This window comes from Equus przewalskii, chromosome 1 (genome assembly GCF_037783145.1).
Source record: "Equus przewalskii isolate Varuska chromosome 1, EquPr2, whole genome shotgun sequence".
Lineage (NCBI taxonomy): Eukaryota > Metazoa > Chordata > Mammalia > Perissodactyla > Equidae > Equus > Equus przewalskii.
In genome coordinates this window covers 113,278,193-114,308,145 of record NC_091831.1, presented here as the reverse complement: position 1 = coordinate 114,308,145, position 1,029,953 = coordinate 113,278,193, and the positions used below count along the sequence as shown (strand labels likewise).

The window sequence follows — 1,029,953 nt, the reverse complement described above, 5'->3', positions numbered from 1 at the left end:
TTTGTGGGACCTCCGCACTTCCAGGTCATCTGCCGGCTGCTTGGATACCAGGGCATTGCAGTGGTCATGGAGGAGCTGCTGAAGGTTGTCAAGAGCCTGGTATGTTTCCCTCTGATGTGCTTCCTTCACCCAGTGAAGGGTTCTGCACCCAATTCCAATGTAGAGAGGGGGTTTTTCACTCCACCAAGCAATTCTCAGACACCAGCCGTGTGTCCTACAGTTCAACTCAATTCTGACACTGTCCACCTAGAGATAGCATCAGATCCTAAAGGTTAAAGCTCAGTCCTACACTGCCCCTCTTCCCCTAGGTGCCAATTGCAAGTCCAGGTTGTCACCTTTGCCTCTGACTGACTGGCTGTAAATCAGAGATTTCTACAACGCCCTCCTTGGGTTTGATTAATTTGCTAGGGCAGCTCACATGACTCAGGAAACTAGTTTACTCACTAGATGACCAGTTTATTACAAAGGACATTAAAGGATATAAATCAACAGCCAGATGAAGAGATAGACACAAAAGAGCTTCAGTCTTCATGGAATTTGGGGCCTGGGACAGTGGCACATGGAAGCATTCCGGTTCCCCAACCTAGAGGCTTTCTGAACCTTGTCCTTTTGGATTTTTTGGAAGCTTCATTACATAGGCATGCTTGGTTAAATCAATGGCCGTTGGTGACTGATTCAACTTCCAGTCCCTCTGGCCTCTCTGGAGGCCTGGGGATGGGACTGAAAGTTCCAACCTTCTGATCAGGTGGTTGGTTCTCCTGGCAACCAGCCCCAGCCTTAGATGCTTTCCAAAGTCACCTCATTAACATAACAAAAGATACCTTTAAGGCTCACTTAACTTAGGAAATTCCAAGGGTTTTAGGAGTTCTGTGCCAGAAAATGGGGACAAAGACCAAATACATGTTTCTTATTATAAATCACACAAGGCTTTGAATTCACTGAGATAGAACAAACCAGGGAGTCTTTGTATCTGGACTGTTCAGTTTAGCTCCAAACATACACAGTTTGATTTCTCTCCCATCTTTCTTAATTCAAGAGAAGATCCATGTTATTTTAACTAAGTCATAGAAAAAGTTAAGTACTGTTGATGAAAATAATCCATCAGCAATCTATAAATGAAAATTTGGGAGAGTTTATTCTGAGCTAAAATCTGAGGACCATGGCCCGGGGCCTTTCTTCCTGACGGTAGAAAGGGCACCAAAGAAGTGAGGTATACAGAGTGGTTATATACCCCCAAAGAGGATCTTTCTCATATGATTGAAATGTCCCTTTCACAATAGTCACGAGACTGCTCTGTCAGCACAGCGATTGATGGACACAGCAGGTAGGTCTGCTGTCTCTGTGGACACAGCAGGGTGGCAGGTCTGTTGTGTCAAGCTGGGTGGTCACAGGTGAGCTGGGTGGTCAAAGGTGAGCATAGCAATCAGTTCCTAGCCTGAGGAAAGATGCTTATCCTTAAGAAAATGCCAATGTGGGGGAAGTTGCACCTTTATCTTAAGGCCGTTTGTTCTTGCCATAGTAAATGTTTAAAGCAGATATACAGTGCGTGCTCCATGGCCACCGCCAGGCCCTTTTTGAAAAAACAAAGTCAGGCCAAATTAGGTTTACAGCAAATGGCTTCCTCATATACTCCAATATATCCTATTGCTTGCCATTTCTATTTGTCAGTACCAAAATAGAGCCTTTCTTGTAAGAGAATATTATCCTTTATACGCATAGTCTCCCCTCAACTCCTTTTGTAAAGGACCACCGCTGTTGCCCAAAACTTGTAGGAAAAGACAGTGCTCTGGAGATGGAAGACAAAACAGAAACCAGGAGGGCACTATAGAAAGCCTTTGTGTTTCAGTTGGTGAGCATCTGGGAGGAGACAGTTCTGCGAAGACCCCTATTTTCATTTGTGAAATAGGAGTTTTCTTAAAACAAACATTTCAAAGAAACACTTATGCTGGGGCAAGTGGAGTCGAGCGTGTTGGCCACGAGGAGTCTGAGCTATTGATGGGGGAGGGCTGAGCAAGGGCAGAGGGGGCTCAGCTTTGAGGTGGTGGTATTGGCAGGATACCACTGCTGCTCAAAGGCTCCCGTTACCTTGAGAGAGCCAATTCCCACTTGTAGGGTGGACGGCATGTGCCCCTTTGCTGGGGGCTGGGGTGAAGTCGCAATGAAGGATTCAGATACTCGTCTGTCTAACTTCAGACTGAGGTGAGAAGTTAGTGCAGGAAAGTCTTTTATTTGTCCTTTTGAAAAGGGAGAGAGAGAATATTTGTAGGTTATCATGGATTTAGTTTTCTATGCATAATTTATTTCTGTTTTTAACTGAAAGAAAACTTTATAAAATCTCAATCTTTAATCTTTTTTTCCTTAATCATCTTTCTGTGACTGGGCCTCTTACCGCCCAAGAGGGGTTGTCTGCCTGCTGCAAGACATGCCAGTAGTCAAGAGGCAGGTGGTAGGAGAGAAAGGGTTTTATTACAGCTTGCTAGCAAGGAGAAAGGTGGCCGACTAATGTCCCAAAGAACCGTCTTACAGAACAAGGACTACAGGCCAGTTATATATGGGGCTGGTCTCTGGGTTGGAGAGGCATCTGGTCTTTCTTAGTTCCTGACAGTTTTTTGTTTTACTGGGTGTGCATCACAGACTGGAGCAATGCCCTATACCCTGGTCTTTCAGTTGTCATTGACGGTGGCTATCAGCAGAGACTCTCTGCCCCAGGGTCATCAGATTCCTAAGGAACTCAAAAGAACTAAGTTATCAACTTATAGCAGCTGGGAGGGGCCATAAAATCTACACAACATGTCTGGATTAGTTAATCAGAGGTCATTCAAAGTTATATTATGGTTTCTTTTCTACAGTATGGCTTCGCTTATGTCAACTTTGTGTTGAGCCGGTATCAAGCCCATTTCTTTAATGTTCTTTATTGCCAAATATAGATTTTCATGTCTTTTCCATGATTCACATACTAGTCAAGAGGAAGCTTGAAGCAGAGTTTATGGCCACATAAGTAAAATAGCTATCCATCAGGAAGATGATACAATCATTAGCAGTGCAAAGCAAAAGCTGACAAAATTCTGAGAAGTTGACAAAATCTGCAACTGTGTAGGTCACGATCAAAAACCAATTAGAATACAGTCATGTGTTGCTTAACAATGTATCATTCTGAGAAATGTGTCAGGCCACTTGCCTCCTGAAAGGGGAGTTGTGTTTTAGAACATCATTTAGTCAGTTGTGTCAAGTCACCCTGGTGGAAGCTGCTTTCTTTTTGTGGATGGAATTTCCTTTCTCAGCCAAAGTGATTCTCAGTCCTGGGCATAACCAGATGTTTTACTAACAGACTCTTTCTCAGAAGTCCCCGTGCACTGCCCACAGCCTCCAGGACAGTGGCAGCCGGAGGCTCACACAGCCTGTCTCTCCCACAGCTGCAAGGCACGATCCTGCAGTATGTGAAGACGCTGATGGAGGTGATGCCCAAGATCTGCCGCCTGCCCCGGCATGAGTACGGCTCTCCCGGTGAGCATGGTGCCTCCCTGGGTATGGTGGGGAGGGCGAACGTCAGCCCTCAGGCCACAGTAAAGAGCGTTACTGACATGGATCTCACCCGCTTTCCCCGGGTGGGAGGAGGCAGGAGCCCATGCAGAGCTTGATTGTTTCCAGTAGAACAAACAGACCAGTCTGTCAGCTGGGGCAGGTGTGCCGAAGGTGTGTTGGAGTCACCGTTTTGGGGGGAGGAAGCTGTGGGAGAAGCCAATGCCTCTTAGTTGTCGACGGGTAACAGGGCTCTGAACCCTGTGCCCCTCAGCTCCCCCACAACACCAGGACCTTGAAGATCACCAACCCAGGGAGGGGCAGGAAGCTGACTACCCAGTCCAACTGCTCTGCTGGGCTTGACGGGACCAGGCCTCAAGGGCGCCCCATGAAGGCACTGCTTTCCCACAGTGCAGTCTGTCCCTCTGTAGGGCAGGCTTCCCTTCTGGAGCTGTGGGGCTCTAGGACAGATGGGCCGTTCAGGGTGCCAGGCCCATGTGCCTGACAGAAGCTGATTGGGGCTATCCAAATAAACAGCCTAATGATCCCAGAAGTATTGTTCAGGATAAAATTGGACCATGGGAGCCCTTGTCTCTTAGGAAAACTGCCTTTTGTCTCCTATCTTATAACACTTTCCTGAAAGGTGGACAGCTGTCTCATTAAGTGACTTGGGTCCACTCATGGTCACCAATGAGAGACGTTCTGATGAGTAGTCGGCTGGTATGGCTGAGCTCCCAGGTGGTGCCCAGTACCTGCACAGGGCTGTTCCTGTGTTTGAGGACATGGTGACACGACCCATTGAGCCACTGTGAAGGGAAATAACCATTGGTGTGGCCTTGCTTAGGAGAACTTAACTTCAATTCATTGTCAGAAAGTAGATGAGTAATGCCGGGAAAATAAAACTAGTGCTCATATCCTGACTAGAGATGGGAATTTTAAATGTTGAAGATGAAGCCATTTAGGCCAAATTCCAAGCTGGTCTAGGGCAGAGCTGTGGCCCGCAGGGCTGCTCGTCACATCTCTTGCCCACTGCCACCCGGTGTCAGCACAGAGGCTGGTATAGCCCAGGTACATGGGCATCACCTCGTGGGTAAAGCCATGTTGCTGACAGGTCCCACTCATATGTGCCTGTTGGGGGATGACACACATGAAGGAGTGTTTTTTCCCCTAGAGGGATGAGTTCACACCAAGGAATGTTGAGAACAGAGGTGTGGACATGGTGAGGAAGGGAGAGCCTCTCAGGCAGTCAGGGCAATTCGGGTCCTTGTGGAATGGCATTCAAGGCCCGACCTGTTGGGATGAGGGTTTGAAATCTGGTAGATCTCCCACTTTATTCTTCTCAGGGTTCTTCTGGCTATTCTAGGTCTTCTGCATGACCATATAAATTCTGGAGTCAGCTTGTGGATTTTTGACTGGGTCAGCATTGAAAGTATAGATCAAGTGAGGGAATATTGACTTTCTTTCCAGTCTTTATACCTTGTGTCTTTTCACGCCTTATTACAATGTCCAGGGCCTCGAGGACTATGGTGAAGATGCGTTGTCTTGCTCTGGAGCTCAGGGAGAAAGCTTGCAGGTTTCACCACTGAATAGGCTGTTAGCTGCAGGTTTTTTGTAGACATTGCTGATCAGATTGACTACATCCCTTTCTATGCCTGTGAAGGGATATTGAATTTTATCAAATATTGTTTCTGCCTCTGCTGGAGATGACAATGTGGTCTTTCTCATTTATTCTTGTAATGTGGTGCCTCCTTGGAAGATACAGCCTGACCAAGAAAGAAGCCCTGCAGCCGAGGCCCAGGGCCCAGGTGGTAGACAAACTACTGTTGCAGGGAAGATGTTGGGGTGAGGTGACTTGTGGTCATCTCCATAGCGGGCATGGTGGCAGTGTCAGAGAATGTTTTGTGGCTTGCAGAGGTCTCCTGGCTGTGAAGCCCAGGCTGAACCCTGTGCCCTGCTGAGGCTCAGCCCCTCCAACCTCTCCCAACCCCACCACTCACTCTCTGCCACTGCAGGCATCCTGGAGTTCTTCCACCACCAGTTGAAGGACATCGTTGAGTATGCAGAGCTGAAGACGGTGTGCTTCCAGAACCTGCGGGAGGTGGGCAACGCTGTCCTCTTCTGCCTGCTCATCGAGCAGAGCCTGGTGAGTGGGCAACCCGGCCCCACCCCATGCTGTGCTGAGTCACTCCCCACAGGTGACAGAAGGAGACATCTTTTAGAGGCTTGATTTATTGGGGTTATTCATGGGAGTAAGGGGAGTAAGTGTTGTAAAGCCCCATTCTTTTTTTGTGACTATCTAGATTAATTTGAATTTGTTTCTGACAATTGAAAAACAAAAATGCAGTGTAGCTCTTCATTGAAGAATGTTTTACCATGTGAGCGTTGTAAAAATGTTTTATTATGCATATTTGCTACATGTAAGGTATAAAGCACGGCTTCCATGAGAACTGTCTGCAGTGATGGAAAGTTCCATATCTGAGTCTGTGGAGCACTTGAAATGCAGCTCAGTGTGACTGAAAAACTGATTTTTAAATTTTCATTAGTTTACTTTTCAATAGCTACACGTGTCCCATGACTGCTGTGGTGGACAGCATAATAAAGTAGCAGCCCACCACCACTAAGCAATCGCATGGTGGGAGAGCCACTTTCTCCACTGATTGCCTCCTTGTGGTATCATTTGTGGCCGTCCCTCTGTCCCTTGTATATCATGTCACCTGGCAGTTGTGAATTGGAAAGCCTAGTGAGTGTAACAGAGAATCTCATTGGCCTTCTCTGCCTTTCCCTCATGACCAAGGAGGTGGGCATCTTCGTTTGTTGCTTGGTTCTTCCTGTTTTGTTAAATGCTCTATTTGTGTCTTTTGCCCATTTTTCTACAGCTTGTTTATAGAAGTTCTTTATATATCCTTTATGTATTACACATATTGCAAATACCTCTCCCTGTTTGTGGCTTATCTTTGCATTCCAATAGTGGTGATTCGTCAAAAACTGATACTCTTAATTTGAATGTAGTCTTTTTTTTTATGGTTAGCACTTGTATCTTTTTAAAGAAGTTCTTCCCTACCTAGGGATCATAAAGATATTCTTTTATCTTTTTATCTAAACGTTTTAAGTTTTGCTTTGTACATTTAAGTTTATAATCCTCCTGGAACTGGTTTTGTATGTGATGTGAGAAGTGGATGAAGTTTCTTTCTTTCCCTTTGGGTAACCAGCTGTCCTTCCTCCAGTGGCTGAAGGACTCCTCCTTTCCTGCTTATCTGCAGTGTCTCCCTCTCACCTACCTGCTTTCTGTGGTCTCTTTCTTGGCTTTCTGCCACGTCTCGTTGATCTACCTGTCTGTCCGTGGCATAATAACACATTGTCTTACTCATTATAGCTCTAACTTAAGTCTTGATACCTGATACCTGACAGGGCATGTTTTCTTACCTTCCTCTTCTTCAAGAGTGTGTTGCCTCTTCATGGATCTCTGCTCTGCTCTGAAAGTATGAGAACCGGCTTGCCAGTTGTATTGAAGAAGCATATTGGCATTCCAATAGGGATTGCATTGCATCTCTAGACCAGTTTGGGGAGATCTTTGCTATGTTGCTTCTTAAAGCAGTCTCTTGTCTTCAGGGCCCTGGCAAAGGCAGGGTCATGCTTTGCAGTGACGTGGGCCAGGGTGCCCAGCGCACAGTTCAGGCGTGGCAGTCAGACTGCCAGGCATCCAGGGGCTGAGCCACTGGACTGCCCACCTTACCCCCGCATACACAAAAAAGAAAACATGTTGGCTCATATGTCAGGGAATCCCAGGCCGGTGTGGACACATCCAGGAGCTGATAGCCTCCTGTCAGGGCCTGTGTCTTTTGGCTTCCCTTTGTGTTGCTGTGTTCCTAGGCAGACCCTTTCCATGTAGTGGTAAGGGGGTGACTCCCAGGCCCTCGTTGTCCCTACCACTCGAGACTCGGCATGGACCCTGAGTGAGCAGCCCGTCACGTGCTGCCCTCTCCCACAGCAGGAGTGATGGCAGGACCTGGAGAACCCACCAGAGTCACAGGGCAGGTCAGCAGTTCCCAAGAAGCAGGCAGGCTGACCGGACCAGTAAGCAGCCAGTGTTTAGGGCAGCCTCCTCCAGGAACGTGTTGGGGAGGACTGACTCTTTTACCTAAATATATGTAAATTTTTAACAGCCAGATAAATTAGGAAGAATTCCTTTAAATAGTAATCTCTCATCATGAATTTTAGCTATTTAATATAGGAAAATTTCCTTCAGGTGGCTTTTCCTGAATATACAACGTAAGGTGCAGTCTCTTTCGTCCACGTACATCTAAGCCTGAAGAGGCCTTTCAGTCACTGGCTTGGGTCAGGGTCGGGGAGTTTTACTGAAGGGGGACTGCCTTATAGAATTGATTTAGTCAGTGCCAGGGAACTGTTAGACGGCGGGTTTCTTTTCTGGTCCAGCTTCCCCTTTAGCAAATAAGATAAACTGTCAAAAGCTTTTCTTTACCAAAATAGAAGATGTCAAGGAGGCCTTGTATGAACATAAAATAATTACAGAACCACGGGGGTTTGAAGCTGAAGAAACAGTACTTGTCTCTCGTCAGCTCAAAGGAACAGTCTGTACTCACCGTCAGGGCAATGACCGGACATTTGTTGGCTTCAGGAAGGAGTGTGATGCTCTCTTAGAAACTTAGGGAAAGAGAAAATCTGGAACCAATGCGATCCGTGCCCACCCAGATTCTTAAATTATACCTGTTGCCTCTCGCACAAAATCCCTCTGAGAGTTGTCCAGCACTCTTCAAGGCTCACCACAGTCCTGTGGGAACTGGTGCCTCAGTGAAGGGCTCTTCTAGGTCTTGGGAGCTTGGTAAGTGCCCGGTCTCCGGCGCCCAGCTGACACGGATCCCCGGTGTCTTCCTTCTGAGACCAAGGCCTGTGTCTCAAGTCTTTGCCTCTGGACTTAGCTCCATTTAGTGACAAGCACAGTGCTGGCTACCTGGGAAAGAGGCTGTAAATGGTGGTCACTTGATCTTAAAGCAAACCTCGGCTAAGGAGTGGATGGATGTTTCTCGAACAATGAATAAAAGTGAATGAAAAGGGCAATCTACAATGCAGTTGAGTGCAGTTTTGTTTTCACTGCAGATTCCTCGGCCCATGCTTGAGGGCTCTTGTGAGCACCATGTGTGGTTTTTGTGGACAGGGTAGCCGTGCCTTGCAGGAATGCCTTTGGCCCCTCCTTCTCCCACCCTCTGCTCCCTGTCGCCCCTTTGCCTCTGCCTTCTCTGGCCCCTCCTGTCAGCGCACCTTGTAGAGGTGGTGAGAAGCTACTCCTTCTGTGTTGGACGAGTCTGCTTCCAGGCCCAGCACCAGATTAGAGTTTTGTGGTGTTGCTTTTGTCCTTTTGGAAATAAGGGGTGATGTTTTCCAATAGGTTTGCCAGGGTGGGGCTCTCCAAGTTGGAAGACGGCATGGCTCCTCTGACTGCATCTCAGATGGTTATGCCCAAGTCCTATCCAACCCAGGGGTAGATGTCTTCTTGGTGGTTATTTTGATCTCTCCAAAGAAGGTGGTAATAAAGTATGTTTTGGCATCTGCATAGGCTCCCACTATTGTAAATGAAGATATTAAGAGAAAATGTGCCCTTCAACTTGTCACAACATTAGAAAAGTAGGGTAACCGTCACCCACTTGCTGAGGGCACCAAGTGTGTGGGTGGGGCCCCAGGGGTCCTGTCCAGTGAGGCCATGCAGTGGTGGCTCCGGCTGGCACCAGTATTTGATTCAGTAGTGAAAAATGTTGATCTTATTCTGAATCTGTGCATTGGATAGATAAATCTTCTAGCTTTGTGAAAGACTCCCTAAAACCAACCTAAATGTTTTGGTAATGTAGCTTTTTTTAGCTTGTGCATGTTAATAAACTTTTTGTTTTAGAATAGTTCTAGATTGCTTGTTTTTAATGCTGTTCTCACACTTTTTTCCTGGTTTGGTTTAGGGGCAAAGATTTGAACTCAGTGACAGTGGTACCTGGAAGCAGCACAGATGGCCAGTCAGCCCCTTTGGGGTGGTGTTTCCAGGTGGCAGGCCCTTTACCACCTGCAGAATTCCCCCCGTGTGGCTCTGCCCCAGCCTTCCCACCAGCAGCTCTCTTCCCTTATTGAAGTCTCCCTTCCTCAGTCCATTGGCCTGGCCACTTTCTTGTGTCAGTCACCTTCCAGCTGCCCTCCTACCGTCTGTGGGTGCAGCCAGTCCAATCGCCCTTCTCCACCTTGCTTTTGTCACTTGATAGTAAATACATCCTGGAGACCCCTCCACATTAGTAAGTGGTGACATTCCTCATCCTTTTTATAGCTGCGTAGTATTCCACTAACATCACCTCCTTTTATGTGTTTATATAGTGTGCGGTCCCCATCTGATCCTTTCCCTTGTTTTAGTTTGTCCCTTTCTCCTCCCCCCACACCTCCTTGACCTGCCCAGGGGAGGTGCTCCTGTTTGCACTCGCCCGGAGGTGGCTTCTATTACATATATCCTACATGAAGGGCTCAAGCACTGCTTCTGGCCTTAGAAACAGAAGACAGGGTGTGGAGGGGTCAGTCTCCATCTGGAAGGTCCTGGTGGAGCAGGTGGCGGCTGACTAGCTGCTTCACTCTGTTTATGTTAAGTGACAATGAGACACTCAATGAGTGTAAAAACTCTTCCTCTTCTTGATGTTAGCTTTGGCATCATCTTTAGGGAGATCCTCAGAAGGAAAAATCTCATCAGTCAGTATATGTCTTAAGTTTCTGATAACCATTTCTTTGTTTAATAATTTGCTTTATTACTATGGAATCATAAGATTTCAGGCTGGGTATAGAGTAGGGGACACAAGAGCCCATTCTCCTTTCCTGCCTCTCCGTGGTGAAGGTACCACAATCCAAGGGGCCTTCCTTGAGGTATAAGAGCCCTCAGACTCTGGAAGGATGCCCTGTTCTAGACCATCTTTGGGCTCATGGTGGGGTTTTAGGAATTCTGCAACCCCTGATGTTGAAGTAAATTTTCTCTCCACATTGCATTATTCTGGAGAACGAGCCTTGTATAGTGTAGGGTTTTATACCTCGTTAAAGGAGTTTTTGATCCAGCTACAGGTTCAGGGCAACTGTCCAGAACTTTGTTTGGGGCTCTGAGGGGAATGAGTAAATGCTGCGTACAAAAGCGATGCTGCCCCTTTGTTTCCGCCGCCTGCACTGTTTGCAGAGGAAGCGCCCTTCTTCCTGTCTCTGCCGTAGTGTCTTGTTATAAACTCTGGTTCTTAAGGGGCTGGTCTCAAACTTGCGGGTAGGGCTGCCAGACTGATAAATCCTGGAAAACAAAGGCCACATTCAATGTTGGATTTTACTTATGTCTACATTTAATTAAAAGTAAATAAAATTAAAAATTCCGTTTTTCAGGTGCACTAGCCACATTCCATGTACTTAATACCCACATGTGCCTGGCAGCTGCCGTAATGGACAGCACAGATGTAGAACATTTCCATCATCCCAAAGAGTTCTGTTGCATGATGCTGCTTCCAGTGTTTATTTTACATTAAATGGCAAAGATGTACCTTGTTTTCAGCACCAGATTTGTCTGTCCGTGTTTATGGTGAGAGAAACTTCCTGATGGAACCTTCTCTTTCTTTCTCAGTCTTTAGAAGAAGTATGTGACCTGTTGCATGCAGCACCCTTTCAGAACATTCTCCCAAGAGTCCACGTGAAAGGTGAGCCTGTGTCCCTCTGACTAGGGACTCTAGACTGTCCTTTGCAGAGGTGACCATGGTCTGTGTGGCCAGAGAACGCAAGGCCACTTTTGTTTGAGTTTGCCATCTGTTGAGTCATAACTGGGGGTAATTGGTAGTGTAACGTAGTTAAACGAGTATTGAATAACTGGAATATTTAGGGCTGAAATGATATGTCTTGGATGTGCTTCCAGATAGCATGGGACTGGGGTGTTGAGTATGAAACAAGTGGCGTGAGTTGATAATCATTGCAGCAGATGGCACAGAGGGTTCATTGTACTAGTCTCTCCTTTTGATCACTTTTGTAATTTCCAGTAAGTTTTAAAAAGTGAATATTGAACAGAAAAGCAATTCTGTCGGTTTGAATTAAAATTCAGATGAGCCAGTTCTGTGAAAGAATTTCCAGAGAATCTGTATGATGCTAACTTAAAAATCTGTCATTTATTTTTTTCTGACAAAATTAACCTTTTGCAATTGTTTTTCATACAAAGGAACAGAGTATAAAATATTTTTTCCACTGCAGAGGGGGAGAGACTTGATGCCAAAATGAAAAGACTAGAATCAAAATATGCCCCGCTGCATCTCGTCCCTCTGATTGAGAGACTGGGGACCCCTCAGGTAATGTGTGCAGTGACAGCTGTCTCTGTTGCAAGCTGGGCGTCCACACCAGGTCATCGGGGGGTTGGGGCTGGAGAGCACAGGCTGTAGGTGAAACCCAGACAGAAGTCATCATGAGCTGAGGGGCCTACTCAGGCCTCAGTGTCTCGGGGGGGTTTCCTAACGAGACCTCGGCACAGGTGGTTGGGAAGTTTGAATGAGCTAATACATACGTAAAAGGGCTTAGAACATCACCTGGCATGTAAGATGTAAACAATGTCACTGGTTTTTGTTGTCCATCCTTTCATGAAGAAGGCTTTTCATAGGTTTTTAAGAACAGAAGAGAGTGGGAGTCTCTGAGATAGGAGGCAAGGTATCAGGGTAGAGTCCCATGATTCTATAGCATTTTAAGCTAGATCAAGGTTTCTCAGTCTTAGCACTGTCGCCACTTTGGCCTACATAATTCTTTGTTATGGAGAGTGTCCTATGAACTCTAGGATGGTTAGCAGTATCCCCAGCCTCTACCCACTAGATGCCACTAGACCCACCCTAAGCTATGACAAACAAAAATGTCTCCACATATTGCCACATGTCCTCGAGGCAAAACCACTCCCGTTTGAGAACAGCTTGACTGTGACATATGTTTAATCTTGTAAGACATATAGGTAAGAACTGACATATTTTCTTTGTTGGTGCTTATTTCTAAAAGTCCTCTTCTGCGAGCTAAGATAGTTTCCAGTAAGTCAGATCAAAACGAGAGTAGTTTGGTTTCAGCACTCTGCCTCCTGTTGTGGCCTCAATATTCTGTCCTTCCTACAGCAAATTGCAATTGCAAGAGAGGGGGACTTGCTGACAAAGGAGCGTCTCTGCTGTGGCCTGTCTATGTTTGAAGTCATCCTGACTCGGATCCGGACCTTTCTGGATGACCCCATCTGGCGTGGGCCTCTGCCCAGCAATGGAGTCATGCATGTGGATGAGTGTGTTGAGTTTCACAGACTGTGGAGCGCCATGCAGTTTGTCTACTGCATTCCCGTCGGAACACACGAGTTTACGGTCGAGTAAGTGTGTGCTCAGTGGACAGGGAGGTGGGAACAATGGAAGCTGGCCATGGGCTAACACAGAAGACCGCATTCCTCTAGAAATAGACTAGAAATCTGCTGAGCTGCTATAAAGCCACTTATGTGGAAGATCTTACTTGATGCCCAGAAGGTGACTCAGGGCTAGGCTTTTGGGAGTCTCTGAACCCGTGAAAACTTATGCAAGTCAGGTGGGCATTTTTCTAGATATGGGATCCAGTTTTCCTGAAGTCATTCTTCATGGAGGGTCCACGATCTAAAAGAAGTTTAGGAGACAGTGTGCCAGAACGCAGAAGAGGTGTTTACCAAAAACAGGGACCCACCACCTGCTGCTCAGCATTCCCTTCTTGGCCTGTTCCCAGCAGATGACTTGGTCATTGACATCTGGGACAGACTCATGAAAGACTTCATAATTTTTTATTGATCACCCCGTCTACTCACTGCTTCTTGTTTCCAGGCAGTGTTTTGGTGATGGGCTCCACTGGGCTGGCTGTATGATCATTGTACTTCTTGGGCAACAGCGGCGCTTTGCTGTACTGGATTTCTGCTACCATCTACTTAAAGTCCAGAAACATGATGGCAAAGATGAGATTATCAAAAACGTGGTATGTGGAAGTGTCACCAAAAAAGCATACTTTGTTTATTAAAAGTTTTTCTGGGAGTGTTGTTTATCCCAGTACATAAGTTTTGTTTTCATTTCTAAAATGAATCTAAATATAATCGCTAAGTAAGGCTTAGAAGTTAGAATACTAATTGTTCCATTTTCCTTCTCTTTCAAGGAACTTAGATCTACTTGATATTATAGAGCCTTATAGGATCAGCCTTTTCAGATTATTGGCATACTATTCCAGTCTTCTGGCTTCGTTTGTTGTAGTCAAAGTGTGTTTTTTATACACTAACTAATACACTATTATATTAGTTTTTCTATTGCCCTCGTAACAAATTACCACAGATGTAGTGGTTTAAAACAACATCCATTATCATCTCACAGTTCTCTCTGTCAGAAGTCTGGGTACAGCATGGCTCAGTTGGGTCCTCTGTGTACAGTCTAACAAGGCCCAAATCAGTGTGTCTGTAGGGCTGGATGCTCCTGGAGCCTGAGGATGAATCTGCTTCCAGGCTCATTTGGGTGGTTGGCTGGATTTAGTTCCTTGCAGTTGGAGGACTGAGGTGCCCTTTTGCTTGATAGCTGTTTAGCCCACATCCCTTCTCATGCTTTCTACGTGGCCCCCCTCCTGCCAAGGCAAGTCAAGTCCCTCTCACACTTCCCATCTTTCAATTTTCCTTTCTGCCACATCTCTCCTGCCTCCGGCTGGAGGAAGTTCTCTGCTCATATGATTAGATTGGGTCCACCTGGATAATCCAGGGTTCTCTCTCTGTAACCTTAACTACGTGGCAGAGTCCCTTTTGCCAAAGAACATGTTCACAGGTTCCAAGTATTGAGACATGGACATCTTTGAGAGGCCACTCTTTACCTCCTACACCTCCATTTCCTTGACTCCCTCAACTGTACCTGGAGTACTTTCTTCTCTTAACTAATTTACTTCAGCTCTGTGTTTACTGTTTTTACTTTGGAAAATCATTAGTTTATATTTAAAAGTTCAGTTTGGTTCTTCTTCATATCTTCGTGGTAATTGATCATTTTATCTTCATTGAATTTTTTCCATTTTTTATTTCTTTACACATTTCATGTATTTTATATTCTATATCTTTTAGTTCTAGTATCTGAGGCCTTGAGAGGTATCTAAAACTATGAAATGTTTCCTTGTGTGTTGGATTTTTTGTCAGCTCTTGTTTGAACTTAATTTGGATTGCTTTTCTCCCAAGATTTTCATTTGCTTCTCATCTCCAAGGGCTGTTACCAACTAGGGACCACTTTAGCCTAATTATAGGGTCCTGGCTTCATGGGGAGTCTCTAGGTATAGTCTGGCTTGCTTACAGCCCAGGCTTATCCAACTTCACCCCACTGCTACTGGTGGCATCTGTCCCTGAGGAAGTCCTGGCTTCTGCTTTACCTCCTGCATAGGCAGAATCACCAATGCTTTTTAAAGTTTTTTCTGTTGTCGTGTGTGTGTTCTGTATGCAGTTTTGTTATAAGAGAAGAGTCTGTCAAAGTGTCCTATCCACAATAACTGGAAATCTAAAACTTGTGTTAGATTACTGGTCTTTCTCCACTGACCATATCATCTTCCTCTTTATAATCACAGCTTTTAGCACAGGTTCTTAGTACCTGTTTGTTGAATGAATAAGTCTGTAAGTTGTACAAATGGGGGAATCTAGTTAGTAGCATGAAACCAACAGAGAAATGCAAAGTATATTCGTTGTTCCAGTAGTTGCATTAAAGAGACGGTGTGTGTCAATAATTTGTCAATTTTTCTGAGAAAATATGAATATCTTGACATTTTAAAACATGAAAAATATGTTTTAATAGTAAAACATCCTAATTTTAACTGTTGTAGCCTTTAAAGAAGATGGTAGAAAGAATTCGCAAGTTCCAGATTCTAAATGATGAGATAATCACTATCTTGGACAAGTACTTGAAGTCAGGTGATGGAGAGAGCACACCTGTGGAGCACGTTCGTTGCTTTCAGCCACCTATCCACCAGTCCCTGGCCAGCAGCTGAGGGCATGTATCTCACCTGTTTTTGAAGAGTCTCAGTGCTGACTGCATTTAATAACTATAAGGGCATGTTTCTCTTTCTATACCCTATTTAGTAAGATTTTTAGGGACTATTTTTCAGTATCTCTGTACCTGTTAAAGGGGGTGCTTTTCAATCCAAAAGCTTAATTTTATAAAATTGACTTATTTTTCTAGAGTAAAATTGTATATGCTTTTGATAATTAGAAAGTCTGAGGATATTGGTTGCTGATTGTTGCCATCATGTTCTTACAAAATTATTTTCCATTTTTCTGTCGAATGTTCCAACAGCTAGCTAAGTCATAAAGTGCTGCTGAGTTCATCCATTTATCCCTTAGCAAAGGATCAGTAATGTTTAGGGAAAGGTTTATGGACTTAAGCAAGAAACTTAATACCAGCTAATTGTAATAAAATCTGTTACTGATTAGAATTAAATTTAATAGTTAATTATTTAGCTTTTATTTAGGGCTTTTTCTGATGGTCTTTTATGAATAACCTTTTCTAAGTCATTGTTCTCTCCCCCTTTTTGGTGTCAGTGTTACAGAACATAGTTAACTTGATTCCTCTGCTTCTAAATGCAGTTGTGACAAAACCTGATTTGTGAATTATAACTTAAATGTTACAGAAATAAAACTAATGAAACCTATTTGCGTTCATTCATTTATTCTGACGATTTGTGCCCTAGTCTCGGCAAGGTCCTTCCTCTGCTTACCCCTGTGCACAGACCAGGCCAGGAGGTCTGAGTCTAGGTCACCTGCAGCCTTGCGAGAAAGGAGGAGATCATGATGGGGAGTAACTTCTATATGGCTTTGGAAATGGAACACCAAACCAGGAGCATCATACGTGCTACTGGAAATAAAGTCTGTAAATTACACCACTGTACTGTTTAAAGTTACCTAAAAATGTTCTTTTTCGTATGGGAACAATCACCCTGGCCCAGCATTCTGCTACAGATTAAGAGGCAGTATCTGTGCTCACTCTATATTAAAAGTATAGAATATGATGAGAAATTACTTTAAGATAAACACTTTAAATAATATTACTGAGTTTTATAAGAATTATAAACCAAATAAAATGTGGTAAACAGTTATGTACAAGACAATTTCAAGTGCTATGTTAAATAATTAAGATTTATTATTATTAACCTCTGCATTCTCAGTGAGGGCATGATCACACCCAAGGGTGAAAACTGGTTCTCATTCTATTATTATTTATGAAGCACAGATAGATACAGCACATCAACAAATATACAGTGTTATCTGTGGTATTAAAATTACATGGGGGGAGGCAGAAAAAGCCTCCTTAGAGGGTCAATAATAAACACCAGGAAAAGGGGAATTTATTTCATAAAACTTGGAGACTGTCAACTCTGCCCTGATAAAAGCCAGTGGAGAGCTGTGTGGACTGTTAGTGCCATCTACCAAGGGAGGCTCTTGCCTGCTCAGAGCAAGGACAGTGAGGCACCCGTGGTGGCTGGTTACACTACGGGGTCAAGCTGTGTGACCTTGGGCAGAAGCAGCAGAGTAGGAACAAGCCTGTTTTCTTCCTTACTGCCCAGTTGGAAATTGTCAACTTTTCTTTTTTTTAAGGCCAATTAATTGCTATGATGATAGGTACTGAAACTGGATAGAGTTCATTATACTAGTCTACCTTTTTTGCATACATCTGAAATTGTCTGTAAACATTTTTCTTCAAGGACATTTTTAAAAGGCCAATATATATAGTGGTCCAAATGAACTCCTAAGCTAAGTAAAATACTTGGTACAAAGAAATCATATTTTACAAACATCTTAAGTTTGTTCTAAGCATTCAGACTTAGAAAAGAACTTTGTTTCAATTTCTTTTTATTATAACATGAGCTAAATTTAAGAAATTACCCTAGTCTTCTGACTTTATTTCCCAGACTTGTTAGAAGATCTAAATGACATAATACCTCATTATGAAAATATATTGAAAAGTACAAGAGCTGATCTAAGATGGTAATCAAGGTTCCAGGTACCAGCACTGGTTTAACCAAGTGTCATCTAGGAAGGCCATTGAATGTGTGTGGTGACAGGTCACAGCCTGGGAAATATTTTGGTGGGGCGATTTCTTACCCTTTTTTGTTTTGTAAATGAGTTTCCTTCATTTAATAACTTGATATTCTTTTAAGCTAACATTTCAAAATTAAAAGAATTCATCAAACAGGAGTCATTTTTATAGGTAGGGTAAGTCATAGGACAATGTGTTGGGATAATTTTGCTCTTTTTTTAAATCAAAAAGCCTTAAAATGGTCAGAGATTGATGGAGTGGGGATGACAAATGTACATTTTAGACTTTCATCACCAGTGAAAAAATAAAGCATTTTTATAGACTTAAAACTGTCATTAGTGCTTTTAGATTTCGGTGAAGAAAAATTTAAAATACCTCTACAATAATACAGTGTTAATAGGAACTGGCCATATACGGAGGTAATTTTAGTGAGCTACCATCATTTAAATAAAAGTAATTTCTTGGTCCGAATTAGCGAAATCTTAAAAAAAGACTGTCTCTAGGGGCCGGCCTGGTGGCACAGCAGTTAAGTTCGCGCTCTCTGCTTTGGCAGCCTGGGGTTTGCCAGTTCGGATCCTGGGCGCGGACCTATGCACCACTTATCAAGCCATGTTGTAGCAGGCGTCCCACATATAAAATAGAGGAAGACAGGCACAGATGTTAGCTCAGGGCCACTCTTCCTCAGCAAAGAGGAGGATTGGTGGCGGACGTTAGCTCAGGGCTATTCTTCCTCAAAAAAAAAAAAAAGATTGTCTCTAGAGAACATTGAGAACAATGCTTTTTCAGACACATTCTGATATTCAAATTCACTTTATAACACAATTATAGATTAACCTTTTAATTACATCTTTCTTAAAAAGCTGTCAGGTTTCCATTTCTTCGGGAGATATTTTCACTAGTGTGTTGTTCAATTCCACAGGTTAAGCTTTCTTCATTATTATTAAGAACTTCATACATATTAGAGAGATTGCCATTCACTGCTTTTTCGTCTTTTCGTAAAGACACAGGCAGACTTGCTAGACTAAAGCTGACGTCTTTAAAGGCATGCAATAAGAATATTCCCACAATGATTGTAAAGAAGCCACTCAAAGTACCAATGACATCATCAACAGGCATATCTTGCCACTCCTTAAAAAGAATAGCTGAACAAGTTAAAACTGATGTTGTAAAGAATACGTAATATATTGGAGTCACGATGGAAGTGTTGAATATGTCCAGGGCCCTGTTCAGGTAATTAATCTGTGTGCTCACACAGACTATAAGGCTCAACAGCAGAATCCAGGCCAGGGGATGTCGCAGTACAGGCTTTCCAGCAAACAGCTCTTTGATAGCAATACCCAGGCCCTTAACACAGGAGACAGAAAACGCTCCAATGACAGAGCAGATTGTTATATACACAAGAATGTTTGTCTGTCCATGGCGAGGTCCCACCACGAAGATTAATATCAAGGATACAATGACCACAAGTGTTGCAAAGACCACAAAACCTGGAGGAGGCAAAGTAAAGTTATATTTAGTCAAATATTTAAGTACCAAAAGAAAACTGAGAATCCAAAACAAAATATTAACTCAATAGGAAGGAGAACAGGTGTGGCCCTAACATAAAAATCAGCTTTCTTTTGCTGCCCCAGCAAAAGCACACTCATAAAAATTTAGTTAGATGTACACACTGGAAGATTAAACTATGCTTCACATTCACAAATTGTTATATCACTAACATTTTTAAAGTAGCATTTTAGGCCTCATGATAATTCTATCAAAGAAAATGAAATCAGGCATCTCACTACTCCCCACTCACTGGAGTGCACTAACTCCAAGGACAGATACAAGAGAACAATCAGAAACTTGAGAGAAATCACGAGATGACCTTGAATGCTCAACAACTTATAGCCACTGAAAAAGAACAAGAGTTACAAATCAAATTTGTCCCAAAAGCAGGTAAACTTTTTAGACATCTAGGGATTAAGAGCAAATCAGTAAACAAAACTTGAATACTGTTGGAGTTCTGGTTGAATGTGGAGAACAGAACCCAGCACGATAATGGCTGACAACAGGGTAGCACTGTGGACCTGGCACTTCTCTCAGCAATTTGCACTGATTAACTTATTTAATTCTCACAACTCCCCTGTAATAACAGATACTATCATCTGCATTTTAAGATGAGGAAACTGAGGCATGGAAGTCACATACATATACTCTGCTCCTCAAACTCTACTAATAAAATAAATAGTAATAGAATTTTTAAAGAAGAAAACACACAAAAACAAGAACAGGTAAGGAGATGATAGCAACATGTTATGGAAGCCAGAAAGCAGAAGATAACTAATAACTGATAGAGCACCTTTAAGAAAGCTGAATCCCATATCAGCACTGATTAAAGATTAGAAAGTGGCTCAGTTTGCAGAACACAATGCTCCAAAGAACCTCTGGAAGTAGGGTGAAGGGGAGACTTAAAACAAAGCCTGGCTGAAAATCCATTCAATAAGCAATGAGACCCCAGATCCCTGACCAGTTCTAGACATCTGAGTGACTTTTCCCCCTCCCACAGCGAACTGGAGGACTCTGAGCCAGCTGAGTATGTCGGTGCTGCACAAAAATAGGGGGCTGGGGTAAGGCATACGTCTATGACATTAACTCCCTGGTTCCCACCAACTCCCAGGATGCCGGCAGCCAAGCAGCAGACCTTGCTGGGAATCTGACCAGCCTGATTTTCAGAAGGCAGCCAGGGATCACCAAGAAAAGCACCAAAACAAACAGAAAAAAGCAAAGCCTCTGTTTGCTCCATGTAGACAGAGGAAAACTTCAAAACAGATAAATCACCATCCCACAAAAACAATAAAAACCACCATTAACATCCTCAGAGAGACAATGGTAAAATACCAGAGCAATCAAAGCAGCCAGAACTTGGGAGAATCTGGAGAAAAAGGAAGCACTCTGAGGTTAGGCCAACATTCACCTCTACATTTTCCCTTGAGGCAAGTGCCAATTCCAGAGCAGAGAGTAAGGATGGACATAAAAGCCAGCAGAAAGTGGTGACTTGGGGCTTGTGGAAGTTTCGCTAGACTAGGTAAAAAAAAAAAAAAAAATGCTGGAATTTTGGGCTGCCTAAGCAATTGGGACAAAATGGACCAGGACTCCAGAAAGGACGGAACTGAAGAGACATGAGGCTACATTTCTGTGTGCTATTCCCCTTAAGGCATTCGTGGGGACAGAAGCTGTACATACGTACATCAGAGGAGCCAAGTGGAAGGCCTGGTAAGGAGACCAGAGGGCTCAGCAAAAGGCCCACAGTCTCAGGGTGCTGAGACAGACACTGGCTTTCACAGCTCGCTGAGGTGGAGGGTCCAAGTAAACATTCCAGGCTATCAGTTGAGAGCGAGAAAGGCTAGGACCAAAAATAAAGGAAAAATGCAAAGTGGCCCCAACAAAGCTTTAAACAACACTTCACGTTGAAGGCTGCTGTACTCTTACCTGCCAGAAGAAACTTAAGCTCTCTGAAGTAAAAAAAATCACTTAGAGCCTTTATACTTTTTAATATACTATGTCCAACATTCAATCAAAACTGCCAAAATACAAAACTAAATGACTGAAAACAAAAGAAAAAACAGATCATAGAAACAGGCCCACAAATAATCCTGATATTGAAGTTTGCAAAAACTTTAAAATAACTAAGACTCTCCAGGGACCTGCTGCACGATACCATGCATGTGGCTGACAATACTGTACTGTACATATGCAAACTGCTGGGAGTGTGAACTACATGTTATGTGTTTTCTGCTACAACAAAAAAATAAAATATCAAAAAACAAAAGTAAGCTCTTGGAAATGAAAAATATAATAGCAGAAATAAAAACTCAAGGGCTTGAAGATAAAACTGAGGAAATATCCCAGAAGGTAGAGCAAAAAGGCAAAATGGTAAAAATATGAGGAAAAAATAGGTAAGAAAATACACAGTCTAGTTCAGGAGGTCCAATCAATAGAAGAAGAATTTCACAAAGAGAAAACAGAGAAGAATATCAAAGGAGTAATTCACAATTCTAGAGTAAGGCATGAATTTTCAAGTTAAAAAGATCCATTAAGTAGCTAGCACAATGGATAAAAACTGACCCATACCTAGGCATGTCAGTGGGAAATGTCAGACAATGACAGCAAAGAGGACACCCTAAAGGTTTCCAAAGACAAAAGATCAGTCATGTATAAAAGATGAAAAATCGACTACGTGTGATTTCTCAGCAGCAATATTGGAAGTAAGAAGACAAGTGATCACAGTAGATTAAAGACATTTTGATATATACAAGGTCTCAAAAAGTCTCATCTCTTCTGTGCCTTTCTTGTCTCCTACAAGAGTGGCTCCACCAAATGAAGGAGTCAACCCAAGAGACAAGAGATCCAAGAAGAAACAGAAAGTGAAGCAGATCCCCCAGGATATTGATGAGGAAAATCCAGGATGACAACTGTGTCGGCAGCCTCAAGATACCAGTCTAGACTGAGGCCAAACTATGCTCTCGGAGAGAGATCTATAAGAGATGAGACTGTAAGAACACCTAAGCTGTGTGAAATTACTGAGAGCAGAATTAGACCACTAGGGAAGAGCTTCAAGATGGACTGATAAATCCATAGAAAACTAAGCAAACAAGATAATTAGTAGTTCATGAAAAATATAAGTCAAACGAGAAAGGAAAAGTAATCATAATGTATTATGTCTAAGCCGAGAGAATAAAAGTAGTGATAATAATGTAAACAAATCATTTAAACAAAACTAAATAGATTCAACAGGTAACAGATATAATAGATAATGCCTAAAGCCAAGAAGTAGTATTGGTATAAACACATTTAGAGACACGTCATTAAAGAGCAAAAGAAACAAGGGGTTAGGAGCTGGCAGAGGAGAACAACTTATTTTTCATAATAAGCCATGTAGAATAATTTGCCTCTTTAGATGCACATAAAATTTGGATTAAAACAAAAACTAAATTAAAAAGTAAAATATTGTAAGACTAATAATAAAGCTTTTCTTTTTTCTTACCTGGATCCCCTAGTTTGTGAGACATTTCATTTAAAGTCTCAATCTCCTCTTCTTTTGGAGCATGAATGACCATAACTGTAGATCCTAGAATACTTAGCAAACATCCAATTTTCCCATGAAGATTAAGTCTTTCATTTAGAAAGTATGAAGAAAGAATGGCACTAAAATGGGGGGAAGGTGGAGAACATTAAAATAATCAGCTATTTTTCTCATTTTAAATATTAAAACAACTCAGAATTTAAATTACTGAAAACTAAAACAATGAGCTTATAAAGATTCTTTAGCCAAGCTAAAGAAAATGCACAATCATAAAGTGAAAGTTTCTAAGAGAACCATCTGCTTCATCATACAAAAACCAGTATAGTCACCATCTCTCTACTGTAGGAAATCAATATGAAATTTAGAATAAATGGAACTATGGTACAAATTTATATCCTAATTAAGAATCTACATCCAAACCAATGCTTAAAATTTGCTCAACTTTAATTTATCCCTACTGGTTGATGTATCCTTCTTACATGTTCATTTAATTCTATATAATTTGCCTATTAATTAAATTATCATTTCAATGTTTCATAGCTAGTTTTATCCAAGTCTTAAAAAAAAATAAAGTATAACCCTATAAACATAATGGCAAAATATAGAGAAAATTAAGGGTAAAAGACAAGTACCAAAATATATCTTTATATAGTATATATAATATAGTATCTTGAAAAATTGCATAATTTACATATAATATTGTTTTTTATACATGCTATCTTGAAAAAACAATACCTACCTAGCAATCAACTTGGGAATAGTAACCAAAATCCAGACTTTAGTCTGGGCTTAGCTTTTGGGCTAATCATTGAAATACCAGAAATAGGATTAAGTCTTGGACTGCTCGTTCCAAACAAGGACCCCAAGCCAGTCTTCAGGGGCACATAACCCTGCCCCAATGCGTGATTTTCTGTAGTATAGTAATCTATTCAGCACCAAACCCCACCTACCAAATGTACATGTGTCAAATGATAAATGTGACAAGTGTAACTTTGGAATTAAAAAAAATTGAAATCAAAGCAGAACTAGTGCTGGCTCTGAATACAAGACAACACACAAGGGCATTTTCTGCACAAACTGACAGTTTGCCCATGCACAGAAGATAACTTTTTAAAAGCAAATTACTACACAGCATTAGAAAAAAAGTTCTCAAGGTTGTTTAAATGTAAATGATTCTGAACATGTGTAATTAGATGGTACTGAACACTCTTTAGGGACTACAACACTGCCCGCTGTTTCGACACATGAAGCACAGTCCCTTACCTTACTAGGACGCTGAGAGCTCCTAATGGAGTCACTAGGGTGGCTGGTGCAAAGGCATATGCAGCAAAGTTGGCCACTTCGCCCGCTCCCACTGGGAGATGGACAACAAAAGAAAACTCTCAGATAGGAACATATCTACTCAAAATGGAAATGCCTACATTTTATTTACATATTTTTATATACTATTTCAACTGTATTTAGTAATTTCCGTATTTTCTCCATTCATAAGGGTTCTCCTATAAATTATCAACATTAGAAGAGTCCAAACCAATTAAAAACAATTTACGCTTACTTTTTTTAAAATAAGAAATGTTAGTAGATACTTATATCCTATGATAACAAGCACAAATCAATTAAAAGCAGCTAAAACTGATGTGAAAGCACTTTTCTCCAGTATTTTTCTCTGGCTTTTTTAAAAAACCCAACACTTATATTCAAAAGATATCCTTGGGTACCTACTATGTGCCAGATGCTGTTCTAGGATCAGGATATACAGTAAGGAACAAAACAGATACTGCTTTCCTAAAACTTACATTTTAGTGGGGAAAACAGACAAAATACCTGTGTCAAGGGTTTAAACATATTATCTAGAAAAACAAAGCAAGGGAAAGGAATAGAGTGCTTGCTGGTGAGGGCAGGATCACGGTGCCAGGCAAGGGCGCTCTGAGGGAAACTGACCAGTCTGATATGAAGTGATGGATGTACCTGCAGCTATGTGTGGGGAGAACCCCAAGCAGGGAGAACAGCAAAGACAATGCCTGGCTTGTCTGAGCCTCAAGGAAGGTAGGGTGGCTCCAGCAGAGCAAGAAAGGGGGAGAGTGGCCGGGGAGTCAGAAGCAGCCAGGGTCACGTGGTACAGGACCTTTGTGAGTCCTGATAAGGATTTCCTCTGAATTGAAAAAGTCACTGGGGAATCTTATGCAGAGGAGGGACATGATCTCATAAAAGGATCACTCACTCACCTCCTGTTTTGACAAGTTTCACTTAGCAGTGTATGGGAGCTCCCTTTGTCCCACACTCTTCCCAACACTGGGCACTGTTAGATTTAAATGTTTGCTACTGTGTTACCAGGAAACAGGATTATTTTATCATGCTTTCAATTTGCATTTCCCCTTTACCTGTGTTTACTGGCTAAGTGAAATCTTTCAGTGAAGCAGCTGTTCAAGTTTTTCCCCCATTTTTCTATTAGGCTGTTTTCTCTTATTGATTTGAGGTAATTCTTTATATATTTTGGACATGAATCTTTTGTAGGTTAAAAACATTGTAATTATTTTTTTTACACTCCGTGATTTGCCTTTTCATTCTCTTAAACTTTTGACCAAAAAGTAGTTCTTAATTTTGATGTCAAGTTTTAAAATATTTTCCTTCATGGTTAGTGCTTCATACAACTTGGATAAGAAGTCTTTCTGGAAATTCTTTATCCTAGTCCTTTAGTGTTCGCTTTTCACATTCAAGCTTATGAACCATCTGGAGCTGATCTTTATGTATGGAATGAGGTCAGAATCCAATTTTATTCTTATCCATATGGATTGTTACAGCAATATTTACTGAAAAGCACATTTCCTTACTTCAATGCCACCTCTGTCATAAATATACTGTCCATGGGTCTGTTTCAGGGTTCCCCATTCTATTCTATTGGTCTGTGTACCTATCTTGGCACAATATCATACTGACTTGAATTAGCGTTAACTTCATAATAATAAGTCATGATATCCAGTAGCACAAATCCTTTCACCTCTTCATCTTAAAGAGTATCTTTGCTTTTCTTGGACTTCTGTATTTTCATACAAATATTAAAATCAACTTATTATGTACCACATAAGCACCTAGGGTTTTAAATGGAATAGCATTTAACCGGTAAGAGAAACGACAACTTTACAATAATGAATTTTTTTTTTCTTTAAAGATAGGCCCTGAGCTAACATCTGTTACCAATCTTTTTTTCTTCTTCTCCCCAAAGCCCCCCAGTACATAGTTCTATATTCTATTTGTAGGTGGTGCTATGCAGGACGCCACCTTAGCATGGCTTGATGAGCGGTGCTGGGTCCACGCCCAGGATCTGAACTGGCGAAACCCGGACCGCTGAAGCAGAGCATGTGAACTTAACCACTCGGCCACAGGGCCACCCCATACAATAACGAATCTTTCAATCCATGAAAATGATATAGCCCTCAATTTTTCTTTTTCTCAGAAATATTTTCGTTTTCTGGGAATCTTTCCCATCTTTTGTTACATTTATAACTAATTCCCGTTTTTAAAAACTCTATGCAGATGGTAACATCTTAACATTTCATTTTGTTTGCTGATGATATAGAGAAACAAAGTTAAGTTTTGTATGCCGAGTTTTGTCTGTATCCAACCATCTTGCTAAATTTTAATTTTATAATTTGTCTGTATATTTTCACAATTATATAACCAGCAAATAACAACAGTTTATATATTCCTTTCTAATCCTCTATTTTCCCCCTGTGCATTACCCTATTGGCTAGAAATTCCAGTAAACTACTGAAAGAGTGATGAGAGGTCATTTGCTTATTCCCAGTTTCAAAAAGAAAGCCTTCAGTATTTCCCCATTTTGGTGTTTATTCTGTGATCGTTCGAATTCTTTTTGTCTTAGAAATCCTTTATCATATTAAGGAAATTCACTTAAATTACTAATCTGAAATGGTTTCTTTTTAGTCATGAATAGTTGCTGAATTTTACTGAAATTATATAATTTTTCTCCTTCAATTTGTTAACATGGTAAATTACAGTGATTGGTTTTCCAAAATTATGCCAACTTTGCATCCCTAGAATAAATCTAGTTTGCCCATGATGTATTATTTTTTTAGGATTTTTACACATATGTTCATGAATGAGACTAGAATATTTTTCCTTTCTTATTCTATGCCAGTCAGCTTTTGGTATTAAGATTATGCTAGCCTTTTTAAGAAGACCAGGGGAATGCATACCCTTTTTTCTATAATTAGAAAGTTTCTTAAGATTGCAATTATTTCTTCTTTAAATGACTTTGGAACTTGCTAATGAAACCATCTGGGCCCAGGGTTTAATATATGCAAAGGTTTTAAAACTATAGATTTAACTGTATTGTTAGAGAAGTATTCCAGTTTTCTATTTCCTTGTCTTTTTTTTTTTTTTTTTGAGGAAGATTAGCCCTGAGCTAACATCCCTGCCCATCTTCCTCTACGTTATATGTGGGATGCCTACCACAGCATGGCTTTGCCAAGTGGTGCCATGTCCGCACCCGGGATCCGAACCGGAGAACCCTGGGCTGCCAAAGCGGAACGGGCAAACTTAAGTGCTGCGCCACTGGGCTGGCCCCATCCTTGTCAATTTTGATAAATTTCATTGTTCTAGAAATTTGTCGATTTTATCACTATTCTTGTATTTACTGGAATAAAACTGTTCATAACATCATGGTAATATCTACAAAACCCTAGTTATATCACTTAGCTATACCACCTTCACCTTTTCGTGATCAGTTTCAACGAAAGGTTCATCAATTTCAGTATTCTGACCGTAGACACAAATGTTGGCTTTTTAATGCCCTTTGTTTTCTATTTAATAATTCTAGCTCTTCTCTTTATTTGCTTCCCTTTAAGTTTTGGGGTTTATTTTGCCATTCTTTTCCTATTTTTTTGAATTAGATGCCTCACGTTTCTTATTTTCAATTACATTTATTTAAAACCATAAATTTTACTCTAATTACTTCAATTATATTCCACAAGCTATGATATTTTGTATTTGGCATCAACGTATTAAAATACTTTTTAATTTAAGCATATTTTAAAAATATTTTCTAATTTCCATTCTGACTTCTTGAACCATGGGTTACATACTATTTCTGTATTTCCACACATCTCTCTGTCCATATGCACTTGAAAAGAATGTAGATCTGAAGTTGAGTTTAGTGACATGTGCCCACTAAGTTAAGTTGTTAAATTTGCTGTTCAAATTTTCTATAGCTTTAAGTTTTACTCTGCTTGCCCTATCAAGTGCTAGGAGTGTTGGAGTAGAACCTCATCACATGATTTTCAATTTATCTGTTATTCCTTGCTGTTCTGTCAACTGCTCCTTTGCATATTTCAAGGCTATATTATTAAATAAAGTTAGAACTGTTAAAGCTCCCTGATGAGTTGAACCTTTGATTTTTAAGAAATAATCAGCTATCTCTAGCACTGTTTGTTGCTTTGAATATATTTTGCCTAGTATCAATAAGAGAAATCTCAACTTTCTTCAGGAATGTTTTTCTGTCCTTCTCTTTCAGCCATTCTCTATCCTTATGGTTTATATGTGCATCTTGTAAACAGAATGCAGTTGGTTTTTGTTGTTTCTTTTTATCATTCCAGTCCAATGCACTTTGCCTTTTAACTGGGGCATTTCACTTAAGGTATTATTGATATACCTGGATTTAAACATACTATCCATCTTCAAAGATTTTTCTTTTTAAATGTTTAAAGATCAGTAATGAAATACTTCAAATAGTCAGAAAAACAAAATGTCAATAACAGTTATATATAAACAACCCAAACATAACAAATGTAACCATTTCCCCAAATGTGTTTTTTTTGTTTTTTTAAATATTTTATTTTTCTTTTTTTCTCCCCAAAGCCCCCTGGTACATAGTTGTATACTTTTAGTTGTGGGTCCTCCTAGTTGTGGCATGTGGGACGCCACCTCAGCATGGCTTGATGCCATGTCTGCGCCCAGGATCCGAACCAGTGAAACCCTGGGCTGCCAAAGTGGAGCACGCAAACTTAACCACTCGGCCACCGGGCCAGCACCCCAAATGTGTTTTTGATCTTTTCTTTTTAAAGTAAATGCGTTTTCTTTCTGCTAATATTTTAACAAATAAGAAGCATCATGACATCTCACTCCTAACACACATTATCTTAACATACATTATCTTGAAAAATAAGGATACTTACAACTTAAGCTCAAAACCATTATCATATCTAACAAAATTAACAACAAATCCCTAATACCATCTAATGAGCAATTCATATTAACAATTACCCTATAATCCTCAAAATGTCTTATAGATGGTCTGTTCCTTCTAGAATTCATCAAAGAATTTGTCTGCAAGTTCTCAAATACCTTTTTATCTAGGATAGTCTCCCAGTCCTATTTATCCATGACATTGACTTCTTAAAAAGAAAAAACAAACTGGGAGACAGTCTCACTTTCTGGATTTTGCCTGGTTACTTCCATTTTCTTATGTGTCATCTGTCCTGTATATTCTGTCTTTCCTCATCCTTCTTACTTTAAAACTTTTTCTTATTATTCTATTCTTTCCTCCATTAATTATGAAGTTATACACTCCTATCTTTTACTGAATTACTCTTGTAAAAGTAACTCAAGTTATCTTTGTAACATGTATCCTTAACCTGCAACTCTAATGTTAATGTTTTGGCTTTATTCTCCTTCTAGACAATGCCAGAACCAAAGAATACTTTAATCCATTTTCTCCCTGCCAATTTATTTGTCATCACTTTTTGTGTGTATTATAATGTTATATATGGACATTTTAAGTCCACTGAACCACTTTATTTTTTATCAAGATTCACTTGGATGCACTCTATACATATTCACCCCTTTCTCTTTCTGCATCTCTAATATTCCATCTGGATAGATTTCTTTGTGCTAACAGAATACCTTGTTAAATTTGCACAGTACACTTCTATCATTGGTTTGTCCAAAACATGTTTAGTTTTATTCTTAAAGAATATTTTCACTGAGTAGAGAATTCTTCTGCCAGCCATTTTTTTTTTAAAGATTTTATTTTTCCTTTTTCTCCCCAAAGCCCCACGGTACACAGTTGTCTATTTTTAGTTGTGGGTCCTTCCAGTTGTGGCATGTGGGACGCCGCCTCAGCATGGTCAGATGAGCGGTGCCATGTCTGCCCCCAGGATCCAAACCAGTGAAACCCTGGGCTGCGGAAGTGGAATGCGCGAACTCAACCACTCCGCCACAGGGCCGGCCCCATGCCAGCCACTTTTTTCAGCACTTTGGAGATGTATTTCCACTGTATATTTCACTATATATTATACTGTTTTTTAGTACTGAAATATTGTTGAAAACTCAGCTGTTAATCTGTCACCCCTTTGAGGGTATTTTTCCCCTCTGACTCCTTTTAAGATACTGTCTTTGGTTTTCATCAGTTTTACTACAATGTGCCTAGGTCCAGTTTTCTCTTTACAGATTCTGAGTAGGTCTTGTTAGACTTCTTGAATCTGTAGTTTGATAACTTTGGACAGTTCTGGAAAGACCTCAGCCATTTTTTCCAAACATTGCTTCTCCTCCATTCTCTTTGTCCCTTCTTATCCTAAGACCCCAAGTATTCACTGAATCCTCTAAATTCCATAACACTCTTATCTATACTCTCCATCCTTTTGTCTCTGCTTCATTTTAGATAATTTCTTCCAAACTATCACCAGTTCACTAAGGCTCTGTTCAGCCATGCCTTAATCTACTGTTAAACCAATTCACTCCATTTTGTTATTGCACTTTTCAATTCCATAATTTATTTTTAGTTCTTCTGCAAATCTGCAATGCCACTGGAGTTCCCAGTTTATTGCCAAAACTACAGTTCTTTGTAGTAAGCACAGTTTTTTTATGGTCTTGATACTTCCAATATCTGGAGAGCCTGTGGGTCAGTTTCTATCTATTGTTTTTGCTAAATTTTCTTAATCTCATCTGCCTTTTTTTTCCTGGACATTTTCTTTTTAAAATTACATAGAGAAACAGTTTAAGGTCAGGATGATATTATATCCTCAAGAGAAAACTTGTTTTCTTCTGCTAGATGCCAGAGAGCCCCAGTGGTTCAGGACCAAGGCTAGAGATGACCTAGTCCTCAGGAATGGCCAGGGATTGCATAGTCTCCACCTCAATCCCAAGGTGCAGCCTTTCTAGAGTACCAGAATGGTTCCTATTCTGGGCAGCACCTGACTCTCACTCACATTAATCTAGTTCAAAGGTTCACTTTCTCTCTCAGCTGTCTGCTCTGGAGTCTGCAATTACCTCTAGGGCAGAAGTGTCTCCAGCTTGTCCTTCTGAGCTCTACATCTTTTCCTGATCTTGCCTTGGTAATTCTTCACTATTGTGTTGGCTTTTTGATGCTTTTAAGAGGATGCTTTTTATATCCTGTCCAGCCTTTTAACTTGTTTTTAGCAAATCTTATCAGTTCTATCTTCAAAACACATCCAGAATTCTACCACTTCTCACCACATTCACTGCAACCATCCTGGTCCATGTCACCACCACCTCTTCCCTGATTATTGCCATAGCTTCCTACCTGGTTTCTGATTCTGCCCCTATGTAGTCTTTATGCCTCAACATAGCAGTCTGAGCAATCCTATTAAAACCTACGTCAGGTCATGTCACCACTTCACTCAAAAGTCTCCAATGACTTCCCATCAAACACAAAAGTCCAAATCCTTTCTATGACCTACAAAGCCCCACATGATCGAGGCCCTCATTACTTCTCTGAACTTATCCCCTGCTACTTCCCCCAACATTCACTCCCTTACTATTCTTGCCTCTTTAATGTTCCTGAGGTTTTAGTAATCCAATGCTGCCTAACAAAGCACCCCAAATTTGAAGCTTAAAACAGCAAAAGCCATGTTTTCTGTTGGTCAAGACTTCGTGTTTTCTCATAGTTTCTGTTGGTAAAGGCTTCAGGAAGGGATCAGTAGGTACTTCTTAGAATTCTTCAAGAAATTGCAGTCAAGATATAATCTGGGATGCAGTCATCTGAAGGCTGGACTGGAGCTGGAGGAGCCATGTCCAAGGTAGCTCAGTCAAATGACCAGGAAGTCGGTACTGGTTGGAGCCTGGGGACCTCTCTTCAGGTTGCCTGAGTGTCCTCACGGCACAGCAGCTGGCTTCCCTCAGAGTGAGTGATCCAAGCAATCAAGACAAAACCACAATGCCTCTGATGACTTAGCCTCGGAAGTCACACATCATCACTTCTGCTGTAGTCTTTGGTCACACTGGACCAGCTCTAATTCAGTGTGAGAGGGAATTATACAAAGGTGTGACTACCAGAGGGCAACAATCTTTGTGGCCTGTCTTGGAGGATGCCTATCACACTTCAATAGGCCAGGCATGGTCCCACCTCACGGCCTTCACATTTATTGTTTCCTCCTGCTTAGAAGATTCTTCCCCTGAATATCCATATGGCCTGCTCCCTCACTTCCTTTACATCTTTTACTCAAATATTATCTTCTCAGTGAGGCCTGCCTTGGCCCAGCATCTAAAATTTACACCTATCTATCCTTCATTTTATTACATCCCTTCCCTACTTTGCTCCTAGCAAATGTTAGTATTTATCACTAACACATACACAGTCTAATGTATTCATCTTATTTATTATCTTCCATCTGGAATAAGTCTCAGGTGGATGAGGATTTTTCTGTTTATTTGACTAGCCTATCTCCAGCACCAAGAACAATACTGGCTTACCAGAAATGACCAATAAATATTTGTTGGATGAATAGTCAAATCAGTCTCTTTGTTATTTCACCCACTTTTAAGTTTAGAAAGAATATTTACATAATTTACTTCTCAATATTTTGAAGGCTCAGTGTCTTAAGGATCATTTTTTCTATGTACTTTTTTAAAAGTAATCATCAAAATAAACATGGACAGTCTTATCAAATGAATACCTCCTTTCCAATTTGGAATGAAAATCAATGGAGTGGCAGTAATCAAAACCAGGCTATTTTCTATGATCTTTCACTTTCAAAATGACCTTCTTAAGCTGTGCAGAATTTTTAAAAACACATAGGTATATCAGACATTTTAATCAGACAGGTAAAACAAAGTTTTCTCATTTAAATTAAATGAGCTATTAAACTGCTAAATGACTTTTACCAGGCTTAAATTTTACACATTTTGAGTTTGTTCACAAAAACAACAGGATTTATGTAAAGTTTTAAGATTTGCTAGTAATGAGGCTGTTAGTATATGCAAATATTTCAATATACAGCTATAATATTTTCTTCAAATGTTCTCTATACATACTTGATAGCAGTCCAGCCCACCACAACCATTCTTTAAGATATGCATGGCCACCTTGACCTGTGAATGAAAAAATATTTCACTTGTTTGGAAGATTATCAGACTCCTATAAATTTATGACAACTATTAGTAATGACAGATTTTAAAATATCTCATTTGTTGACTATTACCACTTTGAATAAAGGTTTCGTCATGACTGTTATAAGGGAATTTTTTAGATAAAATTTTTACAATTAACTTAAAAAAGGGATGTGACGATCAGGTTAAAAATGTTTAGGTTTGTACTATACGGTTGAGTGAAGGAATTAAATTAATCCTTATATTCAGATCATACTTCATTCTTTTGTCTCACGAACTTAGCTTCAATAAACAAAGTAAAGAAAATGAACCAATAAGAAGTAGCCCAACTTCAAATGAATTAGTCTGAAAGTGGAGAAGCCATTTAGGTATGAATTAGCCCCACTTATGAGGTAGTAACTTTGGAGAAGAGGGTCCTGTACTAAACAGATACAAAAAGATTGAACACTGCTCACAGTCTACGGCTCCTGGGATGCTCATCCTGCTTTTTTACTTGACTTTCTTCCCAACCAAACTAATAAAATCAGGAAGTAACCAGTACTTAAGCTATTGTCCAAAAAAAAGGCCAATGTGAATGAACCTTTTGACAAGCATATCCACCATGAACAATAAGAATACCTGCCTTAGGACCAAGAACGAGGAATATACTTATTCAAGCAGTATATGCCAATACTTTCTCCTCTGTCCATTAAACTCCAGTAGAGACTATTGTTTCAAGGTTGCTTGATTAGGTTTGGCCATAGAGACGGCAGGAAAAAGAAAGAAGGTGGTATTGTTTTACTGCCAAAGCAGGTCTTCCTATGAGAAGCAGGTCTAGAACTGAAGCAGAGGCTGAATGACGGAACATGACCCAAATGAAACATAATGCTGGGAGGTGAATGCACCAGACACAGTCGGGGTTCAATCAAACCAAGTATCCCCGCAGGGTCTCATGACTTCTCAGCAGTTTCTGGGGAAACAAGTTACACTACCCTTGAGAAGTTCACTGAACTGAGCATTCTTCAACCCAGGGAAGCCCTCTCTTACCTTCCTGCAAATTTGAGATCATCAAGAAAAATGTCAAAGATAAAGGTCAAACTTCTACAATCATAGACAAAAGATCCTAGCCTTCAATAAGATTCTGATTCTATTCACAGACCCTTATTTCTCTGCAGACATATCAAAATTTAAAGAAACAGCACGAGGTTAATTGGGCATTGGTCCCTATTCTCATTTTGATAATAACTGTAGGACTGATTTATTTATTAACTAACATTTTGACATTTCCTTTTTCTCATTACAAAACCGATGTTTGATTCCCTATAAACATTTACAACTCTTGCAAAGTTCAACTTTTGAATATACTCACTAGGAATGAAGATGTGACCTCATAAAGCAAAGAACCTGAGTACATGAGCACACACTGATGTCATTTCAAAGTCACACAGGACATACCTACCTGCTCTCATGGAGCCTTTTCTGGCAAGTCGCAGAAGGCCTTTTTTTTTCAAAATGAAACTCCCTCCAATGAAAATGCTGGAGCTCATAGCCAATCCCAGACCAATATAAAAGTCATATTTTCCATGCCCCTGGCTCATTTCGTTTGTTACTTAAGAAGTTCTTGTGAATCACATTGATCACAGAACAGAGAAACTGCTGGTAATGGAGGCAGGATGATGCAGTCTTCAAATCTAAACAATGCAAAACAAAATGACATTTTCATAGCATGATCATGATAGCTCATATGCAATTCAAAAGTTTACTCCAATTCTCTTCTCATACGGGAATAATACTTCCTTTATTACTACTATTGATAATATATTTACTATTTATATTTAACTCTAATTATATTTCTTACAATTATACTAAAAGGTGGGATCATGATATAAAACCATACTTAAAAACTGAACTCACAGAAACAGAGAACAGATTGGTGGTTTACCAGAGGCAGGGGGTTGGGGGTGAGGCAAATGGGTGAAGGTGATCAAAAGGTACAAACTTGCAATTATAAGATAAGTTCTGGGGATGTAATGTACAGCACAGTGACTACAGGTAGCAATACTATATTGTATATTTGAAAGTGGCTAAGTGGGTACACCTTAAAAGTTCTGATCAGAAGAAAAAAATTTGTAACTATGTGAGTGATGGATGTTAACTAAACTTACTATGGTAAAATCATTTCACAATATATACATATATATAATCATTACATTGCACATCCTAAATAATACAATGCTGCCTGTCAATGATAAGTGAATAAAACTGGAAAACAAAGAATAACACTGTATTTAAATTGATTTTATGAGCTTTGGTTTCATATTTAAAAAATGTTTCGACCATGCAAATGGATTGGAAGAATAAACATAGTTAAAATGTCCATAAAAGGAACAATCCAACAAGAAGATATAACACTTGTAAATATCTATGCACCCAACATAGAAGCACCTAAATATATAAAGCAATTATTAACACACATAAAAGGAGAAATAGACAGTAACACAATAATAGTAGGGGACTTTAACAATCCACTTAGACCAATCATCCAAACAGAAGATCAATAAGGAAATACTGGCCTTAAACAACACATTTGACCAGATGGACTTAGTGGATATATATATAGAACATTCCATTCAAAAACCAAAGAATAGGGGCTGGCCCCGTGGCCGAGTGGTTAAGTTCGCGTGCTCTGCTGCAGGCGGCCCAGTGTTTCGTTAGTTCGAATCCTGGGTGCGGACATGGCACTGCTCATCAAACCACGCTGAGGCAGCATCCCACATGCCACAACTAGAAGGACCCACAACGAAGAATATACAACTATGTACTGGGGGGCTTTGTGGAGAAAAAGGAAAATAAATAAATAAATAAAATCTTTAAAAAAACAAAACAAAACAAAGAATACACATTCTTTTCAAATGCACATGGAACATTCTCCAGGACTGACCACACAGTAGGCCACAAAACAAGTCTCAATAAATTTAAGAAGATCAAAATAATACCATGCATCTTTTCTGACCACAGAGGTATGAAACTAGAAATCAACCACAGGAAGAAAACGAGAAAAGCCACAAAAATGTGGAGATTAAACAAAATGCTACTGAACAATGACTGGGTTAATGAAGAAATCAAAGAAGAAATCAAAAAATTCCTGGAGACAAATGAAAATGAAAATACAACATGCCAAAATCTGTGGGATACAGCAAAAGTGGTTCTAAGAGGGAAGTTTATAGCAATTCAGGCCTACCTCAACAAAGAAGAAAAATCCCAAATAAACAATCTAACAGCACATTTAAAGGTACTGGAAAAAGAAGAACAAACAAAATCCAAAATCAGCAGAAGGAAGGGAAGTAATAAAAATTAGAGCAGAAATAAACGAAATAGAGACTAAAAAAAACAATAGAAAAAATTAATGAAACCAAGACCTGGTTCTTTGAAAAGATAAACAAAATTGACAAACTCTTAGCTAAACTCACCAAGAAAAAAGAGGGAAGGCTCAAAGAAAGAGGAGAAATTACAGCGGACACCTCAGAAATACAAAAGATAATAAGAGAATACTATGAAAAGCTATATGCCCACAAATTGGATAACCTAGAAGAAATGGATAAATTCTTAGAAACATACAACCTTCCGAAACTGGACCAAGAAGAAGTAGAGAATTTGAATAGACAAATCACCAGTAAGGAGATCGAAATAGCAATCAAAAACCTCCCAAAAAATCAAAGTCCAGGACCAGACGGCTTCCCTGGTGAATTCTACCAAACATTCGAAGAAGACTTAATACCTATCCTTCTCAACTCTTCCAAAAAACTGAAGAGGAGGGGAGGCTTCCTAAGTCCTTCTATGAAGCAAACATTATCCTGATACCAAAACCAGACAAGGACAACACAAAAAAAGAAAATTACAGGCCAATATCACTGATGAACATCGATGCAAAAATCCTCAACAAAATACTAGCAAATCGAATACAACAATACATTAAAAAGATCATACATCATGATCAAGTGGGTTTCATTCCAGGGATGCAAGGATGGTTCACAAATCTCAATGGCATTCTTCACGGAAAGAGAACAAAGAATCCTAAAATTCACATGGGGCAACAAAAGACCCCTAACAGCTAAAGCAATCCTGAGAAAAAGAACAAAGCTGGAGGCATTACATTCCCTGACTTCAAAATACACTACAAAGCTAGTAATCAAAACAGCATGCTACTGGTACAAAAAGAGCCACACAGATCAACAGACAGAATTGAAAGTCCAAAAATAAAACCACATATCTATGGACAGCTAATCTTTGACAAAGGAGCTAAAAACATACAATGGAGAAAGGAAATTCTCTTCAATAAATGGTGCTGGGAAAACTGGACAGCCACATGCAAAAGAATGAAAGCAGATTATTATCTTTCACCATACACAAAAATTAACTCAAAATGGATCAAAGACTTGAAGGTAAGGCCTGAAACCATAAAACTCCTAGACAAAAATATAGGCAGTAAACTCACTGACATAGGTCTTAGAATGATCTTTTTGAATACCATGTCTACTCAGACAAGGGAAATAAAAGAAAAAATAAACAAGTGGGATTTCATCAGACTAAAGAGCTTCTGCAAAGGAAAGGAAACCAGGATCAAAACAAAAAGATAACCAACCAACTGAGAGAAAATATTTGCAAATCACATATCCAACAAGCAGTTAATCTCCATAACATATAAAGAACTCACACAACTCAACCATAGAAAAACAAACAATCCAATCAAAAAATGGGCAGAAGATATGAACAGACATTTTTCCAAAGAAGATATACAGATGTCCAATAGATACACGAAGATGTTCAACATCACTAATCATGGGGAAAATGTGAATCAAAACTATACTAAGATACCACCTTATACCCATTAGAATGGCTATAATCACCAAGACAAAAAATAACAAATGTTGGAGAGGCTGCGGAGAAAAGGGAAGCCTCATACGCTGCTGGTGGGAATACAAACTGGTGCAGCCACTATGGAAATCAGTATGGAGATTTCTCAAAAAATTAAAAATAGAAATACCATATGACCCAGCTATCCCACTACTGGGTATTTATCCAAAGAACTTGAAATCGACAATTCAGGGAGACTTATGCACCCCTATATTCACTGCAGCATTATTCACAATAACTAAGACATGGAAGCAACTCAAGTGCCCATCTACTGATGACTGGATAAAGAAGTGGTATATATACACACCATGGAATACTACTCAGCCATAAAAAAAGACAAAATTATGCCGTTTGCAACAACATGGATGGATCTTGAGGGTACTATGTTAAGCGAAATAAGCCAGACAGAGAAAGATAAGAACCATATGATTTCACACATATATGGAAGACAAACAGGCAAAGAGAACAGTTTAGTGGTTACCCAGGGGGTAAGGGTTTGGGAGGGTGGCACAAGGGGCAAAGAGGCACATTTATATGGTGACTGACAAATAATAATATATAATTGAAATTTCACAATGTTATAAACTATTATGACCTCAATTAAAAAAATCTTTCTAGTCTTAGATCATGGCCCATAGCAACAAAAGTTTGCTGATAAGAAAAATAATTTGATAGAATGAAAATCAGCCACAAAAATTTACAAATCTAGGGGCCGGCTCAGTGGCACAGCACTTAGGTTCACACATTCCACTTTGGTGGCCCAGAGTTTGCCAGTTCAGATCCCAGGTGCGGACCTATGCACTGCTTATCAAGCCATGCTGTGGCAGACGTCCCACATATAAAACAGAGGAAGTGGGCATGGATGTTAGCTCAGGGCCAATCTTCCTCAGCAAAAAGAGGAGGATTGGCAGCAGATGTTAGCTTGGGCTAATCTTCCTCAAAAAAAAAAAATTTACAAATCTAGTTTATAAATACAATTATCAGTTTCACAAACATGTCCTTTTTGAATAATCTATACAGAGAAACTCAAAATGTTCTCATCCATACATTTTCTTCTCAGAAATCTATGTAGATGTAAGCATATAGTAATTTATTTCTTACTTGGGGGTGAATAGGAAGAAGGCAGATTTCACATTACTTTGTTAGCAAAGGATGAGGATTCTAGCAGACAGATGTTTGGCAGGGTACAGATGTGGTACTGATGTAATTTTTAGAGAACACGAGGGCCACGCACCTAGAGGGCTCAAGCCATAAGACCAGACAGGAAGCAGAAGCTTACCAAAGACTGAAAATTTTTTTCCATGTGGTCAACTCATGAACTCCGCTGAGAAAAAAACATTCTTCAGCAACAAGATTTATGATTGGTTAAACTAACTGCCAGTCCAATTTTCTGGTATGTCTTGTGATTTTCAGTCTCACAGTTTAACTACTGAGTCCCAGAATTAATCTGCAATTGAGTCAGGATCCTCCCTCACGCATTAACCCTCACTGACTAGCCAAGTTTTTCCTTTCTCCAGGTTGTGAGACTCTGGCCTTTAACAAAAGCAACTTAATTTCCTATCTACCTAGCCCCTCAATTACTTTATTCATCCACTCCAACAGTATTTACCGACATATGCTGTGCGCACTAAGCACTATGCTAAGCTCTCTGCATAGAATGGTGATAGCTTTTAGTGTTCAGTGGGGAGACAGACAAGAGACAATTAAATAAGGGGTGATGATGTACTGTAATAACGGTAAACGGTATTATCACACTGAGCTGACATTCCAAATAAAAGGAAAGGGTCAGTGTTTTGATTTGCCTGTTGAGTTACATTACGGTCCCCAGAACACTCCCATGAGAATAGTCTTCTCTACCCCGATAATTTGGGGCATGGCCATGTGCTTGTTTTCGACAACGGGAAGTGGGTGTAAGTGACAGGGTGCCAGTTCCAAGTCTAGACCTAAGACGACCCTCACAGTTCTGCTTGTCCCTTTGCATTCTGCCATCACTCTGTGAAAAGCAAAACAGACAGACCAGAGTCATCCCCGCTGACCCATAGACCTGTGAGCATGATCATAAAATGACTATAGCTTATTGCTACGTGCCGCTGAGACAGCTAAGTTATATACCTGAACAGGCTTACTACAGGTAACTATAAAATTCCCATCAGATTTTTTTAAAACCAAAACATGTCTGCAGAAAATGGGGATCCCTGTTAAAGATGAGTGCTAGGCACACAGGGGTTCACTGTATTATTCTCTCTACTTTTGTGTATATTTGGACATTTCCATATTAAGGTTTTTAAAACACATTCTGCAGTGCTCAAGAGCTGTAGGGATACCAGGTCAGAAACCACTAGCAAGTTCCCAAAGCAAGGTCATATCATAATCTAGGCCAAGATAATACTGAAACATGGAAAGAAGATAAGACACTGAAGTCAGGGATGTCCTCTGAATTTTTCTAAGTATCAGTCACATACAACATGCATAAGATTAGCTGTCTGTCTGAAACCTTTTCAGAACTGATCTGTCTCATAAGGGATCTGGAAAAGTATCCCCAGTCCTCCCAATACCACTCGTGAAGCAAGTTATGTGTTGAGAAAAGTCCTGTAACAATCAGTTTCTACAGCTCCCAGTTTTTCACTCTACAGCCCCCGTGTGACCCTGCATGGTGTGCGGTGTCCTCCTCCCCAGACTGAGTATATGTGCCTAATAAACTGCCCATGCTCTCATCTACCCAGTGTCTGGTATCATAGGGGAAAAATTCCACCCCTACCAACACGGTGACTAGAATAAAGCATTATAACAGAATCTTATTCATTTATCCTAAGGTCACTGAAAGTTCACTGTTCCTAACTTTACTATACCTATATATGAACTTTCTCCACATTTATTTTATGTAAAGTTTCACGATACTATTTAAAATCTATTTCTCTCTTTTTTATTTACTGTGGAAAATTTCAAACACACAAAAGTATACAGAGAAGGCCTTTTCTGACTAGTTTGATCAATCTTACACATGTGGCTAGAGAGCTGCACCCCTCCTGCCTACTTCATTTCCCAATACAGGATTGTGGCTCCTTAAAATAAGTGGCATCGCTGCCAGACACACCATGGCCTTCCTGTCCTCCTACCTACTATTTACAGCCTGCTCTTCACTCAAGGCCAGGTCACACTTCAAGCTGTGCTACAAAGAGTTCTCCAACAGCTCTAGTCCACAGGCATTTCTCTCTCCTTTGCACTTATTTATTGTTGGCCTTATTAAATTTAATTCTCAATGATTATTCTATCTTTGAAGATAAACTCTAAGTTCCCTAAAGACAATGACTTTGGATCTTTGTGGTGGTTTAGACACAAAAGGCACTCATTTATAGTGGCAAATTTGATTTATACACCTTTCTAGAATCCAGGTTATTTGTTTTGTTTATTCACTCATGGAATTACCAGCGTGTGCAGCAGAAGGGGAGGAAGAAAGGCAAGCAACATACAATTTGCAAGCTGTCAAATTATAAAGCAGCCTTCAGTCACTAAACTAAGTAAATGTATTATCTCATTTGACTTACAGTTTGAAATAGGACATCAATGTGGATGTCCTGAAAGGAATGAGCTGCTTTGCTATTCTCAGACCTGATAATTCTGCTCCCACTCTCTGTAACTAAAGGTCAATCACAGTTGGGAAACCCTGAAACAGAGATTATTTTTTATTTCTTAAGCATTAACTATGAGGCAGGACCAGGTTTAAAGACAGCTAAACAAGAAAACTTGCTAAGTTTCACTTCAACTAGGTTCTCAAACCAGAGACAAACTCCAGGTGGCAATCTGTCCATCTCACCTCTCAGAGAAAATCTGGTGGAAGGTTCCACTTCCCCAGCCACTGGCTGTTACTATTATTTACATGTGGCCATCTGTTCAACAAACATAAGCTGAGTAGCTATGATGTGCCAGATACTGCAGTTTTAAAGACGATCAAAAGTCCCCATCCTCAAAGATTCCACAGCTGAGCAAACTGAAAATTCTGAAAACAACCTATTCAAATTTTAAACACAATTTAAAAAACTTTTAGAATTTCTAGCTTGTTCTTTCTAAATTTTAACGTAAGTTTCACAACTGACTTTACTAATATTTACAAATACTTATGTTAACTTTTGTTAATGCAAGTATGTCAAAATGAAATGAATACATCTCAAAGAAAATAAAATTATAAACTTGGTCCACTGTCTTCTAAAATGCGGAAAACACACAATTTAAGGAACAGGAAAACATGAACTAGCATTCTAACATCTGGGAGGAAAGCCTAAATTAAGATTTGCTTTGCAGAATGGCTAACAGTAGGCAACACAATAACCAAAGTTAGCTAACTTCAAAAATTATACCAACTACAAGAGATTTACAGCTTTAAACTTTTGTCATTTCACTCTCAGCACTTTTGACATTTCATTTTCACAAAAGCTTGAAAAGATATCTGATAAGGGCCCCAAGATGAGAAAATAGGCACAGACATGTTAAGTAACTTGTCACACAGCTGGTGGATAGCAGAACCAGGACTAGAACCCAGGTCTCCTCATTCTCAGCCTTTTGCCTTTCCCACTGTAGTCTCCATTTAGTCCCAGAGGTGGAACAGGAGCAAGTGGCAGCTCAAACCAGGCTCTCAGCATAGGTCATCGTCTTCTTGCTCAATACTCTCCACCCTGTCCTCTGACGGCGGCTTCACCATCCCCATCACCCAAACTGTATACAAGCACCAGATGGAGTCTACCTTTGAAAGACAGCCTCACAGCTCCATGTCTCTCATGACCCTAATCCAGTTTAAACTCATGCTGCTGACACACTGCTCCATAAAACACATCTCTGCCATCTCATTCTCCTGCTTAAAAACTTAGAATGGCTACCTACTGTTTACAGAAAGAGGACCAAATTTTGCAACCCTGTAACTAAGACCTTTCACCATTTGTTCCAAACTTTATCCTTTAGATCTTATTTCTTAATACTATATTTCACATACCCCATGTTCTACCTGAGATCAACACACTGTTACCATTCTTATCCACTTCTTTTCCTCCTCCATATCTTTGTTTACATTATCTCTTTTGTCTTTAGGGATCCAGTTCAAAAAGCACCTCTGCAATGAAGCCCTGCTTGAATTCATACGCCAAAGTAATAAGTCTGAATTCCCTAGCCTGCACCTCTTTGGACTCTTTTCTAGCCATTATTATGTAATTATGTACATGACTCATATGTGCTTCATTGTGGCTCCCCGTGGACAGGTGGTATACTTATCTCACTTACTCAACTAACAAATATTTACATGAATACACACTACGTTCTAGAAAGAGGGATACAGCACCGAATAAAACAGACCAAAACACTGTTCTCATGGAGTTTACCTTCTAGGGAGGTTTACCAACTGGGGAGGTGGGTTGGGAGACTTCTATTTTAACTAGGTTGGTTAGGAGGCCTAGTGGAGAAAGTAACATTGAGCAAAGGCTTAACAGAGAGAGGAAAGGAACAAAGCAGAGAAGCAGCAACTGCAAAGACATGGCGGTATGAGCAGGAATGCAGTTTTCTAGGAAAAGAAAGGCCACTTTGGCTGACACTGAGTGAGCAAGGGTAGGTACATTACCACCACATGGTATTTTTATATAATAGAAATATTCTCAAAACTAGTGTAATTCATTTTTATTATTTCTCCCTAATAGTAATAGCTACCACTTACTGAACACCTATAGAGGCACTGTTCCAGGTGATTGTATACATTATTTCTAATCCACACAATAATGAGAAGTATCATTACCCTCACCTTACAGCTAAAGAAACCAAACCTCCCAGAGCTTAAAACACATGCAGAGGACCACACAGAAAATTAGACAACCTGAAACGGAAGGAAAGGGTCCACTGGACTCTACTTCTATATGGGCTGCCCACATCATATTAAAACTTTAGAGTTCTCTGTATTTACTTCTGCCTGGTTTCCACTGCTTTCATTTTTTCTGACCTCTAATTTGACTAATTATTTTTAAAAGCAGTACTTATAAACACTGCAGAACCTAAATCTCCAACCCTAATTTAGCAACACTAGTTATAAACTAAAAATTTAACTCACGTGTAAGTTTAACGTGGTCTCTCTTATGAAACAAAGGCTGGAAGAGGTTAATTTATTCACTCTCATTTCCTGGTAAATAATATGCTTTATTCTCATTTAAAGTGTTAAACCCTGGCAGAGTGACTCCAGCCTGGAAAGAAGAAAATACAGAAGTAGACAAAAGAACTGAATAGTTACTAAGTTCTTTTTAAAATTTGGTTACTAGCCTCCATACTTGTTTTACTTACCAACTAACATGAAATCTACTCAACCGAGAATATACTGCTCCAAGAGACAGCCTACTGGAATGAACAAAGATGTCTATCCTCTCATATTTCTCCTTATTACTTACCACAAAAAGAGACTAACTGGGCATATGGTATTCATAGGTTTTCTAGAAACAAAACTACGATGTAGTCCTGTACTAAGTGAATTGAAAAATCTAGTACAGAGACACAAGCACAAAATTAGATGTATACTGAGTTTTGTACAGTTGTACAAAGAGGGATTCAGTAACTTCATAAAAGTTAGGAAATTAAAATAGCCCTGTTCAAACGTTACAGAAGACTTCTAAGATTTGTTCAACTGTCAGTTAACATCTCCGCAGCAGCCGAAACAATCTTCTAAAACTCACCACAACAAAAGAAACTATTTTAGTGAACACGAGCCCCCGACAGGGCCAAGCCTGGTTTCGGTGGGACTTAATGGCAATTCAATGCACCGTGGGATTCCCCGATGCAGGGTACGCGGAAGACTGCGTCCATCTCAGCGCATGCCGGGCTCAGTCCCCAGGAAGAAGAAAGGCGCCCCAAAAGGGCCCTCCTCGACCCAAACTGGGAGGCCCGCCCAGACTTAGCCCCTTAGCGCCTGCCCGAAAGGAAAATAGAGCGGCGCCCTCACCCTAGCCGGCGGACCGGCGGCGCCGCTTCCCCTCCGCTCTCCGCTCCGGTCACCTCTGCTCACACCTCCACACAGGCCGCATGGGCTCCCCGCTCCTGCGCTCGCGCGGCCAGCGGCTTCGTCGCCGTCCAGTGGGAGGTTCGACCATTCGGATCTGCAAACGTGCGCGTCGCCTCCTCCATGGGGCACCGCCGAGGCGAACCTGCCCCGCACAACCGCGGGCCCCGCAGCAGCCGCAGCCGGTACCAAGCGCCGCGGCCGAGGGGAAGCTGGGCGCGACAGAGTGACGCAAGAGGCGGCGCGCGCACCCGCAGTGCGGTGCCGCGCGAGGGAGGCTCCACCCTTGGCGCTCTTTCCGGTCGAGTGTGGGTTTCCTCACAGGTCTTGGCTAGCGGGGAGCAGGAGGCGGGGAGCGGGGGGCGAACTGTTGGAGGCAATGTTTTGTAAGGTTGCCGACCAAGTGATCAAAATCAAAGTGCCGTTTGCTGCTTGCTTAAAATCAGAATTCCCACGCGCGGTCAGCGTGTGAAGCTGCATATTAACTGGTGTCCCTAGCGGTGCCCTAGGGAAACGGTGCTCAGAGAAGGCAAAGGGCGGAGGCCGGCGGGCCGGGGGCGGGGCCAAGTGCAGGGGCGGGGCTTGGCTAAGGGTAGGGCCCTTTTTTCTGAACTTTAACCCCCGAATCCTGGAATACATGTGTTCTTTGGGCGAGTTTGTCGTTTGGTGAAAGCCCGTCAGGGACGCTTGGAGCAGAGGTTTATTTTTCATGAGCTAGGGAAAATAGGAAACTCATTAGCCTATCCCGCCTTGAGTCCTCTTAGAATGGAGAAATTCCCTGGGACCCACCATCAGGGTTTCCTCTAAAGAGGGGTCATTTATAAGAAGCAAGGAAGAGGAACTAGCTAGATCGTGAGTAAGGCCTGCTAATAAATCAATAATCTTGGTTACAGGTGCATAGATGGTTTGGGGATGTTCAGTTTTGACTAGATATAAAAACACAATTATATGAAATTTAAGTCATTTTGGGTGAGAATCTTTATAAAATGAATTGTGTGCTTATCGAACCAGAAAATGGCAAATATAATTTACTCGTTTCAGACTGTAATCCCATTGGACAGTTATGTTCTCGCCTACATAGCCCCGACCTCTCTGGTTTTGGTGTAGCTAACTAAGCAACTTCCAATTTAAAAGCTTTAGTCTTCTGTGAGCTTGGCATCCAGACAACCATGCATTTTAGAACTAGGTCAGAGGACGTTTTTTGCTTACTTTGGTCTCAGCCAAATTCTACCTAGATGACGTCATCAAATAAGGAATTACATTGAACGTTGAAAAATGGTTGGCAAGTTGGTCTCTGATGATGTGGTAGATTGAAGAAAAATGGCTCTGATTTTCTACCCATCCATGTGCCCATAAATTGTGCAGAGTGGCTTTGCAGCTCCACTCCATCCTGATTCTGCGTTGGCCTTGGGACTGCCTTTGGCCAAGAAAATGTGGTGGTTCCCAGCCTAAATCATGATGAGAAGCCTGGATCAGTTTGAGTTTGCAGGAGTAGGAGATGACGTGGAGCAGAACAACTTGCAAAGCCACCCAGCTGACCCTTGATTGAGACCAGAGATTCAGCCAAGTTGGTTGAGGTCCACAAAACTGCACTGTGGACCCAAAGACATATGAAAAAGAATAAAGAATTCTCATTGTAAGCGACTCATTTTGACCTGGACTGGTATGTAGCAATAACTAATAAATCCCAACAGATACCTCTAGGAGGCAGATGACTGTAATGAAAGTAGTGGTTGGTTCCTCTGAACAAGAATGCTTAGAAATTATGATAATTTAACCTAACAAATGAATTTGCCTGCAGCTCTTTTCTGCCAGTATTCTAATCATCCCAAATAAGCCCTAACTCATCTAATCAGCTTTCTCTCATCATTGTACTCCAGAGTCCTCTCATATTCATTATCTGGACCTCCCACCTGACACTTACTGTCACATTGCACTGTCAATTGTTTTTATAAGTGTATATACCTTATTGATGTGCTGCAGCCTCCTTAAATGCCAAATCATTTCTCCAGCACATGATGTTGCACGGCTTGCACACTGCTAGTGCTCAAGCATTTGTCATGAGATATTTTTAAACTTTTAAAAATTGAATTCCTTTTTCATACACTGCTGGTGGGATTGCAAAATGGTACAACTTGCTTGGAAAACAGTTTGGCAGTTTCTTAAAAAGTTAAACACATACCAATCATATAACTCAGATGTTCTCCTAGGTATTTACGCCAGAGAAATAAAAGCACATATCCATTAAAAGACTTGTAAATGAACATTCAATAGTAGCTTTATTTAAAATAGCCAAAAAAAGGGGAAACAAGCCAAATGTTAATCAACAAACGAATGGGTAAATGACTGTGGTATACCCATATAATGGAATACTACTGATCAATAAAAGTGAATGAACCACTGATACATGCTGTAACATGGCTGAATCTCAAAATAGTTATGTGAAAGAGGCCAGACCAAAGAAGAGTGTATACTAAATGATTATCTTTATATAAAATTCTATGAAATGGAAGGTAATAAATAGCAACAGAAAGCAGATGAACGGTTGACTGAGAGTGGAAGGGGCAAGAAGGGCACAGAGATTACAATGGGGCAAAAGGAAACCTTGGATTTATGGGTATGTTCAATATGTTGTTCGTGATGATGCTTTCATCATATATCTGTCAAAACTTACCAAATTATTTTATATATGTGCAGTTTGTTGTATGTCAATTATACCTCAGTAAAGCCATTAAAACCTACTTCTTTGTCATTGCCACAGAAGTATGGGCAAGACTTCTTATTAAAACAGTATTTTTTTAAATTATGTATTAGTAAATAAAAGTTTTCTCATGTGTAAATTGCTCTGCAATTATTCTTCTAAGTTTTGGCTTTGTTACCACAGATGCCAGCCAGAATAACAAATGGTAATTTTTTTCTTGAGCTCAACCCTCTATAACTAGTTAAATTTGCCCTGTCCTTCCAAAGTGAATAGTGGCATTCTCCAGCATTTTAAAAGGTATTATATAAATGTTTTTCAATTAATATTTAGTTTATTGAAGCCCATGGATGACCTATAAATGTAGTAGGGCCTTTTCCAAAACATTTGTTGGAGGGAGAAGGGAGAGCTCTCTGAAAAAGACAGTAATAACTTGAAGTGAATTTTGGTAGAACAGTAAGCACTAGGATATTCATTAAAAGCCAGGAGTTGGGGGGCTGGCCCCGTGGCCGAGTGGTTAAGTTCGCGCACTCCGCTGCAGGCGGCCCAGTGTTTCATTGGTTGGAATCCTGGGCGCGGACATGGCACTGCTCATCAAACCACGCTGAGTCAGCGTCCCACATGCCACAACTAGAAGGGCCCACAATGAAGAATATACAACTATGTACCGGGGGGCTTTGGGGAGAAAAAAGGAAAAAAATAAAATCTTTAAAAAAAAAAAAAAGCCAGGAGTTGGGTTTTAATAATTGCCTCACTTGATGAAATGGTGAGTGGATGTGGTAGGCAGAACAGTGCCCCCCGACCCCAGAAAAGATGTCCACAGTCCTAATCCTCAGAACCTGTGACTGTATTACCTTACAGGCAAAAAGGATTTTGCAGGTGTGATTAAGTTAAGGATCTGGAGATGGGGAAATGATCCTGGATTATCCAAGTGGGTCCAAAATAGGCAGGTAGGAGTGTCAGAGTCAGAGAATGAGACATGACAGTGGAAGAAGGGTCAGAGAGATACAATACTCCTGGCTGTGAAGATGGTGAAAGGAGAACCACCCAAAGAATGTGCAAGGCCTCTAGAAGCTGAAAAAGAGAGAGAACAGATTGTCCCCTAGAGTCTCCAGGAGGAATGTAATCCTGCTGACACCTTGATTTTAGCCCAGTTAAACTTGTGTTGAACTTCTGACTTCCAGAACTGTAAGATAATAAATTTGTGTTGTAAGCTACAGAGTTTGTGATAATTTGTTACAGCAGCAATAGCAATCCAATACAGTGAATACGTACACCAAATAAGGGGAAGGAGGACACTGAGGTTTCCCAAACATCTTCACCCCAAATAAAAAGATTTCATTTTATAGACTGACAACCTAGTTTGACTTTTCTTCCATCTTCCAGCCCATTATCACAGTTATTTTATATGGATTTATTGTGTTTGTTACTTTATTGGCATCTCTCCTATCCTGCTTGCCATGGTGCAATTCTAATCCCAACTCCCAAATTTCCTCAACTGGAATTAATCCCTCTCTTCTCTGAACTGCTGATATAAATACAGGTATCTTTTAATTTCTATTTGTTTCTTGACTTTGCCTCAGCGTTTTCAAACTACCACATGAGGTTCAAAATATAGTGTACAAGTGTGATTAACATTACAATAAATATGCCCACAATGTCATGCCTGAAGGTCATCAGACAGGGACATGACTCAGCAAGAGAGGAACTAGGTCATGAGCTCCTGGAGGGCGAGATGCTTGCCTGATTCTACAGACTCCTCAGAACTGGGAGTGGAGCCTGGGTTCAACAACCACTGTGCTCAGCTGGCAGCCAGAACTAACAGTTTTATAATAGTACCCAATCAGGGTAAGTTTTTGTAGAATTTAGCATTTAAATATTTCACAACCCCAAAAACTTGTGTGGAAAGAGTTATCCATAGGAACATTTGGTAGTTTCTTAAAATGTTTGTTCCTGATTTCTGTATAGACATACTTTAATCAAAATGTGAGTAATTAAATCCTGTTGAGCCTAAGAAAAAATATTTTTGCTCAAATAAAATATTGTTTTCATTTAATAAAATGACATAGGACACTAATAAGATTAATGACAACATTTCTGATGACACTTGGTGTATTAAAATGTGTTAGGATTCTCTAATTTTCTATGTGCTTAAAATATAATAAAATGTTATGTTATTTACCTCAAAAACATGTAAAAGCTATTAACATATTAAAATATAGCTGGTTTTCTTTAATACCATCATTTCATTTTATCAGAAAGTAATCACTGGATGGTGAATTCCTTCACATATCATGGATTTGTGCCCTAAGATATGCACAGGTGGACATTTTCTACATCGTGATGGAGACCTGGGCTATTCATTTCTACAAAGAAAAGGGGAAACATTTGATTGAAGAATTAGGATGATATAGAACCTGAGACTACACAAACATTTCAAGTAAAGGGTAAAAAAACAAGTGTTCAGCTAGAAATAAGTTATTTTATTTTAAAACACATACAGATGAATAAATATTATTGGAAAACTTAATAAATAGCCATTTTTATTTACATAAGGCAATTACAACATGCTATGACTACTTCTATAAAGCAAAATATAAGCAAATCTTAGCCATTGACAGATATGTGTATGTATGCTAATTGGAAGCTCCCCTGATACATTTACATGAAAAAACTTTTATGCAACCAATCAACATTTTACATTTTTTATCTAGTCTTCCTCCTCTCTTTCATGATTATATTCCATTTTACAAGAAAGTAACAGTTATCGTTTAAAAAGGCAAAAACACTCAGAGATGCTACTGAAAAATAGTACCCTTAAATTTTCCCAAGGTGCAAAAACACTGACATAGGGGTGTGGGGCAAATTATATTCTGACAAAAGATACACTCTAAACTTTTCAACGTGACCCTTTGGCACTAGTGGTTTAGGAGCTCCTGACATTTACCTGGTAGTTCATGGTTAAGGTTGAGCTGCTTGGAAGCAGGAAGTTCAGCATCATTCATCACAAATTCAACACAACAGAATCAACCTGGTTCACCGGTCACTGAATCTTTTACAGAACAGAAACCTATCCAGAATGTCAGAGAAGCTCATCACACCATCAGAATGTGTTCTTTCAGTGTAGCTTTGTTAAATCCCTGTTTAGTTTCTATATTTTATAATAGAATATATAAAACCCTTCCTTTTAAAACAAAAAAAGGAAAATTAAAGCTTCATGGAATCATGCAAACTTTACACCCAGTGCTTCCTTTGCTTACTCAGTGCTTGAAGCTGTGTGTCTGTAGCAGAGTCCTGAGCAGACAGGACGCCCAGTTGAGCTGAGTTTCTACTGCTCACTCCAGAGCAGTCCTGCACAGGACGCTCTCACCTGAGGCTACAACACACAGTAAAAGTGTGAGCGCTCTAAAACAGTCGATTTGGAGAACCATCCCACCCCTTTAGAGGTAGAGAAACTGAGGCACAGAAAGGTTAAGTGACTCACCTATAGTTGCACAATTCAAGAAAAAACAGAGAAAAGAACAAATAAACCCTTCTCCCCGGCTCATGCTCTGGGCCCTAGACTATGCTTTTTATCACATTGGGTACATTTGAAATAGATGTTTATTTACATGATCATTGTTCTACTAAGTATCAACTTTTTTACTCATCAACATTTTTTTTGATGTAGCATAAAGTTACATTTTCTTAAAATATAATTCTTTTGTTGCAGTAATAGCATTTGAGAAATGTGTATGAAAATAAACGAGTAGTGATATTGGGCCAAATTCTCATTTCCATTCCTATAATTCTTAATCTTTTCAAGTATATGATGGAGGTATAAGAATCTGGCCAGGTGTGAAAAATTGCCTATAAGGATAGACCTTTAAAATTCATCACCAGCACAACTGTGAGGCGGAAGTGAGGAATACAGAAAATTGAGGTATTTTATATGATAAACTGGTTTATGGTGTGACTGGTGTGCAAACTGATTCTTTTTTCTTTCCAACTCAAATTAACAGACGTCTAGCTATGAATATAAGTAAAACATACAAAAAATAACATGGACATGTCCTTGGGAGGAAGGTCATTGCTAAGGAGTTAATGTTACATTTTTGGTCCCTGAGAAGGCAGAACACCAAGATTCCATCTAATCCTGCTTGATGGGTAAACTACTTTCTTGATATCAGACACAGTAAGAAGGACAACTCCTTCTGACCCTTAGAGCCAATTAGACAGTTGTGAAGACATCTAAACTGAAGAGTTCTTCTCTTTCAAGGCTCCTACTCAATCAGCCTAAGTCAGGATCAAGTAGGCATCAGAGAAGAGCAATGGGCGTAGCTCTGTAGACCATCGGAGCACTTTCTCCACTCTTCTAGATTAGTTGAGCAGCTTGGAAAAGAGAGGTAACATCTCCCAAAAAGAATTAGGCAGCACAGCAGTGGCCTGTGCTCATTAACACCTTGGTCTCCATGGACTGAAATGCTTGTCCATGCCTGGAGACACTGCATTTCAAGCACTTTACAGATGTCTAGGAACTGGCCTCTAGAAGTGAGTACAGTATTTATAAAGAGATGAGCTGTCAAGGAAGAAGAAAGATGAGAGGTGACTATACATTTTAATAGCACTCTCTTCTACCAGACACAAAACCCAGAGAAAAAGAACAAAAACCAAGCTACTACTGTTGGAATGGACTTCTGGAAATAAAAGTGAATATGACAAATTGGTTTCAAAAGTAGGAATTGAAAGAATATTTCTTATTGCTGAACCAAGAGCAGCGAAGTATATTTCACTAACATTCTAACGTGAAAAGACCGAAATGACATCTGAGTGATGATTCCTCCCTGAAGTCCCAGCTGTGGGCAGTTCTGGCCCAATGTGTGGCAGAGAGCAGACTGCCCTTCCTCTCCAGAACCTTCTCCACAGAGATGGAATGGTTCTGCACAACAGCAAAACACCCAGAGTGGTCTCAGTGCTGGGTTTGGATTATAATTCTTAACAGGCCCTACACTTGCTCAAAGAGCAGAAAAGGAAGCAGTTTTTTTAAATGCAAAGATTCAGATGAGAAAACAAGGCATTGTCCAAGTAGGAGAGGACAGAAATGGCCTATTTAAGTATCCAGAATAGATGTGCAAATTGTGATCAGAAACATATGATTTTAGAGGAGGCTTGAAAACTAGTAGACATTGGGCATATTTTTCCTAGTTTTATCAGAAATAGAACCCAAAGAATACTATAATGAAATGCGTCACATGTATTTACTTTTGGAAACACCAATACAAGACCCATCCCCACTCTGGGGGCTCTCCCCTAAAACTCTCACTTCTAACTTTTTACTATTTTTTTTCTTTGCAATTCCACACAAATTATGAAAACATGAATTTGTAAAATAAATACTATTAAATCAGAAATTATATGCTCTAAGTCAAACTTGAAAATCAGGCTATTAGACTGCTGGTCACGTCAATTACTTTGAGGCTAGAGTCACACTCTTGAAATACAAGGAATGATGTGAACTTCGTTCCACGGAAAGGAACACCCTGCCAAAGTCATCTGTGAACAGATATAAACCTGGGACAGGCTAACTGTTCTGGGACCTTCAAGTGGAGACAAGCTATTAATACTTAGAGATGCTGTTTTCCTCTAAAAAATCATAGGAAGACCATCCAGGAAATATCACCTCTGAGAATCCACGGTATAACCGTAGATTAACTGTAATAGGGAACACCAACAGATGCATTTAAACTAAGCTTCACATGTAAATTCTAACAAAATAAACATGATAATTTCCGTATGATACATGAACTTTCTCATTAGACTCCTATGGCAACAAGTATTCTTTGAATATCTCAAACTCCTTACCTAGGAGACTGTTTCATGCCTAAAAGTATATTGACATTGCTAGACTATATTTTCAGAAAGTTCACTTCAATAAATTAAGGCCTGCATTCCTAAAAATACTGATGATAAAAAAAACAAACTTTCAAGAGCTGATAAAAAGAGTAATGGACTTTTTGAGCATTTATTAACCATCAGTTAACATATGATTTTTGAAAAACTTTAAAATAATCTTGTTGCTGCTCTTAGTTCACAAATCACTGACAACCCATGATTACCACATGCACTCTTAACTCATAAAGTTATCCTTTGTTCTATGTTAAACTATCCTATTTTTATTTAGCCCCTTTGTTCAACACTTTAGGGAACTCTCTCTTGGATCTTTAGAAACGTTCTTTTTGTCTGGAAAAACACATTTTTTCCTTAGTGACTAACCTTAATTGGGTATTATTAAATTTCATGTTCTACGTCACTCAATCTACTTTAGCCAATCCCATCTTTCAAGTTGGCACAGTTTCCTATTTAGATAAAACATTACACATGAAGTACATGATATCTTGATGAAATATTTGCATCACTTTGTGCTTTGTTCCCATTTAATACACAAGGAAGGTTACTATAGACAGACAAACGATCTCTTTGATCCAAATACTGGCATAATTAATGGCTATTTTGCATTTCAGAAGTTTAATGAGAGGTTTCGTGAGAAATTATAGGGTGCTCTGCCACCTCAAACAACAGGGAGGTTGGCTAAGTTGTTTTCATTTTTGCTAGAAATTCTTTTGAAAACTCACTATGTGTGTGCCAATTTGTAGAAACCAGCCTAAGCTTAACTGTGCCCTTTAACTTGTTCTTGTATTACAGGGAATTCAATATATGTGCTGTTGAACAGCTACCCCCTCATCTAACAGCCTTTTTATCAAGTTAAATAATTTATTTCCTCTGAGTAGTCAAAAGGCTTACTGAAAGAGAACATGGATATATCCAATATTGGATCCCAGTTACAGAGATTGAATGCAAATAAAATACCTCATGCTACTGAAGTCAGATGTCTTTAACTGAACAATAACTACATGCTAAAAGGGTCAACTTGCTCTAATATGTCTTCAGTCTTGACTCTCTTCCAACAAATGAATATACTGTTATTTCTAACTCCTTTACACATTTATATTTTGAATAGTGAAATATTAACATATAATCAAGGAGGTGGCATTATTCTAATCTAAGAGAACATACACACAGTAATAGTTAAATTAAGTGAATAGTTCAAGTGATAAAGGCACTGAAATTGATTTGAGCTATTGAAAGTCATCCTGTAAATGGAACACTACATCATATCCATTCACTCTTCTCTGTTTGCAATTAAAATGTCTTGGAGTGGCGTGTGGGAGAGTTAGCTCATTAGAGGATTAAAAACAATTACATGTATACACCTCTTATTTGGATGAGGTACCTGAATGTTATACATGCTTAATGAAAAATAATACAACTACAGACACATTTACTGTACAGAGTTGGATCTCAGGACAACAATTTCTCCCATTCCCAAAGTTATCTAAGTAAGACTATCTGCTCCCCTGCAAAGACTAATCAGAAAGAGCTCATCTTTATTTCCTATTCAAATAATGTTAAAATGTTTTAAAAGGAAAGAGTATTCATGAAAGCTTCCAGGTTAATGGCAATGAGCATGAGATTCCTCTCATCAGACAGAGAAAACGCCCAGGCAATCATCTAGCAACCTCAGAATACAGAGGACTGGGCCCCACCCTGGCGCTGGACAATGCTCCCCACTGTCCACCAGACCACCCATTAATACACAGGCAACTCTAATGCCAGCAATTTAGGGACTCTACTACTTCACATCAAATTAGGACCAGAAACCACATCCATTTCCTGTTCCTTGAGCCACCCAACCCCCTGTTACCTTCTAGTCTGTTTTCATATTAGATTTGTTCATCTCCCCAAGATTGAAATTGAACTCTTTGAACACCTGTATAAGGACAATCCCAACAGAGACAGTGGTGAACCCACAGGCCATCCCCAAGAAGTCCACCAGGCCCACGTTGCTCCACTCCCGGAAGAGAATGGCGGAGGCCAGCAGGACCAGTGTGGTGAACACAACATAGTAAATGGCCCCGAACACGGAGGAGTCGAAGCACTCAAGTGCCTTGTTGATGTACCTGAACTGGACGATGATGCTGCAGCCGAGCACGGCCAGGAGCACCAGGCACAGGCAGAGGGCCCGTTGACTGGACGGGTTGTTGTGGAAGATGTCTTGGGCTGCCAGCCCGATGCCCTTGGTGGAAGGCACAGTGAAACTCCCTAGCAATGAGCAGATGCTGATATAGACCATGATGTTGGTGGGCCCATGGGCTGGAGCGATCCAGAAGATAAGCAGCAGTAGCATGAGGAGCACGATGCACAGATAGCCCACAAACACTGGAAAAGAGATGGCACATGGTGACCCAGAGGGCAGAACAGAGGCAGCATCCCCCATCTACACCCCTACTTGCCCCTGCCATTATCGCGGTGACAGTGGTGTTCCACCAGGTAGATGGGCACACTATACTGCTCCTGGCAGAGCTTACCAGATTTACTGAGTTCATTCCACAAAAATTATTCCCATCATCATTTTTATCATTGTAAGACTCATGGCTCCTAAGTGTTTACATGTCAATAAATAAGTCCTCTCTCTATCAGTAATATTCTTATAACAACAAAGATCAACGTAGATGCTTTGAGGTTAAAAAGAAGTCATTCACAAGATAGATTTTCTTACTCAATTCAACACACCTTAGGCAGACAGTGTTCCTGCTGGGGGTTGGGGGTGGGCAGGGGTCTTAAGAAATATGCGGGAAAGTTGTGGGAGTATCTGTGGCTGTTGCAGTGACGGGGTCTGCATACAGTAGGTAGTGGCCAGGGGCCTTGGGATGTGTAGTCAATTCCACATAATCAACAGTCATCCTCTTCTCCTCACAACTTCTGAATGTCTTCTTGGACTTGTAAGTGAAAAGTATGCTTATTATAATCAGAGCCTAGAATCTGCTCTGTGTATGAAACAAAGCAATATTTGCATGGATTTAATATACACTGAATTTTTTAGAACTTCATCAAGAGTTATTCTCCATTTCAGAAGATCCCATTGCTGATGGCAAGATGTCCTGAGTGTCTGAGTCAAGAGCATGACACCCTCTCATCAGTCAGTCTGTATTTGCAGCTGCCAGATTCTCAGCAACTCCACACATGGTGTGTGGTCTGCTGGCTTCAATATGTCTTCTCCTACAGTTGCACCTGAGCATTCTATTTTATTATAAAGTACCATCCTGCTATTTCTCCTTCATGTTACAGTTAAGGCATTACATTGAAACTTTGCTTTGAAATTATGTGTACGAAGAGGTTGTATTTTCCATGAATTTCATTCCCAGATGGTAAAGGGATTGCTAAGAGCTGAGCCTAACAGCCTGGACATGCACACTAGTAAGTGTGGACATGCACACCAGTAAGCAGGCAATGGGAGTCCCCTCTTCCCTAAAGGTGAGAATAAGGAATTATGGAGCCCTGCTCTAGGAGAAGATTCAGGAAGATACCACAGAGAAGAGGTGCTGGAAAGACAGTTGAAAGCTGCCTGGGAGCCTGACCTACAAACTGAACTAACGGCAGTGGCAGGCAGAAAGAGCAACATATGCAAACACAAACGACTGCCAAGTGTGGGTGTGTGTGGAAGAAAATTGGAAGCAGCTTGAATGCAAGTGTGCAGGCTTTGTTACAGGAAAAGCAGCTGGGCCTGAGAGTGGAGTGGTTTGGGCTTTCTCCCACGGGAAGAGGTGCTGCAAATGGCTTTCTAGCTTGGAGGAAGCATTTCAGAAGGGTCCCAGGCATCAAGATAGCTCGGGGAGGGGGCAATGAGGGCTGCAGTCAAAGGCAGGCAGTGCAGAGGTACAGGAAGAAAAAGTGGGCAGTGGCCATGAGAGCAGAGAGGGGACAGGAGTGACAACAAGAGGACTGTGGACAATGAGCCTCAACAGCCACATGTGGGAATTGGGCAGCTAGGAAAGAAAAACCCACACCCAGGAAAATCTCTCTATTTTCATGTCATCAACCTTAATTTTTAATTTTTATCTTTAGAGAAAGGAGCCGCTAGATGCCTCCCAGCTTTGTGACACTTGATTTACATCAGTGTTTCTCAACCCTTTTTCTTCATTATCGTGCCCCTAAGGATCCTTTTTATACTTCTTCCCCTAATCGCCTATCCCTATGAAATTTTAATTTCACAGATATACTATGTATCTCTTTATGTACTATATCTATACCTGTGCTTTATACATTAAAAGAGTATGATATTTTTTCACTCCCAAGGACTGGTTTTGCCCTCTGAAGTGACATCACCCCCACTGAGAATACAGGCTTTACATTTTTCTCTCCCAAGAACTTTCCTTGTAACTTTCCCTTTCTTTCCTCTCTTTGAGTATTAGAGCTCACATATCAGCAGTTTCAGAAACATAAATAAGCACTGATTTTAAATTTCTTCTGAGGCAATTATTTGAGAAAAATTCATTCTGCTGTTTTACTTTTAGAAAAAAAATAAGAAAAAAATTTGAAATATCTATAATTTAATAAATTAACTGGCCAGAATAGTACCATTTTATATTCTAGGTTAAACAAAAAAAGGTTTCTCATGTTAAAAAAAATCTTTTTGCTACCATTATAATTTCATGCCAAAGTTTTATGGTAGTATTCAAATTAGACACAATTTTTGTACACATCAGGACCTAAATATAGTATTATCATTGACATTTATCAAAAAGTAAGAAGTATTTGGATACAATGTTCTGAAAATTACATGAAATAAAAACTTCAGGACACACAAACCTAGTTTTCTGATCCTCTTTTCATGTTTTTTGTACTCTCATTTCTCACAGTATTGGAAATATTTTGGCTTTTACAGGAAGAGACGAGTATCACAATGCTAAGTTTGGGGATAACAAACTACAGGGAGATACAGTCTTGGCTGATCTCACTATGAATCCCTTTTCAAATTTTACAGATGTTTCCGCTGCTGTCAACACTGCCAATTGAGAGCTACAAGAGTGGTCCATTTTGAGTAGCCTGAAGATATCCGATTGGGATACTGGTTTGGATGCAGTTTTGGGCTGGCACCTGTCTAAAATTGTTGGTAAGTAACATACAATGGTCCCCTGAAAGTAATTTACAAGAATCTATAGGCCTGCATAATTACGGTAACTGTTGTTTTTTATTGCATTTGTCAAACAAATAAAGTATTATAAGTCAAAAATATATAGGAAAAATATAGAGAGACCTCTGTGGAATATCTAAAGATAGATCAAACTAGTTCTTGCCTCAGAGAGCTTCCCATCAGAGGGAGTGCAGAAGCCTGGACAAACAGCAGTCTTGAGGGGAGCAGTGCTCAGAGCAGACCCCAGCAGGAGGGGCACCAGTGACCAGGGACAGCAAGAAGGCAGGAAGGAGGTGGGCTGGGGGCTATGGGAGGTGGGGGTTGGGAGCGGTGGGAGGTAGGAAGTCCATAGGAGCGAGGCCTGGATGAGACCACTGTGGAGAGGGGTGCTTTAGTAGGCTTGGATGCTAACAGCACCCATGCACAAGGCCCCAGAGGTCCAGAAAGGAAGCAGAGGGGTCCCCAGCTGCATGCCCAAGGCAGGAGGGTAGTGCATGGAAGGCCAGAGGAGACAGCCCCCGGGGGAGGAAGGGCAGGAGCTGGTACGAGTCCAGAACGCGGGGACACTAGACCTCCTCCCATGCCTGAGGCAGCAGGAGAGCGCAACACTGCAGGCTGCCAGGCACAGCCCACAGACACATGCACATGTCTTAGAATTGAGAGGCTGTGAGGACAGACTGCGGGCTACCAGAAGGACAGTCCTGGAGATGCGCAACTCTTCCGCAGAGCTGCCAAGAGTCACCTGGGTTGGTTAGCTTCTCCTCCAGCTCGGCCTGAGTGGTCACACTCTCGGACTTCGGGGAGTGGATAATCAGCACGACAGAACCTGCACAGCTTAGCAGACACCCCAGCTTGCCCAAGATGTTGAGCTTTTCCTTCAGAAGATAAGAGGCTAAAATGGACCTTTAATTAAAGAACAGAAATCATTAAAGTTTAAATCATATTATCTGAACTGTTTCTACTAATTGCAGTTACTTTAGAAAAGTCACATTTTCCTTATAGCCATGTTTTATTTTTAATTTAGTTTTAAGAGCAGAAAAGAATATGAATTTATTGAAGTTGTTATTTCAACACACATGATTTTCATACCAATTTCATGCATAGCAAGTACATGTTAATGACTCAACTCACACTGCTACATATTATTTCAGTAGATACAAAATATATCAGAATAGAAAAATAAGTTTTATGATTGACTAAAAATAAAAATATTGCATCCTTATTTATAAAGGCAAATAATGAAAAAAACTAAGTGAGAAAGCAGGATATGAAAACTGTTAAAATAATTACAAGTAATTCATAATAAAAACACACCTTGGAAGTGGTTTTTTTTGTGAGGAAGACTGGCCCTGAGCTAACACCTGTTGCCAATCTTCCTCTTTTTGCTTGAGGGAGACTGTCACTGAGCTAACATCTGTGCCAGTCTTTCCTTTATTTTATGTGGGATGCCACCAGAGTTGTGGCTTGACGAGTGGTGCTAGGTCCATGCCCGGGAACCAAACCTACAAACCCTGGGCCGCCAAAGTAGAACACGTGAACTTAATCACTACACCGCTGGGCTGGCCCCCATAATAAAAACACAATATAAATTAAGTGAGAAAATACAAACAAGACAAAATCAAAATGCTAACAGTAATTGCATTATGGTAGGAGTATGGGTGATGGATTATTTTCTCTTCTCTAATAGCCAAAACTTTTACAATGTGGTCACGTTACTTTTTTAATGCAAAAAAAAAGAAAAGTGTTCCTCACAAAATATCTATAATCTTAAGGCTGGCGATATGTTTCTTCTCTTATTTCCCTGTATAACATCAGTATACAATTTGAATTGGAAAACCTAAGCTTTTAGTAAATCATGGGACTGGTCACTGTCACTTTGCTGGTATCTATGCCAAGGGCACTCAGGGAACATGAACATCCATGAGGAGGGCACATCACGCCCAGATATATACTGGATTATTTCCTGTTTAATCTTCATTTTGCAGATAAAGAAACTGAGCCTCAGAAAGAATTAGCATTGACTCAAGGCCACAAAGCTAATAAGAGGTGAAACTATGGCAATGACATACCCATAAGACCAAAGATCCATTCTTTTCCCTTAATACCATTTTGTGTCTCTGTCCCTAGACAGCCTGGTCCTCAAGGAGACTCCAGCAGAGTAGGTGGGGAAATAAGCAACACCACTGAAAGAACCAAGAAATGATACAAGAATACACACCTGGTGTTAAATTGAGGGGCTCCATGTAGCTGTGCAGAGAGGTGGAAACCAAAGGACTGAGGGGCTCTCAGAGAAAGAGGTGGGCCTGGGACCAGCCTAGGATGATGGGTGGGCTGTGCTAAGGAGAGAAGGGGCTGCCACACATGGAAGCAGACAGGCAGAAATAAGCCTGGACCATGAGGCCAGCTCATCTCTTATTCCACAGTAAAATACTAGAGTACAAATTCAACAGTACCATAAAATAGTACTATAAAACAGAATGTATGAATAGAAACTATCTGTAAAGTAGAGTGTCGTAATAGAAAATCTGAGGTATAGTAAGGCCAATAGACCAAGAAACAACTGATAGTTTATTACTCTCAGTTTCCAAGATGAGGGGTCACGACACACCATACACACCATGCACACCATGTAACACATCATGCAGGGCAACACAGGGAAGCACCAGGGCCAGTCATGAGGCAGAGGGAGCAAGGGGAAAACATGAGCAAGAGTCTTTATGGTGTTTTCTGTGGGAAGGAATGGGTGAGGCAGGGTAAGCAGGTTTAGGATTGGCTAGTTTGAATAACTTCAGGACTCTGGGGCATAGGGGCTGTCCCTAGTTGTCTGGTACCTGGCCCTGGGGAGATTAGGGCAGGTGGATAGTGACCAGGAGTGTGAGTCCAATAAAGGAGGTGCTTGGGTTGTGGACTCTGGACTGGTTGGTTTACATTTGAAAAGCATTCCCCCCACGCCCTAGCTGGGGAAAAACTCCTCCTAAGGAGGGGCTGGGAGTGATGAGGGAGGCAGGAGACCAAGGCAAGGTGACTCAGGAACATTACTGGATTGTCCAGAACAAGGCGTCTCTGGCATATGCATGTAGGGCAGATGTTAAAGCACCAAGTTTAGAGAAGCTAGAAACATTATCCTTACAGTACTGTGTCATTTAAGGACACACTAAGAAGGGATCTGGGCAGCTGCTTACCTTTAAGTCTGTTCCTCATGGAGAACTAGTCCTTGCCTCTGCTCTGTCGCCTGGAATGGACAACCCCAAGGTGGATGGAATTGGGGCAGAGCATCTGTCTAACAGGCCTCCCCTAGCAGGAAATCACCAACTGTCCAGCTCAAAGCCTTTCTTCTCTCCCTCTTCCCAGGCTGCAGTAACTAGAGCCTATTGACTTTTGAGCCTAGATTAAATGAAAGGCAGCTGAAAGCTCTTTGACTTAAATCAGGAGTCAACAAACCATGGCCTCAGGCCCAATCCAGCCCTCCATCTGTTTTTGTAAATAACATCTTATGGGATTGCAGCCTTGTCTCCATGTTTGGTCTGGTCCGTGGCTACTGTCCACTACAATGGTAGAGTTGAGCAGTTCCAACAGGGGCCACATGGTCCACAAAGCCTAAAATATTTACCATCTGGCCCTTGACAGAAAAAGTCTGCCACTCCTTGAGTTAAATGGTTAGCAAGACCTGATCACTCAGCTACCTCGATAGCTGGTCTGAGGTGGAAGCACAAGCTCCATGTTGGCATCAGGACACAACAACACAGAGGAGCAGAGTCCCCAGTGGTGAGGGTTGGGGAATGGGGTAGTGTGAGAGGAGGCAGTGGAGAGGAGTGTGACCAAGAAAAGGCAATAGAAAGAGGGGGAAAGAAACTTCATGCTGAGAGAGAGTCAATAAACTGTCTCAAACTTACAGTAATAGGAAACAAACAAAAGTGTGCTGTAGAATTGATAGCAGGGTCTTGAGGAGATATTTTACACCCATGTTTATAGCAGCATTATTCGCAATAGCTAAAATGTGGCAGCAACTCAAGTGTCCATTGATGGATGAATGGATAAGAAAAACATGATATATACATATAATAGGATATTATCAGCCTTAAAAAAGGAAGAAAATTCTGACACATACTGAAACATGGATGAATCTGGAAGACATTATGCTAAGTGAAACACACAAGTCATAAAAGACAAATACTGTATGATTCCACTCACATGAGGTCCCTAAAGGAGTCAAATTCATAGAGACAGAAAGTACAGTGGTGGTTGCAGGAGGTGGGGAGAGGTGAATGAGGAGCTAATGTTTAATGGATATGGAGTTTCACTTTTACAAGATAAAAAGAGCAATGGAGATGGATGGTGGTGATGGTTGCGCGATATTATGAATGTATTTGAAACCACTTACAAACGGTTACGACGGTAAATTTTATGTTATGTGTATTTTACCACAATTTGAAAAAAATGGAAAAAAATGTGTGCTGTGGCCAGAGGGCAGGAGAGAGCCCACACTCCAGTGGGGGTGGCCGTTTGGAGGAAATTTAGGTTATGAGAAGGAATCACATACCATGGAAAGATTCACCAAAAGAAGAAAAAATGCTGTGGAGGTAGGAATTTGGTTTAGGAAAACTCAGGGATTTACTAGATTGACTAGATATTTTATTATATGTCAAGTACTGTTACATAAAATCATATCAACTTTTTAAGAGAGCAACTTATCATGACAGTTTATTTGCCAAAGTTGTGATATTTTATAGCGGAAAAGTGGGTGCTAATTTTATTGGTAAAAGAAAAGTCAGACTTTTTTTTTTTTTACTTAAGAGTGCATATAGGAGCTGGCTCGGTGACGTAGTGGCTGAGTTCACACACTCTGCTTTGGCAGCCTGGGGTTTGTGGATTCAGATCTGGGCACGGACCTATGCACCGCGCTTTAACCCATGCTGTGGTGACATCCCACATACAAAAAATAGAGGAAGACTGGCACAGATGTTAGCTTAGTGAGAATCTTCTTCACCAAAAAAAAAAAAAAAAAAGTGTGTATAAATACATTATCCATGAGTGATATAAAGGGTATTTTAGAGTATGTTCACTTTCCACTTACACATTTACTTGGGGCAAGGAATGAATCTATGTACATACTGATTCGAACGGTACTTTCTAAAACAAATCTGAAGAAATTGATGCCGCATTTCCAAGACAGCGGTAGCTACAACCCTTTTACAAACCACAGCATTAATAAATACTTAGTGGACATATTATTAGAAGTCACTAAAGAAAAAGTGAAGGAAAAGTCTTTCAAAGGATTTCTATCTTTCCTCTTCCAGACAGTATCTTGTGTCATATTGAATGAATATCAAATGCTGAAACACCATCTTAGCCTTATTTGCCCAAATTTTATTATAAACAACACTACAACATAAAAGGTAATTTGAAATAGAAAATGACAAAAATCCCCCTACTCTACCAAACACTTCCATTCCTTCTAACACTCTCCTCAGCTCCATGCAGACCGACTCGTCTTCCCTGCACTCGCAGTGGGCTGCGTCATGCTGGGTTTGTTCCCCTTTATCCACCTGCCCATCCAGGAAGTTTACTGTTATTTCATATGAGAGAATACTTAAGAGTTCCAGGCATGTGGAGCTCAATAAATGTGGTTTTCTTTCATTTATTAAACTGCCCAAATATGCTATAAAACTGTACTTTTCTTTGACTATTCAACATTGTTTGACATTTAGATTGGTGCACACAGCTATAATAAATATTTTTTTTCCTAATCATTTTCTAAGATTAAATTTTCCAGAGTAGGACTCTGGCTTTAAGATCAAGAACACTTAGATGATTCTGGATACCCACTGCCACTCTGCCTTCTGATAGGTTGTACTAATTTGAAATGGACACCCATTCTATTTTCTTTCTTTTCTTTTTACAGCTTTAGGGAGATACAATTCACATACCATAAAATTCACCCATTTAAAGTGTACATTCGTTGGCTTTTAGTATGTTCACAGAATTGTGCATCTATCACCACAATCAATTTTAGAACATTTTTATTATACCAAAAGAAACTGATGTATCACCCTTAGCCATCACTTGCCAATCTCCCTCAAGCCCCCAACCCAAAGCAACCATGAGTCTACTTTCTATATATATCTGCCTATTCTGGACATTTCATATAATTGAATCATACAATATATAGTCCTTTGTGAATGGCTTTTTTCACATAAAATAATGTTTTCAAGGTTCATCTATACTGTAATGTATATGACTATTTCACTTGTTTTCTTTTCTAATAGTATTCCATTGGATGGATATACCATTTATTCTATGTCCTTCATCAGTTGATAGACATTTGGATTGTTTCTGCTTTTTGTCTCATGAATAACGCTACTATAGACATTCATGCACAAATCCTTGTATGGGCATATGTCTTCAGTTCTGTTGGGTATGTACCTAGCAGTGGGTTTGCCAGATCATATGGGAACTCTATGTTTAACTGTTTGAAGAAATGTCAGACTATTTTCCTAAGCAGCTGCACCATTTTGCATCCTCACCAGCAGTATATGAGGGTTCCATTTACTCCAAATCCTTGCCAATACTTGTTAATGTCATTCTTTTTGACTATAGCCATCCAAGTGGGTACAAGGTGCTATCTCATTGTGGTTTTGATTTGCATTTCCCTGATGGCTAATTATCTGCATTATTTCTTATGTTAATTGGCCATTTGTATATCTTCTTTGGCGAAATGTCTACTGAGATCCTTTGCTCATTTTTAATTAGGTTATTTGTCCTTTTATTCATGGTTGTACGAGTTTTTATATAGTCTAAATACAAATCTGTTATCAGATATATAATTGGAAATTTTTTCTACTCTTTCAGTTGACTTTGCACCTTTTTTCCAGCTTTACTGAGATATAATTGACCTATAACATTGTGTACATTTAAGGTATACAATGTGTTGATTTGATACACATATACGTTGCAAAATCATTGTCACCATAGTGTTAGCTAACACCTCTATCACATCACATAATTACCATTTCTTCTTTGTGGTGAGAATAGTTAAGATCTACTCCTTAGCAACTGTCGTGTATGTAGTACAGTATTATTAACTATAATCACCATGCTGTATAGTAGATCCCCAGAACTTATTCAACTTATGACTAGAAGTTCATACCCTTTACCAACATCTCCTCATTCCCCCAAACCCCAGCACCCGGTAACCACTACCCTACTCTCCGTTTCTATGGGTTCAGCTTTTTTAGATTCCACATATTAAGTAACAGCATACAGTGTTTGTCTTTCTCCATGACTTATTTCATTAAGCATAATGCCCTCAAGGTTCATCCATGTTGCTGCAAACTGCAGGATTTCCTTCTTTCTCATGGCTGAGTAATATTCATTGTGTATCTACCCCATATATTCTTTATTCATTCATCCATTGATAGACACTTAGGTTGTTTCCATATCTTGGCTATTGTGAAGAATGCTGCAATGAACATGGGGATATAGATATCTCTTCAAGATCCTGCTTTCATTTCCTTTGGATGTATACACAGCAGTGGGATCCTGGGTCATACGGTAGTTCTATTTTTAATTTGTTGACCAATTTACATTCCCACAAACAGTGCATGATGGTTCCCTTTTCTCAACACCCTCACCAACACGTGTCTCTTGGGTTTTTTTCTTTTTTATGACAGTCATTCTAACAGGTATGAGGTGATATCTCACTGTGGTTTTGATATGCATTTCCCTGATAATTAGTGATGTTGAGCATCTTTTCATGTACTTGTTCACCATTCATATGTCTTCTCTGAAAAAATGTCTATTAAGATCCTCTACCCATTTTTTATCCAGACTATTTTTTTGCTATTAAGTTGTATGAGTTCTTTATATAATTTGGATATTAATCCCTTATCAGATCTATGATTTGCAAATATTTTCTACCATTCTTTAGGTTGCCTTCTCATTCTGTTGACGGTTTCCATTGCTATGCAGAAGCTTTTTAGTTTGACGTAGTCTCAGTTGTTTATTTTTGCTTTAGTTACCTTTGTTTTTGGTGTCAAATCCAAGAAATCATTGCCAGGACCAATATCAAGGAGCTTATCCCCTATGTTTTCTTCTAGGGGTTTTATGATTTCAGATATTATGTTCAAGTCTTTAATCCATTTAGAGTTGATTTTTGGGTGTGGTGTAAGATAGGAGTTCAGTTTCCTTCCTTTGCAGGTGGCTGTCCAGTTTTCCCAACACTATTTATTGAAGAGACTGTACTTTCCCCATTGTGTATTCTTGGCTCCTTTGTCGTAAATTAGTTGACCATATATGCATGGGTTTATTTCTGGGTTCTCTATTCTATTCCATTGATCTATGTGTCTGTTTTTATGCTAATACCATACTGTTTTGATTACCATAGGCTGTACAGTCATGCATCATGTAATGACACTTCATTCAGTGATGGACCACATATATGATAGTGGTCCCATAAGATTAGCACCATGTAGCCTAGGTGTGTAGTAGGTTATACCATCTAGGTTTATCTCAGTATAGTCTATGATGTTCGCACAATGTCAAAATCATCTAACAACACATTTCTCAAAACCATCATTAAGGAACACAGGACTATAATATAGTTTGAAGTCAGGAAGTGCGATGCTCTAGGTTGTTCTTCTTTCTCAAGATCGCTTTGGCTACTCAGGGTCTTCTGTGGTCCCATATAAATTTTAGAATTGTTTGTTCATCTCTGTGGAAAATGCCATTGGAATTTGGGTAAGGATTGCATTGAATCTATAGATGGGTTTGGGTAGTATGGTATTGTAACAATATTAAGTCTTCCAACCCATGAGCATGGAATATCATTCCATTTATTTGTCTTTGTCAATTTCTTTCATCAATGTCTTACAGTTTTCAGTGTATATATCATTTTACCTCCGTGGTTAAATTTACTCCTAGGTATTTTATTCTTTCTGATGTAATTGTAAATGGGATTGTTTTCTTAATTTCTCTTTCTGATAGTTTGTTCTTAGTGTATAGAAATGCAACTGATTTTTGTATGTTGATTTGTATCTTGCAACTTTACTGAATTCATTTGTTCTAACAGTTTTTTGGCGGAGTCTTTAGGGTTTTTCATATATAATACCATGTCATCTACAAATAAAGACCATTTTAATCCTTCCTTTCCCATTTGGATGCCTTTTATTTATTGTTCTCGCCTCACTCTAAATAGTTCCAGTACTAAGTTGAATGAAAGTGGTAAGAGTGGGCATCCTTGTCTTGTTCTTGATCTTAGAGGAAAAGCCTTCAGCTTTTCACCATCGAGTTAGCTGTGAGCTTGTCATATTGGCTTTACTATGTTGAGGTATGTTCCCTCTGTCCCCACTTTGTTGAGAATTGTTATCATGAATGGATATTGAATTTTGTCAAATGACCTTTCTACATCTATTCAGATGATGAAATGATTTTTATCTTTCATTTTGTTAATGTGGTGTATCACAGTGACTGATTTGTGGATGTTGAAACATCCTTGCATCCCTGGTATAAATCCCACTTGATCCTAGGGTATGATCCTCTTAATATATTGTTGAATTTGATTTGCTAATATTTTGTTGATGATTTTTGCATCTATGTTCATCAGGGATATTGGTCGGTAATTTCCTTTTTTGTAGTGTCCTTGTCTGGTTTTGGTATCAGAGTAATGCTGGCCTTGTAAAATGAGTTTGGAAGTGTTCCCCCTCTTCAATTCTTTGGAAGAGTTTAAGAGGGATTAGTATTAATTCTTCTTTAATGTTTGATAGAATTCGCCTGTGAAGCCATCTGTTCCTGGACGTTTCTTTGTTGTGAGGCTTTTAATTACTGATTTGATCTCCTTACTAGTAGTTAGTCTATTCAGATTTTTTATTTCTTTATGGTTCAGTCTTGGTAGGTTGTATGTTTCTAGGAATTTATCCATTTCTTCTATGTTATCCAATTCATTGGTGTATAATTATTCATAGTAGTCTCTTATAATCCTTTCTATTTCTGTGGTTCAGTTGTAATGTCTCCTCTTTCATTTCTAATTTTATTGGAGTCTTCTCTCTTTTTTTCTTAGGCTAGCTAAAAGTTTCTCAATTTTGTTTATCTTTTCAAAAACTTGCTCTTAGATTTGTTAATCTTTTCTATTGTCTTTATGTACCTTATTAATTTATTTCTGTTCTGACCTTTGTTAATTTACTTTCTTCTGCCTAGACTGGGCTCCATTTGTTCTTCTTTTTCTAGTTCCTTGAGGTGCAAAATTAGCTTGCTTATTCCAGATCTTTCTTTTTTTCTTAATGGAGGCATTTATTGCTATAAACTTCCCTCTTAGATCTGCTTTTGCAGCATTCCACAGGTTTTGGTATCTTCTGCTTACCTTGTCATTTGTTTCAAGATATTTTTTTATATCCCATTTGATTTCTTCTTTGACACACTGTTTGTTCAGGAGTGTGTTGTTTAACATCCACATATTTGTGAATTTTCCAGCTTTCCTCCTGTTACTGATTTGCAGTTTCATACCACTGTGGTCAGAAAAGATACCCAGTATGAATTCAATCTTCTTAAATCTGCTAAAACTTGTTTTGTGGCCTATCATATCATTGTTCCTGGAAAATGTTCCCTGTGCATTTGAGAAAAATGTGTACTCTGCTGCTGTTGGATGGAATGTTCTGGATATGTCTGTTTGGTCCATTTTGTCTAAAATGTGTTCAAGTTCAATGTTTGTTCATTGATTTTCTGTCTGGGTGATCTATCCATTGTTAAAAGTGGGGTACTGAAGGCCCCTACTATTATTGTATTGCTGTCTGTTTCTCCCTTTAGATGTGTTAGTATTTGTTTAATATATTTAGGTGCTCCAATGTTGGGTTTGTCTATATTTGCAATTGTTATATCTTCTTGATGAACTGACCCCTTTATCATTATATAATGACCTTCTTTGTCTTTTGTTACTCTTTTGGGGTTAAAGTCTATTTTTGTCTGACATAAATACAGCTACCCGTGCTCTCTCTTGGTTTCTGTTTGCATGGAATATCTTTTTCCATACCTTCACTTTGAGTCTATGTGTGTCCTTTAAGCTGAATTGAGTCTCTTATAGGGAGTACATAGTTGGGTCTTGTTTTTTCAATCCATCCAGCTATGCTATGTCTTTTGATTGGAGAATTCAATCCATTAACATTTAGAGTGACTATTGATAGGAAAGGACTTTCTAATAACGTCCTGTTAATTGTCTTCTGGCTGTTTTGTAGTTCCCTTCTTCCTTTCTTCTGTTCTGGCTGCTTTCCTTCGTGAACTGATGATTTTCCAGTGGTATGCTTTGATTCCCTTATCTTTTTCTTTTGTGAATCTACTGCAGGTTTCGTTTTCTGGTTACCATGAGGCTTACATAAAACATCTTAGAGATACAACAGTTTATATCACACTGACGACAATTTAACTTCTATTGCGTATAGAACCTCTACCCTTTTACTGCCCCCCTTTTATATTTATGATGCCACAATTTACATCTTTTTATATTGTCTATCCATTAACAAATTATTGTAGCTATGGCTCTTTTTAATACTTTTATCCTTTAACCTTTATACTACAGTTAGGTAGTTAACACACCACATTACAGTATTAGAGTATTCTGAAACTGACTATATACTTAGCTATACCAGTGTGTTGTATATTTTCATGTTACTAATTAGCATCCTTTCATTTTAGCTTGAAAAACTCCTTTTGGCATTTCTTGTAGGTAGGTCCAGTGGTGATGAACTCCCTCAGCTTTTGTTTGTTAGGGAAAGTGTTTTCCTCACCTTCATTTCTGAAGGACATCTTTGCTGGGTATAGCATTCATGGTTGGCAATTTCTTTCTTTCATCACTTTAAATATATCAACCCATTCTCTGCTGGCCTGCAAGGTCTCTCCTCAGAAATCCACTAATAACCTTATGGGGGCTTCCTTGTATGAAAAAGTTTTTTTTCTCTTGCCACTTTTAAAATTCTGTCTTTGATTTTAGACACTCTTATTATAATGTGTCTTGGAGCTGGTAATTTTGGATTGAAATCTTGGCGTGACCTATTAGCTTCATGAACTTGGATGTCCGAATCTCTTCCCAGGTTTGGAAAGTTCTCAGCCATTATATTTTTAAATAAGCTTTCTACTCCTTTCCCTCTCTCTTCTCCTTCTGGGACTCCAATGATGCGTACATTAGTTTTCTTAATGGTGTCACATAAGTTCCATAGGGTTTCTTCATTCCTTTTCATTCTTTTTTCTTTTTGATCCTCACACTGGATAATTTCAATTAATCTGTCTTCGAGCTCACTGATACTTTCTTCTGCTTGGTCAAGTCTGTTATTGAAGCTCTCTGTTGAATTCTTCAGTTCAATCACTGTATTCTTCAGCTCCAAAATTTGGTGGGTTTTTTTAATGTTTTCTATCTCTTCATTGAACTTCTCATTTTGTTCTCATATTTTCCTGATATCTGTTTTCTTTTGTAGCTCTCTGAGCATCTTTAGAATAATTATTTTGAATTTCCTGTTGGGAAATTCCTGGATCTACATTTCTTTGGAGCCAGGTACTGGAGGTTTACTGTATTCCTTTGGTAGAGTCCTGTTTCCCTGATTCTTCATGATCCCTGTAGCCTTGTGTAGACGTCTGTACATGTGAAGAAGCTGTCACCTCTTCTAGACTTTACAGACTGATGTCAGTAAGGGAAGACTTTCACCTACTGTGGGAGCATGCTGGAGTGTGCTGTGACCCTGGGTCTAGTGGTGCAGAGCACCAAGAGAGGGGGCATAGGGTGGCACCAGGTCCAGTGGGGCATAATGTCTCTTTGGCTCAGGCTGCTAGGGTCCACAGCATCAACAATTGTGCATTCCTTGGCAAGCACTGTTGAGGGTCCATAGTAGCGGCAGGGGCTGTGGGGTCCTCAGCAGCACCTCCAGGTCCTGCAGCTAGGGACCAAGATAGGCAGACGTGGTGGCCAGAGCCAGCTGTCTGCAAACACTCAGCTTCAGGGGCCAGCTGCAGATGCCTATATAGTTGCATGGTCCACCTGCAGACAGACACATAGTGGTGGAAGTCAAGGCAGGCAGCAAAAGATGGGGCCAACTATGGGCTCTTTGGCAGCTCTGGGGTCCCTGGCTGTTGTGTACTCTATTGTGGCTGCACACTCTGCCCCCAGGTATGCACAGTGAAGTGGAGGCTGGTGATGGGGGTTGGTCTGGGGCCATACAGGTACACAGCTTGAGTGGCTAGCTGCAGATGAATATAGTGGTGCAGGCCAGTGGCAGAAAACAGGGCCAAGAAGTAGCTGTGGAGTGGCTATCAGAGTGCTCTCCTGTGGCTGCACATTCCACACCTCCCTTTCCCTGCAAGGCATGTGCACTGCACTGGAGGTCCATGATGGGTATCTGGCCTGCAGTGTGTTGGTGGGGGTCAGCTGTAGGGATATAGGCTGGTGTCTTGCACTCATATAGCCCCAGACGCCTGAGCTGGCTACCAGTGTGGTTCCCGGGCTCCAGTGAGGGCAGGGGTGTTGGAGAGAGGAAGGAAGAACTCAGGCGGCCTGTGGCCTGCATCAGTGAACATGCATACCTGTGAGGCAAAAGGTGATGAAATCTCCAGGGGGTTGATGACAGCTGTGCTAGCTATTACTTTCAGTGGTGAAATCTGCTGGGGTTTTTGCAGATAAAGTCATTGGAAACCACAATCGCTCCTGCTGTGTGGCTGCCACTGCTATCCCCTGCTTTTCTTCATTGTTTCTAACCATTACATCTCGGTTTTGCCAGTCTGGGTGGGTGAAAGGGAAGTGGGACCTTCGTGTGGTGCCCTGAAAGGCTGGGGAACCTGTTCACTTACTCCACTCTTCCTTTCCTGGTGAGGGGAACTCCTTCCATCTGGAAGTTCCTTCATGGCGCTGAGCAATGCCAGCTTAGAGGATGAGAAAACACAGTCAAAATGATGCAGTTATTCTCAGTTTTTTTGTTCCATAGCGTCAATAAGTTTCTTAAGTGGACTCCAGAGCTCTCTCAGAGTTGTTTTGCTCATGGATAGCTGTCTAATTGCTGATTTTTGTGGGGTGATGGAGGCTGGTTTCTCCTACATCACCATTTTGGTGATGTCACCTTTTCTCCTGACTTTTCATTTTCTTGATGGCATGTTTTGAAGCACAAAGGTTTTTAATTTTGATGATCTCCAATTTATCTATTTTCCTTTTGTTGCTTGTGCTTTGGGTATCATATCTAAGAAACAAACCATTGACTAATCCAAGGTCACAAAGATTTACACCTATGTTGTCTTCTAAGAGTTTTATAGTTTTAGCTTTTAAACTTACATCTTTGATCCATTTTGAGTTAATTTTTGTATACGGTGTGAGGGAGGATAACTTCATTTATTTGTATGTGAACATCTAGTTGGCTTGGCACTATTTGTTGAAATGACAATTCTTTCTCCACTAAATTGTCTTTGAAGCACTGGAAAAAATCAATTGACTATAAATGTTACAGTTTATTTCTGGAATCTCAATTTTATTCTATTGATGTACATGTCTATCCTTCTCTTATTACCACACTATTTTGATCACTGTAGCTTTATAAAAAGTTTTGAAATCAGGGGGCTGGCCCGGTGGCACAGTGGTTAAGTTCGCACATTCCACTTTGATGGCCCAGGGTTCGCTGGTTCAGATCCCAGGTGTGGACTTATGCACCACTCGTTAAGCCATGCTGTGGCAGGCATCCCACATATAAAGTAGAGGAAGATGGGCACGGATGTTAGCTCAGGGCCAGTCTTCCTCAGAAAAAAGAGGAGGATTGGCAGCAGATGTTAGCTCAGCGGTAATCTTCCTCAGAAAAAACAGTTTTGAAATCAGGAAGTGTGAATTCTCCAACTTTGTTCTTATTTATCAAGATTGTGTTGGCTATCCTGGGTCCCTTCCAGTTCTGTATTAATTTTAGGTTCAGCTTGTGAATTTCTGCAAATAAATCAGCTGGGATTTTGACAGAGACTGCACTACATCTGTAACTGAATTTAAAGGAGTATTGCCAACTTAATAACATTAATTCTTCTTATCTATGAAAGTAGACCATTTATTTAGTTCTTTAATTTCTTTCAAGAATCTTTTTACAGTTTTCAGAGTATGAGTTTTGCACTTCTTTTGTTAAATTTATTCCTAAATATTTCACTCATTTTGATGCTACTGTATATGGAACTGTTTCCCTAATTTCATTTTTGGCTTGCTCACTGCTACTTCATATATATACAATTGATTTTTGTATATTGATCTTGTATCCAGCAACCTTGCAGTACTCATTATTAATTCTAATAGTTTCTTAGTGGATTCCTCAGGATTTTCTATATACAAGATCATTCCTCTGCTAATAGAGATAGTTTGACTTCTTCCTTTCCAATCTGGATGCTTTTTAATTCATTTGCTTGCCTAATTGCCTTGGCTACAACCTCCAGTAAAATGCGGAACAGAAGTGGCAAAAGTGGACATCTTGTCCCAGATGTTCAGTGAACCCAGGCCACCGAAACAGAGTCTGCTGAACTAAACCACTAGGCCACTGGGGCTGGCCTAGGAGTGGTGAATGTCATAAAATGATTTTTCTGTGTCTATTGAGATGTGGTGTTTATCCTTTATTCTATTGGTGTGGTGTAATTATATTAGTTTAGTTTTGATTTTAAATCTACCTTGCATTCCTGAGATAAACAGCATTTGGCCATGGTGTATAATCCTTTTCAGGTTTTGCTGGATTCAGTTAGCTAGTATTTTGTTGATGATTTCTCCATCTATATTCATAAGAAAATTAGTTTTTGTTTTTCTTGTGCTGTTTGGTTTTGTTACCAGGGTAATACTGACCTCACAGAGTGAATTGAGAAGGATTCCCTCCTCTCCTATTTTTTGGAAGACTTCTATGAAGAACTGCTATTAATTCTTTAAATGTTTGGTAGACTTCATCAGTGAAACCAGCCGTACCCAGGCTTTTCCTTGAAGGAAATTTTTTGATTACTAACTCAATCTCTTTACTTGTTATAGGTCTTTTCAGATTTTCTATTTCTTCTTGAAACCATTTTGGTAGTTTGTGTCTTTCTAGGGATGTGTCCATTTCATCTAGATTATCTTACTTGTTGGCATATAGTTGTTCATTTTATTTGCTTCTAATTCTTTTCATTTCTGTACAGTTGGTAGTAATATCTTCTCTTTCATTTCTGACTTTAGTATTTTCAGTCTTCTCTCTTTTTATGCTTTGTCAGTCTAGCTAAAGGCTTATCAATTTTGTTGATCTTTTCAAAGGATGATCTTTTGGTTTTGTTGATTCTCTCTATTGTTTTTATACTCTCTATTTCACTTATTTACACTCTAATTTTTATAATTTCACTCCTTCTACTTGCTTTGGGTTTAGTTTGCCTTCTTTTTCCAGTGTTTTAAGATGGAAGGTTAAGTTGTTGATTTGAGATCTTTCCTTTCTTTTTTTAAATGTATACATTTATAGATATAAATTTCCTTCTGGGTACTTCTTTAGCTGAATCCTATGAGTTTTGGTACGCTGTTTGTTCATTTTTATTCATCTCAAAGTATTTTCTAATTTCCCTTGTGATTTCTTCCTAGACCCATTGCTCATTTAGTAGTAAGTTGCTTAATTTCCTCATATTTGTGAATTTCACTTGATTTTCTTTCTATATTCATCCCATTGTGGTCACAGGAAGTAGTTCACATGATTTCAATCCTTTCAAATTTATTGATTTTTTTTTATTTTTATTGACTAGCACATGGTCTATCCTGGAGGATGTTCCATGTACACTTGGAAAGAATGTGAATTCTTCTGTTGTTGACTGGAGCATTCTACAGATGTCTGTTCTGTCTAGTTGGTTTATAGCATCATTCAAGTCGTCTATTTCCTTCTTGATCTTTTGCCTAGGTGTTCTATCCATTATTGAAAGTAGGGTATTGGAAGGCTGTAACTATTGTTGTCAAATTGTCTATTTCTCTCTTCTGTCAGGTTTTCTTTCATCTATTTTGAAGCTCTATGTTTAGGCCCATATTTGTTTATAACTGTCATTTCTTCCTGATGGATTGAAGCTTTTGTCATTATAAAATGTCCTTCTTTATCTCTAGTAACATTTTTTGTTTCACAGCCTATTTTGTCTGATGTATAGCCTCTCCAACTTTCTTATGGTTACTATTTGCATAGTATATCCCTTGTCCTTCCTTTTACATTCAATCTGTTTGTATCCGTGAAGCTAAAGTATATCACATGTAGACAGTATATAGTTGGATCTTGCTTGTCTATCCTGCCTGAAGATCTTTGCCTTTTGATTGGATTGTCTAATCTATTGACATTTAATGTTTTTATTGATATGGTTAGATTATGTCTGCCATTTTACTTTTTGTTTTCTACGTTTCACATCTTTTTTTGTTCCCTATTCCTTGCTTATTGCTTTCTTTTGCATTAAGAGAATCTTTACAGAGTAACATTTTAATTCCTTTTATAACTTTTTTCACTATACATTTTTGTGGTTTATCTAAGGCTTATCATAATACATTTCAAATTGACACTAACTTAACTGCAAAGAGATACAATGTTACTCCTATATAGTTCTATTTCCTCATCCTCCTTTTTGTGCTTACATGTATTTATTATATCTGGTTGCTAATGTGCATTTTATGGAAAATGAAGTTTAACATTAGTGGAATAAATGTATTTTTCTACTTATGACATGGCACTCTTTGCCCTTTGTCATTTTATCCATTGAGATTTTCATATTATTCTGACCAATTTAAGAAGTCTTTATATCATAGCTTTAATTATTGTAATATTTGATTGAAATCTTTTTTCTATCCCATTTTGTTTTTTTATTGTAGAAAATTAACCTTTTCATTTTTATTGCTTCACACTTTAGAATCTTCTTATCCTTCTAAGATCTGAAAACACATTAAAAGATTATACATGCGCCATAAACTCTGGGAACATAGCTAAACATTTTTCTCTCCTTTTTTTTAAAGATTAAATCTCTACATGACTTAACATGACTTACTCTGGGTTATGCTGGTGATGCAGGTTTGTGCAGTGAAAATCAGAGACACAAATCATTTGTAGCAACATACCACAGGTGCGTGGGCAGGTATGGAGGAGATGCCAGTTAATGCACTGGATTCACTGCAGCCTTATGCAGCACATTGAATCTGCATTGCTGAGTGAAACAAAATACTTGAACACATCACATGTCATCACACAAATCCTGCACTGAATGTAGTATCAACAGACCATTCAACGTTGTATTTGTTTGCATTTTCACACTTGATAGGTATCCTGTATACAATGCTTAATTTGCTTAGATCATATTTTGATTGTGCTATGATTAGGATTTAAATTGATGTTCCTACAAATTGCTTACCCAACACTATTTATTTAAAAAAAAAAAAGGCCTTCTCTTTTAAACTACATGACAACTAAACTAGCAGCTCCCAATACTAGAGTGAATCTTAGACTAGAAGGAAAAATAATGGTATAAAGGATAATGGTATAATGGGTCAATTAACAAAACTGGAATAAGCAAGGCAGATTACATATAGGTATTATAACATTAAATTTATCAAAATTGATAATTGTACTGTTGTTATGAAGAGACTATCTCTAGTGTTAGGAAATACAAGTCAACGTGTTTAAGAATAAAGGCTCATGATATATATACAACTATTCTCAAATACATCAAAAAAAATCCAGAAAACAAAAACCAAAACAAACACCATATTGATATAGAACAGTGGTTTTCAACTGGGGGAGATTTGCCCCCAGTGGACATTTGCTGAAGTCTGGAGACATTTTGTGGGGGGAGTGCTACTGGCATCTGGTAGGTCACGGCCAGGGATGCTGCTAAGCACCCTATAATGCACAGGTCAGTTCCCTACAACAACGAATTACCCGGCTGCAAATGTCAATAGTATTAAAGTTGAAAAACCCTCATATAGAGAAAGCAAATGATGGAGCAAATGGGATAAAATGTCAACAATTGGTGTGTCTGAGTCAGGGATATATGGATGTTGTTTTGATTATTCTTAATCTTGTAACTTTTCTGTAATTTGGAAATTAATTCCAACTTAAAAGTTTTTTAAAACCTCTTTTAAAAGTACTATGTTGTAACCTACTGCTGGCAACAGTCTGTCTTACTGGTGCTTAACCTCTTCTCTGTGCAGGCTTTGTAAAGGGAATTAATTTGAAGGAAGCCCCTTAGAGTGTTGAGGAACGCACTAACAGGCTTTATTGAATGTGATTGTTAAATTTCAGGGAAAATGATTGGTCTGCTGTGTATTTGAATCCATGTAATAAAGAGCTGTTGTTATAATGGGTTCTGCTCATTTTATTAAAGTGTTGCTGACTTGAAAAAAAAAAAAAAGTACTATGTTGTGATGATTACTTTATCATACATTAAACCATTGTAGAGAAAAGTGGACCTATTTTGGGGCTCTCTATTCTATTTCACTGATAGACACTTTTTTCCAGCACCACATCCTTTTCATTTCCATTTCTCACCCCATTATCAAGAAGAGAGCTTCTTTAAAAGTATATATACATATGTACAAAGATATATATGAACATTTTGATAACTTTAATTTTTCCAAATTAATTTTATTTTTCTTTTTGAGGAAGATTAGCCCTGGCCTAACATCCGCCACGAATCCTCCTCTTTTTGCTGAGGAAGATTGGCCCCGAGCTAACATCTGTGCCTATCTTCCGATATTTTATATTGGGACGCCTGCCACAGCATGGCTTGATAAGCAGTGCTAGGTCCGTGCCTGGGATCCGAACTGGTGAACCTCGGGCTGCCAAAGTGGAGCACGCAAACTTAACCACTACAGCACCAGGCCAGCCCCTATTTTTCTTCTTTTTAAAAAATCTTTTACTGGGATCTTTAGTCAAAAGCAGTCTTTTTATCCATAATATCATCTCACGTGGTTTTTTGGGTAAGTAACATCTCCTGAAGACTTGGAGCAGTGAACATTTCTGGTGAGGAAACTTAATTATCAAAGTCCATGAGAATAGTTTTTTGGAAATTTACGAGGCAAGGCATTTTAATACATGCACATTAAATGTACAATGTCCAAAGATCACAGGGCTGGGTTGTTTGTTTGCCTGAAAATTTTTCACAGGAACATGCTGGGGAGTGAGGCTGGGCTCTGGAAAGCTGCAGTAGTGATTCCCTGATGTGAGTACCAGTCATGCAATCCAAGCTTTTCAGGGCCGTACAAAATGCAAAATGACATCAAGATACATGTGGTATTAGGCTTATGTTTTGATAAGAACAATGTACTACAAACACATGTTCAACGGTTCACATGTGAAATACATATGTGTGCTTTTCACGCCTAAAAACCTTAAAGCCTAAATGACTTTAAAGCGCATAATTAAATCCATCCATCATAGACACACTTCTCTGCAAGGATTAAGGGGTCTGTCTGAAATACAGCAGAATACCAGTGTATCAGTAAGTTAGAAACTTGGATTTTATTTCTCTTTTATCCTCTCTCTGTTTATTAGAGATTTTTTTCAAAGGTAAAACAATATAAATACGTTCACAAGAGGATATGTGTTAAGCCGTTTAACAATGTCTCATAAAATCATTTCTGTAGGTAAGCCAAGTGTAATAAAAAGAAAGACTCCATTTATGGTGGCTGGCAGCCTTTACTCCTCCCTTTTCCCCTTTGCCCCACATCTGGGCAACATGATAAGAAAGCCTGCTCACTACCCTTGGGCCCTGGCATTCTCAGTCCCTTGGTGCTGAAATTTCAAAACATACAAGCCACAGCCTGAATGTGGGAACCTCTACCTGGCGCACCTCCTAAGTACAATAAAAACCCAAAGCCCCGCTGGACCAAACCAGTGCCCTTCTCCTTGGGTGATCCATTTGCTGTTGACTGTTTTGAGTCATAAATCCTATTTAGCACCCACTGGTGCCCATGTGTCATTCGTCCCAACCTCTATAATTTCCTAACTTCCTGGGGTGGGGTGGGGGAACTGCCTAGCATCCAGCAGCGGATCCTAGGCATCCAAATAAAACACTAACTGACTATTTTGCTTAATCTCTCTGAATCACTTGCCAAGGTGCTGGGAAGTCTTCTAGGGCAAAGACCAGGAGAGTGATACCATCACATTCATTGATATCCATAAATAAGTTAGGATTTGAAATATGGTAAAGCCAATGTCTAAGAGAAGGGTCAATAATTCATACAACTAAATTTGAAGGGATAAAATTAAACCACATAGAGTATAATACTGAAGACATACCTTCAGTTACTATTTTACTTTTATTATTTTAACAGAAACATTTAAAATGAAAAGTTTTCTTATATCTAAACTACACATTAAAAACCAAAACACAGAACCCCAGCTCTCACCCAAACGGCACTCCAAGGGCACCCAGGGGAGTCACCAGGACCGTGGGGACCGCTGTGTAAGCCAGGAAGTTTCCAATCTGGCCAAGAGCCACTGTCAAGAGAATCACAAGGATATCACTTGCAATCACATAGCTCTCTTCAAGCATGAGCACAGAGTTGAATTTTGCAAGGCTCTGCTCTGAAAGGGCTACTTCTTTTCCATTACTTGTGGGGATGGAAATGTGCAGCATCATTTGCATGTTTAAGGGTCCTGACAGCAGAGGAGAGCAGGCCCCATAGAGTCAATGGCCCAATTAGTCTGGGGCAGTTATTTCCCTCTGTGGAAATTCCCAACTTAACCGGCAGTGACTGACGGTGGGTGCAACACAAGGTATACTTCCACTCTCTCCTTAACACCTCCTACTTTAAGATAAATCTTGCAGAGCTTCTCGTGTCCCTTCAAGTTGCCTGGGCCCTACTCCAGTGTAGGCCGCTGGACCCCAGTGACATGCTATTGGCACACCAAATGGAAACACTACTGCCTGCACAGGACTGCGCCTGGGGTGCAATGAGCTAGAGCTTAAAGATGAAAGGAATCAACGTCTGCTAGAGAATTTCTTGCCCAAAAGACAGTGTGTGACAAATAGACCTCATAATATTTCTGAAATGTCTAATACGATTTTTCTTTATATATTTAAAGTTCTGAATTCTACTTTTATTATTTATTTTTATATTATAGTACATGACTTCTGATCTAGTACTTAAAGCTGAATGAAGAAACTCTCCCTCGTGAAACGAATTGTGTTGAGCAAAAACATGGAATTTCACCAAATGTCAACGGCCCAACTATAGATGAGTAAGCAGGAGCAGTTTAATTTCTTCGGGCCCAGAACAGTCTGACCTGGACTAAATTCAGGGCTAATTGCAGGCAAAGGAACCTCTGTGTCCTCCCACCACTGCCTCCTACCCTCCAGGGCCTCATTCCAAAGAATAGAGACAAGCTCATCCCACCCCCTGCATCCCTGCCAGACAAATGACTGATCTTAAGAAAGAAGACCCAGCTCTTCACCACACAGAGTACTTACTTGCAATTGTGCCTGCCCACCACACAATGTCTGTTAAATAGGAGGTACCTACAAAAGAGTGAGATACAACCGTCAGGAAAGTACAAAGCAAGAGGTTTACAAGCTACACACTTAAAAGAGGAATTTTTTACATAAAAACTAAAATTGAAAAGAAATAATGAACGCCACACTGTTTATTCACCCTGCAAAGAATCTTCAGTCTATAAATAACAGCATGAGAAACCACTAAAAGTGGCAAAGTAAAGATTTTTTTTTGCCACCAACACTAGCTGACCCAAACAAACAAATGAAATCTTTACAAGTTGGGGTTTTTTGGCTCAAGATGTCACCCAGTGACACAAATATTCTTTGGAATGAGGTGTTACATGTTGATTTCAAAGGAGATTTGGTCCTCAAAGTCCAATTCTCTCATGCATTCATTGTAACCCATTTGTATGATAATTTTACCAGCACAGGATTCAATAGCTTGCTGCTTAAACAGGTTACTCAATTTTCATAATTTAGAACCTTTATGATACGGCTTTTTCGGCAACCATCTGAAATATGGTGAAAAGCAGACCCCCACACTAACTCAGTGCTTTGACACTGCTTTCCCTTGTCTTCTCCTTGGTTACGCTCATCTGTCCCTGTGCAGGGGCAAGCAGAGAGGACAGCAGCTACCCAGGCCGCCCATCACATCGCGCCCTACTCCTGTCTGTGTGATAGGCAACTGCAGAGAGAGGGTCTCCCAACCTTGGAGATACATGTTTGTTCTTCAGATACGTCAAAATGCTCCTGGTCTGAGAGGTTTTTTCACTTCAGATTAAAGTACTTAATTCTAATTGGAAGTTTTAATTCTCAGTAATTTGGTATAATGAACACAGGAAGCCAGCCTGCTTCATGGAGGAGCAGAGCTACAGGTATTGAATAAATACTTAAAAGAAATGAAATGGGGGCAGTAAGTAATGACAGAGTAGGAGGAATGCTTGTATTAGAATATTACCATTTGGCAACATCAAAATAAAAACCAATTTAGGCAAGAATCATCAAGGGATACTAAAACAAATGGATGAAAGTTTGCTGAGGAAGAGAATTGTCACATGGTCCCCATGAATCACTTCCACCAGTTTTTTATTAATCCTAAAGAGAAAAAGTTACCTTTATATTACTCTACAGACCCTGACAGACATCACCTTAACCAAGTTGTCAAAGGTAACATCATCAGCAATGGGACAAACCAACATCATATGCCTCCTAGAAAATGCACTGAGAAGGACCCAACACCACATCTGCAGTGTTCCTGCCAAAGTGCATCCCTTCAGTCTAATCATGAGGAAACCATTAAACAGTCTATGAGTTAGCAGGCCTGCACTCTTCAAAAACGGCAAGGTCATGAAAGACAAAGAAAGGCTATAGAACTGCGGTAGATGAAAGGGAACTAAGGAGACCTGGTGACCAAACACAACACATGACGCTAGATGGGAGAAAAGGTAATATAAATAATAAAGGACAGTATTGGAGTAATTGGCAAAATGCGCATACAGACTGTTGTAGATAAAAGACTAACAAAATTCCCTCCCTTTCTGCATGAGAACGACTTATGGTTCACTTTCTGGCTCTAGGAAACAGACAGCCATGTGGCCAGGTGACAGCAGTTAGGTAAAAATGACCTCTGATGGGCTAATGGCACCTGACTGGGGGCCTGTGAACACTTGGCAGAGATCCCATCATTTGGGCTCCCCTGAGGGCAATGCCTCTGGGAACAGGCACATCTCCTGTGGGGCCTGGGAGCTCTGCCTCTGTGACTTTATACTGAGGGGGCACAAGGCTTGTAAGTCAGGGCAGATGTGGCACCCCCTGCTGCAGCTCTGCATCCAGTCCCAAGCCATGCTCTGCCCTTGCTGCCAGCCTCCAGCAGGAGAGGGCCTGACACTGGCTATGACTCCTGTCCTGTGTCCTTCTGAGTGTGTCTGATGCTAATGTGGCCCATGGTATCCTAGAGTCAGAAAGTACAGCTGAGCCAAAGAATGCCCCCCCACTGAGCACTGCAGAACAGTTGTCAGCTATTAATACACAATCCATGTTGAATTTCCTGAAGTGCTACTCACACCATGTCTATTTAAGAGAACGTCTCTATACCCAAAAGATGCACACTGGATATTTAAGAACGAAAGGTCATGAAGTTCACCTCCAGAATGCCGGTGTGAGGAGCCCCATGGACGAGTTCCCCTGAGAAACAACCTAACTGGTGAACAAAGGATTAAAAAAAAAAGTTTTAAAAAAAAAAAGGATTAAAAAAAAAAGTCTCTGGAAAGTGTCCTAAGAGCATACAGCAAATGAAACATCTATTCAAGAAAATCTAAATCTCAGTAAGAGCAGTGAGAGTCTTTAGCACATAAACTAAGACCAACTCACTCTCTCCCCCACTGCAGTTCAGCTTAACAGAAGCTGTGCTACAGGCTAGTGTGACCAAGAAGATGGGTTTCCCTGTCCCCTTAGCTCTCAATCACGAGGAAGAGCAGGCCTCCAGCGTTTCTCATCCCCTCTCATCCCCTTAGAAGAGGCTAAATATCTGGTTAGTGCATCCAAGAGTTTGGGGGTACCCTTCCACCACCCAGCCCCTACCCAGAAGGTGGAGGCTCTACCCCAGGCACAGAAAGCCCTGATCATCCTGTGCCAAGCCTGAAGGTGGGGTGCAAGTCCCATACCTGGCAAGGCAAGTAGAGGAGATCAGAGGCTACCACCCACTCCGAGTAACTGCTCTCAACAAATACACCTGCCTGAATTTAACCAGATAAGACTGTGATGCAATTTATGCACCAGAGCATTGTCAAAAACAATAGAGCAACCCACCAGCAATTTGTAGAGCCTAACAGCTGGGTGTGATACCCAAAAAGGCAGGCAAGAGAAAAATCAGAAAAGAGACAAAGTAAGCCCAGCTAAAACCACTATCATTCCAGGTGAAAGTGCACATACCCAAGGCTGCACCCTCTGAGGTGTGACATCATAGGCTTCATACTGCAGGGAAAATAGACTTTACCAAAATACTCCAGCCAAGTCACTAAACAAATAAACAGGCAAACAACAACATGGGGAGGGGGGATCAGTATCCAGAGCACATTACCTAAACTGTCCAGATATCGACAAAAAATCATGAGACAACAACAACAACAAAAAACACAAATAGCTGAGTTCAAAAATGGGCAAAAGACTTGAACAGACATTTCACCAAAGAAGAGATACAAATGGCCAATAAACACATAAGAGATGCTCAACACCACTAATCATTGGGGAAGCGCAAATCAAAACCATGATGACATATCACTTCACACCATTAGGATGGCTACTATTAAAAAACAACAACAGAAAACAACGTGTTGGTGAGGATGCGGAGAAATTGGAACACTTGTGCACTGCTGGTAAGAATAGAAAAAGGTGCAACCACTATGGAAAACAGAATGGCAGTTCCTCAAAGTTAAATATAAGATCACCATATGATCCAGGAATTCCACTTCTGAGTATATACCCAAAAGAACTGAAAGTAGGGTCTTGAACATATATTTGTACACCCATGTTCACAGCAGCATTTTTCACAATAGCCAAAAGGCAGAAACAACCGAAATGTCTATCAACGGATGAATGGATAAACAAATACATAAACAAAATACAATGGACTTACTCCTTTTTCTTACACAGGAAACAGCAGTAAATAGTACAAGATGGACTACTATTCAGCCTTAAAAAGGAAGGAAATTCTGATACAAGCTACAAAATAGATGAACCTTGGAGATAATATACTAAGTGTAATAAGCCAGTCAAAAAGGACAAACATTTTATGAATGCACTAATATCTAGAGTAGTCACATTCATAGAGACAGAATGCAGAAGAGTAGTTACCACAGGCGGGGGTGGGAACGGGGAGTTACTGTTAAATGGGTACAGTGTTTCAGAATGGGATTATGAAAAAGTTCTGGAGATGGACAGTGATGATGTTTACAGAACAATGTGAATGTACTTAACACTACTGAACTATACAATTAAAAATGGTTAAAATGGTAAATTTTATGTCATGTGTATTTTACCACAATAAAAAAAGAAATAGCTGAAGGTACAGAGGCCTGAAAATGTTAAGCCCCGTGAAGCCCCTATCATCTTGAGGTATGAACTGACTGATTCATGAACCTGTAGCATTCTGAGTCATAAACCAGAAGGCCCAGGGCAGGAGTGCCTAGAGCCTTCACAATGTCTGCAGCCCACCCTACAGTGATGTGACTGCCATCTGGAATCTCCTATATTCAACTTCAGGAGGAGCAGATGCTGGCTGAGGCCCTCACCTCTAATCAGGCCACCCTCCAGGCAGTGCTTCTTGATATGAAAACCATCTCTTTCAAAATATCTTTTTGGTGTTCAAATGTACCAAGAAGATGGGTACCAGGGTCATTCTGCAGAGATTTCTGTGTCTTCGTGTTCCTGATGGTTTGTCCTCTTCTTTTCCCTCCTGGCTCTCTTAGGGGTTAAGTGGTACCAATAAGAAGCAGGGAAAGTTCTTCTGCTTATTCTGCATGTTGGGAATGAGGAATATCTTATGTTTATAAATAAGCTATTGCTTACTGATGTTATGATTACAGATCAAATGTTCTTCTTCCTTTTTATTACACATGAAACAGAACCAAACAATACAAGATGGACTATAATTAAGGGCTTGAGTGGTGTTGGTTTCTACTGTGTTAGGTGTAAAAGTTCAGGGAAAAGGAGCATGGGGATAGCATGGTCAGGTAATAATAAAAACAAGAAATAAAAAAAACTACGAGACATGCAAAGAAACAGGAAAGTGTGATCTACAATACATATAGCACACAAATAGAGAAAATGCAGGCAACAAAAACTGCCTGTGAGAGGGCCTACATGTCAGATTTAACAAAAGTGTCAAATCAGCCATTAAAAATATATTCAAATAGGGGCTGGCCCTGTGGCCGAGCGGTTAAGTTCGTGCGCTCCGCTGCAGGCGGCCCAGTGTTTCGTTGGTTCGAATCCTGGGCACGGACATGACACTGCTCATCAAACCACGCTGAGGCAGCGTCCCACATGTCACAACTAGAGGACCCACAATAAAGAATATACAACTATGTACTGGGGGGCTTTGGGGAGAAAAAGGAAAAAATAAAATCTTTAAAAAATATATATATATATATACATATATATTCAAATAACTAAAGGAAACCATGCTTAAAGAAGTAAAGGAAGGTATGATGACAACTTATCATTCAATAGAAAATATCAAAAAAGAGATAGAAATGATTTTTTAAAAAGCCAAATGGAAATTCTAGAGTTGAAAAATACAATAACTGGAGTGAAAAAAAATCAACAGCAGATCTGAATTTCCTGGCCAAATAAAGAATCAGTGAACTTGAAAACAGACTGATAAAGATTACACATTCTGAAGAAGACTGAAGGAAAAAGCATAAAGAAAAATGAACAGAGCCTCAAAGAAATGTGGGACACCATTAAGCACATCAACATAGTCATAATGTTACTCCCAGAAGAAGAAAAAAGAGAGAAAGTAGCAGAGAAAATATTCAAGGAAAAAATGGTTGAAACTTACCAAATGTGATGAAAACCTACATACCTAAGAAGCTCAACAAACTCAAACAGGACAAACAGAAAGAGATCCACACCCAAGTCACATGCTGATAAAAATGCTCAAAGACAGAGAAAATTTTTAAAGAAAAAAGAGAAAAATGACAGATAACATGCAAGAGAATCCCAATAAGATTAATAATGGACTTCTCAGCAAAACAGTGGAAGCCAGAAGGCAATGAGATAACATATTCAAAGTGCTGAAAAGAAAAATACTGTCAACCAAGAATCTTATCCAGCAAAATTATTTTTCAAATACGAAGACAAAATAAAGACATTCCCAGATAAATAAATATGTACAGAAATCCTTGAGAACAGAACTGCTTTACAATTAATATTAAATGAAGTTCTGTAGGAGAAATTATAATACCACAGAGAGAACACAATGAAAAGCTATACACCAAGTAATTGGATAACCTAGAAAAAATGGGTAAAATCTTAGAATCACACAACCTCCCAAAACTGAATAAAGCAGAAATAGAGAATCTGAATAGATCAATCTCCAGTAAAAAGACTGAAACAATATTCAAAAACTTCCCAAGAAACAAAAGTCCAGGACCATACAGCTTCTCCAGTGAATCTACCAAACATTCAAATAATCCTTCTCGAACTCTTGCAAAAAATTGAAGGTAAGGGGATGCTTCCTAACTCATTGTACAAGGCCAATATTACCCTGATACCAAGACCAGACAAGGACAACACAAAAAAATTAAATTTACTGATTTTCACCAATATCATTGATAAACATAGGTTTAAAAATCCTCAACAAAATATTAGCAAATCAAATTCAATACATTAAAAGGATCATACACCACAATCAAGTGGAATTTATTCCACTGATGCAGGGCTAGTTCAACACCCACAAATCAATCAGTGTGATATACCACATTAACAAAATAAAGAATAAAAATCACACAATAATCTCAATAGATTAGAGAAAGCATTTCACAAGATACAGCACCCATTTGTGATAAAAACTCAATAAATGGAGATAGAAGGAAAGAACCTTAACATTATAAGGGCCATACATGACAAACACACAGCTAACATTATACTCAATGGTGAAAAACTGGAAACTATCCCTCTGAGAACTGGAATAAGACAAGGATGCCCACTCTCACCACTCTTATTCAACATAGTATTGGAAGTCCTAGCCAGAGCAATTAGGCAAGAAAAAGAAATAAAAGGGATCCAAATTGGAAAGAAAAAAGTAAAAACTGTCACTATTTGCAGATGACAAGGTTCTATATATAGAAAACCCTAAAGAATTCACCAAGAAATTATTAGAAATAATTAACAAATACAGTAAAGTTACCGAGTACAAAATTAACATACAGAAATCAGTTGCATTTATGTACACTAACAACAAACTAGCAGAAAGAGAAATCAAGAAAATAATCCCATTTACAATCACAACAAAAAGAATAAAATACCTAGGAATAAATTTAACCAAGAAGATAAAAGACCTGTACATTGAAAACTATAAGACATTGCTGAAACGAATTGAAGACATAAAGAAATGGAAGGATATTCTGTGCTAATGGACTGGAAGAATGACATACTTAAAATGTTCATATTACCCATATTAATGTAGTTAAATGTCCATCTAAAGCAATCTACAGATTCAAAGCAATCTCTATCAAAATCCCAACAACATTTTTCACAGAAATAGAACAAAGAATCCTAAAATTCATACAGAACAACAAAAGACCCCAAATAGCTAAAGCAATCCTGAGATAAAAGAACAAAGCTGGAGGTATCACGCTCCCTGTTTCAAAGTATACTACAAAGCTACAGTAATCAAAACAGCATGGTACTGACAGAAAGACAGACACACAGATCAATGGAACAGAACAGAGAGCTCAGAAATAAACCTATACAAACATACACAATTAACTTATGACAAAGAAGCCAAGAATATTCAATGGGGAAAGAAAAGTCTCTTCAAAAAATGGTGTTGCAATAACTGGCCAGCCACGTGCAAAAGAATGAAACTAGACCACTATATTACCCCATACTCAAAAGTTAACTCAAAATGTATTAGACTTGAATGTAAGATCTGTAACCATAAAACTTCTAGAAGAAAACAGCCAGTATGCTCTTTGACACCTGTCTTAGCAGTATCTTTTTGGATATGTCTGCTCAGGCAAAGGAAACAAAAGAAAAAATAAACAAATGAGACTACATCAAACTAAAAAGCCTCTGCACGGCAAAGAAAATCATCAATGAAATGAAAAGACAACCTACCAATTGGGAGAAGATATTTGCAAATCACTTTTCCGATGAGGGGTTAATATGCAAAATATATAACGAACTCAACAACAGAAACATAAACAACCTGATTAAAAAATGGTAAGAGAATCTTAATAGACATTTTTCAAAAGAAGATATACAGACAGCCAACAGGCACATGAAAAGATGTTCAACATCACTAATTATTAGGGAAATGCAAACCAAAACCACAATGAGATATCACCTCTGTACAGAGTTCACTGACCCCCCCCACCCCACCTTCCAAGGACACTGGGCCTGGACCCCACACAAAGGAATGTGTCTGGGCTCGGGGCCAAAGATGGCCGCTTCAGCCTTGACTCTAAGGCACAAGTTACAAAAAAATATGTCCTGCGTCATGTTCCTTGTCTGGGCTGGCCACCCTGACAGGCACCTGACAGGACTTTAGAAACATGTCATCCGTGGGAACAAAAAAGATAAAAGCACCCCATCCGTGGGAACAAGAAGAAATAACTCAAAGTATCCAAATGTCTGAAACCCTGAGTTGGAACCCAGAGAAACTTTTAAGCTACTTTTAAAATTACTTTTAAGTTAATAATAGGATAAAAGGGAGTCACAGGCATAGAACAATTGGAAGTCTCACTGAGGACAGGACGCTTTGCCTCAGGCCCGGACAATCGGCACTCCCACCCGCTGTACAAACTATTGGGACTTCCCCGGCTGATTGTGCTGTGGATGTTGTAAGTACCAATTTGTTGTTCCCCTTTATCCCCACTCCTTGTTCTGTTTCCCTTTATCAATAAACTTTGATTGCTTAAACAACCAAGTAGCCTTGGCGGTACCTGTCATTCCCTGCCCTTTGCAGCTGTGGGCAACAACCTCACATCCATCAGAATGACTATTATCAAAAAGACCAGAAATAACAAAAGTTGGAGAGGATGTGGAGAAAAGGGAATCCTCAGATACTGCTGGTGGGAAGGTAAATTGATGCAGTCACTATGGAAAACAGTATGGAGATTCCTCAAAAAATTAAAAATAGAACTACCATAGTTCCACCATACCAGCTGTTCCACTTCCGAGTATTTATCCAAAGAACAAGAAAATACTAATTCAAAAAGACATGTGCACCCCTATGTTCACTGTAGCATTATTTACAATAGCCAAGACCTGGAAACAACCTAAGTGCCCATCAATGGATAAAGAAGAAGTGGTATAAATACAAAATAGAATACTATTCAACCATTAAAAAAATGAAATCTTGCCATTTACAACAGCATGGATGGACCTTGAGGGTATTATGCTAAGTGAAACAAGTCAGATGGAGTTAGAAAAATACCATACGATTTTACTCACATGTGGAAGATAAACAAACACATAGATACAGAGAACATATTGGTGGTTAACAGGGTGGAAGGGGAGGGCAAAAGGGGCCCATGTGTATGGTGATGGATGGCAACTAGACTTTTGGTGGAGAACATGATGTAGTCTGCACAGAAGCCAAAGTATAATGATGCACACCTGAAATTTCTATAATGTTATAAATTGTCACCTCAATAAAAAAAGATTTTATGAACTTTGAAGTCAAGGAATCACTCAATTTTTACTGTTGGGATCTATGTTGGGGGCAGGGAAAGGTCAACTTCTTTTATTATGATGAATATAGATTGGTCATGACTGCTTATGAAGTCATGGGATCACTGCTACAGTAGCAGCTGGGATGTGGGTGACCCTCTAGAAGTGAGAGCTGGTTCAAGGATGCCAGTGGCCAGCACAATGAGACCCATGGGCCCTCCTCTTTCACTTTCATTGGGAAAATTTTCCCAACACCACTGACCACCATACAGCACATACTTTTGGTTGTTTGAAATGGACTGTGTTACTAGGATGGGGAGGAACCTGCGATATCAGGCACTCAAGGATGGGGAAATGACAAGCATTTTGGTCTCCCTCTTGTCAGGGTAAACGTCAGTTCCACTGTCTCAGGACCTCCCACTCCTACTCCCCAGAAGGAGCTTGTACTTGCTGAAATCCAAAAGATGTTTAGGTCACCCTCACCTTTTAAGCTAATATTAGGCAAATTTTTTCTGTTTCCATGGACATTAAGTAAGTCAGATTTTCTGCCTGGGTACCTGCCCCACACCGCTGGATAGCTATAGACCAAAGTGAAGCTCCTCCAGGTAGTCCTCGAGGGCCTCAGTCCAGCAGCATCCCCCGTGTTCTACCCTGAAGGAGATCCATGGCTCTGCTTGCCCATCCACCTGTGCCCAGTCTGCTCACTGAGCTGGCTGCACCAGGTTCCTTCCTCCTTCTGCAGCCAGGAGCTCTTGGGCACCTGCATTCCATATTAGCCCTCAGTCCCTGTCATAGATAGGTATTCTTCTCTTATGTCCTAAAAATGACTTGGTTTCTCCATAGTTGCTCCTTCAAGCATCATTGTCCCTAAAGTCACCTGATACTCTCAGGAAGCACTTGTTTAAGCCTATGCCCACACTCCTTCTCTTCCTAGCTGACACCTGGGACTGTTCAAGTTCTTTGGCCTCAGCAAGAACAGGGAGCCACAGAATTGTAGAACACTGAGGATCTTCTGTCTGTCTGACTCCACTCATACCTCCTCTCCTCCACTCCTAGATGTGGGCTTTAGAGGTAGCAATAGCCAAGTTCTAGGGGTTTTTTCTCACACTGGAAACCTTGGATGCTAACTTCTCAGTTGAATAGTTGTTTATAACAGCTGAACTATAAGATAAAGAAGTGTTGTGCAAATACAAAAGAGACTTGTCAAGATGATAACACCAACTGGCGGTGCTGTTGTCCAACCAAGGACTTACGACTTTTAAGACCTTAATTCAAACTAAACTTTTAGTTAAAATGTGCATCAGAAATGTCCTTAAAATAGGACTTTCTAGCACACAAGTACATACAGTCATCTAGTTTATTTACCTTCCAATTATACCACAGAAAAATTGCTTCCACTCATGTGTGCTCCTAACAGCAACAATAGAAGTTGCTGCTAACAGCAAAGCAAGAGTGAATCACTATGTCCTTTACTAATTAATTAATGCCTTGACTTCAAAAAATGTGTAATACATAGTTTTTACTGAGTTCTTAAAAAATGACTAAGAATCAAGGAATTTTCCTTCCTGACACCAACACAGCTAGACAAGGGAATTAATTAGAATCAATTTGAGCACTGGAATTCACCAATTTACGAATGGATTAGTACTTGAAGTTCTTTTCTATGTTGGTTATTAGATATGTAGAAATTATTTTCCGAAAGAAATAGTTTGGCAATCTTGAAAAAGAAGAACAAAGTTGTAGGACTTATAGTATCTAATTTTAAGATTTACTATAAAACTACATAATCAAGACAGTGTGGTACTGGCAGAAGGACAAACATATGCAATGAAACAGAACAGCATTCAGAAACAGACCCACAGATGTGCAGTCAGCTCATGGACTGAAGCAGCAGTGCAGCCCAGTGGGGAAGTCTCCTCTACATGGTGCTGGACCAACTGGGTATCAGTAGGAAAATACGGAACCCTGACTCATGCCTCAGCCATACATAAATTTAACTCAAGACGGTTTACAGATCTAAAGGTAAAAGTTAAAGCTTTAAAACTCCAAGAGGAAAACACAGGAGGATACCACTGTGACCTGTGAAGAGACAGAAATCAAAAAGCACCAACCACAAAGAAAAAAAAGGATAAGTTAGACTAAAGCAAAATTAAACCTTTCTGCTCTTCAAAAGGCACCATTAAGAAAATGAAAAGTCAAGCCACAGAGAAAAGATCTGTAATCCCTATGTTTGACAAAAGTCTTGTAACCAGAACATGTGTGTGTGTGTGTGTGTGTGTGTAAACTAACAATCAATAATAAAAAGATACAACCCAATAAAATATAGGTAAGACTCTTGGAAAGATACCTCACAAAAGAGCATATACAAATGGCCAATATACTCAACAAAGGATGCTCAATATCATCAGGTATTAGGGAAATGTAGATTACAAATCACAGTGACATACCACTCTACACTCACCAAAATGGCCAAAATTAAACAGATGACACCACCAAATGTTGACAACAATGTGGAGCACCTGAAATTCTCATATATTGCTAACAGGAGTGTAAAATGATATAATTACAGTGGCAAAACGTTTAGCAGTTTCTTAAAATTTAAATATATAATTACTCCAATGATCCAGCACTGTTATTCCAAGGTATTCACCCAAAAGAAATGAAAACATTGTCTTAAAAAGAATTACATAAGAGAGGCCAGCCCGGTGGTGCAGCGGTTAAGTTTGCACATTCTGCTTCAGCAGTCTGGGGTTCACCAGTTTGGATCCCAGGTATGGACCTACACACCATTTGTCAAGTCATGCTGCGGTAGGCATCCCACATATAAAGTAGAGAAAAATGGGCATAGATGTTAGCTCAGGGCCAGTCTTCCTAAGAAGGAAAAAAAAAAAAAAGGAAGATTGGTGGCAGATGTTAGCTCAGGGCTAATCTTCCTTAAAAAAAAATTACATAAGAATTGTCATTGCACCTTTATTCAAAGAGCAAAAATTTGTAAACAACCAAAACGTTCCTCAACAGGAAAATAGATAAGCAAATTGTTGTATATCCAAACAATGAAACACTACTCAGCAATATAAGGAATGAAGAATCTTCAAACCATGCTCAGCCAAAAAAACAAGAGAGAGAGAGAAGACATAAGAAAATACTACTGTATGATTCTATTTGGATGCAGTTCAAGAACAGGCAAAGTTAATTCACTCTATGAAGATGGGTATCAGAAGAGTAGGCACTCTGGTGTGGGGAGGAGAGAATGAAATAGGACATGAGTAACTTTCAAGGTGATGGCAATAATCAATTTCTTTACAGGGGCATTGGTTACACAGGTATATTTATTTGTCACACCTCGTCAAACTGTACCCTTAAGATCTGTGTAGCTTACCCTACATAATTATACCCCAATATTTTTTTTAAAAGAAATAGTTTATAAACAGTTAAACTTCTTAGTTTAACTAAGGTTAACCCATACAATACTGACCACAATGCAATAACATAGCTGTGATAAAGTTTCTCACAGTTTCTATGGGAAACGACATTCTGTGTTTCAAAGGGAAAATAAGAGTCTGGCTATATAAACACATTCTCCTTCCTCACCCTACTCCCTCCAGAGAAGCTCAGTGCAACAGTTGTATTCTATTTCCTTAGTCTCTCCATCTGTCAAATATTTACTAGAACCACTCATGTATACAGTCCTTAGTGGATCCAAAGACTTATGAAGACTGCCAAGGCATGGTGTCTGTCCTTAAAGAGTGTTCTCTTCATCCTCATCTTAACCACAGAGTCTTCTCTCTCCTTCCTCCCCCACACAGGTGAAGGTTGCCCCCACACACCCTGAGAGTAGAAGAGCCAAGGTGGCGATTCCTGCTTCCACAACAGGTAGATGTCAGGTATTTATACCCGTGCTAGTGTGCTCTGTTGCTGTGAACAGGAAAATCTATGATAATGAGCTCTCAGTCATGACTGCTAGAAAGGAACTGTAGCAGAGAGAACCCAAAATAATGGAAAAAAACATTTGGAATATATGTTTATATTTCCATTACACTTAAATATAAGCATGCCTCTCTGAAGCATGGCTGATGGGAATGCAAATAGGTATGATATTTCTGGAAATCAATTTGCCCGTATATATATATATATATATACATATACAGTTTATAAAAAACATTATCACTGTTAAAACTCTATTTAGAGTTTTAAACTCTAAACTCCACCAAAGCAGAACATGTGAACTTAACTGCTGCGCCACCAAGCCCGGTGGCCCCAAGCATATTTTTTTTGATAAGTGGTCTTTTCTAGTCCCTCATGGTTAAAAATTCTTTTAAAAAAAAGGATTGTTTACTCATTAAGGACTTCATTAAAGGACTGAAAATATAAATTATATTATGTTTTATACTATATCTTTAAATATTTTTGAGGGAAAAATATACTCTAACAGCAGTTCAATAAGACCAAGGGGTATTTACTTCATGTAGGAATTGAACTATGTTAGTGAAAATGAGAAGAAATTCTTATTTGCCTTAATGTCTTTGGTTATTATCTACACTTATAATAACCCAGAATCAGAGTAGCAGCTTTTTCCAAATTAATTGTGAAGTCCCTCATCAGAAAAGCCTTATCTGTAGGTGAATGTGTCTATCTTCCCCCTTACCTTCCCCACAGCAAGCAGGGTGAGATGGATCACCTTCAAAATCAGCCCAAGCTGGGTTCAAATCTTGGTGCATGCCTCAACTTCCTCTTCTATATCACACCTCCTGGGATCCATGCCCTTATACAGTCCCCTCCCACACTGAACCTGGACTGGCTCCGAAGAAGCCAACAGAATGTGGCAGAAGTGGCACTGTAAGACTTCCAAAGCCAGGTCACAAGGATCCACACAGCTTCTACCAGGGTCCTTGGAAAGTCTGGTCTAAGGGAAACTACCCACCATATACGGGGGTCTCAGGATTCCCCCCAGATCACCATGCTGTAGGGAAACCCAAGGTAGCCACGTGTGAACAGACAGTATGGAGAGATGGAGAGAAGCAAGGAGGGAGGGAATAAGAGAGAGAAGGGCCTCGGGAAGTCCCAGCTGCTTCAGCTACCCTAGACAAGTGGGTGAAGAAATCACCTTGTATGGCCAGTTCAGCCAAACATTCAGATGACTCCAGCCCAGCTGCCATCTGACTGCAACTGGTTGAGACACCCCCCAATGGAAAGGTGCCCTTCTGAGTCCAGTTAACCCATGGAACCATGACAGATACATGAGTCTGGGACACCATGGGTCTTCTGTAAGTAGCAGCCTCATTTATCTTCTCTTCTTACCGAAATAGCATCAAGTAAACCAGGTACAGGCTGCCAAGCCACCCAAATGCTCCTAATTCTCACCGTGTTCCTTATCGATGATCTCCCCTCAGGGCTAAATTGAGATCAGATAGGGTTACAGATTTATAGATCTAGAAGTAACTGTGCAGTCTGAGGCCACAGCTAAGGGCAGCTCTGAGTAACCTGAAGAAGGCTCTGAAATCTTTTCAGAAAATCTAAGTTTCAGTTTTACCCTCTTCACTCTACAGTTACTCGTGGCCAGTTAGATTGCTTTACTGAGTGTCCACCATATGCCTCCCTGCGGACAGGACATGTGCCGCGCCCTGGAGAGACGAGATCCAGGGGAATGCAGACAAGTGTACAGGCCATGATCCCACAGGTTTCGGGGGCAGGAGGAGACTGAGGGCAGGCGCCAAGGAAACACATGGCAACTAATGCCATCTGAGAGTTCACAGAAGCAGCAGGAACTAACTGTAGACCCACAGGGCTGCAGACGTGAAGACAACGTGTGTCCATCTCTTCTCTGGGTATGTGCCTGGGAATGGCAGGAGAGGCAAGGAGAAAGCATGCATACACCCCACAGCCAGGGAGCGCATGCCCTTCAGAAATGTAAAGTATGATTGTTTGGGACCAGTAGGTGGGATGCTTGGATCCCAGTTTCCACTCTCATGAGACAACAAACTTTCCTTCCAAGTTTCTTAACAGTGTAACTACATCTCTAGTCTGCGTTCCTCTCAGGGAGGAGACTATGAAATCTGAAAAGGATCTCTTTATTGTAGTAAAATATACCTAACATAAAATTTACCATTTTAACCACTTTTAAGTGTACAGTTCTATGGCATTAAGTACATTCACACTGTTGTGCAACCATCACCACCATCCATCTCTAGAACTATTTCACCTTCCCCAAAAGAAACTGTCCCCATTAAACACTAACTCCCTACACCCTCCTTTCGAGCAGCCCCTGCACCCACCATTCTACTTTCTGTCTCTGTGAATCTGACTATTCTAGGTACCTCATATGAGTGGAATTTTTGACTGGCTTATTTCACTTAGCATAACGTCCTCAAGGTTCACCCATATTGCAGCACATGTCAGAATTCCCTTCCTTTTTAAGGCTAAATAATATTCCTTTGAATGTATATACCACAATGTGTTTATCCACTCATCTGTCAATGGATATTTGGGTTGTTTTCATCTTTTGTCTATTGTGAATAACGCTGGTGTGAATGCAGGTGTACAAGTATCTGTTCAAGTCCCTGTTTTCCCTTCTTTTGGGTATATATCCAGAAGTGGAATTGCTGGATCATATGGTAATTCTATGTTTAATTTTTTGAAGAACTGCCATACTATTTTCATAGCAGCTACACCATTTTACATTCCCAGTGACAGTGCACAAGGGATTCAAACTCTCCACATGCTCACCAATGCTTGTTATTTTCTGTGGGGTTTTGGTTCTTTTTTTTTAACAATAGCAGTCCTAATGGGTATGAAGTGTATCTCCCAGTTTTGATGAAAGAGATTTTAAAGATTGGCTGGTTTATCCTCGTGTAGGGAATTCTACATAGAGTTACTTACCTATGCAATTCTCCAAAGCCTCCAGCAAATTTAAGCACATGACTTTGCTGAGACTATCTCCACAAAGCCTGTTCCAAGGCAGAAGACCACCCCCACACACAAACAGACTCCCTGGCCATCCTCACCCATGAGCAGACAAACTCTAATGTTGCAACTGGCTTCCCATAAACACATTCACACCCAACAATTACCTTATTTCTGTCAACTAAGCCCTGCTGGGCTCTAACACTGGACATACTATAAATGACCTGTGGCCCCAGGTACCCCCCTGCCTTTTCCCATCCACAGAGTCCTTCAAAGGCACCCCAGGAGTCAGGCAGTCCACCCTGAGCCCAAGTTGTGGAGAGTGCTCCTGGCCTACCCAGGAAGGCCCTTTCAAGAGTGAGAGAAAGCTGGTAAGAGAGGAAACTGCCCCTCAACCTCCCAAAAGAAGGGCTGTGACCAGAACTTGGCTCTCCTGAAGCTGAGACTTGAGAGAAATGCTGCCGTGTGGCAATTCATTTAAAGTTGAAACTTTCGATGAGACAGAGCTTTTCACAGGGTAAGCGTCAGGTCTCCCTTAACACAAGAACTTGACTCTCCAGTTCTCAGCTACCTTCTCTTTCCTCCTGTCTCCTCCATTTCAGTCATTTCACAATGGTCAACTCTGCTGCTTGTTAGCAGAAGCGGCAAAAGGTTTTAGGGGGAACAGATTCTAAAACTGCATATCCTCAATACCTACAACAGTGTGTGCCACATAAGAGCTTCATGAATATCTGTTGAACAAATCAAAACTAAATTTATCAAAACAAAACAATATGTCTAACTTTCACCACCATGAGTAACCTAGCCAGCTTGAATCAGTGGCAGTGGGTGGTAATTGGAGAAGTATGAAGGCAGCAAATATCACATTTTCATTTTTATTAATTTAAAGGCATAGTGTGTACATATAAACAACAGCATCAATCATGGTTTTCTTTAGGCTGATGTGTTTTTTATTTTCTTGCTAATTCCATTGAACACACAAACTGAGCTAAAACAACACATTTAGTTTTCTCAATAATTGTTTCTTTTTTATTAACTCAAGTCTATATTCAGGTTTCCTTAGATTTTACCTAATATCTTATTATCATGTGTGCTTAGGTTCCTTCTGGCTGTGACAGTCTCTCAGGCTTTATGACCTTGACAGGAAGACTGGTCAGGTATTTTGCATGCTGTCCCTCAATTCAGGTTTGTAGGATGTTTTTCTCACGGTCAGACTGAGGTTGTGGGTTTTTGTGAGGATGACCACAAAGGTGAAATGCTCATCTCACCCATCCTATCAAGGGCACAAGTACTGTTTATTTCTGAGTCACAGCAAACACTTTATCTACCCCTGAAGCCATTCCAACTGACAGGCGCTCCCTGAAGAATGTGCCAGCTGCCAGATGTTTTTGTTACCTTAAAGACACATCTATAACCTAGGGAAATCAGACTTGGTTTTATTTAGATTTTATGTACAGACTGCAATGGTTTCACTTCAATGTTGAATTCTTTAAACAAACATCCATGATCTCATATTTCCACTCAAGATTGTAGGCCTCTTTATTTCTTTCCTGAAGGCATTCCTGGCTCATGATCCAGGGGACTCAGAAGTTTGCCCCACGTTCTGGAATCTGAACCATTAAATGAGTGTATTTATTCTCAAACCCATGATCTGGCAATCTCATCCTTCCCAGAGAGCTCTTAACACTATTCTTGTGAGAAGACACTAATCACCACATAATTTTCTTAGTCTTCTGGGACACAACCTTTGTTCTCAGTTGCAAACCATGCCACATCTAGAGTTCAGTAAACTACCCAGGCCTCTCTGAGCACAGAGGGAGAATGGCAAAGAGAAGTACTCTTACATCTCTCACTTTCCACATTACCAAGGAGTGGTGCTCGGTGGTATATCTACCCGGGAAACACTCAGTTGGCCCATTTTTTTTTTAATCTGCCTTGCGTTTGTTTCACACTGAAGATGACTTACACCTCAATGGTTCAAGTCTAAAGCAGAGATGGCTCAACCAAGGAGCCCAGGAACAGAAGCCACAGGACAGCACAGACCAAAAGTCTCGCTCCATCCTGAGAGAGAGCGCCCCCGCGGCCGCCTGTCCCGTCCGGAACGCCCAGCGCACAGTTCTTTCTCCTGTCCTGGCGTGGCCACTGCAGGGGGCGCAAAACCAGTAGGTCTTGTTCTCCCCAGTGCACCCAGACCGGGGCCACAGCAAAGGCGGGAGGCCGTCGCTCCTCTGGGTAGGCACTGGGCTCTGACCATGTCGGGGATACTGTAAATAGGAAAGTTTCCCTAGGAGCGGGTGGATGAGGGTGACAGGGACGGCCAGGCTCCAAGCAGAGAACTAGGCGGTGGGCTGCGCGGCTGCAGAGGAAGAAGGAGGGTCTGGGAGGGGGAAAGCTGTCGGCTGGAGAAACCCTGTAAAACCGAACAAGGCCTCTCTGGCCGCTGGGAAGGGAGAAAAACAGGGGCGGCCCCACCTACAATCGCTCAGGGCGCACCGGGTGATTCCCGGGCCACCTCTGGAGCTGCCTAAGGACCAGACACGGCCGCGGCAGAGACGCTTCTGGGGCGCAGGGCCGCGTCCGTGCCAGCGCTTCAGGGGGCCAAGGGCCTCGCGCACGTGCAGCCCGCCCCTCCGAGAAGCCCCGACTCTGTCCCCCGGTCCGGCCCGGAGCGACGACCCTATCACCCCCTGCAACTCAAGGCCACTCCCCTCCACACCACCCAGCGGCTGCTCCCTCCTCCCCCCACCGAGCACAGCCCCCCGCCCTACCTCGCCGTTTGGCGCGCACGATGCCCTTCTTCTGCAGCACGAACGTGGACCCGTTCACCAGGCTCGACACGACGGCCACGCCCAGGCCGAGCGACACAGCGGCAGGGCTCGGACTGCGCGCCCCCTCCCCGGCCGCCGCCGCTGCCGCCGCCCCTGCAGTCCCCATTCTGCCCGCGCCCTCCCGTCCTGTCTGCGCCTGCGCGCCGCGCCCGCCGGGTCGAGGGGCGGGGACGGGGATCCGCCGGGCAGCAACGGGGTGGGGGGTGGGGACCCGAGGTCCGTGGAGCCAAACGGGATCGGGGGGCGGGGACCTGGTTCTGCCGGGCCGTGTCTGGGATAGGGTGTGGAGAAGATTCTGGGTTCTGGGACGGGGACGGAGAAGAGAACAGGGGCTCTTCCGCGAGGATGCGGTAGGGAGACCTGGCTTCGGCAAGTGGGGATGGAGTCTGGTCTCAGAGGAGGCGGGACGCGGAGGGTGGCCCCAGGGCCCCAAGGAGAGTGACGGTGGAGAGGAGAGAGCGGTGGGAGGAAAGCGATGAGGCGATGTGGGTGAGGAGGTAGGCTTCCCAGATTTAGCGAATGAAAATACAGGACGCCCAGTTATGTTTGCAGCTTAGATAAACAACAAATAATTTCTTAGTGTGTGTCTCATGCAGTATTTGGGACCAGAAGAGCGTCGGCAGCACGCGGTCCTCGCTAGGACCATGGTCCGCGCCAAAGCCTCTAGTGTGAGGCCAGCGGGGAGCTGCACGTGGGCCTGAAACCAGGGCGAGTAGGCTGTCGAAACTCAAAGGGACCCCGGAATGGGGTGATGTCAGTCACCACCACACTGGAGCTGTGAGCTCGTGATCGTACCGTCTAATTTCCTAACTCATTTTTAGTAAAATATATCAAAATTACAGAAAGCATGGAAAACAGGAAACATTTAAAAATTACTCCATCCCACAACCTTAGCCTAATTGTTATCATTTGAGGTGTTTTCCCGCCTAAAGTATACATACGTTTACGTGTTTCCAATTACAATATACAAAATATCCTTTTTATTTAATATATCATAGTTTCCATGTTGCTACATAATTATGATTGTTTTAATGACAGTCTAATTTCCCATGAAGTTAATTACCATAATTTGTCTAAACCATTCAGCTGTTATTGGTTGTTAGGTTGCTGCCAGTTTTTTCCTATCATAAATGATGCCATAATGAACATCTTCATAAATTTTGAAAATATTGGATTAAAGAGTATAAACTTATAGCTATATATAGCATTGTTAGTTTGTGAAGCAATATAAAATACTATTTCTGTATGAACATTTTTATGCTGAATGAATCTAGTTCATTGCATAATCTTTTTTTGTTGTGGTAACGTATAACATAAAACTTGCCATTTTAAGATGTACAATTCAGTGGCATTAATTATGTTGACAATGTTGTAAAACCTTCACTACCACCTATTTCCAAAACTTTTCCATCACCCCAGACAGAAACTCTGTAGATTAAGCGGGCATCCCCCAATTCCACTTCCCCCTAATCCCTGGTAACCTCTAATCTTTCTGTCTCTAAGGATTTGCCTAGTCTAGATATCTCATAAAGGTGGAATTGTACAATATTTGTCCTTCTGTGACTGGTTTGTTTCACTTAGCATAATGGTTTCAAGGTTCATCTATGTTGTACTATGTGTCAGAACTTCATTCCTTTTTATGGCTGAGTGACATGTATGGATATTCGTGTATGTTCATCCTTTCCTCTGCTGATGGAGACTTGGGTTGTTTATGTCTTTTGGCTATTGTGAATGATTTTGCAGTGACCATTGGCATAAGTTTGAGTCCCTGACTTAAAATCTTGTGGATATGTACCTAAGAGTGAAATTGCTGAGTCATATGGTAATTCTCTGTTTAGCTTTTTGAGAAACTGCCAAAGTTTTCCACAGCTGCTGCGCTATTTTACATTCCCACCAGCAATATATGAGGGTTCCAGTTTCTCCACATTCTCACCAATGCTTGCTATTTTCCAATTGTCTTTTTTTAATAGCCACCCTAGTAGGTGTGAAGTAGTTGCTTATTCTTTTTAAATATTCTTCTGAACATCAATGTTTCTTGAAATAAGCGATAACTTCTATCGTAAATCTCAGCAGAAGCCAGCAGGTGAAAGCAGCAGCAACAGCACTGCCGACATGATCATGATTATTTGCTTTTCTAATAATGCTGGTATGAAAAAATAATAACTTTAGTGCCTGTAGTAAAAAGAGGTGTGCTCATTTTTTTTTAGAAACTCAATAAATTCAGTAAACACCAAGGAATATAAAATATCACCCCAAATTTCATCACCCTGAAATAACTATTACTGCCATTAAGAACTCCACTACAGACATTTTTCCTGGTGAGTATATGGGTGAAGGGATCAAAGGTGATCAAATGGGAAACCCATATGGTATTTTAATTTAAAAGGTAGAACTGTATGTTAGTTGGATTTAACATTTAAAAAACTGAAATGAAACTAATGTAACTACTGAAGCTGAGAGAAATACTATTTTACCACAAAAGATATTAGCTCCTAAAAGAGGCCTTTAAAATTAAAGTTAGTGAAAAACATTAAAACGTGGAAGTTATGTTTCTGTTAACTTCATGTTTCAATTTTAGACAGTATCAAATGACTCCAATAAGGAATGAGGAAGTCAGCTCCCTTTCCAGCTCCTTGTGATTTTTTTTAACTTTGTCAACACATATAACATTTTAGAGACTACTCTGTATTCATAATTCTATATTTGTATGATCTTAAATATATATATGAGTTCATTGTTCTCATCACCCCTTTTGCCAAGTTTTCCCATTCATCTTTCACTTCACTAGAAATTTATCCATAAGTGTATTTTTAAAATATCTATGAGTGCTATAATCTTTGAGTTCTTTTATCTTATGGGATGTTTGCCCGAACTACAAAATGAACAAGTTTAAATTTTTCAGACCATGTTTTCTTTCCCTGAAAGATTGCAGGCATTGTCCTGTTGTCTTCTGGCATTAAGTGTTATTTAAAAGTCTGAGGCCACAATCGAGAGTAATTGAATACAAGCAGGGTATAAATAATGTTAAAGAACAATTGTTAATTTTGTTGAGTATGCTAATGAAATTGTGGTTATATTAATATCTTTACAGACAACTACTGAAGTATTTACAAGTGAAGTGATTATGTTGGGGATTTGCTTTTTAAAATTTCACAAGGAAAAAAATGAGTGAGCATGGAAATGGATTTGTCAAGCAAATGACACCTGTTACCTCCTCCAGGGGAGGAGTCCTACTGCATGGAGGATAGTAAATAGCTGAAGAATGCCTGCCACCAAGAGCAGCAATCCCAGAATGTCTACTCCTTGGTTTGTAGATGCCAGGGTTGCCAAGAGAGACACAACTCACGTAGGCACTGGATGGAACAACACTTTACTCACATAGGGAAGAAACAGCAAGATCAGCTTCAGTAGTGGGCATTGGTCCCCCATGGTAAGCAAGTCCCAGCCTGCAGCTAATGCAGAGCAATGATCTGTATGCACCCTTCTTGTACTGCAAGCAAAGGACCCCTTTCCCTCCCTGCCAGGAATGGATATAGTAATGGTGTTGGCCCAGTGCCATATGATCACATGCTTAAGCAGAACAAAGGAGCACACATTGAGTCTGAAACAGGGAAGGATATTCCCACACAAGGCGATAGCCCAGCACAGGCTGAATAGGCTCTTTATTTCTTGGTAAAAAAGTGTTCTAGGCCCATGGCCCGTTCTCATGCAACTGAGCAAGGGTCAAAAGTCTGCATGCATGTGACTGTCTTTCCCATCAAGATTAAAAAATAAAAAGAACAGCAGAAAGTTGCTATGTGATTAAGTTGAGTGATGAGTATAAAGTATATGCAAACAGTATACTATTCTCTATTTTTTATCTATGTGTTTGAAAACATTCATAATTGAAGTATTTGTAGTTTGTTTTTTTAACTCTGAAGCCAACCTGATTTTTTTTTAATTTCTTTATTTCTAGGCTTAAGAAGAGTTTAAACGCAAATGAGAAATCAAGAAAGACTGAAGAATCTGGGTTTTTTTCCTGATTATAAAATATTTAAAATGTATATCAAAGTGCAGAGAATAACATTTTTAAAAACCCATATACTCATCCCTCCAAATCTATCTAATCCTAATATTTTGCTATATTTGCTTCCAATTTTTGAAGGAAATAGATAATAGTGGAGGCTCTCTTTTATTCCACATCTCTTTCCTCTTCCTGGTGCCCACAGAATTGCTTATCCTTGAAGCTCAATATCTCAGTCAGGTTATATCACAGTATTGATCCATCAAGTGTCATTTTTCCTGGTACATGGTATATCCTTTCTTTTGTAGATTGTTTTCCTTCTTTCGGGCAATTTTCTTTTTTTTTTTTTTGAGTTTGCAGATGATTTACTTTTTTTTTTTTTAAGATTTTTTATTTTTTTCCTTGTTCTCCCCAAAGCCCCCCAGTACATAGTTGTATATTCTTCATTGTGGGTCCTTCTGGTTGTGGCATGTGGGACGCTGCCTCAGCGTGGTTTGATGAGCAGTGCCATGTCAGCACCCAGGATTTGAACCAACGAAAACACTGGGCCGCCTGCAGCGGAGCACGTGAACTTAACCACTCGGCCATGGGGCCAGCCCCTACTTTTTTTTTAATTGAAGTCAAATTGTTTCAGGTGTACAGCATTATAATTTGATATTTGTATACACTACACAGTGATCACTGTCAAAAGTCTAGTTACCATCCATCACCATACAGTTGACCCCCTTCACCCATTTCACCCACTCCCCAACCCCCTTTTCCTCTGGTAACCACCAATCTGTTCTCTATATCTATAAATTTGTTTTTGTTTTGTTTTGTTTGTTCATTTGTTTTTTTTTTTACAATCCACATATAAGTGAATTCGTATGATATTTGTCTGTGTCTGACATTTCACTTAGCATAATACACTCATTGTTGCAAATGGCAAGACTTCATTCTTTTTTATGGCTGAGTAGTATTCTATTTTATATATATATGCATTTTCTTTATCCATTCATCCATTGATGGACACTTAGGTTGCTTCCATATCTTGGCTATTGTGAATAATGCTGCAATGAACATAGGGTGCAAATATATTTTTGAATTAGTATTTTCACGTTCTTTGGATAAATATCCAGAAGTGGAACAGTTGGATCATATGGTGATTCTATTTTTAATTTTTTGGGGAATCTCCATACTATTTTTCATAGTGACTGCATAAATTTACATTCCCACCAGCAGTACATGAGGGTTCCCTTTTCTCCACATCCTCTCCAACACTTGTCGTTTCTTGTCTTTTTGATAATAGCCATTCTGATCCATGTGAGGTGATACCTCACTGTGGTTTTGATTTGCATTTCCCTGATGATTAGTGATGTTGAGCATCTTTTCATGTGCCTGTTGAAAAAATGTCTATTTAGATCCTCTGGTCATTTTTTAATTGGATTGTTTGGTTTTTGTTGTTGTTGAGTTGTATTAATTTTGGGTATTAACTCCTTATCAAATATATCATTTGCAAATATTTTCTCCTATTTAGTAGGTTGTCTTTTCGTTTTGTAGATGGTTTCCTTCACTATGCAGAAACTTTTTAGTTTGATGTAGGCCCACTTGTTTAGTTTTGCTTTTGTTTCCCTTGCCTTTTGAGTCAGATCCAAAAAAAATTACTAGGACCTATGTCAAGGAGCTTACTGCTTATGTTTTCTTCTAGGAATTTTATAGTTTCAGGTCTTACATTCAAGTATTTAATCCATTTTGAGTTAATTTTTGTGTATGGTGTGATATAATGGTCTACCTTCAGTCTTTTGCATGTAGCTGTCCAGTTTTCCCAGTACCATTTATTGAAGAGCCTGGCCTTTTTCCATTGAATATTCTTGGCTCCTTTCTTGTAAATCAAGTGTCCATACATGTGTAGGTTTATTTCTAGGCTCTCTATTCTGTTCCATTGATCTAGGTGTCTGTTTTTGTGCCAGCACCATGCTGTTTTGATTACTATAACTTTGTAGTATAATTTGAAATCAGGGAGCGTGATACCTCCAGCTTTGTTCTTCTTTCTCAAGATTGCTTTGGCTATTTGGGGTCTTCTGTGATTCCATACAAATTTTAGGATTGTTTGTTCTAGTTCTGTGAAAAATGCCGTTAGAGTTTTGATAGGGATTGCATTGAATATATTGAATATAGATTGCTTTGGGTAGTGTGGACATTTTAACAATATTAATTCTTCAAACCAATGAGTATGGAATATCATTCCATTTATTTGTGTCTTCATCAACTTCTTTCATCAATGTCTTATAATTTTCAGTTTATAGATCTTTCACCTCCTTGGTTAAATTTATTCCTGGGTATTTTATTCTTTTTTGTCCAGGTGTAAATGTGATTGTTTTCTTAATTTCTCTTTATGATAGTTTGTTCTTAGTGTAGAGAAACACAACTGATTTTTGTACATTGATTTTGTATCTTGCAACTTCACTCAATATATTTGTTAGTTCTAACAGTTTTTTGGTAGAGTATTTAGGGTTTTCTATATATGGTATCATGTCATCTGCAAATAGGGACAGTTTTACTTCTTCCTTTCTTTTTTGGGTGCCTTTTATTTCTTTTTCTTGCCTAATTGCTCTGGGTAGGATTTGCAATACTGTGTTGAATAAAAGTGGTGAGAGTGGGCATCTTTGTCTTGTTCCTGATCCTAAAGGAAAACCTTTCAACTTTTCATGGTTGTGTATGATGTTAGCTCTAGGTGTGTCATATATGGTCTCTTATGTTGAGGTCCATTCCCTCTATACCCACTTCGTTGAGAGTTTTTTTATCATGAATGGAATTGAATTTTGTCAAATGCTTTTTCTGCATCTGTTGACATGATCATATGATTTCTATCCTTCATTTTGTTAATGTGGTGTATCACATTGATTGATTTGCAGATGTTGAACCATTCTTGCATCCCTAGAAAAATCCCACTTGATCAAGATGCATGACCCTTTTAATGTGTTGTCGAATTTAGTTTGGTAGTATTTTGTTCAGGATTTTGCATCTATGTTCACCAGGAATATGGGCCTGTAATTTTCTTTTCTTGTGGTGTCTTTGATTTTGATATAAGAGTAATGATGGCCTTATAAAATGAGTCTGGAAGCATTCCCTCCTTCTGGAAGAGTTTTAGAAGGATAGGTTTTAAATCTTCTTTGAATGTTTGGTAGAAGTGAAGCCATCTGGTCCTGGACTTTTGTTTGTTGGGAAGTTTGTTATTACTGGTTCAGTCTCTAGTGATCAGTCTGTTCAGATTTTCTATTTCTTTATGGTTTAGAAGATTATATGTTTCTAGGAATTTATTCATTTCTTCTAGGATGTCCAATTTGTTGGGATATAATTGTTCATAGTAGTCTCATGATCTTTTGTGTTTCTGTAGTATCAATTGTAGCATCTCCTCTTTCATTTCTGATTTTGAGTCCTCTCACTTTTTTTCTTGGTGAGTCTGGCTAAAAGTTTGTCAGTTTTGTTTCTCTTTTCAAAGAACCAGCTCTTCCTTTCGTTGATCTTTCCTTTTTTCTTTTTTTTAAGTCTCTATTTCATTTATTTCCACTCTGATCTTTATTACTTCTTTCCTTCCACTAACTTCGACCTTTGTTTGTTCTTCTTTTTCTAGTTCCTTTTGGTGTAGAGTTAAATTGTTTATTTGAGATTTTTCTTGTTTCTTGAGGTGGGCCTGTATCACTATGAATTTCCCTCTTATAACTGCTTTTGCTACATCCATAAATTTTGGAATTTTGTAATTCCATTTTCATTTTTCTCAGGGTATTATTTGATTTCCCCTTTGATCTCTTCATTGACCCATTGGTTGTTCACTAGCATGTTGTTTGATCTTCACATATTTGTATTTTTCCAGTTTTCTTTTTGTGATTGATTTCTGGTTTCATACCATTGTGGTCTGAAAAGATACTTTATATAATTTCCATCTTCTTAAATTTATTGAGACTTGTTTTGTGGCCTAACATGTAATCTATCCTGTAGAATGTTCCATGTGTACCTGAGAAGAATGTGTAGTCTGCTGATTTTGGATGGAATGTTCTGTATATGTATCAAGTCCCTCTGGTCTGATTTGTTGTTTAAGGCCTATGTTTCCTCATTGATTTTCTGTCTAGATGATCTATCCATTGATGTAAGTGGGGTATTAAAATCCCTTACTATTATTGTACTTCTCTCTATTTCTCCCTTTAGGTCTGTTAATATTTGCTTTATATACCCAGGTACCTCTATGCTGAGTGCATAGATCTTTACTAATATTATATCTTCTTGTTGGATTGACCCCTTTATCATTATGTAATGCCCTTCTTTGTCTCTTATTACAGTCTTTGTTTTAAAGTCTTATTTTGTCTGATATAAGTATAGCTACTCCAGCTTTGTTTTGGTTTCCATTTGCATAAGACATCTTTTTCCATCCCTTCACTTTTAGTCTGTGCGTGTCCTTACATCTGAAATGAGTCTCTTGTAGGCAGCATATAGATGGGTCTTGTTTTTTTTAATCCATTCAGCCATTCTATGTCTTTTGATTGGAGAATTTGTCCGTTTACATTTAAAGTAATTGTAGGTAGGTATGTACTTACTGCCATTTTGTTAATTGTTTTCTGGCTATTTCATATTTCCTCTCTAGTCCTTTCTTCTGCTTTTCTCTCTTGTGATTTGATGACTTTCTTTAGAGTTATGTTTAGATTTCATTCTCATTATCTTTTGTGTATCTACTATAGATTTTTACTTTGTGGATATCATGAGGCTCGCATATTTCAGCATATAAATTCTATATATATATATCAGTTTATTTTAAACTAATAGCAAGTTAAGTTTGAACACATTCTAAAACTCTGCATTTTTACCCCTACGCATTACATGTTTTTCATATCACATTTTATTTTGTATATCCCTTAACCAATTGTTGTAGTTATAATAGTTATTTTTACTACTTATGTCTTTTAGCCTTCACATTAGCTTTATAATTGATTAATCCACTACCTTTACTATACATTTATCTTTACCAGTGATATTTTTAATTTGTTATGCTTTCTTGTCAATAATTAGTGCCCTTTCTTTTCATCTTAAAAAAAAGCCCTTTTAACATTTTTTGTAAGACTGGTTTAGTGGTGATGAACTCCTTTAGTTTTTGCTTGTCTGGAAAAATCTTTATCTCTCCTTCGATTCTGAATGATAATCTCACCTGGTAGAGTATTCTTGGCAGGAAATTTTTTGCTTTCAGCATTTTGAATATATCATGCCACTCCCTTCTGGCCTGCAAAGTTTCTTCTGAAAAATCTGCTTATAGACTTATGGGAGTTCCCTTGTTCATAACAAGTTAGTTTTCTCTTCCTGCTTTTAAGATTCTCTCTTTATCTTTAACTTTTGACATTTTAATTATAATGTATTTTGGTGTGGATCTCTTTGAGTTCATCTTATTTAGATATCTCTGGGCTTCCTGGATCTGGATGTCTGTTTCCTTCTCAAGATTAGGAAAGTTTTCAGCCATTATTTCTTCAAATAAGTTTTCTGTCCCTTTCTCTCTCTCTTCTCCTTCTGAAACCCCTATAACATGTATGTTGTTTTGCTTGATGCTATCTCATAGGTAATTTAATCTATTTTCACATTTTTAAATTCTTTTCGTTTTTTTCTTTCTGCTGCTCTGTTTGTGTGAGTTCCTCTGCCCTGTATTCCAGGTCACAGATCTTTTCTTCTGCTTCCTCTAGTCTGCTGTTGAACCCCTCTAGTGTATTTTTCAGTTCAGTTATTGTATTCTTTCAGCTCTGTGACTTCTTTTTGGTACTTGCTTATACATTCTGTCTGTTGTTGAAATTCTCTCTGTGTTCATCCATTCTTCTTCTGAGATTGGTAAGCATCTTTATGACCATTACTTTGAACTCTTTTTCAGGTAAATTACTTACCTCTGTTTCATTCAGGTTTTTTCCTGTGATTTTTATCTTGCTTTTTAGTTTGGAACATATTCCTCTGTTTCCTCATTTTGCTTGCCTCTCTGTGTTTGTTTCTATGTGTTAGATGAAACAGCTATCTCGCCCAGTCTTGAACGACTGGTCACAGGAAGACTGAGAATGTGTTTCAGTCTGTTATCTGTGCAGTGCCCTGGGAGAGGTGGCCTGCCAAAAACTGTCTCTCCAATTGTTTCAGTCTTGTGGGGCCCAGAAATGCAAGCCCCCCTGGCCACCAGCACTAAGTGTTCAAAGGGAGTCGCCTATGTGGACTATGTGCACCCACTAGGTTTGGTGCGGCAGGGGCATGGTAGAGCACTGAGCCAGGGTAAGTCCACCCACCAAGTTTGGTGGTGGAAGGCTGTGGTGGAACACCAGTGAGGGGCATGCAGCAGTAGCAAGGTAGAAGAAGAGTGCCAAAAATGGCACCTTCCAATGCCTCAGTCCCCAGAGAGAGTTCCAACAGACCTCTGCTCCTTCAGCAGACTCTTTGATTAGTTAATGAATCTCCTTCACATATGATCTAGGTACTTTCAAAACTGCTGCCTTTGCACTGAGTCCTGCGGCAAGTGAGTCTCTATGTAAACCCTTTGATAGCAGAGTCTCAGTTTCCTAAAGCCCTTTGGATCTCCTGGTTGTAGGCCCCATTGGTTTTCAAAGCCAGACATTTTGGGGGCTTGTCTTTCCAGAGCAGGTCCTAAGGGTTGGGGTGCCTGATGTGGAGCTCAAACACCTAACTCCTCAGGAAGAAGCTCTATGTTTGTGATATCCCTCCCACTTGTTGGTCACTGCACAAAGGGTGAGAGTTTGGCAAGACTGCATCTCTGCTTCTCTTATTCATCTCAATATGGCCTTTTTATCCTTGTTGTGGAAGAGCCATTCTGCTAGTTTTCAGGACTTTTTCAGAAACAATTGTTTTATATGTAGCTGTGTCCGTGGGAGGAAGTGAGCTGAGGATCTTCCTATGCTGCCATCTTGAACCACCTTTCGAGGCAATTTTCTACTACTGTTTTTTCAAATATTACCAAACTACCCCCCTTTCTTAGGTTTCATCAGATGAGTTCTCTGTTTTAAGAACAATAATTATCCTTATGTTGGATATTCTTTTATGTTATATCTCTTATCTTCCTCTTAATTATCTCAATATTTATCCTCTATGTCTATAACCACTAATAGAATAATGATGATGTTCTGTTTCCTTAGTGCTGAAGTTTTCTTTTTCATTCAACCCTGTATCTTATTGTCCAATCTTTGAGTTCTTCCTTTATTGATTTTATGTTCTTATTAAGCATCTGTCAGGAGTTCCCAAGACCACTTAGAGGTTTGATGATTCACTAGGAAGACTCACAGGACTCAACATATAGTCATACTCATAATTATGACTTCTTACAATGAAATGAAAGGAAGCAAAGCAAAATCAGCAAGGGGCAAAGGTCCATGGGACGAGATCTGGAGGAAACCAGCAGTGAGCTCCCAAGAGTCCTCTTCCAAAGAAGTCACAAAGCATGTGTTTAATTCCTCCAGCAATGAACAATATGTGTGGAATTCTTTCTGTCAGGGAAGCTTGCCTGAGCCTCAGAATCCTGGGATTTTATCAGTGGTCAGTCCTGCATCAAAATTCAAGACTTCCTAAAGGAGAGCAAGTGTTCAGCATAAACCACATTGTTTGCATGAACAGTTTAGGCACAGCAAGCCACTCTTATCAGTTAAGGAAATAGATAATAATGCAGTAGTGAGAGACCTCTCTAAATCTAAGTTCCCAGATGCTAGCCAAGGGCAAACTTTGCAAGCAGGCCTCTCTGAGGACAGTAGTCTCAGGCCTGCTATTCTAACTCTTTTCTGAACAGCATCCTAGAGTAAAATTCTTATCATCATGGAGTTTTCTCTTGTTCCTTGGGTAATGTTATCTTCCAGACTGGTTTCTCCATCTGTCTGTCTATCTGTCTACCTGTTTATCTATGTCTGTATATCTTTCTTTTCTTCTTCTGTTTTGTCTGCTGTTGTTGATGTTGTATGTTTGCAGTAATAGCCTCCTGAATTCATAAATCAACAAAAGTCAAGGAAGTATGCCCAAAAAAGATATTTGAGTAGATAAACTAGATATCACAAAGCCAATAGATTGATTCTATTAATTTTAAAAGCAGGAGGAACTCAAGTCTCACTCAGAAAAGACTATTTACTCTTATACACAAAACTACCAAACTTTAAACTTGATTAGAACTTCCTAAACTATTGTCTGGTGAAAAATATTAATAGATAAGCTGTGGACAACTGGGTAACTATGTAGAAAAAATTAAATTGGACCCATTTATCATAACTTATAGCCAGGTAAATTCCAAGTAGTTGAGTTTTTTAAAGGTTAAAAAGAGCCTCAGTTAAAATATTGATTACAGCCTTATAAGACACTAAGCAGAGGACCCAGCTAAGCTACACTGACTTGTTACCCACAGAAACTGAGATCATAAATATTTTTTAAGCCTCTGAGTTTGTAGTAGTTTGTTATGCAGCAATAGATAACTAATGCAATTTGTTAGTTTCTTCATGGTATATTGTAACAACTTCCTCTATCCTCCATATTCTATAAACTGGATGTTACTTCTAGATGTTTGATTAGATTCCAGTTCTACTTTTTAATATTAAAAATATGAGATAGATGGTGTTAGTGATTTCTATTGCATCAATTCTGGAGGCACTCAATGCCTGATAAGGTTAGTGGGTTCAAGTGGTGAGAACCTGACCCCTCCACTGTAAACTTCTCCATCATCCTTTCAATTAATTGTTTCATCCATTGATGATCTCGGCCTGAATAAATAAATTAATTTAATATGGTAAAATGGCAATTTTATAATTCAATCAGTTTTTCTACCTTTACTAACTGTGATCTTTCTTAGTGTACAGCTTGGTCTCTCTCTCACTTTCGCTCTCTCTCATCCTCCTACCCAGATCAAGATATAGAGGGTTTCTAGGACCCCAGAAAGTTCCTTCCTGATCTATACCCTTCCCCAAGAAAACCACTATTCTGACTTCAATCATTATCATTTAGTTTTGCCTTCTTGAACTTCATATAAGTGATATCATACAGTGTGTTCTCTCTTGTATCTAGTTTCTTTCACTTAACATAATGTCTGTGAGATTCACCCATGTTTTTGAATGTTCCACTACCTCATTATTATTATTTTTTTGCTGTGTAGTATTCCACTAAGTGAATATAATACAATTTATCTATTCTCTTGTTGGTGTACATTTAAGTTGTATCCACTTGGAGGCTATTATGAATAAAAATGGTTATGAACATTCTTATACAAGTCTGTTTTTGGACATATGCACTTGTTTCTCTTGTCTGCATACCTAGTAGTGGAATTTCTGAGGGTAGGCATATATTTAGCTTTAGTAGAAACCACAAAAAAATTTTCCAATGTGATTATACCACTCTATGCTCCCACCAGCATTGTTTGACAGTTCTGCACCACCACATCTTCACCAATACTCACTATAACACAGCATTTAACTTTTAACAGACATAAAATAATGGGAAGATCCAAAGTAGTATGCACTTTCCTGAGGAACACTCAGTAATGTACTGATTTTGTTCATCTAATTCTGGTACTAAAAACCATAATTCAGCCGGGTCAGGGAAGGAAGCCTGTCAGAACCCTCCCAGTGAGGCATCTCTCCTTCTGGCAGGCTGTGCATCTCATACACTCAAGTCCACGGAGGAAGAAAAGAGGTGAAGAAAGTTCCTTCTGGGCATGCTGGTCGCCTCTGGTTTTTCTCCTTGGGCCTCCTCCTGAGAAAGAGAGAGAGGGAGACTCTGACTCCTAGTGTGAGGGACCAGCCTCTTGACAACTCTATCAGAAATTATGAAATTCATAGGTCTTTGGTATATTTATTTATTAAAACAAGGTATCCCTACCCAGAGGGACCATGTGAGTGGGCAGTGGCAGGTTGCAGTTCCAGTGAGACTGCTCCGTGGTCCAGGGGGAAAATCCATGGTCCCACAGCAGCCAAAGGGAAAGCCTCTACTCGGCATTAGCAGAGAGGCTCCGCCTAGCATTCAGAACACTGGGAGGCCCTTGGGCAAAAGAAGCTCAGCCCACAGCAGCAACCCCCCAGCCACCTCTAACACACAAACTCCTGCTGTGGCCCAGAGGGGGCAAATGAGACCCAGAGAGACCATGTGAGTGGGTGGTAGCAAGTTGGAGCCCCAGCAAGACTGCTCCTTGGTCCAGGGGGAAAATCCATGGTCCCACAACAGCCACAGGGAAAGCCTCTGTGCAGCGTTAGTGGAGAGGCTCTGCCTGGCAGTCACAAGGCTGGAAGGCCCTGGGGCAGAAATAGCACAGCTGGGTGAGCTAACCACAGACTGCAGTAGATACCCATAACTCTGCTGCAGCCCATAGTGGACAAGTGAGATCTTGCAGGTCCTGACAGTGGCAGAGCTGTGAGTCTTGGTGAACCTGATACCGGCTGCTGTGAAAGCCCATAACACTGCTGCAGACCCTAAGGAGGGAGCATGTCTAGGCAGTCTGTGACAGCAGGTACCAGCAACCCAAAGGACCCCTTGCGATTGTCCCCCCAGCTGATGAGAGACGCCACAGGGCCACTGTGATCATGAGGAGGGGCCCAGGTCAGGTCAGCAACAGCTGACAGTGATCCTGGTCAGTACAGATTACACAGCTGCTGCAAACCCCAACCCTCCCCCCCCCCCGCCCCCCAGTAGAAGCAAGTGGAAGCAGTAACTAAACTCTATCTCTATGCAGAGGCACAAATCCACACCATCAAGCAGTATGAAAAAATATATTAAATCTCAAGAACAGAAGGAAAATGACAAGTACCCAGAAAACAATCCCAAAGACACTGAAATCTATAACCTAAATGACAATGAATTCGAAATAGCCATCATTAAAAAACTCAATGAGTTAAAAGAGAATACAGATAGACAACTCAATGAGTATAGGAGCTATGTCACAACAGAGATTGATACTATAAAGAAGAACCCATCAGATATGTTGCAGGTGAAGAACACCATAGAGAAGATTAAGAAAAATCTGGACTCTCTGAACAGTAGGGTTGATAATATGGAAAACAGAATTAGCAATTTGGAGCATAGGAATATAGAAATGCTGCAGATAGAGGAGGAGAGAGAACTAAGACTAAAAATAAATGAAGAAACTCTCCAAGAAATATCCGACTCAATTAGGAAATGCAACATAAGGATTATAGGTAACCCAGAGGGAGAAGAGAAGGAGAAGGGGGCAGAAAGCCTGTTCAAAGAAATAATGACTGAGAACTTCCTAAACCTGGGGAGAGAGATGGAACTCCATGTGACAGAAGCTAATAGATTTCCAAACTTTATCAATGTAAAAAGACCAACCCCAAGGGATATAGTAGCGAAGCTTGCAAAAGTCAATGACAAAGAGAAAATACTAAGGGCATCAAGGCAGAAGAAAATAAACTACAAAGGAACCCCCATAAGGTTGTCAGCAGATGCCTTACAGGCTACAAGAGAGTGGAATGATATATTCAAAAACTCTGAAGGACAAAAACTTGCAGCCAAGAATACTCTATCCAGCGAAAATATCCTTCAAATATGATGGAGAAATAAAAACTTTCCCACATAAGCAAAAGTTAAGGGAGTTCATCGTCACAGGACCTCCCCTACAAGAAATGCTCACGAAGACCCTCATACCTGGAAGAAAAAAAAAAAGGAAAAGGAAAATGGTTACAAAACCCACAGCAAAGGAGATAAGTAGAAAGACAAAATCAGAAAGTTGCAGGTCTCCATCAGAACAGGTTAGCAAAGGCTAAGCATAACACTAAAGATAAAAGGAAGGGAAACACCAAGAATAAATATAGTCTTGTCATTTTAACCACAAACTCACAACATAAGAAGGAAGAAAAAAAAATCTGACAACAACAACCTAGAAGGGGAAGAGGAAAGCAATGGAACGGCTTAATCTAAGGAAATAAGAGGCTATCAGAAAATGGACTATCTCATCTATGAAATGTTTTACACAAACCACATGGTAACCACTAAACAAATAACAAGAATAAAGACACAAATTACAAAGAAGAAGAAAGCCAATATAGCAAACTACCTACCTGAATTGGTAGTCCAAAAATCGTGGGACAAGAAACAAACGAAATGCAAGAGAACTGGAAACAAGCGATAAGATGGCAACATTAGGCCCCCACATTTCACTAATCACTCTAAATGTAAATGGATTGAACTCTCCAATCAAAAGACACAGAGTGGCAGGATGGGCTAAAGAACAAGACCCAACAATATGCTGCCTCCAGGAAACACACCTCAGCCCCAAAGACAAACACAGACTCAGAGTGAAGGGATGGAAGATGATACTCCAAGCTAATAATGAACATAAGAAAGCTGGTGTTACCATACTTATATCAGACAAAGTAGACTTCAAAGCAAAACAGATAAAGAGAGACAAAAAGGGGCAGTTTATAATGATAAAAGGGACACTCCACCAAGAAGACATAACACTTATAAATATATACACACCAAACACAGGAGCACCAAAGTATGTAAAGCAACTATTAACAAAATTAAAAGGAGACATCAACAACAATACAATAATAGTAGGGGACCTAAACACCCCACTAACACCAATGGATAGATCATCCAGACAGAAAGTCAACAAGGAAATTATAGAATTAAATGAAAAACTAGACCAGATGGACTTAATAGATACATATAGAACACTCCATCCAAAAACAGCAGGTTACACATTCTTCTCAAGTTCGCATGGAACATTCTCAAGGACAGACCATATCTTGGGAAACAAAGGATGCCTCATCAAATTCAAGAGGGTTGAAATAATAGCAAGCATCTTTTCCAACCATAACGCTATGAAACTAGAAATCAACTACAAGAATAAAACTGGGAAAGGGGCAAAAATTTGGAGACTAAACAACATGCTACTGAATAAACAATGGATCATTGAAAAAATTAAAGAAGAAATCAAATATTACCTGGAGACAAATGAAAATGAAAACACGCCATACCAACTCATTTGGGACGCAGCAAAAGCTGTCCTAAGAGAGAAATTCACTGCAATACAGGCTCACCTCAATAAACAAGAAAAGTCTTAGATAAGCAATCTCAAATGACACCTAACAGAATTAGAAAAAGAAGAACAAACAAAGCCCAAAGTCAGTAGAAGGAGGGAAATAATAAAAATTAGAGCAGAAATAAATGAAATTGAAACAAAAAAAAGAGTAGAAAGGATCAATGAAACAGAGTTGGTTCTTTGAAAAAATAAATAAAATTGACAAACCCTCAGCCAGGCTCACTAAGAAAAAAAGAGAGAAGACTCAAATAAATAAAATTAGAAACGAGAGAGGAGAAATCACAACGGATACCACAGAAATACAAAAGATCATAAGAGAATACTATGAAAAACTATATACCAACAAATTGGACAACCTAGAAGAAATGGATAAATTCTTAGACTCTTACAACCTCCATAAACTGAAGCAGGAAGAAATAGGGAATCTGAATAGACCAATCACTAGTAAAGAAATTGAAGCAGTAATCAAAAATCTCCCCAAAAATAAAAGTCCAGGATCAGACGGCTTCTCTGGAGAATTCTACCAAACATTCAAAGAAGATTTAATACCTATATTTCTCAAACTATTCCAAAAGATTGAGTAAGATGGAGCACTCCCTAACACATTCTGTGAAGCCAACATCACCCTGATCCCCAAACCAGACAAGGACAACAAAAAGAAGGAAAACTACAGGCCAATATCACTGATGAAAATAGATGCCAGAATCCTCAACAAAATTTTGGCAAACCAAATAGAGCAATACATTAAAAAGATTATACACCATGATCAAGTGGGATTTATAGCAGGGACACAGGGATGGTTCAACATCCGCAAGTCAATCAACATGATATACTACATTAACAAAATGAGAAACAAAAACCACATGATCATCTCAATAGATGCAGAGAAAGCATTTGACAAGATCCAACAGCAATTTATGATAAAACTCTCAATAAAATGGGTATAGAAGGAAAGTACCTCAACATAATAAAGGCCATATATGACAAACCCACAGCCAACATCATACTCAATGGGCAAAAACTGAAAGCCATCCCTCTGAGAAAAGGAACAAGACAAGGGTGTCCACTCTAACCACTCTTATTCAACATAGTACTGGAGGTTTTGGCCAGAGCGATTCGGCAGGAAAAAGAAATAAAAGGGATCCAAATAGACAATGAAGAAGTGAAACTCTTGCTGTTTGCAGTTGACGTGATCTTATATATAGAAAACCCCAAAGAATCCAATGGAAAACTATTAGAAATAATCAACAACTACAGCAAAGTTGCAGGGTATAAAATCAATTTACATAAATCAGTAGCATTTCTATACTCTGACAACGAACTAACAGAAAAAGAACTCAAGAACACAATCCCATTCACAATCACAACAAAAGGAATAAAATACCTTGGGTAAATTTAACCAAGAAAGTGGAAGACCTATACAACGAAAACGACAAGGCTTGTCTGAAAGAAATTGATGACGACATAAAGAGATGGAAAGACATTCCATGCACATGGATTGGAAGAATAAACATAGTTAAAATGTCCATACTACCTAAAGCAATCTACAGATTCAGTGCTATCCCAATCAGAATCCCAATGACATTCTTTACAGAAATAGAACAAAGAATCCTAAAATTCATATGGGGCTACAAAAGACCCTGAATTGCTAAAGCAATCCTGAGAAAAAAGAGCAAAGCTGGAGGCATCACAATCCCTGACTTCAAAACATACTACAAAGCTACAGTAATCAAAACAGCATGGTACTGGTACAAAAACAGGTGCACAGATCAATGGAACAAAATTGAAAGCCCAGAAATAAAACCACACATCTATGGACAGCTAATCTTCGACAAAGGAGCTGAGGGCATACAATGGAGAAAAGAAAGTCTCTTCAACAAATGGTGCTGGGAAAACTGAACAGCCACATGTAAAAGAATGAAAATTGACCATTCTTTTTCACCATTCACAAAAATAAACTCAAAGTGGATCAAAGACCCAAAGATTAGACCTGAAACCATAAGGCTTCTAGAAGAAAATACAGGCAGTACACTCTTTGACATCAGTATCAAAAGGATCTTTTCGGACACCATGTCTTCTCAGACAAGGGAAACAATAGAAAAAATAAACAAATGGGACTTCATCAGACTAAAAATCTTCTTCAAGGCAAGGGAAAACAGAATTGAAACTAAAGAACAACCCACTAATTGGGAAAAAATATTTACAAGTTATATATCTGACAAAGGGTTAATCTCCATAATATATAAACAACTCACACAGCTCAACAACAAAAAAAATCAAACAACCCAATAAAAAAATGGGCAGGGGACATGAACAGACATTTCTCCAAAGAAGATATATGGATGGCCAATAGACACATGAAAAGATGTTCATCACCACTAACCATCAGGGAAATGCAAATCAAAGCTACACTATCACCTTACACCTGTTAGAACGGCAAAAATAACCAAAACAAAAAGTGACAAATGTTGGAGAGGTTGTGGAGAAAAAGGAACCCTCATACACTGTTGGCAGGAATGCAAATTGGTGCAGCCACTATGGAAAACAGTGTGGAGATTTCTCAAAAAATTAAAAATAGAAATACCATATGACCCAGCCACACCACTACTGGGTATCTATCCTAAGAACTTGAAATGAGCAATTCCAAAAGTCCCATGCACCCCTATGTTCATTGCAGCATCATTTACAATAGCCAAGATGTGGAAGCAACCTAAGTGCCCATCAAAAGATGATTGGATAAAGAAGATATGGTGTACATATATACAATGGAATACTACTCAGCCATAAAAAAGGGTAAAATTGTCCCATTCACAACACCATGGATAGACCTTGAGGGTATTATGTTAAGCGAAATAAGCCAGATAGAGAAAGACGAACTCTGAATGACTCCACTTATAGGTGGAAGTTAAACATGTAGACAAAGAGAACTGATTGGTGGTTACCAGGGGGAAGGGGGGTATGGGTAGGCACAAAGGGTGAAGTGGTGCACCTACAACATGACTGACAATAATGTACAGCTGAAATTTCACAAGGTTGTACACTATCATAATCTTAATAAAAAGTAAAAAACAAAACAAAACAAAAAACAAGGTCTCCCTAGCTCTGTTGGATGGATCCCCATGAGGGGAGCTAGGTTGAACAAGTGGTCCTTTCTTGAAGGAGAAACCCTTCTGGTCAGAGTCTTTGGGCCTCCAGGTATTGTAATTGGGTTGAGGCTGCCTAGGGAAAGCCTTCTTGGCTGAGTCAGGGAGCCTGCTACGATGACCCAATCAGGCCTCAGGGCCTGTGGTGGAGCAAAGTGGCCTTAGGAGGTCAGTGTTTGGCCCCATCTTAAAGAGCACTAATGCAAGTTTAAGAGGAGGACTGAGGGTGTGCAACTCTGGGCTGAGTTAGCCAGCTCCTAGCAGGGGTGAGCTGAGTGGAGGGAGGCCCAGTAGCTGTGACCTTGAAAAGGGCAGAGCCCTTCCAGGACCAGGTCTAGGTAAGTCTTGAGCAGCTACTCTATAATAGCTAACTACACTCAGAAATGCTGACCCACACACCAACTAGTGAATAACAGATTTCTAGAGCTGAGAAGAGCCTTGGGATGATCTAGTCTAAATAAATACATGCATTTTACACAAACTGGAGGCACCATAGGGGCCAGCAGCAGCCTGTTTGGAGGCTCTGGCAAGCGAATTAAATTTCCTTAGTGCAATGGGAGTCATTGGGGTGGGCTTTAAGGTTTTAGAAACAGGAAAGGTTAATATATTTTAGGATGACATGGGTAGATTCAAAAAGAGTTTTGAGCTAGACATATTAAAAAATTTTTTTTTGGAAAAATCTCCGACCTCCAAAACTCTCCAGCATTTCCACAGAGGTAATCACCTAGGTAAGGAGAAGAAAGAATTCTTTTGGCAAGTGAAATTTAAATGCTTTTGATTGTAAAGAGCCACTAGTTCTTCTTTTTTTTCCTATACTTTGTTTATTGTGAAATACAACACATACAGAAAAGTACATAAAACAAATGTACAGTGGCACGAAGCATTATAAAGTCTGTTCCCAGATAACCACTTCCCAGGCCAAGACCTAGAGCATTGGCAGTAGCCCAGAAGCACCTGCCTGCTCCTTCTGCCTCACAGCCACCTCCTCTCACACTAGAGGGACCTACTGTCTGCTTTTCTTTACAGTTTTATATCCTGAGTGTAGTGCGTGAGTCAGAAAAACTACTGCCTGTGGACCAAATCTGGTTCCCAGCCTGTTTTTAAAGAAAGTTTTGATGGAATATAATCACACTGATTCCTTTGTGTACTGTCTAGATACTCTCATGCTACAAGAGCAGAGCTGACTGGTTGTTGCAGAGACCTGGATCACCAGCTAAGCCTAAAATATTTCCTATCTGGCTCTTTTCAGAAAAAAAAAAAAAATTTGCTGCCCTCTGGTGTTGTGTATGATTTACCAAGCTAGTAGTCAGCTGCCCCCTGGTATAGAGAATGCTCTTCCAAGTTCCCCTAGCTGCTGGGAGGATTGGCTGCTGTGGGCTCTCACCACCGCCCATTTCCCTGGTAACTTCCCTCAGCTGTATGGGAGAAACAGCTAGGGAGAACTTTGGTGCAACCCTCGGTCAACTGATGTTATTATAAATCAAATTGCCTTTTAACTTCATTTTTGCATTGTTGATACGAGTATATACAATTGATTTTAAATATTGATCTTGTATCCTGCAACCTTGCTGAATGTGTTTGTTAGCTCTAGTAAATTTTTAGTAGATTTCTTAAGATTTTCTATATAAAGCTCATGTTATCTTCAAACACAGTTTTACTTCTTCCTTTCCAGTCAAATTACGTTTCATTTCTTTTTCATGCCTAATTGCCCTAGCTAGAGCCTCATGTTGAGTTTGAGTTTGTTGAATAGGAGCATCCTTATTTTAGTCCTGATTTTAGGGGGAAAGCTTTTAGTCTTTCAACATTGGCTGTGGTGTTGCTTGTGAATTTTTTGTAGACGCCCTTTGTCAGGTTGAAGAAGTTCCTTTCTATTTCTAGTTTGTTGAGAGATTTTTTTATTGAAGTATAGTAGATATACCATATTATATTGGTACATATTATATTATATTATATACAGATTATATTAGTTTCGGTGTACAATGTAGTGATTTGATATTTGTATATATTATGAAATAATCACCTTGATAAGTCTAGTAATTATCTGTCATCATAGAAACTTATTACAATATTTTTGACTATATTCCCTATGCTGTACATTACATCCCTATGACTTATTTATTTTATAACTGTAAGTTTGTACCTGTTAATCCCCTTCACCTATTTTGCCCATCTCCCCACCCCCCTTCCCTTCTGGCAACCACCAGTTTGTTCTTTGTATCTATGAGTTTGTTTCTGTTTTGTTTTATTTGCTCATTTGTTTTGTTTTTTAGATTCCATGTATAGGTGAGATTACACAGTATTTATCTTTCTCTGACTTATTTCAATTAGCATAATACCTGCTAGGTCCATCCATGTTGTTGCAAATGATAATATGTCCTTCTTTTTTATGGCTGAGTAATATTCTATTGTGTGTGTGTATGTATATATCTCTCTCTCACATCTTCTTTATCCACTCATCTATCGATGGACACTTAGGTTGTTTCTATGTCCTTACTATTGTAAATAATGCTACAATGAACATAGGGGCACATATATCTTTTTTAATGTGTTTTCATTTTCTTCAAATAAATACCCAGGAGTGGAATTGCTGTATCCTATTATAGTTCTATTTTCAGTTTTTTGGGGAACTTCCATACTGTTTTCCATGGTAAGCTGGATCAATTTACATTTCCACCTAAAGTACACGAGGGTTCCCTTTTCTGCGCATCCTCTCTACACTTACTATTTCTTGTCTTTTTGATGATAGCCATTCTAACAGGTGTGAGGTAATATTTCATTGTGGTTTTGATTTGCTTTCCCTGATGATTAGTGATGTTGAACATTTTTTCATGTGCCTGTTGGCCATCTGTATGTCTTCTTTAGAAAAACGTCTGTTCAGGTCCTCTGGCCATTTTTAAAAATTGGATTGTTTGTTTTTTGATATTGAGTTGTATGAGTTCTTTATGTATTTTGGATATTAAACCTTCATCAGGTGAATCATTTGCAAATATCTTCTCCCATTCAATAGGTTGCCTTTTCATTTTGTTGATGGTTTCCTTCCCTGTGCAAAAGCTTTTTAGCTTGATATAGTCCCATTGGTTTATTTTTTCTTTTGTTTCCTTTGCCTAAGGAGATAGATCCAAAAAAATATTGCTAAGATGGATGTGAAAGAGTTTACTACCCATGTTTTCTTCCAAGAGTTTCATGGTTTCAGGGCTTACATTCAAGTATTTGATCCATTTCAAGTTTACTTTTGTACATGATGTAAGAAAGTAGTCCAGTTTCATTCTTTTGCCTGTGATTGTCCAGCTTTCCAAACATCATTTATTGAAGACCCTAGTCTTTCCTCACTGAATATTCTTGGCTCCTTTGTTGTAAGTTAATTGTCCATATATGTGTAGGTTTATTTCTGGGCTGTCTATTCTGTTCCATTGATCTCTGTCTCCCTTTGTGCCAGTACCATACTGTTTTGATTACTATAGTTTTGTAGTATAGTTTGAAATCAAGGAGTGATTTTTTCTTCTTTCTCAAGATTGCTTTGGCTATTCAGGGTCTTTTGTGGTTCAATACAAATCTTAGGATTATTTGTTCTAGTTCTGTGAAAAATGCTATTGGGATTTTGATAGGAATTGCATTGAATCTGTAGGTTGCTTTCAGTAGTATGGACATTTTAACAATATTAATTCTTCCAATCTATGATCCTGGTTTATCTTTCCATATATCTGTGTCTTCTTCAATTTCTTTCATTGCTGTCTTGTAATTTTCAGTGTACATGTCTTTCACCTCCTTGGTTCAATTTATTCCTAGGTGTTTTATTCCTTTAGATGCAATTGTCATTGTGATTGTTTTCTTAATTTTTCTTTATGATAGTTCATAGTTAGCATAAAGAAATGAAACATTTCTGTGTATTGATTTTGTATCCTGCAACTTTACTGAACTTATTAACTCTAATAGTTTTAAGGGGGAGGCTTTAGGGTTTTCTATATATAGTATCATGCCATTTGCAAATAGTGACAGTTTTACTTCTTCCTTTCCAATCTGGATGCCTTTTATTTCTTTTTCTTTTCTGATTGCTGTGGAGATAATTTTTTTAAGTCATGAATGATGGTTAGATTTTGTCAAATACATTTTCTCACTCTATGGAGATGATCATATGTTTCCTTCTTTTCCTATTGATATGGTGTTTTACACTTATTTTCATATGTTAAAACAACCTTGTATAGCTGAGAAAAATCCCACTTGGTCATGGTATATAATCATTTTTATATGCAGCTGGATTTGTTTTGCAGGTGTTCTGTTGAGAATTTTTGCATCTATCTTCATAAAGGTTTATATTTTCCTTGTATTGTCTTTCTCTGGTTTTGGTATCAGGGTAGTAGACTCAGAGAATGAGTTGGGAAGGGCTCCCTCCTCTTCTATTTTCCCAAAGAATTTGTGACAGGTTCGTGTAAACTCTTCTTTAAATGCTTGGTAGAATTCACCAGGGAAGCCATCTGGTCCTGAGCTTTTTTCTGTGGGAAGTTGTTTGAATACTAATTCAATCTCTTGACTTTTTATAGGTCTATTCAAATTTTCGATTTCTTCTTGAGTCAGATTAAGTTTTTTATGTCTTTCTAGGAATTTCTCCATTCCGTCTAGGTTATCAAATTTGTTGATACACTAGTCCCCCCTTATTCATGGTTTTGCTTTCCACAGTTTCAGTTACCCACAGGCAAATGTGGCTCAAAAATATTAAATGGAAAATTCCAGAAATAAACAACTCAAGCTTTAAATCGTATGGTGTAATGAGTAGCATGATGAAATCTCGAAATGTCCCAGTCTATCCCACTCAGAACATGAATCATCTCTATGTCGGATCCATGATCATAGACATCATCTGCTCCTGACATCCAACCATTGACATCATCATGCCTCTATGATCCTCCTTCTGACACATCATCAGAAGGTCAGCAGTAGCCTAACAGTACATCACAGTGTCTGCATCATTCCCCTCACTTCATCTCATCACACAGACATTGTATCATTTCACATCATCACAAGAAGAAGGGTGAGTACAGTACAATAAGATACTTCTAGAGAGAGACCACATTCACATAACTTTTATTACAATATATTGTTATAATTGTTCTATTTTATTATTAGTTATTGTTGTTAATCTCTTACTGTGCCTAATTTATAAATTAAACTTTATCATAGGTATGTACGTATAGGAGAAAACATAGTATAGATAGGGTTCAGTACCATCTGCAGGTTCAGGCATCCACTGGGAGTGTTGGAACATAGTCCCTGTGGATAAGGGGGGCTGCTACTCTATATAGCTGTTCATAGTATTCCCTTACAATCCCTTTTATTTCTATAAGGTTGGTAGCAATGCCCCCTCTTTCATTCCTGATTTAGGCAACTAGAGTGCTCGCTCTTTTTCTGTTGGTCAGTCAAGCAAAAGGCTTGCCAATTTTGTTGATCCTTTTAAAGATAAAACTTTTGCTTTTGTGACTTTTTCTATTCTTTATTTCACTTATTTCCACTCTAATCTTTATTATCCATTCCTTCTGCTTGCTTTGGGTTTAGTTTGGTCTTCTTTAGTTTGCTTTTTTTCTGTTTTCTAAGTTGGAAACTTAGATTATTTATTTGAGATCTTTTTTAAATATAGGCACTAACAGCTATAAATTTCCCTCTAACCATTGCTTTTCTGAATGCTATAAATCTTGGTATTTTTTATGTTCATTTATTTCAAAAGTAGTTTATAATTCTTCTTTTGATTTCTTCTTTGACCCATTTGTTTGTTGAGTGTGATTTTTAATTTCCACATATTTTTGAATTCACCAAATTTCCTTCTGTTGTTGATTTATAATTTCAATAGAATTGAAATTACTTTGTTTAATTTCAATATTTTTCAATTTATCAATGCTTGTTTTGTGACCTAACATGTGGTCTATCCTAGGGAATGTGCCATGTGCACTTAGGAAGAATATGTGTTCTCTGTTGTTGGGTGGAATGTTTGATGTCTGTTAATGTCTGCTAAGTCTATTTGGTTATAATGCTGTTCAAGTCTTCTATTTCCTTGTTGATCTTCTGCCTAGTTGTTCTATTCATTACTGAAAGTGGGGCATTGAAGTCTCCAACTATTATTTTGAATTTTCTATTCTCCCTTCAATTCTGTCAATTTTTGCTTGATATAGTTTGATGGTCTGTTATTAGGTAGATAAATGTTTATAATTGCTATATCTTCTTACCATGTTAAATCTTTTATTAATATATAACGTCATTTTTATCTCTTAGAAAGTTTTTGATTTAAGGTTTATTTTGTCTGAGATCAATATAGCCACTTCAGCTCTTTCTGATGACTGTTCACGTAGCATACCTTTTTGCATCCTTTTACTTTCAACCTGTTTTTGTCTTTGAATCTAAAGTATATCTCTTACAGATAGCATATTTCTGGGTCATGTTTTATTTTTTCCTTTTTAAATCCATTCAGCCAGTCTCTGCCTTTAGATTGGAGAGTGTATATTTAATGTAGTTACTGATAAGTTAGGACTTATGTCTTTGATCTGGCTATTTTTTCAATATGTTTTATGTCCTCTTTGTTATTCTGTACTTTAATTACTGCCATTTTGTGTTAAATGAATATGTCCTAGCTTACTATTATAATTTCTTTGTCATTTCTTTTACTATATAATTTTCAGTTATTTTCTTAGTGGATACTCTGGAGGTCATAGTTAACATCTTAATGTATAACAATTTAGTCTGGATTAATACCAAGATAATTTCAATAGTATACAAAAACTTTGCTTCTGTATAGCTCCATTCCTCCCCATTCTTGTGCACTATTGTTGTCATTTAATTACACCCTTATACTTTGTGTGGCCATCACCATAGATTATAGCTACTTCTTTATGCAGTTGTCTTTTAAATCAAATAGGGGGGAAAATTACGCACAAAAACTACATTTGTACTTTCTTTTATATTTATTTATGTAGTTAACCATTATGAGTTCTCTTTATTTCCTCATGTTGACTCAAGTTACTGTCTAGTGTGCTTTTATTTCAGCCTAAAGGACTCTTATTAATATTTCTTATAAGGTAGGTCTATTAGCTATATATTCTTTCAGGTTTTGTTTTTCTAGGAATGTCTTAATTTCTCATTCATTTTTGAAGGATAGTTTTGCTTGATATAGAATTCCTGGCTGACAATGTCTTTCTCTTATAACTTTAAATATATCAGCCCACTGCCTTCTTGCCTCTGTGATTTCTTTTTTTCCCCCTGCTTTTTCTCCCCAAATACCCCCAGTGCATAGTTGCATATTTTTTAGTTGTGGGTCCTTCTAGTTGTGGCATCCTCTGTGATTTCTAATGAGAAACCAGTTGTTAACCTTATTGAAGATGTGTTGTATGTGATGAATTATTTCTCTCTTACTGCTTTCAAAATTCTGTGTTTTGGTATCAACAATTTGACTGTAATGAATCTCAGTGACAATCTCTTAAAATTTCTCCTCCTTGGAGTTGGTTGAGCTTCTTTGATATGTATCTTTATACCTTTCCTCAGTTTTGGGAAGTTTTTGGCCTTTATTTCTTCAAGTATTTTTTCTTCCCTTTTCTCTCTCTGCTTTCCCACAGCTTGCACTACGTTTATATTTGTACACTTGACAGTGTTCTACACATCTTTGAGACTCTGTTTATTTTTCTTTATTCTGTTTCTCAAACTAGATACTTTCAATTGACCAATCTTCAAGTCACTGATTTATTTTCTTCTTCCTGCTTAAATCTACTGTCAAGTACCTCTAGTGAATTTTTCATTTTGGTTATTGTACTTTTCAACACAGAATTTCTATTTGGCTCATTTTTGTAATTTATATCTCTTAACTGATATTCCCTCTTTGATGAGACATCATTCTCAAGGTTTTCTTCAGGTATGGCTTTCCTTAGTTCTTTGAATATATTAAAATAGTTGACTTTAAATCTTTGTCTAGGGGCTGGCCCCGTGGCCAAGTGGTTAAGTTCATGCACTCTGCTGCAGGTGGCCCAGGGTCTCGTTGGTTTGAATCCTGGGCGCAGACATGGCACTGCTCATCAAGCCACACTGAGGCGGCATCCCACATGCCACAACTAGAAGGACCCACAACGAAGAATATACAACTATGTACTGGGGGGCTTTGGGGAGAAAAGGAAAAAATAAAATCTTTTAAAAAAAAGTCATTAATTCTTTGTCTAGTAAATCCAACATCTGGGCCTCCTCACGGACAGTTTCTATTGACTTATTCCCATCCTCCCCCCTCACCCATGTATGGACCATACTTTCTTGTTTCTTTACATGTCTCATAATCTTTGCTGAAAACTGGACATTTTAATTAATATTAGTGGCAATTGTATAAATCAACTTCTTTCCTCTCTCCATGGTTGTTGCTACTTGTTATTGTTGTTGTTGTTTGTCTAGTGACCTTTCTGAACTAATTCTGTAAAGTCTATATTCTTTGTCAGGTATGGCTGCTGAAGTCTCTGTTCTTTTCACTTAGTATGCAGTTAGTGAATGATTGAACAGAGATTTCCTTAAATGCCTGGAGCCAGAAATTCCTCCAGTCTTTGCTAAGAGACTCTGTATGCGAGCTAAAGCATGCCTCCAACATTCAGACAGGCAGTTTACAGCTCTGCCTTAGCCTTCACTTCCTGCTTGCACAGAGCCTCGGGTTTAACCAGAGGTGAGATCTTATGTCCTTCTCAAAGATTTCCTGAGCATGCACACAACTCTGCACATGTATGTGGCCTTGATTCCCAGGGATATATCGGAGCTTTTCAAATCCCCTGTGGACATCTCATTTTCCAAGTTTTAAATTTTTGCTTGGTCTATTGTTTGCCCCAAATGTTATCCACTATGTCAGGCAGCTGCAAAGTTAAACATTTGCCTGTAATTTTTTTTTTTTTTTTTACAAACATCTGCAGGGAAAAGGCTTTTTGCACTGGAAGAGGTACAAATAAGTTCACATACAGACATTCTTGCAAGTGGGGTCTTTGAGTGAACCATCAGAAAGGTAAAATAATGACAGTTCTTTGGGACTGAAGGTTTGAAAGAGCTCTAGCAGCTCTAGGCTGCTGAATTTCACACTAATGTGGGCCGTTATTTTTAAAGGCTACCATTGAACTGGAGAATGTAGGATGGGACAGTTAAAATGCCACAAAGCTCAATATTCCTACCAAGATTCAGCACTTTTTTCTTGAACAAATGCTTCCCCTTAGGTTGCTGCAAACCTTTGGTTAATTTTCAGAGTTCTGGAAGTGTTTATTCTGACAATATTTTGCCAGTTTTCTCATTGCTTTTGTGGAGGAGAGAATATTCAGAGGTACTTTCTTCCCATTTTCACTGATGTCACCCTGCCCTCATTTTGAAGTGAAATATTCCATTGGTATAAAATTCTATGTTGACAATTCTTATTTCTGAGCTCTGAAATGTTATTCCAATATCCTCTACTTTCCATTGTTGCTGTGGGTAAGCTCCCTGTCAGTCTAATTATCATTCATTTGAGATAGTATGTATTTTCTTTTGGTTATGTTTTAGATCTTCTTTTTATCCTAGATTCTGCATTAACTACATGTTCATTTCTCTATGTTTATACTTCTTGAGAGTTGCTTTATTTTTTTCAATCTGGTGATTCATGGTATTTTAATCAATTCTAACAAATTGTCAAATATTTCTTCAAATTATATCCCTCACTTATTTTAATTTTTCTTTTTTTTGAAACTCACAATTTGGATGTATGTTCAATCAGGAGTCAGCAAACTATCACCCATGGACCATATTCAGCTTCCCTCCTATTTTTGTAAATAAATTTTTGTTTGAGCACAACATTGTTTATTCATTGATGTATGTTTTAGGAATATTTTTGCACTACAACAGCAGAGGAGAGGACTTGTGACAGAGAACATATGGCCTTAAAATATTTATTAACTATCCTGTTTTCAGAAAAAGTTTGCGGACCCCTATGTTAGACTATCTCATTCTTTCTTCAAAGTCTTCTAACCTTTTGCATCTTAAATCTCCTTGCTTCCATCCCATATACTAGGTGCTTTCATCAGATACAACTTCAGTTTAAACTTTTAGTTTATTTCAGGTCTGTATTATCTGTTTAAATCAGAGATTGGCATGATTTTTCTTAAAAGGCCAAACAGGATTTTAGACATAAAGGCATAGTTGCAACTACTCAGCTCTGCAGTTGTAGTACAGAAGAAGCCAGAGACAATACAAAAACAAATAAGTGTGGTTGTGTTCCAATAAACTTTATTTACAGAAATAGGCAGCCCAGCCACAGGCCATGGTTGGCTTATCCCTCATTTAAACCATTATTTGAGCTTCAAATTTCAATTAATTAATTAAGTTATTTATTTATTATTTTGCTAAGGAAGATTTGCCCTAAGCTAACATCTATTGCCAATCTTCCTCTTTTTTTGCTTGAAGAAGATTAACCCTGAGCTAACGTCTGTGCCAGTCTTCCTCTATTTTATATGTGGGTCACTGCCATAGCATGACAAGTGGTGTAGGTCCACACCTAGGATCTGAATCTGTGAACCCAGGCCGCTGAAGTGGAGCACACCAAACTTAACCACTAGGCCATAGGGCCAGCCCCAATAATTTTATTTTTTATTATGAGAAGTTCCATTCCTTTTCATATCTGCTAGAGGTTGTTTTATTTTTTTTAACTCTCTTGTTTTCTCAGGATTTTAATTCCATCTTTTATTCTCTAAATATATTGAACATATTTCCTTTATATTTTTATCTGATCAATTTAATAGCTGAAGTCCTTGGTAGTCAGAATCAGCAGTTTATTTGTCTGTTGACAATCATGCATGATAGTTTGTTTCCTTGGGTGTTTTAAAATTTATAATTATACAAATATTATAATTCGTATCTAGCTGATTTGATGTGTGGGATTACTGAGGGTAATGAATTCATTGTATTTGTTCCTTCAGAGAAGATTTAGATTTGGCTCTACCAGGCTCTCCAACGTGTTGTCACTATGGGACAAGTGCTTGGCTTTCAGTTTTCCAGGTCATGGAGATAGTGTCAACTTCAAACCTCAAAACTATGTGGTTCTATAATTGAAAATTCTTAGAGAAGATTTTAAACTTTTTATCATTTAGTGGTAAAACAGCTGTTATTTTCTGTACTAGGCAGAATTTTTCTAGTCTACAAGTTCTCAAATCTCTATAAGGATTGTGGCTTCGTGTGTGTGTATGAAGGAGAGTGCCTAAATTCCAGTTCTAGAAACCTGGGATGCAACAATCTAAGACAATGTTTGGGGCCTATACAAGGTGGAGAACTGGAATTTAGACAATCTCCTTCATACACACACACGAAGCCACAATCCTTATAGAGATTTGAGAACTTGTAGACTAGAAAAATTCTGCCTAGTACAGAAAATAACGGCTGTTTCTAGATTGCAAGTATGAGCAATTACTGCAAGAGATTAAAAGCTTGTTGGGTCCTAGTTCTTTAGGTTCCCAGTAGGAGCAAATACCCTCAAGGCACTACAAGTTTGTCTCTTTTACATTTTGGGTCCAACTCTCCAGGTTCCAAGTAAAAGCAAGTACTACAGAGGGAGACGGTCTCTACTCCTCTGCTTAGTGGAATTAAAATCTCTAGGTTCAGAGTATGGGTAACTACTCCCTGGGCAAGAAAACCATTTCTCTTCTGCTTGTGCTATTTCAATCCTTTAGGTTTCAAGTAAGGGCAATTACTCCCAGACGTAAAAGCTTTGTTTTCTCTTTTTGTTGAATCGCAAGTTATAGGTTCTGAGTATGGGCAAATATTCCCAGGGTACCAAATCTTGTCTTCTTTGCTTGTTATTTCTCTGATGTATAGAATCTGACTATTGATAAGTCTTCCCTAGACAACAGGGTCTTGTCTCCTCTTTTGTTGGATCCAATATTTCTAGGTTCTGAGAAAGAGCAATTACTGCCACAGCATCATTGATACTGAACCTAAAGTGAGTTCGCTCACCTGTTGTGCAGCAAGCCAGTCTCTGACACCCAGGGTAGTGGAATAAAGTAGGAATTTTATTTTTGCACAGTGCTGAGCAGGAGAGAGGGCAGCTAACGCTGAAATCCCAAACTCCCCAAAAAGCTAAAAGGAAGGATTTTTATTTGGGGTTTTAGGTAGGGGAGAGGGAGCATATGGCCTTGCTGGTCAGCAGCTTTCCCACCAGCCTGTATCTCTTTGTGGGGAGGAGATAATCCAGGTGCTTGTCCTTGGCAGTGTCTGTCTACATGGAGGATAGTGGATTCTGGAGCCAGGAAGCCAGAGAGTAAGCAGGAAATGAGTGTTTTGGTTTTAACCCCATATATGCTGGGTTTAATGTGGGGAAACTGATATCAGGGTCGATATCATCATGGCCTTCTTGCCTTTGCTTCTTGGATCCATATTCCCTAGGTTCTAAATATGGCAACAACAGTGTCTTAGTCTGTTCAGGCTGCTATAACAAAAATCCTCTGCTTGTACAAACTGGGTGACTTCCAACAACAGAAATTTATTTCTCACAGTTCCTGAGGCTGGAAGTCCAAGACCAAGGTGCTGGCAGTTTCAGTGTCTGGTGAGGGCCCACATTCTCAAGGTCAGCTGTCTTTTCTCTTTGTCCTCACATGATAGTAGGGTCTAGGAAGCTCTGTGGGGTCTCTCTTATTAAAGTACTAATCTCAATTGTGAGGGGTCCAACCTTATAATCTGAGCACCTCCTAAATGCCCCATCTCCTAATATCATCACGTTGGGCAATGGGAATACATGCTCATATTCAGAACCTATAACTTGGGATTTAACACACAGAGGAAACAAGACCTTAATGTCCAGGAGTAATTGCCCTTACTCAAAACTTAGCAAATAGAATTCACTTCAACATATGAATTTTGGGGGGACACAAATATTCAGTCTATAGCAAACACCCAAGGCACGAAGACCTTTTTTACTCTTCTTGCAAGAAGATCTAGGATCCAATTCTGGACAAGTATTCTTTAGGCAAGAAAGCCTTATCTCCTCTTTGTGTTAGATCCATAGTGTCTAGGTTCTGAGGATGGGCAACTACACCCAGGATATCAAGACATTAAATCCTCTGTTTGGTAGAAAACAAATATATATATTGTGAGAATGGGCAACCCCTTTAGTTACCCTGATGTTTGCCTCACTGCTTCATTGCTCAAAGGTCTCCAGAATGTGAATAAATAGAACTATTCCCAGGGCATCAAGGCCTTGCCCTTTCTCCTTTTTACACAGATCTCTAGGTGTCAAGTTTGAGCAACAACTCCCACCACAATTGTTCCCTCTTTGTTGGCTTACACATCTCTAGGTTATGAGTATGTGCATCTATTTCAAGTGTTCCAAAGCCGTGTCTCCACAGTTGGTTAGGTCCCAAACTGGTAGGATTCACGTATGGGTACTACCTCCACCAAGGGCATTAAGACCTCATTTCTTAGGACTGTTAGATCTAAGGGAAGCTAACTACTTTCAGCGCATCAAGGCTTTGTCTCCTCTTCTTGTTGAATAATGGTTTTCTATGTTCTGAGAATGACCCACTTCTCACTGTCTCCTCGGCTTGTTGGATCCCAGGTCTTGGCTCTGAATTTGGGAAACTACTCCCAGGTCAGTAAATCCACTGCTTGTTGGATTAAACACCTCTAGGTTCTCAGTATATATACCTATTTCCAGGAGTTGTTTCCACTGCTTGTTAGATCCCAGATGTGTAGTGTAAGTACCTGACAATTGGCTTTTTTGGTTATAATGTAAGTGCCTGACATTAAGCTTTTGATTGCTGAGGCATCCACTTCAAGGACATCTACCTTGAATAGATATCTTGCTAACTACACAATTAGATAAGAAGTCAGGCTTCCCACCCATGAAGTTTCTCTTTTACTTTTTTTTCTTTTTGAGGAAGATTAGCCCTGAGTTAACATCCACTGCCAATCCTCCTCTTTTTGCTGAGGAAGATTGGCCCTGAGCTAATATCTGTGCCCATCTTCCTCTATTTTATATGTGGGATGCCTGCAACAGCATGGCTTGATAAGTGGTGCATAGGTCCACATCTGGTATCTGAACTAGCAAACCCCAGATCACAGAAGCAGAGTGCACGAATATAACTGCTATGCCAGTGGGCTTGCCCCTAAAGTTCCTCTTCTAGAAAGCCCAGGGTAACCTAGATAATTGCCCTCTTGAGTGACCCTGCATTTCCCTTCCCACAAAAAGTCTTTGATCTATTTTGAGTTTATTTTTGCGTCTGGTGTGAGATAGTGGTCTACCTTCATTCTTTTCCACATGGCTGCCCAGTTTTCCCAACACTGTTTTGAAGAGACTATCTTTTCTCCATTGTATGTTCTTGGCACCTTTGTCAAAGATTAGTTGACCGTAGATGTCTGGTTTTATTTCTGGGCTTTCAGTTCTGTTCCATTGATATTTGTGCCTCTTTTTCTACCAGTAGCATGCTGTTTTGGTCACCATGGCTTTGTAGTACATTTTAAAGTCAGGGATTGTGATGCCTCCAGCTTTGTTCTTTTTTCTCAGGATTGCCTTAGCAATTCAGGGTCTTTGATTGCCCCATATGAATTTTAGTATTCTTTGCTCTATTTCCATCAAGAATGTCATTAGGATTCTGATAGGGATTGCATTGAATCTGTAGATTGTTTTGGGTAGTATGGACATTTTAACTATGTTTATTCTTCCAATCCATGAGCAAGAATCTCTTTAAGTCATTATCAATTTCTCTCAGTAATGTCTTATAGTTTTCATTGTGTAAGTCCTTCACCTCCTTGGTTAAATTTATTCCTAGGTATGTTATTTTTTTAGTTGCAATTGCAAATGGAATTATGTTTTTGAGTTCTCTTTCTGTAAGTTTGTTATTGGAGTATAGAAAAGCAACTGATTTTTGTAAGTTGATTCTGTACCCTGCAACTTTACTGTAGATGTTAATTATTTCTATGAGTTTTACAATGGATTTTTTGGGGTTTTCTATATATAAGATCATGTCATCTGCAAACAGTGAGAGTTTCTCTTCTTCACTCCCTATTTGGATTCCTTTTATTCCTTTCTCTTGCCTAATTGCTCTGGCCAAAACCTCCAGTACTATGTTGAAAAAGAGTGGTGATAGTGGACATCCTTGTGTCATTCCTGTCCTCAGGGGGATGGCATTCAGTTTTTGCCCATCGAGTGTCATGTTGGCTGTGGGTTTGTCATATATGGCCTTTATTACACTGAGGTAATTTCCTTATATCCCCATTTTGTTCGGAGTTTTTATCATAAATGGCTGTTGGATCTTGTCAAATGCTTTCTCTGCATCTATTGAGATGATCATGTGGTTTTTATTCCTCAGTTTGTTGATGTGGTGGATCACGTTGATTGGTTTGCAGATGGTGAACTGTTCCTGTGTCCTTGGTATGAATCTCACTTGATCGTGATGTATGATCCTTTTGATGAATTGCTGAATTCGGGTTGCCAAAATTTTGTTGAAAATTTTTGCATCTATGTTCATCAGGGACATTGGCCTGTAGTTCTCCTTTTTCGTCCTGTCTTTGTCAGGTTTTGGTATCAGTGTGATGTTGGCCTCATAGAATGTGTTAGGAAGTGTTCCATCCTCCCTAATTTTTTGGAATAGCTTGAACAGGATAGGTATTAAATCCTCTCTGAAAGTTTGGTAGAAATCCCCAGGAAAGCCATCTGGTCCTGGGGTTTTATTCTTTGGGATGCTTTTGATGGCTGTTTCAATCTCTTTCCTTGTGATTGGTGTATTCATATTATTTGTTTCTTCTTGACTCAGCTTTGGGAGGTTGTAAGAGTCTAAGAATTTATCCAGTTCCTCTAGGTTATCCATTTTGTTGGCATATAGTTTTTCATAGTATTCTCTCATAATCCATTGTATTTCTGTGGAGCCTGTTGTTATTTCTCCTGTTTTATTTCTGATTTTGTTTATTTGAGCTTTCTCTCTTTTTTTCTTTGTAAGTCTGGCTAGGGGTTTGTCAATTTTATTTATCTTCTCAAAGAACCAGCTGTTTGCTTCATTGATCCTTTCTACTGCTTTTTTGTTTCAATAGCATTTATTTCTGCTCTGATTGTTATTATTTCTCTCCTCTGCTTACTTTGGGCTTTGTTTGTTCTTCTTTTCCTAATTCAGTTAGGTGTGATTTGAGATTGCTCATTTGGGATTTTTCTTGTTTGTTAAGATGTGCCTGTATTGTGATGAATTTCCTTCGTAATATGGCTTTTGCTGCATGCCATATGAGTTGGTATGACATGTTATCATTTTCATTTGCCACCCGATATTTTTTTATTTCTCCTTTAATTTCTTCAATGATCCATGGCTTGTTCAATAGCATATTGTTTAGTCTCCACATCTTTGTCCCTTTCTCAGCTTTTTTCTTGTAATTAATTTTTAGCTTTATAGCATTATGATCGGAGAAGATGCTTATTATTATTTCAATTTCTTTAAATTTATAAAGGATTACTTTGTTTCCCAACCTATGGTCTATCCTTGAGAATGTTCTGTGCACACTTGAGAAGTATGAGTATTCTGCTGTTTTTGGATAGAGTGTTCTATATATGTCTATTAAGTCCAACTGTTTTAGCTTTTCATTTAATTCCACTGTTTCCTTGTTGACTTTCTGTGTGGATGATCTGCCCAATGATGTGAGTGGGGTGTTGAGGTCCCCTACCATTATTGTGTTGTTTTTAGTATGTTCTTTTAGGTTTGTTAATAGTTGCTTTACGAACTTTAGTGCTCCTGTGTTTGGTGCATAGATATTTATAAGGGTTATTTCTTCTTGATGGAGTGTCCTTTTAGTCATTATATATTGGCCCTCTTTGCCTCTCTTTACCTGCCTTATCTTGAAGTCTATTTTGTCTGATATAAGTGTTGTGGCACCTGCTTTCTTTTGTTTGCTATTAGCTTGGAGTATTGTCTTCCACTCCTTCACTCTGAGCCTGTATTTGTCATTGGAGCTGAGATGTGTTTCCTCGAGGCAACAAATTGTTGGATCTTGTTCTTTAATCCATCTTGCAACTCTGTGTCTTTTTATTGGAGAGTTCAATCTGTTTACAATGATGGTGATTATTGATGTATGAGGGCTTAATTCTGTCATTATATCACTCGTTTTCCAGTTTTCCTGCATTTCTTTTGTTTCTCGTCCTGTGTGATTCTGTCTACTCATTGAATTATGCACTTTTTTATGCTGTGGTTCTTTGTTTATTCCTTATTTATTTTTTGTGTCTCTGTTCTGCTTTTAACTTTAGTGGCCACCCTGAAGTTTATATTCAGAATCTTGTGCATAACATAGTCCGTTTTCTGATGGCCTCTTATTTCCTTAGTCTAAACTGATTCAGTCCCTTTCCTCCTCCCCTTCTCATTATTATTTCAATTTCTTCTCAGTTATTATTCTCATATCTTAGTCCAACTTGTGTTGTGAGTTTGTGGTTAAAGTAACAAGATTGTCTTTGTTTTTGGTGTTTTCCTTCCCTTTAGCCTAATGCTATAGTTGAATATCTGCTATCCTATTCTGATTCTATCTATTTTTCTCCTTGCTCTGTTTTGTGGCCCCTTTCTCCCTTTTTTCTTTTTTCAGGTATGAGGGCCTTCTTTAGTATTTCTTGTGGGGGGGGGGGTCTTGTGACTACGAAGACCCTCAGCTTTTGTTTGTTGGGAAAGATTTAATTTCTCGCTCATATCTGAAGGTATTTTTGCTGGATAGAGTATTCTTGGCTGAAGATTCTTATCTTTCAAAGTTTTGAATATGTCACTCCAGTCTCTCCTAGCTTGCAAGGTTTCTGCAGGGAAATCTGCTGAAGGTCTGATCAGGGTTCCTTTGTAGGTTATTTTCTTCTGCCTTGCTGCCCTCAGTATTCTTTCTTTGTCCTTCATTTTTGCCATTTTTACTACTATATGCTTGCAGTAGGTCTTTTTACATTAACAAATCTAGGAGATCTGAAAACTTCCTCCACACGTATTTCCCTCTCATTTCCTAGATTTGGGAAGTTCTCTGCTATTATTTCTTTGAACGTGCTTTCTGCTCCATTCTCCTTCTGTTCACCTTCTTGAATGCCTATAATTCTTATGTTGCATTTCCTCATTGAGTTGGATATTTCTCAGAGACTTTCTTCATTTCTTTTTAGTGTTAGTTCTCTGTCCTCTTCTGTCTGGAGCATTTCAACATCATATCTTCGATTATGCTGATTTGCTCCTCTGTGGTGTCCACATGCGCATTCAGGGAATCCGTATTTTGTTTTATCTCTTCCATTGTGTCTTTCCTCTCTAAGATTTCTGAGTGATTCTTCTTTACAGTTTCAATCTCCTTTGTGAAGTAGCTCCTGAACTTGTCAAATTGTTTCTCTATGTTCTCTTTTACGTCATTGAGTTTTTTGGTGATAGCTATTTTGAAATCATTGTTTAGTTTCCTTATTTCTGCGTCCTCAGGACTGAATTCTGGGTGCTTGTCGTTTTCTTTCTGGTCTGGAGATTTGATGAAACGCCTGATGTTGGACGGTCGAGTCTTTCCCATTGTGATATTATTCGTTTGCAGTTACAGCCTATCGCCACTGGGTGGCAGCAAGAGCTATGTATTCTGAGCCCTCCACCTTCAGCTGAGATGGCACAGCACCAGTGGGGGGAGGAGTGCTTTCTCCTGCGTGCAGTCCCTGGGTTTCCTGATCAGCTCTCACTATCTGGTATCCTGGAGTCTTGTTTTGATGAGGTCACCCCGTGGGAAAGCTTTCCTGCTGTTAGAGGGCTTCCCTCTAGGATACAAGGGTCCTAGGGAGTCCTGGGTGATCCCACAGACATGTGACCCTTCCCCCACTCCTTCCCTCTCGGAGCCTCCTGTGGCAGCGACCGCAGTCTTTAGGGGAGGGAGTGAAGATCTCTCTTACCCCATTCCAGCTCCACTGAGGGGGCTCCAGCCTTTCTGCCCTCCGTCGTGTGGCTGCTGTGACTCTCCAAGGATTTTTGTGCTTTTAGGGTATTTTCTACTGGAATGTGGTTGCTCCTTTTTGATGTATGTTGGAGGGGAGAGAGTCTGGGGCAAGTTCACTCCACCATGATGCTGACATCACTCTCTTAATTCTCTTTTTATCTAACTCAGCCCTTTCTTCACACCAATGACTTGTTCATGATACTAAGTCAGATAATTTTCTTTTGATTATTTTAGCATGTTCCTCTATTTCCTATGTATAATTCAAAATTTATAAGAGCTTAAAGACTTGATAAACTTAACTAGAATATTTTTTTAACTAGAATATATCATGGGTGATATTGTGTATTTCATGTTGTGTCAGAAAACTCAAAAAATCTACTTGACCCTTCGTAAGTGGTGATAAGACTGACCACTGGATTAGCATGATGTAATTCAGGACGATTAAGTTTAACCCCCTCCCCATCCCATGTGACTAGAAAACCATCTGGGTGGTGTTGCTGTAGGAATGCCAAGTTCTCCGTCAACCATTTTCCTAATGGCTTTAGCATGAGTTGCCTGAGTCAATGTCATTAGGATTTGCAAAACAATACTTCCTTAATTATGTCATTACTTCTACATTTATTTCCTGGCTTCTTCTGACAAGTATATCCTCAGAATAGATGGGGATGTGCTGCAGTAACACATAATTCTGGAATCCCAATGACTAAAAAGCCACAAAAGTTTAATTCTTGTCAAGCTACATGTCAAATACGAGTTGATAGTGAGACCTCTACTCTCACAATCACTTAGGGACTCAGGTTGACGGAGGCTCAAATTCAACACCTGCTCCCACAATTGTCATGCAGAGGAAGAGAATGCTAGAGGCTCTCATATTAGCAACTTAATACTCTAGCTTGGAAGTGACACATGTCACTTCTACCCATGACTCACTGACACGACACTACCTCACTTCAAGGGGAAATAAAATCTTCCCATGTGCCTTGAAAGGAAGGGAAATTGTTGCTGGTACTACTGCTGGTTATTGAGCACTTCCTGTTTGCCTGCCACCTCTCTCTGACTGGCTGAACATCCCAAGAGGTAGGTAGTGATATCCCCACACCATAGATAAAGAAAGTGAAGTTAAATGATTTCCACCAGGTCACATAGAAAGTAGCTAAATCAGAATTCAAATCCAGGTCTCTCTGACTCTACAGCTCACAGAGGAATCTTTTGGCAGGATAGTCAGATGAAAATATCTTCTTTTCTCTTCTTTATCTTTCTCTTAGGGATACGTCTTAGAGTTTAGGGTCTCCTTGGGCTCTGGATAACTCACTGGAGTTGGGGTGGATGGCAGTAATGATGATGATGGCTAACATATATTAAGATCTTACTAGGCACTGTGCTAAGTGTGTTGCATCAGTTATCGCAATCTTCAAAGTAACTTTGTGAGGTAAACAGTTTTATTATCCTCATTTTAGAATGAGACCAAATAACTTGCCAAAAGTCACATAGCTACTAAGCGGCAGGAATGAGATTTGATATGGGCAGTCTGACTGCAAAGCCCTTTCTCTTAATCATTACAGACATGACCAATCATGTCTGGCCTTGCCCTAGACTTTAGTAAGAGAAGTAAAGAAATTGTAACAGATGTATTACAAGCCTATCCAACTCATGCATCTTATTTGAAAATGCATCAAACAGCAGTTTCTGCGGAAGGACTGGCTCCAAGTAGGTCTTTTGCACCACATAACTCTCCTCCTGTCTCTAGGGATTGATCCAAGGGTGAACCTGCCTCAAGGGAGAGGGACACTTCATAGCCTGGGAATAGCCAAGGAGATTTCCTCTTTGGAAATTGAAAGCTGGGGTGTGGGGTCAGGTAGGTGGTGGTGGGGCTTTGAGCCATGTACAGACAGATGAAAGCCAGATAAATTTCCAAGGGACGATCATTCTCAGTAGAAAGAATAGCAAGTGCAAAGTCCCTAAGACAGAAATATTTTGGCATGTTGGAGAAGTAGCAAGAAAACCAGAATGCTTGGAGTAAACTGAGTGAAGAGGAAGTGGGAGGAAGTATAGACAGACAAGGAGCCAGGAGTAGATCATATAGGGCTGTGGGAATAGTAATGATCTTGAATTTCATTCGAAGTATGATGAGAAGCCATTAGAGTTTGGTCAGGGAGAGAGACAATCTGAAGCATATTTGAAAAGCATCATATTGGTTGCTGGGTGACCGATATGATGATAAAGGCACAAAAATTGAAGCAGGGGGAGCAGTTAGGAATCTCTTGCATAGGTCCAGGTGAGAGATGAAGGTGTTTTGGATCACATTATTGTCAAGGTGATAGAAAGCAGCCAAATTCAAGACAAAGCCAATGGGATTTTTTCTTGGATTGGATGTTGAAAGTGAGAGAGAGGAGTCAAGGAGGATTCCAAAGGTTTTGGCCTGAGTAACTGAGCGAATGGTGGTCTATTTACTGAGAGGTATGGGGATGGGGAGGGGACATCTTACATTCAGTTGTGGACATGTTAAATTTGAGACACATATTATTCTTTCTAGTGGGTCTTTGGATGTAGACTATGGAATTTAGAGCTGGAAATCTATATATCTTATTTCCTCACTTCAGAGACACACATTTTCCATATATTAATATCTCTGAAATCAGGATACATCCCATTATCAATGGCTGTCAGACAAATGGCAGTTGTGACTTCATTATGACATCTTCTTTTGACACCTCTCAGTAAGATCAAGAAAGTAATGACATCAGTACACCTTAAATTTAATGAAATATGTAAAAAATGGGAGTCATTAGCATGCTGAAAGTCATAGGATTAGATTATACTACCCAGGGAGTGATTGTTGATAAAGAAGAGAGTTTAGGAATAAGCTATGTTGCTCCAATATAGCAAGGTAAGGAAAATAAGGAGCCTGATGAGGAATTTCCAGTCACATAGGAAGAAACCTGGGAAAATGTGAAGAAAAGGTTTCAGTAATGAAACAACTGTGAACATACAACTGGAAGCTCACCTATGGTGAGAACTGATGACTGACATGAGATTTTACCAAGTGAGGGTCATTGGTAACCTCTATAAGAGTGTTCTGGTAAAGTAGTGGGAACAAAGTCTGACTGGTGTGGGTTCAGGTGAGAGTGGGGTGGAGAAGTAGAGGCAGAAGGTAGAGACCATTTGTAAAGGATTTTGCTATTATAAAAATGTAAGGAGTGACATCAGCATCCTGATGGAGTGAGTTGTTCCCTTTGTCTCTCTCCTCCAAGTTACAACCAGTAGGACATCCATAGGCAAACAAAGGACTCTCTGAACAGCACACCAGGACACCTGAGAGACCATACATCTATACATCTGAAGGTGGGTGGACTAGACCTCATAGAGGCAATGGAACCAGGGGAGCAGTGGCATGGCTCCCACCACTGCAGGCTCCAGGAATTGTGGCCATGCCTGCTATCAGAGGCCCCAGGAACTGTGATCATGCCCATGAATGAAGGACCCAGGAACCCAGACAGCCCATGCTCCCAGGTGCTGCTCCCATTGCAGCATGTACAACTGGAAGCTCTGGAAATCACCATGGTACCTGCAACCCAGCCTCTTGCCTCTTCCCCCTTCCCCAATGGCAGTGCCTTTGGCCCTGGCCCTCCCAATATCAGGGGCTGCTTCTAAGACCCTGATCCCCCCACAAGTGGTGGTGGTGCCCATGATCTGTGTTCCAGGAATCATACTGGCACCCAAGAGTCTCCAGGAACATTGGTGGTGCCCACAACCCAGGTACTCCTCCATGGCAGTGGCAATGTCACCTGCAATCCTGGCCCACCCAGCAGTGGCAGTGACACTGCAAACCCAGTACCCCTGGCATCAATGGTGCCAGCGCCCCCAGAAAACCTGGGAGCAGCAACACAGGCAGCAAATATGGCAGCAGTGCCCAAAGCTGTGGGGAGTCTAGTAACAGTGATAGCAATGCCCATAACCTTGGTCCCTCAAAGCTGCCATGACACCTGCAATTTCAGCCCTACCATCTGTGGCAGTGGTGCCTGCAGCCCCAACAAACCTGGACATGCTGGAGGTGCCCATTACCCAGCCTCCCACCCCACTCTCCTCCTACCCCAATGCAGCAGGGAAAACTGAGACCCAGGAAACCTTAGAAGAAGCAGAGGTGCTCACAGCCTGATGACTCCAGTGGCAACACCCACAACTACAGTGACAATGTAAGCAGCAAGCCACTAGTAACCTCAGAGGCACAAGCAGCATGACAAAGGCACTTGATAGCACCTCTGGCAGAGGCAGTGGAAGGTGGAAAGTGCAGGCTCTCAAATACAACCAGAAGCAGCTAAGAGTCAAAATTTTTTTTAAAGATTTTATTTTTCCTTTTTCTCTGAAAGTCCCCTGGCATATAGTTGTGTATTTTTAGTTGTGGGTCCTTCTAGTTGTGGCATGTGGGACGCTGCCTCAGTGTGGTTTGATGAGCAGTGTCATGTCCACACCCAGGATTCGAACCGACGAAACACTGGGCCGCCTGCAGCGGAGCGCGGGAAATTAATCACTCCGCCACAGGGCCAGCCCCAAAGATTTTTAAAAAATGGAGAAATTCTACAAGAAATATCTGACTCAATTAGGAAAAGTAACATAAGGATAATGGGTATCCAAGAAGGAGAAGAGAGGGAGAAGGGAGCAGAGAGCTTATTTAAAGAAATAATAGCTGAGAACTTCCAAAACCTGGGGAAGGAACTGAATATATAAGTATATAAAGCTAATAGAACACTTAATTATCTGACACAAAAGGACCTTCTCCAAGTCACACTATATTAAAACTGTCAAAAGTCATGGCAAAGAAATAATGTTAAGGGTGACCAGAGAGAGAAAAAAAATAACCTATAAGGGAACCCCTATTAGGCTGGTAGCAGATTTCTTGGCAGAAACTCTATAGGCCAGGAGAGAGTGGAATGATATATTTAAGATACTGAAAGGTAAAAACAGTCAGCCAAGTTTGCTCTATCCAGCAAAGATATCTTTCAAATATGAAGGAGAAATAAAAGCTTTCCTAGACAAACAAAAGCTAAAGGAGTTCATTGCCACTAGATGTGCCTTATGAGAAATGTTGAAAGAGCTCTCCTACCTAAAACAAAAAGGCAAAAGTATACAAAGCTTTAAGGAAGCTTATAAATGAACAGATAGAATCAGAAAAGTGCAATGCTATATCCAACAGATTAGTAAACCATTATAACATAATGGCTAAAGGGAAAGAAAGCATCAAAAATAACTATAACCACTTCAATTTTTTTTTTTTTTTGGTAAGGAAGATTATCCCTGAGCAAACATCTGTGCCAATCTTCCTCTATTTTATATGTGGGATGTCGCCACAGCATGGCTGATGAGTGGTATGTACATTCATGCCTGGGTTCTGAACCTGCAAAACCCAGGCCACTGAAGTGGAGCATGAGTACTTAACCACTATGCCACTGGGCTGGCCCTTATAACCACTTGATTCTGATAACAAACTCATAATACAAAAAGGGGTAATTTGTGACAACAAAAACATAGAAGGAGAAGAGGAAAAGGACAGAACTTGCATAGGCAAATGGAGATAAGATGCTATCAGTAGAAAAAGGACTATCTCATCTATGAGACATTTTATATAAATCTCATGGTAACCACAAAACAAAAATTCAGAGCAGAGTCACAAAACATAAAACAAGAGGAAACTGAGAAACACATCACAGAAAACCACCAAACTGAAATGGCAGACAGAAACACAAGGAAAAAGAAACAATGAAAATAGAGAGCAACCAGAGCACAAAAGATAAAATGGCCATATTAAGTCCCTACATATCGATAATTACTGTAAATATAAATGGATTTAATTCACCAATCAAAAGACACACAGTGGCTGGATAGATTAAAAAATAAGACCCAACAACATGCTGCCTCCCATCTTACCTCTCAAGACAAACATAACCTCAAAGTGAAGGGATAAAAGATGATACCCCAAGCAAATGGCAACCAAAAGAAAGCAGGTGTAGCCATACTTATTATTAGACAAAATAGACCTCAGCCAAAAAAGATAACAAGAGACAAGGGTGGATATTATATAATGATACAGGCGACAATCTATCAAGGATACATACTATTATTAATATTTATGCACCTAACATAGGTGCACCAAAGTATATAAAGCAACTATTAACAGACCTAAAGGGAGAAATTGGCAGCAACACAATAATAGTAGGGGACTCAAAAATGAAAGAGGAGAAATTACAATGGATCCCACAGAAATATAAAGGATTATAAGAGAATACTACAAAAAACTATACACCAACAAATTGAATAACCCAGAAGAACTGGATAAATTCTTAGAATCATACAACTTCCCAAAATGGAATCAAGGAGAAATAGAGACTCTGAATAGACCAGGCACTAGTAAGTAGATTGAAACTGTAATAAAAAACCTCCCCAAAAAACAAAAGTCCAGGACCAGATGACTTCTCTGGTGAATTCCACCAAACAATGAAAGAAGATTTAACACTTATCCTTCTTAAACTCTTCCAAAAATTTGAAGGGGATTGGATGCTTCCTAGCTCATTTTACAAGGCTAACATTACCCTGATACCAAAACCAAACAAGGACAACACAGAAAAGGAAAATTACAGGCCAATATCACTGATGAAAATAGATACAAAAATCCTCAAAAAAATTAGCAAATTGAATATAACAATATATTACAATGGTCATACACCACACTGAAGAGTGATTTATTCCAGGGATGCAGGGATGGTTCAACATCTGCACATCAATCAATGTGACACACCACATTAACAAAATGAAGAATAAAAATCACATGATCTTCTTAATAGATGCAAAGAAAGGATTTGACAAGATTCAATATCCATTTATGATAAAGACTCTCAAGCAAAAGGGTATATAAGGAAAGTACCTCAACATAATAAAGGCCATACATGACAAACCCACAGCTAACATCATCTTCAATGGTGAAAACCTGAAAGCTATCCCTCTAAGAACAGGAAGAAGACAACGATGCCCACTCTCACCACTCTTATTTAACATAGTATTGAAAGTCCTAGACAGATCAACTAGGCAAGAAAAAGGAAAGGAAGAAGTAAAACTGTCACTATCTGCAGATGACATGATATAAAAACCCCTAAAGAATCCACCAAAAAATTATTATAAATAATTAACAAATACAGTAAAGTTGCAGGATACAAAATCAACATACAAAAATCAGTTGCATTTATATACACTAACAATGAACTAGCAGAAAGAGAAATCAAGAATACAATCCCATTTACAATTGCAACAAAAAGAATAAAATACTTAGGAATAACCTTAACCAAGGAGGTTAAAGACCTGTACACTGAAAACTATAAGACATTATTGAAAGTAATCCAAGAAGATATAAAGAAAGGGAAAGATATTCTATGCTCACGGATTGGCAGAATTAACATAGTTAAAATGTCTTATTACCTAGAACAATCTAGAGATTCAATGCAATCCCCATCAGAAGCCCAATGACATTTTTCATGGAAATAGAACAAAGATTTCTAAAATTTGTAGGGAACAACAAAAGACCCCAAATAGCCAAAGCAATCCTTAGAAAAAAGAACAAAACTGGAGGTATCACACTCCCTGATTTCAAAATATACTAAGCCATAATAATCAAAACAGCATGGTACTGGCAGAAAAACAGACACACAAATCAATGGATCAGAATAGAGAACCCAGAAATAAACCCGCATTCATGGACAGCTAATTTACCACAAAAGATCTAAGAGCAAACAATGGAGAAAGGAAAGTCTCTTCAACAAATGGTGCTGGGAAAACTGGACAGCCACATGCAAAGGAATGAAACTAGACCATTATCTTAAAAAACACACAAAAATTAATTCAAAATGGATTAAAGACTTGAACATAAGACTTGAAATCATAAAACTCCTAGAAAAAAACATAGGCAGTATGCACTTTGACATTTGTCTTGGTAGTATCTTTTTGAATATATCTCCTCAGGCAAGGGAAACAAAAGAAAAAATAAACAGATGGGACTACATCAAACTAAGAAGCTTAGGCATGGCAAAGGAAACCAACAACAAGATGAAAAGCCAACCTACAACTTGAGAGAAAACATTTGCAAATCATATATCTCATAAGTGGTTAACGTCCAAAATACATAAAGAACTCTCAAACAACTTAACAGCAAAAAACAACCCAATCAAAAAATGGGCAGAGGATCTGAATAGACATTTTTTCCAAAGAAGATATACAGGTACAGAGATGGTCAAGAGGCATATGAAAAGATGTTCAGTATCACTAATTATTAGGGAAATGCAAATCAAAACCACTATGAGATAATACCTCACACCTGTTAGAATGGCTATTATCAAAAAGACTAGAAATATCAAGTGTTGGCGAGGATGTTCAGCAAAGACACTTGTGCACTGTTGGTGGAAATGTAAAGTGGTGCAGCCACTAGGGAAAACAGTATGGAGATTCCTCAAAAAATTAAAAATAGAACTACCATATTATCCAGTTAGTCCACTTCTGGATATTTATCCAAATAACATGAAAACACTAATTCAAAAAGATATATGCACCCTTAGGTTCATTGCAGTATTATTCACAATAGCCAAGAGTTGGAAGCAACCTAAGTGCCCATCAATGGATGAATGGATAAAAAAGTTGTGGTATATATATACCGTGGATACTACTCAACCACAAGAAAAGACGAAATCTTGCCATTTGCATCAACATGGATGGACCTTGACGGTAGTATGCTAAGAGAAATAAGTCAGATGGAGAAAGACAGTTGCCCTATGATTTCACTCATATTTGGAAGATAAACAAACACATAGATACAGTGAACAGATTGGTGGTTATCAGAGGGAAAGGTGGGTAGTGGGAGGGTGAAAGAGGTAAAGTGAGATGTGTATGATGATGGATGGCAACTAGATTTTTGGTGGTGAACACAATGTAGTCTATACAGAAGTTGAAATATAATAATGTACATATAAAATTTATAGCATGTTATAAACCAATGTTACCTCAAAAAAAAGTAGAAAAATGAGGTGGCTTCTGGAGGGATATGTGGAGTTCAAATGAGGGTCTTTAAAACTAGGATCATGGCCTTATTTATAAGTTGATAGAACAGATGCAGCAGAGAGGGAGACGTTCATTGAAGAGTGGAGGGGAGGCAATTCAGGTACTAATAACTGAGTAGAGTAATTGATAGGTGAGGGGTTAGAGCTATAGGTAGTAGGAGGATTGTCCACTCACAAGATATGGGAAGCTTTATCTGCAGTAACAGAAGGGAAGGGAGAAACCAGAGGCACTGTTGTGGTAGTAATTTTCATGGTGAGAACAGTTTCATCAAAGTGCCTCTGGATTCAATAATATCCAGTTGTTTATTACTTCAAATCTCAGCAAACCTGGAGGGGTATGGGCCCAAGATTAGGTCAGTGGTGCATGTACATCTTCCTGGGCCTCCTTCAATCCATCCCTCCACTTAGCTGCCCTCAGCTGGTTGGCTTTTCTTCCTCAGGCCTATTGTATCCTAGATACCCCATGGCAGTGCAGCACCAAGGGAAAGGAAAGGACTACTAAGTAGATCTTCTGAGCGTGCCTTAGGAGTTCAGCCACGTTCCAACTGAATGGAGTGGATTCATCCAGTGTTGAGGTTTGCCAGGCAAATACAATGGAGGGAAAGAGGAGCAAGTGATTAGAGATTACGGGCAAGAGATATGCTGGGCTTCAAAATCTAACTTGGCTAAAAAGGGAAGCAAGGATGTGAGTCAAGACTCCTAGAGGAGTTGAAGTCTGTTGGCATAGTTACTAGAAGAAGTGAACTAGAAAGATAAGATATAGTGATCAAAGAGTCAGAGGTTCACAAGTGTGATCTTCAAGGTGATCTGGTGAATGGACTTGATCATTGTGATAAGTGGTTCAGTGGAGCAGGAAGCAGGATGGTTGAAAGCGAGGCCATGAGGAACTGAGAGGAAAGGGCACCAGGTGGATAACTCCTGTACTAGGAAAGGTCCTAATGGGACCCAGTGGTAGCAGTGGGACAAAGGTCATGAGCTGAGTGCTTAGATCTTCAATGAACATGGGAAGTAATGGGAAGGACTGTGGATTACTGCAATCAGGAGCAAAGGGTGGTATAATCTGATAGCAAGTGTTTCAAAGTTCAGTTTTTGTTTGTTTTTTTTTTTTAAAATGAAGAAGGAGGAATAATGGCCTAAAAATGGCAGGGACCCACTTTCATGCCCTAAGATGTATAGATGTGGGAGAATAAAAAGTCACTGCTTTCCACAAGGGACAACAGCTTTTTTATTAGAACAGTAACATGATGAGAATATTACAAAATAAACTGAAGATGTTGCTGATGACAGTCTGTAAATGCCACAGGGTTCAGGGGTGGACGTAGGGGGAACAGAAGAGAAGCAGGGACCTAAATAAGATTAGGGATATACAAAGTTTTAAATTTATTCAATTTATCTATTTTTGTTGTCGTGGCCTGTACTTTTAGTGTCATATCTAAGAAATCATTGCTAAATCCAATGTCATGGAGATTTCCCCCTACATGTCCTTTTAAGAGTTTTGTGCTTTTCGTTCTTATGTTTAGGTTTGATCCATTTTGAGTTAATTTTTTTTTTTTTTTTGGTGAGGAAGATTTGTCCTGAGCTAATATCCATTGCCAATCTTCCTCTTTTTTTTTTACTTGAGGAAGATTAGCCTTGAGCTAGCATCTGTGCCAATCTTCCTCTTGAGTTAATTTTTATATATTGTGTAAGGTAAGGGTCCAACTTCACTCTTTTGCATGTGGATATCCAATTTTCTCAGCACCATTTATTGAAAAGGGTGTCCTTTTACCATTGAATGGTCTTACCCTTGTCAGAAATCAATTGACCAGATACGTGAGTGTTTATTTCTGGGTTCTGTATTCTATTCCACTGATCTGTATGTGTATCCTTTGGAAGTACCACACTGTTTTGTTTATTGTAGTTTTGTAGTAAGTTTTGATGTCAGGAAGCGTGAGTCTACCAATTTTGTTCTTTTTCAAAACCATTTTGATTTTAATGTAGGTTTCACAGATGGGAAGAAGGGAAGGTTGAAGACTTCCCTTCTTTTCCTAGTTTGCTGAGAGTTTTTATAATGAGATGTTGGATTTTGTTAAAAGCATTTTCTGCATCTATTGACAGGATCTCATGGTGAATTACACTTAGCTTTGAATGTTAAACCAATCTTGAATTCTTGGGATAAACCTCACTTAATTATGATGTATTATCCTTCTATACATTGTTGGAATCCAATCGCAAAAAGTTGGGTAAGAATTTTTGCATTTGTTTATGAGGGATATTGGTCTTAAGTTTTCTTGTAATGTCTTTTTTTTTTAATCAGGGTAATGCTGGGCTTATAGACTAAAAATGTTCACTCTTTTTCAATTTTCTAGAAGTGTGTGTAGAATTGGTGTCACTTTATTAAATATTTGGTAGAACTAGAATCCACCAATGAAACAATCTGGGCCTAAAGATTTTTTTTGAAAGCTTTTTAACTGTGAATTCAATTTCTTTAATAGGTATGGTGCTGTTCAGATTATCTACTTCTTTTTGAGTGAGTTTTGGCAGTGTATGGCTTTCATAAAATGTCTATTTCATATAAATTGTTGAAGTTGCATGTAAATTTTTCTTGGTATTCCCTTATTGTCCTTTTGAAGTCTGTGAGGCCTCCAGAGCTATCTTTTCTTGCATTCCTGACATTGGTAACCTGTATGTTTTCTCTGTTTTTGGGCAGACCCACCATATTTTCTTATCATCTTTTCGGGGACTAGCTTTTAGTTTCATTCATTTTTCTCCATTGTTTTTGTTTTCCATTTAATTTACTTCTGCTCCTCTATAATTTCCTCCTTTCTGTTTTGGTCTACATTGCTCTTCTTTTTTTTAGTTTAAAATGGAAGCTTAGATGGTTGATGTTAGACCTTTCTTTTCTTCTAAGATAAGCAGTTAATGCTACAAATTTCACTTTAATCTCTGCTTTAGTTGCATCCCGCTGATTTTTTTTTTTGAGGAAGATTAGCCCTGAGCTAACACCTGCTGCCAATCCTCTTCTTTTTGCTGAGGAAGACTGGCCCTGAGCTAACATCCATGCCCATCTTCCTCTAATTTATATGTGGGATGCCTGCCACAGCACGGCTGCTGAGGCAGAACATGCGCATGTAACAGCTATGCCACCAGGCGGCCCCCCAACTGATTTTGACGTGCTATATTTTAAATTTTTGTTCAATTCAAAATAGTTCTATTTCCTTTGAGATTTCTTCTTTGACCTGTGGATTATCTAGAAGTGTGTTGTTCAATTTCCAAATGTTCAGAGATTGTCTTATTTGTTACTGACTTGTGGTTTAATTGCTTTATGATCAGAGAACATACTTTGTATGACTTCAATTGTTTCACATTTCTTATGATTTGTTTTATGCACACTGTGGTACTGAAAGTTCTGATTTCCTTCTCAGATTCCCCTGCTACCAGTCGTTCCAGGTATTCTGCCCAGGATTTTAGTTGCGCTCAGTGGTACAGATAGGAGGAGGCTCTTGCAGACCCAAGCCAGCCTCACGCGTTGCGCCCTCAACTTCAGGGGCACTCGTCGCGTCCACACCAGCCACGCGGAGCTGGAGTACTCAAGTCTCCCAGAACCTCGCCACGCCAGGTGGCTTCTGGGCAACGTTGTACAAAGTCCGAAAGGTAGTGCGTGCGTACTTGGGCGGAAATCCCGCCTCCAGACGCCGGCAGTTGGCCCTGACGGCAAGGTCTGGGAGCTCCCAGAAGGAAGATAAGCCGGATGGAAGGAAGCGGGAGGATCGGGAGGAGGGGCGAGGGGCTCCTCTTCCCAATTGGCTGGGCCCGCGCAGCAGCCTCGCTGCGATTGGCTGGGCGGCGGGGGCGGCAGGCCTGTCGGCCCGCCCCTCCCGCCGCGAGAATCGCCGGGATCGCGAGTTCTGGCGGAGCTAGCAGGGGCTTGGAGGCTGTGTCCCTTCGCAGCCGGGGCGAGGCGGCCGGGCCCTCGCAAGTCAGGTCCTCGTCCTGGGACTGCTAGGGTGGCCGGCCGCTGGGCTGTGCGGTCTGGGGCCGGGGCCAGGTTAGCGGGGTGCGGCCGACGTTGGCTCGGCCGGCGAACCTGGGCCTGCGCGGACTGCCCGCGGTGCGCGGCTCTGCTGTTTTTCTATTCTTAAGTGATTGTTGTTGGGGTTTTCTGCAGACGGGAATTTGATTAATTCGTTTCCCGCAGCACTCACAAGTCTGGGGTTAAGCGGCAGATGCATGTTGATGTCACTTGTCGCTGAAATGTGGGCTTCCTGTCGTGTTTACCTTTGGGACTTAAGGGAGGGGGATGACATTGTGGTTTGGTCTCTTGTGACCGTCGTTCCCAAGGTCTTGCCCACGTAGTGCAGAGAGCAGGCGAATCCCGCATCTGCCTGTTACCTTGTGTTGGGAGTGGGCTCTTCCTCTCTCCCTCCTCCTCCTCCTCTCCCCGTCTCTCTCCATCTTCTTCTTTCCTTCTCTCCTCCTCTCGCTCGCCTCCCCCAGCTCTTCTCTCCCTCCTTTTCTGTTCTTCTCTTTTGCCGCATTAAACCTTGGGGGAGGGTCTTTGTAAAATACTGAAAAGATTTGTAAAGTGATCGTCACCATTTCTCTTTTACTTGCAGGTCTGACAACTGGGAGGATTTGGAGGGAAGATGCCCTCTGATTCTTTCTGTTTGGCTGCCCAGGCTCGACTTGACTCCAAATGGTTGAAAACGGATATCCAGGTGGGTTTTTGTACATACCTTTCTATTGGTGTGTTCCTGCCTCCATATTTAAATATCTGGTTAAGTCTTTCCTTAGGATATGTAAAGGGACGCAAATCGGATCTTGCCATATTAGAGAAGCCGGTTTATTTTCTATTAATTAAAATGTATCTTTTATTGTATCAATTTTTATTGCTCTTTTTATAGATTTTGCGTGGCTACATTTTAGTTACACTCATTTGTAAGTGCAAGAAACTTGAGATCTAGTTATGCGAAAATTTTTCCTGTTACCGTTTTTTAAGAGGTCTATCATTTTTAGCCATATCTTGGTGACTGTTTAGTGATAGTTTTTGAGATGTGGAGTTAATTAGGTGAGGAGGAGAAGTGACATGCAGTAATTATGTTCTGTAGAAGCTCACTCATTTTTATGGTCTCCTGTGTTTGTGCTTCTGGACAGACAGGAGTTCAGCTGAGCTGTTTGTTTTGTATTTCTGATTGGTCTTAGAAGAGTGCTCATATTTTCACATCAAGAACATCTGAAAACAAAGTATTGGCCTTAGATTCTCTCATGTATGATTTAGTAAGGTAATTGAAAGCTTGTGCATAAATTATCAAATAAATAATAGCAGTAATGTTTCTATAGACTATTCTTTACCCCAAGTTAGTTTTGTTTGCAAATGGTTCCGAAAAACTACAAATTACCAGCAAAGTGTCTGAAATATTTGGTAGTATATGTGTATTTTTTTCTCTTCCCTGAGGTTAACCATTTTAAGTATTTCTCAAGTAATCTGACTTTTTTAATACAATCTTACATACTGCATGATAGTTTATCGAGTCATGTGTTCTGTAAACAGTTGATCATAGGTACTTGTAGTGAAGCATTATTGTTCCTCCTTACCTTTTTTTTTTCCTTAAGTGTTGAGTCCTGGCAGGTATGAGAGCCACATGTTTAGAACTGTGTTGTGGATGATGGGATTGTTATTAGTGTAATGTTAGATAAGGAAAGCACAAAGAATTGGGTCAAGAATTGGCATAGTAGTGACTCTTGGTTTGTTTTTGTTTAAACGTTACTTTTTATGTAGCAGTTACTGTCTATTTTTCTTTGTCATCTCTTTTTTTTTTAAATGGGGCATGGGGAGGTGAGAGATCAGTAATTTCTTATTTCTGAAATCTTGAGATTCAAGCAAACTGATTGTTTTTATATTAGTTTTTATGTATTTTGTGAAACTTGTTGAAGTAAAGAACTTTACCTAAAGAAGTTTTTTTTTTTTCTTGGTAATCATAATTGAATAACTGCTAAATATGAGTTTTTGCATCTTGATCTAAAACCAGTTTAATGTTGCATTGAGTGCCTTTGATGAGTCAGACAGATATACATAAAAAGAAACACCACTTATAGTTTAGAGTGCTTACCATTTTACTTTTGATTTATTCAGTGTAATATACGATGCTTGGCCCTTCTTAGACATTTTGCATGTTATTCAGAAGTCTTCCCAACTCCTAGGAATAAGTGAAGAGACCTAGGTTTTGCATAGTACACCAGAGGAAAAATGTGTTATGGGCATTGAAGCTATTTAATATTGTGAAAAAAGTGATTGCTGGCCTTGGTTTTATACCACTTCTCCAGCGTGCTTGTGAAATGAGAGGAATGAATGTTGCTGTTTTACCCTAAGGAATTGCTTAGAGTTTCACTTGTTGGAATCCTTCCTGCAGACACACATTGCGGATGCCAGCCTCATACTGACAGGTTTTACCCTTTTCTTGTTGGGGATGTCTCTCCCACCTGGCACGGGAAGCATCTCATTCCTTAGGTAGGGCTTTTCTATTGGAAACAGAATTGACACCTGGGTAAAGAATAACGTGGGATAGAAAGGTGTTTCTTAACCACAGGATTTAGCAAATCTGTTTTCTATGGCCATTTTTGTTTGAAGTGCCCTTGAAGTTTTTAGTGACTTTAGAAAGGAAAAATTTTTGGAGACTGAAAACTTTTAGTGTATGTGTGTTATGAAGAACAAAGACACTGATCCTAGAGTTTCTTGATCCTAGATATTTAGATACCTCAGGCCTAGGTCCTTGCAACCAGCTGCCTCTAATGGAGTGTCTGTTATATGGCAGGCATATATCTGGTTTTTACATATGTAAAACTTTTAGTTTTTCAGTACTCTTTTCTGATTGTTGTGTATCTCTTGAATTGCCTTGTTTTCCTTCACACTTCTCTTGAAAATGCAGTAAAATATAGAGCTAAGAGGTGTTAGCTACATAGTCACTACCATTATCATTTTTATCTTTTTAGTAAAAGTTCTTCTGTCTGAAGTGATTGGTAGTTTTTCAGTGAGCCAGAAAGTCAGTTAAGCAAAGGAACTATAAAAGATAGTACATGACACCTTAAAAGCTTTTTTTTTTTTAAGATTGGCACCTGAGCTAACAGCTGTTGCGAATCTTTTTTTTCCTGCTTTTTCTCCCCAAAGCCCCCCAGTACATAGTTGTATATTGTAGTTGTAGGTCCTTCTAGTTCTGTTATATGGGACAGCACCTCAGCATGGCTTGATGAGCAGTGCTAGATCCACGCCCAGGATCTGAACCCGTGAAACCCTGGGGCGCTGAAGTGGAGTGCACGAACTTAATCACTCGGCCACAGGGCTGGCCCCTGTTAGTCTTTTTAAAAGAACTAACTTTTAGCTTTGGTGCTTGGAAAAGACTAATAATAGTGATAGAGGAAAGAAAACGAGTTTACCATCAGACTTTGACAACAAGGCTTTATGCAGAAGAAAATTGAGTAATGTATTTAAGGTACCCAAAAAAAGAAAATGTGAGCCAAGGATTTTATGTTCTAGCAAAACTGGCTTTTCAGGTAAAAAAGACACCAACTTATCATTGAGCAAGAACTCAGGAAACATTGTTCCCATGAGCCCTTCCCCAGGAATTGAATAGAGAAATATCTTTAGATAACTGAATGACTGTAGATTGACAGGAATACTGGTGGTGGGCATTAAACATACAGTTAACATGTAGATAGAACTGGGAGTGAGTGAGTTCTAAAAGGGAGCAAGCATAACATGTAATAGCTGTATGCTTAGACATGGTAGATCATAGTGTAACTGTTCTGCAGTGTCTAATAATCCTGTGCACTGCAGTTTTCACTTTAGATGTTTTGTTTTTTAATCTCTAGAGGTTTCGTTCAGGTCCTTTTCACATCTTCATTTCTCTTGTCATCCTGTTCATATTTTCCTCCCTGTTTGTGAGCATAGGGACCATATCTATAAAAGAGATTTTAACATTCTTGTCTGCTAATTCCATCATCTCTGTCATTTCTGGATTTATTTCTCTTGATTGATTCTGTCTTTTCTATTGATTGATTGCTCTGGTTGGGGGGCATGTTTGCATGCCTGCTAATTTTTTATTGAATACTGGACATTATAAATATTATTCTGTGCTGGATTTTGTTTTATTTCTTTAAAGATTGTTAGTTTTGTTTGGCATGTGTGTAAGTTACTTGGGATCAATTTGATGTTTTCAAAGCTTGACTTTAAGGTTTGTTCAGGCTGATCTAGCATAGCCTTTAGTCTTGGGCTGATTTATCTGCCTTATTAAGGCAATATGCTTTTTAGAACTCTCCCTAATGCTCGGTGTGTTGTAAGATCTTTCCATTCTGGTTGGAAGAAACATGAGCTTTTCCCAGACTGTGAATCATGGGGATTCTGCCCACTCCTTTCTAGCACTTCTTTCCCCAGCCTTGGTAGGTTTCTCAACCCACGCCCAGATCAGTACTCAGCCAAAGACTCAAGGGGTCCCCCCCTGCGCATCTTCAGAAATCACTCTTCTCTGTAGCTCCCTCCTCTCCTGTATTCTTGTCTTTTGACCTACTAATAGCTGATCCGTCTCCTCAACTCATCAAGACCTCTGGGCTCTATCTGGGTTCCCATTTCCTGTGTTGCAGCCTGGAAGCTGCTTCTAGACAGTAAACTTGAGCACTTGTAGGTCTTTGTTTGTTGCCCTTCTTGGGATCACAGTTCTGGGCTGTCAGTTGTCTCATGTTTGAAAAAAGCTGTTTGCTGTATTCTGTCTGATTTTCTAGTTGATTACAGCAGAGAGGTAATTCCTAAAGAAGTTAATACTTTATAGGCAGAAGCACAGGCCCTCCCAATCTACTTTTAATCTCATTCATTGAGTTCTTAATTTTAGATATTCTATTTTTTGGTTCTAGAATTTCCATGTTTTTGTTTAAATGAATTTTATTGAGGTATAATTATATTTTTTAAAAAACGTCTATTTTGAATGTTTAGTTTGAAGTGTTTTGGCAGTTTGCTCAACTGCCACATTAGGTACTTTTTTATAATTTCCAGTTCTCTTTTGAAATTTTCAGTCTGATCTCTTAATTACCTGAACAGTCAAACCTTGCGTAGTCTCTTTAGATTCCTTGACTGTATCTCCCATTCCCTCTGGGTTGACACTCCATGCCTGTGGGCTGCCCTTCCACTTTCAGTCTTGGTTGTAATGTCACACGACAGGGTGTGGGTTATAGCTTCCCAGCTGCCGACCACAGAACCGATGACACAGCCTAGAAGGTGAGAGAGCAGGAGCTAGCTCCCTATGGGGTGAACATTCACAAGTTAGCAAGGAAAGCTTAGGGAACAGGGTGTTTTAATTCTTCCCTCCTAGGACTGTTCTGTGGTTTCTTCTTGCAAACCTTGTAGAAGAGTCCCACATGCCAAATGAATGTGTCTGCTGTATCTGCAGCTCACTGTCTAGTTGGGGCCAGTGCAGTAACACGGAGTTAGCAGACTTTCTGTAAAGGGCCAGGTAGTAAATATTTCTCTGGGCCATACTTTCTCTGTAACAGCTACTCAGCCTTGCTGCTGTCGTGTGGAAGCAACCGCAGATGATACATAAACAAGTGAGTGTGGCTGGATTGCAATAAAACTTCATGGATACTGAAGTCTGAAAGTCATAATTTTCATGTGTCACAAAATGTTTTCCTCCTGTTGGTTGTTTTTTGACTGTTGAAAAATGTGAAAACCATTCTTAGCTGTGGGCCATATATAATCGGTGGTGAGCCAGGTTTGGCCTGTGGGCCGGGCCATAGTTTGCTGTCCCCTGTGGTAACATGCTGCGTCAGGTGCTTCACGTGTCCCTTTTCCTGCCTACTCCTTTCCCCTCCCCTCACTGCTCTGGGCTGGCACCTGCCAAGTAAAGTGTCAGCACTTTAATCCATTGATTGAAGTCCATCCTCAGGCTCTCCTAAAAAGGACAAAGTCTGTGTCTGTATTTTTATTTTCTGGGTCCACTCTTGATCTGTTTCTGTTGTCTTCTGTTTTTTTCATTTTCGATCATGTGGTCTTGTCTTATCCATTATTATTTTTGTTTGAGTTCTAGATATTGTATATGAAACATTCTGATTATTTGAGACACTGTGTCATGATATCCTCCTCTAGAGATGATCTGCCAGACTAGCAGCGCTAGCAATCCCAGGTCATTGCTGAGCAGTTGGGAACTGAGATGATTCAAAACTGGGCTCCTTCCCTGGGAAGGCTGGTCTTCTTCCACCTCAACTGTACTTGTGGTGTATGACCCTTTGAAATTCCATTTATATCATGGTGTGTTTACCAAGCCTCTCTCCTGTGAGGACCCTGGCTCCCGCCTGTTTCTCAGCAGCATCTCTGTTCCACTCTTGGTCTCAGCCCTGCTTGTGGAATTGGCAGGTGCCTCTCAAGAGGCAGCCTTTGGCTCGCTGGGCTGTCCTCCTGTCTTGAGCTCAGGCTTGCTCTTCCTTGCTGCTGAATGTCTTCAAACAGATGTACTTTATGTTTCTCTCTGACCTTCCCAGTTGTTCTAGAGACTTATTCTTAAAATTTTTTGGAATTTTATGTTGTCGTTTGTTCAGTAGGTGCTTAGTATTTTTCTGCAAGATAAAGAAAAAAGCCAGTTACTTTTACTTTAGTCATCTGCAAATACTTGAACAGATTACATTTCAGGCATATATCAAAGATAGTAAAAACAAACATTTTCTAATCTATAAGGTAATCAAAATGCCATGTATTCATTTGCCATATTCTAATTTGGATTTTGCCTAATTATACAGTTCTGAAGTAGTCATTTTAATAGATACCTTAACCTTAAGGGTTGGCTTGTTCAATCCTGTTTGGTGGTCAAGTGTTCATCGCAGTTGTGTGGGGGCTTGATGGCTCCTGGAGGCGTCCTAACGGTGTGTGTGGGTGCATGTTGTGGTGTTGGTGAGAAGAGAGGGAGTTAGGCTTCTTCCCACATCGTACCTCTGATAACTTCGGTGTTGTGTGATCTTGGGCAAGTCATTGAACCTCAGAGCTTCATTTTACTGTCCCTCAAGAACTGAGCTTATTAATATCCCCCTTGCTGACTTCTGTACAAAGAAAGTTAAAATTTAAAACCTATGTTATCATCCATTGGGAACTTTTATGTAAGTTAGCTACTAATGAAGGCTAGCTAATTATAGACAGTTGTACAACTACTCAAATTGGCAAATTGAAGTGATTTTTATTTCCTGTACAGGATGTTCTTACAATGCCCTGATTATTTTCCAGTTTTCCTGGCTTCTTTGCCTCAGGAATCCTGTGCTTCCCTCCCAGGGCCCTGGAATGCTCTCTCAGGCTTCGTCTCTTCCTTCCACAGTTTAGCTCTTTCAAGACCTCTTCCCCAGAGGCTTGCTTTGTTGCCTTAGTAATGTTCCTCCTTGCTCAAATCCTTTAAGATACCTGAACCTTGTACTTTGAATGGTGGTTACTCGGGTGCTTGGCTCATTTCCATCTTTGGGTCCTCACCTCCTAGGAGGCTTCCACAGTGTATGTCCCTCTAGACACCCAGTCTCTACCTTCCACACAGTCTCAACCCTGCTTTCTCCCAACACCCAAGTGGTGAGTGGGCATTAATAATAATTCTTGTTTCCACGTAAACTTGGCTTCTTCAGGGGCTTATTCTTTAAATGGTTCATCTTTTGGCTTTTTCTTTTTCTTTTTTATAGCTCTAAACACCAATGGTTTTCAACCTAGGCTGCACCCAAAAACAGTGATGCCTGGACCTCAGCCACCCTGGGGTAATCCCAGTGTGCAGTCAGAGCTGAGGACATTGGTCTACCCTCTCTCCTTGGGTGTTGACATCTTCTCCAGGCCATGGTCTACAGCCCATTTGCTGACAACTCCCAGATTTGAATTTCTAGCCCTGAACACTCTGCTAAGATCTAGATTTGTATTTACAGTGTGTGTGTGCACGTGCTTGTGTCTGTGTGAGTGAGCATATGTGTGTGCGCGCACATGCATGTGTGCACGGGGAGAGGATCTCTACGTTTATGTTCAGTAGTTAGTGCAAATCTCAGTGGTTAAACTGAGCAAATTCTCTCATTCCGATTCTGTTCCCTACCTCTTTTTTCACTTTTGACATCTGATCTGTCCCATTATCTGAAATGTCTTAAATACTCTACTTTTCTTGTCTTGGCTTAGGCTCTCATCCTTTTTTAGGGGGTTCTTGACAGAGGCCTCTTAAGTTATTTTCTCTTTTTCTGGTTTCTTCTTCTTTCTCCATCCATTACACTAACAGAATTATGACCTAAGGCGTAATCATTTATCCCCTCGAGCGCCTAAAGATGGTGTGTACCCACTGGAGCATGGGATGCACACGGCTGTTTAGTCTGACCACTGTTTGCCTCCCAGCCTCTTGTGGCTGTGTGGGGACTGGACTTAACCCCAGCGCAGGTCTTCACTACCCTCCTGTTACCCAAATGAGTAGATGAGCCTTTTCATTCCCTCATTAAAACGTCAGGGGCCCTGAATGCTTGCGGCTCACTTTTTAGGAAGGAGTTTACTTCTCTTGTCAGTTGATACTTTTGCCACTGGTCATTTGTTTTGGTCCCAAGTATGTTTATGGCAGTTATCTTGTTAGCGATGTGAACAGATAAAATGTGAGTGATGAAAGAAAGCTGTTGTGTCTGTGAAAACTAAGTTGGATGCTGAACTGGTTTTCTGTTGCTGTGTAAGAAGTCACTGACCCCAAGTTTAGCAGCTTAAAACAATTCACCTTTACTCTCTCTCTCGGTTTTTGTGGGTCGGGAGTCTGGCCATGGCTTAGCTGGGTCTTATGCTTTGGGTCTCACAGGCTGCTGTCTGGATGTTGGCCATGCTGTACTCTCATCTGGGATCTCATTGGGGTCCTCGTTGGCAGAATTCAGTTCGTTGTGGTTGTGGGACTGAGTCATGTGCTCCTATAGGCTGCCCTCCTTCATAGGTAACTCATGGCAGTTTGCTCTTCACTGCTGTAGAGTGTCTTTTCTGGATAGCCCCATCTTTTTAAGAGCTTTCACTTGATTAAATAGGACCCCTAGGATAATCTTTCTTTTGATTAACTGGTGTGAGACCTTAATTATATCTGAGAAATTCCTTCACCTTTGCCGTAGTAGGAAACAAAATCTGGTCAGAAATGTGATGTTCCATCCTATTCGCAGGTTTGGCCCACACTCAGACAGTGGATTACACCAGATGTGTGTGCATCAGGGGGCTAGGATCTTGAGGATTGTCTTAGAGTTTTGCCTACTACACATGCTTTGGCTAAAAGTGAGATCCTAAAAAAATTACTTGTACAGGTTAGGTAAGACAGAACTGTAAAGGATTGGGAGAAAAGTCTTGAAAGTCTGGAAGAATTCTATAATTGCTCACAAATTGGCCTTCAATTCTTGCTTCATTTAAAGAAACTGAGACTGGGAATAGTGGATGCTTAATGAGTGTAGTGCATGCCGGAATGATGATGAGGAACGAGTTAGTGGACTCGTGAACAAAGAAAAGGCTCTGGCTTTCCTTTAAAGATTTTATTTTTTATCTTTTATTTTCTTAAAAGATTTTATTTTATTTTTTTCCTTTTTCTCCCCAAAGGTCCCCGGTACATAGTTGTATATTCTTACTTGTGGGTCCTTCTAGCTGTGGCATGTGGGGTGCCGCCTCAGCATGGCCTGATGAGCGGTGCCATGTCCATGCCCAGGATCCGACGCAGGGAAACCCCGCGCCACCACCGCAGAGCGCGAGAACTTTACCACGCGGCCATGGTGCCGGCCCCTGGCTTTCCTTTAAAAGATAGGCAAACAGATGCATCTGTTTTAGTGTAAAGTATCTTGTTTGTCTGATAAGAGGGCTTCTGTTGCACGTGTAGTTTTCAGAATGGATGTGTCTTCTTTGGGTGTCTACTATGCCTCTGCCCCTCACTGGCCGCTTGCTCTGGGAAGGGTTTTCTGACTCCCAAATGCTGACAAGCAAGAGCACTTTTGTTTTTTCTTTGAATGTCACTATAGACTCATGTGCTTTTGTTTCCTTTTGCAGTCCAGTGCAGTTGTTACGTATTTTGATGCTCAAAATTGTTCTAAATTTGACCAGTAGAGTCTCCATTAGGCTTTGAACAACCACTTTTTTGGTGCAAACATAAGATATTCCAGGCTCATCTGCCTTGGTCCTCAAATCAGCCTTTTGTCCAAGAGCCTGGGTTTCATTTAGTGGGAAGTGGTATGTAGAAACCAATATCTGGGTGCTGGGTGTACTCATTGCTGCCCCAGTGCCATTGATTCTAAGTCCTTTCCAAAGATAGAGCAAGCAGATATATTCAAATATAAATTTATATTGAGATTTCTAATTCAAATTGTTCTTAAAAATTTCCTCGATTTTTATCTCTTTTACACTTAAAACCTTATAGTTTCTGGTAACACTAACATACTTTATCATAAACATAGGTTTTATTATATCAACATTGCTTTATTATACACTATGCATGAAATACTTTTAAAATTTTAATGTTGATATTATGATTATCAATAAGACCAATGAGAAGTTTAAGATTGTTTTCCCTTAGAGTATATCTGACTAAAGATGTATAGTTCAAAAGGCCCTTGAAATACTTTTTCTTTTTGATAAACATAGGTTGATTTGCTTGTTACCAGTTGTAGGTTGTGCTTTTTTATGATTAATTTTAATTTTTGAAGATGAAAATATAGTTATATGTTTTAGAAGTTACGATATGTAAGGTTTACTCAAAATCTTGTTTTCGTTCCTCTCCTGCCTTCTGTTCATTTTGCCCTTCCCATCTCCTCGTACCTGATCATTGTCATTTGTTTCTGTTTATCTGTCCAGAGCATGTATGCTCCTGTGTCTTTTTTCTTCTATCTAATGCAAAAGTTAGCATAGTATATCCACTATTATACACTGTGCCTTTTTCACTTAGCTATATTTCTTGGGATGATTTTCATTAAATGTTGAATGATTGAATAAATAAGAGAAAATGAGATTTTTTTTATATCATTCTTTAGGAATTGCATATTGAGCATGATCACTCTGTAAGTTGATCTTATTTATCATTGGCAGCTTGCATTCACAAGAGATGGGCTCTGTGGTCTGTGGAATGAAATGGTTAAAGATGGAGAAATTATATATACTGGGACAGAATTAACCCAAAACGGAGAGCTTCCTCCTAGAAAAGGTAAGGGCCTTTAACTAGTATTTTTCACTTCATAAAGACCTTTATAAATTGTATGCTATAGAAATTTTGCAATGTGCTTGCTATAGGAATAGTAGCATCTGAGCGTCTCTCTTTGAAGTTTTGTTTTTGCTTTGGTGAGTGTTGTCTAAATGATAGTTAATATTACAAGCTGCCTGGATTTCATTGTTCTATGTGAGTTGAAGGCCTTTCCATTGCAAAACCACCCCAGTGTGGTATCCTTCCTCTGATGTCTCAATTGCAGCTTATAGGAACTCCAATTAATATTTCGTCTTTTAAGTTTTGAAATAAATCTTGCCTTGGCTAACTGTAATAGTAATTATTATAAGATTGAGTAGAAATAATTATTCCTAAAGTTTTTCCTGTATGACTGTCCTGTGGGAGTGCACAGAACACTTTTTTTGGAAGCCTTTGGCCTGTACACTGGACTTGATCCCTTATTTTACTATATCTTGTTGTCTATGCAAGGACATACCAGTGAACACTCTTATTTAGGCCAATAGTTATGAAAACTCAACGAGACTCTATCATTCAGTTGTTCTTGACTGCGGCTGTGAGTCAGAATCACTGTTGAGGCTTTAAAAAGAAATGGATGCCTGTACCCACCTCAGACCTGTGGAATCTGAAAAGCCGCACTTGAGACCCACTGCTGAAGTTCGTTAGTCCCACTATTTGAAAGTCATCAAGATGGATAACATGTTACTTTAGAAAGTAGTTCCTTTTCTCTTTGTAGAATGAATTGGGGGATAGTGTCCACTTGAAAATACATTGGAAAAACATATCTGATACACATGCACACATATGTATACATATATGTCACATAAAAATATAAATCTTTTCAGTTACAACTGAAACAACAGTTTAGCAGAGTTAGCTCTTTTTTTTCTGATATTTTATTGTGAAAATTTTCACACACACAGAACTACTGAAGATCTACACAGCAAGCTGCACATTCACCCCCCAGATCCTACCATCAGCATTTCTCTCCCTTGGTTTATCTCAGGGCTTCCTGGCTTTCCATCCTTCTGTCCATCAGTGCGTTTTTCCCACTCCTTAGGTACTTAATGCATATCATTAACTCAACAGGGTTCAGTTTTATATTTTGTCTTTAAGGTAAAATTTATGCATAATGAAATGCATTTTTTTTTGCTGAGATTAAGTTTGGTGTGCTCTGCTTTGGCGGCCTGGGTTCAGTTCCCGGGTGTGGACGTACACCACTCATCTATCAGTGAAATGCATATATTTTAAGTTTACTAGTCCACAAGTTTTGACAGATGTAATCTGTGTAAGATAAACCTCTTTCAATGTTACTCTCACTCAGAAAGTTCCCTGGTGCCCCTTCCTGGCCCCTTCTGCCCAGAGGCAACCACTGGTCTGATCTTTCTCTACTGCTGATTAGTTTTGCTGTAAGTGGAATCACGTAGTCATGTGTGCTCTTTTGTGTCGGGCTTTTTTTACCCTGAGGTTTTAGTGGTTTCGGTAGTTCATTCTATATATTTTTAAGTTTTATACCTCATTTTCCCAGCCCTCCAGTATTTGATAATGAAGTAAAATAGTGTTTCCCAAAATGTTTTTTGTGAAATGCTGGTTTTAAAAGATGCTCTGAGAAAAACTAATTACATGGAAAAATCCGAAGTATATCTTATTCATTACATTTGATGAATATTTTTTGTTTTTTTGTTCTTTTAAAAGTCATGTGGTTAGAAAGCACAACATAATTATTCTTTATGTAGATCCCAATTGAATAGTTTTTTGGGTTCATTTTTTGGCATTCAGTAAAAGTTTCTATTTTTAGTGTGGCATGTTGTGTGCTTTCTCTTATTAGAAAATACTTTAATACATACCAAATTTCATTTTTAAGACTATGCACTTATATGTTGGTTGTACTGTAGCTAATTGTGAGGAAAATACAGATTAGAGTAGAAGTTCCTTCAATGCACAGTTTTTCTACTGTATTTCCCTAAGGAATCAATTACTTTCTTCCACACGCAACCACCCGAGGGTGGGTTTTACTCTTGTCAAGCTTGATCCCTTCATGGTCTATTTCTGGGAAATAGCAGCTTTTAATAATTGCACTTCACCTGGGATAAACTTTCCTTACTTTCTTTTGCAATCACATTTAGAATTTTCTGGTCCTACTGATGAGGAAAGAAAGTTACCTCCTAGGTAGTAAGCTTCTGTGTTTACTTCTTCTGGGAGCCTGTGCCACAGAAGGCAGGTTCCGGATAAGGCTGGATTATAGTCTTAGACTTTTTCAAGTGAAGGTTTATTACTAGCACCCTCTTTGGGGTTGTTTGTGTTTATTATTTTGAGGGAAAGTAGAAGAGAGAATAAGACGTAAAGAAAGGAAAGTTAGGAGGCTGCTAAAAGATATGCTAACCTTATTTTTTATTTTTCTCTATTTCTGGTCTTGTGTAAAGAATTTATCATGAGCCGTTTCATTTATCATAAACCTTTTCAGTCTATGCAGATAGTGGAAATAATATTAGTCAGTACTTTGCTTAGATGTTGTATCTTTTCTTGAAAGTATTTCCTAATTATTTCGTTTAATCCTCAACTCTACCAAGAAATGGAGGCCACATTTGTACAAATAACAGGAGGCAGAGCTAGAAATTGAAGCCAGACCTCTTGAAAAAGTTTCATTGCTATTTCCATTACACTAAAAATGTAATTTACTGACATCAGGACTAATTTTTTGTAGTTCCATGAAGCTTGTTTTTTGGCTTTTTCTGACTTCATATTGTACATTAGTGTGGTAATTGTTTTGAGGTTTTTTTTGGGTCAGTATTCTTTAGTTATTATGTGTTCCAATTTTAAGAGCCCAGAGATGAGTTTTTGATTTTTTTTGGAACATGAGTTTTTCCATTATATCTTGTGCCAATTGACAACTTTGCTTCTGGTTTTATCGTTTTTTTTTGGAGCGTGTAAAAAGCATTAAATATGGTCTTTCCCTCCAAGTAACTCATGGTTATTTAGAGAAAAAAGGTGTCCACATACCAAGGTATATAACAGGACGACAAAGACCTCATGATGTCACCCACACCCAGGGCTGGAGGAGTTCAGGGGTGGAGCATTTCCTGTGGTTGCGTAGTAGTCAGGGAGACCTGGCCTGGGCTCGAGAGACGGTGGCCTGTGGTGTCACAAGGAAAAGGCCAGCACAGAGGATTGGAAAAAGCAGAACTGGCAGTGGGTGTGCAGGGGTGACAGGGAGCAGTGAACAGGGAGCAGCAGGAGTGGATTGGGCCAGACTGGAGAGAATCGTACTCCTTTGAGTGCCCTGCTACATCTAAATCCTGGAGGGTGTGCCTGCTGATGCAGTGGACCCAGGTGACATGTTTATGCACTAAAGGTTAAAAGCCAATGCACGGAGGGCCATGAATGTTAGGAAAAGTAGTCAGGTCTCTATCCTCCTAGTAGTGGGGAGCTCAGAGAATTCAATCCTGATTCCTTAGCTCAAGGGTTCTCAAACTCTCTTGCTTCTCAGGATCACCTGGACCTCTTCGTCAGACACCCTTGGCTGGCCCCCTTCAGCACACTCCCCCCAACCCCGTCCCGAGTTTCTGATTCCTTAGAGTTGGAGTGGGGCCTGCATTTCTAATATGTTTCCAAGTCCCACTGATGACGCTTGTTTTTCAAAGTGTATGTCACGTCTGCACAGGCACAGTCTATTAGATTGGGAGTTAGAGACCCAGAGGAAAGGAAAAATGCTCTTTAGCAAATAGAACATTAAAAAAACCAACAATATTCCAAAGCAAATAACCACAATTAAATTTCCCTCATAAATTTATTCTTTCCTCCATAATTAATTCTTTCTGCTTTGGATTTTGAGTTCTTTATGGAAAGCTTAACCCACCCTTGGGAGTCTGCCTGGTATCTACTGGAAGCAGTGCTCTCAGCTTCTGCTGGAGTCTGTTCCCTATATGATTGGTAACTCCATTGAGGCTCTGTGATTGTTTTTGTTTGTTGAAGACCCAATTTCTGGCCTTTAGCTTTGGAAGGAAGCAGACGATAAGACTCATGGCTCTGGTTAATTGATTACACTTAGCAACACTATCAGAAAGGACAAAAGTAAAATTCTTTACAGGGTGAGCTTCATGGCTGTTGTATGAGAATTTGGTCATTGTACCCCCGGGGGTTACAACTTAGTACTTAGACATGGATGCATCTCTAGGGCTCCCACTGTCCTGGGAAGTGCAGTGTGTTGTTGTTCTTGTATGAAGTTCATCTAAGGAACATGAATTTTCTGTTTGATTTGCTAGCTCATTCCATATTGTGGGCCTGAAGCACAGGGAAGCCCTAATGATAGCAGTGAGTTAATGAAGAAATAAGGAGCATTCCATCTCTACCCAATTTTATTTCCAGCCTTCTTCCTGCTTGTGAGTGTTGTATTATGAATTCCATATGTGGAAGCTAGCGATTGTTATTCTGGTCATCTAGGAAGTTCCAAAGACCATTTGGGTGTAAAATTACTTTGACAGGTCTGATCCTGGGAAGGTGTCATGAAACGCCTTCCAGAGGAGGCTGACCTGGGCTCAAGAGAGGGCTGGCTGTGCTGTGTCTTCTCCAGGCTGGTGGATTGTGGTCACAGAGAGGAAGCCCAGTCTGGTAGTAAAAGGACTCACACGTTTGTTTACTGATTAACTTTGTCAATTCTGACACATTTTTACAGGTTTTGTAACTAAGGCAGATAAAGTTCATTTTCCCTCAAATCTTCTACAGTTTACTCTATCTGCTTACTGTCTTACTATCTTCTTTCATTTTTTGGCATAACTAGACATTTTTCTTTAAGACAAAAATTACTGTCTTCCTTGATAGAAACATTCATCATCTTGCTTATGTATTTATATTTCTCTGCCATCATTCTTTCTGGTTTAATCTCAACCATCATCCATATTAATTACAACTTTTACCCAAATTAAATAGCTTCTAATTCAGATAGTGTGTGTTTCTTCTGACATCAAATATATGTCATTTTTCTGGCACCAATCTGTAATTCTCAGACACTAGCTGGGTGTCTAGCAGTCCAAGCCAACTCTGACACTTTACTGGTGTTAGCTCAGGCCCCACAAATTAAGGACTTGGTCCCACAAGACTGCCTACACTTCAGATGCCAGCTGCATGTGGGGTTCTCAGACTACCCACACTTCTACCGGGCTTACTGCAAATTCAGGGGTTTCCATGACTCACTAGATTCATTAGAACAATTCACAGAATGCAGGGAAACACTTTACTTATATTTATTGGTTTATTTTAGAGGATATAACTCAGGAACAGCCAAATGGAAGAGATGCATTGGGCAAAGTATGGGGGAAGGAGCTCTGAGCTTTCATGTCCTCTCTGGGCCCTCCACCCTCCCAGCCACAGGCATGGGTTCACCAACCTAGAAACTCCCCAAATCTTGTGGTTCAAGAGTTTTTATAATTTAATCTCTAGCCTGCCTTCGCCTCTCCTGAGGTCAGGGGTGGGGCTGATAGTTCTCACCCTCTAATCCTGTTTGGTCTTACTGGTGACCGTCCCATACCCTGAAGCTATCTAGAATTCCCACCCTGAGTCAGCTCATTAACAAACTCAGGTGTGGTGGAACGGGGCTCATTATGAATAACAAAAGACACTTTTAGACACTCCTGTCTTCAGTAAATCCCAAGGGTTTTAGGAGCTCTCTGCCGGGAACCTGGGGAAAAGATCAAATATGTATTTCTATCATACCACAGATAAGAAAAATGGGAAGTAGGTGTTAGAGCATTTTAGCAGAGCTCTGGAGCCCACATTATAAGAGCCCCATTTTACATATTAAACAGGCAAGAAGAACATGCTCCTTAAGAAGTGCAAAGGTGGGGCTGGCCTGTGGTGGAGTGGTTAAGTCAGCGCGCCACCCAGGGTTTCACCGGTTCAGATCCTGGGCACAGACATGGCACTGCTCATCACTTAAAACTAGAATATACTACTCTATACTGGGGGGTTTTGGGCAGAAGAAGAGGAATAAGAAGAAGAAGAAAAGAATTGGCAACAGGTGTTAGCTCAGGTGCCAATCTTTAAAAAAAATAAGAAGTTCAGAGATGTTTTTGCATCTGGCCATGGTGGTAGGCACGAGAGACAAAGGCATGTGTGCATGTATTTGTTAACCTGTGCTTGGTGACTGATGATCTAATATTCTTTCAGCATTTGTTCAGAGGTTCACAGATTAGTTATCGATTAAATCGATTTAATATTGGGCCAGTGTCTTTAAGTTAATGAAAGACTTGAACATTGCTTTTAAGCTAATACACTACAGAACAATATGATTTTTGTTGATACAAAAAACTTTGTTGGAATTTGATAATTCAATTAGAGTGAGTCTATAATCTTTCAATTTCACAGCTTAAACATGTGGAAGTCATGTTGGGTTACCTGATGAGTAAAACTTATGTAGGAAGTTTAGAAAATTTGGATTAACTAGGCTTTCTTGAGAAAACAAACCCAAGGCTTAGAAAACATATATGCTGTGTTATATGCTACACTGTTAGCACGTCAGGGAATGGATTTAGTGCTGTTTTTAACTGGAGTTTTCAAGTCAGTCTGATTTCTCCAAGAGTTCACTTGGGTTATGTGAATTTAGATTTTATATGTAAAAGTGCTTTGACGTTATCAGTTTCTGAGAGATTTTTTTTTGTTTTCCCCAGCTTTATTGACATATAATTGATGAATATCATTGTGTAAGTTTAAGGTATACAGTATGATGATTTATTATGCATATATGTTGTGAAATGATTACCCCAATAAGGTTATTAACACCTCCATCACTTCCCATAATTACCATTTTTTTGTGTGTGGTGAGAACATTTGAGCTTTACTCTTTCAGCAACCTTCAGATAGACAAGACTCTATTGTTAACCATGTCACCATGCTGTATGTTAGAGTCCCCATAACTTATTCCTCTTAAAACTGGAAGTTTGTACCCTTTGACTCACATCTCCCCATTTCCCCTACCTGCCAATCCCTGGTAACCACGAATCTGTTCTCCTTGAGTTTGGCTTTTTAAAATTCCAGATATAAGTGGAGCATGCAGTACTGTCTTTCTCTGTCTTATTTCACTTAGCATAATGTCCTAATCATCCATGTTGTCTAAATGGCAGGATTTCCTTCTTTTTTATGGCTAAATAATTTATTTATATATATATCTCTATATATCGCACTTTCTTTATCCATTCATCCATAGATGGACGCTTAGGTTGTTTCCATGTCTTGGCAATTATGAATAATGCTGTAGTGAATATCGGGGTACAGATATCTTTTTGAGATAGTGATTTCATTTTTTTTGGATATATACCCAGGAGTGGGATTCCTGGATCTATTTTTAATATTTTTGAGGAACCTCTTACTGTTTTCCACAGTGGCTGTACCACTTTACATTCCCACCAATAGTGTACAAGGGTTCCCTTTCTGAGAAATGTTTTTTCACCCCCTTATAAGACTAACCACTATTTAAAGCATCAGAAATTTATTTCTGAGCCAGCCCTGATGGCCTACTGATTAAGTTCGGCACTTTTACTGCTTCGGCAGCCCAGGTTTGTTTTCCAGTTGTGGAACCATTCCACTGCTCTGTCAGTTGCTGTGCTGTGGCGGTGGCTCACGTAGAAGAACTGGAAGAACTTAGAACTAGGTTATATAGCCATGCACTGAGGCTTTGGGGAGGGAAAAAAAGAAAAAGAGGAAGACTGGCAACAGATATTAGCTCAGGCAGAATCCTTCCCTGCAAAAAAAAATAAGTAAATAAAGGGGAATTTCTTTCTTTCTTTTCTGAGGATTCTTGATTTCCATCTTATTAGATTATATAAGCCTTTGTTGGTATTTTTAAACAATTCACAGTAGGAGTACTATCAGATTTAGTAGATGTCATAGTTAATTTAATAATTCCTTACATAAATATTAAATTGTAATAAAATTATTATCTGTAAGAAAATATGCATACACAATGAAGGGTACTTAATAGTGGTATTTTATATCAAAGGTCTGTTGGCTGTGTAGGATTTTCTGTTGAATGAGTCTGAATTATTTTTAATCATCTCAAGTTCCACCACAGTCTCGTCCCCTCCCAAACACATCCAGTCAGCATTTTGATGTTTGGCCTTGCTGTGAGGTGGTGAGCTGCACAGACCTGGGGGTCAACAGTGGGGTGGCTCTCCTTACCAGCCCAGGGCTCTTGGCAAGATATATGCTCATCGCATTCACTGGGTAGTAAGAAAGACATTTCAGCAATCTGTGATGCCTCAGTAGTAAAATGCACTATTTTTACCACCAGGAGAGAATGTGCTGCTCATGAATCTGATGCATCCTGATCTGACATGCTGAACTTTTGCAAATGTGCGTCTTGGGATTGATGAAACACACACCTACTTCATGGGGTTGTTGAGTTGATTAATGAGTGGATTATGATTTATGACGTATGTGGAACAGTGCCCACTTCCCAGTCTGTGCTACTTAAGGGTTTGTGGTTTTCATAGTGGTTGTTTAAGTGCAGGCAGGAGTATCAGTGTCCTGTCTGTTCGTGAGTTCTCTTGTCCCTGTGAGTCCCTCTGAGTCCCTGTGCCAAACACAGTGCCTGGCACATAGGACGGACTAGTACCTAGGATGAATATGAATGATGTTCACGTTCCCATATTAAATCAGCTTGTGAAGGAACATGCCTGCTCTTAAATCTCTTAAAATTATGTTTGTACTCATTTGTAAATAGAAAAAAAAATTTCAGTATCATCCAAAAACAAATACAGGATCTCTTTAACTAGTATTTAATTGTGACCCTTAGTGTGATGGTTAATTTTATTTATCAACTTTGCTGGGCCATGGTGCCCAGATATTTGGTCAAATATTATTCTAGATGTTTTTGTGTAGGTGTTTTTTGGATGAGATTCTCATTTAAATCCGTGGACTTTGAGTAAAGTAGATTACCCTCCAAAATGTGGGTGGGCCTCATCTAATCAGTTGAAGAGCCTGAATAGAAAAAGGTCTGACCTCCTGCCAGCAAGAAGGAATTCTGCTCCCAGCCTGCCTTTGGACTAAAACTGTAGTATTAGCTGTTCCCTGGGTTTCCAGCCTGCTGGCCTGCCATGTAGGTTTTGGACTTGCACCTCCACAGTTGTGTCAGACAATTCCTTAAATGTCTCTCTCTCTTTCTCTCTTCCCCTACACATTCTGTTGGCTATTTTTCTGTGGAGCATTCTGAGTAATACAGTTAGTTACCAATAATGTTTTCCTATAGTCTGTTTTTTTTTTTAAATTTGAGTTCATATTAGTTTGCATCGTTGTGAAATTTCAGTTGTACATTATTTCTTGTCTGTCACCACAGAAGTGCTCCCATTCACCCCGTGCCCACCCTCCACCCCCCTTCCCCTGGTGACCACTGAACTGTTTTCTTTGTCCATGTGCTTGTTTATACTCTACATATGAGTGAAGTCATGTGGTGTTTGTCTTTCTCAGTCTGGCTTATTTCACTTAGCATAATTCCCTCCAGGTCCATCCATGTTGTTGAAAATGGGATGATTTTATCTTTTTTTATGGCTGAGTAGTATTCCGTTGTATATATATACTACATCTTCTTTATCCAATCCTTGGTCGATGGGCACTTGGATTGTTTCCATGTCTTGGCCATTGTGAAGAGTGCTGCGATGAACGTAGAGGTACATATGTTACTTTGGATTGTTGATTTCAAGTTGTTTGGGTAGATACCCAGTAGTGGGATAGTTGTGTCATATGGTATTTCTATTTTTAGTTTTTGAGGAATCTCCATACTGTTTTCATAGTGGCTGTACCAGTGTGCATTTCCACCAGCAGTGTGTGAGCGTTCCCTTTTGTCCACAACCTCGCCAACATTTGTTTTTCAGTCTTAGTGATTATGTGCATTTTAACAGGCATAAGGTGGTATCTTAGTGTAGTTTTGATTTGCATTTCCCTGATTATTACTGATGTTGAACATCTTTTCATGTGTTTATTGGCCATCTGTATATCTTCGTTGGAAAAAATGTCTCTTCATATTCACTGCCCATTATTTCATTGGGCTGTTTGTTTTTTTGTTGTTGAGTTGTGAGAGTTCCTTATATATTATGGAGATTAACCCCTTATCAGATATATGATTTGCAAATATTTTCTCCAAATTGGTGGGCTGTCTTTTTGTTTTGATCCTAGTTTCTTTTGCCTTGCAGAAGCTCTTTAGTCTGATGAAGTCCCACTTGTTTATTTTTTCTTTTGTTTCCCTTCTCTGAGAAGACATGGTATTTGAAAAGATCCTTTTGAGTTCGATGTCAAAGAGTGTACTACCTATATTATCTTCCAGGAGTTTTATGGTTTCAGGACTTATCTTCAAGTCTTTGAACCAGTTTGAGTTTATTTTTGTGTATGGTGTGAGATAATGGTCTACTTTCATTCTTTTGCATGTGGCTGTCCGGTTTTCCCAGCACCGTTTGTTGAAGAGACTGTCTTTTCTCCATTGCATGTTCTTGGCACCTTTGTCAAAGATTAGCTGTCTGTAGATGTGTGGTTTTATTTCTGGGCTCTCAGTTCTGTTCCATTAATCTTTGTGCCTGTTTTTGTACCAGCAGCATGCCATTTTGATCACTATAGCTTTGTAGTACATTTTGAAGTCAGGGATTGTGATGCCTCCAGCTTTGTTCTTTTTTCTCAAGGTTGCTTTAGCAATTCGGGATCTTTGTTTGCCCCATATGAGTTTAGGATTCTTAGTTCTATTTCCATGAAGAATGTCATTGGGCTTCTGATTGGGCTTGCATTGAATCTGTAGATTGCTTTGGGTAGTATGAACATTTTAACTGTTTATTCTTCCAATCCATGTGCTTGGAATCTCTTGCCATTTCTTTTTGTCATCATCTGTTTCTTTCAATAATGTCTTATAGTTTTCATTGTGTAAGTCCTTCACCTCCTTGGTTAAATTTATTCCTAGGTGCTTTATTCTTTTAGTTGCGATTGTAAATGGAATTGTGTTCTTGAGTTCTCTTTCTGTAAGTTTGTCATTAGAATACAGAAATAGAACTGATTTTTGTAAGTTGATTTTCTACCTCGCAACTTTACTGTAGTTGTTAATTATTTCTAATAGTTTTCTGATGGATTCTTTAGGGTTTTTTGTATGTAAGATCATGCCATCTCCAAACAGTGAGAGTTTCACTTCTTCACTCCCTATTTGGATTCATTTTATTCCTTTCTCTTGCCTAATTGCTCTGGCCAAAACCTCAAATACTGTATTGAATAAGAGTGGTGATAGTGAGCATCCTTGTCTTGTTCCTGTTCTCAGAGGGATGTCCTTCAGTTTTTCCCAATTGAGTATGATGTTGGCTGTGGGTTTGTCATATATGACCTTTATTATGTTGAGGTAATTTCTTCCTATACTCATTCTGTTAAGAGTTTTTATCATAAATGGCTGTTGGATCTTGTCAAATGCTTCTCTGCGTCTACTGAGATGATCATGTGGGTTTGTTTTTAAGTTAATTTTCATTGAGTTAATAATAGTTTACAGTCTTGTGAAATTTCAGTTGTATGTTATTGTTTGTCAGTCATGTTGTAGGTGCACCCCTTCACCCTTTGTCCCCACCCCCCACCCCACCTTTCCCCTGGTAGCCACTAATCTGTCCTCTTTGTCTACATTTTAAAATTTGTCATATGAGTGGAGTCATACAGTGATTGTCCTTCCTTATCTGGCTTATTTCACTTAACATAATTGCCTTAAGGTCCATCCATGATGTTGCAAATGGGACGATTTTATTATTTCTTATGGCTGAGTAGTATTCCATTGTATATATATACCATATCTTCTTTATCCAATCATCAGTTGATGGGCACTTAGGTTGCTTCCATGTCTTGGCTATTGTAAATAATGCTGCAGTGAGCATTGGGGTGCATGGGACTTTTGGAATTGCTGACTTCCAGCTCTTTGGATAGATACCCAGTAGTGGGATGGCTGGGTCATATGGTATTTCTGGTTTTAATTTTTTGAGCACTCTCCATACTGTTTTCCAGAGGGCTGTACTAGTTTGCATTCCCACCAGCAGTGTATGAGGGTTCCTTTTTCTCCACACCCTCTCCAACATTTGCTACTACTTGTTTTGGTTATTTTTGTAATTCTAATGGGTGTAAGGTGATATCTTAGTGTAGTTTTGATTTGCATTTCCCTGATGATCAGTGATGATGAACATCTTTTCATGTGCCAATTGGCCATCCATATATCTTCTTTGGATAAATGGCTGTTTGTGTCTCCTGACTATCTTTTGATCAGGTTGTTTGATTCTTTGTTGTTGAGTTGTGTGAGTTCTTTATATATTACGGATATTAACCCTTTGTCAGATGTATGACTTGCAAATATTTTTTCCCAGTTAGTGGGTTGGTTTTTTGTTTCAATCCTTTTTACCTTTGCCTTGCAGAAGCTCTTTAGTCTGATGAAGTCCCATTTGTTTATTTTTTCTATTGTTTCCCATGTCTGAGAAGACATGGTGTCCGAAAAGATCCTCTTAATACTGATGTCAAAGAGTGTACTGCCTACATTTTCTTCTAGAAGCCTTATGGTTTCAGGTCTTACCTTTAGGTCTTTGATCCATTTTGAGTTTATTTTTGTGAATGGTGAAAAAGAATGGTTAATTTTCATTCTTTTGCATGTGGCTGCCCAGTTGTCCCAGGACCATTTGTTGAAAAGACTTTCTTTTCTCCAGTGTATGCCCTCAGCTCCTTTGTCAAAGATTAGCTGTCCATAGATGTGTAGTTTTATTTCTGGGCTTTCAATTCTGTTCCATTGATCTGTGCACCTGTTTTTGTACCAGTACCATGCTGTTTTGATTACTGTAGCTTGGTAGCATGTTTTGAAGTCAGGGATTGTGATGCTTCCAGCTTTGTTCTTTTTTCTCAGGATTGCTTTAGCAATTCGGGGTCTTTTGTTGCCCCATCTGAATTTTAGGATTCTTTGTTCTATTTCTGTAAAGAATGTCATTGGGATTCTGATTGGGATGGCCTTGAAATTGTAGATTGCTTTAGGTACTATGCACATTTTAACTATGTTTATTCTTCCAATCCATGTGCATGGAATGTCTTTCCATCTCTTTATGTTGTCATCCATTTCTTTCAGACAAGCCTTATAGTTTTTGTTGTATAGGTCTCTCACTTCCTTAGTTAAAGTCCCCTGGATGTATTTTATTCCTTTTGTTGTGATTGTGAATTGTATTGTGTTCTTGAGTTCTTTTTCTGTTCTTTGTTAGAGTATAGAAATGCTACTGATTTATGTAAATTGATTTTATACCTTGCAACTTTCCTGTAGTTGTTGATTATTTCTAAAAGTTTTCCACTGGATTCTTTGGGGTTTTCTATATATAAGATTGTGTCGTGTGCAAACAGCGAGAGTTTCACTTCTTCCCTCCCTGTTTAGATTCCTTTTATTCCTTTTTCTTGCCTGATTGCTCCGGCCAGGACCTCCAGAACTATGTTAAATAAGAGTGGTGATAGGTGGCATCCTTGTCTCGTTCCTGTTCTCAGGGGGATGGTGCTCAGTTTTTGCCCATTGAGAATGATGTTGGCTGTGGGTTTGTCATATATGGCCTTTATTATGTTGAGCTAGTTCCCTACTATGCCCATTTTGTTCAGAGTTTTTATCATAAATGGCTGTTGGATCTTGTCAAATGCTTTCTCTGCATCTATTGACATGATCATGTGGTTTTTATTCCTCAATTTGTTCATGTGGTATATCACGTTGATTGATTTGCGGATGTTGAACCATCCCTGTGTCCCTGGTATGAATCCCACTGGATTATGATGTATGATCGTTTTGATGTATTGCTGAATTCAGGTTGCCAAAATTTTGTTGAGAATTTTTGCGTCTATGTTCATCAGCGATATTGGCCTGTAATTCTCCTTTTTCGTGCTTCCTTCTCAGGTTTTGGTATCAGCATGATGCTGGCCTCGTAGAATGTGTTAGGAAGTGTTCCATCCTCCCTAATTCTTTGGACTAGCTTGAAAAGGATAGATATTAAATCCTCTCTGAAAGTTTGGTAGAATTCCCCAGGAAAGCCATCTGGTCCTGGGGTTTTATTCTTTGGGATGCTTTTGATGGCTGTTTCAATCTGTTACCTTGTGATTGGTCTGTTCAGATTCTCTGCTTCTTCTTGAGTGAGCTTTGGGAGATTGTAGGAGTCCAAGAATTTATCCATTTCCTCTAGGTTATCCATTTTCTTGGCATATAGTTTTTCGTAGTAATCTCTTATAATCTGTTGTATTTCTGCAGAGTCTGTTGTTATTTCTCCTCTTTTATTTCTGATTTTGTTTATTTGAGCTCTCTTTTTTTCTTTGTAAGTCTGGCTGGGGGTTTGTCAATTTTATTTATCTTCTCAAAGAACTAGCTTTTTGTTTCATTGATCCTTTCTACTGCCTTTTTTGTTTCAATAGCATTTATTTCTGCTCTGATTTTTATTATTTCTCTCCTGCTGACTTTGGGCTTTGTTTGTTCTTCTTTCTCTAATTCAGTTAGATATAGTTTAAGATTGCTTATTTGGTGTTTTTCTTGTTTGTTAAGATGTGCCTGTATTACGATGAATTTACCTCTTAATACAGCTTTTGCTGTATCCCATATGAGTTGGTATGGCATATTATCATTTTCATCTGCCACCCGATAGTTTTTGATTTCTCCTTTAATTTCTTCAATGATCCATTGCTTGTTCAATAGCGTGCTGTGTAGTCTCCACATCTTTGTCACTTTCTCAGCATTTTTCTTGGAATTAATTTCTAGCTTTATAGCATTATGATCCAAGAAGATGCTTGTTACTATTTCATTTTTTTAAAATTTGTAGGGAGTTGCCTTGTTTCCCAACACATGGTCTATGCTTGAGAATGTTCCATGTGCGCTTGAGAAGAATGTATATTCTGCTGTTTTTCGATGAAGTGTTCTATATGTCTATTACAACCACCTGTTTTAGCTTTTCCTTTATCTCCACTGTTTCCTTGTTGATTTTCCGTCTGGATGATCTGTTCAGTGATGTGAGTGGGCTGTTGAGGTCCCCTACTATTATCGTGTTATTTTTGATATCTTCTTTTGGTTTGTTAATAGTTGCTTTATGAACTTTGGTGCTCCTGTGTTGGGTGCATAGATATTTATAAGCGTTATTTCTTCTTGATGAAGTGTCCCTTTGATCATTATATATTGGTCCTCTATGTCTCTCTTTACCTGCCTTATCTTGAAGTGTGTTTTGTTTGATATAAGCATTGCAACACCTGCTTTCTTCTGTTTGCTATTATCTTGGGGTATTGTCTTCCACTCCTTCACTCTGAGCCTGTGTTTGTCCTTGTAGCTGAAGTGTGTTTCCTGGAGGCAACAAATTGTTGGATCTTGTTCTTTAATCCATCTTGCCAATCTGTCTTTTTATTGGAGATTTCAATCTGTTTACATTGTTCGTGATTATTGATGTATGGGGGCTTAATGCTGTCGTTGTGTTGCTCGTTTTCCTGCATTTCCTTTTTTTCTCATCCTGTGTGTTTTAGCCTACCCATTGACTTCTGCAGTTTCTCATGCTGGGTTTCTTAGCTTTTTCCTTATTTATGTTTTGTGTCTCTGTTCTGTTTTTTAGTTTAGTGTCTATCTTGAAGTTTGTATTCAGAATCTCATGCATAACATAGTCCATTTTCTCGTGGCCTCTTACTTCCTCAGCCTTAACTCATCAGTCTCTTTCCTCCTCCCCTCCTAAGTTATTATTTTCATCTCTTATTCCAACTCTTGTTATGAATTTGTGGTTAGAGTGATAAGATTGTCTCTGTTTTTGGTGATTTCCTTCCGTTTATCCTAATGCTATAGTTGAATACTATCCTATTCTGATTATATCTGTCTCTCTACTCTGTTTTGTGACCCCTTTCTCCCTTTTTTTCTTGTTTTAGGTATGAGGGCCTTCTTGAGGATTTCTTGTAGATGGGGTCTTGTGGTTACGAAATCCCTTAGCTTTTGTTTGTCTGGAAAAGATTTAATTTCTCCCTTATATCTGAAGGATATTTTTGCTGGATAGAGTATTCTTGGCTGAAGATTTTTTTACTTTAAAGTTTTGAATATGTCTTTACAGTCTCTCCTAGCTTGTAAGGTTTCTGTAGATAAATCCAGTGAAAGTCTTACAGGAGTTCCTTTGTAGGTTATTTTCTTCTGCCTTGCTGCCCTGAGTATTCTTTCTTTGTCCTTCATTTTTGCCATTTTTACTACTATATGCCTTGCAGTAGGTCTTTTTACAGTGACAAATCTAGGAGATCTGAAAGTTTCCTCCACACATGTTTCTCTCTCAATCCCTAGCTTTGGGAAGTTCTTTGCTACTATTTCATTGTGCACACTTCCTGCTCCGTTTTCCTTTTCCACGTCCTCAGGAATACCGATGATTCTTAAGTTGCATTTTCTCATTGAGTCAGGTATTTCTCAGAGATTTTCTTCAGTTTTTTTTTAATTCTTAGTTCTCTTTCTTCCTCTGTCTGGAGCCATGCAACCTGTCCATCTTCGATTATGCTAATTTTCTCCTCTATGGTGTCTACACCGGCATTTAGGTAATCTGTATTCTGTTTTATTTGATCCATTGTATTTTTCATCTCTAGTATTATAGTTTCAATCTCTTTTGTGAGGTAACTCCAGAACTCATTGACTTGTTTCTCTATATTTCCCTTTACCTCATTGAGTTTTGTGATGATAGCTATTCTGAATTCATTGTTGCATAGTTTACCTATTTCCAAGTCCTCATGACATAATTGTGTGCTTTGATTGTTTTCCTTCTGCTCGGGAGCTTTTATAAATTTCTGGATGGCTGAGGAATGGTCTTTACACATAATGCTATTATTTGGTTGCAGTTATAGCCTGTCGCCACTAGATGGGAGTCGAGTGCCGCGTGTTCTGTGCCCTCCGCCTTCAGCTGCAATGGCGGCATACAGCGTGGTTTGGGGGAGGAGGGGCACTTTCTCCTGCAAGCAGACCTGGATTCTGATCAGCTCTCGCTCTCTAGTTTCCTGCAACCTTGGCTTGATGGGGTCCCCCCAGGCGAAAGCTTTCCCCTGTCAAGGGTTTCCGTCTGGGCTGCACTGGCCTGTGGGAGTCCTAGACAATCTCCCGGATGTGCGGCCCCTCCCCTGCTCCTTCCCTCATGGAGCCTCCCGGGGCAGCAATCCCAGTCTCTAGGGGAGGGAGTGAAGTTCTCTTTTACACCAGTTCAGCTCCTCCGGGGGGATGGAGGGCTCCAGCCTCTCTGCCCTCCGTCGTTTGTGTGCTGTGGATCACTGACGAATTCTGTGCTATTGGGATTTTTTGTTGGAATGTGGTTGCTCCTTTTGGTTGTATTTTGGAGGGGAGAGAGTCCCAGGTGAGCTCACTCTGCTGTGATACTGACGTCCGGATCTGATCATGTGGTTTTTATTCTGTATTTTGTTAATGTGGTGTATTACATAGATTGATTTGTGCATGTTGAACCATCCCGGTGTCCCTGGTATAAATCTCACTTGATCACGATATATGATCCTTTTGATGTATTGCTGTATTCGGTTTGCCAGTGTTTTGTTGAGGATTTTTGCATGTGTGTTCATCAGCGATATTCACTGTTTTTCCTCTTTAGTGTTTTACTTGTTGTTGATTCCACTTTGGGAGGTTGTAAGAGTCTACGAATTTATCCATATCCTCTATTTTTTCCATTTTGTTGGCATATATTTTTTTGTAGTATTCTCTTATAATCCATTGGGTCCGTTATTTCTCTTTGATTTCTAATTTTACTTATCTGAGCTTTCTCTCTTTTTTATCTTTGTAAGTCTGGATAGGGGTTTGTCAGTTTTGTTTATCTTCTCAAAGAACCAGCTGTTTGTTTCCTTCATACTTTCTACTGCTCGTTTTGTTTGAATAGCATTTATTTCTGGTCTGATTTCTATTCTCTTCTTTTGCTGACTTTGGGCTTTGTTTGTTCTTTTTCTAAATCAGTTAGGCGTAGTTTGAGCTTCCTTATTTGTGAGTTTTCTTGTTTGTTAAGGTCAGTCTGTATTGCAATGAGTTTCTCTTTTAATATGGCTTTTGCTGCATCCAGTATGAGTTGGTATGGTCTGTTTTCATTTGTCTCCAGATGTTTTGTGATATCTCCTTTAACTTCTTCAGTGATCCATTGGTTGTTCAATAACATGTTGTTTAGTCCCCACATCTTTGTCCATTTCTCAGCTTTTTTCTTGTAAGTCATTTCTAGCGTCATAGCATTGTGATTGGAAGAGATGCTTGTTATTACTTTAATCTTCTTAAATTTATTGAGGCTTGCCTTGTTTCCCAACATATGGTCTGTCCTTGAGAATGTTCCATGCTCACTTGAGAAGAATGCGCATTTGCTGTTTTTGGAGTGCTCTATATATGTCTATTAAATCCAACTGGTTTAGCTTTTCATTTAATTCCAGCGTTTCCTGTTGATTTTCTATCTGCATGGTCTATCCACTGACGTTAGTCAAGTGTTGAGGTTCCCTACTATTATTGTGTTATTATTAATGTCTTCTTTTAGTTTTGTTAATAGTTGCTTTATGAACTTTGGTGCTCCTGTGTTGGGTATATAGATATTTATAAGTGTTGTGTCTTCTTGGTGGAGTGTCCCTTTGGTCATTATATACTGTGCCTGTTTGTCTCTGTTTACTTGGCTTATCTTGGCGTCTACTTTGTCTGATATAAGTATTGCAACACCTGCTTTCTTTTGTTTGCCGTTAGCTTGGAGTATCGTCTTCCATCCCTTCACTCTGAGCCTGTGTTTGTGATTCGAACTGAGATGTGTTTCCTTGATACAACATAATGTTGGGCCTTGTTCTTTAATCCATTTTACCACTCTGTGTGTTTTTGTTGGAGAACTCAATCTATTTACGTTTATGGTGAATATTGATATATGAGGGCTTACTGCTGCCATTTTCTCACTTGTTTATCGGTTCTCCTGCATTCCTTTGTTTCTGTTCCTGTGTGTTTCGGTCTACCGATTGAATTATGTAGTTTTTTATGTTGTGTTTTTATGTTGTAGTTTATGTCTTTGTTTTCTCCTTATTTCTTATTGCTGTCTCTGTTGTGCTGTTTTGTGTGGTGATTACCATGATGTTTGTATTCAAAGTTTCGTAGATAAGGTAGTCCCTTTTCTGATGTCCTCTTATTTCCTTAGACTAAACTGCTTTAGTCCCTTTTCTCTTCCCCTTCTAAGTTGTTTTTCTCATATCTTATTCCATGTTGTGTTGTGAGTTTGTGGTTAAAATATCAAGATTATCTTTGTTTTTGGTGTTTTCCTTCCCTTTGTCTTTCATGCCATACTTGAGTTTTGTTATCCTGCTGTGACTGTCTACCTATTTATCTTCTTACTCCATGCTTTATAACCCCTTTCTTTTTCTTTTTTTTTTGTTAATCAGGGGTGAGGGCCTTCTTGAGGATTTCTAGTAGGGGGCATCTTGTACCTACTGGCTCCCTTAGCTTGTTTTTGTCTGGGAAAGTTTTTATTTCTCCATTGTATCTGAAGGATATTTTCTCTGGATAGAGTATTCTTGGCTGAAAGCTTTTGTCCTTCAAAGATTTGAGTATGTCTTTCCAGTCTCTCCTAGGCTGTAAGGTTTCTGCAGAGAAATCTGCTGAAAGCCTGATAGGGGTTCCTTTGTGGGTTATTTTCTTCTGCCTTGCTGCCCTTGGTGTTCTTTCTTAGTCATTCACTTTTGCCAGTTTCACTACTATATGCCTTGCAGTAAGTATTTTTACATTGACATATTTAGGAGATGTGATAGCCTCTTCCACATTGATTTCCATCTCCATCCCTAGGTTTGGGAAGTTCTCTGCTATCATTTCTTTGAACAAGCTTTCTGCTCCATTCTCCTTCTCTTCTCCCTCTTGAATACCTACAATTCTTATGTTGCGTTTCCTGATTGAGTTGGATATTTCTCAGAGACTTTCCTCATTTCTCTTTAGTCTTAGTTCTCTCTCCTCTTCTAGTTGGAACATTTCAACATGTCTGTTCTTGATCATGCTGATGTGTTCCTGTGTGATCTCTGCTTGAGTCTTCAGGTAATCTGTATTTAATTTCATTTTTTTCATTGTTTCTTTCATCTCCAATGTTTCTGATTGATTCTTTTTTGTAGTTTCTATCTCTTTTGTTAAGTAGCTTCTGAAGTTGTTGAATTGTTTCTCTACCTTCTCTTTTAACTTGTTGAGTGTTTTGATGATAGCTATTTTGAATTCTTTGTCATTTAGATTACATATTTCTGTGTCCCCCGACTGATTTCTGGGTAGTTTTCACTTCTCTCTGGTTTAGAGAACTAATATCTTGTTTCATATTGCTGGAGGAAGTGGCTCTGTGTTTTGCACCCTGGTGTTATTTGGTCACAGTTACCACCTATTTTCACTGGCTGGGGGTCGAGCCCTGTATTCTGAACCCTCTGTGTTCCTCTGAGATCCCAGACGCTGGAGCTGGCATTGGGAGGTTGTGGGAAGGGCACTTTCTCTTATGTGCCCTTGGGGTTTTCTTGCTCTGCTCTCGCTATCCACTCTCCTACGGTGTTGGCTTGATAAGGTCATCCCCCAGGAAAGCTTTTGCCCCCATAGAGGGCTTCCCTTCAGGGATCTTTGATGTTCCCGTGAACAAAAGACCCCTCCCCTGTTCCTTCCCTCTCGGAGGCTGCCCATGGTCCTAAATCCCAGTCTTTAGGGGAGGGATTGAAGTCTTCTTCTATCCTGTTACACTTCCTCCCAGGGGGGCTCCAGCCTCTCTGCCCTCTGTCGTATGCCTGCATTGGTCTCTCTGACTTTTTTGGTGTTGTGTATGGATGTCCTCTGTTGGAGTATGAATGTCCTTTTTCTTGTATGTTGAAAGGGAGAGATTGCTGGGAAAACTCTTTCTGCTGTGATGCTGATGTCACTCCTCATGTGTGTAGCAAAGCAAGTCTGAAATCTAGTGCAGGCTGTTGGGAAGGGCAGGCTAGAACTGTAGAACAGTAGCTGATGCTTCAGATATTAGCTGAAATGTCCCTACAGTCTGATTTTGAGAAGCGAATGATAGTGAGGAAACTTTCTTAAAGGTAGTGATTAAAAAAACAAGGCACAAGTGAACCTTGTTGAACAGCAGAATGCAGATGTCCCTGATGGTGGCCCTGGGCCATTGTTGTAGGTATTCCACTCCTCCTGCGGCCCCCTGGCTGCCATGGGGGAGCCTTACAGAGGGGTTGCCTCCTACCTCTCTAGGCTTCTGCTCTCCATCGGCCCCGAGACTTCCCACCGTGGCACTTCTCTTCTTCCTAGGTCCTACAGACAGTGCTTTGAATGGAAATGACTTTGAGTGGTTTGTAAAACCCTCCTCACCGTAACTAGACAGGAATGTCTTAAAGTCTTGAGGTCAGCCAGTCCTAGGTCCATCCTTAGGGACCAGTTGGCAGAGCACCTGGAATCTGCTGTCCCCTTCAGTGGCCTGCCGTGGTATTGCCCTGGGGCCTGAGGAAGGTTAGCTTCTCTGCTTTTCCCTTCTTCACAGCTTTCCATAATTTGCAATGTGTTTGGGCAGTTTGTGTTTTGTTTTCTCTCTAAACTGTGAACCCTGCATTGATGAAAACACAAATACTGAAGCTAATGTGTGTGTTGTCTTTGAGCTGGTTGTGCTAATTATTCTTTTTGGTTGTTTTGATAACCTCCAGTGACTTCATCCTGCCTTTACCGTTGTAAGTGTTTTCATTCATGCTCCTGAGAATAAAACTTGAGATGTGCTTAATGATGCTTCTTGTCTGCTTAGTGGTGACTGTCAAGGCCTTTTATCCTGGATGAGAGATTATATGACCAGTGTACTAGGTTTAAAATGAGAATTTTGCATTCTTTTTTTTTTCTGGGAAAGATTCTCCATGAGCTGAATCTGTTGCCAATCTTCCCCTGTTATTTTTCTTCCTTCCCAAAGCCCCATCACATAGTTGTGTATTCTGCTTCTAAGTCCTTCTAGTTCTTCTGTGTGAGCCACCACCACAACATGGTTACTGTGGTACCATGACGAGTCATGTGGTTCCACACCTGGGAACAGAACCTGGGCTGCTGAGTGTGCTGAACTTTAACCTCTAGGCCATCAGGGCTGGCTCCTGTCCATTTTTTTATTTGTAAAATCTATAGAATGATGCCAATCAGGGGTTGGCAAACTTTCTGTAAAACGCCACGTAGTAAATATTTTAAGCTCTATGGGACCCTGCTCTTGTTGTGCCAAAGCAGCCGCAGACAAAACTAAGTGAATGGACGTGGCTGTGTGCCAATAAAACTTTATTATTGGCACCAAAATGTGAAGTTCACATAATATTTACAGCACAAAATATTCTTTTGATTATTTTTCAAACATTTAAAACTGTAAAATGTTTTCTTAGCTGTTTGGGCCATACACAAATGGCCTCGGGCTGGAGTTGGTTGTCCATCTTGTCAACAGACCCCGTGGACAGAGAGGAGCCTAGCTTGTTCCAGCCCAAACTTGTGTCCCTGGCAGGACCTACTCTGTGAGGCACAGTTTCGACATCTGTGAACTAGAGACAGCAAAGCCTGCCTCCTTGAAAGATTATTTGTAAAGATTAAAAAGGATAATTTCCTGTTGTTTGGCCAGTTGCTTTGTGAAGTACATGTTAAGCGTATTTTCACTTTCCATTAGCTACTTCCTTTTCCCCCCTACTTAATGTCCTACCTTTTTGGGTATGATTTCTAAGTTACATATATCTCCTTTCTTAACATTCTGCTTTGTTCTCACACTTCCCACATTATTAGGTTAAAATAAGCGGCTAACTCAGACATTTAAATTTTAGTTTAGTTCATCAGGTAAGATAGATCTGTTGCAGAACAGGAACCTGATCTCACCTCACTTCTAATACCTTTCCTAGTGTCTTACTGGCCCGAGGCCATGTCCCACTCCAGTCTTCAGGTCTCTGCTTGTTGCCTGAAAATGCTTCTTCTAGACTGTCTTCTAGTTGTCCTCCCTGGTCCTTGATACTGTGCTCAGGACCCTTGTCAAAGCCTGATTCATATTGATTAGTTACGCATGTGATATGTCTTCTTTAGGGCCTGGAAGGTATCTTTTACTTTTGTTTAAAAGTTTTTACCATGATACTTTGAATGTGCTGGGTGATAAATATGTGTTTGTTGAAGTTAATTAAAATTTTATTGTAATTTTAGTTTTATAACTAAATTTTAGTGTTAAAACCACTTAGAAAGTTTTTGTTTTTTAAATTATATAGTACAATTTATTCCTTTTAGGTGTCCACTTCAATGAATTTTAACCCGTATATAAATTCATATAACCATCACCATGATCACGGTTCAGGACAGTTGCATCATCCCAGAAAATTTGCTTGTGTTGCTCTTTTATGTCACACATTCTCCCAACCCCTGGTCCCTGTTGACCACTCATCTGTTATCCATTACTGTGGCTTTGTCTTTTCAAGAAGGTCATATAGGTGGAATTATACATTACGTAACATTTTGAAACTGGCTTCATTTACTCGCCAGTTATGTCTTTAAGGTTCATCCACATTGTTGTGTGTATTAATAGTTCTTTTTATTGCTGAGTAGTTTTCCATCATTTGAATGTACCAGTGTGTTTATCCATTCACCTATAGAAGGCCATTTTTGTTGTTTCTGTTTTTTGGTAATTATAATAATGCTGCTGCGGACATTTCTGTACAGGTTTTTTTTTGAATATAGTTTCCATTTCTCTAGGATAAATACCTAGTATTGCTGGGCCATATGGTAACTGTATGGTAAAGTTTCACTTTATACAAAACTGCCAAACTGTTTCCCAAAGTGGCTTTATCGTTTTGCCTTACCACCAGCAATGTGTAACAGTGCCTCTTGCTCTATATCCGTGCCAGCACATGGTATCATCAGCATTTTTTATTTTAGCCATTCTCATAGGGATCTCATCATGGTTTTAATTTGCATTTCCTTAATGGCTAATGATGCCAAATACTTTTTGAGGTGCTGTTTGCCACTCTTATGTCCTGTTTATTGTACTTTGTATTCTCATTACACGTCATTTGTTGGATACGTGATTTGTAAATATTTTCTCTCAGTCTATACCTTGTTATTTCATTCTCTTAATGGTCTTTTACAATTTTTTCTTTTATGAGTTGTGCTTTTGGTCTCATGTCTAAAAATTTTTGTGTGTAGTCCCTGGTAACAAAGATTTTCACCTGTGTTTTCTTATAAGAATTTTAGAGCTTTATATTTTATTCTTAGATCTGTGGCTCATTTTGAGTTAATTTTTGTATAAGGTGTAAAGTTTGGCTTGAAGGTATTTTTTACTTTTGCATATGGGTATCCAGTTGTTCCAATACTGTCCTTTCTCCATTGAATTGCTTTTGTACCTTTGTAAAAAATTCAGTTGACTCAATTTGTGTGGCATTATTCCTGGACTCGCCAGTCTGTTTCATCAATAGGTGTTTATCCCTTTGCTAATGCCATACTGTTTGATTACTGTGGTTTTATAAGAAGTATTAGAATTGGTTTTTGTAATTCCTCCAACTTTATTGTTTGTTTTGAAAATTGTTTTATCTACTTTAGTTCTTTGCCCTTATATATAAATTTTAGAATTAGCTTAGCTAGTATCTATAAAAAAATTTTTGCTGGGTTTTTGATTGGTTTTGTGTTAAGGCTATAGGTCAGTTTTGGAATAATTAACATCATTACTGTGTTTTGTCTTTGAATTCATGAACATGGCATATCTCCATTAAAGTAAATGTACTTTTCAGCATACAGTACCTATACATATTTTGTTAGTGTCATACCTAAGTATTACTTCTGTTGGAGCTATTGTAAATGTATTTAAAAAATTTTTGTTTCCAACTGTGTTACTGTTATATAGTATACATTCTACGGTATATCTATTATGTAGAAAATTTCATGTAGCTTATATTATATATTGCAGTTTTGTGTGTGACCTTGCTAAACTCACTAGGAGGTTTTTTTGGTAGATTTCTTGGCATTTTCACGAAGACAATCATATCTGCAAATAGGAAGTTTTTATCTTTTCTTCCAGTGTGTATGCATTTTCTTTTTCTTCCCTTGTTGCATTAACTTGGACTTCCAGTAGAGTATCAAATAGGAATGGGCAGAATGGACATTCTTGCCTTGTTACTGATCTAAAGGGAAAAATATTCAATTTTTTACTATTACATGTGATGTAAACTGTAGGGTTTTGTAGATGCTGTTTATCAGGTCGAGGAAGTTCCCTTTCATTCCTAACTTGTTGAGAATGTTTATCCTGAATGGATGATATATATTGTCAAAAGCTTTTTATATGTCAGTTGATAGTATCAGGCCGTTCATCTTGTTTACATGGGGGATTACACTGATTGATTTATGAATATTGAGCTAGCATTGTGTTCCTGGGATTAACTCCTCTTGGTTATGGTGTATAATTCTTTTTAGATATTGGAGGATTTGATTTACTAAAGTTTTGTTGAAAATTTTGCATCTATGTTCATGGGGGATATTTATTTATAACTATATGTTTTTGTGTTCTTGTTTGGTTTGGTGTTGGTGTAACATTGGTTTTGTAAAATGAATTGGAAAATGTTCCTCTTTATATTCTAAGAATGATTGTGTAGAATTGGTGTCATTTTTTTCTGTAAATGTTTGGTAGAATCTCCAGTGAAACCTTCTAGGTCTTGAGGTTTCTTTTTTGGAAGGTTTTAAACTCTGAACTAAATTTCTTGAACAACTGTTACACTATTCAGCTAACCCATTTCTTCTTGGTTTGAGTTTTGGTAGTTTGTGGTCTTTGAGGAGCTGGTCCATATCCTCTAAGTTGTTGAATGTATGTGTGTAGAGTTGATGTAGTATTAATATCTGTAGGGCCTATAGAGATAGCCCCTCTTTCATTCCTGATATTTGTAATTTGTGTCTTTTCCTTTTTTTCCCCTAATGGTCTTGTCCAAGGTTTATCAATTTTATTGATCTTTTCAATGAATCAGCTCTTAGTTTTATTTTTTTTTCTCTTTTCCTGTTTTCAATTTCATTGATTTCTGCTCATATTTTCGTTGTTCCCCTCCTCCTGCTTGCTTTGGTTTATTTTGCTTTTCTTTCTAGTTTCTTAAGTTGGAAGTTTAGATTGTTGACTTGGGATCTTTTTTCCTTTGCTAATATAAGTGTTTAATGTTACAAATTTCTCTGTAAACACTGTTTTAACTGCACCCCACAAATTTTACTGTGTTTTCATTTTCATTCAATTCAAAATATTTTCTGATTTCCCTTGAGACTTCCTCTTTGACCTGTGCATAACTTTGAAATGTGTTGTTTAATTTCCAGGTCTTCTGAGATTGTCTTGTTATCTTTCTGTTATTGACCTCTGGTTTAATGTCATATGGCCAGAGCACATATTTAGTATGATTGATTGCAGTTCTTTTAAATTTAAGATTTGTTTTCTGACCCAAGATGTAGTCTGTCTTGGTGAATATTCAACGTTTACTTTAAAAAGAATGTATATTCTGCTGTTGTAGGGTGGCACATTGTATAAAATGTTGGTTACATCCATTTAGTTGATGATCCTCATGTTCAGTTCTTTGTTATTGCTGTTCTTTTTTGTCTCTACTTGTTCTGAGAGGGTAGTGTTGATACTTCTCATGGATTTGTCCATCTTTCCTTTCAGTTCTCATTTTGTGTGCTTTGAGGCTTCATTGCTGACTTCATAGACATGTAAGATTTGTTATGTGTGTTTGGTGAATTTATTGTTTATTATTATGTCATATTCCTCTTTATCTCTGGTAATTTTCCTTCCTCTGAAGTCTGTTTTGTCTGATATTAATATAGGCATTTCAGCTTTCTTTTGGTTAGTGTTCCTTGGTATATATTTTTTATATCCATTGACTTTTAATTTCCCTATATCATTATATTTTAAGTGAGTTTCTTAGAGACTGCATGTATTTGGGTCTTTTTTTAAATCCATTTTGACACTTTGTCTTTTAATTTGTATTTAGACTATTTACATTTAGTATATTTAATAATATGTTTGGATGTAAGACTTATCATTTCATTATTTGTTTTTTGTTTTCTCTCTTTTGTTCTTTTGTTTCCCTCACCTGCCTTCTCCTATGTATTTGAACATGTTTTTAGTATTCCATTTTAATTTCTTTATGTGATTTTTTTTGTTTTTGGAAAAGAGATTAAAATGCCAATTTTTATTGTCTATAATAAAAGTACAATTTATTTACTTTCTTTGGATCTGCTAGGTCATTTGTTTCTTTATATTAAGTCTGAATTCTGAGAGGATGTTTAGCAAATATTGAAATTTACCATTAACCCCAAGACTGATTTAGGAGACTAAATGGGACATTACTTTGTCTACAATGTAAACCAATTAAATGTAGACAACTGGTATTTCTTTCCTAAAAGTTTGGTAGAATTTACCAGTGAACCTATCTAGGCCTGGTACTTTCATTTTTGGAAGGCTATTGATTATTGATTCACTTTTTAAAATAGATACAGGCCTGTTCACATGGTCTGTTTCTCCTGTGAGTTTTGGTGGTTTGTGGTTTTCAAAGAATTGATTATCAAATATATGGTCATAAAGTTGTTCATTATATATTTTATTATCCCTTTAACGTTGATGGGATCAGTAGCAATGATCTTTCTATCATTTCTGATATGAGTAACTTATGTCCTCTCCCTTTTTTCTTGGTCAGGCTGACTAAAGATTTATCAACTTTATTGATTTTATCAAAGAACCAGCTGTTTGCTTGATTGACTTTCTTTATCAACTTCCTGTTTTCATTTTCATTGATTTCTATTTAAATTTTATTATATATTTCCTTCTGCTTTTTTCTGCTTTGTCTCTAGTTTCTTAAGATGGAATCTTCTATTATTTGTTTAAGATCTTTCGTCTTTTCTGTTTTATGTATTCGTTGGTATAGATTTCCCCCTGAGCTGATTTCACTGTATATCACAAATTTTGATAAGTTGTGTTTTTATTTAGTTGAAATATTTTTAAATTTTCTCTAGAACTTTTCTTCTTTGACCTGTGTATTATTTAGAAACAGTACATGGGTTGGTTAAAAGTATGTTCTTTTGTTAAAAAAATTAGTTAATTTTTTTGTTTGTTTCTTTGCTGAGGAAGATTAGCCCTGAGCTAACATCTGTTGCTAGTCTGCCTCTTTTTTCTTTTTGCTTGAGGAAGATTAGCTGTGACCTAGCATCTGTGCGAGTCTTACTCTATTTTGTATGTGGATTGCCACCACAGCATGGCTGATGAGTGGTGTGGGTCTGTGCCTGGGATCTGAACCTGCAAACCTGGGCTGCCGAAGTGGAGCACGCCGAACTTAAACACTACACCAAGAGGCCGGCCCCTAGTTAATTTTTTTTATTGAGGTAACATTGATTTATAACATTGTATAAATTTCAGGCATACATCATTATATTTTGCCTTCTGTGTAGACTACATCGTCTCCTCTGCCATAAGTCTAGTTGCCATCCATCACTGTATACATGTGTGCCTTTACCCCTTTTGCCCTCCCCTACCCCAGTCTGTTCTCTGTATCTATATGTGTGTTTGTTTATCTTCCACATATGAGCAAAATCATATGGTTTTTGTCTTTCTCCGTCTGACTAATTTTGCTTAGCTTAGTATCATCAAGGTCCAACCATGTTGTTGCAAATGGCAAGAGTTCAACTTTTTTTATGGCTGAGTAGTAGTCTGTTGTGTGTGTATGTGTGTGTGCATGTGTGTGTATACACACACATACAGCACATCTTCTTTATTCATTCATCTGTCAGTGGGCACTTGAGTCGCTTCCAAGTCTTGGCTGTTGTGAATAATGGTGCAGTGAACATAAGGATGCATACATCTTTTTGAATTAGTGTTTTCATGTTCTTTGGATTAATACTCAGAAGTGGAACAGCTGGATAATATGGTAGTTCTCTTTTTTATTTTTTGAAGAATCTCCGTACTGTTTTCCTTAGTTGCCGCACCAATTTACATTCCCACGAGCAAGAGAGATCCCTTTTATCCTCATCCTCTCCAGCACTTCTTATTTCTTATCTGTTTAATAATAGCCATTCTGACAGATGTGAGGTGATATCTTATTGTAGTTTTGATATGTATTTCCCTGATAATTAGTGATGTTGAACATCTTTTCATGTACTTGTTGGCCATCTGTCTTGGAAAAATGTCTGTTCAGATCCTCTGCCCATTTTTTGATTATTTCTTTTTGTTGTTTTTGAGTTGTTTGAGTTCTTTGTGTATTTTGGATACTAACCACTTATCAGATATGTGATTTGCAAATATCTTCTCGCAATTGGTAGTTTGTCTTTCATTTTGTTGATGGTTTCCTTTGGCGTGCAGAAGCTTTTTAGTTTGATGTAGTCCCATTTGTTCATTTTTTCTTTTGTTTCCCTTGCCTGAGAAGACATATTCAAAATGATACTGCTAAGACTGATATCAAAGAGCATACTGCCTATGTGTCCTTTTATGAGTTCTCTGGTTTCAGGTCTTATATTCAAGTCTTTAATCCATTTTGAGTTAATTTTTGTGTATGATGTAAGATAGTGGTCTAGTTTCATTCTTTTGCATGAATACCCGATACCCATTTATCCCAATACCATTTATTGAAGAGATTTTTCATTCCCCGTTGAATATTCTTGACTCCTTTGTCATAAGTTTATTGTCAATGTTTGTATAGGTTTCTTCATCTGCAGAATTTGGTTTTTTTTTTAGAGTTTCAGTCTCTTTGGTGAAGTACTCCTTATGTTTATTAATTTTATTCCAGAGCTCATCGAACTGTCTTTCTGAGTTTTCTTGTAACTGGTTGAGTTTCTTCATGAGAGCTATTTTGAATTCTCTGTCATTTAGATTTTAATCTTCTGTGACTTTAAATTTAGTTTCTAGAGAGTTGTCATTTTCTTTTTGTTCTGCCAGGTTACCTGTAGTTCTTCATGGTACTTGATGAGTTGATCCTCTGCTCGTGCATTTGTGGTAGTAGCCACCTTTCTTATTTGGATAAGGCTTTGGTTACTTTGGTTCTAAGCTGCTTCTGATTGTACTTGAGAGCCTGCGCTTTCCATCCTTCACTGCCTCTGCTAGAGATGTTGTCAGTGCCTTCCCTGTGCTGCCTGTGTCTTGATGTTGGTGGTGCCTTGCTGCTTATGATGTTGCTGCAGTCTCAGGTGTCACCACTGGGGTCACCAGGCTGTGAGCACTTCTCTTCCTTCCAGGGTCGCCTGAGTCTCATGTTCTTCCACTGACTCTCCACAGGCTTGCATGCTGCTGTTCTGTGCACCCCCTGCGCTGCTGCTTCCAGCTTGTCTGAGGGTCCTGGCTGTACCATGGCCAGGAGTGCTGGGTTCACAGGTATCGCTGTCACTGCTGGGGACCCGGAGACTTGTATGCCGCCTCTACTGCTGGTAGAGCTGATGTTGGAGGTGCCACCACTAGGGGCAGGGTCACTGGTTCTGCTGTGGTTCCTGAAGCCTCTGGTTGCAAGTTCCATCTGCCACTGCTGGGTGGGGAGGGGCAGAGGCTAAATAGGGAGAGATTGTTGTTGTGCTGACTTGTGAAGCCTCTGGTCTCTGGTGTGAGCCAGTGTGTTTTACAAACTGAGGTCAGTGCACCTTGCCCTAGCTGGAAAAATACAAGTTTTATATACTGTCCCTACTCTTGGAAAAACCTGGCCACTGCTGTTAGAGGGGGAGGAGGCTGGGTCACTGGCTCTGTCTTGTGTCCTGAATTCTCGGGGCATGTGCACCATCCTCCATTGTTTCTGCTCCTGCAGCTGCTGTTCCTTTGGCATGAGTGCCGTGTGATGATCCATGCCTTGGATTGCTGCTGCTGGAGGAGGGGGCGGAGTCTGCTTTTAGTTCCACTGCCTCCCAGAGGTCCAGACCACCCACCTTTAGATGTGTAAATGCGTGGATCTCTTAGGAGTCCTGTTGTGCTGTGTACGGAGTCCTTTGTTAGTCAGTGGATGTCCAATTGGTTGTAACTTAGAGGGGAGAGACAAAGGGAATAACTCACTCTGCCATGATGCTAATGTCACTCTCTGAGGCTATCTTTTTCTTTAGAGCTTATATGAGTCTCCTGGAAGCAGCATATTGTTGGCTCTTGTTTTGAAATTTGTACAGCCATCATGTGTATTTTAATTGGTGAATTCAGTCAATTTACATTTAGGTTGGTTATTGATATGTGGGAACTTAATACTGCCATTTTATCTTTTATTTTCTCATTGTTCTAAGTTTCCATTGTTTCTTTTTCCTTGTGTTTCTTCTGCCATTTCAGTTTGGTGGTTTTCTTTGATGTGTTTGTCAGTTTCCTCTTTTCTTTTTGTTTTGTGACTCTGCTCTTAATATTTGTTTTGCGCTCACCACGTGGTTTGTATAAAAGTTCTCATAGAAAAGATAGTGCTTTTCCTGCTCATAGCCTCTCATCTTCATTTGCCTATGCAGGTTCCATCTTTTCCCTCTTTTCCTTCCATGTTTTTGTTGTCACAAATTTTCCTGTTTTGTGTTGTGACTTTGTTATCAAATTGAACCCGTTATAATTATTTTTAATGCTTTCTTTTCCTTTAACTTTCTTGTTATAATTAAGTGTATACTGTCCTATTCTGATACAGATTTACAGTTTTCTGACTCTGTTTATTACCTTGCTCAAAGCTTTGCCTATCTTTGCATCTTCATTTCGGGTAGGAAGACTCCTTTCAACATTTCTTGTAAGGCAGGTCTAGTGGTGGTGAACTCTCTCAGCTTTTGTTTGTCTGGGAAAGCTTTTATTTCTCCTTTGTATCTGAAAGATAACTTTGCTGGATAGAGTATTCTTGGCTTACAGTTTTTATCTTTCATTGTTTTGAATGTAGCTTTCCACTTTCTCTTGACTTGTAGGGTTTGTATTGAGAAATCTGATAGCTTAAGGCGGGTTTCTTTGTAAGTTGTTTTGTTTTCTCCCTGGCTGCTTTTAATATTCCTTCTTTCTCATTGATTTTTGACAGATTTCTTATCACGTGTTTTGGAGAAGTTCTTTTTGCATTGGGATAATTGGGTGTTCTCTTAGCTTCATGGATTTGTATATCCATTTCCTTCTCAGGTTTGGGAAGTTCTCAACTATTACTTCTTTATATAAGCTCTCTGCTCCCTTCTCTCTCTACTCCTTCTGGGATACCCATTACCTTATGTTGCCCTTCATAATGGAGTCAGGTAATTCTTGTAGTATTTCTTTTTTTTTTTTTTTAAAGATTTTATTTTTCCTTCTGCTCCCCAAAGCCTCTCAGTACATAGCTGTATGCTTTAGTTGTGGGTCTTTCTAGTTGTGGCACATGGGACACCACTTCAGTATGGCTTGACAAGTGGTGATAGGTCTGTGCCCAGTATTCGAACCGGTGAAACCCTGGGCCGCTGAAGCAGAGTGCGTGAACCCAACCACTTGGTCACGGGGCTGGCTTCTCTGTTTTTTTGTTTCTGTTTTTGTTTTTTTTTGAGGAAGATTAGCCCTGAGCTAACATCTGCTGCCAATCCTCCTCTTTTTGCTGAAGAAGACTGGCCCTGAGCTAACATCCATGCCCATCTTCCTCTACTTTATATGTGGGACGCCTGCCACAGCATGGCCTGCCAAGCTGTGCCATGTCTGCATCCAGGATCCGAACTGGCAAACCCTGGGCTGCCAAAGCAGAACGTGTGCACTTAACCGCTGTGCCATCGGGCTGGCTCCAACTACATGTTTTTTAAGTATTCTCTTCTTTCAGTCATTTTTGAAATGAATGGATCGGTCATTTCTAGGTTTCTGTTTTTGAGCTTGCTCATTCTCTCTTCCATGTGACTTGCTTTATTCATTCTTCATCTCATTTATTGAATTCTTCAGCTCCAGAATTTGTTTAGTTTTTCTTTTTTTTTAGAGTTTCATCTCTTTGGTTAAGTATTTCTTCTGTTCAGTGATTTTATTCCTGAGCTCGTTGAACTGCCTTCCTGAGTTTTCTTGTAGCTCATTGAGTTTATTCATGATAGCTGTTTTGAATTCTTTGTCAATTAGATCACAGTCTTCCATGACTTTATATTTAGTTTGTGGAGAATTATTTTCTTTCTTTCTTTTTGTTTGCTGAGGAGCTAATATCTGCTGCCAGTCTTCCTCCTTTCTTTTTCTTTTGTTTGAGGAAGATTAGAAATCTGATAAGAAATCTGTCAAAAATCAATGAGAAAGAAGGAATATTAAAAGCAGCCAGGGAGAAAATCTTCCTCAAACTGACCTAACATCCATGCCAATCCCCCTCCATTTTTTGGTATGTGGGACACCCCCACAGCATGGCCAATGAGTGGAGTAGTCCATGCCAGAACTGAACCCACAAACCCAGGCTGCTGAAGTAGAGCATGTGGAACTTAACCACTTGGCCACAGGGCTGGGCCTGAAAATTGTTTCCTTTTTGATAATGCAGCTTTTTGTCATGCTTCTTGAGTTATTCCTCTGCCAATGCATTTGATTTAGCAAATCTTTTATATTTGGGTGTAGCTTTTTTTCAATTCAAACTTTTCAACTGCTTGGAAACTAGAAGCGTTTCTTTTGTTTTTCATTATTGATGCTATAGTGTTAGTTTTTGTTTTTTTCTTGTCAGAGCTGCCCTTGATTGTATTTGAGGAGCCACGTGTTCCACCCTCCACTGCCTGTATTTGAGGTGGCACTGGTACTCTTGTTGCCACCTGTGCTTCGTGGGCATCACTGATGCCTTGCTGTTGATGGTGTTGCTGCAGTCACTGGCTTTGCTGCTGGGGGCACAGGGATGGCTGATACCTCAACTGCATCTGGGATCACCTGGGTTGGAAGCTCTGCCTGTGTGGTGCGGGGAAGGAGAGATCTGTTAACTTGTGGTCACAGGCGCTGCCATGGTTAGGATGTAGGAGTCCTGTATGCATCTCCACCACTACTAGTAGGCTCTGAGCCAAGCCTGGGTGGCCCAGGATCGTGGGTCTCCACCTCTGCTGCTGCTCTGCTTCCTGTGGCTACAGGTGCCGCCATGGCTGGCTAGCTGGAATTGCATGCATGCCTCTGCTGATGCCCACTGTATTCTCAGCCACTGCAGCTGGAATCCAGAATGCTGGGCTCTGCCTCTGCTGTTCCCCCATTTAGCTTCCTTTTTGTGCTCTGATTCACTCACCTTTGTATGTACTGATGTGTAGTTCTTTCTGGTGTCCTGGTGTGTTGTGTAATGTATCCTTTGTTGTGTTATGGATGTTTTACTTGTAGACTGAAGGGGAGAGACAGAAGGATCCTCTCACACTGCTGTGATGATGACATCTCCCTGTGATTTTTGAGTATATTTCTTTATAATTTTTTTAATAGTTGCTGTTGGGATTACAAAATTCATACTTAAACTTTTCCATTTATTTAAAATCACTTTAATTGGAATGTAGAAACCTTACCACCTATAGATACCTTTACCCTTCTTCCTTTATATTATAGTTTTAGTATATATTACATCAACATGCTTTGAAAACCTTATTAGACAATGTTGAAATTTTTGCTGTCAATCATCAAGCTAAGTTGAAGCGAAGGGGAGAAGAATAATTTATTACATTTTCTCAGGTATATATCATTGCTATTGCTCATTCTTCATTCCTGATGTTCCAAATTTTCCTCTGGTATTGTTTTTCTTGTTTTTAAGATCTTCCTGTAGCAACTCTATTAGAACAGGTCTGCTGACTACAAATTCTCTTAGTTTTTCTTCATTTGAGAATGATGGCTATTTTTGCTAGATACAGAATTCTAGTTGATATTGTTTTGGTACAGCACTTTAAAAATGTAGAACCTTAATTTCAAGCCTTAAATGTGGTATAAACCACAATTGGCTTTTTGATAACATTACATCAGTTTAAACCTTGGTGATGACTGAGACTTTTAGGGAGTAAGAAGGTGCCCCCTAGGAAGTGGGTTGGCACTTGACCAGGAGGGAGAGACCACAGGGTGAGCTGCCTCCGCTTACAAGGGAGGTGGAAATGTCATTGAAACTCTTCTTCATGGGCCCAGTGTTCTGTATTCTGAGAAGCTGAATGAGTGCCTTGGTCACTATCAATAATGTCTGGAACTCCAAAGGGGCAAGGAATGTCCTTGTCCTTACAAAGATAAGACAAGGCCTCATATTCTGGCCTTAGTAGATGTAGAGATGTAGCACATTGATTTATATTTTGGGTATCTGTGAGGCATGAGATTCCTAGGGTTTTGTACCCTAAAAAGAGAACTCTAAGGCTGTGGCCCAAGGATTTGTGAAAATGTGCACATGGGGCCCTTTGTTGGCCAGGGCATATAGTGCTAAGATGACTGCCAGAAGTTGGGCCAATTGGGCTAACCCTTGGGTCGTGTCCTTTATTTGGGACATCCTGGGTAAGCAGTGAAAGCAGCAGCATTCACTGAGCTCCATCACCAATGATGGTGGTGATGCTGTCTGTAAGGTGTGTGAGCTTCCAGTGCTGTTCTGTCAGGTGATCTAAGGGGTTCTTCCAGGAGCCGAGGAGTCTGGGAGAGGGGTGACTTCTTGCACCATGGCATCTGGCAACGGACCTAGGGCAGGGGAGACCACCCCCTCCTGCAGGTAGGATATGCCAGGGGCCCCAGGTTTGGTTCCATCTTATAGCTGTGCTGAGCTTGTGGGTTGTTGCTTCTGTGACCCAAAGCGTAGTGGGGAGCTAGGTATGGAGGGTCACAGGCTCAGGGTCTTTGGGAGTTTCTGTTTCCAGGGAAGCTCAGTATATGGCCAGCAATTTCCACTCCAATGATATATAGTGCAGGGCTGAGAAGGACAGTTTCTTGCTTCTAAAGCCTCTGGACAACATGCAGTCGTCATAGGTGGTCCAGAGACTCCAAGGGGCATGAGAGGAGGTTGCAAAGGCCTCTTCAGTGGCCTCTCTTAGGGCACTAAGGGGAGTATCTGTATTAATTTCTTAGGGCTGCTGTAGCAAAGTAACACAGACTGAGTACCTTAAACAATAGAAATGTATTGTCTCACAGTTCTTGAGGCTCTAAGACTGAAATCAAGGTGTTGGCAGGGTTGTTTCCTTCTGAGGGCCATGAAAGAAGGCTCTGTTCCAGGCCTCTCTCTCTCTCGCTTGCAGATGACCATCTTCCTGCTGTCTCTTCACATTCTTTCCTCTGTGCATATCTATCTGTGTTCAAATTTCCTCTTTTTGTAAGGACACCAGTCATATTGGATTAGGGTCCACCCTGATGACCTCATCTTAGTTTGATCATCTGCGAAGACCTTATTTGCAAATAAGGTTTCATTCACAGGTACTGGAGATTAGGACTTCTAACATCTTCTGGGGACATAATTCAACTCATAACAGGTCCCATATTTGTCAAGCCAATTTGTAATTTCTAAAGACTTAATTTTAATTTATTACTCATTGTGTCAGGGTGGATGTTCACTATGGGATATCGTAGGGCAGTGAGTGCTATAACTGTAGGAATTTAGACAAGACAATAGTTCTGCTGGTTAAGGTGAGACATACCTATTTGTCCCCTAGATTATATGTAGTAACTCCCCTAAGATTATAGGGGATACATTGTTTAAATTTAGTGGGATCTCCAGTTATAAGTGTAATTTGAGCCCCAGTATTGATTTAAATCCATGAAGGTTTGCCAATTGGTGCATTTCAGCAGATATTAAAGTTAATTCAGAACCTGTATCATAGAGGCATAAAAGCCCTTTTATCTTTTTGTTGCATAAATTCTTTCAGTAAACTTTGGAGTCCCAATTGGGTCAAATTGTGGAGTTTTGTTCCAATTTAATTTTGTTTTTCCTCCAGAGAACCTCAAATCAGTATTTGGTCAATGTTGGGGGCTGCCCACGTGGCAAAGGTTACTTTATAGGGTTTAAGTACCCTGGACTTAAGTTGGTCTTGAATTAACCTCTGCTCTTCCCTCAGCTGCCCAACAGGTGTTTTCCCTACAACCCTGGGGATTAGGATCTTTGTTGTGATAGAGGTGTGGGCCACAGAGTGGCCCAGTAGAAGAGCACTGGGCCCAAAACCCAGAGGCTGGTGCATCAAAACCATCTTCTGTTGCAGCCTCGCCTTTTCCACACATGACAAAAAATAGTCTTTACAAAAATATCTTAAGAAAGTCGATAAACAAACAAAACAACTACAACCCAGAGTAGGCAACAAAAGCAAACACTAAGGAGGGTGAAGAAGCTGACTTCCAGAATTACTACGTTATAATTTTGTGTGTGTGCAGTTTTCAGTCTCTCTCTCTCTTTTTATTTTATTGAGGTTAAAATAGTTTATAACATTGTAAAATTTCAGTTGTACATTATTATTTGTCATTCACCATATAAATGTGCCCCTTTACCCCTTATGTCCACCTCCCAACCCTCTTCCCCTCTGGTAACCACTAATCAGTTCTCTTTGTCCATGTGTTAGTTTATCTTCCACATATGAGTGAAATCATACAGTATTTCTCTTTCTGTATCTGGCTTGTTTTGCTTAACGTAATACCCTCAGGGTCCATCCATGTTGCAAATGGGATGATTTTGTCTTTTATTATGGCTGAGTAGTATTCCATTGTGTATATATATATACCACAGCTTCTTTATACAGTCATTGGTCGTTGGGCACTTGGGTTGCTTCCACATCTTGGCTGTTGTGAATAATGCTGCAGTGAACATAGAGGTGCATAAGTATGGTATTTCTATTTTTAATTTTCTGAGAAATCTCCTTACTGTTTTCCACAGTGGCTGCACCAGTTTGCATTCCCAACAGCAGTGTATGAGGGTTCCCTTTTTTCCACATCCTTTCCAACATTTGTTATTTCTTATCTTGGTGATTATAGCCATTCTAATGGATATAAGGTGATATCTGAATGTCCTATTTTTTTTAAAAAGCTTTATTTACTTCTCTGTGGCCTTAATTTGTTACATTAAGAGTGGCGCTGGTATCCAAAACTACCATTGTTGTTTAGTCAGTTACATTTGCGTTGTCTTAGTAGTGTTTTATCTTCTATGTCAGTGGCCCTTAATCCTGGCTGAATATTAGACGTACCTGGGAACTTAGAAATGCTACTGCCTAGGCCACATTCCAGATCAACTGAATCAAAATCTCAGACGATAGAATTCAGGCTTGAAATTAAAAATGCATGCATGCGTGCGTGCGTGTGTGCGTGTGTGTGTGTGTGCATGTGCATGCGTGCATGTGTATCTCCCTCACCCCATGCTTCTGGTGTACAGTGCAGGTTGAGAACCTGATTCCAACCCTGACTTTTTCTATGATTTAAGCAAATCTGCAGTGCTTAATTTAGAGGTGCTATGTGATTTTACATTTGTAATGTATAAAGATGTACACGTTGCAAAAAACATCTTATTTAATTCCCAGGGGCTTGTTGGATATTTCTGTAAACACGTAAACAAGAGAGGTGCCATTAAGAATAGCTGTGGCAGGAGATTGAAAGAATGGGACACATGAAGTGTACCAGTGACGAGGACGCTTTCTTGGGCCTCAGAGAGTTGAGTTAATTACACTCCCCAGTTCCAGGCACACCAATATCCAAATCCATCTTTTTAAATGTTTTCTTTTATATTGTACAGTCACGCATCACTTAACGATGGGGACACGTTCTGAGAAATACATCATTAGGCGATTTCATTGTGTGAACATCATAGAGTGTACTTACACAAACCTAGATGGTATAGCATGCTACACATGTGGGCTATATGGTACTAATCTTATGGGACCACTGTCATATATGCGGTCTGTCATTGACTGAAACATTGTTATGTGGTGCATGGCTGTATTTGTGTATCCTTTTGTTTTTATGTCACTATAAAACATACTAGTGTTCAACATGCATGAATTTTTAATTTGTGTAAATGGAATTTGTGGTTCCTTAACCCTGAGTCTGTTCCCTTTGCCATTCAGCACTGTACTTTTAAGTTGTATCCATGGCAGGTATGACTGCTGTGGCTTTCTGTCCTCTGCATCCTCCTAAATGTGACCTGTGCGAGAGCTCTGCAGGCATAACCCCTGGAGGGGATTGGAGGACGTTCCATATAACTCAGTCACACTAGATTACTGTCCAGTCTGGCTGCAGGATCTGCCCTCCTGTCAGCTGTGCCTGAAGATTTGTGTCTCGAGCCCTGTCTTTCTATCAACACTTGGCATCATTTAGTTATTGAACATATCATCGAGGGCTTACTCTCTGGCATGTGTTGTTCTTGGCACTTGGGATATATCAATGAACAAAACCAGATGAAAAAGGAAAAAAAAAATCCTATCTTGGAACTTATGTTTTAGCTTTCTAACAGTTGCCAATTTGATGAGTGTAAAGTAGTATTGTATTGTTTTAATTTATATTTTTCTAAACATGAGTTTGAGTATCTCTTCATAGCGTTAGCCATTTGGGACTCCCTCTATTGGATGTCTGATATTTTTCTATAGAATGTAGGAGTTTCTTGAATATTTGTCCCTGTTGGTTTTAGATATTTTTAGATATCCCTACTGTTTGTAATACGATGTAATCTCTTTCACACATTTAGATGTGTACTTCTAATTATGTCATTTAAAAAATTCATTTAGTAAGGGCCTTCTAGGATAGGACATGATTACACTTCAAGGTTCAGATCAGTCCTCTCTTCACTTGATATGTATGGAGTTCCATGACATTTGTTCTTAATTGAAACTTTAAATTGTCAGTGGCCAAAAGTCATGGTTTTCAACTTTTCTTTTGTGTCCCAATGCTCCTGAATTATACTCTGTGAATGGTGGTGGCCCTGTGTAGCAGTGGTTCTCACTTGGTGGTGAAGTAGGGCAATGTGTAGAGTTAAACATTTATTTATTTATTTATTTAAGATTGGCACCTGAGCTAACAACTGTTGCCAATCTTTTTTTTTTTCCTTCTTTTTTTCTCCCCAAATCCCCCCAGTACATAGTTGTATATATTTTAGTTGTGGGTCCTTTCAGCTGTGGCACTTGGGACACCTCACTGCTTCAGTGTGGCCTGATGAGTGGTGCCATGTCTGCGCCCAGGATCCGAACCAGTGAAACCCTGGGCCGCCGCAGCGGAGCATGCGAACTTAACCACTAGGCCATGGGGCCGGCCCCCTAAAAATTATGTTTGAATCATACTCTCATGCCATATCTTTCCTTCCCATGGACACACTGCAATTGGGTATTGTTGGATAAAAGCAATTAATGGAAAATTCAAGTAGGTAAATATCAAAGACTAACTTCTTTGTGAAATGTATTGGAGAATTGAGGGAATATTTTGGAAGACATGCTTCAAAGAATAATTTGAGTGATATATTGACTTCTTTATTATAAGGGTCACTGGGCCATGCATTACTTAGTAAGTAATGAATTTTTTATTCATTACTTAGTAACATTCACAGTGTACCTGTTGTAGTGATGATTGATGTAATTTTTTTAAATCACCAAACATTCAGTTAATGATAAGTGTTGTAACTTAACCTTTCCATTTCTGGGAGTGACATTCATGAAGAGACTGGCAAGTGGATGTTACATTTTGGAAAGCAATTTATAGATTTTTTTTTAATTTTTAATTTTCTAGATGATGGTGTTGATACTCAAAGTGGAACAAAGAAAGAAGATTTGAATGACAAAGAGAAAAAGGATGAAGAAGAAATGCCTGCACCTGCATATAGAGCCAAATCAATCTTAGAGAGCTGGGTATGGGGCAAGCAACCAGGTATTGTGATCTACTGAGATTCTGCTACTTTGGAAAGCTTGATCTGGCATTCATTTTCTAGATACCACAGATGGAGGGTTTCTTTGGTCATGGAGTGTTTTTTAAATTATTTTTTATTTATTGAGTTCATAATACTTTACATTGTTGTGAAATTTCCGTTGTACGTTCTTTTTTATTTTCTTTAAAGATTGGCACCTTAGCTAACATCTGTTGCCAATCATTTTTTCTTTTTCTTCTTCTTCTCCCTAAAGCCCCCCAGTACATAGTTGTATATTTTACTTGTGAGTGCCTCTGGTGGTGCCGTGTGCGACGTCATCTCAGCATGGCATGATGAGTGGTGCTATGCCCACACTCAGGATCTGAACTGGCAACACTCTGGGCCACTGGAGCTGGGTGCACGGACTTAACTACTTGACCATGGGGCCGGCCCTTGTACATTATTTCTTGTCTGTCACCACAAAAGTGCTCCCCTTCACCCCCTTCACCCTCACCCCCTTTCCCCTGGTAACCACTGAACTGTTTTCTTTGTCTATGTGTTTGTTTATATTCCACATATGAGTGAAATCATCTGGTGTTTGTCTTTCTCAGTCTGGTTTATTTCACTTAGCATAATACCCTCCAGGTTCATCCATGTTGTTGCAAATGGGATGATTTTGTCTTTTTTAATGGCTGAGTAGTATTCCATTGTATATATACATATATATATATACCACATCTTCTTTATCCAATCCTTGGTCGATGGGCACTTGGATTGTTTCCATGTCTTGGCTATTGTGAAGAGTGCTGCAGTGAAATTAGGGATACATATTGTTAGTTGGGATTGTTGATTTCAAGTTGTTTGGGTAGAAACCCAGTAGTGGGATAGCTGGGTCATAAGGTATTTCTAATTTTAGTTTTTTGAGGTGTCTCCCTCCCTACTGTTTTCATAGTGGCTGCACCAGTTGCATTCCCACCAGCAGTGTATGAGGGTTCCCTTTTGTCCACAACCTCGCCAACATTTGTTGTTTTTAGTCTTAGTGATTATAGCCATTTTAACAGGTGTAAAGAGGTATCTTAGTGTAGTTTTGATTGGCATTTCCCTCATGATGAGTGATGTGGAACATCTTTTCATGTGTTTATTGGCCATCTGTTTATCTTCTTTGGGAAAATATCTGATCATATCCTCTGCCCATTTTTTGATCCAGCTGTTGGGTTTTTTGTTATTCAGTTGTATGAGTTCTTTATATATTATGGAGATTAACCCCTTGTCAAATATATGATTTGCAAATACTTTCTCTGAATTGGTGGGCTGTCTTTTTGTTTTGATCCTAGTTTCTTTTGCCTTGCCAAAGCTCTTTAGTCTGATGAAGACCCACTTGTTTATTTTTTCTTTTGTTTCCCTTCTCTGAGAAGACATGTATTTGAAAAGATCCTTTTAAGTTCGATGTCAAAGAGTGTACTACCTGTATTATCTTCCAGGGGTTTTATGGTTTCAGGACTTATCTTCAAGTCTTTGAACCAGTTTGAGTTTATTTTTGTGTATGGTGAGATAGTGGTCTACCATCATTGTTTTGCATGTGACTGTCCAGTTTTCCGAACACCATTTGTTGAAGAGACTATCTTTTCTCTATTCTTTGTTCTTGGCACCTTTGTTGAAGACTAGCTGTCCATAGATGCACGGTTTTACTTCTGGGCTTTTTAGTTCTGTTTCATTGATCTTTGTGGCTGTTTGTAGCATGCTGTTTTGATCACTATAGCTTTGTAGTACATTTTGAAGTCAGGGATTGTGATGCCTCCACCTTGGTTCTTTTTTCTCAGGATTGCTTTGGATATCAGGGGTCTTTTGTGGTTCCATACAAATTTTAGGATTGTTTGTTCTATACATATAACTTTTTCTTTTTCAGGGAAGGCTTTGTCCTGAGCCAACATCTGTTGCCAGTCTTTCCCCCCCTTTTTTTCCCTTCCCAAAGCCCCAGTGCATGGTTGTATATCCTAGTTGTGAGTCCTTGTAGTTCTTCTTTGTGAGCCATCACCACAGCATGGCAACTGACAGGTGGTATGGTTCTGCAACTGGGAATCGAACCTGGGTAACCAAAGTGGTGAGAATGCTAAACTTTAACCAGTAGGCCATCAGGGATGACTCTGTTTATTTTATTTTTATGAAAAATGCCACTGGAATTTTGAAAGTGATTTCCCTGTTATATGTAGATTGCATTGGATAGTATGGACATTTTAACACTATTAATTCTTCCAACCTTGAGCACAGAATAAGTTTCCATTTATCTGTGTCTTCAATTTCTTTCAACAATGTCTTATAGTTTGCAGAGTATAAGTCTTTCACCTCCTTGGTTAAATTAATTCCTAGATATTTTGTTCTTTTTAGTGCAATTGTAGATAGGATTGTTTTCTTAATTCTTTCCAATAGTTCATTATTAGTGTATAGAAATGGAACAGATTTTCTTGTATTGATTTTGTGTTCTGCAGCATTACTGAATTTGTTCATTAGATTGATCAATTTCTTGGTGGTGTCTTTAAGGTTTCCTATATAATATTGTTATCTGCAAACAGTGACAGATTTATTTCTTTCCAGTTCAGATGCCTTTTATATCTTTCTCTGTTTTTTTTGTCTAATTGCTCTAGATAGGACTTCCAATATTATGTTGAATAAGAATAGTGATTGTGGGCATCCTTATCTTACTCCTGATCTTAGAGGGAAAGCTTTCAGCTTGTCATGACTGAGTATGATATTAGGTGTGGACGTGTCATATATGGTCTTTATTATGTTGAGGTACGTTCTTTCTGTACCCACTTTGTTGAGAGTGTTTTTGGTAAATGGATGGTGAATTTTGTAAAATGCTGTTTCTGCATTTATTGAGATGGTCATACGATTTTTACTCTTCATTTTGTTAAGTTAATATTAAATCACATTAATTTATTTGCTGATCTTGAATCATCTGTGAATCCCTGGAATAAATCCCACTTGATCATGGAGTTTGAGAAGGATTGCCGTTAATTTTTCCTGAAGTGTTTGGAAGAATTCACCAGCAAAGCCATCTGGTTCTGAACTTTTGTTCTTGGGAAGTTTTGATTACCGATTCAATCTCCTTGCTAGTAATCATGTCTGTTTAGATTAGCTATTTCTTCTTGATTCAGTCTTGGAAGATCATATATTTTTAGGAATTTATCCATTTCTTCCAGGTTGTTCAATTTGTTCGCATATAATTGTTCATAGTATAATCTTATAATCTTCTGTATTTCTTTGGTATCAGTTGTAATGTCTCTTTTGTTTCTGATTTTATTTTTTTGAGTCCTGTTTCTTTTTTTCTTTAGCTAAATGTTTGTCAATTTTGTTTGTCATTTCAAAGAACTAGCTCTTGGTTTCATTGATCTTTTCTATTGTCTTTTTATTCTCTAACTTTTTTTTCCTTCTTCTTCTCCCCAAAGTCCCCCTGGTATATAGTTGTATATTCTAGTTGTGAGTGCCTCTGATTGTGCTATGCGGTATGCTGCCTCAGCATGTCCTGGTGAGTGGTGCCATGTCTGTGCCCAGGATCTGAACCAGTGAAACCCTGGGCCAGTGAAGCGGAGTGCGCGAGCTTAACCACTTGGCCATGGGGCAGGCCCCTTCTCTAACTTATTTTTGTTTTGATCTTTGTGATTTCCTTCTTTCTACTGACTTTGGGCTGCACTTGTTCTTTTTCTAGTACCTTGAGATATAAAGTTAGGTTGCTTATTAGAGATTTTTCTTGTTTCTTTTAATTTTTTATTGGGTCATAATAATTTCAGTTCTGCATTATTTGTCAGTCACCATGTAAATATACCCCTTCACCCTTTGTGCCCATGGCCTAACTCCTTTCCCACTGGTAACCACTAAACAGTTCTCTTTGTCTGTGTGTTTGTTTATCTTCTACATATGAGTGACATCATATGGTGTTTGTCTTTCTTGGTGTGGCTTATTTGGCTTAACGTAATACGCTAAACGTCCATCCACGTTCTTGTGAATGGGACGATTTTGTCTTTTTCTTATGGCTGAGTAGTATTCCATTGTATATAGATACCACATCTTCTTTATCCATCCTTCATTCGATGGGCACTTGGGTTGCTTTCTCATCTTGGCTATTGTGAATAATGCTGCAATGAACATAGGAGTGTAAAAGTCTCTCTTAATTGTTGATTTGAAGTTCTTTGGATGAATACCTAGTAGTGTGATAGCTGGGCGATCTGGTGTTTCTAGTTTTAAGTTTTTGAGAAGTCTCCTTAGTCTTTTCCATAGTGGCTGCACCAGTTTGCATTTCCACTAGCAGTGTATGAGGGTTCCTTTTTTCCCCACAACATTTCCAACATTTGTTATATTTTGTTTTGGTGATTATAGCCATTCTCATGGGTGTAAGGTGGTATCTAAGTGTAGGTTTGATTTGTTTCCTTAATGATTGTTAGTGATGTTGAAGATCTTTTCACATGCCTATTGGCCATCTGTATATCTTCTTTGGAACAATCTCTGTTCATATTCTCTGCTAATTTTTTGATTGGGTTGTTTTTGTTGTTAAGTTATGTGACTTCTTTATGTGTTATGGAAAATAACCCCTTGTCAGGTATATGATTTGCAAATATTTCCTTCCACTGGGTGGGTTTTCTTTTCGTTTTGATCCTGGTCTCTTTTGCCTTGCAGAAGCTCTTTAGCCTGATGAAGTCCCACTCATTTATTTTTTTCTTTTGCTTCTCCTGTGTGAGTAGACATGGTATTTGAAAAGATCCTTCTAAACAGATGTCAAAGAGTATACTGCCTATATTTTCTTCCGAAAGTTTTATGGTTTCAGGTCTTACCTTCAAGTTTTTGATCCATTTTGAGTTAATTTTTGTGCATGGCGAAAAATAATGGTCTATTCTCATTCTTTTGCATGCGGCTGTCCAGTTTTCCCGACACTATTTATGGAAGACACTTTCCTTTCTCCATTGTATACTCTTTGCTACTTTGTCGAAGGTTAGCTCTCCATAGATGTGTGGTTTTATTTCTGGGCTTTCAATTCTGTTCACTTGATCTGTCTGTCTCTTTTTGTACCAGTACTGTACTGTTTTGATCACTATAGCTTTGTAGTATATTTTGAAGACAGAGATTGTGATGTCTCCAGCTTAGTTCTTTTTTCTCAGGATTGCTTTAGCAATTTGGGGTCCTTGGTTGCCCCATATGAACTTTAGGATTCTTTGTTCTATTTCTCTGAAGAATGTCATTGGGATTCTGATTGGGATTGCACTTAATCTGTAGATTGCTTTAGTTAGTGTGGACATTTTAACTATATTTATTCTTCCAATCCATGAGCATGGAATATCTTTTCATTTCTTTATGTTGTCATTGATTTCTTTCAATAATGTCTTATAGTTTTCATTGTATAGATCTTTCACCTCCTTGATTAAATTTATTTCTAGATACTTTATTCTTTTCGTTGCGATTGTCAATGGGCTTGTATTCTTGAGTTCTCTTTCCATTAGTTTGTTATTAGAATATAGAAATGCCACTTATTTTTCTGAGTTGATTTTGCACCCTGCAAGTTTGCTGTAGTTGTTGATATTTCTAATAGTTTTCCAGTGGATTCTTTAGGATTTTCTATATATAGAATCATGTCATCTGCCAACAGGGAGAGTTTTACTTCTTTATTGCCTTTGGATTCCTTTTATTTATTTTTCTTGCCTGATTGCTGTCACCAAAACCTCTAGTAATATGTTGAATAAGAGTGGCGAGAGTGGGCACCCCTATCTTATTCCTGTTCTCAGACGGATGGTTTTCATTGTTCGCTTGTTGAGTATGATGTTGGCTGTGGGTTTGTCATAAATGTCCTTTGTTATGTTGAGGTTCTTTTCTTCTCTACCCATTTTATTGAATTTTTTTTTATCATGAATGGATGTTGGATCTTGTCAGATGCTTTCTCTGCGTCTATTGAGATGATCATGTGGTTTTTATTCCTCATTTTGTTAATTTGCTGTATCACATTTATTGATTTGTGGATATTGAACCACCCCTCTGTCCCTGGTATAAATCCCGCTTGATCATGCTGTATGATCTTTTCAGTGTATCACTCCATTTTGTTTGCCAGTATTTTGTTAAGAATTCCTGCATCTGTGTTCATCATCAATATTGGTCTGCAGTTTTCCTATTTTGTGTTGTCCTTGTCTGGCTCTGGGACCAGGGTGATCTTGGCCTCGTGGAATGTGTTAGGAAGTGTTCCCTCCTCCTGAATTTTTTGGGAAGAGTTTGAGGAGGATAGGTATTAAATCTTGTTTGAATGTTTGGTAGAATTCTACAGAGAAGCCATCTGATCTGGAATTTTATTTTTTGGGAGGTTTTTCATTGCTGTTTTCAGTTTCTTTACTTGTGATTTGTGTATTCAAATTCTCTATTTCTTCTTGATTCATTTCTGGGAGGTTGCATGAATCTAAGAATTTATCCATTTCTTTTAGTTAATAGCCAGCAAAGCTAGATAGTAAGACCCTTGTCTCAGTTGTGCTGAGTCTGAAGGATGCTTCTAGCAGTATCGGGCCCTGCTCAGGACATCACTCCTTCAGGGAGGGCTGCACACCTTAGGGTTGCTCCCCCCCCGCCAGCTGTGAAACTCCAGTGCTCATGAAGGTGGCTTTTTTTTTCTCTCCAGAAGGAATTTCTGCCTCTTCTACCTCAGTCAGGACTGTCCCTTTTTTTGAGGGTTCTTTTTATCCAGGTTTCAGTTTTCTATCCAGGGTAATTTTTCCAAAAATAGTTGTAACCTGGTTGTGTTCATGGGAGGAGACGAGTTCAGAGTGTGCCTATGCCACCATCTTGATGAGATCTCCGTATCCATTTCTTTTAGATTGTCCAATTTGTTGGCATATTGTTTTCCATAGTATTCTCTTATAATCCATTGTATTTCTGTAGTATCCATTGTAATTTCTCCTTTTTCATTTCTAATTTTATTTATTTGAACCTTCTCTCTTTTCCTTTTAGTGAGTCTGGTTGAGGGTTCGTCAATTTTGTTTATCTTCTCAAAGAACCAGCTCTTTATTTCATTGACCCTTTTCTACTGTTTTTTTGTTTGTTTCAATTTCATTCATTTCTGATCTAAGTTTTATTTGTCTCCTGCTGGCTTTGGGCTTTGTTTGCTGTTCTTTTTCTAATTCTTTTAGGTGTAGTTTAAGATTGCTCATTTGAGCTTTTTCTTGTTGTTAAGGCGGGCTTGTATTGTGATGAATTTCCCTCTTAAGACTGCTTTTGCTGCATCCCATATGAGTTGGTATGGAGTATTTTCATTTTCATTTGTCTTCAGATATTTTTTGATTTCTCCTTTAATTTCTTCAATGATCCATTCATTTTACAGTAGCCTGGTGTTTAGTCTCCACGTATTTGTCACTTTCCTAGCTTTTTTCCTGTAGTTGATTTCTACTTTCATAGCATCATGGTTGGAAAAGTTACTTGATATCATTTCAATCTTCTTAAATTTATTGAGGCTTGCCTTATTACCCAATGGATTGTTTATCCTTGAGAATATTCCATGTGCAGTTGAGAAGAATGCATATTTTGCTATTTTTGGATGAAGTATATCTATTAAGTTCATCTAGTCTAGTTTTCCATTTAAATCCACTATTTGCTTGTTGCCTTTCTGTCTGAATGATCTATCTGTTTATGTAAGTGGGGTGTTAAGGTGCCCTACTATTACTGTTTTTGTTAATATATCTTTTAGGTTTGTTAATAGTTTCTTTATGTACTTTGGTGCTCCTGTTTTGGGTGCATATATATTTATAAGTGTTATGTCTTCTTGCTGGAGTATCCTGTTATCAGTATAAACTGCCCATCTTTGTCTTTCATTACCTGTTTTGTCTTGAAGTCTACTTTGTCTGATATAAGTATGGCAACACTTACTTCCTTTTGTTTGCCATTAGCTTGGATTATCGTCTTCCATTCCTTCACTTTGAGCATGTGTTTGTCCTTAGAGCTGAGATGTGTTTTCTGGAGGCAGCATATTGTTAGTTCTTGTTTTTCACTCCATCCTGCCACTCTGTATCTTTTGATTGGAGAATTCAATCCATTTACATTTAGAGTGATTATTGATATATGAGGGCTTAATGCTGCCATTTTATTGCTCATTTTCTGGTTCTTCTGCCTTTCCCTTGTTTCTTGAGCCATATATTTCAGACTGCCAATTCAGTTTGTTAGTTTTCTATGATGATTTTCCTAGTTTTCTCTTTATTTATCATTTGTTTCTCTATTTTAATTGTTTGTTTAGTCGTTACCATGAAGTTTGTATAAAAAATCTCATAGATGAGACAGTTCATTTTCTGGTTGTCTCTTTTTTTCTTAGAGTATGCCAATTCTAGCCCCTTTCTCTTCCTTTTCTAAGTTATTATTGTCACAACTTATTCCATCTTTTGTTCTTAGTCTGTCATTAAAATGATGAGATTACATTAATTTTTGATGTTTTCCTTTCCTTTATCTTTAATGTTATAATTAGGTGTTTGGTAACCTGTTTTGATAGAGGGCTGCAATTTCTTGATTTTATTTACCTATTTATGTACTTGCTCGAGGCTTTGTAACCCCTTTCTTTTTCTTTTCTCCATGTATGAGGGCCTTCTTGAGCATTTCTTGTAGTGCGCAGGGTCTTGTTTTGCTGAACTCCCTTTGCTTTTCTTTTTCTGGGAGAGACTTTATTTCTCCATTGTACCTGAAGGAAATTTTCACTGGATAGAGTATTCTTGGCTGAAAGTTTTTGTTTTCCAAATTTTCACTATATCATTCCACTCTCTTGTAGCCTGTACATTTTCTTGTGAGAAATCTCCTAAAAGCCTGATAGGGCTTCCTTTTTAAGTTATTTTCTTCTGCCTTGCTGCCCTTAATATTTTTTCTTTGTTATTATCTTTTGTCAGCTTCACCCCTGTATGCTTTGGAGAAGGCCTTTTGACATTGATATAATTAGGAGTTCTGATAGCTTTTTTCTCTTGTATTTCCAACTCTTTCCCCATGTTGGGAAGTTCTCTGGTATTACTTCTTTGAACAAGCTTCTGCTCCATTCTCCTTCTTTTCTCCCTCTGGAATACCTATAATCCTTATGTTTCATTTCCTAATTGAGTTGGATATTTCTTGGAGAATTTCTTCATTTCTGGTTAGTCTTCACTTTCCTCCTCCATCTGAAGCAGTTCTGCATTTCTGTCCTCAAGACTGCTGATTTGTTCCTCCGTCATATCAGCTCTATTATTGATGGAGTCCTGATTATTCTTTATCTCACTCATTGTGTTTCTCTATCTCCAAAATTTCTGATTGCTTCTTTTCTATAGTTTCAATCTCTTTTGTGAAGATTTCCTGATTTCAGTGAACTATCTGCATTTTCCTTTAACTCATTGAGTTTTTTTATGATAGCTATTTTGAATTTTCTGTCATTTAGATTATAAATTTCTGTGTCTTCAGGATTGATTTCTGTGTGCTTGCCATCTTCCATTGGGTCTGGAGAATTAATATATTCTTTCCATGCTGTTTGATGGAGTGTATTTGTGTCTGTGCACAGTGATCGTACTTGGTCACAGCTTCCACCTGCTGCCACTTGGTGGAGGTCAAACAGTGTGTATTCTGAGCCCATCGTGTTTTGTGGCTCACTTGCTCCAGCTACTGGCTTCTTTTGTATCTGTGCGGCACTTTGGCTGACTGGTAGATCTGAAGCACAGTTCCTGGGGAGTGGTTTTTCCTTTCGCCTGTATGATCCCAGGGACATTCTCACTGCTGCTCTTGCTATCTGCTCTCCAAGGGTGCTACCTTGACGAATACACACCTGCTTCTGTGTGTCTTTTCACCTCTGTGTGGGGCTTTAGCCTGGGCTGTGAGGGAACTTGGAGAGTGATGGTGTTCCCATGGAGAACCTCCCTTCCCGCTGTCAGAGCTGCATGGTACAGAGCCCTCAGTCACTGCCATTGGCGGAGGGAGAGGAGCTCACCTTATCTCCTTCCATTTCCTCTTGGAGGTCCAGCACCTCCACCTTCAGACATATGGCTGTGTGGATCTCTCAGATGTCTTTTGTGTTGTGTGAATGTCCTCTGTTCGTATATGAATGTCCTTTTCATTGTATCTTTGGATGGAGAGTCTAATGGGAGAACTCACTCCTTCATAATGCTGACATCACTCCTCAGATATTTCTTGTTTTTTGAGGCAGGCATTGATTACTATGAACTTGCATCTTACAACTGCTTTTGCTGCATACCATAAGTTTTAGTTGGTTGTATTCCCATTTTCATTTTCCAAGGTACTGTTTTACTTCTGTTTTCATTTCTTCATTGACTTATTGGTTGTTCAGTAGCATGTTGTTTAATCTCCACATATTTGTGAGTTTTCCAGTGTTCTTGTAATTGGCTTGTTTTTTCATAATGTTTTTGTTGGAAAAGGTGCTTGATTTGATTTCAGTCTTTTTAACTTTATTAATACTTATTTTGTGGCCTAACATAGGATCTATCCTGATAGAATGTTTTATTTGCTCTGGAGAAGAATGAGTATTCTCTTGCTTTTGGATGGCATGTTCTGTATATATCTGTTAAGTATGTCTGGTCTTGTGTGTTATTTAAGGCTGATCTTCCTTTATTGATTTTCTGTTTGTATGATTTGTTCTTTTGTGTAAGTGGGGTTTTAAAGTCTGCACTACTATTTTACTGATGTCTCTTTCTCCCTTTAGGTCTGTCAAGATTTGTTTAATATATTGGTACTATGTTGGGTGCATAAATATTTACAAATGTTCTATCTCTTGTTGCATTGAGCCCTTTATCACTTTGTAATTCCCTTGTCTCTTATTACAGCCTTTGTTTTAAAGGCTCTGTTTTCTTCTCTCAAACACACACACACTCATATTTATATGTATATGTGTTTGTATAGCAGTGTTTTTAAGTTGATAGGATAAGTTTGAATACATTCTAAAATTCTACATTTTTATTCCCCCTTCCCACACTTTCTTTGATATCACATTTTATATATTTTATTTTGTGTATCCCTTAACCAATTGTTGTAATCATAGTTATTTTTATTTCTTTTGTCTTTTAATCTTCATATTGGCTTTATAATTGATTAGTCCACTAACTTTACAATATGACTACGTTTACCAGTGAAATTTTTAGTTTCATCTATTTTCTTGTTACCAATTAGTGCCCTTTCTTTTCAGCTTAAAGCAGTACCTTTGTCATTTCTTCTAAGGCCACTTTAGTGGTGATGAACTCCTTTAGCCTTTGCTTGTTTGTAAAACTCTTATATCTCTCCTTCAATTCTAGATATCTTTGTTGGGTAGAGTATTTTTAGTTGGATGTTTTTTCTGTTCATCACTTTGAGTATATTGTGCTACTCTCTTCTCCTTCAAAGTTCCTGCTTCAAAATCTGCTGATATTTTTATGCTGGTTCCTTTGTATGGAACAAGTTGTTTTTCTCTTGAAGCTTTTAGTATTCTCTCCTGTTTTTACATTTTGACATTTTAATTATAAAGTGTCTTGGTATGATACCTTTGAGGTCTTCTTATTGTAACTCCGTGGGTCTCCTTGATCTTGATGTTGTTTCCTTCCTCAGATTAGGGAAGTTTTTAGCCATTGTTATGTCATAGAAGTTTTCTGCCCCTTTCTCTCTCTCTTCTTCTTCTGGGACCCCAATGTTAGTCCAGTTGATGTTATACTTTAATTCCCTTAAGCTGTTTTCACATTTTTTCATCTTTTTCCTTCTTGTTGCTCTAATTGTATGAGTTTCACTGCTCTGTCTTCAAGTTCTTTTTCTTCTTCATGTAGTCTCCTATTGAACCCCTCTATTGTATTTTTAAGGTCAGTCTTTTTTTCCTGTGTATTTTCTCAGTTTGTTATTTAGATTTGGCAACTTCTGTCTTTCTGTTCCCTGATCCTTTGCTCTTTTTTTCCATTTTAGTGTTGAGGTTATTCACTGAACTTTTAATTTTGATTACCATATTTTTCAGTTTTAAAATTTCTATTTCTTTTTTAGAAATCTTCTTTTTCTTGTTTTTGGCTTTTTATTCTTTCATACGTTTGAAGTCTGTTTGTAATTGCTCGTTAAAGTATTTGCATCATGGCTTCCTTAAAATCTTTGTCAGATTTTTATAACATCTCTTTCATCTTGGTATTTCCATTGTATTGATTGTCTTTTCAAAATTCAATGTGAGGTCCTTCTGGTTCTTGTTGTGGTGAGTGACTTTCTACTGAAACTTGGATATTTTCATGTTATGTTCTGATACTCTGTTAAGCTGGCTTTCTGTGATACTGCTCTGGCAGAGCAAGGGTTTGCTGCAGCTTATTACTGCCGAGTGGAGTTGGGAGTTCTGTTGGCTCCCCACATGGTCTCCATGATTTGTTTGTCTATTTTGTAATTTACTCATCCACTTGTTTCAGAGTATCCTACAATAAATGTCTGATGGACTAGGCAGTCAGGACTGGGACAAGGTAAGCAGAGGCAGGACATCCAAAGAGGAGCATACAGATGCTTAAGGGCAAGGATGCTGTCTTTGAACTTCTGTGTCTATGGGCTTTGCAGCCAAGCAAAGGAGAGATATTATTATTTAAAAGTGGAAAGCATAGTACTTCTTCAGGAAGGTAAACCTTTTCTTATATTTGTTTTCTGGAAGAAATTCCCCATGGGGGACGTGTAGATGAACCATCCTTGACAGGGCTGTGTCACTGAAGGTTCCCTGTGCTTGGGCATCTCTCAGTGCTGTTCCAAGGGTGACTGCAAAGATGATGGTGAAGGGTAGGGATGTTTCTTGGTGTGTAAATCTTTCTGCCTCTTCATCTCGAGTCCAATGTGGAATTTAACATGTTCATCTAGTGTTCTATATGTTAGCTCTCTTAGCTAGTGGATCTTTCCAGACCTAGCATCCAACCACTGGTGCCTGAACGCACATCTCTGTGCCATAGTGCCTGTGGTCGGAGAGGGAGTCTTTGCTCCAGTGGTCTCTGTAGGGAGTGGTGAGCTCTATCCTTCTAATGCCTTCCATGACCTCCCTCTCTCCTGTAGCAAAGGCATGTTGAGGTAAAGGGTAGCCAGAAAACCAGTGTCTTCCATGCAAGGGAAGTCAGTAGGGGTGTGGCTGTTGTCTCTCAGGATCTGAGGCTGCCAGGCTGATGATTGTATTGGTCTCATGACTAATAAACATCAGAGACAGAACACAAGCACAAGATACCTCCTGCTCTTGCCACCACTGGGAGCTGTACTGATTTAAGGGATTCGGGGAGGGCAACTTAACTTAATTTAGAGGTCAATTTAAGGCAAGCTTATGCTTAATTGGAAGACCAGGATCCCTTGAATTATTTTCATCATGTAATTATCTTGTAGGTTCTTAAAAAAAAATCTTAATTATGGAAATTTTCAAACATATACAGTAGAGATAACAGTATGATAAAATACCACTTGCCCATTGCACGTTCTAACTGGGTGCTTTATCTTCCTCTAAAACATTTCAGTAAATGTATTACCTTTCATGAATCATGTATGCTGAGCAATTTTATTGAAACATTGTTTTTATTTTGAATTTGGTTTCATAACATGAAAATGAGTTTTTCTCTCTGTCTAGAAAATGTGCTGCTGATAAGTTCTGACTTTATAATTTTGTGTTAAAAAGTTTTATACAAGATTTACAGAGAGGTGGTGTATTATGGTGGCTAATAGTGGTCTGTCTCATGTGCCATACTTATCTGGGTCACCTTGGGCAAGTTCTCTGTGCCTCAGTTTCCTCCTCCATAAAATACACTTACACTACTACCTCTTGAGGTTGCTGTGAGGCTTATCTAATATGTGTAAAGTGCTTAAAATGGTTTTTGGCACATAGTAAGCACTCATGTGTTACCTATTATTATCATCCATTTTATCAATATTACAACAAGTATGCCCAAGATACAGAGAGATTGGATGTTTTCTTATCTTGTTTTCTAGATGTGAATGAACTGAAGGAATGTCTTTCTGTGTTGGTTAAAGAGCAGCAAGCTCTGGCAATCCAGTCAGCCACCACCACCCTTTCAGCTCTGAGACTCAAGCAGAGGCTAGTCATCTTGGAACGATATTTCATTGCCTTGAATAGAACTGTTTTCCAGGAGAATGTCAAAGTTAAGTGGAAAAGCAGCAGCATTTCTTTGCCTCCTGTGGACAAAAAAAGGTAATAATATAATAAAGAAAGAATCCTGACGCCAGCTAAATATAAAATTCAGGCTGTTTTGTTTAGGAAAATTTAATTAATGCTTTTAGTATAGTCCCTTTTTTCATTTTAGGAAATTTCCTCCTTGCTTTTGCCTTTCATATGTTTCATATAATCTGCAGAATGTCTTTGCCAGTCTGTTCGCATGGTAACAGGTTATGTTGTCTGATCTGTGCCATTATTTTAAAGATCCTTTTTTGTCAGTCTCTGTAGAAGCCAGCCAAAGGTTTAGATCAGCATGTCTAAATTTGAAAATGGGATCTGAACATTATGTTCTTTTTGTTTTGTTTTGTTTTGCTACTGGATAGAGAATAGTCAGATTGTAATATTTAGTGCCTGACTATTTCACATGCTTCATTTTTTTTCTTCCTAATGTGATTTTCTTAGTCTTTTACTACAGCAGGTGCTTTCAGGCGTACGATTTTTAATAGATTGTTATACATCAGCAGATTTTCTAAGAGGTATTAACTAACAGCCACTAAAATGCTTAAAGCTTGTGTAAAATTGTATTTTTCCAAAATGTAGCTGTCTTCCAGATTTTCGTTCTCTGATGGCTGGACTAAAAGATTTACAGATAGAAGTCATATTTTATCTGGTTAAGAGAGTCGGTTTTATTTGATTGTAATATTGCCTTTTGCTCTCTATATAGCACATGGGAAGTACAAGCGGCAGAAAGAAGCAGGGGGAAAAGAATCCTCATTATCTTGCCACCCAGAGATAAGGTCTAAACATGGCATATTTTCTGATTTTTTTTCTTTTTAAAATTTGACTAGTAGTTTTAAGATAAATCAGACCAAATAACAGAGGAGCATTCCTGCCTGTGATGATGGCCAGTGGAACAGTTCTTTCTGTCTTCCTTGACTGGATTGTGGGTGGCCGTCTGTGATGATCATTGATCCAAGAGGGGTTCTGCAGATGTGGGTGGTAGATCCTAAGATTCTCTAAGCACTCCATTGTGTTTGTTGAATCAAACTGAATTCCCTGAGATGTAGAAGTGGCTGAAAGCCCAAGTGATGCTTCTCTGTGCTCTTTCCTTTGTATAGGGTTGATAGATTAATTGAAATCTATCTTCTGTTAAATGGAGGAAGTTCCTAAATTAAAAAAACAAATTTATTTTGAGATAATTGTGGATTCACAGATAGTTATAAGAAATAGTACAGATTAGATGCCTTATCTCCTTCACCGAGTTTCCCCCAGGGGTAACCACTTGCAAAACTGTAGTAAAATGTCACAACTAGGATATCGACTTTGGTACAGTTTATCTGTCTTCCTCAGATTTCCCCAGTTTTACATGCTCTCAAGTCTGTGTATGTGTTTATTTCCATACGATTTTATCACAAGTGTAGGTTTTTGTCACCACTGCAACAGTTAAGGTACAGGACAGGGACCTTTTCTATAGCCATACTCACTTCCTCATCCACTCCCCACTCATACATGCCCCCCCCTTCCCCAGCTGCCTTAACCCCTGGCAATCACTAATCTGTTCTCCGAGTCTATTATGTAACCTTTTGACATTGGCCTTTTGCACTCATCATTAGTCCCTTAAGATTCTTCCATGTAGTTGCGTGTATCACCAGTGGCTGAGTATTCCATGATATGAATGTACCACATTTGTAACCAGCATTGAAGGACATCTGATTGTTTACAACTTTTGAATATTATTTTTTGTGTGAACCTAAGTTTATTTGTCTGGAATAAATACTGTAGAAGTACAGTTGCTGGGTCTTCCATCTAGGTTTGTAGACATTGCTGTACTCTTTTCCCAAATAGCTGTCCCATTTTACATTCTCACCAGCCATGTGTGATTGATTCAGTTTCTTCACATCCTGGTCAGCACTTGGTATTGTAACTTTTTAATTTTAATCATTCTGTTAGATGTGTCATGATATCTCCTAAGTTTTTGTAGATTTCTTTTTCTTGTTTATCAACTGATTGGACAGTGGTGGGTTTTACCTATTTGTGTAGAACCAGCTATGGATTGGATAGTTGATTTGTGTGAATGGGAGTAGGTACAAGCTATTTCTTTTTTTTTTTTTCCCTTGACTATCTTTAAAATAGCTACTTGTTGAAGATTTAGCACTTCTTACACTGCACAAATTTGGGGCTGTTGGGCTCTTTCTCCACGGACAAGGTCACAGTTGCCTGAGGGGAGCCCCAGCTTCAGCTTCGTGCTTCTCCTGGAGCAGCTTTCTCAAAGGGCCCTCTGTCTAGGGTGCTTCTCTATATCATCTGAATAGACTTAGCATGTGTACTTTCTGTTTTAAAGACCATGTCTTATTATACATCTGTATCTTGTAATGTTTGTGTTTCTCATTCAGAGATAAAGTTTACATTTCCTTATTCCTTCTTCCAGGCACCTGGTCCTTTCCTTAGAGGCAGCCATTCATTACAGTTTCTTATGTCTTCTTATAGAGCTCCCCATGCATTGTATAGGATTCATAGATATGTGTGTACTAGCTGCCTCTGTTGCATCCCCACCTCCTTTGCTGCTTATTTCACTTGATGTTGTATCTTGGGGAGATCATTCCATATCATTATCCATTTTTAGTAGCATTTCTGCCTGACTGTGAAAGCAAATTATAGTAAATTTGGAGAATATGGTGTCTAGTAGAAATAGTCAACAGTATAAAGTTGAAAATAAAAGTAGTTGCTGTGCATGATTGAGTTTATATTGTCCACACATTTTTTTAATTCTAGTTTTTTTTCTTTAGGATTTTTTTTGTGTGTCATTTGTATAACTTTTTAAAAACATGCAAAATGCAACCATATCTTGTTAAAATTAATGTACATAAGCAATAAAAAGATTAAAAAGACACACGAGAATGATAAGCAGTAAATTCAGTATAGTGTAACCTCAGCAGGGTGGGGATGAAAAGGAATAATCGAGTACATGGTGGCTCCAAACGCACCAGTCACATGACTTGAAAAGGGAAAGAGCCAGAGCAAGTATGGCCAGGTGTTCAGATTTCACAGACCTGGCACAAGTCTTGGGCATTTGTGGTAATTCTTTGTGTGCTCCTCATTCACTTCACCTGCCTTTTCTTTACTACTTGAGGTTTAATTCCCCCATTTATGTATTTATCTGTTAATTTTCTGTTTACCATCTGTCTACCCTCAACTAATAATATCAGCTTCCTGAGATTTTTTTCAAGAGCATTTTTGCAAGTCATTTAAATGTTTTTGTAAATGTCTTTTTTTTTTTTTTTCCTTAAAGAGAAAACTTTTCCTTTACAAAGGGCATTTGATAAGAGTTTTTGGAGGGCTGCCCTGGCTGGCCTGGTGGCATAGTGATTCAGTTGGTGTGCTCCACTTTGGCAGCCTGGGGTTTGCCGGTTCGGATCCTGGGCGTGGACCTACACACCACTCATGAAGCCATGCTGTGGTGGCATCCCACATATAAAATAGAGAAAGATTGGCACAGATGTTAGCTCAGTGACAATCTTCCTCAAGCAGAAAGAGGAAGATTGGCAACAGATCTTTAGTTCAGGGCGAATCTTCCTCAGCCAAAAAAAAAAAAAAGAAACTAAAAGTCACCTGTGATCCTGCCATCTAAAGATTGCATCATTGATCACATTTTGGTACAAATCCTTTCGTGTTATTTATATTTATTTTAGTATTTGCACATTCCTCTGACTGATCAGTTTCACAACCCCTATGTGTGTTGTCTGCAGTTCCCGGCCTACAGGGAAAGGGGTGGAAGGACTTGCAAGAGTCGGATCCCGAGCAGCTCTCTCCTTTGCCTTTGCATTCTTACGCAGGGCCTGGCGGTCAGGTATGTGTAGCGTGTTGTTCTCTTTCCCTACTATATCAGGAGACTTGGATTCTCTTCTCATTTCTGCCACCACATGCCCTTGGGCCTGGGTGCTTGAGGCCTGGGAGCATCCCATATGCTCTCTCTGCCTCATTTTCCTTCTTTGCAAAATGAGAGACTTCAGAGTCTACTGGATCTTTCAGGCCTGCGCATCTTAAAAAAAAAGCGTGTGTATGCACACACATCTCAGGTAAACCACTGCAGTCCCTTAATACTGATTTATTTTCTAGGAGAGCAATAAGTTAGGATTGCTCATGTGAGAGTCATAAAATAAAGAATTGCCTTTGGGCAACTATATTAAATTTTAGCCTTGAATTCTTGGAGTATCTCATCGAGAGGAAAGTGAGGGATTGAAAATGTGACAATGGTGTCCTTCTCATGCTGAGGGGTAGGAGACCCGTCTGGGAAAATGAGAGCTTTCCTTGTCAGTGCTGCCTGAGGAATGAGTGGGCTCCTGTAATCCATGTTTGTGCCCAGGGGAGGATGCAGACCTCTGCAGTGAGCTGTTGCAGGAGTCCTTGGATGCCCTGAGAGCCCTGCCTGAGGCCTCGCTCTTCGATGAGAGCACAGTGTCCTCTGTGTGGCTGGAGGTGGTAGAAAGAGCAACCAGGTTCCTCAGGTCCGTCGTGACAGGGTGAGTTCTTTCTTTTCACGTCTTCCTGTGTGAATGGTTATAGCATGTTTTAAAGTTTCATCTCCCTTTTTCTCTTTAGAGCTAAGAAACTTAGTAGGTTTCCCCAGAGTGCTGGTGAAGGCATTGCCACAGGGTTAGGGCTGGGGGCTCTGAAAATAGGCTTGGAATTAATGGCAAAAATTCAACTGTAATGTTGATGTTGAAAGAGCCTCCCTCCTCCATCTTGGGCTAAGAAGATTTGTTATTTATTATTGAAGAAGATTGAAAATTCTTAATTATTTCTTTGATCAGAGATAAAAATAAGCATAGACGTGTTTTTGCCTATAGATTCTTAGGTGGTTTTAGAAATGGATTCTTTTCCACTTCTGTAGAGGAATGTTGAATACTCTAATAGCCTTACATGTCATTGTAACTGAAAACATATCTAAACATTTTTCTACTCATGATTTGAATAATGATACAAATAATTTTGTGCTACAGAAAGTTGGAATATATCTGCTAATGTCATCGTCTTTTAGTATCTGAATGAAGACTTTTTAATTTCTATTTATTTATTGATTTATTTGTTTATTTTTTGAGGAAGATTAGCCCTGAGCTAACTGCTGTCAATCCTCCTCTTTTTGCTGAGGAAGACTGGCCCTGAGCTAACATCCTTGCCCATCTTCCTCTACTTTACGTGTGGAATGCCTACCACAGCATGGCTTGCCAAGCCATGCCGTGTCCGCACCTGGGATCCAAACTGGCGAACCCGGGCTGCCGGAGAGGAACATGTGCACTTAACCACTGTGCCATCGGGCCAGCCCCTGAATTAATACTTTTAATAAAAGCATATCTTTACAAGTTAATTGTCTACTTTAAAATTTCTGATTAAATTTGAGTAGCAAGTCTCAGAAACTTGATTAAAATATTAAAAATACATTTCTCCATGGGAGAGAGAACATAATTAACTTAACATTTTAGTGTTATTTTAAGCGTGCTGTCTTTAAGCTCCGACATTGCTTTGTTCCTGTATCCACTGTTGTCATTTCAGGGATGTTCATGGAACGCCTGGTACCAAAGGACCAGGAAGCATCCCCCTGCAGGACCAGCACCTGGCCCTGGCCATCCTGTTAGAACTGGCTGTGCAGCGAGGCACGCTGAGGTGAGGGGTACCGCAGGCTGGGAAGTACTTCAGGGAAACACCTCTGTACCCAAACATCTGAATCATTTGTGATTGTAGCCAACATGTGGTGTTCTGTAATCAAAGTGCCTTGTCGCAGGACCCTCTCTTCTTTCAAACCTGGGTACACTTAGGTTTTCTTCACTTCCTTTTTTATGTTCAACTTTTAGTAGTCTAGGAACTGGTTTTTTTCCTCTTAATCTTCTTCAAATAATTATTTTTATTCCATTAATTTAAGGTCCTAGCAATTCCCTGTAGAAAGTGCTATTTGAGCTTCTTAACTGGCTTTATATTTCTTATCCACAGAAGATAGATGTCTTGTGCTAAAAGCTTGGTGTTAATTCTGTGATTTTACTGCCAAGAATTGTTTTCCTTGCATTATTTTAGTTTCCTTTCAAATCTAAAGTATTTCTTCAATTCTATTTAGCTGTCTGCTTTTATGTTTGAACCAAGGCAAAAAAATCTTAACATGTTTTTTACTAGAGCATAAAGATATTTTCTCTTTCAGCCAAGTGTTATCTGCCATCCTGTTGTTGCTTCAACTGTGGGACAGTGGGACACAGGAAACTGACAATGAGCGGTCTGCCCAGGGCACCAGTGCCCCCCTTCTCCCTTTGCTGCAGAGATTCCAGAGCATCATCTGCAGTAAAGATGCCCCTCATACAGAGGGTGACACTCATGTAAGTGTCATAATGAGGCCTTCCATTTAACTAGCTCTTGTCATTTCAGTTATCGTATGAGAGTTAGACTTCTTTTTTTTTTTTAAGATTTTATTTTTTCCTTTTTCTCCCCAGCCCCTCGGTACATAGTTGTATATTCTTCGTTGTGGGTCCTTCTAGTTGTGGCATGTGGGACGCTGCCTCAGCGTGGTTTGATGAGCAGTGCCATATGCGCGCCCAGGATTCGAACCAACGAAACACTGGGCTGCCTGCAGCGGAGCACGCGAACTTAACCACTCGGCCACGGGGCCAGCCCCGAGAGTTAGACTTTTATAAACAAGACCAGAGCACATGTCCATGACGTTGGTTGTCTCTAGAAGGGGGTGTACATTTGGTGGTTACAACAGCAAGTCAGATGTGGGACAGGTGTGGGAGGTCATGGGGTGAGTTACAGTTGATGCAGCGAAATATCACATTAGCACCTTAGCATTCTCTGCACCAGTTGAAGCAACTGGTGAGTGGCCAGAGCTTTCTCTGTTCTGTAGACCCTGGGCTCTGTTTGTTCTGAATTGTGTATATTTAGTAGGAGGAATATATTTGTTGATATTTATCAACTTGTACTCTTAGAGAGACCCATCTGCTGCCTTGTTGACCACATAGGTTTCTTTCTGCTGAACTGGACCCATTGAGCCTTTGTTTTTGTGGCTTTAGTACTTGTGTGTTCCCAGCAGCCACTCATGTCTTGCTTTGGTTGTGATGGGGAGTGAGTTTAAGATGCTGTGGAAGGTGTAAAGAAGGTGGGCTTACTTTCATGAGGGAGCAAGTTAGTAGAGGTGTGAAGATGGTTAAAGGTCCTGGTGATACTTCAGGAACACAGTGTGACAGTCAAGCAGTTTCTTATGGGCACTTGCAGTGATAATGGGGCAGGGGTTGGGGTGCAGTGCAGGGAGTTGAGGCTCACCTGGAGAGGGAAAGAGTATGTGTCTGGTTCAGAGGAAGTGCTCTACCATGAGGTCTCACTGTCTACGTTGAGAGTACACATATGTATAGTTGCCCAGTGATTAATGCTTATTTGTTTTGACCCTGCTTAGGGGAGCCAGATTAGTCTTCCTCCTCCATATGCCATTTATGGAGAAGATCTTAGATCAGTGAGTGCCAGATCTGTCAGCAACACAGAGCCATGTCTAAAGTGCACACTTTTAAATAAATATTAGTAAAAGAGCATTGAACAGCATGGCTCACTTTGTTGGCTCTTTCTCTCTGTGGGGTACCTAAGTTGTCACTGTGTCTAATCCTAGGATGCTGAGGCTGGTGGTAGGACAGGGCCTGCCTGGGCCCCAGGTGAAAGCCCCTGGGACTGCTGCTTTTTAGAGGTACCAGTTTGCTTTTGCAGGTCTTTTCTGGAAAGACTTAGCCATTCCATTATGAACTTTCAGCTTAATTTTTTTCTATCACTTGGCAGTCTTTAATGATAATAAGGCTATTCTGCCTTTAGAAGAATTAGAATTATTACTTAATAGACAAATAAAATTAGGTTTTCTTCAGAGTGGACAGCATTTATAAAAAAATTAAGTGGTTTTTGTTTTCAGTTTTCAAAGCCAGGTTGTGCTGTAGTGCTGTGTTCCCAGGAAGCTTGCTCTGCGTTCTTCCAAGGGTCCTTGGGGCAGTGAGCCTATAGGTTGGCTGGGGTGTGTCATTGACCTGTGCAAAGTTGGCACATGGATGATGGATATATGCAGTCGTACAGCAAGTATGTAAGTGTATAGATGTGCAGTGCTAATGCATCACCAGCACTTCTCATTTGATGGCCCAAAGGAGTAGATTTACAGATAACACGTAACTGTGAATACCAAAATATCAAAAGTGGTTAAAGCATACTTTGAGTTTTTCCACCGTTTCTGAAGATGCTTGTGTACTTTTCTTCTCTAGCTTCTGTCTGGCCCCCTGAGCCCCAATGAGAGTTTCCTGAGGTATCTTACTCTTCCACAAGACAATGAGCTCGCCATTGACCTGCGACAAACTGCGGTTGTTGTCATGGCCCACTTAGACCGCCTGGCTACTCCCTGTATGCCGCCTCTGTGTAGCTCTCCGACATCTCATAAGGTGTGTGTGATAGTGATGCTTATTATTTGTATGTTATACAGGTATACCACTCCTAGATTCTCATTCTGTGCTTGTGTGTGTGGAGACTCACTTTCTCTGGTTTTGAGGGTGGAGCTGGCCTACAGCTTTTAAACATGTGTACAGTTTGAGGTATTTTCTTTCTTTTTTTTTTTCCTCTTCTAGCCCAAAGCCGTCCGGTACGTAGTTCTGTATTTTTCAGTTGTGGGTCCCTCTAGTTGTGACACGTGGGACACCGCCTCAGCATGGCTTGGTGAGTGGTGCCATGTCCGCGCCCAGGATTCGAACTGGTGAAACCCTGGGCTGCTGAAGCAGAGCACATGAACTTAACCACTCGGCCACGGGGCTAGCCCACAGTTTGAGGTGTTTTCAGTGTTAGAGTGAGTAATGAGCAAGCTGAGGTGCACAGGGTTAAGGACCCAACTCATTGTCCCAGGTTCCAGATTCGGGAGGCACATCCTCAGAGAACTCTCCTTTATCCACACAGCCACATGCCACCCTACCATCCCAGGGAGGTTCCAGTGCCTTTTTTGTACACTAAGAGCTCTGAATGTGGGCTCTCTATAATGCCGGTTATAGCGGTGATGACACTAATTTACATTTGTAGAGAACCTGCCTGGACACACCTATTGAGGACCTCACATGCAGTCACATCTGGTCATCACAGCATTGCCCCATTGTATCAATGGGAAGACTGCCATTTGGAGAGGCAGTGAGCTTTGCCATGGTCACACAGAATAATCCTAGTTTTGAATCCAGGTTTTTCTAACTTTTTATTTAATATGAACAGTTTTTATTTCATTTAACAGTCATTTTTTTTTTTCTAAATAAGTAATAAATTCTCATGGTTCAAAAGTCAAAATTGAATGCAAAGATGTGCTTTCTTGCCCCTCATCTACCCAATTTTTCACCTGTAGCTTCTCACTTTTCTAGTCTCTCATGTATCCTTTCAGTGTTCTCTGAAATGAGTATATTAGTGGTAGCTTATTTTTTTCACTGAGCAGTATGTGCTGAATAGCTTTCTATATCAATAAATAGAGCTTCTCCCTTTACTTATTTATTTTTTAAAAAATTGTTGAGATCATATTGGCTTATAGCATTGTGTGCATTTCAGATGTACATTATTATATTTGTTTCTGTATAGACTGCATTGTGCTCACCACCAATAGAGTAGTTTCCATCGGTCACCATACATATGACCCCCATTCCCCCTTTCTCTCTCTCCCCAGCCCTTCCCCTCTGGTAACCACCCATCTGTTATCCTTATCTATGTGTTTGTTTGTTTATCTTCCACATATGAGTGAAATCATATGATATTTGTCCTTCTCTGTCTGACTTATTTCACTTACCATAATACCCTGAAAGTGTTATGGTTGTCGAAAATGGCATGATTTTGTCTCTTTTTATGGCTGAGTAGTATTCTGTTGTGTGTGTGTATGTATACCACATTTTTTTTATCCATTCATCTGTTGATGGGCCCTTGGGTTGATCCCACATCTTGGCTGTTGTGGATAATGCTGCGTTGAACATAAGGGTGCATATATCTTTTTGAATTAGTGATTTCGTTTTCTTTGGATAAATACCCAGTCTACTCAGGCAAGAGAAACAAAAGAAAAAATAAACAAATAGGACCACATGAAGCTAAAAAGCTTCCTCACAGCAAAGGAAACCACCAACAAAATGAAAAGACACAACCCACAAACTGAGAGAAAATATTTGCAAGTCATATATCTGACAAAGGTTAATTTCCCTTTGTTTTTTTTAAGCAGCTCAGTATTCCACGTGTGGATGTAGCATGATTTTTTTAACCAGTCTCCTATTGGTGCACACTTGTGTTGCCAGAAGTTTGCTGCTCAAATGGTGCTGCTATGACTAACCTTGTACATTTGTTCCTCTGTGTGTATGCACATATGTGCCAGCATTGATGTACCTGATGTGGGTGGACACATTAGCTGATTATCACCAAATTACTCACATACAGCTTGATCCTTCTCATGCTCTCGTGTTAGGGACACTTCTCTCCCAGCCTTGTGCTTAGGCTTTTGGATTTCTGCCTCTTAATGGTGTGAAATGGTAACCTGATAATGGTTTTGGGATTTTTAAATGTGTTTAAGGTCTACTTCTACTACATTTTAAGGCTCTGTTAAAATGAAATGCTGTGAAAAAATAACCTGTTTAGTCACTTTATCTTATCTGTTAACTGAGGTAATATGGAGTGTTATGAGTTATTTTGATGTTTTGAATCAGCTCCTTTCTTTACTTGCTTTGTGTTTATCTTACAGTATCTCACTGTTACTCCTAGCATAAATTATTCTTTCTTTTGGCTAAGAAAGGCATTTTTTTGCTGCTATAAAAAATTGTTTACTTAATTTGTTATCTTACAGGGATCATTGCAAGAGGTCATAGGATGGGGTTTAATAGGATGGAAATACTATGCCAATGTGATCGGTCCAATTCAGTGTGAAGGCCTTGCCAACCTGGGGGTCACACAGATCGCCTGTGCAGAGAAGCGCTTCCTGATCTTGTCAAGGAATGGCCGCGTGTACACGCAGGCGTATAACAGTGACACGCTGGTGGGTGTTCTGGGACATGTGCCTGAATCGCTTCTCTTGGGGATGGATTCTTTGTGGATGCTACGGAAGTCTAGTGTTTCTTTAAATCATTTGCTTTCTGAAGACTTATAAGCATCTGTTTATTGTATATTATTGTTCATGTTTAATAATCTCAGTCATAATCATTACTGTTAAGATTTGGGGGCAGAATTTCTTAGTTGTCAAGATCAGGAACTCCTTATAGTGACACTCATTGCCAATCATGGTTCTCTTTGGAAACTGACTTTCCAGATGTAAACTCATTTGACTTTGGGGTCTGGGCAGTAACAAATGAGGGAATTGGCAGATTGAGATGTGTGTATTCCTGTTAAAGGAAGCTCTTCACCTCGAGCTGTGCATTTCCATTGTGCAGACGTGGCCTAGTCATGTTGCAGAGTGCTTGTAGGCTGCCTGCCATTCTGTTGGTGTTGGGTGGGGTAGCTGGACTCCTGGCCTGGCAATTGCCAGAGACTCATGTTCTTTCTGTTCAAGGAGGATTTGTTAAAGTGAGATACACAATTGTGGGGAGAATCATATGTTTTCATTGTCTTTGGACTGCTTACTAATTTTCTTCCTGTTTTTACCCTTTTAGGCCCCACAGCTGGTCCAGGGTCTTGCCTCCAGAAACATTGTAAAAATTGCTGCCCATTCCGATGGTCACCACTACCTGGCCTTGGCAGCCACTGGAGAGGTGTACTCCTGGGGTTGCGGGGATGGTGGACGGCTGGGCCACGGGGACACTGTGTATGTATGGCCCGTTCCTGTAACTGACACACTCTTTGTGTTGCTATATCCAAAATAGAGTGGGAAGGAAAAGTGTGGCTAGGTGTTTTCCAGCTGCTCTGACATGGTGGGCTAGGATGGAGAGGGCTACCAATGTGTCTCAGCCCCGAGTGACACTCCAGGAGCTCTCCTTGTGGCATAGAGGGTGACATCAGTTGTGGCATAAAGCTGCATACATTTGCGCTCTTCTCCCCCAGCTTGAACACTTCCAGCTTTTGCTGCTCCTATTATAGCTATACATACTGCACCCACACCATGGAAGTTTCTAAAGCAAATCCCACACTACTGTTCTTTTCATTCACAGACACTTCATCGTTTCCCTATCAGATAAGGTCCCCTCTTCCTAGAGGCATAATATCATTTTCACAGATACAAAAATCAATAGTTTCTTAATATCCTGTTTTGGGGAAGCTTTTGATTATTGTGAGGGACCAGAAATAAAACAGAAAATGGTTGTTCTAAATGCACTGCAAGGTTGTAAAAATGGAGTTCTGACAGCTGCCACAGAGTGATGGGAACCCTTTTATATGTTGCTATCGTGAGTGGAACCTGGTGAAGAAAACTTTGACCTCAGGTTAAAGTTGAAGATGCAGCCCACTTCAAGGGTGTCAAGGCCATGAGCAGGCGTGGGCAGCAGCAGAGTCAGTAGGAGACTGGCCCGTACTCACTTCAGGGTAGAGATGGACATCTCCTGGACGAATCCCAAACCATGAAAAAAGCAGAGGGATGCATATTATGTGTTAGTATTCAGCAGAAATATTCCTAACTTGACCATATTTTAAGGAATTCAGACAGATGTGGTAAATGATAGTAAAAAACAAAGGGTGTTTTAAGTACAAAATTTAGAATTGCTACTCTCAGAGTGGAAGGTGGTGGGATTGGCATAGGGCACCCAGGACTTGAAAGGATTGAGGTACAGGACATCCTTTATGTTATTTATAATTTAGTATGCAGAAAGTGTTTTCATAATAAAACAATACTCAGTTGAGATTGAGTAACTTGTCCATTGCTGGAGGAATTGAGGGGAGGAAAAGAGATCAGTTCAGTTGACAGGAGTTGGAGAGAAACTTTGTAGGGGTTGAAACTTGAGGTGAACAGAAGGGAGAAGTGCTACCAGAGTAAGTCGTTGGCTGTCCCTGTGCCCATGTGCACTTCTGCCTCTGTGCACTTCTGCCTCTGTGCACTTATTTATTTTGCTGAGTGGTGGGTCAAAGTGAGTAAACCATGTCTTCGGAGAGGCTAGAGTGAGCGTCACCAATCACAGTAAACATATTCTGGATTATAAGCATAGAGTATTTACCTAATTTTGCAAGTGTAGAATCAACCAGTAACACTTTTCTACCCAATTAATCCTTACTGCCTACCGCTTTTTTATTTGTAAAATATAAATTACAGTGTGATTAGTAAATGTTGTTCCTCATTTCCTCCTCATTTATTTAACAAATATGTATAAATTTCAACCATCTGCATGAGGTTTACAGATCCATCAGTTTTTAAGTGCACAATTTGATGAGTTTCAGCAAATTGCATACAGCTGAGGAACCACCACAACTGAGATACAGAGCATTTCTGTTGCCCCTGCTACTTTCTTTGGACGCTTTTGTAGTCACCCCTGCCCCTGACTTCCATCACCTGGCAACCACTATCTGCCCTCTGTCACTATGTGGTATTTTGTCTCTTTCCCTTAGCAGTGTTCCTGAGCTTCAGCTGAGTTATTGTCAGTAGTTCCTTCTTCCCTGTTGCTGAGTGGTCTGTCTTTGGACCACTGTGAGCAAAGCTGCTGTGGACTTGATTGTATGTGTCTTTAACAGACACAGTTTTGATACTCCTGCGGAATGCCATGCTTATGCCTGCTTAACAAAAATATCATGGAGGTGTTATGTGTTTGTATTCTATATTCCTTAATTATTTCTTAAGACACCCAAAAGGCAAAACTGTCTTAATGCTCTGGTAGTTTATTCCTGAGAGTGAATTTTCTTTGCTAACACTAATAGGAAATTCTTAGAAGGGTATTCACATTTGTTCCCTTTCTCTCTACAGGCCTCTGGAGGAGCCTAAGGTGATCTCTGCTTTCTCTGGAAAGCAGGCCGGGAAGCACGTGGTGCACATTGCATGTGGAAGCACATACAGCGCAGCCATCACTGCCGAGGGGGAGCTGTACACCTGGGGACGAGGGAACTACGGCCGACTGGGCCACGGTACGTCTGTTCTGAGCCAGCTCAAGCATGCAGTGGGAGGGTGCCTCTTATGAGGGACTTGTGGTAATGATAGTCCTGTCTATTTGAAGGCTCCAGTGAAGATGAGGCCGTTCCGATGCTGGTAGCTGGGCTTAAAGGACTGAAGGTCATCGACGTAGCATGTGGGAGTGGGGATGCTCAAACCCTGGCTGTGACTGAGAACGGTATGTAGGGTTCAAACTGCCCTGGGTAGGTTCTCAGGATGAGGAGGGCCGCTCCCCTGGAGGGAGCAGAGGAGTAGAGTGAACTTCATGTTCCATCTTTGAGTGAGTTTGCACCTCAGTGTTCTTAGGAAAGGTCCAGAAGTTACAGGACTTGTGATTTCCATTGCCTGGAGCCAGAGAACTAGTTAGCAGCTACCATCCTTCTTTGATCGTTTTATGTTTTAGCAGAAAATGAGAGGTAAAATTGAATAATTGACTTTCTCACTCATTCCTGGTTATTATTACTATATTTCCTTATGCTAAGCCCTGCTTCACTTCCTGTGGAAAATTCTGCTTAGTCTGTGTATGTGTGTTCCACAGTATGATGCTATGTTGCATGCTTGTTTTAAATTTAGTTTTGTATTTGTGTTCATTAGTGAGATTGTACTCATTTTACTTTTTTTGAGGGTACGTTTTTCAGGTTTGATGGTTAGAATCATGTTGATCTTTTAAACTATGTTTGTCAATATTGTGGATATCTGTCCTCAGAGTCATGGAGTCTGTCTGTCAGAATCTCTGGGGAGCCTCTCAGCTTGCATTCTCCTCCAGAAGTTGAATGGCAGATTGGGAATTGACTGACTTCTGGGAGTGTCTTTAGTGAGAGATCAAAGATCATTTCAGGCACTTCATTTCCACAGAGGTCTCACCCCACTGAAGAGATAGACATAAAGTCATCTTTCTTCTGCTCTTCTGAGTCTTAGAGAAAAGGTGTCTCTTCAGATATCTGAAAGGTCTTGTCTTCTGGCGTGAGGCTGGCCAAAAAGCGCCATCTTGTTGTGAAGTGTCTGTTATTGAGTGATTGATGTATCTTACAAACCTCTTAACCAGGAAGTCTTTTTTAAAATAAGCCTTACTAGGATTTGTCCTTGTATTCTTTGTGTGAAACTGCAGTGTAAGTAAAACCATATGGTGATAGTTTGACTAAATTGCCTTGCCTGGGGACTGTACATGCTGTTTACCTCACACTTGTGTTTCTTTTTTTGGGGGCGGGGGTGGTGAGGAAGACTTGCCCTGAGCTAACATCTGATGCCAATCTTCCTCTTTTTTTTTTTTTTTTTTTGCTTGAGGAAGATTAGCCCTGAGCTAACATCTGTGCCAATCCTCCTCTACTTTCTATGTGGGATGCCTCCACAGCATGGCTGATGAGTGGAGTAGGTCCATGCCCAGGATCTGAACCCGTGAACCCAGGCTCCCAAAGCAGAGCACATGGAACTTTAACCACTCTGCCATGGGGCTAGCCCCCACACCCGTGTTTCTTTGGTGCAGATGTCACAGGGAAATGTCCCTGCTACATGACTATTTTTTGAGATGACTAGTACAGTAAAGCATCCTTCTTGTGCAATCTGGCACTGGGTGACAGGCTTGCTGAAAACACTGGTGAAAGTGAGGATTGCCAGCTGGGCTGTGTCAACAATAGGCATTTTAGCCAAAGCATATAAGTGGTGCACGTACTCTCTGATCTTTGTGAGTGGGTCTGCTGAGTTGAGCATTGCTGCTTTTCTTTCATTGACCACCTTCTAGTGTATCATCTCTAATATCAGCATAGATGAGGAGTTGGCTGTTTTTGCAAATATACTTGTATTGGAACATAGCCATGCCAGCTCTCTTATGTAGTCTGTCGCTGCTTTCCTGTGACAAGGACATAGTTGAGTATTTGTGGCAGAGACCATATCACCCACAAAGCCTAAACATACTTACCATCTCATCTTTAAGAAAAAGTTTGCTGTCTTTGGATTAGATTATTTGAAATAGAATGGAAACTTAGTCACTTATGGAACAATCTAATTTCTTTTCTCATCTTCTATAATTTTAACCTACACCTAAGTTAGTGTTTGTTTTTTTTTTTTAGCAATTCACTTTTGTTGAGCTTTTACGAAGTATTCAGGTTAGTTTTCAGAGCAAAAAAAAAACCCACACGTTTTTATAATTTTGTTTTATTCCTTTATGTAATATTTAATTAAATTACACTAGCAAATGTTATTGGGAATAAATACAATTGTATGATTGACTCATGGTCAGCATGATGGAACAGTGCGTACAGGCAGCCCTGAGAGTGGTTGGGAGCTGCAGCAGTGTGTCATGGGCCCAGTTCCGGTTTGTGTAGAGGCAGTGGAGTTTTTGTTCTATGTTTAGTACTATGTTCAGTTGAAGCAGTATCCTTGAGCCCAAAGTAGTAAGGGTGAGGACTTTATTATTGATTTATAGTTAAAACAAAAAGAAAACCCAAGTTTCTTTTTCTTAGTTTCTTCTACATCAACCTGTAGTATAAACTAGATTTCATTTGGTCCCTGTGTAGTGTTAACGATATATATTAGTAGTCCAGATTTTCTGTTTTTGGTTATATTGATTATTTTGAGCCATTTAAAAGTTCCATTAAAATTTATAGTTATTTTTACTTAAGTATGTTTATATTTTTTAGGTCAAGTATGGTCTTGGGGAGATGGTGACTATGGGAAATTGGGCAGAGGTGGTAGTGATGGCTGCAAAACACCAAAGCTGATTGAAAAGCTTCAAGACTTGGATGTTGTCAAAGTCCGATGTGGAAGTCAGTTTTCTATTGCTTTGACGAAAGATGGCCAAGTTTATTCATGGGGAAAGGGTGACAACCAGAGACTTGGTCATGGAACAGAGGAACATGTTCGTTATCCCAAACTCTTGGAAGGCTTGCAAGGTGAGTGCAAAATGTAAACTTTTAAAACCCCTTGAGACAGTTTGTTTAGTAATCTTTTCAAGTTTGCAGTTTTTTCTTTTCTTTACCTGACATTCCATGAATGACCTATCATTAGAAGCTTTTACTCACATTTTGATAGGTATAGATAGTATTTGGAAAGTGGATTTTCTATATTAAAAAATGGCCTGGAATTATTCTCACCAAATTTAATTTGAAACATTCAGTTTTGCTAATATTGGAGAGTTCTTTTTGTGGCAGGCACCCATTCATCACTCACTAAGCTGGCCTCAGTGAGATTAGCTTTTATTTGGTGAGGTCACCTGTAATTACACTGTAGACATTGCTAAGACTACAGATAGGCATGGTATTGTGGGAACACAGTGGGAAATGGGATTGGGTCTGCCTGGTATGGTCTCATCTGAACTTATCCTTGATGAGTAGATCCTGCTTATTTGGTTTCAAGGGCATTCAGCATGCATTTTAGGTAGAGGGGATGAATGGGAACCAAGACATGTAGGTGTGCTTTGCAGGTGTCTTGCAAAGCATGGGAGAGGTTGGTGATAGGTGTATCAAGTGGGGCCTGCAGTGCCTGATCTCAGGAGTGGGCAGACTGTTTTTTAAAGGACCAGACTGTAAGTATTTTAGGTTTGAGGGCCATATATATGCTGGCTGTCCCAATTCCTCAATTCTACTGTTGTAGCCCAAAAGCAGTCGTAGGCAATAGGTAAACAAATGGGTCTGGCTGTACCCCAGTACAACTTTATTCACAAAAACAGGCCTGGGGCTGTGCTTGGCTTGAGGGATGAAGTTTGTTGGATCCCTGAGTTGAATTCTTGTTTATGTTTTTGCTTTCTTTGTCAAGGGAGTTTGGAAGTGAGACTTTTAAGTGGGACTTGCCAGTTCCTTTCCTGATCATTTTTATTTTAAAACATATTAATACCCTGATGACTAGAAGTTTGTGTACTCATGTGGTGTTTATTATTTTCTAAGCCTCTGAGATAAGTTGTAGAATAATATAATCGGTTGTATGTTATTGGAGCTGTATTTGAATTGCATTTGCCTTCTTGTTTATATCCCCTTCATTTAGTGAAGGAAATCAACTTCCTCAGCTACATTTATTAGATACAGAGATAGCTTTCAATGACAATGTTTAAGTGATTGTTGATATAATCATTTTGGTTGTTGTTAACTTACAATAGGCTCATAGGATAGAATTGTTCCCCTTATTGTAGTAGAGTTTTTTAGCGAATTATTTATGTTGACAATTCTGAAAACATTCCCTGTGTTAGTCATGTTAGATTTACTAATAAGCAAAAGTAGAATACTTTGCTAGTACTATTTAAATAGAAAAAAAATATATTTCATGTCATTTGGCTTGGGAGAAAAATGGATTTTGATTTAGGAAACTTCCTCGATGAAGGAGTGTACTTTATCATTCACCAAGATAGATCATGATCTGGGCCATAAAATACACTTTATCAAATGTAAAAGAGGAGAAACCAACAGTGTCTGCTCTCAGACCACAGTGGAATTAAACCAGATATCAGTAACAGAAAGATACCTGGAAAATCTCAAAATGTGTGCAGATAAAACAGCAAACTTCCAAATAACATGAGTCAAAGAAGAAACCTCAAGAGAAATTTTAAAATATTCTGTACTAAATGAAAATGAAAACACAACTTATCAAAATTTGTGGTATGCAGTGAAAGCAGTGCTTTGAAGGAAATGTGTAGCCTTGAATGTATATATTAGAAAAGAAAAAAGATGCAAAATCAATAATCTTTCTGTGTAGCAAAGGAAACCATCAACAAAATCAAAAGACAACCTACAGAGTGGGAGAAAATATTTGCAAATTGTGTATCTGATAAGGGGTTAATATTCAAAATATATAAAGAACTCATAGAACTCAATAGCAAAAAAACAAACAATCCTATTAAAAAATGGGCAGATCTGAATAGACATTTTTCCAAAGAAGACATACAGATGGCTAACAGGTACCTGAGAAGGTGCTCAACATCACTAATCATCAGGTAAATGAAAATCAAAACCACAGTGAGGTATTGCCTCACACCTATTAGAATGGCTCTTATCAAAAAGACAAGAGATAATAAGTGTTGGTGAGGATGTGGAGAAAAGGGAACCCTTGTACACTGTTGGTAGGAATGTAATTGGTATAGCCACAATAGAAAACAGTATGGAGGTTCCTCAAAAAATTAAAAATAGAATTACTATAATATCCAGCAATTCAGCTTTTGGGTGTTTATCTGGAGGAAATGAAAACACTAACTTGAAAAGGTATCTCTACCCCTATGTTCATTGTAGCATTGTTTGTGATACCCAAGGCATGGAAACAACCTAAGTGTCCATCAATAGATGAATGGATAGAGAAAATGTGGTGTATATATATATCACACATATATATCAGTATAATTTGTATCTATCTGTATATGTACACACACAGTGGAATATTATTCAGCCATAAAAAAGAAAGAAAATCCTGCCATTTGCAACCACATGGATGGACCTTGAGGGCATTATGCTAAGTGAAATAAACCAGACAGAGAAAGACAAACACTGTATGAGCTTACTTATAGGTGGAAGCTAAAAAACCAAAAGCCAAACTTGTAGATACAGAGAACAGATTTGTGGTTGCTAGAGGCAGGAGTTGGAGAGTGGGTGAAATGGGTGATGGTGGTCAAAATGTACAAACTTCCAGTTATAAAATAAGTAAGCCCTGGGAATGTAATATATAGCATGGTGACTATAGTTAAAAATACTGTATTGTTTATTTGAAAGTTGCTAAGAGAATAGATTTTAAAAGTTCTCATCATAAGAAAAAAAATTTGTAGTCATGTGTGATGATGGATGTAAATAGTATCTGAGTTTTTGCCTTAAGAAACTAGAAAAAGGAGAGCAAATTGAATCCAAAGTAAGAAGGAGGAAAGAAATAGTGAGAATTAGAGCAGAAATTAGTGACATTGAAAACAGGAAATCAATACAAAAGAGCAATGAAACCACAAGCTGGTTGTTTGAAAATATCAGTAAAGGCAATAAGCTTCTAGCCAGGCTAAGAAAAAAAGAGAAGAGAGGACACAAATTACTAGCATCAGAAAGGAAAGAGGAGAAGACATCACTATGGATCCTGTGAACATTAAAAGGATAGTAAAGGAATGCTATGAATAACCCTATGCCCTAAAATTTGATAACCAAGGTGAAATGGACCAATTCTTTGGAAGACACAGTTTGTCAAAACTCACACAAAAAAATAAACAAACTGAATAGACTTATCTCTATTAAAGAAATTGAATCAGTAATAGAAACAGAAAGCCTGAGGCCCAGATGAGTACAATGATGAATTCTACCAAATATTTAAGGAAGAAATTATACCAGTTCTCTACAATATGTATCAGAGGATAGAAACAAAGGGAGTACTTCCTAACTCATTCTGTGAGGCCAGCATTACCCTATTACCAAAGCCAGCAAAGACGTTACAAGAAAGGAAAACTACAGACCAATAGCTTATGAACGTAGATGCAAAAATCCCCAACAAAATATTAGCAACTTGAATCCAGCACTGTATAGAAAGAATCATACATCACAACCAAGTTGAATTTATTTCACATATGGAAGGCTAGTTCAACAGTATAAATCAATTACTATGATTCATCAAATCAACGTGAAAAATCACACGATCGTATCAATAGATGCAGGAAAAGCACATGGTAAAATTCAACACCTATTCGTGATAAAAACTCTCAGTAAACTAGGGATAGAGGGAGGTTCCTCAACTTGATAAGGAATATCCACAAAAAACCTACAGCTGACATCATACTTAATGGTGGGAAACTTGAAGTCTTCCTACTAAGATCAGATACAAGGAAAGGATGTCTCGTCTCACCATTCCTTTTCAAAATCATACTCCTAGCTAACGCAGTAAAACAAGAAAGTATATAGATTGAGAAGGAAGAAATAAAACTGTTTTGTTCACAGATGACATGATTGTCTGTGTGGAAAATCCTAAAGAATCGACAAAAAAACTCCTGGAACTAATAGGGATTATAGCAAGGTTGTAGGATACAAAGTTAATGTACCAAAGTCAGTCACTTTCCTGTGTACCAGCAACAAACAAGTGGAATTTGAAATTAAATAAGTAATATCATTTACAGTAGCATCCCAAAAATGAAATACATAGGTATAAATCTAACAAAATATATACAAGGTCTATATGCGGAAAACTACAAAACTGATAAATGAAATCAAAGAACTAAATAGATATTCTATGTTCAAGGATAGGAAAACAAAGTTTTAATACAAAAAAGAGTATACTTTGCGTCGTTGTACCTTGGGACAGGAGAATACGATCTAGTAGTTAATTAAAAATACACTTGTTTCTTTATGAATGAAAATCTAAATTAGGAGGAAAAATAACAGATCCTTTTCATACCCTAGCATTTTATTTGCAGGCTGTAGGTCTTAACTAGTAAAACATAACAGGAGTTTTAATAGCATACATGAAGCAGATGAATTGTGCATAATATTAAAGCAATGAATTATCCTTTCGAAGTTGACATTAAATGCCTTCTGACCTTAGTGGCCTGGTGTAAATGTCTTTATTGCAACAGAAGCCATAGGTGTGAAGCTGTATCTGCATCACTCTTTCCTCCTAGGGAAGAAGGTGATTGATGTGGCTGCAGGCTCCACCCACTGCCTGGCTCTGACTGAGGACAGTGAAGTCCACAGCTGGGGGAGCAATGACCAGTGCCAGCACTTTGACACCTTGCGTGTGACCAAGCCAGAACCCTCTGCGCTGCCAGGATTGGATACCAAACATATAGTTGGAATTGCCTGTGGACCTGCCCAGGTACTGAGTATAGAGCTTGGTTTGGTATTTTGTAGAATTTTGGTTTCGCATCATTCATTGCTAGTATGTAGAAATAGCATTGGCTTGTGTGTGTTATCCTTATATCCTGTAGTTGTACTAAACTCACTTACTAGTTCTAGGAGCTTCATTGTCAATTCCTTGGGATTTTCTTCAGAAGCAATTATGTTGTCTGCACATAGAGACATTTTTACTTCTTCTTTTCCAATATGTGTGCCTTTTATTTCTTTCCCTTGCCTTCTTGCACTGGCTGGGACGTCTAATATGTTGAGTAAGAGTGATGACAGGGGACGTCCTTGCGTTGTTCCTGATTGTAGGGTGAAAGCATTCAGTCTTTCACCTTTAACTATGATGTTAGCTGTAGTTTTTGTTTTTGTTTTTTGTTTTTGTAGATGCCTTATTATCAGATTAAGGAAGTTTCCTTTAACTCCTACTTTTTCAAGAGTTTTTTTTAATCCTGAGTAGATGTTGAATTTTGTCAAGTACTTTTTCTTCTCAAATGATATGATGATCTTGTTTTTCTTTAATCTGTTTACACGATCGATTTTCAAATATTGACCAAACCTTGCATTACTAGACTAAACCCCACTTGGCCATGGTGTATTATTTTTATATATTGCTGGATTTGATTTGCTAATACATTGTTGAGGATTTTTCTTTCAATGCTCGTCAAAGATACTGGTTTGTAGTTTTCTTCTGCTGTCTTGACTTTATCAGGGTAAAACTGGCCTCATAAAAAGTGTTGGCAAGTGTTCCTTCTTCTGTTTTCTAGAAGGGATTGTGTAGAATTAGTGTTATTTCTTCTCTAAATGTTTTTCTGTGAATCCATCTGAGCCTGGAGATTTCTTTCTCAAAAGATTTTTAACTACAAATTTAATTTCTTTAATAGATAATAGAACTATTCAGAGCATTTCTTCTTGGGTGGCTTTTCTTGCTTTGTGGTGCTCAAGGAATTGGTCCATTTCATCTAAGTTGTCTAATCTTTGTGTATAAAGTTTTCCTTAGTATACTCTTAGGAACTTTTTGAAATCTTTGGGGTCTACAGTGATATCCTCTCTTTCATTCCTGATATTGGTAATTTGTGTCTTTTTTCTTTGTCAGTTTTGGTAGAGGTTTATCCATTTTGTTGATCTTTTCAAAGAACTAGCTTTTAGTTTCATTAATTTTTCCTGTTGTTTTTTACTTTCAATTTCATTGGTTTCTACTCTGTTATCTTTTTTCCCCTTCAGCTTGTTTTGGGTTCCCTGTGCTCTTTTTTTTAGTTTCTTCAGGAGGAATCTTAGGTTGTTGATTTTAGAACTTTCTTGTTTTGTAATATATAAGCACTTAATGCTATAAATTTTCCTCTAAACAGTGTTGTAATTGCACCCATAAATTTTGATATATTTTCATTTTTGTTCAGTTCACAATATTTTGGGGGCCGGCCTGGTGATATAGTGGTTAACTTCGCTCACTCCGCTTTGACGGCCTGGGGTTCATGGGTTCAGATCCCAGGTACAGACCTACACACCACTTATCAAACCATGCTGTGGTGGCACCCCACATACAAAATAGAGGAAGATTGGCACAGATGTTAGCTCAGGGCCAATCTTCCTCACCAAAAACAAACAAACAAATTTTTGCTAGTGTCTCTTGAGAATCACTCTTTGACCTATGGATTATTAACTGTGTTCTTTAATTTCAAACTGTTTGGACATTGTTTTGTTATCTTTCTGTTACTGATTTCTAGTTTAATTCCATTGTTATTAGAGAACACACTCTATGATTTCAATTCTTCTAGATTTTTTAAGATTTATTTTATGTCTCTGGATGTTTTCTCTTAGTGTACTTAAAATGAGTATGTATTTTGCTGTTGTTGAGTGAAGTGTTCTATAAATGTCAATTAGTTTCAGTTCATTGATGGTATTATTTAGTTCTAGATCCTTTCTGATTTTCTGTCTACTTTTTCTATCTACTTTTCTATCTCTTCCTAGGAAGGTAGTATTGGTATCTCCAAGTACAATTGTGGATTTGTCCACTTCTCTTTTTGGTTCTGTCAGGTTTTTTTAATATTAATGCTTTTGATCATTAAAAAAATGTGGTAAAATATACAATGGCATTAAATACATTCACAGTCTTGTGTAACCATCACCCCTGTCCATCTCCAGAACTTTTTCATCATCTGAAAAAGAAATTCTTTACCTATTAAACAGTAACTCTCCATTTCTCCTTCCCCTCGCCCTTGGTAACCTCAAATCTACTTACAATCTCTACTAATTTGCCTATTTGAAGTGGAGTTATATATCTGATCTTTTGTTTCTGGCTTATTTCACTTAAATTAATTGGCATAAAATTTCCAGGTTATCTATGTTGTAACATGGATCAGGATTTTATTCCTTTTAAAGGCTTAATAATTCTGTTTTGTATATATATCCCACATTTTGTTTATCCATTCCTCTTTCACTGGACACATGGGTTCTTGGTACTTTTTGGCTATTGTGAATAATGCTGCTATGAACATTAGTGTACAAATATCTGTTTGAGTCTCTGCTTTCAATTTTTTTTTTTTTGAGATTTTATGTTTTTCCTTTTTCTCCCCAAAGCCCCCTGGTACATAGTTATATATTCTTCATTGTGGGTCCTTCTAGTTGTGGCATATGGGACACTGCCTCAGCGTGGTTTGATGAACAGTGCTATGTCCGCGCCCAGGATTCGAACCAACAAAACACTGGGCCGCCTGCAGCGGAGTGCGCAAACTTAACCACTCAGCCACGGGGCCAGCCCCCTCTGCTTTCAATTTTTTTGAGTATGTATCTAGGAGTAGAATCGCTGGATCATACAAGAATTATGTTTAACTCTTTGAGGAACCGCCGTACTGTTTTCCACAGCAGCTGCATGATTTTTACATTACTACCAGATATCCACCGTGGTTTCAGTTTCTCCACATTCTTGCCAACAATGGTTATTTTCCTTTTTGTTTTTAGCCACCCTAAGGGGTATGAAGTGGTATCACATTGTGGTTTTGATTTGTGCTTTCCTATTGGAAAAGATGTTGAGCATCTTTTCATGTGCTAATTGAATATTTGTATATCTTCTTTGGAGAAATGTCTATTCAAGTCCTTTGCCCGTTTTTCAATTGGATTTTTTCTTTTTTTTTTTCCTTCTTTTGAGTTATACAAGTTCTTGATGTATTGTGGACCTTAATCCCTTATCAGGTGTATGATTTACAACTATTTTTTTCCTCCCATTCTGTGGTGTTTTCTCATTCTGTTGATAGTGTTCTTTGATGCACACAAGTTTTTAATTTTGAGTAAGTCCCCTTTATTTATTTTTTTCTTCTGTTGTCTGTGCTTTTGGTGTCATATATATCTAAGGAATTCATTGTCATGCACTCTTTCCCCAGTGGTTTCTTCTTACACTTTTATAGTTTTACCTCTTATGTTTAGGTCTTTGATACGTTTTGAGGTAATCTTTCAGTATAGTGTAAGGTAATGATCCAACTTGATTCTTTGGAGGTTTCTCAGCCCATTTGTAGAAAAAATTTTCCTTTCCACATTGAATAGTCTTGGCACTTGTCAAAAATCATTTTATTATATAGACAAGGGTTATTTCTGGGCTCTGTGTTCTATTTCATTGCTCCCCATGTCTGTCTTTATGCGTGTACCACACTGTTGGTTACTGCAGTTTTGTAGTAAGTTTTGAAATAGGAAGTGTGAGTCTTCCAACTTTGTTGTTCTTTTTCAAGATTGTTTTGGTTATTTGGGGTCCCTTGAGATTCCATACGAATTTTAGAATTTTAGAATCTATCAGTTTTCGTATGAGAGTTTTGAAGCTGTGTTTTTAGGTGAATATACATTTAGGATTGTTTTGTCATTTTGGTAAATTGACTCTTCTATGAATATGTAATGTCCGCCTTTATTCTTGTTTTTCCTTGCTCTGAAGTCTCTGTTGTCTGATTTAATGTAGGTACTCCAGTTTTCTTTTCATTTAATTAGTGTTTGCATACTGTAACTTTTCCATCCTTTCACTTGAAAACAAATTTTTTTAAATTATAGATTCATAGGAAGTTGCCAGTATGGTACAGTCTTATTCACTATAGCTATATCAGAAGTCTATTTTCTGCTTCCTTTGCCTTTCTATATAAAATTTAGAATAATCTTGTCTATATGTGCAAGAAGGTCTTGCTTGCACTTGCACAAGGAATTGTATTCAACCTGTTATCAGTTTTTGGAGAATTGACATTTTTGCTTTATTGACTCTTCCAATCTATGCAAATAAGTATGTCTAAACATATATTTACATCTTTGATTTCTTTCATCAGCAGTTTCAGCATACAAATCATGTACATGTTTTGTTAGATTTATACCTTTTGCTTTAATCTGCTTGTTTCATTATGTGTATAGTGAGTTTCTTGGGTGTTATGTACAGTTGCATCTTTTTTTTCTTTAATCCTTGTGTCAATGTTTCTTTTAATTGGTATATTTAGATTATTTACATTTACTGTAATTATTGATGTGTAGACTTAAGTCTTCCATTTTATTGGTTGGCTTTTTTCTCTTTTCTATTATTTCTTCCTTTATTTTGTTTTCTTGCTCTTTTGGGAGCATATAAACATTTTTTTAGCATTCCATTTAACTTCATTTAGTTTGAATTTGTCTCTTTTTATAGTTTTTTCAATGGTTGCTCTAGCGATTACCATATACATAGTTAACTCTTTGGAGTCTACTTAGAATCAATATTTTACCACTCTAATTGGAATGTGGAAACCTGTTTAATTTCCAAGTACTTGGAGATTTTTCCAGTTATTTACATCTAGTTTATTTTTATTTCTAGTTTAAGTTTCTGTTGTTGGTTTCTAGCTTAATTTTATTATGTTCAGAGAACATATTCTGTATGATTTCAATTCTTTTAAATAGTCAAGAATTATTTTATAACTTAGAATATGGTTTATTGTGTTCATGTTCCTTGTGTCCTTGAAACTAATGTGTATTCTCTTGTGGTTGGGTGAAGAGTTCTATAAATGTCAATTTGATCTACTTCATTGATGGTTTTGTTCATTTCTTTTAAATCCTTGCTGATTTTCTGTCTACTTCTTCTATCTGTTATTAGGAGGGTAGTTTTGATATGTTCAACTATATTTGTGGATTTATCTGTTTCTCTTCTCATTTCTATGAGTTTTTACTTCTATGTGTTTTGCAGTTTTGCAGTTTTGTTGTTAGAAGCATATACATTCAGCATTGTTTTGTCTTCTTGGTGAATTGACCTTGTTATAATTATATAATGTTCCTCTTTAGCCTTGATAATTTCTTTCCTCTGAAGTCTGCTTTGTCTGATAGTAATATAGTCACTTTCCATCCCTTTACTTAGCCATTTTTTGTCTTTATATTTAGGGTAGATTTCTTGTAGATACCATATAGTTAGGTTTTGTTTTTCATACATCCTGATAATCTCTATCTTTTTGTTTATATGTTTAGACCATTTAAATTTAATGTAATTATTTATAAGTTGGATTTGTGTCTACCATTATTTGTTTTTTGTTTGCTCTTTTTTTGTTGTTTATCTTTTCATGACTTCTTTTGGATTATTTGTATAATGTTTTGTATAACTTTTGTAAAATTCCATTTTAACTTATTGAGGTGTCTCTTTGTGTAGTATTTTAGTGGTTGCTCTAGAGATTACAGTATATATACCTAACCTTTCATTGTCTACTTAGAGTTACTTTTGTAACTCTTCAAGTAGATTGTGATCCTCAAGGCCATCATTTAATGTGAATTAATAATTTTGAGAGTGAAAAGATATTTTAAAAAGTTTTTACCTTTTTATTTATAGTAAAATGAGATGGGGTAGTGAAATGAGAGAAAATTAGAAATCGATACCCTGTGAGCTAGACAACCATGAAAGCACATGTGCATTTGAGACAATTCGAGTGATGCATAAGTAATAATTTAAGGCATCTTCATTATTCATAATGATGAATCTCTCCCGTGGAACAGACCAATAGCTGACTGTGTAGATTCATTTTAGTTTCTTGTGTTTCTTCCGTAGAGTTTTGCTTGGTCATCTTGTTCTGAGTGGTCCATTGGCCTCCGTGTCCCTTTTGTGGTGGACATCTGCTCAATGACTTTTGAGCAGCTGGACCTCCTACTACGGCAAGTGAGTGAGGGGATGGATGGCACTGCTGATTGGCCCCCACCCCAAGAGAAAGAGTGCATGGCTGTGGCAACGCTGAATCTTCTACGACTTCAGGTATTAATTGTTTCCTTTCCTCTCCCTCCTTTCAGAAGTGTCTTAGGTATTTGCAGTGTTTATGCATATTGAAGGGTATGGGTTTTAGCCTAAGTGAACTGCTAATGAAAAATTTAAAGTATTTTGAAGTAAGATTATAATGGAGTGTATGAGGCTTAAAAAAATCAGTCTAGTTTATGTTTATCCTGGAAGTCAGTCTTAGCCTGCAAGTAAAAGTGTGTATAGATTGTGTTATTTCTGCTGTAATCAGCTTGTTTATAGTCGGCAGGGGGTCAGTCTTGAATTTACTGTTGTTGTGTGTGGAGAAATGACTGAACAAGACAATAGGTGATTGAGCAACCAGCTGAATGTGCTAACCAGTCTCTCCTCTGGACTCTGAAAGTTCCACTCAGTAAGCTCGGCTCCCTCCAATAGTACCTCCACTTTATCAGGGAAATTTAAGGTCAAAGGTCAAAATAAGAAAAACTACTATGAAAATATATATATATTCTTTAAGTAAAACTATAGCTGAAATCTGTGGTCATCATATTTTCCTTGGTAATAAAATCATATGATTTACTGTCAAGAGAACAGATTTTCTTGACAAACTAATTTCCCCCCTTATTTATAATGCAAGGATTTCTGTGTAACCCATCGTGTCCTTCTTCTGTGCCCTCCCCTTTTTTGCCTTGGCTTTTAAAAAGCACAGAACTGAATGTAATGTTTAATTGCATTAATCAAATTATCAGAAGTTTGGAGAAACTTCTCTCCCAGAAGTCTTCTACAGGAGTTCATCTATTAGGACACCTGTGGTATACTGTTCCTTCCATGGATCTGCCCAGTTGTTTGTTGTTTCCCATGCTTTGTAGTAGTGTTGCTGTCCTGGTCAGTGCTGTGGAGAAAGACCTTGTACATGTCTTAGGCTTGATTCCTTTTGGTCCATCTTTGCCTGGTGACGTATGTTTTTCCATTGCTTTATTCTGTCTTCTTAGGTCCTTATGTTTTAGTTGTGTCTTTTTTTAAATTGGTTTATAAAGCTCGATTCTTAAAAAGAATCCAATTTGAGAGTCTTTATTCAAAAGGTAATTTAATTCTTTTACAATTATTGTGATTCCTAATGTATTTCAATTTAGGTCTTCTGATTTAGTTTTGTGTAAGTTTGTTCTTCATTTTATTCTCTATTGATCAAGTTTCTAAAAAAGATCTTTTCTTTTCAAATCCCTTTTATTGTTTCGAAGTTTTTCTTTGATTTCTGGACATTAATCATGTACAAAAAAGTTAAATATTTGTTAATTCCACAAAGTGTTAGGTTAATTGTTACTTCTCTTCCTGAAACCTATAAGGTTATAGGATGCGTTAAACCTAAACTCCCCTTTCCTCCTCCACTGTTTTAATTGTCAAGTAGTCTTATTATTACATTGGATCCAAGGCAGACTGTCTTTTTGTGTGTGCTTCTAAAAGAAGAATGCTCCCAATTGAAATGTGTAAGATACATTCTGAATTTAGAGATGTTAAGACAGGATACATAAAAATGCCTCTTGGAATTTGTGAAATATAGAAATTATTTTTTAACTTTATCCCAATTAATTATCATATCATCATCATTTTTTAAGAGGCCATACTTAGTTATATCATCTTTTTTCTTTTTTGAAACAATTTTTGTCATTGTTGCTTATATCGTTTCCCTCCTCCCTTATATTCCCTCCTTCAGAAAGTTAGTTATAAAGTCTGAAAACTGTTCACTTCAACCCCTCTTAAGAGAGTTTAACAAGATTTAGCTTTTTGGATTACTGTTATTTTATCAGCATTTTGAAGATGTTCTACTCTCTTCTGACCTTTATTGTTTCCTATGAGAAATCTTAAATTTGTGCAGTTGTTGTATCTTTGTAGCTAATTTGTCTTTCTCCTTGGCAGGGTTTCATGTTGTTATATCTTTGTTTTGTAATTTTAATACATTATGTCTAGATGAGGCTTTATTTTTGTGTATTTAACTTGAGGTTATGGTCCTCATTCAATCTGAGATTATATATCTTTGTTAAATTTTGAAAAGTCTTCACTATTTACCATTGAAAATTGCTCTCTCTTTTTAATTTATTTTTTCTGTTGGAGAAGTCCTAATAAATGTAAATTGAACTTTCTCATTTTATCTTCACAAGCATCACAACTTCTTTGATATTTTTAAATCTCTTTATCTTTTTTTTTTTTCGTGAGGAAGTTTGGCCCTGAGCTAACATCTGTGCCAATCTTTCTCTATTTTGTATGTGGGACGCTGTCACAGTATGGCTTGATGAGCAGGGTGTAGTTCCATGCCTTGTGAACCCCGGGCCACTGATGTGGAGTGTGCGAACTTAACCACTACACCACCACGCTGACCTCACTCTTTATCTTTTTTAATGCTCACTTTATCTTTTCATTCTGCCTTCTGAGTGGTTTACTCAGCGTTCTCTTTCAGTTCACAAATCCTTTCTTTAGTTGAATGTCCTGTATTTTTGAATTGTCCATTTATTTAACAAATACTTATATGATCTCTGCTTTACACATATTATCTCACTAAATCCCTGTGCCAGCCCTCTGAGGTGAGACCATCGATCTGTATTGCACAGATTACAGGTGGGGAGGCACAAGATGTTCAGTCCTGTTCCCAGATTGGCTACCCAGTGCACAGAGGTTCAGGGCTGGGACCTGGGGTGTAGGTTCTTCACACCTCTGCCTTGAGATTTTTATTCCTGTAGTTGTTTTCCTCACTTTTAGAATTTATATTTGGGTTCTTTTCAAGGCTTTCGTTTTACTCATTATATAGTCCCATCTTCTGGGTTCTGTTCCTTCCTTGATCTCTAAAAACATTTTCTTATTTTATGGAATCTTTCCAGTATTTTTATTGCTGCCATCTCTTGGGGCATGTGTTTTGCCTCTTACTCTGTCTATGACTCTCCCTCATGGTGACCTAGTATGGCTTGTCTTTTCTTACTCTGAGACTGCCTTCAGGGGAAGGTTTGCTAGGGGTACCCCTATCACCTTGGCTGTGGAGATTTCCACAGAAGGCAGCTTTGTATTTACATCTCTGAGGTTCCATGAGTTTCTCAGGCTCTAGATGAGTTTCAGTGTTTGACTTGTGGTATCTATACCTAGATGGTTGGTATAAATTTGATTTCACATCTGCTCATGGTATAGGCCGGGTCTCTGATTTCTTTTGGGGTCTGTTTCTACCCAAAGCCTTTTGTGGTAGAGTGTTGCCCTCAGGCCCTGGCTGCCTGACAGACAGGTGGTCTTGAGCGACTCCCAGCCTTCTGCAGGAAGCCCAGGTGCAGTGGGCTTTCATGAGCAGTGTGGGTTTCAAGCTCCAATGCTTTGATCTGTTCTCAGAGTCCAGAATCTCTTGGCTCCTGCTGTGTGTGTCTGTGTGAGTTCTGGTTTGGCCCTTGAGGAGTTTCCTTATATACTCTCAGCTTGTGTATATAATATTTTAACCTTTTTTTTGTTATATTATATTCTCTCTTTCTCTGTGTTTGATGCAGATGGTTGGGGGTTGGGTGGAGGTTGCTATTTCCACATGGTTTAACTCTGTTAATCTTGACCTTTCCCACGTACATATTTATAGTTTGGTTTAAATATTGCACTTAGAAAATACCTTGCTATGGATTCTCAACAGCTATGGATAAAATTTCTTTAGTCCAGTATAAAAAAATACATATACCGGACGTTTTTCCTTTATTATTTGAATAAAACTTAATTTGAGGTATTATTTAATTTTTAGAAAGATTTGAAATCCACTCATTTTTAGGGCTTCTAAGTGAAAATTGTTTTTCTCCTTTCAGTTGCATGCTGCCATTAGTCACCAGGTTGACCCAGAATTCCTTGGTTTAGGTCTGGGCAGCGTCCTCCTCAACAGCCTGAAGCAGACTGTGGTGGCCCTGGCCAGTAGTACAGGCGTGCTAAGTACCGTGCAGGCAGCTGCCCAGGCTGTGCTGCAGAGCGGGTGGTCCATGCTGCTGCCTACTGCTGAGGAGCGGGCCCGGGCACTCTCTGCTCTCTTGCCCTGTGCAGGTGGGCTTGGGGGATGAGCAGGGATGAGGGGGTGGGGGTTGGGCACAAGAGAGGGTGCGGGAGAGGATGGCACTTACCTCACATTGGCAAAAACACTTTCCCTTTTCCAGTTTCAGGCAACGAAGTTAACATAAGTCCAGGTCGGCGATTTATGATTGATCTTCTGGTGGGCAGCTTGATGGCTGATGGAGGCTTAGAGTCAGCGTTAAATGCAGCCATTACTGCAGAAATCCAGGTATGGCCCTAGGAATGTGTGTGTGAGCCTACAGAGGTGATTTTACCCGTCAGTGAGCTGAGATTGAAACACCATGCTTGTGGTCATGAAGAAATAACAACCTTTTGCCAGAATTAGTGAAAAACTGAAGCACAAAACTTTTAGTAACATCCAAATATTTTCTTTAATTAAAACTTTTTTATCTTAATAATTTTAAAAAATTTATTGAGGTATTAAGTATGATAAAATGCACCTACTTTAAGTGTCAGTTTAGATGGCTTTGACCCATACCCTGTTCATATTAGAAATCATTTCCATCACCCCAGAAAGTGTTTTTGTGTCCCTTTGCACTTGAAATTAGGGCACTCCCCTGCCTCCCTCAGATTAAATTACTTTTGTCTGTTCTAAATCTCACATAAATAGAATCATGTTGTATGTACTCTTTTGTGTCTGCTTTATTTTGCCTTGATAAGGATTTTCAGATCTTCTATGTTGCATGTATTGTTACTATGTTTTTACTGTTGAGGCATAGTCCATGGTATGATTCTGGCATTATTTGTCTATCCATTCTCCTGTTGACAGACATTTGATTGCTTTTGAGTCTCTATAGTGGCTTTGATCATGCTGTGTACAAATCTTGTAGTGAACATGTGTTTTTTCTTTAAATTAGAATTTGCTGGGTCCCAGGGTGAGTGTCTGTTTATAGTTTCCCAAAGTGGCTGTGCCATTTACATTTGAACCAGCCTGTATGAGACTTTCTTAACCTTACCAACATGATGCATGTTGATCCATTTAACTTTTGCTATTCTGGAGAGGTATGGTTACAGTTTGTATTTGCATGTGCTTATTGGCCATTCATAGCTTCTTTTGTTGCGTTCATTGTTGTAGTAGTTTTTGATTTAAAAAACTGTGCTGATAAAATTAGATGAAGTGACTGTATTAAAAATATCTGAGGGGCTGGCCTGGTGACACAATGATTGGGTTTGCGTGCCTCTGCTTTCGTGGCCTGAGATTCACAGGTTTGGATCCTGGGTACAGACCTACACACTGCTTATCAAGCCATGTTGTAGTGCAGTGTCCCACATATAAAATGGAGGAGGATTGGCTCAGGGAAAATCTTCAAGCAAAAATAGGAAGATTGGCAGCACATGTTAGCTCAGGGCTAATCTTCCTCACCAAACAAAACAAACAACAAAACAAGACTTTAAAAACATACTTTGATTCCATTGGAAACGTTAGAAGAAATTGTCTTTGTAGCAATGTTAGTAGCAACCACCATTCCTTGTGTACCTATTATTTTCCAGGTACTGTGCTATGTACTTTACTTTAGTTTTTTCTTTTAAGCTTGTCAACCATGTTGAGTGGAAAAAGTTGTTTTTAAAATTCCATTTTATAGATGTGGACATAAGAACCACAGAAATTTAGTGATTTTCTAAGGTATTGTGACTAGTGAGTGGCAGGTATGCTGGCCACACATGGGCCAGACAAGTAACCTTAACATGATCCAGGCACTATTTTTAGAACCTCTTAATTTAGTTGACAAATGTTTATTCTATGCTTCCTAATAGAGGGAGGGACCCGTGGGGGGCAGGGGGTGGCAGGGGGCAAGGGTGGCGCTCTGATAATAATTGTTGCCTAAAAAATAGCCAAAAGGCTATTTATTTCAAAACAGAGATGTTTTGAAGCTACAGAAAGGCATTAATAAAAAAACTCACCATTTAGGAATAACCATTGTTAATATTTTTGGTGTAGAGTCTTCCAGATTTTTAAAAGTGCAGATATTTACTAACAATATTCATTATGGTGCCAGAATTGATTTCAGTGATCTATCGAGTTTTTTCCTTTTCACTCCTCAGGTTGCCGTGTTTTTTCTGTTGAATGTTCAACTGCTATGTCCATTTGTTCTGTTGCTTCGGGGAAGTCTGTCATATGTAAAGGGAATCATTTCTTCTTTTTTGTTTTTTTTTTAAACAACTTTCTGTTGTTGACACTTTAGGTTTTAGATATTTTTACTACTATAAATAATTTTTAATTACATTCTTGTAGATAATAAGTCATTGAGTATAAGAATGATTATTAGGAAGAAGTTCCAGAAATGAAACTGTTGAGTCAAAAGCACGCACATTTTTCAGCTTTCTGATCCATGTTGCTGCCTTAGCCTTGAGAATGGGTGGCCCAGTTCCAATCCCACCACTGAGTCACGGTCTTTGTCCCCACACCCCTCAGAACTGGGGAAGACTGTTTATGTTTAGACTGTTCTGACTTTTGCCATTAGAAAATAATGCCCAGAAGTAAAGAACTTTGTTTTTGCACAGTAAATTTGGTTACTAGAAGAATGCTTGCTACGTAGTAGGTTCTCAGGAATATTGGTTGCATTTGACTAGCAAAAGCTATCTCCTTTTAAAATTTTTTTAAATAATAGCTTTATTGAGCCATAATTCACATACTATACAATTCACTCTTTTAAAGTGTATAATTCAGTGTTTTTTTTTGTATATTTAGAGATTGTGCAACTATCATTACCACTATCTAATTTCAGAACATTTTTATCACTCCAAAAAGAAGCTCTGTGCCCCTTAATAGTCACTCCCAATTCCCCACTCCTCTTAGCCGTTGACAACCACTAATTTGTCTAAAAAGATTTCCTTGTTCTGGATATTTCATATAAATGGATTTGTACAATATATGGCATTTTCTGTCTGACCTCTTTCACTTAGCATAGTGTTTTCTAAGTTCGTTCAAGCTGTAGCATCCATGTTGTACTTTATTCTTTTAAATTGCTAAACAATATTCAATTGTAAGGATAGAATGTATTTTGATTATCCATTCATCAGCTGAAGGACGTTTGAGTTGTTTCCACTTTTAAGTTATTATGAATAATTCTGTAATAAAAATTCATGTATAGGTTTTTGTATGGACATATGTTTTTATTTCTTATGTGTATATGCCTAGGAGTGAAGTTGTTAAGTTTTATGGTAATTCTATGTTTAATGTTTCAATAAAGAGCCAAACTATTTTCTTAAGTGGCTGTACCATTTTACCTTCCCAGTAGTAGTGTATGAGGGTTCAAGTTTCTCCACATCTTTGCTGATGCTTGCTACTGTCCATTTTTTATATTATTGCCTTCCTAGTAGGTGTGAATTTCCCTGAGGACTAATGATGTCTAGCATCTTTTCGTGTGCTTATTAGCCCTTTGTATATCTTCAAGATATGTCTATTCAAATCCTTTGCCTATTTTTAAATTGGGTTGTTTATCTTTTAATTGTTGAGTTATAAGAATTCTATCTGTATTCTGGAAACATGTCTCTTATCAGATATATGACTTGGGAATATATTTTCCCTTTCTGTGGGTTGTTATTTCATATTTAGCAAGCAGATAGACTCTGTATGGATGGGGCAGATCACATTGGGTGTTTGTGATAGCAAGTAGCAGGGGTAAAGATTTTAGGGACTTCACAGAAGGAGGCTGGAGACCATCAGCAGTGGCAGCGTGGACATTGGATTTGTAGGATGAATAGTCTGTTTAGAAACTGAGCAAGTGAGCTACAGGATTTCTGACAGGTGGATGTGGGCCATTGTCACCAGGTGTGTGAGTTAGCATACACAGTCTGGGACAGGTAGGCTGTGGGATCAGGGTTCAGCCCAGGGTGCCTTCACACTTGCTGCTAAGATAACTGGTAACGAGTTTCTGTCTTATGAATTACAGGATATTGAAGCCAAAAAAGAAGCACAAAAGGAAAAAGAAATTGATGAACAGGAAGTGAGTGCCTCGACATTTCATAGAAGTAGGACCCCGTTGGATAAAGATCTTATTAATACGGGAATTTATGAATCTTCCGGAAAACAGTGTTTACCTCTGGTTCAGCTTATTCAACAGCTTCTTAGGTAAATAGTATTAGATATATTCTATTTTAATAGGATTGTTGGTTTTCATATTAAGATAATGAGATCTAGCACTAGGGTCTGAAAAATGTGTTTGGCTTTGAGGAAATACTCTGAAAATTACCTAGGATAGGTTTTAGGGTAAAGAGCAGACTGAAGTATAGATGAGAGGTAGGAGTGTATAACATAAAATAGGAGATTCTACAGGTTTTCGTACAAGAGAAAGTTAGGATGTGTGATGAACATAGGGAAAGGTTCTTCTCATTAGGTAGCAATAGATGCAAATGAAGATCGTCATAGTAAGGTTATTGTTTAATGCAGGTTGTATCATTGCCTCATTCTGAATATCATAGATTTATATGTAACACTGTAGGACAACTATTTTGTGTGTGTGTGTGAGAGGAAGATTGGCCTTGAGCTAACATCTATTGTCAATCTTCCTCTTTTTTTTTCTCCCCAAAGCCCCAGTACATAGTTGTATCCTAGTTATAAGTCATTCCAGTTCTTGTATGTGGGATGCTGCCACAGCATGGCCTGATGAATGTTGTGTAGATCCATGCCCAGGATTCGAACCAGCAAACCCTGGATTGCTGAAACAGTGTGTGTGAACTTAACCACTCAGCCATGGGGCCAGCCCCTGTAGGACAACTTTTGATTTAAAAGCTGAAGTGACTAAAAGAATGGAGAGCATGATTTTTGAAGGCCTGATCAGGAGGAGGAAAGAATCAGCCAGAACATAAACAGAGGCTAACCTTGACAAGGGCCGAAGTGGTCAGATACTGTCTACTGAAAAACGTCAGCCAGCATTTCAGTGCCACTCAGAAAGAACAAGAAAGCAAGGTGATTTCTGGAAGGCATTTGTTAGACCATGAGAAACTGTTGCCCCTCTATTTAACAGAACTGCTCTGTGTAAACCTGGCTCACGGTTTGTTTTATTTTCTATGCAGAAAATAGAGCCTGGAGGGTTTGCTCAGGCAGCTGAGCACCCAGAGTAGGCAGCTCTGCATGCATATCCAGGAGTGTGAGTGGTGTGCTAGCGGGCCTGCTCTCCACTGCCAGGAACCCCAGAGTTGACTGGGCACACAGGGAACTTTTAAAGAGGATGTTTTAGAGCTAGTTCCTTATGTAGATTTTAGTAAATGCTAATTTTAAATCCCTTTTACTATTTTGTTTTGTTTTCCTAATCTGATGGTGATTATTTCCTTTGATTAATAGTTCTTACATTCTGATCTTCAACAGAACAAATTGAAATAAAGTGAATTAACTCATTGTAGTTGATGGTAGTGGAAAGACTTTGGGATTTGTTCCTAGAATTTCAGTTGTGATTGCTTGTGTGGAGTTGGCAGGTGGAACTCTGCCAAGAGTGGTAACTGCAGGAGTTGTAACAGGAGCAGGGTTTACTTGGCAGATCAGATGAGAAAACGGACATTGAGTGCTCTGTAATTGAAAGGTAAAGTTCTTGGCAGAAGTTTTAAATCATAAAGCGACCTCATGAAGCACTTTTCTGAGTTCTGAATGCCCCACCCTTCACTGAGGAGGATGTGTCACCCTCTGGTATCTAGATGGACGAGAGTGAGTACTGAGTCCCTGACCTTGGGCCATGGTAGTCACTGTTCTCATGAGGGCCAGCTCTCCTCCTGGCTCAGACTGTTCTCTTGGTGTGGAGAGACCCAGCTGTCCACCTGCCTATGCCTGTGCTGTTCAGTCTGGCAATCACTTGCATCTTTGATGAGCACTTGAAATGTGTCTGGTGTAGCTGAGGTGTTGAGTTTTTATTTTTTATTAAATAAGATTCAATTATTTTAGTTGCATTATTTTTTATTAATTAAAATTCAAATGTAAAAACTAAGACCTGATTCAGTTTTTAGAAAACTTTCGAATATGTTTGGAATAACTTGGTCACATGAGTTTACTTTTTTAAGTGCATTTTCTGACTCTAAGTCAGATTGAGTGTTTTTAGTGAAAATTTAGTTACCTGAACTGACATTTGCTTTAAGTATAAATACACAATGGCTTTTCAACACTTAGTGTAAAAAAAATAATGTAAAAAATCTTAATGCTTTTTCTGTTGGTTTTCTGTTGAAATGATGTTTTCACTATATTGGGATAAATACATTATTAATACTGATTTTACGTGTTCTTTTTGTCTTTGTGGATATGACTGGTAGAACATTTTAAATTACAAATGTGGCTCCCTGGCATTATGTTTCTGTAGGACAGCACTCTCTAGACCATCCTCACAGGTCATCTTCTGAACCTTCTTCTTTACTTTGGATCTCCTTGGCACGCAGGGAGTTGGCTCCACAGTAGGTTTATAATAAAGATGTACCTATTTGAAAAACGCAAGACAAAAACTGAAGTATGGACGTAAACAGCACCTTACAAAAATTTTGGAAAATAGAGAAAGCATCCACAGCTTTCTCACTAGCAGAATGCCTATAATCCAGGCTCTTTTCACAAGCATAGATAATGTGCCCCTTCCCTTGTAGGGATAGACTTTAATGTTTGATTTTCTCACCTTAACTGTTTGTGACTGAAGGAGACTCAATATGTTGACTTAGCTGATGCAGTTGTTGAAAAATAGTTTAAAGATGTAAGAGATTTTGGAGACGTTTCTTGTACTTTCATTTCTTGGAAAACAAGTTGAAGAAATTGTAGCTTCCCAAAAATAGCCATGAAACAGATTTCAGAGTAACTCTTTAGTCTTATGCTGGCAAGGAGTTGCAGAAAACCATTTATATTTGAAAATACAGAGCTATGAAGATTTTTTGGTTAGTGAACTTTATCAGAATTACACGTTTTGATTATGGTTCTGAATTTTATATTAAGGAAATAAGTTAAAAGTTTTATTGTATTTTCTTACTGTCTTTTGCTCCTTTGTGTATAGCATAAAACCCAGATTCTAGACCTGTTTCTTCTGTTGTGATGTGGTTATCAGGGCAGGTTACCAAGTCAGGGAGAAGAAAGGTGAGGGCGACTAGAGGCAAGACCCAGTGAGTGCCCACCTTGATTTTGTGTGACCAGGGAGTGGTGCCATGTACCAGTCCAGGGCTCTTTGCTACTCTTTCTTGGCAACTCTGTGGATGCGTGTTGAAGTGTTGGGTTGGGACTCCCGAATGTCTCCTGCTCTTGTCCTCGCTCACACTGCTGTTAGTTTCTGGAATGAACCATGGGGCAGGTACAATTGACAGGTTCTTCACAAACTTACTGTCACGTTAGGAATGGAGCAGAATGCCTGTCTGTGGCCTGGTGTTGCACAGGTTCCAAACTTGCCTGCTCAGTGGCCGTGCCAGGTGTTGGCCAGCTGGCTGTTGCCCTCATGGCTGGGACAAGGCTGGTGTGAGGGAACTGCTTTGACGGCATCCCTAGAACCAGGTTGTACTTTGGCTCTTTTTCCTCCACTAATCCACTTCCTCCTCTGTTCTCAGTACCAGGGATCTGGCCTTGTTCACCTAGTGCTGAGACTGTCTCTAGGTGGCAGGGTCTTATCTGGTGTTCCCCGTCACCTCTAATCTGCCTTCACACTGACACCAGAGTTACCTTCCTCAAACACAAATAGGATGTCACTTTCCTTTCTAAACCTTGGTGGCCCCGCATAGCAGAAGATAGTCCCCGCAGCCTGTCACTCCGTCACCTGCAGTGTCCTCTCCCATGCCTTGTCTTGACTTCCCTGCCTTGTTCTTCGCATTTTGCTCATGGAACCAAAACAATTACTGCTCTTCTAATTGTGCTTCCCAGGACTCATGTTTCTTCTCCTTTCTTCCCATTTACTAAAGACACATGACTTAAGTCAGCTCCTACAGTTGGAATTGGAGTCTTTGCTCCTTTCCTTACCATGTTCTTGGATCACCGTTTCCTGACCGGTCTATTTGTACCCACTTTGTCTTCCTACCTGTACTCTCTGAGCCCTGTACCCTGATATGGCCCACCTGAGTGATTACTTGAGTAGGTCTAAAGGTAGACTTGTGAGGCAGATGCAGAAATGGGAAAGAATCTTGTCTTTAAGAGTAGTGTCACATTTATATTTGAAATGCAGCTTTGGACAAAAAGTAATGACACAGTTGTTTTTCCTTCCAAAGGTTTGTGCAGGCGTTTTCTATCATTTTGGACCATTCTATAGAGCTTGCTTTACATTTGTAAAGTGAAGGGCATCATTACATCTTTTGTGCCTTTGGTGCTGCTCTGCTCAGTTTTGACTGAGGTTGGCTTATTGCAGGTACACCTGACCCACATTTGGGAAAGGAAGCCAGCTGCAGGTCACCTCGATATATGAGTTGTATTTCTGATTTTAGTTTATGTTGTCCTTTTTTTTTTTTTTTAACAGACATAACTTGTTTAAATTTCCAACCCTCTTTCCCCTGCATAGAAACATTGCTTCTCAGACGGTTGTCAGATTGAAAGATATTGCCCATCGGATTTCATCATGTCTGGACTTTGAGCAACATAGTCGGGAAAGATCTGCGTCGTTGGATTTGTTGCTGCGTTTTCAGCGCTTACTTATTAGTAAACTTTATCCAGGAGAAAGTACTGGTCACACCTCAGATATTTCTAGTAAGTTGCTTAGAATGTTAAAGTGTCTTATGTGTGTTTTGGGCTTCTTTATTTAGGCCTTTTCACATGCCTATTCTGCATGCCCAGATGTGTGGTTCTTATACTATTAAATGCACCAATTTTGGGGGACTTCATTTTGCATCCACTTTTTTTTTTGATGAATATTTCTATATTAGACTCATCAATATTTTTTATTTCATTGTCTTAACATTTAAATTCTTTAGACGTCGGAAGTAGCATAGCATCTTTTATGTTTAGGTTAACCTTATAGAAGATTTATCAGACTTATTCCATGTGTTAGTTATAGACTGTTGGAGACTGAGATAATGTGGGAACGAAATAGTGACATAGTATTTGTATGTCACACTGGGAAGCCAGCTGGGTGTAGTAGAAGGAATGAATCATCATTGGAGGAAGACTGGGTCCTAGTTATAGCTCTGGTTTATTAGCTGCTGGATTTGAGACTAGTCTCCTGGGAACTGTAGATCACTCACCTTTAGAATTGGGCTAACGCCTAAGGGTGCCCGTGAGAATTAAAATAGGATGATATGTGAGTGCTCAGCTCTGTACACGTTGTGGAGTAGAGCACTTTCCACAAGCTCTAAAGGTAGCCCCTGGCTCTGCATAAGGTAACTCTCTCTGTCATGGTTGGAAAGGTCTGCTGCTTTTGTTAATACAGTCCTGTGCTGCATAACAACATTTTGGTCAATGACGGACCATGTATATGATGGTGGTCCTATAAGATTAGTAACATACAGTCTATTTGTGTAGTAGGCTATACCATCTAGGTGTGTGTAAGTACACTGTATGGGGTTTGCACAACAATGAAATCGCCTAATGATGCATTTTTCAGAATGTATCCCTGTCACTAAGCAACACATGACTGATTTTTATAGCTAGTATATTCTAAAATAGCTTAGTTGCTTCCTGAAAAGAGATAGGCACTTGTGGATGATGGAAAATTTTGGATTGAAATAGGTGAACTATAAAGTCTGAAAGAGTTGATCATCTCACAGACATAAAGTCGCAAGGACTGGAAAGCTATTAAGAGTCTTGTAGGAAGAAAAGTTAAAGATTTTATGAGATTGAAAAATGCCTACCTTTGTTCATTGAGAATAATTTATAAGCATTAAGACTTGGACTTAGAAAACATTTGTGTATTGGATATAAGGTTTAAAACTCTGTAGGTTATGACTTTAGTATTTATACACCCAAAGTTTCTAGGTACTGTGTAGTGCAGTGTATAAAAATCAGTGTAACTAAATTCACTGTTGCTCAAATTATGTGATATAAAGAGTCAAGGAGTAAGGGTTAATAGCTTCTGTTTGAGAAAATTGTTATAGGTAAAAGGTGTATAAATGACAGTGGAATAGTGGAGCAATTCAGTTTATTCACAAAGTAAATTTTAGTAGTGAAAATGAAATTTTCTGAATCTTTCTTCAAGGTCCTGAGCTAATGGGTGTGGGCTCCTTGCTAAAGAAGTACACAGCCCTTTTGTGCACACACATTGGAGATATACTACCTGTGGCATCCAGCATTGCTTCCACCAGCTGGCGGCACTTTGCAGAGGTGGCCTGCATTGTGGAAGGGGACTTCACTGGTACTTTTCTTGTTTCCTTCCTGTGGATGTGTATTTATTTTTGGAGATTAATGAGAGTTAAAATTTATCATTTCCTGATAAACCTGCATGCCTGTACCTCATCCGTTTTCTAGTCCTATTGCCTTTCTCCTTTTGTTTGTTTTAGTTACTGGTATTCTGTTGTTAAGCAACCTGGTACAGGAATCCTATCACTGTAAATATAATTAGTGATTTAGAGTCATACCACCATTATCAACACTTCAATAATGAGGTCATTGGTAATTGTCTAATATTTCAGCAGCATAGAAATTAATTGCCCCTTTTAGGACTTTAATAAATTCCAACATTGCTTAAAATATTTTCAAATCAATTCTGTGACAGTACAGCATTATTATTGAGTGCTTTTTTCTGATAGTAAACGTAGTTGTAAACACTTAGTTTTCTGAATTAAAGACTCTAGTTAGTACTTCTATCTTGAAACAGTGTTTTTGGAACGTATTCTTGTAACTCAGAAGGTTCTGTTTGATACCTCTATTTACCTCTTTTGAAATGAAAGATAAAATAATCCTGTAGAAGTATGCTCAGGACTAGCATTCCTTATTTTGCGATTTATCAGAATTTAAACATAGAGCAAGCATATAAAGTGGTTTTATAGTATAGACCCTTTATATTTAAATTTTAATGCTTTTTTTCACCCTCCTTCTTTTTAAATGTAGGTGTTCTCCTTCCAGAACTGGTAGTTTCTATAGTGCTTCTGCTCAGTAAAAATGCTGGTCTGATGCAGGAGGCTGGAGCTGTCCCTCTGCTGGGTGGCCTGTTAGAACATCTGGATCGATTCAACCACCTCGCACCAGGAAAGGAAAGGGACGACTATGAAGAGTTAGCCTGGCCCGGCATCATGGGTATGGCATCTTAACTTAGAGGACTTTCACTGAGGAAAGTTATGTCCTAGTCTAACCTAATGTTGCCTTTTTATTTGAAAGAATACTTGATAAAGGAATACCAATTATTTGTCATTTTCACTGGTGGTAGTTTAAGTGGAAAATGAAGATAATCCAAATCAGAAGACATTTGGGTTATATTTAAGGAACATTATTCTGTTAATAATGGTTGTAGTATCCTGAAATGGATTATTTTAGAAAGTTTTGGAAGACACTTTCTTGGGAGGTATCTCCAGAAGTAGCTGTTGAGGTGGTTAGATACGGTCCAGGTTTGGAGGTAGACATCGATATGGGATGCCTTTCTAAATGCGTCGACATTATCTGATGTTAATGAGTTATGGAATTCTTGTAGTCAGCTGAGCACTTGCCTATTGGTACTGTCTGTAGTGCTTGCCAAATTGGAATGAAACTTGTCTTCTCAAAGTTTTTAGCTTGGACATTTTTGAATCTGAGTCTAAGTAACCATACTCTATGGTTCTGCCTTCTCGGACTCATAGAATTAATTAAAGTTGTGGTTTAACTTTGATTTTATAGGAAAGCTCAAACAAGGTGAGCATTTTTTCCTCCCGTTGTAGACTGTCATCTCTATAACACAGGAGCTTAAAACAGGAAGTAACAGTTGTCCTGGGGAAAATAACCTTAGGATATTGAGCATAGTTTTTTATTTTTTAATATAGCTAATATTTTCATTCAGCTGCTTTTATGAACTTAAATGGTCATGTGTTGTTTTTGTCTGTATTCCACATATGGTTGAGGGTATTTAATTTGATCAGCAATTTGAACTTACTCATTTTGAAACCTTTTTTTATTGTGAAGTATAATACATACATAAAAGTACGGAAAGCAGCTTTGTGATTGATCACAGAGAAAACCATTCAGCATCCATCTAGGTTAAGCAATGGAACGTTTGCAGGCTCCTTCCAAACACTGCCTCTTGTCTCCCTGAAAGATTCCCCTCTCCAGGCTTGTGTGGTCACTGCTTTCCTGCTTCTCTTGATCATTTTGTCAGATAGGCATGTGCTCCTTAACAACTTAGTTGTTGAAACATTTTTATGTCTGTTTCTCCATGGTGTGTAGGTTATGCGTTAGTACAGAGTGCCAGGTTTCCATGGTGATTGTGCTGATTTTCGTCTCTGTAGAATGTGGGAATTCTCACTGCTGGTACGGATACCAGGAGGTCACCTGTCATTCTGTTCCATAGGCATTTTGTCCATAGGGTCACTGTGCCAGCATCTTTGGGTGAAAGGACTGTTGTTCATCTCTTTCCTGGCGTAGCACCTCTGTCTAAATCAAATGACTCTCTGCCTGTGTCTGTTTCTGAGCTTATTGCTTACCCCCTTGACTTTTTGGACTTCTAGCACCTCTAGTGTGCTGTTGAATAGAAATGGTCATAACAGGCATCCTTATCTTGTTCCTAAGAGCAGAGGAAAAGCTTCCCAGTTTCCACACATGAAGTATGATGTTTTTTGTAGAGTTTTCTTTGTTGATACATTTAAATATTAAGGAAGTTTCCTTCTATTTCTGTCTGCTTTGCTCCCAGGTTTTGTGAATGGATATTAAATTTCATCAAATACTTTTTTCTGCATTTCTTGATGATCCATCCGTACAGTTTTTCTTTTATTTTTCTGTTGTGTGAAATTCTGAGTTTTCAAATGTTAATCAAACTTCCATTTCTGGAATAAAACTACGTTGGTCATATTATAATATTGGTCATATTAATATATATTGCTGGTCTTTTTTTTTTTTTTTTTTTAACAGTTTTGCATCTGTGTTTGTGAGATTGGCCTGTAACTTTCTTTTCTTGTAATTTCCTATAAGTTACTGATAACCACTGCTCCTCCGCTAACAAAGAAGCTGCAATTCAGGAAGATGGCAGCTTCCTGTGTAACCCCTGTTAATTTCTATTTATAATCTGTCAACTGAGAGTGTTGGCTAGTCAGGAGAAACTAGCTGATGGAGCTGATAGTGTGAAAACAGACATTCAACGTTTTGGTTCCCAGGTGACGCTAGTCTCTTCGAATGAGTTGGAGAATGTTCTCTCCTCTTCTGTTTTTGAAAGAGTGTGTATAAGAATAGTAGAATTTGCCAGATAATAATTTTGTCCATAGTTTTCTTTGTGAGCAATATTTTTGGAGGGTGAGGTAGAGTGGGGGCCCAATTTTAATTTTTTTAATTGTGATAAAATAAACGTAATGTAAAATTTACCATTTTAACCATTTTTATGTTTACAATTCTATGACATTAAGTACATTCACATTATTGTGCAACCATCACCACCATCCATCTCCAGAACCTTTTCATCTCCCCTCAAGTGGAACTCTGGCCCGTTAAACCCTAACTCCTCGTTCTCCCCTCTCCCAGCCCCTGGCAACCACTGTTCTACTTTCTGTTTCAATGAATTTGACTACTCTAGGTATGCCACAAAAGTAGAATCATACAGGGGCTGGCCCCGTGGCCGAGTGGTTAAGTTCGCGCGCTCCGCTGCAGGTGGCCCAGTGTTTCATTGGTTCGAATCCTGGGCACGGACATGGCACTGCTCATCAGACCACGCTGAGGCAGCGTCCCACATGCCACAACTAGAAGGACCCACAACGAAATATACAACTATGTACCGGGGGGCTTTGGGGAGAAAAAGGAGAAAAATAAAATCTTTAAAAAAAAAAAAAAAAGTAGAATCATACAGTATTTGTCCTTTGGTAAGTGGCTTATTTCACTTAGCATGTTTTCAAGATTTATCATGTAGCATGTGTCAGAATTTCCTTGCCTTTTTTTTAAGATTGACACCTGAGTTAACATCTGTTGCCAATCTTGTTTTTGTTTCCTTCTTCTCCCCAAAGCCCTCCAGTACATACTTGTATATTCTAGTTATGAGTGCCTCTGGTTGTGCTATGTGGGACACCACCTCAGCATAGCCTGACAAGTGGTGCCATGTCCACGCCCAGGATCCGAACTGGCGAAATCCCAGGCTGCTGAAGTGGAGTGCGCAAACTTAACCACTTGGCCACGGGACTGGCCCCTCGTTCCTTTTAACGCTGAGTAATGTTCCATTTTATGTACATCACACTTTGTTTATTGATTCATCTGTCGATGGATACTGGGATTGTTTCTACCTTTTGGCTGTTGTGACTAATGGTGCTATGAACATGTGTGTGCAAATATCTGTTTGAGTCCTTGCTTTCACTTCTTTTGAGTATATAGCTAAAGGTGGACTTTTTGAATCATATGGTAATTTTATGATACATGCTTTCTACCCTCTTTCCCCCAACAGCTTATCTCTCGGCCATCCTCTCCCTCTCTTTGGTCATACTGTTTATTTTTTGTTGTTATTGTTGACTTGTAGGAGTTTGTTATATATTCTGGATACATATGATTTGCAGATATTTTCTCCAATTTTGTGGGTTGCCTTTTCATTTTGTTGATGGTGTCCTTTGATGTTTAATTTTAATGAAATCCAACTTATCTATTTTTTCCATTGTTCACTGTGCTTTTGGTGTTTTGTCCAAGAAATCATTGCCAAATCCCATGTCATGAAGCTTTCCTCCTAAGGTTTTTCCCAAGAATTTCATATTTTATAGTTTAACTCTTACTTTTACATCTTTGGTCTATTTTGAGTTAGTTTTTATGTGGTGTAACATAAGGTCCAATTTGATTTGTTTGCAGTTGGATATTCAGTTTTCCCATCACCGTTTGTTGAAAAGGCTGTCCTTTCCCCATTGAATGGTCTTGGCACTCTTGTTGAAAATCATTTGACCACATATGTGAGAAGTTATTTCTGGGCTCTCTTTCCTATTCCATTGATCTAAATGTCTATGTTTATGCTGTTCTTCATTATTTCTTCTTTCTTAAGATTTAATCTGATATTTTTCTAACTTTTTTGAGAAATGATGCTTATTAGCACACTGCTGTTTTTGTAATCTGCTTATTATTAAAGTTTTCTAACAATAGATATTAGTATAATGGATCTAGGTTAACAAGTATTCACATTCCCCAGCCCCTCCTACACTTTTCTTATTCACTGATTGAATTATTTTAAAGCATATCTCTGTTTTTAAAACATTTTATTAGGTTTTACCTATTAATGGTAACTTTTCTTTTGGTAATAAAACCACAGTATCATTATCCTGTCTAAGATTAACAGTGATTCCTTAATCTCCGTGCAGTCCATGTTCAATTTTCCTGCATTATCTGAAAAAGCTTTTTTATTGGTGTTTTTTCTTTTTTTTTTGATGAAGATTAGCCCTGAGCTAACATCTGCTGCCAATCCTCCTCTTTTTGCTGAGGAAGACTGGCCCTGAGCTAACATCCATGCCCATCTTCCTGTACTTTTTTTTATATTGTGACGCCAACCACAGTATGGCTTGCCAAGTGATGCCCTGCTCGCACCCCTGATCTGAACTGGCAAACCCCTGGCCGCTGAAGCGGAATATGCGAACTTAACCGCTGTACCACTGGGTCTCCCCCTGTTGGTGGTTGTTTTGAATCAGGATCTGAAGAAGTTCTGCACGTTGCAGTTGGTTGATACATGCTTTCTACCCTCTTTCCCCCAACAGCTTATCTCTCGGCCATCCTCTCCCTCTCTTTGGTCATACTGTTTATTTTTCAAAGAAGCAGGACATCTGTTCTGGAGAATTTCCTATTTGCTGAACTTGGCTGATTGCATCGCCTCTTCTACTCTAACATCTTGTATAAGTTACATTTTTTCTTTCTGATTTCATGTACATGCTTGATGAGATTCGGGTTCAGTTTTGGTGGCTCAGTGTGTCCGAGGTTATCCAGTGTACTTCCTGTTTCATCAGCTTAGGCCTGTGATGCTGGGTGGCCCTACCTACAGTTCTCTTCAGATGGACCAGGGACTTTATATGTATAGTCTATCCTGTATAAAATCCCCCAGCAACCTTGCTGTCAGCTGTTTGGTGGCACAAGGTACAGTTTGCACAGGAGGGACACGATCCTAGCTTGATTCCTCCCACTCCCCTTTTACTGTTTTTTGTAATATTAAGTTGGTGTCCTGCTGCTTCCAAAGATGATCAGTGATGTTTTCTATTTTTTTTTAGTGCCACTATGAACTCATAGAATTTTATTTATTTGATGTTTATTAACTTATGTACTTTTTAGGTTTTTTCCCCTAATATATACGTTTAAAGGTATAAATGCCTTCAACCATACATTGAGCTCTATGTCACAAGTGTTGAACTGTGGTATTTTCATTATTGTTCATTTCAACGTATTTTTTAATTTCCATAGTCATTTTTTCTGGGGATTTGGGGTGACATAAATATATTTCATAATTTTCAAATATGTAGAGCATCCTTATTTTATTTTTGTTACCTGTTTCTAATTTAACTTCTTTGCAGTCAGCATGTGTGCTCTGTAACTTCATTTCTTTGAAATTTTTGAGATTTGGTCTGTTGCCTGGTATATGCTCATATTTGCTATTCATGATGCTCATATGGTATTGTATGTGTTTTTGTTTTTTAAATCACTCCACATCCTTGCTGAATTTTTGTTTATGGTGACAGTTATAGAAAGAGATATTTTAATCTGCCTTTGTGATTGTGGATTTGTCTGTTTCCCCTTGTAGTCCTTTCACACAATTTGTTCTGATCATTTTATCTATTGATTCATTGATTTTGGTTTCTGTATATACAGAGTCATTTTTTACAGGTCAGAACTGTAGAAATAATGAGGAGGTGACACTTATACGCAAAGCTGACTTGGAGAACCACAATAAAGATGGAGGCTTCTGGACCGTTATTGATGGGAAAGTGTATGATATAAAGGACTTCCAGACACAGTCACTAACAAGAAATAGTATTCTTGGTAAGACCTCACTTTTTAGTTCATGGTTAAAAGTTGTAGCATGGATCATTTTAAGCGGAGCATTTGGCTTTTAAATAATAATTTAGTACTGCTACAGCCCCTACACATGTTGATCTGTCTTTGACTTTGATGTCTGTCCTATCAATGATTTCAGGCACCTTTCAAGAATTTCTCATCATTATGCATTTTTTTGTTCAACGCTTGTTGGAACTGATTCCTAGTTCTGACTCGGCCCAGGCAGCCGTGGGAGAGAGTGAGATCATTATACTTTGGAGTTGACGTGCCTCATCTATTTCCTACTTGCCGTTTCTACCATGGATGTCTAGGTGGATTGTATTAAAGTCATGTTGCTTTTGTCCTTTTTGTTTCAGCTCAGTTTGTAGGGGAAGACCCAGTGGTAGCTTTGGAAGCTGCTTTGCAGTTTGAAGACACTCGGGAGTCGATGCATGCCTTCTGTGTTGGCCAGTATCTGGAGGTGAGGCTGTGCAGTGAGTGCATGGTGGGTGTCATTGGAGACCTTCTCTGTGTATCTGTGATGGGTGGTTTTCACCCTGAAATACTGATAGCTGGGCCTTTTGGGCTAGGGGGTGGTCATTAAGTGATAAACTTGAGGATCCTTTAGAGGTTTTTTCATAAATGAATTTACATTTATTCACCTTAAGATTTATGATGTGCTGTTCTTGAAAAACTAGTTTAAAAATCGTTCATTTTTTAAAAAAATATAGTCACTGTTCTACAAAAATAAAGTTTATCCTGTGATATTTACAGTTGTTTTGTTAGCTTATGTAGAAATTTGGAGTGGGTTACCATCTTGAAATATATATTGTTTTGGAAAACTCTCTAGTAGCATAATTCTTTAGAATAAAAATATGTCTTTTCTATATATTCATGAACATTGGAGTTAATTATGTATTGGGATTGGCTTTCAGGTATGGATCCAGAGGTAATAAAATTTATCAAATGCCATAGGGTAGGGCTTAAAGCATTTTATGAAGGAAAATTAACTTTGCTTGTAAGGCGCCCAATATGACTGGCAGAAGTTTAAGATTGTTTTCATTTGAACTCTTTGTTTTGTAACTGGGTTTGCTCTTTGTTTGGATAAATTTATTTCCTCCATATGTATGGTCACAGTTCACTAACAGCAATATTTGTCATGTTGTATTTCTGTTTCTCTTTGAGTTCTTTATACGTGTAACAATTCAGTATATTTTCTGAAGTGTATACGATCAGTCTCGAAACTTCTGTTTGATTCCCTAAGGAATTTTCCAGCTAAGTCATGTTTCTGTGCTTTGGTTTTTCCACCAGTACAGCTGTGCACTTACTGTTTACTTTGTAGAGTCTGTGTGGTTTATGTCTTCTGTTATTTTGGCAGCAGCAGAAGCTCACTATTGCAGGGTGTAAGAGCAGGGTGCCCAGAGCATCTGCTTCTCTTCATAATGGCAGTATGTCTTGTTTAAGGATATAAGCTGGGGCCGGCCCAGTGGTGCAGTGGTTAAGTACGCACATTCCGCTTCTCAGTGGCCTGGGGTTCACCAGTTTGGATCCCAGGTGTAGACATGGCACCGCTTGGCAAAAGCCATGCTGTGGTAGGCATCCAACGTATAAAGTAGAGGAAGATGGGCACAGATGTTAGCTCAGGGCCAGTCTTCCTCAGCAAAAAGAGGAAGAAAAGATTAGCTCAGGGCTAATCTTCCTCAAAAAAAAAAGTAAAAAAAGGATATAAGCTGTTGCTCTTCTTGGTTTTATGTTTTTAATTAACCCTGTTTTCTCAGACTGATGATAAAATTTCTCTTTCCCAGCCTGACCAAGAAGTTGTTACCATACCTGATCTGGGAAGTCTGTCTTCACCTCTGATAGACACAGAGAGGAATCTGGGCCTGCTTCTCGGATTACATGCTTCCCATTTAGCTGTGAGCACACCGCTGTCTCCGGTTGAGGTTGAATGCGCCAGTAAGGAAAGTTTTGTTTTCTGCCAACGGATTAGCAGGTTATTTTAGCTGAGCTATCAGTGCCGTTAAGAGTAGGAGAGGAAGAATCACAATGGTAGTTGATGAGGAAAAATAAGAATAGTGAGACTAAACCAGTGAATTAGAAAGAGCTGTGAGTGGCTTTCATTTGCTCTCATGATTTGTGGCAGCAGAGGCAGCTAATAAGTGTGTAAGAAGGTCCTGTGCATAGTTTCACTGTCACATCCTCTGCCACAGGGGTCAATTCGGCTTTTGTCTCCCTGTGTGTTCAGAAATCCACATGATGTGGATTGGCTGTTCCTGTTGGGAATAGTGTTCTGTTTGAGGATTGTGTTTTTACTAGACTCAAATTGAACACATTTTTGGATGGCCACCTCTGTAATCACCTGAAGTAATAAAATTTCTCCATATCCCATAAGATAGGTTTAAATTTTTCTTCGTATATTTGTACATTTCTCCATCCATCTGTCTGCTGACTATCCAATAAGCATCTCTTGAGTAGTTACTTGTGTGAGTTACCATGCTAGGCACTCAGAGTACAATAGGTATGGAATTAGATACACCTCTGCCTTCAGATGCTTTCTGCATGACAACGAGCCAGACATTATAGGCAGCTCAGGAAACACTGTGGTAGAGGACAAAACAGAGACATTTGAAAGTGTTTCTGCGGGGAAGAAAGGCTTCATAGAGGTGGAACAATCCTGAAATTGGAGTCCCAGAAAACTGGATGTGTGAGCCTTCTGGGCAGAAACACCGGTGTGTGAGGGGCATCATTGAGAAAAGCAGGGGCTTTGAGCTGCTTGTGTATGTGGAGTGTCAGGGGAGAAGGCTAGTCGGCAAGGATGGCCGTGGGTGCCTGCCATGGTCAGCCTGCCTTCTGGAGCAGACCCTTGGTGTGAGTACGGAGTGCTTTGCTGCCTGCAGAGCCTGTAAGTGGATGGACTCATCCCTTTTCTTAAAGACTTGTAGTACTCCGGGGAAGGTAGACTTGTTCTAAGTTGGCAAGGAGGGTAGGAACTACAGTGTCCGGTTAAAGGGGAGTAGAAGGTGCTGTGGGCCCTGGTGGGTGGGGGCCATATCCACTCTAGGGGAGCAAAAGCCACCATCGGAACAGTGCCTTTGAAGATAAGGAAGAGTTATATGTGGAGAGAGCCAGGAAGGGTTATGGTGAGATTTGTGTTTTAGAAGAATTAACATGGCACTTTGGAGAATGCTCCTTTTCAGTAATTGAGATTTGTTTGCTTGGGTTTTGGAGGAATATTTTGATAACAAAAGTTATTGAGAAAAATCTGTAGTGATGTACAAACTGAACTTTTGGTGAATTTCACTCTAGTTTTCATAGTATTTAAAATGAGCATCTCTGTTTGCACTGATGTATGGCATGCTCTCATGGGGGCTGCCTGTGCTTCACATGGGTCTCCTTTACAGTCCACTGGATCTCTGGTCTCCACGGATCTGTCCCTTACTAAAGATCCTGTGTTGTATGTTTAGTAGTCTCTCATTCTTATTACTCAAGTAATGCTATAGATAGATGTGGCCTGCCCTGAGCATGTCTTTCTTCATAGAACCTTTCACATGTGCTGTTCTCCTACCTGAATGCTCAGTGTCTTCATCTTTATCCAGGTCTCACCTCAGTTGTTGCTTCCACAGCTGATCCTTTATTGACCTTGCGCATAGTGGAGGTCTTGCTGCCGCAGTCTTATACTGCCTGTAGCATGCAGTTATCCCAACTGAAATTGAGTCATTCTTGTATAAGTGGTACCTTGATATTGCTCTCCCTGTTAGAATGCAAAGCCCCAGTCTTCACACGGTATCTGGAACTAGACAGCTCCATGCCTGAGCAGGTAGCCGGTAAATGCTGGACTGGAACTCTGAGCTCTGGTACTGTGCTTAAAATGTGATGAATAATCAGCAAGTGTTACCTGTTTTCACATAAGTATAGGAATTATAAGCCAGTCTATGTAAATATATTAGATGTGACTCTTTCATTTGATTGATGCTAAATTTCACATCCTAAATCAAGTATTCAGTTTTTTATCTTTTTTTCCAGTATTTATTTCTGAACAGTGCATTTAAGTTTCTTAATGTCTGCATATACGCTTTCTAGAGTGGCTTCAGTCGTCCATCTTCTCTGGAGGCCTGCAGACCAGCCAGATCCACTACAGCTACAATGAGGAGAAAGACGAGGACCACTGTAGCTCTCCTGGGGGCACTCCTGTCAGCAAGTCCCGACTCTGCTCCCACAGACGGGCCCTGGGTGACCATTCCCAGGCATTCCTGCAAGCCGTCGCTGACAACAACATCCAGGATCACAATGTGAAGGTGAATGAGGCCTTCCCCCACTGCTGCCTCAGTGTCCTTCTGTTTACCTTAGGACTTTGACATGTGAACACCTTCATGCTCTTTGATTAGCTTAGCACAGACTTTGTTTACATATTATTTGGACGGCTGATTTTGAGGTGCAAGGCTAGTTCAGTTCAATATGCCAGCAAGATTTTAGAAGCATTGCTGATTACAGGTGTGTCAGAAGCTGTGGCATGTAGTTTAGGATTCATTATGACTTGCTAGGGTGTAATGACCTCTCTATAATGTCCAAGTTTAAAATGTTAAGTTCTGTGCCCCGTTGGAGGAGGATAGCTCAGAAGATAATTCGAGAACGAAGGAAAAAGAGAGGTAAGAATGTCAAAGGTAGAAATATGCTGTCAAAGCGCATGCCTTCCCTTGGTATCGTTGAGTCTGTGATTTGGGTGAAGCTGTTTGGGCTCTGAAGTTACATCCAGCTGTTTCTGTTGCAGGACTTTCTATGTCAAATAGAAAGGTACTGTAGGCAGTGCCACTTGACCACACCAATCACCTTTCCTCCTGAGCATCCTGTGGAAGAGGTTGGCCGCTTGCTCTTATGTTGCCTCCTAAAACATGAAGATTTAGGTATGAAGCTTGATATTTTAGCTATACTATCGATCTTTCTACTGGCATGTGATACACATTCATTCTTACCCTGCCCTTTCTTTTAATTGTCTCTTACAGGTCATGTGGCATTATCTTTAGTTCATGCAGGTACACTTGGTATTGAGCAAGTAAAGCACAGAACGTTGCCTAAATCAGTGGTGGATGTTTGTAGAGTTGTCTACCAAGCAAAATGCTCTCTCATTAAAGTAAATAGATTTTGATTCTCTTTATTTTGTGCTTTGCAGACAGTTGGTAAAATATTTGTTATTAAGTCGTCTTTTCATACTTAACTTTGTAGACACATCAAGAACAGGGCCGTTCTTACAAGGAAGTCTGTGCTCCAGTCATCGAACGTTTGAGATTCCTCTTTAATGAGTTGAGACCCGCAGTTTGTAATGACCTCTCTATAATGTCCAAGTTTAAAATGTTAAGTTCTGTGCCCCGTTGGAGGAGGATAGCTCAGAAGATAATTCGAGAACGAAGGAAAAAGAGAGGTAAGAATGTCAAAGGTAGAAATATGCTGTCAAAGCGCATGCCTTCCCTTGGTATCGTTGAGTCTGTGATTTGGGTGAAGCTGTTCACTACTGCTCATTACACCTGGCATTTCTACAACTGCCATCGTATTTGTTATGTGTATTTATGAAAATATACAAATTCTGCTTATTTTTCCAAGATATTAGACAATGATGCACCTTTGGGATTGAGTGTGTTATGATTTGGTAACTGGTAAATTGATGCTGAAAAACGTAAATACTGTAAATTTTATTAAATTGATGGGGAAAAGGAAGTGTTTTTTTATCACGTGTCCTAGTAATGATATATTTGGGAATTGGGAATGTTTAATCTTTTAATTAATCTTGTCATTTTTATAAAAAGATGTTCTAATGTTTTTCTTTGGAAATACTGAATATTCTGATACATGGAGAAGTGCTTTAAAAGGGAACTAGATGAGTTACTAATATTTTCAGGAAGCAACTGTGTAGGGATATGGAAAAGCTTTTTTGCATTGAATAATGAAAATTTGAGTTAAAAAACATAAAATACTTTAGAATTTGGTCACTCGTGATTATAAACATGTCTACAGAAATTTTTGATTATATTCTTATGAATTAAACTGATTTATTCACAGACCAGCTTACTAAGCAATATTAGTTACTGAGTTTTTGATGGACATTCTGAACAATAATGTCATGAAACACTAACATTTTAGAAGACATCCTGAGTTGATTGTTCCTGAACAAACCGTTAAACCACAACAACTTGTCTGAATTCTAGAGATGCTCTGGATTAGGAGATCACGGCAAAAACACTTCTGAGAGCCCTTTAATTCAGGTAGCCAGTAGAGTTGTAGCAGGAGACAGCCATCTCAGCTTGATGGAGAATGATCCCTTCACCACCCTGCCATCACCTTCATGGATTCTGAGCCCACATTGGCACCTCTTAAAGTTTCTTGTTGTGGGTTTATATATATAATTGTGTGATGTTTGAAGCTGTGTGTTTGGTTTCTTTTAAAGAAAACTAAGTAACTTATAAATAATTAATATTATTGGTGCTGTGTTAGGAGTTGCCAAGACCACTCTTAAATGTGATGATTCACTGGTAGGGCTCCATAGGACTCAGAAGAGCTGGTATAGTCATGGTAATGCTTTATTACTGTGAAAGGATACAGATTAAAATTAGCAAAAGGAAAGGCGCATAGAGGGAATTTCAAAGGAAACCAGGCCTGGGCTTCTAGTGTCCCCTCCCAGTGGAGTTGCACAGGTTGCTTAGTTCTTTGAGGAGTGATGTGTGACGTGTCATCAGCCAGGGATGCTCACTCGAGCCTTGGTGACTAGGGTTGTTATTAGGGGTCAGTCACATATATGTGCAGGCCTGCATGACTGCCTTCAGTTACTCAAGACTCTAGCCCTCGGAGCAGAAACAGGGATCACCATAAGTCATATTGTCAGCATAAACTATGTGGTCATGCTGGTCACTCCATCTGGCCCTTTAATAAAAAGTTTGGCAACTCCTGGGCTTGCCCTTCTTGAGTGCTTCTCACCATTGTAGCGCTCACTGTCTTTCTGTCTGTGACATGGAGGGCAAAGTGTTATTACTAGATGTCATGTGAGAACAATTATGATAGTTTTTACTTTTTTAGTTTGAGCATTTAATTGATGATCACGTTTCTTTGAATAAAATATTAATGTTACTACCCTCATGCAGACTTAAATATTTCTTAATTTTAAATTATATTTAAGTAAATGATTTTTATAATGAATGATGTTTTTAAACATAGTTCCTAAGAAGCCAGAATCTACTGACGATGAAGAAAAAATTGGAAACGAAGAGAGTGATTTAGAAGAAGCTTGCATTTTGCCTCATAGTCCTATAAATGTGGACAAAAGACCAATTACAATTAAATCGCCCAAGGTGAAGTATTTTCTGTGATTCTGAGACTGGCTGAATAGAAACACAGCAAGTAGCAAAGGAATCTATAAGTATTATCTCTTTGACCTTGAGCATCTGTAGGATAGAGAGTGGGTTATTAAAAGTATGAATAACTGTGCCCCCATGATGCTTAATGCACTTGACTTATGATACTGTGATCAGATCCATAGCTGGAGAAGTGTTTCCTTTTATTTTTAGTAGTACATTATATCATTATTCATTTACCATTCATTAATTCATTCATTGAATGTATCCTTCGCTCCACAAACTGTCCTGGTCCCTGAGGCTGTTAATATAGATGATAATTTAGCTTTGTATGCCAAGTTAGCCGGTTCCAAAGTACATAAGATTAGAGATTATGAAATCATTTATAAGCCTTTTTATGACATAGTTATTTTTACCACAAATTAGTTATTAAATTTAAAATATTTTACCAATTTAAACCTATTGGCATTTATTTATATTCGAGTAACTGTTTCAGAGCACATGTTAATATCAATAGTGTAAACTAATGGTGAAAATGGTTTTCCTTTGTCAGGATAAATGGCAGCCACTGTTGAGTACAGTTACAGGTGTTCACAAATACAAATGGTTGAAGCAGAATGTTCAGGGTCTTTATCCACAGTCTGCACTCCTCAGTACAATTGCTGAATTTGCCCTTAAAGAAGAGCCAGTGGATGTGGAAAAAATGAGAAAATGCCTACTAAAACAGGTAAAATTTGCTAAGAACATTCTTCTCTTCTTTGGGTAATACACCCAACACTTAACCGTATGCATTGATATTTTGCAGTTGGAAAGAGCAGAGGTTCGCCTGGAAGGGATAGATACAATTTTAAAACTGGCAACCAAAAATTTCTTACTTCCATCTGTGCAGTATGCTATGTTCTGTGGATGGCAAAGACTTATTCCTGAGGGAATTGATATAGGGTAAAACTTTATAACATTTTTTTCTTAATTAAGGGAAGTTGTGGCAACAAAGCATTGTTCTATTTAAGTTAAAAGACTGGCAGCATTTTAAGTAAAATTCTTTATCTTTGTTTGAAAGGGAACCCCTTACAGATTGTTTAAAGGATGTTGATTTGATCCCACCTTTTAATCGGATGCTGCTGGAAGTAACTTTTGGCAAGCTGTATGCTTGGGCTGTTCAGAATATTCGAAATGTTTTGATAGATGCAAATGACAAATTTAAAGATCTTGGTGAGTTAAAAAGAAATCTCATGGTTAAAAGGCTGTATTAAAATTGCTGTTGAAGTCATGTCAGTGATCACATCAGCATTATTTCATAGTTTGGCTCTTAATTATATGTTGCAGAAACTTGGAAATGCTGATTTTTGTTTTTGGGAAGACTTTAATAACTTTGTGCATTAGAATGATAATCTAAGCTGCTTTAAGCTTTCTGAAATTCTAAAGAAAACTTTCAAAATTTGACAGAAGACGAAATCTTGTAGTATAAAGCTACTATAAAGCTTTTACATTTTAACATTTTCATGTATATTACTTACACCATATACCCTAAAATGTATATCGTCTCTTAATACTTAATTTCTTGGATAGTTTGAACATCTACAGAGAAGTGCTAGGATTGGTTTTGTGGAAGTGGAGTGAAGTATATGTGTTATATTTGAAATGAAATGAGTAAGCCACCTGGGATGTTTAGAGGGGTGATGTGATAAGTTTTGTAGACAAATGGAGATAGTTGTACGTGGAATGACTGGTAGGATTATTGCAAAGCAATATGGAGCTGCCAGATGTCCACACTATGGAAATCAACTGAAAAACGGATGGAATTTTTAAAAAATTGTTGATGCTTTCTGCATCATACATATTCTTGTATCCATACACAAGAAATTATGTGCCAATGCTTTTTAGGTATCCAACCCGTCCCCCTACAAACTATTACCAATGAGAATCCTTCAGGACCAAGCCTGGGGACAACCCCACAAGCTCGCTTTCTCCTGGTGATGCTCAGCATGCTCACCCTGCAGCACGGCGCAAACAACCTGAATCTCCTGCTGAACTCTGGCACGCTTGCCCTTACACAGACAGCACTTCGGCTGATTGGTAGGTCGGCGCTGCCTTAAGTCCTCTGTGAAAATGTCAGGATTTTGCCTTGATATATCTCTCTGTAAAAAACTTGTTTCTTTAAACTGTGGTAAGATACAAATAACATAAAATTTCCCATTTAACCACTTTAAGTTTATAATTCAGTGGCATTAAACATATCCATGTGCAGGCGTCACCACTATCTAGTTTCATAACTTTTTTGTCACCCCAAGTGCAAACCTTTGCCCATTTACCAGTGACTGCTTGTTTCCCACTGCCGTACCTGTTGGCAGCAACAAATCTGCTTTCTTTCTCTGTGGATTTGCCTATTCTAAATATTTCATATAAATGAAATCATACAATTTTTAACCTTTTGCATTTGGCTTAGTTCATTTAGCGTGTATCATCAGTACATCATTACTTTTTATGGCTAAAGAATATTTCATTGTATGAATATACTACATCTTAATTTATACATTCATCCATTGATGGACATTTGGCTTGTTTCTGCCTTTTGGCCATTATGATTAGTGCTGCTAGGAACATTTGTGTACAAGTTGTTGTTTGAACACCTGTTTCCAGTTCATTTGTTATATACTTAGGAGTGGAATTGTAGGGTCACATGGTAATTGTTTGTTAAACTTGCTGAGGAGCCACCAAACTTTTCTGTAGCACTGTACCATTTTACATTCCCAGTAGCAGTGGACAATGGTTTCAGTTTTTCCACATCCTCTCCAACACTATTTATTTTGGATTCAGGTTACCCTAGTTGGTGTGAAATGGTATCTCACTGTGGGTTGATTTACATTTCACTAATGACAAATGAAATTGAGCCTCTTTAAGCATGCTTATTAGCCATTTGTGTATTTTTCTTGGAGAAATGTCTCTTCAAATCCTTTGTCCATTTTTAAATTCGGTTGTTTGTCTTTGTGTTGTTGATTTGTAGGAATCCTTTACATATTCTGGATAGTAGACCGTTATCAAGTTACAGGATTTGAAGATATTTTCTCCCACTCTGTGGGTTGCATTTTACTTTACACAAGTTTTAAATTTTGATGAAATCCAGTTTATCTATTTTTATTTTGTTGTATTTTTGACATCATTTCCAAGAAATCATTGCCAAATCCACGGTTATGAGGATTACCCACTATATTTTCTTCTTTAAGTTTTATAGTTTTAGTCCTTATATTTAAGTCTTTGGTCCATTTTTAGGTAATTTTAAAATATGTGTGAGGTAAGGGTTCACTTCATTTCTTTTGGTTATCCGGTTGTCCCAAAACTGTTTGTTGAAAAGATTCTTCTTTTCCCAAGGCCTTGGCACCCTTGTCAAAAATCATTTAACTATAGGTATTTGGGTTTATTTCTAGACCCTCAGTTCTCGTCTGTTGATCTGTATGTCTATCATTATACCAATATTGTTTTGAACGCTGTAGCTTTTTAAGTTTTGAAATTGACAAGTGAGTCCTCTAACTTTATTTTCCTTTCTCAAGATTATTTTGGCTATTTTTAGTCCCTTGCATTTCCATGTGAATTTCAGGGCTAACTTTTCCATGTCTACAAAAAATGCCATTGGGATTTTCTAGGGGTTATAATGAAGCTGTAGATCATGTTGGGGAGTACTACCATTTAACAGTATTAAGTTCTTCATTCTGTGAACATGGGATGGCTTTGTATTTATTTAGGACTTATTTTGTTGAGCAGTATTTTAAAGTTTTATTGTTATTAGGGTAATGCTGGCCTCATCCAATAAGCTAGGAAGTGTTGCCTCCTGTTATATTTTTGGAAGAGTTAGAGAATTGGCGTTAATTCTTTGAATGTTTGGTAGAATTTACCAGTTAAGCCATCTGGTCCTGGGTTTTTCTTTATTGGGAGATTTTTGATTATTGATTCAATCTCTTTACTTGTTGTAAGTCTATTCACATTTATTATTTCTTCTTGAGTCAGTTCAGTTAATTTATGTGTTTCTAAGAGTTTATCCATTTCATCTAAGCTAACTAATTTGTTGGCATACAGTTGTTCATAATACTCTTATAATCCTTTTTATTTCTGTAGAATCAGTAGTAATGTCCCCACTTTTATTTCTGGTACATATGTGACCCTTTACCCCTTTTGCCCTCCCCTCACCTCCTTCCACTCTGGTAACCACTAATCTGTTCTTGTTATCCATGCGTTTATCTTACACGTATAAGCGAAATCATATGGTGTTTGTCTTTCTCTCTCTGGCTTACTTTGCTTAACATCTACCCTTAAGGTCCATCCATGTTGGTACAAATGGGATGATTTTGTCTTTTTATATGGCTGAGTAGTATTCCATTGTGTACATATACGACATCTTCTTTATCCATTCATCAGTTGATGGGTACTTGGGTTGCTTCCATGTCTTGGCTATTGTGAATAATGCTGCAATGAATATGGGGTGCATAAATTTCTTTGTATTGTTGATTTCAAGTTCTTTGGATAAATACTCAGTAGTGGGATAGCTGGATAATATGGTAGTTCTATTTTTAACTTTTTGAGAAATCTTCATACTATTTTCCATAGTGGCTGCACCAATTTGCATTGCCACCAGCAGTGTATGAGGGCTCCCTTTTCTCCACATCCTCTCCAACATTTGTTGTTTTTTTGTTTTGTTAATTTTAGCCATTCTGGAGGGTGTGAGATAATATCTCATTGTAATTTCCCTGATGATTAGTGATGTTGAAGATCTTTTCATGTGCCTGTTGGGCATCTGTATATCTTCTTTGGAAAATTTCTGTTCATATTTTCTGCCCATTTTTTCGTCAGATTGTTTTTTTGTTGTTGTTGAGTTGTATGAGTTCTTTATATATTTTAGAGGTTAACTGCTTGTCAGATATGTGATTTGCAGACATTTTCTCCCAGTTGGTGGGTTGTCTTTCTGTTTTGTTCGTGGTTTCCTTTGCCTTTCAGAAGCTCTTTAGTCTGGTGGAGTCCCATTTGCTTATTTTTTCTTTTGTTTCCCTTGCCTGGGCAGATAAGGTATTTGAAAAGATCCTTCTAAGACTGATGTTAAAGAGTCCACTGCCTGTATTTTCTTCTGGAATCTTATGGCTTCATATCTTACCTTCAAGTGTTTAATCCATTTTGAGTTAATTTTTGTGTAAGGAGAAAGATAATGGTCTACTTTGATTCTTTTGCATGTGGCTGTCCAGTTTTCCCAACACCATTTATTGAAGAGATTTTCCTTTCTCCCTTATATGTTCTTAGTTCCTTTGTTGAAGATTGGCTGTCCTTAGGTGTGTGGTTTTATTTCTGGACTTTCATTTCTGTTCTATTGATCTGTGTGCCTGTTTTTGTACCAGTACCATGCTATTTTGATCACTATAGTTTTGTAGTATGTTTTGAAGTCAGTGATTGTGATGCCTCCAGCTTTGTTCTTTTTTCTCAGTATTGCTTTAGCTGTTCAGCGTCTTTTGTTGCCCCATGTAAATTTTAGGATTCTTTGTTCCATTTCCATGAAGAATGTCCTTGGGATTCTGATTGGGATTGTATTGAATCTTTAGATTGTTTAGGTAATATGGACATTTTAACTATGTTTATTCTTCCAATCCATGTGCATGGAATATCTTTCCATTTCTTTATGTTGTCATCAATTTCTTTCAATAACGTCTTGTAGTTTTCATTGTATAGGTCTTTCAACTCCTTGGTTAAATTTATTCCTAGATATTTTATTATTTTTGGTGCAATTGTAAATGGGATTGTATTCTTGAGTTCTCTTTCTTGTGAGCATAGAAATGCCACTGCTTTTTCTAAGTTGATTTTGGACCCTGCAACTTTGCTGTAGTTGTTGATATTTCTAGTAGTTTTCCAAATAGTTCTTTAGGGTTTTCTATATATAAAATTGTATGGTCTGCAAACAGAGTTTCACTTTCACAAGGAGGAGAGTTTCCTCCTTGCCAATTTGGATACCTTTTATTTCTTTTTCTTGCCTCATTTCTGGCCAAAACCTTCAGTACTATGTTGAGTAAGAGTTGTGAGAGGGGGCACCCTTGTCTTTTTCCTCTTCTCAGAAGGATGTCTTTCAGTTTTTCCCAATGAACTATGATGTTAACTGTGTGTTTGTCAAATATGGCCTTTATTATGTTGAGGTACTTTACTTCTATACCCATTTTATTGAGAGTTTTTATTATAAATGGATGTTGGATCTTGTAAACACTTTCTCTGCATCAACTGAAATGATCATGTGCTTTTTATTCCTCATTTTGTTAATGTGGTGTATCATGTTGATTGATTTGCAGTTGAACCATCCCTGTGTTCCTGGTGTAAATCCCACTTGACCATGGTATATGATCTTTCTAATGTATTGTTGTATTTGGTTTGCCAATATTTTGTTGAGCATTTTTGCATCTATGTTCATCAGTGACGTTGGCTTGTAATTTTTCTTCTTTGTGTTGTCCTTGTCTGGTTTTGGTATCAGGTTGATGTTGGTCTCAGAATAAGTTAGGAAGCATCCCATCTTTTTTCAACTTTTCACAATAGTTTGAGAAGGATAAGTATTACCTTTTCTTTGAATGTTTGGTAGAATTCTCCAGAGAAGCCATCTTGTCCTGGACTTTTGTCTTTTGGGAGTTTTTGGTTGTTGTTTCAATCTCTGTACTTCTGGTCGGTCTATTCAGATTCTCTATTTCTTACTGATTTAGTTTTGTGAGGATGTATGATTCTAAGAATTTATCCATTTCTTCTAGGTTATCCAATTTTTAGCATGTAGTTTTTCGTACTATTCTCTTATAACCCTTTATATTTCTTGGTGTCCATTGTAATTTCTCATCTTTCATTTTAAATTTTATTTAGTTGAGCCTTCTCTGTTTTTTTCTTAGTGAGTCTGGCTAAGGGTTTGTTAATTTTATGTATCTTCTCAGAGAACCAGCTCTTGTTTTGTTGATCTTTTTAGTCTCTATTTCATTTTTGTCTGCTCTCAGTTTTTTTTCCCTCCTTCTGCTGAGTTTGGGCTTTTTTTGTTGTTCTTTTTCTCATTTTGTTACGTATAGTTTAAGATTATTTCAGATTTTTCTTGTTTGTTGAGGTGGGCCTGTATTGCTATAAATTTCCCTTTCAGCACCGCTTTTGCTGCATTGCATCGGAGTTAGTATGTTGTGTTTTCATTTCCATTTATTTCCAGGTATTTTTTGATTTCTCTTTTGATTTCTTCATTGATCTAATGGTTGTTCAGTAGCATGTTGTTTAGTCTTCATGTATTTGTGACTTTCCCAGCTTTTTTCTTGTAGTTGCTTTCTAGTTTTGTAGCATTGTGGTTGGAGAAGATGCTTGATATAATTTCAGTCTTCTTAAATTTATTGAGGGTGCCTTGTTTCCCAACATATGGTCTATCTTTGAGAGTATTCCGTATGTTCTTGAGAAGAATGTGTATTCTTCTGTTTTTGATGGAATGTTCTCTGTATGTCTATTAAGTCCATGTGGTGTAATATTTCATTTAAGGCCACTATTTCCTTGTTGACTTTCTGTCTCTATGATCTATCCATTGAAGTAAGTGGGGTGTTGAGGTCCCCTGCCATTATTGTTTTGCTGTCAGTTTTTTCCTTCTGTCTGTTAATAGTTGCTTTGTATACTTTGGTACTCCTGTGTTAGGCGCATATGTATTCGTAAGTGTTATGGCCTCTTGATGGAAAGTCCCTTCTATCATTATTATACTGCCCCTCTTTGTCTCTCATTGTCTTTTTTATCTTGAATTCTGCTTTGTTTGATATAAGTGTGGAAATACCACTTTGTTTACCATTGACTTGCAGTATTGTCTTCCATCCCTTCACTCTGAGCCTATGTTTGTCTTTAGAGCTAATATGTGTTTCCTAGAGGCACCATATTGTTTGGTCTTGCTTTTTAACCCATCTAGCCACTCTGAGCGTTTTGGTTGGTGAATTCAATCCATTTACATTTAGAGTGATTATTGATATTCGAGTACTTAATGCTGCCACTTTATCTCTTGTTTTCCCATTGCTCTATAGTTCTATTGTTTCTTTTTCCTTGTATTGCTGACTACCATTTCAGTTTGTTGGCTTTCTGTGATGGTTTTCTCAGTTTTCTCTTCATTTATGATTTGTGGCTCTCCTCTTTTTGTTTAGTAGTTACCGTGAGGTTTGTATAAAAGATCTCACAGATGAGGTAGTCCATTTTCTGATGACCTCTTATCTCCATTAGCCTAAGCAGGTTCTGTTCTTTCCTCTTTACCTTGTGAGTTATTGTTGTCACAAATCCTCCTCCTTCTTCTTCTTTTTTTTTTTTTTTTTGCTGTGAAAGATTGTCCCTGAGCCTACGTATGTTGCCGTTCTTCCTCTTTCTTTGCTTGAGGAAGATTAGCCCTGAACTAACATCTCTGCCAATCTTCCTCTATTTGGTATGTGGGGCTCCACCAGAGCATGACTGATGGGTGCTGTAGGTCTGCTCCTAGGATCGGAAACTGTGAACCCAGATCACTGAAGTGGAGCACGCCAAACTTAACCATGATGCTGGCCCCGGAAAGTATTCTTTTTTGTGTTAGCAGTTTGTGACTACATTGACACGTTTATAGTTATTTTAGATGCTTTCCTTTGTTTATCTTTTATGTTATAATTGTTTGCTAACCTTTCTGATAGAGAACTGCAATTTTCTGATCTTATCTGTCTATCTCCTTGCTCATAACTTTGTAAACCTTTGCCTTTTTGTTTCAGGTAGGAGGGCTCCCTTGATCATTTCTTGTAAGGCAGGTCTACAGGCAATAACCTCCCTCAGCTTTTGTTTCTCTGGAAAAGCGTTTATTTCTCCATCACATCTGAAGGATAATTTCATTGCATAGAGCAAACTTGGCTGAATGTTTTTGTCTTTCAGTATTTTGAAGATACCATTCCATTCTCTTCTAGCCTTTAAGATTTCTGCTGAGAAATCTGCTGAAAGCCTGATAGGGATTCCTTTGTAGTTTATTTTCTTCTGCCTTGCTCCCCTTAGTATTTGTTCTCTTTCATTGACTTTTGATAGTTTTAATATTATGTGCTCTGGAAAAGGTCTTTTTGCTTTGTTGTAGTTGGGGGTTCTATTGGATTCATGTATTTGTAAGTCCAGTCTCTTACCCAGGTTGGGAAGTTCTCACCTATTATTCTATTGAATAAGCTCTCTGCTCCTTTTTCCCCTCTCTTCGCCCTCTGGAGTTTACCTGTAATCCTTTTGTTGCTTTTCCTAATTGAGTCAGATATTTCTCGAAAAATTTCTTCATTTTTAAAAAAAAAATCTTAGTTCTCTTTCCTACTCCACCTGAAACATTCCTATATTTCTCGCTTCTTCTTTTTCTTCGTGTTTTTTGAGGAAGATTAACCCTGAGCTAACTGCCGCCAATCCTCCTCTTTTTGCTGAGGAAGACCGGCCCTGAGCGAACATCCATGTCCATCTTCCTCTACTTTATACGTGGGATGCCTACCATAGCCTGGCTCTTGCCAAGTGGTTCCATGTTCGCACCCAGGATCCGAACTGACCCTGGGCCATCGAGACGCAGAACATGTGAACTTAACCACTGTGCCACCAGGCTGGCCCCTATTTTTCTCTTCTAATTCACTAATTCTGTCCTCTATAAAGTCTGCACTTTTTTTTATGGTTTTATGTATTCTTCATGTCCAGAACTTCTGTGAAGTTTTTTTAAGAGCTTCAATCTCTTTGGTGAAGTATTCTGTAGTTCTTCGTGGTGTTTGATGAATTGATCCTCTGCTGGGGTATTTGTGGTAGCATCAGGTTGCAGATTCCTCCTGCCACTGCTGGGGTGGGGTGGGAGCTGTTTTTTCTGATCCGCCTCATCTGCTGGTAGTTCTGCCAGTCCGTTGCTCTGCTTTTATGCAGGCAGCCCCTCAGTGGGTTGTGCTTGCACAGATGCTGCCTCTGTGCTCAGCAGGCGGGTTGTGGCTGGCTGGTGTGCTCTTTGGGTGGGTTGCGCTCATGTGAGTGGTGCCGTTGTGCTCAGCAGGCAGGTCTGGCTGAGATGCTGTGCTAGGTGTGAGGGTCATTTTCCTTGTGGCCCATGCTGTGCTTGCGTGTAGGTCCAGCTGAGCTGCCCTGCTTGGTGGGTGGGATGCCTTTGTGTGACCTGGGCTGCCACAACTCAGTGGGGAGTGTTCTGTGGGGATGGGGTTGTCTTGATAGGTTGGTGCTCCTGTGAGCCAGAGTACCCCTCCAAAAGTGTTCGCATGTGGGCCAGGCTACCCCCACCTCTACTCACTGTATCACTGGCCGCTGTGTAAGGATTTGTGAGCTGAATGGCTGCCTCCAGGGAGAGGGATGGGTCCACTCATCTAGTTCCACTGCTTCCTGGAGATCTAGTCCACCCACCTACAGATGTATAGCTGCGTGGATCTCACAGGCTTTCTCTTGTGTTGTGTAGAGAATTCTCTGTTGGTTAATATGTCCATTTAGTTGTAACTTAGAAGGGAGAGACAAAGGGAACAACTTCATTCCACCATGATACTGACATCACCTTCTTTCTGCTAACTTTGGATTTACTTTGTTCTGACTTTTCTGGTTTCTCCAGGTGTAGAGTTAAGTTATTGATTTGAGTTCTTTATTTTTTTTAAGGTATGCTTTTATAGTCATGCCTCACTTGACAGTGAGGATATGTTCTGAGAAATGTGTTGTTAGACGAGTTTGTCACTGTGTGAACATCACAGGGTGTACTTACACACACCTACTACATACCTAGTCTATATAGTACTAATATTATGGGACCACTATTGTATATATGATCTGTCCTTGACCAAAATGTTATGTAGCACATTACTGTATCCATATGAATTTCCCTCTTAGGATTGCTTTTGCTACATCCCAAAAATTTTGGTATGTTGTTTTTTTGTTCTCATTCCTCTCAAAGTATTTTTAAATTTCTCTTGTAGTTTTTTTCTTTTCACTAGTTCTTTAATTGTATGTTGTTTGATTTCCACATACTTGTGAGTATTCCAGTTTTCTTTCTGTTATTAATTTCTAGTTTCATTCCATTGTGGTCAGAGAAGATAGTTTGTATGATTTTAGTCTATTTCAACTTATTGAGACTTGTTTGTGGTCTAACATAACGTCTGTTTTGGAGAATGTTTCATATGCCCTTGAGAAGATAGTGTATTCTGTTCTTATCGAGTGGAGTATTTTGTACATGTCTGTTAGATCTGATTGTTTTATAAGATTGTTCTTTGCCTGAAAGTCCAAGGTATTGCAGGGCCAGTGTTCCAAGTCCAGGAGAAAAAGCAAGGCTTCCCTAAGCTCTTTAATCTTGTCAGTCTTTGTGCTTACATTACGAGTTCAAAAATATGCATCAGGCTGGAAAACAGCCTCTATGAGTCAGAAATCTGATTTCTTAATATTTCATTAGCAAGTAAAAATTGCTCTTAAAAACCTCATAAGTGTATTCCCACTATTTTTATGTTGTCTCTTTTTTTTCTAGAGGATCCAATAGTTTAGAGTTATAGCACAAATCATTAATTTTGGGGGCTTTATCTGTTAACAGTACTGAGCAGTTTAAATTCCAACCTGCCTGCTGGCTGCAAAAAGCAAAGCAGTTGTGTCTCAGGAATACGTATCTATATTTGCCACTTTCCCTCATTGGTATGATTTCTCTCTGATAGAAGAAATTATAAGCATGTAATATTTTATATTAATCTTCGGTGTATATCCAGTATATTAGCCACAAAATACAAAGCTTCTTAAAAAAAGATCTATTTTTCTTCTTATTGCAAATGTATTCACACCCTTAGCAGTAAATTTGGCATTCAGGGTTAACATCATAGCTGCCAGGAGAGATCCTAGCTGGAACGAAACGCTACCCTCCTTAGGCCTCACAGAGGCACCACTAGGCTGAAGAAAAGACTATATCCCCCTCACTTTATCTAAAACTTTTCTCCAGCCCTAGGAATTGAATATCCTTTTATTCCTCTTCCTCTTGGAGGAGAGAGGTGCACAAACTCTTTACACTTTTGACCCACCCAGGGGATTGTTTGGGCACTTTTTTCTCCCCCTTGGAGGAGAGAACAACGATGAGGAATTACCAGGGCTGTGCTTGCCCCCCACTTAGCCAGCAAGGCCAAAAGCAGCCAGGGGATCCAGTTAGCTGACTCCTGGGTTTGGATCTACTATTTTTCAAATCTGTGGTAAATTTTACTTCTCACAGCTGACAGCTCAGCTTCTGTTTTAAACTATGAATGATTCCATAGACACTAGGGACCAAATATTCATCATGCCCCGTGCCTTCATTACTTCTTTTATCAAACAATGCTTTTGTTTGCTGTTTTGCAGTGAGTCAGGGTTGTTCTAGAGAATCTCAGTGCTGCCATCCCTGTGTCAGGGTCTCCAAGACCCACCCCCAAGTTTGAGGATTTGCTAGGAGGCCTCACAAGACTCAAGATATAGTCATACTCAGGGGCTAAGATTTATTACAGTGAAAGAATAGAAAGCAAAATCAACGAAGAGAAAAGCCATGTGAGTGAAGTCTGGGAGAAACCAGACACAAGTCCTCTCCCAGTGGACTCCCACGGGATGCACCTAATTCCTTCAGCAACAGTTGTGACCTCACATGTGCAGTGTTGTCTACCAGGGAGGTTCATTAGAGACTTGGTGCCCAGGGTTTTCACGGGGGCAGATCACGTTAGGCACCTCTGCCTAGCACATACTCAAGTTCCAGATCCCAGAAGGAAGGAGGTTTCAGCAAAGACCACATTGTTTGTGCAGACAGTTGAGGCACAGCGAGGCCTTTTGTCAGTTAGGGAATCATGGGAGCCTCCCAAAATCCAGGGTCCCAGAGGCCAGGCGAGGGCCAACCTTGCAAGTAGGACTTTCCAAGGACAGCAGTCTCAGGCCTGCTCTGTTGGCTCTTTTCTGCACAGTATCATAGTTTAAGTTTGTTAATTTCAATTCTGGTAAAAATATGTGATGAGTATCTTTCTAACTTAATCATTTTGCTTTTTGGAGGGGAGCATAATTTCTAGAAGTAGAATAAATATCTCTTCCAAGCATTTTTATATCTTTTATGTCTTCTGATACATATTTATATATTTTGTCCTCCCTTACTATTTTTAAATCTTAATTCTCATCAGTAAATGTTTCATGGTATTTATCATATTGATAAAGAATACACTATGTATTCTTTAAAATTATCTTCATCAGTACTTATTAATTCTTTTTAAAAAGTATTAAGATTAGCAAATTCTAACTTCTTGTTGGCTCAGCTGATGTTTTTGATGCTCTGATAGGCCCCAGTTGTGATAATGTTGAAGAAGATATGAATGCTTCTGCCCGAGGAGCTTCTGCTACGGTTTTGGAAGAGACAAGAAAGGAAACAGCTCCCGTGCAGCTCCCGGTTTCAGGGCCAGAACTGGCTGCCATGATGAAGGTTGGAACCAGGGTCATGAGAGGCGTGGATTGGAAATGGGGCGATCAGGTACTCAGAGATTTGGTTTAAACTCGTTAGTCACCTTCTACACATCCTGACTTGCATGGGTAGAAAGTGAAATAAATAACTACCTTAGCTCAGGACTGTGCAGTTGACACATACCATAGTTGTTGATTCCTGAGCAGGTGAATAGAGTTGAAACAAGTAGAGAGTGACAGTGACTTGCCATAGAGGCACCTAGGACAGGTTTAAGTCTGTGAGGAATGGCAGCTGTTTTCAGAGAACTCCTGGTATGGACTCAATTTGGGATGCAGCCCAGAACAAGAACAAGAGTGAGCAGGAGAGAGTGAACCTCATCTGAACAATAGTGTCATGAAAGCTTTGTAGCAGGAAGTCCCAGATGCTGCCTCTGCCACCTGGTGGCCATGAACCCAATAAGTGCTCCAATCCAGCAGTTTCAGGCATGCTGGTTGGGTGGTGGCCACCTTTTTGTTTCTTCTTGTAGCACATTGCTCCTGAGTCTCTTGTCAGGTCTCCCCAGGTAGAGGTCGTGGGGCTGTCTCTGCATTATTACCATAGTCACTCACTAAGGACAGTGTTCACCTTTCTACAGTGGGGTAGCATTCTTGTCGTATCTAGGTTTTCTCAACCTCACTTTTTAAGCATTGCCTCATCAGAATCATTTTAGAAATCAAAGTGTCAAGGAAGAGGTAGCAGCATCTTAAAAAACAGCTGTCACTTGTAGAAACGAGACATAGAGGTTTCATTTTAGAATCCAGAGGGAAAACTGAAGAGTAAGAGGGAACTAGGAGACACTGGTACTTGTTTCAGATTTCCAAAGCCCCATGAGGGATTGAGGGGGCCAAGGACCAGGCTGGAAAGCCCTATCTCTGCATTGGATTTGAGAGGATGCTAATTGAGATGATACTTTTCCTACTTCCCCTTTGGTAAAGGAGCATGAGCAAGTTATTTCCTAGCATTCTATTTAAGGTGATGATGTGAGCTGTGCTTGTTGCAGGTGGGTTTGGGGCAGTTTGCAGATGTGAAGTCTGTACACAGTGATGCAGCTGCCCTTACAGGCAATGTCTGTGTGACAGGAGAGGCATGCACCGTTTAAGTGATCTTTGTTTTGGCTCCCCCAGGATGGCCCTCCTCCTGGCCTCGGCCGTGTGATTGGTGAACTGGGAGAGGACGGGTGGATCAGGGTCCAGTGGGACACAGGCAGCACCAACTCCTACAGGATGGGGAAAGAGGGGAAGTATGACCTCAAGTTGGCAGAGCTGCCAGCCTCCACACAGCCCTCAGCAGAGGACTCGGACACAGAGGATGACTCGGGTAGGTGCTTTGGGGGGCTGCTTAGTCTGGAATAGCCCAGCAAGCTGTATCCAAATCCTGACTGGCCAACCTTTGCATCTGGGAGTGAGAACAGTGTGTCAGGACTCACCTGCAGATAGTGTTCTATAGCTTTGGGCTTGTCCTTGAAGGTTCAGTTTAAATAAGCCCCAGGGGATTCTGATGCAGGAGTGCAGCGTGGCCCTGGGAACCGGCAACCTAGCTGGACTTAACTTTCTTGCTCCCTTGGAGACAGTGCAGTAGGGTGAGGCAGTGCAGGGCTTGCTGAGTCTTCACCTCTAGTGGACCCTCTGGGTTGGTTCTGAGCCTGTTTCTGAGGTAGCAACCTAGTGCCTGGTGGAGTAGGCATAGGTTAGCAATGCTCCACACCAGTCAGACTATGGGCCATGTCTTCCTCCTTCTTTTACCTTCTCAGGCCCTTCACTCAGAATGCTGCACGTTATGGGGAGTTAGTCAGCACTTTATTGGCTTAAGGAAAGCATAGGTGAGAATTTGGAGTGGACTCAGAAAGTTAAATCCTAGCTGAGGAACTCCAAGGTTGTGGGAGGAGGGCTTCATGACTTTCTTTCTTTCTTTTTTTTTTTTTTTTTCGCTGAGGAAGAGTCTCCCTGAGCTAACATCTGTTACTATTCTTCTTCTTTTTGCTTGAGGAAGATTCACCCTGAGCTAACAGCTGTGCCAGTCTTCTTCCTTTTTGTATGTGGGTCACTACTACAGCGTGGCCACTGACAAGTGGTGTAGGTCCACGGCCAGGAACCAAACCTAGGCCACTGAAGTGGAGTGCACCAAACTTTACCACTAGGCCACAGGGCTGGCAGCTACATGACATTTTTTTACATGTATCCAAAAGACGTTGGGATGCATGAATGAAACTTCCTATTGCTGGTCTTGGTAAAACCATCCAGGAGGTCAGTACTGCCTTGTGGGGCTCAGTGCTGGCCTTATGTGCAGTGTGGTCAGGCTTCTGAAATCACTTTTATGGTTAGGAGAGGAAATCTGAGAGGCTGAGCTCAGTAGAGAACGAGTAATGTGGAGAATGGGAAAGGCTGTGCTGCATGCATGTCACTTGTGGGGGCTGAGGCCCCTCAGGTGTAAACAGATGATGCCTGCCTTGTGGGGCTGTAAGGAGGAAGGTATGTGAAGCCATGTAGCCCTGCCTAGAAGGTCCCTGCTGGTTCTGTTATCACTTCATGTGGCGGCACCGTGTCTGGGCCAGGTGCCCCTCTTCCTCCTAGCTCTCTGCCTGAGGGCTTCACTCAGAGAAGTTGGGGCCTGAGTGGGGCTGGCCACATGACAGAAAGGTGGCCTGGCTGCCGCCTGCCTCCTGGTCTGGAAGCTATGGCCTGGGCACGTGAGCCTCTCTTCTCCCTCCACAGTGGCTGGCACTTCCTCTTCATCCAGGGTATAGCCAGCTTGGCAGCAACCAGCTTTTGACTTTTGAAAAGTTATCTTTCTAAAGGAGTGAAATAGTTTTAGTGCTCCTGAGCTGTATTCTGAGATTGTTTAAAACAAATTAATTGTAATTTAAAAGGCTTTTCTTTGAGGAAGGTGGGAACAGAGATGATTAGGATGAGTGTTCTATGCATCTTGAATTCCATCTTTTCTTGTGAAGAGCTGCTTCTCTTTCCACAGTAAAAAAGAAGAAAGTGATATTAAATCTCTTAAATTACATAATAGTGACATCTTCCAATTCTGTTTGGGAATATGGTTTTTTCTTTTGATTCTTTTTTTCAGAAGCTGAACAAACTGAAAGGAACATTCACCCCACTGCAATGATGCTTAACAGCACTGTTAATTTACTGCAAACTCTTTGTCTCTCTGCCGGAGTTCATGCTGAAATCATGCAGAATGAAGCCACCAAAACTCTGTGTGGACTGCTGCGAATGTTAGTGGAAAGTGGAACGACGGACAAGACATGTATGCAATGAATGGTTGTAGGCCCACAGAGTCAATATTGGGGCTGTAATTTGTCGTGTGTGTGCTTGTCAGCAAGTGTGTGCATGTGGCTGAGTGTGGGTGTATGTGTTAGTGTCCTAGGGCTGCCATGACAAATTACCATAAACTTGTTAGCTGTAGTAGTTCATTTGAGTTGCTGCATCAAAGTACCACAAAATGGGTGGCCTAAATAACAGAAATTTATTTCCTCACAGTTCTGGAGGGTGGAAGTTCCAGATCAAGGTATCAGCGGGGCTGGTTCCTTTTGAAGGCTGTGAGGGAAGGATCTGTTCCAAACCTCTCCCCTAACTTCTCGTGGTTTGCTGACAATCTTCGGCATTCCTTGGCTTGTAGATCTTTACCCTAATCTTCACATGGCATTCTCTGTGTGTGTGTGTCTGTCTATCTCCAAATTTCTCTTTTTTATAAAGCCACCAGTTAGTTGGATTAGGGACCCACCTTAATCTAGTTTAACCTCATCTAAACTGATTATGTCTATCATGACCCCATTTCCAAATAAGATCGCATTTTCAGGTATTAGGGGTTAAAATTTCAATATCTGAATTTTGGGGGGGAGCAATTCAACCCATAACAGTGTTTAAAACAGCAACTTTATCCTCTCCGAGTTCTGGAGACCAGAAGTCCAAAATCAAGGTGTCAGCAGGGCCGTAGTCTCTTTAAAGGCTCTAGGAGAGGATGCTTCCAGGCCTCTTCTAGCTTCTGGTGGCTCCAGGCTTCCTTGGCTTCTGGCTACATCACTCCAGTCTCTGCTTTATTCTTACATACCCACCTCCCCTGTGTTTCTGTGTATCCTTTTCTGCATCTTATAAGGACTTTCATTGGATTTAGGGTTCACCCTAATCTAGTATAATGTCATCTCAGTTCTTATCTTAATTACATCTGCAGTTTTATTTCCAAATAAGGTCATGTTCTGAGGTTCTAGGTGAACATGAATTTGTGGGGGGGGGATTCAATTCAACCCATTTAAGTGTTTGAGTTTATGTGAATATGAGTGTGTGTAAGTGTGGGGAAAATGAGGAAATAGAGGGAGCGAGTGTGGGTGTACATGTGAGAGTGCTTGTGATTGTGTGAGAGAGTGAGTTTGAGTGTCACTGTGAATGATTGTGAGAAACTGCATGTGAGTATGTGAGAGTTTGTGAGAATGAGACAATGTGAGTGAGAATGGGTGTGTTTGTGAAGTGAAGAAGTGAGTGTGAATATGTGTAACTGGGCATGTTTGAGTGTTTATGAGTGTGAGTGATTGTGTGAGTGTGTTAGTGACTGTAAGAATGAGTGTGTGTGATTGTGGTAGGGTTATGTGTGACAGTATGCAGGTCAGTATTTATGTGTTTGTGAGGGCGTCTGGGTGAGTGTGACTGAGTGGGAGAGTGAAGAGGTCGCTATTAGCCTGGAGAGCAGGAGGCTGGGCCCTGGGAGATGGGGAAGGTAAACTAATAGGGGTCTGAGCAGGTCACGTGGTGTGACCCCTCCTCAGGGCCTCTGCCACAAGAAAGTGGAAGCCCCAGGCTGCCCACAGGTGCAGACTTGGAAGCCAGGAGGAGCAGACAGGGTCATGGTTGTATCAAACAGGATAAACCTCATAAAAGCCTCTTAGTCTCATTCTGTTAATATAGACTACTTAAACTTGTATTGGAAATTTATGGTGCCGATCAAATGTAAACAAGATCATGGGGAATATTTGAAACACATGAGATTTAAAAATATAGATGTACTCTCACAAATAACTGCCATTTGAATTATGAATCATTTTCCTACTGCCTAGAAACAGTAAGTAGATGAAACTCCTTCACTAGTTTGAGGAAGTACAACATGTACTGTAAAGGTTTTAAAAATATTGTACATGTTCATTGAGCTAACTTGATACTCCTGCTCCTCTCACTTTGAATGCATGAAATTATTTGTAAAGTAGCTTATTATTGAGAATTACATGGTAGGTAAATTAAAAGTAAAGATTATACTGAGTGTTTCTAGAAATTCGACACCAAGCCAGTTTGCTTTGCTCTGGCAGCTTCCCCAAACAAGCTGGTGTGTCGGGAGCAGCACCGGAGCTGGTGCACGCTGGGCTTTGTGCGGAGCATCGCACTCACACCGCACATGTGTGCTGCCCTCAGCTCCCCTCAGTGGATCACCCTGCTGATGAAGGTTGTGGAAGGACACGCGCCTTTTACTGCTGCCTCACTGCAGCGACAGGTAATTGTTGTACCAGGCTAATTCTCACTGTGTGTAACTTTAGGGAATGTTAGACCTCTTAAGGGGTGGCATCAAATTACCAGAGCTCTTGTCATCATAATTAGCTGCCTACATTCAGTCATGAATACGGAAAAAAACTAGCTCCAACACAAAGTAGATTTCCTAGAGGCAAGGATATGAGATTCTTGATTATTTTAGATTGATTAAGTTGCTGAACTTTGACTTGCTTTTCTATTAAGTGGTAACTCCTACTAACTGCTCTCATCTGCTTCATAGGAGTTGTAGTGTAATTGTCTTGAGAAGAATTAAACTAAAAGGAGTTATTTTTTAATTAAATGGATACCTGTATCTGTAATGTAGTTTATTTTTTTAATCCCTGATAATCCATAGTATTAATCAAGTTGGGTGTAACTATCTGCCTGTAAAATAATATCAGAATTTTCATATGATTAATTGCATTAGAGGAACAAAAGATAAAGAGAAAATGAAAATCTGTTCTTCCAATGTATAATATAATGATTTTCTTTAATGCTTGCTGTTTTAAATTGCCTCTTATCAGATCTTAGCTGTACATTTACTGCAAGCAGTACTTCCATCATGGGACAAGACAGAAAGGGCAAGGGACATGAAGTGCCTTGTGGAAAAGCTCTTTGGTTTCCTGGGCTGCTTGCTCACCACCTGTTCTTCAGATATCCCGTTCCTCAGAGGTGAGCATCTCTCCTTATTTGTGTCCTGGTTAAGTGAGCAGGGCTCCATGTAGCTCCTCTCTTGGGTGTTCTCTTTCAGAATCTACTTTGAGGAGGCGGAGGGCTCGCCCTCAGGCCTCTCTGACTGCCACCCACAGCAGCACTCTGGCAGAAGAGGTGGTGGCGCTGCTCCGCACGCTGCACTCCTTGGGTCAGTGGAACGGACTCATAAACAAGTACATTAACTCTCAGCTCCATTCTGTCACCCACAGCTGTGCAGGAAAGCCATCGGAGGGGGTAGGTGCTTCATTTTCAAATCTGCTGGTTTTTCTCTGTAGAATGTTGATTTAACTTTTATCTTTTTAAATACTATATATTTAGCTCAAAGATGTATTTTAAAATATTTTTACTGAAAATATTGAAGAAACTAATGTAAAAATGAATTTGGCTTAATTATAAATGTGTAAGAAACAGACAGCTCCCTGGATCTCTTCTTCAAGCTTTCTGTCTGTCTGCATCAGGCCCTGTTAGAGGACTACCTTCCCGACTCTGAGAACCCTGAGGTGGGGGGCCTCATGGCAGTCTTGGCTGTGATCGGGGGCATCGACGGTCGCCTGCGACTTGGGGGACAAGTGATGCATGATGAGTTTGGAGAAGGCACTGTGACGCGCATCACCCCGAAGGGCAAAATCACCGTGCAGTTCTCAGACATGCGGATGTGTCGCATTTGTCCATTGAATCAGCTGAAACCAGTAGGTGAACTTGTGCTCAGTTACTAGGTAATAAGGGTTTTATACTAGAACTAGATCCTAGCATCCATGCTGGGGAGAACTTGATTCTTGTAGTCTATGTCTGCCATCCAGGAAACCATCCAACCTCAGGAAAGCCTCCTGTCCTACTTGCCATGTTTGCTTTGTGCTCCTCTGATCAATAGGGCCTGTCTCACAGAGTTATACAGTGTCATAGATCATACGTCTTATTTTAGTGTCAGAAGATTGAAAGGGCATTAACAACTTAGAAGGTACTGTGTAACTATAAGTTAGTTTTAATTGTTTTAAAATATGAATTTATGAAGTTTATTTTTTTGTTTGCTTTTTATTTATTTTTTTGGTAAGGAAGATTGGCCTTAAGCTAACATTTGTTGACAATCTTCCTTTTGCTTGAGGGAGATTGTCCCTGAGCTAACATCTGTGCCAGTCTTCCTCTATTTTGTATGTGGGATGCTGCCACAGCATGGCTGATGAGTGGTATGTAGGTCCACGCCTGTGATCCAAACCTGCGAACCCTGGGCTGCTGAAGCGGAGCATGCTAACTTAACCACTATGCCACCAGGCCAGCCCCATGTGAAGTTTATTTTTTATTGAACAACTCAACTTTTAAAAAACCCTAAAAATGGTTTCTTTAAGAAAGTGACTTTTCTTCATGTAGAAATGTTTATTAATTGTTGTTGAGTGACATGACTTATATAGTAGCTACCGTCATCTTAAATCTATGATTTAGGGATGCATAGGGAACGTGAGTGATTTATATGACTTTGATGTAGCCTAAGTGCAATTTGAGTATATCTTTCTATACAATACTGGTTTTGATTACTATAGGAATATATACGCATTTTAGAAAATTTGAAATGTATAGAAAATGCCTAAAAAACAAAATAACCACCATCCTGTTGTAATTATTGTTGTGAAGTTTGTAAAAGGTAAAAGTTGATAAAGAAACCTTGGTAAAGTTAGGTTATATTTACTACACATGTAAGTCTCTATCTTGCCTTTAATGTCATCTTTTAAAGTTGTTATTTTCAGATATAAAAAGACTTAGCGATATGTGCAGTATTTCAAAATGAAGACTCATGGTTATGATAACTTTCAGAACATTTCGTGTGTTCATTTCATGGACATGCTTTGAAGGTTTCTGTGTTCTCTCTCCAGCTTCCTGCTGTGGCGTTCAGCGTCACCAACCTACCATTCACAGAGCCCATGCTCTCTGTCTGGGCTCAGTTGGTGAACCTCGCTGGAAGCAAATTGGAAAAGCACAAAGTAAAGAAATCACCTAAACAGGGTTTTGCAGGTCAGACCATGGTGCTTGATGAAACAGCTACAATCTTAACTGGTGTTGTTTGGACAATGTTTATTGTTTGTTGGAGCAAGTTCCTGTCATTGCTGAAGTCTTTGGGTTCAGATGGGTTTATCATTTGTTGAGTTACAGTGTGTATGGTGGAACCTTGGGCATGGTGATCAAAGTGTGTGATACAAAGACAGACGCCACGTTGGGGGCAGCAGCTGGAGAACCCTTGGCCTGCCCTCGCTTCCCTGTGCCAGCATTGATTCTGAGCAAGCATTCTGAAGAGAGTCTGTTCTGTCTCCCTCCTCATCAGCTCTCCCGCCAGGGCCCTCTGGTCCAGGTGCCTTCAGAAGCTTTGCTCATGGTCTCGTCACTGCTAGATCCAGCAGTGCCTGCGTGTTTGGACTTGCCTTGCTTTGTACCTGTGGATGGTGGGCTAAGACCAAGGCCATCCATGCTCGAACTCTGCCTTCCTTTGGTCTGGAATACTGCTCTCTTGATCTTCCTTACATTGTCCCTTTCATGTTCTTTGAGAGTTCTTCCCCCTGACTATTCTTTGCACATTGGAAATCCTTTTGGTTTCATCTGTAACTTCTGGCTTATTCTGCCTACCTTCTTGAGTTTTCTTGCTCATTTCTCCCCATTCCTGCCTGTGATTGCTGTTGCAGCATTTATGATGGTGACCACTTTTAACTCTGAATCTCCAATTCACATCTCTGGCTGGAGGTGCGTGTGCATGTAAACCACAGCATGTTCAGAATTCACTTAACCTTGTTCCCTAGCCAACATTTCCCATCATAGTGAATAAACCTGTCTCCCACGTAATCAGGCTCAATGCCAGAGAGGCACCTATGCCTCCCGTCCCACATGCTGGTCCTACCTTCTGTGGCCTCCAGCATGTCCTGCTTTGGAGTGCTTCTACCAAGACTATTCCAGCTCTGCTTATAGTCTACCTGCACCTGTGTGGCATCTTTCTTTGTTCCACAGTCAGCCCACGGGCATCATGCAAGCGTTTGATTAGATAGGACTCTAGAGGGGGCCATGATCTAGATGAGGTAGAGAACTATATGTTGTATCTGAGAAAATTGTCTTGGAGCAGTGTTGGCAAGAAAAGGTGAAAATATTTTGTTTGTATCTGGTTGAAATTTCAGCAATTTGAGAAACATTTGATTATGCTAATATTAGTTAACATGGTTCTAACTGTGTTTAACCCTTTAATCCTTACCCCAATCCATTGAAGTAGGCACATGGGAAGCAGGAAAGGGGAAAGAAGACCTGGAGAAGGTAGGGGATGCTCACCCAGAAGCACCAGTCATAACACCAGGAAAGACGGGTTCTTCATTAATGACAGTATTTGGCATGGTCAGCTAATTCCCACAGGGCAGGCCATTGTTTCTGCCATGTTGCAGCAGTGGCACCGAGGTACAGGGAACAGAGCAACTTCCTCAGGGCCGTACAGCTGGTGAGGAGGAGAGCCTGAGCAGGGTGTGCGATTCCTGCTGAGTCCTTTTCTCCTACAGGACAAGTTGACCTGGACCTGCTGAGGTGCCAGCAGTTAAAGCTGTACATCCTGAAGGCAGGTCGTGCACTGCTTTCCCACCAGGACCAGCTCAGGCAGATCTTGTCTCAGCCAGCTGTTCAGGAGGCCACAGCTGCTCATACAGGTATCTTTTAAGGAAGCTCTTATAGATCTGTAAGAAAGGCAGTTAAATTCCAATAGAAAACAGGCAAAGAACATGAACAAGCAGTCCATAAAAGGGTAAATAGTGATGGCTTCTAAATGTACAAAAAAGATGTGCAACCCAGCCAGTAATTGATGAACTGCAAATGATACTGTCATTGTCTTAGACAAAGATGAGGGGATCTGGTGGGGAGGGACGGAAGACAGTGCTCTCCTGCCTCACTGTTTAAAGTGTGGCCATGGGCCAGCAGCAGTGGCAGCACATAGGAACATGTTAGGAATGCAGACTCTCTGGCTGTATCCAAGACCTAAGAAATCAGAATCTGCATTTTAACGAGACCCTAAGGTGGTTCATATACACCTAAAGCAGCACTGCTTTAACATATTGCTGGTGGGAATTTAAGTTGGTACAACCATCTAATGGGCATTTGAGGACACGTTAGACTTTAAAATGCATACACACACACACACACACACACACCCCTATCTAAATCTGTTTGTCTATCTGTCTATATCTATGTCTGTATATCCATTGACCAGCAGGTCATCTTGTGGGGGTTTATCACACGAAAAGGCATGAAGATACGTGTTTACAGATGCTCATTTTGGCTTCTTTCTTGGTATCGTTTTTATGTTGAAAACTGAAGATACCTAAATGCCGTTATTAAGTAGTGTATCTATACAGTAGAATACCATGGCGCCATTCACAATGATGATACATATATGTGTTCATTGCCCTGGATACATGAAAACGATAAACAAAAGAGCACATTGCTATGTCTGTCTGTTTGTCAATAGGCCATAGATTCATCTGCTTACCAAAATAGTGACAGTGGAATTTCAGCTGACTTGATTCTCTTATGCATTTCTTTATTACTTCAATTTTCTGGAATGAGCTCATATCCCTTTGAATAGGAAAAAACCAAAGCTCTAAAGTATTTTTTGATCATCTACTATTGAAAGACTTTGTGATAAGTATTATGGGGACAAGGTAGTTTTTGTTTATGGTCCTTCCTATCTGGGGTCAGGGTAGGGAGAGAAAATGAACACAGATGGCTCTGTCCAGGGTCTGGGCCAGTGTGCTGTGAGATGTGTGAGCACAGTTCCACAGGTGTCCTGGGGACCCCAACAGCTGAGGGCTGAGGAGGGCAGCCTGTGAAGGGTGTGGCAGACCCTCAGTGCAAGGTGACAAGGACTCTCTGTCCTTTTGGAGGAGATGGTAGGAGCACTGACATAAGCAGTGAGTGTTGGAGAGAGTGTTCAGGCGTTCTGCTTTGCAAGGAGCTCAGAATTTATCGATCAAAGTGAGGCTAATGCTGGAGAGGTCAGTTGAAGTCATGTGATAGAGAGTGCCTTGAATACCAGGGTGAACCTTAAGGCTGACTTGGAAAGCTGCGACAGGGATCCACGTGATAAAGATTGATATTCTGGATGATAAATCTACTACGAGTATTTGAAACAGGGAGATCCAATGGTGATGAGAGAATCCTGTCAAGTGATGAGGTGTCTTCCAGGGGAAGGCATGAAAAATGGGAAGGAGCTTCCAGTAGACACTGTGATGGTGTAGTCTTTTAGATGATAACTTTATGGAAAAAGTCAAAGACGGCTGATGTTTCAAGCCTGAGTTATAGGGAGGACAGTGAGGAGTGCCTTTGACAAAAATTAGACAGTCCAGTGGAGTGTGGGGTGTTTTGTTTCTTAATCCTAAGAGAAGAGGGTATTGTGGATTTAGTTTTAACGTGCTGAATATGGGGTATATCCAGAGAAAGTGCAGATTCATTCCATATTTGATGGTGGGAACCTTGAAGATAACCCACAATTGTAGAAGGAAACCCAAACCCAGGAAATTGGACTGGCTGTTCTGTGGTCACCAGGATGAGAAGCTATGGCAGTGCTAAATCTGGATTACCATCTGGCACTTGGGGCAGAGCACGGGCTCCAAACAGAGCTGTTGAGGGCAGGGCTTGACACACTCCCATGCCACTTGTTTTTTCATAAAAACTTTATCGTTTTGTGGGAACACAGCCACACCTGCTTGTTGATGTGTCATCTCTGGCCACTCTTGCTCTTCAGTGGCAGAGTTGAGTAGCTGTGAGAGACCATGTAGCTGGTGAGCCTGAACTATTCACTCTCTGGCCCTCCAAGAGAAAGATTTCCATCCCCTGGACTAGAGGATTAGTAGAAATGATCGCCAGACCAAACCAGCAAACTCAAATGGTATGTGGGACTGATTGGGCTCAAGGCAGTGGGTGTCAGTGGGTCTGGAGCAAATGGGAAGTGCTGGCTGTCTCACCCTAAGCTCCTCAGATTAAAACAGACAAAAGGATAACACCCTGACCCCATGACAGATTTGGAATTGGTATCAGTTTATGGTCTGAACGAAGTTAGCAGGAAAAGCCAGGACTAGAAGTACAAACTTGGGAGTGTCCATGTTAGGGGTTAAGCAGTGAGTGAGCACCAGGAAAGAGAGTATATGATGTCCTTGGTCAGAAATCTGGGAGGCAGCTTTTTCTTGGTTCTAAGGAGACAGATGAACTAATGAAGGGCAGAGGCCAAAAAGCAGAGAGTGGAAAATTCTTCAGAGGCTAGTTTTTGGTATCTCAGCCTTGAAGATTTTGGTTGTCTAGCTCTTTGAAGAGGTAGAAATCATATCTGGCTTAACACACTCAATGCATTATCTTTTTTTTTTTTATTTTTGAGGAAGATTAGCCCTGAGCTAACTGCTGCCAGTCCTCCTCTTTTCACTGAGGAAGACTAACCCTGAGCTAATATCCATGCCCATCTTCCTCTACTTTATATATGGGATGCCTACCACAGCATGGCGTGCCAAGTGGTGCCATGTCTGCACCTGGGATCCGAACCAGTGAACCCCGGGCCACTGAAGCAGAATGTGCGCACTTAACTGCTGCGCCACTGGGCTGGCCCCTGCATTATCTTTAATAGTAGAGATGCTTGCAGTTGAAAATATCACACATGCATATATGTTTTTAAAATTTCCATATGATGTTTTATAAATCAAATAGAATGTTGATACTAACATGTCCCAAAGGTTATACCAAATACAGTACTGCAATATGATTCTAAATATGACTACAGAATGAAATAAATAAAATGTAGAAATGTAGAAAACATACTGTGTAATAATGTAATATAAAAATAATATATGCTTTCCTAGGACTGTTATAACAAAGTCCCACAAATTTGGTAGTATAAAACAAGAGAAATTTGTTCTCACAGATCTGGGAGCTAGAAGCTTAAAGTCAAGGTATCCACAGGGCCATGCTTTACCTGAAGGCTCTAAGGAAGAATCCTTCCTTGTTTCTTCTCAGCTTCTGTTGGTTACTGGCAATCCGTGGAGTTCCTTGGCTGACAGCTGCACAACTCCAATCTTTGCCTCTGTTATCACATGGCCTTCTTCCTTCTGAGGGTGTATGTCTGTGTCTTCACATAGTCTTCTTACAAGGACACTAAACATTTGAATGAAGGTCTTCCATAATTCAGTATGTCCTTCTCTCAACTTGGTATTATCTGTAGAGACGCTATTTCCAAATATAATCCCATTCATAGTTGATGGGGATTACAACTTGAACATATCTTCTTTTTTTTTTCCCAAGTAATTTTATTGAGATCATAATGGTTTATAACATTCTGTAATTTCAGGTCATACATGCATATTTTGTTTTTAAATCCAGATGATGGAGCAGCTGTGTCCCCTGACCTTGGGGATATGTCTCCAGAAGGGCCGCAGCCACCAATGATCCTCCTGCAGCAGTTACTGGCCTCAGCCACCCAGCCATCCCCAGTCAAGGCGATATTTGACAAACAGGAGCTTGAGGTACAGTTGGCACCCTCAGCGGTTTCAATTCAGTGCATTAAATTGTGAATAACTTCTTTCCTAGATATGTATTTTCTTAAGGATATAGTCTGAATTTTAAATGGTAGGCCAAAATAATTCTTATGATTAGTTAAGCTTTAACCACATTTATCATAGAACATTATACTAGTTAGAGAATGAATGCATTGAAGTTTAACCTTATTTTGAATTTATGTGAATTATTTGAAAAAATTAACTAGATTCAGCATGGATCAGATGCTCAAATATTGGTGGAGGGATCTTTTTCCAGGAAATAGTGTTATTAAAGGAGCCCCATTAGACTTAGGAATATTGCATGCCCCTGTTTATGTCATTTACTCCAAAGCCCTTCTTAGGAACGCTCTGTTGCTGCCAGGTCCTTGGTCCTCATCCTGTTTCAGAGCACATGTGCTACACCATGTAACTCGGGCCGGGACTGTGGGCACATTCCCATAGAAGAGACGGCATGGGACTAGGTCTAAGAGTGATGGGAACTTTCGTGGCCTGCAACATGGAGGGCTAGCTATTTTAATATATCCTTCTTGCTAGGTAATACATAAAAAATTCTGGTTAAAATATCAACGGCAAAAACAAACCTTGATTGCTCAGTTTAGCTGGCAGAAAGTACTCTGATAGAAATGCTCAGTGACTAAGACCCTGTGGGGAGCCAGGATCCAGAGTGAGCAGGCAGCTGTGTCAGGCCAAGGGCAAGGCTGATAACACCCCCAGAGTGTAGGAAGATGGTGGGGTACAAAGAGAGAAGGCAGGAAATGGTGGACATGGGGTAACAGGGAGGGGGTGCAATGCCTTTTCTGACCTGGCCTGAAGGCTAACTAACTACTTGTCAGGTCTGAAAAGCTCTAAGATGAGAGATCAGGTTAAAGATGCTGGAGGGTGGTGGTGTTTCCAGTCATCTGTAGAGATAAAAAGAGGACACTGAGCAATGAAGAAGGGTGTTGGGCAAACTGTACCCCAGAATCACACTGGTGGTGCCCAATGCTAAGAGGAAAGATGCAGAAGGAAACACAGAGTTGTCCTTTATGAATTGGGAATGGCTGTTGTACTGAAAAGAAATCTTCCATTGTTTTGTCTCCATTGATTCTGATGGAAATTAAGCCAATATTCTTATTGTTCTCTGTGAAATGTTGTTTTTTCCCTCTGGCTGTATTTAATATTTTCTGCAGTTTGACTAAGATGTGCCTATGTATGTATGTGTTTTTTTTCTCCTATCCTCCTTGAGGTTTGCTTAAGTTATTTGCATTTCTGGCTTGATTTTTTTTTTTCCCCACCACCAAATTTGAAAACTTTTGTTCATTACATATTTTCCTGTCCCACTCTCTTTTGTTTTTTTCTAAGACTACCATTACACATCTGTTAGAGTATTAGTGAGTTTCTGTTTATTATTTTTTAATCTTTTTTGCTTGGTTAAATTTGTATTTGATTTGTCTTCAAGATCAGGGTACTCTGCTTTGTTGGGTCTGATCTGCTGTAAGTTCATCCAAGAAATGCTTTATTTTATATTTTCATATCTCATACTTCCATTTGCATCTTATTTTATAGTTTTATATCTCTCCTGACAGTTCCCATATCTTCACCCCATACATGTATCTGTGTACTTTAAAACATATTTCTGACAGCAAACAAGAAATTTGACATCACTAATTCTAATAGCTGGGCCACCTGTTGGTCTGCTCCTATTGGCAGTTTTTTCTCTTGATTATAGTCAGTTATTGGTTCTGCTTCTTCACATATTTAATAATTTTTATTGTATTCTAGAAGTTTCGGACATTACGTTGTGTTGGCTCTGGGTTCCGTCAGCTTCCTCTGGAGGAAGTGGAATTTCGTTCTCACAGACAGTTCAGTACATGGCCGTTCTCCTTAGTCCTATGGAGGTTTGGTTCTGGACTTTTTTATGATGGTTTATTTTTGTTTTGCCCTTAGTCCTGGTTTTTGGTCCCTAATTCTAAGGGCTTTAGAATTTCTTCTGGGGTTTCAGTGGAAACCTTGACATCTTGACCAGCTAGCTCCCTCTAACTTGGTTTTACTTGGACCTCAAACTGTCTCCCTAGCACTGGGTGGCTGTAGAAATCCCTCCAGCCTTCCGGCAGTCTCACAGATGCTCAGTTTGGAATCAGCCAAGGATTTGAGGGTAGTCTCTGTGTACATTTTGTGGCTTTTTCCCTCTGTGGTTCCTCCCTCATTTTCTCATTGCTCTGGCAAGCCTGAATTCAGCCTCAGACTACAGTCCCATAATGCTGCCTCTGTCAGCAGCTTACCTGCTGGCTTCCCTTATGTCAAGGGTTGTACCTGTTCCAGTTTTGATTGCTTTGGCTATTCTCCAGTGCCTTCAAGCAGTTTTTAAAAATATTTTATCCAGAGTTCATAATTATTATCAGCAGAGGTTTAATCCAGTCCACCCTAAACTCCCTATTACTGGAACCAGAACTCCTAGCTCAGTCTGGTTCTGAACTGTAAGCTTTTAGGATGAAGCTGGTCACTTCCGAGTTACTTAGATTTCACAGTAAAACCCCAGGCTTTGACACTTCCTAAGCACAGGAGGGATCACTGGTGTCCTCGGTTTCTTCCTAATTCCTTCCTCACATTCTCAGTTTAAAAAAATAGCAAGTCTTAGCTACTCTGAGAGCATCTGGAGATGAGAAGCAGAGAGGTACAAGAAGATCAGAGAGAGGGCTGCGTGTGCTGGGGAGGTTGGGAGTTCCCACCTGCAGACTGCAGAGATCCATTTGTTCATGGAGTCGTTGCAGTTTGTTTCCCAATATTTTGTATTTCCCTTGTTCTTTTATGTCATGTTTAACCCACAGAGTGGTTCTTTTACCCTTGAATAATTGAGAGGTGATTTGGTGGTATATCAGAGAGTGCCATGTTGTCTCTGGCCTGTCTTACGGAGAGGAGAGAGCAGGAGACTGTGGGCACTGCCCATTCCCAGGGAGGGGGTGGAGGATGCCTTTCTTCTTGCTCCATTGGGCCTCTCTCACTCCACGCATCTTGTTTCCCATTCAGAGCTTAGGGCTGCTGTGAAGTTTTTCTTAATGAACGTTGATAATTGGCTGATTTACTAGACTCTCTGTGCTGAAGCAAGAGTTATTTGGCTTCCAAGTCTCTCCTCTGCATTAAATTATGAAACTTGTGTTTGTCATTTTTTAACATGTTTTATCCATTCATTTTAAAGTACACATGTAAGTCTGGGTTTTCTATACTTCTGCACTGCGGTACATGGAAGAAGTCCGTAATTTCTGGTTTTTTAGACTGCTTGAGTCACCTAATTTCTTTTTTTTTTTTTTTTAAGATTTTATTTTTCCTTTTTCTCCCCAAAGCCCCTGGTACATAATTGTGTATTTTTAGTTGTGGGTCCCTCCAGTTGTGGCATGTGGGACGCCGCCTCAGCATGGCTTGATGAGCAGTGCCATGTCCGTGTCCAGGATTCGAACCAGCGAAACCCTGGGTCGCCAAAGTGGAACGTGCAAACTTAACCACTCGGCCACAGGGCCAGCCCCAGTTGAGTCACCTAACTTCTACAGACCTCTTGGCTCTGCTCTCATTTCCTCAGGCTGCTGCGTTGGCTGTGTGTCAGTGTTTGGCTGTGGAGTCCACTCACCCATCGAGCCCGGTGTTTGAAGACTGCAGCTCCAGTGAGGCCACAACGCCTGTCCCTGTGCAGCATGTTCACCCTGTCAGAGCAAAGAAGCGCAAGCAGTCACCCGTTCCTGCTTTGCCTATCGTGGTTCAGCTCATGGAAATGGGATTTCCGAGAAGGAACATAGAGTTTGCACTGAAGTCACTCACTGGTGCCTCTGGGAATGCTACTGGCTTGCCAGGTACTGCGTTTTCCTTGTGGATGTTTCACTTAATGTTCCCACCTGTTTGTTTGTAGGTTTATCTTGAAATACCAACATCAGAGGCCCCTCTGGAGGGCAAGTGCTAAGGGTCTTCACTGTGGGTGCACTGTGTGTGCTTACCTGTAGGCGTGGAGGCCTTGGTCGGATGGCTGCTGGACCACGCTGATGTGCAGGTCACGGATCTCTCGGACGCAGACACAGGGTCTGAGGAATGTTCAGACGAGGAGGTGGTGGAGGACGTGGATGACGTGGCCTATGCTGTGGTCAGTGCCTCCCCTGTAAGCACCCCTCTGCTCATGTCTGCCCAGCCTGTGCTCTGGGTTCCTCTGTGCTGCTCCCAGGGGGCGTCTCTACTGTTCTGCTGGGCACATGGCAAAGCTGCTAAGTCCTGACTGGGTTTTCTGTGCCTTCAGTACTTTTAGCTTTAAAACAGACCCTTGCTCAACCATCTAATGATGTTGGGTTGTCGTTAGAAGATTTTGTTAAAAAATCATGTTTTATGTGACATTGATTTCTGACTTAAGTAAATTGTTTTGTGGGATTAATTTGGAAGTGCCTCAGAAATTTTCTGTACTTGTAGATTTTGAGATTCATTTCTGTTTACTATGCTATTAATCTTTTTTAAATAAATATTTTTATAGTGAAAATACAGTGCTAAATAGAATATTATAGATTTCACATACTTTTGTTTTAAGTAGCTTTATCTGATTCAACACTTTGAACAAAATGTATTTCTTTTGTAGTCTACTGGTGCTGTTGTAACAGAGAGCCAGACTTATAAAAAGCGAGCTGATTTCTTGAGTAATGATGATTATGCTGTGTATGTGAGAGAGAATATTCAGGTGAGTAATTGTCTTAGGCTGGAGCCTTGCTCAGATTTTCATTCAGCAAATGTTTGAGCATCTCCTATGTAAAAGTATCAGTGGACACAGGTCCCTACCCTCAGGGAACCTGCATTCTATATGTGGAAGACAGACAGTAATCAAACCTGGCAGACAGACTATAATTTATTAGAAGGTGGTGCATACTGTGGAAATGAGAGAGAGCAGACTAGAGGGATGAGGGAGGTGTAGGAGGTGGAGACGGGGCAGGATCAGTGTGGGAGTGGAGGGAAGGTAGCATTGAGAAGTGAGCTTGGTGCAGAGGCTCTTGCGGTGTTGAGGGGCTGGCTCAGCAGCTACTGGGAAAGTCAGAGACCTGGCAAGAGAGGAAACATCTGGTCTGTGCAGCACCCAGCAGGGAGGCCACTGTGGCTAGAGCGGAGTGAACAGAGGACAGAGTAGCAGAAAATGAGCAGGTAGGGCCAAGAGCAAAAGGAGGTTTGTCCACAGTGACATGGCACAGAGACATGTGCTTCTCCGCTATTCTCACTGTGGACACTTTAATCTGTTCTTGCCTGTTTTTCTTATATCATTCTCACTACCATCTAATTTTAAATCTAGTTATGCTTTTTTATGTAATCCTTTATCTACCTTAAATATTTTCTAACTTTTGTTCTAATTAGTATACTTCAGAGAAAAATCTCAGAAATCATCTCATTTCACCTGTACATTGTCAGTATGTATTCTTAATAGATAAAGAATTTTATTTTTAACATAATGACATTACTGTTACCTAACATTACCTAACAAATAAACAGTAATAACTTAATATCATCTCGTATTCAATGCTGGCTAAAATATTCCCAGTTTTCTCAAAAATGGCTTTTTACAGTAATTTTTTTGAATTTGGATACAAAGAAGATTATACACCTTACATGTGGGTGATGTGTCTCTGAAGTGTCTTTTTAACCTAGAACACTGTCTCCCTCCTTTTTTCCTTTTCATGCTATTTATTTGTGGCTAAAACTATGTTGGCCCACATCTTCCTCCCTCCTCTGCATTTCCCATAAAGTCAGAGTGGGGGCTGGAGGGTGATTGGACTCAGGCCGTGTCTTAGGCAAGAATGCGTCATGTGGACCAGCACGCAGTGTTGCTGGTGTAGGTCTTGTCAGCCTGCTCCATCCGTTAAGAAGTTCTGTATTAAGAAGTTCTCTATTAATTGTTCATATCGATGCTTCAATAGCCATTAGTGTCATTGCTTAGACCCATCATGAGGGTTTGCACAATAATGATTTTCTAACTTTGTCATCCCTTCCAAATTTATTAACTTGAGTTCCACTCTTTGAAGAGAACTTTCTTACCCACTTTGGCCACTCTTTATAATATAGTTTTTATAGGAATGGCAAAATAAATGCTTGGTTTTTTCAGTTCTTTTTTGGCTTTATCAATTTTCGGAATTGTGAATTGGTGCCCTGGTACTTGTAAAGGTGACCAAGAAGCTTTGTTTTGCTTATTATTATGATAATATATGTATTGGCTGTTATTGAATTTGATATGTTTCAGCTATTATTTCTCTTGATGAGATTGTCCTTTTGAGTGAACCCATTAATCTTTGCTAGCTCCTTTGCTTTATGGCACAAGTTGATCCAGGCTCATCTTGTATATTTCCTGCCCCAGACATCAAGCCAGCCAGTTTTCTAAAGAGCTCTGGTTCCACTCAGTGTAAAATGATATTGAGAGCACATCCTGTGTGCTAGTGGAGATCCTTTCTTAGGAATAGAATAATGCTCTTTATTCACTGGGCTGGATTTTTTATTTAATTTTAATTGTAGGTGGGAATGATGGTTAGATGCTGTCGAACTTATGAAGAAGTGTGTGAAGGAGACGTGGGCAAAGTTATCAAACTGGATAGAGATGGGTTACATGACCTCAATGTGCAGTGTGATTGGCAGCAGAAAGGAGGCACTTACTGGGTTAGGTATATTCACGTGGAACTTATAGGTGAGCACATTCTTTATTAAGTTATTTTGCTTTTTCTTAATTGGAGACAGAATTCCCAGAAATGAATGCTAATTATAGTGTTGGAATCTCTAGGCTATCCTCCACCAAGCTCTCCTTCTCACATCAAGATTGGTGATAAAGTTCGAGTCAAAGCCTCAGTCACCACACCAAAATACAAGTGGGGATCCGTGACTCATCAAAGTGTGGGGGTTGTGAAAGGTAATATTACTAGGTATCAAAATTCCAAATGTTAGCTTTTCATTAACAAATGTAAACTCTTCATTTTTCATTCAAGAGCTAGAAAAACATGTATGAAGAAAACTTTATGTATATAAGTGGTGTTCTTTTGCTTGTCAGTGCGTTCTGGACTAGGAACACACCTGTAGTTGAACAGAGTCAGGTTTATTAACTCATTGCAACTTAGGGGATGCATGCCCTGGGAAATGGGCCATCTCCATAAGCAGGTGTAACAGAGGACTAATGGAGTTAGTGGTGGGGTTTTTGGGAAGGGTTCAAGGAAGCAGGGTAATTCTGAGACTGGATATCTTAATAAACTCTAAGACTGGGTATCTTAAATAAATAAATAAGTAAGTATCTAAGTAAATAAATATCTTAATCTTGGAGCCAGGATGAAGTTACAGTTGGCAAGTTGTTCACATTAGCCAGGACAGGAGGTGTCTGATTGTGTTTGTGGTTTGGGTTGGATTGAAATTTGATCAGACATGACTGAGGAGTGGTTTTTATTTTTGTCTCAGTCCATCACAGTCACAAGGTGGCCTTGTCTGATGTTGGTGTTCTATAAACTTGTTCCATCAGTCATTCTGCCAAATAGCCTATATCTGAGTGTCAGGCTAGCTCCTGTGGTCAAAGACTGCTTTTCTCTCTCTCTTTTTTAATGCTATATATAGATATTTGGGGTTGAATTTAAGAAATGGAAATGTACAAATAATGGGAGTTAGGAACTGGAGACACAAAATTTTCCTCATTTTGTATTTAATGCGATATTGAGATTCCAAATCAAAAACATGGCACACTGTAAAAGGTAAACTACATCCATTTTAACACTTGTATGAGAAATAATTAAATAGACATGCAGTCTTTGTTTTGTTTTTGAGAAAGATTAGCCCTGAGCTAACTGCTGCCACTTCTCCTCTTTTTTTTGATGAGGAAGACTGGCCCTGAGCTAACATCCGTACCCACCCTCCTCTACTTTATATGTGGGACACCTACCACAGCATGGCTTGCCAAGCAGTGCCATGTCCTCACCTGGGATCTGAACCAGTGAACCCTGGGCCGCTAAAGCGGAACGTGTGCAGTTAACCACTGCGCCACTGGGCTGGCCCCTAGACATGCGGTTTTATTTTTTTTTTAAACTCTTTCGATGTCATAAAGACATCCTATTTTGTTTTGAGCATTGCAGAAAACTCTCTTACTAATCTAACGGCCTAGATTAAAAAAGGCCACCATGGTGGTGCTTCCCCAGTTGGTAGGGGTGTTAGAGTTTCTCAGTTACATAAGAACAAATGGCTTATTTAACTTCTTACTTGAGTTTAGCATTTTTCTTAAGAGATTCTTAAAACTTTTACAAATTGAAACAAAGATAAATTTTAAAAACAAGAACCTGGTTTAGAGATTAATGTTTTGAGTAGCAGAGCGCTCTCAACCAAAGGACAAGAGGTGTCTTAATGTTATTAATGTGATTTTTATTCCCTAAGATACTAAATGGAGTTTTGACTTGGGGTAATTAAAAACAAACAAACCTGTTTATTGTATAAAATTTAAAACATACACAGAAGTAGAGAATCTAGTTTAATGAACCTCCATATACCCATAACCTAGCTTCAGCAATTGTCAACTTCTGGCCAAAGTTGTTTCATCTACAATCCCTCCCTCAATTATTTCGAAGCTGATCTCTGACTGACATCATGTGTTAGTTCTTCCGTAAGTATCTTAGTGTGTCGCTCTAAAAGATAAGTACTCTTTGTAAAACATAAGTAACTAATAGATAATGTCACATGGCTATGTATAGTTTTATTTTTAATTTTAGGTTTTTATGGGTGATAAAGATGTTTCAGGCAATTTCTCTTCTGTCCAGCTTTCAGTGCCAATGGAAAAGATGTCATTGTCGACTTTCCTCAGCAGTCTCACTGGACTGGTCTGTTATCAGAAATGGAGTTGGTGCCTAGTGTTCATCCTGGAGTTACGTGAGTTTTCTTTTTTACGTTGCTGGGTTTGTTTTGAAATTTCTTTGCAATTAAGTTTAAGAAATGACCTCATCTTTTTCTTTTCAACTCAATGGCTATTTTAAAAATAGGTGTGATGGCTGTCAGATGTTTCCTATCAATGGATCTAGATTCAAATGCAGAAACTGTGATGACTTTGATTTTTGTGAAACGTGTTTCAAGACCAGAAAACACAACACTAGGCATACATTTGGCAGAATAAATGAACCAGGTATGGTAGAATGGTTATATTCTCTCTCTCATCAAAATATTATTAATGAGAATTATTTTGGACACAAATGTATTTAATTTTGTTCTTCTAAAGTTCATATTTATATGATGAGCAGTGTACAGTGTGCAATGAAACAGGAAAGATGGTCCTACTCACTAATGACTTGCTGTCTTTTTCTCCTAACAATGAGGGACCGTGGGAATTAGAATAATAGGGTTTATTTGCTTGTACTTCCATAAAAAATATTAAATGGATCTCAAGAAACTGATAAGTGTTTTGTTGCATGGGGTGTGGAATTGGATAGATGGAGAGTGAGTCTTTTTATTTGTATGTCTTCTATTATATATATTTTTTTGTGTGGCAGAATATATGCAACATAAAACTTGCCATTTTAATCACTTTTAGGCGTATAATTCAGGGAATGTTGTACAACTGTCACCACTATCTATTTCCAAAACTTTTTCACACTCCAAACAGAAACTGTACCCATTAAGCAATAATTCCCCATTCTCCCTTCCCCCAGTCCCTGGTAACCTCTACTCTGCTTTCTGTCTCTATGAATTTGACGACTCTAGGTAACTCATATAAGTGGAAGCATACAAAATTTGTCCTTTTGTGTCTGACTTATTTCACTTAGCATTATGTTTTCAGGGTTCATGTAGTATGTGTCAGAACTTCATTTCATTTTATGGCTGAGTATATTCCATTGTTTGTATATACCACATTTTGTTTCTTCATTCATCTATTAATGGACATTTGGGTTGTTTGTACCTTCTGGCTGTTGTAGACAACATTGCTGTGAACATTGGTCTACAAATCTGTTTAAGTCTCTGTTTTCAAAACTAGCAGTGCAACTGCAGGATCATATGATAGCTTTGTTTAACTTTTTGAGGAACTGTCAAAATGTTCTCCACAGTGGCTGCATCATTTTATATTGCCAACCAGCAATGTGTGAGGCTTCCATTTCTCCTTGTCCTTACCAATGTTTGTTATTCTCCACTTGTTTATTTTTTTGATTACGGCCATCCTGATGGGTGAAAAGTAATATCTTATTGTGATTTTGATTTGAGTTACCCTAATGACAAATGACAGTGAGCCTATTTTCATGTGCTTTTTGGCCATTTATATATCTCTTTTGGGGGCATGTCTGTTCAAGTCCTTTGCCCGTTTTTAAACTTTTGGTGTTGGGTTGTAAGAGTTCTTTATGTATTCTGGATGCTAAACCTTTATCAGATATACGATTTGCAAATAGTTTATCCTGTTCTGTGATTTGTCTTTTTACCCTCATGATAGGACACTGTGATGCACAAAAGTTTTAAATTTTTTAATTTTATTTTTGTTTTTTTCTATTGCAGTAACATTGGTTTATAACATGTAAATTTCAGGAGTCCATCATTATATTTTGATTCCTGTGATGTTCACCACCCAAAGACTAATTATAATCCATCACCACACACATGTGCCTAATCACCCCTTTCGCCCTCCTTCCTCCCTTCTTCCCCTCTGGTAACCTCTAATCCAATCTCTGTATGTGATTGTTTGTTGTTGTTTTTATCTTCTACTTATCAATGACATCATGTGGTATTTGACTTTCTCCCTCTGACTTATTTTACTTAGCATAGTACCGTCAGGGTCCACCCAATGTAGTCGCAAATGGCCAGATTTCATTGTTTCTGATGACTGAGTAGTATTCCACTGTGTATATATACCATATTTTCCTTAGCTGTTCGTCCCTTGATGGGCATCTAGCTCGCTTCCAGGTCTTGGTTATTGTGAATAATGCTGCAGTGAACATAGGCGTGCATGTATCTTCACTCATTCGTCTTTTCATGTTTTTTGGATAAATACCCAGTAGTGGAATAGCTGGACCATATGGTAGTTCTATTCTTAATTTTTTGAGGAATCTGCATACTGTTTTCCATAGAAGCTGCACTAGTTTACACTCCCACCTACAGTGTATGAGAATTTCCTACTGTCCACATCCTCTCCAACACTTGTTTCCCGTCTTGTTAATTATAGCCATTCTAATGGGAGTGAGGTCATATCTCATTGTACTTTTCAATTTGTGTTTCCCTGATAGTTAATGATGTTGAACATCCTTTCATGTGCCTGTTGGCCATCAGTATATCTTCTTTGGAGAAATGTCTGTTCAGATCTTTTGCCCATTTTTTAATTAGGTTGTTAGGTTTTTGTTGTTGAGATGTATGAGTTCTTCATATATTTTGGAGATTAACCCCTTATCAGATATATGGTTTGCAAATATCTTCTTCCAGTTGCTAGGTTGTTTGCAAATAAGTTCTCCCAGTTGCTAGGTTGTCTTTTCATTTTGTTGATGATTTCCTTTGCTGTGCTGAAGTGTTTTAGTTTGATGTAGTCCCATCTGTTTACTTTTTCTATTGTTTCCTCTGCCCAGTCAGACATGGTACTTGAAAATGTGCTGCTAAGACCAATGTCGAAGAGCACACTGTTTTCTCTTGTGGAAGTTTCATGGTTTCAAGTCTTTCATTAAAGTCTTTAATCCATTTTGAGTTAATTTTTCTGTATGGTATAAGATAATGGTCTACTTTCATTCCTTTGCTTGTGGCTGTGCAGTTTTCCCACCAACATTTATTGAAGAGACTTTCCTTTCTCCATTGTATGTTCTTGTCACCTTTGTCGAAAATTAGCTGTCCATAGATGTATGGGTTTATTTCTGGGCTCTTGGTTCTGTTCCATTGATCTGTGTGTCTGTTTTGTGCCATAACATGCTGTTTCGGTTACTATAACTTTGTAGTATATTTTGAAATCAGGAAGTGTGATACCTCCAGCTTTGTTCTTTTTTCTCACTGTTCCTTTGGCTATTTGGGGTCTTTTGTTGTTCCATGTAAAGTTTACAATTCTTTGTTCTATTTCTGTGAAAACTGTTGTTGGAACTTTGATAGGGATTACAGTGAATCTGTAGATTGCTTTAGGAAGTATGAACATTTTAACTATGTTGATTCTTCCAATACAAGAGCATGGAGTATATTTCCGTTTATTTGTGTCTTTAATTTCTTTCAACACTGGTTTATAATTTTCAGTGTATAGATCTTTCGCCTCTTCGGTTAAGTAGATTCCTAGTATTTTATTCTTTTTGTTGCAATTATAAATGGGATTGTATTCTTAATTTCTCTCTCTGCTGCTTCATTGTTAGTGTATAGAAGTGCAACTGATTTTTATATGTTGATTTTGTATCCTGCAACTTTACCGTATTTGTTTATTATTTCTAAAAGTTTTTTGGTGGATTATTAGGGTAGTCTGTATAAAATCATGTCATCTGCAAATAGCGACAGTTTCACTTCTTCCTTTCCGATTTGGATCCCTTTTATTTTTCTTGCCTGATTGCTCTGTCTAGGACTTCCAATATGATGTTAAATAAAAGTGAAAGTGGGCATCCTTGTCTCATTCCTGTTCTGAGAGGAATAGCTTTCAGTTTTTCTCCATTGAGTATGAGTATTAGCTGTGGGTTTGTCATATATGGCCTTTATTATGTACAAAAGCTTTTCTTCTATACCCATTTTATTCAGTTTTTATCATAAATGGAGCTGTATCTTGTCAAATGCTTTTTTTGCCTCTATTGAGCTGATCCTGTGGTTTTTATGCTTCATTTTGTTAATGTGATGTAGCATTTTACTTAGTTTGTGGATGTTTAATTATATGTTTTATTAGTTTGTGGATAGTTTAATTATAATGTGTCTTGACGTAGGCCTCTTTGGGTTTATCTTGTTTGATGCTCTTTTTGCTTCCTGTACTTGTATGTCTTTTTCCTTCCTAAGGTTAGGAAAGTTTTCGGTTAGTGTTTCTTCAGATAGATTCTCTGCCCATTTGTCTCTCTCTTCTCCTTCTGGTACACCTATAATACGAATGTTAGTGCATCTACTCTGCTATTGAGTCCCTATAGTCATTTTTTTATTTCCAGTATTGTATTCTTCATTTCCAATTGGTTCTTTTTTATATTTTCCAATTCTTTTTTTCTTTTTTGAGGAATATTAGTGCTGAGCTAACTATTGCTAATCCTTCTCTCTTTTGCTGAGGAAGACTGGCCCTGAGCTAACATTTGTGCCCATCTTCCTCTGCTTTATATCTGGCATGCCTACCACAGCATGGCTTTTGCCAAGCGGTGCCATGTCCGCCCCTGGGATCCGAGCCGGCGAACGCTGGGCTGCTAAGAAGTGGAATGTGCAAACTTAACTGCTTGCTACCAGCCTTGCCCCTATATTTTCCAGTTCTTTGTTGAAGTTCCCACTGAGTTCATCCATTCTTCTCCCAAGATTGATGAGCATCCTTCTGACTTTTTGTTTGAACTCTTTGTCAGGTAGATTGTTTATTTCTGTTTTATTCAGTTCTTTTTCTGGGAGTTTGTCATGTTCCCTTACTTGGAATGTATTCTCTTGCCTCCTCATGTATCCTCTTTCTGTGTTCTTTTATCTATGCACTAGATGGGTCAGCTAAGTCTCGGATCTTGGAAGAGGTGCCCTTATGTAAGAGATGTCTTATGAGGCCCAGCAGTGTGCTTCTCTCTCATCACCAGTTCCAAATGTTCCAGGAGTGACCCCTGTGTGAGCTACGTGTGTCCTTCTGTTGTGACAGGGTTTCTCTTGCTGCAGGTGCCCAGGGAGGCTAGACTGTCCTCCTGGCCAGCTGGTTCTAATTCTCAGCTGCATGTGGCTGCTATGGACTCTTTAGTTACTTTATCATGTGTGGGGAGCCCCAGCACAATTGGCTACAAGGTCTGATAGCACATTCCTGTTGCAGTTTTCCTGTTAAGTGTGTAGGCTGCTTGCATGGCTTGTGGCTAGTCTCAGGGACTTACAGTTCCTCTAGGCTTCCAGCCTGCAAGGCTGTTGTCAGCTCTCTCAGGATTGCAGCTGAGTGGGGCTGGGCCCAGGCATGGGAGTACCCAATTGTTTCAGGCTTTGGAAAGTGAGGTTGGTTCTCTATGTGGCTGTTTAAGAAGCACAAGTCTTCTGCAGCTGACAAGCCACACTGCCCAGAGGGCCAGACACACCACAGTCCTGCCCCATGCAAGCATCCTGACCCCCTAAAGCAGACCCAGTCACCTCACTAAAGAGGCCCCCACACACTCCACCAACATCCCATACTCTCCACCCACTTCTCTTGCATGCTCTGACCTGCAGAGACTGACCCGCTGCTCTGCTGCAGAGCATCCAGGCATCTGGCTGATGCCTGGGGGACTGGCTGTTGGGTTAGGTCAGTCCCTAGGGCAGGCTGCCTGCCCTGGCCAAGCTGGATTAAATCAGTGTTGCAGTGGGTGGAGCAGGCCCTGGGCTAACAGACCAGGTGAATAATTCTAATGAGTCTCCCTGCATTTGTGTCAGCACGCCTGTACTAGGTCACAATAATGGCTGCCCCCAATGTCTCAGTCCCTGGGGAGCTCTCACCTCTCACTGAGATGCACCCAGAGCCTGTCAGGTGAGTCTGTTTTCACCAAAGGAGTGTGCACCTTTCTTTCTGGTGATTTTAGGTTGCTTTCCAAAATGGGTGGATTTGTGTGTGGGTCCTTTAAGATCTGCCTTTTCCCCCTTATGTCCGATAGCTTTTTCGGGGGTATTCACTGTTGTTGTTACTAGCCACCAAAGCCAGATGTTATGAGACTTGTCTCGGTTGTGCTGAGTCCAAAGGATGCTTATAGTAGTAATGCTCTCCCTCTCAGCTTCCCCGCTCCTCTCAGGAAGCCTGCCTACCTTAGGATTGCTCCTGGCCAGCTCTGAAGTACTGCAGCTTGTGAAGCCAGCTTTTTTTTCTCTCCAGAAAGGAATTATTGCCTCTTCGACCTGAGTCAGGAGTGTCCCTTGTTGCGGGAGTTCTTTTTATCCAGTTTTCAGTTGCCCCTCAGGGTATTTGTTCCCAAGTAGTTGTAAATTGGTTGTGTCCATGGTAGGAGGTGAGTTCTGAGTCTTCCTATGCTGCCATCTTGACACCTGCCAAAAATTTTAAATTCAAATGAAGTCCAGTTTATCTGTTTTTCTCTTTTGTTGCCTGTGCATTTCAAGTCATATTTACTTTTGCTTTCAATTTAAGGAAGTATTTCTAAATCTAAAGTCATGAAGATTAGCCTCTGTTTCTTTTTAAGAGGTTTATAGTTTTAGCTCTTAAATTTAGGTCTTTGATCTACCTTAATTTTTGTATATAGTATAACATGAGGGTCCAATTTCATTCTTTTACTTGTGTATCCAGTTTTCCCAACGTTTTTGAAAAGACTGTTCTTTCACCATTGAATGATCCTGGCACCCTCATTGAAAATCAGTTGATGCTAGATGTAAGAGTTTATTTCTGGGCTCTTAATTCTCTTCCATTGGTCTAATTTCCTGCCCATATGCCAGTATCACACCATTGTGATTAGGAGAGCTTTGCAGTTAAGTTTTGAAATTGGAAAATGTGAAATCCTTCTTCTTTTTCAAGATTGTTTTGGCTATTTGGTGTTCTTTGAAATTCAGTGTGAATTTTGAGATGATTTTTCTATTTCTGTAAAAAACTAATATTTTGATAAGAGTTGCATTGAATCTGTATATCACTTTTGGTGGAATTGTCATTTTGATAATATTAAGTCTTCCAATCCGAGAATTAGGGATGTCTTTCCATCTACTTGGATCTTTTTAAATTTCTTTCAGCAATGTTTTGTGATTTTCAGTGTACTATCATGTGTGACATAACCATGTTTTGATCAATGACAGGATGCATATATTATGGTGGTCCCATAAGATTAGTACCACATAACCTAGGTTTGTAGTAGGCTATACCATCTAGGTTTGTAAGTAGTCTATTATGTTTGCATGGCAATGAAATTGCCGAATGATGCATTTCTCAGAACATATCCCTATCATTAAGCAATGCATGACTGTACAAGTCTTGTACCTTCTTGGTTAAATTTATTCCAAACTATTTATTTTTCATGCCATTTTTAAGGGATTTATTTTCTTAGTTTTCTCTTTGGAATGTTTGTTGCTAGTGTGTAGAAATATATACATACATATACACTATACATTTTCAGCACATTTTGTATGTTGAATTTGTACCCAGCAACCTTGTGGAAGTTGTTTATTAGCTGTGACTGGTTTTTTTTGTGTGGATTCTTTAACCCTAAATAATACATATGTGATCATGTCACCTGTGAACAGATATAGTTTTACCTCCTCCTTTCCAAACTGAGTGCTTTATATTTCTTTTTCTCCCCTTATTGCTTCAGCTAGATCTTCCCATACTTTGTTGACCAGAAGTGGTAAATGTGGGTATCTTCATCTTGCTCCTGATCTTAGGTGGAAAGCTTTCAGTCTTTCACCATTGAATATGATGTTAGCTGTGAGATTTTCATAATGGCCTTTATCATTTTGAGGAAGTTCTTTTCTAGTCCTAATTTGCAATATTCTCTTACCTTTATGTAAGAGGGCTGTGGAATCTGTAGACCCATCTCCTTTTCAAGCCTAAGTTGAATATTTTCTTGATCAGCCTGCCATGGGTTTACAAATTTAGCCTTTTCAAAGAACCAACTTTTGGCTTTGATTTGCTCTTTCTCATATCACTACCGTTTCTTTTTCCTATGGTATTTGGGTTTAGGTTGATTTTTTTTCTGTCTTCTTGAGGTGAATACTGAGCTCATTTATTTTTCACTTTCATCTTTCTACTATATGAACTTAAATTTTTAAATTTATCTTTAAGTAAGGCTCAAGCTATATCCTGCAATACTGATATGTAGTAATACTTCATTAAAATACATTTCACAGTATTTTTAAAATTTCATTGGAATTATTTTCTTGTATTCATTGGCTTTTAAATTTTCAAACATATCAGCATTTTTTAGGTATCTTCTTACTGGTTTCCACGTTGCATTCAGAGTATGTACTGATGGATCTTTGGCATTTTCTGAAACTTATGTGTGATCATATGACTGAGCATGTGATAGGATTCTATAAGTGTTTTATGTGTGCCTAAAAGAATGTCTCCTGCAGTTCTGTGGTTGAGTTAGTGTTTGCTTACTATATCTTTTTCTAGCCTTTTGCCCTCAATCTTTTTTATTACCATATTTCAGATATATTTCTTGTAAGTTGAGGACAGATTTTTTTTTTTAATTCCAATATGTCTATCTTTGTCTTTTGTTTGGATCACTTAGGATTAACATTTAGGGTCATTTTATTGGCTCACTTAGGTATTTGCATTTAAGGACAATTACTGATATACTTTTATTTAAATTGAAAAACTTTTCGGTGTGTTTTATTTGTCCTCTTATTGTCTATTCCCCTTTCTCCATGCCACCTTCCTTTGGACTAATGTGTTTTTCATTGTTTAATAAGTCCCCCTCACTTATTGGCTTAGATGTTAGACACACTTTTAGTGTATAATTGTATGCCATATTAGTAGTATATATGCTGTACACATTTTTAGTATTAGCAGTTACTCAAGGTATTATCCATCTTTGATTTACCAAAATCTAATATTATTTAGTATTTTTACTAAATAATTCCTAACAATGCAAGGACCATAATCCCTTTAGCTTTATTTACCCTCATTCTGATTTAAATTATGTTTTAATTATCATGTTTTAAAATTTTACACATATACATTTTTAACCAGATAAGACATATTATTGTTACCGTATATAGTCAGTATTTGTTTAGATTTTTTCACATAACGTACTTGTTCCCTATTCCTTTCTGTATCTTTCACTTTCCATCTATCATCATTTTCCTTCTGCCTAAAGAATATTCCTTCATATTTTCTTTAATGTGTCTCTGGTTATGAATTCTGTTTTTGTGTGTCTGAAAATGTCTTTACTTCTCCACTTTTGAAAAACATTTTTGCTGGGAATTTTCTTTCAGCTCTTCAAAAATACTGTTCCGTCATAATTTGGTTTATATTATTTCTGTTGAAGTCAGCTGGAAGTGTAGTTATTGTTCCACTAAAGCAAATCCATCTTTGTATTTTCCCTTAGTCTACCTTTGAGGTATTCTTTTGTTTTTGTCTTACACAAATTTTACATACATGCAGAGATGCGTTTCTTTATATTTATCTTTTTTGGGGTAAGTAGGTCTTTTAAATTTTTATTTCTTTGCCCAGTTTTTTTTTTGAGCTATAATTGACATATAACATTGTGCCAATTTAAGGTGTTCACTGTGGTGAATTGATACACATATATATCGTAAAATGATTACCCCATTAAGGTTAGTTAACACATCCATCACCTTACGTAATAACCTTTTTTTGTGTGTGTGGTGAGAACATTTAAGATCTGTTCTGTTGGCAACTTTCAAAGTAGGGCTTTTAAAATCTGTGGCTTGATGTCTTCTGTCAGTTTTGAAAATTTTTCAGTCATTCAGTATTTCTTCAGATACTGTCTCTGTCCTATTCTTTCTTCCTTCTTTTACTGGGACTCCTCTTTCACCTGTGTTAGACCTTATCTCTATCTTGTAAGTCTTTCACCTTCTTGTTTATGTTTGCTAAATTTTTGTGCCTCAGTTCTTCATTGTGGATATTCTTTACTAATTCTCTTTTCATCTGAGTCTAGTCTTCTGATAAATCTATTCATTGAGTTCTTAATTTTAATTACTGTATTTAACAGGCCTAGTCTTTTGGGTTTTTTTTTAATAGTTTCCAGTTCTCTGCTGAAATTTTTAATGTCTTTTTGAACATAGTAAGTACAGTTATTGTAAAATCTGTATCTTATAACTCTAATTCTGGACTCTATTTGTATCATCTGTCATTTCTGGTAGTGTTTAGTCATGTTTTCTTGTTTCCTCATATGCCCTTATATACTGGACGTTGTATTTAATATAGTTGCTTTTTTCTAGACATTTTATTTTTCCTTTTTCTCCCCAAAGCCCTCCAGTACATAGTTGCATATTTTTGGTTGTGGGTCCTTCTAGTTGTGGCACGTGAGCTGCTGCCTCAGCATGGCTTGATGAGTGGTGCCATGTCTGCACCCGGGATCCGAACCAGCAAAACCCTGGCCCGCCAAAGCGGAGTGCACGAAGTTAACCACTCGGCCACAGGGCCAGGCCCTGAACGTTGTATTTAAAAAAATATTTCTTGGGGTTGGCCCTGTGGCCAAATGGTTGGGTTCGCGTGCTCCGCTTTGGCGGCCTGGGGTTTCACCAGTTCGGATCCTGGGCGCGGATATGGCACCACTCATCAAGCCATGCTGAGGCAGTGTCCCACATGCCACAACTAGGAGGACCTACAACTAAAAATAAACAACTGTGTGCCAGGGGGCTTTGAGGAGAAAAGATGAAAAATAAAATTCTTTAAAAAATATTTCTTGAATCAATTTGAGGCCTAAGATATTATCTTTCTCCAGAGATTGAGGGTGAGAGGGTTGGTCCTCCAGATAATTGGGGTAAGTAACTATCTGGGCTCACTTCAATCCAGTGTCATTGAGCGAGGTGATTTCATGCTGAGCTGCAATCTGTAAAAACAAAGAACTCTGCATAGTTCAACTTTGCTCTTAGGGTTCTACCTGTGGGGATCCCAAACCAAGTGTGGGGTTTTCTGTGGCCATCCTCTTCTCTCCTGGTGGTTCCTTGGCTCCCTTCCCCCACAAGGCTGTCAGAAGTACCCTGTGTCCTCTTGGAGGGAAAAGCGGCCTCTAACCTTCAGCGTAGATTCCCTAGCACACCTCCTTTCATCTCTTTACCGTCTTGTTAATTCTGATGCTTTCTTGTTTTAGTCATCTTTAAGTGTTCTCTCCTCAGTGGGAGGGCAAGATGAATTTCCAGATTTGCCATTAATGGAAGTAGAAACTCTTTGCAAATTTGTTTTGCTTTGCATTTATAAAGAGCATTTTTTGCGGCCGGCCCCCTGGCTGAGTGGTTAAGTTTGTGCTCTCTGCTTCAGTGGCCCAGGGTTTCACCTGGTCAGATCCTGGGTGCGGACATGGCACCGCTCATTAGGCCATGCTGAGGTGGCATCCCACATGCCACAACTAGAAGGACCCACAACTAAAATATACAACTATGTACCAGGGGGATTTGGGGAGAAAATAAAGGAGGGGGAAAAAACAAAAGATAGGCAACATTTGTTAGCTCAGGTGCCAATCTAGAAAAAAAAAAGCATTTTTAATAAGAACATTTTCTGTAAGTACTGTGACTGTATTTCCCCCCAGCTTATGTGTATCCTTCCATCTGGAAATATCTCTCTCTGTTATTACTTGAGAGAGTCAAGTGGAATAAATCATAGCATTATATGAACTTCATCTCGTAAATTGGTACAAAATACCTTGACTAGGTTTTTTGAAGCCATTTTAGGTATCTAATAGCTCCTTTTAATTGAAAACTTATTTTTTTGAAGTAAGAAGCTCCTCACTATGTAATATTCTTTATTTCTTGGTTGTGAAGGTTCTGCCCCACAAATATTAACACTGTTTGACCACCGTTAAATAGGACAGTCTGCAATATTTTGTGGCCGTTCTGGAAAACAGCTGAAGCGTTGTCACAACAGTCAGCCAGGAATGCTGCTGGACAGCTGGTCTCGGATGGTGAAGAGCCTGAATGTCTCATCCTCCGTGAACCAGGCTTCTCGTCTGATTGATGGCAGTGAGCCCTGCTGGCAGTCCTCTGGGTCGCAAGGAAAGGTAGTGTGCTCTGGGGGCAACTTCCAGAACCGCTTTTATTTAGGTGGCTTTGCCTTTTAGAGCTTCAAAATGAACTTTGAAAAACCTAGTAAGTTATATTGTGATGGCACCTGTGAGTACTCGTTTTCTATTTTAGTTCATAATTATTTTAAAGTTACAGAGTACTATACCATCCAGTTTTTATTGTCAGAGATTTTAAACGACATAGGTAACAGATTTTATCTAACTGACCAATTGATAGTGGGTGTAAGAGCATGGTGGTGTTTTTTTACTCCCGCATATAAAATGTATGTGTTCATATTCTGCTCTGGTTAGAAGTTTTTCTAATATATCCTAACAAATATGTGTTGATCTTTGGCATGCTATCATAATTGCACTTACATGTGGGTATGCATCATCTGGACATGCAGGTCAGTCTTGGAGAGGGGCTTTTTCTCCATCTTGACTCTATGATCTTTTCTATGATCCACTCCTTGATGGGTATAAATGGACCACCCTAGATCAGGAGGAGTTTATAAACACGTTTTTGGAGCTTAGAGTGAGACTTTCTTCTAATGAGCAAATGATGGAGTACAATGCTCTTGTTTCTGCCAGCTTAAAGGCAAATTCTCTCTCTCCCATGCCAGATAATATGTTAAAAAAATCTCATGTAGATTCAAGCTTTAGTGATAATATTTTAGTAGCTAAAATATAGCTGAACTTTACTAACAGAGAATTCATTTTTTCTTTTAAAGCATTGGATTCGTTTGGAGATTTTCCCAGATGTTCTTGTTCATAGATTAAAAATGATAGTAGATCCTGCTGACAGTAGCTACATGCCATCTCTGGTTGTAGTGTCAGGTAATTCAATTAGTTTACTCAAAAAGTACCTTCTATCATATAACAAAAACTCCTTTGTCTGATTCCTTTGCCCTTTTTTCCCCCTAGGTGGAAATTCCTTAAATAACCTAATTGAACTGAAGACAATCAATATTAACCCCACTGACACCACAGTGTCCCTTCTGAATGACTGCACAGAGGTAAGTGGATACGATAGTGTTCCTTTTTGATGGTTTACAAATGGCAATGGAGGTGACTTTTTTGAACATTTCTATACTAACATTGAGCCCATTTTTCCCCTTAATTAATTGTATTTACTTTAAAAGTTGACATGTACACAGCTTAAATTTGCTGCTTATCAGATAGCTTGAAAAGGAAACAAAATAACTTTCAATCTCACTATCTTTGGTAAGAAGCAGGGGTGAATACTCCTAGCAAAAGTTGTTACCAGGCATATCCAGTTGCTCTTTGCAGCCAGTGCAGTGTCATTTTCGTTAAATGTGTATTAGTGTGCAATGATTTTTTCTGACCATACATGTGATGCTGAAATTCCTTTTTTGTTTTCATACCTGTTGGCATCAAGTGCTGAACTTGTCATAAAGTACTGAGTTATTGATTTGTTTTGATTGGTAATAAGGTAATTTGCAAAATGAATCCAAGTTTATTGTATCTCTTGAAAATTCTAAGAGAATCAATGAAGGTTCTTTTAAACAGCACCCATATATTACACAGCAGTGAGACTTTCTCGCACATTTTCCAGTATATCCTTCCACACAGATGTCAACACTAGGAATTGTTTAGCACCATTTATTCTTTTATGTCATTGAACTATTTTGTGATATACTGATTAATTAATTAATTTTCTGAGAAAAGATAATATTGAATTTTAGTGCATTTTATTGTTAACTTATTGCTAGGTAACTGAATGCAGCTTGTCTAATGTCCATACTCCCAAATGTTTTTGTAGTTTAAGCAAATCAGTAAGTACAGACTTTATTAAATCAATAACTAAGGTTGTTATTCATAAAGGGTGTATTAACTTTAAGAAATTTTCAATTTAGAACAATTTATTACATAATATTTGATAAGTAAAAAATAGTATCTATCACATGTATGAGAAATATTGAAGCATTGTGAGTAACTGGGAAACTCATGACTCACTCTCCATCTCTCCAACTAACTTAAGCACTAGAATATCATTCCTGTGAAGCTACTGGACTCTTTATCATTGCCTTTCATATAAAAATGGCTTGTTATGGGAATTTTCTAATATAACCAGAAATAGGAAGTATACTGAATCCCTCATAAACCTGTCACCTAGCTTGAACAATTATCATTTTTTGCCAATCGTGTTTCACTATGTCCTTGCGTGTTCCCCCACCCCCATTTTTTTTTATCTTGGTGTGTTTAAAACAAGTCCTAGACATGATCGTATTTCAATAGTGTATACTTCAATATTCATCTCTGACAAAGACTTAAATGTAACCACAATGCCATTATCACACCTAACAGTTATTCTTTAATATCATACAATATCCAGTCAGTGTTTAAATTTTCCCAGTTTTCCCATAAGTGTCCTTGTGTAGTTGGTTTGTGTGAATCATGATTCAAACAATGCCTACACTTTGCACTTCATTTAATTCTTAATTCTCTTGGTTTTTCCTTGCTAAAGAAAGAAACAGGGTCTTTTTTTCCTGTAGAAATTTTCATTTCTCAGTTTATCTTTTGAATCTCAATGGTTTTGTTCAACCTGAGCTTCCTGTGACATCAGAGGGAGATCTTGAGGATTGTTCAGATTCATTCGAGGCAGTAGGGAGTCATAGGTGGTGTATGTGCTTCCTGCTGCATCATTCTTTGTTCACATGAAATATGGGATAGAGGAATACAATGGGTGCCAAATCAGAATGAAGGGCATCCCGCAGGACAGAGACTAGCTTTAGCAAATGAATAGCAACGCATAACCGAGGGAGGTTGCATCTTACTTGGATCCTGATTTGAACAAGCCAACAATAGAAAGATGTTTATGAGATGATCAGAAAATTCGATCACTGATAGCATATTAGATGATATAAGGAATTATTGTCTTAGCTATGATAATAGTAATGTGGATATATTTTTCAAATGCCCATATTTCAGTGATACACACTGAAGTTTTGAAACAACATGCTTCCTGGAATTTTCTTATGATAATCCATATATGAACAAAATTGGTCATACATTGATAATTGTTGAGCTAGGTGGTAGGGTCACAGAACATCTTATACTATTTTTTATAATTTGTATATATTCAATTATTTTTACTATGTTTTAAAAATTATGAAGACTCTAAAGGTAAGACCTGAAACCATAAGGCTTCTAGAAGAAGATATAGGTGGTACACTCTTTGACATCAGTATCAAAAGGATCTTTTTGGACACCAATGTCTTCTCAGACAAGGGAAACAATAGAAAAAATAAATGGGACTTCATCAGACTAAAGAGCTTCTTCAAGGCAAGGGAAAACAAGATTGAAATAAAAAAACAACCCACCAATTGGAAAAAAATATTTTCAAGTCATATTTCCGACAAAGCGTTAATCTTCATACTATATAAAGAGCTCACACAACTCTACAACTAAAAATCTAACAGCCCGATTGAAAAAGGGGCAGGGGACAAGAACAGACATTTCTCCAAAGAAGATAAACAGCTGGCCAATAGGCACATGAAAAGATGCTCATCATCACTGATCATCAGGGAAATGCAAATCAAAACTACACTAAGATATCACCTTACACCTGTTAGAATGGCAAAAATAACCAAAACAAAAAGTAACAAATGTTGGAGAGGCTGTGGAGAAAAAGGAACCCTCATACACTGCTGGTGGGAATGCAAACTGGTGCAGCCACTATGGAAAACAGTATGGAGATCTCTCAAAAAATTAAAAATAGAAATACCATATGACCCAGCCATCCCACGACTGGGTATCTATGCAAAGAATTTGAAATCAGCAATTCCAAAAGTCCCATGCACCCCTATGTTCATTGCAGCGTTATTTATAATAGCCAAGACATGGAAGCAACCTAAGTGCCCATCAACTGATGATTGGATATATACAGTGGAATACTACTCAGCCATAAAAAAGGATAAAATCGTCCCATCCACAACAACATGGATGGACCTTGAGGGTATTGTGTTAAGTGAAATAAGCCAGATAGAGAAAGACAGTCTTTGTATGACTCCGCACATATGTGGAAGTTAAACATGAAGACAAAGAGAACAGATTAGTGGTTACCAGGGGAAAGGGGGCGTGGGGTGGGCACAAAGGGTGAAGTGGTGCACCTACAACATGACTGACAAACAAAAATGTACAACTGAAATTTCACAAGGTTGTAAACTATCATAATCTCAATAAAAAGTTAAAAAAAATTATGAAGGCTCTGTGAACTACCTGACATTTAATCTGTTGATACATCTTGGTTCAAGAAAGCTTTAAGACAGAAAGGTTTGCAGTCATTCCGTAAGGCTATCATACTATTCCAATTTAGTAAGAAAATCAATGTGAGTCCCATGCATTGGATAGACATGCTTGGTGAATTAGTGACTCCTTTTGAAGTCAAACTCTAGTCAAGTGTGGCTGCATTAACTCTACCTAAGTTGCTTGATATTTCCAGAAATTAGTAAAGGAGCTCTAACTTTCCACCTATTCCAGGTCTCAAATATCCTGCTCCTGTTAAAATATCTAATGTCTTTGGTTCTAAAAAGTCTGTAGCTCATTGTTTTTGTGTCTAGTATCACAGATATATTGAAATTGCAATAAAGCAGTGCAGGAGCTCAGGAATCGATTGTAAAATCCATGGTCTCATCCTGCTGGGACGGATCCGTGCAGAGGAGGAAGACTTGGCCGCAGTTCCTTTCTTAGCTTCAGATAATGAAGAGGAAGAAGATGAAAAAGGCAACAGTGGGAGGTGAGAGCCATTTGTTATTGGTGGTGCTCATTACAAAATTCTCACTTTTAAAAGTAAATATTTAATTAGAGCATATCTCATGGTAAGTTTTAGTTGAGTTTTCAAAAATTATAATTTAATTTATTAGGGGAATATTTAATGTAAAAACACATCGTATTTAGAAAAATACCACTAAAAAGGAGAAATAAAAATTTTTAATTTTTCAACCTGAAATATCACTGTTAATATTTTTTATCCTTATAGTTTTCTTTTTATCTGTCCCTACTTGTGTTTTCCTGTGGAAATGGTATCATCTATATTTGATAGCCTTTTTGCTAAGTATTTTATCATTAACTTTTACATTGAAAAAAAATTTTTTGTGATAAAATACACATAGCATGAAGTTTACCATCTTTACCGTTAATCACTTCAGTGTGAATGAGTGGTCCAAGCAGTCTCCCACTAGGCAGGCACCCAGCTAGGAGGTGCGCACACTGAGCACACATGACGGGCTTCCGTTCTGAATGGTTCATACTTACTTGGTACCAGTTGTTACTTATCTTAAATATTACTCCTGGTGTCCTGTACATATTTTTGACTAAAAATGTGTTACAAAGTATTTCAAATGATTACAATGTACATATATTTGCTCTCCTGTCCCTGGAATCAGATGGAAGAGTTTTCCTACATTTTTATCCCCAAACCATAAAATTTTGATTCTTTAAAGTAAGTATTCGTTAGTATATAACATGTTAAAAAACCTTACCTGTCTCAAATCTGGTCTCTGGAGCCTTCAGTTGTCTATCCTAGCTGATGAAAATAGAACAAAAGCAAATGAAAAGCCAAGAGCTGCAAACAAAAGAAGCAGTTTCTTAGCACCTGACATCAGACTAACAACCAAGAAACTCTCACTCTATCCTGGGCACTTTATAGTTTCCCCAAGTTCAAGAATTGGAGTGCTTTGTTGATTCAACCTCTGCCCTATTGAGGGCAAGACAGGAGATAGGATGAACAAGGTGGTGGAGCTAGCTGCCAGACCTATGCTTCAGGAGCCTCAGGGTGTGGGGTAGGCCTCCCAAGAGAGAACGGAGGTGGGGACCTGAAGCCCAGCTGGCGGAGGGTATGAAGGAAGAAAATTGCATTGTGCTTTACGACATATATCTGTGTTGGAGTAGTGCCTGCAGGGTCATATGGCTATATCTATTATTTCTTTAGGGGAAAAAGAATGACCAGACAGATTTCTAATTTAGGGACATTGCCACAATGCCAGTCCCAGTGGTGACTCCTGGGACCATCCAGTGTTCTCTCCAGTTACATCTATAGTAGCTGTTTGTCCAGGTAATGGGCAGGAATTGCTCTGAGTCAGTAAAATAGCTGTAATGTTCAACTTGGTATTTAAGAAGAAAGAGAGCTGCCTAGTGTGTCATAGAAAGATCTTCACCAAAGGTAAAAAGCTACAATTAAATTCTAGTATGAAAAGGTAACAAGCTAGTCTCTACAAATTTTGACCCTCTGGTACATTTACTCCTGTATATACTTGAGGTTTTATTATATTAAAACAAAACTTAACAGTTTCTCATAGTAACCAGCAAACTTTGCATACTTGTGATTGCTTTCCTTTTTATTTTTAAAAGTTTTTATGCTGAATGACCTCTGTTTCTCTCTTTATTTTTTCTTTGGTTAGTCTTATTAGAAAGAAGGCTGCAGGACTGGAATCAACGGCTACAATAAGAACCAAAGTGTTTGTGTGGGGACTGAATGACAAGGACCAGCTGGGCGGGCTGAAAGGCTCTAAGGTATCCCACCTCTGCGTGAAGTTCCCGTGTCACCTGTCATTACATGACTGAGGAGCAGCTTTGCTGGCCCAACAATAGCCAGACTATTTTTGAAGTTTTTATAATGGTTTTACCTTCCAAATGTTGTTTTTTAAGTTGATTTTTCTAAAGTAATTCTTGATGTGAACTCTCATAGATGTTATCAAATTTAGTTTCTGAAAAGCCTCTGTCCTTGGGAAATAGTGTACTTTTGATATAGCTGCATTATTATTGTTTTATAAACTAGAAAATACCCTTCTGAAAAGATCTGACAAGCGTATAGATGAAAACTGTAGACTATAATTATATTGTCTTCAATACAATACACGTTTTTGCTTACCATGAACAAAATAACGTGTAAAAAATGCCATAGTGGCACAAAGATGAGCAAGGTGTGATTAAAGAGTAGGTACAACAAATGATGCATTTGAGCCAAAGTTGAATTCAGTGTCTGTTAACTAAGGAGCCATAGAACAGATTCCTCCAAAATTTGGTGCCTGGAAACAGTTTCTCTTCAGATGAGTTTCTCTGCTTCCTTTTGGTATTCTGTGAGACTTCACCCATCATAAGATGCCTTATTGCCTGCATTGTTGAAAGGCTGAGAAGGAAAGTTAAAACTCATTTACTTAAGTTTCTCCTTTCAAGTAAGATGGGTTTTTATCTTTATTTGAACAGCCTTGAGTTACATTTGTGTTTTAAGGCCCCTGGACTCCATTTGGAGTTGGACAAGGGGCAGTAAGCACTGGGAGTCTCTGTTGTGATGGTGTGGGGCTGTCTCAGGTATCCTCAAGCACAGGGCCCTTGCTGGAGTTTGCATGTGAAGGATAGATTTAGTGCTCCACAGTTGTGATAAAAATCCTTTCTTCCAGTGTAGTAGTGACTGATAATTTCTGACACGTGAGAATCATAAAGTGTTTCTTAGGCAAAGGCTTTAGGAGTTTTAAATTAAATCACCGCCATCTACAATGGGAAATTTAAGTGTATAATTTCTTAGAGATGTTAGAATCAACAAGACTGAGCAGGACATGACCTGAAATAAAACATAGTTTACCAGTTTTTGTTTATATCTTTAGATTATTTGTATTTTACTTTTCGTCTTTTATTATGAAATGTTCAAACATATCCAGGTAGAAAGAATAGGCACCTGAGCTCTCGTGTCTCTGTACCAGCTTCAGTAGTTACCAGCAGATGGTCACTTTTTTTGTCTTTATTTTCTACATACCCCTACCCCTGTTAATTTTAAAGTAAATCTCATTATATCATTTCATCCTTCAAATACTTTAGTGTGTATCTCTACGAGAAAGAAACTTCTTTGATTAATATAACCATGCAAATTAACAGTAATTCCTTGTATCATCTAATCAGGTTACTTGTAATTTTAAAAGTATAGATAAAATTATCTTTTCCCTTCTTTTGCTTTTTAAAAACATTCTGTTCTAGATAAAGGTTCCTTCGTTCTCTGAGACACTGTCTGCTTTGAATGTAGTACAGGTGGCTGGTGGTTCTAAAAGTTTGTTTGCAGGTATGATTATTCTAATATTAAGTAATTTTTAAATCATGCTTAACACTGAAAACATAGTTATGTTGTAAAAAGTGAGTCCTCTCCTCACTCTTGTTCCTTGCAGTGACTGTAGAAGGAAAGGTGTACGCCTGTGGAGAGGCCACGAATGGCCGGCTTGGGCTGGGCATCTCCAGCGGGACTGTGCCCATCCCCCGGCAGGTCACGGCTCTCAGCAGTTATGTGGTCAAGAAGGTGGCCGTTCACTCAGGTATCGGGCCAAGTTGGCACTTGTATGAGGATAAGCCTGTTGCTCCTGTTCTGTAAATAACTAGGGCCCTCGAATAATTTTCCCTAAGATATCCTTGCATTCTTTTTCAAGTTTTACTTACTTATTGGGAATAAAAATTGGATAATGTAATCTCGTGGTGGTCTAGAATTGAATTATTGTTGCTGCATGAGGCTTTTTGGAGACCAGGAGTTGTTTGCATTCTAGGTATGGGGCGTCCCCCTCCAAGAGGGGCTTTTCAGTCTTGGAGTTGTGGTCTCAGGTTCATAGCATCTTTGAAATCATCATGTTCTGTGCTTAAATATATGTTATTTTTCTGGAGAAAGAGCCTGTATAACCTTCTTCAGATTCTCAAAGTGTCTGTGATCCCCACTGATAAGAAGAATCCTTTTAAAAAAATTGATACTCCTTCAATTTAGGAAACGTTTATTTATTTATTTATTTTAGTGAGAAGAGGAAGATTATCCCTGAGCTAACATCTATGCCAGTCTTCCTCTATTTTGTATATGTGTCGCTGCCACAGCGTGGCTGCTGACGAGTGGTGTAGGTGCACACCCAGGAACTGAACCCGAGCCACTGAAGTGGAGCACACTGAACGTAACCACTAGGCCATGGGGCTGGCCCATAGGACACCTTTATTGAATATTCTTTCTTTCAAAGCACTGTGCTGGCCTCTGAGGAATGAAACTGAATTAGATGTAAAACTCAGTTTGTGTCTGTACCAAATAGGGTTAGATTTAACCCCATATAACAAAAAATCCAAACAGTAGTGGCTTGAGCAAGATAGAATTTTACTTTTCTCCTCCGTGAAGGTCTGGAGGTGGTGTCCAGGGCCAGTTCAGCAGCTCCAGCGCATGATGAGCACAGGCTTCCTCTTTCTGTCCACCCTCGTTGACAGATGGCTCTGTGGCTCTAGGCAGACACGAGATGGGCATTTCCTCCAGCTCACTTAGCCCCTCTAAAGAGCTTTTCCAGAAACCTCACTCATTTTCATTGCTTCTCTGTCACCATCCTCTCTGGGAAAGGGAGTCTGAGAAGTGTAGTTTTTAGCTGAGCACATGGTTGCCGTTGATAATATGGGTTTTGTTGGTACCAAAGGAACAGGGCAGAATGAATGTTGAGGGGACCGGGAACCCAGGAACAGGTGACAGGAAATGCCCGTAAAGACAGTGCTCTTCAGTCTGAGGCAGAGTGGATGGACTGGGAGAGAATGGTCCATGCTGGAAAGAGCATGAGCTGATGTGTTGTGGGAATAGTGAGTATAATGTCTTAATTGCAAATGACGGTACTTTTGCTTAAATAATTCCGCTTTCGGGGTGCATTTCTCAAAAGCTTAATTGCCACTGCATTTGATAATTTGCCTGATCACAAAGGTACTTATTTTTACTTTTACCATCTGAATTTTGATCTTTTATATATTTAATAGAACAGGAACCCCATTAATAAACAGCATTCTTTTGCCTTTGTGAGTGAAATTGTTTCTTGGATTTAAACTTTGTAGTTTAATAAGAGTTTATTCATTTTATGTATTTGTCAGCCTGATGTTGCTTCTATCTACTCATTTATTCAACACATGTTCATTGAGTACATACTGCATGCCAGGCAAATTAAGTAGTTAGGCTGCAAACTTTTGGTATACCAGTTCAGAAGCTCATATCTGTGTGAACATTGCAGGTGGCCGGCATGCTACGGCTTTAACTGTTGATGGGAAAGTGTTTTCCTGGGGTGAAGGTGACGATGGCAAACTTGGACACTTCAGCAGAATGTAAGAATATTTTCATTACTTGCTAATAAGAAATTGTTACTGATGATAATAGTGAATGCCATTTGATAGTTATTTTGCAGGAAATTAAATAGGATAGGTTATTTATGAAAATAGAATTTAAAAATTTATTTTTTAAAATATCTATGAATGTGATTTGGCCTTACCTGTTCTAAGATTTGATAGTTAAGTTGATCTACAGATGTTGTTTTGACTAAATGTGGATCAGGGTAGATGTCCTTTTTTCCTTCTTAAAAAAAAACTGGATTGATTATAGGGAATATTATTTAATCTTGCTCTAGGAACTGTGACAAGCCACGGCTAATAGAGGCCCTGAAAACCAAGCGTATTCGGGATATTGCCTGCGGGAGCTCGCATAGTGCAGCCCTCACGTCCAGCGGTGAACTGTATACCTGGGGCCTTGGAGAATATGGCCGGTTGGGACATGGGGATAATACAACTCAACTGAAGCCCAAAATGGTGATTATACACATACGCATTTTTGTTGCTTACAGAAAGCTTACCATCTGCTCATTTCAAGAGAAGATAAGCTTCAAGTCTAGGAAAGTTCATAAAGATGTGCATTATTGGCTTTCAGTCTGTGAAAAAATTTCCCTTGCTTTCTCAGTGTCTGTGCTTCATTCTCTTTTTAAATTTGTAATTGAGTAGGTGAAAGTCCTTCTGGGTCACAGAGTAATCCAGGTTGCATGTGGAAGTAGAGATGCACAGACCCTGGCTCTGACTGATGAAGGTGAGCTCCTGTCCTGATTCTATGTTTCTGGGTGGGTAGGAACATCATAAAAAGTTGGTCTGGGTTACCAGGGAAAAGGGGGGGTGGAGGGAGGGCACAGAGGGGGAAGTGGTGTACCCACAACATGACTAACAAAAATGTACAACTGAAATCTCACAAGGTTGTAATCTATCATAACATTAATAAAAAAAAAAAAAAAAGTTGGTCTGAAGTATGTTTTTTTAAACCTAGGTTTGGTATTTTCCTGGGGTGATGGTGATTTTGGAAAATTGGGCCGAGGAGGAAGTGAGGGCTGTAACATTCCCCAGAACATTGAGAGACTAAATGGACAGGGGGTGTGCCAGATCGAGTGTGGAGCTCAGTTCTCCTTGGCTCTCACCAAGTCGGGAGTGGTGTGGACATGGTACGTAAACTCCCTGTCACCCACCAATGTGTCTTGGGGTACCTCCACCCTACCCCATGCCACCCTGAGGGGACGGTAAAACCTTCATTTTCTTACTCATTCCAGGTATCTTTGTCTTTTCGAGTTGGGATTAGTGATAACATTATAAGAAGAAATTGGCCGTTATAACTGGGTTGTTTGGAAAAGAACGCTAGAGAAATTTTAGCCCAACATGTCTCTTCTGTTTAGTTGAGGTTTATGTAGAGAGTTTCTTCTGCTTGCTTGCTTGCTTCTTTTTTTTTTTTTTTTGAGGAAGATTAGCCCTGAGCTAACTGCTGCCAATCCTCCCCTTTTTTCCTGAGGAAGACTGGCCCTGAGCTAACATCCGTGCCCATCCTCCTCTATTTTATATGTGGGATGCCTGCCACAGCATGGCTTGCCAGGCGGTGCTGTGTCCGCACCTGGGATCTGAACCGGCGAACCCTGGGCCGCCGAAGCAGAACGTGTGCACTTAACTGCTGCAACACCAGGCCGGCCCTTCTTCTGCTTTCTTACCATGCTAGAACCCTAGTGAGCAAATGGGCAGAAAACAGAATTCTGATTTCTGTGATCCTGAAAATGTTCACCTGTGTTTCTTGTGAAAGTTTGTTTTATTAAATCAAAAAGGAATGGGACACTTGGCTGACGCTGGATGGTCTGATGGGCCTTAGCTTGAGTATTATGACCCAGAGGCAGCTTGAGAAAGAATTACACTAAAGAGGACTTTTGAGAGGCATTTGAGGTTTTTTGTCATGTTTTCAGTCTCTTTTTGTGAAAACCTACATCAGTCAGTTAAATATTGTAAAACACACATTAGAATCTTGCTAGTAGAATTAATGAGTTAATGGTATACTCTTTTATAACATAATTTCAAACACCTTAGGCATTGTATATGATCTTACCATTGAGATGGCTCTAACATTGTAAACAATGAGTGTTTTCCTGTGGAGCATTGCTAGACTATAGCCATATATTAAAATGTGAACTGTTGACCTCTTCGCAGGGGTAAGGGGGATTACTTCAGGCTGGGCCACGGCTCTGATGTGCACGTGCGGAAGCCGCAGGTGGTGGAAGGGCTGAGAGGGAAGAAGATCGTGCATGTGGCTGTCGGCGCCCTGCACTGCCTAGCGGTCACGGACGCAGGGCAGGTAAGCTGAGGTTATGATAGATCTTTTTCATGTCCAAGTGTAACTTGTAATGGAATGAGAGGAATCTTGGTACTTGAAAAACCAGAACAGGGCTTTGTCCATTTTGTTCCTCTGTGTATCTGCCCAGTTGTCGGCACGGGCTGAGGGCATCTTAGAAAGAGTTGCTGGCTCATGCATGTTATACAGTGTTGGACTCCCCACTCTGAAGTCCACTTGAAAATGGGAAGAGATTATCGTCATTGAAGGTGCTCCTACTGCTAAGGTATTAGCAGTATTTTACTTTAGAAATTGATAGCTGATGGGGAGATATATATCATTTTAGAAATTGTTATCCTTGACAGGTATTTCTCATTCTCTGCTTTGAGAGGCCATAGTGTGATAGGCTCATGGATGTTATATCTTTAAAATACGTTTATGGCAAAAAATTAGCATACTTTTTTTTAGTAAAAATGAATTAAAAATGAATTGTACCTTCTAATTCTGTAAAGTCAGAAGTGATTTACTTGAAAAGTGAACATATTGTTTTTGATCATTTTTTTTTGCAAAATAAAGGAAAAACTAAGTTACTGCATTTAGTCGAAGAGGATAATCTCCTTGCTTCCTATAACAAAACAGAGTAGATTAAGCCATTGAACTGATATTAAGTAAATACTGGTTTATAGTCATTGGCAAGAATTTTAAAGTAATTTTAAAGAAAATGTTCTGGAATCTTGAAAGTTTCTGATTTTTTCCCCCTTAACAGGTATATGCTTGGGGTGACAATGACCATGGCCAGCAGGGCAATGGCACAACCACAGTTAATCGAAAGCCCACACTTGTACAAGGCTTAGAAGGCCAGAAGATCACACGAGTGGCTTGTGGGTCTTCGCACAGTGTGGCGTGGACAACCGTTGATATGGCGACGCCCTCTGTCCATGAGCCTGTCCTCTTCCAGACAGCAAGAGACCCTTTAGGTGCTTCCTATTTAGGTAACACAGATTTGTATTTTATATGAGATCCTTTGGTGTGGTACAACAACATCACAAATAGAATGTCTAATGCTTATAGCACCACCAGATTAGAGTTTGCAGCACCATGTTAACTGCTTTCTGAACCAAAGCCACACAATATTCATTGTGCGCTGTGCTGTGATTTATTGACACTGGAATGAAAATTTTAGAAGGAAGCACCACGTGGATTCTTGTGTCATGGTCAGGTCAACTCTGGCAATGCTGTACACACAAGCAAAGAGAGAAGACTGTAATAACCACTGGACACATATAGGCACTGGCTGGACTGCCGGGTGTTTTCAATAGCTCTATTTAGGTGTGGTTGACATACAGTAGACCTTCCACATGTAAACTGTAATTTCGTAGCTGTGACGTGTGCACCTGTCAAAGCATCACTTCAGTCAAGACAGTGAACGTACATACCACCCCTGAGTTTTCCTGGGCCACTTCATACCCTCCCTGCCTCCCACAGCAACTGACTTGCTTTTTGTCACTATACATCAGTTTCCAGTTTTTAGAGTTTTATATAAATGGGATCACACAATATGTACTCTTTTTTATCTTATTTTTTTCACTGTGCATAATTATTTTTTGATTCATCCATGTTGCATGTATCAATAGTTCGTTCTTTTTTATTGTTGAATAGTATTTCATTTATGCATATAATGCAATTTGTTCATCTGTTCGCTTGTTGGTGGACTTTTGGGTTGTTTCCAGTTTTTGACTAATACAGATGGAATTGCTGTGAACATACGTGTACAGGTCTTTATATGGACGTACACTTGCCTTTCTCTAGGGTAAATACCTAGGAGAGGAATGATTGGATTGTACGGTAGGTGCATGTTTATCTTCTGAAGATACCTACAAACTGTGTTACAGAGTGGTTGTTCTAAAGCTCCACCTCCTCCACGTTTTTGTCTACACTCGGTGTGATCATTCTTTAATTTTAGCCATTCTTGTAGTTGTGTAGTGTATCTCATTGTGGTTTTACTTTGCTTTTCCCTAATGACTAATGATGTTGGGCTTCTTGCTTATTTACAATCCATATATGGTTTTTTGTTGAATTGGCTATTCATATCTTTTGCTTATATTTAAAACTAGATTGTTTTCTTATTGAATTTTGGGCAGTCTTTATATTTTCTGGGTAGCAGTCTTTTGTCAGATATATGATTTGCACACATTTTCTCCCACTGTGGCTTGTCTTTTCATTCTCTTCACAGGTAAATTTTAAAGAGCTGAAATTTTTAATTTTGGTAAAATCTAGTTCATCTATTTCTTTCTTTTATGGATCATACTTTGGGATTGTATCTGAAAAACCTTTGGCTAATTCAAGATCCTGAAGATTCTTTTTCTGTGTTTTCTTATATAAGTCATATAGTTTTAGAATTGAGGTCTGTGCTTGATTTTGTGTTAAATTTTGTGGTGTGAGGTATGCATTGAAATTCTTTTGAGGGGGGGTGGTATGTGGGTATCCAGTTTCCACTGCAGTTGTTGAAAAAACTTCTTCTCTATTGAATTGCTTTTGCTCCTTTGTGAAAAATCTGTTGTCCAAGTATGTGTAGATCTATTTCTGGACTCTCATTTCTGTTACATTGATTTGTTTTTGGATTTTGATGCCAATACCACATTGTCTTGATCATTATAGTTGTATAAAACACTTGAATTCAGGCCATGGTAATCCTTTAGCTTTTTTTTTTTCAGATACGTTTTGGGTATTCTTGGCCCTTTGCATTTTCATGTAACTTTTAGAATCAGCTTGTCAGTATTTGTAAAATAGCCTGCTTGTCATTTTGATTGCATTGACTGTATAGATCAGTTTGGAGAGGATGGGCATCTTCAAAATGTTGAATCTTCTAGCCCAGGAACATAATATTTCCTCCATTTGTTTAGGTCTTCAATTTTTCTAGCAATATTTCATAGTTTCAGTGTACAGGTCTTGTATATCTTTTGTTATATTTATACCTGTATATTTCATATTGTTTATACTGTTATAAATGGTATTTTGAAAACCTCTTTTGGTCCTTGCTGTCTAGATCTAGAAATATTCAAGTTACTCCTTGCTAGTATATAGAAATACAACTGATTTTTTTAGGGAATTTCATCTTTCTTCATTCTAATATGAATGTCACGTTTTTCCTCTGTCTTTCATGAGGGGACATTTTGTCTCCAGTGCCATCTGCTTTTATAAATAACTGAAATGTGATCTTCTGTCTTCACCAGTTATTAGCTCTATGAAATGGGGCAAGTTACTTAGCTTTCCTGTGCTGTTTCCTTTTCTGAGGTAGATGTAGCTGAGGACTGACTGCAGTCTTGTCCTTTCCAGTTTCTGTTACTCAGTGGTTCCATGTTGGTCTTCTTAACTTACAGCTCTTTTCATGTCACATTATGTGTATCACATTTTGGGATTGCCCTTTTCCATTCAGTGTAATTCTCTGGGGGTCATCCAGGTTGTTGATGGATCAATCATTCCTTTTTATTACTTGAATACTATTCTATAGTTTATTTATACACTGAAGGAGATTTGGATTATTTTTAGTTTTTGGCTAGTACAAAGAAAACCTGCTGTGAGTATGCATGTATAGGTTTTTGAGTCAGTTGTGCATACCTGGAGTAAACCCCACTTGGTTTTGCTGCTTTTTATTTCTTAGATATTCTCTGTTGTTTATCTGTTTTCATTTTTATTGGTTTCTGTTCTCATCTTCATTAGTTCTTTCTTTATACTGCCTTTAGGTTTATTTTGTTGTTTTTTTCTAGTTTCTTGAGGTAAGAGCTTAGATCATTGATTTGAGACCTGTTCTCTTTTCTAGTGAAAACTTTGAGTACTGAATTTTCCTCTCAGCACAACTTTGGCTACGTCTCAAAAATTTCAATATGTTGCGTTTTCTTTTTCATTCAGTTTTATGTATTTTTAAAATTTCCGTTCAGACTTTGTTTTTCACCTATGGGTTTTTCTTTTTGTCTGTTTTGGATTCAATTTGCTAAAAAAATGTTAAGGACTTTTACCCCTTTGTTCATGATAGATATTTGTACTTCTCTAGTGATATCTCTGTGTGGTTTTGATATCAGGGTAGTGCTGGCCTCATTGAGTGAGGTGGTGAGTGTTTCCTTCTTTTCAGTTTGCAATTTGTGTAAAATTGGTATTATTTCAATAGAATTCATCAGTGAAGCCATCTGGGCCTAGAGTTTTCCTTGTGGAGTTTCTTTGTATTTTTTAACCACAAATTTAATTCCTTTAATAGATACAGGGCTATTTGTTTCTTTTCTAGTAAAATTTATCTCATTAATGAAAGTTGTTCTTTTCATTTAAATTGTTGAGTGTATTCACATAATGTTGGTCTCAATATTTGCTTATTCCCTTTTAATATTTATAGAATCTGTAGTGGTATCATCTCTCTCATTCCTCATATTGTTAATTGTATCTTTTCTTTCCAGTTTGTCTAGAGGCTTATCAATTTCATTAATTCAAAGCGCTAATGCTTCTTTGATTTCCTTGATTTTCTCCATTGTTTTGTTTCATTGATCTCTGCTCTAATCTTTGTTAATCCTTTTCTTCTTTTTTTGGTTTAATTTTTTCTTTTCTAGTTTCCTATACTAGAAGCTTAGGTTGTTGGTTTAAGATCTTCCTGCTTTTCTAATGTAAGACATTTACTTTTCCCACCTTGATTAACTGACTCTGCTGTCATTATGACAGTTAGCCTCTTTATCCTATTGCTTCAGAACTCTTTGTGTTAAAATCTAATTTGACTGGTAATAATATAGCCACTCTAGTTTTCTTTCTTTTCTTTTCTTTGTTAATTGAGGTCATAATAGTTTATAACATTTTGAAATTTCAGTTGTACATTATTATTTGTCAGTCACCATATAAATGTGCCCCTTCACCCCTTGTGCCGACCCACCAAGTCCAATCCCCTCTGGGAACCACTAGACTGTTCTTTTTGTCTGTGTATTACTTTATCTTCCACATATGAGTGAAATCATATCGTGTTTATCTTTCTCTCTCTGGCTTATTTCGCTTAACAAAATACCCTCAAGGTCCATCCATATTGTTGCGAATGGTGTGATTTTGTCTTTTTTTATGGCTGAGTAGTATTTTATTACATATACATACCACATTGTCTTTATCTGCTGATCAGTTGATGGGCACTTGGGTTGCTTCCACATCTTGGCTATAGAGAATAATGCTCAAATGAACAGAGGGGTGCATAAGTCTCTTTGAATTGTTGATTTCAAGTTCTTTGGATGAATACCCAGTAGGGGAATAGCTGGATCATACGGTATTTCTAGTTTTAATTTTTTGAGAAATCTCCATACTGATTTCCATAGTGGCTGCACCATTTTGCATTCCAACAAGCAGTGTATGAGAGTTTTCTTTTCTCTACATCCTCTCCAACATTTGTTAATTTTTATCTTCGTGATTATAGCTGTGCTAACAGGTGTAAGATGGTATCTCAGTGTAGTTTCGATTTGCAATTCCCTGATGGTTAGTGATGTTGAACAGCTTTTCATGTGCCTATTTGACTATCTGTATTTGTTCTTTGGAAAAATGTGTGTTCATATCCTCTGCCCTTTTCTTTGATCGGGCTTTTTTTTTGCTGTTGAGTTGTATGAGTTCTTTATATATTTTAGAGATTTACCTCTTGTCAGATAAATAATTTGTGAATATTTTATCCCAGTTGGTGGATTGTCTTTTCATTTTGTTCCTGGTTTCCTTTGCTTTGCAGAAGCTCTTTAGTCTGATGAGGTCCCATTTGTTTCTTCTGTTTCCCTTGTTCAGGTAGACATGGTATTCAGTAAGATCCTTCTAAAACCAGTGTCAAAGAGTGTAGTGCCTATATTTTCTTCTAGGAGTTTTATGCTTTCAAGTCTTCCTTCAAGTCTTTGATCCATTTTGAGTTAATTTTTGTGTATAGTGAAAGATAATGGTCTACTTTCACTTTTTTTTTTTTTTTTAAAGATTTTATTTTTTCCTTTTTCTCCCCAAAGCCCCCCGGTACATAGTTGCATATTCTTCGTTGTGGGTTCTCCTAGTTGTGGCATGTGGGACGCTGCCTCAGCGTGGTCTGATGAGCAGTGCCATGTCCGCGCCCAGGATTCGAACTGACGAAACACTGGGCCGCCTGCAGCGGAGCGCGTGGACTTAACCACTCGGCCACGGGGCCAGCCCCTACTTTCACTTTTTTGCATGTGGCTGTCCAGTTTTCCCAACAGCATTTGTTGAAGAGACTTTCTTTTCTCCATTGTATATTGTTAGCTCCTTTGTTAAAGATTAACTGTCCATAGATATGTGGTTTTATTTCTGGGCTTTCAATTCTGTCCCATTGATCTGTGTACCTGTTTTTGTACCAGTCCCATGCTGTTTTGATCACTATATTTTTGTAGTATATTTTGAAGTGAGGGATTGTGATGCCTCCAGCTGTGTTCTTTTTTCTCAGGATTGCTTTAGCTAATCAGGGTTGCTTGTTGCCCCATATGAACTTTAGGATTCTTTGTTCCATTTCCGTGAAGAATGTCATTGGGATTCTGATTGGGATTGAACTGAATCTGTAAATTGTTTTAGGTAATATGAACATTTTAAGTATATTCTTTCAATCCATGTGCTTGGAATATCTTTTCATTTCCTTATGTCATCACTGATTTCTTTCAATAATGTCTTACAGTTTTCATTGTATAGGTCTTTCACCTCCTTGGTTAAATTTATTCCTAGATATTTTATTCTTTTTGATTGCAATTGTAAGTGGGATTGAATTCTTGAGTTCTCTTTCTGTTAGTTCCTTATTCGAGTATAGAAATGCCACTGATTTGTCTAAGTTGATTTTGTACCCTGCAAGTTTGCTGTAGTTGTTGATTATTTCTAGTAGGTTTCCAATGGATTCTTTAGTATTTTCTAGATATAGAATCATATCATCTGCAAACAGAATTTCACTTCTTCATTGCCTTTGGGTTCCTTTTATTTCTTTTTATTGCCTAATTGCTGTGACCAAAACCTCAGGTACTATGTTGAATAAGAGTAGTGAGAGTGGGCACCCTTGTCTTATTCCTGTTCTCAGAGGGATGACTTTCAGTTTTTCCCTGATGAATATTATGTTGGCTGTGGGTTTGTCATATATGGCCATTGTTATGTTGAGGTTCTGTCCTTCTATACCCATTTCATTGAAATTTTTGATCATAAATGGATGTTGGATCCTGCCAAATGCTTTCTCTACATCTGTTGAGATGATCAATAGATGAGGAATAGGTTTTTATTCCTCATTTTGATAATGTGGTGTATCACCTTTATTGATTTTGGGATACTGAACCATCCCTGTGTCCTTGGTATAAATCCCACTTGCTGATGGTGTATGATCTTTTTAGTATGTTGCTGTATTCAACTTGCCAATATTTTGTTAAGTATTTCTGCATCTATGTTCATCAGCGATTTTGGCCTATAATTTTCCTTCTTTGTGTTTTCCTTGTCTGGTTTTTGGATCAGAGTGATGTTGGCCTTGTGGAATGTGTTAGGAAGTGTGCCATCTTCTTCAGTTTTTTTGGAGTAGTTTGAGAAGAATAGGTGTTAAATCTTCTTTGAATGTTTAGTAGAATTCTCCAGAGAAGCCGTTTGGTCCTGGATTTTTATTTTTTGGGGAGGTTTTTCTTTGCTGTTTTCAATCTCTTTACTTGTGATTGGTCTGTTCAGATTCTCTATTTCTTCTTGGCTGTCTTGGGAGGTTGTATGTGTCTCAGATTTATCCATTTCTTCTAGATTGTCCAATTTGTTGGCATATAGTTTTCCAGAGCATTCTCTTATAATCTTTTGCATTTCTCTGGTATCCATTGTAATTTCTCCTCTTTCATTTCTGATTTTACTTATTTGAACTTTTCTCTCTTTTCTTCTTTAGAGTCTGGCTAAGGGCTTTTCAGTTTTGTTTTTCTTCTCAGCATACCAGCTCTTTGTTTCGTTGATCCTTTTTACTGCTTTTTTTTGGTTTCAATTCCATTTATTTCTACTCTAATTTTTATTATTTCTCCCCTCTGACTTTGGGCTTTGTTTGTTCTTTTTCTAATTCTTTTAGAAGCAGTCTAAGATTGCTCATTTGAGCTTTTTCTTGTTTGTTAAGGTGGCTTTGTACTGTGATGAATTTCCCTCTTAAGACCGCTTTTGCTGAATCCCATATGAATTGGTATGGTGTATTTTCATTTTCATTTGTCTCTAGGTATTTTTTTATTTCTCCTTTAATTTCTTCAATGATCCATTGGTTGTTCAGTATTCTGTTGTTTAATCTCCACATGTTTGTCACTTTCCCAGCTTTTTTCTTGTAGTTGATTTCCAGTTTCATAGCGTTGTGGTCAGAAAAGATGCTTGATATGATTTCATTCTTTTTAAATTTACTAAGGCTTGCCTTGTTTTCCAGCATATGATCTGTCCTTGAGAACATTCCATGTGCACTTCAGAAGAGTGTGTATTCTGCTATTTTGGATGGAGTGTTCTATATATATCTATTGAGTTAATCCCGTCTAGTTTTTCATTTAGATCCACTATTTCCTTGTTGCCTTTCTGTCTGGATGATCTATCCATTGATGTAAAAGGAACGTTAAGGTCCCCTACCATCATTGTGTTGTTGTTAGTAGCTCCTTTCAGCTTTGTTAATAGTTGCTTTATGTACTTTGGTGCTCCTATGTTGGGTGCATAGATATTTATAAGTGTTATGTCTTCTTGGTGGAGTGTCCCTGTTATTGTTATAAACTGCCCATCTTTGTCTCTCGTTACCTGTTTTGTCTTGAAGTCTACTTTGTCTGCTATAAGTATGGCAACACCTACTTTCTTTTGTTGCCATTGGCTTGGAGTATCATCTTCCATTCCTTCACTCTGAGCCTGTATTTGTCTTTAGAGTTGAGATGTGTTTCCTGGAGGCAGCATATTGTTGGCTCATATTTTTCAATCCCTCCTACCACTCTGTGTCTTTTGATTGGAAAATTCGATCCATTTACATTTAGAGTGATTATTGATATATGAGGGCTTAATGCTGCCATTTTATTGCTCGTTTTCCAGTTCTTCTCCCTTTCTGTTGTTTCTTGTCCCATGTATTTCAGATTACCAGTTTAGTTTGGTAGTTCTCTATGATGATTTTCTTAGTTTTGTCTTTATTTATCATTTGTGTCTCTGTTCTGATTATTTGTTTAATGGTTACTGTGATGTTTGTATAAAAAATCTCAAAGATGAGATAGTCTATTTTCTGATACCCTCTTGTTTTCAGATGACACCAATTCTATCCCTTTCTATTTCCCCTTTAAGGTATTATTGTCAAAACTTATTCCATCCTTTGTTCTGAGTTTGTGGTTAAAATGATGAGATTACATTTATTTTTGATGTTTTCCTTCTCTTTATCTTTAATGTTTAATTAATTGTTTGCCAACCTCTTCTGATAGCTGCAATTTTCTGATTTGTCTACTTATTTAACTCCTTGCTCAAGGTTTTGTATCCCCTTTCTTTTTTGTCTTTTTCCAGGTATGAGAGCCTTCTTGTGCATTTTTTTTTTAGGACGGACGTTCATGTGGTGATGAACTCCCTTAGCTTTTGTTTTTCTGGGAAAGTTTTTATTTCTCCATCATATCTGCAGGAAATTTTCCCTGGATAGAGTATTTAGTATTTTTGACTGGCGGTTTTTGTCTTTCAGAATTTTAATCTATTATTCCACTCTCTCCTCATCTGTAAGATTTCTGTTCAGAAATCCGCTGAAACCCTGATAGTAGTTCCTTTTCAAGTTATTTTCTTCTGCCTTGCTGCCCTTAGTATGTTTTTCTTTTGCCATCTTGTCTGCTATATGCCTTGGAGAAAGTCTTTTGACATTGATGTAATTTGGAATTCTGACAGCTTCTTTCTGTATCTCCAGCTGCTTCCCCAGGTTTAGGACATTCTCAGGTATTGTTTCTTTGTGCTCCATTCTCCTGTTCTTCTCCCTCGGGAATACGGATAATCTTATGTTGCATTTCCTATTTCAGTTGGATATGACTGAGTGAATTTCTTCACTTCTTTTTAGTTTTAGTCATCTCTCTTCCTCTATCTGAAACATTTCTATATTACTGTCCTCCAAGCTGCTAATTCTCTCCTCCATAATACCAGCTCTGTTATTCATGGACTCCAGATTTTTCTTTATTTCATCCATTATGTTTTTTCATCTCCAACATTCCTGGTTGGTTTTTCTTTATAGTTTCAATCTCTTTTGTGATGAAGTTCCTCATGTATTAAATTGTCTATCTGTATTTTCTTGTAACTTTTTAGTTTATTTTATGATAGCTATTTTGAATTCTTTCTTATTTAGATTTTAAATTTCTGTGCCTTCAGGATTGATTTCTTGGTGCTTGTAATTTTCCTTCTGGTCTGGAGTCTTAAACTGTTTGTTCATATTGTTTGCTGGCATGGATTTGTGCCTCTGCACAGTGATAATATCTGGTCACAGCTTCCATCTCCTGTCCCTGGGTGGGGGTCAGGAGCTGTGTATTCTGAGCCCACCACAATTTGCAACTTGCTTGCTCACAGCTGCTGCTCTTCTATCTTATGCACCAGTGCCCTGCGCAACCAGTTGTGCTGGAGTGCCTGGCTGGGGGTGAGGTGCTTTCTTTCGCCACTGTGATCCTGGTGGCATTCTCACTCTGCTCTTGCTATCTGCTCTCCTGAGGTGCTGTCTTAATGCAGAGCCCCCTGCAATAACTTAGCCTCTTCTGTCTGGAGCTTTCCCTCGAGCTGTGAGGGAACTTGGAGAGCGAAGATGTTCCTGTAGAGGGCCACCCCTCCCACCATGTCCTCAGCTGTGCACAGTCCTGAGGTTACTGCCGTTCAGGAGGGAGAAGAGATCCCTTCATGTCCTTCTACTTCTTCTAGGGGTTCAGCGCCTCACCCTTCAGACGTATGGCTGCATGGGTCTCTCAGACGTCTTTTGTGTTGCATGAATCTCCTCTGTTAGTATATGAATGTCCTTTTCATTGTGTTTAGAGCAGAGAGTCTAAGGGAAGAGCTCACTCCACCGTGATGCCTATGTCTCTCTTCAGCTTTTTTTAAATCAGCGCTGTATACTATATGAACCATGGTATTCCATAGACTATGATATACTATGGTATCTTTTCTGTCCTTTACTTTTCATCTATTTGTGTCTTTATATTAAAAGGAGATTCCTTGTAGGTAACATATATTTAGATTTTGCTTTTTAAAATTTTCACTGACTATCTTTTTTGACGTTATGTGGTCCCCTTTCACTTCCTGGTATCATTGATGTCTCTGTGTTATATCTATCGTCTTGCTGTGTGTTTTCTTTTCCTCCTTGCTGGTCATTGTTCTCTCTCTCCTCTTTTCCTGCCTTCCTTTGAATTAATTATTTTCTATGATTTAATTTTTTCTCCTTTGTTTTCTGTGAGCTCTAACTCCCTATGTTATTTTAGTGATTGCTTCAGAGGCTATATTATACACCTTTAACTTATCATGGTCCACCTTCACGTGGTACTCTACTATGTCATATGTAGAATATGAATCATACAACAGTAGATTTCTATTTCTTCTGTCCCAGCCTTTGTGCTGTTGTTGTCATACACTTCTTTGTATGTTGTAAACATCACCGTATTTTTTATTAGTTTTCTTTAAACATCAGGTTGTGTATTAAAATGATTTAAAGAGTAAGAGAAGGTCTCTGTATTTACTCATGTGGTTACCATTTCCAGTGCTCTTTACTCCTTTGTGGAGACCCATGTTTCCATTTGGCATCATTTTCCATCTGCTGGAAGGGCTTCCTTTTTTATATCTTATTGTGTGTATGTGCTGGGGATTCTTCCTTTCAGCTTTTTTATGTTTGAACTTGTTATTTTGCTTCATTTTTGCAATATAGCTAAGCTGAGTATAGAATACTAGGTTGACAGTGTTTTTTCCACTGTTTTAAAGAAACTGTCCTGCTGTCTTCTAGCTTACATTTTTTTCATTGTGAATTTCTTGTCATTCTTATCTTTGTTCTTCTGCACATACTGTGTCTTTTTTTCTCAGGCTACTTTTAAGATTTTCTTTCTTTCCCCTTGGTTTTGGGCAATTTGATAACCCTGTGTCTTGATGCAGTTATTTTCATGGTTCTTGTGGTTTATTCTGCTTCTTGGATATTTGGGTTTATAATTTTCATTAAATTTGGAAGTTCACAGTCACTATTTTTTCTAAAAAAATTTTTCTTTCTTTCCTCTTTTGGGAACTCTAGTTCCACATGTCTCTTGAAGTTGTCCCACAGGCAACTTATGCTTTGTCCATTTTTTACTTTTTTTTCTCTTCTCTGTTTCATTTTGGATAGTTTCTGTTGATATGTCTTCAAATTTACTAGTGTTTTCTTTATTTTTTAGTGTACTGTTAATGTCATAAAACTATTGTAATCTCTGACATTGGAGTTTCCTCTCTAGAAATTTGATTTGGATATTATTTTTATATCTTCCATGTCTAGCTCTCTTTTTGAACATATAAAATAACGATATCATAAGTGATTTAACTTCCCTGTCTGCTGATTATAACATCTGTCTCAGTTCTGGGTTATGTAGATCAATTGATTTTTCTCCTTCTTATTTCTGAATTGAGTGGTACTTTTCTGCCTTTCTGCCTACCTGGTAACTTTTGGTTGGATGCCATGTATTGTGAATTTTGCTAGAGATTTTTATATGTCTATAAATCTTTTTGAGCCGAAATACTTTTAAGTTACTTTGAAACAGTTTGATCCTTTCGGGTCTTGATTTTGGACTTGCTAAGTGGATTCAGACCTGATAGTAGTCTGGGACTAATTATTTCCCAACACTGAGGCAAGGCCTTTCTGCGTACTGTTCTCAGTGCCCTGTGAATTATGAAGTCTTCCCATGTGGCAGACAGGAGCAAGTGCTATGCTGAGCCCTCAGTGTCCTTGCGCTTGAAGCTTGCTGGGCCTCCAGTCCCTTCCTGTAGTTTTATCTTTGGGTTTTGAGAGTTCCCTCTCACATAGGCACTCATCAGCTTTTGTTGCATTCTCAACTGGCGTGAGAGAGGGCACTTCCACATCTCCAGGGTGCTTTCTGGGCAGCTTTCTTGTCTCTGGTCCTGTCCTGTGAACTCTGGTCACGTTGACTTCCCTAACTCTGAGGTCCACCTCCTCTGTGCTTGGATACCACTGGGTTATGTCTGATTCCATCCCTCTGCCGAGGCCTGGGAACTCTCAGGGCAATGAGCTATAACATGTGTCCAATAAGACTGTTTACTGGTGAACTTCTTGTCTTCTTTCCATTGTTTTGGGGTTTTTCGTTTCTTGCATTTCAGTGGCAAGTAAATACACATAGTTATTGTAGCCTTTTCACACTCACATATGTATAACATAAATTGTTGTAAGTGCAGTTTGCAAAAGTATCTACACCGTTTTCCAGTTATAGTGAACCTTTGCTGAAAATAGCTCCTTTACAGAAGTATAGATAAGATAAAATAACTGGGTTTTTTCACTCTGAAAGACCACTAACGAACCTAATTCCTAATCTGTGAAATAGCAAAATGCAGATTGCCGTGTATTTTGAAACTAAACTGAAAGGTCAAATTATAGAAATAGAGCAAACTTTGATCTTAGAAAGTGAACTCAAATTTTATTTTCCTTTTCCAGGTGTGCCTTCAGATGCTGATTCTTCTGCTGCCAGTAATAAAATCAGTGGTGTAAACCATTCTAAACCAAATCGCCCTTCTCTTGCCAAGATTCTGCTTTCATTGGATGGAAATCTGGCCAAACAGCAGGCCTTATCTCATATTCTTACAGCATTGCAAATCATGTATGCTAGGTAGGCTTGTTTGCTAACTTTTGAAAACCCACAATTATGTAAGCTTTTGGTCTTTGTAACTTTTTGATTAATCAAATGTCTCATAGAATGTTGTGTTATTGTTTTTAAATACTGTGAGTTTTAGTTCACATACCCTTTAACAGTGAATAATGGTATCTTTGTGCTTTCTTTATTGGGAGTTGAAATATTAATCGGAAAAGCAAAAATCAGAACATTTTCATTATTCTTTATGGCCAGTAAACTCTAAGCATTAATATTTGGGGGACACGGTGAAGAATTGGTTGATAATAATATACAGTAATGTCTAAGGCCACTTGTCATCCCCTTCACTCAAACACTTGATAAGGCATAGTATTGATATTGCTGTCTTTTCCAATATTTTGCTGCTGTTTTCTCACAGCCTAAGTAAGTTGCCCATCTATCAGTGTATTGTGGTTATGGTCCTGATGAGCAGAAATAAATACTCACACAGGAAGATTAGTTTCCAATCAAAGGCCGACTCAGTCATCGAGAGGACGTTTAGTTCTTGCTGCCTCCTGTGAAGCACTGTTGGTACACGGCTTTCAGTAAACACAAAATTACCCTCGGGTTCTAACAACAAGCCAAGAGGAATTTCTCGGGGAAATCCAGAGGCTTATTCTGCTCTGACTTTTATGTTTGGCAGTTTTCTACCTGTCATCACTATGGTCATTCATGTAAAAAAAGATTGAGAGTGAACATTTTAGCTTTTAGCAGATGAATATAGTAATAATGGCCAGTATTTTTCCTAAACTCTTTTCTACGTATCCTGTAAAAATGAGGGAGTCCTTCAGTGAGCGCTTGTCCTTCCCCCTGACTCTACTGTCCAGCAATGGTGAAGAGTTCATCACAGACCTGGCTTTCTATCCTGACAGAGATGCAGTGGTCGGGGCCTTGATGCCAGCTGGCATGATTGCCCCAATGGAGTGTCCCTCGTTTTCCTCTTCGGCACCCCCTTCTGACGCGTCTGCCATGGCCAGTCCCATGAATGGAGAGGAATGTGTACTCCCCGTTGATATTGAAGACCGACTAAGTCCAAATCTGTGGCAAGAGAAAAGAGGAGAGGTAAAAATAAATGGTAAAGCAATATAGCAAAATTAGATCAGAAAGGAAAAGGTAGCTACTTTTTGTTAGGAAAGTGTAAGTCATTCTTTCACTTAATTCAGAGTGATTTTGCACCTACTGCTATTTTTAGCTTGAATTAGAAAATATTCTGTTAAAGAGGAGCTTTTTTGGTGCTTAAATAGAAATAGATTTATCCTTTTTTTTTTAATACTTTTTGTGGAACACCATTGTAATTTTTTTTTTTGATTTTTTTTTTATTAAGGTTATGAAAGTTAACATCCTTGTGAAATTACAGTTGTACATCATTATTAGTCATGTTGTAGGTACACCACTTCACCCCTAGTGCCCTCCCCCGACCCCCCTTTCCCCTGGCAACCACCGATCAGTTCTCTTTGTCCATATGTTAACTACCACCTATGAGTGGAGTCATACAGAGTTCGTCTTTCTCTGTCTGGCTTATTTCACTCAACGTAATACCCTCAAGGTCTATCCATGTTATTGTGAATGGGACGACTTTGTCCTTTTTTATGGCTGAGTAGTATTCCATTGTATATACATACCACATCTTCTTTATCCAATCATCAGTTGCTGGGCACTTAGGTTGGTTCCATGACTTGGCTATTGTGAATAATGCTGCGATGAACATAGGGGTGCATGGAACTTTTGGAATTGCTGATTTCAGGTTCTTAGGATAGATACCCAGTTGTGGGATGGCTGGGTCACAAGGTATTTCTATTCTTAACTTTTTGAGGAATCTCCATACTGTTTTCCATAGTGGCTGCACCAGTTTGCATGCCCACCAACAGTGTATGAGGGTTCCCTTTTCTCCACAGCCTCTCCAACATTTGTCACTCTTGGTTTTGGATATTTTTGCCATTCTAACAGGTGTAAGGTGATATCTTAGTGTAGTTTTGATTTGCATTTCCCTGATGATTAGTGATGATGAGCATCTTTTCATGTGTCTATTGGCCATCCGTATATTTTCTTTGGAGAAATGTCTGTTCATGTCCCCTGGCCATATTGTAATTGGGTTGTTTGATTTTTTATTGTTGAGTTGTGCGAGTTCTTTGTATATTATGGAGATTAACCCTTTGTCGGGTAAATAACTTGTGAATATTTTTTCCCAATTAGTGGGCTGTTTTTTTGTTTCAATCCTGTTTTCCCTTGCCTTGAAGAAGCTCTTTAGTGTGATGAAGTCCCATTTGTTTATTCTTTCTATTGTTTCCCTCACGTGAGGGGTTATGGTGTCCGAAAAGATTCTTTTGAAGCTGCTGTAAAAGAGTGTACTGCCGATATTCTCTTCTAGAAGACTTATTGTTTCAGGCCTAATCTTTAGGTCTTTGATCCATTTTGAGTGTATTTTTGTAAATGGTGAAAAAGAATGGTTGATTTTCATTCTTTTACATGTGGCTGTCCAGTTTTCCCAGCACCATTTGTTGAAGAGACTTTCTTTCCTCCATTGTAGGCCCTCAGCTCCTTTGTCAAAGATTAGCTGTCCTAGATTTATCCTTTTAAAAGGCTGCTAAATGCAGGTTCACAGTCCTTTATCTGCAATTCTGAAACCTTAAAGCTCTGAAAGCCAAAAGTTTTTGTAACTTATGTTGGGAAAAAACCCAACCTGAAGTCAAATGTGTGAGCTCATTTTAGTCTTCTTCATGTGACGTATTGTGAATAGATTTTCCTGGGAATATGAATGTGCGTGACTTTGCAGGGCTTCCCAGACCCCACTGCAGGTGTAGCTGGTGGTGTAAGTACCTTGTTAGCTCTGTAAAATCTGGGACATTCCAGATAGCTCAAGGGGTTTTAGATAAGGCTTTTTGGAGTTGTGTGGGAAGTGTGCCACATTGCTGAGTTTTTCCTCTTCCTGTGTGTTTTTAATCTAGATTATCTCTTCTGAGGATGCTGTGACTCCCTCCGCAGTGACTCCATCTGCTTCCTCAGCTTCTTCTCGGCCGTTTATCCCGGTGACAGATGACCCAGGAGCTGCCAGCATCATTGCAGAAACCATGACCCAAACCAAAGAGGTCAACAGGCTTTCCTCTTTAGCATTTTATTTTGAAATAATGTGAAATATACACAATAGTTGCAGAATTAGTACATGGAAATGGAACATGGTAAACTCCTGTGTACCGTTCACCTAGGTTCTCCAGTTGCTAGCATTTCTGAACCATTGGCAGGAGAGCTGCAAGACACAGTCCCCATTCCTCCTCAGTGCTCCAGTGCATACTTCCTGAGTATCAGGGTGTTAACACTAATCCAGGATTAATTTGTAACCCACAGACTTACTCAGATTTTTCTCATTGTCCCAAGAGTATCCTTCATACCTTTAGGACCCAACCCAGGGTTGCGTGTTGTCTCTTTGGTCTTCAATATGTAATAGTTCTTCACTCCTTCCTTTGACAGAAATGCCACAGGAACAATTCGTTGTTCTCGGTGCATCCCATTGGGGCATGCGCATTGTTGTTTTACTGCATTACTGGTGACATTAATTCTTACCACTTGGTTAAGAATATGTGCCAGGTTTCTCCACTGGAAGTTAATAAAAGTATGTTAATAAGTATTAATGGGAGATACTTGGAGACTGTGTAAATAACTTCATCATATTTTCACCCACCAATTTGTAGTATCTATTGATGATTCTAGCCGAATCCATTATTACTGTGGTAGTTGTCATATGGTGATTTTTCAAATGTCATCATTCCTTTTGGAATATAAATGTTGCTGTTCTCCTCTAAGGGAAAACTTTCCCTTCTTGTCTTGTCTGTCTGCCTATATTGGCATACGTTCATAGTATTTTATTCAAATAATGACATATATTAGTATTATCATTTGACACCCAAATTGTCCCAAACTTGGTCATTGGGAGCCCTTTTTGGCTGGTTCCATTTCCTTCTAACATGTCCCCATAATTCTTTGAGCACTTCCTTACTTTTTGGTACAACAGTGTGTTCTAGACTCATTTTTCACCTACCCTGCCATTGCCCTGGAATCAGCCATTTCTTCAAAGAGCCCTGGTTCCTTTTAGTGGATCACAGAATTTAGAAACAAGATCTGGGAGCTTGGTAAGGCGATTGCTCCTGGATGTCCTTGGTTTAGGCCTTCTCAGCAAGCAGACATGCATGGACATGAGCATTTATTTCTCCTTTGGCATCTTATCTATGTAATAAAAACCATGAGTCTTTCAAACCAATAATTTCAATTCCAGTCCAACATCACAGGGTTTATCCTTGCTCTATCCCTTTCTGTATTTGATGTATATAGTCTTTTTATATGTTGCTGGATTGGTTTGCTATTTTTTTGAGGATTTTTGCATCTATATTCAAAAAGGATACGGATCTGTAGTTTTCTTGTGATGTCTTTGCCTTGTTTGGGTATCAGAGTAAAACTGGCTTCATAGAATGAGTTGGACAGTGTTCCTTCTTTTTTTTTTAAGAAAAGTTTGTCAAGGGTTGGTATTAATTCTTTAATTATTTGGTGGAATTTTATCGGTCCTTCTAACATATTCCCATCATTCTTTGAGAGTTACTTTGCTTTCTGGCACAACACAAAATTCTAGGCTTAACAAGATGTTTTATGCTTCAGCACAGAAATCAGATGTTTTCTCCAAGAAGTGGAGAATGATACTTAAAAGCCAAGATCTGGACCTTCATATGCTCATTACTGTTGGGGTGTTGCTGTTCATAAGCTCTCTTACTGGACAGGGCTAAGGAATAAATGTGTGTCTGTATATACCCACACAATAGTTAAGTACAATAATATTTATTTCATTATATATCTACATATATTGAAAAGCATTGGTTCACAGCAATATGATCAATTGTAATAACTGCCCAGGATTCACTCTAGTTTTCTTCTTTCTGTATTTATAACTCTCTTCTCTGAAACTGAGAAACCTGGCCCCTATTATTGACAGTTTATTTACTTCCCTTTAGGTAGCCAGCCTCTGATCTTGGCTGCCACCCCTCCCTAACACAGGAACCCTTGCGCTGCACAGCTAAATCTGTCTGACCTCTTCAGGGATGTCCTCTCATGCTGCTTAACCCATGACTTCCCCCTCCCACCCATGCTGCGTTTGCCCAAAGCAGGGACATGTTCCACTTGCCTTGGCTCTGTCACACCAGCCACCCCCACGTGTGGACACCCTCCCCATCCTATTCAGGTGCAGCCCATGCCAGGCCGTCTTACCTGCTCACACTCTCCCCCTTGCCAGCATGCCCCCCTTGGGGACAAACAAGCGTTATTTTTAATTAATTGAAAATTCTTGATTTATTATGCTGTTACTGCTGGCAAAAATATGTCCTATGGAAATTATTCATGACCATTTTTGGTAATAAGAAAATCGCTGTTTATAAATTGGGTGTCTAGACTCAGCTTCTGATATTTTGCAATCTCTTAGAATGAGGTTTTAATGCAGAAATTATTCTGAATTAAGCAAAATTTTTGCTTTTAGATAGGAAAGGGATGGTATGATTTTTTTCATACCAATTTATTCATGACGCATATGCATTTTCCAGATTGTACCCCTAAAGTCCTGTCATTTCAGTTTTGGTTTGATTCGCAAATTATGGCAAAGTAATTTTCATGGTCTTGGGCTATAATTCACATTCAAGTATATGCAACTATGATGTTCTTTTTTAGCAATTCCTTTAGACTTATTGTCTGTTTTTTTTTTTTTTCTTAACACTCCCACCTAAAAAATGTTGGGTGCTATTTCAACCACAAAACTTAAGCTGTTATCTATGATTAATATATTCTCCTGAATGCTTTTACTGCTCTTCAGTGAGTGAGATTCTGGACTTTCATTGTTTCTAGTGAATTTCACTTGCCAATTCCCTGGGTCTCTACACAGAGATAGGAGCAGGGTCTATTTCCTTAAAGGGAGAAACCATGTTCCTAGGTCAAAGAAGGCTAATTTCCAGGGCCAACTTTGGCATCCAATAGAATTTGCACATCCAATAGGTCACATTCCCCTTAAGCTTCCTAAGTGGGGCTTGTGTTTCCCCCAGCTTATTTCTGTCTTTGGAAAGAGTTGGCACTGGTTTTGTTGAGATCCAGAAAGCAAGAGAGAAGAGAAGAGGCACTTCTGGCATCTGATTCTTCCTTTGGCAAGCCAGACTGTGCCTGGGGAACTAGAAGGGCCTGGGTCCTCCCCTGTTCAGGACAGGGTATCAGTAACTCCCACTCCCTCCAAGCCTCAGAAGCTGTGGGATTTCCCAGCTCTGACAGCTCCCAATTTCTTTCTGTAGGCCAAACCCTACTGCCAACCTCCAAGAGGCTGTTGTGTGGTGGGCAGCACACTGTGGGGTGGCCATCCCAGGTGGGGCACCCTCACAAGGGTGAGGGGCAGGGAGGGAAGTGATGCTGCCACAGGTAAACAAGTGGCTCCTCCACTGCTAAGGAGGAGAGAGATGTAAATGGTCACAGGTGTGATTTGTTTTAGCTGACATACTATGAATGGGAAATAAAAGGGGAATATTAAGAAGACTCATTTTATATATTTTCCTTTTTGAAGAAACCAAGGAACAAGAGATTATGGACAATGTCTTAGATGTTAATGAATTGCTTTAAATAAGATTCTAGGAAAGAATTATGGAGAGGATCTAGACAAAATATGTAAAAGTACAGTGTACAAATTTAGTTGATAGAAAGTTCCCAAGCATGTCTTAAGGGTGGGGGTAGATTTTACATGATGTGACTTTTATTCCTAGCCTCCCCTATAGCGTACACCTCTGATACAAACTTGGTCATAGTATAAATTGTCATTTTTTATACTTTAGACATTCTCTTTGAAAGCTGCTCTTGGTAACTTGTAAAACAGTCAATTGGTCTTGAAAGCACAGTACATGGTGGAGATTTTAGGGGTCTGTCATTTCTTAATCTGATATTTCATGGTCTTAAATACCTTATAAAGTCCCTTATTCATCACTGGTAGTCGTGTATCCTTTGAGTTTATGAGTAAACTGGTGACTATTTCTTAACATATCATTACTCATTTTAGTTGTTGGACTTTTTAGGATGTTGAAAGCCAAAATAAAGCATCAGGCCCAGAACCTCAGTCCCTGGATGAGTTCACCAGTCTGCTGGTCGTGGACGACACCCGCGTCATGGTGGATCTGCTCAAGCTGTCCGTATGCAGTCGGGCAGGGGACAAGGGCAGGGATGTGCTGTCGGCTGTGCTGTCTGGCATGGGCACGGCCTATCCACAGGTGAGCCATGGGGTGGGCGGGGCAGGATTGGGCGGTGAGGTGCTGCTGATGACCTCACGCCTTGTCTTGTGCTCAATTTTATTCTGGCAGACAGCAGTTTAGAAGGACTCCTTGTAAAACAAATTATCATATGTGCTGCAGTTATCCCCCTAGTTTGCCTTTTGACGTCATTTTGATATTTTTTGCCATTTAGAAATTTCTGATTTTTATGAAGTCAGATCTGCTGGGTTTTTTCATTTATGGCTTCTGGACTTTGTATTATGCTGAAAACATGGTAGCGTTTAAAGAAATTCTCCTAGGTTTCTTCTAATCATTTTTATTATTTTATTTGTTATATTTACCTTTTTGAGCCATCTGGGATTTATCTTGATGTAAGGGATAAAGTAGGGATCCAACTTTATTTTTTCCTAGATGACAAACATGTTTCCCCATCATTTATTGAATAATCTATCTTTTCCCAGTGATTTGAAAAAAACTTATGGTATTCTAAATTCCTGGGTGTATTTGGCTCCATTTACAAACTCTTTTTTGTCCCATTAATTTAACTCTTTAAGCTCTGATATTATAGTTTTACTATTATGGCTTTAAAATAGGTTTTAATATTTGGTAGCACTGGGTCCCATAGGACATTCTGCCTTGGTGGGAGCCATTTGGGATGGTAGCTGCCAACCACATGTGGCTGTTGAGCCCTTGAAATATGGCTAGTGCACCTGCAAAACTGAAGTTCTCATTTTACTTAGCTTTAAACTCGATAGCCTCATGTGGCTAATCTAGGGTATAATGTCAATGTTATATCAGTGTATCTTAGAAATAGGATTGATCAGTCCTAAAGTCCTTGGAATTCCTTAAGGACTCTTATTTATCAGCAGCCTTGCTCTGCCTTTTCAGAGCTGGTCATGCCAAGGAGTCTGATGTCATATACTCTGTGCAGATATGTTATCTCTATCTCTCTGGGCCCCATATCACCATCACTAAAACCATAAAGTACTTAAGTATGGTCGAGTGGTCCTGAAAACATAGTAAATGGTTTGGTAGATATTTTAGCCGCTTGTTATTTCTTAATCATATTCAGAAAGAACTAAAAAGTTATAGGTTTCCTACTTTCTAGTTTTTCTAGGCAGGTTACTTGGCATAATTCTGAGAGATTAAATCAGGCTGAATCACCACAAGCAAGATATTAATTTTTTCACAAGTTTACTGCATTTGTGGGAGGAAAGAATGTGAACAAGAACATGGGTTTAAAGTAATAATGCCCTGCATTTATCACACACATAACTGCCAGGCCCAGTTCTCAGGGTATTTTCTCAGGACAGAGAGTATCTGTTCCCTTTTTTTCAGTGATGAGGAAACTGAGACTCTGAGAGGTTGTTCCTGCCTCAAAGACACTAAGGTTGCTGGTGGGTGGGAGAAACGGGTTTGGACCCTGAGTGATCTGAGGGCAAAGCCCCGTGTGTGACCCCTCTATCACCATTTCTTGGGGGACTGATGGGCTTTGCAGAGGAAGGTTCTGAACCCCAGAAGACTCTGGTGGGCTGTGCAGGAATTTGACGATAACCAACACCTCTGTCTCTGAGGCATACCAGGTTCATGGAGAGACAGAAACAGAGGATTGTCTTCAGAGTATCCTGGCAGTGGCAAGATGCTACTCTTTTGTCCTACCCTGACGTAATATTTGATACTCCTAAGAAAAAGACATTTGAGGGGCCGGCCCAGTGGCGTAGTGATTAGGTTCACATCCTCTGCTTTAGCGGCCCAGGGTTCACCAGTTCGGATCCCAGGCATGGACCTATGCACTGCTTATCAAGCCGTGCTGTGGTGGCAAACCCACATATAAAATAGAGGAAGATGGGTGCAGATGTTAGCTCAGAGCAAATCTTCCTCAGGAAAAAGAAGAGGCCTGGTGGCAGATGTTAGCTCAGGGCTAATCCTCCTCCTCCTCAAAAAAAAAGGACATTTGAATTTATAGTGATAATGCCTAGATGGCAGTGATATTAGTTTGTCATCAATAAAGCTGTTTACTAAGCTAATCTGTTATCTAAATATGAAAAAAATAATCATTTATTCCTGATAAGTACAGAATAGAGAATAGTTTTATTTTGTAAATTAAAAAAAATTGGAGATTAATATATTATTGCTATAATAACACATTCTCGTTTGTTTTTAAAAATAATGATCAAGGTGTTTGTAATCACTAGTATTGACCATTTAAATGGCATAAATCACTAAAATTTTAGAATGAAATAAGGGCGTTATGGATTGTTGAGAGCATATAGTGGGGGCTGACCCTTCATGTCCTGGGTCGAGAAGACCCCCACTGTGTTCATATGTGTAGCCTTGTTTCACCTAGTCTGCCACTGTCTGGCCTGTGGGGCTTGATCATTCTTCTCGATTCCTGCCCCTTCCTGCTTGACCCACAGTGCCTTCTAGGATTTTGGTCACTTTTACCACTTTTCTGCTCCTTCCTGTGGTATTTTTGTTCCTGAGACAGACTTTCCTCACTAGGAAGTGCAGTAATATTGTCTTGGTGTAAAAAGAAACTGTGTGATGACAGGCATTTCATTTCATCAGCTGGCACATGTTGAGTGTCCTATATGTGTGTCAGGCACATCTTGTTTACTTGTATGTAGATCATCTCCAAGCTTCACAGCACCTCTGTGACCTCTGTGCCTATTTTATAGATGAGGAAACTGGGCCTTGACTTGAACTAGATTTCTCAAGCCGCCAAGTCCTCTATTCTGTATGCTGTCCCTGCGGAAAGATCTGGAGCAGGATGCGCAGGGGTAGTGACGACCTCCTGATTTGTATCTCTGCTTCCTCCCCAGGTGGCAGATATGTTGCTGGAGCTCTGTGTCACTGAATTGGAGGATGTAGCCACAGACTCTCAGAGTGGCCGCCTGTCCTCTCAGCCCGTGGTGGTGGAGAGTAGCCACCCCTACACGGATGACACCTCCTCCAGCGGCACAGTGAAGATACCGGGTACTCAGGGCTGGCCCTGGGGAGGAGATGGGGTCTCTGCCGGTAGAACAGCTTCATTTCTGTAATTGCATCAGGAGAAGCAACCGTCGTTGTTTTGTAGAAAAGAAGCTACAGAATTGCTTTAGAATCACTTTTCCCCCCTTTTCTAAAGAACTTTTTTTCCTTGCAAAATTAAACCATGATACAGAAAACTGTGCAAAGTAGGTGTTTAGCTTAGTCATTATCAGGTGGATGCCTTAGTCACCAAAACTCAGTTCTAGAAGTAGTCCTCTGTCAGTCTTCAGAAGCCCTGTGTGTGTCCCCCAAAGGGACGCTGTCCTGACTTGGAGCCATCGCTGACTTGCATTTCTGCACAGTTTCTATTTCCCAAGTATATATCCTCTTCTTAAGTCTGCTTTAATTAATAATTTCCATCTTTTAAGTTTCATATAACCTATAGTTTTTTCCTTTATTTTCTTTTCCCTTCTTTTCAATAATTTACCGGTTGAGGAACCTGGCCTTTGACCTGTCGGGCTTCCCTGCAGCCTGGATGTGCACACTCCTGCTGCACTGCAGCCTGTTCCTCAGCCTGTCTTTCTGCAGATTTGCCCTGATTCTAGGCCCAGTTAGTTCAGTCCCGATGGCAAGACCATTGGTGGTTGTGATCCAGCATCTGGAAGCACCTGGTATCTGCTTGTCTCTTTTTTTGTGAGGTCAGCGGCTACTGATGCTCAGTGCTTGAGCCCGTTCATCCATTGGAGGTTGCAAAATGGTGCTATTCTAATTGTTTCATTTCTTTCTTATTTATTAGCTAGAATTCTTTTATAGCTATTTGCCCATATCCTTCAGTTCGTTACCCAGGTGTACTGTTTGCATAAGAAAGACAGGATAAAAGCTTGATTCTTTTCTTCTGTTTACATTTTCAAGAGGATGAATTGGTTCCCTATCATTCGTTGAAGGTGACTAGTTAGATTTTTTTTCTTTTGTGTCATTATGAACTCATGGATTTAACATATATGATGGGCTTTAATTCATTGTGATTATTATCCTGTTGAAGTTCAAATTATCCCATTTCTGGACATTGGGAACCCCTTGAGTTTGGCTCTTGGAATGACTCTTGTGGTCTGTTGATAACTTCCATGCAACCTGATATGACAAGATGCTTTAGGCTTGTCATGTAGTTTCTGCCCTCTGCCTGGTATCTGCCCTGGTGTCTTTTAGTGGAGATGGCATTTCAGGCCACTGGGCTGTCATTGTTTCTAGACCTTTTGAGTGGACAGAGATAGGATGAATGGGTAGACAGACAGACAGACTGACTGACTGACTTTATTTTGAGTTCATACTGATACATTAGATTCAAATTCAGAATTACAAGGTTTCTACTTAACTTCTTTCTTCCATAGCGAAAATCCTGGTTCCAAGACAAAGGATGACAGCATTAGAATATCTCATAATTATTCATTTGCTTTATCTCATATTACATATACAACAACTCAGGTCACAATTCTAATGCCACCAAATGTGAATATAGTTACTAAAAATAGTTAAAAAATTTTTTTTGCTTTTGAGCTCTTCCTTCTCCCAACTTTATTTAAATTATTGTACTGTATCTACCGGAACGTGATAACTATTAGTAACTATTCTTCCTTCCTTTTAATCTTCAGTTAGTCTTAGTTTTACTCAATTTAATGCTCACTTCTGGTCCTTTGTCTGTCTTTCCTCATGGTGATTGTCTGAAGCTTTCTCTCCAGTCAGCTTCTCAGCAGGGCTCAGAGGACAGGAGCCCTGAGATGGGCTTGTCCACAAGTTTGTGCCCAGACTTGAAATTTAGCTTTTCTGGATAGAAATCCTTGGATCACATATTCTTCCCCTGTGAAAGTGTAATAATGATAATCTATTTTTTCCCCTTATAAGTTGTGCTTTTTTTCAGTAATTTTACTGGAGTATGTTTTTACATTGGTCGTTATGGGCAATATCCTAAGATAAAGAAATGTGTTCCTTTAAAACATAGTTTCAAGTCTTTTCTTTCAGGACAGTTTACCTTCATGACAGTTTCTAGTGTTTGTTGGCATCCTTGCTTTAGTTTTCTTTCACAGACACGTGGTCATCATCCTACTTTGGATGCCTTTTAAAGTCACTGTAGGCTACTTCCTCTCTCAAATTCTTTGCCTTCCTTTCTCCTTCTATTTGTCCTAAAGCATTATCTGTTGTATTTATTTGCTCCTATGCTCTTTCTAGTTTAGTCTTCATTTCTGAATTTTTTTGGTAATTTTTCCTGTGTTTTATCATTATCTTAGGTCATTTTCCTAATTTCTTTTAACTTGTTTTGAAATAATAGATTACAATTTTGATCTTTTTTGTGGGCATCTCTTTCTGGCCTGCTTTCACTGTCTGTAGGGATGTTATTCTGTTACTTACTCTCTTTTCTAACAATAAGTTTGTATTGGATTTGACCTTGATAATTTTATCTTGCTCATTTTTTTTTTTTGAAGATTTTATTTTTTTTCCTTATTCTCCCCAAAGCCCCCCGGCACATAGTTGTATATTCTTCGTTGTGGGTCCTTCTAGCTGTGGGCACGTGGGACGCCGCCCCAGCATGGCCTGATCAGCAGTGCCATGTCCGCGCCCATGACCCGAACCAACGAAACACTGGGCCGCCTGCAGTGGAGCACGCGAACGAAACCACTCGGCCACGGGGCCAGCCCCTTTATCTTGCTCATTTTCATGTGAAACTAGTTTTCTTAAACTTTTAGAATGAGATGGGGTTCAGAAAAGCTTTTTTAACTTAAAGCTATTATTTTTTCATGATACGAATTTAAAAAACAGAAGGTATTTCCACTGAGCAATTGTCTTCAGACAAAAATCTGTTGACTTTCTTCCTCTTTTCTGTTTCTCTCTTAACTTCATATCCAGTCCACCAGCAAATCCTATCATTTCTCCTTTTAAAATATATTACAAATTCACCATTTCTCACCAACTCCAGACCATCCTGGGCCCAACCGTCTGATCTCATTGGTTTGTTATACTAGCGTCATACAGTAGTCTGCTGACCATGTTCCCACTTCCACTCCTAACCTCCTGTGTTCCCCAGAATCAACTCCCCACACGACATCCAGAGAGATTCTCTTAAAACCAGTCAGAACATACTGGTCCTCTGATCCTCTGTTTAAAACCTATCAGTACATCCCTGTATCTTTAAAATAGGACCTAAACACCTTATCTCGGCCTGCTTGACTTCATATGATCCCCAGTTACCTCTCCAACGTCATTACTTCCTCTCTCCCCTGTCTCTCTCTCCTGGCGCCTCCATGTTGTCTTCTTTGCTAGTCCTTAAATATATCCAGATTCAGGCCGTTTGTCTCACTTCGTACTTGCCATCTGTCTGAAATCTTCTTCCCCTAGGTAATTAGTTATAGATGTCTGATCTTGTCTCCCCTGCTCAGAAAATCCTTTCCTAACCACCGTGCACAAAAAGAGTCTTTCCCCAACCTCATTTGACACACTTCATTTTACATAGCAGTTATACCCTGTGACATTTAGCAGACACCATCTGTTTCTGTCTCACGCTAGAGCAGTGATTGGCTAGAACCAATGTTGCATATGAGGGGTGGGAGTGGAAATCTTTGCCTTGTTCCAACAGGGTGAATACATTCAGTCTCTCAGCATTAAATATGTTAACTATAGGTTTTTCATAGATGGCCTTATCAGATTGAAGAAGTGTCTTTCTATTCCTAGTTTGTGGGGGAGATTTTTATCATGAATGGGTGTTGGATTTTGTCAAATGCTTGTTCTGTGTTGGGGCTCGCCCCGTGGCTGAGTGGTTAAGTTCGCGCGCTTCGCTGCAGGCGGCCCGGTGTTTCGTGGGTTCGAATCCTGGGCGCGGACATGGCACTGCTCATCAAACCACGCTGAGGCAGCGTCCCACATGCCACAACTAGAAGGACCCACAACGAAGAATATACAACTATGTAACCGCGGGGGGCTTTGGGGAGAAAAAGGAAAAAAAATAAAATCTTAAAAAAAAAAGAAAATGCTTGTTCTGTGTCTATTCACATACTATGTTGTCCTTTGCTCTATTAATATGGCATATTGCATAAGTCAATTTTTGGATATTAAACTAACTGCATTCCTGGACGAGCCACAATTGTCCACAATATATAATCTTTATTATATGTTGCTAATATTTTGTTAAGGAATTTTTGCATCTGTTTTCATGAATGGTATTAGTTTGTAGCTTTCCTTTCTTTTTATTTTTAATTGTTAAAATTTTTTATTTATTTATGTGGCTTTCCTTTCTTGTGATACTTTTATCTGGTTTTGGCATCAGGATAATACTGGCCTTATAGATTGAGTTGCAAAGTGTTCCCTCTTCCCCTGTTCTCTGAAAGAGTTTGTCTAGGATTGGTATTATTCTTCTTTAAATAGTTGGTAGAATTCACCCGTGAAGCTGTCTGGGCCTGAGCTTTTCTTTGTGGGAAGATAGGTCTCGTCATATGTTCTGTTTCTTTTTGAGTCAGTTTTGGTAAGTGTCTTTTTGGAATTTGTTCATGTAAGTTGTCTGATATGTTGGCATAAAGTTGTTCATAGTATCCCTCAAGATCCTTTAGATTTCTGTAGGATTGGTGGTTCTAATGAAAAAAACACACTCCTGTGTATCTTCTTCACTCCAGTATTCTACTATAACACCAGATGTGTGGGTTTCTCCATACATCAAGCAATTCTGTGACACCAGCTGGGTGTCCTACAGATTAACTCAATCCTAAGATCTATCTGGAGATAGCATCAGATCCCACAGGTTAAGGGGCCCAGTTTCACAACGCTGCCCCCAATTAAAACACCAATCACATATCCAGATTATTACCTGTGCTTCTGACCAACTTGCTATAAATCAGAGGTTTCCATGATTTAAAACCCCTCCTTGGGTTTGCTTAATTTGCTAGAATGGCTTGTGGAACTCAGAGAAACATTTACTTATGTTTACCAGTTTAGTATAAAGGGTACAGATGAACAGTCAGATGAAAAGGGACATAGGGTGAGTTTCTGGTAGGGTCCTGAGTGCAGGAGCTTCTGTCCCTCTGGAACCGGAGTGCTCCACCCTCCTACATGTGGAAGCTCATCAATTCTCGCTGTTCAAGAGTTTTCATGGAGCTTAATCTACAACTCCCCTCCCATGCCAAGAGGTTGGTTGGTGGAGTTGAAAGCTCCAACCCTCTAATTATTTAGTCTTTCTGGTTACCAGCCCCATCCTGAGACCATCTAGGGGCCACCCTCTAAGTCACCTCATTAGCATAAACTCAGGTGGGCTCAAAAGGGCTACTTAGGAACAACAAAAGACACTCCTATCAGGAAATGTCTAGAGTTTTAGGAGCTCTCTGCCAGGCATGGGGGACAAAGACCAAATATATTTCTTATTATACCGTGATAGTGATGTCCTTTCTTTCTTTCCTGGTTCTGCTAATTTGTGTCTTCTGTTTTTCCCCCCGGTCAGTCATGTTAAAAGTTTATCAATTCGGTTGATCTTTGCAAAGAACCAACTGGTTTCATTGATTGTTTTTTTTCCTCAGTTGTTTTTCTGTTTTTTCTTTTATTAATTTTCACTGTGATCTTTATCAGTTTCTTCTTTCTGCTGCTTTAGGTACAATTTGCTTTTTTCTAGTTTCTTAATGCTGTGTTTTCATTTCTGTTCAACCAAAAATATGTCTAGTTTCCTTTCTGAGATCTCTTGTTTGAACCACAGATTATTAAAGGTGTATCAGTATTTTGGGACTGCCCAAATTTCTTTCTATTATTGATTTCTGATTTGATTCCATTGTAGTTAGAGGGTATATATTGAATCATTTAGATTCTTTGAGACTTTTTTTTTTATAGCATGTGGTCTATGCTAGAGAATGGTTTGTCTGCTTAATAAGAATGTACAGTCTTCCTTTGTTGGGGGAGTGTTCTGTAAATGTCTGTGAGGTCAAGATGGTTGGTAGTCTTGTTGAAATCTTATGTATCCTTACTGATATTCTATTTACTTGTTCTGTCAGTTGTTGAAAGTTGGGTATTGAAATCTCCAGCTATAATTGTGGATTTGTCTACTTCTGTCATTTTCATCCGTTTTTTTCTTCATGTGTTTTGGGGCTTTGTTGTTAAGTGTGCATACCTAATTTTGTCTTAAAGTCCATTTTGTGTAATAGTTAGTTTAGACACTCCAGGTCTTTTATGGTTATTTGCATGCTAGATCTTTGCTATCCTTTTACTTTGAACCTTTTTTGTCTTTGAATTATAAGTTTGTCTCTGGTTATGCACCTTTTAGTTGGATCTTGCTTTTTGTTATCCAACCTGCCTTTTGATTGAGATACTTAGGCCATTTGTATCTAATGTAATTGTGGATATTGTTGGATTTACATTTGCCATTTTGCTATGTTTTCTCTATGCCTCATGTCTTTTTTTGGTCCTCCTTTAGGGCTTTCTTTGTGTCAAACAAAAATTTTTTATAGTACTATTTTAATTCTTTGGTTGAATATCAGCCACTTTTTTTAGTGTTTGCACTAAGGATTAAAATATGCATTTTAATGTGTCACAGTCTACTTCATGGTAATACCTTAATTCTGGTAAAATGTATCAACTTTTCTCCTGTATAGTTCTATTTCCTCTTCACTCATTTTTCCTATTATTTGTCATACATATTGCATCTATATATGTTACAAATCTGTGCAACGTAGTTTTTTAACCCTATCTGTTACAAATATATGGATATGATATAATAATCATTGCATTATGCCAGGGATTGGCAAACTTCATGTCACAAAATATCATTTTGAATTTTTTTCCGACCATTTAAAAATACACAAACCATTCTTAGCTCACAGACTATGCAAAATCAAGGGATGGAACAAATCTGGCCCATGGACTATAGTTTCTTAATCTCTGCTTTATACAACTTTTTGTCTTTTAAAAATATTAAGAAAAGGAAAGGAAAAAAAAAACTTATCCTATCTCTTGACCCACACATTACCCATTTCCTGTACTCTTTATTTCTTCCTGTGAATTCAAGTTACTATCTGTTCGCATTTTATTTCAGCCTGAAATACTTTAATTGATTTTTCTAAAACATTTCTACTGGCAGTGAATTCTACCTCAGTATGTGCATATTTGGGAAAGTTTTTATTTTGTCTTCATTTTTGAGGGATTGTTTTCTTAGTTGTTAGAATTTTTTTTTCCTGATCGCTTCAAATATGTTATCCCACTGGTTTTTGGCTTCCATTGTTTCTCAGGAGAAGTAAAAATTAATTATATTTTGTACCTCTATATGTATGTGTCTTTTTTTCTCTTGCTGCTTTCGTGATTTTCTCTGTCTTTGGTTTTCAACACTTTTGGTATAATGTGTCTGCCTGTGGATCTCTGTGTTTATCGTACATGAGGTTTATTAATTTTGAGAATTGTAGATTGTTTTTCATCAAATTGGAGAGGTTTGGGGCCATATTTGTTTAAGTACTTTTTCTGCCCCCTTTTTCCTCTCCCCTCTTTCTTGGGGGGAAATTCCCATTATGCATATGTTTGTATGCTTGATGTTGTCCCTCAGGTGTTTGAGACTTTGCTCATTTTTCTTTAATCTTTTTTCTCTTGTTCTTTAGATAGAGTAATATAAATTATACATTCTTCAAGTTAACTGATTCTTTTTTCCTGCCACTTAAAATCTGCTGTTTTCCCCATCTAGTGAATTTTTTATTTTGGTCATTTGGTCAACTCAAAAATTTCCTTTTAGTACTTTTTCATAGTTTCTCTTTCTTGAGATTCTTTATTTGTCAATTCATTGTAATCTTATATTCCTTTACCATCTTTTCTTTGGTTTTCCTGAATTCTTTGAACATATTTATTACTATTGGCTTGAAGTTGTTTTATGCTAAATCTTGCATCTGGCCCATCAGAGTTCCTATTGACTGATTTTCTTCTTGAGTATAGTTCATACTTTACAGTGTTTTTGCATGTCTCATAATTTTTTATTGAAAACTGGACATTTTAGATAATATACTGTATCATCTGGATTCTTTTTTTGTTTGTTTAAGATTTGTAATTGTTGCTCAATTTCTTGGGTTATTTTGTGTGTTTCTTTTGTAGCATGCCTGGAATTGCTCTCTGAAATCCATTTCTCCCACAGCACGTAGCCACTGGTGTCCAACTTCACTTTTCTATTCTCATTTTTGTTTTCTAGCCTGACTTCTAGAGTTTGCTTCATATCTGCTTGGTTTAGTGCTCAGGCCCTTTGGTCTTCCCTTCTGCTGATGGATCTACATGTGGGTGGGGGTGAGGAGGGTGTAGAATTCAGTGTCTTGGCAGTTTTCTTGTGTGTGTGTGTGTGCCCTGACTCATCTAGGGCTCCGTGATGCCCACATTTAGCCCTTTTGTGCTCTCTGACTTATAGATCTCCCTGTTAAATTTCTGGCTGGTTCTCAGGTCTGACACTCACCCAGTCACACCACGTTTTTGGGCCAGTAGAGCTGCAGGCTTACCCTTTGGACCTTTTACTGGCATTGTCCTGGCACATGTTTTATCTCCCCTGCTCTACACTAGTCATCTTCCCCTGGAGGCAGAGTCTTGTCCTGGTGAAAATGTACTCCAGCTCAGATAAGAGCAGCCCAGGCAAGAACGCCATAGGCTCTCACTGTCTACCTAGGTCCAGCAACTTTTTCATGAGTAGATACTTCTCAATTTTTTGTTTGCCTTTAATGGATTTGCAGAGCCCTGGAATCATCGTTTTTAAGAATTTTGTGTAGTTTCATAGTTGTTTTGGAGGGAGAGGATTTTCTAACCTCTTTCCTCCAGCATAACCCCTGTCTTGCCCTTTGTTAATTCTTTTGTAAGCCAGTTTGACCCACAGAAGACTCTAGATCTAATGGTTTTATATGGCATTTAAAAGATTTTATATGGCATTTTAAATGTAAGGGGCAGGATAATAAAACTTGGTCCGAGGATTGGGGTTGCAGCATGAAAATTTGCCTAGAAGTGAGAGCACCAAATGAACTGGCCAAGTGAAAGTGTCTTTTGGCCTTTCCATTGCAGTCAGAGTCTTCTAAGGGATGCAGCATGCAGGGAGGGTGGTGGTCAGTCTTAGGTTCTTGGTTTTGAGGTCAGTTCTTCCTGACTTTCTGCTTTCATTAGCTGTTAATCATCATTTTAGTCTCACTCTTTCTACATAGTCTATTGTGGCTTTTGGCCTTGTCTATGGTATGTCAGGTGGAAGTGTTCACTCTATGTTTTGTGCTCACTTGTCCTCCAGGTGCAGAAGGACTCAGGGTGGAGTTTGATCGGCAGTGCTCCACAGAGAGGCGCCACGATCCTCTCACAGTCATGGATGGTGTCAACAGAATCGTCTCCGTGCGGTCAGGTGTGAAGGGAGGTTGAACAGGGCATGGTCTGCTCACCTTCATAAGATGGAAGCGTTAACATTACTAAACAGAATACTGCTGCTGCTTCTTTCTTATGTGAGATTTAAGGAAGGGACAATAAGCTATTTTGCTGCAAAATACAGTAGGTTTTGTCTGCTTCTTCAGAGTACTTTCAATGAGATAATTATTTGAATAGTGTGTGCACCTCACCACTGGTTGGGACTTCTGGGGGACTGGCAGGAGAGCAGATCCTTGTTGGGGACACAGGCTGTCCAGAAGGCCTAGCCTCACCCAAACAGTGAGAGATCGTCCTGTGAGATGTGTCGGAGTGCCAGGCTCGTGAGAGGTAGAGGTTGACATGCTATAAAGCTTCTTAAAGGGTTTCATTTTTTAATCGATTACCAGTGAGGACTGGGCTCTGCACAGAGTGTTCTGTACGTGTGGTGGATATAGCATTGGAGTAGACAGGAGACATCACCTCCAGGCTTGTCTCTGATCTGCTGATGTGCTCCATGACATTGAGCAAATCACTCTGTCTAGGGGGCTTGTTAAATGTTCTTTCACTGAGCTTTTTAGAATCATTAGTGTAGGGGTGTATAAGTGTGCATGCACATATCTTTTCAGACTTCTTTATCCTCCATCTCGTGCAAGGATTGGCACACTTTTCCTGGCATAACTACTCCCCTCTGCCTTTGTAGTGAAAGCAGCGACAGACTGAATGTAAATAATGGACCTGGCTGTGTCTCAACAGAACTTTACTCACAGGATGTTACTTATTTAAACCCTGGTATAAAGCTTTGAATGAAGTAGTCTGGTTATGGATGAGCACAGATTTTTTTCTGGCAGTTTGAGGAATGTCAGTATAGTTTTCAGGAGTGTTGTCAGAAGTGCCTGGTTTCTCTGCTTCCAGCAGGAGATGGCCCTTCTAAGGAGTAACCTGGTTGGGGTAGCATATCACAGAGATGTCTTGTGGGCTCCCCTCCATGCTGCCCCAGGCCCTGGGCTCTGTCTGGGCTGTTCCACTCTCCCTCAGGGTGGTACTTCCATGCTGAGCTGCCCATGTGTCCCAGGGATGCCCTGTTTGCTCAGGCATTTGCACACTTGCACCCTCTGGAGAAAGCTGGGGCTCTTCCTCCTGTTACCTGGGTAACTGCCATCATCTCAGACATTCCCCAGGAAACCTGCCTGGAACCCTGATCTGGGCACTGGCCACTCTGCAGGCCTCTCACACTGCATTGTAGTTGCGTGAATGTTTCCATCAGGGTGGTGCCCGCCTGCCCTCAGTTTTCCCAGTACCCGTGCAGTGTGTGTTGAAGGGTCGTATGTATTAAAATGTGGTTCACCAAGAGTGGTATGAACTCAAATTTGGGAGGACTTGGGTTAGAGGAGCCAGCTGTTCTTTAGACATGGTGTGCATGATTTTGCTTTGTATCTGAAGATGTTACTGTTGATGGAATGATGGAGTGAAGCTGACACCAGGGTGTGCCTTTCTTTACCAGGCCGAGAGTGGTCTGACTGGTCTAGCGAGCTGCGCATCCCAGGGGATGAGTTGAAGTGGAAGTTCATCAGTGACGGTTCTGTGAATGGGTGGGGCTGGCGCTTCACGGTTTATCCCATCATGCCAGCTGCAGGTAAGGGGGAGGCCTATGGCAACAAAGTCTTGATGACCCAAGCAAGGTGGACACACAAACTGTTTGCATTTGGTACTTTGTGGTCTGCCTTCTCCTGTGGGGTTGGGAGCCAGCACTGTCCAAGGTCCCACCATGGCAAAGATCAGAACTGCAAAGGTCTGCCACAGCCGTCCAGTTGTTGGGGTGTTAGCACTCCATCCCCACCCAATGGGAATGAGCTGTTGCTGGTTGCAATTCTTAAGCCCTTTGATTTGCAGATAAAATGTCACTGTATGGAGCTTAGTTATGTGACATAGACAGTGGTGGTACCACAGCACCGCTCTAACCTGGCATCCAGGTGGACAAAGCCCACACCTTGTTTGTCAGTTTTATGCAAGTCTGCTTATGGGGTAGCGCTCGCCCTGTCCAATATGGGAACATTTATAGCGTTCCTTCCTTAGGCCCTAAAGACCTCCTTTCCGATCGCTGCGTCCTCTCCTGTCCATCCATGGACTTGGTGACATGTCTGTTAGACTTCCGGCTCAATCTTGCCTCGAACAGAAGCATTGTCCCTCGCCTCGCGGCATCACTGGCAGCTTGCGCACAGCTGAGTGCCTTAGGTAAATGACACCTTTATTGTCATGTCTGTCATACTTAATGGGAAAAATGTTCAAGCTTCTGATAATTTCTGTCTACTCATTTCAGCTGCCAGTCACAGAATGTGGGCCCTTCAGAGACTGAGGAAGCTGCTTACAACTGAATTTGGGCAATCAATTAACATAAACAGGCTCCTTGGAGATAATGACGGGGAAACAAGGGCTTTGGTATGGAATATTGTGTTATGCTTTCTAGGTGTTTGACTCTTTTGGAATAAAATGTTGCTTTAATAATTTAACTTCTAAATTGCTGAGAAGAGTTGGGAAAGTCCATGCAAGAATGAGTGGTCTTTGTCACATCAGACTTCCTTATGTTGCTAAATATACTGAGTGCAGGTTGGACTTTGATTTTAAAAACAGAGATGTGTGTCGATGGCTGTGAGCATAGAATTGTGTCTTTTGGACTTTACAGTGGGTCTGACTCACCATATCCTCTTCATTTTGCTGGATGAGGTGGTTACTGTTAAAAGAATGCTTAGTCCTAACCATTTTAGGGTACGGGGGTTTGTAGGCCAGAAAGGAACTGGTTCCCTGGGAGTTGCTGTACTGAAATTGAGACCAAACATTCTGAGGTGAGTTTTCAAGCTCCTCTCATTTTAGTATTCATCACGTCCTTTTAGGTTTTTTCCTATTTGAAAATATTAATACACTTTTTTTGGGGAGAATAATACCAATATAAAACATTTGACTCATAGAAGCAAAACACTCAACTCTTGCCTTTTAGATTCCTGGAATAGGATATAATTTTGTTGTTTTCTTAGAGTTTTACAGGCAGTGCTCTTGCTGCTTTGGTGAAAGGGCTCCCAGAAGCTTTGCAAAGGCAATTTGAATATGAAGATCCTATTGTGAGAGGTGGGAAACAGCTGCTCCACAGTCCCTTCTTTAAGGTAATACTTGGCTTGTTTTAAATTGATGGGGGAGCCACAGAGAGCTCTATGCAGTGTATCAAGTTACAGGCCCCTTTGAGGACAGGTGTAGGTATTGCTGAAGTTGAATACAAAAAATTTCCAGAAATGACTGTGTGATCTAAGCCCTTATACTTTAAGTATTAGCATGCTTTGAGGTGCAATCACTTAGGCAGCAAGTGTTGTAGCAGTTGTGGATCTGAGGTCCTGTGTGTCAGGTGCTTCACTGGAAACTGGGTAGGAATAATTCATATGACTGGTGATAGTAAAACACTTGCTGGGCATGTGGCGGTCAGCCTGAAATAGGAGCTCCTGAATGAGGACCCGTGGAAACCCTGTGATGGTGGCTATCTTTGCCATGCAGTGCTGGTGAAGTGGAATATTAGCTGCATTTATGGGGGTCCCTGTGTTAATTTTTGGTGGCTGCAGGTACTGGTAGCTCTTGCTTGTGACCTGGAACTAGACACTCTCCCTTGCTGTGCTGAGACGCACAAGTGGGCTTGGTTTCGAAGGTACTGCATGGCATCCCGTGTTGCTGTGGCCCTGGACAAAAGAACACCGTTGCCCCGTCTGTTTCTTGATGAGGTACTGCACATTATTTTGGAATCACTTTTGGAATGCAAAAATGTTTTCTTTATTCAGCTGTAGTATAAAAAGATGCCAATATTATGAGACACAGCAACATTTCTCTTGGAAAGGAGTACCATAAAGGAAAAAGCAATAGGTGAAAGTGAATGAGCTGACACTGTGAATTTCACTTAAAGTTTACTTTTAGTAAAGTAAACTGAATATGATAATGGTGTAGCCTAGACTTTTTTTAATATCTTAGACTTGATATAATCATATTGGTTTTGCTTTTTTAACCATAAAATCACAGTATTGGTGTTGGCATTCCCTCATGTTCTCAGATGGGGATTCTTCCTGTCTTCTTACCTTAATAGTATTTGTTTTGTTCTTGAGAGATGAATGTTTGATCTATAATCTCATAAAAATATTGTCTAGGTGGCTAAGAAAATTCGTGAGTTAATGGCAGACAGCGAAAACATGGATGTTCTCCATGAGAGCCACGACATTTTTAAGAGAGAGCAAGATGAACAACTCGTGCAGTGGATGAACAGGTTATTATATCAGAAACAAGAAATAATGTTGTATGAGAGAGCAAGGTGTTTCACATGCAGTTCTTCCCATGTCCATTGTTTGTTTAATGTTTGTTGTAGGCGACCAGATGACTGGACTCTTTCTGCTGGCGGCAGTGGAACAATTTATGGATGGGGACACAATCATAGGGGGCAGCTTGGGGGCATCGAAGGTGCAAAAGTTAAAGTTCCCACTCCTTGTGAAGCCCTTGCAACTCTCAGACCCGTGCAGTTAATTGGAGGGGAACAGACTCTCTTTGCAGTGACAGCTGATGGGAAGGTAAAGGAGCATTTTCTGTGTCATAAGGACATTAAAACTGAATGACAGCTGTGACTAGAGTGCATTGTCTGGTTCCTAATGTGTGTCAGGATTCTGTACTGAAACATTATCTCAAGATTAATAGTACTTAAGATGTGCTAGAAGCAGTCATTGTTCTAAAATATTTATGATCTTTAGTGTGTTCTCTAGTTTTAAAATTTTTATTTTGAAATACAACATGCATACAAAAGTGTATTTTAATTGTTTGCATATCAGTAATTCATTAGATGCATTCCTTTTTTGTTTGCTATTATAGTGCTTTTAAAAAATGAATTGCTGCTGGTGTTTGGAAATAGTGGATGTTTATATATTGACTTTATGTCTAGTGACCTTATTCTACAGTTTTCTTTCTTATGGTATCTCAAGATTGTTTGTGTCTTTATGGAGAGCCATAATCTCTAAATGAATTTTGTTCCTTCCTTTCCAGTTCAGCTATCTTTTATTATTTTCCTTTTGCTTGAGACAAAGGGAGCTCCTTATGCTGGCTGGGAGTTGCAGTATAATATTGAACAGGAGTGGTGGTAGTGGGCCTGTTCTTGTCTTGATCTAGGCTGCGAAGAAAACACTGTGATCGAACATTTCACACACTTGACTGTGGGGGTTTGGTAAATGCCTTTTATCAGATTAAGGAAGTTTCTTTCTGTTTCTATTCATGTATGGATATTTATTTTTGTCAAACACTCTTTCTTCATTAAAAAAAAAATGTTCTTACGGATGTTTTTAGTCCAGAATCATGAGTGCAATCATCGTAACGTTCCTGTCTTATGCACGCCTTGTCTGGTCTTGGTACTATATTAGTTATCTGTTTAACTTACAACAGTTAATTTAAAACAATACACATGTATTATCTCACAGTTTCTCTGGGTCAGGACTCTAGAGGTGGGTCTTCCAGCCCAGAATCTCTCACCAGCTTGCAGTTGCCTCAAGGCTGTCCTGAGGAGGATTCAGTTTCTCGTGAGCTGTTGGCTGAGATCACCCTCAGTTCTTTGCTATCTCATAACATGGCAGCTGTTTTCGTCAGAGAGAGCAAGGGAGGGGCGAGAGAGAGTGACAGTAAGATGGAAGTCACAGTCTTGTGTGACCTAATTCAGAAGTGGCAGTCCGTCCTTGTTGCCATATGCTGTCCATTAGAAGTGAATCACTAGGTCTAGCCCATGTTCAAGGAGAGGAGATTACACAGGGGCGGGAATCCCTGTGAGCAAGAACCAATGAGAACCACGTCAGAGGCCACTAGCCAAGAGTATCAAGTGGTGCTAGCTTCATAAAAAGGGTTGAAGTGTATCCCTCTTTTTCTATTCTCTGGAGAATTCTGTGTCTTTTAGTTGTTTCCTGGTTATTTTAACATGCATATTTAAAATCTAAAGTTCATTAGTATTTCTGCCCACCTCCCAAATAACCCATATGCTGATTCTTTGTTATGCTGTGTTTTGGCACTAACCTATGTCCCTAATGATAGGCATTATTATTGTTGTTGTTTTGTATAATCCATGTTTTTTCTGGACTTACCCAAATGTTACACTCATCTTTACTCACCATTATTTCTTACGTCTCAGACCTTCTATCTGCAATTCCGTTTATTTTACTTTAAACATGTATTTTCAGTTTCTTTTAGTGAGGGTCTTTTGTTGGTTAATCCTCTGATTGTTTTTGTTTGTTTATTTGAAAATATCTTTATTTCGTTCCTTTTCTAGAGTAAGGATTGCAAACATTTTCTGTAAAGGGCATGATAGTATTTTTGGCTATGTGGGTCACAAGGTCTCTGTTACAATTATGAAAGCAGCCTGTGGACAATATGTAAATGAATGTGTGTGGCTGTATTCCAATAAAACTTTATTTACAAAATGGGCTTGATTTGGCCCATGGGCCATAATTTGCCAGCCCCTGTTCTAGAGTATAAAAGTTTCAGTTGACCATTATTTTCAGTTAGCCTCTTAAAAATTTTATTCTTCTGTTTTTTTTGGCCTTCATTGTTGCTAATGAGATGTCAGCAGTCAGACTAGTTTTTACCCAAGTGAAGGTAATAAATCTTTTCTCTGTGGCTGCTTTTAAGATCTTTCTTTAGTGATTTACAGTTTCACTATGATATATTTAGATGTCAATTTCTTTTTATTTTTCCTGACCTGTTTTGTTTTGTTTTGTTTTTGCTAGGTAATGAGGGCTGAGGGGTGGGCTTCCTAGCTCTAAGAAGTGGTCTTTTGGCAACTGGTAAATTCTCAGAGATTATTTTTTTCAAATATGCTCTCTATCTGAAACTCTGAGTTCTGATGGATGTTCAATTGAGGTCTGTCCTTCATATCTCTAACCCTCCTTTCCTATTTCCTCTTCTCTGTGTGTTTCTGTGCCATATACTGGATATTTTCTTCAGATCCATCTTCCAGTTTTCTAATCTCTCTTCACCTGTTTATAATCTGCTTTTGAATACATCTGGGTTTCTAATTTCAATTATTACCTTTTTAATTTCTGGAAGTTCTGCTTTGGGTTGTTTTACAGTCTCTTATTCTTTGGGAATACTGTTAAGGTGTTACTTCTTTAAACATAATATTGGATGTTGTTCTGCTGACTCTGACTTGTGGTACCTTCTTTCCTTTTGTATGATGTGAATTTTTCAAACTATGAGTGATTTTTCCTTGGAAAATTTTGTATAGAAACCCTTTGAGTCCTAGTTTGAAATCATTCATCAGAGAGAATGTACAACCCTGGGTTACTACCAACCTAATACAATGTAAGCTAAATCCTCTACCTAAGGAATTTAGACAATAGGTAGCATAAGTTCAGACAGAATAACTTTTAACAATCTACTTTTGTGATTATGAGTTCTCAGGAGAAATTTCGCCCCCTTCTTTTTCAGTGCTAAGATTGAGAAAGACAGCTTTCCTCATTGTTGTCTTCTTAGTTCTCATTCTCAGTCTGAATGAGGGTATAGCCCTTTGGAACCTCACCTTTCTACAGAGACTCTCCCTTTAGGCTTGGCATCTCACCTGCCATACCCTGTGTACTCCGGATCCTCAAAACCTTCCCAGTGAAGCTGGCTTTGGGGCTCATTTATCCACCTGAGTTCTTGGTTTCACTTCTTGTTTTAGTCCTTGAGGTTGCCTTACTGTTGTGTCAGTGCAGCAACACATTTAAAACAGCATTTAATTGTATAGGAGGGATGTTTGACATGCATTTTGAAATGGCAGTCTGATTTTTTTTTTTATTGATGGTAAAGATGTTTGGTGTCTCAAAACAATTACCTGCTTAGAGTGAAAGAAAAATAGTATATTCTGGGTAATTTATATGCTGCCTTACTGAAATATTAAATATGTTAATAATTTTTCTGTGGGATTTATTATCAGGATTTTACATATAGTAGATAATTAAATCTTTTTTATTTTTCGTGATAATAATTGTAGTTGATATTCTAGACAAAAATAGAAATGCTTCCAGGAAAAAGACCTTATTTTCAAAATACATTTTGTGAATTTGAGATTTCTAATAATCATAACTTTTTCTTTCATTTTTAGAGCTCTGATAAAACACGAAGTCTTAAACATTTATGTGATTGTCAAATTTCATTTCACTGTGGTAAAAATGTCTAGAGCATTGATTGAGTTTATTATTTACTAAAATTTAGGAATTTTAGATAAAAATCTGATGCTTATATTACTTTTTTTGTCTTAGCTGTATGCCACCGGGTATGGTGCAGGCGGCAGACTAGGAATTGGAGGGACAGAGTCTGTATCTACCCCAACATTACTTGAATCCATTCAGCATGTGTTTATTAAGAAAGTAGCTGTGAACTCAGGAGGAAAACACTGTCTTGCCCTCTCTTCAGAAGGCGAAGTTTACTCTTGGGGTGAGGCAGAAGATGGAAAGTTGGGGCATGGCAACAGAAGGTATTACATCAAAACGTTATTTTCAATGTTGTATTTTCCTTTTCTTGTTTGTTTATTGTGTAGTGTATTAGTGCTTTGTTATTTTCAATGTTGTATTTTCCTTTTCTTGTTTGTTTATTGTGTAGTGTATTGGTGTTTTGTTTTTCAGAACAACATTTACTCAAATTAAATGTTAATGACTCGTGGCAGAAACGAGTTCATGTGACAATATGTGGGCTTGCCTACATGACCCGCTTTGGGGTAAATCAGTTTTGAGTTTTGGCTTCAAGTACTAAGTTTGGTGAGCTTCTTTTTGTCCTTCTCCCCAGGTCACCTTCCCTTGATCCCGAGTCATCCTCCTAGTTGCAATTAGCATTTTGTTAGCGTGCATGATACTAAAACTGTGTAAATACAGAGGAAATGGCAGGTGTGAGGGGAAAGGGTTTTGTAAACAAAGCAACCAAACCCACTAGTTTTTAAAAACTAGTGGTAACTACCTGCCAAGTTGGAGTAAGAGGGACCTTCATGTCTGAAATAATTTTAGTACCAGACAAACAGTATGAACCAGCAGGCCTGAAGACACTGGATAGTAGGCAGTGAAGTCCCTACAGTGATCTGCATAGGTGAATACTGACAATCTCGTGTTTGAGGAGACTACCTAAGAGGCCAAGGAACAAAGCACCTGAAGGATTAGAAGGAACAGTTCCCAGAGTTCAAAGAAATAATAGCTGAGAACTTCCCAAACCTGGGGAAGGAGCTGGAAATACAAGTCAAAGAAGGTATCAGAACTCCTGATTATATCAATGTTAAAAGACCTTCTCCAGGATGTATACTAGTAAAGCTGGCAAAAGTTAATGACAAAGAAAAAATATTAAGGGCAGCAAGGAAGATGGGCGTGGATGTTAGCTCAAGGCCAGTCTTCCTCAGCAAAAGGAGGAGTATTGGCGGCAGATGTTAGCTCAGGGCTAATGGTCCTCAAAAAAAAAAAAAAGACAGTGGCGGGATGGATTGAAAAACAAGAACCAACAATATGCTGCCTCCAGGAAACACATCTTAGCTCTAAAGACAAAGACAGGCTCACAGTGAAGGGATGGAAGGTGATACTCCAAGCCAATGGCAAAGAAAGCAGGTGTTGCCATACTTATAGCAGACAAAGTAGACTTCAAGACAAAACAGGTAACGGGAGACAAAGGGGGGCAGTATATAATGATAAAAGGGACACTCCACCAAGAAGACATAACACTTATAAATATCTGTGCACCCAACACAGGAGCACCAAAGTACATAAGGAAGCTACTAACACACCTAAAAGGGGATATTAACAACACCGCAATAGTGGTAGGGGACCTGAACACCCCATTTACTTCAATGGATAGATGGTCCAGACAGAAAGGCAACAAGGAAATAGTGGATATAAATGAAAAACTAGACCAGATGAACTTAATAAATATATATGGAACACTCCATCCAAAAACAGCAAAATACACATTCTTCTCAAGTGCACATGGAGCATTCTCAAGGATAGACCATCTGTTGGGAAACAAGGCAAGCCTCAATAAATTTAAGATGATTAGAATCATATCAAGCGTTTTTTTAACCATAAAACTATGAAACTGGAAATTGACTACAAGAAAATGCTGGGAAAGTGACAAACATGTGGAGACTAAACAACAGGCTACTGAATAACCAAAGGATCACTGAAGAGATTAAAGGAGAAATCAAAAATATCTGGAGACAAATGAAAATGAAAATACACCGTACCAACTCATATGGGATGCAGCAAAAGCAGTCTTAAGAGGGAAATTCATCACAATACAGGGCCACCTTAACAAACAAGAAAAAGCTCAAATGAGCAATCTTAAGCTACACCTAAAAGAATTAGAAAAAGAACAGCAAACAAAGCCCAAAGTCAGCAGAAGGAGAGAAATAATAAAAATTAGAGCAGAAATAAATGAAATTGAAACAACAACAAAAAAACAACAGGAAAGATCGATGACACAAAGCTGGTTATTTGAGAAGATAAACAAAATTGACAAACTCTTAGCCAGACACAAAAGAAGAAAAGAGAGAAAGTTCAAATAAATAAAATTAGAAGTGAAAGAGGAGAAATTACAGTAGGTACCACTGAAATGCAAAGGATTATAAGAGAATACTCTGGAAAACTATATGCCAACAAATTTGGACAATTTAGAAGAAATGTGTAAATTCTTAGACTCGTACAACCTCCCAGAACAGCCAAGAAGAAAGAGAGAATCTGAATTGACCAATCACAAATAAGGAGATTGAAAACAATAATCAAAAACCTCCCAAAAAATAAAAATCCGGGACAAAATCGTTTCTCTGGAGAATTCTACCAAACATTCAAAGAAGATTTAATACCCATCCTTCTCAAACTATTCCAAAAAAATTGAAGAAGACAGCACACTTCCTAATACCCCACGAGGCCGACATCACCCTGAACTGAAAGCCAGAGAAGGACAACACAAAGAAGGAAAATTACAGGCCGATATCACTGATGAACACAGATGCAAAAATCCTCAACAAAATATTGGCAAACAGCATACAACAATATATTGAAAAGATCATACTCCATGTTCAAGTGGAATTTATACCAGGAACACAGAGATGGTTCAATATCTGCAAATCAATGAATGTGATATACCACATTAACAAAATGAAGAATAAAGCTCACTTGATTATCTTAATAGATGTGAAAAAAGCATTTGACAGGATCCAACATCCATTTATAATAAAAAAACCACAATAAAATGGGTAAAGAAGGAAAGAACCTTAACATAACAAAGGCCATATATGACAAACCCACAGCCAACATAATACTCATTGGAGAAAAACTGAAAGTCCTTCCTCTGAGAACAGGGACAAGATGGGGTGCCCACTCTTGCCACTCTTTTTCAACATAGTGCTGGAAGTTTTTGCCAGAGCAATTAGGCAAGAAAAACAAATAAAAGGAGTCCAAATAGTCAGTGAAGAAGTGAAACTCTTCTTGTTTGCAGATGTCATCATTTTATATGTAGAAAACCCTAAAGAATCTATTGAAAAACTATTAGAAATAATCAACAACTACAGTGAAGTTGCAGGGTGTGAAATCAGCTTAGAAAAGTCATTGGCATTTCTATACTCTATTAATGAATTAACAGAAAGAGAATTCAAGAATACAAACCCATTTACAATTGCAACAAAAAGAGTAAAATATCTAGGAATAAATTTATCCAAGGAAGTGAAAGACCTATACAATGAAAATTATAAGACATTATTGAAAGAAATTGATGACCATATAAAGAAATTTAAAGATATTCTATGCACATGGATTGGAAGAATAAATATAGTTAAAAGGTCAATACTGCCTAAAGCAATCTACAGATTCAGTGCAATCCCAATCAGAATCCCAATGACATTGTTCATGGAAATGGAACAAAGAATCCTAAAATTCATATGAGGCAACGAGCGACCGCGTATAGCTAAAGCAATCCTGAGAAAGAAGAACAAAGCTGGAGGCATCACAATCCCTGACTTCAAAATATCCTACAAAACTACAGTAATCAAAAAAGCATGGTACTCGGGGCTGGCCCCGTGGCCGAGTGGTTAAGTTCGCGCGCTCTGCTGCAGGCGGCCCAGTGTTTCGTCGGTTCGAATCCTGGGCGCGGACATGGCACTGCTCGTCAGACCACGCTGAGGCAGCATCCCACATGCCACAACTAGAGGAACCCACAACGAAGAATACACAACTATGTACCAGGGGGCTTTGGGGAGAAAAAGGAAAAAATAAAATCTTTAAAAAAAAAAAAAAAAATCTGTGCTTTACCTATTAAAAAACAAAACAAACAAACAAACAAAAAAAACAAAAAAGCATGGTACTCGTACAAAAACATGCATACAGATCAATGGAACAGGATTGAAAGCCCAGAAATAAAACCACACATCTACGGACAGCTAATCTTTGACAAAGGAGCAAAGAGGATACAATGGAGAAAGGAAAGTCTCTTCAATAAATAGTGTTGGGAAAATTGGAGAGCCACATGCAAAAGAATGCAAGTAGACTAAAATTAACTCAAAATGGATAAAAGATTTGAAGGTAAGACATGAAACCATAAATCTCTTAGAAGAAAATATAGGCAGTACACTTTCTCATCAGTCTTGGAAGGATTTTTTCAAATACCATGTCTTCTCAGACAAGGGAAACAAAAGAAAAAGGAAACAAGTGGGACTTCATCAGACTAAAGAGCTTCTGCAAGGCTAAAGAAACCAGGAACAAAACGAAAAGACAACCCACCAACTTGGAGAAAATATTTGCAAATCATATCTCACAAGGGGTTAATCTCCACAATAGATCAAGAACTCACACAACTGAACAATAAGAAAACAGCTTGATCAGAAAATGGGCAGAGGATATAAACAGACATTTTTCCAAAAAAGATATGCAAATTGTCAACAGGCGCACGTAAAGATATCCGACATCACTAATCATGAAGGAAATGCAGATCAAAACTACACTAAGATAGCACCTTTCATCCATAAGAATGGTTATAGTCATCAAGACAAAAGATAACAATGTTGGATAGGATGTGGAGAAAAGGGAACCCTCATACACTGCTGGTGGAAATGCAAATTGGTGCAGCCACTATGGAAAACAGTATGGAGATTTCTCAAAAAATTAAAAATAGAAATACCATATGATCCAGCTATTCCACCACTGGATATTTATCCGAAGAACATGAAATCAACAGCACAAAGAGATTTATGCACCCCTATGTTCACTGAAGCAGTATTCACTATAGCCAAGACTTGGAAGCAGCCCAAGTGCCCATCAACTGATGAGTGGATAAAGAAGATGTGGTATGTATATACAATGGAATAGTACTCAGCCATAAAAAAAGACAAAATCCTGCCATTCGCAACAGTGTGGATGGACCTTCAGGGTACTATGTTAAGCGAAATAAGCCATACAGAGAAAGACAAACAGTATATTTCACCCATATGTGGAAGATAAACTAACACACGGACAAAAAAAACAGCTTAGTGTTTCCCAGAGGGGAAGTGGGTTGGGGGTAGGCACAAGGGTGAAGGGACATATTTATATGGTGAGTGACAAATAAGAATCTACTACTGAAATTTCACAATGTTATAAACTCTCATGACCTCATTAAGAAAAAATTATTAGGCATGCATCTCTTTGGTAGTGTTGGGGAAAATTGGATATTCAAATGCAAAACACTGAAATTGGACCCCTATCTTACTCTACTCACAAAAATTACCTCAAAATATCTTAAAAACTTAAATGTAATAGCTGAAATCATGAATCTCCTGGAAGAAAACATAACTCCCGGAGGAAAACAGGGAAAAAGCTCCCCGACATTGGTCTTGGCGAAGATTTTTTGGGTATGACATCCAAAACACAAGGAACAAAAGCAAAAGTAAACAAGTGAGGCTACGTCAAACTAAAAAGCTTCTGCACAGGAAGAGAAACCGTCAATGAAATGAAAGACAACCTATGAAATGAGAAAAAATATTTGCAAATTATATAACTGATATGGGGTTAATATCTAAAATATATAAGGAACGCATATATCTGAACAGCAAATAAATAGACAACGCATTTAAAAAATGGGCAACAGATCTGAGCAGACGTTTTTCCAAGGAAGATATATAGATAGCCAACAGATATCTGAAAAGATGTTCAATATCACTAATTATTAGGGGAATGTAAATCAAAACTACAGTGAGGTATGATCTCACACTTAACAGAATCTCTATAGTTAACAAGACAAGAAATAACGAGTGTTGCAGAGATAATGGAGAAAAGAGAACTCTCATTCACTGCTGGCGGGAATGCACACTGGTGCAGCCACTATGGAAAATTCCTCAGTGGAGATTCCTCAAATGTCAAGAATAGAACTACCATATGCTCCAGCCATTCTGCTGCTGGGTATTTATCGAAAGAACATGAAAATACCAAAGCTTAAAGATGTATGCAGCCCTATGTTCATTGCAGCATTATTCACAATAGTGAAGACTTGGAAACAACCTATGTGCCCATCAAAGGATGAATGGATAAAGAAGATGTGGTATATATGCACGATAGAATACTACTCAGCTATAAAAAAAGATGAAATCTTGCCATTTGGGACAGCACAGATGGACCTTGAGGGTATTATGCTAAGTAAAATGAGTCAGAGAGAGAAAGTCAAATACTATATGATCTCACTCATAAATAGAAGATAAAAACAACAAAGAGAAACAAACAGATAGATACAGAGATTAGATTGGTGGTTACCAGAGGCTAGGTGGGGGAGAGAGTTGGACGAAAGGGGTGACTGGGCACATATGTGTGGTGGTAGATGGTAGTTAGTCTTTGGGTGGTGAACATGATGTAGTCTACACAGAAATCGAAATATGATGTACACCTGAAATTTATATAATGTGATAAACCATTGTTACCTCGTAAAAAAATAATCCAAACTGAAAAATGTTATATATATATATATATTTATTTCTGTGGAATATTAGAAAAAGGAAACCCTGCCATTTGCAACAACATGGATGAACCTTGAGGACGTTATCCTAAGTGAAATGAGTCAGAGAAAGATAAAAACTATGATCTCACTTACCTGTGGAATCTAAAAAAGCTGAACTCATAGAAATAGAAAGTAGATTACTGGTTGCCACCAGCTGGGGAGTGGGGAAATGGGGAGATGTTGGTCAAGGGTACAAACTTCCACTTATAAGTTGTGAATAAATTTTGGGGATCTAATGTGTAGTATGGTAATTATGGTTAACAGTAGTATATTATGTTCTTGAAAGTTGCTAAGATTGTAAGTTTTAAATGTTCTCACCACAAAAAAAAGCAAATTAATTATGTAATGTGATGGAGGTTTGAATTAACCTTATGGTAATCATTTCACAATATGTACATGTGTCAAATCAACAAAGTAGATTTCACAGCAAAGAGTATTGACAGAGATAAAAAGGGTCATTTTATAATGATGACGTGGTCAGTTCATCAAGAGGACATAATAATCCTAAATATTTACAATAAAAGACCTTCCAAATACTTGAAATTAAACAAAATAACAGAGCCGCAAGGAGAAATAACAAATCCACAGTTACAGTTGGAGATTTTGATACCCCTTCCTCAATAACTGATAGAACAGGTAGAAAATCAGAAGACTTGAACAGCTCTATCAACCAACTGGATCTAATTACCATTTATAAAACTCTCTGCTTTATGAAAGCACATTCTTTTCAAGTGCACATGGTACAATTACCAATAAAAATCATAATTTGGGCCAGAAGACAAATCTCATAAATCAAAAGGTTTCAAGTTATAGGGGCCAGCCTGGTGGCGTAGTGGTTAAGTTGGTGCACTCCTTTTCAGTGGCCCATGGTTTGCAGGTTCGGGTCCCAGGTATAGACCTGGCACACTCATCAAGCCATGCTGTGGTGGCATCCCACATAAAGTGAAGGAGAATTGACACAGATGTTAGCTCAGTGACAATCTTCCTCAGGCCAAAAGAGGAAGATTGGCAACAGATGTCAGCTCAGGAGTAGTCTTCCTCATTAAAAAAAAAAAAAAAGAATTCAAGTTATACAAAATGTATTTTCTGACCACAATGGAATTAATTAGAAATCAATAATAATGAAGTCTGTGGAAAATCCTCTTAATATTTGCAAAGTAAATAAAATAATTTTAAATAACTAGTGCATCAAAGAAGGAATCATAGGTAAATTAGAAATAATTTTGAACTGCGTGAAAATGAAAACATATAAAAAGTGTGGGATCCAGCAAAAGCAGTTAGGATTCTTAGAAGGAGATTTATGGCACGAAATGTGTCATTTATAAAAGAAAAATGGTCTCTAAACAATGACTTCAGCTTATACCTTAAGAAGCTAGAGTAAGAAGGACAAATGCAACCCCAAGTAAACAGAAGAAAGGAAATAAGAAAGATCAGAGCAAGAATCCATGAAATAGAAAACAGAAAAATAGAGTAAAATCAAAGAAAAAAGTTGGTTCTTTGAAAAAGTCAATATAATTGAAGAAACCTCCATCTAGACTGATCAAGAAAAACAAGAATATGCAAATTATAGCAATATCAGGAATGAAGGACTTTTCATCCCTGCTGAATGTACGGTTATTGAAAGATGAAGTAGAATGAACGACTTTATGCCAACAAATTCGACTTTTTAGATGAAATGGACAAGTTCCTCAAAGGACACGTACTTTTAAAGCTCATTGAAGAAGAAACAGATGACTCAAATAGCCCTGTGTCTATTTAAGAAATTGAATTTCCCAGGGCCAGATGACTGGTTATTTCTACCACATGTGTGGGTAACAGATAATACCAGTATGATACCAGTTCCTCCCAAACTATGTCAGAAAATTGAGGAGGGAATTCTCCCCAACTCATTTTTTTGAGGACAGCTTTATTTTTACATCAAAACCAGACTCAGCTATTATTAGGAAAATATCAGTATCCTTCATAAACGTAGATGTAAAAATGCTTAACTTTTAAGAGCATTAAATACAACAATATATAAAAGGATAATACAACATGACCAAGTGAGATTTATGCCAGAAGTTGCGTAATGATTTTAACGTTGGAAAATTGACATAAAAAAGAAAAATCATACATCATTTCGGTGGATGAAGGAGGACAAAAAGCATTTGGCAAACTTCAACCTCTGTTTCTGATAAAAATTTTCAGCAATCTAGGAATGAAAGAACTTCCTTAACTTGATAAAGGGGTTCTCTGTTAAACCTAGAGCTTATGCGGTACTGAATGGTGACAGACTAAAAGCTTTCCCTGACTTCAGGAACGAGGCAAGGACGTCTGCTGTCACCACTTCTATTCAGCATTGTTCTGCAGATTTAGCAAGTGCACTATAGCAGCGCAAAGTAAGAAGCGACATTCGGATTGGAAAGAGAATTAAAACTGTCTATTTATACAAAATATGATTGTTTATGTAGAAAATCTGAAGGTATCTACAAAAAAGTTAGCAGAATTAATAGCGAGGTTGGGAGGGTTGCAGGATAGGAGATCAATAAATAAAAGTCAGGGGCCGGCCCCGTGGCTGAGTGGTTAAGTTTGTGTGCTCTGCTTCAGCAGCCTGGGATTTTGCTGGTTTGGATCCTGGGCGCAGACATGGTACTGCTCTTCAAGCCGTGTTGAGGTGGCGTCCCATGTAACACAACCAGAGGGACCTACAACCAAGAATATACAGTTGTGTACTGGGGGACTTTGAGGAGAAGAAAGAGAAAAAAAAAAAGATTGGCAACAGGTGTTAGCTCAGTTGCCAATCTTAATTAATAAATAAATAAAAAATAAGTCAATTGTATGTCTTTATACATGTACGTATGCAATCAGAAATTGAAATTTAAAAGTACCACTACAATGCCCTCCCCGCAAAACTGAGATAGTAAGGGAAAAATTTTACCAAAAAATGTGAATGAATTATAGACAGAAAATTACAAAATATTGCTGAGAGAAAATTTAAAAGACCTAAAGTAAGGGAGGAGTATACTGTGTTCATGGATTGGAAGACTCAATATTGTTGAGGTGTTGGCTTTCCCCAAATTAACCTATAGGGTCAACCCGTTCTCAATCAAAATTTCTGTAGAAATTGACAAGCTGAGTGTAAAATTCATATGGAAATACAGAGTACCTAGAATAGTTAAAACAACTTTGGGAATGAGGAACAAAGTTGGAGGACTGACACTATCTGACTTCAAGCCTCATTTTAAAGCTACATTTATCAAGACAGTGTAGTATTGCTGTAGAGCAAGAAATATATCAGTGGAGCAGAATAGGAAGTCCAGAAATGTATCCACAAATACTGACACAATGAGTGTGGAAAAAATGAAACTTGATTTCTCCCTCACAGTTTCCAATGCAGAATTTACAAAAGTGCAAAGATAATTTATTGGAAAAAAGATAGTATTTTCAACAAATGGTTTTGAACAATTGGATAACCATATGGCAAGCAATAAACTTAAATTCTTATCTTGTGCTATATCCAAAATTAACTCAAAATGATTCATAGTCATAAGTGTAAAAACTAAAAACTTCTAGAAGAAAACATGAGAGAAAACCTTTATGACCTTAGGTCAAAGATTTTTAGCTAGAACTGCAAAAGCACAATCCAGTAAAGAAAAATAGGACAAATTAGACTTCATAAAAATTGTGAACTTCTGCTCTTCAAAAGACGCTATTAAGAAATTAAACAGACATGCTACAGACTGGGAAAGCATATTTGCGATCATGTGTCTAAGATCTTATCGAAAATTATAAAGAGCTTTCAAAACTCAGTAATAGGAAAACAAATTTGTTATCAGTGCTTGCCACATTGTAGACTACTTGACATTCATACAATAAAACTCCTTAAATAGTTTGGGTGGTGAACATGATGTAATGTATACAGAATTTGAAATATGATGTACATCCGAAAAAAATAAAAATTAAAAAAAAACAAACCAAAAAACTCCTTAAATGAAATGATGATTTATAGTGAGGGTGGGCAGCCTGTTTCTGTAAAGGGCCAAGTAGTAATAAATATTTTAGGCCAGCTACGTATGGTCTCTGATGTATATGTTTCTTTCAGGTTTTTTTTTTTTTACAGCCCTTTAAAAATGTAAAACCCGTTCTCAGCTCACTGGCCTTTCAAAAACAGGCTATGGGTCATGCTTGGCCCATGTGTGGGCACTAGTCTTCCAGCCCCTGATTTAGACTGCAAGTCTCCTATTCTTTGGCGTTAGGGCAGCTTGTACAAAAGGAGGGGATAGAAAGTTATGAAATTTTGCATTCAGATCTGAATGATTCTTTTGATTGATTTAACAACTGATTCGAAGAAGGTAGATCGAGAAGTATACATTGAATAAGTGAGTTGAAAACCAAAAGCCTAATACTTAATAATTTAAGAATTAAACTATATTTCACTTATATTTCACTTATATTTTTTGCAGTCCATGTGACCGCCCTCGTGTCATTGAGTCTCTGAGAGGAATTGAGTTGGTTGACGTTGCTGCTGGCGGAGCCCACAGTGCCTGTGTCACCGCAGCCGGGGACCTCTACACATGGGGCAAAGGTCGCTATGGCCGCCTGGGGCACAGCGACAGTGAGGACCAGTTAAAGCCAAAGCTGGTGAGAAGGCCTGGAGGGGCAGCTTGCCGTGGTCGTTATAACTTTTAGAAGTCAAAAGTATTTCCTATCCCAGATTCTTTTTAGTTTTAGAGTTGATGGTCATGGCCTTATTATTTACAAAGTAGCTTTGGTGGAAATAGAAACCATCTTGATGCTTGATATGTATTCCATGGGTCATTTAAACAGAATAGTATTTGAAATATCCTTTTATTTCTACTAGTAAATATTCCTTGGCATCAGCCAAATGCTTTGTCTTCTAGAACTGCCGCTACATTTTGAGTGAGGCAATGGAGAGAATAAGCAGCCTTCCTGGCGTGGTAGGACTGGCTCCTTGGCGATACTAATTCCTGCCTCCTACAGTTTAGAGGCTTATAGTTCAAATAGATGAAGATGTTTTCTGTTTTGTTTTACAGGATTATTAAAATTACCTGTTCTCTGTAAAGACTTAAAACAGGCACCGCCACACAAAGAATCATAGCATTTTACAGCCTTTCCTTGGGGAAGCCTCCTTTCTGTTGCAGTCAGATAACCCTGATGCTCCTTTTTCTGAAGGTGGAGGCGCTGCAGGGCCACCGTGTGGTTGACGTTGCTTGTGGCAGTGGAGACGCCCAGACCCTCTGCCTCACTGACGATGACACTGTCTGGTCCTGGGGGGATGGGGACTACGGCAAGCTCGGCAGAGGAGGCAGTGATGGCTGTAAAGTGCCCATGAAGGTATTTCTTTTTACACAGAGAGAGAAGGGCGCCTTTCCCTGCTCTCCTGACCTGCGAGTGTGAGGTCTCTGGAACTCAGGCTGCTCATGGGCACCGTCCACAGTGCACAGAGTCCCCATAGACCCCCTGGGCTCACCACCCTGTCTCATTCTTTGTGCTTCTCAGGAGTTGTCTAACCTCATCTTTACCTTCTTTGCAGAAAACATAATGGGTAATTGGGTAAAAAGTGAGTGAAAGGACCAAAGGTATTAAGATACTTTAGGTGCTATTTGTGCTCTCTTGAGAAATGTGTGTAATCTATTGGGTGCCACAGAGCCTGTGGTTTTATTTAGTATGTAGACCTGTTTGAAGAAAAGGATAACAGACTGTTCACACTCTTCAATTTGCAGAGAACTCTAGCTGTGGAATGTAATAGTACTTGCTGAAAGGATTGCGTCTGGCTTAGCCAGAGGACATCCTGTGAGAAACTAAGAGCCGGTAGGCTTGGGTCAGGGGCCAGATTCCTTTGCTCAACCCGAGCTAAGTTATTCAGCAGTTTCTTAATTTTGCGAGACTGTCTTTTGCCTTTGTGAATGGGTAGTTGGCAAAGGTTAAGTTTGTTGATGTATTTAGATCAGGTACTGACTGCTTAGTGGCCTGCAATGCATGAACATGACAGGGCCATTTAGCTGAGGTGATTGGCTGTGGACTTGGGGGTGTGGGTGCTTGTGAAAGAAAATTAGAAGCCATCTCTGCTTAGCATCCTGTCTTGCTGGGGCTCTGAGACTGCACGTGCAGAACAGAGACCCTCACAGTTCCTGTGTCCCCTGTCAGGGACAGCATGCCTGTCAGATCAACAAGAGCCTGAGCCAGAACTGTGTAGCATTTCTTCCTAGGGCTGTGCTGCCTGTGGCCACACGTGGCTGTTTAAAGTTTAAATCAGTTAAGAGTAAGTAAAATTAAAATTCGCCTACTCACTTGCACTAGCCACATTTCATGTGCTCAGGAGCTGCGTGTTGCTGGTGCTTCCGTACTGGGCATTGTTGGCACAGCATGTTTCCATCACTGCAGAGAGTGGTTTTGGTAGGTGCTGCCTAGAGTGAAAGCCTGGTGGAGAGCACGTGCCTAGAGGCCGCACTGTACCCCTGCACCCGGGCAGGTGCTGCCAGCCAACCAGGGGCTTAGGGCTGCCTTCTTGTCCTTATTAGCTCCTGCTCTTTTCCCCTTATGGGGATATGGTATTTTAACCATGTTAGGGATTACTTGGGATTTCCATATTTATGAAAAAATTGTTATAGACTTTCTTATGCTAAGGAGGCTTTAGACCAAGGCTTTGCACCTTCAAGGATTAGGATGTTGGGCATTGCGGGAGATGGAGGCCACTACTGATGTGATAGTGCCAAGGGTAGGATGAAGAGAGAACTGATTGAGAGAATTAGGTTTTAATGGATTTAAATTTAAAATTAAATATGAGAACTTCAGTCTGAAAACAGTCCCAGATAAAGGAGCATAACTTGATGGGTGAGGAAAGATGACAGCTAGGTAAGTGAGCTCCAATGAGACCTCAGGGTGCTGGCTGTGAAGGGTCGGACTCCTGAGCTTGCAGGTTGGAGATAGGTTCCAGTACTGGCATGACCAAGGTCAGTAATGTGTAATTGGATAAACTTGGACAGATGGACAGTGAGTGTCTGAAGGCCAGAATACTGGTCCTCTTGGCCATACCCTGCCCTGTTGTCTGCTGCTCCTCCCCTGTGGGCCTCAGGCATCTAAGAGGGTGGGAGGGCAGATAGGAAGTACAGGGCTTGCTGGAGAATGGGGTTACCACATCACAAAGAGAAATGGGGTTGGGAGAGTGAATTCTGGGGGAAAATGATCACAGACCTTCAACTGTGAAATGTCTTATTTCTAGTAACATGGTGGGTCACATGGTGCAGTGGCATGGCTCATGGCCTTGTGTCAGCATGGGTGCCTTCAGAGCCAGGTGGTCCTGCTCCTCCCGAGAATGCTTATGTGGTTAAGTGGAGTAGGATTTTAAGGTGTAAAAGATATTTGACATGGGTAAAGGTTTTCAGAGTTCTTCATTAGATTTAGTCCAGTCACTGGGTGGGTGCAGCAGTCAGCTAAAGGCTTGACTGAGTAGGTCTTATTGAACCTTTTCCCTTTGCAGATCGATTCTCTCACAGGCCTTGGAGTGGTTAAAGTGGAATGTGGATCCCAGTTTTCTGTCGCCCTTACCAAATCTGGTGCTGTTTATACTTGGTATGTGAGATTCTTTGTTTAATCCCATCAAAACTAGCTTGTTAATTTGAAGTTACATTAACTGTGTTTTTTGTAGATTGAAATGTAACTTTTATGGCAGGCTGTGCTTGTGCCAGGAAGGTGAGGCAGGGTGGTAAATGAGATGGCCTTGTGCTCCTCAGTTCCATGTTTCCTTGTGTGCAGGGGCAAAGGTGATTATCACAGGCTGGGCCACGGATCCGACGACCATGTCAGAAGACCTCGGCAGGTCCAAGGGCTGCAGGGGAAGAAAGTCATTGCCATTGCCACCGGCTCCCTACACTGTGTATGCTGCACTGAGGACGGTAGGTGGGAGGCCCAATGTTGCAACACAGAGCTCTTTAAATCTAAGTGGTCTGCTCAGGGATAATATATGCAGCTGTAAGGTAGGGGGGCAATGGTACTATATCCTGAGAATGCCTCTGTGGTAAGCAGGGTTTTGGCCCTTGTCATCTTTAGCCCCTGGTGTCAAAACCCATGAATATGTTACAGTTCGTGGCTGTGCAGCAGAGAGCCAACAGAGTAGGCCTGAGACTGCTGTCCTTGGAAAGTCCTACTTGCAAGGTTGGCCCTCGTCTGGCCTCTAGTAGCCTGGATTTTGGGAGGGCTCCCATGATTCCCTAACTGACAAAAGGCCTTGCTGTTCCTCAACTGTCTGCACAAACAATGTGGTCTCTGCTGAAACCTGCTTCCTTCTGGGATCTGGAACTTGAGTATGTGCTAGGCGGAGGGGCCTAAGTGACCTGCCCCCATGAAAACCCTGGGCGCCAAGTCTCTAATGAGCTTCCCTGGTAGTCAACGCTGCACATGTGAGGTCACAACTGTTGCTGAAGGAATTAGGGGCATCCTGTGGGACTCCACTGGGAGAGGACCTTGGAAGCTTGTACCTCGTTCCTCTGGACTTCGCCCCAGGTGCCTTTTCCCTGTGCTGATTGTGCTTCCTGTCCTTTCACTGAATAAATCAAAGCTCTGAGTATAATGTGCTGAGTCCTGGGAGTTCTCCTAGTCAGTCATCAAATCTGAGGGTGATCTAATGGACCCCAATCCAATGGCAAAAGTGACTTTACAGATGGAATTAAGGTTGCGAATCAGCTGACTTTGCCATATGGAAATTATTCTGGATTATTGGGTGGGCCTAGTATAATCAGATAGACCCCTTTGAAGCAGAAAAGGAGGCAGAAGATCAGTGAGAGAGAGATGTGATGGGAGAAGAGGAAGGAGAGATTTTCAAAGTGTGGAGGGTCTTGACCTATCATTGCTGGCTTTGAGCTAGAGGGAAGGGGCCAAGGAGTGTGGGTGCCCTCTGGAAGCTGGGGATAGCTGTCAGCTGACAGCCAGCAAGTATCAGAATCTCAGTCTTGCGAAGAACTGAATTCTGCCAATGGCCTGAATGAGCAAGGAAACAGGTTCTCCCCTTGGGCCTCCAGAAAGGGATGCAGCTTGCTGACGTCTGATTTTAGCTTAGTGAGACTCATGCTGGACTTCTGACATAGAGAAGTATGTAATAATAAATATATAAGTAATAATATAAGTATATATATTATATACTTATATATGTAAGTATATAAGTATAAGTAAGTAATAAATATATAGTGTTTAAACCAGTGAGGTTGTGGATGGTCTGTTATGGCAGTAATAGAAAACAATTGCACCACCTTTCATTGAAACAGTTCCCCCAGTTGTGTTCTGTTTTAAAACCTTTGGTGAATTACATAAACATATATTCTTTAATTATTTCATTGATGGAAGAGTTTCATATGTGAATAAGCAATTTTTATGGTCTGTGGTAGGACTGACGTAGTTGTTGATCAGGAACTTACAACACACTTTTTATTTGCTTTATTTTAATTCTTTAAATTTTGAAGCAAATCACACCCTTAAAGAACAGTTGGAAGTACAGCACAAAGAACTATTTTTTGATCTATGTGAGAGTTAGGTGCTGCTCTGATGCCCCATCACCCTGAACGTTTGAGTGTATGTTTCCTACTAGCGGGGAAACTCTGCTCCACAACAGTTGGAAGTTCACAGCGTAGTTACTTGTGCTCATCTTCACGCCCATACATGTCACAACGCAGGTTGCATTTAGCTGTTATGTCCTTGTCTCCTCTATTTGAGACGGTCCTCAATCATCCCTAGACATCATTCTCTAATACTTCTTCAGTCTTCTTGGGAATTTTGGACCTGGACACTTCTGAAGATTACAGACTGGTTATTTTGTAGAACATCCATCAATTTGAGTTTGTCTGTTTCCTCAGTAGATTCAAGTTGTGTGTCTTTGATCTTAATTCATGCTGCATTCTTAATTCATTCTTCATTCATCAGGTGACATGCAGTTTTGCTCTCTCCTATCGTTAATGATGTTGACTTCACTCACTTGATTAAGGTGGTGTCTGCCAGGCTTCTCCACTGTGAATGTCATTTGTAACTAATAAGTACTCCACATGGTATTTGAAACTACTTAAATATCCCTTTTCTCATTGAATATTTTATTTATTCTCATCAAACATTTAATATTCATTTTCTGTTTACATCTGTGTGGGACTCATGATTTCCTCATTTATTCAATGAGTTAGATATAATCTGTTACTATTACTTATTTTGATACTCAGATTGTGTTCTCTTTGACTATTTGCATCTCCTGACATGTCCCCATCATTCACTGAGTACTTCCTTACTTTCTGGCACAATAAGACATTTCGTCCTCATCTTGACTCTCCATGTCCCAAGCCTAGATTTGACCATTTCCCCAAGGAGCCCTGGTGTCTTTAGAAGTGAATGGTATTTGGAAGACAAGATTTGGTTGATAGGTGTGCTCATTGATACTGGAATGTCACTGCTCCCAGCCCTTCTCAGTGGCTAGAGCCAGTGAACATATATGTAAATAACATACAAGTAGACATCTATGTTTATTTCTGTATCTATAGATATATATTGAATACCACACACTCACACCATTACCCTAAGCTCCAGTCTGTGCCACAGGGTTCATTCCACTTTTCTCTCTTTTCACACTTGTAACTCTCTCTTTTGATGAGAAACCTGGATCCCATTATCCCTAATGTTGTGATTCCATCTCTCTTCGTGTATGTGACCCAGGGTCCCATCATTGCCTTTGCCCTCTCCTTGCATGGATCCTCATCCCGCTTGGGCTGTGACTGCCCACTCTGGGCCACCCCCCCATACCAGGCCACCCCATGTGGAAGTCTTTGTCACTCATAGACTCTGATTCCCTCTGCCTGACTGGTCTCTGCAGAGAGGCTCTCCTCTCCTTGCTCATGCTCTGACACCCACCCAGTGGCTTTAGGACTGAACTGTGGAGAGTGGGACAGGGCAGGAGACAAGGACACTGCCCTTGATCAGGCAGGCGCACACTTTACAGAGTGGTACTTACGGCTGCATGGCACCCAAGGAGTCTGCAGATTTGGCAAAGCTAATGACTTCTCCAGAGAATTAGCCTCATTTCTATTCTAGTCACCGGGTGACCTTACCCTTAGAATAGTTTCATGGTAGTGTTTGATGGTTGGTATCTATCATGGTACACAGAAAAAGATGTTTCTCATCTCAGTGATTTCATCTCAGTGATGAATGTCATGTTTAGGATATGAATAAGTATAGGAAAAACTACATGTTCCTTAAAAAACATGGATTTTGTTTAGTTAAAAACAGACTTTTTCTCTTCTATTTAACATGCCAAATCAATTTGTGTTGGTAAGGATATTACCATCTGTTTTAATCTTATTTGTTCTTATTAAGAACTGCTGCAGTTCCGTACTCGTCCTGTGAACAAACACTGTTGGATTTTTAAAACCAGAGTCTGTGCCTCTTGCTAAAAAAGACGTGTTGGCCCCCAGGGGCAGTCAGGAATCCCAGGAAGTGGGCTGCCTCTTTCAAAGCTGTGATCAGAGACATCTGGGTCATACATGAGGTTAACATCTACACAGCTGACTGCCAACAGCCAGTTGAAGGGCAGCCATGATTGTTTGTATCGGGAAGACGTTAGTGGTTGTTTATTCATTGGCCCTAGTATACCTATTCTTGTTCTAAATTCACTTTGTTTAGGTGAAGTTTATACGTGGGGTGACAATGATGAGGGACAACTGGGAGATGGAACAACAAATGCCATCCAGAGGCCCCGGTTGGTACCTGCCCTTCAGGGTAAGAAGGTCAACCGTGTGGCCTGTGGCTCAGCACACACTCTTGCTTGGTCAACCAGCAAGCCTGCCAGCGCTGGGAAGCTCCCTACACAGGTGGGTACTGGTTGGGCCAAGTGGGCTAGGAGGCGTGCAAGTAGCGACAAAGTCATTATGTATTGAATTATGTGTCCACAACCACACAACACTTCATTCTTCCATTAATATTTACAGAGGTGTTCTGTTGAAAATAATTCAGGTTCATAATGTTAAAGATGATTCTTTTAAGAACCTTAATATTCACACCAACCAACATTCTATATATATCAATATGTCACCTTCATTCGAAATCTTATAAACTACACAAAACCATTCTGATAGTATAGGCTTAGTAAATATATTTCTATGGACTAATATTTTTAGCATTCTCCTTGGTTTATATTACTTGACTCAAGCAAACTGGCCAGAGTATCATTCTAACAACAAAGAGATTTTTCAAACCAAACTCAGAGCTCATAATACTTCTCTGTTTTTGAAAAAAATATTTTCAGAATTCATCTACAAAACTGTGGCTTATCTGTACTTTTGATAACTAAGTTGACTTAATGCAGTTTCAATGTTTCAGGTCCCCATGGAGTACAATCATTTGCAGGAAATCCCCATAATAGCACTGCGGAACCGGCTGCTGCTGCTGCATCACATCTCAGAGCTCTTCTGCCCCTGCATCCCCATGTTCGACCTTGAAGGCTCTCTCGATGAAACTGGACTCGGGCCCTCTGTGGGGTTTGACACGCTACGGGGAATTCTGATATCCCAGGGAAAGGTATACTTGTAGCAGTCTTTGCAGTAGTTGAAACCAGTATCTTCAGTAAATTTTAATCCACCAAAAATTCCTTAACTGGGAATGTATGGAATACAACTCATTCAGTGAGTGTTCATTGGGTGCCTGCTATGTGCCAGGCTGTGTTCTGGATGCTAAGGATGCAGCAATGACCAACAGACAAAAATCCTCTCTTTCGGAGCTTATATTAGCAATCAGTAGTGTGGTGTTGCATTTCCTGTTGTAATCTCTGCTTCCACCTCACCAAAAGGATGGAGAGGGTTGCAAAATGAAGCCTCCTTTCTTTCAGTGCTTTCTGCTTGCCTGGCCTTGAGGCTTATGGCAAATCCCCACTGGCAGCAGGAAGGAAAAATAATGAATAATTTCTTCCCCAGGGATGTCCAGCAGAGGATGCCAGAAGTTACAGATGGCTTAGATAGAAATTCTGCTCCAGGATATGTGGAGATTCCTAGTCGAAGGATAATTTAACAGTCTGTGAATAGAATCATGAATGAGGACATCAGAAAGTCACAGAGAGATTTTGACCCATTGACATTTATAATAATTTGAGTTTTATAATAATTTGAATTTTCCAGAAGTGGAATGACTGATTCAGGAGTTGGGGGTTTCCCCTTACTGGAAGTCATCAAGTTTCTGTCAAGCAACTTGACAGGATGTTCCAGAAGAGGCTCGGTCATTGTATGATAGGGGGAATATTTGTGTCAGGAAAAAAGGCATAGAGGTCAGATTGAGGAATCTTAATTCTGAAGAGTGTGATTCTATGACATATTTTGTTATTCAAGATTATGGTCTGTTCTTAATGATGATAAATTTAGATGTTTTGAAGTCCTGTCCAAACAGATTTCTTTTAGGATTGGCTTTGTTTCCACCTAGCTGAAGAAGACTAGTATACACGTTTTATTTTCGTGTGTGGTTAGAGACACTGGGACAGTGATAAGGATTGTGGTGATGGTTAGATCTCTCTGGTGATGGGGAGTAGGAAAAAATTGTGGGCAGGTAAAATTGATATGAAACTTCAACCATTTTTTAATAATAAAAAGTAGCAAATTTGACTACTTCCATCATTTTTTTGGTCCTTTAGAGTGGAGGTGATAATAGGCAGTGAAGGAAAAAAAGCCCTTCCTTGTAAGGAGAAAGCAAAGTGAAAGGCAGGATGAGTCCCACACAAACTTTGTGAGTGTCCTGCAGGCTGTGAGCACAGGAGCGGGGCATCAGGAGTGCTGAGGGAGTCCAGAGGCACCTTTAGCAGCAGGGAATGTGTAGCCAGCGTCTCTTCCAGTCTTGGGTGGGAAAGGATCACCTCTGCTGGAAAGTTTGGGGAGGGGGTTTTGTTGGTGACTCCAGAGAATTATTACCAGGATGTGCTTCAGAGCACAGAAGTGATAGAGCACCTAAGGAGGAGAGGGGAATGCATGCTCCCATGGAAGAGGAGCTGCCCTCGGCTGTGGGCTGAGCAGTCTGGAAAGCAGAAGTCAGGCAGAGTAGAAGGCAGAATTAGCCAGTAGGTGTACAGGGGTGCGTGTTGATGGGTGCATCTCTGCGGGCCCCTGCATGTGATGGGTGCAGCTCTGTGACACCCTCACTTGTTCTTCTTCTACCTCTGGGGCCACGTCCTCAGGCTGCCTAGGCCCTCACCTTCCAGCCTTTAGAGTTTGGAGTTCTTGGGCTCTGACTTGAGAGAGGGGCCCAGACTCTGCTGTGGGTCCCTTGTGCCCCTCCAACCACCCTTTCATCAAGAGAAGGCATCCTTGTCCACTTGGCAGAGACCCGAGACTCCCACTGATTCCACCTCCTTTGAGTGTCTCTTGAGTTTACGTCCCTCTTTTTGTCCTCAGACCTGTACAACAAGATGCTCCCTGTGCCCAGGTCCATACCAGCACAACGGGCCTGCTTCTCCCTGAGTGATGTTGGGCCCACTCCCTTTCCTCACTATCTTCACCCTGGGTATTTCAGGTTTCTGTCAGTGCAGGGTGCCTACGTGTTCCCCCCCCGCCATCGGTCCCCCCATCCCCATCCCAAGCCTGGCCCGCTCCCCGACTCTGCTGCTGCTTTGTGGTTGGTGTCTCTGTCAGGACAGTGACACCGAGGCATAGTTAGTGTTTAACATCTGTCTTGCCACTAGTGGCCTTGTGGTTTGGCTGGGAAACCTTGGTATTGTAGTTGACCCACAGAGACAGCCCGAGAAATGAGTCAGAACAGGTGCTCACCAGGTCCTGGCCCTCCCTCCTCTTTGCCCAGCGCAGGCTGTGCTCCTCCTGCCTCCAGCTGTCAGGCCAAGAGCACTACCAAACACTTGCCCTGCCAACTGGCTGAGTACCCCTGGGTGGGTTTGCACACTGATGCCAGGCTGCTCCCCTAAGACTATCGCACCATTTGAAAATTAGAGTTTGTAGTTATGTGTTCTTAAGAAAATATGACTTTTAGGAATAGAAGATTTAAAATAAACTTATGACATGATTTATCTGTGGGTACTACTTTCTATATCTGATTCTAAATTTTGTCTGTCTGTCATGTTTTAGGAGGCAGCTTTCCGAAAAGTAGTACAAGCCACTATGGTGCGAGATCGCCAGCATGGACCCGTGGTGGAGTTAAACCGAATCCAGGTAATAAGTGGAGGTGGTTCTCTGTTCTTAGATATCATGTTTGCATGGTTGCAAGTCTCGTCCCTGCAGCGGGATAAGAATGCTCATTGCAGACTTCACCTGTCCCATGCTTTAGAGAGCAAGGCGCCACCTGTGCATGATGGCCTGTGGCACTGAGGCCTCCAGGTGGGTATATGAATTGTTTTCTTTAAACAGAAGTAAGGAAGTCTTATTTCAGATAACCTAGAAGCACAAATACAGATGAGCAAAAAGGAAAAAGTAAAAATGACCCATATTTCCACCACATAGTGGTAACTACTGCAGACATTTGAGGATATGTGTGTGTGTTATAACCTGAACTGGATGACTCTCTTGTGACTTGCTGCTTTTCCCCCTTAATGCATTGTAAGTGCCTCTCTGTTCCCTGTAGTGGGGCTGTAGGATTTTTTGTGCTTACCAGTGCCCCCTGTTCTCCTGGTTTTCTCTGTCAGATTCCTCTGCTGGGGCTGGAAGTCCATGCCCGCTTTTCTGGGATCCAGCAGGGCTGCTTGGTGTAGTTCTGATGATGACTGTGCCTTCAGTTGCCCCCTTGGGTTAGGTTCTGAGCAGCAGGGCAGGTCAGAGGCCCTTGATGTATCGAATTGTAGGTGGTGACAGTCCCTGTTCCCACCAGTGTCACACCTTTTTTGCTCTGGTAGCTTACTTTGCTAATTTAATAGTCTACAATCACTAATACTGTCTCATGATAGTAATCAAAGAAAGACCACCTCTGAATTTATACTGCTGCCAAATGTATATAAGCTTACAGTTAAACAAATTAATTAAAAACCAGAGGAACCCTGGCACTTACATTGTGCAGCACTTGACATTTAGCGTGCAAGTGAAATTGGCCCCACCTCTTGGAACAGAAACAGCACCAAGAAGAACAAATTCTTTGTTTCCGTACCTTTGTATTAACACATGATTTTTACCCTGATGTTGGTTACATGACTCAAAGTTTTTCCAGAGTTGTACTTGGGGGCATTTTGAATTAAGACATCAAACTCTTGTCGTTTATTGGAGAACACATGTGACCAAGCTGATGGAAGTGGTTCCCTTCACTGACGTCAGAGTGGTTAATGCCAAACTGGAGGTCAGTCAGCCCCTTCCATAAACAAATGGGATGTTTAATTAGGTTCATAAGTAAGCTTTTATTTCCCCACCTTGGAGGATCATTTTGGTTTGCTCTGCATTGAGTCTTAAATACTAAAGTTTATGAGTGAGGAAAGCTGATGGCTACAGATCATCTAATGCAGATGATTGGGTGTTCCTGGATCATATGCCTTCCCCAGCCATGTACAGGCACCTCATCAGGGCCAGCTCCCCAAAAGTTCAAGTCTGGGGGCTTTGGGCATTGGTGAGCCGTGATAACGTCATGACCTGGAACCACTCAAGGCCTGTTGTTTCTTTCTCTTGTCTCCGATTTCTCCGTTGCCATGTGCTGGGTGCCTCCTTCCTTCTCGTCTTTGCATCCCCAGCATAGGGCATCATGTTATGAAAGTGTTCAGGACATGTTTGAAAGAACAGAATAAGTAGAGGACAAACAGATTTACGTTAGGCATTTTTTTAAAGGCAGATAACAACTTTCAAGGTGGCATGTAATGCACATTGATGTCTGGAGGGGCTGCTACATTATACCCGGCAGCCTTCAGGTACCAGAGAGCCAGGTCCCTTCATTCAGGGTTTCATACCCCTCTCCTGAAGCTAGGAAGATCTTCCACAAAGATGGAAATAGAATTGTTTTTCTGGCTAAAAACAGAGCACAGAGCAGGGTTTAGGCATTCTGTTAGTCCAAGTTGAAGGCAGATACCAACAGTGATCCAGAAAGCAGTATAGGTACCTCTTCCCTGCCCCATCCTATGGCTGCAGGATGCCTGGCCTCAGCCTTCTCCTGGGGGAATATTCTCCTGCTGTCTATGGAAAGTGTTCTGGAGACACCAAAACATAGGCCATGTTCCTGGAGAGGTTTTCTTTTTTGTTTGAATTTGCTTTGGTTTTGTAACAGGATCTGAAATCAGTGTACATAAAAAATTTTAAGTTTATTACAGAATTAATGCATGCTCATTTCTGAAAATCCAGATTGAAGACAATTTAAAAAATTACTTGTATTCCTACTGCCCAAAGGTAACCACCATCAGCACATTGGCACCTGTCCTTGCAGTGTCATAGCTTTATTCACATAGCCGTGTACCTTCATAGAAGCTGGAAGCATCAGTCTCTGTTAGCTGGCTTTTGTAAATGGAGGTGATGTTACCTTCATTCAGAGTGGGAAGCAGGTCTGTGTCTTATCCCTCACATATAGACACATCCTTTTTTCTATAGCACAGTTTCCTCTAGGGTATCAGGTGCCTTAAAGAACTGCTGTGAGATTTAAATGAAATCACATTTGTGAATATATAGCTGAATCTGTGGCACACAGAAAAATTCATTGTACAGGAAACTATTATTGTCACTATTCTTGTCACTGTTCTTATATTTTTAGTCTTGAGTATAGTAATTTGTGCAGTAAGAGAATTAGCTGTTTAAACTCAGCCTAGAACTCACTAAGAAATTAAGGATGGTGAGAGTTTAGCCTGAAGGAGTCAACATGAAAGTACATTCTCCAGGCCAGCCCTGTGGTGTAGTGGTTAAGTTTGGCATGCTCAGCTTTGGCACTCAGGTTCGCCAGTTTGGATCCTACACCACTCGTCAGCCATGCTGTGGCAGTGACCCACAGACAAAATGGAGGAAGATTGGCACAGGTGTTAGCTCAGGGCAAATCTTCCTCAGCAACAAAAAGAACATTCTCATGATCATTTTTTCTATAATTTCTCCTTTTGTCGTCGTTTCAGACTGAGCTTCCCAGGTGATTCTGATGCACAGCCTAGGCTGAAAAGCTGTAGGGTTACTGAGTCCACACTGAGTGAGGGCCTTGAGCACCCTTGGTCTGATCTGTTCAGAAATCCCAGGTTAGGATGAAAAATAGAGGTAGGAAAAGTGATCATACTTGGGGGAGATGCAGTGATCTTGAGGGTTGGAGTAGGAGCCACGCAGGTGAGTGAGGGAGGGAAGGTTCTGTTCTGGCCAAGATAGTGCATCCAGGTTTGGTCTTAGAGCCATTTGGGATGAATCTCCAAGTGCTGAGAGTCAGCTAGGAGGGCCGCTTTTGGAGTTCCTGGCATCTCATTCATGGAGGCCATGGTGATGCGGTGAAGTGGTTGGCAGTGGTTAAGGTTATAAATTGTGAAGATGAACCAGGTTGCAGTTACCACACAGCTGATCATGGCTATTGCTGTGGTCTGTGATTTCTCGAGGGTGTGTTTGTTTAGACACCGCCAATCCTGAGGGGTGCTGTGCTGTCACTGGCAACCTGCCAGACCTGTGCAGGTGAGCCAGGGCCTGGCCTCTTATGTTTAGAGCTTCCATCAGCAAAGCCGTCCAGTTGGTATCCTGTGTGTAAGGCCCAAGTGGGTGAACATGTGGCATCAAGTGAGGGGAAAGGAGATGGAGGTGGGTCTTTGAGGTTCTCACAGGGTTTGGCTGCAGGAGGTGAGGAACGTGAGTTAATCCTGGAGGAGATGTCGTGGTGGAGGAAGAGGTGTGCATAGTCTGGAAGCTGTCACCCTTGCACAGGCATGTCCCATGGGTCATTTTTGCTTTTTTTGCTGGGGGCTCACAGAGGGACCAGGTTGTAGGGGTGACACCACATGGCTAAGTGCTGCTTGCTGTCTGTGGGCTGCACTCATAACAGCTCTCCAGGTCCTGCAACAATGTGCTGGTTGGACTCTCACCTGGTGACCAGGAGGGGAAGTCAAGGGGAATAGAGGGGCTAGCTGCCACAGGCTTGGTGTTGGTGTAGGCATCCCAGGCTGGTCACATGCTGGAGATGGCCACTGTGTGCTTTTGCTGTGGTAGCTGTTTCAGCTTTATGTCTTCTCCTCTCCAGGTCAAACGTTCGAGGAGTAAAGGAGGCCTGGCGGGCCCTGACGGGACGAAGTCTGTCTTTGGGCAGATGTGTGCAAAGATGAGCTCCTTCAGTCCTGATAGTCTTCTCCTCCCTCACCGTGTCTGGAAAGTCAAGTTTGTGGGTGAGAGCTGTGTGTACACTGAAGGGCCTGTGGTCTGAGGGTCCTGGGCAGTGGTGCAATGAGCAGTGCAGGGAGAGCTGGGTAGCCCATCCGGTGGCCTCCCACGGGGCTGTGTTGGGGTGACTGTGAGTTGCTGACTCTCCTTTCCCTCAAGGTGAATCTGTGGATGACTGTGGTGGTGGCTACAGCGAGTCCATAGCTGAGATCTGTGAAGAGCTGCAGAATGGACTCACCCCCCTTCTGATTGTGACACCCAACGGGAGGGACGAGTCGGGGGCCAACCGTGACTGCTACCTGTTCAGCCCGGCTGCTAGGGCGCCTGTGCACACCAACATGTTCCGCTTCCTCGGTGGGCCTTTTTGCATGGGCATGATGCTGTGGTTATGCGGCTGTGTGCATCCTCAGTTAGCTTAATGCCTACTCTGTCTTACGAGTGGTGGTAGATATTTTGAATATCTGCTTTTAGCTTTTGCAGTGTGTAGCTGCAGGGATGAGCACAGCTGGACTGTCAGCAGCTGTGTGCCAAGGACTGAAAGGTGCTTCGGCACTCAGGGGCTCTGAAAACTGTGTTTCTCCCTCTTAAATGTATCTGAAACTTGGGATCAGACCTGATGGAGTTTTGGTATTTGGCCATATCCTCCCTCCTATTTCATTAAAGGTCTGTGCCATGCACTCCCGGCACTGCCTGCACATCTCCAGGCACAGTGCCACCTTCCTTGAGGAACTCCAGCTGTTTGCTTTGCCATCAAAGGAATGAAGATTGGCCTCTGTGTGTCTTACCACCTGTTGGTGGAAAGAGTAGAATAGTTAGAAACTTGGCCCATAGCAACAAAAAGAAACAATGAACTTAAAATAGGACAGATGTGTTAAGGATGGACCTAAGTATCCATGAATTTGGGTACTGTTGGTTTAGAAGGCACTTAGGCCCCAGTGTAGAGCTAGTCTCCACTGTGTTGTTGAATGAGCTAGATGTTCTGTCATCAGTTTCAAGTATCTCCTGTCACTTGTGCCTTGAATGAGCAGGTGTGTTACTGGGCATTGCCATCCGGACTGGGAGTCCCCTGAGCCTCAACCTGGCTGAGCCTGTCTGGAAGCAGCTGGCTGGGATGAACCTTACAATCGCAGACCTCAGTGAGGTAACCGCAGGAGGGAAGGGATGGGGAAATGTGACATCCTGTGTGCCAGGTGCAGAGCACAGTAGGGGTCCCGTGGGGTCTAGTTAAGAGGCACAGTCTGTCCCGAGGTCCTGCCTCACATGGGTGATCAGGCTGCTGGCCACAGACCACATTCCAGTAGCAAAGAAGGCATGTGGATATGAGGCCAGTTTGCTTCTAAAGCTTGATAGATCATCTGTTTTGTGTTGCTTGCAACTTGCACAGTCTTCTCAGATAAGAAAGCTCACCATTTTTCCTGTGGAGGTGCTGAACTTGCAGGCAGCTGGGCTGAGGCTCAGGCTCCTGGGGACGGTGAGACCTGGGTGGCCACCGTTAGCGCCCTCCCTGTGGCCGCTCTTCCCTAAGTGCTGTGACTGCAGGGCAGGATCTGTCTGTGACCACTGGCTCTTGCTTTCAGTGGTTAATTTTAAGGATTTCTTGAATTACAGTACCTTCCTTTCCTGAAGTACTTCCTCATTGCTGCTCTTTTATTTCCCAGCATGTGCAGCGCACTCACAGCCTTGCAGTACACCCAAGGCAGACCTAGGCCCCTCACCTAAGTGACCAGGGTGTGAGCTGAGGCCTGGGTTGCAGGAACAGACCTGACTAAACACATGGACTCCCTTTTCCCCCTTGGAAGGTTGATAAAGATTTTATCCCTGGGCTCATGTACATCCGTGACAACGAAGCCACCTCAGAAGAGTTTGAAGCCATGAGCCTGCCCTTCACAGTGCCAAGTGCAAGCGGCCAGGACATCCAGCTGAGCTCCAAGTACACGCACATCACCCTGGACAACCGCACAGAGTATGTCCGGCTGGCGATAAACTATAGGTGGGTGGTCATCTGTCCTCCGTTGTTTTGACTCAATGAACAGCAAAAATAGCAGAAAATGGTTTGCTTGGATGGTTGCAGTTTTTTAGAAGTATCGTGTGTAGTAAAATGCTAATGGTCTTGGCTCCAACTAATGCTGATCTGTGGTCATCAAAACTTATTTTGTGATCAGGGTCAGAGTACTTGTTATTCTCACCTGAGATACCTGGCTCTGACTAGAATAGTGAGGTGAATAGAATTCTCCATTTGGGGGACAGTCCCAGCAGACGTCACAGGGCCTATGTATGCCCCTCTGTGCTCTGTCACCTCTCCTGGGGCAGGGCTGTGTCTGGGCCATCTCCGTCCCCCCTGCATGGCCCTCAGCCAGCATTCAGGTGCCATTGCTGCGTGGCAGGTCAGCACCACCACCCATAACTTCTGCTGCTCATCTCTGCCTCTGCCCAGTGTCCCAAGTCCACGTGGTATGGTCCTTGGGAGCCTCGTCCTCCAGAAGCACCTGGCTGGGTGTTGGGACAAAGCCACACATGTATAGTGGGCTTTGCTGGCTGGGCTCTGGTTGAAGGTGGTCCTGGCAGGCATCCTATGCTGTGCTGTCCCCTGTGTCTGTTTCTGCCTTGTGCCCCAACTCACCAGTCATGAGGGCCCTCAAGACAGCATCTGCTTCCAGAGAGTCCTTACTGTGGGTGTTGACGGGCCTGATTCTCTGAGTCTGCATGTCTCATTCTCGCTCATTCCTGGGAAGGAAGGAAATATGAAGAATTGTGTCTTGGAATGTGTAGAGATGCAGATAGTTTTTGAGATTATCTTCTATGTGCCAGTCAAGATGAACTCATTGTGAGAAGCTTTGTAATGCCGTGTCTATATAGCACCCACCTCGGTCATCTGTATGGTAAGGCTTGGTGTGAGCAGAACAAGATCTACCCCACCAAAGATAGAAATGCAAAGTGAGTTTTTTCTTTCAGACTCCATGAATTTGATGAGCAGGTGGCTGCCGTTCGGGAGGGGATGGCCCGAGTCGTGCCTGTCCCTCTTCTTTCTCTATTCACTGGATACGAACTGGAGACAATGGTATGCCAACCCCTGCAAGCCTCTGGCCTGGAACTGCTTTTTGCCTGAGGACCTATGAAATCAGTACCACTAGTTAATCTCTCAGTTAAATCTTGGAAATCTGAGATATGCTTATATCTGTTGAATGAAATGAAAACATGCTTGGGAACCAAGTGTCCCCTGCCTCCCTCCCTCACAGCCCCTACCTCACACAAGGGTGGGCCACAGGGTTGAGGGCATGCAGGACCTGTCCTCCCACCTGTCTTCTCATGCCTCTTACACCCACTCTTCCCCAAACAGACCTTGGTAGAAAGAGTGATTGATTCTGTGCCACAGTGAAGAGTCTTAAGTGTCAGCCCACCCTGAAAGTGTGTCCCTCTGCAGGTGTGTGGCAGCCCAGATATCCCTCTGCATCTTTTGAAGTCAGTGGCAACATACAAAGGGATCGAGCCTTCTGCGTCCCTGATCCAGTGGTTCTGGGAGGTAATGGAGTCCTTCTCCAATACGGAGCGCTCCCTCTTCCTTCGCTTTGTGTGGGGCCGGACGAGGCTGCCCAGGACCATCGCTGACTTCCGGGGCAGAGACTTTGTCATCCAGGTGTGGCTCCTGCACGTCTTGTGGTGTCAGCTGAGGGGGCATGATCCTCACACACAATCTTGCAGCAGATTGGAAAATGGGTCTCCTGTGTTATGTGGTTTTCCTTCTCCCTGGAAACAAAAATGAAAAACATCCAACTTCTTTGATTTGATAGCTCAAAATTTTATGACTACACGTTCTTGGGTACTGGTACCTACTTTTAAGAAATTTATCTGGCCACCACCAGAATATACTGCTCTTATGTCAGAATATTCTAGATTTTGAGCACACACATCATTTAAAGCATTTGTTTGATTCTCTGCTCAATTAGGTGAATCACTAAGTAAATGCTGCTTACTGAGAAAAATCAGAGTGAGAGCAAGAGTTTTGCTTTAAGTTCTAACTCTGTGGCCAATGGTCAGAAACAGGCTGTGTCCTGCCAGCTCACTGAGGTAGAATGACCTGACCCCCTACTTCCCTCTCCTGAGACCCTCAGGTGTGATTTTCCTGGTAGCAATACAATGGTGGGGGTGGAAGGCTTCCTTGTGGGGGTGGAGTCTCCACTCTCCTCACATGCTTGGAAGGGTGTAGGGATGGGCTCTTTCCCAAGTGCAGCCTGACCGTGTCTGTAGCCAGGGTTATAAAAGTAGCCACCTCTCAGGGAGATCTTTGAAAGCACATGTAGTTTTTTTTGTCAAAAGGTAGGTAATCCCTAGTTTTTGTCAACAATTCTTACTGGCTTCCTAGTGTCTTAATCTGTAGTGGTTGAAAGTGGGCTGATGGATTCAAGGAGAGCTTCCCCATGTGGGGAATGCTGAGCCAGGCCCTGTGCCCATGGGGCTGGGGTCCCACCTGTGTTGACCGAGGCTGGATGGAGCCATCTGACCCTCTCCTTGCACTGATTTGTAAAAAGTAATTGTCACAGTAACCAATTGCTGTTTTTCACTACGAGTCCTAGGAATTAATAAGCTGCTTCTTTTTATTTCTAAAATTGGCTAGATGATATGTTTTCTATTTTACTATTCTTAGCCAAAAATGTGATGATTTTTGTGAGAGTCAAGAGTCTAATGAACAGAATGAAATAGATTTTCAGTGTTTCCTTTCCTTGTACGTAGTCTGTGATATATTTTGCATCAACAGGTATTGGATAAATACAACCCTCCTGACCACTTCCTTCCTGAATCCTACACCTGCTTCTTTTTGCTGAAGTTGCCCAGGTATTCCTGTAAGCAGGTGCTGGAGGAGAAACTGAAATATGCCATCCACTTTTGCAAATCGATAGACACAGATGACTATGCTCGAATAGCCCTCACGGGAGAGCCAGCCGCCGATGACAGCAGTGACGACTCAGAGAACGAAGATGTGGATTCATTTGCTTCAGACTCTACGCAGGATTATTTAACAGGACACTGAGATGGAGAAGTGCCATCCGTCACAAGACACCATGGGACTGAGCAGGGAGGAGAGCGCTACAGCTTGGAGTGCGGGAGGTCTGGTGTGTCTGATGAGAGTACAGTCCTCTGGAAGTCTTGGGAGCGGGCAGAGAGATTGGCTGTTCGTGATTGGAATAATGAATGGAGTAATCATGGGGAATCAGCCTTGACTTGGGCACTATGTGGACACTGACATTTATTTTTAAGACTTAAAAGGGTCTTCTCACCCATAATGCTGCATTACATGTAGGACTTCTCTGTTTACTAAAGTGTGTGAACATTTATATAAATACTGAACTGCAGCATCCCAAAAATGAATAAAAAGCCTTTTTACTTGTAGGTGCAATAGATGTTTTTTTCCTTTCTAGTGTTGTGCATTGTCTTGATTGTACATTGGAAATACTGTGTAACAGTTAAATCATATTATAAGTATTTCAATTAATTTTACTCTGAATTTGTTTATTAAAAGTTTTTGAAGATTAAATCATCAACATTACTTGAATGCATCCAGAGTTTATTTAAACCAAAACAAAACAAGAAGGTCATTGGTCTCCCTCTTCCCCCAGTGCACATTGTAGCATATACAATATGTAACTTGAATTGAGGCCTTTCTGTGAGCAGTGTCATAACTTCTGTCATGGAAAGGGTACTGTATATAATGTTTGTGTCATGTATATGCCTACATTTTAATTCCCTATAAATAAAATATCTGTCACAAAATTATAAGCTGAACTTTCTTATCTGGTCAGACTGTGGATGTGCTACAACCCCAAATAAATGTCTTTGATATAGCGTTAGTTAAAGCCATTCCAGTCTAGAGTTTTTTGGTTACAAACACCAAACTCACTCCAGTGACAAAGGCGTGGTTATTAGGAGAATGGAGAGGTTTGAGGGGAACCTTCAGGGTCCCTTCCGCTGTCCTCCATCCCCATCTGTCTGGGCAGTCTTCATTCCTGTCCCATTGGCCTGGGATCAGGGTGGTGTTTCTGATCCAGTGAGCCATGGGGTAGGATTTGAGCTGCTTCTTCTAGGGTCGTGTGTATGGCAGGCTTTCTGCAAAGGGAAGGACTAAGAATAGGGTAGGAAAACTGGCTAACAGGTCTAGTGCCCTAGAACTTGAGGTAAACGGTACAGATGGAAGCAAAAATTAGATATTTCATGTTGGGAGACTGTTTCTTTATTCAGGGATACAATGTTTCACATTGGAAGATCCAAAGAGAGTTTTTTCTGGAAATTTACCCATGACCAAATTGGTGAATGCCTAGATTAGCCGTTTTTTCAACTTGGCTCAAAATTTCCATAAGCTGTGAGGTGTTTTACCCTCTTGTTGTCAGTCAGCTTTTGCTGCATAACAAACTACCTCCAAAGTCAGTGGCATAAAGAAGCAGCATTTCTTTCTCTCATGAGTTTGGGCTGGCTGGTCTTAGCTGAGTGGCTCTTGTCAACAGGTCAGGTAGGCTCTGCTTTGCACGCCTCTCTGACTACCCAGGGCAAGACAGCCAGTGAAAACAGGTGAGGTCCACTCTCAGAACTGCACTGTCGCCTCCACCCACGTTCTGCATGTGGCCAGCCCCAAAATCAGCGGGCTGGCAAATATATTCTGTTTCTGCAACAGTAGTTCTCAAAGTTGTCTTTGAAGACCCTTGGGGTTCCCAAATCCCTTTCACGGTGTCCATGAGGTCCTCCCTTTTCCAACTACCTATCTGCATGAGGCCAGATTTTCTTTATATCCTTCAGCCAAAAAAATACATTGCGATATGTGGACTGCAGAAGCAGAAATGAGAATCCAGCTGTCTTCTCTTAATCCAGATAGTAAAGAGATTGATAAGAATGTTAATGCCATTCTTCTCACTAAAGTTTTTTGTTTTGGAAAATAATTTTTCAAAAATAGTATGTTAATAAGTAATGGGTTTGTTGTTATTTTAAAGAGAAAAAATATTTCAAAACTTTTCCATTTTATTTCCATTACGTTAACTATTGATAGATTAACACGGATAAAAATTATTGAGGATCCCAAAGAACTTTTAAGAGGGAAAAATGGTCTTGAGACTAAAATTGCCACTCCAGAAGGAGGACTCACAAAGTCACAACCAGAGGTGTGGCCCAGGGAGGTGCCAATGTGGGACAACTGTGCCTTCCACCACGCCAGCTTGTCTCTACTGTTTTTGCACTGTTCACAAGCAATTGCCTAAGACATACCTGTTATGAGGACTTTTTTTTTTTTTTAACTTCAGGAATACTGGAGGATTATCTATATCCTCTTATACTACTCCACTCATGCTCAAAAAAAAAGATAGGAGGGACTTTGATTTTCATAGTAACAGTTTCTTCATTTCTGCCCAAGACAAATCTCTAGGACAGTTATATGTCACCTTCGATTTAATTTTTTATTTTCATCCTATTTGTGAAGCCTAAAGTTATAGTTTATTTTGGCGGATTGAAATTTGTGCAGCAGAACCTATGGAAAGGCAAACTGGGAAAGACAGACTCATCCGTGCTAGGAATGGAACTCACCACACTGATAAAGCCTCCTTGATTTTATTGGCAGGTTCCACCAACATTTTGAATCATGGGTTAATCCTCTCTGAGGAAATTAGATGGTGTGATGTATCATGTTTTTCTACCAGTAGTGGATGTGCACTAATAATATATATGAAGCTGCAATCTGCTTACATTTACAAAAACTTCATATGGTGCTGGACACCAGTGTTCACCCTTAGAGTTCCTGACAAATTCTTCCTGGTATTCTCAACAGAGACAGTCCCCAATATTGTCCCTCCAGGTCTTATAGCCTCCCCTCCCCCAGTGCTTGGTCAAGGGGTGGCTGGCCTCTCCTACTCCTCCCTGCATGCTCTCCCACAGCCACGAGGCTGTCACTTTGCGGTTTATCCATTGGTACACTCTGTCCTGAGCCCAAGGGCAAGCTCCAGTCCCGGGTCGGTGTCCTCTGCACGTTCCCCACTGGGACCAGGCGAGTGTGGAGCAGTGCAGGTGGATGCCGAGTGGGCTACCACTGCTTCACTCTTGATGTGGGACCTCAGAAGTGGCCACTAGCTCTGTGTTGTCACTGGACACTTGGCCCAAGTATGGCAGGTGCGCTTCTGGAAACCGTATCTCATCATCTACAAATGGCACCTGCCCCAGCGGCTGTTGGAGCAGGAGAGCGTGTGGAAGCTGTATATGGCAGACGGGATCAACTATGAATAGTACTGCAGGTGGTTCATTTTCATCAGCATGGAATACTGCCTGGCTTGACGGTGACCACTGGCTTCTGAGATTGTTAAGTAGAAACCTCAGGGCTAACTAGAAATCTGGGGACACCAGAGAGAGCTTCCTAAGTCCATGCACGTGTGAACTGTCTTAACTTGCAAAACCAGCCAATCTTTCATTTGGGGGCAGTTGAAGAGAAGGCAGAAGTCTGAGGTATGACGTTCCTTTGGAAACGTCATGGTTCATTGTGAAATCCGCTTTGAGTTGCTCTGAATTAAGTTTGCGGTGCAGACCGGCTCTTGGAGCCCCAGAGCGGCTCCGGGGGCCGGGCTTTCACACAGCGCAGTTCGCACTTGGCCGCGGCGCCGGGCTGGGCCCCTCCGCCCGGGTCCAGAGTGGGTGCTCTGCAGGGCAGGGTCTTCTCATTCTCCGTACAGCTTAGACATGAGCACCAACAACCTTGACTAAGCACCCATTGTTACGTAAAGAGATTCTTGACAGCAAGGATCCCCGCGGGGGCGCGTCTCCTGCAAATCCCGGTGGGCAAGAGAACCCGGCCTGAGAAGGGCGCGAATCCCGGCGCCAGGGCTGCGGTGCCAGGCGGGCGGCCAGGCTCGTGCAGTCCCCAGGACTGCAGGGACAGGGCGCCGAGGCTCACCACTCCTGCCCCGTGTTAGCGCCGTGTCATTCCGACGGCGGGCTGCCCGCGGGGAGCCTCCGCCCCTTCCCGGGTCAGGAAGGGGGTCCAGACCGTGAGACTCAGCCCCTGAGACCTCCGCGCGGCAGCGCCAGGTTACCCCGCCTCGCCCGGGGGCAGCCCGGACGCTGCCCGGAAAGCACAGGACACGTCCGGCGAGGCCCTCCTCCTTGGCTGCGGGCTCCTCCGTCGGTCCTGACCCGTCTCTGCGGCGCGGCAACCTCGGCCCGCGGGCCCCTCCGCTTTGTAGGGAGAGGGTGTGGGAGGGACGAGAGCGCTCAGCCGCCCCTGCGGGGGCGCTTTGGCCTGTGGACCGCGGGCTCTGCTGCTGCGACGCGCGCCAAACACCCTAAACTCTGCCACCAGCTGACAGTCGTCCTTGGCCTCCTGCGCTTGCTCTGCTATCATGTCCTGGGGGCCACAGGCATTTGGCGTCCCCGTTATCCCTGGGGAGGTTCCTTGTGAGGAAATGCTGGGTAGCAGCCCAGCTCCATCAGCGCCCATGGAAGCAGGGGCTCCCCCGGGCCCTGGTCTCACCCGTCCTTTAGCCGGCTTGGATGGAAACAGCCCCTTGGAGGGACGACGGTTTCTCGAAGCAGTGACCCCTAGTCTCAGTACGCATTACTGGGAAACCTGTAGCTGACACGTCGGGCCTAGCACAGCCCGCAGGTGCAGGGATGCGCTGGGCTGTGTTCCAGCACTGGGACCAGGCCCCTTTTCTCTCCTGGGCTGGAGTGGGCTCGACCTAATGATGGCCTGAGTCTCAAGGACACGCTCCACCAGGGTGAGGGGTTTGAGGAGCATGCCCACCACAGGGAGCTCAGGCAGGTGGGTCCCACTCCAGCCACTTTTCAAAGGTGTTTTTCCCCCCCATACACTATGGAGACTTTACCCTAAGGAATTCTGCCCAGTGAATTTTCCTCTAGCTCACTACATCTTTAAAAAAATAGACTTTATTTATTAGAGCAATTTTAGATTCACAGCAAGATGGAGCAGAAGATACAGAGATTTCCCAAATACCCCTTGCTCCCACACACACAGAGCCTCCCCCATTATCAATATCCCCCACCAGAATGGTACATTTGTTACAATTGATGAACCTACACCGACTCATCATCATCACCCAAAGTCCACAGTTTACATTAGGGCTCACTCTTGGTGATGCACATTCTATGGGCTTAGGGCAAATAGATGATGATGTCTATTCATCATTGTAGTATCACACCGAATAGTTTCACTGTGGTAAAAATCCTCTGTACTCTATCTTTTCATCCCTCCCTCCTGCACTCCCTTCCCACAACCCCGCCATCCCCCTCCGTGCAAGCAGCCTAACAAGGCCAAAAGCAGGTTGGTGGGAAGGCACCAACCAACAAGGCCACATGTTCTCCCTCCCCAACCTAAGACCCCAAGTAAAAACCCCTACCTTTTTCTCTTCAAGGAGGTGGATTTGAGTTTTAGCTCCCATCTCCTCATCTGGCTGCCTTTTGATAATAAAAGCCCTTTTCCTTTCTATAAGCCTGGTGTTCCAGGTTTTTATTTTTTTATTTTTGGCCCCTCTTGTGTGGCAGGTAAAAGAATCTGTTTGTGTTCGGTGACAGAATTACACAGTATGTAGGCTTTTCAGACTGGCTTCTTTCACGTTAGCATGTCTTTAAGGTCCCTCCACGTCTTTTCATGGCTTGATAGCTCATTTCTTTTTAGTGCTGAATCATATTCCATTGTCTGGTTGTATCCCAGTCTATTTATCCATTCACCTACTGAAGAACATCTTGGTTGCTTTCAGGTTTTAGCAATTATGCATAAAGCTGCTATAAACATCCATGTACATGTTTTTGTGTGAACATGTTTTAAATTCCTTTGGGTAAATACCAAGGAGAAAAATTTCTGGATGCTAAGGTAAGAGTATGTTTAGTTTTGTAAGGAACTGCCAAGTTTTCTTCCAAAGTGCCTGTACCATTTTGCGTTCCCACCAGCACTGAATGAGAGTTCCTATTGCTCCACAGATCATTATATTTTAAAATGACTTTAAAGTGTGTAATTTAAGTGTGTAATTCCTCCCATTGCTTGCATTGTGCTTTCATTGTTCAGTTGCTGCATCCTTGGCTAGGGTACAATCTGTGATGATTTAAAACATGGCTCTAACATTCTCTGACATTCCTTCCATCAAGAACTGGGGGCTGTGTCCTTCCCCTTGAACCCGGCCTCTGTGACTGCTTGGTCAATGGAATATGGCAGAAGTGACACCTGCCCGTCCTGGGTTCAGTCCTCAAGGAACTAGTGGCTTCCACTTCCTATCTCTTGGGTCCCAGCCACCATGCTCTGAGGAAGTCCAAGAGTCAGGGTGCAGTCTATGTGGCAAGGCCAGCAGACCCACTCCAGAAGTGAGGGAGTGCACCTCCAGGTGATTCCAGCCTCCACACTCAGGGCTCTTCCTGCCTTGTGCCACTATGACTGTCCTGGGGTGCAGATTAGCTGTTTCCACTGTGCCTTTCTGAATTCCAGACCCACAGTATCTAAGGGCATGATAAATGGTCACTATTTTTGTCACTAAACTTGAGGAGGGGGTTGTTACAGCAGTAGATAAAGGGACCCCATGTGAATCTGCATTTGATTTTTTCTCTTTCTCAGGTCACTCTCTGACCTTGGCCAAGAGGCAGAGGAAACTGGCCATGCGTAGTCTCTATGGTGTGTGTGTTTGTGTGTCTGTGTAATTTATGTGCCTGAGTGTGTGTGTCTATGGCTGCGTCTGTGTACAGTTTATGTGTCTCTGTGTGGGTCGTTTGTATTTCCTTGTGTTCCTTGCATGTTTGCGTGTCAGTGTGTGTGTGTCCATGCATGTGTATATCTGTATATGAATGTGTCTGTGTGTAGTTTGTGTTTGTGTTTATGTGTCTGTGTGAGGTCTGTGCATATCTGTGTGTGCGTATGAGAGACACCACTTTGCACAAGTGTAACCTGGGCGACAGCCCTAGGCTGGAGGTGGAACCAGGCAATGAGAATAAGGGGAACCCTGGTCAGCTTTATCAGCTCTAGCAGAGAACTCTTAAAATGCAGAACCAGGCAAAAGTAAGCAGAATATTCACTCAGTTACGTTTCCTCAATTCTTGTTCATAGGGAAAAATGTGTTACAACACTTTGGCTACCTTCCATAAAGCAGAGCTTGAAATGGGCACAGCGAGCGGAGATTATCGTCCAGCTCTCGGAGAAGGCACTGAGATGGGTCTGGCCTTTCACCAGGAGCCTTGTCCCGCTTTCCTCACGGTTCTCTTCAGGCTTTGAGCGCGGAGGCGTCCTCCTCCGGGTCTCGCGGGATGCCCTGGGGGCGCGCCCGTAGTGACGTATGTGGGCGTGGCCAGGCGGGGAGAGCCTTTCTCCTGGTCCTGCCTGCCGCCTTGGGGGGCGTGCCCGCGGTGACGTATGTGGGCGTGGCCAGCTCGAGCGCCGCGCCCCACCGGCCCTGCCTCGCGCACCCCAGAGCCCGAGAGCCTGCACACTGTCCTGACTGGAGGGTTGCGCTCCATTCACCGGTCAGAGCTCTCTGCTTGGGCCTTAGACTTCACTCTTGGCGAAAGTTCAAGTCTTCAGGTTAGTCGGGAGGGAGGAGTGAGGAGCTAACCTATTTTGGGGGCAGGTAGGGTTTTAACAAGCTTGTGCTGAACTGTTGCTTATAGAGCAAGGAGAATGTGCAAATACGTGTAAGACCGAGTGTCTGGTGTGAGCACCGGGCGCCCAGTGCCACAGTGAGCGTTGTCTGGGTTTACTGGAGCGGCGCGCTGGGAGGCGGGTCCCAGGACAGGGCGGGTGGGCCGCGGGACTGGGGATTTGGAGGCGCTCACACGGAGAATGTTCTGCTTGAGCTGCAGCGCGGCATCTGCTCCCTGCCGCGCACACGTGAGCTGGTCAGGCGTTCTGCGGAATGGAATGCGCGGGGCGAAAACATTCAATCCCCAGAGCCCTGTTCCTCACTCTGTCACATACGGTGAATAAAGGATTTGAAGTTGCCAGCTCTTTCCGAGGACATGGACATTAGGCACAGGCGTCCCCAGGTGTGGACGTTCTTGGGTTTACAGACCCAGGCCTGCGCAGGGACGCAGGGTGCCCGGCACTCACGAGGAAAAGGGCCTGGCTGCTTGTGAAGTTCCCCAGGGGATCCTCTGAGCAGGGACTCAGGGGATGTGACAACTCCGTAACGTGTAGTGATTCTGAGGGAAAGGAAACAGGAGGCTGTTAGCAGTGTGGGCAGCTGCTATCTCCTGAATACAAGGCAGTCCATTATAACCTCAACCACCTAGGAAGTGCTATCCTTGAGGTTTTCTTGTCTCTGGTGGGCATGTGATCTGCTGTCCAGGCCCCTGGGGCAGGGCCTGTCTGTCTAGGGGTGCCGGAGCTTGAATGCATCTGGTGATACCAACTGTCACATAATTGCTAATGAAGATTAAATCTTATTAGAAACAACAGAGGTGAAAGCTCTAGGTAAACTGTAAAGGATTGCATGAAAACTGCTTGTTATTGCAAATTTAATTTATAAACACTTGAGTGCACTTCACATCAGGTGCAAAGTGGTAGTGATCTAGGGACATAAATTCCTAAAGTTTTATTACACTAATGAAAAGCAAATCTTGATTCTGTTCTTGTTCTTTGAGTAGGTCTTTGGGGTTAGCTGAGGTCTGAGGACATCAGGAATTATGGGGGAGAGGGATGTCCTGGCTGCTGCTGGAGACCCAGCAGTGCTCACACCTGGAACACCTGGGAAAGGTTTTAAGCCTGTGGCCATGTGGTCAGATGTGCGTTTTGGAAAGATCACTGTGGTTGGGAGCAGATTGGGGGCTTGAGAAAGCCACTCCTGAGTCCTGCCCACTAAGAGGTGGCTGCATGGCCAGGACAGAGGGCACTTGATTGGGGAGGGGTTTGCAGGGAGAAGGCGGTTGTCAGGAGGGCTCCAGGTTTGTGGATGAATGCACCTGGATGGATGGTGGGATTAGTCACAGGATCCTGGGGAAGGGCCAGAAGTAGCCTCAGACATCTGCCAGGGCATTTGAGTACCTTTGAGACATCAGGGGAGACAAAAAGGCAGCTGGACACAGTGGTCTGGGCTGCAGAGGGGAGCCTGGGGGTCACTTGTCCATGGGTGAGATCGAGGCCTCTTGAGAGAGGGGAGAAGAGAAGGGCCTTTTAACTGAGCTGTGGGGAGGTGGGCCTGCAATGGAGACATGAGAGGCCAGAGGTGGGGAGGATAACCTAGAGACTGGAGGTTCAGAAGGAGGCGGCCTGTGGAGGAGGGAACCAGCCAGGGTGTGGCTCTGAGACTGTTCCAACTTCTCATATACTGGAAATACGAGAAGAGACCCCATAGACCAAGTCTCTGGTTAGCACTTGTGGGAGCTTGCTGGTCTGACTTTTGTCATTGTTTCCAGTTGTCCTGCCTCGTGGGGTGTGTGGAGGCACTTCCTTGTGAGAGCAGGCTCTTCTGGGCCCATTGTCCATGTGTGGTTCTTCTTTTTTTATTTTTTTGCCAATGGATGTCCACTTGCTCCAGCGCCGCTTGTTGAACAGGCTGATGTTCTTAGATTGAATTGCTTTTGCACCTTAGTCAAAATCCACTGGGCATATTTGTGTGGGTCTGTTTCTGGGTTCTTTGTTCTGTTCCATTGATCCATGTATGTTTTTCCCTGCCCACACCACACACTTGGTTACTGTAGCTATAGAGTAAGTCTTGCAATTGGGTAGATTGGTTCCTCCCATTTTAATTTTTTTCAAAACTGCTTTAGTTTTTCTAGGTTGTTTGCTTTTCCATATAAATTTTAGAATAATCTTGTTTATATCTACAAAAATTCTTGGTGGAATTTTGATAGGCATTGCATTAAACCTCTATATCAATTTGGGGTGACTCAATATCTTGACTATGTTGTCTTCCAATCCATGAATACAATTTCTCTCTCTACTTACTTAGATCTTCTTTGATTTCTTTCATCAGCTTTGTGTAGTTTCCAGCATATGAATGTATACCTACATATGCAGTAATACAGCATATTAGATGTATACCTAATTATTTAGTTTTTTAGAAAATATAAATGATACTGTATTTTTAATTTGGATGTCAGCACATTCATTGGTAGTATATAGAACTATTAGAGATTTTAAAATATTAATCTTGTATTCTATAACCTTGCTGAACTTTTTAGTTCCATGAGTTCTAGAATTTTTTTGTAGATTACTTGGAATTTTTCACATAGAAAATCATACCATCTGCAAATTGGAACAGTTTTACCTCTTCCTTTCTGTTCTCTATGCTTTTATTTCCTTTTCCTGCCCTATTGCACTGGTTAGAACTTCTAGAACTATATTTAATAGGAGTGGTGAGAGTGGACATCCTTGGCTTGTTCCTGATCTTAGCAGGAAAGCTTCAGGTTTCTCATCAAGTATGTTAGCTATAGATTTTTGTAGCTATTCTTTATCAGGTTGAGGAAGTTCTATATTCCTGTTTTTCTTGAGTTTTTCTTGAGTTTTTATCATGAATGGGTGTTTAATTTTGTCAGATGCTTTTTCTGCATCAATTAATATGATCATGTGATATTTCTGCTTTAGCCTGTTAATATGATAGATTATATTGATTGATGTTTTTATTAGCTTTATTGAGATAATTAAGATACCATACAATTCACCCATTTGTGGAGTATGTTTCACTGGTTTTTCGTATATTTACTGAATTGTGTGCCCATCCCCTAAATTAATTTTAGAATATTTCCACCAACCAAAAATGAAACCGCATACACTTCAGCAGTGCCTGCTTATTTCCCTTAGACCATGCCTTCTTCCCTCCACCCTAGACAACCAGTATTCTACTTTTTGTCTCTATAGATTTACCTCTTTTGAAGATTTCATATATAAATGGAATCAAGCAATATTTGCTCTTTTGCGATTGGCTGCTTTCACTTAATCTTTTCAAAGTTCATCCATGTTGTAGCATATATCAGTACACTATTACTTTTTTATTGTGTTAAAATATTTCATTATTTGGGTATATCTCATTTTATCAATTAATCAGTGATGGACATTTGGATTGTTTCCACTTTTTTATTATTGTGAATAATGCTTTAATGAATATTGATGTACGAGTTTTTGTGTGGACATGTATTTCCATTTCTCTTGGGTATATACCTAGAAGTGGAATTACTAGTTCATATGGTAACTCTACCTTTAACACTGATTAATTTGTGAATGCTGAACCAGGCTTGCATCCCTAGAATAAACTTTATTTGGGCATGGTAATAATTCTTCTTTATATATTGCTGAATTTCCTTTATTAATATTTTGTTATGGATTTTTGCATCATATTCATCAAGATATTGTTTTGTAGTTTTCTTTTTTTGTATTGTCTCTATCTGATTTTGGTGTCAGGGTAATACTGGCCTCATAAAATTAATTGGGAAAGGTATCTTCTATTTTCTGGAAGAGACTGGGTAGAATTGGTGTTAATTCTTCTTTAAATGTTTGGTAGAATTTTCCAGTGAAACAGTCTGGGCCTGGAGATTTCCTTTTTTGGGAACTTAAAAATTCAAATTAAATTTTCTGAGTAGTTACAGGGCTATTCAAACTGTCTACTTTATATTGGGTGAGTTGCATTAATTTGTGCTTTTTGAGGAGTGGTTCCTTTTCATCTAAGTCGTCAAATTTTTGTGTGTAGAGTTGTTCCATTACTATTCTTTTAATGTCTGCAGGGTCTGTAGTGATGTTCCCTGTTTCATTCCTGATACTGGGAATTTGTATTCTCCGTTTTTTTCTTTGTCAGTCATACTAGAGGTTTGTTAATTCTATTGATGTTTTCAAAAAACCAGCTTTTTGTTTCATTGATTTTCTTTGTTTTTTTTTTTTGTTGTCTATTTCATTGAATTTTCCTCTTATGTTTGTTATATTCTTATTTCTGCTTGCTTTAGGTTTATTTTGGTCTTTTTCTCTAGATTATTCAGATGAAAGCTTAAATTATTTATTTGAGACTTTTGTCCTTTCTAATGTGAGCATTTTAGTGCTATAAATTTCCCTCTCATGACAGCTTTAGCTGTGTTCTCTAAATTTTTATATGTTGTATTATCATTTTTACTCAGTTTGATATAATTTTGATTTCCCTTGAGACTTCCTCTTTGACTCCTAGATTATTTAGAAGTGTGTTGTTTAATTTCCAAGTGTGTAGATATTCTGCCTGTCTTTCTGTTATTAATCCTTAATTTGATTCCATTGTGTCGGTAGAACACACTCTGTATGATTTCAGTTCTTTCAAATTTGTTGAGATTTGCCTTATGGCCCAAGGTGTGGTCTATCTTGGTATATATTCTGTAGGCACTTATAAAGAATGTTCTGATGTTGTTGGGTGGAGTGTTCCATAAATATCAATTAGATTCTCTTGGTTGTTGGTGTTGTTCATTTCTTCTATATCAGTGCTCATTTTCTATCTAGTTGTCCTGTCAATTGCTGAGAGGGAAATGTTGAAGTCTCCAACTATAGAACTCAACATGTCTCTTTCTCCTTTCAGTTTTATTAGTTTTTGCATCACATATTTTCCAATTGTGTTGTTAGGTGCATTCACACTTAAGATTTCTATATCTTCTTGGCAAATTGACCCTTTTATCACTATATGATGTCTCTCTTTGTCCCTAGTAATTCTCTTTGCTCTGAAGTATATTGTATCTTCTAGCAATACAGCCACGTGTGCTTTCTTTGTATTAATGCTTGAATAATATATCCTTTTACTTTTAAGCCTACCTATATTATTGTTTTTGAAGTGAGTTTCTTCTAGACTGCACATAGTTGAGTAATGTTTTTGAATCCACTCTGCTAACCTTTGGGTTTTTTTTCTTTCTTTAAGGAAGATTAGCCCTGAGCTAACTGCTGCCAATCCTCCTCTTTTTGCTGAGGAAGACTGGCCCTGAGCTAACATCCATGCCCATCTTCGTCTACTTTTTTATATGTGGGATGCCTACCACAGCATGGTGTGCCAAGTGGTGCTGTGTCCGCACCCAGGATCTGAACTGGTGAACCCCAGGCTGCTGAAGCGGAACGTGCGAATTTAACTGCTGTGCCAGTGGGCCGGCCCCCTAATCTCTGTTTTTTAATTGTTGTATTCAGACCATTTCTATTCAATGCAATTTTGATATGTTATGGCTGTGGGGTAGTTGAACATATTTTACAATTCCATTTTGATTTATCTATAGTATTTTTGAGTGTTTCTCTTTTATAACTTTTTAAAGTGGTTGCTCTAGACATTGTTATATATACATTACTTGTCACAGTACTGGTGTCATCATTTTATCAGTTTGAGTAAAATCTACCTCCCTCTACATCCTTTTGTCTGTCCTATTTGTGATAAGATTGTCTTAAATGGTTCCTTTACATGTGTTGATAATCACATCAGAGAGTGTTATAATTTTTGCTTCAAACATCAAACATAACTTAAAAAATTCAAGAGGAGAGGGAAAAATGTATTGTGTTTACCCATACTTTTCTTGTTTCCATTGTTCTTTTTACCTTCTTGATGTTCCCAAATTCTTTCTTTTATCTTTTCCTTTCTGTTTAGAGAATGTTCTTTAGCCATTCTTTTAGGTTAGGTCTGCTGGCAACAAATTATCTCAGTTTTCTTTCATCTAAGAATGTCAGGATTTCCCTTTCATTCCTGAAAGATTCATTCTTCACTAGATAGAGAATTCTAGGTTGACAGTTCTTTTCTTTCATTTCTTGAAAAATATTGTGCCACTTCTGGCCTCCATGGTTTCTTTTTTTGAATTGGTTTTTTCCTAGAGGTACATTGTCATTTCTCTCTTACTGGTTTCAAGTCTTTAGTTTTAAAAAGTTTAACAATGATATGTCTTGGTGTGGGTTTCTTTAGATTTATCGTCTTTTGGATTCACTTAGCTTCTCCATTTTGCCAATTTTGGGAAGTTTTCAGCTGTTGTTTCTTCAAATACTTTTTTAGCTACATAGTACTTCTCTTCTCCTTCTGAGAATCTGATTACATGAATGTTAGATCTTCTTTTATAGTCTCACATGTCTCTGAGGGTCTGTTAATTTTTTTTCTCTGTTATTCAGATTGCGTAATTTCTATTGTTCTATCTTCATCAATTCTTTTCGTTTTGCTATTGAGCCCATCTATTGAGTTTTTGATTTTGCTATTGTGTTTTTCAGTTCCATTTGGCTCTTCTTTGCTGACGCTTCCCATTTATTTGTTGAGACTTTTATTTTTTTCATTTGTTTCAAGTGTGTCTGTTCTTGCTTGTTGAAGAATTTTTATTTTGACCGCCTTAGAAATCTTTGTCAGATAATTCTAACATCTTTGTCATCTCAGTGTTGTCATCTATTTTCTTTCAAGTTGAGATTTTCCTGGTTATCACTGTGACAGGTGATTTTTGGTTGAAACCTGCCTATACTGAGAAAAATTTAAAAATTTAAATTATTAGTATGAATTTTATTGCTCATTTTATATTCTGCAATGTCCGTTTAAAATGCAGATATGAGAATGTTTAATTTCTATGTGGAATTTCATAAAACTAACTCAGATGTTTTTATTTCACTTTATGATACAATCATATTCTACCAACACTCTCTGCCTTCTGCTTACTGATGAGTAAGTCATCATTTTCAACACAACTGATGGGTTAAAGTAGGGAAATCATAATAGTGAGGAAGTAGTAAGACTTTATTGCTCATTTGGGTTTCTTCAAATGCCATTGCCTTTCTGTATTTGGAGTAAATTCTGGTTTCACCAGAAAGTGTGGCTTCTTGGGCTCTCAGTGCCCCCACTTACTCAGCTGTACCCATAACACACTTACCTTGTACTTGCTTTGAACTTGTATACATCCCAGGTTCTCCAGAATTTGTGATCCTGGGGCATTTACAGCCTCTATGTGGATTGGGTGACAAGGAGTGGTGGACCCACAAATTTTACTCACTCCACCCACAAGCGTGGGCAGTGTTCTCAATGCTGCAAATCCTACTCAAGCAAGGCTCACAGTAATTCTTGGCTTCACAGCAACCCTTGATAACAAACCAGGCTGCTGCAAATTAAAGTTGTGGGATGCTGCCAAAGATAAAAAATAAAATGGTGATGGTTTAAAATGAAATCCAAAAATTAGGACACCATAACCTTATAAGTATAGTAGTTTTTCTCATTTTTATAATAGATATTATTGTTTTCTTGTTACAAAAGTATTAATTTGCTAGAAGCAAAAATCATTAAAATCATAGCATAGACAGAGACAAAGGGGAAAGTCCCAATCATCTGTATCTCCACCCTCTGGAGGTAGCCATGTTTTGGAGTCTGTTTCTTTTTGTTTTTCTGTTCTGTGCATACAATACATACTTATTTAGTTCAAGAAGAATATCCTAATATATCAATTGTTTTCCCATATCCTTAACATTTCCCAATATCAGTCAATATTCTTTTAGAGCATTTTTCTGATTTCATAGTATTTCATGCTATGCACATATCACAACTTTCTTAACTAATACTCTGTTGTTGAATACTTAGGTCATGACTAGTATGAAATGTGCTAGAATATTCATCCTTGGAGGTGAGCATACTTTGTTTCCTGTATGATATTAGAATGTTGGAACACTGGAAGGGCCTAGTTATAAGAGGCCTTTCTATGGTACCATTCAGTAGTATGGACTCCCCAGGGTGCAAATGATATTCCCAGTTTGCTTTCAATCAATGGTGGTTTCTTTTTGGCTGACTCTAGTGAGAAGAGTGGAAACAGACCATGCATCTAGAGAGCAAAGACGGCGGGCTGACCTCCGGCACACTGGAAATGGAACTACATCAGACGTCTGCTCCCACCTGTGCTGGCCTGGGAGGGCCAGGGCTGGTGAGACACGTCATGAGCAACTGCAGGCCACAGCCGGGAGTCAGCAGGGCAGACCCCCCAAGCCCCTGCTCCAGCAGGGCAGCCAGGTGGAGCCACTGGGCTCCTGTGGATCAGGAACTTGGCCCATTCCTCACAGAGGGGAGGTGAGTTTAAAATAGTTTTATCTTGTAAATGTGGAATTCACAAGTATTGGATTTCCATGAGCATAGTTCCCCCACATTTTTGGTGGAAAAAATTTCCAAAAATTTTTCCAGAATCTTTCCAGCATTAGATCACTTTCCTGGCCTGTTTTGAATAAATGCTATTTCTAAAATGTGGCTAACATAACTCCAAAAGATAATAAAAATATAAAAGAGAGGTTTTAGCATAAAGACTTAGCATTTACTATATTATTTAAGGCATTAGAAGTATTACATGGGGCTGGCCTGGTGGTGCAGCGGTTGAGTTCCCCTGTTCTGCTTTGGCAGCCGGGGGTTTGCTGGTTCGGATCTTGGGTGCAGACCTGCGCATTGCTTGTCAGGCCATGCTGTAGTAGACATCCCCGATATAAAGTAGAGGAAGATGGGCACGGATGCTAGCTCAGGGCCAGGCTGCCTCAGCAAAAAAAAGAGGAGGACTGATGGCAGATGTTAGCTCAGGGCTAATCTTCCTCAAAAAAAAAAAAGAAGAGAAAAGTATTACATGATTTTTAAAAGCATATATATGTATCTTAAAACATATTTAATTCCTATAAATATGTCGTAAATCAATTGAGTATTGTTTTTCACGTCAGAGAACTCTGGATTTACATAAAAATGAAAACCTTTTGATAAACTCTTAAATATTTACCGATGTAAAAATAATAAATAGACATAAAAGTAGCATCCTGTGAGTGAGCGTCTATGCATGTCCATGTAGGAACATTTCGATACCCTGAAGATCTGGGTGCCCTCATCCCCGCAGCTGGTAAGTCCTGCCCTGTGCAGTTGTTCAGTCAGAAGCCTGATTTGCTCAGTACTGACAGTCTATCATTGTAAAACACAGAGTATCTCAGAAATGCACACAGTGTGGCAGATGATGCCGCCACTTGCTATAACCCTATCTCCTCCTCTTCTCTAAGGTAAGACTTATCCTGATTTGCTATCCATCTCACCAATGCACATGTTCATACTTTTACTGCGTATTTATGTATCACTAAATAGTATATGCTCTTGTTTTGCAAATGGTGAAACTTTGAGTTGCTCTTTTTGTCCATGTTTTTCAGATTTATCTATGTGGGTGCCTATAGTTATTATTAATGCATTTTGACTGCCTGCATAAAATGTCAGTATATGAATATGCCATAATTTATGTATTTTCTCCTGTCAGTGGCTATTCAGTTTCTCCTTTCAGTATTTTGCTATTAAAAATGGCCCACAACAAACTTTCTCATATGGGCTTTCTAGGGTACAAGTAGGGGGTTCTTTGGAGTATGTCTCTACTTGAGAATGGAATTGTTGGTTCATGAGATATGTGCACCCTGAAATTTACTAGATGCTACAGATTGGTAATTGTATCTATTTACCATCCCACTAGCAGGGGAGGGTTTCAGCACCTTCCCGACATTTAGTACTGGGGACTTCAACCTGGGAAGATGTGATGCACATGGTGTGTTGTGTCGCGATTGTCCTGATTTGCATTCCCTTGTTGACCAGCAGAGCTGACCTTCCCACATGTCTGTTAGACGTTTGGGTTTGTTTTTTGTAGTGTGCCATCTCATACCTTTTGCTCATGTTTCTAATGGGTTTATATTTTTTTCACCATGTTGCAGTTTTAAAAAAAAATTCTGGGGGCCGGCCTGGTGGTGCAGTTAAGTTTGCACGTTCCGCTTCTTAGCGGCCCAGGGTTCACCAGTTTGGATCCTGGGTGCAGACATGGCACTGCTTGGCAAAAGCCATGCTGTGGTAGGCGTCCCACATGTAAAGTAGAGGAAGATGGGCATGGATGTTAGCTCAGGGCCAGTCTTCCTTGGCAAAAAGAGGAGGATTGGCAGTAGTTAGCTCAGGGCTAATCTTCCTCAAAAAAACAAAACAAAACAAAACAAATTCTGTGATTAGCCCTCTTCTGTGTTGCAGGGTCTTATCCCAGCCAGAAGCTCATCCTTCCATTTATTGTTTTTTTAAAAAAATAGAAGTATTTAATATGACCAGATTTATAAATCTTTCATAGTTTCATGCTTTTTTGTTGGGTGGTATAATTCTTAAGAACTCCATTTTCTCTCTGATTTCATAAAAAATTGTATTTTCTAAAAGTTTTAAACATTTTGCTCTTTAGATTTAGCTCCTTTACCTACCTGGAATTTATTTTTAAATCTCCTTTCCCTCCCTCGCTTCCTCCTTCCTTCTTTCCTGCCTTTAAAAAATAATTAAAAAAACCCACTAAAGTTTTTGATAAAAATTTTAGGTCTGAAATGCATGAAGTATTTAAGGCACTCTTGGAAGTTGAGGGAGTGGTTCCAGAATTTCCACGTAGGAATGGCTTAGGGCAGACTGCAGGGAAGCTGGGCCTAGAGACCTTCCCTAGGTGCTGTGTTTACTTGGTCCCTCAGTCATCTCTTGCCACAGTGATGGTGCAGTACCCAAACACAAACTTCATCATATGGGTCGTGGGCTGGGTAGTCCCACTCCTCCTGGCTGGCCTGCCTGTGCAAGGGTGGGATGGCTGCTGGTTGACATAGGGGCCCCATGGGCCACCTGCCTCTTATCATTCCTCAGGCCCCATCAAGGGAGAGGGGAAGCCCATCATGAGCCTCTGATACCTAATGTCTGCTAACATCCTACCAGCAGACCCAGGGTCAGAGTGGCACCTTGTACTTTGAGAGTCACTAGATAGAATATAGGATGTAAATGTGAATTTCAGATAAATAATGAATAATTGGGGGGAAATGCTGATACTGAAAAATGACTTGTAGTTTATCTGACACCAAATTTACCTGGCCACCCTGTATTTTTATTTGCTAAATCTGGCCACCCATTGCTCAGGACATGCTCCTCTCTGGAGACTAGGGCTCGTGTGGGCCAAGGAGGCTGGCCACAGCTGTGCCCATAGCAGCCCTGCCAGCCAGGTGGTGGGGGCTAGGTGGTGGGGCGACCTTCTCAGGTCCTGGTTCTGCACCGTGCCTGCTTGGAAGACATCTTATTGATTTCCTCTAATTAATGAATTAAATAAAATATTTGATATTTGTTCATTTTATATCCGTATGAGAGTCATGATTTTACCGTCTTTTAACAATGATCCTATAACAAAGAGTATAACAGAGGGAATAATCAATCTCAGAACTCTGTTGGATGCTTCTCAGGGCTGCTCAGCATCTGTCCTAGCTGAAAACCTGTCCTAGCTAGGACCTGTTTGCTACATGAGGCCTCAAAGTTAGAGGAATACACTGTTCATACTGTTGTAATGACATGGAACAAACAACATTGCCAAATTAAAGATGATTTTTTTGGTCTAATATATTAGTTTTCTTCATAGAAAAAGTAAACAGCCTTTCACACAGTCTCCCCTATTTCTGCACCCTCTTTCTCATTCCTTTAGCCTAATTAAATATAGCATGATTTGAATCTCAAATCTCATAAAATTTTGAATTGATGCCCCTTTTTATCTTAAAATAACACACAAGAACTAATAGATGTACTTAAGTGTAATTGGTTGTTAGACTGAAGAACTTAAATTACATATTTATTCTTCTTTGGCAAGATTGTGTAGGAAAACTTATTTCTAATTAGTGGAAAATGAAATTTATTTTTCTCATTATTTCCAGAAATCAGGAACGGATTGACCTTAAAATTTGCCATTTCAAAATCAGCTAATTACCTTTCAGTTTTCCATTTAGCAGTATTGTATTTAGTGGCAGGTTGGATGGGGGAAACAAATTTGAGAGAATATGTGAAAAATAATTAAGATAAATTATTGAAAGACAAATTTTTACATCTGTCATGAATTGGTTACTATATTTCATTATTAACAAACCAAAATAAACGAGTTGCTGAAAGTTTGAAAATTGAAGGGAAAAAATAATCCTAACACAATTGTGATTATCATCTACTGGAATTTATCTGTATCTGATTTTACATAGATGAGCTCATAGTATATGTCTTATTTTGTCATTCTTTTGGTAACAATATGTTGTAAATGCTATCAGTGTTGCTACGTATTGCTCAAAGCTATTCTTTTTGTTTTTTTCTTTTTAAAGATTGGCACCTGAGCTAACAACTGTTGCCAATCTTTCTTTTTCTGCTTTTTATCCCCAAATCCCCACAGTACATAGTTGTATATTTTAGTTGTGGGTACTTCTAGTTGTGGCATGTGAGGCACCGCCTCAGCGTGGCCTAATGTGCGGTGCCATATCCGTGTCCAGGATCCAAACCCGCGAAACCCAGGGCTGCTGAAGCCGAGTGCACGAACTTACCTACTTGGCCACGGGGCCAGCTCCTCAAAACTGTTCTTTTTAATATATTTTTCATTGAAGTATAATTCATCAAAAATAATCTCTAGATCTGTGATTTTTGACAAATGCATATAGTCATATAGCCATCTCCACGATCAAGATATCAAACATTCAAACGTTTCTATCACCCCAGAAAAATTCCTTCAGTTCTGCCCTCTCCAGCAGCACCTGCTAGCCACTGATCTGTTTTCTGCCCCTATACTTCTGCCTTTTCAAGCACGTCATACAAATGGAATCATTGAGTCTGTCTTCTTTCACTTAGCATAATGCATCTGAGATTCATCCAAGATGTGTGTCCCTTTTCATTGCTGAGTTGAGTTGTACACTTTGTTTATCCATTTACCTGTTGAAGGACATTTGGTTTGTTTCCAAGGATTGGCAGTTATGAATAAAACCACTGTCAGTATTTGCATACAGGTTTTTGTGCGAATTTAAGTCTTAATTTATTTTGGGTAAATGCCTAGAAATGGGCTGAGTGCCTAGGAATGCCTGGGAATGGGTTGCTGAGTCATTTGGTAAGTATATGGTTAACTGTATAAGAAATTGCCAACTATTTTCTAAAGAAACTGGACCATTTTGCATTTCCACTAGCAATGTATGAGAGTTCCAGTCCTCTGCATCCTGCCAGCACTGAATATTTATTTCAGCCATTCTAATAGGTGTGTAGAGGTATCTTTTCGTGGTTTTATGTTTTTTGGAGGTGGGCTATGCTTGTTTTCCTATTATTGAGTTTGCAATTCATTATATATTCTCAATACAAATCTTTTATCAAATATATGTTTTTCAAATATTTGCCAACAGTTTGTGGCTTGTATTTGTATTCTTATAATAGTATCTTTTGAAGAGCAGAAATTTAAAATTTTAAAGTAGTCCAATTCATCAATATTTTCTTTATGAATTATGCTTTTGGTGTTGTAACTAAGAAATGTTTGCCTAACACAAGGTCACAAAGATTTTCTCCAGTTTTTTTCTTCTAGAAGTTTTGTAGTTTTAGGTTTTATATTTAGCTCTATGATCCATTTTGAGTTAATTTTTGCATATGCTGCAAGGTGTGGGTCAAGGACTATATTTTGCTTATGGACATCCAGTTGTCTCAGAACCATTTTTTGAGAAGACTACCCTTTCTCCATTGAATTGCCTTTGCACCTCTGTCAAAAATAAATTGATCATATATCTGTCGGTCTATTTCTGAACTCTATTCTGTTCCATTGATCTATGGACTATGTCTTAATACTACACTATCTTGTTTCCTTTAGCTTTATAAAAAGTTCTGAAATCAAATAGTGAGTCCTCCAACTTTGTTACTTCTCAAGTGTTTTGGTCCTCTATGCCCTTTTCCTTTTCACTTAAATTTGACCATGTTTGTCAATTTCAAAAAAAAAAAAAAAAAAAAATTCCTGCTGGGATTCTGATTGGAACTGCATTGAATTTATAAGATGAGTTTAGGGAGAATTGATATCTTAATAGTATTGAGTATTCTGATTCAGGAACATGGTATATTTTTCCCTTTATTTTGTTCTTAATTAATTTCCCTCAGCAATATTTAGAAGTTTTCAATGAGCAGGTTCTGGACATATTTTGTTAGATTCATCTCCAGATAGCTCATTTTTTGATGTTACTTTAAATGGTGTTTTAAAACATTAATTTACATTTGTTCATTGTTAGTATATAAAATGTAATTAATTTTCATGAACTGATCTTGTATCCTGCAAACTTGCTAAACTCACTTATTAATTCTAGTAACATTTTTGTTTGTAGATTCTTTCGGATTTTCTAAGTAGATAATTATGCCTGTGATTAAAGACTTTTTATAATCAACAACAAAACCAATTGTCTTTCTATACACTATAATAGATAATCTGAAAATAATATTAAGAAAACAGTTCCATTGGACATCAGCAACATGGTGGCGTGAGCTCACCCGGGACTCTCTCCCCTCCAAATTACAACCAAAAAGAGAAACTGCTTTCCAACTGAAAAAAAAAAAAAATCCTAATAACAGAAATCATCAGAGACCCACAGCAGCCAAAGATGGAAGTCAGAGAGGTTGGAGCCGCCCTTGGAGGAGCTGAAATGGGGTAGGAGAGAACTTCGCTCCCTGCCTTAGAGACTGGGATTGCTGCCACAGGTGAGGGAAGGAGTTGGGGAGGGGCCACGCGTCCAGGGATCATCCAGGTCTCCCACCGCCAGTGCAGAGGAAACCCTTTAATGGGGGAAAGCTTTTGAATGGGGGAACCCAAGCAAGCCAGGGCCCCAGGAGACCAGAAAGCGAGAGCTGATCCAATCCAGGTCAGCATGAGTGAAAGTGCCCCTCCTCCCTCAACCCATGCTGTGTGCCACCATCTCGGCTGAAGGCGGAGGGCTCAGAATGCAAGGCTCTCGACCCACATCTAGTAGTGACAGGCTGTAACTGCAAGTGAATAACAGCATCATGCACAAAAACTGCTCCTCTACCATCCAGCAATTTATAAAAGCTCCAGTCCAAAAGGAAAACAATAAAAATACAGCAGTAGGTCCTGAGGGCTTGGAAATGGGTAAACTAAGTGAAGATGAGTTGAAAATAGCTATCATCAAAATATTCAAAGAGGTAAAGGGAAATATAGAGAAACAAGTCAACGAGTTCTGGAGTTACTTCACAAAAGAGATTGAAATTATAAAGAAGAATCAATTAGAAATACTAGAGATTGAAAATACAATGGATCAGATAAAACAGAATATGGATTCCCTGAATGCCCGTGTAGACACCATAGAGGAGAAAATTAGCATAATCGAAGATAGACAGGCTGAATGGCTCCAGACAGAGAAACAAAGAGAACTAAGAATTAAAAAAACTGAAGAAAATCTAAGAGAAATAGCTGACTCAATGAGAAAATGCAACTTAAGAATCATCGGAATTCCTGAGGGTGTGGAAAAGGAAAATGGAGCAGAAAGTGTGCTCAATGAAATAATACAAGAGAACTCCCCACATCTAGGGATTGAGAGAGAAATGTTTGTGGAGGAAGCTTTCAGATCTCCTAGATTTGTCAGTGTAAAAAGACCTACTGCAAGGCATATAGTAGTAAAAATGGCAAAAATGACTGACAAAGAAAGAATACTCAGGGCAGCAAGGCAGAAGAAAATAACCTACAAAGGAACCCCTATCAGACTTTCAGCAGATTTCTCTACAGAAACCTTACAAGCTAGGAGAGATTGGAGTGACATATTCAAAACTTTAAAGGATAAAAATCTTCAGCCAAGAATACTCTATCCAGCAAAAGTATCCTTCAGATATGAGGGAGAAATTAAATCTTTTCCAGACAAACAAAAGCTAAGGTATTTTGTAGTCACAAGACCTCCACTACAAGAAATCCTCAAGAAGGCTCTCATACCTGAAAAAAGAAAAAAGGGAGTAAGGGGTCACAAAACACAGAGTAGGGAGACAAATAGATAGAATCTGAATAGGATAGCAAATACTGAACTATAGCATTAGGATAAAGGGAAGGAAATCACCAAAGCAAAGACAATCTTATCACTCTAACCACAAACTCACAACACGAGTTGGAATAAGAGATGAAAATAATAATTTAGGAGGGGAGGAGGAAAGGGGCTGAAAGAGTCTAGGCTAAGGCGGTAAGAGACCACCAGAAAATGGACTATGTTATACATGAGATTCTGAATACAATCTTCAGGGTAGCCACTAAACTAAAAAACAGAACAGAGACACAAAACATAAATAAGGAAAAATCTAAGAAACCTAGCATAAGAAATTGCAGAAGTCAGTGGGTAGGCTAAAACACACAGGACGAGAAAGAAAGGAAACACAGGAAAACCAGAAAACGAGCAACAGAATGACAGCGTTAAGCCCTCATGCATCAATTCTCACCCTCAATGTAAACATATTGAACTCTCCAATAAAAAGACACAAAGTGGCAAAATGGATTAAAGAACAAGCTCCAACAATTTGTTTCCTCCAGGAAACACACCTCAGCTCCAAGGACAAACACAGGCTCAGAGTGAAGGGGTGAAAGACAATATTCCAAGCTAATTGCAAACAAAAGAAAGCAGGTGTTGCAATGCTTATATCAAACAAAATAGACTTCAAGATAAGGCAGGTAAAGAGAGACATAGAGGGCCAATGTATAATGATCAAAGGGACACTTCATCAAGAAGAAATAACTCTTATAAATATCTATGCACGCAACACAGGAGCACCTAAGTTCATAAAGCAACTATTAACAAACCTAAAGAACATATCAAAAATAACACAATAATAGTAGGGGACCTCAACAGCCCACTCACATCAATGGACAGATCATCCAGACAGAAAATCAACAAAGAAACAGTGGAGCTAAATGAAAAGCTAAAACAATTGGACTTAATAGACATATATATTGCACTCCATCCAAAAACAGCAGAATACACATTCTTCTCAAGTGCACATGGAACATTCTCAAGGATAGACCATATGTTGGGAAACAAGGCAAAAAATTGAAATAATTACAAGCATCTTCTCCAATCATAATGCTATAAAGCTAGAAATTAGTTACAAGAAAAACGCTGAGAAAGGCACAAGGATGTGGAGACTAAAAAATATGCTATTGAACAAGCAATGGATCATTGAAGAAATTAAAGAAGAACTCAACAAATACCTGGAGACAAATGAAAATAACATGCCATATGAACTTATATGGGATGCAGGAAAATTCATTGCAATTCAGGCACATCTTAACGAACAAGAAAAATCCGAAATCAGCAATCTTAAACTACACCTAACTGAATTAGAGAAAAAAGAACCAACAAAGCCCAAAGTCAGCAGAAGGAGAGAAATAATAAAAATGAGAGCAGAAATAAATACTATTGAAAGAAAAAAGACAGTAGAAAGGATCAATGAAACAAAGAGCTGATTCTTTGAGAAGATAAATAAAATTGACAAACCACTAGCCAGACTTACAAAGAAGAAAAGAGAGAAAGGTCAAATAAACAAAATCAGAAATGAAAGAGGAGTAATAACAACAGACTCCACAGAAATACAACGGATTATGAGAGAATACTACGAAAAACTATATGCCAGCAAAATGGATAACCTAGAGGAAATGGATAAATCTTGGACTCCTACAATCTTCCAAAGCTCACCCAAGAAGAAGCAGACAATTTGAACAGACCAGTCACAAGGAAAGAGATTGAAACAGCCATCAAAAGCCTCCCAAAGAACAAAACCCCAGGACCAGACGGCTTTCCTGGGGAATTCTACCAAACTTTCAGAGAGGATTTAATACCTATCCTGTTCAAGCTATTCCAAAAAATGAGGGAGGATCGAACATTTCCTAACACATTCTATGAGGCCAACATCACGCCACTACCAAAACCTGACAAAGACAGCACAAAAAAGGAGAACTACAGGCCAATATCGCTGATGAACATAGATGCAAAAGTTCTCAACAAAATTTTGGCAACCCGAATTCAGCAATTCATCAAAAGGATCCTACATCATGATCAAGTGGGATTCATACCAGGGACACAGGGATGGTTCAACATCCGCAAATTAATCAGTGTGATACACCACATCAACAAATTGAGGAATAAAAACCACATGATCATCTCAATAGATGCAGAGAAAGCATTTGACAAGATCCAACAGCCATTTATGATAAAAATTCTGAACAAAACGGGGATAGAAGGGAACTACCTCAACATAATAAAGGCCATGTATGACAAACCCACAGCCAACATCATATCAATGGGCAAAACTGAGTGCCATCCCCCTGAGAATAGGAATGAGAAAAGAATGCCCTCTATCGCCACTCTTATTTAACATAGTACTGGAGGTCCTGGCCAGAGCAATCAGGCAAGAAAAAGGAATCCACATAGGGAGGGAAGAAGTGAAACTCTCACTATTTGCAGACAACATGATCTTATATATAGAAAACCCCAAAGAATCCATTGGAAAACTTTTAGAAGTAATCAACAACTACAGCAAAGTTGCAGGGTATAAAATCAATTTGCATAAATCAGTAGCATTTTTATACTCTAATAAAGAACTAACAGAAAAAGAACTCAAGAACACAATACCATTCACAATCACAACAAAAAGGATAAAATACCTCGGGGTGAATTTAAGGAAGTGAAAGACCTATACAATGAAAATTACAAGGCTTTTCTGAAAGAAATGGATGATGACATAAGGAGATGGAAAGACATTCCATGCACATGGATTGGAAGAATAAACATAGTCAAAATGTCAAATCTACCTAAAGCAATCTACAGATTCAACACCATCCCAATCAGAATCCCAATGACATTCTTTACAGAAATCGAACAAAGAATCCTAAAATTCACATGGGGCAACATATGAACATGGGGGCTAAAGCAATCCTGAGAAAAAAGAACAAAACTGGAGGCATCACAATCCTTGACTTCAAAACATACTACCAAGCTACAGTAATCAAAACAGCATGGTACTGGTACTAAAACAGGTGCACAGATCAATGGAACAGAATTGAAAGCCCAGAAATAAAACCACACATCTATGGACAGCTAATCTTTGACAAAGTAGCTGAGAACATATGATGGAGAAATGAAAGTCTTTTCAACAAAGGGTCCCGGGAAAACTGGAAAGCCACATGTAAAGGAATGAAAATTGACCATTCTTTTTCACCATTCACCAAAATAAACTCAAAATGGATCAAAGACCTAAGCCTGAGACCTGAAACCATAAGGCTTCTAGAAGAAAATGTAGGCAGTACACTCTTTGACATCAGTATTAAAAGGATCTTTTCAGACACCAGGTCTTCTCAGACAAGAGAAACAATAGAAAGAATAAACAAATGGGACGACATGAGATTAAAGAGCTTCTTTAAGGCAAATGAAAACAGGATTGAAACAAAAACACAACCCACTAACTGGGAAAAAATATTTGCAAGTCATACATCTGACAAAGGCTTAATATCCATAATATATAAAGAACTCACACAACTCAAAAACAAAAAATCAAACAACTTGATCAAAAAATGGGCTGGAGACATGAACAGACATTTCTCCAAAGAAGATATACGGCTGGCCAATAGCCACATGAAAAGATGTTCATCATCTCTGATCATCAGGGAAATGCACATCAAAACTACACTAAGATATCACCTTACACCCATTAGAATGACAAAAATAACTAAAACAAATAGTAACAAATGTTGGAGAGGTTGTGGAGAAAAAGGAATCCTCATACACTGCTGGTGAGAATGCAAACTGGTGCAGACAGTATGGAAAACAGTGTGGAGATTCCTAAAAAAATTAAAAATAGAACTACCATATGATCCAGCTATTCCACTACTGGGTATCTATCCAGAGAGCTTGAAGTCAGCGATACCAAAAGTCCTATGCACCCCAATGTTCATTGCAGCATTATTTACAATAGCCCAGACATGGAAGCAACCTAAGTGCCCACCAACAGATGATTGGATAAAGAAGACGTGGGGTATATATACAATGGAATACTACTCAGCCATGAAAAACAACAAAATCGTCCCATTTGCAACAACATGGATGGACCTTGAGGGAATTATGTTAAGTGAAATAAGCGAGATAGAGAAGGACAATCTCTGTATGACTCCACTCATATGAGGAATTTAAACCTGTGGACAAAGAATACGGATTAGTGGCTACCAGGGGAAAGGTGGGGGGGGGGGGGTGTGGGCACAAAGGGTGAAGGGTTGCACCTACAACATGACTGAGAGACAATAACATACAACTGAAATTTCACATGATTGTAACCTATCATTAACTCAATAAAAATTTAAAAAACAAACGACACTAAGATATCACCTTACACCCGTTAGAATGACAAAAATAACTAAAACAAATAGTAACAAATGTTGGAGAGGTTGTGGAGAAAAAGGAACCCTCATACACTGCTGTTGGGAATGCAAACTGGTGCAGCCTCTATGGAAAACAGTATGGAGATTCCTCAGAAAATTAAAAATAGAACTACCATACGATCCAGCTATCCCACTACTGGGTATCTATCCTGAGAGCTTGAAGTCAGCAATTCCAAAAGTCCTATGCACCCCAATGTTCACTGCAGCATTATTTACAATAGCCAAGATGTGGACGCAACCTAAGTGCCCATCAACAGATGATTGGATAAAAAAGGTGTGGTATATATATATACAATGGAATACTACTTAGCCATAAAAAACAACAAAATAGTCCCATTTGCAACAACATGGATGGACCTTGAGGGAATTATGTTAAGTGAAATAAGTGAGATAGAGAAGGACAATCTCTGTATGACTCCACTCATATGAGGAATTTAAACATGTGGACAAAGAGAACAGATTAGTGGCTACCAGGGGAAAGGGAGGTTGGAGGGTGGGCACAAAGGGTGAAGGGTTGTACCTAAAACATGACTGACAGACAATAATGTACAACTGAAATTTCACAAGATTGTAACCTATCAACTCAATAAAAAATTTTTTAAAAAAGAAAACAGTTCCATACACAAAAGTATCAAGAAGAATAAAATTGTTAGGATTATATTTAATAAAAGAAGTGTAGAACTCATGCACTAAACACTAAAATATTGCTGAGAGAAATTACAGATTTAGAGAAATGGAGAGACATTCAATGTTCATGAACTGGAAAACAATATTATGAAGATGACAATTTTTCCCAAGTTCATCTACAGATTCAGCACAATCCCTAAGGCAATCATAACAGGGTTTTTTTTCTGACAGGCAGAAATTGACAAACTTATCCTAAAATGTATATAGAAAGGCAACAGATCCAGAATAGGCAAAACAATCTTGAAAAAGTAAAACAAAGTTCAAAGAGTTGTTTCTTTCTAGACTTCAAAACTTACATCAGAAAAATGATGTCATTAAAATGGCCGAGTAGGCAGTTCCTAGCTCTTGTTCCCCCACAGAAATGTTGAACAAGCAGAAACTCTCAGAACCAACATTGTCAAAACTCTGGAAACCAGTCAAAAATTTACAGTAACGAAGAAAATTCTGAACCATGTAAAAGGCAACTTGAAAGTAGTAGGAAAGTTTTGTGGCATTTTCTTGCCTTTTTCCCATCCCTTTCCCATCATGGTGGCAGTCTGAAAGCCATGGCAGACCAGTCTTAAAAGCAGGTTCCTGGTTCCAGAGGGAGCAGAGTAGACCCTTCTTGCAAATTATTGTTTGTGTCTATTCTAACTGGAGGCTAACTGAAGGACTGACGTGAGACTCTCATCTCTGTTTTGCCTTACTAAGAACATGGGCTGGAAAAGTGATGGGTGTTGCTTGAAATCACTGCAGGGGGATATAACAAACCACTGATGCCTGAGGCAGAAGCTTACTGCTTCAGACGTACAATAGAGTGCCTAAGGCCAAAGTGCAAAAACTGGGAAGAGTCTTTGGGAAACTAGGATTTCAAAAGTAACCATGTATATGGGGGAATTTAGAATAGTCAGGGCTAGATGCATGACCAGAAAGAATGGAGAAGACCCTAAACTTTTTTACCTCAAGCTTAGCCCTAGTCCCAGTAGAAGACTGGCTAAGTGTTGATGGAGTGCCCGGCATCAAACCAATCTGTAGAGACTGGGAATGGTATTTCCTTTGTATGTGTATTTTCTTTCTCCCTTTCTCTCCCTCCCCCCCACCTCCCTCTCTCTCTCCTTCTCCCTCTCCCTCTCGCTGCCTTTCTTTCTTTTTATTTGTTTTTTTAAGCTTCTGGCATTCAAAGAATTCTTTGTCAAAATATTAGCTGAACATGACCTAAAGGAACAAAGACTTCAGTGATCACACATGAGAAGGAATACATTCTTTCAAAAAAAATAGTTTGGTAAAGTATCTAAACAAATGGACTACTATAGCCTTCAATAATATTTTTAAAAAACCCCAGCAAACTGCAGAGGAGAGGGAGAATCTTATTTCCAGAATCACCACATTATATAATAAAAATGCCCAGTTTTCAACAACAACAAAAAAAATCACAAGGCATACAAAGAAGCAGGAAAATATGGCCCACTTAAACAATAGAAATTGACAGAAACCATCCCTGAGGAAGGTCAGACTTTAGACCTACTATACAAAGGCTTTAAAACAACTGTCTTACATATACTCAGCTAAAAGAAAACATGGACAAATAAGGAGATAAGGAAAACATCATATGAACAAAATGACAATATCAACAAAAGTATAGGACTTATAAAAAAGAATCAAACAAATTCTGGAGCTGAAAAGTACAATAACTGAAATGAAAGACTCACTAGAGTGATTCAACAGCAGATTTGAGAAGGTAGAAGAAAGAATCAGTGAACTTGAAGATAGCACAATTGAAATTGCCCAGTCTGAGGAGGAGAAAGGGAAAAAAAGTGAAGAAATGTGAAAAGCCTAAGAAACCTGTGGGAAACCATCAAGCAGAACAACATATACATTATTGGGGTTCCAGACACGAGAGGGAGAAAGAAAGGGCCAGAAGAAATGTTTAAAGAAATAACAGCTGAAAACATCTCAAATTTGATGAAAAACATGAATCTACAAAGTCACGAATCTCAATGAATTCCAAGTAAGATAAACTGAAAGACACACAACCAAGACACGTTATAATTGAACTGTCAAAAGAGAAAGACAAAGAGAATTTTGAAAGCAACAAGAGAGAAGCGACTTGTTACATACAAGGGATCTTCAGTAAGATTTATAGCTAATTTCTCATCAGAACCATGGAGGATGGCAGTAGAATGACATATTTCAAGTGTTGAAATAAAAAAAAAACTTTTAAGAATCCTATATCTGCCAAAATGTCCTTCAAAAATAGGGGAGAAATTAAGACATTCCCAGATAAATGAGAGCTGAGGGAGTTCATTACTATTTGATCTGCCTACAAGAAATGCGAAATGGATTCTTTCAAGCTGAAATGAAAGCACACTAGGCAGTTGCTTGAATCCACATGAGGAAAAAAGAGCACTAGTAAAATAACCTACACAGGAAAATACAAAACACTGTATAAATGTATTTTTTGTCTCTAACATTTTTATTCTCCCATCTGCTGAAAATGACAATTGCATAAAGCAGTAATTATAAATCTGTGTTGAAGTGTGTACCACGTATAAAAATGTATTATGTAACCAATAATAGTACAAAATTGGTGAGAGGGGACAGTTATATAGGAGCAAAGTTTTTATATATAATTGAAATTAAGTTGATACTAATTGTAACTAGATTTTTTTTTAAAGATTTTATTTTTCCTTTTTTCTTCATAAAAGCCCCCCCCAGTACATCATTGTATATTTTTTAGTTGTGGGTCCTTCTAGTTTTGGCATGTGGGATCCCACCTCAGCATGGCTTGATGAGCGGTGCCATGTCCATGCCCAGGATCCGAACCAGCAAAACCCTGGGCCGCTGAAGAAGAGTGCTTGAACTTAACCACTCGGCCACAGGGCCGGGCCCCACTAGATTGTTTTAAGATGATAATTGTAATTCCCTCAGCAACCACTAAGAAAATAACTAAAATAATATATAGTTAAAGAAATGAGAAAGGAATCAAAATGGCACACTAGAAAATATCTATTTTATTCAAAGAAGGCAGTAAGGGAGGAATTGGGGAACAAAAAATAAATCTATAGAAAAAATGTATGTATAGATAATAAATACCAAAATGAGAGAGAAATCCTACCTTATCAGTAATTATGTTAAATGCAAATGGGTTAAACACTCCAATGAAAAGGCAAAAATTGGGAGAAAGGATAAAATAATTGATGCAAGGATATGTTATCTACAAGAGACACACTTTAGGATCAAAGACACAAATAGGTTGAAAGTAAAAGAATGGAAAAATGTATATCATGAAAACAGTAATCAAAAGAGAGGTGGAGAAGATACACCAATATCAGACAAAAATAGTCTTTGAGACAAAAATTGTTATGAGAGACAAGGAAGATTTTGTCTAGTGGCAAAGATGATAAAAGAGTTAATCCATCAAAAAGATATTCCAATTATAAATATATATGCACATATATTATCACAAAATAAATTGTATTATTCCATTTATAAAATGTCAGGGTAGATAAATCTGTAGACAGAAAGGTGATTAGTTCTTACTAGGACTGAGGTGAGGGAGACGTGGGGAGTGACTGCTAAGGGGTATGAGGTTTCTTTTGGGGGTGATAGTAATATTCTAGAATTAGTTAGTGGTGATGGTTGCAAAACTTTGTGAATAGACTACACGCCATTGAATGGTACACTAAAAAAAGCAAGGCGATGTGATGTCTGATCTTGGAAACCAATGGGAGGAAGTCTGGGCAGGTTGGTATTCTTCACTACTGTTGTGACCAGAGTAATAAGTAAGAATATTAAAGTGGTGACTGTAATAGACAGAATGTTTGTGTTCCCCAATGTATCCAACTCTAATGTGATAGTACTAGGAGGTGGGGCCTTTGGGAAGTATGATATGTGTTCTTTTGAACACCACCAAGAAATCTCCAGTTCTCCACAGACACTGCCTGGATGTCCCACAAATTTAACTCAATTCTGATACTACCTTCCTGGAGGAGATAGCAACAGATCCCACAGGTTAAGGGCTCAGTCCCACAAGACTGCCTGCACTTGAGAGGCCACTCACACGTCCAGCTTGTCACCTGTGCTTCTGACTCATTGACTATAAATTGGAGGTTCCCACAACCCCCTCCTCATACTTGATTAATTTGCTAGAGCGGCTCACAGAACTTAGGAAATCAGTTTACTTACTAGATCATTAGTTTAGTACAAAGGATGTTAAAGGATATGAATGAAAAGCCAGACGAAGAGATACATAGAATGAGGTCCTTAATGTGGGAGCTTCTATCCCTCTGGAGTTTGGGGCCATGGACACGTGGATGCATTCTAGTTCACCAGCCTGAAAGCTCTCTGCACCCCCTCCTTTTGGGTTGTTATGGAGGCTCCATTACATAGGCATGATGGATTAAATTGTTGGCCATTGGTGATTAATTCAACCTCCATCCCCTGAAGATGAGGGAGTGGGACTGAAAGTTCCACCGTCCAATTACATGGTTGTTTCCCCTGGCAACCAGCCCTTCATCTTTAGGGAATTTCCAAAAGTCACCTCAGAAACATAAATCACTTGTGGTTGAAAGAGGCTTGCTATGAACAACACGACACCCATTTCACCTTTTTGATTAAAATGAGAAGTCATCAGTTTGCAGCCTGGAAGAGGGCCTTCACCAGAACCAGACCATGTGGGCACCCTGATCTCGGACTTCTGGTCTCCAGAACTGTGAGAAATAAATTTCTGTTGTTTATGAGCCATCCAATTTGTGGTACTTTGCTATAGCAGTCCCAAACTGACTAAGACGGTAGCAATGCATTCATAATTATTTGTAATTACTATTGCAAAAAATCTACAGGAAAACTACTGAAATCTACTGAAAACTATTGAAACTATACAGTAAAAGAACAGTGTGTACTAGCAATAATGAGCAATGGAAATATTCTTTTAAAATACATTTCATTCATAATAAAAATATCTGAAAATGCTCGTACTGAACAAGATATGTGATATTTATTAATCATAATATAAAATTAGCAGAAATATCAAAGAAGAGTTGTGTGGAGACATAGATTCATATACTTAGCTAAGAAGGGTAAGTATAAAGAAGATAAACACTCTCCATAAATTAATGTATAGGTTAATTTAACCTATGGATTTAATAAAAATAAATATCTTGGGCATTATAAATAATAATGTTGACATCTGTATTCAAGACTATCATTCTCACTCTGAAATGAGAAAAAATCAGGTAATCTCCAAAAATCACAACTTTTTTGGAACACATCAAGTTGCTGAGGACACAGGCCTACTAACTAGTTATAAATCTAAGAAAAGACAATGAGAAATGGAATGCTATCACTGTCTAACTCACACAGAGTACAGGAAGAATATGAGGACATAGTAAAGGTAGTAAGAAAAAAGCAGCTAAATTTTTTAATGAATTGCTAATGCCCGACTGTGGGCTAACATGAGAGTATAGAACCCTGGGTACCACAGATGCAAGGGGTGGGTGCACACACTTGCAGGGTCTTCTCCATCAGCTTCCATGGACACTTAAGAGAAAGACTGGGGTCAGGGCGGGAGACAGGGTTGTGATCCATCTTTGTGTATTGTATGAGGTAAGGATCTAATTTAATCTTTTGCATGTGGATATATAATTGTCCCAGCATCATTTGTTGAAAAGAATTTTTTTTCACATTTAATTGTCTGGGCATGTGTTTTGAAAATCAGTTGACCATAAATGTAAGAGTTTATTTCTAGGCTCTCAATTCTGTTCCACTGGTCTGCATGTCTATATTTTTGCCAGTACCACACTGTCTTGATTACTGTAGCTTTGTAAGTTTGTAAATTTTTTAAAAATAACTTTATTGAGATACAAGTTACATATCATACAATTCACTCATTTAAAGTATATAATTCAATAGTTTTTGAATATTACCTTATTTTTACATATTGTGGTAAAATATGTATAACATAAATCTGCCTTCTTAACCACTGTTAAGTGTACAATTCATTGTTGATTACATTCACAATGTTGTCCAACTATTACCACTTTCTATTTCCAGAACTTTTTCATCACCTTAAACAGAAAGTCTGTAACCATTAAGCAATAACTTCCCATTACTGCTCCTTCCAGCCCCTGGTAGCCCGAATAGCTTTTCTGTCTCTGAATTTGCCTATTTTGGATATTTCATTTAAGTGAAATCATATAATATTTGTTCTTTTGTGTCTGGCTTATTTCAATTAGCATAATGTTTTCAAGATTTATCCATGTTTTAGCATGTATCAGAGTGTCATTCCTTTTTACAGGTTGATTAACATTCCATTGTAAATTTATCCATTCATCTGTTGATTGACACGTGGGTTGTTTCCACCTTTTGGCTATTGTGAATAATGACACAATAAACATTGTTGTATAAGTATCTTCCTCTACATCCTCACCAACAATTGTTTTCTTCTTTTTTTAAATAGTCATCATAGGAGGTGGGGAATGGTATCTCATTGTGGTTTTGATTTGCCTTTCCCTAATGACTAATGATGTTGAGCATCTTTTTGTGTGTTTGTTGGCCATTTGTATATCTTCTTTGAGAAATGTCTGTTGAAGTTCTTTGCCCTTTTAAAAATTGGATTGCTTAGTTTTTGTTGTGTCTTCTGTTTTTTGGTAGATTGCACTATATATGTTTATTAGGACTAGTTGGTTTATAATGTTGTTTAAGCCATCTATATCCTTATTGATCTTGTGTCTAGATATTCTATCCATTATTGAAAGTGGAGTATTGAAGCTCCCATTTATTATTGTAGAACTGTTTATTTCTCCCTTCAATTCTGTCAAAATTTGTTTTGTATTTTTTGGGATGCTGTTGTTTGGTGCATTATATGTTTATAATTTTTATATCTTCTTGATAAATTGACTATTTCATGAATATATAATGTGCTCTTTTCCTCATAATAGTTTTTGAATTAAATATTATTTTGCCTGATAATAATATAGCCACTCCTGCTCTCTTTTGGTTACTATATGCATGGAATATCATTCTCTGTCTTTTCACTTATAACTTATTTGTTTTTAGATCTAAAGTGTGTCTCTTATAGACAGCATATAGTTGGATATTGTTTTCTTAGTTATTCTGCCTTTTTATTTGAGAGTTCAATCCATTTATGTTTATAGTAATTTCTGATAAGGAAGGATTTATGTCTGCCAATTTATTTGTTTTCTGTATGTTTTATATAATTTCTTGTCCCCCATTTCCTCCATTACTGCTTTTTCTGTGTTTAATTGACTTTTTTCTAGTGACACATTTTGATTCCCTTATTTCCTTTTTTTAATATATTCTATAGATATTTTCTTTGTGATTCCACCGGTATTACATTTAACATCCTAATGTTATGACAGTCTAATTTGAGATGATATCAACTGAGCTGTTTTTACTCATAACACTTCTAACACCAAATGAGAGGGTTTTTCCCCCTCCTGACACCAAACAATTCTGATTATCTGCAAACACCAACTGAGTTTCCAGCACTTCAATTCAGTTCTGACACTACCTACCTGGAGTTGGTGTCAGATCCCACAAGTTAAGGGCTAAGTCCCATGAGACTGCCCCTACTTCAGATGCCAGCCAAGAGTCCTGGGCCTCCTGTACTTCTGACTTAGTGGCTAAAATTGGGGGGTCCCTTGACTCCCTTTCCAGGTTAGATAATTTGCTAGAATGGCTCACAGAACTCAGGAACACTCTTTAACTATGTTTACTGGTTTATTATTAAGGCTATAACTCAGAAACAGACAATTGGATGCATAAGGCAAGATATGAGGATGGGGGTGGCACAGAGCTTTTGTGCCCTCTCGAGGTATGCCATCTTCCCAGCACCTCAATGCGTTAGCCAACTTGGAAGCTCTCCCAAGCTGTCATTTAGGTTTTATTTTAGTGGAGATTTCATTATGTAGGCATGGTTGATTAAATCATTGGCCATTGGTGATTGAACTCAGTCTCCAGCCCATCTCCTCTCTTGGGACATGGGGGTAGGGCTGAAAGTTCGAAGCTTCTAGTAAAGATTTGTACTTTCCAGCAACCAGCTTCCATTCTGAAGCTATCCAGAGGTCTTCCAAGAGTTGCCTCATTAGAAAAAAGATGCTGCTATCACTCAGGAAATTTTAAGGGACTTTGGAACTGTGTGTCAGCAACCAGAAGCAAGACCAAATGTCACACAAACTTCAATTGCATATAGAACCTCTGTTCATATAAAGCTCTGTCCCCCCTGCTTATGCTATTTATGTAACAAATTACATCTTTATACATTTTGTGCCCAATAATATAGATTTAGAATGATTTTTATGTATTTATCTTTTATTCCTATAGGAAATAAAAAGTGGAGTTACAAATCAAAAACACAATAATACTGATTGTATATTTCCCCATGTATTTACCTTTGCTGGAGATATTTATTTCCTCATACATCTTTCAGTTACTGTCTAGAGTCTTTTTATTTCAGCCCAAAAGTCCCTTTAGCACTTCTTGTAGGGCATGTCTAGTGGTAGTGAACTCCCTCAGCTTTTGTTTATCTGGGAATGTCTTAATTTCTCCCTCATCTATGAAGGACAGTTTTTACAGAGGTAGAATTCACATTTGATGGTTCCCCCCCAGGGCTTTAAATATATCAGTCCACTGCCTTCTGGCCTCCATGAGAAATCAGCTGATAATCTTATGTGGATTCCTTGTACATGACAATTTACTTTTCTTTTGCTGCTTTCAAGATTCTCTGTTTGTCTTTGTCTTTTGATGGTTTGATTATAATGTGTCTTGGTGGCATTTCTTTGGGTTTATCCTACTTGGAGTTTGTTGAGCTTCTTGGACTTGTAGATTCATGTATTTCTCAAATTTTGGAAGTTTTCAGCCATTATTTTTTCTAAAGTCTTGCTAACCCTTTCTCTCTCTTCCTTCTAGATCCCAATAATGCATATATTGGTCCATTTGAAAGTACTCCACAAGTCCCTTTGGCTCTGTTTGCTTTTTAAATTCTTTTTCTTTTTGCTCTTCAGACTCAATAATCTCAATTTTCTATCTTTAAGTTCATTGATTTTTTTCCTTCTGCTTTCTCATATTTGCTTTTTTTTTTTTTAAAAGATTTTATTTTTTCCTTTTTCTCCCCAAAGCCCCCCTAGTACATAGTTGTATATACTTTGTTGTGGGTCCTTCTAGTTGTAGCATGTGGGATGCTGCCTCAGCGTGGTTTGATGAGCAGTGCCATGTCCGTGCCCAGGATTTGAACTAACGAAACACTGGGCTGCCTGCAGCGGAGCGCACAGACTTAACCACTCGGCCACGGGGCCAGCCCCTCTCATATTTGCTTTTGAACCCCTCTAGTGAAGTTTTCATTTCAGTTATTGTACTTTTAATCTCTAGAATTTCTGTTTGTTCCCTTTTTATAACTTCTTTCTCTTTGTTGACATTCTCATTTTTTCAGGTCATTTTCCTGATTTCCTTGATTTATCTGCCCCTGCTTTGTCTACGTTTTTGAGAATATTTAAAACCATTGTTTAAAGTCTTTATCTAGTAAGACTCATGTCTGGTTTTCCTCAGCAGTGCTTTCTATAAATTTATTTTGTTCATTTGAATGAACTATGTTTCCCTGTTTCTTTGTATGCCTTGTCACTTTTTGTTGAAAATTGGGTATTTGACTAGTATAATGTAGTAATTCTGTACATTAGATCTCTCCTTCTTCAGAGTTTGCTTTTTTGTTGTTTTTCCAATCATTGAAGGTGATAGTAGTTCATTTATCTTGAGACTTTTCCAGACTATTTTTGGAAAAACTATTTGTTGTGTGTGATCACTGAAGTGTTTGTTCCCTTAGCTTGTGTTCAGCTATGTTTTGACAGAAATTCCTTGAATACTAGGAGCTGAAGCAAACAAAGAAACAAAACAGCAAAAACAAAAACAAAACAGAGAACAGCCACCTCTTGCAGTCTTTGAAGAGAGGCTCTGTGCTTGGGTGTTCCTTCATGACTTAGCTAGGCTTTTTCTGGGTTATAGATCAGCTTGAGATGAAAGTCTGAGTTCTCAGGAGTTTTCTGAGCATTTGTCTTGCCTGGATATGTATGTGGCTTTCTAAATTCCTTTGTATACATGGCTACTTTTGAATGTCCTAATTTCCCAGAGTCTCACCCCAGCTTCTTCTCTGGCCTTAGATGATCTGTTATGTGTCTCCACCTATAATCTCTTGCCCCAAGTATCTGTGAGTTTGTAATACACCCTGTAGCTTTTATGAGCAGTGCCTGCTGACTTTCCCACCTGCATTCTGAACTATGTGAAACAGAGATGAGCACCTTTCGTCATGCATCAATCTTTCATGTATCCCCCAGACAACTTAGAACAGACATATAGAATAATTTTCAAATAAAGTCTTTTCTCCTCATTCTAGTTTGAAGAGTTGGAGGGAAATGGAAAGCAGACTGTCTCCTGCTCAAGACCAAGACCACCTTCACACCAGGGAGGAAGTGGGGCAAAGGCAAGTAAAATGCCCCCAAATTTGTCTACCCTTTTGAAGATGGCTTTTTCTTGTTTGAGCTTCTGCTTGATTGATATAAAGCTTGACTGTTTCCACAGCTCCTACCAAGTTTCAAACAGCTTCTGGTTGTTTTTTGATGTTTCTGTGGGAGAATGAAAACTTGGAGCTTCCTAGTTTGCCATTTTGCTCTCTCCTTCATTTTGAAGTATTGTTTTGCTGTAGAATTCTGGATTGACAGGCTTTCTTTCTGCATACATCTGCTGTTGAACTGCTCTAATATATTTTTCATTTCATTTATTGTACTTTACATTTCTAGAACTTCTATTTGTTCTTTTTTTATAATTTCTCTTTATTGATATTCTCTGTTTTGTGAGACATCATTCTCATACTTTCATACAATTCTTTAGATATGGTTTCCTTTAGTTCTTTGCACATATTCAAAATAGCTCATTTAAAGTCTTTGTCCAGGAAGTTCAATGTCTGGCCTTCTTGAGGGAGGGTTCCTATTAACTATTTTTTCCCTTGTTTCTGGGCCATACATGCCTTTTCCTGTCTCATAAGTTTTTTTTGAAATTGGACATTTTAAATAATATAATGTGGAAACTCTGGAAATCAGATTCTTCCCCCTTCCTAGGGTGGTAGTTGTTGCTTTTTTAAGTCACTTTCCTGATCTAATTTTGTAAAATTTGTATTCTTTATTGTGTGTGGTTATGGAATTCTCTGTTCAGTTAGCTTAGTGACTGGACAGAGATATTCTTCAATGGCTGGAACAAGTAATTTTCCCTGTTTTTACCAAGGGGCTATGTGTGCATGTTGAGATAAGCCTTTAACATTTAGCCAGTATCTCTCTCTTATTCTTTATTTCTTGCTTGTGCAGAACCTCAAGGTCAGCCAGAGATGAGAGCTTAGGGCCTTCTCAGGTCTTTCCAGGGCCTGTGCACAGCCCTGGAAATGCACACAGCCTTGCACATACAACTGGGTTCTAAATTCTCAGGAATGTTTGGAGCTTTTCAAAACCCCTGATGGACAGCTCATTCTCCAGCTTTTCCTTTAAGTTTTTTGGTTGGCTTCTTGTTAGCCCCAACTGATATTGCTGCTTCAGGTAGCTGTGATATTAAACAATTGCTGCTGATTGTTTGTGACAAATGCTTTTGGGGAAAGATCTGTTCACTATGGGAACATTGAATTGGGTCAACTACAGACAATACCTGTGGGTGGGGTTTTCCAGGGTTACTGCCAGACAGCTTAAAGAGTGACATTTCTCTGGTAAAGGAAATTTAGAGGAGCTCTAATCCCATTCTGTTCACTCCAGTGGATGTCAGGCTGCTGTTCTCACCATCATTTCAGGGTTAATGGATTTCAAGCCTACTGTGGAACTGAGTAAAGGGATATGGGAATAGAGCAAGTTAAAATGCCACTGTTCTTATTACCGTTCTGCCATTTTTCTAAAATAAATTCTCCTTGAATTGTTGCAGACTTTGGTTAATTTTCAAAGTTCTGAAAATGTTATTTTGACAATTTTTGTTAGTCTTTTTGTTTCTTTTATGGAGGAGAGAATTTTCACAGGTCCTTACTCTGCCATTCCTGCTGTTACCCCCTGTTGCTTTTATTTGAAAGAAAAATCTCATCTCATAAAGATAATGCTTTCGAGATACTAAGTGGAAGTAATTTTTTTATCCCTGCAAGGGTGCAGGAAGATTGGATTTGGCTTAGAATAAACAAGTCATTGCTCAGTTTTGTATTCCAAATTTGGATTACAAGAGTCCATAGCATCAGGATGATAGCTCTGCAAGGCTGGCAGGGAAGTGCTGGCCTGGCTGGGCACATCATTGCTTGCAATGCTCCATGTAGATGGTATGTCAGCACTGCTGGAGGAAGTGTCCATGTGGGTTGTCTGCAACAGATCCCTGGTCTACAATCCTGGGAAGTCATGCTGGAGACCTACATCTCCCACCTGCCACCACACCCGAGGAGCCTGAAAGGGAGTAGAAAGGTAAAATGTGAACACTTTGCAGCAGAGATAACAGAGACAGTGCTGAGATCTTGCACAGTGCTCCCTGGGCTTGGTAGAAGCAGCACAGTTGTGATGAGGGGCATGTGGGTGTGTGCTTGTTTCCCACAACCTTCCCCTCATGAGGTGCAAGTATGTGTGTGTCTGTGTGTGGCACTCCTTGGAGGGGAGCACTTGTCCTGATCAAGGTTTGAACCTTAAATTGAATGAATGCATACATAAAAAAAAAAGACTGTTTTAAATAGGAAGAGACTGAGAAACTACTAATTGGCATCCCATTCTCCCATTCATCAAGGGGACTAGGGACCCACTTATAGAAAGTAGAGTTAATTAATTACTTACACATGAGTGTTCCATCTAAGATGGCATTTGCCCTTCCCTTCCAAGAGTCAGTACGATAGAAAATCTGCAAAAGACTTGATTTCTGGGAAGCAAAAGACACTGGGAAGTCTTTAAGTTAGTCTCCTTTTTACATAGTTTTTGTGTGGAATACCATTTCATCTCATGAGTTATATAGATTTTTTTTTTTGAGGAAGATTAGCCCTGAGCTAACATCCACTGCCAATCCTCCTCTTTTTGCTGAGGAAGATTGGCCTTGAGCTAACATCTGTGCCCATCTTCCTCTATTTTATATGTGGGATGCCTGCCACAGCATGGCTTGATAAGTGGTGTATAGGTCCGCACCCGGGATCCAAACCTGCAAACCCCAAGCCACTGAAGCAGACTGAGTGAATTCCCATGAGTTATTTAGATTTATCAGTAGTTTTAGCTTACTCCTTTTCTGATTTTAAGTGTAATTCTAGACTTTTAAAAATTATTTTATTTTGAAATAATTTTAATCTTAGAGAAAAGTTACAGAATAGTATGACAAAATCCCATATATCATTCATCTAGAAACTTCAGTTAAGCTTTGCCAGCTCTCCCAGTAATGTCCTTCCTTTATAGCAAAAGACCCCATTCAAAAGCACGTTTCTTTTTGTTGTGATGTTTCTTTATTCTCTTTCAGTCTGAAACATTTTTTCAATCTCTTCTTAGCTTTCATGATGTTGAACCTTTTGAGGATTAGGGTCCACTTATTTTATAGACGCTTCCCCAATTTTTGTTCATCTGATATGTCCTTGGGTTGGGTTCAGGTTATGCGTTTTTGGCAACAACATTGGAGAAGTGATTGCTGTGCTCTTCTCCTTCCATCCTTTTAGGTGGAGCGTGATTTCACATTGGCCCATTACTGAAAATGTTTGCTTTGATCACTTGATCAGGGTAGTGTCCACCAGACTTCCCCACCATAAAGTTTCTCTTTTCTCTTCTGTAATTATGTAAAAAATTATGTAATTATTATGTAAAAAGATGTCAGTATCTCTTTCCTTGTCCGACTTGTTCACCCATTAGCTTTAGCATCTATTGGTGTTTCTTGTCTGCATTAATTTTTACTATGGCAGCACCAGATTGTCTGCATGCTCTTTAGCACCCGCTTCCCTGTAGGCATCATTGGTATCCTAGTCCTTCTCTGTGTCCCTGTGGAGATTTGACAACACAGGACAGAAAGCTAGAGGTCCCGCCATTCTGGCTTTGTTATCCTCTTATGCCCACCACTTCCTTGAGCTCATCAAGCTTCTCAGCCTCCTCCCACACACACTTCCATTTTCCTCCTGGTTCCATGGTGTGTTTTCCTCCTCTTCCAGCCAATTCCCAGGGCTGCATCACTTTGCCTCTCTCTTGCCACCTCGTGCCCCCTGAGCTTCACCTCAGCTTTGACTCTCCCATTCTGACCCTCAGGGTGCCAACCATGCTAGCAGAGACTGGTCGCTGTGTGTGCAGTTATTACCCTTGCAAGTTCTCACCCCACAAGATTTTCAGCAGCAACCTTTTCACGAGTTGATTCTGTACTCTCAATATTATGAACCATGGCAGCTATCCCACACCTTCCTCACTCTTCTCATACTTCCTCTCTTCCAGCAAATGGCCCTGTCTCCTGCTTTAGAGAGAGAATTTGGGTCACCAGTCTCTAATGCCCTCTGCTGTGTCTCACTTATGTGTACATAACTGACTGGGTGAAGCTTGGTGGACTTGTGACCTCTCTGGCTTTAGTAAGGGCTGAACTCTGAAGAGTTCAATTTCTCTCTCTAACCCTGGCTTACACCCTCCCCTCTGCAGTGGAGCTGACCTGTCACCCAGGGGCTAGCTAGACTGGATTCTGTCTTTCCTGTACTATCACTTCCACCTGCCAGGATTGTGGCAGGAAGTACCCAGGGATTTCTGTGATGGCAACAAGCACACTGAGAGAGCTGCTCTCTGCTATCATGTGCTAAGTGGCCCCTCACCTCCCATCTCTCCTGTACTCTACAGGAGTGGGGAGGAACCTGGGCTCAAATGGATGGTGCAGGATTTAGAAAGGGCAATTTTGTCAGCTCCTAAACAGGGAGGTGTGTTTTGTACAGACATGTCGTCTTCTAATTTCCTGCATACTCTCCTTTCTCTGTGGAGCGCAGCCATCATGGCACTTTCTTTGGACCTCTAGGAATGTGCCCCTTCACCCAGTACCATCAGAGCTGTCCTAAGCCTTGGGCCCCTCAGGGGCTTGTCACCACATCCCCAGGACAGCCTTTCACCATAGCATGGACTCTTTGCTGAACATCCACCTGGGCTAGGCTGGGCTCTAATGTGTTACATTTATTACATCTTTTTGTCCCACTGGCCTGCAAGAGGGGTGCTGTTCATTGCCATTTTTTGGGGCATGGAGGTCAGTATCCTTGTTTCTGGTCTCCCTGAGAATGTTTGACTCTGGAGTGTCCTGCAGTGTGTGAGGAAGTTCTAGCCCTCTCTGTTGTGCAGCAGTCATAGCAAGTAGGGTTGCTGTCCTCCCTCCCACCAAGCCAGCCAAGTGTCTAGTGCTAGGACCCTCCACCTCCCTCACCTTTGCCCGTATCACCTGCCCCTAGGTCCTGATCCATCTCTAAGCTGCCTTCTCTTCCATGTTGCTGGCTCTGCCTGTGTCCCTGAGGACGGCACCAATACTTTGTGTCCATACCACTCAGGCCTTCGGTAAACTATGCCTTTCTCATCCTGGGCTGGTTCAATTTGGTGTTGCTGTAAGGTGGTGAGTCCAGTACTTTTACTCTTGTTATGGGGTGACCACATTTCCCAGCTGTCCCTCACATCTGCCACCCACCTAGCCACTTGGCTCCTCCTCATCGAGGCCCTCCTGCAAACATCTGGAGACACCCGTGGGAGTCTTACTAGTTCCTGTGTTACCTGCCAGAGCCTGCACTCTGTGGAGGAACTGGTGTGATTGTTCTCCACGCCCCAGGCCATCTTCCCCCAGTACCCAGCTGGACCACTCAGAGCAGTTAGGGCTGGTGGAGAGGCCTGCTTCTCAGTTTCTGCTGCTGGGGGGTGGGGCTGCAGAGGATGGGCCTGCATGCTGGGTGGGTTCCTTCAGCCTGGGCCCCACCTAGGTCCTGTGTGCCTTCCTAAGGGCACACTGCACTGACCGCCCAGGGGAGAGGAGCTGTCAGACCCTCACTTTCCTGGCTGAGCACCCACTGCGGCTTGGGGGTGCTGCAAGGGGTGGGTTTGTAGAGCAAGCCTGAAGTTCCTCCTAGATGTATAAGCTTGTTGCCAACAGTAATTCATTCAATTATTGTAAAAGGCTTTGAAATGCCATTTGTCCTTGGGGTTTGGCAGAAGCCGCAAAGAGAGGTGCTCAGCCACCTTCAGGGAAGGGCGTGCTAAGGGATGGAGAGACCGTGCCAGTACCTGAACTCACTGACACCACCCTTCTAGGGGCCAGTGCCACTGGGGGTTATGGGTCAGGGGTGAGACTGAGGATCCACGTTCACCAGGGAATGTAGCATGTGGTTGAGTTCCTTCCCTAGCAAGAGTGATCTTCTAGGGAATTCTGACTTATGCTGGAAAGGTCTGAAGGTGAGAGGCTGAGCAGAGTAAACTCTGAATTGTTATGTCAGGAACCAGGATGGAGGGAGCTGCGGGAGAGAAGTGGAAGTTTTGTTGATTGAGCGGAGCCCAGGAGGAAGCTGGACTTGGGAGTCTGTAGATGCATCTGCTCACCAGGACCACCAGGGGCACACAGCCTTGCGTAAGGTTGAGGGGAATCCACCTAGTGGGAGAGCCCAGTCTCAGGAGATGACTATCTTCCTCCCTCACCCCACTCCCTCTACTTCCTGCCTTGCACAGGAGGGTGGAGCCTGAGTTAGAAATGCAGATGAGACATTGGAGATCGCCCCCCACCACTGCACTTTCCCAGCGCAAGAAGTGCCTGAGCCTGGCATGGGGAGAAGGTCTAAATTGGTTGCAAATGTGCCAATGGAAATAATCCATAAAAAACCTATAAATCAAAATTGGGGTGAGTTTATGAGCCAACCTTGAGGACCATATAGCCTAGACGAGTCTTTTCACAAAGGAAGGGGACATTCCAAAGAAGAGGGTGTACAGAATGGTTATATACTGTCAAAGAGCATGCATCACATATGATTGGAATGTCCCTTTTACAATAGTCACGAGATTGCTTTGCTGGCACAGCAATTCAATGAACACAGCAGGTTGGTGGTTGCAAGGTGGATAGTCACAAGGTGAATGCAGCAGGTCAGCAATCAATCCTTAGTTTAAGGGAGAGATGCTTATCCCTAAGGAAATCCCATATGGGGGAAGTTACATCCTTATCTTTAAGGACATTGTTCTTATCTTTGGGACATAGTAACTATTTAAAGCAGATATACAATGCCTGCTAAACAGGCCATGTCGGGCCCTTTTGAAAAAACAAGGCCAGGCCAAATGAGGTTGAATTCAAATGGCTTCCTCATATACTCCTATATATCCTATTTCTTGTCATTTATTTATCAAATGTAATTTTTTTGTTTTAATCAGATAAGTGTCAACTTAAAAAGTAAACTGATCAGTTGTTTTCCCTGCAAAAAGAGTTCATTTGGGAATAGCTAAAAGAATTGCAATTCAGGATGTGCATGCTATGGTGGACCATAGGCAAAGCCAGAGAGAGAAAGGAAGGGGCTTGCTTCTATAGAGAAAAAGGGGAGTAGGGAGGGGCTGTTCTAAATAAAGTCTGTTGAAGGAAAGCAACAGTTCAGGGTGTACTGTTCATTATAATGCATTTGACAAGGAAATCTGGGTATTTCTGTGACATACATTTTAAGATAGTAACTAGAATTACAAGTGATAACTTATGTCTATTTGACCAAAGTAACAATAAAAGATTTTAGAGGCAAATGCAAAAGTTATGTAGTTGTGAGCAAAACTCAACTCCTTTAATATTAAGAAGGCTCAGTTTCCTGAGTAATTAAAAACCTGATAAAAACAACATAGGAAATTATTTTGATAAAACACAAAATCTCAGTTTTCTAGGTAAAGAAACTTTCACAGTCTGTTATCAAAAGCAGGCCAATAGCACCCCCCCACCAACCTTGTCCTCTGAGAAAAGAAAGCTAAATTTTAATTTTTGCATCAGCTTACTTTTGATATTAAAACCCATTCATTCCAATTTTAGCCAGGCCTTACTGCATGTAAAATTCTTCTCCCAAGATTCCTTTCCAGAAACCTTCTACAACTTTTCTTTTACATTCAGATTTTTGTCTTATGTTTTTCTCTTTCCCATTCTGAAATAACCAGCCTCTCTTTAGGACAAAATTGCTTTCTTTTCCCTCAACAAAATGCATTTCTGTTCCTCATACGTTTTTATAGAAACACACATCCAACTTTCCTTGCATACAGAGATGTTTCTCTTTTTGTTTCTCGTAGCTTTAGTTGCCTATATTGGAATTGTTAGTCCTTAAAATCCTTAATTCCCAGTGAAAACTAAGAAGTAAGTGATTGTGGATTGGCAAATTTATAATCTTTCAATGTGACACAAGACATGGTTACTAACAGACCCAAATTTATCTTTAGTTTCTTTGCAATAGGAGGCCAAAAGTAGATAAGCTGATATTCAGTAATTAATGTTTTCATATTTTATCTTATTTTCATATTTTATTTCATTTAGATATTTAATGACCACCCATCATTTAGTTTAACTTAGCAAAACTCTAAAGTTTCAAGTTACCAAAAGATTTTGGAGGTACTTTTTCAAGCACACATACCATAAAACATAATTATTGCACCCAAAGCTCTTATCCCATTTTCATATATCTAAATTATTTGTTCCCAGCATTTATGTTTAGATTATTCACAAAAACTTTGTGTGACATTAAAGCAGTTAGTCATCATCTTAAGTTATTTTTTTTTGGCTGACAAATTTTGTAACAGAAATAACATGAGTTTAATAAATGCAGGTAGAATGAAAGTTGCATGTCTCCATTACATTCAGTGTTGATGTCTCTAAAGACATGCCTGTTTCATTTAGACCAGCAACCTTAAAATAGCTTTCATTTACTAATGTGAAAAGCACTTGGGTTAGTTTCTATATTTTTGAGGCTTAAGAGTACTTAATGTATAAGTGCTTAATTTTGCCAATTAAATAGAGCTCAATTTAAAAAGAGCTCATTTACAAATTAGCTTTGGCAATACCATTTGGAGGTTGAAAAGTATCACATCTTTATCACATACATACGTAGGCATACATAACATAGAGATGGGCACACATAGAGATCCCTTAGCTTTCATTTAAAAATATCTTTAGCCATGTCTCAGGTACAAAACTCAAAGGAATAGTTGGATCCAAGTTGCATTTCTGGCAGATGGACTAAGTTAAGTTTACTTGTTCAGATGGCCAAAGTCTTTTACTAAAGATTATTTTTTTGCACATTGTAAGGAAACTTTTAGAGCTGTTTATGGAATCACTTTTTCTTTTAGAAACTTATGCATGCCAATCAAATAATGCGTCCCATTGTCTCCTGAGAGGTTTTGAATCCTCTCTTTTAAGGGTTCCTGTTAAGGAGGACTTATTTAAAACAGAGCCTCCCCAGAATGGCCATTACAATTCTAAATTATCCAAAAGTTCACCCATTTTTCCAGAAAGGCACAAGATCCTGGTCCAAGGACCAGATGGAACATATTTTGCCTTTGGATTCCCTAAAACATCTTAACTAGGAGGGGCCCTGTTTTCCAACAGCTGTTCCAAAGCAGCAGGAATCATATGTTAACCCCCTCCCCCCTTTTTGAACATGCTGGGTTACTTACCAAGAGGCTTCAACAAAAAGACAGAAACAGAAGGCAAGTTTTCACCTAGGAGTTTTGGAGATTACTTGTCATCAAAAGTTTAGGGTAATTGCTATTTAAATTTTTCCTTCTAGTTGTTTATTTGCTCCAGTTAACCCAGAAATAGTAATTTTGGGCTTAGCATTTGAGTCCTCAGAGGGTCTGATTTTAAAGGGGCAGGTTTTCACAGAGAAGAGAAGAATATGGTGCAGGGGCAGAGCCTGAGCACAAGATGGCTGCTGGGGTGGAGCCTGAGACAAAGGAATCCTGGAAGACCAACAAGATGGTGCCTGAGACAGAGAAGAAGGAGGAGGGGAAGAGAAGGCTGCAGAAGCCATGTTGTTTTTCCTCAGTTTTTAGTAGTTTTGGCTAGTTTAGACAAAGTGTCTAGTAGTGAGGCAATTTTAGAGTTTTGTGCATGTTCAGAAGCCTCAAGGTACCAATGAAAATAGACATACCATTGCTTTTGCTTAATTTTAGAGCTGTGGTCTTCCAATTTGGTTTTAAGAAAAGTGACTTTGGAGACATTGAAAGTTCCCCAAAGTGGCCATTGTAATTCTAGACTACTCTTCATCTGCTTGCCTCACTTAATTAAAAATGTGCATGTAAGGGGCCCAGAGTTCTTAAACATAAACCTGGCTGGGGTCCCTGAAGGAAAGTTTCCCTCAGAACATTTAGGTAACTGAGATTCCATTTCTGAAATTTCCTCTGAAAGCTCAAGAAAGTTACCAGAGTCCTAGCCCTGATTCCAAAAGGAATCTGAAAACCAAAGAAAATTTCTGGATTCTCAGCAAGCCTTAGCCCGAAAAGGAACTGTACTACCTTCAGAAAATAGCTGAGTACTCACCAAACATGAACCCTTGAACCCAAGGAGAGAGTCTTGAATCAGAAGAACAAAGTCCCTCACCCGAGAGGATAAAGCCTCTCTCAATGCTGAATAAAGTCAGAAAGCTCAGAATGCAAAGAGGGCAGAGCTCAAATCCAGGAGCAAACTTACCCTCAAACTCTTGGGTTAGTGAGAAAGCAGTGATCTCAATGGGCTCTGTGAGTAAAAGCACCTGTTTGCTCATCAGCCTCAGAATTGTTGAGGGTTTTCTCTGGATCCCACTTCCTCACACCATGTATATCAACTTAAATAGCAAATTGGCTAGTTGTTTATGCAAAAATAAAATTATTCAGGAATAGCCAAAAGAATTTTAATTTGGGATGTACATGCTATGGTGGACCATAGGCAAATCTGGAAAGACAAAGGAAGGGGCTTGCCCTTATAGAGCAAAAGAGGGGTTAGGTAGGGGCTGGTCTAAGTGAAAGTCCATTGGAGGAAATTAGCAGTTCAGGGTAGTGATGGCTTCTCATTGGCTGAGCTGCAGTGTTTCTCACTTTCTGGGCTGTTGCTAAGCAAGGTGAGAAATCTTCCTTCAGTAGTAAATTAGTTTCACTTCCTGCCAGAAGTGCAAGCCTATGTGTCCTCCTGTTTGGAGTAATTGATGATGTGTGATAGGGCATGAGACTGCCCACTACAGGCCTCCCTGACTACAATTTAGTTGAAGTTTCTTTTCTTCATTTCACGTAAGTTGTAGATCTATTTTGATTTATGTAATTTTATGAGTTGTCAGTATTTCTTTAAATATCAATACTATAAAACAATGTCTTTAAGAAATGCATACATTGAAATGATATATATTTGGTGGGTCTTGTTTTCATAAGTGGAAATCTTACCATCTTGTCTTCATATGCATTTATAATGCCAAGAAGTAAAAAAAGTCAAAACTGACTACACAGCATGGAGCATATTTGCATTGCTAGGCTTCTAATTCCTTCACAACAGAAGTTAGAGTTATTGTTAGCATAAACATATCCATAGCTGGTGATGTGCATATTGTGATTTCTGATGTCTACATAACAATAAATAAAAGAAACTCAATCAAGAGGATACTTTGCAAAAAAAATCACAACATTGTAAAACTCCACTCTTATTTGTGAAACAACTGCACATTCATTTGTGTATAAGTTTCTGCTTCAACATTATCTTTTTAAAAAATTTTTATTATTTGTTGCACTAAAATTGGATAACAACATTATATAGCTTTCAGATGTATATTGTAATATATTTCCAATTCTGTGTACATTACATCATGTTCACCACCCAAAAACTAATTATAGTCCATCACCACACATGTGTGCCTAATGCCCCCTGTTGCCCTCCCCCCTCCCTCTATGGTAACCACTAATCCAATCTCTGTTGCTATGTGTTTGTTTGTTGTTTTTAGCTTCTACATATGAGTGAGATCATATGGTATTTGACTTTCTCCCTCTGACTTAATTTAGCATAATACCCTCAAGGTCCATCTATGTTGTCACAAATGGCCAGATTTCATCATTTCTTATGGCTGAGTAGTATTCCATTATGTACATATACCACATCTTTATCCATTCATCCCTTGATGGGCACCTAGGTTGCTTCCAAGTCTTGGCTATTTTGAATAATGTTGCAGTGAACATAGGGTGCATGTATCTTTATGCCTTTGTTTTCAAGTTCTTTGGATAAATACTCAGCAGTGGAATAGCTGATCATATGGTAGATCTATTCTTAGTTTTCTGAGGATATTCCATACTGCTTTCCATAGTGGCTGGCCACACCAGTTTGCATTCCCACCAGCAGTGTGCAAGGGTTCCCTTCTCTCCACATCCTCTCCAACACTTGTTGTTTCCTGTCTTGTTAATTATAGCCATTCTTATGGGAGTGAGATGATATCTCATTGTAGTTTTGGTTTGCATTTCCCTGATAGCTAATGATGTTGAACATCTTTTCATGTGCCTGTTGGCCATCCATATATCTTCTTTGGAGAAATGTCTGTTCAGATATTTTGCCCATTTTTTAATTGGGTTGTTGGTTTTTTTGTTGTTGAGGCGTATGAGTTCTTTGTATATTTTGGATATTAACCCATTATCTGATATATGGTTTGCAAATATCTTCTCCCAATTGTTAGGTTGTCTTTTCGTTTTGTTGATGTTCTAACAACATTTTTCATAGAAATAGAACAAAGAATCCGAAAATTTATATGGAACAACAAAAGACCCTGAATAGCCAAAGGAATCCTGAGGAAAAAGAACAAAGCTGGAGGTGTCCCACTCCCTGATTTCAAAATTTACTACAAAGCCATAGTAACCAAAACAGTGTGGTACTGGCACAAAAACAGACACACAGATCAATGGAGCAGAATTGAGAACCCAGAAATAAACCCACACATTTATGGACAGCTAATATTCGACAAGGGAGCCAAGGGCATACAGTGGAGAAAGGAGAGTCTTTTCAATAAATGGTGTTAGGAAAAGTGCACAGCCACATTCAAAAGAATGAAAGTAGGCCATTGTCTTACACCATGCACAAAAATCAACTCAAAATGGATTAACGACTTGAATGTAAGACCCGAAACCATGAAACTTCTAGAAGAAAACATAGGCAGTACGCTCCGTGACATTGGTCTTAGCAGCATATTTTCAAGTACCCCGTCTGACCAGGCAAGGGAAAAGAAGGAAAAATCAGCAAATGGGACTACATCAAACTAAAAAGCTTCTGCACAGTAAAGGAAATCAATATCATCTTTTATTTTGTAAATCTATAATTAAAAATTAAATTATTTGAAATATCTACCAACTTAAAAATCATCAACTAGGCCAAATAGTTTAGTGTTTTTTCATGTGTGTGACGCTTTGCTATTACATTGGAACACTGGGTCATTGGGACTGGACTCTTTAAATGGAAGCATTTCTAAGGCTTCTCCCAGCATGGTCCCAGCAAGCCTGCTCCCTACATCTGTCTGCCTAACACATGAATGTTCTCACGTTGTTATGTTCTCATGGTCACTCTGGGAGCTTCTCCAGTGATCACTGCTCATGTCAGGGCATGCTCAAGTTCCCTCCTTCATAATCTGTGCTCTAGTTTTGTGGGACCATTGTTATTCTTGGTTGTGCAGTGAATCTTCTTGCTTGATCTCTACCAGGTCAGAGCTTCCAGAAGCACCTTGATCTTTGCTCACAGCTCACTTTCTCTGGCCAAAACTGGAACAGGAGTGATCCTTGAATCTCCTAAACCTTTAGGATTTTCATTCCCATACTTGAAGACAACCTCATGAGGTGTATGTTTTGACATTTTGTTTTCACAAAATAGCAATCAGACAAATGAATGAAAAAGCAATCATTTAATTCTGTTCAGTTATGTGGTTTTTCTCTCCATCTAGAGGATAGGTTGTTAAATGAGGTAAATCAGAATGTAAATAAATTTATTTCAAAAACACAGTCTGAGACTTTAATCTTGCTTTTTTCCCCCCAATAATTTTATTGAGATCATAATGGTTTATAACACTGTGTAGTTTTGGGTGTACATTATTACTTATCAATTTCTGAATAGACTTCATTGTGCTCACCACCAGTAGTCTAATTTTTGTCCATCACCATGCACTGACCTTTAAAAAATAGAGAAGTGGCATAGCATTATTCAATCAGGGCAGCCTGGGGTCAGCGTTGCTCCACTGAACTGAGTGTTCTGTTTTGCTACCTAAGGGAGATCAGGAGGTGATGGAGTCTGAGTCCAGAACAGGAGCAGTGCAGAGGCGCTAGGGTGCCAGAGCTGGGGACGGGTGGTGGGAGTGGCCACCCAGTTTGCCCTCACCAAGTACTTCCTGTGCCTTCGGAAATGCGCTGCCTAAAGATGCAGAGGAAGCCCCTCCAGCCTCCAATATCCCTCCTGTTCGTTCTTTTTTGTGTAAGAGGCAAACAAAAGAGGAGGAGCTCAGAAAAAAGTGGATAAAGACCCTGCCACAGAGAAAGAAAGATTCTCAAAGCAGATATCAGTGTGAAAGAGGCGGGCAGCAGCCAGCCAGGCATGGCCCCAGGTTTCCACCCCTTCACTGTGGGCCATGGTGGACGAGTGCAGGAGCCTGGCCCCTCATCGATGTACAGACGTGGCTGGGCACCCTTCCTACTGCATGAGTTTGTATCAGTAGCTTATGCATCAGTAGTTTATTCATGTGAATAGCATTTCAATATCACTTTTTCACTGTTGGGTGAGCCCTCAAGCTTGGAGGGTCAGGATTCCCCAGTTCTTGAGGTCCTTGTATGTCACCAAGAAAACATCTGTTGGTCCAGCAAGGGGCACCAGATGGAAATTTTGTGGGTCAGGACCCCTAATCCTGGGTGGGGCTCCAGCATCCACCTCCTGCTACCCCAAGCCAGGTGCACTGCCTCTCGGTGTATGGTCACTATTTACAGATTTGTGTCTCAGGACCCACCCTAGAGATGCCAGTTAGGTTTATCTGGAGAGAGGTCGTCTTGTGGGACGGTCTACTTTCCCTTCTACTTTACCTCCGAGTTTTCTGACTACAAATGTCACTTCTGTCTTGGGGTGATCATCATGGTTCTCACCTGCACTCTCGCTGCAGCTGCCACTTACATCCTCTTCTTGTTCTGGGATCATTACACCCCAGGGAAAGTTGGCTCTCTCTGAGCAGGGAACATGTGTTAGTCAAGTCTGCTCATCCACTTACCTGGTGTAGTAAATGCTCCATAAACGTTTGAATACGTGAGAAGCTTATATGTACTTTTGAGCCAATTTTATTTGGGGGGGAGCTGGGCATAGGAGGGCCATTTCCACGTATGGAGCAGGTACTCTGAAAGTGCAGAAAGTGTTATCCATGAGGATCTGTCTGTGCTGAGAGAGGATTGCAGTGGTGATGGTGGTTGGGCAGCAAGAGGGGCCCACTGGTCTCCAGGATATCTCAGGAGGGACAGGCTGCCAAGTGGGTCCTGACAAGGACAAGGGGAAACTCCTTGCTGTGAGGACGCCATAGGAAGGCGCTGTTTTTTATGTTGAGGGCCAGGGCAATGTCACAAGACAATGTCTTTGAGTTTCATGGAGTCGAATCGTTGCCTGTAAAAGATAATTTCCTTGAGTGTGGATTGGCTCTCCTATAGGTGTTCTTGTGAATTAAAAATAATGAGACCTGGGGCCAGCCCGGTGGTGTAGTGGTTAAGTTTCTGTACTCCGCTTTGGTGCCTGGGTTCGTGGGCCAAATCCATGAGCAACGCCTGGGTAATTTGAAGGGCCTGGTTTCTGGCACTTACGCTGGGAGAGGGTTGCGCCACGCCACTTGGGTTGAAGGAGGCAGGTGTCCTCTAGGGCCACCTGCAGAGGTAGTGTTGCTACTTTCTTGCCCCTCTGTCTTCCCTTGCCTCCCAGGAGAGTGTCTTCCTTCCCAAGAATGTGAAGCTCAGTGGACAGCCATGGCATGCTTTCCCTGGCTCGCCCATGTGGCTACTGCGGGGGACACTTCCTTATGAAAGGCGGACACCTCACACCGTGCCGATGAGTGGTGCTGCCGCTGCAGTTGTAGCTACAAGCCTCTCAAACCAACAGTCCTTGGTGATTTTATGATGTTAATGTGCTTTCATATGCATGTTGATGGGCTTTATCAGAATTGCCTTTGGATCTGATTTTTGAAAATGGAATTCCATTTAATATTTTCCTTCCTATCTACATGTTAAAATCTGCTCTGTCTTGAAGACCCTCCTCAAATTCCTTCTGTGAAGCTTCACCTAGCAGCTCTTGTGGGCAGTCCTCCGTCATTCCTCTGTCTGCTTTCTTGCAATTTTTACTTTGTGTTGTGCTTGATTATTGCTAAGTTTTACCTGTTCGATTAGGAGAACGGGCCAGCCAACTCACATTTTCATTATCCCCCTGTCTAGAACAGCGTCTAGGTTAATACTCAGTGAGGAACTATAGGCTACATGCTCTTACGAAATACACTTCCAAAATTTAACATTTTTCTGCTTGGAATTTTGTATATGCCTGTGAGCTTTCTTAATATGGGGCATTAGACCTCTGTGAAAAATGGAGAAATAGTATTACAGCATAATATAGTGTTATTTGTTTTTCCGTCTATTAACATTTTATAGAGTGTATGATGGGGTGGAATTATTTTGGGGATTTACAGATTTATTTTCATGTTCCCTAATCAAATCTTACTGGTTTCCTGCTTTAACTTGCAGAGTAGCATTTGGCAGATTATCCCCAAGGCCAACAGTGCTCCTAGTTAGACTGAAGTTGGGCATTGCTGATTCCAATTTTGGAAGAATTGTCAACAGCCTATCAGCAAAGGTGTCATTATTTTTATATGTGAATGTACTGTAATTAGAACACAGTTGTGAGAGTTGGTAGTTTACAAGTGTCTAATGAGCTATTTCCTTCCCCATTCACACTGGTTGGGGAGTTAATTGGGTCCATCTGGTGTGTAATCCACAGTATCTCTGATATCTGTGATTTTATAAGCCTGTGGCAAACTTGGACTGTGGATTCTGTCGACGAAAATAATTCATAACCAATCTGTAAATGAAAATTTGGGTGAGTTTATTCTGAGCTTAAATCTGAGGATTATAACCCGGGGGCCTTTCTTCCCGAAGGGAGAAAGGGCACCAAAGAAGTGGGGTGCACAGACTGGTTATATACCCCCAGAGAGGATGTTTCACATAGGATTGAAATGTCCCTTTTACAATAGTCGCTAGACTGCTCTGTCGGCACAGCCATTGATGAAAATAGCAGGTAGGTCTTCTGTCTCAGTGAACACAGCAGGGTGGCAGTCTGTTGTCTCCAGCTGAGTGGTCACAGGTGAGCTGGGTGGTCAAAGGTGAGTGCAGCAATCAGTTCCTAGCCTAAGGAAAAATGCTTATCCCTAAGGAAATGCTAATGTGGGGGGAATTTGCACCTTTATCTCAAGGGCCTTTGTTCTGGCCATAGGAAATGTCTAAGCAGATATGCAATGCGTGCTCAATAGCCAGTCAGACCCTTTTGGAAAAAAAAAAGTCAGGCAGAATTAGGTTTATACCAAATGGCTTCCTCATATACTCCAATATATCCTATTGCTTGCCATTTTTATTTGTCAATTCACAAGAGGAGTTTTTGTGCCTGAGCTCAAAGGAGGAGCTTGGTGAAGCACAGGGAGGGTGGAGCTGGGTTGGGCGGGAGCTTGCTTTGTGGGAACTGTGCTGCGGAAGGATTCAGGGTGAGGAGCACAGTGTGAGGTCTAAGGCCCATCCATCATCCGGGACTGCCTCCCACCTGGTCCTTGAGAGCGATCACAGCGCGGTGGGTCACCAGGCAGTGTTTGGCGTCAGATAAGAGGACCGTCTCCACCTGAGTGAAGAATAGTGGGGTTTAGAGAGTCAGCTATAGCATGCTGGCTTTTCTTCGCACAGTGTCTGCATTTGGGAACATTCTGCAGCCTCGCGTACTAGGGGGCACAGAGCCATGGGAAGGTTAGCGTGGGTTACACGTGGGCACGTCAGTACTGAAGCCTACGCAACCCACGCAGTCCTCCCACGAGCAGCCCCCGCCCTCCGCTGGCGCGTGCCAGGAAAGCTCCCTGTCCACCCTTTGGTGGCTGCTCTGTGCTTGGCCTTTTCCCTTCAGGTAAGGTCCAGGAAGACATTCACTTCTGATACCAGCTGCGTCCGAGTTAAAAGTAGGGTCCAGTGAGGACTTCATCGATCTTTAAAAAATTTTTTAAAAAAGTATGGGCAGATGTATGCAGATTTTTCAGGCACTCCTGTTGCTTGCCCAGAAAGCTTAGCACACTCACTGTACAGTGATCATACTGGAAGCCAGGAGCCAGGATGTAGGCGTGGTTCTCCCTTCCTCGGAGTCGCCCACAGACGGCTCCCTCCCACCCTGGCCAGGCTGGGCCCCTGCTGCCTCCACGCTGGTCCGCTCCAACTGAGTTCGAGTCACTGCGCCACCGGCGGCACCCCGTGCACCCGGCTCAGGGCTCAGAACGGCTGTACAGAGCGAACATTGCGGGACCACCAGGCGCAGGATGGGGTGATGTGGCGGGGATGCGGGCGGAGGATGAGGGCAGGATGGGGCAGGATACGGCCCGGATGGGGGCTGGCGCCAGGTGCATTGAGGGGAGAGGAGGGTTTACTTCTCAGGGCCTACGCCTGACCCAAGGCTAATCCGTGCAGGTATATTACTGCGTTGAAATATTTGTGTGGTAGGTATGGATCATAGTCGTCAGCTTAGAAATAACATATTGCTTTTTCAGCTACTTTTCGCCTACTCACTCTTTTGCAAGCTACTCAACCTCTTGGTCCTCTGTTTGCTTATCCATGAGATGGGTATAAAATTGCTAGCTCATAAGTTACAAAGCTTGAACTATTTTTAAAAATTGTTTTCCATTGTGGTAAAATATATATAACATAAAACTTGCCGTTTTAACTATCTTTAAGTATACAATTCAGTGGTGTTAATTACATTCATAATGTTGTGCAGCCATCATCATTACCTAATTTTAAAACTTTTTCATCACTGGAAACAGGAAAACTGTGTCCATTAAACAATAACTCTCCCTGTCCCCCTCCCCCAGCCCCTGGTAACCTTTAATCTATTTCCTGTTTTTATGAATTTGCCTATTCTAGATATTTCATATAAGTGAAATTATGCAATATTTGTACTTTTGTGTCTGGTTTGTTTACTCAGCATAGTTTTTTAGGTTCAGCCATGTTGTAGCATGTATTAGAACTTCATTCCTTTTTATGGACAATTAATATTCCGCTGTATGAATATACCCAATTTTGTTTATTCGTTCATCTATTGATGGACACTTGGGTTCTTGCCACATTTTGGCTGTTGTAAATAATCCTGCAATGAAAATTGACGTGCCTGTATCTGTTTGAGTCCGTGTTCTCAGTTATTTTGGGTATGTACCTAGGAGTGGAATTGCTGGGTTGGATGGTAACTCTATGCTTGACTTTTTGAGGACTGACTAAAATACTTTTCACAGATACTTCCACACTTTACATTACCAGTAGCACTGCATGAGAGGTTCCAATTTCTCCATTATGGGCCAACATTTATTTTCCATTTTTTTGGTTCTAGCCATCCTGGTGGGTGTGAGGTAATATAGTGGTTTTGGTGTGCATTTCTCTAATGACTTCTTCTTTTCCAGTTTGGATGGCTTTTATTTCTTTTTCTTGCCTAATTGCCCTGGCTAGAAGTTCCAGTACAATAGAAATTGAATAACAGTGGTGAAAGCAGGCATCCTTGGTTTGTTCCTCATCTTAGGGGGAAATGTTTCAGTCTTTCACCATTGAGTATAATATCAGCTGTGGGTTTTTCGTAAATTCCCTTTATCATGTTGAGGAAGTTCCCTTCTATTCCTAGTTTTCTGAGAGTCACCCTACTCCCAGAGATTTTATGCTTAAGATGGAAGATGACAGGAGGACATAACTGTCAGGGGACAGTGACCCAAACCATATTATTCCCTGGAGTCTGTCTGTTGAGCTGAAAGGAGATGAGGTTGGAAGGATTCAAAGGTTGGTCCTGTGAGCAGATTCTGAGAGTCTGGAGAGTCTGAAATTCATCCTCTATACCACTGTTTCCCCCAGTGTTTCCTATTTCAGAATCTCCTGGGTGTTGTAAAAATATAGTTCCCTAAGCCACATACTTCTCTGAATCAGAATCTACACGACTGGGTCCTGGGAAATTGTCTGAAGCAGACTTCCAGACATTTGGAAGCTGCTGCTACAAGCCACGGTGAGACAGATGAGATGAGACTAGCAGGAGGAGGATATGCTGGCAGACTTAGGAGGGGGAATTTGACACCCTTAAAATTGTTCCAGATGTACATAACTGATAATTCTATGACCCCAAAGTTTAAAAAGAGGGTGACAAGAGGGAAATCTTGAGCAAGTGGCTTTTAGGAAAACATAAATTTATTTTTAGGCATGTTGATTTGAAGTGAGAGCAGGGCCAGGCCAGAGCTGCCTATCCTGCGTGGTGAGACACAGCCACTGTGGAGCCCCATCTACTGTGCTTGGCATGTGGAAGGTGCTAAAACATGTTAGCTCCCCAATGTCTCCTCTAGCCTCATAGAATCGATGGCTTTCTCTGACCTTTATCACATGTGGCTTTATTGTTGGTCTCATCCCTACATCTTAAGCTTACTGTTGACAGAGACCGTCCCTCTCTAGATTTCTACCTCACTCCATCAGGCACTGTCCAAACTAAACACGCATCTATTAAATCAGTGAACAGATGTTTTTGGAATGTTTTCCTTGAGCCAGATGTGTGATCATATAAAATGCTTTGGGCCACTGTAAAAGAAATAACCCCAAAGTCCCAGTAGCTTAACATAGTAACAGTTTGTTTTTTGCTTGTATGAAATCTACTTAGTGGTAGTGATAGTGGTGTAGGCAGTACCAGGATGATAGCAGCCTTGTCATCTTCAACACATGGTTGACCCACCGCCACCTACTCTCTGCCCTTCTTCCCGTGCTCTCTACCCTAGGACGCTGACCTCTGTGGATTTCCTGGTGTTCCCTAGCTCTGGCTTCTGGTTGGGCTTGGCCCCTAGGGAGCATGGCAGGAGAGGAAATATGACATGATTGGGTGTTTATTTCTTCAACCCTCTCTTTCTTCCCCTCCCAGAAAGACCCCTATAGCTGATGTGTCCATCAACCATAGACCTCTGTTCATCTCAAAATGGCCCTCTCTGCAAGACTCTTTCAACTTAAAAAGCAAATTGACCTGTTATTTTTACCGTCAAAATGAGTTTATTTGGGATTATCCAAAAGAATTGCAATTCATGATGTGCATGCTATAGCAGAGCACAGGCAAATGCAGAGAATAAAGGAGGGGAGCTGCTTTTATGGAGAAAAAGGGAGTCAGGAGGGGCTTTTCTGAAGGAAAGTTCATTTTGGGAAAGTAACAGTTCAGGGCAGCAATGGCTTCTCACTGGCTGAGCTGTGGCATTTCTCATTGGCTGGGCTGTTTCCTGGTGAGGAGAGAAATCTTTTCAGTAGTAAAGTAGTTGTACTTCCCATCAGAGATGCTAGTGCAAGTCTCTTCCTGTTTGGAGTAATTGATGATGTATGATAGGGCATGAGAGCACTGCCTATAGGCCTTCCTGACTCCAATTTGGTTAGATTTCTTTTGCTAATTTCCACAACTCTTTCCTTCTGGGTTCTAGTGTTACCAAACCTGAAGTGGGTTCACTGACCTGACATGCAGCAAGCCAATCTCTGACACTGGGTATAGTGGAAGAAAATAGGAATTTTATTGCAAAGTGCTGAGTAAGGAGAATGGGCAGCTAAAGCGGTAATCCTGAAAAGCTACTAGCAAGAGTTTTTATTTGGAGTTTTAGGTACGGGAGGGAGGGAGCATGTGGCCTTGGGGGCTGAAGTTTAAAGCGTCCTCTGCACAGGTGTGACTGTCTTTCATATTGCTTCATGGGTCACAGGTACAAATTTGGGGAGTTCTATGTGTTGCATGAGGTGGATTTTTAGTCTGTGATGTCTAAAGTGTACAATCAGGCATTTTAGCTTCTTAATGCTCCTGCGAGATGCTTAGTCGGGGAGGGGGTGGGGGGCTATTGGCAGGTTGCTGTCAGCAAGCTACACTTATCAGCAGTCCTCCTGCTGTTCTGCAAAACAAGCTCAGAAACTTCGGTTATCCTTGTTTCCCACATCAACCTTGTGGGTACAGGCACAGTTTCACCCTAATCCAGGGAAATTTTAACTCCTTCATGCTTGGTTTCACTGGCAACTGCCTTCTCCCTTTATCCCCTTCAGGCCAAGGGTGGTAGCAGTCTGCTGTTACTGACCCCATCCTACTGCAAGTATGTTATCCCTACACTCTGCCCATACTTTTGCAAATTGTCCCTTTATTAAATCCTCGTTGAATCATTGTGATTTAGTGGGCTACCTGTTTATTGCTGGTGTCCTGACTGGTAAAATGGCTTTCAAAATGGTAGTGCATTAACATCCAGCCAGTGTGTGGGAGAAGAGAGGGGGTGGAAGATGTATGGAGCCTAGAGTGCTGAATGTCACTTCCTCCCCTCTGCCCACTGTCTGGAACTTGGTCCTGTGGCCCCACTGAGATGGATGGTTTGGGACATGTGGTCCCTGACCAGGCAGCCATTTCACAACAGCAACTCCGTACTGTGGAAGGAGCAGCTGGCTGTCTATGTCACAGCAAGAGACAGTTCTCAGGATTGATTGGTCTTGGTATGAATATTTAGTATCATTCAACATGATATTGCCTGGATGTCTTCGGTCTTCTTTTTTTCTTTCTATTTTATTTTTTATTGAGGTTATGATAGTTTACAACCTTGTGAAATTTCAGTTGTACATTATTATTTGTCAGTCATATTGTGGGTGCAGCACTTCACCCTTTGTGCCCACCCCCCACCCCACCCCCTTTCCTCTGGTAATCACTAATCTGTTCTCTTTGTCTACATTATTAAGTTCCTCATATGAGAGGAGTCATACAGAGATTGTCCTTCTCTATCTCGCTTATTTCACTTACATAATACCCTCAAGGTCCATCCATGTTTTTGGGAATGGGACAATTTTATCCTTTTTTATGGCTGAGTAGTATTCCACTGTATGTGTGTGTGTGTGTGATATATATATATACACCATATCTTCTTTATCCAATCATCAGTTGATGGGCACTTAGGTTTCTTCCATGTCTTGGCTATTGTAAATAATGCTGCAGTGAACATGGGGGTGCATGGGACTTTTGGAATTGCTGATTTCAAGTTCTTTGGATAGATACCTATAGTGGGATGGCTTGGTCATATGGTATTTCTATTTTTAATTTTTTGAGAAATCTCCATACGGTTTTCCATAGTGGCTGCACCAGTTTGCATTCCCACCAGCAGTGTATGAGGATTCCTTTTTCTCCACAACCTCTCCAACATTTGTTGTTTTTTGTTTTTGTTATTTTAGCCATTCTAATGGGGGTAAGGTGATATCTTAGTGTAGTTTTGATGTGCATTTCCCTGATGATCAGCGATGATGAGTATCTTTTCATGTGCCTGTTGGCCATCCGTATATCTTCTTTGGAGAAATGTCTGTTCATATCCCCTGCCCATTTTTTGATTGGGTTGTTTGATTTTTAGTTGTTGAGTTGTGTGTGTTCTTTATATAGTATAGAGATTAACCATTTGTCGGATATATGATTTGCAAAGATTTTTTCCCAATTGGTGGGTTGTGTTTTTGTTTCAATCCTGTTTTCCCTTGTCTTGAAGAAGCTCTTTAGTGTGATGAAGTCCCATTTGTTTATTCTTTCTATTGTTTCCCTTGGCTGACAAGACATGGTGTCTGAAAAGATCCTTTTGATACTGATGTCAAAGAGTGTACTGCCTGTATTTTCTTCTAGAAGTCTTATGTTTTCTGGTCTTACTGTTAAGTCTTTGATCCATTTTGAGTTTATTTTTGTGAATGGTGTAAAAGAATGTTTGATTTTCATTCTTTTACATGTGGCTGTCCAGTTTTTCCAACACCATTTGTTGAAGAGACTTTCTTTTCTCCATCGTATGTTCTCAGCTCCTTTGTTGAAGATTAGCTGTCCATAGATGTGTGGTTTTATTTCTGGGCTTTCAATTCTGTTGCATTGATGTGTGTGCCTGTTTTTGTACCAGTAGCATGCTGTGTTGGTTACTATAGCTTTGTAATATATTTTGAAGTCAGGGATTGTGATGCCTCCGGCTTTGTTTTTCTTACTCAGGATTGCTTTAGCAATTTGCGGTCTTTTGTTGCCCTATATGAATTTTAGGATTCTTTGTTCAATTTCTTTAAAGAATGTCCTTGGGATTCTGATTGGGACAGCGTTGAACCTGTAGATTGCTTTAGGTAGTATGGACATTTTAACTATGTTTATTCTTCCAATCCATGTACATGAAATGTCTTTCCATCTCTTTATGTCATCGTCAATTTCTTTCAAGAAAGTCTTGTAGTTTTCATTGTATAAATCTTTCACTTCCTTGGTTAAATTTATCCCAAGTTATTTTATTCTTTTCGTTGCGATTGTGAATGGGATTGAGTTCTTGAGTTCTTTTTCTGTTAGTTCATTGTTAGTGTATAGAAATGCTACTGATTTATGTATGTTGATCCAGGAATTTTTTGATTTCTTCTTTGATCTCTTCATTGACCCAATCATTGTTCAGTAGCATTTTGTTCAATCTCCACATTTTTGTGGCTTTTCTGGTTTTCTTTCTGTAGTTGATTTCCAGTTTCATACCTTTGTGGTCAGAAGAGATGCATGGTATTATTTCGATCTTCTTAAATTTATTGAGACTTGTTTTGTGGCCTAATATGTGATCAATCCTGGAGAATGTTCCATGGGCATTTGAAAGGAATATGTATTCTGTGGTTTTTGGATGGAATGTTCTGTATGTATCTACTAAGTCCATCTGGTCTAATGTGTCCTTTAAGGTGAGTGTTTCCTTATTGATCTTCTGTTTGGATGATCTATCCATTGGTGTAAGTGGAGTGCTAAAGTCCCCTACTATTATTGTGTTACTGTCTATTTCTCCTCTTATGTCTGTTAATAATTGCTTTATATATTTAGGTGCTCCTATGTTGGGTGCATAGATATTTACAAGTGTTATATTTTCTTGTTGGATTGTTCCCTTTATGATTATGTAGTGCCCGTCTTTGTCTCTTATTACAGTTTTTGATTTAAAGTCTATTTTGTCTGATATAAGTATTGCTACCCCCGCTTTCTTTTCTTTGCCATTTGCATGGAGTATCTTTTTCCATCCTTTCACTTTCTGTTTGTGAGTGTCTTTAGGTCTGAAGTGTGTCTCTTGTATGCAGCATATACATGGATCTTGTTTTTTTATCCAGTTGGCCACCCTATGGCATTTGATTGGAGCATTTAGTCCATTGACATTTAAAGTAGCTATTGATAAATATGTATATATTGCCATTTTGTCACTTTTTCTTTTTTGGGGGGTGTTCTAGTAGCTCTTCTCAGTTCCTTTCTTTTTCTCTTGCACTTTTCCCTTGTGGTTTGATGGCTATCTTTAGTAATATGTTTGATTTCGTTTGTCTTACTTTTTTCCTGCTTGTTATAGGTTTCTGGTTTGTGGTTACCAAGAGGATCCTATTTAATATACTATGTATATAACAGTCTATATTGAGTAGATAGACTCTTTAGCTTGACCTCTTTCTAAAAGCTCTAGTTTTTCACTCCCCTCCTCCCACATTATATGTTTTTCACATCATATATGGTCTTTTGTTTAGTGTCTGTCTATCCATTACCCTCTTATCATTGAAATAGGTGATTTTAGTACGTTTGTCTTTTAGCCTTCGTCTTATCTTCACAGGTAGTTGATCTGCTGCCTTTACTATACTTTTACCATACAATTGATTTTATTGCCTGTTTTTTGTTGTTGTTGTTTTGGGTTTTTTTTTTTTTTTTTGATATCTGTATTTGTGGTCATTGCTTCCCACTTAAATAAGTCCCTTCAGCATTTCTTGCAGAACTGCTTTCTTGTTGATAAACTCCTTTAGTTTTTGCTTGTCTGGGAAGCTCTTTATCTCTCCTTCCATTCTGAATGACAACCTTGATGGATAGAGTATTCTTGGTTGTAGGTTTTTTCCTTTTAGCACTTCAAATATGTCATGCCATTCTCTTCTCGCCTATAGGGTCTCGACTGAGGAGTCCGCTGATAGCCTGATGGGCTTCCCTTTATATGTCACTTGTGGCCTTTCTCTTGCTGCTTTTAGGATTCTCTCTTTGTCTTTAATTTTAGACATTTTGATTATAATATGTCTTGGTGTGGGCCTCTTTGGGCTTCTCTTGTTTGGAGCTCTCTGTGCTTCCTGAACTTAGATGTCTTTTTCCTTCCTCAGGTGATGAAAATTTTCCTCTATTATTTCGACAAATGAATTTACTGTCCCTTTGTCTCTCTCTTCTCCTTCTGGGACCCCTATAATCCAAATGTTAGCATGGTTCATATTGTCCCAGAGTTCCCTTACACTGTTCTCATTCTGTCTAATGCTTTTTTCTCTTTTCTTTTCTGCTTGGGTGATTTCCTCTATTCTTTCATCTAGCTTGCTGATCCGTTCTTTTGCTTCCTCTACTCTGCTATTGAGTCCCTCTAGTGAATTTCTCATTTCGAGTATTGTATTCTTCATTTCTGATTTGTTTTTTTTAATATCTTCCAGTTCTTTGCTGATATGCTCACTGTGTTCATCCATTCTTCTCCGCATATCTGTGAGCATCCTCATTATATTTTGTTTGAATTCTTTGTTGAGTAGGTCACTAGTTTCTGTTTCCCTTTGTTCTTTTTCTGGGGTTTTGTACTGTTCCCTTGCTTGGAAAGTATTCCTTTGCCTCCTCCTTATGCCTCTTTCTCGGTGCTATTTTCTTTGTACTAGATGAGTCGGCTATGTCTCCTGATCTTGGAGAAGTGGCCTTATGTATGAGATGCCTTATGAGGCCCAGCAGTGTGCTTCCCTCTCGTCACCAGTCCACAAGAACCAGGAGTGACCCCCTTTATGGGCTTCTTGTGTCCTTCTGCTGTGGAGGGTTGCTCCCACTGCAGGTACCCAGGGACTCTGATCTTTCCTTCCCTGGCCAGCTGTTTGGAAATCCGGTTTGGTGGGCCTCAGCACTGTTGGCTACAAAGTTTATCAGCACACTCTTATTGCAATTGTCCTCTTAATTGGGTTGGTACCCAGTGTAGCTGGTTGCTAGGCTCTGGGGCGTACAGTTGTGATAGGCCTGAGGCCAGCAAGGCTGTTGTCAGTTCTCTTAGGAGTGCAGCTGAGTGGGGCTAACCCTTGGCATGGGGACACTCAATTGTTTCATGCTTTGGAAGGTGGCGCCGATCCTTTTTATGGCTATTTGTGAAGCACAAGTCTTCTGCCGCTGATAAGCCTCACCCCCCACCAGACCACATACACTGTCAACACAGTTCTGGTCCGTGCACACTTCTCAACCCCCTGGAGCATACCCCAACACCACACTGCAGAGCCCCTCGCCCCTCCCCCAATACCCCCCATAGTTCAGCTGGTCCTCACACAAGCCCTGCCCCACAGAGGCAGACACACTTGCCTGCCTGTCGAGGATCAAGGCACTCAGTCAATGCAGGCTGAAAAGTAGCCTGAGGGCTTGCTGTTAGGTGGGGCCAGTCCCTAGGGTGGGTTGTCTGCCCTGGCTGAACTGGATTAAATCTGTGCTTTAGTGGGTGTGGCAGACCCCTGGGCTAACAACCCAAGGGATGCACCTCAATAGCCCCCACCAGTGTCCATGGTATTTATGAAGAACCTGTATTGAACTGGGTACTACTTAAGGCACCAGATAAAATAAGATGGGAATAACATGGCAGCCATCCATAAGGAGCTCATAGTCTAATGGGAAAAACTGAATCAGTAGCCACTCTCTATTTTTATGCTTTCCATTTACATCTCCTTATTTAGTGCAACAATACTGAGCTTTTCTTTTTTTCCCTCTTAATCTGTATTATACATGTGAGAAAATAGAAGCACAGGATTGTTAAATAACGTAAGTTTACTGTAACAGTCAGCTCTCCCAGTAATGCTATGTTAACAAACCACCCCAGAGAGTGATGGAAAATACCTGGATATTTGGGGACTCATTGAGACATTTATTTAAATGTACCTGAGGTCTTTCTGGATTTACAGTTAGGAGAGATGAAAATTTAAAAAGCTCAGTTAATTGTTCAAGCTGGTTTCAAGAGCTAAAAGTATACTAATTAAATCCCTCAGGCAGAATTAATCTTCTACCTCTCCACTCTCATCTGTCCTAGTTAGGCAGTCTGCTGTATACTTTGTTTGCTGCCATGCTGCCCTCCACTGGTTGTTAAAACACCTGAGGACGGAGTCCTCAGTCACCTGTGTTCCCTGTAGGAAGTGCCCAGGGCTGCCCAGAGGTGGTGCCCAGAGGACACTTGCTGGCTTGAGACAGACTCCTTTTCTGATCATGACATGGTGGGTGTTGTTAGACATAGCTCAGGTGCCCTGGTTTTGTTCATTCATGAGACCAGAGTCTTATTGTCTATGTCACAGGTGCATGCTTGAACGAGAAAGGGAAAGTAGGTGGAAATATTTTCCTAAAATTCTCTTTTTGCTTTGCATTTATGATCTGAATTACTGTTATTTCACCAGGTGAGTGTTTCACGGCATCCATAGCAGCTCTACGTGGCCTGGGCTCCTTTAGGAAAGGCAATGTACCACCTTATAAAATGACATATTCCCAATAACTAGGAATGAAAATGATTTCTGCAACTTTTCATGAAAAACTAGTTGCTTTTAAACATCATGTGTCCTTTAATGAGGGTGACCATATATGCTGGTGGGCTCTGTTATTCCTGTGCAATTATTTCGCTCTCGAATAGCTCCTGACTCGGATGCTAAGTTTATGGTGGCCCTTTCTCCAGTGGACAGGCCAGCCAACACAGTGGAGGGGCATCCCATGAAGTGTCAACCTTTGCTTTTCTTCAGCTGTGGCTTCTGTCCCCCTGAGAGCCCCCTCCCTGCCATTCTGGTTATCATTTTATTATGACTCCACTGGCCCTGACTTCTGCTCCTTGTTCTCCTAAGGGAAGCCATTAGGATATTTTAGATGTGTGGTATTTAAATATTGTGATCTTAGGAAATACAATTTTCTGAGTATGAAAGGGCCCATCAGACTCTGAATAGTTTTCTTGATGAAAAGTTCTCCCTAGAAAGGCAAAGGTGGCTGGAATCCACCGTTAAGGCTCAAGTGAGCCTAAAAGGATGAACGCCACAGCATCTGGTCTCCTACGTGAGTTTCTTGTTTGCATTTGCATTCTGATTTATGCTGGGGAGGAGAGTCGTTTCTGACTGTCTTTCCTAAAACTCCAGCTTATTAGAATTCATATATACCTTTAGTAAAATTTCCCTGGTAAAATTTATCACTGAAGCTTGTGCATGTTCTTAAACCTAGCCCCCACTTACTGGTGCAGGCGTTCTTCATTTCTGTGTTGGTGATCTCTTCCTTCACTGTGTCTTTCAGGTCTCACTCTCCATTCATCCAGTTCTTCAGCTCCAGGTCTAAAGACCTCTGCTTTACAGAAAATACTCCTTTGCTGAGGAATTCCTCACAAGAGAAAGGGTGAGTTTTCTTTCCCTTCTTATAAAATTAAGAAATGTCTGAGCATTGCCCTTGGCACTTATGTTGGAGAATTTCTTCCTGAGGTATGAATTTTTGCCTAACGTCTTTTGTCTCTGCCAGATTCTTGTCAATTCAAGGTAGTAGATGTTCATGATTCTACTGGTTGTATTCTGCGGCTTATGAATTTCCAAATAATCTTGAGCATAACCCTGCAATGATTAAATTGCCCAAATGCACACTCATGCGTACGCATAGATCTGACAGGCTGTCTCTCCAGGTCAGGGCTTCTCAACCAGGGGTGACATTGGCACTGTCTGGAGATGTTTTTTATTGTCACAACTGGGGGAGTGGTGCTACTGGCACTTAAGGAGAGAGGCCAGGGGTACTGGTAAACATCCCACAATGCACAGAACCACTCCCAACAACAAAGAATTATCTGGCTTAAATGTCAACAGCGATGAGATTGAAAAATGTATGATTTAAAGGAAAATTCCACTTCCTGCAAGTTTGAAGGTCCTTTTGGGGACAAACTTGGGTGGTTCTGGAATTGCTAAGCAGAGCTGATCTGGAGGATAACTTCCTTACAGACTCTCTCCACCAGGATGAAGGGCCCTGGTCCAGGCCTCCAGCCTCATCTCCTCTTCCTTCTGCAGACAACCTTCTGGAAGTGTGAGCCACCTGCTTGGTGTTCCCTGGTTCCCCACACATTACGAACTTGGTGACATCATCGTGGACCCTTCCTCTCCTGCCCGCTGACCTTGTGCACCTGCATCGGCAGGTGGACTGCCGTGTCTCCTGAATTTGCCTCCCTCCTGTAGCCTCTGAGAACTTGCCCACCCACTCCCCAGCCCTGTTGATAACTTGGAGGGGGGTGTTTAATACTTTAGGGTGTATCTGAATTCTCTGGGGGTGCTCATATGCCATGTGAGTTCCTGGTTTCACTTTCTAAAGACTTGAATTCCCAGGATCTGGAAGGGGTGTGGGAATCTAGATTTATCACCTCCCATTGCAAGGGCAATCTGGCTCCCTCAAGGTAACTCCTGATGACAAGTTGTGTCTCACTCCAAAACTTCCCAGGGAGCCCTTTGACAAGCCATCCTCCCCTCTCTGGCTCTCTAGGGCAGTCCCACTCAAATACAAGGGACTCAAATGGCACCTCCTTTGTGAAGCCTTGGTTTCCCTCCAACTCCCCTAGGAAGCGATACTTTTTCTCTTGTGCTCTCAAACACTGCGTTCATGCTCTTCTTTGGAACTTGCCATTGTATTATCCATGGTTATGCCTGCCAGCCTGCATACTCTTCATCCCGTGTCTCAGTGCCCAGATCATAGCCCCTGCCACCAGGGGGATAACTTAATTCTCCTCTCTCTCTCCTAATCAATAACTGAAAACAAACACTTCAAACATCTATTCCCTTATGCTTTCCTTTGAATTACTTGGTAAACTGTTAAGGCCTTAGAACTCATGATTCTTTGGAAAACCAATAATGTATAAGTGTTTTTCCTGGGCATGTGGAGCACAGAGACATGTCCCAGGATACTGAACTGTGCCTCATGTTACAAAAACCATTTCAGAAGAGCAGAACATAGATCAGGTTTCTTACAAAGCATTTTCCTTTTTTATTTTATTTTATTTTTTTGCAGGAATCTAATTGAGGTATTGGTGGTGGGAAGGTCTTTTTAATGCTTTACTTTTTGCCAACTTTATTTTGTTGAAGTTTTAATTTGAACAAATGGCTTATTAGGATAACATCCATTGATGTACATATTTTCACAAGAGAGTGTGTCGTTTTCAGGGTGTTGAGGGCAGGACTGTGCAGCTAATGGTACCAGTGTCAGAGCATGCCTTCCATCTGTACTGACTGGCATGATGGCCACTTGTTGCATGAGGTTATTCAAAGTGAAATTAATTCGAATTAAATAAAATTGAAAATTTAGTCCTTCAGTTGCATATTTCAAGTGGCCAATGAGCACTTGTGGCTGCCATACTGGACAGAGTAGAGAATATTTCCATCACCATAGAAAGTTCTCTTGCATAGCACTGCTCTAGAAATACTGACATTAGCTTTCCTCCTTCTACGTATAAGAAAACAGTTTCCTTAGTTCTAATTTTGGCTACAGTTGTGTTTGTTCAGAAGTTGAGGGAGTTGTGATATAATTACTCATACATTTGAGTATTTTGCAGTTACAACATTGTTAGAAAAGATTATTGATTATTTTCAAAGTTTGCACACTGGAAACATCATTTGTTATCTTGTTACATATTGGTTTTACACAGTCTAATTTATGTCTCTCGGCTTCATCCTCTGAATAAGACAATTTTTTTTCTTGCTGTAAACCAGTTCTAAAATAGTGATAAGTGTTGAGGAGAATCATAGTGTCCTATTGAGTTAGCTGGGTTTGAGTGGCATCACTTGTTTCTACAGATCATGACTGTTGTTATGTTAATATTGTGATCCCATGAGTATTCCATGCAATACATGCAAATTCTGGGCTCTGGTGCAACCTTACTAGACTCAAATACATCTGTACTGAGGGAATTGCTCAGTAACTCAGGGACTCAACCAGTAAATGGATGCACCCAAATGTAATTTTGATAAAAGTTTATCATTCACTTTGGTTCATCCTTCTAGACATAGGTCAGATTCCTGGACCCATCTAGACTGGAATTGATGTTCCCCACTCCTGCTCATGCTCGCTGGATTTTGGGTGGGAAAGCTAGCTAGACCCTCTTCCCTACAGCTCCTAGATATAGAAAGATATCTATATAGACGAAGAAAGGCTTACACCACTCACTCTCCTTCAGGATGAATATAACAGAACTATGTATTGAGAACCCCAGCATATTCAAAGAGAAGGCAAATACTGAAATGAGCTGGAGTTGATCTGAAGCAGAAACAGCTTTATTGGAAAGTTAGAAACTCAGAACAAGCTGATGTTTCTTGAAGGTCTACAATTAATTTTGAAGACTTGAGTGACCCCAGAAGATTTTCCCTGAACCAAGTGTTCTGTGATGTCAAGACTGACCCATTCCCACCAGTTTGACAACACTGCAATGTCTGTGATCTTTTTAAAAACCAGGATTGATTCCACATTTTACATGTCACCACTGAGATAAAATCTTGTTTTGGAGATGCTACTGTTGCCGTGAAAATAACCATAAAGTCTTGCTTTGCAGGTCACGGTGCATGCCTGTTTACCATCCAGAGTTTATCATTGCTGAAGAATCATGGGAAAACAGCTCAGCTGAGTGGGAGCCAAGATCCCTGCTGAGCAGAGAGTCAACTGGTTCATCTGGATCCACCCCTCTGGAGAAGGGGGAGCTTCTGGACGGTGCTTTCATCAGGTTCCGTCTTTCAAAACTGAGGTAGGAAGCCTTGGAGGGCCAACACTGGCACAGAGTGATAGTCACTCAGCACATCCCACTTGCCTGAGACCAGGCTGGGGGTCTTGCCCTCACTACCTCCTTCCCAACTGACAGGGTGAAGGTGAGGAAGAAGGATTTCCACATTTGCCTGGCTGCACTTTTCCTGGAAGGGTATCTACATTTTCTCCAGGCCCTGGAAGACATGATGGTGTTGCTGTGAATCCATGGAGCCCAGGAGGCTCCAAGAAAGCCCAATTGCAAACCTAAATGACTAACGGCCTACACTCCTCCTTCCTGTTTGTGAGGTGGGGGTCTTTATGGCCATGAGGTTTGCAGATGGCATCGATTTGCTTCAGCAGTCCCCGTGGTGTTTGGAAACTGATGTCATTAGTAGTTAGTGATGAAGCACTTTATTAGAAGGGTTGGCTCTAGGGCCAGGGCGCATCCTGAAGCTTCTGCACGGTAGTGCCTGGTGGGAACTGGGAGCCTGAGGCTGCACATGGGTGGTGTGGGGGAAGGCCATGGGCACGCGTGCATGTGGGAGAACTGATGGCATTGTGCTGGACTTCCCATGCCAGCTGGAACAGGAGCATTCTCGCTCCCTTGCTTTGTCCACTAGGCTTCCACATGTATGTTTATTTGAAGGTTCTGTTGAGAGCAATGTGTGTGAAAGCGACATTGTCAGGGACAGAATAAGGCCTGGGGACCAGGACCACCATGTCCCCGTTCCAGATCTGCCCCTACGTAGCTGAGGGACCATCAGAGCCAGGCACCTCGGTGCAACTGTCTCCTTATCAGCTAGTGTCCCTTTGCTCCACAGCCTTCTGTGGGCTTCCACAAAGATGGTCTTTGTGAAAGCCTGTGGATAGATGAGAAGACACTATGCGGCTATAAAATATTAGCATTATTATTTCTCCACATAAGGGGACCGGTCTTTTCTGAAGCTGTTTGAAGGGCTGATTAGGGCATGCCCAAAGTGCACCTGTCTGTCCCCAGAGGCCTACCATTGGTTGTCCTCTTGATCCTCTGGGCAATCCTAAAAGGTAGATGAAGGAAGGTATCTTGGGAAGGATGAGGATTTTGCGCAAGGTCATGCAGCTTGTCAGCTGAGCTGGGGCCAGCGATGTTACTCCAGATGCCCCACCGGTGCTTGACGTGATGTCTTTTCCCACCCTGCCTCCCAGCCATGTGTAGCTTCTTCACAATGACTGGTTCTCAGTCCCCTTCATAGGTATGTCAGATATTTGGCTGATGAATCTGCTATGAAATTATGTGAACTATGTGAAAGTGTATGAACAGAGATCTGGCCCCATGGGTCACCGGGATGGTAAGTCCTGACTCTGTTAACGCTCTTCCCCAGCTGGCTGGCTCACAGCTCCAGAGGATGCCAGGTCCCTTAACTGTCTCACACCATGGAAAATAGATTGAAGCACATTTGAGACTTTACCTTCAGTGGTTGTTTTATCTTCTGTGATTCATGGAATAGTTGTGTTGAGCTTGCCACTGAACTAAAAGACTTAGTGTTATTCTTTTTAACATATCTAGAAAGTACCATGCATGATCATTGAAGAAACTTGTAAAAGTATTTTTGATTGTCAGCTCTGCTGTATATGTCAGTTATGTAGAAAGAAATTTGTATTTAGAATAATTCAATTAACGTTACATGCTTTAAAAAAGTGTCACTTTGATTCCCATTTAAATAGGAGCTACTGAATCATAATTTGGAAGTATGAAATGATTATTTATCAAATTTGTTAAATCTAAGAGAATGCAAAACAAAGTTTTGCCATTTTGAAAGTATGAGAAAGGTTTTGAAAAAGATGTCCCAACATAGACTTTCTTCCTTCATTCTGCAAACGTGTCAAGCAGAGGGTATGTACCAGCGCCCTTCTATGTGAAGGGACAGAGCACAGACACCCTGCTGTCTGATCTCAAGGAGTGGTCAGTGGCCAGCACACCCAGGGTTTGGTAGTGGTTGTGTCATTAGGAGATGAGATCTGGTGGACCCCAGGGAGGTGATATGAGCAGAGATAGGGCTGAGGGGTTGCTAAGGAAGGCCAGGCTCAGGTTCACTTAGGGCCTGAGGGCCATGGTTAAGAAGTGTATAATGGTGACTGGTCCAGGACACCATCAAGAGTCCTCAGAGGGGGCCAAGCATGTGTCCTGATTGTCTATTAAATTATCTCTTAAGGAATTCTTAAAAGACTCTGCTAGTACAACCAGTTGCAGGTATTGCAATTTCTTTCTTCAATTATTTGGTCATGTCTCAGTCAGTGCCTTTATATTTGATGATAAAATCCATATTCCCACCTTCCAGAAAACTTAGGGGAAAATATTTGATAAATAGGAATCTGAGAGCCAAGATTAGACTTGTTTTCAAGAAACTGGACCCTTTAAAAGGTAATGAAGAACCCCAAATCTTGAACTTTAGCATCTCTGGCAAGAAGCCATGTACAAACACTTGAGGTTAACTTTGTTCCTCTCCGTAACCTCCACCAAGCTGCTTTTCTTGAGGCTGTAGGTTTAAAGGTCAGCACTGTCATCCTTCATACAATGTTCTGGAAAGAATTCCAAGCATGTACTTTGAGATGGAGGTTACCCAAGGCTTCATAAAGGTATCTGGTTTGACAAGTCTGGTACAACTTGGGGCCTACCTTTTCTCTTGCAGGCGCTGTGTACAGTGGCTGAAAGTCGCGGGCCTGTTTGCCTTCGTGGTGGTGTGCTCTGTGAGTACCGTGGTCCCCGAGGTCTGCTGTCAGCTTAGCAGAGTCTCCGGATGCCTTGGGCATCTGAAGCATGGTGCTTACATCTTTCTTTGGAGGAGATGCTGAGGCACTGGGTGGGCTGGGGGTGGCAAGGGAGGCCTGTCCTTAGCAATACTCCTCTGCTGTTGTCCCCAGTCACACAACAGAAGCCCTGGAGACCTGGCATTGCTCCTTAGAAGGCAGTTAGCTTGCCCCCTGGGCCTTGCTTCCCACCTCATATAGCTTACCGAATTCACTTTTCAACCATATGCAGTAAACACTCTTTATTTGTGTTGAGACATGTCTGGAAATCATGAGTGGTCCCAGGAACGTCTCAGTGTCTCTTTGAGATGGCATGCTGGGCCTCTGCCCAGCTCAGCCACCCTGTTTGAGAGGGAGTAAAGCTCTGTGTTTGCACCTTCCCTGAAGGCTGCTTCCATTTTACTTGCCCCTATATCCTTAGGAGGGCTGCAAAGCTAGAGCTCTGGAGGTGACCTGAGTGTGCCTTTTGATGTGTTTTGATGTAGCCCTAGCCAGGATCACATTGCAGGCACTCAAAATATATTTGTCAAATGAATGAGTGTGAGGTCCCCTGTGTCTGGCTGTGTGTCTGTATGTGTGCATATGGATGTGAGGTCCCCTGTGTCTACCTATGTGTGTGTGTGTGTATGGTGTATGTGGGTGTGAGGTCTCCTGTGCCTGGCTATGTGTCTCCATGTGTGCATGCAGGTGTGAGATCCCTTGTACTTGGCTGCATGTGTCTGTATGTGGGCAGACAGGAGTAAGGTCCCCTGTGCCCAGCTGTGTGTTTGTGTGTGTGCATGCCCGTATGGGACATGTGGGTCATTTGTGCTCTGTGGCCATTTTGAGGTCATCTGTGGTTGGGGAATTATTTCTGGGTGTGTATCAATTTTTAGCATTGGCATATGGATAGTTTGTGTGTGCCATTGTTAGGGATCATTGTACATGCTGCTGTGACAGAGTGTGAGATTGTGAGCAAGGATAGGGTGTGTGAGTGGTATTTTCATGACTGTGCTGTGTGGACTCCAGGGAGTGTGTGCCTGTGGCTCTTCTATGCAAGCAGCCTGTGGTGATGGCTATGCTGGGCAACCTGCGTGACTGGAAGCTATGAGCACGACCATGTACAGCTGCAAATACTTGGCTTCGTTATCTGCATCAGTGGGCATGGGGATTGGGGCTTTATGTATGCGCAGGATTGTGTGTGAGAAGAGTCTCCCCTTCTCAATGTGGCATATAGAGAGCAATGTTATATCTGGTGGTTGAGTAAGGGTGGTGCATGAAGTAAATACTGGCTAAGTTGAACTGAGTAAGGTAACTTTTTAATAATCCACAACTAAGGGGAACAGTGGCCTCCAGAGAGAAAGGAAATCTATTCATGAAACAGAAAACAATTACATTGAATTCTGAAAACTTGAAGATTTTACTTTTTTGGCTACCAATTTGCCTCTCTACTTCCTGTTCACACACTTGTGTGGTTCTGAAGCTCTTGCTGCTTAGCAAGGCCTGGTGTATGGTGCACTAGGATTTCAAAGGAGGAGGTCAGCATGGGCCAGGTCTCCCCTGGTCCTCTGAGAGCTGACCTGAGCTCTGTGGTGATGTGTGGATATGTCCAAAATAGAATTTGAGGAATTTGTTTTGAACTTCTATAATCTGTCATCTTATTTTCACTTTAATTTACTTTCTGATGGTGTATAAAGTATTCTGCAAATTCCACAAACATGTGCTCCCACCATCATGTAGGTTGTATTTCCTACTCTCTAGTATGGGAAAACCACGTTTACCCACCTCTGATGATTTAATTTTTTGACCAGGTATTTAGTCCTTAAAATTGGGCAATATTAATAATCAAGGTCCATTGTAGTGGAAAATAGTATAATGAATTAGAATTTTCTTTTACTATCTCAGAAAAGCTATTTATAGTAAGCTGGTGAATTTTGGATACGTCAATCAGCATCATTGTCATACCTCTATGTTCAGCTGTTATCAAATTTTTAAAATCCTATTGCTCTCATCATTAAATATTTCTGCTTATTACAGATTTTGTTTAGCCTGTATCCAGATCAAGGAAAGTTCTGGCAGTTGTTGGCTGTGTCACCGCTGGAAAGCTACTGTATCCATACCATACACTGAGAGAGACAGCTGTCCATGGTTGAGATTCACAAAGTGAAGAGACACCCAAGAACTATTCTAGCTGTTGCTGAAGGTTGCGGCATAGGCGATCACTGTTCCTCCCTGTGCATATTGGTTCCTCCAGGACATTTGATGAAAGATGAGGCCTTGGAACAGAAGGGGACAGGAGTGCAAGTGAGACTGAGATGGGTGGTTGGTGGTGATGTTCCCACAGAAGGGTGATGGCAGCTGAGTGGCACATTCAACTTAGGGCCTGGCTGTTCTGTGGCTCTTAAGATACTCTGTTCTGTCCCCCCAACATCCCCCCCTCCCTCTTGCATTTCAGCTTGGGTGGTTTCTACTGGCCTACCTTTAAGTTCATTGGTTCTTTCATTGGCTGTACCATCTGAGTCCGATCATTGCTTGGTTTCTTCATACCATGTTTTCTCTTGCCTTTTTCTAGGCCTCATAATTTGTACTTAAAAGCCAGATGTGTTGTAAAGGATAGTAGATACGGAGTGTTAGTCAGCTCAGGCTGCCGTAACAAAATACCACAGTCTGGGGGGCTTAAACAACAGAGATTTATTTCTCACAGTCTGGAGGCTGGACATCCAAGGTCAAGGTGCCAGCTGATTTGGTTTTTGATGAAGGCTCTCTTTCTGGCTTACAGATGGCTGCCTTCCTGCTATGTCCTCACAGACCCTTTCCTCAGTGTGTGTGTGTGTGTGTGTAGTGTGGAGAGAGAAGAAAGGCTCTCTGGTATCTCTTCTTATAAGGACACCAATCCTATCAGATCAGGGCCCCATCCTATGACCTAATTTAACTTGAGTTACTTCCTTAGAGGCCCTGTCTCCAAATACAGCCACACTGGGGGGCAGGGCTTCAACATAGGAACTTGGAGGGCCATGAACATTCAGTCCATAGCACTGAGGTAAGCAGCATTTAAGCTTGGAGATGAGCACATCTTAACTTCTGTGGGCTTTAGTTGAGGGTTTGTGTAAATCTAGTCACAAGTTGCAGTTTGTGGTTGCTATGGTAACCTCTGGTGCCCCAGACCCTTGGAATTGCTCAGTCTCTCTCCAGCTGTCTGCCAGGCCCTGCACTGTTCCTCAGGGGTAGAGCTACTTTCCCCTCTTACCTGCCCCCAGCTGCTGGGGTTCCATTGTGCCCTCAGGCTACCAGATTTGATGTGCTCCCCTAGTGAATTAATGCTTTTTCGGGAGTCTCCCCATCTTCCCTGTGAGCACCTGCTGGGGTTCCTGGAGGAAAAGCCTGTAAGAAGATGTGAACACCCCTATTCTATGGCCCCCAGGGTCTCCCACTCTCATGCTAGCCCACACTTGACCTCGAACAATTTAAAAATTTTCTGGTTTAATCTTACCTGCTTCTGTGTGTGGTGGTAGCATCACCCCAGGGAAGCAAATGCTTGGCCCCTTTCCTCCTCACAGTCACCTATCTCACTCTAGATTTCAGGTTGAGTGTTTGTGGTGCAACCTCATTCTTGATGGAATAAGTCATTAACTTACATTTGCCCAGCCTTTTCTGGTTATAAGAGTGATTGTAGAGAGTATTTCCAGCTCCCTACATATCCCAGCTGGAACTGGAAGTCCAGAGCCTCCTTAGAATGGACATTAGATTAGAACATTCAAGCATGAAAACTCTTAAAGCTCCCAGTCCTGCTCAGAGCAGTAGTGTCAGTGATGGATCCTGGGAAAGGAGGCATCCCAGAAATCGAGCTGGGGAAGTGGGGGGAGGTGGAGGAAAAGAGGAGGAGGAGGAGAGGAGTGGAAGAGGAGAGGGATGGAACAGGAGCAGGGGTGGAGGATGAAGGGAAAGAGAGGAAGAGGAGGAGGGGGATGAGAAGGGAAGGGGAGGAGGAGAAAGGGTAGGAGGAAGAAGCTCTGGCCAGTTCAAATATTTCTGATAATATTTTTCAAAAAGAAATTAAATCATCCAGAGAACTAAGTGAAAGTATTTTTTTCATTAGTGTCTTTAGTTGATAATCTGGGTGAACTGAAATTTTAGGAAATTGGGTAGTTTTCCTTGCAGTCACTGGTAGTCTTTTCATATTTTGTTTTCTTGGGTCCTTCTGGGGAGATCCCCACTCCCTGCATCTTCCCAGAACACCCTCTCCCTCAGCTGAGCCACTGACCACATACAGGGTACCAGCAGCATTACAGAAAGACCTGGCACTGAAGGCCTTCAGGTAAGGAGCCTGTGAGGCGGCCCTAGTGGGTGGTGCATGGGGCACCCTGCCCCTAAATGAATGAGAGTGCTCATCCATGACTGCTCTCAGGATAGAGTAGCTCTGGTGTCCAACTGAGAGCCTACTCAGATCTTTATGGTTGCTTTACCACTTTAAAATTGTGTCTGAGCTTTAGTCAAAGAAGTGTCTCTCTGTGAGAGAATTGAAGAGATCTGTGATTTTGATAAACTTTGTTTCTCATTCTCATGCCTTACCTCTATATTACATCTATAGGTTGAAAAAACTAAGATGTCCTCCTGCTTTCCCCAGATCCCCCTGGGGCCTTCTCAAAACAAGTGTCAGCATGGAGGCCTGGCCTCATGATGTCCCTAGGAGAAGGATGCTGCTCTCCTTTCGTGTGACTTCACTGCAGGTGGTCATACCCTGCTTCCAAGGCTAACCTGAGAACATGGAGGGTGAGGCTGGATTCTGTCTAGAACCAGTCTCCAGTGAGACCCAGACAGGGAGCAGGAAATATTTGGGAGAAGCTGGGTGATTGTACTATGACAACTCCCGCATGAACCTTATCAATCAATAGAAATCCTAAGTTAGCATAAGTCAGGATACTAAGACTGGATAATAAATAAAAGTCCTCTATTCATCCCACCAAGAACTGTACCACATCATTTTCATTCAAAAGCATTTTGAAAAATGTTTTTCCAGGGCAGCCCAAGTGTGCCAGGCCCTGCCCAGGACTTGAACGGGCCCAGGCCCACACCAGTAACTGGCAAGCGAGTGGGTTTTTCTTCGCAGCGAGTGTGACTGGGGAGGTCTCTCTCTTGTTTTCTGAGCAGCCTGTGTATTTGGATGAAGAGAGAAAAAGAGAAGTGGAAGAGATGGAGAGAGCTGTGTGAGATGATAGGAGTGCTACAGAGTGGTTCTTACATGTCTGGGGATCATGTTACAGAAAAACTTATTCAAGAGAGAGAGAGATCGAGCTTGACCCAATACAACAATGATAGTGGGAATTTATAGCCAAGAAGCACAGTTGGGGGCAGTGGATGGAAAATTACTAAGAGGAAACATCAGGGGACAGGGGATCCTGGCTAAATTGACCACACAGGATTCTTGCTCATGGCAGGCCAGGGTGATCAGACACCAACTGGGGATGGTGGGGGATGAGGAATCTGATCAGATATTGAGAGTGATCAGATATGGAAAATGGGAAATTGTAGCTAAACTGACTTAGCAGAATTCTTGCTAAAATTGGACAATGCAGAGATGAATACAGAAGCCACAAAGTCAGGGCCTAGTTGAGAAGAGAGTTCAGAAGAGCTTGACCAAAGTTTGGTCAAAGAAAGACTCTTTGTCAGTCCCTCCTCTTGTTCAAGTAAAGAAGAGACGTTTTTCTTTGCTCTGAACAGTATAAGCCCATTTCTCCTTAGTCACCTTTTGTTCATTAAGGGCCAGGTGAACTATCTGTTGGGACTTGGTAATGGAGGATATTTACTGGATGGTGTGAGCAGTCAGGCATTTAATGACAGGGATTCTTATGAAAAAAAAAAAAAAGACTAATGTTTGGAAACCCAGTTTCTGAGTCCAGAGGGCAGCCAGTCAAGATAATTTCTAGATATTGAGTATAAAGCATCTTTAGATGGAATAAGTGAGGATGGCAGTGGCAATCCAAGGAATTTTCTGGTTTGTAGTTTGGATGTCTCTGATGATGGCATAGATATCAGTGTCATAGTCATGGTTATCTCTTGGAGCAGAGCATGGAAGCATCCAGCTTCAGCTCAGAGAAGTTCTTTAGATAGTCCCAATAAGGATCTGGGTAGTCAGGTTTTAGTTCTTCATGGCACCAAGTAAGGAGGGTGTGAGAAAAACTGGAAATGTTGGTTTGGAGAGTTGTAGCCAGATGTTGGAGAAAACTAGAAGAATTGAGAACCCACTATAGCACGCTACAGTTTTCCACTGACATAAATTTCTCTCTACAGTCACCCTCCTTTTTGATCAAAAAAACCAAAGTAAGGTCATTCTTAGTTACAAAATAAGTGTAGTCTCATTAAGTTTGGCCTGATTATTTACATAAATGTAGCAAGAATTCATCGCATTGGCTTTTTTGAGTTTGCTTTGTTGGAACTTTTCATAAGAAATCTCGGATTAGACTTTTAAAAGCGTCTTGATGCTAGGAAGCCATGACAGGAACTTACCACTAGGTTTCACCTTCAGTATCTGTGGATTTGGGTGAATTCTTCTCTTTTCAAGGTCTCCAAGATGGCCTGTGATTCCTGGGCCTGCCATGAAGTGACCTTCCTTACTCACCTGTAATGCTGGCAATCTTGTAAGCCAGGTACTAAGTTGATTTTTCCAAGAAGGCTTTGTAAGCGTTAACTCCATAAGTCAACGATAGCTCTTTAAACCAGATTCTGTGCACGTAGTTCTCAAGTATGACATTCTGCTCAAAGTCTTGGTAGTATAAACAATTTTTCCTGTATCCTTTTGTAAGGAGAAACAGATTTTTATTGAACTTATGGAAATAATTATATTGCCATAAAAGTAAGAACACTCAATCAGAGTCTCCACATTCTGGAGGGATCAGGTAGAGAAAAAGATGGTTTCATATTTGTTTGCAAGCATTTCAGGAAGGCATCAGAGTAAAACAAAAGCTGTCTGTGGGTGACAAAACAAAATAAAGCAAACAACAACTTAAAATGGCCATATTTAAAGATATGATGGGAGTTCATTTGACAAGAAAATTTGGTTATTTCTGTGACATACAGTATTTTAACAAAATAACCAGATTTATGACTGATAACATTATCTCAGACATTTCATGGACAGTGAAGGTTTTGACAAATTTCTGTGAATTTCATACAATTTCTGAAATACTTATATTAATATTTACACAGACAAGTATAACCTAGGGAAGGTTAAGTATCCCTTCTTATTTGACAATGCCTTTTTATACAATTCAGTATACCAAATAAACCAAATTATTTTTAACATTTTTCTTAAAAGGTAAAATAAATCATTTGAGATTTTCCAGGAGTCCTCTGAAAAATCTCAAGGTCAGTTCAAGAACAAGAATCTTTAATTTAGGATTTGATTTGGGGAAGTCAAAAACTTCAAAAGATTTAAACACTTGATAAATAGGATCACAGATCACCATGAAAAAATACTTAGGTTCTCTTAAATAATCAAGAACATGATAAATGTTGACATAAAGCACAGGAAATTATTCTGATAAAACATGAGACTTTGGTTTCCTAGGTAGATTATTTAAAAGGTAAAGATAAACCTTTTACAGTCTCTTATTAAGAACAGACCAATAATCCAAGAAAATTTTGTTGTTTTAACAGAGAGAAAATCTAATTCTAGTTTTGCATCAGTGCACTTTTGATATTAAGGCTTGTTTTTAAAAAAATTACAGGTAAATCCATTTGAATTTTAGCCAGCTTGACTACATGAAATGAGATCTCTTTTCCTCAAATATTTTAGTTTTCTAATATCCATTCAGGTTGTTTTTTCCCCTACATCTTCCTCTTTCTCATTCTGGAATAACTAGTCATTCTACCTTAGAATAAATTTGTTTCTTTTCTTCTGAACAAAAACACATCCTTCATATCTCATATCTTTCCTGCAAAGTTGTTTCTCTTCGCCTTTATTATTTCTGGTAGTTTTAATTAAATAATTATAATTTTAAACATTCACAATCTCTTTTGTTTTTACAGAGAAAACTAAGACATAGACAACTGTGAATTGTCTGTCATATACCTGTATTCTGTGGCAGACTAGCAAATTTTATGAATATACCATGTCACATTTCTTATAGGTATATGTTGTTTTTTCAGAGTATAATTTTTCATGTTGGCAAAAAGAAGATGTTTATTAATAGACCCAAATATATTTTGTCTCTCTATACTGTATAAAATCAGAAGTCAAAAGTATGTAAAATTAAACTTATGCTTAGCAACGAATGTTTCAGTAGTTTATTTTTATTGCTGTTAGCAACCCTGTGTACAGCAAAGTAGAACCCTACCCATCTTTTTGTGCCATCCTCTTACCTTCTGCTGCTGTATCAGACAGTGCTCTGCTGCTATTCAAAGAGTTTTCATGGCCAATTTTCGGAAGTGTGTATCTGCGTCCTTCTTCCTAGTCTGTCTTGGTCTGGAAACTCCACTGAAACCTGTCCACCATGCGTGACCCTGCTGGTATTTGAAATACCAGCAGCATAGTTTTCAGCGTCACAGCAACATGCAGCCACCACAGTATGATAATCAACACCTTGGTGGTGTGTTTCCCTGACTGGGAAATGAACTCAGGCCGCAGCAATGGAGAGTGTTGAATCTTAACCACTAGACCACCAGGGCTGGCTAAAATTGATCCTACTTAGAAATTTAAGAAAACTCTTATTACTTGACTTAACTTATCATAACTCTAAGGTTGCGAGTTACCCAGAAATTTTGGGAACTAATTTTAGGCAGACATACTATAACACCAAACAAAGCTAGCCATCATTTCAAGTTATTTTCCTAAGTATTTCTAACCTTATTTGACGAGTAAATGTAGGTAGAATAAAAGTGTATGCTCTTATTATACTTAATGCTGATAATTCAGAAGACATAACTGTTATTGTTAAACCAACAATATTAAACTAATCTTATTTACCAAAGATTACCCAAGTCATGTGAACTTGAAAAGGACTTGGGTTAGTTATATTTCTGGGAGTTTTAGGAATATTTAATTTATACAAGCATTCATTTATCTCTAAACCAATTTGACTAGAACTCCTTTAAGAGATTTTATAAATTCTCTTCGAGATAAATTCATCTGGAGGTAGAAAAATATCACATACACATGTCAAACATACATAGATATGTACATATACATAAACGTACAGACAGAAGTAAACAGAGATCTTATAGATTTCATTCTAAAATTTTAGCTGTGAGTCAGTAATACAAAACTTAACTGGTTTATGTAAAATAGTTAGCTGTCATCTTTCCTTCATTTTATGTTTTTGCCCAAATTGTTTTCCTGGCAAATGTACAAGTTAATGAGATCTGTTCAATAGGAGGGCTAATGCTTTTTGTTTTAACCAATGTTTGTGGAGAAGATTTTTAAGATTTTCTTTTGATCTGATATGTTATCTTACGGAGGTTGTAGACTACATTTTAGGCTGAGGATCTATCTACTGGCTATCTAGTTGTCTCCAAAGCTATCTAAGTGGGTAAAATGTTCAGTCTATTTCTAGAGCTCTAATTCTAGAGTCTATTTCTATGAGCTCTTTTCATTTTCAGCTTCAGGTAGTTACTTTTGGGAGGTCCCTGAGTCCCTTTAAAGCCCCCAATGGGGGCAGAGAGCCTAAAGTTCAAATGACTTTAAAGAATTGAGGGGCTGAAGTGGGAAGGGAAAAGTCTAGCAGGGTAGACAGAGGGATGGAAGAGGTAGGGATTCGAAGGAGGATATATCAAAGGATTCAAGTGAACTGGAGAGAAAATGGAAGATGGTAAGAAGAGGAAGAAGAAGCAGAGATGATGGGAAAGGAGAGGTTTTAGAAGAGCCAGTTTTGGGAGATCTTAAGTTTTCTAAAGAGGCCATTGAATTCCAAATTCAGCAGGGGTTCAAGAAGAGGGGTTTCAGTTGACTGAGAAGTTCCCACAGGAGAAGCAGGTAACAGAGGCCTTAAAAAGAGCCGGGGTGGGGGGGGCTGGCCCCGTGGCCGAGTGGTTGGGTTCGCGCGCTCCGCTGTAGGCGGCCCAGTGTTTCGTCGGTTCGAATCCTGGGCACGGACATGGCACTGCTCGTCGGGCCACGCTGAGGCAGCGTCCCACATGCCACAACTAGAAGAACCCACAACGAAGAATACACAACTATGTACCAGGGGGCTTTGGGGAGAAAAAGGAAAAAAATAAAAAAAAATAAAATAAAATCTTTAAAAAAAAAAACAAGAGCCAGGGGCTGGCCTGGTGGTGTAGTGGTTAAGTCTGCATGCTCTGCTTTGGCAGGTTTGGATCCTGGGCACAGACCTACACACCACTCATCAAGACATGCTGTAGCGACACCCCACATACAAAATAGAGGAAGATTGGCAACAGATGTTAGCTCAGGGCCAATCTTCCTCACCAAAAAATAAAAAAATAAAAAGAGCTAGGGAAAAAAATCTTCCAGCCCAGGAGTCAAGAAGTGGATCCTAACTCTAAACAAAGAGCCTGGAGGAAAGACTTAGAGCCCAGCAGATACCTTTCAAACAAAGAAACCTGGGCCTCTTACCTAGCTTCTAGAATATACTCAGAATCTTAAGAATCAAAATCTGTCCTTACCAACTTCAGTGGATTGTCATCTGGAGCAGTGATTCAGGAATCAGACTCACTAAAGGATCCTGAATCAGTCAGGAGTGAAGATGAGGCTTCAAGTGTGTGTACTTGTGGTCCTGAGTGAGTTGTTTGGGAGTTCAATGATGAATCTGATCCTGTCTGAGTCTCAGGCACCATAAATGTTAAAGAAAAAAAAAATTCAGTGACACTTGTTAAAGATGGTAAGGCAGACTTTAGTTAGGACCATAGCTATAGATGAAGAAACCACTGCAATGGGGTCTTGTAGTTGAGGGAGAGAGCTTGAGCTTGACTCTGAATATAGCAATGAAAAGTAGGAATTTATAACCAAAGAGCCTGGTGAGGGGCAGTGGATGGAAAATTACTAAGAGGAAACATCAGGGGTCTGGGGGATCCTGGCTCAGAACTTCACAGGATTCTTGCCAAAGGCAGGCCAGGGTGATCAGACATTACCTGGGGGAAGGAGGGGGATAAGGAGTTTGGTTAGATATTGAGGGTGATCAGATATCAAGGGTGGAAGATTCTGGCTAAACTCACTTAGCAAGATTCTTGCTAAAATTGGACAATGCTGAGATGAAGACAGAAGCCCCAAAGTGAGGGCCTAATAAAGAAGAGTTCAGAGGAGGCTGACCAAAGTCTGGTCAAAGAGACACTCTGTGTCACTCATTAACTCCCACAAGGGCTTATTTGAGTTTCCCATGGGCTCCTCAGAAAATGCGTAATGTTCTTACTGGATTTCCCAGGGACTTCTGGAAGCTCACAGACCCTTTCCCAAGATCCCAGGCTGAAAACTCTCTATGGGAGTTTGTGAAAGGAGAGATGAGATGTCAATGGTCTCTCCTCTATGCCCTCAGATAGCCAGCTGCTGCTGCAGTCTATGAAAGGTGGCAGGAGTCGGTGTGTTTGGGGTGAATCTGTGCACCAGAGCTATAGCCTTTGAAGGTAATTCTCAGCACAAGGCCATTATATGCAGGTGTGAGGTAGGATGTGATTCAGGCTTTGTTGTAAAATGTCAGTAGAGATGTTCTCATGGTTGTCCTCGTGAATGAAGAGCCCCTGCATCCTTCCTCCCTCATTCTGGCTGGATCCCTGGATGGGCCTGGCCAGGTGAGAGGCCTGGATGGCAGCACTTGCGGTGTGTTTTGGTAGGAACTGCTTTTTGGAGAAAGTCCAACTCTCCTTTATCTGGAGAATAACAAAGCTATTCCACCTCCCCCCCCCCCCCCCCCCCGCCGTGAACTTTTGTGTCTTCTTTGTAACAGTCGAACTTTGTCACCTCAGTAATTGCAAGTAAAGCATGGAAACAGGAAGTGGCTGTGATTGCAGGCACTTGAGGTGCTTTGTTCCTGAATTGTTGTCTGTGCTTGTTACAGGGGAGACCTGCCCAAGGTCATTAGGCAGATGAATAATGGTCAGTAAGCCAGGTTATATATAAGCAGGTTACTTAGGCTTGCTCACTGGCTTTCCTCCTATCCTTCCTTCCCTCCCTCCTTTCCTTCCTTTCTTGACATATGGTCCATTTTCCATCACACCCTGCATAGTAGCCCTGGCTTCTCAGGGTAGTTCAAGGAAACATTAGACACATTAAAGGATTTTGTCCCTTCCTGTTCTTCTTCACTTTTGTGTTAAGCTCCCTAGACTACCTTAGAACTATGTTGTCCAATATAGTAGCCACTGGCCACCTGTGGCTCTTTAAATTTAAATTTATATTAATGATGTGAATAACATTCAAGCGTCACTTCTTCCTTCAGATCAGCCACATTTCAGGTGCTCAATAGCCACATGTGGTTAGTGGCTACCATATCAGATAGTGCAGAAATAAAACATTTGTATCACCACAGAGAATTCTATTGGCCAGAGTCACTCTAGAGATTAAGGGCAATTATTCATGCATTTGGTCCCAAATGCTGGAGAAAATAACATTGGCATGAGACAGATGTATTTTTCATAAATTGATCAATCCTTAATCTTTCATACTTTATCAAATAACATTGCTCCTGTTTTTATTATGAGGATGAGTCCAAAGGGGCCCCATTTCTTTTTTACCTCCATTCAATTAAAGAAAGAGTGTGTCAAAGAAAAATTGTGCCAGCCGGAGTTAAACAGTCAAGGAAGACTTTTCTCAAGACTATTGCAATAGGGCAGAGATCGAACTCAGTTCTCAACATAACAGAGGCAGTGGGGGATCTACAACCAGTGGGCAGAGTGAGGGAGAGGATGGAAAATTACTAAGAGGAACTTGTTTGGGTATCAATAGTAGGGAGATTCTGGATGAACTGGGCTCATTAGGCCCAGGATGAGGCCTAGTCAAGAAGAGGGTTTAGAGGACCTTGACTAGACTTTGGTCGAGGAGAGACATTTGATAGGCTCTGCTGCAAACTGAAGGGTAAGCCCAAGAGGACTCTACAGAATAGGTAGAAATGAAGGCCTGCCCAGAGGCTCTCTCAGACTAGTTCCATGCCTGGCAGCAGCATGTGTCACCTGCTGTTCAGAAGTGCTCTGCTCACTTGTCTTTCTCCCCACCAGACCTGGGCCTCCAGGACAGCCACCTGACTTGGAACAACCAGAGCCAGTAGGAGGTCATGCTCACTGGAGGAATAATAGGGAGACAATTAGCGAGGAACTCATTGGAGGGAGGTCTAGGGGCTTACAGAGTGGGAGGAGGGTTAAGGGGGTGTGTCAGGTTAGGTCTTGAAAGATGGCTTAAATTTGGGTGATGGGAAAGGCAGGAGGACGTGGTTGATGCAGTCAGGGGAAGGCAGTGGTTTCTGTCTCCTCTTCTCCATGCCCCATCTGGCAGGGACTCTGGTCTAGGTTCGGAGGACGTCAAGGATGATGCTATGAACAAATATTTATCAGTTAAACAAATATTTGTTGGGGACATCTAATGTGACAAGAAGTACATTGGTCTCCAGAGGAGGAGAGAAATGAATAAGATAGGATTCTTTCTCTTGAGGAGCTAGACCAGTTGCGGAGAAAAATCTAAAACAAACCCCAGTATGGTGTGAATAAATGCTTTAACAGAGTATGCCCTGTCCATGGAGGAATGTGGGAAAGAGCAAGAGGGTCCTGGAGTCGTGGATGCAAGGAAAAGTTTAAAGAGAGGGGAGCTTGAGCAAGATCTTAAAAGATAGGAGGGATTCTCCAGATTGGGGGAGGCATTTGAGGCAAAGGCAGGGGACTGTGTATCAGGAGCAGGGCAGACAGTCCAACATGGCTGGGAAGCAAGGATCAAAGCTGCCTGCAGGGGTGGGCCTCCACCAGAGGCTCCTGTTTGCTGGGATCTGGAAGTCACTGCTGACACCAGAACATCCTGCTGGGTTTTGAATCCTAAGCACATGGTGAACATCTGGAAAGACAGAGGAAAGGAAGGCTGGAAGTACATGGTGTCATGTGACTCTTGGATTTTTGCATGTCTCTATTTGGATGGTTAATCATAAGGTGCTTTAATTATTCCCTAATCATCTCCCTGCTAGGGCATGAGACTCCTGAGGACAAAGTCTTTGTTTTATTCATTTCGCTCTTGGTACGCAATAGATGATCCAAAAACATTCATTAGCTGTTAGAGGGAGAAGCTACTGCTCTTCCAGTATTAGCCTCCAGATGGTGCTGTTCCATTTCCTGGGTTTCTGCAAGGCAGCTAGAATCCATTTTGTGCTGAAATAATTTCTCCCTGCTCCATATCCTGTGTCTGCCCTGGGGAAGGACCAGGACAGGAATAATTTTGGTGTGGCAGAAGCGGCAGTGTCTCTTTGAGCTTTTCTTAGTACATCCTGCCTTATGTGTGACTTTTATTTTCCATTTGTCCTTTTTGGAACCCCAGTAGCAGCATAGGTGGAGACCAACCAAGTGCTGGGGACAGCTGCCCATTCTGGGGTCTCATACGGCCAACAGTGCTGATAAAACACTTTCTTTACTAGGATGTTTTTGTACATTTTTTAAAAACCAGTACAGTCATATGTCACTTAACAGGGACACATTTGGAGAAATACATTAGGCAGTTTCATCATGTGAACATCATAGAGCATATTTACACACACCTGGATGGTATAGCTTACTACACACCTAGGCTACATGGTGCTAATCTTATGGGACCACTATCGAATATGCAGTTTGTCATTACCGAAATGCCATTATGTGGTGCATGACTACATTTTGATGGAGGAACTAGACAATGAAAAAGGATTAACCATTCACTGGCATTCCCCAACACTCAATGCAAATCCTGTAGACACTCTGGCAGCAGTGAAGTTCTGCCTTCTGCCTAAGTTTGCTTAATAAACCACCTGTTTCTTTTAGGGTTTTAAGGAAAAGTAAAGGAACTGGCTACTGCATCCTCCCACAACCAGTGAGCTGCTGCCAAGACTTTTGAGACCTCACATAAAGCATACACCATTTTGAGATTCATTTTTCCACCTACAGAAGTTGTCTCTTCTGGGTCAAAATGACTGGGCCAGCCACTGTGTAGACTCCATGTCGTGTCCCCCAGAACCTTGCTGCAGAGGTGGGAGTTGGCCTGGAGCAGAGAGAAGGGCCGTGTAGCACAGGCTCCTACACTTGTACAGCACCCAAATGTGGGATGTGGGAGGTGAGGGGCTAGGCTGCAGGGGGGATAAGCACTGTGAGTATCATGTTTTGAGGGAGGGAGCCTCCTTTCCTGATAACTCTCCCTGGTCAAGAGCCGTTCACATCTTTGAGGGGATTTCGCTCCTCTCACCACAGTGGACAGCACTGATTTAGCGAGGTTCAGAATTCTCATTTTCAGTGCTCTTTGTTATTTCTCACCTTATAAGTAGAGGCTGAGCCCTTAGGATTTGGGCATGGAAGTGGATAGGTCTGTCTGTTCATTTGTGCAGCAATCCTGTCTGCCACTCATCTATGGGTCCAGGAGCTTGGGTAGGAGTTTCATGCTGGCTGCAAAAAGAGGAAGCAGAGATGATAGTAGGACAGGGAGACACCACTTAGACATTAAACCAGAGGATGCAAAATGAACACAGTTAAACAATGTAGAACCAATTGCACACGTCAGGAGTGAGGGGCTGAAGAGGTAAGGAGGGTCAGTCAAGGGCAGCAGCGCAGTTGGAGAAAACAGCCTGGACATGCATTTCTTTGTGCACCTTCCAAGGAGAGTGTTCACTTGGCAGGTGGGGGGAGGACCTAGGCCTCTCCTCCTTGTTTTGTGGTTCAACTTGATGCTTCCCCAGCTGTGAACCTCAGCAGCCATGTGGATTCCACGCTGCTCCAGGTGGACCTGGCAGGGGCCCTGGTGGCTGGCAGCTCAAGTCGTCCTGGGAGAGAAGAGCACGTCGTGGTGGAAGTGACTCAGGTGGACGCTCCAGGCTCCAGATGGCGGCGGCCACAGCAGGTTACACTTATAAGTTATTTAAACAGAATTGTAAAAGCTCATTTCATCTCTTTATAAATTGAATTTCCTTTGAATGGGTTTGATGGGAGAACATAAGGCAATGACACCGAGATTAGGCAAGTCTTTGTCTTTGAGGTTCTCTTTCCCCTTTTCTCTGAGTCAATTTATAAAACTTTGGCCATTTCAGTAAAATCAGGCTTGCAAGTTTCTTATTCAGAATGATTTTACTGGGCAATTTAGGGAAACATTATGCATTTGGTTTTTTTCTTAAAGTACAGTTGGACCTGGGCCTTGCCTCATGGAACAGAAGACACGCCAACACCACTGTTGCCTTGGGTTTGTGGACACTTGACTCAGACTGGGCTTGGTGTCCCTGAGCTTCAGCTTCCATAGTGATAGGTTCTGTGCTCAGCATCTGGAAGACAAAGACTTCAGTTCCTGTCCTGCAAAGACAGGGAGAGCCATTAGTGGTGTTGTCACCATGGCAGAGCCCGGACAAGGCCTGGCGCCTCTCTGTGCACCCTGACCCATCCTCCAATTCCTAGCCTCGGTGACACCCCTGGGTTATGATGCTGACTGCTGTATGAAATCATATCCCTAGTTCATAGGTTTTCCCTGTTATAACCAATAGAAGAAAACCCTGCTGGTGCACAAGGCTGTGTCATCCAAAATGGAGCATCTGATGGGTTACCGCACTCCTCACATTTTCCTGCTGTGCAGAGCAGGCTCCACAGAGCAAAGGTCTTACTTATGAACAAGGCTGCAGTTTTACGGGCAGTGGCCAGTGCAGCACTGATGTTCTAAACCGGTCTCCCTGGCCGTGGTCTTAGGATGTAAACTCGGCTTTTACACATGCAAGTGCACAGCCTGCTGCTGAGGGCTCCTCCGTAAAAATGGGGTGGGCACACCTCTGTCTGCTTTGTCTATGAGCCTTGCGTGGAGGAGGGCGTGACCTTTCGCAGCCTGCTGGCGTAGCTGCCTGCCCAAGGGCTGGTATGGAGCTTCCCTGCTCTGCAGCCCACATGTAAATCCAGCTCCAGAAACACAAAGAACACAAGAGATCTTTACTAAAGGATTTTTTTCTAATATGCTTTTTCCAAACACCAAAGTGTTTTAAGAGAACTTATGTTCTCTCATTCATGCTTTGATCAATTTCAGAGTTCCTATTTTCAGTTTCCTTTATGATCTGTGGGCAACAAGATTCTTGTCCTCCCATAAAGTTCCCTGGCCTCTCAGTCAGGCCACCCACCTCTGCCCTGGTCAGCCCTCCCTCTGCTCATAACTGGTCCCCTCAACTCGTTTCTCCTCTACCCTGCTCTCAACAAGAACATGCCGGGGTGGATTTGCCTGCAGCAGAGGCAACTCTGTCCTCAGGTCATCCCTCCTGTGGGCCCCTGTGACATGGGTGTGGAGTTTCCTGCCTCCGCTTTAGAGCAGGAAGCAGTTCTAAGCAAGCATTTCTCCTTAGTTGCCTCAGAGGCCTCAAAGACTCCAAGTCTCTAGTACCGTGCAATGATTTCCTTGTGTCATAATAAATCTGTGTTTACTTCTAGACCTTCATACACAAATTCTGTATTCATACTTCCGTATTCTTCTTTCTTAAGCAAAGCCTCCAAGTTGTGGAAATTTCCTGCTCTATACCACCTGGGCATGCTCTAGTGTCAGGGATCTGGGAGCCACGTAAGAGGCCTTGCTATTCCTCTTTCTCCTTTTCTTACTCCAAACCAGCACCTACACTGAATAGTGCCAGATCTCAGCTTACTTTCAGGCTAAAAGCCTTAACATGATTTTACCTTTGACTTTTACAGGTCACTCATAATTGGACAATATTTTTAAACCCAAGAAGAAATGAGCGCTCGGTGGTGAGCAAGACCTTTGAGGTACTAAGCAGGTGAGTCTTAGGTGAGGAGGTCTTGGGGGAGGGTGCTCTGGGACATGTTCACCTAAAGAAGTTTGATCTGGGACTCTGATTTTTGGCATAAATAGCTGGATCAGTTATGTGGCTCGGATGAGTCGCTCTTCCTGCGTAGGCAATGAACACGAAGGATGTGCGAGGGCATCTTAACCACACGTGTCAGGAGATAAGAGGGTTGATTGCAGAGTCCATTTGGCAGAAAATGATATTTTGTAGATGATGCTTTAATTTCATTAATATTGTGAAGCTATACAATGGGTGTTCTAGGAAATTTTAGGATCCTGTCTTTTTCTTCTAATTAATGCAACTCTATATTAAGTCTGCACTCTTGGTTATTGTGTGAGTTTGCTAGGCCTCCCATAACAAATACCACAGACTGAGTGACTTAAACAAGAGAAATTTATTTCCTTAAGGTGTCAGCAGGGTTCGTCTCTTCTGAGGATTCTCTCTTTGGCATGTAGATGGCCATCTTCTTGCGGTGTTTTCACATTCCCTCTGTATGTGTCTGTGTCCCAATCTCCTCTTCTTATAAGGACACCAGTCAGATTGGATTAGGGCCACCATAACAGCCTCATTTTAAATTAATCACCTCTGTAGAGACTCTGTCTCCAAACGGTCACATTCTGAAGTACTGAGTGTTAGGATGCCAATGTATGAATTTTGGGGAGACACAATTCAGGTCAGAACAGTTACTGACTGAACATTCAGGAAAGTGCTATAGTGTCAGCAGGCCACATACTGTTGATTACTTGCATGCTTCTTGGTGGTTTTTCCCTGCTATCAGTGACAACCTGTCTACGTGTTCTCAGGGTGCACATGGTCATTTTCTGAATTTCTCACATGTGAGAAAAGTTGGCTTTGCTATTTGTTAGTGGGAAAAGCAGTCAGGTGTGTGGTGAGGAGGAGGAGAGAAAATTAAATGGCTATAACCAATGTGAACATCCCTGCTCCCTGTTAATTGTTGGAGTGGCACCTGCAGTGAGGCAGATGCTGCCTGATGTGAGCTGAGGAGCCTACATCAGATGGGCCTGGGCATGAGCCGGGGGTGGCATCTCACACTGCTCACCTATGCTCAGAGCTCCTCTCCTGCCAGGTCAGGCATTGGGTTGAATCACTCTAAGGTCAGTTTGGGCCCTGGTTATGGCCATGGATGACTTATGTTGGGAAAGACACCAAGGGAGCAGGCACTAGTTATTGATGTAGGTCTGTTTCCCTTACCAGCAGTAAAACTTTTGCTTCATTCTGCAGAGACACCGTTTCCATCAGCATTCGAGCCTCCCTCCAGCAGACCCCGGCTATTCCTCTTCTGATGGCTCATCAGTACCTCCGGGCAAGCGTGGAGGCACAAGTGACCATTGCCGCAGTCATCCTTGCTGGTGTCTACGTGCTGATTATATTTGAGGTAACTTTCATGCTTGCTCTCCTAGATTCATCTGTGCCCACAAGTAAGTGTCTTTTAACTTGGGTGCTCTGGATGGTCTGAGTCTTGCTTCTCTTTTTTCTTTTTCTTCTTCTCCCCAAAGCCCCCCAGCACATAGTTGTATATTCTAGTTGTAGGTCCTTCTGGTTGTGCTATGTGGGATCCCACATCAGCATGGCTTGATGAGCAGTGCTATGTCTGTGCCCAGGATCCAAACCCACAAAATCCTGGGCCACTGAAGCAGAACCTATGAACTTAACCATTCAGCCATGAGGCTGGCCCCCTCAGTCCTGCTTCTTAATCAAATTGCAATAGTATCTTTCCTCAAAAATAACATTTTCCTCATTCTAGGAAGAAAATTGACTTGTGCTGGAATATTTGTTGAGTCTTGACAACTGACATATGCAAGCTGAGTTTTGGCAGGCACTGGCAAAAGTTACCTGAAAAAACTGAATATGCATGGGATTTTCTCACCCTCACTGGAAGTGTGACCCTGCGGGGACAAGTGATAAGCCTCTCTGAGATGCAGGATTTTCTTATAAGATGGGCAGGTTCATATGTCCCCGACCTGCTTCATAGGATTGTGTGCATGACGGGGACTCAGGAGACCTCGGGGTATGTGGGGAAGGATTATTATCTGTTACATTTCATCAACTCAGCTAGTGGGCCTTTTCACAGATGATCTCCTGTCCTATAAATTCAGTGTTTCTGGGAAACTTTTATTGTGGCTCTAACTTTAATAGCACGAAGCAGAATGTAGACCATGTCTGGGCTCGGTAGATCCATCATTGGTTTAATTGTGAAACCAGATTTACAGCAACACATTGACGAGTCTGTTGGCTACAGTAGATCAAGCCTGGAAGATCAGTAGAGGATGTGGTTCTGAAGGGGTATTTCTTCTTGAGTGTCAGATAGGTATCAGAAATGCCTTGCAGCCGTCAGAGAGAGGAGTGGCCAGAAAAGTTCCAGAAGTTTGCCTGCAGTTGTCTAGTCTGCCTGGGGAGGAATGTCAGCTCCAGGAAGTTGAGCCCCCAGTTGTCCCACAAGGTCCACTCATTGGTTTAGTTGTATCTCTTCTGTCTCTTTTATTCTAGAGCAGCTCTATTCTCTTTTCAATTAATAGTATCATTGTTTTGGGGTTCCCATGACCACTCACATACTCTGTGGGTTTTTAGAAGGACTCCCAGACTCAGAGGAAGCTGTGCTCTGGGTTGTGGTCTACTACTATGACCAGGAATGGGAGAAGACTCATGAGGAAGAGTCTAGAGGAGTCCAAGAATAGGCTTCTGAAAGGTCTCCTCTCCTGGAAGGGTCCACACAGAACACGCCCCTTCCTCTAGCAGCACTGTTTCTGCCCAGGGAAGCCTGCTTGAGACTCAGAGCCCAAAGTTTTGTTGGGGGCTTATCACACAGACACCCTTAGCCTGCCAAAGTCCCAGCCTCCCAGAAGGAAGGCAGGTATTAAAACCATAAATAACATTTTTTATACAAAAAGTCTCGGCATGCTGGTGCAGCAGAATGCAGTGCTCCATGCCCACAGAACAACCTTATCACTTGGTAACATAGGGAACATTCCAAAGCCAAGTACCCAGATACCAGCCAAGGGCCAACCCTAGAGCAGGATCTTCTGAAGGCCCTTCTAATGATGGCAACCTCAGGCCTGCAGGTTAAGTCTTTACTGCCCCACCATCTAGTTGGAAAATCCTATTCTGTTGTTCTGTAGAATATCCTGCACCTTGGATTGGGCTGATGGGTTCCTCATAGGATTAATTTGTTACTTGATCCTCTCTATTTCCTACAGACTGCAATTTACTTCTGGAGCCTTCAGGTTCACTTTTGGGGCCTACATACTTCACAGGTGTGCTGGGAGTTTGAATTGCATCAAAGAGGAGGAGCGTAATGTCTGGATGTCTCCCTTTCAGGGATGCTGAGATTGATCAGTGAATTTAGCTGGTGGCAGCCTGGCCTGTTTATTGTCAAGCTCCCTCTTACCTTTGCTCCTAATGGTTTTAATATCAGGGACCATTGCCTAAATCAATAACTTCATTAGCATTTACAATAAACTTTCTAATTCTTCCATTCTATCTGCATTTATAAATGTCATTCTGTATTGAACAGCTTTCTCTCAACTTCCTTAATGTGAAACTCATTACATGCCAGAAATATAACATAAATTATTTTTCTTTAATTGTTGATTTTCATAGTAGTGAGTTGTTGCCTTAGCAACTTCCGGTGGTGTGCACTGAGTTTGTGTCTCTCTTCTGTTTTTCTGAATATCATTTTGAACTTATGGATTTAATAAATTCAATGTGCTTTAATCAGTTAGTCACTAGTAATCAAAAAAATATAGTCCAGTGCCAATTTATTTTTGAAAAGACTTCTCTGTTATTCTAAGGTTTGTATTTTTTTTTTGTATAATTGCACAACTTTTGAAAATTATATAGTTTGTAAATATTTATTAATCTTTCATTAATTAATAGCCATTATTAATAGCCATTCAGAAAAAAAAAAACCCTTTCGCTCCCTCCCAACAGCCATCCTGAGGTTATAAAAGTTCTATAAAGACACCAATTCAACATGGCTTCTACCCTGGCAGAAACCACAGGTGAGAAGAAACCAAATACATTTGTTCATTGATATTGGCTCATTGAGGGCACCCTTGGACTCCTTGTTAGTCAGTGAGATGAACTGGTGCCCCGTAGGATAAGGCATCACCTCCCAGCTGCTCCATATTATAATCTTCTGGCTATATTGTCTATTTAAAAAATCTTTTTTGTTTTGAAATAATTACAGATTCACTGGAGGTTGCAAAGAAATGTACAGGGAAGTCCCGTGCACCCTTCCCCAGCCTCCCTCAATGTTAACGTGTTATTTCACAACTGTGGTTCTGTACCAAGACCAAGAAATTGACATTGGTATGATCCATAGAGCTTATTCAGATTTCAATGGTTATACATACACTCATTTGTGTGTGTGTGTGCACGTATGGATCTATGTAATTTTATATCTTTAGCCTTGTGTAACCAGCACCACAGTAAAGATACTCAACTGTACCCTCACCACAGGCTCCCTGTGATAGCCCCGTATAGCCACACCCAGCCCCTTCCCCACCATTCCTAAGGCCTGGCCACTACTAATCTGTTTTCCCTCTCTACCATTATGTTATTTCACCAATGCTTTATAATGCAATAAGGTAGTATGTATTCTTTTGTTATTGGCTTTATTCACTCAGTACGATTTCCTTGAGGTTCGTCTAAATTGTTGCATATATCCATAGTTTGTTCCTTTTTGTTACTGAATAACATTTCATGGTATAGGTGGAGTGGTTTGTTTAAGCATTCATCCTTTGAATGGTTAAAAATGTTTTTTTCAGTGTGGGACTATTACAAACAAAGCTACATGAACATTTAAAAATGGTTTTTTAATGTTGAGTTTTAAGTGTTCTTTGTGTATTCTAGATATAAGGTCTTGTTAGATATGTGGTTTGCAAATATTTTCTCTCAGTCTAGTTGATAAATTTTTCCTTTTATAGATTGTGCTTTTGGTGTCAAGTTTAAGAACTCTTTGCCTAGACTTAGGTCCCAAAGATTTTTTCCTATGTTCTTTCCTAAAATTTTTATTTTTTGCATTTTTTTTACACTTTTACTTTTTTTTAAAAGTAAAAGTTTTGTAGTTTTCCTTTTTCTGTTTAAGTCCATGATCAATTTTGAGTTTTTTTTCAAAGTGTGACCTTTAGAGGGAGATCCATTTTTTAACCTATGGATGTCTAATTGCTCCAGCACTATTTGTTAAAAAGTTTATTGGAAGTTTCTTGAATTGCTTTTACTTCTTTGTTAAAAGCTAATTGGCCATATTTGTGTGGCTATACTTCTGAGTTATTTATTCTGTCCCATTGATCTCGGTGTCTATTCTTCCACCAGTACCACGCTATCTTGATTACTGCATATATATCATAAGTGTTGACATTGGGAAGAGGGATCCTCCCACTTTTTTTCCCTCAAAATTTTTTTGGCTACTTTATGGCCTTTCTCTTTCCATATATATCTTAGAATGGCCTTGAAGTCCATGAACATGGTATATCTCCCCATCTATGTAGGTCTTCTTTGATTTCTTTTATAATTTTTCATCACATGCATCATGTACATGTTTTGTTAAATTTATAACTATTTGTTTTTCTTTGGAGCAATTGTAAATTGGATTGTGTTTTTATTTTGATTTCCATTTTTTCATTCTCAGTATATATAAATGCAATTGATTTTTGTATATTGATCTTGTATTCTGTTACTTTATTGTTAATAACAATACTAATAATATTTTTAATTTACTTATTAGTTCTTGGAGTTTTCTGTAGATTCTGTGGGATTTTTTATGTATACAATCATGTAATTTGCTATAGGAATGGTTTTATTCCTTATTTTCAAATCCTTATGCCTTTAATTTTCTTTTCTTTCTTTGTTGCAGTGGCTAAAATAAGAGTGGTGAGAGTGGGTGTCCTTTCCTGTTCTTTATTTTAAAGGGAAAACATTCAGTCTTTCACCATTAAGTATAAAGTTAGCTGTCTATTTTGTAGATGCTCTTTATGAAATTGAGGAAGTTCTTTTCTTTTCCTAGTGTACTGAGAGTTTGTTTTTTTTTTTTACTGTTATTAGGTGTTGTGTTTCATTAGTGACTTTTTTGTGTCAATTGATTTTCTTCATTAGCTATTTGATATGGTGGATTACATTGATTTATTTTAGAACATTGGACCAGCCTTGCATACCTGGAAAAAAATCTCTCTTTTCTAACTTGGATATTTATTGCTATAATTTTCCCTCTCAACACTTCTTTAGTTGCATCTTACAGATTTTGATATGTTGTACTTTCAGTTTTATTTAGTTCTCTCAGTTTTTAAAATCTCCCTTGAGCCTTCCTCCTTGACTCATAGATTATTTAGAAGTGTGTTTTAAAATTTCTAAATGTTTAGAGATTTTCTTGTTGCCTTTGTGTTACTGAATTATAGTTTGATTCATTTGTGGCCAGAGAACTTACTCTGTATGACTTCAGTTCTTTAAATTGGTTGAAATTTTTTTTATGCTCCAGGGTTATGATCTATGTTGGTGAATACCTGCTGCTGCCAGCTGCTCTCCATACACATTGTATGTTCCCTGATCCCTCTTGGCCCACTCTGCAGTAGATGTGTCACACTTATCACTTTCTAGTGTGCCATTTAGTTCACTCACTTATGTATGTTGTCTGCTGGTTTTGTTCAGTATCACTTCCTGGTGCCTCAGACAGTGCCTGGTATAGAGTAAGTGTTAAGTAAAGATTTATTAAACAAGAATGTTTCCAGAGCATCTTTAGATATTTTACCAGGGGCCGAAGTCCTACTCTGGGTCTGGTCTAACCTGGCTCCTGGGAGCAGGAGCATCATCTACCTCTGACCCAAGAGTGACTGAGTGGGAATAAAGTGTAAGCCAGAGTTCCCTTTGGCCTTTTAATAGCTTGATGGGATAAAAATCATTTCGGAAAATTCCTTGGGTTATTTAAACTTCTGGTCCTGCAGATAATCCTGATTGGCACTTTCTTACCTGAGGTTTTGGGATCATATTTCTCATCCTTCTAAAGTAGCTCTTGTTGAAAGCCCCAAAGAACAAAATTGAACTGACCTTCCTAATTCTTGAACTTTGCATCTCTAATAGGGCTTCCCCAGAGATTTCCCAGTGCAGCGTTCTGAAAATGCTATTATCACAGCTAAGGCTTCTATGCTCTTATACTTAATATGAAATCATATTAAAACAGTCTGACACAATCTTCATGAAAAATATTTCACAACATAAAGGAAATAATACTTTTCCCCATGTGCCCCTTATCCAACCCCTGGAATTATGTTTTAAGAAGGTTTGCAACCATAGGCTCCTTTCTGCTGGAAACACACAGGCTTTTCTTTCCCTTTCACCCACTTTATCTAATTGAAGCAAAGTGATGCAGCGTTTGTGTGAGATCATGTCTCATTGCTCTGGGTCCTTTCATGTTTAATCTGGGAGCCCATGTAGTATTTGGTTTAGAAATTAACTGTGAAATGAAATTCAAGAGAGATAAATAAAGAACACCTTTAGTCTTCTGGGGGTCTCTGTTAATTTACAGAAATGGGAAGTGCATTTGGAGAGAGAGGAGATGCCGTATTTCAGAAAGCAATGCACGTACCACAATGTTGTTTTGCAATGGAAACCTTCAAGTTAGGTTTTCCTAATTTTTGTTATTATGATTTGCATGGCTGAAATTTAAATTACCACTGTGGCCAATGGCTCTGCCCCCTATTTCATTTCCCTTTGTCTGAAAGCCTCTTCTTATTGCTGAGAAGGCAGTATTGAGATTCACGAAACATATTGCTTCTGGTAACATCTGGCAAACTTTCTCTTGCAGGCTCCATTGCCTCATTCTGGAAGTATTTTTCTTTTCCTTCTGTTGACCTAAATAAATAAAATGGCTGTTTATTTTACTAGAAAAATGGGTTTATTTTGGAATAGCAGAAGAATTGCCATTTGGGACAAGTAAGCTATAGCAAAAACCATAAGCAAGTCCAGCAAACAAAGGAGAGGAACATTGCTTTGTAGAGAAAAAGGAGGACATTAGGAGGAGTCGTTTTGAAAGAAAATCTATTGGTGGAAAGCCAGAGTTCAGGGTGGGCAAAAAGGAAATCTTCCTTCCTCCTACTGGGGTAGTGATTAGCAATTTTGCCTGTTGGTTCTGTAATTGACATGAGTAGTAGTGTGTGATAATTCAAGGTGATGACTCCCCTTTTATATACAGGAAGAAATCTGAGGTTCAGAGGGGAGGCTTGCCTCTCCTGCAGTTTGATGATCAGTCAGGGCCTATTTGTAATACAAAAATCTTAATGCTGTGAGCTCGAGGAATCAGTTGGAAGGACATTTGGGGTCTGTGTGTGCATGTGTGTAAGTAAGATGATGTGTGTGAGTGAGCGTGAAGAGGGTATGTGAGTGTATAAGACTGTATGAATGTGCAAGACTGTGTGTCTGTGTGTGTTAGTGAGGGTGTGAGGGTGTGTGACTGTATGTGTATGCAAGTGTGAGACTGAGTGTGTGTGTGTGTGTGTGTGATGAGCCCCAGTGCTCCTTTCGCCTTCATGTCACTGGCTCACCTCCCATGATCACTGATCTGCTGCTCTGAGGCAGGGATGGAGGATCTGACCTGTCGCCTGCATCCCTTGGTTTGGAGAGTTGTTTCTCTGCATGACTGGGTACCCTCAGGAGTGGGAGCAGATCAGTCCTGACCACACGCACAGGGAGTGTCCATGCCCAAGTCCTTGCTGAGTCCCATCTGTACCCCTCCCACACGACCTCCTCTGGGAGGCAGGTCAGGGTGCAGGAGGCACTGCCGTGCTTTCTCAGGCGCTCAGGCAGTTATGCTTTGTGTGGCTCAGCCACATCACACTGAGGACAAGGATTGGCTTACATCCTTTCCTGTGTCACCTGAGACTTCCCAGGGCGTGGACCAGCGTGGACCTTCTCTCTGGTGCTTTGGGACTTGATCCCACACCAGAGAGGGATGGGAGCCGAAGGGGGAAGATGGCGTCAGGGTCGACCTGCAGGGGAGAGTGACGGGAACTGTGGTGGCTCTCCCTCCACCAGGGTTCCTCCTGCTTTTATGGTCTAGCTTGAGTAAGTCTCTTGATAGCACAGCTCATTTTTTTGTTTGTTTTGTTGTTGTTCTTGAGAGTTATTTTATTTACTGACAGTGTGTTCTTTAAAGACTCTGTTTTGGTGGTTTTTCTCCAGTTTTAGAGCTCTGGAACTCTGGAATGCACAGAAGTATAATTGACGTATAACATTGTGTAAGTTGAAGGTGTACAATGTGTTGATTTCAAACATTTATATATTGCAATATGATTGCCACTGTAGCTTTAGCTAACTCCTCCATCAGGTCACATAAATATTAAGTCTTTTATGTGGTGAGAACAATTAAGATCTAGTCTTTTAGCAACTTTGAAGTTTTTAATATGCTGTTGTGGACTCTAATTACTATGCTGTGCATTAGATCTCAAGAACTTATTCATCTTCCAGTTGTACCCTTTGACCAACATCTCCCAAACTCCCCCACCTGCCCCACCCCTTGTAATCACCAGTTGACTCTGCTTCTACAAGTTTGGCTTTTTTAGATTCCACATATAAATGATAGCCTTCAGTATTTGTCTTTCTCTGCCTGACTTATCTCACTTATCATAAAGCCTTCAAGGTCCATACGCCTTGTTCCAGATGGCAGGATTTCCCTTTTTCTCATGGCTGAATGATATCCCATTATACCCACACCCACAGACACACACCCACACCCACACCCACATCTTCTTTATCCATTCATCCATTCATGGACACTTAGGTTGTTTCCATATATTGGCTATTGTGAATAATGCTGCACTGAATGTGGAGGTGTAGATATGGTTTTTTTTTTTTTGAGTTAATGATAGGTTACAATCTTGTGAAATTTCGGTTGTACATTATTGTTTGTCAGTTGTGTTGTAGGTGCACCCCTTCACCCTTTGTGCCCACTCCCCACCCCACTTTTGCCCTGGTAGCCACTAATCTGTTCTCTTTGTCCACATGTTTAAATTCCTCAGATGAGTGGAGTCATACAGAGATTGTCTTTCTCTATCTGACTTATTTCACTTAACATAATTCCCTCAAGGTCCATCCATGTTGTTGCAAATGGGATGATTTTGTTCTGTTTTACAGCTGAGTAGTATTCCATTGTATATATATACCACATCTTCTTTATCCATCATCTGTTGATGGGCACTTAAGTTGCTTCCACATCTTGGCTATTGTAAATAATGCTGCAGTGAACACTGGGGTGCATAGGACTTTTGGAATCGCTGACTTCAAGCTCTTTGGATAGATATCCAGTAGTGGAATAGCTGGGTCGTATGGTAGTTCTATTTTTAATTTTTTGAGGAATCTCCGTACTGTTTTCCATGGTGGCTGCACCAGTTTGCATTCCCAACAGCAGTGTGTGAGGGTTCCTTTTTCTCCACAACCTCTCCAACATTTGTTACTATTAGTTTTAGATATTTTTGTCATTCTAATGGATGAAAGGTGGTATCTCAGTGTAGTTTTGATTTGCATTTCCCTGATGATCAGCGATGATGAACATCTTTTCATGTGCCTATTGGCCATCAGTATATATTCTTTGGAGAAATGTCTGTTCATGTCTCCTGCCCATTTTTTGATCAAGTTGTTTGATTTTTTGTTCTTGAGTTGTGTGAGTTCTTTATATATTATGGATATTAAGCCTTTGTCAGATGTATGACTTGCAAATATTTTTTTCCCAGTTAGTGAGTTGTTTTTTTGTTTCAATCCTGTTTTCATTTGCCTTGAAGAAGCTCTTTAGTCTGATGAAGTCCCATTTGTTTATTCTTTCTATTGTTTTCCTTGTCTGAGAAGACATGGTGTCCGAAAAGATCCTTTTAATACTGATGTCAAAGAGTGTACTGCCTACATTTTCTTCTAGAAGCCTTATGGTTTCAGGTCTCAGCTATAGGTTTTTGATCCATTTTGAGTTTATTTTGGTGAATGGTGAGAAAGAATGGTCAATTTTCATTCTTTTACACGTGGCTTTCCAGTTTTCCCAGCACCATTTGTTGAAAAGACTTTCTTTTCTCCATTGCATGTTCTCAGCTCGTTTGTCGAAGATTAGCTGTCCATAGATGTGTGGTTTTATTTCTGGGCTTTCAATTCTGTTCCATTGATCTGTGCACCTGTTTTTGTACCAGTACCATGCTGTTTTGATTACTGTAGCTTGGTAGTATGTTTGGAAGTCAGGGATTGTGATGCCTCCAGTTTTGTTCTTTTTTCTCAGGATTGCTTTAGCAATTCGGGGTCTTTTTTTGCCCCATCTGAATTTTAGGATTCTTTGTTCTATTTCTGTAAAGAATGTCATTGGGATTCTGATTGGGATAGCGTTGAATCTGTAGATTGCTTTAGGTAGATTGGACATTTTAACTATATTTATTCTTCCAATCCATGTGCATGGAATGTCTTTCCATCTCTTTATGTCGTCATCCATTTCTTTCAGAAAAGCCTTGTAATTTCCATTGTATAGGTCTTTCATTTCCTTAGTTAAATTCACCCTGAGGTATTTTCTTCTTTTTGTAGCAGTTGTGAATGGAGTTGTGTTCTTGAGTTCTTTTTCTGTTAGTTCTTTATTAGAGTATAGAAATGCTACTGTTTTATGCAAATTGATTTCATACCCTGCAACTTTGGGCCTTGTTTGTTCTTCTTTTTCTAATTCAGTTAGGTGTAGTTTAAGATTGCTTATTTGGGATTTTTCTTGTTTGTTAAGATGTTCCTGAATTGTGATTAATTTTCCTCTTAATACAGCTTTTGCTGTATCGCATATAAGTTGACATGGCATGTTATCATTTTCATGTGTCTTCAGGTATTTTTTGATTTCTTCTTTAATGTCTTCAATGATCCATTGCTTGTTCAATAGCATCTTGTTTAGTCTCCACATCCTTGTACCTTTTTCAGCTTTTTTCCTGTAACTATTTCTAGCTTCATAGCATTATGATTGGAGAAAATGCTTGTTATTATTTCAATTTTTTTAGATTTGTAGAGGCTTGCCTTGTTTCCCAACATATGGTCTATCCTTGAGAATGTTCCCTGCACATTTGACAAGAATGTGTATTCTGCTGTTTTTGGATGGAGTGTTCTATATATGTATATTAAGTCCAATTGTTTTAGCCTTTCATTTAGCTCCACTGTTTCCTTGTTGATTTTCTGTCTAGATGATCTGTCCATTGATGTGAGTGGGATGTTGAGGTCCCCTACTACTATTGTGTTATTTTTGATATCTTCTTTAGGTTTGTTAATAGTTGCTTTATGAACTTAGGTGCTCCTGTGTTGCATGTATAGATATTTATAAGCGTTATTTCTTCTTGATGAAGTGTCCCTTTGATCATTATATATTGGCCCTCTATGTCTCTCTTCACCTGCCTTATTTTGAAATTGGTGTTGTCTGATATAAGCATTGTGACACCTGCTTTCTTTTGCTTGCTGTTAACTTGGAGTCTTGTCTTCACTCTGAGCCTGTGTTTGTCCTTGGGGCTGAGGTGTGTTTCCTGGAGGCAACAAATTGTTGAATGTTGTTCTCTAATCCATTTTGCCACTTTGTGTCTTTTTATTGGAGAGTTCAATCCGTTTACATTGAGAGTGATTATTGATGCATGAGGGCTTAATGCTGTCATTCTGTTGCTCGTTTTCTGGTTTTCCTCTGTTTCCTTTCTGTCTCGTCCTATGTGTTTTAGCCTACCCATTGGCTTTTGCAATTTCTTATGCTGGGTTTCTTAGATTTTTCCTTATTTATGTTTTGTGTCTCTGTTCTGTTTTTTAGTTTAGTGGCTACCATGAAGTTTGTATTCAGAGTCTCCTGTATAACATAGTCCATTTTCTGGGGGTCTCTTACTTACTTGGCCTAGACTGATTTAGTCCCTTTCCTCCTCCCCTCCTAAATTATTATTTTCATCTCTTATTCCAACTTGTGTTGTTTGTGGTTAGAGTGATAAGATCATCCTTGCCTGTTGGTTTCCTTCCCTTTATCTTAATGCTATAGTTGAATATTTGCTATCCTATTCAGGTTCTATCTTTTTGTCTCCCTACTCTGTGTTTTGTGACACCTTTCTCCCTTTTTTTCTTTTTTCAAGTATGAGAACCTTCTTGAAGATTTCTTGTAGTGGAGGTCTTTTGGTTACAAAGTCCCTTAGCTTTTGTTTGTCTGGAAAAGATTTAATTTCTCCCTTATATCTGAAGGATATTTTTGCTGGATAGAATATTCTTGGCTGAAGATTTTTATCCTTTAAAGTTTTGAATATGTCATTCCATTCTCTCCTAGCTTGTATGGTTTCTGTAGAGGAAGCTGCTGAAAGTGTGATAGGAGTTCCTTTGTAGGTTATTTTTTTCTGCCTTGCTGCCCTGAGTATTCTTTCTTTGTCCTTCATTTTTGCCATTTTTACTACTATATGCCTTGCATTTTACATTGACAATCTAGGAGATCTGAAAACTTCCTCCACCCACATTTCTCCCTCAATCCATAGATTTGGGAAATTTTCTTCTATTATTTCTTTGAGCACAGTTTCTGTTCCATTTTCCTTTTCCACCCCCTCAGAGATTCTGATAATTCTTAAGTTGGATTTCCTCATTGAATCTGACATTTCTCTGAGATTTTCTTCATTTTTTAAAAATTCTTAGTTCTCTTTCTTCCTCTGTCTCGAACCATTCAGCCTGTCTATCTTCGATTATGCTAATTTTCTCCTCTATGGTGTCTACACGTGCATTCAGGGAATCTGTATTCTGTTTTATCTGATCCATTGTATTTTTCATCTCTAGTATTTCTGATTGATTCTTCTTTATGGTTTCAATCTCTTTTGTGAAGTAGCTCCAGAACTCGTTGACTTGTTTCTCTACCTTTCCCTCTACCTGATTGAGTTTTTTCATGATAGCTACTCTGAACTCATTTTCACTTAGTTTACCTATTTCCAAGTCCTCAGGACTTAATTCTGTGTTTTTATTGTTTTCCTTCTGGTCTGGAGCTTTCATAAATTGCTGAATGGTAGAGGAGCGCTTTTAGTGCATGATGGTATTATTTGGTTGCCGTTACAGCCTGTCGCCACTAGATGGAGGTCGAGAGCCACGTGTTCGGAGCCCTCCGCCTTCAGCCGCAATGGCAGTGTGCAGCGAGGGTTCCGGAAGGAGGACCACTTTCTCTTGCACACAGACCTGGATTCTGATCAGCTCTTGCTGTCTGGTTTCCCGGGGCCCTGGCTTGATGGGGTCCCTGCATGTGAAAGCTTTCCCCTGTTAGCGGGTTTCCGCTGCATGGGTGGTGGGAGTCCTGGTTGATCCCTGGATGCACGGCCCGCCTACTCCCCTGCTCCTTCCCACACCCGCAGCAGTGATCGCAGTCTCTAGGGGAGGGAGCGAAATTCTCTCTTACCCTGTTCCAGCTCCTCCAAGGGTGGCTCCAGCCTCTCCGCCCTCCATCCTTTGGCTGCTGTGGGTCTCTGATGATCTCTGTATTATTAGAATTATTGGTTGATATTCAGTTGTTCCTTCTTTGCTTGTAGTTTGGAGTGGAGAGAGTCCCGGGTGAGCTCCCTCTGCCATGCCACTGACGTCACCAGAGACTCATGCAGATATGTTTTTGAGATCTTATTTTCATTTTCTTTGGATATATACCCAGAAGTAGGATTGCTGGATCATATGGTAGTTCTATTTTTAATTTTTTGAGGAACCTCCGTACTGTTTTCTGTAGTGGCTACACCAATTTATGTTCTCACCAACAGTGCACAAGGGTTCCCTTTTCTCCACATCCTCACCAACGCTTATCTCTTGTCTTTTTGATGATAGTCATGCTAACGCTTGTGAGGTGATATCTCATTTTGGTTTTTGATTTGTATTTACCTGATATTTAGTGATGTTGAGCATCTTCTCATGTACCTGTTGGCCATTTGTATGCCTTCTTTGGAAAAATGTCTATTCAGTTCCTCTACCCATTTTTTAGTCAGGTTTTTAAAAAAAATTTTAATTATTGAAGAGCTCCTTTCAGTGTTTCTTCTAAGGCAGGTGGAGTGGTGGTGAACTTCCTCAGCTTTTGTTTGTCTGGAAAAGTCTTTATTTCTCCTTCATATCTGAAAGATAACTTTTCTGGATCAAGTATTCTTGTCTGGATGTCTTTATCTTTCGACACTTTGAATATGTCACTCCACTCTCCCCTGGCCTGTAGGATTTCTGCTGAGAAATCTGCTGATAGCCTAAAGGGGGTTCCTTTGTAGGGGGTTCCTTTTGTCTCTTGCTGTTTTTAGGATTCTCTCTTTACCTTTGACTTTTGACAGTTTTATTGTAATGTGTCTTGGAGAAGGTCCTTTTTTTGCTTTGAGATAATAGGGAAATCTATTATCTTCATGAACCTGGATGCCCAAGTCTTCCCCCAGGTTTGGGAAATGCTCAGCTATTATTTCTTTAAATAAACTTTCTTCCCCCTTCTTTCTCTCTTCTCCTTCTGTAAGCCCAATTATTCAAATGTTTGAATGGTTGATGAAATGCCATAGATCATGTAGGCCTTCTTTGCTCTTTTTCATCTTTTTTTCTTTGTTCTTTTCTGATAAGTTATTTCAAAGTTCCTATGCTCTAGGTCACTTATTTTATTTTCCGTTTGGTTTACTCTGTTGATAATCTCGATTGTATTTTTCATTTCATTCATTGAATTCTTCAGCTCCAGAATTTGTTTGGTTCCTTTTATGATTTCTGTCCATTTGTTAAACTTCTCATTTTGTTAATGTGTTGTTTCCCTGGTTTCATTGAATTATCTTCTTGTGTTTTCTTATAGCTTGTTGAGTTCCTTCAATACAGCTATTTTGAATTCTTTAACAGCTAGATTGCAAAATTCTGTGCCTTTGAGTTTGGTCTTTGGAGAAGTGCTATCTTTTGGTGATGACGTGCTTCCTTGATTCTTCATGTTCCTTGTTTTGCAGTGCTGCTTTTGCATTGAAGTAGCAGACACTGAAACCTTTACTGTTTGTATTCAGGTGGGATGTACTGTTTGTTTGTTCTGTTATATTCCAGGCTTTCTCTGACCTGGTAGGGATACTCCTGCCCCACACTTCTTGCTCCCTCTTGCAGCAGAATTCATAAACTTTTGTGTCTTCTTTGGTTCTTACAACTCACCAGGCTGGCTGCTGGTAACCTGTCTTTTATTTTCCAGAAGGTGGGGCTACAGATCATGTTTGAGCTTTCTCCCTTCCCCACAGATATTTGCTCTGTCTTTCTGATATCACTGTGTTTTCCAGAGCTTGCTCTTGCCACCACACTCAGGAGCATGCTCAAGAAGCCAGAATACAATTGGGGGAGGTGTGGATTTAGTACTCAGGGCATTGGGGGGTGCCCGTGGACCAGGTAGGGGCATCCTCAGGTGAGGTTCTCCCAGCAGCTGGCTTCCTGCTGGAGTCCTGATCTGTCAGTGGGAATCATGTCCCTTTAATGCCCTTTGACATTCTTATCTGAGTCTTTCCTGATCTCCCCCCTCCCCCAGTCATGGAGGTCCTGCTTAGGTACTCTGGGTGCTATGGGAGAGAAACGGGTTTCTTCAGCAGCATCCCATACAGCTGGAAGAGCTGAGCACTCACTCACCACTCTCCTTTTCCTTGCGAGAGAGGTCATTGCCAGCTAGTTCAGCTCCAAGCAATGTCACTTTTGGGGAGGGGCAGCATTGGCAAAGTTCCTCTTACCCTCCCCAATGTGTTCAAACTCGTCTTTTGGACACATTGCCATAATGGAATCTCCTCGGCTGGACTCCTGTAGATTCTCTCTTGTCCATTAGTATCTGCCCAGATCAGCACTCTCCTGGTTTTCCCTGACTGTGGCCAAGAGGGATTGGGCCAGGTTTGCCTGGCTTCCACTGGTTTTGCAGCCCATACTGAGGTCTCTCTGCTTATTACCAGATGTATAGGTGCGTGAGTCTCCTCCTGGGTCCCTTGTCATGTGGTGCTGGATCCCACTGCTCCAGTAGAGGTACTTTTCTTCATGGAGGTATGCCTAATTAGCTGTTAAAAAAGGAGGGACATCTTGTGCTGCTATGATGCTGATGTCACCTCTCAGTTCACTTTTAAATGCTCAAAACATGAGATGTCTGACTAATGTTCTTCCTTGGGGTACTGTGGTAAATGGAAGGGTATATGAAGGCAGATAGAGGTGCATCTGCAGACATGTAGGACTCCCACAGCCCTGGCCTTGGCCCCCCCAGGGCTCCCATTTCTGCCTGTGTGGTGTGGTGGCCAATGGACACTGTCCCCAAGCAGGTGCATACCACTGCACGTATATCATGGGCTCTGTGGAAATCACATGAGCTGGGAAGGAAAGTCTGAGAGCCTTTGCTTTGTGTCATCTCAAGCCAAGTCTCCCAGCTTGGGGGAAGCAGTAGGCAACAGGGACAGCTCTGTCAGGGGAACAGCTGTTCATGGAGGGTGGCCCTTGTGCTTTCTTGAGCCTGTTGCTTCCCAGGGCACCTGGAACAATGACAGGAACAGGCTGGTCAAAGGTCACTGTGAACCCACTGGTCCACACTGGCAGAGAACCTCCCTATGTTTGCATCTCACATGCATGGGATGGCAGTGAGGGTGAGGACAGTTTTGAGTCTTGATTCAATAGCATGCTGTCCTGCACATAGTGGGCATTCAGCACTCATGTGTTGTGTGGAATTGAAGGCCCTGTTTTCTAGTCCCTTTTCTCTAACATGATGTAGTGGGATGAATATGGGCTTTGTGGTTCTGAGTAAGTTGCAGTGGTTCTCTGCATTTCATTTTCCTTATCTATAAGACTCATTGGTTTGTTGTAAAGGATGAACGTGGCAACATGAATGGGGCATGGACAGGCTGTCCCTGGAGGTGCCACCTTGGTTTTCCATGTCCTGGTGTGGGACCCAGACCAACTCCTTCCTTCCTGGGCCATGTCCTGTCAACCATGGGTGGGAACAGCTCCCATGCTGTGCCTGGGCCGGGCTTGCGTATGTGTGTTTGCTCTGATATTGTTACTTGCTGGACTGCCTGCCAGGTGGGTCACTTTCGACCCTCCCTTGTTTCCTAGGGGTAGGATTTTCTAGCCACTTTGCAGCTGGTGAGCCCATATCCCTCTGTCCTGCATTGTGAAGGCACTCTGGTTCTCCAGTTTATGTGTAGTCATGCCCTGTGCTCTGACTCTTCGGATGTGAGCAGAGCGACTCCTTCTCCTTCTTGCCTCGGTGGTGGCATGTGTGTGGGGATGCCTGGGTCTCTGAGGGAGGGACCATGGTGAGCAGAAGCCTGCTGGCTACATGTGCTGCAGCTGTGCTGGGGACCAAGAGGCCCCTGCCAGAAGGGATGGTGTGATCTACCCTCATAGACCACTGAGTCTGGTTCTTTCATAGCTGGAGAGAACCTCGTGACTCTTGCTGAGCTGGGGTCTTGCCTTGGGGAAGCCCTGGATGCTGCCAGTTCTCATGTATTGACACTACCATCAGAGGGAATTTCCAGCATCTGTCACTGTTCCAGAGTCCCCTCCAAGTCCATGTTCCCTTCTCTGTGACCATTTGTGTGAACCATCTCCTTTCATTGAAGAGGACAGTTTGCCTAAGAAATGATGAAAGGAATGGAAGGGGATGCGTTTGCTGGGTAATGTGGGGGATGTGGGGGTGATGGCCTGGGTCCTGAGGGCCTGGGCCAGAGCAGCCAGGGAGGGTGGAAGTCCTGCCTGGAGTGATTTCAGAGCTTTGCAGGGTGACAGTGCTGTCCTCATCGGCTCAGGTGGACTTGACAAGGAGAGTGTCTGCTCTTTCTTCTCACACTTCCCTCATGCCAGGTGCTGCCCTCTTGGCTTTTCCTCCTACCCAGAGTCTCTCGTGTACAGAAGAGGAGGGAGTCGTGCCTGAGGGGTGGGGTTGGCTGGAATGATGGAGCCCCTCCTCACTGCCACCTCCCTGAGGTTGGTCCCATCATTGCTTTTGAGCTCTGAGCATCACAGACATTTCATATGGAAATCAACAAACCCACTTTATTTTCAAGCATGTGTGTTGTGTTTCTACCTTAGTCTCACAGTTTGGCGGGTGGCTGTGTGTTGTAAACAAAAGTCTCCAGCGTGGGGGCATTTGTGCATCTCTGAGGGCAGGACAATGAAGACCTCACCGCAGCTGGGCCATGTTGGTGTTTCAATTCCAGAGTGACCCTGGGGCGCTGCCTGTCCTTTGAGGCAGAGAAATAGGATGGGGAGGGAGTGGGAACAGCCAAGACCACCTGCGGCACCTGGCTTCTTTCAGAGTCGGGAAAAAGGAAACAGACATGCCCAATGTGGGATTTTCATCCTGTGCTGGGAGAAACGTCCGTTTGATGATGCATTGCCAGAGAGCAGTCATTTTGGAAGAATGTCTCAAGGAAGTTTTGGGAAGCTTCAAACAGAGTGTTTCATTCTAATCTCTATTTCAACCTTTAGGATATATAGTTTTTGGTAATATCCTCACTCTCCAATGGCTTGTGGAAACATGGCCAGCTGTTGTGATTCTGCGAAGCTGGAAGAGTTAAGTCACATGTTCTCTGTTTTACTGCTGTAGCTAAGCTTTGTAGTTTCTGAGAAGAAACGTTTGCGATACGCAATAGGAATTTGTACTTTAGGAACTTAGCACTGAAAATTCAGAGGTATAATTATCCTTATTTTTCCTTTTTGGAGAGAAATCTAAGCCATCTTCCTAGGCAACACAGGCTCACTTGGTGATGGGGCCGACTTGGGCACAGCCATGTGTTCACAATCCACCACTGTGGGATCTTGTTTAAGTCCTATGATCAGAGTTAACATGTTTTATATACTTGAAGACTGTACCAGATGACTTCTGGGAGTGCCTTTCAGCTCTAAGGTCTATGAGTCTATGTAATATAAGCCAGGCCAGAAAATTAACTGAGCGCTATATGGGCAATTCCTAAAAAGAAAATTTATGCATTTGTGAATATACCTACTCCTTGGGTCACACAGTGCCTGAGGGACTCTGTAGTGGGAACACATCAGATGAAATATGAGGCAGCTGCATTTAGCTCCCCCACGGGTGGGTCATGAGCTCTGTGAGGGGCACTGCTGGTTTTGGTTTCCAGGCTGTTCCCTGACCACGGTTGTCTGGCACTGCCTGGACACTGGGCCTTGACCGTTATGTGAGTAGGAAGCAGCCTGAATCCCATTTTGGAGGTTCTGGCCTCCTCCAGGGGTCATGTTATATGGGAGGGGACAGGGGTGGTACTCAGCTAGGGAGTCCTGAATGGTGGGTAGAGGGGCTCCCTGCCATGTCCTGGGACCCTGAGTGTCCTGTGCTGAGGGCAGAGGGGCTTTCCACTGTGTCCAGGGACCTAACTTAGTACCTGTTTATATATATATGGCATAGTATATATATAGTATAGTGTAGTATGTGTGTGTGTGTGTGTGTGTGTATATATATATATGTATATATAATAGTATAAGGGCACTATATATATGTTATATATATAGTATAGTATAATGTGTGTGTGTATATATATATATATAGTATAGTATAAGGGCACTAATCACATTCCTGAGGGCTCCACCTTCATGACCTAACTACCTCCCAAAGGCCCCACCTCCTAATACTAACATCTTAGGGGTTAGGATTTCAACATAGGAATTTTAGGAGGACACAAACATTCAGACCGTAGCAGCAACCATGACCACAGTACAGTTTTAGGACATTCCATCACCCCATAAGTGTCCCTAGGGCCCATTTGCTATCAATTCCTATTGCTACCCTCAGCCTTAGGCAGCCCTGATTTTCTTTCTGTCTCTAAATTTACCTTTCTGGACAGTTCATACAAATGGAATGATACAGTATACAATCTTTTGTGTCTGACTTCCTTCACTTAGCATAATGTATGTTGGGTTCATCCAGTACATGGCACATACCAATGGTCCCATGTTGTAGCATGTACTACGTTTTGTTTATCCATTATTCACCATGGATGGACATTTGGAATGTTTCCAGCTTTTGCCTATTTTGAGTAATATTGCTATGAACATTCATGCTTTATGTGGACTGTTAAAAGATAAACTGAGGCATATTAATTTTTAAGAGTTTGAGCAAAAATGGATTCAAATTTGGCAGCACCAAAACAGAAGTGCTTAGGAGTACACCACCCACAGGAGCTGGGGCAAGAATTTTACAGAGAAGATGCGGAAGCAAAGCAAGGAAATTATTTGACTGGTTACAGCTTAAGTATCTGCCTTATTTGGGAAAGCTTTGGTGGCTGTTTGTGATTGATTGTCCTTAGATTTCAATTCCTTAACTTTGAGGCATTGACAGGCTTATGTTTGGGTTTGCTTACATAGGCTGCCAAGGCATTAGAGCTCTCTCAGTCTGATAGCCTCATTTAATTAATTTAACAGGATGTATGTTTTCATTTCTTTGGGTATATTCCTAGGAGTGTAATTGCTGGATCATATGGTAAATTTATGTTTAACTTTTTAAGAAACTGCCAAACTGTTTTCCACAGTGACTGAACGATCTTAGATTCCCACCAGCAATATTTGAGAGTTCTAATTTCTCCACATCCTTGCCTTTCTTCATGTTTTGTCTTAGAAATTCTCTATCCATTTGAATTATAATTAAATAGAAAAGATACTTTTGTGATTTAGTGATTAATCTGAAGTCTCAATTATATTAAGCAGTCAGCTGTGTACCTTTGGTTTAATAACAGTCTCAGCAATTGGGCAGAATTGATTTATGTTGTGAAACTAATGGTCCAGTTGCCTAGGGATTATATGGTAAATAATTAATGACAATTTACTGCAGGCTTCCTTGTAGAACATACTTTATCCAGCCTTCTGCTTCTACTTCAGGTCATCCAATTATTTAGGAAATGAAAGCAGCTATCTTTAGAAGAGAGACTGGTAGTGGTTGTGTGTGTTCAGACTCTGAAACAGCGAGAGCTGTGATTTATTTATTGTCTTAATAGATATGGTATAAAATGGCTGATGTTGACAGATAGTTATATCAACATAGGCTTTTGTGCATTTTAAACCTCCGTGGACTGGAATGCAATAATTTCCTACATTTCTTTTTAGATCGTTCACAGAACACTGGCAGCCATGTTGGGTTCCCTCGCGGCGTTAGCAGTGCTGGCTGTGATTGGCGATGTAAGTTCTAATATTTCAGATCATCGACTACCACCTGATAGAATGTCAGACTCAAAGGCAGTCCAAGAATTAGGTGCTAGCTGGTGATCTTCACTCTTTTATGTACTATTTCCACATTTCACCCCAGGGACCATGCTAGGGGCATGAACTAACAAACTTTATGACATTGATAAGTATTTTTCATTTGACTTTATCACATATACACACACACACATACACACACACATGCACATTCATCCCAGTGGTGGTATTCTCCATTTTAATTGAGAAAAGGCTCATCGTGGTCACGCATTTGCCCAGGGCCATGTAGCTGAGTGGTGTTAGAGCTGGTTCTGGGTGCTGTCTGCCCTTGGGAACTGGAGGAGGCCATCCTGTAAGGAGCAGAGAGGTGAGAGACAGTAAGGTTGGAGTTCTGTCCTGCAGACATCAGGAGACCCATGGAGATGCATGTTTGGTGAGTGATAGCATCCCACCAGGGCCTGAGTGTGGCCCATCTGGCAGGAACATAGGAATGAATGTAGGAAAGCAAGAGAGGCCAAGTCCCCACTGGTGATAGAGGCCTGGAGTTATTTGACAGGCAGTGCTGGAACTGAACAATGTGGCAACACACAGAACTGGATTTGAAAACAGCTTTATAGAATTCAATGTGTTGTTTTGAAAACTGTTAGTAGAGACCATTTCAGTCAACCAAAGAATAATAGCTGGTTTAAAAAACTACGTAGGGGCTGTGTTCAGTTAGTTACTATGTTTTCTTCTTTTTCTTGGCTAGAATTGGTGTAAACAAATGCCAACCCTAAAGGTAAAACGTCCTAGAATCCTAAAACTTATATATGAGCCACTGTTGTCTTTATTAATTATTAAGGAGTAGTATAGTAGTAGTTATTTCATTTTAAAAATCATTAACATGACACATGGAAGGTGCCTGCTGTGGGAAGCTACCTAGGCCACCATGCAGTCCTTTCCCAACAACCAGACTTGCAGTGCCCTCACGTTATACTCCATGCTCCCAATTCCCCATGACCCTGGCCTTCCCTATTCTTCACGGTGGTTAGAAGATGAATTGAGAGTGGGTGGACAGATGGAGAGTAGGACAAATATGTCCTTCAGTTATCATCATTTTGGCCTCATGCGCTGATACCGAGAAAGACATATGTGGACACGACTGACCTCAAGGGCCAATCCTGCAATTCAGGCAACAGTTCTTCATAGAGTTGCCAGGACAGAGTTTATGAAATTTGTTTTTCTTATTACTAAATTTGTAGGCTTGACATTACGATGCCTTGGGTCATGACTGTTTTTCAGTCATGATATAATCTGATTTCAAAGGCAAGTAGATGATGTGATTTTCGACTCTGGCCCAGTGAGTGGGTTTGCTGTGAAGGGAAGCGTATTTTTACAGCTTATCACCAGGGGGATGATGCCCAAGATTAATTGGCAAATCTGTGCTTTGATTGCAGAGACCCAGTCTGACCCATGTGGTGGAGTGGATTGATTTTGAGACCCTGGCCCTGCTGTTTGGCATGGTAATTACAGTTCTCCCTGGAGGATAGGGCTCCAAGCCTGCCATAACCCAGGACCTTCTTTTTTGCTGCTGCTGATAATCCTTCATTATATTAAAGATACTGTGCTGCTTGATAATTAAGGCTTGATTGAGAAGTGTTAGTGCAGGTCTAGCTAATTTCTCTTGTGGATGAATGGTGCTCTGATCTGGAGAATTTGTCTAAGGCCTGTCTGATGGTGAAATAATATTGCCACTTAGAAAATTTAGCAAATTTCTTGAGTTACTGCCCTTAAAATATAAAACTGAATATCCTAAATAAACAAACCATGTAAGTTTCAGTGATTGGAAAAGTATCCTTAATTATAAGGATAAAGGAAGAAATTATCCATAAGTAATTCGTGTATGCTGATTTATCAGACATTGTCAAGAGGCCACTCTGCTGCATGCAGTGAAGACTGTCACCAAGTCAACTTACAGGAAGGGAACTTTAAGACACACAAGTGGGCTAGTGTGGGACATGAGTCATAAACTAATTTAACTAGAATAAGTGGAATTCGACAAGGACTTGGACAGCAGTGGGAATGGCTCATGCATTCTTGAACAGACCCCGCAGCAGCTGAATGGTCTGAAAGAGGGCTTTCCCTCTCTGGGCTAGAAGACCCACTCTGTGTAAAGGTCACTATATAGCCTCATTTTCCTTGCTAACATCTAATCCCTCCTCAGGCTGGCAGTCATAATGGAGGGTCCTGCTACTCTAGGCTTCAGTGTGACCCAAACTAGCTCTGCTTCCTCTGTGGGTGGAGTGTGGGGAGATGGGTCAGTGCTCTGAACTCAGGCTTCATAGAAGAACTAATATTTGGGTTGGGTCCTGAAAAGCACATAGGGTTTGGGCATCTGGAAGGAAGAAGAAAGGCATACCCGATGTCTCATAATTGTTTTTAAATTAAATAAATGGTATGTTTGTTAGCTTGGGCTGCCATAACAAAGTACCACAGACTTGGGGGCTTAAACAACGGACATTTATTTTCTCACAGTTCTGCAAGCTGGAAGTCTGAGATCAAGGTACAGGTAGGGTTGGTTTCTCCTGAGGCTTCTCTTCTTGGCATTGTAGATGGCTGTCTTCTCCCTGTGTTGTCACGTGGTTGTCCCTCTGTGTGTGGCTGTGTTCTGATCTCCTCTTCTTATAAGGACACCAGTCAGCTTGGATTAGGGCCCACTCTATGACCTCACCTTAACTCAATTACCTCCTTAATATAGTCACATTCTGAGGTACTGAGGGTTAAGACTTCAACATATGAATTGGGAGGGGCACAATTCAGCCCATAACAAGTGGTTTAATTTTTTCTCTCAATTGAAATCAGTTCAGCAAGGTTCTGTGATTCTAGAATTTTGGGGGTGCAGAGAGAGTCTATATAATCAGGCACCTGCATTTTCTACCCTATTTCATGGCAGTCAGCCACGTGTGGGGTCACTCACCCCAATCCTTGAGTTCCAGTCTCTCTTACATGTTTCTGGCAGCCAACGTGTGGAACAGCTTCCTCACACAGGGCCTGCCCCTTCACGTTCATGTGTAGCTTCCGTTGGTGCCCCACAGTGGCTGTCTGGGTTAGGATGAACGTTGGTGGTCATTCTAGACAAGGTAAATATTTGTATTGAGTCTAAACTGACTTTTGGACATTCTTGTTTTGTATGGTTTCTCGGAAAGACGATATTGGGCCTACTATTTTCCAAGTACTTTAATTTACATAATTTTATTGAATTTTCACAACAACCTTACAAGGAACAAAACATTCAGAGGTGAGGTATGACAACTGAAGTGCAGAGGTTTAAAAAAATTTTCTGTTCAAGATTGAAGTATTCCTAAGTGGCAGATTCAGTATTTGAAACTGCATCTTCTCATTCCAAGTTCAACACATGATACATTGCCATTTTAGGAGGTGGAACAGAGAATCTTCCAGAAAGTTCAGGCTGGATGAAATGTCTGGTTGATTAGATTTGGAATAAATGGGACATTACTTTTTCTTACTATCTCAGAAGGTTGTTAACACCAACTCAATGTCATCATTAGAAAGAAACCAAAGTTAATACATTTTCTGGGTTTATAACCAGAGATTCATGATTTTAATGTAATTGCTCTTATTTGCATGTCTTGATCAAATTGGTAACAAAAATCTGTTTAGTTATGTTAGGAAACAAAGTTTAACCCAGTTTTAAAATCTTAAAATGTTTAGTTTTGCTTCTATGGACATTTAGGTGCGGATGGCCACATTCTGGCCCATTTCCTTCCCGGCTTCTAGCTTTGTGACTGTGAGCAAGTCACCTCCCCTCTTTGCCTTCCAGTTTGCTGGCCTATGAGGCAGAGAGTAATAATAACATGTGATGTTGTAAAGATTAGATGGAATGATAATGTACCTTGGACACAGATCCCTGGACAAAAATAGAGGCGCAAAACTGCTAGCAAGAGGGTTCATTCAGGGAGTTTGTAAGTGCACTACACTCAGTGAGAGAACAGAAGCTTGATGACGTTGTAGCTTTCCTGCTGAGGCCAGAGCTCAGATTTGTAACTGGTCACTCTGATGTCATTTCAGGAATGTGCTCTGCTAAAAGATTCTTCTTGTCTCCTTTTTCTCTTTTCCCCACAGATGATCTTGGTAGCCATATTTTCAGAAACTGGATTTTTTGATTATTGCGCTGTAAAGGTAGGTTTGATGTGACACTGAATAGTTTGTATTAATTAATTGACATATTTATTTTCCACCATTATGTATTTAGTGAATAAAACTACCATTTAAATCAAATATTTTAAAATTCTATCCTCCTTTTCAAAATCAGTGCTGCCAGGCTAGGTGCAGTTGCCATTCTAAGTGAGGTGGCTCTGAGCAACCCTTTCAGCTTTTCAGTATACAACTGAAGAAGGAGATCAGGAAAAGAGCACTCGAGCTGAACGTTTGTGTAACATTATTTAAATTGGAAGGTTGAGAGCTTCACATCAAAAACTGTTTCACATTTTAGAATATCTAAATATTTCAAGTCATCAGCTTCTGATTGCTTTTTTGGTGAAATAATTCCAGTGATTACTTTCTAAATATTGAACATATAAACAGTCACTTTTATAACTGGGACCCTGGGGGATCCACCAGCGAGTTCTGACCACCAGGATTTGCACTGGTCCTATCACTCAGCGTTGGGGAAAGGAGATTTTGCCATGCCCTGCTAATGCAAGGACTGGTGCTGTGCTTGATATTTTTAGAACTGAAAAGTTCTTTTAAAAAATTATTTGCTCAGGGCTAGCCTGGTGGCAAAGTGGTTAAGTTTGCTTTGTCTGCTTCAGCGGCCTGGGGTTCATGGGTTTGGATCCCAGATGCAGACCAATGTGCTGCTCATCCAAGCCATACTGTGGCAATATCCCATGTCCAGGATAGAGGAAGATTGGCACAGATGTTAACCTCAGGAACAATCTTCCTCAAGCAAAAGGAAGAAGATTGGTAACAGATGTTAGCTCAGGGCCAATTTTCCTCACCAAAAATAAATAAATAAATAAATGATTTGCTCAACAAAGCCCTTTGCAAACTCTGAATGGTAGAACCATGCTATGATTTTTGCTATCTTTGTGCACCATCTTACACCTTCCAGGTAGATATCTAGCCTCTTCCTCCCGATACCTTGGTACTAAAAGTATTCCTTAGATCCCCAAAGATCAGAAGGCTCTAGAGTCACATGGATCCCAAGTCACAGCACAGACTGTCTAACCAAAAGGAGATTGTAAAATACTGGAGGATATCCAAGGGATAGAGGGCCATCACCTTGTGATAAATGAACCATCAAAGGGCACTATGAAGGAGGATCAGAGGGAAGGAATGTAGACCAAGGTGGATTTAGAATGTCTGGGTATGGCCATCACTACTGCATCTCAGCAGACTTAGGAATCTCTAAGTCTAAGTTTTAATCTACCATGTAGAGTTTATTTGGACCCCTAGTTCTTACAGTCCCTAATGAAAAGTCACATCTATTCTTTGACCCTGCTGATCCTGGCTGTGCCTTTCTGTGGGTATGTGTTCCAGGCATACCAACTATCCCGGGGAAGAGTGTGGGCCATGATCATCATGCTGTGTCTCATTGCTGCCATTCTTTCTGCTTTCCTGGACAATGTCACCACGTCACTCCTCTTCACTCCTGTGACCATAAGGTATGCAGAGTGCCCCTCATGGGCATCAGGCCAGGCTCACAGCAGCGTGCCCACCTCCTTCCCTTCTCTTGTGTGTCCAGCTCAAGCCAGCACGCCCACCAGGACTGGTGCTCTATGCACATGGCCATGGCAGCAGCAGCAGCTGCAGAAATGCTGCAGGAGTCAAAAGACTCAGGCCTCACTGTCCTGCAGGGACAGCCATCAGGTGCCGTCTCTCCCCCTCCACTTGGGCCGATCACAGGCATGGTGGAGTGTGAGAGCTCTCGCCCGGTGGGCAGGAGTGCATGGCAGGCAGCGGAGAAGGTGGGGCAGCCATCTCACTCTTGCTGGGCTCCTCTCCTCTGGGAGGCTTGCAGGGTCAGGGACCTGCTTGGGCAGGCTTTGTGGGGTAACTTTGGGAAAGAGAGATTTAATTGAATTCAGTTCCGTTTCTTTTAATTCTGTCCACTTCATTCATTGGATGTTTCCTGAGCACCACAGACCAAAGTTTGTCTGGAATCTTTAGAAGCTTGAACTTCAGGCCCAGTCATTGTTCAGGCCCCCTCCAATGCCGTGGACCTACATTTACATCCTTACTTTATCTTCTTTATTTTAGAGATGGTTCCCCAGCATATCATGGTCTTCCCCTGCTCGAGCCTATTACTCTGGTGCTCTGCTGGTCCTGGGGAGATTGAAGGGAGACAGGTACCCCCTCTGGGGTGCAGGGGCTAGTGAGAGATCTCAGAAAAGTCACTTCAGCTACACTGATCTGGGTTGTACCATCAAAGGTTAACCCAAGCTAGTGTTTTGAGGATTCCCTGAGATAAGAGACTCGCTTGGACAGGAGGCCAGAGACACAAAACAAATTCAAAGTCACCAGCAAGAGGCTACTTCGAGGGCTCAGGATTAATTCTGGTTGATACCTTTTACCTTTGAACAGTGGTGACTCTTGGAGGAGGAATGAGTTGGAGTGTGGGGTGGGGAGAGGAGGAGGAAGAGTGAAGAGAAGCCAGGCAGCAACCTCTGACACCTCCATGCGGCCTGCAGTGTTACAAGTCTGTCTCTTGCTCAGGCTCCTGCAAACTTGGCTGCATTGTCATGCCCCATGTGCAGGCAGGGATTTGGGGTGAGGGATGCTGGACTCAGCCTTCCAGTGAAGGAGGGGCATAGCACCTCCCAGTACCAGAGTTCTTCTGAGGGTAAATGAAGGATGGAGTGAACACATTTGAAGGGTGCTGTAAACAGTACCATGCACTACTAATGGAGGGCACCAAACCCTGCCCCAGGACACCTCAGAGGGCAAGAAGCAGGCCACACCCTGCCCACCCCCAACCAGTGGGACTCTGCTGCTGATACTGGTTTGAAAACCATAGTACTACCCACATGTGCCAGATCCCAGGACATCATCCTGCTCTCTCATGGCAGCCCAGTGAGGGTATGTTTCTAGGGCTGAGGAGTGCTGGGCACCCGTGTTCCTGGTATCCCTGTACAGCCCAGACAGCCAAGGGTTGTTTCAGCCTTGCTGGGATTTGTTTATGTCCTTACTGTTCCGGGAACTGGCTTTGTAATTTTATGTGAGAGTAGCAATTCCATTTATTAATCTAAAAATTACCTCTTTCAAGATTCAAGTGTTAGTGTGCTCAGATTCACTGTTTTTTTTTTTTTTTTTGAGGAAGATTAGCCCTGAGCTAACTACTGCCAATCCTCCTCTTTTTGCTGAGGAAGACTGGCCCTGAGCTAACATCTGTGCCCATCTTCCTCTACTTTATACGTGGGACACCTACCACAGCATGGCTTTTTGCCAAATGGTGTCATGTCCGCACCAGGGATCCGAACCAGTGAACCCCGGGCTGCCAAGAAGTGGAACGTGTGAACTTAACTGCTGCGCCACTGGGCCAGCCCCAGATTCACTGTTTGTATTACCTCATTATTCATGACTTTGTGAGCTTGATTGCATTCTTCTGCCTTTGTCTGGACTGAGTAGCATTAGTCCTTAGAGTTAAACAGCGAGGCCTATTTAGTTCAGATGCCATCTCTGTGCATGGTCTGGTGGTGTTGATTAGCATACATTAGTTATTTTCTTGCTAGAAGCAGATCCTTGGAGCTTCCTCAGCTGAGACCTGCTGCTGCTGATTAGGATCTGATCCTCTTTTTAGGACTCACTCCTGTCCCTGGTCCCCAGACACAGCTCCCTCCTCATCTTCTACACAGCTCAGTAGGCCAGTCCCCTTCAAACAAGCTGTTGGCTACTCTCTGAGCTGGGAGGTGGTAGGAAGGACCCTTGAGTTCAGCAGGGCCTCCTGTCAGCCTGGAGATACAATGCCTTGTTTCTGTATGGAAGTGGGCAATGCAGATTGGTAGGTGTGGAAGATGTCATGATGTGTTTTCTACACTTTCCTTAGAGCAACGATTCTCAACTGTGTGCTCACTGGACCTACTTGGAGAGCTGTAGAACGCTGCTGCTCAGGCCCACTCCCAAGGATTGATCTGTCATGGGCCAGGCAGCCAGACTTTCAAAGGTTCTCAGACAAATCTAGTGTGCAGCCAAGATGGAGAACCACTGCCGTAGAGTGTGTGCCCCTTCTCTAAGGAAGTCCATGGGTAGTAGTTGAAGGGAAGGGGTAGGGGACAGCTTGGGCCCTCAGCATCTGATAAAGGGAAGGTAGGTAAGGGCCTAGATTGGCAGGCTTGGTGTGAGCCACTGGGCAGCGGTGCTTTCTGCTCTGGCAGAGGAGATTAGACCTCTCCACCCCTGACTTGGAGAGGTCTGATGGCTAGTACCCACTCACCTGTGCCAGGGCCTGTCTTCCAGTGGGGGCCTGCACACAGCGGACTGTGCTCCCTCCCGACCTGTGGGGGGTGGGGCAGGGGTACATTTTCACACTGGTGGTTCAGATGGTTGGTGGGATATCTTTTGGAGAAATGTAATTCTGAGAGTCACCTATGGCCCGTAGCTCTGTAGTGTTGTTGCCATAGTCCGTTCCCCAGCATTGCCCTTGTCACAGGTGTGTGTGTGTGTGTGTGTGTGTTATGCCTCCCTTTTACAAGCAAGTGCTTTAAAAGTATTTAGGTTGCACATGGGACTTTCACAGTGTTAATAGTGGGACTACTTTCATTTTCTTCCATTCATGACAGATTATGTGAGGTTCTCAACCTTGACCCCAGACAAGTCCTGATTGCAGAAGTGATCTTCACAAACATTGGAGGAGCTGCCACTGCCATCGGGGACCCACCAAATGTCATTATTGTTTCCAACCAGGAGTTGAGGAAGATGGTATGTACCAGTATAACAGGGTTGCTTCCCATAAATATAGACCTCAAGTTATTTGCCCGCTTAGCATCCTACACAACGTGGACTTCTTTATTAGAAATCAAGTCCCTCTATGTCACCTCTTCACATTAAGTGCTGTTGGTTATTTTAAGAGTGGGAAGTTAAGTGACTGATCCTTCAGTGTAGGATTAAGTGGTCTGAACTGAATTTGTTCTCATTCTGATAAATTTTTAAGGAAATGTTTGGATAGCATATATATTTAGTCACAGTATATCATATTAATGGAAACTGAGGTTTCTTCCAACTAATATTAAGAATAAAATGATCTATACCCTCTCACTTTTCAACTGTGGTGGATAAATTCACTGATGAAGAACTTAAGGTTTTTTTTCAAAAGGATCGGGAAATGAAGGTCTTTATGAATTTTTTTAAAGCTCTTATAAATATTAATATATAATTTCTTTGTACACTAAAATAAAGACAAAGTATTAAAGAGAGTATATAGTATTTTACATATCTTGAGTTAAAATAAGAATTATATAATTAATTTTCATTTATCATTCTTTGGTCATTAGAATTTTCTCAATAGCTCTTTTCTGAACAGTAACAATGCTCCCAAATTGGTGTCATTTATTGTAGATGATATGTTTATGTGTGTGTCCATGAATGTGTCAGTGTGTTTGTGTGTGTGTCTGCTGTTTTCCATAAAAACATTTAAGTCTTTGAGAGTTCATGGTTCTAAGGTGTTGATAGCCATTTTGTGAGCCCACCATGATCTAGAGATTCAGGGTATAACTTAGACACTTTGACTAAACTTCAGTACTCCCTAGTTACCCTGGAAAACCAGCTGACAACACTTCAGCAGTCTTACTGCAGGAGTGAGGAGTATGTCCACAATCATTGTCACCTTAGAGCACATTAGAAGGTGGTAGAGCCCCGTGAGCTATCTTGGGGCACCTATCATCCAGGATGGGCCTCATACACATGAGAGACAGGTATTTTTAAAGAAAAATATTGTTTTATTATTTTTATCCTACAGTAATACCTTTATTGTAAAAAATAGAAATCACACAAACACACATACAGAAATAAAACTGTCATAATCCCACCACCCAGAGAGAAATCCTCTTAATATTTTGGTGCATATAGTCTTCCAGAATGTTTGTATGTGGATATACATGGATAAAAAAAGATAGCATGGCTTCTTCTGTGGCCAAGATGGGACTGGATTTACCCTCTTGCTTGAGACAGTCAAAAAGAAAATAAACCAAAAACCAAAAACAAACCAATATAACAGTGGTAATCAAGATATTGGACACTAGGCAATAAAAGGACAGTGATCTCTGAGAGATGGGATGCAAATGACGTGAGCCCTGTAATTGCCCCAGCTCACTGCCTTGAGAGAGTTTCCAGGATGCAGTGCAGGGAGATATAGCCTATCAAAATCTTTGAGTGGGGGATAGGGCTGAGAGTCTGGACAGACCAAGGTATTTAGAATTTGAAAGACAGTACTACAGAGGAGAGAGCTGCACAGAGAGGGAGAACCCCAGAGATCTGTAGAGAGAAGCTACCCAAGGCCAAGGGAAGAACAACCCAAAAAGATTAGAGGGAAGAGTGCTTGACAAACACAGGATGAGGAAGAGTGTCTGTTCTTGCCAGGAAGACTAGAAACCTTTTAATTCATGAGGCATTAGGTAGAGTACGCAAAGTGTCTTGCTTTGTATTGGTGAGTAATTAGCTCCAGATTGAACACGTCTCTGGTTCTACCTAATAAATCTTAAAATCAAGACCTGAAATAATTAAACTGTTTCTAAGTAGTTTAACTGCATCCAAGAATGAGCCTCAAGAGTATATATAGGAATACAAAAATATCCAACAACACACAGGGTAAAATTCACAATGTCTGGCATCCAATCAAAGATTACCAGGCATGCAAAGAAGCAAGAAAATATGACCTATGACAAGGAGAATATGAATCATTTGGAACCAACCTAGAATAGACACAAGTATTAGAATTCATAGAAAAGGGCATTATTACTAGAACTTTGTTCCAGATGTTCATTAAATTAAGCAAAAACATGAAAGATATAAAAAAGGCCTGAATCAAACTTCTAGAGATGAAAACTATGTCTGAGATAAAAATACTCTTCTTAAGATGACTGGCAAATTAGGAATTGCAGAAGAAAAGATTAGTGAACTTGAGGACAGAGATCCAAAATAAACCAGAGTGAAAAGATAACAAGTAATGAAAAGATAAAAAAAAAGAGTGAGCTAAGAGAAAACTTCAAGTGCTCTAATATTTACATAGTTCTAGTCTCCCAGGGAGAGTGAGGAACAGAAAAAGACATTTGAAGAAAAAATGGTCTAATATTCCAAATTTTATGAATGATAGAAACCCACAGATTCAAGAAGTTCAATGAAGTCAGAGCATAAGAAACATAAAGAAAACTACACTAAGCCACATCATAATCAAAGTGTTCAAAAAGCAATGATAAAGAGAAAATCTTTAAAACTGAGCCCCCACACAGAGACATGTTACATGCAAAGGAATAAAGATAAGGATGACAACATTTCTCTTCAGAAACAATGCAAGTGAGAAGATAGTGCAGCAACATATTTAAAGTACTGAAAGGAAAAATTGTCAACTTAGAATACTATATCCAGTGAAAAAGCGTTTTTCTTATGTACAAAAAATAGACTTCTTCTCATGTACAAAAGCTGAAGGAATTCATAAGTGGCAGACCCATGTGGCAAGGCACATTAAAGAAAGTCCTTAAGGCAGACGGAAAATGTCACTAATGGAAACGTGGATCTCCACAAAGGAATGAATAGTACTGGAAATAATAACTACATGGGTAAATTCATATACATTTTTTCTTATTATTTGAATCACTTTAAGAGATAATTATTTAAACAAAAACAATGAGTTAAGGCATTTGTAAGATATGTCTAAGTAGGATGTATGACAATAGCATAAAGGCTGGAAACAGAGAAATTAAAGTACATTAATGTTAGGTTCTTACACTATATGTATATTGGCATAACATCACCAATTAGACCATATTGGTATAATACATCAAAGTAGACTGTGACAAGTGAAAAATGTATACTACAAACTCTAAGGCAACCGCTGAAAGAAAAACAGAGTAACAGCTAATAAGTCAACAAAGAGTATAAAGTGGAATCATAAATAATATTCATTTAATGCAATGGAATGCAGAAAAAGAGGGAAAAGGAGGCAAAGAACAGATGGGACAAATATAAAGCAAATTGTAAGGCTTAAACCTAACTATATGAGCAATCACATGAAGTATAAATAGACTAAATATCCCAAATAAAAAGCAGGAATTGTCAGATTGAACAAGCAAGCACAATTCAACTATATGCCACTTACACACACTTAGAATATAAAGACACAAATGGGTTAAAATTAAAGGAATGGCAAAAGACTCACCAGAAGAAAGCTGGAGTAGCTATATTAATGTCTGACAAAGTAGACTACAGAACAAAGAATATTACCAGGATAAAAACAAGACATTTCATAATGATAAAGGGGTAAATTCATAAAGAGGACACAGCAATTCTAAACATTTATGCAACTGGTGACAGAGCTTCAAAATGCATGAAACTGGAAAGCTGCAAAGAGCAACAGATAAATTCTCTATTATAGTTGGAGGTTTCAGTACACCTCTTGCAATAATTGATAAAACAGAAAATGAGTAAGGAAATATAAAACTTCATCGGTATTATTAACTAACTTAATTTACATTTATAGAAAATTCCACTCAACACCAACAGTGTCTGTATTCTTACAAAGTGCGTACAAAACACAGATCAAAATAGACCATATTCCGGGCCATAAAAAATCGTAATACATTTAAAAAGAACTCAAGTAACACAAATATGTTCTCTGTTGAATTACCACAGTTGAATTAAATTAGAAATTAATAACAAAGATATTTGGAAAATCCCCAAATATCTGGAAGCTAGCACATTTCTAAATAATCCAAGGGTCTAAGAAGAAACTGAAATTGAAATTGCAAAGTATTTTGAATTGAATTATAATGAAAACAAAACATATCAAAATTTGTGGGATTCTTCTAAAGCAGGAATCAGCAAACTTTTTCTTAAAAGACCATATAGTTAATATTATAAGCATGTGGACCATATGGTCTCTGTTTCAATTACTCAACTCAACTCAGCATGTAAGCAGCCATAGACAATACATAAATGAATGGGCATGGCTGTGTTCCAGCCTGCAAGTGTGGTTTGTTGGTCCCTGCTTTAAAGCATTATTTACAGGGAAATTTATACTGCTAAATACCAATATTAGAAAAGAAGAATTGTCTAAAATCAATTACCTCAGCTTCCATCATAGTCAGTTAGAAAAAGAAGAGCAAATTAAACTAAAAGTAAGCAAGAGAAAGAAAATTACACAGACCAGAGTGCGGAAGAAAAAAAAAATAGAGAAAATCAATGTAAGCTGAAGCTGGTTCTTTGACAAGATCAATAATACTGATAAACCTCTGGCCAAACTCATCACTTGGAAAATCAGAGAGAAGACACAAATGACCAGTATCAGGAGTAAGAGAGGTTACATCACTACAGAGCTTATAGACATTAAAGACATTGGTAGGGATTGTTATGGACCACTCTATGCCAATAAATTTGACAACTTAGATAAAATGGACAGTTTCCTTGAAAGACACACTCTACCAAACCTCACTCAAGAAGAAGCAGACAACCTGAGCAGCCCCATATCTATTAAAGAAATTGAATCTGTAGTTAAAAACCTTCCCACAAAGAAGAAAACAAAACAAAACAAACAAACAAAAAACTTAGGCTAAGATGGCTTTTTTGGTGAATTCTATCAGATATTTAAAGAAGAAATGATACTATATTACCAATTCTACACAAAGCTTTAGAGTAAGTTTAAGAGGAAAGAATATTTCACAGCTCATTCTGTGAGGCCCTGATACCTAAACCAGGCAAACCCAGTACAACAAAACTATTGACAAATATCTCTTGAGAAGATGGATGTAAATGTAATTTTTTAAAAGTAAGCAAATCCAAGTTAACAATATGTAAAATGAATAGTATGTCATAACCAAGTAGAATTTATCCTAGGAATGGAAGATTGGTGTACTATTTGAAAAATCAATTAATGCAATTTACTAACAAACTGAATGAGAAAATCCATATGATCATCTCAATGGATGCAGAATAAAAATTTGGCAAATCCAGCATCCATTACTGATAAAATATCTCAGTAAGCTAGGAAAAGAAGAGAACTTCACCAGCCTCAGAAAGAGCATATATGAAAAGCCTACTTAAATGTGGAAAACTGAATGCTTTCTTCCTTAGATCAGAAACAAGACAAGGATGTCTGCTCTCACCACTTCAATGCAACATTTTACTGGAGACTCTAGCTGGTAAAGTAATGCGAGAAAAGGCAAACACATCAGAAAGGAAGAGTTAAACCAGTCTTTATTTGTAGATGACGTGACTGTCCAAGTAGAAAATCTGAAGATCTACAAAAAAGCTCCTAGAGGGACTGGCCCGATGGTGTAGTGATTGAATTCGCCTGCTCCACTTTGGCAGCCTGGGTTCATGGGTTCAGTCCTGGATGTGGACATGCACACCACTCATCAGAGCATGCTGGAGCGGCATCCCACATACAAAGAAATAGAGAAAGATTGGCCCAGATGTCAGCCCACGGACAATCTTCTCAAGCAAAAAGAGGAAGATTGGCAACAGATGTTAGCTCAGGGCCAATCTTACTCACCAAAAAAAAAAAAAAAACTCCTAGAAATACGAAGTCAGTTTGGCAAGTATGGATATAACATCAATGTACAAAGATTAATGTTTTTGTATATTCTAGCAATAAACAATCGAAAATTGAAATAAAAATGTCACTTACAATAGCATCAATATATGAAATACTTTTGGGTAAATCTGACCAAACATGCAAGACCTGTATACTGAAAACTACAAAATATTGTAGAGAGTAATTAAGGAAAATCTAAATAAATAGAGATACATACTTTGTTCATGGGTCAGAAAACCCAATAGTGTTAAGATATCAATTCTCCCCAAATTGATCTATCGATTCATGCAATCCCCATCAAAACCATAGCTGGTTTATTTTTTTATAAAGAAATTGGTAAACTGATTCTAAAATTTATGTGGAAATCCAAAGTATCCAGAATCCCCCAAAACAATTCTTAAAGCAAATAATAAATTGGGAGGGCTAGTGCTACCTAATTCCAAGACTTATTATAAAGCCACTATAACCAAGACAGTGTGGTACTGTCTTGGCATAGGTTCCCATATACCTCAACAAATAATTTTTGACAGAGGTGCAAAGCCAATTCAGTGGAGAAAGGGTAGTTTTTTCTACAAATGTTCCAGACAAATGGATATTCATATGCAGGAAAAATGAACTATAATCCACACCTCCCACTTTATCCAAAAATTAACTCAAAAGTGGATCATAGACATAAAAATAATACCTAAAACTTTGGGATTTCTAAGAGCAAAAAAGTTTTGGTAGAATAGGTACAGAAGTAGTTCATGTGAGGGTATGGCTACTGTATTTCATTAGTCTGTTTTTAGAACTTGGCTTTCAATTTCTGTTTTCCTCTTCTTTTTATGACAACATTTTGCTGAATGTTGCAATAGCTTAGTTGCCCCCGACCGGCATCACGTTAGCATTATTGTAAATTCCTAGGCATGATATTTTTCTTCGGCACAGATTGAGTTAAGCCTGTCCTTCCAGTCCTAGGTCTGAATCCTCTGAACTTAACAGTGGAATGTGACCCGAGACAGGCCCTGGGTCCTGCATCTCTACTAAGCCACATAGAAAGCTGAAGGGAAACAGCAGTCTGTCAAACTATTCCTACATTTTTCTATGGTATGTTGACATGCTGTTGTAAATATCCAGAGTTTAAATCTGACAGTAAGGGAGAAAGGTGAGGTTTTTGCAAAAATACACAGAGCGCCCTGGACGTGAGCACTCTTTCTGATTGCCCTGAGGCTCACCCTAGGCTCCTCACATAACTTTGTGCAAAAGTGACATCCTCTGGGGACATGGCCTTAGAGTTGTCTTTGTTTTACTGAAGATGGTATTCCCTGTCTTCTACTTAATGACTTTCCATGAATTTTTGGGTTAAACTATTTCACAGAAAAGACATCTAATGAGTGGCCTTCTGTGGATAACCAAGAGTGGTTTTAATTCATTTTATAGTAGTTCAGAGATGAGGGAACACTTAATTGTATGGAGACACAAATAAACTCATGGTTCCAGGGATGATGTCCTCAGCAGAGATTAGTTTATAAAGCCTTAGTATCAGTAGTGACAGCACAGCCACACATTTGCATTACATGATGGACACATTTATTCTGCATTATGCAATTGTTCATCAATGAAGTGAAATAGGAAGAAAACAGATTATAAAATAAAAATTAATTTTTAAATTAATTTTTAAAATATTCAGGAAGAAAGTTAATACTCAATGTGTAATTCAGATGAGTAATAAAACACCAGTACTAGACTTTGAAACAGTAAAGAAGTCACATCTGAAAAATCTTCCACATTCTCTGTCTGAGGATTAGGCAGAAGTTACAGGAAGTTGTGAGGAAAGTTCTTCTGACTTACCATTTCCACATCCTGCTCACTCCTCCCACGTCTCTTGGGATAGCTTTCTACCAGTACTGAACAGGTTGGTGGGGAAGACCTCCAGGGTGTACTACATGGACAATCACTTACTCCCCTGACCCCAACCCTTCCTGGGGTGGGCATAAGTCTACAGCGCTGTAGGGTCTCATGTGTAACCACACATTATCTCTTCATCTCCCAGCAGGCTAATAGGGATATAGTCCTCCTTTGCTGGTTACAGTTGCTCCTTTATGCCTGTTCCTGGGAGACTCACCAGTGATGAACTCAATCATTCAACTGTCTTTTAAATTTGGAAAGTCTCAAGGGGAACTCTGTCCCCTGTGCTTCTCAATGGCATCTCACAGGTCAGAGGAAGGCATTACCCGTTGTACCCCAAAGATGTGTGTGTTAGGACATTCTTCAGGCCTTTCCCAAGGGCCCCACGCACTGTGCATGCTGGGACGTTCCTCATAGCTTTCCCGCCATGCCCTGTGTGCTGTGCATGCTAGGACATTCTTCCACTGCTCCTCCACCCCTGTCTTCCTCCACTCCAGCAGCTGACAACTTTGATGCTGTCACTCCCTGCTGGTTCTTGTTCTACCTCTTAGTCTCCTTTCAGGATTTTCTGCTTCCATCCACCTCTTCAATAACCCCAAAGCCTTGAAGTTATGCTTTTTTGACCCTTTTCCTCTGGGATCAGCATTCTCTAGAGATGCTTGTGCCCTCCATGGACTGTTCTGTTTCCTGCATTTTGGGTTTGCCCTCTTCCGTGTCTCTGCCAGAGACTCTTATCCCCTCAGATCTGCATATGCCGTAACCTCTCCTACATGTTCACTGGTACCTCACATGAAGGATGTCCCACACCCATCCCTTCTGTCTGTCATCACACCCACTCCTGCAGTGCTGGGGTCCTCTTCTTGCTGGGTCTCCAGACATGACTCTATCCTTCAATTACACTGTGATATTTACTAAAACATTCAATAGATTCAGTTAACCTCTTAATCAGAATTTCTTTGAGTTTTTCACTCAGAAGAATTCAAGAAGCCATTTTGGCTTTAACCACCTTGCTACAACCCATTTGACTGTTTTGGTTTGTCACAGCTAGCCTGAAAGCCTTGTCCCTAAAAAATGATATTGGTAGGCCAGGAATTCCTCAGCCTGATCACCCTTAAACATATGTAGTTTATGCATCTGTGAATGTTCTAATCTGATTCTGGGGGATTCTCCTTGGTTGTTTTATATGCCTCAACATTTGACCACTTACTCTATCAAATGAGGACATTGTGGGAAATTAAGAAGAAAGTGGCTGAGTGGAGCCAAAACCCAAACAGTACAGAACAAGACTTAGTGGGGTGAAATAAAACCAGCACCTTGTGGACAGGGCTGCATTTACACACTGTATTGATGTAAGTGTAATAGTGAGTGTTTTGTTACTGAAAACATTGAGAGGAGCCTGGGAAATTATAGAGAAGTGTAACAGCAGCAGGGAGGCCCAGATACATGCACCAAATACTCTTAGTGAAAACATTTGCATCCCACTGTACATTGCATCTGCCTGTATAATTTCTTAAAATTTTTGCTTCAAGTTTTCCATTCTGCATTGTTCTTACATGATAAATCCACCCATTACAACTCTAGTAGCAACCAAATATTCCCACTCACTGCTGTGTTATTTTGCTGTGTGTCACTCCCAGGACCCAGTGAGTCCTTTCCTTTCTTTAATCTACTCCTCACTTTTTTCTTTGATAGCCTCATAATTTCTAATGGGACAAAACTTTATAGTGATTATGTTCCAGAGTAACCCAGAATTACTCAGGATACAAGCTCCTCTGCCTTCATGGGCTCTTTGCTCTAAAAAATATTAATTATATTTCATGACTGAGTTAGTATAAAGAGAAAAACATTAGTATTATATTTTAAGTCATTTTCTTTGACTCAAAAGATCTTTGTTTGTTTCTGATTTTAGAAGCAATTAAAAGACTTTAAGGGGCCCCGAAAAGTATTGTGGACTTTTTTTTGAACCAGATATTTGGGGCATGGTTTCTATAGATAAACGCAAAGTCCAAGGTAATATCCTCATTAAAGAACTACCAGAAAAGTAGTTCTTATATGGCCATTAAAACATGGCCATTAAAAACATTCCATAAGTCCCTCCTCTCTGTAGATGTCCTTGGTATCTATATATGAATAAGCTCATATAGCTCCATCTGTAGTTCATGATGCTGTTTTCACTGGATGTGTAGATAACTGCCGGAGATTAAGAATTTCCAATCATTGTCCACTGGCAAGCCTAAATTTTGACACAACTTATTGATAGTGGCTTCTAGTTGTGTTGTATCTTTAGCAATGTTATAGGTGGTTTCAGATCTTTTCTGTAAAGTGAGGGGGACAAATAAGTTAATTTTTTTTATTGAGTTCATAATAGTTTACATCAATGTGAGATTTCACTTGTACATTATTTCTTGACTGTCACCACGTAAGTGCTCCCCTTCACCCCCAGCGCCCCCCCCCACCCCCTTTCCCCTGGTAACCACTGAACTGTTTTGTTTGTCCCAGTACTTGTTTATATTCCACATATGAGTGAAATCATCTGGTGTTTGTCTTTCTCAGACTGGCTTATTTCGCTTAGCATAATTCCCTCTAGGTCCTTCCATGTTATTGCAAATGGGATGAATTTGTCTTTTTTTCTGGCTGAGTAGTCTTCCATTGTATATATATATACCACATCTTCTTTATCAGTCAGTGGGCACTTGGGTTGCTTCCATGTCTTGGCTCTTGTGAATAGTGCTGCAATGGATGTCGGGGTGCACGTGTTAGTTTGGATTGTTGATTTCAAATTGTTTGGATAGATACCCAGTAGTGGGAGAGCTGGGTTGTATGGTAGTTCTATTTTTAGTTTTTTGAGGAATCTCCACACTGTTTATCATAGTGGCTGCACCAGTTTACATTCCCACCAGCAGTGTGTGAGGGTTCCCTTCTCTCCACATCCTCTCCAACATTTGGTATTTTTAGTCTTAGTGATTATAGCTATTTTAACAGGTGTAAGGTGGTATCTTAGGGTAGTTTTGCTTTGCATTTCCATGATGATTAGTGATGTTGAACATCTTTTCATGTGTTTATTGGCCATCTGTGTATCTTCTTTGGAAAAATGTCTGTTCATCTCCTCTGCCCCCTTTCTGATAGGGTTGTTTGCTTTCTTATTGTTCATTTGTGTGAGTTCCTTATATATTATGGAGATTAACCCCTGGTCAGATAAATGATTTGCAAATATTTTCTCCCAGTTGGTGGGTTGTCTCTTTGTTTTGATCCTAGTTTCTTTTGCGTTGCAGAAGCTCTTTAGTTTGATGAATTCCCACTTGTTTATTTTTTCTTTTGTTTCCCTTGTCTGAGTGGACATGACATGGTATTTGAAAAGATCCTTTTTAGTTCACTGTCAAAGAGTGTACTACCAATATTATCTTCCAGGAGTTTTAAAGTTTCAGTACATATCATCAAGTCTTTGATCTATTTTGAGTTTATTTTTGTGTACGGTGTGAGATAGTGGTCTACCTTCATTCTTCTGCATGTGGCTGTCCAGTTTTCCCAACACCATTTATTGAAGAGACTGTCTTTTCTTCATTGTATGTTCTTGGCACTTTTGTGGAAGATTAGCTGACCGTAGATGTGTGGTTTTATTTCTGGGGTTTCAGTTCTGTTCCATTGATCTTTGTGCCTGTTCTTCTACCAGTAGCGTGCCATTTTGATCACTATAGCTTTGTACTACATTTTGAATTCAGGGATTGTGGTACCTCTAGCTTTGTTCCTTTTTCTCAGGATTGCCTTAGCAATTTGGGGTCTTTGATTGCCCCATATGAATTTTAGTATTCTTTGCTCTATTTCCGTGAAGAATGTCATTAGGATTCTGATAGGGATTGCACTGAATCTGTAGATTGCTTTGGGTAGTCTGGACATTTTAACTATATTTATTCTTCCAATCCATGAGCAAGGAATCTCTTTCCATCTCTTTAAGTCATTATCAATTTCTCTCCATAATGTCTTATAGTTTTCTTTGTTTAAGTCCTTCACCTCTTTGGTTAAATTTATTCCCAGGTACTTAATTTTTTTAGTTGCAGTTGCGAATGGAATTATATTTTTGAGTTCTCTTTATGTAAGTTCGTTATTGGAGTATAGAAAAGCAACTGACTTTTGTAAGTTGACTGTGTACCCTGCAGCTTTACTGTAGTTCTTAATTATTTCTGTGAGTTTTCCAATGGATTTTTTGGGGTTTTCTATATATAAGATCATGTCGTCTGCAAACAGTGAGAGTTTCACTTCTTCACTCCCTATTTGGATTCCTTTTATTCCTTTCTCTTGCCTAATTGCTCTGGCCAAACCCTCTAGTACTATGTTGAATAAGAGTGGTGATGGTGGGCATCCTTGTCTCATTCCTGTCCTCAGGGGGATGGTGCTCAGTTTTTACCCATTGAGTATGATGTTGGCTGTGGGTTTGTAATTTAAGGCCTTTACTATGTTAAGGTAATTTCCTCTGTCCCCATTTTTTAAGAGTTTTTATCATAAATGGCTGTTGGATCTTGTCAGATGCTTTCCATGCATCTATTGAGATGATCATATGGTTTTTATTCCTCAATGTTGATTGGTTTGCGAATGTTGAACCATCCCTGTGTCCCTGGTATGAATCCCAGTTGATCATGATGTAGGATCCTTTTGATGAATTGCTGAATTCGGGTTGCCAAAATTTTGTTGAGAATTTTTGCATCTATGTTCATCAGCGATATTGGCCTGTAGTTCTCCTTTTTTGTGCTGTCCTTGTCAGGCTTTGGTATCAGAATGATGTTGGCCTCGTAGAATGTGTTAAGTAGTGTTCCATCCTCCCTAATTTTTTGGAATAGCTTGAAAAGGATAGGTAATAAATCCTCTCTGAAAGTTTGGTAGAATTCCCCAGGAAAGCCATCTGGTCCTGGGGTTTTATTCTTTGGGATGCTTTTGATGGTTGTTTCAATCTCTTTCCTTGTGATTGGTCTGTTCAGATTATTTGTTTCTTCTTGACTCAGCTTTGGGAGGTTGTAAGAGTCTAAGAATTTATCCATTTCCCCTAAGTTATCCATTTTGTTGGCATATAGTTTTTCATAATATTCTCTTATAATCCATTGTATTTCTGTGGAGCCTGTTGTCATTTCTCCCCTTTCTTTTCTGATTTTGTTTATTTGACCCTTCTCTCCTTTGTTCTTTGTAAGTCTGGCTAGGGGTTTGTCAATTTTATTTATCTTCTCAAAGAACCAGCTCTTTGTTTCATTGATCCTTTCTACTGCCTTTTTTGTTTCAGTAGCATTTATTTCTGCTGTGATTTTTATTGTTTCTCTCCTTCTGCTCACTTTGGGCTTTGTTTGTTCTTCATTTTCTAATTCACTTAGGTGTAATTTGAGATTGCTTATTTGGGAATTTTCTTGTTTGTTGAGATGTGCCTGTATTACGATGAATATCCCTCTTAATATGGCTTTTGCTGCATCCCCTATGAGTTGGTATGGCATGTAATCATTTTCATTTGTCTTCAGATATTTTTTGATTTCTTCTTTAATTTCTTCAATGATCCATGGCTTGTTCAATAGCATATTGTTTAGTCTCCACATCTTTGTCCCTGTCTCAACTTTCTTATTGTAATTAATTTCTAGCTTTATAGCATTATGATTGGAGAAGATGCTTATTTTTTCAATTTTTTTAAATTTGTAGAGGCTTCTGTTGTTTCCAACCTATGGTCTATCCTTGAGAATATTCCATGTGCACTTGAGAAGAATGTGTATTCTGCTGTTTTTGGATAGAGTGTTCTATATAGGTCTCTTAAGTCCAACTGTTTTAGCTTTTCAGTTAATTCCACTGTTTTCTTGTTGATTTTCTGTCTGGATGATCTGTCCAATGATGTGAGTGTGGTTGAGGTCCCCTACTATTATTGTGTTATTTTCTTCTATTCTATTTTCTTCTATTATTGTGTTATCTTCTTTTAGGTTTGTTAATAGTTGCTTTATGAACTTTGGTGCTCCTGTGTTTGGTGCATAGATATGTATAAGGGTTATTTCTTCTTGATGGAATCTCCCTTTGATCATTATATACTGCCCCTCTTTGTCTCTCTTTACCTGCCTTTTCTTGAAGTCTACTTTGTCTGATATAAGTATTGTGACAGCTGCTTTCTTTTGTTTGGCATTAGCTTGGATTATTGTCTTCCACCCCTTCACTCTGAGCCTGTATTTGTCATTGGAGCTGAGATGTGTTTCCTGGAGGCAACAAATTGTTGGATCTTGTTCTTTAATCCATCCTGCCTTCTGTGTCTTTCTATTGGAGAGTTCAATCTGTTTACATTGAGGGTGATTATTGATGTATGAGGGCTCAATGCTGTCATTATATGACTCTTTTCCAGTTTTCTTGCATTTCCTTTGTTTCTTGTCCCATGCGTTTTGGTCTACCCATTGAATTATGCAGTTTTTTAAGGTGTGTTTCTTCGTTTTTTCCTTATTTCTTATTTGTGTCTCTGTTGTGCTTTTTAGTTTAGTGGCCACCCTGAAGTTTGTTTTCAGAATCTCGTGCATAACATAGTCCATTTTCTGATGGCCTCTTATTTCCTCAGTCTAAACTGTTTCAGTCCCTTTCCTCCTCCCCTCCTAAGTTGTTTTTCTCATATCTTATTCAACTTTTGTTGTGAGTTTGTGGTTAAAGTAACAAGATTGTCTTTGTTTTTTTTGTGTTTTCCTTCCCTTTAGCCTAATGCTATAGTTGAGTATTTGCTATCCTATTCTGATTCTGTCTATCATTTGTCTACTTATTCTCTGTTTTGTGACCCCCTTTGTTCCTTTTTTTTCTTTTTTTTAGGTATGAGAGCCTTCTTGAGGATTTCTTGTAGGTGTGATCTCGTGGCTACAAAGTCCCTTAGCTCTTGTTTGTCTGGGAAAGATTTAATTTCTCCCTCATATCTGAAGGATATTTTTGCTGGATAGAGTATTCTTGGCTGAAGATATTTATCTTTTAAAATTTTGAATATGTCACTCCAGTCTCTCCTAGCCTGTAAGATTTCTGTAGAGAAATCTGCTGAAAGTCTGATAGGGGTTCCTTTGTAGGTTATTTTCTTCTGCCTTGCTGCCCTGAGTATTCTTTATTTGTCATTCATTTTTGCCATTTTTACTACTATATGCCTTGCAGTAGGTCTTTTTACATTCACAAATCTAGGAGACCTGAAAGTTTCCTCCACACACATTTCCCTCTAATTCCCTAGATTTGGGAAGTTCTCTTCTATTATTTCTTTGACCACACTTTCTGCTTCATTCCCTGTCTCTTCAACTTGAATACCTATAATTCTTATGTTGCATTTCCTCATTGAGTCGGATATTTCTTGGACACTTTCTTCATTTCCTTTTAGTCTCATTTCTCTCTCCTCCTCTGTCTGGAAGCATTTCAATATGTCTATCTTTGGTTATGCTGATTCACTCTTCTGTGTTGTCCTCACGAACATTCAGGGAATCCGTATTTTTTTTTTATCTCTTCTGTTGTGTCTTTCATCTCTAATATTTCTGATTGGTTCTTTATAGTTTCAATCCCTTTTGTGAAGTAGCTCCTAAACTCGTTGAATTGTTTCTCTATATTCTCTTTTACCTCATTGAGTTTTTTGATGATAGCTATTTTGAATTCATTGTTGTTTAGTTTACTTATTTCTGTGTCCTCAGGGCTGAATTCTGGGTGCTTGTCGTTTTCTCTCTGGTCTGAAGATTTGATGAATTGCCTGATGCTGGAAGGACGAGTCTTTCCCATTGTGATATTATTCGCTTGCAGTTACAGCCTATCGCCACTGGGTGGGGGTCGCGAGCCACATATTCTGAGCCTCTGCCTTCAGCCGAGATGGCGTGGTGCAGGTCAGAGGAGGGGCGCTTTCTCCTGTGTGCAGTCCCCGGTTTCTGATCCGCTGTTGCTATCGGGTCTCCTGGGGCTTGGCTTGATGAAGTCACCCCTGTGTGAAAGCTTTCATCCCGTTAAAGGGCTTCCCTATAGGCTGCAAGGGCCCTAGGGAGCCCTGAGTGATCCTGCGGACCCATGACCCCTCCCCCACTGCTTTCCCTCCTGGAGCCTCCTGCAGCAGTGACCGCAGTCTTTTGGGGAGGGATCAAAGATCTCTCTTACCCTGTTCCAGCTTCTCCAAGGGGCACTCCAGCCTCTCTGCCCTCTGTCGTGTGGCTGCCGTGACTCTCTGAGGATTTTTCTGCTTTCAGGGTATTTTCCATTGGAATGTGGTTGCTCCTTTTTGTTGTATGTTGGAGGGGAGAGTGTCTCTGGAAAGCTTACTCTGCCATGATGCTGATGTCGCTCCAAATAAGTTAATTTTAATAAACAACAATTAATATAGTTGAAATCACTCCTTCCAACTCAGGCTTTTGGAAGGTGATCTTCTTGACTCCCTCCTTGGGCACATCTCATGAGATCCTCTCTGACATCCCATGGGACCTAGCCTCCCACCTGCAATGTGAATGCCTCCCCTGCAGCCTCCAGTGCAGAGCTAGACTGACCATGTTCTGTGAAACCACTCTTGCTTCACCCCTGTGGTCCCTCATACCCTGGGGTTTCCCTCACACTTGTGCTTGATCATTGGACCTCTGACGTCCTTTAGTGGCACCAGGGGTCCATGAACACTACAAAAAAGCCTTGGAGTTCTCACCAGTGAGAAGCTGTTTCTCACAGCCAGCTTCATGCAGACAGTAGCCTCATCTATCATACTAAAGGTATAAGCACAAAGTTAATGAAAGAACAAAACCAACCAATGATGCTGTTGACTTATTTCCTGACATATTAAACCTAATGGGGATTTTACCCAACAACAAAGATGTCCCAGCAGCTGACCACGGCAAATAGCCCTGCAGACAGGCAACAGAAGAGTGAGGAGGAGAGGGCTCCTGCCTGGGATACTTGAGGCTAGTCAGGACACTCTGGGCAGCCACAATCCTGATGGCCACTGGGCACCCTGCAGAGGGCTTTGCTCTCCAAGCATGAGGATGCTCTTTCAAATTGATGGCAGGGGCTTGTGTGAAATATTTAAAAAACCCAATTTACCTTGAAATGGGCAAATATTGCAACATCGTTTTATGTTTTGCTCCCTCTGTTTTATTTTCATTTTGGGGGAATGTGTCAGTCCACTGGTGAAGGTAGACCCAGCCAAGGTTGGGATTACATGTGATGGCATGTTTTTGTTTCCTCCCAAGTTTGTTTGTCAGTTTAGGTAAGAGTTGGTTTTTTGACATGAAAGAAACAAACTTCAGACGTTTTTAGAACTTTGGAGAAGAGCACCTGTTCTTCTGTGAGCTTTGTGCTGCACTCCATGGTCCTTGAGCTAACGCTGGCCTCCCATGCTTGGGCTCAGCACTTAGCCCTCTCTGGATTCCTGATGTGGGGGGATCCCTGAGTGGGGGCTACACCTGTGCAGAGGACAGGCTTATCTGTCATTTCATGTCTCCTTTCCTATCTCCAGGGCTTGGACTTCGCAGGATTCACAGCGCACATGTTCGTTGGTATTTGCTTCGTTCTCCTGTTCTCCTTTCCACTCCTCAGACTCCTTTACTGGAACAAAAAGCTTTATAACAAGGAACCCAGTGAGATTGTTGGTGAGTGTAAGCACCTTCTCATATGGCCTCAGAGGTTACTACCACAATACTATTTTTCCTCTGGGGAAGTTGCCACAAAAAGGCAGGAGGTTTATCACACGTAGAACATCAGGGAAGTATCAGTGAGTGGATGCTGCCCACTCAGTATGTCTCTGTCTGCTTTCTGGTACACAATATGCTTTAAATCCATGAGCCATGCCTCTTTAGTTTTCTGTACAGTGAAATGTGGGAAGCAATGGCCGCTGTATACAGCTCGCATGTCATGACATCTTGACAACATCACATGTATACAATACAAATAGCATAGCTTATAGACTGTGGTGTTCTATTATGTTGTAGTTTGAGATTAAATGCGACTACAAAAATGGCAACATAATCCAGCACAGGGGATAATATACCATGTTAGTCAAGAGTGTATTCGGAGGCTGGCCCTGTGGCTGAGTGGTTAAGTTCACGTGCTCCGCTGTAGGCAGCCCAGTGTTTCGTTGGTTTGAATCCTGGGCGCGGACATGGCACTGCTCCTCAAGCCACGCTGAGGCAGCGTCCCACATGCCACAACTAGAAGGACCCACAGTGAAGAATATACAACTATGTACCGGGGGGCTTTGGGGAGAAAAAGGAAAAAAATAAAAATCTTTAAAAAAAAAAAAAGAGTGTATCGGTGGGCCACCCTCTAGCAGGAAGAGGGATTGTGGCCATCTTCTGGTTTTGCATTTTCCCCACTTAAAAATCTTAGTAGAAGTTTTATTGAGAATATTACTGACCAGGACATATTAGAAGCAATAGATTATTTCGGAGACAACCAGCCTCTCCTTGGCCAGGCCTTGTGCAGGACTCTGTGCAGGTTGCCTGGGTAACAGAGTGCATCTGGGTGACAGGAGCACAGTGATGAAAGTGCATTTCTTCCTCTCTGGTTTCAGCTGACGTGGTTCACACGTGTCCTCACAGAGCTTACAGATTGTATGTTTACCTCTCTCATCCTGTCTTATTCCTCTGTCCTTGTGTTGTACATGACTTGAAGTTTTCTTTATTTTTGGTAGGATAACCAAATCCCATTTCCAGATGAATAGCTGAGGATTTAAGCATGTTCTTGCCAGCCCTTCTGCTAATCAGATGGTATCTATACAAGGAAGATTTGCCTTTCTTTCACGTGTGACTTTTGTCTTCAGAATTTGACTATTTTTGTTCTAGTTAGGAAAACATTGTCTTATATACCTTCTCAATAGTCATCTGTATAAAACAAGCTTGTTCCTGGTAAGATTTAGTTACTTGCTTCTGCCAGGTAAATTGGATGATAAGCAGAAATTTCTATTTTAGGCCATATTTATCTACTGAATGCACAAAAAATTGGAGTGCCTTGTGGATATAAAAATGGTTCTTTAAACACAATCAAGCAACAGGAAGTTCCCAAGGCAGTCCCTCAGCCTAGACCTGAGTAAAGGCAATGTAAGTATAGGACGTGACCACACTGCCTGTGCTCCACCTGCTTACTGGGGACAGGCATCAGCATGGGCCCCACCAAATAGGTCCTGAGCTATTGGTGGTAAGCCTAGTGCAGGGGGGCTGTAGGGAAAGGAGGATGAGGGCACAGGTGCTAGGGGCCAAATGGGAAAGTCCTTTTGGTAGCAGGACCATGAAAGCTTCCTTCTATGGAGCATAGTTTACTTCATTGGAAGAGGACTGCATTTTCTTGATAGCATTGATAAATCCTCACCCCTTGGTGGTCTACAGAGCAGAACACATGCCTTTCTTGAGAAAAAAAGAGTCGCTGGATCGTGCTGTCCTTTTACAGCTTTATTAGGAAGGGAACAACTACAAGTGATTCCATTATTTCCTTATTTTGAAGAAAAATTTAATCAATGCTTCCTTTTTTTTTTTTTAAACAAAGAGATATTTTTGGCAATGAGATGCCTTGATCCACTTTTGTCATTGGCTAGTGTATTAGTTTGCTTAGGCTGCTCTAACAAAATGTTATAGACTGTGTGGCTTAAACAACAGAAATTTACTTCATTACAATGCTGGAGGCTGGAAGTTCAAAATCAAGGTGCCTGCCGGTTGGTTGTCAGTGAGGAAGGATCTGTTCCAGGCCTCTCTCTTGGCTTTTCAGTGGCCATGTTCACGTGGCATACTCTGTGTGTGTGTCTGTGTCCATATTTCCTCCATCTATAAGGACACCAAGTCCTCTTGGATTTGGGGGAACTTAATAACCTTATCATAACTAATTACACCTGCAGTGATCCTATAAGATCACATTCTGAGGTACTGGGGATTAGAACTTCAATACATGAATTGTTTTTGGGGGGGACACAATTCAACCCATATCAAGCAGTTAGAGGTATTCATAATGTTTTATCATCAACTAGTATATGGAGATTATGATCACAATGGATAATCAACAATCACAATGGATAATCTGTCTCTTGAAGCTTGTGTAGGCACAGCTGCACCTCAGTGGACAGCTGAGCAGTTATCTTTTCCAGTTGTGCCAGCTCTCCACAACCTCCCTGGTGATCATAATTGTTATATGTGTAGATTATCAGTCCTACTCCCAGGAATTTTGTGCTGTTAATAAGCTTTTCTGGAGAGTCTTATCTTGAGATGAATTTGGGATACATGGATTTAGAAGAATAGAAAACAAATCTGTATAATCAGTTCCTCCACTCTTCCTGAGTAAGTAGCTGAGAAAAGCTTTGAGTGAAGTGGGAGGGGATGGTTGGAAGTAGAAGAACTTGGATAATGCTGAAACCCTATGGCACTGCCAAGACAGGCTGTAAATCAGCACAGAGCAGGCTGTGCAGAGTCAGGGTGATTGCTCTGGGTCACTCTTGGTTGTAAGGACCTCCAATTTTGGGTTGCTTGATGTAACTGCAGATTCCGCAACCACTGAATATTTGAAAGGAGAAATCTATCTATCTGTCTATCTATCTATCTATCTATCTATCTATCTATCATCTATCTATCTAATCTATCTATATCTCTGTTTATCTGTCTGTCTATCTTCCTAGATAGATCAACTTAGACAGATCTGTCTTCCTAGAAGATAGGTAAATAGGAAGATAAATAGATTTCTTCTTTCTATATATCTATCTTTTAACTGTAAATATTTAGATAGATGGATAGCTTCTGCAGATAGATAGATAGATAGGTAGGTAGGTAGATAGATAGATAGACAGGACAAGCAGTGTTTTATGATTAACCAGGGGTGGATTGGTAGGAAGTGACTCCAGTCAAAGGTTAGTGAGGAGCAATCAGAATCGGCAAGTGTGAGGAGATGAGACCTGAACAAGTTGGTGACTTCAGACAGGAACAAGTGGACTCTACAAGAACCACACCAGCATATCCTGAATTGCTCTTGTGGCCCAATACTTCCCTGGTTCATGATTTTAATGATATATCATATCTCTTTCTAGTTGTTGGAGATCTGTCCTGTAACTTATCAATTTATTTTTCTCCTTTAGCATCTAGCATGGTTTCTGGCACCTATTACATGTCCAATAAGGTTAATGCAGAGATATAGAGGAGAATGACATTGATAAGACCAAAATGACATTTCAGGCTCATATACCAGGAAGATTAATGATATCATATAAAAATTAAGAACTTGAGAGGACAGAGAGTTTTGTGGGGGAAGGTGGAATGTTTGTCTGTGAATTGCAGTACAAAATTCAGAGGGCAGTATCAAGTAGCCCAGTGGGACCATGGTCTTAGAGCTTAGCAGAGGAGACAGGGTGGGGAAATGGCAGAGGAGGTGCAGAGGAAGTCCAGAAAATGAAGAGTGAATGTGCCTGGGTAAACTCAGTTCTGGGTGCAGGCAATGAGCTCCCTTCTCCTGGGAAAAATCTCTCTCAAATACATGCCCTCATAATTGATGATGTATTTCATTTCACAGTTAGGAAAACAAAAGTTAATGTATGGATTGAACTGGGTAGAGTAGCTTGCCCTATTTGATTTGGTGGAGTAGAAGCCAGCTGGGCTCTGGGTGTGCATGAAGGGCCTGAGGCTGCCTCTGGAGAGGACACCTGCAGAAAGGAGCCCAAGGGACCAGGAAGACCAGCTTCACAGACATGGCAGTGGCTGCCAGTTATTGCTTCTCCAAACACAGATGTGGAGAGGACTCCCACCTGTGCCCATGGGCCAGCCCTGGAGCCAAGCCATGCTCCTGTGTAGCCCTTCAAATTTGATCAGCTGTTTGGGAAAGTGTCCATCACCAGGATGCTTTGAAAGAATGGCCGGAAAATCTCAAGTACTTTATGGATGGGCTTTGAATGATATCCTGTACATAATGAGGTTCAGAGCATTGAGTGAAATACTGGCACTGTCTGAACCTTCACTGAAGCCTCGGCACAACATCTTCTCCTGTTCCCTGTCCCGGCATGGGGTTTTCATGCTCACATGTTAGAAGGCTAGTTCATTCGTTTTTATCCTCCTCCTCCTGCTCCTCCTTTTTATATTATCATAACCTCATAGGGTGTTTAATGAGGTGTGAGACTTTCCAAAAGGAAATTATGGATCTGTTTCTCTGTGGAGACTTTTGAATTATTCCAAAGTTTATTTTATTTTAGCAAGTTACAAAGTATCACTATGTACTGGTTGAAAGCATAGTAAGCATCTTAGTTCTAAAGAGTTTTCATCTTTGTAAGGGTTACCCTTTAGAGAAACCACATGTCAACTGAGAGAGTTTGAGTGCTCTTATACTCTGTGGTTCTCTCGTCTGAGTCTTGACTTGCTTCATTTACAGTCTGCCTCTCTATGCCAAGTTCATATTTGTTTTCTCAGTGTTTATAGTTAGGTCTGCCACATAGTAGGTGATCAACACTTGTGTACTGAATAGAGGGAGCTTAAAAGATGGTGTTTTCCTTGTCATTGAACTTGCATGTGCATGCTACCTCACAGGTCTTTGGATAACTGCCTGCCTTGCCTCCACCCTGAGCTAGTTGTCAAGTGCTCTAGTCCTGCTTGTAAGAGATCAGTACCTTAATTTCATCTTGAATATTTGTGATATGTGGTGTAGTGCATTGCACATAGGTGATTCATGAAAATATTGTGCTTCCTTATGTTTTTGTAGTGGATATTCTGAGAAATTTATATAGTATCTTTAATGGTAAAATAGAGGTTAAATGAAAATTTTCGTAAAAGATTTTAGTATTTTAGGAGCTGATGAATTGACAATTCATTTCTCTCTACTTTTCTATATCAGAAGGTGTCATAATTCATTGATGGGTGAAAATTTACCCCATTCTATTAATTTCAGTATTTTATAAGATTGTCTACATCTCTCTCACCTGTGTCCTTTCATAGACACAAGTTCAACTTGGGAGGCCTGTTCAGGAGGGAGGGCTTTCCTCGTCTTCTGCTCTTACCAAATGCCCTTTCGGGGAGCCCCAGGCACCACTGACTGAGAACTACACTTGTATTTGTGATGTTCACTAGATCTGTTTCAAAGATTGGACAGTATCTGGATTTGGGCCAAAGCAGGACCTGAACTACTGGCTGCAAGAAGTAATTTGCTGGGAGGGGAAAAGGTTGTTGGGTACTAGCTTTGATGTGCCTATTCAAGAATTTACTCTTCCCTCAAAGAGTTGCAGTTGCATTTCTTTGGATCCATGGTAATTTTTTAAAGTCAGCTTTGTCTTCTGGTCCCATTACAATAATCTGAATGCTAAGAAACCTCTGCTTTGGTTTGGCCCTTGGTTATCTGTGTGTCATCAGGTGCGTGTTTCCTGTTCTTGGAAGGTGGTGAGGGGAGTCGGGTGTTAGCTGACATCTGGGGTTGCTGGAGACTCACGCCTCGCCTTTCCTTTCCTACAGAACTGAAGCACGAGATCCACGTCTGGCGCCTGACTGCACAGCGCATCAGCCCAGCCAGCCGTGAGGAGACGGCGGTGCGTGACCTGCTCTTGGGGAAGGTGCTGGCACTGGAGCGCCTGCTGGCCTGCAGGCTGCGCACCTTCCGCAGGTATCAGGCCAGGCTGCTTGGGCCACTCGGTTTACAAAAGTGGTTCTCATCTTTAACAGTTGTGCTCAATGGTTGGATTGTGTCAACAACCTATTTACTACCACCCCAGTAGTGTCCCAATGTCATAGAGTGTACAAATCGAGTTAAAATCACTGTTCTTCAGAGTACTCCATGGTACTGCAAAATAGTAATGCTGGCTGCATGCCAGTGAGTAAGTTTGGATGCCATACACTGTGCTAAGCCTCTTGTGGGGCATTATTTTATCCAACCCTCCCTTAGCTCTCTGGAATGGTGAGAAAGCTAAGGCTCATAGAATCTGAACAACTTGCCCGGGATTATACAGCTAGGAAAGAGTGACGCCGGGGATTGAGTCCACACTCAGCTGCTGCCTGTCACACCTCCACATGTAATGCTTGTTGCATAACAAGAATCAAAAACAGTTAATATAACAAGCTAATTTAACAAAATATTCTCTCAGTATTTGATTTTCAGGGAGCTCAAAGAACACCCGAATCCTACTCAATTCGCTTTCTGGAATTTGGTTTTAATCAAAGCTGATACATAAAGGGAACCAACAAGTTGGTGAGATTTTCCTCCCGACTTGGACGAAGTGCTGAGTCCCAGCCTGTCTTCACCCTGGAAGTGCTGACAGGAAAAGCAGGGACCTGATCCTTGGGGACACTGAGGCATTCCTGCAGCGGAGCTGGGAACTGGGTGGAGATGAGAAGTCTGTCAAGGCAAGGGGAAATGTGAATCCTTGTGAACGCAGTGAGAATGATCTTACACGTTGCAGTTTGCTGAAACCAGCCCTGCGTTTCCAGAGAGTGGGCAATCAGGCTGAGGAGGAACCAGGTGCAGGGCCAGCACTGACTCTGGAAGGTCACACAGCGTGGCTGTCTCCCAGCCTGGTCTGTTAGTGGAGGGAGAAGGCGAGCATGTGGAGACTTGCTGTATTCAGAGATGCAGCCCAGGGTGAGGTGCTCTCTCAGCAGCATCAGCTCAATCCCAGCCCAGGACCCACCTCCACCCTCTGAGATGCTGGAGAAGCAGGACCTGGTGTCCTCAGGCTATAGGAAGGCCCTGAGTTGCAGGCTGGGGACAGAATGACCAACTTCAATAACATGCATGGATCTTAAAAGTAGAAACTTTGTAAATTAAAGATGCAGAAGTAAATTTCCCTGAATGTATTTAACCTACTGACCTTCAAGTTTCAGTGAGCTTCATCTGGTCTGGGGTGTTAAAGATATATTGAGTGTATCTCAAGGTTACAAATGTGAAGAAACATGTGGGCTCAGAGATTCACCAAGTTTCTGCCAGCTCATCCTGTGCTGTGTGAATCACAGAGAAGGAAACTGGGGCCCAGAGAGGGCAGTGGCTTCACAAGGCCACACATCACTGAGGAGCAGATTAGAATGAGGGCAATCTAAGGCAAGTGCTAACTCTGCTAGTCTTGTTTCCACATTTTCTTTTAACAAATCGTCCTCAGAATCATTTGCCTGGGTCTACCGTGATTCCCTTTAGGTCTGTGTGGTCAGCTGCCTTTGACACTTACTACACATGAGTGCTCATTAAAACTAAATTCCTCCCCCTCCCCCCACCAACAGCTTCTTTTCCCTAATTGGTGGGGGAAAAAATAAAGCAGTAAAGATGGGCTGATAGAAAAAGTTAAAAATAAAAGGCCAGTTGGAACCAATGAGGGGACTGAAACAGAGATGGGAGGGTACCACGACCAGAAGAGGGAGGAGGAGGACATGAAAGAGCTTCAAAATTGATTTTCAATTGATAAAAGTTGCCACTAAAGCAAGTGGCATTTCTTTCACTATTTTTTCTTTTGATTAGTTTAGTTGTAATGGTAACATATCCTCATTTTGAAAAAAAAAAATGAGAAAAGTAGAAAGTGAAAAGAGGAGAACAAAGGTGGCTTTTGGCCATTCCCCTTAGTCACGCTTTGGCCAGTATTTCTTCCTGATGTGTCCTGTGCTCATGCTCACACGTATACTTGCACACACTTCATTAAACATTCCAGTCATTTCGTGTATTATTTTTCTTTGGAAATATGGAGTGAGCATCTTTCAAAATCTATAAACCCAGCTCCACTGGGTACCTTCTATGACTGGAGTGCCCCATTACATGGCTGCACAAGGTGTCACATAGTGGACGGCGTCTGGGCCCGGAGCCCCTGCTAAACATGCTGCTGACTGCCACCCTGCTGATCTCACTGCGTGATATCACTAGGAAAATAGTGAGTCTGCCCTTTTCTCTTTTAGACAAATCTCACAAGAAGATAAAAATTGGGAGACCAATATCCAGGAGCTACAAAAAAAGGTATCATGGTTTCTTTTCTCAGGGATTTCTGACTCACCTCTTGAAGAAGAGAGTGATTCTTTCTCTTTGTTTCATATGAAGTTACTACTGGAAGTCGTTTATCTTTTTATTCCTGTAGTTGTATACAAGACATATGTTATTTCCAGGAGTTAATGGGGAAAATCATTTCTAGACATGCTAGGCTTATTTTCTCCAGAAGTTGAAAGTTAAAGTTTTTATGTTCTCTTTAAGATAGGGTGACCCCTTCTATGGTTAATGTGACTGCAGGACAGGTTGGCTGTACCTGAGACTCCTGCAGCCCTCACTGTTCCTGAAAGGTAGGGCTGTGGTTCCCACTGTATGGTGAGCAGATGGAGGCCAAGATGGAGAGGCTATGTGAGATGAACAGCTTTAGGGGCAGAGATGGGGTGTGTGTGTGTTCTATCATATGGCTCTTCCTTCTAGGGGCAAAGCTCATTTTGGGTCCTTTAGTTCATTTTCCTGCTTTGGCGGACTTTCTCAGCCCATTGAGGACACATAGTGTCCCTCTCCCAGCTGAGAGAGCTCTGCTCAAGATCTGCTGGGAGTCATTTGTATCTTTGTGAAATTTCAAATCTGGGTAGTTTCTTTCCTAGGAAGAGATTGAATACCTACTCTTTAATCCTGATAGGAACATTTTGTCTTTTTCTAAAGGAAATTTAGACAGTGGGGTCTTGGTGGGTAACACGTTCTTTGGGTCTCTCTTCCCAATCTCTGTCCCATTCAGATGGCTAGGGTTAGGAAAGAAAGGTGTGGCTACAACACTTTTCTGGGCCCCAGGTTTATACAGACCCTTCCCGCCTTGCTAGAACATGTAGTTCTGTCTACAAGTTAGGGAAGAGACTGTGTACCTCTCTGTGTACATAGTAGACAAGGATTGGGGAGAGGTGGAAGGGAGAGGTAAGGAGCTTGGCAATAGCCCTGTATTGCATCTAAGAGTTCTTACTGTGATAACCCAGAGAGTCAAAAGGAGAAAATTTGACAGACACTTAAAATAACAAATAAACACAAACTTGGGATCATCTCCACATATACCAGCCAAGCAGTGCTAGAACGTTCTTTGACCTGCCTGCTCCATCCATTTCCAATCCTGGGAATGGCCACGATAATACCCACTTTCTGTGATTAACATGGCTCCAGGGAAGGTTTGCAGTACCTCCCCTTACACCCACAGAGGTGCCATGGCCCTGTCCCCCTAATTCTCCATCATGGACTCATCTAGCAAAATTGGCCTTCCTTGGAGGTGGGAAGGGGAAGATGAATGGGGGCCAGCTGAGCCATGAGCCTTGGCAGTGCATGGGGAAAGGGGGCAGGTGCTCAGGAGGTGGCCCCCATGGCCTGTGAGTAGGGGCCACGGGCTTCAGCCAGAGCCGCTGCGACATGTAGGGATAGCTTGTAGTTTTTATGGCAGCAGCTTTAACTGTGTGACAGAGAAATCAAGAGAGAAAATATATATCTCTCTATCTTTATCTTTCTGTCTCTATACCTATATACCTATACCTGTACTCTCTCTCTCTACTTTTATCTCTATCTCTGCCCATATCTATACCTATGTCCTTATCCATACCCTCACTCATTCCCGTATCTGTATTTATATCTATACCTATGTCCATGTCTATATTCATATCTATACCTATATCTATACTCATATCTATATTTATATCTATATCTATATCTCTATATCTCTATATATCTAATTCTAGATAGAGAGAGACATAGACAGACAAATGTGCTGTTGGGATCACACTTATGAAAGGAGACTGTGTAGTTGTCAGTTCACATGGTAGAGCATGGTTCGCACAGGGACCTGGTAAGGTGGGGCAGGATGACCCTGTTCCCATCTGTGCTTGCTTGTTGGGACCTCACTCCCTGCCCAGCCCCACACAGCCGTAGCCCTTTGCACCCTTTGGGGACCTTGCCCCATCTTGCCCTGTGGCTCAGGACCACTGGAAGGAGGTCTGCAACTCCAAGGTTAATGAAGATGCTGCATAGCACAGCATGCCTTCTGGCACCTCTCCTCACCCCTTGAATGACTAGGCAGGCTCCCACGGGTGTCATCTTGGTGCTTAAGGGACTGCTAAGTGCCTTATAGGGTCCCTGTGAGTATTATGTGACAGGACATGATAAGAGCCTTCAGCAAGAACATGTTAACTTCAGTACTACCATGAGCAGGGGTTTGTGAATTAGGATGGAAAGTTGAACTAAAAGGCTGTGAGTGCACAGAACCTGGGGAAATGCATGTGTCTTGAAGGGCCAGGTCCCTGGAGGTTGTGTGTTGTTTCCCCAATGGCTTTGCCAGCATCTCCCCTAACACTGGTGATAGGGCTGGGAACACCTTAATATCTCTGTGTCATTTTGAAAAGCTATTTAGTGAGGTGTTTTATAAAAGAATTGTACTGTATTTTAAATTTAGTCTGTTTATTTTTCATAGAAATTTTGAATGCTGTAATCCCAAGTTTGTACAGTTTTACTTGTAATGCATTACCTTATCACGTTCTTTTGAGTTCAAGATGTTATATTTTTTGCCATAAGGAGAAATTTGTAGTGATTCAAGTCATGTAGGATCATGGACACCTCGCAAAAATCAGAAGATTATATCAAGTAAATGAGTTCTGTTTTCCTCTCTCACAGCACAGGATATCAAACAGGATTCTGCTTGCCAAATGCCTGATGGTGTTGGGATTTGTCATCTTCATGTTCTTTCTCAATTCCTTTGTCCCTGGTGTTCATCTGGATCTGGGTAAGTCTAATTTTTGTTCGCTTTTGTTGATAGGCTTTGCAATTGATGTCACAGTCCCGAAGGGAAGGTTTCAAAGCTTGTTCGCAGACACTGGTGAGGAGGGCTAAGACAGGAAGAAGGAAGCCTTTCTGCATTACCTTCCATTTTGTTTTCTGGAGAAGAAGGAAGGGTAGAGGGAGATGTATCTCCAGCCCCTGCTGTCTCAGTGCCATGGGTCCTCAGGCCCTCCAGGGTCTAACATTAGAAGGGATATGGAACAGAGTAGATATTATCATCTTTATCATACTTGATAAGCAGATCTTTAAAGCGTTCCCTGAGAAGCACCCCTAGAAGAAACAGGAGGTAACATCAGCAAGGCCACAGTACTGCAGTTTTGCAACTTGACGTGATGATTAGATGAGAGACTGTGAAAGGGCCAGAGAATTACAACAGGTCTACACAGCACCCCTCCTTATTCTACAGTACATCCCTTTTCCCCAGGCAGCAGACCCTGTTCTCCTACCTGCTGCCGTATGTTTCTCTTCCCTTACTTTCACCGCACTACAGCTCTCACTCCCCACTTTCTTAAGCTCTGTGTCGAGGTTGCAGGGCCTGACCCCTCCTGAGACATGGCCATCTTACACATTGAGCTAACCAGATAGCTTGTTAACCCCCACATCCTTCCACTCTCCATCAACGTTTTCCACGTTCCTTAGACTTTTCTTACTGATTTAACTATTTATCTCTATGGGGGCCTTTTTCAAAAGAAAACAAAACAAAAACCACGTCCACAACCCACCTCACGTAAAAATATACATTTATGAGAAAGATTTGAGGTAGTGTCAAGGAGTATTTTCTTTAACCAAAAGCTTTACCCATGGTTTTCTTTCAAAAGTGAGCTCTTGGGGCCGGCCCGGTGGCACAGTGGTTAAGTTCACATGTTCTAACAAACTCTTTATCCACACCTGAGAGCTGATCCACATAGAATCCTGGTGTAATAACGAAGAATGCCAAAGCTAGAGTGGTAAAAATGTCATGAATTTTAATTTTTTTGGTGGGTTGCATCTAGAAATTGTTGCTGCAGACATAATATAATTTTGACATTGTAAACCTATAATCATCATAAGAGTGTTAGATGGTCATCAGTAATATTGAACAACTACAATAAAATTGGTGTCTTGTGGGTAGAGGGGTTCTGTTAGGTAATTCTTTTGGGTGTTCACAGATTATTTTGTTTATTATTTGTTTCTAATTTTATTTGAGATTCCACTTTAAAAGAATATAGCATGCATTTTAAAAACTAAAAAGTATATGAGTTTGCATGCAATTTTGTTAGCATTTGGCAGTGATCTTTTTATAAATGACAATATGTTTAAAATTTAAAGTCATGTATTTAACTATGTGGACTTTAAAAAATCTTGATTACCGTGAAACTTTTTATTTTAGCCTGAGAAGTTTACACTTTTTACTAAGCTATAACATCTGTTTTTGTGTGGTTATTGCATCTTTGATTGAGGGGCTTATTTCTTTTCTGCTTTTAAATCTTCTTATGTTTTCAGTTAGGGTTTATGGACAAATGATTTTATCTGGGGATCCTCGAATAAATACATATATTTTCACATTCACCCTGATTGAAAAGTTAGGTGGACTAGGAGAAAAGTTTGATGACCATATATTTTAAGTGGAATACAATTTCCTTAGAGTTACAGTAACTCTTCTGAGGGAACAGGGGCAAAATCGATGTAAGATCTTCCCAGGGCTTCAGCCAATAAAGATGTGATTGTTCGTCTTTGGTGAAGTGCTGTTTTGAATGTGGTGTGCTGCACAAGTCGAACATAATACAACATGATGTCATATAACACAAGGTGATGTCACATCATACAACATGCACCATGCCACATGTGACATCATATAACACAATGTGATGCCATATGACAAGGTAGTCTAATATAACATTATGCACCATATAATACAATGTGACATCACATAATACAATGTAGTGTATTATAGATATAGGTTTATGGAATGCATGAAAAAACTTCTTGCTGGTTCTTATTGATTCCAACTTAATTATTGTGAGAATTTCATATGTGTTTAAGTCAGCCTGGGTTCCCCAGAGAGCAAAGCCTCAGGCAAAGTCTTGTGTGTGGATTGTTCATAGGGGACTGTGATCCCAGAGAAGAGAAGTGAGGGATAGGGAAGCAGAGTAGTGAAGGAAGAGAGCCAAAATAAGGCTGCGTTATCATCTGGTCAACATTATGGGCCTCTGGTTGCTGTATCCCATAGGATTGTCTATTAAGAAGTATGAAATGTGTCTCAGGTTGTCCATGGGGTTGCATGGGAGAAAGAGGGAGCATTTACCCAAAAGCTCCCATCGCCCATTGGTCCAAGTTTCTCCTTATGGAATGCCAACTTGTACATGCATTTGGCTGGTACATGCACAAAAGCCACACAACAGAGAAGCCTCAGTTGGGAAGCAGGTGTTCGTGCATGGGTTCAAGGGCAGACTCAGTCAGGGTGTACCTGCATGAGGACACATCCACACAGAGCTGGCCACTACCACAGGCTTCGGGTCAGAGACAGGAGAGCACCTAGGGACCCAAAGGTGTGCAAGAGGCAGAACAAAGTAAAGAAAGGAAAGTGAATAAGGGCCATGGTCACAATTCATGTGCATCTGGCAAAGAGATAATTCCCTAATGTGTAAGAAAGGATCTTTACCTCATAATGTACACAGGAAATAACTCGTTTGCTCAGTTATTACATATGTAGGCCCACACTCCCTATGTGAAACTGTTGGTGCCAAGTATGTTTCAAAACTCAGATTTTCTTTCTCTTTTTTTTTTGATTAACCCTGAAGATTGGAAGGAAGATTGGCCCTGAGCTAACATCTGCTCCCAATATTCCTCTTTTTGCTAAGGAAGATTAGCCCTGAGCTAACATTGGTGCCCATCTTCCTCTATTTTGTATATGGGATGCTGCCACAGCATGGCTTGATGAGCCTTGCATAGGTCCATACTTGGGATCTGAACCTGTGAACCCTGGGCTGCTAAAGCAGAGCACGCAAACTTAACCATTGTGCCACCAGGCCAGCCCCAAAACTCATATATTTTTCTCTGTATTTTACTAAGACAATCCAGTGGACATACTGAATTGTATCTAATGTAACACCCCCTAAGAGATTCAGGGCCAGGACCGTGTCATCCCAACATTAATATTTCTGCAGCAAAACATGAGTATTTATATAAGGTGGGGTAAATTAAGACCACAGATAGCCTCATTTCAGTTCAAATCAGGTTTTGTTGAATTTTGACATAAAACAAAATATTTTGCTTTTCTGAACTTTAATATTTCGGAATTATGGATAAGTGATTATGAAACTATACAATCACTGAGCTGGCTTTAAAATGTTATCTTTGGCCTTAAAAGTTGTAACCTTGATTAGCAATTTTCTAGGTTTCCTTCTTTGCTGATTAGTACAGAATGTCCCCCTAGGTTCTCTAAAAATATATTTGATTAGATTTTGGTTTTAGAGAATTTTCTGTAATTTTTTCCCTGATTATGGTTTTGAAATTGCTGATGTTCTCAATGTCCTTTGGTATCCTATTATTGAACAATCCTATTGTCTTTGTGAAAGTATTTTTGGCTACCAATAAAGCAATCTGCTTGATCAGTCCTAAGCAAAATAGGGGATTATTAGAATGATACTGTGCTAACTGTCAGACTCCAAGGGATGATGGGCACTGAGGAGGCATAGGAAGAAGAAACGCACCCAGACATTGGGCATACTCCTGTCCTCTAAACACCCTCCATTCTCTTCTCATAGACTCATGCTTCTCTGTGGACAATTTTCTTGTCTTCTGCTCATAGCAGAGTAGAGATGGTTTCATTAATTTCCCGATTTATAGGATCTTAATTTCAACCACACAGAGAGAAAAGGCTAGTTTGAAACCCTAATTTCCTGGTGAAGAATCTTATTGCTCCAATTGGGTTAGCTTCCTTTCCTAAACCAGAAATTATGACCGGGGGAGAGAGGCTACATGGTAAAACATGGCCTGGAGTGGCTAGAGTTAGAGTTCTTAGAGAAAGCGAGTCATTGTGAGCCGGACAGACATCCCCAAAACTTCCTAATATGCTTCTTAGGTGCTCTAACTTCTAGTAAGTAATTCATTTCAATTAAATCATTCATTTATTTAGCCAATCATTCAATTCATACATTTGTACAGCAAACACAGGTGGTGGTCTAGGGACTGGGGATAGAGTGGTGAACATAAAAACCAAGTCACTGCTCTCATAGGTCTCCCATCCTAGAGGGGAGATAGATCTGTATTGATTCATGTGAGGTGCAGTGAGGACTACACAGTTGATTAAGACACTGAGAGCTTCAGAGTTCTCAGAGTCTGATGCGGAGGCAGGGCAAGTGTACCGAGTTATAAAGACAAATAGGATAACTTCACAATCAAGGTACAGATAAACTATTATAAGTGTTAAAATGAAAGAGAACTAGAATTGGGGGGAAAGAAACGGAGGATGAGGAAAAAGAAGAAGAGAGGGAGGAGGAGGAGGGGGAGGAAGATGGGGAGGTGGAAGAACAGGAGGAAGGGGAGGAGGAAGAAGAGATCACATCCCACTGAAAAGGCAAAGAAATGTCTCTTGGAAGAGGCATCATTTGACTTGGCCTCTGACAAAAGAGTAGGATTTCAAAAGTTGAGGATGAAATTAAAGATTTCAACCAGATGGAACAAGTTGAGCAAAAACTAGGAAGCAAGTGAACCTTGTAGAAATTCTGATAAAAAACAGTAAAAATTGGCCTACAGTGGCCTGTACTATATGCCTGGCAACTGGATGGTGGTGCCCCAATGGGTAGGTCAGCAGCACCCTTCCCACTGGGAAGGTGGTTCAGAAATGTCATTGTTCTGAGTGAGCACACTTACCAGCCCACAGAATGGATCTGTTCTTTTTAACGGCTGAGAGGATTTGACAATAAGAAGACTTTGCTTTGACCAATAAAAGAATTTGTCTTCTAGCCTACCTGTTGTCTAACCATAGACATAGACTGGTAATGTGAAATGGTACATTATAACAAGAACATCAGTGTATTAATTTCAAATAAGAGCTGTAACTGTGGAGGGGACAGGATATTTGAATCTTGGGGTCAGTCAAAGGATTTGGATGTTTAATGGCATCATGCTGTGAGTGCCTATGAGTAACAGATGAGGAACTGAACCTTTGATTAAGTCACACGATCACCCAGTCAGTGAGCGCTGAGATGATCTAGTTTTGGAGGTCTTTCCAGGACTCCATGACCCCTCAGAGAAAGACTTTTTCTTTGTATGCCCTCAAAGTAGACTTAAGGGATTGATGACACTCACCTGGGTTGGAAGGATGATTTGGGCTCAGATACAGTGAGACAGTGGAGGGTCTCCATCAAGAAATGGAGAAGACGGTGAGGAAAGCTCCAGGGACAGAGAAATTCAGGAAACCTGATCTGTCATTATAAATGAAACAAAAATGCTAACAAAATCCTCAAAAGAAATTAGGAGTTCTAACTGAAAAGACTGTGGCATAATAGAAAAAAGCCCTAATATGTATTTATATATAAAGTATATGAGGCAATTGTTACGTACAGTTTGTGTTAACCTGATAATAAAAATATTTAAATCCCTAGATAGCCCCTTTCTAGTTTTTATCGTGTTCTTTTTTTTTTTTTACTTCAGAGCAACAGCATTTTTATTCTTATCTTACAGTTTATGAATATAAATAACATGAAAATTAGGAGAGACTTTACTCTTTATTTCATTTTGATTTTTACTCCATTTGAATATATCTTAAATAATTATCAAAATTAAATATTTGAGAGAAAACATAATATTAAAAGAAATCCTAAGTAGTTATGCACGTATTTCTTACCTAACTCTATGCAGTTTTGTAATTTGTAAAAACCTTCTTTTGTGTGTGTGTTTGTTGAGGTAACATTGGTTTATAACATTATATGGATTTCAGATGAACATCATTATATTTCGATTTCTGTGTAGATTACATCATGTTCACCACCCGAAGACTAATTCCAGCCTATCACCATACACGTCCAAGTCACCCCTTTTGCTCTCCTCCACCCTCCGCTTCCCCCAATCCAATCTCTGTCTCCATGTGTTTGTTTGCTGTTGTTTTTATCTTCTCTTTATGAGTAAGATCATGTGGTATTTGACTTTCTTCCTCTGACTTCCCTTAGCATAATACCCTCAAGGTCCATCCATGTTGTCACAAATGGCAAGATTTCATCTTTTTAATGGCTGAGTAGTATTCCATTATGTGTATTTACCACATCTTCTTTATCCCTTCATCCCTTGATGGGCACCTAGATTACTTCCAAGTCTTGGCTATTGTGAATAATGCCACAATGAACACAGGGGTGTATATACCATTACGTGTTCGTGTTCTCGTGTTCTTTGGGTAATTACCCAGCAGTGGAATAGACGGATCATATGGTAGTTCTCATTTTTTGAGGAATCTCCTTACTGTTTTCCATAGTGTCTGCACCAGTTTGCACTACCACCAGCAGTGTATGAGAGTTCCCCTTTCTCACATCTTCTCCAACACTTGTTATTTCTTGTCTTGTTAATTATAGCCATTCTGATGGATGTAAGGTGAAATCTCATTGTACTTCTGATTTGCCTTTCCCTAATAATTAGTGATGTTGAACATCTTTTCATGTGCCTATTGGCCATCTGTATGTCTTCTTTGGAAAAATGTTCAGATCTTTTGCCCATTTTTTTAATTGGGTGGTTAGTTTTTTTTTTGTTGTTGAGATGTGTGAATTCTTTATGTATTTTGGATATTAACCCCTTGACACATATATGGTTTGCAAATGTCTTCTCCCAGTTGTTAGATTGTCTTTTCATTTTGTTGATGATTTGCTTTGCTGTGCAGAAACTTTTTAGTTTGATGTAGTCCCATTTGTTTATTTTTTCTATTGTTTCCCTTGCCAGGTCAGACACAGTACTTGAAAATATGTTCCTAAGACTGATGTTGCAGAGTGTACTTCCTATGTTTTCTTCTAGGATTTTTATGGTTTCAGGTCTTGCATTCAAGTCTTTAATCCATTTTGAGTTAATTTTTGTGTTTGGTGTAAGATAATGGTGTACTTTCATTCTTTTGCGTATGGCTGTCCAGTTTTCCCAACGCCATTTATTGAAGAGACTTTCCTTTCTCCATTGTGTACTTTTTGCTCCCTTGTTGAAAATTAACTGTCCATATATGTGTGGGTTTATTTCTGGGCTCTTGATTCTGTTCCATTGATCTGTGTCTCTGTTTTTGTGCCAGTCCCATGCTGTTTGATTACTATAGCTTTGTAGTATATTTTGAAATCAGGGATGGTGATGCCTCCAGCTTTGTTCTTTTTTCTCAGGATTCCTTTGGTTATTTAGGGTCTTTTGTTGTTCCATACAATTTTTAGGATTCTTTGTTCTATTTCTGTGAAAAATGTTGTTGGAACTTTGATAGGGATTACATTGAATCTGTGGATTGCTTTAGGAAGTATGGACATTTTAAATATGTTACTTCTTCCAATCCAAGAGCATGGAATATCTTTCCATTTCTTTGTGTCTTTTTCAATTTTTTCAACAATGTTTTATAGTTTTCAGTGTACAGGTCTTTCACTTCTTTGGTTAAATTTATCCCTAGGTATTTTATTCTTTTTGTTGCAGTTGTAAATGGGATTGTACTCTTAATTTCTCTTTCTGCTACTTCATTGTTAGTGTATAGAAACACAACCAATTTTTGTACATTGATTTTGTATCCTGCAACTTTACTGTATTCATTTATTATTTCTATAAGTCTTTTAGTGGATTCTTTAGAGTTTTCTGTATATAAAATTATAACATCTGCAAATAGTGACAGCTTCGCTTCTTCCTTTCCAATTTGGATCCCTTTTATTTCTTTTTCTTGCCTGATTGCTCTGGCTAGGACTTCCAATACTATGTTAAATAAAACTGATGAAAGTGGGCACCCTTGTCTGGTTCCTCTTAGAGGGATAACTTTCTTAGAGGGATAGTTTTTTCCACTGAGTATGATATTTGCTGTGGATTTGTCATATATGGCCTTTATTAAGTAGAGATTATTTCCTTCTATACCCATTTTATTCAGAGTTTTTAAGAAATAGATTCTGTATCTTGTCAAATGCTTTCTTTCCCTCTATTGAGATAATCATGTGGTTTTTATTCTTCATTTTGTTAATGTGATATATCACGTTGATTTATTTGCAGATGTTGAACCATCCCTGCATCCTTGGAATAAATCCCACTTGATCATGGTGTCTGATCTTATTAATGTATTGTATTTGACTTGCTAGTATTTTGTTGAGGATTTTTGCATCAGTGTTCATTGTCGTTGTCTGGGTTTGGTATCAGCCTAATGTTGGCCTTGTAGAATGAGTTAGGAAGCTTCCCCTCCTCTTCAGTTTTTTGGAAGAGTTTGAGAAAGATAGGCATTAAGTCCTCTTTGAATGTTTGGTGGGATTCACCAGGGAAGCTGTCTATTCCTGGACTTGTGTTTTTTGGAAGGGTTTTGATTACTGTTTTGCTCTCCTTACTGGTGATTGGTCTATTCAAATTCTCTATTTCTTCTTGGTTGTTTTGGAAGGTTACATGATTCTAAGAATTTATTCATTTCTTCTAGATTATCCAATTTGTTGTATAGCTTCATAGTAGTCTCTTATAATCTTTTGTATTTCTGAGGTGTCCGTTGTAATTTCTCCTCTTTCATTTCTGATTTTATTTATTTGAGACTTCTTTCTTTTTTTCTTGGTGAGTCTAGCTAAAGGTTTATACATTTTGTTTATCTTTTCAAAGAACCAGCTCTTAGTTTCATTGATTTTTTTCTATTGTTATTTTAGTTTCTATTTCATTTATTTCTGCTCTGATTTTTATTATTTCCTTCCTTCTCCTGACTTTGGGTTTCATTTGTTCTTCTTTTTCTTGCTCCTTTAGGTGCACTGTTGTGTTGTTTATTTGAGATTTTTCTTGTTTGTTGAGGTAGGTCTGTATTGCTATACACTTACCTCTTAGAACCACTTTTGCTGTATCCCATAAATTTTGGCATGTCCTATTTCCATTTGCATTTGTCTCCAGGTGTTTTTTGATTTCTCCTTTGATTTCTTCATTGACTCAATCGTTGTTCAGTAGCATTTTGTTTAATCTCCACATATTTGTGGCTTTTCGAAATTTCTTCCTATAGTTGATTTCCAGTTTCATACTGTTATGGTAAGAAAAAATGCTTGGTATTATTTTGATCTTCTTGAATTTATTGAGACTTGTTTTGTGGCCTAATATGTCATCTATCCTAGAGAATGTTCCATGTGCATTCGAAAAGAATGTGTGTTCTGCGGGTTTTAGATGGAATGTTCTGTATATATCTACTAAGTCCATCTGGTCTAATGTGTTGTTTAAGGCCAATGTTTCCTTATTGTTTTTCTGTTTGGGTGATATATCTGTTGGTATAAGTGGAGTGTTAAAGTCCTACTATTGCTGTGTTGCTATCTATTTCTCCTTTTATGTCTATTAATAGTTGCTTTATATATTTAGGTCCTTCTATGTTGGCTGCATAATATTTACAAATGTTATATCCTCTTGTTGGATTATCCCCTTTATCATTATGTAGTGCTCTTCTTTGTCTCATTACACTTTTTGTTTTAAAGTCTGTTTTGTCTCATATAAGTATTGCTACCCCAGCTTTCTTGTCTTTGCCATTTTCATGGAGTATCTTTTTCCATCCCTTCACTTTCAGTTTGTGAGTGTCTTTAAGTCTGAAGTGTGTTGCAGCATATATATGAGTTTTGTTTTTTTATCCTATTGGCCACCCTATGCCTTTTGATTGGAGCATTTAGTCCATTGATATTTAAAGTAGCTATTAATAAGAATGTACTTGTTACTATTTTGTTACTTTTTTATGGGTGTTCTAGTAGTTCTTCTCCATTCCTTTTTTCTTCTCTTGCTCTCTTCCTTTGTGGTTTGATGGCTTTCTTTAGTATTATGTTTGGGTTCCTTTCTCTTACTTGTTTACTTATTTATTATAGGTTTCTGGTTTGTGATTACCATGAGGTTCATATATAATGATCTATGTATATAGCAATCTATATTAAGTTGATGGTCTCTTAACTTTGACCTCTTGCTAAAAGCTCTACTCTTTTACTCTCCTCCTCCCACGTTTTTGTTTTTGAAATAATATCTAACCTCTTTTTTTGTGCATGTGTATCCATTATGCTCTTATCACATAAATAGCCAATTTTAGTACTTTTGTCTTTTGACCTTCATATATCGTAGATCTACTTCCTTTACCATATATTTGCCTTTACCAGCGATTTTATTATTTTTTCAAAAGAATTTTCTTATTCCTGTTTGTGGTCTTCTCTTTTTCCCTTAAATAAGTGCCTTTTGCATTTCTTGTAAGGCTGGTTTCTTTGTGAGAAACTCATTTAGTTTTTGATTCTCTGGGAGACTCTTTATCTCTCCTTCCATTCTGAATGATAACCTTGCTGGGTAGAATATTCTTGGCTGAAGGTTTTTTCCTTTCAGCACTTTAAATATATTGTGCCACTCCCTTATAGCCTGTAAAGTTTCTGCTGAGAAGTCAGCTGATAGCCTTATGGGGTTTCTTTTGTATATAACTTATTGCCTTTCACTTGTGGCTTTTAGGATTCCACCTTTATCTTTAACTCTTGACATTTTCATTATAATGTGTCTTGGTGTGGGCCTCTTTCGGTTTATTTTTTTTGATGTTCTCTGTGCTTCCTGTCCATGGATGTCTGTTTCCTTCCTTAGGTTAGGAATATTTTCAGCTATTATTTCTTCAGAGAGATTCTATGCCCCTCTGTCTCTTTCTTCTCCTTCTGGGACACATATAATACAGATGTTAGTGTGCTTAATGTGTCCCAGAGGTTCCTTAGACTGTCCTTGTTCTTTTTAATTCTTTTTTCTTTTGTCTGTTCAGCTTCAGTGACTTCCTCTAGTCTTTCATCCAGCTTGGTGATCCATTCTTCTGTATAATCTACTCTGCTATTAAGTCCCTCTAGTGAATTTTTCATATTCAGTATTGCATTCATTTCTGATTAGTTCTTTTTTATGGTTTCCAGTTATTTGTTGAAGTTCTCACTGAGTTCATTCATTCTTCTCCCAAGATCAGTGAGCACTCTTATGGCTATTAGTTTGTACTCTTTGTCAGGTAGATTGTTTATTTCTGTTTTATTTAGTTCTTCTTCTGGTTTTTTTTGCTGTTTCCTAACTTTGAACATATTCCTTTGTCTCCTCATTTTGCCTGTTTCTCTGTGCTTACATCTATGTATTAGGTAGATCAGCTACATCTGATCATGGAGAGGTGGCCTTGTGTAAGAGATGCCTTATGAGACCCAGCAGTGTGCTTGCCTCTCATCACTAGTTCCAAATGTTCCAGTAGTATCCTGTGTGAGCCATGTGTGTCCTTCTGTTTGGCAGGGTTGCTCTTGCTGCAGGTGCTCAGGGAGGCTAGGCTGTCCCACTGGCCAGCCGATTGTAATGCTCAGCTGTAGGTGGCTGCTGTGGACCCTTCAGTCACTGTTGGGCAGGAGGAGCCCCAGAACACTTGGCTGCAAGATCTACTGGCATGTTACTGTTGAAATTTTTCTGTTAAGTGTTTAGGCCCCCAGTGTGTCTGGTTGCTAGCCTCAAGTGCTTACAATTGCTGTAGGCCTCTGGCCTGCAAGGCTGTTGTCAACTCCCTCAGGATTGCAGCTGAGTGGTGCTGTGCCCAGTCATGGGGGCATCCAGTTGTTTCAGGCTTTGGAAGCTGGGGCCAATCCTCTATGTTGCTGTTTGAGAAGCACAAGTCTGTTGCAGTTCACAAGCCCCACCACCTGCAGGAGCACACCCCTATCAACACTGTCCTGCCTCATGTCTGCATCCGACCCACTGAAGTAGACCCAATCACTTTACTGCAGAGACACCACACACTCCACCAACACAGACCCGCCCCTCTTGCAGGCACTTCCCTGCAGAGGCAGACCACTTGCCCAAGGGCAAAGGTTCCAGGCACCCAGCCTATCCCAGCCCAGTAGTTGCCCGAGGGCTTGCTGTTGTGTGGGGCCAGTCCCTAGAGTGGGTTGCCGGCCTTGCCTGGGCTGGATTGAATCCATACTCTACAGGATGGGGCCCACCTGGGCTAAGAGGCTAGGGGAAGAACTCCAATGGCATCTGTGTCAACACACCTATCCTAGGTCACAAGATGGCTGCCACCAATGTCTCAATCCCTGGAGAGGTCTCACCTCTCACCAAGATGCACCCAGAGCCTATCAAGTGAGTTGCTTTTCACCAAAGAACTGTACACATTTCTTTCTGGTGATTTTAGGTTGCTTTCCAAAACGGGTGAATTTGTGCATGGGCTCTTTAAGAGCAGGCTTTTTTCCCCTTATGTCTGATAGCTTTTCTGTGGGGATTCCCTTGTTGTAGTTAATAGCCAGCAAAGCCAGATATTATGACACTTGTCTCAGTTGTGCTGAGTCCTAAAGCTGCTTATTGTGGTAATGCTCCATGGCTCAGATTCTCCACCCCTCTAGGGAAGGCTTCATACCTTAATATTGCTCCCAACCGACTGTAAAGTGTCGAGGCTCAAATGTGGCTTTTCTGCCTCTTCCACCTCAGTCAGCACTGTCCTAGTTGTGGGGGTTCTTTTTATCTGGCTTTCAGTTTTCTCTCAGGGATAATTGTTCCAAAAGTAGTTATGAATCTGTTGTGTCTGTGGGAGGAGGTGAGTTCAGAGTCTGCCTATGCTGCCATCTTGACACCATACCACTTATTCACTTCCAACTGTGGTCAGAGACCATACTTAGCATGATTTAAATCCTCTTAAATTTAGTAAGACCTATTTTGTAGACTAACATATGGTCTGTTCTGGAGAGTGTCCCATATGCATTTGAGAAAAATGTCTATTCTGTCGTTTGATGGAGTATTCTATAGGTGTCTATTAAAGCTAGTTGTTTTACAGCATTGTTCAAGTCTTCTATTTCTTTCATTTATTTATTTTTTTGCTGAAGAAGATTTGCCCTGAGCTAACATCCATCGCCAATCCTCCTTTTTTCCTTGAGGAAGATTCGCCCTGAGCTACCATCTGTTGCAAATCTTCCTCTATTTTGGATGTGGGCTGCCACTACAGCATGGCCACTGACAAGTGGTGAGTCCATGCCAAAGAATCAAACTTGGGCAGCTGAAGTGGAATGTGCTGAACTGAACCACCAGGCCACTGGGGCTGGCCCAGTCTTCTATTTCTTTGTTGGTCTTCTCTCTAGTTGTTCTGTCCATCATTGAAAGTGGGGTACTGAAGTCTCCAGTTATTATTGTTGGATTATCTGGGGTTCCCATCAGTTCCGTCAGTTTCACTTCATGTATTTTGAAGCTCTCTTGTTAGGTGCATATATGTTTATAATTGTTAGTTCTCCTTGATGAACTGACCATTTAATCATTATAAAATGTCTCTAGTAACAATTTCTTTTTTCTGGAAATCCATTTTTATCAGGTATTAGTATAGCCACTCCCGTTTTATTTTGGTTATGGCTTACATGGTATATCTTTTTATCCTTTTACTTATCACTTATTTGTGTTTTAGACTCTAAAGTGAATCTCTTAGAGACAACATATACTTGGATCATGTTTTTTAAAATCCATTTTGCTAATCTATGCCTTTTGATTTGAGTGTTTAATCCTTTTATTTAATGTAATTATTGATATGGTAGGAGTTAGTCTGCTATTTTGCTATTTGTTTTCTATATGTCACAATTTTTGTACCTCTATTCCTCAGCTACTGTCTTCTTTTCTGCTAAATAGAAATTTTCGAATGTACCATTTTAATTCCCTATTACTCTACATTTTTGAGTTATTTTTCTTAGTGATTGCCCTGGGGATTATAATTAACATCTTAATTTATAACAATGTAGTTAAGATTAATACCAGCTTAATTTTAATACTTTGTGAAGACTTTCCTGTTATATAGCTCTGTTCCCTCTCCTTCTTTTGTGATATTATTGTCATACCAATTACATCTTTGTACACTATATGGCATCAACACAGTTTTATAATTATTTCCTGTGCTGTCATTTTTTAAATCACATAAGAAAAATGTTATAAACAAAAATTACATTTATACTGTCTATATTTACCTATATGTTACATTTATTAGTATTCTTTATTTTTTTTAATGTGGATTTGAGTTACTGTCCAATGTCCTTTTATTTCAACCTCACAGATTCCCTTTGGTATTTCTGCTATGGAAGCAATACATTTTCTTAGCTTTTATTTATCTGGGAATATGTTAATTTTGCCTTTGTTTTTGATTGATAATTTGGCTGTATATAAAATTCTTGGTTTATCTTCTTATTTTTTAGCATTTTGAATATGCTATCAACTTTAAAATAAAATGGCCAGTGACCTTACCAGAAAAATGAGTTTATTCAGGAGTAGCCAGAGGAATTACAATTCAGGAAATGCAAGCTATGGTGGACCATAGGCAAATCTAGAGAACAACAGAGCGGAGTTCCTTTTTCCCCAGAGAAAAAAGGGCAGTTGGGAGGGACTGTTCTGAGTGAAAGTTCGCTGGAGGAGAGTAAGAGTTCTGGGTGGTGATGGTTCCTCATTGGCTGAGCTGGAACATTTTCCATTGGCTGGGCTTGTTGCTGGGCAAGAAGAAATTCTTCCTTCTTCCTGCTAGGGTAGTAAATTAATATCCAGCTTCCCATTGGAGATGCAAGGTATATCTCTTCCTGTTTAGGGTAATCGACAATGAGCGGTAGGGTGTGAGAGCTCCCTCTACAGGCCTTCCTGACTATAATTTTAGTTGAGGTTTCCCTTATTAATTTTCACAATGCTATCCCAGTGCCATCTAGCCTCCTTAAGGTTTCTGATGCAAAACCATCTGTTAATCTTACTGAGTATCCCTTGTACATAATGAGTTAACTTTTCTCACACTGTATTCAAAATTCTCTCTTTGTCTTTTAATAGTTTGATTTTTACATATCTAGGTGTAGATTTCTTTGAATTTATCCTATTTGGATTTCATTGAGCTTCTTGGAAGTTTTTCATCAAATTTGAAAAGTTTTTGGTCAGTATTTGTTAAAATGTCTTTTTCTACTTCTTTACCTCTCTCTCCTCTTTCTGGGACTCCTGTTATGTGTATGTTGATACACTTTATAGTGTCCTAAAGATCTCTGAGGCTCTCTTCATTTTGCATCATTCCTTTTTTTTTCTTTCTGTTTCTTAGAGCAGATAATCTAAACTGACCTATTTTCAAGCTTGCCAGTTCTTTCTTCTGCCAGCTAAAATCTGCTGTTAAGCCCCTTTAGTAAATTTTAAAATTTGAATTATTGTACTTTTCAACTCCAGAATATTTATTATTTCTTTTTTTGTGACATCTTTTTCTTTTTTAAAATTCTTATTTTGTGAGATGAAGTTATCATACTTTCCTTTAGTCCCTTAAACATATTTAAAATATGATTTAAAGTCTCTATCTGGTATGTCCAATGTCTGGGCTTTCTCAGGGACATTTACTATTTACTGCTCTTTTCGCCCTCTGTATGAGCCATATTTTCTTATTTCTTTGTATGAGTTGTTGGGCTTTTTTCCTCTACTTTTTGGTAGTTGTTGTTGAAGCTGGATGTTTAAAATAACATAATATGGCAACTCTGGAAATCAGATTTCCTCTTCACAGCATTTGTTATTGTTGCTTCAGGCATACCTCAGAGATATTGTGGGTTTGACCAGATTACCACAATAAATTAAATATCACAATAAGGCAAGTCAAATGAACTATTTGGTTTTCCAGTGCATATAGAAGTTATGTTTATACTATATTGTAGTCTTATTAAGTGTGCAATAGCATTATGTTTAAAAAAACAATGTACGTAACTTAATTAAAAAACACTTTATTGCTAAAAAATGATAACCATCATCTGAGCCTGTAGCAAGTCATAATATTTTTGCTGGTGGAGGGTCTCACCTCAAGGTTGATGGCTGCTGACTCACAAGGGTGGTGGTTGCTGAAGGTTGGGGTAGCTGTGGCAATTTCAGAAAATAAGACAACAATTAAGTTTGCTGCATTGATTGATCTTTCCTTTCATGAATAATTTCTCTGTAGCATGCAATGGTGTTTGATAGCATTTTACCCACAGTAGAACTTCTTTCAAAATTGGAATCAATCCTCTAAAACCCTGCTGCTGCTCTATCACCTAAGTTTCTATAATATTCTAAATTCTTTGTTGTCATTTCAACAGTCTTCACAGCATCTTGCCAGGAATACTTTCCTTCTCAAGAAAGCATTTTCTTTGCTCATTCATAAGAATCAACTCCACATCCATTAAGTTTTATTATGAGATTGCAGGAATTCAGTCACATGTTCAGGTTCCAATTCTAATTCTATTTCTCTTGCTATTTCTACCACATCTGCAGTTACTTCATCCACTCAGGTCTTGAACCCCTCAAAGTCATCCGTGAGAGTTGGAATCAACTTCTTGCAAACTTCTGTTAATGTTAATATTTTAATGTCTTCGCATGAATCACAAATGTTCTTAATGGCATCTAGAATGGTGAATCCTTACCAGAAGGTTTTCAGTTTACTTTGCCCAGATCCATCAGAGGAATCACTATCTCTGGCAGCTATAGCCTTACAAGATGTATTTCTTAAATAATAAGACTTTAAAGACAAAATTAGTCCTTGATCCATGGGCTGCAGAGTGGATGTTGGGTTAACAGGTATGAAAACATTCATCTCATTGTACATCTCCATCAGAGCTCTTGGATGACAAGCTGCCTTGTTAAGGAGCAATATTACTTTGAAAGAAATCTTTTTTTTCTGAGCATTAGGTCTCAACAGTAGGTTTAAAATATTCAGTAAACCATGCTGTAAACAGCTGTGTTGTCATCCAGGCTTTGTTATTCCATTTATAGAGCAAAGGCAGAGTAGATTTAGCATAATTCTTAAAGGTCTTAGGATTTTTGGAATAATAAATGAGCATTGGCTTCAATTTAATGTCACCAGCTGCATTAGCCTCTATCAAGAGAGTCAGCATGTCCTTTGAAGCTTTGAAGCCAGTCATTGACTTCTCCTCTCTAGCTATGAAAATCCTAGATGGCATCTTCTTCCAATACAAGGCTGTTTCATCTACATTGAAAATCTGTTGTTTAGTGTAGCCACCTTCATTAATTATCTTAGCTAGATCTTCTGGATAACTTGCTGCAGCTTCTATATCAGCACTTGCTGCTTCACCTTGTACTTTTATGTTATGGAGATGGCATTTTTCCTTACACCTCATGAACCAACCTCTGCTAGCTTCAAACTTTTCTTCTGCATCTACCTCATCTATCTTAGCCTTCATAGAATTGCAGAGAGTTAGCACCTTACTCTAGATTAGGCTTTGGCTTAAGGGAATGTTGTGGCTGGTTTTATCTATCCAGACCGCTAAAACTTTTTCCATATCAGCAATAAGCATGTTTTGCTTTCTTATCATTTGTGTCTTCACTGGAGTGGCACATTTAATTTCCTTCAAGAACTTTTCCTTTACGTTCACAACTTGGCTAACTATTTGGTGCAGGAGGCCTAGCTTTGAGCTTATCTTGGTTCTCAAACGCCTTCCTCACTAAGCTTCATCATTTCTAGCTTTTGATTTAAAGTGAGAGACATGTGACTCTTACTTTCACTTGAACACCTAGAGGTCATTTTAGGTTTACTAATTGACCTGATTTCAATATCATTATGTCTCAAGGAATTGGGAGGCCCACGGAGAGGGGAGAGAGATGGGGGAATGGCTGGTCAGTGGAGCAGTCAGAACACACAACATTTATCAATTAAGTTTACCATCTTCTCTGGTGTGATTTGTGGTGCCCCAAACCAATTACAATAGTAACAACAAAGATTACTACCACACCTCACCATAACAAATATAATAATAATGAAAAAGTTTGAAATATTGTGAAAATTACTAAAATGTGACAAGAGATGCAAAATGAACAAGTGATATTGGAAAAATGTGGCATATCGACTTGTTCAACACAGGATTGCCAGAATTTGTAAAAACCGCAGTATCTGTGAAGTGCAACAAAGTGAAGTACAATAAAACGAGGTATGCCTGTACTTGTTGTTGTTGTTGCTGTTTGTTTAGTGACTTTCCTGAACTAATTCTGTAAAGTCTGTATTCTTTGTCATGTGTGGCCACCGAAGTCTGTGCTTGGTTAGATTGGTGGGCAGCTAGTGCCTTGACAGAGACTTCATTAATTGCCTTAAACCAATAATTCCCCTGCCTTTGCCAAGAGGCTCTTTGTGTGTTTGCAGGCATGCCTTCAATGCTCCAGCAGGCAGTTTACAACTTTTCCATTGCCTTCACTTCCTGCTTGTGTAAGCCTTAAGGTCAGTCAGAGATGAGAGCTTAGGTCCTTCTCGTGTCTTTCTTGGTCATGCAGACAATCCTACAAATGCGTATGGCATCTAGATTCCCAGGAATATGTTAGTTTTTCAAAATCCCCTATGGGCATCTCGTTCTTCAGCTTTCCTTTTAAGTTTTTTGCAAACCTTCTTCATAGCCCTGACTGTTATTGCTGCCACAAACAGCTGAGATGTTAAACAGTTGCCACTGATTATTTTCAACATACGCCCTGGGGAAAAAAACAATCTGTTTCCAGTGAGTGAGCTCTTAGGTCAAATAGATTGTAAAAGTGAGCTCTTAGGTCCCACCCTGGGAGTGGGATTTTCTAGGGAACTTCTAGACAGAGCAAATAGTGACAGTTCTTTGGGGATGGGGCTTTTGGGAAACTCCAAACCTATTGTATCCCTATAATTGATGCTAGGATGCTGGTTTTCATTGTGATTGTCGGGCTCTTGGTTTTCAAGACTGCCACAGAGTCAATGAGGGAGGGATGGGAATGGGGCAGGTAAAATGCCACAAGGCTAACTTTTCTTACCAACATTCAACTGTATTTCTTGAATAAACATGCCTCATATTGTTGCAAGCCTTTAGTTCTTTTACAGAGTTCTATTTTGGAAATAGTTGATTTTGACAACCTTTGCCAGTGTTCTCATTGCTGTTTTGGAGGAACAGAGCTTTTGGAGGTCCTTACTTTGCTTTTCCCACTGACATCACTCTACGTGTGGCTTCCCAGAGAGTGCAGGGCATCCTCCTAATCCTTCCATCTTCTTGAAAATCATTCCATGCACACTCCTGACAGCTGACCCCCAAATACCTGCCGTATTGAAATGCTTTCTCACTAAATCACATGTGAACCTGTGCTCTCATTTATTTGGCAATTCTAGATGTGATTTATAGTAACTACAACTTTCTTCTTTTGCTGTAAGTATAATTTGCTACTGACTCTGGAGAAAGTTTACCAATTTTATTGAGCTGCATATCTTCAGCATCGTGTAAACACTGTGAGATAGAAAGATGAAGAAGGCTAGTTCCTATCCTCTAATTACTTAAAACCACAACTGTGATGGAACATAGTGAAGCATTTCACAAGGTTGGTCATGTTTTGATCCTGATTCTTCAAACTTAAGTATTTACTGTTGCTTGTGGTCTTCTCCTTTTATTAACTCCAGTATGTTTTAGATAATGCAGCCAATACCCTCCATTGAGTACAAACAGCTCAACGAATTTGAGATAGAGCAAACAATTTAATGATTGTTCTTCTCTTCATCTTTTCATTCCAATGGCTTGCGTCACATAGGTCTGTATCTAGCAATAGGGCCACTGAGGTTTTTAAAGCCTGGATAATTTTGACAGAGAACCATGGATCTTTCAGGATTGTTACTCATCTATTTAAACCAAATTACTTACGAACTGTTGTTGGGAGAGTTAGGTGTTAGACATGCATTTCATCATGAGACTTGTTAGAACTCTCAGATCTGCTTAAATGGCTATTACTTACAGTTTTCTCATTGGTCATTAACCTTGACATCCTAAATTGTTTTCTGTGTAAAATTATATTCCCCTCTTAGCCTCAAAAAAAGAGACAATCCTCATGTTTGCTATAGAAAACCAAATATAGAGAACTCAGACACCTACAGGATTTCAGAAGAATTGAGACCAAGAGGTCATTCCTTCTGGAGCTCTGGATAGCTCTCACTTTGAAGTCATAATGCTAGGAAAAGTATGTTGCATCAAAGTTCTCAGTTCCTTTTCTGAAGCAATGCTGTGGCCATGTTTCAATTCTTCAATATCAATAACTTGAACCAAGAATTTAAATAAATCTTGTGAGAATAGTACTGTGGCCATTCATTTCTGGGGCTTGTAATCATACAAGAACCAGTTTTCCAGAAGTTCATTTGTGGAAATTAGATGTTCCATTGTTAGTGGATGACCCTGTTAATTGGAATAAAACTTAACAAGTGAAAACATGACTAGTTTGTCTTTCTATACCCTGTACATTTGATATTTTCTCACATCAGATGTATCAGGACAGGATAGGCTATACTGAGTATGCTGGGTAAATCGTTGATACTGGCATCTCAGAAGCTTACCACAGAAAGGATTTTTTTTGCTGACATGACATGTTCAGTGCTGGTCAGCTAGATTTTGTGGTGGACAAAGCCACCAACATTTTATGATGCCACCATAGCAACACACAGTTTCCAGGTCACCTTGGCAGAAAAGAGAGATTGGATAGAACTGACAGCTGTCCTTAAATGCCAGGCTGGGAAGGTGCATCTCTCATGCTTATAGTACTTTGGCCAGTCTGGTCTTGTGGCTCCACCTAATTCCAAGGGGGTAGGAAATCTTGCTGGAGGTCCAGTAGGGAGAAGGGGGCCAGGTGTGAGGAACTCTGGCAATCTACTAGTTAACTACCACATAGGACATATCCTAAAAGATTTTTTAGGGTTTACGTGATATGATATTTATCTTGTGCTTTAAAATAGTGGCCAGCCAGCAGGAATGACTAGAATCTGCCTAGATGTTGGTGGGTATTGAGGGAATCAATGAAAAACGCACTTTCTTTGAATTTCAAGGCAACTGAGGAGTGGGGTGGGGTGGGGCAGTCCAAGTGGAACCTTTGGATGATCTCCAAAGGCAGCTGGTGCATTTCTCATGGCCAGGCTGCTCTGTTGTCCAACCCTAGGGGCTCCATTCAGATGGAATGCAGCTCACTGAATTTGTGCGATGTGTCGCCGGAGGCAGCAGCCCTGTTCCAGTGTGTCAAAGGAAAAGCTGCACTTAGGATTAAACGATACCTTCTCCAGGGATGGCCTAGAAACTCTATCAAGTTTCTTCTGAGAATTTGCATCCTTGTTTAATGCAGATATTTAACTGCTAATTCATTCGCTTCTTAATCTAATAGTTTTGAGTATGTGTTTATCCCACTCATTGCTGTGAAAAGTACTGAGGATACCAGTAAATAAGGCACTGTCCCTGACAATGTCTAGTTCCCTGGAAGCACTGGCCTACGTTTCTGTTCATGAATTGGACTCCTTTAACACAGCCAAAAAGCAGTAATGCAAAGTGAGAATTCTCAAACTGCAGTCACCATTCTTTCTTTATGCTTAATTATTTTCATGTGAGAATTTACTCATTTTAATCATTCACAATTTTAATTCTACTCCGTAATATCTAGGGGGCATAATATTCATATATATATATATATATACATATATACATACATATATAAAATCTCTGCTCTCCTTGGCTTTCTTTTCTTTTCCCTTTTTTTTTGGTGAGGAAGATTGGCCCTAAGCTAACATCTTTTGCCAATCTTCCTTCTTTTGTTTTTCTCCCCAAATCCCCAGTATGTAGTTGTGTATTCTAGTTGCAAATCATTCTAGTTCCTCCATGTGGGATGCTGCTACAGCATGGCTTGATGAGCGGGGTATAGGCCCATGCCCAGGATCCAAACTGGCGAACCACAGGCTGCTGAAGTGGAGTGCATGAACTTAACTGCTTGGCCATGGGGCCAGCTCCAATATTTTTAATATCTCTGCATTTGTAGGTCTTGAGGGTACTAGAAGTTCAATACAAAATGTTAGCAGAGTCTTGTTTTGAATGGTGAATAATGCTTATCATAAACAATGCTAAAATTTCAATAAATTTTTAGACAGTAGATGTTAGAAAATCATTTGACTTTGAGATCTAAAAAAAGATAAAAACAAGTGAAGAAAACATTAGTTATGGCTCTTTGATTTCTTGCTAGCATTCTTATTAGTTTGTCTTGAAGTTCTAGTTCATGTCAGTTTCGACAGGAATGAGTAGGAAGCTCCTCAGAGCCTGTTTGATTTTCAGCGTCCTTTAAAGATGCTTAAAACCATAGAACAGCTCCAATGTTGAGTTAGGCTCTGGTTGGCTCACCCATGGCCTCAGCAAAGAGCATAGATTTCCCTCAGAGACCCCCTAGGGCACCTTGGTGTCTGACACTAATGTTGCTGTCACCATAGTTATCGTAACTGCCATAGATGATATAGATGTCATCATGGCAGTTGTATGTCGGCCACCTCCTCCATGCGACTTCAGTCCTCAGGACAGAGCTTACGTCCAGTTCACCATTCCTGAGTACCTGGGGCTATCACAGGGACCCACACCTGAGTGCACTCAATGCATGTGTGTTAATGGAGCTGTCTCTTGATCCATCTCAGGTGTTTATCCTGCCATTGTTTTTGTCTGACAGTGTGAGTGAGCTGATGTTCAGGGCACAGCCTGCATATGTGGTACTTGGTACCTGCATATATGAAGGACAAGGATCCTGCCTCTGTGTGTGTGTGTTCATTAAAGGTCCTAATATTTGGAGAAGCTTGCTGCTCTCCGAGCAGAGTCACCCTTGAATAACTTGAAAGTTTTAGTTGCCACCTGCTAATGGTGTATTTGTAGGGCTGTACCATCCTCTCTTCTCCACCTCCTCCTCCTCCCTCAATTTTCTCTTTCATTTTTGGAGGTCGGAAGGGATGAATACAGAGCAAAATGACAGTTTTTTCACTTTTTCTGAAGGGAATCTTGGACCAGCCCACCTGGTCTAGTAAGCAACAGACCTGGAAGCCTGTGCCTAACTGGAGTTTTAGCTTTGCCACTTCTGTGCAGCTGAGAGGTAGGAAATGCTGCTCTCTGAGATGGGGAAGCTGTTTGGCTATCACCCCCAACCTTCTCAGATCTTAAGTGGCATATCTGTCTAGGCAGATGTGTGCCCCCTTCTCCCTGCAATAATGTTCCATATGTTTCTAAAGCTGCACATTTGGTTTTGGAGGACCTAATTTCTCCAAAGTTCAGTGGCTTCTTCTGTAAACTAGGACTCCAAGTGTCTTCATCAGAGCATATTGTATCATCAAAGACATTGCTATGCAGTTCAGCTTCTTTAAAAGGATATAAAAAGTGCTAATGATAAAGTATTAGGTTGATAACTTAGATTACCTTAAAAGTAGGAACTTTTGTTCCTCAAAAGACTATTAAATAAGTGAGAAAGAAGTCATAGAGTGAAAAGAAGATATGTGCAAAACGTATCTTTTATTACAATTAGAAATTATATCCAAAATATAAAAAGAACATCTGTAAATCAATAAGAGAAAGACAGAACACCCAGTAGGAAAATGGACAGGAATCCTGAATAGACATTTTGAAGAAGAGGATGTTGAAATGACTGAAGTTACCAATAAGCATGTGAAAAGGTGTTTAACCTCATAAGTCATCAGTAAAATGCAAATTTAAACCACACAAGATACCACTATATTCACACCTAAATGGTTAAAATTTAAGACGGACAATACGAAGTGTTAAGAGAATGTAGAGCAACAGGAAGTGTCATACATTGCTGATTTAAGATTGTAAATTTGTGCAAACATAAAGACTGCCAAAAATGATTTGGCTGCATCTACTAAAGTTTAGGACAGTGCATTTCTATTGCCCAGAAAGTTTGTTCTTATTTATATGCTCAGCAGAAATGTCTATATATGCACACCAAAAGACATGTCTGAAAATACTCATAGCAGCTATTTATAATAGCCCCAAGCTGGAAGCAGTTCACATATCTGTCAACTCTAGAATGGATAAATAAATTGTAAGATAATCATGTAATGGAATATTATACAGAAATAAAAATAAATGTATTACTGAAACTGTAACAACACGACTGAATCTCACAAACATGTTGAGCAAATAAAAGTCTGATGGGAAAGGGTACATACTACAGTTATGCATCGCTTAATGACAGGGATACATTCTAAGAAATGCATGCCCAGGCAATATTGTGGCTGTGAGAACATCACAGAGTGTACTTACACAAACCTAGATGGTATAGCCTGCTCTATACCTAGATTATATGGTACTAATCTTATGGGACCCTGTCGTATATGTGATCTGTCGTTGACCTAAACGCTGTTATGTGGTGCATGACTGTATGTGATTCGATCTATAAAGAACTCAGAGACAGGCAAATCTACTCTATGGTGTTAGGAGTCAGGGGGTAGAAGGGAGAATATAAGGAATGGAAGGAGATCTAATTGGACTTTTGGAATGTTGGTAATGTTCTGTTTCTTGCTACAAGAGGAGGTTACATAGATGTATTTCCTTTGTAATTGAGCTATATGGTTTATTTAAAATTGTTGCATTTTTCTGTATGTGTGCTATAGTTCAATTAAAATGTTTATAAAATGATTTAATAAATACATTCACTGTATCAATTGGAGTCCTGCCAGAAAATAGATGGCATTCTCCAACTCGATAATCTGAATAGAATTTACTAATGGGGCTGTTTGCCAAGTTGAGGGCAAGGTGGAGGAATCCGTGAAGGGTAGGGTGGTGTCCCGGAGCCAGAGTGTGCTTGTGTGTGTGTGTGTGTGTGTGTGAGAGAGAGAGAGGGATGAAGGTAGGGGGAGGTGGGGGGAGAGAGGTTGGAGATTCCTAGGAACTAAAGATGTGATGATAAAGCCACCTTGACATGAACTTTGTGACCATCAGTGGAAGGACCACGTAGAGAAGTATCCAAAGTAATGACTGCCCCAAGCCCTCTCTTGCTCTGAGTCCACCTCCCACTAGGGCTTCCCTTTGGCAGAGCCTAGCTGGAATCCTGGGCATGAGAACCTTTTGCTATGGTCCACACAAGTCAGTCTCGGGAACAGAGAGCAGGTGGGGATGGCAGAGCTTGGACAGGCAAGGGAACTCAGCAGAGTCCCATTAACCTATATTGCCTGTGAGTATTGGTGGAAAACTTTCAGGTAAAACAGTTAGAATTAGAATCACTTCTGTTTCAATCACCTTTATTCTTCCCAACCTCAGCTCTTTTAAACTACTGACTTGACGTAATCATGGGGTTTCCTAAGCCTGATTGGAAGCCACATGAAACTTCCAGGTATTGAAAGGAAGCCCTTGGCTTTACTCTGAGCTTTGATGTCTCAGCTGCAGCTGGAACCTTGGACAATTTGCAGCCACCTCCCTGGATCAGGTAGGGAAAAGGTAGATCTGGAGCCAGACCACCATGGCCCTAAGCCTAGCTCCAATACTCATTTGCTTGATGCCTAGGGGCACCTTCTCTGTGCCTCAGTACCCCGTATAAAGTTGCTGTGAAGACTGAATCAGTTACTATGTAGACAGAAGCCCTAGAAACAGCACCTGGTACACAACTTGGTCCACTGTGAATGGACAGTTTAGGCTGATTGCTAAGCAGCTCAGGAAAATACAGGATCATGAAAAATGGTCTTGCTTTTGCTAGATTTTAAAGGAAAACTAGGAAGAATAGGACTTTTCTCATGAGAGGAGACCTGTGCAGTGTATATAATAATTGCACAGGTAGTGAGATGCTCCTTCCTTGGGTCCCAGGCAACTGCCCTATGCATGATGCTATAACAGAATTTAACACCTTGGTGACTTGGCTCATTGTCACCTTCTAAGCGAGCTCACCCTATGCTGCCTGTCCTTCTTGCTCACCCCACTGTGGGCTGGAAGCTCCCCAGAAGGAAGCATTGGGCTTGCACCCTGGAGATACAGTGTTTTGGTAAAGACAGTTCAGTGGTAGGTCTAAAACTACCCCACGGACAACCACAGTATTTCTGTGCAACTGAAAATCCTTGATTATTTGTGATAAATCTCACCTGGCTTATTTCAGACAGTCTATGGCCAGTACACATGAGAAACCTCACCAAAGGAAGGCAGGCAGGGTGGTTTGTACTCTATCCAGAATGCACAGCCCATTTGTGAGCTTTCCTGATTTGAAGCCTGAATATGAGGTTGGTAGCTGTTGAGATATCCTCTGGAGATGCATCCTGTGTGGCTTAAGGCTTATAGGTTAGTTCATCTTAACTGTAGGTAACGGATTCATCAGGACAGTTTTACTTTTGGTCAAAGACACCTGAAAAATGTCCAGAGCAAGGAATCGCTACAATGTGTTCTTTATAAAAGATTGCAGGGTGGTTTCAGATAGAACAAAATTAAGTTACGTTTCTGAGTTTATGAAACAAACCACCCTTTGGGGAGAGATTTCATAAGTGGAATTACCAGATTTATTCTTGAGTAGTGAAAGCATTCCATCTAAGACTGAGCTCATGAGAGGAATCCAACTTGGTGGAATGGAAAGAAATTCTCACAGACTGGGCATTGAATCCTGGTTTTGCCCCCAGCGAGCTGTTCGTGCAGAAGAAACCCAGTTAATTTTTAGGAGCGTCAGTTTCCTCACAGGCTGGGTTGCTGTGAGGTGACCAGCCAGTGCCCATGCCAAGAATGCTGTTAAACAAGTGGTGGAAACCCTTCTACTTTCCTTGAATCCTGTTGCCCGAGGTTTAGGAATAGGGGAGAAGATCATTTAGCTTTTTCTACACTGAAACTTGGCTCTATTGGAGATACTAATGAGAAAGCACAGAGCCGCGTATCATGGATTTTGCTTTAAGGAATGACAAATCTCTTGGTGAGAGATAATACCATTCACGGAGGGGCCTGATAGATGCTCCTCACAGTAAAGACAGCTCAGGTGAACGCTGCTTTTTATGCTTATCCATCTCCACTCAACCGAGCTTTTAGTTTCCAGAAGAGTCTCAATGGCACATTGTTAGAATTTATAATAGAATGTGAACCTGGAGATTGTGATGGTTCCATCAGTGGTCTTTTCTTCCAGCACACTGTAAAAGAATCCACCACTTCATCCTTTATTGCTGGCTGTTATTGAGGAGCCAGCCTGAATGAGAACAGAGTGAAACATTGCTGATAGTGACCAGGGGTCACCCATTAGAAGGTGCCACTTTGACTCCTCAGCAAAGGCATCAGGCATTACCAGGCGGATATGCTTGTACACAGGCAGTTTGATTAGTGCTGCTGGCTCTGCAGGAGTTGCAATTAAGTTAAGGGAGAAATTGAGGTCTTACAGGGACAAGATGAGACTTCATTCAGTTATAGGTTATTGCAGGGATTTTTTTCTGACACGACAAAGCTCTGTGAATGTAGAATCATTTCTGAAGTTGGATTAATGAGTACTATAACAGGAGTTTTGGCTTGAAGAAAATTCAGGCCTCCACAAATGATAAGGAAATGTAGAACTATAAAGAGAGTCCTAGGGAACCTTCTATCTTCCTGTCCTGAGTGAAATTTCTCTTAGGATCATGGAAAATAACTTGTGCTTTTACTCACTCTGAGGGAGAGATTCTTATTGCTGCATAGCAGAGCAAACAAGAGGATACCATTTCTGATTGAAGAAAAGCATTACACAGGGAAAGTGCAATTGATGTAATTTTTTTCTTACTGAGAATTTAAAGAAAAAAATATGGTGATCTATCTTTAGGGGAGCAATTAAGGAATCAACCATCAGCTGTAATGGATCAGATAAGCAAGTGTCTGTCTTCCATGCTGTGGTAGGTGCTCTGGAGAATTCAGAGAAAAGTAACCAAGTCTAGTCAGGCAGACAAAGCTACACACATGGAAAAACCAGGCCACTCCATTTCCTTTGCTTAGAAAACTTCAATGACTTCTCTCTTTCTACAGAATGAGGTCCCAACACCTTTGCATGCTATCTAAGGCCTTCTGTCTGCTTCACACATGCTGAATGACAGTGTACTTCCCAACCAGGACATCTTCCTCCTTTTGTTTTTTTATTGTGGTTAAAAAAATCACAAAAATTACCATTTTATCCATTTTTAAGTGTAAAATTCAGCGACCTTAACTGCATTCACAATGTTGTGTAAGCACCACCACTATTTCTATAACTTTTCATCACCCCAAACAGAAACTCTGTAACCATTAGGCAATAACTCCTCATTCTCTTCAACCCTACCCCAAGCCCCTGGTAACCTCTGATCTACCTTCTGTCTCTATGAATTTGCCTAGTATTCTAGATTTTTCATATAAGTGGAATCATACAATATTTGTCCCTTTGTGTCTGGCTTATTTCAATTAGAATAATGTTTTCATTGTTATCCATGTTGTAGCATGTGTCAGAACTTCATTCCTTTTTGTGGCTGAATAATATTCCATTATGTATATACCACATTTTGTTTATCCATTCATCTGTTGATGGACATTTGTGTCGTATCCACCTTTATTGTGAATAATGCTGCTATGAACATTGATATACGAGTATCTGTTTGAGTCCCTGATTTCAGTTCTTTTGGGTACATGTCTGAGAGTGGAATTGCTTGGTTATGTGGTAATTCTATGTTTAGCTTTTTGAGGAACTGCCAAAACATTTTCTGCAGTGGTTGTACCATTTTACATTCCCGCCAGCAATGTATGAGAGTTCTAATTTCTTCGTGTCCTCTCCAAAACTTGTTATTTTCTGTTTTTTTCCTAATTATAACCATCCTGGTAGATCTGAAATGGTATCTCATTGTGGTTTTGATTTGCATTTCCCTAATGACTAATGATGATGAGCATCTTTTTGTGTGCTTATTGGTCATTTGTAGATTTTTAAAGAAATGTCTATTCAAGCCATTTGCCCATTTTAAAACTGAGTTGCCTTTTTGTTGTTGAGTTTTATGTATTTATATATTCTCCATATTAAACCATTGTCAGGTATATGATTTGCAAATATTGTCTTAAAAATGTTGTCTTTTCACTTTCTCGATAATGTCTTTTGATGCACAAAAGTTTTTAATTGTGTAGAAGTATAGCTCATCTATTTTTTCCATATGTTGCTTGTACTTTTAATGTCATATCTAAAAATCTATTGCCAAATCCAAAGTTGTGAAAATTTACTCTGTGTTTTCTTGTAAAAAATTTTTGGTTTTAGCTCTTATGTTTAAGTCATTGATCCATTTTGAGTTAATTTTTGTATATTTTGTGAGTGTATATATATATATACATAGTATATAATATGGAAATCCAGTTGTCTCAGCTCCATTTGTTGAAGAGATGATTCTTTCGCCATTGAATGGATTGTACAGCCTTGTCAGAAATCAATTGGTCACAGATATATGGGTTTATTTATGGACTCTTAATTTTCTATTCCATTGGTCTGTATGTCTATTCTTATGCCAGTACCATACTGTTTTGATTACTGTAGCTTTGTAGTAAGTTTTGAAATTGGAAAGTGTGGGTTCTCTAACTTTATTCTTCTTTTTTCAAGATTATTTTGGCTATTTGGGACTTCTTGCAATTCCCTATGAATTTGAGATGTGGCTTTTACATTTATGCAAAAAAGGCTGCTGGAATTTTGTTAGGGATTGAATTTAATTTGTAGATCTTTTTAGGTAGTATTGACATCTTAACAATATTAAGTCTTCCTACCTGTGAAGATGGTATGTGTTTCCAATTATTTGTCTTTGCTAATTTCTTTTAGCAATGCTTTGTAATTTTCAGTATACAAGTCTTTCACTTTCTTGGTTTATTTATTTCCAGGTACTTTATTGTTTTATATACTTTTGAAATGGAGTTACTTTCTTAAGCAACTTTTCAGATTATTAATTGGAGTTGTATAGAAGCACAGCTGATATTTGTGTACACATCTCATACCCTGCAAATTTGCTGAATTTGTAGCTTTCTTGGGGATTCTTTAAGATTTTCTTTAGGATCATGTCACCTGTTAATAGGATTAGTTTTACTTCTTTGTTTCCAATTCAGATACTTTTTATTTCTTTTTCTTGCCTAATTGCTCTGCATAGAACTTCCACTTCAATGTTGAATAGAAGTGGTGAAAGTAGGCGTCTTTGACTTGTCATTGATCTTAGGGGGAAAGCTTTCAGTCTTTCACCAATGAGTATGATGTTAATTTTAGGTTTTTCACAAATTCCCTTTATCATATTGATAAAGTAAGTTCTTTTTATTCCTATTTTTCTGAGTCTTTTTATCATGAAGGGATATGAGATTTTGTCAAATGTCTTTACTATGTCAATTGAGATGATCATGTTTTCTTTTTCTTTGTTCTATTAATGTGGTATATTACATTGATTTTTCTTATATTGAATCACCATGCACTCCTAGGTTAAAGCCTTTTAATATGCCCTGGGCTTGTGTTTATTAATATTTTTTGAGGGTTTTTGCATCTGTATTCATAAGGTCTGTAATTTGATCTGTATTACAGATATTGCAGATAGGGATCTATCATTTTCTTTTCTTTTCATGTCTTTATCTGGCTCTAGTTTTAGGGTAATGCTTGCATCATGGGATAAATTAGGAAGTATTCCCTCTCCTTCTATTTTTTGGAAGTGTTTTGAGAAGATTTAGTCTGATTTTTCTTTAAATGTTTGGTAGAATTCACTAGTGAGCCCATCTGGTCCTGGACTTTTCTTTGTTGGGAAGTTTTTGATTAGTGATTCAATCTCTTTACTTGTTTTAGGTCTGTTGAAATTTATATTTATTCTTGAGTCAGTTTATATAATTTGTGTGTTTCTATGAAGTTTTCAATTTCATCTAGGTTATCTAATTTGTTGGTGCACAATTGTTAATAATATTCTCTTACAATCTTTTTTCTTTCTGTAAGATCAGTAATAATTTCCCCACTTTCATTTCTGATTTTAGTTTTTTTCTGTTCTTTCTCCTTTCTTTGTGAGTTTAGCTAAAAGCTTGTTGATTTTGTTGATCTTTAGAAAGAACCAACTTTTGTTTTTGTTGATTTCTCTATTTTGTTTTTATTCCCTATTTTATTTGGGAAGTTTTTAGCCATTATTTCTTCAAATATTTTCTCTGCCCCTTTCTTTCTCTCTTCTCATTCTGAAACTCCCATAATTTGAGTCTTGGTTCACTTGATGGATCCCTTAGTCTGTGTTCATTTTTCTTCGCTTTTTGTCTTTCTGCTCCTCAGACTCATTGCTTTCAACTACCCTATCTTCAAGTTTCTTAATTCTTTCTATTGCACACTCACATCTACTGTTTAATACTAGTGAATTTTCATTTAAGTTATTATATTTTTCAGTTTTAGAATTTTTGTTTAATTTCTTCCGCTTTTTAACTTAACCATTTTTAAGTGTACATTTCAGTAGTGCTAAAGTATATTCACATTGTTGTGAAACAGATCTCCAGAATTTTTTATCTTGCAAATCTGAAACTCTTACCTGTTAAATAGCAACTCCCCTTTTTCTCCTCCCCCTAGCCCCTGGTAGCCACCATCCTACTTTCTGTTTTTATGTATTTGACTGCTTTAGATACCTCATATGAGGGTAATCATACAGTATTTGTCTTTCTGTTTCTGGCTTATTTCACTTAGCATAATGTCCTCAGTGTTTACCCATGTTGTAGAATGTGACAGTATTTCTTTCCTAATTCTAAATAACATGCATTGTATGAGTATACCAAATTTGTTTATCCATTCATCTGTCAGTGAACTTCCGGGTTGCTCCCATCTCTTGGCTATTGTGAACAGTGCTACTGTAAACATGGGTATGCAAATATCTCTTTGAGATCCTGCTTCAATTCTTTTGGATATATACCCAGAAGAGGGATTGCTGGATCATATGGTAGTTTCATTTTTAATTATTTGAGGAAACTTCACACTGTTTTTCATAGTGGTTGAACCATTTTAAAATTCCTCCGGTAGTGCATAAGGATTCTAATTTCTCCACATCCCCACCAATACTTATTTTTTTTCCTGCTTTTTTTGACAGTAGCTACCCTAATGGGTGAATGGTGACATATCATTGTCATTTTGATTTGCATTTCTCTGATGATTAATGTTGTTGAGCATCTTTTCGAATGCTTGTTGGCCATTTTTATATCATCTTTGGAAAAATGTCTATTCAGATCCTATGACCATTTTAAAATTGGGTTTTTTGATTTTTTTTGTTGGGTTGTAGGAGTTCTTTATAAATTCTGGATATTAACCCTTATCAGATATGTGATTTACAGATATTTTTTCCCTTTCCATAGGTTGCCTTTTCACTCTATTGATTGTGTGTTTGGATGAACAAAACTTTTAAAGTTTGAGGTAGTCCTATTTGTCTATTTTTGCCTTTATTGCCGGTGCTTTTGGTGTCATATCCAGGAAAACATTGCCAACTTCAATGTCATGAAGTTTTTCCCCTGTATTTTCTTCTAGGAGTTTTATAATTTTAGGTCTGATGTTTAGGTCTTTAATCCATTTTGAGTTAATTTTTATATATGATATAAGATAAAGATCTAACTTTATTCTTTTGCATGTGGCTATTCAGTTTTCCAAGCACCATTTGTTGAAGAGACTGTTCTCCACTGAGTGGTCTTAGCACCCTTGTCAAAGATCATTTTTTTTTATTTTTTGTTATGATAGATTACAACCTTGTGAGATTTCAGTTGTACATTTTTGTTAGTCATGTTGTGGGTTGTCAAAGATCATTTGACCATATTTGCAAGAGTTTATTTCTGGGCTCTCTATTCTGTTCCACTGGCCTATTTTTTGTATGCCTTGTGATTTTTGTTGTTGTTGTTTTTGCATACTGGTCATTTGAATATTATAGTGTGGTAACTCTGGAAGTCAGATTCTCTCTCTTCCCCAGGGTTTGCTGTTTTTTATTTTTGATTGTTCAAGTTTGTAGTAGTTCATTTGTTTTGTGACTTTCCAGAACTATTTTTGCGTAGAGTATACAGGCATACCTTGTTTTATTGCATGTTACATATATTGCATTTTTTACAAGGCCCTCCACCAGCAAAAACATTACGGCTTGCTGAAGGCTCAGATGATGGTTAGCATTTTTTAGCAATAAAGTATTTTTAAATTAAGGTATGTACATTTTTTTAGACATAATGCTATTTCACACTTTAGACTACAATGTAGCGTAAACACAGCATTTATATGCACTGGTAAAACCAAAAATTCATGTGACTCACTTTATTGTGATATTTGCTTTGTCGTAGTTGTCTGGAACTGAACCTGCAATATATCTGAGGTATGCCTTTATTCCTTGTTACATATGGTCACTGAAATCTCTGTTCCTTAGTGTGTTCAGCTAGTGTTTTGACAGAGATTTCCTGAATGCCAGGAGCTAAAAAAGAAAGAAACAACAAGAAAAACACCTCTTCTAGTCTTAACAGATGACTCGATGCTGGAGCACTCCTTCCGCACTTAGCCAGGCTTGCACTAAGACTAGGTATAAGGGTAAGATGAAAACTTAGAGAATTCTCCAGTGTTTTCTGAGCATGAGTCTTTCTCTGTGCATGCATGTGGCTTTCTATATTCTCCCAAATACATGGCTGCTTTTAAATGTCGTAATTTCCCACAGAAACTCTCCTTAGGGTTTGCTCCTGTGCCTCAGTTGGCCTATTGTATCCTTCAATAGTAATCTTTTCGCCAGGCATCTGTGGGTTGTTAGTTTGGCTTGTAGTATTTTTGAACAACGCTTGACACTTTTCTGGCCTGATTTCTGAGTTAGATGAAACAGAGATGAGTGTTTTGCATCAGTCTTCAGGTGTCCTCCAGTCAGATTAGAATAGACATACACAATGATTTATGAATAAGACCTGTTCTGCTTCCTCTGAACAAGGGACCAGAGTCTCGCACTGGAAACACAGGCTGCCACTACTTCAAGACCACTGAAGTGCTGGAGAGGCAGTGGGGCAAGGTCAAGTAAAAATAACACAAAAGCTTTCCTATCATTTTAAATTGTCTTTTTCTTGATTCAGCATTTACACTGTTGCTGTAAATCCTTGGTTGCTTTCTAGAGTTTTGACAGTTGGTTTTAACAGTTTATGCTTGTTTTTTTTTGATATTTCTATGCAAGGACAGAGTTTGGAACTGCCTACCCACCATTTTGCTGATGGCACTCTGACGTCTTCCTTCTCAATGCTCTCTCCTTGGATATACTTTTCCCTTTGTCTTGAATGCACTTTTCCTCTTTACCTGGAAAATTATCTTCATCCTCTAATATCTTGCCTGCACCTTCCCTGTGAAACCTCTGTCAATCACCACATGTTTTTACTCTCTCTGGGTGCTCCCTAGTGAATTGTATGCATGTGCACTATTACTTCAAGTACAGCTGTTTACTCACATACACATGTTCTCCCCTGGATGGTGAACCCCTTGAAATTCATGATAGTATCTTGCTTCCATTTCCCATCCATATCCCTTAAGTGGCAGAACCTGGCATAGAGTAGGCATCCAAAAGTGGCATATAGAACAATTAAGATTAAGGAGAGACTCAGTGAGGACCAGGTTAACAGGAGTTCTCCCTAATATCGTGAGAAGACTGATCTTGCAAGATTATGGAAATGGGTACACTTTGGAAAAGAGAAATAAGGAAGGGTAGAGGAGGGCCAGGATATATTTTTGGATATATTTTCAAATTCGATAGGTCACATGCAGTAACTGTTATTCTCTAGCAAATAATCTATACTTTAGCCGTCAAAGATAGAGTAAGGGTAATAAAAAGAATTGGAAACAATCAACACATACAATTTTTAATTTTTTAAAAATTCAAGGTGGAGAATTGTCAAGAATTGTTGGTTGACAGGATACTTCATTCACCCTGTTAATTCTATTTTTTTTTTTAAAGATTGAGCTAACCTCAACCTTTAAACCTGAGCTAACATCTGTTGCCAAGATTTTTATCCCCTTCTTCTTCTCCCCAAAGCCCCCCTGTATATACTTGTATATTCTAGTTGTAGGTCCTTCTGGTTGTGCTATGTGGGACGCTGCCTCAGCATGGCCTGGTGAGTGGTGCTAGGTCTGTGCTCAGGATCTGAACTGGTGAAACCCCGGGCCTCCGGTGCGGAGTGTACGAATTTAACCACTTGGCCATGGGGCTGGCCCCACCCAGTTAGTTCTTATTCAAGAGATTTTTTTCATCTCTTATGTAACCAATTGAGGTCCCAGTGCTTTTCTTTTCTTTTTTTTTCCTAAATAGTATTATTGAGATCATAATGGTTTATAACATGTAATTTCGGATGTACATTATTATTTATCAATTTCTGAATACACTTCATCATGCTCACCCCCAGTAGTCTAATTTTTATCCATCACCATACATATGTGCCCCTTTATCCCTTTTGCCCACCCCCTAACCCCCTTCCCCTCTTGTAACCACTAATCTGTTCTCTTTATCCATGTATTTGTTATCTTCCACATATGAGTGAAATCATGCAGTATTTGTCTTTCTCTGGCTGGCTTATTTTGCTTAACATCACACCCTCAAGGCCCATCCATATTGTTGCAAATGGGACGATTTTGTCTTTTTTATGGCTGGGTAGTGTTCCATTGTATATATATACCACCTCTTCTTTATCCATTCATCTGTAGAAGGGCACTTGTGTTGCTTCCACATGTTGGCTATTGTGAATAATGCTGCAGTGAACATAGGGGTGAATAAATCTCTTTGGATCATTGGTTTCAAGTTCTTTGGACAAATACCCAGTTGTGGGATAGCTGGATTGTATGGTAATTGTATTTTTAAATTTTTGAGAAATCTCCATACTGTTTTTCGTACTGGCTGTACCAGTTTGCATTCCTACCAGCAGTGTATGAGGATTCCCTCTTATCCACATCCTCTCCAACGTTTATTATTTTTTGTCTTGGTAATCATAGCCATTCTGACTGGTGTAAGGTGATGTCTCATTGTAGTTTTGATTTGCATTTCCCTAATAGTTAGTAATGTTGAATAGCATTTCATGTGTCTGTTGGGCATCTGTATATCTTCTTTGGAAAAATGTCTATTCATGTCTTCTGCCCATTTTTTGATCAGGTTGTTTGTTTTTTTGTTGTTGAGTTGTATGAGTTCTTTATATATTAGAGATCGACCCTTTGTCTGTTAAATGATTTGCAATTGTTTTCTCCCAGTTGGTGGGTTGTCTTTTTGTTTTGTTCATGGTTTCGTTTGCTTTACAGAAGCTTTTTAGTCTGATGTAATCCCATTTTTTAACTTTTTCTTTTGTCTCCTTTGCCTGAGTAGACATGGTATTTGAAAAGATGGTTGCTGAAACTAATGTCAAAGAGTGTACTGCCTCTATTTTATTCTATGAGTTTTATGGTTTCAGGTCTTATATTCAAATCTTTAATCCATTTTGAGTTGATTTTTGTGTATGATGCAAGATAATGGTCTACTGTCATTCTTTGGCATCTGGCTGTCCAGTTGTTCCAATACCATTTATTGAAGAGACTTTTCTTTCTCCATTGTATATTCTTCACTCCTTTGTCGAAGATTAACTGTCCATAGATGTGTGGTTTTATTTCTGGGCTTTCAATTCTATTCCATTGATCTGTTTGTCTGTTTTTGTACCAGCATCATGCTGTTTTGATTACTATAGCTTTGTACTATGTTTTAAAGCCAGAGATTGTGAGGCCTCCAGCTTTGTTCTTTTTTCTCAGGATTGCTTTGGCTATTCCTGGTCTTTTGTTGTTCCACGTAAATTTTGGATTCTTTGTTCTATTTCCTTGAAGAACTTCATTGGGATTCTGATTGAGATTGCATTGAATCTGTAGATTGCTTTAGATAGTATGGACATTTTAACTATGTTTATTCTTCTGACTCATGAACATGGAATATCTTTCCATTTCATTATGTCTTCTTCAATTTATTTCCATAGTGTCTTATAGTTTTCAGTGTACAGGTCTTATTTCTCTTTGATTAAGTTTATTCCTAGATATTTTATTACTTCTGTTGCAATTGTAAATAGGATTGTATTCTTGATTTCCATTTCTGCTAATTCATTGTTAATGTATAGAAATTCATCTGAGTTTTTTAAAGTTGATTTTGTACCCCGTAACTTTGCTGAAGTTGTTGTTTATTTCTAAGTTTTATGATGGATTCTTTAGGGTTTTCTATATATAAAATCATGTCATCTGCAAACAGCAAGAGTTTCACTTCTTCAGTGCCTATTTGGATTCCTTTTATTTCTTTTTCTTGCCTAATTGCTCTGGCCAAAACCTGCAGTACTATGTTGAATAGGAGTGGTGAGAGTGGGCATCCTTGTCTTGTTCCTGTTCTCATAGGGATGGCTTTCAGTTTTTCAGCATTAAGTATGATGTTGGCTGTGAGTTTGTCATATACATCCTTTATTATGTTGAGGTACTTTCCTTCTATATCCATTTTATTCAGAGTTTTTATCATAAATGGATGTTGGATCTTGTCAAATGCTTTCACTGTGTCTATTGAGATGATCATGTGATTCTTATTCCTCATTTTGTTAATGTGCTGTGTCACATTGATTGATTTGCAGATGTGGAACCATCCCTGCGTCCCTGGTATAAATCCCACTTGATTGTAGTGTACAGTCCTTTTAATGTATTGCTGTATTCAGTTTGCCAGTATTTTGTTGAGGATTTTTGCATATAAGTTCATCAGTGATATTGCCCTGTACTTTTCCTTTGTATTGTCCTTGTCTGGTTTTGGTATCAGGGTAATGTTGGCCTCATAGAATGTGTTAGGAAGCGTTCCATCTTCTCCAGTTGTTTGGAATAGTTTCAAAAAGATAAGTATTAAATCTTCTTTGAATGTTTGGTAGAATTCTCCAGAGAAGTCATCTGGTCCTGGACTTTTGTTTTTTGAGAGATTTTTGATTACTGTTTCAATCTCTTTATTTGTGATTGGTCTTTTCAGATTCTGTGTTTCTTCTTGATTCAGTTTTGGGAGGTTATAAGAGTCTAAGAATTTATCCATTTCTTTTAGGTTACCCAATTTATAACCTGGGCATATAGTTTTTCATAGTATTCTCTTATAATCTTTTGTATTTCTGCAGTGTGTGTTGTAATTTCTCCTCTTTCATTTCTAATTGTATTTATTTGAGCCTTCTCTGTTTTTTTCTTGGTTGGTCTGGCTAAGGATTTGTCAATTTTGTTTATCTTCCTAAAGAACCATCTCTTAGTTTCATTAATCTTTTCTACTGGTTTTTTTTTTTTTGGTCCTCTTTCATTTGTTTCTGCTCTGAGTTTTATTAGTTCCCTCCTTCTGCTGACTTTGGGCTTTGTTCTTCTTTTTCTAGTTCTGTTATGTGCATTTCAAGGTTGCTTAAGATTTTTCTTGCTTGTTCAGGTGGGCGTGTATTGCTGCATCATATAAGAGTTGGTATGTTGCATTTTCATTTTTGTTTGTCTCCATGTATTTTTAAAATTTCTGCTGTGATTTCTTCATTGACCCAATGGTTGTTCAATAGCATGTTCACTAGTCTCCACATATTTCTTAATTCCCAGTTTTTTTCTTGTGGTTGATTTCTAGCTTCATAGCATTGTGGTTGGAAAAGATGGTTGGGATGATTTCAATCTTCTTAAATTTTTTGAGGCTTGACTTGTTTCCCAATATATGGTATATCTTTGGGAATGATCCACGTGCACTTTAGAAGAATGTTTATCTTGCTGCTTTTGGATGGTATGTTCTCTATATATCTATTAAGTCCAGCTGATCAAGTGTTTCATTTAAATCTGTTATTTCCTTGTTAACTTTTTGCCTGGATGATCTGTCCATTGATGTAAGTGGGGCATTGAGGTCCACTACTACTATTGTGTTCCTGTTAATTTCTCCCTTTATGTCTATTAATAATTTCTTTGTGTAATTTGGTGCCCCTGTGTTAGGTACATATATATAAATGTGTTATGTTCTCTTGGTGGAATCTCCCTTTTATCATTATATATTGCCTCTCTTTGTCTCCTATTGTCTTTTTTTAACTTGAAGTCTGCTTTATCTGATATAAGGATGGCAGCACCTCCTTTCTTTTGTATGCCATTAGCATGAAGTATTGCCTTCCATCCCTGCACCCTAAGCCTATGTTTGTCTTCAGAGCTTAGCTGTGTTTCCTGGAGGCAGCATATTGTTGGGTCTTGTTTTTTAATCCATCCAACTGTTATGTGTCTTTTGATTGGAGAATTTAATCCATTTACATTTAGAGTGATTAGATATATGAGGGCTCACTGTTGCGATTTTATCTCTTCTTTTCTGGTTCTTCTCTGTATCCATTGTTTCTCTTCCTTTGTATTTCTGACTGCCGTTTCATTTTGATGGTTTTCTGAGAAGGTTTTTCTCCATTTTCTTTCTTTTTGTGAATTGTGGCTCTGCTCTAATTTTTGTTTAGTGGTTACTGTGAGGATTTTATAAATGATCTTGTAGATGAGATATTCCATTTTCTCATAGCCTCTTATCTCCATTAATCTAAACAGGTTCCTTCCCTTTCCTCTCCTCTTTTGGGATTTTGTTGTTACAAATTGTTCTGTTTTTTATGATGTGAATTTATGACTAAGTTGATGTGTTTTTCATTACTTGTGATACTTTCTTCCCTTTATGTTTTAAGTTATAATTGAGTCTTTGCCTCTCTGTTCTGATAGAGAGCTGCAGTTTTCTAATTGTGTCTGCCTATTTATTTCCTTGCTCATAGCTTTGTAGACCTTTGCCTTTTTGTTTCCAGTGTGAGGGCATATTTAGTTATTTCTTGTAGGGGAGGGTCTAGTGGTGATGAACTCCTTCAGCTTTTTTATGTCTGGGAAAGGTTTTATTTTTCCCTTGTATCTGAAGGAAAGTTTCACTGGATAGAGTATTCTTGGCTGAGAGTTTTTGTCTTTCAGCATTTTGAATATATCATTCCATTCTCTCCTTGCCTGCCGGGTTTCTGCCAAAAAAATCTGCTGAAAGACTGCTGAGTTCCCTTTGTTGGTTATTTTCTTCTGTCTTACTGTTCTTAATACTTTTTCTTTATCATTGACTTTTGCCCTTTTTACTTTTATACACCTTGGAGAAGGATTTTTAGCATTGATGTGACTAGGCTTTCTATTAGTTTCATGTATTTGTGAATCTGGAACCTCCCCTAGGTTTGGCAAATTCTCGGCTATTATTTATTTGAACAAGCTCTCTACTCCTTCCTCCCTCTCTTCTCCCTGTGGGTTACATATAATCCTTATGTTGCTTTTCCTAATTAAGTCATATATTTTTTGAAGAATCCCTTTATTTTTTAAAAATCTTAGTTCTGCCTCCTCCTCCACCTGTAGAATTTCTACATTTTTATCCTCTAAATCACTAATTCTTTCCTCTGTAACATGCTCTGTTTCTTAAGGATTCTAGATTATTTTTTATTTCATTAATTGTGTTTTTCATATCCAGGATTTCTGCTTGATTTTTTTTTATAGTTTCAATCTCATTGGTGAAGAGATTCATTTTATTTCTGAGCTCATTAAATTGTCTTTCTGAGTTCTCTTGTAAATCGTGGTTTCTTTATGACAGCTATTTTGAATTCTCTGTCATTTATATTGTAAATTTCTTTGCCTTCAGGGTTGGTTTTGGGAGGATTGTAATTTTCCTTTTGGTCTGAATTGTTGCTGCAGTTTCTCATGGTGTTTGATGAACTAGTCTTTTCTTGGGGCATTTGTGGTATTATTAGGTTGCAGATTCTACCTGTTACTGCTAGGGAGAAGCAGGAGCAGAGTTTCTGGCCCCACGCTATCTGCTGGAAGCTGTAGGGGTAGTATAGGCACTTGATCCAGCCTGGGGTCTTACAGGTGTTTGTGTGGACTGTACCTCATGGGCATGGCTTCCTTCCTGGACTGATCAAGGGGCATTTTTAGTGCCACAGGTACATGTTTGGCTCCCCCTCCCCACCAGGAAAATGATCATGAGAAGGCCAAAGGCTGCCACTACCTCTTCCCACAGCTGCCCTGGGATGTGCTCCCTCCTTCAGGGCTCAGCAGCACTATGGGTGGCTGCACAGGCCTGGAGTGTGCTTGCCCCAGCGTGCAGATCTGAGCCTCTGCTTGTAGGCCACTGTGCTTGGTGGGCAGGGCTTTCTCACCTGGACTGAGTTAGGGCCACTCTTTGGCACCACAGGTACACTGTGGGCTCCCCCTCCCTACCAGGAAAGTGATCACAAGCAGGCTAAGGGCTGCCGCTGAGTCCTCCTACAGTCACCGCAGTGTGTGTTTCCACTTTCCAGGAGCTCATGCCAGATTTGAATGCATTTTTGTGCATCCATAGGGCTACTGGGAGAGAGCAGATGGACTGCCACTTCTCTGGGGGCCACTCCATCCACCCTCAGGTGTATAGCTGTATGTGTCTCTCAGGCATCCTGTTGTGTTGTGGGGGCTTCCTCCATTGGTCAGTGAATGTCCATTTTGTTGTATTTCAAAAGCAGGTGAGACCAAGGGAACAGCTCATTCCACCACATTACTGACGTCACTCCTGCTTTTTTTTTTCAAATTTTATTGAGTTAATAATAGGTTACTATCTTGTGAAGTTTCAGTTGTACATTATTTTCTGTCAGTCGTGTTGTAGGATCCTTTTGATGAATTGTTGTATTGGGGTTGCCAAAATTTTGTTGAGAATTTTTGCATGTATGTTCATCAGCGATATTGGCCTGTAGTTCTCCTTTTTTGTGCTGTCCTTGTCAGGCTTTGGTATCAGTGTGATGTTGGCCTCGTAGAATGTGTTAGGAAGTGTTCCATCCTCCCTCATTTTTTGGAATAGCTCGAACAGGATAGGTATTAAATCCTCTCTGAAAGTTTGGTAGAATTCCCCAGGAAAGCCATCTGGTCCTGGGGTTTTATTCTTTTGGATGCTTTTGATTGCTGTTTCAATCTCTTTCCTTGTGATTGGTCTGTTCAAATTATGTGCTTCTTCTTGGGTGAGCTTTGGAAGATTGTAGGAGTCCAAGAATTTATCCATTTCCTCTAGGTTATCCATTTTGCTGGCATATAGTTTTTCATAGTATTCTCTTATAATCCATTTTATTTCTGTGGAGCCTGTTGTTATTTCTCCTCTTTCATTTCTGATTTTGTTTATTTGAGCTTTCTCCCTTTTTTTCTTTGTAAGTCTGGCTAGGGGTTTGTCAATTTTATCTATCTTCTCAAAGAACCAGCTCTTTGTTTCATTGATCCTTTCTACTGCCTTTTTTGTTTCAATAGCATTTATTTCTGCTCTGATATTTATTGTTTCTTTCCTTCTGCTGACTTTGGGCTTTGTTTGTTCTTCTTTCTCTAATTCACTTAGGTTTAGTTTAAGATTGCTGATTTGGGATTTTTCTTGTTTGTTAAGATGTGCCTGAATTGTGATTAATTTTCCTCTTAATACAGCTTTTGCTGTATCCCATGTAAGTTGACATGGCATGTTATCATTTTCATGTGTCTCCAGATATTTTTTGATTTCTTCTTTAATTTCTTTAATGATCCATTGCTTGTTCAATAGCATATTGTTTAGTCTCCACATCCTTGTGCCTTTCTCAGCTTTTTCCTTCTAATTAATTTCTAGCTTTATAGCATTATGATCGGAGAAGATGCTTGTAATTATTTCAATTTTTTTAAATTTGTAGAGGCTTGCCTTGTTTCCCAACATATGATCTAGCCTTGAGAATGTTCCATGTGCGCTTGAGAAGAATGTGTATTCTGCTGTTTTTGGATGGAGTGTTCTATAAATCTCTATGAAGTCCAAATGTTTCAGCTTTTCATTTAGCTCCACTGTCTCTTTGTTGATTTTCTGTCTGGATGATCAGTCCATTGATGTGAGTTGGGTGTTGAGGTCCCCTACTATTATTGTGTTATTTTTGATATCTTCTTTTAGGTTTGTTAATAGTTGCTTTATGAACTTTGGTGCTCCTCTGTTGGGTGCATAGATATTTACAAGCATATTTCTTCTTGATGAAGTGTCCCTTTGATCATTATATATTGGCCCTCTGTGTCTCTCTTTAGCTGCCTTATCTTGAAGTCTGTTTTGTTTGATATAAGTATTGCAACACCTGGTTTCTTTTGTTTGCTATTAACTTGGAATATTGTCTTCCACCCCTTCACTCTGAGCCTGTATTTGTCCTTGGAGCCGAGGTGTGTTTCCTGGAGGAAACAAATTGTTGGATCTTGTTCTTTAATCCATTTTGCCACTCTTTGTCTCTTTATTGGAGAGTTCAGTCCGTTTACAATGAGGGTGAGTATTGATGCGTGAGGGCTTAATGCTGTCATTCTGTTGCTCATTTTCCGGTTTTCCTGTGTTTCCTTTGTTTCTCGTCCTGTGTGTTTGAGCCTACCCATTGGCTTTTGCAATTTCTTATGCTGGGTTTCTTAGATTTTTCCTTATTTATGTTTTGTGTCTCTGTTCTGTTTTTTAGTTTAGTGGCTACCCTGAAGTTTGTATTCAGAAACTCGTGTATAACATAGTCCATTTTCTGGTGATTTCTTACTTCCTTAGCCCAGACTATTTCAGTCCCTTTCCTCTTCCCCTCCTAAATTATTATTTTCATCTCTTATTCCAACTCGTGTTGTGAGTTTGTGGTTAGAGTGATAAGCTTGTCTTTGCTTTGGTGATTTCCTTCCCTTTATCCTAATGCTCTAGTTGAATATTTGCTATCCTATTCAGGTTCTATCTTTCTGTCTCCCTACTCTGTGTTTTGTGATCCCTTTCTCCCTTTTTTCTTTTTTCATGTATCAGAGCCTTCTTGAGGATTTCTTGTAGTGCAGGTCTTGTGACTACGAAGTCCCTTAGCTTTTGTTGGTCTGGAAAAGATTTAATTTCTCCCTCATATCTGAAGGATATTTTTGCTGGATAGAGTATTCTTGGCTGAAGATTTTTATCCTTTAAAGTTTTGAATATGTCACTCCAATCTCTCCTAGCTTGTAAGGTTTCTGTAGAGAAATCTGCTGAAAGTGTGATAGGAGTTCCTTTGTAGGTTATTTTCTTCTGCCTTGCTGCCCTGAGTATTCTTTCTTTGTCATTCATTTTTGCTATTTTTACTACTATATGCTTTGCCATAGGTCTTTTTACACTGAGAAATCTAGGATATCCGAAAGCTTCCTCCACACACATTTCTCTCTCAATCCCTAGATTTGGGAAGTTCTCTTGTATTACTTCTTTGAGCACACTTTCCGCTCTATTTTCCTTTTCCACGCCCTCAGGAATTCCGATGATTCTTAAGTTGCATTTTCTCATTGAGTCAGCTATTTCTCTTAGATTTTCTTCAGTTTTTTAAATTCTTAGTTCTCTTTCTTCCTCTCTCTGGAGCCATTCAGCCTGTCTATCTCCGATTATGCTAATTTTCTCCTCTATGTTGTCTACACGGGCATTCAGGGAATCCATATTCTGTTTTATCTGATCCATTGTATTTTTCATCTCTAGTATTTCTAATTGATTCTTCTTTATAATTTCAATCTCTTTTGTGAAGTAACTCCAGAACTCGACTTGTTTCTCTGTATTTCCCTTTACCTCATTGAATATTTTGATGATAGCTATTTTCAACTCATCTTCACTTAGTTTATCTGTTTCTAACTCCTCAGGACCTACTTCCGTATTTTTATTGTTTACCTTTTGGACTGGAGCTTTTATAGATTGCTGAATGGTAGAGGAGCAGTTTTTGCCCATGATGCTATTATTCAGTTGCAGTTACAGCCTGTCGCCACTAGATGGGGGTTGAGAACAGCACGTTCTGCACTCTCCACCTTCAGCCACAATGGCCTCATGCAGCACGGGTTGGGGGACGAAGGGGCACTTTCTCTTGCCTACTGACCTGGATTCTTGTCAGCTCTCCCTCTCTGGTCTCCCGGGGCCCTGGCTTGCTGGGGTTCCCCCACAGAAAAGCTCATCCCTGTTAGAGGGTTTTCACTGCACCAGCAGTGGGAGTCCTGGATGATCCCAGGATGTGTGCCCCTCCCCTGCTCCTTCCCTCACCTGCGGCAGCAATCCCAGTCTCTAGGGGAGGGAGCGAAGTTCTCTCCTACTCCATTCCAGCTCCTCTGAGGGTCGCTCCAGCCTATCTGCCTTCCGTCATTTGGCTGCTGTGGGTCTCTGACGATTTCTGTTATTAGAATTTTTTTTGGTTGGAAAACAGTTGCTCTTTTTGGTTGTAATTTGGAGGGGAGAGAGTCCCGGGTCAGCTCACATGGCCATGTTGCTGATATCATCCCTCCCTGCTTTTTTTTTTTTAATGAATAATTTTCTGCTTCTTTCAGTTATAAGCTGACCTAATCCACTTTGGTGTTGGAGAACTCCTCCTTTCTGGTGGATAACAGTAGACTAACTTTTGAAGATAGGAGATGGCTAGCTCCATAATAGTTATAATGAAAGCCACACACATAAATATCTCTCAAACACATATTTGGTTATAAGTAGACGTAAATCAATTTCTGCAACCTGTTTGGTTAATCTGATGATGCTGCAGTTATTTGAACTTTTAGTCTTCCAGGCATATCTTGCAAGAAATGTTTATAAAACACAGCAAAAATATTCTAGTATAATTCAGTGAGCCTTAGAGTTTCCCGACTCTCCCAGCACTTCTATACCCAGGCAATCTTTGATCTGTTTTCTGTCACTATACAGAAAAACAGAGGTTGGCAAGCTTTATGGTAAATAGCCAAATATAGTAAATCTTCAAGGCTATGTAGGCCATACACTCTCTGTCATAAAAACCAAATGCTGTAGTGCTAAAGCAGCCACAGAAAATATATAAATAAATGACTGTGGATGTGTTCTAATAATAATTTATTTACAAGAATAGGCAGTGAGCCAGATTTGACCTATGGGCTGTAGTTTGTCAAACTGTGCTGTTTGCATTTTCTAGAGGCTTATATAAAAGAATTACATGTAATATTTTTGCCCTGATTTTTTTTTTGGGGGGGAGGCGGGGTGTGGTGAAGATTGGACCTGAGCTAATGTCTGTAGCCAATCTCACTATTTTTGCTTGAGGAAGATTGGCCCTGAGCTAACCTCTGTCCCAGTCCTCCTCTATTTTGTATGTGGGACCCTGCCACCACACAGCTTGATGAGTGTTGTGTTGGTCCACGCCCAGGATCTGAACCTGTGAACCCTGGGCTACCTAAGCAGAGTGCGAGAACTTAACCACCATGCCACCAGGCTGGCTCCTTTGTCTGGCTTCTTTCATCAGCATAATTATTATGAGATTCATCCATGTAGTAGTGTACATCAAGAATTCATTCCTTTTTATTTCTTGAGTAGTATTCTATGATTTGAACATGCCGCAACTTGTACATCAGTTCACCTGTTGATGGACATTTGGATTGTTTCCAGTTTTGGCTATTACAAGTTAAACTACAATGATCACCTGTATTCAATTCTTATATTATCATATGCTTTAATTTCTCTTGAGTTAATACCTAAAAGTGGAATATTTGGATCATATGGTAGATTTATGGATAATGTTTTTAAAAACTGCCAAACTGTTTTCCAAAGTGGTTGTACCATTTTATAATTTATAATTCCACCAGTGCTCGAGAGTTCCAGTTCCTCCAAATCCTTGTGAACACTTAGCTTGGTCTGCCTTGTTGCTTTTACACATTCTAAGGTATGTAGTGAAATGTCATTGTGGTTTTACTTTGCATTTCCCTAATGACTGGTAGTACTGAGCATCTTTTCATGTGCTTATTTGCCATCTTTATATCTTCTTTCGTGAGATGTCAGTTAAAAATATTCCCTATCTTAATTGGGTTGTTTCTTTACTTATTGTTGAGTTCTGAGAATTTTTAAAAATCTATTCTGGATTTGAGTCCTTTATCAGATAAATAATTTGCATATATTTTCTCCTTGTCTGTGTCTTATCTTTGATTTTACTTAACAATGACTTTTGAAAAACATGGATTTATAATTTTGATAAAGTCCAATTAATGAAAATTTCATTTTATGAATTACACTTTTAGTGTTGTATTTAAAACACCTTTCCCAATGTCAAAGAGATTTTTTTCTATGTTTTATTCTATAAGTTTTATAGTTATAAATTTTACATTTAGGCTTATAATCCATTTAGTTAACTTTTATATATGATTCAATAAACAGATCAATTAAAAATTTTTTTTTGCGTGTGGATATCCAGTTTTTCCAGCATCATTTCTGGAAAAAATGGCTCTTTCTTCACAAACTGTCATTGAACCTTTGTTGAAAATCCATTGACCATCAATATGTGAGTGTATGTCTGGACTCTCCATTGATCAGTTTGACTGTATTAATTCAGTACTACACTGTTTTGATTATTGTAGCTTTATAGTAAGTCCCGAAGTGAAGTAATACATGTTCTCCAACTTTGTCCTTCTTCAAGGTTGTATTGGCTATTTTAGGTCCTTTACATCCCCATGTGAATTTTAGAATGAGTTTGTTAATTTCTACACAAAAAAATGGCTGGCATTTCTACGAAATATTCTTAGGAAAAACTAAAGAAGACCTAAATAGGTTGAGATAAACACCATGTTCATAAATCAGAAGACCTTATATTATTAAAATGCTAATTCTTCCCAAATTAACCCATATATATATATTTATATCCCCTCAAAGGTGCCCACACTCAAATTCTTGATGTTAATGTCTGTGTATGTTATGTTACATGGCAAAAGGGACTTTGCAGGTAGAATTAAGGTTATAAGCCTTAATATAAAGAGATTTTCCTGGGTTATGCAGCTGGGCCCAATGTAATCACATAGGTCCTTAAAAGTGGAAGTGGAAGACAAAAGAGTCACTTCGAGAGATGTGACAGAAGAAGAGGCAGGAGAGATTTGAAGTGTGAGAGGGACTTGACCCACCATTGCTGGCTTTGAAGATAGAGGAAGGGGGTCATGAGCCAGGGAATGTGGGTGGCCTCTAGAAGCTGAGAACAATTCCTGGGTGGCAGCCAGCAAACAAGTGGGGACTACAGTCTTACAGGGGCAAGGGAGTGAATTATGTCAACAAAGTGAATGGGCAAGGAAACAGAGTCTCTCCTAGAGCTTCCAGAAAGGAATGCTGCCCTGCCAACACCTTAGCTTTGTCTTGATGAGCCTCTAGTCAGAGACCCAACTAAGCCCAGCATACTTCTGATGTATGAAAACTCTGATATAAGAAGTAGGTTTTCTTTTAAGCCACTGTGTTTGTGGTAATTTGTTATAGCAGATATAGAAAACTAATACTTTTTCTATGTCTGTAGAATCTGTAGTCATGTCACTGATCTTATTCTTGATATTGGCAATTTTCGTCATCTCACGTTTTGTCATATTCAGATTGGTTAAGGTTTGTCAATCTTCTTGATCTTTTCCAAGAGCTAAGTTTTGGTACCGTTGGTTTTCTCTAATATTTTTCTATTTCATTGATTCCTGCTCCAATCTTTATTATTTATTTTCTTGTACTTATTTTGGATTTTATTTGCCCTACTCAGGAAAAAAAATGAACAGACTGTTTGAACAAAAACTTCATGAAAGAAGATATATGGATGGAAAATAGGCATATAAAAAGGTGCTCAACATGATTAGTCATTAGGGAAATGCACTTTGAAAGCACAATGAGATACCACTTCATAACCCTCAAAAATCAAAAAGGCTAACCAAGTATTGAAGATGTGGAGGCACTGACATTCTTATACACTGCTGGTGAGATTGTGAAATGTTACAACAATTTTAGAAAACAGTTTCACAGTTTCTTAAAACATAAATATTCCATAATAATAACCTATCATATGATGCAATCATTCCATTTCTCTGTGTTTACCCAAGGGAACTGAAAGCATATGTACCTATAGATAATCATATATGAGAGTTCATAGCACATATATTTGTAATAGCCAAGCACTGGAAACAGTGTAAACATCTATCAATGATGAATGACTGTGCACATTGTGGCATAGCCATACTGTGGCGTGCTACTAAACAATAAAAAAGAATGAACTGTTGATCCACAAAACCAACACTGACCAATCTTAAAACATTTGTGTGGAATGGAAGCAGTCAGATAAAAATATACATGTGGTGTGATTGCATTTCTGGAAAATACAGAAAATATAAGCTCATCTATAGTGAAAGGAAAGAAATGAATCATTTCCTGCGGGTAGGCTGGGGTGACAGCAGGAGCTAGAGGGATACAAGGACATGGGCATGAGTAAACTGCTGGAGGTGGAGGATATGTTCATTGTCTTGATTGTAGTGTTGGTTCATGGGTATATACATTAGCCAAAATATTAATTGTACATTTAAAATTTGTTCATTCTGCAGAATATCAATTATCCTCAATAAAGAAAAAAACAATCAGATGATGAAAATTAATTAGTGTGTTAACAATTGAATTACATCTGCACGTCCATTTATTTGTTTTTCAGGGTGGATTGCTATTCTGGGTGCCATCTGGTTGCTAATTCTGGCTGATATCCATGATTTTGAGATAATTCTACACCGAGTGGAATGGGCAACTCTTCTATTCTTTGCCGCACTCTTTGTTCTGATGGAGGTAAGACTTTAGACCTTTTGCAATATGATCTTTTACCTGATTTTTATATTCATATTTTATTTAGTAATGAAGAAAACCTAAGTCTGTAAGTCTTTCCACATATTCACTAAGTGAAAAATGATGAAGGTTGTAATTAGACTATTTTAAGTTAAACCAGCTTTTATCTCAGCCACCTAAATATTTCTGATAAAATTATTTGGTGGTTGTTTTTTTTCCCCTGCAATTAATCTTGTGGTTTGTAAACTTGCAATTTCATTTACTAGAAAGAAGAATTTGCTCTAAGTTGAGTTTGGAGCAAAATGACTCGTTATAGCAAGTTTACCGGGTAATATTGTCTTGATGATCTATTTCATTTTATGTAATATTTAAGTAAATATTCTGTTATCATGGAAAAGACTATATCAGAGAAAAGAGTGAATAATATGTATTTTTTATTATAGCTGTTGTTACAAAATTATTCACAATACTTTTCAGTCTAGCGACTTGATTTATAAACTTGTGTCCTCCTCAAATACAGAAGTGTATGGATGTAGAAAAATACTGCTGTCCAAAGGATCCCCTCAAGCACACCAAATGTCTCACATTAATTACCTTAACTTTATGACAACAGACTCATTCTGTTTACATTGTTATCTGGGTTAAAACATTGATACTATTTTTTTTTCTAATTTTTTAAAAATGGGTCCCATATTTGAAATTTATGTCTTTACTCATGATTGATTGTGTAGATGTAATCAGGTGACTCATGCAGGCCCTTCAAACCTGTCAGGGAGTTGTGAATTATACTCTATGATCTTGATTTACTACTCAAAAACTTCACCTTTTCTTTTCCAAGTGTTTTTACCACATTGAACGCATAGACTGTGGAGGGGAAAATTCTGGTTACTGTTTTCATGATTGGCCTTGAATATCTCTGCCTCAATTGCATGTTTACTCTGGGTGTAAACTGCTATTTCATCTGAGGTTTTGGTATATTTTCCTCAATTTTATATTTCACGTTGTGTTGATGGAGTAAACATTGAAATTTTTAAAGCAAGTTTATTGAGAGATAATTTACATATCAAAATTCACCCATTTTAGGTTTACAATTCATAACTTTTAGTAAATTTAGGATATTTCCATCACTGCAAAAAGATCCCTCATGCTCATTTACAGTCAGTTCTGGTACTCAACACCAGCTATAGGCAATCACTAAACTTCATTCTACCTAAGGATTTGCCTTTCCTGTACATTCCATCTAAAAGGAGTCATATACTGTATAGTCTTTTCTGTCTGGTTTCTTTAATTGGAATAATGATGTTGAGGTTCATCCATGTTCTAGTATGTATCTTTAGATCATTTGTTTTATTGCTGAATAGTATTTCACTATATAGATATGCCATACTTTATTTACCCATTCACCAGTTGATAGACATTTGTATTGTTTCCAGTTTTGGCATATTATGAATATTACTATCAAAATATTTGTGTACATTTGTGTATAAGTCTTTGGCTGGACATATATTTTCATTTCTTCTGGGTAGATGCTAGCTCTTATTATAAGTTTAGCTTAAGAAACTGCCAAAATGTTTTCCACAGTGGCTGTACCATTTTACGTTCCCACCAGCAATGTAATAAGATGGCAGTTTCTCCACATCCTTGCTATCACCTATTGTCTTTCTTTTCGGTGAGGAAGATTAGCCCTGAGCTAACATCTGTGCCAGTCTTCCTCTATTTTGTATGTGGGATGCTGCCATAGCATGGCTTGATGAGCAGTCTGTAGGTCCACACCTGGGATCTGAACCGGCAAACCCTGGGCCACCAAAGTGGAGTGAGTGTGCAAACTTAACCACCATTCCACTGGGTCGGCCTCCTGTTGCCCTTATTTTTGATTATAGACATTCTAGTTGGTGTGAAGTGGTATCTCATTATGATATTCAGCATCTTTCCGTGTTATTAGCCATTTTTGTATCCCCTTTGATGAATTTCTATTCAGGTCTTTCCGCCATTTTCTATTTGGATTGTTTGCCTTTTTATTGAGTCATAAGAGTCCTTTATATATTCTGGACAGAAATCTTTCATCAGATATATGATTTGCAAATATTTTCTCCCAGTCTTTGGCTTTCTTTTCATTTTATTAATGGTATATTTTGAAGGCAATTAAAAAAATTTGGGGTGCTGGCCCAGTGGCATAGTGGTTGAGTTTGTGCACTCTGCTTTGGCAGCCTGGGGTTCACTGTTTCAGATCCTGGACACAGACCTATGCACTGCTCATCAAGGCATGCTGTGGTGGCATCCCACAGATAAGTAGGACTGACAACTAGGATATACAACTATGTACTGGGCCTTTGGGGAGAAAAAAAGGAAAAAAAAGAGGAAGATTGGCAACAGATGTTAGCTCAGGGCTGATCTTCCTTAAGAAATAAAACCTAAAAAAATAAAGTGAAGGGCAATGTTTAAAAAAAATTTTGGTACAAGTTTTGCATTTCTTATGTTAAATTTATAATTGTGTATTATATTCTTTTTGATGATATTTTGAATGCAATAATTTTCTTAATTTCATATTCTGATTGTACATTGCCATTATATAGAAATATAATTAATTTTTTATATTGATATTGTGTCCTGTGACCTTGTTGAACTCATTTATTAGTCTAGTAGTTATTTTTGGGTTCCTTAGAGTTTTCTTTCATGTCATCTGCAAATAAAGACATTTCAATTTTTCTTTTCTGATCTGGATGCCTTTAACTATCTCACACTCTCTCCCCCTCTCTCTCCCTCAATTGCCCTCCTGTTTTTTCTTCTCTTTCTTTTTTTCTTGTCTTGTTGAATAGAACCTCCAGTTCAATGTTGAATAGAAGTGGTAAGCACTGACATCCATACCTTGTTCCTGATCTTAGGGGAAAAGAATTCAGTTTTTCAGCATTATGCATAATGTTAGTTGCAGGTTTTTTTATATAAGCCATTTATCAGGTTAAGAAAATTATGATATGGTTTAGTTTGTTGTGAATTTTTATCAGAAAGGTATATTGGATTTTGTTAAATGCTTTGTTTGTATCTATTGAAATGACTGTGATTTTTATTCTTGAGTCTACTAATTTGAATCTATTAATATCATATACTACATTAGTTGGTTTTCAGATGTTAAATCTACTTTGCATTTCTGGGATAAATCTCGTGTGGTCATGGTGTATGATAAGATGTTGAAATCAGTTTGCTAATATTTTGTTGAGAATTTTTGTGTTTATATTCATGACGGATGTTGGTCTGTATTATTATTTTCTTGTGATGTCTTTTTCTGGCTTTGGTATCAGTGTAACACAGAATGAGTTGAGAAGTGTTCTTTGTAGAAGAGTTTGTGAAGAATTGCTTTTAAATATTTAATAAAAGTGTTCAGTAAAGCCATTGGGTCCTAGAATTTAATTTGTGGGAAGGTTTTGTGTTTGTTTTACTAATTCAGTTTCTTTGGTCTATTCAGATGTTCTGTTTCTTCTTGAGTAAATTTTAGTAATTTTTTCTTCTGTGAATTTGTCTATTTCATCTAAGTTGTCTAATTTTTGGCCTAAGTTGTTTATAATGTTGCATTACAATACTTTTTATTTCTGTGAAGTCATTAGTGATGTCCTCTCTTTCACTTCTGATTTTGGTGATTTGTGTATTCTCTCTTTTTCTTCTTGATCAGTTTAGGTAAAGTGTGACAGTCTTGTTGATCTTGTTTTAAAAAAGCAAATTTTAATCTCGTTGATTTTCTGTGTAGTTTTTTGTTTTCTATTTAATTAATTTCTGCTTTAATCTTTATTATTTCATTTTTTCCAATTGTCCTTGATTCAATGTTTTCTTTTTTTCCACTAGATTCTTAAGGTGGAACCTCAGGTTATTGACTTGAGATCTTTCTTATTTTCTTATATAAGCATCTAAAGCTATACGTTTCCCATGAGCATCACTTCTCTGCATCCCTTAAATTATGTGTATTTTTCTTCATTTTAATCTAGTTCAAAATATTTTCTAATTTTCCTTGTAATTTTTGTTTTTTTGACTCATGGGTTATTGAGAAGTATGGGTTATTTTTTTGTGAGAAAGATTGGCCCTGAGCTAACATCTCTTGCCAATCTTCCTCTGTTTTGTATGTGAGACCCTGCCACAACATGTCTTGATGAGTGGTATGTAGGTCTGCACCCAGGATCTGAACCTGTGAACCCTGGACTGCTGAAGCAGAGCACGTGAACTTAACCAGTACGCCACCAGGCTGGGCCAAGACGTATGTTTTTTAAGTTACAAATATTTGAGGATCACCCATATTTCTTTCATTTTTTAGTTTTTAATTCAATTCAATTGTGGTCATAGAACATATTTTGTGTCATTTTAGTCCTTTTAATTTTATTGAGACTTGTTTTATGGTCTTGCATTCAGTCTTTCCTGAGGGAGAATATTCCAGTTGTGCTTGAAAGTATGTGTATTCTGCTGTTGTTTTGTAGAGTGTTCTATAAATGTCAGATATGTCATTCTTGTTAATAGTTTTGTTTAAGTCTTATATGTTACCAATATTCTGTGTAGTTGTTCTATTAATTATTGAGAGTGGGGTATTGAAGTCTTCAACTATTATAGTTGAATTGTGTATTTTTCCCTTCAGGTGTGTCAGTTTTTGCTTCATGTATCGGGAGGATCTGTTGTTAGGTACATATATTTTATAATTATTATATCACTCAAATGAATTGAACTTTTATCATTATTAAATGTCCTTTTTCTTTAGCAATATTTTTCTGTTAGAAATTATTTTGACTGATACTGATATAACCACTTCAGCCTTCTTTTGTTTACTATTTGCATGGGCTAATAATGGGGTTTAAACAAAATCCAGTCTAACAGTTTTTCTTTAGATTGAAATGTTTAATCCATTCACATTTAATTAGATTATTCATATGGTTAAGTTTATGCCTGCCATTTTGCTATTTGTTCTCACTATGTCTCATTTATTTTTTGTTCCTCTCTTCTCTTTACTGCTTTCTTTGTGCTAAATAAATATTTTCTTGTGTACCATTTAAATTCTCTTCTGTTTCTTTTTTTACACCATGTTTTTGAATTATTTTCTTATGGGTTACTGTAGGGGATAAGTTATGTACTTTAATTTACTACAGTCTACCTTGGATTAATAGTAATTTACTACCAGTAAAATATAGAAATCTTCATCCAATACACCTCCAGTTGTCCTCCCTCTTTTGTGCTTTTATTGTCACATATGTTATATCTTTGTTATATGCCTAACATACAGTTTTATCATTATTATTATTTTATGCAATGTATTTTAAATAAAGAGAAGAAAATAAAAAATATGTTCATAGTCTTTTATATATCCAGGTATTTACCTTTTCCATGGATATTTATTTCCTTGTATGGATTTAAGTTGTCATATGGTGTCATCCTGAAGGAATTCCTTTAGTATATCATGTAGAGTAGGTCTGCTAGCAACAAATTCTCTTAGTCTTTGTTTGTATGTGAATGCTTTTATTTTGCCTTCATTTTCAAAGGATAGTTTTGCTGGATCAATAGAGAATCCTTAGGTGATAGGTATTTTTTCTTTTAGCACTCCAAATCTATCATCCTACTGCCCTCTGGTCTCCATTACTTCTTAGGAGAAGTCAGCTTTTAATCTTATTGTTTTCCTCCTATGCATATGGAGTCATTTTTCTGTTGCTGCTCTTGAGACTTTTCTTTTTCTGTCTTTCACTAGTTTTACTATGATGCATCTAGGTGTGACTCTCTTTATGTTTATCCTACTTGTGTTTCTTTGAGCTTTTCAGATCTGTAGGTTAACTTTTAAAAAAAACCAGTTGAGTAGTTGGATAGTTTCTGGTTATTATTCCTTCAATTACATTATTCTCCCTCTCTTTTTCTTTAAAATATGTTATTCTCTATTTCTGGGACTCCCATTGGCCATGTTAGTTCTCTTGATGGTTTCTCACAATTCTTCAATATTTTGTTCATATTTCTTCATTTTTTTCTTTCTCTTCTTCAGATCAGATAATTTCTATTGATATATCTCCATCTTCACTAAGTCTTTTTATGTCGTCTCAAATCTGTTGTTGAGTTCCTCTGGTGAATGTTTTATTTCATTCATATTTTTCAATTTCAGAATTTCCATTGTAGTCTCTTAAAAATAATTTTTATCTCTTTATGATATTCTCTAGTGAATGCATCATTGTCTTCATTTTTCAATTCTTTAAACATGATTTTTTTTAATTCTCTGAACATATTTAAAATTCTTCTTTGAAGTTTTTTGTAAGTCCAACATCTATGTCCCCTCATAGAAAATTTCTATTGATTATTTTTCCCCCTAGAGTATGGGTTATATTTTCCTGTTTTTGTTGAAAACTGGAAATTTTAGATAATATATTTTAGCAACTCTGGCTGCTGATTTATCTCCCCGGGGGGTTGTTGTTGATTCTATTTATATGAAACCATTATAAAAGTCCTTTTTTGTCTCTAGAAATAATTTTTATCTTAAAGTCAATTTTGTCTGATATTAGCATAGCCATGCCAGCTCTCTTGGTTATTGTTTATATGGTATATATTTTTCCATCCTTTTACTTTCAACATATTTGGATCTTTGAATCTAAAGTAAACTGCTTATAGATAGCATGTAGTTGGGTCATATTTTTTTAAAAAATCATTCAGCTGATATCTGCCTTTTAATTGGTGTGTTTATTTCATTTGCATTTAATGTAAATACTGAGAAGATAGTATTTATGTAAACCATTTTCGTTTGTTTTTTATATGTCCCTTTGACAATCTTTTTTCCTGAACTCTCTGTTAATGATATTTGTCTTTGTGGATATCACACTTAGCTGTTAGACGCCACTAATTCCCAAATAATTGCTCTATTTTTTTTTTTTTTTTTTTTTTTTACAATACCCTGGGTCATAAATTTCTCCACAGTGTGGTTCAGTTAAATTTGCTTCCCTTTGCAAGGGTAGTTTTTGAGGCTAGTCTGAGGTTTATTCTGACCCTAGAAAAGTTCTTCTTTGCTGTCTCTTTTCCTGGTTTCCTCTGGTAAACTAGCTAGCCTATAGCCCACGTTGTGGCTCTCTTGAAGCTATCAGCCTCCTCTTAATTCCTTACCATCAAATCTCCATTGTTTTTGGAGTACCCTGAGGCTTGAACTTCCCCACACTGTGTTTTAAATAAAGTTGGTTTCTTTTGGGAGAGTTTCAGAGCTCTATTTTCTTGTGGGCTGCCTCTCCCCCTGGGCGAAATCTCAGAATCACTGCTAAATAGGTAGGGCCGGGGGTAATGGCCTGCTTCTCTTGGAATGACACCTTTGCTGTATAAATAGAGCAATGAGTGAGGGCAGTAGTCTCTGGTCTTCTAGCCTTGCTTCTGCCGGTGTGGAACTTTTACCCTCCAAGTGAGCAAGGGTGAGGCCAATCAGGGTCCCAGTATTCTTGCTCTGATGCACCTCAGGTAGAACTTACGCCCTATGAGTGGGGGCTGGGCAGAGGAAGAGAATCCTTGATTTCTTGGCCAAACTCTCTTGGAATTAGGCTCTGTAACATGGAGCTGGGGAGATAAGGAATGCTAGTAGCCTGCTCCTGCCAGGGAGATAACTGTGGTTCTCTTGACTGTTCTTGGACTTACCAATAGAGTATCGCCCATGCTGAGCTTGGGGTGGGGAGTGGGTTATAGTTCAAGTGCCACTGACTCTTATTGTTCTCATCTAGATTTTCTTGAATATATGTTATCATTGGCTGTATCCCCTTAGGATAATTTCCAGAGACTTTGATTAAAAAAATTTTTTGCCACCACTTATGGTTGTTGTGCTGGGAAGTGGGACTTCAGAGCTCCTCATCTGGCCATTCCAAAGTTAAGCTCCCCTATATCTGTTTTTATTTATTTCTCTGTTTATTTCTGTTTTCCTTCTGACGTCAATGATTTGTGATTTCCAAAGCTAGTAATAATTCCAAAACAATGTGAATTATGTTAGCAGCTGAGTTTTCCTTGAGGGGTATTTCAAAGTTTATTTATCTCTAACATAACAAAGTGGTCTACAGCAAAGTAAAACCAATTAAAGTGGACCTTAAAATTGACCTGGAATGTTTCACAAATACAATAATGTTTCTGTATTTTTTCTCTGTGTGCATATGTTTAGATACATTAGCTGGGTAACATTTTCTAGTGTTCATTTTATTTTCCTATTTCTTCTTTGAGGCCAGAGTAATAATTGTAATAACAAGGGTACTCCCAAGTTGGTAGAGTCCTCAGCATACACTCTAGGAGCTGATGAGAGCTGGAGACCAACCCCTACCCCTAGCCTACACTCCATGCTGAATCTTTTGGGACCATGCTGGTGTTTCCTTACCACCCAATGCTTTATACCGCCTTATGTAATTGTGGATATGAGAGTAATAATGGTTCTTTGAAAAGAGTTACATGATATTTATTTTCTTTGATATTTAATTTATTTGTAGACAATTTTGGGCTCTTTAATCCTTTAATTTTTTTCTTATGTGTTCATTATAGCTCATTTCATTCTCTCTAATTGCCGCTTGTTTTTCTCTTCGCGATTAGGAATGACAAACTGGACGTATTGATTTAGTTACCTTGATTAGTTATAGCTCAGTTACTTCTCATTATATCCATTTTTCTGTGGCAGTATCCTAGTGATAAGAATCAGGTGGTTTCTACATATGGGCACTAAGTTGGGAGAATTTGTCTAGATGTTTCCTTTAGGATCTGTATCCTAATCATTCAGATACATGAAGCATTAATTATATTTATCTCAGTAAGTCAGAATAGAATTTTTTTTTTTGAGGAAGATTAGCCCTGAGCTAACTACTGCCAGTCCTCCTCTTTTTGCCGAGGAAGCCTGGCCCTGAGCTAACATCTATGCCCATCTTCCTCTACTTTATATATGGGACGCCTACCACAGCATGGCGTGCCAAGTGGTACCATGTCCGCACCCAGGATCTGAACTGGCGAACCCCGGGCCGCTGACAAGCAGAACATGCAAACTTAACTGCTGTGCCACCGGGCCGGCCCCCAAGTCAGAACAGAATTTTATAAAATTTACTTACATTGATTTTTAAAAATTTTCTGGCAACTATAGGAGTATAATATGTTTTAGCCGAGAAAAAACAGATTTCGTTTGTGCCTGAAATTAATTTCAACAAAACCACCCAGCAAGGTTGCTGCTTTCTAAAAATCAAAGAAAATTCTGAAATAGATTTTGGTTTAGGTATTAATTGAAACAGGTGATTTTGGTGCAGAAATCAGCAGGAAGGATTTCTGACTATACCTAAGAGACACATCCTTGCCTTAGTTTCCAAGCTCTGTGTTTTGACTTGAGTTCTCAGCTGAATATGTTTCTCTATCACAATTACTTATATATTTCTGACACCCTATCATGAATTTAGAAAGTCACAGAGGACTGAGATTGTTATTATTGCATTTCAAATTTTGTTCAAAAGATTGTACAAATTGTGGTTTTCTGGGAGGTTCAGTGATTCTGCAACTTGACTAGTTTAAAGTGTGGGGAATTTAGAATTAACCAAATCGCCATGAAGTGTAACCTTAATGAAGCCAATTCAGATGAATGCCTTCCCCAGTACAGTGCTGAGGGGCAGCCCAATGCTCATTTTGACAGGCCCTGGACCCAGAGGAGACAATCGACTGGGCAAGATCATCTGACTATCCTTTTTGGAAATAGAAAAAGCACTGTTAGGAGCCACTTTAAGACTCAGATGCTGTCAACTCTGTGTTATTTCATCCCCAAATACTCTTGTCGATTTTGCTCCCACTCATTCCCACTCAACAGGGCCTCACTCTGCTCTTCCTCTCCATGACCAGTCTAAACAACTTCATCGACCTCAACCAGAACCTCATTCTAGGTGGATTCAGCCTCTGGCATGATGATGAAGTGCATGGATGGGAAATTTTCTCCCATGCTGTAAGCACCATGGCACCATGAGAACACTCCAGTGGGCACACTCAGGCGTGGTCTATGCACAAACCCCAGGTCCAAGGATGATGCTTAGTATTCAAATTAACAGGTTATATTTATCATAATATTCAAGAGCACAAATTTTAGCATCAAAGAGACCCATGTTCCAGTCCCAGTTTTGCCACTTTCTAGTCATGAAATTTTAGACAAGTTACTCATTACCTCTAAGCCTCAATTTCCTTATCTTGAGAATAAGTTTACTAATTTCGCAGTGTTGCTAGTGAAGAACGAAGAAGATTGTATATTTAAAGTCCTGAGCCTCATGTTGAGCTCACAGTTGATACTCAAAAAATGCTTTCTCCTCTTTTTTTAATTAATAATTTTAATTAAAAGCTTAGTTCAACATATTCACATATGAACCCACTGTCAGCCTGGAAAAGTGTGATGTATTGTATGGAGAGGTCCCAGGCAAACTCTTGGACCACTCAAATCTCACATACCTGGCTCCCCTGCCCCAGTAGCCATTCCCTTCAGACTGGCTTGCCCTCATCTCGATACCTTGGCCTGAAATCCTTGTTTCATAACTAATATCTGATACCTACCTTTGACTCCTTCCAGATTTTGAAGATTTCTTGACCCTTTTCCCTGCAATTTTGGACCTGAGTTCTCTTGCATACATTTTGGGTCTAATATCTCTTGTTTCATGTGACCACTGATTCTGAAACATGCCCCACTCTGAAGCATAGATAGTGAGTCAGCACTGTTCTGCTTTTGAAAAGCAGTGGAAGACATTTGGGTCTATTAAGCTATGTTGCACTGACTTCCATTACCAACATCAGATTGTCTTCTAGAAAATTTGGTAAAACCATAGAGGACCTGGTACAAGGAAAACTATAGATATCTTGCCCCTTGGAATTCAAGATCAATTTTGAGTCTCTCTAAATTTGAGAAATTAAACCTGTTTTCCTTAGATCTAGAGGCCTTTAAAGTTAACCAATTCCTTAGTCTCTGCTAAGGAATATTAGCTGACTTATCCTATTGTTTTATAGGGATTTGAAATGTTAAGTGGCTTTTAAAGCTATGTTTAAGATTGTCTGGATGAGTCTTACAGGTAGGAGTATATAAACAAGTTCGGTATAGAAGTATTTTCCCTTAAAAGAAGAAAATTTGGAATAAAACTGTCTTGTTCTGACCTGATGGACACATTAAATATCTGAAGATTTTTGTTGCAGAGTTTTGGCCCCACTTCCTCCCAGGTTGTGGCCATCTCTTCTTAGAACAATAATTTAATAGCTTTAGGGAAACCTCTATTCAACATTCCCACAGATAGAACCCTGCAAATAAGAGCTCAGAGTCTAAAATTTCAAAACACATAGGGAAACAATTCATCATGAATGAGGTATTTTTAGGTTGCAATATCTTAGAAATGGTGAATAAAATGTTTAAGGTGAGGTATTTCATATAGGCAGTCTTTCCCTTCTTTTCCTTGTATGCTTTCTTTGAAAAAACAACAAGGAAATACGGAGAATTTTATGTATTAGTTCTAAACACTAAAATAATTTTAGACTTCCAGAAATGTTATAAGAATAGAACCCATCACCATGAGGTACCCATCACTCAACTTCCTCTAAAGTTAAAAAATTACATAACCGTAGTAAAATTATCACAACATGAAAATTAACATTGGTACAGTAATAGTAACTAAACTACAGACATGATTCAGTTTCACCAGTTTCTTCCTGATTGCTTTTTTCTGTTCCAAGATCCTATCCAGAATTCTACATTTCATTTAGTTGTTGTGTATCCTTAGTCTCCAATCTGTGATGATTCTTTAGTCTTTCTTAGTCTTGGCACTTACTTTGTAAGTGCTTCTCAATTTGGGTTTATCTAATGTTTCCTCACGACAATTTTGAAGTTATGCAGTTTCAGCAAGAGTACCACAGAGGCCCTTCTCAGTGCATCATATTGAGGGGTACAGATATTCGCATGTCTCATTATTGGTGATGTTAACATTGGTCACTTGGTTGATGAGGTATCTGCCAATTTTCTCTACTGTAAAGTGGAACATTGATAAATTATTTTGTGGGGAACTACTTTGAGACTAAGCTAATGCCATGTTTCTCTGCAAACATTTCACCATTGATTTTAGCATTCATCAGTAGCTCTTTGCCTCCAACAATTATGACTGTCGTATTTACCTAATGATGATTTTGTATTATCCTTATTCCTTCTACATTTGTAAACTGGATTTCATCTGTAAGGAAGAGCTATCCTACTCCTTTGTTTATTTAATTACTTATTTGCATCAGTAAAGGCTCATGGATATTTAGTTTACTCTATGAGTTACTACCCAATACTATCATTGTTTACTTTCTTGCTCAAATTGTTCCAGTTTTGGCCATTGGGAGGAGCTTCAGGTGGCTCTTGTGTTCTTTTGACACACCCTCGTCCATTTTCAAGCGTTTCCTAATTTTCTGGCATCACAAAATGTTCCTGATTCATTTTGTATTTTACCTGCCCCAGTCCTGGAGTCAATTGCTTCTTCAAAGAATTCTCTTTCCTTTTATTGGCGAAATGGTATTTAGAAACAAAGATATGAGTGCTGGGTGTGCTTGTTGCAATTTAGGTGTTCATGATTTTAAGCCTTGCCAGGAAGCAGAGCTGGGCATATGTGTTTGTGTACTCACACACACACACACACACACTCACACACCCATATCTGTTTCTATATAAGTCTATTTGTCTGTATCTTTTAGTTCATATTGACACCTTGAGTCCCCATCCAACACCATAATGTTCATTGCTTCTTGCTCTCATTATCTACAATATATTATCTATGGTATTAATAGGTCTGTTTCTCACAGGGATATGGGTTAGTGATATAACTAGTTTAGGTGTATGCTAAGACTGAACAGATGCATGTGGGTGGGATGGGGAACTGGTTCACAATGTAATCTAAAGGAGATAAATATCTCCTTTAAAATACCCAGTGATAATAATATACAGGAAAATGGAAGCCATTTTTATTCTTTATCCTGATTAACTTGAGGTACTCTAATGAGGAAACACTTGATTGCACTATGACCTCCTTGAGTGATGTACAGCTTGGTTCCACTCTCACTTTTTTTTCTGTTTAATATGCAAATGTGAGTGTGCAAACTCTGTGTTTGCATAAGCTAACTTAAAATGAATTTAAGTACAGTTTTTACGAAATATTTCTATTGAAATAAATTACTTAAAAACAAAAAATTACCTTCTTTTTAATAATCTGTAATAAATTATTCCAGAGGTGATATAATTCCCCTGTAAAACCATCTGGGCCTGGTTCTTTTTGGGTGGCAGACTAATTATTCAGTAATGCTATTTCTTTGGAAATAGGTCTAAGCTTTCTAAATCAAATGGGGTCAGTATTGGTAATCTATTTCTCTAGAGAACTGTCCATTTCATCTCATTTTTGTTTTTAGTTTTTTTCTTTAAGGAAGATTAGCCCTGAGCTAACATCTGCTGCCAATCCTCTTCTTTTTGCTGAGGAAGACTGGCCCTAGCTAACATCCATGCCCATCTTCCTCTACTTTATATGTGGGATTCCTGCCAGCATGGCTTGGCAAGTGGTATGTAGGTCCACACCCAGGATCTGAACTGGCAAACCCCAGGCCACTGAAGTGGAGTGTGCAAACTTAACTGCTATGCCACTGGGCAGGACCCTCATCTCATTTTTGAAATTTATTTTCACAGAGACTCCCAAATTAGTCATTTATGATTTTTAAAAATTTCTTCTCTTTCAGTGATTATTTCCTTTTTATACTTTCTTATTTTGAATATTTGTACTTTCTCCTTTTTTTCCCTTCATCAATTTTGCTTGTGGTTTGTCTACTTTAACGTTTTTAAACAAACAAACCAGGATTTGGCTTATTAATTAGATCTGCTGTTTTTCTATTCTTTGTCATTAATTTTTGCTTTAACTTTATTATTTTCATCCTTTATTTTGGTTTACTTTGTTCTTTTTCTGGTTTTTGAATTGGGAATTTAATTGTTTTTTTCATTTTTATCGATAAAGTGTTTAATGAAATGATTTTCCTCTGATCACTGCTTAAAAATGCATTCATTAGATTTCATTAGGCAGTGTTTTCATTGTTATTTTTTTTAATTATAATTTCTGTTTGTATTTTCCCTTTTCCTCGAATTGTTTTAATAGGTTTTTAACTTTCCATATAGAAAGGCCATTTTTTTTTTTTTAGTAATTTCTAGTTTTGTTGCATTGAGACCAAAGAGTTTCTTTTTTTTCCTAATATTTCTCCTTGGTGGAAGTTACTGATGTTTTCTTTGTAACCTAACATATCAACAATTTTTCTGAATGAACCATGAACACAGAGAAGAATTTATATTCTCTATTTTCAGGGTGTCGTGTTCAATGAAAATTCATAATACCTTTCTTACTGATTATGTTGTTTAAATTTTTTATCTTCTTACTTTTTAGTTCATGTAATTGGTCTTATACTGGATGTGGCATATTTATGTCTTCAGTTATTGTGTTTCAGTCTTTGACTCTCTGTGCATCTCCTGTAGTTTTGCTTCATAAGGGCTGTTTCCCTGTTACTTAGTGTATAAGTATTCATAAGTGTTATATCTTATGATGTTATGAAACAATGAGATTTTTCTATTTTTGTCTTTCATTTCCTCTCATTTTTAAAAGTTGCATTATTTCTACTTTGTCACAATATATAATGATTTACTATTAGTCTTACACCTAATGCACATATTTGTTTTAATCTTAGAGGTATATGTAAATAACTGCTGGCCATTAGTCCTTTTGCTGAAGTTTTCCCAGGAATAATTGATTGAATGAAGCTCATTATCTAGTGCAAGGGTCAGCAAACCATGGCCTGTGGACCAAATCTGGCATGCTGCCTGATTTTGCAAATAAAGTTTTATTGGCACACAGTCATACTTATTGATTTATTGTTAATGGCTGCTTTTGTACTGCACTGGCAGAGTTGTGTAGTTGCAATAGAGACTTTATGGCCCACAGAGCATAAGATCTGTGGCCTAATACAAAAAAGTATGCCTGCTCTAGAAGATTCCTTAGAAAGGGCTAATGGGCACTTGTGTGTTGAAAATCATTTTTATATAGCCTTGATATTTGAAATACAGCTTGGCTGGATTTAAATCCTTAGTTTAACCTTTCTCTCACTGATTTTTTTTAAAAATGCTGTTCCATTGTTGCCTTGTTTTCTATGTTGCTTTTAAAAGGCCTAGTGTCAGTGTAATTCTGTTTTTACCCTTGAGCCTTGATGATGTTATATTTTTCCTTGATATATAATAGTTTTATTAGAATGTGTATCAGAGATTTTAGGTGTTTTTATAGGCTAAGAAGAATGATTTGAGGTACATGGTTTTTGATCCCCTTTAAAAAGCATTATTACACTTTGTTAGCAGAAATAAGATCAGGATATATTGGAGACTAGGAAAAGTGATTATCTTTTGGGGAAGGGTTAGATGCAGAATAGGGTGCAAGTTAGATTTCTCAATATACAACTTATATCCAGTTTTGTTTTGAAATATAGGAATGTATTATATGCAAAAATAACAGTAAATTTAAATGAAAAAAAGAACTAAAAGACATCAGTCACATCTAAGTGGTCCTATATTGACATTTAATTTCCTTGCACTTGCATATTTTTGTCTGTATGCCTTTGTTTATGCTTTTAATTCTTCTATCTTTTAAAACATTTCTTGGAAGACTTGGTTCCTTATTTGGAAAGAAACCAATACTTAATTTATTATTTTTCACAGTACTTAAGACCAAATTTGTATTTTACTTGTTGTAATAAAGATTTTTCATGCATAACTTTGTTTTTCTAAAATAAATTGCAATCAATGGTATTTTGATCTGCTTTTGGATATATCAGAATTTTAAATGCGGGGAACATCTAACATATGTAGATGAGTAGAACAGAGACATATAAGGGGCAATCAATTGTCATTGATCTTGAAATTACAGAGAATTTGAGATCCAAGGAGTGTCAGATGCACATCTTTTAGCTTTGTTTCCTGTTTTCTGCAGTTTCACAAGTTTCTCAGAGCAATGTTTGCATAATTACTTTTCAAAGTTGCATTTTTCCCTCAATCTCATGTTTTCCTACAAAATATTTTTCCACCAAAGAGACCATTACAAGCTACCTCTTGAAAGTGCTATGGGAATCTTGAATATTAACCATAGTTTAAACACCATTTAGAAAGCTCTCTCAGTGCTTCTCCCCCACAGTTTAAGATAATTTGATAAGATTTCCTACTTTCCACTGTTAAGTTCATTCTTTTTCCTCTTTTATACAATCCAATATCAGTTTGTTCCCAGACCCAAAAGGCTGCCAGTGATAGGTAGTCAGGGCCTGAGTGGATTACATAGCTGCATCTGCTACCCCTCTAGGTTTTATATCCAGGATTTGTATGACCATTTGGAGGGACCTGCACCACCATCTGTAGCTTCTCTTAGGTGACTGTTTGCCAAGCACAGCTCTTCTGGTCCTGAACCTGGCAGCCTCAGTGAGGCGAGTGGAGGGATCATGGCCAGGTTTTCCGTGACCTTCCCCCATCCCACCTCTTGACTCTGAAGTACTCTTTCATCTGGCAGTTGTGATGATGACCTTGGTCTGAGGGCAGATTCTGTTCTGTCCCTACACCTAGCTGACCTCTGGGGGAGTGTTCCTTCTGCCCCATGCTTTCCACGGGCCCTCGTCTTCACTCCTCCTGTTGGCCAAATGCTGATGTTGAAGTCCTCTGTACAATCAGGATGCTGAGGCAGCAGGCTTCTGTGCAGCACTGAGTGGGGCCAGACTGGTTTCTCCTTAGCTTCCTCTCCTTTGGGTAGCAGAGACAATAGAGGTATTTGCCATTGCCCCAAGGTGTAAAACTTAGGGAGCTAAGTTCCAGTGAACCAGAAAAAGGACCTTATATCTTGAAAGGTCCAAATCCTAAAAGGCAGTGGTTGTTGGTGCTATTGGCAAGACATGTTTGTGTCATGGACTTATTCCATTCTCCTCATGTTTCTCCACCAAGTAAATGGTAAGATTTTTGAAATTTAAAGTGCTCCATTTATCATTATTTAATGACCTTCTTTGTCTCTGCTAATCGTCTTTACTTTGAAGTCTACTTAACAGATATTAATATAATCACTCCTCCTTAAAATTTTTTGTGTGGTATCTTTTCCCATCATTTTACTTTCAACCTTCCTATATTACTGAATTTGAAATGAGTTTCTTGCAAACAACATATTGGCTTATTTTTTTTAATCCACTCTGCCAATCCTCTATATTTTAACTGATATCCTTAGATAATTTGTATTTAAGATAATTGTTGATATATTGGTACTTCAAGGTGCCATTTTAATGACTTATTTTCTGTTTGTTTCCTGTTTCTTGTTCCTATGTTTCTCTTTTCTTGAATTCCTGTGTATTGGGACATTTCTTTTAAGATTATATCTTCATTTATTAACAGTATTTTTGAGTGCATCTCTTTGTATAGTTTGTGTAGATATTGCTTTGAGGATTACAATATACATATTACTTATTAGAGTTTACTGGTATCGTCATTTACCACTTTGAGTGAAGTATGGAAACCTTACTTCCATTGAGGTTTCTTTATCTTATCCGTGTTTAATATCATTCTCTGATGGTATTATAATTTTTGTTTCAATCATCAAATATGATTTATAAAATTCATGAGAAAAAGGGTAGTCTATTGTATGCACACATATCTTTACTCTTTCAGTTGTTCTTTTTCCTTCTGGATGCTCTAAAATTCTTCTCTTTATAATTTCCTTTGTATTTGAAGTCTTTTAGTCACTATTTAAGGGTAGTTCTGGTAGTGATACATTTTTTGTTTTCCTTCACTTGAATGTCTTTATTTCCTCTTCATTCTGAAGGATAGTTTCACTGGATATAGAATGTACAGTTGAAGGTCTTTTCTTCAAGCACTTGGAACATGTTATATCATTTCCTCTGGCCCTTGTGGTTTCAGATGAGAAATCTGCTGTCATTCAAATTGATGTTCTCATATACATAATACCTAGTAATGTCTGAGTGCTTTCAAGATTTTTTTTTATCTGCAGTTTTCAGAAGTTTATGATGTGTCTTGGTGCAGGTTTATCCTGTTATCAGGTTCCTGGGGTATGTTCAGCTTCTTGAATCTACAGATATGTGTCTTGTGTACAGGTTTGTATCTTTTGTGAAATTTGAGAATATTTCATCCTTTAGTTCTTAAAGTACTTTTTCAACTCCAGCCTTATTCTCTTCTACTTCCAGGATTCCAATTACATGAATATTAGATCTTTCATTATAGTCCCACAGGTCTCTGAGATTCTGTTCACTGTTTTTCAATCTATTTTCTGTCTGTTGTTCAGATGGGGTGAATTCTATTGATCTGTCTTCAATCTCACTGATTCTTTCCTGTTTCATCTCACTGTACTATTAAGCCCATACCAAGAGTTTAAAAAAGTTTTCTATTATATTTTTAGTTTCATAATTTCCATTTGATCTGTTTTTTTAACTCCACATTTTTGTGGCTTTTCTGGTTTTCTTCCTGCAGTTGATTTCTATTTACATACCTTTGTGGTCTGTAAAAGATGCTTGATATTATTTCAGTCTTCTTAAATTTATTGAGACTTGTTTTGTGGCCTAATATCTGACCAATCCTGGAGAATGTTCCATATGCATTTGAAAAGAATGTGTATTCTGTGGTTTATGGATGGAATGTTCTATATATATCTACTGAGTCCATCTGATCTAATGTGTCATTTAAGGCCACTGTTTCCTTATTGATCTTCTGTTTGGATGCTCTATCCATTGGTGTAAGTGGAGTGTTAAAGTCCCCTACTATTATTGTGTTACTGTCTGTTTCTCCTCTTATGTCTGTTAAGAATTGCTTTATATATTTAGGTGCTCCTATGTTGGGTGTATAGATATTTACAAGTGTTATATCCTCTTGTTGGATTGTTCCCTTTGTCGTCATGTAGTGCCCTTCTTTGTCTCTTGTTACAGTTTTTGTTTTAAAGTCTATTTTATCTGATATAAGTATTGCTACCCCCACTTTCTTTTCTTTGCCATTTTCATGGAATGTCTTTTTCCATCCTTTTGCTTTCAGTTTGTGAGTGTCTTTAGGTCTGAAGTGTGTCTCTTGTATGCAGCATATATATGGATCTTTAATTTTTATCCAATCAGCCACCCAATGCCTTTTGATTGGAGCATTTAGTCCATTGACATTTAAAGTAGCTATTGATAAAAATGTATTTATTGCTCTTTTACTTTTTTCTTGGTGTTTTAGTAGTTCTTCTCTGTAACTTTCTTCTTCTCTTGCTCTCTTCCCTTGTGGTTTGATGGCTTTCTTTAGGAATATGTTTCATTTTTTTCCTCTTACTTATTTGTTAATTTATTATAGGTTTCTGGTTTGAGATTATCATGAGGTTTCTATATAATATTCTATGTATATAGCAATCTAGATTGAGTTGATAATCTCTTTAGCTTGACCTCTTTCTAAGAGCTCTACTCTTTACTCCCCTATTCCCACATTTTATGTTTTTGAAATCATATCTAATCTCTCATTTTGTGTGATTTTGTGTGTGTCTATCCATTACCCTCTTATCACTGAAACAGGTAATTTTAGTACTTTTTGTCTTTTAGCTTACATATTATCTTTATAGGTGGTTAATCTGCTACCTTTACTGTATTTTTGCCTTTACCAGTGATTTTATTGCCTTTTTTTTTGATAATTTTCTTATCCCTATTTGTGGTCTTCTCTTTCCCACTTAAATAAGTTCCTTCAGCATTTCTTGTAGAACTGGTTTCTTGGTGATCAATTCCTTTAACTTTTTGCTTGTCTGGGAAGCTCTTTATCTCTGCTTCCATTTTGAATGATAACCTTGCTAGATAGGAAGGTAAGAGCATAAGGCTATCAGCAGACTTCTCAGCTGAGACCCTACAGGCTAGAAGAGACTGACATGACATAGTTAAAGTGCTGAAAGGAAAAAACCTACAGCCAAGAATACTCTATGTCACTTGTTGCCTTTCTCTTGCCGCTTTTAGGATTCTCTCTTTATCTTTAATTTTGGACATTTTAATTATAATGTGTCTCAGCATGGGCCTGTTGGTGTTTGTCTTGTTAGGTGCTGTCTGTGCTTCCTATCCCAGGATGACTGTTTCCTTCCTTAGGTTAGGGAAATTTTCAGCTATTATTTCTTCAAATAGATTATCTACCCCTTTGTCTCTCTCTTCTCCTTCTGGGACACCTATAATATGAATGTTAGTGCATTTGATATTATCCCAGAGTTCCTTTAGACTGTTCTCATTCTGTCAATTCTTTTTTCTTTTATCTGTTCAGTTTGGGTGATTTCCTCTAGTCTTTCTTCCAGCTCGCTGATCCGTTCTTCTGTATGATCTAGTCTGCTATTGAGTCCCTCTAGTGAATTTTTCATTTCTAGTGTTGTAGTCTTCATTTTTTATTGGTTCTTTTTTATGTTTTCTAATTCTTTGTTGATGTTCTTACTGTATTCATCCAGTCTTCTCCTAATATCAGTGAGCATCCTTATGACTTTTTGTTTGAACTCTTTGTCAGGTAGATTGCTTATTTCTGTTTCATTTAGTTCTTTTTCTGGGGGTTTGTCCTGTTTCCTTGCTTGGGATGTATTCCTTTGCCTCCTCATTATGCTTCTTTCTCTATGCTTGTATCTATGTATTAGGTGAGTAAGCTATGTTTCCTGATCTTGGAGAAGTGGCTTTATGTAAGAGATGCCTTTTGAGGCCCAGGAGTGTGCTTCCCTCTCATCACCAGTCGAAATGATACAAGAGTGACCCCTGTGTGGGCTATTTGTATCCTGTGTGGCATGGTTGCTCTTACTGCAGGTACCCAGAGAGTCTAGTTTTTCCCTCCCTGGCAGGCTGTTTGTAAATAGGGTTTGAGGAGCCCCAGTGCCATTGACTACAAGGTCTAACAGCACACTCCTGTTGCAGTTTTCCTGATCATTAGGTAGGTACTCAGTGTAGCTGATTGCTAGGCTCAGGGGCTTACAGTTGCTGTGGTCCTCAGGCCTGCAAGCCTGTTCTCAACTCTCTTATGATTGGAGCTGAGTGAGGCTGGCCCTAGGCATGGGAGCACTGAAATGTTTCAAGCTTTGGAAGGTGGGGCCCATCGTCTTTGTGGCTGTTTGTGAAACATAGGTTTCCTGCCACTGATAAGCCTCACCCCTGACAGGTCCACACCCACCCTCAACACAGCCCTGGTCCGTGCACACTTCCCAACCCCTTGGAGCATACCCAGTTGCCCCACTGCAGTGGCCCACACCTCTTCACCAACGCCCCCCACAGTTCACGTGGTCCTCACACAGGCCCTGCCCCACAGAGGCAGACACACTCGCCTTCCTGTAGAGGATCAGTCTGTGCAGGCCAACAAGTAGCCTGAGGGCTTGCTGTTGGGTGAGGCTGGTTCCTAGGGTGGGCTGTCTGCCCTGGCTGAACTGTCTGTCCAGTGAAATCTGCACTCTAGTGGGTGTGGCAGACTCCTGGGCTATCAGTCCAGGGGAAGAACTCCAATGGCATCTTCCAGCATCTGTGTCAGCCCGCCTCTGCTGGGTCACAACAATGGCCACTACCAATCCTTCAGTCTCTGGAGAGGTCTCACCTCTCACTGAGATGCACCTAGAGCCCACCAGGTGAGTCACTTTTCATCAAAGAAGTGTGCTGCTTTCTTTTTGGAGATTTTAGGTTGCTCTCTGAGATGGGTGAATTTGTGCATAGGCCCTTTAAGAGCTGGGTTTTTTCAGCTGTTATCCAATAGCTTTTCTGGCAACATTCACCCGTTGCAGTTAATAGCTAGTGAAGCCAAATAGCAGGACACTCGTCTCAGTTGTGCTGAGTGTGAAGGATGCTTATAGTGGTAACAGGCCTCCGCTAAGGTCCCCACATCTCCAGGGAGGGCTGCATATCCTAGGGTGGCTCCCACTTGGCCAGCCTTGAAGGTCCACAGCTCTTAAAAGTGGCTTTCTTTATCTTCATAAGGAATTTATGTCTCTTCCACCTCAGTCGGCACTGTCCCTGTTGTGGGGGTTCTTTTTATCCAGTTTTCAGTTTTCTCTCCAGGGGAATTTTTCCAAGAATATTTGTAACCTGGTTGTGTTTGTGGGAGGAGGTGAGTTCAGAGTCTGCCTATGCTACCATCTTGACAAAATCTCCTGACCTTTTAAAAAGAATAACCTCTATTTCCTCACTCTGGTTTTCTATTTTTTCACTTGTTTCAAGAGAATTTATAATTGATTGTTGAGACACTTTCATGATAGCTGCTTTAAAATCCTTTTTAGATAATCCAACATCTGATCTGATGAGGATCAAGGCTGCCCTGGGGAGAAGCCCAAGGCAGCCTGCCATACATACCAATCTATATCATCCTTCAGGAAACATAGGACCTCCTGACCTGCTCTGATCTTATTCTTATCTAAAATTACTGGACCACCCAATAACTAGACCCCACCGACACTGATAGTGTTTTAACTTTTTTTTACATAATCTTACCTTTGTCTTGTAAAGAGATAACTCACATACCTATGCCTTAAATTTAGCCCTATCCTCACCCCATGTTTGCAGTTCTTACTGCCCATGCATCCTGTCTCCCTGCCTGCAGCTCTTTACTGCCCATGTGTCCTGTGCCCATGCCTGCAGCTCTTACTTCCCATGGTTCCTGTTGCCCTGCCTGCAGCTCTTACTGCCCATGGGCCCTGTCCCCAGGCCTGCAGCTCTTACTGCCCATGGGTCCTGTACCCATGCCTGCAGGTCTTCACTGCCCATGGGTCCTGTCCCCATGCTATTCTTTGAATAAAGGAACACTGCTACCAGACCTTGAGAGTCCAAGAATCTTTCTTGTGACTGCTTGGCTCACCGAGCCCGCATCATTTCTTCTGGTGGCCCATACAGGGATCTTGCTTCATTGGCTTGTGAGCTTAAGTTCTGGTAAGTGCCCTTTTCTTCATTGTGCCTTCCTCTTTTTCAAGGATGGGTCTAAATTAACTTATTCTTTGGAAAACTTCTTGGACAGCTGTATGAATCCATGTTTGGTGCCCATGGCTACTCTATTGGGCAAACTGTGGCATTCAGCCTGAAGAGTATCAGTACCTTAAGCCTGAGGGTGAAGAAGAATGAATTACTCCATTCCTCCTAACCCTATCTCTAAGATATAAATGTTACATGGGCAGGGATCAACCTGTTTAAGTCATTAAGATGGTCGCCAATCTCCAAGACTCCCGTGGAAGGTTTCTTTTCCTAAGGCTGGATTGGGATGCCTCCCTATGGCTCCTGACGAGACTCTGAACTATGTGAAAGTCCCAATTGGGACTCTGGTTCAAGGAAAGTACCAAACTCTAACCTTTGGTTGAGTATGGGAACCCCTTCTTGAGAGAAAGGCTCCAGGATGCAATTGGATGTCCCCCAGACCGGCAGAAAATTCCTCACTGTTTTCCTCTATTCTTTTACCTCTGGGACCATTCACCAGGATCCTATTACTGCCAGGCATAATAGGGAAGGTATACAAGGGATGCCATGCAGGGGGATGCCCCCATCATCTCTTGCTATAGGAACCCCACAGGAGGAACGAGTAGGATGTTGCCCTAGGTTCAGGGGGGATTTTCAAGGTAATGGACCCTTTTCTTTCATCTCTCTTAAAGTTACAGTGGCCATTTTTGGTTCCTTTTGAGCTTTGCAACTGGGAAACAAATCTTTAAAGAGTCAAAGGCTCCACCCCTAGGAGCCCCCACTTTGGGTTCTGGTTCTGATCACCCTGGCAACCCAAAGTGGGGTACCCTCTCTTGACGGTTGACTCATTGAGTATTTGAGGCACCTACTGAGTTGGTTATGTGGATAGGAGACCTGTGATTCATTCTGTGAACTGTCCTGCTGGGGTTGTGTGCCCCAGCATGGGAACTGCTGTGTGACTCTTATCTTGATAAACCTCTGGAAGAGGCCATGAGGGTGAGGCATGATCTCTTTTCCTTTCTTTGTCTGTCTTATTCGTCACCTCCTCTGTTGTCACCAAGTCAAGGTTAAGTTCAGGCTGGACCTGAGCAGAACCTGGACCTTCTATAATATCGAAAACTTGAAAACCTTTTGCCAGGGATTTAAATCTCAACCCTGGCACTGGGAGCCCCAGCTCCCAGCCAGCTCCAGGCCTTTGCCTCCTGCTTTGCTGGCTTACCTTGTGCTGGCTCAGGGACTAAGTGCCCAGGTTGAGCAGGACTTGACTAGATCTTATAAGTATATCAATGCCTGCAGTCAGGCTCTGCACCCTTTCTCCGGCCCACTGTCTAGTCAGACACTGGCTTTACCACTATGGGGAACACCCCAAGCATCCTCTGAGACTCACCACTTGGGTGCATTCTAACTAATTGGAAACACTTTCAGTAGGATGGGTTATGACCCAGAAACTCCATCTTGGAGAAAACTTGAGGGGTTTCTCTGTGCCTTTGTGATGTAGTTGGATAGGTAGATCAACTATGATGTCATTTGAGTTACAACCCAGTTTCTGAGAAGTTAAGGACTTCTGAGAAGTCCTTGGAAAATCTTTGTAAGACTAGAAAAGCGGCTCTAGAGGCATTCAGGTTCCACCCATTTCCCTTATCTCAAAAAGCTTGCAAATCCTCTTGACTACCTAGCCCATCACTAATTCCTAAGACTGAAGAAAAAAACAGCGAGGAAAGGAAAAGATGGCCATAAGCGTGCCCTTGCCAAAAAATCTAGCATCTTGAGTGTCTTCTCCACAGATATTGGTAAAAAGGCTTAAAACAAAATGTGAAGTCATAACTAGGGAGCTTTATGTTACTGCACCTGATTCATGGCAGTAATTTTAAAAGAAAAGCTGTGGAGATTCTGTGTATGTCTGCCTATGTATGTTATATGTATGTGGTATTTTACTTGCCGATGATATGGCCAAAATCAAGAGCTCTGTTTAATTGGCTTAAAGTAAGCACTTACATAAATTCTAAATGTAGTAGAAATTAACCCAATGTCTTTCAAGTTAACTGATATAGATTAACCTTTGGTAAATGAAAGCTTAAGTTTGTTTGATTGAAATAGGCATGTTGTCAGAGTTGTTGGTATTTGGATATGATGCAGACGTGCAACCTGGGTTTACTAGTCAAATAAGCTCATGTTGTCTGTTAGAAATTCATCAGCAAAATAACAGATAATTTTTTCTAATGTCTCATAAAGTTTTTGTGGGTAATCTGAACATAATTATTGGAAACAAATGATTTAGATAGATGAAAATGGGTAAGAGTTTTTGGGTACAATAATTATGTTTTATGGTCTGTATAATTGGGAAAAACAGCTTCAAAATTCTTTTTGGTAACTTAAAACTTTAGAGTTTTGCCAAGTTAAGTTAAATGATAAAAATCTGTTGAGTATCTGGGTCATTTTTGGATAGGATGGAACACTGCAACATTATTGCCAAACGTGTCTAAGTTATCTACTTTTAGCTTCTTATTGCAGAGAGGCTAAAGGATGTTTGGGTCTATTAGCAAACATGAGTTATGTTTTATTACTATGAAGTAGCATGTTTCTAGAAATTATGAAAAGTATTTAGAATGCTGATATAAAAGGTGGTTCATAATTGCTTGTCTTTTTAGTTTTCCATAGGGTCTGTTAAGGGTTAAAAATTTTAATTAATATATGTAATTAAAACTACTGGAAATTAATGAGGCAAACAGCTCTGTATTCAAGGAAAGTAAAAATGTATGTTTTCAGTAAAGAAGGTAAAAAGAATGGAAGTATTTCTGTTTGTTAGGTTAAGAAAGATAAATTTGTCTTAAAGTACTAGAAGGGAAGAAAGAAAACATGGGACAAATTCTGGATGTAAAAAGAAAGTTGTAGAAGGTTTGTGAAAGAGAAATTCAGAAAGGAGTTTTATGCCTGGTCAGGTTGGCTAAGATGAAAGTAAATCCGATTAAGTAAAGCAGTTTTAATGAAAAAAAACTACGCTGGTGCAGAAATTAAAATTTAGTTTTCTCTCACAGGATAATTTTCTTGAAGTTTTGGCCTGTTCTAACTCTACCTAAAAGACAGAAATCTATGTTTTGCTAAAATAATTTCCTATATTCAGAAAGAAAGAGATCTCTCAAGATTTTTTGACTGTTTTAACTGCTCTTGACTGTTTCTGTTGTCACTTTGAATATATACCTGAGCATGTTTCTTGCAGTGAGTGTTGTTTCCTATTTGAACAAGTGTTTTAAGCCCTTTTGATATTTTTGACAAGCTTCTGCCTGAAAAAGAATATTCAAATCCTGAATGGAGGCTTTCTTTTGACCCGAAAGAAGGAGGAAAATTTCTCTGAGGATTTTCCGAGGGCCCCTGAGACTTCTCAAAGAAATTTACTCTCTCTTCCTATAAGGAGGAAAATAATAAACTGTTTAGGCTTATTTGATCTATTAAATTACATGGGAAGTATTGTCAAACAACTGATGATAACCTTTCTTAGGTGGTATTATGTGGGTGAATGTTATTGCTATAGGTGTCTTAAAATTATATAACATTCCTAAAATTCTGGTCTGTCCTGGTTATCAGTCACAATTCTAGTTATTATCTGGAAGTGTATGTAACAGAAGTAGCCAAGTTTCTTTGTCAATTGCCCTTTTGAGTCTTTTGTCCATTTGCAGATAGTTGCTGTTTTACTTTGATGCTTTTTGCTTTTGCAAATATGTTTCATCTTCAGAGAAATTCCTGGAAAGGATTCTGACACAGGATTCTAGAATACAGGTTTCTGATAAACTTTCAGATCGTAAAACTGAACTGGGTAAGAAATTACAGGATTCTAATGGAGAAACTGATGACCTCATAAAACTGCTAACAGAAGATTAAGATCAAGAATTGATTATACAGGACTGTATGAACTGATGAGGATGATTATAATTTTTATAATCTTATTTGAAATATTGTTGAGTTTTGTTTTCTCAGCTTTAAGGAAATCTTTTTCTCTCTTCTCTTATGCTAACTATGACTTATAGCAATTTGGTGAAATTATACCTTTGTGAGAAGAACTGAAATATTTATCTTTTTCTCCCTACCTAATCCCTGCAGAATTTGGAAACTCTTTGTGAGTGAGTATGATTATTTCGTGGCAATATAGTTATTTGCATAAGTTCCATAAGAATCTGTTCTCCTTATAACAGGACACATTGGTTATATTAGCAAGGCTTTGACTGGAATGTCATATTTGAGAGAAACATACAGGCTCAGATATGACAAGACAGCTTTTCAGGAACAAAGAATGGACTTTCTAGAATAAATCCACTTGGAAATATTGGCCTGGTACCTTGTTTACAGAGATTCCGGCAATCTTACCTGCTATGTAAGGAAGCTCACTTATCTGGCAGGTGTAAGGAACCTCTAAATATTTTGAGTGACCTCGAAAAGAGGAATCCACCAAAATCTGTAGGTACTGCAGGCAAAATCTTATGGCAAGTCCTTGACTTGGGTTTTCTGGCCGTGAGAAGCTTTAAAGTTCAATCTGAGATTCTTCATAAACAATTCCAGCAAAGCAGATTTAGAAGAGCCTGTACGATCAATTCCTAGTCTTGCTGCACTTATGTAAATAATTGGACCAAGTTTTATTGAAACTACACTTATTTTGCAAACCAGTTAATCTTAATTTGACTATCTCTTGTAAAAGTGAGGGTGATTTTAGAGAGAAAAATTATGTTTAAGTACAAGCTATAGTACACATTCATGGATATTAGATTCTAGCTCTTCTCTTCTACAAGATTCATCTATTACTAATCATAATGTCTCCTTGTGGCCATCCGTCTATGATACCTGGGAGCCCCCTGGCCACAATCAAACATTTTCCTTCAACTCTACAGCCCAAATACTACCTAAATTTGCCTTGTTGCAGATGTATCGTAAACAATGAGTTCCTAAGGTAAAGTCCCCAACCTATTGATACAAACAGGATGGACTATATCAAATTTGGGACGAATATATTTGGCTCACTCCTACTAGTGGTCAACTCAGTCAAAAGGCTATGTTGGAAACAAACCAATCACACCTGTGATACGTGGCCTAATGGCACCTGAACTGTGGGACAAATTCCCCATTATGTGTGTTCTCATATCATAGCCTTAAAAAATACTGATTGGTTTGGGACGGACTAGGATAGATGGCCCAGCATACGTTGGTTAGCCCCTAACAGCATTCAGTGGTTATGTGGCTCTAACTTATGGCCTTGGCTGCCACCTGGATGGATTAGACGATGCACCTTAGGCTTCATCTGGATGCAAGGTAGAACTACATTTACTGTATCTCCTCCTGCTAACCTACCCAACCTGTGACAATGCTGGACCTATTCTATCTTCCACTGGTATGATCACCTTGCCACAATTTTCCTTCCCTAATTAGGAATCGAAAGTGTCATCTGGCACATGGAAGCCCTATACAAATTTACCGTGATGGCATTAAACAATACATAACGTAGCCTTTCATTTCTCGATTTAGAAGTATCCCATTTGGGATTTGCATAAGGCAGTCCTCCAAAACTGAATGGCACTGGATGTCTTGACAGCAGCACAGGGAGGCACTTGTGCCATTATAAAAACCGAATGTTGTGTCTACATTCCTGACTACCATCAAAATATCTCTGGCTTCCTATCTGATATGAGCCACCAAGTTAAATCCATGTCTGACCCTACCCTATCCCTAAATGACTGATTGAACGCCTGGTCAGGACCAGGTCTCTGGACTACTATCAAAACCTTATTCATTGGGTTAATCATATTGCTTGTATTTCTTATTATAATTTGTTATGTGTTTCATTGTTTGTCTTCCACGTGTCAACAAAGTTTCGCCTCCTGGACCACTTCTCGTCAAATGATTCTCTCATCTCCAGAGGATCTGTATGCCCTGTCAGCGTTGGACTCCAAGGTCACAACCTTCTGGCCCACTGAACTTCCTGCCTGTACCCCAATGGCCCCATTTAGGGACAGCTCTACTCCCTTGTACAGCCGGAAGTAGTTACAGAAGATTGACCATCATCCATATCCCCAAAAGATTTCAGGGCCAAATGGGTTTGGGGGGGTTTTTTGATGAGGATCAAGGCTGCCCCAGGGAGAAGCCCAAGACGTCCTGCCCTACATACCAATCTATGTCATCCTCTGGGAAGCATAGAACCTCCTGACCTGATCCGATCTGATTCTTTTCTAAAGTTGCTGGACCACCCAATAACCAGACCCTACCTACACTGATAGAATTTTAACAACTTTTTTTACATAATCTTACCTTTGTCTTGTGAAGAGATAACTTACATACCTATGCCTTAAATTTAGCCCTACCCTCACCCCATCTTTGCAGTTCTTACTGCCCATGTGTCCTGTCCCCATGCATGCAGCTCTTACTGCCCATGGGTCCTGTCCCCAGGCCTGCAGCTCTTCACTGCCCGTGTGTCCTGTCCCCATGCCTGCAGCTCTTCACTGCCAATGGGTCCTGTCCCCATGCTATTCTTTGAATAAAGGAGCACTGCTACTAGACCTTGAGAGTCCAAGAATCTTTCTTTCAACTCCTTGTCTCGCTGAGCCCGCATCATGATTCATCCCATTGTTGGTTTCAGTTGTTTGTCTTTTTCCTTCAACTGTGATTTTCTTGGTTCTTGATGTGACAGGTGACTTTTGGTTGTATCCTGGATATTTTATCTATTAGTTTAGGAAACTCTAAGTCATACCTAAATCTCTTATTTCAGCAGGCAGCCACCTTGTTTAAGTTCAGCACACAAGTTCTGGCCTACTCCTGTAGGCTGTGGTTCAAATGACAGTTTAATTTTCAAAGACCTTGCAGTGTTACTTTGCAGTGTTACTTTGAATTATTTATCTGGTGCTTTGGAGGCTCCTCCTGGTCCCTGCTGGTGCTGCCTGAAGGGACAGAAGGGATCTCCCCAGGCCGAATTGCCAGGCTGTGTCCCTGTCGGGGAAGAAGAGTCTCAGGTCTGCAGGAGTGAAGAAGTCTTCCTGGCTGTGTTTGTTATAATGGGATCTCCTTTCCTGTGAGGGTCTCAGAACACTTCTTGATCCTACCCTGTGTTAGGATACCCCTACCAGTGTCCCACGGCTCCCTAGGTATCACTTGGCAGGGAAAGATGTGTCAGGCGTATGTCAAAGAGATCTGAGACCCCAGGTGTGTGTTGTGGCAGGATCCCTCTGCAGGGTCTGCCCACCACAAGATATTTCTCAGCAGGAGAGAGGAGTGCCTCCCTAGCCACCTTTGTCGGCAGGGATCTTGTTGATCTTCCTTGTCAGGAGAACCATAATCACCTTGTGTTGTCATAGGGACTTGTTCCACCCAGGGAGGGAACCAGCGCACCTGGCTGCCTTCTCTTACTATGTTGCGGGTCAGGAAATACTGGTTCTGGAGGATGAAATAAACCATGCTGCTGTGCTGTTCCTCCTGTCCTGAGGTCCTAAACCAGTTTGCCTTCCTCTTACCAACTTTAAGAGTTCTCCTTTAATTGCCTCTTGATTTGTTTCCAGGGTTTATAGTGTGCTTAGCAGAGTGAGGAGGGAGAGAGGGATCTATGCTGTTTTGTCTGTACTAGAAGTCTCTTGAAATTGCCCATTCCCTTATTTTCAATTTCCGTGTCATTTTGTTTTTAATTGGCTTTTCATAAGGAATATATATTTGATCTAATTTTAAACTATTTGCCATTACGTATTTTTGATATTTGATATATTGTTTGTATTTGGTGTGTTGTATTTCCTCTTCTCATCTGTTGATATAGTATATTGTTAAAATTTCTTTGCATCTGTTTTCTCAGTGTGTTATATCTATGTATATAGATAATATTTTTATTCTTTTATTTATTAGCTTAAACATTTAAAAACACATATTTAAACCTATCTTTATCTACAATCCTAAGAATAAAACAAGAGTTGGTTGTTTTAGGGTCCTGAGAGACATTTAGTAGATTTATTGACTCCTCAGGCAGGCTTTTGTTTGGAGACTCTTGAAGGAGACACTGCTTCCATTTTTGAACAGCAGATGTCCTTCCATACTCCTGCAAACATCATTCATTTTCTTAGACTCTTTGTTAAGAACAATAGCATTTGGTGTTTTTGACAGCAGCACATTGTTCTCATTGCACTTGGAATAAAATCTAGAGCCTCAGCCACGACTTATAAACCATGAATGACCAGGCTGCAGCTGCCGCTACACTTTGTTTCCCACCATGCGCTCCGTTGCTACTGAACCAGCCCCAGTGGCCTCCTTGCTAGGTGACTGTATGTTGGCACTTGTCACCTCTACCTGTGTCTTCCTCCTAAGCCTGCTGGCAGCGGGCGCGCCCCTGCAAACTGTCTCCTCAAACCCCCATCCTCAGGGAGACCTTCCCAGGCCCCTTAGAAAGAGCCCTCCCTTCACTTGCTAGCTCCTAACCCTGCTTTTCTTTTCATCCAACAGGTTATTAGATATATTGTGTGTGTATGTGTATATGTATGTGTGTATGTGTATGCATATATATGTATATGTAAACTGCTTTTTTGTCTGTCTACTTTCACCGGGATATAAAGCCACAGGAATTAGTGAACGCGTCCTTCTTGGTCACTGCTGAATCTCCAGGGCCTGGCCCATAGTAGCCACTCAATAAATATTTGTCAATCAAATAAAGGGATGAAAAGGCCTGAGCAATATGAAATGTTGGTTTGTGAGGATTTTATGTTTATAAAATACTTATGTTTATAAATCAAACCATGTATCCAGAGGTATAACAGTCATTCACCATAATTTTCACAGGTGCCGTGTGGAGAGTGGTTCTCAGATGGACTCATCTAAGAAGGCTTCTTGTGAGGATATTTTTATCAGAATCTTAAACTGAGAAGAAGGAGAAAAAAAATAACTTTGCTATGTCTTGGCAGTGTTAGAAAGCTTTGGTGATTTCCTAAGCAATGAGTTCTCCATGCTGGCATGTTCATGCTTTGTGTTCATTTCCCTCTTTGGGTGTCCAGGAAGTATGGAAAGCCTTCCCATGCATCTAGATTTATTTGTGTCTTTGCCAACGAGGCATCTTTAGCTGTGCTAGGGCTCTGCCACTGAGAATAATAATAGTGCTAATAATAGGTGGGATAAAGTTTCTAATTTGTAGATTGCATGTGATAATTTTATGTTACTAGTTAATAACTCAGGTGTAGGCTTAACTGCAGCCTTCCAAGTTCTCCTTGGCTATCCATCATTTTCTTGTGTATAAGTTACTTTTTGGTATAAGTTACGTAATTTATTAATAAACCCTGTGGCTTATAATGTAAGAGTTATGTGGTGTCTCTTACATTCTCAACTGTCTAAAGAAATGTTAAGATTGACTGAGGAATAATGGAATGTGAATGAGTGACAGTGTGTTCATTCACTGGAAAAATCAGTTTTGAGGAGTGCTGGTGGAGAGCGCACTTGCCTACACCTGAGGGACGGAGATGGACCAATGCGTTCAGATTACAAATTCGAAAAACACCATGGCTCATTCTTCCTGTCTTTGGGGAAAAAATAACAAATATAGAAACCACCCCCTTAAAAAAATAAAATGAAGCAAATGAAAACACAAGAAAACAACACTATCACTACCAAAAACACACAGTAAAAAATAAATTTTATTTCTTTACTTTAGTGTTTTTCGATAATTATTCAAGTCTCTTCTAATGTATCTTTCATGAAATATGAAAAATAGATAGGATTACTTTTTAAATTATAGATGCTTGTAAATGGATCTCTGATTCCAGTGTGAAGGAGCAACAGATGTTTATTTTTAGAAAATGAGAGTGGTCAACTAGCTTTTCTGCCAGGGGCATGAACACGGGGGTCATTTAAATGTGTTTCTGACGTAGCTGAGTCTCTAATGAAGTGCTGCCTTGCAAACAAGATTACTAGTGAGTTCACTAGGAAGATATATGCATAATTCTGGGGGAAAATGGACTCACAGGCATTTTGATTTTTGAATGTTTGTAGCCAAAAGGATTTATAGTGATCTTTTTATCAATTTCAGTAGTCTGTTTCTAACCTAGCTCTGACATTCTCCAAAAATAGTGGTGTAATTCAAGTTCAATTAAAATAATTCAAATTAGGGGCCAGCCCAGTGGCACAGCAGTTAAGTGTGCACGTTCTTCTTTGGTGGCCCAGGGTTCACTGGTTCAGATCCTGGGTGTGGACCTACGTACCGCTTGTCAAGCCATTCTGTGGCAGGCATCCCACATAAAATAGAGGAAGATGGACATGGATGTTAGCTCAGGGCCAGTCTTCCTCAGCAAAAAGAGGAGGATTGATGGCAGATGTTAGCTCAGGGCTAATCTTCCTCCAAAAAAAAAAAAAAAAAGAAAACTACAATAAAATAATTAAAATTAAAATGTATTCCAAATTTTAGAGAAAATAACTGAATGTATCAGCTTTGAAACATATAAGAACTTTCAGTATATTTTAGAGATTTTAAAAATCATATTTTTTCCTCAGGTCAGATGTTGACAGAGATGATTTTAAAATGAGACAAGATATCATGAAAAAGGAAACATCAGCAAGGAAAGGTAGAGCAGAGGGCGTCTGGTAAAAGGACCCCAAGGAGCACATGACTTTTGGCTTGACCCCTTGAATACTGACATAATTGTGCCTCCACCTCGGTACAACTGATGGCAGGGAAACTTTTAAGCATTTCCTTTCAAATGCTGACAGGAGTCAGTCTAACCCACATCCTTCTCTCTTTATCTGGAGTTGCTCTGTGACTCATGTTGACCTCCCTTACCCTGCAGAGGGCTCCTACCCATGTCCCTGCCCAGGTCCCTAGGTGGTTATTACAGGTGCATAGGTCAATTGAAGAGGATTTGACACAGGAGAAATAGCACATTTGATCCGTTTTTAAATCTAGAAGTTAGCTGCAGTAGAGTATTTTAACTGGCTTTCATAGTAAGAAAGAATGTTGAGTTCCAGTTCTACTCTGGGTGTATAAAACAACTAAAGTCCATTCCTTCCTCTGATTACAACTAAAACTCTGGACAAAAACCAAAAGTCAACTATCCGTGGACTCTGAAAAATAAACAAAACCAGGTGAATTGTGGTGGAAAGTCAATACCTGGAGAAGTGACCCTCTCGGGTGATTTTCCTGTTTTTCTCTGTCCTGGATTTCCCTCCAGGGTAGGCCTCAGTTATGGAGAGGCATGGTGGCATAGATGGCTAGCACTCCCGTAGCATCACCATCTTTGCACCTGGAAGAACCAGGGAAAGTAGCACCTGTGAACCAGAAAATAGAGGAAGCTCAGAAAAGAGAGTCAGAGAACTCTCCCCCACCCCCAATTCTGTGCATGAACTTCCACAAATCTCAGCCTAATTTCTGAACAATGCCTGCATGGAACAGACCCAGCCCAGCCTAGCAAAAGCCTAAAGGACTGTCTGAGATTAGAGCCATCTATACAAGTCTCTGACTAACTCCTAAATGATGTATATTTTGGACAGGCACAAATCAACATAGCAAAGCCTAGAGAAGTCAACTGAAAATTGAACCATGTGCACAAGTACTGACTGCTGAACTATGCATGTACGGGGTGGATCCAAACGGTCATAGAAAATATGAATTTGATCCGCTGCTCATCGAAGGTGAGACAGAAATTGTGGTCTGAACCTAACTTCTAAATGGGAAAGGAAAAAAAAAATAATCTTCAGAAGAGTATAACAGGACCCAGGACCCAATCTTAACATTGACAGTATGCAGGAGACAATGCCAAAGGACTCAACACACAAAGAATGTGGAAAATATGATCAATTCTCAAGGGAAAAAGACAATCAATAGATCTCAACCTCAACATGACCCAGATGTTGAAATGACCAAAGAATTTAAAGTAGCTATTATATCATGCTCAGTGAGGTAAAGAAAAATGAATTTGAAACAAGTCAAAAGATAGGAATCCTTAGGAGAGAAACAGAAATTATGAAACAGAACCAAATGCAAAGGTCAGAACTTAAAAATATATTTTAATAAAAAACCTCGATGGGTTCAACAACAGAATGAATATGACAGAGGAAAAGGCCAGTGAACTAGAAATAGAACATATATGTTATCTAATCTGAAGGAGATAGAGAAAAATATTTTCTAAGTACTAGATCTCATGAACCTGTGAGACAATATAAAAAATTAGGGCTTTAGAGGAGAGGAGCAACATCTTTGAATGTTGAAAATGTTGAATGAGGAAAAACATCCTTGAAGAACTAATGAAAGACGCCACGGGATAAAAGTCAAAGAAAATCTTGCCCAGATACATCATAATCAAATTGCTAAAAACTAAACATAAGGAAAAAATTTGAAAACAGCAAGGGAAGAGTGATGCAGTAACATAGAGAGACCATAATTTGAAAGCCCACAAGTTGCTCATCAGAAACCATGGAGGTCAGTAGACAGGAGAATAACTCCTTTAGCTGCTGAAAGAAAGGACCTGTCAAACCATAATTCTTTATCCAGCAAATTAATCTTCAGGAATAAAAGCAAAAAACAAACAAACAAACAAAAAGATGTTCTCAGATGAAGGAAACTAAGAGATTTCATTGCCAGGAGACTTGCTCTGCAAGAAATGCCAGTGGAATCTCTTCTGGCTGAAGGGAAATGATACCATAGGGAGACTGGATCTTTAGGAATGAAGGAAGAACAGAAATGGTAAGTAGTTGTGTAAATATAAAAAACAACTTTTTTCCCATCTTAAGTTCTTTAAAGTAGGTATGACTGTTGAAAGTGTAATATCGGGGCTGGCTCCATGGCTGAGTGGTTAAGTTCGCGCGCTCTGCTGTGGCGGCCCAGGGTTCAGATCCTGGGCGCGGACATGGCACTGCTCATCAGGCCACGTTGAGGCGGTGTCCCACATCCCAAACTAGAAGGACCTGCAAATAAGATATACAACTGTGTACCGGGGTGGGGGGGGCGGGGGGGCACGGCACGGTTTGGGAAATAAAGCAGAAAAAAAGAAAAGATTGGCAGCAGTTGTTAGCCCAGGTGCCAATCCTTAAAAAAAAAAAAAAAAGAAAGTATAATATTGTCTGGTGAGAATTTCAGTGTGTACAGATATGTAATACATATGGCAACTATAACATAAAGGGAAATATGGGAGGTGAAAGGTCCTATGTCATTTCAAGGCTTATATATTTTACTTGATGTAATAAAATATTAACTTTAAGTGGATTGTAAAAGATTTAGGTATGCATATTGTAATCCATTAACTACTAAAAATATAATTAAAATATTTAGATAAAAAGCCAACTGACAAAAATAAAATAATATTCAACTAACCCAAAATAAAGCAGGAAATGGACACAGAGATGAATAAAAAATAGAGAAAACAAACAGAAAATAAATAATAAATTTGCTGACTTCAATGCAACTATATCAATAATCATATTAAGTGCAAACATTCCAATTAGAAGGAAGATACTGAGAGTGGATACAAAAGTATGACTGTAATATGGGCTGCTTACGAGAGACATAATTTTAATATAATGATGCAGATAGGTTGAAAGTAAGCAAATGGGAAAATGCACAGTATGCAAACAGCAAGCATAAAAGGCTGAAGTGGCATAAAATAGACTTCAAGACAAATAGAGTTATTAGAGATAATGAGGGACATTTAATAATGATAAGTGGGACCACTTATCAGGAAGACACAACAATTATAAATGTTCCTAATAAAGCCTCAAAAACAATTGGTTCACTAACTTAAACAAAATAGACAATTCCACAATCAGAAGGACATTTTATCATCTTTCTCTCAGAAACTGATAGAACATCTAGACAAAGAAGTCATGAAAGCCATAGAAGATATGAACAACATCATCAACCATTTTAATTTAATTGACGTATGTGGAACATTGCATCCAACAGCTGCATGTGCCTGTGGTGAATTCACCAAGATTATAGCTTTACAGTGTAAGGATTGTGTACTCTGACAACAACAAATTTAAGTAAGAAATCAATAACAATCAGATCTCTGATATAACCCCAATATTTTGGAATTAACAACACACACTTCCAGTCAAGTCATGAGTCAAAGATGAAATCACAAGGGAATAAGAAAATATTTAAAAATAAATGTCAACGACAATATAACACATCAAAAATTTTTAGATGCAGCTAAAGCTGACTGAAAGGGAAACTTACAGATTAAATACTCATAATAGAAAAGAGGAAAGACCTAAATGTAGCAATCTAATGTTCTACTTTAAGAAGATGGAATGGAAAAAAGAGCAAAGTAAAACCGAAGTAAATTTAAGGAAGAAATTAATAAAGATAAGATCAGAATCAACAAATTAGGAAACAAGCAGACAATACAGAAAACAAACTAAGGCAAAACCTGGTTCTTTAAAAAGATCAACAAAACTGACAAACCTCTAGCTAGACAGATTAAACAGTAAAAGAACATAAACCACCAAAATCAACAATAAAAAAGAGGTTATCCACATAGACCCTACAGACATTAGAAGAAGAATAAGAATACTGTTAATAACTTTATGTCAACCAATTCAACAACCTATCTGAAATGGAACATTTTGTTAAAAATTATGACTTACCAAAACTGACTCAAGAAGAAATAGAAAGTCTGAAGAGAATTCTATCAAGTAAAAAAAATTAAGCAGTAATTAAAAAAATCTTTCGACAAGGAAAAGTCCAGACAGTTGAATCAGTCACTGTTGAACCTCTCAAACGTTAAGAAATAATCCAGTTCTATTCAAAAGCTTTCAGAAAATAACCGCAGGAGAATAATTCCCAACTCATTTTATGAGGCAAGTGTTACCCTGATTCTAAAGACAAAGGCATCATGAGGAAAGAAAACTATAGACCATGGACGTAGATCCAGAAATCCTTAACAAAATATCAAATCTAATGCAATGATCTAATATAACACAAAATGATAACATGATAACCAAGAAAGGTTTATTCCAAGAATACAAGGTTGATTTAACATTCAAAAATCAATATAATTTCCCATATTAACAGAATACAGGAGAAGAGCTGTATGATCATTTCAATAGATACAGAAAAAGCATTTGACAACATTCAAATTCATGATAAAAACTCTCAGGAAACTGACTTTTCAAGTTGGTCAAGGGTGTTTTTGAAAAACTTAGAGTCAACCTCATACTTAATGTTGAAAAACTTAATTATTTTTCCCTGTGATTGGGAACAAGGCAAGGATGCCTACTTTCACAACTTCTATCCCACATAATTATTGAATATAGCAATATGAAGAAATAAAGGGCATATAGATGGAAATGAAAAAAGTGAAATTGTCTCTATTTGTAGATGATATTGTTTATGTAGAAAATCCCAGGTAATCTACAAAAAGAAATACTAGCACTGCTAGAACTAATACATTTAGCAAGGTCACAAGACATAAGATCAACATATAAAAATAAATTGTATTCTCATACACTGGCAAATGTTGGAAAATATTTAAGAAACAATTGCATTTACAGTGGTACCAAAACATTAAAAACCCTAGGAATAAATCTAACAAAATATGCCCAAGATCTCTACACCAAAAAGAATTCTGAGAGATTGCCAAAATTTTCTTAAAAAGATCTATATAAAGGGAGAAATAGTCCATGTTCATAGATAGGAAGACCCAACATTGTTTAGTTGGCAATTCTTCCCTATACATTCAATGAAATCCCAGTAAAAACTAAAATTGGTGTTTCCATACGGACCTAGAATAACCAAGATTTTTTTTTTTTTTTTTTTTTTTTTTTGCTGAGGAACATTCACCTTGAGCTAACATCTGTGCCTGTCTTCCTCTATTTTGTATATGGGTCACCACCACAGCATGGCTGATGGGTAGTGTAGGTCCACACCTGGTTTCTGAACCTGTAAACCTGGACCACTGAAGCAGAGCATGCCAAACTTAACCACTATGCCATGAGGCCGGCCCTGCAAAGCAATTTTTAAAAGAACAGTGTTGGAGCACTTGCCTTACCTGATTTCACAACTTCACTGTAAAGAAGCTGTAATGAAGATATAGTGGTATTGGCAAAAGATGGACTTACATATGAATGGAACAAAACTGAGTCCAGAAATAGACCATACATATACAGTCAACTGATTAAATAAAAGTGCCAAAGCAATTTAATAGGGAAAGGAACTCTTTTCAACAGATGGTGCTGAATCAACTGGATATATGTATGAAAAATGAATGCTCGAATTGACTTTACTGCTTTGTATTTTCACTCCTTTATCTGTTTCATAGTCTCTTTAGTGATGTTCCCCTTTTCACTGCTGACGTTGGTGACTTGGTACTTGTATTCTCCCTCTCTGTCTTTCTCTGTCTCCCTGCCTTTCTATTTATCAGTCTCTCATGAGCGTATGAATTATGTTAGTCTTATCTCTCTATCAAATACTTGTATGTTTATTAATTTCTGCTTTTACAATTATTATTCTCTTCTTTCAATCTTCTTTCTTGCCTTTGAGTTGATTGAGGATTATTTAAAATTGTATTTCCCCTTTTTTGGCAGTTATATACCCTTTTAGTGGTTTACTCCAGAGACGACAACTTGCATCTTTAACTCGTTGAGGGCCAAAGCTAATTACTTTTAGACTCTTCAACTCTAATTTCTTTAAACGAAATTCGTCTTCTATATTCTATATCTGTGGTTTCTCATCCATGCAGACTTGGAGTCTATCTACATCTCTTTCAGTTGTTTCTGCTCTCATTCATGTTGCTTGTTTTATGTCCTGATGATCCTAGATTAACATTTTATTACTGATGTTAATCTGTGGGACTCCTGAGAACCTACATTTGGGATGTTTTCTTCCAGAAATGGCTTGTGTCTGCTTCTGCTGGATGCCAGGGGATAATTTCAGTCTGTTTCAAGGATCTCAGCTCAGTGTAAGAAGGCTTGTTTCAGCCTACAGCCTCACTGCTGCCTATGCTTCAGTGCTTTGATTTCAGTGCCTGATCAGCATCAAGCTGGGGGCAATTCCTTTCCTCCTTGCCACCCAAGTCTGCAGCTCCCAGCTAGCTGCAGGGAACATTTTCATGGGGAGAGAGATTCCTTGGAAAACATCACGTTGTCTTGCTAATCCAGTAATGCCCTAAAAATGTGTTTTATCCAGGATGTATTTATTTGGCTGCAAGTGGGACCCTAAGACCTCCTAGTTCATTGTTTTGAAAGAAGTAGTAGTACTGATATGCCTAATTTCAATGGGGCAGGGTTGTGGGACTATTGCTGAATCAGCTTTGTGCAACCTGTTGTTGCAACAGAATAATGGTGTTTCATACTGTGATTTACATCATATTACACAATCATATTTTCAGTATGTAAATTGATGGGAGGAGCCAAGTAATGTATATAATCTTTGACTATACATAAACTTTAGTTTGCTGAAGTGTGAAATATATATTGTATATTTAAAACCTTAGGCTTGATGTTTCATTTGCCGTTTTGTATTTTCCTCTTATTTTGATTTTCTTTTTTCAATTAAGAGATCAGTTACTTTGAACTGAGTTATTAGATGCAATGTTCAAGTATTTTGAAGATTTTCATCTATTTTGTCTTATACTGCGCATCACAGACCATGACATTTGGGATAATTATATGACACTAAATATATAAATAGACAGTTGTCTATAGGCACACATCAAGGTGTGCACACAATACTGTGTGTTTCTATGTATATATATATACACACACATAACCATCTCTATTTGATATCTAGCAGAAAGTTTTAGTCTGGTTCAGACCTCTGACTTTTCTTTCAATAGTATATAACAAAATAAAAGATGTGACTATATTTAATTTTTTTGCAAATTAAAAATTTTGTTTTATTTAAGTAAAATTTTGATTACTATAAATCAGTGATTCTTAACAGGGGGTGATTTTGTGGTGACATTGGCACTGTCTGGAGACGTTTTTGGTTGTCACATTGGGTCAGAGGGAGGTGCCACTGGCATCTAGTGGGTAGAGGCCAGAGATGCTGCCAAACATCCTACAATGCATGGGACAGCCCCCACAACAAAGAATAATCCAGTTCCTAATGTCAACAGTGTTAAGATTGATTTATCCTTAGGATTTAGTTGATATAATAGCAAACTGGATTGAGAATAGGATTGAATACCCAACATTTGGCTTCCACAGTTTTTAAATGAAGGCTAACAAACAACTCTACATATTGATGGAGAAGTTGTAAACTTGTAGTTAAATATGGTCAAGCTGATGTTTTCAATGTTTATAGTCATTCAGCATGATGACATCACAGTGAAAAAGTCACATTTATGAGGTGCTGGGCAGCTGTGTCGCCCTCATGTCTTGTTCCCTGTGGGTGTCTGAGATCTGTTGTGGGTAGCAGAGTATCTGCTCCCTGGCTGGGACAAAGGCATCAGCCTGAGCAGAATGGCTCTGCACTTACAGCTCCTTCATCTAATCCTTTTTCCTACCTTTCCCTGGACACTCTTTTCTAAATCTGTTTAGTACTGTGAAAATAGTTACTTGTTTCAGTTAAGTAGACCTTTCCTCCCTTCTTTGAGAATTATTAAAACCATGCATTTTCATTTTATTCTTCTAAAACTCTGTGATGTTAACTTTAAAAAGAAATTTGAAATGCAACTTACTTGAAACACCTTCTATATGGAATGGCATTTCATTATGTACAGTTGAACAGTACTCCTATACACTGATCTTGAAATAAAGAGATGGTCTTTCATTCAAATTTAGATTTAATGTGGACATTAACACAAATGAAAGAGATTCCTGTCTCTGTTCTTGTGCTTTCTTCTCAGTGAATCTTCGGTGTGCATATATGACAGTAAATTACTTACAGACTGAATATTGGAATCTGATTTTCTTTTAAGAAATGAGCCTGGGCCTACCTTATACCTTTTTTCATTTTGAAGACATAGTTTTAAAAGTTTTTGCATATATTCTCAGTTTTAAATTGATTCTCATCATACATCCATTTCTTCTAGGCATTGGCACATCTCCACTTAATAGAATATGTTGGAGAACAGACTGCTTTGCTAATAAAGGTACATTAAATGCTGCAATATAATGTGTTCTAGCCACTATTCCTTTGATTTTGTGAAAAAAAAATCTGACAAGAATAGGTCATATTAATTATGTAAAAAAGTATAGCAGGGGAGCTGTTTTATCCTGTCTAGCCTAGAGATGCAAGGAGACTTTTTCCAAAGAATATATGGTTACAAATGCCTCCAATTTTGCTATTAGCCTTTAGTTAAAACCTGTCTAAGAAGGAGAGCAACTGAGACACCAGTCTCAGTAAGTGAATGTGCAGAGGGCCCAGCCCTGGGGCTCTGCCAGGAGATCAGGTCCGTGTGACCCCTGTGTGCTGCCACCAGATGCAGACGAGGAACAGAGGCCACTCTACTCCCCTTCTCATGGGCTGGTTGGCTTGGTCATGGCTAAGAATTGCTCAGTTACTTGTGGAACCCAGCCAAGGCTCTTGGTAGGGGTCAGGAAAGCCCAGGCTGGTCCTGTTTGTATACCTGGGTCTGCCTTGGTCTCCTCATGTGTAAGAGGAAGAACTGACAGCCCTCCAGTCCCTTCTAAGTCTCACATGTCCTAGCATCGGATCCTCAGTGCATGTGATTTAACAATACAGCTATGATACACAGTGCTGTTATTATCTGCTCCTTCCAGATGGTCCCAGAAGATCGGCGCCTCACAGCTGCCATCATCCTGGTGATCTGGGTCTCTGCCATTGCATCATCTTTGATTGACAACATCCCATTCACTGCTACCATGGTGAGTTGCACATCTCCTCCTTGTGGTAAGGGCCCAAGTTTCAGCCTGGACACAATCTGGGCTCACCCTGCCTTCCACAGGAAGCAGAGAATAAACCCTGACCCTTTGCTGCACTCACAAGTTTAGGGGACAGACATGGCAGAGCCCAGACCACAGGCCAGGAACTGCAGTGGGTGGCGTGTCCTGGGGTGTCACCCTGACTGGGAGCTGCCACACCTCATGGAAAACACAATCTTTTTATTTTTTAAAAGAAAATTGTAAGACACCAAGACAGAGGCTGGTTGCAAGCATTCATTCTTTATTCCCTATGAATGCAGAAACTGTTCTAACCAGTCTGGATGGCTTCTGGTGCTTGGCCTGACAGGACTTTGAAAACTCTGTTGGCCTGACCCCGGCCAACACTGGAGATACACATTAGAGTCCTGTTACAGGGCTGATGAGCCCTGTTCCTACTATGTCTTCTGACATCACTGCTTGCTGGCCTTAGGGCAGAATTGTGAATCCCTAGTGTGACAAAGTTAAGGTGTGACAAGGCCTTGCATATAGGAACCTGGGGTCCTGTTACAAACACCTGAGGTCTCCAGTATGCTGAGCATGTGTGAATACTCCTCATGGCTGGACTCTGGATTGAGGGTGGAGTTGGTCTTTTGTTTTTGTGACCTTGAGGACTCACTCCTGTGCCCTGCAGAATAGTCCATGCAAGGGGGCTCCCATGACATTTCATCACCCTATATCATATTTGGAACCACCTGGGACCCAAGGAACACAGCAGAGAACCTGGCAGTGAGGACAAAGGTGGGCCAGGCCCCTCAATGGGGGCACTTGTCTCCCTCACAGGACCTCAGACTGACCTGGGACTCTACGTCACTCATTCATTGCCTGGAATCATATGTCTGCCAGGTCACTCTCTAGTTACCTAGCTATTGTTCCTCCATGGTCTGGGTTGGATAGTTCTGAGCCAATTCTGTGGCTGTTATTATTTCCTCATAAAGTCCTGAGTTAGAGAAGTTGTGTGGATGTCGTCAAACGTCCCAGTTTTGGCTCACTGGGCACCATCATGACTGTGGCTGTGGTGCTGAGGCCCCTTGGAGGCTGAGGTGGCTGGGTCCTGGGCTTCTGAGATGCCAGGTCAGCTGGTGTGTGCATCCCGTTCTCAGATGAAATAGCCTACAGAAGACTCAGTGCATCAGAACCCTCAAGGCCACAAGGTATGGCCACAGTCCCCAGGATTTCACCCAGAAACGTTTCTCTGCCCTTCCTTTTGGCCCTGAGTCTCACAGCTGATACAGCCTGCTTCCTGGGGGGCTTCCAGGTTTGAGGACCCAGATCTTATCTTGGACTGAATGGGAGAGTCCTTGTTGTTAGAAATTTAGGTTCCTCCATTTTCTAAAATATGACACAATATTTTCATTCTTCAAATTTTAATAGTTGCTTAGAATTTAAATTTAAAAAATAAATCAAGGGAATCACAGAAGTAGTATAAAATACCTGTGTGCTCATCACCCCAAATGAGGATATTTGAGCATTTTAATTTCTTTGCCTCAGGTTTTCTCATTTGTTTTATTTTTAACAAATAAAACATTATAGATGAATATGACGTTCTCTGTCCCTCCTCTCACCCTACAGGATTGTGTTTGTCCTTCCCTCTCCTGAGGGAACTGCCCTCATGAAACTGGGGAATATACAGTCATTTGATGGCGCACTGTGGAAGGAACTAAAGGAAAGATCTTGGTTTATATGAATCAACATGGATAGAGACCAAATCCTGAGAGATCAAATCAACAGCTTTATGCCTAATTGGCACACAGCTTTCTAAAGCTCACAGATCTCTGTCACGTAACTTCACCAGGTTGTCACTTGGTGCCCACAGTGGCTGGTCAGAGGAGCACATAGAGAGCCACTTGGGTTTCCATCTCAGTCTGGAAGTGGCACTGGAAGTGACCTGTCATAATCTTGGACAGGAGGTGGACCCAAGGCCCTGCCCAAGCACAGAGGTCTGGAAAGGGGCATTGGGTGGATACTGAGGTCTGTGCCACTTTCCCTTGCTCCCTTCCTCCCTTCTCTTCATTTGGGTGTCTTTTCACCACTTCTTTCTCATTTAAGTGGTGGTCAGGGATGTGGTCTGTAGGATTTCATACTTACACACCCTGTGAAACATCCTTTGACCTAGCATGTGGCCAGTTGTCCATGTGTATGTGAGCAGAGTTCTATACATGTCCCTAGGAACAAGTGTATCAACTGTGTTGCTTCTTTCATCACTTCTCTAGTCATTTGGTTCTGATAGAGCAGATCACTTCATGGATTTATCTATTTCAACTTGCAGTTCAGCACATTTTTGCTGTATAGTATGTCATTATATTAGACACGAGGTTCATTATTGGTGTCTCTTCTGGATGGCTGGTTTCTTTCACATTGTGTAAGGTTTCTCTTCATCTCTGCTCTGCCTCTACCTGGTGTATCTTTTTCTAATCTTTTATTTTCAGTCTTTTGAAAATGTTTAAATCCTTTTTTAGTTGTATTTTTTAAGCAGCATGCAAATGGATTTTTAAAATTTCAAGCAGGTAATCTCTGTTTTTTAAAAGAACAGTTTAACATGATTAAATTTTCTGTGTTGACTGATGGACTTGAGTTTGTTTCTACCATTTTATTATGGTTTTGCATGTATTATGCATGTTCTTTGCTGATTCTTTTTTCCCCTATCATTTCCTGACTTTTCTTGGATTGGTAAATCTCGTCCCCCAACTGGTTTGGAAGGTACTGGCTTTATTCCCAAGTTTTTTAGTGGGGCTCTTTCTATTTGTAATGCACATAGTTGTATCTGCATTTCAATCAACAGTTGCAATCAATAAAACCCACTTCAGTTAGTTTAAGGAGAATAGGAGTTTGTCTAAGGATAGCGCACAATTTGTGGAATTTCTGAAGGACACCCTGGGAAGGGGTCCACTCCATGAAGCTCCCAGCTTCTGCTGCTTTGTTTGAATGCCTGGGCTCAGTCCCCCAATGCTGGCTGTTGAATGCTGGGGCCTCTGTCACTCTGCTCTGAGTGCGCCTTGTCACAGTTCTCTTCCAATTTCTCTAAGCCCACCTCTCAAGCAGGGTGTCCAACTGGTGGAGCCCAGGTCACATGCTTGTTCTAGCTGCAAAGAGGATGGGGAGAGTGAATTTCTGCTTCTGCCTTGGGGAGCCTGAGCTTATGAAACAGAGTTCCTCACACACAGGAGTTCCTCAAATTCTCCTCAATACCTCCTTAATACTTTCTTCTCCTCCATGTTGCCTTCTGTACCTCCCTGTGCAGGGCCCTGCTTGTCCTCTGGGGTCCCATAGCACTTAGTGCATAGCTCTGCTGAGGTAGTCATAAAACTGATTGTCAAGACATGTCTGCAGCTGTATCCTCTTATATACATTTGTATCTTCATTCACTAGTGTTTTGCCTGGTGCAAAGAAGATATTTAGCAAATGTTTGCAAGTGAATGAAGTGAGTAAACTGCAGTAGATTAATTTTCCCAAAGTAACCCTTTATTCACATCAGACCCCCCCTCATCCTCCAGGGACTCACTATTACTGTTATTGAGGGAACTGGACACCCCAGTGCTCCCTGTGTGCCTCAGAATCCCTCTGCCAGGTCCCCCTGCCATCTGACACCTTCCCTGATCTCCAGTTGGACTTGGTGCTGCTTTCCTTAGCATGGTGCTGGTGTCTCTCCTGCGCCTTTGCAGATGTGTTCCCCCACAGCACTGGGGATTGCTGGGTGCACTGGCTTCTAATGGGAACTGGGATAGGCTTGGGAATAAACAGATGTTATGAATCCACTGGCATTGGAGACACTACCGAGGTCTGCAGATGCTCTCCTTCCCCCTGACCTTCCTTCCTGACTGCCTGTGACAAGTTTCAGCCAGTACCCATGAGGTTGCAGCTGCTCATCATCTTCCCTTTCTGCCTGCCACATCAATGTGTTGTTTACTGCTCAGCCCCTCAATCGTTTAAGGCTCTTCTTCATAATAAATCCATATGTGTATGGATATCTCCCACTGGTCCTGGCCTCTGATAGATGCAGTGATATGAATGGGTCTTTGAGAGGTGATTTAAGTTTCTTGCCAGGGGAGGGTTAACTCCTGCTCCCCCACTACCCCTGACCAGGAGCATCTTCATTCTGCATGGCTGTGAAGCCCTCTGAACTTGGGGTGTGCCTCAGAGAGTATGTGGGAGGAAATGGGAGTCTGACTTTTTTGCAGTCCTTCGTGTCCCTCTGCATCTCAGGTTGGAGTAGAAAGAAATGCAAGCTTCATCCCTGCCATCCTGGAGCCTCTGTGGCTTGGCCTGGCTTCCATGGACCTAGAGTTTGGGCATCTCTAGAAGAATAGTACCTCTACTGCTCTACAGGGTCTCGTTTCTTGGGCAGCTCCAGCAAAAGGCCCCACACCTACCTAGTTCTCACTGCATACTCTTGGGGAGGGCTGCTCAGGGTCCGGCTGCTGTGTGGGTTTTATTTTGGTGAGAGTCTCATGTTCTCAGCTTTGCTGTTTCCCTGGGGATTGAACAGGGAGACACAAGAACATTCTGTGGAAACACTGTTGGGTGAGTACAGGGGTAGAGATAAGTTACCTGCCCATGGCGGTCAGACACACAGTGGAAACACAGGAACAGCACAGTACGGTCCCTGCTGCCTGGCTTGCAAAGCTGCCTGCCTTTCAGCCCACCCTCCTTCCCTGTGAGAACATGGCTCTGGCCAGTCATTCTCCAGGTCAGTGGGATGCAAGTCTGTGGAGATTTTAACCTGTATGGAAACTTTATCAAAAAGGGTCAGGAAGCTGGCAGATGCAGTCACTATTTCCAATGACTAGAAATGCTGGCATACTCGCAGCAGGTTGAAAGCAGTAGGGGGACCAAGGCTGCACCTGACGACGTCATGAGGAGTCTACTCAGAAGGTTCGTTCATTAGAGAATTGTGAGCATTATTTGAGGGAAGTGAGTTCAGAGAGACAAACCAAAACCCATCTCCTCTTGGTGGTGTCTTCTCTCCAGAGTGTGACTTTAGTTTGGTGGTATTTCTCACATTCACATTGTAAGATATGCGCTGAGAGCAGCAGGTCAGAAGCACTGTTCACAATTGTTTGTGATATTTCTCTTCTTCCAGTGGTCAGAGAAGAACACCAAGTAATTCAGAAAATGCCAAAGTCTTAGTTTATAACTGAAGATCTCAGTAACTGTTAGGATCATGCTATTGAATTTTTGCTTATCTCACAATGTCCAGAGTGGAAAGAACTAGATCATAGATGGTTTTGTCTCTCAAATCAGGTGGACAAGGCTTCAGTCAAAACTCCAACGCAAGCTTGGTGAGGTCATGGGAGAATACTCCAGGGCTTTTTGGGGATTAGATTTGCTCTTTTAAGTTTTCCTTGTCTCTCTGCCTTGGGCTCTCTCCTTCATTTTGACCTTTGCTTATCTGTAACGGTGACACTATTAAAGAATATTTAACACTATTAAATCAGTTTGATATTGATATTCCATCAATGTGTACTGCAATCAGAACAGACACTGAGACACTGAAGCAGGAAGCTTCACCCCGTATGCTGGAGTGTTAATTACTCATTACGTGGGGACAGCTGAGGGGACAGAGGCAGTGGGAGGTGCTGGGGTCTTGGATGGTGGTTCTCTGTCAATTAGTTTGGCAATATTTTAGTATTTTAACAAATATTTCCTTACGCAGAGATCCATTTGACATCTGCCCACCTTTCCTTCCTTCCTCTTCTGTCTGCAGTTGATGGGGAGCCGGGGGAGCCACACCTGAGCCCAGACATGCTTTTGTGGCAGCTTTCTTAGGCCTCCCAGTAAACTGCCCTCTACACTATACTGTAAACCTGAAATACATCGCTAAAGCGATGAGAATTCCCTGACATTTTTTCTCCACTTAAACCTTATCTTTTCAGCCTCATTTGCTTATACAGGAGGAATTCTCAGGCAATTTTCAAGTTAAAATGTGATTATTCTTGTCCTGGATGTTAAATTCAAAGAATGGTAATTTATGCACATAATTCTGTGGGTTTTTCTCTAACTGGCTTCTTGGCTACTCCTCATTCTTTGTGTTATCACTCAGCTTTTGTGTGCAGGTCCTTTCTACGATGCTGACTGGTTCTCATGCATCTGCCTCCTCCAGAATTCCTTGCAGTCTCCTCTCTACCACTGCCCCACAGGAGGTACTAGGGCAGAGGACAGAGTGCTGTAACCCCTGACAAAGAAAAGCACTCTTTCAGGATGGTAAAAGTCAAAAGCATTTCAGATTCACTTTTGCTTTTTACTTAATCTCATTTTTGTTTTAACATATCCTTTCCTAAAACATTCAGGAACAAAATAATGTGGAGGGTTGAACCCAGTCCAGTGGATTGGCATTAGGTATAATAACGTGAGCATTTGTAGGAATTAACAACTCAGGTTCTGGGGAAGGTGGGTCTGGACTTGACTCCCAGCTCCATTACTGTGAATGCTAAGAAAGTGCTAGAGTTAGAGGAGCAGAAATGGCAGCAGCACAGAGATGCTGTTTCCCTCATTACCTTAGGGGAGCTCCTGCAGTTCATTGGCTGTGGTACTGACAGGCTGTGCATGTTGCGAGCCTGCAAGTCTGGTCTTGGGGCGAGTGCACTGGCTCCCAGGGAGGGGCCTTTCCCTTTGGTGGGGGATAGCAGGTATGGAGGGGCCCTACAGTGCCCAGGAGTGAGGTACTTTCACCTTCCATGGCCCAAGGACTGGCCACTGCTCTGCCAGATCCTAGCTCTATGGCACTTCATGAAAGACAAGTGGCAAATTTAGGGGACCAGAAGCCTGAGAGAAGATTAATCATGGGCTGTGCCACAGACACAGGACAACAAAGGATAAATTATGAGAACACTCAGGGAGATTTAAGCACTTCACAAAAAATAGTTTCTGGAACTAAAACTCATAACTTTTAAGCTAAAAATATTGAATAAAGAATTAAAGAAGAGAAAAGTCAGTGTTAGGCCTGAGTTAGTGGGTCTGAAGCCAAGTGAGAAAGATATCTAAAAGTACAGAGAAGAAGTACAAACAGACAGAATTGTGAAAAAGAGTAGGAGATCAGGGTGAGACCCTGGAGACCTAGCATGGTAATGATGGGGGTTCCAGGAGGAAGAATAGAAGCACATTGCATTGACAACCTGTAGCCTTTTGTCCTAAAATGGGGTCTGAGTGTCAGGAGTCCTGGAGCTGGTAGAAATGCAGGTTTGGCCACTCAGACCTGAGTCAGAACCTGCATCTGGACAAGACGTCGGGTGACAATGTGCACATGTGCATTGGAGACGTGCTGGTCTTGGCCAAGGCCCTATCGGTGTGATGTGCCCTTACCTGCAAATATGCCTGCCAGTTCATCACTGCAGTCTCACCCACTCTGCTCTCGGATTCCCTGTGAGGATGCAAGTTGTCCCACTGCTTGCCTCAGGCACATAGTAATCCCACACAAAAGGAATCCACCCAGAAGCAGGGGATTCCTGAGAGGCCCAGCATTTTTGGTTCACTGGGAGACTGCTGGGACAATTCTCTAGATTGAGTTCCAGACTTAAATGCTTCACCTGGGGATGGTCAGCAGATGTAATAGCAACATAACAACCAGCGAGGGTGCAGGCTAGGGACAAGTGTATACTAATCCCAGGTGTGGTGGGTTCAGAGAGGGCAGGTGTAATGAGTGTAGAGAGAAGACAGGTGTGGTGAATGTAGAGGGAGGACACTACCTATCTTTGCTGGTATGAAGCACCGCTGCATCTTCTCCCTGCAGAGCAGCAGGCCTAGTGTACTACTCTTATTTTCCTAAAGAGCAGATATCACTACTTTTCTATGAAAATTCTCAATTTTCAAATGTTGGCGATAAATTCAAATTTTAAAACAAACACTGCCTGGTTTTGGCTCTTCACCTTCCCTTCCCCAGAACAGCCTCTCCTCTTGGTGCTCACTGTCTGATATTGCTATGGGGTTGTCCTAGGACAGCCATCCACCTTGGCAGTGCTGCACCTGCCACTCTCGGGGTGGCTTGGTGACACCCTGAGCCCCAGGGAAGCTCCCTCTCCCCCAGAATCACTGCTGCTTCCTGCTTGTGGTCTGCCTGGGCCACTTCGCCCCTCCCCAGGCATCTATAGCCATGAGTCCCTCTCATTCCTGTGAGGGACAGCCCTGCCAGCCTCCTTCAATTGTTAATTTTCCTGGATTTACTGGAGCTATCCTTGCCAGGGTCCTGGATCTGATGCCCATTGTAGAAGTGAGGCAACAAGAACTGTGCCCTCCTGCTCAAACAGGAATTTTATATGTATTTTTTAGACAAATTGCTGTTATGATATATAATTTTAAATATATACGTTTAAAAGAATGATGGAATGCTGTTGTTTGAGAATGTCAATAAATGAAAGCAATTACATCCTTGGGAACTATTTTAAATCAGAATGACAAATTTTACATATCAACTTGAAATGTATGAGCTGGTAACATTTCTTTTCAAAATTCTTTGGGGGCATCTGAGGTGACCAGCCCAGGGACGGGCATCAGCTGTCCTCTTATCCAGTGCTGAGTGCTGGGCTGACACAGGTAACATTTCATAGGGTGAGGTGATGGCTGTCCTAGGATGACCCTGCGACAGTATCTGACAGGAAGGGAGGCTGTTTTGGGGAAAAGGACTTGTGAAGACCCAAGGCAAACCAGCAGTCTCAGGGGATCACAGAGGGGTGAAGCCCCCCAGAGGTTAAGCCCACCCCTGCCTATTTGCCCTGAGTGGGCAGATGATGGGACAGAGGACCATGCACCCATACATGCTAGCCACAGTCCTTCCTTTGAGGGCCCTCAGAGTTGCCTGCCACACAACTTATTCCTGGGCCTCAACCACTCATGCCTCTCCATGACTTCTGCACACCTCAATCTCTCTTGAAGCCTCTAGCTCCCTCCTCTTCCTTCCTCGCAGTTGAAGACCTTGCTTTCCATTTGTGATGAAATAAAAGCAATTGTGGGAACTTCCACAAGCAGTGGTCACTGTGGCTTCCCAGTGCATCCTGCCTTCCTTCCAGGCATATGGAGGAAATTCCTGCTCCCAGTAAAGGTCAGCCCCTTCATCTGGTATCATATCCCACAGTTCTCTCCCACACGATTAATTTTTCACTCTCACCTGGATCATTCTTATCAAAATAAGATAAGAACATGCTTCTGCTGCTGCACAAAGATGGGGTTCTCTTGCCCAAAGAACATGAAAATCCAATTATTATGGCATCTGCTTTTGAAAAAAGAAAAAAAAGTTTATTATAAGGTTGAATTGCAAGGAGACAGGAAGAAAAAGAAGTATTTTGTCTCCCTGATCGATGGGATAAAGGGCAGGGCAGTCTGAAGTGTGGAGACAGGTGATTGGAGGTAAGAAGTAAGGTAATTGATGATCTGCGCAAGTGTAGTCAAGCTTCATGGTTCTTCATAGGACACATTTTCACAAAATGATGATGTTAACATGATCTGAGGATGGAGTTTTTGGCTCCTTGACATCAAAAGGGTCACTTATTGGGCATTTGCACATGCCTAGTTGATGGGTTTATGGTCTCAACTGGCCTGAACTGGACAAGGAGTCTGCTCTCAGTTCCTGAAAAACAACTCTTAATTACTCTGTTTATAAGATGGGGTCAGTTGATCTGGTCCTAGTGGGCCCATGGTTATACATGCCCCTTATTTGTTGTTCATTCCTCAATCTTGAGGGAAATGGGGTGAAAACTGCTCTAGCTACTTCCTGCTGGTAAGGGGCATAGGCCTAACGAAGACTTGAGGAATGAAATTCTTTAGCTTTTAATTGTAAATAACCACGAGTTCTAGGTTGTAATCTGGGTGTGTGTTTTGGGCCTCCTTTATGATCATGATGTGAGTTAGGGGTGTAGTTTTTAGGACAGAAGAAACACAGCAAGTGTAGAGTTTGACAAGAGAAATATAAGTCCTAATAAGCATACAGTGAGAAGGAGAGAGAGAAGAATATACTGAAAGGAGTCAGGCAAAAATGTGTTAGTGAGAGGGGTTTCACTAGTCAGGGAGTGAGGCACTATGGAATTCTATCTGAGGAGGAAGCCAAAGGCAGGGACGGTTAATTAGGTAGTACAGACTGGTGCATATAGGAACAGGTAGAATTAAATCGTATATATACAGGCCTGATCCAGTATCTTGGGTAAGTTGTACCCTCAGCTGTCGTCTGCTTTTAGACTCTCAACCTGATCATGCAGAGGCTGGCTTTAGAGGTAGGAAGAGCTTTTTGTTTATCTGGAGATCCAAGAATTCTCTTAGCTTTGTTGCTTTTTCTGAAAAGTTACTTAAGATAGAGGTTCACAAGAATGCTCGGGTGGAAATGTTGGCTTTAGGCCTCCATGGCCACCCACTGTTGGAATGATTTGGTCCTTCTGTTTCCTGTTGTCCATGAAGGGTGTTAGATGTTTGGGAATAATAAAGGGTATGAGGGTGGGGTTCTGAATGGAAATGGGGATTATTTTTAGCCAGATATTTGAGGTGACTAGAAGAATTCAGGATCCAGTCTAGTTTACAGAGAAAAAACAAAAACCTCCAATACAATTAGCAGAACTAGAATCCAGTCTCCATTAATGTATACTATACTTTTTATTGAAACATAGTTTTTCTCTCTAAAATCAACCGAATTTTCACCAAAGATTGCCAAATTAAGACTTGGTTTGTAAAAGAAGTCTAGCTTCAATAAACTTCGCCCAATTATTTACATAAGTACAGCAAGAATAGCAATTCTCTTTTAAATCTGCTTTGCCAGAACTTTTCATAAGGAATCTCAGATTGAACTTTAAAGTCCTGTTACAGCCAGGAAAGCCAAGCCAAGGACTTGTCATCAGACTCTGCCTGTAACACCTGTAAATCTGGATGGATTCCTCTCTTTTGAGGTTCCCCCCAAATGTCTTGAGTTTCTTGCACCTTCCGGGGAGTGACCTTCTCTCTGCTTTTTAAAAGCCCCAGTATGTAGCTGTATATCCTAGTTGTAAGTCATTATAGTTCTATGTGGGATGCTGGCACAGCATGCCTTGATGAGCAGTGTGTAGGTCTGTGCCTAGGATCCGAATCAACAAACCTTGGGCCACCGAAGTGGAGTGTGTGAACTGAACCACTCAGCAATGGGGCCAGCCCCCGTGACCTTCTTTACTCACCTGATATGGCTTCTGGGAACCCTGTAAGCAAGGTACCCAGCCACTTTCCAAGTGGCTTTATTTGTACTAAGTCAACCTTTGTTCCCTAAAGCTGTCTGGCCATATCTGAGTCTACGTATGTCTCTCTCAAATATCACATTCCAGTCAAAGCCTTGGTAGTATAGCCAATGTTTCCAATTGTGTCCTGTTATAGGGAGAACAAATTCTTATTGTATGTATGAAAATAACTATATTGCTATGAAAATAAATTTAAATTTTGGAGGGATCAGGTAGGGGGAAAAAACCCAAATGTTTCAATTCTGCTTACAAAGGTATAATTTACCAAATTGCTATAAGTCATAGTTAGCTTAAGAGAAAAGAGAAAATGTTTTCTTAAGTCTGGAAAAATAAGACATTAAAACATCAATATTTCAAACAAAAAAATCATGAAAATTATAATCATTCTCATAAGTTCCTTTAGTCCCATGCTATGAATTCTTGATCTTGAACTTCTGATAGCAGGTTTATGAAGCCATCAGTTACTCTGGTAGGGTTCTGTAATTTCTTACCCAGCTCAGTTTTATAATCTGAAAGTTTACCAGAAACCTATATTCTAGAGTAAGTATCAGAGTCCTTTCCATGAATCTCTCTGAAGATGAAACATATTAGCAAAAGAATCAGAGTAAAGCAAGAACTGTCTGTAAATAACAAAAGACTTAAAAGTGGCAGTTGATAAAGAAACTTGATTATTTCTGTGGCATACAACAATTTAAAATAACGAGAATTGTGACTGAAAACTAGGACAGATCAGAATTTTAGGAATGTTATATAATTTTTAAAACACTTATATTAATAACATTCACCCATGCAATATAACCTAAGAATTCTTATCATCATTCATTTGATGATGCTTCCCCTGTAATTTAACATACCAAATAAGACTGATTAGTTTAATATCTTCCTCTTTATAGAGAGGACAAATTCTTTGAGAAGCCTCATGGAGCATTGGAAATTCTCAAAGTTACTTTCCGGTCAAAAGAAAGACTTTATTTAGGATTTGGATTTTTGGGGAAGTTTGTCAAAAATATCAAAAGGTTTTAAAACACTTGGTCAAATAGGATCACACTTCAATGTGAAACAATGCTTAGTTATCCATTTAACCAAAATGACAACAGAAGATGTTAAAGGCAAACATAAAGGTTAAACAGTTAAAAAAATATATTAGTTTTCTTAATAGAGAGATTCCAGCCTTTTAGAACAGGAAATTCTTTTGACAAAATATAGAATTTGTGTCTTTTAGGTAGATTTACTCAAGGAAAAAGAAAAACCTTTTATAATCTCTTTATCAAGAGGAGACTAAAAGTTCAAGAAAATTATCCTTTTAAGAGAGTGAAAAAACCTAATGTTGGTTTTTGTATCAGCTGACTTTTGATATTAGGACTTTTTCACTTAATTGAATTCATTTAATCTTAGTCAACTTGACCATGCGCAAAACTCTTTCTTCAGAGTTCCTTTCCACAAACCTTCTATAAGTTGCTTTTTTTTCATTCAGAATTGTCCCATTCCTTCGTTCCTCCCTGGGAGTATATTAGGACAAATTTATCTTTCTTAATGAAACAGACAAAAATGTCTGTATTCCTTAAATCTTTTTTATTAAAAACATACATCTTACTGTTCTTAAGTTTTTGCATTGGAATTCTGTGGATTGGCAGATCCATAAATACTGTCTAGAAACATGTGCTTTCTCAAGAAAATTCCTCAGCATGGCACAAAACAGGTTTATCAATAAACTCAAGGGGCCGGCCTGGTGGTGCAGCAGTTAAGTGTGCATGTTCCACTTCTTGGTGGCCCAGGGTTCAATGGTTCAGATCCCGGGTGCGGACATGGCACCACTTGGCAAAAGCCATGCTGTGGTAGGCATCCCACGTATAAAGTAGAGGAAAGTGGGCATGAATGTTAGCTCATGGCCAGTCTTCCTCAGCAAAAAGAGAAGGATTGGCAGGAGTTAGATCAGGGCTTATCTTCCTCAAAAAAAATTAAATAAACTCAAGTATTTTTTCAGTTTCTCTGTAATGAGGCCAAAACATAGATAAATTTATGTTTAGTAATTAATATCTAATATTATATTTTATGTGAAAATGACCTATATTTTCAATAAATTTTTGACTTAACTTAATTCAGCAGAACTCTAAGGTTTCAAGTTACCAAAAGGTTTTGGAGTTAAGTATGTACACTGTAACACATAATAATTGTTAAAAACTTCACCCAAAACGTTTGTCTTTTCACATCTATTTAATTTACTTGTTCCCAATAATTACTTAGATTGCTTGCAAGACTTCATGAGACATTAGGCAAAATCAGCTATCATTCTAAGTTATTTTCACTAACAAGTTTTGTAACAGAGGTAACGTGAACTTATTTGACCAATAAACCTAGATAGAATAAAGGCTGCATGTTTGCATCATATCCACTGTTGATAACTCACATTCCTATTTCAATCAAACCAACAAACTTAAATAAGCTTTCGTTTACCAAAGATTATTTTATGTCATGTAAGGGTGAAAAACATTTGGGTTAGTTTCTGTTACATTTATATAAGCATTTACTTAAAGCCTGTTGAATAGAGCTCTTTTAGAAATTATACCATATGGAGGTAAAAATATCACACATATATAACATATATAGACAGACATACACAGGGATTCCACAGCTATTGTTTTAAAATTGCTGCCATGAATCAGGTATAGTAATACAAAGATCTCTAGTTATGAAGAATAATTGAATCTAAATTTTCTTTAAGCTTTTTCTAGTAATATTTGTGTAGAAGACACTCAAGATGCTAGATTTGGGGCAAGGGCACTCTTACGGCCGTTTTTCTTTCCTTTTTTTCCTTCAGTCTTAGGAATTGATGATGGGCTAGATAACAATTCCGAGAGAGTTACAAGCTTTCTGAGATAAAGGAAATGGGTGGAATCTGAACTGCCACTAGAGCTGCATTTCTAGTCTTGCAACAACTTGTAAGATAAGGATAGCTGCTTTTAATTTCTCAGAAATTGGGTTGTAACTTAAATGACATTATAAGTTGATCTACCTGTCCAACTACATCATCCCTAATTTGCTTCTTTTCTTCTGGGTGCTTAGTTATATGTATATATTTTTTAATTTTTTATTTTTTAGTTGCAGTAACATTGGATTATAACCAAATATAGAGCTTTCAGACATACATCGTTAATATATTTCAAATTCTGTGTAGATTACATCATGTTCACCACCCAAAAACTAATCGTAGTCCATCCCCTCATATGTAAGCCTTATCACCCCTTTTGCCCTCCCCCCTTTCCCCTATGGTAACCACCAATCCAGTCTCCATTGCTATGTGTTTTTTCGTCATTGTTTTTATCTTCTAATTATGAGTGAGATCGTACAGTATTTGGCTTTCTCCCTCTGACTTATTTCACTCAGCATAATACCCTCAAGGACCATCCACATTGTCACAAATTGCCGGATTTCATCATTTCTTATGGCTGAGTAGTATTCCATTGTGTATATATACCACATCTTTATCCATTCATCCCTTGATGGGTACCTAGGTTGCTTCCAAGCCTTGGCTATTGTGTATAGTGCTGCAGTGAACATAGGGGTGCATGTATCTTTATGCCTTTGTACTTAGTTATATTTTAACTTAGGGATGAAGACCTAAAAATAATTCCTATCAGGCTCTGAATATCATCTTCCAGTTTGGCTGAATTTCTGATCATATGTTGCTGAATCCTTTCAAATTACTTGTCAGGTTTCAGCCAGCAGAAACAGTAACTATGCCTGGCAGTATTGAACAACTCCATTAATCTTTTAGCTTAGCAGTTTCTCAGAAGTCTTGTTTTCTTAGAGTCTTGTTGACTCTGTGAGGGGCATTTATGGAGCCCTCCTTCAAAGGTAGCTTATGGGGGTGGGTGTCTGTAAAGCCATGACCTAATATTATTTTCTTTTAGATCCCTTTGTAGCTTAATCTTCTATTAGCTTTTGCAATAAAACTTTCAATAATGTTATTTTTGAGTTTTGAAGACTGCTTTTAAATGCACTTCTTAAGTGATCTTATCTAATTGGAATGTTCCTTCTAATGGCCAATGTAATTCCCCTGAAGCTGATAGCAATTTGGTAGGACCCTTAGCTGCAAAAGGGAGTGCAACCCACATTTCTGTCTGACCATCTCTGATGGCAAAATGGGATGCAACTGCATTTTTGTCTGACTGTATTTTGGGACATCCCCACCTGACGATTATCAAGCCAAGCCATCAGGACATGAAATAAACTTAGTAATATTTTGCTGTCCTTTGTAAATATTTACACCTTCTGGAACATTTAGGTTTTGAGCAATTGCACCAAAAGATGGTGGACTCAATTCTTTAAATATTAAAAATTTCTTTATTTCTTGGTTTGTAAGTTCAAAAGGAGCCCAAAGGGACCACTGTAATTTAAAATTATGAGAGGTTATCTTGCTAGCTGTTTACTTTTATTCCTATTTTAGAGAGCTGTTTCCAAGGTGGCTGCAACCAACAAGGCAATTTCTAAAGAGAGTTTGTTATGGTCACTGAGAAACTCACTCCCCAAACAGCCAATTTAGTTTAGACAAACATCAAAACATGATACAATTCTACATGTAACATAGATCAGAATGCTAGCTAGTTTGCCAGCAGGAGCTTAGAACCAGTGCCAGGAACTACTCAGAACCAGATTGCCAGGAGCAATTCAGAATCAATGGCAGGAGTTTCTCAAAACCAGAAGCAACTTCACAAGTGAAACTTTTATCCTGCCTCTAATTACTTTGGATGTTTTCCTTAGTCTCTTTCCATGGGTCTTCTTCATCTTATAGTCCCCAAACACTGAACACAGTTCTGACCTCTTCACTCTCGAGACTCATTGTGAGTGGTCTTATGCAAGCTAATGGTCCAAATGCCACCTACACCCTACCACTCCAAGGTTTCTTAGCTATCCAGCTACCTCTCTCACTTCTCCACTGGGATACAATTGGCATCTCAAACTTAACATATCCCAGACTAAAATCATGACTCCATCCTTCTTCAATCTTCCTAACTTATGCAAATAACAGTTGCATTTTCTTGTTGCTCATGCCCCCAAGTCTTAGAACCAGCCTGATCCCTTGCTTTCTCTTACACCCTCCCACCAGCTGCCCCTCAAAGCTTCTAAACCTGGCCAGTTCCCATCATCTCCACCACTGCCCTGCAACCCTAGCTGACATTTTCCACCTGTGCATTGCAGTCATCTCCAAATTTTCTTTGTTTCCACTCTTGCTCCACTCCAAGCGTCTGTTCTCCACAGTGGATTCCCACCTCACTCGGCACAATTCAGTCTTGCAGTGGCCTACATGTCTTAAAGATCTGGCTACTGTCACCTTTGTGTTTTCACTTCTTGTCCTTCTTGTTTTTACCCACTATGCTCCAGCCACACTGACCTCCTTAGTTTTCTTTGGACATGTCGAGCAAGTTCCTGCCTTGGGGCCTTTGCATTTTTATTTCTTATGCCTTAGACTCTCTTCACACAGATCATTATGAGCTTGGTCTTGCTTCCTTACCTTTTATTGAGTTTTGTAAAATGTCACCTTCCCAGTGCTAAGTTGAGACCCCTCACCTTCCCTGTCTACCTTTTGCTTTATTTCTTCCCATAGCATTTAATACCACCTAACATATTATATATTTTATTTATTTGTTATTTTGAGCTGTTGTTTAATGTTCATTTTTAAATCAAGTTACAATTCATAGAATTTAAAATGCTAAATCAATCTGGAATTCTTATTTAGAAAACAGTACCTTTATAGCCTTCATCCCACCTCTTTTTTCTCACAGAAAACCTTTTTCATCATTTGCTACTTTTTAATTTTATTTTTTGTTTCCTGAGTGATGCTACCTGTGTTTTTGCTCCTTCTATGGTCTTGTTCTCTTTTACCTGAGCCCTAGAGTTTCTCCATTTGTCTCATGTTTGGAGAGGCAATGGCTTCCTTAAGTTCAGTAATTTGTTGTGAAATTTCACAAGGGATATTGATTTGTTGTTTTCTTTTCTCATAGTGTCTTTGTCTGGCTTTGGTATCTGGGTAATGCTGGCCTCATAGAATGTAAAGATGTCTTCCCTCCTTTTCAAGATTTGGAATAGTTTGAGAAGGATTGGTGTTAAATTTTCTTTAAATGTTTTAAATTTTTTCTTCAAATGTTTGGCAAAATTCACCAATTTGGAAGTGTTCTGTTCTCTTCAATATTTTGAAAGAGTTTGAGAAGGATTGGCATGAATTCTTCTTTAAATGTTTGGTAGAATTCACCAATAAAGCCATCTGTTCTTGGGCTTTTATTTTTTGGGAGATTTTTGATTACTTATTCATTCTCCTTACTAGTTATAAATTTTTCAGATTTTCTATTTCTTCATGATTTACTCTTGGTAGGTTGTATGTTTCTGAGAATTTATCTGTTCTAGGTTATCCAATTTGTTGTCGTATAAATTGTTCATAGTAGTCACTTATGAACCATGTGTTACTGTGGTATCAGTTGTAATGTCTCCTCTTTCATTTATATTTATTTGAGTCTTCTCTCTTTTTATTAGTCTAACTAAAGGTTTGTCAGTTTTGTTTATCTTTTCAAAAGACCAGCTCTTAGTTTCATAGATCTTTTCTATTGGTTTTCTAGTCTGTTTCATTTATTGCTCCTCTGATATTTGTTATTTCATTCCTTTTGCTAACTTTGGGCTTAGTTTGTTTTTCTAGTTCCTTGAAGTGTAAAGTTAGGTTGTTTTTTCGAGATCTTTCTTTTTTCTTAATCTAGGCATTTGTTGCTATAAATGTGCCTCTTAGAACTGCTTTTGTTATATCCCATAAGTTTTGGTATGCTGTTTTTCCATTTTCATTTGTCTCAAGATTTTTTTGATGTACCTTTTGATTTCTTTTTTGAGCCATTGGTTCTTCAGAGTGTGTTGTTTCATTTCCACATATTTTGAATTTTACAGTTTTCCTCCTGTTATTGATTTCTAGTCTCGTGCCATAGTGATTGGAAAAGATACTTGATATGATTTCAGTCTTCTTAAACTTGTTAAAATGTATTTTGTGACTTAATATATGATCTCTCTAGGAGACTGTTCAGTGTGTGCTGGAGAGGCATGTGCATTTTGCTGCTATTGGATGGGATGTTCTATATATGTCTGTTTGGTCCATTTGTTCTAAAGGGTAGTTCAAATCTAATATTTCCTTATGCTTTTCTGTCTAGATGATCTTGTCATTGTTGAAAGTGGGGTATTGACGTCTACTATTATTATTGTATTATTGTCTATTTCTGCCTTCGGATCTGTTAATATTTGCTTAATATATTTGGGTGCTCTGATGTAGAGTACATATATATTTACAATTGTTATAACTTCTTGATAAATCGATCCCTTTACCATTATATAATGACCTTCTTTGTCTCTTTACAGTTTTTGACTTAAAGTCTATTTTTTTCTGATATAAGTATAGCTAACCTGCTCTCTTTTGGTTTGCATTTGCATGGAATATCTTTCTCCCTCACTTTACTTTGAACCTATGTGTGGCCTTGATGTTGAAGTGAGTCTCTTGTGGTGGTATATAGTTGGATCTTTTTTTTTTTTTTATCCATTCAGCCTCTCTGTACCTTTTGATTGGAGAATTTAATCCATTTACATTTAAAGTAATTATTGATAGGTAAGAACTTACTGTTGCCATCTTGGTAATTGTTTTCTAGCTATTTTGTAGTTCCTTTGTTTCCTTCTTCCTCTCTTGCCATCCTCCTTTATAAACTGATGATTTTCCATAGTTGTATGCTTTCATTCCCTTCTCTTTATCTTGTGTGTCTCTACTATAGGTTTTTGTATTGTGGTTACCCTGAGGCTTTCATGAAACATCTCATAGTTATAACAGTCTATTTTAAGCTGATGGTAACTTAACTTCCATCACATACAAAAAGTCTTTCTTTTTACTCTGCCCCACATTTTATGGTTTTGATGTCACAATATACATCTCTTACTCTTCTGTATCCATTAGTAAATTATTATAGCTATAGGTATTTTAAATACTTTTGTCTTTTAACCTTTGTACTAGAGTTAAGTGATTCACACACCATTACAGTATTAGAATGTTCTGAATTTGACTGTCTACTTAGCTTTATCAGTGAGTTTTCTACTTTATTTTCATGTTACTAATTAGCATGTTTTCATTTCTGCTTGAAGAACTTTCTTTAGCATTTCTTGCAAGGCACGTCTGGTGGTGATGAAGTCCTGAAGCTACTGTTTCTCTGGGAAAGTGTTTATCTTTCTTTCATTTCTGAATGACACCTTTGCTGGGTGAAGTGTTCTTGCTTGGCAGTTTTTTTCTTTCAGCACTTTGAATAATTATCTCATTCTCTTGTGGACTGCAAGGTTTCTGCTGAAAGATGCACTGATGACCTTATGGGGGTTCCCTTGTATGAGAGAAATTTATTTCCTCTTTCTGCTTTAAGAATTGTCTCTTTGTCTTTGATTTTACATACTTTTTAAAATGTTTTCTATCTCTTTGTTGAACTTCTCATTTTGTTCTTGTTTTGTTTTCCTGTTTTTGTTAAATTGTTTATCTGTGTTCTCTTGTAGTTCTCTGAGCATCTTTAGAACAATTATTATTTCTCTGTCAGAAAATTCCTGTATATCCATTTCTTTGAGGTCAGTTACTAGAAATTTGCTGTATTTGTTTGGTGGAGTCATATCTCCCTGATTGCTCATGATCACTGTAGCCTTGTGTAGGTATCTGCATTTGAAGAAGCAGTCACCTCTTCAGACATTGTGGACTGACTTCAGTAAGGAAAGACCTTCACCTGCTTTGGTGGCAGGCTGGAGCATGCTGTGACCTTGGTATAGTGGTGCAGGGCACCAAGTGTCGGGCCTGTGGCAGCTCTGGTTCCAGGGTATGTGGTGACTTGTTGGCTCAGCTGGCTGGGGTCCATGGTGTTGACACTGTGTGGTCCTTGTTGAGTGCTGTGGGTGGCCCACAAAGGTTGAAAGGTCTGTTGTGGTCCCCAGTGGTGCCTGTAGGTCTTGTAACTAGGGACTGGGGCTGGCAGAAGTGGTGGTCAGAGCTGGTGGTGTGCACACACTTACCAGCAGGGGCCAGCTGCAGCTGCCTGTGTGGTGGCAAGAGGCAGTTACAAATACACACATGGTGGTGAGGGCCAGGGAAAGCAGCAAGGGCTGGGGTCAAATGAGGTTGTGCTGGCAGCTTCAGGAGCCTGGCTGTTGGTATGTAGTATCATTGCTGCTGGTTCTTGTCATGGGAGCATGGCAGGGGAGGCTAGTTTTTGGAGTCAGGCTGGAGGCATGCAGATGTACAGCTGGAGGGGCTAACTGTGGGTGAGCCCAGTGGAGCAGGCCAGTGACAGGAGATAGGGCCACATCTGGGTCCACAAGCAGCTGTGGGGGCCTTGGATATTGTGTGCACTTCTGTGGCTGCAGGATCTTTCCATGGGTGTGCCCATAGCAATGGAAGTTAGTGATAAGTGTCAGGTCAGTGGTGCATAAGTGCACAGCTGGAAGGGCTAACCTCAAGCGTGTGCAGAGATGGGGTCAGCTGCAGAAGTCTAGGCTGGTGTCTTACACTCATACAGTTACAGTGTCTTGGGTTGGCTGCTGATGGTCCCAGGCTATGGTGGGGGCTGGAGGGGAGGGAGTGAGGAAGGACTCAGGTGGCTGGTGTCAGTGAACACAAATAACTGTGGGGCAAAAATGGGTAAAATCTGTAAGAGGTCTGCAGCAGCTGTGCTGGTCATTGGTTTCTTCAGTGGCAAAAGCTACCAGAGTCATCTGCAGAGCAGGTCACTGTGAACTGCTGTGTGACTGATACTGGTAGCTACTTTTCTTCCTTATTCTTAGCCATCTCTGTATATCTTAGGTTTGCCAGTCTCTGGGGTGGGGTGAAACAAAAGTGGGTCCTTTGTTCAGTGCCCTGAAAGGCTGGGAAGTAGATTGCTCACCCCACTCTCCCTTTGCCAGGGAACCCTTTCTAGTGGAGAAGTTTCCTCTTGGCACTGAGCAGGGCTCGCTTGGGGGATGGCATGATGCAGGCAAGATGAAGCTGGTTCCCCACCCCCCCACACCTTTGTATGGTTATTCTCAAGTTTTTTGTTTCACTGTGCTCCTGAAGTTTCTTAAGTGAACTCTAGAGCTCTCTCAGAGCTGCTTTTGTTTGTGGATAGCTGTTTAGTTATATATCATTGTCGGGGAATGGAGGCTGGGGTCTTTTACTCCACCATATTGGTGACATCACTCCAATATCTCTTGTAAGTGATGAGTTATTTCTCTCTTGCTTCTTTCAATATTCTCTCTGTCTTTGGGATTTGATAATTTGACTATAATGTGTTTTAGTGTGGGTCTACTTGAGTTTATCCTGCTTGTAGCTTATGGGGTTTCTTGTACATGTATATTCATGCCTTTACTCAAATTTGGGAAGTGTTGTTGTTGTTGTTTTGGTTAGGAAGATTGGCCCCTGAGCTAATAACCATTGCCAATATTCCTCTTTTTGCTGAGGGAAATTAGCCCTGAGCTAACAACTGTGCCCATCTTCCTCTGTTTTCTCTGTGGGACACAGTCACAACATGGCTTGATGAGCAGTGCATATGTCCACTCCTGGGACCTGAACCTGTGGACCCTGGGCTGATGAAACAAAGCACGTGAACTTAACCATTACACCACTGGGCCAGCCCCAAACTTGGGAAGTTTTTGGTCATTATTTCTTCAAACATTTTTTCTGCCCCTTTCTCTCTTCTTCTGGGACTCTTATAATGCATATTTTTGTATATTTGATAGTCCCACAGGCTTTGCACATTTTTCTTCATTATTCTTTTTTTCCTTCTATACCTCAGACTTGATCATTTCAAATGTATTATCTTCAAGTTTTCTGATCTTCTATTCTGCCTGTTCAGATCTGCTGTTGAACTCCTCTAGTTGAGGTCTTCTTTTCAGTTATTGTACTTTTCAGCTCCAGATGTCTGTTCATTCCTTTTTGTAATTTATCTCTCTTTATCAATATTCTCATTTTCTTTATATATCATTTTCCTTATTTTGTTCTTTGTCTATAGTTTTCTTTTGCTAATTAGATATATGTAAGACAGTTGGTTTAGCATCTTTGACTAATAGTTCTGATGTCTGGGCTTCAAAGACAGTTTCTGTAAAATTCCCTTTTATCCCCCCTGTCAATGGGCCATACTTTCCTATTTCTTTGTATGTTGTATAGTTTTTTTTGGAGAACTGAGCATTTTGAGTATTATGATTTGGTAAGTCTGGAGATCTAATTCTCCTGCTCTCAGGGATTGTTAAATCTTGCTTGTCAAAGGCCGGAGCTATCCATTTGTGACTTTTTCAAGCTTTATTTTTTTTTCAAAGTATGCATTCCTTGTTGTGTGTGGTCTTCTGATGTTGATGTTGTTGAAGTGATGTTTCTCTTCCATTATTTATATAGCCAACCAGTATCCTGTAAAAGATTTTTAAAGTGTCTGACTCGAAAGGTGGGAAAAACAAGTGGTTTCTTTAAATCCCCTGGAAGCTGCTTTATCCCTTGGGGGTTGGAGCAATGGCCAGCCTATGTGCTGGCCCTTCAGTGGTCAAAAGCAGTGCTCAGTAGCCAACAAAAACAACCTAATTTTTGAAGGACTAGGTCCTTATTACCTATCTTGCTAGCAGCAAGTTGCACATAAAGGTGGACTACTACCCCCATGGCTGTCTGCCACAGGGCTGGGGGTCTGGAGAATGGTAAACACCGCAAGAAAGGCCAAAATTCATCTCTTCCCTGACTCCTGAAAGTGTTCAACCATGCTCCAGACTTCCAAAATAGTTACTATTATGGATTGAATTATGTCTTCCCAAAAGATATGTTGAAGTCCTAACCCCAAGTTCCTCCAAATGTGACCTTATTTGGAAGTAGGATCTTTACAGAGATCATTACATTAAAATTAGTTCATTAGGGTGGGCCCTAATCCAATCTGACTGGTATCCTTGTAAAAATGGGGAATTTGGACACAGAGGCAGACATGTGAAGAAGGAAGACAATGTGAAGACACACAAGGAGAAGATGGCCATGTGACCAGAGTGAGGTATCTACAAAACAAGGGACACCAAGGATTTCTGGTAACCACCAGAAACTAGAAGAGGCAAGGAAGGATCCTCCCCTAGAGCCATCAGGGAGATCATGGCCCTACCAGCACCTCGATTTTGGACTTCTACTCTTCAAAACTGTGAGACAACGTAGTTCTGTTCTTTCAAGCCATCCAGTTTTTGGTACTTTGTTATGGCAGCCCTAGGAAACTTACACAGTTACTTTAGACAGTTCCTGACTATTCAATAATTGTTTAGGTGGAGGGCTGGATTCCTGGAGCTTTCTACTTTGCCATCTTCTATGACATTCTTATTCATTACTTTTTAAAAATTTTCTCTCTCTTCTTACTATAATGTAAGCTCTCTGAGGGCAGAGAGTTTTGTCTCTTGTATTAACTGCTATATCCCCTGTGTCTAGAGCATTAACAGACGGGTACTAGAGCAGTAGGCATTCATGAATAATTAGTGAGTGCATGAAGACATAAATGAACACACACAAGACAGTGTCATCCACCCTAGTGGAAGATGGAGCCTTATGTTAAATGTGATATCTGGGCATAAGTATTATAAAACATCAACTACTTTGGGAAGGTCAGGAAAGGTTTCAGAGGAGTGATCCCCAAGCCTCTTACAGGCTGAGTGGGAGATTGACATGAGGGCAAGATCAAGTGCACCTAGGCTAAGGCATAGGAACCAGCAAAGGCACTTGAGTGGGAGGCAGCACTGGGGTCCAGACCTGTGAAGATGGAAGTGATTGAGTGTGCAAGGAGAGGAGAGCCTTGAGAAGGGGGCCTTGCTCAGAGTGAGGGCATGGGGTTGAGGAGCTAGTGACATGGTCAGATCTGAAAGATAGAAAGGTCACTGCTGGTTGTATAGAGGATGGAGCTAGAGGGGGCAGGTGGTGAGTGTGAGGCCAGTGAGGCCTCACTGCATTCATGTAGGAGGAGGAGAGGGAGCCTGCCCAAGGCAGGGACCTGGTCCCAGAAGGAAGGAGGGCAGGCCGTGGGAGCCTCAGGTAGATCCTTGAATTTGGGGCAGAGTTTAGGGCATGGGCTTTCATCTGAACTGCAAATTCCAGCAGAGAGCTTGATTTCAAAACAATTTCACAGCATACTTTTTGCTGCCATGAGCCTATAACAGAATCTGGCACTTGTAACTATATGGTTTAGAACATGTGTACTTATCTTGATAAAAATCAAAAATAGCACTGAGTCAAAGGCATTCCTTCCTCCTTTTATGCCTCAGTGCCTCTGATAAGGGCCCAGCATCCTGTGCCTAGTTGTTCTGAGTCTGTTTCTTCAAGCCAGGCGGCATGCAGGACCTTTAGGGCAGAGGCTGGCCTTGTACTGACAGCATGTTGCCCAGTGTATGAGGGTGCCTGGGGACTATACAGTGTAGGTTTGCTCTGCTCATTGATGACCGACTGGGTGCTGTGAGAAGCTGCACTTCACCTGCTCCTCCAAAGAAGCAAGACTTCAAGTTTAACATGGACTCTGTGACAACAGTTGGGTTCATCATGAGACAACAAGAGCAAAGATTGAAACATGCCAGCCATGGGGACTACTCAGAGGCCCCCTCTGCCAGGAGTGTCTGTTTTTGCAGCAGATGGATATCCTGGGATGTTACTTATTTCTCTTCCGGTAAATATTTGGGGCTACTTAGAATGAAAAAGTGAGCTTTTCAAAATGCTCCTTGTGACCCAGCAAATAATAGGGGCTCTTTCTCAGACCCTATAAGACAATTCTGGAGAACTGTATGCAGGACTGGCAGAGGAGCTTGTGTGGTAGGCTCATGAGTCAGCAGGTTTGCTGCAGCCTGCTGGGCAGGGCTCCACTGGGGCTGATGGGGCTCCCCTCCATGCATCCATCTTCTGGGACTCCATGGGGCAGCAGCATCTCCTGCAGCTTATTCTTCTTACAACTGAACCTGAAGATTCAGAGAGGCTTGCAGTAACATGGAATGCTTCTTTCTAGGCCACCCACCTTCCTCTGGTAAAAGCAATCCACTGGCCAAGCCCAGAGTCAGTGGAATAGGGAAGTAGATTCATCTGCCCTGCTGGGGGGGCCACTGCAGAGGGCATGCACGTGAAGTCTTATTGCAGGGATAAAGAGCTGGGGAATATCCAGTCTTCCCAAATATACAATGAGTTATTACTTTCATGACCTCAAGAGACCTGGTGTCCAACAGATCGTGACTCTGTTGTTCTCTAATTCTCTACAGCAAATGAAATCACATGTCACTTACATATCTCCACACTGGTTTCAGCTTTCTGCTTATGATTTTGAGTAAACCTTTCCAGATGGTTGCCATTGGATGGGTTCTCCTCCTGTTCTTTAGAGAGGTCCACACAAGGCAACTTCCCCAAGGCAGGGGTCCTTCCTTAATGTCTCATGGGCTGCCCTGAGGTGCGTAGCAGTGACTACATGGACCGACCTCCCCACCTAGTGTGCTGGAAGCAGGCCCAATGGCTACGTCTTTCTCTGTCCTTCATTAGCAGCATGAGCCACAAGGGGGCATGTTTTCGGAACACAGATGTCTTACAGAAACTTCACAAACACTACATGCTTAACTGATTACAATAAGGTGAAATTTATGTCCATCAGAAAGGTACACTGGATGCTGGCATGACTTACTAGAGAATCTACTGCCTAGTTAATAAATCTGATACCTGTTATCATATTAGGAACATGAGCAGGGTTGGGAAGACTGCTCAGAGGGCAGCGGTGAGAAGCATTTTAGCGCAGGTTTACAGTGTATAGTCTGCAATCAGAGAACTATGTTCAGGTTCTGTCTGGGCCACTTACGAGATCTGTACCTCTCCATGCCTTGATTTCCTCATCTATCAACTGGAGGAATATCAAATACACCTGAGGGATGCTTGAGGATTAAATAAGATGATATGTGCATGGAGTCAGTGTGGGACTTGATCCACTGCAGAACTGATGACGCTGGTTAGATGATTATGGTTCCAGCCATTGTGTGAGGCTCCACACGACTTTATTCCATTCAAGATTCAAAGCATCGAGGTGAGGGTGGGGGGTAGCTGAGGAGAAGGGACCCATTTAGCTGGTCATATGGCTGGAAACAAAGACATACCAATGGGCTCAAACTCAAGGTTTTGTGGATTCCAAATTTAACTTTGGTTTCGTTTTGAACATCTAATGCCCCTTACAGTTTGCTGAAAAAGAGCTTTGGATTTTGCAAGTCAGTCGCAGTTTGGGCAGCTCCTCTGGGCTACCATGAATGTAATGTTAATGTCCTTTTCCTCCAGATTCCCGTGCTCCTGAACCTCAGCCAAGACCCCGAGGTCAGCCTGCCTGCGCCACCACTCATGTATGCTCTGGCCCTCGGCGCCTGCCTGGGAGGTAAGGGGATGCTGATGCATGGAGGGGAGGGGCCACTGACACTGTGGTGAGCCTGGTTAGTGTGTGCCAAATTGAAAGTAAATTAAAGAGAGTCCTGATCATCTCGTGACTAGAAACCCATCTTCAGCTTTGACTGGAGCAATTCTAGAGCTACTCAGTTCCTCTATGAAGACTTCACTTCCCACTCCCTGCAGAACTGCCCCTGACATTCTAAGCCCATGGCCTAAGGACAGTCATTACTAATGTCTCAGAGTTAAGGTGCCCACACTGCACCGTTCAGATGTGGCTTGTGTCTAGAAATGGACTTGAATCAGAAGCCAGTCTCAGCTTATTCTCTCCTTAACAAGGGGAGGTGGTGAAGTGATGAATGGGTGAGCTAAGAAGTAGAAACTCTAACCTAAGAGTAAGAAGAAAGATTAAGGATTTCTTTTTTTGGGCATAGAGGAGGGGGACTGTTGTCCTTTGGAGAAATTGCAAGATGAATCACAGAAAATGTCAGGAGAGACTAACCTCTGGTGAGCACACTAGGGCTTTGGATGTGACTGTCTTTGGAAGGAGCTGTGTTAGAGTCCTTCTCGCATTTTAGAGGCCTCACCACCTATGGAACACAAAAGGATTGTGAAGATCGTATGTACACACACCAGATACACTTTAAGTTTTTATTCTTATATCCAAGCATGCTTAGATAATCCAGCTTGCTTTGTTCTTTGGTTGACCTCTAACTATTAAATTAGTAACTTTCTGTTTAGTTTATCTCTTTGTTTGTAAAGGGGGATTAATGTCATTCCATGAAGTTGCTATGATTTCTGGAGACAGCTAATTCACCTAATTCAGTGACTGAGACCTCAAGTTCTTATTTGAGATTGCAGACTGGAGGGAAAGTCAGGGAGGGCTCTCAGAGAGGGAGGTTTGAGCTGGGTCTCACAGGGCGAGAAGCCTCCTGGGCTAGTTTTGAGTCCCCCAGAACGTGTAGAGTGAATGTGGAGGGGGTTGTCAAGGACAGACGCTAGCATGGACCATTTATATGGCAGACAACCTAAACTGTGATTCAACACTTGTTGACTGAGCCCCTTTTGGAAGGAGAGATACAGCCATAACGAACAATAAAGGTGTTAAGCTTCGGGATCTTTGTAACCTCATTGCTCTGGTCATTGGATAGTTGCTTGTTTGTGGTATAACAGATGCCCAGTTGTGCTGGGTGTTAACTCTACCCTTATTCTATTGGAGACCCTCTCTCATTGACTCAGTTTGGCATTTTTAAAAAAATTGTTCAAAATACACATAGCATAAAACTTATGATTTTAACCATTTTTAAGTGTGCAGTTCAGTGGCAGTAAGTGCATTCACATTGTTATGCAACCATCACCACCATCTATCTCCAAAACTTTTTCATCTTCCCAAACTGAAACTACATACCCATTAAACCATAATTTCCCATTCCCTCAGGTTCTGGCATTTTAAAGACCACTTTAAATAGAAGTTTTCAGTTGGTTTGTGAAATGTCATTTGTTATATAAATTGAGTGTGATTCACTAGTTAGTCTGAAACAAAAAAAATCTTTCCTGGTCTGATACTAATGCCTTTTGGTTGCTCTTTTTACTAAAAGCTAAGAACAATTCAAATTAATCTTAAGAAAAATCTGCCTTAGCAGGCTAGGAAGTTTGCATGCTAAAGCTTTATTGGGAGGTGCAATCTCGGGCAGGAAGACTGAGGGAGGAAGTGAGGTGAGGCAGTGAAGGAGAGAAAGGCAAATGCATGGTGCTTTACTAAGCTAGTAACAGGTTCAAAAGGAAAACAAGCCAGTTCTTATTCAGGTAGAGCAATTTATAGATAGATCCTATGGAACCATTGTGCTTTGGAAAGGAAGGAGGAAGGGAGAGATTTATCTGTTGTTCCATGCTGTCTCCTGTGCTCATTGGTCAAAGTTTGCTTCAGGGAATTTCTGAATCCAGTTAGGAAGTATAAGGTTGCAAGAGACCATTGCTCTCTACACAACAGAGAACAAACAAAACAAACACGATCTACAAAATCGTAGCTTTAAAAAACCTATCAGTATGCTAAAGATGCAAAGAGACTAAATGATGTAAATTCCAGAAAGTGATAAGTCCTTCCGAGGGGAGAGGAGAACATGGCTGCTGTCATCTCTGGCTGGGGGTGACGCAAGAAACTTGAGTGAAATCTCTCAGCGCCTTCACTGAGTGTGCAATGAAGCTGGGGATGCTGCAGAAGCAATGAGAGAAAAGCTTTGAAGACAAGCTGGAACTTCACAGACTGCACTGGAGTAGGGGGTAGGGGAAAAAGCCACCTTTTGAAGGGCAGAAAGCCAGGACAGAACTTCAGAACATAGAGAATCCTCAGCAATCAATAGGCTGTAAAGTAAGAATGCTCCCGTGGTTTAGGAAACTGAAGACTTGACTATACAGTACAGAGACCCCAGACTCTCCTGTTCATATCCTTGTTTCAGAGAAACTCCTGATCTCTCTCTCAAAACATTTTCAGCTATTAGCAAATTGAATGCAACTCAAGATGCAACAAAGCCAGGTCCAGCTCAGCAACAGATTAGATTGTCTCCAGGCCCTGCAGTGACAGCCTGGCACAAATGATGATGTCCTTTTCAGGGTGTGTGTCTGTGAGTAAATATTACTGCTTCAGTCTCTATAGTTCTTTAAATAAAATGTCCAGCATACCATTACCTTGATGAAGAGCATCTACAAAAACACCTACAACTAGCATCATACTTACTGTTGAAAAACTGAATGCCCCCTAAGATTGAGAACGAGGCAAGAATGTCTGCTTTCGCTTTTCTTATTTAACATAGTGCTGGGAGTTCCAGCCAGTGCAATAAGGCAAGAAAAAGAAATAAAAGCTATACAGATTAGAAAGAAAGAAATAGAATTGTCCCTACTGCAGATGACACGATTGTCTATGTAGATTCCAAGGAATCTATTTTTAAAAACCCTAGAATTAATATATAATTTTAGCAAGGTCACAGGATACAAGATAAATATACCAAAATCAATTTTAGCCATGAACTTGTGGATATCACAATTAAATATACAGTACTATTTATAATTACTCAACAAATTAAATACTGAAAATTACAAAATGCTGATAAAAGAAATCTAAGAAAATCCAAATAAGTGGGAAGACATAACTGTGTTCAGGGACTGGAAGACTCAACATAGTAAAGATGTGACTTGTCCCCAAATTAATCTTTAGATTTAATGCAATTCCTAGCAAAATCTCAGTGAGATTTCTTGTATATATATTCAAGATTATTCTGAAATTTATGTGTAAATGGGAATATATACATGACAAATAAGCACATGAAAGGATGCTCAACGTTATTAGCCATTAGAAAACTGCAAATTAAAACCATGAAATCATCACTCACCTATAAGAATGGCTAACATAAAAAATAGTGACAACATTAAATATTGATGAGGTTGTGAGGAAACTAAATAACTCATACATTCTTCTTGCGGCTGTAAAATGGCACCATCACTCCGGAGAACAGTTTGAAAGTGTCTTTAGAAACCAAACCTGCAAGTACCATAAAACCCAGCATTTACACTAGTGGGCATTTATTCTAAAGAAATGAAAATTTATATTCACCCAAAAACCTGTACGCAAATGTTTATGGAAGCTTTATTTTTAGTAGCCACAAAGTAGAAACAAACCAGCTGTCCTTCAACAATAAATGATTAAGCAAACTGCGGTACATCCCTACCATGGAAGGCTATTCACTAACAAAAGAAATGAACTGTTGATACACATGACAGCCTTGATGAATCTTCAGAGAATTATGTGGAGTGAAAAAGTCAATCCCAGAAGGTTACATGCTGCATGATTCCATTTATATACGTTCTTGAAATAAGAAATTTATAGAAATGTAGAATAGATTAGTTGTTGGCAGGAGTTAAGTACAGGGTAGGGTAGAAGGTAGTTGATGTGGCCATAACAGGGCCACAGGAAGGACCATTTTGGTGATGAAAATGTTCTATAACTTAACTGTATCAATGTCAGTATCCTGACTGTGACATTGTAGTAGGGTTTTGAATTATATTACTATTGAAGAAAACTGGTAAGTGGTACATGGGATCACTCCATATTATTCCTTACAACTGCATGTTGTCAATTACCTCAAAATAAAACTGCAATTAAAATAATTAAAAAGGAAAAACTAGAAGGAAAAATGTTCTCAGTAACTAAATGTATAACTACTAAACTAAGTAAATATAGATAGATAGACAGGCTGACTGAAAAATAAAGTCAAGGAAATAACCCAGAATCTAGAGGCAAAAATCAAAGAAGAAATTGCAGGAAAAAAAGTTATATACATAAAAGTTCCATATGGGAAATCCAATATTCAACTACTAGAAAAATCTCAGGAAGGACAGAATGAAACAGAAGGGAGGAGTTTATCCAAGAAATAATAGAAGTGACTTTTCTAGAGTAGAAGCAGCACATGAGTGGATACATGCCTAATGCCATCTTTGTGAAATTTTAGAACTCCAAGGAGGCTTAGAAACTTGCTCAGTGTCACAGAATGAATAAATCCCAGAGCGGGGAATTGAATTCTAGCAGTCCAGCTCCCTAGTTTCTTCTCCTAAACTCTTTATGTTGAAAACAGGTAGTTAGAAATTCCAGGTTCAGCAAAAAATGGTACAAAAATGTTAGCATCCCAGCTGGAGTGACCCTGTGCCCAACCCCAAAAGCTTGATTTGCTCATGGAACACATTGTGGTTGTTAATTTCCTTGACAATCAAGCTCTTCTATTTTATTTGTTGCCATATACAGGTGTTAGTTGGATAAAAAGAAACTTTAAAAATAACTTAAATATCTACTGGTGGAACATAGAGATCAAATAAAAATGAAGACTGCTATAGGTCCAAGCACATGTTGTGTCTTTGCCAAAGTTACCTAGGGACTGTGGACAATCCAGGAAGCACATGGCTGCATTAAAACCTGTTGCTTTCCTTTGCTCATATTTGTGTCTTGAGTGGCAAGTGGTTCTTCCACTTGCCAAAGGGAATGCCAGTGCATAGAGTTAATTTTTGTGTTCTCTGTCAAGCAGGACATTATCACTGGTCTGAGAGCATGGCATATTTGATCCAACTTGGACTGGCTGACACAGAACATTAGATTGGAGATTCTTTACAAATTGATAAAATGTCCAGCAACAACAAGGCAGAGAATAGTTTTGAAAAATGTTCTTGTTCTATCTCTAGAACCATATATCATCTTTCCACACAGGATTACCCAAACATGCTGAGACAGGCAACAGCTGTTCACATACAAATCCCAACCTCTGTTTGCTCCTCTGTTAATGGAAACTGGAAAGGAGGCTTGATCCAGAGTAGTGACACTAGGACCTCTTTCTCACTGCCATGTGGAACCCATGCCATGTGTGGGGTGCCATTAGAAACCTGCTAGCATCTTATTAAATTGCTGCAGCAACCATTGATGTCTGAATACTGCTCTCACATTCTTAATCTTATGTGAAGCCCACAACTATCCTGTCAGATGCCCAGGGAAGGTGGCAACTGTCCTCATTTAATTCAGATGTAGGTCTTCCCTGCTGATGGTAAGGCAGGGACAGGCAGATGGATTCCTGCCCCTTGCCAAAGCCAAAGCCATTTGGAGTCAAGGAGACATGAAGGGGTATCTTCTGTGGGGGAGGGAGGGGCTTCTGGTAATGATTTCCCTGGGTCCTGAGTACAAACCTTAGGAGAGAGAGTAGTCCTGCTTCTTTTTCTGGATACTGCTCACTGATGTGTACTAATGAGATGCCTGGAGCCAATTCCAGCCTGAGTATGGGCCCAAGTCTGAGTGTTGTTGGTGGCAGAGCACATAGATGGAGATAACTGGTCCTGGATGATGGTGCTGAGTCCTGACTTGCTCCATCTCTGACTGTTTGTCACAGGAGATAAACTCTCTGTATTGCCAACACCATCTTGTTTTGCATCTTCCTTTCCTTCTAACCAAAAACCTCTTAATATAAAAGAAATAGTCAGTGATCACTTATGGTTACAGAGCTTAGCAGATTTGAGACTTTAGTTGAGATCTTCAGAATCCAAATCTAGTGTTCTTTCCACTATACCAGCTGACATACTCTGTTCCCAGTACATTTGTGCAGGATCTGCTGGTTGGCTGACCCAACACCGTTCCTACTCTCCTCTTTGCTTCCGTCTATTGTAATGTTCCCTCTAGTAGCTCATACGCTCTCCTTGTCTCATTTTACTGACCAATAAGACACAAGGGAAATCTGTTTGGGAGCCTCTTGATGTAGCTTTTGCCCCCCTAATAAAAATGTATTCATACCAGTTCTCCATGCCTTCTGCCTTAGATGTGGCCACGAAACCATCTGTGACTGGAGGGAGAGGCCAAGAGAATTGGGGAGACCTGCCTCTGACATTAGCGAGACACTGAACCCATCAGCCCTCTGCCCTCAAGCTTCTTATTACATGGGATGAGGTGATTTCCCTGTGTGTGTAAGCCGCTGTTAGTCAGGTTTCTGTAGCTGAAAGCATTCTTAAAGAAACAGGGCTCAGTGAGACTTAATCAGTTAATATTCTATCTCCCAGGTTACCAGGCCTTCAGGAGGCTGAATGACTTCGTGCAAAGGGATGACTGACAGGTGGGTCTAGGGGAGGGAGGTCAGGCTGTGAGGGCCTATTCTAGTGCAGACAGGGCTTTGGGGAATAGCAGTCCCCATAGTGTCATACACACTGCAGTCCCTAGAAGGGGATAGGAATCAAAAGCTGAGCAACTGCCTTACATGAAGGAAGTCAGTCCAGCCGTTGCTCATGTCTCTGCCTCATCTACTTTCCAAGAAAAGAATTTGAGTCACGGGGCTCCTCACTTTACCCCTCTGACCTCACCCACACCTCTTCATCCTGTTCAAGTTGTTGTGCACCCAGGAGATCAAGCTGCTACCCCTTCCCTCAGATCCTTGAAAACCTCCCCATTCTGTTCCCTGAATCCGTAAGTGCTCAGGAATACATTAATGCACTGAGCCAGTTCACCCTGGCAATGTGAAACAGGAAATGGAAATGGCCTCTTGTTTTCTGGCAAGTGGTCTGTAGCAGATGAGGAATTCATACCAACTGCAGCATGACGAGATGCTTCATCCAGGCAATGCCTGCCTGCCATTTTAACTGGAAAAAGGAGTATTTTTTCTGTCATTAATCCCTCACAGCAGAGAAGAAAAGTGTTGCTTTTTATTTTTAGAGCTCACACAGGTTGCTGAATGTGACCCTGGATCAGGAGTTAAGCTCTGTGTCATCCAGAAGCAGAGGTCTCCATGTTAAGTCCCGGAGTAGCAATGTTTGGGGGGCTGGCAGGTAGACATTGCCTAGGCGCAGAGGTGCGTGCTTTATGATGGAGGCTGGCAGGGCAGGGCCATGCAAGAAACAAGGACTTCCCTGTGGGAACAGTCTTGTCAGGCCCCGGGAAATAATCGCCAGACAGAATGGCTTGGCAACAGTATGGAGTCTCATTGGCAGGTCCCCTCAACCAAAGTGGGAGCCGGCTGGCTGCCAGGGTGATAGGATGGATACATCAGTGAGACAGCGCCCAGAGGAGGCTGTCTAGGGCCAGCACTGCTGTGGAATTTGTATATCACCACCTGTTTGGGACCCTTCAGATGCTCTTCGTGGTTGTCTGCAGAAGGGCCTTAGGCTTATGTCATGCAGCCTCAGTCCCACCCTCTCTTATCTTCCTCTGGAGTCAGAACTTCTGGTTCGAGTCCTGGGCCCACCACTTCACAGCCCTGAAAACTCAGTGTGTTGCTCAGCTTATTTGTGCCTTAGTTTCTTCAGGGGGACACTGGGGACCTCCAGGGTCATGGTGAAGATAAGAAGACAAAAGGCATGCCAAACCCTTCGAATGCTTCTAGCCCCGAGGAGACACTCGGCAGACATCTGGTCTTTTCCTTCAACTCCTTCTCCAGCAGAACTTACCCCACACCCAAGCCTGCGTGGGCCCACATGCCTTGTTGAAGCTAATTGCTCCATTTCATTCTCCTTGGAGCCGTCTAACTCCCCTTGTCATCTGTGACTTCCTCAGGGAAGCCCTGCCTGGCCAGGGCCCAGTGACCCCAGCCTCCTGAGCACTTGCTCTCTGCCTCTCTGATCTCATGCCTGCTGCACATCTCCCATGTGATGCCTCTGTCCTGTCTCTCCAAAAACAGGCTCCCCATGAGGCCCTGGAAAATATGAGCTGATTTTCATGGAGAGTGGTCTGCTGGGTAGAAGAGAGAACCTGCCTAGTATTGAAAAGTTAGCAAGAAGCTAATGGAAATCTGGGGAGGGGGCAGAGGCAGATCTCAGAATCAAGATGCAAATCCAGAATCAGTTCTGGTCATAACAAATAGACAAACTCAGAGGATTTTTTGTGTCACAGTTCTTGCCTATCAGGTAAGTGTGGCTCAGCTAGGTCCCTGTTTAGAGTCTCATGAGGCCAAGATGAAGGTGTCCTCAGGCTGTGCTCCTTTCTTGTGGCTCTGGGGTTGGGTCTGCTTCCAAGCTCACTCAGGTTATTGGCAGAATCCCGTTCCTTGCAGCTGGAAGACTGGATCCTTATTCCCTAGCTGGCTGTCAGCAGGGCCTACCCATAGCTCCTAGAGGCCTCTTTGGTCATTGCACATGGGCCTAAGTCTCAGAGCCAGCAATGGTATATGGAATCCTGCTCACGGTGGAAATCCCTCCACTTCCCCTGTATCTCTCTGATACCCATCCCTCCATCTCTTCAACCCTCTCCATATCTCTGATCCCCCTCCTCATCCCTTTGACTCTCCCTGGGATCTCTCCTGGATCTCTTTGACTCCCTCTGGGATCCCTCTGATCCCCTTCCCTGGGATCCCTCCAACTGTCCCTGGAGTCTTGCTTACCCTCCCCTCCCTGCGACACCTCCTGGGATCTCTGCTATTCTCCCTCTGAGGATTCTCTTCTGCTCCCACCCGAAGAAAGTTCTGTGCTTTTAAGGGTTCATGTGACTCAGTTGGGCCCACCCTGATAATCCAGGGTAATCCTCCTATTTCAGGGTCCATAACCTGAATTATGTCTGCAAAGTCCCCTTTGCCATACAGGGTAACATAATGGCATAACCACAGGTCCTGAGCACTAAGATATGGGCTTCTTTGTAATGGGGGAGCATCATTCTACCACCTGGAATAAGCCAGCATCACCTATAACCTGAACTGTCCCCCACCCATGCTTCCTGTGTTCTCTGTCACTGCCCTAAAGTCTGTCTTGCACACAGCAGTCTGGGTGTTAGCCTGTCATGCCCTTCCTTCCACTGTGGGGCAGCTATCCCTCTCCCTTGGTGATGGTCCCCCCCAACCCCCACCGCTGACCTCCCCCCTCCCCTCACCCTTCCTGATACTCTGGGTGGGGCCATACACTCTGAAGTTCACTGGGAAATAAGGGAATTGTCATAAAAGTGAGACATCAGAAACACAGGGACCACAAGCAGAGTGGGGCCGACCTTAGGCAGGCAGGGTATGCACAGGACTTGGGCTCGACAGGCTGTGGGTGATGGAAGTTTTTATTGAGCTCTTAAGATCTAAAGTCTTATATTGTTGATGCATCAAATATATTTCATCCTTAGAGCAAGTGTGTAAATGGACAAGATGGCATGCTGTTTCAATGATTTTCGCTGAAAAAAACTCCCAGTCTAAGTCTTATGTGGAGGAAAGGCAGAGAGAGAGATGAGGCTCTGGCTTGTGACCTTGGTGAACATTTGTGTGGGTGACCCTGGCTGCAGACCTGATGGTCTTGGCTACCTGTATGTTTCAGAGAGAGGGTGAGGACTGAGTGGAAGGAGGGGAACATGTGTTCAGCTGAGTGTCATTTGCACTCACAGCTCATTTGCCAGGGCCCCTCCTGGGGAACAGGGCAGGTGTTTTGGACCTCCCCCAGTGGAGAAACCTGGCAGGTGACTTTGCTCTGAGGTTATTTATTCCACACTTTTCTCCATGCTCTGCATTCCAGAGGACACAGTACTAGGTTCTCTGAAAAGGCAGCATTGAGGGTCTTGCTTATGCCACCAGACTCCATCTTTGGTCCTCTTCCTCCTGCTCTACTGTTACTAATGTTTTTCAGTCTCAGAAGGCTGCTTCCTTATGCCGAAATGCCATAGCCAGCTCCAGATTTGTGTCTCACAGTTCGCCAGTCCTCAGGAGACAGAGAGAGTCTCTTCCTCAGTGGTTTATTGCAGACATGACACATTGGAACTGAGCTAAACTACCTGAGCCTGGGTTGTGTGTCCATCCCTGAACACTGACCTTTGCAGTTGGCAACAGAAGAGCTGATGGGCTTTACTAAGCAAAGTCACCCTTCCCTGAACGAGTCACTGTGTTGAGACCTGGCTTGGGACACATCCCTCACCATGCAAGAGGCCTCACTCATATGTACGTGTGTGCATGTTATGTCTCCCATACAGATCATGTGTGCTGTCAAAAAAAGGCTCGCCTGGAGAGGCATTTTATTAACCTAGTTGTTGCATCCATCCTTCCATCCACAGAAGGATTTCCTGCTGGGTGTCTGGGCCTGGAGTCGTGAGATTCCATTCTACTTCTCAGAAGACACACGTCCTCTCCACTGGTTGTTGGCCCTACTTGCATTTTCCTCTAAAAGATATATGCCACTATGTCTCACAGGGATTTGCCAATTCTCCTTAGCATTTCCTTTCCTCTATCACATAGAACAGCCATAATCCTGACTGTAAATGAATTGCTATATTTACAAGCAGTGAATTTATTTTCAGGTTGCTAGTGGTTTTTTTTTTCCTACAGATATTTGCAAAGCAACCACTTTGCTAGTGCCTGTGAAGTAATCACCAAATCAAAAGCCCATGAGATGATCTGAATGCTACAGACCAAAAGCAACCGGAAGGCAACACTGAGATAAACTGAAATTTTATTTTACTTTTAAAATTTCGATTCCAGGTAATGGAACATTGATTGGAGCCTCAGCAAATGTCGTTTGTGCAGGAATTGCAGAGCAGCATGGATATGGATTCTCTTTCATGGAATTTTTCAGGTACTTTAAAAACTCATTTTAAATTTCTGTCTAAATAGTCCCTAAGCTTACTTAATTAAAAGAAAAAAAAAAAAAGAGCACCGTATACTGTTAAGCAGTAGAATATGCATGTTTTTAGCAATTAGAGAGACTTTAGTGTGGGTGAAGTTAACTCAGAAAAAAACACATTAAAAATTTATTGCTGGGAGGGGCTGGCCTGGTGACACAGCAGTTAAATTCATGCGCTCTGCTTCAGTGGCCCAGGGTTCACTGGTTTGGGTGCCGGGCGCCGGCGTATGCACCACTTGTCAAGCCACGCTGTGGCTGGCATCCTACATATGAAATAGAGGAAGATGGGCACAGATGTTAGCTCAGGGCCAATCTTCCTCAGCAAAAAGATGAGGATTGGTGGTGGATGTTAGCTCAGGGCTAATCTTCCTCAAAAGAAAGAAAAAAATTATTGCTGGGATTAACTTCGTGACACAGAGGATGATTCAGACATTCTGCATAATTCAGATTGAGTCTAGGGGTGAGGAAATGGTTGTGAGCTTGCTGGGTATCTATGTTGCTGTTCTCTTGAAAATTTCAGTGGGGCTTGCTTCTTGACTGTTCGTGATGATGGTGCATAATGAGATTCTGACATCCCCCTACTGGATTGCCCAGCAAACGAAGAGCCCAGGGATATTAAAGACTGGGGGAAGCCTGGGAATGAGCATTCCATGTGTGGGTACCTCTCAGGACAGCACAGAGATGAGGCCCAGGGTGGGGAGCACAGCTGATGCCTTGGCTCCCCAAGGCGTCCTGCTCCTGCAAAGGAGAATTTGCTCCAAGGGAGCTGGGCCCACTCTGGGGTCCTGACCACCTGCATGCTGTGTTTATATGGCACCACTGTACGTTGCAGCAGGTGAGTGGACAGAATAGAGGTGTGTCATTCCTGTAAAACAGTGCTGCCAAAAAGAACTTACATTCATTTGGTGTTGAACAAGATTTCTGTTGAAGTTCTTGACTGTAAACTCGCAGCTCGGTGTATGCATAGCCATGGTTCTCAGAACCAGTCTCACTAAAGCTTTGTAACAGCAGCTCTGGCTGAGTGGTGGAACGACCTGCAGCCCATGGAGGCAGCGGTCCCTGCTTCAGGCCCCATGCCTCTGCAGGGCACTGCTTGCCTGGGCTAGACTCGGGGACAGAACCCTTGCCATCATACCCAGGTGAGGATCAACATCAGTCTGTGTATAACAGAGCATTGACTTTTGCAGACTTACTATACTGGGCCATGTCTGCTCTTGAGCAACTACTGATACTTAGCAGTTTTGCTGAGACTTTAATTTGAATAACAGTCCTGGGAGACTTGGGTGTGGGAAGAAGGCACTAGGCTGGAAAGCAAGCTGCAGGGACACTGACCACGCATCTCTTAGTAGGCCTCTGGGCACATTGTTGGCCTGCTGCTAAGGGACAGGATCCAAAACTTAGCAATTGGCCAACTTAGTCCTGTTTAGGCTCTCATCTGCCTCTGCTGAGTATAAAAGAAATAAAACTGTCACTTAAACAAAATTCTCAATGAAACAGCATTCATTGTAGCAATGTAGCATCCACCCTAGCAGAATAACGCACCTCACACTGCCATCAAATCTTCTTTGCTCCAGATTCAGTGAGGGTTCAGCCTCAGAGTACAGTGCCCCAGAGACAAGTGAGCGAGGTGGCAACAGGAGATACAGACTTGGCCCAGGAATTCCAGGGCTTCTGCATTTGGACCAGGTTCCCAGTTTCTGCAGAGCTAGAAGGCTGTCATTCAAATGCCCCAGTCACCTCTTCTTTGTTTGGCCAAGAATGCAATATGCTGGCCCTCTACCTGCTCGTCACCATAGGCTGGACTCCAGATAGTAGGGATTCTCATGGCCATTTAGCAACACTGGTTGGTCTCTTTGAAATAAGAACCAGGACGTGTGTCAGACTAGAAGGGTTGGTGTCCATGCCCAGTGTCTGGTGTCTGGACATGCACAGTGCCTGGGTTTCAGCTCCATGGATGATGCATGTGCATACTGAACTTTTCAAGTAGGCCTTACACTTCTATGCAATATATGCAGCTTGTGTGCAGAGTGTGGTGGTGAAAGCTAGAACAGTATTCAGTAACATGGTGGCCATAGAAAGTGTGGAGCAAGACTGCCAGTTTTCTCCTCCACAAGCTCATTTGGTGGTGGCCTTATGAATCACATGCATCTTCTTGGATGGAGAAAAACATGCCTCTATAGTTAGTGGTCAAGAACCATGTCTCATTTCTGTCTGGTTCCAGCATTTCTTCCAGCTCTGACCATTCTTCTTGTCAGATCCTTGCTGCTTGGCGGTCAGAGCAGTGTTCTCATTAAAAATGGTCATCTAATTGTTGTAGGGCACTTATTTGCATGAAGCTCTTACTTTGCAATTGTAAATGTACCAAATTAACTTTTATCTACCTCATATAAAAAATAATTTCATGAAAGGTGGCTTCCCGTGATACACAGTGCAAAATGTTGACTTTCTACTTGATTTTTAAAAATTACTGTTTTTCTGACTATTTAAATATGCATTTAAAGGAAAATATGTAAAAGGATAAAATATAAAAGTAACTCATCATTTTGCTACCCAGAAATGACCACTGATCCTAATTTAGTGTGTTTTCTTACATTTTCTCTCACTATCGTATGATATATATGTATATGTTAACAAAAATTTTTAATCACGTTGTGTCCTATCTTTTACTTTTCATAATATATTGTGAGCATTTTACTAGTCCATTAATTATTATTCCAAAATAGAATGTTTATACATACAATATATGGATATATCACTATTTTACCTTGGTTGAGCATTTCAGTTGCTTCCTATTCTTTGTTATCATAATCAGTGCTGTATTGATTATCTTTACAGATAAAACTTTGTTTCATTCTTGATAATTGAAGATAAATTTCCTGATATACAATTGCTGGCTAAGTGAATGATGTTTTAAGAACCTAGATACACATCGACAAGCTGGCCTCCAGAAATGTTGCTCTGCCACTCACTTCATTGAGGCTCACCAACACTTATTACTGACATTCTAAATACTCATGGTTCATCTGGCCTGCTAACAGTAGATTCATCTTATGTTTTAAATAATTCCAATGAGATTAAACTCTTTTATATAAGTATTGGAGGTTTGCATTTCTTATTTTGTAAACTTTCTGTTCATACTTTTGTCTATGTCTTTCTATTGAGAGATTTGAATTTTTCCTATTTTTTGGAAGCTGTCTTTACATTTAAAGGAATCAGTTCTGATATGTATGTTGTGACTTTTGTTTTTTAGTTTATTTTAAATTTTACAAGGAACTTTTAGATATTATGTAGTCAAAGCTATGAATCATATTGAATGTGACCTTACTTTTGTTTTTGAATTTAAGATGTCTTTTCTATCCCCCAAACAGGTAAACTTCACCTCTATTTTTTTTGTGTGTGTGTGAAGATTGGTCCTGAGCTAACATCTGTTGCCAATCTTCCTGTTTTTGCTTGAGGAAGATTGTCTCTGAGCTAACATCCATGCCAGTCTTCCTCTATTTTGTATGTGCGATGCCGCCGTAGCATGGCTTGATGAGCAGTGTGTAGGGCCACAGCTGGGATCCAAACCTGTGAACCTTGGCCACCAAAGTGAAGTGTGCAAACTTAACCACTATGCCATGGGGCTGGCCCCTCACTTCTATTTTTTTCTAGATTTTTTTTTCTGGTTTTCATTTAAAATTTTTCCTTCAAGATAGTTGTAGATGCACACGTAGTTGTAAGAAATAATACAGAGAGATCTCATGTATCCTTTACCCAGATACTCTCAATAGTAAATTCTTGAAAAAATTGTAGCACAATATCACCACCAGGATATTGGCACTGATACTAGTCAAAATAGAGAAAAATCACATCACCACCAGAATCTCTCATGTTGCCCTTTTATAACCACACCACTTCCCTCCCACCTCCACCCCACCTTAACCCATGTAACTACTAATCTCTTTTCCATATCTAAAATTTCATCATTTCAAAAATGTTATGTAAATGGAATCATACAATATGTGACCTTTTTGGACTGGCTTTTTTAACTCACCATAATTGCCTAGCGATTCATCCAAGTTATTTCATATATGAGTATTTTGCTCCTTTTTATTGCATTCCATGGTATGTACCGCAGTTTGTATCATGTAACACACGGATGTATCACAGTTTCTTTAGTAATTCACCCACTGAAGAACATCTATGGTATTTCCAGTTTGGGGCTATTATGAATAAAGCTACTATGACATTTATGTTCAGGTTTTTAATATAGGTTTTCATTTCTCTGGGATGAATGCCCAGGAGTGAGACTACTGAGTCATATGGTAAGTATACAGTTAGTTTTTAAAGAATTGCCAAATTAAATTATTTTCCAGAGTGGCTGTATCATTTTGCATTCCTGCAAGCAATGTGTGAGAGATCTGATTTCTCTGCATCCTCTCCAGCATTCAGGATTGTCACGATTTTTAATTTCAGTAATTCTTATAGGTGTATAGTGATATATCATTGGAGTTTTAATTTGAATTTCCCTAATGGCTAATGATGTCAAACATCTTTGTATATCCTTATTTGCCATCTGTATGTCCTTTTCAGTGAACTGACTGTCTTTTAGGTGTGTCTCTGATATACAGTATATTGTTGGGGCTTGCTTGTGAATCTAAAGAAAAAGCATTTTTTTCTTTTAATAGGTGAGTTTAGCCCATTCACATTTATTGGTCTGACTCACACATTTGCCATATGATTTAATTACATTGCTATGTATGTTGTGTTTTAGTTGCTAAGTTTCTCTCTGTTACCCATTTTTGCTCTTTTATTTTCTAAAATGTCTCTTTGTAATTAGAAATGTTATGTTTTTCTTCTAGTGACTACCTTTTTTCTCATACTTTATTGAATGACTTTAGACCTCCGTTTTCTTATTTAATCTTGAGTATCTGGTTTGTCTACCTTTATGGGTATCCTTTGACTTCTATGTATTGCCTATATAACAATTGATATGTTTATTCTGCTTTTCTCTTTCCTTCTTACTTCTTCACTTATTTACTAATTGAAATATTTCTACTTTCAAAGCATATAACATTTAAATATTATTCTTCTGCTATTGTCCCTATGTTTGTTTGTCTTAGGTCTACAATTAAATATATTAAATAGTCACCATTAGTCCTTTTGCTGAAGTGTCCCTGGTTAGCGCTTGATGGATGAAGTCAATCTTTTAGAAGAGCTCGAGAACAGCTCCTAAGTAGAGTAGTCCCTGAGTTTTTGCAGGTTTACAACTGTCTTTTCCATAGCCTTTTACTTTGAAGGAGAGCTTGCCTTCATATCCAATAAAATCCTTGGTTCACACATACTTCCTTTGACTTTCTTGAAAACGCTGCTTCTTTGTTGCCTCATTTGTATGTTGCTTTTGGGAAGTCTGATGTAGGCCTAATTCTCTTGCTTTTGTAAGTTATTTGATCATCTTGTTTAGAAGTCTGGGGGAATTTCTGATTTATCTTGAAGTCTAATAATTTTACTAACACATGTCTTGGAGTTGATTGTTCTGTGTCAGTTTCCCCACGTATACTGTGAGCCCCTCTAATGTGTAGAATCATGTCTTCTTTTAGTTCCAGAAAGGTTTCTTGGATCATAGTTTTAAGCGTTCATTACATTTTATTGTTTCATGGATCTGTTCATGTTGGGTCTTCCTGGCTTGCCTTCCGTTTCAACCACTTTCTCTCTGACTGATTTTGCTACTTAATTTACTTTACTTTTACTCTCCTGTTTGCTCTCCTCCTTTCTTCAGTATCTCTTATTAAATTTTCATTTGACTATATATTTTTGGAATACCTTGTAATTTAATCTTTATTTTGGACATGATTTAGTCTTTTTCTTTGATTCCTCATTTTATTTCTTCAGGTTTTTTAGTCTATTTATATTCTTAGCATTTGGGTTTCTGATTCAAGGTGTTTTTTTCTTATTGTCAAGTGCGTATTTAGGATATGTAATTCACTATAGAATGTTGTCATGCAGCTTTAATTTTTTTGAGTTCATGTTTGGATTTTTGGGTAAATCCTTACCATCGTCAGTGTTTGCATTCTCATATTCCCTTTTTATTCTTATGAAAGCGTTATATAGATTAAATCTGCTTCATCTATGCACTTCTTGGATGGGGTGCACTGTTGGGGTCAATTGAAGATTCCTAGTTCAAGAGCACCCTCTGTGGTCAGTGCAACGGCCTGTAGTTCTTTAACGGATGATTTTTTTTTGCAGGTGAGGAAGTGTCCACCAATTTTTGGTTCTTTTTGTCTTATAAGATTCTACATTTCTTCCTCTTGCTGCTTTTCCCCTTCACCTTCCAGTCTCTTATGGGCACATCTGCCTTCCTTTCTGCTGTCTTATTCCCCAGAAAGGAGTCTTTCCAAGGCTTCTGCCTGTTGCCCTGTGCACATTTGCATCATTTTTCTATAGTCTGTGCTCTAATCGAGCAGGATTAATTTTAGTTGTTTCATGTTTAGGTTGGACTTCTTTTTTTCTGGTTATTGTTTTTCCCTCAGCCCTAGGAAGCTTATTACTTCTTTTCTTTTTCATGGAGTTTTCTGGATTCCTCTGTCTCTTTGGAAAGGCCTGGGGCAGGAGCTTGAGAGATTGCTTTGCTGTGAATTGGTGTTTATTTCTTTTTTGATGAGTAATATGAAGCTTATGGTGCTGTCTTCTAGTTATGTTGAAGGCATGGGATGTATGTGATTTTATTTGTACGTCTTGTTGATCTGTAGAGTTTGTTGTGAACAGTGTGGGAAGATTTGGATTTGGGTGGTTGTTGTCATGTTGGCCACTGGAAGCCCATTGCTCTCTTTTTGAAGATAGTGGTATCACTCCTTTCTCCATTGGGATCTTCTGTGCTGCACAACACAGGGAGAATAGGGTTTTATTTTGCTATCTTTGGAGAGACTTATTTTCTGGATGGAAAGTATGCCAATGTTGCATTCCCTCATTGAGCAGAGACATAGTCTCCAGGACACCCCTCCATGGGACGCTCTTCCATGGGGCACTCCTCCATGGGGCACCCTTCATGGGGCGCTTCTCCATGGGGCACCCTCCATGGGGCTCTCCTCAATGGGACACTCCTCCATGGAGCACTGCTCCATAGGGCACTACTCCTTGGGGCAGTCTTCCATGGGGCGCTCCTCCATGGAGCTCTACGAGGCAGTACACATGGGTTGGCGAAAGATTGTTTCATCAATTGATAATGCAGATTTTTACTATTTCTTTACACTTAGAGACACATTAAGTGGAATGTTGTTGCAGAAATCCATAAAGTTTTTGTCATCTGCTCTTTTGTTTCCTTTTGAGATTTATTGGAACACAACTGATTATTTTTCGGCTTTAAAAAAATAATAAGTTGATAAATTAAATGAAAGAGAAAAATATTCAGAGAATAAACTACTTAGAAACTACCATTCTAGAAGAAACATTTGAAAATGTCCTGGCTTTGTTTTGTGTGACTCAGAAGGATCATTGATTAACACTAAATTAGGATAAAGTTCTTTGGATACTAGATTTTATAAAGCCATCATTCTGTCTCCTGCTTCAGGGATATCTGTCTAGACATTCATATTTTCTCAAAGGTCAAAACCAATGCTAATGTAATATTAGATGCCTTTTTTAAGGTTAATCTCTGTATTAATCACAGTGCTGTAAACTCACTGAACCAGAAGTCAAATAATTTTTTTCCTCTTGAGGATTAAAATCATGAACATGAGATCAGTATTTTCTGAATGTCAGTTTCAATGTTGGTCTCATCCATACATTGTTTACTAAGAAAAAAGGGCTATTTTCATGCAGACCTTTCCTGGTTAGAGAAGTGGTCCTCAGACTTCTCTGAGCAGGCAGATCCTTTGGTGTCTGAAGGAATACTCAAAACCACCCACCCCTCATTCTCCTACCCTTAATATAAACATAAGGAACCCCTCCCTACCACTGTTAGTTTGCACCAAGACAGAAAGCCTTCAGCCTTAAGGTGATACCACTTGGGTAGATCAGTATATTCTTGGACACTTCTAAACAGTGGTCCTGAGTATGGCTACTATTAAAGGGGCAGGAGTTAGGCAGGTTAGGAACGTGGGAGGGCTATTTGAGACCCTTGAAGGCAGAGGAGTTCCAGAAACTTCAAGAAAGTCATGAGAGCCCTAGATACCCATCCTCTGGATACCAGAAGAGGTGGTATAGAGAAGATTCTAGTAAGCATTTATTGATTTTGCTCTTCATTTTTTATGGAAGCAATGGCCTCATTTTGATTTGGAATAACCACCCTTCCCCCACTGTGTACTTCCCAGGATGTCACATCCCACCACCTCAGAATTGGGAGAAGGAGGTAAGACTGTCAAGGAACAATTAAAGAATGGCACACAATTCAAGTCAGGATGACCAGCACCAACTGTTGTTGAGGTGTTTTTGCAATGAAGTTCCTCCACTAGACCAGGGTAATGAGGAAAGCCCAAGCTGCTGCATGCTGTTACTAGGAGCCTGAGAGTGGGGCCTGAACCTAGAGGAACCAGAGCCTAGGGAAGGATCTTGATAGCATCATCTAGCCCTGTTACAATGACTGAATAACGTCACCCCAAAACATAGTTAAAGCAACAACAAAGATTATTTTGTTTTCTTAACTCTGCCATCTTTGTAGGATTTGAAAGAGCCAGCTTGTTTCTGCTTCACTTGGAATCATCAGGGCTGCTCAAAGGCTGGAAGCTAGAGTCATGTGAGGCTTGCTCACTTACAAGTCTGATGGCGGGGCTATGGAGAACCAAGGAGCTGAGGGGCTGAAATGACTGAGGAGTTACATCAATCTGTAACTTTATGTCACAGGCCCTCCAAAATTCAGGGGAAGGAACCTTCTAATGGAGGAGTGTCCGTGTCACATGATAAGAAGAGCTTGTGGGATAGACTGTATTGGTGCAGCCAAATTTGGAAAATACAATCTGCCACATCATTTTATCTATCCCAAGACTTGTAGCTCATATGATCTTTTGCTTTAGCCATTCTGAAGTTGGCTTTTTTGTCACCTGTAACTATAACAATTCCAACTGGTGCAGAGGCCCAAAGTAGTGTGTCACCACTTTACGATCTTTTTCAAGAACTCATACTAGTTTTCTCAGTTAGGTGAGTAATTCAATCACAGATTTGTCCAGAAGGCCCACATTTGTATTGAAGAGGCATTATCAAAACCCAGGCCTTTCTGCCTTTGAACTGCCTAGAACTCAGATTTGGGTGGTGATTTGCTCATTTTGGCTTATTACATGGTTCACTGGTTGATGGCCAAATTGTGTTGGAGATGGTACTTGTGAGACCTGTGTACATATATCTGTGCAGAACTTTGTCTCTATTATTGCTGCACTCCTCACCCTTGCTAGGAGCCATTGGTTACTATGGAAGAAAGGTAAAGAGAGGCTGGTTCTATGAAATTCTGCCACCACTAATAAATGTTTTTTCTCCTTCTCACACCAACCAGTTCCCCAACTCACTGGCACCAGCTGGTATCCTACAATTCAATTCACTTCTGACAAAATCTACCTGGAGTTAGCACAAACTCCACAGGTTTAAGGGCTCAGTCCCATAGGACTGCTCCCACTTCAGATACCAGTTGCAAGTATCGGGTCCCCAGGTTACACACACTTCTGTCTGATGTGTCTACAAAGTTGGAAGTTTTCACAACCCCCTCTTCAGTTTCAATAATTTGCTAGAATAGCTCACAGAACTAAGGAAAGCACTATACTTATTGGTTTATTTTCAAGGATACAAATGAACAGCCAGCTGAGGGGGTACATAGGGCAAGGTCTGGAAGGATTCCAAGTAAAGGTGCTTGGGAGAAACCTGTGGAATTGAGGTGAGCAACCCTCTTGGCATGTGGATGCATTTACCAACCCAGTAGCTTCCAGAACTCCATCACTTAGGAAGTTTTATGGAGGTTTAATTTCATAGGCATGATTGTGGCCATTGGTGATGAACTCAATCTCCAGCACCTCTCCCCTCCCCAGAGGCTGGGTAAGTTGGGCCTGAAAGTTCCAAGTTTCTAATCAAGTCTTGATCTTTCTGGTGCCTGGCCCCCATCCTGAAGCTGTCTAGGGGCCCACCAAGAGGCACCTTATTAGAACAAAGACACTCATATCACTCTTATTACTCAGGAAATTCCAAGGATTTAGGAGCTGTGCGCCAGGGACAGAGACAAAATATCTTTCTTAATGTACCACCACTAGGAAAAAGGGCATGTAATGTGCCCACTTTGTATGAAGGTGAATATTCACAGAGGACAGTACAGCTTTCTGTACAGACCACTCACTAAAGCAGGAGTGAGATGTCTGCTGTGGAAGCCTTTCCCTGCCAGTGTTTCATTATATTCTAGAACTTTATTTTCTAAAATATAAAACTGAAATTTGATATCATGGAGTTGTCTAATGGGGAATTTCTCAGTCTTTGCATTGAGCAAATTTCCTACAGCTAGAAAGAAATCTAATGGGACCACTTGTAGCCTAAATAATTGTTTTTATGCAACTTGTTTTTGATATATTATTAATTTAATGACAGAGAATTCTTAATTCCAACCATTATGGAATCCAGAAATAATAAGCAAATTAAAATAATTTAAAATGACTGAAAAACCTTAAGAGGCTTAAGGGACTTGAAATGACTGAAGAGTAAACGCCTTGGTAAAGTGGAATAAGGTGAGGTGGGGGTCAGACTACTCCCAAAACAGCTTTAGTCATTTTCTGAAACAATCTCTACAAACAAAATGCAAGTCTAATAACTTCCTGGAAACAAGGTAGTGCAGTTCAGTGCTTATGGATGGCAGAAAGCTGTCTGGTCTGCAGGTATCCTTTCATGATGGACAACACATTTATTGGCTACATTTTTGGAGCATAGGAAATTTGATCTAAACTTTTCTCCTTAGAATATGCTATTTTGAAAAATAATAAAATAAAACCTTTTTATAGTGACTTTAGATACATTAACACAGATTGACATTCTTTACTTATAAAGTGATATATTTATGGATAACTAAAATTTATCAGATATTTAATCAGGCAAAATTTAATGAATACTCATTATATAAATAATGTTTGTTCATTTATGTCCATCCATTCAGTCAACACATGTTTGTAACTACCAAGAACTAGGCTTAAGTGGTAAACCAGTTAGACACAGTCTTGCTGAACTTAGAGTCTGGCCAGGTGAGGAGTGAGAAACACAAGTAAACATACACTGTGTAAACTATTTGCAACGTGAACAAATGCTGCTATGCTAAAAATATGGTTTCCAAGATAGGAAATAGCCCCGAGGAGGCAAATAATGTGTCTTTTCTGAGGAAATGAAGCAACCATCATGACCTCGGTGCAGGATGCGAGGTGGAGAGTGCTAAAACAGGATGGACAGGCTGCATGCCTTGCCTTGGAGACCCAGTGGAAAGAGGCTGGGTTTATTCCAGGTTCACTGGGAGCAGAGAGAAGGACTTTAAGCAGGAAAGCAATGTGATGTGAATTTTATTCTTAAAAGACCACTTTTCACTGCTGAAAGTGAACAGATTGGAAGAGTCAAGAGTGCCACCAGGGAGACCTGTTAGAGGCTGAGGTGTGGGGCAAGGTGTTTACAGAGGAGGTGGCAAAAGGGAGCCAATTTGAGATATGGTTTGGAGGTAGAATCAACACGGCTTAATGATGACTTGGATGTGAGGAATGAGGGAAATGAGGAAATCAAAGGTACATCTAGGTAGATGATGTTTTCATTTACTCATAAGGGAAGACCAGTATAGTAACAGGCTGAGAAGAGAAAAATGAAGTGTTTGGCCTTGGTCGAGTAAAATGTCAGCCTTGGTGAGACTGAATTGGGGATGTCAGATTGGTGATTGAGTGGAAGTATGGAACTCTGTGGAGGACTCTTTGATGGAGGTAGAAACTGAAAATAGCCAGAGGAGAGAAGGCATGTTAACAGAGGGGCTTGCCATAACCTTGGGAGTGGGCTTTTGACATCAGCCTTGGGTGCTGTGGGGAGAAAGAGAGGAAAGAACGTGGAACACACTGCTAGTCAGGACTCTCAGTTGTGGGCAACTGAAATCTTCAAATTAACTTGGGCAAAAGGGGGACAAAAAACAGGAACAGCAATCTACCAGCTCTGGATGGGGAGTGTCTCGGCCCTCAAAGGCCTGGAGCCAGGACTTGCTGTTCCCATCTCTGACCTCTGCTCCCATCAATGTGGGGCTTTATTTTGTGGCTTCTTTGACATGCTTGGGTGTGGGCACCTACCACTCCAGGTGTGAGCTGAGACAGGCTCCCTCTGGAATCATTTCCAAAAATCCCAGGGAAGGGCTTAAAATGGTCTGACTTGGGTCAGGTGCCCACTCTTGGACCAAGAGCTATGGCACCCAGTCCTGACTGTCTTAGTGTGTAGCTAGTGCCTGTCACCTAGGCCAGTCACCATGGTGACACATTCAACATGGGGAGCAGGAACGCCTCCCAGAAGAAGGGGAGAAGGTGCTGTTTGGAGAATCAAAACAATAGGTATCCACCATGTGCACGGGAGGTGTGAGGAGGACGGTAGGGAAGCCTTCATCTGCTCCTCAGCATCAGGATCCCCAGGCACTCATGCTACTGATGCCTCCACTCTCAATATTCCCTGGAAAAATCTTACAGAAATGCAGCTCTCTATTGGAGTTCTCTGGCCTTACCTGAAGGGCAAGCCCTCCACTCTGACATAGCCTGCTTCCCTGAGCACTATATACAAAATTTCTTTCCCATGGAGACACCAAGTTCCAATCCGTATTTGGATCCATTGCTGTTTCATTGATTTGGCTGACAGTCCTAGAGCCAGTACCATATACATATTTTTAATGGTAGCTTTATAGTAATTTAAAAGTATCTGAAATAGTGAGATAACTCATTTTTTATTTTTAATAAGTATTCATTCTAAACCATTCACTTTTCAAATAAACTTTTAAATCATTTTATGTATGTTAAAAAAAATTGAGATTCTGATTAAAAATGATTTCATTCTGATAGAACATCCTCACTTTCAGAAACTTGATTTGTTTCTCTATTCAGCTTTTGTTTTAATAACTTATTTTATCTTATTTTAATAAGGTTTTGTTGTTTCTTCATATAGGTTGTAGATGTTATCACTTTTCCTAGATATTTTATCATTCTGTTTGGCTATTGTGAGTTAGACTGTTGTAACATGTGTTTTGCTTACTCTTCATTCATAGCCTGGGAAAAACTGATTGCTTTATATTTATTTTGAATTTAACCAATATTTTCAATTCTCTGATCTTTTTTAAAATTAAATTTTCTTAGGACTATAATCATATCATCTGTAAAAAGAATTTTTCCTTTCTTCAGTAGAGTTTTTTTTAAAAACAATTTTCTTTTCATATTTTATTTACCAGAATCTCCAAAACAGTGTGCCAAAAGGTTACTGAACCAAACATAAGTCCCCTTCGTGGGAAGTTTATCAAACTATACTAGAAGTAGTTATAACACAAAGCAGACATTTTGTTTGCAGCTTGCAGCAAAGAAAATGGAGACCATAGCGAATAATTTCACGAAGTTATGGCTCCCTGAGCATGGGGACGTGGAAACCTTTATTTGGGGGAGGGAGTGAATATTCAAAGAAGTTTCATCATTGCATATAGAAGTGGGCATAAACTTGCACATGCGTGGTTTGAAATCATGCTTTTATATACAACGCATGATCTAGAAATGGCTGCTTCGCCCCTCCCAGAGGAGGGGCATTTACCTTGTTAATGAGGGTAGGTTAGTTTAGTACCACTCTCTGCCTATCTGTGCAGGTATAATTCTTGTGGTCGTAGTCTGGACTGGTCTTGTCTAGTTTGGAGCATTTCAGGCCAGGGTGGTTGTCACTTACTGCTTCTTTCTGGAACACAGCTGAAACCAGATAAGCTCAAAAGTCCAAAGTCAGTAGAGAAAGGAACATCTGCACCTTTCAACAAGACAAGAGAATTAGGTCAAATAAAACAAGAAAAAAAAGGTTAATGTTTAGGCAAGACAAGAGAAGTGAGTTAGAGGCCGTGGCTGGTGAAAAAAATAGTGGCTATTGCAAGCATCCTTATTTTCCTGCTTTCAATAGAAATTGACTCAGCATTTTACTGTTTAATTTGCTGTTGGTTTTTGCTACTTAGCCATATTTCCATAGTTTTTTTTGTTTTGTTATACTTTTATTGTCAGTTATCACTGCATTTTATCATATTCTGTTTGGGAATCTGTTGATATAATTACCTGATTTTTCTTCTCCTTTAATTCGTTGATGTAATAAATTGGGCTTTAGATTTTTTAATATCAGATACTTCTTGTATTTCTGGAGTAAATCCTATTTGGTATATTCTCTTTGCTTTTATTTATTTATTTATTTATTATTGCTGAGGAAGATTAACCCTGAGCTAACATCTGTTGCCAATCTTCCTCTTTCTTGCCTGAGGAAGATTAACCCTGAGCTAACATCTGTGCCCATCTTACTCTGTTTTGTATGTGGGTCACCACCACAGCATGGCTGATGGGTGGTGTAGGTCTGCCCCTGGGATCCAAACCCATGAACCTGTGCTGCTGAAGTGGAGCAGGCTGAACTTAAGCACTATGCCATGGGGCCAGCCCCTATTCTCTTTTCTTTTGGATGATTTTTTGGGCTCTGTTTTATCAGAATTTTTGTATCTATATTTGTAAGTAAATTTGGTCACAGCTTTTCTTTTTGTGCTATATTAGATTTTATGGTTAGCTTCATCAAAAGAATCAGGGAGCTTTCTGTATTTAACTTTGAACAATGGAATTGTAAATCCTTTTGGATCTGATGTCTTATTTCTTGCTAAGAAATAACTTGAAATTCTTTAATTATCCTTATATCTGTGATCATATCTCTCTTCTCTGCTAAAATACACACACATGCACACACACACACACACGCCCCATATATACTTTTTTCTATTTTTTTTCCTTACTGAAACTTCTGGAAGTTTATATTTGTACAGGAGATTTCAGAAAATAGATTTTTGGCCTTTTACTCTTTATATAATTTTTTTTTGTTTTTGCACTAAATGAGTTCAGTTTTTTATCCAAATTCACCTCTCTTCTTTTTCAGAACTATTTACTGTGCTCTTTTGTTATATTATGTTAAATATTTATTTATTTTCAGCCCTGTAAAGGTAAAAAGTAATGAAAAGATTTGTATACTTTATTCAGTACACCTTTTCTGTGTCCCATGAAGTGTATTAAATGTTTTCATTTTATCACTTTCTGTACTATTTGTCATTTCGATTTTTATTTGTTTTTTGATTTAGGAGTTATTTGGGAGAATGTTTCTTAATTTTCTTTAGGTTGTTTTATTTAATATTTATTGTTATTTTCCTTTTTTTGTTGAATAGGGGGTACGTTCAGATGGTGAAACAAATTAGAAAAAGTAGCACATTGAAAAGTCATGTTCTCAGCCCATCATCATTTACTTCATTTCTCACCCACCACCTTGTGTGTCCACTTTCATACGTATCTTTTCAGTCTGTCTTTTTGCAAACACAAGAAACTCTGAACATACATCCTTATTTCACCCCCTTCTCAGTGTAAGTTAGCATATTACACATGCCGCTCTGTACCGTGCCCTTTTCTCTTACTATTGTATCCTAATACCTGTCTGTGGAGAACATCTTCATTCTTTTGTTTATTTTTAAGAGCTATGTAGTAATACATTCTGTGGAGAGAACATAATTCATTTAAATAATTTGCTATTGATGGGTGTTTAGGTTATTTTCAAACTTTTGCTATTTAGAAAGAAGAAAGGAGGAAGCATTGTAATAAATGACTGCACATGTATCAATTCCCAGAAGTGGAGTTTCAGGATCAAAGGATAATACATTTGTAATTTAATAAATACTGTTAGATTATTCTGCATAGTAATTTTATCATTTTGTCTTCTAACTAGCAATATATGAGAATGCTTTTCTATTAAAATTAGTGAAGTTGAATACCTTTTTACAACTTATGGTACAGTTTTATTTCTTTCCCTTTGAACTGTTCATGTTTTTCTCCAGTTTCTGTGGCAGTGTTGGACTTTTTAAAATTGATTTTTAGAGGCTCTTTATAAATTAGGAAGATGGATCCTTTGTGATTTGAGTTATAAATACTTTTTCCTAGTTTTTCTTTTGTCTTTTGCCTGCCACCTCCTCCTCCTCTTTTTAAAATTTGTCATGCAAAAGTTATTTATATTTCTTCATGCTGTTAAATTCATCAATCTTTTCTGTTTTGAGTCATAGTTGAAAAGGCCTGCCTATCCAATGTTATAAAGTAATTTACCCTTGTTTTCTTCTAAGGCCTTGTGATTTCATTTTATATATTTAAATTATTCATCCATTTGGAATGTGTTCTTGTGTATGGTGTGAGAAATAGATCTGACTCGTCTTTTACAAGATGGACACCCAGTTATCCCAAAACTCTAATGAAATGTCTATCTTCACCTCACTGATTTCATATACCACCTTTATGATGAAAAAATTTCCTGTGGGATTTGGGGTTTGTTGGTAGACATTCAGTTGTATTTTATGGGGTTAGTGTGTCAAAATCATGATGTCTACATTGTGGAGACCTTATAGAATGTTCTACTTTGTTGTAGGGCTAGTATTTCTTCTTAATGTTCCTTTTCAGTGTTTTTCTGTCTATTCTTGTTTGTTTATTTTTTCACATGAATTATGGAATCGGCTCCGTTAGGTTAAGAACAATTATTATTTTGATTAGGGTTACAATAAATCTTAAATTAACTTCAAGAGAATTAACATCTTTTTAATATCAAGTCTTCCTATATAAGAACATGTTGTTGTTCACTTTTAATTTATATTTAAAAATTTTCCACATGTCTAATTTACACAGTCATCATAAGTTTATTCCAAAGTATGTTTGCTTACCTTATACGAATGTAAGTTGAATTTTGTTTTCCATTATATCTTCTAACCTCTTGTTGTTTTCATATTTTGAAGCTATTGGTTTTAGTTGTTAATTTTATATGCTGACATTTTATTAAATTCTCCAGTTTTTTCATTTAATTTTTTGGTGATAGTTTTGCCTATTCTTTCCAATTTTTATATTTCTTATTTTTTTCTTCCATCTAATTGCATTGGTTAATAGCTCAAGTACAAGGTTAAAATATCAATGATGGATATCTTTGTCTTGTTTTTAACTATTTTCTTTTGTATTTCTGTATTAATTATAAAGCTACAGAGTGTTTTTCATGAAGAATGGGTATTGAATTTTGTCACCTATCTTTAATATCTATGGAGATGATTGTATGATATTTCTCCTTATATGTAATATGGTGAATTATGTTAATGGTTTGTCTAATGATGAATCGTCTTTGCATTCTTAGAACAAATACCACTTGGACATGACAGATTTTTCAATGTGGTCTGGATTCAGTCTGCTAATATTTCATATAGGACTTTTGTACTAATATTTATCAGTGAGTTAATATATGGTTTTTATTGTATACTCTTTGTTAGATTTTGGAGTCAATGTTGTATTTCATAAAATTAATTTGAGAGTTTTCTTTCTTTAGTTTTTCTATGGAACAATTTGAATTGCATTGAACTTACCAGTTTTTCAAAATTTGGTGGAATTTTCCCTATGAAACTATATGAACCTGATACTTCTATTTTTGGGGAGAAGTTATCTCTTTTACAATTTCTTTCTCCCATATCTTCTTTGGGAATTTGTCTCTTTAGATTGTCTATCTCTTCCTTAGTCAGTTTTGTTAAATTATATTTTCATCTGTGTTTTCAAATGTGTTTATAGAGAGTTGTGAAAATTAGTCTTACATGATTAAAAAGTATCTCTGATTCTCTACTACCCTACTCAGAGATAACCTTTTGGGTTACCTGGCAAATATATAAGTATAGCCACTCAAAAGTGGTGTGTATTTTCTTCAAAATCCAGCAAGCTGTACCAAATGTTGTGCCTTCTTCTTAGGATGCAGGGAAGCAAAGTATAGTCACTGATACTCTGCATGCCCTTGCTCACTACCCCACCAACAAAAGCTTTATTTCCTGCACGTTTATAAGATTTTCCTGCAAATCTCTGTTTACCCATCAATCTCTGTTATGCTTATGTCATATCAAAGCTCCTAGGGTCCTGCTATTTTGTGCTCTGTGGGTCTTTAAAAGCCTGAAGTCCTGTGGTGTCATGTTGCTCCAATTCTCTGAAGATTAAGTTGTGGCATGGTTGAGATGCTTACCTTTTAAAAAAAAAAAGGTGTGAGAGTTATGTGTTCTCTCCTTATGAGAGAAAAACACATTTGCTGGCTCAAATACTGTGTGCTATATCCCAGAGACTATCAACTTTTTTTCCAGTAATAAAATCTCGTATAAAAGAGGAGCTGCTATTAGATTCAACATTTGGTTAAGATTATCATATTATGCTGTCTTTTTCCAGGAACTGTCTATCTTCTGCACCAGCCAAAATGGAGACCTAAGTGGGGATGTCATAGGCAAGTGCTTTAGTGCCTATTATCTGTAGATCAGGGATGCTAATGGAAGATGCTACCATTAAAATTGTCTCCTTGATTTCAGTAGAGATGATGCTAGGAATCTGGGTGCAGGGACAAAGGCAAGGTTGGCCATAGCCACAGCTCACATCCGCTTCCTGCCCCTGGACACTCCATATTGCTGCTGCTGTGAATGCAGAGGCCAGCCCCTAAATGGGTCTTCTGTTATGGCTGCCTCTGTGTATCTAAAGTCCAAAGTTCTTGGCAGATGTATTTAATGGACAAAGGCTAGGCCATATGCTTTTTGTTAGCTGCAAGGGAGTCTAGGAAGTGAGCATCTGGTACTCCAAATTCTAAGTGAGAGGCAGTAATCAGGTCCTTGGGTCTGTGCTCCAATTCCTTGCATTCCTAAAAGTGTCTTTCATTTGTCTTGATCTATCTGTCTGTCTGACTGTCTAACTATCTGCTCTAATGCCTCCACTTCTGTTGCAGGTCTGTCTATTCTTCCTTTACTTTAAGTCAATGGGAGCTCTCTGTTCACATGAGTTCTTAGGCACTCCCCCTAGGCTACTGCCTCCCCAAGTGTGAGCTGCTCTTTCTCTTGGGTACTTCCCAGCTTTGTGTTCCATTAGTAATCATGTCAGCAGGATGGGCTTGTCTTCAGGACAGCTCTGAGCAAGTAGACCAGCATGGCCATTCACTGATTTCCATGTCCTGGGGGATCTCCTGGCACCTTCGATGGGTGACAGAGCCCCAGAGCTTGGCTTTGCTATCATGTGATGCTACATAGAACCAAGTCTCCTCCCTAATGCATTCAACACAGACAGAATTTCTGAGAGCTCCTGATCTCTCCTGCTAACTCTGGGTTTACTCCACTAAGCATCTTCCCAGACGTGGAGTAGGTGCTTGTCCTAGATAAATCATCACTTTATTTTCTGCAATTTGGTGGTTATTTTTCATAATGTGGATTCTATAATGTTCCATTCAACGTGAAAGCAAGCACTGTGATTTTCACCAACCTGCACTTGTCTGGCTGTGCAAGTCTCTAGCTACTTTTGGCCGCGCTTCAAGAACTTACCAGGAATAGCTGAATGTTTGGGGCGGAAGTTTCTCTTCTTTGTAAATTCCTCCCTCTGCCTTTTCTGAGATGGTCTTTGAAGCTTGAAGTAGAAAAGTGAGAAATGCACAGGCCGTGCTGTCCCTGCCCTTGGCAGCCTGCTTTAGGAGGGGCCGAGCCAACACGGCTGTGTGCAGGGACCTCGGGACTGGCAAGGAGAACCCTGTGGGGATGTTAGCATGCAAGTCCCCAACAGGGACAGCTGCCCGAGGGTGTGGCCTTTCACAGGAGGATGGACTTCAGTGCTTGGTCTGTGGAGAAAGTCTGTGAAAAGAATGGGGTGGGACACAGAATGAGATGGAGGACAAGGGCAGAAATGGCCCTGATGCCAATCCAGGGTCAGAGTTTGTTATCTACTCTAACCTCACTCTACCTACATTGAGGTTAATTTTCTACTCCACTACTCACACAGAGCAATATGGAAGGCATAAGAAAAAAGTCAAGTTCAAGTCACAAGACAAGCCCAGCAAAATCTGTCTATTTATAGTTAAGGAGTGACAGTAAAAGTAGTGCTGTGTGCTGGAGATCGTCTTATCCCATGACCAACCACATTTTTAAGTGTCTTAATTTCTATAAATAAAAAGATTGTGAAAAGTCTTATCAGTTTGTAAAAAGCCAAAAAATGAATGGACAACAAATTTCAGAAATCTGAATTTATTTTTTTAAGATGATTTACTTTCCTCCTTATTGAAACAACAGTAATATGATTATGCTTATTTTAAATATCTCTGTATTCAGCTCTTGCACAGTTTTTAAATATTTTGTGAGTTTTCCACAAAATTTAAAATAAACTATTTGAAACAATATATTTGAAATAAACTGTTCTCTTTTTCCAGAATTTAAGTTGTTTTATTTCTACCTTCCAGTGACTTGGGTATTTTGAGAAAATTCACAGCATCTTAAGACTTCGATTTTCCAGTTCTTGACTTGTCAGCTCCTTCAGCATTGTCAGCAATTTCTGTGTTGCTTGCTTCTTTCATTTTCTAGGTTTGTATATTGTCAAATGTGCCCAGTGTCTTGTCTTACTATATGTCTCCACATCAAGAGAGAATAGAGCAGAATTTAGTATACTGATGAAAATATTGTGAGAGGGCCCTTACTTTCCTGCGCTGAACTGGGCTCGAACGATTCTCAAACCACCTGAAGCAGACCCCTCTCCTCGAGGACGTGGCATCTTGTTGGGGGAACATGTATCACATAGGGCTTCCCATGAGAGTCGAACTGAATTCTCCTGTAAGATGTTAATAGAAGTGACACAAAGTGAATGTTTTGAGGTTTCATAGAAGTTTGGGAAATGTCTGGTTAAACAAAGCTAAACAGTTTCTTACTGCAAAGCAGTCTTAGACTGTTTAATATGTTGCTGTGCCTGGTGAGTCTTCAAGGGGACACTGGGCTATATGGAGTGTCCAAAGCTGTTAGGCCTCTTGGGGTCCATCCGTACAGACTTCTATCCCCACCATCCTGGGAACTGTCCATGCCACCCCATTTGCAAGGTGACATCAACTGACCTTGCAATTGTAGGGGATAGTTTGGCCCCTCTGAGTTCTTTGCCTGGGAATGGGCATTGCACCTGAGGCATTCGAGAGTCACAGAGGAAGCATGAATGCAGGAGGCCTGCATGGTCATGTTCCCATGTACTGAGAAAGGAGAATTGAGTCGTGCCTCTGAGAAGAGAGAGAGAGGCAGCCAATGGTGTCCAGGCTTGGGCTCCAGTCTGCACTGAGTGCCAGCTGCCTCCCTGACCTATGGGATGCCCTACTACCTTCTTCACTATAGCCCTTTGAGCTTAGGCTGCACCAGATGGCTGTGGTACAGTGTAGTGGCTGAAGGCCATCTCTATGGTTGAACTCCCATTCTATTGTTTATTGTTGTGTGTGCATGAGGAGGTTCCTTGACTTCTCTGTGCTACAATTCCTCATTTGAAAAATGGGACTATAACTGCCTGCTGTCTCATCTTGCTGTTGCAAGTATGAAATGCAATAACTCTTTGGTTTAGGTAAAAGCACTGAGAAAACTGCCTGTTCCCACAGCATACCTTACAGAACAAGAATGCTTTCTCTGGGGGACAGTGTCCACTGTCTCCCAGAAGACTGTGACTCACCAGTTGGGAAAAGCTGTGTAAAGGGCAGGTAACTGCTTGCCATTTTTGATGGACATTGGCACAAATTCTTACAGGCCTATATAAAAAACCTTCTCTCATGCTAGCTTTTGCCAATTATATGTATTTATGTATACAGTCCAGACTGGCTTTCTTGGCAATTGTCTCAGCTCTCACACCTGGTTGGTAGTCTGGTACTGAGAGGCAGAAAATAATTTTATTTCCTTAAATGTAATAGAATTTAGAAGGTAAATCTATTACACAAATTCAGGTGGTGCATTGTGAAGCTAGAGTAGAAATTGGTTCTCATCTCCTGCTGTCCTGACTGGAGCAGCCCTGGAGGGGGTGGTGCGTGTCCCAGAGGAGCTGAGGCTGGAGCCTCCTCAGGAGAGAGTGGAAGCCAGCTGAGGTCAAAGGTGGGGTCAGGAGCACTACAGGGAGCATGATCTACTCCAAGGAGGCCCCCACAGAGGCCAGGGATATCTCCCTAGAATGCCTCCATGGCCACTCCCTTCCTGCCTGAAATCCCTCAGGCCCCTGAGCTCTGTTGCAGCCCATGCCCACGGGTCCATCTCTCAGCTTCCTCTCCCCTGTGGGGATGGCTCTAGCACCCATGCACCCATCTATCTGTCTGCCTGGAGCCCACTCCACTCCCAGCCCTCAGCCCCTTCCCTGCCTCCCTCATTCAGCCTTGAAGCCAGGGCAGTCTCTTCCCACTGGAGGAAGCCTCCAGCGCCTGACAGCTCCTGTGCTTTGCAGGAGCAAGTCTCTCTGTTGTCTCTCCTGCACAGAAATGTGTACTTAGGCAACAGTGGGTGCATGATGGGCTTGGCTGAGGCAGATATGGAGAAGGAGAAAGAAGCCCATAGCAGGTGCTGTGTGTGTGTGGGGGGGGTGCCGTCCCCAGTGTTGCCGCGTGGGCTGTAGTGATGTCAGCATTCTTTGAGGAATCGAGTCACCAAGCAATCACATCTCAATTAGGAGAATCATCTAGATTCAGTTTTCAATTTTGTCTAATGTAATGATTATGTCATGTTAATGGCAATGTAATGATTGCTCATTACTCAAGTCACAGATCAGGTCTTAATTAAAACTTTTAAATTCCTAATTGGTCCCCAAAACGGGCCACTCATAAGTATAAAGAATAACTGATATCTTCACTGATGGAGATTTTTTGTGCATGTCGCCTGTGACTAATACCGTGTGCAGGTGAACTGACTACACGTCCCCAAGCCAGGTATGGTGTTGTCAGTCCGTTGAAGTATCGCTTCCAACAGACAGGCCAGTGAGCATCACCCTATTGCAGACCTCAAGTATGGTGCAGACCTTGATGCATGTGAAGTGGGCTTTAGAAAAATTGTGTTGTCCTTTAGTGAGTGTTTTACGTGCAGAAAAGAGCCAACAGAACAGGCCTGAGACTGCTGTCCTTGGAAAGCCCTACTTGCAAGGTCGGCCCTTGCCTGGCCTCTGGGACCCAGGATTTTGGGAAGGCTCCCATGATTCCCTAACTGACAAGAGGCCTCGCTGTGCCTCAACTGTCTGCACAAACAACGTGGTCTCTGCTGAAACCTGTGTATTTCTGGGGTCTGGAACTTGGGTACTTGCCAGGCAGAGGTACCTATGTGACCTGCCCCAGTGAAAACCCTGGGCGCCAAGTCTCTAATGAGCTTCCCTGGTAGACACTCTGCACATGTGAGGTCACAACTGTTGCTGAAGGAATTAAGTGCATCCCGTGGGACTCCACTGGGAGAGGACCTTGGAAGGTGCTGATTTGGCTTTGTATCCTTCCACTGTAATAAGTCATAGCCACGAGTCCTGTGAGTCCTCCTAGCAAATCATTGAACCTGGGAGTGGTCTCGGGGACAGAGTGAGTCTCAAATATTTGAATTAGTAATAATATTTTCAGAGGTTACCTCTGACTGGTATTTTTTTTTTTTTTTTGCTTTTTCATTGTTGTAAAATAGACATAACATAAAATTTACCATTTTAATCATTTTTAAGTATACAGTTCAGTGGCATTAAGTGCATTTACAGTATTGTGCCACCATTACCACCATCCATCCACAGAACTCTTTTCATCATCTCAAACTGAAACTCTGTATCCATTAAATAATAAAATCCCCTTTCTCATCTATCTCCAGTCCCTGGCAACCACCATTCTACTTTCTGTCCCTGTGAATTTGACTACTCTAGGTATCTCATATAAGTGGAGTCATGCAGTAATTGTCCTTTTATGACTGTCACATTTCATTTAGCATAATGTCTTCAAAGTTCATCTGTATTTTAGCATGTGTCAGAATTCAATTCCCTTTTGTAAGTCTGAATAATGTTCTATTGTATGAATATACCACATTTTGTTTATCCATTCGTCCATCGATGGACACTTGGCTTGCTTCTACCTTTTGGCTATTGTGAATAATACTTTTATGAACATTGGTGATATCTGATTGAGTCCCTGCTTTCCCTTCTTTTGGATCTATACCCAGAAGGGGAATTTCTGGATCAAATGGTAATTCTGTGTTTAATTTTTTTTTATGATTTTATTTTTTTTTCCTTTTTCTCCCCAAAGCCCCCTGGTACATAGTTGTATATTCTCCGTTGTGGGTCCTTCTAGCTGTGGCATGTGGGACACCGCCCCAGCATGGCCTGGTGAGCAGTGCCATGTCCACGCCCAGGATTCGAACCAACAAAACACTGGGCCGCCTGCAGCAGAGCGCGTGATCTTAACCACTTGGCCATGGGGCCAACCCCTTCTGTGTTTAATTTTTTGAGTAAGTGCTATACTATTTTCACTGCAGCTGCACCATTTTACATTCCTACCAACAATGAACAAGGATTCCATTTCTCTACATCCTCACCAACACTTGTTTTTGGTAATAGCCATCCTAAAGGATGTGAAGTGGTATCTCATTGTGGTTAAGACTGGTGTTTATTTAAATGAGATTTGGTTGTACAGATAATTACAGAGGGGAAATTATCTGGCTCAGTCATTCTAATACCTTAGCTTCAAACATTAAAGTATTTCAAGTGGGAATGATTTGAAGTCAGAAAGCAGTTTACATATAAAGAGAAAGTTGGCTAGATATTTGATACTCCATGTTCTAATTTTTAGACCTAAAATTGCCAACCAGAAAATAACTTTTTTTGACATCCTAATTTTTTTGACATTGAAATTTTTTTATTCAACAAACACTTGTTTTGATAATTTAATTTCACATAAGTGCATGATGCTGTATTTTAATTATTTCCTCCCTTTACATCAGAATATCTTAATTTACTCTTGTGAACTCAAGGCTGTTGATAATTTTCTCTTAATTTTGTGCATCATGTTGAGGGCTGCATACTTTCCAGCACCTCAAAGATAAAAAAAACTACAAGTAGAATCACCATGTAAAATGGTTTCAAAATGTATTTTGATACTGGAATAGCCAGCTTACCCTTTGAGCTTGTGGAGTTTAAGAAGTATGCATAGATTCCTATTTTATAGTCTAAAGCTATTGATGAGCTTCATTATCCTATCTAATTCAAATTCATCTACACTCTAAGCTGTCTAATATTACAGTGTAAATTGTTTTGTTACTTCAAAATGCCTTTTAAATGAACAGCTTGATTAGGAAATTAGTCAACATTACATCTTATTTTCGTTGTTGTAACTATAGAACTAATTAATTAAAAGTTTCAAAAACTAGCAGTACTGTGAACTCATATAGAATCTAGAGATGATTTGTGTGTGTGTGGAGAATGAGTGCTAATTTATAGTTGAATAAAGGTGTTTTTCAGTTCTTAGGACCATTTATTAGTCAGTCATTTAAAAAATTAACTGTGCTTATGGTAGAGATGTTGTCTAGAAGATTTTAAGATAACTGATTAAAAAGTTAAAAAATTCAAGTTAACATGTTTTTTCAGCTTTAGCTATATGGTTATGGTTTTCCCTGAGTTGATTTGTTGTTTTCACATTAGGTAAACATGGGCTTAAATCAATTTTTACCTATGACAGATTTATTATTTTGGGGAAAAAATAAATAGATGTCATTATAATGGCAAATAAAGTAATCAGTATAATCAGTATAGTCAGTGGATGACTTAAATAGTTCCACAACCTTTCTCTCTCCCCTCCTTTCCTCTTGCCTTCTACTCATTATTCTTTCCTTCCTGCCTAGCTTCCCTCTTTTTTTATTAGCATGTAAGTAAAACAATGCTTAAGGACTAATACTAGCAGATATCAAGAACTATTATAAAACTCTAATAATTAAAACAATGTGGTGTTGGTGCAAAGGTAGAAAAAAAAAACAATGAAAAAGACTAGAGAGCTCAGAAATTGACCCAAATTTATACAGTTCTGTGGTTTGTGACAAAGGTAACACTGCATTTCAGTAATGAAATAATTTTACTTTCAATAGATAGTGCTCTATCAATTGGCTGTCTATGTGGAAAGAAAATATACCTTGACCCCTACCTCACACCACCTGCAAAAATAATTTCTGTATGGATTGCCAATCTAAATGTGAAAAGTAACATGTAAATCTTTTAAAGGAAAACATACAAAAAGATATTAGTGAACTTGTAACAGGACAAAATTAATAAAACAGGACCCGAAAAGCACAAACCACAAAAGAAATAAAAAGATAAATCAGACTATATTGAAAAAATTTTGATCATCAGAAGTTGCCAATAAGGGAGTTAAAAGGCAAGTTAAAAAGTGATAGAAGATATTTACAGTATATATATTCAATGAAAGATTCATATTAAATATATGATAATATATAAAGAGCTCCTACAAATCAATAAGAAATTCCCCACACAACCCAGTAGAAAAATCAGCTAAACATTTAACTGACATTTCACTAGAAGATGATATCCAGAAGAGGATTATGATTTCCTAATCATGTGAAAAGATGCTGAAATTCATTAGTCATAAGGGAAATTTAAATTAAAAGCACAATATTACTATACACCCATCTGAATGACTAAATTGAAAAAGATGAAAAATAGCAAATCTTGATGAGGATATGAGGCAAATGGACTCATGTACACTCACTACTAGGGGAAAAGTAAATTGCTACCGTTACTTTGGAAGTGGCTTGATTGTATCTATTAAAGCTGGACCTTTGCATACCCTGTGGACTCTCAGTTTCACTCTTGGGTAAGTCTAACAGAAATGCAACTCATTTACATTAAAAAATGTACTTGTTATAGCAGCAGTCAAATTAGGTGTACAATATGTAACAATGTGGAAGAATCTCAAAAACATAATGTTGAGTGAAAGAAGACAGACACAAAAGAACATATATGATTTCAGTTGCATAAAGTACAAGTACAAGGAAACTAATTTGTGCTGTTAGACAATAACATAGTGATTCCACTTGGGGAGGGAGATGATTGGAAGGAATCATGAGGGGTCTTTGTGTGCTAGTAATGTTAATTTTATGACAGTGCATGCTCAGTTTGTAGTAATTTATTGATGTATATATGTGCTATGTACGCTTATTTTTATATTTATACTCTACCCAGGGATCAGCTGCCCATAGGCTGGTCACTTGTTTTTGTAACTGAAGTTTATTGGAACACAGAGATGCTCATTCAGTGATGTATTGTCTATGGCTACTTTCACACTATAACAGAGTTAAGTTGTCAGAGCCACAGTACTTCAAAATGTGCAAACAGGTTTTGTTAAGACACAGACAAGGAGATACTGACTTGCAAATATACATCTGTGTATGTGTATGTGAGCACATGTGCTTTGTGTGCATGAAAATGTGGGAATATGCATATATGTGTTTGTATATTGTATGCATGAGTGTACATAGGCAAATGCTCCTATATGCATGTAAGCTTATATGTGTGCACTTGTAAGTGTGCTTGTATGAGTATTGCATGTATGTGTGAGTGTACATATGATATGAGCTTGTGTGCATCTGTGCACGTGTACACACGCACATGTGCATGTATGATTGCACACATGCATGTGACTCACGTGAGTGCATGCATATACATAGGTGTGAGTGTGAATATATGTGTGCCTGTGTGAATTATATTATGATTTGGTTGCATGAATGTTTACTTGTGTATGAAAGTGTATGTGTAAGTGTGCCATGTGTTTTTATACACGTGTTCGTGTGTGTACCTATGCATATGTATATGTGAGAATGTGTGTGTAGCTCTAACTCGAGGTTTTCAGTTAAATTTCTCTGTTGAGTTGTGCCAGAACTGTCTGAATTAATGTTTAAGGAACTGCAGCAGCATTACCGGAAAATGAACTAATTAGTCTTGCTCACATTGCATAAAAAAATAGCCATCTCGAGAGATCTCGTCAAGATGGCGCTGTGAGCAGACGTTGAACTCGCCTCCTCCCACGAACACAACCAGGTTACAACAATTTTGGGAAGAATCACCCTGGATTGAAAACTGAAAACTGCATAAAAAGAACCCCCACGACAAGGGGCAGTCCTGATGAAAGCAGAAGAGGCAGTAACTCTGGCAGGAGAGGAAAAAAGCCACCTTTGGGAGCAGCGGAGCTTCTCAGCTGGCCAGGTGGGAGCCACCCTAAGGTATGCAGCCCTCCCTGGAGGAGTGAGGTCTGGAGCGGGGGCAATACTGCTATAACCATCCTTCAGACTCAGCCCAACTGAGATGGGGGTCTTACTATCTGGCTTTGCTGGCTATTAACTGCAGCAAGGACACCCCAGGAAAGCTATCGGCCGAAAGCCGAAAAAATCCAGGTCTTAAAGGGCCCATGGACAAACTCAGTCATTGCAGCAACCTAAAATCACCAGAGAGATGGCTGACTGTCCTTTGGTGAAACAAGACTCACCTGGTGGGCTCTGGGGGCATCTTGGTGAGAGGAGGATCCTCTCCGGAGACTGAGACATTGGTGGGGGCTGTTGTTCTGAGCTGGTCCAGGCATGCTGATATGGACACGGGTGGGGGCCATTGAGGTGGGTCCCTTGGGCTTTTAGCCCAGGGGTCTGTCACACCCACTACAGCACAGATTTAATCCAGTTCAGCCAGGGCAGGCAACCCACCCTAAGGACTGGCCCCACCTAACAGCAAGCCCTCAGGCTACTTTTCAGCCTGCATTGACTGAGTGCCTTGATCCTCTACAGGCAGGCAAAGGTGTCTGCCTCTGTGGGGCAGGGCTTGTGTGAGGACCAGGTGAACTGTGGGGGGCTTTGGGGCACAGGTGGGGGCCTCTGCAGTGTGGCGTGGGGGTATGCTCCAGGGGGTTGAGAAGTTGAGAATTGTGCACGGACCAGGACTGTGTTGACAGAGTATGTGGTTCAGTGGGGGTTGAGGCTTATCAGCTGCAGAAGACTTGTGCTTCACAAATAGCCATAAAAAGGATCAGCCCCAGCTTCCAAAGCCTGAAACAACTGAGTGCCTCCATGCCAAGGGCTAGCCCCACTCAGCTGCACTCCTAAGAGAACTGACATCAGCCTTCTTGGCCTGAGGTCTATCACAACTGTACACCCCTGAGCCTAGCAACCAGCTACACTGGGTACCAACCCAATTAAGAGGACACTTGCAATAAGAGTGTGCTAATAGACTTTGTAGCCAACAGTGCTGAGGCCCCTCCAAACCTGTTTTGCAAACAGCTGGCCAGGGAAGGAAAGATCAGACTCCCTGGGTACCTGCAGTGGGAGCAACCCTGCCACAGCAGAACACAAGTAGCCCACAAAGGGGTCACTCCTGGTTCTTATGGTCTGGTGACAAGAGGGCAGCACACTGCTGGGCCTCATAAGGCATCTCATACATAAGGCCACTTCTCCAAGATCAGGAGACATAGCCGACTCACCTACTACAAAGAAAATAGCACAGAGAATGAGGCATAATGAGGAGGCAAAGGAATACCTTCCAAGCAAGGGAACACTAGAAAACACCAGAAAAAGAACTAAGTGAAACAGAAATTAGCGACCGCCTCGCCAAAGAATTCAAACAAAATATAATGAGGATGGTAACAGATATGCGGAGAAGATGGCTGAACAGAGTGAGCACATCAGCAAAGAACTGGAAGATATAAAAAAGAACCAATCAGAAATGAAGAATACAATACTTGAAATGAGAAATTCACTAGAGGGACTCAATAGCAGAGTAGAGGAAGCAGAAGAACAGAACAGCGAGCTAGACGACAGATTAGTGGAAATAACCCAAGCAGAACAGAAAAGAGAAAAAAGAATTAGACAGAAGGAGAACAGTGTAAGGGAACTCTGGGACAATATCAAGCGTGCTAACATTCGAATTATAGGGGTCCCAGAAGGAGAAGAGAGAGACAAAGGGGCAGAAAATTTGTCGAAATAATAGAGGAAAATTTTCCTCACCTGAGGAAGGAAACAGACATCCAAGTTCAGGAAGCACAGAGAGCTCCAAACAAGAGAAGCCCACACCAAGACATATTATAATCAAAATGTCTAAAATTAAAGACAAAGAGAGAATCCTAAAAGCAGCAAGACAAAGGCCAGAGGTGACATATAAAGGGAAGCCCATCAGGCTGTCAGCGGACTTCTCAGTCGAGACCCTACAGGCAAGAAGAGAATGGCATGACATATTTGAAGTGCTAAAAGGAAAAAACCTACAACCAAGAATACTCTATCCATCAAGGCTGTCATTCAGAATGGAAGGAGAGATAAAGAGCTTCCCAGACAAGCAAAAATTAAAGGAGTTTATCACCAAGAAACCAGTTCTGCAAGAAATGCTGAAGGGACTTATTTAAGTGGGAAAGCAATGACCACAAATAGAGATAAAAGAAAAAAAATTATCAAAAAACCCCAAAACAACAACAAGAAAAAACAGGCAATAAAATCATTTGTAAGGTAAAAGTATAGGAAAGGCAGCAGATCAACTACCTGTGCAGATAATATGGAGGTTAAAAGAGAAATGTACTAAAATTATGTATTTCAATGATAAGAAGGTAATGGATAGACACACACTAAACAAAAGACCATATATGATGTGAAAAACATATAACGTGGGAGGAGGGGAGTGAAAAAGTAGAGCTTTTAGAAAGTGGTCAAGCTGAAGAGTCTATCTACTCAATATAGACTGTTATATGCATAGTATATTAAATACGATCCTCATGGTAACCACAAACCAGAAACCTATAACAAGCAGGAAAAAAAGTAAGACAAAAGAAATCAAACATATTACTAAAGCTAGCTGTCAAACCACAAGTGAAGAGAGCAAGAAAAAAAGAAAACTGAGAAGAACTACTAAAAGACCCCCAAAAAAGAAAAAGGGACAAAATGGCAATAAGCACATATTTATCAATAGCTACTTTAAATGTCAATGGAGTAAATGCTCCAATCAAATGCCACAGGGTGGCCACCTGGATAGAAAAACAAGACCCATATATGTGCTGCATACAAGAGACATACTTCAGTCCTACAGACCCTCACAAACTGAAAGTGAAAGGATGGAAAAAGATATTCCATGCAAATGGCAAAGAAAAGAAAGCGGGTGTAGCAATGCTTATATCAGACAAAATAGACTTTAAATCAAAAACTATAATAGAGACAAAGACGGGTGCTACATAATGAATAAAGGGAACAATCCAACAAGAAAATATAACACTTGTAAATATCTACACACCCAACATAGGAGCACCTAAATATATAAAGCAATTATTAACAGACATAAGAGGAGAAATAGACAGTAACACAGTAATAGTAGGGGACTTTAACACTCCAATTACACCAATGGATAGATCATCCAAACAGAAGATCCATAAGGAAACACTCACCTTAAAGGACACATTAGACCAGATGGACTTAGCAGATATGAACCACAGAATACACGTTCTTTTCAAATGCCCATGGAACATTCTCCAGGATTGATCACATATTAGGCCACAAAACAAGTCTCAATAAATTTAAGAAGATCGAAATAACACCATGCATCTCTTCTGACCACAAAGGTATGAAACTGGAAATCAACAACAGAAAGAAAACCAGAAAAGCCACAAAAATGTGGAGATTGAACAAAATGCTACTGAACAATGATTGGGTCAATGAAGAAATCAAAGAAGAAATAAAAAATTTCCTGGAGACAAATGAAAATGAAAACACGACATGCCAAAATCTGTGGGATACAGCAAAAGCAGTTCTACGAGGGAAGTTTATAGCAATTCAGGCCTACCTCAACAAACAAGAAAAATCCCAAATAGACGATCTAAAAGTGCACCTAAAGGTATTGGAAAAAGAACAACAAACAAAGCCCAAAATCAGCAGAAGGAAGGAAGTAATAAAAATCAGAGCAGAAATAAACAAAATAGAGACTAAAAAAATATAGAAAAAATTAATGAAACCAAGAGATGGTTCTTCGAAAAGATAAGCAAAATTGACAAACCCTTACCTAGACTCACCAAGAATAAAAGAGAGAAGGCTCAAATAAAAAAAATCAGAAATGAAAGAGGAGAGATTACAATGGACACCTCAGAAATGCAAAGATAATAAGAGAATACTATGAAAAGCTATACACCAAAAAATTGGATAATCTAGAAGAAATGGATAAATTCTTAGAAACATACAACCTTCCAAAACTGGACCAAGAAGATGTAGAAAATTTGAATATACTAATCACCAGTAAGGAGATCGAAACCGCAATCAAAAACCTCCCAAAAAATAAAAGTCCAGGACCAGATGGCTTCCCTGGTAAATTCTACCAAACATTCAAAGAAGACTTAATACCTATCCTGCTCAAACTCTTCCAAAAAATTGAAGAGGAGGGGAAGCTTCCTAACTCCTTCTACGAAGCAAACATTATCCTGATACCAAAACCAGACAAGGACAACACAAAAACAGAAAATTACAGGCCAACATCACTGATGAACATTGATGCAAAAATATTCAAGAAAATACTAGCAAATCGAATACAACAATACATTAAAAACATCATAAATCATGATCAAGTGGGTTTCATTCCGGGGATGCAGGGATGGTTCAAGATCCACAAATCTATCAACGTGATACACAACATTAACAAAATGAAGAATAAAAATCACATGATCATCTCAATAGATGCAGAGAAAGCATTTGACAAGATACAGCATCCATTTATGATAAAAACTCTGAATAAGATGGGTATAGAAGGAAAATACCCCAACATAATAAAGGCCATATATGACAAACCCACAGCAAATATCATTCTCAGTGGAGGAAAAACTGAAAGCTATCCCTCTAAGAACAGGAACCAGACAAGGATGCCCACTGTCACCACTCTTATTTAACATAGTATTGGAAGTCCTAGCCAGAGCTATCAGGCAAGAAGAAGAAATAAAAGGGATCCACATTGGAAAAGAAGAAGTGAAACTGTAACTCTTTGCAGACGACATGATTTTATATCTAGAAAACCCTAAATATTCCACTAAAAAACTTTTAAAAATAATAAAGGAATACAGTAAAGTTGCGGGATACAAAATCAATGTACAAAAATCGGTTGTGTTTCTATACACTAACAATGAAGTGGCAGAAAGAGAAATTAAGAATACAATCCCATTTACAATTGCAACAAAAAGAATAAAATATCTAGGAATAAACTTAACAAAAGAGGTGAAAGATCTGTACAATGAAAACTATAAAACTTTCTTGAAAGAAATTGAAGAAGACACAAAGAAATGGAAAGATATTCCGTGCTCTTGGATTGGAAGAATTAACAGCGTTAAAATGTCCATACTTCCTAAAGCAATCTATAGATTCAACGCAATCCCTATCAAAGTTTCAACACATTTTTTACAGAAATAGGACAAAGAATCCTAAAATTTATATGGAACAACAAAAGACACAGAATAGCCAAAGGATTCCTGAGAAAAAAGAACAAAGCTGGAGGTATCACACTCCCCAATTTCAAATTATACTACAAAGCCATAGTAACCAAAATGGCATGGTACTGGCACAAAAACAGAGACACAGATCAATGGAACAAAATTGAAAGCCCAGAAGTAAACCCACACATTTATGGACAGCTAATATTCGACCAGGGAGCCAAGAGCATACAATGGAGAAAGGAGAGTCTCTTCAATAAATGGTGTTGGGAAAACTGGACAGCCACATGCAAAAGAATGAAAGTAGACCATTCCCTTACACCATGCACAAAAATCAACTCAAAATGGATTATAGACTTGAATGTAAGACCTGAAACCATGAGACTTCTAGAAGAAAACATAGGCAGTACACTCTATGACATTGGTCTGAGCAGCATATTTTCAAGTCCCATGTCTGACCAGGCAAGGGAAGCAAAAGAAAAAATGAACAAATGGGACTACCTCAAACTAAAAAGTTTCAGCGCATCAAAGGAAACCATCAACAAAACGAAACGACAACCTAACAATTGGGAGAAGATATTTGCAAACTGCATATCAGATAAGGGGTTAATGTCCAAAATATACAAAGAACTCATACAGCTGAACAACAAAAAAACGAACAATCCAATTAGAAAATGGGCAAAAGATCTGAACAGAGATTTCTCCAAAGAAGATATACACATGGCCAACAGGCATATGAAAAGATGCTCAACATCATTAGCTATCAGGGAAATGCAAATCAAAACTACAGTGAGGTATCACCTCACTCTGGTCAGAATGGCTGTAATTAACAAGACAGGAAACAACAGATGTTGGAGAGGGTGTGGAGAGAAGGGAATCCTTGTTCACTGCTGGTGGCAGTGCAAACTGGTGCAGCTACTATGGAAAGCAGTTTGGAGTATCCTCAGAAAATTAAGGATGGGTCTACCATATGATCCAGCTATTCCACTGCTGGGTATTTATCCAAAGAACTTGAAAACACCAATGCATAAAGGTGCTTGCACCCCTATGTTCATTGCGGCATTATACACAATAGCCAAGACTTGGAAGCAACCTAGGTGCCCATCAAGGGACGAATGGATAAAGAAGATGTGGTATTTATACACGATGGACTACTACTCAGCCATAAGAAATGACGAAATCCTGCCATTTGTGACAACATGGATGGACCTTGAGGGTATTATGCTGAGTGAAATAAGTCAGAGGGAGAAAGTCAAATACCATATGATCTCATTCATAAGTAGAAGATAAAAACGGCAAACAAAAAAAACACATAGCATTGGAGATTGGACCGGTGGTTACCATAGGGGAAGGGGGGAGGGCAAAAGGGGTGATTAGGGTCACATGTGCGGGGATGCACTATAATTAGTGTTCGGGTGGTGAACATGATGTAATGTATACAGAATTCAAAATATGATGTACATCTGAAAAAAATAAAACTTTTTAAAAAAGGAGGAAAAAAAGAAAAGAAACAGCTCAAGTGTCAATGAGTGAATGGAAAAACAGAATGTGGTTTATCCATACAGTGAAATGCTATTCAACAAAAAAGGAATGAAATACTGATACATGCTACAACATGGATGAACCTCAAAAATATTATGCGAAGTGAAAGAAGCCCAAAAACAAAAGATGACATGTTGTATGATTCCATCTATGTGAAATGTCCAAGAAAAGCAAATCTAAGGAAGTTGATTAGTATTTGCCTGGAGGTAGAAGTGAGAATGGGAGTAAAATCTAAGGAGACACAAGGATTCTTATTGGAGTGATGGATATGTTCTAAAACTGGGTTGTGGTAATGGTCGTCTAACTCTGTAAATATATGAAACTCTTTGAATTGTGCATTTTAAATAGAAGAATTTTATGATATGTAAATTATACCTCAATAAAATTGCTTTAAAAAGTAAAAAGAAAATTAGCCATCTCAAGAATGTGAATAAATTCTTTAATACAAGCAAATAGATGAAAACTTTTGCCTCTCTCATGTTGTTGTGGGTTTTGGAAGGCATGGCATTTGAAAGGAATTTTGCACTTTAAACATAATAATTTATAGAATATCAAAGACAAATCATTTAACACATTGTTTCAAGATATTGTTTTCTTTCTGTCAGAAGGAGGGAGTCTGCATCTCCCTGAAGGGCAGCGTGTATTTCTCTCTTGTCCTGCCTGACCTACCAACCCAGGACAAAATACGCACACACCTGTTGATTACTTATCTTAAAACATCTTGCAATGTTTTAGCAGACAGTTAATCCCAAAGGCACATCGGTATTTAAAGTCTCTAACAGGGAAGAATAACCAGAATACTGAAAAATTATTCTTCTCTGTATGGTTTACACATCCAAGCTATTTATTTTTTCCATTCATGGGCCTTAACTTGAGACCTTTTTCAATAAAAATAAAGGAAAGTGTTGATTTTTTAATTAAGTACAGTCCATACGTTATTTAGGTGTCCTTAGTTTTCCCCTAATGTTCTTTTCTGTTCCCAGACCCCATCCAAGATGCCACATTACTTGGAGTCATCATGTCTCCTAAGACTCTTCTTGGTTGTGACAGTTTCTCAGACTCCTTGTTTTTGATGACCTTGGCAGTTTTGAGGTGTATTGGTCAGATGTTTTGCAGGATAGCACTCAACTGGGATTTGCCTGACATTATTCTTGTGACTAGACAGAGGTTGTGGGCTTTAGAGAGAAAGACCATAAAGTTAAAGTACCATTTTCTAATCATGTCAAGGGGACATACTGCAACATGACTTATCACTGTTGATGTTAACTTGATCCCTGGGCTGAAGTGGTGTTTGGTGTTTGTCAGATTTCTTAACTGCGAAGTTCCTCCTTTTCTCCTCCTCCACACTGTCCTCTTTGGAAGGAAGTCAGTTGTGGAGACTTTAATAAGGAGTAGAGATTTATGCTCCCCCTCTTTGAGGGTGGAGTATCTACAGAAGATATTTGGAATTCTTCTATATAGATTTGTTTACTCTCACCTAATTATTTAATTAGTCATTTATTTATTTATATTGGTATGGACTTGTGGATATTTATTTTATGCTTTGAATTATAATCCAATATTACTTCATTTTTAACTCAAGTTGTTTCAGCTTTGGCCACTGGCGGCTCTTTCTGTTGGCTCCCATGTCCCACTGACATACCCTCAACCTTGTATTTTTGTGTGTATGTCTTTGAGCTCTTCCTTATTTTCTAGCATTGTAATATGCCACAGGCTCATCTTATATATATTCTGTTCCAGTTCCAGTATCAACCATTTCTCCCAGGAGCTCTGTACTTTTTAAAAATTTTTATTGAAGAATGGTAGTAGAAACCAAGATCTGGGCTCTAGGTGTGTTCATTGATACTGGGATGTTATTGATTCTAGAACCCTTCAACTGATAGAGCGTGGAAATGTATGTGTGTATACTAACCTGTGTATATACACAGATTGATAAGCATTTCTAATGCAAGCATCTGTCTCTATATTAAGCTAGACAGAAGCTCACACTGATATCTCCAATTCTAATCTATTAACATGCATAATTCTAGCATCCTCCCCTTGCTTATCTGTAACCTCCCACTCCAACAGTGGGACCTAAGTCCCACCATCCAGGATCCATTTACTTAATTGTTCAATTCCAGTACTTATGCATAGCAATATCAGAACTTTTAGCTTGTACTTCCACAGGAAACAACTCTGTCTACTAGAGTACAGTGCTTTTATACAGTTCCTTTTCCCTTTAGTCTTACAGACTCCACCATTTCCAGTTATTTAGATAAGCACTCCCTTTCCCCTTTAGTCATACTGTTTCATACATTTATAATGCAGTTCGATTGTTTTGTCACGGTCTGCATTTCTACCTAGGATCCCCTGACCTCCTAAATGATTTTTTAAAATTTTCATACATTAAGGTTCACTATTTGTGATGTAAATTTTAGTGGTTTTGGACAAATGCGTAGTGCTATGTATCTACCAGTACAGTATTATATAGAATAGTTTCACTCCTTTAAAAAAATCTACGCTTCACCAGCTGACTCATCCTCCTTTCCCCCTACAGCCCTAGGCTATCACTAATCTTTTTACTGTCTCCGTAGTTTTGCCCTTTTAGAATACCATATTGATGGAATCATGTAGTACGTAGCCTTTTCAGACAGGCTTTTTTTTTTCACTTGAAAGTATGCATTTAAGACTTACACATGTCTTTTCTTGGTTTGATAGCTCATTTGATAGACTTTTATCACTGAGTAGTATCTCATTGTATGGATGTACTACAGTTTGTTTATTCATTCATTTACTGAAGGGAAAAATAATGGCTTCCAGTTATTAGTAATCATGACAAAAGCTGTTATAAACACACTGGTTTATAGCTTGCCACTTTTTACTTGGGCATGAGTTTTCAAATCAGTTGGTAAATACCTGGGAACATGATTGATGAATTTTATCATGAGTCTATGTTTAGCTTTATAAAAACTTGCCAAACTGTCTTCCAAACTAGCTGTACCATTTTGCGAGTGTTGATTAAAATATGTTTAACTTTTATAATTTATATCTGAGATCAAGGCATAAAGCATAAATTGTTTAGACTAAATGCTGAGATTTTAGAATTGAATGATAAAGAGAGGCATGATTCAATAATTAGCTTATCATTCTTGGTTGTGAATGTTAGGTATGTCAGTAGCTTTAATGTTATAAATGGGAAATTTTGCTGTTATTTCCCTAAGACCATGATGTTAGGGAGAGTAATCAATTTAAAGGATGACAGTTTCATCTATTAATTTTCATATATGGTGAAGAATACTAATGTTACTCTTATTATTTTGAAATTTTCCATTAAATATTTAAAACCCTTCAGAACTAAAGGGCCTCTTCCTTTCCAATTTTGATGCTTTTTATTTCTTTTTCTTGCCTAATTGCTCTGGCTAGAAATTCCAGTACTGTGTTGAATAGAAGTGGTGAGAAAGGGCATTCTTGCCTTGTTCCTAATCCTAGAGGGAAAGCCTTCAGTTTTTCACCATTGAGTATGATGTTAGCTGTAAGCTTTTCTTATATGGATTTTTATTGTGTTGATCTATTTTCCTTCTATTCCTAATCTGTTGAATGTTTTTAATCATAAAAGGATGTTGAATTTTGTGAAATGCCTTTTCTACATCAATCTAAATGATTGTGGATTTTTCCCCTTCATTCTGTTAATGTATTAATGTATTATGTTGATTGATTTTTGTATATTGAACCATCCTTACATTTCAGGAGTAAATCCTTTTAGGTTATCATGTGTAATCCTTTTAATCTGTTGTTGAATTTGGTTTGCTAGTATTTTCTTGAGGATTTTTGCATTAATAGTTATCAGAGATATTGGTCTGTAGTTTTCTTTTGGTGACTTTGTTTGGTTTTGGTATCAGGTTAGTGCTGGGCCTCATAAAGCAGGTTTGGTAGTATTCCTTCTCCTTCAATTTTTTGGAAGAGTTGAAAAGTATTGGTGTTAATTCTCCTTTAAATGTTTGTTTGGTAAAATTCTCCAATGAAGACATCAGGTCAAGGGCTTTGTTGGGAAGTTTTCGATTACTGATTTAACCTGCTTACTAGTTATAGGTCTTTTGAGTTTTTTATGTCTTTACGATTCAGTCTTGATGGGTTGTATATTTATAAAAATTTATCCATTTCTTCTAGGTTATTCAATTTATTGTCATATAATTATTCTTAGCAGTCTCTTATGACCCATTTTATTTATGTGGCATGTGTTTTAATGTCTTTTCTTTCATTTCTGATTGTTTTTCATTTTAATCTTTTTTTCTTAGTCTAGCTAAGGGTTTGTCAGTTTTATTGATATTAAAAAAACAAGTCAGCATTTCACAGTATATGTAAGTAAACCATTATGCTGTGCATCTTAAATACAGTGATGTATGTCAATTATATCTGAATAAAATTGAGGGGAATAAAACCTTACTTTTATTGATTTTTTGCTATCATTTTTATATTCTCTATTTCATTTATTTTTGCTTTAGTCTTTGTTATTTTCTTCCTTCTGCTAACTTTGGTTTAGTTTGTCCTTCTTCTAGTTCCCTAAGGTATAGAGTTAGGTTGTTGATTTGAGATCTTTCTTGTTTTTTAATGTAGGCGTTTGCCTCTATAAATTTCCTTCTTAATACTGCTTTTGCTGCCTCCCATAAGTTTTGATATGTTATGTTTTCATTTTCATTGTCTCAGCATATTTTCTTATTTCCCCTGTGATTTATTCTTTGACTTATTGATTATTAAAGAGTGTGTTATTTGCTTTCCATGTATGTGTGAATTTTCCAGTTTTCCTTTTGCTATTGATTTCTAGTTTTATGCTAGTATAGTCAAAAGGTATTTAATATAATTTAAATCTTCTTAAATTTGTTAAGATTGTATTGTGGCTTAACATGTAATCTATCCTGGAGAATACTTCATGTGCACTTGAGAAGAATGTGTATTGTGCTGATGTCAGGTAGAGTTTTATGTATATGTATGTTAGGTCCAGTTGGTCCATGTTGCTCAAGTCCTCTGTTTCCTTATTGCCTTCTGTCTGGTTGCTCTACTCATTATAGAAAGTGGGGTATTGAAATCTCCTGCTATTATTGTGTTACTTTTTATTTCTTCCTTCAGTTCTGTCAATGCTTGCTTCATATATTTGGGTGCTTTGCTGTTAGGTGTATATATATTTATAATTGTTATATCTTCCTGGTGAACTGACCTTTTTATCATTTTATAATATCCTTATTTGTCTCTTTTGACAGTTTTTGAACATAAAGTTATTTTTAAAATTCAGGTGAAATTAGAATTAACCATTTTAAAGTGTACAGTTTGGTGGCTTTAAGTACATTCATGATGTTGTGCAAACATCACTTCTATCCAGTTGCAAAATATTATCATGCAAAATAAAACTCCATTCCCATTAAGCAGTTGCTCCTCATTCTCCTATTCCCCAAGTTCCTGGCAACCATTAATTTGCATTCTCTCTCTATGGACTTATCTGTTCTGGATATTTCATATAAACAGAATCATGCAGTATATGACCTTTTGTTTTTGGCTTCTTTCACTTACCATAATGTTTTTGAGGGACATCTATGTTGTAGCATGTGTCAGTACTTCATTCATTTTTTATGGCAGTATAATATTATGTTATATGTATATACCACAATTTGGTTATTTATTCACCTGCTGATGGAAACTTAAGTTGCTTCTACTTTTTGGCTACTGTGAATAATGCTGCTGTGAACATGAGCATACAAATATCTATTCAAGTCCCTGCTTTTAATTCTTTTAGGTATATTTCTACACTTAGTTTTTGAGGAACTGCCATACTATTTTGTATAGTATCTGCACAAAGTTACATTCCTCCTAATAGTGCTCAAGGATTCCAATTTCTCTACATCCTTTCCAATGCTTGTTATCTTCTTCTTCTTCTTTTTTACTAATAGGCAATCTGATGAGTGTGAAGTGGTATCTCATTGTTGCTTTGATTTGCACTTCCCTAATGATTAAGTGATGTTGAGTACCTTTTCTTGTGTTTATTGACCATTTGTATATCTTCTTTGACCAAATGTCCTTTCAAGTCCTTTGCCAGTATTTTATAGGGGTGTTTGTCTTTTTGTTGTTGAGTTGTAGGAGTTTTTTTTTAATATTTCAGATATTAACCTCTTACCAGATGTATGATTGCAAATATTTTCTACCACTCCACAGATCACCTTTTTACTCTATTGATTGTGTCCTTTGATGCACAGACCTTTTAAATTTTGGTGAAGTCCAACTTACCTATTTTTCTTCTGTTGCCTGTGCTTTTGGTATCACATCCAAGAAATTATTGCCAAATCCAATGTCATGAGATTTTTCCCAACTTTTCTTCTAATTGCTTTTTATCTCTTATGTTTAGGTGTTTGATCCATTTTCAGTTAATTTTTGTATATGGTGTAAAGCAAGGGTCTAACTTTATTCTTTTGCATGTGGTTATCCAGTTTTCTCATTACCATTTGTGGGAAAGATTTGCCTTTCCCCATTCGATGGTCTTGGCTCTCTTGCTGAAATCATTTGATTGTATGTGGGAGGGCTTAGTTCTCGGTCGTTTCCTTGTAGGCCTCGTGATCTTTTGTTGAAAATTGGGCATTTGAATAACAGTTACCTCTCCCAGTCTTTCCTGACTGCCTCCATGCAGGGGAAGATCTTCACTAATCATCCTGGCTTGAAGGCTTAATATCTTCTCAGACCTTTTATGGCCTTCCGTCTACCTAGGGTCTGTGTGTGTGTGTGTGTATGTATGTGTGTGTTTCTAATTCCCCCAAACACATGGCCACTTTTAAATGTGTTGTTTCTCCAAGAGTCTTCCTCCTTCTTTTTCTCAGGTCCTTAGCTATACCATTGTATGGCTCTACCAGCAATATCTTACCTCATGTATTTGAGAATCTGTAGTCCCCTGCAGCTTTCAGGAGTTAAACGGCTGCTTCCTATAGCCTGAGACCTGAACTGTGCCACTTTTGGCCCTCTGAGATTCAAGTTAGTTGTCACAGAGGCAGCTCCCAGACAGGTGCAAGTTTGGTCCTCTTTACTCTCTTGGGTTCTTGGAATGGATCTGGGGATTGGGCTGCTACTTCTCCCAGACCACATCATGCCAGGGAAGGTGTGGGACAAGTGCAAGTAAAGACAGTATGAAATTTCCTACTGTTTTGAATGTGAGTTTTTCTTGATTTGCTGTTTGCTTTGTTGCTGTAGATCTTTGAATCCTAAAGCTTCTATAAAGTTATTTCAGTTAGTTTCTAGTTATTTAGTGTTTCCCTGGGGAAACACAGGCCTGAAGCTTCCTAGTCCACCATCTTGTTCTACCTCATTCTTTTTTATGGTAAAATAATATTCCATTGTATAGATATAGCAAGTTTTGTTTATCCATTCATGCATTGATGGATATTTGGTTGTTTCTACCTTTTTGGTATTGTGAATAGTGCTGCTAAGAACACATGTGTTCATGGATTTATTTGAATGTTTTTAATTCGTTTGTGTATGTACCTCCCTCATTTTTAAAATGTACTTTTTGCTGGATGTACAATTTTATGTTGACATATTTTTCTTTCCAGCACTCTAAAGATATCGCCCCATGATCTTCTGACTTTCACGGTCTGGCAAGAAATCTGCCATAATTTTTTTCTTTGTTCTCCTGTATGTAATATGGTGGTTTTCTCTTGCTACCTTTAACAATTTCTCTGGCTTTGGTTTTCAGCAGTTTGAATATGATATACCTAGGTTTGGTTTTGGTTTGTTTGTTTTTTGACATGTATTCTGCTTAGTGCTTTCTGTACTCTTTGGATTTGTGGTTTGTTATTATTAATTATGGAAGATTTTAGCTATTTTTTTCTGCCTCATTATTTTCCCTACTTTTGGGATTCCAGTTACACACATCTTAGATGATCTGATATTGTCCCACAATTCTTGGATGCATTGTTATTTTTTTCTCCTCTTTTTTCTCTTCATGTTTCAGTTTGGGTAATTTTTATTGATCTATCTTCAAGTTCACTAATTACTTTCTCAGATTTGTCAAGTCTACTGGTGAGCCTGTCAATGGCACTTTTCACTTTTGCTAATATGTTTTTAATTTCTAACATTTGCATTTGATTCTTTCTCATAATTTCCATCTCTCTCCTCAAATTACCCATTTGATTTTGTATGTTGTCCACTTTTTCCATTAGATTCTTTAAAATGTTAATCTCAGTTACTTAAGATTTCTAATCTGAAAATGTCATGCCTGTGTTTGGTTTCATTGATTGCATTATTACTTGAGAATTTGTTGGTTTTTTTCTAGCTTATTCATATGTCTCAAAAGTTTTGTTGAAAGATAGGTGGTAAAAACTAAGTTAAATATTCATTTATGCCTGAATGTGAATACACCTTTCCTTCTGTTAGGTCCTTAATGTGGAGATTTGATTCAATCTAGCCAGAAGTTGCCTTGGTTTGTGACTTACTGTTGCTGTGATCACCGTCAGTACACCATAACCTTCAATCCTCTAGTGTTACCTTTTGTTTAAGATGGGGACAGGTTTGCCAAAAGGTTTTTCTCAGTGCCATTTCTGTCCTCATTTTTAAGCCTTCCCTTTTCACTGAGCTTCAGAGAGAGAGTCTTTCTCCAAAGCATTGATGTATAATGGCTATTATTTGTTGCTCAGCACTTGTTTACCTTGGGCGGGCATGGGGGGCTTTCTTTGTTATCTCTTTAAGCTTCTGTCTTAGGCAGGCACTGTGTCCCTAGGTCTTGACTGTGTGGCCTTTTAGATTCCTGCCCTTCCCAAGCTGTGATTCTCAGTCCAGCCCCTGTTCTTGCCTCAACTCCTGGGCTTAAGGCTTTATTTTTGTCCTTGTCTCTGGCTACAGTAGGTTTTCCTCAGTGCCCTGAGGGTATGGTGTTTACTGCCCTTCTCCAAGCAGTTTTAGGCTCTGGCCCATCAGGAGGTGATGGAGAAAGATCTGGGCCTGGTGTTCTGCCTTCTAGCGGCAAGTGCTGACCCCTCTGCCAGGCCTGCACCTCAAAGGATGCTTTCTCAGACCCCTTGCCAGTCCTTTCTGTGAGTACCTAGTGAGGTCCATGGGGAAGAAGCTGCAAGTGAGCATAGATCCTCTTTTATCTGAAGTCCCCAGGATTTCTGTATTCTCTGGCTAGCTCACGTTCTGCTTTTGCCAATTTGTTAAAAGATTTCACTGACATCTTTGTGGTGACACCACCTCCATCTTCCCAGGTATGCAAGTGCTTGCACCCTGTTTTTCCTTGCTAGTGCTGCCTTTCCTTTGATTTCAGGTCAGTTAGCTGCTCCACATCAGCTTGTGATAGGTTCAAGAAAAGTTTTTAGTTTGCAGTTTGTCTGGACTTTTTTGTTATAAGGTTGGGAATGATGCTTTTTCCAGCTTTCTTCCAACAGGAAGTCCTGTATGGGAATCTGACTTACCAGGATGGGAGTCAATTTGCTACACCCATTAAATCAAAGTATACAGTATGGGGAGACAAATTCCAAAAACTGATTCAATCCTTCTCTCTTTCTCTATAATGTTCTAGCCATTCATCTTCACGTGTGTTTTCCAGCATAAGTTTTACATTTATGCTTTGAGTTCTCTACTCACACTGTGCTTCTCACCTGGAATGCCCTCCCAGCTCATCTCTGAGTGCTGGTAACAGTGCATGGTTCAAGATCTGGTTTTGAGCAATGCCTTCTTAATAAAATATTCATTGATCACCACAGCAGTGTATGCAGTCTGACTGGTCTCATTGGGACATGATTACCCATGCTTCATACTACTTAGAACACTTTGCACATTTTCCTGTACCCCACAGACCTATCCCAGAGCCTAATGTAATAAAAGTCTGATAAATGAGTTAATGAACAAGGCTTAGTTGGAACCAGTTAAGAATAATCACACACATCACATTTTGTTATAGTAGTTGTTTATAGGTCTGTCTCTTCTACAAATTTATGAGCTACTGAGGTGAGAATTGTCTTATTTGCTTTACAGTCCCTATAGGGAGAGTACACTTTCAATTGTATATTATTAAATGAACAAATAAATCAAAGGCCATCAAAGATGGAGCACCCAGTGGCACTTTTAGGAGGGGCAGGGAGGGAAGGGAATAATGAGCTCAGGGAGAGGTGGAAGGATGCTGAATTACGGCTTATAAGGACACCGAGAGCCAACTGTCCCCCAGTCCCTCCTCTGCTGAGGCATGACTCTTCAAGATACATGTAGCTCAGTGTCTGCAAATCAATTTTTGGGTCCCTCTTTGTGAATTATATGGAAGAACTGACTACCAGTAAAACATGCAACAGATGTGTAAATAATCGATTATTCCTAGGAATTTCAACTTTTTTGGGAATTGAGGTGTTTTGTTTTTTTTTTTTTTGCTGTGGTTTTCAATTTTGACAATGTAGTACAAAAGTTCTAGTATGTCCCTGATGATGAAATTTGTGGTAGAATTGGCCCACAGCTTGCATTAGAAAATACTCTCAGCAGTATTCTACTGTGCTCTCTCCACATTTTTTTCATTTTTAGATAGCTGTATTTTGTCACAGAAGCACATAATCAGATCAAACTATCTTCTTTTCTTCCATGTCATCTCATCAAGGTTGCTTCATTGCAATTTTGGTTCTCCCAGAAATGAACTCACCAAATGTGGCCCTAACTCGCTCTCACATGAGGGATGTGCATTCACCTGAGCACAGCCACCTCCAGGAAGCAGCATCCTTGCCTGCAGTCTTGGGGAGGGGGCGGTGGGCCTCATCTCTGCAGAGGAAGGAACATCTCCTGATTAGATCTGAATTCTTGAAGTAACTTAATGCAAAGGTTACCGGCATGAAATGGGTTACATGGAAGGCTAGAAAAGGAGGAATAGTAAACATTGGAGTTTGGGACCTGTTGGGGACAATTTAGCTTTAATTTAAATAGAAATGTTCTTTTATCATCTTGGGCATTACATATATGAAAATTTTAAAGGGCTATCATCATATTAGAAAGGACAGAAGGAGAGAGAGAGAGAGAAAGACTGAGCAAGGGAAAGACTTGGGTTCAATTCTCAATTCCTCTTCAAAATAGCATGTAAGTCACAATAGAGCAGAGGCTTTGCATGCTTTTTTCCCCTGCAATATCACTCCAGCACATGGAACAGCGCCCAGCACATGGTAGATGCTCAAAAACATGTATTAAAGGAATCAACTGCAGCAAATCACTTTACTACTCAGGGTTCAGTTTCTTCATGTGTAAAATGAAGTTTTAGACAAGATTACTTCCAAAGTTCTAATTTTATAATTCTAGAACTTTATTATAATATTACTGTCCAATATGTAAGCTCTTTTTAAGATTTTTAAAATTGTTTTACCCTCTAATATGGTTTACAAGAAAGGATGAAGCAGTTATTAAAGACAATAAATTACACAAGAGGGATAAAAGGATTTAAGGATCTCAGTTTAAATCTGAGATTTGAGGATCTCAGGAAGTCAGTATTAATAGTAAAATAGAAATAAAAAAATATTGCAATCTTTGAGTGACTAAATAATAGTGAAGCATACTCTTTGCAGTGGGCACTCTGCTCATATGGTGTTGGGACAGTTTGCTTTGAGTATCTGAGCTGGGGGAACACTGAGAAACTAGTCCTCACCCACAGAATGAGAGTGGTCAAAGCTTTAAAAACCTGTTCATTCGAGGAGTTGGAGAACTAGATGAACTGGACCTGGAAAAGGGAATATGAGGGAGGCTTGGTAGCCTTCAAATACCGGCCAAGAGAAATAATTTTTCCCACATTGCTGTAGGGAATAGAAACAGGAGCCATGAGTACAAGTGGGATTTTTTGACTCAGTGAAAGGGAGGACTTTTAACAATCAAAGCTTGCAATGGGATGCTAACTCTTTAATCCTGGAAATGTCCACTTTGAGATTAGAGCCTTGACAAAATGATGGTGAAGTTCTTGATGGCCACAATGTAGCATTCTTGAGTGAAATTTATGAAAGGAGACACTTGCTTTAGAATGAAACAGGGAAGGTACTTTTATGTAATGTTAGAATAGTTCTGAATTAGACCAGAGCTTAAGCAGTTTTTCCTCATACTTTTGTAGAGAAACACAAATATGATCCAAGGCCTCTTGTTCATCCATTTTTTTTGTACATAAAGTAGCTAAAATAGGTTTTGGCTCTTGATGCCTCACTAATTCTTAGTTCTACAACCTTATTCCCCCATTCTTCTCTAAAGAACATCCCCAGAACACTTGATCACATAACATAACCTAAGAAAGAGAGTTTCCAGGTCAGAATCATTTTGGAAACACTGCATAATACATCCAACCCTTGGAGAACCACAGTGTGCATTAGACTATTAGATTCTAAGGGACCCCAAAATTAATTACCTTAGTAAACTTTTATTCTTTACCCAGTGTTTCTCAAGTTTATTTCACCTTGGAATTTCATTTTTTAATAACACTCAGAGGAATGCAAAGGAGCCCAGTTTTGGAAGCAGAGCAGTCAGGCATGTGCCTTGGGAGGTCATAGAGCTGCAGCACAGGGAGCCTTTATAGGCTGCATGGGTAGCTTGCAGCATCTTGATGGATAACAGGGCTCTCTTGTTGGAAGCTGGAGCCTGCCACCAAAAGAAGGATGCTTGGGTGGCTGACTGTGGCTGGGAGGGAGGGGAAGAACAACAGCAGCCTCAGAGCATGGCCCACTGTCCGGGACAGACTGCCTGTGCTGGAGCGCCAGGAAGTGGGAGGATTGTAGAGGCCACAGGTCACCTTCTCCCAGTTTCTCAGAGAGTAGAGGGCCTGCTGTTTTGACATAACATTTCCTTGAAAGCAGTTAGGGGTATGGTACAGTATATTTTATAAATCCCATTAAGAGGACTCAGGCATGCTCTCTCTAATTCCGCCTTAGTGCTTTCTTTTACTTATGACACTAAGTATTGAAGGAAACTCCCAGAACTTTAGTATCTAACAGTTTTAGTCCATTTCTGTCTCTGTACTCTAGAGCAATTTATTTGAACCTCAGTTTTCTCTTCTGTAATGTAGGGATGATGCTATCTAACAATATCCAGGTTGTTGTGAAAATTAAATAAAAGAAACTATACAAAGCTCTTACCACAATGTAGGATACAGTAATACTTAAGTGAAATTCCTGCATTTTTTCTTTTCTTTCTCCTCTTGCAAGGAGCCTAATTTGTAGCTTTCTATTAGTGTAGAAATTCTTGAATCCCCTTTCCCTGCACTCTATGTCTAGTCTTTGAGAGTGGCCTTTCCCAGACGGAGCAGATTCCCCCACCCGACTTCACTCTTCTTCCACATTTGCTTATGTAGTGCAGCAGGGTCTCTTGGCAAGAGCCCTGGGAAATTTCCAGTAGGTTTTCTCCCCTCCTGCCACACTATGACTTCTGACATGACCACATCTTTTTTGTTACGTGATAAACAATTTTTGAAAGATATAAGCAGAATGTTATAGTTCTAAAAACAGATATGCTAGGGCTCTCCTTTTGTGAAGGGTGCCATGGGAGAGGTGTATTGGGTGACTGATTTAATATCAAATCAGCCCAAACCTCCTCTCAGGGTGCCTCATCAAACACAAGGCTTCCTACACAGGCTTTTCCTCCCTTTTTCCCCCCTCTATTTCTTTCTATGATTGCATCCTCCTGGTGCGTATGTGTTAATTCAGAACACAGAAAAAAATGTTTACTGCCTAGTGAGAATTCTACTGAACACGGTGTTGTAAACTGGAAAGAAAAGCCATTTGGATTTTAAAATGCCCAGTAAACATTAGTAAATTCCAATTCCGCAAAAGAAGAATGTTGAAAACTAAAGTTAACTGATGAAATTATGTATCCCCAATGCCACTGTAATCATAGAATGCCTGAAATTTTAAAAATTGAAATCTAAATTCCTAAAATGGAGTCAACTTAATAAGGATTAATTGTGCTTAAAGTTTTCTTCACCTGTGGTATTCTACATTGAAAGGCCACTTTTTAAAAAACCATTTTTAAAATTGAGATATAATTGACTTATAACATTATGTTAGTTTCAGGTGTACAACATAAATGATTCAATATTTGTATATATTGTGAAATGATCATCACAATAAGTCTACTTAACATCCATCACCACACATAGTTAAGAACTTTTTCTTGTGATAAAAACTTTTAAGATTTACCCTCTTAGCAAATTTCAAGTATACAATACAGTATTATTAACTACAGTCACCATGCTATAGTACACCCCGCACTTATTTACTTTATAACTAGAGGTTTGTACTTTCACCCATTTCACCCACCCCAATCCCCCGCCTCTGGCAAACAGCAATCTGTTCTCTATATGTATGAGTTCATTTTTTATTTTCTTTAGTTTCCACATGTAAGTGAGATTATATGGTAATTGTCTTGCTCTGTCTGACTTATTTCACTTAGCATAATCCCTCAAGGTCCATCCATGTTGTAGCAAATGGCAAAGTTTTATTCTTTTCTATGGCTGAATAATATTCGTATATATACATATACATATGATGTATATGTATGTACATGATACATGATATTATATATGTATATACACACACACTACATTTTCTTTATCCATTCATCTGTTGATGGAAACTTAGGTTGCTTCCATGTCTTGGTTATGGTAAATAATGCTGCAATGAACATGAGGGTGCATATTTCTCTTCAAGTTAGCATTTTTGTTTCCTTTGGATAAATATCTGGAAGTGGAATTGCTGAGTCATATGGTAGTTCTATTTTTAATTTTTTGAGGAACCTCCATACTTTTTTCCATAGTAGCTGCACCAATTTACATTCAAGGGTTTCCTTTTCTCCACATCCTCGCTAACACTTGTTGTTTCTTGTCTTTTTGATAATAACCATTCTAATAGATGTGGGGTGACAGCTCATTGTGGTTTTGATTTGCATTTCCCTGATGACTAATGATGTTGAGCACGTTTTCAGGTACCTTTTGGCCACCTGTATGTCTTCTTTGGAAAATGTCTATTTAGATTCCCTGCCCGTTTTTTAATCAGATTGTTTTTGCTAAGTTGTATGAGTTCTTTATATATTTTGAATATTAATCCCTTATCAGATATATGATTTTCAAATATTTTCTTTCCTTCAGTATTTTGCCTTTTTATTTTGTTGATAGTTTCCTTTTCTGTGCAGAAGGTTTTTAGTTTAATAGAGGCCCACTTGTTTATTTTTGCTTTTGGCATCAAATCCAAAAAGTCATCACCAAGACCGATTTCTAGGAGCTTATCGCCTATGTTTTCTACTAGGAGTTTTATGGATACAGGTCTCACATTCATGTCTTTAATCCATATTGAGTTCATTTTTGTGTATGGTGTAACACAGTGTTCTAGTTTCATTCTTTTGCATGTGGGTGTCCAGTTTTCCAAACACCATTATTGAAGAGACTGTTCTTTCTCCATTGTATGTATTCTTGGCACCTTTATTATAAATTAATTGACCATGTATATATAGGTTTATTTCTGGACTCTCTATTCTGTTCCACTGATCCATATGTCAGTTTTTATGCCAGTACCATTCTGTTTTGATTACTATAGCTTTGTAATATAGTTTGATCAGGAAGTGTGATTCTTCCAGCTTTGTTCTTCTTTCTCAAATTTGCTTTGACTATTTGGGGTCATTGTAGTTTCACACAAATTTTAGGATTGTTTGTTCTATTTCTGCGAAAAATGCCATTGGAATTTTGATATGGATGCATTGAATCTGTAGATGTTTTGGGTAGAATGGACATTTTAACAACATTAATTCTTCCAATCTGTGAGCATGGAATATCTTTCCAATTATTTGTATCTTCTTCAATTTCTTTCATCAGTGTCCTGTGGTATTCAATGTACAAGTCTTTCACCTCCTTGGTAAAACTTATTCCCAGGTGTTTATTCTTCTTAATGCAAATGGAGATGAGATTGTTTTCTTAATTTCTCTTTCTGATTGTTTTTATTAATGTATAGAAATGTAACAGGTTTTGGGGATTTTTTTTTTTTGGTTTATTTATTTTCTATTGTAGTACATTGGATTATAAGATTATATAACTTTCAGGTGTACCTCATAATATATTTTGAATTCTGTGTAGATTACATCATGTTCACCACCCAAAGACTAATTACAATCTGTCACCACACACATGTGCCTAAGCACCTCTTTCATCCTCTTCCCTCCCTCTTCCCCTCTGGTAACCACAAATCCAATCTCTGCCTCTATGTGCTTGTTGTTATTGTTTTTATCTTCTATTTATGAGTGAGATCATATGGCACTTGACTTTATAACTCTGACTTGTTTCACTTAGCATAATACCCTCAAGGTCCATCCATGTTGTCACAAATGGCAGGATTTCGTCATTTCTTATGGCTGAGTAGTATTCCATTGTGTATATATACCACATCTTCTTTATCCATTCATCCCTTAATGGGCACCTAGGTTGCTTCCAAGTCTTGGTTATTGTGAAGAATGCTGCAATGAGCATACAGGTGCATGTATCTTTATGCATTGGTGTTTTCAAGTTCTTTGGATAAATACCCAGCAGTGGAATAGCTGGATTGTGTGGTAGTTCTATTTTTAATTTTCTGAGGAAACTCCATACTGCTTTCCATAGTGGCTGCAACAGTTTGCACTCCCACCAGCAGTGTATGAGGGTTCCCTTCTCTCCACATCCTCTCCAACACTTATTGTTTGCAGTCTTGTTAATTATGGCCATTCTGACGGGAATGAGGTGATATCTCGTTGTAGTTTTGATTTGTATTTCCCTGATAGTTAATGATGTTGAACATCTTTGCATGTGCTTGTTGGCCATCTGTATATCTTTGGAGAAATGTCTGTTCCGATCTTTTGCCCATTTTTTAATTGGGTTTTTAGATTTTTGCTGTTGAGATGTGTGAGTTCTTTGTATATTTTGGATATTAACCCCTTATTAGATATATGGTTTGCAAATGTCTTCTCCCAATTGCTAGGTTGTCTTTTCATTTTGTTGGTGGTTTCCTTTGCTGTGCCAAATATTTTTCGTGTGATGTAGTCCAACTTGTTTATTTTTTCTATTGTTTCCCTTGCCTGGTCAGACATGGTATTGGAAAATATGCTGATAAGACCAATGTCGAAGAGCATCCTGCCTATGTTTCCTTCAGAAGTTTCATGGTTTCAGATATTACATTCAAGCCTTTAATCCATTTTGAGTTGATTTTTATGCTTGGTGTATGATAGTGGTCTACTTGCATTCTTTTGCATGTGGCTGTCCAGTTTTTACAACACTATTTATTGTAGACGCTGTCCTTTCTCCACTGTATGTTCTTGGCTCACTCGTGAAAAGTTAGTTGTGCATATATGTGTGGGTTTATTTCTGGGCTCTCGATTCTGTTCCATTGATCTGTGTGTCTGTTTTTATGCCAGTACCATGCTGTTTTGGTTACTATAGCTTTGGAATATATTTTGAAATCAGGGAGCATCATGCCTCCAGCTTTGTTCTTTTTCTCAGAATTCCTTTGGCTATTCGGGGTCTTTTGTTGTTCCATATAAATTTTAGGATTCTTTGTTCTATTTCTATGAAAAGTGTTGTTGGAACTTTGATAGGGATTGCACTGAATCTACAGATTGCTTTAGGAAGTATGGACATTTTAACTATGTTAATTCTTCCAGTGCAAGAGCACAGAATATCTTTCCATTTCTTTGTGTCTTCAATTTCTTTCAACAGTGTTTTATAGTTTTCAGTGTACAGATCTTTCACATCTTTAGTGAAGTTTATTCCTATATGTTTTATGCTTTGTGTTACAATTTAAATGGGATTGTAGTCTTAATTTCTCTTTCTGCGACTTCATTTTTAGTGTATAGAAATTCAACTGATTTTTGTATATTGATCTTGTATCCTGCAACTTGAGTGTATTCATTTATTATTTCTAGAAGTTTTTTAGTGGATCCTTTAGGGTTTTCTGTGTATAAAATCATGTCATTTGCAAATAGTGACAGCTTCACTTCTTCCTTTCCAATTTGGATCCCTATTATTTTGTTTTATTGCCTGATTGCTCTGGCTAGGAGTTCCAATACGATGTTAAAAAGAGTGGTGAAAGTGAACATCCTTGTCTTGTTCCTGTTTTTAGAGGAATAGCTTTCAGTTTTTCTCTATTGAGGATGATATTAGCTGGGGGTTTGTCATATATGACCTTTATTATGTTGAGGTATTTTCCTTCTATACCCATTTTATTTAGAGTTTTTATCGTAAATGGATGCTGTATCTCGTCAAATGCTTTCTCTGCATCCATTGAAATGATGATGTGATTTTTATTCTTCATTTTATTAATGTGGTGTATCATGTTGATTTATTTGCAGATGTTGAACCATCCCTGAATCCCTGGTATAAATCCAACTTGATCATCGTTATGATCTTTTTAATGTAGTGTGTTCGATTTGCTAGTATTTTGTTGAGGATTTTTGCATAAATGTTCATCAGTGATATTGGCTATAATTTTGTTTTTTGTGTTGTCCTTGTCTGGTTTTGGTATCAGGATAATGTTGGCTTTGTAGAATGAGTTAGGAAGCTTCTCCTCCTCTTCAATTTTTTGGAAGAGTTTGAGAAGAGTAAGTATTAAGTCTTTGAATGTTTGGTAGAATTCACCAGGAAAGCCGTATGGTCCTGGACATTTATTTTGGGGGAGGGTTTTGATTACTGTTTTGATCTATTTACTGCTGATAAGTCTATTCAAATTCTCTACTTCTTTTTGATTCAGTTTTGGAAGGTTGTATGATTCTAAGAATTTATCCATTTCTTCTTGATTATCCAATTTGTTGGCATATAGCCTTTCATGGTATTCTCTTATAATGTTTTGGATTTCTGAGGAGCCTATTGTAATTTCTCCTCTTTCTTTTCTGATTTTATTTATTTGAGCCTTCTCTCTGTTTTTGTTGGTGAGTCCCCCTAAAGATTTGTCAACTTTGTTTATCTTTGTAAAGAACCAGCTCTTGGTTTCATTGATTTTTTCTATCATTTTTTAGTCTCTATTTTATTTCTGCTTTATTATTATTTCCTTCCTTCTGCTGATTTTATGCTTTGTTTCTTCTTCTTTTACCAGTTCCTTTAGGTGCAGTGTTAGATTGCTTATTTGGGATGTTTCTTGTTTGTTGAGGTAGCCTTGAATCTCTATAAACTTCCCTCTTAGAACTGCTTTTGGGGTGTGGCCTGGTGGCACAGTGGTCCCGTTCTCATGTTCTGCTTTGGCAGCCTGGGGTTCACCAGATTGGATCCCTGGTGCAGACCTATGCACTGCTTGGCAATCCGTGTTGTGGTAGGCATCCCACATATAAAGTAGAGGAAGATGGTCATGCATGTTAGCTCAGGGCCAGGCTTCCTCAGCGAAAAGAGGAGGATTGCCAGACGATGTTAGCTCTGGGCTGCTCTTTCTAAGAAAAAAAAAGAACTGCTTTTACTGTATCCCATAGATTTTGGCATGTCATATTTTCATTTTTGTTTGTCTCCAGGTATTTTTTGATTTCTCCTCTCATTTTTTAGTTAACCCAATTGTTGTTCAGTAGCATGTTCTTTAATCTCCACATTTTTGTGGCTTTTCTGATTTTCTTCCTGCAGATGATTTCTAGTTTCATACTTTTGTCATCATGAATGATGCTTGGTATTATTTCAGTCTTCTTAAATTTATTGAGACTTGTTTTGTGGTGCAATATGTGATTAATCCTGGAGAATGTTCCATGTGCATTTCAAAAGAATGTGTATTCTGCAGTTTGGGATGGAATGTTTTAAGTACTAAGTCCATCTGGTCTAATGTGTCACTTAAGGCCAATATTTCCTTATTGATCTTCTGTTTGGGTCATCTATCCATTAGCATAAGTGGAGTGTTAAAGTCCTACTATCATTGTGTTGCTGTCTACATCTCCTTTTATGTCCATTAATAGTTGCTTTATATATTTAGAGCCTCTTATGTTGGGTGCATAGATATTTGCAAGTGTTATATCCTCTTGTTGGATTGTTCCTTTTATCATTATGTAGTGCCCTTCTTTGTCTCCTTTTACAGTTTTTGTTTTAAAGTCTGTTTTGTCTGATATAAGTGTTGCTACCCCAGCTTTATTTTCATTGCCATTTGCATGGAGTATCTTTTTCCATCCTTTTGCTTTCAGTTTGTGAATCTGTTTAGGTCTAAAGTGTGTCTCTTGTATGCTGCATATATATGGGTCTTGTTTTTTGATCCAATCAGCTACTCTATGGCTTTTTATTGAAGCATTTGGTCCATTGGCATTTAAAGTAGCTGTTGAAAAGAATGTACTTATTGTCATTTTGTTACTTTTTTCTGGGTGTTTTAGTAGTTCTTCTATGTTCCTTTCTTCTTCTCTTGCTGTCTTCCCTTGTGGTTTGATGGCTTTCTTTAGTAGTATGTTTGATTTCCTTTCTCTTACTTATTTGTGTATTTATTATAGGTTTCTGCTTTGTGATTACCTTGAGGTTCACATATAATATTCTACATATATAGCAATCTATATTGAGTGGATAGTCTCTTTAGTTTGACCTTTATCTAAAAGCTCTACTCTTTTACTCCCCTCCTCCTACATTTTATGTTTTTGAAATCATATCTAATCTCTTATCTTTTGTGTGTGTATCCATTACCCTTCTATCAATGAAACAGGTAATTTTAGTACTTTAGTCTTTTAACCTTTGTATTATTTTCATAGGTGGTTTATCTGCTATCTGCTACCTTCACTGTATTTTTGCCTTTATCATTGATTTTGTTGCCTTATTTTTTTTTGATAATGTTCTTATTCCTATTTGTGGTCTTCTCTTTCCCACTTAAATAAGTCCCTTCAGCATTTCTTGTAGAACTGGTTTCTTTTTTATAAACTTCTTTAATTTTTGCTCATCTTTGAAACTCTTTGTCACTTCTTCCATTCTGAATGATAACCTTCCTTGATAGAGTATTCTTGCCTGTAGGTTTTTTTCTTTCAGCACTTTAAATATGTCATTCCACTCCCTTCTAGCCTGTAAGGTTTCAGCTGAGAAGTCAGCTGATAGCCTTATGGGGTTTCTTTTGTATGTCACTTCTTGCCTTTCTCTCAAGGGTTTTAGAATTCTCTTTATCTTTGATGTTGGGCATTTTAATTATAATGTTGCTTGGGATGGGCCTCTTGGGGTTTATTTTGTTTGGTGCTCTCTGTGCTTCCTGTACCTGCGTGTCTATTTCCTTTCCTAGGTTAGGAAAGTTTTAAGCTATTATTTCTTCAAATAGATTCTCTGCCCCTTTGTCTATCTCTTCTCCTTCTAGGACACCTATAATACAAATGTTCCTGCACTTGATGTTATCCCAGAGGTCCCTTAGACTGTTCTCATTCTTTTTAATTCTTTTTCTTTTATCTGTTCAGCTTGGGTGATTTCCTCTAGTCTTTCATCCAGCTCACTGGTCCATTCTTCTGCATCATATACTTTGCAATTGAGCCCCTCTGGTGAATTTTTCATTTCCAGTATTGTATTCCTCATTTCTTATTGGTTATTTTTATATTTTCCAATTCTTTGTTGACATTCTCACTGTGTTCATCCAGTCTTCTCCTAAGATAACTGAGCATTCTTATGAGTTTTTGTTTGAACTCTTTGTTAGGTACATTGCTTATTCCTGTTTCATTTAGTCCTTTTTCTGCAGTTTTGTCCTGATCCCTTGCTAGGAACATATTCCTTTGTCTCTTCATTGTGCATCTTTCTCTGTGTTTATATCTATGTATTAGGTGAGTCAGCTATGTCTCCTGATCTTAGAGAAGTGGCCTTATATAAGAGATGCCTTTTGAGGCCCATCAGTGTACTTCCCTCTTGTCACCAGTCCCAATGTCTCAGGAGTGAGCCCTGTGTCAGCTACATGTGTCCTGCTGTCATAGAGTTGCTCTTACTGCAGGTACCCAGGGAGTCTAGGCTTTCCTTCCCTGGCTTGCTCTGTGTAAGTTGGTTTGGGGAGCCCAAGCACAGTTAGCTACACAGTCTAATAGCACACTTCTGGTGCAGTTTTTCTGTTAAATGAGTAGGTACCCAGTGTGGCTGGTTGCTAGGCTCAGGGGCTTACAATTGCTATAGGCCTCAGGGCTGTAAGGCTGTTGTCAGCTCTCTTGGGATTGCAGCTGAGTGGGGCTGGCCCCAGGCTCAGGAGCACCCAATTACTTCAGGCTTTGGAAGGCACAGCTGATCCCCTTTGTGGCTGTTGTGAAACACAGGTCTTCTGCCACTGATAAGCACCACCACAGACAGGTCAACACAGTTCTGGCCTTTGCACACTTCCTGACCCCCTGGAGCATACCCAGTCACCCCACTGCAGTGGCCCCCACACTCTCCAACAATGCTCCCCCCCACACACAGTTCACCTGCTTCTCACACAGGCTCTTCCTCACACAGGCAGACACACTCACTTGCCTGCAGAGGATGGAGGCACCCAGTCTTTGCAGGTGGACAAGTAGCCTGAGGGCTTCCTGTTGGGTGGGGCCAGTCCCTAGGCAGGCTGCCTGCTGTGGCTGAGCTGGATTAAATCTGTGCTCTAGTGGGTATAGCAGACCCCTGGGCTAACAGGCCTGGGCAAGAACTTGAATGACGTCTACTGGCATCTGTGTCAGCACGCCTATGCTATGTCACAACAATGGCTCCCACCAATGTCTAGTATCTGGAGAAGTTACACCTTCAGCTTGATGCACCCAGAGCCTACCAGGTGATTCTCTTCACCAAGGGACTGTGCATCTTCCTTCCTGGTGATTTTATGTTGCTCTTTGAGATGGGGGAATTTGTGCTTGGGCCCTTGAAGAGCGGACTTTTTTCGGCTTAGGTCTGATAGCTTTTCTGGAGGTAGTCTCCATTGTAGTTAATAACCAGCAAAGCCAGATATTATGAAACTCATCTCAGTTGTGTTGAGTCTGAAGGATGCTTATAGTCGTAGTGTGCCCCCACTAAGGTCCCCACTTCTCCAGGGAGGGCTGTGTACCTTAGGGCGGCTCCTGCATGGCTGGCTGTGAAGCTCCACTGCTTGCAAAGGTGGCTTTTTTTTCTCTCCAGAAGGAATTTCTGCCTCTTCCGCCTCAGTTAGGACTGTCCCTTGTTGTGGGGGTTATTTTTATCCAGTTTTCATTTCTCTCTCCAGGTGAATTTTTCCAAGAATAGTTGTAACCTGGTTGTGCTTGTAGGAGGAGGTGAGTTCAGAGTCTGCCTACACCACCATCTTAACAAAATCCTCAGGCTTTTGTATATTGATTTTGTGTCCTGTGACTTTTCTGAATTCATGTATTAGTTCGAACAGTTTTTTTGGTCAAGTCTTTAGGGTTTTCTTTTGTTTTTTTTATAAAAGATTTTATTTTTTCCTTTTTCTCCCCAAAGCCCCTTGGTACATAGTTGTGTATTCTTCGTTGTGGGTTCCTCTAGTTGTGGCATGTGGGACGCTGCCTCAGCGTGGTCTGACGAACAGTGCCATGTCCGTGCCCAGGATTTGAACCGACGAAACACTGGGCTGCTTGCAGCGGAGCGCGCGAACGTAACCACTCGGCCACGGGGCCAGCCCCATAGGGTTTTCTATATATAATATTATGCCATCTACATATAACCACAGTTTTATCTTTTCCTTTCCAATTTGGATGCCTTTTACTTTTTTTTCTTGTTTGATTTCTCTGGCTAGGACTTCCAATACTATGATAAATAAAAGTGGTGAGAGTGGGCATCATTATCTTGTTCCTGATCTTGCTCCTGATCATCACTACTGAGTGGGACGTTAACTGTGGGCTTGTCATATATGGCCTTTATTATGTTGAGTTGCCTTTTCTCTATACCCACTTGTTGAGAGTTTTTGTCATAAATGGACGATGAATTTTGCCAAATGCTTTTTCTGCCTCTATTGAGATGATCATATGACTTTTTATCCTTCATTTTGTCAACGTGGTGTATCACATTGATTGATTTATGGATGTTAAGCAATCCTTGAATCCCTGGAATAAATCCCATTGGATCATGGTGTGCAATCCTTTTAATGTATTGTTGAATTTGGTCTACTGATATTTTGTTGAGAATTTTTGCATCTATATTCATTAGGAATGTTAGCCTGTAATTTTCTTTTCTTGTGGTCTCCTTGTCTAGTTTTGCTATCAGGGTAATGCTAGGCTCATAAAATGAGTTTGGAAGTCTTCACTACTCTTCTGTTTTTTGGAAGAGTTTGAGAAGGATTGATATCAATTCATCTTTAAGTGTTTGGTTGTATTCACCGGTGAAGCCATCTGGTCTTGGACTTTTGTTTCTTGGGATGTATTTGATTACTGATTCAATCTCCTTACTCATTATTTGTCTGTTCAGATTTTCTATTTCTTCATGATTCAGTCTTGGTAGGTAGGATGTTTCTAGGAATGTATCCATTTCTTCTAGGTTATCCAGTTTGTTGGCATATAATTGTTCTCAGTAGTCTCTTATGATCCTTTGTATTTCTGTAGTATGTGTTGAATGTCTCCTATTTCATTTCCAATTTTATTTATTTGAGTCTTCTCATTTTTTCCTTAGTCTGGGTAAAAGTTTGTCAAATCCTTTATCTTTTCAAGAAAACAGCTCTTAGTTTCAGTGAACTATTATATTGTTTTTGTGATCTCTATTTCATTTATTTCTGCTCTGATATTTGTTATTTACTGCATTCTCCTAACTCTGAACTTAGTGTTTTATTCTTTTTCTAGTTGTTTGAGGTGTAAAGTTAGATTGAGATCTTTCTTTTTTCTTAAAGTAGACATTTATCACTCTGAACTTTCCTCTTAGAACTGCTTTTGCTGTATCCCTTAAGTTTTGGTATGTTGTATTTCCATTTTCATTTGTCTTAAGGTATTTTTTTATTTATCTTTTGATTTATTATTTGACCTATTGGTTGTTCAGCAACATGTTGTTTAATCTCCACATATTTGTGAATTTTCCAGTTTTCTTCTTGTTATTGATTTCTAGTTTCATGCTATTGTGGCCAGAAAACATGCTTCATATGATTTCAATCTTCTTAAATTTATTCAGATTTGTTTTGTGGTTTAATATATGACCTATCCTGGAGAATGTTCCATGTGCACCTGAGAAGAATGTATATCGTGTTGCTTTTGACTGGAATGTTCTGTATATCTACTAAGTCCATCTGGTCTAACATACCATTTAAGACCAATGTTTCCTTATTGATTTTCTGTTTAGAAGATCTATTCATTGATGAAAGTGAGGTATTAAAGTCCCTTATTATTATTGTATTGTTCTCTATTTCTCCCTGTAGGTCTATTAATATTTGCTTTATATATTTTGGTGCTTCTATGCTGGGTGCCTAAATATTTACAAAAGTTATGTCCCCTATATCATTATAATGACCTTTGTTTCTTATTACTGTCTTTGTCTTAATGTCTGTTTTGTTTGTTTGTTTAACTACCCCAGCTTTCTTGTGGTTTCCGTTTGTGTGGAATATCTTTTTCGATCCCTTCACTTTCATTCTATGTGTGTCCTTACATTTGGAATGAGTCTCTTATATGCAGCATAGATGAGTCGTATTTTTTTATCCATTTAGTCACTCAGAGTCTTTTGATTGGAGAATTTAGTCCATTTTCATTTAAAGTAATTATTGATAGGTATGATACTTGTTGCCATTTTGTTAATTGATTGTTTTGCAATTTCTTTGTCCCTTTTTTCTGCTCTTGTTCTTTTCCTTTGTGATTTGATGATTTTCTGTAGTTGTATGCTTAGATTCCTCTCTCTTTATTTGTGTATCTACTATAGACTTTTGCTTTATGGTTACCATGAAGCTTACATAAAACAACTTATATTTATAGTATTCTATTTTAAGTTGATAACAACTTATGTTCCAATGCATTCTAAAGCTCTACATTTTACTCCCCCTGCAACAATTTATGTTTTTGATGTCACATTTTACTTTTTTTTTGGTGAGAAGATTGGCCCTAAGTTAACATCTGTTGCCAATCCTTCTCTACTTTGTATATGGGATGCCACAACAGTGTGGCTTGATGAGTGGTGTGTGTAGGTCTGTAGTCGGGATCCGAGCTCACTAATCCAGGGCCCCTGAAGCAGAGTGTGCAAACTTAACCACTATGCCACTGGGCCAGCCCCTTCATTTTACATTTTTTTATCTTGTGTAGCCATTAACAAATTATTACAGTTATTTTTACTACTGTTTTTTAACCCTCATACTAGCTTTATAAGTGATTAACCTACCACCTTTACAACATTGGAGTATTCTGAATTTTACTATTTATTTATCTCATGTGTATTACTCACCATATGTTATATATAGTGAGATTTATTCTTTCGTATGCTTTCCTGTTGCTAATTACTGCCTTTTCGTTACAGCTTAGAGAAGTCCCTTTTTTACAACATTTCTTGTAAGGCCAGTTCAGTGGTGATGACAAGCTAAAGGCTTTTGCTTATCTGGAAAACTTTATTTCTCTTTCAAGTCTGAAGGACAACTTTGCTGGGTAGAGGATTCTTGGTTGGAAGTTTTTTTCTTTCAGCACTTTGAATATATTGTGCCACTCCCTTCTGGCCTGCAAAGTTTCTGCTGAAAGATATGCTTATAGTCTTATGGGGGTTCCCTTGTATGTAATAAGTTGTTTTTCTCTTGCTGCTTTTAAGAGTCTCTTTTTGTTTTTAACTTTTTCACTTTAATTATAATGTGTCTTGGTCTGGGTCCCTTTGAGTTCATGTTATTTGGAACTTTCTTGGCTTCCTGGATCTGGACATCTGTTTCCTTCCCCAGGGTTGGAAAGTTTTCAGTTATTATTTCTTGAAATAATTTTTCTGCCCCTTTCTCTCTCTCTCTTCTCCTTCTGGGACCCCTGTAATATAAATGTTCGTACACTTCATGTTTTCCCATAAGTCCCTTAAGCTATCTTCACTCTTTTTCATTCTTTTTCTTTTTGCTGCTCTCATTGGCTGAATTCCACTGCCCTGTCTTTGAGTTCACTGGTCCTTTCTTTTGCTCCATCTAGTTTGCTTTTGAACCTTTCTATTATATTTTTCAGTTCAGTAGTTATTGTATTCTTCATCTCTGTGACTTCTATTTGGTAGTTTGTTATATTTTCTCTCTTTTTGTTGAAATTCTCACTTTGTTCATCCATTCTTCTCCTGAGCTCAGTGACTATCTTTATGATCATTATTTTGAACTCTTTATAAGGTAAATAACTTATTTTTGTTTCATTAAGGTTGAAAGCCCAATTTAGTAGGCCTCAAAATAATGTGGAATGTGGTCCATCAGGGCTTGTTAAAGAAAGCTTCTCCACATTCATTATTTCAGACCCTTCTTCTCTGAGAAAGGATGACAGGGACCCCTGTGTATTTCCCAGTTAAGACTGGATACCTCTTGGCTATGTAGAAAATTCAGAAGAGCAAGATGTAAGTCACTCTGGAGGGTCATCACCACCAAGGCTCCCACATGTTGGCTGGAGTGCCAATTTAGTGCAGTTCCTGGTACAGAAAAGTCTCAAGATCTATTAAAGAGAGGGAAGGAGAGAGAGAGGGCAGGGAGGTGGAATGGAGGGAAGAAAAGGAAGTGAGAGGATAAATGGAGGGGAGGAAGGAGCAATGTATAGAATGGATTACAAGAAAAAGAGGCAGAGAACAAAAACACCATGAAGAAAGTGAATACAACAGCCCATACAACCGTAAATATGAGTTAGAGCTATAGTTATAGCATGGGAATATTTTTTAATGGAAAATTATCTGAAATATTTAAAGAAACAGAAATTTAGGATTTCATAACTGACAGACTACAAAGGCTAGGTAGAAAATTGTGACTTCAAGGATTAAAATTAAATACTAGAACAAGACTCATACCCAAAAGAAATGCCAGGAGGTAGCCCCGGGTCAAAGGTGGATATGAAAGCTTTGGTGCTGGACATTGTTACAGATTAAATTGTGTCTCTCCCTCAGAAATTCATATATTAAAGCCCTAACTTCAAAATGTGACTGTATGTGGAGACAGGGTCTTTAAAGGGGTAATTAAGGTAAACTTAGGCCATAAAGCTGGGCCCTAAACCAATCTGACTGATGTCCCAATAAGATAAGGAGATTTGGAAATAATGTGCTCACACACAGAGGAAAGATCATGTAAGGACACAGGGGGAACACCACCAGCTACATGCCAAGAGGGGGGCCTCAGAAGAAACCAACTCCACCAAAACCTTGATCTTGGACTCCAGCCTCTGGAACTTTGAGAAAATAAATTTTTGTTGTTTAAGTTGCCTGGTCTGTAGTACTTTGTTATGGCAGCCATAGCAAACTCATACAGACATACAGACTTCAAAGGATCATCCAGGGGCAATGCCCAGGCAGGGCGTGGACAGAGCCTGGGACTGTGGACTCACTGGCATTCACCTACAGGAGGGAGATTATTAAAACCACCAGAGGAATGGGTTGCCAAAGATAAGGAACAGAGAAAGAGGAGAGAAGATTTGAGGATAAAATATCAGAGATCTATTTTAATAGATTTGTCTATTATTAATAGACTTTTAATATTTTAGTTGATAGTGGGGTATATTTTAATAGAGAAGCCAATGACATGGAGAGATCATCCAAAAATTGGGGCAACCAGGACAGCACAGCCCCTGTAATTAAAGGAAAGGAGAGCAGGCGATGGAAGGAGAGCTTTAACAAAGGAACTGCTGAAGGTGAAGGAGGGGAAAAGTCCTGACTGTGGGACTGTCAGACCACTTTCAAGTTGGCGTATTCCACATGTGGAGGACATCAATCCTGCCTGTGATAGACTAAAGACCAAGTGTGGGTCAGCTTCTAGGTTAACATAGGGTCAGAGTGTCAATCCCTGTGGGCGCAGCTTCTTATTAATAGATATAAAGAATAAAACCCCAAAAACAGAGAAGTTCTACAAACTAAGTTTAGCAAGAGTCTGGAAAGGATTTCTAGAAACCACAAAACAAAGAAGACTGGATTGATGTATTAGTTTGCTAGGGCTGCCATTACAAAGATTGGGTGGCTTAAACAACAGACATTTATTGTCTCACAGTTCTGAAAGGTGGACGTCTGAGATCACGGTGTCATCAGGGTTGGTTTTTTCTGAGGCCTCTCTCCTTGGCTTCTATATGGCTGTCTTCTCCCTGTGTCCTCACGTGGTCTTCCCTCTGGGTACACATCCCCAGTGTCTCTCTGTGTGTCCTAATCGCCTCTTCTTATAAGGACCAGTCAGATTGATCTAGAGCCCATGCTAATTACCTCATTTTTAACTTAATTACCCCCTTAAATGCACTATCTCCAAATACAGTCACATTCTGAGGTTCTGGAGGTTAGGGCTTCAACATATGAATTTTGAGGAACACGATTTAGTTCACGTGATAGTTAATTTTATGTGTCAGTTTGGCTGGCCATGGGGTGACCAGATTAAACATTATTTCTGAGGGTGTCTATGAGGGTGTTTCTGGATGAGATTAGCATTTGAATTGGTAGACTCCATAAAGGAGATTGCCCTCCCCAGTATGAGCGGATGTCGTCCAATCTGTTGAGGGCCTGAATAGAACAAAAGTGGAGGAAGGGAGGATTTCCCTTCCTGCATTTCTGTTTAAACTGGGGCATCTTACCTCATCTTCTGACCTTGGACTGGGGTTTACACCATGAGCTCCTCTGGTTCTCAGGCTTTTGGACTCAGACTGGAATTAAGCCACCAGCTTTCCTGGGTCTGCAATTCACAAGACAACAGACTTTGGGACTGCTTAGCTTCCATAATCGTGTAAGCCAATTCCTCTTAATAAATGTCCATATATAGATAGATACATACATATGTACATTTAAAATTTTTTTTTAATGTAAATATGTGTGTATATATATATATATATATATATATATATATATATCCTATTGGTTCTGTTTCTCTAGAGAACCTGAATAATAGAAGCCATAACAATTGAGAAACATAATTGGTCCCATGTGTGCTTCAATGGCTGAATCTCTTGCCAGAAGAACTGTTTGCTTAAAGGTCAGAGAAATGGAGACTGTCTGGACAAGAAAACACTGGAGCCATCCACCATGCATGAAGGCACAGCACTAGAGGTGAAAGTAGTCATGGTTCAGAGGCTACATCCATCCCCACCTGACGATGCTGGGTGACCAGGTCCCCTCTGGAAGCAAGGCAAGAAGTTCTGGCATGGAGTATGAGGAGATGTGGAGGCCTCATACTTGGGCCTTTGCATTTGTGTTAGAACACGAACCCTCTTTCTTGCTGCCGGAGCTGTGAGGGCAGCCAAGTTCTCATCTTGAATGCAAATAGGCACAGGAGCCCCAGTTGTGCAGGTCAAGGAGATTTCCATGTTTTCACTTGGACATGGAACCACACCAGCATTTGGCAGCAGATTTTAGGGGTTCAGTGACAATTTATATGTATTGGGAAGCAAGCTCTGGGTGGACTTTGGTTAGATAATTATATTAAAAAGGAAATGAACAGCAGCAATGATCGAAACATAATTGAAGAAAATATACTTGTATATTAAAAAAAACACAAAAATTGATTTTGGAATATACATCAAAGTATGCTCACTATGTCCCAGATAAAATTAATTGAATGATATTCATGCCACGACACAGCCTGTCATTATTTTTGGTAACAAAGAAAGATCACATTTCTACAAGAATCCAAGAACCTTGTACGTACAAATAGAAACAAAAGTAAGGGAATCTCCAACTCTTGGACATTATTAAATGCCCAGTGACAAAGTTTTGAAAGGAAGTGTCTGTGATCCCAAGGTTCTAACTTCAAATCCAGTCAAGTGCCATCTATCTACTAAAGTTACAGAAAACTTTGTGTGTCTCTGTTCCTAACCAGTTGTATGACCTCAAGTAGTTACTTAATCTCTCTGGGCCTTAGTTGTGTTATCTTTAAAAGTGGGAGAATGGCAAAAATAACCAAAACAAAAAGTAGCAAATGTTGGAGAGGTTGTGGAGAAAAAGGAATCCTCATACACTGCTGGTGGGAATGCAAACTGGTACAGACACCATGGAAAACAGTATGGAGATTTCTCAAGAAATTAAAAATAGGAATACCATATAACCCAGCCATCCCACTACTGGGTATCTATCCAAAGAACTGGAAATCAGCAATTCCAGAAGTTCCATGCACCCCTATGTTCATTGCAGCATTATTTACAATAGCCAAGACATGGAAGCAACCTAAGTGCTCATCAACTGATGATTGGATAAAGAAGATATGGTGTATATATATACAATGGAATACTACTCAGCCATAAAAAGGATAAATTGTCCCATTTACAAAAACGTGGATGGACCTTGAGGGTATTATGTTAAGTGAAATAAGCCAGATAGAGAAAGACAATCTCTGTATGACTCCACTCATATGTGGAAGTTGAACATGTAGACAAAGAGAACAGATTAGTGGTTACCAGGGGAAAGGGGGGTGGGGGGTGAGCACAAAGGGTGAAGTGGTGCACCTACAACATGACTGACAAACAATAATGTACAACTGAAATTTCACAAGGTTGTAAACTATCATAATCTCAATAAAAAGTTTTTAAAAAGTGGGAGAATACTACTACCTATCTCTTGGTATTTTGTGAGGATTAACTGAATTAATAAATGTAAACCTGCCTGCCTGATATGTTATCATTCCCAGATGTCATCTGCAATTATTATAATTATCAGATAGCCATCTTCCTCCTCCTCATCATCAATATATCAAGTGAGTAACCATTCAGGAAAAACACCACTTCTATCATTTCCTGGAAGTAATTACTTAAATATGTATTCCAGAATTAAGCACTCAAGCTATGCAATTTGTGGAAAGAAAATGATGAGTTATAAACACTAAGATCAATTAAACACAGAGTTATAGAAATAATTAATGTTGTAAATAGACTATTAAGTCAAACTAAATTAGATAAGCAAAATGTATCTAAACAGAAGATATACATTGTAAATAATAAGAATTTAACAGGGGCCGGCCCCATGGCTGAGTGGTTAAGTTCTTGCGCTCTGCTTCAGTGGCCCACATTTTGCCAGTTCAGATCCTGGGTGTGGACCTACACACTGCTCATCAAGCTGTGCTGTGGTGGCATCCCACATAGAAGAACTAGAATGACCTGCAACTAGGATATACAACTATGTACTGGGGCTTTAGGCGGGGAAAGAAAAAGAGGAAGATTGGCAACAGAAGTTAGATCAGGGCCAATCTTACTTACCTAAAAAAATAAGAAGAATTATTTAACAAATATAACCTGAGTCTACAATCTCATATTGAATTAATGGAGACCACAGAATGTATTAAGGTGTTATTGAGATAACTTAAAACTTCCTGTCTTCTTTGTCTTTCATGGGAGGGTCAAAGGATATTGGTTTATATATTTATCTTTTGTAAGTGAGGCATATAGATTTATTTTTATTATTAAATACTTTCACTATTAGTACAATTAAAATTTTAAATCTCACTGTATTGATAAAGGCAAGTCAAGGGAATTTATATATTAAAAGTATAAGTAAATAAACAAAAGAAAGAAAACAAAGGAAAAATTTTAAAACAACAAAGCACACACCAAGATTATATAAGGAAAGCCAAAAATATCATTAAAAGTGAAGAATCAAAAATAGTGAATAAAAATCAATTCCTAGCTGGATTTCCCCTTTAAAAACAGCTATCGGAATAATATATCTATTATTCTAAATGTTATTATTCTAAATATTATTATTAAATAATAATTTAATATAGAAAGGTTAAAAATAAAACTATGCATAAAATAAGTCTGGCTAGTACAATTGAAAAGATAATAAAGGTAGAAACATATATAACATGGAATACAGAAGTCATGTTAAAAAATTCAATGAACAGAGTCAATATAATAGTTTTGGATTGCTAAAAATATAGCATCAAAAGGAATAAAATAAATTCAGTCAGAAATAAAATGAGAAGTTAACATAAACTTCATTGGTAATGGAAGACCTTCATATGACACTATCCGTTTCTGATAATTGAAATATGAGATATATAATCCTCTTTATTTTCTATGGAGAACATGCCTTCTTTTCAAGAGTCCACAAAACAGTTATAAAAATTCATCATATATTAAGCCATGACGACAATCTCAATGATTTGATAACTGAATATTTTCAAGCAGTAGTCTCTAACCACAATGCATTAATTGCAAATTAAAGATAAGAGAAAAAAATGACACACTTTACATAAATTAAATCAAAAGAAGTAATAATAATAGAATAGAAATTGTAGTACTAATAGAATTTGCAGTAGTAGTAACAAAAACAATAATTAGTGTATGCCATTTCAAGAGCATTTATAAAGTATTAGACCATTTAATAGCTGCTTTATGCACTGTACTTTGAAGTTCTTTGCCTAAAATATTATTTTATAGGAAGATTAGGCTCAGGGAGGTTGGCTGCTTGTTGAAGTTAAACAGAAAATTCAGTTCACACCACCAGGTTTTGCTTTACCCAACCCCATGGTTCACCAACAGCTTATTCAGCTCCAAAGAAGAAAGCAACTTGGCAGAGTTCCAGGAAGGCCTTAGAGCCAGACTTAGGGGTCAAGTCTGGCTTTAATCCTTAGCTATTTTAATTGTTTTTAAATTGAGGAAAAATAATTACAAATGAAATAGCACAGGAAAGAACCACAATATAAAGTCAAACTTACTGAAGTAGGAGACTGATAATGGTAGAACTGGTAAGTCAAGAGGTGATTTGATTTTATTTTATTGAGGTCATAATAGTTTGTAACATTGTGAGATTTCAGTTGTGCATTATTTTTTGTCAGTCACCATATAAGTGTGCCCTTTCACCACTTGTGCCCACCCCCCATTTCCCTTCCCCTTCGGTAACCACAAAATGGTTCTCTTTGTCCGTGTGTTAGTTTATCTTCTTCATCTGAGTGAAATCATATGATATTTATCTTTCTCTGTCTGGCTTATTTTGCTTAACGTAATACTTCAAGGTCCATCCATGTTATTGTGAATGGGATAATTTTGTCTTTTTTATGGCTGAGTAGTATTCCATTGTATATATATCCCCATCTTCTTTATTCAATCATCAGTCAACCGGCACTTGGGTTGCTTCCGTGTCTTGGCTACAGTGAATAATGCGGCAATGAACATAGGGGTGAATAAGTCTCTTTGAATTGTTGGTTTCAAGTTCTTTGGATAAATACCCGTAGTGGGATAGCTGAATTGTATGGTATTTCTATTTTTAATTTTTTGAGAAATCTCCGTACTGTTTTCCATAGTGGCTGCACCAGTTTGCATTTCCACCAGCAGTGTATGATGGTTCCCTTTTCTCCACATCCTCTCCAACATTTGTTATTTCTTGTCTTGGTGATTATAGCCATTCTAATGGGTGTATAGTGATACCTTAGTGTAGTTTTGATTTGCATTTCCCTGATGATTAGCCACATTGAACATCTTTTCATGTGCCTCTTGGCCATCCGTATGTCTTCTTTGGAAATATATCTGTTCTTATCCTCTACCCATTTTTTCTTTTGGGAGGAAGATTGGCCCAGAGGTAACATTTGTTGCCACTCTTCCTATTTTTGCCTGAGGAAGATTGTCACAGAGCTAACATCTGTGCCAGTCTTCCTCTGTTTTGTATGTGGGATGCCGTTACAGCGTAGCTTGATGAGCAGTGTGTAGGTCCACGACTGGGATCTGAACCTGCCAGCTTGGGCCGCCAGAGAGGAGCACGTAAACTTAACCACTATGCCACTGGGCAGGCCCCCCTCTGCCCGTTTTTTGATCAGGTTGTTTGTTTTTTTGTTGTTGAGTTGTGTGAGTTCATTATGTATTTTGGAGATTAACCCCTTGTTGGGTATATGAATTGCAAATATCTTCTCCCAGTTGGTGGTTTGCCTTTTCATTTTGTACCTGGTTTCTTTTGGCTTGCAGAAGCTCTTTAGTCAGAGGAATTCTCACTTGTTTATTTTCTCTTTTGTTTCATTGTCTGAGTAGACATGGTATTCAAAAAAATCCTATGACCAATGTAATGTCAAAGAGTGTACTGCCTGTATTTTCTTCTAGGAATTTTATGGTTTCAGGTCTTACCTTCAAATCTTTGATCCATTTTGAGTTAATTTTTGTGTATGGTGAAAGATAATGGTCTACTATCATTCTTTTGCATGTAGCTCTTCAGTTTTCCCAACACCGTTTATTGAAGACTGTTCTTTCTCCAATGTATGCTCTTAGCTTCTTTGTTGAAGATTAGCTGTCCATAGATGTGTGGTTTTATTTTGAGGCTTTCCATTCTGTTCCATTGATGTTTTCCATTGTGTTTTTGTGCCAGTACCATGCTATTTTGATTACTACAGCTTTGTAGTATATTTTGAAGTCAGGGATTGTGATGTCTCCAGCTTTGTTCTTTTTTCTCAGGATTGCTTGCTATTTGGGGTCTTTTGTTGCCACACATGAATTTTAGGATTCTTTGTTCTATTTCCATGAAGAATATCATTGGAATTCTGAAGGGGATTGCATTGAATCTGTAGATTGCTTTAGGTAATATGGACATTTTAACTGTGTTTATTCTTCCAGTCCATGTGCATGGAATAGCTTTCCATTTCTTTATGTTATCACCAATTTCTTTCAATAATTTCTCACGGTTTTCATTGTGTAGATCTTTCACCTCCTTGGTTAAATTTATTCCCTGATATTTTATTCTTTTTGTTGAAATTGTATGTGGGATTGTATTCATGAGTTCTCTTTCTGTTAGTTTGTTATTAGAGTATAGAAATGCCGCTGATATTTGTAAGTTGATTTTGTACCCTGCAACTTTGCTGTACTTGTTGATTTTTTCTAATAGTTTTCTGATGGATTCTTTAGGGTTTTCCATATATAGAATCATGTCATCTGCAAACAGCAACAGTTTCACTTCTCCATTCCCTTGGATTCCTTTTATTTCTTTTTCCTGCCTAATTGCTCTGACCAAAACCTCCAATACTATGTTGAATAAGATTGGTGAGCATGGGCACTCTTGTTTTGTTCCTGTTCTCAGAGGGATGGGTTTCAGTTTTTCCCCATTGAGTATGATGTTGGCTGTGGGTTCATCATATATGGCCTTTATTATGTTGTGGTACTTTCCTTCTCCACCCATTTTATTGAGAGTTTTTATCATAAATGAATGTTGGATCTTGTCAAATGCTTTCTCTGCATCTATTGAGATAATCATGTGGCTTTTATTCCTCATTTTATTAATGTGGTATATCACATTGATTGATTTGTGGATGTTGAACCATCCCTGCATCCCTGGTATAAATCCCACTTGATCATGGTATATGATCCTTTTAATGTGTTGCTGTATTATGCTTGCCAATATTTTTTTGAGGATTTTTACATCTATGTTCATTAGCAATATTGGCCTGTAGTTTTCCTTCTTCATATTGTCCTTGTCTGGCTTTGTGATCAGGGTGATGTTGGCCTTGTAAAATGTGTTAGGAATTGTTCCATCTTCAATTTTTTGGAATAGTTTGAGAAGGATAGGTATTAAATCTTTGAATGTTTGGTAGAATTCTCCAGAGAAGCCATCTGGTCCTGGACTTTAATTTTTTGGAAGCTTTTTATTACTGTTTTGATCTAATTACTTGTGATTGTTCTATTCAGATACTGTATTTCTTCTTGATTCAGTTTGGGGAGGTTGTGTGTGTCTAAGAATTTATCTTTCTTCTAGATTGTCAATTTGTTAGCATATAGTTTTTCATAGTATTCTCTTATAATCCTTTGTATTTCTGTGGTATCCATTGTAAATTATCCTCTGTCGTTTCTAATTTTATTTATTTGAACCTTCTCTCCCTTTCTTTTAGTGAGTCTGGCTAAGAGTTTGTCAGTGTTGTTTTCTCAAAGAACCAGCTCTTTGTTTTCTTGATCCTTTCTAGTCTTCTTTTTCGTTTCAATTTCATTTATTTCTGCTCTAATTTTTATTTCCCTCCCTCTTCTGACTTTGGGCTTTGTTTGTTCTTCTTTTTCTAACTATCTTATGCATAGTTTAAGATTTCTTATTTGAGATTTTTCTTGTTTGTTAAGATGGGCCTGTGTTGCTATGAGTTTCCCTTTTTGGACCACTTTTCCTGCATCCTATATGAGTTGGTATGATGTATTTTCATGCTCATTTGTCTCCATATATTTTTTTATTTCTCCTTTAATTTCTTCAGTGACTCATTGGTTGTTCAGTAGCATATTGTTTAGTCTCCACATCTTTGTCCCTTTCCCAGATTTTTTCTTATAGTTGATTTCTAGTTTCATAGCATTGTGGTCGGAACAGTTGCTTGATATGATTTCAGTCTTGTTACATTTATTGAGGCTTGCATTCTTTCCCGACGTATGATCTATCCTTGAGAATGCTCCATGTGCACTTGAGAAGAATGTGTATTCTGCTGTTTTTTTGATGGAGTGCTCTCTATATATCTATTAAGTCTATCTGGTCCAGTTTCTAATTTAAATCCACTAATCCTTGTTGACTGGATGATCTATCCATTGGTGTAAGTGGGTTGTTAAGGTCCCCTGCTATTATGGTTCTGTTAATATCTCCTTTTAGGTTTGTTATTAGTTGCTTTATATACTGTGGTGATCCTGTGTTGGTTGCATATATATTTATAAGTGTTATGTCTTCTTTGCCAAGTGTTCCTTTTATTGTTATAAACTGCCCCTCTTTGTCTCTTATTACCTGTTTTATCTTGAAGTCTACTTTGTCTGATGTAACTATGGCAACACCTGTTTTCTTTTGTTTGCCATTATCTTGGACCATTGTCTTCCATCCCTTCACTCTGAGCCTGTGTTGGTCTTTAGAGCTGAGATGTGTTTCCTGGAGGCAGCATATTGTTGGGTCTTATTTTTTAATCCATCCTGCCACTCTGTGTCTTTTGATTCAAGAATTCAATCCATTTACATTTAGAGTGATTATTGACATATGAAGCCTTAATGCTGCCATTTTATCTCTCGTTTTCTGGTTTTCTGCACTTCCCTTGTTTCTCGTCCCGTATATTTCTGTTTGGTAGTTCTCTATGATGGTTTTCTCAGTTTTCTCTTTATTTATCATTTGTGTCTCTTTCTGATTATTTGTGTACTGGTTACCACGACGTTTGTATAAAATATCGTAGATGAGATAGTCCATTATCTGATGGCCTTGTATTTTCTTAGACTAAGCCAATTCGATCTCTTTCCTCTTCCCCTTCTAAGTTACTATTTTCACAACTTGTTCCATCTTGTGTTATGAGTTTGTGGTTAAAATGATGAGATTTTATTTATTTTTGATGTTTTCCTTCCCTTTTTCCTTAATTTTATAATTAAGTGTTTGCTAACCTGTCCTGATAGAGAGCTGCAATTTTCTTTCCTTTTTTTTTTGATTGGCGCCTGAGCTAACATCTGTTGCCAATCTTTTCTTTTTTCCTTTTTTTTCTTCTTCTTCTTCCAAAAGCACCCAGCACATAGTTGTATATTCTTGTTGCAGGCCCTTGTAGTTGTGCTATGTGGGATGCCACCTCAGCATGGCTTGATGAATGGTGCTAGGTCTGTGCCCAGGATCCAAACTGGTGAAACCCCAGGCTGCCAAAGTGGAGTACACAAATGTAACCACTCAGTCACAGTCCTGGCCCCAAGAGTTGCAATTTTGTGATATGGTCTACCTATTTATCTCCTTTCTCAAGGATTTGTAACCCCTTTGTTTTTTTTGTTCAGGTATGAGGGGCTTTTTGAGCATTTCTTTTGGGGGGTGGCAGGTCTTGCGACAATGAACTCCCTTGGCTTTTATTTATTCAGGAAAGTTTTTATTTCTCTGTTATATCTGAAGGATTTCCACTGGATAGAGTATTCTTGGATGAATGTTTTTGTCTTTGAGAATTTTGAATATATTGTTCCAATATTTCCTAGCCTGTAAGATTTCTGCTCAGAAATCTGCTGAAAGCCTGATAGGGGTTTCTTTCTAACTTATTTTCCTTTGCCTTGCTTCCCTTATTATTTTTCCTTTGTCATTTCTTTTTTTCCAGCTTTACTACTATATGCCTTGGAGAAGGCCTTTTTCACACTGATGTAATTAGGAGTTCCAGTGGCTTCTTTCACTTGTACTTCCAGCTTCTTCCCCAGGTTTGGGTAGTTCCAAGCTATTATTTCTTTGAACAAGCTTTCTGCTCCATTTTCCTTCTCTTCTCTCTCTTGAATATCTACAATCCTTATGTTGCATTTCCTAATTGAGTCAGATATTTCTCAGAGAATTTCTTCATTTCTTTTTAGTCTTAGTTTTCTCTTCTTCTTCATCTGAAGCATTTCTATATTTCTGTCCTCAAGACTGCTAATTCTCTCCTGTACAATATCAGCTCTGTTATTCAGGGAGACCAGATTTTTCCTTATCTCATCCATTGTGTTTTTCATCTCCACTATATTGATTTGGTTTTCTTTATAGTTTCAATCTGTTTTGTGAAGAATTCCCTCTGTTCATTAATTTTGTTCCTGATTTCATTGATCTATCTATATTTTCTTGTAACTTGAGTTTTTGTATGATAGCTATTTTGAATTCTCTGTCATTTAGATTATAAATTTCTGTGCTTTCAGGATTAATTTCTTGGTGTTCATCATTTTCCTTCTTGTCTGGGGTATTAATATATTTCTTCATACTATTTGATGGCATGGATTTGTGCCTCTGCATAGTGACAGTATCTGGTCACAGCTTCCACCTGCCACCACTGGGAGGGGGTCAAGAGCTGTGTATTCTCAGCCCTTCACAATCCATGGCTCACTCACAGCTGCTGTTTTTCTATCTTCTGTGCAAGCACTCTCACCAACCAGCTGAACTGGAGCACTGGTTGGGGGGGAGGCGTGCTTTCTTTTGCCTGCATGATCCTTGGGGTGTTCTCACTCTGCCCTTGGTATCTGCTCTCCAGGTGTGCTGGCTTGATGAGGATACTCCTGCAATAGCTTAGGCTCCTCTGTGTGGGGCTTTCCCATCGGTTATGGAGGAACTTGGAGAGTGAAGGTGTTCCTCTGGAGGGCCACTTCTCCCCTCCTCCTCTCAGAGCTGTGCACAGTCCCATACCCTGGGTTGCTGCCTTTAGTGGAGGGAGAGGAGATCCCCTTACCTTCTTCCACTTCCTCTTGGGGGTCCAACACCTCCACTTTTAGATATATGGCTGTGTGAGTCTCTTAAACATCTTTTGTGTTGTGTGAATGTCCTGTGTTGGTTTATGAATGTCCTTTTCCTTGTCACTTCAGGAGAGAGTCTAAGGGAAGAGCTCACTCTACCATGATGCTGATGTCACTTCTCCTCATTTTTCTTTTTTGGTAAACATTATTGATATTATAGATTAAGCCTTGGCATCAATCTAGAAAGAGAATGAAAAATCAAAAATTAACAAAATTAGATATTAGAAAAGGGAACATAGCAGCAGAGGTAAAGATTAAAGTTATATTAGAATATTACATTTATGGCTAATAAAATTAGAATTTTTAAAATGAATGTTTTTCTGGAAAAAATATAAATTACCAAAGTTATTTTAGGAAGTACTAGAACAAATGAGTATTCTCTTTGAGCTTTCACAAACCCATTCTTCTCTTCTTTGCCTGCTAAATTCCTACTCAGTGTTGAACACCAAACTCACTGGCTGGGCACTACCCAATGGAGGAGTTGCTTTTGGTGCTTCCCTACAGAATCCTGAGTCCATGCCTCTGAATAATGCTCAGTCTATGCTATCACAAATTTGACTTTCTGTCTGCCCTTTTCACTGCTACTTGTAGGCAGGGACTGCCTGTTATTTTGCTTTATATCGTCAGCATATTATCCAACACAGCATGCAATGTAAAGGACAAAGGCATCTAGTAATTTAAGAAGGTTTGGAGTGGACAGGACGACAATTTACTGTGATAAAGGAAGATCTGGAGGTGTTTATAGGCCAGTAGAAGATGCCAATCACAAAGGAGGCATGAAAGGTATGGGAGAAGGAGACACTTGATGGAGAAAGTTCTTAGAGGAGAGCCAAAGAGATACAGTCCAGAATTTGAGTTCAACACTCAGAAGAGGGAAGAAAGAAAGGAAAAGTCAAAGGCTTGCTGGGTGGAGATGAGGAACATTGCTGCTGCTCAACTTGGATAAACGTAATGTTCTTTAAAAAGTCAGAAGGAAGGCCATATTGTGAATATGGGAATATGGGAGAAGCAGCTAGGAAGTTTTAGAAGAGGTGTTGGACAGAACCTTATAGGGAGTCTCTACATGATCTCAAATATCCACAGGGCTTTCTGACTCTCCATTCATGTTCAGTGCGAATGCTCAGGGGTAAAGGGGCTTCCACAACATGGAGGGAAGTTTAAGGAAGTGAGAGGCTGGCTGATTGCAGGTCTGACAGAGGGAGAGATGAGAGTCCCAGCCCTGTGGATGGCTGAGAGCACTGGTGCTGGTCAAGAGACCATGCGTGGTGGGGCACCTCAGAGAGGGAGCTGGCTGAGGTGGGGCACAAAGCGCAATGAAAATAGCTTTTCTCAGAAAGAGAAAGACTGAGACATGATTTTCTTAAACTCTTTCTCTTTTGTTTGCTAAAGACTGTAGCTACATTTCATAAGACTGAATGCATGAGAAAGAAACCACCCAAACTGGAGTCTATTCTGGTGAAATAAAAGCAAATTATTAGAATTCATCCTCAGATGGCTTTTCCTTTCCAAGCTTTTCCTCTTCACTTTGATGCATTGCTCCTTGCCATACTTTCTGTACTGTTTCTCTGTCACTCTCCCAAGTGCTTAGCCCTGTGAACTCTACTGCTGGCTGCTGGCACCAATGCAAGGTGATGGAGAGGTCACTGCAGACACTATGAGGCCCACTTCCCCATGGATGTGCCTCCTCTCTTCTGTAGCCCTCCTTCTGTCTCACCACCATTTCCCACACCTGGAACTCCTCTTTTAGTGGGAAACACAATTATGGGGCTTTACTTCTAAGAAATATGAAGCTTCTTCAGCCTTTCTTCACGAAGAGGTTTAGCTAGTTGTCACCCTGGGAGACCCAGGAGATGAGGCAGGAGGGTGTTCAAATTTCAAATGGGGGCTGAGGATAAGAAAGTGATCCCTGGGGCTGGCCCTGTGGATGAGTCGTTAAGTTTGCGTGTTCCACTTTGGTGGCCCAGGGTTTCGCTGGTTCAGATCCTGGGCATGGACCTAAGCACCACTCATCAAGCCATGCTGAGGTGGCATCCCACATAGCAGAACTAGACGTAGACACTGGAGTATACAACTATGTACTGGGGGGCTTTGGGGAGAAGAAGATAAAAAAAAAAAGATTGGCAACAAATGTTAGCTCAGGGCCAATCTTTAAAAGAAAAGAAAGAAAGTGATCCCTGTCCTGGGGCCTCTGACAGGCCAAGGGGCTGAAGAGCACAGCTCTCAGGAGTCTATTGTCTATGGAAGGTGGGGCAAGCTGTGTGAGCTGTGTGCATCTCCACAGGCCTATAGAAGCAGAAGCTGTGCTTCGTTACTTTTGCAGAAAGGCAACAGTGAAATGGATTTCTGATTAAGAACTATAGTCATAGTGTGCTATAAGGCCTTTTGGAAAGGAAAAGTAAATGGGAAGAATGATTTCAGTCTAGAACTCAAGTAGGAGACTTCATTAGCAAACATTTCTTTTTGAAAACCAGGTCTCTTTTCAGTGTGCAGGGCTCTGCTCTCAGCATCATGCTGACCTCCATTGGAAATGGCAGGGTTCCAAGGCAGCTCATATCCCAGCAGTGTGGAAACCTTGGTTCCTTGGAGTAGTGTGTGTCATCACAGGCATGTTTTTAACCTAAAACTGAATTCATCTAATGCAGAGTTTGTATGGGCATCCATGTGACACTTTACATCTTGATTTGTGATTTGATGTTCAAGTGTTTTTGTCTTCTGTAACACAATATGATTTTTGGAGCCAGAATGGATTGAAAATAATCCTTGAGGGAAATGAAAGCATAATGTGATGCTGGATGCTGAACAAATGTGCGTTTCTTAGGTCTTTTGGTGAAGTTGTTGCTTTTCTGAGAGGCTTGGGGAGCAAGACAAATGGCTCTTCTGGGAAATGGAACAGCTCCTGGTAAACATGGAGCATAAATATGTGTATTCGGAGTTCTGCTGGCAGTGACAGGAAGTCATTACTGTCCTCCCTTCAAATAAATCTCCCTCCAGGGGACTCCTGCCTGGGTAGCGAGTGAAGCATTGAAACATCACTCAAGCTAACCATACTCTCGCAAGAAGAAGTGGCAGGGGCTTTCTCCAAGAGGGAACACACCAACCTTAGTAGTTCCACTGGAAAAACTGCCCCATCCTGGTCTTTACTCATCAAATAGTCAAGTGTGTAGCGACTATTGGCAGTGCTGCCATCAAACTGCCCAGTAAACATCTTCACACTTGTCTTGACTGACCCTAACATTGAAGGATTCTTTTTGTGTGTGTATGACTTCCAAAATGTATAGGGAAAAGGCTGCCCTGATTGGCTTGCTTGCCTGGTGGAGATGTGTGCAGAGGGTGGCAGAGCCCCTGCAGGCCTGTCTCAAGATGGTTTCTCTGAAAAGGCCTCACTCCAGCGACTCCCCTTCCAAATTCTCCATCCAGAGCCAGCATTCCCTGCATCAGCTCATGGCAATAAACCTGCCTTTTCGGATACTTTCCAGGTGCAAGTTGTGCTGCACTGGATATTATGACAGGCCCCAGCCACTGTGGCTATTGAGCCTTGAAGCATGGAAAGTCCACGTGAGTTGTACTGTGAAGAGAAAACCCACACTGGATCTTGAAGATTTGGTGTAAAAAACGAATGAATTATATTACATTAAAATTTTATGTGGATTATATGTTAAAATAATGTTTTGGATATGTTGGGTTAAATACATTATTAAACTTCCTTTCACCTGTTTTCTTTCACTTTTTAAAATATATGGTAATATAAATTTTGAAATTACATAGTAGCTCACAGTATATTTCTCTTGGTTAGTGATCTGGGAATTCCTTGCATTTTGAGTGGGAGCTGGTAAGCTAAGTTTTTTCACCTTCCAGACTGGAGGTCTGGATGCTTTTCTCCATAACAGGGGGATGGCAAACATTTTCTGTAAAGGGTCAGAGGTAAATCTTTCAGACTTTGTTGGCCACATGGTATCTGTTGCAACTACTCAAATCTACTGTGCTGTCATAGCTCTAGAGCAGCCAAAGATAGTAAGTAAATGTATGTGAGTGGTTGCGTTCCAATAAAACTTTATCTATAAAAACAGGCAGTAGGCCAGATTTGGCCTCGGTGCTGTAGTTTGTTGGCTTCTGGTCTATAAAAAGGGGCAGTACACATAGATGAATTCTCTTTGGATTGTAAAGTGCATTTTTCATTCATGGAATCCCTACTGTATGCATCTTTATGGGTTAAGGGCTCTTTCAGGAATCTTATAGTACACACAAATATCATTGTTGGCATATCATAACCCAACTAGCGAGGATGAGGCTGGAATCTAAAGTACTAGAGCTGACATTTGAAATAAATTCCTTCTCTCTCCTTCTGCCTCTCTTTCCTATCTTTCTCTCTCTCTGTCACTTTCTCTCTCTCTTTCTTTTATTGATAGGGCTTATATGTGCTATTTTATTTTTGTTTTCTGTTGATTACCTCTCTTTTTAGTTTCTCTGTTTATTCTTTATGCCTTCTGCGGGTTGCTTGATGACTTCTTAGAATTCCATTTTGGTTTGTCCGTGTTTTTGAATATATCTCTTTCTATAAATCTTTTGGTGTTTGCTCTAGTTATTATATTATAAATACATAATGTAATACGGTTAACTGACATTTTACTAGTTCCAGTCAAATGTAGAAACCTTGCTTCCATTTAAGTCTGTTTATGCTCACCAGTTTATAATTGTCTTAAATATTCCTCTGCATTCTTTGAGAATCACATCAGACAACGTTATAATTTTTGCTTCAAGCATAATTTAAAAACTCAAGAGGAGAAAGAAAGTTTATCGTATTTAAGCATATTTTTGCCTTTTCTTTTATACTGTCTTCCTTCTTGATGCTCCAAGATTCCCTCTTTTACCATTTCCTTTCTGTGTGAAGACCTTCTTTTAGCAGTTCTTTTAGGCTAAGTTTGCTGCTCTGTTAGTTTGTCCTCACCAGAGAATGTCATGATTTCTGCTGCAGTCCTGAAGGTTATTTTTGATGGCTATAGAAATCTAGGTTGGTCATTCTTGTCTTTCAGCAATTGAAAAATGTTATTCTACTTTCTTCTGGCCTCCATGGTTTCTGAGGAGAAAACTGTTGTTTTTCCTGTAGGTAAATTGTCATTTGCCTCTCATTACTTTCAAGAATTTTTCTTTTCTTTAGTTTTCAAGAGCTGATTATGTTGTGCCTTAGCATAGATTTTGGTGGGTCTATCCTTTTGAGGGTTTTCTTAGTTTCTTAAATCTGCAGGTTTATTTCTTTTACCGAGTGTTCAGCTATTATTTCTTTGAATACTTTTTCATCCCTATCCTCTTTATCCTCTCATTCTGGGGCACCAATGACACAAATGTTAGATCTTTTGTTTGTGTCCCACAGGTCCCTGAGAGTTTGTTCATTTTTTTCCCCTGTTTTTTCTCTGTTGTTCAGATGGGTGATTTTTATTGTATCTTCAAGTTCACTGATTTTTTCCTTTGGGCTTTCCCATCTATTATTATGCTCATCCAGTTAGACTTCTATTTCAGTTGTTACCTTTTCAGTTCTAAAATTTCCATTTGGTTCTCCTTTATGTCTGTTTCTTTTCTGAGACTTTCTGTTTTACGTTTGTTTAAAGTGTGTTTGTAATTGCTTGTTGAAGAATTTTTATGATAGCTGCTTTGAAGTCTTCATCAGGTAATTTCAACATCTGTATCATCTGTTAGTGTTGATATCTGCTGATTGTGTTTTCTCAAAAGTTGAAACATTCCTGGGTCTTAGGATGTGAGTGAATTTCTGTTATATCCTGGACATTTTGGGTGTTGTGAGATTCTGGATGTTCTTTAAATCTTCTTCTTTAGCATGCCTCCTCTAACCACACTGGTGGGAGTGAGAGGGTGTCACCTCATTACTGGCAGGTGGAGGTGGAAGTCCAGGTTTCCCACTTGAACTCTGTTAACACTCCAGTGGGGGAGAGGAGCCTCTTTACTGCTCAGTGGTATATAGCAGTGGGGGATTGGAGTTCTGCTCCCCACTTGTCTGTTCTGTTACCACCCTGGCTGGAGTGTGGAGAGGTGCCTCATTTTTCTCTCCATGTGACCACCAACAGCTTGCTGACTTTGTGGAGGTGAGGTCTTACTGCTACTGGAATGTGGTAAAAGTCTTGGCTTACCACTGGGTCTCTCTGAAACCACCCCAACAAGAGAAGAGAAGGCCTCTTAGCTCCAGGTAGGGGTCAAAGTCCAGGATCCCTGTGCAGTCTTCGCTGACACCATAGGAAGAGTACTTTGTTATAGCCTGGTGAGGGTAGACGTTCTGATTCCCCACTAGGCCTTTGCCAGTGGGAGTGGGGTGGGGGTGGGCTGTAGCTTTTTTTTTCCTGTGGTATTTGGCTGGAATAAGGCAGTTATTATGTAAGAGTTTTCTCTCTTGCTATACTGCTCCTTTCCTCATCCTTTGGCTAGAGAGAGCAGACTTTTCTGGTTTTTTAATTTTTTTTCTACCATCCACTAATGTTTCCCAGTTTTCGGCTTCCCAGCACTTAGTCTGGGATATATGAGGAAACAAAAAGGAGACTCATTATTATGCTGTTCTTCAGGATCAGAGTCCCTAGCTGGCCTGCTCTCTTGTCTACACCATCAGAGTCTCCTTAAGTTTGTTTATATATAATGCCCAGGCTTTTTAGCTAGGCTTTTAGAAGGAGGGCTAGGAAGAAATGCATCCACTCCATCTTGCTTCAGAACCAAAAGCCTGATCTATAGTTTTTAGTTTGTAAAACAATTATATTCTCTTTTCCAATAAACCCTCCATGTATATGGTTAAATTTCTTACCATCAAACAAAACTCATGCTCCAAGAAGTCACTCCAGGCTTTACCCTTTTGTTTTGTGCACTTTCTAGTGCCAGTCAGCATGTACTCAGGGTGAGGAACACTGGCCTGAGGCTAACATTTGCTGAGTGCTCATTATGAATCCAGACACTGGTCTAAGGTATTTATAGGGGTTAACTCATGTAATTCTCATAACAACTTTAGTAAGTAGGTATTATTATTACCTCCATTTTATATATGAAGAAATTGGGTCACGGAGATGTTTAATACTTTCCCAAGATCACGTAGCTGGACAAGAAAAGAACCCTGAACTAGTGTGTCAGGGTGCCTGTCATGTGGGTTTTGAAACCAGTAAAATAGGCCAAAACATCATCTCTGCCTCTTAGTGGTGGCAGACTTTGTCAAATTCCCTAATATAACAGAGTTTCAGTTTCTTATTCTATAAAATAGGGATAATATGATCTGCCTTATTGTGTTTGGGAAATGATAGATAACGTCTATTTCTATGTCTATGTAGTCCCTGGTATATAGCAGATGTTCAATAAATTACTTGTTTATGAGTAGTGCATCGTCATTGTATGGTTTGCCCATATCCATAGGGAAGTAACACATGTAGTGATTAAGAGTGTATTCTCTAGAGTTAGACTGTTGGAGTTTGAATTTCTGCACTATAGCAAATTATCCAAGTGACCTGGATAAATCTGCTTACTTCTCCAAATCCCATCTATGCAGTAGGTATGATGATACCAATCTCAAAAAGTGGTGTGTGCAGTTGATGAGGTCATCCACATGAGGATCTTGAGTGTCTAGACACTGAATGAGCAGTCATGTTTCTGATGGAGTCTGAAGGCTTGCATTAGTCTCGGGTGATTCTTCTTCTCAGGGCTGGTGCCATCCCTGAGACACCAGCAGCTCTCACTGGGAAGCATGGCAGAACCATGTATGAGGAAATTTCTCTGGACTTGGGCTTTCCAAGAGCAAGTTCTGCTTTTTGTGGGATTCATCCAACAAGGCAGATTTGCTTCTGAAACATGGTTGGGTGTGGCAGCACCCACGTTGAGGTATTCAGCATCTTACCTGACACCAATTCATTCTACTCAATCTGTCACAGTGGAAGGAAGGCTTTGCATTCATATGAAGATTTTCAATGATGTCTTTGATGCTTAGAGTTGGCCAGAAACTGTCCGTAGGTTGTATTTTTCCAGAATTCAGTGATCAGGGCTGACAGGTTTCAAATACGTTCAGCTATTAAACAACAAAAAAAAGTTTACCAATCTCAAGAAATTTGAGTAGTTTTACTGAAATTTATTGTGCTTTGTTTTTTGTTTTATAAAAAGAAATGCGTTCAGAAGAGAAGTTGCTACCTTCTTGAAATGCCCAATTCTGCTCTAGGATTAAGGAGTTGCTTCACTCATGGATGCAGTTTTTGTGTTTATATTATAGCTTTGTAGAGAGAAACTTGCTGTAGCTCTTTCTACTGAGTAGCTACTCCCCACATCCATGACCATGGAAAGGAAGATTGTCATAATCCTGATTATTATCATTATCACACACTAGGCTCTTGCCACTGGATTTTTAAGCCTTTTGGAACAAAACCTGTGACCTTTGCAGGGACCTCCCTCAGTGACAATGCAGCACTAAGCAATGGCTTTAAAACATGGGTTCCAAATGCCAAGTGGGAATTTATTAGGATTTGTTAGTTAGGATAGGAATTTGTGGAGATACAGGTACATTGTGGGAAGCATGTAATGAGGGAAACTTTCATCTTCTCATGATTTCTTTTGTATTTGTCCATATCTATCTACACATTTTGCACCTCACTGAATACAGAAGAAAATCTTGTTCTTCACTCTTCCCTTCTTTAGACATGAGATTATTATCCAATCCTACCTCTCAAGCTCTCCCAGCTTTAAGTGTGAGGAACTTCAGGGGTCTATGGGAATCTGACCTTTCTGGGAAACCAGTTCTCTTGGAAGGACAATTTGAAGATGAGGCAGTCATAGGAAACATCCAGAAATTTAAGTAATGGGCCAGTTACCTGACACTGACAGTGTAAGTCCTCATCAAGACCACCCCTCTCATGTTGTAGACAAACAAATTGAGACTCTGAAACATCAGTTAAAACTTTGCAAAAACTTTAAGCAGGTCTCAAATAAAATGGCATACCATGGGGAATATCTAATGGAGGTGTGCCTCCAGATCATCTAGGCTGAAACCAACTTCTTGATTTCTAATAATAAGAGGTAATTAACTTTGTGGATATATAAGGCTCCCAAGGCCACATTCTTTTGCAATAACATAACTTTATAATGAGTTCAAATAGCACAGTACTCACCAGACACCAGTCCCCACAATCCGCTTCTCTTTGTGTTTCAGGTTGGGCTTCCCCATGATGGTCGTCTCTTGCACGGTTGGGATGTGTTACCTCCTTGTTGCTCATGTCGTGTTGGGATGGAATTAATACATATACATCATGAGAAGACTAAGGGAAATTTGACCCATCACCAACATCAGTAGAAAACTCCCCTAACACCACTCTTGGAGAAGAAAAGGTGCTTACCATGGGGTGCTCTGGAAGGAGATTTTTGGCACCCTACTCTTATTCAGGTGAATGCTGGCTAGTCGTGGAAAATACAAGATAACTTACCCAAGACTATTCTATAGGAAAATATGTGTATTTCAAAACACATCTTACTATGCTCTGTAAGAAAAGACACAAATGCAATATTATACCCCAAATGGCTTGTGCTGTTTAACTGTCACTTTCCTGAGGCTATCCACAATTTTTCTTCATGTAATCACTTTTCATGTTAAAATAATCAGAATTTAAATTGTGTATTCTCCGAATACATTCTCTTCCTGGGAAAAGGCAGACAGTTTGTAAGGAAACATTTTATGTATTGAAAAAAATCTATCACTTGACAAAATGTTTTAGATTTGTTAGTCTCTTAGTTTTTCCATAGTTTACATTATGCAAAATTGCATTTTATCCATTTGTGTTTTTCTCTGGAGTTTTTAAATCATCAATTAAAAGTCCAGAAATTTGACTTGCAGAAGGTCATAAGTGCTTTTTTGAAATAATATTTTACATAGTTAACAGCCTAGAATAAACTTCAACTTTGAAGGTGGTGCATGCTATTTCCATCAATTACACAAAAGTGTGGTCAATACACTCAGCCCTCAGCTGCCCGCAGGACTCTGGGGGTTCTGTCAACGTTTGTTAAATGCTATTCTTTTGCGGAACATACACATGGGGCAAGGATAATCAGAGCAAAGAGCAGGAGGGAGTGCTGTGCTTCAGCTCAGGTCTCGTCTGCTCTGCTTGGCCAATACCATGGCTATGCCCCAGACAATGGACCTCTTCAGTTTTTAGTCTACTGTGTGTGATACCTAGAGATGAAGATGTTTACTGTGGACTCAGCTCAGAAGTGGTAGTTGTTCAAAGCATCTGATTTCAAAAGGTTTAAGAGCTCCGGGAAAATAGGAGACCTTTCTAGTTCCATTTCTTTCCTGGCACCCTCAGGGTGGTTGTGCCCTTTCTACAGTTCAGAATCTATATTTGTAAAATGGCAACCTGTTTCCCTCCTGAAAGGTTGAGAGAGAGTTTATGAGATTTGGATTCATGAGCCATCTTGGAATTCCTTGACAGCAGAGGTGACACAAAGCCCCATTTTTGTTTTAAAATCTAGTCTTGGGAAACATCACAGAAGCCTCTGTGTATATTGACTCAGTGCTCCAGAGGGGCCCCTTCCAAAGTCTTTCCAGGGAGGGAGCCCTGCCAGCCTCTCCAGCTCTGCTCCCTTTTCACATTGCCTTACTGAAGCCTAGATACTACTGAATTCTTTCACCAAAAGGCATTGTTTTCTCTTCCCCCTCATATTTCCATGCCTGGAGGTGGGATTGGTGCCTTCCCTGTGCCTAGCTGCTGCTTCTAACTCACCTTTAATCTCTCCTCCTTCAACGTCTCCTCCCTGTGATGCTCCAGCCTCCATCTCTCCACCTCCAACCTTTCCTCATTGATGCCACTCTCAGCTCCTCAGTCACCCCTTCTCATTCTTAAATACCTTTGGCTCCTGACTCCTTTCTTCCTCTCCCCCTTATCCCATAAGTTCTTACCCCCATACCCCATAAGCTCAGCATTCCCCGGGATTTGACATTCAAGCTCATTACACCCAAGCTTGACTCCTGTAACTGCACCTTTAATTCTTCATCTCAGTGTCTCTCTCTTAAACTTCTGACACTTCCAGACATCTACTCCAGATTATCACCTAAACAGATACCTCCAACACTTCCGATTCTTTGGCTCCTCCCTTTTCCTAACTTCCCACATCAGTTCCCTCCTATTTCTGCTCTTAAACTAAAAACTCTATCAATAAACTGGCCCTGCTCTACCATTTCTGGCCCTGCATTTAAGCACCTGAATGTTGCTGAAGTAAATCATTCTGCTGAGATGACTGATAAAGATCACAAACATCAAACGGACACTCAGTGCTGCCTCACTAATTTATTATATTTCTTTTGTGCAGCGGGCAGAGTCCTCGGTGGGAACAGATGACTACTCAAATAGGGTAACTTAAAAGGGAATTTTATCAGGGATGGTACAATTCTTTGAACTGAGAGGAGGCAACTGTAGGCCTCCGAGGGTGAGGGAATGAAGTGGTCAGCAAAACCTGGACATGCAGGGGGCTGAATGGATAAAGTCCCCTGATAGGAGCTCCTGGGAAGGGTTGCAGTCAGCAAGAGTCACTTCACAGGGAGGGGCTGTGGGAGTCACCTTGATTTCACTCCCTTTCCTCACTGAGTTCCATCATCCTGCCCACTGGCTAAAGCCAGCCAGAAACTTGAGGACAAGAGGAACTGTTGACACTGTCCACATAGGTCAGCTCCTCTGGATATAGAGCAGGACGGAGTGGGTCTGGAGGAGTAGATGGAAGACAGCTCTGTCCACCAGTTTCGCTCCTCAGCAAATGGCAAGTTCACATCTGCCAGAAAGGAAATGCTGAAAGTGCCGTCAGCTTGCCTATCAAGTTTGTCTCTACTCCTTCCTGGTACTGTCTCCAGAATGAGTAAGTAAACAACCCAATGCTTATTAAGCCCTGTTCCATGATGATAGAAAAAGATAACCTTGAAGGAACAAACGGTGGCTTTGCTATGAATGTTGGACTACCACAGGTCACTTATCCTCATAGGCATTATTCCAACATCTCATGACCCCTGAAGATCACAAGGATCATGAGGACACATGTTTATAGTCTGAGTTTATCATGGAAATCAAGATGATTCCATTTTCTTTTTTGCTGCACATGAGGATTCTGAGCTGCATCAATAGCTGTGTGTCACCTTTACAGGTGCCTTGCCCCAGATGAGCCCCCACAAGGCCATGGGCAGGGACAGGTAGAGGAAGAAGTGGCAAAGCAGCAGACACAGCTGCCATGGGAATCCAAGCCACTTCCTCCTGCAGTTGGTGTATGCCTTCCAGACCCACTTAGGACCAGTCTTCTAAATGCCACATAATGGAAGACCAGTGTGCATGTTTAACTTTATGAACCAGTTGGTCAGACAGGACTTGGTGTATGATGCACAGCTCCACTTGCCCGATCACACCGCTTTCCACAGTCAGGTCCTCAATCTTTACCAGGGCCCAGTGGCAGCCAGGAGCTGCTTTTCAGGTGGAGACTAGTAGTCAGAATGGGAGGGTGTGGACCTCATCCAAATCCTCAGGGTCTGCACTATGATTCTCCCATGGAGGTCTGCCACAGACACTTGGGACCCCTTCAGTGTGCTGGCTGCTACAGAAGGCCTACGTGGTAGGGCATTTGCATCACAACCCAGGCCTGCTGAGAGGCCTCTGCTAGCTTTGGTCCCCTCAATCTCTGCAGCCTTGGGAGACAATTTGTAGTGAGTCACAGCAGCTTCTCCAATCTGTTACATGTTGCCTGTAAAATTGAAAGTGGACCACCAAGAATCGTATTTGTGTGTGTGTGTGTGCGCGCGCATGTGAGATTACTGTGACAATATTTGTCACTCTACAGGTTAATTTTAAGTCATTGATTGGCACTAATCTCTAAAATTTCCATCAGGATGTTGTATTTCTTTTGTTTTACTATCTTAATGTGGAGTGGGGAAACTTCCTAACAGATAGGGAACAAACTTGGGGGATCTGACAGCTGTTTGATGTGCTATCTGTCCCAGGACTCACTCTGGAACTGAGGAAGAACCATGGGATTGGTCACCATTCCACAGGGTCAACTGTTGTATGGACCTAGCTCCAGAATGACCCACCACTTGACCTCAGTGGGCCTCTGCTCTGTCTAGTGAACCAGAGGGCATTCTGGGTCACTGAGGATTGCAGAATATTAACACATGGGAAGTTGAGGCATGTCTTTTAGCAAATGCACAAGTTCCCTATTAATTGGCTGCAATTGGCTTCTGCTGCTTCACTGTGCCTTACTCTGAGGAAGGTGTGAGGGGAGAGTACTAAACACAGGCAGGCTGTGTTGCAGGATTCTTTCTCAAAGGGATTTAACCTCCCTTCAAGGGACAGGCTTAGGTCTGGGAAGCGGCCAAGGTCCTTAATCCTTCTTATGATCCTTGAGTTAGGTTTCTCATTAGATCCAGAGTTTTTCCAGTTTTTTTGATATGTGAAGTTGCCCACATGATTCATTACTGTGAACTCTGTGATCAATTTGCCTTTTGGCATAGGTCTCTGAAGCTTAATGTAGATACTGTGACCACCTTGACTGCAACAATGAAGCCCTTCCCTGGCCATTCCTGCCTTGGGATCCCATTATTCCCATTGGGAAAAGAAGACTTGATTCTATTACTGTGTCCCCTACTGCTATCAACAGTGGCCAGAAGACAGCCATCCCAGAGGTTTCCTCCTCCACACCTTGCACTGATTAAGGCCTCAATGAAGAAAGTAGCTGCTGGATTCTTGTGCAGGTAATGCTTGGGGGAAGCTGAGGGTTATGCATGGTCACTCTGAGCCTTTGGACTCCTTTGTCTATATGCCAAAGATTAACCAGCTGTGAAGCCAATATGTGAAATCTCAAATTCCAGGTGATTGCACCAACCCAAGAATCTGGCCCATTCATCCTTCCTAGTGTGGTTTCTGTGGACTCCACTCCCTTATGTGCCCCCCAAACAGCTTGGTAGAGTTCTGTAACTTTTTCAATAGACAAGATAGTTTGTCTTGAAGTAGACTTTCTACTTCTGTATCCAGGACATACCAGTATCTTATTATGCCCATGGAGAAAATGAGGGGTACTGGGGATGAGTCTTGAGGCAAATTTATATCAGCTTTGGAGGCAACTGACCCAGGTGCAGCCATGAAATGGCTATTATGCAGGGAAGGATGCTTTCCTGTGTCCTACCAAGGAAGGCTCAGGAGGGGTTTTGTGGTTCGAAAAGTTCTCATTCAAGTCTGAGTCTGATCACATGATCCTTACCAATCCTCAGTCATGCTATGGGCCTGGGCCTCAGCCAGATCTGCTAGATTCTTTCAAAGCTGCCTTCAAAGCTTTATTACCAACCACTCATGTTCTCAGCTGGACAAATACCCACAGCTTTCAATTCCCATCCTGTTCTCTGTTTATGGTCTCCAGGGTTGTCAGCAGAAGCCAGGTGACCTCATATACCTTGTTGATTAAGCACCATGGCCACTTGGAGTCCCATGTCTCATCCTCTCACTGACCTTCAGTGATAGCAATGCTGCTGCAGCCATGAGTAACCTTGGTCCCATTCTCCCCTGGAATGGAGTTTAGCCTTGCCTCCCTCAGAGATGTTAGGAAAATGATTCCAATTCTCATTTTGGGGACTTATTTCCTGGGGCCACTCAGGTTATGGATTAGGTGGGAAACAGAGGGCACAATCAAACCGTGAAATATGAGAAGAATTTGATAATTATTTGCAAAGTATGGGTACAGTATTAAGAAACTACAAAGGGGAGTGAAGGACCTAGAGTTAGTAACAATGAGACAGCATTATTACTCTTGTGAGAGGGCCTCCCAGCAAGACCTGTAACCTGTGGCCAAGGGCTGCAGCCAGCCCACCAGTGTCTGCAGGAGGGAGTAAGGAAAAGCAATCCCAACCTCAATTTCCCTTCTTCCAGCTCCTGCCAGGGAGTCCACTTGACTCAACCCAACCAGAACTACAGGGCCTTGGAAACCATTCATGCTGCCAATGTCAGCCAGTTTACAAGAGTGGAGTAGGGTGGAGAAAGGAGGGATGGGCCTGTGGGTCAGAGGGAGGAGATGCAGCTCACCTAGGAAGTTCAGGTTCCTCTGCTCTGGGAGGATTTCATGTCTCCTCTCCTCTAAGCTCCCACACCGTATATGCCCCTACTCCCAACTTTACTTCACTGAGAAAATAGAAACCCTCAAAGAAGAACTTTGTTATCAGTAACTTTACAAATTTATCTGCATTTGGACCCAAATGTTCTGTCTTTTATCTTATAGAATAAAGGCAGTACCTCTGCCTTTGTCAAGGCTAGTCCCTCATGTGCTCTCTGAATCTTAGCCGTCAGTTTTTCAGGATCTCCACTCTTTCCAGTAAGAAACTGCTCTCCTCTGCATCATCTACCATACCATTACCACCCACATTCAAACATGGTTTTGCAGACTTCATTTATTCACTCACCCATTCATTCACTAATTCATTCATTTGAAGATATTTACTTAATGCTTTTCATGTTCCAGGCAACTTTCCAGATACTAGAGATGGGATAGTAAAAAATAAATAAAAATCTCTAATCTTTAACTTCATGGAAGTTATGTTCAGTCCTATCTTAAAAATCATCATCTTCCAGCTACCACCTCATTTCTGCAACTTTCTGAAACAATTTTCTTCTGTACCATTTACACTTTCTCTTTTCCAATTTACTCTGTTTATTACTATAAATAATTTGGGCTTACAAAAGTAGGAACATACAATCTATGTCTGTGTATGCACTACCCAGCTTACTTGAAAAAAATGCTAAATATAACCCCAAACGGTTCTATGTTCTCCCAATAACACCCCCACCCCTGCCACACACACAGGTAACTACAATATAGATTTGATGTTTTTGCTCTACCTTATAAATTCAAAATTCTACCAAGTCATTATTTCCCAGCAGGGATCCTGGGCCCCTGTGTCATTGTCACTGCCATGCCTTACCTATACTAGTGCCCAAGCCATGCTGAGGGCCCTTCCTCACTGTGGGTGACTGAGGGGCACTTCCTAAGTAGGTCCTTTGTACCAGACAGTTTTCTAGCCACCTGCTCTAATGAAGTTTATCTTCAAGTGGAGGAGACAGTAAGTTAGATTAACACGTCAGGCAGTGGTGAATTCTGGGAGGAAAAATGATCAGCAGTTATAGGTAGGTCAGTTGGGGAGGTAATATCTGAGCAGAAGAGTAAAGCAAAGGGTCAGCTGTGGAGACACCTGGAAAAAGAAGGAGTACGGCAGAGCGTTCAGGGAGTGTGACCCCCAGGTAGCGGCCAGTGGGCCTGTTCTTGTTACAGCTGAGTGAGCTAGGGGAAGAGGAACCTGGAGTCTGACTTTGTAGGACTGTTGGCCAAGGGGAGGACTTTAGATTTCCATCTCAGCTGTCTTGGAAACTGTCTCCATTGCCCTGTCAAAGACCAAAGTCCGACAAGTAAGGAGATCAATTTTATTACAATGGGGAGCACACCCCAGATCCAAAGATCGGAGTGTCTCAGAAGATTGGCTGTGCCTTTTTTAGGGAGGAGTAAACAAGCTTCAGATGGGTCAATTGACAGTCAAGTTGTTTTGCGAAAAGGGAAATCTCAGTTATCAGAACAGAGAAGGCTTTTATCTGAGGTTAGCTAGTTTCAGGGGACAAACAGTTCTGTCCTAGCCAATCAATCAAGAGAAACAGTTTTAATCTTTGCTAATTAATCATGAGATGAAGCACAGGAAATTGGAGGGTCTGTGTTTTTCCTTGGCAGCTGTGGTTGTGTAATCGAGGGCCCCAGGTCATCCTGCTTCAATAGAACAGCATTCAAGTAAAACTCACCTGCAACTGAGAATAACTGAACAGGAGACATAAATCCTGACCTGCATTGCTGAGCAGGAAGCTCCAGCTACCAAGTCCAAGTGAGGGTCCCCACTGCGTGGAGGACAGTGAAGAGTACAACACTGCTCACCTCTAGCAGTGGCCTGCCCACCTCATCACCTACTGAGTTGGAGTCACCAAGCAGAACTCAAGGTACTGGTTGGAACAATGTTTTCCTCACAGAAGAGAGACTCACATGATCATGGGGACCCTCCAGGTAGCCACACAGGGTGATGCAGGGTGCCAGGCTACATGTTCCCCTCTCCTGCTGCAGGTGAAGACCCTGTTCCCTTGTCACAAGGGGAAGATATGCTAGAGAGCTGGCTAGGTGCTACACGATCCCCACGGTTAAACAGAACAAGGAAGTTCACTGCATTCCCAGAACAAGAGGTCCAGGGCATGGGGGTTGGGGGGCAGGGAGGAGAATATAAGTGGGAATTCTGGTAAGAGGTGACAGGTTGCATGATGGTTGCAAAGAGCCAGTCCAACTGTGCGAAGCAAGTCCTTTTTCTCCATCCCTCTCTCCATTACCACATTGGTCTTGCCCTTGAGCTCTCTTCCTCTCGGGCCCTAAAGTGCCAATACTCAGCCCATTCCTTCTCTACCACCTTCTGCCTATCTGGATGTATCCTCTACTCCCTGCCCGTCTTTATTTTCAATGTAAAATCCATACCATTCTGCTTTTGCCTCTTTTAAATTCTGCAGTTCTTTTTCGCTCCTTTTTTTAAGTGACCTATGAACTTATAAGACTACCTTCTCCCTCCCAGGTGCTCCTTCTGTCAGAGATGCAAACAGTCTCAGAGGCCGAGGGAGAGGTGGGGAAAGGCTACGATGCCCAGACATTAATCATTGTTTTTAGTGTTTTCTCTCCATTATACCAGGCTTTCTTCACACGGAGGGACCTAAAATAAGGCACAGACACTGTGAACCCGCTGCAGGGCTTGACCTTTCACTGACCTTCAGGCTCTTCCTCACACCCTTTTATGGATCCTGCAGTGGTAGGAAATGAAAGTAAAACATTTATGGGGGGAGATGGATTTTAGGGAAGCATGTTAAAAGGAAGAAGCTGGTAAAAGGTGAAAAGCAGAGACATTGCCAGCGTGAAGGCAGTAAGACTGAGTAGTCAGTGGGCTGCCTGGAGAGAGGGTCTAGAAGTGGCACAGAGGCTACTGAGTGGGGAAGTAGGCCTCCTTCCTGCTACCAGCAATGAAATTAATTTACTAGGTGCTGCCAGGACGTAGTCTGCAACTGTAGAACAAGAGTTTTTGATGGAAATTCACTTGCTGTATGGTGGCAGGACTCCTGATGGCCACCCTATGGACAGCAGACTTCCAGCTGCTGAACTCACCAATTCACAGCCCCCTGGGCCCCCACAGTGCTCATACACCTGATGTAGAGCAGAGCATCTGTGACACATGCAGACTTGTGTCTGGGGTGTCCCAGACCCAAGGCTGAGGCTCTGGAATAAGCTTCGTGGAAAGACAGCAGAGGGCAAAAGCTGAAACTCCGACCTAAGGCCTTCAGGAGGCTTTCTGCCCTGGTGTTCAGGAAACAGGGAGCACGGACAATTGATAAATATGTTATTTTGTTGGGTGACATCTCATGTTCCTCAGGGCAGCCTGAAATCAACTAGAACAAAGCCTGTCCTTGCCCCTTTCTCAGGAGCATGGCAGAATGTCACAGTTTCTCTTGTTAGTCTTTGCAGCAACCAGCAATGCAATCCCCACCTCACACACCACTCTTGGCCCCTCCAGATCTGTGTGTGTGTGTGTGTGTGTGTGCCCTACCAATTTCCTCTCGCCAGCATGGCAGTGCCAGGGTGCTCTCTTCCCAGGATGGAGCAGAAAGAAACAGAACTGAGAGGTTGCAAAATGAACCCTCTTGGAATCTCTACCTTGATGACATTTTACACTGTGGATGAATTAAAAACAAGCTCTCTAATTAAGTGCCTGATCTAATACACAGCCTCATGAAGCATGTACAGAGAGGCAGGAGATAGCCAGCCCTGTCCTCCAGGAGCTTTCACAAAGCATTCCATACTTCATCATTTTCCACCCAGCTCAATCCCTCCCTGAGATGGAGACCATGTGCCAGCACACTCTTTAATCCACACTCCTCAGATGGCCTTGCATGTGGCTAGACCTCAATAAAAATGCTTGTGGATTAATACATCACTGCATTGTCTACGTAGAAGGAGAGGCTTAGATGCCTGAAAGAATTCTCTTAGTGGCAAAACCAGGTTCAAGTGGTGCTCCCTGCTCTGCATTCCACAGCTGGTCCTCTCCTAGTGTTTTTGCCCAGCCTTCTTTCACATACTGGGCCTTAAGCCTTAAAGGTCACGTGGCCCAGTTCTGTGTCATCCATCACATCTAAATCTTATTGGCCTCAGCCACCCCATTGTACTCACTTCCTTCTCTCAGGAAGAGGCGTCTAGAATTCTTGGGGTGAGAGGGGACTGGCTCTTGTCCCCACCCTGCATGGCCCTGCCCACCCCCCACTCCTCCTGCCAGCATGTGCACAGTTGGGCCTGATCTTGTCCTACTTTGGGACAAACGCTTTGAAGACTGGCCTTTCCCTAGGTATGTTCTTTGTTTCACAGTTTCATAGCTGTTTTGTGAATTTGTCAACATCATTCTTTAGAACAATTGATAACACCATTTAACTAGCAATCTGCAGCCAGAAGGTGGGCACCTTTCATTTTCCATCTCCTCTCTGCTTTTGCAAAGCCCACCTTACACCTCTCCACCACCGTCTTGAGCTAAAGCAGAGACAGGAAATGGGCTCTCCTCTCCTATCTTCCCCCACACCTCACTTGGTGCTCTTGATGTAGTGGGTGCTTAGTATGTGCTGATGAGATGAAACATCACCTGCCTGTAAGCAGAGGCATATCGTGAATAGCCCAGATAAGTCTTCCATGTGTATTTATTAAAATCATCATTTTTGGAAAAAGAAATCATCAATAAGAGGAGGTTTAAATCATTGTCGAAATGTCCAGTCCTTTGGAAAAGGGAGCTTGGTTAAGATGCTGTTGCTGTGGCTCTGAGCTGTTCCAAATGATGGTAAACGTTTATCACATAACAATAATGACCAATGTTCTATTCAAAACAACTTGTAGTTAATAAAAGTAATTTGAAGCAATTCATAGTGATGATGTTAAACTTTAAGTCTGTGCTCAGGGAACAGTGCAAGTTAAGAAACAGTATACCCATTGTGTTCCCAGAACTGACATACTATTGCAAAAACCCACCTGTCCCATGTGACTTAGATAAGACTCACAGATGCCCCACTTGTTTTTCTAGGATAAGGCCAGTCACAGGCACTCTGAGTTCCCATTCTTTGCCTCATAAGTGGTTATGAGGTTTGCCTCATAAGTGAACTGGTTGTCCCCGCTCACCAATCTGGACAAAATACCTTCCCTGAGACCCCTCAATGTGTTCCCAACCATGAGCAGGCCAAGCAGAACAACGCTCCTCAGTGTCTGCTGGGAACATTTCTTGCTCAGCTGTGGGATCATGGCTCCCCTGGTCCCCCGCCCTCGTTCTCCTAGCCTTGTTCACCCCTCCCTGTAATAGAAAGTCCCTTTCAGCCTGACCTTTGAGAGACTTGCAGATCTGACGGTCAAAGTGTTCCTGCAATTGCACTAGCTTCCTCCTCTATTGCAAAGTCACCTCCCCATAGTTGCAATAATCCTTTTGGATAAAATCTCTTCTCACCTAAGTGTGGGCTTGTTTTCTTATGTGCCAATAGAAATCTTATGTGCCATGTACTGGATATGTTTCTCAAACATCTCCATTTTGAAGGGTCTAGCTGATGAGGTGTTAATGCTATTTTCCATAATCTAAAACAGAGTTTTTGCCTTGATGAGGGTCAGAGGCCTCAGACATAAATACGTATGAGATAATACCTGTGCCATAAATGACATGAGGCAGAAACCGTCACTTATCACCCCCACCACTGTTCTGGAAATGACATATAGGTCCTCTGCTCTGGGATTGCTGTGGGGATGGATGAGAAACAGAGCCTGTGTCAGGAGGCTGGGGATCCGTGGGATGAGGGCAGGAGCTTGTCTCTGACCTGCTGACCGCAGAGGCTTCTTCAGGCTTAGTGTGGATGGTCTGACGCAGAGGGCAGAGAGTGAGGGGTGCATGCTAGCCTGGAAAAAGACAGCTGATGAGGTCTCTCACCAGCCTCTGTTGTGTGCCCGGCTTGGCTGCACTCAGAGGGAAGACTCACATGTCTTCAGGCCTAGAATCTGAATTAATCTGTTGGCTCCACTCATCACGATTAATGATTTGGTGAGCCCTTGTTGTCCCATTTGTCCTCTCCATGAGCTGTGGGCCTAGAAAGCAAGGACAATGTTTAACTCAACTTTCTATCTCCTGCACGTGGCAAAATGCCCAGTTTGTAGTTGGCACTGAATATGTTTTTGTTGACTCAATTGGATAAATTAGGTTGAATTACCCTCCTCCTCTCCTCTCCTCAGGGAGAAGGTAGTAAGGTTGCAGCCTGGTTATGTTGTGTGGCCTTGTGAGAGGACAGATGAGCTGCTGGACTAGTGGTCAGGATTGTGGCCTCTGTCTCCATGATGCTTCTGCACTGGCAGAGTGGCCATGGGGCTGGAGGCTGTTGGGAGGGTGCTGGAGCTCCTTATCCTGTCCTGTCCTCTGTGTGCAAGAACACTCCCAGCTGGCTCTGCTGGAAGCAAGATGAGCCACATCCAAGCAGAGGGCTGGGCACAGAGTTCAGTAAACTCTACCCTTATTGACCTTTTGTTCTAAAGAACACACTAAAAGAAACCTGAGGGCACAGCAGACCAGGTGGTGTGAATTGCATTCATAAAAGCAGATGTGAATAGAAATGCTACCTATGAACAGAACAGTTCTCGAGATAGAAAAGTAGAAGGCCATGTCCAATTCACTGTCTGATTACTCAGCCACAAAAGATAATGAGTTTATAATTAAACATATGCCTTAAAAGTTAACATGCTAAGGAAGACTCCCTGAAATGCAAGTCTCTGCTGTACCTTCACTGTCCTGAATCATGTCCTCTGTGGACAGAGATTTCTGGGCACTCGCCAACTCTCTAGGAGAGGCATCTTCCTTAGTTGGGGTAGGAGCTCATCATCACTGCCTGGAGAGACGTGGGAAGATGCAGAATTATGCATGAGGAAGTCTCCAACAGAGAGATGTGAGGTTCATGTGCTTAGAAATCATTAATGTTACTGGTGAGTATAACGATAAATGTGCAGTCATATCGTCACTGCTATCCAGGGGACAATTTAAACCTGGAAATAATACGTCCACACTGCTCGTCCCCTGTATAAGTAGGATGAATACACATCAGAGGGACACACTGAGGAGTGTTGGAGTTAAATGAATCATGGGAGAGTTCTCTCTTAGTCTTTTCCATAAAGGACAGTGAAGGCTGGAAAGTTTCTTTAAGGAATTACATTTCCATATCTATTTTTAGGACTTTCTACTTCTCATCATTTATGGCCATGGCATTTAAAACTGAAGAGAGCACGAGTGGTTTAAGTTGAGAGGAAAAGCTTGAAGCAGCTCTTTGTGCTGGAAAACACTGGGGCCCTCATTCTGCTCCAGTTCTGCCACTGATTCAGCCAGAGGCACTCCAGTTAGTCACTGCATCTTAGCATCCGACCCAAGAACAGAACTGTGGGATAAGATGCTTCTTAACTTTTCTTCCAGATCCCAAATATTATAATTACATGGTTTATCCTGGCTGCATCATATTTTTAAATAAACATTTGTATAGACATGTAATGCACATATAGAAAATCGTAAATACACAGCTTGATGAATTTTCGCAAAAATCTCACTACCCAGAAGCCCAATCCCCTCCATGCCCTCTGGAAGCCACTGACTCATAACACCTTGGGTTAGTTTTGTCTGCTTTTGAACTTATACTTGGAAGCACATGATGTGATTTTTGTATGCCTGTCTTAATTTGCACAACATTGTATTTGTGCCACCCATCCACAGTGTTACAAGCAGCAGAGTTTGCTCATTTTGTTCCATGAGTATTTCGTTGTGTGAATGTGCCCCAGTTCATACACATCCACTGTTGATGGGCTTCTGGATGGTTTCCTGTTTCCACCTATTATTAATAATTATACTAGGAACATTTTGTGCATGATTTTTTTGCTTTGTTTTTGGTGTACATATATACATATTCTGGCTGGTACATACCTAGGAATGAAATTTCTCCCTCCTAGAGTGAGCTTAGGTTCAACATTAGTGGATAGTTTTCCTTCACACTCCTACCAGGAGCACCTTAGAACCGACTGGCTCCCCCCATCACAGTTGAGGTGTTCTCAGAGTTTTGTTATTAGACATTCTGACATCCTGCTGCACATGCATTGATGGTGCACTGTAGTTTGATTTTAATTAATTATTTTTATTGCAGTAACATTGGTTATAACATTACATAAATTTCAAATGTACATCGTATATAATTTGTTTTCCGTGTAGATTGCATCATGTTCACCACCCAAAGACCAGTTACAATCCATCCCCACACACATGTGTCTAATCACCACTTTTACCCTCCTCCCTCCCCCCTTCCCCTCTGGTAACCATCAATCCACTCTCTGTCTCTATCTGATTGTTTGTTGTCGTTTTTCTCTTCTACTTATGAGTGAGATCATATGGTATTTGACTTTCTCCCTCTGACTTATTTCTCTCAGCATCATACTCTCAAGGTCCACCCATGTTGTCACAAATGGCCGGATTTCATCATTTCTTATGGCTGAGTAGTAGTCCATTGTGTGTATATACCACATCTTCTTTATCCATTCGTCCCTTGATGGGCACCTAGGTTGCTTCCAAGTCTTGGCTATTGTGTATAATGCTGCAGTGAACATAGGGGTGCAAGTATCTTTATGCCTTTGTGTTTTCAAGTTCTTTGGATAAATACTCAGCAGTGGAATAGCTGGATCATATGGTAGATCTATCCTTAATTTTCTGAGGATACTCCAAACTGCTTTCCATAGTGGCTGCACCAGTTTGCACTGCCACCAGCAGGGACAAGGGTTCCCTTCTCTCCACATCCTCTCCAACATCTGTTGTTTCCTGTCTTGTTAAGTATAGCCATTCTGACTGGAGTGAGGTGATACCTCATTGCAGTTTTGATTTGCATTTCCCTGATAGCTAATGATGTTGAGCATCTTTTCATATGCCTGTTGGCCATCCGTATCTCTTCTTTGGAGAAATCTCTGTTCAGATCTTTTGCCCATTTTCTAATTGGGTTGCTGTTTTTTTTGTTGTTGAGCTGTATTAGTTCTTTGTATATTTTGGATATTAACCCCTTATCTGATATGTGGTTTGCAAATATCTTCTCCAAACTGTTAGGTTGTCTTTTCGTTTTGTTGATGGTTTCCTTTGCTGTGCAGAAGCTTTTTAGTTTGATGTAGTACCATTTGTTCATTATTTCTTTTCTTTCCCTTGCCCGGTCAGACATGGGACTTGAAAATATGCTGCTCAAACCAATGTCATAGAGCGTACTGCCTATGTTTCCTTCTAGAAGTCTCATGGTTTCAGGTGTTACATTCAAGTCTTTAATCCATTTTGAGTTGATTTTTGTGCATGGTGTAAGGGAATGGTCTCCTTTCATTCTTTTGCACGTGCCTGTCCAGTTTTCCCAACACCATTTATTGAAGAGACTCTCCTTTATCCATCGTATGCTCTTAGCTCCCTTGTCGAATATTATCTGTCCATAAATGTGTGGGTTTACTTCTGGGCTTTCAATTTTGTTCCATTGATCTGTGTGTCTGTTTTTGTGCCAGTACCATGCTGCTTTGGTTACTATGGCTTTGTAGTATAATTTGAAATTGGGGAGTGTGATACTTCCAGCTTTGTTCTTTTTTCTCAGGAATCCTTTGGCTATTCGGTGTCTTTTGTTGTTCCATATAAATTTTAGGATTCTTTGTCCTATTTCTGTAAAAAATGTTGTTGGAACTTTGATAGGGATTGCATTGAATCTATAGATTGCCTTAGGAAGTGTGGACATTTTAACGATGTTAATTCTTCCAATCCAAGAGGACGGAATATCTTTCCATTTCTTTGTGTCTTCTTCGATTTCTTTCAACAATGTCTTATAGTTTTCAGTGTACAGGTCTTTCACCTCTTTTGTTAAGTATATTCCTACGTATTTTATTCTTTTTGTTGCAATTGTAAATGGGATTGTATTCTTAATTTCTCTTTCTGCTACTTCATTGTTAGTGTATAGAAACGCAACCTATTTTTGTACATCGATTTTGTATCCTGCAACTTGACTGTAATCCTTTATTTCTAAAAGTTTTTTAGTGGACTCTTTAGGGTTTTCTAGATATAAAATCATGTCGTCTGCAAAGAGTGATAGTTTCACTTCTTCTTTTCCAATGTGGATCCCTTTTATTTCTTCGTCTTGCCTGATTGCTCTGGCTAGGACTTCCAATACTATGTTAAATAAGAGTGATCACAGTGGGCATCCTTGTCTGGTTCCTGTTCTTAGAGGGATAGCTTTCAGTTTTTCCTCCACTGAGAATGATATTTGCTGTGGGCTTGTCATATATGCCTTTATTACGTTGAGGTATTTCCCTCTATACCCATTTTATTTAGAGTTTTTAATCATAAATGGATGCTGTATCATGTCAAATGCTTTCTCTGCATCTATTGAGATGATCATGTGATTTTTATTCTTCATTTTGTTAATGTGGTGTATCATGTTGATAGATTTGTGGATGTTGAACCATCCCTGCATCCCCGGAATGAAACCCATTTGATCATGATGTATGATCTTTTTAATGTGTTGTTGTATTCGATTTGCTAGTATTTTGTTGAGGATTTTTGCATCGATGTTCATCAGTGATATTGGCCTGTAATTTTCTGTTTTTGTGTTGTCCTTGTCTGGTTTTGGTATCAGGATAATGTTTGGTTCGTAGAAGGAGTTAGGAAGCCTCCCCTCCTCTTCAATTTTTTTGAAGAGTTTGAGAAAGATAGGTATTAAGTCTTCTTTGGATGTTTGGTAGAATTCACCAGGGAAGCCATCTGGTCCTGGACTTTGATTTTTTTGCAAGGTTTTTAATTGCTGTTTTGATCTCTTTACTGGTGATCCGTCTATTCAAATTTTCTACATCTTTTTGGTCCAGTTTTGGAAGGTTGTATGTTTCTAAGAATTTATCCATTTCCTGTAGATTATCCAATTTGTTGGCGTATAGCTTTTCATAGTATTCTTTTATTATCTTTTATATTTCTGAGGTGTCCATTGTAATCGCTCCTCTTTCATTTCTGATTTTATTTATTTGAGCCTTCTCTCTTTTTTTCTGGGTGAGTCTAGGTAAGGGTTTGTCAATTTTGTTTACCTTTTAAAAGAACCAGCTCTTGGTTTCATTAATTTTTTCTATTGTTTTTTTAGTCTCTATTTCGTTTATTTCTGCTCTGATTTTTATTATTTCCTTCCTTCTGCCGATTTTGGGCATTGTTTGTTGTTGTTTTTCCAGTACCTTTAGGTGCACTTTTACATGCTTTATTTGGGATTTTTCTTGTTTGTTGAGGTAGGCCTGAATTGCTATAAACTTCCCTTGTAGAACCGCTTTTGCTGTATCCCACAGATTTTGGCATGTCGTGTTTTCATTTTCATTTGTCTCCAGGAATTTTTTTATTTCTTCTTTGATTTCTTCATTGGCCCAATCATTGTTCAGTAGCATTTTGCTCAATCTCCCCATTTTTATGGCTTTTCTGGTTTTCTTTCTGTAGTTGATTTCCAGTTTCATACCTTTGTGGTCAGAAGAGATGCATGGTGTTATTTCGATCTTCTTAAATTTATTGAGACTTGTTTTGTGGCCTAATATGTGATCAATCCTGGAGAATGTTCCATGGGCATTTGAAAAGAATGTGTATTCTGTGATTTTTGGATGGAATGTTCTGTATATATCTACTAAGTCCATCTGGTCTAGTGTGTCCTTTAAGGCGAGTGTTTCTTTTTTGATCTTCTGTCTGGATGATCTATCCATTGGTGTAAGTGGAGTGTTAAAGTCCCCCACTATTATTTTGTTACTGTCTCTTTCTCCTCTTATGTCTGCTAATAATTGCTTTATATATTTAGGTGCTGCTATGTTTGGTGCGTAGATATTTACAAGTGTTATATTTTTTTGTTGGATTGTTCCCTTTATCATTATGTAGTGCCCATCTTTGTCTCTTATTACAGTTTTTGATTTAAAGTCTATTTTGTCTGATATAAGTATTGCTACCCCCGCTTTCTTTTCTTTGCCATTTGCATGAAATATCTTTATCCATCCTTTCATTTTCAGTTTGTGAGTGTCTGTAGGTCTGATGTGTGTCTCTTGTATGCAGCATATACATGGATCTTTTTTTTTATCCAGTTGGCCACCCTATGGCATTTGATTGACATTTAAAGTCGCTATTGATAAATATGTATTTATTGCCATTTTGTCACTTTTTCTTTTTTTGGGGTGTTTTAGTAGTTCTTCTCTGTTCCTTTCTTTTTCTCTTGCTCTCTTCCCTTGTGGTTTGATGGCTATCTTTAGTAATATGTTTGATTTCTTTTGTCTTACTTTTTTTCCTGCTTGTTGTAGGTTTTTGGTTTGTGGTTACCATGAGGATCCCATTTAATATACTATGCATATAACAGTCTATTGACCTCTTTCTAAAAGCTCTACTTTTTCACTCCCCTCCTCCCACGTTATGTGTTTTTCACATCATATATAATCTTTTGTTTAGTGTGTGTCTATCCATTACCTTCTTATCATTGAAATAGGTAATTTTAGTACATTTGTCTTTTAACCTTCATATTACCTTCACAGGTTGTTGATCTGCTGCCTTTACTATACTTTTACCTTACAAATGATTTTATTGCCTGTTTTTTCTTGTTGTTGTTTTGGGTTTTTTTGATAATTTTTTTTTTATCTCTATTTGTGGTCATTGCTTTCCCACTTAAATAAGTCCCTTCAGCATTTCTTGTAGAACTGGTTTCTTGGTGATAAACTGCTTTAATTTTTGCTTGTCTGGGAAGCTCTTTATCTCTCCTTCCATTCTGAATGACAGCCTTGATGGATAGAGTATTCTTGGTTGTAGGTTTTTTCCTTTTAGCACTTCAAATATGTCATGCCATTCTCTTCTCGCCTGTAGGGTCTCGACTGAGAAGTCCGCTGACAGCCTGATGGGCTTCCCTTTATATGTCACTTGTGGCCTTTGTCTTGCTGCTTTTAGGATTCTCTCTTTGTCTTTAATTTTAGACATTTTGATTATAATATGTCTTGGTGTGGGCCTCTTTGGGCTTCTCTTGTTTGGAGCTCTCTGTGCTTCCTGAACTTGGATGTCTGTTTCCTTCCTCAGGTGAGGAAAATTTTCCTCTATCATTTCGACAAATAAATTTTCTGCCCCTTTGTCTCTCTCTTCTCCTTCTGAGACCCCTATAATCCGAATGTTAGCACGCTTGATATCGTCCCAGAGTTCCCTTACCCTGTTCTCATTCTGTCTAATTCTTTTTTCTCTTTTCTGTTCTGCTTGGCTGATTTCCTCTAATCTTTCATCTAGCTCACTGATCCGTTCTTCTGCTTCCTCTACTCTGCTATTGAGTCCCTCTAGTGAATTTCTCATTTCGAGTATTGTATTCTTCATTTCTGATTGGTTCTTTTTTATATCTTTCAGTTCTTTGCTGATGTGCTCACTGTGTTCATCCATTCTTCTCTGCAGATCTGTGAGCATCCTCATTATATTTTGGTTGAATTCTTTTTCAAGGAGTTCACTAGATTTTGTTTCACTTAGTTCTTTTTTTGGTGTTTTGTACTGTTCCCTTGCTTGGAAGGTATTCCTTTGCCTCCTCATTATGCCTCTTTCTCTGTGTTATTTTCTTTGTATTAGGTGAGTCGGCTATGTCTCCTGATCTTGGAGAAGTGGCCTTATGTATGAGATGCTTTATGAGGCCCAGCAGTGTGCTGCCCTCTTGTCACCAGTCCATAAGAACGAGGAGTGACCACTTTGTGGTCTACTTGTGTTCTTCTGCTGTGGCAGGGTTGCTCCCACTGCAGGTACCCAGGGAATCTGATCTTTCCTTTCCTGGCCAGCTGTTTGTAAATCCGGTTTGGAGGGGCCTCAGCACTGTTGGCTACAAAGTCTATTAGCACACTCTTATTGCAATTGTCCTCTTAATTGGGTTGGTACCCAGTATAGCTGGTTGCTAGGCTCAGGGGCATACAGTTGTGATAGGCCTGAGACCAACAAGGCTGATGTCAGTTTTCTTAGGAGTGCAGCTCAGTGGGGCTTGCCCTTGGCATGGAGGCACTCAGTGGTTTCAGGCTTTGGAAGCTGGGGCTGACCCTTTTTATGGCTATTTGTGAAACACAAGTCTTCTGCCACTGATAAGCCTCACCCGCCTCTGGACCACATACACTGTCAGCACAGTCCTGGTCCATGCACAGTTCTCAACCCCCTGGAGAGTACCCCACTGCCACACTGCAGAGGCCCCCACCTCTGCCCCAAAGCCCCCCACAGTTCAGCTGGTCCTCACACAAGCCCTGCCCCACAGAGACAGACACCTTTGCCTGCCTGTAGAGGATCAAGGCACTCAGTCAATGCAGGCTGAAAAGTAGCCTGAGGGCTTGCTGTTGGGTGGGGCCAGTCCCTAGGGCAGGTTCCCTGCCCTGGCTGAACTGGATTAAATCTGTGCTCTAGTGGGCTTGGCAGACCCCTGGGCTAACAGCCCAAGGGACGCACCTCACTGGCCCCCATTGGTGTCCATATCAGCATGCCTGGACCAGCTCAGAACAATAGCACCCACCAATGTCTCAGTGTCCAGAGAGGATACTCCTCTCACCAAGATGCCCCCAGAGCCCACCAGGTGAGTCTTGTTTCACCAAAGGACAGTCAGCCTTCTCTCTGGTGATTTTAGGTTGCTGCAATGAGTGAGTTTGTGCGTGGGCCCTTTAAGACCCAGATCTTTTTGGCTTTCAGACAATAGCTTTTCTGGGGTGTCCTCGCTGCAGTTAATAGCCAGCAAAGCCAGACAGTAAGACCCCCATCTCAGTTGGGCTGAGTCTGAAGGATGGTTATAGCAGTATTACCCCTGCTCCAGACATCACTCCTCTAGGGAGGGCTTATACCTTAGGTTGGCTCCTGCCTGGCCAGCTGAGAAGCTCCGCTGCTCCCAAAGGTGGCTTTTTTCCTCTCTGGCCGGAGTTACTGTCTCTTCTGCTTCTGTCAGGACTGTCCCTTGTTGTGGGGGTTCTTTTTATCCAGTTTTCAGTTTTCAATCCAGGGTGATTCTTCCTAAAATTGTTGTAACCTGGTTGTGTTCATGGGAGGAGGCGAGTTCAACGTTTGCTCACAGCGCCATCTTGACGAGAACTTCTGTTTTCTGCAGTTTTTGGATGGAATGTCATATATATATCTACTAAGTCCTTCTGGTCTAATGTGTAATTTAAGCCAATGTTTCCTTATTGATATTCTGTTTGGGTGATCTATCCATTAGTGTAAGTGGAGTGTTAAAGTCCTACTATTATTGTATTGCTGTCTGCTTCTCCTTTTATCTCCACTAATAATTGCTTTATTTATTTAGGTCTTCCTATGTTGGGTGCATAGATATTTACAAATGTTATATCCTCTTGTTGGATTGTTCCCTTTATCATTATGTAGTGCCCTTCTGTGTCTCTTGTCATAGTTTTTGTCTTAAAGTCTATTTTATCTTAGTATTGCTACCCCAGTTTTCTTTTCATTGTTATTTGCATGGAGTATCTTTTTCCATCTTTTTGCTTTCAGTTTCTGAGTGTCTTTAGGTCTAAAGTGTGTCTCTTGCTTGCAGCATCTATATGGGTCTTGTTTTTTATCCAATCAACCACTCTATGCCGTTTGATTGGAGCATTTAGTCCATTGACATTTAAAGTAGCTAATAATAAGAATGTACTTAGGGGTGGCTCTGTGGCCGAGTGGTTAAGTTCGCGCGCTCCACTCCGGTGGCCCCAGGTTTTGGATCCTGGGTGCGGACATGGCATTGCTCATCAGGCCACATTGAGATGGCATCCCACATCCCAAAACTGGAAGGACCTGCAACTAAGATATACAACTATGTACAGGGGGAGGGGGTGGTGTTGGGGAGATAAAGCAGGAAAAAAAAAAGATTGGCAACAGTTGTTATCTCAGGTGCCAATCTTTAAAAAAAAAAAAAGGAATGTGCTTATTGCCATTTTGTTAATTTTTTCTGGATGTTTTAGTAGTTCTTCTCTGTTCCTTTCTTCTTTTCTTGCTCTCTTCCCTTGTGGTTTGATGGTTTTCTTTAGTATTATGTTTGTGTTCCTTTCTCTTAATTTTTTGTTTATTTATTATAGATCTGGTTTGTGATTACCATGAGGTTCATATATAATAATCCATGTATATAGCAATCTATATTGAGTTGATGGTCTCTTTAGTTTGAACTCCTTATAAAAACTCTACTCTTTTATGCCCCTCATCCCCTTTTATGTTTTTGAAATCAAATCTAACCTCTTATTTGTGTGTATCCCTTACCCTATTATGATTGAAATAGGTCATTTTAGTACTTTTGTCTTTTGACCTTCATATTATCTTCATAGGTGGTTGATATGCTACCTTTACTGTATTTTTTGCCTTTACCAGTGATTTTATTGCCTTTTTAAAAAATAAGTTTCTTATTCTTATTTGTGCCCTTCTCTTTCTCACTTAAATCTCTCTTTAGTATCTTTTGTAAAACTAGTTTCTTGGTGATAAACTCCTTTAATATTTGCTTATCTTGGAAACTATTTATCTCTCCTTCCATTCTGAGTGGTAACCTTGACAGGTAGAATATTCTTGGCTGTTGGTTTTTTCCTTTCAGCACTTTAAATATATCATGCCGCTCCCATCTAGCCTGTAAAGTTTCAGCTGAGAATCTTATGGGGTTTTCTTTGTATGTCACTTGTTGCCTTTCTCTCAAGGGTTTTAGAATTCTCTTTGTCTTTGACTTTGGACATTTTTAATTATAATGTTTCTTGGTGTGGGCATCTTTGGATTTATCTTGTTTTGTGCTCTCTGTGCTTCCTATCTCAGGATGACTGTTTACTTCTTTAGGTTAAGAAAGTTTTCAGCTATTATTGCTTCAAATAGAGTCTCTGCCCCTTCCTCTCTCTCTTTTCCTTCTGGGACACCTATAATATGAATGTTACTAGGCTTGATGTTGTCCTAGAGTTTCCTTAGACTGTTCCCATTCTTTTTAATTCTTTTATCTGTTCAGCTTGGGTGATTTCCACTAGCCTTTCATCCAGCTCGCTGATCCATTTTTCTGCACCACCTACTGTGCTATTGAGCCCCTCTACTGAGTTTTTCATTTCCAGTATTGTATTCTTCATTTCTAATTGGTTCTTTTTTATATTTTCCAGTTCTTTGTTGATGTACTCAGTGTGTTCATCCATTCTTCTCCCAAGATCAGTGAGCATCTCTATGACTATTTATTTGAACTTTTTGTCAGAGAGATTGTTTATTTCTGTTTTATTCAGTTCTTTGTCTGGGGTTTTGTCCTGTTTTCCTGCTTGGAATGTGTTCCTTTGCATCCTCATTTTGCCTATTTCTCTGTGCTTATACCTATGTGTTAGGTGGGTTGGCTATGTCTCCTGACCTTGGAGAAATGGCTTTATGTAAGAGACACCTTTTGTGGCCCAGCAGTGTGCTTCCCTCTTGTCACCAGTCCAAATCTTCCAAGAGTGACCCCTGTGTGGGATATGTGTGTCCTGTTGTGGCAGAGTTGGTCTTGCTGCAAGTGTCCAGGGAGTCTAGGCTGTCCCCCTGGCCAGCTGGTTATAATGCTCAGTTACAGGGGGTTGCTATGGACACTTCAGTTATTTTATTGCATTTGGGGAGCCCCAGTACTGTTGGCTGCAAGGCCTAATAGCACATTCCTGTTGCAGTTTTTCTGTTGAGTAGGCACCCATTGTGGCTGGTTGCTAAGCTCAGGGGCTTACAATTTCTGTAGGCTTCTGGCCTGCAAGGCTGTTGTCAGCACACTCAGGATTGCAGCTGGGCAGAGCTAGCCCCAGGCACAAGAGCAGCCAATTGTTTTGGGCTTTGGAAGGTGAGGCTGATGCCCTATGTGGCTGTTTGAGAAGCACAGGTCTTCTGCGGCTGATAAGCCCCTTGGCCCACAGGTCCACACACACCATCTAGACAGTCCTGGCCTCTGAACATGTCCCAACACCTGAAGCAGACCCAGTCGCCCCGCTGCAGAATCCCCCACACCCTCCACCAATGCCCCATACACTCCACCCTGCCCCACAGTGGCTGACCCACTCGCCTGCCTTCAGAGGATCCAGGCACCCAGTCTATGTATGCCAAACAGTTGCCCAAGTGCTTGCTGTTGGGTGTGTCCTGTCCCTAGGGCTGCTGCCTGCCCTGGCTGAGCTGGATTAAATCAATGCTCAAGTGGATGGGGCAGACCCTGGGCTAACAGGCCAGGAGAAGAACTCCAATGGCTTCTACTGGCAACTGTGTCAGCATGCCTGTACTAGGTCACAATAATGGCTGCTGCCAATGTCCCCATCCCTGGAGAGGTCTTACCTCTCACCAAGATGCACCCAGAACCTATCCAGTGAAGTTCTTTATACCAAAGACTGTGCACCTTTCTTTCTGGTGATTTTAGATTGCTTTCTGAAATGGGTGAATTTGTGCATGGGCCCTTTAAGAGTTGGTTTTATTCCACTTATGTCCCATAGCTTTTCTAGGGGTAGTCCCTGTTGTAGTTAATAGCCAGCAAAGCCAGATATTATGAGAGTCATTTCAGTTGTGCTGCCTCCAAAGGATGCTTACAGCAGTAACACACCCCTTCTCCAGGTTACCCATTCCTCTAGGGTAGGCTGCATACCTTAGGGTTGCTTCTGTAAAGCTCCATAGCTCACAATGGTGGCTTTTTTCTCTTGAGACAGGAATTTCTGCCTCTTCCACCTCAGTCAGGACTGTCCCTTTTTGTAGGGGTTCTTTTTCATCCAGTTTTCAGTTCTGTTTCAGGGGCAGTTTTTCCAAGAAAAGTTGTAACTTGTTTGTGTTCATGGGAGGAGATGAATTCAGATTCTGCTTAAGCTGCCTCCTTGACACCCTGCATTGTGGTTTTAATTTGAACTTTCCTGGTGACTATTGCTGTTGAGCACATCCTCCTTCTGTCAATTCTCCTATTATGTTGTCTGTCTTTTTTTTGTAGGAATATGCAGGAATTCTTCATGTATTCTGGATCTCAGTCCTATGTTAAGTATACAGATTGAAACTATCTTGTCCCCTCTATGACTGCCTGTTACTCGATTAACGGCATATCTGAACATAGCACAAGTTACTCATTTTAATGCAGTCCATTTTATGAAACTTCTCCCTTGTAGTTAGTGCCTTTTGAATCCTAAGCAAGTAATGTTTGCCAACACCCAAAACATATTTTCCCATAGTATCTTCTACAAATCTTATTGTTTTATCTTTCATATTTGGCTCTACAATCTACCTAGGATTGATTTTTATGTATGGCATCAATACGAGTCAAGAGATTTTTTTTTCTTTTGGGGTATTTAGGTGGCAAAGTACTTTTTATTGAAAGATTGTTTTTTCTCTTTCTGTTTCTGGAATATTCTTTTCTGATGATATATTTTGCTCTCCTTCAACCAACAATCCCTGTAACTTTATAATGAGGTACATATGCTGAAGTATGTCTCCTGACTTCATCCTTTCTCAATTTTGTCTTGACTGTTTGTCTCCTTCATTTTCATATCAATTTTATACATTGCTAATTAATTTTCTCAAAAATAGCTGCCATAATTTTGATTGGGATTCTACTGAATCTACAAATAAATTTGGGAAGAATTAAATTCATGAGCATTATATACATACATATCTGTATCTGTATCTATATCTATCTATCTATCTATCTATCATCTATCATATATATATAATCTCCATCCCTTCATCTATTTAGGTTTTCTTTAATTTCTTTGTAGCATGATTTATAGGATTTTTCTGGAGAGGACTTGCCTATTTTCACTAGATTTTTTCCTAATTTGATTTTCTTTGAGGCCATTGTAAATGGCATCTGTTTAAAATTTACTTTTCTAATTAATTATTGCTGATATAAAGAGAAGTAGTTGATTTCTGTATATCATCCCTCTATCTAGCAACCTTGCTAAAAGTCAATTCATAATCCCAATTCTATATCTGAACAAGTTCCTGTATTTTCTACATAAAATTATGCCATTCACAAACAGAGGCATTTTCCATTTCTCTCTTTCTGATTCTTATTCTTTTACTCCATTTCTTGTATTGTTGTACTGGTCAGGACCAGACATCCCTCTCTCATTCCAGAATTCAGAGAGAAAGCTCTCAATACTTCATTGTTAAATCTAGTGATGGCTGTGAATCTTTGTATCTATATCAAATAAGGAAGTTCCCCCAGGGGAGGATTTTACAGCAGGGAGGAACTGGCTCGCTGTTTTCTGTGGAGTCACTTGAGGCCATTATTTCTTTGTGCCAGTCAGACTTCCTTATAAACGTTCTGATGGGATTTGCTAACTAGAAGATAACTGTGGGGACGGGGCTGTTAGGTAACAGATTCTTATATAGCCATGCACCAGGTAATGACATTTTGGTCAATGATAGACTGCATACATGACAGAGGTCCCATAAGATTAGTACCATATAGCCTAGGTGTGTAGTAGGCTATATCATCTAGGTTTGTGTAAGTACATTCTATGATGTTCACACAATGACGGAATTGCCTATCAATGCATTTCTCAGAATGTGTCCCTGTATCCCCATCAATAAGTGATCCATGGCTGTATAAAAACACTTTCAGCAGGCTAGACCTGGCCTGTCATTGGCAGATTGTGAAAAGCAAATTTTATCTTCCTAACTCCATGAGACCCCTGGAAACTTTACTTGGCTTCTTGGCCTCTCGGTAGCTCCTTCTGCTCTGTGCCCAGACGTTCAGGTGTCTCTTTACCATCTACAAATGAGTCAAAGGGTTTTCTGGGCTCACCTCTCTATGCCTCCCCCTTATCTTGGAATTTGAGCCCTCTGAAGTCTTGTTGCCTTGTTGGTTCTCAACATAAATATTTTCTCCAACTTTTACACCATTTTCCATGGGAGAGTTCATCGGAAAAAAACATAGTCTGGCAATTGCTATAAGCAGAAGTAAATTCTTCTGGAAGTGAAAAATTTAGCGTATGTGATACATAATTTTAGGATAAAAATTTTAACATTTTATAAATATAACACATAACATTTATAATTTTAATAGTATACTTTAACATATAATATTTAAATAATATCTTTGCACTATGTTACTATTTTAAGTTAAGTCAAAGATGTATAGAAATGCAATGATTTAAAATGGAGATAGTCAATTTTGTGGATGGCTGTCATTATAAATTAATTAAAAATCACTCAATAATAAGTATTTAGTGCACACTTACTTGTGCTAGTGCTAGGCAGTTTTTGGTGCACAGGACACAAAAGAACAAAGATCCCTGCCCTGGAGGGGCTTGTCTTCTATCAGGAGCAGACACTAGCAGTCAACACACCATGCCAGTCTATGAGAAGTGGTAGGTAGGGCCTAGGAGTGCTCAGGCGGGCAGAGCCTACTGAAATGGTAAAGGGTGCAGTCTAGTCAAGATCATTAGGAAGGAAGCCATCATTGGAAGGACGATTTAAGCCAGGATGGCTGACTGGGCGGTGTCCTGGGCAGTGGGTGGCTAGTCTGAGGGCCTGACACTCAAGACAGGCTCCAGGATGGGAACAGCAGACAAGACATGGGTCAGAGATGGACAGCTGGGTGGGAGTTTGGACCATGGGGCCCTGTGAAATGTGGAGCCACTGCAGGTTTCCTTTGAAAGAATGATGGTATCTTACTTTACATTTTCAAATGAAAAAAAATCTATGTAAAAGAAAATATGAAGAATTTTAAAAAATGTGTCCAAACCTCTGCATTTAACCATATCTTCCATTCTTTGAATATCTAGATCAACCAAAATCTTTTTATGTATTCTCATGCTATTTTAACCAAATTGGATTGGTTCAAAAGAATGCAGTCATTAGCGACTAGTCATTCATCAGAGATGAGCACTAATGGGTTCCAGGGTCATGAGGGTTCCTGCCACTGAGAGCCCTTTTTATGTTCATTTGTTGCATTTTTGTACACAGTTGTAATTATCCTTTGCTTCAATTTTCAATAATGGGCAGAAAAAGAAGGCTATATGTGGTCAGTTTGAGAATATAAATGGCAATCAAATTTATTTCTTTCCACTGGACAAAACTAAAGCAATAAATGACGACTTTCTCATACCTTAGTTTTATAAATTATTATCTCCAAAAGTTGTGAATGAGCTTATAGTTTACTGAAACATCTGAGAGAGGACATAGTTAGAAAGGAGAAATCCCTGTTCATATCCTGCGTGGCAGGAGGTGCCTGCAGCACAGACTTGTGTTAGCAGATCTGTGTGCTGTCGCATTGTATGGACCAACCCCAGAAACATCCACTGGGAAACAACATATCTAGGCACAGCAGTGAGCAGAAAGGACAGATTCTCTGAGGGACTCACCTCCTCAGTCCCATCATCGTTCATGTCCTTTCCTCCAGCTCTCCAAACTACTGCCATTTGCCTGAATGCAGGAGATTGGTCTCTCCTCTGCTGTCAGTTGCGAAGTCCTGTATTGGGAGCTCCTGTTATCCATGTTACCCACCTGGGTCTTCCATCTTCCACATTTTCCTGTCCTGGCTTTTTGAGAACTGTGAGTGTAGTGATGGGCTGCTCCCTGGTGTCCCCTTAGACTGGCATCTCCCTGACAGAGGGTCACTCTTACTTGTCCTTGTGTCCATCTCTGTCTGCGTCAGGAACACGACACATGTGAAGGGAGAAATCCAGCCGGGTGTGAATACAGTGTTTTTGTTCCTTCCTTCTCCAATTTAAGCAGAGGCGGATTCCCATCTTTTGCCATTTTCATGAACGATGGAATTCACTGTCCTTAACTTCAGGTTTACAGCAATTGTTTTATGTATTTTGGGGGAAACTCTTTAATTCAGAAATGGAAAGTTACTGTGTACAACTGATTGGAGTTTAAAATAAGACAATCTCTTGTCAGCAAGCCCATTTCTCATTAGCATATCTGTCTTACTATATTTCAAGGATAATTGTCAAGATATCCTGTCAGACACCCAACTGTATATATGATAATCCAGGGTTCTTGCCTCAAAGCTCAGCCAAAAGTGATCAAACCTCTTGGCAGTAATGAAATGGATTCCACACTTTTACTGATGGAATAAACATAGGAGAGAAAATGAAAATCCACATTGGGGGGCCTGGTATGTTAAATGATGTTCATGGTTTGTTAAATATGTACCATATTTAAATCTTCCCCCGGAGATCTCGCTGTCTTTTTTAAAGTAGTGCATTTCTTTCTCTCCGCTGAGCATTTAAGACCCACCACCTTCACCTTGCCCTGTGCCGGGAACTGACTGTGGTCAGTTCAGCTAGGGATGCTCAAGGAGACCCTGAAGGTCTCTGATAGTGAGGAAAAAGGAGTGATGAACGACAGCGTAATGTTTATGCAACTCCTTCATCCTTCTTTAAATCTAAGAAAGATGTAGTTCAACATTGCTATCTATAAAAAGCTTAACATTAACATCACAACATATTCATTTCCTTTGAGTTCTTTTTCTTTTTTTATATGAGGCCAAACCCCACATATGAGGAATCTCTACATCCGCCACAAAATAAAATGCCATCGACATTTCCTTCTCTAAAAGAGACATGTAATTTGAAAGTTATATACATGTCACAGATAAAATAGCTGTTCTTGCTTAGTGATATTTTACATAGGTAATTTTCTCCCTGCTAAGACCTAGTAGGTACTGCAAATTCAGAAACCCATTATAATTTTATGACAAAGCATATGAGTTTTATGAGACTATTTTTGAAGACATTGCCTGCAAACCTATCATTGCTTTTTGAATTTTAGGATAGATGTCATAATCAAATACAAAATCAATTGAAAGTGCAATATGCACATGCAAGGTGTTGAAGCCACCTCATAGCCAGCGTAATAACAGTCTTGTGACACAGGGTCAGGTTACAAGAGCTGGGAGTGCCATTCTACTTAATGAATGGAGATGCTTAGGATGACTTTGGTTGGAAGCAATAGAAAATTTAGCTTCAATTGACTTCAAAACTAAAGAAATTTATTAATTCATATTAAGGAAAGTGCTGAGAAAAAGTGGGCTTTAGGCAGAGAGGGAAACGGCAGCATGAGGGGAGTTGATGCTTGAAGTGCTTGTTCTGAGACGGAGGGACTGAGTTCAAGGAACTAAACTCTGCCAGAAATTCAAATGAACAAGGAGTCAGATCCTCCCTTGTGGGTTCTTCCTAAAGATATAGTCTTTCTAACACCTTGATGTTAGCCTGGCAATACCGATACTAAGTGACTTCTGAACTACAGAACTGAATTTGTTTTCTTTTAAGTCATTAAGTGTGTGGTAATATGTTATGTGGCAATAGAAAACTAATAGATATTTTTGGAACCAGCAGGTGTTGCTGTAACAAAAACTAAAACTAAAAATATGGAAGTGGCTTTGAAATTGAAAAGTAGGCAGAGACTGGGAGAATTTTGAGATGATAGAAAAAACTTCAATTGTCTTAACAGACTATTTATTAGAAAAAAAAAGGATGTTAACATTGCCACTGAGGAATCAGGAGAAAGCGAGGAGCGTGGTAGAGAAAACTATATGCAGCTTAAAGGATATCTGAATTGTTGTGAAGAGAATGTTGGTAGAAATATGGACACTATAGGCACTGATGATGAGGCCTTAGAAGAAAATAAGGAATGCATTACTGGCTACTGGAGGAAAAGGGATACAGTGGTAGAAAGCTTAGCATGTCTTGTGGTTGTGTGGAAAATAGAACTTGTAAGTGATTTCCAAGCAAAGTGTTGAAAACGCAGTCTGGTTTCCTCTTGTTGCTTATAATAGAATGCAAGAGAAAAAGGATAAATCAAAGGAAGAATTGTTAAACGGAAAGGAACTAGGACTTGATGGGTTGAGAAATTCTCAGTCTATGCAGGTTGCAAAAGACACTAAAATTAAGAGGTTTACTGTCAGAGGTTCTAGAGAAAACACTGAATATATGGCTGTACAATGTTTTGTAAATACCTTAGGAAGATCAAAAGGTCAGAGCATTTAGTCACACAAAGGACTCTTTGAAGAGATTAAGAGTGTGATTCGAAGTTGCCCCCAGTCAAACCAGAGAGCATCTAAGAAGCTTAAAGACATTGTCCTTCAGCCATCTCAGCAAAGGAAGAGTGGAGATGAGATTACCTTGGAAGGATGTGTGGCAATCCTCTTGTCTAATGGAATAAATCTCCATGACATACATGTGTGACCCACAACGTTCTTGAGAATTTTATACCAGCAGAAACAACGGCAACTTGGACTGAAAGAGATGGAAAGAATAAAAATGAAAGAAGATTGTTGGACACTCAAAATTCCACTGGCAGGAAACACACTGATAAAACTAGCAGCTGTACATAGGTGCTGTATTTCATGAAAAAGTCAAGATGATTCAGAAGGTGGAAGTGAGAGCCACAGAGGACTATTTTTTGGGCTTCAGACCTAATGGAGTTTGCCTCTCTTGATTTCAAATTACTTGAGACCAGTGACTCCTTTTATCCTTGAATCCTTTGGTTTCAAGTCTCTATAGATGGAGGGTAATTTTTCTCCAGGACAGATTATACTCAGAACCTCACCTATATCTGCTTTAGATGGTAATAGCTTGGCTTTTGAAGCTGATGAGATTTATGTGAGATTATGGACTTTGAGTTGATGCTGTTATGAGCTGAGACTTTTAGGGACCTTGAGAGGTAGTGAATGTATTTTGCATGTGTGACAGACATAAATTTGGGGGACCCAGAGGGCAGACTTCTGTAGGTAGAATAATGTCACTTCCCCACCCCCACAAGATGTCTATGTCCTAATCTCTGGAACCTGTGACTATGTCATGTAGCAAAATAGACTTTGCAGATGTGATTAAAGTAAGGATCTTGAGTTGGAGGGATTACCCTGGATTATTCAAGCAGGCCCAATCTTAAAAGGGGCCTGTCTACTTTTGATTTTTTGATATAATCTTGTGTCCACTGATCCTTAACTCTAGCTACTTATTTTCTTTGGTTTAGTAGCAGACCTCCAAAGGATTCCTCCCTCTTTGGTGCCTCTCGTTCCCCAACAAGTGTTTTTTTCCCAAGACTTATGGACACCCTCAAGACCCTTCCACATGACATCTCACAAGACAGTGATTTGGTCATGCAGGTCTTGGACCTGATCTCATTCCTTTCCCACTTAAAGAGGACCCCTCCATCGGAATGTGATCTGGGTTCTGCTCCTACTAGAACTCTACTGACTTCTCCCTATGGAGTTCTGCAGGACAGGCCCTACTAGTTCAGGATATTTATCTCACCATCTACATACGAATTCATTTCATGGGATTCTTTGTCTCTTAGTCCAGCTGTTCACCTGAGCTCTAAATGACTTTGTGTGCCTTCATTTTTGTTCTGAACATTTTGGGGAAGATTTGTGGACATTCTAATTCAATCTGCTGAGCTGATATTAGTCTACAGGAGCCAGGAAAATGGGCACCATTTTTAAGCCTGAAACCTCTGTTCTTTATGAACGTACCTCCTTGCTTTCACCATCCTTTCCTTTCTGACTTGGTGGCAGCCACTCGAGGTTGTGACCAATTGGTTGGATGAGAGGATAATTCCTGAATAAGATCCCTAAAGTTGGCCCGACTCCCACCATTTGGCCCAGGTGCATGAAAAAGTTCTGGGTCACTATTTTTTCCCAGGTTAAATTTTCCACTTCCGTAACAGCTTTATTGTGAGGATGGAAGCAGTTGACTTTTGCTATCCTGCCAGGTACTACATTACTGGACCCTCAGTCAACTTAGACACTGCTGCAGAGAGGCTGTCATCCTAAAGGAGAGCTGTACCACTCCAATCTCTGCTCCAGTCTGAGTCCAGTTCACTAAGTCTCTGCTAACCAGAGAGGTGCAGCTGAGACACAGTAACACACGACATTTCTCATCTACTTCCCATAGAGTTAGAAACTTGGCTGCACATGGTGGGCCTTAAAACACATCATGGCTGTGCATTTTTTTTCTGATGACTGGGCACAGCATAACTAGCATCACGTACTTTCCAGCTTACCAATATCTGTGCCTTTGCTACCTGCTTCTAGACTGCTGAACATTCGATAGTTTTGCTTCTCTTACATGCAGCACCCTACTTTCAGGAGACAAATTCTTTTTTCTTTTTCTTTTTTTTGCTGGGAAAGATTCACCCTGAGCTAACATCTGTTGCCAATCTTCCTTTTTTCTTTCCATCCCCAAAGCCCCAGTACATAGTTGTATATTCTAGTTGTAAGTGTTTCTAGTTATTCTATGTGAGCTGCTGCCACAGCATGGCTACTGATAGAGAAGTGGTGTGGTTCCACACCTGGGGACTCAACTGGGCTGCTGAAGCACAGCATGCTGAATCTTAGGCACTAGATCATCAGGGATGGCTCAGGAGACAAATTCTTTATTATTTAATATCTGGGTTCAGCTAACAGTGGCTGAGAGAAAGGAAAAGTGTTTCTTTCTCACGTAACTTTCTGGAAGCAGATGACTCAGGCTCCTTCCAGCACACTGCCACACACCTCCTCAGCTTTTGCTCTGGTCTGCACTGTTCAGGATGGGGGTATAAGGGGAAGGTGTACTCCTTCTCCCTAGGGGGATAGAAGTAGCACATATCATACCTCCCACCCGGTTGCCTGCACTGGGTCACACGTCCACACCTGGGAAACTGGAGAGTGTTGTCTTTATTCTGAGTGCCATAGGCTTAGCTATACATTGTAGTTCTATTACTCTAGAATGGGGATCAGCACATTATAGCCTAATCTGGTGTGCTGACATTTTTTTGTATTGGACATGAGATAAGGTTGGTTTTTACATTTTTAAATTATTGCTAAAAAAAGAAAAAAGGAGAACACATGACAGAGTCAGCACATGACTCACAAAACCCACAATGTTTACTCTCTGGCCCTTAACATAAAAAAGCTTTCTGACACCAGCTCTAGAAGAAGAGGTGAGTAGATCAATGCACGGGGTAAGTAGATGGTCTTATCAACTTCCTTTCCTAACCTCTTTTTAATGAAGTGGAGTGAGAAGCTGACCCTCTCCAAACCAAAGACAACAGTGCCCTATTCTCCTAGTCTCAGCACCTAAGCCCTGGAGGCAGAGGGTCCAGTATTCAGGAGGGAGAGGCCCGCTGCTCTCTCTTCCTAGGTGTAAATTAAGGACCTTGTAAAGAAGCTCCAAAAAACTTCCTGATATGTGTAATCCTTTACTCTCTTTTGAATAAGTTGAGTCTTGGTCTTGTTCTTAAGGGATAATGTAGATGCTGCAGGTGAGATGCAACATGGCTCTGGCTATGTCATGGGGCAGTGCCACATGCTGGTGTTTGGTGTGTGATCCAGTGGATGGGCACAGGTAAAGTCTCATCTTGTTTATTTTTATATCCCTTCTCTGTCTGCCATTGCCTGCTGAGCTGCTGAACTATGAGTTTAGTTCTAAGCATTTGAACTATCCTCCTTCCTCAACCCCTGACCTTGTAAGTTCATTCTCTGCTCTGTATTTGTTGAAAGTAGGAATAACAATTGCGGCTAGTGGTCTCAAACAAGAGACGTACTATTTTTTTTATAGATCCACGGTCAGAGACTCAGGTTTAAGCACTATTCCTTTCACTAGTAATTCCTGAGTAATACTGAGTTACTGATTGACTTGACCTGAGCCCCAGTTTTCTCATATGCATATTGGGGATAAGTGCTTTTCTCTCAGAGTTTTGGGTATCAGGTAATATCCCTAAAACTAAACAAAAACAATGAACAATTCCCCTTCCTTTTAGTCATTAGCAAGACCAGGTATTAAAGCAGTCAGGATTCCAGTGGCTGATCTAGGTTTCCAGAGGCTTAGAATAGGCGCAGTGGATTATAGAAATATGCGGTACCACTAAAGTCAAGTCCTCTGGGTGCCTCTTACAGGATGAATTGCATCCCTTCCAAAAAGATACATTAGAGTTTTAACCCACAGCAGCTCAGAATGTAACATTTTAGGGTCTTTACAGAGATAAGGTCTTTACAGAGGTGATCAAGTTAAAATGAGGTCATTAGGGTAGGCCTGAATTCCATATAATGTGTCCTTATAAAAAGGGGAAATTTGGACACAGAGGCAGACGCACAGTAGAGGGATGACAATATGAAGACACAGAGAGAATGCTATCTATGAGCCAAGGATGTCTGAGGATACCAAGAGCCAGGGCAGAGGCCTGGAACAGATCCTTCCCTCACAGTCCCCACAGGAAACAACTCTGCCAACACCTTGATTTTGGACTTTTAGCCTCCAGCACTGAGACATAAATTTTTCTATTTTTTTCCTCCCCAAAGCCCCCCAGTACATAGTTGTGTATTTTTAGTTGTGGTCCTTCTAGCCATGGCTTGCAGGACGCTGCCTCAGCATGGCCCAATGAGTGGTGCCATGTCCGTACCCAGGATTCGAACTGGCAAAACCCTGGGCTGCCGAAGCGGAGTGCCTGAACCCAACAGCTCAGCCACGGAGCCGGCCCCAAATTTTTCTATTTTTTATGGCAACACATGCACACTGAAAAGATGATCCTTGCAAAGGCTGAGAATGGCTCCGAGAAAGCCTTCTGACATCTCTGCCTGTGGATTTCAGCTTGGAACTCCCCCCGAGCTTGTGTAAGTACCTAGTTTATGGCACTTTGTTCTGGCAGCCCCGGGAAGCTACTAAAGGACCATATAGAGATATATGAACAGAAACGGACAGGGGAGATTTGTGGGGAACATGGAGATGCATGGGACAAGGTCCTGGATATGGTCCTAAACATGTGATTTCCCACGTCCTATCTCTGAAATGTCCCTTCCAGATCAAGTGATTCACATTCTTGTTTTTAACAAGCACCTCAGGAGATTCTTCTGTATCTGAATTGTCGAGAAGACCAGACTAAGGGTTTGGTCAATGTGATGAGGAGCAGGGAGGCCGGCAAGAGATTCCTGGGCTGTCGAGTTTGATGGATGTGAATATAACACACCCAGAATGGATGAGGTGGAGAAGAAAATGTGAATGGGTGGTAGAAACCACCCCGAAGGTCGGCTGGTTCCTACTCAAGGCCTCACCTTTGACCTGCTATAGTTTCGTTTTTCGCAGTGATTTCTCTTCCATGTCCGTCCTCCTTGTGGGTGCCCTCCATCTCTCGTTAGGTGGGGGACTGGCCTGCCCTGCACTGCGAGGCAGACTTGGTGTCTATAAGAATGTGGCTTGTGGGGGTGTTTATTATGATTTCTAGAAAGAGAAACTGTGGACTCATACAGCTGTGTTCATACCATAAGCATACTTGGTTGGACATGCACTCATTCATTTATTAGCCATTCATTAAATAAATATTTATTGCACACCTACCATGTGCCAGACATTATTCTAGACAAGGGGGAATATGGAGAAAGTAAGGGAGAAGTCCCTGCTCTACATTTTTTTTGTGGGAGGAGGTGGATAGACAATTGGAAAAATAGATGTAGATATAATATTTAGATGCTGAGAAGGGCTAAGAAGAAATATAAAATAGATTAAGGAGATAAAAGATGATGGTGGTGGGGTGAGGAGGTGGGCCTTAAGGTCCTGAGGGTTTCTCATGAATACTAAAGGAAATTTGAGCCACGATTAGACGGCAGCTCACACACTGAATTAGATGGTCCATAGTGGCCTTGGATGTGGCAAAGAGACACACAGATACATGCTGCTGAGTGTGCAAGTGGAAATGCCTCTGGCTGACATTGTCATCACCTGGGCTCATAGCCTCAAAAATGTGCCATCTCTGCCTGAGCAATTCAATTCCAGGAATTTATTCTGAGTGAATGCCCAAGGACTTTTGCAAAGATTGATGTGCTAGTCACTTTATTTACCAAAGAAAAACAGAAATGATTCCAGAGCCCAGCATTAGAGGTTGGTGCAGCAGGTATGGGGCAAGCGGATCCTCCGAACAACACACATTTTGGGGTTCTACAACGCTTCAGGGATGACTCGAGTCATAGAATTACACATGGTACAGTCATGCTAAAAAGTATATTTAATGACATGGGTAAATGTCCATATGGTATTAAGTTGAAAGAGCTGGTGAAATTATTTAAGTACGGATATTTTAATATATACAAATGTGTCTAAATTCATTTTAAGAAAAACACTGGTTGCACAGACACCAGCTTGCTAACAGAAGTCACCTCATGGATTTTTCCTTTTCTGAGGAAGATTTGCCCTGAGCTAACACCTGCTGCCAATCTTCCTAGTTTTCTATGTGAGCCACCACAGCACAGCCACTGCCAGACACGTTGTGTAGGTTTCATCCGGGAACTGAACCTGAGCTGCTGCAGCGGCGCACTCTGAACTCAACCACTAGATCACTGGGCTGGCCCACCTCTTGGATTTTTTAATGAGTGTTTAGATTATAGAAGATTTTCTTTCTTCTTGTCACTGTTTTTGTTTTTTTTTAATTTCCCAAATTTTCTCTAAATGGCACACATTACTTTTTTGATCAGAAAAAAAATTCTATGGGTTTAAAGCATGGCAGAAAAGTAATTACTGAGCATATTACACTTAGAGCCACACATTTTACAGATAAATAAAATTGGTATCACTTCCTTTTACAGATCTGTGTAGAAGACAAAAGAGTATCACACTAGACGTGAGCCATTTTTGTTTGATTTAAAGCAAGTTGAATTTTTATTTGTTGAATGTGATAAATGTCCTTTGGAAATACTGATTATATTAGATTTTTACAGAGAATTTTATTATATGAAGGTAGTATAGAAATAGCATTTCACTTTCATTAAAATTAAGTGCAGCTATTGCTGATAAAATATTTTCTGTTACTCATTAAAATAATGTGGTTCACTTACTTTCCTCAAGTTTTCCATAGTGTTGCATATAATGTGATGTATTGAAATTGCACATTACATATTCTTCAATAAATGAGTTGGAAATCAGATGATTCTTTAAAGAAGCTAAAAGAAATTAAGTTCAAAACAAAACAAAAACTCATCCAAGTTCCCAGGATCAACTAACAGAAAGTATAGGTAAATAGATGCTGGTCAAGGGTACAAACTTCCAGTTAGAAGATGAATAAGTCCTAGGAATCTAATGCACAGCGTGGTGACCATAATTAATGATACCATATAATATACTTGGAAGTTGCTAAGAGAGTAGATCTTAAATGTTTTCACCACAAAAAATGAATGATAATTATGCGACATGATGGAGGTGTTAGCTAACACTGTGGTGGTAAATCATATTGCAATATATGCGTGTATCAAATCAATGCATTGTATACCTTAAACTGAACACAAGGTTGTATGTCAATTGTATCTCAGTAAAGCTGAAAAAAAGTATTAAAACCAAACAATAACCAGAAAGTTAACTGTGAGGTGACAACTATGGACAGAGTTCATGCCAGTTGCTGATGATAACATGTGAAATTGGCTGTCAGCTCTTCCCTTCTCACCACTGCATGTAAACTTCTAGTTTGGGAGCATCTCCATGGTTGTTCAAAGATTCAGCCTCAGAATGGGGATTGTGCCTCTCTTTGGGAAGTAAACACATTACATGGTAGGTTCCCCTCAGGAATGTTATGGTTAACAAGGGTAACAAGGGTGCCCCTTTTTTTTTTTTTTTACTGGTGAAGCAGATTGGCTCTGAGCTGACATCTGTGCCAGTCTTCCTCTATCTTGTATATGGGATGCCACAACAACATGGCTTGATGAGTGGTGTGTAGGCCTGCACCCAGGATCCAAACCTGTGAACCCCAGACTGCTGAAGCAGAGCACGCAAACATAACCACTATACCACCAGATCAGCCCCAAGGGTGTACATCTTTAACAACCTTATTGATATTAGTGATGTGCAATACACTGCACATATGTAAAGTGTACAATCTGATCAGTCTTGGCATGTGCGTACACCTGCAAAATGTCACCATGATCAAGAAAACAAACATGTCTGTCAGCCCCCAAAGCTGCCTTCCACCCCCTGCCCTATTGTAGTCTGTGCTACCTTGTACCCTGTCCAAAGGCAACCATTGATCTAATTTCTGTCACTAGAACTTTTTTTTGTTTGTTTTATTGAGGCCATATTGGTTTGTAACATTGTGTAAATTTCAGGAGTACAGTATTACATATATATATATATTTCAGTTTCTGTATAGAATTCATCATGATCACCACCAGTAGTCTAGCTTTTATCTGTCACCATACACGTCTCTCTACCCTTTTTGCACTCTCATCACCCCCTTTTCCTCTGGTAGCCATTAATCTGTTCTCCTTGTCCATGTGTTTGTTTATCTTCCACATCTGAGTGAAATCACACAGTATTTGTTTTTCCCCATTTGACTTATTTTGCTTAGCATGATACCCACAATGTCCATCTATGTTATCACAAATGGCACAATTTTGTCTTGTTATAGCTGAGTAGTACTCCATTGTATATATATACCACAGATTCTTTATCCATTCATCAGTTGATGGGCACTTGGGTTGCTTCCATGTCTTGGCTATTGTGAATAATGCTGCAATGAACATAGGGGTGCATAAGTCTCTTTGAATTATTGACTTCAAGTTCTTTGGATAAATACTCAGTAGTGGGATAGCTGTGTCATATGGTATTCCTATTTTTAATCTTTTGGGAAATCACTATACTGTTTTCCATAGTGGCTGCACCTCCACCAGCATTCCCACCAACAGTGTATGAGGGTTCCCTTTCTCCACGTCCTCTCCAACATTTATTATTTCTTGTCTTGGTGATTATAGCCATTCTTATGGGTATAAGGTGATATCTCAGTGTAGTTTTGATTTCCATTTGCCTAATAATTAGTGATGTTGAACATCTTTTCATGTGTCTCTTGGCCATCTGTACATGATCTCTGGAAAAATGTCTGTTCATATCCTCCACTGACTTTTTGATTGGGTTGTTCATTTTTTTTGTTGTTCATTGTATGAGTTCTTTATATATTACAGAAATTAACCCTTTGCTGGATATATGATTTGCAAATAATTTCTCCCAGTTGGTGAGTTGTCTTTTATTTTGTTGATTTCCTTTGCTGTGCAGAAGCTTTCTGGTTTGATGTAGTCCCATTTGTTTAATTTTTCTATTGTTTCCCTTGCCTGGTCAGACATGGTATTTGAAATTATACTGCTAAGACCAATGTCAAAGAGCGTACTGCCTGTGTTTTATTCTAGGAGTTTTATGGTTTCAGGTCTTACATTCAAGTCTTTAATCCATTTTGAGTTTACTTTTGTGTATGGTGTAAGATAATGGTCTACTTTAATCTTTTGCCTATAGCTGTCCAGTTTTCCCAAGACCATTCACTGAAGAGACTTTCTTTTTCCCATTGTATGTTCCTGGTTCCTTTGTCAATGATTAGCTGTCCGTAGATGTGTCGTTTTATTTCTGGGCTCTCAATTTTGTTCCTTTGATCTATGTGTTTGTTTTTCTGACAGTACCATGCTGTTTTGATTACTGCAGCTTTGTAGCATATTTCGAAGTCAGGGAGTGTGATGTCTCCAGCTTTTTTCTTTTTTCTCAGGACTGTTTTGGCTATTCAGGGTCTTTTGTTGTTCCATATAAATTTTATGATTGCTTGTTCTATTTCTGTGAAAAATGTCATTGGGATTCTGATTGAGATTGCATTGAATCTCTAGATTGCATTAGGTAATATGGACATTTTAACTGTTTTTTCTTCCAATCCATGAGCATGGAATATCTTTCCATTTCTTTATGTCTTCTTAGATTTCTTTCAATAATGTCTTACAGTTTTCAGTGTATAGGTCTTTCACCTCCTTGGTTAAATTTATTCCTACATATTTTATTTTTTTGGTTTTGATTGTAAATGGGATTGTATTCTTGACTTTTGTTTCTGCTAGTTGATTGTTAATGTATAGAAATGCAACTGATTTTTGTATGTTGATTTTTTGTGTCCTGCAACTTGGCTGTATTTGTTGATTATTTCTAATAGTTTTTTGGTGAATTCTTCAGGGTTTTCTATATGTAGAATCTTGTCATCTGCAAATAGTGAGAGTTTCACTTCTTCCTTCCCAATTTGGATCACTTTTATTTCTTTTTCTTGCCTAATTGCTCTGGCTAAAACTGCCAGTACTATGTTGAATAAGAATAGTGAGAGTGGGCATCCTTGTCTTGTTCCTGTTCTCAGAGGAATGGTTTTCAGTTGTTCTCTGTTGAGTATGATGTCTGCTGTGGGTTTGTCATATATGGCCTATATTATGTTGAAGTACTTTATTTCTATACTCATTTTGTTTAGAGTTTTTATCAAAAATGGATGTTGGATCTTGTCAAATGCTTTGTCTGCATCTATGGAGATATGTGATTTTTATTTCTCATTTGTTAATGTGGTGCATCACGTTGATTGATTTGAGGATGATGAGCCATCCCTGCATCCCTGGAATAAACCCTACTTGATCATGGTGTATGATCCTTTTAATGTATAGCTGTATTCAATTGCTAATATTTTTTGAGGATTTTTGCATTTATGTTCATCAGTGATATGGCCTGTAATTTTCCTTTTTTTGTGTTGTGCTTGTCTGGTTTTGGTATCAGGGTGATGCTGGCCTCATAAAATGAATTAGGAAGCATCTCGTCTTAAATTTTGTGGAATAGTTTGAGAAGGATAGCAATTATATCTTCTTTAAATATTTGGTAGAATTCACCAGAGAAGCCATCCGGTCTATCTATTGATGTAAGTGGGGTGTTAAGGTCCCCCACTACTATTGTATGGCTGTCAATTTCTCCCTTTAGGTCTGTTAATATTTGCTTTATGTACTTTGGTGATCCTGTGTTAGGTGCATATATATTAGTAAGTGTTATGTCTTCTTGGTGGAATGTCCCTTTTATCATTATATGATAACCATCTTTGTCTCTCATTATCTTTTTTATCTTAAAGTCTGCTTTGTCTGATATAAGTATGGCAACACTTAGTTTCTTTTGCTTGCCATTCGCCTGAGGTATCATCTTCCATCCCTTCACTCTGAGCCTACATTTGTCTTTAGAGTCGAGATGTATTTCCTGGAGGCAGCATATTGTTGGGTCTTGTTTTTCAATCCATCCAACCACTCTGCGTCTTTTGATTGGAGAATTCCATCCATTTACATTTAGAGTGATTATTGATATATGAGGGCTTAATACTGCCATTTTATCTCTTGTTTTCTGGCTTTTCTATATTTCCATTTTTTCCTTTCCCTTTTATTTTTGACTGCCATTTCAGTTTGGTGGTTTTTGTGATCATTTTCTCAGTTTTCTCTTTATTTAGGATTTGTAACTCTGCTGTGATTTTTTATTTTGTCATTACCATGAGGTTTGTATAAAAGATCTCACAGATGAAATGGTCCATTTTCTGATAGTCTCTTGTCTCCATTAACCTCCATGCAGGTTCCATCCCTTTCTTCTTACCTTTCTATGTTCTTATTCTCACAAATTATTCTTTTTTGTGTTATGAGTTTGTGACCAAACTGAAATGATTAGACTTATTTTTTATTTTTTCCCTTTATCTTGTATTTTATTATTGTTTGCTAACTTATTCAGATATTAAGCTGCACTTTTCTGACTTTGTATATTTGTCTCCTTGCTCCAAGCTTTGTAAACCATTGCCTGTTTGTTTCAGGTAGGAGGGCTCCCTTCATCATTTCTTGTAAGGCAAGTCTAGTGGCAATGAACTCCCTCAGCTTTTGTTTGTCTGAGAAAGCTTTTATTTCTGTGTCATATCTGAAGGATAATTTCCCTGGACAGAGCATTGTTAACTGATAGATTTTGTCTTTCAGTACTTTTTTGGTGAGGAAGATTGGCCCTGAGCTAACATCTGTGCCAATCTTCTTCTCTTCTGTATGTGGGACACTGCCACAGCATGTCTTGTTGAGTAGGGTAGAGGCCTGCTCCCAGGATCCAAACTCCTGAACTTCAGACTGCTGAAGCAGAGCACATGAACTTAACCACTATGCCACCAGGCCAGGCCCTGTCTTTCAGTATTTTGAATATATCATTCCATTCTCTCCTAGCCTGTAAGGTTTCTGCTGAGAAACCTGCTAAAAGTCTGATAGGAGTTCTTTTATAGGTTATTTTCTTGTCTCTTTCTGCCCTTAATATTTTCTGTTTGTCATTGACTTTTGACAATCAATATATGCCTTGGAGAAAGTCTTTTTGCATTGGTGTAATTAGGAGTGCTATTAACTTCATGCACTTGTATGTCCAGTTCCTTCCCCAGGTTTGGGAATTTCTCAGCTATTATTTCTTTGAATAAGCTCTCTGCTCCTTTCTCCCACTCTTCTCCCTCCAGAACACCTATAATCCTTATGTTACTTTTCCTAATTGAGTCAGATATTTCTCAAAGAATTTCCTCATTTTTTAAAGTCTTAGTTCTTTCTCTTCTTCTGCCTGAGTCATTTCTAGCTTTCTTTCTTTGAGCTCACTGATTTTGCCCTTTGTAAGCTCTGCTCTATTTTTTATGCTTTCTACATTGTTTTTATCTCATTAATTGTGTTCTTCATATCCAGAATTTCTGTTTGTTTGGTTTTTTTTTAGAGCTTCCATCTCTCTGGTGAAGCATTACTTCTGTTTGTTAATTTTATTCCTAAGCTCATTGAACCATCTCTTTTAGATTTCTTGTAACTTGAGTTTCTTTAGGACAGCTATTTTGAATTCTCTGTCAGTCAGATTGTAATCTTCTGTGACTTCAAGTTTGGTTTCTGGAGAGCTGTCATTCTTTCTCTTCTGCTGTTTTACCGTAGTTCTTCTTGGTGTTTGATGAGTTGATACTCTACCTGGGCATTTGTGGTAGTAACTACCTTACTTATTTGGATACGGCTTTGGTTACTTTGGTTCAGAATTGCTTCTGGTTGTATTTGGGAGCCTGCACTTTCCACCTTCCACTGCGTCTGCTAGAGGCTTTCTCAGTGCCCTCCCTGTGCTGCTTGTGCCTCTGAGGTTGCTAGTGCCTTGTTGCTTCTGATGTCACTGCAGTCTCAGGTGTTGTCACTAGGGTCATCAGGTTGTGAGCACTTCTGTTGCTTCTGGGGTCATGTGGGTCTTGTGTTCCCCCACTTGCTCTTCATGGGCTCCACAGGCTTTCTCCATGCGTGCTTGTGCCCCATGCACCACCTGCACTGCTGCTCCTCAGATATCTTGGGGTGCTGGAAGCACTGCTGCCAGTGGTGCTGGGTTCACAGGTGTCATTGTTGCTGTTGAGGGCCTGGGTTCTTTTATGCAGCCCCCACCAGTGTCAAGGGTGCCACCGCTGGGGGTTGGGTTTCAGGTTCTGTGACTGTTTCAGTTGCAGGAGCCACTTGCCACTGCTGGGGGAGGAGTAGGGGCTAAGCTACAAGTGTTGCTGCTGATCTTGGAGTCTCTGGTCACTGGAATCTGCCAGTGTGCTTTTTGAGAACTTAGATCAGGGCACCCTGCTCCTGCTGGTGAAATCCATGTTTTGGTTGCTGTCCCCACTGCTGGAGAGAGCAGTGCCACTGCCAGGGGAGAAGGAGGGGCTAGGTTACCAGCCCCACTGTGTCCTGAAGCTTTAGGATGTGTGCACCACCTATTGCCACTGGGAAGTATAGGGGTCACAGCTTCTGGATACTGACACTGGAATGCATGCACTGATGGACTGCCCTGAAACCTTGAATCAGAGGATCCAATCCCTGCGGGGAAAATTCACACCTTGGATGTAGTTCCCATTGCTGGAAAGACCAGTGCCACTGCAGAGGGAGAGGGAGGGGGCTGAGTCACCTACTCCACTCTGTGTCCTAAAGCCTCAGGACATGTGTCATTAGAATTTTATGTAAATAAACTCATAAAGTATGTACTTTTTTTTTTCACTCAGCCCAATGATTTCACGATTTATCTACAGTGTTACATATCTTAAGAGCTTGCTCGCTCTCTCCTCTTTTGCTAAGTACCATTCCATTGAATGGCTATATCATAACTTGTTTATTCATTCACCTATCAATGGAAATTTGGATATTTTTTTCTGGTTTGGGGCTATTACCAAGAAAGATGTTATGAAATCCATATTTATGGACATATGTGTCCATTTCTCTTGGATAAATGCCTAGGAATAGAATGGCCGGGTTACGGAAGATGTCTAACTTTTTAAGATATTGTCAGGCTGTTTTTCAAGGTGGTTGCACCAGTGTAAATTCTCAGCAGCATATGTGCATGCATGTGTATGCACCTGTTCTGTGTGGGTGTGCCTACTTGTATATGCATGCATGTGGCTATACATATATGTATGCTTATGCGCAGTAGGAGCTGAGTAGTGAACCTGGGTTTTGTTGCTCTTTTGGAATTTTTTTGAGGTGCACTGTTTTTTGTGCTTCTGTTTGAGCAGAATGCTCAATGTATGGGGATGCTATACATCACATTGCATTAGCATTAGAATACGAAATGTATAGGGAGTAGACCTTTAATTAATGCCAAACATGCTTGGAGCCCCTGCTTTTTGTCAAAGGTTGGGCTAGGCACTAGGGATACAGTAAAATGTTAATGACCTGCACTTTTTAGTGAAGGAGATAAACCAATACTCATGCATTTACAACTGGAAGATGAAGAATCTATTCCCTTTGGTCATATTATTAATCATAATGACTCAAAGTAGGCATTTGCTGTTGATGCTCAGGCTTCCTGTGAGACCATGCTCTTCCCTGCCTCCTCCCCCTGGTATGGACCTGACCATACCAGGGTTGGGGGACAAGAATGGGAGTGGGGGTTGTAAGTCTGTGACTGGAATGACTTTCTTCCAGGAGAAGGAGGAAGTGAAGTAAACAAGGGTGTCGGCTTCTGTAAGAGGCCTAATATTCCCTTTTGCTTAAAGAATACATTGTCCTGTTTGGTTCATGAGGTAATATGCCATTGGTAGTTGATAGGTTTAATTCTTCCCCTAGAATAAATGTACAACCTTCACTCCTCAATTGTTATTTCATACTGTGGATCCAGCACATTCACATCAGTGTTGGCCAGAGGTGACCTCCTCCTGATGAAGCTGGAGGAGGGAGGCTGTAGACATGACCAAGGAAATTCTGAAACAGAGAAGAGTAGTGATTCCACTGTGGACCTGGAGGACCCAGCACCACCATAACTCCTGTTGTAGGATTTTAACCTTTGTCTGTGACAGATCACTGACTTTTAGCATTCTCATACCATGTTAACAAGATCAGCCCATAACAGTCTGCTTTTCTCAATTGTTTCCATCCTATTTCTGCCGGGCCTCATAGGCTCAGCTAACCAGGGATTAAAGCTCACATGTAGTAATTTAGTGTTTGTTCACTCAATAGACATTGAGCATTTATTATATTGGTGTTAACCATTGTGCCAACTCCTAGAAAATTTTAAGTTCTCAACCCTCAAGGTTGAGTGAAAGAATACAAGATCTCTTCTAACCTAATCTTCTGTAATGAAGGTCATCTGTGATAGTTACTGACTAATGTGGGGCCTGCCCTTTATTTTACTGGTGCTCTGCTTCCAGAATGTAGAGCTTGGCTGTCTGGGAATGGGTAGTAAGTGTGATAGCCTACCACAATGTCAGATGGTCTCAGTAAACAGATTAGGATGCAAACTCCACTAGATCAGAGTACATGTTCAAAAATGGAAAGCTTTTTAAATGCCCAGGGCTGATGTGTGAATACAATACGTGTCTTTGCTTGTTTTAAGGAGGATATTTCAACTGAATGAAAGTGAAAATATGACATATCAGAAGATGTGGGATGTAGCTAAAACATTACCAAGACAGGAATTTATATCACTAAATGTTTACACTGATGTGAATGTGCTGGGTCCACAGTATGATATAACAATTGAGGAGTGAAGGTTGTACATTTATTCTAGGGGAAGAATTAAACCTATCAACTACCAATGGCATATTACCTCATGAACCAAACAGGACAATGTATTCTTTAAGCAAGAAAATGTTAAAATTTTCTAGGAGTTGGCACAATGGTTAACACCAATATAATAAATGCTCAATGTCTATTGAGTTACATTAGAAAAGAGAAAAGCTCTCACAATAACCTAATTCAAATCTCAGTAAACTAGGAAAAAGAAAAATAAATTCAAAGCAAGCAGAGGGAAGGAAGGATCAGAGCAAAAATCAGTGAAGTCGAAAACAGAAAAAACCCAGAGGAAATCAGTGAAACAAAAAGCTGGTCTTCATAAAAGATCAATAAAACTGATGAACTTCTAGCAAGACTGAAAAAGATAAAAAGAAAGAAAACAACTCACAGATATCAGGAATGAAAGCAGAGTTATCATAACAGATCCTACAATCATTCAAAGGATAATAAGGAAATACCATGAACAACTTTACACTCATAAATTTAAAAACTGTGAAGAAGTGAACAAGTTACATGAAAATAAAAAACTACCAAAACTGAATCAACATGAAATAGATCATTTGAGTAGTCCTATAATATCAAAGAAATTAAATTTTTAATATCAAAGAAATTAAATTTTTAATTTAAATGTTCTTGAAAAAGAAATCACCAGGCCCAGATGATTTCAATGGAGAATTCTTTAAAATATTTAGTGAACCATGAACACCAATTTTACACAATATCTTCAAGAAAACAGAAGAGGAAAGAATATTTCCCAACTCATATTACAAGGTTAGTATTAACATGATACCAAAATCAAACAGTGGAAGAAAAGAAAAACACTGTCAATTGCAAATACGGAAAGTTCAATTTTTCTCATGAACTTAAACACGATATTCCTAAAAAACAGATTAGCAAATAGAATGCAGCAATATAAAGATTATACACCATGGCCAAGTGGTTTATTCCAGGGATGAAAAGCTGGTTCAGCATCCAAAATTAATCAGTTTAGTCCACCATGACAGCAGTCTAGAGGAGAAAAACAATATGACCATATTGATTGATGCAGAAAAGCATATGATATACAACAACCACGCATGATAAAATATCTCAGCAAAGTAGTAATAGAGGTGAACTTCCTTAACTTCATAGAGAGCATCTACAAAAACTCTACAGTTAACGTCATACTTAATGGTGAAACACGGATTTTCCCTAAAGATCAAGAACAAAGCAAGGATGTCTGCTGTTATCACTCTTATTTAAAATAGTACTGAAAGTTCTAGTCAGTGACATAAGTCAAGAAAAAGAAAAGGAAAAGAAAAAAGTCTATATAAAGTTCACACAGACTGTAAAGGAAGAGATTGAACAGTCCTTATCTGCCAATGACATAAGTATCTATGTAGAAAATCCCAAGTAATCTACAAAAAACAAACCATTAGAAAAAAAGAAAAAACCCTCCTTAAACAGAGTTTAACAAGGTTGCAGGATTAAAGATCAACAACAAAAATTTTAATTGTATTTCTATATACTAACAAACATGCGGAAACAAAAATGAACAATAGATTACCATTTGAAATTACTCCAAAGAATATGAAATCTAACAAACGTGGATAGGATCTGTGTGTTAAAAATTGCAAAATGATGGTGAAAGAGATCAAAGATCAGTTAAACAAAAGAAGAAACACAGCATCACAGAGATGAAGAACAGATTCGAGGTTTTCAAGGGTTAGGTTCCAGGGGAGGATGTGGCTGCTGAAGTCCAGCATAGGGAAACCGTGGGGGCAAGGAACAGCCTTGTACCTTGATTGTGGTGGTGGTTACACAAATTACACATGTGGCTAAATGTGCATAGAATTAAACACACACAAATGAGTGCATATAAAACTGGTGAAATCTGAATAAATTCTGTACATCGTACCAATGTAAATGTCCTGGTTTTGATATTTTCCTATAGTTACATAAGATGTTACCCTGGGAAAGTAGGGTAAAGGGTACTCAGACCTTTTTGTACAATTTTTGCAACTTCCCATTGATCTATAATAATTTCAAAATAAAAAGTTACAAAATATTAAATTACTACAGTATCAGCACAGAGATGAGAATGCAGACCAAGGGAACACTATGGAAAACCCAGAGCAGGCCTATGGATGATGCCAACTAGCAGTGATGCAGAGCTGCCATTGTACAGTGACATTCAGCAAATAGTGTTGAGACAGCTGGCTCCTCACTGGGAATTAAAAGGAAATCAAATTCTTACATCACTCCCTAGATGAAAATTAATCTCACAGAGACCCAGTGGATACTACCAAAATGTTCACTTTGACAATCCTTTATAATCTGCTTTTCATTAATACCAGAGTGAAAGTTATTTGCTTTTCCTGAATATTCATGTGAACAAGGCAGTAAGCTTCAAGAAAACAAGTTCAAATTTGGCCCTGTTTATTATGGGGTTTCTTTTACTTTAACTAGTTTCTATTATATAGACAGATTAAGTTGGATTAGGCTGCTTGTAACAGAAGCCCAGTGCACAGTAAGACCACCAGGGGCTGGTGTGCTGGCTTTGTTTGGGGCCGATATATCTCCATCTAGCTTCTGTCTATGTCATCGTTAAAGTGGTTTTTTACAATGTCCAGATTCCAGCCAGCAAGGAGAAGACAAGTGGACAGTATGTAACAGCCTTTTCCCCCCAAGGATATGACTGTTTCCATTGGTCAGAATTAAGTCACATGGACACACCAAGCTGCAAGGGATTGGGAAATGGAGTCATTATGTTGGATAGTTGGATGGTGAACAGCCGAATATGGGGAGTCCGATTGCTATGAATGAAGATATCAGGTGGGGCCAAATGGCGGTCTCTGCCACCCAGAAAATGGGATGCACAGTGCTCATGGGGTGATCAGGTTTGCTGGATTCATTCCATGTTTAGTGAGAATGCTGCCAATAGGATGTGTCTACCAAGTTGACTTGGATAGATAAGAGTATGGCGTTTCTTGTTCCATTGTATTTGATTAAAACAGTAGTTTTCTGAGTGTGGTTCCCAGTCCTTCAGCATCAGCAGCACCTAGGAATTGTTAGAATATACATTGTCAGTCTCCTGTCCCAGATCTGCTGAATCAGAAACTCCAGGGGTCGGACCAGAATTTCTCCAAGACTTCTAGGCGATTCTAACGCATGCTAAAATTTGAGATTCACTAGAATCACAAAGGAATCATGAAGGCAAGTAATAAGGCAAATGTCGATTCAAGTTTATAGGAATTATGTAGTAGGAGTCTTCAAAAATACAAAAATTCAAAAGTGATTCTGAATTTAATAAGGTCAAGATTTTTTGAAGAGCTTGTGATTGCAAAAACTGTTTGTCATTGCTTAATGTGTAGTCTATCCCCTCTTGTGTGACATCCAAACGTGGCAAAACCACATCCTCACTGTTGATTGCAGTCTCTGTGGCACTCACTACAACACCTGGCCTGCAGCAGGTGCTCAGTAGTATGTTAGATGAATGCATGCAACATGAGAAGAAAAAAGTACATCTTGAGTCTTTATCAGACAAGCAGCCACATATAGTAATGAATTCTAAGTAATTGTTATGTAAGAAAGGAAAACATCTGTGCTTAAGCTTTCATTTTATTGGGATGGGCGCAGGTTATATGCACACACAGGACAGGTAATTGCCAGAAAGTTTGATTGCTTGTCTCATTAAAAATGTGCACATTAGTTTTCTGTTGTTGCCATAACAAAATTCCCCCAAACATAATGGCTTAAAACAACCCAGATGCATTATCTTTCAGTTCTGCAGGTCAGAAGTGCAACATCAGTTATGCCAGGCTAAAATCAAGGCATTGGCAAGGTCATGTTCCTTTCTAGAGGCTCTAAGGGAAGCTGTGTTGCCTTACCTATTCAGTTTCTTGGCAGAATTCAGTTATCTGCAGTTGTAGGACTGAGACATCTATTTTGTTGCTGGCTGTGAGCTGACTGCCATTCGCAACTTCTAGACACTACATGTGATTAGATTGGGCCCACCAACGTAATCCAGAAAAATCTCCCTATATCAAGATTTGTAATCTTAATCACATTGGAAAATCCCTTTTGCCATGTAAAATAACATTCACAGGTTGCTGGTATTGGGGCGTACATATCTTTAAAGGGTCATTACTCAGCTTACCACAATGCACTGGGTAAGCAGTAGGCATTCTCTCAACAAAGCATCACTTCTGGAAAGATGTCAGTGAAAATGGCAGAGTAGAGAGCTCTAAGGGCTTGACTCTCCAGAGAAACATTAAAAGAATGAGAAAAAAGGTCAGAATCAACTTTGTTTGAACTCTAGAAAATGATCAAAGGTTTACATCAACCAAATGAATTCTGGATCAAAAAAGAGGCAACTTAAAAATTGTAGGAGAAATTTGCAACATTTTTCCTTCCCTTGCCCCAGTTTTCTCCCCACTTTTCTCCCCAGTTTGTCAGCACGCTTGAAGATAGCAGCCCATGTTGCAGTTGTGGGGCTCTGGTTGTTGGTTACAGAAGGAGCAGAGAAGACCTGTTCTCAAAGAATTGTCTTTGTTTTGACCTTTCTAAGGGCTTCCTGAAGGACTGACACAGGGCAATTGCTTTTGTTTCATCAAACTCAGAATTCTCCCAGAATGGAAAAGTGGCTATGCAGAGAACATGCCTCAAAGACATTTAAAGGCAAATGAGCCATCCCTTGCTGACTGGGGTAAAATATGATTAAAGCAAACAATAGACATCTCAAATTCTTGGAGGAAAAGAGATTCTTTGGAGAATTAGAATATTGGAAAGAGTCTGTGTATACCAGGGAATTTAGAAAGTGATGTACATGCCCAGGGCAGCAAACATGCTCAGAAAAGACCTAAGAAGACCCTAAGTTTTCACCTCACTCTGACCTTTCAGATCAGCATGAGAAGAAAGTAAAGGCTAAGGCAGAGTTATGAATGGCCTGGCTAAGTGCTAGAGTGTGTCTCAACATACAGCCAATCTGCAAAAACTGGGAGAAGTGTTTTGTTGTTGTTGTTGTTTGGCTCCAGGCATTCAAGAAAATCTCTGTCAAAATGCTGGATGACTACAAGCTAAAGAACAAAGATGTCAAGGGAGGTGTCAAGACCATGGTATAAATGTACTCTGGACTCACCTCCTCCCACACATGTAATCAATTTACAACTACTCTGGGAAAAATTACCCCTGAGAGAGAACTGAAAACTTGATAAAAAGAACTCCTGCAACAAGGGACAGACCTGACTGAGGTGGAAGAGGGAGAAATTCCTTTCTGGAGAGAAAAAATCCACCTTCACAAGTTGCAGTGCTTCATGGCCAGCCAGGAGCAATCCTAATGTATGCAGCCTTCCCTGCAGGAGCGGGGGAGATACAAGCATCCTTTGGAATCGACACAGCTGAGATAAGTATCATAATATGTAGTTTTGTTGGCTACTAACAACAATGGGGAATACACCCAGAAAAACTTTAGACAAAAGGGAAAATAAAGCCGGCTCTTAAAGGGGCCAGACACAAATTCACTGTTTTGGAAAGTAGTCTAAAATCACCAGGAAGAAAGATGCACAGTCCTTTGGTAAAAAGAGACTCACCTGATAGGATCTGAGTGCATCTTTGTGGGAGGTGAGACTTTTCCAGGCACTGAGACATTGGCAGCAGTCATTATTGTGACCTAGTGCAGGCATGCTAACACAGATGCTGGCAGACACCATTGGGGTTCTTCCTTTGGCCTGTTAGCCCAGGGGTCTGCCCCACCCACTAGAGCACTGATTTAATCCAGCTCAGGCAGGGCAGGCAGCCTGCCCTGGAGACTGGCCCCACCAATAGCAAGCCCTCAGGCAATCTGTGGGCTGGCATTTATGGGGTGCCTGGATTCTCTGCAACCAGTGAATCTGCCTCTGCAGGACAAAGTGTGTGCAAGGAGCAGGGGGAGTGTGTGGTGCATTGGTGCATTGAGTGGAGTCACTGCAGAGGGGCGACTGGATCCACTTCAGGTGATTGAGACACGTGCAGGAGGCAGTACTGTGTTGATGGTGTGTGTGGCCCTGTGCACAGTGGGACTTGTCAGATGCAAAAGACTTGAACTTCTAAAAAGCCACATGGAGGATTGACACCACCTTCCAAAGATGGAAATAATTGGTTGTTCCCATGACCAGGGCCAGCCTCATTCAGCTGCAATCCTGAGAGAGCTGATGATAGACTTGCAGACCAGAGGCCTACAGCAATTGTAAGCCCCTGAGCCTAGCAAGCAGCCACGCTAGGGGCTTACTCATTTAACAGAACTGCAACAGGAATGTGCTATTAGACCTTAAAGCCATCAATGTTGGGGTTCCTCCCAAGCAATAAAGTGACTGAAGAGTCCGTATTTGCCAAACCAAGCTGAGAACTACAATCAGCTGGCCAGGGGTGTAACCTAGCCTCCCTGGACACTGGCAGCAAGGGCAACCCTGTCACAACAAAAGGACACATGCAGCCCACACAGGGGTCACTCCTGAAACATTTGGAACTGATGATGAGAGGGAAGCACACTGCTGGGCCTCATAAGGCATCTCCTATATAAGGCCACCTTTCCAAGATCAGGAGACATAGCTGACTCACATAATACATAGATAAGCACAGAGAAAGAAGAAAAATGAGGAGGCAGAGGAATATGTTCCTACTAAGGGCACAGGACAAACTCCAGAAAAAGAACTAAATGAAACAGAAATAAAGAATCTACCTGACAAAGAGGTCAGACAAATAGTCATACGGATGCTCACTGATATTGGGAGAAGAATGGATGAACTCAGTGAGAAAATCAAGAAAGAACTGGAAAAACATAAAAAAGAACCAATCATAAATGAAGAATACAATACTGGAAATGAAAATTCACTAGAGGAACTCAGTAGCAGAGTAGATGATATAGAATAACAGATCAGCAAGCTAGACAAAAGATTAGAGAAGATAACCCAAGCTGAATAGATAAAAGAAAAGAGAATTAAAGAGAATGAGAACAGTCTGAGGGACCTTTGGGACAATGTCAAGTGCAGGAACATTTCTATTATAGGTGTCTTAGAAGGAGAAGAGAGAGACAAAGGGGCAGAGAATTTATTTGAAGAAATAATATCTGAAAACTTTCTGACCTAGGAAAGGAAACAGACATTCAGGTATAGGAAGCACAGAGAGCACCAAACAAGATAAATCCAAAGAGGCCCACTCCAAGAAACATTACAATTAAAAAGTCCAACATCAAAGATAAAGGGAATTCTAAATCCCTTGAGAGAAAGGCAACAAGTGACATACAAAGAAAACCCCATAAGACTCTCAGCTGACTTCTCAGCTGAAACTCTACAGGCTGGAAGGGAATGGTACGATATATTTAAAGTGCTGAAAGGAAAAAACCTAGAGCCAAGAATATTCTACCTGGCATGGTTATCATTCAGAATGGAAGGACAGATAAATAGTTTCCCAGACAAGCAAATATGAAAGGAGTTTATCACTAAGAAACCAGGTTTACAAAAGATGCTAAAGGAACTTATTACATGGGAAAGAGAAGACCACAAATATGAATAAGAAAATTATCCAAAAATAGAACAAGCAATAAAATCACCGATAAAGGTGAAAATACAGTAAAGGTAGCAGATCAACTACCTATGAAGATAATATGAAGGTCAAATGACAAAAGTACTAAAATTATGTATTTCAGTGATAAGAGGGTAATGGATACAGACACACACAAAAAGAGGTTAGATATGATATCAAAAACAGAAAATGTGGGAGGGAGTCAAAGAGTCGAGCTTTTAGAAAGGAGTCAAACTAAAAAGACCATCAACTCAATATAGATTGCTCTCTATGGAGATTATTTTATATAAACATCATGGTAATCATAAGCCAGAAAGTTATAATAAATACACAAAAAAATTAAGAGAGAAGAATCCAAGCATAATACTAAAGAAAACCATCAAACCACAAGGGAAGAGAGCAAGAGAAGAAGAAAGGAATGGAGAAGAACTATTAAAACACCTGGAAAAAGTAACAAAATTACAATAAGTACATACTTATCAACAACTACTTTAAATGTCAATGGACTAAATGTTCCAATCAAAAGGCATAGGGTGGCCAATTGGATCAAAAAACAAGACCCATATATATGCTGCATACAAGAGACACACTTCAGACCTAAATACACTCACAAACTAAAAGTGAAGAGATGGAAAAAGGTACTCCATGCAAACGGCAATGAAAAGAAAGCTGGGGTAGCAGTACTTATATCAGACAAAATAAACTTTAAAACAAAAACTGTAACAACAGACAAAGAAGGACACTGCATAATGATAAAGAGTACAATCCAACAAGAGGATATAACACTTGTAAATATCTAAGCACCCAACGTAAGAGGCTCTAAATATATAAAGCAACTATTAATGGACATAAAAGGAGAAGTAGACTGCAGCACAATAATAGTAGGAGTTTAACACTCCACTTGGATCAATGAATAGATCATCCAAACAGAAGATCAATAAGGAAACACTTGCCTTAAATGACATATTAGACCAGGTGGACTTAGTAGATATGTACAGAACATTCACCCCAAAACTGCAGAATACACATTCTTTTGAAATGCGCATGGAACATTCTCCAGGATTGATCACATGTTAGACCATAAAACAAGACTCTAAATTTAAGAAGATTGAAATAGTATCAAGTATTTTTCTGACCACAACAGTATGAAACTAGAAATCAACTATAGGAAGAAAATCAGAAAAGTCAGAAATATATTGAGATTAAACCAAATGCTACTTAACAACTATTGGGTCAATGAACAAATCAAAAGAGAATTCAAAAAACATGTGGAGACAAGTGAAAATGAAAATACAACATGCCAAAATTTAAAGGATACAGCAGAAGTAGTTCTAAGAGGAAAGTTTATAGCAATTCAGGCCTTCTTCAACGAACAAGAAAAATCTCAAATAAACAATCTAACAGTAGATCTAAAGGAACTGTAAAAAGAAGAACAAACAAAGCACAAAATCAGTAGAAGGAAGAAAATAATAAAAATCAGAGTAGAAATAAATGAAATAGAGACTAAAAAATCAATAGAAAAAAATCAATGAAATCAAGAGCTGGTTCCTTGAAAAGATAAACAAAATTGACAAACTTTAGCTAGAGTCACCAAGAAAAAAAGAGAGAAGGCTCAAATAAATAAAATCAGAAACAAAAGAGGAGAAATTACAATGGATATCTCAGAAATAGAAAAGATTATAAGAGAATACTATGAAAAGCTATACGCTAACAAATTGGATAATCTAGATGAAATGGAAATATTCTTAGAATCATACAACCCTCCTAAACTGAATCAAGAAGAAATAGAGAATTCAGATTGATCAATTCCCAGTAAGGAGATCAAAACTGTAATCAAAAAACTCCTAAAAAAATAAGAGTTCAGGGCCCAGCCCTGTGATGCAGTGGTTAAATTTGCATGTTCTGCTTTGGCGGCCTGGGGTTCACCGGTTCAGATCCCAGGTGTGGACCTATGCACCACTTGTCAAGCCATGCTGTGGCAGGCGTCCCACATATAAAGTAGAGGAAAATGGGCATGGATGTTAGCTCAGGGCCAATCTTCTTCAGCAAAAAAGAGGACGATTGGCAGCCGACGTTAGCTCTGGGCTAATCTTCCTCAAATTAAAAAAGAAAAAAGAAAAAATGAGTTCATTACCAGTCAGCTTCCCTAGGAAATTCCACCAACATTCAAAGAGGACTTAATACCTATCCTTCTCAAACTCTTCCAAAAAATTAAAGAGGGGAAGGGGCTTCCTAACTCATTCTACAAAGTCAACATTATCCTGATATCAAAACCAGACAAGGACAACACAATAAAAGAAAATTTCAGGCCAATATTACTAATAAATATTGAATGCAAACATCCTCCACAAGACACTAGCAAGTCAAATACAACAATACATTAAGAAAATCATATACCATGATCAAGTGGGATTTATTCCAGGGATGCAGGGATGGTTCAAAATCTGCAAATCAATCAACATGATACATCATATTAACAAAATGAAGAATAACAATCACATAATCATCTCAATAGATGCAGAGAAAGCAATTGACAAGACCCAACAGCCATTTATGATAAAAACTCTGTATAAAATGGGTGTAGAAGTAAAGTACCTTAGTATAATAAAGATCATATATGACATACCCACAGCTAATATCATTCTCAATGGAAAAAAACTGAAAGCTATTCCTCTAAGAACAGGAACCAGACAAGGATGCTCACTTTCACCACTGTGATTTAACACAGTATTTGAAGTCATAGCCAGAGCTACCAGGCAATAAACAGAAATAAATAGATCCAAATTGGAAAGGAAGAAGTGAAACTGTCACTATTTTCAGATGACATGATTTTATGTATAGAAAACCCTAGGAATCTACCAAAAAGCTTTTAGAAATATTAAATGAATATGGTAAAGTTGCAGGATACAAAATCAACATACAAAAGTCAGTTGCATTTCTATAACACTAAAAGCAAAGTAGTGAAAGAGAAATTAAGAATACAATCCCATTTACCATTGCAATAAAAAGAATAAAATACCTAGAGGTGATAGATCTGTACACTGAAAACTATAAAATATTGTTGAAAGAAATTGAAGAAGACACAAAAAAATGGAAAGATATTCTATGCTCATGGATTGGAAGAATTAACATAGTTAAAATGTCCATAGTGCTCAAAGCAACCTAGAGATTCAATGCAATCCCTATCAAAGTTCCAATGACATTTTCACAGAAATAGAAAAAAGAATCCTAAAATTTATATAGACCAACAAAAGACCCCAAATAGCCAAAGGAATCCTGAGGAAAAAGAACAAAGCTGGAGGCATCACACTCCCTGATTTCAAAATGTAGTACAAAGCTATAGTAACTAAAGCAGCATGGTACTGGCACGAAAACAGACACACAGATCAATGGAACAGAATCAAGAGCCCAGAAATAAACCCACACATCTACAGACAGCTAATTTTTGAAAAGGGAGCCAAGAACATACAATGGAGAAAGGAAAGTCTCTTCAATAAATAGTGTTGGGAGAACTAGACAGCCACATGCAAAAGAATGAAAGTAGATCCCTATCTTACACCAAGCAGAAAAATCAACTCAAAATGGATTGAAGACTTGAATGTGATATCTGAAACATGAAACTTCCAGAAGGAAACATAGGCAGTATTCTCTTCGGCATCAGTCTTAGCTGCATATTTTCAAATACCATGTCTGACCGGGTAAGGGAAATAATAGAAAAAATAAACAAATTGGACCACATCAAACTAAAAAGCTTTGTCACAGCAATGGAAACCATCAACCAAACTAAAAACAACGTAGCAACTGGGAGAAGATATTGCAAACTATATATCTGATAAGGGGTTAATATCCAAAATATACAAACGACTCGTATGTATCAACAACAAAAATCTAACAACCCAATTAAATAGTAGGCAAAAGATCTAAACAGACATTTCTCCAAAGAAGATATACAGATGGCCAACAGGCACATGAAAAGATGTTCAACATCATTAACTATCAGGGAAATGCAAATCAAAACTACAATGAGATATCACCTCACTCCCGTCAGAATGGCTATGATTAACAAGACAGGAAACAATAAGTGTTGGAGAGGATGTGGAGAGAAGGGAACCCTCTTACAGTGCTGGTGGGAGTGCAAACTGGTGCAACCACTATGGAAAACAGTAGGAAGATTCCTCAAAAAATTAAGAATAGATCTACCGTGGGATCCAGCTATTCTACTGCTGGGCATTTATCCAAAGAACATGAAAACATGAATGCATAAAGATACATTCACCCATAAATTCATCGCAGCATTATTCACAATAGCAAAGACTTGGAAGCAACCTAGGTGCCCAGAAGATACAAATGGATAAAAAAGATGTGGTATATATACACAACGGAATACTACTCAGCCATAAAGAATGATGAAATCCAGCCATTTGTGACAACATGGATGGACCTTGAGGGCGTTATGCTAAGTGAAATAAATAAGTTAGAGGGAGACAGTCATCTCATTCATAGGTAGAAGAGAAAAACAACAACAAACAATCACATAGAGACAGAGATTGAATTGGTCATTACTGGAGTGGACAGGAGGAGGGAGGACAGGGAAAGGGTGATTAGGTACATGTGTGTGGTGATGGGTTGTAATTATTCTTTGGATGATTAACACAATGTGATCTATACAGGAATCGAATTATAATGATGTATCTCTGAAATTTATATAGTTATAAACCAATGTTATCACAATAAATAAAACAGAAAGATAAGAAAATGGTTAACTAAATTATAGCACTGCCATGCTAGAGAATAAAAGAAAGCATTTAAGAAGTATGTACTAGTTCTGCAAAATCTTATAGATATATTACTGTTAAAATAATTGGAGAATAAAAAAAAGAACAGAGATGTCAAGGCAACACAAGGCAAAAAATACCTTAGGAAAGTCAGTAAACAAACAAACAACTACAACCCAGAGAGGCAACAAAAGCAAACACTGAGGAGGGTGAAGAAGCTGACTTCCAGAATTAGTACATTATAACTTTTGTGTGTGTGGTTTTCAGTCTCTTTTTATTTTTAAAATTTTATTGAGGTCAAAATAGTTTATAACATTGTGAAATTTCAGTTGTACATTATTATTTGTCAGTCACCATATAAATGTTCCCCTTTACCCCTTTTGTCCACCTCCATCCCCCTCCCCCCCATAACTACTAATCAATTCTGTTTGTCCATGTGTTAGTTTATCTTCTACATATGACTGAAATCAGATGGTGTTTATCTTTATCTGTCTGGCTTATTTTTCTTAACATGCTCAAGTCCATCCATGTTGTTGCAAATTGGATGATTTTGTCTTTTTTGTGGCTGAGGAATATTCCATTGTATTTATATACCACATCTTTATCCAATCATCAGTCTATGGGCACTTGGGTTGCTTCCATGTCTTGGCTATTGTGAATAATGCTGCAATGAACATAGGGGTGCATAAGTGTCTTTGAATTGTTGATTTCAAGTTTTTTGCATAAATACCCAGTAGCGGGATAGCTGGATCATATGGTATTTGTATTTTTAATTTTTTGAGAAATCTCCTTACTGTTTCCCATAGTGACTGCACCAGTTTGCATTCCCACCAGCAGTGTATGAGGGTTCTTTTTTCTCCACATCCTCTCCAACATTTGTTATTTCTTGTCTTGGTGACTATAGCCATTCTAACGGGTGTAAGGTGATATCTCAGTGTAGTTTTGACTTGCATTTCCCTGACAATTCTTGATATTGAACATCTTTGCATATGCCAATTGACCATCTGTATATCGTCTCTGGAAAAATTCTGTTCAGATTCTCTGCTTATTTTTTGATTGAGTTGTTTTGTTGTTGTTGAGTTGTGTGAGCTCTTTTATATATTTTGGAGATTAGCTCCTTGTTGGATATATGATTTGCCAATATTGTCTCTCAGTTGGTGGGTTGTCTTTTCATTTTGTTCCTGGTTTCCATTGCCTTGCAGCAGCTCTTTAGTCTGATGAAGTCCAATTTGTTAATTTTTTTCTTTTGTTTCCCTTGCCGAAGTAGATATGATATTCAAAAAGATCCTTCTAAGACTGATGTCAAAGAGTGTGCTGCCTATATTTTCTTCTAGGAATTTTATGGTTTCCCATCTTACTTTCAAGTCTTTAATCCTTTTTGAGTTAACTTTTGTGTATGGCAAAAGATAGTGGTTTACCTTCATTCTTTTGCATGTGGCTGTCCAGTTTCCCCTACACCGTTTCTTGAAGAGAATTTCCTTTCTTGATTGTGTGTTCTTGGCTCCTTTGTTGAAGATTAGCTGTCTGTAGATGTGTGATTTTATTTCTGGGATTTCAATTCTGCTGCATTGGTCTGTGTGTCTTTTTTTGTACCAGTACTATGCTGTTTCGATAACAATAGCTTTGTAGTATAGTTTGAAGTCAAGGTTTCTGATGCTCCAGCTCTGATCTTTTTTCTTAGGATTGCTTTAGCTATTTGGAGTCTTTTGTTGCCCCACATGAATTTTAGGATTCTTTGTTCAAAATTTGTCAAGAATGTCATTGGGATTCTGATTGGGATTGCATTGAATCTGCAGATTTCTTTAGGTAGTATGGACATTTCAACAGTTTATTCTGGCAATCCATGTGCATGGAATATGTTTCCATTTCTTATGTCATCATCATTTCCTTTCCAAATGTCTTACGGTTTTCTTTATTTAAGTCGTTCACCTACTTGGTTAAATTCATTCCTAGATAATTTAGCCTATTTGATGCAATTGTAAATTGGACTATATTCCTGATTTCTCTTTCCTCTTCATTCATTATTAGAATATAGAAATACCACTGGTATTTCTAAATTGATTTTGTACCCTGCAATTTTGCTGCAGTTGTTGATCTTTTTAAAATAGTTTCCTGATGGATTCTTTAGGGTTTTTTGTATAGAAAATCATGTCTTCTGAAAACAGCAAGAGTTTCACATCTTCAATGCAAATTTGGATCCGTTTTATCTCTTTTTCTTGCCTAATTGCCCTGGCCCAAAGCTCCAGTATCATGTTGAATGAGAGTGGCAAGAGTGGGCACCCTTATCTTGTTCCTGTTCTCAGAAGAGTGGCTTTTGTTTTTTATCCATTGAGAATGATGTTGGCTGTGAGTTTGTCATATATTGCCTTAGTGTGTTGAGATACTTTCATTCTATGCCAATTTTATTGTGGCTTTTTGTCAAAAATCGATGTTGGATCTTGTAAAATGCTTTCTCTGCATCTATTGAGATGATCATGTGGGTTTTATTCCTCATTTTATTAATGTGGTGTATCACATTGATTGATTTGTGGATGTTGAACCATCCATGCATCCCTGGTATAAATTCCACTTGATCATGGTGCATGATCCCTTTAATGCATTGCCGTATTTGCCTTGCCAATATGTTGTTGAGGATTTTTGCATCTATGTTTCATCAGTCATATTGGCCTGTATTTTCCTTCTTCATGTTTTCTTTCTCTGGCTTTGGGATCAGGGTGATGTTGGCCTCATAAAATGTGTTAGTAAGTCTTCCATCTTCTTCAATTTTTTGGAATGGTTTGAGAAGGATAGGTATTAAACCTCCTTTGAACATTTGGTAGAATTCTCCAGAGAAGACATCTGGCTCTGGACTTTTATATTTTGGGAGGTTTTTGATTTCTGTTCAATCTCTTACTTGTGATTGGTCTCTTCAGATTCTCTATTTATTCCTGATTCAGTTTGGGGAGGTTGCATGAGTCTAAGAATGTATCCATTTCTTCTAGATTGTTGAATATGTTGGTATATAGTTTTTCATAGTATTCTCTTATAATCCTTTGTATTTCTGTGGTATCCATTGTAATTTCTCTTCCTTCATTATAATTTATTTATTTATTTATTTTTATTTTTTCCTTTTTCTCCCCAAAGCCCCCTGGTACATAGTTGTATATTCTTCGTTGTGGGTCCTTCTAGTTGTGGTATGTGGGATGCTGCCTCAGGGTGGTTTGATGAGCAGTGCCATGTCTGCGCCCAGGATTCGAGCCAACGAAACACTGGGCTGCCTGCAGCGGAGCGCACGAACTTAACCACTCGGCCACCGGGCCAGTCCCTTTTCATTATAATTTTATTTCTTTTAGCCTTATGTTTTTTTTTTATTGAGTCTGGCTAAGGGTTTATCAATCTTGTTTATCTTCTCAAAGGGCCAGCTCTTAGTTTCATTGATCCTTTCTACTCTTTTGTTTTGTTTTAATTTCATTTATTTCTGCTCCAATTTTTTTATTTTCCTCCTTCTCCTGAATTTGGGTTTTGTTTGCTCTTCTTTTTCTAGTTCTGTTAGACGTAGTTTAAGATTGCTTTTTTGAGATTTTTCTTGTTTGTTAAGGTGGGCCTGTATTTCTATGAATTTCCCTCTTAGGACTGCTTTTGCTGCATTCCATATGAGTTGGTATGGTGTATTTTCGTTTTCACTTGTCTCCAGATATTTTCAATTTCTCCTTTAATTTCTTCAATGATCCATTGGTTGTTCAGTAGCCTCTTCTTTAGTCTCCACAAATATGTCACTTTCCTAGCTTTTTTCTTGTAGTTGATTTCTAGTTTTATAGCATTATGGTTGGAACAGATGCTTGATATGGTTTCAGTCTTCTTAAATTTATTGAGGCTTGCCTTGTTTCCAAACATATGGTCTATCTTTGAGAATGTTCCATGTGTACTTGAAAAGAATGTGTATTCTGTTGTTTGTTGATGGAGTGTTCTCTATATATCTGTTAAGTCCATCTGGTCTAGTTTTTCATATCTATCCACTATTTTCTTGTTGACTTTCTGTCTGGGTAATCTATCCATTGATGTAAGTGGGGTGTTAAATTCCCCTACTTTTATTGTGTTGCTGTTAATATCTCTTTTTAGGTTTGTTAATAGTTGCTTCATGTACTTTGGTGCTCCTGTATTGGGTGCATATATATTTATAAATGTTCTGCCTTCTTGGTTGAATGTCCCTTTTATCATGATATACTGCTCCTCTTTGTCTCTCATTACCTGTTTTATCTTGAAGTCTACTTTGTCTGATATAACTATGGCAGCACTTGCTTTCTTTAATTTGCCATTATCTTGGAGTATTGTTTACCATCCCTTCACTCTGAGCCTGTGTTTGTCTTTAGAGCTGAGATGTGTTTCCTGGAGGCAGCATAATGTTTGGTCTTATTTTTTAATCCATCCCACCACTTTGTGTCTTTTGATTTAAGAATTCAATCAATTTATATTTAGAATGATTATTGATATATGCTTAATGCTGCCATTTTATGACCTATTTTCTGGTTGTTTTGTAATTCCCTTGTTTCTTGTCCCCACGTTACAGGTCTAGTTTCAACAAAAATTATAAAGCATGCAGAAAAACAAAGTATGGCCCATTTACAGGATAATTTAACAGAAATTGTTCTGAGGAAGCACAGACATTGAATTTACTAGACAAAGCCTTTAAATTCATTCTCTTAAATATGCTCAAAGAGCTAAAGGAAACCAGGAGGACAATATATCAACAAATACATACTATCAATAAAGAGATAAATATAGAGGTACAAAGGAACTAAACCAAAACTCCGGAGCTGAAAAGCACAACAGTTGAAATGAAAATTCACTATATACACATAGTGAGTCCCAGAAGGAGAGAGAGAAAGGGACAGAGAGATTATTTGAAGACATAATAGCCCAAACTTCCCAAATTTTATGAAAGGACATGAGTTCACACATTCTAGAAACTCAATGAACTCTAAGAATGATGAACACAAAGAGATCCACAATTGGACATCTTATAATCAAGCTGTCAAGAGCTGAAGACAAAAAGAGAATCTTGAAAGTAGCGAGAGAAAAGTGACTCATCACATACAAGGGATCCTCAATAAGATTAAAAACTGATTTCTCAGGAGAAACCATCCCAGAAGGCAGTGGGATGATGTATTTAAAGTGCTGAGAGAAGAAAACTGTAAAAAAAAAAAAAACCCCTGAATACTATACCCAGGAAAAGTATACTTCAAAAACAAAGGAGTAATTAAGACATGTCAGATACACAAAAGCTAAGGGGGTTTGTCACTATATAAGAAAAGCCCTATAAGAAGAGCCAAAGCAGATCTTAAGGCTGAAATGAAAGGACAATAGACAGTAACTCAAAGACATGAGTAGAAATTAAGAACTATGTTGAAGGTAACTACATAGGCAAATATAAAAGCCAGTATTATTGTATTTCTGGTTTTTAAGTCTTTTTTTGGTTTCCTATGTGATTTAAAAGACAAACTCATAAAACAATAATTATAAATCTATATTAATGGGCAAACAGTGTGTAATGGTGTAATTTGTGACAATGCAACATGAAAGGAGAATTTGGAATAGAGAGTATGTATAGAAGCAGAGTTTCTGTATGCTATTTAAGATGAGTTGGTGATAAATTCAAAGTAAATTATAATAAATGTAGTATATTTATCCTCATGGTAACCACTATGAAAATAACTTAAAACTATACAGGAAAGAAAATGAGGAAGGGGTCAAAATGTTGCACTAGAAAAAAAAAAAAGAATCAACTAAGAAGGCAATATTGTAGGAATTGAGGAACAAAATAGGATATGACATATAGAAAACTAATAGAAAAATGACAGAAGTCTTTTATCAGTAATTACTTTAAATGTAAAGAAATAAACTCACCAATCAAAAGAGACAGGAAGAATGTAAAAGAAAAACATGATCCAACTATATGCTGTCTATAAGAGATTCACTTTAGATCCAAAGACACAGAGGTTGAAAGTGAAAGGATGGCAAAAGATATTCCAAACAAATAGTAACCAAAGAAGAGGTAGGGTGGTTATACTAACATCAGACAACACAGACTTTATGTAAAAAAACTATTGTAAAAGACAAAGAAGGTCATTATAAATTAATAAAAAGATCAATTTATAAAGAAGATATAATAAGTTTAATCAAAAGTCTAACCAAGCAACAGAGACTCAAAATATATGAAGGATAACATTGACAGAATTGAAGGGAGAAATAGATATAATTCTAGAATTATAGTTGGAGACTTCAACACACCAATTTCAATAATGTATAACTATCATCTAAACAGGCAATCAATAGGGAAAAGAGGATTTGAAGAACGCTGTGAACTAACTAGACCTAAGAGACATTTACAAAGCACTCTACCCAACAACAGCAAAATATACATTCTCCTCAAGTACATATGGAACATTCTCCACAAAACAAGCCTAACGAATTTAAAAAGATTAAAGTCATGCAAAGTATCTTCTCAAAACACAATGGAATGAAATAGAAATCAATGACAGAAGGAAAACAGGAAAATTTACAAATATGTGGACATTAAACAACATATTTTTTAAAAATCAACTGATTAAAGAAGAAATCATGAGGGAAACTAGAAAATATTTTGAAATAAATTTAAATGAAATTACCATAAAATATTTTGAAGTGAAAATTAAAACACAACCCACCAAACTCTACAGGATGCAGCAAGAGCAGAAATTTATAGTAGTAAATATATACATGAAAAAAGACTGATCTCAAAACAATAACCTACCTTTACATCTCAAAGAACTAGAAAGGGAAGAGAAAACTAAACCTAAAGCTACCAGAAGGAAGGTAATAACAAATATTAGAGTGGAGATAAACAAAATAGAGAATAGAATAACCACAGAGAAAATCAATAAAATCAAAAGTTTATTCTTCAAAAAGATAAGCAAAATTGAGAAACTGTAGCTACACTGATAAGAAAAAGAGAGAAGATGCAAAACTGACCTTACAAAAATAAAAAGGATTATAAGAGTATAGTGTGAACAATTGTATACCAATAAATTAAATAACAGATGAAATGGACAAATTCCTAGAAACACACAAGATATCAAAACTGACTCAATAGAAAATATAAATAGATCTATAACAGGTAATGTGCTTGAATCAATAATTAAAATCCTCTTAAGAAAGTGAATCCCACGACCGGAATTGATTAATTCTGCCAATCACTTCTTTAATTCGTTAGCGAATTAACACCAATACTTCTCAAATGCTCCCAAAAATACAAGAGGAGGGAGCACTTCCTAACTCATTCTATGAATCCAACGTGACCTCGAAACCAAAGCCAGAAAAAGACAAGAAAACTGCAGACCAATATAATTTTTAAATATAGATGCAAAAGCCCTTAGCAAAATACTAGCAAACCAAATCCAGCTGCAAATTAAAAGCATTATACACGGTAACCAAGTGAGATTTATCCCAGGAATGTGAGGGCCATTTAACCTACGAAAATTAGTATAATATACCATCTTAATAAAATGAAGGGAAAAAAAATCATGTGATTATCTCAACTGAGCAGGAAATGTGTTTGATAAAACCAAAAACCTTTCATGATTAAAAATACTTAATAAACTAAGAACATAAGGCAGCTTCATCAACCTGATAAAGGTCATCATGAAAACCCACAACTGACATCATGGATTCCATTTATATGTGATACCCTAAATAGATCAATCCATAGAGACAGGAAGGAGATTGCTGGTTGCTAGGGGCTGAGGGCAGCCGTGTATGGCAAGCAGCTGCAAGAGTTGTCTTCGGGGAGGGATGAAAATGTTTTGGAGCTTGACAGAGGTGGTCATTGCCAACACTGTGACTGTCCAATTGCAACTGAATTATACACTTTAGAGCGATTAATTTTGTTATGTGAATTTCATCTCAATTTTAAAAATATCATTTCTGGTTTCTTTTGGTTCTACAGCACAAGAGATAGACTTGGATGAGGTCCCAAGCCAGTGAGAAGATCTGAGCTCCCCCTGTCTCTGGATGGCAGGGCATTGTCACTATCACCCAGCTGTTTTTTAAAGCAGTGGTTCTCAAGGTGGAAGGTAATTTTACTCCCAGGGGACACTTTGCAATGTCTGAACACTTCTGGGTTGTGACAATAGAGAGGGTGGTAGCGGCCTTGTAGCAAGAAGTGAAGCTGCATAACAGGGGCTTGGGGCCAAGATGGTGAAAATTGTGGATGGTTAAGAAATGGCACAATGTTCTATTCACATTTATTATCTTTTTAAAGGAACTGCCCTAAAATCTCACCACACTCTGCAGGCATGTACCTCATAGGGCTAATGCTTAGTAAAAGTTAATACTCCAAGGGTCCTGGCTTCCCCTGCTCCCAGGAGAGCCCCAACCCTGTCACTTCTACCTGAACCCTGAGGTTGCTGTCCACTGTCTCTCCCCCTCCCCGTTCCCACCCTTGAAAGCCCAGCCTATAGGCCATGTAGCCTGCTCAGCTCACCAGCCTGTGTGTTCAGTTTCAGTCTTTTGCTTCTTTATGATCCTCCTCATGTTATGTGTGCATTTGTTAATGTGTGCTGGCCTCTGTTCCAGGGATAATGTGAGATTCGCAAGGCCGGGGACTGTTTCTCTTCCTCATGCTGTGTCTACAGGGTCCAGGGAATTAATGAGGTCCTCAGTCAGTCATTTTAAAGGGTTGAATGTGCTGGGGTATCCAGGAGAAGAGTATCCCAGGTTGTGTTGATCCAGGATAAACATAAAGACATCTCAGAGCAGGCTAGCTTTCTCTCTTTTCATCATGAGGTTGATATTAACACCTCTTTGAGCCTTTGTTTCCTCATTAATAGAATGAGGATCTATTAAATAATTCAAAAAATGTATTCATAGATTACTCCACACCAGGCATGATTCTGGATTCTGAGGCTACAGTGAGGAACAGACAGTCAGTGTTCTTGCTGTCATGGAGTGTTGTCCCATTGGGAAGTAAAACACACATATACAGCTGCTGGGGAATGTGATGTTGCCAGGAAAGGTGTGATGAAGGGAGCAGAGCATACTAGGGGAAGGAAGTGACACACAGTGTTTCAGCCCAGATGGTCAGAAAGGTGTCTCACAGCAATGTGAGTGGAGAAAAGGAGACAGGCCACAGGAAGACCTAGGGTCAGGTGCTCAGCTAGGGGAAGCAGCGCTCACCCCCTGCCAGCAGGCAAGAATGAGGCTGGAGGGCCAGCTAGGGAAGGCATGCCAACCTTGTAAATCAGAATAACACTGTGCCTGTTGTGGTCAGAGGTGACATGGATTAGGAGATTGTTGATAGAATCTTAGTGGATCATAGCAGTGCTGGTGGTGAGGAGGAGGTTGGACTAGAGATAGATTCTGAAATAGAACTGACAGGATCTGCTAAGAGGTTGGAAGTGGGAAGAGAGGTGTCAAGGAGGACCCTGAGACTTGGGCCTTAGCTTTTGGGTCAATGGCAGTGCCATTCACCAAGTCAGGAGGGGGTATCTGTGAATGTTGTGGGGTATCAAGAGTCTTTGTCATGAGGGGGTAAGTCTGTGATGCCCATTGGACATGCCCATTGGAACTCAGAGGAAGATGGGTGGGTAAAGAGCCAAGATGCTCCCCAAAATGAGAGGCATTCTTTCACCCCTCCCCAAAGAAGAGAGGGTGTCTTTCTTCCCTAATGCAGTGCCCATGTATTAGAACCAACCTTCTTGTCCCCTTCACACACAGTGGATGACAATGGTCACTATTTAGTGAGCAGGCAGCATGCACTGATTCAGAGCAGACATACATGTGTGTATGTCTGTATCTGAAGAGGTCAGTCTAACCATCTCTCTATCTACGGTTTTATACCTTATTCTGCTTTCAGCAACTCGCATTAAATCATTGTCTGCATTTGTCAGAGGCCGAGAGAAGCTAACAACCTGACCAGGAACATGGGACACAGTAGCTGGGGCTGTGATGCCACAGGGCCTGAAAGCACAGAGCATGCTGGGCCCACCTAGAGGCAGCCCAGCAGCTTAGCTTGTCTCTCAAAGGCCTTTCTTCCAGTCCTCCATTCCTGTCCTTTATCCAGGCAGTATTTGTGAAGGTTTTGGGTTTTATTTGGCATTAAAATTGGATCAAAAGATGTGAAAGCCTAGATTTAATAAGATTCAGTACAAAACCATAGAGCTTCCCAGACCCAAAGGGATGACATTTTGATGAAATGACAGGAAGTAGAAAAGGTGTTTGGGGATTTCCTTTAAGAGATATAGCTTATGACACTACCAAAGCAAAATCGAGCCAAAGTTAAGCAGGCAGGCAAAGAAGATTTTATTCAGACTATTGCATGAGAAGAGAGCCTGAACTCAACTTTGCTGAAACAAAAGGCAGGAGGGCTTTTAAGTGTTGGATGAGCTAGTGGAAAGTGCTGGAGGACATTAGGAAGGCTGACTTGTGGGATGCTGAGCATGCTAAGGGTTGTCTTGGTCAGCACATAATACCTTAATATTAATGCAAACAAATCTTAGCAGAATCTTGCAACATGGGGAAAATAGAGGTTGGTGCACTCTGACCATTGGGTCAGGCTGGCTTAGATTGAGGAAGGGGTGCCCTGGAGGCCAGCTGGGGGAGGGGAGGTAGAGTGTGGTCATGCTGAGGAGCCGGGGCTGGCTGGTGTAGAAGCAGGTCCTGGGGAAAGGGTAGCTGGGTGCCCCTTACTCTTGGGCTTCCCTTCTGCCACTCCTAAGAACTTTGCAGCCCACCTACTCTGGAGCCTGCCCAGAGCATCTTCCTGCACCCAGGGATAAGCTGGCATAGGCTACTCAAGCAGAGACTAGACAGGGGACAGAAGAAGGGCTTTCTCTGCTCTTTGGAACAAAAGGGAGCCCTGCTAAGGAACATGAAGAATCTCAGACACATAATCCTCCATTTCTATGGAGGAGAATGAGGCTCAAAGAGGAAGGTTAAATCCCAAGAACATTCTTCACAGAAATTGAACAAAGAATCCTAAAATTCATATGGGACAACAAAAGACCGCGAATTGCTAAAGCAATCCTGAGCAAGAAAAACAAAGCCGGTGGAGTCACAATCCCCGATTTCAAAACATACTACAAAGCTACAGTGATCAAAACAGCATGGTACTGGTACAAAAACAGGTCCACAGGTCAATGGAACAGAATTGAAAGCCCAGAGATAAAACCACACATCTATGGACAGCTAATCTTCGACAAAGGAGCAGAGGGCCTACAATGGAGAAAAGAAAGTCTCTTCAACAAATGGTGCTGGGAAAACTGGACAGCCACATGCAAAAGATTGAAAATTGACCATTCTTTTTCACCACACACCAAAATAAATTCAAAATGGATCAAAGACCTAAAGATTAGGCCTGAAACAATAAGTCTTCTGGAAGAGAATATAGGCAGTACACTCTTTGACATCAGTTTCAAAAGAATCTTTTCGGACACTATAACTCCTCAGTTGAGGGAAACAATAGAAAGAATAAACAAATGGGACCTCATCAGACTAAAGAGCTTCTTCAAGGCAAGGGAAAACAGGATTGAAACAAAAAAACAGCTCACTAATTGGGAAAAAATATTTACAAGCCACTTATCCGACAAAGGGTTAATCTCCATAATATACAAAGAACTCACACGGCTTAACAACAAAAAAACAAACAACCCGATCAAAAAATGGGCAGAGGACATGAACAGACATTTCTCAAAAGAAGATATGAATATGGCCAATAGACACATGAAAAGATGTTCATCATCACTAATCATCAGGGAAATGCAAATCAAAACTACACTGAGATATCACCTTACACCCGTTAGATTGGCAAAAACATCCAAAACCAAGAGCGACAAATGTTGGAGAGGTTGTGGAGAAAAAGGAACCCTCATACACTGTTGGTGGGAATGCAAACTGGTACAGCCACTATGGAAAACAGTATGGAGATTTCTCAAACAGTTAAAAATAGAAATACCCTATGACCCAGCCATCCCATTACTGGGTATCTATCCTAAGAACCTGAAATCAGAAATCTCAAGAGTCTGTTGCACCCCTATGTTCATCGCAGCATTATTTACAATAGCCAAGATGTGGAACCAACCTACATGCCCAGAAACTGATGATTGGATAAAGAAGATGTGGTATATATACACAATGGAATACTACTCAGCCATAAAAAAAGACAAAATTGGCCCATTCACAGCAACGTGGATGGACCTCGAGGGTATTATGTTAAGCGAAATAAGCCAGTCAGAGAAAGACGAACTCTATATGACTCCACTCATAGGTGGAAGTTAGTATATTGATAAGGAGATCTGATCGGTGGTTACCAGGGAAAAGGGGGGGGGTGGGGGGAGGGCACAAAGGGGGAAGTGGTATACCCACAACATGACTAACAAAAATGTACAACTGAAATCTCACAAGGTTGTAATCTATCATAACATTAATAAAAAAAAAAAAAAAAAAAAAAGGAAGGTTAAGTGTGGTCACATTTCCCCCTGCCCTATCCCGCCCTCCTTGGCAGCCAGCTAGGTAACTAGGCGATCACCATGCCTGCAGAGACCAGCTCCCAGAAGCTCCTATTGTCTCCCTGGGCATCCATCAAAGCCAGCTAATCAGAGGTGGTCAGCAGGATGCATGGATCAACCATTGTAACTAATTCACCATTTGGAGGACAGCATCTCTGGGATGACCTCATCAAGTATTTGGGAATAGTGTCATGATCAAGATGCTCTGGGAAAATGATTTGTTAGGATTTAATCAATTAGAAATTGACTTCCATGTTTCAAAAATTTATCTTTAGATATAATACTGAACTGCTAGAAATACACTTTATAAAACAATATTTCAATGTAAACTATTTCTTTTAGTAACGCATCAAACCAAGAAAGACAAAATCAGGTCACAGATGTCTAGAGCACAAGTCCTAGAAACTAATCTAAATAAAATCCGCGTGGAACTTATTCTAAAAAAACAAGAAAGGGTTTAAATATTACTGACCAATATTACAATGGCACTGTTCTCTAAATATATGTAGAATGTCAAAGAAGCATTGTACATAATAGCCCAGATATCCATCAACAGTACAATGGGTAAGTACGTTCTGAAACATTCACATGATGGAATAGTACAAAGCCATGAGAATAAACAACCTTGAATTAAACCCACCAACACAAGTAAAGCCCCAGGCACAGAGAGCACCTACTGCGCAATTCCATTTCTGTAAAGTGTGAAAACAGACAAAGTGGCCCAGGCTATTCTAGTCAAGAACGTGGCAGGTAGCACCTGTGAGACTGCATGGAGTTGTCTGTGTTGACCTTGCACTTACTAGATGTGTGTTCCGCCTCCCCATGAAGCTGTGTGCAGCCACCCAGCCAGGTAGTGTGAGTATCCGTGGAGACCAGAAAGAAGAGGGGGGCCGAGCACCTTTGAGTGACTAGGATGATAGCTCCCATGGCTCATGGGTGCCCACAGCATGATTGACGTGTAACCGCTGTCTCTTGTTGCCTGGGTTGGTGGGGGTCACAATAAAATGCAGGATGGTAGTTAACTTGGATTTGACCGGAAAAAGCAAACACGACCTGAGAAATGCAAATGGGGGAGACACTACAGGGTGGGAGTTCTGGCTGCTCTTTCCAAGTTTAATGTTGCACAAATGAAAATGTTACATGTGGAAAAGCAACAACCTGCATCGGGTCCAACTGAGAGTAATTAGGGACAGGAGAATGTTTGCCAACTTTAGAGCAGACTTTTCAATCTTGGTTTCCAAATTTAGGAGTAAATGAAACATTTCCATGTTTCAGTGTGTTGAACTCTGAGAAGAAATGTGCTTTCTTTCTCTTTTTTTGTTGTTGTGGTAAAAAATATATATAATGTAAAATTTACCATCTGTGGTGGTTAACTTTTTGTGTCAACTTGACTGGGCCACAAGGTTCCCAGATACTTGCTCAAACATCATTCTGGGTGTGTCTGTGAAGGTGTATCTGGATGTGATTAACATTTGAATTGATAGACTGAGTAAAGCTGATTGCCCTTCCCAATGTGGGTAGGTCTCATCCAGTCAGGTGAAGGCCTGAATAGAACGAAAATTCTAAGTAAGTGGGAATTCCTCCTGCCTGTCTTGAACTGGGACATTGGTCTTCTCCTGTCTTTGGACTCGAATTGAAATATTGGCTCTTCTTGGGTCTTGAGTCTGCCAGCTTCAGACTTGAACCTACTTCATTGGCTCTCCTGGTTCTCAGGCCTTCAAACTAGGACTGGAACTAAAGCACAGGCTCTCCTGGGACTCCAGCTTGCTGATTCACCCTGCAGATCCTGAGATTTGTCAGCTTCTATAACCACCAATTCCTTAAAATCTTTTTCTATCTATATATACATAATGTTGGTTCTGTCTCTCTGGAAAAACCTGATGGATGCACTATCTTAACCATTTTTAGGTGTAAGTCGTCTGTGTCATGAAGTACATTGACACTGTTGTGCAACCATCACCACCACTCATCTCCAGAACTTTTTCATCTTCCCTAACTGAAACTTTGAAGAAATGCATCTTCTACAGCTGTGCTTTGTTATTTATGCCCAATGATCTGAGCAATATACCAGGAGTTACTAGAAGGTAAGACTCCCTATAGTGCAATTGAAAGCACTCATTCATTTATATATCGATTCATTCTTTTACTCCGGTACTGTGAATATTTATATAGGTATTTGTATAGGTAGAGTGAACTTCAAGGTTGTTTGGAATAATTGAAGCAAATTCTTTCAATTAAAAAACAGCCTATATGTGTGTTTTAACTTAAAAATTATTCTGAATTAATTATCAGAGCCGATATCTGTTGATCAAAGTTTCTGGATTGCCACTCGTGCTTCCACTAAACCTGTACAGGAGTTTTTAGGAAGAAAAAGAGCTACGACAAACTTCAGTAACTTCAGACACATTTTTATTTTTTAATTTTAGCCAAGTGAAATAAATGATTCAAGGAAAGAAAAAGAGCGTTTTAATAAATTTATTCCCATGAAAATCATCACAGGTGACTCATGAACTTCCTCAGGTGGCCAGAGGGGCAGTCAGATTAGCTGTCACTCTGTAGTTAAAAGATAACCTGCTCTTTCAGAATGGCTAATGCTGTCTGAGCGGTTTCTCAATTCATTAAAAATGGAGACCGCTGTTAAACCGTGAAGGCTGGCCCAGGAAAGCTGGATTGCCATGGGAACAGGCAGCACTGATGGCCCTGTGCCCTGCATAGAAATCCTCCCTGTTCCAGCATAATGAAGCAGAAAGCAGCATTCTTGTTGCTGGCATCCAGCCTCTCTGTCCTCCCTGAACCAACCGCAAGGAGCTCAGGTTTCTCACTGAGCCTTTGGTAGGAAAATGCCAATGATGGAGGAGGAGGTAGAGTTAGACCATCTTTTGGCCTTAAAGGTTCTCTATAGGAATGTGTGAGATTTCATATCAGACAGGATGGAGCTTAGACATGCTCTCAGGAGGCTGCTAGTTAAACATTATGAATGACCGGGCCTATGGGATTCCCGGAGGTAGGGCGAATACTTAACCTACCCCATAAAATGCAGCAATGTCCACCAGAAGCTGTCTGAGACTGCCTCGAAGTAGAAGAAAGAGCCACCACAGAGGGGAGCACAAAGAGGACAGAGAACTGCTCCAGCCCTTCCTGGGCCTGTTGGAGGTTGGAGATGGGCGTTGTTGGCGTTGGAGTGGGGGTTTGCTTTAGGCCTATCTTAGAGCTTTCATATCCTTGCCTGGTGTGGCTGACTGGTTAGAATAAAACAACCATAGATTGAGTACATTCCCCACCCCTCAATCCCCTTCAAACTCCTTCCGAATATTGTAAAGTAGGCACTGTTGGCTTCATTCTGCAAATGAAGAAACTGAGGCTCAGAGAGGTGGGAAACACCTCCAGGTACCCAGCAAGCAGCAAAAGGGCATTTTAGTCTAACACTCCCACTCTGAATTTGCCTTCTGCACCTCGATCCTCTTTCTGGTCTAATGATCTAGTGAAATAAGAACTATCTCTTCCCACCTGTGTGATCTGGGCTGTTGTCTGTGCCCTCCTCCCTGCATCCTGGTCAGGATCCCATAGAAGAGAAGTCACTCCTCCGTGCTGACCAGTCTCTCTGCTCTCCTTGGAGGAACCTCCACTGACACTGACAGCACTGGAGGCCAGCCTCGCTCACCTCCCCCTCCCTGGTCCATGAGGCAATTTATTGTGGTGCTTCACCTGGGTTTTTAATGAGATAATGCCTGTGTTGTTACTCAAGGGTGAGATCGAGTGAAGTCTTGTTTCTAGGACACGGATGAAAGGCCTGTCTTTTGTTTATTTTGTATCCCCAATTCTTAGTGGGGACCACTGATTTGGACAGGCCTTGATCAGGAAGAGTCTGTTTCCCACAATGTAGTGTAAATGCCTGTGGCCACAAGCAGAGGTAGACGAGGCCACTGTGGGCCTTCCTCCCTCATCCTGGGCCCATCAAAGCTGCTGGGTGGAGCCCAGGGAGCCATGTACTTCTCAGCCCAGGGGCGGTGACAGCACCTTCACTAGGAGCTGTGGTAAAAGTCAAATGGGCAAGGTGCAAGAACTGAAAAAGCCTTAGTAAAAGCATAAATGTCTAATAATTAGGTGAAAAAATGCATTTAAATCTACTCTAAATAGAAAAGAGGGAAGCTTTTATCTTATCAGCATGGCACAGCACCTGACACACAGTAAGCACTCAAATGTCAACTCCATTTATTATTTCTCCTAACTGAAATGTGCTGGATACTTTAAGTGAGGGGAGCATGAGGGGAAGAGGGGAAGGGCCAAAGAGGCAGCAGAGGAGGAAAAGGAGACTAGAGGAGACAAACGAATTCCCCTTTAGAGTCAAGGGAAGGTTTGGGGTACTTGTCAATGTTAAAAGAGCCAAAACCAGATGTGAGAAAGCCAACCTTGCGACTGTTACAAGTTCAAGTGAAAAGAACAAGGCTTGGATGCGTTTTGTCTCTAGAGCTGTGTGATGCTAATTAAGTCACTCAGTCTCTCTGGGCGTCTTGTTTTTCTTCTTTCTGAAAAGGATAATGCCCTGTATGTCTCACAGAACTATTCTGGGATGCCTTTTTTTTAATCTTATGAAATTGGCAGAAATCATGGAGAATTATAACATTTTCCGTTGTTAGGAGAGCAGATAATTGCATACTTTCCAGACAACTTGGGAAACATATTAAGGGTGTTGAAATATGCATCTCCTTTGATCCAGAAAACCACTTCTGAAAACTTTTCCCAGCAAACAATCAGATGGAGCTCAGGGAATTTTTAACAAGGAGGTTCACCACCATATGTTGATAGTAGGGAAAAATCTAGAAATAACTTCTGTGTTCAACAGAAATGTTATTGCATGTAATGCAATGAACTTGTAAGCAACTCTTAAAATAAGTGCTTATTGAAAAGAAAAGACATCATAGCATAGTTTGTAAAAAAAAAAAATAGGTTACAAATAATATAGAGTGTACTTTAATATTTTGAAAACAAATTCTGGAAGGCTATACTCCCAAATAGTAAGTGTTTCTCTAATTGTTGGAATGTGTGATTGTATAGATCTTACATATTTTTGCAATGAACCCATGTTTTTATTTTGGTAGAAACGCAGACAGAAATATCTGCTATTCCAGATAGATGGTTGTTTAAGTCCCTTGTCTGATCATCTCCAATGACAAAGCCTCCCTTCCTCACAAGCAGCTGTCTTAAGCAGCCTCATTCTTTGGCTGGTGCCCCTTGTCAACCTCCTAGTGTTCAGAGCCTGCCCTTCTATGTCCCTGGCACTGCAGCTCCACAATGAGACTAGGCCGTGGCCCTGCTTTTCCACCATTTTCTGGAGGCAGGAGGGCAGAGGGCTTTGGCAACCTCAAACTACAAGCTGACCTGTCACCCCTCCTAGCCTCCAGCTCTGCCTACCTGGGCCTGGACATTGCTTCAGGCACCTGATGCTGCTGACTAGTGTTATCCTCAAGTCATATCTGTGTGGCCATGTTGTCACCAGTGGTTGTCAAACCATGGTGAGCTCAGCCTTTGCATCCATAGTTTCAGGCAGAGGTCAGAGTCAAATCCCAGGACCCTCGATTCCAAAGTCTGTTCACAATGTGGACATCCTCCTGTGGTCCCATCCCACTGGTCTCCAGCCCTGCTGGGGGCCGTCCTTCTGCTGTCTTCTATCTCCAGTCTTCTTTCATGTCTCGTTTCTCCTAGATCCTTCTCTTCCTATGCATCCACAGTCAGTCACCCCACCCATCTCCAGCAAGCTCTCTGTTCTTTCACCAGCAATTAGATTTTTAAAACCATTGCTTATACCTGGTCACTCTGATCCACTGCAGTCTGGTTTCCTTCTTTGGTGTCCCACTGAAGCTAGTTTTGTAGGACCTTAGTAAGGCCACATTTCAATAACTATTCTAGAATGAACAGGGAGGCTTGGTCAATGGTGTGCAGGTGGGAGATATTCCCCCTTTAAGAACTCAACTGGAGAATGCTGATGGTGCAGGAAGTCCTGTCTGAATTTTCCAGCCAGCTTTGCCCGCAGAGCACTTTCAACTCTGGGGACATGCAGTGCAATTGCCTGGATGTGATTGCCTCTCAGAACCTGGCCTGCATGCTGAAGCTTTGGCTGCACCTTGACCTGTGCCGTGAACATCTCCTGCCTAAAGTATTCTTCCTTCTGGGGTTGGCTTGTGAGGTCCCCTTCTCCACTCAAGACATAGCTCAAGTCTCCTGCTCTCTGGGAGATGCACCCTCCCCCAGAGGAGCCCTTTGCACTGGTCTCAGTGACTAACTGCAGTTATGTCCCTAGTAATGACTCACACTCCTGCAGTTCCCATCTGCCAAGTGGGAACACACAGGGAACCAGTGGCTCCTCTTTGTGCCTGCGCACCTAGAGCTGTGCCTGACTGTAAGCAGGCTCCTGATCGATACTGAATGAATGGTGAAAAAGAAGAATGAAACGGAAGGCGTCCTTAAACAGTGTGGAGAAGAAAGTCAATGGAGCAAAAGATAGTTCATGATTCTGTGTCTCCCCATCTCTGCAGGAGGGCTTCCCCAGACGCTTGCCCAGTTCCCTTTCTGGTCTTTGTAGGACAGAACAGAAAGAAGCCACCCTTGGGATGGAGTACACATGTCCGCCCTGTCTCCATTTCCCTCTGAGACTGAAGGCTGTATTTCAAGGGTGATGTCAAATACTGGTTTTCTCCAGGGCCATCTGAGGACAGCAGGGGCCTGCCCACCACACATGGCTTTCCAGAGCCATCCAAACACAGGGGCTGTGCCATGTGTCTGACCTCCCAAATTACAAACACAACAGCTTATGGAAAGGAGGCCTAAATTTTAATAGGGGTTGGGGATGTCACAGAAGTGGCCAATCTAAGGCTTTTTAACAGACTAGCAAATGCAACTGGGCTCTCAACATGCACACTGCAGATCTTTAAAGCACAAGGAAAAATCATGCAGACATTACAATATCAAAGGTGCAAAAAATTCAAAGCAGTTCTCCATGTTTCTTTTGTAAGGAGATTTTCAAGAAGTTTCTTGCAAATGGTGCAGCTGCTTTGCCTCCAGGAGATGTCAGCTGCCCAAACTACCTGGTGGTCTGGGGCATCATCTTGGCAACCAAAACATCCCCAGGTCCTCAAGGACCTATTAGATGCATTCCTTGCAGGGATCCCCAGCTAGCTCTAGGGGCTGGAATGTCAATCTCCCCAGAGCCCATGCCTTTTATCTAGGTATTTTCACTTACTATGATGCTCTCATTTCTTTCTCTCAACAAATCTTATTAAGCCCCTACTGAATACCAAGCACATTTCAGGGAACACAGCTGGGTGCCAGGCCCTGGTTGCTGGCCCAAGTTGGGTCCAGGAAGGTGGCGTGGGGTCGGCTGAGGTCACAGCATTTCAAGGTCAGGGCAGGCTCACCCTTCAATCAGATGGACTTGAAGGGAAGTGGGAAGCCCCTTAGAACAGTGGAGGGGGTGCATCTATCAACCTTTACAGGACAAGGAGCCCACTACTGCAGAATGGGAAGGGCGTGGTTGCGTGGAGGAAGCACTCCTAGCCAGGCTTGGTGGGATGCGCAGTGTGGCTAGTCAGCGGGAGTTTCCAGAAGACACCATATCTGCCAGGTAAACCTCATCTTGTTTAGACCACGGTGAGTCTGCAGTTGGATGATCCAGGGCAGGTCAAAGGGGTAGGGCAGCCTTCAACAGTGCCCTCTCTTCTCTAGAGATTGGTCATGGCAGAGCATCCCAAGATGTGTCTTGGCCCTCCTCTCACCAGTCTTCAGACTGCCTTTATTCCACTTTCTGTAACACTTTTGTGCACAGCGTAATTCTCAAAAGCTTGCAAGAAAAGCATTTAATACTGTGAGAAAATAGATGAGGGTCTTCAGAAAAGGATTGAGATACATGCTTTCACCAACCTTACTGACAAGCCAAAAGCCCAATTTCTTGCCGACTTTGCAAATCTTTTTGTGTGCCATATTGGTCATTCTTGTGCCTCTTTCTGTGTCTACAGGGGAAACGCCCTCAGAGGATCATTTTTATTTTACAGAACCCACTCAGTGTGTATGTGTGGTGTCCCATAGATGGTGGCTTGTGGCGGGTGTGTGTATGTTTGTGCAGGGTATGTGTATGTGGCACATATATGGGAGATGTGTGTATTTGTGGTGTGTGGTGCAGTGTGATGTTTCTAGTTGCAGGGATGAGGGAAACCAAGTGAGAGACATTCTGACATTTCCAAATGGCAGCAATGACTTACTAGGTCTCTTTCAACATTCAGAAAGATCAGAGGAAAAAAACACACTCTCAAGGCAGTTGTTGGCAGAAAGAATTCCATTTGAACAGATTGGTTTTGACGCATTTCATTTTGTTCTCCTATCAAATCCTTGTAATATTTTAAGTGAATGTCTATTATTTTACTTTCTTTTTCTTTATCTTGGATTGGAATACAGAATATTCTCTCAAAATAGCTGGTTCGACGCCAGTTAAACATATACGCAGCTACAAGGCGAGAGATGGTGAAGACAAATAAAATGTGAGGTTGGAAACGGCTTTGAGAGGCTGGGATTAACCAAAATAGTGAATGAAACAACAGAGAATTATGGTAATTGAAAGCTTAACTATTTTTAAAAAGAGCAGTCTCAGTTTTCCATTTAAAGCAAATGACATTTCTCCCACAGACTCAGCCTGTATATCCTGTTTTCCCAGTCCCGGGGCTCCCTGGCATTCTCCTCGTTTCTGCTGGCCCCTCTCAGACCTCCCACTGCCCTTCAGCTCTGGACCATCTATGACTTGGGCTGGCCTCGGCTCCATCAGGCCGCTAGTGGACCGTGTAGGTGGCTTTGGCTAAAAGCTTTCAATCTTTGCCATGATTCCATTTTCTTTATGAATACTTTGTTTTAGTATCAGCTCTTTCCCTTTTCTTTTCTCCCTGTCATTTAAATTCACTACTAAGGAAAAGTGCATGCAAACACCCAAACGCGAGACACTGCTGGAAAGTCACAGTAAAGCTGCTTAAATGGGTTGTTGGCCTGCAGGCAGCACTGCTCTTGTAAAGTTTGGAATATTCACAAGCTGTGGACTACAGTAAAAACTTAGTTTACAGAAGATAGCTTAGGGCAGGGATCATCACACTTTGTCTAATGGGCCAGATAATAAATATTTTAGGCTCTTCAGGCCATTAGTGTCTCCATGGTGACTACCCAATTTTGCTTTGCAGAAGCATCTGTAGATATAAATGAATGGGTGTGGCTGGTGTCCAATAAAACTCTATTTGACACTGAAATTTGAATGTCATGTAATTTTCATGTATCATGAAGTATTCTTCTTCTTTTGATATTTATTCAACCATTTTAAAATTGAAAACCATTCTTAGCTTGAAGGGTATGCCAACAAACAGTGGGCTGGATTTGGCCCCGGGGCAGCAGTTTGCTGGTACAGATCACAAAAACTGGGACTGCCTGGCCCACAGCTCCGTTCCCCATGCAATCTGGATCCTACCTGCACTAGGCACTTTCTTTCAGGTTCCAGGCTCACAGTAGGTCCTGGTCCGTGTTTAGTGAATAAATGTGTATCTAATCCTGTGCTGTCCCTGGCTTTGTCTTTCCCCAATCGGGATTGATTTACCACTCCCTCGAACTGCCTTCTCTTATTCTCTCATTTTATCCAGACCCTTCCCTGAGGGCATACAATCAGGCTCTCAGACTGTTATGTGGGATTACCAATACTCATTTACTGCATCTTTTAGCCTAGTGGGAAATTTTACTTAAGTGACAATTTCTCCTGCTTCAACTAGATGCAGAACTCAAAGTTACCCTTGCCTGGGTAACATTCTCATTCTAGCAAAGTCTTCCGGTCTTCAAGCTGGAACTAGTGGCCAGGCTAATTAAGGGATATTTTGTGATATCTTCCCTTATAAAAGTAAGCTGCTCAGTTACCCCCTTTGGCTTCTAGAGAGGTAAGCTCTTTTAGCTACTAAACTTGGTTCAGTGCTCCTCCACAAACTTGTTGGCAGTAAAGAAAAACCAGGTACTAAATATAGATCGTCTCCATTTGTGCTGCCAAGAAACGGTGCATCCCTGTGCTTCACGCTGGGAGCATGGGTTTTATGATGGCTACTTCGCAAAAGAACCAAATAATTCAAGCCTGTCTCCAGGGCCCTTGGAGCACTGATAACCAAGCCCATGGCAGATGCCTTTTGTGCAGTGTTCAGCTATGTCCTGATGAGCACTCTGTAAATGTCCTTTATCCATCTAAAGGCATTGTCTGAATGTGGCCAGAGCTCTCAGACTCAAATGAGCCAAACAATATTTTCACATGATGCTTATTGGTTTCCAAAACTATTATGACTCTACTGGAGAACATTTGTAGCATCTACTCCAATACCATGACACCCCCACCCATCCACGTGGGTGTGATTGTGTCTGTGTGATATGCTGGGCTAGTACCCAACTCTGCCTTTTAACCCAGAGGTCAAAACTGCTTCATTCATCAGGTGATCCCGTGAGTCAAGGTGTGGCCAGGGTCACTCTTCAGGTATTTGTTTTAAGGTATTGCTCTATGTTCATTTCTAAGGCTATTGTTTATGAGTTGTGGTATTCCAAATGGTTGTGAAGGATTTTCCTTATTCATCCTAGTGAGGGAATGTTTTTTTGCTTAGGAAACACCATAGTAATTCCAGGGATGCAGGATGATGCACAGGCATGGTAGTAACAGAGGAGGCAAAAAAAGGGGGAGGTGGATTGAAAAAGTCGTTACTCTAAAATAAATAAACAATTGGAGACAGTGGAAGACAGGGAGGAAGAGAAAGGATAGGAAGAAGAATAGTTGAAAGGGCATTGAGAACAAGTATTCCCAGTATGTGATTTTAGGTAGATTACTGTTAATTTTCACCATTTCCCCAGATCATCCGTAAAGTGTAAAAGACTGCTACACACATCAAGACTTCGGATTTTTTGGGTTTGCATGATGGTGAAGGGAAAATAAAATCAACTCAACTCAAAGGTAAGGACAGTGTTCTACATTCGAGTGACACAGAACTTCCAACCTTAAAACAGCCAGTTATTTTACCAGCAAAATGAGTTTATTCAGGAATGTCAGAGGAATTGCAATTCAGGACAGGCAAGCTATGGTGAAACATAGGCAAATCCAGAGAGACAGAGGGAAGGTCAGATTTTATTAGGTTTTAGGAAGAAATTGGAGAGGGTTTTTTTGAACAAAATTTCGCTGGAGAAGAACAAGAGTTCAAGGTTGTGGAGGTTCCTCATTGGCTGTAAGCAGTGGTGAGTGCATTGTTGCTGGGACAAGAAGGGATCTTCCTTCTTTTTCCTAAAAGTAGGAGATGAAATTCTCATGTGAGTAATGTCCTCCCTTGTCAAAATAATTCTTATCTTCCTTCTTCCTGTTGGTTATGCAGGCTGCAAAGAGTGGTACACGTGTAAGAGCTGCTCCTTCTGGGCTACCTGACTCCATTTTAAATGAGATTTCCTTTATTTATTTTCATAGAACAGAAAAGAAGGCAGTCTATGGTGGCTAATCCAGCAGGAGGAGGCAGGGGAAGCCTGCAAGCTAGGTGTGCATGTGGTGTTTAATGGAGGAAAGCAAAGAGATACAGAGTCTATATGCTTACCAAGGACCACAGCAGAGCTGAGACTCATCCACAGGTGTGTTGGGAGCAAAGGTGGACGACTTCTACTGCAGTGGGAGGGGAATGGGGGGCCCACCTCTCTCCCACCCTGAAGCTGCTGCTGGACATTTTCCAGGATGTGCTTCCAGAGATCCTTTGTCATGAACTTCCTGACACCATTGCATGAGAAACATCATCCTGTCCCTCCCTGTGGTGAATCAGGCCAGCCTGCCTAAAAATGTCCTCCTCATCAAGAGGCAACATCCCTATTGGCTGGCCCCAGGGCTGAGCACTGCTCCCTGCCTGTCTCCTCCACATCCTTCCTATCAGAGCCCTATTCTCCAAGTTGCTGTCTTGCAGCTGTGCCAGGGTATTGTCCAGGGCTAGCAGAAGAGCAGTGGCTCTGTGCAACACCAGAGATGGACATGGAACCAGCAGACCTCCAGCCCGGGATGAGTCTAGACTTCCCCATGGCTGTGAGAATTCTTACAGCTTTCACTTTGATGTTTAACTTCTAAGGTCAGCTAGGTTTTAAGGAATCTCTTCAACAAGAGAATTCAGCTTGGCTAGAGAAAGAGGAACAGGGGTACAATGAAAAATCATGCTCAACTGTTTGATGGTGTATAACATAGGTGAAAATGACCAACTACTATTCAAAATCCGTGGATAGGATAGAGCAAATAAATCCAAAGTCAAGAAGAACAAGCCCGGGACTGACTGGAAAAGTAATTTAGCACTAAAGGATGGAAAAGGCCACCTACTGAATGGTAGAAAATATTTGCAAATGAAATATCTGATAAGGGGTTAATATCCAAAATATATAAAGAACTCATACAATTCAATAGCAAAATAACAAAGAATTTGATTAAAAATGGGAAGAGGATCTGAATAGATATTTTTCCAAAGAAGACCTACAGATGACCAACAGGTACATGAAAAGGTGCTCAACATCACTAATGATCAGGAAAATGCAAATCAAAATCACAATGAGATATCACCTCACCTGTTAGAATAGTTACCACCAAAAAGATAAGATATACCAAGTGTTGGCGAGGATGTGGAGAAAAGGGAATCCTTGAGCATTGTTGGTAGGAATGTACATTGGTGTAGCAACTATGGAAAACAGTATGGAGGTACCTCAAAAATTAAAAATAGAACTACCATACAACCCAGCAATTTCACTTCTGGATATTTATCAAAAGGAAATGAAAACACTGACTCAAAGATATCTGTACTCTCATGTTAATTGCACCATTATTCACAACAGCCAAGACATGGAAACAATCTAAGTGTCTATCAACAGATGAATGGATAAAGAAAATGTGTGTATACACACAGACAGACACATACACAATGGAAGATTATTCAGCTGTAAAAAAGTAGAGCATCCTGCTATTTGCAACAATATGAATGTACCTGGGGGCATTATGCTAAGTCAAATAAGTCAGACAGAGAAAGACAAATACTGTATGATCACATTTATATGTGGAATCTAAAAAAGGGGAAAAAAAAAGAACTCAAAGATACAGAGAACAGATTGGTGGATGCCAGAGGCAGGATTTGGTGGGTGGGCACGATGGGTGAAGGTGATCAAAGGGTAGAAACTTCAAGTTATAAAGTAAATAAGTTCTGGGGATGCAATGTACAGCATGGTGACTCTAGTTAATAATACTGTATTATGTATTTGAAAGTTGCTAAGAAAGTAGATTGTAAAAGTTTTCATCACAAGAAGAAAAATTTGTAAATATGTGAGGCGATGAATGTTAACTAGGCTCATTATGGTGGTGATGTCACAATATATACATATTTCAAATCTTCATGTTGTGCACCTGAAACTAATCTAATTTGTATGTCAATTAGATCTCAAAATTCTCTTTGAAGAATAAAGAAGAACACTTGCCATAATATGTTCTAAGATGACTGATATACAAGGTCTTCAAGTGTTGAGAGTACTCTGCAAGGGCAGAGCTGTCAGAATTTCAGTGGGGCCACTTGGGGGCAGATGATCAAAATATAAGACTTAGAAAAAGTCCAGATATCAGCACAGAGGCTGGCTCAGACAGTGGCACTCCATGGAGGCTGGTCCTTTTCCCTCCCATCACTGACTCGATTCCTTCAGATTGGGAATATTTTTAAGAAATGTAAAACAGTAATATGTAAATATACACCTTTGAAAAAATATTTATCTCTGAACAGCTCAACAGGAGGGTAGGCAGTTGTAATTAATACTTTTGTTTCCTCTCCTAAGCCCCAGTACATAGTTGTATATCTTGTTTTTTTGAGGAAGATTAGCCCTGAGCTAAGATCTGCTGCCACTCCTCTTTTTGCTGAGGAAGACTGGCCTTGAGCTCACATCTGTGCTCATCTTCCTCTAGTTTATATGTGGGATGCCTACCACAGCATGGCATGCCAAGTGGTGCCATGTCTGCACCCAGGATCTGAACCGGTGAACCCCGGGCTGCTGAAGCGGAATGTGTGCACTTAACCACTGCACCACCAGGCCAGCCTCCACAGTTGAATATCTTAGTTGTAAGTCATTCTAGTTCTCCTGTGTGAGATGTCACCACAGCATGGCTTGATACGCCTTGTGTAGGTCTGTGCCCAGGATACAAACCCACAAACCCGGGGCCACTGAAGCGAAGCACACAAACTTAACCACTTGTCCACAGGGACAGACCCTGTAATTAATACTTTTTGATAAATTACAGGAACATGAATCATATTATGCCTCCCTTTTTTATATTTTATTCTTAATTGTGATAAAAAACATAACATAGAATTTAGCATCTTAACCATTTTCGATTGCACATTTCAGTAGTATTAAGCATATTCACATTGTTGTGCAATCATCGTCACCATCCATCCACAGAAGTTTTTCATCTTCTTCCAAATGAAACTATACCCATTAAACACTAACTCCCAATGCCCCCTCCTTCCAGCCCCTGACAACCACCATTCTACTCTCTGTCTCCATGAATTTTTCTACTCTAGGGACCTAACAGAAGTGGAATCATACACCATTTGTCCTTTTGTGACTGGCTTATTTCACTTAGCATAGTGCCTCAAGTTTCATTCATGTTACAGCGTGTGTCAGAATTTCTTTCCTTTTTAAGGCTGAATAATATTTCATTGAGTGAGTATAATAGACTTAGTTTATCCATTCATTAGTCAATGGACGCTTGGATTACTTCCATCTTTTGGCTGCTGTAATGCTGCTATGCACATGGGTGGACAAATATCTCTTCAAGTCCCTGCTTTCAATTATTTTGAACATACACTCAGAAGTGGAACTTCTGGATCATATGGTATTCTACATTTAATTTTGGGGGGAACTGCCATTCTGTTTTCCATGCTGGCTGCACCATTTTACATTCCCAGCAACACTGAACAAGAGTTCCAGTTTCTCCAGATCCTTGTCAACACTTATTAGTATTTTTTTAGTAGTCATCTTAATGGGTGTGAGGTTCTATTTCACTGTGGTTTTGATTTGCGCTTCCCTTATCATTAGTGATGGTGAGCATATTTTCATGTATTTATTGTTAATTTGTAGATCTTCTTTGGAGAAATGTCTATTCAAGCTCTTTGCTCTTTTTTTTTTTAAAGAAGATTAGCCCTGTGCTAACATTGCAGCCAATCCTCCTCTTTTTGCTGAGGGAGACTGGCCCTGAGCTAACATCCATGCCCATCTTCCTCTATTTTTTTATATGTGGAATGCCTGCCACAGCATAGTTTGATAAGCCCTGCATAGGTATGCACCTGAGATCTGAGCCAGTGAACCCCAGGCTGCTGAAGCGGAAATGTGCAAACTTAACTGCTGCACCACCAGGCTGGGCCCCTCTTTGTTCATTTTTTAAACAGATGGGTTGGTTTTTTCTTGTTGAGTTGTAGGAGTTCTTTATATATTCTGGATATTAATCTCTTATCAGATATATGATTTGCACATGTTTTCTAGGAGGAACTAGGAAGAGATTCTGAAAGAGAAATGGCCTCAATATTAAAAAAAAATGGGTGTTTTCTAGCTGGGAGAAAAATAAATAAAATAGCATAGGAAGAACATTATTAAGTTACTTTTGGAATCTCGACCATGAACTCCTTGAGGACAAGCCCATATCTTTAGTATCCAGATGAATGCGTGGAAGTCAGAGGGCACCTACTCTCTGCCTCATCTGCTTTGACTCTCCTATGGACAAAGTGTGAGCCAGGACATTTAATTTAATACCCCCTAGAGGATGACAACAAAAAAAAACAACTTCTATCGTTCTAATGGGGAAACTTTGAATCTCTCTCACCACAAAGTAATTGCTTATGCCAAATGTAAACATTTAAAGCCTTTCACATGTGGGTCAATTCATCTATTCCTCAAGTACTTATATTGACGTGATACACACCAGGCTCTGGACAAGGGCTCCCAGTGGTGAGCAAAATCAATGACTCCACCTAGGGGAACTCACAGCCTGGAGTAGCAGATAGATGTTTAAATAGATGATGGTATACACGAGGCTGAGAGATGATAAGTGTGATGAATGTTGTGAAAGAATGGTGCATCTGTAAGACCTCTTTGTTCAGACAATAAAGACCCCTCTAGACAGTTTAAGAAGAAAAGATCTGTGTTAAAGGATTTTAGGAAAACCAGGCTGAGAGGCCACAGGCTGGGGACAGTGGCCAAAGTGGCCACAGAGAGCTGCAGCTGGCAGAGTCTGCAGCTGCCCACACAGAACTAGGGCACTGCTGGGACCAGCCTCAGCCACCCACTAGAGCCCACTTGCCTGCCCCACTGCTGGGTTGAGGAACTTCACCTCTACTTCAGAGCTGCCAACGATGCATAAGGGGGCAATTCACCAACACGGGAAAGAGGTGAAAGGGTCAGGAGGCCAGAAAGTGTACTGCACAAGCAGATGCGTGTGCACGCATCAGGGGAGAGAGCTGCATGTGGCAGGCCCCATGGTGGGACAGGACAGGGAACCAAAGCGGCATCTAGGAGCATCCACAAAGAGTGGCTGGCATGCAGAAGGCAAGGTTGAGTGTGGGGAGGACCAGCCTGCCCAGCCTTCCTCGTAGGCACCTCAGGGCTTTAGTCTGTATTTCAAGAGAGATGGGAGGTGATTTGTTTTTTCTGTGTGTGTTTGTTTTTGGTGTATGAGGAACATTGGCCCTGAGCTAACATCTGTTGCCAATCTTCCTCTCTTTTTGCCTGAGAAAGATTGGCCCTGAGCTAACATCTGTGCCAATGCTCCTGTACTTCGTATGTGGATGCCACCACAGCATGGCTTGATGATGAGCGGTATGTAGGTCCCCACCTGGGATCTGAATCCGCCAACCCTTGGGCTGCAGAAGTGGAGCATGCAAGCTTTACTACGCCACCAGGCCAGTGCCTCTTATTTTAAGGAAGGGATGGAGGTGTAGACGTGATTATTATTTTACTTTGAGGAGGTCCCTCTGGAAGCAATGTGGGCAATCCACTCTGAGGCTCCGGGACACGAGGGACTGGGGACACTGTTAGGAGACTGTATCCACTGGAGTGCCACCTTGAGAGTGGAGCTATCTGTTCCTTCCATGAGTCCCAGATGCCTACAGGAGTGGCTGGCACACAGTTGGCTCTCAACAGATGTCTGTGGGGTGATGGAAATACTGTGGAAGACTCAAAAGTCCAGGGAGCAGAAGGTGAGGGCATGGGCTGGGCAGCAGGTCGTGGGGTCCACAGAGGTGGGTGAGCATGGAAGGGACCGGCAGTTAGGAAGAGGGACGTGCCAAGGATTGCCTGGATGCGTTCTCAGAAGTAGAGGACATGTTTATTATATTTCATCAAGTCTCCAGGGATGAGGTACAAACTCTAAAGGAAACTACCAGATAAAACCAGATAAAGTGTGATTCAACTCAGAGGATTCTAAATTTTGCTGGTTAGGCACATCTAACAGTAAACTGTTTTTGAACATGAACCTTTAATACATATGTATATATTACCAATGGATTGTAAACCCAAGCTACTGTGCTGGTAAGATCAAACACGAGCATAGAAGTCCCCATGTTCTATTCCTGCATCCTGCTGAGCGGATCGTCTTACTTCCCCTGTGATTCACACACCCTACTTTGGAGGATGCTGCCCTAATGGTGTCCTTCCCCAGTTGATGTTATCAAAACAGATGGGAGGGAAAAGATCTGCTGGAATCTCCAGAAGAGGCAGAAGTCGGAATTTATCTCTGTGATTCCTGGACAGGCTGGGAAAGGAAGGACAAATAGAGTCAAATGGTCAGTAATGGCCAAAGAGCAGAATGCAGGGATGTAAGTGATGCTCAAGACCACTCTCCTTGCCTGATGGGAACATTGTGGAGACCGTGATGGTCACACTGTGCCCCAAGGAACCCTACAGCACTGTGGAGTTGAGGCGATGACTAGACAGTTGGACAGCGGCCCCCCATGCTTCTCCTACCAGAACAATGTGATTTGTTTAAACTGTTGGGCTGGGCATTTGCTTTCATTTGAACAAAGGGCTCTGTGACTAAACCCAGCATAGATGCCACTGTCCCAGACCTTGTGGCCACCCTGTGCTCACTACTCAACCTCTCCAACCCTTTTCCCATCACTCCCAGCTCACAGAATACATGGAGGTATTTTGTTGAACTTTATCAGCCGTGTGGGGAAGGCATGGTTATCATCCCAGTTTTACTGATTCTGAGCTCAAAGTCTTTGGCACAATCGTGGATGGGAGAGTCAGACACAAGCCTGGTGGCCCTGGTGCTTGTTCAGGGGGACCACGGCTCAGACGGCAGGCCATGCTGCCCTCCACATTAGGGCAGAACTCAGCAGCAGCCGTATGTCCTGGAAATCCATCTTGGAAGACATCCTGGCTCTGCTTCTAAGTAACTCCTTTTCTTCTCACAGTTTGCAACCATCTAAGACTATCATCTGAAAACACTTTGGAAATGCATACAGGAGCCCCCAGAAGCTGCGGAGAGTGGATGCCCTGCTGTGTGCCATTATCGGGGTCCCTACAGGAAAGCTCAAGAAATTAAGAGCACTGTGGCCTGATTCTAACTATTTTCCCCAAATGAAGAATTTTTTATAGAGAGCTGGCAGGTAATATTATATCTGTCCAGTGTGACACCTAGGTAATTTCAAACAGGAGTTTCAGATGTGGTCTTCACTTGTCTTTCCTTTGAAATTCCTATCACATTTCCCAGATACTTATTGAGTCTACTTCTCTGCCTAGGGGAAAAAATAACACATAAACTTTACTTCTGATTCTCTTATTCAGCTGAGACTGAATGCCACTAATGGGAGATGATCAGAACATCCTGTGAAAGATGAGTATGTCGTTGATGCAGTCTGAGAAATAAATCTCTAGTGTGAATTACTCCACTTGAGTTTGACTGCACTGCAAACACTGACAGGAGCCCACGAAATGGGTAAGATTTGCATCTATTCAACATTCTAATTGCATTCTATAAATCTTGATATCTTTCCCTTTGCTATCTCTGCAAACATAAATATCTATCATTCCTGTTGTTCTTTCCAGACTACAGAATATTGCTTTTCCCCTTTCTTTACAACCAAGAGCACAAATGAATGTGCAGCTTTTAAACCCTGAGCGGCTCTAGTTTCTTTGAAGCAAATGCTAAGCATGACAGGATCTGACATAAAGGCAATATTAAAAACATATTTGGTAGAAATATACTGTCCAAGTCTAGGTGGAGTTGACGTGTAGGGACCTAGTTTTGTCTGTTTATAATGGGATGGAGCTTCACAGATGGGATTTAATAAAGAGTATACAGACAGGAAAATGGATCCAACACATAACTGTTCCTGCAATTTGCCATTATGTATCACGTCTTGTCTGCTTAGAAAAAAGAGGCACCTGCAAAACAAAAAGAGAGCGTTTCTTTGGGGTCTTAGAATCGCAATTTGGGAACACAGGTTCTGGCAGCAGCCAGAAAAGTGTTCCCCTGAGAAGTGAAAGTCAGAAGTTCTTATTAGCAACAAGGAGAGCCCAGAACAATCATCTAAGTTGTTTGTTAAGATGTACGATTGGAGGGTAAATTTATGTTACAGCTCATTGGCTTACTCAAGGACATCTTGTAGTTACCAGAAAAAATACATTTTTGCGCAGTCCTTCAGAGAGTCCTTTCTCAGCAAATAACTCCTTTTTGATAAGTCAGCAAGGTCAGCACAGTTTCATGTTTTTAACAAGATGGAGTCCAGGGTACAAAATAGAGTCACTGCTGACAACTCACTTCACAGTCTCATGCAACAAAATCTTCTGCAGTGTGTAAGAGGCTGCCGCCTGCCAGGGTGTGTCTCCCAGAAGGGACGGGTAGAGAGGGGGGTGGGTGGCAGTGTTGGTTTTGATGCTGCCACCAGGAGCAAAACCACATTTCTTGGAGAGAGAGTGTGAGAACTAGGGGAGAAATGAACAGACTAGGCACTAAAAAAAGACAGGCAGGCAGGGTTCTGAGCTAGAGTTTTGCAAGCGCATCTTGAGCCAGGGGTGGTGTTGGTGAGCTTCCTACAGTGCTCGTGCCTGTGCTGTGGCATCCCGGAGCATTACAGCCAAACGGTGGGAAATGCAGGTGGGCGATTGCCTTTTTTTGGAACCTGATTTTCCTGCAAGTAACTTAAGCTTCATGAATATTAAGCACTAAACTTCGAGTAAAAACTGGGCATACAAAAGAATGTCATATTCTCAGAAATCTTCAGCAGGGAGAATTTCTTCTCTAGTCTCCTCTGGGTCCACCTGCTACTGTTTCTCAGAACAGATGCTAAGGCATCAGAATGAACAATGTTGAATTATTTGGGGATGGTTTGTATGTTTCTAATGCCTAATTTCCAAGCGTCTGCCACTTCTTTCTCAAGACTCCCTCTCACCCACACAAATGAGCTGGCTTAGTAATTGGTCAGTAAACTTGTGGTTACCTTGAAATTCACAAAGCAGAGAGGTCAGTTTATAAAAGAAAGACCACACAGCATGCAGTCAATTCTAATTCTTACTATTTTTCAAAGTGATTATTTATGTTCTGTGAAGTCACCTAGAACACTGCATTAGCAAATTCTGAGCCATTGCTTCTAGGAGAAATACAGGGGTAGGTCCCTGTGAGCCTCTGATCAAAACATTTTCTTCAAACATTCAATGCTTAACCTTGTTTCATGTGTGTTTCTGTTTAAAGACACCTTATCTAATACATATTGTGGATTCATTCATGTTGAACTCACCGCCAACAGCACTATAACTCATGTCTGAAAGAAGCTTATCTAGCTCATGCATTTTCTCCATAAGACACATCACAGCTTTCTTGCACTAGGAACACTAGACGGCACATCAGCATTACACTTGGGGGCCATTTTAAACAGTGAAATCACCAAGAAAAAGCACAAAAATTAAAAAAAATGTGACACTAAGTGGACTGCAGAAAGGACACTTGCTTATGACATGAGAGCTGAGACAAGAAGGCAAACCATCTTCTTATTCTACCTCAGCTGGGAATGTGAGCATCAGATTCAAACTTTTCATCTTGCTGTGAATGACTGTGAAAGTTCTGTGAGAACTGATCTTGGGGTTACAAATAAATGTTAGCAACCAGGAGAATTCTCAAATACGGAATCCTCAGATAGTGAGGATCAACTGTATTATGTTAATAACTTACTGACAACTGATCTCCCCAAAGAATTCTGTCAACCTAAAAATAAAGAGCCAAAATGAGAGGCAGAGAGGTGTTTATTTTGAGATCAAAGAATAACAAGCTGGGGAGCACAGATTCATATAGAAACTCAAAATAGTGTCCTGCTAGGGAGTAAAAATCAGGGGCTTTTAAGGGCAAAGAAGGGAGGTTCTATTACAAAAAATTTTAATTGGAGTTGGAGGCAGAAACTAGACTTGGCTAAGCATTGATTGGTTATTGATTTCATCTTCAGAAAGCTCACAATCCTCAGTCGTTGTGACCAGGATGTATGTTCTCCTGCTGACTTCTCAAACAATTGCTGGTAAAACAATTGCCATTTTGACCCAGTCCAATGTTCAAGACAGCAAGGCAGTTTCACCGGAAAGGCAGGTCTGATTCCATTTTCAAATGGCTCCTCTATAGTTAAATTTGACAGTTCTAAGAATATAAATTCTCTTAAGTGATATATTTAACTTGTGGTTGTATTTTCTTTTGGATGGGGGAGAGGCTGTTTTCCTTTTTTTTTTTTTCCAGATAACCAAATGCCATTGTAATTCTCATAATTTGAATTGTCTCATAATTTCTCAAGTTTCAAGCTTGAAATTCCTTTGAGGTTGAAGCAGGACAGACTATGAAATTTTTTGCTTGAATGGACTGAAAGTGTGAATGAAACATCCACCATGTGAGAGCATAGCTGTTCAGCACAGGGCCGATGCTGGCTGCCAACTCTGGCACATACGTCTGGACCTCGGCATGCTCTGAATCCTCCCTGTGCCTCAGCTTATTTACTTGTAAGTGGAAAATAATAGTGCAGTCAGATAGCAAAGAGTCCAGACTGAGGTAAGGAGAGATTTTATCCTAAAGGATTATTCCATTTAAGAGAAGGAGCTGTTGCAATAGGGGGAACGCTCTGACCATGAGATCTGCAAGCATCTCAGATGTTAGGCGCTGCCCTGCCTACCCTAGTGGGCTAATGGGCTCTGGAAAGAGGTCCTTTGCATGGCAAAGGCATAAATGGGCTTAAAATCTGGGTTTTGGGGTCTGAAGGATCTGCTCCTTAGTGCATAGTCAGCCTTCGCTATGCCTCAGCTCCCTCACACTGGTAACGGATTTCCCATAAAGGTGGGCTGTGGGGAGGACTCGGGGAGAGTGCAAACAAGTGGGTCCCTGGAACAGTGCTGGGATGTCACAAGAATGACAATCTGGAAAAAGATGCTTTCTAAATGAACTGTGTTAGACAAGACCTCATATTAGAATATTACCAAATTCACTGCAATCTTCTGGCTACTGTGTCCCCACTTCTGTCTGTGGGGCTATGTATGAGGTGTGGGGGAAGCAGGTGGCAGGTAGCAGTTTGGTGACGCTACCTATAAATCACTTTTAGTACTAAAGCTCATTTAAAGTAATTGTGTGTCCATTAAAAATATATCTTTGGCTCAAATTGGAGAAGAAAGTGATGAAACCCCACTATTCTCTCTTCTAACAGTACATCATTTTGAAGGATAATGCATTGAATGCCTAGAATTTAACATCATTCTCCAGGAATACACCGTGAAAATGCTGTGAGCAGAGATCTGATTTTAGTTTGAAATTATACTAATCTATTTGAGTTCTTAGCTCTGAACTTACAAAATCTGAATTTTGAACTAAAAAAAAATAAGCCTTTTGTCCATTAATTTCTGTGAAAGTGTTGATAATCTGCTCAATTCCTTTAGGGTAAAGGTTGGCCTGTAGGCCCAATTATCATAAATTCCAACAGATATTTATTAAGTGCCTGTGTTGTGGCCCAAACTTTTTACTTGTCCTTCTCTTTGTGGTGCTCTGTTTACCACAGAACAGTCTGCATGTGACAGCTTCACTCAGACAGAGGCTGCTGGTTCCTTAGAGAATTGAAGCTTTGGAAAGGTACATGTAAAACCCTCTGCTAACAGCGTCCTTGGTTTCTCAGAACGATACTCAGAGCTTGGAGAGATCAGTGTTCTTTTGCTTATATGACAGTCTTTCTTCCCTTTGCAATTTCTATCTGAGCCAAAGGTCTTTTTAAGACATAGTTTTTCTTTTTTTTTGTTTTGCTGAAGAATATTGGCCCTGAACTAACATCTGTTGCCAATCTTTCTGTTTTTTGCTTGAGAAAGGTTAGCCCTGAGCTAACATCTGTGCCGGTCTTCCTCCACTTTATATGTGGGATGGCTCCATAGCATGGCTGACAAGTGGTATAGGTCCACACCTGGGACCCAAAACCAAGAACCCGGGCGGCCAAAGCAGAGTGCACTGGATTTAACCACTAGGCTACGGGGCCAGCCTTGAAGACATACTTTTGAAAAGAACATTTGTTTTGAAACATAAACGTATTTAAAACTGTGCAGCCTCTAGGAGTCCTTTGGTATTTGGTGGTCGAATGACCTGAAAGGTGCCTGGCATTTCAGCAACTTGATGTCCGGGCTTTGATCTGCAGCTGGAACTGCTGCTCCCTCTGATTGTACTTGGACACGGCAGCTTGAGGGCTGTTCAGTTGGTTTCATGGCCATCTTGCTCTGTTGTTTTCCTCTTATAAACAATTAGAGAACAGGAGAAGAAAGACAAAAGGTTAGCTGTGTTCCGAGGAGTAGGGTAAAGGGCTCATCTTGTCCTGAGGGCTCTTTGCCTTTCTTTCCAGATCTTTTCTTCTACTTCTACTTCCAGCTCCTTCCTTTTCTTCTCCTCAGCACAAGTTGTACCTTCTGGAAGCCATTCCTACCCAGGAGAAACACAATCTAAATAGGAAAACCCAGAGCACTTTACAGGCACTACTGGTCTAGAAGTCACAGCTATACCCCTGCTCTGTCTTATCTCTCAGGGTCTTGGGTTCATCATCCACACAACGGGAACAATAATAATAACCATTTCTTAGAATTGTTGTAATTAATTAATGATACAGTATCTGTAAAGGGCTTAGCATACAGTAAGTGGTCATTAAATATTAGTTACTTGCATTATTGTTACTATTATTATTATCAAATAAATTGATGCATCCCTGGGATGTTTCTATTTTAAAAGTAGCCTGTGTAAAGACATAGTCAATTAATCTCTGCAGGTGGAAGTGCAGGCATGACAGTGCCTTAGATCAGATCTGGTTTTGAGCAATTGGTCAATATCCCTGATGTCCCTCTTGTCAATACTCCACATGGCCTCGGGGCGCTGTGAGTGTGGTCACAGAGAGAGGGAAATGAGAAGAGAGACTGTGCAGAATAGGAGTTGCAGGTCAATTCTTCCCTAAAACTTAATGTGCATTTAACTATCCGAGAAATAATTTTTAAAAATAGAAAGGCATAGATTCCACAGGCAGAGGCAGGCCTGGGGCCCTGGTGATTTATCCCAATGTTGGCACTGTGTGACACCCATTGACTCCATAGGAAAAGATGTGCTTAGGGGGAAATCACCCTGTCTGTGGCTCACCCTTCCAAGGTATCCAGTGCAGTTCTAAGGGAAATATTTTACAACTCCAAGGTGTAGACAACTGACAACAATGAAATTTCTTCTTGTCTGTAACCATGTAAACTCTGCAGTGCTTTGAAGATGCAGCTGACCTCCTCCCCATGGTACAAAAGGCCACTTGCCTCCATTTTTACATTCTTGTCAATATTCTCGATCTATAAAAGCATTTGTTCTTGGATTCTTCTTCACTGTAATTGACTGTAACATCTTACTAGGTCCTTCATTGACAATGGTTAAATAAACTCTTTAACATCTGTTCAATTTATAAATGTATGGGAATCTAGATTTCGCCTTTGTTTGAAAATCACTTTTTGACAATGCCCTAGTGACCCAGCTCAGGGTGTTAGTACTCTTTGTAGCCCCACTAGAACAGGTCTGTTTGATTCTGGCTTTTTATTGATCCATAAAGAATTCAAGATAGAGTCTCATTGTTGTCAACTCTACACTGATTCTGAGTCATTGTTGCTTTAACATCCAGTGTCTCAGAAACTGTCGTGTTCCAGGTGCACGTCTAAATGCTCACAGAGGGAGATGGGTGAGAACTGGAGAAAATAACCGTCACTCAAACTGCTAAGATAAATCCAGGTTCACAAATACTACAGTCTGTGTGACTGGATCTGCATTCACTTCTAAAACATATAATGATTTTTATAAGATTGAGGAAAAACAACTTATCGTTTTGATTGAATTTTGGTGAGTCTTGTTTTCTTAGCAGGGAAGCAGAGGGATGGCTTCCCAGGACCCCCAGCCAGGGTGGATGGTGATGAAACCTGTGAGGCCCAGGCCTCCTGGTTCACTGGCCAGGATGCCCATCAAATCTGGGTCTCCAAAGTGAGGAAGATCTGCCTCGATTCCAGTTAGTGGAAGGCAGTTCATAAGGAAAGCATGGGCTTTGGCGCTTGGGCCTTTGGCAGAGACTTTCGCCTTTAGGGTTGGTACTCTCTTCCTTAGGGTGGAGTGCCTGTCCCTCTCTCCTTCAGGCAACGTTCCAGTACCACGTGAGGAACACACAGGGTGCCTAGTGCTTGCAGCTAGCAGGACTGTGAAGGTGTCCTAGCCAAAGGGAAACAAGTAGAGGCTCCTAGACTCTGTTCTCAACCTCAGGTAGGTTACTCTTTGCAGGGAGATAAGGCCCAGCGTGGGTTTTACCAACAACAAAAGGCAAGAGGATCAAATTGCTATCAGCCGCATTGGTAAAGAAGTTGGAGGAGTGGAAACCTCTGAAGCCTGGAGTGATTTGATTGATTACCTAATTTTGAGATGTCTACTTGCTAGTTTAAGACCTTATTCAAAAAATCACATTTGCAACTGCTCTTGTCAATGCATAGAACATTGGGAAATAATTTTTAAAAAGTGAATAAATCAGGCTAAGGGAAGATGAAGGAAGAAAAACCAAGAGGACTCCGGGGAAATGTTAGTGTACCTAGTGGTGCAGACTTCCTGGTTTCTTGTCCAGAGATATAAAGCGGAAGCAGGATGGAATACCAGCAGGCATGCGTTTAGGTGATCCTGAGCTGCACGTGCTCATCCTAGATCCTCTCCATCTCAGTAGGAGATGAGCTGCATCAGAGCAAAGGAGGTGGGAGTCATGGGTGGAAGCTGAGCTCTCTGGAGCCCACGAGCAGCTCTCATGACCCAAGTGTGATCCCCTTAATAGGGGTTTTCACACAGGTTCTTTGCACTGCCCCGTAAACACTTACATAGGACTTCTCAGAGCAGAGCACTGGCCAGGTCGCGGTCTCGCAGGGGTGGAAGGACCTGGGGTGATGGTGGACCTGGGGACCAGAGTGGCCAGAAGAGGAAACCCAGGAACTTTGGGAAACCATAGGAGGGGCAGCCCAAACCACACAGAGCCAACAGGTGTCCTTGGTATTTGCCCTGAATTCTGGAAGAATAAAGGGCTGCTCCTTAATTCTGTGAGGACGTTAAGTGACAGGGATAATCCTGTCGAGCCTCCCTGTCCCCAGGGAGCATGTCCAACGTTAGCGACCAAAGCTCTGGGAACAGCTGGAATTCCACCCTGAGTCTCCGCCTGTCACCAGGTCTCAGTGCCCCAGAGAAGGGACATAGGGAGGTGGCCATGATCAGCTTGCAGCAGTGCCTTCCTGTGCGCTGACCGCTGAGAATAAAGCCTGGTTCTGCATGCTCACCCCAGCCGGGAATGTGACGAGTAAGTGCTGTAAGGGCTCGCTATCAGCATCATTGTCACCACTACTTCACTCAACTGTTTGTGAGCATCTAGAGGCACAGAGCTTTAGCTCTGGAAGCTCCTCAGCGTATAGCACTCCATCGTGCTAGTTATGTGGATGGAGCTGGTGGTTGGGTAGTTAGCTCCTCAGCTGTTGGATAACTGTTCCACGCATCTGCTGCAAGGCTGCCTGTTCAGACCCATGTGGCTCCTCCTAGTGGTTGTGTCCCCAGAATGTTGCAGAGATGAAGGCTGAGAAATGATCAGAGGAACAGTGTGTTACATTTTTGAATGTGAGCAGCTTGTCTAAGTGTTTTGAGACATTATGCTATTTCATCTCTATAATATATGCAGAGCAGGGATATATAACAGAGATGGATCTTATACTCAGCAAACTAAGGGGAAAATAATTATTACTACTATTTACTGAGTGTGTATTATTGCCAAGAACAGTTATAGGCACATTGCATTTATTATATCTTATCCTCACACAAACAGAATGGTGAGTAGAATTTTCCTGGTTTACATTGCCCTGCCCACAAATGTCCATGTAGAATTTCAGGCCTCTCAGTAACCCTGGAATATGGTATTATTATTTCCATTTATGTCGTGTTGTGAATGTGACCCATGGTGCATGGCAAGGTTAACCACATGGTCAGGGACGCACAGCTCACCAGTGGTCGCACCCAGACACTCTGGTCACCCTCCAAAGGAGTCTGTGACTTTGTCAAATTATTGACCCTAGACACAGGACCCAGGGTAATAATGATAATCATTCTTTATGTTTGTGGATATTGTGTGATTTACAGAATGCCCTCCCGAGTGTTGTGCCTTTAAGGCTTGGGCCATGGGCTTGGTCACATCTCACAGTCTGTTCTGTTCCTGTCCCTCATCGTGGTTACATGGTCCAAGTCCAAGTTTGCACTCTTGTCACTCAACCTGCAGCCCAACCTAGGGAGAACGCAGAGGCGCGCCCAGAGTCAGATCTCAGTTGAGACACACATGGTTCATTGTTTCACTTAGCCTCTTGTATTTGTTAGCCATTCTCCTCTTTAAATTTGAATTTTACAGGAATATGCTTTTATGTGAAAAGCATTAGCTTCACTTGAAAGATAAGAAATATAAAACAATATGATATAATGAATATGCTACAAAAAATGTAGCATAAACAATATGATAGAACTAGCACCAAACATATTGGTCATTTAATTTCAGCAAATATAAATGGACTAAGTTTTTACAAAAAAAAAAGATTTTCAGTTTGGCTAACAAAGTAAAATCAAAATCTAAGTGTGTATATGAGAGAGAGAGAGATGGAAAAAGGCTAAAAATAAAAGGATTGTCAAAGACACACTGGGGCAAATGAAAATAAAAATGCAGAGTAGCCATCTTGAGGCACCCCAGTCCATGCCGGCTGGTCCTGCTGACACTCCCTGGATCTCTATGCTCCCTGTGGTCCTGTGTGACTCCTCCTCACATCCATTTAGCTTGAGCAGAGAGTGATGAAATATGCACAGGCTGAAAAAGGCTTGGTGCGTCTGATGAAGTAGCCCTGGACTTAGAAGGGGCAAAGCTAATTCTTAGAAATTGGCTCTGTCTCCTCCAAAGCATGGCAAGCCAGTAATTTATATGTCAGTGTTGCCAGACTGTGAATATGCTACAGCTAACCCTACTGGTTAAACTCAGAAAAAAAAAAATAGAGCAATTTTATAACCACTGAAAGGTGTGCTGTTATTTTTGTTTCCCCCAAAGGAAGTGACGTGCTAGGAGAGGAAATATAAATAGCCCTCTCTGCAATAAAAACAGCATTTCTACTTGAGACGATTTCTAAAGCTGCTGGGATGTGCTTGACTATGTGCTTCAGAGCTACCAAAGCACATGCGTGACTCATTTCTAAAGGATGGAGCTGGAATGGGGAATTGAGTGTGAATATCCTACAAAACAATGAAAAGACCACAAGGCCAACAAGTATGTGCATGTGTATGGATGTGTGTGCCTGTGTTTGTGCATGTGTGTATGTGTGTGCAAGCGTAAGTGTATATGTGTGTGTATGCCTGTGTGCACCCATAAGTGGGATCCAGTGCTCCCATTCAGATCCTAGGGAAATTCTGGGCCAGTCATGGAGGCCTCATCCAGAGACCTAGCTGGGAATTAGAAGTCGTCCTTGTGAAGGGTGTTCAGGCTCCTGCATGAGCGCTGCTAAGGCTTCTAGAAGTTAGACAGATTCCCCTTTGCTCTTTTCTTTCCTTCCCGCTCATAACCAGTGAAGGATTTTGAAGACAAAACATCTGGGGACCCCTTGAGCCAGAACACTTGGCATTTGCAAATGCCATTGACTCACACACTCTGGGACCCTTGTAAATGATTCCGAAATGGAAAACAACCTTGCTTTCCTCAGAGTGAAGCAGTAGCTGTGAGTTATCCTCTACTTTATTGGAATGGTAATAAAGTTCATCTTCTTCATTCTCAGGGCCTCTCCACTCCATGATTACTTCTGTAAGTAGAGTGATTAAAGTTGGAGCAGAAATCCATTTGAAACCAATTCATACTTTGTCTCTGTTTTCCAAAGGGATAAGGCTGATTTGTGGAAACAGACTCTGATCCATTTGTCCAGACTGCAGTCCAGACAATTACTTTTCACATTTGAACATGTTTTATAATGTAACCCTCTGATGTTTCTGGGTTCTGGAATTCTTTGTATTGGTGTCATGCTCCAGCGAGTGAGTGAGGATGGTGGGGAGGGCTGACTTGGTGTCCAGATCCTAGGGGATCACAGGAGAAGAGGGAAACAAAGGGGCCCGTGGGACGGAGGCTGCACGGGCTCCACCGGGAGCTGCAGGACCCAGGCTCAAGCCTCTGTGCATCCTGCTGGCAAACACTTTGGGACAAAGTGGGTCCCATGGCCTCTCCATGGCCTGGGTGGTGGTGTGCTGCCTCCCTGAAGGACAGGCAGGATGGGCATGAAGAGGGGACCGGCTGAGCCCCAGGCCAGGCTCTGAGTAAGGGTGACAGAGAGGGCCCAGAAGGCACTGTCCATCTTCCAGGAGAGAAAGGAAAGGGACTCCTCACCTGAGCACACCTGGCCCAGCCAGGACTACACTCCTCCACTGGCTTTGGGGCCACCAGCAAAGGGGCACTGTCAACTCCCTCTCCATGAAGGGAAACAGGGTCAGGGTGACTTTGCATTTCAAAACTGCCAAGCTTAAACTTCTATTTTAGACCAGGGTTGGTAACTTTTTCTTCAGGGGGCAGATAGCAAATATTTTAGGCCTCTAGAGCCCTCAGGCTCCGGCACTGCTTACTGTGCTGTTGTTGAAGCATAGACCTTGCACATACAGGTGGGTGTGGCTGAGTGTCAACAAAGCTGCATTCACAACAGGCCTTAGCCTGCCAAAGTATTTTGCTGACTTCTGTTTGGGCCTAAAGATTTGGGAAGGGTACTGGCTGACAAAGTTACCCTTCCAGCTGGGGGCAGCTAGATGAGATCTCCCAAGTAAGGAAAAGGAGGCAAATTCAAAGGGCAGAGGATTCAGACTCTTGTGGGGAGGAATCCTCTGCTGCCCCTGGAGATGGAGTCTTGGGTACCCAGTTTATGTTGAGGGTCTGGAAGCAGCGTACATGCGGAGAGTTGGTCGGTGGAGGTGGACGCAGGTCATTACAGACAGCCATATCAAGAGAACACAGATTGGAGCAGAGAGGTGGATGGCCCTTCCCCACTGCGGCCGAGGCCTTGCAATACCCAGAAGAAAGGAAAGGTAGAAAATCTAGAATTTCACTAAACTGAAGACAGCAAATTTGCTGAAGGATGCATAGTCCTGGGGTGGCTGACCCTTATTACTGTTTGCGATTAGATGGACTAGAAGATTGAGCCAGAGACTAGCTTTAATTATAGGAATGTGATTCAAATCCCATTTTTACAAATGGGTATATCTCCATGAAAATCATGTGAGTCACAATGCCACACATTTATTGGCAAAAGGTAATAATGGGGCAGGGAAGCTTAATTTTAAGCAGTGTCCATGACTTCCAGAGAGGAGCCTCACCTGCACCTGTGCTGGGTAAACCTGTGAGAAGTTTAATGCCTTCTGAGTTGAGTAGAAAGCAGGTCTTTCCCGGGACTTGCTCTGAGGAAACGTCTGGTAATGTGAGGACAGCTGTTCCTGAGATAGTAACAGGAGTGCCAGTCTGTGTGTGTGCATCTATTCATTTTCATATTTGTGTTATTCTTACTCTCTAACTGCCAGAATGAGCCTTCTACTTCCCTTCTGTGCACTTCCCACAGACCCTCTAAGTTTCAGTCTCAAGGTGAAAGATACTCCTCTGTAATCAAGGTTAATTGGATGAGAAGCTGAATATACATTTGGACAATGGCCAGACCATTTATGACAGTAGAACTCTGTACAACCTCTGCAACAACAGGCCCACCACAACCTCTGCAAGAATCAGCCAAGAATTGTCAGCACTTGGTCAATGATGGCCAACTTCCCTGAGTATTTTCCCTTACTCCCAAAGTCAGGACCAACTGGGAAAAGCCAAATCAATCACCCAGAACGTCCTGCTTCTAGTTAGCCCACCTCCAGTTTCCCAAGGCCAACAGCCTCTTATCAGGACACCCCTGAAGCTGTCCCTTTTTTACTGTAAGCTCTCCCACTTCTCTGCTTGCCTTTGAGTCTCTGCCAAATGCAAATAATGGTGGCTGACTCCCTTGCTCTAGCAAGCTCTGAGGGAATAGCCTCTGCTTACTTTCATTTGGGTGGGCTTTCTTTATTTCTACACAGAGACCCTTGACTCCTGCTCTTGCCAACAGAAGAGCACACAGGAGCTGAGGGAAGAAAAGGATGTTTCCTCTTTCATTGCTCTTCTCTCATGCTTTTGGATTGGGAAATCTGGTGTCAGGGATTTGGCTACCAAAATTCAAAGAAAACTATTTGTCTAATAAATAAATAGTCTCATTCACTTGCTTATAGAACTTTTGATAATTTTGGTGCAACATGGAGCAAAGTTTCAATCTGCATCTTTATTTCTTTTCTGCTTATTAGAACTTTATTGTTTTTATTTCTGATTATTTTCAACCAAGTATGTATGATGATATGTGTAACACTAAGACAATGAAACATCCCATTGCCAACACTGATGATTGGCTGGAACCGTTGGAGAAGCAGTGGAGAGAAGAAGTTGAGATCCACTTGTCTTGTGGAATGAGATACCTAGACCTGATTCCTGGCCTCACAGCTCACTGGGTGTGTGATCTTGTTTCCTTATCTATAAATACGTTTATAAAGTGTGCCAATCTTGTGTGACCTTCGTGAGGATTAACTGAAAATACAGTTGATATACATTAAAAACACTTAACATGTTGTGATCTTGTGATTTATAACAAAAAATATATATTTGGTCTTTGCCTTGTTTCTGGCAGGGAGCTTCTAAAACCTTTGGAATTTCCTAAGCGATAAGAGCCATAAAGGTATCTTGATATTCATAACAAGTCCTGGTCAACCATACCTGAGTTTACATTGATGAGGTGATTTTTGGAAAGCCCCTAAGGATTGGGGCTGGTTAGAGGGTTGTAACTTTCCGTCCCACCTCTTGAACCTCCAGGGAGGGGAGAGGGGCTGGAGGCTGAATCAATCACCAATGGCCAATGATTTAATCAATCATGTCTATGTAATGAAGCCCTTTTAAAAACCCAAAAGGACAGGACTTGGAGAATTTCCAGGTTGGTGAACCAGAACACATCCATGTGCTGGGTCCCACACTTCACAGGGAATAGAAGCTCCTGTGCTGGGGACCTTGCCCTATGTATCTCTTTATCTTTTTATTCATATCCTTTAATACTCTTTGTAATAAACTGGCAATCTAGCAAGTAAAAGGTTTCTGAGTTCTGTAAACTGCTTCAGCAAATTAATCTAAGGAACGGGTCATGGGAACCTTTAATTTGATCCATAGCCAGTTGATCAGAAGAGCAGGTGACAACCTGGACTTGTGATCGGCTCCAAAAGTGGGGACAGTCTGACGGGACAGACTGACTCCTTAACCTGTGGGGTCTGATGCTATCTCTAGGAAGACAGTGTCAGAATTGAGTCAAATTGCAGGACACCCAGTCAGTGTCTGTGGAGAACTGAGTTAATTGCTTGGTGATGTTTGGAAAAAAACCACAATGGACACATCAGCAGGAAATGTTAAATGCTGCTATCATTATTATTGCCAAAGTGTGAGAAAATGGTTAGTGACAACTAGTAATGTGCATATGGATGACTTACTCATCTTATCATGGAATGATGCTCTTTGTCTTTCTGTTTTTATTTTCTACATGATGTAATTTTGGGATTTTTTTTTTACTTGGTCTCAGAGCCAGTTACATCAAGATTTTTTACAATGTGCAAAACCTAAAATGCTTTAGGCTCAGTTCGCAGTAATTATTCACCTCTGGGATGTCTAGGGGCTACAGGAGGTAATGAAGTCATGCCAGGACTTGGGGGACTTGCAGGACAGGTCCTCCGAGCTCCCCTCGTCTCTGGATTCTGAGGTCTAGATGTATCCTGTGGGGAAAAATGTCTCAATTGGAGCTGTGTGCTGCCGGTAGACAAAGTGGTGGCATTTAGTGGGGTCCCTTATCTATGTCCGTGGGGAGCCAAGTAGGTCTGGAAGACACTACAGGTCATTACATCCGCTGCTTGGGTCTAGCCTTCCTCGTGATTTGTGTATATTGGCAATGCATTTCCTTAGAGGGTTGATGGGAGAAAACTAATCAGAATTTCACGTAGCCCTGTACCTCCAAATTGTTCTCTTGTTGGGGACATGTGCTGTTTTGGAACAAGCCCCTAGGACAATCTGCTGTCTGGGCATCTCAAATGACCCTCCACTGTTGATGTGGACCTTGACTATCTGGCTGAAGTACTGGTTGTCAGGTTTCCACTGTAAAGATAATCTTCCCCACCCCGTCTCCATACTGCAGTCTGCAAGGGAGTCAGCCTGTGTGGCCCACACTGAAGGGGTGGGGAATGATGTTCCACATGCTTGGAGGTGGATGTCTACATAAATTATTAGGAATTTTTCTGCAAAGGGGATTTGTCCTTCCTTCCACCCCATTTATTTATTTATTCAAGCTTTTATATCACTATAGCTCACTGATATTTATTTTTAAACTTGGGTTATAATGCAACATTACATTATTTTCTTGCTAAAATGAATCCAGCTTTGGCCATTGGGAACTCTTTCAGTTGGCTGCTGTGTCTCGTGTCCCTTTGACATACCCCATTGTGGTTTTTTTTTTTAAAAAATCACTTTTTACTTTCTGGCACTACAAGAAATTCCAGGCTCATCTCGTACATTTCCTTCCCCATGCCTAGAACCAGCCATTTCTCAATGGAGTCCTCATTCCTTTGATTGCAGAATGGCATGAGAAATCAAGATCTGGGTGCTATGAGTGTCATTGACTCTAGACCCCATCAAATCACAGAGTAAGGAAATATATGTATGTATACTAGCCCATGTACATACACATATCTATAAATACTTCTACACTCCTTTGTTTCTATATTAAGCTAGACGTGAGTTCATACTGATGTCTACAACTCTAGTCCAGTACCACACGGACCATTCTAGCCCTCCTTCCCTAGCTTATTGGTAAACGCCCACTGCAGCAGTGAGAAACCTGGCTCCTCCACCTGCCATCCATTCATTGTTCAGTTCTGGTATACATATGTGGTAGAATCAGAATTATTAACCCTGGCTCTCCTGACATGCAGCGGTACTTACGTGCAGTTCCTTTGCCTTTTAGTATAACAGATTTCACTCATTTCCAAAGTTATTAACGTCAGCACTTTTCCTCCCACAACTTCAGGGAGATTGTTTCATACGTTTGTAACACAATTAGATTGTTTTGCAAATTATAGATTCCATCCTGGGATTCCACAACCTCCTAAATAATTTTTTAAGTTTGTACAATTAAAATTCATTCTTTATGCTTTAAAGTCCACTGGGTTTTGACAAATGCATTATGTCATGTATGCACCTTTACATGGTCATACAGAATAGTTTTACTGCCCTAAAACCCCCAAGCGCTTTACCTGTTCAATCTCCCACCTCGAATTCCTGACAAACCCTATCTTTTTATTGTCTTTGTTCTTTTGCCTTCTGCAGAAAGTCATATAATTGGAATCATACAGTCAGTCTGTAGCCTTTTCAGATTGGCTTTTGGTAAAAGCACTTAAAGTTCATCTATGTCTTTTCATGGTTTTATGGCTCATTTACTTTTATTGCTGAATAATATTCCCTTGTATGGATGGACCACAATTTATCATTCGCTATGGAAACACATCTTGATTGCTTCCAGTTTTCGGCGATTATGAATAAAGCTCCTATAAACACTCATGTGCACGATCTGTGTGTGTATAAGTTTTCAGATCAATTGAGTAAATATGTAAAAGTGCAACGGATGGATTTTATGGTGAGTCTATGTTTAGTTTTGTAAGAAACTGTCTAACTGTCTGCGAGTGTGGCTGTTCCATTTTGCAACCTCATTGGTGACCGGAATCGTCAATTTTGTGGATTTTGGTCATTCTAATAGGTGAGTACTGGTATCTCCTTGTTGTTTCCATTTGAGGTTCCCTAATGTCAAAAGGTGTTGTGCATCTTTTTTAAGGTTATTTGCCACTTGTATATCTTCTTTGATGAAGTAGCTTTTCAGATCCTTTGCCCATTTTTTAACTGGATTGTTTTCTTGTTATGGAGTTTTAAGAGTTTTTAATGTATTTTGGATACAAATCAGATATGTGTTTTGCAAGTATTTTCTCCCAGTATGTGCCTTGTCTTTTCATTTTTTTGAAAAATTATTTTCAAGAATAAAAGTTGTTAATTTTAACAAAGTCCAACGTATAATTTACTCTTTCATAGGTCTGCTTTTGGTGTTGTATCTAACATTCTCGTCAAGCCCGTGGTTTCCTTGATCTTCTCCTATGTTTTCTTCTAGAAGTTCAACAGTTTCACATTCAGGTCTGTGATCCATCATGAGTTAAGTGCTGTCCCTTCTATGCTCTCAGCCCATTTGCTCTTGCCTGACTCTTCTGGAGGCAGCCACACACCATATTTCTGAAACTAATGGGTACTTATATCTTGGAAATGTGAACAGTTTCTAAATAAAAATGAAATTTTCCATTTCCCTCACCATCCAACAGATCTGGAATGTTATGTTTTTCAATATTAAGCACGTTCCTCACTGTGGGATATGTCAGATTATTAAATGTACTCGTGGACATTAGGAATCTCCAAACCAAGGAGAGAGAGGTCAATGTTCCCAAACTTTTTGATTCCAAGACTATTGACCATACATCTCTATTTTCCCAATTGAGTCCTGTTGCCTGGGGATATTATTAACATCTCCTCCTTTCACTCCCCAAAGTGTCTTGGTTTGGACAATCCGTTATATAGTGATTCTAAACATTGATCTTTTTTCATGGAACACTTATTCAGCATCTCACAGGTCAGTTTGGGGAGAAAGCAGTCCTAATTTATTAGAATGGGTTTCTCTTTTCTTCTTATAATCCTTGTTCTTCCTGAATCTTCCTCTGACAGTACCATTTTCTTTAAGTCCTTCTTTCCTAGGATGCTACTCTTTCCTCCTCACCCTCAGTTCAAACACAAGAAGCAAGTGAATACATCCCTTTCTATTGCTGCTTCCAGACCATCAGTGCTCTGTTAATTTGCAATAAATTTTTACCATTTTGGTTATCCTTCCAACTACCTTTATTCATTTTTATTATATTTATTGCCAATCTATAATGACATTCTAGAGTGTCTTCAACATTTCATGATGCCTTTATCCCCTTTCTCTCTAACTCATTCAGGGATGTCATGCACAGGAACCTCAGTACCCACAATGATAATCCTCATCAAGTTCTGGTCTCATGATTTTGATTTTGCACCTCCGTTCCTCCCTTTGATCATCATCCAGATCTAACTGTTTGTCACATGTGGCCCTCTCTCCTAGCCCATCCTTCCCAACAAACCTGCTCTTCATCACACCAGCTTGGCCAATACCACCAAAGACCCTGATGTTGGGCAGCCTTCTCTAGAATGCACTGCACTGATGCTCCCAGGAGAAAAACTCACAAAACTAGACTGATTTGTTCAATGGTTGATTGGGTTGCAGCCATGAACACGTCACCAGTGACTACATTCTCCCGTGGAGACACTGTTACACATGATGACCAGATTTAAAAAATACCATTGCCATCTGGTGCCAGGTGGTACATTATGCTTTTATGCATTGACTTGATTATCTCACCAATTGTAATGAACATTGTTCCTTGTAAATTTTAAATATTAGATACTCAAATTTACAAATAGAACATAACACATTCATTAAATGAGGACCACTCCTACTATATAATTTAAACACATATGCTTTTTAATAAATTACCAAATCACAACACTTGCATTCAAGTTCTTCATTTAGTTCTTGCTTTTCTGAATAGACCTACTAATTGCTGGAAGTTACAGTTTTTTTCAAAGCCATGTTTTCATTTTCTGTTAGAGATTCCTGGATAAACTACCCCCCTCTCCGAATAAAAGGACGTCTTAAAACAATCCTCAGTCATTTTTAGTTTTCTACTTTCCTTTACTATATATAAAGAGGTACTCATTACTTGTCACATATTTTCAGTGAACCACCTACCTTTTCCAGGCTAAGTAGCTTAGAATATTGGCCAGACTCTTAAATCCAAGTGAAATAGGATAAACATGATAGTACCAATTAATGTTATAAGTATTCATTTAATATACACTTTTTACATAGGATTTTTTCTTACTGTCTAACATGATTTTATCATTAACTATTGCATACCAGGGAAAAATCTTGTTGAATTAGCCGAGTCCACAAAGCCCTGACCAGGCGGATGCTGAACGACTACTCAGACTCTGCATAGGGAGCTTTCTCCTCAGTCTACAAATATGCAGACTGAGGATGTCTGAGACAAGAATGTAAGTGCTAACACCAGTCTTCCTCATTCCCTGGCCACAGCTCACTCGGAATGATATCGTCTAGTCTGTAAAGTGAAGAATACAGAGTTGCCCACCATCTTTCAGTGCATGTGGCTGGAGAAGATGCTCACCAAGGCTCAGGGGCTTCTGTTCCACAAAATAAGCCCATGCTTTCTTCCACCACAGTCATGTGCCTCTGTGCTCTCTTCCTTCCTGTGTCTCAGATGTCAGTCAGCTTGGCAAATCTCAAAACGTGGCATAGAATTAGAAAGACAGTGAATCAACACATCTGTCTTCCGGAATATAAATACATCAATGAAAACCTAGCAGCACTTGGGGGCAGCCACTACTTTGTATTTTCCTGAAAGTTTTCATCAAGTGGTGATCCTGTTTTCTAGGGATGCAAGCTGATATGATGAATGCCAATGACTGATTTGGTGGAGACAGAAGAGCTAATGAGGTAGTGTTCTGAGACACACAGGAGTCACTCAACACAAACCAGATGCAATGAGAGTCATTAACACAAATGACTAGGGTTTGTGAATGTACTGGGGTCTAAATTCATGTTTAATTGGCTGTATACAGACAATTGTCTTTTTTCTCTTTGAACCATTGTCTTTTCTATATTTCCACTTTTCTTACAAGCATTTTCTCATTAATTCACAGTTGATAAGATAGAATTTTTAAAAAATAATCATAAGCCTATTAAAATTCATTTTCATGGTAAGACAGTGTCTTGGTGAAATTCTCATTCTGGAGCTGTCAACCAAGAGGGTGACCTTCTTATACCATTTCACGCTTGTATGCCCAAGTCTGAACATGTCTCTATGTCTTCATTAGAGGACAGTGTGGACCTGCCTGTGTGGCTCCCATCTTTGGGGATCAAGGTTTTCTCAGTATCAGGAGCAGCTTCAAGGAAACCACATCCCACTTAAGTGGGATGAAAATTGGTGAGCGCTGCGGCATCTTAAAAATATTTATAAATCAGTTTATTTACAGATTTTGTATTTTCTTAAAGTACATTTCAGTTAACAAATCTGTTTACACAGGTATTCATAGGAATTAATCCCAGTTATTTTACAGATCATATTTACAAACCAGACTGTAAGTGTTCTGTGCAAAGTTGCACTGAATGTGACTATTGGCTGAAAATGGCCTGATGACCAGGCTATTTACACATACATAGTAAATTAATTTTTTGCACAATACATGGATTATTTGCACAATACAGAACACACACGGAGACCAGGTGTATCCACACCATTTCTCACATGAACCTCTTGACCTGATGTGTGGCTGGCTGGAATGATGATGCTGATAAAAAGGGAATAATTACGTTTCCTCACTTACATCATGAAGTGAGGGCTGTGACGGGTCATGGCACCATTCATTCAAACATAGGGTGCATCTCTGTGTCCAGATCAGTTAGACACCCTCTGTGGCTTATTCTGTGAATGTTTACCCTCCTCTCTCTTGAATTCTGCCCTTCCATGCATGGGATGGTTGCTCTGGGGTCTCATTGAGGTGCTGCAGAGGGGCATGTAGCGGAGCTTGTCTTTTGGGAACCTGTCACGTACCTCCCTCCTTTGGGCAAATTCAACTTTACCTGATTATGCTGGGGCTGCCTGTCACAGAGCCAGGCTCTCACTTAGGTCAGGCCAATCGGAGTACCCCGTCCCTCTCACCACAAGATTTAGGTGAGTGCAGAGGACCCCAGCCAGGCCAACCAGACTCTTAATAGGGTTTTTCAATTTAAGGGTGAGAAAATGGGCTTTGCCTTTACATCATCATAAATTGGAAGCTTCTGGTGGCCACCATGCCTGCAGAAGAAAATGCAGCTAAGAAGCTCAATATATTGAGACAAGGAAAGATGGGAAACACAGTATTCTGGTAGGTTTTAGGTCCATTATTTTTTACGGAAGTCTGTTCCATGAAAATGAGTACTGGCTGCAAATACTCTACAAACTCTTCCCACTAGCTTTGCAAATCTTGGCCTAGGCAATTAGATCTTGAGCAAATAGGATTTTATTTTGAAATTGTTTAATCGTTTATATATATGTGTATATATACATGTATATTTTTCATGTTATATTTATATATGTATATATGTACATTTATATACGTATATGTGTATGTGTTTTGCAAAATTTGAAGACCATTCTTCATGTATTTAACAATTTACTGCACCTACAGTGTGCCAGGCACTGTTCTAGGCCCTGATAAGGGCCTATCCAGAGTCCCTGCCTTTACAAAGTTTATAGTCCTGGGTGGGGGGGGCACATGTTTAATCATAAAATCAACCAAATCACATAGTCCAAACACAAATTGTGTTTAATACTTATGATCTATTTATCTCAAAAGAAACATGGTCAGAGAATCAAAGTACCCATGAATATAGGTCTTACTTGGTTCTTCAAAACTGGAATGAAAACATGGCTACAGTAATGACTTTGGGTTGTATTATCTTTATTTTCATTATAACCTCTTCATTCACCTGTTGATTATTCTGTGTGCAAGCAAGAATTAAATTTCAGTGACTACTGACAAATATATGTTAAGATTTAACTGATGCTTAAGTTACCTTACTATTCAAGGAGAAGATGCTCAGTATAAAATCTCAAATCAGGCAAAATTTTAATTCAAATGATCCAATCTAATAAATATGTGCTTGCTATCCTCATTTTAATCAGTATCTCGTGTCATTTCTCAGATAGAAAATTTATAATACATATCAATTTTTCTCACATGTATAGTACTGGGACAAAAATGTGACTTAGATCTCATAGTTATAAAAATTGTCCTATGTTATTTACTTGTATTATCCATTAACTTTAGGCTGCAACTGATTATCTTTTCTTTTACTCATCTTGAATGTGAAAATCTGATTTATAAAAGTAAATAGTCAAATATGTCATGTAATTCACCTGTTCAATGATTTGATTTGTTTGAATACATATTTATTGAGTATGTACAATGTATTGGACACTGCACTTGCTGCTGTTGTCACAGCTCAGAAGGAATCAGCAATGTTTCCACCATTGCAGAAGACAGTCACAGATCAAGTAATGACAGATGAGATGAGCGCTCTAAGTGAAGTGGGATTTCCTATCAGAGCAAGTCATAAGTCAACATCATTGGAAAAGAGAGCCTGTGAAGCCTCTCAAAATACAAAAGGCTTGGAAAAAAATTAAACCATGAGTACGAGGTAGCTAGCTGAAGATTTGAGAAACATCTTATTAGAATAAATCTCTGAGTTAGGGCTCAGCATTTGGATTAGGGTGAAATGCAGATAGAATGTCCTGAACATAGAGATCAGAGGAAAGAGTTGGGACAGATAAAGCAGTGGCCTTTGCGTGGAGTCATGTTAAACATGTTAGATTAAAGTTAAGAGCAAAATGGGAGGAAGAGAGTTAGGTGATGAGATCAACATTTGAGAACAGCTCCTCAGCTCTCTCTCTCCACTGTAGCAAGTACAGCATCCGATTGCTGGAGAAGAGCAAGATTGAAGCTGAGAGCAAGAACAGGTGGCTATTATGATAGTTTAGGGGAATTACAATGGAAGCATCAACTGCGTGGTTCCTAGGGATGTTGGAAAGTACCTTTGGTCTTGAGAGACATTTACTAAGGAGCACCAACAAAGCTTAGGGTGGAGGGAAGAGCAAAGGGTGCCAGCCACGTTTCTGACTTTGGATGTGAGTAGGTGGCAGTGACATTTATTGGGATTTTAACCCTTGAGGAGCAAAATGCAAAGGATTGTGGGGAAATTTTAGTTGTGGACCTTTTGGGTTTGAGGTGTCTGACATCTCTGTAGAGAAGCCAGTGGGCAATTAGATGTATAGATCTTGAGCATAAAAGTGAACATTAGATCCAAAACGTGTCTCTTGGGTGTAGTCTTCTGTTGAGGACTGACTATTAGACTCAGTAAGAGGCCTGGATTCTAACCGTAGCTCTCCTGCTTACGTGCTGCATGGCCTTGAGGAGCTGATATATACTCTTGAAGCCTTAGTGTTCTCATCTAAAAGCTCAGACAATATAGTGGACAAGCCATAAGACTATGTAAGCACTAAGAGATATACATACCATATAGTAAGCACCCATAAGATTAATCCCTATGTCAAATGGAATAGACTTTGTGAAATGTCTGGAACTCTTTTGTCCAATAAAATGTAAGTTGTATTTGATAGCTATAGGGAAATAAAATAGCAGAGCTATATGCGTAGATTTAAGAGTCAGACACACTTGGATTGTAATATTGAGTCTACCTTACTTGAACGAATTTCTTATTCTTTCATTCTTTATCTGAAAAATGGAGATGGATATATCTAACTCACAGAGTATTTTAAAAACAAAAACTTTTGTTTTTAAGTAATTTTAGACTTAAGGAAGAGTTGCACAGAGAGTCCAGAGAGTTTTGGTACAACCTTTGCTTCCCCTAATGTTGATATTGGACATGACTGTGTTTATTTACAAAGGCCAGGAAATTAACATTGGTGCAGTATTAGTAACTAAAGTCCAGATGTTATTGGAATCTCTCCAGCTTTTCCAATGATTTTTGTGTGTGTTCTTGTATTAAGGTAATGCTCGTCCCATAAAATGAATTTCTTCTCCTATTTCCGAGAAAGGGTTGTGTAAGGTTGATATTACGTCCCCTTTAAGTGTTTGGTAGGATTCACCAGTGAATTCGTCTGATACTAGAGATTTCTTTGTGGAAGGTTTTATGTACAAATTTGATTCCTTTGAGAGATATGGGACTATCCAGGTTCTTGAGTGAGCTTTGAGTGGCAGTTTGTGTCTTTCAAGGAATTGGTCCATTTCATTTCAGTCAGATTTATAGGCATAGGATGGTTTGTAAAATTCCCTTATTATCTTCTTAATAGCTGTGTGTCTGTAGGATATTTCGCCTTTCATACATGTTATTGGTAAATCATATTTCTTTTCTTTCTCTTTATTTATTTTGGTTAATCATACTAGAACTTTTTTTCTCTCTGTGTTACATTTCTTTGTCTCTCTTTTTTTCTCTCATTCTATCAAATGACCTCTATAAAAATCCCAACTGATCTATTAAGGTTGATTTTGGAGCTCAAATATCTTCCCCAAACATTAATTTGTTGTTTAAAATAAAGCAATTGAGAAGTTGAGAGATATATAGATATGGCAATTCTCTCTTTTTTTTGCAGGGGTAGGTAGGGTGGGTAGGGTGGTAATCTACTTCTATTTAGGCATATGGGGTATTTAAAGCATCTGATACACAGTAAACATTCCGTATATGGCTATGCAATTAAAGCATAAGAAGTTAAACTAGTAACAAAAATTCTAAAATAATACAAAATCTGTAGTTATTTTTTATCACACATAAAAAATGAACATAGTAATTAAGATCCTGAAGACACAGCAATTTGCATGAATATTGTGGAGGTTTAAATAGAGGCTGAGATCAAGTTTTTCACTGACATCACCAAGTCATCCAGTTACAGGTTTCAAGTGATGTCAATAACAGACACGGTCTTTGCCAAGTAAAGACAAAGTCTACAGTTCTTCAAGCCTCCCATGCCCTCTTGGCTTTGCATGCCTTTACTCCTTCTCTTTGATATGAGTGACTGAAGATCGACTAAATAGGAAGAAATTATTGTGTTAGCTTATGTTTCAAAAGGAGGACTTTTAGGATTTAAATGCACTCAAAAGTAGCCTGATTTGGCTGGTCAGGTGAAGGGAGGATTCTGGACATCCTCAGCTCCCTGCCTCCTTGCCACTCGTACAAAGCTGGGCAGAAAGCTGACAGCTCCCTATTCTTTCCCACTCTCTCTCTGCCAGAGGACTGCGAGGGAAGAATCCTTCACTTACCCTCTCGGTGATGCGCTTGGCCCCACTTTAGCATTGCTGTGCCTGAGGCTTTGGAAGTCTGGCTCTGGACTCACACCTGGAGATCAACATGGTCCTGTCCTCACCCAGTCTAGGATGGGGGAGTCTGGGAAGACATTTGGTGGTATTTCAACAGAGGAGGGAAAGGTGACATGCATACATTCTGAGATTTGGGGAAAAGCAATGGCAGAATCTATAGGAGAAGTCAGGGGACAATCTCAAATGGCCTGGTATCAGTGGAGGTCAAGAGCACCTCAATCTAAAAGTTGTCTGTTAGAAAAGAACTCTTGTTGCCTCCCATGCTGGGTAGCATTGGAGAGCAGCTTAAATTTTATTTGGAGCCAGCAGGCCTCACTGGTGCTTATTCCAACGTGCTTATTTCCCTGCTCTGGCCCATCCAGAAGTGCTCAGGTCCTTTGAAGCGGTAGACGTCTTCCTGGGAATGTCCCTCTATCTCCATGGAGTAAATCTAATGAGCTCAATGTGGAATCAACCCCCCTGGGTGAGCACCCAGTCGGGAAAAAACTAAGTAATATTTAGCAGTGAGAGCTACAATTGTCTGTTGGATGTGCTTGCAGGTTCCTTTAAAGTCCAAAGTTAGAACCATGCTTATTAATTTTAGAAAAAGAATGTGCCTGCAATTTTATCTTTAATTGTTAATTAAATTCTCACTTACTGAGCAGAGTCTGGTGAGGGGAGATAGGTGATGTTCAAGTCAATCCTTGTAGATCTGCATGAAGAATCACTTTGAGTCTCTGTTCCCATACCTGCTCTTTTGTAAATCCATCATGATTCTGGTCTGTCTTTGGTATGGATATCCCGATTTAAAGAGTCAGACTAAAGCAGTCATAAATTTTGGTTAAGACATCTAATGAGTGACATTGTCCTAAAAATAATGCTTTGTGTCTCAGAAGCGATGGGAAACACAGCCTTTCCCTTTAGAAACATAGATGTGACTAGGCCCAGCATAAGTACTCGTGCTTGGAATTTCCCTAAACAGATGTTGCCTTGCACAGAGACAGTCTGGGGTCCCGTCTGTGAGTGAAGGTTAGAAGCAGGTTGCTCTGCTAGCCGCAGAGTGATACACACACACATACACACACGCACACATATATATATTCTAGTCAAGACTACCTTGACTGCAAAGTCGGTTTGCTTGCTCTTCTGGTGGTGAAGTTGGTTTCTATGTTGTCCAATCTCTCTGCCTGCCAGACAATAACTGTGAATCCAGACCTCAGACCTCAGGCACTGAGCCAGCCCCAGCCTCACTCGCTCCATGTTGAGAGACTCTAGAGCCATCCTCAGTGTTTCTGAGATGTTTTGTGCCCCCTTCACCACATTCTCTTTGTCTTTGTCCCCCTCATCCTCATAAATATTCTCTGTTTTCTTCTACAACACTTGAACCAATGTGTTTGGCTTCTTCACTGGTTTCAAAGATAAATCCACTAGCATCTACATTCATTGTACTGAATATTTGTGTAGGACGTGTGCCCCTCCCTTCTTTCCTTTCTTCTTTTTCTTCCTTTCACAATGGAACAACTGATGCAACCTTTTGTCCCATGCAGAGCGATTCCCAGCTAAACTCTGGCATCCTAAACTCCTAACTTCTATCCCAGAGTGCCACAGAATCTCTCCTGAGCATTCCCTGAAAGGAGTCCTGGTGAATTCAATTTATTTTCTCTTCATATGAGAAAAGCAAAAGAGTCCAAGATAAAATAAAAAGCACAAGGCAAAAACTGATTTCGGGGGGTAACAGAAAGACTCCAATCTGCGTTGAGGGGAGTAGGCATCATAACAGGAGAAACTTGATACTTAGGGTGGGCTCTGGGTAATCAGATAAGGTAAGTACCATTCTCGTTAAAAAACAGGAGAGAAGGAGATTTGTAAGGACTCAGCCAAGACACGGGGTGTTAGATTCCTGTTAGATTGGACTTTTGGGAGCTGAGGTTTATTTCAGGGAGGTCTCAGACTCAGATGGCATTATGGATGAGAGGAGTAGAAAAGAGGGTGTCTTTTTAAACCTTTACTTATTACAATTGCTTCTTGATTTTTGACTTTTAGTTGCATGTGGATTTAGTCTTATCAGTTGGCAACTAGTTAAGTCGTTGAGTTTACTGCATCTAACAGCTCCAAAGGAAGTTGTGACTGTATTAAATGTGGAAATAGTTTTACTGGTGACCAAACAAAACCATTGCCATTTTTTAAAAGTTTGTTTTTTATTGCCACCAAATTATAATTTTGCTAAATTTCCAGTAAAAATGTCTCAAGCCACTCTACTAGATGTTGCTCCCTAATGCTATTGCTTAGATGGTTCTAACATTTACCAGATTGTGACCAGTTCTTTTTTCTTTCATTACATATAACATGACAACCCTTTGTAACACTAGAGATGTATCCTTGCTTTTTTATTTCCTTAGGGACAAAGTCTTCTAAATTCATTATTTCTTTCTGCATATTTTATACTGAGTTACCAAAAAATAAAAAAGGAAAAGGAAAAAGAATAGAGTGGAGAAAGCACAGAGGGTGACATAGATGGTTGGGTAGATGTCTCAGTCTGAGACTCCCCTCAAAGCTCTAATCTTGGAGAAAATGCTGGGAAGTGAGACTCCGTTGGATCAGGCCACCCATGTCAATGGGCTAGTGCCTGCAGTATAGTTAGGGCCTTCATTTAGAGTGATGAAAAAATTATTTCCAAAATAGACATAAGAAGTATCAAAATTGGCTATCCACATTGGAAGGGAATAAAGTGAGAGTCCAAGAAAATTTCATTATATAAGTAAATCCATATGAATTTTAGAGCTAACTGTTAAAATAAAAACTTTTTGGAAATTGCCTTTTTGGAGATTTTGCCATATAGTTGACTTATAGTCCTTCTTTCATTTTTTTTTTTGTTGTATTTCAAAAAAATCAATTTATTTTGCTTAGCTGAATGAAAGATTCCCTGGTAGAGGTAATGTGGTACAGAGCAGCAGGGGGCTCTGTCTGAGCCCTCCCTGCTTTGGGGTCCATACTCAGAGGCAACCACTTTTAAATGTTTGAATATGTCTGCTAGTAATCCTCTCAACTCTGATATTATGTTTAACTACTGCTTTATCCACATCAGACATTTTATGTTGAGTCTCTAGTATGACACAAGAGGCCTTGGTTTCCTTTATGCTAACACTACTTCCCCTGACCATCCTAGTTGTAGAAAGTCATGAGTACCCTTAAATCATAAACATGAATCTTCATGTTTTATTGCCAAAACACAAAGCATTCTCTACTTACATCCCAATAAACTGGAGAAAGATATTCATGAACCTTATTCTTCCCTCCAAGTCTCCTGTTTAAATTCACCTTTATATGAGTGTTGATGGTATGTATAACCTCTTGGGTAAAATACTTAAAATGTTGGCTGTGCTTTATCAAAACAAACTAATAAAAGCATTGAGACAATCATGACCATGTAGCTGCTGTGAAAGGTAGAGCCAGGGTGTGTGCCTGTGTTCCACTTCCTTCCCTGTGGTCTGGAGGCTTGGCCTTGAGATGCTGGGAGGAAAATGTACCTGTGGTCCAGGCAGGTGGTTTTTCTTCCCTTGCAGCCCACCATAGTTCAGAGTCTTGGCACATCTATGTGCTTATCGACTATTTGCATTTTTCTCTCCTACAGTCTGTCCTTGGTTTTTTGGGAAAATTTTCTATTGGGTTGATTTTATTTTTCATATTTATATTTAGGTGCTCTTTATGTAATCTGATTATGATGTATTTATGGTGTCTTTGTTTATGGATCTCTTCCTCTAAGATTAGTGCTACTTGAATATGAGGGCCTTGCCTCTCTCAAAGTCTCTTATCTTTTCTACCAAGTCATTTTTATTTTCAGACTGACTCTAAAATTCTTCTGGAATTTACCTTTATAAATGATGTGAGTTAGAGATCTCACTTCATTTTCTTTCCAAATGAGTATCCATTTAAGTACATGTATTTACCGAGCAATAATTTTTCTTCTTGATTTTGAATGACATCGCTTTTATATACTACATCAAGTTCCAAATTAACCCTAATGCTATCTGAGGCTATTCTCAAATGTTTTACTGATTCCCAATTCTGAGTCAATACTATATTGTTTAATACCCATGGCTTTCTAATCGGTTTCAATATGAGGAAGTTAAGTTCCCCTCTCTGTTTTAATTTTCAACATTGTTTTAGCTCTTCTAGTCCACATACCTACCCACATGTGCTTTAGAGTTAGTTTGTCAATTTCTACTAAAGATTCTGTAAGGATTCTAGTTGGAATTGCATTGATTTTGCAGTTCAGTTTGGGGAGAAATGACATCTTCACCCCATATTGCTTCTTCCTGTCCATGAATGTCATCTCTTACTCCATTTGCTCAGTTATTTATATATGTCTCTTGGTAAAATTTATTTTCTTCAAGAAGTTTTTGGCATCAATATATTGACATCTTGGGAGGAAGGAGAGATAAATGCTTACGAAATCATTAATAAAATATGTTTTCGTATGCAAGAGACACAACTAAATACACGAAGGTACTTAGCTTTGGTAATTTAAAGAACCAAAGAGTAACACGCTGTGTTACCTAATATTTTCCTGTGAAAAGCGTTCTGTTAATCCATTGAAGAGAGAAAACCTTCCCAATGTGATGTTGAGGCTGTTCCCAAGTGGGTGTATTACACTTCCTAATTTCCATTCACACTGAGTCTCACAAGCACATGTTATTTGTGTCTTTTTCACATTCTATGTTTCCTGTGCCAAATCTTCCCTGAAAAGTGGTCCTACGCAATTTCTTTACTTAAGAAAGTGTATTCTATGTGTGGAATCCTTTTGCTAGATTTGGTTCCATATCTGAGATTTTATTTATTAAACGTATAAGCACTTATTATGTGCCGGACACTAAGTGCTTTCAAATAAACGTGAACTCGTTTCATCTTTAAAACAACCCTGGGGGCCAAGCACTTTTATTGCCTCTATTTTGCAGTTGAGGCACCTGGGCTCAAGGAGGTTGGTGACTGGCTGGAGCAGATGTAGGTCCAGCAGACACTAAGTGGTGAAGTCAGGCCCTGCACCCAGGGGACTACTCCTCCTCTGGGCCCTTAGCAACTACATGTGTTCCCTCTATCCCTGAAATCCACTGCATGGAGAAGGCACACAGAAATGCCCAAGAATATCTTTTTAATTTATATAAAAGAAAACTATATTCAGGCTTGGAATTTTAAAACTGGAAAGGACCAAGGCACTGATCCGATCCAGCCTCTTTGTTCTCCAGCCAAGGCTGTGGACTCCAGGAGATCAAATTTAGACTTTTGTTCAAGTCAAAGAAAGGTAATCTGTTTTTCACGTATATGAAGGAGATTCAAAGAAGAAATAAGATAAATGCAAAATAAGAAAAGTGTAACCAAGACTGGTGCCAATAAATTGCAAGGACTTTGTGGAAACTTTCTTCCTTTACTTTGAAAATGCCAAAGTGAAGGATAAATTAGGGGAAATGGTCAAAGTTGTCATCATATGGGGGACTAAGGAAGGTACGCTTTGAAAGGGGTTTTCAGTGTAGAAAAGGAAATTGAACATATTTAGAAATTATAAAAAATATAAATGCTAGGAAGTGAAATATTTTTTGCTAATTTTTTATCGCATTAAATTTATTTACTGCCCGTGTTTGTATTTTGAAAAAGCATTTTTTGTACAACCGTTTTTATCATCTATTAAGCTGATTATGATTGACACAATTTATAAATTACAAAGTAATGAAGACCAAAGGTTTGGGCCCCTAAATATATGTACATAACTCTTCACATAATCTGACATTTCTGAAAATATTGCATTATTTCAGTTATTACTAGTATGTGCCATTCACTTTTATTTGAAAGATTATCAATTAATTTTCTCTATTTTTATATTATAAAATATAATATTATTCACATTCTTATGCAGCCATCAACACCATCCATCCACAGAATTCTTTTCATCTTGCAAAACTGTCCATCTTCCTCTACTTTATATGTGGGACACCTGCCACAGTGTGACTCAACAAGTGGTGAGTAGGTCTGCACCTGGGGTCCAAACTGGCAAACCCTGGGCTGCCAAAGCAGAATGTGTGAACTTAACTGCTGTGCCACCGGGCTGGCCCTTATTTTGTATTTCTTTGATACTAGCCATCATAATGGTTATGAAGTGGTATCTCACTGAGGTTTAATAAAACATATTATTTTACAACCTTTATTATTTCCTACGCACCAACTACTCTTAACAATACTAAAGAAGACAATTTGATAAAGTGTTTGATCTTAACCTAGTTTCTCCCTAATAGTTTGAAATTATCTTGTTAGGTTAGACCTTGACCTCACTGTTAATTAAATTATTATTTAAAACTCCAAGGGTAATGCCCAGTGTCCTTGGTCTATGAACCTGGACATCAGTGGGTATCAGGTTAAGCAGAGGGCTAATGAAGAGTCAGCTTCACAAAGAGAAGTCACGTAAGTGTGAGATTTGCCTTGTTTGTTTTTTAAATAGTAAAAACCAATAACATACTGGTCTCTCACAGGAGTCTCGAGAAGAGACTATAATATAAAAATCCAAGCCAATGGGCTTGTGAATCCATATGTTTTAAATTGACTAGGATGTTGCAAATATATGTGCTCCCTAATCCTGAACTCATGACACTCATGAAATACTAGGTAGATTATTAAAAAAGACATCTCAAAATGTGGTGTATATAATTCTCAAGATTCCTAAATCCAAAATTTGGTAAAATTGTTTCATTATCTATTTGTTAATCTCAAGTTTTTATAGAGACAGAATTACTGACTCGGTTTGAAATGTTTGCCAATAATTCTATGAGTTATTATATCCATATTTAGTAAGTTATCAAAACAAAAGGTAGGACACTTTAAAGGGAGGACCAACCAGAGTATTTACGTCTTTTTCTATGTGCTTATTCTGGTTCATGATTTCAAAAAATAAAAGCACCAAAAATAAACAGAGAGATGCTGTGGCTGACACACTCTGTTTTCTTGAAATGGCAATCAAAAATGTCATGTTGATCACCAGGAAAACAACAGCTATTCTGAATCTTCAGCTCCTTATGAATTTCTCAGCTGTCACTCTCCCCTCAGGATGAGTCACAAGTCCTCCTGCTCTCCACATAATGATGCAGAAGGATGAGGGAGAGGGAGAGGCTACTGCTTTAGACTCCTTGGTATTTACTAAAAGTTCTATTTTTCTGTAAAAAAAAAATCTATTTTTATAATAATATGAGTATTAAATATTGTAAAGCAGTATAATCACCTAGGTGATACTAGACTTGTTTTTTCTTTTTCCTTTATGTTAGAAAGTGGGAGAAATAATTAGACTAATATATAAAATGCTTCTTTCACCAGAGAAATGAAAGTTATGTCTGAACTCCTTTGTCTTTCAGAGCTGCCAGGATCTTTGGGCACACCAGTAAGTGCCAATCACACTGTAATAGAAGTCCAAGACAAAGATTTGGATTTGACTCTGGTCTGTGCATACCAGAAACTCATGTCTATTTCCCCATCAGTGAGACAGGAACAGCAACAGCATTTAAATGGGCATGATGAGGATGCAGTGATGGAAGCCTTCACCACCTGGGACTCAGCAAGCACTGTTTCCTCCCACATTCTCAAAGACCAACTGTCCTCAGGCAGGACTCAACCTAAGGACCTGACTTCCAGACCTCATTCCTGCCTGGCTCGCTCTCCTCTCTCCCTGGACATTCTAGACCCCTTTTTCCCTCTAAAGGCATGTGGTCTGTGATTATCATTGCCTGTTGCCCCATGTGAACAGTGTGCATAATCTGACTCATGTATCTCAGGGCCTCATTATGTGACCTGGAAGATTCTAACAGCCATGGCTCTGAACTCTGAACCCACCATGCACCCATATTCTTTCTTTTACAATCATAGTGAAAGCAGAACTTTCCTAGGATGCGATGTTTCCCTTTCTCCTGGGCTGCTGCCTTGGGAAGGGTAGGAAGCATGTTCTGAAGCATCTTGCACAGAGCTGGACACTGGCTGCTTAATAAATATCTCTTTATTGGATTAATGTGTGCCTAGTTTTGTAAGATTTAAAGGGGAAGTGGAGGTCAAAATGTCAAAATGCTCTGTTCTTTTTTTGGCTGAAAGGCCTGTTTCTAATACTCAGGAAATCCATCTGACCATGTTCTATTGTTTCTATTAGGAACAAATTTTAAAGACTGAGAGCTAATCTGAATAATACGTTAGAATAAATAGATACATTTTTTAGTGAACAAATATTAAGGGTAAGAAGTTATAGATTCTAGTTCCAGTTAGTTCCAGGTCTCCCACATACATCTTTGTAATCATAAATAAGTCAAGAAGATTTCCTAATATTGCATCCATAATTGAAACAGTAAGACATGGTTTTGCAGGAACAAAGAGATGACGGAGAGGATCTTGTCAAGATGGTGGTGTAGGCGGCCTCTGAACCCACCTCCTCCGAAGAATACAATCAAGTTACAACTATTCTTGGAAAAATTACCCTGGAGAGAGAATTGAAAACTGGATAAAAAGAACGCCCACAACAAGGGACAGTTCTGACTGAGGTGGAAGAGGCAGAAACTCTTTCTGGGGTGAAAAAAGCCACCTTTGTGAGGGATGGAGCTTCATGGCCTAGTAGGAGCAAGCCTAAGGTATGCAGCCCTCCCTGGAGAAGCAGGGATCTGAGAGATGTCTCATTACCCTATAAGCATACTTCAGACTCAGCACACCTGAGACATGTCTCATAATATCTGGCTTTGCTGGCCATTAACTACAATGGAGAATACCCCCAGAAAATCTATCAGGCATAAGTGGAAAAACCCAGCCATTAAAGTGCCCATGCACAAATTCACCTGTCTCAGAAAGCAACTTAAAATCAGTAGAAAGAAAGGTGCACAGCCCTTTGGTGAAAAGAGACTCACTGATAGGCTCTGGGTGCATCTTGGTGAGAGGTGAGACCTCTCTGGAGACTGAGATGTTGGCAGTAGCCATTGTTGTGACCTAGTACAAGTATGCTGACACAGATGCTGGCAGATGCCATTGGAGTTCTTCCCCTAGCCTGTCAGCCCAGGGGTCTGCCACACCCACTAGAATAGAGATTTAATCCAGCTCAGCCAGGGCAGGAAGACTTCCCTAGGGACTGGCCCCACTTGACAGCAAACCCTCAGGCTACTTGTTGGCCTACATAGACTGGTTGCCTCCATCCTCTACAGGTAGGCAAATTTGTCCATCTCTGTGGAGCAGGTCCTGTGTAAGGAGCAGGTGAAGTGTGAGGGCATTGGTAAAGAGTGTGGGGGCCTCTGCAGTGGGTTGACTAGGTATGCTCCAGGGGGTCAGGAAGTGTGCATGGACCAGGACTGTGTTGATGGTGCATGTGGACCTGTTGGGGTGGGGCTTATCAGTGACAGAAGACCTGTGCTTCACAAACACACACAAAGGGGATTGGCTTAGCATTCCATAGCCTGAAACAATTGGGTGTTCCCATGCTTGGGATCAGCTCCACTCAGCTGCAATCTTAAGAAAGATGACATCAGCCTTGCAGCCCTGATGCCTACAGCAATTGTAAGCCCCTAAGCCTAGCAACCAGCCACCCTGGGTGCCTACTCACTTAACAGAAAAGCTGCACCAGGAGTGTGCTATTAGACCTTGCTTCCAACTGTACTGGGACTCCCTAAACTTGATTTCTAGACAGTTGGCCCAGGTGGGAAAGCCTAGACTCCTTGGATACCTGCAGTAAGAGTAACCCTGCCACAGCAGAAGGACACATGTAGCTGACACAGGGGTCACTCCTAGAATGTTTGGACTGGTGACAAGAGGGAAGCACACTGCTGGGGCTCCAAAGGCGTCTCTTATATAAGGCCACTTCTACAAGATCAGGAGACAAATACATAGATATAAGCAGAGAGAAAGAGGCAAAATGAGGAGACAAAGGAATATGTTCAAGGGAACAGGACAAAATCCCAGAAAAAGAACTAAAGGAAACAGAAATAAGCAATATAACTGGCAAAGAGTTCAAACAAAAAAATCATTAGGATGCTCACTGATCTTAGGAGAAGACTGGATGAACATAGTGAGCTCATCAACAAAGAACTGGAAAATATAAAAAAGACCCAATCATAAAGGAAGAATACAATACTGAAAATGAAAAATTCACTAGAGGGACTCAATAGCAGAGTAGATGAGACAGAAGAACAGATCAGCGAGCTGGATGAAAAACTAGAGGAAATCACCCAAGCTCAACAGACAAATAAAAAATAATTAAAAAGATCTAGAACAGTCTAAGGGCATTCTGGGAAAATATCAAATGCACTAACATTGATATTATAGGTGTCCCAGAAGAAGAGAGAGACAAAGGGGCAGAGAATCTATTTGAAGAAATAATAGCTGAAAACTTTCCTAACCTAAGGAAGGAAACAGACATCCAAGTACAGGAAGCACAGAGAACACCAAACAAGATAAACCCCAGAGGCCCACACCAACACAATTTATAATTAAAATGTCTAAAATTAAAGAAAAGAGAGAATTCTAAAAGGTTCAAAAGAAAGGCAACAAGTAACAGACAGAGGAAAGCCCAGAAGGCTATCAGTGGACTTCTCAACTGAAACCCTACAGGCTAGAAGAGAGTGGCACGATATATTTAAAGTGCTGAAAGAAAAAACCTATAGCCAATAATACTCTATCAAGCAAGGTTATCATTCAGAACGGAAGGAGAGCCAGAGGGTTTCCCAGACAAGCAAAAATTAGGGGAGTTTATCACCAGGAACCAGTTATACAAGAAATGCTGAAGGAACTTATTTGAGTGAAACAGAGAAGACCACAAATAGGAATAAGAAAATTATTAAGAAAAACCCACAAACAGGCAGTAAAATCACCAGTAAAGGCAAAAATACAGTAAAGGTAGCAGATCAATCACCTATGAATGGAATATGAAGATTAAAAGACAAAAGTGCTAAAATTACCTATTTCAATGATGAGAGGGTGATGGATAGACAAACATAAGATGAGAGATTAAATATGATTTCAAAAACATAAAATGTGGGAAGAGGGGAGTAAAAGAGTAGACTTTTAGAAAAAGGTCAAACTAAAGAGGGTATCAACTCAATTTAGATTGTTGTATATGTAGAATATTATATATGAACTTCATGGTAATCACAAACCAGAAACCTATAATAAATACACAAATAAGTAAGAGAAAGGAAACCAAACATGTTACTAAAGAAAGCCATCAAACCACAAGGGAAGTGAGCAAGAGAAGAAGGAAAGAACAGAGAACTACTAAAATACCCAGAAAAAAGTAACAAAATATCAATAAGTACATTATTATCAATAGCTACTTTAAATGTCAATGGGCTAATGCTCCAATCAAAAGGTATAGGGTGGCCAGTTGGATAAAAAACAAGACCAATATATCAATAAGTACATTATACATAGCTTCCCTGGTGCATTCTATCAAACATTCAAAGAAGACTTAATACTTATTCTTCTCAAACTCTTCCAAAAAATTGAAGAGGAAGGGGAGGCTTCATAACTCATTCTGTGAAGCCAACATTATCCTGATACCAAAACCAGAGAAGGACAACATAAAAAAAAGAATATTTCAGGCCAACATCACCAATGAACATCAATGCAAAAATCTTCAACAAAATACTAGCAAATTGAATAGAGTAATACATTAAAAAGATGATACACCACAATCAAGTGGGGTTTAGTCTAGTGGGATTTAGTCCAGGGATGTAGGAATGGTTCAACATCCACAAAACAATCAACCTTATACACCACATTAATAAAACGACGAATAAAAATCACATGATCATCTCATTAGATGCAGAAAATACATTTGATGAGATATAGCATCCATTTATGATAAAAACAATAATTAAAATGGGTAAAGAAGGAACATAAACATAATAAAGACCATATATGACAAACTCACAGCTAATATCATTCTCAATGAAGAAAAACTGAAAGCTATCCCTCTAATAACATGAAACAGACAAGGATGTCCACTTCCCCTAGTCTTATTTAACATGATATAGGAAGTCCTAGCCAGAGCAATCAGGCAAGAAAAAGAAATAAAAGGGGTCCAAATTGCAAAGGAAGAAGTGAACCTGTCACTATTCGCAGATGACATGATTTTATATGTAGAAACCCTGGAGAATCCACTAAAACCTTTTAGAAATAATAAATGAATGCAATCAAGTTGCAGAATACAAAATGAACATACAAAAACCAGTTGCATTTCGGGGCTGGCCCCGTGGCCGAGTGGTTGAGTTTGCGTGCTCCGCTGCAGGCGGCCCAGTGTTTCGTCAGTTCGAATCCTGGGCGCGGACATGGCACTGCTCGTCAGACCACGCTGAGGCAGCGTCCCACATGCCACAACTAGAAGAACCCACAATGAAGAATACACAACTATGTACCGGGGGGCTTTGGGGAGAAAAAGGAAAAAATAAAATCTTAAAAAAAAAAAAAACACAAAAAAAACCAGTTGCATTTCTATACACTAACAATGAAGAAGCAGAAAAGAAATTAAGAATACAGTCCCATTTAAATTGCAACAAAAAGAATAAAATACCTAGGAATTAACTTAACCAAAGAGTTGAAAGATCTGTACACTGAAAACTATAAAACATTGTTGAAAGAAATTAAAGAAGACACAAAGAAGTGGAAAGATATTCCAGGCTCTTGGACTGGAATAATTAACAGAGTTAAAATGTCCATACTTCCTAAAGCAATCTACAGATTCAATGCAATCCCTATCAAAGTTATAATGACATTTTTCACAGAAATAGAGCAAGGAATCCTAAAATTTATATGGAACAATAAAATACCCCAAATAGTCAAAGGAACCCTGAGAAAAAAGAACCAAGCTGGAGGTATCACATTCCCTGATTTCAAAATATGCTAAAATGCTGTAGTAACCAAAACAGCTTGACATTAGCACGAAAATCAGACACACAGATCTGTGGAACAGAATCAAGAGTGCAGAAACAAACTCACACGTATATGGACAACTAATTTTCAACAAGGGAGTCAAGAGTATACAATGGAGAAAGGAAAGTCTTTCCAATAAATAGTGTTGGGAAAACTGGAGAGCCACACGCAAAAGTAGACCATTATCTTAGGCTATAAAAAAAAAAATTAACTCAAAATGGATTAAAGACCTGGAACCATTAAATTTCTAGAAGAAAACATAGGCAATACACTCTTTGACATCAGTCTTAGCAGCATATTTTCAAGTACCCTGTCTGACCAGGAAAGGGAACAAACAGAAAAAATAAACAATGAGACCACAGCAAAATAAAAAGCTTTGGCACAGCAAAGGAAACCATCAACAAAACAAAAAGATGACCTAACAATTGGGAGAATTTATATGCAAACCATATATCTGGTAAGAGGTTAATATCCAAAATATACAAAGCACTCATACATCTCAACAACAACAAAAAGAACCACCCAATTAAAAAATGGGCAAAAGATCCAAACAGACATTTCTCCAAAGAAGATATACAGATGGCCAACAGGCACATGAAAAGACGTTCAACATCTTTAACTATCAGGGAAATGCAAATCAAAACTACAATGAGATATCACCTCACTCCTGTCAGAATGGCTATAATTAACAAGACAGGAAACAATAAATGTTGGACAGGATGTGGAGAGAAGGGAACACTCTTACAGTGCTAGTGGGAGTGCAAACTGGTGCAGCCACTATGAAAAATGGTATGGAGTTTCCTCAAAACATTGAGAAGAGAACTACAATATGATCCAGCTGTTCCACTGCTGGCTATTTATACAAAGAAGTTGAAAACAAAAATGTGTAAAGAAACATGCACCCCTATGTTCATCACAGCATTGTTCACAATAATCGAGACTTGGAAGCAACCTATGTGCCCATCAATGGATAAAGAAGATGTGGTATAAATACACAATGGACTACTACTCAGCCATAAGAAATGATGAAATCTGGCCAATCGTGACAACATGGATGGACCTTGAGGGTATCATGCTAAGTGGAACAAGTCAGAGGGAGGAAGTCAAATACCATATGATCTCACTCATAAGTGCAATATGAAAACAATGACAAACAAACACACGATAACAGAGATTGGATTAGTGGTTACCAGAGGGGAAGGGGAGAGGGAGGAGAGCAAAAGAGATGATTAGGCACATGTTTGTAGGGATGGATTGTAATTACTCTATGGGTGATGAACTTGATGTAATCTATGCAGAACTCAAAATATATTACGATGTACACCTGAAATTTATATAATGTTATAAATGAATGTTACTGCAATAAATAAATAAATAAATGAAAGAAAAAAGAGATTACCAAGTGCTGCACTTTGCAGTGTGAAGTGTTATAGACAAACGTTAAGCGATTAAGTGATAAATCACTGGCTTGCCTCCGATGGGAAAATGTGCTGTGAAGAAGTAAGTTTGCTGTGGCATTGATCCTCATTCTCTGAAGAAAGATACAGCTTAACCCTGCAGGAAGCCAAGGCTTTGCCCAAGGTCGAGGGGAGGGACAAGTCACAAAGAAGGGACTGTTTTGTTAAGATCTTCTGTTTTCAATGAATCATCAGGGGGAGCTAAAGTCATGTTGCTGAATGAACATGATATTGTTTTATGAATGGCATATCTACAGCACCTGTGGTTTGCCTCACAGTACAATCTTAAAATAGGCATTTATTAGCTTTTTCCCCTTTCATTTGTACATAAAGCACTGGGTTCTAAATTAGAAAAAGCTAATATTCTCTTAATGGGATTGCTTAGGGGAGCACACAGTATGAAATTAAATGTTTTAAAGGAGTCTTTGGGCGAATTGGCCCGAGGAACTCTCACTTAGGTTTAATTGAGAAAGTTTTCAGGTGCAAATAAACTAACATGAGGCTGAAAAAAACTAACAAGGAGAAGAAAAATGCAACATGATGTTGAATGAAAGCAGCTTTATTCACCAGGATATTTCTTGGGCTGCTAAGAGTGCTTAGACAAATGTTTGTAACCAAATAATATATTTTGACCCATATTCAAATAAACACATTTGATAATTTGTGATCGAATTTTTTCCATCTTTTTGTTCTCAACCCTTTGTATTCATGTTTAAGTATATTTGGGAGTCTTAAGGAAACAGCAAGGCAGAAAAGGCTGGAGAGACATTTCCAGTCTTGTTTTTGCTATGCATCCAAGTGGATCACCAGAGCCCAATTCCTGCCTTCAGCATTGGCAGTGCTCGGCATGTCAAGAGGGCTCCAGAGGCTGGTAGTGCCAGGAGGTGTCTCTGTTCCACTTTAATCCTTAGGGTTGGAAGGCACTTCCCTCTTCCACAGATTTTTCCCCCAATGGAATTACATTTTTTTGCAACTGACTATTGATCTAAAGGTTAAAAGGAAAAGAAAATCAAAGTTGTTGAAATTGGCAAAGGTTTAAAAATAGGTCCTGCAGGAAGACAAGTGCAGGCCATAATATGTCTTGAACATAGAAAATTAATCCTGCCAACTCCAGCTGGGAGCTCAACTGGCTCCTGTGGACAGAGAGTGTCCATTTGCAGAAATCAGGTTCAGATCACTTGCATCTATTATGCAAATTCATACTGTGGCCTTGGCCTTGATTTAAAAATAAGAGAGAGGTTGCTAATTAAAGGAAAAGTCTTAATGAGAAGGCAAAGCCAACTGAATTTTTGTATGTGCAAAAAGGCAAATGAAATCTTCATTTCTGTCTGTGTCTTCAGGAGCATAACTATTTAACACTCAAGAAATATTTAAAAATAACATTAAAAATTTCATATACATTTGGGACATATTACACAATAATGAGCTTCAAATTGTGTGTGTCCACCATATTCTCAGCACAGAGCTGCCATTCCTTTTGTTACTGAGCAAGGGCTCGATGCCTGATGCACATAGAAGCCAACACTATAGCCCTAGCTTTTGAGAGAAGAAAGAGCTTTATTACGTGGTTGACAAGCAATGAGACAGGAGGCAAGTGTCAAATCTGTCTCCTCTACCTGGAGCGGGGATAGCGTTTCAAGAAGTTGGGAGTGGGAATGATTATGAAAAATACTAGCTTGACAGAACCTGTAGGTTGGGAGTGTAACAGTTTTGTAAGTCTGGTGTGGTACAAATGAAGGGATCCCTTGCTTCTTACTAGGTACCCTGTTCTGCTTTCTCTTCACATTGAGTACTGTGGTTAAGGAACTTCCGATTCCTAGGAGGCTCAAGGTCATTTGAAGACAAGGTTTCCATCCTCTGAGCATAGTCCAGTTACATGACTTGCAGTTTTTGCTTCTGCAGTTTTTGCCCACCATCCCTGCAAAAAACCTTTGACGTTTCATTATTGATACAATAGGGCCAGTAGGAACTGGTCCATCATAGTTACACCTTTGACGTCTCCTTTCTCCACTAGTGACACAATCACTGCTCCACCAACACCCCAGCCTCAACACTCATTCATCTTTGACTTCACATTTACCAATCTCTCCAAACATTAACCTCCTTTCAAGTTATGGGGAAAATGTTAAAAAGTTCTGCAAATACTGTTTAGCTCCTTCAAGGTATAGCATAAACTCGAAGGGCTTACAATCAAGGCTCTTAAGCTGTCAAGTAAATCATTTAAATGGATTTGACCCTGAAAACACAAGAGTGGGGTCAAAATGAAGATTGAGTATTCATTTAATGCAGGTTCTGGTTTACAGGTGTAAAACTTTAGAAAGGGAAACCTCATTTAAAATGGAGTTGGGAGGCCAGAAGGGGGAGCTACCATGAAGTACCACTAGAGGTCAATTTCAGGAAAGATAGTCAATCACAGAACCTGACAGAAAGATGCCAACAGGAAAGAATCATCAATTACAGGAAGAAATGTACATTGCATCCCAAACAGAAATAAACTACCCCAGCAACTCAGCCAATGAGAAACTGTCACCACCCTGAACTCTTGCTTTTCTCCAGTGGACTTTTGTCAAAACAACCCCTTCCAATTTCCTCCTTTTTCTTTATAAAATAACGTTCTTTTCCCTTGTTTGTTGGATTTGCCTATGGTCTCCCATAGCATGCATATCCCAAATTGCAATTCTTTGGCTATTCCTGAGTAAATTTGTTTTGCTGGCAAAGTAACTGGCTGTTTTATTTTTAATGTTGACATATATGATTCAGAAGTGGTATCTGAAGGAGACGGCTCCTCAGAGATAGCAACCTCTGTAATCTAGTGAGATACCAGCACCAAGCCCCTCATACTCTTGCTTTGATGAGTTGCTGCTTACTTTTGGTTTGATGAGTCTTCTTTAAGATTCTGAACTCTGCTCCTTTTGTGTTCTGAGCTCTCCAATTTTATTCAGGATCAGGAGAGGTTTTCTCCTCTCGAGGGAGGGACTTTGTTCTCCTGGGGTTCAAGGCTCTGTCCTTGGGTTCAAGGTGTCATCCTTGGTGAGTACTTAGTTGGTTTCTGAAGACAGCACAGTTCCTTTTTGGACTTGGGCTTGCTGAAATCAGTTTTCTTTAATTTTCAGATTCCTTTGGTATCAAGGCTAGGAATCCAGCAACTTTTTTGTTTGTTTGTTTTTAGACTCCTCTGGGGATCAAGGCTAGGACTCCAGGAACTGCCTTGGGTTTTCAGAAGAAGTTTCAGAAATGTGATCCCAGTCATATAAACATTCTGTGGGAAATTCTTCTTCAAGGATCCAGGCCAGGTTTATGTTTGACAACTTTAGGCCCTCACCATGCACATTTTCAACTAAAGTGGGCTAAACTGACGAAGAGTAGTCCAGAATTACAATGTCCATTATGGAGAACTTTTGGTCTCCCAAAACTCATTTTTCTTAAAACCAGATTGGAAGACTGTGGCTCTAAAATTAAGCCAAATGAATGGTATGTTTATTTTAATTGATACCAGACGGCCTCCAAACATGCACCAAACTCTAAAATTGTCTCACTACCAGATACTGTATCTAATCAACCAAAACAAGTAAAAAACTAATGGAAGGGGCCAGCCTGGTGGCATAGTGATTAAGTTCACATATTCCACTTTGGTGGCCCGGGATTCACCAATTTGGATCATGGGCATGGACCTACATGCCTCTTGTCAAGCCATGCTGTGGCGGGTGTCCTACATTTAAGTAGAGGAAGATGGTCACGGATGTTAACTCAGGGCTAATCTTCCACAGCAAAAAGAAGTGGATTGGCTGCAAATGTTAGCTCAGGGCTAATCTTCCTCAAAAATAAGAGAAAAAAACCTAAAGGAAGACAAAACAGCTTTTGAGGCCTCTCTTTCTCCTCCCTCCTTTTCTTTGTTTTATACTCAGGCCACACCTCTGGTGCTGTCTTCTTCCTTCCCTTCTGCACCACCTATAGTGCTGAAATTTTGGCTATCTGAGCAAGTAAACTTAACTTAGTCCATCTACCAGAAACACAATTTGGACCCAACTGTACTTTTGAGTTTTATATTACTGTACCTAAGACATAACTAATGCTTTAAAATGAAAGCTATGAAATCTATGTTTGTGTCTGTTTATATGTTATGTATGTCCAAATATGTATGTAATATTTTTCTACTCTGGATGGTATTGCTAAGATTGATTTGTAAAAGAGCTTTCTTTAATTAGCTTGAACTTAAAAACTTATAAATTAAGTATTCCTAAACCTCAGAAATATAAAGGAAACTAACCCAAATGTTTTCAAGTTATGTGATCTAGGATTAATCTTTAGTAAATAAGAGCTAGCTTAAAGCTGTTGATTTAATTGGAACAAGCCTGTGTTTAGAGTTACCAATGCTGAATATAATGCAGAAATACTACTTTCATTCTACCTGGGTTTATTAAGCTCATGTTATCTCTGATACAAAATTTCTCAGCAAGAAAGTAACTTAAGGTGATAGTTGGCTATTTAATGTCAAATCCAAGCATGACTTTTGAAAGTTAGTAATTTAAATAAATGTAAATAAGATCAAAGTTTATACTGTTAAACTAAATAGTAGATGGTCATCGAATATCTAAATCATTTCCAAATGAGGTGAACATTAATTACTGAACATAGGTTTATCTACTTTTGGCTTCCTATTGCAGAGAAACTAAAGGTATTTGAATCTATGAGTGTTTTATGCCATATTGAGAAATTTTCTATGGAAAAAGGTGTGTTTCTAGAAATTTATAAAAGGTATTTACAGGTTCACTCAGCCACAAAATGATAATTTAGTTCACCATTGCTTACCTCTTAGTTTTTCATTAAGAATTAAGGATTTAGGGGACCAGCCCAGTGGCATAGTGGTTAAGTTCATGTATTCTGCTTTGGTGGCCCAGGTTCGTGGGTTCTGATCCCGGCATGAACCTACACCCTGCTCATCAAGCCGTGCTCTGGCAGCATCCCACATACAAAATAGAGGAGGATTGGCATAGCTGTTAGCTCGGGGACAATCTTCCTCATCAAAAAAGAAAAAGAATCAATGATTCTAAGAGTTAATAAATCTAATCAATATATATAATAAGGGAGACATCTCCATATGAAAGCAAAGTAGGATGTGTGTTTTGACAAAAGAAGATATGAGGAATGCAAGTGCATTTTGTTGAGGGAAAAGAAAATGTTGTCCTAAAGGGAGGTTGGTTATTTCAGAATGGGAAAGAGGAAAACAGGATAAAATCTAGCTTCAAAAAGGAAGTGTAAAATGTTTTTGGAAAGGAATCTTGGGAAAGGAATTTAAATGTGTGGTCAAGCTAGCTATGATTAAAATGAATTTACTAAAACAAGTTTTAATATCAAGATAAGCTGATGCAAAATTAAAATCTGGCTTTTCTTTCTGTTGAAGGGACAAAGTTTTCCTGAACTATTGGTCTGCTTTTGATAACAGATTGTGAAAACTTCTTTACCTTTAAGTAATACACTTAGAAAACAAAGATTTTGAGTTCTATCAGAATGATTTCCTGTGTTATTTCTATTAGTCTTTAATTACTGAAGAGAACTGAGTCTCCTTAACATAAAAGAAAGCAGTTAAGTTCTACTTACAACCATGTAATCTTTTGTATTTGCCTTGGAAATCTTTCGTTTTTACTTTTGTCAAATAGATACTTAAGTATTATTCATAATGATCTGTGATCCTATTTGGTCAAATATCCAAACCTTTTGATGTTTTTGACCAGCTTCCCCGAATATTCAAATTCTAAATGCAGTCTTTTTGACCTGGGTGTAACTTTGGGACTTTTCCAGAGGGCACCTGGGACATCTCAAAAGATTTTTTCTCTCTCCATATAAAAAGAGAGATGTTACACTAATTAGGCTTATTTGGTATCTCAAATTACATGAGAAGCATGGTTGAATAAGCAATAAGAAAACTTTGTAGGCTATATTGTACGGGTGAATTTTACTAAAAAGTCTTTTAGAAATTGTATAAAATTCCTAAACATCTGATTGTCCTAATACAATGGTTTTATCTGTAATTCTAGTTACTATCTAAAATGTCACAAAAATATCCAGATTTCTTTGTCAATTACATTTACCCATTGCCCTTTTAGAAATTTTTTGCCTGTTTTTAAAAAGCCTTTAAGGTTGTTTGTCTTACTCTGATGCTTTTAAAAATATATTTTATTTTCAAAGAGTTTAATGGAAAAAACTTTGACAAGTACTCTGGAATATAGGCTTTAATAACTTTAAGATTATAACATTGGGACTGGCTCAGTAGTGTAGTGGTTAAGTTCATGCACTCTGCTTTGGCAGCCCAGGGTTCATGGGTTCAGATCCTGGGTGCAGACCTAGCACTGCTTGTCAAGATATGCTGTGGAGGTGTCCTACATAAAATGGAGGAAGACTGGCACAGATGTTGGCTTGGAGGAAGTCTTCCTTGGGCAAAGGGAGGAGGATTGGCAAACGATGTTAGCTCAGGGCCAATCTTCCACACAAAAGAAAAACAAAGATCATAATGTTGAACCAGGTGGGAATTTCTGGAACTCGAGTGGAGAACTGATTGTTTTGATATTTTGTTTTCTAGATGTAAAGGGCCCCTTTACTCCTCTCCTTTAAGTTATCTATTACATACAGCAATTTGGTAAAGTGTATCTTTGCAGCAAAGGTTGAAAACTTATCTTTATCTCTATATCGGATCCCTCCGGAGTTCAGAAACTCTTAAGTATTCTTTACATGACAATACATATATTTGCATGGGTTCAGTGAAGGTCTGTTCTCCTTGTAACAGGACACAATTGGAAATATTGACTACATTACCAAGGTTTTGACTAGAATGTTCTATTCACGAAAGATGTACATAGACTCAATGATGATCAGAGAGCTTTAAAGAACTTGAAAAAATCAGCCTATATAAATAATCAGACCAAGTTTAATACTAACTTGTTTGTATTACTATGATTATCTTTAACAAAAATGGGGATAATTATGGAGAGAGAAATTATGTTTGCCCCTCTGTAGATATTAAATTCTAGTTCTATTGTCTTTAAGATTTTGTTATATATCTTTAAGCTGGACTGGATCCTGAATACTTCTAGTTTCCTTAAGTGTCTGACTATGATTCTCCAAATTAATCTTTGCATTTTTCTGCCCTTGAAATCTCCTTGGAAGGTACTATAGTAGTCCCTTCTTACTACCAAGATGACAACCAAACCTCAGGGACTCAAGCCTAGGGTACGTCTCTCACAGCTAAAGAAGTCTCCACTTGACATCTAGTCCTATACGAATGCTGGGGATCTCTAAATCAAATTGATAAAGAAGAGAAGCAGCTGACATCTGAGGCAGACAGCTTTCCCAAGATGTCCAGACTAGGCTTGTATATTTTTCTTTCACTGCTCTCTCTCACTTGTTTCCTCTCTAGTAATTAGAGTACAAAGTAGTAATTAGAGTACAAAGAACTTCTGTGTATCCACCACAGACCTGCCATTTTTCCCCATTTCTTTCAATATTCTCCCTTTCACCCTCCATGCGTGTGTGAGAGAGACGAAGTAATTTTATTTTATATACTTCAGAATGCTCTTGTCTAAATCTTGGAACTCCCACTTTACCTTATTCAATAATCTAATTAGCAGTTAATCCTCATTATCAACTTGATCACCCTTAAAGACACTTTATGTCAGAATGAAGGTATTAATGTGTCTACAAGGCTACTATAAAAATGACCAAGAAATGAAGGATGGAAGGCATCTTGCAAGGATAGATAACTGAGAATATGTCTTCACTGGTATCCACATTTGGCTGAAGGATTGAGTAGAGAGTAAAAGGTCAGAAAAACTTGTTCATTAATTTTTCTTTTAAATCTTCTTTGTGCCTGAAATTAAAGCTGTGTCTATGTTGATTAATTGAAGAACCAATAGCTAAGTTATTCTATTTACTTTTACTCACTGTAGTCTGTTTATTGAGGTCAATTAAATTTCAAGATTGATTCATATGGAGTGGCCAGTGTTGATCATGGTGTCTGTGTGGTTATGAACAAAGAGGAATGTAACTTAACCAGGGGGAGTAATAGTAATGGTAGGATTGGCATCATCCAAGTGTTTCCTGACACTTTGGTAAGAGAGAACAAATTGATTATCATATTGCATTCATCCTGGGTTTTTTCTTATAACCAAGAAAATATTGAAATTTTGAAATGCAACTTTTTCTGAGATGTGTCCTCTCCAGTAGTTTGGCACTTGGGTCTTGCAGAGGTTGGCTCCATGCTGTGTTTACTTTCATCCACATGTAGCTCCAACAGAACCGTTTAAGATGAATTGTTGAAACTTAAGAACAATGTGCAAATATCTGCACCAGTTGTCTATTTCAAAGTCAAGAATGGTGAATTTAAGCTATATGAATGAAGTCTCTTCATTCTAAAGGTATACAGCAAGCTACTGTATAAAAGCACAAATGTATCATTTACCTTTTAACTTAAATAAATCAGATTGTAGGATGAATTTTTGATTAAAACAGGCTTTGTCAAAAATATGTGCAGATAATTGGTAAACAATAAAAATTAACTTCAATGAATTAAATGTTTAAATTTAATCAATGGAAAGAGATTTTTAAGTGAAAACTATCAAATGATTAGTTTAACAGACTTGCTTTGAATTATATTGCAGTCTAAATAATCTCTGCACTCCTGGTAGATCTTCTTGCTCTTTCCCACTGCCCTTGTTCCTTCTGTTCCCTCTCCACCACTCTGCCTTCCCTGTCTCAGACCTTCCCTTCCTTCTGTACTTCCTCAAATACTAATTAGTCACTAAATATTGCCCAAGCCCCATGGCAGCAAGATGATATGTGTGTGCAGGTGGGAGTGGGGGTGGTAGCAGGGGAAGACTAAACAAAGATGAGAAAGAGAATTAAAAAGTACATTAATAATTTGATTAAAAATTAAATAAAATTTTATATGGTCTTATTAAATCAACTTTTAAAATGGTTCTCAAACTTTAAATTAGGCTTATGTTCATGTTCATGTAAATTTTCCTCAATTACTTATCAATATTTTAAGCTTATTTTTTAATACTACTCTTGAGTGAACTTAAATTGAATGTTATCATAAAAGAAGATTGTTTTGTAGGCACAAGAAATTATATATAACTTGGTAATATCAATATTAGAGTAGAGCTTCATTTTAAATAACTATACTCAAATCAATATGACACAGTATTTTATTGCTAAATGCTATTAGATAATCAGAGAGATTATGTGGTAACATGGGAATGTAGGTGCCATACAATGTTTAGATTTGCAGTAAGACACAAAGGCAAATATGTGAAGATCTTATGACTGCAATTAAAATTAGCAATGTTTTATAAAAATAAAATATATAGGCTGTTAAAAACCATAAGTTAATATATACAAATAAAACTAAATTGTCTTAAAGACAAATCTGATCAGCATTTAAAAACATTTTGTCAACTGTTTATAGGCTCCACTAGGGCAAAGACTGTGTCTACATCTTCACTCCTGTGCCAGTGTCTGACACAGTGCAGGACTGCACTAAAGATCATCAAATGGACGCATGTGCTGCTGGATATGCTACTCATATAATATTCTTCAATATTTTAATAAGATAAACTCAATAAATTCAAATTTTGCTTAAATCATCAAGTCATCTTATTTAGATTACTCAGTGAGCACTGAAAAAGCAAAAAGTGATCTAATTTCATTATTACTGAGATGTGGATCAGGAAGTCAATTTGTTGCTAAAAGAAGTTACACAAATTCAATAGGCAATGTTGAATATGTTCCCTGGCAATCTGAAAAAGAATGATAATTAAATACAAAAAGGAGGAACAACATGTAAAATTGGAGGTTTAGAGTGAGGAATAATGCGTTTGACATGCTTGAAGAAATCAGAGAAATACATAGCTTTCGAAAAACAAAACCTAAGTCTCAAAAATTTAAACATTAAAATGCAATCTCCAATCTCTGAAATAATATTTACCCTGAGTTCAATGCCTTCTAGCTTCAAAGCCTTTCTATTCTATTTAATTTTTTAAAAACCTCTAATTTAGAAGCCATAAAATAAAATATTTTCTTATATTGTAAAACTAAAAAGCTGTAGGCAGAAAATAAGATAGTCATTTTTTAAAAATTAACCAATTGAGAAAAATATTTGCAATTCATTTCACGAAGTGCTCACAAAGTGCTCTAATATATAAAGATCCTCTAGAAATCAGTAAGATGACTGAGAATCCAACAGACAATTCACCAAAGAATAGATAAAGAAATACAAATGACCCGTAAACATGAAAATCTATTAATCAATAAATTAAAACTGTATTAAAATACCATTTTTATCAATAGATTGTTAAAAATCCTAATGTATGACAATCTTTTTAGTAAACTACAAAAAAGCTTTCTCATGCATTACCTTACAAGAGGTAATATCTATCAAAAACTAACACGCTTACGTATGGACTTGGAACCCTACTTCTAGAAATTTATCTTTAGATGCACATACAGATATTTGTAAAGATATAGACACAAAATTATGCATTACAGAATTGTTTGTGAAAGCAAATGACTAACAACCCAAATGTCAATCAATAGAGGACTGATTAAGGAAATTGTAGCACAATCATAAAATTAAATGTCAACACATTGAAAAGAAAACGAGGATTTTCTGATATAAAAGATGAGAAAGTATCCAGGAAATAATAATTAAAGAAAGGTATAGCAACATATGTAGTATTGTTTAAAAAAATGAATAAAATAAAATGTTATTTATATTTTCTTAGAAAATTCTGGGAAAATGGAGGAAAAATATATCAGTGGTTACCTGTAGAAAGGCAGATGGAGAAAAAAGTTGAGAGTAAATGTTTTCTCTGTATGTCTGTATGTATATTGACTTTTGAACTATATACTATATATTCCCTACTGAAAATTTTGATAAAAATAAAAAATGAGAAGGAAAGTAAGATGGCCATTATTGAGTGAAATCGATAAATTGAGTGCCATAGAGTTTTATATCCTTACTGCAAATGAGCTTTCAATTTGCCTTCAAGTTGTCTGGCAGTCAATGATCAAACAATCCAAATAAATTACAAGATTCAAAGTTAACATAACTATTTCTAGTTTAGAGGCATGAGCAAATCATCCCCAACAGTTAGGCATTAGAGAGAAGATAACATAATGAAGCGATCATTCCTCTTAGCAACATTTTTACAGCAGGCACAGGGCTCTTTCTCATCAAATTGCCTTAAAGTATAGTCAACATAACTAGTTGTTTGGAGAGATAAAAATTATATGGAATGACTATGTAGCCCTCCTATGATCTAGTCTAACCTAGGAATGGATTTTAGTTGGTTAGAGGAATGAATGGTCTACCTGTCTTTCAGGAAATCCTCCATAAACACGGTTTTTCATAGCCAAGATTTTTAAAATTACTAACCACAGCCTGTTCATGATCATACTCTCTGATATGACGTCCTTGAATACAAAAGTCTTTGTTGTCATCATCCTATTGTGAAAACCATGCCACTCACACGGACTGTGGATAGCTTGGAAAGACTCGTATCCTATCTTGGATGATTATAGTTATTCTTCAATACCTTCTTGAGTATGTTCATTTTCTCTAGCAAGGGAGTCTTGTAAATAGTCTCATCACTATGGATTGTCTCCATGACTCTAGTTCCATTTGCCATATTAAAGGTTCTTTGGTTATATCCTCATAATTGCATGAATTCTTTATGATACTTGGCCATTTTAATAATTTATTTTTAGATTTTTAAAAAATTACTATTTAAAAATAAATATTAAAACGGAAGCTAGTCATTTGATATTGGACCAGGAATGAACCAGTGCTGAGCTTGAATCTTTCACTAGAGTTGAAGTTTAAATTTGGAATTAAAATTTTAATGGAGGAAAAAATTAATGTACCATATTGGAGAAAATTCTTAAGTATCTATGTTAGAGATTAGACATTGAAATAATATTATGAAATATTCCACTGGCAGTCAATGTTCATCTTATTTCATTTTATACAGCATTTAATTATGAATGTTTTCTCCATTTTCTTGATAAAAAGTGAAATTATATGCCAATTTCTAGCCTGATTATATCATACTTTCTCTTTTATTTAATGTATAGGGAATTTTAATCATGCTATTTACTTTCATTGATGTTTCTGATTTGTACATTCGATTCTCTTTTTTTCTTTTTCTTTTTTTGAGGAAGACTTGTCCTGAGCTAACCAACATCTGTTGCCAATCCTCTCCTTCCTTTTTTTGTTTTTACTTGAAGAAGATTAGCCAAGAGCTAACATCTATGCCAATATTCCGCTACTTTCTATGTGGGATGCCTCAACAACATGGCTGATGAGTGGAATAGGTCTGGACCAGGGATCTGAACCTGTGAACCCCAGGCCACGGAAGTGGAGTATGCAGAACTTTAACCACTCAGGCTCGGGGCTGGCCCCCATTTGATTCTTACTTTTGATCAAAAACTGAGTGCCAGATTTATGCATGTAGACACATATACCAAAGAAATATTATTCTTTTTATCACATTATTCACTTCCTAAATAATTTATGGTTTGTGCTATGTATTCATTGCAGTATTAGAAATAACAATACATATTAACAAATAATATATTTATATACTACTCTCTATTCTGATTTCCTCATTTAGTATTACCATTTTGCTTTTTATTATGATCCCCAATTTCCTTCTCTGGCTCTGAACTCCTCCTTACTCATTCATTCATTCATTCATTCATTGGATCTGTATGTGTCCTAGATACTTGTTAATGAGTCTAGTAGATTCAGTGATGAAGCAGACAATCTCCCTACTTTTATGGACCCTGAAACTCTAACTGAGGAGATGCAATATAGAAAACAAATAAATAAATATAAGATACCAATAAGGGCCATAAGAAAAAAAGTAAAGCAAATTAAGGGATAGAGTGCAACTGGAGATTACTGGAGGCTGTTTTAGATTAGTGGTCACAGAAGACATTTTCACAGAAGTGATGTTTAACAAGAGAGCTGAAATACTAGCAAGTCATCACAAAAGTTGGGGAGAAAGCATTCTAGACAAAAAGAAAGCAATTGCCAAAAAGCTTAGAAAGAAAGGAGGTTGGTGTGTTGCAGGAATAGCAAGCCAGCCAGTGTAGATGGAATGGTGTTCAGCTCTCTCAGAGTTGAGGTTTGTACAACATAAGGAATGGCATGTTCTGACTAATATAATTAAAACATTATTCTGGATGTTCTATGGAGAATTAATTGTAAGGGGCCAAGGGTGGAAGAAAGAAGACCAGTTAGAAGGCCATAACTGTAATGTAGGTAATACATGAGGGGGCTTATACTAGGGTTGTGGCAGGAAAGGTGGTAAGACATGTTCTGATTCAGATGTATTTTGGATATAGAACTGGCCAACTTGCCAATCAATTGTTACAAGGGATATGAGAGAAATAGAAGAACCCAGAGTAACTCCAATGGCTGAACGATCAGAGGATAAAAGTGATATTAATTGAAATGTGAACTGGAAGAAGTGGTCATGAAAATTAAAAATCCTGTTTTAGACATGTTCAGAATGAACATCTTTCTTTTGTTAGTCTTGCTATAAATTCTTCAATTTTATTAATTTTTCAGAGAGCTACTCATTTAATTTGTGATTTTTTCTTTCGTGTCACTTTCCTTTTTATTCACATTGCTCTTTATTATTTCATTCCTTCTACTTACTTGAGATTTAATTTTCTCTTCTTTTTCTAGTTTCTCAAAGTTTAATCTGAGATTGCGACCAAGAATGAATGAGTTAAATTTTCCCTGGGTTAGAGCTGAAAAAAAAAAAGAGATAAAAAATTTGAGGTAAGCTTTGCTGGCTGCAGCTGTGTGTGCACATACTCAGTTACACGATGAGTGAGTTGTTTTTCCCAGGAAGTCAAGGTCCAGACGGTCAAGAAGAAAGAAGATTCCGTTTCACAAGGCCAAATGCAGGCCTAAGGCAAAAACTAACTAGATCTTTCTGTCCCTCTTCAGTACATGGTGAATGATTTGTTTTTCCAGAAAGTTAAAGTCCAGATGGTCAAGAAAAAAAGAGATTCAGCCTCACAAGACCAAATTCAGGCTGAAGGTGATGCAGAGACTCAAGATAAAACTTGCAGGAAGGCACCAGCCAGTAAGGCCACATATTCCCCTCCCCTGCCAAAACCCCAGATAAAAACCCCTGCCTTTTTCCTTTTGAGAAGGTGGATTTGAGTTTTACCCCATCTCCTCATCTGGCTGCCTTCCAAGAATAAATCTCTTTCTTTGCTACAATCCTTACTTTTCAATGATTGGCTTTGCTGTGCATTGGGTGAATGAGCTGAGATTGTGTTCAGTTTCAAGGTGATTGATTTTAAAAATTTATTTTAGATAAAATATATGTACACATTACAATATATATTTTACAAGAATTGAGACAAACAAAAAGATATTCATTAAATGTATTTAAATAACTACATATAATGGGTGAGTGAGAGGAAGATTTGGAGATTAGTTTGAAGACTTGGGAATAAATGAATGAATAACCAAATTTTGAAAAGAGGGGACAAAGATATACAAGACCAAATTATTTCTTCAAGAAGTAAACTCTAGTGAGTGAAACTGACAAGTAGATAAACAATCATGATTAAAACAAAGGTATTTAAATGTTACTCTGGGAGCAAAGAGAAAAGAGTAGTTTGTTTCATAAAGGAAAGCCCCTTCATAACATTTTTCTAATTCACTCATTTTAACTTTTCCTCAACAAATATTTGTTAAACACTGTAGGTTAGAAACTGCTAGCTGCCAAATTGAGGTAATTGTATTATTGTTCCCAAACACTCACCCCCTATTCCTGAAAGAGCATTCTACATTTCTTCTCAGTTCTCTTTTTCTTCTTCTAGTCATGAGAATGACATAACCCCAGGAGTGGTAGCCCTTTCAGCCTGGGTCCTGGAATGAGCAAACATGTGAGTCGGGAGCACAGCCTCCAACAAACCACAGACAACATGTAATGTGACCAAGAAATAAACTCTGATATAAGTCTGGTGTTTTTCAATAGAAATCCCACCATCTTTTGTGCAAGGGGAATTTTGTCATTGTGCAAGACTGTCACATGCATTACAGGATATTTTTAATTTCTTGCTCCACCTAGTAAATGCCAATAATGGGCCTCAGTTATTGAGATTATCAAAAATATCTCCTCATGTGATCAAATATCTTCTAAGCATGTGGTATTCTTCCTGGTTGAGAGATAGTCTTTTAGAAATCATATATTATTTTCTTCCTTCACATCTGCCACCTATAATGTGTTGATTTTAAAAGATATTCATTATTTTTTACTCTTAACTCTGTTTACATCTCTATTTTCGGTTGATTGGCTATTGAAGTCCAACTATTAGAAGAGAGGAAATCATTGTACTTACACTATGTCCCACTTCACCATAACTTTTGTTAGTTACATGATTTCTAGACAATCGAAGCTTAGAACGTTTTGTTTTATAACCATAATCCCTATATTTGTTTTTGTCTTACTTCTGTAAATAAATAAGTTCAATGTCCATTATCTTTTTGCCTTAATTTTTCAAGTTATCTCTTCATTTGGTACATTTGCCCTCTAGTAGAATATTCAAAAAATACTCAAGGAAATATTTCCTGATGTGAAGAGTTTATAGTTATATTTGAAAGACAATTTGCTGGATATAAACTGTCTGAGTTATATTTTTCTTGGGAATTCTGTAGGTGTTACTTCACTCTCTTCTAGTGTTACTAGGGAAGTCTGAGGTTTTCTTTGTTTCTTCTCATTTTAATTTGTTTTGTCTCTTCTCTGTTAAGAGGATTCTTATCTTTGAAGTCCAATAGCTTTACAGGTCTTTGTCTCAGGATTGGCTTTTCTAGGTTATTATTTTTCCAGGACAAAGTCTCCCCTTTAATTGGTAGATACATCTTTTGTTTCTCTTGAATTATGTATGCCTTTAAGTGTTTGTTCTGCTTCGTATTTGGTTTTCCTGTAGAGTGACTCTAGTCGTGAACATATTCCATCTTAAATCTGTCATATTTATCATTTTTTCTAATCTTTTAAAACTCTTTATTTGTTTATACTTCATCGAATAGCTTTGCTCACTTTTATTCTCTCTATCAGGCACTGGCAACATTTTCTGTAAAGAGCCAGATAGTCACTACTTTAGGCTCTGTGGACACATGTAGTCTCTGTCACGTATTCTTTGGTTTTGTTTTATTTGTTTTCATGAACCATTTGAAACCCTTCATTGCTTGTGGGCCCCACAGAATCAGGGTGGGCCGCCTTTGTTCCTGGGCTGTTCAATGCCGAGCCGTGCTCTGTTGAACAGAGACTCTTTCTGTATTTGCTGGTTTCATTTTCCTTATGGGATAAATTTAGTTTCTGTCTTAACCTTTTTTGATGAGCTCTACCAACTTACATTCATATCCTCCCATGTTACTGCCATTTATTCCCTGCACTTCTTGTTTTTACCTTTGTTTTGTGTTCTTGTAACAACGAGGTGATTAATTCACTCTGATCTTAAAATTCGGAGATCATTTTTCATAATTTTTATCAGCTCTCGAAACATTTTTCTGGTGAGGTTTTTCAGCTACGATTTATGGGTCCAGCCCACTCTCCTCCCTTTCTTTTTCATGTAGAATCTCTGTGTATAGATTATTTTCTGGGCCCTGCCTAAATTTGAGGAAGGTTCATGTTTCTAGACTATTTCTAGGGTACAACATAGAAATAGAGCCATGTTCCAGTCTAGTAGGGGTTTTCCCTATGACTTAGGGGGTTTTCTTTCTTTGTGTATGTGAGTTGGTATATAACCTTTATTTCCTCCTAGCCAATAGAATTGACAACTATGATACTGATCAGATTAGAATCTTTCTTCTCCCCTGCTACCGATAAGCCATGCTTTAGGCAAGGCTTTCTCTATGTTTCTCTGTTTAGCTTCTTTTCTGCTTTCTCTAACCAGACTAGGCCCAGGAAAGGCTTTGCTGGCAGTCTCTGCTGCAATCTCAGAGGGATAGACATGGATTTAGGCATTTGACCCTCGTTATTGAGACAAGCACTGCTTCAGCATCCCCCCATTGCTTTCCTCCACACATGCTTCTGTCTGCTGTCCATCACATTTTGCGGTTTGTAGGGTTTTGCTCATTCATTGAAGGTAGACTTTGTGATTCTGCTTCTTGTTCTCCTTATTGCTTTTAAGGAATTTGCAGAAAAGGAAAGAGAAAAACTGCTTTATGCTGCTGTCTTCAATCTGGAACACTCCTTAACCATTTCAACATAACTCATTTTATTATTTTCTACAGATTGTCCTATCCTTCCTCTCCCTGGGAATGTCAATTCTACTGCTACTAGCCTCTGTTCTACTGCCTATGATGGTTCATTTCCTTGAGGGATTTGTGGCTAACTCCTTTTGCATGGGGCAAGAGTCGTTTTTTCTGAATTGTGCAAGTATCCTTATCGAGTAGTTTTGATTTGATTTTTCCAGAACTCTAGATGATCAACGGTTAAATCTCACTCTTTATGCCAGTTTCTTGCTTTTCAAAGTTACACAAGCACTATCAGTCTGGGCTCCCTTGTAGGTCTAGAATTAAATTTATTGCTTATTATTTTCCACAGCACATAGGAAGTTGGAACACTTTCATTGGTGTTTTATTCTGTTAGCAGATAGAATTTCTAGATTCTTTTGACGTTGCTGGGTATAAAATGTCTGACTCTGGGTTGTTCTGCTTGTAGTAATAGGGAAGACAGGATAAGGGGAAAATTGTTTTTAAAACAGAACTGCAATTAAACTGCTTCTAAAACAGATCTGCAATTAAATTTTCTTCCTCCTTATTCCTTCTCTTCAACTCCCCCTGGGTTACAACATGTTGATTACTTATGTCTCCTGAACTCTCATTCTAGACTCAGCTGCTCAGGACTCTCATAGCTAATTGGTCATGATGAAATATTCAGTAGGTTTCATTTTTCTACTGCTAAGGAAGCAAAATGGCAAAATTTATTAGTCTGTAGTCAAAGCACGGGCTAATTACTCAGGAGCCGCTTTTTGTAATTATGGTGTCCTTAAACACATTTTGTAGGCATATGCTACTTAAAGTCTGAAACTAAAGCATTCTGCGTCTGTCAATTAAGGAAGTACGTGAACACCCCTCCATGCATAATCACATGACCATCATGGTGGGAATACCCATTTCACTCATTCCCTCTTTATTGCAGTTTATGAATAGACTCTGGAAAAAATTAGAGTTTTCTATATGGAAAAGGAAGAAACAAAGAAAGATGTAGGGAGACATAAACATAGGTAAAAGTGTTTATGGACCTCAGGTAGTAACTAAGTCACATGCAGAACTGAAAAGATTGTTCCGTTAGACCAAGGTCCATTTTTCTTGGCTTAGTGATGACTTCTGCATGCCTCTTTTAAATAATTCAATAGCTATTAATACTCAAGACTAGTTAATTTTGAGGATCAGCAAGTAATTACTTCTGCATATCTCTAATGTCTCATTCTTTTTCTCTTGTCTCACTTTTACTAGCTTTAAAAAAACCATTTTGCTATATTTTTCCATGTGAAGGAGTAGAAAAAAAAGAAAAGTCATTTATTCACTGTCTTTGTTTAAATATTTTCACAGAGAAATTGAGAAACATCGGGTGTGGGTTTAATTGATTCTACGATCTTCACCATCTCCTTTCTCTTTGACCTGGGCAATCAGTAAGTGGAGGTATGCATGAACTAATTGTATCATCAACAGGCATTCCCATTCTGGAGCTTGAAAATATTTGATGGGATTTCTGGAGCAGAAGCATGGAGACATATAGGGTCTTCACAGTGGATTATCTTTTGATACGTAGAGGGGAAATAATCACATTCTGTGAGTCATCACTCCTTTTCTCTCATCACAGCTGGATAACATGACACTTGATTGGAGGCATAAATCAGGGCTTGGGAGTCCTGGATTGAGTGTTATAAATAATTTCAAGTAATCTGCATGGACTTATTTAAGATGGTTACCAAGGCAACCTAGCTAAGAGGAGAGATGCAGGACAAGGAGAATCTGAGTTGTTGGGTTAACCAGGAAGTCAGGAAAGGGGCCACTTTGAAACAGAAGTTTCCTTTGATGATTACCATGTGCACTTGATGACCAAATTTTTGTTTGTTTTTTAATTTAGTAATTTAGAACTCAACTACTATTCCATAGATGTAAACAGAAAGCAAAATTATCTATTAATTGTGTTTTTTCCCCAAGGCAGTTTGCTTTAGAGACAGAAATGTTATTTGATCAAAGGGAATTTTTTTTTTTTGGAGAGGAAGATTAGACCCAGCTAACATCTGTGCCTATCTACTTTACATGTGGGATGCCTGCCACAGCATGGCTCCATAAGCAGCATGCAGGTCCGTGCCTGGGATCCAAACCTGCAGACCCTGGGACACCCAAATAAAGCTTGTGAACTTAACCACTTTGCCACCAGGCCGGCTCTGAAAGGAATGTTTTTTGAGGAAGCGAAATTTTGTTCTTGCTATTTGAACATACCTTGAATCATCTGGGAAGTTTCAAGAGGCTTAGAATTTTTGTCAGAAGAAATAAATATTTAATTAGGGTTTCCCAAAGAAATAAGAGGAATGATGAGTTTATTATTGCATTGGTCATACTGTGTTTCATTTAATCTTTATGTATCTGCCTTCCTTATGTTGTTGTGAATTAGTTGAGGGCAGAAGCCACGTCAGGAGGTTCTTTGTTATCGCGTCATCCACTTAATAGTGTTTAGCACAGAGTACATTTTCAATAAATATATTTTTAATAAAATAATGAATGAGTGATTACAAAATTGTTGCATTTAAAGAACAGCCATCTCTCTAGCATAACATTATGATGGCAAGTGTTTCCTGTTAGTCTTTGTCGGATTTTAGTGTCCACAATAGTAAACTGTGCAAAGGAGAGAATATTTAGTGAGCGTCCATAGTTCTTTACACATAGTTCTTTACACTATAGTAAAGAATGCTTAGATTTTAAGTACAGATATTAAGTGTAATATTCTTCATTTCTTCTTTTACTTACTACTTTAAGGAAGAGCTTTTTGAATTTTTTTTAATCTATAAAATGAGACATAGTTTGATTGCAATGGTTCAGTCTTCAGAATTTCTGTGCCTGCACCTGTTGGTTTAGAAGAAGATACCACGTCTAGCCTGAAGCTTAAGTATAATTGTTAGGTGTACTGAATAGCATTTCCGAAAGTTTACAATATCAGAATGACTCCATTTTACTCTCAGGGAGAAAACTGAAAATTCTGAGAGGAAACTCATGCTCTGGCTTTGTTGATTGAGTGGTATGGGTAGTTAGATTTGAATTAAGTGTAGGCAGCAAAGCTGTTGCTCCTCAAAGAAATAAAAAGGACCATTTTAGTTGCCAGTGCCTCTAAGTTAATTTCACTGTTGCTCATAAATGTGGTGCCTGCTTATTCACAATATAAGGTATACTATAAAATAAAAATATGCACTTCCAACCTTTAAAATGTAAAAATGAAAAATTCCCGTAAGAACCTTAGAATGTGGTTACCAGAACACAGATGGCCACCTTCTCTCCCTTACTCCTCCCTGCAGGAGGGCTCAACAAGTCACGAGTGCACTGACTTCTAAGGGTTAGAATTCGGAGTGGATATCAGAACATTCACTCAGGTTTACCAGAGAGGAGGGCAGCTGTGGGGACAGTATTTGAAACATTGGTGGCGACAAGGAAACATGAAACATGAAAAATGAGCAGCAGGGGGTGCTCGGTGCTGGAGGCTGGGTGGAACCGGCCTCGGGCAACCTCCGCAGGTGGCTCAGTTCACAGAGAGGCTGGTGTGCTTCACCGCCATCCTGAAGATGTAGCACAAGGTGGGGCTCAAGGAGGCAGGGAGGAGGAAGGTTTACTTTGAGAGAAAAATCACTGAACTGCACATTCTGTTTGTTACTTTTCTGTATATACGTTATGTTTCACAATAAAAATATTTATAAAATAAAAATGAAGAATTACGATATTTTAGCCTCCTTGTATGACATGGAGCAATGTGTGATATTGCAAAGAGTGCCTTGTATATGCCCTTAATATCTTTAAAGAAAAGATTAAAAATTCTGATAGTTAACAAATTAACTATTAACTAAGGAAATGTACATTTTAAAATTGGAAATAAATGTTTGAAGTTTTATTTCCAAAATTATTTGAGTTGACAAAAGCAATCTGGGTTAGGTGTCTCTCCTCTGTACTTTCATAGTATCCTACATATCTAACATTGCATTTTCTGTGTTGTTTAATTAATTAATTAATCAATTAATTATTTTGGTGAGGAAGATTGGTCCCCAGCTAACATCCATTGCCAATCTTCCTCTTTTTGCTTGAAGAACATTGCTGCTGAGCTAACATCTGTGCCAATCTTCCTATATTTTATGTGGGATGCTGCCACAGTATGGCTTGATGAGTGGTGCTAGGTTGGTGCCCGGGATCCAAACTGGCGAACTCTGGGCCCCCAAAGCAGAGCACACAAACCCAATGAGTATACCACCAGGCCAGCCCCTCTAATAATTGTTTTTGAAATAAACTTTTTTATTTTAGGAAAATTTCAGATTTACGGAAAAGTTGCAATGTTAATGCTGAGAGTTCTCTTATACCCTATATCCACTTTCCCTTATTGCTAATAACTTACATTACTTTGATACATCTGTCACAACTAATGAATCAATATTGATAATTTATTATTAACTACAGTCCAAACTACATTTGGATTCCTTAGTTTCTACCTAACGTCTTTTTCCTTTCCTAAGATCCTATCCAGGATAACACATTACGTTTAGTCATCATATCTCCTTGGGCTCTGCTAGACTGAAAGTTTCTTAGACTGTTTTTGTTTTTGAAGACCTTGACAGTTTTGAGGAGTATTAGACAAGTGTTTTATAGAATAATTCTCAATTTGGATTTGTCTGGCTTCTTTTCTCAGGATTAAAATGAGGTTATGGCTTTTGGGGAAGAAAACCACAGAGATAAGGTGTCATTCTCACAGCATCATGTCAAGGGTGCACATTATCAACATGACTTATCACTAATGATGTTGACCTTGATAGCTGAGATTGTGTCAGCTTTCTCCACTGTGAAGTCATTCCCACCGCCCATCTTAAAGCTTCCATATCACCTATGACATAAAATCACTGTGGGAAGTCCACACTAAGAGAGCAGGGAGTTATGCTCCCACCTTGAAGGCAGAATATCTGTATAAATTATTTGGAATTCTTCTGCACAAGAGATTTGTCTGTTCTCCTCCTTTGACTTATTTATTTAATAATTCATTTATATCGGTATGGACTGATGAATATTTATCTTATACCTTAGGTTGTAATCGAATACTACATTATTTATCTTGTTGCTCAAATTGTTCTAGGTTTGGTTCCCATTGGGAGGTTATTCAGATTGGCTCCTGTGTTCTTTTGACAAAGCACATCATTTTGTTTTTGAATACTCCCTCACTTTCTGGCACTGTAAGATGCTCCGGGGTCATCTTGAGTATTTGCTGCTCCAGGCCTAGATTCAGCCATTTCTCCAAGGGGTCCTGGTTACTTTTATTGGCAAATGGTATCAGAAACTAGGTGTTTCTGATTAACACCTAAAGCTGTAGGTGCTAGGTGTGCTTGTTCTTACTGGGTTGTGGTTGTTTCTAGTCATGCTCAACGGACAGAGCTTGAAAGTGAATGTGAGTGTATTAATCTATCTATATACACACATCTTTAAGGACTTCTATATACAAATAGTCCCAGATTTAGGATGGTTTGACTTATGCTTTTCCAACTTTACAATGGTGTGAAAGCAGTAAGCATTCAGTAGAAACGGTATTTGAAATTTTGAATTTTCGTCTTTTCCCAGGCTAGCAATATGTGGTACAATCCTTTCTTGTGATGCTGGGCAGTGGCAGTGGGCCATAGTTCCCAGTCAGACATGTGATCATGAGGGTAAACAACCGATACACTTACAACCATTCTGTACTCATACAACCATTCTGTTTTTCACTTTCAGTACTTATTCAATAAATTGCATAAGATATTCGACACTTTATTACAAAATAGGCTTTGTGTTAGATGATTTTCCCCAACTGTAGGCTAAAGTAAGTGTTCTGAGCACGTTGAAGTTTGGCTAGGCTAAGCTATGATGTTCCATAGGTTAGGTGTGTTAAATGTGTTTTAAACTTACAATATTTTCAATTTATGATGGGTTTATCAGGACCTAACCCCATCATAAGTCGAGGAAGATCTGTGTACCCATCCATATCTACAATAAGCAAAATATAAGTTCATAATGCTGTCAAGAATCTAATCCAGCACATGTGGTCCATTCCAGGCTTTCTCCTTGCTTATCTGTAATCTCCCATAGTGAGAAACTTGGTTCCAACCATCCACCATCCACTTACTTATTTGTTTAATTCCAGTATACAAATACAAAAATTTTAGAATTATTAACCCATCCTCCCATGAAAAACAACTTTACCAACTAGAGTACAGTGCTTGGGGTAGTTTATTTTGTCTTTGGTCTTACAGTCTTCACTTATCTCCAAAGTTATTTAGGTCAGCAACTCTTCCTCCCCATCCTCTTTGGTGAGATTATGTCATACATTTTAAATAGATTTAAATTCTCTCACTACAGTCTGCATTTCAGTCTGGTATCTTCTGCCAATCTAGTTGGCTTTGTTTTAATTTCCATGCATAAAGCTTTACTCTTTGTACTGTAGAGTTCTATGAACTTTGACAAATGGATTGTGTCACGTATGCAGCAATAAAGTACCATACAAAATAGTTTCACAGCCCTAACAATCCTCTGTGCATTCCATATTCAGTCTTTCCCCCTCCTCAATTCCCTGGCAACTGTGGATCTGTTTTCTCTCTCTATGTTTACTTTTTCTAAAATGTCGTACAAATATAATCATACAGTATGTAGTACTTTCAGATGCATTCCCTTTACTTAGCAACATTTAAGATTCGTATATTTTTTATTGCAAAGGTTGCTAGCTCTTTTTAAAATCACTGAATACTATTTTTCCCTTGTATGTATGTACCACAGTTTGTCTATCCATTCATGTATTGAAGGACATTTTGGTAGCTTTCAGGTTTGACAATTGCAAATAAAGCTGCTCTAAATATTAGTGAGCAGATTTTTGTGTGACAAGTTTTTAAATACAGAGGTATACAATTGCTGGATTATATGTAAAACTTTTGTTTAGCTTTTTGAATTTATTTTTTATTGCAGTAACATTGGTTTATAAGATTATATAACTTTCAAGTATACATTGTAATATATTTTGAATTCTGTGTAGATTGCATCATGTTCACCACCCAAAGAGTAATTACAATCCATCCCACACACATGTGCCTAATCACTCCTTTCACCCTCCTCTCATCCCTCCTCCCCTCTGGTAACCACTAATCCAATCTCTTGCTATGTATTTGTTTGTTTTTGTTTAGCTTTGTAGGAAACTCTTAATGTACTTCAAGATCAGCTGTAATATTTTGCATTCCCACAAGCAGTGTATGGGGATTCCTCTTGCTCTACATCCTCACCATCATCTGGTATTGTCGGTTTTTCTGGATTTTAACTATTATAGTAGATGTGTAGGAGTAATCCACTGCTGTTTTAATTTGCATTTCTATAATGAAAAGTGATGTTGAGTTGCTTTTTATCTGCTTGTTTGCCATCTGCGTGTCTTCTTGGATGAGATGTTTCAGATCTTTTGCCCAGATTTTAATTGGGCTTTTTGTTCTCTTAGTTGTATTTTAAAAATTCTTTGTATATGGTGGATATAAGTCAGATAGTGGTTTAAAAATATTATCTCCTAGCCTATCTTTTCATTTTCTTAACAGTGTCTTTCAAAGAGCAAAAGTCTTTAATTGTATTAAAATCCAAGTTATGAATTTTTCCTTCATAGATTGAGCTTTTGGTTTTCTCTCTAAAATCTCATCACCCCTATTTGCTTCTAGAATTTTTATAGTTTTCCACTTTCCATTTAGGTCTATCATCCATTGTAAGTAAATTTTTGTGTAAGATATTAGGTCAGTGTCTAGGCTCATCTTTTTGAAAAAGTCTTCCTATTGTGCAGGCAGTGTTTGTTGAAAAGACTGTCCTTTCTCTGTTGAGTTACCTGTGCACTTCTGCCAAAAACCAGGTAACTATATTTGTGTGCTTCTACTCCTCAGCTCTCTATTCTGTTCCACTGATCTACTTGTTTATTATTTTCCTGATACCATCTATCTTGGTTACTGTGACCTTATTGTAAGCCTTGATCAGGTCATATTAGTCCTTTGACTTTGTTCTTTTCCCAGTCCTTTGTCTTTTATATAATTTTAGAATCAGTTTGTTGATATCCACAAAGCAAACAGCATGCTGGGATTTAGACTGGAATTAGATTGAATCGGTAGATCAGCTGAGGAGAATTGACATCTTAATGTGCTAAGTCTTTTAAACATGCAATATCTCTCCATTTATTTGGACCTTCTTTAATAAACTTCATCACGGTTTTGTAGTATTCTGTATATAGATTCTGTACATATTTTGTTATGTGTGTACCTAAGTGTTTCCCTTTTGTGTTATAATTGTTCTCAATTTTAAATTCTAAAAATGTTCAGTTTCCTGTCAATAAGAATGATATCGGCTGTAAGTTTTTTGTAAATGCTTTTTGTTAAGTTAAGAAAATTCCTTCTTTTCAGAGTTTATTGACAGTTTTTATTAAAAAGTGTGTTGAATTGTTGAATGCTTTTCATGGATTTATTCATAAGATCTTATGATTTTTTAATATAGTCTGATAATGTAATGAGTTACGCTGATTGACTTACAAATACAGAACCCAACTTGTGTGCCCGGATTGAACTTTGGTTGTGATGTGTTCTCCTTTTTATATATTTCTTGATTTGTTTTGCTAGTATTTTGTTAAGGATTTTTGTGTCTCTGTTCATTAGAGACTGGTATGTAGTTTTATTTTTGTAATATCTTTATCTGTTTTTGTCATTAGGATAATGCAGTCTTAAACAAACTAATAGGCGTCTTGTTTCGTCTTCTATTTTCTGTCATACATTGTGGAGAATTGGTACTATTTCATCTTTACTATTTGGTTAAAATTTCCCAGTGAACCCGTACGAACCTAGTGATTTCTTTCTGAAAGGCTTTTAACTACTAAAATCTCTTTAATAGATATATGGCTTTTATGTTATTTATTTTTGCTTGAATGAGTTTTGCTAATTTGTGTATTTCAATGAAGTGATCTATTTCATATGCTTTATCAAATCTGTGAGCATAGAGTTAATCACTTAATTCCCTTACTATCATTTTAATCACCACTCAATCAATAGTGATAACCCTTCTTTCATTACTGACATTAGTAATTTGTATCTCCTCTCTCTTTTTCTTGGTTAGCTTGGCCAGGAGTTCATTAATGTTATTCATATTTTCAAAGAACCAACTTCATTTTCATTGTTTTTTTTCTTACTTTCACGTTTTCAATTTCATTGATATGTGCTCTAATTTTTGTTATTTCTTTATTTCTATTTGCTTTAGGTTTAATTTTTTTTATTCCTTTAGTTTCCTGGGGTTCAAGCTTAGATTATTGGTTTTAGATGTCTTCTTTTCCCTCTAAACATGGTTTTAGCTATATGACAAAAATTCTAATGAGTTTATTTTTATTTTGTTGAAAAATTTTAAAATTTTCTCTTGAGACTTTTTTCTTGACCCATGGGTTATTTAGAAGTTTGTTATTTAATTTCTAAATATCTGAGGGTTGTCAGGATATCTTTCCATTATTGATTTCTAGTTTAATTCTGTTACAATCTGAGAAAGTACTTTGTATGCCTTCTATTCTTTTATATTTGTTAAAGTGTATTTTGTGGCCCAGATGTGGTCTATTATGGTGAACACTGTATGACGACTTGAGAAGAATGTGTATCCTGCTGTTATTACATGAAATGCTTTATAAGTATCAGTTAGATCAGGTTTATTGATAGTGTTATACAAGTCATCTATATCCTTACTGATTTTCTGCCTGCTTGTATCTGTCAATTGACAGAGTGGTGTGGAGGTTCCCAAATATGAAGTAGATTCATAATTTTTCTCCTTTTAGTTCTATCATTTTTTTGCCTTGGGTATTTTAATGCTGTAATTTCCCAATGTGTGAACATGTGGGATTATTGTTGTCTTAGAAAATTAACTCCATTATGTAATGTTGCTCTTTATCTCTGAGATTCTTCCCTCTTCTGAAGTCTACTTTGTCCAAAATTAATATATCTATTCCATTTTTCTTTTGATTATTGTTAATATGGCGTATCTTCCTCTTTTTCTTAACTTTTAGCCTATCTGTTGATTGTAGGCAGGATATAGTTGGATCTTTTTTATTATTCAGTCTGTCCATTTCTGTCTTTTAACTGATGTTAAGACATCTATTGTCTTAAACCATTTACATTTAAAGTGGTTGTTATTATAGCTGTATTGAAATACCATTTTGTAACTGTTTTTGATTCATTGCATTTGTTCTTCATTTCATTTTTCCTTTTTCTGCCTTCTCTATTTTTAACTGAGCGTTGATTCTCTTGATATCACCTCTCGGTATATAATATTATTTATATTTTTAAAATATTTTAAGTGATTTCTCTAAGTTTTATAATATACATTCTAAAATAATATAAATCCAATTTCAAATAGCACCGGTTAAGTGCAGAATAGGTATCTCGATTCGTTTCTCTTGTCCCTTGTGACATTGCTGTCGTTCATTTCATTTACCCATAGGTTATAATCACTTAATGTATTGGTGCTGTTACTGCTTTAAACAAATACTTAACCTTTAGGTCAACTGAGAATCATAAAAGTAATGGATTTTATTTTATCTCCCTTTATGCTATCCTCAGCACTCATTCTTCATGAAGATCCAAGTTTCTGGGAAATTTTCATTCTCCTTTATTTTTGAATGATAATTTAGCTCAATTTATCACTCTGTGCTGGCAAGTTTGTTCTTTTTTTAACACTGTAAAGATTTGACTTCATTCTTGTCTTGCTTGCAGGGTTAATGATAAGTTTGCTATAATTCTATAATTCATTAGAGCTTTTAACATATTAATCATAGTTATTTGAGATTCCTTGTGTGATAATTCCAACATCTGTGTGATATGAGTCCAGTTCTGATGATTCCTTTGCCTCTTCATACTGTGTTTTTTGGGGGAACTTTTGGCATGTCTTTCAATCTTTTTGTTTAAAGATAGACATGCTGTAGTGGGTAATGAGTTCTAAAGCAAACAGGACTTTAGGGTGAGGATTTATGTTAGTCATATTAGGAGTTTCACTGCTTTTATCTATAGGCACCAGAAGCTTCCTATTACTGTGGTTGCCTTTTTTCCTTTTCCCTTTGGCTTTGGGCTCCTTTTTGTACTGCTCCTCAGAAAGAGTCTGTATCTTGCAGCTTTTTAATATCTAATCAACTTTTATTATGCTGGAGATCTGGTGGTGTGAGAGAAGGGGAGGCATAATGTTAGATTTTGCCCAATTCTTGTCTCAAAGGGAATTTACATTCCTCCTTCAATGTATTAGAGGGCCTGGTTACTGGTAGGTAGGTTTTTCTCAGTTTTGCCCATCTGACAGGTGAGAAATCATATCTCAGAGTAGTTTTACTTTGCATTTCTCAAATTGTGAATGAGTTTAAACTTATTTTCGTATGTTTAAAGAACATTTGCATATATTTTTTTTCTGAATTGTCTGTTCATATCTTTTGTCTATTTACATTTTCTTTATCATTTTCTTTTGAAAAATAGACAAAAATATCTGCTTACTTTTTACCTGTTATTCTTCATTTCTTTTTAAAAATATTTTTATTTTGAAATAATGCATGAAGATAGTATAATTTTCACTCAGATTTCCAAATTGTTACCACTTGCCTTATCATTCTCTGTCTCTAGATTGAAACTTTGTTGTAAACTCTTTGAGAATAGTCCTAAATATTTCAGTATGCATTTCTTTGAAAATGGACACTTCTACAGTGAGACCACAATCAGACCATCAAACATATGCAAGTCAATATTGAAATAATACCGCCACCTAATCCACAGGTCCTATTCAAGCGTTGCTGCTCGTCATGGGATCCAGGTTAAGTCATGTGTTGAACACAGTTACTGCCATGCCTCTATAGTCTTCTTCAATCTGGAACAGTTCCTCATTTTTCCTTTTCTTCCACAACTTTGTTCAATGCTTTATAGAAATGATGCATCACAACTGAATGCACATGATGTAGATGAGTCCTAGAACAAGGAATGTTGATTTCATCACTTGGTTGAGATGATATTTGCTAGATTCTCTGTTGTAAAGTTAATTAATACATGTTTCCTATTTACTAATCGATAAGTAATAGGTATTTTTTTACAAACAGCAAGGGGAATATATGCACACACACACAGACACACACACTTGGAGTTATAAAGCTTTATCCCACAATCATGTTTTCTTCTGTTCTTTGTGTGGTTTTCATTTTTTTACACTTAGGTGTCTAATATATTTGGAGGTTATTCTCTTATGTTTTGAAAAATATGGATCTAATTTTAACTTTTTCTAAATAGTAAATGATTTGCTCCAACACCATTTATTTAAAAATTTGTCTTTGCCTCCTGTGTTTTCAGATACCACCTTTATCATATATTAAATTACTTGTGTATATTCTTGGACTTTCTAAGCTAGTTCACTGGTCTATATATTTGGATTTTGATAACATACTACTTAAATCTTAGAAAAACAGATGTTTAGACAATTTTAAAATACCAGATCTGGTAGTTTAGCTGCTTCTCTTTAGTGCTTTGCTTTTTCAGTGTTATCCCAGTTGTATGTTTATTTTTCCATATAAAATCTAATATCACTACAAAATTTACAAGTTTTGCTCAGTACAAAAAGTTTATTAATATCTTTATTGGGATTGCCTTATACTTATGAATTAATTTAGGGAGAATCGAAGCTTTATGAGGTTGAGCCAACTTACACCAGGAAAAGGGCTATGTTCCTGTTTGTTTAAGGCTGTTTTTGTGTACTTTAGGAGTACTTCAATATTTTCATCATACAGATTATGCACACTTCTTGTTAAGTTTATTCCTAAGTATTTTACCTTCCTTATTGTTATTGAAAATGGGATTCTGCCTCTGTGTGACATAAGCAACATGATGGAGTGAACTGTTCCCTTGTCTCTCCCCTTCTGAGTTACAACTAAATAGACATTCCTTGACCAACAGAGGATACTCACACAGCACAACAGGATGCCTGAGAGACCCATGCAGATATACGTCAGAAGGAGGATGGACTGGGTCCCTGGGAAGCAGTGGAGATAAGTGAGTGCTCCCCAACCCATCCCCCGGCAGCAGCAAGCCAGGTTTTGGGTCCTATCACAGCAGCTGGCACTACTATAAGGAGAGGCAGAGACAGCCCAGCCCAGACTGTGGGTGAATGCTATCATGGCCCACAGTGGCCCCCCCAGTGGGAACGTGCCTCAGTGCAACTGCAAGAAGAGGCAGCTACAGCCCTGCACGTGCATGCAAACACTATCCTGGCATGCAGGAGCACCCACCATGCCACTAAGGCCCCAAGAAGTGGTACTGGTTTGGATCCTTGGAAGAAGACCTGCCAACCAAGCACAGGGGCTGATGCAACTGCAAGCAGAGGTGGTGGCAGCAGGAGTTCCCACCATATCTGCATAACTTCCAGCAGATGGTGTGGGATCAGAAACACAGTTCCTGCTTCCCCTCCATGGTAGCAGATGGAATCTGACCTGATACTACCACAAATGCAATGGCAAAGGATTAGCTCATCGAACACCATGAAAAAATATGATAACAATTCAGAACAGAAATAAAATGACATGTCTCCAGAAACCATCCCTGAAATTACAGAAACTTACAATTTCAATGACAGAGAATTCAAAATGGCTGTCATAAAGAAACTCAACAAGTTACAAGAAAACTTAGAAAGACAGTTCAATGAGCTCAGGAATAAAATTAATGAGCAGATGGAATACTTCACCAAAGAGATTGAAACTACAAAAAGAAAAAAACCCCAGAAATTCTGGATCTGAAGAACACAATCAGATAAAAAGTAATATAGTTAAGCCAGTCCTGGTGGCCTAGGGGTTAAGTTCAGTGCTCTCCACTTCAGCAACCTGAGTTTGGTTCCCAGGCATGGACCTACTGCACTCTGTTAGCGACCATGGTGTTCTGGTAGCCCACCTACTAAAATATAGAGGAAGATTGCCTCAGATGTTAGCTCAGGGTGAATTTTTCTCAGCCAAAAAAAACATCTAGAAACATTAAAAAATAAAATTGATGTTATGGAGGGCAAAATTAGTGATTTAGAGGATACAAATATAGAAAGGCTTCAAGTGGAGGAGTGGAGAGAATTAAGATTTTTAAAAAAGATTTTTAAGATTTTTAAAGGAATTCTTCAAGAAATATCAAACTCAATTAGGACAAGCAACATAAGGATTATAAGTATTAAATAGGGAGAAGAGAGGGAAAAAGGAGCAGAGAGCTTGTTGAAAGAAATTATAGCTGAGAAATTCCCAAACCTGGGGAAGGAACTGGACTTTCAAATATATATGGCCGAATAGAAGTCCTCAATAAATCAATGCAAAAAGACTTTCTCTAAGCACATAATATTAAAACTGTCAAAAGTCAATGAAAAAAAAATACTAAGGGCATCAAGGCAGAAGAAAATAACCTACGAAGGAACATCTATCAGTCTTTCAACAGATTTCTCAGCAGAAATCCACAGGCTAAGAGAGAATAGAAAGATGTGTTCAAAATACGGAAAGACAAAAACTTTCAGCAAAGATTGCTCTATCCAGTGAAACTATCTTTCAGGTATCATGGAGAAACAAAAGCTCTCACAGATAAACAAAAGATGAGGGACTTCATCACCACTAGACCTCCCTTTTTCTTAAAGATAGGTTAAAGGAAACCGTCATACTTGAAATAAAATGGCAAAGGTCTACAAATCTTTGAGCAATGAGATAAATAGACAGACAAAATCAGAAAACTGCAGCTCTCTATCAGAACAGGTTAGCAAACAATTATAAAACATAAAGGGAAGGAAAGAATCAAAAATAACTATAAACACTTCAATTTACTCACAAACTCACAACACAAGAAAAATAATTTATAACAACAATAACTTAGAAGGGGAAGAAAGGGATGGAATCTGCTTAGGTTGATGGAGATAAGAGGCTATCAGAAAATGGGCTATCTAATCTCTGAGATCTTTTATACAAACCTCATGGTAACCACGAAACAAAAAATCAGAGCAGAGTCACAATTCATAAATAAAGCGAAAAGTGAGAAAACCACCACACTGAACCTAGAAAATGAAATGGCAGTCAGACATACAAGGGAAGAGGAACAATGGAAATATAGAACAACCAGAAAACAAAAGAGAAAATGTCAATACTAAGCCCTCATATATCAATAATCACTCTAAATGTAAGTGGGTTGAATTCTCCAATCAAAAGACACAGAGTAGCTGGAAAGATTAAAAAAAAGAAGACCCAACAATATGCTGCCTCAAGGAAACACATCTCAGCTCTAAAGACAAACATAGACTGAGAGTGAAGGGATGGAAGAGAGTAATCCAAGCAAATGGCAAACAAAAGAAAGGAGGTGTTGCCATATTTACATCAGACAAAGCAGACTTCAAGATAAAAAAGACAATGAGAGACAAACAGGGGCAGTATATAATGATAAAAGGGATATTCCACCAAGAGGGCATAATACTTATGATTATATATGCAACTAGGCAGGAGCAACAAACTATTTAAAGAAAGTGTTAACACACCTAAAGGGAGAAGTTAACAGTGACACAATAATAGTAGGGGGCCTCAACACTCCACTTATATCAATGGATAGATCAGCCAAACTGAAAGTCAACAAGGAAATAGTGGTTAAATCCACTTAAATATGTAACACTTGACCAGATGGACTTAATATATATACATCATTCCACCCAAAAAGAGCAGAATACACATTCTTCTCAAGTGCTCATGGAACATTCTCAAAGATAGACCATATGTTGGGAAACAAGGCAAGCCTCAATAAATTTAATACTGAAATCATATCAAGCATCTTTTCTGACCACAATGCTATGAAACTAGAAATAAACTACAAGAAAAAATCTGGGAAAGTCACATATATGTGGAGACTAAACAATGTGCTACTGAACAACCACTGGATCAATGAAGAAATCAAAGGAGAAATTAAAAAGTAGCTAGAGACAAATGAAAACACCACATACCAACTCTTATGGGATGCAGCAAAAGGGGATGTAAGAAGGAAATTCATAGCAATATAGCCCCACCTGAACAAACAATAAAAAATCTCAATTACATAATCTTAAACTACACCTAACAGAACTAGAAAAAGAAGAACAAACAAAGCCTAAAGTTAGAATAAGGAGGGAAATAATAAAAATTAGAGCAGAAATAAATGAAAAAGAGACTAAAAAGACAGTGGAAAGGATCAATGAAACTAACAGCTGGTTCTTTGAGAAGATGAACATAGTTCATAAGACCTTAGCCAGACTCACGAAGAAAAAAAAGAGAAGCCTCAGATAAATATAATTATAAATGAAAAAGGAGAAATTACAACAGATACCACAGAAATACAAAGAATTATGAGTATACTATGAAAAAGAACAAGCCAACAAACCAGAAAAACTAGAATAAATGGTTAAATTCTTAGACTCATGCAACCTCCCAAAACTGAATCAAGAAGAAATAGAGAAACTGAAGAGACCAGTCACAAGTAAAGAGATTGAAATAGTAATCAAAAACCTCTAAAACACAAAAGTACAGGAACATATGGCTTCTTGGGAGAATTCTACCAAACATTCAAAGAAGATTTAATACCTATCCTTCTCAAAGTATTCCAAAAAAATTGAAGAAGACAGTGCTTCCTTACTTATATGCAGCCAGGATTACCCTGATACCAAAACTAGGCAAGGACAACACAAGAAAGGAAAATTACAGGCCAGTATCACTGATGAACATAGAAGCAAAAATCCTCAACAAAATATTGGCAAACTGAATACTGCAGTACATTAAAAGGATCATACACCATGATCAAGTGGGATTTATAGCAGGGATGGTTCAACATCTGCAAATCAATCAATGTGATACACCACATTAATAAAACGAGGAGTAAAATTCAGATGATCATCTCAATAGATGCAGAGAAAGCATTTGACAATATCGAACATCCATTTATGATAGAAACTCTCAATAAAATTGGGATAGAAGGAAAGTACCTCAACATAGTAAAGGCCATATATGACAAACCCACAGCCAACATCATACTCAATGGGGAGAAACAGAAAGCCATTCCTCTGAGAACAGGGACATGAGGAAGGTGCCCACTCTCACCACTCTTGTTCAACATAGTACTAGAGGTTTTGGCCGAAGCAGTTAGGCAAGAAAAAGAAATAAAAGGTATTCAAATTGGCAATGAAGAAACAAAACACTCATTCATTGCAGATGACATGATTCTATATACAGAAACCTCTAAGGAATCCATCAGAAAAATATTAGAAATAATCAATAACTACAGCACAGTTTCAGGGTACAAAATCAACTTACAAAAATCAGTGGCATTTCTATACTCTAATAATTAACTAACAGAAAGAGAATCCCAATGACATTCTTCACAGAAATAGAGTTTATACAGAAAAAGATGAATAATAATGTATACCTGAAATTTCACAGTGTTATAAACCATTATGACCTTTCTGTTATTATATCCTCTCACTAGTTATTTTTAGTGAATATCAAAGCCATTGGTGTTTTATATTAATTGTATATACATATATATATTTTTCTTCTGAATTACTTTATTGTTTGAGTTAATTTTATCATTTATTTTCTAGGGTTTACAGGTATAACATCAACAATTTTCTGCAAATAGAGATAGTTTTACTCTTTTCCAATTGTAATACCTCTGATAGATTTTTCTTATCTAATTGCATTGGTTAACACATCTAGTAGTGTTCAATCATAAAGGAGTCATTAGGCATCCTTGCTGTGTTTTGGATTGGAATTGTGCCATGTGCTTTAAAATTAAGCAAATACTGGCTTCATAAAGTAGGCATAAATTGCTATTATTTTAGTATTTTTAATCAGCAATGGGTCTTAAGTTTTGTCAGATACTTTTTCTGGATATATGGAGACAATCATACGATTGTCTCTAGATCTATTAATGCCATGTACTGTATTAATGAATTTCTGATGATTCAAATAAGCTTATAGTCTGCACTTAAATCCACTTGGTCATGGCGTATTATTTTCTTAATGTGGAGTTGGGTTTTGTTGTCTGATAGCTTATTTAACACTTTTTCTGATAGTCATAATGATATTGTTCTCTAACTTTTTAAGATACTATCTTTAAAAGGTTAATGATTAATGTTACACTTGTTTCAATTGGACATTTTTTTCACTTCCTATTTTCTGGAAAATTTTCTGTAACACTGGAGCTATTGGTTCTTTCAAAGTGTAGTATAATTTTCTTTTGAAATGATCTGAGCCTGGTGCATTTAGCAGCTCTATAACTTTCCTTTTCTCCTATGAAAATTTATGCATTTAACATTTCTATTTCTATAGGGTCAATTTTAGTAAGCTAATTTTTCTAATGTAACAGAATTATTCATTTCATTTAGGTTCCCAGTTTATTTGCACAGATCTACAAAGTCATTTCTTATGATTAAAAAATTTTTTCTTTGTCAGTGATTATTTCTATTTTTTTGTTTCTTACATTATGTCTTTGTTCTTCCCTTTGTCCTTTTGTTGTTATCAGTGGCTTTCCCCCTTACTTTATTAACTGTTTGAGAAAAAGATAACTTTAATAATTAGACTTTCTGTTTTATATTCCCTAGCTCTTTGATTCAGCTTTTATTTTTTATTATATTCTTCCTTGCATTTTCTTTTACACTATTTTGTGGTTCTTTTTCTAGTCTTTTGAGGGGGAATTTTTTATTGTTTCATTTTTTATTGATATAAGTATTTAAAGCAATGAAGTTTCCTCTAATCAATGCTTTAAATTTATTCCACCGATTTTTATTACCATTATTTTATAGAAACTTTGTAATTTCAGTTTGTATTTCTACTTTCCCCTAAATATTATTTAATTAAAGCTTTTTTACCAAATTTTTGACATGGATGATCCTTTTAAATATGTCATTAATTTCTAGTTTTGTTGCATTTTGTCAGAGAGTAGTGGTGTTTGTGAAGTTTCTGCTTTCCAGAACTTGCTGATTCTTTCTTTGTTACTTAGTCTGCCAGGGGTCAACAAAACTACAGCCCTCAGGCCAAATCCAGCTCACTGCCTGCTTCATACAGACTGTGAACAAAAAATGACTGTACATCTTTAAGTAATTGAAAATGTAATTAGACAGAATAGTATGTCATGACCTGTGAAAATGGTGTGAAATTCAAATTTCAGTGTCATAAATTAAATTTCTTTGGGATATAGTCATATTCATCATGTATCGTCTCTGGCTACTTCAGTGTGACAACAGTAGCATTGCAACATTCTAGGGCATGCGAAGCTTGAAATACTTACTACCTGGTCCTTTATAGAAAAAGATTGCTCTCTTCTGTAACATGTAATTAATTTGGGAGAATGTTATGTGCATTTAACAAGAAGATATATTTTTCAGCATCAGGATGTAAAATTTGATTAAAATTATGTTGTTTATGTTTTACATATTCTGAGAGTGGTATGGTAAGATCTACTGTTATTCTGTTTCTGTCTATGTCTCTGCATCTCCTACAGTTTCTGCTTTGTGTTGGTAGCTCTGTTGCATGGTACGTGAAAATTCGTAATTATTATATTGTCATTGTGAGCTATGGCTTTTAACGTTCAACGGTGTCATTTTCTTTGTATAGTTAATGCTTTTGTCTTGTATTCTACTTTTTCTGCCTTCATGTCCACAACTTCCGTTTTCTTTTTGTTTCTATTAGCTTGAAAAACGTTTGCCAATTCTTTTATTTATGTGTTGTTTGTGGTTTATTCAAATATAATTTCAAACATGTAGAAAAGGTTTAGGAATAGTACAGGAAGCTCTGCTGGACGTTGATGTTTGTTTTCCTAGGTAATCTAAAATCTGTAGTGCTATCTCTCTTCAACTCCGTTGAAGATGTGAAGTTTAAATAGTGTTACTTGTTCTCTTTTTTGATCTGTTTATTTTCATAAAGATGTGTGAAGAGATTTTGCTTTAGGCAGCCAAAATTCCTTTGGCCACTCATAGGTTTCTAATTATATCCATCTTAAATTTAAAAGAAATTAAAGAATAAATAAATACAAAATAATGGAGGTTATATTAATTATAATTCTAATTTTTGTTTTACAATTGTTTAGTTTTCTAGCACTCATGGCATATAAGAAATTTATTCAATTTTTACTTAATTAAATTTAGGCCATGAGTCCTGCAAAATCCTATTTAGCAATTGTTTCAAACTTTTTAGAATGTACTAAAAGCAGAATGTAAATTCTGATGCTTCAGATTTCACAAAGAAAACAAACATCAAAATCATGTCCCATAATATCTATGACAACTCATTTTTGATCCAAAGATAATAAAGAAAAACATATTAATTGAAATGTGGTTTATTTTCACTGATCCAACTTTAAAATATCGTATTTTTAAATACTATCTTAAAAAGGCAGTTTCTAATAAGTTTATGTAGGTGGAGCATGTCAAAATATTTGCTTTTCCAGGGGTTGAAGATAAATTTGTCTTGAAATGTACCCAAGGTACTATTCCTTGATAGATCATCCCTTACAGAAAAAACGTTTCTAAAATACTTCGTGAATTATATTCTGCTGTGGGTCAAAAGATTTGTGGCATTTTATGAGTGAGTTTAAGGTAAATATCTGTTTGGTATCACAAATGCTTAGTATGGTGATTCAGCAGCAGAACAATGATTTTCCTACATTATAATGAGAAACTTTTAAAGTATGACTACTCAAATATATAGCAACAATATTATAATTACAGTTGTTTTTGATATATTTATTTCTATATCCCAAAATCGATTTCATAAAGTTGATAGTTGACTTTGTCTTTGTCCGTGAAAATTTGATTTTATCACATGGCCATTCAGAAAAGGCCAAAAATCATGCTTCAGAGCACTGCTAAAATCCCCAAAGCTTGTGACAGCCGAGGCACCCACCTAATGGGCTTTCAGTAGATGTGGTCAGTCTTTGGTGGTGAGGATGGGACCTTCCTGTTTAGGCATGAACCCCCTCACACTGAAGGCCTCTGTAGGACAGTGAGGACAGTGCTAGGTGTCTCACTGAGTCAGTGTGGCTTAAATGCGTCACCAGGCCTTTCTGAACCTCATTGTCTCATGTCTACTGGTGGATTTGAATCAAAAAAAGACTCTATGATTTCATATCATATAAAACTCTTTCTCTGACTGACCAAGCTGACACATGGAATAAAATCCCTATCATTGTGCTCTTCTCCATGGCAAAATTAGAACGAGCTACTGAACAATTAATAAGAACTGAGTACATATTTACTGCTGCCTTTTCTGGAATCTATTTCAGGCACGAGCAGAGACTAAATAATTACTTTCTATGAAAATATTCACACATTTATAATCAGACAAAGGCAAATAAAAACAATTGGATATTAGTTTTTATTCATAAGAATGAGAAAGATTAAATATCATTGGCATAATATAATATTGACAATGGTGTGCAGAAATTTTAATGATGGTTGTGAATTTGACTAATATTTATGTAAAAATATGTATAAAAATATAAATACTTCACATTCTGAATCAGTAAGCAATTGACTCATGGAAAAAATTGCTGAAATAAAAAAAAGAATTAAACAAAGTGTTAACTGAGCATCATAATAGTGAACAGTGTAAAACAAGAATACTCAACATTAAGAGATTAATTTCAGGTTATACATACAATGAATACTATGTTGACATTAACAAGATGATTAAGGGCTTATAACAATTAGTTGACTCCCAAAAGATGTTGGTAACACGTTGTTTAACTTTAAAAATAAAAAGGTAGGTCTTAGAACACTAGACATAATCAGATGCTATTAATGTGAACTCTTCTACTCCATATGTGTGGACATGAAGATGTTCTCTAAAAGGAGAGAGCATACTCCTTTGGATCTAGAATTGTGCATGATTTCAAATTTCTTTTACTTTTTTTGATTGTACTGGGACATTATTATATTAAAATCATTTAAAAATAAATACATCAATAAATTTTTACTTAGAAATTTTAATACTTTTGGTTTATGAGAGGCATGTTGTTTATGGTAGAATCAAGAAAGGCATGCTCAAATAATACGTTTCTTAGGATATGGGCTCAATGTACATTTTTTTTTTTAGTTTTAGTTTTGCAGGGGGAGGAAGATTGGCCCCAAACCAATATCCATTGCCAATTCTCCTCCTTTTGCCTGAGGAATATAGTCCCTGAGCTGACATCTGTGCCAATCGTCCTCCACTTTGTATGTGGGACACTGCCACAGCATGGCTTGATGAGCATTTGTATAGATCCACATCTGGGATCTGGGCCTGCAAGCCCCATGTCATAGAAGTGGAGTACACGAACCCAACCACTATGCCTCTGGGCCAGCTCAATGTACAATTTTTTGACAGAAAATAACATCCAAGATGTTAAAGATGTTTTCCCTTTACAATAGAACTTCGGTAAAAGTTTGAGGTAAAGATTCATAGACTTTCCATATTTGATGATTTTATCTTTCTTTGTAGTACTTGCCCTGTTCCTGAAGATGCTAAAATGGAAATTTTCTTGATAGCTAAATATTGATGACAGTCATTCCTTTCAGAAATATTAAATTGCCTAAAGGTCATTCAGATGCTGATTTGTGTTACACAGAATAAAGGGGGGGTAGAGGAGTTCAATGGATGTATTATTTAGGGAAGTTATGTGTTAAATAAATATAAACATTTCTTGATTTAGAGAAATTGTACATCTCTAAATGCTCATGAGCATTGCAAATCTCCAGGAGGAGGAGATATTGTGGAAAGTTTCCCAAATATGTTTGATTACCCTCTCCCCGACATTTTTGGAGGCTGTTGAGAACCAGTGTTTCAAAAAAATCAATTTGAGAAATGTTGCTAGATGATGTGTAACATGTATTTTGGAGCAATCCTCACAAAAAGATTCCTGGAGATTTATTTATATCAGAGTTCTCAATCTTGACACTGCTGCCATTTTGCATCTGGCATTTCTTTATGGTGGTGGCTGTCCTGTGTGTTGTGGGGTGTATAGTAGCATCCCTTGCCTCTACCCACTAGATGCCAGTAGTGTGCTACCAGTTGCAAGAGTCAAAAATGTCTCCAGACATCTCCAAATGGACTCTAGGGGGCAAAATTGCCCCCAGTTGAGAACCAGTGATGTACAGAGACATCCGGGAAGGAGGTTGGTTCAATCTGGATCATATATAGAGGGAGCTGAGTGTGGTTGAAAGACCTCTGAACTGTTGGAAGAAAATGTGTTCCACTCCAGACTCCTCTCTGTGTTACTATGAGGTCAAATGGCTCTTATGATCTGAGATTTGACCATGTTCTCTATCTGATGGGTGCAGTAGAATACCTATCCTGACTGGGCCATAAGTTGGGTGAGGTCATGGTATATGTGAAATCCTTTAAACCAGAAAGTTAGGCTCAATAGGCAGAAAAATATTGATTGTTAAAGATTGGCCCCCCTAAAATGATTCACTGGTTTAAGTTCTATCAAAATTAACATCACACGGTGTTTTCTCCCACTTGGGGTGTGCAGCCCAAGAATTATATGAGATTCTCATCTTGATGTTGTTCAGATAAGGACAATTAATTCCTTGTTCTAATAAAAACAGCTTTGAATTTTGGAAGGAGTGGAGACCCTTAGGTAAGGTAGTTTTCATAGGGCGGAAAAGAGGTATGTCCTCTAGCTCTCCCCAATGACAGTATTTCCAGGAATGTGTGTATAATTTAAAAATCATTTTCATTATTAGAATAGGATATATTTGTGTTTAGAATTAGGCAAAATGTTCTATTGTTTTTCTCACATAAAGTGAAACCATAAAGAGTTCTTGGCAGTGAGCAAAGACTCTCAATGTGGATGGGAGGAGGGAGAGAAAATGACCCCACTAGAGGAGGTTCTATTAGAAACTCTAGGGAAACATACAATTTTTAATGTTTATAATATGGAATCTGAATTTTTGAAAAGTACTTGAAGTTCCGTCTCCAGGTAAATGGAGTAGACATTCTTTTCCCTATTCCTCCTGCTAAGTACCACAAACACAAGAAGACTCTGAGGGTAAAGAGAATACAGACCAGTCAGGGACCTCAGAACTCAAAGAACAACATGGTGGTGAGTTCCCTGGGTTTTCTTTTTACCTCATATATCCCAGACTGGACCCTGGAGGAAACAGAAACCCAGAAACACAAACTTAAAAAACACATGAGCACAGACTTAAAAAAGGCCCAAGGAAAGCCTGCTCTCTTTAGCCTGAGGACCAGGAAAGGACAGCCTGGCAGAAAATACTTAGATGTTAAATGCTCTATTCTTGCCAAACATCACACAACAACCATAGTCCTACCCTAACCCACCACAAAGGCCTTGTGGGCAGCTTGGACTTCCATACTCAAGAGGCTGTAATGAGGCACCCCATGTGGGAAGCCGGGATATTCCTCCTCTGCCAGCTGGAAATGAAACCTCCCCCACACACAGAGTCAATGGACACCATGTGGGAGCCACAACATCCACCCTGCCAGGCAGTAAGGAGGGATTCCAATGACATAAATGTTAGATCTTTTATTGTGATCCTTTCCCTGGCCTCCTGAGGCTTTACTCATTTTTCTTCTATTTTCTCTCTGTTCATATCAGGCAGTTCTATTGTTCTGTCTTCAAGTTCACTGATTCTTTCTTCTGTCTCCTCCATTCTGCTGTTAAATACATTCACCAAACTTTTTACTTTGATTACTGTGTTTTTCAGTTCTAACATTTCCATTTGGTTCCTCTTTATAGCTTCTATTTCTTTTCTGAGGCTTTCTATTTTTATTTGTTTTAAGCATGTTTGTAATTTCTTTTTGAAATAATGTTTTCTGATCTTGCCTTTTTCATTTATCAGATAATTCTAACATCCCTGTCATCTTGGTGTTGGCACCTGTTGACTGCCTTTTTTCATTCATTGTGAGCTCTTCCTGGTTCTTGGTATGATGAGTGATTTTCAATTGAAACCTAGGCATTTTTGTATTATATTATGAAACTGAGGAGCTCCATGTCACATACTTTGATTCAGTGTCTCTGGGTTGGGTCTTAGAAGTCAGTATTTGGGGGCCAGCCCCATGACCAAGTGGTTCAGTTCATGCTCAACCAGGGGTTCACCCGTTTGGATCCTGGGTGCGAACCTACACACTGCTCATCAGGCCGTGCTGTGACAGCGTCCCACACAGAAGATCTAGAACAACCTACAACTAGGATATACAACTATTTACTAGGGCTTTGGGGAGAAAGAAAAAAAAAGAGGAAGATTTGCAAAAGATGTTAGCTCAGGCCAGTTTTCCTCAAAAAAAAAAGAAACCTAAAAAATAAACAAACAAAAAAGCTAACAATAGTTCCCTGATGTCATTTTTTTTAGAAAAGAAAGAAATCAACATTTTATAAAAGTAACCATGGTGATTCTGACACTGAGTCATATTGGGAACCACAACCGGGATGCTCTTAGGCCTTTCCAGGTCTTAGTCCATGAGATACAGCACACATCAGTTTCCGCCAGGTGTTACAAATGACCGTTTTGTTACAAACTCTGGCTCTCTAGACCAGGAATCAAGGCTGACATTTATTTGTATCCTTTAGAATGTGTGACACACAAAGTTCCCAAGGAATAACTATAAATTGCTAGGGCTATTCATTTCCAAGTGGTTCAGACTAATAAGGAGAGTGGAGGTCTAGCCAATCGTAATGAGTCCCTGTGCCCTCCTCTCTTTGGCTTCCTCTGCTGCCATCTCTGCTGATGCCACTTGACATGTGGCGGGTGGAATGCAAGGCAGATGAATAATAAAAGGAGTGATCTATGTTCATCTACACACACACACTAGTGGCATTCATTCTGCAAATGCGTTTTTTTTTTTTGAGGAAGATCAGCCCTGAGCTAACATCTGCCAATCCTCCTCTTTTTGCTGAGGAAGACTGGCCCGAGCTAACATCCGTGCCCATCTTTCTCTGCTTTATATGTGGGTTTCCTGCCACAGCATGGCTTGATGAGTGGTGCCATGTCCACACCCGGTGAACCGATCTGAACTGGCAAACCCCGGGGCAGCTAAAGGGGAACATGGGCACTTAACTGCTGTGCCACTGGGCAAGCCCCTCTGTAAATGCATTTTTAAAAATGTGGTGTAAAGGAAAAAAAACTATGCAGTTCATTTTGTCATTCTCATGCTAATTCTTTGAGGAGAGAGGCATGGTCTTAGATCATGGACTTTTGTCCAGACTCTTGTTTCAGAGCTATGGCTCTGAAAAAGCATCTCTAGTGGTCTTTTGTGAAATCCTTACCTGTACCTCCTGCCTCTGTGTCTTTCCTTGTAAACAGGTGTAATAAAACACTTGTGAGGTTTAATTGTGTGGTATTTCAAAATTGAACATAAAATGGGGGGAGTGCTGCCTGTCTTTTCACATTTAAAATTCTAATACTGTATTTTCATTTCACTTGTTCCCTGGGCTCCAAGCTGTAAAGTTCCTTTTCTGAAGACAAATAAGCCTGCTTCTCAGAAGGGCTTGAAATGCTTCCTGGCATTAATATGCTCTGTTACTATGCAAAAGGTCTCACTTTGAACCTAAGATGAAACACTTTTAAAAATTCAGAGATTGATACATATCTGGAATTCAAAACAAAAATGGCAGTTCAACATTGAAAAGTGAACATCATAATATTTTATATACACTATTTACTATTTTATTTTCCAAGTTTACTTGGCTTTTCATGGATATTTATTGTCTTTTAATAAAGACTTAGAGCTTATTAAAGCATAAAGCTATGAATATTCTCAATTTTTTTTTAATTTTTTTAAAGATTTTATTTTTTCCTTTTTCTCCCCAAAGCCCCCCAGTACATAGTTGTATATTTCTCGTTGTGGGTTCTTCTAGTTGTGGTATGTGGGATGCTGCCTCATCGTGGCTTGATGAGCAGTGCCATGTCCGCACCCAGGATTCGAACTAACGAAACACTGGGACGCCTGCAGCGGAGCGCGCGAACTTAACCACTCGGCCACGGGGCCAGCCCCTGAATATTCTCAATTTTTGTGAGTCTCCTTTCTATGTCAGGAGACCTAGGCTGGGCATGTACTCCTATGCCATGCTCAGGGCCAGCATGGTCCCAGTATGTGGGGTCTTTATGGCTCAGGGGAACTTGCCAGTCATTTTCACCCCGATCACACTGAGTGTAGCAGATTATTCCAGAGCTCAGAGAAGAGAACACAAAAGCACAGATACTCGAGAAAAGTGAAGAAATCTCCATTTCCCTCAGGTAAGAGAATGGTATAACCAATGTTATGAACAGTTAGTAAACACCCATTGTTCCAGACAACATGGGTCGCAGACAGTGGTCATAACTGCATGAGGAGCAGTCGACATTCATTGAGTGTGACAGGCCTTGTGTTAAGTTTTTTAGTATTTGTCCATCCTGAGAGACCTGTGGTGAGTACCATTGTATTCTCAAGCTATCAGTGAGGGAACTGGGATCAGAGAATTGGCACAAATTGTCCAGGGTCACCCAAATTGTAGTTATGGACCCTGGATTTGAATTAAGAGTGTTTGGTTTTAGAGTCTTATCATACCAACCCACTCTAGCCAATCTCAGACTTTGATTTACCAGGATGGACATGAAACACAGGTGGACAGCTGACCAATAATGGAGATGAAGATATACAGCAAGTGCCAAACAAGTGACTCACTCCCTGAGTGACAGAAACAAGGGATGAGATGATCCAAGAATGCTTCAGCACTATATTCATTAATAGGTTCCTTACACCCAGGAAATTTGGGGATGGTCATCTGCATGGAGATGGCTTTGTATATGGTGGGCATAAGGGTGATATAGACTCAGTGATGATAACATATTTGCTTATATTTAGAAATAAATAATCTGCCTTCTACATTCTTACTAACTTCTGTGGATATTCCTACTCTTTGCCTTGCAACAGGAAAGAAAATGAGGATGGTTCATCTACCAAATGATGCAAAAGCATCGAGGACAGGCAGCACAGGACAGTGTCCTTCCCACCAACACAGGATGAGGAGTCAGGGATTTTAGCCCAGCACTGCCTCTGCTACAGACAACCGCAAGCAGAATGGGGGCCTGTGTTTGAAATAGCCTGTGTCTAGGGCATTGACAGCTCTCTGATATCATTCGTTTGGATACTGATCCAAAAGATGAAAAATGTATTTAAAGCAATCCATATCTCTTATAATCATGGAACTAGATGTCAGTTCACAAGTCCTTGTTTGAAGGCATTACGGTAAATGCCTTTTCTTATTTCTCTAAGAAGCAATGACATGGATGCTGTTATTAAGCCATTGGTAAGAGTACCAGGACAATAGGATCTGCCATCCTCAATCCCTTCTCATGAGGTACCCACTAGGGATGAAGGCAGAGAGGATGGAGCAGGCACAAGGCCCAGACCTCAGAATACATAGGCAGAACACATCAGCTCTGTATCCAGCAAGTTCGACTCTACCTATTTCAAGCCCAGACACAAGTCCCAGTCCTAAACCCTCCAGTGTGAAGAAATCCCCAATGCGGTATTATGTGGGGATGGCAAGGAAAAGGGCGCACAAGTGGGCTTTACCAGCTACTCATGAGGCAGCATCCAGGAGGGGAAGGAGATGCCTGGACTGCTTGGAGGACAATGCCCCAGGACGCTTGGTTCCTCCAGTAGGAAGTGGGGTGGCCTACCTTGTACCAAAGTGGGGGCATCCTGATGCCCACTTCTTGGCTTTTTAGAAGAGAAAATCCGAAATGGTAGCACCCATGTTCTGGCCAACTTTGCCCCGGGCAGCAACCCACCAATCAGAACCATGTGAGTGAAGTCCTGCTCCCTGATCTCCTCCAACAGTGCTCATCTTCCCACATAAAAGAGGCAAGGGGAAGGGACGGAGACCTGGGCCCAGTGTGGAATCACAGTGCCAAGCCCATCCTCTCCTCTTTGAGCTAAAGCTCCCTGTTCAGACCATTGCTCAGCCGTAGTATTCTCTGCACACCCCCCCGCCCCGAGAAAATGCATACAAAACAGGAGTTGTGCAAGGAAAAGGTTCAGAAGGCCGAATGTTTGTCCCAGTGCAGCTGCTAATGGGTGACATACTTTGGGACAGTCACTTAAACATCTAAGCCCAGTGTCCTCATTATAACCCAGGATTATACCCCCTAACATGCAGGCTGTAGAAAGTGTTTTTATTTATTTAATTTATTTATTTTACAACACAGTGATTTGACATTTATTTACATTACAAAATGATCACCCTGATAAACTAGTTACCATCTGTCATCATACAAAGTTATTAGAATATTGCTGACCATATTCCCTATGCTATACACTACAGCATTATTTACAATAGCCAAGATATGGACATATGGATATGGATGAATGGATAAATAAGATGGGGAAGTGTTTTGAGGGTAGTGGGGATTTGTTTTGATCAGGGGTGGTAAGACATGCAGCCATGGGAATGACTCTCTTGAAGGAAGAAGATTACTAAACTCAGTTTTCTGGGAGAACAAGGCAGGGCCACACAGAGAAGCACTGGGATTGGTCACGAGGCAGAGGGAGTGAGGGGAAAACATGGGCAAGAGCCTCTACTGTGATTTCTGAGGGAAGAACGGGCGAGGCAGGGTAAGCAGGGTTAGGATGGGCTAGTTTGAGTGATTCCATTGGGCTCTGGGGCATGGGGATTGCCCCTAGTTGTACCTGGTTCTGAGGTGATTAGGGCAGGGGGATAGTGGCCAGGAATGTGAGACCCCACAAAGGAGGTGGTTGGGTGTGGGCTCTAGAGTGGTTGGTTTGCATATTTTTATATGTGTGTGCTCCAAGGCCAGTTGCTTGCTGTCTCTAGGAACTGGCTAACCCTCAGAAAGGCAGTCCCCATAGGGTTGGCAAGGCCCCAAGAGTCAGAGCATCAGAATACAGAAATAAAAGACAGTTAATACAGAAATGCCAGCATTGTCCTGCACATAGAGGCACTTACGAAAGATACGTATGATGAGCAAGACAAGGGGCATGTTGTTACCTAAACATGGGAGAAAGGTGGTTCTCATTGCCCAGTGCTTGTGAACATGTTCCTTGTTCAACAGCTCTTCCCTGGCTCTGATCTGAGGTGTTCCCAAGGACACACAATGGAATTTTATAGACACACGTAGTCTGGCTAACTTTCTTTTTATGAACTTGTAAACTTTCTAATTTATGAGTAAAGTATCATAGTAGGTTAGATAATGTATGATTATTTTTATAAATGGCCATCCTTGTGTCAAACAGGAATGTAAGCCTCTCTTAGAATACACTTTAAAAGGAAAAAAAAATCACAGGTAAATGACAGTCCCAACTCCCAGGTGCTTCTCCAGGAATCTAATCCTTGTAAACTTTAGGACTGCCAGATCAGAGATGAGAGAGCCACGAAGTCTGCTCTGTCACTACCATGCAGTCTAGCCCACAATTTCTTTTCCATAACTGAAGACTAAGGGCAAAGGCGAAGCCATGTACTCACAGGGCAACAGGGCTTCAGTTTTCTTCTCTCTGTTCAGGCTTGTTCCCAGAAATCAGCACAGTTCACCATCTGGTTACATTTGGCAATAGAAACAATAGACATGAGGATTTCTGGTCCAGAAAAATATGCAAATCATGTTGGAAACATCTGAAATGCCACTCCTGTAGTTGTCTCTTTGGCTAAATGCTAAGACTCAATTCCGTGGCACATAGTGTACATGATACTCTACTGAAGCTCCCACTCAGAGCTCCATCCTTTTACCCTTCGAGCTGTATATGCATTCCCTCTACTTCCTAAGCACCTAAGTGTCTGCCTCTCCCTGTCCCACCCCAGGCCTCCTGTGGCCCCATCTTCCCTCTGGTAGGTGACTCTTTTTTTCTCTGCTTCCTCCAGCCTTGCGTAGAGCACAACTTCCCTCATTATCATCTGTCACCACAACCCTTGACCCAACCATCCTTCTCAGATCCACACCACTGTCCCCCTGCCCAGGACTCCTGTGCTTGCTGACATGATCCATCCTCAGCAGTATCAGGACACCCTCAGCTGACCCCTTATTGAATAGGCCCTTGCATTCTCTTCTTCATCCAGCTTAGTGTGACTGCTCCTCATTTTAATCACACTCCTCCAAGTGCATTCAGCACTCTTGCTCACACCCATCTGCTACACCCCCAGCCCCAGGCCTGCTGAAGGAGGTGACCCCCAAGCCAGGGTGGTTCTGGGGTCATTAATCTTGAAGAGGTCCATTCCACTGCCTGAAACAGCATGCACTTTCCCTGCCTCAACCCATTGCGCATTCGCTATGAGCTATATTCAGTACCCTTCTGCTCTCCGCCAACCTCTGGAGCCCTTCCCTCCCTCTCACCCTCTCACTCTAGCAGATGACATCCTTTAGGGGAGATAAGGGCCATGGAGTTGGAGTCTCATCCTCTTCCCTCTACAAGCAGACAGTCCTCCCTCTGCCTATGTGCATCCCTCCCTCCTGCCCACCTGTCCTGTGTCCTAAATTCCAGTCTCCTCAGGGGTCTCCCGGTCTCCTGGACACTGGCTGTGTATTCAAACCTCTACTGTGTAACAAACCCCACCATCACTTGGCCTCACCTCTCCAGCTCTCCCTCCCCTTACTGGGGAAAGCTCTCCAAAGACTTGTTTGTGCTCACTGACACCATTTCCCAAATGTCCACTTCCAGGCAGGTTTTGAAATATTCCCCAGATAAACTCTTGCTGTGGTCACCAATGTCTTCCTTTTTCGTAAGTCCAAAGGACACTTTATCTTCAGTTTTTTATTGTGGTGAAATATACGCAACATAAAATTGACCATTTTCACTATTTTTAAGTGTATATTTCAGTGGCAATAAGTACATTCACATTGTTGTGAAACCATCACCACTGTCCATCTCCAGAACTTTTTCATCTTCCCAAACTGAAACTCTGTCCCCATTAAACACTAACCCCCAATTTCCGCCTCCCCCATCCCCTGGCACCCACCATTCTTCTTTCTGTCTTTATGAATAAGATGACTCTAGACGCCTCATATAAGTGGAATCGTTTGGTATTTGTTTTTTTGTAGCAGGCTTATTTCACTAGCATAATGTCTTCAGGTTCATCCATGTTGTAGTATCTGTCAGAATTTCCTTCTTTTTTAAGGCTGAATAATATTTCATTGTGTGTATATAAGAGACTTTGTTTATCTGTTCATCTGTCAAAGGACACTTAAGTTGCTTCCTTCCATTGGCTGTTGTGAATCATGCTTCTGTGAACATGGGTGTGCACAAAGGAGACTTTTAAAGCTTTGTCTTATTTGGCCAATCACAACCACCTACACAGTTGGCTACTCTCTTCTCTCTTCTTTATGAAATAGTCTCTTTCCACAATATTCTCCCAGCTTTCCCTTGGTCTCTGGCTTGCACTTCCTGCCTCCTCACTTGAAGTGGTGTGATCTTCCAGGCTCAGTCCTTGAAGATTTATCTACCCCTCCAGCCTCGATCCCCAGATCTCTTTGTTCACCCCATGCCCATCCCACCTCTGCACAGGTGACACCCAGAGTGTGTTCAAACGCAAACCTCCAGCACAGAGACTGTGGCCTTCCCCACGCACAGTCCTTCACTTTCTCCCCTTTCTCCTCCTGCTCCACCTCCCTAGCCTTCCTTCCCCTTCTCTTCCTTCTCCTCCTCCTCCTTTCACTTCCCCTTTTCCGTGCCCTGCTCAGTACTGCCCACCCAGTTATATGGGGCACAGTCAGTCACAGAGCCACTCCCTGCACACCCAGTCCACACCACCTCCACTCCTCAGCAGGATTTCCTGTGGTGGAAGCGTAGAAACAGTATTCCTGCAGGCACTGCTGCAACATCCCCTTGGCCCACCACCCAAGTGCTCTCTCATCCTGATAGATTTCTAACCTGCTGATCACACAGTTGTCAGGTATTCTGAATCTCCAAGCTCACGTGTCCCTCTTCCCACTTCTTGTCATGACCATTCCATGGCTTCTCATTGCTCCGCCACTGAAGACCTGACCCACAAGGCTGTGCAGACCACTCTGTCTAATCCTCCTCACATGTGGTCCACATTAGCTCCAGCAAGCCTGTGGTACATTCGCTCAGCTGTTTAAACCTAGTTTTGTTGTGTCATGTCCCTCCTACCACAGGGCCTTTGTACTTGCTGAAGCTCATGCCTCTCCAGCCTGATCATGCTCATTATCTCTCATGTCCCAAGGTCTTAGCTTGCCTCAGTGACATCTTGCTGACCCTCCAGCAAGGTCAAACCCCCAATGATAGGATTTCAGAGTCTCTTATATCACACTTTGTGGATTGTCCCAGTTGCTATTGTACCTGTATTTGTGTGATTATTTTATTGAGTCAGTTTCCTCTATGAGAGCAGGAGCAGAGCTGCTCTGCTCCTCATGGTAGCCCCAGTGCCTAGCAAGCCAGTGCAGATCAAATCACTTAGAACATCATGAGTCCCGATGTGCATACCCTGTGAAGAGGGCATGTGGAAGGTTTCCTCTTGCAGGAGGTCATTTTTTTCCCACTTCTGTTTGGCAGTGCATTGGGGTCTCTGCTGAGGCCACCCTGTGTGAGGCCAGGACATCTCAGAACTCCCTGGAGACCATCCCAGGCTCCCTTCTGGGAACCCCGCCTCTGCATGGGGTTCCCCATGAGCACATGCACATCTCTGTGATTGGCCTTTGAGCAGGGATGCAGCACCCTGCTTGTGGACAGTGCACTAGGGCATGTAGTTAGTGCTCAGGTAACCACTGTGAAAGAAAAGAAGGGAGTCGAGATGGAGGGAACTTATCGATGCTGTTTGAGGCTGGCAAGTGGCTGAGAGCATTTCCGGTCCTGGGCCAGATGGCCAGGAAGTTTTCCTAGTCAGGTAATACCATGGGCAGTCTTCATGGTACAGAGGCTATAAATAAGTCACAGAGCCCAATGGGTAGGAAACATGCAAATTAAGAACTGTTTTACTGGAGACAGGCAGATTATCTCAAGTACTTCCAAGCTGGTGGTTTGCTTCTTTTAGTACAGAAATGCATGTGCATATTACCATAATCTTATACACTCTAATTTAAAAGACTTTTATAAGTATGAACCAGCAGAAAAGCACCTCTCCATGGTTAGATCCTTCCTTGAGTCTTCTCGGAATTGTAGGCCCTGATACTCTCCTCTCCCTTCTTAAAACTGAAGGCATCCAGGAGACTCCTGGTGCCTGTGCCAAGCATCAAACTGCCTCTTCTCATTATTATCCCACCATCTGTCTTTCCGTTCCCATGGCAGCTTTGTAACTACTCCGCCAACATGGTAGTTACCCTTTCCAGGTTCTTTTCTTTAATAGAATCTCCTTTGGCTGCCAATGGGAAAGAAATATTGAATTTCCTCCTTTTGATCATTTGCTTAAGGCAGAGCACTGGCTTCTGGGAGTTATGTTTCCTTCCCATAATCTCTAATTGTTATTCCATAATGGCCCACTTTTCTCTTTAAGAGAAATGTGACATTAAAAGTAGCAGCAGGACTCTCTTTTACTTGACCAATTAATGCTCTACCTTGCACAGCAGAATAAAAGGGGTTAGAAAGAAGGGCTAAGAACATCACAGGGTGGGGGCTTGGTGCTCTCTGGAGTGGAGAGGAGACAGCTGCGTGGGACTCAGCACATCTGCACAGCTTCGGGATGGAGAAACAGCCCAAAGGCATGCACAAAATGGCTGGTGCTGTCTTACTTGTTCTAAGGGGAAGAAGCCTCTCGTTAGCTAATATTAAAAATTCAGTGCTTGAGGAGAACATTATTTTGCCTATTTCCTGTTGGCCTCACTCTGTTGAGATCTGAGGATAATCACTGTGTGGTCCTTTGTTTGTACTGCTGGCATCTGTTCTTCATCAGGGGTAGGCAGAGTTTGGAGGCAGATGATTCAGTCTTGGTCATCAAAATGGCAATCCTCACTGAGGCCACACCAGTCAGATGTGCCTGATTGTTTTGGCCCTTTGCTGATCCAAGCAAGGGCAATGAAATGGGTTCGAATGTCTGGTTAATGGATATTCTATTGATCCTAGTGTTTCAGCTGTACAGTGAATTAGAGGCTAATTATTTCCCTGTTGGACAAAATGGTAATGAAATATGGACAATTTGCAAAGATATTGGTTTTATGCATTGTAGCAACAGCTTGAAAGATAATGGCTTTTCCCTTAATTCTAGAGTGCTTAAAATAGGAATTGATAAAAACCTATTTCAAATGCACTCTTTTATGTGTGCAGCTAAATTTATAATTATACCTGTAAGCTGTAAGTGTGGTATAAGGCCCAAAATTAGCACTATGTGCTGCCTTGACATCTGGTAAAATTGAGAGGGCCTCAAATGGTCTAACTGCACTTTTTCCTGCCCACTCTGCTCCCACAGATAAGGTCCCTGAGTCAAACAACTCTCTTAAGCAAATGGACCAGGTGAAGGTTCTGCTGATCCCTGAGGAGTAGAGCCTTGTGGAATGATTCAAACAAGCCAATCACATCCTCCAGTGGAAGCCAAGGTCACCTCACTGTCTGGTTACTACAAAGCCTGCCTCCCTCAGGTCCTGGTTGTTCACTCTGTTCCTGAGTGCAGCCCTTGTGTGTCTCTGCGTGGTGTGCAGTGTCTTCCTCCTCCAGGCCATGAGTATATGTGACTAATAAACTGCTGCCAATCTCATCCATCCAGTTCTGGGTGTCATGTGTTCACCATCTCATAACCCTAGGTGAGGAATCATGCCTTCCCTAGTTGGATGAAGAGGAGGTGATCAAAACAACTGAAATAATGAACAAGATGGCCCAATCACTACCAGGGACACTCAGTTAGCTTTAACTAATGTCTTCTTGGCTATTTAACTGGTTCTGTGATTCAGTGAAGGCTACCACTGATGGATCCACCGATTGCCAGTGGGTTTGCACTTTGGCTTAAATGGCACTGTATCTCTCTGTCACATGTTGCCATCTCTTTCCACCCCAAATACTCTCTTCCCCAAGACAAGAATCATTAATCAACTCTACCCCAGCATGACGTGCCTTCAGATTCAGCCTGTGTATGGCAGGTGGTCTCTGAGGCTCCCACCTGTGAATACAGCAGCAACACAGCACCCTAACTTGTCAACACTTAGTCTGACTACTTGGGAAACCATACAGACATGGTGTGAGATTGTGCATCCCCAGTTCAGTCCCAGGGATGGGCTTTTGTAAGGTTTTCAGAAGGAAGGACACCACCACTTCGGGAAGAATTAAGCATGGTACCCCAGTATTCAATAATTGCTGTTCAGGGAAGAGTAGCAAGCTTGTCTGTCTCCTGTGCTTCTCTCCCTTGCTGCTACTGCCTATGCCCTTCTGACCCCCAGGGTATCCAGGTGCACATTCATGATAGCCCCATGGCCCAGACATTGATGATAAAAAGGGGTGGGCAGAGAAGCATTTGGTACTCAACTGCTCTCCCAGTACAAAACCCTAGCCAATGTGCCTGCACATTGCTTAGTGCTGCTGCTTACCAGCACAACAAAAGGCTAAACTAACGATCATGGAGCTTGACAGCCCCCACCCAAGTCATAGACGAAACGACCTTATTGGATGTGGACCCCAAATCCAGGGGGATTGACTGGAATTGCCTGGAGGAAGAGGTGGGCCAGCAGAATGCCAAATCTTTCCTGTAACCACCTAGGAGATGCTCACTATGAATGATTGGAAAAAGACAGACATCAAAAGCCTTGAGTTTATGCCACTAAAAATCCACAATACCGAGGGAATTTGTACAGAGATAGAAAAAGAAGAAAGGAGGATTGCCCAGGAGGAAAAGACAAGGCTGCAGCAGAGGATGGTTTAGATGCACCAGCCTCTGGGTTTTGGGCCCAGCACTCTTCCACTGCACTGCTCTGCTGCTCATGCCTCTGTCACAACAAAGATCTTAATCCCCACGGTTGTAGGGAAAACACCCAGGGCAGCTGAGGGCACAGCAAAGAGGGTGATTCAAGCCCAACTTAATTCCAGGGTGCTTAAGCCCTATAAAGTAACTTTTGCTATGAGGAGGCCCCTAACCCTAATGAAATACTGATTTGAGGTTCTCTGGAGGAAAAATTTTATGAATATGAGCAAGACAGAGAGGCACTCCCTGAAGTATAGACAGTGACTTAAAAAAAGGGAAGAATTAGAGGAAGAGGAATGAAGGAGGGAAGGAAGGAAAGAAGAAAGGAAAGAGGGAAGGAAGGAACAAAGGAAGGAATGAAAGAAGGATTGAAAGAAGAGCCTGGATGGATACAGGGGGAGGAAGCAAACAGAAAAATCAAACTGTACAAAGGTCCTCAGTTTTTCACACCTGGAAATCTAAAGTTTACTGAAAGAATTTATGCAACAAAAGCAGTAAAAAGACATTGATTGGCTTTTGCACCTCTACAACAGAGGCTCTGACTCAACTTTCACATTTGCTAAAATGCACCAGTTGGTAATCCTTCATGGTCATTGCATATTTACTTTTTAAAGAAACTGCCAGCCTGTTTTCCACAGTGTCAGTCTCATTTCACATTTTCCCCAGCAGTGTATGAAGGAGTCTGTTCCTCCTCACTGGTATTTGGCGTTGTCGCTCTTTCCTGTGTTTGCCATTCTGGTAGATGTGTAGTGCATAATTTATTTTCTTTCACCAGGAAGGGGAGAGTCTTAGCTTTGCCTGAATACTTGTCTTTGCATTCATTGGCTCTGATGGGTCACATGACCACCTTGAACCAATTCCATTTCTGTCTTTGAGTGCCATGGGCTAAGAGTGAGGAAGCACTCCTTTTCCTGGAGTAGAATAGGAGTGTGATTGCCAGAAAGCAAATGGATGCTCAAGGCCAACAAACAAACAAGACAAAACAAAACAGAAAAATAGTTTCTACAGTGCTCATAACACCCCTCAGAGAGTTGTGTTTGAAGAGGACTTACCCCTGAGTGGATGTGCTAAAAGAATACAAGAGTGTGAATTGTGAAGCACAGCACGGCTTGTAGGTTGAGGTGCTGTGGCAGGTTCTAGATTAGAGAGATGACAAGGACCGTGTGGTCCCTGCCACAGAGAGTCCAGCAGGTGAGTCAGTAAGACAGAGTGAACAGACAAACAGGGAAGCCATATGTCATTTGCGTAATGAGGCTGCTGTCCTAAGGGGCTCTTTCTGATGACCAATTGAATATGCGCAGTGTGAATCTCAAAATGTGGATCATTTGTCCAGGTACATTTCACAACAGTTTCCTGTATTTGAAAATTATACAAGCCCATAGTGTTCTCATCACTTTAAGTTCATCTTGTTCCTTTGAATTCCTCAGCTGCTTTGCTAATGCAGCTGACAACAATAAGAAATTCATAGGGAACAGCCAAGAGTTCACAAGTTTTATTACTTTCAAGGGATATATTATCATTACATGCAGAACAGATTTTCTTCATCTGAAAATTACTTTACTAGAAGACTCTTAAAAAATCCAAGCTTCAAATTCTGGACATGAATGTTGATTGTGTGGTTCATTTGTTTTATTTATAAGTCTGCTTATGTTTTACTGAAACAGCCCATGTGGGTCCCTTTGACTCACCTTGGACGTGACCAAGTAGTCACACCCTCTCCAGGGAGTAACTTGTTAATTTGGTGCAAACCACTGAAAGCATGTTAGCACATACAATTCACAGCAGTGGTTATTTTGAGGTTCCTAGGTGAATCCACTTAAACCCTCCTTCAACCTCAGGGGGAAATATTTTTTTTGGACTGTGCTTAGTCTAGAGAACTTGTTCCAATCTTCAAAAACAACCTCCAGGAAAAAAAGACACTGGGTACAGTACTGGAATGGATTCAGCAAATCCAGTGAGTCCTGGGAGAAGGGTTTAGTTGGACCTATTTGAGAGTTTCTGTGATGTTCTCGGTATGCACCCCTTAAACGGATTTCTCTAAACAGAAATGAGCAGTTTTGTTTCTTGGAGGCAGCCCTATAGAAGAAGTGGATGAAAGTCTAGGTGCTTGATTCATGAACTTGTGGGTACAGTCAACTAGTCAAATGTTCACCTATCCAGCTCATGAAAATAAAGGAAAAGTTGGAAACTGCCATTTGCACCCACAGAGTGTTTTACTCTATAGTTGATGCATTACTCAGATATTCAGTATTGGAACATGGTGGTGCTGAAAACCTGTATTTCCTGTCTCAGAGCATTATAAACACCTTGTTTTCTATCATCTACCACAGACATTTCTCCTCTACTATAAACAAACATTGAACTCCAATCATAATCTCTGAAGAAAACATATACACCAACTACTCATGCAGCTATGCATGGGTATTGGCTGCCTTATTTGCTGCAGCAGCAGTCAGCAGTCACCATGCACCCCTAGACACACACATCTTGCTTGCCCTTGTTTGGAAAGATTGCTCTCCCCCATGTGCTTGCCTTTTCCCTTGGATTCTCTAACAGACTTCCTCATTCACTCCTGTCCTCCTCTCCCCTCACCTTCACCATATTTCCTGCTTGTACATTGGCTTCTTCTTGACCATGATTCACCACTTGCCTTTCCTGTCTCTGGTGACCCCCAATCCTTGTCATTCACCTCCCATAGAACCAGACGTGGACTTTAGAAGTCTTCAGGTATCTTTGCAGAACACAGGTACATCTATTTCTATGCAATGCTTGCCTAATAGAGGCAAAGCATCATCTCTCCACATAGCCAAGAAGCCCATCATGGGATCACCACAGAAAGTAACTCTGAAAATATGTCCCCCTTGGGTCTTGGCTTACATTGTCCTCCTCTCATCCTGTGAAGCAGCATCTCATGTCTTAAACATCAAAGGCAGCCCTTTGGACACCATGCTGAGCTTCACGGATGCTCACAGGCTCGTGTGTAGTGTTTTCAGAAGTGCTCCTCCTAATGCCATGAGCCGGGGAGAACTTTAGAGAAAACCAAAGGCTCATCCCACCAATTACTCTGAGACTGTGGCCATTTTCCAGTGTTTTGTAGGTGTTTAGAGCTAATCTTTACGGAAGCAAGCAGGCTCACTGAACTTTCAACTTCCTTAATCTCAGGATGACTTTGTTGATTAGATTTTCTTGTTTTTGTCAGTATTTTAACCAATATTGTTTCCATTTCCTTTGTATAGCTTCTCTGGGCATATGTGTGTGATTATACTTGACATTAAAAAATCTAGAATTGAGTCACTTACATTTTGACATGCTGCTGACATTCTAATTCTGACATCAGATTTCACAGAAAGAGTGCTCTCTATGCTGTCAGATAAAACAGGCACCATAAGGTTGGCCTGTGCCTAAAGCAAAGCAAGATGTCATATGAAAAAAGTTATGTCAAGGTCCCCACTTTCAGCTTTGTCTTCAGCTTTTCCATAGGGTGATCATGGAACTGGTACCCAGGACCTGAGGTCTCAACCTCACATTCAGCCTGGGCACAGTCTCTCCTCAAGACTCTCAAGGACTGCTCTTGCTTTCCTGAATATACTCTGGGGAGTTGACTTCATTCTTTCTTCAGAAACTTAAGAGTCCTCTCACTGAAGATACATCTGACTTTGTGTGGGGTGTGTAGTTTTCCATTGTTGATATTCTTGAAAAGCTTGACTGCATGTTGCCGTGACTGGCCAGACAAGTGTATCATCATAATGCCAACAAGGATGAAGGCTTCCCACTTTTTGCCTGCCTTGAGGAGTGCAGAAAGCTGATAAATACCTCAGTGGAATTCTCCCCTTCTTACCCTCACCTCCTCTCCTCTTTCTTTTTCACTCAAGTTCTGGAGTAGAGACATTATGAAATGTCTGTGGCATAGATTGACTACTTGTTCACTGGAGTCGGCAGCCAGGCACATGAATGGGATTTCAGAGCTTCCCTTGAGGAGAGATGTAAGACTACGTTCTGACCCATGGAATGCAGGCTAAAGGGATGTGCATCAATTTCAGGCATGGCCCATGAAAATCTCTAGCTGTTTTTCAGTCTTTCTCTTAATACAGGTGCAGATTATTCTTTATTTTCCCCATTACATCCATTTTCCACTCTTCTGTACTCTGCTGTGTGTGCTAGAAGGCTGACGTGTAGACTGCATCATTGAGTTTCCTTGCATTCTGGCATCAGATTGGGTTCGCCAACCCGGACACCAGGAGGAAACTGAGAGTTGACAGAGACAGATTTCAGGATGATCTGATCTGGTCCTGCCTGAAGTGGGTCTGGCAGTGGTTGCATTCCTCTGTAGCCACAACTCCTATCAGATAGGCCTTCTTCATGGTTTTAGCTTCTACCAGCCTCTGGCAACAACACTCTTTCCTCTTGTCCCTCCTTGCCAACATGATCATTGTTTCAAACTATTGCTATCTCTGGGCATCCTCCTAAACTTACCATCCCTTGTTGGCTCATTCACCCATCTCTACCTCTATGAATTGCTCCCCCATTCAACTATCTGAACTTTAACATTTGAGAGTGCCACCAGTTTCTTGTCAGGGCTTTGATTCATACAGTAATTGGAACCATGAGTAGCTCTAGAAACAGATCCTCAGAATGGAATTCCAGAATTGGGTTGTTCACATATTGATGAGTGATCACAGGACCTCTTTGATGGGGGAAAGGCAATGCTGGTAACCCATGTGTGCAATAAGGTGCTGGAGGAGGGCCAAGTGGGAGCAGGTGAAATGTCTTGGGTGCACAGTAACGATTGTGATGATGGACTGTACAAAGTCATGGGATACCTGCTGCTTACCATTTCAGAGAGCCTGTAAAAAGAAAGGGCAAGCTTAGGAATTGAACATCCAACAGAAGGCACTGATGGAGTTGTGAATACCATTACAGAGGCCATAAAAGAATATCATATCTCATGCAGCTAGAGAAGATCTGGTTGAGGCTCAGGTCTAACCAGAATGGTCAGACCAGTCTATTTTGTTGAAGTAAAGGCAATAGTTGGAAAGGAGTAATCTCTTAGGTTGAAGACAGGAGCATTTGGACAAAGAAACTGAAACTTCGAACTTCTAAATATCCCTAAAGCCCACAGTCTATCCCCTCCTTACTTCATCTAGAAACCTTCCAATGCTGGGGAACCATGAGGACTTTATCTGTCTCCCCTTTGCACTGTCAGTGTTGGCTCAGAGTGGCATATGCTTGGGTTGTGGGGCCTTGATATTGCTGGGAGGTGGGGTGGGGTGGGGAACACCAGAGGTTAATAAAACAGAAGTCACTGAAAGACTGAAGGAAAAGATGAGGAAAGAAAGAAATTAAGAAAAAGAAGACCAGATTAACAAGACCAGATTTCAGCTCTCCAAACATTCAGCAAAGTGCTTCTTCTGATGCCCTTGCACCTAAATGTGCTATAATAGCTACTTTAAAAAAAGAAACCATCAGGGAAATAAATGATGATGCTTCTGCTTGTTGGCTAACAGGGAATTTTATAAAGGTGGAAAGAAGAGTTCAATTTATATTTCCATGAACAGTTACTCTCCACATCCTTCTTCCATCTAAAGTTATCTTTTATAATTACAAAATAAAGTGAGGGATTAAAAAAATTAAATGTTCAGAGTTTAATGAAGAAAATGAAAATTTTCCTAATTCTATTGACTAATTTATTCTGCTATTTATTATTTTTACATGCATATTCTACATTCCCTGAAATTTTATGTCTATCTTTTTTTATCTTAGCATTATAAAATGATATTTTCACTGAGCATTAAAGAGAAGAATATTACACATGACTATGAATTCTAAACAAAATTTTCCTACCTATATCATATTCCACAGCTATATTGTAATTTACTAAATAATTTTCCCTTTGGGAGGATTTTAAATGGTTACATGCATTTTTAAATAAATAATGTAGCAATTATTTATCAATTACTAAGCTAAAGTAAAGCATTAGCATTCTTTTAAGATAGATTCTCAGAAGTCAAATTATGGGTCGAAATCATCAATATTTTAAGGATAGTGGATATAAATTGTCAAATCACTTTCAAGTAAGTTCCAGCATTCATTCAATATACTTTTTACCAATATTGATTGACCCCCTAGCTAGACTGATAATGAAAAAGGAAAACACAAATCACCAATATCAGAAATAAAAGAGATTGTAAAGACATAAAAAGTAATAAGAAAATACTATAAATTTTGTGGCAACATATTTGAAAACTTAGATGAAATAGGCAACTTACTTTCTAAACACAACTTAACAAAATGAATACCAGATATCAGAGAAAATATGAGTAGCTCTGTATCTATTAAAGAATTTGAAATAATTATAAAAAATCTCCCCACCGAGCACACTCCAGGCTCAGAGAGTTTCACTGATGAATTCTATTAAACATTGAAAGAAGAAAAATTACTAATTGTACACAAATGCTTTCAAAAAATACAGGTTGGGGAACATTTCTTAAGTGATTTTATGAGGTCAGAGTAACCTTATTACTAAAGGCGGAGAAGGACATTAAGAAAATTAAAATTTCAGAAAAAAATTCTTCATAAACATAGACATAAAATTACTTAAAATAATAACATATTGAATCTAATAGCACATAAAATAGATGATGTATCATGATCAAGTAGGGTGATTTCTAGGAATACAAGATTTGTTTAACATACAAAATTCCATCAACATAATTTGCCGCATTATGGAATAATGGAAAAGAAATACATGATCAACTATAATTATGCAGTAAAAGCATTTGAAAAGAAATCAACAACCATTCATAATAAAAACATAAGCAAAATAGGAATGGATGGAAATTTCATAAATAAGATATAGAGAACAAAAGACTCTAAGGCTGACATCACACTTTATGTTGAAATATCAACACTTTCCCATATTTGGGGTGGAGAAAAAGAGAAGGATTCTTGCTATCACTACTTCTGTTCAATATTGTGCCAGAGTGCTCGTCTTTGAAATAGGGTGAGCAATAAAGGAATAGAATTTGAACAAGAAAAAGTAAAACTGTATTGTCTCTCTTTGCTAAAGACATGATTATTTATTTATTTACTGTGGCAAAATATAAATAATACACAATTTAACATTATAAACCATTTTTTAGCATGCAATTCAGTGGCATTAAGTACATTCACAGTGTTGTGTAACTATCACCACAATCTATTTCACAAACTTTTCCATCACCAAAAACCTTCATCTGAAACCATTAAGCCATAACTCCCCATATCCCCCTCCACCCAGTCCTTGGTAACATCAGTTCTACTTTCTGTCTCTTATGAATTTGTCTATTCTAGATATTTCATGTAAGTGGAGTCAAATAATATTTGTTCTTCTGTGTCAGACTTATTTCACTTAGCATAATGTTTTCAAGTCTCATCCATGTTGTAGCATGTGTCAGAACTTCATTTCTTTTTATTGCTGAATAATATTCCATTGTATGGATACACAACATTTTATTTATCCATTCATCTGTTTATGGGCACTTAGGTTGTTACTACCTTTTGGTTATTGTGAATAATGTTGCAATGAACAATGACATTCAAATATCTGTTTGAGCCCCTGTTTTCAATTCTTTTGGGTATATACCTAGTAGTGGAATGGCCATGTCTTTTGGTAATGCTATGTTTAATTTTTTGAGGAACAATCAAATTATTTTCCACAGTAGCTGCACCACTTTACATCCCCACCAGCAATGTACAAGGGTTCCAATTTCTCCACATCTTTATTAACACTTGTTGTTTTCCATTAATTTTTTTTTTCCTAAGGAAGATTTACCCTGAGCTAACATCCACTGCCAATATTTCGCTTTTTGTATGCGAACTGCCTCCACAGTATGTCCACTGACAAATGAGTGGTGTGGGTCTGTGCCAGGGAACTGAACCCAGTCTGCTGAAGTGGAATACACCAAACTTAACCACTAGGTCACCAGGGCTGGCCCTCCAATTTTTTGTTTTTTGATAATATCTATCCTAGTGGGTGTAAATTGGTATCTCATCATAGTTTTGATTTGCATGTCCTTAATGACTAATTATGCTGAACATCTTTTCATGTGCTTGTTGGCCACTTATATATCTTCTCTGGAGACATTCAAGACTTTTGCCCATTCTTAAATTGGGTTGATTGCTTTTATGTTGTCAGTTAAAGGGGTTCTTTATATATTATGGACATTAATCTCTTTATATATATATAGATGTGATTTATGATTTTCAAATATTTTCTTTCATTCTGTGAGTTGTCTTTTCACTTTCTTAATAGTGTCCTTTGATGCACAAAAGTTTTTAATTTTAATAAAGTTCAATTTATTTATTTCTCCTGTCTGTGTTTTTGGTGTCAAATTGAAGAAATCATTACCAAATTCAATGCCATGAAGATTTTCCCCTATGTATTCTATTCAAAGCTTTAGCTCCTAAGTTTAGATCTTTGATACATTTTGAATTGATTTTTGTGTATGGTGCAAGGTAAAAGTCTAAATTAACTCTTTTGTATGCGGATATCCAGTTTTATCTTCAACACATTGAAAAGACTATCCTTTTCCCATTAAATGGTCTTGGCGCACATGTCAAAAATCAAACATGAGGATTTATTTCTGGGCTCTCTATCTATTCCATTGGTCTATAAGTTTGTTTTAGTAACAGTAACACAATCTTCTGATTTCTGTAGTTTTTTAGTAAGGTTTGGGAATCAAGAAGTGTGAATCCTTCAACTTTCTACTTCATTTTCAAGATTTCTTTGGCCATTCTGGGTCCCTTGAGATTTCTTTTTTTTAAATTCTTTTTCCTTTGCCATATATATTTCACTTTATTTTTGTGTGTGTGTACATCATAATATATTTTGAATTCTGTGTAGATTACATCATGTTCACCACCCAAAGACTAATTATAATCCATCACCACACGTGTGCCTAATCACCCCTTTTGCCCTCCTCCCTCTCCCCTTCCCTTCTGGTAACCAACAATCCAATCTCTGTTGCTATGTGTTTGTTTGTATTGTTTCTATCTTCTACTTATGAGTGAGATCATAAGGTACTTGACTTTCTCCCTCTGACTTATTTCACTTAGCATAATACCTTCCAGTTCCACCCACGTTGTCACAAATGGCCAGACTTCATCATTTCTTATGGCTGAGTAGTGTTCCATTGCGTATATATACCACATCTTCTTTATCCATTCATCCCTTAATGAGTACTTAGGTGGCTTTCAAGTCTTGGCTATTGTGAATAATGCTGTGATCAACAGAGGAGTGCATGTATCTTTATACATTTGTGTTTTCAAGTTCTTTGGATAGATACCCAGCAGTGGAATAGCTGGATCACATGGTAGATCTATTAATTTTCTGAGGAAACTCCGTACTGTGTTCCATAGTGGCTGCACCAGTTTGCACTCCCACCAGCAGTGTACAAGGGTTCCCTTCTCTCCACATCCTCTCCAACACTTCTTGTTTCCTGTCTTGTTAATTATAGCTATTCTGACAGGAGTGAGGTGATACTTCACTGAGATTTCATGTGAATTTTAGGATGCGTTTTTTTCTTTCTGCAAAAAATGCTATTGGGATTTTGATAGAGATTGCATTGAATCTATAAATCTCTTAGGGTAGTATTGTCAATTTAGCAATACTGTCTTCCAATTGATGGACAAGGGATATCTTTCCATTTATTTAGGTTTTCTTTGATTTCTTTCAGCAGTGTTTCGTAGTTTTCAGTGACAAGTCTTTCACCTCCTTGGTTAGATTTTTTCCTAAGTACTTTGTTCTTTTTGATGCAGTTGTAAATGGAATTTTCTTCATTTCCTGTTTGGATTGTTCATTGCTAGTGTTTAGAAATACAATTGATTTTTATGTGCTGATTTTTCATCTTGCAACTATGCTGAATTTATAATTTTTGGCAACATTTGTGTGTGTGTGTGTTCTTTAGGGTTTTCTACATATAAGAACATGCCATCTGTGAATGGAGATAACTTTACTTCCTTTCCAACTTGGATGCCTTGTATTTCTTTTCCCTTCTAATTACCCTGGCTAAAACATCGAGTCTTACACTGAATCAAAGTTGGGAGGGTGGACATCCTTGTCTTTTCCTTCTCTTAGAGGAAAAGTTCTCAGTTTCTTGCCATTGATTATAATCTTAGCTCTTTCTGCATCAATGAGATGATAGTGTGATTTTTTCCATTCATTTTATTAATGTGGCATATTATGTTGATTGATTTTTGTATGTTGAACCACCTTTGTATTCCTGGGATAAAACTCACTAAAACATCTTGGCTTTGTTTTATTCTTGTTTTTATGTAGAACATATTCACAGACATACAAAACAGCTACAAGAACTTTCAAGTGAATTTAGCAAGATCGTAGAGTATGAAATTAAAGTATAAAAATCATTGTATTTTCATATACTAGCACAGACAATTGGAACTGAAATTTTAAAATACTATTTAAAATACAGTCAAAACTTGATGGTTTGAAATAAATTTAACAAAGATATGAAAGACCTCTTTCTTAATAATTATGAAGAGAAGTTTAAAAAACACCAAATAAATTGACAATCTGACGTGTCATGGATTGGAAAATTCAACATCTTTAAGATGTCAGTTTCCCCAAAGTGATATATAGTTAAATATATATACACACACATACACATTCAACAATCCCAAGCAAACAACTTTATCTTTAGAAATTGACAAACTGTCTGCATAATTTATATGGGATGACAAAAAGGCTCAGAATAACCAAAGTAATTTTTAAAAAGAAGAATTGGACAACTTATACTACCTGATTTTAAAACTTCTATTAGAGCTACAATGTGTATTAGCACAGGGAGAGACATAAGGATCGATGGAAAAAAGGAGAGAGTCCTGAAATAAACCTACATATGTATACAATTGATTTTTAACAAATGCACCAAGGCAATTCACTGGAAAACTCTTATATGAATGGTGCTGGGATCATTGGATACCTTCATGGGGAAAAAAAAGAAACTTTGACATGTACTTCACCCCATACATAGAATGGTTTTTAAATTCCTCAAATATCTGAGTATAAGAGCTAAAATGATAAAACTTTTAAAACAAAACATGGGAGACAATATTTGCAATCTTGGAATAGGCAAATATTTTTTAAACATGACATAAAGAAGCACAAAACATAAAGGAAAAATTAAGAAATTCGATTTTATCAAAATTAAAATGCTTTGTCTTCAAAAGACACTATCACAAATGTCATGTCTTAGCATATAACATTTTTGATATAATATATAAGATTAGAATCTATTATATGTGCATGATATATGTTATATATAATATATTCTATAACAACTAGATTTATAACTTTTTCATTTTAAAATATTTTGTCATCACAACGAACAAAGCTTTATGTATACTAGATTTTGAAAACATACTTGCTCTTGATTGATTTAATGAAAATTAATGTATTCCTAAATAAATCCAGCTGATTTCAGCAACATATTTGAGATAGATACCAAATGAGATGAGATAGAATGAATAGAATGACTGAGACAGTTCTTCAATGAATTCTTCAATTCTATTCTTCAATGACTAGAATGAGACAGTTATTCTGCAGAGGGAGTAGGATAGATAATATACCAGTAAGCTGGAGGGATCACCTCTAATGTTTTATAGAGGAAACCAACAAGACAAAAGATTCATTTTTTGTTCTTCCCATTAGCATCCAAACTCTCACCCATAGATGTGAAAAATTAGTCAATTGTGTTCTCCACTGGGATTTAGAGACATTCAGTGCCCACTCTAAACAATATTTATGTCTGCCTTTTAAAGACTGGCTTATATCGATGGCAGCAATTTTACTTTATAATTTGTTATATGTTTTTCTTCCTTCTTCTGAAGTAGGAAAGTAAAACTTTTATGTTACAAATGAGAAAAGCATCAGGAATAATTCAAATAAGGATGAGACTGCTGCAAATCAGTGAAATGTAAGAATTAATCTCACCTGTAAGTTTCACGGCTACTTGTGCTGCAGAATAGAGGCAGAGTTTCAACTACTCAAGAATCAAACAGGATACATTGAAAAGAGTTATGGCAAGAGCAGAGGAATTGAAATTACAGATGGCACGTGACGGAGCACACTTTATTCCCTGCTAAATTTTCACCTTTGCCTCTGACAGAAGAGTCATTTTAGGCTTTATTGCTCCTTTGCTGTGTGTGTGTGTTGTAAATTGGGAGTTACATCAGTGGAAAGTGACATCCTTGTTTTTGGTGAGCTTTTCAGACTGTTCATAAGGGATGCTACTGATCTCCTGATTGTTCTTAAGAACTTCTACTAACATCGAAGCATACTTTATTTTTAATGCTATTTTTTTTTGATCAACCTGTTTCTTGGGTTCACTTCAATCCTATACTGAATAGAACAACAGGAGACACTGATAATACATACTCAATTTGGTTGAGAGCTGCTGTCCACATGTGCATGCTCTTCACCAGGAAAGCACCCACCAGCTGCTGATGCCTGGCAGCAGGCCCTAGTCTTTGTCATTATTTTCCCATCAGAATTATACAGCCCTTGATGGCTAGGTCTTCCCACATGTAAGGACTCGGGCCAGCATGGGTGTGATCCTTGCCTTTTTATATGTAAGGCCATGTAATCAATATGTTTTCCTCTCCATACACAAAAATAGTACTTTGTACACCTGTTCCTGACACCTCTCTCTCTCTATGCTCAAAGCAATATATTGTTTATCCTTTGCAAACCTGTAGAAGCCTGAGCCTGCATTTTTGTTGTGTTGTTTTTGTCTATGCAGATGAGGAAAAGGAGGACTTAGAAGACGGGAGAAGCTTGTCCCTTCTCTCGATGCAAATAATCATCAAATGTCAATTTTTCCATGTAGTCAGCAAAAGCAAGTTGTGAAATAATTGAAACTCTCAACCAGAAAGGGTAGTAATCTATACTGATTAGTCCTGTGTCCCTAATACATATGTGGACCCACACAATTGGAGACATTAACCAAACTTTTCTTTCCCTCTAACCAAGGACTAGCCTTCATTTGAACCTGGAGTCATAGAATTGGAGATCAGGGATCAGGAGATCAGGGCAGAAGAAACACACAACCAACTCAGATTTTAGGCTTAAGAACACAAGATTTGGGTGAAAGAAAAAATAATTAATTTAAAAAATATATACATGGATTTGGAAACAGGTTCAATCTAGCATAATCTGCCTCCACTCCAACTAGAAAATAACCCACCTTTAATAAAGGGAGAAGAGATTTTAAAAAGAAGGAAGAGACTTTGGGGGAGAAAACTTTGACACCCAAGAATGGGTTGGATTTGTGCCTTTTCCACTTTAATTTCTGAAGGTATTATTGGCCCCAGATGTTGCAATTACCACATGGCCTGGAACTTATAGAGATAGCAACGTGACAGGTCAAGACCTCAGCTCCCTTTTGGTTTCTGGAGTCCAGAGGGGCCCCAGGTAAGGTCTGGAATTCAATGAGACAGAAAAGAGAGAGTGGGTTGTCACTGGTGTCAGAGAGGTCATGTGAAGGGCACCTGTTAGAAGAAGGTGAAAGGACAGTTCCTTACAAAGTTGGTGAGGATGAGCTCCACGTTCTGGACCCCAGTGCTGGGGGTGAGTGTGGACACCAGTGCACTGTCCTGCTGCAGTTGTGGAGAGTGCCCACACTGCCTGTCCTCAGGACCTGACCAGATGTGTCAGCATAACTGTGTAAGAGTCACCATTCCTAGTGTGGCAACAGTTGCATTAAGACCTGAAGCCTAGAATCAACCATAGGGATAACAAGGGTCAGAAAACTTCCAGAGGTTGAAGCATGGTTTTGAGACTGTGTTCAAACCAAAGTGAACCAATACTTCATTACATTGTCACTGAATTTACCTGGACATAATGACGAGTATGCCCCTGCCTTAGGCAGGTTGGAGGCTTGGAATCGTGCAGTCATCACATTCCTGGGAAAGTGAAGTTACATTTCTGTACCCCTGCTTCTATGACCAGGAGGTTTTAGCAGTGTGTGCTGTGACACCAATACTACTCTAAGAATGCTTGTGTGGAATACCTCTGCCCAGTTGTCCCATTAGACAGACTAGATACAGTCTGTTCTCTCCAATGATGATGGGTGATTTGAGTTCTGAGATTTGGAGCTGTGATTTGTCCCTAAGAATAATTGTTAGATTGAGCAAACAGCAAAGATACCACATTCTGTATGCTTTTGGGATCAAGAAAAGATTTTAAAACAGATAGATTCTGGGAAGACCAACCACGTCTTCACTCAGCTTTCCAGCTACCCCATGTCCTGATTAATGAAGTTCCTCCAAGCTGGGGAGAAAAGACAGAGCTGGAGAGATGTCAGAGGTTGGTCTCCCTGTAAACCATGTCCCAGGGGGCAGACTGGAACCCTGGTGCAATTTGGGTAATGATAAATGCTCTAACCACTTTATATCCCTAAGCCTTAGGGGCCTACCATGATAGAGGCTTACTTCTTGCTTCATGTGCATACAACATGTGACAAGCCAGTGAGTGGCTTATCATAGGGGGTTTGGCACTCAGCCTCCTTACCTGGGAGCTCTACCTTTTCTAAGGCCTGCAGTCCTCTGCATGGAGAAGAGGGATGAAAGTTGGCACATGAGAGGTATTTGTGGGATGAACATCACTTCTGTTCATGTTCTACTGGCAAACTATGCCATATAGCCACCCCTCCTGGGCAAGCTCTGTGCCCAGGAAAACAAGGAAATGGGTTTGGGTAAAACTTATCCAGTTTCCTGCAAAACCTCATTATAGGTCTGGGATTATGAGAGCAGATGTGGCTCTTTCTATACATCATTGGGTCATAAACAAGAAGTGACAGCTCAGGAGTCATAGGCAATGAGACTCTCGTATGGCTCAGGAGGACCCCTGGATGTTAGAGAACCCATGAGTTCTGCATAGAACGACCCACATTTTAACCTCTCAATCACAGTGGTATATTTTTGATAGGTAAAAATACTCTTTTAACATTTTAAAAAATATGCTTAATATTAAACTGATAATATTATTATACTAAATTCAACTCAACTAAAAAAATTACAATGTGTTGCATCTTCCACAAGAATTGTGCTCTAAATGCATCCTGTAAGGTAAAAATCGTGTTCAGACAAATTTTTTCTTGAGAATACTTTATATCACCATTAAATAATCAAAATAGGAGGCTAGCCTGGTGGTGCAGCAGCTAAGTTCATGTGTTCTGTTTTGGCAGCCCAGGGTTTGCTTCTTCGAATCCTGGGCACTGACCTACATACTGTTTATCAAGCCATGCTGTGGCATGCATTCCACATATAAAATAGAGGACGATGGGTATAGATGTTAGCTCAGGGCCTATCTTGCTCAGCAAAAAGAGGAGGATTGACAGTGGATGTTAGCTCAGGGATAATTTCCCTCAAAAAAAAAAAAAATAATCAAAACAAAAATCCTGGTTGCTTAAAAGCCATAGAGCTAAAATCAACAACAGTAATGTTAAGTACAGATAACAAATGATAGGTTTGTTCTTTAGTTTTCTTTCATCTGAGAATTGTACGAATATTTGCACCAAATAATAGATTACAAAACAAAATCCAACTTCGATTAAATCCTGCAAGTTCATAATGATGGTCAGGCATTGTGCAATTTATTAGCTTGAGATAGACATACGGATATACAGGACAAACACGTAACACATCTATACATCTACACACCCAAATGTATTTATATTTTAAGGTCTGTAACCCATACACTATTAATGAAGAGCAAATCATTAATTAAATTGCTAATAAATCTTATGTCTTATTCAATGTTTCTTGTTAAGGGATCTTAAGCATAAGAGAAAGATGTTTATAATCACAGTTTGGTTTGGAGGAAAATAAACACAGCAGTGATGTTCTATTTTGTTAGTTTGTCAATAGTCATGTCAACATGTCAGCAGGCTCAACTGAGAATTTGTTAAATAAATAACACGTTAGTTTGGGAGGAAGTGTCCTCTGAATGCGTCATCTTCATTTCTGACAAATCTGTCAAAGCAGTGGCATTACCTTTGGAAGTCACATAGTTGGTCAAGAGATGTTTGTTGTTTTTCAACAACAAACAAGCAAAACAACCCTGAAGTGCCTTTTTGGTCCTCCGGCAAATTCTAAGGGCCACTGTGGCAGGACCTTTGCCTCACTCTGTGGGTCTTCCATCACTGTGTACAGCTGACCACTCACTATCTTCTCCATTGACCCCCTCCTTTCGGCGCAGACAGTGAGATTGAAACCTTCAGTAACCCATAATCCAGGCAAGATGACAGGAATTTAATGTCAATGAATTGGGACTGGAATATGATGTCCATCTGGAAAATAGTCTGAACAGTTGTATTAGACCCCCTAGAGAAACATTCTGTGGATATAAGAGGGTGAAGAGCTCTGTTAAGACCCGACAAACGATGAACATATGGTCTATGCTCAGGGCAGCCCCTCATCCACCAGGACCCTCCTCCTCATACATCCTGCACACAGCCTCCTCCAAGCCCTCAGGACAGCACTGGGGCAGCTGCTCCCAGCTGATCATGTGTGGACAGAGTTTTCTGAAAACTTTCCTCCATTTCTCTGATCCTATGCTCACCATTCTCTTGGCTAATTTGGCCTTCCAAATATAGCAATGCAAGAGAGAGGTTCCCTGATGGTGGACAAAGGCATTCTTGTCCCTAAAGTACAATGACCTGGTTGGAAATTAATATATCAGCAGTCTGGTATTTGTCCTTTAGACTCTTAGGAGGTTAGTTAGAGTGAAATATTTATCCTGGACCAAATAACTCTGAGACCCTGAGGGGCTGAAAAATAGATTCTGAATGAGGTCAAGGTCCCAAAGCAACTTCTTTTATATAAGGTACAGGTTGTTTTATTTTTATTACCCAGACAATTCCCTCAACTGTCTTGTGAAAACACTGCCTATATGAACAAGGACCAATAACTCTACAAACTACAATAGATGGGGTTGTGGGGAAGCTCCCTAGAACACAGTAGTGCTCATTCTCCTTTCTTCCTAAATATGCCATTCCTCCTGATTTCAAAGGTATTCCTATAATTTCTACAAAGTGATCAATCTTTAAAAGATAGTAATTTTGCATAACTCAATACATTGAAGAACTGAAAATAGCCTCATTTTGTTTTCAATTGTGGAACCAGTGACTTTCTTCCCAGTGCAAGGACTTTCTTTATACACATTCTAGATATTTAGGCTATGATTTACAGGAATGAAAACCCAATGTGTGGAACTATTGAAATAATAATTTAAGGTCTAGAAAATCATTAGGGTTTGCAATCAGATAAGCCAAACATATCAGGAGGAAGAGATTTACAGGGGTCAGCAACAGACTAGGTTTCTGAATGCTGAATGAACTGTTTGATTTGGCAGAAAGAGTGCTGGGGTGATCCCACTCCAGTCAGCCCATGTAAATGTATGGTTGAGGCCCAAAGCCTCATCATGCCCAATTCCATGGCTCAGGCACATTTGGGACGAAATTAGTTGCACTCTGTCGGCATTTTCATCCTTGGGTGCAGCTATCATAGAACAGATATTGACTGACTGCCCACTCTGCACCTCATGTCCTTTTATATACTAGGCACAGTGATAGTGTCATGGAGAAAAATAATAAGAAAAAGACTTAGTGGTTGCGATTTTAAATAGAGTGATTTGGGATGACCTCAGAAAAAAGGAGATATCTGAGTAAAGACCCGAAGAGTGGAGACAGTGTTTAGCAGACAGTCTGACGGCCATGAGTGAGTGAGTGATGGGGAGAAAGGAAGGAGAGATCAGAGCAGGAATTGGGTAGCAGTGTACCTGTCATGGAGGGCCTGAGGGGCTCACTGTGAAGTACGTGTTGATGCCTGAGATGGAATGCCCCTGGAGGGCTCTGTGAGGAGGACATCTCATTTATAATAACAAAATTGAAGGGAGGAACTGATAGAAGCCTATTTGTAAGGCAGGGCAGGCAGCAAGGACTTTCTCAAATGAGAATTAATACTAAGAGGAAAGAGAGCCAGAAAAAGCAGCTTACTTAGTAAGAAAGCCTCAATTGTCAAAAAGAAAATGCCTAGGCAGACGAATCTGTACAGTTGCCTGGAAGTCTCCATACTCACCTTTGGAGCCCTTGCTCCCTGCGCAGGCCACCTGTTCGGTGCATTATCCGGGGCAGAGACTAGGTCCAAGAGTAGGCTGTTTAACCTATCTGTGCCTCAGTTTTCTTATCTGTAAAATGGGGTTAAAACAAAACTTAGCTCAGGAGGTAATTACAAGGAAACAATGAGATAATCTATGGAAAGTGGTTAGAACAATTTGGTATATATGGCAAGAGATTAATAATTGTTAGATATTGTTATTTTTGTTAAAAGAGAGCGAATTATTTACCCATCATAGCAACAAAAGGGCATATAGCATTACAGGGCTTCAGTGAAGAGTGGAATTGGGCCAGTGTGAGAGCTACAGTGCCTGGTGAAACAGTCACAGAGACTGAGAAGAACAGAGCAGGGATCCTGAGCTCCACACTCTGGGCCAGAGGTTTCTTGTGCAAGGCAGAATGATTGTGCAATGACTGTGCTCACCATAGACTGTTTGAGGGCAGATATGAGACCCCAGCACTTTCTTCTCCCACACACACACTACAGGCTGGCATTTTCAAGAGCCTACAGTGTGACTTGGGCAGGTAGTTTCAAAAAGAACCAAAATTTAGGTCACATTTAAATAAAACATTAAATAATTTCTTAGTGTTTATTAAGCAGTGAAAACAAGGTCAGGTTTACAAGACAGATCTAAAATGAGAATTAAAGAGCAGGGTTAATAAGAAATGTCACGTGGACTCGAGCAGTTTGATCCATTTTTATTTGATTTCCTTAGGAATTTAAATCTGTGTTATTATACACTAAACTGTGTTTGCAGAATATCAACACGCCCAGGGGTAAGATTTGTCAAACCAGGTGAATGTCCACTAACTTTTTAGCCAAAATGACTGAGTTATATAAATATTAATTTCAATGTTGCATATTTGCTTCAGACAGGTTCTGATAGTCTCTTAGCATATTGATATGAAGATCACTAAAAAAAATATAAAACCAAGGAAAATCCTATTTGCAGGATAAAATAGAGAGTAAGTGATTTTTAAAATTTTTGTAATAATCTCTATAATAATGTCAGATAAAATAAATTTCATAGCAAGGAAAATTATTACGAATAAAGGCATCATTGTATAATTATAAAATGGTAAATTCATCCAGAAGATATAACAATTCTAAATGTGTATGCACCTAACATCAGAAGATCAAAAAACATGAAGCAGAACTGAAAGTAGAAATAGACAAATTCACGATTATAATTGGAGACTGCAATACTCCTCATTTAGTAATCAAAACAGAAATTATAAAATCAATAAGCTTCCAGAAACACTGAATGATACCATCAATTAACTGGATAAAATTAATGTTGTATCCATTAAGATAAAATATAAGATAGAACACATCCTGGGTCATAGAACAAACTTAAATTTAAAATAATTGAAATCCTTCAATATACGTCTCTGACCATAGTGGAATTCAATAAATAGATACGGATAACAGAAAGAAATCTGGGAAGTTCCTCAATACTCTAAAATTAAATGACACACTTTTAAAAATTCATAAGTCAAAGGAGAAGTCTCAAACAAAATTAGACATTATCGTGAGCTAAATGAAAGTGAAAATATGACGTATCAACATTTGTGGAATGCAGCTAACACAGTGTTAGAGGGAAATTTACAGCACGAAATTCCTATATTGATAAAGAAGAAAGGTCTCAAATCAACAAAGGTGTTACTCAAGAAATTAGAAAAAGAAGAACAAAACAAATCCAAAGCAAGCAGAAGAAAGGAATAATAGAGATAAAAGAGAAATCTGTGAACTTGAAACAGAAAAACTATACAAAGATCATTAAAGCAGGGGTTTTAAAAAGATCAGTAAAATTGACATCCGCCCCCAAAAAGAGCGCGAGAGAGGAACTGAAAGAAGGCAGTAATTACCAGTATCAGCAGGGACATCACTACAACTCCCAGAGACAACAAGAGATACTAATAGACGATATGGACACTAAGAGCAGTAGGAAATAAGAACCTCAACCTATACCTCACATTCTGTACAAAAATTCACTCAAAATGGAGCACAGCTAAATCCAAAATGTAAAATCATGACACTCTTTGAAGAAAAAGGGATAAAATCTGGTTAGGTAAAGAGTTCTTAGCTACGATAACACAAAGTACAACTCATAAAAGTAAAAATGATAAATGGAACTTCATAAAAATTAGAAATGCTTGCTCTTTAAAATATAGTTAAAGGAATGAAAAACTAAGCCATAACTGTGGAGAAAATATTTGCAAAGCATATATTGGAAAAAAAAATGTATCTAGAATATATAAAGACCTCTCAATAATAAGAAAACAAATACCCAATAAAAACATGGGAAAAAGATCTGAAGAGACACTTAACCAAAGATGATAACCTAATTTGATAGCAAATAAGCACATGAAAAGATGCTCAACATAATTCGTGATTAGAGAAATGCAAACTAAAACCGAAATGAGATACCACTATACAACTATTAGAGTGGATAAAATTTTTTAAACTGGCCATAGCAAGTGTTGTTAAGGCTGTGTAGGAAATAAAACTTGTGCACTGCTGGCAGGAATGTAAAATGGTTTAATTCTTTTGAGAGTTTGGCAGAGTCTCAAAAATATTAATATATATATATCTACCATATAATCTATTTCACTGTTAGATATTTATTTACCCAAGATAACAGAAATCACATGTCTATGCAAAGACCTGTACACAAATGTTCACAGCACCTTATTTGTAATAGTTTCAAACTGAACATAACCTAGACTTCCATCAATAGGTAAATGGAAAAACAAATTGTGGGATGTCCATTCATTAAAAGTTAACGAACTTTTCTCTTTTTTGAGGAAGATTTGCCCTGAGCTAACTACTGCCAGTCCTCCTCTTTTTGCTGAGGAAGCCTGACCCTGAGCTAACATCCGTGCTCATCTTCCTCTACTTTATACGTGGGACACCTGCCACACCATGGCGTGCCAAACTGTGCCGTGTCCACACCTGGGATCCGAACCGGCGAACCCTGGGCCAGAGAAGTGGAACGTGTGAACTTAACCATGCCGCTACCGGGCCGGCCCCTTAAAGTTAACAAACTATTGATAGACACAACAATAAGGATGAATCTTTATCTCAGCGAAAGAAGTTTAAAAAATAGTCATTCTGTATGATTCAATTTGCACCAAACTCTAGAAAATGCAAACTAATGTGCAGTGACAACAAGGAGATTGGTGGTTGCTGGTGGACAAGGGGTCTGGAGATGGGCAGGAGGAAACTTCTGAGAATGATGGATTGATTCTCTATCTTGATTTTAATGATGGCATGTATCTATGTGAAAACTTATTAAATTATACATTTTAAATATGTGCCAGTTGTATGTCAATTACACTGTAATATAGCTTTTATTAAAAACTTTCATGGATTTTAATGGGTCAATGTCTTGAAATTTCTGGTATCTGCCTAGGTTATCTTCAAGGAATGGAAAAGGAAGTTCATTAAAGCATGGTTATTAGAAGTGGTAGGGAAAATATAAAACCACATTATGTGTGTGCTTCACTAAGTTCAGACTACTCGCTAAGCTGGTTACACAGAAAACTGATGAAGATATGATTAACACTTTGTTGGTGATATGCTTGAAGTACTGAGGCAACCTAGAGAACACTTTGTTCCAGAAAAAGGGAAGAGTATGAGCAAAGTCAGGCAGGTAGATGGTCGTGGATGCTTCATGATCTGTCCTCAAACACCATCATGCCTACTCACGACACGGGCATACTGCTTACTCCATACCAGAGACGTGCGGATCCCTGATCAGGACTATTTCTCCATCTCCTGTGCCCCCAGTACCTGTCACTGTCTGGTATGAATGTGATGCCTAACAGATGCTTGCTAAATAAATAATTATCTAATGCCCAATTATCTGGAATCATGAATTAGTTTCTTGTTGATGCCATAGCAGGTCACCACAAATGTGCTGGCTTAAACAATACAAATATGTTATCTTACAGTTCTGTAGGTCAGAAGTCTGATAAGGACCTCACTGCACTGAAATCAGCATGTCAGCAGGGCTGCATTCCTTTGAGCCTGTAGGGGAGAATCTGTTTCCTTCCTTTTCCAGCTTCTCTGCCTGTGTCACTTGGATAATGGCTCCTGCCTCTGACCGCCTTCCTCCCTCTTGCAAGCCAGGGTAGAGTCCTTCTCACCCTGCCATCTCTCTGGTTCTCTGCTTTTAAGGATCCATTGGATTAGATTGGACCTAGTGGGTAAACCTCCCTGAAAGCCTTAATTTAATCACATCTGCAAAGTCCCATTTGCTATCTAAGGGAGCATATACACAGGTTCTGGGGATTGGGACATGGACATCTTTGGGTGCTGCTATTCTGCTTACCATATCAGGGGTTGATACACTTTTTCTTAAAAGGTCAGATAGTAAATATTTTAGATTTAGGCCCCTGTCCTAACTACTCAATTGTACCACCGAAGTGTGAAAGCAGCCATTGAGGATATGTCAGATACATGTCAAAGAATGCATTCTAATAAAACTTTATTTATAAAAACAGGCTAGGGTTGGATTTGGCCAAGGGCCAGAGTTTACTGGCTCTTAGTCCAGGCCACCGTGTTTTCTGTTCTTCTAATCCAGCATACAGTATTGGGTACATATCCTACTCCACGTATTCATAGGATGAGTAGTATAATGAGTGGTGAGACATTAGCAATATTCCAAGAAAGAGTTGTACAGCTATACACAATGAATTAATTTTTCCCTCTGTCCTTTCCTCCAATGCCTTGCTTGTCTGTCTGTGTCCTGACCGTGTTGTTGGAGATGCTCATTTCTGAGACACTGAGTCTCAAGCTGGACCTTGAATGCAGCAACCCAGGTAGCTCTATGGGTAGGCAAGCTGTGGAGGAGGGGATCTCATATGGGTTCTAACAAAAGTGAGCTCCCTGTGTCAGCAGCTAACTCACCTGAGATGCTTAAAAAGTTGCTTAAAGGACCTTCCATCAGCATTTAAAAGTTCCTCAAAGTTGTTTTTCAGGAAGATGAACAGCTACCCACTGGCTTAAACCGGCTCAGACCAATCCAAACCACACTGCAGGAAGGACACCTACATGGAAAAATGGAAAGATATACCAGAGTAACCTTTGTCTCATCATCATACCAAGATCTCTTCCCCAGGAGGGGCTTAAGCCTTATTAACATAACATGTGATGTATGTGGAAGGATGTATTTAAACTGTGCATGTGCAAGCCAATGTCCACCTCTACATGGAATTATGAAGCTTCCTTCTGGCATAGTCATTCTCTACCCCAAATAAAAGCCACCCACTCTCCTTTTTTGGAGAGCCATAGCTTTGTGAAGCTATTCCCTGTGGTTTCTATTTCATTTCCTTCATGTTGTGAATAAAATTCTGCTTTGTGTGATAACTACTACTGGGGTAGGTTTTGATTTTAACTCACCAAGAAGTGAACTTACTTTGGCCCAGTCACAAATTTTGGCGACCCAGATGGGATTCCTGTCCTTCTGAGGCTCTGTTCTTCCAACTACTCCATCTCCAACGGATGGAGCAGTAGCCAGTGCCAGCTTGTCCTGCGCTAACCTGTTCATGCTACTGGGGGTTGATGAGTGGACCTCATGAGGAGGACTTCCTTCTTGCTGCTTGTGCTGCCTGCTCAATGTAGATGCCCCATCGAGAGACCCAGCAACATCATTGAGCACTTTGCTCAGAGGATCTCCTAATGGAGGTAAGTGGCATTGACCCCACAGCACAGTTATAAGAATTATTTCTTTAAGTTGTCTGAACCTTGGGTTCAAGTCCCAAGGCTAGAATTGTGGGTTTGAGTCCTGCTCTAGTTAAGTAGGGCTGCCTGATCCTTGGGTTCAAGTTCCTAGGTTAGAGCCTGGCTTCAGGGTTCAAGTCCCCATCCAATGGTAGCTTACCTCAGGAGAGTGAGAGTTCCCTCTGGTTGAAAGGATTGCATGACCCGGCCACCCCAGAAGAACCAATGCTTGGCTCTGGCAAAATGGGAGCAATCTCTGTTGACTACTAATGGGGTTTGAGTCCCCTTTTGGGTTTGTGTTGTGAATGTGACAAGTGGCTGGTTTGAGTCCTCTCCAGGAGTCACTGACGCTGTGTGTTTGAGTTGTGTCTGTGAAGGTAGGGGCTGGTCCCCTTTGGTTGGAGTTAAATTCTCTCTGAAGTTTCAGAGTCTGTCTCTGAGCCTTGTCTTGCAATTGTGGTGAAAGGAGGGGTTCGGTCCCTGCAGTCTAAGCCTTGAGTGTTAGTGATCTGTGGCAAACTGGCTGGGGATGCCTGGCAGAAGCTTTGCTTTAAAATAACAGAAACCTTATCTTGGTATCTTTCTCTGTTTCCTTAACAAACTGGCTTTTAGGCCTCACAGATCTCTCTCTGTTCCTCAATTTCTTTATCAGCAGTCCTTGGGGAAACCAGTGCCGCCCTGTTCTTCTTTTCCTCACATGTTCTGCTAGGGAACTTCCATTGACCTCTCCTCTCCTAGGTTAGATCTTCCTGGTGTCATTTAGTATTCTTAATCATCCACCTTTGAGAGGTCACTTTTGCTTTTGGCATTGAAAGAAGCTAGACTCGGAACTTGAGAAGATGTCTTTGGTAAGTAACAGAACTCACACATGACAGTGCCAAGGTACTTGCCCTCTGAGAACTTGGTCCAATTTTTCTTTTACTGGATATTGGATTTGTCAGTTTTTTGTTGTTTTTGTCCTTGTGCTAACTTTTTCCAACAGGACCTTCCTGGAATGATGGGCTTTATGTAAGATGATTGCATCTCTTTTGCCTGATTATATTTTAGATTATATTGTGGGGATAAATATTGTGTCTCACTGGGGAACATTTCCCCTACCTGACATAATGAGAACATATAAATCCACCCTTCAGGCAATGTTAATTAAACATGCTAAAGGAGATCTCACTTTAAAATGGCCAAAATGGAGCAATTTCAGTTTACCCAAACTGGTGTGGTTGCATATGCAATTGACAAAAGCTAGCTATAAAAAATTTAAAACGGGGTCGGCCCTGTGGCTGAGTAGTTAAGTTCACTTGCTCCGCTGCAGGCAGCCCAGTGTTTCGTCAGTTCGAATCCTGGGCACGGACACGGCACAGCTCGTCGAGTCACCCTGAGGCGGCATCCCTTATGCCACAACTAGAAAGACCCACAACTAAGAACATACAACTATGTGTGCCGGGGCTTTGGGGAGAAAAAGGGGAAAAAAATAAAATCTTAAAAAAAAAATTAAAACGCCCGTAGGAAGCCTATTTTAATTTTTCAGGCTTCTAACAAAATCAGGAATCCTATAATGCCTCTTTAAGAGAAAATAATTAAACAAACATGCCAGCAAAACGAAACCAAATCTGCTGCTCCTCTCTGTTCTCTTGCTGAGCTCCCCTAGTTCAACTCCCCTGAAATTCCAGATCTAAAATTAAGCAAGTGGAAATAAATAAACTTTTGAGATATTTTGAAATTGTAATGGCCATTGTGGGGAAACTTTGTTTCAGATAAGTCCACATTAAGGGTCACCTGTAAAAGAAAGGATTCAAAACTCTCACCATGGAATGCATTCTTTGATTAATATACAGAAGCTTCTGAAAAATAAAATGACTTTAAAAACTGCAGTCAAAAGGATCCTTTCTGCAAAAGGAAAAAAAATCTTTACCCAACTGAACAGGTCACAATTTGGATCCAACATTCTTTTGGGTTTTGTACCTGAGACGAGGCTGAAATTTTAAAAATCTCTCTTTGTGAGTGTCTACATGTCTATGTATGTGTGTCTGGATGATATAATTTCTAAAGAGAGCTCTATTTAATTGACCTAAAATAAGGGCTTATATAAATTATTTCTAAATGTAATAAAAACTAGCCCAGATATCTTTCAAGCTAGCATGATATAAAATGAACTTTAGTAAATGAAAAGTTGTTTATGTTTGTTGGTTTAATTAAAATAGACATGTCCTCAGTTATCAACATAGGACGTAGTATAAACATGTAGCTTTTATGAGTCAAAAAACTCATATTAGCTCTGTTACAGAATATGTCAGCAAGAATAATAACTTAGAATAATAGCTGATTTTGTCTGATGTCTTGTAAAGCTTTTGAAGGCAATCTAAATATCTATTGGGACCAGGTAAACTAAATAGATATAAAAAAAGTAGCACTTTTGGAGGGAACTTTTTAACAATAATATGTTATAATGTATATGCTTAAAACAACTTAAGATGATGGCTAACTGTCACATAAAGTTTCTGTAAGTAATCTAAACATGATTATTAAAAACGTGATTTAAATGTAAGTAGAATAAGAGTTTATGGATAAACTTCTAACGATAATTATATTTTATAGCATGTCTTTAAAATAACTTCCAAAATCTCTTTGGTAATTTAAAACTTTAAAGTTTTACTTGATTGAATTGAATAATAAAACATTCATAAAATATCTAGATCATTTCTAAATAAGATAAAATATTACATATAAGTTTATCTACTTTTGGCTTTTTATTACAAAAACTAAGATAAGTTCAGATCTATTAGCAAACACTCTGCTTTTATTAAAAATTCTTACTATAAAGTATCATGTTTCTAAAAATGATGAGTATTTATAAATTTTCCAAGGTACAGAATGTTAATGTACAAAACAGTTTATAATTACTTACTTCTTAGTTTTCATAAACAAAATCAAAGTCTGCAAGGGTTAAAAATTTTAATTAATATATGTGACTAAAGCTACTTAAAGTTAATAAGGGAAATATCTTTGTATTCAAGGAAAGTAAGATGTATGTTTTCAGTAAAGGAGGCATAAAGACTAGAGATTTTTTTTTGTTAAAAAAGATAAATTTTTCCTAAATTACTAAAAAAGAAAAAATGAAGGATAGTATAGGACAAATTCTAAATGTAAAAAGCAAGTGACAGAAGGTTCATGGAAGTAAAAATCTCAAGAAAAGAGTTTCGTATACGATCAAGTTGACTAAGATTAAAATAAATTCAATTAAATAAATGTTTCAATATCAAAAGTAAGTTAAAAAATTTAAAAGTTAGGTTTTCTCTCTCTTAAAAGGATAACCTTCTTAAACTTTTGGTCTACTCTTGACAAAGAGATTACAATAGGTTGTTTTTCTTTACTTTGAGTGAGACGAAAAAGATATATATTTTGTTAAAATAATTTCCTACACTCAAGGAGACTATCCATTAAGGTTTTCTTGTTCAAACTGTTTCACCCTTTCTGTTTTCCTTTGACATTTTCTGTCGTCACTTGATTAAATGGGTAACGAAACATTATTTTCTGTTTAACCAAATGTTTTAAAATCTTTTGATATTTTTGACAAATTTCCAAAAAGTTCAAGTCCTAAGTAAAGTCTGTCTTATTGAGGGTTTCCAATGAGGCCCTGCGACTTTAAAAAATTTTGTTCTCTCTTTCTATAAAGAGGAAGACATAAACTAGTTAGACTTATTTGGTGTGTTAAATTACATGGAAAATGTTATCAAATAAATGATGATAAACTTTCTTAGGTTGTACTGGGTGGGTAAATGTTATTAATATAAGTGGTTCTTAATGCCTATTTCATATCGAAAAATGCTCCAGATATCCAGAGAAAACTCCAAAAATTGGCGATAGAGCCTGATACCGATTCTGCACACTTAGTGGAAGCAGCCTTCACAATGTTTAACAACCGAAATGTGAGAAAAAATGAAAGATGACCAAAAAATGCACAGGCAAGGTACTCTGCTCACGGTGGCCCTTCAGTCTGCTCAAGGTAACCCAAGGGAGAGGAAGAAGATACCACAGGTGAGTGATCCTGTCCCCACGATGGTACCAAAAGGCCACCAATGAAGTTGGGACCTAATCAGTGTGCATATTGTAGATGAGAAGGGCATTGGAAGTGGAATTGTCCAGACGAACCCCACAGAAAGAAGCGATCGGACAAGACCAAGCCATGGCAACTTCCCATAACTACATATGAGATGGGAAGGGGCCAGGAGGCTCTCAGGTTGGCTCCAGGCAACCAAATCCTCATCTCCACAGAGGAGCGCCAGGCAACCTTAGCAGGGGTAGGAGAGTACGTTGAATTTTTACCCCATACTGGAGAAATATTCTTGGTGTTCAATACCAAAAAGGGAAATGTTTCTTTAAAAAAAAATGACATAAAAGGGATATCAGGAAGAGGAGAAATCAAAAGGTTTCTGGAGCCTTTCACCTGTGAAATAGGATAAAAAATGTTACAACATTCTTTTATGTATGTGCCAGAGTGCCCTGTTCCCCTCCTTGGGAACATACTATCAAAATTGGGGACCTCAACAAACTGGGAACAAAATAAAATAGAAATCTAAGTTCCCAGAAATTGCGGGGTCGAGCTCATAGCCTTGTTACAAAACACTCTAGTGTCTGAAAAGGAAAAAAATCCCCAAAACACTTTAAATAAAGTTAACTCAGAGTTATGGACACAAGGACTGGTGGCACAAGCAGCTAGTGCTATACCTGTGAAGGTGGAATGAAAGCAAATAGACCTCAGGCCTCGGGTTAAACAATATCCCCTAAAGCAAAAAGCCATAAAGATAATCCTTCCTATAATTAACACACTTATAGAACAAGGACTGATCTGTCCATGTAGATCTCCATTGTAACACTCTCATTTATTCATTAGAAAACTGGGAACAGGGGAGTACAGATTTGTCCAAGACCTTAGGGCTATCAATGAAGCAGTCCAAGACATACATCCTGTAGTATCTAATGCTTACACACTGCTAAATAATCTTCCTTGGGATAGCAAGTTCTATGCATGCTGAATTTAAAGGATGCTTTCTTCTGCATTCCACTGAAGCCTGAGTTCCAGGAAATATTTGCCTTTGAATGGGAAGACCATTCCTAACCCACCAAAAATAGCAGCACTGCTGGTCAATTTTACCCCAAGGCTTTAAAAGCTCTTCCACAATTTTCAGAGAATTCTTGAGTCAATATTTAAGAGAATTAAAGTTAAAACAGAGTGCTGTTGGGGCTGGCCCCGTGGCCGAGTGGTTAAGTTCGCGTGCTCCACTGCAGGCGGCCCAGTGTTTCGTTGGTTCGAATCCTGGGTGCGGACATGGCACTGCTCATTAAACCACGATGAGGCAGCGTCGCACATGCCACAACTAGAAGGACCCACAACAAAGAATATACAACTATGTACTGGGGGGCTTTGGGGAGAAAAAGTAAAAAATAAAATCTTTAAAAATAAAAAAAAATTTAAAAAAAACAAAACAAAACAGAGTGCTGTGTTACAGTATGTAGATGGCATCCTGATATCCAGCCCTACTAAGGAGATCTCTGATGAAAACACTGTAACTATATTAAATTTCCTAGCAAACAAAGGATATAAAGTATCTAAAGGAAAGGGACAGATGTCTAAAGAGACAGTAAAATATTTGGGGTTCATCATCTCAACGGGGCAGCACAGCCTTCCCTGTGAGAAGATGGTGGTATGTCTACTAGCTCCACCAAGAACATGTAGACTGCTACAGGGATTTTGAGGGATGGCTGGCTTTTGCCACATTTGGATTCCTAATTCTGGCTGATCACCAAGACCCTCTACAACAAATTACAAGGGCCAGAGACAGACCCCTCTTGTAACTGAAAGTTTGATCTTTGAACCTGTTGCCCATCCAAATAATGAGAACAGAGTCTTGGGTGAAAAGGAAAAACAGCTTTACTTTCTTTGCCAGGCAGAGGGAGCAAAGCAATGGCTAATCCCTTGAGAATTGCTAGTTCCCTGTTAAAAAGCAGGTAGGGGGTTTTAAAGGTTGAGGAATGTGGCTGTTTATGGGGAGGGGGCCCGTGGCCTTGCTGGTCAGCACTTTCCCACCAGCCTGCATTTGGGGTTACTTGAAGGGGAGGAGGAGGAGATAAGGGGTTCTGCAGATGAGTGCCCCTGGCTCTCTGTCTCCATGGTGGATGGTAGACTCTGGTGCCATGGTGCTGAAGAGTCGGCGCCTGTGAAGCTTTAGTTTCTTGATATTCTCTGGATATCAGTTTCCCTGTAGTAAACTTCAAGGACTTGTGATTAGCCACAACTTTAGTGTGAGCCCAGAGTGGGACAACCTGGGCTTTAATAATTTGTAACTTCTATTTAGTTGTAAAGTTCGGGGAGTCAAAGGTTAAAGAAATAGATATTTACATATGAGTGTAAGAGAAGCAGAGGAAGGGGATGAGTTCTTTTAGTTTTAACCCCATAAGTGCTTGGTTCAATGTGGGGGAACTGATATCAGGGCCGGTATTAATTAAAAGCCTGTAATACTTTGAATGGGACAGATTGTGCAACCAAGCTTCCAGTGAGCTTAAGGACCTACCAGTGGAAGTGCTTGCACTGGCCTTACCAGACCTGAGCAAACCTTTTGACATATATGTCCATGAAAGGAAAGGAATAGCTATAGTACTATTAACCCACTAGGACCCTTAAAAAGGGTGGTAGCCTACTGTTCAAAGCAGCTGGACACTGTGGCAAAAGGGTGGCCCTCATATTTAAGAGTCATAGCTGTCACCTGTATTTTGTATTAATCAAAGAGGCAGAAATATTGAATATGGACCAACTATAATGGTGTGGACCCCCTATCAAGTCTCTAGCCCACTAGAGATAAAGGGACATCTTTGGCTATCCCAAAATAAAAATGTACACACTGAAATCTCACCCTCAGCATACAAAGTGAGCTGTTGGCCTAGTGGTGGCATGGATGATCTCCCTAATTTGGTCACTGGCAGCATTAGCAGGAGGTGCCATTTGTAGTGCAGTCACTATCAAAGAAGTCACAACCACAGTGGCCATGGTGGCTAGTGAATCAGTTTTAGATTTTAAGATATTACAAAAGACCATTGACTCTTTAGCCAAAATGGTTCTTGATCATAGGGTTACTTTAGACTACCTTTTGGCTGACCTGGGTGGAGTCTGTGCCTTAGCTAATACATCTTGTTGTTTCTATATTAATACTAGTGGCACTATAGACAAGACTATAATTGGATTACAAAAAATGACCACTTGGCTAACAAAAGGAAGCCAACCAGTCCTCACGGAACAAACCTGGAGTGGAATCAAACAAGCCCTTCCCACTTTTATTTGGTTCCTTCCATTCTTGGGCCCTTTAGCAACCATCCTTCTCTCTTGCTCTTTGGACCCTGCATTCTTAATTGCATAGTATGATTCGTAACTAAGTGGATTGAAGCCATAAAATCATAGATGGTTATAACTTATGGATATGAACAACTTGGAGCCATGCTTGGTGACCCACAAACCTATCTTAGACTAGTTGGGGAAAAATCCTGTTTCTCTACTAATTCCTATAACAATGCCCATGCTTAGCAGGAATTAGTTACAGAAGATGGACCTTCACTCCATGACCCTCAAGAATGAAGAGCAGGATAAAAAGTAGAGGAGGGATTTTGTTACCAGCTAACTGCCCCAAGTTGCTTAAAGAGCTGCTTTTTAAAGGAAGTTCCATCAGCATTTAAGAGTACCTCAAAGTTGTTTTTCAGGAGGATAAACAGCTACCTACTTGTTTAAACCAGCTCCGACCAGTCCAAACGACACTGCAGGAAGGATGCCTGCACAGAAAAATGGAAATATGTACCAAAGCAACCTTTGCCTCATCATCATGCCAAGATCTCTGCCTTATTAACATAACATGCAATGTATGTGGAGGCATGTATTTAAACTGTGCATGTCAAAGCCTGTGCTTGCCTCTACATGGAATAACGAAATTTCCTTCTGGTATATGCATTCTCTACCCCAAATAAAAGGCACCCAGTCTCCTTGTTTGGAGAGCCATAGCTTTGTGACATTATTCCCTATGGTTTCCATTTTGTTTGCTGCATGCTGTGAATAAAATTCTGCTTTGTGTGACAACTACTACTGGTATAGGTTTTGATTTTAACTCACCAAGGAGTGGACTCACTTTGGTCTAGTAATACCCAGAGTGTCATTCCACACTCATGAAGCATACTGCTTGTGCAACATGCATGGCCACCTGTCAGAGTCAGTGCTCTCAGTCATCTCCTCCACCTTTCCCTGCAAGTGCCATCTGGTAAATGAACTAGGGAACTTGAGGAAGCTGTTTTCCTTGCTCTACAACAAAATGGTGGGCAGTGGTCACTGGAGAATCCCAGCTCTTCTTGGGACCCCGTGCCCTTCATGTGACCTCACTCCCACCCTGATCTAGATCTCCTGACAGTGGCTGTCTGTAGTGATCAGGGGTCCCTTGAGGGCTGGCCCCCTGAGTTGCTGTGGTGATCTCCCTGTCTTCAACATGCCATGGACCACTCCCTCAGCCTTCAACAAGGTAGCATGGTCATGCTGGGGTTAACTACCCTCCTGCTTCCCAGGACCCTGCCCCTGAGGCTGTGGCCCCTCCATCACTTTGACTTTATACTGGAGGGGTCTGGTTCCCCTCAAGCAGAGTGCGTGTGGAAGAGTGTGGTCCTGTGCCTACAGCTGCCCAGACCCCAGGACCTTCAGGACCAGCAGTAAACAACACACTAGGCAGTTCTAACTGTAGTGCACATGAAAATAACAAATCAGCCCAGACTGGACTGAGCAATCCTTTCTTGGATTTAGAAGATTTGTTTGTATATCATTGTTAATAGTAACCATATCTCTGCTTTCTCTTAGGAAGATGTGGCAAAAACAATCAAACAAACTAAAAGGTGGAGGAATGGATAGATGGATGGATAAATAGGCAAATCCTATAATTTAAATGGATTTAGTTTTGCTTTCTTCCAAATAGGAAGTTTTAGTTTTATTTAAACAAAATTATCTCACATTTTAAAAATCGTTCTGTTAATCAGAGAATTTGTCTAGATGTTTTGATTTGGCTGTAAGTGTTACACAAAGTAGTTGCCAATCTAACTGAATATAAAGTAAGTGTTTATATCAGTGTTCAGCTCAGACTTTAGAATTGTCTCACTCCACCTCAAGGATTTGCTCTGAGCTTGAATCCTCACCTGGATTCCCTGCTTGCAGTCTGTCTATTGGAGACTCTCAGACTGCCACGTAGTCTTTTCAGACATCACCATGGTTAAAAGGGCCTTTTCTGAAGAAGAAGACGCTTCAGAACATAGCAGGCAGGGATCCTCGACATCATTTAGATGTCCAGGACATTTAATATTCACATGTGCCTTTTAAATATAACTGGCTTGATTTTCATTTTGTTGACATAAATAACCAATAATCATTCTATAGTAGAGAGTTTTATTTTAACCAAGCTGAGGACCATAGCCCAGGAGTATAAAGCTCTGTGGAGAAGAGTGATTTTCAGCATAGTTACAGACCAGTTCAGAACAAAGAGACATACATCAAGCATGACAGGGGTACATTCTTTCAATGCTTCAGGGTACACAAGTTAGCATGTACACAGCAGGTCACATGACCCTGGCATCATGGGAAGGAAAACTTATCTTTCAAAGGAGTACTGGTTTGGGGGTCATAGGGAGGGAGACATTCATCCTTATCTTCAAAGAGTACATTCTTCACTTTAGGGTAATGTTTAAAGCAGATGTATAATGTATGTTTGACAGGCCGTAATTCAGGATGCTCTGGGTAAAACAAATTTAGGTTAAATCGAATTTAAACCAGAATAGCTTTCCCATATACTTGAAAATATAAAAATTTCTTATATCAATTCTCAGTGAAAAAAAGGAAAAAGCAGACATTTTTAATTTTGATGAAATCCAAATTATTATTTTCTTTTGTAAATCATGTTTTCAGCGTCTTATCTAAACCATTTTTGTCTAAGTCGACATCAGAGAGATTTTCTCCTATGTTTTCCTCTAGAAGTTTTATAATTTTAGGATTTACGTTTGGTCTAAAATTTATTTTGTGTTTATTTTTGTATATGGTGCAGCAGTATGCATCCGGGTTATTTCTTTTTCTTTTCCTTTTGCTTTTTTTCCCCTTTAGCCTTCTTGGCACCATTTGTTGAAAAGAGTATCCTTTCCCTTGGTTGCCTTTATATCTTTGTCAAAAATCCATTTCCTGCATATGTGTAGGTCTATTTCTCAACTCTCTACTCTGATGCATTGATCTGTCTATCTTGATGCCAGTACTACAGAGTCTTCATTGCCAAAGAATTACAGTAAGTCTTGACATTAGGTAGTGTGAGTCCTCCAACATTCTTCTTCTTTATCAGAAATGTTTTGCCTATTTCTCCTTGTAGTTCTAACTGCTCTTGCTTCATGTATGTTGAAGCCCTGTTACATAAACATTTAAGATTGTTTTGTCTTTTTCACAAATTGGCCCCTTTATCAAAATGATATGACTTTAGTTATCTATAGCAATATTCTTTGCTCTGAAATCTGCTTCATCTGATATTAATATAGCCACTCCAACTTTCTTTTGATTAGTTTTAGATTGGTATACTTTTTCTCATCTTTTAAATTTTAACCTACTTGTGTCTTAGTATTTAAAGTGTGTTTCATGTAGCTAGCCTATAAAGTGTGTTTCTGGTTATCCAAGCTGACAAATATGCCTTAACTGGAGTGTTTATACCATTTACCTCTCCAGTTCTCTGTCCTTTGAACTCTAGCCATTTTGGTCTCCAAGACTCTCAGAAATGTCTCCTTAACTCTGGGACCTTACATGGTGCCCCTTGAGATCTCTCTGCCTACACCTGGGATAGGAAACTTCTTCAAGGCACCAAACTAGGGCTCACCTCATTTGTTTCTCTTCTATCAAGGATTACTGTCCTTCATTGCCTGGTGTCTCATGTCCTGAAAACTCATTTTTCAAATATTCTGTCAGGTTTTTGTTGCCAGGTGGGAGAGTAACTCTCTTCCCTGTTACTCCATCTTGGTCTGAAGAAGTACCTCCCTGATGATTTATATACTAATGTCTTCTCCAAATTGGATTATGTCCAGGGACTTGAAGGGGAAGAGAGTCATGCCTTACTCTGGGCTCTTCCTTTTCTCTCCTTTTGGGTCCCTCTCCTCTTTTCTTCAGTACTTCAGAAAATAGGGATATCAGAAAGACTTTTTTTTTTTACCTGGTGGCTGCTGCAATGCCAATAGTCTTTCATTGTTCTTCTCAGTAACTCATCTTCTTAGAAGCTCTCTTTCTTGACTTGTGTTTAAACCTTCCCTAGCTGACAACTTGCCTCCCCTTTTCTTTTCCTCTCTCCTTCCTGCCTTTCTTTTAAACAGACTTGGGAGGGATAAGCATAATGGCTGGGGTATCAGGGTCAGTTCAGTAAACTATTGGTACAATGGGATGTGTTTGAATTTAGGGTGTGGAAGATATGAATCCTATTTATTCCCTGCTTTAGGTTCCAGTCCTCAAGCCTGGAACTAGGGTAGTTTCTCAATGGTGAGGGGTGGTAATTTTGCCCGCCCTCCTTTTCCAAGGGACATTTGACAAGGTCTGGAGACATTTTGGTTGTTAAAATTGGGAGAGGATACCTCTAACATCTAGTGGGTAGAAACCAAGGATGCTACTAAACATCCTACAATGCATAGGACAGTCCCACAAGGAAAATGCCCATAGAGCTGAGGTTGAGAGACCCGTGTCTAGGGAACAGTTCTTGTAAACATTTCTTCATATGTAGATTGGTTTTCCCTGCTATATTGTGGTTTTTAAATTCCTGATGCTCAACACAGTATTATTTATTTAATGAATATTTATTGAATTACTAATGTATATCACACACTGTGGCTCCACTTGATTTTTTCTTCATAAAATGTAGTTTTATTTATAAAGCAATACATGTATACCGTTTAATTTGTTACTTATCTCAGTGTGAACTCTAAAGACTGCACAAGACCTAGTGAACTGAAAAGAGGCACTCTAAAATCCTTTCACCCCATTTCTTCCTTCCTGACCATTGGCAACTTCTGAGAGTTGGTGGTAGGAGTGGTGTGCTTGGCAGCATGCTAACAAGAGAATGGTCTTAATTCTGGAGTGTTTTGGATCGGTTCTTTGTTTTTCACCTCAGAAGCTCAATTTGAACACATCAGTACACACGTACTGTTCCATGCACACTGGCTGTGCTTCTCTCTACATACCTCAGAGAAAACTATGGGGTCCTCCCCAATACCACAGCACCCACACCCTCTAGGAGGGCAGCTTGACCTGGAACAGTGACCAGATCAGAACACAGCAGGGCCTCATATGGAAATCTCTTCCCCATGTTCCTGATTCTACTCATCCCATCCTTGGAGTCCTGGGTAGGGCATCTCTGATACACAGGAATAGGGACCCATACTTGATGAGGACAGAGATTAGGGCAATGCCAATAGCTTAATATGTCATGAGGAGCAATGTTTTATATGCTTTCCCATGTGCAATCTCATAAAATCCTGAAAACCCTCTGTATCATATCTCTATTTTACCTATGAGGAGACAGAGATTAGATGAGTTAAGCAAGAATCAAAGATAAACTGTCAGGAAAACAATAGTTGGGCTCAAACTATACAGTCTCTTGCCACACACCTGTCCCAGGTTGTGGAGTCCCTTGGCACAGGTTTCATGGCTGAACTCAGGTTAAGTCATTTCCACTATATTTTTAGATACTAGAAAAATTAGTTTCATGAGCTCTGAGAAATTTACTGAAGGAATTCTCAATTTTATCTGCAACCTTAAACTGCCAGTCTGATCTTCCCATGAGAAATTAACAGAAAATAAGAAGCCTGTGCAGGAGATAAAGAGATATTTCTACAAATAATGTGAAAGCTGAGACACAAAATGAGTTTTTATTATGATTTTCACACAGTCTCCTTGGGTGAGTCTCCTCATTTTCCCCTGATCTCAGAACTTTGATGAGAGGAAGGAGGGGCCAGAAAAAGAGTGAGAGTGATCCTAAGCAGGGCTTTTAACCTCAGGATTTCCTGGTTGGTAAAGTGAACCAAGGGATAAGATGCTCCATGCCTGTGCCAATGCAATACAGCTCAAGAACATCACCTCTACAACAAGCTTATGAACAGGGAGGCTCGGAACATTGAACATAGCAATAGAGGGCTGTCCCAAGGTAGGGGAAAGACACATAGTTGTGAGAGAAAGAGGAAACAGATTTATGATTTACTGCAAACATGCTAAACAGAAAACACTTTATTTCACATAATGATTAACATATCATGGCTTTCAAGCACACTTTAGTAGGGATTGATATTTTAAAGATTTCCCTGTGTCATGAATGGACACAGGAAGTGTTTTCTGCATGTTTATTGAAAAAGAGTTAGCACTGGGTCATGATTCTAAATATACAAAGATAAATCAAACATAGGTTCTTTATTCCTGGAATTCCAAGTCCTATTCATGACATCCTGTTAGTCCTATTTTGCCCAACTCCCCATCACAGAGACTTGCCTAATTCCTACAGGGCCTGACTTCTCAGTTCAACATGTTCTCACCAATAAGGAAGGAAAGGGGGTATAGGAAGTGACATTTATGGCATCAATTATGGCTTGTGTGAAGCATACCACTTGCCTGACCCATCACTGGCCGGGGGGACAGATGGGAGGTTGAATCCCAGGTGGACTGGAGTTGTGGATAACCCCAAATTGGGCCTTGGGACTCTGTGTTCAGCACAAGTTTCTGCCTTAGAAAGCCATCTTTGATTTGTTTCCAAAGTTTCTTGTTTGTAGCAGCAGTGATGCCAGTAATAAACTTGAAAAAGTTTGTGGTGGGACAATCTTGTGCTTCCCAGCCTACCAAGGTGGTCCACCCTCAAAATTTGGGAGATGTCCTAGTGGACATGGCTAAGTAACTATAATTTGAAGCAGAAAGTGTTAATTTCTATAAATTGTTCTAGGAATTTAGTTGAGGGACATGATTCATGCTGGGAAAACTCCACCTTGATCATGACCTCTAAGTAGAACCTGAAAGTATGAATAGAAATTGAATGTGTCCAGACTGAGGGTGAGGAAAGGCTTTCCAGGCTAGGGAAACAGTATAAGTGAAGCTATTTATATAGGGAAATAAAATCCATATAAAAATGGCTGAATTCAGTTCACATAAAAAGAGGTTACATGGGAATTAAAATTTTTGGTGTCAGATGAAGAGAAAGTTTAAATGCCAAAGTGAGAAAATAGATGTCATCCTTTAGATAAGGAAAGTTAATGGAAACAAAGCAGTCGCAATAGAAGGATGATTTTAGGAGTTGATTTTAAAAGTGATGGACTTGCCTCAATGAAGTCTCAATAAGTAGCCCTTGAATTAATTCAGCTATACAAATACATAGTGATCATAGTAGATCAAACAAACAAAAAACGTTTACCAGTTCCTGCAAAATAGATTCTATCTTAGAGTGAAACATAAATGTAGCATCAATTCTAGCCTGACACTAGGCTTCCTCTCTGTGAAGCTGGGACAGCTTGACACCCACTTTGTAGACCCAGCCCTGCCCTGGGCACTAGGTCCCCTCCTGAAGAGGACCCTAATTTTAATTTATTACTATGAAATTAATGTCAAGTCATGCTTGGTTCTAGCCTTGTAATCCAGGCTTGACGAATGTACCAAAACAAGATAAAGACATTACAATAAAGGACTAATATCTATTATGAAGGTAGATGCAAAAAATCCTCAACAAAATACTAACAAATTGAATTTAACAATGTATAAAAAGAAAAACACCTAAACCATTTATTTGAAGACATCAGAGAGATGCTGAAGCAGACAGAATTGAGGTCCTATGCTTCTGGAAAGAAGAAAAGCTTATTGAAATGATGAGAACATTATATACACCACTCCTCCTCTTGGGACATATGCACAGGGCAAGAATATAAAGGATAAAGCATAGCTTTCAGAAGGCAATAAGCCACCATCCCTTTTAGCAATTGTATCAAGCTATGGAGACAAACCTTTAAAGTTTGGATTTGCCAAGGCAGCCAGGATATGAATAGTTAAGGTTGCATAAAGAAGGGCACCTCAAAAAAATATAGCACTACATTTTTCTCTAGGCTTTCTTTAAAGGCATTAGCTGATTCTTAGGCTTCACAGGTTGAGAGGCAAAATACAAAGGAGAAATCAAATTAAAAGCTGGGATGAGCTTCCACCAGTCTAATGGTGGTGGTGAGAGAAAAAAATGGGTTTTAACATCCTGTAAGTAGTAGGGTCCCTACTGAACACTTAAGACTTTTATGTGGAAATTCTGAAGGCTACATTCTAGACTTAAGAATTACACAAATGTATGCTAAGCATTGAAAAGTGTGAAACTTGGCCTGGGTCAAGAACCAGGTAGGTCATGCCTGATTAAGTTGAAGGGATCTATTCTACAGAAACTACTTTCCAGGTGATAGGATTAATCCTTTCTTGGAAAGATAATGTTGTCCAGAGCCTCTATAATCCTTCAAGCAGAATTTCTGCTGTTGAATCTGGCATTTAACAGGCATGCCAAAAAGCAAGACAAGATGACAAAACAGATAATAGAAAGAGGTCCACAGATGATGTAGAGATCAGAGTTATTTGATATGATCTTTAAAGCAATTCTGATTTTTAATATCAAGAAAATAGATGGCAAGATGAAAATTACATCAGAAAACTATACTCTGTCAAAAAGAATAAAATGGAATTTCTAGAACTGAAATTAAGAGCTTGTGTTTTAAGCATAAGATGAGAAACATCAGAAGAATTAACTAGAGAAATGGAAGCTGGGTCAAGAGAAAATGGTCATACTGAAGCATGAAAAAATTTTGAACTGTGAGAAATATAGAAAAGAGCCTAAGAAGCACAGTGAACAAAAGGCAAAGATTTAAATTACGTGTAATTGAAGGCCTAGCAGTATAGTAACAAAACTGATGTAGGGAAAAAAGATAATTGATGAAATACTGGCTGAGGGTTTTCAAAACTGATGAATGACATCAAGCCCCAGATTCAAAAAGTTTTAAGAAAACTAATCAGGTTAAATACCAAGAAAACAACAACAAAGTGTATCTGAGTTAAACTGGTGAAAACTAAACAGAAGAGATCAAAGCTAAAACAGCCAAAATGAAAAAACCAAAAACATGACACCTTCATAGGAGCAACAATGATTGACCTCAGACATCTCAACAAAACAATAGAAACCATAATACAATGGATTCAACAGATGGTATTGGAAAAATTAGATATCATATGGGGGAAAAAAGTAAACTTCAATCCGTACTTTGCACCATATAGGAAATTAACTAAATATGGATCAAACACGTAAATGCAAAACCCAAAACTATTTAACACTTCTAAAGAAAACATGAGATTTCAATTTTGCAAAGATTTATTAGCTATGACACCAAAAGCATGATCCATCATAGAACAAAATTCACAAATTGGACTGCACCAAGGCTAGCAACTTCTCTTTTCTGTAAAAAAATTAAAATTTTTGTAAAATAATTAAAATCCGAGCCACACACTGAGAGAAAATATTTGCCTATAATATATCCAAGAAAAGATTGGTATGCAAAATATATAAAGAACTCTCAAATCTCAACTATATAAAAACAAACAACTCAAGTTTTAAAAATGGGCAAACGACTTGAGAAAACATTTTACCAAAGAGGATATAATTGTGGCAAATAAATACATAAACAGTTGTTAAATAACATTAGCCATTATAGAAATGCAAATTAAAAACATAATGAGAAACCACCACACATCAATTAGAATGGCTAGAATAAAAACGTGTAAGTGCTAGCTAAGACACAATGTGTGCAACTTTGACAACCTGTTGGTGAGCATGCAAACTGGTACAGCCACTCTGGAAAATAGTAGGTTGGTTTCTTATAAATTGAAACACACACTTATCATATAGTCAAGCAATCCTACTTCTGTGTACAGAAATGAAAACTTATGTTCACACAAAGCCTGTATTTGAATATTCGTAACAGCTTTATTTGTAATGTTGAAAACTGGAGACAATTCAAATGTCTTTAAATAGATGGATGGGTAAACAGACTGGGATATATCTGTACAAATAAATACTACTCATAAATAAAAAGGAACAAACTATTAATACATGCAACAAGCCAGATGAAGCTCAAAGGCATTGTGTTGAGTTAAAGACATCAGTTTGAAAAGATTATATAATATATGATTTTATTTATATGACATCCATGAAAAGATAAAACTATAGGAGTTGAGAACAGACTAGATACATTATCTACAAAGGAATAAGGGAAAGCATTTAGGAGACTTCTTATTAATAATTAGACAAACCAGAGACAATGTAGTGACAACTTTAAGGTGCTGAAAGTAAAAGCTGTCAACCCAGAATTCTGTATGCCACAAAAGTATCTTTCAAAAGTGAAGGAGAAATAAAGGTTTGCTCAGACAAACAAAAATTGAGAGAATTCATTGCTAACAGACCTACTCTCTCAAAATTAAGGGAAATTTTTGAAGTAGAAACAATAGGATACCAGACTAAAACTTAGATCTGCACAAATAAATGAAGTGCACTGGAAATGGAATAAAGCTGAAATTATTTTTTAACCTTTAATTGATCTAAAAGACAATTAACTGTCTAAAACAAAAATAGTGGCAATGTATTCTGTCTTTATAGCATATGTAAAAGCAAGATGTATGAAAAAATAGAACAAAGGATTAGAGAGAGGAATTTCGAGCATACTGTTATAAGTTCCTTAGAATTTTAAATATAGAAAATAGATAGATGGTAGTTTTTAATCTAATTATCTCAATAATCATGTTAAATATGAATGCTCTAAACACACCAGTTAAAAGGCAGATTTACAGATTGGACATAAAAGCAAGACCCAACTATGTGCTTTCTACAAAAACCTACTTTAAATGTAAAGACGTAGATCAGTTAAAAGTAAAAGAAGAGAAAAAGATATATAATTCAAACGTGAAAATAAAGAAAGCTGGAGTAGCAATACTACTATAAGCAAAACAGACTTCAGAACAGAGATTATCAGGGATAAATAGGATATTGCCTAATGATAAAGGCATCAATTCTACAGGTTATCATTACCTATATGCCACAACTGAACAAAGACATCACTATAAAAGAAAATTGTAGCTCAATATTGCTCATGAACATAGATGCAAGCCTCAATAAAATACTAAATAATCATGTGCAGATAAAAGATGGAGCGAAGTGGGGCTCTTTCTAGGAATGCAAGAGTGATTCAACAATCCAAATTCAATGAATGTAATTCATCGTATTAACAAACTAAAGAAGAACAAAACCACAGGATCACTTTAAAGATGCAGAAAAAAAATACAAGAAAACTTAACATACATTCATGATAAAAAATAAAAACTCTTGGCAAACTAAGAATAGAAGTGGACTTCCTTACCCTAGTAAACACAATTTACCAAGACAACAGTGACAATTCTTCAGATAACATGACATCAAATGATGAGAGACCAAATGCTTCCCCCCTAAGATCTAGAACAAGGCACATTGTCCTTTTTCACTACTCCTATTCAACATCCTGGTGGAAGTTCTAACCAGTTTAACAAGGCAAGCAAAAGAAATAAAAGGAATACAAATTGGAAAAGAAGAAATAAAGATGTCTCTATTCACAGATATATTATTTGTCTGTATAGAAAACACCCAAGTATCAAAAAAAAGCTCTTAGAACTAATAAGTGCAATTATTAGGGTTATTATACAGGAATTAAAAATATTTAATGTAATATGATTTATAATCCCACCAAAAATAAAATGTTTAGGTATAATTCACACAAAATATATGCAGAATCTATATGCTGCAAACTATAAAGTATTGATGAAAGACGTCAAGGATGATTTAAATGAATGGATAGATATGCTGCATTCATGGTTCAGTGACTTGAAATTGTTAATATATCAATTCTCCCTTATTTCTTCTATAGGTCAAAGCAATGCCAGTCGAATTCCAGGGTGCAATTTTTTTTTATACTTACAGACAAGCTGATTGTAAAATTTGCACAGAAAGGCAAAAGAACTAGAAGAGATAGAACAATGTTGACATATACTTGAAAATTTATACTTAATTAGAAAATTTCACGAAAAATACAACTCACCAAAACTGACACAGGCAAAACAGAAAACCTAAATAATCCTATTCCATTAAAAAGCAGCAACAACAACCTGAATTGATAATTAAAATCCTCCTCATAAAATCAACCCCAGGCCCAGATGGCTCCCCCAACGAAATCTTTGCAAGTGTTTGAGATATAAATAATTCCAATCATTCTCAAGCTCATCAAGATAATAGAAAAAATAGAGACACTTCTCAATTCATTTTATGAGGTCAGCAAAGCCTTGGTGTTGTAATCTAACAAGAACATTATAAGAAAGGAAAGTGCAATAGGAGAAGAAAAACAAAGTATTGTTGAGGAGGAAATAAAGTTGTCATTATTCACCGAAGACATCTTGATTTCTACAGAAATGCAAGACTAAAAGCCAAGTTTTAGCATAACTAAATTGATTTAGCTGTATCACTGGATTTAACTTCAATGAAAAAGTCAGCTTTATTTCCATATATTGCCAACAAAACATAAATATTTAATCCTACACACCATAACATTAAAAATCTTATATACCTAGGAATAAATCTAATAAAATATGACATCTACACATAAAATTACAAAAGACTGTTGAGCGACATTAAATGTCTAAGTATAGCAACAAACTATGTTTATTGATTATAAATTCAGTACTGCAAAGATATCAAAGCTCTTTGAGATCTACAGAGCCAAGCAATCATGATGAAAATCTTATCTTTTTTTGTGTGGAAATTTGCCAAATTTTATTCAGATATGCAGAGGACCAAGAATATCCAAGATGCAAGAGGACCGTGAAGACCAAGGTAGGAGAGCTTTGTTACTAAATACCCATTCTTCTCATCTTCTAGCTGACAAAACTCCAATTTTCTTTCAGGATGTAATGTGCCAACCAGAAGTGATCATGTGACATGGATCTGACTGATGAGATGTGAACACATGTTGCTAGTTAAACTGCTGGAGAAACTCTTTGCAAAGTGGCAGATTCAGTTGACAAGAGGGTTTTTGTTTTTCCTTTTCTCTCACCTGGAATGTGAAGTAAAGTGACTGAGAATGAGGCAAAACACATGTGGATAAAAGCTTCCCATGGAAGGCAACTTGAGTGGACCAGAGAAAGAAGCTTTGGTCCCTAAAATCATTTTGAAGCTGCTGTAGCAACCCTGGAGGCCCAGCCTCTGGAAATCTTGTCATGTGGGAAGAATAAGGTATCTATTTGCTTTATCCACTGTAGTCAGTTCTGTGTTACAGCTGAAGGCAATTCCTGATAGACAAAAGTTTTAATTTTTCATGTTAATTAAATTGAGTTTATTGAACATATACTGTTTTTAAAAGACTTTTTTTAGAGCAGTTTTAGGCTTACAACGAAATTGAGAAGAAGGTACAGAGAGTTCCTATTTACCCTCTGCCCCCACACATTCATAGCGTCTCTCATATCAATATTGCTGATTAGAACAGTGCTTTTATTTATTTATTTATTTTTTTTACCATGGATGAACCTACATGCACATCATAATTACTCAAAGTCCATATTTTATCTTAGGGTTTACTCTTGGTATTGTACATTTTATGGGTGAAGACAAATGTATAATGACATATGTCCATCATTATAATATCATAGAGTATTTTCACTGCCCAAAAAATCCTCTGTGCTCTGCCTATTCATCTCCTCTTCCCCACCCTTGGCAACCACTGATCTTTTCACTGTCGCCACAGTTTTGCCTTTTCCTGAATGTCATATAGTTAGAATCATGCAGTATCTATTCTCTTCAGATTGGCTTCTTTCACTTAGTAATAAGTGTTTAAGTTTCCTCCATGTCTTTTCATGACTTGATAGCTCATTTCTTTTTAGCACTGAATAATATCCCATTGTTGGGTTGTACTATAGTCTATCCATCCACCTATTGAAGGACATCTTCATTGTTTCCAAGTTTTGGCAATTGTGAATAAAGCTGCTATAAACATCTGTGTGCATATTTTGGTGTGGACATAAGTTTTCAACCACTTTAGGCATATACACAGGAGCAGAGTGGCTGGATAGTATGGTAAGAGTATGTTTAGTTTTGTGAAAAAATCACCAAACTGTCTTCGAAAGTTTCTGTACCATTTTGCATTACCACCAGCAATGAATGAGAGTTCCTGTTGCTTAACATCCTCACCAGCATTTGGTGCTGTCAATGTTCTGAATTTTAGCTATGCTAACAGATGTGTAGTGGTGTCTCATTATTGTTTTAACTTGCAATTCCCTGATGACATATGATGTGTAGCATCTTTTCCTATGCTTATTTGCCATCTGTATATCTTCTTTGGTGAGGTATCTATTAAGGTCTTTGGCCCATTTTTTAATCAGGTAGAGTTTAATTTTTAAAATCAGATTTATTATAGTTATTTATCATTCCACATGAAATGATGATTCGTTGATAGCACAAATGGCTGACACATCAGCCATTAATATCACACATTAATAAAACACTTTTATGATTAGAAAATAACTCATTTACTATATTTACTATCCATGTGGACTTGGGCCAGTCTAACCAGTTTGTGGGTCAGTTCCTCATCTTAGGATGAGGATCCTAGTAGTCATTACCTCACAGGGTCGAGGTAAAGATTAACTAAATTAATTTCGGAAAAGTGCTTGGAGCACTGATTTATCTTCCATCTGCTCCTGTAAGAAATATATAGAGGTAGAAATTTTTGTTTGTTCCCTATTGTTTAGTACATGGTAAGTATTCCTTAAATATCCATAATATTGATTAGAGGAATGAATGAATGAATACTTCTGGGCACAAATTAAATTCCACACAAATGTTTGCTTTCTTTTTATTAGTAGTAATAGCAGTGGTGTATCTGGTATACTTAAAATAGTCTGCAGTGTCATTTGCTTCCTTCCCTGTGAAATATTTGGGGAAGATGCTGTGCATGTAAATGCCATATATTTTGTGGTAGGACAATTGTTCAGACCCAGCATCTAGGGCAGAAATGGCTTGACAAAACTGAATGTGTCATTTTCTACCTTCAAAAAAGAAAAGAATCAGCTATTTTTCATCCTGTGTCATTTAGTAAGTCTCTCTGCTTGCCTAAATTTTCTGAGAAAGACTGAGGCTCAGAGCAGGAGGTGAGTGACGTCTGTGGCTAGTCTTGGGGGCCCTCTAGGGCTGGTCCTTGGAGAACACAGCTGGGGCTTAGGGGTGACCCATTAAGAAGTCTTTGGGGGTGGGGATTGATGGTTAGTCATAAGTCTTATGAATAGCTGGACTATTCCCCAAATAAGATTTTGCTTAGAGGCTTAAGCTGACTATACAGCTTTTCTATCATCCAAGCAAAATTTTCAGGGAAGGATCTGTCAGAAAGTGTCCACCATGAATTGTTGCTCTGTAATACAGTCATCTTGACTGGAAGACCCTGTGTGTGCAAGCTGTCTACTTGCACTGGTCTGCCTCTTAATCCTGCACCTGGATCAGTGGCTGTAGAAAGATGTTCTAGTGGCAAGAAAACATGAAGAGGGCTGTCAGAAGCTTTACTTCCCCGTTTTTGGGATAAGTGGGTCTGCTAACACACCAGGGAGAGTAACAAAGCTCTTGTTGTCCATGTCTCCCTCTGTGAACCATCACTTAAAGTAGCACACTGCACCCTCCAGTTGGTTTTACCCCTAGACCACTCTAATCTGTCCTCTTCTCCTCACTCTCGTCTTCTGTCTTCATGCAAAGCCCAAATCACTTCTATAAAGCAAGTCTACAGCTGAAACATGTCTCCCACCTTCAAGCTTACTTTCTCCCCTCACCAATAATTTCTCTATACAGTCATCAAAGTGATTTTTCCAAAACACCAATCTGTTTGCTCATAAAATAAAGTCTAACCTTCTTAGGTTGGATATCATGAAAGGTCTTTCCTCATCTTGACCTGGCTACTCTCCCAACATCCCTTTCCTGAATAAAAATAACAATGTCCTAGCAGCAGCTTTCCAATTATGTCTGGTGGACTCATGCCCATGGTCTTTAGATGCCTGTTCTCTGCCCTGAAGCATGTTCCCTTCCTGACATCTGGGGACACCTGCTCATCTTTCAAGCTCCCTTCATCTCATGGGGTGGGGGGGCTTTCCTCCATAAAACCCTCTTGGAGACTCCTGTCATGTACACAGCCTTGAACAGATCACTGCAGTTTCTCCTCTGCCTTGTGCATGCTTCTGTCACTAAGGAGGAATGTTGCATTTGAATCAACACGCTTCAGTTAAGCATCTCTGTGGACACTGAGATGTTCAATAATGGGGACCTATGCAGTGGGGTAAACATAACACAGGATGAGGCCATGAAGGAGTGGATCATATTGGATAGAGACAAAAATGTACATGAAGGCCAAATCCTTGGTCTGACTGAAAAAGCTGGCATCTGGGATGGGAAAGAAGGGAGTATGTCGGGAGGTGAGAGGGGCTGAGAAGCAAGGCCCCTGCTTGACCTTCACAGAAATGTGAGCATTGAGAATCCAAGTGCTGGGGTTGGAAAAGGAGTCTAAGACTAAGCATGGCTAATATTTAACTTCAGGTAGTTGAGTTACTCTGATACAAACTCTTTTCCTGGTCCAAATATTCAGTAAAATCTATTATGTATGAGCCTTGCCTGAGTTTTTTTTTTTTAACGGATTCAAAGAAGACAATTGATTCCAAAAGTAACAGAACATTCATTCCTGGGAGGTGAGCTGCCAGTGGATTTTTGCATTTAGAGAAAGTCATCTCAGTACCAGAGGGGGCAGGAATTGAGTCCTAGGTCATTTGCAGATGCTATGGCAATTCAAATGACCTCTCCCTAGAATGTGGAGCAGTGGGTGGAACCAATATCAGTTAGATGACAGAGAGCAGTGGGACCTAAGCTGGCAGTTGAGTTTCACTTGTCTTGATCTTGATATTCATAAGCTCAGCACAGTGATTTTTCATTTGGACTGACCTGACCTGAACTGGTTTTTGTGATAGATGTGAAATAAAGAATTACAGACATTTTATAGACACTTGATTAGCAAATTAAAAACAAATTAAAGCAAATTAAAAACAAAACCAGGCAAAAGAAAAAAGTAGCTTAAAAGGTCAAATAATGGGCTAAAAAGTCAATATGATATCTTGAGTGATTATAAACAATTTACAAGATTGTCTCGTTTCTCCATATCATAGCACATGGGTGGTTATTGTTAACTCTTTCTCTTGTCATTGAGTGTCATTGAGGGTGAAGTTAAGACCGCAGTGCGAGGATTGGGAGAGGGGGATGAAAGTGGCTTTGAACGTTCAGCAAACCTTTTATCTGCTGGTGATCAAAGGCAAAGGCAAGTATGTCCTTAGAAACAGCACAATGAAGATATTGATTAAGCGACACTGATTCTATTGGATCCTCTTTAGATTTTACTATCTTCTCCCCAAAGATGTGGAATTTATGGAAATGGAGTAATAAAAGTAATTGTTTTATACGTTTTTGTCTTCAGAGATTTATGTGATGACTTCTACATATAGCTAACACTCCTCAGTGTCTGCAATAATTGCCAGGAATATTAAGTTTGCTCCATGGCAAATGCTAATAAAAACCTATATTCGTCATAAACTTGCAAGTTTTTCTTGAAGGGATTCATGTGTGAGTGAAGCTCTGCTTCACCTTCATAACAAAAGAGACATTCAACTGCTTCTGCTGAATCAGTGAAGCCCCACAGCACTTAACACCAGCCCCTCTTCTGTGACCATCGTATGCTCTGTGGAGCAGACTGGATCAAAGCAGAAGCCAATCCCCACTGGTGCTGTGGTCAAGAAGGATTGAGGCTCACAGAGCAGTCTTTGGTGGCCAATGAGTAGATTGAAGGAAACAAAATTAATCAGACCACAAAGGGGATATAATCATCCTGACCATCAGCATAGATGCTAATGGTCATTGACCACTTGCTATTGGTCAGACATTTATAAAGAATGCCTGGAATCTGAGAAAAACTTGCCAGATGGTTTCCAGCTTTCTTGGATGGAAGATCTTGAACATAAAAGTACTTCCTCTTCCCAAGCTCAGAAATGTCCAAGATTAAAATGGGATTTGGCAATGCAAACTCTGCTCAAAAGACAGCAACATCAGCCCACATCCCACAGACTTCTTGCCTCCTTTGCATAAACTATTTCTGAAGATATAAAACTTTGGGGACATTTTTCTTAAGTAACCACCACAGTTGCCTGCTACTTCACCTCGACCAGAGTTAGCTGTTTGCCACTGTGCTAAGGGCAAATGATGCTCATTGCAGGGGGAGGGGAAGGGGAGAAGGATAGAGAGGGAGAGAGACAGAGAGAGATAGAAAGACAGAAGGGAGAGACGGAATGGGAAGAGAGACAGAGGAGGGAAAGAAAGGGAGAAGGAGAAGAAGAGAGAGAGGGAGAGAGACAGGGAGAGGGAAAAAGAGAGTGAGGGAGGGAGAGAGTTAGAGAAGGGAGAGGGAAAGAATTAAATCAGTGAATAAAACTCAGAAAATCAGAATTTTACGTCCACTTTCACTGTTTCTTAAGCCTTCTTAAAGACTCTGTGTTCTTAAAAAATAGCATACTTCTACACAACTGTGCGTGTGTTGGTAGAGTGCAACAAAGTGACAGCTTTAGAAATGAACATTCTCTGTTTCCGAAGAAAACAGCCCCCTAGCCTTGAGTCTTGCTTCCAAAAGCACACACATGGGGTTATGTGGAAAGATCAGATACTCCAGCCTCAATGACGTCGTTCAAACAGGCATTCATCCATTTAATAGGTACCAAGTACCTGCAATATGCCAGGCCCTGTTCTTGGGATCCTGTAACAAGGGGTACATGGCCTTGTTCTCATAGAGCTTCTGAAGCAGTCAATGGTCTTGGCTCTCATCCTGAAACATCTCTCTAAGCACGTTGTCTCAGGCCTGGAGACAGGCTTCCCAGCTCTGGAGTGTGCATGGACACGGCCTCTGAGTTTATGGGCAAGGCACTGTGTGTGCGTAGCGGCATTATCTGGCATGCCCCTTTAAAAACCATGTGTCCTTGAGACTCCTGTCTGGGCTATGTGCCAGCACTCACGATAATAACAGTCCTGGGCTTGGCCAACCCATCTGCTTTCTCGTGGGAGAGTTAGCACAGAGACCCTTGCAGTTTGAGGGAACGTGGGGGCTCTCCGGGATACGGGGGGAATCTAGACCACGGACAATCTCCCTTGGCAAGCATGCAGCCTTTGTTCCTCCGCCTACTTAAGCAAGCTTCTCTCAGGGGCCAGTAGTGGGTGTATGTGGCAGTCCAACTGACTGCCACTGGACCTTCCCTGTAAGTAACTCCCAAGAAACCCATATGTCTTGTTTGCTGTCTCTGGATCTTTTCTTTGGTCTCTTGGCAACCTATCCCACATTGCTCACCCAGATGAGCGTGTGGCAGAACAGCATGTTTTCTAGGGGTCCTTGTCAGTCCTCTGTCTTCTAGTTCCTCTCTGTGAATGGAGTCTTGAAGATGAAAGGAAAACTCCCTGAGTGGGGTGGCTGAGGTGACTCCCACACAGCAGCCCAAAGCCCTTGACTTTATGAGTCCCAAAGGGTGACTTTCCATTACCTTGGGTCATTTCCATTACCGTCCAGGCATGGCAGCTTTACTCTCTCAGCATTAGAACTGAAAGGTACTAAAGAATAGTATAAATAACACAGGTGGACCATATTTGCATAAGAATACATCTCAAAAGCTATGCTTGAAAATCTGTGTTTATTTTTACTTTTCCTGAATCAAACAGTGTTTTTTTTAATTTTTATTTTTTTCTGATGTACATTATATTTCAAATTCTGTATACATTACATCATGTTCACCACCCGAACACTAATTATAGTGCATCCCCTCACATGTGACCCTAATCACCCCTTTTGCCCTCCCCCCTCCCCTCTTCCCCAATGGTAACCACCAGTCCAATCTCCAATGCTATGTGGTTTTTTTTTGTCGCTTTTATCTTCTACTTATGAGTGAGATCATATGGTATTTGACTTTCTCCCTCTGACTTATTTCACTCAGCATAATACCCTCAAGGTCCATCCATGTTGTCACAAATGGCTGGATTTCACATTTCTTATGGCTGAGTAGTAGTCCATCGTGTATAAATACCACATCTTCTTTATCCATCCGTCCCTTGATGGGCACCTAGGTTGCTTCCAAGTCTTGGCTATTGTGTATAATGCTGCAATGAACATAGGGGTGTAAGTATCTTTATGCCTTTGTGTTTTCAAGTTCTCTGGATAAATACCCAGCAGTGGAATAGCTGGATCATATGGTAGACCTGTCCTTAATTTTCTGAGGATACTCCAAACTGCTTTCCATAGTAGCTGCACCAGTTTGCACTGCCACCAGCAGTGAACAAGGGTTCCCTTCTCTCCACACCCTCTCAACATTTGTTGTTTCCTGTCTTGTTAATTATAGCCATTCTGACTGGAGTGAGGTAATACCTCATTGTAGTTTTGATTTGAAGTTCCCTGATAGCTAATTATGTTGAGCATCTTTTCATATGCCTGTTGGCCATCTGTATTTCTTCTTTGGAGAAATCTCTGTTCAGATCTTTTGCCCATTTTCTAATTGGATTGCTGGTTTTTTTGTCGTTGAGCTGTATGAGTTCTTTGTATATTTTGGACATTAACCCCTTATCTGATATGTGGTTTGCAAATATCTTCTCCCAATTGTTAGGTTGTCCTTTTGTTTTGTTGATGGTTTCCTTTGCTGTGCAGAAACTTTTTAGTTTGATGTGGTCCCATTTGTTCATTTTTTCTTTTGTTTCCCTTGCCCAGACAGACATGGGACTTGAAAATATGCTGCTCAAACCAATGTCATAGAGCGTACTGCCTATGTTTCCTTCTAGAAGTCTCATGGTTTCGGGTCTTACATTCAAGTCTTTAATCCATTTTGAGTTGATTTTTGTGCATGGTGTAAGGGAATGGTCTCCTTTCATTCTTTCGCACGTGGCTGTCCAGTTTTCCCAACACCATTTATTGAAGAGACTCTCCTTTCTCCATCATATGCTCTTGGCTCCCTTGTCGAATATTAGCCGTCCATAAATGTGTGGGTTTACTTCTGGGCTCTCAATTTTGTTCCATTGATCTGTGTGTCTGTTTTTGTGCCAGTACCATGCTGTTTTGGTTACTATGGCTTTGTAGTATAATTTGAAATCGGGGAGTGTGATACCTCTAGCTTTGTTCTTTTTTCTGAGGAATCCTTTGGCTCTTCGGGGACTTTTGTTGTTCCATATAAATTTTAGGATTCTGTGTTCTATTTCTGTAAAAAATGTTGTTGTAACTTTGATAGGGATTGCGTTGAATCTATAGATTGCTTTAGGAAGTATGGACATTTTAACAATGCTAATTCTTCCAATCCAAGAGCACGGAATTTCTTTCCGTTTCTTTGTGTCTTCTTCAATTTCTTTCAACAATGTTTTACAGTTTTCGGTGTACAGATCTTTCACCTCTTTTGTTAAGTTTATTCCTAGGTATTTTATTCTTTCTGTTGCAATTGTAAATGGGATTGTATTCTTAATTTCCCTTTCTGCTACTTCGTTGTTAGTATATAGAAATGCAACCGATTTTTGTACATTGATTTTGTATCCCGCAACTTGACTGTATTCCTTTATTATTTCTAAAAGTTTTTTAGTGGACTCTTTAGGGTTTTCTAGATATAAAATCATGTCATCTGCAAAGAGTGACAGTTTCACTTCTTCTTTTCCAATGTGGATCCCTTTTATTTCTTTTTCTTGCCTGATTGCTCTGGCTAGGACTTCCAATACTATGTTAAATAAGAGTGGTGACAGTGGGCATCCTTGTCTGGTTCCTGTTCTTAGAGGGATAGCTTTCAGTTTTTCTCCATTGAGAATGATATTTTCTGTGGGTTTGTCATTTATGGCCTTTATTATGTTGATGTATTTTCCTTCTATACCCAATTTATTTAGAGTTTTTATCACAAATGGATGCTGTATCTTGTCAAATGGTTTCTCTGCATCTATTGAGATGACCATGTGATTTTTATTCTTCATTTTGTTAATGTGGTGTATCACGTTGATAGATTTGCAGATGTTGAACCATCCTTGCATCCCCGGAATGAAACCCACTTGATCATGATGTATGATCTTTTTAATGTATTGTGGTATTCGATTTGCTAGTATTTTATTGAGGATTTTTGCATCGATGTTCATCAGTGATATTGGCCTGTAATTTTCTGTTTTTGTGTGGCCCTTGTCTGGTTTTGGTATCACGATAATGTTTGCTTCATAGAAGGAGTTAGGAAGCCTCCCCTCCGCTTCAATTTTTTGGAAGAGTTTGAGAAGGATAGGTATTAAGTCTTCTTTGTATGCTTGGTAGAATTCACCAGGGAAGCCATCTGGTCCTGGACTTTTATTTTTTGCAAGGTTTTTAATTGCTGTTTCGATCTCCTTACTGGCGATCGGTCTATTCAAATTTTCTACATCTTCTTGGTCCAGTTTTGGAAGGTTGTATGTTTCTAAGAATTTATCCATTTCTTCTAGATTATGCAATTTGTTGGCGTATAGCTTTTCATAGTATTCTTTTATTATCTTTTGTATTTCTGAGGTGTCCGTTGTAATCTCTCCTCTTTTGTTTCTGATTTTATTTATTTGAGACTTATCCCTTTTTTTCTTGGTGAGTCTAGCTAAGGGTTTGTCAATTTTGTTTATCTTTTCGAAGAAACAGCTCTTGGTTTCATTAATTTTTTCTATTGTTTTTTTAGTCTCTATTTTGTTTATTTCTGCTCTGATTTTTATTATTTCCTTTCTTCTGCTGATTTTGGGCTTTGTTTGTTGTTCTTTTTCCAGTACCTTTAGGTGCACTTTTAGATGGTCTATTTGGGATTTTTCTTGTTTGTTGAGGTAGGCCTGAATTGCTATAAACTTCCCTCGTAGAACCACTTTTGCTGGATCCCACAGATTTTGGCATGTCGTGTTTTCATTTCCATTTGTCTCCAGGAATGTTTTTATTTCTCCTTTGATTTCTTCATTGACCCAATCATTGTTCAGTAGCATTTTGTTCAATCTCCACATTTTTGTGGCTTTTCTGGTTTTCTTTCTGTAGTTGATTTCCTGTTTCATACCTTTGTGGTCAGAAAAGATGCATGGTATTATTTCGACCTTCTTAAATTTATTGAGACTTGTTTTATGGCCTAATATGTGATCAATCCTAGAGAATGTTCCATGGGCATTTGAAAAGAATGTGTATTCTGTGGTTTTTGGATGGAATGTTCTGTATATATCTAGTAAGTCCATCTGGTCTAATGTGTCCTTTAAGGCGAGTGTTTCCTTATTGATCTTCTGTTTGGATGATCTATCCATTGGTGTAAGTGGAGTGTTATTTAAAGTCCCCTACTATTATTGTGTTACTGTCTATTTCTCCTCTTATGTCTGTTAATAATTGCTTTATATATTTAGGTGCTCCTCTGTTGGGTGTGTAGATATTTACAAGTGTTATATTTTCTTGTTGGATTGTTCCCTTTATGATTATGTAGTGCCCGTCTTTGTCTCGTATTACAGTTTTTGATTTAAAGTCTATTTTGTCTGATATAAGTATTGCTACCCCTGCTTTCTTTTCTTTGCCATTTGTGTGGAATATCTTTTTCCATCCTTTCACTTTCAGTTTGTTAGTGTCTGTAGGTCTGAAGTGTGTCTCGTGTATGCAGCATATACATGGATCTTGTTTTTTTATCCAGTTGGCCACCCTATGGCATTTGATTGGAGAATTTAATCCATTGACATTTAAAGTAGCTATTGATAAATATGTATTTATTTCCATTTTGTCCCTTTACCTTTTCTTGGGTGTTTTAGTAGTTCTTCTCAGTTCCTTTCTTTTTCTCTTGCTCTCTTCACTTGTGGTTTGATGGCTATCTTTAGTAATATGTTTGATTTCTTTGTCTTACTTTTTTTCCTGCTTGTTATAGGTTTCTGGTTTGTGGCTACCATGAGGATCCCATTTAATATACATGCATATAACAGTCTATACTGAGTAGATAGACTCTTTAGCTTGACCTCTTTCTAAAAGCTGTACTTTTTCACTCCCCTCCTCCCACATTATATGTTTTTCACATCATATATAGTCTTTTATTTAGTGTGTGTATATTCATTACCCACTTATCTTTGAAATAGGTAGTTTTAGTACATTTGTCTTTTAACCTTAATAGTACCTTCACAGGTAGTTGATCTGCTGCCTTTACTATACTTTTACCTTACAAATGATTTTATTGCCTGCTTTTTCTTGTTGTTTTGGGTTTTTTTGGATAATTTTTTTCTTTTATCTCTATTTGTGGTCATTACTTTCCCACTTAAATAAGTCCCTTCAGCATTTCTTGTAGAACTGGTTTCTTAGTGATAAACTCCTTTAATTTTTGCTTCTCTGGGAAGCTCTTTGTCTCTCCTTCCATTCTGAATGACAGCCTTGATGGATAGAGTATTCTTGGTTGTAGGTTTTTTCCTTTTAGCACTTCAAATATGTCGTGCCATTATCTTCTCGCCTGTAGGGTCCCAGCTGAGAAGTCTGCTGACAGCCTGATGGGCTTCCCTTTATATGTCACTTGTGGCCTTTCTCTTACTGCTTTCAGGACTCTCTCTTTGTGTTTAACTTTAGACATTTTGATTATAATATGTCTTAGTGTAGGCCTCTTTGGGCTTCTCTTATTTGGATCTCTCTGTGCTTCCTGAACTTGGATGTCTGTCTCCTTCCTCAGGTGAGGAAAATTTTCCTCTATTATTTCTGACAAATAAATATTCTGCCCCTCTGTCTCTCTCTTCTCCTTCTGGGACCCCTAAAATCTGAATGTTAGCATGCTTGATATTGTCCCAGGGTTCCCTTACACTGTTCTCATTCTGTCTAATTCTTTTTTCTCTTTTCTTTTCTGCTTGGGTGATTTCCTCTAATCTTTCATCTAGCTCGCTGATCCGTTCTTCTGCTTCCTCTACTCTGCTATTGAATCCCTCTAGTGAATTTCTCATTTCGAGTATTGTATTCTTCATTTCTGATTGGTTCTTTTTTATATCTTTCACTTCTTTGCTGATGTGCTCACTGTGTTCATCCATTCTTCTCTGCAGATCTGTGAGCATCCTCATTATATTTTGTTTGAATTCGTTGTCAAGGAGGTCACTAGTTTCTGTTTCACTTAGTTCTTTTTCTGGTGTTTTGTAGTGTTCCCTTGCTTGGAACATATTCCTTTGCCTCCTCATTATGCCTCTTTCTCTGTGCTATTTTCTTTGTACTAGGTGAGTCAGCTATGTCTCCTGATCTTGGAGAAGTCACCTTATGTATGAGATACCTTATGAGGCCCAACAGTGTGCTTCCCTCTCATCACCAGACCATAAGAACCAGGAGTGACCCCTTTGTGGGATACTTGTGTTCTTCTGCTGTGGCAGGGTTGCTCCCACTGCAGGTACCCAGGGAGTCTGATCTTTTCTTCCCTGGCCAGCTGTTTGTAAATCCGGTTTGGAGGGGCCTCAGCACTGTTGGCTACAAAGTCTATTAGCACACTCTTATTGCAAGTGTCCTCTTAATTGGGTTGGTACCCAGTGTAGCTGGTTGCTAGGCTAAGGGGCGTACAGTTGTGATAGGCCTCAGGCCAACAAGGCTGATGTCAGTTCTCTTAGGAGTGCACCTGAGTGGGGCTAGCCCTTAGCATGGAGGCACTCAGCTGTTTCAGGCTTTGGAAGGTGGGGCTGATACTTTTTATGGCTATTTGTGAAGCACAAGTCTTGTGCCGCTGATAAGCCTCACCCCCCTCTGGACTACATACACTGTCAACACAGTCCAATGCCCCCCACAGTTCACCTGGTCCTCACACAAGCCCTGCCCCACAGAGGCAGACACCCTTGCCTACCTGTAGAGGATCAAGGCACTCAGTCAATGCAGGCTGAAAAGTAGCCTGAGGGCTTGCTGTTAGGTGGGGCCAGTCCCTGGGGCGGGTTGTCTGCCCTGGCTGAACTGGATTAAATCTGTGCTCTAGTGGGCTTGGCAGACCCCTGGGCTAACAGCCCAAGGGATGCATCTCAATGGCCCCCAATGGTTTCCCTATCAGCACGCCTGGACCAGCTCAGAACAACGGCCCCACCAATGTCTCAGTCTCAGGAGAGGATCCTCCTCTCACCAAGATGCCCCCAGAGCCCACCAGGTGAGTCTTGTTTCACCAAAGGACAGTCAGCCTTCTCTCTGGTGATTTTAGCTTCCTGCAATGAGTGAGTTTGTGCGTGGGCCCTTTAAGACCCAGATCTTTTCGGCTTTCGGCCGATAGCTTTTCTGGGGTGTCCTCGCTGCAGTTAATAGCCAGCAAAGCCAGATAGTAAGACCCCCCTCTCAGTTGGGCTGAGTCCGAAGGATGGTTATAGCAGTATTGCCCCCGCTCCGGACATCACTCCTCCAGGGAGGACTGTGTACCTTAGGTTGGCTCCCGCCTGGCCAGCTGAGAAGCTCCACTGCTCCCAAAGGTGGCTTTTTTCCTCTCCGGTGGGATTTACTGCCTCTTCTGCTTTCGTCAGGACTGTCCCTTGTCGTGGGGGTTCTTTTTAACCAGTTTTCAGTTTTCAATCCAGGGTGATTTTCCCCAAAATTGTTGTAACCTGGTTGTGTTCGTGGGAGGAGGCGAGTTCAATGTTGCTCACAGTGCCATCTTGACGAGAACTCCTGAATCAAACACTTTTTTAAATGCTTGAGCAGAGCTTGCTCTCTATAGGAACTTGGATAAGTGTCATGAATTGTCATGACCTCCATGTATACACACGTAAGTTTTTCTCCTTGATTTATCTCTTTTTTAATGTGGAGGCAGAAAGAGTAGCTTTCAGCCCTGGTTCTCCTGATTGAGGAAGCCAAGCCAGCCAATGAGCCTTCCTTCCTCAAGTTCCCTCACGTGTAAAATTCGGATTATCATTCCACACATATTTGTGGGGCCGAACCTGTACCAAATACTGTGAGAGTTTCTCAGGCGACAATGATGCATGAGAAATAACTCTGTCCCCCACTGCCTCCAGCCTATGGAACAGTGCAGACAGGGACCACTCAAGGGTGTCCCAGCCACACCAAGAGCAGAGGGAGCAGGCCAGAACTGTGCGCTGCTGTCTTCCCTTGTGTTCTGCCCTGCCCAGCAGCACCCACAGAGTCTGCTCACCACTGCAGGGCGGACAGATGCACAGACAGAGCTTAGCCACACGGAGGGAGAAATGTGCCTTTAAGAGAGCAGCATAAGGATCAGAGAGGTCTATTGTCCATACTTTCTAACCTATCCAGGTTGGTGCCTGGTACAAACAAGCTAATGCAGGGAAGCATTTATTTTAATTTTATTTTTAGGCTTTAAAAAAATTGTGGTAAAATACACATAATATAGAATTTACCATCATAATCATTCTTAAGGGTACAGTTCATTAGTGTTAAGTATATTCACATTGTTGTATAGTCAACTCCAGAACTCTTTCATCTTTCAAAACTGAAACTGTGTTCCCATTAAACACTAATGTTGTGTTCCCACCTGCCCCCAGCCCTTAGCAACCATTATTGTTTCTGTCTATGTGAATTTGATGACTATAGGGACTTCATATGAGTAGAATCATATACTATTTTTCTCTTGTAACTGGCTTATTTCACTTAGCGTAATGTCCTCAAGGTTCATCCATTTTGCAACATGTGTCAGAATTTCCTTCCTTTTTAAGGCTGAGTAATATTGAATTTTATGGAGAGACCACATTTTGTTTATCCATTCATTTGTTGACTGACACTTGGGTTGCTCTCGCATTTTGACTATTGTGAGTAATGCTGCTCTGAACATGAATACATAGGGAAGTATTTTTAAAAGTAAAGATGACAAATAGCCTCCTTATTTTTATTTCAAAGACTTTCCCAAAGGTAGAGCTCATCAATAGCCCATATGTTGTTTCCATTCCTTTCTGCAATTAATCAACTATTCTCTTTACTCCACACACACTTTGTATCAGACAATAGCACCATCAACAGGGCAGCAAAGATACAGTCCTGTGGGAGAAATAAACAACATAGCATTTTCAAAATTGATTTTAGTGGAGTCATTTTAAAATGGAGTCAGAGCTGCCTCTCCAGAGAAACTGCCTTGCTGTCTTAAACCTTTGACTAGGGCAAACCTTTCGACTGGGTCAAAACAGCAACTGTTTTACAAGCAACTGTTTGAGAAGTCAGCAAGAGAGCGGACTTTCTAAAGATGGAGCCAATAGTCAATCATTGCTTAGCCAAGACTAGCTCTCTGCCTCCAACTCCAATTAAAATTCTTTGTAACAGTACTTCCCTTCTTTGCCTTTAAAAGCCTCTGAGTTTTACTCTCTAGTGGGACACTATTTGAGTGTTCACCTGAATCTGTGCTCCCCAAATTACAATTCTTTGATCTGAATTAAACTCTTTGCTTCTTAAATTGGCTTCCGTTTTTTAGGTTAACAACATGACTCTGGGCAAGTGGATTCTACGGAAGGGGAAGTGCAGCGTGGAGGACTCATAATAGAGACTCAACCAAGACGGGGTGCCTGTGATGAGAGAAAGATCACATGAGCTTCCCCAGGAAGCTTAACTTAGCCTGACAGATCAGACCCAGTGAAGAGCAAGAGGTTTGCAGGCTGCGGCATCTCAGGAAATAGCAATGCTGATTGATGTATTCATTCATCTGTTCACAGCAACCTGCGGAGAGTCCCAGCCGCTTCTTCTGCAAAACTGACAGGTATCGCCAGACTCTCTTGCCCCCCTCTGCAGTGTGTCCTCTGCACACTCGAGGACCCCAGCTCTGCCCAGCTGCCCACCTGCACTCTTGGGGCTACACAGGCCCACTTAGACACCCCACACCTGTGCTTTGAGGTAAGTATTCCCATCAGAGCAGAGCCCTCCCCTCAGGGCTTCTCAGTCCTCACTCTTCAGCACAAGGTTCCAAAAGAAACAGAGACCCCTGGGAGCCTGAGGACAAATTGTCACCAGGCCTCAAAAGCTTTACACTGGTTTTACAAAGATTACTTCTTACTTTTTTTAAATGAACATATCTGCCTAAATTTTGATTCATATTGTTATAAAAATTCTACCTTAAAATTTTTCAGGCCTATAGGAAGCCTCTGGAACTGTATCATGTACAATAAGATAGTTCATGCTGGACACTCTAATGTTAAAATTAACTTTTTTTCCAGTTAGGTAAACTGCACTAGTCTTTTGTAGGAATTGACTTTACTTAATTTTTTATAGTTTGATTTCCATTACAGAACTTAATGCAGATTCATCTAAATATGAAAATTGTCTATAGCAAAATGTTGAAATATGTCACATTTGTGATGATTTTATGAGTTAGGTTTGCCAAAGATAAACAAAGCCAGTGTAGGTGAGGAAGACATTTCCTTTACCCACTGTGGGTTCTTCTGGCCGGAGAATGAATTAAATTCACATGAGACACAATAACAGGAGAAAATGAAACAAAGCTTTATACCATGTTTACACGGGAGAGGCTCAGGCAACCTGAGTGAATCACCAAAATGGCCAAAGGCACCACCTTAAATATCATCTTCAGCTAAAGACAAAGGAGGATGTTGGCGGTGGCGGGAGTCAGTTACAGGAGGTCACCAGACAAGTACAGTAAACAAGACGCAGATTTAAGTCCTTGCCTTCCGCATTGATTAAGAGTTTCTAGAGATAAGGTCATCCCCCCTTCTTCCTGGTCCAGAGAGGGAGACACCTTTACAGATGGAGATTTCCTTTACAATGTAAATGTCTCTTAACAAAGGGTAAGTAAATTCTGCTTTTCAGAGTTTCTTTCCTGTCTGCAGTTTTAAAAGTAACCAGCCCAAAATAATCCTCATGCCAAAGAGACGTATCTTGGGGTGGCCAATTCCAGTACCCCACACTAGACACTAGTAAAACAACAAAAACAGACTTTAATTACTGCAGCAGGGAAAAGAGTCCAGCTTTAACTGAACTTAATCTTGTGGAAACAGCAGGCAGAAGACTTTCTAAAGGCTGGGGTGTGCTGGGGGCAGACACTGAGAGGGGTGAAGGAGAGTTTGATCCATAAGACTAGGCCATCAGGGTTTATTAATTGGTGTTTACTCGGAGGAGAAACAAACTTCTCATATCTTTATGAAGGGAGGCAGTAGAGGGGTTGGACCAAGATGCGCACTTCCCACAGGGTTTGGGAGCAAGAGAAGAGTCATCTCCTTGAATGTTCATTCATATTTCAAAGAGAAAGCTATGAGGTCCTTGATGAGACAGTTCTGAGTGGTGGAAGATTTACCTCTCAAAGGGCAGAGAAAAGAATTACAACTTCAAGCTTTCTAAAGTGACTGCTCTAAGAGGAGGGACAGGGCCTATCTGGCTGTTACCAGGTTTTGGCTGGTACAAATAAATTAATTTGGCTGGAAAAAATAAATCCTGGCAATGCCGAGCTTTCTCAGGCAGGCATTTTAAGGGATTCTGCAGATCCTAGGGACAAAGCCTTAAACCTCCAGAAGCCATGCTAGAGTATGGTCAAATCTCTTAGTGCAGGGGTTTGGATGGAGTTGTTACATGCTGAGAGCTCTTTTGTAGTTTTCAGGTTCCATCAATATTTACATTATACAACTGAGTTGGGTTGAAAGCAAAGAGAAAGATTCTAAAAATTATAATAAGAAATCACCTCACAGCCATCAGAATGACTATTATTAAAAAGAGAAGAAATAATAAGTGTTGGAGAGGATGTGGAGAAAAGGGAACCCTTGTACACTGCTGATAGGAATGCAAGCTGGAGCAGCCACTGTGGAAAACAGTATAGAGATTCCTCAAATAATTAAAAATAGACTTACCATATGATCCAGCTATTCCATTTCTGGGTATTTATCCAAAGGACATGAAAACATTAATTTGAAAAGATATATGCCCCCCTATGTTCCTTGCAGCATTATTCATAATAGCCAATACTTGGAAGCAATCTAAGTGTGCCCATCAACGGATAAATGGATCAAGATGATGTGGTATTAATATATATATATATATATACAGTGGAATATTACTCAGCCATAAGAAAGATGGAATTGTGTCATTTTCAACAACATGGAAGGACCTTGAGGGTATTATGCTAAGTGAAATAAGTCAGACAGAGAAAGACAAATACTGTATGATTTCACTCATAAGTGGAAGATAAACACATAGATACAGAGAATAGATTAGTGGTTACCAGAGGGGAAGGGGGCAGGGGAAGTAGGAAAGGGGTAAAGGCAGACGTGTATGGTGCTGGATGGAAACTAGACTTTTGGTGCTGAACATGATGTAGTCTATACAGTAGTTGAAATATAATGATGTACACCTAAAATTTGTATAATGTTATAAACCAATGTGACTTCAATGAAATAAATTTTACAAGAAGAGAAGAAGAAAACATTTCTTCCTAAGCTTAGAGGATGAACATGTGTGTGTGTGTTTGCATATGTAAGCACACGTGTGTGTGTGTGTTTTTTTTTTTTTTGAGAAAGGTTAGCCCTGAGCTAACATCTGCCACCAATCCTCCTCTTCTTGCTGAGGAAGACTGGCCCTGAGCTAACATCCTTGACCATCTTCCTCTACTTTATATGCAGGATGCCTGCCACAGCATGGCTTGACAAGCAGTGCATAGGTCCACACCCGGGATCCAAACCAGTGAACCCTGGGCTGAAGAAGTGGAATGTGTGAACTTAACTGTTCTGCTACAGGGCTGGCCCCACTGCGTGTTTTCTTTTACAAGACAACTCTATAAACTATCTCACTGAGTGGTTAAATTCAGTATTTCTAAATTCTATGTCTAGTATTTTTACCTAGTGTCTTTGTTTGCTCCAGTCAATCTTTAAATTTGGAGAGAAAATGAAATGAAAATTTTAGAACCATCTATAGTACCAAGAGCCTCAGGCATATGCTCCTCACAGCCACACTCCTGGGAAAAGTGTCTTTCCTCTGGAATGCTGCCTAATCCTGTGACATGATGACAGTGATGATGCCAATAGCAACAACCAGGCATGAGACACGCTTGCACACTCAGCATGCAAAGCCCTGTTCTACAGACCCAACACACATTACCTCATTTCATCTGGGAAATCTACTATTATCATACCCGTTCATCACACTGGGAAACTGAGAGACAGAGAGGCAGACCCAAACAGCATCAATGGTTTTCTGGTTTTAAGTTTTTTTCAGTTTTCCAATCTTAAAAGAAGCCTACTGTCTAAAACATTCTCAGAATGCCCCTGGCTGGGGTGACCAGCTGATGGGATTCCCTGATGCTCTCATACAATCAAGGACTCGACAGTACAGTGTGGAAAATGTGAAACTCTCAATGCTTGGTACCATTTTCTGCTTTTAAATATTATGTCTAATATTTTTATGGCTACTAATTTATTAGAGAAATACTAATTTCTTGTTTCTACAGAGTTGAGGTAAAATTTCACCAAGGTGTGATATTCATTATAAAATAATTCTGCTGGAACTTCCTCCATTCCTCCAAATAAAAATGAACCATGATTTAAGGGAAAATGACCCAAAGAGGCACGTGCCTCTTTGTACATGATTTCTGTAAGGTCCACATTGAGATCAGCGAATCTGTTTCTCGTTACCAACGTAGCATCCAAGAAGGGGTGACTAGTTTGGGCTCATAATGAGTCAGGTCAGGTGTATTCTAAATGCAATAAGTTTTCTGTTCAAGTTTTTAGAGAGCTTGAGGGCAGATCTGAGATGCCCAAATCTAAGTCCTTTGTTTTATTAAGGCCCTGACCACCCTGCTCCCGGGTCACAGTGTGTGTTTGTGAGCCCTCGCTGGCTTAATTGCTAATATGGATTTCCATTATTTTCCTCCTATGCGTTCATTTTCCTGGTGGTTCACAAATAAAATAGAAAAGGAAGCAATGAGAAATATAAAAAGAACTTTATTAAAATGCATAATAAGCCTGAAAATGCTTATTACCCATTCTACCTACAGGTGTGCTGTCCATGTGGGACTTCTTTCTACTATATTTGTTACTTAATATGAGAATTCAGTATCCAAGGTGGCGAAATTTTGTTTTTTCTAGAGAATATGTTTGCTTTGGGGAAGGTATTTTTGAAGCACCAGAATAACTTTCAGTTGTCTTCTGGAATGATTTTCCCCCCATTCCTCTCATGTGGAGCCTCTGTTCTCTGCCTTGTACTAGTGGCAGTGAATTTGGCAGAGAGCTTGTCATTTGACAGATGGAGGGGTTTTTGCCTAATGAAATAGTGCAGATCTTCAATCTTGTCAAAGGCTGCCTAACAGAACTTGGTATCTGAGTTAAAACCAGATTTCATGCACACTCATAGGTGCTCAGATCTTTCAGGAACCCTGGGCTTTTGCCCAAATGACCATCAATGTAATAGTTGTCACTCATCCTTCTTAGTTTATTGGTCCAGGTGATTGAAGTGCTGATATTCGTTCTGAATTTTATCTAAACAGTCTCAAATATCTACAAATAGGGCCATCTTGTACGAATTCTGATGTTTATGTGTTCTTTGCACTCTTATGTGATTTTAAAGAGAATTCTTAGGATTTAGAACTCTAGAAATACACAGGAATCAATACATCTGAAATCCTGCCATATACAAAATAATTACTTTAATTGCTGTTAAATTTGAGGTGATGTGTGTGGAGATGTCTAGCAAATTTTAACTGAATGAGTTTTCTGATTTCCATTGATCTTTAAACTTACCATAAGAGTAAACTATTTGGAGGCAATTTTGAATTAGCAAGAGCAGTCAATGTCTCTCAAATTTAAGGTGCTTACAAATGCAGATTTATTTCAGTAGTTCTGGGATGAGTGGAGTCTGCAGTTCTAATAAGTGTCTAGGTGCTGCAGCTGCTGCTGGTCCTGGGAAACCACCTGCTGTGCTTACTGGTCAGCTATGGGGACTTCCGGTACTCCTTCCTGATATTTGAGCTACAGGACCTTCTTTTACTTATCTTCCCCTGCGTGGCAGAGACTCTTGATCACCAAAATCCACTTTACCCTCTTCTTCCTGGGCAGGCAGCTGGACACTTTCTGGCCTTCTGTGCCATTAGGAGTATCCATGCTCCTAGACTCTGCCTAACAGAACGTGTGCAATTTCCAGCCCAGCCCATAAACACCTTCCACCCGCGAGCTCACTCTTTCTCACCCATCCACTGGATAGTTAGAAAAGAAGGACAGTGCCTCTCAGAAGAAGAAATGGGAGTCTCTGTGTCAGGGTGGGGCTGAATCCTCCACTGGCCTCTCCAAGCTGGGCTGTGAGAAAACTCTGATTCTGTGAAGCAGCTGAGATTCCAGGTTTACTTGTAGTAACAGCCTTCCTTGGCAAATACAGTGTCTGAGGGAAGACTGCTTAATTCCAGGAACGTATTGCTTGAAGAACTTGCTACTCAATCTAATTTCAAAATACTTCTCAGTCTCAAATATATACCTATTTAATTCATGGATTTGCATTCCTTCTTCCACTCTCAGGGGACGATTAAAGGGTTTGCTTAAAGAACATGAAAATACAAATGCGTCAAGATACATGCACGCCTACGTTCATTGCAGCAGTATTCACAATAGCCAAGTCTTGGAAGCAATCTAGTTGCCCATAAAGAGATGAATAGATAAAGAAGTGGTGTATACACATGGAATACTACTCATCTATAAAAAAAAATGAAATGCAGCCATTTGTGACAACATGGATGGACCTTGAGGGTGTTATGCTAGGCAAAATAAGTCAGAGGGAGAAAGTCAAATGCCATATGATCTCATTCATAAGTAGAAGACAAAAACAACAAACAGTCACATAGAGACAGATTGGTGGTTACCAGAAGGGGCAGGGGAGGGAAGAGGGCAAAAGGGGTCATTAGGCATATGTATGGGGTGCTCAATTGTAATTAGTCTTTGGGTGGTGAACACGATGTAATCTACATAGGAATCAAAATATAATGATGTACACCTGAAATTTATATAATGTTATAAACCAATGTTACTGCAATAAAAAAAGAGGTTTGCTCAGGTATCACCTCTCCCTCCAGTTTCCACCTCTAAGTTTTCTCCCAATTTAGCTATATAAAAGTTTTAAAAAGGCATATTGTGAATATTAGGTTCTACTCCAGACCTAATAAATCAGAAGCTACTGAGGATGCACTTGGAACCTAACTTTAGCAGGAGACCCAGGTGCCATGCTTATCAGCAGCCAAGTTTTAGAAATGAAGAATTAGGCAAAATGGGCTGTGTGATGGAAGGAGAAAATGGATTGGGGATGACTGGTGTTTTTAAACTTCCCTCTTTAAAAGGGCTTTTCTTTTATGGAAAATTATTCCCTTCAGCCTTGCATTTTTCTCACCAGTTTGGTTTATTTGATTATTACCCACTTCGCCCCAGAAGAACAATGTGGAATTAAAGTCTTTTAAAATTTAATTTTCTGTCACCAGGGGATCTGCACTTTTCTGCATCTTGCTTTTGAAATGCCAAATGCTGGGGCTAGCCCGGTGGCATGGCCTAGTGGTTAAGTTTGTGTGCTCTGCTTCAGTGGCCCCGGGGTTTGCAGGTTTGGATCCTGTCTTGGACCTACACACCGTTCATCAAGCCACGCTGTGGCAGCATCACATATAGAAGAACTAGAAGGACCTACAACTAGGCTACACAACTGCGTACTGGGGCTTTGGGGAGAAAACAAAAAACGAAAGTGGAAGATTGGCAACAGATGTTAGCTCAGGGCCCATCTTCCTTACCAAAAAGCATACTTAAATAAATAAATAAATAAATTAATTAATTAAAAGGCCAAATGCTCCTTCTCATTAAGTCTGATATATGCAGTTTGCTGCTGACTCCATGTTTATTGCTTCACTTGATTGTAGTGGTTTTCTGCTCCATCTTTGCTCTATTTGGTCAGATTTATGCTTTATTCAAACTTTGCATGGCATGGTTAGAGAAGCTGAGAGGAACCAATCAGATTAAAAGTTAGGGTCCAGAAAACTGATACCCCAGTTTTTGGTGAGTCTGTTAACACCTGAACTGCTATGACACTGATTAGCTTTCATTTCTATCCCATTGGTTCTCAATGGATTATGGCTAGCATTATTAGAAAATGTGACCTATCTTACTGGAGAGTGGGTATATTTGTAGGACCCTGATTACATCCTACAATATATCATTACTATTTAAACATTTGCCACCAATAAAAGCTCTTGCTACCAAGCCATTAAAAAATCTATGAGAACATTTGAAGTTCTGGCAAGTTGAATTGGCCTGAAAAGCAGAGGCGACATTGCTTGGGCTGCCATGGTGATAAATAAGGCATGTAAATATGGGAATGGCCAAGTTGGCAGGAAAGGTGAATTCACATCTGAAATAGTTCTTTATCCCAGAGAGGAAGAACCACTCACCGTCAGCTCAAGGATGTAAGGCATTCAATGTAACGAACCTACTAAGTGGATGGCTAATGTCCCTAGGGAATGGTGCCACATCAGGGGCATAGAGTTGGCCTCTAGGAAAGTCACTCATATGGCATGATTTTATGTGGCATGAATTGGTCAGACTCTGGGATGAGTCTGTTTTACTAAAGCACCTAGGGTGCTTACTTCTACCACTCAAAAGATCTAAATAATTTTGAGTCCATCAAAATGGACTAGCGGAATGTGGTCTGTAGGATATCAAAATGATTAAGATCTCTCTGAGCTGGACGTATTATGACAAAAATAATATGAGTTTACCAAGTCCTGGGATAAGTGTCGAAGTGTATTACTGGCCCTTGCAGGTGAAGCCAATCATTTTTTATTGTCTATTGATTGGGACTAAAATAAAAGCATTTGCTGGGTCAATAGCTGCACACTAGCTTCCAGAGCCTTTGTTATTTGCTCCAGAAAATATATCACGTCTGGAGCTGTCTCTGTGAACAGCATCATACGCTGATTCATTCTATAATAATCCCTGAAGTCATTCTCGATGAAGAGTTATTATTTCAGGTCTATCTGGCTTTTGCACCAGACACATGTGCAAGTCAAATGAGGACGGATAGAATCATTTTCCCTGCATCTTTGAAGTGTTAGATGGAAAAAGCCTGACATTCCCCCAAGGATGGGACATTATTTGGGGTTTACCATTTTGGCAAACTAGGGTCATTAGGCTGGCTTCCACTTTACCCTCGTACTGCATTAGCCCTTGCTCTGTGGGTCAGCAAATATGGAGGCAAACTGACATCCTGCCTTTCATCATGGCAGAACACTCCACAACTGTTGGAAAGAAAACGAAAAGGCTGTTTGTCTTCTAACTCAAGTGCTCCAAACAAATAAAACCTTGAGCTTTTCTGCTACTCATTTCTTCACAAGATCGTGTTTATCCCTGACTTTTGTATTCCCATTATTTGAAAGATATGTAATATCGTTTGTGGATATTGTGTTAATCATGGTAGAAAATGACTATTTTTGCCATATGAAGAGACATAGCTTGGTTACTTTAGTAACCTGGTTTTATTTTCTTTAGATATCATTGTGTGTTTCATTTGGTGAGATTTAGCTGGTACTTCGCTGGCAAACATCTTTGCAAGTAGAAAACTTTTTCTTTTTTAAAAGCCTTAGTCTCTCCATCTCCATGGAACAAATGTGTGAAATTTCCACCAGATTTAAAGTATGTCTACTTGTATGGAATGTTAGGAACCGTAGTCCTCTGGGCTTTTAGAAGGTGGACATGGACAAAGAGATTGCTGATGCCCTGACTTCTATAGCCCCCTCTGACCTTGGACCTTAGGATCATTTTGCTTCCCCAGGGAATTTTTAAAGTCCATAGCACCAATATTGAATAACTCTAGAAATTCTGATTATTTCCTTTTCCACTATGCAGAGTCACCCTGGTGAATAGCTCCTGTCCCCTGGGAAAGGCTTGGAGGAAGAATTGAACAGTTTCTGTCCTCTGGATCTGTGAATTGGCTTATACTCGAGTGTGGTGAAGGTCTATGAACCCTATTACGTCAACGTATTTGGCCACTTGCCCTAGTTTTTCCTAAACCATGTACATCAAGCAGTACTTTCGTAGGCTTTTCATTTATGTCACTCCCAAAGACCTTGTGATCAATCAGCCACTGCCTCAGATGCTTGTGGATGGAAGTGTTCTGATTTCTCCTCTATTTGTTGGGTTTATTATGGTCATTCAATCCACTGTCTCTGAAGATTCTCATGCCACCTAGCCCTGCTGCTCTAAGGTTTCATGATTCCCACTGAAACCAGAGATCTCAGGTCCATGGAGGTGTCTCCCACCATTATCTGCACCTCCTCCAATTTTCTGTGGATTCCTGGGCTCCCTCACTAATGCTTGTCTCAGTCCTTAGGTGAGGGGGACATCCCTGAGTGCCCCTGCTTGTGGTTAGATGGTGGATGGATTAATGGCACATGATGGACCCACTCCAACATATCCACTTTCCAAAGACTTGGGCTTTTTCCTCTACTGTGTATCAGGGAAGTGCCAGAATCTGAATTTCCTTAGCTGAAGGCCACTGCAAATCCATATTGCAATAGTGATTTTACTTGAAAAACTAAGTTAATCAACAACCTTTAAAAGAAATTGCTGGTTCTCTTTAATCCTTTCACATATAAATGCAGTCAGCCCAGACTGAAAGTTTTCTGTTTCTAAGACTGATACAAATATTCAAGATGTTGCAGCCTCTCCAGTGTATTAACCACCTCCCTGGGGAATAGACCTTGAGGTGCTCCTCTGGGCTGTTCTTGGATGGGACTTTTCTTTGGGCTCAAAGCAATGAAGAGAGCATCTCTTGAGAGACTCCTGCCCCACAGAATGTTATTGAATGGTTTTGAGAAAAGGAAAAGCTCATTTGGTGTGATATGGAAGGTTCACACAGGCCACTCCAAATCTCAGGGCGCCAAATCTGGAGACTGTGAAGTCTCTCCTTTACCTAGAATTCCAGTTATGCAACCAATACATTCAGGCCCTGGGCATGATCTCTGTTCTTAACTTATAAAAGTCAGAGAATTAAGTCAGAGAACATTCTATGTATTACTTTTTAGTTGAGAATAGTTACTGATTTCTGTGGATCCCTACTAAACACAGGTGACCTCAGTGTGCCCTTTTAGCACATTCTTTAGATGTCACTTTGAAAAGGATGTTCTTTTCCAAACAAAAGAGTTTAAATTACTTAAGAAGTGACTTTCTGCCATATTAAAAGCATTGTCTCAGAAGTTCACTCCATAATATCAAGCAAGATTTTCAAGACACTGACTAACAGAGTGTAGCCACTAAGCAGAGAAGTTTTGAAGTGTGTGAAGTCATATTTCCATCCTTTAAATCCTTTTCCTGCATTTTTCCACATCTATGATACTGGGCAAATTACTTTAACCAAAGCTTCAGCTTTCTCAGCGGTAAAATGATGACAAAACCAGTACCTTCTTCATAGGGTGCTGGAAGGACTGAATATTTCGATGTGTGCAAAGTTTGTAGCACATAGTCCCTCATAAACATCAGCTGTTGTTTAATTCATCTCTGAAGAGGCCTGAAACGTTGGTCACAGACCAGGGAAAACTTGATAATTCTAGTAGGAGGAAGGTATTAATGCACATCATAAGATGTTCACCGGTGTTCAAGCACAGAGTGAAATAATTTCTGAAAACACCAAAATAGATACTGTTGAGAGGTTCAGTTGGCATATGAAAACCCAGTGTCGCATTTGGAGGCCTCTGTTAGGACTTAGGCAGAGGTGGTAGAAAATGTCTCATAGCCCCACTCCGGCCATTCCATCAGCGCAGGGCCTGTCCAGGAGAAGGTGTGACTATCTTGTTGAAAACACAATAGGGTGAGCTAGGGCACCTGGAGTTGTTCATTTTTAGTGAAATGTGCTCAATTCAAATTGACGAAAGAGTATAAAGTTTTTAGTTGTTACTTGGTGGTGGTGGTTGCAATTGGTTTAGGTTTGTGTTTGTGAAAGTGCGCCTTTATTTGGTGGGCGCCTGCATCACCTCCCACGGAACCACACTATTCAGATTCCAGGGGTGTTTAGGCCTCCCTTCAGGATGCATGGATGGTGTAGGGGGAGGTGCCTGGAGCCATACCCATACTATTTAATCCACATCTGAGCTGCAGGTGAGGCCCTCAAGGCTGGCACCTGCCACCATGGCTTGGCTGGAATGGGGTCTCATACTCCCCAGGAGTGGGTTGGGGGAGTCTCTCTTCATGGGCTTTGCCAGGAATGGAGGAGGAAGGCGCTTCACTTGGACAGGATCCACCTGTAACCTTTTTACCAGAAGATACAACTCACCTGCCCATCAGCATTTATAGAATCTGCCTCTGGGTTGGGCTGGCCTAGGAGCTGAGCCTCTGAGAGGGGCAGTTGGTGTCATGCCTCCTGTGATGGGCAGGACCCATGAGCAGACCTGTACCCTTGACCTAGGCCCCAGCCCATGCCTTTCCCAGGTCTCCTGGTTGGTCACCCCAAACCAGAAAAATGTCCACTCCTGGCTCAAGTATTTCTGACAATGTGTGCTTTTATTTGTATTAGAAGTACAAACGTAGGAATCCAAGTACAAATACAGAGGGGGCCCAAGCCTCCAGGCCCAGCAGGCCTTGGGGAGGGCATGGCCCAGAGGGCGTAGTGGGGACGGGACAGGTGAAGTGGGGCGAGTGCCTCCTGTGTCACCAAGGCACGTTGGGTGCAAGGGCACCCTCGTTTCACTAGGACACCACGAGCTGCAGGGCTAGCAGGCAGTCATGTCCTCGACGGAAGGGAGGAGGACAGGGCAGGCCTTGAATCTGCCCGAGACGGCCCAAAGACCTGGATCCAGGGCCTTCAGGCCCTTGTGGATGACAGAGGGGCAGGGACTGTTGGAGGCCACTTGGTAAAGGCAGGAACCCTGCCCTGGCCTGGGCCCACGTGCCTGGGGAGGGAAGGCCTACGCACTGGGGCAGAGTGGATCTCCTCTAGGGACCATGCTCATCTACGCTGAGCATTCAGAGCTGATTCCAAGATGTTCTCAGATCCAGGAATCCCACCTTCCTCTCACCTGGATGAAATGCTTCACAGGCAAGAAAGATTCCATTGAGCCACTCGCACCACTACCCTCCCTTTCTGTCTGGGGCATCTCCCAGAGCCCCTGACAGTATTGCTTGGCACACAAGCTTCAGAAAGAGAGACAGTCCACTCCTTATGGCTAATTCCAATGTGTCACACAGTTCACACTAGACCTGATGCTTTCTCATGTTGTATGTGAAAGCTGCATCCTAAGTAAGTGTGGGGATGGCTATTTGCCACCTACCTCTTGAGAACTACTTTCGTTTATGTGCAAATGATCAAGCATGTGCTCAGATGTGCACTCAAGCAAAAATATTATGATCAGCTGCTCTTTGTAGGAGGCAGGCTTGTTTGGACTCCAGACCAACTTCTGATCAGGTATTTAAGCTTGCCTTTTTTTTTTAAAGAAAGAATGTGGCCCCAGATTTCCAGGAAATGTAAAGATTGTCGGTTTATCTCTTTCTCTCTCTCTCTCTCCAGCACCCCCCCCCCACACTCCTTTTTCCTTAACCAAAGGCTTAGTAAGCTAATATGCTAGCATTAGGAAACTGCTCCTTTCTACTTGTTTCATCTACATTTGGGGTGGTGGGTAGAGTTATACACACGTTAGTAAGTTTTTCCAGTTTTACCACTGTACATACATACACAAATG

At 39.7% G+C, this 1,029,953-nt stretch overlaps 5 protein-coding genes and 2 long non-coding RNA genes across 18 annotated transcripts in view; 5 read left to right on the top strand and 2 right to left on the bottom strand.

Moving 5' to 3' along the window:
• LOC103565322 (cytoplasmic FMR1-interacting protein 1) overlaps nt 1-16,197 on the top strand; it is a 61,617-nt gene extending 45,420 nt beyond the window's left edge. The window contains exons 14-21 of the mRNA XM_070623749.1: nt 1-99; nt 3,414-3,504; nt 5,532-5,662; nt 11,150-11,222; nt 11,764-11,858; nt 12,657-12,895; nt 13,371-13,518; nt 15,373-16,197. Of these exons, the coding sequence (XP_070479850.1) occupies nt 1-99; nt 3,414-3,504; nt 5,532-5,662; nt 11,150-11,222; nt 11,764-11,858; nt 12,657-12,895; nt 13,371-13,518; nt 15,373-15,537 (1,041 nt within the window). The 3' untranslated portion in view covers nt 15,538-16,197. The remainder of the gene's footprint in view (nt 100-3,413; nt 3,505-5,531; nt 5,663-11,149; nt 11,223-11,763; nt 11,859-12,656; nt 12,896-13,370; nt 13,519-15,372) is intronic.
• On the bottom strand, nt 16,198-55,743 carry NIPA2 (NIPA magnesium transporter 2). 3 transcript variants are annotated; one of them, XM_008541333.2, is made up of 7 exons: nt 44,864-45,143; nt 43,985-44,114; nt 34,448-34,679; nt 32,935-32,991; nt 23,911-24,001; nt 22,609-22,769; nt 16,198-19,069 (listed from the first exon to the last, which is right to left on the bottom strand). In XM_008541333.2, exons 3-7 carry the CDS (start codon nt 34,584-34,586, stop codon nt 18,435-18,437), a joined length of 1,083 nt encoding a protein of 360 aa, XP_008539555.1. In that variant the 5' UTR covers nt 34,587-34,679; nt 43,985-44,114; nt 44,864-45,143; the 3' UTR covers nt 16,198-18,434. The 3 variants fall into 3 exon arrangements, with proteins under 3 accessions (XP_008539555.1, XP_070428556.1, XP_008539554.1); XM_070572455.1 differs by lacking the exons at nt 43,985-44,114; nt 44,864-45,143 and adding an exon at nt 55,616-55,743; XM_008541332.2 differs by lacking the exon at nt 43,985-44,114 and having other exon boundaries at nt 44,864-45,003.
• NIPA1 (NIPA magnesium transporter 1) lies at nt 50,081-100,346 on the bottom strand. Its single transcript, XM_070572468.1, has 5 exons — nt 100,134-100,346; nt 81,046-81,093; nt 79,982-80,072; nt 59,372-59,532; nt 50,081-55,874 (listed from the first exon to the last, which is right to left on the bottom strand). The coding sequence occupies exons 1-5, from the start codon at nt 100,297-100,299 to the stop codon at nt 55,363-55,365; spliced, it is 978 nt and encodes a 325-aa protein (XP_070428569.1). The 5' UTR covers nt 100,300-100,346; the 3' UTR covers nt 50,081-55,362.
• Nucleotide 100,347: 1 nt separating this feature from the next.
• On the top strand, nt 100,348-113,437 carry LOC103565319 (uncharacterized). 2 transcript variants are annotated; one of them, XR_011526018.1, is made up of 4 exons: nt 100,348-100,690; nt 102,401-102,511; nt 103,285-103,623; nt 104,149-105,124. It is a non-coding gene; the product is annotated as an uncharacterized lncRNA (long non-coding RNA). The 2 variants fall into 2 exon arrangements; XR_011526019.1 differs by having other exon boundaries at nt 100,378-100,543; nt 104,149-113,437.
• Nucleotides 113,438-152,047: 38,610 nt separating this feature from the next.
• On the top strand, nt 152,048-408,371 carry HERC2 (HECT and RLD domain containing E3 ubiquitin protein ligase 2). Of its 6 annotated transcripts, none has more exons than XM_070572331.1 (93): nt 152,048-152,321; nt 152,954-153,055; nt 163,399-163,513; nt 204,007-204,144; nt 218,033-218,252; nt 221,963-222,063; nt 222,580-222,736; nt 223,767-223,877; nt 224,404-224,575; nt 226,484-226,657; nt 229,060-229,248; nt 229,859-230,010; nt 232,090-232,247; nt 232,337-232,450; nt 234,909-235,160; nt 239,828-240,021; nt 246,064-246,264; nt 250,059-250,287; nt 250,398-250,522; nt 254,208-254,386; nt 258,750-258,934; nt 260,379-260,534; nt 261,230-261,415; nt 267,119-267,274; nt 267,646-267,749; nt 269,074-269,224; nt 271,349-271,563; nt 272,037-272,169; nt 272,269-272,396; nt 272,489-272,684; nt 274,469-274,602; nt 275,159-275,332; nt 275,411-275,547; nt 275,666-275,817; nt 276,490-276,681; nt 287,883-288,070; nt 289,165-289,357; nt 291,110-291,292; nt 293,340-293,521; nt 294,081-294,228; nt 294,308-294,504; nt 294,729-294,959; nt 296,136-296,274; nt 297,789-297,932; nt 301,642-301,784; nt 305,371-305,638; nt 305,786-305,937; nt 306,403-306,501; nt 308,313-308,481; nt 308,575-308,700; nt 310,577-310,685; nt 310,796-310,935; nt 322,344-322,534; nt 323,269-323,374; nt 323,462-323,553; nt 327,121-327,296; nt 328,960-329,071; nt 330,530-330,611; nt 330,715-330,858; nt 332,551-332,641; nt 332,941-333,118; nt 333,308-333,389; nt 333,621-333,792; nt 334,814-334,958; nt 335,701-335,926; nt 348,556-348,727; nt 349,621-349,810; nt 351,694-351,834; nt 355,825-356,016; nt 358,839-358,992; nt 368,234-368,341; nt 369,842-369,973; nt 370,414-370,572; nt 370,658-370,776; nt 371,370-371,495; nt 371,943-372,098; nt 372,516-372,631; nt 372,731-372,929; nt 376,629-376,843; nt 387,798-387,975; nt 388,528-388,689; nt 390,836-390,927; nt 391,111-391,250; nt 395,005-395,192; nt 395,701-395,898; nt 398,436-398,519; nt 402,463-402,604; nt 402,759-402,953; nt 403,628-403,740; nt 404,399-404,589; nt 405,552-405,657; nt 406,021-406,233; nt 407,353-408,371. In XM_070572331.1, the coding sequence occupies exons 2-93, from the start codon at nt 152,984-152,986 to the stop codon at nt 407,623-407,625; spliced, it is 14,514 nt and encodes a 4,837-aa protein (XP_070428432.1). In that variant the 5' UTR covers nt 152,048-152,321; nt 152,954-152,983; the 3' UTR covers nt 407,626-408,371. The 6 variants fall into 6 exon arrangements, with proteins under 6 accessions (XP_070428432.1, XP_070428424.1, XP_070428403.1 ...); XM_070572323.1 differs by having other exon boundaries at nt 267,104-267,274; nt 305,786-305,922; XM_070572302.1 differs by having other exon boundaries at nt 267,104-267,274.
• Nucleotides 408,372-414,946: 6,575 nt separating this feature from the next.
• On the top strand, nt 414,947-774,102 carry OCA2 (OCA2 melanosomal transmembrane protein). 3 transcript variants are annotated; one of them, XM_070572284.1, is made up of 25 exons: nt 414,947-415,137; nt 423,279-423,547; nt 446,785-446,871; nt 475,893-475,991; nt 479,167-479,355; nt 482,024-482,081; nt 484,158-484,230; nt 497,954-498,114; nt 499,923-500,005; nt 501,278-501,431; nt 522,077-522,148; nt 523,606-523,671; nt 526,292-526,348; nt 527,711-527,835; nt 530,950-531,088; nt 548,239-548,371; nt 554,180-554,327; nt 556,595-556,652; nt 559,302-559,410; nt 608,684-608,811; nt 650,691-650,750; nt 651,382-651,486; nt 678,031-678,124; nt 689,076-689,169; nt 773,432-774,102. In XM_070572284.1, the coding sequence occupies exons 2-25, from the start codon at nt 423,300-423,302 to the stop codon at nt 773,514-773,516; spliced, it is 2,625 nt and encodes an 874-aa protein (XP_070428385.1). In that variant the 5' UTR covers nt 414,947-415,137; nt 423,279-423,299; the 3' UTR covers nt 773,517-774,102. The 3 variants fall into 3 exon arrangements, with proteins under 3 accessions (XP_070428385.1, XP_070428399.1, XP_070428393.1); XM_070572292.1 differs by lacking the exon at nt 446,785-446,871 and having other exon boundaries at nt 414,984-415,137; XM_070572298.1 differs by lacking the exons at nt 650,691-650,750; nt 651,382-651,486; nt 678,031-678,124; nt 689,076-689,169; nt 773,432-774,102 and adding an exon at nt 611,625-614,118 and having other exon boundaries at nt 414,948-415,137.
• A 71,573-nt stretch (nt 774,103-845,675) lies between these two features.
• LOC139075511 (uncharacterized) lies at nt 845,676-896,756 on the top strand. Of its 2 annotated transcripts, XR_011525948.1 has the most exons (6): nt 845,676-845,785; nt 846,844-847,019; nt 856,433-856,590; nt 863,806-863,956; nt 894,631-894,733; nt 896,114-896,756. It is a non-coding gene; the product is annotated as an uncharacterized lncRNA (long non-coding RNA). The 2 variants fall into 2 exon arrangements; XR_011525949.1 differs by lacking the exons at nt 845,676-845,785; nt 846,844-847,019 and adding an exon at nt 855,830-855,931.
• The last annotated feature ends 133,197 nt before the right edge of the window (nt 896,757-1,029,953 follow it).

Coding starts and splice junctions, on each gene's coding strand:
- HERC2 (XM_070572302.1), top strand. CDS start 152,984: ATGCCCTCTGATTCTTTCTGTTTGGCTGCCCAGGCTCGACTTGACTCC. Junction 272,685..274,468: donor AGAACGAAGGAAAAAGAGAG/GTAAGAATGTCA, acceptor TTTTAAACATAG/TTCCTAAGAAGCCAGAATCT. Junction 310,686..310,795: donor AGTGTTCATCCTGGAGTTAC/GTGAGTTTTCTT, acceptor TTTTAAAAATAG/GTGTGATGGCTGTCAGATGT.
- NIPA1 (XM_070572468.1), bottom strand. CDS start 100,299: ATGGGGACTGCAGGGGCGGCGGCAGCGGCGGCGGCCGGGGAGGGGGCG. Junction 80,073..81,045: donor GTGGGCAGGCACAATTGCAA/GTAAGTACTCTG, acceptor TTCTCTTGACAG/TGGCTCTTGGCCAGATTGGA. Junction 55,875..59,371: donor GGAGAAGCTAACCAACCCAG/GTGACTCTTGGC, acceptor TCTCTTTTCCAG/TGTTTGTGGGCTATCTGTGC.
- NIPA2 (XM_070572455.1), bottom strand. CDS start 34,586: ATGAGCCAGGGGCATGGAAAATATGACTTTTATATTGGTCTGGGATTG. Junction 32,992..34,447: donor AAAAGGCTCCATGAGAGCAG/GTAGGTATGTCC, acceptor TTTCATTCACAG/GTCAAGGTGGCCATGCATAT. Junction 19,070..22,608: donor TCACAAACTAGGGGATCCAG/GTAAGAAAAAAG, acceptor TGCCTCCTCCAG/GTTTTGTGGTCTTTGCAACA.
- OCA2 (XM_070572284.1), top strand. CDS start 423,300: ATGCATCTAGAGAGCAAAGACGGCGGGCTGACCTCCGGCACACTGGAA. Junction 446,872..475,892: donor AGGGAGGAAGTGGGGCAAAG/GCAAGTAAAATG, acceptor TGTGTCTTTCAG/GTCTCACTCTCCATTCATCC. Junction 523,672..526,291: donor TGGCCCTGCTGTTTGGCATG/GTAATTACAGTT, acceptor TTTTCCCCACAG/ATGATCTTGGTAGCCATATT.